Raw genomic sequence first — 1,102,048 nt, forward strand, 5'->3', positions numbered from 1 at the left:
AATTACAGTTGATGTACAATATTATATTGGTTTCAGATGTGCAACCTATTAATTAGACATCTACATATAACTTATGAAGTGATTGCCCCAACAAATCTAGTACCCATCTGACACTGTACATAGCTATTACATTGCTAATTACTATATTCTCTATGCTGTACTTTACATCCCCATGACTGTTCTGTAACTACCAATTTGTACTTCTTAATCCCTTCACCTTTTTCAGCCATCCTCCCAAACTCCCTTACATATGAGAGCCAATCAGTTTGTTCTGATCTGTTTCTATTCTGCTGTTAATTTATTTTGTTTTTTAGTTTCCACATAAAAGTGAAATCATATGGCATTTATCTTTCTCTGTCTGACCTATTTCACTCAGCACAATATCCTGTTGTTGCAGATGGTAAGATTTATCCTTTTTTTACAGATGATTCATATCTTTTTTTGTATATATATATGCACTGCTTTTTTTGAGAGAGGAAGGGAAAAGAGAGTGAAAAGGAGAGAGAGAGAAACATCAATTGGTTGTTCCATTTAGTTGTGCATTGATTGCTTCTTGTATGTGTCTTGACCAGGGATTAGACTGATGACCTCTGGCTCAAGCCAGCAACCTCAGGCTCAAGTCAGTGACACTGTGTTTAAGTTGGTGACCATAGGTTTTGAACCAGTGACCTAAGCATTTCAGGCCAATGCTCTAGTCACTGTGCCACCACTGGTCAGGCTGTACCATTTTTTCTTTATCCATTCATCTATTGATTCACACTTAAGTTCTTTCCGTATCTTGGCTGCTGTAAATAACGCTGCAATGAACATATGGATGCATAGGACATTTTGATGAAGTGTTTTGGTTTTCTCAGATAGATACCCAGAAGTAGAATTACTGGATTCTTCTTTGTCTGTTGTTAAAGCCTTTGTTTTAAAGTCTATTTTGTCTGGTATAAGTATTGCTACCCCAGCTTTTGTTTGTTTGTTTCCATTTTTATAAAATATCTTTTTCCATCTCTTTACTTCCTCTGTGTGTGTGTCTTTTGATCTGAAGAGCATCTCTTTTTGGCAGCATATGTAAGAGTCTTGTTTGTTTTCTATTCAACCATCATATATCTTTTGACTGGAGCATTTAACCATTTGCATTTATAGTAATTGTTGAAAAAAATTGTTAATATACGTATTTACTACCATTTTATTTTATTTTTTTATTTTTATTTTTTTTCATTTTTCTGAAGCTGGAAACAGGGAGAGACAGTCAGACAGACTCCTGCATGCGCCCAACCGGGATCCACCCGGCACGCCCACCATGGGGCGACGCTCTGCCCACCAGGGGGCGATGCTCTGCCCATCCTGGGCGTCGCCATGTTGCGACCAGAGCCCTCTAGCGCCTGAGGCAGAGGCCAAGGAGCCATCCCCAGCGCCTGGGCCATCTTTGCTCCAATGGAGCCTTGGCTGCGGGAGGGGAAGAGAGAGACAGAGAGGAAGGCACCGCGGAGGGGTGGAGAAGCAAATGGGCGCTTCTCCTGTGTGCCCTGGCCGGGAATTGAACCCCCATTTTATTATTTATACTTTTTATCTTTTTTTTTCTCTTCTCTTCTTAAAGAAGATACTTTAACAAGTTTTGTAATACTGGTTTGATAGTGATGAACTCCTTTAGCTTTTTCTTGTCTGGGAGGCTTGTTATCTGTCCTTTGATTCTAAATAACAGTTTTGCTGGGTAATCTTGGTTGTAGGTTCTTGCTTTTCATCACTTTGAATATTTCCTACCAATCCCTTCTGGCTTGAAATGCTTCTGTTGAGAAATCAACTGACAGTCTTATGGGAGCTCCCTTATAAGGAACTAACTGCTTTTCATTTGCTACTTTTAAGATTCTCTCTTTGTCTTTCAACTTTTGCATTTTATTTTTTTTAAGATTTTATTTATTTAGCCTGACCAGGCATTGGCACAGTGGATAGAGCATCAGAATGGGACACAGAGGACCCAGGTTCGAAACCTTGAGGTCGCTGGCTTGAGTGTGGGCTCACCAACTTGAGTGAGGGGTCGCTGGCTTGAGTGTGGGATTATAGACATAACACCTCGGTTGCTGGCTTGAGCCCAAAGATCACTTGGTTGAAGCCCAAGGTTTCTGGCTTGAGCAAGGGGTCACTAGCTCTGCTGGAGGCTCCTGGTCAAGGCACATATGAGAAAGCAATCAATGAAAACTAAGGAGCTGCAATGAAGAACTGATGTTTCTCATCTCTCTCTCTTCCTGTCTGTCCCTGTCTGTCCTTCTCTCTCTCTCTTTCTCTCTCTCTCTGTTACAAAAAAAGAGATTTTATTTATTGATTTCACAGAGCGAGGATAGAGAGAGAGAAGGGTGGGGGGAGGACTGGGAAGAATTAACTCATAGTAATTGCTTCTCATATGTGCCTTCTTGACGTGGCTAGTCCAGGGTTTCAAACTGGTGACCTCAGCATTCCAGGTTGATGCTTTATTCACTGCATCACTACAGGCCAGTCTTTCACCTTTTGCATTTTAATTACGATGTCTTGATGTAGGACTCTTTGGGTTCATATTGTTTGGGACTCTCTCTGCTCCCTGGACTTGTGAGTCTTTTTTCTTGACCAGGTTAAGGAAGTTTTTAGTCATTGTATCTTCAATTAGATTCTTTTTTTTTTTTGTATTTTTGTATTTTTGTATTTTTCTGAAACTGGAAACAGGGAGAGACAGTCAGACAGACTCCCGCATGCGCCCGACTGGGATCCACCCGGCACGCCCACCAGGGGCGACGCTCTGCCCATCCTGGGCGTCGCTATGTTGCGACCAGAGCCACTCTAGTGCCTGGGGCAGAGGCCACAGAGCCATCCCCAGCGCCCGGGCCATCCTTGCTCCAATGGAGCCTTAGCTGCGGGAGGGGAAGAGAGAGACAGAAAGGAAGGAGAGGGGGAGGGGTGGAGAAGCAGATGGGCGCCTCTCCTGTGTGCCCTGGCCAGGAATCGAACCTGGGACTTCTGCACACCAGGCCGACGCTCAACCACTGAGCCAACTGGCCAGGGCCTCAATTAGATTCCTTTTTTTTTTTTTGCAAAGGCTTTTTTTTTTAATTTTTTTATTTATTTATTCATTTTAGAGAGGAGAGGGAGAGAAAGAGAGAGAGAGAGAGAGAGAGAGAGAGAGAGAGAAGCTGGAAGCATCAACTCCCATATGTGCCTTGACCAGGCAAGCCCAGGGTTTCGAACCGGTGACCTCAGCATTTCCAGGTCGACACTTTATCCACTGCGCCACCACAGGCCAGGCTCAATTAGATTCTTAATCTCTTGCTCTCTCTTCTCCTCCTGGTACTCCTATGATGCAGATATTGTTATGCTTGATGTTGTCCCAGAGGTCTCTTAAACTATTCTCATTAAATTTTTTTTTCTTTTTGCTACTCTGATTGGGTATTTTCTATTACTTTCAGCTATTGTATCCTTCATTACAATATTGTATCCTTCATTTTATATTTCAGATATTGTATCCTTCATTGGTTCTTTTATGTGATTTTCATGTCCTCTTTTATGACGTTAGAAGCTCTCACTAAGTTTCTTGAGCATCCTTAAAACCATTGTTTTGAATTTTGTATCTGGTAACCTGCTTGCCTCTATTTCATTTAGATCTGCTATGTCTCCCAGTCTTGGTAGGATGGCCTTATGTAGTATGTGTCCCATAGGGCCCAGTGAAGCAGGCATCCCTGTCACTGAAGCTAAGTATTCCAGGTGTGCACCTTGTATGAGTTGTGTACACCATCCTGTTGTAGTTAAACCTTGATTGCTGTTGGTACATCAATGGGAGAGATTGACCCCTCCAGGCTGATAGACTATAGGGACCAACCATGATTCCAGCAGAGGAGCTGCTGCACAGGAGCCAACTCCATGGAGCTGGACTTTCTTCAGTGGGGCTCTGGTACCCTCCAGGTCCACCTCATGAGTGTATCACTCATGGAAAGTGGTGGGATGGGGCTCTGGTATTTTCTGAAGTTGGCCACTGGGTTCACTGGGTCTGGGGCCTCCAGGGACTTACAGGCCAAGGTCAGCCACTGCCTGTGCCCTGCCCAGGGGCCACCCAGTATGAGCAACAAAGTGATATGCAGATGGCTGCTACTTGTGCTGAGCTAGGAGGTAATTGGGAGAGGCCAAGATATGAACTGAGGGCCACTTAGCAAGAGGTACAAAGCATGCTGAGGCCAGATGCTGCTTGTTTGGATCTTGTGGACCTTTGGAAACAACACATTTAAAAAGTAGATGTCTACTGGAATGCTGAGGTCAATGGTTCAAAACCCTGGGCTTGCCCGGTCAAGGCACATATGGGAGTTGATGCTTCCTGCTCCTCCCCCACTTCTCTCTCTCTCTCTTCTCTAAAAATGAATAAATAAAAATAATTAAAAAAAAAAGTAGATGTCTATAATGGCCTTCATCTGTACAGTGGCTCCCAGGAACATGGCATCCAGTGACATTTCAACAACTTCCTCAGCCTCCTCAAATTCCACCACTGGGACTGAAAATCCAGGCCATCACCTGGCTGTGCTGCACATGGTGCTGGCAGTACCGCAGGAAGGAGAGCAGTGCTGAATTGCCTCAGTGGTGGCCATCAAGGTTTACATCCTGCAAAAATACCCCATTCAGCTCACGTTCCTCCTGAAGTGGGTCCAGGACACTGGCATGCAACACGGCTCCCTCATCAGCTTAACCAACTCCAAGGCCACGGGGGCCACGGGCAGTTTAGGATTAGTTCCCAAGCGGACACACACACACACACACACATACATCCAGTCCAGGAAGATGTCCACCATGATGGCTCCCAGAAGACTTGGAGAGGCCAAGTAGGAGGCCACCAAAAAGGTGACAAAGCCTATTGGTGGCAGTGGGCCCCATAGGAAGTCAAAGGTTAAAGGCAGAAAAAGCAGCCCAACAGATGCCAACCAAGGCCCACAGGAAAACCAAAGTGGGAGTCAGAATTCAAGACCCACAGTGACCAAGGGTGAGAATGGTGCTGCTTACCCAGCCAAAAAAAAAAGACTGGGAACAATGTTCCTAAAGAGGTCATTGCCCAAAGGACGGGGAAAGGGTTGAAAGCCAAGGCTGCACTCCTCATAAGGATAGTGGGTCCAAGATGGTACCTATACTACTGGCCAGGAAAGGTCCCCAAGGGCCTCAGTAGGTCTGGCATGTCCACCAAACCCTGGTTATCTAAAGAGGCCACTAAGAAGGCAAAAGCCAAGAGGCAGGGTGGAGAGAGACTAAGATTTTGTTGGAGTTTTTATTCCCCAATAAACCATCACTCAATTTATCTTACTGTAACTTATCAATAAAGTTTCCCCCCTCACAGAAATAAATAAAATGGGGCCCCTACTTCATGTCATATGTAAAAATTAACTCAAATAGATCAATGGCCTAATACAAGAGCTAACCCATTGTGGGGGAGGGACAAACTTTCCTCCATCCTCAAGATTCTTCTGGTTGGTTTAATAATTAAATAGACACAAGATAGAGTAGCAAGAGAAAATAACTAAATTTAATACATACATATTGTGGGAACCCCACACGCGAGAGAGTCAGAGACCCCTACATGCAAGAGAACTTCAGACACAGAAAGGGAACATGAGTATTTAAGACATCTTGAGTTAGGGATGAAGTAAGGTACCTTGGGTGCTTCAAAAGGTTATAGCAGGATGATGGGAAGAGGAGACCTTTAGTAAACAGAAGTTTGCCCTGCCTTCTAGCTAGTCAAAAGAAATTCTCTTTTATAAACTCTTATGGCAGGGCCTCTAATTCAAGTTCTTTTAGGTCCTTACGGTGAAGGCAGAAATTTCTCTTGGGCTTGTGGCTAAAGTTACCATTCACTCAAAACAATCTGCATCCCACTGAAACACAACTGGGAGTAACTAATTCTGGACCCACACACTATGATACTCTTAGAAGAAGACATACGAATAAATCTTCATGACCTTGGAAACAAAAGTAGATGAATTTGATTTTACATAGTACATACATACAATAAAGTATTATGATTCAGCCATAGTAGGATGGAGTAGATACATGCTATAATGTGGAGGAAGCTTGAAAATATTATACTAAATGAATGAAAAGAACTCAGACACAAAAGCTCACATATACAATAAAATTTATGTAGAATATCTATAACAGGTGTTAGAAAACAAAATTCAACCAAGTGAATTAAAAAATCTAACAGGCTTTAATTATGTGATTCCTGAGTCAGGCAGTATCAAATTTAGCAATTAGAAGTATGCTCTAAAGCAGTGCTTTTCAACTGACAGTCCATGAGGTACTGGTCCTACAAAAAATTTGTGCTAGTCTGTGAAAGTTAACCACAATGATGTTGTATGAAGATTATAGACCCAATGATCTTTGTAGAATTTGCTTATGCTCAGGGTGATTTCTACCTCAAATGGTCCCCAAAATAAATTTTCTATTTTCTCCTGTCCCCAGTTGTAAAGCAGTTGAAAACCACTGCTGTAAAGGTTTACACAAAATGGAAGGTTTCTAGAAAAAGGAGGCTGGGGCAAGAGAGCTATTAACAAAATAAAATACAGAATTATTCTTAGGCCCTGACATCTTTCTTTGAAGGAAGAGTACAGACAGAGGCGGATTAAGGTTGGTTGAGGCCTCGCATGCAGAAGAAAATATTGGGCCCCTTGTCATTAGTTTTTGTAAAGTTGGGGTTTTGCGAGGCCCTTAAGAAGTCAGAGTCCAGGGCATGCTCCTGGTGTGCCCACCGAGTATAGAATCTGCCTCTGAGTACAGAAAGGGTTTTTACCATGCAGATTGCCTCTTCTTTCTATGGGCAATGGAGAGGGAGGCCACTTGTGACAGATTTACTGGTGCTTTATTAGACAATTCCATATTGGTCGATGAACATTATTCTTCTGGGGGAGGTTGAAACTGCAATTGGATCAGGTATTAAATCTAAGTTTGGTATCATGAGCTTTTAGCATGAGCGACCTCATTTTGGACCTGTGTTCTTTTTCTTTACCATAGGTAAATCCATAGAGACAGAGAGTAAATTGGTGGTTACCAGTGGATTGGGGAGGAAAGAAATAGGAGTGATTGCTTAATGGGTGTGGAGTTTTATTTTGGGTGATGAAAATGTTTTGGAACTGGATAGAGGTGATAGTTGTTCTGGTGGTGGTGAGAACAAAAATGGCACCAGGTGTTAGACCGGTGAGGTCAAACTGGATCTTGAATCTGCAACCTTGGTTCTTGAGTTCTGGCTAGGAAATAATTCAGAGGCAAGACTCAAAGTATAAGAGAAAGTTTATTTAGAAAGCTACAGAGGTAGAAGTGAGCTGTAGAAGAAATGGAGTCAGGAAACAAGTTATAGAGGCAAAAGAAGCAGAAGTAACATTACTCTTTACTGAAAATCACTGAGTTAGATGATGAGCTCTCCAGGAAGTTACAGAGAGGGCTTTTTAAAAAGATGTATTTATATTAATTTTAGAGAGAGAGGAGGGAGAAGAGAGAGAGAGAGAGAAAGGCATGGGGAGGGGAGAGAAGCAGGAAGCATCAACTTATAGGCTGTTGCTTCTGGTACGTGCCTTGACCAGGCAAACAGAGGTTTCAAACAAGTGACCTCAGCATTCTACCTTGATGCTTTATCCACTGTACCACCACAGGTCAGAGAGAAGATTCTTACATAGGAAAAACTGAAGCTTTTCCGGTTTAATTATTTTCAAGATCAATCTGTTATTTTACTTCCACTCCTATAATTAAGCTGATTTCAGTTTGACACAAGCAATTTCAAATATACTGCACAAATTCAGATATTCCTTCCTTTGAGCTTAAATTCTGCTAGGGCAGCCCAATCCTCTCAATCTGTAGATGAAGAAAGTGTGCCACAGAAAGAGGAAATGACCAATTACAGTAAACTTTCAGGAGCTGAGACACCAACTCTCTGGACACCCAGTTTAGAGTTCCTGTCATTGTAGCTTCCTCCTGGTAGTTGGACAAACTGTACATTCACTTACTAAAAATATTTGTGAAGCACTTACCAGACACTTTGCTAAGACCTTTTTCATGTAAATAGTAAGGGTTAAATCCTCAATTAATAATGAGTAGTGTGGATGAAAAAGGGGCCACATACTAAACCTGACAAGTTCAGGGGAGGCTCACATGGTGGCCTTACCAAATTAAAGACCTAAAGTCTTTAATACAGGCATAGAATGGTCTGAAATTAAAACTTTCTAACTAAAAGCAGTTCATGAGGTGTTGTCATGTCCTAGGGAGGTATTTTTCCCTAACAAAGGTCAATCTTCACCTTAACTGAGCCTGTCTGCAGTTTCTTTGCATCTAAGGTAATATACCTGATAACATACCTTTGGAATATCAAAGTAATTTCCCTTTTCCCTGAACCCCTCAATACGTAACCTGGGAACCAGGGCAGAGACTACAATTTCCCTCATTGTTATTATTATCATGTTAATTGTTAACTATTCTATACCCATCTATGGAAAAGAAGTATGTGTCTATTCACTTTACTTTTTATCCATTTCCAGAATCCTGCCCCCTCCTTTGCATTGTCTCACCTCCCTAATCTATCATCAGTGGATTTCATGTAATTCCCTTATGTCTTCCCCTTGGATTCTGATGTATAAAGTAAGTGGTAAAACTGACATTTTGGGAAGCATGTTCTCAGTGTGCTGAGATTTTGCTTCCTGGCAAATGTTGTCAGTTTGGCTCAAATAAACTCATAAAAATTCTTACAGATTTGGAGGTTTCTTACATTGATAGTAGTGATACGCAACCACGGAGATGATTACATTTGCAAACCATGGAGATTCCCAAAATTTCAGTCTACCACTTGCAACATATCTTGCTACAAAGTCTTTCTGAGATAGAACAGTTGACAAAGCAAGCTCATCTGGGTGTCTCACCAGCCAAATTCGAAATGATCAATAAGAGGTGCAACAAAAAAGACAGTGACCTAGATAATTCTTATGTTAGAAGATGAGACTCATTAATTCATTTTTACTGCGTGTTTAAGCAGGGACGTTGTTAGTCTCTATCTGATCCCTCTACTAGAGCCCTGGGACAACAGCAAGGGGATAAAGCCAGGCGGGTGGGGTTCCCCTGGGAGAGAGGAGCCTCCTCCCTTAGTCTCTGTTGGACCCAGCCTACTCAAGAGGATCCCGGGGATGCCGCATTCCTCGGTGGAATCCAGCCCCGCCCGGGATGCTCCGGGGGAAGCCCAGGCCAGCGGCCCCCAGTACACCCAGCACTAAAGTCCGAGGCGCCTCTGAAGATTGCGCAAAAGCCTCTTCCTCCCCCGCCTGCTGGGTGGCATGTTCCTAAAATTCCCATCTACATAACATAAACAGGAAACATGCAGCAAAAGCCCTGGCGATGCAAATTCCACGCTTCCATTTTAGGGCGGGAGAATCTAGTCTTTGGAGGGAAGGGAAGCAGCGAACTTTGCAGGGAACCCTTCAACCATCTCTGCTTCTTCTTACCAGATCCAGAAAGAGTAGAGAAAGAGGAAGGAAGGACAGCCAGTTTTAGGAAAAATAGAGGAGGGAGAGGTGGAGGTTCTCAAAGGGAACCACCTCCAGAGGCTGCGGGGGCAGCACGTAGTGGGAATACGTCCGGCTGCCCACTCCCCAAACCTAGCAGCGCCAGCAGCCCGCGGAGGGTGGGGGTGGGGGTGGGTTCACCGCCCGGGCTCCGGCCACAGAGTCAGCGGGTGGGAGCGGGGGTGGAGCGGGCTCTCGGAGCGGCGCAGGCGCAGAGCGTGCCTCGGTTGTCAAACATGGCTGAAGTGCCGCCGCTGCCGCTACTGCTGCTGCAGGGAAAATGCTGAGCCCTCCCGGGCCCGGTGGGCGGCGGCGGCGAGGGCGGCGACGGGCACCCGCTTCTCGGGCGCGGCGGCGGCGGCCATGGCTCGGCTGGCCGACTACTTCATCGTAGTAGGCTACGATCACGAGAAGCCAGGTAGGGGTGTGGGGCGGGCGCCGCCCCCGGGCCTCCCCGCCTCCGCCCCCCCGGCTGCTGTCCAGTGGGCTCTGCGGGGCTGCGCGTCGCTACGGGGAGGAGTGGAGGGCCCGGCGGGCCGCGTCGGAGCGGGTAGTCGGCGTCCGGCCTTTTTGGCCCTGCTGCGCCTCAGGGTGGGCGTGTGGGACCGGCACGAGGGGAGGGGGAGGGGGAGGGGGAGCGGAGGAGGCCGCGTCCGCCAGGCTCTGGGCCGCTCAGCTGGGCCAGCTGGGGGCGAGTCAGTGTGTCATGGCCCCGGCTCTGGTGGGGGCTGAGTACCCAGGGCAGCGCCCCGGCGGGCGGGATTGGGCCAAGACCGCAGGGCTGGGAGGGCTGGAGCCAACTGTGTTAAGTTCCCCGGGATAAACTTCTGCTTTGCCTCCAGAGTGAGTAACGAGTGACGCCGGGGGCTGTCCTCTCCAAAAGGAAGTGCTAAGAGTCCAGCTTTGCCTCACCCCTGTGCTCTTGGGGGCCGGCCTAGTCCATGCCCTAGTGAAGGCGTGGTACTACTGGGGAAGGGGAAAGGGTCCTGGCAGTTTGAAACATTTCTAGGAAATGCGTCCTGTTATTTCAGGACAAGTGTGACGGTCATTTTAGAATGAGTCTGAACACTGTCTTTTAAGTAAGGACAATCAGCAGACTGATGAAGGTGTTCTTGTTGCACTTGAATGCGTCTTTTAATTGTTTTTTTTAATTCGTCTCAAAATTTTATTCAGGAGGAACAATTTGGCAAACGCTATGCATTTTAATTTAATTGATGAACTGCGACTAAAGAGAATTCAGGGTCCATGCACATTTATTTTGTATTTGTATGCCTTTGTACTACTATATAAGAAGTATCATGTAATAAATTGAGCTGAGGATGCACGTCTATTTCTGGGTAATTCTGGTTGCACATTTGCAAGGGGTTTAGATTTCAGCTAGAGAGTGCCTTTATTTTTCAGTGGAAATGCTGAGATTGTGTTTTGCTGATGGTTACAGTACATTTGTAGCGTCAGAATGCCATTGTTCTACCCACTCTTTGCCCGCTGTTCTTTTCACTATTCCTCTCCTAATAAATTCCTTTAGTGGGAACCTTTTATATTTTTAATCTTTCACTGCTCATGACTTGATTGAGGTCAACTGTTAAGAGAAGAGGTTGGGCTTTATATAAAGAATCTTCTGGATCCAAAATTTTTAGAAATTTTGTATAGTCTGGTATCTCTTAGGAAGATTAACGTTATGGAAAATCATGGTTTGTTTTTAACATAATTTCATTTTTAGCAACACTGTTCCTTTCTCACTTTTAAGAAAATTGGAAACATCAGAAACTTGCAGAAAACTATCATGCAGAGAACCCCCCCCCCCCAACCATTGAGAGGAAGCTGTTGACCTTATTGATGTTCTATCATCCCAGAATGCTTCAGTGTGCATTTTCTACAAACAAGTGTATTCTCCTACGTAGTAACAATACAGTCATTAAAATCGGGAAATGAACTCTGATACAGTACTCCATCCAGTTCTCCAACTGATTCAAGTTTCGTTTGTTGATTTGTACCATTAATCTTTGTACTGTAATCTTTGTACTGGCAAAAGGTCTGATTAACTTGTGTTTTGCATTTATTTATCCTTTCTCTTAAGTCTTTTATTTTATTAAGTGAGAGGATGAGATTCGCGGAGGCAGCTGACAGACTCCTGCATGACCCCACCCCACACACACACAGCAGGTCCACCCTGCAAGCCCCAACCCGCAAGCCTGGTACCAGCGATGCTCTGTCCACTGGGCAGCTGCTCCATTGCTTCGCCACTGAGCTGTTTTAGCGCCTGAGGCAGGCCATGAAGCCGACCTCAGTGCCTCAGGGCCAACTTGCTGAAACATTCAAGCTGTGGCTGTGGGAGGGGAAAAGGAGATAGACAGAAAGAAAGAGAAAAGGGGAGGTGGAAAAACAGATGGTCGCTTCTTCTTTGTACCCAGTCTTAAGTCTTCTTTAATCTGGAACAATTCCTTCATATTTTCTTGACTTTCATAACCTTGACATTTATGAAATTTATAGAGCAGCTATTTTGTAGAATGCCGGTCAGTTGGGGATTATCTGTTCTCATGATTAGACACAACCCGGTTACTTGGGCAGGAATATCATAAAAGGGATGCACATTGCATACTATTAGGTGGTGATAAAATTCAGTTTGTCTCATTATTGATGTTTTTCACTTTGATTACTTGATATAAGCAATGTCTGCCAGACTTCTTCACTATAAGGTTAATACGTAATAGCTGATAAAAAGTTTTCTTGAGAATTACTTGGAAACTATGTAAATATCTTGTTCCTCATCAAAACTTAGGTTCAAATTTATTTTTGTATGATTTATGGGTTTTTGTGCTTTTAGTGGAGTATATTCTGTTACTGTTTATTTTTATTTTGATGTTCAAATTGTTCCTCATTTGGCCAGTGAGAGCTCATTCAGGCTGGCTGCTGTGTCCTTATGATATGACCCCATCATTCTTTGAGACTATCTTTACTTTTGGCACAGGAATATGTTCTGGGTTTATCTTGTATTGTCCTCGCCTTAGTCCTGGAATCAACCTTTTATTTCTCTAGGTAACCCTGGATCCTTTTAGTAAAGAATGACATTTAGAAGCTAAGATCTCAGTGCCAGTATGTTTATTGCTGTTGGGATGTTACTGCTCCCAGGCATTCTCAATGGACAGAGCTGGGAAATAGATGTATGTACACATACTCACATGTACACCTGTATTATTTTTTATTGGTATATATTGAAAACAATGAGTTCACACCAATATGTCTAGTTTCAGTCAACATTCCAGGGTCTATTCTGGTTTCTCCTTTTTTATATTTGTAACATTATTCTTTGTCAGTGAAAAATCCAGCTTTTGTTTTACTTAATATATTTAGTTATTTATTTACTCTTACTGAATATTTAACTTGTTTGCAGTTTTGTGCTCTTATAGTACTACTGTTACACTAGGAACATAGCTTGAAAATCACTGATTTTTATGACAGTTTAATTTTGATAATTTGAAGTCAGGACTTTATTTTACTGATTTTTCCATATGTAGTATGGCACAATAATTAGGAAATATCAATTGTTTCTAATAGGTGAAGTTATTTATCCATCTATCTTTATTTTTCTTATTGTTTTTTTCCTGTCTTCTACTTTTACTGAGATTTGTCCAGGAAAAATTGATGATGACTACATGGGTTAATTCACGGGTAGTCAACCTTTTTATACTTACCACCCACTTTTGTATCTCTGTTAGTAGTAAAATTTTCTAACTGCCCACCGATTCCACAGTAATGGTGATTTATAAAGTAGGGAAGTAACTTTACTTTATAAAATTTTTATTTATTTATTTATTTATTTATTTTTACAGGGACAGAGAGAGTCAGAGAGAGGGATAGATAGGGACAGACAGACAGGAATGGAGAGAGATGAGAAGCATCAATCATCAGTTTTTCGTTGCGACACCTCAGTTCATTGATTGCTTTCTCATATGTGCCTTGACCGCGGGCCTTCAGCAGACCGAGTAACCCCTTGCTCGAGCCAGCGACCTTGGGTCCAAGCTGGTGAGCCTTGCTCAAACCAGATGAGCCCATGCTCAAGCTGGTGACCTCGGAGTCTCGAACTTGGGTCCTTGGCATCCCAGTCCGACACTCTATCCACTGCGCCACTGCCCGGTCAGGCTACTTTATAAAATTTATAAAGCAAAGTTACAGCAAGTTAAAGCATATAATAATAATTACTTACCAAGTACTTTATGTTAGATTTTCGCCAAGTTTGGCAGAACAAATCTATATAAAACAACTTATTATAGTTAAATCTATCTTTTTATTTATACTTTGGTTGCTCAGCTACTGCCCACCATGAAAGCTGGAATGCCCACTAGTGGGCAGTAGGGACCAGGTTGACTACCCCTGGGTTAATTCCTTAATATACCTTTACTTTTTTCTTTTTGTTTACTTTTGCTGTCCATTAATGCATTTAGAATTTAATCCATTTGTCTATATCAGCGGTTCTCAACCTGTGGGTCACGACCTCGGCGGGGGTGGAACGACCAAAACACAGGGGTCGCCTAAAGCCATCGGAAATATGATATTTAATGTGGAGTCAAGTATCATAACCATTTGAGGTTCTTGTATTTTCATATCATTCTGCTTAAATGTATTAGAGAAAGCATTTGAAATATTTCTTAGATATTTTGTTAGTTTAATTTAAAGCTAAGTGAGATAAGCTAAATGGTAAATATATGTATAACTGAAATATCATAGTCTGAAACATTTGAAAAATTGTTGATTACTGAACTATTGTAATTCACACTTAGCTTGGGTTGCCTTCCCCTCCCCCATTCTGTATTGAAATAGCTGGGACTTCTTGGTTGCTGTTTGTTGCCAAATGTCAAGAACCATTTGGGATTCATTGTCACATCAGTGCTTTCTAGGAATTGTGCTAATTCTAGAACAAAAATACATGAGTGATGAGTAAGACTGTTCCTAACTTACTCATTAATGGAGACAGCCTTGAAATAATCAATGATAAATGAGGAAGATGAATCCACTTTGCTGGGGGAAAAGGAAGACTTCTTATGAGAAGTGATGTTTAAACCAAGTTATGTAGGATGAGTAAGCATTTGCCCTGTGGGAAATGAGGGTAGATCATAGGCAGAGAGAAAACCATGTAAACGTGTGAATGTCTTGTTTCAGGGATGGAGAGAATTATAGTGTAGATGAGAATGGAGGTAAGCTTTAATATTGGAGTGAATTGGGGTAAGAGTGTGAAAAGCTCTGTAAATCGAACTATTGAATTTAACCTTGACTCTGTAGATAGTGAGGTCTTTTGAAAAGTAGGGGTTCTTAGAAAGCAGGAAACAACAGAATTGTGACTTAGATGGCAATGGACTGGAGGGAGAAAGCCCAATATGAGAAAACTCAGGAGCTTTTATAGTAGGAATGGAAAGGAAGGTATGGATTCTAGAAAAGTTGGAAAACTCAAATTATCAAAACTTAGTAATGAATGGCCCTGGCCGGTTGGCTCAGTGGTAGAGCGTTGGCCTGGCATGTAGGTGTCCTGGGTTCAATTCTTGGTCAGGGCACACAGGAGAAGTGACCATCTGCTTCTGAACCCCTCCCCCTCCCTCTTCTCTCTCCTCTCTCTCTCCTCTCTCTCTTCTCCTCTTGCAGCCATGGCTCAATTGGTCTGAGCGCATCAGCCCCTGGTGCTGAAGATGGTTCCATGGATCCTCCACCTCAGGTGCTAAATATAGCTTGGTTGTGAGCATGGCCCCAGATAGGCAGAGCATCTGCTCCAGATGGGAGGTGCTGGTTGGATACTGATCAGGGTGCTTGTGGGAGTCTGTCTCTCTATCTTCCCTCCTCTCACTTGGAAAAAGAAGAAAAAAAATTTAGTAATGAATGGATGTGTGCGGTACAGGCAAAGGAATAATTGAAGGTAACAAAGTTTCTAGCCTGGGTAATTGGATGGGTAATGATGCTGTGAATGCAAATAGGGAATTCAAGCAAAGAAATGGATTTGGATGAGGGAAAGATGCTGAGTTTAGTGTTGGATATGTTGAATTAAAGGTGCCTGCCTATAACCAAGGTAGAGATGCTATTTAGGTGTGTAGGTATATGGGTCTGGAGATGAGGAGAGAAGAGAGAAATGAAGAGTAGAGATTTAACTTACAATCACTAATAGTCAACTGATTTTCAGATAAAGAGAAAAAAATGAGATTGTTCAGGAAATGTGTGTACAGTGAAATAAGAAATGCCCTAAGAATTGAACTCAGAGAAAATTCAATTTTTAGGAGGTAGATAGAGTAGTAGCCACCAGGAAACTGAATAGGAGTGGTCAGTGGCAATGCAAGAGAATCCAGATAGTGTGGCATCATTGAAACCCTGGGTGTAGGGAACTGTGAGGAAGAAATGATGAATAAATGTCAAAAGCTCTGAAGATGTCATGTATAATGATGACTAAAAATATTGTCCTAGCCATTTGGGCTGCTGTGACAAATTTCCATAGACTGAGTAGTTTAAACAACAGATATTTATTTATTTATTTATTTATTTTTATTAAGCGAGAGGCAGGGAGGCAGAGACAGACTGCCACCTGTGCCCTGACCAGGATCCACCCAGCAAGCCCTCTTCCAGGCGATGCTCTGCTTTTATGGGCCTTTTGCTCAGTTGCTTGGCAACCGAGCTATTTTATTTTAGCACCTGAGGGAGGCCATGGAGTTTATCCTCAATACCTGGAGTCAACTTGGCTTGAATCATTCGAGCCATGGCTGCAGGAGAACAGAGAGAGGGAGGGAGAGGGGTGGAGAAGCAGATGGTCACTCTCCTCTGTGCCCAGACCAAGAATCAAACCGGGACTTCTACACGCTGGACTGACACTTTACCACTGAGCCAACCAACCAGAGCCACAACAGACTTATTTCTCACAGTTCTGGAGTTGGGAAAGTCCCAGATCAAGGCACAGGCAGATTCAGGGTCTCATGAGGTCTCGCTTCCTGATTCATAGACGGCCCTGTTTTTACCATATCACGTGGTGGAAGGGTCAAGGGAACTCTCTAGGGTCTTGGTTATAAGGGCACCGATCCCATTTATAAGGGCTCTGTCATCATTACCTAGTCACCTCCAAATACCATCCTTTTGTACCCACCTCCAGATGCCGTCAGGTTGGGGGTTAGGTTTCAACATACAAATTTTTAGGGGACACAGACATTCAGTCTCTAGCAAATAGGCTTATGGACTTGATAATTAGGATAGTGACTTTAGGACATTACATTAATGTTGAGGGGTGCAAAGCCAGTTTGATAAATGCACATCCCAGGTCATATGCTATATAAATCTCATGTAAGTCCTATTCATTTCTTTTTAGAAGCTTGCTATGACCCACAACCCGTGGCTTGTGGAAAGTGGAAAGAAGGCCCTGGCCGGTTGGCTCAGCGGTAGAGCGTCGGCCTAGCGTGCGGAAGACCCGGGTTCGATTCCCGGCCAGGGCACACAGGAGAAGCGCCCATTTGCTTCTCCACCCCTCCGCCGCGCTTTCCTCTCTGTCTCTCTCTTCCCCTCCCGCAGCCAAGGCTCCATTGGAGCAAAGATGGCCCGGGCGCTGGGGATGGCTCTGTGGCCTCTGCCTCAGGCGCTAGAGTGGCTCTGGTCGCAACATGGCGACGCCCCGGAGGGGCAGAGCATCGCCCCCTGGTGGGCAGAGCTTCGCCCCATGGTGGGCGTGCCGGGTGGATCCCGGTCGGGCGCATGCGGGAGTCTGTCTGACTGTCTCTCCCCGTTTCCAGCTTCAGAAAAATGAAAAAAAAAAAAAAAAAAAAAAAAAAAAAAGTGGAAAGAGGAGTCAGAAGTGACTTCAAAATTCTAAACTTGAAGATCTGGGGTATTTGTGATACCATGGCTTATGTAAGAAGATTGAAAAGGGTTTTCTTTTAAAATTATTTACTTGTTTTTGTCAGTTTGGAAGGTAATGGGTTTTATATTATAGCCATCCAAATGGAGGCTTCAAAAGATGGGACAAGTAGGGGCTGGACACAAAGAGAGTGAGAGTCATTAGAGTAGACAGAACTGTGACATTGTGTGCATGCCCTCTGAGAGTAGGTATAGTGACAGGAATAGAGGACCAAGGACTGAGCTTTGGGAAGTACTATTAAGAGAATGGAAAATGAAAGGAACCATAGAAGAAGGAGTTGAAGATTTTGGGAGAGATAATTAGTTTTCCCCAGCGGTCGTTCTCCTGAATGGTCGAACTCCTGAATTTTGGCTACATAGTCGGCCATGCAGAAGAGATACTGTTTTCAAGTTTCTGACAGATATTAAACATGTGGATAAATACTGGCCAGTTGGATGAAAGTGGAAATGATGATCACAGTATCCCAAAAGTATTCTTAAAGGATGACAGTATGTCTTTCTAGCTTTTTTCTTTCCTGAGACTGGCATACTAATACAAAGACTGGAGCTCTAGCAGCCAACTTGGACCATATAGATAATGGCCCAACCCTAGAAAGAATCTGAGTCCCTAATTGACTTATAGTGGGATTGCCATTGCTGCCCTCTAGAATTTTTTTTTTTTACATGAAAGACATACCACTATAAATTAGAGTTTTCTGTTTCAGAAATCCAGAGTCATAAAAAGTGAGGAAATGTTTCTCCTTGTCAGTTGTTGCAGCTAGAGATCATTGGTATGTGGAGTTAATGAAGATCTTTGCATTTCACAAAACTTTAGAGTTGAACAGTGTAGATCATCTGATTTAATCTGATTTATGGATAAGGAACCAATACACCTCTTTTACCCCCTTACCTTGCATTGTTACTTTGAGTGGGTACACAGCTGTTGAGTGGCAAATTCTGGACTACAAATTCTCTGACAGCTGTATTCTAGCACAGCATGGTATCTTTTGAGAATTTATATCAAGGATAGTCTTAACTCCAGAGTTGTTTTGGCTGGAATGTAAACCAAGTTGGTTTGTACTGTAAACCAAGTTTGGTTGTACTGTAAACCAAGTTGCAAAATTTTAAGCAGGAGGAAGGGTAGGATGTGGAGAGCGGATTAAGACCATTTATTTGAGTCGTCTGATATTGAGAGGTAAGACTGTTTGGTTGGAAAACTTTGAATGCTTTCTCTTCAGGTAAAGAGACTATTTTTTTTATATCCCAGAATTTTCTGGCTGATTAGTGTTTAATAAGACATGTTTTGATTGAATTGCAGAAATAGTGAGGTTCAGAGAGTGTTTAAAAATGTATAGTACAGCCTGACCAGGCGGTGGTGCAGTGGATAGAGCATCGGACTGGGATGCGGAGGACCCAGGTTCGAGACCCCGAGGTCGCCAGCTTGAGCATGGGCTCATCTGGTTTGAGCAGAGCTCACCAGCTTGGACCCAGGGTGGCTGGCTCAAACAAGGGGTTACTTGGTCTGCTGAAGGCCCATGGTCAAGGTACGTATGAGAAAGCAATCAATGAACAGCTAAGGCAGTGGTAGTCAACCTGGTCCCTACCGCCCACTATTGGGCATCCGGCTTTCATAGTGGGTGGCAGCGGAGCAACCAAAGTGTAAATAAAAAGATTTAACTATAGTAAGTTGTTTTATAAAGATTTATTCTGCCAAACTTAGCGAAAATCCTACATAAAGTACTTGGTAAGTAATTATTATTATTATTATTATTATTATTATTATTTATAGGGACAGAGAGAGAGAGTCAGATAGACAGGGACAGACAGACAAGAATGGAGAGAAATGAGAAGCATCAATCATCAGTTTTTTGTTGCGAGACCTTAGTTGTTCATTGATTGCTTTCTCGTATGTGCCTTGACCGTGGGCCTTCAGCAGACGGAGTAACCCCTTGCTCGAGCCAGTGACTTTGGGTCCAAGCTGGTGAGCTTTTGCTCAAACCAGATGAGCCCGTGCTCAAGCTGGTGACCTCGGGGTCTCGAACCTGGGTCCTTTGCATCCCCGTCCAACGCTCTATCCATTGCGCCACCACCTGGTCAGGCAGTAATTATTATTATATGCTTTAATTTGATGTAACTTTGCTTTATAAATTTTATAAAGTTACTTCCCTACTTTATAAATCACCATTACTGTGGAACAGTGGGCAGTTAGAAAATTTTACTACTAACACAGATACAAAAGTGGGCAATAGGTATAAAAAGGTTGACTATCCCTGGACTAAGGTGTCGCAACGAAAAACTAATGATTGATTCTTTTCATCTCTCTCCGTTCCTGTCTGTCCCTATCTATCCCTCTCTCTGACTCTCTCTCTGTCACTGTAAAAAAAAAAAATGTATAGTACAGATTTGAGCATACATCAAAGCAGAAAGAAGAATGGAAATCATGGAATAAAAGCAGTTGATGCTGAAGAGGGTGGGAATATGTATGGGAAGTAAGTTCCTTAGGACTTAGGGTTTCAAGCATAATACAGGATATAAATATATCAGTCAGCTCTGACTCCTCCTCTCGAGACTGTGTACTTTGGACAATAAAATAGCTATTTTTTTTTTTTATAAATAAATTTTTATTTTAATGGGGTGACATCAATAAATCAGGGTACATACATTCAAAGAAAACATTTCCAGGTTATCTTGTCATTTAGTTCTGTTGCATACCCATCACCCGAAGAGAGATCGTCCTCCGCCACCCTCCATCCAGTTCTCTCTGTACCCCCCCCTCCCCCTCTCCCTCCTTCCCTCCCCCCACCCCCCATAGCCACCACACTCCTGTTCATGCCTCTTAGTCTTGCTTTTATGTCCCACCAAGGTATGGAGTCCTGCAGTTCCTGTTTTTTTCTGATTCGCTTATTTCACCCCCGCACAATGCTACCAAGACTCCACCATTCCGCTATAAGTGATCCGATGTCACCATTTCTCCTAGCTGAATAATATACCATGGTGTATATGTGCCCCATCTTCTTCATCCAGTCCTCTATTTTTTTTTACAGTGATTAAAAGCCTTTAAGCAAACTCTTGGCCAATACAGCAAGAATCCATAAATGAGTAGTGTCCTTAACATGTTCCCCAAGTCTAAGTTGGCCCCATCACCATGCCAAATCCCTGAAAAATGCAACCCAACCACAGTTCAGTCTGTTAGGAGCTGTCACAGGGAGCGGGAGTCCAGGAAAGTTCCCTACAGGAAAAGTCCGCATGGCACTGGAATTGTTGTCACCATTCTATACTTTGGAGCTCATGTCCAAGTCCCAATGACTGCTGCTTCTAGCTGGTAATGATTCAGGTAGACTGGAAAAAGCCATCTGCAGCATGCGTGGATATGGAGCTTCTGTTCTCCTCTGCCTGGAGAGTTGAGACCAGGTTGCTTTTCCCTGGAGCTCTGTGACTGTGGCCTGGTAAAGTGAACCTTGGGATACATTAAGCTGGGTGGCAAAGGTAAATTCATAATACAAGTTGGCAAAAGGAGGAAAGAGAGCTCTAAATTAAGAGTAGGTCCCAGCCTGAAATATGAGTGGGGCATTGAGGTAGGAGGGATAAAGGAAACACTATATATTAAGCAAAGCAGCAGAAAATAGGACTATCAACACCCACAACAGAGATCTTTGAGGGAAGAATAAAAAACCTGACTATTCAGGTAAAACATAGTTAAGCGGCCCTTGTGCGAATGAGATCAGTTTACCTGCTTCTTGGAAGAAATACTCTAGGCTCGTCCACAGTGTCGTAGATGGGGCCGACGGCCCTGGGCACCTTCAGCCTTCAGTGGCAAACCCCAGCTTTCTGGGCAAGGTTAGGTCATAGGTGGCTGGAGCAGGGCTGGAAGAGACTGAACCCTCCCTTAGAGGAGCGAGGGGGAAGCCCACCTTCCAGTGTCCCTGTTTCCTCACAGCAGAGGCGTGTAAGCCTGGCAGGCTTTAGCTCAATGACCTTCCTTTCCACTATTGAAGCAGGACCCAGATGGCATCCTATGAGACCCCTTTGGGGCGTTGGAGCCTTTAAGGGTGTATCCTAAAAGCTGATAGTTCCCCTGATCTCTATTGGGCTTTTTCTGCCTCTAGGTATCTTAAAAGCCATTCTCAGAAGATCTCGCTGAGGGGTTTGAGGATCCCCTTCCGCCTATATAAATCTTTTCCATATATCTGGAGCTATTTGGAAAAAAGAACAGTGTTATTAGCTAGATCTAATAAAGAAGGTAGTAGTTTGCAGGCGAAAAAGATTTGGTGTCTCCTGTTCATCAGCATTCAAAAGAAATGTAATTTTTTTTTTTTAAGTAAAAAGCATGATATGGTAGACCCGTCGGAGTCATTGGCCTGGTGTGCAGGATTCCCGGGTTCGATTCCCGGCCAGAGCACACAGGAGAAGCACCCATCTACCTCTCCACTCCTCCCCCTCTCCTTCCTCTTGGTCTCTCTCCTCCCGCCCGCAGCCAAGGCTCCACCGGAGCAAATCCACCCTGAGCACTAAGGATGGCCCCATGGCCTCCGCCCCAGTCGCCAGAATGGCTCCGGTTGTAACAGAGCAACATCCCAGATGGGCAGAGCATTCCCCCCGGTAGGCATGCCAGGTGGATCCCAGTCAGGCGCATGCAGGAGTCTGTCTGACTACCTCCCCATCCCCATCCTCAGAAATATACAAAAAATAAATAAATAAAAGAAAAAATACTAAAAAAAAAAAAGGGGGGGGGGCATTCCCTTGTGCTAAAGCACCAGGGAGCATGGAGTGAGCTTGAGTATGTCCTATGAAACATGGAGCTCTATGTTTACATATAAGTCTTTGAAGAAGGAGGAACTGCTGAAATAGTTTATCAGCATTTGTCCCTAAGACAGCAGTCTTTATAGTGGGAACACCATACGTAAATATTTGCTGTCTGTCTATAGATTAAGGGGGGAATATGGCAAATGCTGAAAAGCCATGATCTTTGTGCCCCTCCCCTCCCCCAACCCCCTCCCTCTCCTCCCCCCACCCTGTAACCCCAACACTGTTGTTCATGTCTCTGAGTCTCATCTTTATGTCCCACCTATGTATGGAAATATATAGTTCTTAGTTTTTTCTGATTTACTTCTTTCACTCAGTATAATGTTATCAAGGCCCATCCATGTTGTTGTAAAAGATCCTATGTCATCATTTCTTATGGCTGAGTAGTATTCCATAGTATATATATACCAAAGCTTTTTAATCCACTCGTCCTCTGATGGACACTTGGGCTGTTTCCAAATCTTTGCTATTGTGAACAATGCTGCCATAAACATGGGGGTGCATTTCTTCTTTTCAAACAGTGCTATGGTGTTCTTGGGGTATATTCCTAACAGTGGTATAGCTGGGTCAAAAGGCAGTTCGATTTTTAATTTCTTGAGGAATCTCCATACTGTTTTCCACAGTGGCTGCACCAGTCTGCATTCCCACCAGCAGTGCAGGAGGGTTCCCTTTTCTCCACATCCTCGCCAGCACTTATTCTGTGTTGTTTTATTGATGAGCACCATTCTGACTGGTGTGAGGTGATATCTCATTGTGGTTTTAATTTGCATTTCTCTAATCATTAGTGATGTTGAACATTTTTTCATATGCCTATTGGCCATCTGTGTGTCCTCTTTGGAGAAGTGTCTATTCATTTCTTTTGCCCATTTTTGGATTGGATTGTTTGTCTTCCTGGTATTAAGTTTTACAAGTTCTTTATAAATTTTGGTTATTAACCCCTTATCAGACGCTATGTCAAATATATTCTCCCATTGTGTAGTTTGTCTTTTTATTCTGTTCTTATTGTCTTTAGCTGTGCAGAAGCTTTTTAGTTTGATAAAGTCCCATTTGTTTATCCTGTCTTTTATTTCACTTGCCTGTGGAGACAAATCAGCAAATATATTGCTGCGAGAGATGTCAGAGAGCTTACTGCCTATGTTTTCTTCTAAGATGCTTATGGTTTCACGGCTTACATTCAAGTCTTTTATCCATTTTGAGTTTATTTTTGTGAGTGGTGTAAGTTGGTGGTCTAGTTTCATTTTTTTGCAGGTAGCTGTCCAGTTTTCCCAACACCATTTGTTGAAGAGGCTGTCTTTACTCCATTGTATTGTCTTACCTCCTTTGTCAAATATCAGTTGTCCATAGAGCTGTGGGTTTATTTCTGAGTTCTCCGTTCTGTTCCATTGATCTATGTGCCTGTTCTTATGCCAGTACCATGCTGTTTTGAGTACAGTGGCCTTATAATATAACTTGATATCTGGAAGTGTGATACCTTCCGCTTTTTTCTTCCTTTTCAGGATTGCTGAGGCTATTCGTGTTCTTTTTTGGTTCCATATAAATTTTTGGAATATGTGTTCTATGTCTTTGAAGTAAGTCATTGGTATTTTCATTGGTATTGCATTGAATTTATAAATTGCTTTGGGTAATATAGACATTTTAATGATGTTTATTCTTCCTAACCATGAGCACGGTATATGCCTCCACTTATTCGTATCTTCCCTGATTTCTTTTATCAGTGTTTTATAATTTTCCGAGTACAAGTCTTTAATCTCCTTGGTTAGATTTATTCCTAGGTACTTTATTTTTTTGGTTGCAATGGTAAAGGGGATTGATTCCCTGATTTCTCTTTCTGACAGTTCATTATTAGTGTATAAAAATGCCTCTGATTTCTGAGTATTGATTTTATATCCTGCCACCTTGCCAAATTCTTTTATCAGGTCTAGTAGTTTTTTGACTGAGACTTTAGGGTTTTCTATATACAATATCATATCATCTGCAAATAATGATAGTTTTACTTCTTCTTTTCCAATTTGGATGCCTTTTATTTCTTTTTCTTGTCTGATTGCTGTGGCGAGGACTTCCAGAACTATGTTGAATAAGAGTGGTGAAAGGGGACACCCCTGCCTTGTTCCTGATCTTAAGGGGATTGCTTTTAATTTTTGCCCATTGAGTATGATGTTGGCTGTGGGTTTGTCATAGATGGCCTTTATCATGTTTAGGTATGTTCCCTGTATTCCCACTTTGCTGAGAGTTTTGATCATGAATGGGTGCTGGACTTTATCAAATGCTTTTTCTGCATCTATTGAAATTACCATGTGGTTTTTCTCCTTTCTTTTGTTTATGTGATGAATCACATTGATTGATTTGCGAATATTGTACCAGCCTTGCCTCCCAAGAATAAATCCCACTTGATCATGGTGTATGATTTTTTCCATATATTGCTGGATCCGGTTTGCTAATATTTTATTGAGGATTTTTGCATCTAAGTTCATCAGGGATATTGGCCTATAATTTTCTTTTTTTGTGTTGTCTTTGCCTGGTTTTGGAATCAGAATTATGCTCGCCTCATAAAAGGAGTTTGGAAGTCTTCCTTCCTCTTGAATTTTTTGAAATAGCTTGAGAAGGATAGGAGTTAGTTCTTCTTTAAATATTTGGTAAAATTCACTTGTGAAGCCATCAGGCCCCGGACTTTTCTTTTTTGGGAGTTTTTTGATAGCTGTTTCAATCTCATTTGTTGTAATTGGTCTGTTTAGGTTTTCTGATTCTTCCAGATTGATTTTTGGAAGATTATATGATTCAAGGAATTTGTCCATTTCATCTAGGTTGTCTAGTTTTTGGCGTATAGTTCTTCATAGTATTTTCTTACAATATTTTGTATTTCTGTTGTGTCAGTTGTTATTTCTCCACTCTCGTTTCTAATTTTATTTATTTGAGTCCTCTCTCTTTTTTTCTTGGTGAGTCTTGTTAAAGGTTCATCGATCTTGTTTACCTTTTCAAAGAACCAGCTCCTGGTTTCATTGATCCTCTGTATTGTTTCTTTAGCCTCTATATCATTTATTTCTGCTCTGATCTTTATTATTTCCTTCCTTCTACTAGCTCTGGACTTTACTTGCTGTTCTTTTTCTAGTTCTTTTAGATGCAGGGTTAAGTTGTTTATTTGAGCTTTTTCTAGCTTCTTGAGGTATGCCTGTAATGCTATAAACTTCCCTCTCAGGACTGCTTTTGCTGTGTCCCATAAATTTTGAGTTGATGTATGCTCATTATCGTTTGTTTCTAGGAATTTTTAAATTTCTTCTTTGATCTCAATGTTAACCCATTCATTGTTTAATAACGTGCTATTTAGTTTCCAAGTGTTTGAATGTTTTTCAATTTTTCTATTGTGGTTGATTTCTAGTTTAATGCCATTGTGATCAGAGAAAGTGCTCGATATGATTTCAATCTTCTTAAATTTGTTGAGCCCGCTTTTGTGCCCTAACATGTGGTCTATTCTAGAGAATGTACCATGAGCGCTTGAAAAGAATGTATATTTTGCTGTTTTAGGGTGAAAGGTTCTGAAGATATCTATTAAATCGAGTTGATCTAATATGTCCTTTAAGTCTGCTGTTTCTTTGTTAATTTTCTTTCTTGAGGATCTATCTAATGATGTTAATGGGGTATTGAAATCTCCTACTATTATAGTATTGCTGTTGATCTCGCCCTTTAAGTCTATCAAAGTCTGCTTTATATATTTAGGTGCTCCTATATTAGGTGCGTAGATATTTATAATGGTCATATCTTCCTTTTGGATTGCTCCCTTTATCATTATGTAGTGACCTTCTTTATCTCTAACTATGGTCTTTGTTCTAAAGTCCATTTTGTCTGATATAAGTATTGCTACCCCAGCTTTTTTTTCATTTCCATTTGCGTGAAATATTTTTTTCCATCCTTTTATCTTCAGTCTGTGTGCATCTTTTGATTTAAGGTGTGTCTCTTGTAGACAGCATATGTATGGGTCCTGTTTTCTTATCCACGCAGCTACCCTATGTCTCTTGATCGGATCATTTAATCCATTAACATTTAAGGTTATTACTGATATGTAATTGTTTATTGCCATTTTTTTCTTTAAAACTGTTTTTCTTTTTTGCTATATTCTTTTTTTCCTTTGATCTTTTTACAACAGGTCCCTTAGCATTTCTTGCAGCCTTGGTTTGGTTGCAGTGAAATCCTTGAGTTTTTTTTTGTCTGTAAAGCTTTTTATTTCTCCTTCAATTTTAAATGATAGCCTTGCTGGATAAAGTAGTCTTGGTTGTAGGTTCTTGTTCTGCATTACTTTGAATATTTCTTGCCATTCCCTTCTGGCCTCAAGTGTTTCTGTTGAGAAGTCAGAAGTCATCCTTATGGGGGCTCCTTTGTAGGTGATAGTCTTTTTTTCTCTAGCAGCTTTTAATATTTTCTCTTTATCATTTAGCTTTGGTATTTTAATTATGATGTGTCTTGGTGTTGGTTTCTTTGCGTTTCTCCTTAATGGAGTTCTCTGTGCTTCCTGAACATGTGAAATGTTTTCCTGCCTTAATTGGGGGAAGTTTTCTGCTATAATATGTTTGAACAAAGTCTCTATCCCTTGTTCTTTCTCTTCTTCTTCAGGAACCCCTATGATGCGGATGTTATTTCTCTTCATGTTGTCACAGAGCTCTCTTAGAGTTTCCTCAGACTTTTTGAGTCTCTTTTCTTTTTTCTGCTCTGCTTCCGTGCCTTTATTTATTGTGTCCTCTAACTCACTGATTCGATTCTCCTTCATCCATCCTGCTTTTAATTCCTTCCATTGTATTCTTTATTTCAGATATTGTATTTGTCATTTCTGTCTGATTCTTTTTTATTATTTCAATATCCTTTTTTATATTTGTTATCTCTTTATTTAGGTTTTTGTAATGGCCATCTAGGGTGGTTCTAATATCTTTGAGCATCCTAACAATCGTTATTTTAAACTCTGCATCTGGTAATTTGGTTATATCTGATTCACTTAGGTCCTTTTCTGGGGATTTCTCTTGGTTTATTTGTGTTGTATTTCTCTGCCTCCGCATTTTCTCTTCACAAGAGTGGTTGTGATCACGTGCTCGGGTGCACAAGGGTTGGTGGCCTTGGCCTTTGCCCCGCCCCCGTGTGTGACGTTATGCTCGGTCCTGAGGGCACTGGCGAGCACCTTTGCTCAGCTGCGGGTCTCCGCCTGTTTCCGAGCTTTCGCCCTGCCTTTGCAGGATGATCCCACTCAAGGAACAGCTGCTAGCCTTGGGTCTACCGCCAGGCAGGGCTGCGTGCCCAAGCTCAGCTTCGTAGCGGAACTCCGCCTCTTCTGGGCTTTTGGCTCCACCCTCACAGGAGGAGCAGGCTACCAAGTCAGGCCGCAAGCCTGGGTTGCACAGGCGGGGCAGGGATGTGCTCCTCTGCCCTTGCTCCGGGGCTGGTTTCTACCCTTTCTGGGTTTCCCGCCCTTCTCCCGGAGGCTGGATTACAGGCTGCCGGCAGCTGAGCTTGGCTGCTTTTGCACGCCCCCTTCTCCCTAGCCGGGCAAGATTGAGCTCACACCTGAGCCCTCTGGTGGCCAGCCGGCTTCCAACCCTGCCAGCAGAACCGCGCTTTTGTCTCCCGCTGCCGCCCGCTCTCCGCTCTCCGGTGCGCCCTCAGCCGCGTGGGTGAGGGCGTTGCACATCGGACCCTAACACTCACTACTGTAGACCCGAAAGCTCCCTCCTTCTATGTGACTCTGCTCTGAATGCTGCGGGGGAGCTTGTTTGGCTGCTCTCCTGCTTCCCTTTGTTGGTATTGCTGTTTCCGGGGGAAATATTCACTTCAGCTTTGGGGAGTGACTCGTCCCAGGGGTTAGGGTGGCTATCTCCCAAAATGTTTCTCCCTATGCCTCCTAGATTGCACTCTCTTCCTGTTACTGTGGTTCTCTCTCCTCTCCCTCCATCCCCAGGAGCCCCGGGTGAGTGTTTGTGAGAGAGATGTTCTGCGTGGTCCCTTTAAGAAGGATCCTGGGTCTGAGAAATCAGACTCTCTCACAAACAGTATCCTGACTTGTTTCCAGCTAAATACTGTCCTTACGCTTCTTCTGGGCTCTGGGGCTGCAGGCTGGGGCTTTGTTCCTGGGGCTCAGGACCCTTTCCCCTCTGCTAAACTCACTTCCCGCCACGCGAGTCTCTCCCTGCTGCCGTTAGCTCCGAGAAGCTGGGCAGCCCTCTCCGCGTTTCAGCGTTACCGCGTTTCTGCGTTTCCGCTTTTCCTACCAGTTTCTGTGTGGCTTCTTCAGCGTTCCTTGGTTGAAGAGTCCTTTTAGTTTAGTCCAAAGTTGGTTTTTCCAGCTGATAGTTCATAAAATTAGTTTGTAATCCACATTGGTTCTGGGAGGTAGATGCTGGTACGTCCGCCTACTCCAGCGCCATCTTGTCTCTCCCCTAAAATAGCTATTTCATTAGTCTTGGAGATGTTCTATAATGGTGTACATCAAAACATATCATTGATCAGCTGTGGAAACTTTGTGGGAGGTGACAAGTCACATAGGCATATTACTGAACCAGAATCTACAGATAAACTTAGTATTAACAGATAAGGAAGTATTGGAAAAAGATAGTGATCAAGTGTGCTAAGAGAGAGGTTTCAGGATAAACTTTTAAATTTTATCTAAATAATGAATTCCTAAGCAGACTAACCTCTCAAAATAACTTCTTGATCAACAATTAAAAATATTATTTGCCCTGGCCAGTTAGGTCAGTGGATAGAGCATTGGCTGGTATGTGGTCGTCCCAGGTTTGATCCCCAGTCAGGGCACACATGAGAAGTGACCATCTGCTTCTCTTCCCCTCTCTCTCCCCCTTCTTTCCCTCTTAACCTCTCGCAACCAGTGGCTCAGCTGGACCAAGTGTTGTCCCTGGGCACTGAGGATAGCTTGGTTGTTCCGAGCGTCAGCTTCAGGTGCTAAGGATAGCTGGGTTAATTTGACCATTGACCCGAGACGGGGGTTGCTGGATGGATCCTGTTCAGGATGCATATGAGAGTCTGTCTCTCCCCTCCCTTCACTTAAAAAAAAACCTATTTATTTATTTTAGAGACAGAGGAAAAAGGAGAGAAAGAAAGAAAAATTGATTTGTTGTTCCACTTATCTTTGCATTCATTGGTTGATTCTTGAATGTGCCTTGCCTGGGAACTGAACCCGCAACCTTGGAGTATTGGGATGACTCTCTAAACAACTGAGCTACTTGGTCAGGGTGAGCAACAATTACATGTCCCACTTGTAGTTAATTTATATGTTATAGATTGTTGTGACCAACATGATGATCATTTTCATTAAAAATTGTTGCAAAAATGAAGACATTGACTAAGTCATTTTGTTGGTGAACTAGTATTTCTTAACTCTAAAATATTGCTATTGTGAAAACTAAGATCCTCCTGGCCTGTGGTGGCGCAGTGAATAAAGCATCGACCTGGAATGCTGAGCACCGGTTGGAAACCCTGGGCTTGCCTGGTCAAGACACATAGGACAAGCAATCAGTGAACAACTCAAGTGAAAAACTATGAGTTGATACTTTTTGCTCTCCCCACCCACCTTTTCTCTCTCTGTAGCATCAATAAAAAATATTTGAATATATAAAAAAACTGAGATAATTAAATATCACAAAATTTAATGTCCTATTACTTAATTATTTCTGTATTTGAGTAAAGGTTGGGATTATGAAATTGTTTATAAAGTAAAGGCTGTTTAAAATTTTTATTTGCGTAATGTACATTGTAAAGGAAAAGATAACTTATAATTTTATAATTATTTTACTTTTTGTTATAGTATTTATTAGTCTTTATTGTAGAATTTTTCAGAAAGTAGGGTTTTGTTTTGTTTTTTAGATAGTAAGGTTTTATTTTCAGTTATATTTGTAAGTTTTCCATTGTTTACTAAAAATAATGAATGAAAAAACAATTTTGCCTATGGAAATATTTTATACAACTGCTGCTTAAGTTTAAATGAATTTTAAACAGGCTTGATTTTTAAAATAGTATGTACAGTTCTATAGATACTGATTATTTTGGAGTATAGGAACAAAAAGATTAAGAACAGGAGAGAGAAAAGCTTGAGTTTTAAGCGAGTACTAACACTATTACAGGGATGTACTAGAGAAATAATCCACACTTTAAAAAATGTTTTAACAACAGAACAATGTATTGTGTAATAGCTACAGGTTCGCTCTCTCTTTCCTAGAGCTGCTATAACAAATGATCACGCAAAATTGGTTGCATAAAACAGCAGACACTCTCTTACAGTTCTGAAGGAAGTCTGAAATCAAGGGGCAGTGCTCTGTCTGAAGACTCCACAGAAGAATCTATTTTTGCCTCTTCCAGCTTCAGTGGCCCTGGCCTTCCTTGATTTGGGGCAGCATAATTCTAATATCTGTTTTGTCTTCACGTGACCTTTTTTTCCGTGGTGTGTCCATATCTTTCCCTTTCTCTTACAAAGACACTAATCATTGGATTTAAGGCCCACCTTAAATCCAGGAGTATTTTATCTTGGGAGCCTTAACTAACTATTTTAGCAAAGTCCTTATATCCAAATTAAGTCACATTCTGGGGTTCTGATGGATATAAATTTTTGGGGGGGACTATTCAAACCACTACAAACACAAAGCTTCTTACAGTTTTTATTTTTTATTTTATTTTATATTTATTTATTTATTTATTTATTTATTTATTGTATTTTTTTGAAGCTGGAAACGGGGAGAGACAGACAGACTCCCGCATGCGCCCGACCGGGATCCACCCAGCACGCTCACCAGGGGCGAAACTTTGCTCACCAGGGGGCGATGCTCTGCCCCTCCAGAGTGTCGCTCCTCCGTGGCGACCAGAGCCACTCCAGCGCCTGGGGCAGAGGCCAAGGAGCCATCCCCAGCGCCCGGGCCATCCCCGCTCCAGTGGAGCCTCGGCTGCGGGAGGGGAAGAGAGAGACAGAGAGGAAGGAGGGGGGGGGGGTTGGAGAAGCAAATGGGCGCCTCTCCCATGTGCCCCGGCCGGGAATCGAACCCGGGTCCCCCGCACGCCAGGCCGACGCTCCACCGCTGAGCCAACCGGCCAGGGCCTTCTTACAGTTTTTATAATGCTGGTTATTTGTAAATATTAGGAAATTTATCTGGATAGAGTAGTGCTAACTATGTGACTTAATTTTTAAAACATAATTTTGTAATAGATTATACTGTACATTCAAAATCCAAATATATTAAAAGAAATTTCTACAACATTAGGAGTTAAAACATCATTCACTGAATATTTGGTTGCATAATATGCTACAGATGATTCAGAATTCTTTGGGATATATATGTATGTATATATTTGTCTATGTGTATGTATATAGCTTTGCACATAGTTTTTAGAAAAGTTTAGGTTTATATATGTTCTTTGTTCTGACTTTTACTAGTATCACTACCTGTTCTCTCCATATGATTGTGTTGGTGACATCAATAGATACTGGTCTTTTTTGTTTTTTTTTTTTTAAGAGAGGAGTGAGAGAGATAGAGAGAGAGAAGGGGGGAGGAGCTGGAAGCATCAACTCCCATATGTGCCTTGACCAGGCAAGCCCAGGGCTTCAAACTGGCAACCTCAGCATTTCCAGGTCGACGCTTTATCCACTGCGCCACCACAGGTCAGGCAATAGATACTGTTTTTGAAAGCTGTGACACAGCTTACATTTATAAGGCATTTATTTACTTTATAGGCAGAGCCTATTAAACTATTGGATCTTCAGTTTGTCCTTTAAAAAAAAATTGAGTGTTTTCACATCATTATCTCAGTGATTCTTTATAGTAACACATTGATTTATGCTGTGGGGTCCATTAAGATGAAATAATTTGCCTACTTTTCATACAGCTCATAAACTGAATTAAATGAGACTTGAAATTAGCTTTGTGACTTTAAAATTTTTCTATACATTTGTTATAGGAATTGGGGGTAAAGAAGAGTGGGGGAGAGGAGTGGGGAAGAGATTTTCAGGTAAGGGGGCAGTAGTAGTAGCAAAGGCACTTCAGCGATAAAAAATGAGTAGACCCTCAATTCGGCTGAAATATTGGGACCAGGAGAGCAGAGATAAGTAATGAAGATTATGTTAGAGCAGCTAAGACAGTTTTTTTCTCCAATTATTTTCATAAACCAATTTGTTCAATGCATTTTTTTTTCTTGTCTTTCTGCACTTCATCTCTGGCATTGAAAATCTTTTTTTGTGTGTGTGTGAGACAAACAGAGAGACAGATAGGGACAGACAGGAAGGGAGAGAGATGAGAAACATCAATTCTTCATTGCTACTTCTTAGTTGTTCACTGACTGCTTTTTCATGTGCCTTGATTGGGGGTTGGGGCCCCAGCAGAGCAAGTGACCCCTTGCTCAAGCCAGCGACCATGGGGTCATGTCTGTGGTCCCACGCTCAAGCCAGTGACCCTGAGCTCAAGCTGGTGAGACTGCGCTCAAGCCGGATGAGCCTGCGCTGAGGCCAGCAACTTCAGGATTTCGAACCTGGGTCCTCTGCACCCCAGTCCAAAGCTCTATCCACTGTGCCACTGCCTGGTCAGACTGATTATCTATTTTTCTAATCAGCTTTGATCATTCTGTTGTGGTTCTGGTATATTAGTGTTTTTCTTCTTTGATTGACCTATTACTAAATTGTTTTATATACTGCTCACAAAAATTAGGGGATATTTTAAAAATTAATTATTTATTTACTTATATTTTTTACAGAGACAGAGAGTGAGTTAGAGAGAGGGATAGATAGGGACAGACAGGAACGGAGAGAGATGAGAAGCATCAATCATTAATTTTTCATTGCGCGTTGCAACACCTTAGTTGTTCATTGATTGCTTTCTCATATGTGCCTTGACCGCAGGCCTTCAGCAGACCGAGTAACCCCTTGCTGGAGCCAGCGACCTTGGGTTCAAGCTGGTGGGCTTTTGCTCAAACCAGATGAGCCTGCGCTCAAGCTGGCGACCTCTGGGTCTCGAACCTGGGTCCTTTGCATCTCAGTCCGACGCTCTATCCACTGCGCCACCACCTGGTCAGGCTAGGGGATATTTTATTGCTTCATATTCATTTTGAAATATCTTCTAATTTTTGTGAGCAGTACATTTTACTTATTGTGGTAATAATGCATACTTGTTATAAAAATTTCAAATGTGACAGAAGGTTGCTGACTGTTGACTGTAGTACCTCTCTTTAGACCTTGTGACATTTCACTTGGTTGTAGGTACTTGTATAGAAGCTTTCTAGGTGTCATTTTTTTTTTTTCAGGGACAGAGAGAGAGAGTCAGAGAGAGGGGTAGACAGGGACAGACAGAAAAGAACAGAGAGAGAGATGAGAAGCATCAATTATCAGTTTTTCATTGCGACACCTTAGTTGTTCATTGATTGCTTTCTCATATGCGCCTTGACCGTGGGTCTTCAGCAGACCGAGTAACCCCTTGCTCGAGCCAGCGACCTTGGGTCCAAGCTGGTGAGCTTTTTGCTCAAGCCAGATGATCCCACGCTCAAGCTGGCAACCTCAGGGTCTCGAACCTGGGTCCTCCGCATCCCAGTCTGACATTCTATCCACTGCACCACTGCCTGGTCAGGCTCTAGGTGTCTTAATAAAATGATACCCCATCTTCTAAGGTTGGCAATAGAAGGAAAGCCACCACTTCAAAGGGCTGGCTTGACATTGAAGCTCCAATTCTTCTATTTCTCTAGTGTTCTCAGGCAATGCCACTTTTTCTTAACTTTCTGGCCCAAATAACTACCTTCCTACCCAATCATTTCCCCTTCCTTTGCAGAGACGCATCTTAAACAGATGGGAATCCTGAAATAAGACTTTTTTTAAAGGCCAAAAAATAAGACAAAAGCATAATAAAGCCAGAGAGTGACTTTTAAGTTAGTCATCTGGTTTGCACGGTATAGTTTACTCCTTTTCTATCTATGATTTCATAAAGGGATACTGGCCTTGTTTCTAGCCTGCTGTCATATGATGGAAGCTATCTTTCCTTTCAACATGTCTCCATAAGTCTAGGCCTTAGGTAGGGGTCAGACAGTTTATTCCTGTCAGACCTATGTAAGGTCCACTTTATTGCTTCTAGTTTCCTGTCCAATGATTCTGGATGATTATTCCAGGACTGTACTTCAGGAGATACTCCACTCCTTACCTACAGGACTTATAGTACAGTACGGACTGGTATGCTATATTAGAATTCAACACAAGAAAAGGAGACATACATACAGAAGTGTGGGAAGAGGATATCTTTGTATTTGTGTCTGTTTTCCACCCATTTTCCCAACATTGACAAAACTCTGACGTTACTTAGAAACATAGTCATAATATTCATGTACAAACCAAAGCACAGCTAAGCAAGCATCGTATTTTTTGTAACTTTTAAAAGAATAATAAATTCTGTAGAACTATGTGTTTATTGATGCTTTGTAATCTTTCCTGTTTAATTTTAATCTGAACAAATAATGATACCATTTTTATTACTCAGTAGGCATGAATGTTATTTGGAGCAGTTTTTTTGTTTTTTGTTTTTAGAAAAAACAGTAATATAAGCTTCAAAACATCTAAGTCCTTAACTGATTTAATTTGTTCAGTTAAACTGAAGGAGTGAGTTTTGAAAGCTGTCCATCTTACTGTTTCCTTTTTACTGTCTTGTATAATGGATGTTTTTTCCTACTAATTATTTACCAAAGAATCTAATTTAAAAGTCAAAACAAAATAGCATACTGGTCTTTTCTCCTATGAACATATTACATAGAGGCTCACTAGAGATTATTTTTAATGGATAATTTTAAAGAAATGGTATGGTGAAATCTCCATGTTGCCAAGAGTTACTTGTACTTATGTCATGAGGTTTGAGGCTATTGAAGAAATTGTTGAAAGACTTAAGAAGTTTGTGAGTAGCTGATAATTGGCAAATGAGTGAGCCTCAAGTATAGTGAAGTACTGTACTTGCCCTTCTCCTAAGGAATCAAGATTGTTCTCCTTGACTTTGCAATTGGTATTCCTTTCTTATTATCTGTCTTTTTGATTATAGCCTTCTTAGGGGGTATGAAATGGTTATGGTTTAACACAGGGGTCTCAAACTCAACTCAGCATGTGGGCCGCAGAGCAAGATCACAGCCGTTCGGCGGGCCGCACTAGGTCTACAAAAAGCAACTGTTACGCAACACTTTTCTCACTGCAGTTGAAAACAAAAAAAAATCAGTACAACAAGCACAATCGTACATGCAGTTTACTCAGTGTCACAAAACGACCAGAAACTGTAGTTCGCATCACAACTGCTGTTAACTAAGCTAATATCTAGCTAGGATGCTAGAGAAATGAAAAATACAAGTAGGCCCCTAGGCTTACTTAGTTTTATCCAAAATATTTTGAACTTCGTGGATTAGTCTGCGGGCCGCACAAAATTGTTCGTTGGGCCACATGTGGCCCGCGGGCCGCGAGTTTGAGACCCCTGGTTTAACAGATAACTTCCCAGAGATTTTCATACTCATCTATCTGTATCATTCTTATTTTACTTCTTACAAAACAAGTTCACGGGTTTTGTTCGTTTATGCAGTCTATGTTTTTAAAACTTAACTATTGTATTGGCAACTTTGCATGTTCTAAATATACATATTATGTCATAGAATTTAGTTTTATTAGCTACAAAGTGTTTTATTTTAATTTAATGTACATATAATAATTTTACCAGTTAGTCCTTTATGATGAGACATTTTGATTACTTTTGAATTTTTGCTGTAATAAATAGTGTTGTGATGAATCCTCCTAGCTAAATCTTTGCATTCAAATTTAATTCTTGGGACAAGTAGATAAAGAGGTAGTAAAGTTTAGTGATAAAAGCTTGGGATGGAGCCAGATGATCTGGGTTCGATTTCTGGTTTTATCTTTTAGTAGTTCTGGCTTTGGACAGTTACTTAATTTTTCTGTGTCTAACTTTCTGTATCTATAAAATAGAATAATAATAAATAGTAGTATGGCCTGGCCTGTGGTTGGCACAGTGATCGTCGACCTGGAAAGCTGAGGTCACAGGTTTGAAGCTCAGGCCCAGTAGAAGCAACTATATGAGTAGATTATTCCTGTTCCTCCCTACCCCTCTTCCCTCCCTGTCTCTCTCCTCTCTCCAAAATTAATAAATAAAATCTTCTTAAAAAAATAGTAGTATCTACCTCATAGAGGCAGATTTTAAAGAGTAAATGAATTTATTTTTGTAAATTATTTAAACAGTTTCTGGCACACAATAATAAGCTTTAATTCCTAGAAGTGGAATTGCTGGGTCAAAGGATATGTACATTTAAATGAACATCTGTTAATTTTCTGCCCAGACTCCCTTTCTTTGGGAAGCTTATCTTCTTTAATATTATTTTTCTTTGTGTGTGTGTGTGTGTATATATATATATATTTTTTTTTTTTGTATTTTTCTGAAGTTGGAAACGGTGAGGCAGTCAGACTCCTGCATGCGTCTGACCAGGATCCACCTGGCACGCCCACCAGGGGGCGATGCTCTGCCCATCTGGGGCGTCGCTCTGTTGCAATCAGAGCCATTCTAGTGCCTGAGGCAGAGGCCACAGAGCCATCCTCAGCGCTGGGCCAACTTTTGCTCCAGTGGAGCCTTGGCTGCGGGAGGGGAAGAGAGAGAGGGGAAGGAGAGGGGGAGGGGTGGAGAAGCAGATGGGAGCTTCTCCTGTGTGCCCTGGCCGGGAATCGAACCCGGGACTCCTGCACGCCAGGCCGACACTCTACCACTGAGCCAACCGGCCAGGGCCATATTATTTTTCAATTGCAGTTTGCATTCAGTATTATTCTATATTAGTTTCAGGTGTACTGCATAGTGGTTAGACAGTCATACACTTTACAAAGTTATACCCCCGATATTTCAAGTACCCACCTGGTATTGTATGTAGTTATTACAATATTATTGACTATATTTCCTGTACTTTACATACCTGTGACTATTTTGTAACTACCAATTTGTAGTTTCTTAATCCCCTTATGTTTTTTACCCAGTCCTCCAACTCTCCCTCCCATCTGGCGACCATCAGTCTGTTCTCCAATATATTTTGTTTGTTCATTTATTTTGCTATTCAGATTTCACATATAAGTCAAAACATGTGGTATTTGTTTTTTTCTGTCTGACTTATTTCATATAGCATAATACCCTCTAGGTCCATCCATGTTGTTGCAAATGGTAATATTTCATTCTTTTTTACAGAGGAGTAATGGGGAAACATGTTTATTATTCACTGTGGTCCCAAGGGAAACTGTTACTTCTAGCTATTGCACCCTTTACCTTAAGCTGGGCTAATCAGAACCAAATCTAGGTCTTTTCCTTTGGAAGGAACAAGGAAATCTTTTTTCTCTGGGGATGACTAAGGTAGGACACTGTGATTAAGTTGGTGCTGCCAATGACTATTTTCCTTACTATGTTTTGGGAGTATAAATATTGAACAAAGGCTAAGAAAGCCAAAAAATGAAGAGAGATACAGGGCTTTGGAAACATCATTTAAGTTCTTATTCTAGCCATTCCTGAAAGCCAAAAGAACATTTTGATAAATAGGTTTGTGGTGTATTCCTCAATTGTCTTCCAGAAAAATTGTGTCAATTTTAATTAGGAAAAAAAATCACTTAAAATTTATTACTTATGCCACAGTAGAGGAAACAGCATAGCTTCACAAAGGTGAGAGTGCTAAAGAACTGGATGTGGGATGTCAGACCATATATTTAATTCCAGTAATGCCGCTGAAATGCTACAATTTGCTACTTGTCTTTGGCCTTCATTATGTCCTAAGACTACTGAAAAACCAGGATCTGAGTTCTGAAAAAACCAAGGAATTGCCTTTTGTATTTGTCTGATTTATCCAGGCTGCAAGAGTCCATTGAGCCCAGGGTCTGACTAAATCCCAGTATTCTATGAGTAGAGAAATCTTTGAAATAGAAAAATAAAGTCCTTTCAGCAGAGATGGTTCTATTATTTTAGCAGATTACCTAATGTGAGGGGAATAGTTACTTACTGAGTATTTATTGAGTAGTCAGATTTGTCGGGCTTTCTTTCAGTGATTTCCCTAATAGACTGTTACGAAAAAGAAGTTTTCTATTTGAAAGGCCCATTTCTCACCAATGAGATCAGAATGTACCTGATTTCCTCCTCCTTGGTTCATTGTAACTCTCAGTACTTTATTAGTTTACAAGGTCCATACCTACCATGATTTGAAGAAAACAGTGAACTTGTTTGGGATCTTGACATCTCAAGTTATTTTCTCCTTTAAGCAAATATTCTATTGTTGTAGTGTATTTAAAATGTAAGATTTAAAATTTTGAAATGGAAAATTCCTGTTTAAAGAAAATTACTAGATTTTGGTCAAGTTTTTAAGTGAAAAAAATTTATATACTTAATGATATCTGCTTGTAGGTAAAAATATGACCTTTTTTATTTCCAACTTAAACTAAGTCTAGTTACATTTAGACAAATCAAATGTCAGAACAAACTTAAATAATAGAATGAAAATTAATTTACAATGGAAAGTAGCAGTTGGGTGGGACTGGAGTGAATTTTACAAATGCTTTATATAATTGTCCCACGCAGTTGTATGGAATTTGAAAAGAATGTTACTTGTTTTTTTTTTTGAGACATGTTTTACCAAATAATTTTAGCCCGAGTAAACCAAAATCTACACAGGATTAGGTTAATAAAACTCATTTTTTTTAGAACAAAGAAATGAAAGGGGACAACAGTAAGGATTCATTTAGGGTAGTGAAAAACTGAAGGTTTTTAAAAATACAAGTAACTGTATTAAAACTGTATTACCCTCCTTCCCTCTCTTGAATTCCCTTTCGTTGTTGTTGTTCAGATTGTGTGTTTGAGAAATGTGGTTGTAAAAGAATGAAGGATATTTGAAAACATTATATAGCATTTGACAAAATTATCATAATATGTTTCAGGAGATTATATGATACCTTTTTTTTATTGTGTGAAAGATGGCAAACATTTCTATTAATGGCTGCTACTTATTAAATACTACATGCAAGCCTTTATTTAATTTCATCAGTTTCTTACAACAAATATATAAGGTAGGTTAAGTTATTGAGGCTTGGAGACATTAATTTGTTCAAGGTTATATAGCTGGAACTGGTGGTATCAATATCTGAATCCTGGATTTTTTAGTCTAAGGCTCATGTTGTTATATGTGCACAAAGTCTCTGTTGAAACTAGGGGATCCCCAGATCAGTATATTATTTAATTATTTGTTTATTCAAGAAATGTTTATTTATTTTGTGACAGAGACAGAGAGAGGGACAGATAGGGACACATAGACAGGAAGGGAAAGAGATGAAAAGTATCAATTCTTCACTGTGGAGCCTTGGTTGTTCATTGATTGCTTTCTCATATGTGTCTTGACTGGGGGGCTCCAGCAGAATGAGTTATCCCTTGCTCAAGCCAGCAACCTTGGGCTCAAGCCAGCGACCTTTGGGCTCAAGCTAGCCACCATGAGGTCATATCTATCATCCCACACTCAAGTCAGCGACCCCTGCCCCTCAAGCCGGATAAGCCCACTCTGAAGCCAGTGACCTCAGAGTTTCGAATCTGGGTCCTGTGTCCCAGTCTGATGCTCTATCCACTGCGCCACTGCAGGGCAGGCTGCTGCAAAAATTTTTAAAACATCCAATACCTAACTCTTTAGTCAGGAACACGGACCTCTTTTCCCTTAGATTGTCAAATTAAAAAATGCCAACAGCTAACCTAACAATAGTCATCCAGTATAAGTTAATCAAAAATATACCCGTTCTTTTTTTGTCAGGTTTTCAAAAAATACATTTTTTGGTGTGCTGCAAAATTTTAATAATTAGTTCATGTGTGCCATGAGATGAAAAGTTGAAAATCGCTGGGTAAGACTAGTAAGAGTGGAGCGTTTAGGGAAGCTGGACTCTTCTCCTTTAAAGAAAAGTTTGCGGCCTTTCATAAGTGGAGTGCCAAATGGCCTTCTTTCAGCTATTCAGTCAAGTATTGAGTGATTTAGGATGTGGGGGACATTATTTGATTTTGCTAGACTTGGTCAGTCTGACTAGCAGAGAAAGAGAAAATTCTTTTAAAAGTATGAAACCTACAAAATTTGTCACGATTGGGTGGTTTTGGACAGCTGTAAGACATCAAGAAGACACTAGCAGGCATATGTATGTAGGGACAAGGAGGTGGAACTGCCTACAAAAAAGAATCCGCCTGGATGTTTCCTAAGAATTGGAAATTCAATTCTTATGAAATTGAATTGAAGTAAACGTATTGGGTTCCTCAGACTCTTTCCTCTTGGTCATTCACCCAAGTTAGATACTGGCCACTCTTTTCCCATTCTCCCTCACTTTCACAAGTGTTTTATTTTTCCTCCTAAATTTTTCTCACATTCCTGTTTTTGTCTGATCCCACGGTCAGTGCCATAATTCAGGTCCTTTTCAGTCCTTTTTTCAATTACTATAAAGAGCACTCAGGATGAAGGTTTGGCTACCTTTGTAGAGAGCTAACATAAATGTCTTAAGCAAATATAGAAATTTATGTCAGATAAAGGTCTGGGTTTAGGCAGTTTTTGGTTTGTGTAACCATCAGGACCTAGGCTGCTTCCAGCTTTATACTTAACATCTTAGCTCTAACACATCAGTGTTCCAGGTAGGAGGATGGAGACAGTGGAGAAGAAAGGATAGTTCCTTTTCTTTAAAGGTCCACATTTCCTTTGGCTGAAATTTAGCTAAAGAGAATACTGGGATATGTGGGCCATAACCCTGGTTAAAGTTGAGACTTCTGTTATCACCACCATCACTGCCACCACTATCATCACTGTAGCTGTTAGAAGACAACCTGAGATCTGCCATCGGAACCTTCGTATTCCTCCTCTTTCAGTAAAATTCTCCAGCTAGTTCCATATTATTACCAGAGTAATTTTTTTCGAATAAAATGATTATGTCACTTTGTGTTTAATCTTTTAGTATCATACTGGCTTCAAATTTATACCCAGGATGCCTCAAGGTATCTATACACAGTAGCAGTAGCAGAGGAAATCTGCATTACCTTAGTCATGCAGTCGTGGTGTCCTACATGACCGGATACTCTTTTGCTCAAACCAGATGAGCTCGCCTCAAGCTGGCGACCTCAGGGTCTTGAACCTGGATCCTTGGCATCCTAGTCCGACGCTCTATCCACTGCGCCACCGCCTGGTCAGGCGCTTTTTACTTTTTTTAAAGTTGGCCTATTTTGCTAATAATCAAAGACTAAAAAAATTAAGGGCCCTTGGTTTAAAGTTATCATTTTTTTAAAAGATTTATTTATTTAATTTATTGATTTTTTTTGGGGGGGGGGGAACGACCGAGAAGTATCAACTCATAGTTGCTTCACTTTAGTTGTTTGTTGATTGCTTGTTTTATGTGCCTTGACCTGGCTAGCCCAGGGTTTTGTAATTAGTAACCTCAGTATTTCAGGTCGACACTTGATCCACTGTACCATCACAGGCCAAGCAAACTTATCATGGCTTTTATTTTAGTTTTCAGTATGTATATTTGTTTGTGTTGTGTATGCATATACATATTTATATTTTAGTTGAATGACAGGTTAGTAGTCTTTTGGAAATTATGGCTTGTAAAATAATTTATAATTACACACACAGTCTTACTTGTCCCCACTATCAAGAAGCAGCCCCCAGAGGCTTACACTGTATTTTAAAACTACAAGACAATCTGTGATAAGATATGAAATTACCAGATGAGTGTTATATGCAGTAAGATTAGTGTTCGGAATGCTAAGGATTACAGGAAAGGGCTCATGGCAATAATTGATTTTTAGTTGAACCTTGAAGGATTGGATATGTTTTTTGTTTTGTTTTGTTTCTACATTTGATTATGAAAAATTTCAAAGCTGTATCATAGTTGAAAAGTTTATAGTGAACACAGCATGTCCACTACCTAAATTGTACCTAGATTGTACAGTTAATATTCTACAATACCTATTTTATCATATATTAATCCATCTATTCATTTCTTTAGTAATGAATTAAATTGTTGATATCAGTATACTCCCCCATAATGACTTTATCATGCATATCATGAATTAGATTCAGTATTTTTTATTTACCTTTTTCTTTTTATATAAAATTTACATAAATAAGATACACACACAAATCTTAAGTTTACACTCCTAGATATTTTACATATCTGTATAACCCAACCCCCCATCAAGATACAGTGCAGTATCATTACCCCAAAATGTTCCCTTTTACTTTTTTCCAGTCAGTTCTTTCCCCCACCTTCCCAGAGGCAGTTACTAACTGTTCTCATTTTTTTTAAACCATAGATTAATTTTGCCCATTCTAGAATTTCATATAGAGTCATACAGTATATACTCCTTTTTTGAAAGGCTTTCACTGACCATGTTTTTGAGGTGCAGCCTCATTGTTAGTATCTGTCAGAAGTTTGTTCCTTTTTTGCTGCATAATATTCCATTGTGTGAATATACAACAGTTTATTGTTTTGACTGTTTCCAGTTTTTGGCTATAATGAATAAAACCCCTATGAATACTATTATGAGTCTTTTTCTGAAAATACTTTTTCATTTCTGTTGGGTAAATTTTTAGCTGTTGGATTTCTGGGATCATAGGTACATTTATACTTAATTTTTAAATATTGATTTTAGAGAGAGAAGAAGGAGCTGGAGAGAGAGAGAGAGAGAGAGAGAGAGAGAGAAACATCGATTTGTTGTTTCACTTATTTATGCATTCATTGGTTGATTCTTGTATGTGTCCTGACCAGGGATCGAACCTACAGCCTTTATATAAGGGGACGATTTTCTAACCAACTGAGCTACCTGCCCAGGGCAATATCCTTAATTTTATGAGTAACTGCCACTACTTTTTTCAAAGTGGTTGTACCATTTTATACCCTTAACAGCAATATGTGACAGTTGCAGTTATTCTTCAAGCTCATGAATATTTGATGTTGTCAGTCTTTTAAATTTTAACCCTTTTAGGGTGTGTGTAGTATTATGGTTTTAATTTCTAGATTTCTCTGATGATTAATGATGCTAATCAGTATTTCTTTGCTTATTGGTGAAGTGTCTGTTTAAATTATTTGTCTATATCAAAATTGGATTACTCATTATTTTATTGAGTTGTTACTTTATATGAAGTAGCACTCAAATATTAGCTGTTTTTGCCTATACCAAATTGTGCCTTTAATGAACAGATTCAGTGAGGTGTGAAAGTTAGTAAATGTTATTGAAGTAAAAATAACATATTTTAAATTTTATTAGTGGATTGTAGGGGTAGGTGGGAACAAATTAATAAAATAAACTGTGAACTTTAAAAGTTTTGGTATAATTTTAAAAGTTGATCTAATTTCTTTGCTATCAAACAGGAGAACCCAAACTATCTGAATCAGAGGAGAATGATATAGATAAATATTAAAACAGCTAGAAATTATTTTTTTAAAATTTTATTTAAAAAATTAAATTCAACAGGGTGACATTGATCAGTAAGAGTACATAGCTTTCAGGTAAACATTTTTATATCGTTTGATCTGTTGATTATGTTCTATACTCATCACCCAAAGTCAAATCATTTTCTATCACCTTATATTTGTCCCTCTTTACACCCTTCTACCCATCCCTCCTTCATCTCCCTCTTCTCTGTCTCCCTCTTCCTGGTAACCACTTCATGTTGGGGGCTGAAAGCCAACAGGGTCTTTGCAGTTTAGGTTTTTGGGGGACAGGTGTGGGGAACTGGCAGTAAGCTGACAGTCTGCCCAACCCCCCACCTCACTTGTTCTGTGAAGTTGCTAAAGGCTGTATTTTCTTCCACAGCTTCATCTTAGGTGTGGTGCTGCATTGTTTATACTCCGTCCCCTTATCCTATTCCCCCCCCCCCCCTGTCCCTCAGAAAGACTGGAGGCAGTCCTTTGTTATGTGAAGTTAAGATGTTATATATGGTAGGGGTTTTCTACACTTGGTAGAATTCTTGGGTTGTCTTGGAAATGTGATCAGAGATCTCTTTGATTTGCTAATGGCCTCACTTTGCCTTATAAATAAAGCAGGTAGTGGGGTGGAGGCTTGCTTTTTGCAAACTATCTCTTTCATTGCAAAGAGACCTCCCGAGCCCATCCTTTTTCTTTTTAAGCCTATTTTTCTTAATTCCTCATAGTTCCCACTCAGGACCTGGAATTACTAGCCGTGCTGGTTCACGGCAACTTCACTTTTATTTATGTCCATGAGCCTCAGTTTTATATCCCACCTATGTATGTATGAAATCATACAGTTCTTAGCTTTTTTCTAACTTACTTATATCACTCAGTATAATGTTCTCAAGGCCCATCCATGTTGTTGTAAATGTCACTATGTCTTCATTTCTTATGACTTGAGTAGTATTCCATTGTATATATGTACCACATCTTCTTTATCCAATCCTCTGTTGAGAGACACTGTGGTTGTTTCCATGTCTTGGCCACTGTGAATAATACTGCGATGAACTTTGGGGTGCATGTGTCTTTACGTACCAATGTTTTTGAGTTTTTAGGGTAGATACCCAGTAGAGAGTTGCCTATTGGTGTTTTCTCACTTCTCGTCGAAGATTTTCAGGACTTCAATTTTGAATTCCCTATCATTTAACTCCAAAGTTTCCATATAATTGAGATTTGTCTTCTGGAGATTTTTCGTTTTCTTTCTGGACTCTTTGTCCTGTGTAGCCATGGTATTTGATTTCTTCTTCCTTGATGGCATTTGAGCATGGTTTTGTTAAGAACCCTATCAAGTATCAAGGGCCCTGGCCGTTTGGCTCAGTGGTAGAGCGTCGGCCTGGCGTGCGGAAGTCCCAGGTTTGATTCCCGGCCAGGGCACACAGGAGAAGCGCCCATCTGCTTCTCCACCCCTCCCCCTCTCCTTCCTCTCTGTCTCTCTCTTCCCCTCCCGCAGCCGAGGCTCCATTGGAGCAAAGATGGCCCGGGCGCTGGGGATGGCTCCTTGGCCTCTGCCCCAGGCGCTAAAGTGGCTCTGGTCGCAACAGAGCGACGCCCCGGAGGGGCAGAGCATCGCCCCCTGGTGGGCAGAGCGTCGCCCCCTGGTGGGCGTGCCAGGTGGATCCCGGTTGGGCACATGCGGGAGTCTGTCTGACTGTCTCTCCCCGTTTCCAGCTTCAGAAAAATACAAAAAAAAACAACAAAAAAAACCCCTATCAAGAAACAACTGAAAAAATGAAAAAATTAAAAACATTATGCCAAGAAGAAAAACCACAGAAAAAAAGATTGAAAACAAAACAAAGACAGAAACAAAAACAAAACACCCAGAAGAAAATAATAAAATATATAAAAATTAAAGACAGTGAAATTCAAAAGAGAGAAAGAGGAGAAAAAAGAATAAGAAAAAAGGAAAAAAATGAAGCAAAAATAAATTTTAGTTTTGAGAGGTTTCTTATAGTAGGTGTCACTGCATTACAAGTTTCAGCTCTGTGAAGTTTCTGAACTGTCCTCCTCTAAGATGTTGCTGTTACAATGATGTAGGCAGGGCTATATACGCATTGATGGGTTGGACATGTTGTGAGGGCTTAATGGCTTCAGCTTTCTGGCTCTAGCAATGGCAATTGCAGGCCTCCAGGTGCTTCTCCCCACGTCTCAATAGATTAGTGGACCAGACACGGAGCACCTCTGTTCTTCAGAGGAGAGAGTGGCTCTGGAGAGCTAGCTTTGGAGTTTGTCTCTGCCACTCTTCATACAGCGAGGTGAGGGAGGCTGGGTCTGGGAGGCTGGGGGCTGCACTTTGGTTTTCTCTCTGCTGAGTGCTGGCTGTAGGCAGACGGTGGGAACCCTGGCCATGACCCCAAGCTCTGGTGCTTTGGTTTATCTCCTCCTCTGCCCTTCTATCTCACCACTCCTGGCAGAAGAAGACCCAGTCACTCCCAGTTTCCCTCTTTGTACCCTTCAGATAAAATCCAGACACCCGAGCTTCTCCTCCCCATAGTCCAGAAAAGAAAAAAACTCTGGGTTTGTCTCTTCCCCAGAACCAACTGTGAATGCCTTTTATCTTCCACCCCCCTTTTCACCCAGTCCCACCTTTAGTCCATTTGGTGCATGTGGATATTTTAGGCACACCTGTGAGCCCAGTTGGGGTTCCTTTGCTCTGTTTTAGTTCAATTCATTGAATCTTCAAGGGAAGATATCAGGAGTATCTCTCACGCCACCATTACTCTGATGTCTCTAAAATAACTGTAAATTCTTTGTAGGAAGTAAATAACTATTTGAGTGTAAGAGATGAATTGAATATGATCCAGGCATTAGTAGGGTTAAAAACACAGTTAGTAAATGGTAGTATCACTTGTCTTTGGATTTGAAATTGTTTGTTATTAAAAGGCCTTAATGGAAGCTACTATGTATTTGTTCCCTTTGTATTTCTTGTTATTATAATAGGTCTGCATATTGATTCTAGACATAATAATTCTAGAATAAAATAATTATTTTATTAAATAGGTTTATTTTGTTGTCTTCTAAGAGTTGTTATGTTTTGGAATTTTTGAAAATGTTGATGCTTTTAGATAAGTATATCTGATATTGATGTAACATTTTTATCCTGTTGTGGAAAAATGATTTCATTAAGATGAAAGATGTTTTCAGAGTATTTAATGTTATTAGTTCTGCAAAATGTACAAAAGGTGAGAGAGTCCCTAGAGTTAAGTCATGTGGTTGCATTGTACTAGTAAATTAAAGAAAAATACTTACCAGATTTTTATATCCAGAAGTAAGATTTTTTTCTTTCTTAATTATGGTCTAAGGAAAAGATGTTTATATTGAGTAAGAGAAAAGAAGTGCATGCCAATTAATAGTAATAATAGCTAACATTTAATCCTTGTTTTCTGTATATACCAAGCACTTTACAAACATCTCATTTAATCCTTACAGCCTAACTTGAGGTGGAGATACACTCATTGTTTCTGTTAATAATATTTCTGTAAGATGGGAATGGAGGTTTTAGATAACTTGCCCAAAGTTTCACATTTTATAGTAAAGGACCTAGATTTGATTCCAAGCGGCCTAATGCTACAATCTATATACTCCTTTAACACCTGCACTATACTGCTTTATTTAAGTGGAATAAATTAAACTTTTCTCATTTGTATTTAAATAAGATTTGTTGCAAAGGTAAGAGAGCAACTCAAATTAGCCCAGTCAAAAGTGGTACAATGAAGATCTCATATAAATGCAAGGGTTTGGTTCATAGGAGCTAGAACTAGCCCTAAATGCAGGCACCTGTCTGATGCTTATTTCTGCATTCCTTCTTTGTTTTGACCCGTCCTTTTTTTTCTTTGCCCAGTTCCTTTGCCTCCTAGTAGTTTTCTGTTCTTTTATGATCTGTACTAGCTGTCTACTGCTGTCCTGTGGCTCTTATAGCACCTTTACTTTGTTTGCTTCCCATTTCTTGGGATAAATTACATTGACCCAACTCACCTTTTTAAGGCAGATCACATAAGTGAATGAAGTTGTTCTTTGGTACCTATTCTGTCTAGTCCTCATTTCTGAACAGAAGTAAAGTTACATGATATCTAAAACATGGCCACTGGTCTCACCATGGCCATGATATTTTCACCTAGAAGGGGGATGGGTCAGCAGGTATCATAAGATTTTCTGATAACTCACCTAGTTTAGGTGAAATTGTCAAAGAAAATATGGCCATATAAAATTATTAACCAGATAAATATTTTCAAAGGTACATTCCACAAAACATTAGTTCAGGGCAATGGCCTGTGAAGAGAGGTAAATTCGGCTAAATGTGTATGGGAAACTGCTCAATGCATTTATTTGTTGGAGATTTACAGTGTGATGGCATATTAAAGATTCCAAAAATTCCTATAACATGGAACTTTGATGAGCTCTTCAATATATTTCCTACACTTACTGGGTCACAGAACTCTTACTATATGATAGATACCTCACTAAACAGTGTTTTGGGGCCCTGGATGGTTGGCTCAGCAGTGGAGTGTCGGCCTGGTGTGTGGGGGTCCTGGGTTCAATTCCCGGCCAGGGCACACAGGAGAGGTGCTCATCTGCTTCTCCACCCTTCCCCCTCTCCTTTCTCTCTATCTCTCTTCCACTCCCACAGCCAAGGCTCCATTGGAGCAAAAGGTGGGCCCGGGTGCCGGGGATGGCTCCATGGCCTCCGCCTCAGGCACTAGAATGGCTCCAGTTGCAGCAGAGCGATGCCCCAGATGGGCAGAGCATTGCCCCCTGGTGGGCATGCCAGGTGGATCCCGGTCAGGCGCATGCAGGAGTCTGTCTGTCTGCTCCCCGGCCCCCATGCTTCTCACTTCGGAAAAAACAAAAACAAACAAACAAAAACAAAAAAATGCTTTTGAGAAGCATTGCAGTATAGGATGGTAGGGGTTTTATTTCTTTTTGGGGGGAAGGATAGGATTAATGTTATAAAATACTACTGGTAATTCAGTTTGCACTTGTTGACACAGAGGATAGTTGTTAAAAACACAGGCTTTGGCATTTCATAGATAGGATTTTAATTTCAACTCTGCTATTTTTTTTCTGAGAGAGATAGAGAAATGCAGAGAGATGAGAAGCATCAGCTCATAGTTGCATCACTTTAGTTGTTTATTGATTACTTCTCATATGTGCTCAAGTTAAACCAAGTTAAACCCTTTGCTCAAGCCAGATACACTGGGCTCAAGCCAGCGATCTTGGGATCATATTGATGATCACATGCTCAAGTTGGCAACCCTGTACTTAAGCTGACCACCTTGAGGTTTCAAACTTAGGACCCCAGCGTCCCAGGTCAATGCTCTATCCCCAGGGGTCCCCAAACTTTTTACACAGGGGGCCAGTTCACTGTCCCTCAGACTGTTGGAGGGCCGGACTATAAAAAAAAACTATGAAAAATCCTTTTGCACACTGCACATATCTTATTTTAAAGTAAAAAAACAAAACGGAACAAATACAATATTTAAAATAAAGAACAAGTAAATTTAAATCAACAAACTGACCAGTATTTCAATGGGAACTTTAGGCCTGCTTTTGGTTAATGAGATTGTCAATGTCTGGTTCCATATTTGTCACTGCTAGCCGTAACAAGTGATATGACATGCTTCTGGAGCCGTAAAGCGTCTGTTCCGCGTCACCGGAAGTAGTACTGTACGTGAGCGACACCGTGCTTTGCGGTGCTGCCACATACAGTACACTGACCACCAATGAAAGAGGTGCCCCTTCTGGAAGTGCGGTGGGGGCCGGATAAATGGCCTCAGGGGGCCGCATGTGGCCCGCGGGCCGTAGTTTGGGGACCCCTGCTCTATCCACTGCACCACCAGCCACCGCCAGCTAGGCGTCAACTCTGCTATTTATTAGATGTGATTTTTTTTTTAAAAGCTTTTATACAGTATTTTTTACTATCATGTTTTTTTTATTCATTATAGAGAAGGGAGAGAGAGTGAGAGAGAGAGAGAGAGAGAGAGAGAGAGAGAGAGAAGGGGGGAGGAGCAGGAAGCATTAACTCCCATATGTGCCTTGACCAGGCAAGCCCAGGGTTTTGAACCGGCAACCTCAGCGTTTCCAGGTTGACACTTTATCCACTGCGCCACCACAGGTCAGGCTGTGATTTTTGGTAAGAACTTAACCTTTCTGAGCCTCACTTTCCTAATCTGTGATATTTCCTGCCAGGTGATTACCTCAGTGTCTGACATGGTGAATTCTTAATAAATGGTGATCTGTAAGATTACCCATGTTTCTGCTAGAAAATGTTTGAGTGCACTAGTTATGGCAATCATTCTTCTGTAATAGGAACTTATCTTTTATCTGAATAGTTTTATTTAGTATAATTCATGTGTCAAACTTCATTTTAGGATAAATATGGAATGAATATTTGTTCAAAGGAAAATCTCAATTAAAAGAAAAGATGTTGCCTGACCAGGCGGTGGCACAGTAGATAAAGCATCAGACTGGGATGCGGAGGACTGAGGTTCAAAACCTCGAAGTCACCGGCTTGAGCGCAGGCTCACCAGCTTGAGTGTGGGGTTGCTAGCTTGAGCGTGGGATCATAGACATGACCCCGTGTTCACTGGCTTGAGCCCAAAGGTCGCTGGCTTGAGCCAGGGGTCACTAACTCTGCTGGAGCTCCCCCCCATTCCCCCATCAAGGCACATATGAAAAAGCAATTATTGACCAACTGAGGAGACTAAGGGGCCACAACGAAGAATTGATGCTTCTCATCTCTCTCCTTCCTGTCTGTCCCTCTGTCCTTCTCTCTGTCTCTCTGTCTCTCTCTCTGTCTCTCTCTCTCTCTCACACACACACACACACACACACACACACACACACACACACACACACACACAAAAGAAGTGATGGAGAGAAGTTATGAAATTTTCTACAGCTAGGGATAGAAATGATGGCGAGTGGTGTGTGGTGAGGTTATTGTTTGAGAACTGCTGTATAAAAGTGTGTAGAGGGGTGCCTTGTGGTGAGAGTATATTTTCTGGAGAGGCTGAGCCATATTTTAAAGTCTGAATTTTTCTGATGATGTTTTGATTTATAATGTATATGGACCAACATAATACCCTGAGTATGAGCCACAGCCACAGACTATTGCTGGAAAAAGTAGCTGCAAAGATTTGCCTTGTTTGTTATGCTTTGTATCATCAGTCCCCTTCACTTTGCTACAGTTAATTGGACCAGGGATAGCATCAGTGATGTAGGCCAGTGGCTTGTAAATTAGTCTGACCTAAGAACTGTCCAGTAGTTTCGTCTTACAAAATGATGAATTAATTCAGTTTGGTCCTCTTTCTTAGGCAATTTGAGTATGAGATGGCAAAGAGATAGTCAGAAGCAGCAGGATAGTAAAACCATGTAGAAGAGAGAGCAGTCATGGTGGAGAGTTAATGTAATGACGGTCACCAAAAAGGTAGATCAGGAAACTGAATTATGACAATGGTCAGAGCTCCTGTTGGGATACCAATTTTATTTTATTCTAAGGGCTAATTGTGGAGATTTTTCTTGTGCTTCCACACTGCCCACATATTCTTGCACTAAACTCTTATTATGAAATAAATGAATCTGCATATGGTTCTGGCAATTGGAAAGAGCTCATCTTGCTTAATACTACCATCCACATTCTTTAAGGAAAGCAGAGTAATTACCTTAGTTGGTGTAAATAGGACTGATTAGCTGGGTGGTAGGAACAGGGACTTTGCTGTGTGGCATTACTGACCAGGGCATGTACAGAAGTTGTGTTTCTTTCCTTTTTTGACATACATAGTTGTCTCGGTATTGGGTGAAAAGGCCTGGTTTTATGGTTCTGCCACCCATTAGCTATGTATGATCTTAGATAACCTTCTTAATTTAGTGGGCCAGAGTTTTCCCTCTGTAATTTGAATTAGTCAAACTTTTCTTTTTTTGGTCCAGAAAAGAGTCTCTTAGCAAAACTGGTCATTGTTCACAGAATTTAGAAATCATTAAAGATGTCAATAAATCTAGAAAATGAGAGGAAATAATGTGGTAAATTTAAATAAACATTAAAATATTGATGCAGCTTAACTAGGGACGTCTAGTAGTATTCAGCATTCTGTTTATGAAAAAGGAATGTCTGGGGGATAATATATCTTCACAGATGTGATGTTAACTAATCTATTTTTGCTACCATGTGTTTGTTTTTTTCTTCTTTATTTATATTTCAAATATTTATAACCATTTCCTCTAAAGAATTTGACAAACAGGTAGATTTGTTTTTTAATCAGTGCTTTCCTAGGCTTTTCATCCAGAGTCAACCTGATAAGGGGGCAAAAGACTAACTGTATTTTTTGTTAGAGAATTTTAACCTGTGAATTGCCTTATACTGTTGACAAACTAAATTATACTGTGATTCAATATACTAATATTTTAGTCAATAGTAACTCAACCTCTATGAAAGGTTCTCTTCTTTCTGAGCTTCCTTTTACTTTTTAGTATTTGTGGTCTCACTGCACTCTGTCCTCTGGTCCTTATACAAAGGTTGTGAGGTTTGTTTCAAAGTTTTAGGTACTCCCGATTGTGCTCACTACACCTGTCCTTAGGCAAAAGTTGTGAGATCAATTTAATACTGTTTTCTTCCAAGCGTTGACTCTCCTTTAATATTTGTCTTCTATTGGTCACTTTTTAATGCCTTTAGGTAGTGGACTGCTTTTTAAATCCAATTTATAGTTGTCATTTGTGAAAAATTTCATCTGGTAGGTGCTTACGCAGCCATATGAGAAACAGAACTTTCTCTTTTTCCTTTTTGTGTTGGTAAATTCCATTCATGATTATGTTTCCTACTGTAGATACCAGTTTTTATATATGCTGATTAGTTAAGAAATTGTCATTTTGAATATTGCCATTATAAAATTGCCTGATTCAAAGAGAAAAGTAACAATACCTGATCTTAAATAATATTCTAGCCTGACCAGGCGGTGGTGCAGTGGATAGAGGGTTGGAATGGGATGCAGAGGACCCAGGTTTGAAACCTTAGGTCACTGGCTTGAGTATGAGCTCATCTGGCTTGAGCGCGGGCTCACCAGCTTGGGCGCAGGGTCACTGGCTTGAGTGTGGGATCATAGACATGACCCCATGGTTGCTGGCTTGAGCCCAAAGGTTGCTAGCTTGAAGCCCAAGGTCACTGGCTAAAGCAAGTGGTCTCTTGCTCTGCTGTAGCCCCCCGATCAAGGCATATATGAGAAAGCAATCAGTGAGCAACTAAGGAGCTATAATGTAGAATTGATTCTTCTCATCTCTCTCCCTTTCTGTCTTTCTGTCCCTATTTGTCCCTCCCTCTATCTCTCTGTCTCTCTGTCACAAATAAAAAAAAGAAAAATCTAGTCGGGAAAGCAGTTAAGTTAACAGAAAATAGTTATATAAGTGACAGGAAACAGTAAAGGGATAAACGGTAATATGAAGAGCGTGGAGGAAGGGAACCTTAACCCATCTGGTAGATAAGAGATGAGACACAAGAAGACTTTCAGGAGGATGTGATTTCTTTGTTGTATCTGAGAAATAAGGGTGTGCCAGCTGAAGAATAAAATAAAGGGCTTTCTAGGAAGAAGAGCAAAGTGCATAAATAAATATGTGTCGGCTAAGGATAAATAGTCCTTTGGAAGAGTTAGAGTTTCGGTGTGGCCAGAGTGGTAGGGTGTATATGAGGATGTGTGAAAATATGAAGCCAGAGAGATTGGGCTGGAGCCAGATCATTAAATGCCTTAGTTGACCTGCCAAGGACTTTGTACTTTAAATTATAGATAGTGAGAAGCCATTAACATGTTTTAAATGTGGGTGTGTCATAAATCGTATTTGCATGTTAGAATGATCATTTTGGTATTGGTGCACAGAATGAGGAGAAATGGGAGGCAGGGATACCAATTAAGGGAAAAATTTATGAAGGCCTTAAGAGTGGTGGGGGAGGGGAAGGAATGAGTTCAAGTGAGAATTTAGGAGTAGAAGCAGTGGGGCTTGGTAACAGATTTGTTGTCTGTGTTGTGTTAATGAATGTTTGGAAATGATCTTTCCTCTCAGATTATTTTAAAGTATAGTACAGTAACAACTCTGTAGGGCTCAGTGCTTTTTTCCCCCTTATAAATATTATCAGGAAGCAGCAGCACATTTTGGCCTCTGATAGAGACAACACTGTCTTGGACTAGTAGCAGTAAGCATTTTGTGACTTTATAGCAGTGATTCAAAGTAATAAATAGAAGAAACTATCAAAAGTTGTCAGTGGTTATAGAGGTGGACTTGAATTTTGCTGGCATGGATTGTGAGAACAAGAGAATAGTTCTGAGCTAGCTGTTTGTGGGGCAGCTTCCTAATTTAGTGAGTGGTTTTTTATTTCTGCAGCTTCTGCAGCAGCCTCCCTGTTTCCCAGTTCCTGCAGTGATGGTGACAGCTTTCCTGATTGTGCCTGAGGCACAGTCGTTCTGTGGGCTAGGAGTTGCTTCTGGCAGCTCTGTCATTTAGAGCCTGCTTTCCATTTTTCCAGTGATTTTGTGACTGATTCTTGTACTAAATCCCTTTTTGCTTAAACTACCTAGGGTGGACTCTGATCCTAGACCAATTTGGCAGTTGGTACTTGTTGGGCAGATAAAATATATTATGCTCACTTTGTTAAAGATGGCGCTACCCACGTGGAAGCCGTTGCCCAGGTGATGTTAATGTGTGTTGGGGGCGGGCTGTGGGCTGGCAGGATCCTTGTAGCCTGGGGCTTGGTTTTAGGACTAAGCCTTTCCCACCCTTTTTGATGTGGGGTTGTACAATCCCATCATGTCTCTGATAAATGACTTTGTATCAGAGACTTCCCTATTTTGTATATTGGATCAAAGGTTTTGATTTCTACACTATAAAATGGGGGCAGACCAGGAGCTTGCTCTTGGTTCCTGAGATTAGCATTAGAGAGCAGAGAGCAGAGAAAAGCCACGTGGAGGAGGCCGGGAGAAGCAGCCAAGATGGCGGAGTGTTGAGTGAGAGGCCAGTTTGTGCAGAGTTTGTGCAGAGAGAAGGAAGGAGATGGAGAACAGAGGTGAGTAAGTCTGGTGAGCTAGAAATCTTTGATTCTAGGAAACTCGGATAAGTCAGTAGCTTTGTGAGCACTGAATGTGAGTGGGTTTTGGGGCCCAGTGTGTTTTTACTTGCCCGCCAGGTGCAAGCTAGGATTAAAGATGAAGGCCCATCAGTTTTTGGCTCCATTGTTTCTTTACCGACTGTCCGAATCCAATGCGAACCTGCATGGGCCGGGCTGCTGTGATGGTAGCCCTGGCTACTGGCTTTACAGTACTAAAAGTGTTACAGGTAACAGTTTCTCAAGGAATATGGAAGAGTCATTGATAACCAGTTCATGGCACTTAGTGGTGAAAATGACTTGTGTTTGCCTGGAATGAAATACCTGTTGAAGACAAAGCTTTGGAGGACTGAGTGGGATGTACAGGATACAAAGTGATAGAAAGATTATGAGAGGATAGGCTGATGTTTAACTACTGCAGAGTTTAAAAGAGTGGGTCTCAACCTGTAGCACTCCAGCCTGCTGGGAACTATCAGTGTTGCGTGGAAAAAACCTACTCAAGACACAAACTGATGTCAAGAGGAAGAGGCCTGGCAAGGGAGACAAAGAAGACCTCCTGAATCTCCTTCTCCCTTAGCTTTTATTGATCAGAAGCAGAACAGAGGTAACAGGCCAGGTGACAAGGGGAAAGAATGACTAATGGCCGTTTTGCTGACATGGAGAAAGAGCTAATTTGGGTCAGAACATTCCTTTTCTTTTGCTAATTAGCAAGCACAAAGGAAGGGGCAATCCAGAACCTCTAGGCTAATTTACTAAAGCTCATTCACATGCATTCCTTTGTATCTGCACAAAGGTCACTCACTCACAGCTTCTTGGTGTTTGCATCCAGCAGGGCTTTTAACTAAAGTTCCCCAATCCTAGTCATAGAGGGTTCAAGGTTAGATGGGTGATTCCCTACATCAACCTGGGGTGATTTTGCCCTCCTAGGGCTATTTTGCAATGTATAGAGACATTTTCAGTTGTCATAACTTGGAGGATGCTACTGGTATCTAATGGGTAGAGACCAGGGATGCAGCTCTACAGGACGGCCTCCTCCCCACCATAACAGCAAAGAGTTATCTGGACCAAAATGTCAATGGTACTGAGTTTGAGAAACGCTCATTTAAGAAAAATGGTAGAGTTAGTTTTGAAATTTTGTTTCAGTTTTAAAATTTGAAGTTATGGTTAGAGAACTAAAGAGTTTTGTGATTGGCTACAGGGGTCTCAAACTCGCGGCCCGCAGACTAATCCACGGGTTTACTTAATTTTATCCAAAATATTTTGAACTTCGTGGATTAGTCTGCAGGCCGCATAAAATTGTTCGGCGGGCCGCGAGTTTGAGACCCCTGCAAGCGAATCTTTCACTCTTTTTATACCAGGGCTATCAGAGCCAGAATCAGGTGCAGAGTCTAATTCAACAGGTTGTTAAACTACAGTGTAGGTTGAGTTCACAGTTTAACCATGTCTTTTAGGTATATGTTGGGCAGATAAAATATATTATGCTCACCTTGTTAAGGATGGCGCCGCCCACATGGAAGCCTGTCGCCCTGGTGATATTAATGTGTGTTGGGGGCGGGCTGTGGGCTGGCAGGATCCTTGTAGCCTGGGGCTTGGTTTTAGGACTAAGCCTTTCCCACCCTTTTTGAGGTGGGGTGGTACAATCCCACCATGCCTCAGATAAGTGACTTTGTATTAACGACTTCCCTATTTTGTATATTGGATTAAAAGTTTTGATTTCTACACTGTAAAATGGGGGCAGAATGGGAGCTTGCTCTCTTGGTTCCTGAGATTAGCATTAGAGAACAGAGAGCAGAGAAGGGCCACGTGTAGGAGGCTGGAGAAGCAGCCAGGATGGCAGTTAGTGCAGTTTGTGCAGGGAGAAGGAAGGAGATGGAGAACAGAGGTGAATAAGTCTGGTGAGCTAGAAACCTTTAATTCTAGGAAACTCGGATAAATCAGTAGCTTTGTGAGCACTGAATGAGTGGGTTTTGGAGCCCAGTGTGTGTTATACTTGCCCGCCGGGTGCAAGCTAGGATTAAAGATGATGGCCCATCAGCTTTTGGCTCCATTGTTTCTTTACCAACTGTCAAATCCAATGCAAACCTGCATGGTCCAGGCTGCTGTGATGGTGGCTGTAAAGCCAGCAGGCAGGGCCGGGGCCACTATCACAGCAGCCCGGCCCATGCAGGTTCGCATTGGATTCGGACAGTCGGTAAAGAAACAGCGGAGCCAAAAACTGGTGGGCCATAACCTTTAATCTTACCTTGCACCCGGCGGGCAAGTAAAAATACACACTGGGCTCCAAAACCCAGTCACACTCAGTGCTCACAAAGCCACTGACTTATCCGAGTTTCCTAGAATCACAGGTTTCTAGCTCACCAACCTTATTCTCCTCAGTTCCCCATTTCCTTCCTTATCCCAGATACAAACTCTACACAAACTGGCATCTCACTCAGCACTCCGCCATCTTGGCTGCTTCTCCTGGCCTCCTCCACGTGGCCTCCTTTAACTGCTGGCTCTACTCTCTCCGCTCTCTCATGCTAACCTCAGGAACCAAGAGCCAAGTCCCGTTCTGCCCCCATTTTATAGTGTAGCTTCACAACCTTTAATCCAATATACAAAATAGGGTAGTCTCTAATACAAAGTCACTTCTCTGAGGCATGATTGGATTGTACCGCCCTACAGCAAAAAGGGTGGGAAAGGCTTAATCCCAAAACCAAGCCCCAGGTTCAACAATCTCCAACACACATTAATATCACCTGGGCGACTGCCTCCTCGTGTTATCTTTAACAAAGTGCCATAATACATTTTATCCTCCCAACAGTGGCTTTGGATACTAGCTTTACAGTATAAGTTGGGGGATTGTTTGGGAAAGAGCGAGAATCCAAAAATTGGAATAGTAACACAAAGTATTTGGATGACTCTGTAGTAAGGTACCAAAAAGCTACAGAATTAATATAGTTTAGGAAGCTAGGCCTGCAGAGAGATTTTGTAGATGTGATTTCTATACTTGTGTGATTAGCACCGACTCAGGATGGCCGATAGCACTGTATTGTAAATGAAGAGGGAAAGGAGATTTGGATTTTCATCCTTCCCCCCACACCTGTGGGGAAGCAGGTAAATAGCTAGCCAGGTGCAGGAAGGGAGAGATTGAAAAAAACCTTTTCTTATTTGATGAGCCATTTGCAGGCGTTAATCCCCTAGCACCGTGGAAACTACCCCTTCCCTCCTGAAAGCATGTAATTACTGTATATATGTCTAAACAAAGGAATAGCAAATGAACACTAGAAAATTTAGGAATATCTTTTCATATGTGGAATAACATCTTTTTTTTTTTTTAATTTTTATTTATTTATTTATTTTTTACATAGACAGAGAGTGAGTCAGAGAGAGGGATAGACAGGGACAGACAGACAGGAATGGAGAGAGATGAGAAGCATCAATCACCAGTCTTTCATTGCGCATTTGTATGGCCAGCAGCCGTGGCCACCATCACAGCACCCTGGCCCATGCAGGTTCGCTTTGGATTCGGACAGTTGGTAAAGAAACAACGGAGCCAAAAACTGGTGGGCCACCATCTTTAATCCTAGCTTGCACCTGGCAGGCAAGAAAAAACACACACTGGGCTCCAAAACCCACTCACACTCAGTGCTCACAAAGCTACTGACTTATCTGAGTTTCCTAGAATCAAAGGTTTCTAGCTCACCACTTATTCACCACTTATTTTGTTCCCCATCTCCTTCCTTCTCCCTGCACAAACTCTGCACTAACTGGCTTCTCACTCAACACTCCGCCATCTTGGCTGCTTCTCCCGGCCACATGGCCTCTTTCTGCTCTCTGCTCTGCTCTCTCTGCTCTCTCATGGTAATCTCAGGAACCAAGAGCAAGCTCTCGTTCTGCCCCCATTTTATAGTGTAGATTCAAAACCTTTAATCCAATATACAAAATAGGGAAGTCTCTAATACAGTCACTTCTCTGAGGCATGATCGGATTGTACCACCCCACATCAAAAAGGGTAGGAAAGGCTTAATCCCAAAACCAAGCTCCAGGCTACAACGATCCTGCCTGCCCACAGCCTGCCCCCAACACACATTAATATCACCTGGGCGACAGCCTCCACGTGGGCAGCGCCATCTTTAACAAAGTGAGCATAATATATTTTATCTGCCCAACAGCGTTGCAACACCCTAGTTGCCCATTGATTGCTTCCTCACATGTGCCTTGACCACGGGCCTTCAGCAGACTGAGTAACCCCTTGCTGGAGCCAGTGACCCTGGGTTCAAGCTGGTGGGCTTTTCCTCAAACCAGATGAGCCCACACTCAAGCTGGTGACCTCAGGTTCTCAAACCCGGGTCCTCTGCATCCCAGTCTGATGCTCTATCCACTGAGCCACCGCCTGGTCAGGCGAATAACATCTTTGATTGTATTACCTTGAAAGTCTTAATGTTTCTATGTATCCCCTAATTAAATGTTGTAAGCTTGTGCCATGATGTCATGCTCTCTCCCACCTGTGTGTGATCTAGGGTATATAAACAGCCCCTGAAATATTTTTGGGGCTCGCACATGATTTGGGTTTCCAGACTGCCCTATGTCAGCTATATGCAGCTGGCATATTTAATAAATCTCCTTTAATAAAACTCTTCAAAATTCATCTGGACTTTGGTGTCTCTACATAAACCTGAGGAATTGAGGCACAGTACCTTTAGATGCTGGACGGCTACTTGACAACACCTCCAGGTATTAACTGTATGGCCAATGGCTGCTGCTGTCATGGCCATGCAGGTTCTCATTGGATTTGGGCAGATGGTAAAGAAACAGTGGAGCCAAAAAATGGTGGGCCATTCCGTTTATTAAAGTTTCACATCAGCAGACAAGCAAGCTGGCAGGGAAGACCACTTCTCTCTTATTCGGGGCTCCCAAAGCCTTGATGCATTCTCCAGTATCACAAACCCGAAAATCTTTGGTTCCCCCTGGAATCAAAAGCCCCTACCAGCCTCAGGGGATTTCCTAAAGCTCCTCAGCTTCAGTCACTCCTTCTCTTTCTGCAAAACTCAGGCTGGGGGAAAAATGCCTTCTCCAGCAAACATTAACAATACAGTGGCCCCTCCCAAGCAGGAAGGGTGATCCACAGTTTGCAATCTGCCACCCTGAGGGCAAGCACCAGCAGCCTTTCACAGACTACATACCTATGGCACTGCCCAGGCCAGTGCAAAATATTATATAAGCAAGCAAACCTAACAAACACATTTTACAAACTTATTTGCCCAACATTAACCTATAATTTTTATTGAGTCTCCCTTGCCAACAGAAGCAATCCTTTCCTTGAATGATGAGAGTGGACCTGGGTGAAGCCAGTAGTCACGGCCACCATCACAGCAGCCTGGCCCATGCAGGTTCACATTAGATTCGGACAGACGGTAATGAAACAATGGGGCCAAGAACTGGTGGGCCATCATCTTTAATCATAGCTTGCACCCGGCGGGCAAGTAATACACACAGTGGGAAAACACTTTTCTTTCCATTCAGGGCGCCCAAAACCACTGACTTATCTGAGTTTCCTAGAATCAAAGGTTTCTAGCTCACCAGACTAGAAACCTTTCACCTCTGTCCCCCATCTCCTTCCTTCTCCCTACACAAACTCTGCACAAACTGGCTTCTCCCTCAACACTCCACCATCTTGGCTGCTTCTCCTGGCCTCTTCCACGTGGCCTTTCTCTGCTCTCTGCTGCTAATCTCAGGAACCGAGAGAGCAAGCTCCTGGTCTGCCCCACTTTATAGTATAGAAATCAAAACCTTTAATCCAGTATACAAACATGGAAGTCTCTGATACAGAGTCACTTATCTGAGGCATAATGGGATTCCTCATGAGAGTGCACCACCCCACATCATACAATCAGTCAAGGATGTGGGGAGAAGCTTAGTCTTAAAACTAAGCCTTAGGCTATAACCACACTGCCTGCTTACAGCCTGTCCCCCACACCCAATGCAAACTATATTGAGCAAACATATATCGTATTTAAAAACTTATTTGACCAACAACCTGCCTTGTTTAAAGGCTGTAATGACCTCCCTTGTGGAGCCATGGCTGTTCTCAGTCCTATCTCTACCATCTTATGACCTCTGGACCATCCTGTATTTAGAGTAAGAGCTCAACAAGTCCGAAGGGGCCATTTCAAAATCAAAGACAAGTTTTATGAGACAAAGAACTATAAGAATTTTACTAATTTATATTAGTAAAAACAAACAAACTAGGAAAGAGATTAAAAAATTGGATTTGGAGGGTTCTAGACTAGGAAAAGAGGAATCTAATTTTAGTTTGGGCTGAATGAGTCCAGATACAAGAGTTTTCAGATTTCATAATTGCTCAAGCAGCAGGAACTGATTCTGTGTGTCTGCTTGTTTGATTGACTGAAACCTTGATTATTAGTGGCCTACATTGAATAAAGTTGAGATGCCAGTGTTGGGGAGTTAGAAATGTTAGGGTGAACTTTTTATGTGCAGCTGACTTCTTTAATTTCTAATTATGTCCCCCCAAGATGGGTGTTCTCTATTCCCTTTAAGAAAAGACAGTATGGTAAAAGGAATGCCAACATTCTTAAAAAGTGCTGTTAAGGGCTGTCATCTCTGGCTTTGATATGAATATAAGAGATGCTGCTATAAAATGGGCCCCCTGATTCATATCTCTCATTCGTTAATCTCTGAGTAATAAAGGGCGCTAAATTTGGTCATTTAATATTTTTCCACTTAAAATTTTTTTTAAGGAAAGTTCTAGCTATGGTTTTTTTTTTTAAATATTAGAGAATCAGTTTTTAATTACCAATAGCACCATGTTAAAGGTTCATATATAGATGTTGAAATGTACTCTTTTGAAAGCAATGAAATATTTAAGAATTAAGATGTCTTGATTCTTTGTGACTTTAATTGATAGGAGTAAATGGATAAAGTACTAATTGCCAAAGCTTTGAAACTGGGAAAGGTATGATTGTTAGATTACAATTTGATGCCATGGGTCTTTCAGTTCTGAAAAAGTCTGGGGGTATTTCATACTAATTTTCTCAAACCTCCAACCAAATTGTAGCATTTGTTTCCAGTTATGAAGGTTGACAAGAAAACATAGTAGAATTAGTGATAGCTGACTTTGTTACCAATAGAAATCAGATATATTTTTATATATTATTGTTAATGACATCTCAAAATTATTTACCTTTATCAACACCTCAAAATTTAAGGTTATTTTTAGACTTGCTTCTATGTTTTCTTATTTAATTTGTTAATAAAGTACATATATTAATATACCACAGATTTGTGTTTTAGAAAATTTGACAATTTCTATAGAATGGGAAAAAATTTAAAATAAAATAAAATAAAACAAAATAAAATGGGCCCCCTGAATTCAGTGGGATCCTGCAATGGCAGAGGCAAGTAATAATGTAACCATCACAGGCATGGCTACAATAGTAGGCAAATTGATCAAGGGATCTCTAAGATTGACATGAGGGGGCAGATCACTGTGTCCCACTAAGGTACCTTCCTTTGAAACAGGGCTTGGATTATATCACGAGTAAGTGCAGTTACGTTTCTTCATAATCTTTTCTGAAGAAAGGGACCTTTAGCCATTTGTAAGTGTAACTATGCATCAGGGAGGAAGGGAAAATACTTAAATCTTTCAATGATTATTGGAACCTGTTAATGCTAATTCCTAGTGACTCAGGATACCACTGTGTTCTATTAGGCAAAACGGGAGCTCATGGCAATCAGGTATGGAATGGAGCTTTGCCTTAAAACTATTTCACAGTGAGCCTGGTGGGTCTAGGATTTCATCCTGTGGTTGTATCTTTTTTTTTTTTAGTGCATATTTGGAATAAATGTGTTTGACAGCTGGGAGAATTCCCAAGTTGGCTTCCATATCCATGGATTAACGGCAATTATGGTAGAAAGAGCCAAGAGTGTGCCCCTGGAGCTGGAGCTCTCGATTACTACCAAGATAGTAAACCAAAAGCAGTCTCACAACCTGAATTAGTGCCATAAGTAGTTCTTTTAAAAATTCTCCAATAATCTGTGCCATTCTCAATTTCTATCTGAAACATGGATGTGTTGTTTGGAGCTCTAATAGACATATTAAAACATTGGGGCCAAATAATGGAGTGGTGAACCTGAAGAAGCTGGGTCCCTGAGCCCATCGCTCTGTCATTAGTTTGCGACTCCTACTTCTAGACTTCTTTTATCTGCAATGAAATAAACTTATGTGTTGTTTAAGCTGCTACTATTCATATCTGTCATATGCTGCTAAATTTAATCCTAACTGAGACACTGAATGCCTGGAAGGATAAGGTGCCACTCCTTGAGATAGGAAATGGAGGAGGAGAAGATACTAGTTTAGTAGAAATGATGGAAAATCCCATTCTGGTTATGATTAATTTGCTGTGTCTGTAAAGGCTCAGTAGGAGATATAGATGGCATTGGGAGCCTGAGAAAGAATCTGTTTTGTCCGGTAGGAGAAGGCAGTGTTTGTTTTCAAGAGAATGAAACCTCAGGGAGAACAACTATAGTAAAGTGTGTTTTAACCTGTCGTATCACTTGTTTAATGCTCTTTGCAGGATAGGCAGTTTCATTTTTGAGAAGAGAAGAGCAGAAAACATAAGGCTTGGTTTATTTTTATTGTAGCTCTGCTTAAAGGTGAACTTTGAGTTTGGGATAGGAAATTAGAGATGCTAAAGAATGATTTGTGAAGGGAAGAACATTGTAGGTAGAAGGCATATTTAAACTATTTGGGAAGGAGAAATTTGTTACCTATATTTCTGATTTGCAAGGTACAGCACAGGTTGCTAGAGATGCTTTAAAACTTAAAGACTTTTCTGCCTTCTTTATTGACTTAGGGTTAGGGAAACATTGATATGGACACGTTAGATGAGTTTTAATGAGAAATGTGTGTGTATCATGCCTGGTTGCATTATGCAACAAATAGGAATCTCTTGTTTAAGGAATATGAACATGATGAGCTTTGCTGTTGTTTAATCAGTAACTTTACTCTTTAGTTTAAAAATATTCTATTTAGAAATTTTTAAAAAGATTTTATTTATTTATTTATTTTAGGGCGGGGGGGGGGGGAGAGAAATGGGGGAGGAGCAAGAAGCATCAACTTCCATATGTTGCCTTGACCAGGCAAGCCCAGGGTTTCAAACCAGCGACCTCAACATTCCAGGTTGATGCTTTTATCCACTGCACCACCACAGATGAGGCCTATTTAAAAATTTCTAGCCCTGCTTGACTGGGTGGTGGCACAGTGGATAGAGCGTCGGACTGGGATGTGAAAGACCCAGGTTCGAGACCCCGAGGTCGCTCATCTAGTTTGAGGAAAAAGCTCACCAAGCCCACCAGCTTGAGCCCAAGGTTGCTGGCTCCAGCATAGAGGTTACTCAGTCTGCTGAAGGCCCGCGGTCAAGGCACATATGAGAAAGCAATCAATGAACAATTAAGGTGTTGCAATGCGCAAAGAAAAACTAATGATTGATACTTCTCATCTCTCCGTTCCTGTCTGTCTGTCCCTGTCTATCCCTCTCTCTGACTCTCTGTCTCTAAAAAAAAAAAATTTCTAGCCCTGACTGGTTGGCTCAGCAGTCGAGTGTCAGTCCAGCATGTACAATAGAAGTCCCGGCTTTGATTCTTGGTCAGGGCACACTGGAGAGGAGACTATCTGCTTCTCCACCCCTCCCCCTTTTACTTCTTTCTCTTTCTCTCTTACTCTCCCCCCCCCTCCTTCTCCCCTTCTCTCTCTCTCTCTCTCTCTCCCTCTCCCCCACTCTTGCAGCCATGGCTGGAGCAAATTGGCCCTAGGTGCTGAGAATGGCTTCATGGCCTCTGCCTCTGCCTCAGGTGTTAAGAAGAGCTGGATTGTTGAGCAACAAAGCAATTCCCTAGCTGGGCAGAGCATCGCCCCCTAGTGGACTTGCTGGGTGGATCCCAGTTGGGGTGCGTGTGGGAGTCTGTCCCTCCTCTCACTGAATAATAATAATAATAAATTATGCTAAAACTAAGTTCATAATAATCTTACCTTCAATTAGAGGGATACTTAAAAACAGTTACAGCGATACATAGCAAGTCACAGGAGAGAAGAGTTGTTTTTCAAATTTGCAATTTTCTTTTTATTCTAAAAGGCTTGATGTTATAGTAACTACCAACATATTAGTGTTTTAAAGTTGTTTCATTGAAATTTGACTGAAATTTTTATTTCTGCTGTATCTCAACAGGGGCTTAGTATTCTGTGGAATAATGGTAATATGTTCCTGTAATACTTTGGAAGGTACTGCTGCTATACTGCAGAAATTTAAGAGCAAAAATCCCACACCAAACAACAATAATAAAACTGCCTCTTTTTCTTTCTTTTCCCTTCTACTATTCCTCCACCTATGTTCTTTATGCTCTTCATTTCTTTTTTGTTTGTTAGGTTGCTGATTTCTTAGTGTTACACAATAAGCATGGCTTTCTGGTTATACTCAGTTTGTTTTAAGATAACTTTAACCGGTGCAGAAAGAGGTTTGTTATTCAAATCATACAAAATAATAGTGTTTAGACAGTAGTCTGGAGTTCTTTGCCAGCAGACAAGTTAATGAGGCTTAATTTAAATTCATATAGTTTAAAGAGTATAGTTTGCCTACTCAATCTGGAGGAGATTTTAGTCTTACTTTTTAGGTTAACAACCATAGTTTTATGCCCTCTAGTGGTAATATGTATGTATTTCACATTTTCTGGTCTTGATAATACCGTATATATAGGTTTTTAGAACAGGGGGGACCTAAGATCACTTTATAGGTGAGAGACTGAGGCTCAGAAGTTAAGAGGATTTGCTTAAGGTTATTAGTTAGATATAGAGAGCCTGAGATCTGATTACCAATGTTGTGTTATTTTAAAAACAGAACTCAATGGTATATAGTACATCTGTGAGGCTTTTCTTTTCTTTTTTTTTGTATTTTTCTGAAGTGATAAGTAGGGAGGCAGACAGACAGACTCCCGCATGCGCCTGACTGGGATCCACCTGGCATGTCCACTAAGGGGTGATGCTCTGCCCATCTGGGGCATTGCTGTGTTGCAATTGGAGCCATTCTAGTGCCTGAGGCAGAGGCCATGCAGCCATCCTCAGTGCCTGGGCCAACTTTGCTCCAATGGAGCCTTGGCTGTGGGAGAGGAAGAGAGAGATAGAGAGAAAGGAGAGGGGGGGAAGGATGGAGAAGCAGATGGGCGCCTCTCCTATGTGCCCTGGCCAGGAATCAAACCCAGGACTTCCACATGCCGGCTGATGCTCTACTGCTGAGCCAACTGGCCAGGGCCTGTAAGGATTTTCTTAGATTAGTTTGAAGATATTTACTAGGGGAAGATATTTATATTTTGGATTATTTCTATTCATAATTGCTGTTGTCTTTAATTTAGCAATGTTTTGAGAAATAGAAAGGCCCTTGGACTTAGTAGAGTGACTGAGATGGGAAGGGAAATGGAAATCATATTTACCTTTCTGACGACACAGTAGTTGTCTTTCAACAGTTGAAGAATTACTTGTGAGAGAGGCTTGGGAGCTTATATTTAGCTTGTTACATTGAGTACAGAAAATATTAATTAATGTATCTCTGCGTTTGCCCTGGAATGGGCTTTTTTTCCCTTTCCAATAGAATAGGGGGAATAGGAGAGAGTCAGGGCCCTAGTATTAGGCCCATACCCAGATTAAGTTCTATGTTGAAAGAAGAGTTAATTCTGGCATTTCTCACCCATGTGCCATGCCAACTAAAGATTGCAAGTGAGGCAACAATAAGCTTCAAGGATGGATACAGAAGGTTGTTCGAATAAAGATAGAGGATGGAGGATATTGCCCTGGGAAGAGGTTTAATAGCCAGTTGACATCAAGATACCAGCTATTGGTTTATAGAAGCATTTGAGTACTAGATTTAGGATGACTTGTATTCACTTTTGTGGTCTGTCACTTATTTATACAGTGTGATTGAAACATTACCTAATATATAAGTTTATTTCTTTATGTGTAAAATGGAGGTTAATATTTTGATTACATAGGTTGTTAGAATCAAATGCCTCATGTATAGTAACTGCAGATGCTTATTGGATCTGGATCTGAAGTGACTGACCTGAGCAGAAACAAAATCCCAGTCCTAGGGAGAGCTGGATTCTAAACAAATGTTTGGGAAATAGTGATTTCATTTTTACTAGAGATATTAAAGCAGAAGATGAACTATTATTTAAGGATGAATAATATAGTGGGTATTCAAACATCAGACTGAGCTCTTACAATTTTTGTTTTAATCATCAGATAGGAAATATAAAACTCATGGGGAGAATGGTAGTTTTTGTACCCATGTTTTTGCCATCTTTTGTTCTTCTTGATGCTTTAGTAGTGCTTGTTTATTTTAGCATTTCTTTTCTGTTGGAACAACTTCCTTCAGCTGATCTTTAAAAGTAGGTTTACCAGTGATATAGTCTTTAAGTTTTTCTTCATCTGAGAGTGCTGGATTTCCCCTTCATTCTTGAAGGATAGTTTTGCTGGATATAGAATTCATAGATGACAGTTCTTTTTTTCAGCACTTAAAAATTGGTGGGCCTCTTTCTTCTTACCTCCATTGTTTTTGATGAGCAATTGATGAGCTGTCATTTAAATTGGTGCTATCCTATGGGTAATATGTTGTTTTTCTTTGCTTCTTTCAAGATTTATTTTTTAGTTTTTAGAATTTTAATAATGGTATCTGTCTTGGTGTAAATTTCTTTGAGTTTATTCTGTTTGAGGTTCAGTCAACTTGAAGTGTTTTTTTTTTTTTTGGTGCTTTGCCAAATTTGGGAATATTTTAGCCACTATTATCTCTTAATATTTATTCCATCCCACTTCTCTTCTTCATCTAGTACTCTAGTGCAGTGGTCCCCAACCCCCAGGGTCCATGGGCCATTTGGTACTGGTCCACAGAGAAAGAATAAATAACTTACATTATTTCCGTTTTATTTATATTTAAGTCTGAATGATGTTTTATTTTTTAAAAATGACCAGATTCCCTCTGTTACATCCGTCTAAGACTCACTCTTGACGCTTGTTTCAGTCACGTGATACATTTATCCATCCCACCCTAAAGGCCGGTCCATGAAAATATTTTCTGACATTAAACTGGTCCATGGCCCAAAAAAGGTTGGGAACCACTGCTCTAGTGTACAAATATTAGATAATTTGTTATGGTCCCAATAGTCTGTTCTTTCTATTTTGATTTATTTTCTCTCAGTTGTTCAGATTGAGTAAAATCTTTTGCTTTCTCCTAAAGTTCACTAATTCTATGCTATGCCATCTCTAGTATTCTATTAAATTCATCAACTGAGATTTTTATTTTGGCTATTTTATTTATTTATTTTTAGAATTTTTGTTTGATTATAACTTCTGTTTCTCTGCTGTTTTATATTTTTCACTTGTTTGAAGAGAATTTGTGATTGATTGTTGATGAATTTTTATGACAGTGTTTCAGAATTCTTGTCAGATATTCCATCATTTGATTTATGTCTATGTTGGTATCAGATGATTGCCTTTCTCATTTAGGTATTGATTTTCCTGGTTCCTGGTATAATGGGTGATTTTTTTAAAAATTACATCCTGGACTTTTTACACTACTAACTTAGTCATTCTGTTTATTTTATTTTTTTTATTTATTACTATTTTTTTTTTGTATTTTTCTGAAGCTGGAAACGGGGAGAGACAGACAGACTCCCGCATGCGCCCAACCGGGATCCACCCGGCACGCCCACCAGGGGGCGATGCTCTACCCCTCCGGGGTGTCGCTCTGTTGCGACCAGAGCCACTCTAGCGCCTGGGGCAGAGGCCAAGGAGCCATCCCCAGCGCCCGGGCCATCTTTGCTCCAATGGAGCCTTGGCTGTGGGAGGGGAAGAGAGAGACAGAGAGGAAGGAGAGGGGGAGGGGTGGAGAAGCAGATGGGTGCTTCTCCTGTGTGCCCTGGCCGGGAATTGAACCCAGGACTTCTGCACACCAGGCCGACGCTCTACCACTGAGCCAACCGGCCAGTGCTTAGTCATTCTGTTTAAATTTAATACATAGATTATGGCCTATCATTGTGAGTTGTTCCAGTGGCAGTTTAATGTTCAGAGCTTTTGTGATGTTACAGTTTGCTTAGTTTCCCTCCCTCCCCCACTGGTCCATGCTGGTGCTGCCTACTTTGCAGAGGATGTTCCCCATGTTGGGGTGTCTGATATCTCTTCGTGGGAGAGAAGAATCTCAGGTCTAGAGGAATCAAAAATGTTGAGTTGACACTTTTTTCTTTCAATATTGTAAGGCTATGACTCCACTGTCTTCTGCTTTGCATTTTTTATTATGAGAGTTCTGCTGTGATTCTTATCTTTGTTACTCTGAACTTAATGTCTTTTTTTCTCCAGTTGTTTTTCAGATTTTTTTCTTTGTATCTTTTTAAAGTAATGTGACTACAGTGTACCTTGGTGTAGTTTTCTTCTTTGTATGTATGTGTGTTTGGCATTTGTTGAGTTGATCATTGGACTTAGAGTGTATTTTTCAGTCCTGTCTCTGTTTCATTTTGCAGAATTTCTGTTGTTATTTATAACTTCAAGTTCATTGATCATTTTTTCTGTAGTGTCTAATTTATTAATTCTGTTCAGTGTATTTGTCATGTCTCTGTTCCTGAAAACATGCAACACAGTTATAAGAAGTTTGAATGTTCTTATCTACTAATTTTATCATATGTATCAGTTTGGGATTTGTTTCAATTAATTGATTTTTCTCCTCGTTATGCCTTACACTTTTCTGCTTCATTTCATGCCTCTTGGTTTTTGGCTGGATGTTATATTTTTGTTTTCCTACAAATATTCTTGAACTGTGTCCTGGGATGTAATTAAATCACTTGGAAATATCTTGATTTTTTTTTTTTTGAGGCTTGTTTTTCATTTTTTTGTTAGGTAGGTGGGCCCACAGCAGTGTTTAGTCTAGGACTGATTTTTTCCCACCCTATTGAGGCAATACCCTTCTGAATTCTCTGCTTGAGGCCCAGGGAATTAAGGCAGTTTTTTTTACTCTTAGTTATTGCAGCACAAATTATTCCTGGTCTTATGTGATCTCTGTGGGTAGTTCTCTCTCTTTCTTTCATGGGTTTCACTCCCTGGCCTCACATGGTTTTCTTAGTACATTCAAGTACTAATCAATACTCAATGGAAGACTCAAGTAGATCCTCTAAAAGCACCAGGCTTCTCTTTTCCTATGGATCTCCCGTTTTTGGAACTCTTTCCTGTGAATTCTAACCTCCTTAATTTTTCTGGATGCCCAATTTAATGGCTTCAGCTCAGAGTGCTGCTGGACTACACTTGGATTCCCCCTTCCTGTCCTCTAGTCTTGAAATTCTCACCAGGAAGTAAGTTGGGGCAGTTGTAGGCTCACTTAATTTTACTTTTTCTCAGAATTTAATTACTGTCCTTAACTGTCTGATGTCAGTGTCTGAAAAACCATTGTTTCATATAATTTTGTCATTTTTTTAGTTTCTGCTGATTGGATGGTAATCTCAGCCTGTTACTCCCACCTTGGTAATGTGGAAGTCCCTAAAGTAATGACTTGGACTATTACGTAGTCAGGGGGAGAATTATTTTATTATTTTGATCATGAGAGTTAGCATGATGAACTTTGATTTTTGCAGAGCTGATTTTCATATTACCAGAAGGTTGAATATGCTGGAGTGAAGAGAAATAGGAAGCAGGGAGATGATGAGACTGCTGCTATCATCCAGGTGACAGGCGATGAGAGTTTCAACTGTTAAGAGTGATTGTGAGTGATGCTGGGGTGGGGGCACATTGGATAGATATGTGGAGATCTAGAGTTGATAAGGTTTTCTTATTTAAAATATTGATACACAACTGTATAGTTTATACAGCATCTTATACTGTCAATAGTTCTTCCTTTATTGCTATTAAAGAAGATACTTTTATTCAGTAAGAAGATGCAATCTAAAGAACTTTTATCAAAATGCTAAATCACAGTTTTAATTTCAATTTGTACTCTTCTGTTTTGTGTAATCTTTACATTTCTTATCTAAGTAACTAGATTTCTACATTATCAATGAATTACGAGTTTGAGACTGTACTTGTGTAGATGCTGTTGACTTATTTTATAAATGATATACCTTGTTCTTTGTGTATTCTGTTCAGTTTTTAAATTCAGTGGTACCTTGACACACGAGTTTAATTTGTTTCATGGCTGAGCTCATGACTCAATTTGCTCATGTGTCAAATCGAATTTCTCCATTTAAATTAATGAGAATGCAATTAATCTGCTTGGCCCCCAAACACCACATGAATTTTTTGTTTTATTTTATATGCTTTTAAATAAGGAAATGTACTTTATAAATAACAAATATACACACACATACATAATAAGAGAATGTAAAGAAAGAAACTGGTTGCCTGACCTATGGTGGCGCAGTGGATAAAGTGTCGACCTGGAAATGCTGAGGTCGCCAGTTCAAAACCCTGGGCTTGCCTGGTCAAGGCACATATGGGAGTTGATGCTTCTAGCTCCTCCCCCCTTCTCTCTCTGTCTCTCTCTCCTCTCTAAAAATGAATAAATAAAATAATAAAAAAAGTAAAAAAAAAAAGAGAAATAAACTGGTTTATGAAGTGTATTTACCTTCGAGGTCAGGCTAAGATGCTGGCGGAGGGGGAGGAGACATTAGCATAACAGTGGCCCTTCCCAAGCAGGAAGGTAGTAATTAGCAATTTCACAGACAGATGCCCAGCGCCATTTTTAACAATAAAAGTGAGCAAATTCAAAAAGCACAATTTTACAAACTCATTTGCCTAATATTCCACCCCTTTGCTCACTTTGCTATTCACGCCACAGGCATTCCTGTGCAAGGAATTAGGCACATCACACAAATTACAGCAACAGCATAAGTCATACAGTTTCAACCCGACCTGTTCTCTCCTCCATCAGGGTCTCTCATATTGTGCAAAAGCCACATGTTCATCCAACAAGGGAGCTAGTGCCCCCTCTGGTCATAGTCTAAGAGTCAGTCCACGCACATGGGGCCTCAGGCCTCCCCTCTCATCCCTGCCGTCCTGGCAGCTCTTAAGACGCTGCCCCAAGGGGGAGCACATGGCAATGGCAGCCAACATTTCCACCTCTGCTCCAGAGAGCATGCTGCCATCCACCCTTATGTCCTATAATAGTAGCAAACTTCCCAGGGGCTTGGTAGGTAATCTTTGCTGCTGGGCTTTTACCTTCTGGTGTGTTCAGACAGCAACTTCAGCTCCAGTTTCCTCATCCTCAGAAGAGGAGCTGAAAATGCCTGCTCCTGCCGACTCAGACCCACTCTGCTGGCACTGCTCCAGCTTAGGCTCCTGTGGCTGCTGGCTCTCCACAACTTCCAGGGCAAACTGCAGGTCACAAACCTGTAATTTCTTCTCCAGAGACTGCTCCATTTCCAGATGCAACTCAAGAACCCGGTCGGCCTCCTTCTGCAGCGCTTGCTCCAGTTCCAGGATCTGCATTTCTTTCTCCCATGGCCATTCCGCTCCTAGGTTGGCAGGCCTTGGGCAGCCTCTTGCACAGAGCTCTCAGTTTCCTCACACAGGGCTGTAAAAATCAGCCAGCCCACGGTCCCCAAAAGGACAGCCATGAGGAACCATAACAACAACCAGTCCTCTACCCCACTCTTCAAGGGTGGCGGTGGCTCCATACCTATCTATTATATCTGATCCAAATTCTGCCGCAAACTATGCCAAATGTATGGCCAGTAGTCGCGGCTGTTATGGCCATACACATGCAGGTTCCCATTAGATTCAGGCACACGGTGAAGAAACAGTGGAGCCAAAAAATGGTGGGCCATTCCTTTATTCAAGTCTCGTGCTGGCCGACGAGCTCCCAAAGCCATTTACAAATACTATGGTTCCATAGCCAGGAGAATCTTTTCCGGTTTCTCCTAGAATTAAAGGCCCCCTCCCCCAGTCTCATCTGCACACTTTCTACCTTCTCCTCTCTGCACAGACTGGCTTCTCCTTCAGCACCCTGCCATCTTGGCTTCTCTCTCTTTCCCTGCCATCTTGGCTCCTCCTTTAGCACTCTGCATCCTCTCTGCTCTCACTCTGGCATCATGGCTTCTTCTCTTCCTCCTTCTTCTCTCCTTTTCAAAACTTTTCTGGTGCCAAAACCTCTCCTCCAGCCAATATTAGCATAACAATGGCCCCTCCCAAGCAGGAAGGTAATCCGCAATTTGCAATCAACTGCCCTGCTCTGAGGGCAAGCACACATGTGACTGCCCAGCACAATTTTTAACAATAAAAGTGAGCAAACTCAACACAAATTTTTTTCTTATTTATTTATTTATTTATTTATTTATTTTTACAGAGACAGAGAGTCAGAGAGAGGGATAGATAGGGACAGACAGATAGGAACGGAGAGAGATGAGAAGCATCAATCATTAGTTTTTCATTGCAGCACCGTAGTTGTTCATTGATTGCTTTCTCATATGTGCCTTGACCGTGGGCCTTCACCAGACCGAGTAACCCCTTGCTCGAGCCAGCGATCTTAGGTCCAAGCTGGTGAGTGAGCTTTGGTCAAATCAGATGAGTCTGCACTCAAGCTGGGGACCTCGAGGTCTTGAACCTGGATCTTCCTCATCCCAGTCTGATGCTCTGTCCACTGCGCCACCGCCTGGTCAGGCTCAACACAAATTTACAAACTCATTTGCCCAACACTCATGATTTAACTATCCGCTCGTGATTTAAAGCAAAAAATCCCGTGAGTGACTGCTCATCTCTCAAATTGCTCGTGTGGCAAGGTACCACTGTATATTCTTTTGAATTTCTGTAAAAGTCTGTGGGCTCTTTGGTAAATTAACTGGAAAATATTTTGTGTTTCAAATAAACCTTTTGAATAATAGGGGATTATACTGCAAAGTTGGGAAATCACATTACATTCTTACCTAAATTTTTGAATAACCACAAAAAGGCTTGTTTTAGTTGAAATACATAGACCTCTTTGATTAATTTCTAAATGGATCAAATATGAAAGCCTTTTGTGGAATGATTTCCTGCTTGCTTTCTTTTCAGTTTGTGAACAGTTTTTATTTTTCTTATCCTTTCAAAATTGGTCTATACTGGCACAATTAGATCTATTTATTTTGTTAGGCTTTGATTTTTCTGGTTATTTTGTCATTATAACACAAATCTTTTGGTCAACAAGAAAACATTTAAAAACTAGCATTTGCTAAGAAGCAGATTTTTATAAATCAAGGATGGAAATCCTGGGACCTGCAAGTTGAATATGACCTTTATCTTTATTTTACCTATGAACAGGTATATTTCTGTTGATCAGCTTCTGCCCTGTTAAGATGAGTCAGTTACACGTACCAGAAAGATCAGAAGTTCTGATTTTCTAGCAGTTGTCCTTTTCCTTCAGTCATTTCCCCTAAGGTGATATTCTCAATAATCTCAAGTGTTGTATTTAGCTCTGAGTACTATCAGTCATTTCACCTAAGGTTATATTCTCAGTAATTTCAAGTATTGTATTTAGCTGTAAGTACTATCAGTCATTTCCCTTAAGGTGATCTTCTCAGTAATCTCAAGTACAGTGGTACTCTGAGATATGAGTTTAATTCGTTCTGTAACCCAGTTTGTAAGTCAGTCAAATCGTATATCAAACAAATCTCTCCCATTTAAAATAACTGAAATAGATTTAATCTGTTCCAGCCCTGTGAAACATCCCCAAACCACCCTAAATTATGAAAAAAGACATGTTTTTTTAAAATTTTTTATTTTTATTTATTTTTAGATTTTATTAATTTTAGAGGAGTCAGAGAGAGAGAGAGAGAGAGAGAGAGAGAGAGAGAGAAGGGAGGGAGGAGCAGAAAGCATCAACTCCCATATGTGCCTTGACCAGGGAAGCCCGGGGTTTTGAACCGGCAACCTCAGTGTTCCAAGTTGATGCTTTTTACCCATTGAGCCACCACAGGTCAGGCAAGACATGTTTTTAATTAAGAAACACACATGTATACTTTACCAATGCATAACAAAATATATGAAATAAAAGAAAAAAGTTATTTATAGTACTGTATTCTTACCTTGGAGACAGATGAGTGTGGCTAACGGAGGTGAACGGCGGAGGAAGAGGGAGGGTGGGTGGGAGGGATGCAGGCACTGTAGACACGTAAACTAAAATTGCACTTTCTTAGCACTAAATGTAAACTAAAACTTCATTTTCTTTAAACAAAACTAAAACTGCACTTTCTTTACTTAAAACGAAACCACAAAAACTTAATTGTAAAAATGCACTTTCTTATCTTTAAACTTAACCTAAGCTTAACATTACGTATTTTTCATTTAATCATCACCTGTTTTTGCCTTTTTGGCTGCACTTTCAGCACTTTCACTTGCAGGAACTTTTGAATAAAAATCTATCCAAAGAGGTTTGCTTTTGCCTGCCTTTTAAAATGTTACAAAAATGTGACAAACAAGTGTCATTAAAAAGTGTTGAAGCACGACCAGTTGAAACTTTTTCTGGGTGTTTCTTTTCAATGAAACTTGAAAGCTTCTCCCACATTGCCAGCATGTCTTTAATTTCACTTGTAGAAATCACTTCCTCTGACTTTACCTCCTCCTTACTACTAATCTCTTTCAGAAGCTCCGTATGTTGCATCATCTGTAGCTCCTTCAACTCCTCAGTTGAGAGTTCCTCCTCGTGTTCCTCAATGAGCTCGTTTACGTCACCCTCAACTACCTCCAGACCCATTGACTTTCCGAGGGACACAGTCTCCTCCAACGCTTCTACCTCAGTCTTAGTTTCTGGTTCGAATCCTTCGAAGTCCCTGTCTACAACAGCATCAGGCCATAACTCTTTCCATGCCGAGTTCAAGGTTCTTCTTGTAACCTCTTGCCATGCCAAGTCAATAATGCGTAAACATATCACGATGTTATAGTGATCTTTCCAAAACTCTCAAAGGGTTAGAATTGTATTCTCAGTCACCTCAAAGCAGCAGCAGAACAAGTGCTTTGTGTAAAGCTTTGTAAGGTTGGAGATGACTTGCTGATCCATAGGTTGCAAGACTGAAGTCGTGTTGGGTGAGAGGTAGAGGAGCACGAGATTTGACTTGATTCTGTGGGTAATGTGAGAAAGAATGAGATGATGGTGTTGTGCTGCCGATACTGGACCCGTGCGCCAGCGTGCCAACTAGTGGCAGCTTTCCAAATCACGACCCATATCTCGGAACTTTGCTTGAATCTCGAACAAAAATATGGACCGAGTCGCAGCTCGTATCTTAAAAAAACCTGTGTGTTGGTCTGCTCGTATCTCAAGGCACCACTGTATTGTATTTAGCTTTGAGTACTAGTCAAACTGGCACACACACTCCTATGATCATCATCATCATCATCAATATTTATATGGTGTTTACCATGTGCCAAATACTTTTTGAAACACTAAAGGTATATTGATTCATATTTTTTCTTCACAAAAACTCCTAAGAGTAAGCTAATAGTGTCTCTGTTTTACATATGGGGAAAAATGAAGCCCAGAGAGGTAATGCAGTTCTCCCCGGGGCACGTAGCAGGTAAATGGTTGAACTGGATTAGAATGAGAGTGGTGTGGATCCTGAGTCCAAGTTCTTTTCTTTTTTATTTCCCCAGTATCATTATTTTTTCTAGAATCTGGATACAGTTAACTGTAGTGCTCAATACTATTTAAGCCTCATTTTAGGTTCTTTAAGATACCTCAGTATTTGTAAATGTGAATTCACATTTCAATAAAATTAAAAAACTAAAATTTGACATACCAACAAATTTACTCAATATCAATATAACAGAATTTGACCTTTATAAACTAGCTTACATATAAAGTTACTCTTTGCTTATCTATCTTTTTTAGTGTTGCACCAACAGACTCCCTCTTGTAGCTTTTTGCTGTGTAAACGGATGATTCCTCCCCTTAAGACAAAGTGAAAAAACCCAAAGTTCCCACTCAGAAAAAATCATTATCAGAATTATTCAATTCTAAAGTATCAGCAGATATAACACCAGAAATAGGTTATGGGCAACTCTTAAGCCTTACCTACGTAGTATAATAGAAAGTTACACTATTGACCAAAAGAACATGCAGGCTTCTCATTAAGCTTTGTTTTAATGGGTCTCAAAATTCTGTGACAGATTTTTGATCAAGTTGTTTCCCTTATAAATTACTGAGTTTAAAAACTAATAACTTAAAAACTGTCACATACACATAAAAACCAAATGGTCCACAGAACATTCTCCTTGCCTTCTGAAGGTTTTAGGATGCATTGTAATCATTAACCAGTCTTTTACTATTAAATTTAAATGGCCAATTGAGATAAACAGTTCTGAGACTATTCTACCTCTGATTAAGACTGGGTGGCAGGTATTGGGGAAAAGATTCGTTTAGCCTTCTGAGCTTTCTGGGCAGATTTGGTGACTTTGCTGGCCCTAGCAGCCTTCTTGTCCACTGCTTTGATGACACCACAGCAACTGTCTGACTCATGGCCCCAACAGCAAAATAGCCTAGAGGAGTATAGTCAGAGAAGCTCTCAATACATGTGGGCTTGCCAGGAGCCTTATCGACCATGGCAGCATCACCAGATTTTAACAACTTGGGCCATCGTCCAGCTTTTTCTCAGAACTACTATCAATCTTCTTCAGCTCAGCAAATTTGCAAGCACTGTGAGCTGGCTGACAATCCAGCACAGGTGCTTATCCAACACTGCTGTGGCCTGGGTAACCATCTGAGCTGGGAAGCCAGCTGCTTCCAGTGGTGGGTCATTTTTGCTGTCACCAGCCACATTGCCACGACAAACGTCTTTGATAGACACGTTCTTGATATTGAAGCTCACGTCCCCAGGAAGAGTTTCACTCAAAGCTTCATGGGGAATTTCAACAGCCTTTACTTTAGTTGTAACGCTGACTGGATCAAAGGTAACCTCCATGCCTGGTTTGAGTGCCAGTCTCCACTTTTTCCACAGGGACAGTACCAATACTGTCAATTTTGTAGACATCCTGAAGGGGCAGACACAGGGTTCTGTCAGTTGGACGAGTTGGTGGCAGGATGCAATCCAGAGCCTCAAGCAGTGTGGTTCCACTGGCATTGCCATCTTTGTGGGTTGCTTTTCATCATTTGATCACTTGAACCAAGCATGCTAGCACTTGGCTTCAGCATGTTGTCACCATTCCAACTAGACACTGGCACAAATGCTACTGTGTCAGGGTTGTAGCCAATTTTCTTAATGTAAGTGCTGACTTTTTTTTTTAATTGATGATTTTAGAGCAACAGAGAGGGAGAGAGGGGGTGAGAGAGAGAAGCATTCATTTATTGTTCCACTTGGTTGTACATTCATTGGCTGCTTCCTGTATGTGCCCTGACTGGGGAATGAACCCACACCATTGGTGTTTTGGGACTGTGCTATAACCGACTGAGCAACTGGCCAGGGCCTGTAGGTGCTGATTTCTTTAACAATTTCCTCATATCTCTTCTGGCTATAGGGTGGTTCAGTGGAATCCATTTTGTTAACACCAATAATCAGTTGTTTTACACCCAGTGTGTAAGCCAGAAAAGCATGCTCAAGGATCTGCACATTCTTGGGGGATACCTGTTTCAAATTCACTAACACCAGCTGCAATAATGAGGACAGCACAGTCAGCCTGAGGTGTGTCTGTAATAATTTTTTTTTAATATGAGAGGAGGGGAGGTAGACTCCCGCATGCACCCTGATCAGGATTTACCCAGCAACCCCCGTCTGGGGCTGATGCTTGATACTCGAATCAACCAAGCCGCTGCCTGTGAGAGGGAAAAAGAGGAAGAAGCGGAAGCATGAGGGGAAGAGAAGCAGATGGTCGCTTCTCATGTGTACCCTGACCAGGATCAAACCCAGGATGTCCACACACTGGGCCAACGCTCTATCCATTGAGCTGACTGGCCCGGGCCCTCATGTTTTTTATAAAGGCTCTTATGTCCTGGAGCATCAGTAATGTTTACATAATACTTACCTCAAATTTCCACAGGGAGATATCAATGGTGATACCTTACTCTCAGTTAGCTTTTAGTTTATTCAAGACCTAGGCATACTTGAAGGAGCCCTTCCCCATCTTATCAGCCTCCTTCTCGACTTTTTTGATGGTTCTTTTGTTGATCCCACCACATTTGTATATCAGCTGGCTAGTAGTGGTAGACTTACAAGAACCCATGTCTCTAATTATGACAATGTTGATATGAATCTTTTCCTTTCCCAGTCTGGCTTTGATTTACTGGTGGTTTTCATGACTCCTGTGTTCTGATGTCAAACCCATTATGAAAAGCCATGTTCTTTTTACAATTTGAAATCTTTCTTTTGATTTTTATTTATTGATTTTAAGAGAGGGGAAGGGAGAGAAAAAGAGAGAAACATTGATTAGCTGTTCTACTTATTCATGCCATCATTAGTTGACTCTTATATGTGCCTGTGTTGTGCAGGAGGATCGATACAGAGAGCCAGTTACTCACAGATGGATTTTAGGGGGAAATTTATTATGATTAATAACAATAATAAGAATAATTAAGGCAAAGTCAAAAGGGGTTTGAACTTATGTAACCTAAAGTAGAATAAAAGGAAAGCTTAGTGTAATAAACACAAAATAAGCTACATATCACCAGACCAAGAAACATCAGCCTGCGCTCTAGAGTAATAGCTAATTAAAGCAATAGACTTAGAAAGAGAGAATTATGAGTATGTACAAATCTTACCAAACTGAAGGAACACATCACCAGACCAGGAAGCCTCAGCCTGGGCTCCAAAGCTGGCCATGCAGTTGTGTGCATCAATGAGGAAGATTTCTCTGTAGAGCAGTGGTAGTCAACCTGGTCCCTACCGCCCACTAGTGGATGTTCCAGCTTTCATGGTGAGTGGTAGCGGAGCAACCATAGTATAAATAAAAAGATAGATTTAACTATAGTAAGTTGTTTTATAAAGATTTATTCTGCCAAACTTATCAAAAATCCGACATAAAGTACTTGGTAAGTAATTATTATATGCTTTAACTGCTATAACTCTGCTTTATAAATTTTATAAAGTAAAGTTACTTCTGTACTTTATAAATCACCATTACTGTGGAACCAGTGGGCGGTTAGAAAATTTTACTACTAACAGAGATATAAAAATGGGCGGTAGGTATAAAAAGGTTGACCACCCCTGCTGTAGAGCTTAAGGGACAGTCTGAGACCCTGCCTATTTTATGGGAGAATTTTGGCTGGATGCCATTACATGAGGGCCCTTCATGCATAGCTTCTAGGAACAAAGAAAGGTTACCACATTCTGGAATAGTTAAGTAGGCCACCAATCAAGAGATAAGAACATCCTTCCTGGCCTCAGGGAAAACCTGAAGCGGCCTCAGGGACAGCAATACATCTTATCCCACTTTGAGTAAATGACTTAGTCATTCTTGTAACCATTTTTTATGACCCTATTGTTCATGTTCAGTTGAGTTCAAATTCATATATATATTTTTTTCATTTTTATTTTTTTTTCATTTTTCCAAAGCTGGAAATGGGGAGGCAGTCAGACAGACTCCCGCATGCGCCCAACCGGGATCCATCCGGCATGCCTACCAGGGAGCGATGCTCTGCCCCTCCGGGGCGTCGCTCTGTTGCATCCAGAGCCATTCTAGTGCCTGAGGCAGAGGCCACAGAGCTATCCTCAGCGCCCGGGCCAACTTTGCTCCAATGGAGCCTTGGCTGCGGGAGGGGAAGAGAAAGACAGAGAGGAAGGAGAGGGGGAGGGGTGGAGAAGCATATGGGCACTTCTCCTGTGTGCCCTGGCCGGGAATCGAACCCGGGACTCCTGCACGCCAGGCCGATGCTCTACCGCTGAACCAACCGGCCAGGGCCCATATATTTTTTTAAATTTACTGTTCCTCCACAGTTCCCTGACTGGGGATCGAAACCACAACCTTAGCATGTCAAGGCAATGCTCTAACCCAGTGGTCCTCAACCTTTTTTGGGCCACGAACCGGTTTAATGTCAGAAAATACTTTCACAGACCGGCCTTTAGGGTGGGACAGATAAATGTGTCACGTGACCGAGACAAGTGTCAAGAGTGAGTCTTAGACGAATGTAACAGAGGGAATCTGGTCATTTTTAAAAAATAAAACATCGTTCAGACTTAAATATAAATAAAACGGAAATAATGTAAGTTATTTATTCTTTCTCTGTGGATCAGTACCAAATGGCCCACGGACTGATACTGATCCGCGGCCTGGGAATTGGGGACCACTGCTCTAACCAACTGAGCAACCTGACCAGGGCCAAAAAAGCCACGTTCTTAACCATGTAGAAAGAAATAACATTGGTATATGTGAGACAAGTTGGAAATAGAGTTGAAAAGGGGACGCTTAGGCATTGGAGAAAGGCATGGCGGAGGTGCCTGAGACAAGACTTTTTATCACCTGTGTTCAAACATTTGAAGGACAATCATGTGAAAATGGGACTGAATTTATCCTCTATAGCCCCCCCCCCCAAAAAAAAAGGAGGCCTATGATGAACTGGTAGATAGTGTAACAAAATAGTTTTTTTCTCAAGTTTTTCTTTCATGTCAACAAAATCAAATACCTGTTAGTATGGAAATATTTAATACCAAATATTTTAGTTCCAGGGCTACTGTAACAAAATACTACAGGTTAGATAGCTTAAAACAGTGGAATTTAACTGTTGCTGGTTTAAAGATTAGAAGACTGAAATCAAGGTGTCAGCCAGGTTGTTTTTTTCTGGAAGGTCCTGAGGAGTCTGTTTTATGGTATGGTGGTTTTGGTGGTTGCCTGAGATCCTGGGAATTCTTTGACTTGTAGCTGCAACACTCTAGTTTCTGCTTTTGTCTTCACGTGGTATTTTCCCTGTGTATTTGTCTGTGCCTGTTTTTTCTTACCAGGGCACTAGTCATTGGGTTAGGGCCCACCCTAATCCAGTATGACCTAATGTTAAATAATTATATACTTTTTTTTTTTTAAGTGAGAGAAGGGGAGGCAGAGACAGACTCTCACATATGCCCCAACTGGGATCCACCCAGAAAGCCCACCAGGAAGCAATGATTTGCCCATCTGGGGCCCTTGCTCTCTTGCAACCTGAGCCATTTTTTTTAGCACCTGAGGCAGAGGCCATGGAGTCATTGTCAGCACCTGGGGCCAACTCACTCTAATCGAGCAATGGCTGCAGGAGGAGTGGAGAAGAGAAAGAGGGAGAGAGAGAGAGAGAAGTGAGGGGGAGATGGAAAAGCATAGTGTTGAGTAGAAGTCATGATAGTGAAAATCTTTTTTATGAATTTTGTGGGAAAACGTTTAGTTTTTAACCATTAAGTTTGATGTTAAGCCATAGGCTTTTTTTTTTTCCTTTTTCTTCTTTTTTGGTGACAGAGACAGAGAGAGGGACAAATAGGGACAGACAGACAGGAAGGGAGAGAGATGAGAAGCATCAGTTCTTTGTTGCAGCACCTTAGTTGTTCATTGATTGCTTTCTCATATGTGCCTTGGACTGCGGGGCTACAGCAGACCGAGTAACCCCTTGCTGGAGGCAGCGACCTTGGGCTCAAGCTGGTGGAATTTTGCTCAAACCAGATGAGCCCGCGCTGAAGCTGGCGACCTTGGGGGTCTCGAACCTGGGTCCTCTGCATCCCAGTCCGACGCTCTATCTATTGCGCCACCGCCTGGTCAGGCCATTTTTAGGTCTTTTGATGTATTATTAGTGTATAGAAACATAACAGGTTTTCTTTTTGGATGGTTTACTGCAACTCCTCTTACGCATTATAGTAAGACCCTAGTAACTGTATGTTAATATATATGTGAACTTTTAAAAATTTGTCAATTACAATTGATGTTCAATATTATTTTATTTTAGTTTCAGGGTGTGTAGCAAAATGGTTAAACATTTATATAATTTATGAAGTGATCTCCCTGATAAACATACATAGTTATTACAATATTATTGACTATATTCCTTAAGCTATACTTTACATCCCTGTGACTGTTTTGTAACTACTAATTTGTACTTTTTTTTTTTTTTTTTTTGGTGACAGAGGCAGAAAGAGTCAGAGAGGGGGACAGATAGGGACAGACAGGAAAGGAGAGAGATGAGAAGCACCAATTCTTCATTGTGACACCTTAGTTGTTCATTGATTGCTTTCTCATATGTGCCTTGACCATGGGCCTTCAGCAGACCGAGTAATCCCTTGCTCGAGCCAGCAACCTTGGGTCCAAGCTGTAGAGCTTTGCTCAAATCAGATGAGTCCACATTCAAGATGGGGACCTTGGAGTCTCGAACCTGGGTCTTCCGCATCCCAGTCCGATGCTCTATCCACTGCACCACTGCCTGGTCAGGCCTAATTTGTACTTTTAAAAACTTTGTTCTCTGTATCTATGAATTAGTTTTTGTTTGAAACATACCAGATTTTTGTAGGCATTGTATCTTATAAGTTTATTGATTAATTTAACAGTTTTTGGGTGGAGTCTGTATTTGCAGATGACGTTATATTTGGATTCTCAAAAGCTTACATTTCTCATCATTGGACTTAAATGATGCTACTGTTATGTCAAAATAAAACAAGAGCCTAACCAGGCAGTGGCATGGTGGATAGAGCGTTGGACTGGGATGCAGAGGACCCGGGTTCGATCCCTAAAGTTGCTGTATTGAGCGTGAGCTCACCAGCTTGAGTGCAGGATCATTGGCTTGAGCGTGAGATCATAGACATAACCCCATGGTCACTGGCTCGAAGCCCAAGGTTGCTGGCTTAAGCTCAAGGTTGCTGGCTTGAGCAGGGGGTCATTTGCTCTACTATAGCCCCCTGGTCAAGGCACATATGAGAAAGCAATCAATGATCAACTAAGGTGCCAGCCACACCGAAGAATTGATGCTTTTTATCTCTTTCCCTTCCTGCCTGTCTGTTCCTATCTGTCCCTTTGTCTGTGCTCTAAAATATAGGGTTTTGGGGGTTTTTTTTAGTTTTTCTATCTCATATTGCCTTTGACTCATGACCTGATTTCTTAACAATATTGTTTCCTTACCTAATTTTTGCTCTGTCACTATACTGTGCCTGCGGCTGCTCTTGTATTTGCATTTCAAAAAACTCAATTATTAAGTCCTAAATATTCTTTTTTTTTTTTTTTTTTTTTTTTACAGGGACAGAGAGAGAGTCAGAGAGAGGGATAGATAGGGACAGACAAATAGGAATGCAGAGAGATGAGAAGCATCAATCATCAGTTTTTTGTTGCAACACTTTAGTTGTTCATTGATTGCTTTCTCATATATGCCTTGACCTCAGGCCTTCAGCAGACCGAGTAACCCCTTGCTCGAGCCAGCGACCTTGGGTCCAAGCTGGTGAGCTTTTTGCGCAAGCCAGATGAGCCTGCTCTCAAGCTGGCGACCTGGTGTCTCGAACCTGGGTCCTTCTGCATCCCAGTCCGACGCTCTATCTACTGCACCACCGCCTGGTCAGGACTAAATATCCTTATAACAAGTTTTATCCTTCTCTCTTTAGCACCTAACACAAGGCCTCACATAGTTTTAGTGTTGAATGAATGAATTATATAAGTCTATTTGCCAGACTTTCTGGATTTGTCCTCATACCTTTTAGCCTGGTTTCCCAGACCACAAAAGCATGCATCTTGTGGCCTGACCTGTGGTGGCACAGTGGATAAAGCGTCGACCTGGAATGCTGAGGTTGCCGGTTCAAAACCCTGGGCCTGCCCGGTCAAGGCACATATAGGAGTTGATGCTTCCTGCTCCTCCCCCCTTCTCTCTCTCTCTCTCTCTCTCCTCTAAAATGAATAAATAAAAATTTTTAAAAAAAGCATGCATCTTGTACTGAAACTTCAGTCTTGTCATTGCTTTCTGTGGCAATGCATTCTATTTTTTGATAGTTTTTGTTTTCAGAAAGTTCTTTCTTTATAGTGACTCAAAAATATTTCCTCTGAATTATCTCTTTTGGATCTAGTCTGCTCCACACTATCTTCTTCTATATTATAGCTCTTCAAATATTTGGAGAAAGTTCTCATACATACTTGTTACTTTTCCTTGTAAGTTTTCTGATTAAACCTTTTTTAAAAAAAAATATATAATTGTTTATAGACCCTCTACCAGTTTGAAAGTATTCTAGTTTGAACTGTAGTGACAAGGAATACAGACCCATTCTAGCTTAAGAGGGAGGAATATCATAGGAAGTTTGATGACAGACACTATAACGCTGCAGAATTTACCAGAGGTAGAACCGAGACAGGTGCACAACTTCTTTCTTGTGGTATCTCTGCTTCTTTCTACATGTGAGTACTGTTAACCTGTTTCTACTGGCAAGTCTCAGTTTCTGCTGTTCTGTGACTTTGGTTTTACACATGAGCCCCTTATGATTACCTGAGCTTTCTCTACATCATAGCAAGTCATTATACTTCTTTTTGGCTGCTTAGGCAGTCTCTCTTTTTTCCCCTCACATTTCCCTAGCAGAGGAATTTTTTTTTTTTTTTTGTATTTTTTCTGAAGCTGGAAACGGGGAGAGACAGTCAGACAGACTCCCGCATGCGCCTGACTGGGATCCACCCGGCACGCCCACCAGGGGCAACGCTCTGCCCACCAGGGGGTGATGCTCTGCCCCTCCGGGACGTCGCTCTGCCGGGACCAGAGCCACTCTAGCGCCTGGGGCAGAGGCCAAGGAGCCATCCCCAGTGCCCGGGCCATCTTTGCTCCAATGGAGCCTTGGCTGCGGGAGGGGAAGAGAGAGACAGAGAGGAAGGAGGGGGGGGGTGGAGAAGCAAATGGGTGCTTCTCCTATGTGCCCTGGCTGGGAATCGAACCCGGGTCCCCCGCACGCCAGGCCAACACTCTACCACTGAGCCAACCGGCCAGGGCCCTAGTAGAGGAATTTGATTTGTCTAGGATACCTTTTTTGGCCAGGTCACTCGGGTCGTAAGTTGCTTGCCAGTTTATATGTATTTTATATATAAGATGCCCTTACCCACCTTATATTCCCATTCATTTATTCAACAAGCATGCTCTTTGTGTGTGTGTGTGTGTGTATGTGTGAGAGAGAGAGAGAGAGAGAGAGACAGACAGACAGACAGACAGACAGGCAGACAGAAAGGGAAATAAAAGAGAAGCATCAACTTGTAGTTGTGGCACTTCAATTGTTCATTGATTGCTTCTCATATGTGCCTTGACTGGGCGGGGGTGGCTCCAGTTGAGCCAGTGACCCCGTGATCAAGCCAGCAACCTTGGGCTTCAAGCCAGTGACCATGGGATCATGTTGATGATCTCACGCTCAAGCCAGTGACCCGGCACTCAAGCTGGTGAGCCTGTGCTCAAGCTGGTGACCTTGGGGTTTCAAACCTGGGACCTCAGTGTCTCAGATCGAAGCTCTACCCACTGCACCACTACCAATCAGGCTAGCATGCATGCTCTTAAGTATCTAATACATACCAATAGTTTCTCTCTGGATGGTGTAGGGCTGTGAGCATGGCTGCTGCCCTTTCTTAAACTACAGGCAGTGCCATTTTTGTTAGAAGGAGCTGTGAGCAGATGGACATCATAAAACAAGTCTAGTGTAGATAACCTCTAAACTAGTTGTTTAGCTAAACATATAGAAAAAGATTTAGTGAATTTTGTGTTAGAGGAACATTTCTTAAAGTTCAGAGTGTATATATAAACAAGCAGTATATACAGGGTGTGCAAAAGTAGGTTTACAGTTGTAATACAGTAATGAATACATAATAATACAAGAATAAACTGTTTCAGAGACTCACAATTGAAAACTTATTTTGTCCACTTCTGTGTATAGTTGGTGCATCTACACTGTAACCATGCACAATAGGCAGTGAAATACTTTTTGTTGACTTAGTCAATAAATACCAAGCATCCTGTTTTATGTAGAGCGGAGTACTGAATTGTATTTCTCCTCCTAATTAACCCTACTCATTCTTTATACTTCTTCCTCACAGTCACTGGCAACTCCCCACCCATAACATACTAGTTAGCAACCCCAGAGGATAATGTTGGACTCTTCCGGAGTCATTGGCCAAGGCTAGAACAATCACTTTGCCAGGAGGGTAATGGATGATTGGATCATCCTAGGTCAGTTGCTAATTCTAGTGACTGGCCTGGGTAGCCTGACAGGACCCTAGGGAAAGTGGGTTACCAAACATAAAGGAGGGAAAAGTGTGTCTGACTGCGCCAGTATTTCCTCACCCTTTCTAAATTTGTTTTGGGCAGCTTGTCTAGCATATGTACTTTATACAAAGAAAGCCTTTTACAAATCTTCTGCTATCGTGCTGAGGAAACCTCCATTTTATATATCAACTTCCTTTGATCATCATCATATCTCCTGATTTTTTGATGGATGTGAGAGTACCACCTGAGAAAAACAAACAAACTGGAAGTCACTGACTAATAACCACTCCTTCTTTCTTGCAAACTAGCTGCATACAATGAAATGGACAATGAATTTTGCCTGCCTAGCACCTCCCCTTTCTAGGAAGTGTTCCTGTTTCTTTTGAGGAATTACTCCTTTCCTCCCCGTACCCAGCCCCATTTAATATATAGTGGAAATAAAAGCTGCTTTCACAGCCACTCTGACTGACTTGACCTGCTTCTGCTCTGGATGTAAGGATCAGTCTGCAGGTATACAGACACCTGGCTCTAGAATAGACTTTCTTCACTGTTGCTTGTTCCTCAGTTAAAAAAGTCATGTTCTCAGAATTTTTAAATACAACCAATAAAAATAGTTACGAGGTGAAACATATAAACTTGGGAAATGTTTAAACATATAGGCTAAATGCTTACAAATAAACAGTATTCAGAAAATATTTGTTTACTTTTTGTAGGTACTTTCATAAGTTCCTCAAAAGCTGTTAAGTGCAGCAATTTACATATTTGGAAACCAAGTTATTGTAGCTCTACCTACATTTTATTTTTTTTTATTTTTTCCGAAGTGAGAAGTGAGGAGGCAGTCAGACAGACTCCCGCATGCACCCGACCAGGATGCACCCGGCATGCCCACCAGGGGGCGATGCTCTCTCCATCTGGGGCATTGCTCCATCACCACTGGAGCCATTCTAGTGCCTGAGGCGGAGGCCATGGAGCTGTCCTTAGCTCCTGGGCCAACTTTGCTCCAATGGAGCCATGACTGCGGGAGGGGAAGTGAGAGAGAGAGAGAGAGGAAGGAGAGGGGGAGGGGTGGAGAAGCAGATGAGCACTTCTCCTGTGTGCCCTGACTGGGAATCAAACCTGGGACTTCCACATGCTGGGCCGATGCTCTACCACTGAGCCAACCGGCCAGGGCCACGATCTACGTTTTATTTGTAGTGAAACATCATTTTACCATTTTTTTGCTTTCTTGTAACCAAATTTTCACTTTCAAATAACATTATCACATGACTAAAAGTCTTATCACCATGAATCATGTTTCTTTGTACATTTATAAATGTTATATCAGCATTTCACACTAAACTTTCATGTTTTTGAAACACTGCATATTATTATGAAATCAGTAAATATAAATAATATGTTGTTTCTGGAAAACTTGAAAGTTATACTCCTGCCAAAGAGGAACTTTTCATCTTTCAAGTTCGCAATAATTAAAACAAGTAGAATTTTAAAACATTGGCCTGTGGTGGTACAATAGATAAAGTGTGGACCTGAAATGCGAAGGTTGCCAGTTCGAAACCCTGGGCTTGCCTGATCAAGGCACATACGACGAGCAAGCAATGAACAACTAAAATGAAACAAGTATGAGTTGATACTTTTCGCTACCCCCTTCCTCTCTCTGTAAAACCAATAATTTTTTTTTTTTTTTTTTGTGACAGGAGAGAGACAGAGAGAGGGACCGATAGGAACAGACAGACTGGAAGGGAGAGAGATGAGAAGCATCAATTCTTCATTTTTGGCATTTTAATTGTTTCTTGATTGCTTTCTCATATTTGCCTTGACTGGGAGGCTACAACAGACCCAGTGAACTCTTGCTCAAGCCAGCGACCTTGGGCTCAAGCTGTTGAGCCTTGCTCAAACCAGATGAGCCCACGCTTAAGCCAGTGACCTCGGGGTTTCAGACCGGGGTCCTTCGTGTCCCAATCCGACGCTCTATCAACTGCGCCACTGCCTGGTCAGGCAATAAATAAAATCTTTGAAATGTTTTTTTTTTTTTTTTTCATTTTTCTGAAGCTGGAAACAGGGAGAGACAGTCAGACAGACTCCCGCATGCGCCCGACCGGGATCCACCCGGCACGCCCACCAGGGGCGGTGCTCTGCCCCCCAGGGGGCGGTGCTCTGCCCATCCTGGGGGTCGCCATATTGCGACCAGAGCCACTTTAGCGCCTGAGGTAGAGGCCACAGAGCCATGCCCAGCGCCCGGGCCATCTTTTGCTCCAATGGAGCCTTGGCTGCGGGAGGGGAAGAGAGAGACAGAGAGGAAAGCGCGGCGGAGGGGTGGAGAAGCAAATGGGCGCTTCTCCTATGTGCCCTGGCCGGGAATCGAACCCGGGTCCTCCGCACGCTAGGCCGACGCTCTACCGCTGAGCCAACCGGCCAGGGCGAAATGTTTTTAAAAATATCAATTGTTGGTAAAGCTGTAGTGAAAATGCCAGTGTCATTCTTCTACACAGAATGTTAAAAAATTGTTATATGTCTTTCTGGTTGGCCCTTTGGCTTTGTGTGTATCTTCAAAATTTTCATATCCTTTGACCTAGTAGTTGTATATTTGAGAATATATTTCTGGGGAAAAGTGAGATGAGATAATGATTCAAAAAGAAAGATGTTTTTTATAGCATTATTTATAACAGTGAGAAACTAGAAAATGTATGTCAACATTAAGTAATAAATCAATATATACAGTTAGGTTTAGTAAGATCTCAATTCTGTAGAAAAAGTATGTATGTGTACAAAAAAAATCTTTTAGGTAAAATAGTCCAAAATGTTAACAAGTATGGTCTTAAGGTATGGGATTATGAGTGATTTTTTCTTTATATTTATATGTATTTGAAAAAAAAAATTGCAGTTAATATTTTTATACTTGGTAAAAATTAATATAAACTATTTCTTGAGCCTAAAATACATTAGGTATGACTTCCAGAATTTAATAAACAATATACAAACACCTGATTAAATATGATGAGATGAAGACAGGAAAAGGACAGAGAAAGTAAGAAAAACTCATGGACATGGACAACAATGTGATGATTGTTGGGTATGGGTGGGAGGTGGAGGAGGGTGCAAGGGGGCTAAATGGGGATGGACAGAGACTTGACTTGAAGGGGTGAACACACAGTGTGGTGTATAGAACATGTAGAATTATGCACCTGAAATCTATATAGTTTGTTAAGCAGTGTCACCCCAATAGATTCAATTTTTAAAAAGAAAAAAGAGAGATGTAAGCTTAAAACATTTTTAATTGAATTTATTGGGGTGACTTTGATTAATAAAACCATACAACTTTAAAGTGTACAACTCAGTTAAATGTCACCTGCACACTGCGTTGTCACTCACCACCCAAAGTCAAGTCTCTTTCCATCCCCATTTATCTTCCTTTTGCCCACTTCTGCCTCCCAAAACAATTTCTGTCAATAATAATGAATTTATTAAAATACACATTTAACTCAGTATGAACTGAGTACTAGGCAATTAGTATACTAGAAGATACAAAGATGGTACTGAAGAAAGAGCTGGCTGTTATTTCTTCTAGGAAGTTTTTTTTTTTTTTTAATTAAAAAAAATTTCTTTTTCTGAAGCTGGAAACGGGGAGAGACAGTCAGACAGACTCCCGCATGCGCCCGACCGGGATCCACCTGGCACGCCCACCTGGGGTGACGCTCTGCCCACCAGGGGGCAATGCTCTGCCCCTCCGGAGCGTCGCTCTGCCGCGACCAGAGCCACTCTAGCGCCTGGGGCAGAGGCCAAGGAGCCATCCCCAGCGCCCGGGCCATCTTTGCTCCAATGGAGCCTTGGCTGCGGGAGGGGAAGAGAGAGACAGAGAGGAAGGAGGGGGTGGGGGGTGGAGAAGCAAGTGGGCGCTTCTCCTATGTGCCCTGGCTGGGAATCGAACCCGGATCCCCCGCACTCCAGGCCAACGCTCTACCACTAAGCCAACCGGCCAGGGCCCTAGGAAGTTTTTTCTGGTCTTCTCCACTATGCTAGATTAGGTTTCTTTCCATCATTGTGCTTACTGTGGTATATTGAAATTATCAGTTCATTTGCCTGTTCTCTTGATAGATTATGAGTTCCTTGAGGATGGGGCCATGTCTTTTTCATTAGGTATCTTCAGTACCTAACAGTTTTTAAAATTTGCTCTGCTGGGGATATCAGAACTGGTGATGCCTGAGGTGGAGTTTTGAAAAATGAGTGTGTGTGATGAATCACTTTTATTATAGTTTACCCTTAATGAAATCCATCATTACCCTGTAATGATGGATATATAAAGAATTACTGTAATAGAGCAATTATTAATTTTAATTGAGAATGTTTTTATTTTTCCTTTTTATTTTATTTTTTTGTATTTTTCTGAAGCTGGAAACGGGGAGAGACAGTCAGACAGACTCCTGCATGCGCCCGACTGGGATCCACCCGGCACGCCCATCAGGGGGCGATGCTTTGCCCCTCCGGGGCATCGCTTTGTCGCGACCAGAGCCACTCTAGCGCCTGGGGCAGAGGCCAAGGAGCCATCCCCAGTGCCTGGGCCATCTTTGCTCCAATGGAGCCTTGGCTGCGGGAGGGGAAGAGAGAAACAGAGAGGAAGGAGAGGGAGAGGGGTGGAGAAGCAGATGGGCGCTTCTCCTATGTGCCCTGGCCGGGAATCGAACCCGGGACCCCTGCACGCCAGGCGGACGCTCTACCAATTTTTCCTTTTTCAAATATAACCTCAGTTTAGAACAAAGTACTGAGCTGGTCAGTAAAATACATTTAACTTTCCAGTTATCTTTTAAAGGTAAAAATTTTGCCATAAAGTGATTGAACTCTAGGTGATGGACAAGGAAGAAGTCAAATTAACAGGGATGAGGGTGAGGGATGGTAGTGAATGATTTAAATAAAATATTAACAGAGGGGATGGGAAAATATATATTAAAATATTGCACCAGGTGTTACAGGCTTTCTTAAATTAGATGTACATATAATCAGAATGTTCTTGCTTTCACTTCAGAGTAAGCTGGATAGGGACTGCCTGTCATTTCAGTATTATGTTTAGAAGGTAAATGTTTTTATGGCCTTTAAATCTTGAAAATGTTTAATCAATATATTAATTTATTTGACAAATGTTTATTTAGAAATAAGTATAATATAATGAATATTCAGATTTTATAGCACCACATTTACTTTGATTTCATTAATAGGGTCTGGAGCAGGCCTGGGAAAAATAATCCAGAGATTTCCACAGAAGGACTGGGATGATACACCATTTCCACAGGGAATTGAATTGGTAAGTTGATGTTGCATTGTTGTACTTTTATAATGATATTTTTTCTTATGTAATATTTATGCTTATAATTCTGTTTCAGTTACTCTTAAATACTTTGGTTATTTAACTCCAACATGATAGTAGAAATAAACTCTTCCCCCGCCCCAACAGTAACTTTGAATATATTGATTCTGGAATGCCTTGTTATTTTTGTTTTTTTAATTGATTTTAATTTATTGTGTTTACATAGATTCTAGTGTCACCCTGAATGCATCCCCCCTCCCCCATATTCTCCTCAACATCGCCTTTGTCCCCTTCCCCATAGTGCCCTCCCCCCTTCCCTTCAGGTTTATCCCATCCTATCAACCCCTTCCCCTCTGTCCTCTTTTCCTCTGGTCCCTTTCATCTCTCCTTTCTGTACCTCAGTTCACATTGTTCATTGGATTTCTCAAATGAGTGAGGTCATATGATATTTTTCTTTTTCTTCCTGGCTTATTTCACTTAACATAATACATAGTTTCCAGGTCCATCTATGTTATTGCAAAAGGTAAGATTTCTTTCTTTTTCATGGCCCCATAGTATTCCATTATATATATGTACCAAAGCTTTTTAATCCACTCGTCTACTGACGGACACTTGGGGCTGTTTCCAGATCTTCTCTATTGTGAACAATGCTGCCATAACATGGGGGGGCATTTCTCCTTTTGAATCAGTGCTATGGTGCTCTTGGGATATATTCCTAAAAGTGGGATGGCTGGGTCAAAAGGCAGTTCGATTTTTAACTTTTTGAGGAATCTCCATACTGTTTTTCACAGTGGCTACACCAGTCTGCATTCCCACCAGCAGTGCAGGAGGGTTCCCTTTTCTCCACATCCTCGCCAGCACTTATTCAGTGTTGTATTGTTAATTAGCGCCATTCTGACTGGTGTGAGGTGATATCTCATTGTGGTTTTAATTTGCATTTCTCTACTGATTAGTGATGTTGAGCATTTTTTCATATGCTTATTGGCCATCTGTATGTCCTCTTTGGAAAAGTATCTATTCATTTCTTTTGCCCAATTCTTGATTGGATTGTTTGTCTTCCTGGTATTGAGTTTTAAAGTTCTTTATTAATTTTGGTTATTAACCCCTTATCAGATGTATTGTCAAATATGTTCTCCCATTGTGTAGTTTGTCTTTTATTCTGTTCTTATTGTCTTTAGCTGTGCAAAAGCTTTTTAGTTTGATATAGTTCCATTTGTTTATCCTGTCTTTTATTTCCCTTGCCCGTGGAGATAAATCAGCAAATATATTGCTGTGAGAGATGTCAGAGAGCTTACTTACTGCCTATGTTTTCTTCTAAGATGCTTATGGTTTCATGGCTTACATTTAAGTCTTTTAACCATTTTGAGTTTATTTTTGTGAATGGTGTAAGTTGGTGGTCTAGTTTCATTTTTTTTTTGCAGGTAGCTGTCCAATTTTCCCAACACCATTTATTAAAGAGGCTGTCTTTACTCCATTGTATGCTCTTACCTCCTTTGTCAAATATCAGTTGTCCATAGAGCTATGGGTTTATTTCTGGGTTCTCTGTTCTGTTCCACTGATCTATATGCCTGTTCTTATGCCAGTACCAGGCTGTTTTGAGTACAATGGCCTTGTAGTATAACTTGATATCCGGAACTGTGATACCTCTCACTTTATTCTTCCTTTTCAAGATTGCTGAGGCTATTCGTGTTCTCTTTTGGTTCCATATAAATTTTTGGAATATGTGTTCTATATTTTTGAAGTATGTCATTGGTATTTTAATTGGTATTGCATTAAATTTATAAATTACTTTCAGTAATATAGACATTTTAATGATGTTTATTCTTCCTATCCACGAACATGATATATGCTTCCACTTGTTTGTATCTTCTTTGATTTCTTTTATCAATGTTTTATAATTTTCCGAGTACAAATCTTTAATCTCCTTGGTTAAGTTTACTCCTAGGTACTTTATTATTTTGGTTGCAATAGTGAAGGGGATTGTTTCCTTAATTTCTCTTTCAGACTGTTCATTGTTGGTATATAAAAATGCCTCTGATTTCTGAGTATTAATTTCATATCCTGCTACCTTGCTGAATTCATTTATCAGGTCCAGTTGTTTTTTGACTGAGACTTTAGGGTTTTCTATATACGATATCATATCATCTTGGAATGCATTGTTTTGCTCTTTTTCCCCCCATTTAAATTTCTCTCTAATATTAAAGATGAAATTAATTTTTATGTTTTTAGAAGCTGAAAAAAGTTTTTGACTCTTTAGTCAAAATGTTAGCCTAGTAGTAGCATTAGTGATAGTGTGTCACTAAACAAATATTTAGTATAGTTTTTTCTGAAAATTTTTATATAACTGTTTTGGTGAAAACTAAAACACACAAACAAAAAAGGAAAGGTTGGTTTAATGGTGCCCAATCATGCTGAGTTCACAAATTCAAATTCTTTCTTTTTACCTATCGGATGTTTAGGTTGCTTTATGACAGTGCTTTTTTTTTTTTTTTTTTTCATTTTTCTGAAGCTGGAAACAGGGAGAGACAGTCTGACAGACTCCCGCATGCGCCTGACCGGGATCCACCCGGCACGCCCACCAGGGGCGACGCTCTGCCCACCAGGGGGCGATGCTCTGCCCATCCTGGGGGTCGCCATGTTGCGACCAGAGCCACTCTAGCACCTGAGGGCAGAGGCCACAGAGCCATCCCCAGCGCCCGGGCCATTTTTGCTCCAATGGAGCCTTGGCTGCGGGAGGGGAAGAGAGAGACAGAGAGGAAAGCGCGGCGGAGGGGTGGAGAAGCAAATGGGCGCTTCTCCTGTGTGCCCTGGCCGGGAATCGAACCCGGGTCCTCCACACGCTAGGCCGACGCTCTACCGCTGAGCCAACCGGCCAGGGCGACAGTGCTTTTTGTCATCCATTTTAAGTTTTTTTTTTTTTTTGTTACAGGACAGAGAGACAGAGAGAGAGACAGACTGGAAGGGAGAGAGATGAGAAGTATCAGTTCTTTGTTGCGGCACCTTAGTTTCTCAGTGATTGCTTTCTCATATGTGCCTTGACCGTGGGGCTACAGCAGACCAAGTGACCCCTTGCTCAAGCCAGTGACCTTTGTTTCAAGCTGGTGAGCTCAGGGTTTCGAACCTGGGTCCTCAGCATCCCATTCCGACACTCTATCCAATGCTCCACTGCCTGGTCAGGCTGTCATCCATTTTAAAGGAATATAATGGTTGAGCATAATTTATGATGGCTAGGACCTTCTATCTGGTGGCTATCCATGATGATTAAATGAGGAATTGGGAAGATGACCACTAAAGTATTTTGCAATATGACTATACAGCTTGGTTCTCAAACATACTGGAGTGTGTGTATGTATGTATTTATGTTTTCTGTGTGTATATATAGAAGCATATACAAATGTGTGCAAAGTGTTCTTTAAAGCAGTTTTTGTTGAGAAAATATCTGGTATAATAAGATAGTGAAGTGTGCAGGTTCTGGAGGAGACTGCTTGTGTTGAAATCCCAGCTGTATGGTTTGATTTCTGACAAGTTAACTTTTCTGAGTAGCAGAATTCTCATTTTTAAAACTGCAATACTAATCTCATAGGGGTTTTGTAAAAATAAAATGGGTTAAAAAATACATATAAAATACTTAGAACAATGTTATACCATAAAGCAGTGGTCCCCAACCTTTTTTGAGCCACAGACCGGTTTAATGTCAGAAGATATTTTCACGGACAGGCCTTTAGGGTGAGACTGATAAATGCACAAAATAAAATTATGCTACTGGCATAAAGACTGTGGTATTTTTAAATATAATTGTCGAACTTATGAGACAAACGTCAAGAGTGAGTCTTAGACGGATGTAACAGAGGGAATCTGGTCATTTTTAAAAATAAAACATCGTTCAGACTTAAATATAAATAAAACGGAAATAATGTAAGTTATTTATTCTTTCTCTGCGGACCGGTACCAAATGGCCCACAGACCGGTACCAGTCCGTGGCCCGGGGGTTGGTGACCACTTCCATAATGTAAGTGTTTGCTAAATGAGATAGCTGGTTGATTTTTAGTGTTGTGGTTGCTGTTTGTTTGACAGCTTTGCAGCACCTGCCCCAGAAGAAGAGTTCATTCTGTTGTTAGCATGGATCACAAATATCAATTAGGAATAAAACTATTTGAAAATTATGAATTTTTTTCATTCCTGCTAATGACTGTCCATTTCTGCTTTACTGAGGATAAAAGATACATTGCTGAATACCTAATTTTGATCATTGTAATCCAGCTATGTAAAGAAGACTGTATGTTCTGTAGACCCACATAAACGGTAAACCTTGAATTTTGGTATTAAAAATGCGGAAAGAAGGTGAGGATCCAAGGAAAAGTCACTTTTGAGAGAGCCCCTTATATTCCCCCCCCCTTATTGCCTACAAATACTAGTAATTGGCCTTACTGTGTGAATAACTAGATACTTATTTGTACTATTAAAGCTTTTAAATCTCATTAAAGCATCCTTTTAGTGACTACTGAATGGGGAAGTGTTTGGTGCTGGAGACCTTTTTCAACCTTTTGTGAGTTCATACCTTCTGTCACATCAATGTATGGGGGATATATAAACTACAACAATATGACAATTTGAATAGTGAACTACCTTCATAAGTTTCAAGAACAACAGACATTATTGGGCAGAGAGATATCATAATTTGGCACTAGCTATTTAGCTATGACTACCAAGGGATGATTTTTGTGTTTTGAAAGTCAAGGAAATAGATAGTATGATGCCTCTGATGTTTCTTCAGTAGTGAGGGAGAGGCAGTTACTGATTTTACTGTTTAGTAAATGTTTTTTGTTTGTTTATTTTTTTAAGTGAGAGGCGGGAGGCAGGGAGGCAGAAGGATAGACTCCCACATGCCTACCCCCCCATGCACTGGGCCAACCGGCTTCCTACAGGGTGATGCTCTGCCCATCTGGGCTGCTACTCCGTTGTTCAGCAGCCAAGCTATTTTAGTGCCTAAGGTGAGGCATGGAGCTATCTTCAGCACCTGGGGCAAACTTAATCAAACCATTTGAGCCATGGCTGTGGGAGAAGAAAGAGAGAGAGAGAGAGAGAAAGAAAGAGACAAGAGGGAAGGGTGGAGAAGCAGATGGTGGCTTCTCTTGTGTACCCTGACCAAGAATTGAACCCATCTGGGGCGTTGCTCCGTCACAGCCAGAGCCATTCTATGCCTGATTCAGAGGCTATGGAACTGTCCTCAGCGCCCAGGCCAACTTTGCTCCAATGGAGCCTTGGCTGTGGGAGGGGAAGAGAGAGACAGAGAGGAAGGACAGGAGGAAGGGTGGAGAAGCAGATAGGCGCTTCTCCGGTGTGCCCTGACTGGGAATCAAACTTGGGACTTCCACACGCCAGGCCAACGTTTTCCGCTGAGCCAACTGGCCAGGGCCAGTAAATGTTTTTTATTTCATACATGACTAATTGGCTGATTCTTAGCAAAGTATTTCAAGACTTTTCAGGCTAGATTTTTATCTAAAGAATATTTAACCTGCTAGATTACATGAGAAATTTCTTTTTTCTTTCTATGTAATTAATAGCAATTCTGATCATCTAATGTCTATTTTGTTGTGTCAAGTATAAAGTTAATTTATCTAACATCTCTCAAAGTTTATTTAAAAACATAATAGAATTATTAACTGAATTTTTCATTGTATTTATTTATTTATTTATTTTAACAGACACAGAGAATGAGAGAGAGGGACTGATAGGAACAGATAGGAAAGGAGAAAGATGAGAAGCATCAATTCTTTGTTTTGTGACACCTAGTTGTTCATTGATTGCTCTCTCATATGTGCCTTGACTGGGAGGCTACAGCAGAGCGAGTGACCCTTTGCTCAAGCCAGCAACCTTGAGCTCAAGCTAGTGACCTTTGGGCTCAAGCCAGTGACCATGAGGTCGTGTCTATGATCACATGCTCAATCCAGTGACCCCACACTCAAGCTGGTGAGCCTGTGTTCAAGCTGGCGACCTTGGGGTTTCAAACCTGGGTCTTCTGCATCCCAGTCTGACACTCTATTCACTGTGCCACCACCTGATCAAGCTGTCTTTATTGATTATAGAGCAAGGGAGTGATAGAGTGACAGACATTAATTTGCTATTCAACTTATTTATGCATTCATTGATGGATTCTTATATGTGCCCTGAGTGGAAATTGAACCCACAACTTTGGCATATAAGATATCACTCTAACTTACTGAACTCACTGGCCAGGGCTTTCATTGCCTTTTTATTATTTATTGCTTTGGGCAATACTTTGTGTTAGGGACATACAACTGTTCTGTATATGAACAGCAATAAACTTGAATAACTGCAAAATACTATGTAATAGAGGAACTCCAATAGCTTCTAGACTGGAGACAGGCCTAATAAAATCTTAGTCTAACTGAAGGTGATCTGGCTCAGTTCTTAAGAGGTGTGTTGATTCCAGGGTAGTAGTGACCCTTTTCTGATGATTTATAGGGGAAAAAAATCTTACCCTTTGCTAGGTAGTGGAACAACTTTTAGCATATAACATTAATGTTAATACAGTGATGCCTTGGTTTTCATCAATAATCCATCTGAAAATAATCGGCAAAATCCGAAATCAACGAAAACTGAGGCAATTATTTCCATATGAATCAGTGTAAATACAATTAATTTGTTCTGGACACTCCAAAATACATACCAAAAACACATTTTTTAGAGAATAAATGTAATGTTTAATACTAAAAACAATAAATTAATATAAAATGAATATAAAAGACTAATGTAAAGAATAAATGAACATTTAACATGATGTTTACCTTTCTGAAGACTCTTCTTGGCGTATGGAAGATGGCAAGGAGAGGAAAGAGAGGTGCAAATAATGTATATGTTACATGTAATTGTAGTATTAGCACTCGCAATCAATAAAAAAAGCACAAAAACACTGGAAAGCAATGGAATTGTTTGACTAGACTCATGGGGTGATGCTCATACAACGAGAAACAATGCCACACCGAGCAGGAGAATGTGTGGGTCACCCTTTGTTTTTGCAAAATTAGTGGCCAGGTCATGTGGGCATGCCAGCAAAATCTGAGGCAACCAATGAAAACCGAGACAATTTTTTTAGCGGAAAAAATCGACAAAACCCGAAACCGACGATAACTAAAGCCAATGAAAACTGAAGTATTACTGTATTTAATGGTTGCATAGAATTGATAGACTATGATGAATTTAATTAACAAAAATTAGATGATACATAGTAGTATATCACATTTATAGATAAGTAAACTGAGGACTAGGTAGTTTAAACAATTTCACTAGTGTCTAACACAGGGATCCCCAAACTATAGTCTGCAGGCTGCATGCGGCCCCCTGAGGCCATTTATCTAGCCCCCACCGCACTTCCGGAAGGGGCACCTCTTTCATTGGTGGTCAGTGAGAGGAGCATAGTTCCTATTGAAATACTGGTCAGTTTGTTGATTTAAATTTACTTGTTCTTTATTTTAAATATTATATTTGTTCCCGTTTTGTTTTTTTACTTTAAAATAAGATAATGTGCAGTGTGCATAGGGATTTGTTCATAGTTTTTTTTATAGTCTAGTCCTCCAATGGTCTGAGGGACAGTGAACTGGGCCCCTGTGTAAAAAGTTTGGGGACCCCTGGTCTAACAGCTAAGATACAGCAGAGCTAGAATTCAAATCTAGGTTTTTTTACTCTTAGTGTCAGCCAAGATCTGAGAATATTCTGAGAGTGATGCTTAAACTATGGTTAGCATTTGTATTTTAGTGTAAATGCAAGATCTGAAAATAGGGTTCTATGATTTGGAAAAACTAAGGTTTAGAAATGTTGAAAGAATGCTGCATTATTAGATGGAAACCGGCTTCACTTATTTATTTTATCTGAGGACAAATCTGGGTTCAGAGCATAATATTATACTGAAATTATTTTCTGTTCCTACCTCTCCTCCTCAGACAGCATATGTTTGATGTGTTTAACTTTTAAATAAAAGATAATTGTGTTCAGTCCGAAGACTAAAGTTTATGGCTGTTGCAAAGGATTTTAGGCATTTATTCCTTAAAAAGTCAGATCCCAAATTTAATTTAGAGAATGCTGAATTTATTCTTTTGTTTTTTATATAAAGATATTGCCTTCTTTTTCTTCTATTGGGAAATACTGAACTTTAAATTGGGTGGATTTTAAAAATAAAAATATGAAAATAAGCTAAACCAAACATAATGACTACCTTTCCAATTCTGGGATATTTTTATCTTTTTCTTGTGTTTTTTAAGCCTACAAGGAAACCACAGACTGTCGTATAAATAAAATTTCAGTTAATTTTAGTGACAGTATTTCAAAGAAAATTTAAGAATTGTTTTTCAGAGGCATTCTATGGCTAACAATCTATTTTGGATTATGGGAACGAATGTTTTCATTGGCTAGGTTTTGGACCTTGGCAAACTAGTATTGTTTAGGCACTAGCTTTTTAAAAAGATGCTCTAATTCTTTTATATCATAATTCAGAAAAATGTGCTATATCTTTACAGGGAAATATCTGCACTGGGACACTTGTAGATTTACCTAGTTTTTAAAAGAAGACTGAAGCACTGCCTGGCCTGTGGTGGCTCAGTGGATAAACTGTCAACCTGGCATGGTAAGGTTGCTGGTTTGAAACCCTGGGCTTGCCTGATCAAGGCGCACATGAGGAGCAATCATTGAACAACTAAAGTGAAGCAACTATGAGTTGATACTTCTTACCCCCCTGCCCTTCTCTCTCTTTTCCATGTAAAATCAATAAATAAAATCTTTTTTTTAAAGTGCTAAAAAAAAATGCGACTTGAGTAAAAGAGGAATAAATATTTAGTTAGAATTTCTAAAGTTGAGTTCTTAAGAAATTAGTTATTCAAATTGGAGGTTAGTGATTTGACTACCTTCAATATGAATCCAGTTTTCTGTAACTGTAAGTATAGATTGAAGACAAGAGGGAAAAAATCTTGTATTTAATATTCTGCATTTGTAGCATAGAAGTACCCTTAGTATCGGATGCTATTTGTGGGCAGAGCAGTTAAGTATAAGTACAATATTTTTATTTTTTACGCTGTTTGGAATGTATTGAGTACAACAAATGAGGTAGCAGTCATCATTCTGACCTAGAGATAAATAATGTTTATTTGTTCAGGTAACTGAGTATAGAAAGGATGGAAGAGACTTTTCTCCCCTCTTGATAGAGGAAAATGCATGACAGGAGAAGGAGAGAGGTAGATCACATATTGGATAACAGAATCAGGGTTCACAAAGATTTTTTTTTTGTATTTTTCTGAAGCTAAAAACGGGGAGAGACAGTCAGACAGACTCCCGCATGCGCCCGACCGGGATCCATCCGGCACGCCCACCAGGGGGCGACGTTTTGCCCACCAGGGGGCGATGCTCTGCCCCTCCGGGGCGATGCTCTGCCACGACCAGAGCCACTCTAGCGCCTGGGGCAGAGGCCAAGGAGCCATTCCCAGCGCCCCCGGCCATCTTTGCTCCAATGGAGCCTTGGCTGCGGGAGGGGAAGAGAGAGACAGAGAGGAAGGAGAGGGGGAGGGTTGGAGAAGCAGATGGGCGCTTCTCCTGTGTGCCCTGTCCGGGAATTGAACCCGGGACTTCTGCATGCCAGGCCGACGCTCTACCACTGAGCCAACCGGCCAGGGCCACAAAGATTTTAAAAGGCTGGAGTTGTACATCCTTTGTCTAAGAAGGTGAAATATAACTGGCAAAAACACTGGTTCTTGCATGTGAGTATAATAAGCCACTATGTAAGTAATCATTTAGAATAAAGATAGACATGATAATTTGTCAGCTAGAGAGATTTGAGAAATACAAGAAGACAGCTAAAAGTAAAAAATGTATGATTATAAAAGATGCTTAGGTAGCATCTAAACTTTCTGTGCTGATGTAGAGTGCTTGTTGATGAATTCAATTTTAAAGATGGAGGACATATGGAAGGACTTGATTTTTATAGAGTTGAGGCTGTAAACATAAAATTGTATGGCTATGAAGTATGAAGATGGGGCTTCTAAAATATACTAAGGACTGCAAAAGGGATTTTTAAAGTTATGTTTACAACAAAGCAAGTGGATATAAATGGGGTTTAAGCTGAAAAGTGGTGGTTTGAGCTCACATTTTTGTTTCCTACTTCCAGACAGTTGTCTCTTTGAAGTGATAAAACCACACGCAGGTTGAAACCTGACAGAGTTTAAAGGATGCATCTGAGACAGTAGATTCTCTTAACATCTCTGAGGTGGAGGATAGTAAATCTTGGTGCTATTTTTCTCACATTCCTCCATGCTCACCAAAATGGCCTATTTTTATATACTGGACACTTTCAGTTACTTATAATTCTGCTTATTTTACTAACGCATTGATAGCCTCAGTTACACTACTGAATCTTTCACCTGCCCAGTATCTGTGGTCTGCTACTTCAGTACTATCAGATCCATCTTAGACAAGGTTTTCTTGCCATGCTGGGGTTCTTCTATACCTGGTGCTGCGATGCCACAGAGAACTTCCTAAGGAAGGTGTAGAAATACTCAGGTCTAACTTATTACAAAGTCATCTGGTTTGAAAATAGTCTGGCCCTTCTTACACATTATGTAATTAATAGCAATTCTGATCATCTAATGTCTATTTTGTTGTGTCAAGTATAAAATTAATTTATCTAACATCTCTCAAAGTTTATTTAAAAACATAATAGAATTATTAACTGAATTTTTCATTGTATTTATTTATTTGTTTGTTTTGACAGACACAGAGAGGAGAGAGAGGGACTGATAGGGACAGATAGGAAGGGAGAAAGATGAGAAGCATCAATTCTTTGTTGTGACACCTTAGTTGTTCATTGATTGCTCTCTCATATGTGCCTTGACTGGGAGGCTACAGCAGAGCGAGTGACCCTTTCCTCAAGCCAGCAACCTTGAGCTCAAGCTAGTGACCTTTGGGCTCAAGCCAGTGACCATGGGGTCATGTCTATGATTGCATGCTCAATCCTTGCTACTAGTCTTTTATGTAATTGTCTTATCAGAATGCTTTTGAGAGTGAAAGGTAGTGAATTGGAAAACATGCATAAACTGAAACTATTCCTGAACAAACTGATTTGTATGGTTACTTATACATACCCATGTATAAGGTTGAGACTATTCCTGAACAAACTGATTTGTGTGATTACTTATACATACCCATGTATAAGGTTATTTGTGGCAAAAGATTGGAAACTACCTAAATGTCCATCAGTAGGAGACTGATTGAACTACTGGTGCCACAATTATTCACCAGAATATAATGCAACTGTTAAAAGGTGTGAAATAAAAGATATAACATGGCTAACAATCACAGAAAAGATGCCTATATCACTAATCATTAGGGAAATGCAAATCAAAACCACAGTGAGATATCATTTTATACCTATGATGATGGCTACTATTAAAAACAACAGAAAATAACAAGTGTTGGCAAGGATATAAAAATTACAGTCTTTGTGTACTGTTGCTAGAAATGTAAAATGGTACAGCTGCTATGGAAAACTATATGGTGTTCCTCAAAGAAGTGGACAATATATAATTATTATATAGTCCAGCAATTTTACTTCTGGGTATATACCCAAAAGAACTGAAGGTAGGGACTTGAACAGATATTTTTACTTCACCCGTAGTGGCGTTAATTACAATACTATAGCCCAAAGGTGGAAGCAACCTAGGTATCTATTTACAGATGATAAACACCTAAAAATGATATGACACATTTTGGATAAACAAAATGTGGTATATACATACAATGAACTATTATTCTATCTTAAAAAAGAAGGAAATTCTAACTTATACTACAACATAGATATACCTTGGGGACATTATTCTAAGTGAATAAGCCAGTCACTAAAAGACAAATACTACATAATTCCATTAATGTGAAGTACCTAGAATAGTCAACTTCTTAGAGACAGATAGTAGTCATGTTTCTAGGCTTCTAGTGCGTGCCTAGGGTTTGGGTGAAGGAAGAATGGGTAGTTGTTTAATGGGTATAGATTTTCAGTTTTGCAAGAGGAAGGACTTCTAGAGCAGTGGTTCTCAACCTGTGGGTCGTGACCCCATCGACCCCTGTGTTTGGTTGTTCGACCCCCGCCGGGGTTGCAACCCACAGGTTGAGAACTGCTGTTCTAGAGTTTGGTTGTAGAAAGTGTGAATGTGTTTAACTCTACTGACCTGTACACTTAAAAATATTTAGTTAAGGTGATAAATTTTCTTATGTATATTTAGTGCTAAATTTTTTTTTATAAAAGTATGAGATATCGAGCTTTATACAGTGACCTAAACAAATCTCTAAGACATTTTGTATAGCAAATAACCAAAACAATTTGGAGAAGAAAGAACAAAGTTGGAGGAGCTGCACTACCTGGTTTCAAGACATATTATAAAGCTCAATATATGCAAGACAGTGTGGCCTTGGTTTAACTATAGACATGTAGATCATACAACACTCTAGAAGCAGACCCACACATATAATTGATTTTCAGTAGAGTTGCCAGGGTAATTCAGTTGTGGAAAAGATAAGGTTGTTAACAAATGGTGCTGGAACAACTGAATACCCATTTGGAAAAAAGAAATGAACCTTGACCTTACCTCACACCATACATAAAAGTTAATCTGAAATAAATATAGACTGAATATGAAAGCTAAAACTATAAAGCTTTTTTCTTCTTTTTTTCTTTTTCTCTTTTTACAGAGACAGAGCAAGAGTCAGAGAGAGGGATAGATAGGGACAGACAGACAGGAATGCAGAGATGAGAAGCATCAATCATCAGTTTTTCGTTGTGGCACTTTAGTTGTTCAATGATTGCTTTCTCATATGTGCCTTGACTGTGGGGCTACAGCAGACGGAGTAACCCCTTGCTTAAGCCAGCGACCTTGGGTCCAAGCTGGTGAGCGTTGCTCAAACTGGATGAGCCCATGCTCAAGCTGGTGACCTTGAGGTCTCAAACCTGGGTCCTCTGCATCCCAGTTCAATGCTCTATCCACTGCACCACCGCCCAGTCAGGCATAAAACCCTTTTTTAAAGTGCAATTTTAATTTTAATTTTTTTCCAGAGAACTTTTCTTTAGTCCTTAAGGCAGTGGTTCTCAGTGTGTGCACCAGGGTGCACTGGTGTGCCCTAGAAGATTTCCAGGTGCGCCCTATGGTATTCCAGAGAAGTATGTGCCTGTTGGGGATCAAAAGACCAACAGGGTTTTTGGAGTTTAGATTTTTAGGGGACAGAGGTGTGGAGAATTGGCTGTAAGCTGACAGTCTGCCCAATCCCCCACCTCACTTGCCTGATTAGATTGCATAAGGCTGTTAAGCTGTGGTGCTGGATTGTTTACACTAACCCCCATGTTCCCCGGAAAGACTGGAGGCAAGTTTCTTATATCCTTTGTTGGTGTAAAGTTAAGATGATATGTATGGTGGGGGTTTTCTGCACTTAGTAAAATTCTTGGGTTGTCTTGGAAACGTGATCTGAAACCATTGATTTGCTAATGGCCTCACTTTGCCCTATAAATAAAGCAAGATGTGGTTTTTGGGTGCACTTTGTTCTTGCCAGCAGCATTACAGGGCCCTCCTGACCCCGTATTTTCTTAATTCCGCACCATTCCCACTCAGGACCTAGAATTACTAGCTGCGCTTGTTCGCACCATGTGCCCAGATATAAAAATAAATATAGTTACTCTATTATACCATTTTATTACGAAAATACTGCTGTTTTTGTTAACACATCATTACTATATTTATTACACTGGGGAACAAATTTTTTTTATTTTCTGTTGCATGAGGTTTTAGAACTCTTTCTATATATTTCTGCATTGCTGATTCCAAATCTGAAATCCGTTTTTTGGTGCATGCTCTAGTTTTTATGCAATTTTAATTTCTTTTTGTTACAGTTAATGGCATGCATTGCTTTTTAAATTTGAGGTAAAGGGCAACTACTCTTGGATTGAATATGACCACAAAGCAATTAATGTTTTACAAACATCACTTTTACATAATTGTAGTTGTTTTTAAATGTAAAAAATTACTATCTGATAAAAACACCCTCTTATTTTGTTTCAAGATTGAATCATGGCTTCTTCGAGTAGGCGTAAATGTGAGAATAGTCCTGACACCTTCTGTTATATATGTGGTTGTTACACACTTCAATGTCAAAGGCGCAATATTTCATCATTTGTGACACGTGCATATATAGCCTATTTTCAAGTTCCCCTTGGCGATCAAGATAAGAATTGGGCTCCTCATATTGTGTGTCATAATTGTGAGAAAATGCTTCATGAGTAGACAAAGGAAAATGCAAAGGAATCCCTTTTGGTATTCCCATGGTTTGGCGTGAACCTAAGGACCATAGCACTGACGTGTTATTTCTGTCAAATCCATACAAAGGGCATCGGCAAGAAAAAACGGCATATGATCACATATCCTAATATTCCTTCAGCATTACAATCTATCCGACACTCTGAGACACTCCTGGTTCCAGTTTTCAATGGTTTTGTTTCTTCTAAGGACGAAGAAAGTGAACATGGTGATCAAGTGTGTTTTGATAAGATGCATGAAGAAATGGTTGTAGAATCTGAAGGGCCTTCTTCTGATGCCAAGCAGTTATGAACTCCTCAGCAGTTTAGACAACCCGAATTGAATGACTTAGTAAGAGATTTGGGCCTATCCAAGGAAGCAGCTGAGTTATTAGCCTCCAGGCTTCAAGAAAAGAATGTACTTCACCAGTCAGCTAAAGTATCCCATTCCAGGAAGTATGAACAAATTTTTGTGGACTTTTTTACCGAAGACAAACAGTTTGTTTACTGTCATGGTATCAGTAGTCTTCTCAGCCAGCTAGGTGTTATCACTTACAGTCCAGCAGAAGAGTGGCTATTTCTTGACAGCTCTAAACAGAGTTGGAAATGTGTTCTCCTACACAATGGTAATGTTTATGCAGCGTTTCCAATTGCTTATTCAACTCATCTGTGAGAATATTATAATGACATAAAAATTGTCCTCGACTTACTGAAGTATGAGGAGCATAACTGGATCATTTGTGTGGATCTTAAAATGGTAAATTTCCTGCTAGGACAACAGAGAGGTTTCACGAAGTATCCTTGCTTTCTGTGTTTGTGGGACAGCCGAGCTCAGGATAAACACTGGACACAGAAGGAGTGGCCGAAACGTGAAGCTCTGGAAGTAGGGATGCAAAATATTGTGAATGAACCTGTAGTTAATCGAGACAGGATCATTTTTCCTCCTCTTCACATCAAACTTGGCTTAATGAAGCAGTTTGTTCAGGCTTTGAATAGAGAAAGTGAATTCTTTCAACATATTATTTCTGCTTTGCCTGCCTTGTCTTTTGAGAAGATAAAAGCAGGTGTATTCAATGGACCTCAAATTTGAATCCACATACGTGACAAAGAATTTGCCAGAAAGATGAATAAGGAGGAGAAAGCAGCATGGCAGTCTTTTGTGGCAGTTACAAAGAACTTTCTTGGCAACAAAGAAGCAGAAAACTATGAACTTCTGGTTCAAAGGATGCTGTTGGCTTTCCGCAACATTGAATGTAACATGAGCGTTAAGATTCACTTTCTGAACAGTCACCTTGATAAGTTTCCCGAAAATCTTGGAGCTGTTAGTGATGAGCAGACTACTGCTGGAGCATCAGACGAGATTGTCCTCAACAAGTACACAAACGCAAGAGCTACAAATGCAAATTTTTGCCTGAATAGAATTTAAATAAGACTTGTGCAAATTTTATAATTAAAATAAGTGTTTTAATATGTTGTATTTCAAAATTGTAGACAAATTCTGATGCAGTCATATCTTTTAGTATATTAGTGTATTTACTACATTATATAAATTATTATTTTTACACAAAGATGCCCAAGAAGACATTCTACTTCATTATGTTAAACTAAATGTTGAAAATTTTACAATAAGATGAAAACCTAAAATCTTGAATTGCAAAAAAACTGTAGCTTACAGAGAAAAACTAATGTCAGATTTGATTGAGATCAGCACACTTGAATTAGGTAAGAACAAGTGTTTTTGTGGATGCAACAAAAATTTTGCTCCCCAGTGTTATTAACACTTCATTATATTATTTTTAGATAAATACACCCAAATAAAATGGATAGATTTCTCAAAAAGAAGCGTGATATTGAAGAATCTGATTCTGGAAGTGAGCAAAAGTTAAGTGTAAATAAAATAGGACTTGAAGGCTGACGGGCAGAATTTAATTTATAGCATTTTCAATCACTTAACACTGAATAGTATTGGATTAGAAACCCATTCATAGAAGCTTCAAGTGATTTTGGTTTAACATTAACAGAAGAAGAAGAACTGGCAGCTATATCCACTGATCCTGGATTGATGATTAAATATAAGGGATTGTCTCTTGAAGCCTTTTGGATTTCTATAAAAGAAGAATATGTGGCAATATCTAAAAAAGTTTTGAACATTTTACTACAATTTTCAACATCCTATTTTGTGAATTAGGATTTTCTACCCTCAACACAATTAAGAGTAAAAAGAGAAGAATTCTTCAATGTATTGACGAGGAAATGAGAGTTTGCCTTTCAGATATATGCTCAAACATTGAGGAAATCACTAGGACACATCAGGCTCATGTCTCATAAACACAAGAATAAAAAACTTAACACATTCATGCTGGGACCTGCCGAATATATTAAATCTTACTAAGAATGTACGTATCTCTATATAAAAAAAGATAACTTTTTTGTCGTTTTTAAATTTTTTAACCCCTCTTTTTTATGAATTCTAAAAAGTATAACTCAAAAAATGTAACAAAAATGTTTTTTAATGTCAGAATAAATTTAATTCTGCATATTTATTTTGTTTAATTACTATAAAAGCACACTTGGACTTTATATTTTTTCTTTAATATTTAATATTTGTATATTTCTCAGAAATTTGTATATAGTACACCTACAATTATTTGTAGGATTTTAAATGCGTCCCAACTTCAAAAAGTTTGAGAACTGCCTTAAGAACTTAGCTTCTTACATGGGCTTTGGGGGAGGTTGTGGGGCAGCACCCGCCGGTCTAAACCAGCGTGGGGAGGGTGTTCAGTTTTTCCAGGCTTCACGAGACACTTGCTTCAAAAATGTCCCTAATGGCTGCAGTGTCTAGTAGGTTTTCAGTAATGAACTTCTTAGTCGCCTTGTCCTTGGACACACATCAGACACAGTTGGTACAGCAAATAGGCAGCACATGGGTGCTGCCATTTTAGATTACTGTTGTTTCTTCTTAGTCATCTTGGAAATGAGGACCCAAGAGAGCTAAAATTGTAAAGGTTTTAAAAGAAAACTTAGCCGAACATCTTTGCGACCTTTAATTAAGCCTTTAACTAAAGACTTTAGATAGAATGCCAAAGGCATGACTGAATAAAGGTGCCCTGGAATACTTGAAAATAGTGCATCATCATGTAAAAAAGGCGAATAGTCAGATAGCAACAAGTCCCATTGTGTTTCATAGATTTCACTTGGCTCTGTAGAATCTTTGGATGCTACTTGAACCCTTTATTTTTTATTTTTGTTTTAAAGATTTTATTTATTGATTTTACAGAGAGGAGAGAGAGAGAGCGTGCAGGGGAACGAGAAGTATCAACTCATGGTTGCTTCACTTTAGTTCATTGATTGTCGTATGTGCCTTGACTGGGCAAGCCCTGGGTTTCGAACCAGTGACCTCAGCATTCCAGGTCAATGCTTTAGCCACTTTGCCACCTCAGGCCAGGTCGAACATTTTATTTTTTTGATATTTACCTTTAGTGAGGAGGAGGACATTGGAAGAAATGAGGGGACTGAAGAGGCTAGCCATAGGAACTCAGAGCAGTTTTCTCAGGTGTTACCTGTTCTGCTGAGTCAAGTTTTCCTCTTCAAGCCAGAAATTTTTGGTATATTCAGATCTGTGGGGTGACTTTGACAATTATAGAATTTGACAATTATAGTTATAGAATTTCTTTATTAAAGTATTAATTGCTATAGATGGTAGCCAAACTTAGATATAAAAACATTTTATGTGAAAGGCTTTGTGATATGGAAGAAAGAATACTGAACTCTGAGATTTTATTTATCTGTAGCAATATATATATATATATATATAGTATATATAGGTATATATAGGTATATATATAGGTATATATATACTGCTCACAAAAATTAGGGTATATTTTAAAATGAACATGAAGCTTTAAAATATCTCCTAATTTTTGTGAACAGTATAGTTTGATTATAACAGACAACGGCTATTAAAAGAGAGTATCAATTTTCTAGGTTATATAATCAATTTTCAAAGATATACAGAGAATGATATTTTGATACTGTCCATCTCACACCCCCCAGTTCTTGGACTAATCGAGGTCTTTGATCATCTAGACACCCTATATACTGCATGAAATATGTTCACATCTTTTTGCTTGAATGTGTATGGTGCTTTGAGTGTTCATCTGGAACTTTTCCAGTTACGGATATTACTGTGCATTGTCATCTCCTTACAGCTTATAAATGTGTCAGCTTTAAAAAGTGAAGTATTTGATGGTCTCTAGTTTGATTCAGTAATATCACCAATATACCAAAGTTTAGGAGAAAAGTGTTGCTAAGGTGACAAAACACAAATATATATATTTATTGAAGAAAAGTTTGTTAATGTTTGAAAATTAAAAATTTATTAATCAGTTGTAAATTTATCAGTGATGTGGCTGTGTCTACTATTCTAGCAAATCTTATCATCACCAGACTACTTTTTTGTGTGTGTGTGACAGAGACAGAGAGAGGGACAGATAGGGACAGACAGGCAGGCAGGAAGAGAGATGAGAAGCATCAGTTCTTCGTTGAGGCACCATAGTTGTTCATTGATTGTTTTCGCATATGTGCCTTGACAAGGGGCCACAGCAGAGCAAATGACCTCTTGCTTAAGCCAGCGACCTTGGGATCATGTTGATTTTTCAGTGTTCAAGCTGGTGAGTCTGCACCCAAGCTGGTGACCTCGGGGGCTTCAAATCTGAGACCTTAGCGTCCCAGGTCTATGCTCTATTCACTGTACCACCACTGGTCAGGCCAAATTGATTTTTTAAAAAAGGTCTTTTCATCTGCCACTTTTCTTTAAAAATTAAAAAATTAACAGGACAGCCTGACCAGGCTGTGGTGCAGTGGGTAGAGCGTTGGCCTGGTACACAGAGGACCCAGGTTCGAAACCCTGAGGTCTCTGGCTTGAGCATGGGATCAACAGCTTGAGCACGGGCTCACCAGCTTGAGCGTGGGGTTACCGGACTTTAGTGTGGGATCATAGACATGACCCCATGGTCGCTGGCTTGAGCAAGGGGTCACTGGCTCAGCTGGAACCCCCTGATTAAGGCACATACGAGAAAGCAATCAATGAACAACTAAGGAGATTAAGGAGCGGCAATGAAGAATTGATGCTTCTCATCTCTTTCCCTTTCTGTCTGTCTGTTCCTCTCTGTCTCTCTTGAAGAAAAAAAATGAACAGGGTAGGTCTTATTCTAGTTAGGAAGTTTTAAATGACATTAGAAAGACACGAATAAAAGAGTTTTAACACTAAAAATCACAAGTATCTAATGACACATATCGGTGTTAATTAAGGAGTTGGCAGCTTTTATTTCTTCCAAAGCTAGACCAGTTAGCTTTATCCACAGGTTGCATGGCCATGGATTCTGCATCTCTGGATTCAACCAACCACAGATGAAAAATACTCGATTAAAACCCTGTTGTTGCTGATGTGTAGTATGTAGCTAGGACTATAATGGTTGTGTCTGTACAGAACATGTACACACTTTTTTCTCTTGTCCTTATTTTCTAAACAGTACAGTATAAAAACTATTTATATAGCATTTTCACTGTGTTAGGCATCACGTGTAATTCAGTGTAGAAGAGGATGCATACGGGTTATATGCAAATACTATACCATTTTATATAAGAGACTTGAGCATCTAAGGATTTTGGTATCTTTGGGGGTCCTGGAACCAATCTCTTGAGGATATTGAGGGATGACTGGTTTTACAAGTTTCTTGGTACATGTGAACTCAGGAATAGCTTTGATTATGATAGCCATAGTGTTCTGTTTTTTTTTGACAGAGATAGAGGGAGGGTCAGAGAGAGGAACAGATAGGGACAGACAGGAAGGGAGAGAGATGAGAAGCATTGAAATGAGAAGAATTAAATTGATCAATTCTTCGTAGTGGCACCTTAGTTATTCATTGATTGCTTTCTCATATGTGCCTTGACCAAGGGGCTACAGCAGAGGGAGTGACCCGTTGCTCTATCCAGCGACCTTGGGCTCAAGCCAGCGACCTCAGGCTTTAAGTTAGTGGCCTTTGGGCTCAAGCCAGTGACCATGTGCTCAAGCCAGTGACAAGCTAGTGATCCCACGCTCAAGCCGATGAGCCGCGCTCAATCCAGGGACGTTGGGTTTCAATCCTGAGTGTTTTGTGTCCCAGTCCTATGCTCTGTCTACTGCATCACTTCCTGGTCAGGTGGCCATAGTATTCTAATGAAAAAGTTAGATTTTACTATTGGATTCATAACTGACTAAAAGATTTCATCAAGGGTAGTGAAATCTTCAGTATTTTTCTCAAATTCAGTACTATGTACTTTGAAAATAGGAATAAACTGCTATCAAGTTTATATGATAAGTGCTATCAATTTATGAATTAATTGTGGTTTCCATTGTTTGAAGTGCACTGGGCTCTTAGGCAGCAATCACTTTTCTTGACACTTCTGAGTACTGATAAACAAGGTGAGATAAAACCCTGGTTTCTGGTTTTAAATGTCTTATTTTCTGACAGACCAGAGGAATGGAGGAAGAGACATGTTCTGAGTTGAAAAGAAGCACAGGAAGGCTTCCTGCTCATAAGTAATACTTTTCACTCATTTAATCAACTATAGGTTCTTTTAACCTGAACGTGGTCTCTGTAAGGTTTTTGGAGGATGCTTTTCAATTTTACATAAATATTTATATTATTATTGTTCTATTTAGGTATCGTCTGTAATTTTATATCACAGAGCACTGTTGATGACAGTGATGACTTTAAGCAGAATGATGTGATACTATTACTAAACATGAAGAATTGTTTTCTAAACATGGAAAAGGGATGGGGTGGAGTTCAGAAACTAACAACTTAGATGTAGATCACTGGTGATTTTTGTAAAAAAAGATCTTTAATGAGCTGGCTTGTGAGTGCTCAGGAAAAACACTTTTGGGGGTGGGTGCTCATTTTTCTGGATTTCACTTTAAAACTTATAGCCATTTAAAAAATTTAGCTATGATTTAATGCCAGTTCACTCATATAACAGGTATTTATTGATTGCATACTGTGTCAAGCACTGAGAGGGGTGTTGAAGATATGACAGTGAACCAGATAAAATCTCTGTCATAGAACTTATATTTATAGTGAAGTGAGACAGGCACTAAGTGTAATGAATAAGTAAATTATATGGTACGTGCAGAGTGATTAATATTATTAAAAAATAATGGCCCTGAGGCCCTGGCCGGTTGGCTCAGTGGTAGAGCGTCGGCGTGGCGTGCGGGGGACCTGGGTTCGATTCCCGGCCAGGGCACATAGGAGAAGCGCCCATTTGCTTCTCCACCCCCCCCTCCTTCCTCTCTGTCTCTCTCTTCCCCTCCCTTAGCCGAGGCTCCATTGGAGCAAAGATGGCCCTGGCGCTGGGGATGGCTCCTTGGCCTCTGCCTCAGGCGCTAGAGTGGTTCTGATCGTGGCAGAGCGACGCCCCGAAGGGGCAGAGCATCGCCCCTGGTGGGCGTGCCGGGTGGATCCCGGTCGGGCACATGCGGGAGTCTGTCTGACTGTCTCTCCCGGTTTCCAGCTTCAGAAAAATACCAAAAAAAAAAAATAAATAAATAATGGCCCTGCCGGTTGGCTCAGTGGTAGAGCGTCGCCTGGCGTACAGGAGTCCCAGGTTCGATTCCCAGCCAGGGCACACAGGAGAAGCGCCCATCTGCTTCTCCACCCCTCCCTCCTCCTTCCTCTCTGTCTCTCTCTTCCCCTCCCGCAGCTGAGGCTCCATTGGAGCAAAGTTGGCCCAGGCGCTGAGGATGCCTCCATGGCCTCTGCCTCAGGAGCTAGAGTGACTCTGGTCACAACAGAGCAATGCCCCAGATGGGCAGAGCATCGCCCCCTGGTGGGCATGCTGGGTGGATCTCGGTCGGGCGCATGTGGGAGTCTGTCTGCCTCCCCATTTCTAACTTCAGAAAAATACAAAAAAAAAAAAAAAAGAAAGAAACTGACAATTACCTGACCAGGTAGTGGTGCAGTGGATAAAGTGTTGGACTAAGATGCAGAAGAACCTGGGTTCGAGACTCCAAGGTTGCTAGCTTGAGTGCGAACTCATCTTGCTTGAGCAAAAAGCTCACCAGCTTGGACCCAAGGTCGCTGGCTCGAGCAAGGGGTTACTTGGTCTGCTGAAGGACCGTGGTCAAGGCACATATGAGAAAGCAATGAATGAACAACTAAGGTGTCGCAACCAAAAACTGATGATTGGTGCTTCTCATCTCTCTCTGTTCCTGTCTGTCTGTCCCTATCTCTCTCTCTCTCTGTCCCTGTAAATAATAATAATAATAATAATAATAATAATACAGCAGTAACAGGAACAATGGGGGCTCATAGTTTATAAATAGTCAAGGCAAGCAGTTACCCCTTGCTCCTGGCCAAATAGACTAAGGAAAGCAAATGAGCTAGGTTAAATAGCTTTTAGAATTTTGCATATTTTTGGTATTACCAACTCTTCTTCCATCTGGCAACCATCAATTTGTTCTTTGAGCTTGTTTCTATTTTGTTTGTTCATTTATTTTGTTTTTAGATTCCACATGTAAGTGAAATTATATGTTATTTGTCATTCTCTGTCTGACTTATTTCACTTAGCATAGTACCCACTAGGTTCATCTATGTTGTTGCAAGTAGCAAGATTTTATTCTTTTTTATGGCCGAGTAGTATATACCACATTTTTTTTCAAGAGAGAGAGAGAGAGATGAGAAGCATCAACTCATAGTTGCAGCATTTTAATTATTCATTTGTTCATTGATTGCTTCTCATACATGCCTTGATTGGGGCAGAGGGCCCCATGCAAGCCAGTGACTCCTTCTTCAAGCCAGCAACCATGGGATCAACACTCAAGCCAGCAACCACTCAAACTGGTGAGTGTGTACTCAAGCTGGATGAGCCCGTGTTCAAGTGACAACCTTGGGGTTTTGAACTTGGGACTTCAGTGTTCCAGGTCTGTGTGCTAGCCACTGTGCCACCACCAGTTAGGCACCACATCTTCTTTATCCATTTGTCTGTTGACACTTAGGTTGCTTCCATATCTTGGCTATTTTAAGTAATGGTACAGTGAACATAGGGGTACATGTATCTTTTTGAATTAATGTTTTGGATTTCTTCAGATGAATATCCAAAAGTGGGATTGCTGAGTCATATAGTATTCTATTTTTAATTTTTTGAGGATCCTCCACATTGTTTTTCATAGTGGTTGCATCAGTCTGTATTCCCACCAACAGTGCATAAGGGTTTCCTTATATTGTATTTTAGTCCTCACCAACACTTATTGTTTGTTCTTGATGATAGCTATTCTAACAGGTTTTAATTTGCATTTCTCATTGTGGTTTTAATTTGCATCTCTCTGATAATTAGTGGTGTTGAACACCTTTTTTGTGTGTGTGACAGAGACAGAGAGAGAAAGACATAGAGGGACAGATAGGAACAGACAGGAAGGGAGAGATAAGAAGCATCAATTCTTTAGTGCGGCATCTTAGTTGTTCATTGATTGCTTTTCTCATATGTGCCTTGATGGCGGGGGCTGTAGCAGAACGAGTGATCCCTTACTCAGGCTAGCGACCTTGGGCTCAAGCCAGCATTCTTGGGCTTCAAGCCAGCGACCATAGAGTCATGTCTATGATACCGTGCTCAAGCTGGATGAGCCTACGCTCAAGCTAGATGAGCCTGCACTCAAGTCTGTGACTTTGGGGTTTCAAACCTGGGTCCTCTGTGTCCCAGTTTGATGTGCTATCCACTGAGCCACTGCCTGATCAAGTGAGCATCTTTTCGTATGTCTGTTGGCCATATGTATGTTTCTCTTTTTTTGTTTCAGAATGTCTATTCAGGTGTTCTGCCCATTTTTTAATCGATTGTTTGTTCTTTTGGTGTTAAGTTATTGAGTTTCCTATAACAAGGCATGACAAAAGTACGTTTACAGTTATAAATACATGAAACACAGAGTTCATTCTTGTATTATATTTTATTAATTGTATTATTTTCCATATGAATGACTGTAAACCGACTTTTACCCTACCCTATATTTTGGATATTAACCCTTTATCAGATGTATCATTGGTGAATATCTTCTCCTATTCATAATTTGTTTTTATGTCTTGTGGATGATTTCCTTTGCCATGTAAAAACTTTTTATTTTGAGTTAGCCCTGTTTATTTTTTCTTTTGTTTCCTGTACCTGAGGATCTTTTTGATTCTCTTAAAATGCCATATTGAAAATTTTTATTTCTTCCTTTTGTCATCCTCATCTTGCCACTGTGTTTTAGCTCAATTAAATTCAAAGCTCTGATGTCAGATTTTATTTTTTCACTAGACCTCACTCTGTGGTATTAGATTTGTCCTTCGGTGAATTTATCTGGTTCTTTGATTTCTGCTAGTTTTGCTCACATCTATCTTTATGTATTTTCTAATGTTCTTATGGAACCTATAAAGCAGCTTGCTTTCTCAGAGGAAGTAAGACTAATGGCTTATCTGGAAAGACTGTTTTTTAAGAAATTACAGATGAAAGGGACAGTGAGAGAAAAGCTCGTAGACTGGGGGAAGCCCCATTCATAAACAGGACTGTCCTTAGTTATTCTGGGATCTGTGGAAATCATATAGTGTTGGATTTCCTTCTCTCTGATTTTCCTATATCCATCAGATTAAACAAGCTATGCATACCCATTTTTGTCCATTTCTTGTAAATATTTGATGATCCTGCCTGTTTAACTGCATGCCACATAAGTGTTTAGAATTTGGAGAGGGCCTGGCAGTTTGGTACTGATAATTTAACTCCAAAACTTGTGACAATTTATTTATTTAAAAAAGAGTGTATTTAATATGTTCTTTTTAGCTGCATTCTAATATCCTTTCTTGAATGGAAGAGAAAACAATGTTATTTTAGTTACTCAGTTCAAAGAAGAGACTTGATCAGATAGCCTTAAACTCTGAATTCTTATTTTAAGCAACTCTGCTTTGGGCCTTCAGCATTAGGGAATATCTTTTAGTCTTGGCTGTGCATGTTATTGTGAATTATATTCTTCCATTGCACCCAAGGACAGACTTTTAATTTAGTTTCATTAGTTATCAGCATTCACTAGGTTGAGATTCAATTGCATATAATGGAAAAAGCAAGTAATAGTGACTTAATTGAGGTGGGAATGTATTTTTCTTTCTTATAAAATAATCCAGAGGTAGGTGATTTGGTGCTGGTATAACAATTTGGTGATTTTATTAAAGACTCAGGCTCTAATGTTCTATTCCTCCATTTACAGGATGTCACCCTTATTTTCATATTCTTATTCTAGGCAGAAAGAAGAGAAAACAGAAGAGATCATTATAAATGTGACTGAATATTCCTCCTTTTATTTATTTATTTATTTTCTTTTAATAATTTTATTTTTTTAATGGGGTGACATCAATAAATCAGGATACATATATTCAAAGATAACATGTCCAGGTTATCTTGTCGTTATTCCTCCTTTTAAAAAGAGCTTTTCCACCTTTTCAGTAAGTGGTATTGGAAAATTGGAAAGCCACATCTAAAATAATGAAATAAGACTGCTGACAACTTATATAAAAATTAACTCAAAATGGATTAAAGTCTTGAATATAAGACCTGAAACATTAAAACACATAGAAGAAAACATAGGTACTAAATTTACAGACCTTAATCTCAGAGGGGTTTTGTGAACTTAATCCCAAAGGACAGGGAGATAAAAGCAAAAATAAATGAGTGGGACTAAAATGTTTCTGCACAGCAAAAGAAAGTATCAACAGAACAAAATGACACCCAATCAAATGGAAGACGATATTTGCAAATGTTTATACCTCCAATAATAAGGACTAATATCCAAAATATATAGAGAACTCATATAACTCAACAACAAAATAACAGACAATCTGATTAAAAAATGGGCAGAAAACCTGAACAGACACCTTTTCCCAGACATACAGCTGGCCAACAATCATAGGAAAAGATGCTTCACTTCACTAGTTTTAAGGGAATTGCAAATCAAAATTGGGAGATATCACCTCATACCTGTTAGAGTGGCTATTATCAATAAGAAATAACAAATTTTGGAGAGAATGTGGAGAAAAGGAACACTTGCATACTTCTGATGGGAATGCAAATTGGTGCAGCATTATGAAAAATTGTATGGAGGTTCCTCAAAAAATTAAAAGTAGAACTACCATATGACCTAGCAATTTCTCTTTTCTGGGTATCTGTCTGAAAAATTTAAAACAATTATTCGCAAAGATATATGTACCCATTCTTTCACTGCATCATTATTCACAATAGTCAAGACATGGAAACAACTAAAGTGTTATTCGTTGGATGACTGGCCAAAGAAGATGTGGTATAAATAAATACAGGGTGGGACAAAAGTAGGTATATGTTGTTTATATGCAAAATAATACAATAATAAATAAATAATAATACAAGAATAAACTCTGTGTGTCACATAATCACAACTTTAAACCTAACTTTGTCCCACCCTATATACAATGGGATATTACTCAGCCACAAAAGATGAAATATTGCCATTTGCAAGACCATGAATGGATCTTGAGTATCACGCTAAGTGAAATAAGTCAGATGGAAAAGGACAAGAACCATATGACTTCGCTCATATGTGATATATAAAACAAAAAGTAGCAAACAAACTCCTATACACATACAACAGTGTGGGCCCTGGCTGGTTGGCTCAGTGGTAGAGCGTTGGCCTGGCATGCAGAAGTCCCGGGTTCGATTCCCGGCCAGGGCACACAGGAGAAGCGCCCATCTGCTTCTCCACCCCTCCCCCTCTCCTTCCTCTCTGTCTTTCTCTTCCCCTCCCGCAGCGAGGCTCCATTGGAGCAAAGATGGCCCGGGCGCTGGGGATGGCTCCTTGGCCTCTGCCCCAGGCGCTAGAGTGGCTCTGGTCGTGGCAGAGCGACGCCCTGGAGGGGCAGAGCATCGCCCCCTGGTGGGCAGAGCGTCGCCCCCTGGTGGGCGTGCCGGGTGAATCCCGGTCGGGCACATGTGGGAGTCTGTCTGTCTATCTCCGTTTCCAGCTCCAGAAAAATACAAAACAAACAAACAAACAAATAAAAACATACAACAGTGTGGTGGTTATGAGAAGGGAGAGGGGGAAAAAGGGTGGGGGTAGATGAAGGGAAAGGGAGTCAAATATATGATGACAAAAGGAGACTAGACTTTGGGTAGTGATCACATAGTAGAATATACAGATGATGTATTATAAAGTTGTATCCCTGAAACTTATATAATATTATTAACCAATGTTATCCCAATAAATTTAAATAAATATATGAGAAAAAGAGCTTTCTCAGAAATGCTCTTAGTGACTTCCATTTGTATCTCTTTAGGCAGAACTAGTATATAACTACACCTGCCTACAAGAGAGACAGAATTTGGTGGGCTTATTTATTTTTGAGCTGGGCATATTGCTATCCCCAATAAAATCTCTTAACGGGAAAAAAGGAAAAAAGTAGGTATGAGGGGAGCAGCTAGGAGTTTCTGCTACATCCTCCAATATAGAGTCCTTGGAGGGCAGCCTTCAGCTAGTCATCCCTGGACTAATCATCATGGCCAGGAAATAAGGATTGGTTTCTCTTGAAGTTCTTGGCTTTGCAAGTCATAAAGAACTGCTTTGGCTTGCCTTTTTTTTTTTTTTTAAAGAAGGTGTAGTGTAGCTGGCAAGCATTCTGAAGCTTCATGCCATGCTCATTAGTGGAGTTATTTAGTATGTGTGGAAAGAATGCATAACTCTGGCTATGTCCATGTATGTGGAAGCCAGAAAAAAAGATTGAAAATTGCTGTCTTCAAGTAACCTAATCTCATTTCTAATTCAGATATTTCATCTTTCCAAACATGGTGATAACTTTCATTATATGTTTTGTTTCAAATGTATTTCTTAACTTCAGGGATAAGTTGCTCATGTTTATTTAGTAGCTTTGAGTATTTAGCCAATATTTGCCTTCTCCTATCCCCACCCCAGAGTGTCATGAGACACTTTGTGCTCATTCTTGTATTCTCAATGTGTGGCATATATGAGGTACTAAATAAATATTTGGTGAATAAATGACTGAAGGAACAGGAATGGTGGCATTCTCTTTCACTTTGAATACTCCCAGACTGGGAATCTGCTATTTTATGAATTCACCTTCTCAACTTTTGTACATGTGTAGAGAAGAAACATAATAGAATAGAAACAATATGACTTTGGAATCATTTGAACAATTTTTTTGATCTACTATGTGTCAAATCCTGTTAGATGCTGGGAAACAAATGTTTTATCTGGAGGAAATAGGGAAATAGACTTGTAACACTTTAATTATTGATCTTACTGTGATGAATGCTATGTGTGTACATGATTCTAAAGAAAGGTGGCTATAGAAGGGGTATTTAACCTAGACTATAACATTGGGTTTGGAAAGAGCAGTGTTGTGGTCCAAGAAGACACTTTCCAGAAGAAATGGTACCCATTGAGTGGTTTTAAAGGATGGGTAAGAATTAGCCAGGTGAAGGTGAATGGGGATTATGTTCTAGGTAGAGATAGTCACTTGTGCAGAGGTACCTATGAGAGGTTACAGGAGATGTGGAGAGTGGCAGGAACCAACTAACAAAGGACAACTTTTTTTCTCTCTGATGAAAAAGAAAGTACATTTTTAATTTTAGAAGATCACAGAAATATAGAAAGGTACATAAAGAATATGGTACTTGTTTTTTTGTGTGTGAACTATTCATTTAAAATTTTTTTATTGAATTTATTAGGGTGACATTGCTTAATAAAATTATATAGGTTTCAGTTATACAATTCTATAATACATCATCCTAATATTGTGTGTTCACCACCCTACTCAAGTCTTCTTCCAACACCATTTATGCCCCCTTTAAGAGTATGATTACTTGTAATTTCTTCAACCAGAGAACCACTATCAACATTTTAGTTTAATTCCTCCCATAATTCATTCTGTCTTTCTTCCCTCTCTTTCTCTTTTTCTTCTTCTCTCTTTCCTCCTCTTTTCCCCTTTTGTGGCAAGATCTTATTTTTTTCCCTCCAATCAATACACAGCTTTTATTGGATCTTTAAAATATCTGAAGTAAGTCTGAGGAGTCACCTGGCATCTTCCTGTTTCTATAACTGGACACCTAAGATCTTATTCATCAGTCTGCTGAACCGTTCCTTTTTCCAGAAATGTAGGTACCATCCAAAAATTTTCTAATTTCTTTGTTTTTAAATGTTGTAGCTTGCTGAATCAGCACAGCTGAATTCGATACAAGTTCAATGTCATTTCCTTCAAGAATTAACTCATCTTTCTGGGTTTCAGATACTGAACAAGCAATGCCTGACCTCATCTGAACCCTGTGTATGTATTTTTCACCGAAGAAATTTCTGATTTAAACAAGAGTTTAAATAATGACATTGATAGAGAAGTAAGCATACACAGACCTCATCTTGTAATGGAAGCCCAGTGCAACGCCCTTGATCACGTTCTGCATGTGACTGCAGATAGTGCAAGCAGTGGCCAATTCCTCTCTCTTTCCCCACCATTTGTCAGCCCAGAACCTCTTTTATTTTCCAAGGAGACTGAGTTCCTCATTGATGTGATTGAAGTCCCTCTAAAAGATCCCTTTGGGGCCTTCACAGTTACTGTCTGTCCTTCAGAATATCGACATTTTCTAGAATGTCGACAGTCTGATTGCTGAGAATGAACTTCATACTCAGAGTAGATACAGCAAAGACTTTACCTTTATGGCAAGAACTTTAAGGGCTCACTGATAAAAAAGAGGTTAGGGTATGGAAAGAGGCCATGTTTTTTGTTTTAAAGTCGTCTTCTGAAATAAATATTACAGGAAGAGGCACAGTTTGGGGAATGGAGAGTTTTAATATGGTTATTTGATATGTTTTTTCTTTAAATTTCACACACATCAGTTAGGATATGTCTAATTCTATTTTAAGAGCTTTCAAAATTACGTAGGTATTTAAATCTCATGACAAACTTATAAAGTATTATTTTCATCTTATTGATGAGGAAGTTGAGGCACAAAGAGATCAAGTAATTTTTTCAAGGTCTACATAGCTGATAACTAGTAGAGCCTAGAATACATCCTTTCTATACATGCTAAATCATGACAGTCTGACTCCAGTGTTCAGGCTCCGTACCCTATTTTATCTCTCCGGTTGAGGCCAAGATGTATGTGGAAAAGTCAAATAAATATATTCAGCTGGCATGTGGTTATGCATTTGAAATCCAGGGGACAGGTCAGAGTTGGGGATATAGATTCTGCAGTCATCACACAGGAGAACAGCAAAGTCATGAGAGTTAATGTTTCCAATATCTGTAGTCATATCTTCTGTGATGATAATGAGTATGTCTTGTGTCTTGGTTGCTTTTCTGTGAGAATCTCTACTTTGACAGTATTCCTTTTAAAACTAACTGTGCCTTTTATAAGTAGATGTAGAAATTGCAATGAAAGAAAATGATTATATTTCTCCCTTTGAGATAGCTGTTATTTTTCTTAATGCAACCAAAATTGCATTATTATTTTTCTTTCCTTAAAACAACTATACTACTTTGCCCCAACACACATATTGACCCCTTTAGTCACTATTCCACACCTGCTTTACTTTGGGTTTTGTTTACATGAAAGTTTACCAAGATATATTTTCCTCATATACTTACACAAGTAATTTTTGAAAAACTGAAATTGGAACCTAATATAGTTCCTATTAATTTATTTGACGTTTATAATTCTGTTCTACCTAGACATTCTACTTTTTCTTATCATTAGAGAAGGAGTCAAAGAGCAAAGGAAATTTTAAGAAAGAACTCAAAATATACATAAACTTTCCCTAGTGTTCTTGTTTTATAATGCCTATCATAGAATTGACTTATGCACCTCTGAGAGTGCCTTATATGAAAAAAGGAAGATCAAAACAGATGAGATGTGAGATGGTCATTTAAATCAGTTTGCTTATTAGTAGTAGCTGATCAGATTAGATAAAATAATTTTTTTTCTTTTAAAATATTGTTGCTGAGCCTGACCAATGGTGGTGCAGTGGATAGAGTGTTTGCCTGGGGCCCTGAAGTCCCAGGTTCGAAACCCTTAGGTCACCGATTTAAGTGACATCTGATCTGGTTTGAGCACAGGGTTGCTAGTTTGAGTGTGGGATCATTGACATGATCCCATGATTGCTGGCTGAGCACAAAGGTTGCTGGCTTGAGCCCAATGTCTTTGGCTTGAGCAAGGGGTCATTGGCTCAGCTTGAACCCCCTGGTCAAGGCATGTATGCAAAACCATCAGGGAACAACTGAAGTGCCAAAATTATGAGTTGATGCTTCTCATCCCCACCCTCCCCCACCCCCATCGCTAAAAATGAAACTGCTAGTGGTTTGCAGTTACACCACAAGAACTTACATTTATTTATGATAAAATTTAGACATGTATCTAAAAATATTTAAATAAATGTAAGAAAATACTGAGGTTTTTTTTGGTTTGTGACAAGAAATTAACATTTGAAAAGCCTACTTTCCAACCAATTTAGGGTTTTTTTTTAAGGCTTTAGCAATTGGAAGAGTGAATTCTAATATAGAAATGAGTTGTATCTAGCCAACTGTGACATTCAGTTTCTTTCAGTAAAGCAGAGGATCTGATAGCGTGACAAGTTGGATCTTTTTAAAGATATAAACAGTTTAAAGTGCTTGGCAGTCTTCCTCATTTCTAACTTTTCCTGTATGTGAAAACATCAGTAGGCATGGAAGAATAAAAATATGAGGGCAGTTAAAACGTTATTCTATTATAGGATAATAGAAATTTTTAGATTGTTTAGAAGAAATATCATTTACAGGGTGTTATTTCTACTGTTTTATTATAACTTAAAACTAAATTTTGAACTGCATGAATGGGAGTTGTTCTTACAGTCAAGAAAGTAAACTCTGTGCAGTAATAATGTTTGAATAGCACTTTGCTGTTTTCCAGGCCCTTTCAGGTATGTGGTTTCTTGGAGGAAAGAAACTTCAGTGAAAGGAGTGAATGGGTGTTTGGAATCTTGTGGTCATCCTTATTCAGTGGAAGAAGAAGGGTGCAGAGGAGAAAGGGCTAGGTGAGCAAAGAAACACCAACAGATATTTTAGTCAGCATTACAGAACCACTTTAGAATTAAATTACTTGGACTATACTATGAACATTTTTTAGAAGTGAGTGTATGCATAGCCAAATATTGACATTTTCAAATGTCGAATATAGACATTTTCAAATGTCACTGAATCCTCGAAGGTTAGAGATCATGTGTGTGAGAATTTAAGATTTGATGGCACATATAAATGTGTTCTCCATGGGAGATGCATCTCAACCTTTAGCATAGAAAGTTGGGAGGAGCCCTTTAGTTATCTAGGAGTCTTAGAAGAAGTGCTGACTTGTGTTTCTATAATGATTACACCCCAATTCCAGAAGGTTTAAGTCATGTGTGATTGTGAATTTAATATATTAGGTAATTGCTATAGTTCTGCCTTTATCCTTATTTGGTTTTTTAGCCTCCCATTTCATGTCTGTTCTTGTTTTTACTTAGCACTTGACCTTTTTATAGACTTGGGAGTGAGGTGGGGTACCAACAACTAATTGCTTCTATCTTATACCTGCCATATTTATAAATGTTTTTCTTTGAAGTATTTAAGTTCAAACTTTTATTCAGGGGCAAAATGCTGGACAGTTGTGTTAAAGTAGAATTAAAACACATAATCAGTTATAGCCAAGGTGAAGCATTTCCAGCTGAATTACTTAAAGTATAGCTTTTGTAGTCTGCATAATTTTATTCAGAGAAATATTTTAAATTATTTAAACAAAACAAATCAATGTACTTAAAACAAATGTTCAACTACAGTCATCTTAAAATGAATTTCAATGTTAAATTAACTTTCAGTAATCCTATTCTTCAGAAATAATATTTTTTTTAAAAGGTGTTATTTATTCATTTTAGACAGGAGAGAAGGGGGGGGGCAGAAAGCATCAACTCCCATATGTGCTTTGACCAGGCAAGCCCAGGGTTTCAAACTGGCGACCTTAGCGTTCTAGGTCGATGCTTTATCTACTGTGCCCCACAGGCCAGGCAGAAATAACCAATCTTAATCTATTGAACTTAAATATTCTATGTTGGTATTAGTCAAAGAATGAGAATAGTATTCTGTCCCTGTACTTTCTGAATTTGTGATCCACAGACTTCATGAGCATAATAAAATGGTTTGGGGATAGTTTATTATGCAGCAAGTATAATTGGAGCATAAATGGAACTTGACTATGTTAAAGAAAGGCATTTGTATTGCTTGCAAAGTCCTAAGATAGGATGTCATGTTGCCTAAATCTTAGGTGATTTTTTTGTTTTGTTTTATTTTTAAATTACACTTGACATTCAGTGTTAATTTTTTTTAGTTTCAAGTGAACAGTATATATTATATAATTCACAAAGTGATCCCCAAATGTGGGAAAAACATTATGTTAGACTTGCTCATTTGTAATTTGCCTGATTAGTGCATGAGCACAGGCAACACCATGTGTATATAGTCTATGTAAGGCTGCAGGTGCTTGCCCTCAGGGTGGCAGATTGTAGATTGTGGATTGCCTGCTGCCATTGGTAGGGGCCATTTTGTGCTGTTGTTTGCTGGAGAAGGAGTCCCACTTACTTACCCTGGCCTGTTTGTTCGTCAGCCCTGAGAGAAGCGGGTTTTCCCTACCTGCTTGCTTGTCCGCTGCTGCGAGACTCTAATAAAGGAAATGGCCTCGGGCTCCACAGTTCTTTTACTGTCTACCTGAATCCAGTGTGAACCTGCCTGGCCACGGCCACCAGCCTTACACCTCTAATTCTATACCTATCCACCGAATACCATACATAGTCAGTACTATATTATTAACTACATTCTCTATGCTGTCCTTTACATCCTGTGACTATTTTTAGCTTAGGGTTCATTCATTCGTTTGTTTTATAGTTTTTATTGAATTTATTGGGGTGACATTGGTTAATAAAATTATACAGGTTTCAAGTGTATAACTCTATAACACTTTTCCATCTGTTTTTACTAACTTGAATGTTATATCAAATGCTGCAAGAAGTCTTATTTGAGCACCTTTAGGCTTAGGAACTAACTCTATGACATTATTTCTTGATGAATATGAGTTTTGTACAGAGTTTATGATGACTGTTTTTAAGGTCTTTTTGAGAGGATGTATCAGTCAGGAGTCTTAGAGGAGAACTGGGTAGATGCTGCACCATAATTGGCCTCATGACAGGATTTCTGGTCCTACACCTGTTGGTATTTATGAGGAGATCTAGGAAACTGAATCTTAGGACAAAAAGAAGTGTAGTATTTAGCAAGCAGTGTACCTCATTAGAAGCTTGAGGTAAGCTATAATTTTGATGATGTGGTTTGATAGATGATAATAAAATTTTAATGTGCTTTGAAAGAGATGATTTCCAGAGTTCTTTCATATTAGTATACTTGTAGTAAAAATTGTAGTAAAAACAAAACAAATAAAGACTTGGTAAAAAAAAAAATTGAAACTGGAGACACCTTAGTTAATCCTGGCAACGGATTTCCTCCACATCCTGTCATTTCTATGCCTCCTGTCCCCATCCTCCTGTATTCTCTCAGCCTTACCTTGAAATTTATTAAACAGTTGCTTGTCACAAATAGAGACTAATATTAATGTATTTATTTAAATTTAAAAATAAATTCAGACTTTTCTGGTAGAAAAGTAAATCCAGTTTAATTGATTTGACAAATATTTTTGTCAAATGAATTGTATGACACCCATTTTTTTATAAATTGAGCTTAAATTTGTAGCTTTAAGGTTTGGTTAAAATACATTTAGAGGCTGAGAATAAAAAATATACCTGCATTTATGCTACTGAGGTAACTTAGGGTGGGGACTCTAGATAGCCTCAGGATGGCACCCTTGACTGGAAAAATCAAGTGATTAGAAGTAGTGATTTGATTCAAATAATTTAACAACTGGTTCTCTGCCCTAAGAACTGTTTTAAGTATAAAAAAAGATATACTGAAAGGTAGTTTATTATTTCATGCATTTAATCCTTAAATAAGAACAATAAAAGAGGTACACAAAACTAGATTGTTATGTTTTACAATATTAATTAAAATACTAAATAATACCTGATTAAAACAATAAAACTTATTTAAGATATTTCCATACTGTTTCTTGATTGGCGTCCTCACTTGCAATTTTTTTCACCTATGGACAGAATGAACATTACTATGGGCACTTAGAATACACTGTTGCTCAGATGAACATTAAAAAAGACTAAGGGATCCTGGCCTGTTAGCTCAACAGTAGAGTGTCGGCTGGCCCGGCGTGTGGAAGTCCCGGGTTCAATTCCCGGACAGAGCACACAGAAGAAGCACCTATCTGCTTCTCTACCCTTCCCCCTCTCATTTCTTCTACCTCTCTCTTCCCCTCCTGCAGCCAAGGCTCCAAAGTTGGCCCAGGCGCTGAGGATGGCTCCATGGCCTCTGCTTCAGGTGCTAGAATAGCTCTGGTTGCTATGGAGCAATGCCCCTGATGGGCAGAGCATCACCCCCTGGTGGGCATGCTGGGTGGATCCTGGTCAGGTGCACGCGGGAATCTGTCTCTCCGCCTCCTCGCTTCTCACTTCAGAAAAATACAAAAAAAAAAAAGAGTAAAGAGTGTAAGTTTGTGATTTCCACATTGGGTGGCTGTCCAGGCACCCACCTTAGAGAGAGCCCTGATTACAAATGCCATTTTTTTTTAACATATAACTTTTTTTTTAAGGACTTTATTAATTTTTCAGAGAGGAGAGAGAGAGGGGGGGGAGGGGGAGAAGCAGGAAGCATCAACTCCCATATGTGCCTTGACCAGGCAAGCCCAGAGTTTCGAACCGGCTACCTCAGTGTTCCAGGTCGACACTTTATCCACTGCACCACCACAGGTCAGGCCACAAGTGCCATTTTAACAGCCAGTTCACCAAACTCAACAAAAATTAGGTATCGATTCTGCCAAACTGGTGTGAACTGGCTGAATCTCACTCAGCCCACACACCAGCCTCCAAGAAGGGAAAGGGAGGATCTGGAAATTGAGAGCTCTGTTAAGAACTCTTTTTTTTTTTCCCCCAGAGAGAGAGAGAGAGACAAAGGAGAAAGATGAGAGGATCAACTCAGAGTAGTGGCACTTTTGTTGTTCATTAATTGCTTTTCAGACATGCCTTGATGAGGGCCTGGGAGGCTCCAGCTGAGCCAGTGACCCCTTGCTCAAGCTAACAACCTTGGGCTCAAGCCAGTGACAATGGGGTCATGTTGATGATCCCACAGTCAAGCCAGATGAGCTGACATTCAAGCTGGTAACCTCAGGGTTTCGAACCTGGGACCGCAGTGTCCCAGGTCGTTCTATCCACTGCGCCACCACTGATCAGGCTGTAAGAGCTCTTGTACACTGAGATTTAGAGAGTTTCCAGGTTGGTGAACTCATCAACTTGTGGGTAAGTGGTCTGTCTGGAGAAGGCATGGAAACACCCATTTCCCACTGCCTTCTGCCACTGAGCTAACTCCAGATAGTGTCTGAATGGAATAGAATTATTGGATGAACACTCAGTTTTGTTTTCAGAGCACTGGTTGTTGATATTAGAAAACTCCTTAGAATTTGTCACCAGCAGACCTACCCCACATGAATGACTAAAGGAATTTCTCTAAACAGAAAGGAACTTTCAAAAGAAAAAATGACAGAAAGAATAATAATAAATATATACAATAATTTTCTCTCTTCTAAGTTTTCTTAACTACGTTTGACAATTAAAGCAAAATTAATAGTTCACTATCTGATGTAGTTCTTTCTCACTGTATATAGAGAAAATATTTAAATGACTATTATAAATGAAAACTGCTAAAGGGACATAAAGGGAGATAAAGTTTCTATACTTTAATTGAATAAGTGTTAATGCTAATTTATTCTGATATTAGAGTTATATGATATAATACTTAGACCAACCACTATAGAAACTATACAAAAATATTCTCAAAAGCACTATAAATAAAAAAATGGAATTCTAAAAAATGTTCAAGTAATGTACAGAAAGTCTGGAAAAATAAAAATAAAATAGAACAAAGAAACAAAGTAAAATGGTAGAATGAAGCCGTGTTCTATAAATAATTACACTAAAGTAAATTGTGTGAGAATACTAGTTGAAAGAAACATTGGCAGAGTGGATAAAAAAAGAAATCATGATCCACTTTATACTTTTTGTACGAACTCACTTCAAATATAATAATATAGCTAGTTTGAAAGAAAAATAATGGAATGAATATGGCATGAAAACAATCAAAAGAAAATAGGAGTAGCTATATTAATATCAGATAAAACAGACTTTAGAACAAAAAGAAACAAAATAAGAAAGACCAGGACAGAGAGGACATTATGTAAAGACGAAAGCATCAATCTGTCAAGAAGTCATATAAGTTTTAAATGATGCACCAAACAACAGAGTTACAAAAACGTGAAGCAAAACTGATAGAAGTGAAAGGAGAAATGGACAAATCCACAATTACAGTTAAAAGACTACAGTATCCTTTTCTCAACAATTGATAGACAAAATGAACAAGGACATAGTATGAACCAAAGGATCTAGTCAACTTTTATGGAACATGTATGTTCTGTAAATCTATAAGTTTTCAGGTTAAAATTTTTATATTCTGAATAATTTTTAAAAGAATAGAAATCACACAGAATATGTTTTCTGACCACAATGGAATGAAAGTAGAATTCAATAATAGAAGAACTCTAGACAGTTCAAAACTAAACAATACGGAGGACCCGGGTTCGATTCCCGGCCAGGGCACATAGGAGAAGCGCCCATTTGCTTCTCCACCCCTCCGCCGCACTTTCCTCTCTGTCTCACTCTTCCCCTCCCGCAGCCAAGGCTCCATTGGAGCAAAGATGGCCCGGGTGCTGGGGATGGCTCTGTGGCCTCTACCTCAGGCGCTAGAGTGGCTCTGGTCGCAACATGGCGACGCCCAGGATGGGCAGAGCATCGCCCCCTGGTGGGCAGAGCGTCGCCCAATGGTGGGCGTGCCGGGTGGATCCCGGTCGGGCGCATGCGGGAGTCTGTCTGACTGTCTCTCCCTGTTTCCAGCTTCAGAAAAATGAAAAAAAAAACAAAAACAAAAACAAAAAAACTAAACAATATAATTTTAGGTAATCCATGGGTCAAAGAAATGAAAATAAATAAATAAAATAAACACTAAGACTACATTAAGTGAAATGCAACATATCAAATATTTGAGATGGAGCTAAAGCAACACTGGAAAAGTGAACAAGTTTGAAATAAGCTCTGCTTCTACTGCAATAAACTAGAAAAAGAGGAACAAAATAAACTCAATAGAACAAGAAGGAAGGAAATAAACATAAGAGTAGAAATGAATGAAATTGAAAATAGGAGAACAATAGAGGAAATCAATAAAACAAAAGTCTGTGACTAGTGGAGGTGCAGTGGAAAGAGTTCTGAGGTCGCTGGCTTGAGTGCAGGCTTGCCAGCTTGAGTGCGAGGCCAGCCACAGGCTTGAGCATGGGGTCATCAACATGATCCTGGAGCTGCTGGCTTGAGCCATGGGATAACTGGCTTGGTGTGAGCACTCTGGTTGGGGCACATATGTGAAGCAATCAATGAGCAAGTGAAGCAACTACGAGTTGATGCTTCTCATCTCTCTCCCTCCCCTCCCCTCTCTTTTTCAAGGAAAAAAAAGGCTGGCTCTTTGAAGGGATCATAAAATTGATAAGCCCTCCTACTAAGACTGACAGTCATCAAAGTTAATAAGAGAATATTATAAATGACTCCACTTATAAATTTGAAAGATTAGATGAAATAGACCAAAATCTTGAATAGCACAAGCTAAACTCATTCAATATGAAATATATAATTTGAATAACAGTATAACTATTAAGGAAATTGAATTTGTGATTTAAAATTTTTCAAAATAGAAATTTTTAGGCCTATATGATTTTATTGGAGACTTCTATCAAATGTGTAAAAAAAGAATGATCATCAATTCTACACAAGTCTTTCCAAAAAAAAATAAAGATGAGGAGACACTTCCTAATTCATTTTGGAAGCCAGTGTTATCCTGATACCAAAACCAGACAAGACAGTACAAAAAAGAAAACCACAAACCAATATTTTTCCTGAATATAGGCATAAAACTTCTTAACAAAACCTTATCAAATTGATCTCAGCAATATATAAAAATAATTACATCCCATTATTAAATAGGTTTATTGGGATGCAAGACTTTTCCAGTATTTGAAAATAAAATCAATGTAATCTGTATCATATTAACCTGTAAAGAATAAATGTATCACGTGACCATATCAATCAATGCAGAAAAAGCATTTGATAAAATTTATCATTCAACTCATGATAAAACTAAAACCTCAGAATAAACTATCTCAAGTAAACATCTACATAAAGCCTATAGGTAACTTTATCCTTAATAATGAAAGATTGAATGCTTCTTCCTAAGATTGGCAATAAGATAAGGATGTCTGCTCTCTACTGCTATTTCCTATAGTACTGGAAGTTCTAGGCAGCAAAATGGAACAAACAAGGAAATAAAAGATATAAAGATGAAAGGAAGAAATAAAACAGCTCCTGTTTGCAGGTGACATTATGATCTAAGTAAAAAATCCCAAAGAATTCACAAAATTGTTTTTAGAACTAATGACTTATACATATTCACAGCATATGAATACAAAAACTAATTGTATTTTTATATACCAGCAATGAACATGTGAAAACAAATGCAATATCATTTATAATCAATTAAAAATTATGTAGTTAGGAGTAAATCCAACAAAGCATGCACAAGGCCGATATGTTGAAACTACAAAATGCTGATGAATAAAAGTCAAAGGTCTAAATAAATGGAGAGACATATCATGTTTATGGACTGGAAGACTCAATCTAGTGATGATGCTAATTATACCCAAACTGATATGTAGGTTTAGCAAAATTCCTGTCAGAATCCCAAAAGATATTTATCTAGGCATGGATAAGATTGTTCTATAATTTATATAAAAAGGCAAAGCAAGTAGGATCACTAAATACTTGAAAATGAAGAATACATTGGGAATAATCACTTTATTTTTTCAGGCGAGAGGAAGGGAGATAGTGAGGCAGACTCCCGCATGCACCCTGGCCAGCATCCACCTGGCAACCCCCATTGGGGCTGACACTCAGGTACTGAGCTATTTTTAGGGCCTGTGGCTGATGCACTCCAACAGAGTTATCCTCAGCACCTGACTGACGCCATGCTTAAACCAGTCGAGCCACTGGCTGCAGGACTGGAAGAAGAAAAGAGGGGGAGAGGGAGAGAAGCAGATGGTCGCTTCTCCTGTGTGCCCTGACCAGGAATTTAACCTGGGATGTCCATACACCAGGCTAATGCTCTACCCATTGAGCCACCAGCCAGGGCCTACTCTTCTTTATGTAAAGACTTATAGCTACAGTAATTAAGACTGTGTGGTATTGGTAGAAGCTTACATGCATATATCAATAACACAGAATAGTGAACCCAGAAATAGCCCCCTATGGTAACAGCTACCTGATCTTTAACAAAAGTGCTAAAACAATTCAGTGGAGGATAGTTTTTTCAGCAAATGGTGTGAAATTAATTGGATATTCATAGGCCCGCCCCAAAATTTAATCTTGACTCAGAGCTCATAGTTCATATAAAAATAACTCAAAATAAATCAGATTGAAGTTTAAACTGTAAAACTTTTAGAAGAAAACATAGAACACCTTTGGGAACCAAGACAATGAAGATTTCTTTTCTTTTTTTTTTTTTTTACAGGGACAGAGAGAGAGACAGATAGAGACAGACAGACAGGAACAGAGAGAGATGAGAAGCATCAATTATCAGTTTTTTGTTGCGACACCTTAGTTGTTCATTGATTGCTTTCTCATATGTGCCTTGACCGTAGGCCTTCAGCAGACTGAGTAACCCCTTGCTAGAGCCAGTGACCTTGGGTCCATGCTAGTGAGCTTTTCTTTTTTGCTCAAGCCAGATGAGCCCGCGCTCAAGCTGGCAACCCCGTAGTCTCGAACCTGGGTCCTTCCGCATCCCAGTCCGACGCTCTATCCATTGCGCCACCGCCTGGTCAGGCAAAGAAGATTTCTTAAACTTGATGCAAAAGGCAGGATATATAAAAGAAAATATGTGAATTAGAATTTATTAAAATTAAGAACTTTTGCTGTGCTAAATACCTTATGATGCAAATGATGAGACTGGGATAAAATATTGGCTAATCACATATCTGACAATGGACTTGTATGTAGAATATATAAAGAACTCTGAAATCTCAATCTTAAATGACAACAACAATCCATTTAGAAAATGGCTAAAAGACATGAAATGATACTTCGTGGAAAAGATGGCAAATGAACACACGAAAGGATGTTGGGACTCTCCAGCCATTAAGGAAATGCAGATTAAGACTCCAATTTGATATTACTTATAAACCTATTAGAACAACTACAATAAAAAATAGTGACAATATCAAATGCTGGCAAGGTTGTGGAAGTGTTGGATCTCTCACATATGCAGAAAGGAATGTAAAATGGTAGTCACTCTGGAAAAAAGAGTTTGTGACAGTATCTTAAAATACTAAATATACACTGACCCAGTAATTGTACTCTTGGGCATTTTCTCCAGAGAAATAAAAAGTTATTTCCACACAAAAACCTTTACATGATTTTATTTTCAATTTCCAAAAATTGAGAGCAACTAAAATGTCTTAGACTAAGTTAATGCTTAAACAAACTGTGTTCATCTATCTATCTGCCTACCAATAGTATACCGTGGCATACAACTGAGCAATAAAATGTAATAAACTATTGATACACTCAACAACTTGAATGAGTCTTAAGGGCATTATGCTGAGTGAAAAAAGCCAATCTCAAAAAGGCTCATAGCATATGATTCCATTTACAACTAGTGCTCGACTTAAGACCACGATTGGTTCCGACAGACCGGTCGTAACTTGATTTGGTCGTAAGTTGAGTAGGCTATATGTACAGTACTGTGAAATGATGTTATAAAAATCTTTAAGTCATATTTTATCATCATTTTCTTTCATTGTTAATATCATAATTTTCTTTGTTCATTTTATGTCATTTGTATCATCTCTAAACCATTTTTTATTTTTACATTCATCAGGTTTAAGTAAAACACTGCATTATCAGTACAACTGGTTTAATATTTGCAAAGACAATTTCCTCTTGGTAGACATCTTGGGAGGGGTTTGATGAAAAATATCCAAGACACAAAACACAAATTGCTGTACTGAGTCTGGGATAACAGTTGAAATGGTACACGCAGAGAAGGTAGTGCTGCCGGAAGCTGGACCACACTGTCGTATGCCCAGCTGGGCAATGCTTGCGTTGCCAGTCGCGGAACAGTCATGGCTAGCGATTGTGGTCATAAAGTCGAATGGTCGTAAGATGAATAGTTGTTCATTAGTCGATCAATATTTGTATATAACGTTCTCAAAATAACAAAATTATAGAGGTCATGAACAAATTAGGGGTTGCTGGGGCATTGAGGTGGATGAAAGAACTAGGTAGAACTATAAAGGTGTAGCCTGAGGGAGATCTTTGTGCTGACAGAATGGGTTCATTTCTTGTTTGTGATGATAATTACACAAATATATACACACACACACACAAGTGATAAAATATCAGAGCTGTGCACACACATTTGTACCAATTTCAGTTTTCTGGTTTTGATATTGTACTGTAGTTGTATATAACAAGTAACCATTGGGGAAGACAGTGAAGAGTACAAGAAGCCTCTTTCTACTATCTTTCTAACTTGCTTAGATTATGTTGTTTCAAAATAAAAAGTTAAAAAATTCGATTTTGTCAGGAATATATTGAACTTTGAAAGTATTTTAAGGTTTTTCAACCTGGTTTTTAGTATATTTGATTAAATAAGCTCTCTCTGTGTGAAATTTACATGTATAATTAGTATTCATAAAATATTTCTTTTTGAGAAGTCATTTGTTATACTTTCCAGAAAACGAAAAACTGAATCTTTTTTTTATCTGGCTATAAATTTTTTGGGAAGTTAGATGATTTATGATTAATTGATTTCAGCAAAGTTAGAGGAGGGCCTGATTATTTTACATTATATACAAACGTTGAATCAGTTTGTTATATACCTGAAACAAATATAATGTTATATGTTAAATATACCTCACTTAAAAAAATAGAAATTAATTGTGACAGTCTTAATAATTGTTAAGTGTGGGTTGTAGATATATGCATATTCATTACATTTTTTTTAAATTTGAAAATTGTCATAATAAATATTTTAAGCTTAATGAAAAAAATTGAAATGCTAGTCTGTGATTTAGAAAGCTCAGACACTAGCCTATCCATAACCAAGAGTGGAAGTAAGAAGGCCAGGTAGTTCATTTGTTAGCCAGTTTGTTATTACAGTAGCTGTATTAAAAGGGGCAATGGCAGTGTACATGGAGAGAAGTGGATGGATCTGCAATATATTTTACAGGTTGAAATCACTGCTGATGTTTTTTAGGTGGGTCAAGGTAAAGTGAGCTTTAAGGGTAATAGAAATAGATAAATTTTTTTAAATTACGGGATGATATAATAAGGTTGTAAGCTGTTAGAGCACCTGCTATACTCAGTTAAATTAAATTTCTTAGTTTCCTCAAACTTTAAGCACAGCTCATGGCTGTATGTTTAATAAATAGCTACTGATTGCTTTGAGGAGAGGAGATGCATGCAAGTAACAACATAACCACTTTTCTCAAGATTGCTTACCACCAAAGAACTAATAGCAAAGGAGCAAGAAATAGTATTCTGTGGGAGACATGACTCTTTGAGCCTGTGGTCACTTGTTTGGTTACTGTCTGTGTTGGTTCAGGTGGACAGGAATTCCTGTTTTGATAACTGAATTAAACCAGATAAGAAAACAAATAGAAATAATAAACATTTATTCATATAAAATTATTAGGACATGTAGTTTGAAAGAAAACGCAGCTATTTCCCCTACCTGTTTTAAACTGATGAAAGGTTTACAACTATAAATTCACTACCTTTTATTTTGTTGATAATATTTTTTATAAATTAAGCTTATAAATCAATAAAAGTGACAAAACATATTATTTCCCACTTGAAGTCTAAACTTTATTTTGTTTAGGACTTTGAAGCTCAGTACTATACTCTCATCTAATTCCAGTCCTCAATGTTTTTAACCAGTGTGTGATGTTACACTACAAAGTCTTTATGTCCTGTATATTCTTGGTATTAGGACATGTAAAATAGGTTGGGGCTGACATAGGTTGATGGACTATGATGACCCTTGCAGAAATATTAATGTTTGTTTTTAGTTTTCAGGAAGGCAGAATCAATAGCTTTGAAGGGAGGAGGGGTTGTTGTTGTTAATGAGGTAAGCATATGTATAAACTTTGGATTTTATAAAATATTAGCTATTACATTAATTTATTCAATGGTTATTTACCTTTGTGTACAGAATGCTTCACCAACGGTTTGAGAGGTGCTTTTTTTATGACAGTATGTAAAAACAGACTTAATCTTTGATCACATGGAAGTAATGTAGTTTGGAGGACAGCTAATGAACTGGCAAATAAGTACATGTTTGTCATGTTATTTTCATTGTTTTATAGGTTTACCATAATTTGAAAATTTTATTTATCATTAAACTTAGAAATTTGCTAAACCCCAATTATACTAACTACTAACAGATACTTTCTAATGTAATACTAAAAGCTAAGCTTTCTTGAGTGCTTATATTTTATTAATATTTGTTATTTAATCCTCACATAATGTTATAAAGTGTAGATACTTTTATTCTTTCCATTTTACAAATGAGAAAAGTTAGGCTCAGAGAAATTAAGTAATTTGTTTTGTGTCATACAAGCTAAAAGTGGAACAACTGGTATTTGCATTGACTTAGTGACATTGAAGCTTGACCTCTTCAGTACCTTTGTTTTCTTTTTCCTATTAGTTAGTACTAAGATAGACTATGTAGGAATACAAAGGAAATGGGCCATAATCCCTATCTCTTAGGGTGTGTTCAATCTTGTTCCAGTAGATAAAGACTGTATATTTAACATATAAACGGTGTTAATAAATAACATCTTAAATTGATTATACTCAAGTGACATTTTCGCACAAAAGGATGTTTGGACAAAAAGTAGAAGTAAAATTGGAATTTTGGGGGAAGACTTCATAGAAGAGAACTAATTTTTGGAAGGTAGATAAGATTTCAATGAGGAGGTGGAATGTGGATGCAGTAGAAGCATGTTCAGGGAGGAAACAGCATGAGAAAAGGTAGGAAGCATTGGGGGGAATTAGTATGGCTTCTGAAGATTGTGAGGACAAGCTTAAACTAACAGGGGGAATGTTTGCCAAGTCATTCCTTTTTGTTTTGTTTTGTTTTTCTTTAACAAAAAGATTTGATTCCTTTAGAGCAGTTTTAGGTTTACAACAAAATTTAGAACAAAGCACTGAGATTTTCCCTATATCATACTTTGTCTCCACCCACTCATTGGCTCACCTATTATCAACAGCACTCACCAGAATATTACATTTTTTTTTACCATTGTTGAACCTACAGTGATACATTATGATCACCTAAAGTCTGTGGTTTACCTTAGGGTTCACCATTGGGGTTGTACATTCTATGTATTTAGACAAACACAAAGACATACGTCCATCATTACAATATCATACAGAGTATTTCTGCTTCTTTAAAAATCCTCTGTGCTGTTGTCCCCTTACCCCCAAACTCAGCGGCAATCACTGCTCTTTTTATTGTCTCCTGCCACAGTTTTGCCTTTTCCAGAATATCATATAGTTGGAATCATGTCACCATTTCAGATTGCCTTTTTTTACTTGGTAAGGGGCATTTAAGGTTCCTCATATCTTTTCATGGCTTGATAGATAGCTCATATCTTTTTTTGTGCTGAATAATATTTTATTGTCTGGATATACCATGGTTTATCTACCCACCTACTAAAGGACATCTTTGTTGCTCTCAAGTTTTGGCAATTATAATACTGCTATAAAAATCAATGTGCAGTATTTTACTTAAATATAAAAATTTTAACCTTGTGAGTAAATAGCAAGGGAGGTGATTTTACATTGTATGCTAAGTGTATATCTTCTTTTACTAGAAGATATAAGAAGGTGCCAAACTGTCTTTCAAAGTGGTTGTACCATTTTTACTGTTCTACATTCCCACTGGCAATGGATGAAAGTTCTGATTGCTCCATGTCCTCGCCAGTATTTGGTTCAGACAGTGTTCTGGATTGTGGCTATTCTAATAAATACTAAGTGGTATCACATTGTTTTTTCAATTTCGGTTTCCCTGAAAACATATGAAGTGGAGCATCTTTTTATATGCTTATTTGCCAATTGTATATTTTTGTTGAGGTATCTGTGAAGGGCTGTGGTCCATTTTTTAAGTGGGTTCTTTGTATCTTATTGTTGAGTTTTAAAGAGTTTTTTGTATATTTTGGATAACATTCGTTTATCACAGGGGTCCCCAAACTTTTTACACAGGGATCCAGTTCACTGTCCCTCAGACCATTGGAGGGCCAGACTATAAAAAAAAACTAGGAACAAATCCCTATGCACACTGTACCATATCTTATTTTAAAGTAAAAAAACAAAACGGGAACAAATACAATATTTAAAATAAAGAACAAGTAAGTTTAAATCAACAAACTGACCAGTATTTCAGTGGGAACTATGCTCCTCTCACTGACCACCAATGAAAGAGGTGCCCCTTCCAGAAGTGCGGCAGGGGCTGGATAAATGGCCTCGGGGCCGCATGTGGCCCGTGGGCTGTAGTGTGGGGACCCCTGGTTTATCAGATGTGTCTTTTACAAATTTTCTCTTAGTCTATGGCTTATCTTCTAATTCTGTTGTTAATTCAGTCCTTATTTTTAAATATTTTATTTATTGATTTTACAGAGGTGAGGGGGGAAGCCAGAAGTATCAACTCTAGTTCCTTCACTTTAGTTGATCATTGGTTACTTGTTGTATGTGCCTTGACCTGGCAAGCCCAGGGTTTCAAACTGGTGACCTCAGCATTCTAGGTTAATGCTTTGTCCACTGTGTCACCACAGGCCAGGCTAATTCAGTTTAAAAAAAATTTAATTTTTTTTTTGAGAGCCAGACATGTGATCAGAGAGTTTAGGGAGATGTTAATTGAAAACCATGTTTTAATTTTTGTTTTTTACTTGTGGTAAAATATACATAACAAACTTTGTAATTTAAGGAACTAGATAAAAGAACAAATTACACCCAAACCCAGCAGTAGGAAGGAAATAATAAAGATTAGAGCAGAGATAAATAAAATAGAGAATGTATAAACACAGAAAATCAGCGAAAACAAAAATTGTTCTTTGAAAAGATCAACAAAATTGATAAACTTATAGCTTTGTGGCCTGAGTTAAAGGGAGAAGACTTGCCTGGCTTGTGGTGATGCAATGAATAAAGTGTCAATCTGGAATGCTGAGGTCGCTGGTTTGAAATCCTGGGTTTACCTGGTTAAGGCACATATGATAAGTAACTACGAAACTAGGAGTTGATGCTTCCCATTCCTCCCCCAGTTTCTCTCTCTCTCTCTCTCTCTCTCTCTCTCTTTCTCTCCTCTCTCTAAAATCAATAAATAAAATCTTTTAAAAAAGAAAAGACTCAAACTTCTAGTCAGAAATGAAAGTGGGGACATTACTACTGACCATACAGATATAAAAAGGAATATAAGAAAGTACTGTGAACAATTGTAAGCCAAAAAATTGGGTAACCTAGATGAGATATACAAATTTCTAGAAACAGAAAACTTAAGACTAAATCACAAAAAATAGAAAATTTCAATAGATTTATAACTAGTAAGTTCATTGAGCAGTAATCAGAAATCTTCTGAAAAGAAAAACCCTTGACCAGATGGCTTTCCTGGTGAATTCTACCAAACATTTAAAGAAAAATTGAAACCAGTCCTTCTCAAAATTTTCCAAAAATCTGAAGAGAAGTACGCCTAACTCATTTTGAGGCCAGCATTGCCCTGATAACCAAAGCCAGACAAAGAGTCTGAAAGAAAATTACAGACTAATTCACAGCATATTAAAAGGATTATACATGATGGCCAAATGGGATTTATTTCTGAAATACAAGGATGTTTTCATATGGAAATCAATCAATGAACCACTTTAATACCTATCCTTCCTTTTTTTTCCTTTTTCTTTTTTTCATTTTTCTGAAGCTGGAAACAGGGAGAGACAGTCAGACAGACTCCAGCATGCGCCCGACCGGGATCCACCCGGCATGCCCACCAGGGGCAATGCTCTGCCCACGAGGGGGCGATGCTCTGCCCATCTTGGGCGTCACCATGTTGCGACCAGAGCCACTCTAGCGCCTGAGGCAGAGGCCACAGAGCCATCCCCAGCGCCCGGGCCATCTTTGCTCCAATGGAGCCTTGGCTGCGGGAGGGGAAGAGAGAGACAGAGAGGAAAGCGCGGCAGAGGGGTGGAGAAGCAAATGGGCGCTTCTCCTGTGTACCCTGGCCAGGAATCGAACCCGGGTCCTCCGCACGCTAGGCCGACGCTCTACCACTGAGCCAACCGGCCAGGGCTCCTTTTTTTTTTTTTTTTTTTTTAATTTTATTTATTCATTTTAGAGAGGAGAGAGAAAGGGGGAGAGAGAGAGAGAGAGAGAGAGAGGAGAGAGAGAAGATAGAGAGACAGAGAGAGAGAAGGTGGGGAGGAGCTGGAAGCATCAACTCTCATATGTGCCTTGACCAGGCAAGCCCAGGGTTTCGAACCAGCGACCTCAGCATTTCCAGGTCGACGCTTTATCCACTGCGCCACCACAGGTCAGGCCAACACCTATCCTTCTTAAACTATTCCAAAAAATTCAAAATGAAAGAAGACACCTAGGCTCATTTTATGAGGCCAGCATTATCCTAATTCCAAAACCAGATACAAACACTACAAAGAAAGAAAATTATAGGCCAATATCCTTGATGAGCATAGATGCTAAAATGTTTCACAAAATATTAGGAAACCACATCCAATAATATATTAAAAAGGTCATAAATCATGATCAAGTGGACTTTATTCTTGGGATGCAAGATTGGTACAGGATCTGAAAATCAATAAACGTGACATTCCACATAAACAAAAATAAAGGATGAAAACCACATGATCATATCAATAGATGCAGAAAACACATTTGATAAAATTTACTACCCATTATGTTAAAAACTTTCAGCAAAGTGGGAATAGAAGGAACATAATAAAGTCATGTATGACAAACCCACAGCCAACATCATACTCAATGGGCAAAAACTACAAGCATTTTTTCTTAATGTCAGGAACAAGACAGTCATGTCCAATATTACCACTCTTAATTTAAAAGTACTGGAAGTCTTTTTTTTTCTTTTAATTTTAAATTTTTATTTAGAAAATTAACTTTAACACGGTTAAATTGATCAATAAGAGTACGTAGGTTTCAGGTAAACATTTTAAAAATTTTTTTATTAATTTTAATGGGGTGACATCAATAAATCAGGGTACATATGTTCAAAGAAAACATGTCCAGGTTATCTTGTCATTCAATTATGTTGCATACCCATCACTCAAACTGTTGATTATGTTGCATACTGATCACCCAAAGTCAAGTCATTTTCCATCTCCTTATTTTTGTCCCTCTTTACACCCTTCCCATCATCCTTCCCCCAACCACCTCCCCGAGGTCCCTTTCCCCTGGTATCCACTTCACTTTTATCTACGTTCATGAGTCTCACTTTTATATCCCATCTATGTGAGAAATCATACAGTTCTTAACTTTTTCTGATTTACTTATTTCACTCAGTATAACATTCTCAGGGTCCATCCATGTTGTAAATGTCACTATGTCATTTCTTATGGCTGAGTAGTATTCCATTGTATGTATGAACCACAGCTTCTTTATCCAATCCTCTATTGAGGGACACTTTGATTGTTTCCATGTCTTGGCCACTCTGAATAATGCTGCAATGAACATGGGGCAGCATGTGTCTTTACGTACCAATGTTTTTGAGTTTTGGGGGTAGATACCAAGTAGAGGGATTGCTGGGTAATATGGTAGCTCTATTCTTAATTTTTTGAGGAACCACCATACTTTCTTCCATAATGGTTGTACTAATTTGCATTCCCACCAGCAGTGAATGAGGGTTCCTTTTTCTCCACAGCCTCTCCAATACTTGTTATTACCTGTCTTGTTGATAATAGCTAACCTAACAGGTGTGAGGTGGTATCTCATTGTGGTTTTGATTTGCATTTCTCGAATAGCTAGTGAAGATGAGCATCTTTTCATATATTTGTTGGCCATTTGTATGTCCTCTAGGGAGAAGTGTCGATTGAGGTCATCTCCCCAGTTTTAATGAGAATGTTTGCTTGTTGGTTGCTGAACTTTGTGAATTCTTTAATTTTTTGGATATTAACCTCTAATCGGAGCTGTTGTTTGCAAATATCATCTCCCATTTAGTTGGCTGCCTATTTGTTTTGTTGTCAGTTTCTTTTGCTGTGCAGAAGTTTTTTAGTTTGATATAATCCCATTCATTTATTTTTGTCTTTACTTCCCTTGCCTTTAGGGTCAAATTCATAAATTGCTCTTGATGGCCAAGGTCTATGAACTTATTACCTCTGTTTTCTCTATGTAACTTATTGTTTCAGATCTTCTATTTTGGTATTTGATCCATTTTGAATTACTTTTTGTGCAGGGGGACAAACTATAGTCAAGTTTCATTCTTTTGCATGTGGCTCTCCAATTTACCCAGCACTATTTATTGAAGACACTTTCTTTTCTCCATTGTGTGTTTTTAGCTCCATTGTTGAAGATGATTTGTCCATATACATGTGGTCTTAATTCTGGACTCTTGATTCTGTTCCATTAGTCTGTATGTCTGTTTTTCTGTCAATACCATGCTGTTTTGATTTTCATGGCAGTATAGTGTAATTTGAAGTAAGGTAGTGTGATACCTCCAGCTTCATTCTTTCCCTCAGGATTGCTTTGGCTATTTGGTTTTTTTTTGGTCCCAAAGAAACTTGGTAATTGGCATTGGAATTTTGATGGGGATTGCATTAAATTTATATATTGCTTTGGGTAATATGGCCATTTTAACTATGGTGATTCTTCCAATCCATGAACATGGAATATTTTTTATTTCATTGTGTTTTCAGTATCTTTCAATAATGTTTTGTAGTTTTCAGTATATAGGTCCTTTACATCCTTTGTTAAGTTTATTCCTAGATATTTTTTTTGTTGTTGCAATTGTAAAAGGAATTTTTTTTGTTCATTTTCCAATGTTTCATTGTTTATGTATAGGAAAGCAGTGGATTTTTGTATGTTGATTTTTTATCCTGCTACTTTACTGTATTGATTTATTGTTTCTAATAGTATTTTGGTGGAGTCTTTGGGATTTTCTATATACAGGATCATGTCATCAAAGAGTGATACTTTTACTTCTTCTTTCCTAATATAGATGTCTTTTATTTCTTTCTCTTGCTTGATTGGTTGCTCTGGCTAAAACTTCCAGAACTATGTTGAATAAGAGTAGAGAGAGAGAGAATGGGAAGCCTTGTCTTGTTCCTGATTTTACAGGAAAAGCCTTCATTTTTTCACCATTTAGTATGATATTAATTGATGGTTTGTCATATATGGCTTTTATTATGTTGAAGCACTTTCTCTCAATTACTATTTTACTGAATGTTTTAAACATTAAGGGATGTTGTATCTTATCGAATGCCTTTTCTGCATCTGTTGATAGGATCATATGATTTTTGTTCTTTGTTTTGTTGTTGTGGTGTATTATGTTGATTAATCTACATATGTTGAACCATCCTTGTGCTCCTGGAATGAATCCCACTTGATTGTGATGTATTATTTTTTTAATGTGTTGTTGTATTCGATTTGCTAGTATTTTGTTTAGGATTTTTGCATCTGTATTCATTAGAGAAACTGGCATGTACTTTTCTTTTTGTGTGTTATCCCTGCCAGGTTCTGGTATCAGGGTTATGTTGGCCTTGTGAAATGTGTTGGGGAGTATTGCTTCTTCTTCTGTTTTTTGGAAGACTTTGAGAAGGATAGGTACTAACTGGTAGAATTCACCAGTGTAGCCATCTGGTCCTGGACTTTTATTTTGGGGGAGGTTTTTGATAGTTGTTTTTATTTCTTCCCTGCTTATAGGTCTGTTTAGGTTTTCCACTTCTTTGTGACTCAGTCTAGGAAAACTGTGTAGTTATAGGAATTTATCCATTTCCTCTGGTTGTTGAATTTCGTGGCATATAATCTTTCTTAATATTCTATTGTGATCCTTTGTATAAGTACTGTACGCTAACCTATTGTGCCACTGGAGCCTTATGATCCTTTGTTTATCTATGATGGCTGTGGTAATTTCTCCTCTTTCATTTCGGTTTTGTTTATATGAGTCCTTCTTCTTTTTCCCTTAGTAAGTCTAGCCAATGGTTTGTCTATTTTATTGATCTTTTCAAAGAACCAGTTCTTTGTTATATTGTTTTTTTCTATTTTTGTTGTTGTTCTTTTCTATTTCATTTAGTTTTGCTTTAATTTTTACTATTTTCTTTCTTCTGCTGAATTTGGGTTGCCTTTGTTTTTTCTTTTTCTAGTTACTTTAGGCTGTTTACTTGGGATCTCTCTTGTTTTTTTTTATATAAGCCTGTAATGATATAAACTTCCCTTTTATTACTGTTTCACTGCATCCCAGAAGTTTTGATATGTCATGTCATTTTTGTTTGTATATATATTTTGATCTCTGCTTTTATTTCTTAGACCCATTCAGTTTTTAAAAGGATGTTGTTTAATTTCTACATTTTTTGGCTTTATAGCTTTGGCCCTACAGCTTCAGCTTTTCATATTTACGGCTCTAGCAATCGTGATCTCAGTCTTCCAGGCACTCCTTATCATGTCTTAGTACACCTGGGGACCGGACTTAGAGAATCTCTGTTCTTCAGGGGAGGAAGTAGCTCTAGAGAGCTAGCTGTGGGGTTTGCTACCCTCTGTATGGTGAGGTGAGGGAGGTGGGATCTGGGAGGCTGGGGGTGCTGCACTTTAGCTTTCTTGTCTCTGCTGAGTGCAGGCTACAGGCAGACCTGTATAAGAATACTGGTCATGACCCTGTGCTCTGGCTGCTTTGGTTTATCTCTCCCTATGCCCCTGTGTCTCATCACTCCTCCTGGCAGAAGGAGACCCAGTCACTCTGAGTTTCCCTGTCCATAGCTCTCAGACAGAATCCAGAGAGCCCAAGCTTCCCTCCTCCTCGTAGTCCAGCAGAGGAAAAAAAAAACCCAGTCACTCCAGGTTTGTCTCCTGTCCTCTCCGTAGCCCACCCCAAATATGTTTTATCTTCCACCCTCTTTTTCACCCCATCCCATCTTTAGTCCATTCAGTGCATGGATCTTTCAGGCGAGCCTGAGAGCCTAGCTGGGTTTTTTTCACTGCATTATAGTTGTTCAGCTTGTTGAAATTTCAAGGGGAGAGATCAGGAGTATCTCTTATACCGTCATTACTCTGAGAACTGGAAGTCTTAACCACTGCAATCAGACAAGAAGAAGAAACGAAAGGCGTCCAAATCAGAAAGGAAGAAGTAAAACTGTCATTATTTGCAGATGACTGATACTGTATATAGCAAAGGCTCAAGATTCAACCAAAGAACTAATAGAACTGATAAATGAATTCAGTAACTTAGCAGGATACAAAATATTCAGAAATCAACTGCATTTTTATACACTAATAATGAACTACCAGAAAGGGAAACAAAGAAAACACTCCTCTTCACAATTTTTTCAAAATTAGTAAAATCCTAGGAGTAAATTTAACCAAGGATATAAAAGACCTGTACTTGGAAAATTATAAGACAGTGAAGAAAGAAATGGAAGAAGACACAGTAAATGGAAGCATATACTGTGTTTATTGAAAGGAAGAACTAATGTCATTTAAATGTTCATACTTCCCAAAGTAATCTATAGATTCAGCACAATTCCTATCAAGATACCAATGCTATATTTCACAGAACTAGAACAAGTATTCCAAAAAACTTATATGGAAGCACAAAAGACCCCAAATAACAACAATGATCTTGAGAAAGAAGGACAAAGTTGGAGATATTACACTACCTGATATCAAACTAGACTACAAGGCCATAGTAATCAAATCAGCATTGTACTGACTTAAAAACAGACATAGATCAATGGAATAGAATTGAAAGCCCATAAATAAACCCATGCCTTTATAGTCAAATAATATTTGACAAAGTATACAAAAAGCATAAAATGGGATAAAGATATTCTATTTAGTGAAGGATATTGGGAAAATTGGACAGATACATCCAAAAAAATTGAACTGGACCACATTCTTAAACCATCTACAAGAGTAATCTCAAAATGTATTAAATACTTAAATGTTAGACTTGAAACCATAAAAATTCTAGAAGAAAACACAGGCAGTAAAATCTTGGACATGTCTCATAGTAGTATTTTTTTCTGATGATATATCACTTTAGGCAGAGAAACAAAAATAATAAATAAACAAATGAGGCTAATAAGACTAAAAAGTTTTTGCACAGCAAATAAAACTGTCAACAAAATGAAAGGACAACCCACTGAATAAGAGAACATATTTGATGATAATATCTGATAATGGGTTAATATCCAAATTTTACAAAGAACTTATAAAACTGAACACCAAAAAACCCCCCAAACAATCCAATTAAGAAATGGGCGAAGAATCAGAATTGTCACTTCTCCAAAGAAGACATACAGATGGCCAGTAGATATGAAAAGATTCTCAATGCAACTAATCATTAGAGAAATGCAAATTAAAACCACAGTGAGATACCACCTCACACCTGTCAGGATGGCTATCAATAAATCAATAAGCAACAAGTGTTGGTGAGGATGTGGAGAAAAGGGAACCCTCTTGCACTGTTGGTGGGAATGTAGATTGGTCCAGCATTGTGGAAAGTAGTGTGGAGATTGCTAAAAAAATTAAAAAGTCAAACTGCCTTATGACCCAGCTATCTCAATTCTTAGAATTTATCCACAGAAATCTAAAACACTAATTTGAAAGAATGTATGCACCTTTTTGTTTATTGCAGTGTTATTTACAATAGTCAAATTTAGACTCCTGGGCTTACTTTGCTTCAGTGGAGCCTAGGCTGCAGGAGGGAAAGAGAGAGACAGAGAGGAAGGAGAGGGGGAGGGGTGGAGAAGCAGATGGGCACTTCTCCTGTGTGCCCTGGCCGGGAATCGAACCTGGGACTCCTGCATGCCAGACCGACGCTCTACCACTGAGCCAACCGACCAGGGCCGGAAAACTGAATCACTTTTAACTTGAATTCAGCACTGTACAAAAACCTTTTCTGAGCCATTTCTGGGCAGAACATGGCAAAACATAACCTACCATAATATACTGATAACAAGTGCGAAACAACCAGCGCAAAGACAAGTGCAAAAAAGTGGGAAATGCAAGTAAAAAAAAAAAACTATCACTGTATAAGACGCACCAAGTTTTTAGACCCCAAAATTTTCGAAAGGGGGTGCATCTTATACATGGGGAAATATGTTATATAGACCAATGGAATAGAATAGAGAACCCAGAAATAAGCCCTTGATGTTATGGACAAATGATTTTTGACAAGGATGCCAAGACCATTCAATAGGTAAAAGACAATTTTTCATCAAATGGTGCTGGGAAAACTGGATCTCCACATGCAAAACAATGAATTTGTATCCTTTCCTAACACTATATGTAAAAATTAATCTCTAACTGGCTTGAAGATCTGAATGTAAGACCTAAAACTATAAAACTCTTAGAGGAAAATACAGAGGAAAAGCTTCAAAACATTGTATTTTTCAATGATTTCCTGCATATGACACCAAATGCATATACACAAAAAAAAGGAAGAATAGACAAATTGGACTTTATGAATATTTAAAATTTTTTTTTTGTCAAAAGACAGTATCAGCAGATTAAAAAGACAACCCATAGGATGAGAGAAAATATTGCAAATCATATATATTGATAGGGATTAATATCTCTAATATATAAATAACTCTGCAAACTGAACAACAAGAAAAACCTGATTCAAAAATGGGTAAAAGACTTGAGTCATTACTTCTCCAAAGAAGATAAGCCCATGAAAATATGCTAAAAATCAGTAATAATTAGGAAAATGCAAATAAGAAATACAATGAGATGCCATTTCACACCTATTATGATGACTACTAAAAAATAATTGTTGACAAGACTGGTGAAGAAATTCAAACCCTCATGCACTGTTGATTGGAATGTAACATAGCATAACACTATGGAAAACTGTATGGAGGTTCCTCAGAAACTTAAAAAATAGATTACTATGTGATCCAGCAATTACACTCATGGTATACTGTATACCCAAAAGAATTGAATGGGGGGTCTGAAGAGATATTTTCACACACTTATTGATAGCATTATTCTCAATAGCTAAGATATGCAAGCAACCCAAATGTCTGTTGTTGGATCAATGGATACAACATACATACAGTAGAATATTATTTGGCCTTAAAAAGGAAAGAAATTCTGACATATGCTATAACATGGATGAACCATGAGTAGATTTTGCAAAGTGAAATAAACCAGTCACAAAAAGACAAATACTGTTCAATTCCACTTATATGAGGTACTTAGTGTAGTCAAAATCACAGAGACATAAAGTAGACTGGTGGTTGCCAAGGGCTGGGTGGAGGGAGAATGAGAGTTATAGTAGAACCCCCTTATCGAAGCTTTTGCTTTCTGTACTTTTAGTTGCCCATGGTCAACTGTGGTCTGAAAATATTAAATGGAAAATTCCATATATAAATAATTTATAAGTTTAAAATTGTTCACCATTCTGAGTAATGTTATGAAGTCTCATGCTGTCCTGCTCCATCCTGTCTGGGACAGTGAATCATCCCTTTGTCCAGTGCATCCATGCTGTGGATACACCCACCTGTTAGTCACTTGAGTTATCTTAGTGCTTGTGTTCAAGTCACCCTTATTTTACTTAATAATGGCCCCCAAAGCACAAGAGCAGTAATATTGGCAATTTAGATATGCCAAAGAGAAGCTCTAAAGTGCTTTCTTTAAGTGAAAAAGTGAAAGTTTCAACTTTATAAGGAAAGAAAAAAAATCACATGTTGAGGTTGCTACGATCTGTGGTAAGAATGATCTATTCTTGAAATTGTGAAGAAGGAAAATAACTTATGCTAATTTTGTTGTTGCACAAACTGCAAAAGTTACAACCACAGTGCATGGTAACTGCTTAGTTAAGCTAGAACATGCATTAAACTTATGGGTGGGAGACATGAACAGAAAACATGTTACAAATGATGGCAGTGTTTCACACCAGAAGGCACTGGATCTATATGAAGACTTCAGCAAGGGATCTCTTGAAACAAGTGACACCAAGCCATTTACTGCATATAATGAATGGTTGCCCAGATTCAAGGATAGGTTTGGTCTGAAAAATACAAAAATTACTGCAGAGGTACTCCCACATTTTTGGCAGATGTGATGTTGATCACGGCTCAGTACTACCACAGGTACTCTTGGAATGTATGGACTGAAGAGTAAGCAGGGACTACTACTGTATTGTTTAATACATAGAGTTTTAGTTTTATAAAATGAGAGGAATTATGGAGATGGATAGTGACAATGGTTATACAGAATTATGAATACATTTAATACCACTGAATGATACATTTTAAAATGGTTAAGATGATAAATTTGGTTACATGTATTTTACCACTGTGAAATACTGGAAAAAATAAATAAGATAAAATTCATCTTCTTTACTTTTTTTTTTTTTTTTTTTAATCTTCTTTACTGTTTTTAAGTGTACTAATATTCAGTGGAATTAAGTACATTCACATTGTGGTGAAACTATCACCATTATCCATCTTCAGAATTTAATTATCATCCCAAACTGAAACCCTGTAGCCATTAAACAGTAACTCCCAGCCTGACCAGGCAGTAGTGCAGTAGATAGAATGTCGAGCTGGGACTCTGAGGACCCAAGTTCGAAACCCTGAAACCCTGAGGTTGTCGGCTTGAGCACAGGCTCATGACTTTGTGGTCGCTGGCTTGAGTCTGAAGATCACTAGCTTAAAGCTCAAGGTCGCTAGCTTGAACAAGGGGTCACTGACTCAGCTGGAGCCCCCTAGTCAGGCACATTTGAGAAAGCAATCAATGAACAACTAAAAATGCCTAACTATGAGTTGATGCTTCTCATCTCTCTCCCTTCCTGGCTGTCTGTCTTCAGCTAAAAAATAAACAAAAAAACCCCCAAGCACTCCCTGTTATCCTTTCCCCTCAGTGTTTGCTAACCTCTATTCTCCTTTCTGTCTCTATGATTTTGCCTGTTTTAGGTACCTCATATAAGTGGGGTCATACAATATTAGTCATTTTATGTCTTGCTTATTTGATTTAGCATAATGACTTCAGCATTTATCCACAGTATAGTAAGTATCATCAGAATTTAATTCCTTTTGAAGGCTAAATAATACCCCATTTTATATATGTATGACATTTTATAGATTCATTCATCCATCAGTGGACATTTGGGCTATTTCTGCTTTTTATTTATTCTAAATAATATTGCAGTGAACATGTATGCAAATATCTCTTTAAGAGCTTACTTTCAATTTTTTGAAATATACACAGAAGTGGGATTGCTAGATTATATGGAAATTTTATATGTAATATTTTGAGATTTATTTATTGAATATAATATTTTATATTATAAACCTGTTTACATCTATTCTTTTCTCATTCCTGCATGTATTACATATTATAGCTAGGTCAGATTGCATGCCTCGTATTTTCCAGTCCTCTGTTGCTTTAGTCATCTGCTTTGTCCTGTTTGCCTTCTCTTCACTTTTGATCTGTCAATACCCTGGCCATTTGTCAAGATCTAAATACTACTTTTTTGATAAATACTGAAGTTTTAAAATACCAGTAAATTTAAAAACCAAAAATATAATTCATAATAAAAGTCAAATCAAAAGTTGTACAAAATAGGCAAATCTCAAAGAAATCTAAGAAAAATAACAAAGCAGTGGTATACAGCATTAGGATTGAGAAATGGCAATATAACCACAGATGTAAAGAACATTAACAATAAGGAGTAAAAGATTTTGTGCACTTTTAAACATGTAAATTTTTTAAATTCTAAGTGAGACAAATTACTTTTTTTAAAACAAAATATAAATTATCAAAATTAACCCAAGAAGATACAGAAAATTTGAACAGACTGATGTGAGTGGTGAAGAAAAGAACTCTGTTAATAACCACAGTCAACGCTGTCATCACCAGTAATAAGTCATGTTGATAGAGTGTACCGTTGGTATCATGCAATGAGAAAGGCTTTTCACCTCTGTGACATTCTTCCCCAAAATGTGTAATGGTATTCCAGGCATGAAAACACATCAGACACAAGTTACAGGACGTTCTGTATAATTTCTGACCAGTACTTTTAAAACTGAGAAGTTCATGAAAAAGAAATGATTGAGGAACTGTCAGCAATCAGAAGAAACCTAGGAGTCAAGACACTAAATGCAATCCAGTATCCTGGAGCAGAAGAAGGACATAAGTGGAAAAACAGGAATCTGGATGGAATCTGGAGCATAGTTAATAGTATTATACCAATGTTAATTTCTTACTTTGGACATATGTATCATGGCTATATAAAGTGTTAACATTAGAGGAAGCTGGTGAAGGATATACAGGAACTTTGTTTTTACAACTATTTTTCTGTGAATCTAAATTTACTCTAAGATAAAAATTAATTTAAAAATATTAAGAATTGCGAAAGATCTGTATAAAAAAGGGCAGTAGACCTACCATGTGGTTTTATTGGCCTACTGCCCTTACTAGTGTAGCTCATTAACAAGCAACTGATCATTTTTCACTTATTAAAACAATTTCAAAACATTAAAAATATAAAGAAATCTCAGTTAATTATGTGGAGGTAGCATTACTTTAATACAGAAAATTTAATGAAGATAGCAAAAAATATAATGTGAAAATCCTAAAGAAAGTATTAGATGATTGAGTCCATTCATGTGTTTTGAGAGTAATAATGCTATATAGTTTTTATTCTGGAAATATAACATTTTTACCAAATGATTTATTAATGTTGAAAGGGAAACTAGTAAAATGATTTTTAAAAAATCTAGATATAACAATGTACATTTTTATTTGCTTTTACAATGCAGAAATGGAGGTCACCTTCTTTAGTTAAAGAGAAAGCCTAGAAGCCTTAAAGGAAATATAGATGATAAATATGTCTACAAATAAATTAAATGCTTATTTCAAAGTATAATTTTAAACATTAAAAATAAACTCTCATTCAAATGGAGAATGAACACATTTCAAAAACTCAGTCAACCTTTTCATTAATGCAGGAGCTAAAAAGATAAGGTGAATTCAATAACATTTGAAGAACAGAAGAACAGAGACTTATGTAGTATATCCAGAAAGGTATTTTCAAAAAGATGCCATAAGAATAAGATTGATAAGATATAAAACAAGCTAATATCCTACAGAGTTTTAAATTATAACCTTTAGGCTTATGTTTTCTCTAGTACAGAAAGGTATAAGCTACATGGAACTTCACGTTGCCTGGGCTCTAATCAGTAAATTAGAAAGTCAATCACAGGTATATTCTCCTCAAAAATTAAATAATTCTTTGGTGGATTATTTGGTGGGCTTGTTAAAACAGTGCCCCAGTATGACATTGAAAGTACTATATTCTTTTCATTTCCAAGTTTTGGGTAAAAATTTTAACACTGTGTAGTGTGGTAGACATTGTCAAACAAGTTTAAAAAAATGTTATGTTTAATTAATAAGCACCTAGAGAAATGAATAATAAAACCAAAAAGAGTAAAGAAAAAATATAAACTGTTCACTGAAGAAGCCAGTAACCCATAAGAAGTTGCCTCCAATTGCAGTTGTAATTTTTAAAAGCAAATTAAAATAACAGTGAATAAAGAGTTTGGCTACGAGACTATTGGCTAAAATCGTCTATAAACAAGTGTTGGTAACTGTGTAGGCATATTCATACATTAATGCTGAGATTCTAATTTTTTACAACAGGCATGTTTACTGGTCTTTCTTATAATAGCAAAATACTGAAATCCTTCTCAGCAGACTTACAATTAGGTAAAAACACCCAGTTCCAGATATATGGAAAAGAATTAGGTAGATTTATTTGGAATCTCTCCATGACTTACTTATATGAGAAAAGGAAGATGTGGACAGATACAGTTTTTTATCTAAAAATATGTTACAAGTATATTTATAGCTAGGTCTAAAGAAATATAGGAACATTTATTTACTTTAGTGGCCTAAGAAAAATTTTACTTTTTTTAAAGTAGGGATAGAGGTTTTAAATTCTTATATTTTTAAAGGAATTTTTAAAATATAAATACAAAAACTTAAATATCTCATTCTTTGGGAGATTTCCTGTTTTGGGGTTTTAGAAAGCTACTCAGATAATAAGGAATCCCTCAGTTTTTCCTGATACTGAAGAGGAAGAAAGCAGAACAAATATTAATAGTAGTAATACCTGACAGTGTCTGTTATAAGTCAACTACTGAGAGAGGAGGAATGAATATTTTTACTCAAATAAATTACAAGTTTTTGTGAGCTACGCCTCATGTCTCACTTCTTCCATTTCTTTTCCTCAGTACTTTCCCACTTTGCTTTTCTCTTTCGAAGGTGAACATTCTTGGATTCAATTTTGTAGTATTTTTTTGACACTTTAACCCTGATGCATTTTTCACTTTTAATAGAGAAAATAGGGAAAGGATTTCCTTTAGTTGAGTCAAGTGGTTGTAATGGTGAGACTGGTTAGGGAGGGTAAGGACAAAGTAATGAGCTGCTTATGTTATGACTCATGAAAGAGTCAAGATTTGAAAGCAAAAGAAATGTGTAGACAAGGTGTTTGTGTGTGTGTGCTTGCGCTATAGCTGCAAAGGTATATACCTCATGAGCCATGCACTCTTCCAAGGTTGCATACCAATGTCATTTAATCTTTGATGAGTAAGCTACTCAATGTGAGTATCAGTTCCCATAATGTGCTGTAATAAGTGGTGCTTGCAAGTAATATGCAGTATATAGGCAGGCTTGTGTTTGTTCAGACTTCCATGTTTCTGTCTTTACCCCCAATGTGTGTGCATTTGTTATTCATTGGAAAAATATAATTAAATTTGCTAAAATTGTGTGTAACCTGATTGTATCCAATAACTCAGTGTGAATTGAAAGATTCTTCTATCTAATTTTACTACTTAACTATTTGCTGTTTGGCCTGCTTTTAGGATCTTCGCTGTATTCTTCATAATTGAGGGTGTTGACCAAATGACGTGTTGAAAAATTTTTATGATTCAAATATTAATTACATTTTCCAGGAATTACTTTGAGGTCTAACTCCACACTCATGACTAAGAAATACATAGTTTATTGTACAGGTCTCTAAGTAATTGCTTGGTGTGTACCAAAGTATATTCTTAAATTAATATTGGTGTTTTTTTTTTTTTAATGGTCAGCCTTAGGCAAAATAAATAACCAAATTCTAGTTAGTTATTTTTAAAATCGGCTTGTGAGAGTACCTCTGTCAAGAATATCCTGAGTACCTCTGCCTTGTAGTTGTGGCTTAATTGCTTCTTCTTCTTACCATGTAAAAAAAATCTTTCCTTATATAAACACTGTTAAGGCTTTATATGTAAATATCCCAGTGAAATAGCAGAAACATTCCCAAATTCATATTAAATTCTTTCTTAAGAACAGAATTAGATTGAAAGAGAGAATATTCTATGGAAAAAGGAGAGGCTGGGAGGTTCAAGGAAGGAAGCAGTGTGAGTGGGATGGCAGAAGCAAACCAGTCTTAGCTGAAAGTTTTTACTATTATCTAAGTGTATTTTAACCATTACCAGCCTGTGTGTGATTATATCCTTTTCTGAATGTCAGTGCCATATCTCTGACTCTTAACGGTTATTTTTTGAATGTTGTCAACCATCACTAATAGATAAATGCAAATCAAAACCACAGTGACATACCACCTCACACCCATTTGTATTGACTACTGTGAAAAAAACAAGAAATAAAATGTGTTAGCAAGAATGCAGAGAATTTTGGAACCCTAGTGTACTGTTGATGGGAATGTAAAACAGTATGGCAATTTCACAAAAAATTTAAAATAGAATTACCATATGATTCCTCAATTTCACTTCTGGGTATATACTCAAAATAATTGAAAGCAGAGTCTCAAAAAGTTATTTGTGCAACCATGTTCATAGCAGCAGTATTCACAATAGCTAAAATGTGAAAGTAACCCAAATATTTTTTTGGTGAATGAATAAAGAAAATGTGGTGTATTCATTGGCTTTAGTAAAGAAGGAAGTACTGTCACATGAAACAAATGGATGTTATTTGCCAGGAGCTGGGGAGATGTTCAATGGGTATACAGTTTCAGTCATACAACATGTTTTAAAAACTTGGTTGCACAACAATGTGAGTACAGTCATCACTATTGAAATGTAGACTTAAAAATAGTTAAGATGGCAAATTTTATGTTATGTGTTTTTACCACAATTAAAAATTTAGAAATGTATTGATATTTAAGCCGAACTGCGAAGATATTGATTTATATAGTGTGGAATAGGGTCCTGGCATTGGAAAATTTTAAAAGCCTCCCAGGTGAGCCTGACCTGTGGCGGTGCAGTGAATAAAGCGTAGACCTGGAAAGCTGAGGTCTCCAGTTTGAAACCCTGGGCTTGCCTGGTAGGGCATATATGGGAGTTGATGATTCCTGTTTCCCTGCCCTCATCACTTTCTCTCAAATGAATTAAAAAAATAAATAAAAGCCTCCCAGGTGATTCCATAGTACAGTCAAGTTTGAAAACTACTGAGATAAAAATAAATACATAAGGAATCGCAAGATAAGCTACCTGGTAAATGTCATGTGATCTTGATGTCATATGATTATTCCTGGAATAATTTCATTCCAGGAAATTAAATATTCTTTGATTTGCATACTGTTAAATTCTCATTTACTAAGCAGTTATTTATTAATTTAGCTATCAATTGAAATTTGAGAACCCTTATAATAGTAAATTGAAGAAATTTGTGAAAACAAATATAAAAGATTTTCTTATGAAAGGTTTTCATGAATGCCTACAAGATAATAGCATATTTGTTGCTTAAGAATTTTTAAATACTCCTTTAACTTTGCAGTGGCATAGAAACAATTAAATAATATTTATTTAACCTAAAACTTTGCTGTATTTGAAAGATTAAGTGCAGTTAAACTAGAATTGTGTTTGTTGTGGTATACCTTCAACATTTTTATTTGTACATATAGTCGAATTCTCACTTTCTGGATTTTTCCCAAATGAAATTTGTCTCTAGTTTGTTGTTAATACTGCTATTGACACATGGGACTCATAAATGCTAAATATATTTGATGCAAAAGTCAAGGGAACAGGGAGTACTGAGACAATTTTTGTTATAGGGCTTTAGAAAATATGGTATAAATCAGAGACTCACACAGAGGTGTCAGACTTATTCAGTAAAATATATTAATAATACAACTACCATTTTAATTTTCTGAGGCTGGAATTTCTGCCTCAAAATGTATGAAAATTATAAAATCTAAATATATGAAAATATAAAACGATTTCTTTAAAAACATTTTTTCGGCCTGAGCATTACACAATGTCCACTGGCAGGATATTCACTTGGAACAGCAGAGTGTTCTTTTTTTAGGAGCCCTTTTCCTGCAGATGTGACTCCATCAGAGGAAGATACCTTTTTTTTTCTTTTTTCTTTTTCTTTGGGGGGGGGGGGTGCTTCAGTAGGTAATCAGCAGAAGTAAAGAAAGTAGTCATTTATTAAATGAACTCTGATCAGTTTAAATAAAGAGTGTATACAACTGTTTAAATATTTGTGATTTCTAGGGTTCTTATAAAATTATTTTTTAAAACTCCTCTAAGGTGAATTTTAGAAATATATTTTAACTACTTCAATCATACTACCTCTGACTTGAGACAGGTGGCAGATAAATATATGTAGTTTCTATTGTATAAGAGATGGAAAATAGATGGAAATACTTTTTATATTCTATTATCACATGACATTAGAAAAACAGGATGTGTGGTACAATCCATATTATTTATTACAGAGTTGTAACATGCTTTTTCAATTCCCCTTCCATATGGTAGAATCTAAGTACACTTTCTAATCACATTTAAATTTGATACTAAGGCAGAAAAGTTTCTTTAGGTTAAATTAAGTAATATTTCTTTAAAATTTTCATAGGGATTAATATTTTATTGAATAGGAATTTAAATCAAACTTACCACATATGTGTGTATGCTTCTAACTTGTCCTGGCACTTGACTTTTTGTGTTTTTCCTTTGTTGTACTTCAGTCCCTGCTGTAATCTAGAATGCAGAAATAACTTCCGGGAAGGACATAGTATTACTTAAAAAATGTACAAATAGGATTAGAGTCATCAGTCAGTGACTAAGGATAGCTGAATTCAATTTCGCTGATGTTTAAATTGTCTAATGTCCTGCCCTTCAGTGAGACCAGCATTTGGCATTCAGTATCTGGCATTGTGGGTGATGTGAAAGGAAAGGTGACTGCTAATAATGAATCAAGGCAGGAACTGAAGGAGGCTTTGTTTGTTTCTTTAACTTGTTTTGTAATAAGATCAGTTGTTTCAGTGAATAATCAAGTTGTAGTGACATGAAGAATTGCACGTTGCTTTTGAGATGCAGAATGACATAGGAACTGCCAAAATTCTTTTCACTTATCATGAATTCCAGAAAGAGAACTTTTGACCAGAAGTATCACATTCCTTTTCCCCCTTAAACTAAACACTATTCGTTCTTTAGGGAATACAGCATTCCAACTTTACTTCAAATCCCAAATGGAATCATATTGCATGATTTTAATCATAAAAAAATTATGTGTAAATAGCACCCAAGAGAGACCCCTACAGGCTGCTTTACCAAGTTTAAATATAACTTTGTGTCTCTAAGCAAGTCCATAACTAATCCTCTCTCTCTACTCCCCTCCCAGTAATCACACCTAATTTGTATTGGAACTTTAATTCAAAATTCATAAACTTCAGGTTAATGTATAATGAGCACTGTTTGGGATTTTTTTTTATTAAGCTGGAAAGCAAAATAGGACCTGAGTTTGATAGATACCTTTTGTTTTGTTCCTTATCTCATATGTCAATACTATGTTGAAGGCAAAGATCACTAAATTCTGGTTTTGATGGGGTTGAACTGGTTAACTTTTTGATCTAGCACTTCATTTAATTTCTCTGAGACTTAGTATCCTATCTTTTAAGTCCTCCTTTTCTTTGGAGAAGTGAAAGGATGGATGATGTTTTTCATATTTCCAAGGTTCTTAAGCTCTAAGTTGGGAAAAAGGAATAATTAAGATGCAAATAAATAGATATGTGCCATTGGTCACTCATATAATAGTGTCTCTAGCTACAACAGGAGCTCAAAATTAAGTAAATTAAGACTTGAATTGTGATGGAAAGGTGGTAGGTTTTCTTTTTTTTATTTTATTATTTTTTTTATTTTTCTGAAGCTGGAAACGGGGAGGCAGTCAGACAGACTCCCGCATGCGCCCGACCGGGATCTACCCGGCACGCCCAGGGGGCGATGCTCTGCCCAAACGGGGCGTCGCTCTGTCGCGACCAGAGCCACTCTAGAGCCTGGGGCAGAGGCCAAGGAGCCATCCCCAGCGCCCGGGCCATCTTTGTTCCAATGGAGCCTCGGCTGCAGCTGCGGGAGGGGAAGAGAGAGACAGAGAGGAAGTAGAGGGGGAGGGGTGGAGAAGCAGATGGGCGCCTCTCCTGTGTGCCCTAGCCAGGAATTGAACCCGGGACTTCAGCACGCCAGGCCGACGCTCTACCACTGAGCCAACCGGCCAGGGCCGGTAGGTTTTCTTTTTCACTAGGAAGAAGATAGGTGAACAGATCAAGGCAGGGTTGGAAAAAAAAATAGGGACTTCCTTAAGAAACTGAGTGAAGCAGAGGCTGAGGGAAGTAAAAGTGGGGAAAATGCTTATTGAAATTGTAAATAGGCCCTGGCCAGTTGGCCCAGCAGTAGAGTATTGGCCCAGTGTGTGGAAGTCCAGGGTTTGATTCCCAGTCAGGGCACACAGGAAAAGCGCCCATCTGCTTTTCCACCCGTCCGGCTCTCCTTACTCTCTTTCTCTCTTCCCCTCCTGTAGCCAAGGCTCCATTGGAGCAAAGTTGGCCCAGGTGCTGAGGATGGTTCCATGGCCTCCGCCTCAGGTGCTAGAATGGCTCCAGCCACAACGGAGCAACGCCCCAGATGGGCAAAGCATTGTCCCCTGGTGGGCATGCCAGGTGGATCCTGGTTGGGTGCATGCAGGAGTCTGTCTGACTGCCTCCTGGCTTCTAACTTCAGAAAAATACAAAAAAAAAATTTTTTTGTGTGTAAATTTATGAGGCCAAATAATGGATGGCTTTGAAAATTATGTAGAAGTGTATATTTCAATAGGGAGGCAATAAGAAGCTATTATAGATTTATGAACAGATCAGTTACATGATGAAAGCAGTGTTTTAGAAAATTAAGCTATTAGTGCTTCATTGGAATTATTTTTGGAAGAGAATATCTGAATTTTCCTTATATATTATAATAATTGTGTCCTGGATTAGAATTCAGCAGTCAATTCTTTTCTTTTTTTTTAAGTGAGAGGAGGGAAGATAGTGAGATAGACTTCCACATGTGCTCTGTCCGACCAGGATCCACCGGGCAACCCTTCTGGGGCCAATGCTCAAATTAACCGAGATCTCCTCAGTGCCTGAGGCTGACAAGCTTGAACCAACTGAGCTATCATCAGGGCCCATGCCAACATTCAAATGGGAGGGGAAGAGGAAGAGAAGGGGGACAGAGACAGAGGGAGAAAAACAGATGGTTGCTTCTCTTTTGTGCCCTGACTGGGAATTGAACTCAGGACCTCCATATGCCAGGCCAATGTTCTATCCACTGAGCCAACTGGCCAGGGCCAGCAATCAGTTCTTAAAAATTTAATTTTCCATTGTATTTAATTATCTTACCTGGTATGTGACAATTAACTTTATGTGTATATTCTTAGTTTCTGTTTTAGAGTATTTTCATAGTATAATCTTTTTAAAAACCTAAAAGACATCTAGAGATTTAAGTTTAATTAAAATCTGATCACATTTGGTGCTACATACACCATTTTCTTAACCAAAGTGATATTTAGATGAACATAATTGTACATGGTTGTGTTTGTAGTGGTGTTATAACTTACTTTTCTGTATAATCACCAGTAGATTTTTTTGTGAAATTAAATGGAAGATCGATTCTGATTGTAGAAATATTGAAGTGTGAAAGAGATGTCTTAGAATTGAGATTATTGTGTTTTCATAATGCTTATAGCAATATTATGTATCTAGTAGATTTGGAGTCTCAGTTACTATTACATACTAATAATTGAAGGGATAAAATAAGTGAGGAGAGCTGCGGATTTAATATTTAGAGTTATCAGGAAACAAAAAAGAAGTTACAAATAATAGAAAATCAGATATGTGTACTGCAGGTGAATAGTGAGAGTATGGTATACTTGTGTGCACACAAGCCAGTAGCTTTGGACCTCAGATTTTTATGTCTAAAATGGGGGTAGTAAATTTTGCCCTATCTTCTTCTCAGGGTTCTTATGGTAACAAATGAAAGACACTGTGTTTTAAATTTATTTAAAAGATTATGTAAACTCTTAACATACTGCCCAAATGTATTTATTATTATTATCATGATTACTTCTAAAAAATGCTCCCCAATATATTGCAGTTCTTTATTTAAAAGGTAATTTATGAAGACTTGATTTAGGGGGTGAACACAATATAAAGTACAGAGATGTGTTCTGAAATTGGGCACCTGAAACCTGTATAATTATGTTAACCAGTATTACCCCAATAAATTCAATTAAATTTTTTTTAAAGGTGATTTATAGAAAAGATTATAACTGCCAGTACTTGGGATAGAAATATACATTTCTGGTATGATTTGAATGTATTATTATTTCAGGGGAGAGCATTTAAAATAATGTCATATTTATTTGCTTACCAAAGCCAGGAATTTCTGTAACAATGATGAAGTCATCCATATCATAATTAAAGAATAATATAGGCCTGGCCAGTTGCTCAGTGGTAGTGTTGACCTGTCATGTGGACATCCCAGGTTTGATTCCTGGTCAAGGCACACAGGAAAAGCGACCATCTGCTTCTCCTCCCGTCCCCTCCTCCTTTTTCCTTCCTCTTCTCTTTCTCTCTTTCTCTCCTGCAGCCATGGTTTGATTCATGCATGTCAGCTCCAGGCACTGAGAATGGCTCCCTCAAGCCTTCACCTCAGGCGCTGAAAATAGCTTGGGTGTGAGTATCAGTCCCAGATGAGCAGAGCATTGGCCCCAGATGGGGGTTGCCAGGCTGATCCTGGTAGGGTGCATGTGGTAGTCTGTGTCTCTGTCTCCCCTCCTCTCACTTAAAAAAGAGAAAAGAATAATATAAAACAAACAAAAGTATATGTGTTTGCAAATTGTTCATACAAACTCAAGTATGCAGATGAGCTTTATTCCCATTTTCCTGTCAAGGACCAATGGAATTACTTGTGGCCTAGCAAAAGCAAATGAACATATGTACCTGTCCTTTAGATGTGTTTTCATAGCCCCTGGTACACAAGGTTCCCACAGAATAAAGCAACCACTGCTGAAAGTTGTAGACATTGTAAACCCCAGGGGGAAACAAACTACCATGCAGAGAATGAGTAGACATAACAAGAAAGAGAATACGGGCATGCACTGCTTAACAAAGGGGATGTGTTGTTAGATGGTTTTGTCATCATCTGAAGATCATAGGGTGTACTTATACTAACCTAGATGGTATAGTCTATTACTCTTAGGCTACAAACCTGTACAGCATATTCTTGTGATGCATACTGTAGGCAATTGTAACATAATGGTATTTGTGTATGTAAACATAGAAAAGGTATAGTAAAAATATGGCATAAAAGATAAAAAATGGTATACCTGTGTCATGACATTTAACATGAGTGGAGCTTGCAGGACTGGAAATTACTTTGGTGAGTCAATGAATGAGCAGCAGTGAGGGAATCTAGGACATTACTGTACACTTAAGCTACACTAAATTATAAAACAACATGCGATTAAATCAAGCACGAGAGAAAATGATACAATCAAGAACACAGTAAACATGGGATGTATGAGTCTGCTGCTAGCATACCATAGAACACTGTTTTATGGCAAACTTTTTTAATAAGTAGGAATAGTACACTCTAAAATGACAATAAAAGTATCGTATAGTAAATATATAAATCAGTTACAGTTATTATTATCAATTAGTATATAATGTGCATAGTTGTATGTGCTATACTTTTATAGGACTGGCAGCACAGTATGTTTATTTACAGCAGCATCACCACAGACTTGTTCTATAACAGTCTGATAGCTACAACTGATAGCCTAGGTGGTAGGACTTTGTCAGCTCCATTATAATCTTACAGGACCACTGTCTTATATGTAGTCCATTATAGATCTGAACGTTATACTGACTGATCAAAACAGGACTGTAAATACAAGAACTTGAGATAATAGAAAATGCTCAAAGAGGCTAAAAAACAAATTTATTTTAAAGTGGTTAGAGATTAAAAAAAGAATAGGATCAATAATGGAAAACTTCTGCAAGATGAATAGAAAGATTAGAAATAGACCAAACAACACATAGAAATGAAAAAATAAAGTACTGTAATTGAAATGAAAATGTCAGTGATTTTCATTCAACAAATTTTTATTTTTTTATGTGCTATATTTCTTACTATATATAGTATTGTATAATCATTTGAAGAGAAAATTATTTTAGTATTTATTTTTTGGTGAGAGGAGGGGAGATAGACTCCCATATGTGCCCTGATTGGGATACACCCTGCAACCCTATCTGGGGCCAATGTCCTGCCAATCTGGGGCCACTTGCACCAAGCTATTTTTAGTGCTGGAGGCAGAGGCTCTACCAAGCCATACTCAGCACCTGGGCTGATGTGCTGGAATCAGTTGAGCCACTGGCTGTGGGGGCAGGGAACAGAGAGAGAGAGAGAGAGAAAAGGGCAAGGGGGAGAGGAAGTGGGAAAGAGGCAGATGGTCGCCTCTCTTGTGTGCCCTGACCCGGAATTGAACCCGGCACTTTCAAACATCCAGTGGATGCTCTACCACCAGGGCAAAATTTAGTTAATTTGAAGAAAGATTTGAGGACATCACCCAGAAAGCAACACAGATATATAAATAAAAAATAAAATGTTATGAAAATGGAAGACAGAATAAGAGGGTCCAACATGTATCTAATAGGAGTTTCATTTTTCTTCAATTCAGAGTAACTTTTATATTGTTCAAATTTAAATGTGAAGTTTGAATAAAACTCACAAATGGTTTCTTCTGGAATGACTAAGACTTTGTACTTTATAGGTTTTTTAATCCTGAAAAGAAAACACCTGTAACAGAGCACTTAAGTTAAATTTTTGTTCTTTATTTATTTGTATTTAAAATCTAACCACAGTTACTTCCAGAGAGGAATTCTTAGTGAAGCTGAGTTATTGGCACACCACCAGAACTGTGTGTTACATAAACGTGTGTGGGTATAAAATGATCTGTTTCTGGTACTTTATAATATTGGAAAAGAAACACCGTTTCTCCGGTTGGAATTACTACACCATTTTACTGAAGCCCATAGCATATATTCTTGTTTATTACTCCACACTTATTTTTGATGCATGTAGGAAAACATCATTGTCCCTTAGATTAAGTAGTAATTATTTATATCCTATTTCTTACCTAGAAAAGATTTTTCTTTTAGTTCAGAATTTAAATTCTTGAAAAAAGCATAAAGTGTTTCTATGAAATAATCTAAAATGATATTTTTATTAAAATAACACTGGGTTACTACATTTAAGAATTTTATGCCAAGATATCATAATTTTAAGATTTTTATTAAATCATTGGAAACGAGATGTGTAAACGTTGTTATACTGTGTTTGTGTGTGTATTTGTACTTATGTAATTTGCATTTATGCATGACTTGCTGCTTTTTTAGTGTATTAAGCAATGGTTTATTAGTATTTATTAAATTTACACCCACTTACAGCAGTTGTAACTAATTAATGTATGTGCACATTCTTCCTTGTATAAAATTAAATATTTCAACCAGATCATTCATTTTCCTGATTAGATTTTTAAAAAAATATTTAAATAGGAGCTGTTAAGTATTTAAAGATTTCTGATTGGGGGCCAAGGATATATTTGTGTAAGAGGAACCATTTTTTTTGTTTAGAGATATTAATATGATGGAGGTTATTTTTTGTGCTATTAAATTTCTTAATAATTGAACTTGTGTTATTATTATTATTTTTTTTTTTGTATTTTTTCTGAAGCTGGAAACGGGGAGAGACAGTCAGACAGACTCCCGCATGCGCCCGACGGGGATCCACCCGGCACGCCCACCAGGGGTGACGCTCTGCCCACCAGGGGGCGATGCTCTGCCCCTCCGGGGCGTCGCTCTGCTGCGACCAGAGCCACTCTAGCGCCTGGGGCAGAGGCCAAGGAGCCATCCCCAGCACCCGGGCCATCTTTGCTCCAATGGAGCCTTGGCTGCGGGAGGGGAAGAGAGAGACAGAGAGGAAGGAGGGGGGTGGTGGAGAAGCAAATGGGTGCTTCTCCTATGTGCCCTGGCCGGGAATCGAACCCAGGTCCCCCGCACGCCAGGCCGACACTCTACCGCTGAGCCAACCGACCAGGGCTGAACTTGTGTTATTGGTAATATAAAATGATTTCAAACTCTGGGATCATGCATTACTAATTGTATTAAATTTTGCTGTGCTTCATTTATTTATGTATAGAGATTTATCTCAGATATTGAGGTTATGACATTCTACTTAAAACTGTATGTGTATTTTTTCTTTAATTTTCATATATTGTAAAATCAAAAAATTTTAAAACAGCTGACACTGAGAAAATTGCTGGATTATAAATGTTAAATTGATTCTGAATTACCAGTTACTTTAATGCTAATTGATAATGTAGCAGCTGTATATATAATTTGATTAATTTAGTAACAATTCAATAAATGATGGCTTTAGAGCAGTAGAAGACTCACTTTTAAGTTTTCCTTTTTGCTGTTTCCATATTAGTGTATTTTTAAGTGGCCTAAAATAAAGGCAGTGAAGAAATGTTTTATTTTCCCTCAAACACACAAAATACATCTGGAAGAATAAATTCACATCTGGTTCATGGATTTCCTCCATGGAGATGATTCAAATTCAGTGTCAAGATTAGAGTTTGTACTCATGGGTTCACAGAATCTTGTGTGGAATTTGAAATATTTTGTTTGCAAGTAGTTGGAGAAATAATTGATTCAGATGTTTGTGTACAGTTCTAATTTTAGATAAATTTCTTCCTCATTAAAAATAAAAAATGTTTTGTGTATTATTATTGTTACTTGTAAACACTGCTTATATTTAACAAGATGTTTTGTAGAATAGTTCTTAAACATTGTTTTATGAAAGTTTTATGAGATAAATTAAATTGTTAAATTTATAAGGCAAAGATCATTAGTGATCCTAACCATTAGTAAAAATATATTCTTGTACATAGTATAATGTACCCTCAATTATACGGTCATGCTTATTGACTCCATTTAGAAGCAACAACAATCGTATTTTTAATTGTATTTTAAATGTCTGCTCATATGGGATGGATAAGTTTTGATTCTCAGAAAATATAATGATGTGTACTGAGCTCCTCCTTCAGCCTCACAATGGCTGACAAATGTATTTGTGTCTGAATGGAGTCCCTAGAGTACCATAAAGTAGAAGCATTTAAGAGCTCAATCCAAGAAGCATGTTAACTAAAAATAATATTGTCAAACTTTTATGGATTATTTGTCTTATGCATTGATCTTGCCAAACCAAGCTGCTAGTCATGTGAATTAAACTTTGTACACTAGAACAAATGGGTGTTACTTATTAAAGAGGATATTTAATATTTTTCAAGGATTATTTTTTGGTCTTTTAACATGTGATATAGTCTATGTTTTTTAACTTTGAACTTTTTGTGGAATAGAAAAATGCACTTTGCATATGTGTCTAACTTAGTGGTTCTAAACAATATGGCAAGAATTTTTGTGTTTAGCAGATTTTTCCAGTGCATCACCAAATTGTAGGTATTTTTAGAAGGGACCAGTCCTTGAGGGTTCCTACTTCTTTTCTCTTTTACTCTTCCTTTTAACCTTCAAGCCTTCTAGGCATTGCTATGTAAAATTTTGTTCTGGGCAAGTGAGAATTAAGATGGAAACATTACTTTTTTTTTTTTTAATCATACTTACAGTAGTGTTACTGTTAAAAAATTTGGTTTGCTGTATTGGCACATTTATCCCCCTTAAAAGTTACTTATTGCCATATGCTGCTTTTTTAAAATTATTGATTTTAGAGAGAGAGGAAGGGAGAGACAGAGAAACAGGAACATCGATCTGTTCTTCTCTGTGCCCTGACAAGGGATTGAAACAGCAATCCTCTGTGCTTTGGGACAGTGCTCTAACCAACCAAGCTATCCAGCCAGGGCATATTGCCATGTACTTTTACAGCCGTCTTTGATGCTCTCTGCTCCCTACTTTTTGTTTAGTTGTCCTATGAATACTACCTAATGGTTACCACTCTAGGAAACTCTGAATGAATGCTTCATTGATTCATTGATCTTTTCATGTAGTAATAATTCATTGATACTTTGAAATGTCTCTTTTATATATGTATATATTTAACTTTTAAAAATATATCTCAAGGGTCTTTGAGGTAGGCATTTTTCAGGGTACTAATTTTAAGCTTTTAAGCTTTTTAAGTTTTTACCTTTCTTTCCTTTTAGGTAGTGGAACCTCCCTCCTATTTATAGCTCAGTTTGTTCTATTCTTTCTCAATTCCATATCCTTTCATAACTTTTCCCCCTTTATGTGTCTTTGAATTTTATCATCACTTACTTTGCTCAATACCATTTGTTGGTTGTATTTTGAGACTCAGACATGTGAATTAATGGTATTCTTACTTTTAACATATTCATGAAGCCATTACCACAATCAAGATAATGGACATATTCATCATCTCAAAAATTTTCATGCCCCTTTGCAATCAATCTCTTCTCCTCATCACTCCCCATGCCCAATTACTATACATTTGTAGTAGATAGAATGGTAGTCACCCCAAAGATATATCCACTTAGAACCTGTGAGTTTGACTTTATTTAGGCAGATGTAATTAAGGGTTTAGAAGTGAGTTTATTCTGAATTAGGGTTGGCCCTCAATCCAACGACAAGTGTCCTTATAAGAGAAAGAGAGAAGACAAGGTTAGAAGGTGATGTAATGGAGATAGAAATTGGAGTGATGTGTCTACGAATCAAAGATTGTTAAGTGTTGCTGGCAACCACCTAGAAGCTATACAAGAAACAGAGTACACCCTTTTTCAGAGCCTACAGAAGGATCTAACTGCCAAAAGCTTGATTTTGGACATCTGACCTTCAGAACTGTGACAGAATAAATTTTTGTTTTTTAAGCCACCATATTTGTGGTAATTTGTCACAGCAGCCCAATGAAATGGGTACAGAATTAGTTTTTATTTTCTTGAATTCTATATGAATGGAGTCAGTATGCTTTTTTATCTAGATTCTTTCATTCAGCATATTTATTTTGAGATTTATTTTTGTTGTTGCATGTATTAATAATTCATCTTTTCTTGCTGAGTAGTTTGATTGCGTGTATATACCACATTTTTTATTCATTTACTTACTGATGAACATTTATTTCCAATTTTTGACTATAAAGTTTATATGAACATTTTTGTCAAGTCTTTGTGTGGACATGTGTTTTCGTTCTCTTGGACAAATTTCTAGAGGTTGAATGACTGGATATATTTAACTATGTATATGTACTTATGTAACTTTTTTAAGAAACTGACAATGTTTTTTGAAAACATTCTACCGCTTGACATTCCTTCAAGTAGAATATCAGAGGCCCAGTGCTGCCACACACTGGACAATTCTTGGTAGGGCCAATCTTTTAAATTTTAACCATTGGATTGGTGGGTAGTGGCATCTCATTGTGCTTTTAATTTTCATTTCCTTAATGACATAATATTGAGCAATTTTTTTATGTGCTGTTTTGCCATATGTGTATTTTACGTGGTAAAGTATGCGTTCAGATCTTTAGCCCATTTTTTTTTTTTGTATTTTTCTGAAGCTGGAAACGGGGAGAAACAGTCAGACAGACTCCCGCATGCGCCTGACCGGGATCCACCCGGCACGCCCACCAGGGGCAACGCTCTGCCCACCAGGGGGCGATGCTCTGCCCCTCCGGGGCGTCGCTCTGCCGCGACCAGAGCCACTCTAGCGCCTGGGGCAGAGGCCACAGAGCCATCCCCAGCGCCCGGGCCATCTTTGCTCCAATGGAGCCTTGGCTGCGGGAGGGAAGAGAGAGACAGAGAGGAAGGAGGGGGGGGGGTGGAGAAGCAAATGGGCACTTACTCCTATGTGCCCTGGCCGGGAATCAAACCCGGGTCCCCCACACGCCAGGCCGACGCTCTACCACTGAGCCAACCGGCCAGGGCCTAGCCCATATTTTTAAAAGGTGTTTTTTGTTTTCTTAATGAGTATATATTTTTTAAATCTCTCTGGAGATAAGTTGTTCACCAGGCATATTATTTGTCAATATGTGTATTTTTCTCAACCTGTGTCTTGTATTTTAATTCTTTTATAGGTATCTTTCAAAAAACATAAAATTTTAATTTTAATAAAGTACAATTTATGAAATTTTAAATTGATTTTTTTGTATTTTTCTGAAGTGAGAAGTGGGGGGGAGGCAGACAGACTCCTGCATGTGCCCGACCAGGATCCACCCGGCATGCCCACCAGGGGGCGATGCTCTGCCCATCTGGGCTGTTGCTCTGATGCGACTGGAGCCATTCTAGTGCCTGAGGCGGAGGCCATGGAGTCATCCTCAGCGCCCTGGCCAACTTTGCTCCAGTGGAGCCTTGGCTGCAGGAGGGGAAGAGAGAGACAGAGAGAAAGGAGAGGGGGAAGGGTGGAGAAGCAGATGGGCACTTCTCCTGTGTGCCCTGGCTGGACATAGAACCCGGGACTTGTACATGCTGGACCAATGCTCTACTGCTGAGCCAACTGGCCAGGGCCTAACTGTGCTTTTTTTGTGTGGTGTATTTCAGAAAGCATTGTCTATTCAATGTAACAAAGGTTTATCTCCTGTTTTTTTTATTTTTTTTATTCTAGGCTTACTGTGGTATAATATTCATATAATAAACTACTCATGTTTGAAAAGTTTAACATATATAGATACATCCATGAAACCACCACAATGGAATAATGACTGTATTTAACACCCCTAAGAATTTCCTATTGCTCCTTCGTAATTCTTCCCTCCCACTCTTCTTCATCTATGTACCCCTATCACTTACTGTTTTCTGTCACTATAGACTTAGATTGCAGTTTCTAGAGTTTATTGGAATCATATACTATATATTCTGTTTTGTTTGGCTTATTTCAGTCAACACAATTATTTTTCTCCTGAGTGATATTACATTGTACAGAAATACTATAATTTATCCATTTACCTCTTGGTGATTCTTTGGGTTGTTTTCAGTTTGGGGCTATTGCAAGTAAAACTGCTACAAACATTATGATTCCTTGGATATATGCTTTTTTTTTTCTCTCGGGTAAAAAAGTCAGTAGTGAAATGTCTGGATCAGATGGTAGGTATATGTTTAAGTTTTAAAAGAAGTGTCTCAACCTTTTTTCCAAAGTGGTTATTTCATTTTATAACCACCAGTGTATGTGCACTCTAATTTCTTCACATCTTCACCAACACTTAATCTGGTTGGTCTTTTTAATTTTAGACATCCTGTAAGATATGCAGTAATATCTCCTAATTTTAATATGCACTTCCTTAATGACTAATGATGTTCAGCATATTTTTATGTTGTTACTGGCCAACTGGTTATCTTTTTTAGTGAAGTGTCAATTCAGAATTTTTGCAGTTTTCTAATTGGGTTGTTTTCCTCTCTAAATTTTGAATGGTCTTTATATTTTATGTATAGAATTATCATGTACATATGCTTTGAAAAAGCTAGAGGAGTTCATCACCATCAAATCAGTATTATGTGAATTGTTAAAGAGTCTTTTAAGAAGAAGAAGAAAAGGAGTGATAAAAAATATGAACAATAAAATGATAGCAAATACATAATCTATCATCAGTTGAATCTAAAAAACAATAAATGAATAAGCAGAACAGAAACAGACTCATAGATACAGAGAACAATTTGACAGTTGCTAGATGGGAGGGAGGTTGGGGAATGGGTAAAAAAATTGAAGGGAGTAAGAAGTACACATTGGTTGTTACAGAATAGTCACAGGGTTGAAAAATACAGCATAAGGAATATAGTCAATAATATTCTAACAACTATATACGGTGTCAGATGAGTGCAAGATTTATCGGGATGATCACTTAGTTATGTAATATCTAATCACTTGAGTGTACACCTGAAACTAATATAATTTATGTTAACTATAATTGAAAAATAAAAGTGATTTAAAAATAAAAAAAATTACATCTAATCTAGTGCCATTTAAGGCCTCTCTTTCCTTGCCTATTTCTGTCTGGAAGATCTATCCATTGATGTCAGTGGGGTGTTAAAATTCCCTACATGACTCTATTACTGTTGATCTCTCTCTTAATGTCCATCAAGATTTGCTTTACATTTTTAGGTGCTCCTTTGTTGGGTTCATAAATGTTTACAAGGGTTATATCCCGTTGTTGGATTCCTCCATTTATCATTATATAGTATGCTTCTTTGTCTCTTACTGTAGCTTTGATTTTTAGTCTATTTAGCCAGATATAATATTGCCACCTGGCTTTTTTTTCCATTTCAGTTTGCTTGAAATATCTTTTTCCATCCCTTCACTTTTTTTCTTTCTTTTTTTCCAAGTGAGAGGAGGGGAGATAGAAAGACAGACTTCTGCATGCACCCTGACTGGGATCCACCCGGCAACTCCTGCCTGGGGCTGATGCTCTGCCCATCTGGGGCCATGCTTATAACTGAACTATTTTTAGTACCTGAGCTGGAGGCTCCACAGAACCATTCTCAGTGCCCAGGGCCTATGTGCTCGAACCAGTTGAGCCATGGCTATGGGAAGGGAAGAAAGAGAAAGCCGGGGGGGGGGGTGGTGGTGGTGGAGAAGCAGATGGTCGCTTTGCCTGTGTGCCCTGACCAGGAATTGAACCCTCAACATTCACATGCTGGGCTGACACTCTATGACTGAGCCAACTGGCCAGGGCCCATCCCTTCACTTTTAGTCTATGTGTAGTAGACAGCATATATATGGGTCTTGTTTTCTTTCTTTGTTTTTTAATAAAAAAATTTTTTGTTTGCTTATTGATTTTAGCGAGAGGGGGAGAGAGACAGAAATATCAGTCTGTTCCTGTACGTGTCCTGACCAGGAAATGAACTGGCAACCTCTGCACATTGGGCTAGTACTGTAAACCAAGCTATCAGGCCAGGGAGGGTTTTGTTTTCTTATCCATTGAACTACCTATATCTTTTGATTGGACCATTTAAGTCATTTACATTTAAAGTAATTGTTGATAGGTATGTATTTATTGCTATTTAATTCTTTTCTGTGTGTGTGTGACAGAGACAGAGAGAGGGGCAGATAGAGACAGGAAGGGAGAGAGATGAGAAGCATCAATTCTTCATTGTGGCACCTTAGTTTTTCATTGACTGCTTTCTCACATGTGCCTTGCCTGGGGGGCTACAGCAGACTGAGTGACCCCTTGCTCAAGCCAGTGACCTTGGGCTCAAGCTGCTGAGCCGTGCTCAAACAAGATGAATCCGTGCTCAAGCTGGTGACCTTGGGATTACTAATCTGGGTCCTCCGTGTCCCAGTCTGATGCTCTATCCACTGTGCTACCACCTGGTCAGGCTGCCATTTTATTCTATTAACTGTGTTCCTCTGTGGGATCCCCTCCCCCTTCTTAAAGAACATCCTTTAACATTTCTTATAATAATGGTTTGGTGATAATGAACTCCTTCAGTTTTTCATTTTTAGGGAGTTCTTTATTTCTCCTTCAATTTTAAATGATAACCTTGTTGGGTAAAGTAGTCCTGGTTATAGATCCTTGGTTTTATCCTTTGAATATTTCCTGCCAATTCTGTCTATCCTGAAATGTTTCTGTTAAGAAATCAGCTGACAGTATTATGGGAGCTCCCTGGTAGATGACTGTCTTTCTCTTGGTGCTTTTTTTTTTTTTTTTCAGTGAGGGGAAGGAGGCAGAGACAGACTCCCACATGCGCCCTGACCGGGATCCACCCAGCGAGCCCACTCAAGGGTGTTGCTCTGCCCATTTGGGGTGTTGCTCTGTTTCTCAGCAACCAAGCTCTTCCTAGCACCTGAGACAGAGCCTATAGAGCCATCCTCAGTGCCTGGGGCCAACTTGCTCCAATCAAGCCATGGGTACAGGAGGGGAAAGAGAGAGAGAAGTGAGAGGGGGAGGGGTGGAGAAGCAAATGGGTGCTTCTCCTGTGTGCCCTGAATGGGAATTGAACCTGGGACATCCACATGCCAGGCTTATACTCTAACACTCAGCCAGTCACCAAGGGCCTTTCTCTTGCTGCTTTTAAGATTCTCCTTTTGTTATTGAACCTTTGCCATTGTAATTATAATGTGTCTTGGTGTGGGTCATTTTGGTTCATCTTATTTGGGACTCTGTGCTTCCTGGACTTGAGTACCTTTTCCCTCTCCCTGTTAGGGATGTTTTTAGTCATTTCTTTGTGTGTGTGTGTGTGTGTGTGTGTGTGTGTGTGTGTGTGTGTGTGTGTGTGTGTGTGTGTGATAGAGACAGAGACAAAGAGAGGGACAGATAGGGACAGACAGACAGGAAGGGAGAGAGATGAGAAGCATCAATTTGTTGTAGCACCTTAGTTGTTCATTGATTGCTTTCTCATATGTGCATTGATGGGGGGGACACTACTGCAGACCGAGTGACCCCTTGCTCAAGCCAGCAAACTCGGAGTTTTGATTAGTTATTATGTTCTTTAGTTCAGTGACTTCTTTTTTGCATTTTCTTATATTTTCTTTCTCTTTGTTGAAGTTCTCAATGTAAGTAAGCATCTTTATGACCATTACTTTGAATTCTTTGTTAGGTAAATTACTTATCTCTCTTTTGTTAAGCTTTTTTTCTGGGGTTTTATCTTGTTCTTTCCTTTGGAATTTATTCCTCTACTTATTTATTTTGCTCATCTCTTTCCATTTTGTTTTGTTTTGATTTTTCTATGTGTTAGGGTAAACATCTACCTCTCCCAGTGTTGTGGAAATAGCTTTGTTTAGGTGATGAACCTTGTCATTCAACCTTTCCAAGCTCTTGGTTATATCTAGAACCTTTGTGATTATCTAAGGAGTCCGATTTATTCTTCATATGTCCCAGTTGTTAAAGTTGTGCCAAGTCTTGCCATCATTCCAAAGGGAGGGATATCAGTCAGCACATTGTTGCAGGCTGACTGGAGCTGGACCCTCAGGCAGCACCTTCTGAAGTATGCAAATAGATATATTCTTCCGGGATTGCAATTATAACCCCTGCCAGCAACCAGACCAGATGATTTGGCAGTTTCTCCTTGGTGACAGTTATAAAAACTGAGGCTCCAGATGAGTATATAAGCTGATTTCTGGGAAGTAGCCCTCATTCCTTAGAGAAGCTCTGTTTAAGATGCTTCTTGATTTGGGTTGCCATAGTAGGGGTGGGGTTTTTGGCAAGACTGTGTATCTGCTTCTTCTACCTGTCTTGATATGGTCATTTTAGCCGTGTTGTGGAGGAGATGTTCACTAGTTTTTCGGTCTTTTTAGGAGGTAATTGATCCATATGTGGCTGCAGGTTTGGTATGTCCATGTGAAGCAATGAGTTCAGAATCTCAATACATCACTATCTTTAACCCCTTACCTGCACCCACTTCTTACATTGATGGAATACCTAATTTATGAGGTCACACCACTAACACAAACTAAAAATGCCAAATAGTTGCTCTCAGATTTTGTTTTAGCTATAGTAAGTCATATGACCTCACCTCTGCCAATCAGCCATTAGCCAGTAATACAAAAAGCAAGAATGGGTGATGGGATTCAGCAGGTTTGCACCAGTTCAGCAGAACTGATACATAATTTTTTGTTGAGTTTGGTGAACCAGTTATTAAAATGGCACTTGTAATCAGGGTTCTCTCTTAAGGTGGGTAGCTTCACAGGCATAAATGTAAATCACAATTTTACATTCCTTTTTTCTAACATTCATCTGTGTAACAGCATAGTCTAAGCGCTAGCAGTAATGGTCATTCTGTCTATAGGTGAAAAAATTGCAAGTGAGGTTGCCAATCAAGAAGCAATATGGAAATCTTAAACAATAGTTTTATTGTTTTTGGTCAGGTATTACTTGATAGTTTTTCATAAATATTTTAAAGCTCTTATACCATAATCTAGTTTTATGTACCTCTTTTATTGTTCTTATTTAAATATTAAGTGTACAAAATAATAAACTACCTTTCAGTATATTGTTTTTTTATACTTAAAATGGCCATTTGGGCAGAGAACCAGTTGTTAAATTATTTGAATCCCACCACTGGGTGATGGGAAGCAGTTTTTGCATCCAGTTTTTAGGAGCAGAGCCTGGTGGATTTTATAGCTGATATTGTAGGTTATGATAAAAGATCAAATGTTTCCCCTTAAAATCAGTAATCAGACAGCATATCAATAGTTACCACTTCTATTCAACATAGTACTGGAAGATCTAGCCAGTGCAATTAAGCAAGAAAAGGAAATAAAACATACCCAGGTTAGGAAGGAAATGGTCTTTATTAGTGGACTGTATTTTCATCTCAGTCATGGGTCAGCACACTTTTTATTTAAAGACACATATGGTAAATATTTTAGGTTTGTGGGGCATATGGTTTCTGTCACAACTACTCATCTGTGCCATTGTACACTGAAAGTAGCAATAGACAATACAATAAAAAATGGATGTGATATTATTTACAAAAGTAAGTGCTTGATACATGGGCCACAGTTTGAGGAACCATAGTCTAGTTTGAAAATATGATGGAATCTACCAAAAAAGCTCATAGAAACAGTAAGTTTTAAAATGTTATAGGCCCTGGCCAGTTGCCTCAGTGGTAGAGTCATCACCTGGCATGTGGATGTCTCAGGTTTGATTCCCAATCAGGGCACACAGGAGAAGCAATCATCTGCTTCTCTGCGTTCCTACCCTTCTCTCTCTCTCTCTTTCTTCTCCTCCTGAAGCCATGGCTTGATTGTTTCGAGCGAGTTAGCCCCTGGTGCAGATGATGGCTCCCATGTCCTCTACCTCAGGCATTAAAAATAGCTCAGTTGCCAAGCAACAGAGCAATAGCCCCAGATGGGCAGAGCATTGCCCATAGGGGACTTGATGAGTGGATCCCAGTCTGGGTACATGTGAGAGTCTGTTGCTCTGCCTCCCCTCCTCTCTTTGAATAATAAACTCAGTTGTATTTCTGTATACATGTAATAAACATTTGAACATGAAAAACAAAGCTGTTTACATCAATATCAAGAATTTTAAAAAGATAAATCTGTCAAAGGAGGTGAAAATAATACCAGTATACTGTCAATCATTCTCACATTGGTCTATAGATTCAATGCAATCTAAATTAAAATTTCAGCAGGGCTTACATTTAGAAATGGAAGAACAGATTTTAAAATTTATGTGAAAATGCAAAGGACTTAAAATAGCACTCTTTAGAGGAAAAAAAAACAAAGTTGGAGGAATAACGTTACCTGATATCAAATTATACTATAGAACCGCAGTAATCAAAACATCAATTGCAAACAATACTCTGTGGCAGATACAAAACTGTCTGACACAATTTGAGCTTGCTATAGTTAGAAAGTCTAACCTATTTGGGTACTCTCTCCACCATGAGACAAATCTTTATATAGACTTAGACAATGAAAAAAAAAAACCCCAAAACCCAAACAAACAAAAATAAATCAAGACATTGGCATAAAAACAGACATAGAGATCAATAGAATAGACTTTGATTTTTGGGTTGTCAACACACAATACAATATACAAATGATGTATTGTAGAATTGTACACCTGAAATGTATATAATTTTTTTTTTTTTTCCATTTTTCCGAAGCTGGAAACAGGGAGAGACAGTCAGACAGACTCCCGCATGCGCCCGACCGGGATCCACCCGGCACGCCCACCAGGGGCGACGCTCTGCCCACCAGGGGGGCGATGCTCTGCCCATCCTGGGCGTCGCCATGTTGCGACCAGAGCCACTCTAGCGCCTGAGGCAGAGGCCACAGAGCCATGCCCAGCGCCCGGGCCATCTTTTTTTTGCTCCAATGGAGCCTTGGCTGCGGGAGGGGACGAGAGAGACAGAGAGGAAAGCGCGGCAGAGGGGTGGAGAAGCAAATGGGCGCTTCTCCTGTGTGCCCTGGCCGGGAATCGAACCCGGGTCCTCCGCACGCTAGGCCGACGCTCTACCGCTGAGCCAACCGGCCAGGGCTATATAATTTTATTAATCATTGTCACCCCAGTGAATTCAATTAAAAGGAAACATTTAGCCTGACCAGAAGGTAGCACAGTGGATGCACTGGGATGCAGAGGACCCAGGTTTGAAACCCCAAGGTCACTTGCTTGAGCATGGGCTCACCTGAACACGAGGTCACCAACTTGAACATAGGATCATAGACACGACCTCATGGTCACTTGTTTGAAGCCCAAGGTTGCTGGCTTGAGCAAGGGGTCACTGACTTGATGGGAGCTCCCAAGTCAAGGCACATGTGAGAAAGCAATCAATGAACAGCTAAGGTGCCACAACTAGGAGTTGATGCTTTTCATCTCTCTCTCTTCCTTCCTGTCTGTCCCTGTCTCTCTGCCTCTCTCTTTCTCTTTCTCTCTCTTGCAAAAAAGAAAAGAAAAGAAAGAAACATTTACTTTGAAAGAACTTATTTCATTGTGTCTTGAGTCAGGGAAAATCTAATAAAATAATATTCTTGAATTTTCCACAAAGTGTAAAAATGACCTGGAACCATAAAACTCCTAGAAGAAAACATTGATGGCAAGCTCTTTGATATCTGTCTCAGTGATGATTTTTTGGATTTGACACTAAAAACAAAGGCAACAGAAGCAAAAATAAACAAGTAGGTCTACATCAAATTAAAATGGCTGCTGCACAATAAAGAAAATCAAAATGAAAAGCAAAGTACCAAATGGAAGAAAATATTTGCAAATCATATATTCAGTAAGGGGTTTATAATCAACATATATTAAGAACTTATACAACACAATAGCAAAATAAAAATCTGATTAAGAAATGATCAGCCCAAGTACCCACCAATAAATGAGTGGATAAAAATGCTGTAGTATGTTTATACAATGGAATACTACACCACTGTAAAAAAGAAGGGAATCAATCTAGCCTGACCTGTGGTGGCGCAGTGGGATAAAGTGTCGACCTGGAAGTGCTGAGGTCTCCGGTTCGAAACCCTGGGCTTGCTTGGTCAAGGCACATATGGGAGTTGATGCTTCCAGCTCCTCCCCCCCTTCCCTCTCTCTGTCTCTCCTCTCTCTGTTTCTCTCTCTCTCTCTCTCTCTCTCTCTCTCTCTGACTCCTCCTCTCCTCTCTAAAAATGAATAAATTTAAAAAAGAAAGAAAGAAGGGAATCTTACCCTTTACAATAGCATGGATGGACCTGAAATTTATAATGCTAAGTGAAATAAGCCAGTCAGAAAAAGACAGACACCCTATGATCTCATTTATACGTGGAATCTAATGAACAACATTAACTGATGAACAAAATAGAAACAGAGGCATGGATAGATACATGGAACAGACTGACAGCTGTCAGAGGGGAGGGGTGTTGGTATACTAGATGAAAGAAAGTGAAAGGATTAGCTAAAAAAATATATGTATATATGTATATATATTCATAACACATAGACACAGACAGCCATGTGGTGATAGCCAGAGGGAAAGGGAGTAGGGCTAGGTGGAGGTGGGCAAAGGTAGGAGGAAAATGGGTACAGAGAGTGGCTTTGCTTGGGCACACGATGCAGTGTGCAGATGATGTTTTATTGAGCTGTACACTTGCAACCTGTATGGTTTTAAGAACCACTGTCATTTCAATAATTTCAATTAATTTAAAAAATATTAAGCCTGGTCTGTAGGGGCAAAAGCATTGACCTGGAATGCTGAGGTTGCTGGTTCAAACCTCTGGGTTTGCCAGGTCAAGGCACATACAGGAAGCAACCACTATGAGTAGATGCTTCCTGCTTCTCCCCCTTCTTTCTCATTCTTTCTCCCCCCCAATCAATAAAACCTAAAAAAACACACAAAAAACAAAAAACAAGAAGAAATGGTATACGCCTGACCTGTGGTGGCGCAATGGATAAAGCATCGACCTGGAACACTGAGGTTGCCAGTTCAAAATCCTGTGCTTGTCTGGTCAAGGCACATAATGGGAGTTGATGCTTTCTGCTCCTCCCCCTTCTCTCTAAAATAAATAAATAAATAAATAAATAAATAAGTGTGGGGGGGGAGAAGAAAGAGAGAAATCCGTTCTCAAAAAAAAAAAAAACCCCTGGCCAGATAGCACTGTTGGTTAGAGCATCGTCTTGAAGCTCAGAGATCGCTGGTTCGATCCCCGGTCTAGGCAAATAAAGGAACAAATTGATGTTCTTATCTCTCTCTCTCTCTCTCTCTCTCTTTCTCTCCTCCCCCCTTTCCTCTCTGGCTAAAATCAGTAAATAAAAATTTTTTAAGAAGGATGTTAAAGAATTAGCTATACAAAATTAAATAGGAAGCAAACTTTTCCTTTAATTAAAAAAATAGAGAATCTGAATAGATATTTTTCCAAAAAAGACATACAGATGGCCAACAGGTACATGGAATGGTGCTCAACATTACTAATATCAGTAAAATGCAAATCACTATGACAATGAGATATTACCTCATACCTTTTAGAATGGCTATCATCAGCTATACAAGAAATAAATGTTGGTGAAGATGTAGACAAAAGGGAATCCTTGTTGGGAGGATTGTAAATTAGTGCAGCCATATGGAAAACAGTATGGAGGTTCAAAATATTAAGTATAGGAATAGTGTTATTTATATTCTACTTCCTGGGTATTTGTCCAAAGAAAACAAAAAACACTAATTCAATAAGATACTGCACCCCTGTGTTCATTATAGCATTATTTACAGTAGCTATGCTATGGACACAATCTAAGTGTCCGTTGACAGATGAATGGATAAAGAAATTGTGCTACATGTTATACAGTGAATACTACTTAGCCATAAAAATTATGAAACCTTGGCCTGACCAGGCAGTGGCGCAGTGGATAGAGTGTCGGACTGGGATGCAGAGGACCCAGGTTCGAGACCCCAAGGTTGCCAGCTTGAGCATGGGCTCATCTGGTTTGAGCAAGGCTCACCAGCTTGAGCCCAAGGTCACTGGCTTGAGCAAGGGGTCACTCAGTCTGCTGTAGCCCCCTGGTTGAGGCATGTATGAGAAAGCAATCATCAAACAACTAAGGAGACTAAGGAGCCGCAACGAAGAATTGATGCTTCACATCTCTCTCCTTTCCTGTCTGTCTGTCCCTAGATGACTCTCTCTGTCTCTGTCGCAAAAAAAAAAAAAAAAAAAAAAAAAAAGAAACCTCGCCATTTAGGACAACATGGCTGGACCTTGAGGGTATTATGCTAAGTTAAATAAGTTAGAGAGAGAGCGGCATACACTGGATGATTTACCATGTTTGTAGACTTGAAATGAAACAAATGAAAAGAAACAAACCAGAACAAAACTCATATATGGAGAACAGATTGGTAGTTATTAGGAAGTGAGGGTGTTGGGGACTATGCAAAATGGGTGAATGGGGTCAATTGTATGGTGATGGATGGTAATTAACCCTGAAACTAATATAATGTTATATACTAGTTATCTTAATTAAGAAAAAGAAATGAGTTCAGATTTCTCACAGACTAAAAGAATATCAAATACCTACTGCTTCAACCATTACAAAATTATTTATAATGCAGTGATGCCATTTTCATGTTGCACAGAAACTAACACAATTCATTTACCTTAAGAAGATTAAAATATTGTGATGATTCATCATGAAGGAACAGAAAGTTAGAGATCCAATCATCCCTTGCCATATTGCAGTTTACTTTTTGCATTCTTACTGTATCACGGATTTTTAAATTGTATATGTCTAATTTTGTATCACAGATTTTTTGCTGTATCACAGGATTTTGTGGTATATAGGTATTTTTATATATTTATTATTTTAATTATTTTTTGCAGTAAAATAAGCATTTTCTAGCCTAAAAATTTGATAACAATATAAAAATATAAAACATTAATTAAAACATTAAAGTGAAATAAAATACATGGGATACAGTAGATGAGTAGACAAAGACTCACATATATGGAAAATGCAGCTACAGTTACTTCCGCTTGAGCTACATGTGAGATCATACAGGGTACACTTTTGGCTGATGGATGGGAGGCAACCAACCAGAGCACTGTGTTTATGAGGTTTAAGAGTGTAAAAAGTGTTTAAGAGCATAGGAAATGTTTATAAGAGTGTGGGAAAGGTTAATAATGGTGTGGGAAAGGTTTATAAGAGTGTAGGGAGGGTTTATAAAGCCTTAAAATATATATAAATAATAAAATAAATATAAGGTCGCTACTTTGCGGATTTTTGCCTATCATGGGGGCAGGGGGTTCTGGAACCTAACCCTTGCAATAGATGAGGGACCACTGTATACTTTTTTTTTTTTTTGACAGAGACAGAGAGAGTCAGAGACAGGGACAGATATGAACAGACAGGAAGGGAGAGAGATGAGAAGCATCAATTGTCCATTGTGGCATCTTAGTTGTTTGTTGATTGCTTGCTCATTGATTGCTTTCTCATATGTGCCCTGACAGGGGAGGAGGGGGTACAGCAAATCAAGTGACCCCTTTCTCAAGCCAGTGACCTTGGGCTCAAGCCAGCGACTATGGGGTCATGTCTATGATCCCACACTCAAGCCAGCGACCCTGTGCTCAAGCTGGCAAGCCTGCACTCAAGCTAGAGACCTTGGGGTTTTGAACCTGGGTCCTCTGCGTCCCAGTTCGACGCTCTATCCACTGCACCACTCCCTCGTCAGGCAGAGATATACTTTTTTTAAAATGTTTTCAGTGGTTTGTTGCCAATATGCCAAAGTTGCTGAGTTGTATCAAAGTGGCTAGTTATTTCCTTAGGTTGTTTTTATATTTTCCATATTTGTACTTTTTGTTATGCCATTTCTTCATCTCTTGCTCCAAAGACTCTCTGTCCCAGGCCAAACTCAAATTCTACCATCCCCATGTCATTTCTAGGACACAGTGTTCTTATTTTTCTTTTGAATATCTACCACATTTGCTTATTTCAAATCATTCAGTCTTTTAGTAAGAAAACAGAAAACAGAGGAACAAGAAATGTTTACCAACTTATTATGAGGCAAGCATTATCCTGATCTTAAGACCAGGGCAAGATGTTACAAGAAAATACACAATAGGCCAACATCTCTAGTGAGGATAGATGAAAGCATACTTAATAAAATGTTACTAATTTGAATCTAGCAATATATACTGCTCACAAAAGGGGATATTTCAAAATGAATATGAAATGATAAAATATCCCCTAACTTTTGTGAGCAGTATATACAATAGATCATGGAATAATCTGGCCAAGTGGGCTTTATCCCAGGAATAAAAGGGTTGTTTAATACTTAATTAAACACAGAAAAAGATTATCAGAGATGACTTCTGAAATGGTGGCATGAAATGCTCTACAGACCCTCTTCCAGCAAAACCAGTGTAACTGGTAAAAATTTAAATAAGAAACAGTAGAATCCCAATCAACCATTTAAATTAAAGTCTCTGGAAATGGTTCTAAGGCCATATTCCAATGTAATAAAAAACATTTATTCAAGAAAATCTACTAAATTTTATTAAGAATGGTGATAGTCTGTGGCATATGAGCCGCAGCCTGCTCCCTCTCTCAGTCAAAGGAATGGAAGCCTTACCCCAAGGAGATGCAGACAAGTACACAGGCTTCATCCCACATCCCATTCACTTAACTCCATCTGGGATCATGGTTTTTGTGCAGAAGAGGCAGATGCTGGCACTTTTCATTCGTTCCCAGCTCCATGCTGCAGAAGCTGTGTTCTAGGCAAGAACAAATAAGAGGTTTGGGACTCTTTTCCTTCACCCAGTCCCCTTCATAGGGGGAAAGAATCAATAAGCCCTCATCCCAGATTGATAAGGGTGGAACTTTCATACTGGGAAGGGAAAGTGAGAAGACTAGAAATGACTGCACCCAACCAGCACCCTAATATTCATAAATAGAGGTGTCACTCTGGGTGAAGCTGCCCACTGATTTTACCACCAGCTCCAGAGAAGTGGTACAAAAATTTCACGTAGGGGGAGAAACAGGCCATAAGAGCGAACTCTGAAGCTCTCCCCAAGGGAACTGACTTTACTTAGGACAGTATGGTAAAGTTTAAAAACAATGGTGTTTTTTGGTGGGAGGCAATTAAGAGAAGACTCAGAACTCTGTGAGTCTAACAAGATAAACTGTAGACCAGCTAGACCGGATTTAATAGAATAATACTGAGTAAGACTGTAAAGCAATTTATGTCCACTTCATTCTTTTTAAAAAATTATTATTATTATTTTTTAACATTTATTTATTAATTTTAGTGAGAGAGGAAGGAAGAGAGAGACAGGAACATTGATCCATTCCTGTGTGTAAACTGACTGGGACTGAACCATCAACCTCCACACTCCAGACGACGCTCTAATCAACTGAGCCATCTGGTCAGGGCTATGTCCTCTTCACTCTTAAAAACAATAAAGCAATGAGCTGGCAGTTAGGGGATGCTAACAGCTGGGTTTGATATACCATCAGAGACAGACAACTTAGCAGAGCAATCAGCGAAAGAGACAAGGAGAACTCCGCTCAAGCTCCTGTCACCCCAGAATATTTGTGTGCATGCCCTAGGCTGTGCTTTTGAGGAGCAGCATCAGAGGCTGGCCGCCGTGAGGGAGATAGACTTCACTGAAGTAGTTCAGCCAGGTCATTAAAGAAATAAACTAGCCACAACAACAATCCCTGGATGGGTAGGACATTGGTATCCAGATTTAACAAATATACTACCTAAAATGTATAGTATAAACCAAATATTACAAGACATACAAAGAAATGGGAATGCATGTCCCATGCAGAGGATAAAAAGCAGGCAATAAAAATGCCTTTGAAGGTATTCAGGTAACAGACTATCTGCACCAATTAAAAGACATAGATTCCTAGAAAAAATAAAAAAGCAATACCAAATGTTATTTACAAGATACCCACTTTAAATATAAAGATACACATAGGTCAAAAATAAATGATGCAGAAATATATGCCAAGCTAACACTAATCAAGAGAATGCAGAAGAGGATGTATTAATTTCAGACAGATATGGCTTTAGAGGAAGGAAAGTTATCAGGGACAGAGGAGAGGGGCATTATGTCATGATAAAAGGGTTGATTCTCCAGAAGACATAATGACCTGTATGCACGTAGAGAGTGTCAAAGTATGTGAGGAGAAAATTGCCAGAATTACAAGAAGAAATAGATGAATCCACTGTTATAGTTGGAGACTCTACTCCGCTATCAGAAGTGTTCAGATCCAGTAGGTAGAAAATCAGTAAGAATGTAGTTGAGCTCAGTGTAGACATCTGTAGACTGTTTCATCCAGGAAGAGCAGAACACACATTCTTCTCAAGCTCACATGGCATATTTACCAAGATAAACCACAATATGGGCCTTAAAACACACCTTGACAAATTTAAAAGAATGTAAATCATACAGTGTCTGTTCTCAGACCACAGCAGAATTAAACAAGGAATCAATAATAGAAAGTACATAGTTGGAAAATCTCAGTATATTTGAGATTAAACAACACATTTCTAAATAACACATGGGTCAAAGAAAAATTTTCAAGAGAAATTTAAAAATATTTTGAACTATTTAATAAAGAAGCTTAAGGCCTGACCTGTGGTAGCGCAGTGGATTAAGCGTTGACCTGGAATGCTGAGGTCACCAGTTCAAAACCCTGGGCTTACTGGGTCAAGGCACATATGGGAGTTGATGCTTCCTGCTCCTCCTTTCTCTCTCTCTTTCTCCTCTAAAATGAATAAAAAAAAAAAAAAAAAAAGCTTAAGGAATGGCAGGTTGAAATAAGGATCACATTTATTTGTTAAGTGCTTCTCGATATATTACATATTCCCCGCCCCCGTTTCTACATGGCTTTTTTTTTTTTAAACAAAATATCATGGTAACATTTACTGAGTACTTACAAGTATTGGGGTGATTTTTTTTCTTTATAGAAAAAATACATATTTAAAAAATAATTGTTGTTCAAGCAGTTAAACAATTCTAATCTAGTAAGATAATAGAAATTATATATCTGGCCTGACCTGTGGTGGCGCAGTGGATAAAGCGTCGACCTGGAAATGCTGAGGTCACTGGTTCGAAGCCCTGGGCTTGCCTGGTCAAGGCACATATGGGAGTTGATGCTTCCAGCTCCTCCCCCCTTCTCTCTCTCTCTCTCTCTCTCTCTCTCTCTCCCTCTCTCTGTCCTCTCTAAAAATGAATAAATAAAATTAAAATAAAAAATTAAAATAAAAAAAATTATATATCTATTATTTATAGCTTTAAAAGTAACACTAGAAAAATATTTAGCTTATGTTAACTCTTATATGTAATATTACTACATATGTCAGAATTAGGTTCTCAAGTTAGCATGAGGCAAAAAATCTTAACTTGCCAAGGTTCTTGTTAAATTTGATAAATATGAATAATACAGAGATAATACAAAACTAAATCTTGCATCTAAAGCAGCTGTTTTTTTCAATATTGGAAGAAAATAATTATTTTCTTTCCACCTGAGTACTAGACTAGATGACATTGTTAGTGTATTTTGTGTTTAGGTTGATTTGAAATTATAACTGTGGCTTAAATACTTAAATCATATACATTATAAATAACCTTTTTCCCTATAAAGACTTCCTGAATTAACTATGTGGAAAACAGATTTTCATTTTTGATCTTATGCTCTTTCTAGGGTATAATCTCTTTCAGTGGAATATTTGTCACACACACACGCACACATACTTTGGTGTTGGCCACACTCATTTACTTTAATTTCTAAATTTAAATGCATGTGTACATGTCATCCTCTTATTCTAATCTTTAATGGTTGTTCTTTGCTTCTAATTCATATACTCTTCATTCCTATCACAGAAATTGTGGCTTTGGTAGAGACAGCAAGTTGACTTAAATTACCAGAATTAGTTTTCTAGTTCTAAATATTAGATTAAACAGATATGTAATAAATGTGCTATATGATTACATGGTAGCACTGGAAATGACTTATGATATACTCTTTCTCCTATTTCTATGAGAAAATTAGGTTCTAATTTAGGGCAGTTTTTCACTTAAAACTTCATACATTAGCCAATCACAGCATGTATCAGTTGCATAGATGGCAACTTAAGTCCTGTACTCACAGATCTCTACTTTTTAGAATAAGATATTTTAAAGCTAAAGCAATAAAACTTATTCATTTTCTGGGAAGAAATAAAAGCACTTAGTATACATTATCTCTAAGAAAAAAAGTACAATTTTAGTTACAATTTTGGTTGGTTGCCAAATTATGAATCTTTCTAGGACCCTAAACCCTTACTCTTTTCTTAAGAGTATTTTAACTTCTGTTTCTTAAAGTAGAATTAAAATTGCTTTTGTTCTGCTTTTGTATGTGCTTTGAAAAGTTATTTTTAAAAAGATTTATTTATTCATTTTAGGGAGGGGGAGAGAGAGAGAGAGAGAGAGAGAGAGAGAGAGAGAGAAGGGTGGGTGCAGAGCAGGAAGCATCAACTCCTGTATGTGCCTTGACCAGGCAAGCCCAGGGTTTCAAACCGATAACCGCAGTGTTCCTGGTTGACACTTTATCCACTGCGCTACCACAGGCCAGGCGAAAAGTTATTTTTTAAAAACATACTTAAACTTCAGATCATGATTGGCCTCATTTTTCTATTGTTGAGTTTAATTATCTTTGGTAGTCTTGAAACTTTTAACTTTAAATTCCTTATAAATCAATTTAGGATGATTAAATTTGAATGAAACTTTTACTTGAATATTCCAAAGTGGGTCATATCCTTTGGATCTCTTCCAGGTAAGAGAAACATAGAAGCATAACCCAAAAACTCCCTAAAAATCTTTTGGGAACTGAAGCTTCATTGTAACTGAGAATTTTCTTGGCATTAAGTCATTTCATGCTTCATTAAATATATCTCCTGCAACAAACCACAGAAATATGCACTGCCGTCACCTAGAAAGTATAGAATTATCTGAAAATAAAAGCAATTATTAAATGACTCCTATGTCCATAGTACTAATACTTTCTGAAAGGAGAAAAAGGATGAACTATAGACCCCTTTCTCAGCCCCTGCCCTGACCCCAAAGTGATCTGTATTGCAAACATTAAATTATTATTTGCATTTATTGTGCACATTGGGCATTATTTCTGAATGTTTAACTTGGAAACATTTCAGTTCTTTGAGTCTTTATGGGATACTTTATATATAGAATTATACTAGCATTATAGATACTTTTAGTTAATGTATAATTATTGGGGTGACAAGCCTACTTATAAAAATTTAAATACAGAATATGCCATATAGTATAGTTAAAGATATATAAAGGCTAGTATAGTTAGGAAAGACTTCAGATAGAGGAGAGTGGTACCAAGTAGAGAACTGACAATTCTTGAAAACCATAGATGAGTTTATAGAAAAGTTTGTGTGATGTTTAATATGGAGGTGTCTTCCTTCTTTTAGCTCCTGTAGGTTCTGTTGTTAGTGCCTCCAATTTGGGACCAAACGAATGTTCGTTTGTATTGCATTTACCTTTTAACATTTGCCTATCTAGCCCCAAACTGGATGGTATTCCCCCAAAATGAAGATAGTGTTATACTTCAGTGTAATTAATTTGTACCATACTGTCTTGCATATAGTAGGTACTCAGTGATACTTCACAGTTACATTATCTTCAGAAGTTGAAAGTTGATGAGTTTCCAGTAATTATTTCTCAAATACTATTATATTGTATTTTCCTGTGTGACAATTGCAATACCATAAGTTAGGTGTCTTAGAAGCTCCTTTTACATAGCTTCCAGTGCTGGAAAATAAAAAATGGGAGGGTGAGGATGTATATTAGATTTAGCATACCTACCTGACACTTTGGACTTAACTAAAAAGTGGGCAGTTATCCTTGGATTATTTAATTATTGCATAATTTTATGTGTTCATTTTTCATAGTAAATTTATATCTGTTAGGTAGACATGTTTTCTTCTGCCTGGGTCAGTGTCTAAGTGAGACCTGTCAATTCTTCTTTCATTAAGTTTATCTAATTTATTATTATGTGGTAAGATATATATAACATAAAATTTGCCATTTTTAGTGTATAGTTCAATGGCATTACATTATTTATATTGTTGTATAGCCATCATCACAACTGTCCATCTCTAGAATTGTTTATCATTTCTTACAGAAAGTCTTTACCCATTAAACAAGAACTCCTATTTCCCCTCCTTCACCAGCCCTTGGTAACCACTATTCTACTTCCTTTCTCTACAAATTTGACTTTTCAAGTTATCTCGTATACGTGGAGTCATACAATATTTATCCTTTTGTGTCTTATTTCACTTAGCATAATGTCTCTGAGGTTTATCCATGTTGTCATATGTATCAGATTTTCATTTCTTTTTAAGGCTGAACAATATTCCATTATACAGGGGGTCCTTGGTTTACAACACAGTTCTATTTTTATGAGGGTGATATAACCCAAATTTTGGTGTAAGTCAAAACATACGCTAGCCTAAGTCACTTACTTATCCTAACACAGTTGTAAACTCATAATCTGGAACATAAAAATACAACTAAGCCACAGAAAAAGGAAAAGGACATAAATATACACAGTACTGCATATTCAGCTGCATGCAACCAAACGAGTTTGCCCATGCAGTCTGTAAGTACGACACTAACAGTGTAAGCTGAAACACTCACGTCTCATTTTTTTAAGATTTTTATGGGAATGAGTATCATAAACTCAAAATGTTGTATGTTGGGACTGTCATAACCCGAGGACTCTCTGTATATATATACAGGCAAACCCTGACTTATGAATGAGATAGGTTCTGAGGTTTGTCCCTAAGTTGAATGTGTATGTAAGTTGAAACAGGTTCATTTACCTATTTAGTGAAACTTAGACAGATGTTTGTCTTAGTATTTATTTTTGCCTCTCTGTGCATATAAATAATTAAGCATTTTAAAACCTACAGAATCTCTCTCGTTTGTAACAGTGGGACTCCCTGTACTGCATTTTATTTAACCATTCATATGCTGATAGACATTTGGGTTGTTTCTACTTTCTTGGCTATTTTGAATAATATTGTTATTAACACTGGTTATTTCTGAGTGTTCATGTATTTTCCATTTCTCCCTACTCTTTTCTAGTTAATACAATTCTTTTGAGAAAATATTTTTAAATAACTCAAAATGTCATTAGTTGTTTCTTCATTTTTTGGATACTGTCCTCTGTACATATAATATTTGCCAATAGGAGGTATAAATAAAGTACTCTGGGCATCCATGGAAGTGATAAAGAGTTATTTAAAGTAAACCAGGGACATGTTATAGAGGAAGTGTTTATCATTTCCTCTGAGGCTTGAAAGATATGTAGTACTTTGATAAACATTTGGATGATGAGGCAGGTTTTCAAAGATGGAACATTTTAAAAGCTACAGAATCAAAGCAGTCCTAGGTATGTTTGAAAATAGTGAAAACTTTATTTGCATGTATGTAGTTGTTTACGCTGAAGAAATATAATAAGAGAAAAATCTGGAAAATATTTGGGGTCAGAATTTCCATATGGAAGTCTGAATGACAATGGAATTTATTTTATTCAATGACCTTGTTATTTGGGGTCTAGGATGAGTAGTAAGGTTTGTGAGGTCAAGTGAGGCTGAGGACCACCAGAGCAGGCACTATGAAGTGGATTTAGTAAGAAGGGAAAGGTCAGAGTTTTATGTCTGAGAAGTAGGATAATTCCATATTACAATGAATCTTAACAATAGACCTGCCAGTGAGTAGAAAGTGATTTATTTCAACTGATCATATGATACTTTTCCTCAGTCTCTTGATATGGTAAATTACAATAATCAGTTTCAAATATTGAATTAGCCTTGAATTCCCCAGATAAATTCCACTTATAGGGATGTATTTTTCTTTTACATATTGCTGGTTACAATTTGCTAATATTTTATTGGGGATTTTTCATCTATATCCATGAGGGATATTTATCTCTAGTTTTCTTGTTCTGTCTTCGTCTGGTTTTGTTCTCAAGGCAATACTCACCTCAAAAAAGGTTTTGATACATGTCTTCCTTTTTTGTCTTCAGAAAAATTTAATGTAGAATTAATATTTTATTTTCCTGAAATATTTACTTAAATTTATTAAGAAAGCTGTAAGGCATTGTATTTTTTTTGTTGAAAGATTTTAAACTAGAAATGCAAAGATATGAGCTATTTAGGATATCTGTTTCTCTTGAGCTTCTTGAAAATTTTGTATCTTTTAAATTTTTTATCATTTTCTTCTGAGTTGAGTTTATGGGCATGAAAATATATGAAATACTCCTTTATTATAATATTAGTTTTTGTTGGCTCTGTAGTAATTGTTTTCTTATTCCTGATATAAGCAATTTGTGTCTTCTCTTTTTTCTTTGGTCAGTCTGCCTAAAGGTTTATAAATTTTATTGAACTTTTCAGAGAACAAGCTTTCACTCTCATTGATTTTTTACTATTGTTCTCTTTCTATCTCTCTCTCTCTCTCTCTCTCTCTCTCTCTCTCTCTCTCACACACACACACACACACCCTCTTATCTTTAGTATTTATTTTCTTTTTCTAAGTCATATTCTTGATACTTGAAGGGAATCCTCTGCAAAGCCCTGGAGTTTTCTCTCTCAGCATTTCTCTCTGCTGTGATGGTCTGCTCTGCAAACTCGGGCTCACACGGCCTTTCCGAATATCTTCTCTGTCTTAACTGAGGGCATCTGTTGGACTTTATCTGCCTCTCTGTGCTGCAACCTGGAAATTCAAGGTGGGAAGCTGGGGGCAGTCAGAGGGTCACCTCAGCTATCCTTTGGTCACTGACTTTCCTTTATTACCTTATGTCTAGTGTCTTGAAAACTATTTCATATTTTTGTACAGTTTTTTTTTTCTTTTTTAAAAATTTGTTTCTGGCAGAAGATTAAATCTAGTCCCTATTACTCCATCTTGGCTTATCATTTACTTATCAATTTTTTTTCATCTTGTCTTATCTAAGTGGTAAACTCTTAATGGGAAGATAGCTTTGTACTCTTTCTAGGATATAGTGCAGGTCCTGTACTTTGTGCTTATTGTGAAGTTGACTTACTATTGAGATCATTTGAATTGGATGGAAGAGAGAGAGAAAACAGAAATGTAAAGCCACCATCTGACTGAATTTCCCCTGCTTGTCAGATGAACTCTTTCTGGAGCCCTGGTAATAGAATTTCTATATTCCACTCTTATCTGACAACTCTAGCCCTTACAGCTGGATTACTGGAACTATATACCCTCTTCCCTCACCAGACATCACTGAACCCAACTTGTCCACTTAGCCTTTGTTTTTCATAAGAATGTGTACTTGATAGACTGGTAGGATATTGAGAAAGGAGAGAAATCTCTGATTTCTCAGGATATTACAGATTAAGAACCAATCTCAAAAAGTGTTCTCTTGATACAGAACTCCAAATGTCTAGTTTCATTATTGCTGTGAAGATTGATTTTTCTTTTGTTCTCAAATTTTCAACATACATTTATTTATTTATTTATTTATTTATTTATTTATTTATGGAAGTGAGAAGCGGGGAGGCAGCAAGACAGACTTCCGCATGTGCCCAACCGAGATCTACCTGGCAAGCCCATTAGGGGGCAATGCTCTGCCCATCTGTGGCATTGCTTCATTGCAACAGGAGCCATTCTAGTGCCTGAGGTGGAGGCCATGGAGCCATCTTCAGCGCCCGGGCCAACTTTGCTCCAATGGAGCCTTGGCTGCCGGAAGGGAAGAGAGAGACAGAGAGAAAGGAGAAGGGGAAGGGTGGAGAAGCAGATGGGCACTTCTCTTGTTTGCCCTGGCCAGGATTCAAACCCGGGACTTCCACACACTGTGCTGACACTCACCGGCTAGGGCCAGCAATTATTTTTTTTAACACTTCTTTCTGCCCCTTTTTCTTAAACTCATATTATGTGAATATTGGAGCTTTTCAATCTATCTTACATGTCTTTTAGCTGTGGTTTCAATAAAATTATTTTTCTGACTCTGTGCTGAGTTTTTGTTGAATGTATCAGGCCTTTCTTCTAATTCAAGAATTCTGTCTTTTATCTATCAAGAGAAGAGTCTATTTCATCAATTAATTTGTTTTCATTTGTTTCAATGACTTTTTATTTTCAAATTTTCTAATTGGGTTATCTTTTTTAAGATTTTATTTATTTATTTATTTATTTTTTATTTTTTATTTTTCCCTCGAAGCTGGAAACAGGGAGGCAGTCAGACAGACTCCCGCATGCGCCCGACCAGGATCCACACGGCATGCCCACCAGGGGGCGATGCTCTGCCCATCTTGCAGCATCGCTCTCTGCAATCAAACCCATTCTAGTGCCTGAGGCAGAAGCCACAGAGCCATCCTCAGCGCCCAGGCAAACTTTGCTCCAGTGGAGCCTTGGCTGTGGGAGGGGAAGAGAGAGACAGAGAGGAAGGAGAGGGGAAGGGTGGAGAAGCAGATGGGCGCTTCTCCTGTGTGCCCTGGCCTGGAATCCAACCCAGGACTCCTGCACGCCAGGCCGACACTCTACCACTGAGCCAACCGGCCAGGGCCAAGATTTTATTCATTTATTTTCGAAAGGAGAGGGAGAGAGAGAAGGGGGGAGGAACAGGAAGCCACAACTCCCATACATGCCTTGACCAGGCAAGCCTAGCGTTTTGAACTGGCAGCCTCAGCATTATAGATTGATGCTTTATCCGCTGCACCACCACAGGTCAGGCAAGAAAAGTGAGTGTGTTTCCACTCAGAAATGAATTTATCTTTATACTTACAGGTCCCCCGCTTTTGTTTTCATTATTTCTTATTCATTTTCAATTGAAGCTTTACTTTTATTTATCTCTTTGAACATTCTATATGAACTTATTTTAAATGTTTCTGTCATTTAATTTTTATAAAATTAATTTCATACTGAGTATATTCATTTTTTATTATTTTTATTGGCTGTAATTTTTAGCATTATATTTCTCCATACAGTTTTTTTTACTTTAAATGATTTATTTTTCAATTACAGTTGACATATAATAGTTTTTTTTGTTTCAGTTGTATAATGCAGTGATTGGACCTTTATAACTTACTAAGTGATCAACCTGGTGCATCTAGTACCCATCTGACACCATATATAGTTATCACAATATTATTGATTATCTTCCCTGCGCTATACTTTACTCAGGGGTCTCAAACTCAACTCAGCATGTGGGCTGCAGAGCAAGATCACAGCCGTTTGGCGGGCCGCACTAGGTCTACAAAAGGCAACTGTTACGCAACACTTTTCTCACTGCAGTTGAAAACAAAAAAAAATCAGTACAACAAGCACAATCGTACATGCAGTTTACTCAGTGTCACAAAATGACCAGAAACTGTAGTTCGCATCACAACTGCTGTTAACTAAGCTAATATCTAGCTAGGATGCTAGAGAAATGAAAAATACAAGTAGGCCCCTAGGCTTACCTAATTTTATCCAAAATATTTTGAACTTCGTGGATTAGTCTGTGGGCCGCACAAAATTGTTCGGTAGGCTGCATGCGGCCCGCGGGCCGCGAGTTTGAGACCTCTGCTTTACATCCTCATGACTGTTCTGTAAATACCAGTTTGTAATTCTTAATCCCTTCACCTTTCTCACGTACCCCCACAACCCCTGCCTGTCTTTCATCCAGTCCCCCAACTTTCCAGACAGTTTTGAATATTGGTTTACAGGCTTAATTTGAGTGGGAATTATTTTTTCTGTTGTTACATTTCTCTCCTCTTCCTCCCTCTGCTCATACCCGTCTATTTCTACATATTCAGTTAACTCTCACTGTCCTCAATCCAGAACCAAGTCTTATTACAGAATTCCAGAGATTCTATCACAAGTTATGTTGGAAACATTTGGTTCTTTGGTTCAATTTCTTGTAATAGGTTAATAGGTTATGTAAGCACCCTCTCCCTCCCTGCCCACAGGTGAAATTGACTGTTGTGTGTGACAATTTTCTACTCTCCATTCTTGAACCAGCTGATTACATGGAGGCAAGGGCTTGTATGGAACTGAACTCTGTGACTCCTGTTTAAGATCTATACTCAACAGGCCTGAGCTATTAGTCAAGTATACTTTATAAAAAAATTTTCCATTTTACTACTGGCCATTGAAGATATTTATCTTGTTTTTGAACCTGACCATGCCTTTTTTGTTATCTTTTCATATATTTTATATGTCCTGTCCATGTTTTTGGTATACAGTTAGTGGTCGAAGGCTCATTATTTTGCCATTCTGATTTGAAGTCCCATTCCTAGGTTAGTAGGTTTGTAAACGCCTCCTGATTCTCAGTGGACCAGAAAGGCAAAGAAAATTTAGGATTATATATCGTGTTATTTTTTTATTGGTCCTCTGCAATAGATAATACATAAGTGGTTTTTCTTCGAGTATTCCTCACCTGTGTTTGCTTTATTTCCGTTTAAATTCTGTGAGTTAATTCTCCATGAATTTCTACTACCCAAGTGTTCTAAACACTGTTGTGCAGGACACATTATTATCCTGGGAGTCTGAGGTCCTGTAGCTACCTGGGTAAATCTGGTCATATTATTTAATCTTTCTGTAGTTCAGTTTCCTTCTTTATAAAACAGGCATTATGAGCCCTGTCTGGTTGGCTCAGTGGTAGAGCATCGGCCCAGCATTTGGATATCCCAGGTTCAATTCCTGGTCAGGGTGCACAGGAGAAGCACCCATCTGCTTCTCCACCCCTCTCCCTCTTGCTTTTCTCTTTCTCTCCTTTCCTCTTGCAGCCATGGCTCAATTGAAGTGAATAGGCCCCAGGCACTGAGGATAGCTCCATAGCCTCCTCCTCAGGTGCTAAGAAGAGCTTGGTTGCTGAGCAACAGAGTAACACTTTAGATGGGCAGAATATAACCCCCTACTGGGCTTCCTGAGTGGATCCTGGTCAGGGTGCATTGTGGGAGTCTGTCTTCCTCCCCTACTCTCACTGAATAAAAATATAAATAAATAAAAATAAAACAAGCATTATGTCTGCTTTCATTATCTCATGGGATACTTGAGTACATTGATTAAGATAATAGAGTCAAATTCATAAAAGTTTTACTTAGCATCTGTTTGGCAGGAGACATATTGCTAGGTTGTAGGAAAATAACTGAATAAAGCACAGCTCTATGATTATATTATAATGGGGCATGCAGCTTGTTTTATAATCAGTTGTAATACAAGGTAGCCTATGATAAATGCTCAAATACAGTTGTTAAACAACAAATTAAAAACACTGTCCTCCTTCCCAAAGAGCAGTTTAGCTGTAGGAAGTGAGGAAACCTGAGTAAACTGATCTTTGATCTAAAAGCCCTCTTGCTGTAAAAATGCCAAGGTGCTATGTAAACATAAGAAGGGCTATTATTTTATTTTCCCATGATCTAATGCAGTGGTAGTCAACCTGTCCCTATCGCCCACCAGTGGGCGTTCCAACTTTTAAGGTGGGAGGTAGCAGAGCAACCAAAGTATAAATAAAAAGATAGATTTAACTATAGTAAGTTGTTTTTTTGTTTGGTTTTTTTAATTTTTATTTATTTATTCATTTTAGAGAGGAGAGAGAGTTAGAGTGAGAGAGAGAGAGAGAGAGAGAGAGAGAGAGAGAGAGAGAGAGAGAAAGGGGGGAAGAGCAGGAAGCATCAACTCCTATATATACCTTGACCAGGCAAGCCCAGGGTTTTGAACCGGTGATCTCAGCATTCCAGGTCAACGCTTTATCCACTGCGCCACCACAGGTCAGGCCAGTAAGTTGTTTTATAAAGATTTATTCTTCCAACCTTAGCGAAAATCCGACATAAAGTACTTGGTAAGTAATTATTATTATATGCTTTAACTTGCTGTAACTCTGCTTTATAAATTTTATAAAGTAAAGTTACTTCCCTGCTTTATAAATCACCATTACTGTGGAGCTGGTGGGCGGTTAGAAAATTTTCCTACTAACAGAGATACAAAAGTGGGCAGTAGGTATAAAAAGGTTGACTACCCCTGATCTAATGTGATTGGAGAACATGTCAGTATTTCTTCTTTTATTTTTTTGTTTGTATGTAGGTCAGACCTTACCATTAAATCTTCATTCTTATTGGTCCTGATACTTGTGTGTAGGCACACTCTTGTGGTGTGGCAGTCGGTCTTTCTTGTGTGAATGACTGATTTAGATGGTTTTTGAAGCAAAAAGTTTTATCTGTGTGTGTTTTATTTTTTGATAATGTAATGTTTTTTTGTTTTTGTTTTTTTTAATTGATTTAATTTATTGTGTTTACAAGTGTAGTTGAATAGAAGATTTTTCCATTCAGGCTGCTTTTCAGAGATTGTTACCACTGAAGTCCAAGACAACATCCATTTTGCTATTATCCAGATGTATTTAGACTGAGCTTTTTCAGTAGAACATTTTGTTCTATTTGCTATATAATTTTTTCAAGGGACAAAGATCAACAGCTTAAACAGATAACTATCTCTGCTTGCTGCTTCTAACAATAATATTTAGCAGCCAGTGAGTATTCTGTGCGTGCCTTTCTCAGAAAGGCTGCATTAAATAAACAAGCAATAAATATTCAGGGTGACTGATAGATGATAGAATTAACTAGCCAACTGCCCATATCAGGCTGAAATATTGCTTTTCTGTTTTGGCAAATAACACTCATCTTGTTTAGACAGATCTTATCAAGGACAGTGTTAGCATTTCATACCACACATATTTTTATAAAGCTTGTGCAGCTAAAACTGACTAATTTTGAAGTACTTGGATCATATTTCGTTATTTTCCTTAGATCAATATTTTTGTTTATTTCCAAATTACTAATTATACTGTATCTTGTGTTTTGAAAAATAATGACTTTTGTGCAGTATTCCAGTCAGTCACCATTTACAGTAAAATAAGGTTGTTTTTGCCATTGAAATGAATTGAATTGATACTTGGAAATATTGTTTTATTTGATCCTTGGCTGCAAAAGGAATTCATTACAGGTATTTTTTTTTAGTTTTCTATACTTGATATTTGGTGGTTTCTCCATCAGGTACCACTGTAATTTAAAGTGTTATTTCTTTGCAGACTTTGTATCAATAGTACCAGCTATCTAAGGGATATAGCCATTTCAGCACCCTTGCCTGGGTTTACAAAAGAGACAACTGCTGTGCTATATATATTTCAGGTTAAGGGTTTTCTTGAATTACTTTATGCTTTTTTTTGGCAAGAGAGACAGAGGAACAGATAGGGATAGACAGATAGGAAGGGAGAGAGATGAGAGGCATCAATTCTTTATTGTGGCACCTTAGTTCATTGATTGCATTCTCATATGTGCCTCGACCGGGGGCCACAGCAGACTGAGTGACCCCTTGCTTAAGCCAGTGACCTTGGGCTTCAAGCCAGCGACCTTTGGGCTCAAGCCATCGACCATGGGGTCATGTCTATGATCCCACACTTGAGCCAGTGACCGTACATTCAAGTTGATGAGTCCGCGCTCAAGCCAGTGACCTTGGTTTCAAAACCTGGGTCCTCTGCATCCAGGCCAATGCTCTATCCACTGTGCCACTGCCTGGTCAGGTGAATTACTTTATGTTTAACATATATAATTACAACATATACAACAACAATGCATTATTGGAATCACCAGAAACACTAGAAAGTAAACTCCCATAGGACAAGGATATTATTTTTGTTACTTTATTTTCAGTGCTTGGCACATATTATAGTTCAATAATTGAATTGATTGCTACCAGCTTCAGGGTCACTATCACTGTACATGTTGCTTATAGTAATACTGACACAATAGGACCTAGATTCTGTTCTCCAGCAATGGCTTCTGTCTCAGGCCAGAGTTTTCTTCTGTTTCATTCATAAACCACTTACTAATCTCTCATGTAATAATTGCAATAGCCATAGCAGTGAAGGTGATATTATTGATTTACTAGTATATCTGAGTATCAGCTGTATGACAGTCTAAAGTTTCCATAATAGTGTTTATTAATCATTTACTATGTCTCAGGTATTATGCTAAACAATTTACATGTATTGCATTATATCATTTAATTTTATAAAAAGGAGATATATTTTATGTTCAAGAAAAATTGAGGTTCATTGAAATTTGGCAACTTAACCAAAATTATAACCTAAATTAGTGCCAGAATCGGGAATTAATTCTTTCCTGTCTGATGTCAAAGGCCGTAAGATTATCAACTTAGCTTTCTTTATTAATATATATATTCTAGTATATCTGATAAATTACCAATTGGTTTTTGATGTAATGTGTCCAGTAAGGGCATTTATTCTCTAGGAGATAGTTAATTCCATGGTTTGACAGCTATAATTATTAAAGTGTTCTTTTTAATAATCAGGAAATATTTTTTATATTAACCGCAAGCTATTTATGTCTTGGTAAACTCTTCTAGACCTATCCAAGATAAAATGAGTCTTTTGATTAACATTGGCTATACATAGCAAATTGTATTTAATATATGTTATATGTATAACATTTGACTGCCTATAAGCAAAAATGTCATTTATTTTTAAAGAAATCGCTTATAGATTTAAAATTAGGTGTTAGATATAATAAAAAATACTCTACTAATAAGAAAAAGCTTAATGGACATATTAAAATTTTCTATATCTTTTATCTAGTCTACACCTACATCTATGTCTAGTAAACAAAGATAGGTAATGGAATTTGGAGCAAATGGTTTTAATCAGTCTAAAATAATACATAATACTGAATAAAGTAGGTGAAAGGCATAGTGTGAAGAATATATAGCTATCATATACTTTAAGAGATAATAAAATCTGCGGAATGAAGATTCGTTGTCACAAGTGAGTTTTATTTGAAGAACACTTTGTTTCTAATTTTTATTTTTTATTTTATCTTTTTTGTTAATCTAGTTTTGTTTTTAGTCCCCTTATAGGTTCTTTGTTACATGGTTAGCTGTGTTTGTTAGCCCATAATTTCTTATAGATAGAACTTTCTAAGAGGAATATTGGTTTATACATCATTTCAACATATATATTTTCAGTATTAATGTCATATAGAGTGCTAATAAGCATTGATAAGGCACAGTTATATAAGATGGGGATTCTCACCTCAGTTTATTTTTATTAAAATCATAGAAAAATTAAAACATCGAAACAGAGAACAGTGAAAGCCCATGTACTAGTCATGAAATTACAACAGCAGACATTAGCTCTGGGTCATTCATTTTTCATCTATAAGCCCTATCAGCAACCTCACATCTTTCCAGTTAGATAATTTTGAAACAAACCACAGATATTATATTAATTGGATCATGTGAACTTGTGTATATCTTTCCATTTTTTACCTACAACACATGGTTTAACTTATTGCGTTCATAAATATGTTAGTATTTACTTGTAAAAGATGACTTTTTTGTTTTTTTAAAAAAATATTTTATTGGCCCTGGCCGATTGGCTCAGTGGTAGAGCGTCAGCCTGGCGTGCAGGAGTCCTGGGTTCAATTTCCGGCCAGGGCACACAGGAGAAGTGCCCATCTGCTTCTCCACCCCTCCCCCTCTCCTTCCTCTCTCTCTCTCTCTCTCTCTCTCTCTCTTCCCCTCCCGCAGCCAAGGCTCCATTGGAACAAAGTTTACCTGGGAGCTGAGGATGGCTCTGAGGCCTCTGCCTCAGGCGCTAGAATGGCTCTGATTGCGGTGAGCTATGCCCCAAGATGGGCAGAGCATAACCCCCTGGTGGGCATGCTGGTCAGGCGCATGCGGGAGTCTGTCTGACTGCCTCCCCGTTTCCAACTTCGGAAAAATACAAAAAAAAAAAAATTTATTGATTGATTTTAGAAAGAGAGGAAGGGAGAGAGAGACACAGAAACACCAATCTGTTTCTGTATGTGCCCTGACCAGTCATCAAACTGGCAACCTTTGTGTATCAGGATGATGTTCTCACCAACCGAGTTATCTGGCCAGGGCACCAATTTTTTTTTAATACAACCACAAAGTTATTATCATACCTTAAAATATTAACTATAATTCCTTAATATCACCAAATATCCAACAGTCTTCATAGTTTCATATTTGTGTATGTGTGAGTGTGTAGTTCTTTTTCACTATCTTTCACAGTTGGTTTGCTTGAATCAGCATTCAAACAAGTTCTATATATTGCTTTCACTTGATCTTTTGAATCTTCTCTTTCTCTCTCTCTCTCTCTCTCTCTCTCTTCTCTCTCTCTCTCCTCTCTCTCTCTCTCTCTCTCTCTGTCTCTCTCTCTCTGTCTCTCTCTCTCTCAGTGTGTGAGAGAGAATGTGACAGGCAGGGACAGACCAACAGGAAGGAAAAGAGATGAGAAGCATCACCTCGTAGTTGTGGCACCTTAGTTGTTCATTGATTGCTTTCTCATATGTCCCTGACCTGAGGGAGGGGAGGGCTCCAGCCCAGCTAGTGACCCCTTGCTCAAGCAGGCAACCTTGGGCTTCAAGTCAGCTACTTTTAGGCTCAAGCCAGAGACCATGAAGTCATGTCTATGATCTCACATTCAAGTGGGCAACCCTGTGATTAAGCTGGATGAGACCCTGCTCAAGCCAGCAACCTCGGGTGTCAAACCTGGGTCCTCTGTGTCCCAGTCCAATGCTCTATCCACTGCGCCACCACCTGGTCAGGCTCATTTAGGGTTCTTCTCTTCCTTTCATATACCACACTGATTGCATTAGCTGCACTTTCAAAATAATTCATTAATTCTTCCACATCCTCTGCACTATCTATGATTGCAGTCCCAGTTGCATCATCTCTCTTGGATAATCACAGTGAGGTTTGAAAAGATAATATTTATGTTTATGATGAAAAACTAAAGGAGAATAAAAAGTGAAATATCCTCTGCTCTGACTGTGCAGAGACAGCCTCTTGGGTTTTACTTTAGAAAGAATTCTACTCTCATTGACCACTCCTGTTTACCTGTCTGGAGGAAGCACTATCAGTGCCTGGCCCATTAGTCATCAGCACATTGTCCTGACACCTGTCAGCACTTAGAATTTTAGCTTGAGGGCATTCTTTGACCCCTGAATCAGCTCTGCCCTAGCACAGAGGCAAGCCCAAGTTCTGGGTAATTCATGCTTCCCAGGAGTAGACTTCAACTGATGACTTACAGAAATTGAGGGAAAACTTCTGGCTCCTTCACCACTTGAGTGGGATGACTCTAATGCATGTCTTAAATTGTGTCTCAGAATGCCTTAGAATCAATGAGCTCCAGTTGCCCACAACTATAACTGGCTTATTTTTTTAAATTGAATTTATTGATTAAAAAAATTATACAGATTTCAGGTGCACAATTCTACAACATATCTTCCATACACTATATTGTGTTTTCAACTCCTCCTCCCCCTAAGTCAAGTCTATCACCATTTGTTCCCACTGTACCTCCTCTAACTCCCTTGAAAGCAGTCACCACACTGTTGTCCATGTCCATGAGTTTTTCTTTTTTGTTCTTTTTTATTCTGACCCTCCACCCTCCTAACCCAACACCCTTGTTCCCCACCCCACTCTGACACCTGTCAGCCTGCTCTCTATCTATGAGTCTGTCTCCATTTTGCTTGTTAGTTTGTTTTGTCCTTTGGATTCCACATATGAGTGAAATCGTATGGTAGTTGTCTTTCTCTTACTGACTTATTTTACTTAGTATAATGCTGTGTCCATCCATGCTGTCGCAAAGGGTAAGATTTCTTTCTTTTCTATGGCTGGTAGTATTCCATTGTGTAAATGTACGACACCTTTTTGTATCTACTCATCTACTGATGGACACTTGAGCTACTTCCCGATCTTGGCTATTGTAAAGAATGCTGCAATGTAGCCTGCTCATTTTGTTGTACAGCATGACTGCCTACTCTTGGAAATATCTCCCAAATAAACTACTTGCACTGAAATTCTTATTACAGGGTCTGCTTCTAGTAAAACCATATACTTTACATCCACCCTTTTTTCCTAAGTAATCAAAAACCCCTAAAATATATGTTTATTTGGCCTTAAACACTTCATGTGGTCATGTTTATTGTTTTACTTTTCATAGGAAGCTGCTAGATTTAATATAATTTTGTGTATTATTCTTTGAAAAGTTTTTATTCTCTAAATTGTTGTACAGTAAAATTGACCTTTTAGATTCTTGTAACCACCACTACCACCCAGGCGCAGGACAGTTCCATCACTCCCACCAACTCCCTCCTGCTCTCCCTTTATCATCAAACCTCCACCACTCAAAACCCCTGGCAACCACTCTATTTTTTTTTTGTTTTTATTTTTTTAGAGAGAGATAGACTGGGACAGACAGACAAGAAGGGAGAGAGATGAGAAGCATCAATTCTTCTTTGCAGCACTTTAGTTGTTCCTAGATTGTCTTCTCATTTGTGCCTTGACCCAGGGCTACAGGCAAGCCAGTGACCCCTTGATCAAGCCAGTGACCATGGGGTCATGTCTATGATCCCATGCTCAAGCCTGCGACCCGTACTCAAGCTGGGGAGCCCACGCTCAAGCTGGCAACTTCGGGGTTTCAAACCTGGGTCCTCAGCATCCCGGTCTGACACTATCTATTGCGCCACTGCCTGGTCAGGCACCCCCTGGCAACCATTGATCCTATTCTCCATTACTGTAATTTTACTTTTTTAAGAATGCCATATAAATGGAATTGTACAGTGTATAACTGTTAGGTCCTATTTTCTTTCAATTATCATAAAGTATTTGAGATTCATCCAAGTTGTTGCATGTATCAGTAGCTTATTCCTTTTTATTACTTAGTATTCCAGTATGTGGTTGTATGATTGTTTATCCATTCACCTATTGAAGAGCATTTGGATTGTTTCCATTTTTTTGGCTTTTAGGAATAATTATACTTGAACATTCACACACAAGTTTTTGAGTAGACACATGTTTCTATTTCTCTTTAGTACATACCTAGGAATGGGATTACTGGGTCATATGGTAGCTCTATGTGTAACCCTGTGCTGAACTGCCAGTTTTTCAAAAGCAGCTGCACCATTTCACATTCTATGTGCAGTACATGAGGGTTCCAGTTTCTCCACATCCTTGCCAACACTTTATCAGTCTTATGAGTATATCCATCCTAATGGGTGTGAAGTGCTGTCTCACTGGTATTTTATTTGCATTTCTCTAATGATTAATGATGTTGAGCATCTTTTCATGTGTTTCTGGCCATTCGAATGTCTTTTTTTTGGAGAAATGTGTATTCAAATTCTTGCATATTTTCTATTGGGATTGTTTTTTGTTTTTCTTTTTACTGTTGAGCTTTGAGAATTCTTTATATATCTTGGAGGCTTAGATTTTTATTTTAACAATGTCTTTTTTAGAGGCAAAGTTTTTTAAGTTTAGTAAAGTATGATTTATTATTATTACTTTTTTTTTTGTATTTTTCTGAAGTGAGAAGCGGGGAGGCAGAGAAACAGATTCCCGCATGAGCTTGACTGGGATCCACCCAGTAAGCCCCCTAGGGGGCGATGCTGTGCCCATCCGGGGCATTGTTCCATTGCAACCGGAGCCATTCTAGTGCCTGACGTGAGGCCATGGTACCATCCTCAGCGCCCAGGCCAACTTTGCTCCAGTGGAGCCTTGGCTGCAGGAAGGGAAGAGAGAGAGAGATTGAGAGAAAGGAGAGGGGGAAGGGTGGAGAAGCAGATGGGCATTTCTCCTCTGTGCCCTGACTGGGAATTGAACCTGGGACATCCACATGCTGGGCCAACGCTCTACCACTGAGCCAACCAGCCAGGGCGGATTTATTAATTTTTAATGAGTCCTTTTTTTATGTTATTTTAAGAGTTTTAAGAACTCTTCTAGCCCCAAGTCATAAAGATTTTTTTATATTTTAAAAAATATTATGGTTTTGTGCTTTATATTTAGATCTGTGATCCAGATCTGTGCAAGATACGCAGTTTAGATTGAGGCTAATGTTTTTACATGCATACAAATGACCTATTGTCTCAACACCATTTTTTGATAAATGACTATTCTTTCTCAGTTGAATTGTTTTTGCACTATTGTCAAAGATTGACTAGCTGTATTTTTGTGGTTTTATTCCTGGACCATTTGTTCTGTTCCATTGACCTCTGTATTTCTTCACTAATACCATACTCTCTTGATGGTAGCTTTAAAGTAAGTGAAATTTAGTAGATGGTTCCTCCAACTTAATTTTCTTTTGCAAAATTATTTCAGCTATTCAGGTACTTTGTTTCTACCATTAATTGTTTAAGTAAGAGCTTAGCTACATCTACAAAAAAAACCTCTACTTGGTTTTTTATTGATATTTTATTGTATCTATTGGTCATTTTGGTGAAAACTAATATTGTTAAATATGTTGAGTCTTATACTATGTGTCTTCATTGTTTTAGGCCTTCTTTGATTTCTTTTGTCAGTGCCATGACATTTTAGATTTATACCCAAATATTTTTATTTTATTGGAGAGATTATGTTACTGTTTTTGTAAAAAATCTGGCTTTATATTGTTTATTGCTCTTGTATAGATATTTAAGTGATGTTTGTGTGTTGACCCCTTATGCTACAATTTTCTTCATATTAGTTTTAGGAATGTTTTTTGTAGTCTTCCTGAGATTTTCTATATAGATATTCTTGTCATCTGCAAATTGAGATAGTTTTATTTCTTCTTTTCTAGTCTATATGTCTTTTCTTTCTTTTTCTTACCAGAATAGCGAATGTAAATATCCTTGCATTGTTCCTGACCATAAGAGGAAAGCAGTGTCTTTCTTCATTTACTTTGACGGTAGTTGTAGGTGATTTTGCATGCCATTAATCAGGCTGAAGAAGTTCCCTAGTATTCCCAGGTTACTGAGAATTTTTATCCTCAAGTTTTGTTAAATGTTTTTTATGGTTTGTTGATACTGTGTTGTAATCTTTTTTTTAGACTCTTAATATGATGGAATAATCCATCATAATAATTGATATGCTTTTGAATATTGAACCAGGCTTAAGTTGCCTGGATAAACTCCACTCGTTTGTGTTTAGTATTATTTTTATATATTGCCGAATTTGATTTGCCAATATTTTGTTGAGACTTTTTTGCATGTACTTTGTTTTGACGCCAGTTGTTAATATACTGAGTTTACCATACAATAGGTAATTTTATGTCTAAAAGTTTTCATCTTGTTCAGTTTTTCCCTGTACAGACCTTCTAATAAGTCATTTTTCCTTGGGTAGGTAGTATCTGTTTTTCCCCGTTATTTTGTAAACTTTTTCTTAAAAATAATTTCTCTGGCACCCTGCATTCCTTTTTGCTCTTTAAATGAGACTGTGTTAGGGAATAACAGGCCCTTGAATTCTATTTTCTTTAAGTAGAAAACTACTATCTCTCAAGTTTACTTTCTTCCTTGGGCAATCAAGAAGCACCTTAAAGAACAAGATATGAATATTTTACACTTGGTGTAATTTCTCAGTCATATTATGTATAGGCTCCTTTAATTTTTTAATTGATGATAGAAACAGAGACAGACAGGATGGGAGAAAGAGAGAGAGAAGTGATGTGAAGCAACTTGTAGTTGCTTCACTTTTTTTTTTAAGTTGTTCATTGCTTCTCATGTGTGCCTTGACTGGTAGGCTCTAGCCAAGCCTGTGACTCCTTGCTCAAGCCGGGGACTTTGGGATTACATTGGTGATCCTGCACTCAAGCCAGTGAATCCTGTGCTCAAGCTGGCGAGCCTGCACTCAAGCTGGTGACCTGGAGGTTTTGAACGTGGGACATCAGCATCCCACATTGATGCTCTATACCAGGGGTCCCCAAACTTTTTACACAGGGGGCCAGTTCACTGTCCCTCAGACCGTTGGAGGGCCGGACTATAAAAAAAAAACTATGAACAAATCCCTATGCACACTGCACATATCTTATTTTAAAGAAAAAAAAAAACCCGGGAACAAATACAATATTTAAAATAAAGAACAAGTAAATTTAAATCAACAAACTGACCAGTATTTCAGTGGGAACTATGGGCCTGCTTTTGGTTAATGAGATGGTCAATGTGCTCCTCTCACTGACCACCAATGAAAGAGGTGCCCCTTCTGGAAGTGCGGCAGGGGCCGGATAAATGGCCTCAGGGGGCTGCATGCGGCTTGTGGGCCATAGTTTGGGGACCCCTGCTCTCTACTCTGTGCCACCACCAGTCAGGCCATGTACAGGTTTCTTAAGGAGTCAGTTGAAATCAAGGTTTCTTGGGTTCTTTGCTCTTTTAAGATTAATGTAATGGAACTATGAGTGAAAAAGCCCCAAGTGATAGCACTGCTTCCATTTATTAACCAGAACATTAATATTTTCCAATATTTATAAACCAGAAAGAAAGAGGAATTGGAATCCACTTTATTTTCTCTATTTAAGCACTTTTGAATGTATTTTAAAGATATGCAAGAATTCTTATGACTATTTTTAATTTCCATTTACAACTAAAAGTACACACACACACACACACACACACACACACACACACACACCTTTCCCTGAGCCATTATATATGAGTATTTCTGACTTAAAAGGGCAGTGAACATCATGAAGTGAGCAGATTTTTGGATCTGAAAGATTTTTGAAATCTTAACTCTTTGTACTGACTAGAATCTTAATTTTCCCATGAAATATACAAAGTCTTGATAATACAATTCATTTTTTCATAGAAGCTGTCTATAAAATTTCAACTTTAGTAACTGCAATCTTAAATTCTACCATTAGAGGCTAAATAAGATATATGAAATACCTATTTTAAAAAGCAAAACTATTTGTATGTGGTGCAGTGTTGACAACTGAATAGATAAGAGTAGATAGGTTTCATTGTACTGTTCAAAATAAACGGAATATTTATACACAAATGCATTTCTTCTTTCCCTCTCTGCTCCCCCCGCCCCCGTCTGCCTCCCTTCGCCTGATTGCTTGGGCTAGAACCTATAGCACAAAGTAGAAAAGAAGTGGTGATAGTGGACATGCCTACCTTGTTTCTGATCTTAGCAGAAAACCATTCATTTTTCAACATTAAGTATGTTAGCTGCAGGATTTACATTGATGCCTTTTATCATGTTCGGGAAGTCTGCTTTTATTACTAGTATGCTCAGAGTTTTTAACAGAAATGATGCTGAATTTTGTCAAATGCTTTTTCTGCTTCTGTTGAAATGATCATGTCATTTTAATTTTTTTAGTTTGTTATAATTTCTTGTGCAAACATGTTAAAATGACTAATTATATCTATTTCTTTTCAAATATAAACCAACCCTGTATTTCTTGGATAGATCCCACTTCCTCATTATGTAGTAGTCTTTTACTATATTTATTATATTTTTAAAAGAGTTTTTGCAACTCTGTTAATGATGGATATTGAACTATAGTTTTTTTATAATGTCTTTAAGAGGTTTTGGTATTATGGTAATACCACTGGTCTCATAGAATGAGTTGGGAAGTACTCTGTTCTTTTCAATATTTTGTAAGGCTTTTGTGTAGCATTGCTACTATTATTGCTTTCTTAAGGGTTTAGTAGAATTCACTGATGAAGCCATCTGGGACTATAGTTTTCTTCTTGGGAAGGGTTTTAACTACAATTTCAATTTCATTGATAAATATAGGGTTATTTAGGCTATCTATTTCTTCATGAGTGAGCTTCACACAAACATTAGTTTGTGCCTTTCAGAGAATTTAATCTAATTGTCAAGCTTATTTTATTTTTTATTAAATTTATTAAAACAGTGATTAATAAGATCATATAGGCTTCAAGTATACATTTCTTGATATATGACCATATATTGCATTGTGTACTCATGACCCAATAATTGTCAAGTTTATTTGCAAAAAAAATTTATTCATAATATTTCCTTAGGATCTTTTTAATATTTGTAGACTCTTTAGTGATGTCATCTCTGTCATTCGAGATATAAACTATTTGTGTCTTTTCTCAGTCTTGATTCTCTTCTTCTTTTCTTCTCCTTTTTTTTTTTTTTGTATTTTTCCGAAGTTGGAAACGGGGAGGCAGTCAGACAGACTCCCGCATGCGCCTGACCGGGGTCCACCCGGCATGTCCACCAGGGGCGATGCTCTGCCCATTTTGGGGTGTTGCTCTGCTGCAATCAGAGCCATTCTAGTACCTGAGGCAGAGGCCACAGAGCCATCCTTAGCGCCCGGGCAAACTTTGCTCCAATGGAGCCTTGGCTGCGGGAGGGGAAGAGAGAGACAGAGAGGAAGGAAGGAGAGGGGGAGAGGTGGAGAAGCAGGTGGGCACCTTTCCTGTGTGCCCTGTCCGGGAATCGAACCCGGGACTCAGCACGCTAGGCCAGTGCTCTACCACTGAGCCAACCGGCCAGGGCCTTCTTCTTCTACTTTTTTATACTTTTATTTTACTAGAAGATTATCAGGTTTTTTGGTCTAAAACTAACTTTTACTTTCATTCCTTTTTTCTGTTTTGTCTGTTCTCTTTTCTATTGATTTCTGTTTTGATTGCCATTGTTTTCTTTTTTTCTGTATACTTTTAATTCAGTTTCCTCTTTATCTAGTTTCTGAAGGTAGAAAATGAGTTCATTAACTGAGACCTTTTTTTAAGTGTTTAATGCTAGAACTATCCCCTTATTCTCTGCTTTAGTAGCATCTCACAAATTTTGGTAATCTTTTTATTTTTGTTTAGTTCAGGTACTTTCTAATTTCCCTTTAGATTTTTTCTTTAACCCATGAGTTATTTAGAAATGTTATTTAGTTTCTAAATATTGTACATTTTCCAGAGGTCTGTATGGTTTTGAGTTCTAATTTAATTCCCTTGTGGTATGAGAACATACTTTTTATTATTTGAATATTTTAAATTTATATTGCAACTTATTTTATGGCTCAGGATATGCTCTTATGTTTGTAAATGTTTCAAGTGAACTTACATAGAATGTACAGGGAGTCCTGGGGTTAAAACACAGTTCCATTCCTACAACAGTGATGTAACCTAATGTTGGTGTAAGTTGAAACATTCCCTAGTCTAAGTCACTTACCTATCCTAACACAGTTGTAAAATCATAATCTAGAACATTAAAAACACCACTAAGTCACAGAAAAAGGAAAAGGACATAAACATACTGTACTGTATTAACAGAAAAAAATGACAAAAAATGCATGTAAAAAAATTCCTTACCTTTATCCCTGTGGTTGGCTTGCACACTGGGAGGGGCATTGCAAAGTGGGGGTGAGTGAGCTATTGGGAGGAGGAAGCTGGAGAGGCAGGAGAACCTGTAGAAGGTGCAGGAGATACTGGGTCAGGTGGATCAGGACTGCTTAAGGAACATACAGAGACACTGGTGGAGATGATTCTATCTGTACTACAGGTGTTTCATCTTGAGAAGCAGCTGGTGTAGAGGGAGCAGGATCTGTTGCAGGCCTCTCTACCTTCTTAAAGAATTGTTGATTTATTTCCCCGGGCAAGTGAAATAAAAGACAGGATAAACAAATGGGACTATATCAAACTAAAAAGCTTTTGCACAGCTAAAGACAATATGAACAGAATAAAAAGACAAACCACACAATGGGATAACATATTCGACAATACGACTGATAAGGGCTTAATAACCAGAATTTCTGAAGAACTTGTAAAACTCCACACCAGGAAGACAAATTAATACAATCAAAAAATGGGCAAAAGAAATGAATGGACACTTTTCCAAAGAGGACATACAGATGGCCAATAGACAGATAAAAAATGTTCAACATCACTAATTAGAGAAATGCAAATTAAAACCACAATGAGATACCACCTCACACCAGTCAGAATGGTGCTCATTAACAAAATAGCACACGATAGGTGCTGGCAAGGATGTGGAGAAAAGGGAACCCTCTTGCACTGCTGGTTGGAATGCAGACTGGTGCAGCCACTGTGGAAAACAGTATGGAGATTCCTCAAAAAATTAAAAATCGAACTACCTTTTGACCCAGCCATCCTACTTTTAGGAATATATCCCAAGAACACCATATCACTGACTCAAAAAAAGAAATGCACCCCCATATCTATGGCAGCATTGTTCATAATAGCGAGGATCTGGAAACAACCCAAATGTCCGTCAGTGGATGAGTGGATTAAAAAGCAGTGGTACATATACATGATGGAATACTATGGGGCAACGAAAAAGGAGGAAATATTACCTTTTGCAACAACATGAATGGACCTGGAAACTATTATGTTAAGTGGAATAAGCCAGGCAGAGAAAGAAAAATATCATATGACCTCACTCATTTGAGGAATCCAAGGAAAAATGTGAACTGAAATACGGAATTAAACCTGAAAGGAAGGGGGGAAGGAGCTTTTAGGAGGGGAAAAAAGGATATGTTGAGGGGAATACAGGGGAGGGGAGATGCAATCGGGGCAACACTAGAATCTATGTAAACACAATAAATTAAATTAAATAAAAAAAATTGTTCCAGACTAGTCTGGAAGGTTGATGATTTCTTCTTTTCCAAAATCTGCCTATAGTATGTAAGGCATCCATAACAGCTCTGTAAACGTTACTGAATTTGTCATCGCTGGGGTCCTCAACCTGAAATTTTGCCAGCCCATTCTCTACCATAGAAGAACCTTCTGCTAAACCCTCGGTAGTAAATCTCTTGGGTTCTGGGGTTTCTATCTTTTTCCCTTCAATCAGCTGCTTCTCCAGCTGAATGAGGTCCTCTGCAGACCGCTCCTCTCCATGGGATACCAGGAGCTCTGTGACATCCACCATGATGACTTTCCTCTTCTTTGAAGCACTATCATCTGAAGACTCTGACTTTCGTTTAGGAGCCATGATTAGGGCTAAAATGTCACCAAACAAAGCAACACAAATGGAACACTTGCACTTTTAACAGTACAAAAAGGCATAGGTAAGCATACTAGGGGACACCAACTCTCTTACTCATACGTGTGTTACTGCGTATTCTTTCACTGTGCGCAACTGAACTAGTTTGCCCAACGTAGTCTCTAAGTATGATGCTAATGGCGCCGAAATACTCACGTCTCAATTTTTTAAAGTTTTTATGGGAGTGAGCATCATAAACTCAAAATGTCATATGTTGAGACTGTTGTAACCCAAGGACTCCCACTATTCTTCTGCTGTTTTGTGGAGGATCTATAAATATCAATTAGGTCAGGTTGGTTGATGGTATTGTTTAAATTTCATTATTTTGCTATTTGTTTCCTATGCATCTCATGGGTCTTTCCTTCTATTTTCTGCTTTCATTTAGATAAAATCAAGTATTTTCCTTGGTTTTTCCATTTTACTTCCTTTGTTGGCTTTTAGCTTTAACTCTTTGTTTTGTCATTTCCAGGCTTCTTTGCCTTCAAATGATACTATGCCACCTTTCTTATAGTATAAACCAGGGGTCAGGAACCTTTTTGACTGAGAGAGCCATGAACGCCACATATTTTAAAATGTAATTCCATGAGAGCTATACAACGACCCATGTACATTACGCATTATCCAATAAAAATTTGGTGTTGTCCCAGAAGACAGCTGTGATTGGCTCCAGTCACCCGCAACCATGAACATGAGCGGTAGGAAATGAATGGATTGTAATACATGAGAATGTTTTATATTTTTAACGTTATTATTATTATTTTTATTAAAGATTTGTCTGTGAGCCAGATGCAGCCATCAAAAGAGCCACAACTGGCTCACGAGCCATAGGTTCCCGACCCCTGGTATAAACCATACAGTACAACTGTTCTCTTCCATTTACCCCTTCTAACTTTTGTGTTATTGTTGACATACATTTTAGTTTTATATATACTATAAACTCCATGCTGCAGTGTTATTTTTGTTCATATGGTCAATCTTTAAAAGAGAGTAAAATAAGAAAAAATTGTGTGTATTTACTCATGTAATTACCACATCTGATGCTCTTTATTGTTTTGTAGAGGTTAATTTCCATCTAGTATTATTCTTAGCCATTATTTCTTCCAAAAAAATGTGTTTTTGTTCCTCCTCAATTCTTTCTCAATTCTTATTATATATTAGGTTGCTTAAAGTCCCAGAACTAACTTATGCTTGTTTCATTTTGGAGGGTTCTTTTTTCTCTGTGTATTTTTAGATTATTTTTTTAGTGTGAATTCAAGTTCACTAATCTTTTTTTGTAACATTTAATTCACTGTTCATCCTATCGGGTATTTTTTATCTTTATACATTGTAATTTTCATCTTTAGAAGTTTGATTTGAGTCTTTTATATTTTCTGTGTCTTGATTTAACTCATTCTACATGGGAATCAATTATAGTCACCATTTCCATGTCTTTTTCTGATCATTCTAATATCTGTTATTCTAGGTCAGTTTTGATTGATTATTCTCCTCATTATGGTTGTCTTTCCCTATCTCTTTGCATGCCTATTAATCTTTAATAGAATGACTGAGATTGTGTATTTTTCTCTTGTTACATGGTGGATATTTTGTATTCCTATAAATCTTTTGAACTGAGATGCTAAGTTACTTATAAACAATTCAATCTCTTTGGGTCTTGCTGTTATGATTAGTTATGTGAATCCAGAGCAGATCCAGTGTAGGACTAATTATTCTCACTGCTGACATAAGACCTTTCTGTGTACTCTATTCAATATCCTGTGAACTATTAATTTTTCCAGTCTGGATGGTAGGAATAGACACTTTTCTCAGCCATGGTTAAACAGTGAGTACTGTTTAATCTTTTCAGATAGCTCTTTCGCCAGCTGTGGGTGGCTTCTTCACACACGTACACTAATCAGTATCCTTCTAAATTCATGAAAGGAACTTTGCAGATCTTCTGCATTCTTTTTCTATGCAGCTCTCTTGTTTCTGGTGCTCTGTCCTAAGAATTCTAGCTGCCTTAGTCTCCAAAGAGTCTTTGCTCTGTTTCCTTATTTAGGGGGTCCTCTAAACTCCGCCTCTGTTTCTCCTCCCTGCACCATGGGCTGTAAACTCTCTCAAGGCAGGAAGCGGGGCCAATAGTATAGCTCATGTTGTTTATTTCCTGCCTTTCAAGGATCTTTGCCCTTCATTACCTGATATCCAGTATCTTGCTATTCATTATTTCATACATTTTGTCCAGCTTGTTAAGATGTTTCAGTGTGCCGGGTAAAAGTGAGAGTCTAAAGTGAAAGCCTCTCTATATATTAATTTTATATTTTATTACCTTGCTGTGTTCTCCAATTGTTTATAGTAGTTTTTTGATCAGTGCTTCTCTGTTTTCAGGTTATACAGTTATATCATTGGCAAATAAGAATTTTACCTTCTAATTTTTATATCTTCAATTTCTTTCTCCTGTGTAGTTGCTTTAGCTGATATGTCCAGGAAATAAGAATATGTGTGATGAATTATGCCTGTATTTTAAGTTATGCAGTTGATATTATTACTTTTCTGATTGTATCTATTAATATGATTAACTACAATATGTTAGTAGAAACTCCTGCAGTGATATTTTATTTTCTTCTCCCTCAATCATTTTTCATTTGTTTGTCCCTTTTGGTCACCTAATGAGACAATATTTTAGTTTTTATTATTTAAAAATTATTTATGTCTCTCTTGTTCTGTAAACATCCTCTGAGATATAAACTCTTTTTAATAACATTGAAATCCTTCATTCTCCTGTGTTTGAAATTTTTTTTTCTCCTTGCATTGTCTTTGTGGCCAGGGAGTTCCTTTTTTGTTTGTTTGATTGGTCATTCCTCCATGTTTGGTGACATTCTTACATATCTGGTGCCTCTCATTCCTTCTTTTCCAGGAATTTGTAGTGTAAACCAGTTTACCACTTCTAGAATCTTAACAATTTAAACTGTTGTTACCTCTTTTTATATTACTTTGCCGTTTGTATTTTTTATTGTAATTTTGGAGGAATTTCAGGAGGCCTTGGAGCTAAACACATTTGTTTCATCTGCCATGCTTAACTGGAAGTCATTAATAACTTTTCTTTTGTGCTCTTCATCTTGGAATTGTTTTAAATTTGTAAGTCATCTGTATTTGATTTCTTTAAAACTTGAATGTTAAAAGCTATTCCAAATGTTCATTTTTCTCTTTGGAATTAACTTTTTGAAATCCTATATTTAAAACCTTATGTGTAGTGCTGGCTCTTCATAAGACTGATAGATATGCTAAAATATTAAAATTTAGGTTAGTTCATCCTCTGGCTTTGAGAACGTGTTACAATTATACATGAGCCTGACCAGGCAGTGGCTTAGTAGACAGAGTTTTGGACGGGGATGCTGAGGTTCAAAACCTGACCTTGCCGGCTTGAGCATGGGCTCATCCACCTTGAGGGCGGGCTCATACGGCTTGAGTGTGGGGTCACCAGTTTGAACATGGGATCATAGACATGATCCCATGGTCTCTGGCTTGACCCCAAGGTCTCTGTCTTGAGCAAGAGATCACTGGCTCGACTGGAGCCCTCCGATCAAGGAACATATAAGAAAGCAATCAATGAACAACTAAAGTACTACAACTGACTTCATGCTTCTCATCTCCCTTCCTGTCTGTCTGTTCCTGTCTGTCCCTCCCCCCCAGCTAAAAACAAAAGATTATACATGAGACCTTTTTTTTTCTAATTACTTATTACTGCTATCAAAGAAAACCACTGCTTTTTATATGTTATTATATCTGCCTACATAACTAACCTCTTATTGATTCAAATGATGTTTCAACAAATTGCTTGGATTCTTTAGGCACACAATCATAATATCTTATGTATAGTAATAGTTTTATTATATTGATGAAGACAATGTAATGTTCTATAGTAGTAATAAAATATCTGAATGCAAATTTTTATTAAAATCAGTATAGGTGACCCATTAAATTAAGCTTCATTAAAAGCCAATTGTCGGCCCTGGCCGGTTAGCTCAGCGGTAGAGCGTCGGTCTGGCGTGTGGGCGACCCGGGTTCGATTCCCGGCCAGGGCACATAGGAGAAGCGCCCATTTGCTTCTCCACCCCCCCCCTTCCTCTCTGTCTCTCTCTTCCCCTCCCGCAGCCTGGTGGGCAGAGCGTCGCCCCTGGTGGGCGTGCCGGGTGGATCCCGGTCGGGCACATGCGGGAGTCTGTCTGTCTCTCCCCGTTTCCAGCTTCAGAAAAATACCCCCCCCCAAAAAAAAAGCCAATTGTCTTGGATAGTCCTTTTTTAAATATACTTCATCAAAAGTTGTCCACTAAAATTAGGTACATATATGTGATACTAATTATTTTATGATAACACAACATTGGAGAGTTTCCCAAATTTTAAATAAGTTTCTCTTCCAAAGGGCTACACCACTATGTTTTCTCTGAAGTTTTGAAAAATACCTGTTGATAGTAATGTCCGCACACACCTGACCTTACCATGGCCTAAGTTGGCAACAGATTTTAGTCTCCTAAAGTTTCTGTTACTTTATTTTACAAATCAGTTCTTCTTTGGCCCTAATATTGTCCACAATAACAGTTCTCTGTCATCATTTCTTTTCTGTCCTCTTTAGAAATCTATCAGCAAAACAAAATAATTTTATGGTTTTCTAACTTTTTTTTTTTTTTTTTGTATTTTTCTTAAGTTGGAAACGGGGAGGCAGTCAGACAGACTCCCGCATGCGCCCTACCGGGATCCACCCAGCATGCCCACCAGGGGGTGATGCTCTGCTGCAATCAGAGCCATTCTAGCGCCTGAGGCAGAGGCCACAGAGCCATCCTCAGCTCCCTGGCAAACTTTGCTCCAATGGAGCCTCCGCTGCGGGAGGGGAAGAGAGAGACAGAGAGGAAGGAGAGGGGGAGGGGTGGAGAAGCAGATGGGCGCTTCTCCTGTGTGTCCTGGCTGGGAATCGAACCCGGGACTCCCGCACTCTAGGCCGACGCTCTACCACTGAGCCAACCGGCCAGGGCCTGGTTTCCTAACTTTTAAAAGGAATTCAAGGGTAATTAAATATTTTTGTGCTCATTTTGGTTGTGCATTACATAACCAGTCCTTTTTCTTTAAGAAAATAGTGAGACAAATTGGGAATATTTGTGAAACACCTTACTTAGTCCAGCATTAATTATTTAAAATACTATAAACATCTTAAACAGCCAACAGTAGGGGATTGGATACATATATATAAGTTATGGTACTTATGTATACCTATGTGATGATATATATGGCCATTAAAATAATTTTTTAAAATCTGTAAGTACATGGGGAAATGTACATTTATACAAGGTAGAGAAAAACAGGACCCATATGTTCCCTTTTATATAAATATTACACAAATACAGAGAAAATGTTGCAAGGAAAGGCTGTATGTTAAAGAACTTAGTTGCTTTTTTACACTTCTGCCATGAATTCATATTAACATAAAATAATATCTATAAGGTGATTAATAAAGATAATTCAGCGATAAGACAATTCCTAGAGATGCAAACTTGAATTCTAGTCCTGTCCTTGTTACATAGTAGCTATATGACCTTTACATAGAACTGGTTTCATCATTTGTAAATTAGTCTTGCAGGGTACAATTATCATATATATAAAGTGTTTCGCAGATATGAGAGGTTATTGACATTTTTGTTTGTATATGAGTGGCCTACTTGGCAAATGATCTACTTTATACATATGGATAATTAAAGAAGCAAGCACGTAAACAACATTTGTATTTGTAATGCTTTAATATGTGGAGTCTGGTGTATCTGTCAGTTCTAGCCTTGAAACCTTGACGTACCATTTGTTTTCCAGTTATGCTTAGGTCTTAAAGAAACTAGAGCTGAACAAAGACCAGATAGCATTCTGAAAAGGAATTCCTGTGTTGACTGTTTCCAAATATATTGTAAAAATATATTATGAGCCTGTGTCTGTATGAAATGTTGAAGTTCAGGTGGAAGGGAGTAGTCATAAACAGAAGTTGTTGCATAGACACATATATATTTGAAAACAGTATTATTGATATTTGTCATCTTATATAGTATGATCATTGATAATATCACTGTAAAGGGTTGTACAGGGCATCCTTGGGTTACAACAGTTTTGACATATGACGTTTTGAGTTTACAACACTGACTCCCATAAAAACTTTAAAAAATTGAGACATGAGTGTTTTGGCTTACACCGTTAGTGTCGTACTTATGGACTATGTAGGCAAACTAGTTACAGACTAGCCTGGAACAATTCTTTAAGAAGGTAGAGAGGCCTGCAACAGATCCTGTACCCTCTACATCAGCTGCTTCTCGAGATGAAACACCTGCAGTACAGGTAGAATCATCTCCATCATCTCCTACATGTTCCTTAGGCAATCCTGATTCACCTGACCCAGTATCTCCAGCACTTTCTGCAGGTCCTCCTGCCTCTTCAGCTTCCTCCTCCCAATAGCTCACTCTCTCCCACCTTTCAGTGCCCCTTCCCGTGTGCAAGCCAACCATAGGAATAAAGGTAAGGAATTTTTTTCACACTCATTTTTTCTGTTAATATAGTACAGTACAATATATTTATGTTCCTTTCCTTTTTCTGTGGCTTAGTTGCGTTTTTATGTTCTAGATTATGATTTTACAACTGTGTTAGGATAGGTAAGTGACTTAGGCTAGGGTGTGTTTTGACTTACACCAAAATTCGGGTTATATCACTGTCGTAGGAAAGGAACTGTGTTGTAACCCAAGGACCCCTGAGTGACTTGAAAAAGGAGGGCAAAATTTAGGCTAGTCAGTTATGACAGTCAATTCTAAACACTTTTGCACCTGTGATAGCATTTTTGTTTTTTGATTGCCAGTAAGGACACTGGGGAGAGCAAAATTCTGATTTTTTCCTGTTTGTTTAATGCTTATCATTCTGCTTACTATCTTTTAGTGACTACTCTGTTTCCAGCTGTCTAAACATTCTTTCACATTCCTGTCAGAAATGTGACTTGAGCTCAGGTTCAGGAATTGTTGTGTCCACTCCCACATTGTTTATTACTTCCTCAGCGTACTTTTAGATAAGATTTGAAATGGTTGGACCACTTTTATATTTCAAGTCTAATCCTATGAGGATTATTTCTCATTAAACAATGTGATCATCTCCTGATATCCCAAATTCTGTCATTACTTAATCTTTCGATACAGTGCATTTGACAAGTGGATATTTAACTGACATTTTCATCCTTTGATAAAACCTTTGTGTAAACTTGTGAGAGCTATTGTTTATTTTCTAAATATTTTTATATTAATATTTTATTTGAGACTACAGCATCAAAATTTCCTATGGAGTGTGATTATAATAATACTTTTAAGTACAAAGTATAAAATTTTTTTTGTATATATAACTGTAATTAAGTGTCAAATTAGGGTTCTCATTTGTAATCAGTGTCTAGTTGACTATCTTGACAGCCTCTTTGTGAAAAATTTAGTATAAAGTACCTGACCAGGCTTACCATGAATTACCATTCTCTCTTAGTTGTGGTCACATTAAGCTTAGTTGTTTTTTGTTTTTTTAAAATTTTTCATCTTACAGAGGAGAGGGAGAGACAGAAAGAGAGAGAGAGAGAGAGAGAGGAGAGACAGAGAAAGAGAAGGGGGGAGAAGCTGGAAGTATCAACTCCCATATGTGCCTTGACCAGGCAAGCCCAGGGTTTTGAACCTGCGACCTCAGCATTTCCAGGTCGACGCTTTATCCACTGCGCCACCACAGGTCAGGCTAAGCTTAGTTTTGAAGAACTATTTACTGAATCTGAAAAATTATCCTTGTCATTTCCCAGAAGTTTTACTGTTAATATTTTTTAAAATAAATCATAATAAAAGAATTCCTGTTATAGTGTAAACTTAGGCCACTTAAGTAACTAAGGAGGTCTTACTACCTAAACCCATAATCTCCTGGATGTTATGTGTTTATTATTTTTTACCAGAAGAAAGAATTTCCTATAGGCTTTTTTTTTTAAAGGGACACCTTTAACTTTTATATACGAATTGGACAATAAAATATTTTAGTAAGCTGTAAATTTATAGATGTAAGTGAAGGTCTTGGAAATACTAAGGGTGACTATTATCCAGAGGATGTTCTACATTATTTCACATTTGAGAGATCATTCAAATTAGTTATAGTATTGCTATGAACATTTTTTGTTATTCTTTAATTTTTCATTATATTTTGTGTATGTGTAAAGCATTTGAGAAAATTGAACACATTGAGTTGCCTTTTCAATTTTTAAGCAGCAAAATTTCTGATTACTGAAGTAGTGGATCTATTTGCTTGTAAAAGTTACTTGGTTATTTGTAAATTCTGTGACTAGTGCCTTGATTTGAGAAGTCAGTATATTTTGAAAACCTATAGTTTTAAATTTTGTGAAAATATGCAGTTATCATAACTTTTCATACCATTTTTCAAGCCTAATGAGCAGTTGAAATAATGAATGACCAACCTCTAAGAGAATAAGATTTTTTACTATTAATTTACAGAATGGACTCATTTTATATCAGAGGAGTTGTTTGTTGAATACATGGAACTGATGATGGAGGCTGTATAAATTATTATCTTTTTTTATAACTCAAGCACAGACACCTATTTCCTGATTTTGAAACTGATTAAAACTCATTTTAGAAAAATGTACGTAATTCAGGAGAAAAGTTTGTTGAGGGAAAGAAAATTTTGAAAGAACTTCTGGGTTTTGTTGTAACCTAGTAAAACTCCTTGGTTCTACCAAGGATTATACCTTTCTGCCACCCAGGTAGCCAAAACCAAGGCCAGTTACATGTTAACATGTATTTCACTAGAATAGCAGTTCTCATACTTTTGAGTCTCACACTCTACTCTCACAAATTATTATTTTTTTAAAATTGTATTTATTGATTTTAGAGAGAGGAAAGAGAGAGAGAGAAAGGCAGGGGGTAGGAGGAAAGAATAGGAAGCATCAACTCCTAGTTGCTTCTCATATGTGCCTCAACCAGGGAAGCCCGGGGCCCCAAACTGACAACCTCAACATTTCAGGTCAACACCTTATCCACTGTACCACCACAGGTCAGGCTTACAAATGATTAATTCTTAAATATTATTGAATTTATTGGGGTGACATTGGTTAATAAAATGATACAGGTTTTAGGTGTATAATTCTACAACATGTAATCTGTAAATTGCATTGTGTGTTCACCACTCCAAGTCATTGATGATCCTTAAGGAATTTTGTTCGTATAATTTTATCTATTTTTATGTATAAAAAATTTCAAGTAGGAAATTTAAAGCTATTCATTCATTTAAAAATAACAATAAACTATTGTTCATTAAGTAGCATATTTTATGAAAAATAGTTATATTTTTCAGAACAAAAAGTAGGAAAAAGTGGTATTGTTTTATAGCTTTGTAAATATCATTGATATTGGCTTAATAAAAGACAACTGGGTTCTTATAGCTGCTTCTCCTTTCAAGCTCTTGCAGTATTTTATTTTGGTTAAAGTGCATAAAGAAAATCAGGTCCCAGAAATATGTAGTTGGAAAGAGGAGGAGTATTTTAATAACCTTTTCAGATAATTATGGAAACTCTTATTTGAATACCCCACCAAAATTTAATAAATAGTCATTTCTTAAAGGTTAAAGTGTGGAATCTGTAAACATGTTAGTGAACTTTTCATATTCTGTTGTATTAAAATCTATTGGTCTGGTAGAATTTTTTATTTTGTAGAGAAGTTGTGAATGTGATTAATGTCTCTCTCCAAATGTTGGAAATCATCCAAATACCACTTTTTTTAAATGTCTTTTTAGACTGAGTCAATGAAAGGAGAGACAGGTTTTCAAAAATTTGATAGAGAAAGAGAGAAAATTTTATAGATTTGATGATAGAAAGTGAGGTTGAAACCAAGGGGATAATAATCATATTAACTAACATTTACTTCACTGAATTATATGCCAGAGGTAATTCTGAGCACTTTGCACATGTTAATTTATGTAAGCTTTCCAAGATGAGTAGCAGGTAAGTATTAATATTCTGCCTTTTATAGATGAGGAAACTGAGGCATGGAGAAATGAAATAAATCTTTAAGATTATACAGTTATTAAGCGGAGTAACAGAAGGTAGGTAATCTGGCACAGTGCTGCTATATTGGTTAGTTCATTTTTATTTCTGTTTTATTTCTTGAACAATACTGCTAATCATGATACCTTTTTTACCTTCAAGATGTCTTTGTAATAAAAGCTTTCCTTTTTAGAGCAGTTTAAGATTCACAGCAAAATTGAGCAGAAAGTACAGAGTTTCCATATACTTCCTACTTCCAAAACACAGATCGCCATACTGTCAAACCTACAGTGATTGGATACATCATTATCACTAAAGTTGATAATTTACATTAGAATTCACTCTTGGTATTGTACATTCTATATAGGTTTTGATAAATATATAATAATTTGTATCCATTGTTACAGTATCATACAAAATAGTTTCACTGCCCTAAAACTCCTCTGTGTTCTGTCCATTCTCTACCACACCCCAAATGCAGACAACCACTACTATTTCTACTGTCTCCATTGTTTTGCATTTTCCAGCAAGTCATAGAGTTGAAATCATACCATATGTAACACTTTTTAATTGGTGTCTTTCACTTAGAAATGTGCATTTAAGGTTTCTCCATGCCTTCTTATGGCTTGATAGCTCATTTCTTTTAAGCATTGACTAATGTTCCATTGCAAGGATGTGCCACAGTTTATTTTTCCTTTCACCTATTGAAAGACATTTTGGTTGCTTTCAAGTTTTGGCAGTTGTGAATAAAGCTGTTATAAATATTCATGTGCAGGTTTTTTTGTAAACATATGTTTTCAACTCTTTGGAGTTGAAAATCAAGGAGTAAAATTGCTGTATCTTATGCTAAAAGTATTTTTAGTTTTGTAAGAAACTGCCACACTTTCTTCCTTAGTGTCTGTACCATTTTGCATTTCCACCAGCAATGAATGAGAGTTCATGCTGCTTCATGTCTTTGATGGTGTTTAGCATTGTCAATGTTTTGGATTTCCGCCATTCTCATAGGTGTGTAGTGTAAATAATTGTTGCTTTTATTTGCAGTTTCCTAATGATTTACAATGTTGGACATCTTTTTATATGCTTATTTTACCTTCTATATATCTTCTTTCCTGGGGTATCTATTCACATCTTTTATCCTTTTTATAAAAACTGTATTGATTGATTGGTTTTAGAGAGAGGGTGATGGGAGAGAGAAAGAGAAAAATAGAGACAGAGAAACATCGACTCGTTCTTATAGTCATTGGTTGGTTCTTGTATGTGCCCTGATCAGGGATCAAACCTGCAACCTTGCCTGACCAGGCGGTGGCGCAGTGGATAGAGCATTGGACTGGGATGTGGAAGGACCCAGGTTCGAGACCCCAAGGTCGCCAGCTTGAGCGTGGGCTTATCTGGCTTGAGCAAAAGCTCACCAGCTTGGACCCAGGGTCGCTGGCTCCAGCAAGGGGTTACTCAGTCTGCTGAAGGCCTCAGTCAAGGCACATATGAGAAAGCAATCAATGAACAACTAAGAAGTCGCAACGCGCAATGAAAAACAATCATTGATGCTTCTGATCTGTCTCCATTCCTGTCTCTGTCCCTGTCTATCCCTCTGACTCCCTCTCTGTCTCTGTAAAAAAAATAAATAAGTAAAAATTAAAAAAAAATAGACTCACACTGTTTAAAAAAAAAACGAACAAACAAAAAAAACCCTGCAACCTTGGCATATGAGAATGATGCTCCAACCAACTGAGCTACCCAGCCAGGGTCATCTTTTACCCTTTCAAAATTTGGTTTATTGTTATTTTTAAGAATTCGTTGTATATTTTAGATGACAGTATATCATTAGCTATGTCTTTTGCATATATTTTCTCTTGGTCCTTGGCTTGTCTTCTTTTTTTTTAATTGATTGATTTTAGAAAGACAGAGGAAGGGGGAGGGCAGAGAGAGAGAGAGAGAGAGAGAGAGAGAAACATTCATTTGTTCTTTTACTTAGTTATACATTCATTGGTTGCTTCTTGTAGGTGCCCTGACTGGGGATCGAACCCTCAACCTTAGTGTTTCAGGACAATGCTCTAACCGACTGAGCTAACCCGCCAGGGCTTCTTCTTATGTTCTTGACAGTGTCTTTTACAGAACAAAAATTTGTAATTTTAATGAAGTCTGGCTTATCAATTATAAATTTCATGGTTCATGCTTTCGGTGTCATATCTAAAAAGTTATTTAAACCCAAAGTCATCTAGACCTGACCTGTGATGGCACAGTGGATAGAACATCGACCTGGGATGCTGATGTCACTGGTTGGAAGCCCTGGGCTTGCCTGGTCAAGGCACATATAACAAGCAAGCAATGAACAACTAAAGTGAAGCAACTATGAGTCAGTACTTCTCATCCCCCCACACTCCTTTTCTTTCTGTAAAATCAGTAAATAAACTCTTTAAAAAAGAAAACAGGCCCTGGCCGGTTGGCTCAGTGGTAGAGCGTCGGCCTGGCGTGCAGGAGTCCCAGGTTCGATTCCCGGCCAGGGCGCACAGGAGAAGCGCCCATCTGCTTCTCCACCCCTCCCCCTCTCCTTCCTCTCTGTCTCTCTCTTCCCCTCCCGCAGCCGAGGCTCCACTGGAGCAAAGATGGCCCGGCGCTGAGGATGGCTCGGGTGCTGAGGATGGCTCTGTGGCCTCTGCCTCAGGTGCTAGAATGGCTCTGGATGCAACAGAGCGACGCCCCAGAGGGGCAGTGCATCGCCCCCTGGTGGGTTTGCCAGGTGTATCCCCGTCAGGCACATGCGGGAGTCTGTCTGACTGCCTCCCCGTTTCCAGCTTTGGAAAAATGCAAAAAAAATAAATAAATAAAATTTAAAAAAATAAAATAAAATAAATAAAAAGAAAACAAACCCAGTTATCTAGATTTTTCTCCCATGTTATCTGCTGGGAATTTTATAGTTTTGCATTTTACATTTTAGTGTATGATACACTTTGAGTTAATTTTTGTGAAGGGTGTAAGCTCAGTGTCTAGATTTATTTTCTTGTATATAAATATCTAGTTGATCCAGTACCATTTGTTAAAAAGACTATCTTTTCTCCACCATATTGTCTTGCTTCTTTGTCAAGCTTGATTCATTGTATAGTCTATTTCTGAGCTCTCTATTCTGTGTAAGTAAGCCACAATGTCTTACTGTAGCTTTATAGTAATTCTTGAAGTTGGATAATGCTGCTCTTCTGACTTCAGTATTGGTTGGTCATACTGGGTCTTTTGTCTCTACATATAAGCTTTAGAATCAATTCATCAATACCCAAAAAATAATTTTCTGGGATTTTGATTTGGGATTGCATTGAATCTATAAATCAAGGTGGGAAGAACAGACACTTGACAATACTGAGTCTTCCTATCTATGAACATAGAATCTCTGTCTTTAGCACTTTGATTTCTTTCATCAGAGTTTTGTAAGTATTCCTCATATAGATCATTTATATATTAGATTTCTATTTATTTTTGGGGAATGCTAATGTATTTCATTTTATTTGGGAGATGCTATTATAAATGATATTGCATTTTTAATTTCTAATGACACTTGTTTATTGTTATATAGGAAAGCAGTAGTTGATATATTAATCTTGTGAACTAGAACCTTGCTACTATTGCTTATTACAATACTTTCATGTTGATTACTTTTTGATGGTCTCTTCAGATTTTCTACACAGACAGTTATGTCATCTAGGAACAAAGATAGTTGTATTTCTTTCTTCCCAATCTGTATTTTAAAAAACATTTATTTTTTTCTAATTGTATTAGCTAGGACCTCCAGTACAATTTTGAAAAGGTGTGATGAGAGAGGATATTCTTGCCTTGTGCCTAATCTTAGTGAGAACAATTCTAGTTTCTTACTGTTACAAATGATAATATCTGCAGTGTTTCTTTTTTATTTTCTTTTTGTTGGTAGATTTTTCTATTAAGTTGAGGAACTTCCTCTATAGTCTTGGTTTTCTGAGAGTTTTTGTTATGAATCGATGTTGAATTTTTTGAAATGCTTTTTTTGTGTCTTTCACATTATCATGTGATTTGGAAGAGGTTTGGCTTCTTGATGTGATTAGTTGATTTTCAAATGTTGAACCAATCTTGCATACCTAAAGTAAATCTTACTTGGTTGTGGTATATAATTCTTTTTATACATTGTTGGATTTTATTTACAAATATTTTGTTGAAGGTTTTTGCATCTATGTGTATGAGAGATATTGGTCTGTTTTCTTGTAATTTGTTATTCTGGTTTTGATATTTATGGTAATGCTGGCTTCATAGAATGAGTTAGGGTATGTTTCTCTTACTTTTGTATTCTGGAAGAGATTGTAGAGAATGGTCTGATTTCTTCCTCAGATGTTTGGTAGAATCACCAGTAATCCCATTCAGTCCTAATATTGTCTTAGAAGATTATTTTTTATTGATTCAATTTCTTTAATAGATATCAGTTTATTCGAATTGTTTAGTTCCTCTTTTGTGAGTTTTATCAGATTATGTCTTTCAAGGGATTAGTCCATCCATGGCCGGCAAACTGTGGCTCGTGAGCCACATGCGGCTCTTTGGCCCCTTGAGTGTGGCTCTTCCACAAAATACCACGTGCGGGCACTACCTTGATAAGAAATGTACCTACCTATATAGTTTAAGTTTAAAAAATTTGGCTCTCAAAAGAAATTTTAATCGTTGTACTGTTGATATTTGACTCTGTTGACTAATGAGTTTGCCGATCCCTAACTAGGTTATCAAATTTACAGGAATAGAGTTCTGCATAATATTCCTTTATTATGTTTTTAAAATATTGATAGGATGATTTCTAATAGTAGTAGTTTGTTTGTTTGTTTTGTGACAGAGACAGAGAGAGTCAGGGAAAGGGACAGATAGAGATAGACAGACAGGAAGGGAGAGAGATGAGAAGCATCGATCTTTGTTGAAGCACCTTAGTTGTTCATTGATTGCTTTCTCATATGTGCCCTGACTGGGGGGCTACAGCAGACTGAGTGACCCCTTGCTCGAGCCAGCAATCTTGGGCTCAAGCTGGTGAGCCTTGGTCAAACTAGATGAGCCCGCACTCAAGCTGGCGACCTCAGGGTCTCGAACCTGGGTCCTCTGCATCCCAGTCTGACACTCTATCCATTGTGCCACTGCCTGGTCAGGCTGATAGTAGTAATTTGTTATCTACTTTTTTTCTTAGTTAGCCTGGGTAGTAAGTAGCCGGTCAATTCTATTGTTTTTTTTTTCAAAGAACCAACTAGAGGTTTTATTGATTTTTCTCTATTGAGTTTCTGTTGTTAATTTCAACCATTTCTGCTCTAATTTAAAATTGTTTTTGTTTACTTTGAACTTAATTTGTTCTTCTATTCTAGTTTCCTAAGATAGAATCTTAGATTATTAATTTTAGATCATTTCTTCTTTTTAAATATATGTATTCAGTACTATAACTTTTTCTCTAAGTACTGTTTTCGCAGAACTTATTTTTATTTAGTTCGAAATATTTAAAATTTCTTTTGAGATTTTTGCTTTTACCTATGTGTTATTTAGAAGTGTATTGTTTAATCTCTGATTATCTTGGGGTTTTTTCAACTATCTCTATTACTGATTTTTAGTTTAATTCTGTTGTCTGAGAGTATACATTGTTTATTTCTAGTCATTTAAATAGGCTTAAGGGTATATTATAGCCCAGAATGCAATCTGTTTTGATGGACAAGATATGTTTTTCATTGTACTGAATTGGAGACTCTTATGTTAGTGAAGAAATTTAAAAATAATTCAGTTTTCTCCTGGTCTGTGATGATGCAGTGTATTGTCAGCTAGCAAAACTGAGGTCATTGATTCGAAACCCTGAGCATATGCGGCAAGCAAGCAAGCAACTAAAGTGAAGCAGCTCTAGTTAAAACTTCTTGCTTCCCCTCCCCTCTGTAAAGTCAATAAATAAAATGTTTTTAAAAATAATAATTCTGTTTCCCATCAGTGATAGAGATGTGGCACTTTACTTCTAATGGGGGAAATTCTCTTGTTTAGGTGCGACATTCCTATGTATTCCAACTCGGTCTCAGAATGAGTGGTATCTGTGGAAAATCTAGGCTATCCTCATAAAATGTATATGCACATTAATGAAGGCATTCTGCATGATGAATCTGTATATGCTTTTTTATATATCGGCTGAGGTAATGTCATATCGGCTAGAAATTTTTTAAATTTTGGGATATTTAATATATATATCTTAGAGATTTGTAAATAATAAATTTTTTCATTATAGTACTTTAAAAATGTAACAACTATTTTCTATCTCATTTAGTTTTGTCAGCCCAGTGGGTGGCAGCTGTCCAGAGAGCGGAAGCAGCCAACATTTTTTGTGGTGGTCCTGACAGATATTGACTCAGATCGACACTACTGCTCGTGCCTAACCTTCTATGAGGCGGAGATCAATCTTCAGGTACAACAACTTTTATTGCCAAAGTACAGTCAAAAGGACAATATTTAAGAATTTTTTTATGCCATATTTGTTTTTGTTAGAACTGCCAACTTGAGTTATACGGGCTACTTTAAAAAGAATGATACTATACTATTGATGAGAGCAAGAACAACAATTACATCCAAGTTTAATTGTTTTCCTTTAAAATAAAAATCATAATCTGAATGCTTCTATGAGTAGCATATCTGTGAATTTGTTTATTAAGAAATTTTGTGTCCTTTCATTGTGAACCTATAATTTTTCTTTCAATCCTTCTCCAGAGGGGATCTTTCATAGAACATAGAGTATTTAATCAGAATGTTTATAGCTCACTTATCACAGTTCTTGATATTGTTTTTGAAGCACCTAAGTAAATGCCAACTCTTTACTATTAGTGGTGGTAGAAGCAAGATAGTAGAACTGAAATTCATAGGCTACAGCTATAGAAATTAAAAATACTGGGTCTTTGAGCATATTAGTTAGGGTTCTTAGTTTCAAACAATTCAGTATATTTTCTTTAATTTATGCAAGAAAGGATTTGTGGCGACATATGGGTAGCTTATATAATTTCATGGATAAAGAGTAAATAGGAAACTAATTCTGATTACTAGGAACTTCCTACCTGGTGCTGTTGTAATGGAAACCATACAGTATTTCCCCATGTATAAGACATACCTTAATTCTGGGGCCCAAAATTTGAAAAAAAAAATGTATTACATAAAGTTATTGAACTCAAGTTTTATTCATCATAAAATTCATACAACTCTTCATCACTATCAAAACTCCCATCCATTAGCTTGTCCTCATCTCTGTCTGATGACTAATACTGTCTTCATATATTGCCTCATCCTCAGTTCCATCTATGGGAAATGCAAGTAGAAAAACTACAACCACTGCATAAGATGCACCCAGTTTTTAGACTCCAAATTTTTCAAAAAGGAGTGCATCTTATACATGGAGAAATAAGGTAGTTTTCTGACCTTTTACCATTTGGCACTTATGATGTTGAGCAATAGACAATATAAGCTTCATAGTTGGTACCCTAAAAAAAATCTGGTCTCCCTACGTGCAGCCATATTCTCAAATTGTTGACTTCTTAGGTCTCATATGGGTTGACTCCTTGAGAAAGTCAGATTGTGTGCAAATTCTACTCTCCTATAGAGGAAATAAGTTTTTCCTTGTTGTTATTTGTTGATTTTGCTTTCAAGGCTCTGTAATACAAGAAAGAAGCTATAAAAGAGTTTGGAGAATGTTGAGAGAGTCAATTTGCAATTGCTGTACTTTCTACTACATACAGGTGAATAAGTATTACCACCAGGGACAATGATTAGCTTGCTTTCTAAAATGGACTCACAAAGGAGGATTTATTGTTTTGGTTATTTTAATTAAATTTCAAGATGTGAATTTCCTAGATGTAGAAATCTGATTTTCAGTACAAGAGAAGACAAATCACTTTTCATTTTGCTGACTCATATTAACCAAATTCATTCAGTCGATGTATTAAAATCAGCATGCTAGTTTATTGATATACAATGATAAGTTAAAATGTTAGCTAGAACAAAACATACATTATCAGCACATTCTCTTCTTGTTGCCAGATGTTTGTGGAAAGCCATGTCAAAATCAGAAGCAATTAGATTGTGATTCAAACTAATGAATATTTAATGTCAAATATTTAAAGCCTGTCAGACTAATATAGCCTGTTTTTTATACTTTAAATTAGTAATTCTGTTGCCAATGAGAATAGAAAACTTAGAGGTCTATGACTATAGTAATATCTGTTCTGGATAATGTTTTGGTGGATATTGTTAACAATTAGCTAATCAAATTCGTATTTTGGCCTGACCATGCAGTGGCACAGTAAATAGACCATCTGACTGGGACATGGAAGACCCAGGTTCAAAACCCCGAGGTCGCCAGCTTGAGCACAAGCTTATCCGACTTGAGTGCGAGGTCACTGGCTTGAACATGGGATCATAGACATGACCCCATGGTTGCTGGCTTGAGCCCAAGGTCACTTGCTCTGCTATAGCCCCCAAGTCAAGGCATATATGAGAAAGCAGTCAATGAATAACTAAAAGAGCTGCAACAAAGAATTGATGCTTCTCATCTCTCTCCCTTCTTGTGTGTCTGTCCCTATCTGTCCCTCTCTCTGACTCTCTCTGTTTCTGTCACACACACAAAAACAAAACCCTATTTTGATCAATTCAGTCTACATAAGAAAGACTGTTCTTTAGTCAAGGGTTTCTTTTTCTCTTTTAGGTGACCTTTCATTTTTATCCATGATGATCTTTAGAATTTAAGTCAGTGCTGAGAATGCAGCATTTTCTTTTCTTTCCATATACTTGAGGGTATCTCTTCACAGTTTTCCAGAATTTTCTAATTAAATTTACTGTGCTGATTTAAGTTCTTCCTTCTCTCTCCTTTACACCTAACCCCTTCCCCCCAAAGTAAACTGACAGAACAGTAATACATTAAGACAGTGTAGGGAGGTTACAATCTAAGATGGTGACATATGAAGCTCCTGAACTCACTTTCTTCCACAGGCACACTGTATCTACAGCTACACACAAAACAATTCCCACCGAAAGAAATCCAGAAATTTCTGAGCAAGTCCTATACATCCAGCAAGTGAGAAAATACCCACACTGAAGCAAGTAGAAAAGGATAAGATGAAGTCTTAATATAAACCCTATCCCTGGAACAGTGATAGGCAGTCAAGAAGGAACTTAAAACCTCCAGCTACTACGCCTGACTAGGCGGTGGCGCAGTGGATAGAGTGTTGGCCTGGGATGCAGAGGACCTAGGTTCAAGACCCCGAGGTCGTCAGCTTGAGTGCAGGCTCATCTGGTTTGAGCAAAGCTCACCAGCTTGGACCCAAGGTTGCTGGCTTGAGCAAGGGGTTACTTGGTCTGCTGTAGCCCCACAGTCCATGCACATCTGAGAAAGCAATCAATGAACAACTAAGGTGTCGCAACGAAAAACTAATAATTGATGCTTCTCATCTCTCTCCGTTTCTGTCTGTCTGTCTCTATCTATCCCTCTCTCTGTCTCTGTAAAAACAAACAAAAACCTTCCAGCTACTCCATGAGGTGTGAAAATTTGGACTCAATATCTAGCCCCTAAATGTTAAAATTTTCACTTGAAGAATGGGCCCCCACATCTCCTAGCTCTGGAAGCCAGTGGGACATGTGCTCATGAGACACACCAGGCTATAGAAAGTAAAAAGTTCCTAATGGGTTCAAAAAGATATGCTGTGGCTATCTTTCTAAGGCTCAGTGTGATAGGTGCTGAGAGAAATGCCCATCTTGCAGTCTTTCCAAGAAAAAAGTTCTGTTTGCATACATTAGAAGCTGCTGTCTGAGGTTTGCGTTTCTAATTTAGCCCACATCTAGAAGTTGATTTTGATTCTCCCTTGAGACTAAGGCGTTTGTCAGATATGGTCTTCTAGTTCTCTCTCTAGCTCACTTTAGTTCTCTGGTTTCTCTTTGTAAAGAGTTTGTGCACACATCTGGTGCTTCACATTTTTCATCTGCCATCAAGGGATATACCTGTTTGATCCTTAGGTTCTGGTTGCAAGCAGGGATGGAGCTCCCAGGTCCCACAGAGCTATAGCAAATAAAAAAAATTCTTAATTGAATATTTCTTCCAGTGTTCAGTGCAAAGGGAGCAGACAGAAACACCCATCTCCAAGTAGTTTACTGAAAGAGGCATATTTGCATACATTAAAAGCTGGTGCCTGAAGGCCCGGCTTCTAATCAGCCTGAATCTACGTGCTGACTGAGATCCTTCTGCTTGTACGCTGATAGGTCTCAGTATACCTTCAGTTACAGGGAGCATTAAGAATAAAGTGGGTGCAGGAACAATCTTAAGTTTTGCCTGCTAACTAAGAGTTAGGGCAAGGTTGAATAATAAGGCATATATATCTCCTACAAGACACTCCTTTTTGAAGACTAGGAGAGGTGGTGATTTTATTTAATGCATAGAAATTAACATAGAGAGTCCAAAAAATGAAGAAATAAAACCTTGGATAAAGACCTTAATGAAGTGGAAATAAGTGATTTACCTGATAAAGAATTCAGATTAATGGTTATAAATATGTTGGCTGGACTTAGGAGAAAACGGGATGAATAAAGTGACAATTTCAGCAGAGAAATATAAAATAGAAGTCTTAGAGCTGAAGAATAAATAAATAAATAAATAATCAAACAGAAAAATACAGTTGAGGGATTCAACATCAAACTAGATGAAGCAGAAGAAAGGATCAGTGAACTTGAAGACAGAGCAGTGGAAATCACCCAACTAAACAGCAAGTAATAAAAAGAATGAAAAAGAGTGAAGATAGCTTAAGGGTCTTATGGGATCACATCAAGCTGATCAACATTTGCATTATAGGAATCCTAGAAAGTAAAAGGAGAAAGAAAGGGGCAGAAAACTATTTGCAGAAATAATAGTTGAAAACTTCCCTCATTTGGAGAAGAAACAGACATACAGCTCCATGAAGGCCAGCAGGTTCCAAATGAGATGAACCAAAGAGACCAACATCAAGACATATTATAATTGGTGTCAAAAGTTAAAGAAAGGAATTTTAAAAGCAATAAGAGAAAAGTAATTTGTTTATGAAAGGGAACCCCCATAAGACTATGAACAGATTTTTCAGCAAAACTGCCACCAGAAGGAGATGGCAAGATATATTCAAAGTGCAGAAAGACAAAAACTGACAACCAAGGATACTCCACCCAGAACTTGTTCTTCAGCATTAAAGGAGAAAGAATGAGTTTTCAGAAAAGCAAAAGCTAAAGAAACTCATCACCAGTACCCTGGCCTTACAAGAAGTGTTAAAGGAACCTGTTTAAGCTGAAATGAAAGGGTGTTAATTAGTAACAAGATAACATATGAAAATATAAATCTTACTTGTAAAGGTAGATATATAGTAAAATTCAGAATCCCTTATAAAGATAGCATGAAGATTAAAGGACAAAAGTAGAAAAATAACTACAATTACAATAATTTTAAAGGATATACAAAATAAAAGCATATAAATTTTACATCAAAAACAATAGGGGACGTAGAGCTTTAGAATATGTTCAAACTTAAGTTTTGTCAATTTAAGATAGACTCCTGCCTGATCAGATGGTGGCACAGTGAATAGAGCATCAGCCTGGGACGTTGAGGGACACAGGTTTGAAACCCCAAGGTTACCTGTTTGAGTGCGACTTCATCCAGCTTGAGCCCAAAGGTTGCTGGCTTGAAGCCCAAGGTTGCTGGCTTAAGCCCAAGGTCTCTGGTTTAAGCAAGGGGTCACTGATTTGTCTGGATCCCCCTGGTCAAGGCACATATGAGAAAGCAATCAATGAATAATTAAGATGCTGCAACTATGAGATGACACTATTCATCTCTCTCCCTTCTTCTGCCTGTCCCTGTCTGTCTGCCAGTCTGTCTGTCTCTCTCTCTCTCTCTCTCTCTCACTCACTCACTCACTAAAAATATATATATATAAAGTATAATAATAAAATAGACTCTTACAGGTATGAGTTATTTTATGTCTTCATGGTAACCAAAAAGCAACAGATAATGAAAATGGAATCTATGCATACCACTCTATAAAATCATCAAATCACAAAGGAAGAGAGCAAGAGAAGAAGAAAGGAACAAAGAAAGGAATTTAAAAATATACAGAAAACAATTAACTAAATGGCAATAGTAAGTACATACCCATCAAGAATTACTTTAAATGTAAATGGACCAAATTCTCTAATCCAAATTCACAGAATGGCTAAATGGATTAACACACACATATACACAAGACCAAACTATATGCTCCTTATCATAGACTCACTTCAGGTTTAATAACACACCCAAACTGAATAGGAAGGGACCAAAAAAAAAAGAAGATATTTCACGCAATTAGAAATCAAAAGAAAGCTAGGGTAGCTATACTTAGATAAGACAAAATAGATTTTAAGCCAAAACTGTGATAAGAGACACAGAAGGTCATTGTATAATGATAAAGTAGCCAACTCATCAAGACAATTGCAAATATTTATTCACCCACCATTAGAGCACCTAAGTATATAAAGCAAATATTAACAGTTTTGAAGGGAAAAATTAACAGAAGCAAAATAATAATAGAGGACTTCAGTATCCCACATTCAGCCATGGATAGATAATACCACAAAATTAATAAGGAAAACTGTACTTAACACATTAGATCAGATGGACCTAACAGGCATTTACATCTAACAGTAGCAGAGAACATACATTCTTCTCACGCACATGTGGAACATTCTACCAGATAGATCAGATGTTAGACCACAAAACAAGTCTTAATAAAAGTAAGAAGATTAAAATTATATCTAGCATATTTTCCAACCACAAAAATATGAATCTAGAACTTAATTACAAGAAGAAAACTGGAAAATTCACAAATATGTGGAGGTTAAATGACATGCCCCTGAACAATCAGTGGATCAAAAATAAAACCAAAATAGGGATAAAAAATTATCTTGCAGCAAATGAGAATGAAAGTACAACATACCTAAATTATGAGATGAAGCAAAAGTAGATATAAGGGTGAAGATTATAGTGATAAACACTTCTATTAATCAATAAACAACTAAAGGGAACTAGAAAAAGAAAAACAAAGCCCAAAGATAGTAGAGGAAGGAAATAATAATCAGAGCAAAATAATGAAATAGAGAGTAAAAAGACCATAGAAACAATCAATGGTTTTTTGAAGAAATAAACAAAGTGACAAACCTGTACCTATGCTCACCAAGAAAAAAGAGAAAATACTTAAATAAAACTAGAAATGAAAGAGAAGACATTAGAACTGATATCACACAAAGAGAATCATAAAGACTTTTAAATAATTACATGCCAACAATTGGACTACCTAGCAAAAATGAATAAATTCCTATAAACATACAGCCTATCAGGATTGAATCATGAAGGGTTATAAAATATGAGCAGACCAATTAGTAGTCAAGATATTGGCTCAATAATCAAATTCCTTTCACCTAAGAAAAGTTCAGGGCCTGACCTGTGGTGGCGCAGTGGATCAAGCGTCGACCTGGAATACTGAGATCACCGGTTCAAAACTCTGGGCTTACCCGGTCAAGGCACATATGGGAGTTGATGCTTCCTGCTCCTCCCCCCTCTCTCTGTCTTGCTCTCGCTCTCTCTCAACCTCTCTCTCTCTCTTCTCTAAAAAATGAATAAATAAATAAAAATAATTTAAAAAAAGAAGAGAAAAGAAAAGGTCAGGACCTGAAGGTTATAGTGGTCAGTTCTACCATACATTTAAAGAATTACTACCAATTCTTCTGAAACTCTTTCAAAAAAATAAAACAGGAGGGAACACTTCCAAACTCATTTTAAAAGGCCAGCATTACCCTAATACCAAAACTTAAAAAATTTTTTTTTATTGATTGATTTTAGAGGGAGAAAAAGGAAGAGAGATAGGAATATAGATTTGTTCCTGTATGTGCCCTGACCAGGGATCAAATTGGCAACCTCTTGCTTTGGGACAATGCTCTAACCTAGGGTTAGTCAACCCTTTTTATACCTACCGCCCACTTTTGTATCTCTGTTAGTAGTAAAATTTTCTAACCACCCACCGGTTCCACAGTAATGGTGATTTATAAAGTAGGGAAGTAACTTTACTTTATAAAATTTATAAAGTAGAGTTACAGCAAGTTAAATCATATAATAATAATTACTTACCAAGTACTTTATATCTGATTTTCGCTAAGTTTGGCAGAATAAATCTTTATAAAACAACTTACTATAGTTAAATCTTTTTATTTATACTTTGGTTGCTCCGCTACCGCCCACCATAAAAGCTGGAATGCCCACTAGTGGGCGGTAGGGACCAGGTTGACAACCACTGCTCTAACCAACCAAGCTATCCAACCAGGGACTGATACTAAAACTTGACAAAGATGCTACAGAAAAGAAAATACAAGCCAATATCTCTGGTGAAGATTGATAAATGAAAAGCTATCCCATGCTAATGGATGGGAAGAATTAATAATTTTAAAATGTCCATACTACTCAAAACAATCTACAGTTTCAGTGCAATCCCTATTAAAATTCCAGTGGTATTTTTCATAGAAATAGAACACAGAATCATAAACTTTATATGAAACCACAAAAGATCCCAAATAACCAAAGTAATCTTTAGAAATAATAAATTTGGAATCATCACACTTTCTGTTTTTGACCTATATTATAAAATTAGAGTAATCAAAACAGTATGGTATTTGCATAAAAACAAATTCATAGGTCAGTGGAACAATATAGAGCACACAAATAACAACATGCTTATGAAATAAATTAATTTGTGACAAAGTAACCAAGGATATAGAATGCTGAACAGATAGTCTTTCCAATAAATGGTGTTGGGAAAACTGGATCCCTATCTTATACCACACACAACAATAAGTTAAAATTGATTAAAGGCTGGAATGTAAGACATGAAATCAAATAACTGCTTAAAGAAAACATGAGGAGTAAGTTCCTTGATGAAGTCTTGGCAATGAATTTTTACATGACAGCAAAAGCAATGGCAATGAAAGCAAAAATTAGTGTGATTACGTAAAGTTTCTGAACATCAAAGGAAACTATCAACAAGATCAAAAGGAACCTATGGAATGGGAGCAAATATTTGCAAATCCTATACCTGATAAGGGGTTAATATCTAAAATATATAAAGAACTCATGCAACAATAAAAAAAATCTGATTAAAAAATAAACAAAGGTCTTGAAAAGACATATTTCCAAAGAAGATATACAAATAGCAACAGGTACATGAAAAGATGTTTAACATCTTTAGGAAAGTGCAAATCAAGACTACAATGAGATATTACCTAATATCTTCAAGAATAGTTGTTATAAAAAAGACAAGAGGTAAGTATTGGCAAGGTTATGGAGAAAACCAGTCCCCCATGCACTGTTGGTGAAAATGTAAATTGGTGTAATCACTGTGGAATACAGTATGGAAGCTCTTTAAAAAATTGCAAATAGAGCTGCCATAAGATTCAGTAATCTTCACTTCTGATTATATATATATCCAAAGAAATGAAAACAGGATATCACAGAGATATCTGTATTTCCATGCTCGTTGCAGCATTATTCACAGTAGCCAAGACTTGGAAACAACCTTAGTGTCTATGAATAGTTGAATGGATAAATGTGTGACACACACACATACACAGGAATATTATTTAGCTGCAAGAAAGAAGGAAATCCTCCTGTTTATCACAACATGAATGGAGTTGAGGGCATAATACTAAGTGAAATAAGCCAGAAAAAGAAAGACAAATTGTGTATTACATCATTTACATGTAGACTCTTATGGGGGAAAAAGTCAAGCTTATAAAAATAGAGAACAAAATCGTGGTCTTGGGGGCTGAGGGTTTGGAGAAATCGTGGGAGGTTGGTGAAGAAGTAGAAACTTTCAGCATAAGTCTGAGGGAGATAATACACGCAAATTTCTCTCAAATGATTCAGGAAAAAATATGTTTATGTGTAAGGAGAAAGAGGGAATGAAGGACGAAGGGAGGTACCTATTAGAAATAAGAAAGAATATTCTTTATGGTAATAAAGAAATTCGGTAAAGTATTAAAACCAAGTGAATGTGGGTAAAGGATATATATGTTCTTTTAACTTTTCTGTAAGTTTAAAGTTATTTCCAAATTAAAAGTTAGAAAAATATCCAAGAATTTCTATAATTTCTATATACCTCCTATATTGTCTTTTTTTCCTTTATTAAGGTATAATTGACAAAATTGTAAGATATTTAGAGTGGTGATTCGCTATACAGATATACTGTGGAAGGGATTCCCCCATCCACTTAATTAACACATCCCTCACCTCACATATTTACCCTTTTTTTAAAAAAAGATGAGAACACTTATGAACTACTCTCAGTAAACTTCAATTATACAATACAGTGTTATCAAGAGTCTTCCAACTCCATACCCCTTCTACCTTTACCAGTGAGTAGTTGACATTTTTGACAAGCACAGAGCATTTCCACCTTGTCTGAGATACAGATTCATGTGTTCCAATTTCTTTTTTCTTTGGTAGTATGTAATTAATGGTTTTTCTTGTGTTTGTTAACGCACAAATTATCCTGGAATTGACCCACAAGGTACTACTTCAGATTTGTTCCTATATTCTTTAAACAACTCCATCATAGTTTTAAAAAAGCTTTTTTTTTTTAAACTTTTTGTTATAACAAGCTAATCCAGGCTTATCTTACTCCTTGCCTCTTTTTGGCCTTGAAAGAAACTCTTTCTTCATGAAACCCTGGCAGATTTGAATACGGAATGTTGTAAACTAAGATATAGGTTTTTGTGTATTTGAAATCAGTGTTTAAAAAATTACCGTGTTTAGCTCCAAAATTTTTCATTTTTCTGAAGCTGGAAACGGGGAGAGACAGTCAGACAGACTCCCGCATGCGCCCGACCGGGATCCACCCGGCACGCCCACCAGGGGCTATGCTCTGCCCACCAGGGGGCGATAATCTGCCCATCCTGGGCGTCGCCATGTTGCGACCAGAGCCACTCTAGCGCCTGAGGCAGAGGCCAAGGAGCCATCCCCAGCGCCCGGGCCATCTTTGCTCCAATGGAGCCTTGGCTGCAGGAGGGGAAGAGAGAGATAGAGAGGAAAGTGCGGCGGAGGGGTGGAGAAGCAAATGGGCGCTTCTCCTGTGTGCCCTGGCCGGGAATCGAACCCGGGTCCTCCGCACGCTAGGCCGACGCTCTACCGCTGAGCCAACCGGCCAGGGCTCCAAAATTTTTCTATTTGCATTTTTAAGTGGACGAAAAATATATACTATATACCTTATTTAGTTTTTATAATCAATTAATAGGTTAGAATCTGCTTCTTACTGGTTTTCCCAATATTCTGAAATTATAAATAAGTCATAAAAATTATGGCTCCTATATAATTGTGGTTAGGTAGTAGGTACTAATCAGAATTGTATGACAGCTTTTCTGTGCTCAGAACAGAAAGTTAATGAATTTTGAACTGGCCCTGAAAATAGTACAAACAAGGAGGTAGAATTTTGGGGGGAAACATTAAAACCCAAATGAAGTTTTTTTATAGGTCATCAGTAATGTTCCCATTTTCAGTGTGAACAGTCAACTGTGTTGTTTGTTTAAAAAAATGTGTTTTTCTTTTCTTTTTGGATCATATCATCATTTCAAAAATAGATCTTTTAATTCTCATTTGGTGTGAATTACTTCATACCAGATATCCTATGACACATTATTTGGAAGCCTAAATAGAGGAGAAACTTAGGGACACACACCATCCAAAGTATAATTGTGCAACTTAAAAAATGTTGCCCCTTATCTTTCTAAGATAGAGTACACTGTCAGAATCATGAGAAAATGTTCTGGTATAGAAGTTTTGATAATAGCCTGACCTGTGGTGGCGCAGTGGATAAAGCGTCAACCTGGAGGTCGCCAGTTCGAAACCCTGCACTTGCCTGGTCAAGGCACATATGGGAGTCGATGCTTCCTGCTCCTCCCCCTTCTCTCTCTCTGTCTCTCTCTCTCACTCTCCTATCTAAAATGAATAAATTATAAAAAAACTTTAAAAAAAGTTTTGATAATATAGTTTTTAAATTTTCAATGTGATTGTACATTTTTTAAGTAGTCAGTAAATTATGATAGATATGATTGTTTTTTATACTATATTTTTAAAAAATTGATTGACCTATCTAAATTATTGAGTTGTATCACTTTTAAAGTTTTTAAATGTGTTTTTAAAAGTATTTATGAACCAACAATATTGATGAAATTTGCAGTAAAGACATTTGGTATGTTAGGAAACAGAATATCATCAAAGTAAGCTGGGGAATGAATGAGGATACTTTGGAAATGTAAATGAGGACTCAAGAAGGAGATGCATAGCAGGCATGAGATATGCTTCTTCTCAGATCACTTAAAATCTAGCTTGGGAGGCAAAAACAAAAGAGTAATTATAAAAGTATTACAAAGTACACACCATATACTAGAACCAATTTAATGAATTAATGAGTTAATTTAAGACTGGGTTGCTGGAATAAGTCTTGCAAAGTTTAAATGACTCAGTGGACATTTAAAACACATGATTTAAGACAGACTAAGGGAAAGAAAAATGGACACGCCAGGCAAAAAGCTTATGGATAGGAAAAAATATTTTAGTACTTATGATACATCGAAGGTTTATCATATTCAAGGCACTATGCTAAAAGTTTTACAATACTTTATTCTAATTTAATTCATATGTAGTTTATTTTATTTTATTCTTATAAAAACACCACTTGATATGTTTTAACATTCTTATTTTTATTATATGTACTTATAATACAGATTTTTAAAATTAAGTTAATAGGGCAGCATTGATTAATATTATGTTTCAAATATACAATTCTATAATACATCATCAGTATATTGCATTGTGTGCTCACCACCCATAGTCTAGTATCACTCTGTCACCATATATTTGACCCCTTACCCTCTATATCCTCCCCCGCCCTCTTCCCCGCTGGCAGCCTTCATACTGTTGTCTCTATGAGTTGGCTTGTCTTGTTTGTTCATTTGTTGCTTTCAGTTTTATATCCCACATATGAGTACAATCATACAATTCTGGTCCTTTTTCATCTGACTTATTTCACTTAACATGATACTTTCAAGATCCATCTATGTTGTTACAAATGGCAATATTTTATCCTTTCTTATGACTGATATCTACTACATCTTCTTTATCCAATCATAGATCTAGGGACACTGAGGTTGTTTCCATGCCATGGCTACCATGAATAATGCTGCCATGAATATAGAGGTACATATGTCTTTACAAATAAGTTTCTAAGGCCCTGGCTGATTTGCTCAGTGGTAGAGCATTGGCCCAGCGTGTGGATGTCCCAGGTTCAACTTCCAGTCAAGGCAGACAGGAAAAGCAACCATCTGCTTCTCCACCAGAAGAGCCAGAATCAATCAATCAATCTCTCTCTCTCTCTCTCTCTCTCTCTCTCTCCCCTTCTCTCTCTTTCTTCCTCTCCTGCAGCCATGGTTCAATTGGTTTGAGCACATTGGCCCCAGGTGCTGAGAATGGCTCCATGGAGCCTCACTTCATGAGTTGTGAGCATGGCCCCAGATGGGGAGAGCATCAGCTCCAGAATGGAGAGGGGCGGGACCGGGTAGATCCTGGTCTGGGCACATGTGAGAGTCTGTCTCTCTATCTCCCCTCCTCTCACTTGGAAAAGAAGAAGAAAAAAAACAAACAGTTTCCATATATTTTGGTAGATACCCAGGAGAGGGATTGCTGTGTCACGTGGTAGCTCTTTTATTCCCATTTTAAAGAAGAGGCTAAAAGACTTAGCCAGGGACATTTAGGTACTATGTCAACTGGAATCTATCTGCCTCCAAAAAGTAAATACTAAAAGGAGGTTGCAAAAATGATATCAGTTTGTTATTGATTCAAGAATGTGTCAAGAGTAAGGCCATAATTGGTTCTGTTTATTATTTATTATCAATATCTGAATGAAAGCATTACAAATCAATGGAATCTGTACATTTGAATAAATCTTATTTAGCGTTGAGATTTATGAGAAAATAAAATAAATTTAAATGCTTATAATAAAGACAGAAATTCCAAATGATTGAGCAATTTGCCTGGAAAAATGAAGTAATAAAAATGGATTTCTAAACTGATGGGAATACTTGGAGCGGTGGAGGGAATTACATATAAAACATTTGACAGATTTTTCTAAAGAACAACCCAGTCATTTTTTTTTTTTCTCTTTACTCTCCACCCTGGTACCAAACTACATTCTGCTCATTGTAGAAAACTTAGAATGTATTGGGAGAAAAGTAAGAGAAGAGAAAAAAAAATAGTTTGACATATTTTCTTTCAATAATAAAGGTTTTATTTTTTTAACTAAAACTTTCTATAGATATAATTAATATCTACATACTGATTGACCATATGGATATTATACACTTAATTTCCTAATGGGCATTTACTTCCCCTTTTGTCAATATTATAAATAACACTATGATGAATATCTTTTTGGAAAAAATATTAATTCCCTTAAGGAGGGTTTTGTTAATGAAAATCTACCTAACTGAATTAGAAATTATACATAGAGAAGTGTGAAACTGAGCTTCCTTCTAATATAATCAACATATACTTGAATAGTATTTTGTAGACTAATCCTCATACTTATTCAACACAGAGAGTCTAGTAAAAACTAGCATAAGTAACATAACTCAGACAGGTAAAAAAAATTGGGAGATTTATATCGTATATATTCTGAATTTATTCGTAGTTTGATAATTTGCAACATATACAAATATCCACATGGGATTCTTCTTATAATAGGAATGGTGAAGATTGTGTATTTTATAAAAGAGTTCTGTATTCATCTGCTCCCCATTTTTCAAGTGAGAATTGGCTGGTGGACAGAATGATGAATCTTTTTTTTTTTTTTTTTTTTTCATTTTTCTGAAGCTGGAAACAGGGAGAGACAGTCAGACAGACTCCCGCATGCGCCCGACCGGGATCCACCCGGCACGCCCACCATGGGGCAACGCTCTGCCCACCAGGGGGCGATGCTCTGCCCATCCTGGGCGTCGCCATGTTGCGACCAGAGCCACTCTAGCGCCTGAGGCAGAGGCCACAGAGCCATCCCCAGCGCCCGGGCCATCTTTGCTCCAATGGAGCCTTGGCTGCGGGAGGGGAAGAGAGAGACAGAGAAGAAAGTGCGGCGGAGGGGTGGAGAAGCAAATGGGCGCTTCTCCTGTGTGCCCTGGCCGGGAATCGAACCCGGGTCCTCCACACGCTAGGCCGACGCTCTACCGCTGAGCCAACCGGCCAGGGCAGAATAATGAATCTTAACAGTCCCTTTGACATTCTCACATGTGTAATTATTAGGGAAAAACTTTAACGAATTAGCTATGATTAGTTAAAATTATCTGCTTAAAATTATATGAGACATTACAACAACAGAGAACAAGTTTTGAGAGCAAATTCCTGAAGTCCTTCACCATTAAATGTCTTTTCTTAAACTTTGACAACAATTTTGTACCGTGAAGGGCTGAAGTAAGAACTGTGTATTGTTATTACTGTTTCATTTAAACACAAAAAGATTATTACATCCAAAAATACTTAGAGGGAAAAAAGTCTGAACATCTTTCCATATTTACATTTTGACTTATTTGTTATCGCTTCTAAACAGTTTCTTTGAAAAAGGTTATATATATAAGAATGAAGAGTGGAAAGAGAGCTAGCCCAAGAGTTAGAAGACTTGATTTGTTAATCCCCATTGTACCTTTAATGAGTGAATGACCTTGACAAGTCACCTCATTCCTCTGGCATGAGATTGCTAGTTTGTAAAATGAAGTAAGTACTTCTAGTATTATATTATCTTTATTATTCTATCAAGTTAACTGTATCTGATTTTTTGACAGAGAGAGAGTCAGAGAGAGAGACAGATAGGGACAGACAGATAGGTAGGAAGGGAGAAAGATGAGAAGTTTTAAGATACTTTAAAATTTTGTTTACTTTAGATATACTTTAAATTTTCTGCCCAAATTATGATCCACAGAATACTGACCAAGACATACTTTTTAGATGAATGTGCATTGCAAGAGTTCATTGCTTGTTAGTTGTTTATAACCAGATGTTTTATTTCTTTATGAAATGTTTCAATATGCCATTATACATGATCATTAAACAAAGTTTCAATATATATATTTTTAAAAACCTGACCAGGCGGTGGCGCAGTGGATAGAGCATCGGACTGGGACACGGAGGACCCAAGTTCAAAACCTCAAGATCACCAGCTTGAGTGCAGGCTCATTTGGCTTGGGCACTGGGTCGTTGGTTTGAGCATGGGATTATAGACACAACCCGATGGTCCTGGCTTGAACAAGGGGTCACTGGCTCTGCTGGAGCCCCACAGTCAGGGCACATATGAGAAAGCAATCAATGAACAACTAAGGAGCCGCAATGAAGAATTGTTGCTTCTCATCTCTCCCCCTTCCTGTCTCTCTGTCCCTATCTGTCCCTCTCTCTGTCTCTGTCTGTCTCTCTCAGTAAAAAACAAAACAAAACAAAAAACTCTTGATCTTTGTGCCTAGCATAAAGGTTTTCCATCAGGGATTCCAAGGAAGCAAATTTTATTTAACCTATGAATTGGTAAACTTACAATCATAGAACTTAAGTCAGATAAGCAAAAAATATATTTTTGCTGTGCTATACAATTTTAGTAATCAGTTTGTGTGTGCCATGTAATGGAAAAGGTTGAAACTTGCTGAGATACACCAAACAGTTCTTGAGTACTTCCTAACAATTGAAACTAGAATCAATTATGTCTTGGGGATAAATGATGAGCAGGAACATACTTTAGTGGCAGTGACCATATTTTAAACATATATGGTCAGAATTATTGAAATAAGATATGCCAAAAACTAAAACCATCAACAAAATACCATTATCATATTTCTTATTTTAAATTAATTCATTTTATCAACTAATAATGTCAAAATAGGCAAGGAATTTTAGTTAAATATGTCTAGCATAAAATTTTAGTGTTTAGCTTATCATATTATTTTTCTTTTTCAAGTGAGAGGAGGAGAGATAGAGAGACAGACTCTTGCATGCGCCTCGACCAGGATCTACCCAGCAATGCCTTCTGGGGCTGATGCTCAGCCCATCTCTGACCATGCTTGCAACCAAGTGCCTGAGGCGGAGGCTCCATGGAACCATCCTCAGCACCTGGTGCTGATGCACTTGAATTGATCAAGCCATGGCTGTGGGAGCAGGAGAGAGAGAGAGAGAGCAAGAGGGAGGGAAGGAGAAAGAGGGAAAGAGAGAAAGGGGAGGGGTGTAGAAGCAGATAGTCGCTTTTCCTGTGTGCCCTGATGGAATCGAACTGGAACATCCACACGCCGAGCCAATGCTCTACCACTGAGCCAGCTGGCCAGGGCAGTAGATTGTATTTTTACAAGGTACATAGGGTTAAATTAGGATAGGAAAGGGAGGGTTGATAGATGCTGCAATTCAAGCTTGCCAACCTCACCTCTTTGGTGTTTAGACTTGCCTCATTGTTGGATTTCTTCTTTTCTCTTTATCCTTCCCTCTTACTGTTCTGTTATCCTTTAAGTCCTAGCTCACTGCTGTGGTCCTCATCCCTTCTCAGAATTTTCTGAGCACTTTAAATATGAATTTTCAAAATGTTACAATATTGTTTTGTACTGGTTAATGTTATTTCACCTGTGTTAGTTTTAGCACTTAAGCTAGATTATAAATTTCCTGACATAGGTACTGTACCACTGTGTGGCCAACTATGTAGTCAATGTTTCATAAATAAACACATACTAATACATTTCTGTTTAGTTTTTATAACTTTGAACTTTTTGTTAAAAAGATAATACAAACAAATATTTTAGGAAATTATTTTCCTCTGGATATGTGTATAGTATTTTTATGTGGTGTATATCAACTATAATCCCATGACCCAAAGACAACTGTTAATCCTTTTGGAGAATAACCTTCCAGGCCTTTTCTCCTTCATATTATAAATGTAAACATATTTAATTAAAAAATATACATATATAAAAACACATTTACACCATATAAGTACTTTTATAAACCTGTTTTATTTATATTGATATAGTTCTATATCAGTAATATTTATGATTAACTTCACATTGTTTTTATAGTCATTCTTAAAAATTGAGATATAATTGACTTTATGCCATTAATTCTAAATAGAGTTTCAGCTTCTAGCTGTCCTGCTTTTATATAATAGTTAAGACACTGGTTGGAAGAGGAATAGAATTCACATTTATTAAGCCCATAATATGTGTCAGGCTAGTTACCGCCTGGTTACTCCCCATTCCTTTCTCCCAGCCCCAGCCCCAATCTGTTTCTTCTTAGTTATCCTAATCTCAATAAATGGCATTGCTATCCATCAGAGTTCAAAAAAATTTTTAAGTTATCCCTTGTTCTCCCTTTCTTTCATCTTTCACATTAGGCTAGCCATCCAAAAATCCTGTCATTTCTACCTCCAAAATCAGAGGTCCCCAAACTACGGCCCACGGGCCACATGCGGCCCCCTGAGGCCATTTATCCGGCCCCCGCTGCACTTCCGGAAGGGGCACCTCTTTCATTGGTGGTCAATGAAAGGAACACATTGACCATCTCATTAGCCAAAAGCAGGCCCATAGTTCCCATTGAAATACTGGTCAGTTTGTTGATTTAAATTTACTTGTTTTTTATTTTAAATATTGTATTTGTTCCCGTTTTGTTTTTTTACTTTAAAATAAGATATGTGCAGTGTGCATAGGGATTTGTTCATAGTTTTTTTTTATAGTCCGGCCCTCCAACGGTCTGAGGGACAGTGAACTGGCCCCCTGTGTAAAAAGTTTGGGGACCCCTGTCCAAAATAAATCCTTAATCATCTACTATTCTTTGTCTTCTCTTCTTACTGCTTCACCATGTATCTTACCTGAACTATCAAATAGACTTAATAACCAGCCCTCCTATTTTTGCTTTTGCCTCTTTAAGCTGTTCACCATTCAGCATCAAGGGTGATCTTTTAAAAACAGAATTGAGATTACCCTCCTTATATAAAGCCCTCCTTCAGCAGATTCCCAAGGCACATAGTAGAAAAATTCACACTCCTGCCTGACCAGGCGGTGGCACAGTTGATAGAGCATCGGACTGGAACACGGAGGACCCAGGTTCAAAACCCTGAGTTCGCCAGCTTGAGCACGGGCCTCATCTGGTTTAAGCAAGGCTCAGCAGCTTGAACCCAACGTTGCTTGCTTGAGCAAGGGGTCACTCATCTGCTGTAACCCTTCGGTCAAGGCACATATGAGAAAGCAATCATTGAACAACTAAGGTGGAGCAATGAAGAACGGATGCTTCTCATCTCTCTCCCTTCCTGTCTGTCTGTCCCCATCTGTCCCTCTCTCTATCTCTGTGAACAAAAAAAAAAGGGGGGGGGGAGGGGGAAGGAAAAATTCACACTCCTTATTTTGGCCTCAAGGTCCTAGATAATTTAACTCCTACTACCTGTCCAAATTCTTCTGCTGTTTTCCCTCCAATTACTTAGGTTTCATATATCTGGCTGCTATTCTGTTTCTTAAAATATACTACAATCTGGAATGGTCTGCCCTTACATTTTCAACACTCTAGTTGCTTATTGTCTTGCAGATGTTCGCTCCAGCAGCACCTTCACAGAGAGGCCTTTTCCGACTTCCTTGGCTCTGTGTGTCCTCTCTGTCACTCTAACTCTTCATTCTCTCTCTTTTTTTTTCTTCATAAGACTTACCACAAATATATAATTTTGCTCATTTGTTTATTTACCTTTTCACTTGATCTCCCCCACTAGAATGTATGCTTTTTTAAGAGTAGAGGCTGTGTCACCACTGTAGCCTTAGTGCTTGGCGCCTAATAGACACTCAGTAAATATGTGTTTTATACACAAATGAGTTTGCATATTATTAATCATCTTTTATAGTTTTTATGCCAACTATAAATCTCTCTGAATCTCCATTTACTTGTCTATAAAATGAGAAGGTTGAATTGGATATTTTTTTAAGTTCCCTGTTAAAGTTTTAGCTTTTAACAGAGCAGTCTCTGAACTCTGGACTTAGTTCTATATATAATTTCTAATTTATTAAAGGTGTGACTTTGGGCAAATGACTTACTCTCTTGCCATGTAAGTTTCTCTATTACAGATAAGGTATGATAATAGTACCTATTTCAGAAGGTTGTGGGAAGGGTTTAATGAGATTATGCACTTAGATCTACAAGAATATAGACCTATAAGAAGAATGCAGATCTTTATATCTTGTTTGCTGCTAAATCCCTATCACCTGGAACATTGTCAACACATAGTAGATGCTCAATAAAAGCTTTATTTATTTTAATTCTATTATGGAAATTCTCAAACATCTAGAAAATTAAAGCAAGTAATGTGTGATGAACCTTGTTACACTTTACCCAGCTTTAAAAATTATCAGCATTTTGTCAATCTTTTAAAATTTAAAACCCTGACTCTTTTTATGGGGAGGCTTTGTAAAGCAAGCCCTAGATACCATATTTCACCTGTAAATACATTAGTATGCATCTCTGACTGATTAGGACTGTTTTATCACCACCAATCTGTCATTATACTATTTAACAAATTAATTATAATTTTGAATAATTCCTTAATACATAACCAATGTGTAGGTATTTAAATTTTTTTAATTGCCTCAAAAATATCTTGATTTATTTAAACCAGAATTATTTCTTTTTATTTTTTAAATGTTCAGAATAGTCACTTGGTACCCTAACAATTTTCATTAGTGACCAATTAAAGAAATTATTATTATGAATTTAGGGTTTTGTGTATTTGATGAGTTTTAACCAACTGTAATTTTTGTTTAGTTTGAATCTGTTAGTCTTTGACAGATTCTTTACTCTTGAATTCAATAAAGTAAATAGGCTCACTTTGTACATTTTTCTGACCGAGACATAGAATATCATTTCTCCAAGGAGCCCTGGTTTCCTTTATTGGGAAATAGTATTTAATATATCTTTGATTGAATAAATTAATTATTAACCTTATATGATGCTTAGTACAGTGTCTCAAATTATTCAAGTGCCCACCTGATGCCACAGATAGTTATGACAATGCTGATAATTCTTTCTCCTGTGCTTTACCTCACATCCCCATGCCTATTTTGTAACTACCAATTAGTACTTCTTAATCCCCTTGCCTTTTTAAAAAAATAAGTTTGAGAAATACTTTACATTTTATCTTTTTTGCTTTGCATTGTACAAATGAAATTTGCATGTCAAAGTCTGAGAAATTCTGCAGCAAAGAAATCTTTTTTTTTTTTTTGTATTTTTTCTGAAGTTGGAAACGGGGAGGTAGTCAGACAGATTCCCGCATGCACCCGACCGGGATCCACCCGGCATGCCCACCAGAGGGCGATGCTCTGCCCATCTGGTGCGTCGCTCTGCCGCAATCAGAGCCATTCTAGTGCCTGAGGCAGAGGCCACAGAGCCATCCTCAGCGCCCGGGTAAACTTTGCTCCAATGGAGCCTTGGCTGTGGGAGGGGAAGAGAGAGACAGAGAGGAAGGAGAGGGGGAGGGGTGGAGAAGCAGATGCACGCTTTCCCTGTTTTCCCTGTGTGCCCTGGCCAGTAATCGAACCTGGGACTCCCGCACGCCAGGCCGACGCTCTACCACTGAGCCAACCGGCCAGGGCAGTAAAGAAATCTTTTTAACTTGGCTTTAAGTTATTGTTTCTAATATTTGTTGATTATTAAACCATTTGCTAATTAATAACTATTTGCTTCCAATAAAAAGACTGGAAAATGCAGCCTTATGAGTATATTTTTTAAAAGACTTGAGGACTTTGTGCCATTTAAAAATAGGAAGCTTTCTGAGTAAATATATAGTATCCCTACAAATGAATTTGCCCTGTCTTCAAATACTAGAGACATCAGGAGCTATTGTGGGGAAAATAATAGGGTTTCTTTGTTTTTGTTTTTTGCTAGAGGTGAACTATATTCTGAATTGAAGACTAGTGGCTTAATTTGTCTAAAGCCTTGTTATCCAATAAGGTGTATTCTTCACGTAGTGATTATTTTCCAGATCAATGAAGGATAAACTAGGTTTTATTGTATGGACATGTCAACATGATTAACAGGTTATTTGGAAAGAAATAAAGGTGCTTTTGAGAGGGCATTGACCTTACAGAACTTTGCAACTACTTAGACTCCTTTATTTTCAATTTTGAAAAAAATTTGTCTTTAAATTGTTTTATTGCAGCAACTTTGTGTAATGGTACACTGTAACAAATTATTTACATTTCCAAAAGGAAATGTAGAACTGAAAGTTTTTTATTTGCATAATTGTTTTCCTCCTTTTTAAACTAATTGTTTAAAGAAATTTTGTAGGAAGGTTTTAGTGTGAAACTGGTGGTATTGAAAATGAACTTAGCACAGAAAGAATGATGAATGCAACAAGTCTTTCCTGAGTGGAAGGGACAGGAATCAAGTATTAGGAATGCAGCAAGGATGAGGTTGAAGTGCTCTGCCTGAGTGATAGGATAACCTTCCTAAAGTTGTGCCTGTATGTAAAATCTTCATAAAATCAATAATCTAGTAACTTAGCGTTTTTGTCTCAAGATATGTTTAAAGGGCGATAGCACTTTTGGGGCAATTTGATATGGTGGGTACTAATTTATCCCATATTATTGAAGCAGAGAAACTATGAACTATATGAATGTAAACTACATAGAAGTTGGGAATCCCAGTAGGAGATGTAGTTCATAGTAATAATAGGTAGGAAAAGATTTATAAGTGGGGAAGTTGTGGCATATCCTTATGATATGTATAAGAAGTAAGGCAAGGTAATCTTGCAGTCACCGTGAAACAGTGTTTAAAGTAAATTTTTATCTTTAGCAGGACCTGCTAAAACCAAGGAATAATCTTAGGTTAGAGGAACGCTTGTAAATATTGTTCAATGAGATAAAATATGTGAAAATGCAATAAAATATTAAATTTCAGCCTGACCTGTGATGGCGCAGTGGATAAAGCGTCAACCTGAAACACTGAGGTTGCCGGTTCGAATCCCTGGGCTTGCCTGGTCAAGGCACATAGGGGAGTTGATGCTTCCTGCTCCTCCCCCCTTCTCTCTCTCTCTCTCCTCTCTTTCTAGAAATGAATAAATAAAATCTAAAAATATATATATGTATTAAATTTCAGGGCCTTAGTATAACATCTACATTCGTAGCCTATTTTTAATTTCCTGCTTACTAGTTTCTCAGATATTTTCAATATGTGAAAGTCTCTCATTGTAAAACTTAAACCAACCCCCCCCCAGTATAATTACATAATTACACAAAAGATATTCTAGCAGCTATAGAGGAGGCAATATTACCTTACATGATAAATTATGAATTAAAAAAGCTGATCAGAAACACCACATTGCAGTCCCCTAGAACAAACCTTATTTTAACTAAAAATTTTGGGGTTTTAAATGTTTTTATCATATCAGTACATTTTACTTTGAAAAAAGGAACATGAATTTTCTCTAACTTAAAATGTATTCTTATAGGAGAGCTATTGGAATTTAAAATAACAACATCTTATGATTTATAGCACATTTGCAAAATAAAAGTCATCATGTGCAATAAAAGGTGAGGTAAATACTTACCTAAATTATATTAGACTGTTTTTCTTTCTTTTTAATAACTATTCCATTTAGTGAATGTTTACTTAAAGAAATAAATTAAACTTTAAGAAATGACCAATGCATTCTATTTTGTGTTTCGGTTAAAGTAGGTTACTGGTCATTTATTTGAAATGGTTATTACTTACTCAAGCTGACTTCTAATGGTACTCTAGGGTATTTATCACAATCTCATAAAAATGTGGATAGCTTTATCTCTTTCAGGAATTTCAGTCATTCTTTTGTCATTTCAAATTTATTAGTATTCCATGAAGAATATGATACATTAGGTGTGGAAATCTTTGGTAAATTTATATTCATCACATTTTTATTATTCCTAAGGATTCCAGAAACCAAGCAACCTAATTTTAGCTTTGCTTTTTAACAAATGAAAACCTTTTAAGAACATCTGATTGTGTCTCGGCCTTTTGGCTAAGAACAAGTGAAGAGCATATGGACCATATCATACATAAAAAGTAAATGTATAGTCCCTTTGGATATGTGCATCTTATAGACATCTAATAACTTGGTTATCTTTCACTATACCAAAACTATATAGGCTCCAAAGGAAATAGAAAATACAGTTCTTGGCTTCCATGAAGAGGGAAAGAGACTTTCCTTGGTGAAATACCCAGAAAACTATTCAAAGACAAAGACAATTTATTTATTCCTGCATGTAAGCAGCAAGTGAATACTTAGTATCAACTAGTATGTGCCCAGCTCTTGTTTTAGAAAGTGGGAAATTACCAAGAAGAAGTCAGATAGAAATCCTGGTCTTCATGGAGCAAAACACAATAAGTAAAATGGATAACATATTGGATGGTAACAAGTGCCATGGAGAAAAATAAAGCAAGGAAAGGGGATAGGGAGTGTTAGGGCCTTGCAGTTGCAAGTAGGGTATAAGCACAAGTCCCCTTGAATGAAGACCTAATGGAGATGAGAGAATTAGTCATTAGCATATCTGTAGAAAGAGTGTTCCAGGCAAAAGAATAACACACAAATGCTTAAGACCCTTAGCTGGGAGAATGCCCAGCATGTTTAAGTAGCAGCAAGGAAGCAAAGTGGGGCTGAGGAGTTTAGAGCAGAGTTGAGAGAGGCTGTTAAAATAATCCAGACAAGCAGTGTTAGTGGCTCATGTATTGTGGTAGCAGTGGTGATGGTAACAAATCAGGACTTGGCCTGACCTGTGGTGGCGCAGTGGATAAAGCGTCGACCTGGAAAAATGCTGAGGTTGCCGGTTCGAAACCCTGGGCTTGCCTGGTCAAGGCACATATGGGAGTTGATGCTTCCAGCTCCTCCCCCCTTCTCTCTCTCTGTCTCTCCTCTCTCTCTATCTCTCCCTCTCCTGTCTAAAATGAATAAATAAAAAATAAAAAAATAAAAAAAGAATTGTTAAAAAAAAAAAAGAAATCAGGACTTGCTTACAGTTTGGATATGGGATACGAAAGAAAGGGCAATCTGACCTCACCAGTGGTGGTGAGGTGGATGGGACTTTGACCTAGAGCGCTGAGGTCGCCAGTTTGGGGCCCTGGGCTTGCGGCTCAAGGCACATATGGGAGTTGATGCTTCCTTCTCTTCCCCCTTCTCTCTCTCTCTCTCTCTCTCTCTCTCTCTCTCTCTTTCTCTTTCTCTTCCCTCTCTCTAAAATGAATTAATGCTAAGTGGGAGAAGAGGATTCCACTAACTGAGATAGGCAATACTGCAGGAGGAATAGAATTTGGGGAGAAAAATTAGAGCTATGTTTTTGACATGTTTGAGATACCTGTTAGTCATCCAAGTGGGAATGTCAAGTGGATGCAGCACTTGGTGGCATTTTGGGGAGAGGTTTGGCAGGAGAAATAAGTGTGAGCAAGTGTGATATGTTGGTGAACTGTGGTAGGAATTAAAAGTAAGAGAACCATCGGTAAAGGAAAGGCCTCAGGAAGGAAGGTAAGTTTTAAGCGGACTTTTGATCATTGTAAAGAAAAGAAAAGAGGATTCTAATTAGGGAGAATGTCTCAGCATCTTAGAACATCATCTAGAAGTAAATCTGAATGCTTTACTAGTTGTTTTTTATTTAAAATTTGATAGTGTGTCATGTAGTAGTATGGAACACTAGGTGCACAGGAAATGTTTCTTAACTCATAAATGGGAATAATATTTTTCAGAGTTTATGTTATTAACCAATATTTAGTAATTGAAGCTTGGGTGTGTGTGTGGTTTTTTTATTCTAGATGTTTTTATTGTGGTAAAATATACTGTATTTCCCCAAGTATAAGACACGCCTTTTTTTCAAAAAAATTTGGAGTCCAAACACTGGGTGCGTCTTATACAGTGGTTGTAGATTTTTTTACTTGCATTTCCCACTGTCTCGCGCTTGTTTTTGCGCTCATTGTTGAAGACGGTGATTCGTCATCAGACATAGATGAGGACAAGCTAATAGATGAGAGTTTTGACAGTAATGAGGAATTGTATGAATTTTATGATGAATAAAACTTGAGCTCAATAACTTTATGTAATTTTTTTTTTCAAATTTCAGGCCCCCAAATTAAGATGCATCTTATACACAGGAGCGTCTTATACATGGGCAAATACGGTATATGACAGAAGATTTGCCGTTTAACCATTTTTCAGTGTACAGTTCGGAGGCATGAAGCACATTCTGAAACTTAGTTTTTGTATAAAAATATTCCTTTTCAAAAAATCAACATTGTTGTTGCTTAGGAGCAAAAGGAATGTAGAGCTGAGTGGGCTTTCCTTCTGAGAGCATCGAGCAGTCTGCAAGCCTGAGAATGCTAAATGACTATCACTTTTGTTGGAAAGATTTGGACAAAAAACAAAAATGAAAATTAGTGTCTGACTTCTAAAACAGATATTTCTTTTCTTGAAAACTGACTTTACATTTAAATGAATGTCCTTTTTAGTTTTAGGGCTGCTATTTAAAATACCTTGAATGTGTCTAAGTTACCTTTGTTTACTGACTGGTACCTCACACAGAAACCAAATGCTCCAAGTTGTGGTATAGATCTGCAGGTATGCCTTGCTTTATAATTTAGATGCCTTTCAAAGTATGCTCTTTACTTTTAGTTTTGTAAATTATATTATAAATTATGTTTTGCAATTAATTTAGGATTTTATAAATTATCTGAAAGTATGATATATCTTTTTTGTGAGTTATAAACCTAGGAAATTCTGTCTGTGTTGATTACAGTGCCTCTTTTTCTAGGGAACAAAGAAGGAAGAGATTGAAGGTGAAGTGGAATTGACTGGTATAATTCAGCCTGCAGAAGTATTTGCTCCCAAAAGCCTGGTGCTGGTATCCAGATTAGATTATCCAGACATTTTTAGGGTAAAGAACTCTTAGTTGTCGCTATTGATATATATTATTGTGTAAAATCTGTTTTGAGTGAACCATGGTAACAGGTTCTTTGTGTTTAAAATGTCTTTGTATTTAAAATAAATTGATTTAGGAATTCATCGATAAAATTAATGTTAACAGCAGAAATGTTTTATGTTTCATGAAATAAATACCTGAATAAGTTAATGTGACTATTTAAATTTTAAGAATGTAGTGGCTTTTTTTTTATAAAAGGTCCCATGTTTACTGGCTCCAAAGTTTATGTAGCTTAAAGAAATCATTTGATTTCCAGTAGCAAATTTAAAATACATTAGTAATATAACTACTGTGTGTAGTTTTACTCACCTTCTTTTGATGAATCCAGGTTGAAGTAAAGAGAATGGATATTTGTATTTTTAAAGCTGCCATAGCTTTAAAATATAGTTTACTTTCAGATATTTTGTTTTATAGATACTCAGAATTTTCAAATGTAAGAAAAACATCTTAATTTACCTGTAAATACATTTAATCTTTGAAAGGAGAGGTCTTGTTTTTTCCTATTTTAGTTGCTTCCTGTAGAAATAATAATTGTTCCAAAATCATAGCTCTTCTTTGGAATGTATGTGTGTATATATCTATATCTAAAACTTTCTAAGGATTTGGGAAATTAATACATAATTTCCGGCAAACTTTTTTATAACATTGAAGTTATAAGTATTTTAGAAAAATTAACTTGGTGTCAATATTTCAATGATAATGAGGCAATTCCCAACAAATAATTTTTCAGTTACAAAATTTAATAAGTTGATACGTAAAGATTGCATTATGTCTTCCTTTTTTAACACCTACTTCCAAGCTTAAAGTGTTAATATCCTGTGCCTATTTTGCTATCTTTTGTAATAATTCACATAAGCTAAATTTTTATGTAGAATTAATGTTGTGAATTTATACAAATCACAAAACAAGATACAATTTCTACATACTTTTTTTGAAATTTGGTGTTTTGTAAAATAAGTTGAGACAAAAAAATAAAACAGTTTTAAACCCTACAAATTGGCTAGAATGGTTATCTCAGCACACACGCCTGTTTTACAAATTACGGACTTCTGCTTTTTATAAACTCATCTCAAAAGCTCATTTAGAACTTCTGGTTCTGGAGGAAAATTTAATAAACTTAATAACATTTGTCACTTAAATTTTATTCCCTGGTCACTGTACAATATCCTTTAGTAGGTTCAAAGAGAAATTTCCTAGGGGCAGATGTCACAATCATTTATTTTAAGTGCTTACTTTTTCCATGAACTGACTACATGCATCTTCCCTTTGCAGGCGTGCCTGGGTTTGATCTACACTGTATATGTGGATAGTCTGAATGTCTCCTTGGAGAGTCTCATTGCAAACCTGTGTGCGTGCCTTGTCCCTGCGGCTGGAGGGTCTCAGGTAAATAGAATAAACAGAGTGATGAAGAAGGCCCATTCCTCTTACCCTCTCTTCCAGTTAATTTAATTTGTGAAGAAAAGGGCAAAAATAAAATTCTTTAAATATTTGTGTTTTAAAGAGGATCTTAGTTTAGTTAAGCATTGTCCCTATGGTCTGCCTTCTAGAAACCCAAAATTCCATTCTTTTCTTAGGTCATGAGGTTAATTTTAACACAAGGTTCACCTTTCACATAACATAATTAGAAGTCATATTTTGTGTAACTTGAACTCCAGTTTACATTTTCTTGGAAATACACTTTCTAAAGTTGAACTTATAAAATGTGTTCTTTGTACCCCTCTTGCTCCTCTATATAATTATGCCTCATTTAATTAACTTGAGTCAAAAAAAACTTGAGTGAAAAAATTAGGAGATAACATTAAGAAAACTCTCAAAACAGTTTTTGGTAACCTTGTAACTATTGCTGAATAGATTTATTAACTTATTCATTTCCTTGGATAATAGTAATTATATATGATCCTGAAACTGTTTTCTGTATAATCTTTAATAGAATAGCTTACATTTAAAATTGGTAAAAAGAGGATTTATTTTTCTTATTTCAATTTGTTAACTTTAGTAATAATAATGTTGACCATGATCTAAAATCACAGTTCTTTGAAAAGTGGAATCTGTACCTGAAAATTTCCCAAGGTTTTTGCCATGAGCCGCAAATGAGGAAATTAAATTCTTTTACTAAAATAAAACTTTCTCAAAGTAGTCATGTGTTTTTCATCTTCCGTATAACTTGAAATTTTCATATTTGTCTCTGAAGTAGAAAAATAAGATCCTCAGCTCTATGATAATGTTTCTAAAGCACCATACTTTCAAAACAAAGACTTTTCCATAAGCCTTGGAGTTGACTAGTTGATCACTTATTTTGGTTTTCTTATATAGTATTGGGGAAGAGGATAGTCCTCTAAAAATCACATGGTTTATCCTCAGTCTGGCAAAGACTATTTATAATGAAATTATCATCCTTTTAATTGTCATCCTTTTTCCTTGCCCTGTGCCTTTTTAACTGTCTTTTCCCGTTGTCTCTTTGTCTCTTTAAGTTTTTATCCCCCCTTCTGCCTCTTGAGCTCTCCTCATTCTCCTGCCTCTCTCTGCTCCAAGGGCAGAATTTGAAATGTTAGTGTGGTCACAATTAGATCTAAGATTTAAAGCACTGCAATTGTTTTATGGACCTTTATTTTAAACTGATAAGAACAAATACTACATTTGATCTTAGCCATATGGGCCTTTATTTTAATGGGTTTTTTGTTGACTTGATTTTATTTTATTTCTCTTTTAATTTAAAAAACATTTTATTGTATCTACTAGAAATTTTAAAAGTACATAAGTAGTTCATATTATATTGCTTTTCTTTTTCCCAGTTTTATTGAAATATAACTGACATATAAATGATAACTAACATTTTCTTATTTTTCGGTTAAGTATGATTGTCAGTGACTTTGTATTTCATTACTACTAAATTTTCAACTTTCAACTATTGAATTTTCTTGTACCACATTCTGTTCGGGCAAAAAGTAGCTTGAATATTTTGGGTTTCATGACTGCTCTTTGCATCTGTTAATTGGATCTTAATATGGTCATCATCTTCTCTAAATCTGAACATCAAAGGAAAATATTTTTACCTTAAGAAAATGTCGGCCCTGGCCGGTTGGCTCAGCGGTAGAGCGTCGGCCTAGCGTGTGGAGGACCCGGGTTCGATTCCCGGCCAGGGCACACAGGAGAAGCGCCCATTTGCTTCTCCACCCCTCCGCCGCGCCTTCCTCTCTGTCTCTCTCTTCCCCTCCCGCAGCCAAGGCTCCATTGGAGCAAAGATGGCCCGGGCGCTGGGGATGGCTCTGTGGCCTCTGCCCCAGGCACTAGAGTGGCTCTTGTCGCAACATGGCGACACCCAGGATGGGCAGAGCATCGCCACATGGTGGGCGTGCCGGGTGGATCCCGGTCGGGCGCATGCGGGAGTCTGTCTGACTGTCTCTCCCTGTTTCCAGCTTCAGAAAAATGCAAAAAAAAAAAAAAAAGAAAATGTCTGGCCTGATCAAACAGTGGTGCAGTGGACATAGTATCAGCCTGGGACACTGAGGACCCAGGTTCAAAACCCTGAGGTCACTGGCTTGAGCATGGGTTCTTCCAGCTTGAGCATGGGGTCCCTGTCTTGAGCATGGCATCATAGACATGACCCCATGGTTGCTGGCTTGAGCCCAAAGGTTGTTGGCTTGAGCCTAAAGTTGCTGACTTGAGCCATGGGCCACTCACTCTGATGTAGTCCCCCAGGCAAGGCACATATGAGAAAGCAATCAATGAACTAAGGTGCCACAACGAAGAATTGATGCCTCTCATCTCTCTCCCTTCCTTCCTGTCTGTCTGTCCCTATCTGTCCCTCTCTCTGTCTCTCTGGACAAAAAGAAAGTCTGAAAAGAAATTATTGATGTGTTTGTGTGTGTGTTTCCCCTTCCACAGAAGCTGTTTTCCCTGGGTGCTGGAGACAGACAGCTGATCCAGACTCCTTTGCATGAAAGTCTTCCTGTCACAGGCACCAGTGTAGCTCTCCTGTTCCAGCAGTTGGGTATGTCTTTTCTCCCATTTTCAATATCCGCTTGTGGAACCCTACCAAAAGAAAAAAAAAGAAGAAGAAGAAGTGTTTAAAGCTCACATTACCTGATGTGAATCAAGAAAATAAAAAGCAAGCCATTAAATACCTGATATATAATATATATAATTACATTAGTAGTCTCTTTTTTTCAATTTTACATTGATTTGAGAGAGATGAAGAGGGAGAATTGGGGAAGGGAGAGAAAAAGAGAGAGAGAAAAAGAAGAAGGGGTAAAGTGGGGAAGGGAGAGAGAGAGAGAGAGATAGGGCACTCGCCATTCCACTTAGTTGTTACATTTAGTTGTGTAATAATTGATTGCTTCTTGTACATGTCCTGAGTGGGGACTGAATCTGTGACCTCGGTTCATCAGGATGATACTTTATCTACTGAGCCACCTGGCCAGGGCAGCAGTATTTTTTATTTTTAAAGAAAAACTTTAACCCGGGGCCCCTTTTGCTCTGGAGTCAATTAGACTTTTCAAAGTAGACATGTTTTCTTTATGTTTTAAAAGATGAATAGGTAGTATATTTTGCTTCTCCTTAAACATATTACTTTTGTAGAAATTTTGTCAGATGAAACTAAAAATTGCATCCTTCTATCCTTCTATTAGCCAGAATGAAGAATGGGGGGAGGACACTAGAAAGTGCTCTCTGTATGTTGGACAGCTTGTACTTCATTTAAGGAGTAATATAACTTAACAGTGAGGATGTCAGAGATTCCCATTTACTTTTACCTCTTACTTGTCCTTTATATATGCCTACATATGAGTGTCCCACTCTCTTTGACTCAGTCTTTGTCATTGTTCTCCATCTGTGTTTGTCTTTTTCTAGTTATACTGAAACTTTTCTTTCCCTGGTGCATACTGTGCTTCTCCATAAAATTCTCAGTTCCTTGTACTAATTCTGCTCCTCACTGAGCTCTATAGCTTATTCTTTTTCATTAGTGGCTCCATCCTTATTCTTCTGCTATTTCAATCACTCAAATTCAGAAATCCTTAGAAGAGATTAAATATAAGTAAAGTTTTCTAGTATCCTAGCAAAGATAGATGGTGATACCAATCCCAAACGAGTACTTCTTCCCCATTACGTCTGCCTCCCTCAGTAGTGCAAACTCTAAATCTCTTTTCTTTTCCCTCTTCCAAAAGTTTCTACTCACTGAGTCATCTCAACTAAGTCCTAATTTAATTAAAGCTATTTTCTTTAATTTATGAAATAGTTTCTATTCATATAAATTTATGAAATATTTATAGTTTCAGTTATTCCTGTGTAGAATATATTACTGATTAAATCCTCCCTCTACTTACTTTTGGAAATAATTTTAGAGGTTCATGGACTGTCTACAGCCTGTTCATGGTCCCTCCTAACCATTGGCTTAATTGATTTTAGCACAGCACTATTCACCTGACTTTTAAAATAGGCTCTCTTCTTCTAAAGGGTCAATCAAAGCAGAGACTTACCATGTATCAGAATAGGGTGTGACATAAATAAAATAGCTTTGCATTTTTAAATGCTACCATTTATCTTAATGAGTGCCTTATAAGCCTCTCATGCTTTTGAGTTTCACAGTGATTTAGGGGGAGGAGAGGGATTGGTACTGGCATCTAGTGCCCAGGACCAGAAATATTAAGCATTTTTCATGTGTGACATATACACCAGAAGAATTTTTACCTCAAATAGCAGTAATACTCTCACGAGAAAGACTGCTATAAATAAATTTATTAAACTTAGACCTTTCTTCCGGTAATGGTGGCCTATATAATTCATACCAACCCTCTTCACACTGACTACTGAAAAGCTGTACAAGTATAAACAACATCTGCTTGAAAGCATTGAGGCAATTAACGAATTACCAAACCACAGTCTAAGGAAAGCATGAAACCTAGAGAAGTGCGCCAGACATTTGGGACCAATTTTTCCCAGAGTACATGTTGATTTTGGGAGAAATAACTGAAGAGCTGATAAGTACTATTGATATCTCATGGGGAAGGGGAAAATTTGAGTTCAAGTTTTACCAACGGAGATTGTTTTATAAAGCTGTCATGCTTTGAGTTGGGACCGTAAAGGACAAACCGAGTAAGAATAATAGGTCAATTGCACATAAACAGACCCTTTGAAGAACTGACCTACAGCTGGACATCATTTTAGTTCCTTGAAATGGATTAAGGTGATTCTTAACCCTGTTGGCTCTAGCCATATAGAAGAAATAAAAGCAAATTTTTTTCTGGAACAAAATAACTGCATTATAGGCCTCTGATATGTATATAAATATATATATATATTTGTGCCTAACACTTAGAAATAACCAAAAATATGAGTATTAATCCTAAATTAATGAAATACAAAAGAACCATAGACAATGTAAAAAACTCACACTAACCAAAAGTATGTAGTTATCAGATTCAGATATTAAAATATGCTTAAAATAATGAAAGAGTAAACAGTCAGGCATAAGAATTTGAGGAGTAATGTTAGCAAGACTGCAAAATAGAAAGTCCTAGTCCTTCTCCCACATAAACATCTATTTAACAATGTTATACAGACCGAAATACCTTTATGAGAATTCCAGAATCCAGTTAAGTTGTGGTAGCCCAGATGATGACAAAGCTGAGATCAGCCACATTGAAACGAGTGAAAAGAACAATTTCACTTTACCAGGTCAGCCTGTCCCCCAAACCAGCACAGCTGGGTTCTGGGAGAGCACACCCCAGCTTGCTGCTTCTCCTTGGAGGAGGAGGAGGAGAAGAGTGGAGCTTGTGTCTAGTGTGGCTTTATGGAGGACTGCCCTGCCCAAGCAACTCGTTTCTGCCCTGCCTCCCTTGGAGTACTACAGAATCAGCATAGTTTGGATACCTGAGGGCCATTAAGAACACGAGGATTGAGGGGTGGTTTGCTGCGACTGTTACCACTTGGAATAATTGAGAGAAAGTGCCCAACTTGAGGCTTATCCTTCAAGAAGTGGGAAGAGAGGAGCCTTCTGGCTTTTCAGCGGCTGAGTATTGCAAAGATTTGGAGGAATTGGAACTTTTATTCACTGCTAATGGGAAGGGGGCAGCTACCTTGGAACACAGCTTGACTTAAAAAGTTAAATAAACTAAATACTAAAAATAAGCTTAGTACCCATCAGTGGTAATGGATAATATGTGGTATATTCATATAATGGAATACTACTAAGTGATATAAAATAATGGATTATTGATACATGCTATATCATGTATTAATCTGAAAATATGTTAAATGAAAAAAAAGCCAGGACCCCCTCCCCCCAGAAATGCATACTGTATGATTTGGATTTTAGAGAGTTCTAGAAATAGTTTCTAATCTATGATGACAGATCACTGGTTGCCTTGGGGGTAGGAAGAGATGGATTATAAAGGGACACAAGAAAACTGGGATGTTTGTGTTCATTATCTTAATTGTGGTGGTGGTTTATATATATATATATATATATATATATATATATATATATATATATATAATCAGATATATCAAATTCTATAAGTGAATTGAAAACATGTTCATATAAAAGCTTGTACATGGATACTCGTAGCAGCATTATGTATAATAGCCAAAAAATGGAAACAACCCGAATGTCTGTCAGGTCATGACTGGGTACACAAATTGTGGTATATTCACACAGTGGTATATTATTCTGCCATAAAAAATGAAGTGTTGATACATGCTACAGTATGGATGAATCTTGAAAACAAATGCTAAGTGAAAGCTAGGTAAAAGGACACATATTATGTGATCCCATTTATATGAAATTTAAATAGGAAAATCCATAGACACAGAAAGTAGATTAGTGGTTGACATGAACTAGGGAAAGGGGACAATTGAAAGTGATTGCTAATAAGTATGGGGTTTCTCTTGAGTCATGACATTATTTTGGAGTTAAACGCTGGTGATAGTTTTACTTGTCACTATACTAAAAACCACTGACTTGTATACTTTAAAAGGGTGAATGTGGCCCTGGCCGGTTGGCTCAGCGGTAGAGCGTCGGCCTAGCGTGCGGAGGACCTGGGTTCGATTCCCGGCCAGGGCACACAGGAGAAGCGCCCATTTGCTTCTCCACCCCTCCGCCGCGCTTTCCTCTCTGTCTCTCTCTTCCCCTCCTGCAGCCAAGGCTCCACTGGAGCAAAGATGGCCCGGGCGCTGGGGATGGCTCTGTGGCCTCTGCCTCAGGCACTAGAGTGGCTCTGGTCCCAACATGGCGACACCCAGGATGGGCAGATTATCGCCCCCTGGTGGGCAGAGCGTCACCCCATGGTGGGCGTGCCGGTGGATCCCGGTCGGGCGCATGCGGGAGTCTGTCTGACTGTCTCTCCCCGTTTCCAGCTTCAGAAAAATGGAAAAAAAAAAGAAAAAAGAAAAAAAAAAAGGGTGAATGTTATGGTATGTGAATTATATCTCAATAAAGAAAAAGCTATCAGGGCCTTGTCGGAACTATTCAGAAGCCATCTTGAAGAGGATTGAAATTTTACCCTCAAAAATTATAATAATCACAGTTGGTTGAAACTCAGCAATTGTTTTTAAATCCATGAATCCATAATAGTATTAAAATAAAAATATTGTCACTTCAGAATATGACAGGGAACCAATTTGTTATCTTGAAAACCTAACAGTAAAGGAAATAATCAAGCATTTATTCTGTCTTATATATATGAACTATATAGTACAGGGTAACCCAATAGTAGATAAAGAGATTGTCTCTTTTTAAAAGTATTCTATCAATAAACAGGAAAGAAGCTATAGAGATAGAACATCATTTTACAACTCTCAGAGAATGAAGAACTAAGCATCAGTAACTCTTATGACAAAAAGAGAACCGAGCAGATATGTGCCACGCCTTACCAAACATTGCCTGTAATTTCACCGAAGGGATGAAGTCGGAGTGCAAGCACAGGAAGTACAGAAGATAAGGGAACACACCGAACGGCAGTGGTCAAAATCCAGGCTCCCAGGTCACTTAAGAAATAAAATATAAGGAAAGAAAGGAATGGAGAAGGAACCTATAGATAAAAGAAATTTAAGACACATCTCATTTTTAACAGAGTGACATTGAACTATAGTATCCAGGGATGCACATTTGGGTGATAAAACTGTTTATAGAAAAAAATCAAGAATATGATTACTAGAATAAACTCAGGGTATAATAGTTTCTGTGGCAGTAGAGAGGTGGTTGTCACTGGAGCACATAGAAGGGGCTTCTAGGGTTACTGGCAAAGTTCTTCTTGATCTAGGTGTTTATAACATATTTATTAAGCCATGCAGTTGATTTGTATGGTTTTCTATATTTGTGTTTTATCTGGCAATAAAAGTATTTTTTCTTTTATTTTTTTTAAATGAGAGGAGGGGAGATAGATAGACTCCCACATGTGCCCCAACTGATCCACCCAGCAACCCCTGTCTGGGGCCAATGCTTGAATCAGTTGAGCTATTTTTAGTGCTTGAGGGTGATGTGATGAGATCAACTGAGCTATCCTCAGTGGCCAATGTGGTGCTCAAAACAATCGAACCACTCACTATGGGAGGAGAGGAGGGAAGGAGGAGGTGGAGAAAAGCAGATGGTCACTTCTGTGTGCCCTGACTGGGAATCGAACCTGGGATGTCCACATGCCGGAAGGATACTCTATCCACTTAGCAAACCAACCAGGGCCTAAAAATATTTTTTCAAGCCTTGTAAAACTGTTTAACTCGTTATATTTATAACTTAATGTTTTTAAAAAGTACAATGCATGAACAAATTAGAGATTTTATTCTTTTCAGATAAAAAGTGTAGAGGTGTGCAGTACAGGGCTGATACTGATTCCCAGATATCTCCAGGGATCATATGGAAATTCTGCTCTATTTTTTCCCTTGTTTATTAATAAGGAGTTTTCCCTTACTAACAGTGAACTTCAGGAACTGCCTTTATGACAAGAGAATAACAAAAGAATATTAGGATTTATTCTGTTCTAATTTTCTTACTGTGTCCTGTATATCTGGCCTAGTGTCTTTGGCACAGAAGGCATGAGTGTTTGTTGAATAAACGAATGAATGTACTAGTTATATTTCATTAGGAAATACACTGTGAATGGATGAAGTATGCCAAACATATGATGATTAGTCATTTGAAGATCAGATTTTATTATTTTATTTTCAAGCATTTTGAGCTTAATTATCTTTTGCTTACATATTCAAAAGTTACCTTTTCAGGGAAAGAATAAGGAAAAGATAAGACAGGAAAGGAGGAAGAAAGATGCCTCTAAAACCATGCTATATGCAGCATTGTAGTTTCTAAAGGCATGCTCTTGCCACCAGTCATTTCAGTTGGACTGTTGTTGAAAGCCAATATTAGACCATTATCAGCGTTCACTACCTGGGTGGGGGTGGGGTGGTGGGGGTGGATTTTACAACGCACAGACAGGAAGCAGATAAGACTATAAGATTCTTTTGTAGCCTTGACTAGTTTTCCTGTGCAAGGTCTAAATATAATGATAATATTTTCTTGGTTCTTTTCTCCAAGGATCATTAGGATAATAAATTTGTTTTCCACAGTTTGAGAATTCTCTGTGTTTGCCTGAAATCATTATGTGGACTTCTGCCATCACCCACCTCATTCTCCATTCTTTTCTGTTATTTTAATTTCTTACTTTCCATCTTTTTTATGTTTGGTTTTTTTTTGCAGCTTAAGTGATCTATTTTGTTTACCTCAAGATTTGTGTTTTGTGTGGAAAACTGTAGGGTTTTTTTTTTTATGTCAATAAGATTGTATTACACAGGAACTGGTTTTTAAAGCCCCTCTGATTTTTTCATTGAATCCATAGCTGTTTGTAACTCAGGTGTCACACCTTGATCCAGATAATTTTGTGGAATTCTCAGAACATCTTTTGTCATACCTGTTCACCAATAGATTCAATTTTAACTGCAAACTCAGTAGTTTTAGAATATTTATTCCAATTTTTTACAGTATACTGTTTATTAGACTTTTTCATTTTAATTTACTTATTTTAGGAGAGAGAGAGAGAGAGAGAGAGAGAGAAAGGGGGGGGCAGGAAACATCAACTCCCACATGTGCCTTGACCAGGCAAGTGCAGGGTTTTGTTTTGTTTGTTTTTTTTTTAATTTTTTTTATTATTCATTTTAGAGGAGAGAGAGAGAGAGAGAGAGAGAAGGGGGAGGAGCAGGAAGCATCAATTCCCATATGTGCCTTGACCAGACAAGCCCAGGGTTTCGAACCGGCGACCTCAGCATTTCCAGGTCGACGCTTTATCCACTGTGCCACCACAGGCCAGGCCTTAAACAGTTTCTTTTTTTTTTTAATTTTTTTTTTCCATTTTAGAGAGAGAGAGAGAGAGAAGTGCAGGGTTTTGAACCAGCGACTTCAGTGTTCCGGTCGATGCTTTACCCACTGCACCACCACAGATCAGGCTTATTAGACTTTTTTTAGAGAGAGACAGACAGGAAGGGAGAGAGATGAGAAGCATCAGTTCTTCATTGTGGCACCTTAGTTGTTCATTGCTTTCTCATATGTGCCTTGACCTGGGGGGCTCCAGCCGAGCAGGTGACCCCTTGCGTAAGCCAGTGACCTTGAGCTCAAGCCAGCAACTATTGCATCATGTCTGTGGTCCCATGTTAAAGCCAGTGACCCTGTGCTCAAGCTGGTGAGCCCACGTTCAAGCTCCATGAGCCGGCACTCATGCTGGCAGCCTCAGGGTTTTGAACCTAGGTTTTCAGCATCCCAGGCCAATGCTCTCTCTGCTATGCCACTGCCTGGTCAGGCTATTTATTAAACATTTTTAGTCACAGACTAACATGATCATGGGCCTTCAGCTATCATCACTCTGTTTTCATAGTTAAACATTAGTCTTATATCTTCTAAGTTTATACTTTTTTCCAGTTATTTTTCTTTTTCCCCCCATTGACTTGAGAAGGGGAGAGAAGAAAGAAGTAGGAGAGAGAGGGAGAGAGAGACAGAAGCATCAATTCATCATTCCACTTAGTTCCATCTAGTTCATACTCACCGATTGCTTCTCATATGTGCCCTGATCGGGGATTGAACCTGCAACCTTGATATGCTGGGATGATGCTTTATCCACTGAGCCACCTGGCCAGGGCCTTTTACAGATTTATTGATATGGTATTATTGACATATAGCATGTAAGTTTAAGGTTTACAATCTGATGACTTGATGCACATATGTATTGCAAAATGATTACCACCGTGAGGTTAAACTACCATCCCCTCACATAATTATCATTTGTGTGTGCGCGCATACGCGCTCTAATAACATTTAAGATCTACTCTTTTAACAACTTTCAATTATATAATATAGCATCATTAATTATAGTCACCATGCTGTACACTGGCTACCCAAACTTTTTCATCTTTTGCCATTTGACCAACATTTTCCCATTTCCCCTAACCTTTAATACCTGGCAACAACCTTTCAACTCTCTGTGAGTTCACCTCTTTTAGAGTTCACATATAAATGAGATCATAAAATATTTGTTTTAATTTGTCTGATTTGTTTCACTTAGCATAATGTCATCAAATTTTCATGTTGTCACAAACGGCAGGATTTCATTTTTATGGATGAATAATATTCCGTTATATTATACCACATTTTCTTCATATATACATTTATTCACTGATGGACACATGGTTTTTTCTGTTTTGGCTGTTGATAACTCTTTGAGATAGTAATGTCACTTCCTCTATATCAGTGGTCCCCAACCTCTGGGCCGCAGACCGGTACCTGTCCGTGGGCCATTTGATACTGGTCTGCAGAGAAAGAATAAATAACTTACATTATTTCTGTTTTATTTATATTTAAGTCTGAATGATGTTTTATTTTTAGAAAATGACCAGAGTCCCTCTGTTACATCTGTCTAAGACTCACTCTTGGGGCTTGTCTCAGTCACGTGATACATTTATCTGTCCCACCCTAAAGGCCGGTCCGTGAAAATATTTTCTGACATTAAACTGGTCCGTGGCCCAAAAAAAAGGTTGGGGACCACTGCTCTAGATATATAACTATACTGGAGATGGCTGTCTCATATGGTAGTTTGATTTTTAAATTGCTGAGGAAACTTCATACTCTTTTCCATAATGGCTGCAACAGTTTACATTCCCACCAACAGCAAACAATAGTTCTTTTTTTTTCACAGCCTTGCCAACACTTTTCTCTTTTTTATAATAATCATTCTAACAGGTATAAGATGATACTTCATTGTGATTTTGATTTGCATTTCCTTGGTGATTGTGATATTGAGTATCTTTTCCTGTACCTGTTGGCATTTATATCTTTTTTGAAAAAATATCTATTAAAGGCCTTTGCCCATATCTTAATGAGGTTTCTTTATTTTGCTATAAGTTGTATGAGTTTCTTAAATATTTTGGGCTTTCATTTTTTATCAGATACATGGTTACATATATTTCCTCCTATTCTGTAAGTTGCCTTTTTACTTTACTGGTTGTTTCTTTTGCTGTACAGAAACTTTATAGTTTGGAGCGGTCCCATTTGTTTATTTTTGCTGCCTGCACTCTGGTGTCTCATCCAAAAAATCATTGCCAAGACCTATGTCAAGGAGTTCTTCCCCTGTTTTTGCCTTGAAGTTTTATAGTTTGGATTCTTACATGTATGTACCTAATCCATTTCAAGTTATATTTTTTTGTGACTTATGTAAGGTAGGGTTCAGTTTCATTCTTTTGTATGTGACTATTAAATTTTTCCAGCACTATGTAGTGAAGAGACTCTTCTTTCCCCATTGAATATTTTTTACTCCTTTATCAAGTATTTGTTGACTGTATTTGTATGGGTTTCTTTTTTTTTAAGATTTTTATTTATTTTTTAAAGAGGGGAGAGAGAGAGAGAAGTGGGGGAGGAGCAGGAAGCATCAACTTCTATATGTGCCTTGACCAGGCAAGCCCGGGTTTCAAACCCACACCCTCAGCATTCTAGGTAGATGCTTTTTCCACTGCACCACCACAGGTCACACTGTATAAATTTATTTCTAAGCTCTCAATTCTGTTCCATTAATCTGTTTGTTTTAATGCTATTACCATACTGTTTTGATTACTGCCGCTTTGTAATATAGTTTGATTATTTCCAGCTTTGTTCTTTCTCTGGATTGCTTTGACTATTCTGGGTTTTTACAGTTCCATGTGAATTTTAGGATTTCTTTTATATTTCTGTGAAAAATGTCATTACTATTTTGAGAGATTGCATTGAATCCACAGATGATTTGGGATTATTGACATTTTTAACGATAGTGATTCTTCTGATTCAAGAACATATATACCTTTCCATTTATTTGTGTCTTAAATTCTTTAATCAAAGTTTTATAGTTTTCAACATCAGTTCTTCTACTTCAGTTAAATTTATTTCCAAGTGTTTTATCATTTTCATGCGATTGTAAATGTGATGTTTTCTTTTTCTTTTTTAAATTAGTTCATTATTAGTGTATAGAAATGCAACTGATTTTTGTATGTTCATTTTATATTCTGCAACATAATTGAATTCATTTATTCTTATAGTTTTTTGGTGGAGCCATTAGGATTTTCGATATATTAGATCATTTCATTTGCAAACAGAGGAAATTTTACTTCTTCCTTTCTGATTGGGATGCTTTTAATTTTGTTATTTTGCCAAATTGTTCTGGCTAGGACTTCTCGTACTTTGTTGAATAGGAGTAGTGAGAATGGGTACCCTTGTCTTATTCTTGATCTTACTGGTAAAACTTTTAACCTTTTAGCATTAAGTTGTTACCCATGGGCATTTACTATGTTGAAATATGTTTCTTCTATACCCAGTTTGTTGAGATTTTTATCATGACAACATACTGAAATTTTTAATGTATTTATTGGGATGATCATGTGATTTTTTAATCTTTTTATTAATGTGATTTATCATATTAATTGATTTATGTGTGTAAACCATTCTTGCATCTCAGAAATAAATCCTATTTTATCATTCTGTATGATTTATTTATTTACTTACTTATTTGTATATTTGGCCAGGGGGTGGGGCAGACAGGGACAGACAGCAAGGGAGAGATGAGAAGAATCTACTTGTAGTTGCCGCATTTGAGTTGTTCATTGATTGCTTTCTCATATGTGCCTTGACCAGGATGAGGTGGGGCTCTAGCCAAGCCAGCGACCCCTTGCTCAATCCAGTGACCTTGAACTTCAAGCCAGTGTGACCTTTGGATTCAAGACAGCGACCATGGGGTCATGTCTATGATCCCATGCTAAAGCCAGCGACCCTGTGCTCAAGCTGGTGACCTTGGGGTTTCAAACCTGGATCCTTAGCGTCCCAGGTTCACACTCTATCCACTGCACCACCACTTGGTCAGGCATTCTGTATGATCTTTTTTTTTTTCTTGTGCTGTTGAATCAGTTTGCTGTTATTTTAGTAGGAAATTTTGCATTTTTATTCATCAGGGATATTGGCCTGTAGTTGTCTTATACAGATGCTCCTTAGCTTATGATAGGGTTACGTTCCAGTAAACCCATTGTAAATTGAAAATATTGTAAGTCTAAAATGCATTTAATACACCAAACCTACTGAACAACATAACTAGTCTTAGCCTACCTTAAACACACTCAACCATAGTATCCAAAAATTGCTGGCAGCACAGTACTCTGTTAACCTTTGTGACTGTGTGTGGATAAAGAAGATGGGGCACATATACACCATGGTATACTATTCAGCTAGAAGAAATGATGACATCAGATCACTTACAGCAGAATGGTGGAATCTTAATAACATTATGCGGAGTGAAATAAGCGAATCAGAAAAAAACAAGAACTGCAGGATTCCATACATTGGTGGGACATAAAAGCGAGACTAAGAGACATGGACAGGAGTGTGGTGGTTGGGGGGGGGGGGAGGGAAGGAGGGAGAGGGGGAGGGGGGAGGGGTATAAATAAAACTGGATAGAGGGTGATGGAGGATGATCTCTCTTTGGGTGATGGGTATGCAACAGAACTAAATGACAAGATAACCTGGAAATGTTTTCTTTGAATATATGTACCCTGATTTATTGGTGTCACCCCATTAAAATAAAAATTTATTTATAAAATTAAAAAAAAAGATTATAGCTAGATCTGAAAAAGATATAATTATAAAACTGTAACATTTCAAACCAAATTTTTCAAACCACTGTTTGCACACTAACATGTAAAACAAAAAAGAGATAGGTGAACTGAAAGGATGCATATGAAAATAGAGTTGCTGGGAAGAAGAGGAAGAAATTGCTACTCTATTATTAATAATTTGTCATTTTTCTATTTTGTAAAGAGTATCAAGCAAATACCTCAAAATTTTAGCATTTCCTAGGAAAGGATAGCAATTATTAGTAAATGTTTGTTTCTCTAGTTTTTTTTTTTTTGTCAAACCAGTGAAACTCTTGCAATATTGTCTTCACATTAAATTTTAATGTTAAAAAAAAAAAAGATAGTTGGAGAAATTGAATACACATAGTTTAGTCCATTACTATGAATGGAATAGTCTTCTCTAGGTGAAAAAGAACTAGTGTTTTACTTTATCTGTGATCATTTTTGATGGTTTGAATATCAGCTATTTTGAGGATTTGAAACAAATGAAATCTTCTCACAAGCCTGTTCTAGAGCACTTTTCTGAAGATGGCTTGCAGTGCGTACTCAACTCCAGAGGTCTAATGATCTCTAGGAAGATTGTTCTGATTTATTTTCTTGCAATAAATATTCCTAAGAATAAAGTTCCTGTACTGTAATATTTCCTGCAAAAAAATATATATATTTTTATCAAATGTTTACAAGGCCATTACCATGTGTAAGGTCCTATGCTAGTAATAGGAATAAAAAGATTTTAAAAATCATAGCCCTTATACCAGATATACGTTTAGCCTAATGGAGAAACAGATATGTTTTAAAAATTAGTACAGTATAATTAGTGCTATTATACAGATACTAAGAGCTAACTTTTTTTCTTTATATGTTCAGTTTTATTTATATAGGATATGTAATGTTTAGTAAATAAGTGGGCCATCTTTATTTTTAAGAATCTTTTAAAAAAATTCTAACTAGAAGTTTTAGGGGTTTTGGTGACAAGGTTTTCAAGAATGAATTTTTTCTATTGCTAGATTTGGAAGTCCTCAAGTTGTTTATTTTTCTTCTTTTTAAAATTTTATTTAGACAATTAATTTTAATGGGGTAACATTGATCAATTAGAGTACGTAGATTCAGAGAAACCATCTCCATATCATTTTGACATTTGATTAGGTTATATACCCATCACCCAAAGTCAAATTGTAAGAGCTAACTTTTAACTAGCTAGAGAAGGTGGAGAAGGGTGTTCCAGGCAGAAGGAAGAACATTGTTTTATGTTTGATGACGCTTGAGCATAGGGTTGTAGGAAGTAGTCAGAATGTTATCAGGAAGTTGATTGCTTTTCTTTTTGAAATTAAAGATTAAATATTTATGCTAGTTTTATAGAGGAAACTATTTTTAAATACCAAAGACTGACAGTCATTGACCGATTGAGTGCTTGTTGACCAGTGTGCTATGCTTTTTAGAATTACACATAATTAAAGTATGTGGTTGCTGGATAATATAATTTGAGGACAGTTCTGAAGGATCCTAGTTCAAAACTGTCTTCATTTACCTTTTATGGTGCTTAAATGATGCTATTAAATAGCTATCTAGATCTTTGTATTGAATTATCCGTTAATGAATGCAAATGTTCTGAGGAGATAGTGGGGTTATCCTTCATTGTCACAAAATCCCCTTGTCTAAAATTTATTTTACTCTTTCAGCGCTTTAGCGATTGTTCTTCTTATATAATATGGTTACTCCAACATTTAAGAATATGCACTTACATATTATGGTAGGACAAATTGCCCCTTTCTGTAGCACTTTGGTCATGCCTCTATCCTTTGTGTTTTTAACTATTTATTTACCAACCTGCCATCTTCACTCTACTGTGAGCTCATTGGAGCCTGCCTCTAATTTCTTTATATCCATCCCTAGAGTTTAGCAGTTTCTTATACATATATCTCTGCAGGTTGGGAAAGCTTTAACAGTGGAGGACAGGAGGAAAGAGGAGAAGCAACGAAGAAGTTTTAATTAAAAGTGTAACCTCTGCTTCTTGCTTTAATTCTCCAATTACTCTATATTTTCATTCCCCTTTGTTTGCTGTTCTATTCCTAGGGCCCTATTGCTTCCTGCTTCTTAAATGTAGATGCTAAAGTAGATTTTAAAACCTGGGTGATCTGTACAGGCACAGACTAGGAATCAGGGCCATTTGGTGTTGGAATAATCTGATGTGATGATTATCCGAGACCCAGAAAACCAATTACACTGTTTAACAAGGAAGGAAATGTGCTGTGCCTTTTTACAGTTTTAGTCAAGTGGTCTTTTATGGATTGTTACTTGGGGTATACACAGTTTTAGATTTGAATTCTTAGTGATCATATGTATTTGTTAATTGATTTCTTATGCTTAAAAATTTCCATATTGCTAATTCTACTTATAAACACAGAAAGTGTAGTTTTTTCATGTCACCCTCAAGGGAACAAGCTCATGTGCCTAACCACTAGAATATACCCATGTACTGTTGCCCAATTCAGTTACATTTCTTAACTATTTTTTTACTTAGAAGATTTTTGTTTCTAACATTGGAAATAATATTCTGAATTTGTAACAAATATTCAACATTGCCTCTCAGTAAGAGTTACAAAACTAAACTCTATAAAATATATAAAGCTTTAGTTAGTCTGTGAAGGTTGGGATCTTGTTTTCCCCCATTGCTGTATTCCAGTGCCTGGAGCATAGTAGGTACTCAACAAATACTGCCTGGAGCATAGTAGGTACTCAACAAATACTGATCAAATGACTGAGAAATCTCCTTTTCTATGACTTGTATTAAGCTATGAACATTATTATATTGTTTTCTCCAATGGGGATTGACCAGAAAGAACTATAATAAGGTTTCTGAAATGCATCCTGTCTTGATGTGATGGCTTTCATTTCCTCAGTTTTCCCACTTGCAAGCTGAGACAGTGTTCTGCTTGTGCAGCATATCGTTATATTCAGAGAAGGGGAAGATTCTGGACATAAGTTTTTGGTGGTGGTTTTTTCAAAACGGGAAACAAATACATTTGTTAGTGTTTGGTGCTCTGAATTTTAGAACTTTAACCCTAAAGAAAAACTAAAATCAGGAAGTAATTTTTCAGAATGTTTTACTCGTTGAATAATCAACAGGATGTGTTTGTACTATTGTACTGAAGTCAGTAGTAAATATCACTGGAATGTTGTTTTCATATTGTCTTCTCTACTGTTATTGTGCAGCTTTGGGTGGATTCTGGCTACTGAACCTAGGAAACAACTCAAAGTTAGGCAGAAAACTGATTTTTACTTGTAGTTCAAAGAAATTGGATTTATAGATAACTGTGTTGCTGTGAACAAAGCAATAAGCACTGCTAGTTAGGAATAAAAACATTAATGTAATTTCTTAAAACATTTGATGTATGTGTTATAGTATGGGTATACAATATTATATATGGGTAAATTATTATACTATATAATCTTTCTGGATAATGAAAAACTTACTCTTTAGGCACTAGAATATTGTCCCTAACTCATTTGTGCTATATGAGACATAAATCCTATCTTAATAAGTTTAGTGTAATATTCCCCCCTTTATATCATGAACCATTTTTTAATGATGTAAGTAGGATAGAGTCCCTTACAAATAGATGCCTTCCTTCTTCACAATTTATCTGATACTAAATGATGCTATGAATTTTATTTTCTGATGGGTTATCGAATGGATTCTCTTTCTTATTGTGGGAGAGTTTAGGTAGGAGTAGGGAGGGAAAAGTTCTTCCCCAGATTCTTTGGGGAAAACGCGGACTCCTTCTCACAGTATGCAGATTCTCCGTGAAGCTTCCCTTGGCAGAACCCCTTGTAGGTCTCTCCGTGCCTCTTCTTCCCTCAGTCCACTATTTCTGTGCACGCACCTTCCGTCAGCTGAAAGCCTTGCTGCTCTTGCTTCTCTCACTAACTTCTGCTTGTCCTTCAGAGTCCAACCCGAGGGTCAGCTCGTTTAGGAGGGCCCAGTGTAATCACAAGTGTCCTTACAAGATGGAAGGAGAGAGGCAAAAGAGTCCGTGTCAGAGTGATGCGCATAAGGGAGAAAGACCCACTTCGCCTTTGCCAGCCTTGAAAGTGGAAGGGAGCCATGGGCAGTTGTTAGAAGCTCAAAAACCCAAGCATGAGATTCTGACCTCCAGACCTTTAAGATAATATACCTAGGCAACCACTATTATTTATAGAGACAGGAAGGCAACCACACTTCCTGTCTCTATAAATTTGCCTTTTCTGGACATTTCATGTAAATGGAATTGTACAATATGTCCCTTTATGTCTGGCTGTTTTTACTGATCATAATATACAGGGTTGGGTAAAAGTAGCTTTACAGTTGTTCCTATGGAAAATAATACAATAGTTAATACATAATAATACAAGAATAAACTGCATACTCACAACTGTAAACCTGCTTTTGCCTCATCCTGTATTTGTGTTGTTTTAAGCCATCCAGTTTGTGGTAATTTGTTACAGAAGCCATGGAAATTAATACAACCACAGACTTTTCAAATATAAATTTTAAAATTCTTTGACAAGAGTTTGTTAAATTGATGCAGAGAATCCTCAAATATATATCACTCACTTTCTCCCAACAATAATATCTTATATAAACACAGTATATTATAACAACCAGGAAATTGATCTTGGCACAATACTAGTAATTTTGGGAAGGAGTGACACTTCTCTGAGTAGACATTATAGTTTTGACTTCTGGAAGTATATTTAGGTCTTGCTTCTTCAGAAAATAATATTAGATCAATCATGATGGGAAGAAAAAAGAGAAAATCTTGTCCTGGCCAGTTGGCTCAGTGGTAGAGCGTTGGGCTGGCATGTGGATGTCCCCAGTTCCTGGTCAGCATACAGAAGTGACCATCTGCTTCTCCACTCCTCCCTTGCCCCTTCTCTTTCTTCTCCCACAGCCATGGCTTGATTGATCCAAGCATTGCGGCCATAGGTGCTGAGGATGACTCCCTCAAGCCTCTGCCTCAGGTGTTTAAAATAGCTCAGTTGCAAGCATTGCCCCAGATGGGCAGAGCATCAGCCTCAGATGGGGGTTTCCAGGTGGATCCCAGTCAGGGTGCATGCAGGAGTCTGTCTCTGTATATCCCCTACTCTCACTTAAAAAAGAAAAGAAAAGAAAAGAAAATCTTAAAACTGGAAGCATACAGAAACAAACTCCACTGTCTTTCAAATGAATAAAATAATTGCACTGAAGTGGAAAAATTGACAAAAGTAACTTTAAAAACACATTATTTGACTATATGCCTCAGTACTGGACAGGTTTGAGGAGAGAATTGAAAACAAATTAATTCCTTTTTAATTGGTGTGATTTTTAGAGTTAGAATGGCTGAAAAAAATCCTGTAACTATTTACTAGGTAATCTAAGATCCAGGAAGTGAATAAATATGTTTATGTTATTGATATCCAGGATTCTCACTAGAAGAAAAGACATACAAATATGTATTAGATCGGTAGGGAGATCCTGTGGAAATAGATTTGAATTGAAAGTAATGGTGTGGACCATGATTTCTCAGGGGTGTGTGTGTGTATACACATACATATATATGTGGATATCCATATGCATGTATCTGTGTTCATGTATGTGCATGTATATATTATATACATGCATATATTTCCTAACTCAATCTGCAGAAGTGGTTCAGAATCAAAAACACCTCAGTAGAAATTATCTAATATTTACCCTAATACCCAGAATCTTGCTCTTTAAAGATTGCTTTTAAATCATTCCTCACAAAAAAAAACCAGGACTCCTTGTAGAAATGACTGACTTTAGGTCAGAGACAGGGTAGGTACAATATGAGCCTGGCTTATTTTGTTAAGCCAGAAAATAAGAAAGAACTAAAAAGTAAAGGGAGGACTCGTGTCACAAGAACACAGGAACTAGGTGAAAAGGGTGCCCTCTGTCTAAATCTAGGACTTGTTTAGCTTAAAAATAACTAAGGGAAATACTGACTTATAAAATGTTGGAATAAAAAAAAGGAATCCATGAGTTCATACTGATAATGTATATATAAATAAGCAGGTTAGTGAAGGGCAAACGAGGGCCCTGCTGCATGTTGAGTGCTAACTGGTTGGTGTGGAGGAAGTACTGGGTTTGGAAACTCATTTTATAGTCATCATAGTAAAGACTGACTCAGGCAGTAATTACCAATACAGGCACAGCTCGGATATATTGCAGGTTGGGTCCCAGACCACCACAATAAACTGAAGATCACAATGAAGCAAGTCGCAAATTTTTTGGTTTCCTAGTGCATATAAATGTTATGTTTATACTACACAGTAGTCTTTCAAGCTTGCAATAGTATTATGTCTAAAAAAGCAACGTATATACCTTAATTTTAAAAATACTTCATTGTCAAAAGTGCTAACCATCACTTGAGCCTCCCGTGAGTCGGTTTTTTTGTTAGTGAAGGGTTCTTGCCTCGACATTGATGGCTGCTGACTAATCGGGGTGGTTGTTACTGAGGTTGAAGTGGCTGTGGCAGTTCATTAAAATAAGACGACAATGAAATTTTGCTACATCGATCGACTCTTTCACAACTGATTTTTATATAGCATGCAATACTGTTTGATAGCATTTTACCCACAATTGAACTTGTTTCAAAACTGTAGTCAGTCCTCTCAAACCCTGCCACTGCTTTGTCAACTGAGTTTATGTACTATTTTTTCCTGTTGTTTCAACAGTCTTGTTGAAGTCCTGGCATGTTTACCAGGAGTATGTTCCATATCAAGAAAGCACTTTCTTTGATCATCCGTAAGAAGTAGCTGCTCATCCATTCAAGTTTGATCATGAAATTGTAGCGATTCAGTCACATCTTCAGGCTGCACTTCTAATTCTAGTTTTCTTTTTGCTTCTACCACATCTGCAGTTACTTCCTCCACTGAAGTCTTGAGCCCCTCAAAGTCACTCATGAAGGTTGAATTCAGCCTCTTCCAAATTCCTGTTAATGTTGATGTTTTGACTTCTTCCCGTGAGTTTTCTTAATGGCATCTAGAATGATGAATCCTTTTCAGAAGACTTCGATTTACTTTGCACAGATTCATCAGAGGAATCATTATCTATGGCAGCTATTGCCTTATGAAATGTATTTTTGAAATATTAAGATTTAAAATGCCTCTTAGATTCATGGGCTACAGAATGGATGTTGTGTTAGCAGGCATGAAAACACCATTAATCTCCGATACCCCCCCCCCCCATCAGAGCTCTTTGATGACCTGCTGCAATATCAATGAGCAGTGCTATTTTGAAAGGAATGTTTATTTCTGAGCAGTAAGTTTCAATAGTGGGCACAAAATAGTCAGTTAACCATGTTATAAACAGATGTGCCATCATCCAGGCTTTATTGTTCCATTTCTAGAACACCAGCAGCGTAGATTTAGCATAATTCTTAAGGGCCCTAGGATTTTCAGAAGGGTAAATGAGCATTAGTTTCACCTTAAAGCCACTGGCTGCATTAGCCCCAACAATAAAGGCAGCCTGTAATTTAAAGCATTGAAGCCAGGCATTGCCTTCTCTCTAACATAAAGTTCTAGTTGGCATCTTCTTCCAATATAAGGCTGTTTTATCTACATGGAAGATCTGTTGTTTAGTGTAGTCACTTCGTTAATTAGCTGCACGTGGAAAACTTGCTGCAGCTTCCAAATCAATACTTGCTACTTCACCTTGTACCGTTATGTTAATTGGATGGATGGAGCTGTCCTTAAACCTCATGACCCAACCTCTTCTAGCTTAAAACTTTTCTTCTGCAGCTTCCTTGCCTCTCTTGGCCTTCATAAAATTAAAGAGAGTTAGGACCTTGCTCTGGATTAGGCTTTGGTTTAAGGCAGTGGTTCTCAAACTTTTTGAAGTTCGGGCGCATTTAAAATCCTACAAATAACTGTAGGTGCCCTATATACAAATTTCTGAGAAATATGTTATAATAATTAAGTCAAATATTAAAGGAAAAATATAAAGTCCAAGTGTGCTTTTATGGTAATTAAATGAAATAAATACAACAAAAATAAATTTATTTAAAAAAAATTTTATGTTACATTTTTTGAGTTATGCTTTTTAGAATTTGTAAAAAAGAGGGGTTAAAAAATTTAAAAACTACAAAAAAGTTATCTTTTTATATATACAGATATATTCTTATTAATATTTAGTAAATTCGGCAGGTCCCAGCATGAATGTGTTAAGTTTTTTCATTCTTGTGTTTATGAGAAACATGAGCCTGATGTGTCCTAGTGATTTCTTCAATGTTCGGGCATATACTTGAAAGGCAAACTCTCATTTCCTCATCAATACATTGAAGAATTCCTCCCTTTTTACTCTTAATTGTGTTGAGGGTAGAAAATCCTAATTCACATAAATAGGATATTGAAAATTGTAGTAAAATGTTCAAAGCTTCTTTTCCTATTGCCACATATTCTTCTTTTATAGAAATCCAAAAGACTTCAAGAGACAATTTCTTATGTTTAATCATCAATCCAAAACTGCCACCATACATACCATCTTAAATTTTCACCAAACAAAGGATAGAAGAAACTTGCCTCTAGTCTTTCCGGGGAACATGGGGGGCAGTATAATCCAGCACCACAGCTTAACAGCCTCTTGCAACCTAATCAGGCAAGTGAGGTGAGGGGTTGGGCAAATTGTCAGCTTACAGCCAATTCCCCATACCTCTGTCCCTCAAAAATCTAAACCCCAAAAGCCCTGTTGGTTTTTTTGGTCCCCAACAGGCACATTTTCTCTAGAATACCATAGGGCACACCTGAAAATCTTCTAGGGTGCAACAGTGTGCCCTGGCACACACTTTGAGAACCACTCACTGGCTTAAGGGAATGTTGTGGCTGGTTTGATTTTCTATCTGGACCACTAAAACTTTCTTCATATCAGCAATAAGGATGTTTTGCTTTCTTATAATTCATGCTTCCACTGGAGTAGCTCTTTTCATTTCCATCAAGAACTTTTTGGCCTGACTTGTGACGGCACAGTGGATAGTCGACCTGGAATGCTGAGGGCACTGGTTCGAAATCCCAGGCTTGCCTGGTCAGGGCATATATAGGAGTTGATGCTTCCTGCCCCCTTCTTCTCCTCTCTTCTCTCTCTAAAAAAATGAAGAAATAAAATCTAAAAAAAATTAAAATATATTTTTTTAAAAAAGAACTTTTCCTTTGCATTCACAGTTTAGCTAATTGTTTGGTACAAGATACCTAGCTTGCGTCTTGGCTCAACCTTCAACATGCGTTCCTCACTAAGCGAAATCATTTCTAGCTTTTGATTTAAAGTGAGAAATGTGCAACTCTTCTTTTTACTTGAACACTTAGAGGACACTGTAAGGGTTATTAATTGGCTTAATTTCAGAATTGTTGTATCTTAGGAAATAGGAGATAGATATGGAGGAGAGGAGAGGAGAGGAGAGGAGAGAGAGAGAGAGGGTAATGGCCAGTAGATAGAGCAGTCAAAACACAGACGCACATGCACACACACACACACACACATTAATAGATTAAACTTACCCTCTTCAATGGGCTCTGCTCATGTTGCTCCAAAACAATTACAATAGTAGCATTAAAGATTACTGACCACAGATCAGCATAATATAATAATGCAAAAGTTTGAGATTGTAAGAATTACCAATACGTGACAGAAAGGCATGAGGTGAGCAAATGCTGCTGGGAAAATGGCACCAATAGACTTGCTTGATGCAGAGTTGCCACAGAGCATCAATTTGTAAAAAATGAAATATCCCTAGCACAATAAAGCAAAGTGCAATAAAATGAGGTACACCTGTAGTTGCTAATCTAGGAAGAAATTTTGGTAAGGAACAAGAAATTGGCATGGTCTAAAGCAGGGGTCCCCAAACTGTTTACTCAGGGGCCAGTTCACTGTCCCTCAGACCATTGGAGGGCCGGACTATAAAAAAAACTATGAACAAATCCCTATGCACACTGCACATACCTTATTTTAAAGTAAAAAAACAAAACGGGAACAAATACAATATTTAAAATAAAGAACAAGTAAATTTAAATCAACAAACTGACCAGTATTTCAATGGGAACTGTGCGCCTGCTTTTGGCTAATGAGATGGTCAATGTCCGGTTCCATATTTGTCACTGCTAGCCGTAACAAGTGATATGACGCGCTTCCGGAGCCGTGATATATGTGTCCCATGTCACTGGAAGTAGTACTGTACATGAGTGACACCGCGCTTTGCGGTGCCGCCACATACAGTACTCCGGTACTCTCACTGACCACCAATGAAAGAGGTGCCCCTTCTGGAAGTGTGGTGGGGGCCAGATAAATGGCCTCAGGGGGCTGCAGTTTGGAGACCCCTGGTCTAAAGTGTCTAGCCACAGATTGTTAGTTGCAAGGAAAAGTATCTAGTGCACTTTGGAAAAATTAGACAGCATTGAAAAAAAGTTTAGATGAGCAAAATTGACATTACCAAAGACAATACTTTTGTTTATGGCAGTATGAAGAATTCAAATTCTTTCCCCCAAAGAACCAGTATAGCCCTGGCCAGGTGGCTTGTTTGGTTAGAGCATCCTCCTGGAGCACAGAGGTTGCCGGTTCGATCCCCAGTCGGGGCATGTACAAGAACAGATTGATGTTCCCGTCTTTCTCTTCCTCTTTTTCTTACTCTTTCTCTCAAATAAATAAATAAATAAATAAATAAATAAATAAATAAATAAATTTAAAGAACATACGAAAACTTATGGAGTGCAGCAAAAGCAGATCTAAGAGGGAAGGTTATAGCAGTAAGCAATCCAGTTTTGTACCCAAGGAACTAGAAAAAGAACAAGCTCAACCCAGAGTTATTAGAAGGAAGGATATAATGATGACCAGAGTGGAAATAAATGAAACAATAAAAAGAACACTAGAAAAGATCAGTGAAACTAAGCTGGATTTTTTTTAAGATAAATAAAATTGACAACTCTTTAGCTAGACTAAGGGGAAAAAAAGAGAAGACTCATATATAAAACCAGGTATGAAAGAGGAGACATTACGACAGATACCACAGAACTATTAAGAATCATAAGAGATTGCTATGAACAGTTACATGCCAACAATCAGACAACCTTGAAAGAATGGATGAATTCCTAGAAACATACAGCCTACCAATACTGAATCAAGAAGGAATAGGAAAGCTGAACAGAACCATTCTATTAAGGGGACTGAATTAGTAATGAAAAATATTACAAAAAGGAAAGTTCAGGACCACATGGCTTCTCTGGTGAGTTCTAACACACATTTAAAAAAGAATGAGTGCCTATCCATCCTCCAACTCTTCTGAAAGGTAGAAGATACGGGAACACTTCCAAACTCACTTTTCGAGGCCAACATTTTCCTGACACCAAAGCCAGACATGGACACTACAAGAAAAGATAACGACAGGCCAATATCTTGATGAACATAGATACAGATATTTTCAGCAAAATATTAGCAAACCAAATTCAATAATATGTTAAAAAGATCATACACAATGAGCAAGTGAAATTTATTCCTGGGATGCGAGGATGGTTCAACATTAGCCATATCAATAAATTATTCTGTTCAAAATGGTTAATTTTATGGTATGTGAATTTCACTTCAATAAAATTATTATATGGTTGTGGAAATTATCCACATTGAATGAGACTAAAGAAACATGACAACTCAATGGAGTATCTGATCTAGAAAGAATCCTGACTATAGGGAAAATTTTCTATTAAGGAATATTATTGGATCAGTAGACAACATTGAAGTTAAAATGTACCATTTAACAATTGGGATACATTCTGAGAAAAGTGTTGTTAGGTGATTTTGCTGTCTGAAAGTCAGAGTGCACTCACATAAATATATATGGTATAGCCTACTATACACCTGCACTGTATGGTATAACCTATTGTTCCTAGGCTACAAGCCTGTATAGCATGTTACTGTACCAAGCAACCTGAGAATAAATCAAGCACAAAAGGAAATGATGTAATCAAGAGATGCTCCTGCTCATGTAACATTGTATACTGTTTTACAGCAAAGTTTTTTATAAGTAGAAAGAGTGTACTCTAAAATAGCAATAAGTATATATAGTGTCATAAAAATATAAACCAGTAAAATATAGTCATTTATTATCATTATCAAATACTATGTACCATACATAATTGTATGTGCTATACTTTTATATGACTCAGAGCAATAGGTTTGATCACATGAACATCAATCACTACAAACACATGAGTAATGCATTACACTACATGTTACAATGGCTTCAGCATCACTAGGTGATAGTTTTCAGCTCCATTATAATCTTATGGGACCTCCGAAATGTTATTAAGCAGCACATGACTGTACAAATGTGAGACTAGACTTAAAATATTGTAAAATTGTTAAATTTGCTGGATGTGATAACTGTAGTATAGTTACATAAGCTATTATCTTTATTCTTAAGAAAAACACACTGAAGTATTTAGGGGTAAATGTTATGATGTATACACAAGTGGCTCAGAAAAATGTGTAACTGGGGGTGTGTATGTAGAAAGAAAGAATGCAAAACAGCACATAAATACAAATGTTAAAGCAAATGGAACATTTTAATAACAGATGAATCATGGTAAAGGTTAGGTGGGTGCTCTGTGCACTATTCTTATTCTTCCACCTTTTCTGTAAGTTTTAAATTATTTCCAAAGAAATGTTTTTTAAAATCCATGTATAGGCCCTGGCCGGTTGGCTCAGTGGTAGAGCGTCGGCCTGGCGTGCAGAAGTCCCGGTTCGATTCCCGGCCAGGGCACACAGGAGAAGCGCCCATCTGCTTCTCCACCCCTCCCCCTCTCCTTCCTCTCTGTCTGTCTCTCTCTTCCCCTCCCACAGCCGAGGCTCCATTGGAGCAAAGATGGCCCGGGCGCTGGGGATGGCTCCTTGGCCTCTGCCCCAGGCGCTAGAGTGGCTCTGGTCGCAACAGAGCGACGCCCCAGAGGGGCAGAGCATTGCCCCCTGGTGGGCAGAGCGTCGCCCCCTGGTGGGCGTGCTGGGTGGATCCCGGTCGGGCGCATGCGGGAGTCTGTCTGACTGTCTCTCCCCGTTTCCAGCTTCAGAAAAATACAAAAAAAAAAAAAAAAAAATCCATGTATACATGATCTAGTTTAATTATTATATAGCATCATAAATATAGTTAAAATTTCCTGTATGTGCCTACTCTTCCCAAAGATAAACACATCCCACACAGTTCAAACCAATGTTGTTCAAGAGCCAGTGACATTCTTTTATGTTGATTTTTTCCTGTTGGTTTTAGTAGGGAGTTAAAAATCATATTTTGGACACTTATTTTTTTACATTTATATACTTTCTATGTATTAATAGGTAATTACTCTGTCTGAAACTTGTCTTCATTTTTTAATGTCATTCTAACAAATTTTGTATTTAAAATAATTTATCAATCCTTTCATTTCTGATTTGTATGTTTTACACTTCCCTATCTAAATTTTTAAAGACATTTTCTAACATCTTTTAATGAAAGTTTTAACATCTTTTAATGGGGACTATTCAGAGAGGCTCAGTTCAGTGAAACATTCTTGAGTGCGTACTATATAGCAGGAGTTGTGCTTGGCAGGAGGGGTATATTCATGCATAAGGCCCAGTGATATCTCTGAGGAACTCCATTTAATGAAGTAACATCAGGCAGAAAGAACATGAGCAAAAGTTGCAGAGATATCAAACTGAAAGAAGTGTTCTGAGAGCTAAATTAGTTCAATATTGATCACACCAGTGTGGGAGGTGGCAACAGGATCGGAAATATGGGAGTAGAACCACGAAGGCATTTCGGCATGGAGCTCAGACTTAACTTTGAAGGACCTTAATGATAACCATCATACCAGCTAATATGCCTTGATTATTTACTATGATACTGTGCTGAGAACTCCAGGCATTATCCCATTACGTTTTGTTTTTTTGTTTTTGTTTTTAGTGAGGGAGAGGAGAGACAGACAGAAAGACAGGAACATGGATCTGTTTCTATATGTGCCCTGACCAGGGATTGAACAGGCAACCTTTGCATATGGGGATAACCACTGACTGACCAAGCTATCTGACCAGGGCATAGGATAGGTTTTAATGTTATCCTCGTTTTACCAACTGAGTCTCAGACAGCTTGATGTATTACACAAGTTGAATCAAGGCTTCTCTTATTAAATCACTTCTGCAGAACAGAATGCATTTGAAAATCACTACCTCAAAGCATTAGAAAATATTGAAAGGTTTGAGGCATGAAAGTGGCATAATCAGATTTATATTTTATGTCCATCATGTTAGAAACTGCCTGGAGGGTGGATTTGAAATTAATAAGGTTTAGGGAAACCAGTTATGAAACTCTTACATTAGTCCAAATGAGAGATGATTAAAGGCCTGAACTGAACTATTAAGTTCAGATGAATCATATGGGATGAATTGGAAATGAGATAAAAATATAGCAATTAATAATGGGCCAAAAAGAAATTTACATGTGTCATGTTGGCTAAGGGAAGTATAAGAAGTATTTTACCTTGAGAAAATTAATGATGACTCCTGATTTAGTGTACCCATGTAATTAAGTAGCAAATATTTTTTAAAAGATAATTCAGTAATAAAAAAAAAAGAAACAATGTACTGATTTAACTTCAATTTGATAAGTATGCATGCTATGTTTTCTAGAGTTGTCACTAAAACATAAATAAATAAAGGAACAGAGCTTGTAAATTCCACACTGGTAGAGAAGAGAAAGGAAGACCCAGGATAAATAGAAATCATAAAGAAAGAGAAAACAGAGGTAGAACAAATAAAAGTATTAAATATACTATAAATGTATATGCAGAAATAGTTATAAGTGTAGTTTGAGTAAACAGTCTAGTTAAGAGACAAAGTTTCTCCGACTGGACTTTTTAAAAATGTCAACTATATGCTATTTACAAGAAGTAGAAAAAGGTTGAAAGAAAGATATGGAAAAAGGGCTGAAACCCCATCTTGAACACAACCAGGCCTGCTTTCCTCTGTATTTATTATCAGCACAGGCCCATCCTTAGAGCCAACTGTATTTTCAAAGCATATAAGCATTTATCAGACCTGGAAAAGATTCTAAGATATGACAAGAATGTATCTCAATGTGCACCTTTGGTAAAATCCTTTTCTGAGGATCTAGTATGAGTGTGTGTGTGTATGTGCATGTGTTTATTGAGATGTAACTCACATACCCATTTAAGTGTAAAATACAGTGGCTTTTAGTTTATTCATAGACTTGTACACCTATTGCCATAATCAATTTTAAAATATCTTGATTATCCCCCCCCAAAAGAAACTTTAAAATCCTTACCTATCACTCACTTATTTCTCCGTTTTTCCTACTTAAGCCCTAAGCAATCAATAATTTATTTTCTATCTGTACATATTTTCCAATTTTGGACATTTCACATAAATTAAATCATATAATATGTGAAAAAATATATGGAAAAAGATATACCAGGAAAATTTCAACAGCAAAGCTGTCATGGTTATATTAACATCAGACAAATGGACTTTAAAGAGGAAAAAAGTTATTAGAGTAATGGCAGCGCCTAAAATAGGAATTTAAGTACAGAACTTGGAGATTTAGTTGGAAAGAATGTAACAATATGTTTTCAAGCAACTAATATGTTCAATTCCTGTTAAACTGATTTGAAGAATAAAGACAAAACTGAAGATTTGGGAAAACAAATACCCATAGGTTATATGGAATTTAGAGTTTAACCCAATATTTTTCTTCAGAAATTTCAAAAATACTGGCTTTGTCATTCCATGTCATTCTAAGTCTGTGTTTGTTGGCAATATATATACAATGAAAGACATTTGGTAAGCATTTGCTCTTGTGTGTTTTTCAGGAATTCAGAATGTCCTCAGCCTCTTTTGTGCGGTTCTCACAGAAAATAAGGTTCTTTTCCATTCCGCAAGTTTCCAGAGACTGAGTGATGCTTGTAGAGCCCTGGAATCTTTAATGTTTCCTCTTAAATATAGGTGAGATTTTTCTGCTTGTACTTTTATTTATTCTCCAATTATACATTATTAGTGATCAGTTGAAATGTCATGGCACAATAGTTTGAACCACAAGGTCATATTTTACTAAGTCATGAATTTGATAGGAATCTAGCCTTAGAATTTGAAACTTTTCCAAGCCATTCATTACTGAGTGTTGATTAATTTAGTGAAAAATTAATTAATTTGAATAGTGTTGTCAGTAGCATTTAATTCTCTTTGAATATGGTTAGTGATAAAATTAAGTTAGTGCTGTGATTTTTTAATATTAAAGAATTATTAATTTTAGGGGTTATATCGATATGGTTCTATTAAAAAAAAGAGCCCTTTTTTAGATACCTACTAAAGTATTTGTATATAAATGATATGCCGTCTGGATTTTGCTTCAAATAATACAGTAGGAAAGAGAACAAAAGTGGGTAAAACTATATAGGTGATTATGCATTGATAATTGGCAAGTCTGGGCCCTGGCCAGTTGCTCAGTGGAGAGAGCGTTGGCTCAGTGTATGGATGTTCTGGGTTCAATCCCTGGTCAGGGCACACAGGAGAGGTGACCATCTGCTTCTCCCTCTGTATCTCTTCCTTCTCGCCCTCTCCCCTCCCACAGCCAGTAATTTGATTGGTTCAAGTGTGGCCCCGGAGTCAGTGTTACTGCCTGATGTCATATTTGTATGTAAGGAAAAATGCGTTCAAGCAAGATTAAAAAACCCAAAGAGGCTGCTTGCCTAGGAGGATAAGGCATAAGGAAGCTGCCCTGGATTTCGTTTATTTTATATCTTATTATATCTGATCATGTATTTCGCATGAAACACTAAAAAAAATCTGTCCTTTTGAAAAGTAAATATTAATAACCATGAAAATGTTATTGATAATTTCTAAACATAGGTAATATAAAAAATTTATAGTACAAAGATGAAAAAAATATGCTTATATTATGGAAAAACAAATATGCCTCACATGTATTTTTTTCACTTCCAGTTATCCTTATATTCCCATTCTCCCGGCTCAACTACTAGAAGTTCTAAGTTCCCCAACACCTTTCATTATTGGGGTACATTCTGTCTTTAAAACTGATATCCATGAACTTGTAAGTATTCATCTTTAAATTGCCAGTTATTTAGGCCAGAGGCTTATATTACTTTGTTTTATAACATTTCAACTAATTACTATTTTTAGCTCTGTTTTTATATTCCTTATAAAAAATTGGCAAGAAGTAAAGCATCATTAAAAATTTTTAAATATATTCTTATAGCAAATGAGAGATTTATAAAACAAATCATTAATATTTTTAAATGCCCCTTCTTTTGGCATATTAAGTTTATCTTTCTGTACTCTTCATCCTATTTATGGGAAAGGAAGATAAAAGAATCTATTATGTAGTATTCCATTTATACTTTTGTTACAACTACTTTAATTTTTTCATATTTTGAAATGAGGCCTGTGTTAATTGTGAATGGCTTATAACTAAAAAGCAAAAATCATTTGACAAAGAGTGAAGGGTTTTACTGTATGGAAATTTAATATAAGCCCCAACAAATTATTCTATTTCTCATGCCATGTGAATAGAAATACCAAAGAAGAAAATAATACTCAGCATTCACGTCAATTCTGGAATAACATGTTTACTCCTCTGGACTGCATGCACTTTAAGAGGGACTCTAACAAAATAACATGCCTCAGAGAACATCCAGGATTCTCAAGAGTTTAGAAACTATATCTTATGAGGCCCTAGGGAAATTTTCTCAGTTAATAAACTGATGCTATTTGATAACTAAAGACAAATATTTAAGTGGCTATAGGAAATATAATAATAATAATTATTATTATTATTTTGTAGCTCTAAAAGGCTGAAATAGAATAAGTGGGTATAGTGAATATGGAAACAAATTTTTGCTCAATGTGAGTTCTGAACCATTAGAGCTGTTCAATGACGATGAATAGGTTTCCTTATGTGAGAAGTGTATTCTCAGCCACTCTAAACTGAGTGCAGGAAACAGATTGCATGACACTTCAGTGAGTTTAAGAATACTTATTTTGCCCTAGTCAGGTAGCTCAATTGGTTACAATGTCATCCCAATAAGCCAAGGTTATGGGTTTGATCCCCATTCAGGGCACATAAAAAATCAAACAATGAATAAATAAATAAGTAAACAAATCGATGTTTCTCTTTCTTCCCTTTCCTCGCTCTCTTAAAAAAAATAAAATGCTTTCCTGAAAAGTTGGACTATATGACACCTGTGATACATAGATCTTTAAGATTTTGTATTTCTACTTTTGTTTTAGTTTTAAGTGCCAGCGAAGAGGTAAGCCTGTTGGTACTTATACGGAATTATAACTGTAATCAAATAGGTGTCATTTTTAACTGACAAAAGATGATTCAACATTGTAATTATAAACAAGATGCTCATTCATTAATTAATCATCTATCTTACTTTTATATGTTGATATCTAGTCCTTTTTAACTTTGATAACACTGCATAAAAATATGTGTAAATCAACATATATTCAGATATGTGTAAATCAATACATATATTCAGATGAACTTAGTATAATTAGAAGCATACCCATCTGGTTTGTAGGTAATCTTTTTTTCCATTAAATTGTTTTCTCTGGAGGTAGGACAAGCCAAGTATTGTCAAAAGTACATTTCTTCATTTTTTGGTAAATAAATTAGAATACATTTTAATCCTGTTACCAATGTAATAACTTCAGCAATCTTAGCTAGTTTCTCTTAATTTTTTTTTTGCATTTTTATGTAAGTTATTTGTAAGTAAGCTGTTATAAAGTGCTAAAAATCAGTTTCTTTCTAGAACACCTTAACAGTACTGTTTGGCATATACCAATTGCTTTGCTTGTTAACTCATGTAGTGATTACTGTTATTAGATCATTGGCTACACTATTATAATAAAGCATTCAAAATGCAGTGGCCCAAACAAATGGAATTTTATTTAACACTCATGCGGCAGGTATTCCATTATGCCAGCCCTGTTTCCTCCATGAACCCATTGAAAGTCTAAGTTTCTTTCCTTCTTGTTTCTCCACCACCATTCCCCCAAGCACTGTCCTCATCTGAGGGTTCAAGGTTGAGTTGCTGCCAGTTCATACTTTCAGCCATGGAAAGGGGAAAGAGAGCCTTACATCGCCTCTATTTTGAGTGCTTGGAAGTATACACATTACTTTTCATGTTCCACAGCAGAAACTTAGTCACCTGCCACACTTGATTTCAAAGGAAGCTGGGAAATATGGTAGTCCCTCCTTATCCATAGGAGATAACATTAAAAGACCCACAGTGAATGCCTGAACCACAGATAGTCCTGAACTTTACATATACTTAGTTGACTGAGGATAAACAAAACCAGGAGTGAGGGGGTTACTACTATAGACAGTAGCTGGGAGCCATGAACCTGGCTTTCTGTTACTGTGGACAATCAAGAGTCTCTTCCACACCTAGTTCTTCTCATTTTGAATTAGTGCTGGTCATATTAATTTGCTTAACAACAAATACATTTTATTAATTATATTAATTTTTGTATCTCCTTTAGTTAGATGTGATCATAGCAGATTTGGATGGAGGCACTATTAAAGTTCCTGAATGTATTCACCTCTCTACCCTCCCGGAACCACTTCTACATCAGACTCAAGCAGCTCTTTCTTTGGTATGCTGTTTTTTTAAACAGGAATTTTCTCTTGATTTAAATCTAGACCAAGATCATTAGAATTAAATATCATTAGCAGTGTAATTACTTTTTAAAAAGGTCTTAGCTTAACCAGGCATTGACGCAATAGATAGAATGTCAACCTGAGACGCAGAGGACCCATGTTCGAAATCCCAAGGTAGCCAGCTTGAGCATGGGCTCATCCGGCTTTAGCACTGCCTCACCAGCTGGAGCTCAGGGTCGCTGGCTTGAGCATGGGATCATAGATATGACCCCATGGTCACTAGCTTGAGCACAAAGGTTGCAGACTTGAAGCCCAAGGTCATTGGCTTGAGCCCAAGTTTGCTGGCTTGAGCCAAGGTCACTGGCTTGCATAAGGGGTCACTGGCTCAGCTGGAGGCCCCACACCCCAGTCAAGGCACATATGAGAAAGCAATCAATGAACAACTAAGATTCTGTAACAAAGAATTGATGCCTCACTTCTCTCTCTCTTCCTGACTGTCCATATCTGTCTCTTTTTCTCTGTCTCTCTCGCTAAAAAAAAAAAATTTATATATATATATATATACATATATATATATATATATATATAGTCTCGTAGTATTTAGAAGTCTTTACTAAACATTATCCAAAGAATATATATACTTTGAATCCTAACTGAACATTTGTTGTACAATTATTCTTTCACTCAGCATATTTACTTGGTATACATACTGAATATTGTCGTAGGTATTGATTGGAAACACCCGTGAAAACAAGGCTAGACTACTTTGAAATCACTGACTCTCCTGATAACCCCCATTAGAAGCTAGCACTTGTTTCTTCTCCTTCCACCTCCTATTGACATCTCATTTCTCGTTGATAAATGTGCTATTTGCAAAGCAGGGTGATGTTGTTTTGCCAATATTTTCAGGTCACTACAGGAAGGTGTAGCTTATAGATTAAATGTCTAGCATTCTAGGTAGCAAAGTTTTAAGAAATCTTATGTCCTGGATGTTTCTCATTGAAATGAATTTAAGTTTTTGTAGGTATTTTACCTTATTTGATTTGTAAATAGCACAGTATTGTATTTTACTGACAACATTTAAGTACCCATTTATCCGTCATCAGCAAATTGAAATTTAGAAATTCTTCATATTAAGCCATTACTAGTTCTAAGGCTTTATATATATATATACATATAATATTTTTATTTATTTTTTCTTTTTTTTTAAATTTTTTTATTTATTCATTTTAGAGAGGAGAGGGAGAGAGAGAGGAGAGACAGAGAGAGAGAGAGAGAGAGAGAGAGAGAGGAGAGACAGAGAGAGAGAGAGAGAGAGAAGAGACAGAGAGAGAGAAGGGGGGAGGAGCTGGAAGCATCAACTCCCATATGTGCCTTGACCAGGCAAGCCCAGGGTTTTAAACTGGCGACCTCAGCATTTCCAGGTCAACGCTTTATCCACTGCGCCACCACAGGTCAGGCCAACTAAGGCTTTTATATTCTTCTTGAATAATACTCTATGCTGAGTTAGTTAAAGTCCCCTAAAAAGTTCCCCCCCTAAAAAAGGAAATTAAGTAGGAACTCAGCAGTCTAGGCTTACCAGGATGGATTTCATGCTCAGAAATTTTCAAATTTTATCAGTCTTTATGTTGTTACAGTGATATTTGTAGGATGCGAACATTTAGAGAAAACTGATTTTTTTTTTCTAATGTAATTTATACTCTGGAATACAAGGTGTGATAGAGTGGAAAGAAGATTAGTATAGGACCCAGAAGACCTAAATTTCAGTCTGCATTCTGCTACTTAATACTATTGAGCCTGACCAGGCAGTGGCGCAGTGGATAAGGTATCGGACTGCAATGCAGACAACTTAGTTTTGAAACCTCAAGGTCGCTGTCTTGAGAGCGGGCTCATCTGTCTTGAGTACAGGCTCACCAGCTTGAATGTGGGGTTACTGGCTTGAGCGTGGGATCATAAACATGACCCTATGGTTGCTTGCTTGAGCCCAAAGGTTGCTGGCTTGAAGCCCAAGGTCACACTGACCTGAACCCAAGGTTGCTGGCTTGAGTAAGGGGTCACTTGCTCTTCTGTGTTCCCCCACCAAAGCACATTTGAGAAAGCAATCAATGAACAACTAAGGTGCTGCAACAAAGAACTGATGCTTCTCATCTCCCTTCCTCCCTGTCTATCCCTATTAGTCCCTCTCTCTGTCTCTCTGTCTCTCTGTCTCTGTCACAAAAAAATAAAATACTATTGAGCGAATGACACTCTGTCGGCCTGTTTCTGTAGGTTGTATCTGTAGGTTGACTGTTTTATACATAGGGTGACTGGATGACTCTATGACTGTTTCCTGAAGTGAAATGTGGAGATGATTTTGGGTGGTATGTGGCAACCATTTTTATTTTAATAATTATATATTTATTATTAATATTTATTAAAAATAGCATATAAAATCTGTGATTTTACAAATGATAATGTCTAATAAAATACTAGATTTAAAGAGGTGAGTTGATTTAAAGATAATTTAAAGAAAAGTATCAACTAAATTGCATTGGTGGTATATGGATATATCAAAAGTTGAAAGGGTATTTAAGTATTTAAATGATTGAAAAAAGCTTAATATTGGCCCAGGCCGGTTTTCTCAGTGGTACAGCGTCAGCCCAGTATGTGGAAGTCCCATGTTTAATTCTCAGTCAGGGCACACATCGGAAGCCACCATCTGCTTCTCCACCCCCCCCCCCCCCATGTCTCTCTCTCTCTCTAATCCTTCCGCAGCCATGGCTCAGATGATTTGAACAAAGTTTGTCCCAGGTGCTTAGGACATGGCCTTGGCCTCAGGCACTAAAATAGCTCAGTTGCTGGAGCAATGGAGCTGTGACCCACTTGGGCAGATCATCACCTAGTAGGGGCTTGCCAGATGGATCCTGGTCAGGGCGCATGCGGGAATCGATCTCTTCCTCCTCGCCTCTCACTTAGTAAGAAAAGAAAAAAGCTTAATATTTTCTTGAAATCTTAAATAAGTTTTTTAATCTTACAAATACTTAATGATATTTATAATTATTTGTGGATTAATTACTAAGATTAACAAAGATGAAAAGTTTAGTTCTTTAGTGGCTCTTGGTAGAAGTTCTGCTATACACTGGTAAACCTTATGCAATACCTGTGCCACTGAATTTAGTCAGTGAGTAAAATTCATTTTGGGGAAAACTGAGTATGCCAATTTTGGTATACTCAATGGTGGATTATGTGCTACAATATAGTACCATAAATAAGCATAAGAGCATTGTATAGTATCAAATAGAACCAAAGAGAAATCATATTTGATGGACCGTGTAAGAGCTTTGATGCACTAAACAATTGTAATCAAATGGCAACACGGTACTTGAACTATGTAATAAACATGAATGATTTTATAAACTTGAAGACATTATTATACTGTAGTAGTGATTGGGTGATTGGGTTATAAATATTGTCAATATTTTGGTGTCAGTTTGCGTCTTTTGGTCTATTAGTATACTTCCAAAACCTGAGTATTTGAAAATGTCTGCAGAAAACAAAAATTTGCTACATACTCTTTTTTCCTACCTGCTTTCCTTTAAAGCCTAACTCAAATGTTACCTTCTTTTGTTGCTTTGCTTAAGTTGAATTAATGATACTTTATATTTCACATATACTCTTTATGTGTTTATAGTACTTGTGGCATTTTATTGTACTTACACTCATATGGACTGTGAAGTTCATAAGCTTTACCCCTTTCTCCTCAGTATTTCAGTTAGTTAATTAATTTTAATTACACAAAGAAACATGAAAGTAAATGCTTGTTTAAAATTTTCTACCATATAGACAAATAGCTCTGCCCTAGACCATTCTCTTTCAAGAGGTAACTACTATTTTATAGATTAATGTATATTCTTTCAGAACTTCATATTTTTATATGTATATCATTGCTTGTACATATATAGATTTAAGGTTTATTTTGGTTTATTTTAAAATAAATGAGACCATGCTATATATATTGTCTAGAACATGGTTTTTCATTAAATATTTTATCTTGGAATTTTTTTCACAGTAGTATATACAGAGCTTTCTCAGCTAATTGCATTATATAGTCCATGGAGAAAATACATTGTAATTCATATATTGACACTTTTTCATCCAGTGCTCCAAATAGATTAAATAATAAGTTTTATTGACATTAAGATCTTCTACATAACAAAATGTCTTTGTTGTAGATTCTACACCCAGATTTGGAAGTAGCAGATCATGCTTTTCCCCCTCCACGAACAGCTTTATCCCATTCAAAAATGCTGGTAAGAAGTTTAAGATTTAAATTTTATGCTTTTAAAGAGAACTGTAATTTTTCCCTGACCCAGTAACTCAGTTGGTTAGAGTATCATCCTGTTATGTCAGGGTTGCATGTTTGATCTCTGGTCAGAGCACATACAGGAATCAACCTACGAATGTAAAAAGAAGTAGAACAACAAATTGTTATTTCTCTCCCTGCCCCCTGCTCTGTCTCTTCCTTTTTCTCTCTCTAAAAATCAATTAAAAATTTTTTTAGAAAGAGGACTGCACTTTTATTTGTACAGTTGTTAAAGAAGCTGAATTAGATGGATAGCCTACTATAAATGAGAGTTAGGTGGACAGCCTAGTGAAATGTACACTGAATTAGAAATGAAAAGAAGTACACTGACTTACCTTGTGAGCTGCTCAAGGAGCAGCCACCGGGCAGCACACTGGCCCAGTCGGGAGAAAGGCTAAGACTGTTGTCCTGAGGAGGCATGAGGAAGTAGGGGGCAAACAATCAGAACCTGGTTGCAGCCTGGAAAATTGTGCTAAGCGGTAAGTCAAAAGGGTCAGGCAAGGATTAAAAAATAAGCGGGAGGGAGGAGCTTACAAAAAAATGGAAACATATTGTTGATAAAGGGAGAGAATCAAGTTTGAGAGATGAGTAGATGAACATAGTTCTCTAATTAGAAGCCATAAAAGGGTGAGTGTGTAACAGAGATCCCTTTTTTATTTTGCTCAGTGCATTTCTTAGAGGTAAGCTCTGTGGCCAATAAGGAGCTTCATCGAACTGGACACCTTTGGCAAGTTCCTTAAGCATTCTTGACTATTTCCTCATTAATTAACTAAGGCATTGATGAAATAAATTTGTAAATTTTGTTACAGTTCTAAAACAATGATTTTATTAAAACCCAAATTATTAAAGCAGAGTTTAAGTCAGAACTTGTAAGAATAGAGTTTTCTAAGTTGGATAGATTTAGAAGAATTTTATAAGCTTTAAAAATAGACTTTTGAGTTATTTTCCTTTATATTTGTGATACTCTTTTGATGGCTATGAAAGTCACATGACTTGGAAAACATGCCCTTCTTTAACACGATGGAAGGGGAGACTCAGTGACTTATTTTTTTCTGATAGGAAAATTGAATGTACTAAAAGCAAGTTTTGTTCAGTTCAATTTTAAAAAGAAGTATTTAGCAGCCTATGCTGTCCAGCAATGGAGCAGACCAGATGCCCACCACTCAGGGCTGCCACAAATGAGACTTATGTGTAGGAAGCACAGACAGACAGATTTATTAAATAATCCCTCAAATTCTTTACAACTTTTTGACTTTATTTTCTAAGAAATTCAATTACCTAACATGTTTCTGCTTATATTTTCAGGATAAAGAAGTACGTGCAGTTTTTCTTAGATTATTTGCACAACTTTTCCAAGGATATAGATCATGCCTACAACTTATAAGAATTCATGCAGAACCAGTAATACATTTTCACAAGGTAAAATACAGAAGAGTATTGAATCTGTCCAAAATGTAGACTAATTAAATAAAGCAACTTCATTGTCTTTTTCTGGCCACATATTTTTTACCTTAATATATCAAATGAGGTTATTTAAAATCTCTGCTTTGTGTGGTTAGATAATTTTTAATAATACTATGAAACTGACATATTTTCCTTCAGAGTATGTTAACTTTACATTGGTTTTTCTTTTAAAATTGAGTGTTAATTTCTGATTTTTCCTTCTGCTTTGCATACAGATTATTTTTTCTTTCCAATACATTTAGTATTTCAGGTATCAAAAACCTTTCTGGGAGAAATATATTTTATAGTAACACATTTATGCATGAAGACATTTATTCAAGCTTTATGTTTCTGTTATATTTTATTTTGACCATTCATTCATTACCGAGTAATAAATTATTCATTTCACATTTTCTTTCTTTACAGACAGCTTTCTTGGGGCAGCGTGGTTTGGTTGAGAATGATTTCCTCACTAAAGTTCTCAATGGAATGGCATTTGCAGGTTTTGTTTCAGAAAGAGGTCCTCCCTATAGATCCTCTGATCTCTTTGATGAGGTATAGTTTTTATCAAATGAATACTTTATTTACAGACAAAATTAGGCTAGTAGTTAAAAGTAGAGAAGTATTTTAAACTTTTAATAAAAATCATAACTATATTATAAATTAAATATCAAATGTTATTTACTATTATGCTTATCAGATATTGGTATTTAAAATGTGGGTTAGAAAAATTAGGAAAAATATAATTATAGGGTATCTCAGACATACATAAAATCTTGGATGATTTAACTTTAAATAGTTGGCTAAAAAATAGTTGATTAAAACCTTTTTTGAAAAAATTGATAGTGATTATATAAATAGAACATTTATTTTTGAGGCAGTAAATCAATTCTTTTATTGGCTTCATAGAGAAATGATGTAAGTGTAATGTATAGATACATGATTTCAAACAGTTATATATTGTCTATCAGTGTCCTAGAACCATAGTTTAACCTAGTAGCATTCTTACTAAATTCATAATAGCTCTCTTGGGCAATATTAAATGTATAATATATATTAAATGTTAAATCTCTATTTTCAAGAAATTAGCCGTATAAAGGGAAAGTTAGGATAATTATGACTTAAAGTAAGAATGCTATTTTGTGTTCATTGTGATTTCTCTTATTTTAATGCATCTTTCCATTTATCATTTAACTATTTTTGTAGCAGCCCATTGGGTGGATATACAAGAAATGTTATTCCTATTTTAGTTTCTGGAAGAGCACTGTATTGGAACCAATAAATGTAAAAGTTCCTTGGAATCTATAAAAAAATAATGATCATATTTTGGTGCTGCTTGTTTTATTTTATATCAAGAATATAGGAATCACGGTCTTTTTTTAAATTTTTATATTTTATTTAGAAAATTTAACACAGTGACATTGAGCAATAAGAGTACATAGGTTTCAGGTAAACATTTCTTTAGCATTTGAGCTGTTGATTATGTTGTGTACCAGTCACCTAAGTCAAATCATTTTCTGTCACCTTATATTTGTCCCTTTTTATACCCTTCCCCACCCCCTTTCTCATCTCCCTCCCCCATATCCCCTTCTCCCTGGTAACCACTTCATTTTTATCCATGTCTATGAGTCTCAGTTTTATATCCCACCTATGTGTGAAATCATACAGTTCTTAGCTTTTCCTGGTTTACTTATTTCACACAGTATAATGTTCTCAAGGTCCATCCATGTTGTTGTAAATATCACTATGTCATCATTTGTTATGGCTGAGTAGTATTCCATTGTATATGTGTACCACATCTTCTTTATCCAGTTTTGTATCTAGGGATACTTTGGCGGTTTCCATGTCTTGGCCACTGTGAATAATGCTGTGATAAACATGGGGGTGCATATGTCTTTATGTACCATTGTTTTGAGTTGATACCCAGAAGAGGGATTGCTGGGTCATATGGTAATTCTATTTTTAATTTTTGAGAAACCACCATTTGCATTCCCACCTGCAGTGAATGAGGGTTCCTTTTTCTCCACAGCCTCTCCAACACTTGCTATTACCTGTCCAATTGGTAATAGCCAATCTAACAGGTATGAGGTGGTATCTCATTGTAATTTCGACTCACACTTCTCAAATAGCTAGTGAAGATGAGCATCTTTTCATATATCTGTTGGCCATTTGTATGTCCTCTTGGGAGAAATGTCTGTTCAGATCCTCTCCCTATTTTTTAATTGAATTGCTCTCTTGTTTGTTGCTGAGCTTTGTGAGTTCTTTATATATTTTGGATATTAACCCCTTATCAGAGTTGTTTGCAAATGTCATCCCCATTTAGTTGGCTGCCTATTTGTTTTGTAGTCAGTTTCTTTTGCTGTGCAAAAGCTTTTTAGTTTGATGTAGTCCCATTCATTTATTTTTACCTTTACTTCCCTTTCCTTTGGGGTCAGATTCATAAATTGTTCTCAGTGGCCAAGGTCCACGAGTTTAGTACCTATGTTTTTCTTCTATGTAATTTGTTGTTTCAGATATTCTATTTAGGTCTTTGATCCATTTTGAATTAATTTTTGTACAAGGAGACAAACTGTAGTCAAGTTTCATTCTTTTGCATGTGGCTTTCTAATTTTCCTAAGCTCACATAGCTAGTAAGTGGTAGAGGTGGGCCTCTAGAGTCTATGCTCTTCATTGATTAATTGATTGATTGATTGATTGATTGATTGAATGAATTTATTGGGTTGACATTGGTTAACAAAACCCATACAGGTTTCAAGTGTTAAACTCAACAAAACATTATCTGCACACTGTGTTGTGCACTCACCACCCAAAGTCAAGTCTCTTTCCACCCCCATTTATCCCCCTTTGCCCTCTCCCACCTCCCGCCAACCCCTTTCCCTCTGACTGTCACCCTACTGTTGTCTGTGTCAGTGTGTTATATATATATGTTTTTTCATATAAGTTAACTTTTATTAACAAACTCTTCTATTTTGAAACATTTCTATTTTTTAAGGTAAACATCTCATTTAATCCTTACAATTTTAGAGAGAAAGAGACTGAAGTTCAGGAGTTTTAGTGACCTGTTCCAGATATGTCAACAGACCCACAACTAGCATCTGTGTGACCTGACTTGAAGATCTAGTTCATGTTTTATGAGTTAGGGAAATGTTTGGAGACTTTCTGACCATCCCAAATTCTGTGAGTGAGAGAAACCTGAGAGAGGCCAGAATGAAAGGGTCTGAGTTCCAGAAATACTTTTCCCAAGAAGAAATAGGGCTCCAAATCATTAGAGAGAGGCCATTAGACTACCCAACGACTGGATAGACTCTGTAACTTGAGAAGAGATGTGAAGCCCAGTAAAAATCTAACAAAATTTTTTAGTAATAGTATATATTTTGGATGCTTTTTGGTTTGCTAATTGTATGAAATTATTATCACAGTTTTCTAATTCAGCATATTTTGTAGTTGATGTTTTGCCATTTGATTTTTTTCAAGTTGGTAGCTTTTGAAGTAGAGCGAATTAAAGTTGAAGAAAATAACCCATCAAAGATGATAAAGCATGTCAGAGAACTTGCCGAGCAACTATTCAAAAATGTAAGTAAGTATATTTATTTAGAGCCTCTTTGATTTTAAAAGCACCAATAAAGCATTTGTTTGAAAAACTGAAAAGCTTCATCTTTCTAGTGATAATCTTTCTGTTCTGATTTCAGACCTTTGGGACTATAAATTTTAAGATACTATATAGTTGGTACTATGCATCAAAATAGACCTTATTTTTAAAAATAATTATATGTCAATTATTATGTTATAAAAACTTCTAAGTCAAAATTTTCCAGTTTATTATTTGCTCTCGTTGTGCTTTACATTTAGGTTTCTGTCTTCTCTAGAGTATAGGGCATTTTAAGACATAAAGATGATACCCATTGGAGACCAGAACTACCTGAGACATAACTGACCGATGTACTCTGCTTTAATTTAATACAGGGAGGGTCACCTGGATTAGGAAATCATTTGAGTTGAATTGTTTTGAACACACAGGGAGTAAAAAGTTGAAAGAAAGCAAACTGCCCAGTGACCAACTACAAAACTCAAGGGTGAAAATATTCCCCATATAAAAGATTGATATTTCACACTGGTAAGGTGTGAAATAATAATTTGGATACCATGAAAGAAGAGAACCTAACCTGACAGGGAGAATTTGTGCATGTGGAAAGCTCCTTGTAAAGCCATTTCAGAGCTGACTCCTTTTACTAAGAAAAGAGAAATGGGAAGTATGGTCTTCCAGGGGAAAGTTGAGGGAAGATGTCTTTATCTCGGGATATCACTAAGAAGTATTTGGGGCCCATATCATGGTTAGTTTAACTTAATTATTTGCATAAGTGCACCTTTCTGGACTTTGGGTCATTAGTCACATCCATTCAAAATCTGAGAACCATCCTAGCCAATCAGTTCAGTTGATTGGAGTGTTGTCCTGAAACATCAAGGGTTTTGGGTTTGATCCCTGGTCAGGGCACATATGGAAAACAACCAGTGAGTGCATGACTAAGTGGAAAAACAATTGAATGCGTGTCTGTCTCTCTAAAGTCAATCAATAAATTTTTAAAAATCTGAGAAGTAATTGGATAAAAGTGGGAATACTAATTGTGTTTCTTTATTCAATTGTTTATGAGTTTTATTTCTGAAGTTACTTTAAAATGTATCCTTGGACTGATACTCTGAACTCCATATATAACTGTCCAATACTATAATAAATCTATTTCTTGATTAGTGTCTAGAACTTCAGAAAAATTCTATCAGAAGGAAAACTTGTGTTCTGTGCTGGTCTTTGCCGATGGCTGTGTAGAACTAATGTATAGCATGAACACATGAGAAATTTCTATTGGCCTATTTAATAATAAATATTGAGTTTAGAACAACGTGCCAGGCATGAATTAAGCACTTTACATGTATCATCTCTAATCCTCATGTCAATAAAGTAAGATAGCTCCCATTATCCCCATTTTACTAGAAATAATTGGCTCAGGATCATATGGCTGTTAAATAATCAAGTCCAGATTTTAAATTTAGGAATATTTTTCTATCCAATTCCTAAGCCTGTATTCTTTTACTCTGTTAGGCTGGTTCATTTTCAATTGGAAAAATAGCGATATTTCCAAAGGCTGATTTTATATTTTGTTCTTCATGAAGCCCTTTAATGTACTTTCTCATATGATCTTGGAAATTACCCTGTGAGACAGGTAGGGCAGGTGTTGACATGTGAGGAAATTGAAAATTGGAAAGCCTTTCTCCTTGCCCACTTAGAGTGATTTATTGATGGATTTCAAAAAATAACAGAACTTCAACTTGGAGTCAGTGTTTGACACTCTGGGACCGATTCCTTTAATACTGAATGTTTATTTCTTAGATCTTTACAAACCAGTTCCAGAACTGCAAAGTTTTATAGCGAGTAAGTGACCAGAGCTGGCATTCTGACACGTCTGTCTCTACTACATGACTGAGTCACAACGCATATTAGAGAGTATGCCAAACCATTTTGATGCAAAAATGAAGTAAATATTTTTCTTGCCATCCTAGACCTTAAATTTTATGATACATAGCTAACACTAAGCCAGCACAAAACTGACAACTGCAGTACAGTATTTATTATTATAATTATCTAGTAATTACATATTCTTCAAGGTAGATAGAAGGTACAAACCACCCCTGTCCTTTAACACTCCTACAGAGGTCATTATGAGGGATTGTGTTACTAGATAGTAGGTGGAAATTGCCCTTCAAATGAACTCTACATTTCTTGAGCCGTTATTGGACTTTCTCCCTCCCATAATTCAATTCTATTTCAATTAATTTTATTAATTCTCCTAATTTGGTGTGTATTTATTAGACACCCTGTATTGCCAGCATTTTCTAGGTGCACAATACCCCTAATATCCTTGGGAGGAAGATACATGATGAGCGAGATTTTGAGAATATCGCAATGGATTGTCATCAGGCTTTCTGAAATCTCTTCTAATTTTAAGATTTTGAAGTCTTTGATGTTCCAAACTTTCCTGAAGTAAACACAAAATTAAAAAGCAGAGCATGATGTGCTCGCTTCAGCAGCACATATATTAAAATTGGAACAATACAAAGATTAGCATGGCTCCTGCGCAAGGATGACAAGCAAATTCGTGAAGCGTTCCATATTTAAAAAAAAAAAAAAAAAAAAAAAAGGCAGAGCATGATGCCAAAGTTACTTTCTTTGGTCATGAAGGAAGTTGAGGGGAGGAAGGAAGGATGGTCTCAATGCAAGAAAAATAATCCAGATGGTTCTATTTTTAACTAGTCAGGTTTTTTTTAATCACATTTCTAAAATTCCCTTTAGTAAGCAAGAGCCAGTCATATAACTTGACTGTTTCCTTACTGGTGGGCTATAATTGAGACCTGGTGATTCCATTCAGATGTTTGTAAATACTGTATTGCACTGAGGTCTGATAATTGTATCTGGCCTCTCTCCTTTTCTTCCCTTTGAAATACCTCAAAACGAACCTTATTTTTTCAGTTTCTTTTTGCTAGTACTTCATAATTACTTTTTAGGGAGTAGGAATGAATTGTAGGAATATGAGTAGATATGAAGAGGGTGAATTGTTATTGGATTTAACTGCTATTTGGACTTTCTGTAGCTTCTTAATAATTAAGAAAAGTATTTGGTGACTGCTGGAGGAGGAATATAGGAAAGTGGAGTGAAGGAGAAGAAAAAGAAAAAATTCATTATCAACAAATTATGTAAGCTTTGGTAAGGTTTATATCATGAATATTATTGCCCATACATTTTTATAGCTTTTCTTTCCATGCCCAATCGATAATATAGGTTTGCCCACTTTGGCTTTTAGAATCTCTGATGTTTGCATGACAGCACATTTAGCTGCTGACCTGCTCTAGCCCTGTGATTCTTGATATACACTCACAAAGGACCACTAACTACACACAAAATGAGAATCTGAAGACAGGCCAGGCCAAGAACTTTAAACACCTCCATTTCAAGGCATCAAGAAATTAGTTGGACATGAGTTTTACTAATTGATTGATTGATTTCTGAAGTGAGAAGCAGGGAGGTAAAGAGACAGACTCCCTCACACGCCCGACCAGGATCCTCCTGGCATGCCCACTAGAGGGCGATGCTCTGCCCACCTGGGGTGTTGCTCGGTTGCAACCAGAGCCATTCTAGCACCTGAGGCAGAGGCCATGGAGCCATCCTCAGCACCTGGGCCAACTTGCTCCAATTGGAGCCTTGGCTGCAGGAGGGGAAGAGAGAGAGAGAAAGGAGAGAGGGAAGGACGGAGAAGCAGATGGGCGCTTCTCCTGTGTGCCCTGGCGAGGAATCAAATCCAGGACTTCCACATGCTGGGTTGATGCTCTACCACTAAGCCAAGTGGCCAGGGCCTGAGTTTTACTGTTTTACATAATGTAGTTTTTATAACTTGTTTTACATTGACAATGGTACATAAATATTATGTTGATGATGTAATTTTTTAAGTTTTCTTTAAAGTAAAGGATACCTGAGAGCACTTGGACTTTCTAATAAAATAAGATTTTTATTTGTGCTTTACCAGTATTTTATTGCCCATCATGGAAATAAATAGGTTTTAAAATCCTAACAGTGGCCCTGGCCAGTTAGCTCAGTGTTAGAATGTCAGCCTGGCATGTGGATGTCCCAGGTTTGATTTCCAGTCAGGGCACACAGGAGAAGTGGCCATCTGCTTCTCTACCCCTTCCCCTCTAGCTTCTCTCTCTCTCTCTCTCTTTCTCTTTCTCTCTTCTCCTCCCATAGCCGTGGCTTGATTGGAGTGAGTTGGCCCAAAACACTGAGAATGGCTCCATGGCTTCCACCTCAGGTTCTAAGAAGAGCTCAGTTGCTGAGCAACAGAGTAATAGCCCAAGATGGGCAGAGCATTGCCCTCTAGTGGGCTTGCTGGGTGGATCCTTGTCAGAGTACATGCAGGAGTCAGTCTCTCTGCCTCCCTTCCTCTCACTGAATTAAAAAAAAAAATCCTAACAGGAGAACAAATCCAAAATATAGGAACAGCCATTCTTAATCACATAAGATCTATACCATTTACATTACAGCATAAAGTTAATTTCACTACCAGACAAATTTAGTCTATTCTGATATTTGTACTCTTTGATAATTGTGAATAAGGAAATTTCTTGTTGTTATAGGAATGAATTAAAACATTGTGATCATCTTTAGTCTTAAAGAGTCAAAACATAAACAGTTTATTAGGTTATTATGAATAAATGAAACCCCAACCCAAAGCATAAAAGTCAAACTCCTTCCCCCATCCTATCGTATTTGTTCACTCCTTAGTCAGGTTTACTATGATAAATTTTTGTATGTAAAATTTGCCCTTTTTAAAAAATGTACATTTCTATGGGTTTTGACAAATGAATGAAGTTATTCAACCACTACCACCACAATGAGGACATAGAATATTTCTCTTACTCCAAAAATGTCCATAATGTGCCCTGGTCACATTCTCCCACCACTTCAAACTCTTGGATCTATTTTCTGTCTGTGTAGTTTTTGCCTCCTCCATAATGTCATTATGTAGTTTTATGAGTGTGATTTCTTTCACTTAACATAATGTACTTCAGATTCACCCATGTCAATGCTTACCATCTGTTGTTAATTCCTTTTTCGTTGTTGAGTAGTATTCCATTGTATGGATATACTAAAGTTTTATTTATCTGTTGACCAACTGAAGAACAATTTTGGCAACAATGAATAAACCACCCTAAACATTTGCATAGGATTTTGTTAAACATAAATTTTTATTTCTCTTGGGTAAATATGTATTTTGGAGTAGGATGCTGGTATCAAAATGTTAAGTCTATAAGAAACTGCCAGAGTGTCTTCCCAGGTGTCTGTACTATTTTTCATTTCCACTAACAATCTATGAGAGTTTCCTTTGCTCCTTATCTTCATCAACACTTAATGTTCCCAGTTTTTTGTTTTGTTTTTAGCCATTCTGTTAGCTGTGTGGTAATATCTTATCATGATTTTAATTTACATGTCAATAGGTGAGTGAGAATATAGGTCTCCTAGCTAGTCACTATATGTTGCCTTCGTACTTATAAAAATAGTACTTATCTCAGAATATGAAGCTTCTAGCTAGAATCATGAATTAGAACAATGGTTCTCAATAAAGGCAGTCCTTTTCAGAAATGTGGCAATATCTAGAGACATTTTTGGTTGTCACAACTGGAGAGGGTGTACAACTAGCATATGATAGGTAGACATAAGGCATGCATCTAAACATCTTACAATATACAAGATACCCCCACCACCACAAGGAATTATCTAGCCCAAAATGTCAATAGTGTCAAGATTGAAAAACTCTGGATTAGGGCAACCAGCCCATTATTTGTATTGAAGTTTATTTGTGCCTGACCAGGTGGTGGCACAGTGGATAGAACGTCAGACTGGGACGCAGAGGACCCAGGTTCGAGACCCCAAGGTAGCCAGCTTGAGCGCGGGTTCATCTGGTTTGAGCAAGGCTCTCCAGCTTGAGCCCAAGGTCGCTGGCTTGAGCAAGGGGTCACTCGCTCTGCTGTAGCCCCCTGGTCAAGGCACATATGAGAAAGCAGCCAATGAACAACTAAGGTGCTGCAAGGACAAATTGATGCTTCTCATCTCTCTTCCTTCCTGACTGTCCTATCTATTTCTCTCACTATCTCTCTCTGTCTCTGTCTCTCTCACTTAAAAAAAAAAAGACAATTTGCCTGCTTCTTTATTCTGTTGGAAAATAGTGAATTTTTCTTTGTCTCAATTCAACAACAGAATTGGACTGCAGTTTTTAATGAGTTTAGTAATCTTCAAGAGACTGGTCTAAATGCATTTGGAGTTACAAGTAAGAGCAGATGTTTCTAAGAATATGTGGTTTTCAACGAGCCTTAAACTTCCTATAATTTCAGCTTCTCAAAAGTCATCATGTGACAAATACTGAAAAAGGGGTGAATGTGGTCCTTTATGTTTATCACACTGACCATTAGGGGGCAGCAGTGCACAGACACAGCAGCCAGAAAACCAGATATGCTAAATTTGGGGGCATGAGCCTTTTTTGAATCTTCTAAACACAATTGAATATATTATAATTTAGTAACAAACCCATTGCCTAAATTTTTATGTAGAATATACATCTACAGGATAGCCTCATCTTTAAACTTTGCTTTAAAATTATTTTTTAAATTATTATGTTATATATGGATTTGATTTACAATATTTCAAATTGTCTATGAGAAGAAAAAACTTAATAGTAATACCTTTAATTGGTATTTCTATTTAAACCATTATTTAGTACAATTATTGTTAAAATATAAGAAGCTGGTGATATGGGAATCTTGGGTGAAAGATTATAGAGGCCTGGGATCATGCCATAGAATATGCAGTGAATAAATATTTTCAAATGAATTTACCCTAGGCTTTTAGAGAATAGCTTCAGAATTATTCTGGGGGTGTGTGTGTGTGTGTGTGTGTGTGTGTGTGTGTGTGGCAAAGGCTTCTTTTTACAACTCATTCTATCCTCACAAAAACCTTGTGAAGTAGGTGCTACATTATTATCTTCATTACAGATGAGAAACTAAAATACACTGCACCAGCTCACACTACTAAACTGGGATCTGACCCAGTCGGTCCAACTTTAGAGACCATGAATTAAAAATACTTCTTGTCGGCCTAGCGTGCCGGAGGACCCAGGTTCGATTCCCGGCCAGGGCACACAGGAGAAGCGCCCATTTGCTTCTCCACCCCTCCGCCGCACTTTCCTCTCTGTCTCTCTCTTCCCCTCCCGCAGCCAGGGCTCCATTGGAGCAAAGATGGCCCGGGCGCTGGGGATGGCTCTGTGGCCTCTGCCCCAGGCGCTAGAGTGGCTCTGGTCGCAATATGGCGACGCCCAGGATGGGCAGAGCATCGCCCCCTGGTGGGCAGAGCGTCGCCCCATGGTGGGCGTGCCGGGTGGATCCCGGTCGGGCGCATGCGGGAGTCTGTCTGACTGTCTCTCCCCGTTTCCAGCTTCAGAAAAATGGAAAAAAAAAAAAAATACTTCTTGTATTCTCTCTTTCATTGAATTGTCCAGCCTATCCCTCTGAATTATAGTGCCTCCTCTCACTATCATGTTTTCACACATAGTACTATTTCTGGGCTCTCTATTTCATTAGTTCTTTTAACCCCTCACTAATATCAATTGCCATACTATATTAATTATTAAAGATTTATATGTTTTGATATCTGAAAAGTTTGATTTCCCCACTTACTCTTCTTCAGAATAGCCTTGACTATTTTTAGATCTTAATTCTTCCTCATAAAGTTTAGGATGAACTTGTCACATTATCAGATTTTGACTAGAAACAATATGTGAGCCTTATTTTTCTAAACCACCTTAAGTCATTTTTGGACCAAGATAGAAGAGCATATAATATAGTAAGAGATAGATAAAATGCAACTAGAAAATATGCCTCACTGAGATTTTTTTTTTTACTTTTTCATGTTTTAACAATTTTTATAATGAATATTTATATTATGGGGAATATATTTAAAGTTTTAATTTTTATTATGAAGGAAATAAGTATAAATAAAAAGAAAATTAGTGAAAACTAAATGATTCTGATTTAGATGTCAAAATTCATGTAAATTACTTCTCTATCCTGAAAAAATATCTGCCCAGTAGCTCTTAGACAATTTATATTTATCACTTTTGAAAAGCTATCTTATACTTGTGCCTAAAGAACAGAAAAAAACAAATATACAACTTGAAAAGAGCAATTTCATAAACTATAGACCAGTGATGTTGGTGTTAATCCAGGAATAATTTTAGAACAGTCTTTTCAACAGACAGTTTAGAAAGTGGTGATCATGAAGTCTTGGCATAGGAATTTGCTATTTACTTGTCCCTGCCTTTGCTAATAATATAAGGGGAAAATACAAAGTATGTATATGGGCTGCTTTGGCAAGAAAAAGTTTTATATCTGATTTCACCTCAAGAACCTTGTAAGAGAAGCATAAGTATATACTTTAGGCAAAGTTATTTATCCAGCATTACATAATGAACAGAGCAAAATTAAGAACCCAGGCTTTTTGACACTTTAAAGGAATATTATTTCTATTATATTGCTGAGATATACTTGCTAGATATAATCTGCTGTGGCCTAGCCTTTCCTTTTTCTGGTTCTGAGCCAAATAACCGAAAAGAATTATAGGAAGAAGCTGTATTAGATGATGACAGTTGGCTATTTTAACTGTCTGGAAAATGTATAGGGTAGTGTTGAGCTTAATCTACAGCATGAATAACATAGGGTTGTTGGTTTTTTGGTGGGGGAGGAATTTTCTGGTTACAAGAGATAATAAATGCTAGAATTGGTCTCAAAATGGTTGTAAAGCAGCCTTCTTTAGAGAACTTTATAAAAAGGATAGATTTCACTCTGCCTGTAGTATTTGAAATATAATCCTACTTAACAAGATGACCAGATAAAAATCCCTACCAGTTCTAAGGATCCGTGAAAATATTAGCTGACATACTTAATTCAATTATTACAATCCTAATATGTGTTTACCATTGAGTTCCACTCATTAGGATATAGTAAGAAGTGGTTTAGGGTACCTGCTAGGTACCAGGCAATTTATAGATACAGAGGACAAAAAAATATTTTGTTCAATTGACTAAAAAGTCTACCCTCATAGAGCTTCATGTTATTGATAGAAGGATAAGCAATAAAGTTACTGGTAAATAAAGTTTATAGTATATGAGAAGGTGATAAGTGCTAAGGAGGAAAATATAATAAGGGGATAGAGAGTGTGTTAGAGGGTATAATTTTATATAAGCTGGCCAAGAAAGGTATCATTTGAGAAAAGAAATGAAGAAAGCGAGAGAGTATGCTGTAAATTGGTGGGGAACAGGCCTTCCGAAGAGGAAACAGTTAAATGCAAAGACCTTGAGGCAGGAACAGGAAGGCCTGTGTGTCTGGAGCAGAATGAAAGAAGAAATCAGCAGTAGGACACGGTCACATAAGAAAGGCAGATCCTGTGGGGCCCTGCAAATTACTGTAAAAATTTAGATTTTACTCAAAGTGAGATAAAGACTATTTGAATGAACAGAGGAGTTAGCTGATGATTTAACATACTTGAACTAGTACATTCTGCCTGCAGTATTAAGAACAGAGGAGAAGGGGGCAAGCATGGAAGTGGGGAGACCAGTTGGGGGACAGTTCTGTAAAAATGAGAGATGTTGGCTTGAACCAGGTGTTGAAAAGTGGTCAGGTTATGAACATATTTTAAGGGCAACGTCCAGAGGTTTATAGAGGCATGGATAATGAGTGTTAGAGAAAGGTGTTAGAGATGACTCTCAGCATTTCACTGAGTGATTGGAAAAATAAATATGCCATAGACCAAAGAGCTGAGGCCTATGGAAAGCAGATTTGGAGAAAGTGAGGAGTAAGTGCTCCATTTGGACATATACGGTTTTATTTTAAATCCAAATGGAAGTGCTTATATTGAATATATGGGTATGGAGTTCAGGAGAAAGCTCAATTGGAGATAAAAATTTGTGAGTTTATTGGTGTTCTTATGGTTTAAATATACGAGAGTAGAAATCATCACCTCAGAGTAAGTGTAAATAGAAGAGAAGCCTGGGTCTGAGCCCTGGGATATTCACATGGTTAAGAAATTAGGGAGATAAAAGATAAAGATGTAGCAAGAAGATCTAGAAATAAAGTGAAAAAGGTGTTCATGAAAGAAGGATATGGGTGATCAGCCGTATCAGGTGCTCTGAAGGAAGATTCTAGGACTCTATATTTTTTGGCATATATCTGAATGTACAGATAATCACTCATCTGATTGAAATTGTGTCTCTCTGAGCTCCCACAGCGTTCTGGACTATCTACTGATATTTTAACTTCTGAATAATTTTACCTGTATTGCAGGAGAATCCAAACCCTCATATGGCATTTCAGAAAGTTCCACGCCCAACAGAAGGATCCCACCTGCGAGTTCATATTCTTCCTTTCCCAAAGGTCAATGAAACCCGGGTACAGGAATTAATACAGGAAAATCTTGCTAAGAACCAGAATGCACCTCCTGCTTCACGAGTGGAAAAGAAATGTGTTGTGCCTGCAGGTCCACCTGTTGGTATGTATTTGTCTGTTTGAAAAACAAACCTTTTATCAAGATATAAGACACAAAAGCTAATAACAGGACAGCAAATCCCAGAGGGAAGCGGGGGAAGGAGTTAGGGGGAGGGGGCAAAGGGGGTGTAATGGGAGACACGTGGTTGGGGGATGAGGATGTCATATTGAGTGGGACACTTGAATCCATGTTAACACAATAAATTAAAATGAATTTTAAAAAAGAAGCAATATGGAAATATGTTAAGTTTTATTTTTTGAGTCAAGTATTAAAATTTTTTCAATATTTTAAAACTTTTTCCTATAATATAATCTAGTTTTGTGTTCTTTTATTCTTTTTTAAATATTAAATGCATGAAATAATAATTTTTAAAAAGACACAAAGCTAAAGTGTACAACTTGATGCATTTTCACAGTTTGAACAAACTTGTATAACCAGAATGAGAGCCTTATCAACACCCAGAAACACTATTCCATTCACTACCTCACAAAGGATAACCATTAATCTGCTACCACTACAGAATCTTTTCTTTTTTTTAAAAAAGTAGCTGTATCAAGATATAATTCACATACCATAAAACTCACCCATTTAAAGTGTACACAGTTCAGTGGTTTTTAGAACATACACAGGGTTATGCAACCATGTTTACTACCAAATTTCAGGCCGTTTTCATTATCTCAAATAAAAATATCCATGCTCATCAGCAGTCACTCCCAGTTTCCCCTAAAATCACTCTTTCTCTGAAGCTATATATTATAGTTTTAGGCAGTAATCTACTTCTATCTTTACACATTTGCCTATTCTGGACATTTTATATAAATGGAATCATATACTATGTGTACTTTTGTGACTGGCTTCTTTCATTTAGCATAATGTTTTTAGTTTAGTTTATTCATATAACATGTCAGTACTTCATTGCTTTTTATGGCTGAATAATATCCCATTGTATGGATAGTTAAAAATATCATAAGTTAAAAATGCATTTAGCCCCCCCCTCAAGAAAAGCAAACAAACAAAAAGAAATTTTTCTAAATGCATTTAAGCCTGACCTGTAGTGGCGCAGTGGATAAAGTGTCAACCTGTAATGCTGAGATTGTCCATTCAAAACCCTGGGCTTCCCCGGTTAAGACACATATGAGAAACAATGAACAACTAAAGTGAAACCACTATAAAGTGATGCTTCTTGCTCTCTCTCTCTACCTCTCTCTCTCTTTCTCCCTTGCTCCCCCTCTCTAAAAATCAATAAATAAAATCTTTTTAAAAAATGCATTTAGCCTGGCCTGTGGTGGCACAGTGGATAAAGCATCCACCTGGAATGCTGAAGTCACTGGTTTGAAACCCTGGGCTTGCCTGGTCAGGGCACATAAGAGAGAATTGATGCTTCCTGATCCTCTCCCCCTTCTCTCTCTCTCTCTCTCTCTCTCTCATCTCTGTCCTCTCTCTAAAAATGAATAAATAAAATCTAAAAAAAAATGCATTTGATACAAACCTATCAAACATCCATCATAGATGCTGGCAACACAGTGCACTGTAGAATATTGGTTTTTACACTCTGATTGCTGTGGCTCACTCCAGCTACCCAGCATCAAAAGAGAATATCCTACTACATATTGCTACCTTGGGAAAAGATAAAAATTCAAAATTTGAATATAATTTCTACTGAAGGCTCACTGTTTTTGCACCATCGTAAAGTTGAAAAATTGTAACTCAAACCATTGTAATTTGAGGACCATCTGTATGTTAAATTCAGTTATTCATCAGTTATGAATATTTGGGTTTCTACTTTTCAGCTACTTTTTTAATAATGTTGCTGTGAGCATTCATGTGTAAGTTTTTGTGTGGACATATGTTTTTAGTTCTCTCAGTTATATTCCTGGGTGTAGAATTGCTAGTTCATGGTAAGTCTATGTTTAATGTTTTGAGTAACTGCCAGATTATTTTCCAAAGCACCTGTACCATTTTATATTCCCACCAGCAGTGTGTGGGCTTTCCAGTTTTTCCACTTTTACTAATGATGCAGAACATCTTTTCATTTGCTTATTAGCCATTTTTATATCTTCTCTGGAGAAATGTCCATTCAGATTCTTTGCCCATTTTTAAATTGGGCTATTTCTCTTTTTATTAATGAGTTAAGAGTTCTCTATATATTCTGTATACAAGTCCTTTACTACAGTGCCACTGGTCTGGCAGTTGAAAAACACTGCTTTTTTAGATACATGATTTATAAATATTTTCCCCATTCTGTGAGTTGTATTTCTTTACTGATTTATCTCTTCTTTTTCTTGAGGGAGCTATGTTAAATCTTTCATGATAATAGTAGAACTTCCTATTTCTCATTTTAGTTCTACCTATTTTTTCTTTATACATTTTGAAGTTGGCTTATTGGATGTAAATATATTTACAGTGTTCCAGCATCCTGGGGATTGAGCCCTGTGTTGTTGTGAAATGCCCCTCCCCCTCTTTGTCTCTAGTAATGCTTCACGTCTTCAAGTGTTCTCTGACGTTTGTCCAGCTACACCAGCTTTCCCTTGGTTAGTGTTTGTATGGTTTATCTTTTTTTATCCTTTCATTTTCAAACATTTTGGGTCCCAGTATTTAAGGTATGCCTCTTGGAAGGTGGTGGGTTGCTTCAGCAAGTCTATGTTACTGTTTTACTTGTATTTAGCTCTTTTATATAAATATAATTACTGATATGGCAGTAGCTTAATGTAATTTACTGGGTTGTTTTCTCCATTTGGTCCTCCTATTTTACAGTTTCCCTTGATTTCTTGCCTTCTTTTGGATTAATAAATTGTTTCTTATTCCATAATTTATCACTTGTAATTTATACATTTCATTGTTGTACTTTCCCATAGAAAAGAGGATGAAGAAGGTAGACATGTTAGAGTAGATAGTTTTGTTTTGTATTTTGTTTTGTTTTGTTTTTTGAAAGGTTTTGGTCATGTGCTTTTAATATTCATGTTTATTGAGTGCTTTTTTCGAATACCCATGCAAACAGTTTAAAAGTTCATTTAAAATTTCATTTGCTGAGGCCCTGGCCAGTTGGCTCAGCGGTAGAGTGTCGGCCTGACGTGCAGGAGTCCCGGGTTCGATTCCCGGCCAGGGCACACAGGAGAAGCACCCATCTGCTTCTCCACCCCTCCCTCTCTCCTTCCTCTCTGTCTCTCTCTTCCCCTCCCGCAGCCAAGGCTCCATTGGAGCAAAGATGGCCCGGGTGCTGAGGATGGCTCTGTGGCCTCTGCCTCAGGCGCTAGAATGGCTCTGGATGCAACAGAGCGATGCCCCAGAGGGCATGCCGGGTGTATCCCGGTTGGGCACATGCGGGAGTCTTCCGGAAAAAAAAATTTCATTTGCTGAATTGTAGCTTTAATTGTCTCAGTATTATATTTGTATAATATCTTTACTTCCTTCATTTTCAATTCACATCAAATTCTGTTTGCATAAACATGGACTAATCACTGTAAGCAGTGAGACAGGTACATGTAACTCAGTATTTGGCCCTGCTTGCATTCAGGGACCTCTGTCCAACTTTCTGGTTTGTTTGGTTTGATCAGAATCAGAATTTCCTTTGTCCTAAAATTAAAAACTATGAATGTTTTCTTTTACATGGTACTCTTTTAATGAGTATAGAATTGCTCTGTCCTTAAGAGAACATTCACATTTTGAGAGGCTAACTAGATTCCAGCTTTCCAGCTGTTCTCCAGAGTAATGATTGGCTGGAACTAGCATTTGATAATGAAAGCCTTAGAAAGGGAAGTCCTGGGAAGTCAAGTACCCATAAACCGGAGTTGTTATCAAATGTTAGAAATCCAGTATTAGAATGCCACAACTGGGGATTTGGCCAATCCCTTGAAGAATCAGTAACCCAAAGAGAAGAACTTTCTTCTGGGGTGAACTAATTAATGGTCACTAAAAGAAAATAGTTCCCAGATGGTAAACAGATTCATTATTTTTAATATGGGGCTTGTTAAAATGGATTTTTCTAAAGAAAATTTAAAATACTGACAAACTGTTTTAAAATTAATAGTTTATAAACACAGCTTAAAGGTGTTGCTCTCTTAGTAAAGTATGTGGTATTTTTTGGAGACTCTTAAGAAGTTTTCTACTCTAAATATAAATCGATTTCTATTTCAGTCTGTGCCACTAACCTACATGTGTGGAAAGCACCAGGGTCCACAATTAAGAATGAGCATTTCAGACAGAAAAAAGTCATATGAAATTATATATTTTACCATATTGGTCATGCAGAATTTAATTTTACATAATTAAAAATGACTTGAAGAAAACTGATAAAATCCAAGTAAGATCTGTTGTCTAGTAAATTGTGTTACACCAGTGGATTTCCTGATTTAATAAAGCACTTCAGTTATATAAGATGTCAACTTTGGGGGAAGCTGGGTAATGAGAAGAACATGGTTCTTCCCTCTACTATTTTGCAATTTTTTTGAGTTTATAATTTTACAAGTTTTAAAATGTTAAAAAAAATGATTTGAACAACATGAGGTTTCATATTGATGGAATGAAAAAGATATGATTGTCCTTCTTCTTAAGTATGGTGGGAGCTTATGGGATCATGCCTTTAGATTCTAAGAGCAGCCCTGAAATACAAGGAATTTTTCTTTTTGGCTTAAGAATTTTTGATGCGACTTTATGTGTACTAATGATACTGTTCTTTGTGAAATTATACTTTTTTGTTGAATAAATACTACTTTCATTTATATTCTATAATTCTAGCATTCTTTTTTTTTTAGCAAGAAAGAGAGAGAGGAAGAGAGACATAGACAAAGACAGGAAGGGAGAGAAATTAAAAGCATCAACTCATAGTTGCTGCACCTTAGTTATTGGTTGATTGCTTTCTCAGATTTGCCTTGACCAGGATGCTCCAGCCAAGCCAGTGACCCCTTGCTCAGCCAGTGACCTTTGGGCTCAAGCCAGTGACCATGGTATCATGTCATTGCTCCCATGCTCAAGCCAGTGACCCTGCATTTAAGCTGGCAACCTTGGGGTTTTGAACTTGGGACCTCAGCATCCCAGGTCAATGCTCTATCCACTGTGTTACCACCAGTCAGTGTCTGGCATTCTTGTAATAAGTTAAATTTATCTTAAAATTTCTTATGGCTAGAATTATCCAACATAATGGTAAGAATGACAGGTACTGAGTTCACAGGATCAAAAAGTGACTCCCTAGTTTTTGTAGCAATTATTTGGCTAAGTTCATTTCCCTTTTGGTACAATGCTTCTTCAAGTTGCCTCTAATCAAATTTTTAGTATCTGATTTTGGGGGTTATGTGGGGTTTTTTTTTGGAAATATCATAGCAATATCAACTTCTTTTGTGGCCCTGGCCAGTGGCTCATTGGATCAAGTGTGGACCTAGCATGGCAGAGGTTGTGGGTTCAACCCCCTTGTCAGGGCACAAAGGAGAAGCAATCAATGAGTGCACAACTAAGTGAAACAAGTAAATGAAACAACAATTTGATGCTTCTTTCTCTCTCCCCCTCTGCCTTCCTTCTATCTTTTTCAAATAAATGGAAAAATTATAAAAATAAAACTTTTTTCATTAATAGTTCTTAACATATAAAAATTAGCTCTTTTGGTCATGATCTTATACAGCAAACATTTTCAGTTTGTTTACAAACTGATGTTTTAAAGTTAAATAGATGTTTATGTTTGCTTAATATGTTACTGTGCAGTATGAATTGATTTGCACTAGAATTAAATGTATCATTGGAATCTATCCTGTGAAATTATCCTTAATAAGCCACTGACTAGCCTGACACTTTAACCTAAAAATATAAGAAGTAACAACTGGCACCGAAGAAATACAAAGGATTGTGAGAAAATATTACAAACAACTATACACAACAAATTGGAAAATCTGGACAAAATAGATAAGTTCCTAGAAATATACAATCTTACAAAACTGAATCAGGAAGAATTAGACAATCTGAACAGATAGATCACAACTAGTTAAATTGAAGCAGTAATCAAAAAATTCAAAACAAACAAAAGTTCTAACCTGATGGCTTCACAGGCAAATTTTACCAAACATTCAAAGAAGAATTACACCTATCCTTCCCAAATATTCCAAAATTTTCAGGAGCAGAGGACTCCCAAGCTTATTTTGAGGCCAGTATTAGCCTAATTTCAAAACCAGATAAGATACTTCAAAGAAAGAAAATTATAGGCCAATATCCCTGATGAACATAGATGCTAAAGTACTCAATAAGATATCAGCAAACTAAAACCAGCAATACATTAAAGAGATCATACACCATGATCAACTGGGATTTATTCAGGGAATGTAAAGTTGGCACAAGATCCATAAATCAATAAACATGATACCCAACATACACAAAATGAAGAATAAAACGATATGATCATAACAATAGATGTATAAAAAGCATCTGATGAAATCCAGCACCCATTTATGATAAAATAAAATAAAAACTCAGCAAAATGGGAATAGAGCGAACATACCTCAATGTAATAAAGGCCATGTATGACAAACCCATAGCCAACATCATACTCAATGGGCAAAAACTACAAGCATTTCCCTTAAGATTAGGAACAAGACAGGGATGTCCACTTTCACCACTCTTATTCAACATAGAACTGGAAGTCCTAGCCACAGCAATCAGACAAGAAGAAGAAATAAAACATCATTATTTGCAGATGACCTGCTACTGTATACAGGGGTTCTCAGGTTATGACACAATTCCATTTCTATGACAGTGATGTAACCGAATTTTGGTGTAAGCCAAAACACACCTTAGCTTAAGTCACTTACCTATCCTAACACAGTTGTAAAACAATAATCTAGAACATAAAAACACAAACATGCTGTGTTAACTACATATTCTCCCATCACATGCAACCAAACTAGTTTGCTCACATAGTCTGTAAGCATGATGCTAACAGCATAAGCTGAAACACTCATATCTCAATTTTTTAAAGTTTTTATGGGAATGAATGTTGTCAACTCAAAATGTCATGTCAAGATTGTCATAACCTGAGCATCTCCTATATAGAGAAGCCAAAATATTCCACCAAAAAACTACTAGACCTTATAAATGAATTCAGTAAACTATAGCAGGATACAAAATAAATATCCAGAAATAAGTTGCATTTTTATACACCAAAAATGAACTATCAGAAAGGGAAACTAAGAAAACAATACCACTCACAATTGCTTCAAAAAGAATAAAACACCTAGAAATAAATTTAACCAAGGATATAAAAGACTTGTGCTTGGAAAATTATAAGACACAAAAGAAAGAAATTGATGAAGGTACAAATAAATGAAAGCATATACCGTGTTCATGGATAGGAAGAATTAATATCATTTAAATGTTTATACTATACAAAACAATGTATAGATTCAATGCAATTGCTATCAAGATAAATGGTGTATTTCATTGAACTAGAACAAATATTCCAAAAATTTATGTGGAACCAGAAAAGATCCCAAATAGCAAAAAGAAACCTTTAGAGCAAAGTTGGAGGAATTATGCTACCAAATATCAAGCATGCTACTGGAAGAAAAACTGACCTATAGATCAATGGAACAGAATAAAGAGCCCAAAGATAAATGGGATCAAGATAATCTATTCAATAAATGGTGTTGGGAATATTGGGCAGATACACACACACACACACACACACACACACACGAAACTAGACCACCTTACACCGTACAGAAGAATAAACTTCAAGTGGTTTAATGATTTAAATGTTAGACTTGAAACTATAAAAATCCTGGAAGAAAACACAGGCAGTAAAATCTCAAACATCTCTCATAACAATATTTTTGCTACTATATCACCTTGGGCAAGGGAAACAAAAGAAAAAATAAACAAATGGAACTATATCAAACTAAAACATTTTTGCACAGCAAAGAAAATAACAAAATGAAGACAACCCACCTGAACAGGCGGTGGCGCAGAGGACAGAGCGTCATACTGGGATGCAGAGGACCTAGATATGAAACCCCGAGATCACCGGCTTGAGCATGGGCTCATCAGCTTGAGCGTAGGATCATAGACATGACACAATGTTTGCTGGCTTGAGCCCAAGGTTCCATCTTGAGCAAGGGGTCACTTGCTCTGCTGTAGCCCCCACTCCCATCAAGGCACATATGAGAAAGCAATCAATGAACAACTAAGGAACCTCAACAAAGAATTGATGCTTCTCATCTCTGTCCCTTCCTGTCTGTTTGTCTCTGCCTCTCTCTCTCTCCCTCTCTCTCTCTCTCTCTCTCTCTTTCTCCCTGTCTCTGTCACAAAAAAGAAAGAAAAATGAAGGCAACCCACTGAGTGGGAGAACATATTCAGTAATGATATATCTGATAGGGGCTAATATTTAAAATTTATAAAGAACTTATAAAGCTCAATGCCAAAAACACAATCCAATTAAAAATGAACAACGGACCAGAATAGACACTTCTCCAAAGAAGACATACAGATGGCTAATAAACATGAAAAGATGCTCAACATCACTAATCATGAGATGCAAGTTAAAATCACAAGGAGATATCACCTCACACCTATCAAAATGACTATCATCAGTAAGTCAACAGATAACAAGTGTTGGCGAGGATGTGGAGAAAAAGGAACCCTCCCTGCACTGTTGGTGGGAATGCAGATTAATGCAACCACTATGGAAAACAATATGGAGTTACTTCAAAAAATTAAAAATGGAGGCCCTGGCCGGTTGGCTCAGTGGTAGAGTGTCGGCCTGGCGTGCAGAAGTCCCAGGTTCAATTCCCGGCCAGGGCACACAGGAGAGGCGCCCATCTGCTTCTCCACCCCTCCCCCTCTCCTTCCTCTCTTGTCTCTTTCTTCCCCTCCTGCAGCGAGGCTCCATTGGAGCAAAGATGGCCCGGGCGCTGGGGATGGCTCCTTGGCCTCTGCCCCAGGCGCTGGAGTGGCTCTGGTCGCGACAGAACGGCACCCCGGAGGGGCAGAGCATCGCCCCCTGGTGGGCAGAGCGTCGCCCCCTGCTGGGCGTGCCGGGTGGATCCTGGTCGGGCGCATGTGGGAGTCTGTCTGACTGTCTCTCCCCGTTTCCAGCTTCAGGAAAAAAAAAAAAAAATTAAAAATGTAACTGTCATATGACCCAGCAATTCCACTTCTGGGAATTTATCCAAAGAAACCCAAAACACTAATTTGAAAGACTATGTGCAACCTATGTTCGTTGCAGCATTATTTACAACAGCCAAGATTGGAAGCAGCCCAAGTCTCTATCAGTAGATGAGTGGATAAAAAATCTGTGGTACATTTATACAATGGAACTCAGCCATAAAAAAGAAGGACCTCTTACCCTTTGCAACAGCATGGATGGACCTGGAGAGCATTATGCTAAGTGAAATAAGCCAGTCAGAGAAGGACAAGCACTTTATGATTCCACTCATATGTGGGATCTAATGAACAAAATGAATTAGCAGGGAAAATAGAGATAGACTCAGAGAGCAGGCTGACAACTGTGAGCGTAGGAATCTGGGGGAGTGGAGGGATTTAGAAAATAAATTTTTTAAAGAAAAAAAACTCATGGACATGGACAGCAGTGTGGTGAGTGCTGAGGGGATGGGAAGGATGGTATAAGGGGACAAATAGTAATGGACGGAGACTGGACTTCTTGGGATGGTAGACTGATGATGTACTGTATCATAGAACTATGCACCTGAAACCTGTATAATTTTGTTAACCAATGTCATCCCAATAAATTCAATTAAAAAATAGCTATTCTTTCAAAAAATAAAATTTTAAAACCTTAAAAATGTATTCAAAGTAGTGAAATGGAATACCTTCAATGCCATGTAACAAGGGAAATTTAAATTCTAAGTGTTAGTCATGTAAACACAATCATTTAAAATCAAAACAGTAATATTACCATTGCTTTTGTAATTGCCAGAGGAGTTTAATTTACTTGTGTTTTCTTTATGTTCCTTTACTAGTTTCAATAATGGATAGGGTGACAACAGTTTTCAACAGTGCACAGCGATTGGAAGTTGTTAGAAACTGCATCTCATTCATATTTGAAAATAAAACATTGGAGACCGAAAAGGTAATAAAATGCCATCTTTTTCACTTAAGAATGCGTCATTTCCCTTTCAGGTTTACATATTTAACTGCCAACTGACCTGTCCTCTCATTTCATTCTTTTTCTTTATCAAGTGTTTTAATCATTTTAAATGAATAGTATGTGATATTTAAAGTCTTAGCCAAGCTTAATTGCATGGCTGCCAGACAAATACTGATAGTCATTTTTTCCTTCAAACTTTTAACATTGTTCATTAAATCCTGTTTTGGCATATTACTTAGGAACTTAACATTTTATTTTTTTAATTTTTCAATTACAGTTACATACAGTAGTATATTAGTTTCAGGTATACAACAAAATGATTAGACATTTATATAACTTATAAGCGGTCACCCCAATAAGTGTAGTACCCATCTGACACCATACATTTTTAATGTAATTATATATATTTATCACAAAGAACCTACTTGGAATAAGTAAGGAATTACAGACAGTGTGGTATTCAACTTAAGTATGCCTTATTAAAGCAGATTGTCTTGTCTTTTTTAATAAGACATACGAAACATAATGTAACCTTTTCTTAGTGATTTGTCATAGTTCTGAACATCTGTTTCAAGGGGCTAGGAGAGCATGTAGAGTCAAGTTTTTACCCTAATGCTAAATGACCCCAAGCCGCTTCCTGTTTGATGTTATTTGGTTCCACTTCCTCGGATGGATGAAGTGTTACAGACTCTTTTGTTCTCTCAATTTTAGCCTTCACATCCTGTTTCTTGTACCTGACTGTAAAAATGTTATGCCCTCCTACTGTCAGGCTTCTTCCCCTTCTTATTTGTCCTTGGTTCTGTTTTTTTAGTTTTTCAAAGTTAAATCTATTATTTTATGTAAAGTATGTTAACCAGGCTTTACATGGTGATCTAGAAGAGGCATTCTTATGGGTGATGTAGTGGAAGATAAATGAATAAACCTAAAGATTTCTATTTGTTGCTTTGAGGCCTTTTTCTTTTTTATTATTATAGTATTGAAATGAGAAGAGATGGTAGAATATTCTAGTCGTAAATTAATACTAAGTAGCGATTAAATAGCTGACCAGTTTAAAAGTAAAAAAAATCACTTGTATTTCTTGTCATTTTAATTTTTCTTTCTATTATGCCTTGGAGATTTGGCCAGTTATTGAAAGAAGGTGTCAAAGTGTCTGTGATTTTGACTTGTGATGAGTAGCAAGAGTTATTTGGTGACCAGAGTTTTGATTTTTTTTTTTTAAGTGTAGTTAGTTTTTTAAAATGTATTACATCAACTAATTCTACTTATTTTTCATGCTTGCTTATAAATACTGTATTTTTCACTCCATAAAACGCAGCCTGGCCTGTGGTGGCGCAGTGGATAAACCTTCGGCCTGGAATGCCAAGGTTGCCGGTTCGAAATCCTGGGCTACCCTGGCCAAGGCACATACAACAAGCGAGCAATGAACAACTAACATGAAGCACCTATGAGTTGATACTTCCCAATCCATGTTCCCCTTTCTCTCCTGTCTCTGTAAAATCAATAAATAAAGTATTTAAAAAAAAAACAAAAAAAAAACAAACAAACAAACAAAAAAATGCATCTGACCATAAGACACACCTAGGATTTCAAGGAGGAAAATAAAAAAAATTTTTTCAACCAAATGGTGTGTTAAAATATTTAATAAAATACCATATTTTTCACTTCATAAGATGCATGGGCATTTTCCCTTCCACTTTTTTTTTTGGGGGGGGGGAATGTGCATCTTATAGAGTGAAAAATACAGTAATAATAACTAAAAATCTATTTTATAATTGTCCTCAATAGCAAGGCTACTCTTTTCTAGTAGTTTAATTTTACTAATAACTATTAAAATGGTTTACAGTGAGATTACATGTTGACTATTTCCAGTGGCACCTTGTGTTCACTTCTGCCTATCTTGTCCTCAGACTCTTCCGGCTGCACTGAGAGCCCTTAAAGGAAAGGCAGCCAGACAGTGTCTCACTGATGAGCTGGGTTTGCATGTCCAACAAAACCGGGCAATATTAGACCATCAACAGTTTGACTACATAATAAGGATGATGAACTGTACTCTACAGGTAATTCTGAGTTTTTTCAGATTATTGTTCTTATTTGTGAATACTTTTTTTGTGAATACTTTTTATCTTTTGAGAAAATGCAGTAATTGCTGATATATCAAGGTCTTGAGCCTTCCATGACTTACAGGATGAAGAGCCAATATCCATACCCTTTCTATGAGAAACGCTTATTTCTTACTTAGCATAAGTATTGAGAATTTTTCATTCTTTGCTTTCTCTTGAAAAATACCAGGTTATTTTACATTTTATAAAGAAACTTGCTGAAACCAAACTGCCATCTTGAAAATAATTGGTTATATTTTACTTAATGTGTGTATTTGTGTCAGCTCTTTTTACTCAGTTTTCAGTTATACAGTTAAAGCAGAGGGCAATGAATGGTCGATAATCGAAATAACTGACTTAAATATTTACTAAGCACTTTGTTTGTGTGAACCATAAAAGTATATTTCTAATTGGCTTCAAAATATGTGTATGACCTTAAAGAGGTAACTTTCCCACATAATTATGAAGACATAATTAGTAGAAGCAAATAATCTGATTTCCCCATCCTGACTCCCTTGTTAGATATTCTACAACATTGCCATCATGTTCTTTTCAAGTAATAACAAAAATCCTCTCAGACTTTTTGCACAAGCAGAAAAATGTAATTAAATATTATAATTTTAATCTCCACAGAGAACCTAAACAAAATGTGTGTTAAATTCTGCTAGATTAGAAAGTGAGAATTACAGGGTATAATTTATAATAAAATTATATGTAAATGAAAGAAGGCCTAAATAAATGGAAAGTTTTATCATGTTCATAGATTGGAAAGTTCGATATTATAAAACATTATGACAATCAGTTTTTCTCTAAATAAGATGCAGTGCAGACCCCATCAGAATCCCAACTGAAGAGCAAAATACTAAGAATTACCAATACACTCCTAAATGAACAACAAAGTATGGGGAAATGTCAAACTCTTGGAATCAGATGCAAACTTTTAGCTTTAAGATGAATAAGGTTTAAGGATCTAATATAAAACATGCTGACTATAGTCGATAATGCTGAATTATATCATTGAAATTTGCTGAGAGTAGAACTTAAATGTTTGCACCCCCACCCAAAGAAGATAAATATGTGATAGATATGTTAATTAACTCAGTTGTGGAAATCTCTTGGTGATGTAAACATATATCAAAATACCACAATCAACACTTTAAATATCTTATCATTTGTTAATTATGCCTGAATAAAACTCTTTAAATTTTATAATTAGTTTAAAATTGTAGCAATTAAGATAGTGTGGCACTGGAAAATTATAAACAAATTGACCAGTAGGACCAAATATAGAGTTCAGAAACAGATGTACATATATATGAAAACATGATTAATTAATGACAACATTTACAATTTCAGATCAGTGGCAAAAAGATGAAAAAGTCAACAAATAATGCCAGAACAATTGAATGACCATGTGCATATAATGTACCATGTACACAAAATATGTACACTAATATCAGTTTCATGTGGATTAAAGACTTAACCATGAAAAGCCAACTTATACAATATTTCAAACAGCATAAAGGACCTATCTTTATAACTTTGGGTGGTATAATATTTGTTAAACAAATCACAAATAATGCTGATCTTAAGAGAAAAGATTAATAAATTTGACTACATTAAAACTGAGAACTTCTCTTTATCCTAAAATACCATAAAGAGAATGAAAATGCAAATCTCATAGTGAGAGATGTTTGTAAAATATGACTGCCGATGGATTAGTACTCATATTATAAACTCTTTCTCAAATCAATGGAAAAAAGAAGAAGAAAAGCAGGATAATACATATGTATATTAAATCTTCACATTGTACACTACAGTTTTATTTGTCAGTTATACCTCGGTAAAACTGGGGAAAAAAGAAAATCAAGGGAATAATAAATTATTCAGGAAAATTACCTCTGGAAGACTGAGAGAAAGGGTAATGAACATAGAGATCTTCAAAGGTAATGGTAATACTCTGTTACCTATTTCTTACTAGGTATATGGGTGTTCATTTTTTATAACCTTGTAACTTACCCACATTAATGTCTTAGGGCACTGCTGTTAGATAATTTTGCAGGGCATATGTATTTTTTCAAACCCATTTCAAAGGATATCTTTCTCAGAAATTCTAACTTAAAACCTAGTATCAAAAATATAATCTTATAACAAGCACTTTGTAGTTTATTTAAGAAAATTGATTTTAAAAAATGGTTGAATTAATAAATAAATGAAAGAAAGAAAGAAAAGAAAAGAAAAGAAAAGAAAAGAAAAGAAAATTGACAAGGTCAAGTGATGATTCACCTTTACTGGAAATGCAATCTTACTTTAGAGTATAAGAGACTGGCTATAATAGTTTATAATAGCAAAAACCTAAAACAACCTAGATGTTTACCATAGGGATATTGATTAATTTAATTGTGGTACAGCTCTTCTTGGGAATGCTCTTCAACTACTAAATAGAAAGAGATGGATCTATAATATATATACATATTAAAAAACTATTATACATTACTAGGTGGGAAAAAGGAAGTTACATAAAGTAGATATAATATGATTTTAGTTTTGACCTAAAATTACATGTATGTGTACTCTAGTGAAAATCTGGAAGGATATTTACACTAAATTCTCAATAATTTAAGTGGTTATCTCTGGCATATGGATTAGAAGAGTTTTGACTTCCAATTTAAACCTTTCTCAGCTTGAAACACACACACACACATACATATACAAGCATAATTAAATTATATAAAACATAACAAGTATCTATTTTATAATTTTTAGAAAAGAGTCTCAGCCCTGACCCAGTAGCTCATTTGATTAGAGTGTCCCAATATGCCATGGTTGTGGGTTTGAGTTCAGGGCAAAATGAATCAACCAATGAATGCATAAATAAGTAGAATGACAAATCGATGTTTCTCTCTCTAAAAATTTAATTTAAAAAGTTTTTAAAAGATTCTCATTTTTGTAGGAAGGAAATTATTAAACCCTTTATGAGAAGAATAGAACATAATAAATGTGCCCTTAAAAAAGCGGCATGCTATTTGTTACTGTTACTTTGGCACTGTCATTATAGAGAACAAAGGAATGTGATTAACAGATCAAGGTCTCTAGAAGTCCTGAAGTTAGGTAATTTCCTGATTCCCTACAGTAGTAATTTTCAACTCATGTGCCACAAGAATTTTCAAAACATGCATTACCTTACTATTTAGTCAGGGGCATTGACCTCTTTTTTCTAAGATTGTCAAATTTAAAAAAAAAATGACAACAGCCAACACAACAATAACCACCCAATGTAAATGAATCAAAATTATACCTACTTTCTTGATCAGCAAAAAATATATTTTTTGATGTGCCACAGACTTTTAGTGATTAGTTTCTATGTTTCATGAGATGAAAAAGGTTAAAAATCACTGCCTATACTAATTGGTGATAAAATGACAAAATCTATGTTAGGGAGCTTTCTTCTATTAGTACTTTCTGTGCTGTTTATTAACTGAAGAACTAAGTTTTAAGGCTTTATCTAAACTTAATTTTAGCATATACTAGTTAGCACAAGTCTCTTATAGAATAGCCAGGTACCCTTGGGCTACAGATATTTTACTTTTTCCTTGAATACTTACATTTCTGATAAAAAGAAGTCATGGATTTTTTTTCTGCTTTCACATACATCTTGACTTGATAGGTGCTTAATGTTTTATACATAGAACTAGAGCCCATCTCCATCCCAGAACATGCTGTTGTTTAACATTATGTAGAGGCTCTTCTGAGTTATAAATAGGCTCACATGTGATATTCTTATTTTAATGGGTTATATATTACCAGTTTGGGATTCATTAGTATTTATATTCCTGTTGCAACAACATTACTTGTGGGGATTTTACATGACATTCTTAACATTTTTTACAAAAGCATAGTGTTTCAAGACAAAGAGGCCAAACATCTGTGTTGTTGTTTTAAAGAGAAACTTTAAATAAACTAATTTTAGGTAGTGATTCAGAAAGCTTTAATAATTTTTGCTTTTCGTGATCTTGAGGTTGTTCTGTCTTTTCTCTCCTCAAGGGAAAATGAAATGGAACATGAGTGCTGCCAAGGGGCTATTTACCAGGTTCTTTCGGTGCCAATATAATTTTTTAAAGGACTGGTTTATAAAGCATAGATTATTCCCATACATCATATCATTTCAAATAACTGATCATATTTTAGTATTTTTAAAAACATTACTATAAATCTCTCACAAAATACCATGGCCTTTACTATTTCCATTTTAGCAGATATGTGATTAAAACTCAAGATCTTTGCTATGATCTTTAAACAATAAATTATAATTTGAAAACTCAGTGAAGCCCTCAATTTCCAGCATCATAATAAATCTCATGTTATAAGGGACCCCCAGACTAACATAGATATAGATCTTAGAAAATTATCAGGAGGGAAAAAATTTTTGATATGTTGTTTTTTCCAAGAAGAAAAGGAAATCCTAATAGATCCCTCCTCTACTCACAAAGAAAGAACTAATAGGGAAAACCAAATTCTGAGCAATTAGTAGTTGGGAAAACCAGGTTTGGGGGCTCAATTAAGTCTTGGCCTCTGTAAAGAAAGCTGGTTGACCTCAAGAGTTTTGCATCAGGCTAGACCACTGGGAAAAGAATAAAATTATCCCTATTCAGCAGCATACCGCTCACCTTTCCCTGCAGAAGCAACTATAAATTTTTTCTAGAATAATGTAGCCCCAACTTAGGCAGTCAAGATCCCCATAGATTAAATCCAATAAACTCACAATTTCAAAATGAGCAGATAACAAGGAAATGAACCAGTATTTATGAATTAGTGCAAAACAACCAACAACAGATTTAGACCCCCAAAGACTTTATACATTAGAAATATCCAATTTGAATATATAATAATTAAAATATTTAAGTATATAAAGGGTTGAATATAAAATAAGCTAGTAACTAGAGACTAACAAAAATAGCTAGGTAATTTTAAATTGTATACTCATTAAAAGTAAAGACTCAGTATTTAGAATCTGCAACCAAAATAGCAACAGATTTTTTTCTGGAAATTGACAAGCTGAGTCTGGAATTTACATGGAAATGCAGAGGACTGAAATGGCCAAAGCTATCTTGAAAAAGGACAAAATTGGAGGGTTTAAACTACCTGATTTCAGGAGTTACTATCACCCTGCAATAATCAAGACAGTGTGGTACTGACATAAACATCAGCAAAGAGATCAGTGGAAAAGAGCACCCAGAAATACACCCACATTTATGGAATTTTTGACAAAGATACCAAAGCAATCCATAGGCAAAGAAGTTTCTTCCATAAATAGTGCTGGAATAACTGAAAATCCATATAGAAAAAAGTAATTCTCTACTTCTACTGCACATCAAACACAAGAATTAATTTGATGTAGAGCATAGACCTAAACATAAAATATAAAACCATGAAACTTTGAGGGGAAAACATGGGATAATTTCATCATTTGGGAATGGACAACAGTTTTTGTTTGTTTGTTTGTTTGTTTGTTTACAGAGACAGAGAGAGGGATAGATAAGGACAGACAGACAGGAACGGAGAGATGAGAAGCATCAACCATTAGTTTTTTGTTGCGCATTGTGACACCTTAGTTGTTCATTGATTGCTTTCTCATATGTGCCTTGACCGCGGGCCTTCAGCAGACTGAGTAACCCCTTGCTGGAGCCAGCGACCTTGGGTCCAAGCTGGTGAGTTTTTGCTCAAACCAGATGAGCCTGCGCTCAAGCTGGTGACCTCGGGGTCTCAAACCTGGGTCCTCGGCAATCCCAGTCTGACGCTTTATCCACTGCGCTACCTCCTGGTCAGGCTGGACAACAGTTTTTTTAGGTCACAGAAAGTATAGTCAAAAAAAGAAAAAAATGATCATTATACTTCATCAAAATTCGAACTTATGCTCATCAAAAAATACCACTAAGGCTAACCAGGTGGTGGCGCAGTGGATAGAGCATTAGACTGGGATGCGGAGGACCCAGTTTCGAGACCCCGAGGTTGCCAGCTTGAGCGTGGGCTCATCTGATTTGAGCAAAGCTCACCAGCTTGGACCCAAGGTTGCTGGCTTGAGCAAGGGGTTACTCGGTCTGCTGTAACCCCGTGGTCAAGGCACATATGAGAAAGCAATCAATGAACAACTAAGGTGTCGCAATGAAAAACTAATGATTTGATGCTTCTCATCTCTCTTCATTCCTGTCTGTCCCTATCTATCCCTCTCTCTGACTCTCTCTGTCTCTGTAAAAAAAAAAAAAAAAAAAAAAATACCACTAAGATAATGAATATTGTAAGACTGGGAAAAAATATTCCCAAAATAGGTATGTGGCAAAGAACTGGATCATGTTTATATAGAGAACTTCTATAACTTAAGAAGAAGCCTGATTTGACAATTTGTACAGACCCTTCACAGAATCAGATATGTGATGGTCAGTAAACACATGAAGAAGTGCTCAATATCATTAGTCACCAGGGAAATGCAAACTGAAACCATTATGAGATACTACAGTTAGCCCCTGAGCAATGCAGGGGTTGGGGAACCAACCCTCTCTCCCTCTTGGCAACCCCTCCACCCCACAGAAAACATGAATATAACTTGTGACTCCCAAAAAACTACCCCAGTTCTTCCTTGGTATCTGAGGTTGGATTGGTTTCAGGACCACTGTGGACACCAAAATCAACAGATGCTCAAGTCCCCTATATAAAATGGTGGTAGGTCAGTACATATAGTCAGCCCTTTGCATCTGTGGACTGCCAATTACAGATTGAAAAACAGTATAGGTATTTATTTGTTGAAAAAACCAGCATATAAGCGGACCCACACAGTTCAAACCTGTGTTGTTCAAGAATCAACTGTACTGTATAACCACCAGTGTGGCTAAAACTAGATTAACAAATTTTGGCAGGGTTGTAAAGTAACTGGAATTTTCACACTTTATGGTTGTGAATATAAACTGGCACAACTGCTTCAGAGGAAAATCTGAGAGATTCTTATAAAACTAAGCATATATAATACAAGCCTGTGAAGCTGACAGTTTCACTCCTGGGTCTTACCAAAAAGAAATGAAAACATCTTTAAAAAGACTTATACAAAAATATTGGTAAGAACTTTTTCATAATAGCCTTAATACTGGAAACAGCTCAGGAGTTCATCAGAGAATAGATTATTTTTAAACTACCACATGTTTATACAGTGTGATGCTATTAGGCAATAAATATGAACAAACTAATGATACATGCAGCCATTTGGATAAATTTTTAAAATATGACATTTGTCAAAATTCAGTAAATATACACTTAAAACTTGCATAAGTTGTTATATATAATTGTGCAGCAAAAGTAAAACCTATAAACAAATATTGAACTCTAATTAATAAATATGCTTGCTAAATTACTTAGGGGGAAGTATAATTGATGTCTGCAATTTACTTTGAAAAGCACTAAAATTAAAAAGGACTAATGGATAACAGGATGGATAGATCAGTGATAAAGCAAGCATAGTAAAATGTTGATGATCCAATGTAGATGATAAGTATACAAGTGTTCAATGTAAAATTCTTTCAACTTTGATATGCTTGAATTTTTTTTGGATAAAATGAGTAAACAAGGAAATAATTACATAATTACAAAAAACTCAAGGGATAGGTTAAACATCAGACTAGACACAGTGAAAAAGTTGTGTAGTGAACTGGAATACACTGAAATAATTACACAGTGGAGCAGATTGAGACAAGAATATGGAAAATATGGAAGAGAAAATACATGGAGAATATAATGAGATGATCTAACCATTCAGAGTGCTAGTCTGTGACAAGATAAGGAACTTGTGGCCCTGGCCGGTTGGCTCAGTGGTAGAGCGTCGGCCTGGCGTGCAGAAGTCCCGGGTTCGATTACCGGCCAGAGCACACAGGAGAAGTGCCCATCTGCTTCTCCACCCCTCTCCCTTTCCTTTCTCTCTGTCTCTCTCTTCCCCTCTTGCAGCCAAGGCTCCATTGGAGCAAAGATAGCCCGGGCGCTGGGGATGGCTCCTTGGCCTCTGCCCCAGGCGCTAGAGTAGCTCTGGTCGCAACAGAGTGACCCCCCAGAGGGGCAGAGCATTGCCCCCTGGTGGGCAGAGCCTCGCCTCTGGTGGGCGTGCCGGGTGGATCCCGGTGGGGTGCATGCAGGAGTCTGTCTGACTGTCTCCCCCCCTTTCCGGCTTCAGAAAAATACAAAAAAAAAAAGAAAGATAAAAAAAGATAAGGAACTTGTGCCAGACTGTAAATCAGATACTTTCAATTTATTGAAAAAGTCTTATTATGAAAAAAAAAGTAAGCTACTAAACAGTGGGCTGTGTGATATCAGCTGAATGTGATCAGTATCTCTAAAGTAACCAGGAGCCTGCCTTATTAAAGAAGAGATGTTTGAGCATGGGCTTATGGGCTCAAGCGTAGGCTCATCAGTTTGAGTGTGGGATCAACATGATCCCAAGGTCACTGGCTTGAGCAAGGGGTCACTGGCTCAGCTAGAGCCCTAAGTCAAGGCATGTATGAGAAGCAATCAATGAACAACTAAAGCGAAGCAACTATGAGTTGATGCTTCTCATCTCCTCTCTCTCTCTCTCTCTCTCTCTCTCTCTCTCTTTCTTTTCCTCTGTCTCTCTAAAATTAATAAAGAAAATTTTAAAGAGGGAGATGCTTCAAAGTCAAGCCTCAGATTTTGTCACAGCTGAAAATTTCAGTCACTAACAATTTATAAAATTTCACTGGTTGCTGGATAAATTCTTTTTTTTTTTTTTTTCTGAAGCTGGAAATGGGGAGAGATAGTCAGACAGACTCCCGCATGCGCCTGACCAGGATCCACCCGGCACGCCCACCAGGGGGCGACACTCTGCCCACCAGGGGGCGATGCTCTGCCCCTCCGGGGCGTCGCTCTGTTGCGACCAGAGCCACTCTAGCACCTGGGTCAGAGACCAAGGAGCCATCCCCAGCTCCCGGGCCTTCTTTGCTCCAATGGAGCATCGCTGCGGGAGGGGAAGAGAGAGACAGAGAGGAAGGAGAGGGGGAGGGGTGGAGAAGCAGATGGGCGCCTCTCCTGTGTGCCCTGGCCGGGAATCGAACCCGGGACTTATGCACGCCAGGCCGACGCTCTACCACTGAGCCAACCAGCCAGGGCCTGGATAAATTCTTATATTGAGCTTCTTAGGCAAGGGACTCTGAATAATATAGGAAACCACACAGAGGTTTTAAAGTATGAGAAAAAAGGCTTCTATTCTGGAATACCAAGCTTTTCACATCAGACTGACTTAATCTAGAAGTTTTTAAGGACATTCAAGTACTGCAAATGACCAGTTTTTATGTATAAGGTAGCAGATTGGGGCTTTTGTTAAGTGCTGTGGTCTGAATGTGCCCTCCCAGGTTCATATGTTAGAAACTTGACCCCTAAAGTGATGGTTTTAGAAGGTGGGGCTTTTGGGAGGTTATTACTCCTGAAGGCAAACCCTCATGAATGAGATTAACACATTATACGAAGTGAAATAAGTAAATCAGAAAAAAACAGGAACTGCATTATTCCATACGTAGGTGGGACATAAAAGTGAGACTAAGAGACATTGATAAGAGTGTGGTGGTTATGGGGGGAGAGGGGAGAGAGAGAAGGAAAGGGGGAGGGGGAGGGGCACAAAGAAAACTAGATAGAAGGTGACAGAGTCTGACTTTGGGTGATGGGAATGCAACATAATTGAATGATAAGATAACCTGGATATGTTATCTTTGAATATATGTATCCTGATTTATTGATATCGCCCCATTAAAAAAATAAAATTATTTTAAAAAAAACTATGAATAAATCCCTATGCACACTGCAGATATCTTATTTTAAAGTAAAAAAAACAAAACGGGAACAAGTACAATATTTAAAATAAAGAACAAGTAAATTTAAAAAAAAAAAAGAGAGAACCAACTGAGCTCCCTATCCCCTTCCACCATGTAAGGGTACAGTGAGAAGTCTACATGCCCGGAGAGGGCCTTCACCCAACCGTGCTAGCACTCTGATCTTGGGCTTCCAACCTCTAGAACTGTGAGAAATTTATTTTGTAAAACACCCAGTGGTATTTTGTTATAGCAGCCCAGAACAGAGTAACACATTAATACTATATTAATCAATAGAATACATCTGGCTTAATGAGGGCATATATTTTACTCTTTTCTCTCTATTCTTGCCCCAAACATTTACTGATTTCTACCATGTACTAGTCTCTGTACTAGGGAGTAAGTACTGGACATACTAAGATGATTGAGATACTATTGTGGTTCTTAAGGAGTTTACAATCTAGAAGGGAAAATTCATAGGTAAACCAGTATTTGTAATATAGTGGGATGTGCACTCATAGAGATGTGTGAGAAAGTACTGTGAATGCTATTGTAAGGTTGCTGATTTAAAGTGGGAAGGAGGTGGTCACAGAAGACAAAGAGGTGTCAGACAAGGATTGGGAGGGAGAGTATTCCAGAGAGGAAGTTACCAGTAGAAAAAAAACAAGTACCATATTTACCCATGTATAAGACACATCTTTTTTCAAAAAATTCGGGGTCTAAAACTGGGTGCATTTATACAGTGGTTTTAGAATTTTTTACTTGCATTTCCCAGTTTTTCGTGCTTGTTTTTGCGCACATTGTTGAAGACAGTGATTCGTCATCCAACACAGATGAGGACAAGCTAATGGATGGGAGTTTTGACAGTGATGAGGAGTTGTATGAATTTTATGATGATTAAAACTTGAGTTCAATAACTTTATGTCATACATTTTATTTTCAAATTTTGGGCCCCAAAATTAAGGTGCATCTTATATATACATGGGAGCGTCTTATACATGGGGAAATACAGTATGGTGAGGGCCTGTGGTTTTGAAACTTGAAAACTATTTCTGCTGTGTGTAATGTAGAAAGGTAGTGGGAGAGGAGAGAAGAGAAGTAAACAGGGTAACCTCTGGTTAAAGTGAAAAATTGAATATGTATATTTGACCTCAGCTACTATCGAAAACCCCACTAAAACTAAAGGATTTTTAAAAATACATAAACCCACAGGCAAAACAGGAGAGGAGACAACAACATTTTGGAAACTAGAAAGCTGGTGGATGAGTGACTTAGCTAACCCAAGGAAGTCTTTTCTTGGGTGACAGTTGTAAAACTCTTCAAGCAGCCCAATTTGCAGAATTGCAAAAGGCTGAGGAATTAGGGACATCAAGTTATCTCTGAAAGCAGGAGGTTATGGTGGGGCTAAACATTAAAAAGAAGATTGGTTGAAAGTCTCCTTGAGATAATTGGATTCCCCTCCCAGATCTTTTTCCAGTTCTGAGTTAACCTCCAGCTGCCTCTCCTTTCCCCCAGCAGATTAGAGGTTTGTTTGTGCCTTTGTTTTAAGAGAGAGAGCATCACTAGCCTGGGAGACACTAGGTCTGGCTGAGGGAAATTCTGTTTTGTTACAAGAAAAGGGGTTAAGTGAATGACAAATATTGAGAATACCAGCCCGGAATTCAGTTCCCGGAACTCTGGCAGCCTGCAGAACTAGGGCAGGACATCGGAAGACAGTGCTCTGAGAAATGTGGCCAGCCAGAAAGAAAAAGGTTTTACTAAAGATCCTGAGATTAGAAGTTTTTCAACTAGGTCATATTGTAATGAAGTTCACAGTCAACCAGCATAACCGTGTACACTTCTTTTTATTTTGTCATCCTTTAGTTTATTTCTGTGGAGGATGACCTAAGCAGAAGGGGCCATTGGACAAAGTCAGTTCCTACTCCCCACTGTTCTCCAGCTCTGCTTCCATTCCCCACTCTTTTTTGTAAAAGAACCATCTAGTCAGCATCCATGTCCTGTCCTTTTTCTTCTTGGGTCCCATATCACCCTGGCTGCCTCAGACAGCCCCAGCTTTTTGTGGCTCTTGAAACAGGTCAGCCACAATCACTATTACCTGTAGAAGTAAAATCAAAAGAAATTAAGTAATTTTCCCAAATCACACAGCTTGTAAATTGAAGAAGTGAGTTCTAAATCTAGTTTGTGTTTTCTTTTGTTTGCTCTATGCCTTTAACTGATGACACCTTCTTCAAAAACTGTGGCAGTAGGTGCTCTGTAACTAAATTTAAATTTCATTCAAGAACCTGCATTCTGGAAATTTGTGAATCTTTATTTTCATTTTTAAAAATAATAATTGCTACTGAAAAATCTCCACCCTAGCTGAATGAAAACAGAACTTGTTTGTGTTGTTTATCATTGTATACCCACTATTCAGCACAGCACCTGGCACATAGAAAGGATGCAGATATTGTTTGAATGCATGAATTATTACATAATTTTGTGGAAAGCGTAATTATTGAAATAATAGTCTACATTTATAAATCATTTATCAAGGAACTAACTTGGTTGTCAACAGCTTTGAGTTTCAGATTTAGGAGAAAATTCATTAAGAAGTTAGCTATTCTAGGCAAGACAAGATGGCGCTGGAGTGGGCAGACGTACCAACATCCACCTCCCAGAACCAAAGTGGATTACAAACTAATTTTAAGAACTATCATCTGGAAAAACCAATTGTGGACTAAACTAAGAGGACTCTTCAACCAAGGAACACTGAAGAAGCCACACTGAGACTGGTAGGAAAAACGGAAATGCGGAGAGGGCTGCCCAGCTCCCCGGAGCGAACGGCAGCCGGGAGAGACTCACATGGTGGGAAGTGAGTTTAGCAGAGAGGGGAGGGTCCTGAATCCCAGGAACAAAGCCCCAGCCTGAAGCCCCAGAGCCTAGAAGAGGCGTATGGACAGTATTTAGCTGGAAACAAGTCAGGATACTGTTTGTGAGAAAGAGACTGATTTCTCAGACCCAGGATTCTTCTTAAAGGGACCGCACAGAACACCTCTCTCACAACCACTCACCCGGGGCTCCAGGGGACAGGGAGAGAGGAGAGTACCGGAGTAGCAGGAAGAGAGTATAATCTAGGAGGCACAGGGAGAAACATTTTTGGAGACAGCTACCCTAACCCCTGGGATGAGTCACTTCCCAAATCTGAAGTAAATATAAGGTCTACCAGAAAGTTCTGTCCGTTCTTGGTATAAAACAAAATACAAATTTTTCTTACCATCAATAAACTTTATTAAATAATATAATTGCCATTATTATTAATGATTTCTTGCCAGCGTGAGGGCAATTTGTATATCCCATTTTTGAAAAATGTTTTATCTTTTGATGTGAAAAATTGAACCAGTACTTGTTTGATATCTTCTTCATTTTTGAATTCTTTGCCCTTCAAAAAATTTTGTAAGGACAAAAACAAGTGATAGTCGGAGGGTGCTAAGTCCAGGGAATATGGTGGATGCAACAGACATGCTTCTGTAGCATTTCTTCCTTGTGGAAATTTGTAAAAATTACAGTGGCGTAAATGAACTTTATCAGTAGCCATGAGTACACTATGGCTTCACACATAAGACTAACATGAATCAACTTTGTTTTAGTTAATTTGCTATGTCAGGATGTATACATTAAGTGATAAAAATAGAGAGGCACACATGCGCCAAATAAACATGTGCTTATGTGTCAAAACTTGTTGTGATAGAAACGGACAGAACTTCCTAGTAGACCTTATTTCCCCTGGAAACAGCAATACCAGCAAAGGGAAGCAAGACACCAGCCAAACAAGCTCTCCCGCGCCACTCAGAGCAGAGTCGCTTAGAAGGAGGGAGCTTTTGGGACTACAGTAGTGAGTGTTAGGGTCTGAGCTGCAGTGCCCACACCCCACACGGCTGAAGGCTTGCCAGAGGGCGGGCAGCAGTGGGACGCAGAAGCGCAGTTCTTGTCGGCGAGGGCGGAAGCCGGCTGGCCACCACTGGGCCCAGGTGTGAGCTCAGTCTTGCCCGGCTGGGGAGGAGGGGGCATGCAAAAGCGGTCAAGCCCAGCTGTGGGCAGCCTGCAATCCAGCCTGTGGGAGAAGGGCGGGAACCCCAGAAGGGGTGGAGATCAGCCCTTGAGCAAGGGCGCAGGAGCACAGCCTTGCCCCGCCCACGTAACCAAGGCTTGGGAGCCGGCTCCTCCCGCGGGGGTGGAGCCAAAAACCCAGAACAGGCAGAGTCCTGCTACTGAGCGTGGGCACACAGTCCCACCTGGCCTATGGAGCCAAGGCTTGCAACCGTCCCACGAGCAGGCTACTCCTGCAAGGGTGGGGCGAAAGCCCAGAAACAGGTGGAGACCCGCAGCTAAGCAAAGGTGCTCACCACTGCCCTCAGGGCCGAACAGAACGCCATCTATGGGGGCGGGGCAAAGGCCAAGGCCACCAAGGCTTGTACACCCAAGCATGTGATCACAGCCACTCCCGTGAAGGAGAGGCAGAAACCAGAGCAACAGCCCCAGTGGGCAGGCACCAGCAACGCCCATACCCAAACGCCCTAGGCAGGAACAGCAGAGAGGGTGGCGGGCCTGCAGACAGACCATACCAAGGGAACAGAGGCCACACCCAGTGGACTCCAGTGGCCCAAACCTTCCTTTACACAGAGAAAATGAGAAGGCAGAGAAATGCAACACAAATGAATCAAGAGAAATCCCCAGAAAAGGACCTGAATGAATCAGATATAACCAAATCACCAGATGCAGAATTTAAAATAACGATTGTTAGGATACTCAAAGATATTAGAGCAACAACAGATGGTCATTACAAACACCTAAATAAAGAGATAGCAAATATAAAAAAGGACATTGAAATAATAAAAAAGAATCAGTCAGAAATGACAAATACAATATCAGAAATGAACACAATGGAAGGAATTAAAAGCAGGATGGATGAAGCTGAGAATCAAATCAGCAAGTTAGAGGACAAGATAAATAAAGGCACGGAAGCAGAGCAGAAAAAAGAAGAAACTCAAAAAGTCTGAGGAAACTCTAAGAGAGCTCTGTGACAACATGAAGAGAAATAATATCTGGATCATAGGGGTTCCTGAAGAAGAAGAGAAAGAGCAAGGGATAGAGACTTTGTTCAAGCATATCATAGCTGAAAACTTCCCTCAATTAAGGCAGGAAAACATCTCACATGTTTAGGAAGCACAGAGAACTCTATTAAAGAGAAACCCAAAGAAATCAACACCAAGACACATCATAATTAAAATACCAAAGCTAAGTGATAAAGAGAAAATATTAAAAGCTGCTAGAGAAAAAAAGACTATCACCTACAAAGGAGCCCCCATAAGGATGACTTCTGACTTCTCAACAGAAACACTTGAGGCCAGAAGGGAATGGCAAGAAATATTCAAAGTAATGCAGAACAAGAGCCTACAACCAAGACTACTTTATCCAGCAAGGCTATCGTTTAAAATTGAAGGAGATATAAAAAGCTTTCCAGACAAAAAAAAAAAACAAAACTCAAGGAATTCACTACAACCAAACCAAGGCTGCAAGAAATGCTAAGGGGCCTGTTGTAAACAGATCAGGAGAAAAAGAATATAGCAAAAGAGGAATACAGTTTTAAAGAATAAAATGGCAGTAAACAATTACATATCAATAATAACCTTAAATGTAAATGTATTAAATGATCTGATCAAAAGACATAGGGTAGCTGCGTGGATAAGAAAACAGGACCCATACATATGCTGTCTACAAGAGACACACCTTAAAACAAAAGATGCACATAGACTGAAGATAAAAGGATGGAAGAAAATATTTCACTCAAATGGAAATGAAAAAAAAACTGGGGTAGCAATACTTATATCAGACAAAATGGACTTTAAAACAAAGACCATAATTAGAAATAAAGAAAGTCACTACATAATGATAAAGGGAGCAATCCAACAGGAAGATATAACCGTTATAAATATCTATGCACCTAATATAGGAGCACCTAAATATATAAAGCAGACATTGATGGATTTAAAGTTCGAGATCAACAGCAATACTATAATAGTAGGGAATTTCAATACCCCGCTAACATCATTAGATAGATCCTCAAGAAGGAAAATTAACAAAGAACCACAGCACTGTTCCAAAAGGAGAAATGCACCCCCATGTTTATGGCAGCATTGTTCACAATGGCAAATATCTGGAAACAGCCCAAGTGTCCATCAGTGGACAAGTGGATTAAAAAGCCTTGGTACATATATACTATGGAATACTAAGCCATAAGAAATGATGACACCGGATCCTTTACAACAACATGGTTGGACCTTGATAACATTATACTGAACGAAATAGGTAAATCAGAAAAAACTAAGAACTGTATGAGTCCATACATAGGTGGGACATAAAAATGAGACTCAGAGACATGGACAAGAGTGTGGGGGTTACAGGGTGGGGAGGAGGAGAGGGAGGGGGTTGGGGGAGGGGAGGGTCACAAAGAAAACCAGTTAGAAGGTGACGGAAGACAATTGGACTTTGGATGATGGGAATGCAGCATAATCAAATGTCAAAATAACCTAGAGATGTTTTCTCTGAATATATGTACCCTGATTTATCAATGTCACCCCATTAAAATTAATCAAAAAAAAAAGAAGAAGTTAGCTATTCTAATAGCTGTAAGATTTAGTCCAAATCTTTGGCTGCCATCAATCAACCAAGATCACTGATGAGAACTCACTGATAAATCTAATGGAAACTTTTTCAGTAACTATCTTATTTGACAGGTGGTAGCATTTGATGATGACCACTGCCACGTCTTTACAAAACCCACTTCCCTTATCTTTGATGATACAATTTCTCCTGGAGAGAGAGAGAGAGAGAGAGAGAGAGAGAGAGAGAGATTTCAGTCTCTTTGGTAGGGCTTCTCTTTCCCCATCCTGCAAAAATTATGTTCATTTGCATCTGTGGATTCACCTTTAGATCTTCTCCCAATCTAAGATTCTTTCTAGGTAATTTTATTCATCTCCTTTACATCTTTACTGCTGCCTTGCAAGTCTGTATCTCAAGCACAAATCTACTGTACCTTTTGTTCCAGAACTGAGTATCCTGTAGTTACAGTCAATCTTTACTTGAATGTCCCAAAGCTATTTAGATATTATGTTCAAAACTGAAATAATAATCTTGTATCCTCATTTCCAACCACCACCCATAAACTCTCTCAAGTTTCCTACTTAAACAAATGACACCAATGTGCCAAAAATATAGAATTTGTCTCTTTCTCCTCAGCCTTATCCTCATGTTTGATCAGCCACTGAGACCTAGAGATACTACTTCCTAGTGTTTCTCAATTCCATCTACTTTTCTCTGTCTTTAAATTCCACCATCCTGATTTAAGTCACCAGTATTTCCAACCTGTTACTGCATCAACTTCTTAACTGTTCTCCCTCTCTCCATGCTAATCCTTCTACTATATATTTCCTTGCTTTACCAAAGTGGTATTTCTACATTCCATTTGGATCTTGTCTCTTTCCAACTTGAAATCCTTTCCCTGAGATTAAATTCTAATTATATCTCTACCCCTTCCTACCTCTACAGCTTCATCTTTGTCTGTTATCAGTCCTCATTGCCTTAGTTCAGAACACTATTTCTTTCAACTTCCTTGAATTGTCCCTTTCACCTAGCTAACTCCAATTTTTAATCTCAGTTTAAGTATCACTTCCTCCTGGAAGCCTTCCTCAGCCCCTCAGTTATGTATTGGTAGCCATTTCTATGTGCTTCCACTGTATCTTGTCCTGCCCTCATCCTATTTACTGTGACCCTGCAATAGCTCTCATCACATATAATGAAATTGCCTGTTGACTTTATATTCCCCATTATACTGGGGGACAAAATTTTTGTTGCATCGACAAAACATTTGTTCTTACCTAATTCGAGTATGCTGATCTCAAATCTGACATTAGTTTTTCTCTGTAAGCTACAGTTTTTTTGCAATTCAAGATTTTAGGTTTTCATCTTATTGTAAAATTTTCAACATTTAGTTTTAATGTTAATGTCTTCTTGGGCATCATCTTTGTGAAAATATAATAATTTATATAATGCAGTAAATACACTAATACACTAAAAGATACGATTGCATCAGAATTTGTCTACAATTTCAAAATAGAACATATTAAAACACTTATTTTAATCATAAAATTTGTGCAAAACTTATTTAAATTCTATTCAGGCAAAAATTTGCATTTGTAGCTCTTGCGTTTGTGTACTTGTTGAGGACAATCTCGTTTGATGCTCTAGCAGTAGTCTGCTCATCACTAACAGCTCCAAGGTTTTCGGAAAACTTATCAAGGTGACTTTAGGAAGTGAATCTTAACGCTCATGTTACATCCAATGTCGAGGAAAGCCAACAGCATCCTTTGAACCGGAAGTTCATAGTTTTCTGCTTTTTTTTGCTGCCAAGGAACTTCTTTGTAACTGCCACCAAAGACTGCCATGCTGCTTTCTCCTCCTTATTCATTTTCCTGGCAAATTCTTTGTCACATATGTGGATTCGAATTTGAGGTCCATTGAATAGACCTGCTTTTATCTTCTCAAAAGACAAGGCAGGAAAAACAGAAATAATATGTTGAAAGCATTCACTTTCTCTATTCAAAGCCTGAACAAACTGCTTCATTAAGCCAAGTTTGATGTGAAGTGGGAGAAAAAATTATCCTGTCTTGATTAACTACAGGTTCATTCACAATATTTTGCATCCCTACTTCCAGATCTTCACGTTTCAGCCACTCCTTCTGTGTCCAGTGTTTCTTCCGAGCTCAGCTATCCCACAAACACAGAAAGCAAGGATACTTCGTGAAACCTCTCTGTTGTCCTAGCAGGAAATTTACCATTTTTAAATTTATTTATTCATTTTAGAGATGAGAGAGAGAGAGAGAAGAGGGGGAGGAGCAGGAAGCATCAACTCCCATATGTGCCTTGACCAGGCAAGCCCAGGGTTTTGAACCAGCGACCTCAGCGTTCTAGGTCGATGCTTGATCCACTGCACCACCACCAGTGAGGCAAATTTACCATTTTAAGATCCACACAAATGATCCAGTTATGCTCCTCATACTTCAGAAAGCTGAGGACAGTTTTTATGTCATTATAGTCTTCTCACAGATGAGTTGAATAACCAATTGGAACCACTGAAAATAGACAATATATGCACGTGTCATAAATTATTAAATATTGCCCCTTTGACGTTGAAGTGTGTAACAGCCACATATATAACAGAAGGTGTCAGGACTATTATATTCACGCCTACTCAAAGAAGCCATGATTCAGTCTTAAAACAAAATAAGAGGGTGTTTTTATCAGATAATAATTTTTTACATTTAAAAACAACTACAATTACATAAAAGTGATGTTTGTAAAACATTGATTGCCTATTGGTTATGTTCAATCAAAGAGTCATTGCCCTTTAACTCCAATTTAAAAACCAATGCCATTAACTGTAACAAAAAGAAATTAAAATTGCATAAAATAGAGCATGTGCCAAAAACAGATTTCAGATTTGGAATCAGCAATGCAGAAATATATAAAAACAGTTCTAAAACCTCATGCAAAATGAAAAAAAAAATTGTTCCTCATTGTTATGTATGGCATGTAGTCTGTCAATAAAAATTTGATGCCTGACTACCAGGCAGTGGCGCAGTGGATGCAGCGTCAGACTGGGATGCAGTGGACCCAGGTTCGAAATTCCAAGGTTGCCGACTTGAGCGCGGACTCACCAGCTTGAGTGCAGGGTCACTGGCTTGAGCGTGGGATATAGACTTGACCCCATGGCTGCTAGCTTGAGCCCAAAGGTTGCTGGCTTAAAGCCCAAGATCACTGGTTTGAGCCCAAGGTTGCTGGCTTGAGAAAGGGGTCAATCGCTCTGCTATAGTCCCTGGGTCAAGGCACATATGAGAACTCAATCAATGAACAACTAAGGAGCTGCAACATTAATAAACATAATCAGTGAGCATTATGTTTTCAATATTATTTTATAAGGCTAGTGTAAATCTGATTCCAAAACCAAATAAATACATTAGAAGGAAGGAAAAAAATAGTTCCCATTTTTCATGTCAATGTAAATACAGAATGCCTAAATAAAATATTGGTTCCAATAGTGCTTTAGAAAAATAAAACATCACAATATAGTGGAATTGATTTCAGAATTCTTTTTAGTGTAATTCACCACCTTAATAGATTAAAGGGATGTGGTAGTATAGGAATCCTTATACACTGATAGTGAGAGCAGAAATGGGTAATCATTTTGGAAAGCAATCAGATGGTACTTAGTCAACAGGAGAGTTTACATATCCTGTGACCTAGCAGTAGTCCTGGTTAGATGACAGAGAGAGAGAGAGAGAGAGAGAGAGAGAGAGATTGTATAAAAGGTCTTGTACCTGGTTTCTTTCTTGTGATGGCAACAGGGAGATTGGGGTAATCTCAGTGTTTGTTGGTGGGAGAAAAGATAAAATTTGGTGGGTATACATCATGGAGAACTATGTAGCAGTTTTTTGTTTGTTTTTTTTTGTGACAGAGAGAGGGACGGATAGGGACAGACAGACAGGAAGGGAGAGAGATGAGAAGCATCAATGCTGCATTGCAACTCTTGTGGCAGGGGGAGGGGGCTACAACAGAGTGAATGACCCCTTGCTCAAGCCAGCAACCTTGGGCTCAAGCCACTGACCTTGGACTTCAAGCCAGAGACCTTTGGGTTCAAGCCAGCAACCATGAGGTCATGTTTATGATTCCATGCTCAAGCCGGATGAACCCACGCTCAAGCTGGCGACCTCAGGGTTTTGAACCTGGGTCCTCTGCATCCCAGTCCAACACTCTATCCACTGCACTACTGCCTGGTCAGGCACTATGCAGCAGTTTTTTAAAAATGTGTAAAGTGTATACATAGAGACATGTATGGATATTAAAGGAATTTACTTTAATCCTATATAATAAAATACAAGGTTTAAATTTACCCTTGCCTAGTACATGAATTAAAAAAGAGGATTTATTCGCTTGTAATTAGTTGATGTCTGTAAATTTTGTAGCCCATACATTTTCCTGTTTTTAAAGAGGGAGAGAGCAAAGACAAATTAGAGACCTTGTGAATCTCTCTCACTGCCTTTAAGATTTCAACTTTGATGCTGCAGTTGACTTGCAAAACAAAAGTTAATTTCCTTCACTACAGAGCTGCACATACACAAGCTTAAAATTCAAAGAAGCTGAAAGAGGAAGTTCAGCAGGCAGGCGCTGGAGGAACTTCATACCTGTCTGATAAAATAAGCCAGCAGGTCAGTGAAAGTGTGTGTACACAGCAGGAATCCTACACTGACCTCTGAGCTTAAGCATGGGTGCTGCTTCACTGCCACCTCCAAAATCTCTGGCAACTCTCAGAACCAAACAGAGAAGGGAATTCTGGGGAATGAAGTTCCAGCTTAGCTAAACGGACACAGTGCAAAGTCACCAACCTCTTCTTCCACTCAGTACTCTACGCATGAGACCCTGTGAGATTATGAACTCAGTTTGTATTGTAATTCAGTCACTTACAGGATTAGTTATGCTATTTAGTTATGATATTTAAACATCTCAACCCTGCAGCTACAGGATCTTATTGGATTTATCTTTTATAGCAGTCGAATTTCAATAATTATAGCAGTGTAAAATTTTAAGTCAATCTATCCTTTTTTCCTACTAAGATCTTTGCAGTGGTAGTTTGTATTAAAAAAAGAAAAAGGTGAAACTTTCCTGATTCTAAAGTCTACATCTGAAAGTTCACCAATGTCAGATCAGAAGTTTGCAAGTTTCTGACAGCTGTAGGAAAATCAGTTTGCCACCAATATTTTTCTATTTATTCAGCACAGAAATGAACAGACCTTGATGGGAAAAGAGAAGAAAACAAAGAGGATGAAACACTTTTTGATAAATACAATTTAAACCAGATTATAGAGAATTTGCAACAGAGACAACTCAGTTTAATAACAAGGTCAAAGAGAAAAGAACCATATCTTTGCCTTTGAATCTGCCTGGCTTTAATACCCTTTGAAGTTCAAACTGATGTCTTCTCTGTCTTATCTATGACTAATTTTATGAAAAGAACTTTATTACCTAAATCCAAACTTCCTTGTTCCTTAGCATGTAGAGACTGACATTTTTTAGTTGCCCTATAAGAAATTTGGTGCCCTGGCTTGGTATCCCCTACCATAAATCCTCTAAGTGATATTCCAAAAATAGTAATTAAAATTAAAAGAAAGAAAAGTTGTAAAAAAAAAAGGGGGGGGATCATAGTTTCCATAACTTTGGGTCTACAAGACTTAGATATTAAGGGTATTACAGTCTAATGCAGCATAGTTAAGATGACATATGGAACTAGATACCAAGTACGTTAAATGTAGCTAGTCCAATAAGAGATAGGCCATAAGTGTGTAATACATACTGGTTTTTGAAGACTTAGCCAGGAAAAGGAGTGTAAATATCTATGTGTTATTTTTATATTAATTACAAGTTGGTAACAGTGCTGTCAACTGGGACTGTATAGACCAGCTGTATGTGAACTTTACATTTACTTTCAAGCAGAGGCCATGAATTATCAGGTTGTCCATCTATATTCTCTAAGATAGTCCTGTGCACAGAAGGTGGCTCTGGTTGTAGATTAGATTATAGCCAAAAAAAGATAAAAGCTACTGACTGGCCTATATAGGGATGGAAACTGCTGAGGCAAGCAACTACTTCTATAATAGTCACTTACTCATACTCATTCATCAAAATAAATTTTTTTGACAGAGACACAGAGAGAGAGGGACAGATAGACAGGAAGGAAGAGAGATGAGAAGCATCAATTCTTTGTTGCAGCTCCTTAGTTGTTCATAGATTGCATTCTCATATGTGCCTTGACCCGGGGACTACAGCAGAGTGACCCCTTGCTCAAGCTGGCAATCTTGGGCTCAAACCAGTGATCTTGGGCTTCAAGCCAGCAACCTTTGGGCTCAAGCTAGCAGCCATGGGGTCATGTCTATGATATCACGCTTCAAGCCAGCGACCCCGCACTCAAGCTGGTGAGCCCATGCTCAAGCCAGCAACCTTGGGGTTTCAAACTTGGGTCCTCTGCGTCCCAGTCCGACACTCTATCTCCTGCACCACTGCCTGGCAGTCAGGCATCAAATTTTTATTGACAATATGCCATACATAATTTTATGTGTTTTACATTTTTTAAACACAGTACTAGAAATTATAATTACACCAATGGCTAACATTATATTTCTGTCAGACATTATTGCTCTAGGAGTCCATGTTCAAATCTCAACTCAGAACAATAGTCCTGCTTCATTTTACCTACATTCATTTTTCTTTGACCCTGGTAATAGAAGACTGGCAAAAAAGAACAATTGAGAACAACGGAGCCCCACCAGAGATTTAAGAAAGATCGCTTATTTATTTATTTATTCATTCATTCATTCATTCATTCATTCAGTGAAAGGAGGGGAAGCAGAGAAAGACTCCCATGTGCACCCCAACCAGGATCCACCCGGCAAGCCCACTAGGAGCGATGCTCTGCCCATCTGGGGCATTGCTCTGTTGCTCCAAAACCGAGCTCTTCTTAGTGTCTGAGGCAAAGGCCTTGGAGTGCCCAGGGCCAACTCACTCCAATCAACCTTGGCTGCAGGAGGGGAAGAGAGAGAGAGAAATGAGAGGAGGAGAGGTAGAGAAACAGATTGGTGCTTTTCCTGTGTACCCTAACCAGGAATTGAACCTGGGTCAGCCACCCGCTGGACTGATGCTCTACTACTGAACCAACCAGCCAGGGCCAAGATCACTTTTTAATAATAGTACTAAGCACGAAACTCAACCTAAGCTACTAAACCTTGTCATCTATAACTCTATGTCTGCCTCACACATCACACTTCAGTGGAATCCTCTTAGCTTGGCTCTCACTGCAATATTTGAATGAACTTTAGGCAAACTTGGGGTCACGAATTAGAGATGCACTTTTAAAAGGGTAACAAAAATTAACTAGACACAGACACTTGGCCAGTAAGGTGGTACATTCCAAAATTTCTCTCTCAAATTCCTCTTCCTGCAGTTTACAACTTGATGTCCATGTGCCAGGAGGAGCCAGGCTCGCCATTGGTGAAGATCTACAACCTGTTTTACAGTCAAAAAGAGATGTCCCTTTTTATATAACTTTACATTCTTTAAGACTACTCAACTTTTGACAAGTTTAACATTTTACAACCATAGTAAACAGTTTTCATATTTCTGTGAACTAAGAATTGTATTTGGTCTGACGTGTTTTCAGAGAGTCTAATTTCCTTGTATTTCACTGTAGCAAAAATTCTTTTTCTTAATTTAAATTTCTTAGGTTCTCCATTGTGGAATACAATTCTGGCCCATGTGTTTTGTTGTTCTTCTTGTTATTTTAATTAGGGTATGCTCTAGAGCACATATTGTGGTTTGAGGAATGACTTTTCTATCAACACATCAGAAAGTTGGTTAGCCATTGTTTTGCCATGACCTTTCGAGACACTTCTCGTTAGAGGTGATGTAATTTTAAAGACAGTGTTTCCTAATGTGGTTTGTCATGACCGTGTTTCAAGTCTAACATTGTGTTCCATAAACTTCAAGCAACTAGCTTCTGGAATCTGCTCTGTAGCCAAAGTATTTGCAGAGGATGTTTGCTTAGATAGCCACACACACAAAAAGGCATTCCCTTTCTTGATGAATATTTTAGTAATTGAACCAGTTGAAATCATAAATGAAATTCAAAAGGGTCCAGTGGTCAGCAAACTGCAGCTTGCAAGCCACATGTGGTTCTTTGGCTCCTTGAGTGTGGCTCTTCCACAAAATACTACATGCAGGCGCTACCTCAGTAAGGAATGTACCTACTTATATAGTTTAAGTTTAAAAAATTTGGCTCTCAAAAGAAATTTCAGTCGTTGTACTGTTGATATTTGGCTCTGTTGACTAATGAGTTTGCCGACCACTCAGTTAGACAAATAAAAATAAAGGTAATTCAAAATCATTGGGTCCAAATTCTTTTCTAAATTGAGTCAGAGAGGTGAAGTAATTTGCTCAAAATCACAGCACCAAATAGTGACATACTATGGATAAGAATACGGTCTTGATGATGTTCAGTCCTGGGCTTTTTCTAGTATACTTCACATAGTCTTTAAACAGTAAGATAGTTGTTGGTCTATAACTATAATTACATTTCTTCAAATAGCAGCCATAAATTAATGGCATAGAAGAGGGAAATATTAGAGAAAGATGTGAAAAAAGAGAAATGAATCCTAATAACCTCTTTATCTTCCAGTTCAGCTCAAATGCAGCTCATTCATAAAGGTTTTTCTGATCACTGTGGTAGAATCATTTCCTCATCTTTGTTCCCATAACAGCTCTTTCTACTTCCAGCATGACACATTAAATGCACTGATTTGCATTAGTTCTTGCAGGGCCTGCCTCTCTGTTTCACTAGTTTATAAGTCCTTTGAAGACAGTAACTCCAGTGGTATGGACCATATGCAAGTTTTCATTTTGTAGGCCCATATTTATTGGTGGAAAAAATGAAGACGTATAAACTAAGATAAACTTATTTTTTGAAGCATTTAGATTTTGATCTAAAGAATTCAGTGCTAGTTACTTTAAGGAAATGTACAGCAATTTGAGTAGCACAAAATATTTTACACATTCACCTGAATCTGAAATCAAGTCAGATATTAGCCCATTTTTCCAAAATGGTTTAAAGTCATATCAGAAAGAACAACAGTTGTACACTATATGCCATTGATTCTCAATGTTTAGTATGCATTATAATGACTGGAGAGTTAGTGAAAACACAAATTACCTCACACCCAGATTTTTGATTCAGTAGCTCTGGAGTGAGGTCTAAGAATTTGCATAATTAACAAATCCTCAGGTCAAACTCATGCTCCTGGTCCAGGGACCACATTTTGTGAACTATCGTCAACTAGACTAAGAAGAGACAAGAGGCAAACTGGAGAAAAGAAGAAATGAGTGGGAAGATTAAGGGCAGTGGTGGGATTCAGCCAGTTTGCACCAGTTTGGCAGAACCAATATCTAATTTTTTGTTGAGTTCGGTGAACCGATTGTTAAAATGGCACTTGTAATCAGGATTCTCTACCTGGGCAGCTGCCTAATGTGGAAATCACAAATTTACATTTCTTACTCTTTTTTAACATTCATCTGTGCAACAGCACCCATAGTAAATTTCATTCCATCCATAGGTGAAAAAAATTGCAAGTGAGAACACCAATCAAGAAGCAATATGGAAATACCTTAAATGACAGTTTTATTGTTTTTTGTCTAGTATTATTTAATATTTTTTCATTAATATTTTAAAACTCTCAATCTAGTTTTGTGTACCTCTTTTATTGTTTTAAGTACTAAATGCATGAAATAATAAACTACCTTTTGGTATATCATTTTTTTACATATACTTAAAATGATCATTAAGACAGAGAACTGGTTGTTAAATTATTTGAATCCCACCACTAATTAAGGGTAGATGCAGTTGTGTAGATCTGGACAGAACACTAAGCATGAAATAAACATAGCCTCTCTCTACTCCATACATCCCTGACATTCTGAAATAAAGGTATGGGCACCACAACCAAACTCACTCTTTACTAGCCAATCATTGTTGTTTCCGAAAATTGTCTTCTTTCTGCAGCTAGTCTTTTAAAGCTAGTACTGTAAGGCAGTGTTTTTCAACCAGTGTGCCATGAGACATGGTCAAGTGTGCCGTGGGGAAATTAAACATGGGTCCCCAAACTACGGCCCACATGCTGGATATGGCCCGCGGAGGCTATTTATCTGGCCCTCCGCCAGCCACCTCCATCCGAACATAAACATTCCCTTCACAATCCCTCCAGCTATCAGCAACAGGAAGAGTGGAGGCACAGGGAACGCTCACTGACCAATCACCTTCTAGGATTCATCCTGACCACTAGCGATGAACCAATAGTAGGCCGCCTCTCATCCACACCCAGGAAGGTCCCCGCTCGGGCTGCCGCGCACTTGTCACTGTGTGGCTGCAGCGAGTAGTTGAAGCTGCTACTCCTCCCCATGGACCCGATTTCTAATCCTGGTCAGGACTGGAGGTAAATGTTGCCACCACTAGATGAAGCCTCAGCCTCAGCTGGTTATGTCTATCCTGATGGTGTATATAGATATTTGACCTTTTTCTTTTTAAAAGAGGCCCCCACAGAGGGTGATATACAGTGCATCACAGTGTTATCTAACTTTAAAGCTACAGTTTGCTGATCTTCCTTTGGACAGTTCTTGGTTATCTGTTGCCAAGGAGTTCCCCATTCTGGCCAACAAAGCTATTTTGACATTGCTCCCGTTTTCAACCACATATCTATGTGAGCTGAGCTTCTCAAACTTGACTGCGATAAAAACTAAAAACAGAGAGAGACTGAGAACTGTTGAGGAAGAGCTTCGTGTGTGTCTTTCTACCATTCCTGCCAGGATATCCCTTTTGTGTTCATCGAAACAGGCCCAGGTTTCACACTAAGTGAGTATAAGTACATTTAGAAACTATATTATTAACTATATGTATAATATGTACTGTGTTAGAGTGTCATTTTGGTAGGTGGTGTGCCCCAGGATTTTGTAAATGTAAAAAATGTGCCGTGGCTCAAAAAAGGTTGAAAATCACTGCTCTAAGGTACTGCTTCTCTACACAGCATTAAAATCTTAGGGAGAAAAGATAAAACCATAAAGATCATTTAGAATACTGTCTCCTTTCACATGTGAAAGAATTAAAAACTTATTATTAAAGTAGAAGAGAGTCTCATCTTCTACAACCTGATTATAAATTTTCTTTAAGTATATATATACTCTGAAAGACAGACTAGGCTTTTTTGTTTGTTTATTTATTACTGAGATATAATTGACATACAGTATTATATTAGTTTTAGGTGTGCAACATAATGTTTTGATATTTGTATATGCTGCAGATTGACCACTGCAGTAAATCTATAATAGTTATCATCCACCTCTACACAATTACAGTTTTTTTCTCGTGGCAAGAAGTTTGAAGATCTTCTCTTTTAGTAACTTTTAAATATACAGTACATTATTATTAACTGTAATCACCAATGCTATACTTTACATCCTGTGGCCTTTTTATTTTATAACTGGAAGTTTGTACCTTTTGACTCCCTTAATACATTTCACCCACTACCCAACCCCCCACCTCTGGCAGCCACCAGTCTATTCTCTGTCTCTATGAGTTCCACTTTGGGGTGTATTTGTTTGTTTTAGATTCCATATGTAAGTGAAACCATACAGTAATTTCTCTGACTTTTTTTTTTTTTTTTTTTAATGCTATGATTTTATGTGATGCCCTTAAATTTATTTATTTATTCTTAGAGAGGAGCGGGAGAGACGGGGAGAGAGAGAAAGAGAGGAGAGACAGAGAGAGAGAGGAGGGGGGAGGAGCTGGAAGCATCAACTCCCATATGTGCCTTGACCAGGCAAGCCCAGGGTTTTGAACCGGCGACCTCAGCATTTCTAGGTCGACGCTTTATCCACTGCGCCACCTTAGGTCAGGCCCTCTCTGACTTTTTATAGTTAGCATAATATCCTCAAAGTCTATCCAAGTTATTGCAAATGGCAAGATGTTCCTCCCTTTATTATAGCCGAATACCCTAATATTACACATACATAATTTTCTCTATCCATTCATCCATTGATGAACATTAATGTTGCTTCCATGTCTTGGATATTGTAAATAATGCTGCAGTAAACATGGGGGTGCATATATCTTTTCCAGTTAGTGGGTAATTCTCTTTTCTCCACATCCTTGCCAGCATTTTGTTATTTCTTGCTTTCTGGGTTTTTTTTTTACAGAGACAGAGAGAGAGAGCCAGAGAGAGGGACAGACAAAGAGAGAGATGAGAAGCATCAATCATCAGCTTTTCGTTGCGAAACCTTACTTGTTCATTGATTGCCCTCTCACATGTGCCCTGACCGTGGGGCCACAGCAGACCGAGTGACCCCCTGCTCGAGCCAGCGACCTTGGGTCCAAGCTGGTGAGCTTCCCACTCAAACCAGATGAGCCCACGCTCAAGCTGGCGACCCCGTGGCCTTGAACCTGGGTCCCCCACATCCCTGTCCGACGCCCCATCCACTGCGCCACCGCCCGGTCAGGCTCTTGCTTTCTTGATGATAGCTATTGTAACAGGTGGTGAGGTGATATCTCCTTTGTGGTTGTAATTGCATTTCCTCAATAATTAGTGATGTTGAGGATCATTCTATGTAAATGTTGGCCACTTGTATGTCTTCTTTGGAAAAATTTCTCTTCAGATCCTCTGAACATTTTTTAATCAGGTTTTTTGCTTGTTTCTTTTTTATTTTTGCTATTGGGTTATATAATATCTTTATATTTTTTTGGATATTTTAACCCCTTATTGAATATATGATTTGTACATATTTTCTCCCATTTGGTAGATTGCCTTTTCGTTTTGTTGATGGTGTCCTTTACCTGCAGAAGCCTTTTAGTTTGATGTAGTCCCATTTGTTTATTTTTGCTTCTGTTGTGTTTTTTGAGAGTCAAATCCAAAGTCATCATCAAGACTGATGTCAAGAAGTTTGCTGCTGATTTTTTCTTCTAGGGGTTTTATGGTTTCATTTCTTATATTCAAGCCTTTAAAACATTTTGAGTTCATTTTTGTGTATGGTGTAAGATAATGGTCAAATTTCTTTCTTTTGTATGTGGTTGTCCAATTTTCCCATACCATTTATTGAAGAGAATTTCTTGCCCAGTTGTATATTCTTGGCTCCTTTGTTGTAAATTAAGTAGCCATCTATGTGTCAGCTTATTTTTCGGCTCTCTATTCTTTTCCATTGATCTATGTATCTGTTTAGTTGATAACATAGTATTTTTATTACTATGGCTTTGTAATATCATTTGAAATCAAGAATCATAATACCTCCATCTTTGGTTTTTCTTTCTCAAGATCGCTTTTGAGTTTTTTGTAGTTCCATATAACTTTTGAGACTGATTTATTTCAGTTAAAAATGACATTAGAATTTTCATAGGGATTGCTTTGAATCTCTATATGGTTTTGGGTAGTATGAAAATTTTAACAATATTAATTTTTCCAGCCTATGAGCATGAATATCTTTCCATTTGTGTCCTCTTTATTTTCTTTCATCACTGTCTTATAGTTTTCAGCATACAGATCTTTCACATCCTTGGCTATATTTATTCCTAGGTATTTTATTCTTTTTGATGTAATTGTAAATGACGTTGTTTTCTTAATTTCTCTTCTTAAACTTTTATTTATTTTTTACATTATACTTTTTTTTTCAATTACAGCTAATGTACAATATTATATTAGTCTCAAGTGTACAAACTAAAGATTAGACATTTATGTAATTTACAAAGTGATTGCCCTGATAAATCTAGTACCCATCTTACACTATAGTTATTACAATATTATTGACTTTTTTCCTATACTGTACTTTACATCTCCATGACTATTCTGTAACTAGCCATTTGTGTTTCTTAATCCCTTCACCTTTCTCACCCATTCCCCCATTTTATACCCCATCTTGGAACTGTCAAAATGTTCTTTGTATCTGTGAGTCTGTTTCTATTCTGTTTGTTGGTTTCTTTCGTTCTTTGGATTCCACATATAAGTAAAATTCTACAGCATTTGGCTTTCTCTGTCTGACTTATTTCACTCAGATCAATACTATCCAGTTGCATCCATGTTGTTGCACATAGCAAGATTTCATTCTTTTTATGGCTAAATCATGTTCCGGTGTATATATGAACCACATCTTCTTTATCCACTCATCTGTTTTTGGGCACTTAGGTTGCTTCCATATCTTGGCTACTGTAAAATAATGTTGCAGTGAAGATATGGATGTATATGTCTTTTCAATTTAGGATTTTGGGTTTCTCTGGATAAATACTCAGAAGTGGAATTCTGGGTCCTTCTTTGTATCCTCCTATAGCCTTTGTTTTAAAGTCTATTTTGTCTAGTATTAAATATTGCTATCCTAGCATTTTTTTTTCTTTTTGGTTTTCATTTATGTAAAATATCTTTTTCCATCCCTTTAACTTTCAGTCTGTGTGTATCTTTCAATCTGAAGTGAGTCTCTTCTAGATGGCATGTATAAGGGTCATTTTTTTTTTAATCTATTTAGTCACCATATATCTTTTGATGGAACATTTAATCCATTTGCATTTAAAAGAGTTGATATTTTATTTTTTATTTATTGATTTGAGAGAGAGATAGAGAAACATTAATTTGTTGTTTTGCTTATTTTTGCATTCATTGGTTGATTCTTGTATGTGCCCTGGCTGGGGATTGAACTCACAACCTTGGCATATTGAGATGACACTCTAACCAACTGAGCTACATGGCCAAGGCCTAAAGTAATTGTTGCTAGATGGTATTTATTGCCATTTAATTTCTCATATTTTTTATTTCCTCTTCTGCTTCCTCTTTTTTTTTTTTCTTCCTCTTCCTCTTCTTCAAGAAGACCCTTTAACATTTCTTGTAATATTGGTTTGGTGGTGATGAACTCCTTTAACCTTTCTTGTCTGAGAAGCTCTTTATCTGTCCTTAGGTTTTAAATGATACCTTTGCTAGGTAGAGTAATCTTGGTCATAGGTCCTTGCTTTTCATCACTTCGAATATTTCTTGTCAGTCCTCTCTGTCCTGCAAAGTTTCTGTTAGTAATCAGCTGACAGTCTCATGGGAACTCTCCTACAAGTAACTGCTTTACTCTCGCTGCTTTTAAGATTTTCTCTTTAGTCTTTTGCATTTTAATTTGATGTGTCTTGGTGTGGGCCTCTTTGGGTTCATCTTGTTTGGGACTCTGTGCTTCTTGGATTTGTATGTCTATTTCCCTGACCAGGTTAGGTGAAGGAAATTTTTTCAAATAGGTTTTCAATTTCTTGCTCTCTCTCTTTTCCTTATGGCACCCCCATGATGTGAATGTTGGTGTGCTTGAAGTTGTCTCAGAGGCTCCTTACACTATCCTTATTTTCGCTGTTCTAATTGGGTGTTTTCTGCTCTTTAACCTCTACTTCATCTACTTTACTGTTGATTCCCTGTAATGTATTTTTCATTTCTGACTATTTTTTTCTTTTCTATCTCCATTTTTATGTTTCTTGTCTCTGTTGAAGTTCTCATTAAATTCACCTACATTTTTTTTTCCTTAAGTTGGAAATGGGGAGGCAGTCAGACTCCCGCATGCGCACAGCCAGGATCCACCCGGCATGCCCACCACTAGGCAATGCTCTGCCCATCTGGGGCATCGCTCTGCCACAATCAGAGCCATTCTAGAGCCTGAGGCAGAGGCCACAGAGCTATCCGCAGCGCCCAGGCAAACTTTGCTCCAATGAAGCCTCGGCTGCAGGAGGGGAAGAGAGAGACAGAGAGGAAGGAGAGGGGGAGGGGTGGAGAAGCAGATGGGCACTTCTCCTGTGTGCCCTGGCCGGGAATCGAACCCGGGACTCCTGCACGCCAGGCCGACGCTCTACCACTGAGCCAACTGGCCAGGGCCAAATCCACCTACATTTTCCGTTACATTCATTGAGTATTTTTATAACCAGTATTTTGAACTCTTCTTCTGGTAGATTGCTTTTCTCCATTTGTGTTTAGTTGTTTTTCTGGGATTTTGTTCTATTCTTTCTTTTAGAATATGTTTCTTTTTCTCCTCATTTTTGCTGCCCCCTTATGTTTGTTTCTATGTATTAAATAGAGCTGCTATGTCTGCCAGTCTTGGTAGAGTGCCTTTATGTAGTAGGTGTCCTATAGGGCCCAGTGTTACAACCAAGCTGGGCATTCCAGGTGCACCCTCTTTGTGTGTACCCTTCTCTTGTAGTTGAACCTTGATTTCTGTTGGCACTTCAGTGGGAGGGATTGGTTTCCAGGCCAATCAGTTACAAGGACTGACTATGACCAGAGTGGAGAATTTACTCTGCAGGACTCAACCCCATGTAGCAGAACTCATTTCAGCAAACCTCTGGTGCCTAATGAGTCTGCACCCTGAGTGTGTCATCTGGAAACAGTGACAGTTTTACTTTCTCTTTGAATTAGATGCCCTTTCTTCCTTCCTTCCTTCCTTCCTTCCTTCCTTCCTTCCTTCCTTCCTTCCTTCCTTCCTCCCTCCCTCCCTCCCTCCCTCCCTCCCTCCCTCCCTCCCTTCTTTTCTTTTCTTTTCTCTTTCTTTCTTTCTCTTTCTTTCTTTCTTTCTTTCTTTCTTTCTTTCTTTCTTTCTTTCTTTCTTTCTTTCTTTCTCTTTCTCTCTCTCTCTTTCAGAGTATCTTAAACTGAAGTATCTTCACTCCCCATTCCCACCTTAAAGCCCAATATTCTTCTATATTGTCTTGGTAAAAAAGACTAGACTTATGAGGTGAGCATAATTCTGATTTCAAAACCAGGAAAAGACAACACAAAAAAAGAAAATTATAGGCCAATATCCCTGATGAATCTAGATGTTAAAATCCTCAACAAAATATTAGCCAATTGTATCTAGCAATATATGAAAAAAATCATACATCATGATCAAGTGGGATTCATTCTGGGGAGGCAAGGCTGGTACAATATTTGCAAATCAATCAATGTGATTCATCACATAAACAAAAGGAAGGAGAAAAACAACATGATATTTTCAATAGATGCAGAAAAAGCATTTGATAAAATCTAGCACCCATTCATTATCAAAACTCTCAGCAAAGTGGGAATACAGGGAACATACCTCAACATGATAAAGGCCATCTATGACAAACCCACAGCCAACATCATACTCAATGGGCAAAAATTAAAAGCAATCCCCTTAAGATCAGGAACAAGGCAGTGGTGCCCCCTTTCACCACTCTTATTCAACATAGTCCTAGAAGTCCTAGCTACAGCAATCAGACAAGAAGAAAATTAAAAGGCATCCAAATTGGAAAAGAAGAAGTAAAACTATCATTATTTGCAGATGATATGACATTGTATATAGAAAACCCTAAAGTCTTAGTCAAAAAACTACTGGACCTGATAAATGAATTCAGCAAGGTGGCAGGATATACACCAACATGAACTGTCAGAAAGAGAAATTAAGGAAACAATCCCCTTTACTATTGTAATAAAAAAAAAATGGAAGTACCTAGGAGTAAATTTAACCAAGGAGATTAAAGAATTGTACTCAGAAAATTATAAAACACTGATAAAAGAAATCAAGGAAGATACAAACAAGTGGAAGCATATACCATGCTCATGGTTAGGAAAAATAAACATTAAAATGTCTATATTACCGAAAGCAATTTATAAATTCAATGCAATACCAATTAAAATACCAATGACATACTTCAAAGATATAGAACACATATTCCAAAAATTTATATGGAACGAAAAAAGAGCACGAATAGCCCCAGCAATCTTAAAAAGGAAGAATAAAGTGGGAGGTATCACATTTCCTGATATCAAGTTATACTACAAGGCCATTGTACTCAAAACAGCTTAGTACTGGCATAAGAACAGGCATATAGATCAATGGAACAGAACAGAGAACCCAGAAATAAACCCACACCTTTATGGACAACTGATTTTTGACAAAGGAGGTAAGAACATACAATGGAGTAAAGACAACCTCTTCAACAAATGGTGTTGGGAAAATTGGACAGCTACCTGCAAAAAAATGAAACTAGACCACCAACTTACACCATTCACAAAAATAAACTCAAAATGGTTAAAAGACTTAAATGTAAGCCGTGAAACCATAAGCATCTTAGAAAAAAACATAGGCAATAAACTCTCTGACATCTCACGCAGCAATATATTTGCTAATTTATCTCCACGGGCAAGGGAAATAAAAGACAGGATAAACAAATGGGACTATATCAAACTAAGAAGCTTTTGCACAGCTAAAGACAATAAGAACAGAATAAAAAGACAAACTACACAATGGGAGAACATATTTGACAATACATCTGATAAGGGGTTAATAACCAAAATTTATAAAGAACTTTAAAACTCAACACCAGGAAGACAAACAATCCAATCAAAAATGGGCAAAAGAAATGAATAGACACTTCTCCAAAGAGGACATACAGATGGCCAATAGGCATATGAAAAAATGCTCAACATCACTTATCATTAGAGAAATACAAATTAAAACCACAATGAGATATCACCTCACACCAGTCAGAATGGTGCTCATCAACAAAACAACACAGAATAAGTCCTGGCAAGGATGAGGAGAAAAGGAAACCCTCCTGCACTGCTGGTGGGAATGCAGACTGGTGCAGCCACTGTGGAAAACAGTATGGAGAATCCTCAAAAAATTAGAAATCAAACTACCTTTTGACCCAGCTATCCCACTTTTAGGAATATACCCCAAGAACACCATAGCACTGTTTGAAAAGGAGAAATGCACCCCTATGTTATGGCAGCATTGTTCACAATAGCGAAGATCTGGAAACAGCCCAAGTGTCCGTCAGTGGACGAGTGGATTTAAAATATATTGGTACATATATACAATGGAATACTATAGGGCCATGAAAAAGAAGGAAATCTTACCTTTTGCAACAACATGGAGAGAACTGGAAAATATTATGTTAAGTGAAATAAACCAGGCAGGAAAAGAAAAATATCATATGACCTCAATCATTTGAGGAATTCAATGAACAATGAGAACTGAGAAACGGAATTGAGACAGAGGAGAGATCAGAGGAAAAGAGGACAGAGGGAAAGGGGATGATAGGATGGGATAAACCTGAAGGGAAGGGGGGGAGGGCACTATGGGGAACGGGGCAAGGGAGATGTTGAGTGGAATACGGGGGAGGGGGGATGCATTTGGGGCAATACTAGAATCTATGTAAACATAATAAATTAAAATTTAAAAAAAAAGGTCAGACTTGACCTGGAGAGCATTATGCTAAGTGAAATAAGCCAGTCAGAGAAAGACAAGTACCATATGACTTCACCCATGTGGAATCTAATGAACAAAATGAACTAACAACAAAAATGGAGACAGACTCATAGAAAGCAAGCTGAGATCTGGTGGGGCGGTAAGGAGGGGGTGCAGGGATTGAGCAAAAAAGAAAAAATACAGAACTCATGGACAACGGTGTGGTGATTGCCGGGGAAAGAGAGTGGAGGGAATTAGAAGGGTAAGAGGGGACAAATGGTGATTGATTAAGACTTGGCTTGGGGTGGTGAACACACAATACAGTGTACTGATGATGTGTTGTAGAATTGTGTATCTGAAACCTGTGTAATTTTGTTAACCAATGTCATCCCAAAAAAATTCAACAAAAAGGAAAAACTAATAAAAATATTATTTAAAGCACACACACACATAAAAAGAAAAGAAAAATAGGAATATAGACACCAAAATGCTACATTGATTATTCAAAGGCAATTATTCAAAGGCCATGATAGTTAAGACATTTTTTTTCTTTTCACTTACCTTTATTTTATGAGATGAACATTTTGAGTTTTTTGAAAGGAAGTAGTTTTTTTAAAAGAGAAAAAAACTATGTGTTTAATCTTAACAAATGGTATGGAGGTTAAATTAAATATCTAAACAGTATCCATGTGGTTGTTAAGTTAAAGGTCATTTGTAGTGACCTTTGGCAGTGAAAATGGGATTGGGGGTTTCAGAAGGTCACAGCCAATCTAGAGGGGGTTAATCCTCTGACCAGTGTCTAGTTTTATGTTGTCATTAAAAAATAAGTTCAAGATGACCCTAGAGAAAATAAATAAATAAGTTCAACTTGAAACCTGTATAATTTTTATTAACCAGTGTCACTGTAATAAATTCAGTAAAATTAGGCCCTGGATCACTAGATATAGCATCATCCCAATACATCGAGATGGCGGGTTCAATCCCCAGTCAGGGCAGTACAGGAAGCAATCAGTGAGTGCACAACTAAATGGAACAACTAAGTGGAACAAGTTAGTGCTTCTCTCTCTCTCCAATGAAAAGAAATAAGTTCAGAATTTGCATGTTTTCTTAGGATTCCCAGAACTACTTTCATGTAACTACCCTGACCTTATGTAACACTTCACAATTTACTGAATGTCTGCCTTATCAGTGCTTCAGTTAAAAAAAAAAAATAGCCACAAGGTTGGTAATTCCTTGCCTGTTTATCTTCAAGGATAGTTAGATGTGGTTGGGTCTCACTTTCAGATATTTCATTTATTGTATTTTGACTTTCAAAAAGATTTTCATAAAGAATGCTGCTGACCAATTATAGTCTTACAATTAAATTTTTTTCTGCCAATGTCAATTTTTAACTATTTATAATGACATTCCAGTATATTCTTGAAACTAAATGTAGCTAAGTTTTCTCTGCTTTTTTGCTATCATTAGTTTTACAATATAAATCATGACAAAAATGTCTCTAGTTATTTATGATAACTGATTATATAAATATCTTATTATTTTATCTTTTGCTATATTAAAGGCAGAATAATATTAACATGGATTTAAAATGCTAAAAGAACTGGTTGGTTTTTTCTGTATAATCTGACTTATACACAGGAAGGCTTTCTAATGTAGAGGCTTTTCTACAGGTTTTATTTACTTGTTAGTCCTAAATGTGGCAGATTTGTAATTCACTCTCTTTTCCTCACAGGAACTTAAAGTACACTCCTGGGGGAGGGGGGTGCTGGAAAGGAAAGCAAAGTATACAGTATAGGAGCTCCTTTGAACCTGTGTAAACTATATAAATTATTAATGTTATCTCTTCATGGTTAAGTCTACCAGCCTTTCCTTGCTTTGAAGATAGAGGAAGCAGTTTATCAGTTAGTTTCTTTTTGAAATATCCTTTCTTTCCTTGCCTTCTATGATGAAGCATTTCCTCCAAATCCTCCTTCGTCTGGCCATTCTTTCTCCATCTACGAAAGCTCATCCTTCTCCACTTGGCCTTTCGTATTTCAAACCATGGTTGTTGTTTTTTTCCATCTCATTCTATATACCCTCTTCAAGGATGATCTCTTCCACACCCACTTGAATTACTACCTATGTGTTGATAACTCACAAGTTTATTTTTCTACCCCAGACCTTTTTTCTCTGAGCTCTACACCCATGTTTATTTGCATGTTTTAAAGACACTTCAGCTTTAATAGTTACAAACTGAACTTACGATGTTCATCTCCTTTCAACCTCCAATCCTGATCCCCTTCCATTGCTCCTAATCTTGGCAACTGGCATGATCACTGATCCAGTTATACAAGTAAAAACCTAAGAGATCCTTGACATCTTCTGCTTCATCCCTGATACCAGGTTATATTGATTATTACCTTATAAAAATCTTTTACCTTGATCTACTTCTTTCTACCTCCACCTCTAATAATCCTGGTCAAGCTACCATTATTCCACCTGGACTGTAGTACCCTTTTAAGCATTCATTTGACATCTATTCTTGTTTCCTTTCAAACCCCATTTATTATCCTGTAACTATTCTGCTCTTTTCAAACTACAGATATGTGCTAGCTTGGGTTCCCCAGAAAACAGAATCCAAGGCAAAGATGTGTGTGTTGCTACTTTACTGGGAGTTGTTTCAGGTTGGAAACAGATTCTGAGGCAGAGTATGGTGCAAAGGCTATTTGTTAAGGAGTGCTGTTAGGATCAATACCTGTGGAAGGGAGGGGAAAGAAGTAGACTTGGGCAGAAGAAGTCAAACAATATTGTGGACCCAAGGATAGCCTTAGCTACACCCACACTGAGTTCCCAAGCTGGAGTTGTCCCATATTAAATGAGAATGGTTCAGTCTTTATACCCACATCTTGATCAATCTTGAATTTTGGCTGTCCCCAAAATTGCTCTTGACAGTGCTTCCAGTCATAGGGGCAACAAGTCTTTTCTTGAAAGTGTATCTGGATAGGGCATTGCCATGGTTACCCCTTGTGCTTCTTGGCTCCACTTCTTCATGTATGTTTGGGAACAGTGCCTCTGGGATTCTGGTGTGCCTCTTGCTGGGGGAAACTTAGAAAAGGGTTAAGTGGAAAAAACTTTAGCTTTTTCTGTTATAGCTGATCACAGGGTTGCATATGTTACTTACCTCCTTCCTCTACTATCCATTCTTGATTCCCCTATCCTTAACTGACATCTCTGTTGTTTTCAGTGGCTTCCTTGGCAACATGACCCAGGATGTCATCCTGGAGGGGTCTTAGTCCATGGTCACCAGGTCTTTCTCAGCTCAGGGTTGCTGCACTTGTTCATTTTCCATTAGAATTTGGCAAGGAAGTACCAAGATGTACCCAGGGACTTACTTGGGTGACAGATAGACATATTTCTAATTGCTCCCATTATCTAACATTAGTCCTACCTCCACCTGGCATTAGGAGTCTAAAGTACCTTGGTGATAGCTATAGTTTTTTGTCTGTTTGTTGTTTTTTAGTAAGAGGAGGGGGGCAGAGAGACAGACTCCTGTATGTGCCCTAACTGGGATCCATCCAGCAAGCCCACTAGGGGGTGAAGCTCTGCCCATTTGGGGCCATTGCTCCATTGTTCAGCAACCAAGCCATTTTTTAGCACCTGAGGCAGAGGCCACAGAGCCATCCTCAGCACTTGAGGCCAACTCACTTGAACCAATCAAGCCATGGCTATGGAAAGGGAAGAGAGAGATGAAGAAGGGGGAGGGGTGGAGAAGCAGATGGTCTCATCTCCTGTGTGCCCTGACCAAGAATCGAACCCAGGACGTCCACCCAGGACAGCCAATGCTCTACTACTGAGCCAACCAGTCAGGGCCAGTGATAACTGTAGTTTATAGATTAATAGATTCTTGTTTTGTCCCCTGGTAGAAATTTTGTCCTTTGGAGATTAGAACCTAATCTCAGGAACTCAGTGGGTGTAGCTAAGGCTATCCTTGGGTCCACAATATTGTTTGACTTCTTCTGCCCAAGTCTACTTCTTTCCCCTCCCTTCCACAGCTATTGATCCTAACAGCACTCCTTAACAAATAGCCTTTGCACCATACTCTGCCTCAGAATCTGTTTCCAACCTAGCAGAGGTCAGAGCTACAACAATGGGAAGTGCATTTTCTCCAAGTGGGTCCCTGGGTGTTAAAAGAAGCAAGGTTTATTGATTTTTGTATCGACTATAGAATCCTTTCCTGATCTGGGCCCCCTCAAAGCTGGAAGCTTTTTGTGTCACCTGGTATAAACCAGAGCAGTAGTCCCAGATGTGGAACATGCTGCCTCCATAACCCAAAGAGGCCTACCAGAAGTAGTGCTTCCTTTCTCATATTGGGAGATATAAGAGGCAACAAATTGTTTTATTGAGTATATTTTGAATGAGATGTCCTAGAATGCCAGAACCTCCTTCAGGTTAATCTTCCATCCTCTGTAGTGCCCATGACTTACCAAGGTTTCCAACATAGTAGCCACTTGCTCATCCAGTCTGATTAGTATGATATCATTAATGCAGTAAATGAGAATAATGCTCTATATGATGTTCAGATAGTCCATATTTCTTCAGACTGAATTCAGATGGGAGGGAGTTTAGTTAATATATCCCTGAGACAGAATTGTAAATGTTTACTGTTGTCCATTTTATATGAATCACACTGTTTCAGATCCTCCTCTCTGACGGAGATAGAAAAGAGAGCATTCCCCAAATCAATGGAGGCATACAGTATACCTGAAGCAAAGATAATCTGCTTTAGTAAAGGCAACACATCTTTGTTACGTAACTGCAATTGGAGCTACTGCTTGGTTGAATTTGCTGTAGAATACTTTTATTCTCCAGGATCTGTTTGGTTTCTGCAGATAGTAGACTGGAGAATTAAATAGAGAGATATGACAGAGACCATCACTCCTGCATCCTTCACGTCCTTAAGAATGGAACTTTCAGGCCCTGGCCGGTTTGCTCAGTAGTAGAGTGTCGGCCTGGCGTGCACAAGTCCCGGGTTCGATTCCCGGCCAGGGCACACAGGAGAGGCGCCCATCTGCTTCTCCACCCCTCCCCCTCTCCTTCCTCTCTGTCTCTCTCTTCCCCTCCCGCAGCCAAGGCTCCATTGGAGCAAAGATGGCCCGGGCGCTGGGGATGGCTCCTTGGCCTCTGCCCCAGGCGCTGGAGTGGCTCTGGTCGCGACAGAGCAATGCCCCAGAGGGGCAGAGCACCGCCCCCTGGTGGGCAGAACGTAGCCCCTGGTGGGCAGAGCATCGCCCCTGGTGGGCGTGCCGGGTGGATCCCGGTCGGGCGCATGCGGGAGTCTGTCTGACTGTCTCTCCCCATTTCCAGCTTCAGAAAAATACCAAAAAAAAAAAAAGAATGGAACTTTCACTATCACCACTAGTAAGTCCATTTAAAATAAGGACTAGGATTTCATATCAGATAGTGGAGAAAGTTTTTGTTACATGATATTTAAAAGAAGAAATTATAAAATTTTATTTTAACAAATGTTTAGGTTAAAGTATTTATCATGTTCTCATTTTTTTTAGAACCCAGGTATGAATCTGACTTTTGTTGGTGATTGGAAAGGATATTTAAAATAATTTTTGGAACAAAATTGTAATACCTTACTTTGCGTTTGGCCTTTGCAGCACTATCCTAAAGATGATTATTTTTACAAAAATATTTAAAGCCTTAATTATTTTTCCCAAGAGATTCCCTTAAACCTTTGACATCAAATCATTTTCTTTTAAAGGACTTATTATGAAATCATCCTAATTGATTATCTAATCTCTTTTGTACTTGATCTAATGTTGTTTGATCCTCTTTGTCAGTATGATTTGGTTTAAGCAATTCTTTGACATTGCTATGGTAGACTTTATGGAATCCTATATTGTATTGTTACCTGTTTACTGTTATGTGCTTTGATGAGGTAAACAGAGGTAGAGGCTAATGTTAAGAAGATATGTTTCAGTACTAATTTGATGATGATGATGATGATGATGATGATGATGATGATGATGATAGTGGTAGTGATGTATTCTATTTGTCTTAATTCTTTGGCTCAAAATTGTGTTTGGGAGATTTATCCATGATGTTGGATATAGCTGTAATTTATATTTTCATTTTCATGGGATATTCATTTATATCAGTATATCATATTTCACTCATTCCACCAAATATCTTTTCATTTATCCTATTTGACACTCTTTGCAAATGAGGACTAAATTCTTTTTATTGTTTCTTTCACTTTCTCTGTTCTCTATTCCAGGACTCCTATTAGGCATATCTTAGAAGCACTGACTTGATCCTCTGCATTTAATTTTTAAAGAATTCCTGAAGATATCATGACAAAAAATGATTTCTCTTCTAGCCCTTCCTTTGCATTTTAATTTTAGCAACCGTATTTTAAGTTTTCAGTTGCTTTGTCATAAATGTAGTATAGTTTCAAACTTTCTTGAGGATATTATTTATAATTACTAGAAGACTTCTTCTTTTGCCTGTTATGTGTTTCCACAGATGCTTGTTTTTAAATTAGTTACATACCTTATTGCATTTAAGAATCAAGAGAACATAGAGATTTAAAGCACAAATACTGGAGTGAGAATACCTGGTTTTGAATTCTGGCTTCTACATTTGTGACCATGTAACCCCAGGCAATTATTTAATCTGTGAATGACTTAGTTGCTTCACCAACATAATGAATATATATAATTATAATATATACCTCCTAGAGATATTGTAAAAAGTAAGTGAAATAATTTGTGTAACTAAACATGTTTGTGTACTTAAACATGTCTGATACTCAGTAAGCAGTCAGTAAGTGTTAACTATTGTTACCCTATGCTAAGTGCAGTGTTCTAGTGTCCAGGCATATAAAATTGGAGCAGCTCTCTCCACCATCTTGAAGCCTGTGGAGGCCTGCAGGGAACAAGAACTTTATAACCAAAAATATGTCTGGAAGGCTATGGTCTAAGGCCATTTTTGATAGTTATATGCAGGGTCTCTGAAACCAGAGGGAGCACACAGCTCTTCTTAAAATTGAACGTGTTGATGCCTGAGATGAGTCTGAATTGTATCTAAGTGTGGTTATGTATACAAAGCATAGAACAACACAGTGACTCCTGGTGGCAAACCACACAAAGCCTGTCATCTGGGGAAAGATAACTTGTGTTCATGGAAACAGTGGCATGGTTCGTGCTAAATTTCAAAGCAACCTTCCTGCTAAGGCCATTGGACACAGAATCTGTGTAATACTGTACCCCTCAAGGGTTTTTTTGTTTGTTTTCTTTTTCATATTTTTCTGAAGTTAGAAGCGGGGAGGCAGTCAGACAGACTCCCACATGCACCCGACCAGGATCCACCCAGCATGTCCACCAGGGGGTGATGCTGTGCCCATCTGGGGTGTCGCTCTGTTGCAGCCGGAGCCATTCTAGCTCCTCAGGCAGAGGCCATGGAGCCATTCTCAGCGCCTGGGCCAACTCTGAAGCCTTGGCTGCGGGAGGTGAAGAGAGAGACAGAGAGTAAGGAGAGGGGGAAGGGTGGAGAAGCAGATGGTTGCTTCTCCTGTGTTCCCTGACCAGGAATCGAACCCGGGACTTCCACACACTGGGATGTTGCTTACCACTGAGCCAACTGGCCAGGGATACCCCTCAAGGATTTAAACTTACTGAAGAATAAATAAATAAAAGTGGACTTATGTTTTAAAAAAATAAAGCAGATATAGACCATTCTCTCAGAAACTTAAAACAAAGTTCAATATTATTTGTCAAGCCTAGCATTCACTTTCTATCCCAATGGGAGTTAAATAACCATAGTATTCAAAATTGTGATACATTCTCCAGGGTTGTATAAGTTTATTTAGCATTAAAATATAACCTGAGGCTGAAACTATGGTAAGAGTCCTTTTGTTTATTTTGTGCTTAGCACTATACTGTACTTAGAAAGCGTAGGGAAACATAGGAGATGCAGTGGAGGTGCCAGGGCAGGGAGAATGTCAATGACAAAGCAAGGCACAGACAGTATTCCCAGGCTATTGGATGTGGTAGAATAACTATGATGTGGAATAGAAGATGATATATAATGCTTCAGGAGGAGGGGTCATATGTTCCATTGGGGGTAGAGTTGGGTCCACACCATGGAGGGCTTACAAACCTGGAAGAAGAGTTGGGTCATTATCCTGCAAAGGTCAGAACAAAGCTGAGATTTCTGAGCTGCAGTGTAATATAATATAAAGAGGTATTTTTTGCTTTGGTAGTTTTAATTTTTCTCCTCATATAGGAGATACCAATGTTCTCAATGTTGGGACAGTTCAAATTCTTTTTCTGAGTTACATCTGTCTACTAAACTCTAAAGAAAAGTCAGTTATATAGGACATTTGTGTAACAGACAGTTGTGCCTTTCAATCTTTTTTTTTCTTTAATGTTTAAATACATTATTTTTGAGTGATCCCAAAGTCTTATCAAACAGGAATGCTGGCCATGACAATTCAAAGGTATGCAGATGGGAAGTATGAAGTAATTGAGAGCAGTGGGAAATTAAGATTGCAGGGCTCACTCTTCAATTGTAGCAGGAAAATTAAAGGAAAACTACCTAGCAAAGCTCAGAATAAAACATGTATAAGTATTCAAGTTCTTGCAAGTTTATAAATTGCCTGGTATGTCTGTAACTACATTGCTATTATGTGGTAAAAGCACCGGGGACTTCAGGATGTGTATTTATGGACTGATTCCCCAATAGATAACTGCTCTATTCTGGAATGCTAGTGCTGTGTCAGTAGTTGTAGTCTTATTGTTTCTAAATTTTTCCATTTTTCAACCTAATTAACTTAAAAATGTCCCTAACGTGATTTGCAAAGAATTTTATATTTATATTTTGCAATCAGCATTTGACTGGCGCTCAGGTTTGAGACATGCACTAAAATGTGTAAACATTTTGTGAGATAATAAATAGCTCCTAAATGTTTTATGATTGCCTGTTCCCCGCTAATTGGTCATGGATTGAAATTCCCCATTGTTCAATTTTTTTTAATTTGTGGGAAATTTTTATAAATGAATGTGTTGGACTTCATATCACAGCTGTTGTCATTTAAAGTTTGGACAGAATTATTACAAATGAAGCCCTGCTGTGAAATCAAAGTCAAAAGGCATCTTGGCATCCCAACCATTTCCTTAGGAGAAGATTACAGCTCAAGTCTGTTGAACTTTATTGCCTTGAGCCTCATGACAGTCTTCAGAAACATGCAAGGCATTTCTGCTAAAGAAACTCAGATGTGCTAGGACACAGGGGATGACATTCTTGTGCATAGCAGTGTCCTAAGCAAAGGGGTGAAGAATAAGTCAGGAAGAAAAAGATGATTCACGCTTTTGCTGTGTTCTGGGATTATTTTATAAAATTCATGGGTACAGAACATAAAGTAATGTCATGAAAAAAAAGGTGTGTATTTTCCTACATGGCCTGACTGTCTATGTTATTTTCCAGCTTTATTGAAAGAGATATATTGACAAAGTTGTAATATCTTTAAGTTGTACAATCTAGTTAATTAACATGTCCATCACCTCACATATTCACATATTTACCCTGAGAATACTTTAGTTCTGTTCTCTTAAATTTCAGTTATACAATACAGTTTTATCAACTCTAGTCACCTTGTTATACATCAGATCCTCAGACCTTATTCATCTTATAATTCAACGTTTGTACCCTTTTACCAAGATCTCCCCATTTTCCCCATGCTCCAGACCCTGGCAACCACCATTTTACTGTTTCTGAGTTCAGCTTTTTTTTTTATTCTACTTATAGGTAATACTGAGACGTATGTATTTGTCTTTTCTGCCTGGCTTATTTCACTTGCCATAATGCCCTCAGGTTTACCTATGTCATTGCAAATGGCGGGATTTCCTTCCTTTCTTAGGCTGAATAATATTCCATTGTGTCTATATCACATTTTCTTTATAATTCATTCATTAGTGGCCTCTTAGTTTGTTGCTATACCTTGGCTATGGTAAATAATGCTTCAGTGAACATGGGAGTGCACCTAATCTCTTCAAGATAATGATTTCATTTCCTTTAGATATATACCCAGCAATGGCATTACTGGATCATATGGTAATTCTACCTTTCAACTTTGCAAAATTGCCGTGTTGCTTTCTTAGCAGCTGTACCATTTTACATTACCACTAAGATTTTCTGACTATTTTAACGTTCTACTCAATGGGTTTTAGCATCAATCATATTTCTTGCCTAATCAATAACAAAATACCCTTTGTATGTAACACTAAGAGAAAAAAAATATTTCCAATTAATTGTAAGATGCATTTTAGTCTCAGAGAAGTTAAAATGTGAAAAAAAATGTGTACCTGGCCCTGGCCGGTTGGCTCGGCGGTGGAGCGTCGGCCTGGCGTGCGGGGGACCCGGGTTCGGTTCCCGGCCAGGGCACATAGGAGAGGCGCCCATTTGCTTCTCCACCTCCCCCCCCTTCTTCCTCTCTGTCTCTCTCTTCCCCTCCCGCAGCCAAGGCTCCATTGGAGCAGGGATGGCCCGGGTGCTGGGGATGGCTCCTTGGCCTCTGCCCCAGGCGCTAGAGTGGCTCTGGTCGCAGCAGAGCGACGCCCTGGGGAGGGGGAGGGGGGCAGAGCGTCGCCCCCTGGTGGGCGTGCCAGGTGGATCCTGGTCCGGCGCATGCGGGAGTCTGTCTGACAGTCTCTCCCCGTTTCCAGCTTCAGAAAAAAAAAAGTGTACCTTAGATTCAGTGAAATGCAGTAGTTAAATATACTGAAGAAAAACCTCCAAAAATTTTTTGTATAAATTACACACTTTATCAGAACTTTTGTAAAGCAGGTAAGCAAAGGTAGCTGTTCATCATGAGTGTATAAAAATATCTTTCCCAGATGAGTTTTATCTCATTTCTAAAAGAATGTGTTTCAGGGAAAGTTTTTTTTTTCCAACTTACCTAAGTACATCTTAGTGACAATTTGAAATAAAAGTATGAATCCCATAGGACAGTAAACAATATATCCCCAATTTTTTTTAAATACATTTGTGGTTTCTGGTTAATGTCCTAACACTAGTTCTCTTTGTTTTGTCTAAGGATTGTTCAAGTTTAGAAGAATATAACATTGCTGCAGCATTACTCCCTTTGACCAGTGCTTTCTATAGGGTAAGTTTCATTGATCTATCTATAAGCTCAATATGATTTATATAAATGCATTCAATATTCAGTACATAAATCCTGTCTGTTTAGTATATCTAAGGCATATCTATGGTATGCCTTATATTTATTGTAACATTTATTGTATGTTATGTGTAGAAAATTTAATTTATAATACTAAATCATCTCCTAAAACACAGTCACCCATTTCATCACTGCTTCATTTTTCTAAAGCACTTGATAACAACTGATATTATATTATATATTAATTTGCTTACATATGAGTGTTTTCTTTTACCACAGAAAGTAAATTTCATGAAGCTGGGATATTGTCTGTTACTCTCTGTAATATCCTAATGTCAATCAGTAAATATTTGTTGAATGAATGAATGAACAAACAAAATAAATTAATAGAGGCAGAAATTAGAGTTTAACTTGATTAATATTTCTATGAACCTTCTGAGAATTTTCTGGAATTTTTAGTGACTCTCATAATTCTGTCATTTATATTTGTTACATTTCTCGTACCCATGCCTTTTCATAAAGGAATTAGTTTTACAGCAAACAAAGTCAGCAGATTCTTTTTATTCTCTCTTTTCCCTTGAAAAACCTGTAAGAATTTAAATAGCTACATCCTTCTGAAATGTGCAACAGGAAACAGTAAACCTGTGGCAGCCAGGCTGATCACTGTTGAACCACATGCACTTAGCTTTAGGGCTTCAAGAGATAGTATGGAAGGACTTCTGGCTTAAGCTACTCCATGTTTTCATGGGCTTATTAAATATTCCCAGATCAGTAGAGAATAAGGCACCAGTTGAAGTGCCTCAAATAGAGTCCCAGCCATGAAATGATCATGCCCTTAGATGCTACCAGTCGTCTTATTCTTTTTGTTCTGCCTGTCCTTTTGTTGCATCCACCATTTCTAATTCATGAGGCCTAGGTACTTTCCTCATAGCTAGTAGGTGCTCAATAAATATATTGATAAGGCCAGTTTTCTAAAAACTTTATATTATATATATTCTGTCCACAGTTCCTGAGTTAAAGGTCTTAACCCAGAGTTCTCCCCGATCAGGAGCTCTTTCTTTGCTGCTGAGTCACTGAATTCACCTCTTCTCCTTGCTTGCCTGCCCATCCTCTTCTAAAACAGAAAGTGGGTTTGTGAGGTTCACACTCTGAGAACTGGCAAGTCATACTAGGCATGATCAGGAAACAAGGCTAAATCGCAAAAATGTCAAACAAATTAATGTTGGGTTTAGAAATAATGACATTGCTGAAGTCTGGACATCATTTGGTCTTCCCTCCCAGCTTAAGCCCAGCTCCAGGCCTTCAGTCCACATACTTCAATGCATACATACCAGTCTTCTTGGAACCCTCTAGTGCTTTGTCTTATTCCTCTGCTGGCATGAAGAACAGTGTTACAGAAATAGGCCAGGCTCTCCTGGATTCTAAACCACCTAGGAAATTTGTCTCTGTGTCTCAGAGTAGCCAGAACACTTCATCCTATATCTAATTAGATTCATAGCATCTAAGAGTGCTCACATGAGCACTATTAAAGAAAATAGCATTTAAAAAATTTTCCCACTTTGGCCCTGGCTGGTTGGCTCAGTGGTAGAGCACTGGCCTGGCCTGTGGAAGTCCTGGGTTCAGTTTCTGGTCAGAGTACACAGGAGAGGTGACCATCTACTTCTCTATCCCTCCACTTCCCCCTTCTGTCTTTCTCTCTCTTTTCCCCCTGCAGCCATGGCTTGATTGATTCTAGCGCATTGGCCTGGGCACAGAGGATGGCTCCACGAAACCTCTGCCTCAGGCTGTAAAAATAGCCCAGTTGTGAGCATGGCCCCAGATGGGCAGAGCATCGGCCCCAGACAGGGATTGCCGGGTAGATCCCGGTTGGTGCGTACGCAGGTGTCGGTCTCTGTATCTCCCCTACTCTCACAAAAAATAAAAATAAATAAAAAGTTCTCCATCTCAACATCTAAGATATCTTAAAACTTAGATATCATGTAGAAATAAATAAGAAAAAACAGGGAAAACAAGAATTGACAGTACAAACTCAGTTGTTCAAGTGACCCAAGTCACTTATGATTTTTTTTATAAGTTTAATCATTTTACAATGTATATTAGTTGAGGGTTTGGCCCTGAGAGCAGAATCACAATGAGTGATGTGAAGTAAGAAATTTGTTATAGGGGCCAGTGCTCCCGCTGTTATGGAAGCCGTGGGTCAAGTTTATGGAAGTCTTTGCATTAGGAGCTACCTCTGGGCCTGCAGTCCCTACAGATCATCAGAGAAACAGGTCAGGAAGAAAAGCTGAACGTAACACAGGAAGGCACAAGGAAAAACTGGAATCCATTTTTTCTCTTACTTCTTCCAAACTGACAGTGCAGATGACCTGCAGAAGAAGTAGCACTGTTGGCCATGGAGCTACCATGCACCTGGCTCTGGACTAGGAGAAGCTGAAGGAAGAGATGAGGCAGGAACTGGAGGAATTAGGTACTCACCTCCTTCTCAATATCAATAAGTGAACAGCAGATCAGTGACAAAGTATAGCTTATGAACTAAGCAGTACTATATTGACCTCCAGAGAGTAATCACGGCTGCTTCATTTTTTTGGCTTCCAAGTCTTGAACAGATTTCTCTCGTGGCCAACACTAACCTGGAACCACATAGGAAAGAGAATTCTGGGAAATATAATTCTAGCTTAGCATAGTTTACACATTACAAAACCTTCACACTGTGTTGTTTAGTTTTGTGGGAGTATTTAATACAATTAGTTTACAAGGTGGGCTAAACGCCATGGTGTTTCTCTGTATTATCAAATTTAACAATATAAACTTATGTTTAAAGGGTGGGTTTACCGATTTAATGCCTTGTTTTTGGCTTGGGTTGATTTGCTTTTGTTTGATTTGTTTGGAGTATGAATTAAAGTTCAATTAGGAGTCAGAAACACCAGTAATATGAGCAGGGAAAATTTCATACAAGGAGTTATTAAGTAGAAACAGGATTAACTACTAAGAAGTAAAGAGAATTTCAAAGACTACAAGCATAGCAGGTAAAGGGAGCAGCTAGTACCTCTAGGGCTCACAGAGTACCCAGAAAAGGAGCAAACTTGAAAGTACCTTGAGTCTAGTGCCTTAGACCTACACTACAAGGAGCAAATTTGGAAGCAGGCCCTGCCCCAACAAAACTGAGAGTCAGACCTTGTTGGAGAAGTGGGTGCTACTGTGGCCAGTGGATGGCATAGAAATTCACTGAGGTGTCAGACCAGGGCTGGCAAGCAGGAAACTGCCTACTGGAGTTCTGGCAAGACATGCTAGAAATCCACTCATTAGGGTTCCAGTGAGACTTCATAGGAAGCCACCATTTGGCGTACCACTTAAACTCACTAAATGGCGAGTATTACCGTGAGTCCCACACACCCCTAGCAGGTGCATGCCACAGGAGCCAGAAGGAAAAAGCACTCCAGAACCAGGGAAAAAACCCACTTAGACCTCAGGGTCCCTTCACTACCCTTTCTTTACTGACAAAGCTTAACGGTGTGCTGGCTGGCCAAGGAGTGTTTGCAGCTCCAGCTCCTGCACACCAGAGCAGAGCAGAGCAGAGCAGAGGTAGATTGGGAGGAAAGAGCACTGCATTGGTAACTGACACCGAAAGGCTTGGGAGGGTCAGGGTGGATCATCCTGATTCTTAGATACTGTCTAAATTTCTGCCTTATGGGAAATGATTTCTGGGCACAGTGCATTTCTTAATTCAGGAAAATCTGTAGATACAGATTGCGTTATTTTGGCCACATATTGCAAATGATCCATTCTCACTGTTCAGCCAGTATAAACTCCTGAGTCTTGCTCAGCATTGCTTCAGACGTTGGACTCAGCTGCTTGTCTTTTTTTTAACTTACTTTAAAAATATTTTTAATAACATTTATTAGTCTTTTTTTCAATGCAGCAAAAATTTATTGAGCATATCTACATACAAGGCTGAGATAGTTGCCAGGCAATATTGAGGGCAGCAAAGTGAATAAATCATTCACATAGCCAGTATGAGCTTATATTATTCTTTCTAATACAATAAATAATTCAATCAATCATTTCTTAAATAAACGTAATACATACACGTGTTAGAAAATTCAGGTAGTACAGAAAGATACAAAGTGCAAAATAAAAGTTCCCTCCAACACTGGCCATGGCACAATGAATAAAGCGTAGCCCGGGAGCACCAAGATCACTGGTTCAAGCCTGAGGTCACTGACTTGATCCCAAGGTCACCAATCCCCAGGGCGCTGGCTCAGATTCCAGGCCCAGCACATATGAGAAACAATCAGTGGAACAACATATTAATTAATGAGTCTCTCTCTCTCTCTCTCTCTCTCTCTCTCTCTCTCCCTTTCTTCCCCTCTCAAAACAAAAAACAAAATAAAAAAAAACAAAAGAAACCCCACCTCTCTTACCCACCTCTGTATTTCCTCTGATAGTTGATTTCTTCCTGGGAGAGGAAAGTTGTGCATTATCACCAGAATATACAGATAAGATTGTCCTTTTTTTTTTTTCTTTTTTAACTACAATAATCAAACCGTTAACACTTTTTTCCCACCTGCTTTTTCCACTTAGTAGTACTGGAGATTCTTCCATATACCCAAATAGGTAGATAACACATACATATACCTAATTCTTTTTAATGACAGCATATTTTTTTAATGAAAAGATAGTATACATATACTTGCCATTCTCATAAAAGAAGACTATTTCATTGGCCCAGATGACTTGCAACATTTCTTTTAGAGCTTTATTTATTATAAAAGATGCTCCTGGCCCTGGCCGGTTGGCTCAGTGGTAGAGCGTCAGCCTGGCGTGTAGAAGTCCTGGGTTCGATTCCTGACCAGGGCACACAGAAGAAGCACCCATCTGCTTCTCCACCCCTCCCCCTCTCCTTCCTCTCTGTCTCTCTCTTCCCCTCCCGCAGCGAGGCTCCATTGGAGCAAAGATGGCCCGGGCGCTGGGGATGGCTCCTTGGCCTCTGCCCCAGGCGCTAGAGTGGCTCTGGTCACGACAGAGCAACGCCCCGGAGGGGCAGAGCATCGCCCCCTGGTGAGCAGAGCGTCGCCCCCTGGTGGGCGTGCCGGGTGGATCCTGGTCAGGTGCATGCAGGAGTCTGTCTGACTGTCTCTCCCCATTTCCAGCTTCAGAAAAAAAAAAAAGAAAGATGCTCCACTAGGCCCTGGCCAGTTGGCTCAGTGGTAGAGTGTCGGCCTGGCGTTCAGGAGTCCCGGGTTCGATTCCCTGCCAGGGCACACAGGAGAAGCGCCCATCTGCTTCTCCACCCCTCCCCCTCTCCTTCCTCTCTGTCTCTCTCTTCCCCTCCCGCAGCCAAGGCTCCATTGGAGCAAATTTGGCCCAGGCGCTGAGGATGGCTCCATGGCCTCTGCCTCAGGCACTAGAGTAGCCCTGGTTGCAACAGAGCAACGCCCCAGATGGGCAGAGCATCACCCCCTGGTGGGCATGCCAGGTGGATCCCGGTCGAGCACATGCAGGAGTCTGTCTGACTACCTCCCCATTTCCAACTTCAGAAAAATACCAAAAAAAAAAAAAAAAAAAAAAAAAAGATGCTCCACTTATAACATGACCTATCTTAGTTCCTGCATAATCTGTTATGTTATTTTCCACTACTGTTCCTTCTCACTTTCCACTACTTTTGTGTTTGTAACTCATGCTTTTTTAACTTATGAAGCCTATCTTGAAGGTGGTGCCCTAACAGCCAGGTTTCAATTGTTAGGATTACTCCCCGTTGCTGAGCAACTACTAATATGCTTTCTGTCTTTCTAAATTTTCCTTTTCTAGACATTTCATATATGTGAAATCAATATATGTTTCTTTATGTTTGGCTTCTTTTCACTGAGCATAATATATCTGATGTTCACCCATGTTGGCAGAAAATTTCTTTAGGATTGTTAAGGACTAATTAAGAATTTTCGGCCCTGGCCGGTTGGCTCAGCGGTAGAGCGTTGGCCTGGCGTGCGGGGGACTTGGGTTCGATTCCCGGCCAGGACACATAGGAGAAGCGCCCATTTGCTTCTCCACCCCCCCTCCTTCCTCTCTGTCTCTCTCTTCCCCTCCCGCAGCCAAGGCTCCATTGGAGCGGGGATGGCCCGGGTGCTGGGGATGGCTCCTTGGCCTCTGCCCCAGGCACTAGAGTGGCTCTGGTCGCGGCAGAGCGATGCCCCGGAGGGGCAGAGCATTGCCCCCTGGTGGGCAGAGCAAAGCCCCTGGTGGGCGTGCCGGGTAGATCCCGGTCGGGCGCATGCGGGAGTCTGTCTGGCTGTCTCTCCCCGTTTCCAGCTTCAGAAAAATACAAAAAAAAAAAAATTAAAAAAAAAAAAAAGAATTTTCCACATCCAGAGTGCTTAGGTCACCTGTATTGTTCCAAATTGAATCTAACTCAAAAGGTAATATGTAATCAAACTAATTATATTTTAATAAATATATTAGAAAAATGTGAAATGTAAAGCATGATTTCTCAGTTTAAAGAACTATAGTTTACATTTCTGTCTACATCATTTTCCAATTCTTTAATTTTTCTAATGCTAAATTTTAACTTTTGCTTATACAATTCTAAGTGAATATCTACTAGTTTTGCTGAATGTAAATAAAACTTGAGACCTACTTATTATTTCCATTTCAAAATATAAAAGCAAGTATGTTCAGGGTAGTGCAGTAGGAAAATATGTTGGTCACTACCTGAAAAAGTCATTTGTGTAAACCTAACTTACCTAATAGAGAAGCGAGAAGTAAACATTAAAGCATGGAGAAATACAGAATTTCATGGGCCATCTTCTGAACAATGACCTTCCTGCCACCAGGCTGTAGCAGTAATTCTGCCCCTAACACCTGTACCAAAATAAGTAAACTAAAATCTATTCTCTGCATCTTTATGTAAGGCTCTGTATCTAATAGAACATGGTAAAGAACAGAAGTCCAGAGGAAAGTGATAGGAATAATAATGGTAGCTAATACCTATTGAATTCTTACCATGTACAAGATGCTACATTTGATTTGTAATCCAACTTGACGAATACAATTCCCATCTTGAGATGAAGGAAATAGGGCTTAGAGAGAATAGTACCACTTAGTGGTAAGTGGTAGACCCAGGGCTCAGACTAAGTTCTGTATGATTCCAAAGTTCATATTCTTTAATAGGATTCCTCAAATGAGTACCAATTTAGGCATCATATTTCTGGGAGCTTAGAGGTATTGAATTGGCATCACTCCTGCCTCCTCACTTCTCCAGCAGTTTTCACTTACACGTCCGGCAAGGGGGGCCAAAGGCAGGAAATGCTAGTTAATTATATGTTATGGTTAATATATAACTGTCAAAAATCATTATTTATTAATCTCTAATTTCCACATATTTCTAATAGAAAACATTACTAAATACTCAAAAATCATACCAGATTCACTTTTACATTTCTCTGATGATTTAGAAGTTACTTGAATAACAAACTGGCTTTGCCTCTTAGTTATTAGTATGGATCCTAGTTGTCCTAATACAGAGATGATAGCTTGTAGATAATTCTAACTGATGGAATCCAAGCAAACTCACATCTATAATACTATGATTGCCATTAGATGAAAAATCTTATAGTAACACAAAAAATTATTATTCCATCAGTCCTCCCCCGCTTGGTAAGTGACAAGAGAGTTTCTTCAAAGTCTATAAAAATAGGAAAAAAATTTTATTGTTCTTAGACTTCATGATCTGGATATACTGTGTTGCCTACAAATGATCTCAAAGGATTACATTTTTACCAAAAAAATAATAATAATAATAAAGGGGAGTCTTTTTTCATCTTCTGCTGTAAAATCAAATACTAATCTTAAAAATAGGTCAGCAGAGAAATATTGCGAGTGAAGACAGGCATCAACACTGGGGTGAACCCAAAGCTGCGGGGAAAAGAGATGGCTGTGTTTATAGTTGCAGAGGCCTCCAGTGCAGCAGAACTTTAGAATGGCCAGAGAGAGAGGATCTTGCTTTTATTTCCTTCCTTCACTTTGTTCTTGTTCTTTGATACAACTTAGCATTTCTTTCTCCTCCTCCCTCTCATCACAACCTCTTCTTGTTTCTCTCACTTTTTCTTTCCAATTTTAGAAAAATTGCTCTACTCTTCTAATACCTCTTCTCTCTCTGAGAAACCATGAATTACTATAATCAGGTTGGAGATGCTGGTCTTCATTAATATTAGTTTATATTCACTGTTTAAACTCGTAATATAAGGCAACTAAGGAGTAATTTACTCCAAAGTTCTAGAATGGATATTAATTATTACTCTGTGTTTTAATGAGGAATTAACAATTACTTGTGGAGTATTTTTCTAGACTTTTCAACATCTTTTATATTGTCAAAGATATTATATATATATATAATATTTTATATTATCAAAGGTTTGGGGCCCTTTTCTTTATTCTTCAGAAAACAAGACAGCCTACTCCAACTCTGGTTCTTTCTCTATTCCGGAAAAAAATTAATATGATTCAGTTCAATTGACATTGAGCTACTACAGTGCCCCAAGTGTTAGGAATACAGAGTGGACTAGTAAAGGGCTCTGCCATTGAGGAGTGCACACACTTACAGAAAAGATAGCTTAATAAAATAAATTACAGCATTGAGTATTTGAAAACAGATATAACATATTATAAGTACCTTAATTCCTGATGCAACAAGGCACACTGCAAAGAAATGGTCACATTTGTGCCTTAAAAGATAAATAGGCATATGTCTTACAGGTAAGGATGAGGTGAGGAGTGGATAGGCAGGGCAGACATAAATACTACAGACAAAAAACACAGTGCATCACTTACTGGGAATTGTGACTGGAGGTGGAGGCAGAAAGTAATGGTAGTCTGTGAGTAGAGTCTGAAGGGCTTTGTGGGCCACATTAAGGAATTATAATATCACAAGGATTTCTTTACTTCTATACTCATACTTTAAAAATAAAAGTTTAAATAAACTAATAGCAGAAACAAGATTTTGAGCAATGTGGTTACTTATAAATAACTCAGGCTATTTAATATTTAATATGTAAAGCCTTCTCCATCAGGCTGTCAGCAAGACATGCTTTTTGGGCTCCTTCCTCGTTCTCTCCTCTTTTCTTTCTTTTCAGAATAATCTGTTATTTCTTCTGCTTCAGCCAGTCTTAGAGCATCCTTCAACATTAATATACATGAAAGTTACACAAATCGAGACACTTTTATTAATGTTGTAGAGGAAGTTGTTATTTACAAAGTATAATTTGTTACCAACAATTAACCTTCAACCTCAAGATTTATTATCAATTTCCAATCAAAACTGTTAACCCTAATCATTCTCTAAGAAATATCAACCTTGGAGGAAGGACCTACCATTTCTTCTAGATTATTGTATAACACAGCAGAAGGTGAAGTACAAATTACCATTCAATGTGGGAGTCAAACCAGATGTTTGGGAACAGGAAGACTCTCTGCTTAGTTTTTTTAATATTTGTTTTTGTGTTCTGGAATTTGGTGCCTTAAGAGGGACTAGTGTTTACTATACTAAGCTATTGAGAGAACATGGTGTAAATACAGTTGTTGTAAGAGTGTTTCATATACTAAGAAAAGATCAGCATCTTGGTTACATAAAGCTCTCAGTTAATTCTAGAAATTTTTCATAAGTGCTTTGGGGCAACAGCCTAATATTAAAAGGAGAATTATAAATGCAGATTTAAAATATATATTCATAATGGATTTGGTACCTTTTTTTTAAATATTTTTGCAAAGATCCTGCATAATAATAGTGTGTAATTGCTTTCTTTTACCTGACTTAGTTTCCTCAGTAATACTGGTTCATTTATTTGTTTAATTTGGTTCATACCAAACTGAAGGTTACCTATAACCCCGTATGTTGCATGCAATCTAGACCTAACTACAGAAGAAATTGTCTGTGTATTTTCCCAATGCCACTTGAACCCAATTAAACTGAATGACAGTTAGGACTAGTGGCATCCATAAGACCCTGTCTACCAACTGTCATGAATATGACCATTATTATTAATGTTAATTTTAATATAACTATTATAGCTATTTGCCATAGAAAGAAAATAAGTAAAAGAATAATAATCATAATTATTTTTATTGAATACTTCTAACATAACAGGAACTGTGCTAAATGCTTTCTATGCATGGTTTAATAATAATTATTATTATTTATATTTTCTAAATATAAACATGATATTTTTTTAGTTCTTCCTTAAAACCTGCTCTGACTTCTTGTCATCTAAGATTTGGGTTTATTTGAAACTCAGATATTTAAGTTTTAGAAAACAAGGTTCAAGCTCATGAAATAACCTTTTTCCTTATGCATTTTCTAATACTTTATAGTTTTAATTTGTATACAGAATTCACTATGAAATTTAAGAAAACAAGTTTTACCCACAAAGACATCAAAGTGAAAAAAGTAAGCCATATTTAAAGACATTTTACCTTCTTAAACCTGTAAAAAATTGTGTATTTCAGCCCTGGCCGGTTGGCTCAGTGGTAGAGCGTCGGCCTGGCGTGCAGGAGTCCCGGGTTCGATTCCCGGCCAGGGCACACAGGAGAGGCACCCATCTACTTCTCCACCCCTCCCCCTCTCCTTCCTCTCTATCTCTCTCTTCCCCTCCCGCAGCTAAGGCTCCATTGGAGCAAAGTTGACCCGAGCGCTGGGGATGGCTCTGTGGCCTCTGCCTCAGGCACTAGAATGGCTCTGGTTGCAACAGAGCGATGCCCCAGATGGGCAGAGCATCGCCCCCTGGTGGGCATGCTGGGTGGATCCCAGTCGGGCGCATACGGGAGTCTGTCTGACTGTCTCCCCATTTCCAACTTCAGAAAAATACAAAAAGAAAAAAAAATTGTATATTATTTCTAATAATACATTAACATTATGTAATATATGTGATGTAACATATAATAATATGTTATATTATTAACATGTGCTAAGCTTTGTAGGGAATAATGGGGTAATAGATGTCCAGTCATCACAAATACCACCAAGACTGTGAGCTGATTTCAGAGGAGAAACTGAGTTGGTTCTGAGTCATCCATTGTTTTAAGCCAGATTCCCCTCATGATTAATTCAGGTTCTGAAATAAAATTTTTCTTGTGAAGAGCTAATTTTAGTGAGGTCAAGTCTTTACCCACTTTCCTAGAACTACTTGTACTGATATTGCCAGACTATGTGTGATTTACAATTCAAAAAACTAGATTCATATTTAAGATATATTTTATGGGAAATTTTAAATGATACTCATTTTAAAATAGAGATCAATTACATTTTTGTCTGATACTGTCTTTTTCAAATAACTAATGTAATAGTCTCATGGCAGGAGGAGGCCTTGTGCCTCCTCCAGGGACCCTGTGTCACTCACTGTCACCATGTTAACTACACACCTCCTGAGGAAGTCTGCCTGGAAGAAAAGAAGAACTATCTCAGTGGGACCCACAGGTTACAGAGGAGAGAGCCTATTTTGTTTTCCTCTGTTTGCATATATTGACTATTCTCGAAGGCAGGAGATTAGTCGGTCTGATGTTTGGATCCTTACCTCCCCCTTCACTTCTGGTTCTGGAGAAATGGGAGGTAGCAATACATACAGCATGGGTGTTTAACTTAAAACATTTAACCAATCACAGCTATGTGAGTGTAGCCCCTGTTCATTTGTTTAAAGGATGTTGGTGGCAAGAGTTCTCCTGGTTACATTTTTATTACAATTGGGTCTAGTCATAATATACACTTAGTGACAACCAGCTGCATATCTTTCCCACTGAGCCCACTTGTAATTCATTTTCTTTATTTCTTTTTTTAATGAGAGGAGGGCAACTAGAGAGTCAGACTCTCACATTCACCCCAACCGGGATCCACCCAGCAACCTCCATCTGGGGCCAATGCTCAATCAACCGAGCCATCCTCAGCACCCAAGGCTGACGCTCAGACCAAAACTACTGGCTACAAGAGGGTAAGGGAGAGAGAAGGAACAGAAGGAAGGGAAGAGAAGCAGATGGTTGCTTCTCATGTGTGCCCTGACTTGGAATTGAACCCAGGATGTCCACACACCAGGCTGACACTATCCACTGAGCCAACCAGTCAGGGCCTTGTAATTCATTTTCAACAAATTTGTAATTTGTAATTCGTTTTGAGTCAATGGCTTCAGCAGTCATTTATTAAGTATCTACTATATATAAGATGCTGCAAGAATGGTGATGATGATGGCAATGGGAGTTAAAGTGCAGTGAGCATTTATGATGTGCCCAGCATTGCCGCTAAGCACTTTGGTGCATTAGATTATAATCTTCATAACAACCAGTGATCGAGGTATTACCGTCTCCATCTTAAATTTGAGGAAACTGAGTCTAAATAATTTACCAAGGTCATGCCACCAGTAAAAAGTAAAAGGTGGAATTCAAACCTAGGGACTTCCACTCTGGCAATATGGCATAGTAGATTTTCTGAAATGCCCCTCCCCGCCCATATACTGCCAGCAGCAACAATAACATGAAAAATGTTGGATAAAATACAAATATCTTATCAAATGCTTAACTAAGTACAAGGATGTGAGGGAAATCTTCGAGCAGTAGAAATGGAAAGAAAGAGATCCTCTAAGGTGGTGAGCTACTGGTAAGAAGTTACAGCTCACCTGAAAACATGTAATGATACCTGGGATCCAGAGCCTTCTGTTAGAGTGGAAGATGCAATTTGAAAACATGTTTATACTTATAAAGTAACAGAACAGTTTCTAAGCCGCCATTGTCTCCTGCCTGGATTAGTATCCTCTTCCTGGTTTCCCTGCTTTCACCTGTGCCCCTTTCAGTCGACTGTCAACACAGCTGCCAGATTTACCCTTTTAAAACATAAGTCAATTCATGTCATTCCTCCTCAGAATCCCCCGACTGCTTCTCATCCTACGCAGAGGCACTTTCCTAAATAACTCCATGACCGTGCCCCTCAGTTCCCTCGAGTCTCTGCTTAAGTCTCTTGTTCACTTTCTCAGTGAGACCTGTCCTGATGCCCTATTTAAAATTTCACCCATCCCTCTTCGGAACTCTCACTTCCCCTTCCTTTTTGTGTATATAGGTGCATTACCCATATGTATTATATTTATTTTCTGTGTTCTGCCACTAGAATATAGGCTCCAAGAAAACAGCGGGTTTCATGTGTTCAATGGTGTGTCCTCATCTCCTAGATTGGGTCTTGTACATAATCAGTTCTTAATAAATGAAGGAAATTAATGAAATTAGAAAACAAAAATACAGTAAAGAAGGACCACCAAGGCCCAAAGTTTTTATTGAAAAATGTAACAATTAGACAATACCCAGTTTTTAACTCCAGAATCCATCCCTTTAACCACTACACATGCTACCCAACTTCCAAAAGACAGCCTCCTTCAGACTTCACAAAGCTTGCCATCTAGTGAATGGGCTCTGGAGCCACACTGAGGCTTAATAGCTCTGTGACCATGACCATTTTTATTTTACTTATCTGTGCCACAGTGTCATTAACTATAAATGAGTATGATAATAGTATCTGCTCTATAGGGTTATTGTCAGCATTATATCCTGTAGCACATATAAAGTGCCTACTGCCCAGCACATAATAAGCCTTCAGTAAGGTTAATGACTGCTGCTGCATTTGTTGTTGTTACATCTTTTCCTCTTCCCTCTCCTCCTCCTCTTCCTCTTGTCATGTTTAGCTCAGTTTTCCCAAGAAGTATTATAAATGTGGTAAAGTTCTATAGGTAGATACATACTCGGTTCAGCTGTCCATTTAATTCTTATTGGCTCTGTGTTACGTTTTGATGGCGATAACAGATCAATAATGTAGGAAAGAAGGAGTTGTAGAAGAATGGGGGACATGGTTTGTGTACTGCTCTTGGGTCAGGAGAACTTTGAAATAACTGTCCGAGGGACTCCATGAGAACAGCCCTCCCCCAATACACCACTCTACTTAGGCTCTGCACTCCCTACTGAAAGGTCATGTGCTGATTACTTGAACTGAAAACAAACAAAATATCTAACTAACTCCTCAACAGTATCATACCAAATATATGTGTTTAGAGGTAGTGTCACTATAAACATTTGATACTTTGGGTAGAAGGGATCTAAAAGCTCTAGTCAGACCTCCTGTCTATTCTTTCTATCCTCTTTAACAAGATTGCAAACTCAAATGCTTAAAAAAGCCAGACAAGTAATTTAAATGACTGAGGTGGAAATCATATAGAACTGGAGAATGCTTTTCCATGTTAGAGGAACGACTTCTCTTCAGCTCCAGTAATTTGTTGTCAAGCAGAAATGTGGACACAGAGTTGCCAGGTCTTCCATTTTCCAAAAAAAAGATAGAAATTCACTTTTGAAAATTTTTCTAATTATTAATAATAAAATTCAAAGCAAAAGGTCTGCAAACTGCCAGTTTGTAGTCTCTGTTACAAAACCTCTGTGTAGGTCTATGTTGAGAACAGTGAGAACTGCAGAACTCTAACTTGAAAGAGAGATATGGCTAAAGATATAAATTTGATGATTACCAAGCCCTGTTAGCAGAAAAGAGAAGAGAAAATAATAGAGGTCAGAAACTTTGAAAAAAATTCTATGAAATGAGAAAAGGAAGAAAAGCCAAACAATGAGACAACACAAGAGAATCACACAGAGGAGATCAAGAGAAATAGCTAAATTGCTACTTTGGTATAAAGGTTTTTTTAAAAAGTTGCTAATTTGAGCAGTCTTTTAGTATGTTATATAGAGCCATTAATAATTAACAAAACATTTATTTTGCAAGAAAACAATGAGAACGGAAATATATATAATGGTGAGCTGAAGCTAGGCTCTAACTTATTCTACAGAACATTGGAATTTGATATAGTCTATTGGGTCCTCCAAGTACATTTTATTTCATAGACAAAAAAGGTACTGAAAATGCACCAAAAGGAGAAGGCATCTCATCTGCTGAAAAGTCATGCAAGAAGATGGGGGCAGGGCTGCAGAGGTGGTCCTCTGGGAGTCTGGTTCTGGTTCTGCCTCAGCCTTCGTTTACCTGGTAGCCTGCATCCTGTTGCAAAATTCCAGGTCAGTCAAATAATCCCAGACAGATAGATTTAAAAATAAAAATTTTAGAACAGAATAATTTAATCAAAACATGAAAATCTGTTTGAATGTTTCCACCTTCTGGAGAAAATTAACTTTTCCCAAAAGTATATTCTTTTATTTTACTATGTTGTTATTTAGAATACAATATAAAATGTTATGTCCCCGACTTGAGAAAGGAACTAGCCAGCACTAATGTACATTGTCATTTTACTTATAACCAATTTGATCTCTGTTATTTCTACCCACTGTCCCACCTATTATTAAACTTGGTGGTAAGGGGCATGATTGTGAATTATACAAGCCAATACACAGGGTTTTATTCATGAGCAACAAAAGGGTTGGAAGAAAATATTAGACTATAAAATTTAAGTTATTCAAAGAATATTTCAAAATTTTTCCATAATAATGCTTGACCAGGTGGTGGCGCAGTGGATAGAGCATTGGACTGGGATGTGGAAGGACCCAGGTTCCAGACCCTGAGGTCACCAGCTTACGCATGGGCTCATCTGTTTTGAGCAAGGCTCACCAGCTTGAGCCCAAGGTCACTGGCTCGAGCAAGGGGTTACTCAGTCTGCTGAAGGCCCGTGGTCAAGGCACATATGAGAAAGCAATCAATGAACAATTAAGGTGTCATAACGCGCAACGAAAAACTAATGATTGATGCTTCTCATCTCTCCGTTCCTGTCTGTCTGTCCCTATCTATCCTTCTCTCTTGACTCTCTCTCTGTGTCTCTGTAAAAAAACAAAACAAAAAAACAAAATTTCCATAATGCAACTAAAACTACATGATTCACTTCAGAGTGTTGACATCATATGTATTAATGGAAAGTAATTACACTGTTTGGATATCTAGGTCCCAAACTCATTTTGTTAGGTTTTTCTTTTGCTTTTACCAAGCCTAATTGGTGAAAAATGGTTCATTCTTGATTTAGCTCAGAGGACACATAGGAGAGTCTGAGAAGCCAGAAACTGGCACAGACTACAGGGCCTCCTGCAGGGCTTAGCAGGACCCCCCCTCATGGGCCAGGGTTCTTGTGAGCACAGGTAAGCAATTTATGCGCCCACAGCTCTGACAAGTGCTTGTCCTCGTTTTGTTGTGCTATCTGCACCCTTGGAATAAGGAGCAAGTGTGCCACCAAAACTAGAGGAGGACAGCGCAGTTGAAGAGTCAGCCTCCTCCTGAGGAGAGCACTGTGAAAACTTATGTAGCGTAGCAGAAATTCCCGACTCCCAACCTACTTCCATGTGTTTCTTTTACATACACTGACCTTACAAATAAGATTTCATTTAAAGAAAAGCGAAACCTTTATTTTCTAAAAAGGTTCGACACTCACCCCTATCTTTAAATGGTCCAGAACATGTCACCAAAAAGCTGGTTGAATTGATTATACAATGTTCAATACAAGAGCCCAAGTGCCCTGATTCCAGATCATTCATCGCTCGATATAAGCTCTAGCCCTTTGGCCTGAATCCATGACTCTCAGCCCTGCTGCACATTAGAATTACCTGGTGTTCTTTCAAAGACAACAAAGCTCTCATCAAAGGCTGATTGAAACCAAAGCTTTGAGACCTGGACTTCAGTGTCTTAAAAGTTCCACAGTTGGACTCAGAAATCTTTAAGGATCCCAAAACCCTGAAAGACTGTCATTAATTTTGGTAAAAATGCTGATGATGTCTAATATAACAATATACTTTACCAGTAGACAGTGGTTCTAAAGATAACACTCTCCAGGTTAGGGGAGAAAAAAATGAAAATTTCAGGGTCAAAAAAGTAACTTTATACCCTTTTTTCAGATCTCTAAGTTTAGAATTCTATAAGACATGTTAATGAAAAATGAGGAATATCTATTTTAATTCATGGCAGCTATTAATTCAAATAAAAAATTATTTATTCAGCTCTTTCAGAAACGTTTGGTAGGCTAAATAAAGAACCTCAACATAGAATATCTAGCCTCCGCCTTTAAGGAACTTTTTATTATTATTGAGTTAGAGGGAAAGAACTTACAAAATGTAATGATAGTAATAATAATAATATTACCTAGCATTGATTGAATACTTCCCGGGTACCAGACACTGTACTAAGCATCTTTACATGTACATGCCATTTAATCCTGACAGTTGTAACCTTGAGAGGTTATGATTTTTAAAATCCTACTTTTTGCCCTGGCCAGATAGCTCAGTTGGTTAGAACATTGTCACAAAATGCAAAGGTTACAGGTCTGATCCCCAGTCAGGGCACATACAGGAACAGATCAATGTTTTTGTCTCCCTTCTTCTCTCTAAAATCAATAAATTTTAAAAAAAAATTACCTTATCTTATCTTTATTTAATAGATGAGGAAAATAAAGCACAGAAAAATTAAGTGACTTACCCAAAGTTATTTCAGTTCAGGTAGTCTCAATCCCAAACCCATTCTGCTAACCATTAATCAGCTTATAAAGTTGTGATAGATAATGAAATTGTCATTTTTAGGTCACCAACATATAGGCTGTTATTTTTATGCAGCAATGAATAATAGAAATACTGATATATAGTAAGTGCTGTATAAGTGTTAGCTAATAATGTTATTAGCATTTTGTGGATCTCGATGCCAAGTTCTGACATCTAAACATGATCAATAAGGACCTATTATAGGTATTTGGATGAGGGAACCAACATAACATTAAACAATTATTTGTTAACTTTGCAATAGAATGTGGTTTAAAAGAAATACTGTCGGTGAAAGAAAATGTATTCTCAAGAACTGTACTAGAAGTTTGACAAAAATAAAACACCTTATATGGAAGCACTAATCAGTGATGATGCCATGCTAAATTACTTCACACATTACAACATGTGCTGAAGTTGTGCAATTTTACACGTACTGTGATTCAGGATATCATGTCATCATTCATAATTCTTGTTCTTCCTCATGGTAACAGTCAAAATTTTACTGGCTTCATCCCAATACCTATGAATTCTGTAGGAAATTTTCTATAAAATAACAATGGAAGTACTAATTGAAAATTCTCAGAGGTTAACAAGTAATGAAGAGGTTTGTTTTTGCTCAGGCAAGTCCTAGAATGTTCTTTCTGAGATGTTCTCTTGCTGCACTTTGCATTTTTGCTGGCTCTCAACTTAAGGAGACATTTGTATTGGACTGGAATTCCCATGTATTTACTAAGTGATTTCCCAATTGCATGTTTGATGACTTGACTCATTAGATCTGTGGTGTTACAAGGAAAACTGTGGAAAAGAACACACTTTGCTTTGTTTGTTTGTTTTTACAAAACAAATTTATTTTTTTAATTGGTGTGATCGGGAGAGTTGCAGAGACTATATTTGGCCAAAGCAGAAATCTGTTATCTTTCCCATCCAAAAAAGTTAACCGAAGCTGACAAGACTTCAGGGAAGTGCCTTGCAGCTGACATCTGGGCTTGCCACACGCTGAAGTGTTATCATGAGAGATTGGTCCACCAGGAGTGGAATGTGGATTCTCTACAAAGATTGAGTAAAAAAATTATCTGGACTAGATCACCTTTTTTGGAATTAATAAATTTTACATTTTTTACAGCATAACTCTCTCTGTAGTGGAATGCTGTGTGACAATTGGCAGTTACTTGTTTCTAACATAGCTATCTGCTGTTTCAGTGGCTCCATCCCAATGTTTTAAAACCTCGTACATGAGAATTATCCCAGCCCCAAGCAGAGTGCTCAGTACATCTTTGTGCCCTGAAAAATGTTTGTGCTTATAGTATAATTTATCCTTAGGAGCCAGTGCTGTGTGGATGGCCTTCTCTACAAATGCAGATCTTATTTTATTTAATCATTGCTTCAATTCATTTATATCTTTTATTCATCATCCTGTTTTCTTCTTGGTCTTGCAAAAATGAGATTCTGTATCCAGAAATATTTTAGGAATACCTACTATGATGTAAAAGTTGAAGAAACTTTAGTGTTTTTATGTTTACTCATGATTAACAGGTACTAATCTTAAAACACCATTGATCTTTTTGTTTACCTTGGTGAACACTTGCCAAAGGCAGTAAAAGGATTAAGCAAGCATTTGACAGAATGAATGCAAACAAAGTATAAATATTTCCCATTCCTTCTCCTTAAATTTGAAAATCATACTTCTTGTTATTTAAATCATTGATAAAAATGTTGAAAATGGCAGAACATTATAGCAGTCCACTTGACACTCCCTTTTAGGATAGTTTCAATATACTTAGTCATTAGATGTGGAAAATATGACAGGAAAGGTAATTTAGAATCAAATTACAGAATGCCTAGGATGTCAGGTTAAGGAGTTTGGACTAATATTATTCTTGACACTAAGAAGTGTGCAATAGCATAATCTTGACCAGGCAGTGATGTGATTGCGTCTCAAAAACTTACAGCAATATTCGATGTTCGGGAGGACTGAGAGATTGGGGGAACAGTAGGCTACGTAAGTGTTGATTAGAGTACTTAGGAGGAGATCCACATGGAAAGTTATCTCTAGCATGGTTTGCTTTTAGCAAGCATTCCAAACTAAATGCCTACTGAGGCCAAACAAATAATGCAAATGAATCGAGCAGGCCAAAGAAAGAGCAAATGTCAGTGAGAGGGCCACCTCTCATCTCCAACAGTTGCAGGAACGTTGTTAACACGTCTTTCAGCTTTTCAGGAGAAGCTGGAGATTTAGCTTTTGTATAGAATCTCTTCATTTTCAAATGTTGCCTTGATTTTTTAAAAACCCTAGACAGCCAAAACAAAACATATCTGCAGCGAGAAGAAGCTATTAGGATGGCAGCTTTACAGCCTGTAGCTTTTAGCTTCTTCTGGTTGTGAGTTCTTACTGTGTGATATAGTAGGGAGAAGGCCTACAGACAGGCATTAGAAAACCTGGTGAGGCACGGCTTGATAGCATGATTACAAAAGAAAGGGAAATGCAAACCTCATGACTCTCTTATGGGTAGAAAAACAAAGATTTTATTAACAAGGTGTCCCTAAAGAGCACTTTATAGCCTGACCAGGGGGTTGCGCAGTGGGTAGAGCATCAGACTGGGATGCAGAGGACCCAGGTTTGAGAACCCGAGGTCACCAGCTTGAGCCCAAGGTCGCTGGCTTGAGCAAGGGGTCACTCGGTCTGCTGTAGCCCCGGGTCAAGGCACATATGAGAAAGCGATCAATGATAAACTAAGGTGCTGCAACGAAGAATTGATGCTTCTCATTTCTCTCCCCTCCTGTCTGTCTGTCCCTATCTATCTCTCTCTCTCTGTCTCTGTCACACACAAAAAAGTGCACTTTATAAATAGATTATTCTTCTGGTTAATTTTGCTTAGGTAGCACTGTTTCCTTTTCATCAGTCAGCATTGTTAGCATTTTTGAGAAATCATAGTTTTGATGGAGACTTGTGGAGGAGCTGCTGAATTACAGAGTAAGTTATCACAGCAGAAAATAAATTATGTGGAGCTATAAATACTTGACTCAGTGACTCAGCAAATTCCCTTTATGTCCAAAGGGAAACATTTTGTACCTAACTCATGGGATCTGGTTTTAATTTCTGCAGCTTTGCAGTTGTCCCTGTTTGTCACTGATAGATTTTCACGTGATGTGAGGGTCATAAAGATAAACTACTTTCAGGGGAGATTTAAGCATTAGGGAAACGAAAGCGGGGGAACCCTCAGTCATAGGAGTGCTTTAATATTGATGTCAGGGGATTCCAGAAGTCAGAAAACCATCTGGAGAGACTGTGAGAAATTAGATGATTTTAGTATACTCTTGGGTGACATTTCCAGATAATAAAATTAGAATAAAAATTGTAATGCTGAAAGGTAAGCCCTGGAAAATACGTAATTAACCATTTTAGAATTCAATAATCATCTTATGTGTGTCCAATACCCATGTTTTAGTTTTAGATACTTTACTCAGACATTTGAGTTGATGGCAAGATGTGCCAGGCATGGTCTCTGCCCTCAGAGGCTATCAGGAGAGTGACTATATGTACACAAAATTTTAAAATTATTTATGTTTAATTGATTAATATTTTAATTCTTAGTTTTTAAAACAATAAATTATTGGTCTTTTAATAAATATTATCATCTCAGTGAGCATGCAAAAATAGGAATAATATAGGAGCTGATTTCCTATAATACACTGTTTTATATAACATTACAGTATTACTTATTTTAAAAAGCCTTCTCTACCTTGATCATTTCTATTTTAATACAGATACTTTTATTGCTATTATATTTTACCACATTGGCAACTAAAATCTATCCAAAGCTGGTCTATCTTATATAATTCTGAGAGAGGTTGTAACATGTCATTTCAGCATATTCTTGAGCAAAAATAATCCTAAATTTAAAAACAGAATGAAATAATTGTTAGAGAAGTATAAACAAAGTTCTCTGTACGGTAGAGTCTTAGTCTGCTCAGGCTACCATGACAAATATCATAGATCGGCTGGCTTAAACTACAGACATTTATTTTGACATGTTTCTGAAGGCTAGAAACCCAAAATCAAGTTTTTAGTCAGTTTGGTCTATTTCTGGCTTACAAACACCTTCTTGCTATGGTCTCACATCATCTTCCCTCAGGACATATATGCTCTAGAAGAGGGAAGAGGATGGAGGGGGAGAGAGAGTGCCTGCTCTCTGGCTTCTCTCCTTATAAGGACACTAATCTTACCAGATCAGGGCCCCACCCTTATGTCTTTATTTAACCTTAATTACTTTCTTCAAATACAGCCATACTAGAGGTTAGAGCTTCAACATATGGATTTTAGTGGTATACAATCAGATTGTAACAAATAGAAAATAGAGAGGGAACAACCAGGGAAGACATTTTGAAAGAGGTAGCATTTGAATGGGCCTTGTAGAATGTGTAGGACTTTAACCATTAGAGATTGGAAAGAGAGATTGCAAGTAGAAGAAACAGCTTAACCAATGTCATGGCAGTGGAAAAGCAAAGAGTATGTTCAGCCCACAGAACATTCAGCCCTTTCCCATACAGGATGGCATCTACACAGGTGACTAGTACTCAGGAAGTCAAAAAAGAGAGGATGTGACCAAATTATTTAGTACCTTATAAAACATCATTTTCTGTTTTTAACACTGTTCTCACTAGCTTTGTGACTTCGGTTGTTCCTTCACTTCTGTGTGTCTTAGCAACCCCATGTATCAATGAAACAATTACACTATCTCTGAGGTTTCTTTTAACTTAATGAGTCTATACTTTAAACAAGTAAGTGATTATTAACAAGTGTATGTTTGTGTGTGTCTGTATGCTTCCACATTTGTGCTCTCACACCAGCAGATGTGCACATTTTTGGAAGTGTTTGATGATAACCAGAAACATCTATTGCTACTCTGTATGTTGAATTTGAGCACCTCCCATTCTATGAATTGGAAACCTGTTTCTGCATATTCCAAGGACCCAAACTGGACCTCCCAGGGAGAGCTGTCCAAGCAAATTGGGGAAATTATGTTTTCCTGAACCTTGTTCCATTCCTTTTCCAACGTCATTAGGCTTCTTCTTTTTTGCTTCAGACTTCCAATTCTCTCATGACTGCTTCTTCTGCCCTTTTAAGGAAACTTAATCTCAAAGCCTTATTTCTTATTTAGTTGTAGTCAACTGGGTAAAGGTACCTCAAACCTGCAAGGATATTTACTTTTTAGTAGGAACTAGACCTTAAACTATAAGAATGAAGTGTGAATAGTAAAATTCTAGACATTAATAAATGTACATAGAGGCTAGAGAGTAGGGGTGGTGAGGTGAAGTCTGTGGTGTTCCTAAAAGCCTTAGTCATGGAAAATGGTCTCCTGGCACTTCAACCACTTCTAGTCCTAGAACAAGTTAATGTTAGCTAGCTGTACAGTTCTTTATTCCTATTCCTGGGTCTGTCTTGGTCAATTTAACCAGATAATTGCTGCTATTTACTTAATTCTAGCTACAGTGGTGGTCTTACCCATGCAAACATTTAGATACCTTTGACCCAATCCATATGATTCAATAAATAAGTCTTTTTGGGAAATGGCTACTAGGTCAACAGCTTGTTAGCTTGTTCCTCATTCTAGAGTCTCAGTTTTAGTGAATCTTTCCAAAATAAATAAGAAACAGCAGAACTAAAGATGAAGAGGATCTGTTTTCCTCAAAAGTAGGGGTATATTTCTTTTTGTTTTGTGAGAGTGAGAGAGAAACAGGAAGGGAGAGAGAGAGTGGAAAGCATCAATTCATAGTTGCTTTCACGTTAGTTGTGCATTGACTGCTTCTCATAAGTGCCTTGACCAGGCCTGAGCCAGTGTCCCCTTGCTCAAGCCAGCGACCTTTTGGCTCAAGCTGGTGATCTTTGGGATCATTTGGACAGTTCCCCCACTCAAGCCAGCAATCTCTGGGCCTCAAGGCATTCTACTTCAATACTGTATCCACTGCACCACCACCAGTCAGGCAAAGGGTATATTTCTTTTAAAAAAAAATGCATTTTCTGGCCCTGGCCGGTTGGCTCAGTGGTAGAGCGTCGGCCTGGCGTGCGGGATCCCAGGTTAGATTCCCGGCCAGGGCACACAGGAGAAGTGCCCATCTGCTTCTCCACCCCTCCCCCTCTCCTTCCTCTCTGTCTCTCTCTTCCCCTCCCGCAGCTGAGGCTCCATTGGAGCAAAGTTTGCCCGGGCGCTGAGGATGGCTCTGTGGCCTCTGCCTCAGGCGCTGGAGTGGCTCTGATTGTGACAGAGTGACACCCCAAGATGGGCAGAGCATCGCCCCCTGGTGGGCATGCCGGGTGGATCCCGGTCGGGCGCATGCGGGAGTCTGTCTGACTGCCTCCCCGTTTCCAGCTTCGGAAAAATACAAATATATATATTTTCTTCCTCTACTATATACATATAGACAGCTTATAATACTAAATTTTCCTTCTCAATAATAGGATGCCTATCTCTACTAGACACACATCCAAGTCAAGAAGGTGTTATCTTCATAATGAACTTAAGCTAGGAGCTTAGGTGACTCATCTGAGAATATCTATCAGAAAGTTTTCAAGGTTCAACCCCAGTACTTACTGCTCTGTGGCCTCCACTTTGCATAGGCAACACCTTAGTGAATCACACTAGCTATTCATTGCTCATTCTCTGAAGATCACAATTTCAAAATAAAACCCTTAGAAAATGTAGGCACTGAAGTAACAATTGCAGTTATTTCACCCACGATTGACAGTACCATGGAGGAAACCTACAATTTGAGTCTTATTTGGTCATTGACAGGAGTCTTCAGTTTTTGAGTCAAAAGTTCTGTAAAATTCAGAAACGCAGGCCCCAAGATGTTGATTTTGTTGTTTATAGGAAATGCTTTCAAGATTTATTTGTTTTTTTGTAATTCTAACAAAATAATTAAATTTTTTTTGTCTCTGGAAAAGCTGAGTAGATGGAAAGGACCAAAAAGATGTACTACAAAACTAATTCAATAGTACTGTGGTTTTGCTTTCATCTAGTAAGTAGAAAATAGTATAAGGAAAAAATATTTTTATTAGATTATATAGTCAGTAATAAAATTCAAGTTAATAATTACTTACTCTCAGTTCCCAGTGAAAGCAGCCCTATTTAGGTTAGTGAGGAAGGCGGAGCATTTCTTACTCCCTGTTTCCTTCGGGGTTTGATTATATATTTAGCCAATTTTTCGCTTGACCATACCTTCGGGTGTATTGCGAAACATCTGGAGGCTCCAAGGATAGGTTTTTCTGTTTCTGGTTGAAGATCTTGTTGAGTTTTGGGGGATATTTATCAGTATTGCTTCCTACCACACCATTACTCTGACGTCATCTCCTCCTTCCTAATAATTACTTACAATCAGAGCTTACGTTTTTCCTCTAGATTCTTTCTCATTAGAATAGTCTCTCAGATAGTGATAACATTATCTAAATTAGAGGATGTAAGCTCTGAAGTTTAACAACATAAGGAAAGCAATGTGCTCTTCCAGGGGCTACACCTTTGTCTTTTTAACCTACTATTAGTATTGACCGATTACATGCAGTGGTTCTCAACCTTTCTAATGCCATGACCCCGCAATATAGTTCCTCATGTTGCGGTGACCCCAAACCAAAAAATAATTTTGGTGGCTACTTCATAAGAGTAATTTTTCTACAGTTATGATTCGGAATGTAAATACCTGATATGCATTATGTATTCTCATTGCTACAAATCAAACATAATTTAACATAGTGATTAATCACAAAAACAATATTTAATTATATATTGAGAAATATTTATTACTAATGGACCTCCTTACCTAGTGTATTGGGGCTACCATTCCGTAAATAGCTGCTTAACTGATGGATCTGTTTTTTCCAGATTAGTGGCAAGTTTTCTATATAGAACAGTGTGAACTACGTCATAGGATACACTGCAGTTTCTGCACAGCATGGTATCTTTCAGGGCTCTTTCACACTATAAAGCAGCAGTTTCTGCGGTGGAATCCACATCTCATTTACTTCAATGAGAGACCCGTGGATTCCGCAGAAGAGAGATCCCCTGTATGGCAGAAATGCAGTTCCGACACATTTCTTCCTCTCCTATTCAAGTCAATGGGAAGCCACAGCAGATTCCGCTCAAATATAGAGCATGTTGCTTAATTTTTTCCATGCTAGAACTTTTCCTAGAGCAGAAAAATTCCAAAGATGGAATCCGCCACCCCAATAGACTGAAAGAGGCCTCACATTGAGGAACCTGCTGTGGGGATTCTGCAGTGTAAAAGATCTGCCTCCTATAGAAGTCTATTGGGGGTGGCGGATTCCACCTTTGGAATTTTTCTGCTCTAGGAAAAGTTCTAGCGTGGAAAAAATTAAGCAACATGCTCTATATTTGAGCGGAATCTGCTGCGGCTTCCCATTGACTTGAATAGGAGAGGAAGAAATGTGTCGGAAACTGTCATTTCTCTGCCTCTTATTGAAATCAAAAGGAGGCTGCAGCGGATTGTGTGGTAACCCAAGATTCTCTGGAGCTCTCTTCCACAAAATCCGCTGCACTCCCAATGAAATCAATAGGAGGCAGATTCAATGCCAGAAACCGCTGATTTCAGCAGTTTTCTCATTCAGAATATGGAAAAATAGTGGGAGATATGGGAGATAATTATACATTGGGGAACAGTGTGAGCTACATCTTATAGTGGTCTCTTATAGTATAAGACCGATGTAGTTCACACGGTGTAAATGTATGGTGCTTTGTATAAGTGTAAGCTGCTTTGTGTACTGTGTAATGATTACACACAAAGCACCTTACACTTACACAGTATTGTGTGTATGGTGTGTGTACTGTTTTGACATTAGTAACCTTTTTTACACCAGCAGGCTGTCTCACAGGCTCTCTTGGCTCTCCACCTCTTGCCTCTCCACCTCCTAGGCTCTGTCCTCCGGCGCTTGCTGCACCCGCCCACTGATGACGTCAGCAAGCGCTGGACACACATAATGCACTGCTATGGACTGAGGAGTGCCCTCCCCGCCCTTCTCCCGCCCCTTAGGCCCCAGAGGGATGATGCAATCATGTCTGCGCATGACCACAGGCATTCAGTTTGGAACACACGTCCATAAGGGCCTGTGTTCAAGCTGAATAGCGCTGCTGCAGGTGGTAGCGCGGCTTCTCAGCGGCTAAAGCCATTGGAAATATGTATTTTACGATGGCATTAGGCGACCCCTGTGTTTTGGTCGTTCGACCCCCGCGGGGGTCGCGACCCAGGTTGAGAACCACTGATCTAGAGCTAAATGGCCATGGCCAGCTTTCTAGGTGCCTGGCCTGCTTCGCTTCCCCTGCAGACCCCTAAACTGTTTACTGTTCTACCCAGGCTGGTGCTTATATTTTCCAGACACATCCCAGATTTCCCACATGGGCTTTTGCACTGGGACCCTGTACAACCACTAGGCCACTGCCCCCACTGTTTCCTTGAGCCCCTGGTTTGCTAAATACATATTAAGTGCCTGTGAGATTTGGTAGCTTGTGTCTTTCAAGGAATTGGTCTCTTTCCTCTGAGTTGTCAATACTGTTGACATAAAATTGTTCATAATACTCCTTTGTGATCCTTCTAGTAGCTGTAGAATCTTTAGTAATGTTACCTCTCATTCTTGATATTGGTAATTTTATCTTCTTATTTTTATAAGTCTGGCTAGGGATTTGTCAACTTTGTTAATCTCAGAGAACCAGGTTTTGGTTTCACTGATTTTCATTGTTTTTTTCTTTTCTATTTCATTAATGACTGCTAAAGCCTTCATTAATTCCCTTCTGCTTGCTTTGACTTTTAAGTTGCCTTTTAAAATTTTTTTAGGAACACTTTTTAAAAATGTATTAATTTTAGAGAAAGGTAAGAAGAAGGGAGAGAGAGAGACATCAATTTGTTTCTCACTTATTTATGCATTCATTAGTTGATTCTTGTATGTGCCCTGACTGTGGATCAAACCCATAACCTTGGCATATCGAGACGATACTCAACTGAGCTATCTGGGCAGGGCTAATTTGCTTTTCTTTTTCTAATTCTGTAAGTGTAAGCTGTGGACATAGATTTGAGACCATTCTTCTTTTCTAACACAGGCATCTAGTACTATAAATCTCCCCCAAAGTATCAGTGGTACCCCACAGCTCTAATATGTTGTATTTTCATTTACTACAAAGTACTTTCTAATTTTGCCTTTTATTTCTTTTTTGATCAATGAGTTATTTAGTTTCCAAATATTTGGAGATTTTCCACATACCTTTCTGTTATTGATTTCTAATTTAATGCCACTGTGATCAGAGGATATGCTTTGTATGATTTGAACTTTTTTTTTAATTTAATTTTATTTTTTTTAATGGGGTGACATCAGTAAATCAGGATACATATATTCAAAGATAACATGTCCAGGTTATCTTGTCGTTCAATTATGTTGCATACCCATCACCCAAAGTCAGATTGTCCTCTGTCACCTTCTATCTAGTTTTCTTTGTGCCCCTCCCCCTTTCCCTCTCCCTCTCCCTCTCCCTCTCCCCCCACCCCCCGTAACCACCACACTCTTATCAATGTCTCTTAGTCTCACTTTTATGTCCCACCTACGTATGGAATAATGCAGTTCCTGGTTTTTTCTGATTTACTTATTTCACTCTGTATAATGTTATCAAGATCCCACCATTTTGCTGTAAATGATCCGATGTCATCATTTCTTATGGCTGAGTAGTATTCCATAGTGTATATGTGCCACATCTTCTTTATCCAGTCGTCTATTGACGGGCTTTTTGGTTGTTTCCATGTCCTGGCCACTGTGAACAAAGCTGCAATGAACATGGGGCTGCATGTGTCTTTACGTATCAATGGATTTGAACTCTTTAAATATGTTAAGACTTATTTTATCACTCAGTATTCAGGTTGTCTTGGTAAATGTTTTATATACATGTAAAAAGCTTGAGTATTTGCTGTTGTGCTATTAAGGACAATCAGGTTAAGTTAGTTGATAGTGTAATTCAAGTGTATTTTATACATTGCTGTTAATTATTTAGAGAGAGATATTGAAATCTTCAACTATAGTTGTATATTTATTTTTTCTTATGTTTCTATCATATTTCATTTATGTATTTTGAAGCTCTTTCATTTGGTATAGAAACATTTTGGGTTTTATGTCTTCTTGATTAATTGACCCCTTACCATAATGAAATGACCTTATCTGTGGTGATATTCTTTGCTTTGAAATCTAAATCATCTTATGTTAATATAGCCACACCAGCTTCCTTTAAAAAAACACACCTTTATTTTGGAATATTTTGACATCTACCAAAAGTTACAAAGATAATATAGTTTCCACATGTCTTCACAGTTTCTATAAGCAATCTTTTAAGGAATATTTTATTGCAATATAATTCACTACAGTAAAATTCATTTATTTAAAGTACACAATTTAATGGTTTTTAGTATATTCCCTTCCATTACAATCAATTTTAAGACATTTTCCTTTCCACAGAATGAAACTCCATACCCATTAGCTGTCACTGCCCATTGCCCCAGCCCGACCACCACTAATGAACTTCTGTCCCTATGAATTTGCCTGTTCTGGACATTTTATATTCTTTTACTTCACATAGTGTTTTCAAGGTTCATCTATAGTATAGCATGTATAAGTACCTCATATCTTTTTATTGCCACTTATTACAGTATGTGTATGTGTGTGCGTGTGCAGGTGTGTGTGTCTACCACATTGTATTCACCAGTTAATGAACATTTGGCTTGTTTTCATTACTTTTATTGTGATGTAATTCATCTACCATAAAATTCTCACTATTTTAAAGTGTGGAAAGGGCTTTCTTTTTCTATGTAGTATGGGGTGTCAGTTTTATCTGATCTTCAAAGTTTGTTATTGCTTATAAATTTATTTTATAACTTCTAAACTTTTGTGAACATTGCTGATCTGGAGTTCTCTCCTTTATCATTTTTTTCTTGTACCTTTTTGCCAAAATTTTTTGCTGTCATTTCAGTGGAGTTAGGAGACCAAAGAATATTCATCTGCCTCATTTAATTATTTTAAATATCTTAAAATTGTTTTTGAAGAAGGAAAATAAATTGTTCAATTTCCATTCCCTTTACTTAATTTTCATTGTGCCTTTTCCTCCCAATCTTTGTGTACTTGCAGGCATTATCATTGCATATTTGACTTGTTTTCTAAAATATAGCATAAACACTTCATTCATAAATACAGTGCCATATTAGCCACTTTAATGGCAGCATAATATTCTTTTTTTTCTTTCTTCTTTTCCAAGTGAGAGAAGGGGACTCCCGCACGTGCCCAGACCAGATCCACCCGGCAACCCTGTCTGGGGTCGAGCAGCATAATATTCTTTTGTGTTAACAATGTTTCTCCATAGTTAAACATTAAAATTTCTAACTTTGGAGGGGGCATAGCTATTAAAGATAATGCATTCTAAACATTCTTGTTGAGCTCTTGGGCCATTTGCAAGTACACATCATGAGAGCTACTTCTTTCATTTCCTATCCTAGGACCCAGCAATGCCTTTCTTCTGTTATTCCTTTTGCTTTTACACCTTGTTATGCATCCACTAGTTTTTATTGTTGTTATGTTCTCCCAGTTTACAGTGCTTTTATAAACAACATTATTAAGTTCATCAGCCATCACATGTGGAGTTCCTGTCTCTTCATATAAGATTATAGGCACTTTGTAGACAGGATCCCATAGTGCTTGCTTTTGAGTTAATGAAAAACAGAAGGTTCCAGTAAACACTTATGGATAGATTATTTTGATTTCTTTCTAAACAGGTGTAAGAATAGTTAAGCCACATATAATTTTAAAATCCATGAGTCCATAAAAATATGAATGAAAAACTAGTTGGTCACCTATGACAGATGCTAAAAAATAAACTTTAAAAAAAAAACTGATAAGTGAAGGGATAAAATCATGCATTTATCCTAAGTGAAGAAATAATTCTAGAATGAGAATATCACAATTATATTTCTCCTAATGATTAATGAATCTAGGCATTGATCATCAACAACCTGTAACATCACAACAGGAGGGACAACTTGATGTGACTCAGTATTCTTGCCAGACAGTCAAGCCTGAATCTGATCAAGCCTGTAGATACAACTACCAATTTGCAGTAAATACAGAAGACGACAAAAATGTCACAGTACACTACTGTGATGGATGCAGTTAACAACCACCAGACTGATGGAAAATCTATTGGACAAGTGATTCAGTTTCTTCAACAAATAGATTGCAAGTGTGTGTGGAGGGGGGATGGGGAGAGAGAGACAGACAGACAGACAGATGGTAGAGGAACCTATAAAGTAAAACTCACAGATATATAAACTAATAATTATATAGGGACCTTATTTTAGTCTTTCAAACTAATTATTTTTTAAAAAGACTTTTTTAACATTTATAAAATAATTAAAATTTAAACACTGACTAGATATTTTATATTAAAGAATTATTAATTTTTTAAATAGTAGATTTTCAAAAATTCTGCATTAAGTAACTTCTCATTGGAAAATTAACCAGTATATAGTAACACAAAAATGTTACTGGTACAGATAACAATGGAAATTATATTTCTTAGGCTCCTCTCAAGTTTGCAGGCACTGTTAAATGGTACTGAAACCAGTAACCAAAGTTGACAGTTGACATGTGTGATAATGTTCATAAACCATTGTTTATAATAACAAAAATCTGGAAACTATACAAATGTTCATTAACAGAAACAAGGAAATGTATATTCATACAGTGAAATTCTATATTAGTTAAATCATGCGGAGATTAAGAAACTAAATTCTGTAGCTAAACCCTGTGTGTTTGAGTCCCAGTTCAGCTTCCACCACTTCCTAACATTATTCTGTTAGATAAGTTGCTAAACTCCTCTGTGCCTCAGTTTCTTCACCTTCTAAAACAGGGATTATTATAGTACTTATCTACTTGATTGTAAGATCTCTGTAAGGACTAAGTAAGTTAATAAATAGACACAGTGAGAACTCAGTACAAGTTAATTATAATAATTACTACCTGAATAAGTCTAGCAAAATAATGTTTGAAAAAAATCAAGGTACAGAATAAAACACAGTATGGTCCCATTTAAAAACCTGCCAAAAGGGGGAGGGGAGGTTTCAGATTCTGTCTTTTATTTTTAAGAATACTAAACCCAGGCAAAGGACTTGACAACAAGCTTGTGTTTGATTTCTACTAATTTCTTAACCACAAAGAAAATAAATTTATTCATCCTCTGATCTCTCCATATTTACTAATACAGAAAATCATTAGAAAGATAATTGGTTTAAGGACTTCAACCCTGTAATGACAACCAATTACTGACATTAGCACATCAGTGAATACTGGTTAATACTGGTGAATGAATATACTTCTAGCACAGAAATTGTGTATGTGGATCATCTAAGCAACCCAGGAGAGGTTTAGATCATTATGAAACTGAGGTTACTTGCACTGTTCAGTCTTAGAGTATCAGGTAGTAGAACAGGAAAACTATAGTAGATTTTCACAATTTCCTCTTTTTAATTGAAATCCTTACCATTCTATAAATTCCACTGGTAATTAGCACAGTCTTAAATACTCACTGTTTATAGGCCACTCTCTTCTTCTCCTTCTTAGTGTTGTATTTACAAAGAGCCAGTTGTGTATTGTCCCAATTAATTACATACTTTAATTTAATATTACATAAATCAATGAAATAGAAGCTGTATACTCTGAAAAATATCAGTAAAGTATAAAATGAAACCTGCAACATAATCCTGTATATTCCTAGTGAATATACAGGTATAAAACATAAATGAGAATGAAACATACCTAATTTAGGGTAGAAGGAAATGGGATCAAGAGAGGTACACAGTGGGCTCCAACCAAATTTATAATGTTGTATGTCCCTTGTTGTTGTTGTTGTTTTAAAGACAAAGCAGATATGTTTAAGATTTGATAAATATACATTATGGATACACATTTTTCCTGTTACTCTCATTTTTTGTCTCTCAAGACTAAGCACTTCCGAAGTTTATCAGAAAATACTCAGAAATTAATTCTTTAAGTGACTTACCATCTGGACTTGGTTAGGCCAGTGTAGTCATACAGGGACTGGCTGGCATTATCCCTAAACTATGCAATGAAGTACACATGTATTTCAATGCAATTCAAACAGTGAATCTGTATTCTGCATTATTCTTCAAGGCCATTACATATTTATGATATCAGTCCCACCAGTTAGCTTTTTTCCCTGAAATCTATTGATAGTTTGCCTCTGACCTCCCTAATTAAAGCCTTGAGCCTGGAGGGCAAACACATCTATTCTTAGATAGGCCTCTAATACTGATATCTTAACTTTTCTCTTGACCAGCTCATCTCTGAGATGATTTGTGTCCACTTACTCGAATTTGAATCTGGCCACAGGTTGGTGAGCCCGTGAGTTTATTCTCAGATATATCCTGTCTCTTGCTGGGTTTCCTTTGAATGCTTTGGTGGAAAATGAATGGCATTGTTTAATCCAGTACCTTCAGGGCTATTTTTTCTAGATAAGAAAGGAAGTCAACACATTTCTTAAACATTTTATAAAATTGCATGGCAAAATATCACTTGTTTTTTTAGGACAGAATCATTATGAAATATAAACTATATATTGTTACCAACATTGAAGGGAAAGAGAGAGGTTATTTAACAATAGCTTTCCTACCACCACCACCACTCCCACGCCCTTGGTGTGGGTCGAGTCTCATCTCTGCAAAATGAAAGATCAATAAGTGAGAATGTGGGCCTTTTTGAGAAACCATCTTGGGAAAGTCTTTTCAAAACAAAGAAGTGATTAAAATCAGGAGATAGTTTTAGCCATAGGAGGTTATGGTCTTTGTGCACTAAAACCTACTGCTACTATAACAGGATAAACTGAATCTGAAACCCTAAACTATCTCATTGCCTTTTTCTCTAGATAATTATACTGTTGTTTTATTTTGTGGATTATCTTAATTTTTCTATCTTACAGAAATGATATAGAATAATGAGAAACTTTATTTCTATTCCTTTTTCTTCTACCCATCATGTTGTGTGACCTTAGGTCAATCTATTTTCTTTATAAGGTCTCTCAAATGTACAGTGAGGACATGCAGTCTTCATCTTACCACCCACTTTGTAGCCCAGCCAGACTATAAAGCTCCATTTTGCAGTTCTTATCAAAACCCCTGATGTCATCTAGGCAGAACAAGGTGCTACTGCCCTCTGCTGGTCATAAGAACACACCTACCCATCAGTGCCGTGGCCCTGCCCATCCGAACAGTTAGGGGCACAGTGCCCCGTGCTTGCTGTTGAAAGATGCAGCAGGAAACTACAAAGAACACAGGCAAATTTCATGTTTGGAAAAATAGTAATATTTGAAGTATTTGGTAATTAATGACTTTTTATGCATGTATAAGATGCCATAGTAATTTGTGACCTTATTGCCACCAAAAAGTGTTTACCCTATAATCACCTCACCCTACTGTAATTCTCCATCTGAAAAAAAGCTGTGGGTTCTGACCCTTTGGGCTACTGTCTCTCTCGTTTACACCATTTTTCTCCCTAGGAACATATACAGTTTATTTTTGTTCAAAGATTTAGGGAAGTTTTTGCATATTCACTTTTAGTTTGTAAGCAGGAAGATGCTTAGGAAAGTGAAAATGCAGTATCAGTAAGAAAAATGCTGAACGAGAGAAGCTGGGCTTTAGTATCACTCGGATTCCTGCAGAGCTGTCAAGTTGTAATAAGATTTACCATCAATAGCTTTTTGTGTGTTAATGATTCTAAAAGCACTTTATGTGGGAACCTGATGAGTATTAGTTCAGAGCTTTTTTTTTTTTTTTGAGCACATTTATATTAACATAATTTTATAACTCTAAAATTATAAGAGCTGCCATTTGTTTCATTGGATTTGTAAGAAATGATGCTGCCTCTGACTATTTTTATGAGAAAGCTGAGAATTATGCTTTTATCTTGTTTGAATTTTGTGCCTTTAATATCTCTTTCCAGAATAGGCTGGTGCGCTGCCCCAAAGTCTTTAGAATGCGTAGGGACAAAACAAAAAAAATTGTACAACCCACATCCTTAGTCTCTAGAAGCAGAATATGGGAAGAGCAAGTGATTCACAGCGTGTGTGGGTTCTGCTTACCTACTCACAGCACCACACACATTTCGTCCATGATTTCCCCACAGGGCAAAAGTAGCTGTGTCTTAACTGAGCAGTCAGCATTGTGAAGACCAAATATGATCCTTGTGAAACGTTCCCTAGGGAAACTCCTGATTTTTGCTTCATGGTCAGCCCCAGCTTGTAGCCACCTAATAGACATGTACTCTATCACCTCAGCAGCAGTGCAGAGAACTGTCCTGAAAGGGACTTAAACGTGGGATACAGAAACACACAGACTCTCACAGGCAAAGTCATAGGCACACCACTTCTAACTACACTGGTACTACATTTCATGGTGTGCGTGGTGCCTATGCCAGCTCTAGGTTAAGTCTACTTGGAACCAAGAAGAAAATTAGCATGTATTGAACTTATAATTTTTACTAGGTATCTTATATATCTGTTATGCATCCCTAAGAAATGAACCAACTTTTACTGCATAACTGCTTTGTATATTATCTTAATAGTAATCTTCAGTGTCCAACATCTCAGAAGAAGATAATTCACCTTATTAAAATGCTTCAAAAGAAAACTTAGAAATTTTAATGCTACTCACAGAAAACAGATGAGCTCAATTCTAAAGAATAAAATGGACAAAAAAGTGTCTATTGAGAATGTTACTTGTTTGCTGAGACATTATGATGGATTAAATGTTTTTGAAATATCTTTTAACCTTTAGAGGTTAAAGCAACAGCTGTGTAAAGATGACTCAAATCATTAACTGAAATTTGGCAGTGTAAATTATTTTTAAAATTTTTAAATTCAAGTTGCATTTGAGATCTTGCTCTTCGGCATGTATCATCAGTGTGGCTCAAAAAACTCTTACAAAGCCCTGGCCGGTTGGCTCAGTGGTAGAGCGTCGGCCTGGCGTGCAGAATTCCCTTGTTTGATTCCCGGCCAGGGCACACAGGAGAAGCGCCCATCTGCTTCTCCACCCCTCCCACAGCTGAGGCTCCATTGGAACAAAGATGGCCTGGGCGCTGGGGATGGCTCCTTGGCCTCTGCCCCAGGCGCTAGAGTGGCTCTGGTCGAGGCAGAGCGACGCCCAGGAGGGGCAGAGCATCGCCCCCTGGTGGGCAGAGCGTCGCCCCCTGGTGGGCATGCTGGGTGGATCCCGGTCAGGCGCATGCGGGAGTCTGACTGTCTCTCCCCGTTTCTAGCTTCAGAAAAATACAAAAAAAACAACAACAAAAAAAAACCCTCTTACAAATATTCAAATAAAATATAATGCATTGTGAATTTAATTCATATTAGAGGTTTCAAGGCAAAAATATTACTTTGGAAAAGAAAATTCTAGAGTACAGAAGCGCTAATTTGTATTTATTGTAATCTATGATTTGCTTTCAGTTTCTCTGCGGGACAGTTTGGTGTAGTAAAAGCAGGGGCTTTGGGACCAACCAAACTCTGGGCTTGAAATCTAGTTCTACCACGTATGTAATTGCTATGTGGCCTTGGACAGTGATTTCCACCTCCCTGAACTGCTGTTTTTTCTTCCTTAAATTGGCAATAATAATGTGCATCTTATAAGATTTTTAGTATTACTTAAGATATATAAATATTTATGCAGTTCCTCAAGTGTCTGCAAGAGTTAGTTTCCCTTCCCTCTGTTAATCACAGAGTAAGCTTGACTCTCACTGAAGCCCAGCAGGAAGTCCTGCGAAGGAAGGTTTGGTTTGAGACTGCTGCCTTCCAAACCCAGGCTTGTTTACCAGAAAATGCCCGCGAAGCCCAGATAGGCTCCTCAGGAGTATGTGAGCCAGGCAGCAGCCTTGGTGGGGAGGTAAAGGGCTAGGATGAGTGAGCAGTAGAGAGGGTGTAATTCCTCTTGGTCCTAAATTCATGCTATGCCCTCATTCTGGGTGTAAGGCCAAACTGTAGGCTCACTCACATTTTAATTAGTGCCTCTGCAAAAATGTACTCTAAAATCAAGTAGAAGAAATTTTAAATTATCTAGAATTTTATATTTAGGTTGTAATGAATTTTATTATGTGTGCAAATTATAATAAAGCTACCAACTCTATAGTGCCTACTGTGTACATGGTATAGTGCTAGGTATTTTTCATGTATTTGCTAAATCATATAACTGATTTTTAGCTGTTGCTAAAATATTCTTTTTAATAGATAAAGTGACTGAGACTTCAAAAGGTTATCTAGCAAGCCCAAAGTCAGCAGTTACAAAATAAGTATTTTGCTGGTTGCTGAGCTTATACTGCCATTAGACTCTGTTTAGTAAGTCCTTCGAGCACAGCTGTGGTTACCTGTGGCGTTTGTAGCCTTCTGCACTGTCATAACTCTGCCAGCCCCATGGTGATGTATATTTTATATTGTGTTCTCACAGAAACTAGCCCCCGGAGTCAGTCAGTTTGCTTACACCTGTGTACAGGACCACCCTATTTGGACAAATCAGCAATTTTGGGAGACAACCTTTTACAATGCAGTGCAGGAACAAGTTCGCTCCCTGTATCTCTCAGCCAAGGAGGACAATCATGCCCCGTATCTGAGGCAAAAGGTAAGATAAGGGAAGAAAGGTACATGTGTGGGTCTGGGATCCTGGCTTCAAGGAAAGCTTATTCAGATATTCCCAGGGTGAAAGGAAGTCTAGTCACTTTCACCAGTGTGTTTGGAGTTCACTTTAGGGAATTATGTGGTGAGCATCTTTCTTCTATTGATTTCTGACATGTGTTTTCCATAATAACTTCTCAATATAGTTCTTTTTTTTTCTGAAGTGAGAAGTGGGAAGGCAGGGAGATAGACTCCCCACCAGGATCCACCCAGCTAGCTCACTAGGGGGCGATGCTCTGCCCATCTTGGGTGTTGCTCCATTGCATTCTAGTGCCTGAGGTGGAAGGCCATGAAGCCATCCTCAGCACCCAGGCCAACCTTGCTCCAATGGAGCCTTGGCTACAGGAGGGGAAGAGAGAGACAGAGAGAAAGGAGAGGAGGAAGGGTGGAGAAGCAGATAGGCACTTCTGTGTGCTCAGGCCAGGAATCGAACCCGGGACTTCCACACACTGGGCTGACGCTCTACGACTGAGCCAACTAACCAGGGCCTCAATACAGTCTCTAGCACTAGAGTTATTATGTTATATTTTAATAAATAAGAATTCCCTGGAAACAATTATAGAAAATTGAATAGAATGAACCTAAAATACCTACGCACATGTCTTTGTCCCATTAACTTCTTGAAGAAATGTCAAATTAAAGTTAACTGATTTTAAAATAAATGTAAAATTTATTTCATTTTACTCAAAATTTTTACATACTGCTCAAAAGTATGCCAACAATGAATCTAGGTCTTCTTCTAGTAATATTCTATATGTTTCTATTTATTTTACTAGCATACAATATTTTTAAGAAAAATATCCAGAAAATATTTTAAAATGAAGAAAATTGTTTTTAATTTGAACAAGTAGTTAAAATTTTTCTGAAAATTTAAAATGTTGTTCACTAACTATCTGGTCTTGGGCAATTCATGTTTCCCCCTGGGCCTTATTTCCTCATTGGTGAAATGAATAGATATAATTATATAAGATTTTAATGTCTAGCCTGACCAGTGGTGGCACAATGGATAAAGCAGTGACCTGGAACACTGATATCACCAATTTGAAACCCCAAGGTCGCCGGCTCTGAGCACGAGCTCGTCAGTGTGGGGTTGCTGGTTTGAGCAAGGGATAGTCCACATAAACACAAAGCTTGCCAGCTTGAGCCCAGAGGTCACTGACTTGAAGCCCAGCATCACTGGCTTGAAGCCCAAGGTCGCTGGCTTGAACAACTGGGTACTGGCTCATCCTGAGCCCCCGGGTTAAAGCATGTACAGAAGCTCAAGCTACTACAAAGTTGATGCTTCTCACTCTCTTTTCCTGTCTTTCTCTTTCACACCCTCTCTCTCTCCAAAAAAATTTTTTTAATGTCTAGTACAAGTAAAGCACATTGAAGAGTGCCTGACATGTCATGAAAAATAAATGTTAGAAATTTTTATCCTCATTAATTGAATGAGGCTAATTAAAGACTAATTATCATTGTGGATTTACTTTGAGTAATTTTTAATTTTACATCCTGGGCTAATCCATTGTTGCTGATCCTTCCCAACACTTTCTGTTTTAATTTGGCCTTCTATTTTGTGAGATAAATGAACTGAGATATCTAATGGAACTCACACAGTATTCAAATATTTCTCTGCCTCATAAATTTAAATATATTTTGGTCTAATATTAAGTATGGTAATAGCAGAAATTTTAATAACAAATAACACTATAGCATATACCAAATTATTATTTTGTACTGTATGTGCAATTGGGTTTAATTTAAACTCAGATTTTTCTTTCACAATATCAGATGCACTTGGATAAGGACAAACACTATTAGTTTGAGGTTGTGTTCCAGAAATAATTGGGCTGCTGGAGAGCCTTTGACAGTTTTTAAAGTAGCTATAATGCTATTGGTAGTATATCCCAAAAGCATTTGTAAAGCAAACACATTACAATGCTTCTGTGTCCTGTATTCTAAAGAAGTCTACCTCTGACCCCCAGGCTAGATACAAGTGAGACTGTAGATAGACCAGCCCTTTACAATCTGTAATGTGCCATGCAGATGTCAGTTACTATTATTGTGTAACTCTTCACCCTACCAAGAAGCCCCTCTTAAAAATCCCATAGTCACCCATATACTCATGTATAATGTTTGAGTACCCTATTTACAAGGAAATCTAGCTCTGTATTTTGACTTTGGTCATTCTATCTTTTTCTCCCAAAGAGCAGAAGAAAAGACACATACCAGAGTATTAGTAATGATACTTGAACATTTATACCCGAGCATTTTTAGGTACTCAGGTTAATAATTTGTTATAACTGGCAACCAAAAATGGATGGAGCCACAGAGAGAAATAAATGCAATGAAGTGTCAGCAATGAGAAGTGTATCCCTCTGTGCTCTGCTGCTGTGTCCTTGGGTTTGTCACGTGGTTCCACTCAAGGCTGGCTGGATCTGAGTATAAAAAACTAGGTTTTGCTTTGTTGTTGTTGTTATGTTTTTTATATGTTTTCATTTTTTCTGGTATAGGTATTTAATAAATTATTGAAACATCCTCCATGGTTTTTGAATTTCATGTGAAGTGATGGACTTGGATTATGTCACTTTGTTTTTTTAGGACAAGCTTCCTGATGACCAATATCAGGAGAAGACCGCAATGGACCTGGCAGCTGAGCAGCTCCGCCTCTGGCCCACTCTGAGCAAATCCACACAGCAGGAGCTGGTGCAGCGGGAGGAAAGCATTGTCTTCAGTCAGGCCATTCACTTTGCAAACCTCATGGTCAACCTGCTAGTGCCTCTAGATACAAGTAAAAATAAGCTCCTAAGAACATCAGCACCAGGCGACTGGGAGAGTGGGAGCAACAGCATTGTCACAAACAGGTACCGAATGTGCACACACAGAGGCCGTCCTGTTCTTCCTGGTTTAGCAGAAAATATAAAGTATTTTGGACAAATGTTGCTGAATGTATGTCAACAATTAATCATTTTCAGACATGCTCAGCTCTTTTCCACTAGAAGACCTCCACTTCACACGACTATTCTCAACCACCTGCCATACTCTCTCCTTTCTCATGACCTGATTTTCCAGTGCCTCGTGTACTACTGACCCAGCCCTTCAGTTACTTTCTGCCAGAGCAGCTTACAAAATCACTTTGTAAAATTAGTAATGAACTCCTTCTTACTAAGTGAGTATTTGTTTCTTGGCCCTCTTTTCCTCACTTATCCACTACGTTTGCCTATAACCATGATAGTGAACCTTTTTATAAAAACCACCCACTATAATCATGTTTTCAACCACACATTCCTCTCAGCTCTACAACAACTCTTCATTCCTGACAGGATCTGGCCCCTGACTTCTGCTCTGACCTTATTTCCTATCACTCTCTGTCAACCAAATTTGCCTCCTTGCTAAGGCTAACGTCAAACACTCTAAGCATAATGCTGCCTCAGGGCCTTTGTACTTATTATCCCACAGTCTGCAATGCTTTCTCTGAAATACACGTAAGAATCATTTCATTCATTTAGTTCTCAGCTCAGATGTCACCCACCCAGAGAGGCCTTCCTGACTTCCCTGTCTTAAGTAGCATGTCTGTTACTCTTTTTCCCACCTTGCTTTTTATGCCTTTCATGACATTTTCACATTTTCTACACCCTAGTTTACATTGTGAAAGGCTAAAGCACCTAAGTTTGTTAATGCTTTGGGACGATATGATGGCCATATTCACCGCTTAGCTTACTTTAACACTGATTCAGCCAGGGTGGTTGGATTTGAGGAAAGGGAACCAGCAAATGCATCTTTTCCATAATCAGCAGTCCTAAAGAAGGCAGAGGAGGCCGGGCGTCTGTTGAATAGTGGGCACTGAATGAGCGACAAGGGCAGGGAATGATGTCTCACATCCTCTACTTCAGATTTATTGCCTTCTCATGCATGATGTTACCACTTACGGAAGAATGATAGTTTTAGAGTAACCAAAAGGGCTGTGATGCACTCAGAGAGAGAGAAATACAAACAAAAGAAGGGTCCATAGGCCGGACCTGTGGTGGTGCAGTGGATAAAACGTCAACCTGGAACACTGAGGTCGTCAGTTCAAAACCCTGAGCTTGCCTGGTCAAGGTGCATATGGGAGTTGATGCTTCCTGCTCCTCCCCCCTTTCTCTCTCTCTCTCTCTTTCTTGCTGTCTCTCTCTTTCTCTCTCTCTCTAAAATGAATAAGTCTTGTCTGACCAGGCAGTGGTGCAGTGGATAGAGCAGGGGTCCCCAAACTTTTTACACAGGTGGCCAGTTCACTGTCCCTCAGACCGTTGGAGGGCTGGACTATAAAAAAAACTATGAGCAAATTCCTATGCACACTGCACATATCTTATTTTAAAGTAAAAAAACAAAACGGGAACAAATACAATATTTAAAATAAAGAACAAGTAAATTTAAATCAACAAACTGACCAGTATTTCAATGGGAACTATGGGCCTGCTTTTGGCTAATGAGATGGTCAATGTGCTCCTCTCACTGACCACCAATGAAAGAGGTGCCCCTTCCGGAAGTGTGGCGGGAGCCGAATAAATGGCCTCAGGGGAACGCATGCTGCCCGCGGGCTATAGTTTGGAGACCCCTGGGATAGAGTGTCAGACTTGGATGTGGAGGGCCCAGGTTTGAAACTCCAAGGTCACTGGCTTGAGCGCAGGCTCATCTGTCTTGAGCATGGGATCATAGATGACCCCATGGTCGCTGGCTTGAGCCCAAAGGTCGCTGACTTGAGCAAGAGGTCACTTGCTCTGCTGTAGCCGCCCCCTCCCCAAGGCACACATGAGAAAGCAATCAATGAACAACTAAGGAGCTACAACAAAGGACTGATGCTGATCATCTCTTTCCCTTCCGGTCTGTTTGTTCCTATCTGTCCCTCTCTCTGTCTCTCTCTCTGTCTTTGTCACAAAAATAAATAAAAAATGAATAAAGTCTTTTAAAAAAAAAAGAGAAAGGTAGGCCCTGGCTGGTTGGCTCAGCGGTAGAGCGTCGGCCTGGTGTGCGGGGGACCCGGGTTCGATTCCCGGCCAGGGCACATAGGAGAAGTGCCCATTTGCTTCTCCACCCCCCTCCCCTCCTTCCTCTCTGTCTCTCTCTTCCCCTCCCGCAGCCAAGGCTCCATTGGAGCAAAGATGGCCCAGGCGCTGGGGATGGCTCCTTGGCCTCTGCCCCAGGCGCTAGAGTGGCTCTGGTCTCGGCAGAGCGACGGCCGGAGGGGCAGAGCATCGCCCCCTGGTGGGCAGAGCGTCGCCCCTGGTGGGCGTGCTGGGTGGATCCCGGTCGGGCGCATGCGGGAGTCTGTCTGACTGTCTCTCCCCATTTCCAGCTTCAGAAAAATACAAAAAAAAAAAAAAGAGAGAGAGAAAGGTTCATAGGATAATTTGGTTCTTCCATTTGGAAGAATGTGCTATTTGCTGAAAAAAAGTTATTTTACTTTGCCTACTGGGGAACATGTCCCCCAGTTGCCTAAGGCCAAAGGTAGCTATGTTACTTTGGCTCCATGTGGTAATTAACTTAGGGGGATAAGTTTTTTTAGAAGATTTAAGTAGTATCAGAAAAAAAGTTTAAAAAGTCACTTTTTTGTTTTCTATGGTTCCTGGGTTCCTTTTAGGAGAATAATAGAAGGTATTCCTTATTTAAAAAATATTTTTTAATCTGGGTCCAAAGAACAATCCCTGACAATAGCTTTTGATGTAGGCAAGCAGAATATCAGGTTTCACCATCATCACTTATAAAGGAGCCACAGCTTAAGTGTGCCTTCAACTTGAGTAGATATCTCTTTAAACTAAAGTGCTGTGGAAATTGACTGGGATGTAGTAGTAATTTGTCATATTTTGAATACTGACCATGATTTCTTTCCTTGTCTTTCTTAGTATTGCAGGAAGTGTTGCTGAGAGCTATGATACAGAAAGTGGGTTTGAAGACTCAGAAAATAACGACATCGCCAATTCCGTTGTGCGTTTCATTACCCGATTTATTGACAAAGTTTGTACAGAGAGTGGAGTTACTCAGGATCACATCAAGAGCCTTCATTGTATGATACCAGGTAATCCCTTTGCAGATATTAAAGAACTAGAATATTGGAGTTAAATGAGTAAGAATTGTTCTTATGGGTTTACTTTTTCTAGCCTAACACCTATAATACTTGTCATCCATGTAGTTTAGCCATGCTACTTATAGTCCTCCCGTGCTATCACAAAGGATTGGTTCCAGGACTCCACTGGCCCTTCATGGATACAAAAATCCATGGATGCCCAAGTCCCCTATATAAAATGGCATAGTATTTGCATATAACCTATGCAGATCCTCCTGTGTACTTTAAATCCTCTCTAGATTACTTATAATACCTTATATAATATACATACTATATAAATAGTTGTACTATATTGTTTAAGAAATAATGACAAGAAAGAAAGTCTGTACATATTCAGTACAGATGCAACAATTATAAACCTAACCACATAGTACACTCAGCAACAATGTAACTTTTTTATTATTATCATTAAATGACAACAGGGAAGCAGAGAGACAGACTCCCACATGCACCCGGACTGGGATCCGTCCTGCAAGCCCCCTACCCAGCAATGCTGTGCCCATCTGGGACATTGCTCCATTGTTCAGCAACTGAACTATTTTAGCACCTGAGGCGAGGCCATGGAGCCATCCTCAGCGCCCAGGGTCAACTTGCTCAAACCATTCAAGCCATGGCTGCAGGAAGGGAAGAGATGAAGAGAGAGAAGAAAGGGAGGGGGGAATGGAGAAGCAGATTGTCACTTCTCCTGTGTGCCCTGACCGGGAATTAAATCCAGGACTTCCACACACTGGGCTGATGCTCTTCTGCTGAGCCACTGGCCAGGTCCAACAAATGTAACTTTTTTTTTTTAATTTTTTTAATTTTAATTTTTTTATTTTTTTACAGGGACAGAGAGAGAGTCAGAGAGAGAGATAGGTAGGGACAGACAGACATGAACGGAGAGAGATAAGAAGCATCAATCATCAGTTTTTTGTTGCGACACCTTAGTTGTTCATTGATAGCTTTCTCATATGTGTCTTGACCACGGGCTTTCAGCAGACCGAGTAACCCCTTGCTCAAGCCAGCGACCTTGGGTCCAAGCTGGTGAGCTTTTTGCTCAAACCAGATGAGCCCGCGCTCAAGCTGGCGACCTCAGGGTCTCAAACCTGGGTCCTCCGCATCCCAGTCCAATGCTCTATCCACTGCACCACCACCTGGTCAGGCAACAATGTAACTTTTAAAAATATAAGGTCTACCAGAAAGTTCTGTCCGTTTTGGGAATAAAACAAAATACAAATTTTTCTTACTGTCAATAAACTTGATTAAATAATATAATTGCCATTATTATTAATGATTTCTTGTCAGCATGAGGGCAATTTGTATATCCCATTTTTGAAAAATGTTTTATCTTTTGATGCGAAAAATTGAACCAGTGCTTGTTTGATATCTTCTTCATTTTTGAATTTTTTGCCCTTCAAAAAATTTTGTAAGGACAAAAACAAGTGATAATCGGAGGGTGCTAAGTCCGGGGTATATGGTGGATGCGACAGACATGTTTCTGTAGCATTTCTTCCTTGTTGAAATTCATAAAAATTACAGGGGCGTAAATGAACTTTATCAGTAGCCATGGGTACACTATCGCTTCACACATAAGACTAACGTGAATCAACTTTGTTTTAGTTAATTTGCTATGTCAGTATGTATACATTAAGTGATAAAAATAAAGAGGCACACATGCGCCAAATAAACATGTGCTTATGTGTCAAAACTTGTTGTGATAGAAACGGACAGAACTTTCTGGTAGACCTTATTTTTTCATCCACACTTAGTTGAATCTGCAAATGCAGAACCCACAGATATGGAGTTCCAACTGTACTTACTATGTTCTGATTAGTTTTTTTAATTAATTGTGATAAAACATATAATATAAAATTTGCCATTATAAGTGTAAAATTCAATGGTATTAATTACATTCACAGTGTATACAACCATCACCACTATTAGAGAAACTTTTGTATCACTCCAAACAGACACTCTGTACCCATTAAGCAATAACTCAGGCAGTCTCTACCCCCCAGCTCCTGGTAACCTCTAATCTACTTTCTATCACTATGAATTTGCCTCTTCTATATATTGCATATAAGTGAAATCATACATCTGTTCTTTTATGTCTGGCTTTACTTAGCTAATGTTTTCAAGGTTCATCCTTGTTTTAGCAGGTATCAGAACTTCATTCCTTTTTATAACTGAAGAATACTCTATTGTATGGGTATACCACCTTTTTTTTCTCTATTCTTCTGTTGATGGATACTTGGATTGTTTCTATCTTCTGGCTTTGGGGAATAGTGTTACTATGAATATTGACCTACAAGTATGTGTGTGAATCCTTATTTTCAGTTCTTTTGGATATATTCCTAGGAATTGTTGCTGCTGCTGGTTCCATGATTTAACTCTGAGGAACTACCAAAATATGATTAGTGTTTAATTCTAAAATATCCAGAATTTGTTGTAATTCTGCTTGTTTTGTGTTCTTTCATTTTGAATACTCTGACTAATCCCAGGCATTGTAGCCATGCACATTGAGACCCTGGAAGCAGTGCATCGAGAGAGTAGAAGACTGCCACCCATACAAAAGGTAACTATTTCAGACCACCTGCTTCCGGGTTATAACATCTCTTCATAAACACAGCAACAATAGACTCCCGTGCCCCCAAAGGGCCTTCTCCCATCTTTTACAAAGACCAGCTCCAGTTTCAATGACACCGTAAACTTTCAGTGGAGTTCATCACATAGATCCTCATAAAAAGGGTACCAAATAGGGGAATCAACAGAGGAGCAATAGTAACCCCTTTGTTGAGTCAACTTTTATAAGCAGGTCATAAACTATGGATGTTCAACTTCCAAGTCAAAATTTTATGCTCTGCCTACTTCAAAAAAAAGACCTAGGGCAGTTACCATAAAAACACCAAGTTCTTAAATCTGGATACATTACAAGCATACATCACAGTATCTGAGAAGTCTGTTAAAATTGAGAGTCCTAATCCTTGCCCCACCCTCCTGGTTCCTTGCTTCCCTTGTGGAGTATCCTAGGACCTGGCCTGGGAACCTCTGCTTTCACAACCCTCCCAGGTGGTTCTTCTGCAGCCAGTCTGGCACCACTCTGTGGACTAGTGTTCAGGGCCGTCTTACCTATACAACAGAATTATTGAAAATCAATTCAAAGGAGAAATCAGAAGCCAGATGAATAGGAAAGATAATTCTGTCAGAAATCTGAGAGCTTAGAGTTTCTTAGAACCAAGAAAAAGGATAGTGCCGATTTATATAGCTTTTATTGCTTATTTTAAAAGAAGTGTATTAGATCTTCAGGAGAGATGGATTTGTTTTCCTAGTACTGAACTCTTCAGAGGAGTGTATCATGTGGTTCCTTATATCCTAAAATGTTTAAATGTCATTACTTGGCCATTTATTATGTTAATCTTCAATAAGAGTGAAGAAGAGTGAGTCTTTAATTTAAAGATGCATCCATTTTTTAAGTGTTTGTTTTTCTACTTTACAAACAAAACCATGCTCTTTGTATAAAATTGACACATTAAAGAAATAGACATTGTACAAAGTGAAAGTCCCCTATGATCTTCCCCACCCCCACCCCACCATGATCCTTAACCATGATAGCATCACCTATAATAGTTTGGTTCATATTCTTACAAATTTCTTTTTTCAAAAAGGAGATCATAATATACATACTGGTTTGCAACTTTTTATTTTAAGTGAGAGAAGGAGAGATAGTGAGACAGACTCCCACATGTGCCTTGATGGGAATTTACCTGGCGGCCGCCATCTGGGGCTGATGCTCATATCAACTGAGCTATTTTTAGGACCTGAGGCCAGTGCTCAACCAAGCTATCCTTAGTACCCAGAGCCGATGCTGGAACCAATTGAGCTACTGGCTGTGGGAGGAGAAGAGAGAGATACAGAGAGAGAAGGAAGAGGGGAAGGGGTAGGGAAGCAGATGGTCTTTTCTTTTGTATGCCCTGACTGGGAATCAAATCTAGGATGTCCATACACTGGGCTGATGCTCTATCCACTGAGCAAACCAGCCAGGGCCTTCAACATGTTTTTTACTTAGCAGTTTGATTTGGGATATCATTCTATGTTAACACATATAAATTCTTGTCACTTTCTTTTTTTTTTTAATTTTTCTTAAGTGAGAAGTGGGGAGGCAGAGAGACAGACTCTCACATGCACCAGGATCAGGATTCATGCAGCAAGCCCCCTATGAGGCGATGCTCTGCCTATCTGGGGCTGTTGCTCCATTACTTAGCAACTGAGCTCTTTTAGCACCTGAGGTGAGGCCATGGAACCATCCTCAGTTCCTGGGGCCAACTTGCTCCAACCAAGCCATGGCAATAGGAGGAGAAGAGAGAGAAGAGGGAGGAGGGAGTGGAGAAGCAGATGGTTGCGTCTCCTATGTGCCCTGACCAGGAATCAAACCCAGGACATCCACACGCCAGGCCAATGCTCTACCACTGAGACAAGCGGCCAGGGACTCGTGTCACTTTTTTAAAAATTACTATATTGAATAGCTGTTTTCAAACATCTTAGTCATTTCCAATGACTTTTCTTTTAATAAGTAGTGCTGCAAAATATCTTCTCACATCTGCTTGAAGATACAACATTTCTGCCTCTTCCCAAATCTTTTTTCTCATTTTGACTACCTAGGAAGTCTGGCTCAAGTTTTTTAGATCTGTAACTGAAAAGATAATCTTGTCTAAGTGTTGGAAACCTCACAAGAATTATGTCTAAAATACTTTTTTTATTGTTAGCCCAAGATTCTTAGACCTGCTTTACTGCCAGGAGAAGAAATTGTCTGTGAAGGTCTTCGTGTCCTTCTTGATCCTGACGGAAGAGAAGAAGCCACAGGAGGTCTTCTTGGAGGCCCCCAGCTGCTGCCAGCAGAAGGAGCCTTGTTCCTCACTACATACAGAATTCTGTTCAGAGGGACGCCCCATGACCAGCTAGGTACGGTTCATGTGATGCTATGAAAATATGGTTGTGCATGTTGCTCCGTGAGGTGTGGCTCCATCTGGTATAGTGATTTGCAGATCATTTCAGGTTCCAAGTAAGCCTTTTGCCACACATGCTTTTTTAACAATACTTTTGTCTATCATAGCTACTGATAATTTGGATCATAGTCTTACTCGAAGATCCAAAGTATCTTCTTAACAATAAATTTATTGCAGCACATTGTGACTAGGAATATTCAGTGTCTGCTTGCTAACAATGCCCCTTGCTGATTGCCCTACCTTTCTGAGTCCTACAGTTAACTGTAAAGCTAACTTTTTTGGCACAATGTGCTAAGCATCACAGGGTTGTACAACACCAACTAACCCCACCTCCCTCTCATCCCATTTCCACTAACTCCATTTCCCACTTAGCAGACAACTTCTCTTCTAGTCATTAAATTCTCTCAACTTCTATTTCTATTTTCTACTACCCTATACATCTTCTATATTAGAAAGGAATATCATGTCCTATCAAGTTTGAATCATCTTTTTAAAATCACTAGTCTCTCAACAGAGGCAGGGTCACAGGGAACAGATGAACAGCTGTCACAGGGAAGGGGTAAGAGAGGACAAGATCAAAGAAGGTGAAGGGATTAGCAAAAAAAACATATATACATAACACATCTATCTATACAGACAACAGGGTAACAATAGCCAGAGGAAAGGGGGGTGGAGATAGGGCAACATGGGAGAACGGGGTGGAAAGAGACTTTGCATAGGGCAGGCGGGCATGATGATGGGTTTGGATGGTATTATATTAAGTGGGACAGTGGAAACCATGTCAACACAAATTTAAGAATAAAGAACAAAAATCACTGTAGTCTCTCTACAAACTATCATGGTTGATGGAAACACATATTAGGTTTGACTCCAAATCAAGAAGCTCAGATTTAAATTGTTGTTGACTGATCTTGATATCTTAAGTCTTCTAACCTCTGTAGATTTCAGTTTTTCTTTTATAAAATGAAAGAATTGGCCTGACCTGTGGTGGCACAGTGGATCAAGCATCAACCTGGAATGCTGAGGTCGCTGGTTCAAAACCCTGGGCTTGCCCGGTCAAGGCACATATGGGAGTTGATGCTTCCTGCTCCTCCCTTCTCTCTCTCTCTGTCTCTCTTCTCTAAAATGAATAAATAAATAAAAAAGAAAGAATTGAGCCCTGGCCGGTTGGCTCAGTGGTAGAGCGTCGGCCTGGCATGCAGAAGTCCCGGGTTCGATTCCCGGCCAGGGCACACAGGAGAAGCGCCCATCTGCTTCTCCACCCCTCCCCCTCTTCTTCCTCTCTGTCTCTCTCTTTCCCTCCAGCAGCGAGGCTCCATTGGAGCAAAGATGGCCTGGGCGCTGGGGATGGCTCCTTGGCCTCTGCCCCAGGCGCTAGAGTGGCTCTGGTGACAACAGAGCGACGCCCCAGAGGGGCAGAGCATTGCCCCCTGGTGGGCAGAGCGTCGCCCCCTGGTGGGCGTGCCGGGTGGATCCCAGTCGGGTGCATGCGGGAGTCTGTCTGTCTCTCCCCATTTCCAGCTTCAGAAAAATACCAAAAAATAAAAATAAAAAATTAAAGAATTGAGCTTTATTAGTGATAACACAGTGGTTCACAGTCTTGACTAATGAATCTGAATTATCTAGAAAGCTTTAACATATAATACCAATTCTAGGCCCAACCTTCAAAGAGTTGAATTCAAATCTGAATTAGGATTGTAAGAATAGGGAAACCTAGGTAGCTGTATGTTTTTAAGGCCAGATGTGATTGGGATGCATACTGAGGATTGGGAGCCATTGGGATAAATGGTCACTAAAGTTCCTTCATCATCTGAAATTATTCAGAAGCATTTGATGAGCACATACTGTGTGCTCTGCATTTTGTTAGACAGTAGAATTCAGATGTATAAAATGCAGTGTCTTTAAAATCTTACAGTTGTATAATTCTTGGTGTGGATAGGATCAAGATGGTTCATTATCTTGGTCATGAAAGATTATTTACTATATAATCAAAAAGCCATAATTTTCAATAAACAAAATGAATCCATAGTAATAGTGCTCATTTTGAAAAAGAATGAAAATAGAGCATAATTTTTCGGCCCTCTTCTGTCATATTATACACAAACTACATTTGTATTTGAAAGCATGTATGTGCTCTGGCCAGATAGCTCGGTTGGTTAGAACATTGTCCTGAAGCACAGAGGTTGCTAGTTTGATCCCTAGTCAGGGCCTGTACAGAAACAGATTAATGTTCCTGTCTCTTTCCCTTCCTCTCTCTCTAAAATCAATTAATTTTTTTAAAAAAATTGTTTTAAGAAAAAAAAGAAAGCACATGTGTTTTTAAGAGAAACTAAGTATCTAGTACTTATAATTTTTGTACAATGACTTTTGTGAGCTCAGTGGCCATAAACATCTATAGTAGGCATATAAATATATGAAACTCTTGGTCATTTAAATTGCTCTAATTTCAGCAAATCAATGACATACTTACTGTAAAAGCTTGTATTGTCCTCTGTTTTATCCTGTCAATTTTGTGGTTAATTTCACATTTTATAAATTTTTTTTTAATCAGAGAACACCTTTTTATTTGCCTCTTTTAATTTATTTCTCTTTTTAAATTTCTAATTTAATATTTTTCCTTTAATGACATAGAAATCTGATCATTTTACATGTGTCATGTAAGCATAGACTGTTTAATACATCCATGAACTTAAATCCTATGTTCATCCTGATTTTGTTTAGCCCCTGGGTATAGAGGATAATCAGAATTTTCCAGGTTAGGAATTGACAGGTCCAAGGAATGAGGAATTCTGATGATAATGAGTGGATAAGTATATGGGCACTTCAGTCACATAAACCCGGATCAGATCCCACCCCGCTGGCTCACTGGCTCAGGGACCTTCCCTATTTATTGTTGCTCCTATTCTGTTACTGGTATGACTGTCTGAAATGCCTTCCCTTTTCCCCGCTAGGAATCCAAACATACACTTTCTTCAAAGCTCACTTTCCTCTCACTTCCTCCAGGAATCATTCTGTAGCCGGTTAGGATGCAGAAATCTTTGCCGCTTCTGAAATATTTAAAGTTTTGTTCCCTCAAACCTGGGAACTAATCACATGTTATTATGTTCTATATGTGACTCTCCTGTCTCATGGGGAACAGAAAACTCTCCACCTTCTTTTTCCCCATTGATTTGAGGAAGGGGAAGGAAGAGAGAGAGAGAGAGGGAAAGAAGCATCAACTTGTTGTTCCACTTAGTTGTTTCATGTAGTTGTGCACTCGTTGATTTCTTCTCATACATGCCCTGACCAGGGATCGAACCCACAACCCCAGCACTCCCTGTCGATGCTTTATCCACTGAACCACCCAGCCAGGTCCCACATGTGACACTTCTTGTCAAGACTCTCATCTCTGTAACTTCAGATACTTGATAAATAATTATTTATATTTTCCCTGTTTTGCTTTAGTATTTAAACTCCTAAAAATCTTGGGACTGAGCCCGGTCCTCTCTCTTCCAACGGCACATACATGTAGTACAGCACCTCTTCCCACATACAGAAACAGACTTTAAATTTTTTTCTCTTTTGTTTTATTCTTACATTAAATATCATAGATATCTTTTCAGTCTTTGAGGATACTTCTGTTTTTCTGTATAAAACCCTGCCCTTCCTGTAAGAGTGTCTTAAACCAAGTGGTCTTGTATGGCACGCAGAGGCTGGGGAACTGGAACGAAAGCCGGCAGGCTGTGACAACTCCTTCATTCTGAGAAAGGATTGTGTCTCAGGCACAAATGACCATGCAGTAAAATTAATAAATGTGATTCTAGAATCACAGCGTTTTCTCTCACTGCATTCCTGGGCATTGTCCTCTCCAGACACGTTTCTCCAGCAGAGGCTGTAAAGTGAGAGCATCAGAGAGTCTAGAAATGAGCTGTAACATACTATTGCTGAGTCTGTGCCCTGTCTCCCTGTAGTTGGTGAGCAGACGGTTATGCGAAGTTTTCCCATTGCCTCCATCACCAAGGAGAAGAAAATCACAATGCAGAACCAGCTACAGCAGAACATGCAAGAGGGACTGCAGATCACATCAGCATCTTTTCAGGTATTAAGAAAGAGAGCCAGGCCCTGGCCTGTTAGCTCAGTGGTAGAGCATCGGCCCGGCGTGTGTAAGTCCCGGGTTTGATTCCCGGTCAGGGCACACAGGAGAAGCGCCCATCTGCTTCTCCACCCCTCCCCCTCTCCTTCCTCTCTGTCTCTCTCTTCCCCTCCTGCAGCCAAGGCTCCATTGGAGCAAAGTTGGCCTGGGCACTGAGGACAGCTCCATGGCCTCCACCTCAGGCTCTAGAAGGCTCTGATTGCAGTGGAGCAACGCCCCAGATGGGCAGAGCATCGCCCCCTGGTGGGCATGCCGGGTGGATCCTGGTCGGGCACATGCAGGAGTGTGTCTGACTACCTCCCCACTTCTAACTTTGGAAAAATACAACAACAAAAAAAGAAGAAGAAGAAAGAAAGGGGGCCATTCTTGTTATTTAAAAGTTTTCTACAAATGATGTTGTGGCCACTTTCTATGGTTGTGTGGTCAGCAGTTAGTGGATGAGGAGCATCAGAGGTTCCGAGAGGGTAATCTTCAACTGTGTGAGCACATGAGTAGTCTCGGATTTAATCCCTCATTTCCTGAGACCTGGGACCACCTCAGAGAAACAGCAGATTACCTGTCAATTCTTAATGATCTTAGAAATTCAGACACCCACAATTGACTCTTGTTCTCTGCCAAGTCATGCCTCAATCTTTGTTTGATAAAGACTTAACATAGAAAGCAATTCTCTTGGCATCTGTTTCAGAAGGGAATGCTGTATGGCTCTTCTGTGGAAGAAGTAAAATGCTGATCATTATAGCTAGGGCTTAAGTACTATTGGTACTAAGAAACCCCTAATAAATCAAAGGTTTTTCCAGGGAGCACTGACCGTATCAGAACTTGTGGAATTATGGCTACAGACCAGACACTGGATGAGTAGTCTTGTCTTAGTTTTTCCCTTGCTCCTCTTCATGCCTGGCCTTTGACTTCTCAGATTTCCAAGGGCTCCAATTTTTGCCTCATTCCTTTTGGTCAAGAAGCCCTCCCTGGTTCCTCTGAATGCTAATAGTGGGAAAGGTGAGGCTGCAGATCTCCCATCACCTGACAGACAGCAGTGACTTCCTAGGGATTTCTTCACCATTTCAACTGCCCAAGGACTCTGAAGTTAGAATATGGCCTGGCTAAACTGGTTAGGATTCTAGTCACACTGAATTTTTTCCTTACTTGATTTGTAGTATCTGTGGGTCAAAGAAACCTAGTTAGTCCATATTCCCTATCTAGAAGGAACAGTTGGAAATGAGAAGCACATGTTTCTACTTCAGCCACTGTAAGTTAATTTCTGTCCCATCATAGAAAAGGTAGTCTGAAAGCAACTCAACTTCAAGTTATATGATTTTTTGTGCCAACTAACAGCCATGTCAATTAAACTTCTCTGAGCCACAATTTTTATTTTTAAAATTTAAAAATTGAATTGCATGATACCCAAGGTCCCTTGAACCTCTAAACTCCTGCCATTTAGTATGATCATTTTTTGTTATTTTAGTAATTTGGGGGGAAATTATCTAGAAATCTGAATGCTTCTGATGCATTTAATCTCTTTTGTCTCTAGCTGATTAAAGTCGCATTTGATGAGGAAGTGAGTCCTGAAGTAGTGGAGATCTTCAGGAAGCAGCTGATGAAGTTCCGTTATCCTCAGTCCATTTTCACCACCTTTGCTTTTGCTGCTGGGCAAACCACCCCACAAATAATTTTACCCAAACAGAAGGAAAAGAATACTTCCTTTCGGTGAGAAGACAGTCTGGTTTCTTTAGTCAGCTCTTCCATGGTTGACTGTCAGGGAAAGTGACCTATCCTTTGGGTCAAGGTGTAAAGACTGCTCTTTTTGTTTGCCCTTCTGTCGAGCCCATTGGACCAAACTCAGAGAGCAGCATTGATAAGTGTGACAACTTTCAAAACTCAAGAGCTACGAGAGGATTGACTATCATATCTATTGCTCATGATGCATTTTTAGAGTGTGAAATTTTGTTTTCCCTTTTCTTCGTATTGATCACTTTCCTAACTGCCTTTGCACACCCCTTTCAGTTTTCATTAATATCCAGGCCTAGCAGACAGTTTTGCTTCCATCTAAAGATGGGAACCTTTATTTTTTTCTTTTTATTTTTTTGTGACCTTTTGTTTTGATGCAATTTTAAATTTACAGAAAAGTTACAACCTAATACAAAGAATTTCTGTATATCTTTTACCCAGATGCACAATTGTTTATATTTTACTCCATTTTCTTCATCACTCTCTCTCATCTATATTTTTTTCTAAACCATTTGAGTTACATACAAAATGTCTCTTTATCCTTAAATACATCCAACTGTATTTCCTAAGAACAAAAACATTATTTTATATAATGACGGTACAGTAATCACAACCAGGAAATTTACTTGATATAAAACTTTTATTTATCCCAGAATCTATACCAGATTTTACTGATGTTCCTTTGTAACTACTTGCTTTTCCTGCCTGGTCTAGGATGCAATCCAGAATCAGGCATTGTATTTGGTTGTCATAGTTCTTTAGTTGGAACCCTTATTTTCTGATGAAAATTTTTAGAAATTTATGTTGAAACTTAAATTTAAGTTATTAGGCCCTGGCCGGTTGGCTCAGTAGTAGAGCATTAACTCACCATTCGGAAGTCCCAGGTTCAGTTCCCGGTTCGGGCACACAGGAGAGGTGATCATCTGCTTCTTCATCCCTCCCCTCTTCTTTCTTTCTCTTTCTCTCTTTCTCTCTTTTTTTCTTTCTCTCTTTCTCTCTCCCTCTCTCTCTCCCCCTCCCACAGCCATGGCTCAACTGATTCAAGCCCTGGGCACTGAGGATACATCAGGCGCTAAAAATAGCTCTGTTGCAAGCATCCACAGATGGGCAGAGAATCGACCCTAAACAGGGTTGCCAAGTGGATCTCTGTCAGGGCGCATGCGGGAGTCTTGTTTCTCTATCTCCCCTACTCTCGTTTAAAAAAATTTTTTTTCAGTTATTAAAAAATAACAATTGCTTTAAAACTCTCTTCAATTAGCAACTACATGTAAGGGCTAATATTTCAGTTCTTTCATCATTAATCATCTGGAATTTGGGTATCTGCCAATGCAATTCACATATTAGGAGTACTCTGCAGACTCTGGACAAAAAAGCTTTTCCTTTGCCTGAAAGTGGGCAGGCCTTATAGGAGATCTGAGGTTCCGGTCGGTGTATCATTGCTCAGTTGCATAGTGCCACCTGTACCACTCAACACATATATATATTTATGTGTGATATGCTAAAGAATGAACAGCTTCCTAGATACTTAAAGGTGAACCAAGCCTTAGCGTATGGAGTCACAGAGGAGCCTTAGATATTCATTATCCCAGTCCTCTAGGGAAGAAACAAAGCTTTTGAGGGTGTTTTATGTTAGAAACTACTGGGGGGGGGGGGGGGTTGGGAGAAATTACATAAACATCTATATGTAAAGTTAATCTTATTGTATCAACCTTATACTGCCCAGCTACAAAAGAGATCTAGCAATTTTAAATTTTGAAATATCTTAAAATTGTCTTGATTATATAAAACAAAAGATTAGCTCTAGTTGGAAAAAATTTTTCAGAATTCCCATTGAGTTTAAATTATACCTGAAGTGATTCACTATAGGCTTTAATTTGGGAAATACCAGTATTTTATGATTTCTAACAGTTATCTAAAATATGTTTCATAACCCTCAAATTTACATTTCAAATGACTAAAACAGGGTCTAGTAAAACTGTTTGACAATAAAAGAATCCTTATCACTTTTCACCAAGTGGCAAGAAAACACAAAGAGAGTTCTGTTCTTTGTGGTCAAGAGAAAATAAGCAAAAACAGTCTTGCATGAACCTTCATCTCAATGTGAGTATTTAGAAAACAGATTCTTTGTTTAATTCTTTGGATTCTTAATACTGTGTGCCCAAATTTTCTATCAGCAATAAAAGATAAACTATTTAAATAAATAAATAGTTTTAGGTCTATGTGACTTACATACTAGTTTCCCTTTAATTAAAGCTTATTCTCAAAAGGATGCTTAAATCGCTGATTTCTTATTTTTCTCCTCTGAAAAAGGGGACTTGTATTACTCTTTTCTATATCTCAAAAGGTTTACAGTATCAGAAGATAGGACACCAGATAGCTTTTTAAAACATTTAAGAAGTAAGGTGTTACCTGGCCAGATTGCTCAGTTGGTTGGAGTGTCGTCCTGATGCACAGAGATTGAGGGTTCGATCCCTGGTCAGGGCACTTATAGAGACAGATCAATGTTTCTCTGTCTCTCTCTCTCCTCTCCTTCCCTCTCTAAAATCAATAAATAATTAAAATAAAAGAAGTAAAATGTTGCCAACTATGTTTGTCATGTGCTCTTAAAGAAAAGCCCGTGAGTTAGCAGAGCATTGAATCAGTAGAAAGAGGCGGCTGTCTCTCTGTGCACCATTGTTTGTGGGAACTGGTGGAGGCAGCGGTGTGGATACACTGGATTAGGGGCATGCTTGACCAAAAAGCCAAACTGAGGAGTTTAGATTGGGGGTGATAAGTGGTTTGTGTCCCACTCTAGGTTCTTGCACTTTTTGCCTGCAACAGTGTCCTGATGACAACAGTATTTTGTTGGAACTTAGCCTGCGGCCATGTAAAAAGTAATCAAAGAAAGAGAGGCTTAGTGAAGGTCTGTACAATACTAGTGGTTGTGCAAATGGGGAGGAACCAAGTAGAGCTATGGAGGTATCAAAAATAGAAGTGCTATCCTCATATCAACTTGACATTCTCTTTGGTTTTATGACTTACAGCACCTTCTCCAAAACAATTGTGAAAGGTGCCAAAAGGGCAGGGAAAATGACAATTGGGCGTCAGTATTTATTAAAGAAGAGGACAGGGACAATTGTGGAAGAGAGAGTAAGTCGTCCTGGATGGAATGAAGAAGATGACATATCTGGTATGTGAGAACTTGTTTTTCCTTCATGAATCAATTTTATTTCTCTTTATATGAGTAAGAATAAGAAACTAAGACAAAGTTGTACCTAAGCCTGACTCACAAAACCTAGATATCATTAGAAGATTGGAGACACTTACCATATTCCTAGAACTGAAAAAAAAGAATCTTACCAATATTGCATTGTTCATATAAGATTTTGTTAAATTATACTTCTCCTTAACTAAATCCATAGAGGTAAGTGGCCATGGGTATAAGGATCTCGTTAAAGGAAGAGAAAGAAACCCCATTTTAGTTATAAAGTAGTTCCTGTACCTCATTGTTATGGAATAAAAAGATAAGGACATTGGATATTCAAAGGTTAAGATTTGGGTTTTTGGTAAAAATATAGTGGATGCTCTTAATCAAAATGGAATACCTAAGGTTACGAGATTTTAAATGATAAAAAAAAATGTCTGCTAAATATTTAAAAGGACAGAATCTGGGAAGCTGAGAAACTTCTCACTCAGGAAAATAGAATCACAAAACCAGTAGCAAAATCTCTTATTGACTATTTCCTATTCCTTAACCCAGTATCAAGTATGCTTATGGAATTAACACTAGAGAGAGTTTGATCTAATAAAGAAGCAGGATGTCATTGTACCATTTTCATTCTCAGAATTTTAGAATCAATCACTAGTGCTTATATAACTACAACTTATAATGCTGATAATAAAAATACTAAAGAAGTTTCATCTTGAGAGACATCACTGGCTAAAGTTCTCTATTGTAGTATGTGTACCTGCAAGCTTGCCTCTGGGCAATGAAAAGACTCATTTTCCATTACATTACTGAAGGGACCATTTGCTGGAACCCCAGCCTCTGCAGTCACATGGAAAGCCCTAAAAAAATTGTCACTACTCATCACTATTGACTCTTCTAATTCAAAGTCTTTATGACTTTGTGGAACAAAACTATTATTATATGATAGTTATTTTACCAAAAGGCCAAATTATATAATGCTCTTTGCTCCTCTGAAAATAAAAGGCAACACAAAACTGATACATGATAAGATATTTGCATTGTGAAGTTCACAAACCAATACACAAAGTTGTATATTGGTAATAGTTAGGGGTTTTTTTTTTATTCTAACAGAAGAGAGCTATATTGTTCCATTTATTGACATTATGACTTTTAGTACATTTCCGAAAACTTTATAAGCTTTAATTTGACTTCTCCTACTTTAAAAATAAATAGGAAAGTAAATTCAGACAGTTGTTAACAATGGACTTGTTTTTAGTTAGAACATACAGTACCAATTAGGAATGTTTGTTTGTTTAATCCTCCCTAAAATACTTGATTATTGGGTAAATTATTCCACATCCAAAATCTTAAAGGATTCTGTAACCTGTTATTGCAAAATTGTGAGGGAATTTCCCATGTATACCACATCCTCTGACAAAAATATTTTCACAAAAAAAGTATAACTTCTTCATACCTCTTTTAGAAAGGTCTTTTCCCACTAGTGAACTTCTACTTAATCTAGAAATTTCTAAGACAAATTTATGATCTGAAAAGTTAACTGAAACCTGGCGGTAAATTTTGTAGTAATAATATCAAAGGTCATATGAGAAATCAATCAATGAACAACTAAGGAACCGCAACAAAGAATTGATGTTTCTCATCTCTCTCCCTTCCTGTCTGTCTATCCCTATCCTGTCCCTCTCTCTGACTCTCTGTCTCTGCCACACACACACACACACACACACACACACACACACACAAAATAATAATAATAATAATAATATCATCAAAGTTTAATTTTACTGACAGTTAGCCTTTGACAAAGTTGAGTATTTATTCCATAAAGTCCTAAGTAGAAATCACTACCCTTTGGCATTAATAAGCAAGCCTGAGTGAAACAAAACTATGGGTAATGAATTCAAAATTATATTTTTTTTAGACATTTTGAGTTAATTCTGCTGAGATTTTGAGTCAGTTGAGTTCCTGATATTTTATTTCTTGACTATTCATTACTATTTAAATTTGTTTGAGAATAATGATTCCTCCTAGAGGTTAAATGATTCCTCCTAAAAGTTACATGATCTGTGATATACATAGACCTGTAGCCTTAATACGTATAAACTTCTCTTGGTTTAAGGATCCTCTTCAAAAGGAAATTTTTAATTTCCTACTTTGAGTGACATCGTTGTTTTGAAATCTGTTTCTGCTGTCAGTTTCAGATGAAAGTGAACTCCCCACAAGTACCACTCTGAAGGCCTCAGAGAAGTCTACAATGGAGCAGTTAGTGGAGAAAGCTTGTTTCAGAGACTATCAGCGTTTAGGTTTGGGAACCATATGTGGCAGCTCTTCTCGCTCAAAACCAGAATATTTTAGAATCACGGCCTCCAACAGGATGTATTCACTGTGCCGGAGGTAAGTGTATTAGGAGGCTCCAAAAAGAGACCTTTCCTTTCTTCTGTTTGAGTCTTGTTTTGTTTTGTTTTTGCATTTTTCTGAAGCTGGAAACAGGGAGAGACAGTCAGACAGACTCCCCCATGCACCCGACTGGGATCCACCCGGCACGCCCACCAGGGGGCGATGCTCTGCCCATCCTGGGCGTCGCCATGTTGCGACCAGAGCCACTCTAGCGCCTGAGGCAGAGGCCACAGAGCCATCCCCAGCGCCCGGGCCATCTTTGCTCCAATGGAGCCTCGGCTGCCGGAGGGGAAGAGAGAGACAGAGAGGAAAGCGCGGCGGAGGAGTGGAGAAGCAAATGGGCGCTTCTCCTGTGTGCCCTGGCCGGGAATCGAACCTGGGTCCTCCGCACGCTAGGCCGACGCTCTACCGCTGAACCAACCGGCCAGGGCCTGTTTGAGTCTTGATTGAGCTTTTTGCATCCATAGCTCAGAGGGAGAAAAATGTCAGAAAATAAGAGTAAGGTCTCCAGGGATATGGGTGAGTAAGGGACAGTATAGGAAGCATGAGCAAGCACCTCATTGGCATTCTCAGAAGTGCACTTACATCACGAACAGTGCCTATATCAGATTAGAAGGTGAAAGTAACAATAGTTTTTGTCCCCTCTATAAATTTGCCTTCTTTGTCTTTTCTCATCTGCCTCTTTTCTAGCATACCTGAAGATAACTCAAAGTAAAAATAGAATTTCGCCAGGCAGATAGGAAAGATGAAAGCCTGTTAGCCAGGGATCTGCAAACTTCTTCTTTAAAAGATCAGATAATACATATTTTTAGTTTTGCAGGCAATACGGTCTCTTGTTGCAGCTACTCAACTCTGCCACAAAAGCAAACGAATGGCCCTGGCCGGTTGGCTCAGCGGTAGAGCGTCGGCCTAGCGTGCGGAGGACCCGGGTTCGATTCCCGGCCAGGGCACACAGGAGAAGCGCCCATTTGCTTCTCCACCCCTCCGCCGCACTTTCCTCTCTGTCTCTCTCTTCCCCTCCCGCAGCCAAGGCTCCATTGGAGCAAAGATGGCCCGGGCGCTGGGGATGGCTCTGTGGCCTCTGCCCCAGGCGCTAGAGTGGCTCTGGTCGCAATATGGCGACGCCCAGGATGGGCAGAGCATCACCCCCTGGTGGGCAGAGCGTCGCCCCATGGTGGGCGTGCCGGGTGGATCCCGGTCGGGCGCATGCGGGAGTCTGTCTGACTGTCTCTCCCCGTTTCCAAATTCAGAAAAATGAAAAAAAAAAAAAAAAAAAAAAAGCAAACGAATGAATGGGCGGAGCAAGTTTTGGCCCACAGGCTGTAATTTGCTGACCCAAGTGCAGAAAGGGTTTCTTATGCTGTCTAATTAGAATATTTCCAAGGGATGTTACTTAAAGAATGTAACTGAACACATTTCTTTTTTCTGTTCTTACATCCTGTTGTTTTGTATATCTGTTAAGCCCTATGCCATGTTTTATATTTTTTAAAAATATATTTCCCCCATCCACAAGTTAAATCATTCTCAACTCCAGGTAAGTTCTTTTCTTTGCATTTATAAAGTCCTGGTTTAATTAAATATAAATTATAAGCCTTGTACATATTTAGAAAATTGTCTTAATATTACTATGCTTTTCACTGTTCTTGAAGAGCTATAAATACCTCATTTTAAATGATAATTTAAGTTTATATATACTACCAATGTGAAACTTGAAAAACAAGGTGGGAATATAATTTGAGCCAAATAAAAAATTGTATTATGTATTGGAAGGTTGTGATTCTGTTGAGTATGCAGTAGTTTTCCTGGGTACTTTGTCCTTCTAACCACATTTTCTTTGTAGATTAGTCTGAGTGATATTGTCAGGGTGTGATGTCTGATGTTTAGAAAGTTTGCTATCAAAATCATGATTGCTAGTGAGAAAACAGACCTCATTTATCACTTCAGTCTGTCAAAACAAAATAGAATTTTGTAGCCCACTCATTAGAACACTTGCTATAAAGCATTTATAGTGATATAAAATAATATATATTCCTCACACTATTAGAAGGAAAGAAATAGAATAATAAATAATCCAAAAAGAAGCAAGGAAGGAGAAAAATGAGAACACAGAATGTATGGAACAAATAGAAAGCAAATAGTAAGATGGTAAATTTAAATTCAAACATATTAGTAATTACATTACTTATAAATCAACTTAATGCTCCAATTAATATTTTTAAAAATCAGAATTTTTAAAGCTTTGTGCTGCTTTGAAGGGATATATCTAATAAAGAAAAATACAAAAAGGTGGAGAATAAAATGATAGAAAAACTATACCATGCAAAACTACCTTTATAAAAAAAAAAGCTGTTATAACTATATAAGTATCAAAGTAGACTTTAAAGTAAAATTTTACCAGCAATAAAGAATGGCTCATGGTAACAATAGGTTCATTTCACACATGACAGTTCATTATGACCAAGTGGAGTTTATTACAGGAATATAAAACTATCTCAACAACTGAAAATCAATTAGCATTAGCTGCCACATTAAAAGAATTAAAAAGAAAATTATAATTTTATTATATACAGATAATTTTACTTAAAATGTAATATATACTTATGATTTTTACAGAAAGAACTTTTAACATTAAAATACAAGAGAAGCTCCTTAATCTAGCAAAAAATATTTAATGGTAAGATATTGAAAACTTTTACTCTGGGAGCAAGACAAGGATGCCCACTATTACGTTTTATTCAGAGTTGTACTAGAGAACCTAGAACATGCAAAAATATTAAAAAATAAATAATAAGATGTTTATGACTGGCACGTCCCCCTCACTTGAGATCTGCTAGAACCACCATCCAGACTTCCTGCAGATCCACCCTCCCAAATCCTAGTGGCTTTGCCCTGCTCAGATTGGGGCAAAATCTAGAATGGACTGAGTTCTGTGGCTTTGGAGTGGAGGCTGCACATCCTACCCTCCCTGAAGCTTGACTGGCACCTCCTCGTGGGAGATCCACTAGCCCTGTTCCCCAACTCTTGGTGGCCGTGCTCTGCTGAGCTCCATCCTTCCCAGCAGAATGTGGGGCAGACTGAATTGTGTGGCTCTAGGAAAGAGACCCTTGCGTGCTCAACTGGAGCACAGTTCTCTCTTCACACAGCCAAGTCTTGGTCTGTTTGGGCCTGATAAACTGCTGACCTCACCCTGATGACTCCCTGAGATCCCACCCCAACACAAAGGTGTGTGAGCACCCAGAAGGTGGTGGCTAGGCTTGGTATACCCCAGGATATTTGCTGAGTGGCCTCAGAACCAGCACTGGCACCAAATTTGAACCTGTATTAACCTGTTGAACACCACTCACCCCTACCTAGTGACTCACTGAGATTCAACCCCATGAACTCAAGTACTGCCAGAGGCTGTTTGAGTGACTGAGCCTAAAAGGCAGGCAGAGGGGGATCTTGGGGTACCTTGGGACTTTTACTGACCTTCTCCCAGCCAGGTGCTAGTAGAAGTCAGCCTTGATATGTAGCTTGCTCTTTCTGCATGTACCCAGGCCAGGCAGAGGCAGCCACAAACTGTGGATCACTTGTAGCTCCAAACAGGTTGCCGAGTGCAAGTCATAATAACTGGCCTTTGGCCAGCACCAGAGTTCCTCCCCAAAGGCCCAGAACCAACATACTCAGTGGCCAGCTTCAAAAAACATCAGAGCGGGGTCCAATAAGCTTCACAAATGGCATATCCAAAGAGAGGTCTTGGCGGATTCTCCTGAGGCAAATTCTGTTTTATGTGGTCAGCACCTGCATAGCAGCTCTCACACCATGGTAAGGATTGAGCCTCATAGTTAGCCAGCCTGAGGGTCAAATTCACACATAAATGGACCTATAGCAATCAAAACTCAATTACAATAGGAGGGCCCACATGGCCCATACAAGGGACATTCCTGTAGCACCCAGCTCAGGTGATCAAGGAGACTGCACCACTGGATTCCACAGGACACTTACTACATAAGGCCACCTCACCAAGACTGAGGATCATAGCAGGTTTATCTAATACATAGAAACAAAAAGATCCAAAATGTGGAGACAAAGAAATACGTCCCAAATGAAAGAACAGGAGAAATCTCCAAAACAGAGCTAAATGAAATGGAGGCAAGCAATTTATCAGATATAGAGTTGAAAGCAATGGTTTAAGGATGCTCAACAGCATGAAAATGGATATCAAAACAATAAAAGGCCCTGGCCGGTTGGCTCAGCGGTAGAGCGTCGGCCTAGCGTGCGGAGGACCCGGGTTCGATTCCCGGCCAGGGCACATAGGAGAAGCGCCCATTTGCTTCTCCACCCCTCCGCCGCGCCTTCCTCTCTGTCTCTCTCTTCCCCTCCCGCAGCCAGGCTCCATTGGAGCAAAGATGGCCCGGGCGCTGGGGATGGCTCTGTGGCCTCTGCCCCAGGCGCTAGAGTGGCTCTGGTCGCAATATGGCGACGCCCAGGATGGTCGCAACATGGCGACGCCCAGGATGGGCAGAGCATCGCCCCCTGGTGGGCAGAGCGGCGCCCCATGGTGGGTGTGCCGGGTGGATCCCGGTCGGGCGCATGCGGGAGTCTGTCTGACTGTCTCTCCCTGTTTCCAGCTTCAGAAAAGAAAAATGAAAAAAAAAAAAAAAAAAAAAAAAAAAAAACAGACAAAAACAATAAAAAAGGACCAGTCAGAAATTAAGAATACAATATCTGAAATGAAGAATACACTGAAAGGAATAAACAAGTAAGTAGAATAAAGCAGAGGATGAAATCAGGGATTTAGAAGAGAAGGTAGAAAAAAATCATCCAATTAGAGCAGCAAAAAGAAAAAAGAATTTTAAAAATTGAAGATAGTTTAAAGCAGTGGTCCCTAACCTTTTTTGGACCACGGACCGGTTTAATGTCAGAAAATATTTTCACAGACCAGCCTTTAGGGTGGGATGGATAAATGTATCATGTGACCAAGACAAGCATTAAGAGTGAGTCTTAGACAGATCTAACAGAGGGAATCTGGTCATTTTTTAAAAATAAAACATCGTTCAGACTTAAATATAAATAAAACGGAAATAATGCCAGTTATTTATTCTTTCTCTGCAGACCGATACCAAATGGCCCATGGACCAGTAATGGTCTGTAGCCCGGGTGTTGGGGACCACTGGTTTAAAGGACCTTTGGGATACCATGAAACATAAAAACATTCTCACTATAGAGTTACCAGAAGGAGAGCAGAGAGAGAGCAAGAGATCAAGAACCTATTTGAGGAAGTAATGACTGAAACTTCCCTAAGTGGAGAAGTAAAAAAAAAAAACACAACAAAACACAAAACCAGGAATTACAGAGTCCCAAAGAACATGAACCCAAAGAGGCCCATACCAAGACACATCATAATTAAAAATGCAAAAGTTAAAGACAGAGAGAATCTTAAAAGTAGCAAGAAAAAAGCCCTGGCCGGTTGGCTCAGTGGTAGAGCGTTGGCCTGGCGTGCAGAGGTCCCGGGTTCGATTCCCGGCCAGGGCACACAGGAGAAGTGCCCATCTGCTTCTCCCCCCCTCCCCCCCTCCTTCCTCTCTGTCTCTCTCTTCCCCTCCCGCAGCGAGGCTCCATTGGAGCAAAGATGGCCCGAGCGCTGGGGATGGCTCCTTGGCCTCTGTCCCAGGCGCTAGAGTGGCTCTGGTCGCAACAGAGCGATGCCCCGGAGGGGCAGAGCATCGCCCCCTGGTGGGCAGAGCATCGCCCCTGGTGGGCGTGCCGGGTGGATCCCAGTCGGGTGCATGCGGAAGTCTGTCTGACTGTCTCTCCCCATTTCCAGCTTCAGAAAAATACAAAAAATAAAAAATAAATAAATAAGGAGCAAGAAAAAGACAGTTAGTTACATAGAAGAGAACTCCTATAAGACAGTCAGTTGATTCCTCAACAGAAACATTTCAGGATGGAAGGGATTGGCATGAAATATTATAAGTAATGAAAGCAAGGACCTACAACCAAGACCACTTACCAAGTAAGGCAATCATTTAAAATTGAAGGAAAATAAAGAGCTTCCCAGAAAAAGCTAAAGTAGTTTGTTATGACTAAGCTAGTATTACAAGAATTGTTAAAAGGCCTTCTAGAGGGGGTAGGGGGATGGGAAAGAGGAAGAAAGAAGGAGAAAAAAACAAAGAAACGTAGTTAAAGGAATAAAAAGGTGATAAATATGTACCTATCAATATCACTTTGAATGTAAATGGCTTAAATGTTTCATTCAAATACATAAAGTAACTGAATGGATAAGAGAACAAGATCCATATATACATACTGTCCACAAGAGACCTACTCAGAATGAAAGATACACACAGACTATAAAAGTAAAGGAATGAAAAAAAGATATTTTATGCAAGAAAGGAAAAAGAAGCTGGGGTAGCAATAATTATATCTGACAAAATAGATTTTTTAAAAGAAGGCTATATTAAGAGACAAAGAGGATAGATACTACATAATAATAAAGCAATCCAGTAAGAGACTATAACCCTTGTAAACATTTATGAATCCTAATAATAATAATAATTAGGAATACCTAATTATCCAAAGCAAATCTTGATGAACAAAAGGGAGAGACCAACAGTAATACAGTCATAGTAGGGGATTTTAACACCCAATTGACATTAATGAACAGATCTTCCAGACAGAAAATCAACGATGAAACAGCAGCCTTAAAGGACACCTGTGTCAGATGTATTTGATATCTTCAGAGCATTTCACCCCAAAGCAGCAGAGTATACATTCTTTTCAAGTGCACATAGAACATTTTTTAAGATAGACCACATCTCAGGACACAAAACAAGTCTCAATAAATTTTTTTTAATTTTATTTAAAAAATTTAACAGGGTGACATTGATCAATATGAGTACATAGGTTTCAGGTGTACATTTCTATAGCATTTGACTGTTGATTATGTTGTATACCCATCACCCAAAGTCAAATCGTTTTCCATCACCTTATACTTGTCCCTCTTTACACCCTTCCCCCACCCCTTCCTCCATAACCCCCTCCCCCAGGTAACCACTTCACTTTTATCTATGTCCATGAGTCTCAGTTTTATTTCCCACCTTTGTGTTAAATCATGCAGTTCCTAGCTTTTTCTGAATTACTTATTTCACTCAGTATAAAGTTCTCAAGGTCCATCTGTGTTATTGTAAATGCCACTATGTCATCATTTCTTATGGCTGAGTAGTATTCCATTGTATATATATAAGTCACATCTTCTTTATCCAATCCTCGTCAAGAGACACTTTGCTTGTTTCCATGTCTTGGCCACTGTGAATAATGCTGCGATGAATAAGGGGGTGCATGTGTCTTTGCAAACCAATGTTTTCAAGTTTTGGGGGTAGATACCCAGTAGAGGATTGCTGGGTACTTCTAATTTTTTGAGGAACCACCATACTTTCTTCCATAATGGTTGTGTGAATTTACATTCCCACCAGCAGTGAATGAGGGTTCCTTTTTCTCCATAGCCTCTCCAACACTTGTTATTACCTGTCTTGTTGATAACAGCCAATCTAACAGGTGTGAGATGGTATCTCATTGTAGTTTCGATTTGCATTTTTTTAATAGCTAGTGAAGATGAGCATCTTTTCATATACCTGTTGGCCATTTGTATGTCCTCTTGGGAGAAGTGTCTGTTCAGGTCCTCTCCTCATTTTTTAATTGGATTGTTTGCTTGTTTGTTGCTGAGCTTTGTGAGTTCTTTTTTTTTTTTTTTTTGTATTTTTCTGAAGCTGGAAACGGGGAGAGACAGTCAGACAGACTCCCACATGCGCCCGACCGGGATTCACCCGGCACGCCCACCAGGGGCGACGCTCTGCCCACCAGGGGGCGATGCTCTGCCCCTCCGGGGCGTCGCTCTGTCGCAACCAGAGCCACTTTAGCGCCTGGGGCAGAGGCCAAGGAGCCATCCCCAGCGCCTGGGCCATCTTTGCTCCAGTGGAGCCTTGGCTGCGGGAAGGGAAGAGAGAGACAGAGAGGAAGGAGGGGGGGTGGAGAAGCAAATGGGCGCTTCTCCTATGTGCCCTGGCAAATGGGCGCTTCTCCTATGTGCCCTGGCCGGGAATCAAACCCGGGTCCCCCGCACACCAGGCCGACGCTCTACCGCTAAGCCAACCAGCCAGGGCTTTGTGAGTTCTTTATATATTCTGGGTATTAACCCCTTATTGGAGCTGTTGTTAACAAATATCATCTCTCATTTAGTTGGCTGCCTGTTTCTTGTCAGTTTCTTTTACTGTGCAGAAGCTTTTTAGTTTGATATAGTCCCATTCATTTATTTTTGTCTTTACTTCCCTTACCTTTGGGGTCAAATTTATAAATTGTTCTCTATGGCCAAGATCCATGAGCTTAGTACCTATGTTTTCTTCTATGTAATTTATAGTTTCAGGTCTTATATTTAGGTCTTTGATCCATTTTGAATTAATTTTAGAGCAGGGGGACAAACTATAGTCAAGTTTTATTTTTTGCATGTGGCTTTCCAGTTTACCCAGCACTATTTATTGAAGAGGTTTTCTTTTCTCCATTGTGTGTTTTTAGCTCCATTGTCAGAGATGATTTGTCCATATAGTACATTTGATCTTATTTCTGGGCTCTCAGTTCTTTCTATTGGTCTGTATGTCTGTTTTTCTGCCAATACCATGCTGTTTTGATTATCATAGATCTATAGTATAATTTCAAGTCAGGTAGTATGATACTTCTGGCTTCATTCTTTTTCCTCAGGATTTCTTTGGCTGTTCAAGGGTATTTATGGTTCCATACAAACCTGGTAATTTTTTGATCCATTACTTTAAAAAATGACATTGGGTTTTGATAAGGATTGCATTAAATTTGTATATTGCTTTGGGTAATCTGGCCATTTTACCTATGTTGAATCTTCCAATTCATAAACATGGAAATATTTTTCCATTTCATTGTATTCTTTTTCAATTTCTTTCAATAATGTTTTGTATTTTTCAGTATATAGGTCCTTCACATCCTTTGTTAAGTTTATTCCTAGGTTTTTGGGTGTTTTTTTGCTGCAACTGTAAAAGGAATTGTTTGTTTGTTTGTTTTAGTTCATTTTCCAAAATTTCATCATTGGTGTATAGGAAACCAACAGACTTTTGTATATTGATTTTATATCCTGAGACTTTACTGTATTGGTTTATTGTTTATAATAATTTTTTGGTGGAGTCTTTGGGGATTTCTATATGCAGGATCATGTCATCTGCAGAAAAGCAATACCTTAACTTCATCTTTCCTGATATAAATGCCTTTTATTTTTTTCTCTAACCTGATCGCTCTGGCTAAAACTTTCAGAACTATGTTGAATAAGAGTGGAGAAATTGAGCAGTCTTGTCTTGTTCCTGATTTTAGAGGAAAAGCCTTCATTTTTTTTTTTCATGATTTAGTATGATATTAGCTGATGGTTTGTCATATATGGATTTTATTACGTTGAGGTACTTTCCTTCTATTCCCATTTTATTGAGTGTTTTAAACATAAAGAGATGTTGTATCCTATTGAATGCCTTTTCTGCATCTGTTGATAGGATCATATGATTTTTGTTCTTTGCTTTGTTGTGGTATATTACGTTGATTGATTTCCATATATTGAACCATCCTTGTGCTCCTGGGATGAATCCCATTTGATTGTGATACATTATTTTTTTAATATTCTGTTGTATTCAATTTGCTAATATATTGTTTAGGATTTTTACATCAGTATTCATTAGAGATATTGGTCTGTAGTTTTCTTCTTTTGTATTGTCCTTGCCAAGTTTTGGTATCAGTGTTATGTTGGCCTCATAAAATATATTGGGTAGTATTGCTTCTTCTTCTATTTTTTGGAAGACTTTGAGAAGGATAGGTACCAAATCTTCTTTGAATGTTTGATAAAATTCACTAGTGTATCCATCTGGTCCTGGACTTCTGTTTTTGGGGAGGCTTTTGATAGTTGTTTCTATTTTCTGTCAGCTTATAGGTCTATTTAGGTTTTCTACTTCTTTGTGACCCAGTCTAGGAAGATTTTTCTAGGAATTTATCCATTTCCACTAGGTTGTTGAATTTAGTGGCATATAATCTTTCATAGTATTCTACTATGATCCTTTGTATAGCTATATTTGTGGTCTACTCTTTATTTCAGACTTTGTTTATATGAGTCCTTCCTCTTTTTTCCTTAGTGAATCTAGGCAGTGGTTTGTCTTTTATTGATATTTTCAAAGAACTAGCTCTTTATTGTATTAATTTTTTCTATAGTATTTTTGTTCTCTATTTCATTTAGTTCTACTCTAATTTTTATTATTTTCTTTCATGTGCTGACTTTGGGTTGCCTTTGTTCTTTTTTCTAGTTCCTTAAGATGTGATGTTAAGTTGTTTATTTAGGGTCTCTCATTTTTGATATAAGCCTGTAATGATTTTGAAATGTCATGTTGTCATTTTTATTTGTCTTTATATATCTTTTGATCTCTGCTTTTATTTCTTCTTTGACCTAAGTCATTTTTTAGAAGTATGTTGTTTGATTTTCACATTTTTGTGGGATTCTTTACTTCCTATTTACAATTGAATTCTAATTTCAAAGCCTTATGGTCAGAAAATATGCTTGGTATAATTTCAATCTTCCTGAATTTGTGGATGTTATTTTTATGGCTCAACACATGGTCTGTCCTTGAGAATGTTCCATGCACACTGGAGAAGAATGTATAATCTGACATTTTGGGATGAAATGTCTTATAAATGTCTATTATGTCCATTTGGTCCAGTGTATCATTTAACCCTTTGAGTAGTGAGTTTTTTCCTTGCTCGCTGACTCCCGGGAGTGAGTTTTCTTTCAAAATGAAGTTAGTTTCAGTTACAGTTTTATTAACTTAAAATCAAGTTTGTTTGATACCTAATTTATGGAAACAAGAAGAACATACATGTGCCTTTTTTTAATGTTGCCTTTACACATGTACAATCATACTCTAGATGGTCAGGAGGCACAAGGATGTACATGAATGTTCGTACTACTCAGAGTGTTAAGAATGATATTTCTTTATTGATTTTCTGTTTGGATGATCTATCTAAAGCCATCAATGGTGTTTTGAGATCTCCAGGTATGATTGTGTTTTTGTCTGTTTCTATTTTTAGAAGAGATAGTAGACATCTTATATATTTTGGTGTTCCCTGGTTTGGTGCATATATATTAAGAAGTCTTATGTTTTCTTGATACAAGGTCCCATTTATCCTTATGAAATGTCCATCTTTCTCTCTGGTTACCTTTGTTGTCTTGAAGTTAGCATTGTCAGATATGAGTATGGCTGCAGCTGCTTTTTTGGGGGGTATTATTTGCTTGGAGAACCATTTTCCAACCCTTCATTTTGAGTCTACTTTTGTCCTTTCAACTTAGATGTGTCTCTTGAAGGCAGCATACAGTTGAGTTTTGCTTTTTGGTTCGATCTGCTACTCTGTGCCTCTTTATTGGTGAGTTCAGTCCATTTACAGTTAGGGTAATTACTGACACTTGAGTATTTCCTATAGCCATTTTGTGTTTTCTGATAGCTCTGTGTCTTGTTTGCTTTTTCTCTTTTGTGTTTCTGTTTGGTGGTATTCCATACTTATTGCCCCTGTTTCTTCTTTTTTTTAAGCTGTGTATTTCAGTAGTGGCTTTTTCATGGGTTGTTACCATTAGGTTATTAAGAGGAAAATGTTCATGTGTACAAGAGGCCTTTCTTTTAAGAGTGCTCCTGCACTCCATCCTCCTTTGCTACTGCAAATCTTTATCTTCTCCTCTTTTATGTTTTTGTCAGCACAGATTATCCTTGTTTTTATTGTGATCTTGTTGGAGCTTTTACTTGTAGTTTTGATTTGTTTTGTTCTTTGTGTTTGGTCAGATAACCCCCTTGAGTATTTCCTTCAGTGGAGCTTTCTGGTGATAAATTCCCTCAGCTTTTGTATGTCTGTAAAAGTTTTATTTCTCCTTCATATTTGAAGGATAACTTTTATGGATATAGTATTCTTGGCTGGTAATTCCTTTCAGTACTTTGGATGTTTGGATCCACTCTCTTCTGGCTTGAACAGTTTCTGCTGAGAAGTCTATATAACCTGATGGGCTTTCCTTTATATATTATGTTTTCTTTTCCCTAGCTGCCTTGAGGATTCTTTCTTTGTCATGGATTTTTGACAATTTTATTATGATGCGCCTTGGAGTAGTTCTGTTTGGGTTGCGGTAACTCGGTGTTCTCTTTGCTTTTTTTATTTGAGGCTCTCTTTCCAATGCTTGGGAAATTCTTGTCCATTATTTGTTCAAATAGGCTCTCCATCCCTTCTCCCTCTCTTCTTCTGATATACACGTTATTCTTATATTGCTTTTTCTGATGAAGTCAGACTATTCTTGTCTAGCTCTCTCAGTTTTTTTTAAATTTGTGAGTCTTTCTCCTCTTCTCTCTGTAGCATCTCTAGTTGCCTTTCTTTAATATCACTGATCCTTTCCTCTATACAGCTTGTTTTATTAGCTAAACTTGCTACCTTAGTCTTCAATTCATGTATTGAGTTCTTCATCTCTGTTTTTAAAGTTTCAATCTTCTTGGTGAGCTCATTAAGTTGTCTATTGGTATTTTCTCACATCTCGTTCAGTATTTTTAGGACTTCAGTTTTGAATTCTCTATCATTTAACTCCAAGGTTTCCATGTAATTGAGATATTTTTCTGGAGACTTTCATTTTCTTTCTGAACTACATCTCTGTCTTGTGTAGCCATGGTATTCAATATCTTCCTCCTTGATGGCATTTGAGAGTGATATTGTTAAAAACCCCTAACAAAAAAAAAGTAAAAAAATGAAATATTAAAATAAATACCAGTAAATACAGTAAGAATTTTAAATTTTTTAAAATTATGACAAGTAAAGAAGAATAAACATATAAAAGGATTGAAAACAAAGGAAAAACAAATCACCCAGAAAAAAAATAAAAATAAAAATGTAAAAGTTATAGAAAATAAAATGCAAAAGAGAGGCCCTGGCCAGTTGGCTCAGTGGTAGAGCGTCGACCTGGCATGCAGGAGTCCCGGGTTCAATTCCTGGCCAGGGCACACAGGAGAAGCACCCATCTGCTTCTCCACCCCTCCCCCTCTCCTTTCTCTCTGTTTCTCTCTTCCCCTCCCGCAGCCAAGGCTCTATTGGACCAAAGTGGCCCAGGCGCTAGAATGGCTCTGGTTGCAACAGAGCGACGTCCCAGATGGGCAGAGCATCACCCCCTGGTGGGCATGCCAGGTGGATCCCAGTCGCATTTGGGAATCTGTCTGACTGCCTCCCTGTTCCCAACTTCAGAAAAATAAAAAAATAAAAAATGCAAAAGAGAAAATATGAATAAAAAGGAAAACAATGGGGGGAAAAGTAAAAATACATTTTGACTTTGAGCAGTTTCTTCCTATAGGTACCCACTGTATTACAAGTTTTAACTCTGAAGTTCCTGAGCTGTACTCTGCTGAGTTGTTGCCCTCTCAGTGATGCAGGCGGGGCCGCAGTCACATTGATGGGTGGGGGCTGTTGTGAGAGCTTTACAGCTTTGGCTTTATGGCTTTACAGTGCTAGCTATAGTAATCTCAGGCATCTGGGCATTCCTCCCAACATCTCAACAGACCTGGGGACCAAACACAGAGTACTTTTGTTCTTCAAGAGAGAGAGTGTCTCGGGAGAGCTAGCTGTGGGTTTTGTCTCTGCCATTGTCCCTACCGTGAGGTGAGGGAGGTGGGATCTGGGAGGCTGGGGTGCCACACTTTAGTTTTCTCTGTCTCTGCCAAGAGTGGGCTGCAGGTAAACTGTGGGAACACAGACCATGTACCCGTACCCTTGCCACTTTAGTTTATTTCCTCTGCTTCTCTATCTCACTGTTCCTTCCAGAAGGGGAAAGATCAAGAGTCTTTCTCATGCCACCATTACATTTGGTTCAATAAAGTCAAGAAGATTGAAATCATATCAGGCATCTTCTCTGACCATAATGGTATGAAACCTGAATTCAATAACAAAAAAATAAACTGAACAACACACAAGACATGGAGGCTAAATAACATGTTACTGAACAATGAATGGGTTGACAATGAGATCAAAGATAAAAAGATACCTTGAAACAACAACCCAAATTCTATGGGACACAGTGAAAGTAGTCGTAAGAGGGAAATTCATAGCATTACAGGCCTACCTCAAGAAACAGAAAAATCTCAAATATAACTTTACATTTAAAGGAACTAGAAAAAGAACAAAGTGCCAAAGTAAGTAGAAGAAAGGAAATAATAAAGATCAGAGCAGAAATACACGATATAGAGTATAAAAAATATATATACAAAAGTACATGAAACCAAGGGCTAGTTCTCTGAAAAGATAAACAAGATTGACAGACCTTTAACCACCAGACTCATCATGATAAAAGAGAGAGAGGACCCAAATAAATAACATCAGAAATGAAATAGGAGAAATAACAACTGACACCAAGGAAGTATAAAGGAGTGTAAGAAAATATAACAAACAACTATATGCCAACAAATTATACAATCTGGACAAAATGGATAAATTCTTAGAAATATACAATCTTACAAAGCTGAATCAGGAAGAACCAGAGAATCTGGACAGATTACGACTAACAAAATTGAAACAGTAATTTAGAAAATTCCCAAGAAACTCCTGAACCATATGGCTTCACAGGTAAGTTTTATGGACCATCCAAAGAACTAACACCTATCCTTCTCAAACTATTCCAAAAAACTCAAGAGGAAGGAAGACTCTCGAGCTCATTTTATAAGGCCAGCATTATCCTAATTCCAAAATCAAATAAAAACACTACAAAAAAGAAAATTATAGGCCAATATCCCTGATGAACATAGATGCTAAAATTCTCAAAATATTAGCCAATTTGATCTAGCAATACATTAAAAAGGTCATACACCATGATCAAGTGGGCTTTATTCTGGGGATGCAGGGTTGGTACAACATACACAAACCAATAAATGTGATTCATCACATAAACAAAATGAAGGATATAAACCACATGTTCAGGCCCTGGCCAGTTGGCTCAGTAGTAGAGCATTGGCCCAGCGTGTGGATGTCCCAGGTTCAATTTCCAGTCAGGACACACATGAAAAGCGAACATCTACTTCTCTCCCCCCACCCCCTTCTCTCTCTCTTCTCCTCTTGCAGCCAGTGGCTCAGTTGGTTTGAGCATCTGCCCCAGCATTGAGGATAGCTCAGCTGGTCCAAGCGTCAGCCAGCCCCAGACAGGAGTTGCCAGGTGGATCCCAGTTGGGGCACATGCAGGAGTCTGTCTCTCCATCTCCACTCCTCTCACCTTAAAAAAAAACAAAACACCTAGGAATATGTTTAATCAAGGATGTAAAAGACCTGTACTGGGAAAATTATAAGACACTGAAGGAAGACACTGAAGAAGACACAGTAAATGGAAGCATGTACTGTGTTCATGATTAGGAATGTCCATACTATCCAAAGCAATCTATCAATTCAATGCAGTTCCTATCAAGATACTAATGGTGTATTTCACAGAATTAAAACAAATATTCCAAAAATTTATATGAAACCACAGAAAGACCCTGAGTAGCCACACCAGTTTTGAGAAAGAAGAACAAATTTAGAGGAATCAAGCTACCTGATATCAAACTATACTATAAGGCCACAGTAATCGAAACAGCATGGTACTGGCATAAAAACAGACATATAGATCATGGAACAGAATAGAGAGTTCAGAAATAAACCCATGCCTTCATGGCCAGTTAGTATTTGGCAAAAGAGGCAAAAACATACAGTAGGTCAAAGACAGTCTCTTCAATAAATGCTGTTGGGAAAATTGGATGTATGTGCATGCAAAAACATGAAATTAGACCACCTTCTTACACCGTGCACAAGAATATACTCAAATTGGATCAAAGGCTTCAGTGTTAGACTCAAAACAATAAAAATCCAAAGGAAAACATAGGCAGTAAAATATCAGACATTTCTTATAGCAATATTTTTTCTGTTATATCTCCTCAGGGAAGAGAAACCAAAATAAATGAAATTATATCAAATTAAAAAGTTTTTGTGCAGCAAAGGAAACCATCAACAAAATGAAAAGAGAACCCACTAAATTGGAGAAATGATACCTCTGAAAAGGGGTTAATACCCAAAACTTATAAAGATCTTATAAAAATTTAACAGAAAAAGAAAAGGCAATACAATTAAAAAATGAGCAAAGGACCTGAATAGGCAACTGCTTCAGAGGGGACATACAGGTGACCAGTAGAAATACGAAAAGATCCTCATTGTCACTAATCATCAGAGAAATGCAAATTAAAACCACAGTGAGATTTTACCTCACATCTGTCAGAATGGCTATCATCAATAAATCAACAACAAGTATTGGCAAGGATATGGAGAAAAGGGAACCCTTATGCACTGTTGCTGGGAATGCAGATTGGTGCAGCCACTGTGGAAAGCACTATGGAATTACCTCAAAAAATTAAAAATGGAACTGCCTTATGATCCAGGAACTCTACTTCTAGAAATACATCCAAAGAAACCCAAAACACTAATTTGAAAGAATATACACCTCCCTATGACCATTGCAGTGTTATTTACAATAACTAATATTTGTAAGCAGCCCAAGTGCCCATCAGTAGATGAGTGGGGGAAAAAAGCCTTTGTGTATTTACACAATTGGATACTACTCAGCCATAAAAAGAAAGAAATCTTACTGTTTGTGACAGCATGGATGGACCTGGAGAGTATTATGCTAAGTGAAATAAGCCAGTCAGAGAAAGACAAGTACCATATAATTTCATGTATATGTGAAATCTAATGGACAAAATAAACAAAATAGGAACAAACTCATAGAGAACAAACTGATAGCTGTCAGAGGAGAAGGGTGTTTGCAGGGCTGGGTGAAAAAAGTGAAGGAATTAAGCAAAGAAGAAACAACATCAACAAAAAACTCATAGACACAGACCGCAGTATGGTGATAGCCAGAGGAAAAGAGGGTTGGGGGAGATAGAACAGGGTAGGGGTATAAATGGTGATGGAAGGAGACTTGACTTGGGATGGTGGATACAGGTGATGTATTATAGAACTGTATACATGAAACCTATATTATTTATTAATATCACCCCAATAAATTCAATAATAATAACAATAAAACATTTAAAGATTGAAAAGAAAGAAATAAAACTACCATTATTCACTGATGATCTGATTGCATGCAGAGAAAATCTGAAGGAATCTACAGATAAATGTTTTACCTTAATAAGTGAATTTAGTAAGGACACTGATATAAGATCATTATACAAAAATTAGTCGTGTATATACCAAATATAAATAATTAAAAAATAAAATTTTATGTAATGCTATTTTGGCACTACTGATATTATTTAGTGTAACACTAAAAACATTACACATTTAGACTAAATCTAATGAAAGATGTGTGAGACCTCTACATGGAACAGTCAAAACAACATTGAGGATCATTAAAAACATAAATGGGATATCCACACAAGAATATTTCATGTTCTTGGGTTAGAATACTCAGTAGTCTAAAATTGTATTTCTCCAAAAATTGATCTATAGATTCAATGTAGGCCCAATCAAAACCCCAGAAAAATGTTTGTGGTAACTGAAAAGATGATTTTTAAGAGTTATATAAAAATGGAAAAGGCCCAGAGTAATCAGGATAGCCTTATAGAATAAAACTACAGAGTATTTTAATAATACTACAAGATTTTTAAATAAAACTTCAGTAATTTAAACCAGTGGTCCCCAACCCCCGGGCCACGGACCAGTACCGGTCTGTGGGCCATTTGGTACCGGTCCACAGAGATAGAATAAATAACTTACATTATTTCCGTTTTATTTATATTTAAGTCTGAACAATGTTTTATTTTTTAAAAATGACCAGATTCCCTTTTACATCCGTCTAAGACTCACTCTTGACGCTTGTCTTGGTCACGTGGTACATTTATTCGTCCCACCCTAAAGGCCAGTCCGTGAAAATATTTTCTGACATTAAACTGGTCCATGGCCCAAAAAAGGTTGGGGACCACTGATTTAGACAGTATGGGATTGGCACAAGGATAGATGAACAGACCATTGGAGCAAAATAGGGAATATAGAAAGTGCAACATATATGAACACGATTTAAGATTAAGGTAGCACTTAAAGCCCTGGCCGGTTGGCTCAGTGGTAGAGCGTTGGCCTGGCATGCAGGAGTCCCGGGTTCGAATCCCGGCCAGGGCACACGGGAGAAGCGCCCATCTGCTTCTCCACCCCTCCCCCTCTCCTTCCTCTCTGTTTCTCTCTTTCCCTCCCGCAGCCAAGGCTCTATTGGAGCAAAGTTGGCCCGGGCGCTGAGGATAGCTCTATGGCCTCTGCCTCAGGCGCTAGAATGGCTCTGGTTGCAACAGAGCAACACCCCAGATGGGCAGAGCATTGCCCCCTGGTGGGCATGCCGGGTGGATCCCGGTCGGGCGCATGCGGAAGTCTGTCTGACTGCCTCCCGTTTCCAACTTCAGAAAAATACAAAAAAAAAAAAAAAGATAGCACTTAAGAGCAGGGGTAAAAGATGGTTTTTACTAGAGCACCTGGATATGATAGACATCTACAGGACATTTCATCCCAAAGTGACTGAGTATACATTTTTCTCCAAGTGTACATGGATCATTCTCAAGAATTGACCATATGTTGGGCCACAAAAACAACATCAGCAAATTCAGAAAAATTGAAGTTGTACCAAGCATATTTTCTGATCATAAAGCCTTGAAACTAGAATTCAACTGCAAAAAAGAGGAAAAAAATCCCACAAAAATGTGGAAACTAAACAACATACTTTTAAAAAATGAATGGGTCAAAGAAGAAATAAGTGCAGAGATCAAAAGATATATACAGACTAATGAAAATGACAATACGACATATCAGAATCTATGGGATGCAGCAAAAGCAGTGATAAGAGGGAAGTTCATATCACTTCAGGCATATATGAACAAACAAGAGAGAGCCCAAGTGAACCACTTAACTTCACACCTTAAGGAACTAGAAAAAGAAGAACAAAGACAACCCAAAACCAGCCGAAGAAAGGAGATAATAAAAATCAGAGCAGAAATAAATGAATTAGAGAACAGAAAAACTATAGAAAAAATTAATAGAACAAGGAGCTGGTTCTTTGAAAAGATCAACAAAATTGACAAACCCTTGGCAAGACTTACCAAGGAAAAAAGAGAAAGAACTCATATAAACAAAATCCAAAATGAAAGAGGAGAAATCACCACGGAAACCGTAGATATACAAAGAATTATTGTAGAATACTATGAAAAACTTTATGCCACTAAATTCAACAACCTAGAAGAAATGGATAAATTCCTAGAACAATACAACCTTCCTAGACTGAGTCAAGAAGAAGCAGAAAGCCTAAACAGACCTATCAGTAGAGAAGAAATAGAAAAAACCATTAAAAACCATTAAAAACCTCCCCAAAAATAAAAGTCCAGGCCCTGACGGCTATACCAGCAAATTTTATCAAACATTCAAAGAAGACTTGGTTCCTATTCTACTCAAAGTCTTCCAAAAAATTGAAGAAGAAGCAATACTTCCAAACACATTTTATGAGGCCAACATAACCCTCATACCAAAACCAGGCAAGGATGGCACAAAAAAAGAAAACTACAGACCAATATCTCTAATGAATACAGATGCTAAAATACTAAACAAAATACTAGCAAATCGAATACAACAACATATTAAAAAAATAATACATCAAGATCAAGTGGGATTCATCCCAGAATCTCAAGGATGGTTCAACATACGTAAAACGGTTAACGTAATACACCATATCAACAAAACAAAGAACAAAAACCACATGATCTTATCAATAGACGCAGAAAAGGCTTTTGATAAAATACAACACAATTTTATGTTTAAGACTCTCAACAAAATGGGTATAGAAGGAAAATATCTCAACATGATAAAGGCCATATATGATAAACCATCAGCTAACATCATATTAAATGGCACTAAACTGAAGGCTTTCCCCCTTAAATCAGGAACAAGACAGGGTTGTCCACTCTCTCCACTCTTATTTAATGTGGTACTAGAGGTTCTAGCCAGAGCAATCAGACAAGACAAAGAAATAAAAGGCATCCATATTGGAAAAGAAGAAGTAAAGGTATCACTTTTTGCAGGTGATATGATCCCATATATCGAAAACCCCAAAGAATCCACAAAAAGACTACTAGAAACAACAAGCCAATACAGTAAGGTCGCAGGATACAAAATTAACATACAGAAGTCAATAGCCTTTCTATATGCCAACAATGAAACAACTGAGAAGGAACTCAAAAGAATAATCCCCTTCATGATTGCAACAAAAAAAATAAAATACTTAGGAATAAACATAACAAAGAATGTAAAGGACTTATATAATGAAAACTATAAACCATTGTTAAGGGAAATTGAAAAAGATATAATGAGATGGAAGAATATACCTTGTTCTTGGCTAGGAAGAATAAATATAATCAAGATGGCTATATTACCCAAAGCAGTATACAAATTTAATGCAATTCCCATCAAACTTCCAATGACGTTTTTTAAAGAAATAGAGCAAAAAATCATCAGATTTATATGGAACTATAAAAAACCCCGAATAGCCAAAGCAATCCTAAAGAAAAAGAATGAAGCTGGGGGCATTACAATACCTGACTTCAAACTATATTATAGGGCCACGACAATCAAAACAGCATGGTATTGGCAGAAAAATAGACACTCAGACCAATGGAACAGAATAGAAAACCCAGAAATAAAACCACAAATATATAGTCAAATAATTTTTGATAAAGGGGCCAACAACACACAATGGAGAAAAGAAAGCCTCTTCAATAAATGGTGCTGGGAAAACTGGAAAGCCACATGCAAAAGAATGAAACTGGACTACAGTCTCTCCCCCTGTACAAAAATTAACTCAAAATGGATCAAAGATCTAAACATAAGACCTGAAACAATTAAGTACATAGAAGAAGACATAGGTACTCAACTCATGGACCTGGGTTTTAAAGAGCATTTTATGAATTTGACTCCAATGGCAAGAGAAGTGAAGGCAAAAATTAATGAATGGGACTACATCAGACTAAGAAGTTTTTGCTCAGCAAGAGAAACTGATAACAAAATAAACAGAAAGCCAACTAAATGGGAAATGATATTTTCAAACAACAGCTCAGATAAGGGCCTAATATCCAAAATATACAAAGAACTCATAAAACTCAACAACAAACAAACAAACAATCCAATAAAAAAATGGGAAGAGGATATGAATAGACACTTCTCCCAGGAAGAAATACAAATGGCCAACAGATATATGAAAAGATGCTCATCTTCTTTAGCTATTAGAGAAATGCAAATCAAAACACAATGAGATACCACCTCACACCTGTTCGATTAGCTATTATTAGCAAGACAGGTAATAACAAATGTTGGAGAGGCTGTGGAGAAAAAGGAACCCTCATACACTGTTGGTGGGAATGTAAAGTAGTACAACCATTATGGAAGAAAGTATGGTGGTTCCTCAAAAAACTGAAAATAGAACTACCTTATGACCCAGCAATCCCTCTACTGGGTATATATCCCAAAAACTCAGAAACATTGATACGTAAAGACACATGCAGCCCCATGTTTATTGCAGCATTGTTCACAGTGGCCAGGACATGGAAACAACCAAAAAGCCCATCAATAGATAACTAGATAAAGAAGATGTGGCACATATACACTATGGAATACTACTCAGCCATAAGAAATGATGACATCGGAACATTTACAGCAAAATGGTGGGATCTTGATAACATGATACGAAGCGAAATAAGTAAATCAGAAAAAACCAGGAACTGCATTATTCCATACGTAGGTGGGACATAAAAGTGAAACTAAGAGACATTGATAAGAGTGTGGTGGTTATGGGGGGGAGGGGGGAATGGGAGAGGGAAAGGGGGTGGGGAGGGGCACAAAGAAAACAAGATAGAAGGTGACAGAGGACAATCTGACTTTGGGTGGTGGGTATGCAACATAATTGAACGACAAGATAACCTGGACTTGTTATCTTTGAATATATGTATCCTGATTTATTGATGTCACCCCATTAAAAAAATAAAATTATTAAAAAAAAAACGTCGGCCTAGCGTGCGGAGGACCCGGGTTCGATTCCCGGCCAGGGCACACAGGTGAAGCGCCCATTTGCTTCTCCACCCCTCCGCCGCGCCTTCCTCTCTGTCTCTCTCTTCCCCTCCCGCAGCCAAGGCTCCATTGGAGCAAAGATGGCCCGGGCGCTGGGGATGGCTCTGTGGCCTCTGCCTCAGGCGCTAGAGTGGCTCTGGTCGCAACATGGCGACGCCCAGGATGGGCAGAGCATCACCCCCTGGTGGGCAGAGCGTCGCCCCCTGGTGGGCGTGCCGGGTGGATCCCGGTCGGGCGCATGCGGGAGTCTGTCAGACTGTCTCTCCCTGTTTCCAGCTTCAGAAAAATGAGAAAAAAAAAAAAAAAAAAAAAAAAAGATGGTTTTTCCAATATGTAAATGGTGCTGGATATCCACACAAGAAAAAAATCTTGACCCCCTTCTTTACACCATACACAAAAATCAATTCCATTGGTCTGTAGATCTACGTGTAAAAGGTTAGAACAATAAAGCTTCCAAAAGATAGGAGAATACCTTTATGAATTTGGAGGGAACAATTTCTTAGGACAGGAAAACACTACCCGTGAAGTAAAAGATTTGATAAGAACTTTTGTAACATCAGAAGACATCATTAAGAGAGTAAAAAAGTAATAAAGATTTAAGCAAGTGACCTAAAAAGGCACTTCACGAAAGGAGAAAAGAACAGAAAAGAAATAGCAGCCCTAATAATGAAACTGCTTGTCCAGTCTTCAGCAGTGATTATGACTGCAGCTAGATCTCTCCATCAATTTGTGGCGGGCTTGGAAAACACAGCCTGTAACTTCCTAGAGCAGTGGTCCCCAACCTTTTTTGGGCCACGGACCGGTTTAACGTCAGAAAATATTTTCACGGACCGGCCTTTAGGGTAGAACGGATAAATGTAACACGTGACTGAGACAAGCATCAAGAGTGAGTCTTAAACAGATGTAACAGAGGGACTCTGGTCATTTTTTAAAAATAAAATATCATTCAGACTTAAATATAAATAAAACAGAAATAATGTAAGTTATTTATTCTTTCTCTGCGGACCGTACCAAATGGCCCACGGACTGGTACCGGTCCACGGTCCGGGGGTTGGGGACCACTGTCCTAGAGCATCAAACACTAGGCTTCCAAGGTATCTCTAGTTAAGTATGGAAAGTTAATCTGGCACTCACTGAAGTATTTGAAGGCTGTGATTTACATGACCACAGACCAGATTTCCTCTCTCTCCTCTCAGCATTGGTTTGTATCAAGGTAAAAGATTAGAAGTTATGGAAATAGATAGTTATGATGGTTGCACAATATTGTGAATGTACTTAATGTCACTGATTTGTACACTTAAAATGGTTAACATGTTAAATGTTATGTTAGATATGTTTTACCACACACACAAAAGAAAAAGACGTGGAATTAGAGGTTGGGAGATTAATAATAAGAAATCTCTTTGGTTTAATATTTCTAAATAAACTAAAGGAAAGAAATGACTCTGAAACCTGCCTATCTTCTTATACTTACTAATCTATAAAAGCAAGGTACTCTTGCCCTGGCTGGTTGGCTCAGGGGTAGAGCGTCGGCCTGGCATGCAGAAGTCCTGGGTTCGATTCCCAGCCAGGGCACACAGGAGAAGCACCCATCTGCTTCTCCACCCCTCCCCTTCTCCTTCCTCTCTGTCTCTCTCTTCCCCTCCCGCAGCGAGGCTCCATTGGAGCAAAGATGGCCCGGGCACTGGGGATGGCTCCTTGGCCTCTGCCCCAGGCGCTAGAGTGGCTCTGGTTGCAACAGAGAGATGCCCCGGATGGGCAGAGCATCGCCCCCTGGTGGGCAGAGCGTCGCCCCCTGGTGGGCGTGCTGGGTGGATCCCAGTCGGGCGCATGCGGGAGTCTGTCTGACTGTCTCTCCCCGTTTCCAGCCTCAGAAAAATACAAAAAAAAAAAAAAAAAAGCAAGGTACTCTTGTCTATTTATTTTCCCAACATGATGTTTTGTAATTTTATGAACTAATCTTTTTAAAATATTACCAATATGTACTGTTAATAAAATATTTAAACTCATTTTGACATTTGAACATAATATTCTCATACCAGAAATCGTTTGGTTTTATTTTTAATCCTTTCACCATATCAGGCAGTCTAATATTAGTGTATTCTATTCTTTTGTCATTTAAGCAATCTAATGAGGTGACAGTTTGACTTGTCATTCTCATAAACTTAACATTAATACATTAATCTTACAATCTTTATTTCAAGATGACAAAAAGTAGTATATAAGACAGAGATCCTTAGTTTAACAAAAGGCCTTTTTAGTAATGTTATATGACACTTTTCTTTTTTATTTTCTTCTTTTCCAAGTGAGAAAAGGAGAGATAGAGAGACAGACTCCTGCATGCACCCTGACAGGGATCCACCCAGCAACCCCTGTCTAGGGCTGATGCTTTGCCCATCTAGGGCCATGCTTGCAACCAAGCTATTTTTAGCACTTGAGGTGCAGGCTCATTGGAGCTATCCTCAGCGGCCAGGGCTGACGTGCTCAAATTAATCAAGCCATGGCTGCTAGAGGGGAAGAGAGAGAGAGAGAGAGGAGGGGGAGGATTGGAAAAGTAGATGGTCACCTCTCCTGTGTGCCCTGACCAGGAATCAAACCCAGGACATACACACACTGGGCCGATGCTCTACCTCTGAGCCAACTGGCCATGGCCTGCATTTTTATTTTCTAAGCCTTGATCATTCAGCAAAAGTCTGCAGTATCAATGAAAAGGGCTTATTTTTATTTATTTATTTTTTCTTCAGAGACAGAAAGAGAGTCAGAGAGAGGGACAGATAGGGACAGAGAAGCAGGAACAGAGAGAGATGAGAAGCATCAATCATCAGTTTTTTGTTGCGACACCTTAGTTGTTCAGTGATTGCTTTCTCATATGTGCCTTGACCGTGGGCCTTCAGCAGACTGAGTAACCCCTTGCTCAAGCCAGCGACCTTGGGTCCAAGCTGGTGAGCTTTGCTCAAACCAGATGAGCCCGCGCTCAAACTGGCGACCTAGGGGTCTTGAACCTGGGTCTTGTGCATCCCAGTCCGATGCTCTATCCACTGTGCCACCGCCTGGTCAGGAGAAATGGGCTTATTTTTTTTTTAAAAGCTACAGATTAGTGGATAAATTGGCTGTTTTTATCATCTAGGCCTTTTCTTCTCAATACCTGAAGAACTGCGTTGAGACTGTTTCTGAGTGTGAAAAAATGACTATGGTATTATGATATTCATATTCTTATATCCTTTCTCTCCCTCTCTCTCTCTCTCTCTCTCTCTCTCTCTCTCTCTCTCTCTCTCTCTCTCTCTCCCCCCCCCCTCCTTTCTTCCCTCCTCACTTTCCCCGCTCACCCACCTAAACCATTCTTTTTCTCCCTCCATGTCTCTGAAGCTATCCTGGCCTTCTAGTTGTACCTCAAGCTGTACAGGACAGTAGTTTACCAAGAGTAGCCCGCTGCTACAGACACAATCGCCTGCCTGTTGTATGTTGGAAGAACTCAAGAAGCAGTACCCTGCTCCTCCGATCTGGAGGATTCCATGGGAAGGGAGTAGTTGGTCTTTTCAAATCTCAGAACTCCCCTCAGTCAGGTAAGCATCTTTCTATAGCACAATTATGATCCTTTCACTTCAGAGTATTTCTAAAAAATAAAAGAAATAAAATCTGGGAATGCCATTTGTTCCCTGACAACCAGCCTCACACCTAGGCTTTCCCTCTGTGCTCTACACGACTTCTACACCAAAAACAAGAACTGCGCTTGACAATGACAATGTGGGGTTCCATCTTGAATTTGATGTCTTAATATGTCTATATTTGGATCTTAATAAAAATTAACCTAATAAAGTCTGGTTCTAGGCTCTTTTCATTTCAGCAGATCAAAATATTCACAGATGGGAACTAGATTTACTATCCTTTTTCTTCTGGGAAGCATTCAAATATGTTTTAAACACATTGTGGATGGATCACGAGAATTCTTGTGTTTTCTGTTCTAAGGCTTGTTTTACAAAGTATCATACTTTAAAAAGATATTAGGTTGTAGAACATGTAATAAATAACTTCAAAGTGCAATGCATATTTAATTTTAAAGTGTGCCTTTAACGTTTATGTAAAATATTTTTTGTACTTATTCAATAGAAACTTATCTGGCCACTGGGTAAAACTAGCAATAAAACTACTGGTCCGCAGAGGCAGGTAGGGATGCTGTCCCCTGTGGTGTGAGCCACTGATTTCTGCAAATCACACGCACACACAAAACAAGTCAACAGACCAGTGACCAAAATGCTTCAGGAGCTCTCGAACATGGAGATTTTTAGGAAGCTAGGATGGTCAACTGAAGAAAACAGTATTCCTGTCTCTCTTTCTGCAGATATTAATGAGCACCAAATCTGAGGCCTTGAAGAAAGTCAGGAGCTACATTTTCCTGACCTTTCTCATAACTTCCAGCTCATAATAGATGCTTAATAAAATTAAACAATGGACCACTAAGATATCAGATCCAATTTAGGATAGCTTCATTTTTTTTTCTGTTTTGGGGGGGGTTTTTATTTTTTATTTTTTTATTTTACTTTTCTGGATAGCTTCATTTTTTACTTTTCCAAAATGAGTTGTCAGGTTCTGTGATTCAGCCAGTAAAACTGTGCTTTATGATATTTTTTCTTTAATCTCATCTCTTTTTCTCCTGAAAGTTAAAAGTTGGCCTGTGTGTCTTTGATCATTCAGTTGACTGAGGGCAGCACACACACAACACTATATTATTATTTTCTTATGTATTCTACTTGGCTTGGAATTTTAGCATTGATATAATTGAAGGCAGTTGGCTTTTAACTGTTTCTGCCCTAAGAAATCCTCCCAAGCTTCATAGTGGGAATAATAGAACACAGTATATGGAAGTTGAATAAAATGAGCAAGTCATTTCAGGAGCATCGATGAGCATATTACTGAGCTTTTTAGTTAGAAAAAATTTAAACTATTTTATTCTACTAGTTTCTAATTTTTTAATCTAATATAAATTTACTATATTTAATATTTTTGAGCTTACACATTTGCTCACATTTTAACATCTTTGAAATCAGGATGCAGCTTACAGTTGAAATGATCAGAAAGAGTTGTGCAGCTGTGTTCTAGTTTAAATAGTTTTAAATCTTAGCACATAAAATAATGATGCGTTTTATAATAAAATACAATAACGGCATCTTAAAAGTGATAAAATATAAAATTCTAATTATTTCCTATTTGGATTGTAAGAGTATTTGTTCTTACCTATTGTCCTAGTAAGTCCCTCCCAATGCCTCTTTAAAGTGTCTGGGCCAATTCAATGACCTCCGTGTTACTCCATGCAAACCAGGCTCAGATTCCCTCCAACCCAGAAATGCTGTCACAGTTGTTTCCATCTGTGCATACTTTTTGCCCATCTTTTAGAAGGACTGGGGAATCTCGCAATAGCTGCTCCTGTCTTCTCCCCATCTTCCTTCTCTTCCCCCTCAGACAACCCCTGCAAGTTCATGTCCCCTGTTAAGCCTATGTGGCAAAATTGGAATAATGCTACTGGTATTGAGAAATTCTAACCTCTGCCCATTCTGAGACGCCAAAGGAACCCACTCCATCCTCTGCTCCCAAACAGTAGCATGGACAGGATGTGGTTGGGAAGATCATCATGACGATGTCATCTTTCATGAATCTTCATTTTTGAGTTGCTTGGATAATGACAACGTACACCTGCTCATGGAAGGACAACCCTATGCTGGTTTTCTAGACCTGGGCTCTTCCTGGGAGGAGGATGAGGCAATCAAGAAATGGGTGTGGTGAAACCAATATCATAAAAGGATTAGCCACTTGATGGTTTAGAGCTTTAAGTGGGGCTAGTTTCTATAATTGGGTGTGGTAACTGGAAGACTGAATGCCTATAGAAAGAAAAAGAAAAAAACATATATATATATATGATTTATTAACATAGAGATATTGTTTTATTCAATTTTTTTTTATAGCTCCTACCTCCTCTTTAGAATCTTCCAGCAGCATAGAACAGGAAAAGTACTTGCAGGCCATACTGAGTGCAGTTTCTGTCCATCAGAAACTACGCAGCAATAACACCCTCACTGTCAGGCCAGCACTTGCTCTGCCTCCAGGTAAGACTTGACGATACTCATCTTCTTGACAGCTATGAAAATTCAAGTTGTTCAACATGACCCCTTAAAATTTTACCTTGTGAAGCTATTGCTTTACTTCCTTTAACTTAGAAATCAGGGCACCACTGTTAATTTCTAGTAAATAATAATCAAATTTAGAGATTCAATTATTTTCTTTCTAAAAGAGTAATAGAGGAGGTGGGGAACATAAATAAAGTCATGTGGGGTTTTCTTCTAGGATCTATTTTATGGAGCCTTTAAATATTATTACACACTTAAATGTATAAAGTGAACATCTGTTTATTAAATGTGTATTTATTAAAATTGTCATGTTTAAAATTCCTGAAATTTCTGCAGCCTTTTATGACTTGCAATACAGTTTGTTTTCACTAGATTTGGATAAAGCCATTAAGACTTGTACTAATATTTTGTTTCAGTTATCATGTGATGGAACCCCAAAGGGTTCATGTAGAGGTAACCCTAACGTGTTAGACACAGGAGCATGTGACTTGAAAAGTTGGTCTCCTTGGCTTAATCAGCTATTTGAATTAGCTCAACATAAGCAGAAAGTGGCTTTTCTTGTAAAGTAACACCATGCATGCCTCGCTTCATTTATCATTAAATTCTCTGATTGCACTTGCCAAACCTCACTCCCTGTAATCTTGCAAATGTGTGTATCTCTGAGGAAATAGTAACAGTGCCTTGTTATCTCTATTAAAGCTTTGGGTACTTAAAAATTACAATGTTTGGCAGCAATTAGACGTGCTACACATGAAGATAACTTTTTGTCATTTGAGTAATGTTAACCCAAACGACATGGTTTTTGTTCTTCTTTTTGGCTGACTTTAGGGACTGAAAGGAGAACTGCAAGAATGTCCACTGTGCTTAAGCAGGTAGTGCCAGGACATTTGGATGTAAACCCATCCAATAGCTTTGCTCGAGGAGGTCAGTAAGATTGATTTTATAACTGAGCACTGATACCATCTTAAAATCAGAAATTTTTTTCTAGGTAGTGATACTTTAAATCAACTAATTATGGTTCAAGTTGTTTTTAATTACCCTTTCTAAATGAATGATCAAATTTGTTTCTAGTATGGTGACAGATGAGTTTCACCTCTTGGACAAGAGGTATCGTAATTGCTGAAATCTTACACATTGATGAGTTTGGCAGCATTGGGAGGTGAGGGGAGCATGTCTAAATGGTGAGTCAGCCCTGGGCAGACTCCGCGATGCTTCAGGTGCACAGGGTAGAAAGGCTGATCACAGAAGCATAAACAGCCAGGGAGAGGTGATACAAACCCCAAGGGCTGTGCCTCCATGCCTGTTATTTTTCCTCCTGTTCTCTGAAATGTTAGTTTGAGGAATAAGAGAAAATGATATTCAGGTTACCTTTCTTTCCTCTGGGCTGTAGCTGCTGGCATGAGGAAATAGAGAAAAACTAAGTATTGGCTTGTTTAGGTCCAAAGGGTGGTCTCTCCTTTGGTCTCTGGAGGTTTATATTAGACTCTCTTACTTTTTGGAAGAAATTCCAGTCCAGGTATCTTGATTGTAAAGTCCTAATGCTTCACAATGAAATGGTAGAATCTTAAACTCTTCCTGTCATTCCCATGCAGTGCTGAGTCCCCTTGAAAACATGCCAAGTATGTGATCTTGACTCTACTTGAACACCATCAGAATGAGAAATTCATTTCTTCCCAAAAGTCATATTTGTAAGCAACTCTGTTAGAAATTCCTTCTCATATTGATCTAAAAATCTACCATCACATAACTTTTACATACTGACCTTAGCTCTGCCCTCTAAAGTTAGAAATTCTGAATCTCATCTCCTATACTATAGCCCTTCAGACTTAAAAACTTCTCATCTTTTCTCTCTGAGAACTTTAGTTAACTCTAAACATCCTCAATTCTTGGTTGTATTCCATTCATCATTCTTTTAATTTTGTGGTTTCTCCACAGAATTGAAATCATGGAGTCTAAAATTACATTAGGGCCAGCCCTATCAGTAGGTTGACCCATACTGAGAATTAGTATCATTTGAAATCTGTTTGCTTCATATCAACTGTGTTAATTATTGTCTATTAAGAACTATTGTTCTTAATAATATATGTCTTGAGGGTTAGTTTGGGAACCTAAATATACTATGTACTGTACCTAACAGAATTTCATCTTTTTCAATAATGGACTATTGCTTTAGATGTTTGGATATTGATTCTGTCTACTACTATATTAGCTGTTTTTCCAAGCCTCTTGTCATCCATAGATTTGATCACTGTTTTTATGAGATTTATTGTTTTAAAAAATGTTGAACAAACTACCGTTAAGGACAGAAGCCTTCACCAAAATAATATAGAGGCCTTTCTGAAGAAAGAGATTGAGCTATTTGTTTATACTTATTGTGAGTCCTCCTACTATAACTCATCTGGCCCCATTTCTCAATCTCTGACCATCTTTTTAATCCAATATTTTCCAGTCTTTCAAACCATTAGCAGTATCACTGTAGATTTATGGTTAGTTTAACATGACTGATTGTAGGAATTAGTGCTTTTCCCTAAGTAGTCATAAATAGTTTATTAGTAATTCATTACAGAATTTATTTCCAATCAACATCAAGGCTCTATCTTAAAAAATTTACTTTTTCCCTTTTGAAAACCAAGATTACTAGGCACATCTTCTTGCAGTCATATTAGTTCTTTGGATGTTTTTTTTTTTCTACCTCATCAGAACTTTCTGCTATTGTAGGATTTCCTAAGAGCTTTCAAACTTTTTTAGTTGTCTTCCTAATTAGTCTGTAAGGCCATTGTGTTAGTTTGCTGAGACTTCTGTAACAAAATGCCAAGAACTGTGTGACTTCAATGTTGTCTCAGTCCCGGTGGCTGGATGTCCACAGTGCAGAACTATGTGACTTCAATGTTGTCTCAATCCCGGTGGCTGAATGTCCACAGTGCAGAACTGTGTGACTTCAATGTTGTCTCAGTCCCAGTGGCTGGATGTCCACAGTGCAGAACTGTGTGACTTCAATGTTGTCTCAGTCCCGGTGGCTGGATGTCCACAGTGCAGATGTGCTTAGCGAGGGTTTGCTCCGTGCCTCTCCCCTCGCTCCTGCTGGTCGGCTGCCCGTCTCTTCCTTAGTGAGGAGAAGCATCACCCAGGTCTCTGCCTTCATCTTCATGTGACATTCTCCCTGTGTGTCTGTTTCTAAACTTCCCCTTTTCATAAGGACACCAGTCGTATTGAATTAGGGGCCCACCACATTCCTGTGTGATCTCATCTTAGCTAATTACATTTGCAATGAGGTCATATTTCCAAATGGGTCACGTTCTGAAGTAGTGGAGTTAGGACTACAACAGATGAATTTGAAGGGGACACACAATTCAGCCCACAGTCATATATCACTTTTTTTCTGAATTTTTAAAATACCATCTTTTAGGCTCTGGCCAGGTAGCTCAGTTGGTTGGAGCACCCTCCCGATACTCCAGGGTTGCGGGTTTAATTCCCAGTCGGGGCACATACAAGAGTCAACTAATGAGTGCATAAATGAGTGGAACAACAAACTGATGTTTCTCTCTCTTTCTCTAAAATCAATTTTAAAATAAATAAAATATCATTGTTTTAAAGTTTAAGATACAAACTTCATTATTCTCATCATTTCTTTCTTGGCGAATTTGAACTAAAAGATAGTACAGTGACTTTCTCCTAAAGTTCCTGGTATTTATGCTGCCAAGCTCTCCTGTCGACTTTGGTTCAAGGTTGTTGTTTCTCTTATTATTTTATTCACTATCTGAAAATTTATATTCAGGATTTAGTTCAGTTACAAACCACAGCCCTACCACTTTGTGTATGGTCCTGAGCAACTTAAGAAACCTCTTATTTTTGGTGTCCTCATCTGTAAAATGGAGATAAATAAATAGTATCTAGCTCTAGAGTATTTACAAGGAATAAATTAATATATTTAAATCACTTAACATAGTCACTGGCTCATAATAGGAGCTCAGTAAATGTTCTATTATCATTGTTGTGGTTATTATCATTATTGTTGCTTGATACTCCCATTTGCATTTAAATTACCTTCCACCAGATTGGAAGTTAGAGGGCATATGCTCTCAGTTGTATGCCAATAGCTTTCAAACTTTTTTGATCATCACTCACAGTAAGAAATACATTATATATCTATATGTATACATGCATATTCATCTTATATCACAATTCAGGACTGAGTCACAATGCAAAATGTATATATCCCAAAACAAAAGTTTTATGGAACAATATTCATCTATAGCACATGAAGTGCACATATAGTATTTTCAATTTTAATCCATTTATCTCACTTTTAAAAAAATAGTAATGACACCTACTAAAGTGATTTCACAAATCACTGAGGGGGAAACTGCTATTTGGAAAAATGTGACTCCAAGCCAGTGTTACACGCAGGAAACTAAAGAGACCTCACCACCAGTGCAGTAGTAGAATTCCTTTGGTTGAAACCACTAACAGAGGGGATTACAGTTCCCAAAGCCCTCTGCTGGCCCCATGTCAATGCAGGCCATTTTCTCATTGCTGATTTTCTGCTACCTGATAAACACTTGGCAGTTTTCATTAATGAGCCTCTATTTGGGAAAAGTGCTTAATTTTTTTTTTTTATTTAACACCCTCTTTTCATTCTTTCAGGGCAAATAATTAGGTTGAAGATATACATAGTAGAAAACCACAACAACTCACAGTATATCAATTTTTAAAAGAAAATAATCAAGTGTTATATATGTATATTTACAGGAGATACACAGACACACACACACATGGGATACAGGAATAAATATGACCAGGTCCCTGCCCTTTGGATCACACAATCTAGTGGGATCAAATGTGCAAATAATCACAATGTAGTGTGATCAGAGTTCAAATAGAGCTCACCACAACTCTGAGGACAGTCTAGAATGTTTTCAGAAGAGTTCACATTGTTTCTGGATCTAAAGGGATAAAGAATTTGTCAGGTTAAGAAATGGGAGAAATCATACCAGGTAGAGGCACTAGCATAAGAAAATGTGGTAAGTTTAGGCTGTTAACAGTATTTCAGAATCAGGAACCAGCAATTCAGACTTCATTGTAAGCATTTAATGTCCCATATTCAATAGGAAAGCTCAAAACCTTGGCAGGAAGGAGAGCAGTCCCAGCACACTGGAGACCCTGTGTCCCTGCCGTGCCGTGCCAGATCTCTGCTCTGCCTTGCAGGAGCACTCTGTGTGCGGTCAGCCAGCACCTCTGTAGATCTGAGCTTTCTGACTTCCTTTGGCCACTAAAGCCACCAGTGCCCTTCATTTCTTGCTTCTAAAGAGTGAGGCAGAAATGAAAAATCACTTCTAATGATTTTTCTTTTATCAAACCGTGTTCTATTTTATGCTGTGTTATAATATAGAGCTTAATAATATTGCTGTTAAAGTTTTCAATCCTGAATAAATGTAGAATCATTTTCCTTAATTGACTTGAGCAGTTCCTTTACTCAGGATATAACTGTAACTTACCGCTCATCATTTTTGCTATTACCAGTTAAAAATTTGCCATAGTCACAAAATGTTTTCTTCCTGTCAGAAAAAAAAATATTACTCAAATTACAAAAGTATTATCTCTACTACTATCTACCATTTTGGTGCAAGTAGGGACTTTAGGAGAAGTCATTACCTCAATCATCACAAGCTATATTTTTTAGTGGCATTGGGTATTGTCACAGGATCATGAATTTTTGCTGCTCATAACTATTTGTTTATGGAAAATAAATGTAATTTCAAAATGAAAAGAAAATAGTGTGGCAATGCTTAATGCTCTATTGCAAAAACCTGCTTTTAGTTATTCCAAATGGTTGCTGGAGCTTCATCCCATATGTGATGACCTTGCTCAAAGAACGAATGTGTTGTACAACCCGTAGCATTGACTGTCAATTAGCCTCCTTAAATACTAGGGCCAGTGTATTCTTAACATTACCCTCTCCCTAAATTCCTTCATTTTATTATTGTCACTCAATGACAATCTTCCAAAGCTTATTCCATTTGGTATAATTTTTTACCGGCACTCTCTGCTGTGCTATTCATTTCATTGCGCTTATATTTATAAACAGTTGCTGTAATTTCATTTAACAGGCTCTGAGTTCATCTTTTTTGTGTGACTGTGCAGCTTTCTGTTAATCAAATCTACTTTTATTATATTTACATTTTTCTCCTATGTAAAAATTAAATAACCTACTCTTCTCTGACTCAATTTGCTCTGATGTTTGCTGCTATATACATTTCATTATTCCTTCTGTCTTTAATCTTACCTACCAGTGCATGGGTACAGAGATAAATGTTTTACTCAGTCAAATCCCAAACCGTCACCTAAGGGAAGAGTCCATAATCAAGGTACTGTATTATCTGTCCTGACATGTCATTGTTTTTAACCATCTTCATATGAAAGCGTATGTGTTACAAGTGACGTTTATCACATTTGTTGGTCAAATTATCTTTCATTCTCACCCACATTATGAATTCCCTCTTGATTTCATTTATAAAAATTTGCCATAATACCTAAGACAAGTTTATAAATTATATGGAAAGATTCATTTATGTTAAGCAGAAATCACCTATAAAACCTTTTCTTAGGAACTGGTCTGCTGACCCTATAATTGCTCAAAAAGAGAGAAGCAAATGTGACATTACCATGGTGACTTCTAGCCACTAGAAATATGGCTTGATTTAACATATAACAAAGATTAAAGCTTCTCAAGGAGGCTTCTCAACTCAAGGGAGAAAGACCAGCTTTAGGGAGACAGCAGCAGTTTCTTGTACCCCTGTGACGATATCACCAAGATAAACACCACAGTGTATGGGCATTTGTAAGGGGCTTTGTTGTTTTGATGGTGCTATTTCAGACTTAGTATATGCTTTTGTGTTTGGACATTTAATATCTAATAGTCTCACTTGCATAGAGAAATCCTTGGTTTTTCTAATTAATGTAATTAAGATCAACTTACAAGATTCTTCTAGCAGCTTAGCTTGGCCTTTTCCTTAGAAGACAACTACTTCTAGATATAAATTTAAGATTTTTTTTTTATTCAGTGAGAGGAGGGGAGGCAGAGACAGACTCCCTCATATGCCCCGACCGAAATCCACCCAGCAAACCAGCCCACTAAGGGGCAATATTCTGCCTATCTGGGGCGTTGCTTGGTTGCTCAGCAACCAAGCTCTTCTTAGTGTCTGAGGCAAAGTCTGTGGAGCCATCCTCAGCTCCCAAGACCTACTCACTCCAATCAAGCCATGGCTGTGGGAGAGGAAGAGAGAGAGGGAGAGAAATGAGAGGGGGAGGGGTAGAGAAACAAATGGTCGCTTCTCCTGTGTGCCCTGACTAGGAATCAAACCCGGGACATCCACACACCAGGCCAATGCTCTACCACAGGGCCAACCAGCCAGGGCTTTCTGGATATACGTTTAAAATAAAGCCCCTGCTTGACCAGGTGGTGGTGCAGTGGATAGAGTGTCAGACTGGGATGCAGAGGACTCAGGATCGAGACCCTGAGGTCGCCAGCTTGAGCACAGGTTCATCTGGTTTGAGCAAAAGCTCACCAGCTTGGACCCAAGGTCGCTGGCTCGAGCAAGGGGTCACTCGGTCTGCTGTACCCCCACAGTCAAGGCACATATGAGAAGGCAATCAATAAACAACTAAAGTGCCACAACGAAAAATTGATGCTCCTCATCTCTCTCCCTTGCTGTCTGTCTGTCCCTATCTGTCCCTCTCTGAGACTCTATCTCTGTCTCTGTAAATAAAAAAAAAATTTTTAATTAAAAAAATAAAATAAAGCCTCCTAAGATTCAGTGAAATGTACATTACTAAATATAGAACTTCTCACTATTTTTCATGGATACTGGGGAAAAAAGAGTTTAATATAATGTTTACTAATTTTAAATCATATCCTTTTGGCATGATACACAAATATTAATTCTAAATCCAACCTGAGATTTTAGTAGGTTTAGTAAAGTTCTAATGTCATCTAATTTCTTTCTGAATAGACTTACTAAAGCAGAAGAGTGTTTCTTACTCCTTTCATGAAGCTGAAGACTGGAGTCACTGCACACTCCCCGTCTCCCACACTGCTGCGTTATTGCCCCCGCCCACAATGTTCCCCAGTGGCAGTGATCCCAGTATTCACTTATATATGCGGACTTTATGTTAAAATACAAGAATAGGACTGATGTGGGTGGCTTCTTAGGTCCTTCCACACCTACTCTTGTATAGTTTTGAAATGCTGTATTGAATAATGCTTATAGGACACAAAAGTAAATGACAAATGACCAATATCATCCATGATTACCTAGATTAATTAACTTGCTGTTACCTCTAAAACTATCCCTTTAGAGCATGCATCTTTTTCCCAGTTCAGTGGCATTCCCAATCAGATTACCTCAATTATTTTGGCTTTTATAAAGGTGTGTGGGCAAGTCTTCGCTCTAGCACTCGCCTGATCAGTTCTCCAACATCCTTCATTGATGTTGGTGCCCGGCTGGCGGGCAAGGATCACTCAGCCTCCTTCAATAACAGCGCCTACCTGCAAAACCAGCTCTTGAAACGCCCAGCAGCCTTTTATATATTTGGTGAAAAGTCACAACTAAGGGTAAGATTTCTTTTTCTTGCTTAAAAACTTTATGGATACTCGAAGGCGGTTTATAAAACTTATCTCAGAAATTGGCTTTCCTAGAATTTTTTTTCAGCATGAATTCTTAAACTGGAGTTAATAATCAATGTCAAAAAATTTTAGCTTGTATATGTATGTATATATTTATGTCTCCATATACCTTGATAGATATGGGTGTTTATCAGCTATGAAAAGAGGTACTTTTTCATAATCATAAGTAGATCAACATAAACATTAGGAATATCAGGAAGTGTACATACAAAAAAGAAATAATAAGACTTGTAGGCTGTGTTTTTCCACTCTTAGTCCACCTTCTATTGGAATCTGTGCCTGTGGCAGAACAGGAGGTTTGGCTGTTGTAAACCTATCAGTAAAGCTGTCGGAAAGCAGGAGAGTGGAAAGAGCAGGCTATGGCACTGCGGGGAACAAGGGAAGGCCAAAGCCATGCTTTCTAAGTTGCGTGTTTTTCAGACTTTACAAGGCTGTATATACAGAAGCACATGTCCTAAGACATGTCAGAAAATATAAAACTATTAGATGCTAATCAACTTTATTTTTTAATTCTATGCTAGGGAGCTTCACTATATTCAGGTCCCATTAATGATAAAGATAATCTGTATCTGTAAAAGCAGCAATAATTCCTGGGGTTTAACTTTTTTTTTTTTTTTACAATTCACACATCACAAAATAAGTGTCATTACTACTGACAATTGTGTGGGAAACAAAAGCTTTGTTAATTCAGGGCTCCCATCAGCACTGGACAAGGTAGACAGACCTTTAGTTGAACTGTGGCACGAAGACTGTGAGCAGGATCCCACATGCTTGGTCTTCAAGATGCCAGTGACTGAGTCATCTCTTCTGTGGCAAGCTGGTTTTGCTAGCTCTTTGCCCTTTGCCTAGACTGCAGCAATCTCTTAGTCACCACCCTTTAGGGTAAGGCATGAAATTGCTGGGTAATGCTCAGTTTTTAAATATGCACACGTGTCTTCTGATACAGCAGGTATTTTATATCCAGACAATAGTTGGAGCACCTTTCCGCAGCGGTCCAGGGCTGCCCACCTGCTTTCATGGCGGGCACCGGTGCCTGTACCAGAGTGACAATTTTCACACTTGAGCACACAGTCTACCCATGATTTGAATCACTTCCCAGGATTTGTCTCTTGTGTGCTCACCTCTGCCTTTCCCTTTGCACATCAGTGCTCAGATTGTCTGTGGATGGTGCACATATGAGTAAGACAGGTTGGCCATTGGGACCTGTTCTCCTTCCCTTCTTCCCATTTTTCCTTCTCTTTTTTTTCTGTTCTTTCTTTTAGCAATAAAGAATTATGTTTTAAAAACATAATCTCACCATCCTGGCACAGTAGCTATTAGGCTTTTTGTATATTCCATTCAGGTTTTGCTTTTTATTAAGTAAGTTGTGTCTGTGGAGGCTGGGTCCCCATCTGTCTGGCACAGGGGTCCCCAAACTTTTTACACAGGGGGCCAGTTCACTGTCCCTCAGACTGTTGGAGGGCTGGACTATAAAAAAACTGAACAAATCCCTATGCACACTGCACATATCTTATTTTAAAGTAAAAAAACAAAATGGGAACAAATACAATATTTAAAATAAAGAACAAGTAAATTTAAATCAACAAACTGACCAGTATTTCAATGGGAACTATGCTCCTCTCACTGACCACCAATGAAAGAGGTGCTCCTTCTGGAAGTGCGGCGGGGGCCGGATAAATGGCCTCAGGGGGCCACATGCGGCCCGCGGGCCGTAGTTTGGGGACCCCTGGTCTGGCATGTGCCACATTCCCGCTAGTACACGCTCTCTATTCGCAGCTCCGCACCTCTTCTCCCAACAGGACACGCGGAAGAGAACTGAGTGAGAGTGACTTACTCTAATCTCTGATTGGTCTTACTTACCTTTTTAATTCACGTACTTTAATACCTTATACTTAGTAACAAATCCCTTATGACCTAATGTTGTATCTCAACACTATGGCTGATAACTCCTAGTTTACCAGATGGGCATACCCGAGCTTTTTCATAGTTGGTAATGGAAAGGAACCGAATTTTCCTGAAAAGTAAACTATCTTTGATCTATTATAAGTTTTAAAAAATCAGTAGATAAGAATTCATATATACAGCTAAGTTCTTTATCTCAAACCATAACACGTTTCCATGTTGTATAATAGTCTTTATAATTATTTTAATCACTACATAACATTCTGTCTTATTGGATATTTCAGCTGCTTTATCTTCTGAATGTAAAATACCACATTTTTAAGCATATAGTTTATTATTTTTTTATCTGATATACAATTCACTAGGGTTTTTCCCTACATATTAGATTATTCCTAAAAGTGAAATTACTAAGATAAAGAAACTTTTATTCTTGATACATATTAGAAATGCTACTTTTTTAAAAAAAAATTAGGAGTTTTTGCTTTTTATTTTAAAACTTTAATAGGCTATTTTAAATGTACTCTAAAAATATATATATAAAACATGGAGTAGATCCTATAATAAGTTCTTGGCAGCAGTGTTTTTTAAAATACAATAACATAAAATTTATCAGCTGATAGTCAATTGTGTTAAATACATTCACATTGTTGTAAAACCAGCCTCCAAAAAGCATTTTTACTCTTAGAAAAGCAGGTGATCCAGTGGAGTAAGTTGGGCAGATGTGAGGAAAGTGGAAAGAATGTTAGAAAAATAATTCATTCTTTAGCAAGGGAAGTTAGAGAATTTTTAAATCTTCAGAATTAGGTAACTAGATTATCAAAATAAAATATACAACTGGACCATCAGTTTAGCATTATTTAATTATAAATTCAACCTCACATAGAATAAATTTCATATCAAAGCTATAAATGATTAAAGCTTTCAAATAAATATAGATTGACATGTGTCATATTGAGTGAAAAAAATACTGTTCCAAAGCTAGAAATCAACAAAGCCTTTTATGTTTCACTGTATATAATTTTTTATTTTGACTTTTAAAGAGTAACTACATGTTAGTAGTCTTAGAGCAGTGAGATAAAGATTTTATTTCCTTCTCAATGTTTATCTACTTTTTTTTTCATTTGTATAATGACTGTGTTTTATTTGCTTAATAAGAAACAAATATGTGTATGTCTACAAACTTTAATATGCAGAGTTCTGGAACCTCAACAATATATTACCTTTTAATTACAGTGTACATCTGGGGGAGAACTAGTTTACAGTTCTGCATTAATCGTGTGGTGCATGCATCACTGGCTCCCCTTTAGACTTCCAGGTCCAAGACTTTACAATTGGCTTATATTTGGTGTATCAAGCTCCCATCAGTTTCCAGCCTACCAGTAACCTCTTCAAGTTCTCGGAATGACAGCAAGCCAAGTCAAACTAACAGGCCTTCTTGAATGACTCTTTCTAGCAATACGGACATAGCCACACAAGATTGACTTCCTTGACCCATTGCAGCTACTTGACCACAAGTGACTGTATATCATTTAAGCATTACCCTATTGAAATCATTGCTCTTTTACCATAGTGCTTCATCTGCCTAATTTTCTGCATCTTTATCCACAGAACTTTAAGTTAGAATTTGCTTTGAATTGTGAGTTTGTTCCTGTTGAATTTCATGACATCCGACAAGTGAAAGCCAGTTTTAAAAAGCTGATGAGGGCTTGTGTCCCAAGCACCATTCCTACGGACTCAGAAGTGACCTTCCTGAAAGCCCTGGGAGACTCAGAATGGTTTCCACAGGTAATGTCTGCAGTAACCCGTCTTTGAACTCAAGGGTATGCTGAATTAATACTGGAGATACCAGTGGAATACTGGAGATTAACATGGAAATACCATGTTCCCCCACTACCTGACATCCTCCCTTTACTGGGTGCCCTCTATAAAAGCCTTGTAGTTCCAGTAACCCAATGATGCAGGAGATGAGGGGTAGTCTTGTTCATCCCTGAGTTCTGACCTCTCTGTAGTTGAAAACTTGTTGTCCATAGAGTGCTAAGGAGGAGATCATTACTCTTACATGAAAACTTTTTTGATATACGATGTTTAGTCAACATATATGTATAGGATTCCTATTCTCTGGTCTACAGAGTGAGGGTCCAGGACAGGATATGATTTCTAGATGGCTCCAAGAGTCTTTCTGTCTTATTTTCTCACCTTGCATTTGTCTCTGCCTGTTCCATGTCTCTAGATTTTAGATTAACCCTCAAAACAGCCACCAAAGTCACATCGGATCTTTTAGGAAAAAACACATATTTTCCCTTCAGCTAAGTCAAGCTTGGGATGTTTTAATTGAACTTTTATTGAGAAATTAAGGAAAAGTAGCACACATAACCCACATTTCCAAAACACAAAAAGAAAAGTATTCATGACGTGCATGGACAGTGACACAAACATTTGGTCTCTGTAGTCCTTGCCTTTAGGCTCCTGATGCTATGGCCAGTCTCCCTTCTCCCCTGCAAGAGTCCCCAGTCCTTCTGTCCTCTCACCCCATCTACCTCCAAGCCTTCTGCCTCCCTGGAGGAAGAAAAAGAGTTTTTTCCCCACAATATATTGGACTAAAAGGCAAAAAAAAAAAAAAAGGCAGAAAATTATGTGAGTACCCAGGGCAGTAACTATTTTTAAGGTACTTAAACTACAGAAAAACAAGCACCTATACAATTAGTTATAAATCTGTATCAGAGTATGTTAATTACTATTAAGGCTGTTCAGGTTCCTTTGAGTACCCATGAAAGGAGCTGATCAGTACTCCCTTCTGCCCCTAAGCTGTGAGCTGCAGCCCCAAACTGTTCCCACCACCCAGCCTATCTGTGTTTCTGGTACGTTCTGTGTTTTGTTCCTTACTCCAAAGTAGATCAATACCAGAAGTTAGTGCAAAAAAAAAAAAAAAAAGGTAGAAAGCATTGCTTTACTTGAGATATTGGCATTTTAAAAGTTAACTCAGAGCAAATGCTAAGTGCATGAGAATCAGGCCTGGTCATCGCTGTCCTACGTGAGCCGCAAGTGAGGGGCCCATTGCTGGAGAGGACACATGCCTTGTTCCTGTGTTTTAAACAGCCTTGCTCTGTTTAAAATATGGGAGTTTTCCATTCTAGTTCAGGGTTGGAGTCATTCTACAAATTATGTCAAGCGATGCTTTAAATGTTTTTTAAAACTGGAATGTTGCACATTTGGTTTTGAAATCTGTGTGCTCTGCTCACATTCTAATTGTTCATTAGGGACTGTGAGTCAATTGGCTTGGCTTTAAAAGCTGAGCACAAATATAAGTTTCCTTCCCATTTAATACACAATACAGACAAATAAGAGCCTTTTTTTAAAAGATATAACTCATTTACCATAAATTCATCCTTTCAAAGTGTACAGTTCAGTGTTTTTTAGTATATTCACTCAGTTGTGCAATCAATCCCACTATCTAATTCCAGAAAAATTTTGAGTATCCAAAATAGAATTTACTACATTATTATAGAAAAACAAATTTTAAGTCCAGTAACTATTTTGAGAAGGCTGCTTAGAATCTCTTTTATACTCTGTGGAATTATAGCTGTTCCACTTGGGAAAAATTATTTAAGATCAATTAACTTTATTACATATTCCTTGAACATATTGTTTTTAAATGTACCTACTTTTAAAATACATTATTGTTTAATCTTGATTTCAACAAAGAACTTTATTTAAAACTTACGTGGCTCTTTTGTTCAAATACTTTATCCTTAACTCGTTTGGTTATCTGAGATTGATAATAAATTTATCTGTCTGTTCTTGGTGCTCGGAAAGCACTTGATCTGATTGACCAGGTGGTGGCACAGTGGATAGAGCATCAGCCTGGGACACAGAGGACCCAGGTTCAAAACCCCCGAGGTCACCGGCTTGAGATGGGGTCACTGGCTTGAACATGGAATCATAGACATGATCCCATGGTCGCTGGCTTTAGCAAGGGGTCACTTATTCTGCTCTAGCTAGCCCTCTGGTCAAGGCACATATGAGAAAGCAATCACTGAACAACTAAGGTGCTGCACCAAAGAATTGATGCTTCTCATCTCTCTCCCTTCCTGTCTGTCTGTCCCTATCTGTCCTTCTCTCTATTTCTCTCTCTGTCTCTCTCACAAAAAAAGGAAAGCACTTGATCTAATGTGGCCTCCCTTCCTATCCTAGCTTCACAAGATAATGCAGCTGGCTGTTGTAGTGTCGGAAGTACTTGAGAACGGGTCCTCTGTTTTGGTCTGTTTGGAAGAAGGCTGGGACATCACAGCACAAGTAAACTATTCCACATATTTTCATATTTTTAGTTTTATAGTTGTATGAGTTTGTGTTTCAATTCACTTGTTTTTAAATTCTGCAGATAAATCTTTTGTGTGATGACTAATATGTATGAACAGAAAAAGTCCTGTGTTAAACAGTACTGGGTATCCATCAGAAAGCTCCATGCCATGAGCTTCCAGGCCCTCCGTAGCCTGCAGCTCTGCCTCGGGCATCAGGTGCCCACACCACAGCTGCACCATGCAGGCATGTGAATGGAGCTCTTGACCAGCAGTGTGGGACATAGACCATCCTTCCTGGGTTTTACCAGGGTTTTTTTGGATTCTCTGTAAGCCCCTCCTTTACTCACTCCAGAATGAAAAGGAAAGGTATGAATACAAACGAAAACAAGACGTTAATCTACATCTGCCAAAAAGTACCTATAGGTTTGAACTAATCCTCTGGCCTCATAATTAAACCTAGGAGAAAGCTACAGTCAGCAGACTGGCCACCTAGGATTGAAATCTTAATTCCCTGAAAGAAAACAGGTAGCCAAAATGAATTTGACTTTCAATTTTTACTGGAAATTTTGCAGAATTAATTGATTGGCTGTCCTGGAGCAGTTAGTAAACAAATTTGCTGCTCAGGTAACTTTGCTTGCGAGTTAGCTATCATCAAAAGTAAGTGATTTGTCAATTAAATTAAAAAAAGAGAAAAATCCCTGGCTGGATAGCTCTGTTGGCTAGAACATCATCCCAATATACACAGGTAGCAGGTTTGATCCCCAGTCAGGGTCCCTACCAAGACAGATCTATGTTTCTGTCTCTCTCTCTCCCTTTCTCTCTATCTAAAATCAATCAATAATTTTTTTAAAAAAGGAAATACTTTGTCTTAGCAGCAGGATTTTTCAGGACTGAAAGTAATGAAGTTTCCATCCTGCTTGTGCCCTAGGTGACATCCCTGGTTCAGTTACTCAGTGATCCCTTTTATAGGACACTTGAAGGCTTCCGGATGTTGGTTGAAAAAGAGTGGCTCTCTTTTGGTCATAAATTCAGTCAGCGGAGCAGCTTGACCCTCAACTGCCAGGGTAGTGGTTTTACTCCAGTCTTCCTGCAGTTCTTGGACTGTGTGCACCAGGTGAGTAGAGCATGCCTGCATTGGCTTGATAGGAAGGAAAGAACTAGCATTTACTGACTATTGCAGTGCTGTGCCGAGTTCCTTCATGCCACAACTGATGGATTCAGCCCTAAGACTTACTGAAATCTCAGCAGCAGACTCCTGGGAATGGAGAAGAAAAAGAACTCGGTGGTGTCTGAAACTAGGGCAGCTGAGCTGGCTTTTGAGCTGGCCCTCATGTTAAGTGGCCATTACACTAAATTAACATCTCTCAAAAAGAGGAGCACACTTGCTTCAAACCAAGGTTTGACGTAGAATAGAACTGCAAAAATCTGTGGGTAGTGGCAGGACCTGAAATCCAGCATGTTGTCTTCCCGGTTTGGAAGGACTCTAACTTGTGCCTGGGAATACAAGTAGAGCCTACTCCCAGAGAAACAAATCAGGGCCCAACCAGGCAAGCCTATGATGTTGAGAACACTGGCTCAGTTTTACTGGGCGACCTAGTCAGGGCTAATCAAGAGACCAGACTGAAGCCAGGTACATAATACAGTCAGATCCAGTGGGATCCGGGGTGGGGGGGAGGGGGGTGAATGCTCTAGGCTCCCTCTATCTTCATCTCAGGCGCATCATATAAAACTTCCTAATGGGACCTTGGTCAGGATTGGGCTTGAGAATCCAACGGCACTGGGTTTACAAATTGAAGGCATTGGCACCAATGGCTAAACTGGCCAAAGAAAAACAGGGTTGACATTTCCAGCTTTGTTTCATCTGTACCACAACAGTGAATGGGTGCTGGCCTGTCAAACATATTTGTCAAAATGGTGAGCCTCTTTGCAATACGTTGACCTCAACCATGTATTAGAAGGAAAGGTGAGAGTGTTTTCAGGAACCAGAATTGGAAGTAGGTCTTCTGAAGAGGCCAACCTGATGTACAGTTATTTTTTTAATTCTCTTAATTAATTGATCAGCTTTTTAATTACTACATAATTTTTAAAATTTATTTAAAGTGTATATTTCAAATGTTTTTAGTATATTATTCAGAGTTGTACAATTACCACAATCAATTATCTCCCCAAAAAGAAACTCTTATACCCATTGGCAGTGATTTTCAATACCCATTCCCACCCCCCGCATACAGACACACTCTGGTAGTTATGTTTTTAATTGTTCCAATCAGGTTCTTAAAGAAAAGATTTATTGAATAATTTCATTTGATTCTGTCTGAGCAGCATCTGGGGAAGCTGGTCACAAGGTTGAAATTATACTTTTAAACTCTGCATCAGATGATATATACCAGGTCTTCTAATGACATCTTATTTTGGTCAATTCATTTCAGTGTTGTTTCATTATAACTGTTGGGGCGAGAAAAAAAAATCGATTTCTGGTCAGGGCCACTGTCTGTGTGGTTCGGAAGTTCTCCAATGTCTGCGTGGGTTTTCTCCAGAGACTCCAGTTTCCTCCCACATTCCAAAGTTGTTCACGTCAGGGGAACTGGCAGGTCTACATTGTCCCAGTGTGAGTGAGAGTGAGTGTGAGTGGCCCTGTGGTGGAAGGGCTGCCTAGCCTCAGTGGGTACTTACTCACCTTGCACTGTGAGCTCCTGGGATAGGCTCCAGCTACCCTTAACCCTGAACTAGGTAGAATAAGTGGATTGGAAAAGAATTATCCTTCATGTTTTTGTTAATCTTTCTTAAATATATGTATAGCTCACATTTATTTTAATGTTTAATATTAGAAGTGTTTTAGATCTTCATTTAGAAGTTTGTTAATATTTATATGACCAGAAATATGCTATAGAAGCTTAATTCCTGTTTATATCAATTAACCTATGGGAAAATTGGTTTCATTATACATCATTTTGCTTCAAGTCACAGTTTCTAAGAACCTGTTGACAATGTTAAGTGAGGACTTACTGTATTTTTTTCTGTTTGAATATTAGCCTTTTTATTCATACTTCTTTGGGCAAGTAGATGAGGGAGAAGTTTGGAGACCGTTGTCTCTGAAATAGAAAGCTTAACTGAGACCAAAAGAAAGGAATAAGCATCTTTTATCACTTCTAAATAGGTGAAAGCATATGAGTTCTTCATGAAAGCACTTCTTATTATCTTGCTTATTGTCTCCATCATGCTTACCAAATGTACTAGACTATTTCCTGCCTCCGTGCCTATGTACCACTACTTCTCACCATCATTACTAATATTTACTGACTCTTATTACGAACCAGGCACTGTTCTCATCACCATATTTTGCTTCATGATTCTTTCTAAGTAAGCTTTGAACCTCTTCCTGACACTCTTATTTGTATTCCTAATGAACCATGTGCAGACTTCTTTGGTAACATGTATAACACTAGAATATATTTATTTGTGTATGTGTATTGCCTTCTACTTAGACTGAGAATTCTTGGGAACATAGACTATGTCATATTAGTCTTCATATTTCTAGTACCCAACACAATTATAATTTCAGTCTCGAATGTAGTAGACACTTAATAAGTATTTATAATGAATGAATAAATGAAAATTTGAATGACCACCTTTTTCAGGCTCAGATTTGATGTTATTATTCTTTTACAAAAATCTTTAGAGCAGACAAACCTCCAGTGCCTCTACATTTCTTAAAGAATTATTCTGCCTTATATTCAATTTAAACATAGTGTCAAAATTTATCTTTAAAGGTTCGTAAGGCTACTCACTTGAAGGCCTGTGTTCTACTTCAATAAGTACATGTGACCAATATTTTTTACTCCTGCCTTGAGCTAATATCACTGTTTGTTCAGTTGAACACGAGGTGAAGCAGTTGACGTTCCTTCAGTGTCTGTGGTACATAGAAACGCATATCTTTAAGTGTTAAAATCGCAATCCTTATAATGTGGTGTTCACACTTAATGAACATGTAGGAGCAAAGACTAACTGAGGGAACACCAGAGTTCCATCTCTCACCCAAAGCCACCTCTGAGGCAGAAAGTTTATTGAGAAGAATGGCTGGTGGACTCTCCAATGTAGACTCTTTAAAATAAGAATTAAAGTGAATCCAGGTTGACATTTTTATTTATTTTTTTTTTAATTTTTATTTATTTATTTCAGAGACAGAGCGAGAGTCAGAGAAAGGGATAGACAGGGACAGACAGACAGGAACGGAAAGAGATGAGAAGCATCAATCATCAGTTTTTCATTGCAACACCTTAGTTGTTCATTGATTGCTTTCTCATATGTGCCTTGACCGTGGGCCTTCAGCAGACTGAGTAACCCCTTGCTCGAGTCAGCGACCTTCAGTCCAAGCTGGTGAGCTTTTTGCTCACACCAGATGAGCCCACGCTCAAGCTGGCAACCTCGGGGTCTCGAACCTGGGTCCTTCCGCATCCCAGTCCGATGCTCTATCCACTGCGCCACCGCCTGGTCAGGCCAGGTTAACATTTTTAAAAATAGAACTACACTGAGAATAGGCTTTTTGTGTAACAAACTTCTTTACCAAGGCTCTTAAGATAGAACCCATAGGAATATAGAAAATGTCCATATTTTCAGTTTTATATATTATTATACTAAAATTAAGATTTTTTTAAATTTTGGCTGAAATAAAAATTTGTCACTGCTTTTTTATATATAATGTTTAAGTAACATCCTCAAATTTTATAAGTTAAATTGAATTTTAAATGAGTAAGTTTGACTATTGCTTCCACTAATGATGGATTAAGACTCTAAAGGCAACCTCCCCCACAGAGAACAATTATAAAACCTGGACATAGGGAAAGGATACTTTTCAACATCCTTTGGAATAACTGGATATCTTTATAAAAAGTATGAACCTTGGTTCTGGCCAGTTGGTTCAGGGATAGTGTGTCGGCCCAGAATATGGGTGTTCCAAGTTTACTCCCAATCAGGTCACACAAGAGAAGTGACCATCTGCTTCTCTCCCCCGCTCTTTTCCCCTTCTCTCTCCCTCTTTCCTTCCCTCAGCCAGTGGCTCAGTTGGTTTGAGTGTCGGCCCTTGGCACTAAGGATAGCTCAGTTGGTCTGAGCATTGGCCTCAGGCACTAAAAATAGCTCAGTTGATTTAAGTATTGGTTGAGACTCATGCAGGAGTCAGTTTTACTATCTTCCTTCCTCTCACTTAAAGAGAAAAAGGAGAAAGTATGAGCCTTGACCCTTACATCATTCACAAAAATTTCTTCGAAATTGATCATTGACCTAAATGACTAACTAAAGAAAATTTTTCAAAAAGAAAATAAATGATAAAAGAAGAAATCTTGGACTATCAGAAAGGAAAAGAGAATAATAGCAAATAAAATATGGGTAAATACAGTAGACTTTTCTTCTCGTGTTATCTAAATTATGTTTGATGGTTGAAGTAAAAATTATAGCACTGTTTGATGTAGTTTTCTCAATGTATGTAGAAGAAATAGTTAAGACAATTATATTTTAAATGGGGGAATGTAGGGGAGGTAGGGTTTCTACGCTCCACAGAAACTGGTAAAACATCAGTAAAGTGTGATAAGATATAGAATGGAATACCTGGAACAGCCACTAAGAAGGCTAAAGTTGGGGGTACAGAAAATATCAAGGGGAAAACTATGTAAAGCATACCTCTGAAACACTATAGATAAATTAAAATGGACTTTTAGGAAGTATTCAGGTAATCCACAGAAGGCCAAAAAAAGAAAACAAAGATTTTAGAATGATGATGTATTATAACCAGGTTAAAAATAATAAAAATACTTTATAAAATCTAAAAATCTAAAAAATAAAAATAATAGAACTGAAGACAAAAAGTAAAATTATAAGACTTAAGCCCTACTGTAGCAATAATTACATTAAACAGAAATGGTCTAAATATATTATGACCTAACTATATGCAACTTATAAGAAACTCACCTCAAATATAAGAGTATTGTTTAGAGAAGTTTTATTTTTAATAGACAAGAGCTTGAGGAAAGAGAGAATAAAATGTCCTCTAATAGGTGAATGGCTAAACAAACTGGTACATCCATACCATGGAATACAACTTAACAGTAAAAAAAGAATGAAGTGTTGATACATGCAACAACTTGAATGAATCTCAAGAGCATTGTGTTAAGTGAAAAAACATCACAAATGGACACAGACAATATGATTCCATTTATATATAACATTCTCAAAATGATAAGAATATAGAACCAGAGAACAAATTATTGGTTTTCAGGGGTTAGAGATACTGGAGAGGGGAAGAAATGGGTGTGACTGTAAAGGAGTAGCATGCCCCTCAGCTGGTGAACAGATTGACAAATTCAGGTGTATCTATATAAATACAATGGCCTACTAGTCACCAAGCAAAAGAAATGCAATAGTAATACACGCAAAAACATGGGTGAATCTTAAAATCATTTTAATTGTGAAAAAAAGCCAGGTAAAAAAGACAACACAAGGTATGATTTTATTTAGATGAAATTCTGCAAAAGGCAAAACCACAGTTACAAAAAACATCCGTGGTTGCCTGGGCCAGTGGTCAGGGGAGGGGACTGACCACAGTGGGTTGTGAACAAACTTTTCAGGACAAGGGAAGTGTTCAGTATCATGATTGTAGTGGTGATTACACAACTGTATACAATGACCAAAACTAATCAACCTGTATATTTAAAATAGGGACATTTTTATATGTAAATTATACTTCGATGAACTTGGAAAGTGTCTTTAATTAATGAGTCTAGCATGCCAGTAAGCTGGAGTTCCACAAAAAGAAAACAGCAGCTATTCCATTTCTCCAGAGAAAATTTAGAATACTTACAAGCCTGGCTGCCTGCTTTTTGGAAGCAGAGCAGGAAATGGATCCAGGGAAATCCCAATTAAGTGTGCAGATTTTTACTTTTGCCATGCTTTGTTTTTAGTCCCAAGCCTCTTCATTAACCCAGTTGTGTCTAGTGTCCCCAAGTCCAGATTTACTAAGTTTGGTTTTCCAGAGAACAATCTCTTGTTTCAAGAAGGTAATCACATGAGGTCTCCTTGCTCTCTCTCTAGACTTATAACTAGTCCTCATTGGTAGCTCCCTTTCATCCCTATGAGTGTTACTCAGAGTTCTGAGCCTTTCTGGGTTTACAGGCAAACTGTAAATCGTTTCATCTAGCAGGGGTCCCCAAACTTTTTACACAGGGGCCAATTCACTGTCCCTCAGACCGTTGGAGGGCCGCCACATACAGTGCTCCTCTCACTGACCACCAATGAAAGAGGTGCCCCTTCTGGAAGTGCAGCGGGGGCTGGATAAATGGCCTCAGGGGCCGCATGCAGCCCGTGGGCCATAGTTTGGGGACGCCTGACAGGGATGTCCCAGTGTAGTTTCTCAATTTCTATCACTTAACTGCTATTCCTTCTTCTATTTTCCATCTTTCAAAAATTTACTGAATTTCCTTGGCCTATTACTGTCTTCCCCTCCCATTCTCCTTACCTCCTTTGAGTTTTTTTCCTTTTAAAAATTCCTTTTCTTTAACTGGGGGAGAATTGTAGGGGACTGAGTTTGTATGGCTGAACTTGGCTTAGGTTAAATACACTATTAAAATTGTTAAATGTCCATGTTTAATTTGCAGAATTCTGCATACCTAAACAGAGTCAGCAAAAGAATCCACTCATAATCAGTCAGAGATGGGAGGGACTCATGGAAAACATACTGTCCTCACAGTTGGGAATATCATTGTGTTCCAAGGATGATAATAATTGCTTGGAATGTAATACTTAGGTTTTATCATTGGGAGTGGGGTGAGGTGGGTGGGAGTGGGAATAATGTACAGTGTTCCACAGTCACCTGTGTTTTGTGTTTACACATCTTAAGGATGTGAACAGAGCATTTTAACATAAACTAAAATGAAGTGCTAAATTACATTCCTGGTATCTTTAGAATACATTACAATAAATGCTAAAACTGCATCATGTTAAGTTATATACAATAACTTGGGATATATGTTTAATTTCTAGTAACTTTTTATTTTAAATAAGGACTTAAAATTCAAATGTTCTGTGTAAACCAGTTCTGAAATTGAAAACAGGATGACTTAATGAAAGCTCAATTCTTTTTTTTTTTTTTTTTTTTTTTTTTTGTGGCAGAGACAGAGAGAGTCAGAGAGAGGGACAGGTGGGGACAGACAGACAGGAAGGGAGAGAGATGAGAAACATCAATTCTTCGTTGCGGCTCCTTAGTTGTTCATTGATTGCTTTCTCATATGTGCCTTGACGGGGGGGGGGGGCTACAGCAGAGCAAGTGACCCCTTGCTCAAGCCAGTGACCTTGGGCTCAAGCTGGTGATTCTTGCTCAAACCAGATGAGCCACACTCAAGCTGGCGACCTCGAGGTTTCGAACCTGGGTTCTCCATGTCCCAGTCCGACGCTCTATCCACTCTGCCACCACCTGGTCAGGCGAAAGCTCAATTATTTCTAAGTGAATGCTTCACAAACTGTAGAAAATAATATTGTTCAGGGTCTAAAGACCCCCGTTAGTATGATTTCAAATCTGGCTGTACCACATTAAAATTCTTTTAATTAAAATATAAAATTTTAAATTGAACCCTCCTTTACCTCAGAACCTCATACATAATAACCTGAGCTCAGACAAGTCCTGGCACCGCAAGCACATGACCTTAATTGCAGTTCTTCAAGGATGCGTGGCTACAATAGCTATCAGCTTTGGTGAAGCAAATTATTTTGTGCTGAAAAGGGATTGTTTATTCATTCAAAAACTGGAGACTGTGTAAGACTATGGTTAGCAAATAGTGCCTCTGACTCTTGCTGACTTAATTATAAGGTAGTGTTTCATCCTCTCCTTCACACTGGTTTCAGGCATTAGAAAATGCCGTCTTTGAATACCTTTTGAGTGAACACCAGTGCTTTACATGACTCGAGCTTTTGCCAGACAATTCACATTAGTGCTGTCCTCAGTTTCTCTGCGGTACGAAGCAGAGCCAGGCCCAACAGCATTTGAAAAAGAAGTGCAAAATTACAGAGCAGCAAGCAAAACTTCCCCAGGTGGAGTGTTTTCTGCTTATTAACTATTTCTAACATGCTGAACACCAACAGCCAAAGGCCGTCCATGGAAATGTGCCCAGACTTGTCCATTAGTGCTAATAAGAGTTACAAAGAAAACAGATGAAGCACTGATCTTAAATTAGAACTGCCTCATCATATAAAAAGCCATTGTTTATGCCAGTATATCCAGGTGTCAGATGAATTATAAATGCTAGATCACTGTTTCATAATAGCAACAGCTGGCAGATTTTTTTGTTACTTCTAAAAGAAATTGGCTTAGCTCAAATGATATCATTACAGGCTGCTTCCTTTTCTTAAAATAGTTGAACCATATTCAAAAGGAAAATACATCCAAAGTACAAAAATTAAATTGTTGCCTAAAATTTCTTTTAAAAATATAATACCAAGAAGGAAAATATGTATAATATGAATGGAAATATGAAATATAAAAAAGCAGCTCCTTTATTTCAGCATTGGAATAAATCTTTGAAGATGATATCTTAGAACTTTTTCATTATTTCTCACTTTCAGAAAAACAGATTACAGTTATAACTTTGCCTTTGACATTTATTCAAATTGTAAATTAACTCACTCTGGTCTGGTTTTATAACATGATTCTCCTCATAGTTACTGTAGGCTAACACCATGATCAATCCCATTTCAATGACAAAAGCTATTTACCATTTGAAGATATAAGCTTTCCTTATGAGCACATAAGGAAAGGAGCTATGTGAGCACATAGGGAAAGGAGCTATGTGAGCACTTAAGGAAAGGAGCTGTGTGAGCACATAAGGAAAGGAGCTGTGTGAGCACATAGGAAAGGAGCTGTGTGAGCACATAGGAAAGGAGCTGTGTGAGCACATAGGAAAGGAGCTGTGTGAGCACATAGGAAAGGAGCTGTGTGAGCACATAAGGAAAGGAGCTATGTGAGCACATAAGGAAAGGAGCTGTGAGAGTACATAAGGAAAGGAGCTGTGTGAGTACATAAGGAAAGGAGCTGTGTGAGCACATAAGGAAAGGAGCTGTGTGAGCACATAAGGAAAGGAGCTATGTGAGCACATAAGGAGCTATGTGAGCACATAGGAAAGGAGCTGTGTGAGCACATAAGGAAAGGAGCTGTCTGAGCATATAAGGAAAGGAGCTGTGTGAGCACATAGGAAAGGAGCTATGTGAGCACATAAGGAAAGGAGCTGTGTGAGCACATAGGGAAGGAGCTGTGTGAGCACATAGGAACGGAGCTATGTGAGCACATAAGGAAAGGAGCTATGTGAGCACATAGGAAAGGAGCTGTGTGAGGAGCTAAGCTGCCCTCATACAGGTTGGTTAGTGTACAGTGTATCCATTGATATTGGCAAAATTGCTACAGCTGATGGATTCATGGTATTCTCAAGAGTTTGGTGTCTGCCTGCTTCCCACTGAACTGAAAACTGGCAGAAATAGGCATACTCCAAGTTATTTTATAACACAGCAATTTTGCATTAAAGCTTTTACTAGTATATTAGCTATAAAGTAAATCTGAGTTGTTTTATCAGTCTCGTTTACTAATTTTAGATCTTGAGCAAATCTTTTAACCTCTCTAAGCTTTAGTTTATATATACATATATCTCAGAAGGATTAAAAATCTTATGTAAAGTGATTGGCACAGTACAAGATACACAGTTAATGTTTGTTAAAACAATCTGTGTTGCCCTGGCCGGTTGGCTCAGAGGTAGAGCGTCGGCCTGGCGTGTGGGGGACCCGGGTTCGATGCCCAGCCAGGGCACATAGGAGAAGCGCCCATTTGCTTCTCCACCCCCCCCCCTTCCTCTCTGTCTCTCTCCTCCCCTCCCGCAGCGAGGCTCCATTGGAGCAAAGATGGCCTGGGCGCTGGGGATGGCTCCTTAGCCTCTGCCCCAGGCGCTAGAGTGGCTCTGGTAGCGGCAGAGCCTCGCCCCTGGTGGGCGTGCTGGGTGGATCCCGGTCGGGCGCATGCGGGAGTCTGTCTGACTGTCTCTCCCCGTTTCCAGCTTCAGAAAAATACAAAAAAATAAAAAAATAAAAAAAAATCTGTGAAATAACGAAAACTAATATTAGTTATTTGTTTTTCTATATGTGTCTAGAATGTTCTGTATAGGGTGTCTTGTAGTTTAATATTTGTGATTCTTGAAAACAAATCCAATTTTAACTTATTATATTTTATTCCCAAAATGTTGCTCTTTGCCGGGATTTGAGTCATAGCTTGTTTTTATGGGCCTTTAAATTTTACAAAGTACTTAATGGCACATGGGCAAAAAGTAAGACTCTATAAATTTATGTTTCTCCAAATTCCATTTCAGATTCTCTTCTTAGAAATAAAGGAAATTGGCCAATTTCACTCCATTATGGAAAGGAAAACTAAAGTGTCTCACATAGCTTAGTCTTTTAAATCTGTTTATTTTTTATCTTCACCAAGATACATAGAAAATTATTTTAAACAATTATTCAGTCTGACCAGGCAGTGGCACAGTGGATAGAGCAAAGCACTGGGACATAGAGGACCCAAGTTTGAAACCTTGAGGTCACCATCTTGAACACGGGCTCATCCAACTTGAGTGCAGGCTCATCTAACTTGAACATGGGCTCACCAGCTTAAGCGCAGGATTCCTGGCTTGAGCGTGGGATCATAGACATAACCCCATGGTTGCTGGCTTGAGCCCAAAGGTCACTGGGTTGAAGCCCAAGGTCGCTGGCTTGAGCAAGGGGTCACTTGCTCTGCTGTAGAACCCCAGTCAAGGCATATATGAGAAACCAATCAATGAACAACTAAGGTGCTGCAACAAAGAGTTGATGCTTCTCATCTCTCTCCCTTCCAGTCTGTCTGTCCCTATCTGTCCCTCTCTCTATCCTTCTGTCTCTCTGTCTCTGTCACAAAAAAAAAGAACAGATGATACCCAAGAGAGGCCTAAAGCTCTGTTTATCAACATATTTGGGAAATGCTTATATACTATAATATTAACTTATTGGCTGAGGTGCCTGTCATTTTCAATTCTACATATTGTAATAAGGCTAAATTTTTTTGAAGCAGACTTGCCTTTAGACCCCAAAAATCTCATGGCCAACCATAAAGAAAACTAATGAAACCAAAAGCTGTTCTTTGTAAAGATTAAAAAAATTGATAAACCTTTAGCCAGACTCATCAAAGAAAGAAGATTCAAATTATCAATATTAGAAATGAGAAAAATGATATCACCACAGGTTGTCCATGTATTAAAATGACCATAAGGGAATATTATGAACAATTTTGTGCCAAAAGAATCAGCTATTAGGTGAATTGGACAAATTCCTTGAAAACTATAAACTACCATACTCACTTAAGAAAAAAATACATAGCTTGAATAGGCCAGTGTATATTAAGGAAATTTAAATTGTTGTTAAAACATTTTCTTGCTGAAAACGTAAGGCCCAAGCAGCCTCAGTGGTAAATTCCACCAAGTATTTAAGGAAGAAATAATAGCAATTCTACAAAAAGCTCTTCATGAAAATTGAAGCAAAGGGAATACTTCTCAACTTATTCTGTGAGACCAGCATTACTCTAGCCTGACAAAGACAGTAAAAGAAAACTATACATCAGTATTCCTGATGATCCTAGATTCAAAATTTCTAAACAAAAATTTAGCAAATCAAATCCATATAAATCAATATATTTAAAAAATAACATACCATGGTCAAGTGAAAGTTATCCCAGGAATACATGATTGGTTTCACATTTGAAATAAATTGGTATAATTCACCATATTGAGAAATTAAAAATAAAATCATATGGTCATCTCAATAAATGCAGAAAAAGCATTTGACAAAATATAAAATTCTTTCCCTGTAAAAAATTTCAGGATACCAGGAATAGAAAGGGACTTCCTCAAACTGTAGATAGTATCTATTTTAGAACCCTACAGTTAACATCATACTTAATAATGAGAGGCTGAAAGCTCTGCTCCTAAGGTCAGGAGCAAGACGTGGATGTCTGCTTCACCACTTCTACTCTGTACTGTACTAACAGTGCTAGCCATGAGGTAAGGCAAGAAAATAATAATAATAGAGACATTACATTAGAAAGGAAGAAATAAAACTATCTTATTCACAAACAACATTATTTATGGAATCTAGAAAAATTAACAATTGAAATATTAAAATTTTAAAATAATTACCATTTATAACAGTATCAAAAAATATGAATGAAATCTAACAAAATATTTTAAAGACCTGACACTGAAAACTGCAAAACATTACTGAGAGCAATTAAAGACTTGAATGAATCAGGAGGTACCTCTTGTTTATGGGTCAAAAAACTTAATATTGTTGAAATGTCACTGTCTCCAAATTGACCTGAAGATTCGATATAATCACAGTCAAACACCTAGGAGGTTATTTTGTAGAAATTGACAAGTTAATTCTAAAATCCATATGAATGGGCTGGAGGAGGGTATAGGGAGAATAAATGGTGATGGATGGAACTTGACTTGGGTGGGGGTTGGGGGTGAACACACAATACAGTGTATAGATTATGTGTTATAAAATTATGCACTTGAAACCTGTATAGTTTGTCAACCAGTGTCACCCCAATGAATTTAATTTAAAAAACAAAAATAATAAAATATTTATTAAAATGGAAAGGATGCCAGACCAGGTGGTGGCATAGTAGATAGAGCATTGGCCTGGGACACAGAGGACCCAGGTTCAAAACCCCAAGGTCATCAGCTTAAGTGAGAGCTCACCAGCTTGAGTGTGGGGTTGCTGGCTTGAGCAAGGGGTCACTGGCTCAGCTGGAGCTCCCCGGTCAAGGCACATATGATAAAGCAATCAGTGAACAACTAAGGTGCTGCAATGAAGAATTGATGCTTCTCATCTCTCTCCCTTCTTGTCTGTGTGTCCCTGTCTGTTCCTCTCTCTGCCTCTTCCTCTCTCTCTCTCTCTTTCTTAACAAAATGCAAAGGATCTAGAAAATCTGAAACAACTTTGGAAAAGAACAAAATTGGAGGGTTAATACTACCTGATTTTAAGACTTATTATAAAGCTATCATAATCAAGACTGTATGATAATTGCTGCAGATAGGTCAATGAAACAGAATGGAATCCAGAAGCAGTCCCAAACATACATGACATATAGAAAACTGATTTTCAGTGAAGATTCAGAAGCAATCAGTAGAGAAAGGATCATCTTTTCAACAAATGTTATCAGACAATTGGATTTCCAGATACAAAAAATAATAATTTAGTCCATTTCTAGCACCAATATAAAATTTAATTCTAAAGGGATCATAGACCTAAATATAAGACCCAATACTATAAATTTTTTAGACAGAAACATAAGAAGAAATCTTTGTGACCTTAGATTAAGCCAGGATATCTTAGATTCAACACCAAAAACATGGAGACGATGTCAGAGTAATGGCATCATGAAAGATATTCCTGATCTCTTCCCTTGAAATTTTGACAAATTGAACAACTATAACACAGTGAAAGAACCCCAGCTAGGCTCAGAAGCACACCTGAAAGATCCACACACCGAATGAACTAAAGGTGTGATAGGGTGAAAAGGAGGACAGAAGATAAAACACATTCACGTTCGGCTCTGGAGAGGAGACAAACCTGGAGTGACTGGTGTTTGTTTCCTCTGCTGGATTAGAGGGATGAGAGAAGCTCAGCCAGTCTGGGTTTTCTCTGAGGGGTACAGAGAGGGAAACCCAAAGTAACTGGGTCTCCTGCTGGGAAAAGAAGTGAGATAGAGGGGTAAGGGGGAGATAAACGAAAGAGGCAACAGATTGTGGGGTCACAGCCAGTGTTCCCACAGTCTGCCTGCAGGCTGCACTTGCAGAGACAGAGAAAACTAAAATGTGGCCCCCAGCCTTCCAGATCACACTTCCATCACCTCACGGGTATGGAGATGACAGAGACAAACACCACAGCTAGCTCTCCAGAGCCACTCTGTCCCCTGAAAAACAGAGGTGCTCCACATCTGGTCCGCAGGTCTGTTGAGACATGGGGAGGAGCTCCTGGAAGCTCAAGATCACCATTTCTAGAGCCATAAAGTAGGAAAGCCAAAGCTGTAAAACCCTCACAACACACCCACCCACCAACACAACTGCAGCCCCGCCTATATCATTGCAACTCAACGGAGGACAATTTCACAGAGAAAACTTGTAATACAGCGACACCCATGGGAAGAAACCTCTCAAAACCAAAATTTATTTTTCCTTTTTATGTTTTCCTTTTTGTCTTTTTATTCTTTTATTCTATTCTGAATTTCATTTTCTTTAATTTTTATAATTTTTATTCTTATTTTTAGTGGGTGTTTTGTTTGTTTTTGGTTTTCAGTCTTTGTTTTCTGTGTGTTTTTTTACTTGTAATAATTTTTTAAATTTTTATATACTGTATTTTTTTTACTTTAATTTATGATTTTCTTTTTTTTCTAATTCAGTAAGAGGAGGGGAGACAAAGAGACGGACTCCCACATGTGCCCCAACTGGGATCCACCCAACAAGCCCACGAGGGGGCAATGGATTGCTCATCTGGGGAGTTACTCCCTTACTCAGCAATCGAGCTCCTCTTAGCACCTGAGGCAGAAGCCAGGGAGTCATCCTCAGCACCCAGGACCAACTAACTCCAGTTAACCCATGGCTGCAGGAGGAAAAGAGAGAAAGAGAAGGAAGGGATGAGGAAGAGAAGCATATGGATGCTTCTTTTGTGTGCTCTGGCTGGGAATTGAACCAGGTACATCCACATGCCAGGCAGTGTCCTACCACAGAGCCAACCAGCCAGGGCCAATTTTTAATTTTCTTAGTTGTGTTTTGTTAGGGTTCTTAGTACCACTCTCAAATATCATCAAGGAAGAAGAAATGGAATATTATGGCTACACAAGACAGAGATGTAGTTCGGAGAGAAAATGAAAAATCTCCAGAAAAACATCTCAATCACGTGGAAACCTTGGACTTAAATGTTAGAGAATTCAAAACTGAAGTCCTGAAAATACTCAACAAGATGTGAAAGACACCAATAGGCAACTTAATGAGCTCACCAAGAAGACTGAAACTTTAAAAACAGAGATGAAGAACTCAATACATGAATTGAAGACTGAGGTAGCAAGTTTAGCTAATAAAACAAGTCATATAGAGGAAAGAATCAGTGACATTGAAGACAGGAAACTAGAGATGCTACAGAGAGAAGAGGAGAGACTCATGAATCAAAAGAACAGTTCAACAAGAATTGTCTGACTCCATCGGAAAAAGCAATATAAGAATAATGGGTATGCTCAGTGGTAGAGCATGGGCCCGGCTTGTGGAAGGCCCAGGTTTAATTCCAAGCCAGGGCACATAGGAGAGGTGCCCGTCTGCCTCTCTACCCTTCTCCCTCTCCTTTTTCTCTATCTCTCTCTTCCCCTCTTGCAGCCAAGGCTCCATTGGAGCAAAATTGGCCCAGGTGATCAGAATGGTTCCATAGACTCCACCTCAGGCACTAGAATGGCTCCAGTTGCAATGGAGCAACACCCTAGATGCAGAGCATTGCCCCCTAATGGGCATGCCAGGTGGATCCTGGTTGGGGATCTACATCTGCATGTGGGAGTCTGTTTCTCTGCCTCCCTGCTTCTCACTTCAGAAAAATACAAAAAAAAGAATAATGGATGTAAGAGAAGAGGAAGAGAGAGAGAAGGGAATGGAGAGTCTATTCAAACAAATAATGAATGAGAATTTCCCAAGCCTATGGAAAGAGAACCTCAAATAAAAGAAGCAAAGAGAACACAAAGTTACTTCAACCCTAACAGACCTACCCCAAGGCACATTGTAATAAAATTGTCAAAAATCAATGACAAAGAAAGAATCCTCAAAGCAGCTAAAGGAAAGAAGACCATAACATATAAGGGAAGACCCATTAGGTTATCATCAGACTTCTCAGCAGAAACTCTACAAGGCAGAAGAGGGTGGACCCAAACATTCAAAGTACTGAAAGAGAGGAATTACCATCCAAGAATAGTATATTCATCAAAGTTATCCTTCAAATATAAAGGAGAAATAAAACTTTTACAGACCTAGAGAAGCTGAGGGAATTTATCACCAGAAAATCCCCACTGCAGGAAATACTTAAGGGGGTTATCTGACCAAACACAAAGAACAAAACAAATCAAAACTACAAGTAAAAGCTCCACCAAAGACACAGTAAAAACAAGAATAATCTGACAATAATAACATAGATGGGAGAGGATAAAGATCTGCAGTAGCAAAGGAGGATGGAGTGCAGGAGCACTCATAAGACAAAGGACTCTTGTACACATGAACATTTTTCTCTTAATAATCTAATGGTAACCACCCATGAAAAAGCCACTACTGAAATACAGAGCTTAAAAAAAGAAACGGGAAAGAAATATGGAATACCGCCAAACAAAAACAACTGACAGAAACAAAAAAGAGCCAAACAAGACACAGAGCTACCAGAAAACAAAACACAAAATGGCTATAGGAAATCCTCAAGCATCAATAATTATCCTAAATGTAAATGGATTGAACTCACAAATAAAAAGGCACAGAGTAGCAGGTTGGATCAAAATGCAAAACCCAACTATATGCTGCCTTTAGGAGACACATCTAATTTGCAAGGACAAAAGAAGATTCAAAGTGAAAGGTTGGAAAATGATTCTCCAAGCACATAATATTCAAAGAAAAGCAGGTGTAGCCATACTCATATCTGACAATGCTGACTTCAAGACAACAAAGGTAACCAGAGACAAAGATGGACAATTCATAATGATAAAGGGGACATTGTATCAAGAAGACATAACACTTCTTAAAATACCATATTTCCCCATGTATAAGATGCTCTCATGTATAAGACACACCTTAATTTGGGGGCCTGAAATTTGAAAAAAAATATATACTACATAAAGTTATTAAACTCAAGTTTTATTCACATAAAATTTATACAACCTCTCATCCACATGAAAAAGCAGGAAATGCAAGTTAAAAAAAACTACAACCACTGTATAAGATGCACCCAGTATTTAGACTCCCGCTTTTTCAAAAAAGTGCATCTTATACATGGGGAAATACAGTATATGCCTGAACCAGGGAGCACCAAAATATGTAAGACGTCTACTAACTGATCTAAAAATAGAAGCAGACAAAAACACAATCATACCTGGAGATCTCAACACACTATTGACAGCTTTAGATAGATCATCCCAAACAGAAAATAAAGAAATATCTTAAAAGACACACTGGACCAAATGGTCATAATAGACATTTATAGGACATTTCATCCCAAAATGTCAGATTATACATTCTTCTGCAGTGTACATGGAAAATTCTCAAGGATAGACCATATGTTGGGTCACAAAGCTAACATCAACAAATTCAGGAAGATTGAAATTATACCAAGCATATTTTCTGATCATAAGGCTTTGAAATTAAAATTCAACTGCACAAAGGAAGTAAACCCACAAAAAAATGCAAATTAAACATCATACTTATAAAAAATGACTGGGTCAAAGAAGAAATAAAAGCAGAGATCAAAAGATATATACAGCCTGACCAGGCGGTGGCGCAGTGGATAGAGCGTCGGACTGGGATGCCTAGTACCCAGGTTCGAGACCCCGAGGTTGCCAGCTTGAGCGCGAGCTCATCTGGTGTGAAGAAAAGCTCACCAGCTTGGACCCAGGGTTGCTGGCTGGAGCAGGGGGTTACTCGGTCTGCTGAGGGCCCGCGGTCAGGGCACGTATGGGAGAGCAATCAATGAACAACTGAGGTGTTGCAGTGCGCAACGGGGGACTGGTGATTGATGCTTCTCGTCTCTCTCCGTTCCTGTCTGACACCCTGTCTATCCCTCTCTCTGACTCAAAAGCTTTTAAATAAATAAAAAAAAGATATATACAGACAAATGAAAATGACAACACAACATATCAGAATATCTGGGATGCAGCGAAAGCAATAACAGGGAAGTTTATATCATTACAGGCTTATATCAAGAAACAAGAGAGATCACGTGTAAACAACCTAATATCATATCTTAAGGAACTAGGAATAAAGAAGAACAAAGGCAACTCAAAGTCAGCACAAGAAAGGAAATAGTGCCTGACAAAGTGGTGCATTGGATAGAGCTTTGGACTGGGACACTTAGGACCCAGGCTCAAAACCCCAAGATTGCCGGCTTAAGCACGTGCTCATCCAGCTTGAGCACAGGCTCACTAGCTTGAGTGTGGGGTCGCTGGCTTGAGCCCAAAGGTCGCTGGCTTGAGCAAGGGGTCTCTCATTCTGCTGTAGCCCACTGGTCAAGGCACATATGAGAAAGCAATCAATAAACAAGCAATCAACGAACAACTAAAAAGCCACAATGAAGAGTTGTTGCTTCTCATCTCTCTCCCTTCCTGTCTGTCTGTCTCTATCTATCCCTCTCTCTGACTCTCTCTGTCTCTGTCAAAAAACAAAAAAAAAGTTAAATATACATACCCTGGCCAGATGGCTCAGTTGGTTAGAGCATCTTCCCAAAGCACAGAGGTTGTAGGTTTGGTCCTTTGTCAGGGCACGTACAGGAATGGGTAGATGTTCCTGTCTTTCTCTCTCTCTCCATTCCTCTCTCACTAAAATCAATTTTAAAAAAATTTTTTTAATTAAACATACCTACCTACCATATGACTCAGCATTTCATTTCTAGACAGTTATGCAAGAGAAATAAAAGCTTATACCCTACAAAGACTTGTTTAAAACTGTTTATAGCTGCTCTATATGTAATAACCAAAAATCTAGAAGCAACCCAATGTCTGTCCACAAAAGAATGAATAAACAAATTGTGGTATGTCCATACAATGGAATACTCCTTAGTTATAAAAAAGAATTCACTACTGGTAACATGGATGCTCTCAAATAATTATGCTTAGTGGAAAAAGGCAGACAAAAGGAGAACATGCTTGTGATTCTATTTATATAAAGTAAATGCACATCTGCAGTGACAGAAAGCACGTCAGTGGTTGTTGGGGAGGCAGGGGTAGGAAGAGGCAGAAGGGGCACAAGGAAACTTACTAGTTATGGATAATATGTTCATTATCTTCGATGTGCTGACAGTTTCACAGGTGTATAGCTATGTCAACATGTATCAAATAGTACATTTAAATATGTGCAGTTTATTGTCTGTCTGCTATACCTCATCAGTAGGAGAAGGAAACACGTGGATGGTGCTTTTTGGTACGTGGTACAGCAGAAGAATCTAGGGGTCCCGTTCGCAAGGAGGAAAATAGACCAGTGAACTGGACAATCTGAGTCCTTGGGGTGTACGACTAAAGGGAGCACATGTGATTTTGCTTTCTTACTGAAAATTTAAGCTACATATTTGGTCCTATGAATGTAATTAGGTCTTTATTATTGTGGTAGAAAGACATTTCAGAAAATTCCTTGTGTTTCTTAATGTCAGATTTCAAATGTAGTATTTAGGTATTTGTCAACCCAGAATTTAGGTCAATCTGATTTTATTTTATTGAGAAAGTCTCACATACTTGTTGCTTAAACTGTTGCTAAAGACTAAAAAAAAAAAAAAAGCAAAAGCAAATTGTTCAGCAACTTTTCTTCCTCTTCCAGGAGATTTGGTAATTAATCCCAGTTTGGGGGCAGATTGTATTTCAGCTCCAAGCATTAGCTACTACAGGTGTCACTGTGACACACTGATGCAGACACAGACACACACATACACACACACATACATACACACACACACACACACACACACACACACACTAGTGCTCCCAAGTTCAGGGTTGTGGTGAGGCCAGTCACTCAGTACAATGGGCTGTGAAAGCATTTTTCCACTTGTAGAGGATTTTTGCTTCTAGTCCTAGCATGTGGTGTTCCTGCAATGCCTGTGAGTTCAACTTAAGGTCATAATCACTATCATTTTCATTCTACTTTACCTCAGAGTGGGTCTTCAACATTCTGTTTCTCAGCATATTAAATATCAGAATAATCAAGGAGAGATATAGATATGTATGAAGCAAGTGGTTTCTGTGGAGAATAGTCATGGAGAGAAATGTTTTGTTATTCTGGGGTTTTGTTTAATAAAAGTTTTTTAGAGAGTTTCTAGGACCTGTTGTGGACTAGGGCAGTGGAATAGCTCTGAACTCTTCTTCCCCTGGGAACAGTGAGCCAGGCGCTGGCCTGTGGCTACTGAGGTTTATCACAAGGGTTGTTGGGGCAAGGCTGTTCTTGGAGCTCACCCGGCCTTAGCACATTGTGGACTTCTCTTCCCTGGGACTCTCAGATGGTAGGGAACCAAGTGCCATCCTCCTGGGCCTGTCTCCTTCTTCTGTCCTGCCACCCACAATCTGAGTCACCCCCCTCCATCATGTATTCCTTGGTCCCTTGGAGTGGTGCTATTGATTTCAAACCAGGAGCTCAGACTGGAGATCTCTGCGCAGCATTAAAGGACAGGCCATGAAGGGAGAGCACAGGAAGCCCTAGGTCTGCACAGTGCTTTAGCAGGGAGCCTGGAACCCCTGAGAACCAGGCCTAGTGAAGCACCCAACACAGGGCCTCTGTCTCTGGTGTGCATATGTATCAGTATACATACTGTTTGAAAGAGGATTGTTGTGCTAGGGGACAGGGATGATATGATATTTGAGCCAAAAACTTAAGAGGGCTAACAAAGCAGGGAAAGAAAGCTATGTTTATAAAAATTGTGTTCCATTATAGAAATGGAAGAAAGCATTACTAATTATCATAACCATTTACATGAACTTATTTTTATGCTCAGTTATAATTCTGTAAAATAACTATTGAACATTAAATGTGTATGAAAATGGCTTATGTTTCATTTAATTATAACTATAAACTCTTCAAGTATGCTTCACCTTGATATGATAACTAGCTGCTCATATAACAATCACAGGAAAACCATGTTGTCTATTTCACTTTCACTGATGAGAAAATCCATGCTGAATACATACGCATACAATTCTAGAAAACCTGGAAAATGTCACCCTACTAGCTCTTTGGAGCCATGTCCCAGGGACGCTCTCCTGTCCCAGGGAGCCTGCTGCAGCAGGAGGGGCAGCGAGTGACCCAGGTCAGGAAAGCGTCTCCACTGTCTGAGAGCCTAATAAGTTTTCCTAAAATATGTTTATTTTATATTACTTTTAAGCTAAAATGTTTGGGTTTTTAGTTAAAAAGACAATAGGAAAGTGTTGTAGAAAGGGAAAAAAGCTTTTATTCGTCACAGAAAACTAGATTTCTACTGAGGTGATATATGACTTCACATTTCCATTGACCCTACTGGGCAGTCCACATACTGCACACATGCCGGCTCCCCTCGGCTGACCAGGTGTGGGTCCGCATTGCCAGATGGAGTGTGGAGGGGGAAGCTGGTTCTTAGACAGCCTCCCAGCACTGTTCATTTAAAACAGCTTTTAAACAAGTACAATTACGGTTGAAACTTATCTCAAGCAAACAAAATTCTCTAGTCATGAGAGATTGCTGAACAGAGGTGAGATGGCTGGGTGGATTGGAGTGTCACAGATCTTCTGCCTCCCTTCTGCCAACATAAGATGGTTCCGCAGAGTCTGCGGAGCACTTGCCTGAAGTGTGCTATAGTTCAGCGACTGGTCCAAGCGCTGCCTTGCTCACCCCTCTCACATCATGTCCTTATCTTTATTACTATGTCCAGTGATCTCACTGCCTAATTTACTGATGAAAATTTAAGGTTAAAAGGCATGAGCTCCTCCCCCTTTCCTTGGCACTGGAACAGATCTTTCCTTTTTATGTACTCTTCTATCTCTTCTTATTTCCAAACTGTTCCCTTTTTCTGGGCCCTTAGCCTTGTTCATTCTTGTTTTCCCAGGGACTTACTCTCTGAGTTATCAGCTCTTTCACTACAATTTATTCTCTCTGTATTGGCTCCTTCTGTGCTGCCTTCAGACACTTCTCTTGTCCAGAAAACATCTCTTACTATCTCCCTAAATGAACTTCTCTCCTCATTCCTTTCACTGCCAAATTTATGTAAGGACATGTTTGTTATATGACATACTATTACACAACTAGTGCCTGGAAAGCAAGAACCATAACTTATGTTAATTTATGTCTGTCAAGTGCCTAGCACAGAATAATGTAGTGAATGGGGCGCCTCACAAGCAAGGGTTCAAGGTTGGGCTCACTAGTTACTGCTGAATGATGTTGGGTCAACATCTTAATCTTGTGCATCCTCAGCTTCCTTGTTTGTAAAGTGGGGATAAAAATGCCTATCTTCAGAAGATCTGAATAGACATTTTTTCCAAAGGAGACATGCAAATGGCCACTGGATACATGAAAAGCTGCTCAACATCACTAATCATCAGGGAAATACAAGTCAAACCCACAATGAGATATCACCCCACACCTGTTAGGACAGCTGTTATCAAAATGACAAGAAGTGACAATTGTTGGTGAGGATGTAGAAAAAAGAGAACTCTTATTTGCTGCTAGTGGAAATGTAAATTGGTGCAGAAACCATGGAAAACAGTATGGAGGTTTGTCAAAAAATTAAAAATAAAATTACTATATGATTCAGCAATCCCACTTCTGAGCATATATTATATTTAAAGGACACTTGCACTCCTGTGTTCACTGCAGTATTATTCACAGTAGCCAAGATATGGAGACAGCCTAAATGTCCATCTTTAAATGAATGGATAAAGAAAACGTTACAGGCCCTGGCCCGGAAGCTCAGCTAGTTAGAGCAATATACTGATACACCAAGGTTTTGGGTTCAATCCCCTGTCAGGAAGCATACAAGAATCGACCAATGAAGGCATAAACATGTGGAACAACAAATTGATGTCTCCCTCTCTTCATTCCTCTGTCTCTAAAATCAATAAATTTTAAAAAATTAATGTTACAGCCTGACCTGTGGTGGCGCAGTGGATGAAGCGTTGACCTGGAACTCTAAGGTCGCCAGTTCGAAACCCTGGGCTTGCCCAGTCAAGGCACATATGGGAGTTGATGCTTCCTGTTCCCCCCTGCTTCTTTCTCTCTCTACTCTCTTTAAAATGAATAAATAAAATCTAAAAAAAAAAAAAAAAAATTAATGTTACATATATAAACAATGAAATATTATTCAGCCATGAGGAAACAAGGAAATTTTCCCATCTGCAACAACTTGAGGAATTATGCTAAATAAAATGTCATAGAAAGATGAATACTGTATGATTTTACTTGAATGTGGACTCTAAAAAAGCCAAACTGATAAAAACAGGGTAGAATGGTAGTCGCTAGGATCTTGGGGATGAAGGGAATGAAGAGATGCTGGTGACGAGGTGAAAACTTTCAATTATAGGAGAGTTTCAGGACCCAGTGCACAGCATGGTGAGCAGTGGTGGGGTTCACCAGTTCGCACTGGTTCAGCAGAACCGAGACCTAATTTTTGAATTGGCAAACCAGTTGTTAAAATGGCACTTGTGATCAGGGTCCTCTCTAAGGTGAGCATCTGGGCAGCCACCCAATGAGAAAATCACAAATTTTCATTTCTTACTCTTTTTTTAATGTTCATCTGTGCAACAGCGTATTCTAAACACCCATAGTAATGTTCATTCTGTCCATAGGTGAAAAAACTTGCAAGTGAGATGCCGATCAAAAAACAGTGTGGAAATATCTTAACAGTTTTGTTGTTTTTTGTCCAGTTATTGTTTAATATTTTTTCATTCATATTTTAAAACTCTTATAAGAATCTAGTTTTGTGTATCTCTTTTATTCTTATTCAAGTATTAAATCAATGAAATAATAAACTACCTTTTGGTATATTTTTATATACTTAAAACAGTCATTAGGGCAGAGAACCAGTTGTTAAAATTTTTGAATCCCACCACTAATGGTAACTATAGTTAACAAGACTGTATTGTATACTTTTTTTCAATTTTTTAAAACTTTTTTTAGATTTTATTTATTGATTTTTTTGAGAAGGGAAAAGAGAGAGAGGGAGAGGGAGAAAGTTGGGGGGAAAGCAGGAAGCTTCTACTCATAGTAGTTGCTTCCTGTGTGTGCCTTGACCAGGCAAGCCCCGGGATTTGAAACAGCTACCTCAACATTCCAGGTCGATGCTTTATCCATTGCACTACCACAGGTCAGGCACTGTATTGTATACTTGAACGTTCTTAAGAGGGTAGACGTAAATGTTCTCAGCCCCCCAAAAAAATAATTATTATGTGAGGTGATGTAGGGGCTAACTATGACCCTATTGTGGTAATCATTTCACAATAGCTATGTATATCAAATTATCACATTGTACACCTTAAACTTACACAATATTGCATCTCAATCAAGTCAGAAAAAAATAATGCCTATCTTTAATGTTGTTATGGAGAGTAAGTGAGATTATGTTTATGAAACGCCCTAGCATGGGGTCTGGCACATGCATGCTGGTTCACTTCCACTCTCACTCATGGTAGAGATTCAGCTAAGTGACCATATATGGTCCCCTGCATGTTTCAGGTCAGCATTCAGAAGCATGGCATCCACTTTCTGCTTGGTTTGATTTTTACTCTCTTCTTCACCTTGTGTTTCAGGTTCACAACCAGTATCCAACTGAGTTTGAATTCAATCTCTATTACTTAAAGTTCTTGGCTTTCCACTACGTATCTAATCGCTTTAAAACATTTCTCCTGGATTCCGACTATGAAAGGTTAGAGCACGGTACGTGTTTACATGCTCTTGTTTTATCTTTTCTGTTAATTTTGTGTGTTTTGATTAAAAACCCCTATAACGTAACTACCCTTGAGTGTAGCAAAGCCACTTTAGGGTTTTACCCTGAACTATGAAAGCAGAGTGGATCTGAACACATGCCCAGATGCCGAGATTATGTGCTATGTCAGCTCCCTGGCTCTGCAAGTGGTCATCCCATCACACCTTTGGAAAGTGAAATCTGCTTACTATTTTAATACCTCAAAGTGGCATCCCTGTTTGAGGAGAAACACCTCCACCCCTGGTACACTCCGGTAGGAAAGTGCCTGTCCTTAGAAACAGTTTGAATAGCAGTGAAGGCCATGGGCTCTGGAACAAATAGACCTGGGTTCATTCCAGCACCAGCTGAATACTTTGGACAAGTAAGCACCTCTCTGAGTTTCTTCAGTTTCCTTATCACAATGGGCCTTTGAACCATGATGATGACAGTATGAAATATTTCTAAATTTCTTAGCACAATTCCTGGCACATAGTAAGTACTCTATAAATTTTAGGCACACCATCATTATTATAACTTTTAACAGCAGTAACAGTTGTAAAAAGTAGCTGCTGAAAATCAGCCCCAGGGAAAACATTCTCCAAGGGAATTTTATATTCTTACTTTTTTTGTTGTAGGGGGAGGGGGAGGATGATACAGATGAGTAAGAAGACAAGCAATTTTTTTTAAAATAGCTGTTTTCAGAATATTATATATTTCTGTATACTCAAAACAAGGATTCTTTTATTGACTGAAAATATTGCTGATGTTCTCAATTTAAAATATGAAATCAGGAAATAGTGCTTTCCAGTGCGTGCCATTAAAATTGTCTAGTACAGTAATTCATACTTTTGGTAAAGGAGACAGCACAGGGGAGACCATTCCCCATCCTGTTTATACTTTCAGTCCTTTGTTGACGCACATAATTGTCATTCCACACATAATCAGAAAGCTTAATTTCTTAAGCACCGTGTGTTGGGGAGGCATTAAATAGAGCCAGTTATACTTATACTAGACCAGGCATGGCCAACATACGGCCCGCGGGCCAAATCTGGCCCACGTACTGAGTTTATGCGGCCCGCAATTAAATTTTTAATATTCTCGGCTACTTTAAAATCTCAGCTACTCAGAAGCGGAAGTGTCCTTGATTATTGGAAATCGAGATATTTAAGAAGATAGTGAAACGCGGAAAAGAATTCCACGTGTGACTAATCTAGGGTTAACTTCCAATAATTGGTCAAATGGATTTGCAATACTTCTTTATTTTTTAAAAAAATTCCACTATAAAGATTTACAACTTTTGTACTCGTCTGTACTCGATATGAACTGTTTGACGTTTAGCAGCGATGTGAAACCCACATTCTTTTAGGCGGAGTTTGCCAGTGCGCACCCAAGGTCAAACAATTCGTTATTTTTGTGGTCAAGTTTGCTGAATCAAGTGGCATTGTAGCATAGACAATAGCTGCAGTTGATAACTGAAAACGTGTCCAGGCTGTTTGTAAAACGAAATAATTGTTTTATTTGCGATATAAATTAAATATTGTTTAATTTTGTCCAGTTATTATTCTATTAATATTGTTTCAATTGAATGCAATACAGTTTGGATATTTATACAGTATGTAATTATATTTTTATTAAAATAATATTGTATATTTTTTCACTCACATTTATTCATAAACAAATTACATAATAAAATTTTGTTTACTTAAATGAATCATTTTTGTATTTAACATTTTTTAATTTTAATATTTCATCTGGCCCGTGAAAAAGTCTTCTTTCTAATCTGGCCTGTAGGCAAATACTGTTGGCCACGCCTGTACTAGACATTGGAATCACTGGAGAACTTTTTTTTTTTTTTTTTTTTTAAAGATTTTATTTATTCATTTTAGAGAAGGGGGGAGAGAGAGAAGGGAGAGGAGCAGGAAGCATCAACTCCCATATGTGCCTTGACTGGGCAAGCCCAGAGTTTCGAACCGGCGACCTCAGCGTTTCAGGTTGACACTTTATCCACTGCACCACCACAAGTCAGGCATGGAGAACTTTTAAAACAACTAATATCTGAGGCCCATCCTTGGAGATTCTTAATTGGTCTTAGGTGAGACCTGGGCATTAGGATTTTCTAAAGCCCTTGGTGGTTTCTATTTTTTGTTTTAAGATTTTTTTTTTTAAGATTTTATTTTTTGATTTGAGAGAGAGGATAGAGTGAGAGAAAGACAGGGGGAGGAGCGGGAAGCATCAGCTTGCAGTAGTTGCTTCTTGTATGTTCCTTGACCGGGCAAGCCCAGGGTTTCGAACCAGAGACCTCAGCATTCCGGGTCAATGCTTTCTTTACTGCACCACAACAGGCCAGGTCCTTGGTGTTTTTAATAGGTGGCTACAATTGAGAACTGGTGGAGCAGGCTCTGCAGTTAAAAGGCAGAGAAGAAAACATTAATTAGTCTTGGGGCCCTCATATTACAGGATTTTGTGCAGCCTAGTATTTAAGACATTCTTTTCTAAGAAACAGATAAAATGCTTATTTGTTTTTGACTGAGTCATTTCATTCAAAGCAAGACAGTGTTGCTAAAAGAGGTACCCTTCCTGGCCTTTTAAAGAAATACCTCCTGCCTCACCCTAACACATTTTCCTCAATTAAAAATAAAGTGGACTCGTGTGAGTAACAGACTGTTTGAAAGGTATAAAAATAATGTCAGAAAATCCCTAAAAGCCCCTCCTACAGTCAGCTTTTGTTTTTTAAGTCACCCACCAGTACAGACCACACCCCTCTGTCATCCAAAGTCCCTATAACCGTGACTTTGGTATATATAAACTACTAAACACTTTAAATGCCTTCATAATAAACAGCCTATGTCTTAAAAAAAAAACATAAAGTTATGTTTTTAACTGAGTTTCATCAAATCAACTCTTAAGTCTTTCCATTTTCTCTTGAAAAATGTGTAGAATGTCTCCTGGCATGGACCTCTGGGGACCTGATACAGGTAGAGGATGTAGATTAGAGAGAGTCAGATGTCCTGCTAAAAGCTCGGGGAAACCTCGTCAGATGTTTTCCTTCCAGTGGATTTGTTTCCGTACGACTGTGGAGTTCATACCTGTCTTTATCTCTGCAGTTATTTTCTAAGGTTTCTGCACGCACATGGCTGTTTCCAGACCATAGGAAATATTCCACTTTGCATCTGCTACATGCATCATACTTTTAGGCAGACTGTTGATTTATTTGACTTTTGTTGATTTTTTTTTTTTACAGGAACTTTATTTGACGATAAAGGAGATAAGCATGCCAAAAAAGGAATTTGTATTTGGGAGTGTATCGATAGAATGCACAAGAGGAGTCCCATTTTCTTTAACTATTTATATTCACCAGTGGAAATTGAGGTAAAAAAGCATTTATGTTTCATTTTCTGAATATTTTTTGTTAAAGTTTTCCTTACTTTTAATGTATATAAGCTGTTTATGCTTTTTATAAACATTTGATTAGGTTTCATACCAGAAGCTTTTCAAAAGTTTGATAGTCTATGGGTTTGTGTTATGATGGAATAGAGAGTGTTCACCAAATTCTTGACCACAAAAATTAGGATCTGGCCCCCAAAACCTGGAAGGGATAACTTCAAGAATGAAAGCAAATCAGCTTTCCCCAGGAAGAAAGAACAAACAAAACTTGAAACGTCTACAGGTCATCTAAACTGAAAACTTAAAGTTCTTTACAAAAGAGTTCCCTAAGTCCATTTGTACCAAAGCCCTGGGAGAAGCCCTGTGGGCGACTGGAGCCCAGTCCAGTAAGGATGACTTCCAGGGGCCATGCTCTGACATGCACAGCTCCATGTGAATGGGCTCTGAGAGGGGACAGACTGGTTTGATAAGCGGTAGCACCTTACTGAGGGGCAAGGAGGCCTCTGCTCTGACCCCCGTGCATTAGGACCCACTCTGACCTCTCTCCAGCTGCCCCTTCTTCATGAGGAGAGGGGTACAAGAAAGCAAGGGTACATGCTTAGATACTCCTCCATCTAAACTGTTCAGGCACCTCAAAATTCCCCACCCAAGTTTAAGTTACTCACCAGCCCACCCCTCTGAGTCTGTCCTCCCAAGCCAGTCGTGTACCCTCAGGCCCAAAGGCAGCTAAGAAGTAGCTTCTTATCAGGAAGTGGACAGAGTTTAGCTGCATGGCTGGGGAATACACTCACATTTATAAAAGACTCTCAAAATATAGGACAGAGCCTGGTGGGAGGAGCAAGGGGTCAGCCAGGGACTGGGGCTGGGGCCAGCTCCCTAGCACCAGAAACTCTCCAGTAGAGAATTCCAAGGAGTCCGAGATTTGGACCTGGCCTCTCAGGTCATTAAGAAGTTATATTTGTCAAGGTAGGAGGATAGAACGTATTTTATTTAATAATTTATTTTGCTGTATACATTTAAATGTTTAGACATAGTGTTTGAGCCTCCATTCATACTCTTGCTCCGGACCCTGCAGATTTTAGGGGCTGAACTGCAGGTAAGCTTGGGGTCAAGATGAAACTATATTTCAGAATTTTCTTTAAACAGGCCCTGAAGCCCAATGTAAATGTCTCCAGCCTCAAGAAGTGGGATTACTACACAGAGGAGACCCTTTCCACAGGGCCCTCATATGACTGGATGATGCCGACCCCCAAGAAGTCCCCCTCTGAGGACTCTGAACTGGCCGGAGATGCTGGGCCCCAGAGCCAGAGGAGAACAGTGTGGCCGTGCTATGATGACGTCAGCTGCGCTCAGCCTGATGCCCTGACCAGCCTCTTCAGTGTAAGTCAGCTGTGTGGGGCACACAGCTCAGGCTCCGTGGAGGCCCCGGGGCCTCAGGAACCAGGCTGAGTTTAGACTGACTGGTTCACAAGTGTCTGGACGTGGCTCTCCTCACTCTGGCCGAGGTTGCAGTGCAGGAATATGTGGCAACCACATCTGCCCCCAGCTTCAGTGGGGGACAGGCTCAGCTACTGGAAAAGAGTCTCAATAAAAACAAATTTTACAGCGTTACACGGAAGCGATCAAGCAAGTGGAGCAATTTGCAGCTTGCCAGCTGTTTTAGCTGCCCAGACGGCCTGAGTCAGGCTGGGGTTATGGCTTTTGTGGGTGCTTTGCTTCCTCTGGTTAGAAGTGTGGGTAGCTGATGGCCTGACGAGAGGACTGCCAGCCGTATTCTACAAGGAATATTCTAGAGAGAAGCCGTGCTGGCAGTGGCCGCCCTGGGAGAGCAGCAGCCCTGAGGAAAGTGTCTGAGCCCTGATGGGACCCAGCAGCTCCTGAAGAGTCTGCATGGGCTCTGTGACGGGGCTGCTCAGGGAGCACTTGTCGCAGCAGCCCCTGAAGAGTCTGCATGGGCTCTGTGACGGGGACGCTCAGGGAGCACTTGTCGCAGCAGCTCCTGAAGAGTCGGCATGGGCTCTGTGACGGGGCTGCTCAGGGAGCACTTGTCGCAGCAGCTCCTGAAGAGTCGGCATGGGCTCTGTGACGGGGACGCTCAGGGAGCACTTGTCGCAGCAGCTCCTGAAGAGTCTGCATGGGCTCTGTGACGGGGACGCTCAGGGAGCACTTGTCGCAGCAGCCCCTGAAGAGTCGGCATGGGCTCTGTGACGGGGACGCTCAGGGAGCACTTGTCGCAGCAGCCCCTGAAGAGTCTGCATGGGCTCTGTGACGGGGACGCTCAGGGAGCACTTGTCGCAGCAGCCCCTGAAGAGTCTGCATGGGCTCTGTGACGGGGCTGCTCAGGGAGCACTTGTCGCAGCAGCTCCTGAAGAGTCGGCATGGGCTCTGTGACGGGGACGCTCAGGGAGCACTTGTCGCAGCAGCCCCTGAAGAGTCGGCATGGGCTCTGTGACGGGGACGCTCAGGGAGCACTTGTCGCAGCAGCCCCTGAAGAGTCTGCATGGGCTCTGTGACGGGGCTGCTGAGGGAGCACTTGTCGCAGCAGCTCCTGAAGAGTCTGCATGGGCTCTGTGACGGGGACGCTCAGGGAGCACTTGTCGCAGCAGCCCCTGAAGAGTCTGCATGGGCTCTGTGACGGGGACGCTCAGGGAGCACTTGTCGCAGCAGCCCCTGAAGAGTCTGCATGGGCTCTGTGACGGGAACGCTCAGGGAGCACTTGTCGCAGAGGCCCTGCCTGGTCCCCAGCCTCCCTGTCTGAAGGAAGCACCGTTCCTTAGGAATTTCTTGATGCGTTCTTTTCACATCTGGTTTGAATCATCAGAGTTGAGGGGTTCCGCCGTCAAGGACAGACTTCTCATCTACCTCCGCTATTAGGGTTTGGACACCAGCCCAGCACTTGACCTTTTGCTATGGCCATCAGACTTCCTATGAGCTGGCCAAGGGTGTTTGGGATACGTATTCTTCTCTTGAAGCCGTTCTGCCTGAAAAGACCTGGTTGCAGATCCTAATAAATCACCCCAGCCACAGTGCACTCCCCAGCTGGCGCCCCGCTGCGGCTCCCGCTCCAAGGCCCGGTGCTCACCCTGCCTGGAGTGGCCTGTGGCCACACTGTTCCTCTGGGCCCAGTGGAGAGGAGATGGCTTTGGGAAACATCCTGATTTCTATGAAATACTTGTCGGTCAGAAAACCACTTTTAATTATTTTGCAGGAAATTGAAAGATTGGAGCATAGACTGAACCAAACCCCCGAGAAGTGGCAGCATCTCTGGGATAGGGTAACCGTGGACCTTAAAGAGGAGCCCCGAGCAGACCGCGTGAGTTGGCAAAGCCCTGTGAGAAGCTGCTTCTGAGTGTTTTGAGGGTGCTAGTCAGGTGGGGTCCCACCACAGGGAACCCAGGTGGGCTCCTGGCCAAGGGGAAGGGTGGGAAGGGAAGGTCACATCCAGGAGTTCCAGGGCAGAAAGTTCCAAATGACTGAATACTTTCTGAGTGTCTCACTTCACCACAGTGACATAATACTTACGTTCCAGGGCCCTGTGTGCCGAGGAAATTACTGGGTTCTTTTCTATCTCAGAGCCTCTGTGGTTTCAGCTGATCTACCGCATGAGGGAGGAGGAAAATGCCAAGAACACATTTGCTCCAGAAAAATAATCAGAGAAAATGAAGTATTTTAAAATGACAAGATATGCTGTTTTCTGTTGTTCACGCCCCCTTTTCTGTTTCTGAATTAAGAAACATTTATCTCCCTGATCAGGTAGTCCAGTTGGTTAGAATGCTGTCCTGATACACCAGGGTTGTGGGTTTGGACCCCATCAGAATCACCCAATGAATAAATAAATGGAGCAAGAATCAACCAATAAATAAATAAATGGAACAAGAATCAACCAATGAATAAATAAGTGGGGCAATAAATCCATGTTTCTCTCTCTCTTCCTCTCTCTCTCTCTCTAAAAAGTCAATAAATTAAAAAAAAATTAAGTAAACATTCATCATGAAAATATTTTAAAACCAAACATTCTGTTTTCTGCTTCTCACACACCATTTTCTGTTTCTGACTTAAACTTCTATCAAGCACATAATATACGCAAAGGACTGTGCTGAGCACCGTGCACACGTTGGCATTCATCCACAGTGAGGGAGTGGTGTTCCGCCTCAGACACTGGGGACAGGCACAGAGAGCACACAGCTCGTGCTTGGTACAGCCACCAGTCAAACCTGTCAGATTGGCTCCAGATGCCACACAGGGAAGTTAGGACAGTGTTCTGAAGAGCACTTTGGGGAAAAGGATAGATCAACAGAGTCAGAAGTCACAGAGGGGTCAGGAGAATGAAGTATGGAGGAAAGCTCCAAGTGCTTTAGAAGGGTCCGCCGGGCACTGTCTCTTACCTCAAATGGTGTTTCAGACAGACTATAAGTGGGTGATGTCTTACTTCTTTTTTCCTTAGGAAAAAAAATTTTTTGCCTTCTTTTTTTCTGATTATGAAAATGAAATATATGTATTCTTTTCAATAAGATAATACACAGAAAGTTATGAAAGGTAAAAGTCACCCACAATTTATTACCTAGAAATAAACCACCATGCTGTCAAACTTATTCTAAATACACATATAAAAGAGATTTACATCCTATGCATACTATGTATTTTAAAACCCGCTTTCTTGGCCCTGGCCGGTTGGCTCAGTGGTAGAGCATCGGCCTGGCGTGCGGGGGTCCCGGGTTCGATTCCCGGCCAGGGCACATAGGAGAAGCGCCCATTTGCTTCTCCACCCCCCCTCCTTCCTCTCTGTCTCTGTCTTCCCCTCCCGCAGCCAAGGCTCCATTGGAGCAAAGATGGCCCGGGTGCTGGGGATGGCTCCTTGGCCTCTGCCCCAGGCACTAGAGTAGCTCTGGTCTCGGCAGAGCGACGCCCCGGAGGGGCAGAGCATCACCCCCTGGTGGGCAGAGCGTCACCCCTGATGGGCGTGCCGGGAGGATCCTGGTCGGGCACATGCGGGAGTCTGTCTGACTGTCTCTCCCCATTTCCAGCTTCAGAAAAATACAAAAAATAAAAATAAAAAAACCCGCTTTCTTTTTTACTTAGTATGTGGCATACGTATTCTTCCACTTGTCACTGTATGTAAATCAGCAGCAGCATTGTTAATGGCCGTCCTGCTTTCCGCTGTGTAGCAATGTCGCATCACCAGTCCCCAGATGACAGCCATGCAGGTTGTTTCCAGTTTTTCACTGTCATAAACAACTCCAGGATAAACATCTTTATACATATATTTTGATTATTGGCTTAGTTTCTTCCCTTGAGATAAATTTTTGGGAAGAAAATTACCAGATGAATTGCTTAAAATTTTTAAAGCTTTCAGGCTGACCTGTGGTGGTGCAGTGGATAAAGCGTTGACCTGGAAACCCTGGGCTTGTCTGGTCAAGGCACGTATGGGAGTTGATGCTTCCTACTTTTCCCCCTTCCCCCCCCCCCCCCCCCAGCCTCTAAAAAAGAAATGTGAAGGTTTCCTAGCGCCCGTTCGTTCTTTTTCTTTAGCCCCAGAGACACCCTTCGGGCTCCTCAGGAATTGTGTCTACCAACCTCCCTTCATATCAGAAGAGGTCTCTGCTGCACCTCCCCGACAGCGTGGGGGAGGAGCAGAGTGCCAGCCTCTCCCCATCCAATGGAGTGGACCGGAGGGCAGCCACTCTCTACAGCCAGTACACGTCCAAGAACGATGAGAACAGGTCAGTGTGCTGAGCCCGCGGGGCAGGCTGAACAGACTCCCCCACCCCCCCTCTGCTACGCTGCAGCCCCTTTCGTAGGCTAGGCCAGTAGTGCAGGGCAGCCTTCGGTGGACTTAAATGGATTTGTTTTGACTCTTCCTTTGTTTCTGTTTTCAATGAGTTAGCTGGTTCTTTGAAGAGGAAAAATCAAAACTACAACTAGAATACGCCAAGAGATTGTAGTTACGTATTTGTGGTTGAGTCCTGATTGTTATTATCTCATGTCTGCCAGCTCTTCTGGGGGATTATGTGTTAGTCAGCACTTTCCAGTGGCGAACACCAGAAGTCTAGTTTGTGCTAGCTAGCTCTAGCGAGAAGGAGTTCACTCACATAACCTGGGGAGGCCGGGATGTGCCCGTTTCTCACACAGTCTTCAGGCTCCTGTCCATGTGCCCACGCCGCTTTCTCCATGGACCAGCGGGTCCCAGCCTGGCCCAGAGGGCAACTGCCGAGAGCGGCAACCCTCACGCTCTTGGTAATCCAGCAGAAAGCAAGTGCTCTTTCCCCAGAGGTCTAGCAGAAAGATTTTAGGGAAAACTCAGGTTGGAGGTTTGGTTTTGGTTTGTTTTGTTTTGGGATCATTTGAGGGAAATAGAGATTTAACAAACGAACAATGGACATCCCTTTACAAATTATTATATTTTTAATGAAAAATCAAAATGAATTACCCTGTTGTCATTTCTTCTAGGTCCTTTGAAGGAACACTTTATAAAAGAGGGGCTTTGCTGAAAGGTTGGAAGCCCCGTTGGTTTGTTCTGGATATAACAAAACACCAGGTAATACCGTCACAGCCCCAGAAATCACCGTCTCTAGGCCTAGCTCAGTGTCGGCTCCGGGTCACTGTCAGCAGAGAGATCATCCCTCCTGTGGGGACTGCTGTCACTAGGTCTCTCATATGCCACCTGGGGGCTCCTCCAAGGACCCAGCATGTCCCTGAGGGCAGAGCCTTCCAAGGCAAGTTCCAAAGTAGCTCTTCCTGGTGTATGAAGGCATAGATAGTGACATTTAAGCCCAAAGCATTAAGAGCAAAGAACTCTGGCCTCACCAGGTGGTGGCACAGTGGATAGAGCGTCGGACTGGGACGTGGAGGACCCAGGTTCAAGACCCAGAGGTCACCAGCTTGAGCACGGGCTCATCTGGTTTAAGCAAGGCTCACCAGCTTGAGCCCAAAGTCGCTGGCTTGAGCAAGGGGTTACTCGGTCTACTGTAGCCCCACGGTCAAGGCACATATGAGAAAGCAATCAATGAAAACCTAAAGTGCCACAATGAAGAATTGATGCTTCTCATCTCTTTCCCTTCCTGTCTGTCCCTATCTGTCCCTCTCTCTGACTCTTTCTGTCTCTGTCACCAAAAAAGAAAAGGTGGGGGGGGGGGGGCCAAAGAACTCCGCTTTGTAATGCTCAGATGCCTCCTGCTGCCTGCTCTTAGCCCAGGCCCGGAGGGAGCCTGGGCTGCACGTTCCGTGGACACACAGCCCACACCTGTGCACTCTCCCCGAATACGGACCACCTTCAGCCTTACAGCACAAAACAGCCATTCAGAACTGAGGGCATTACTTTATTCGACAGACATTATTGTACACCTTCCCTGTGCCCGTCATAGGACAGGTTACTTAAGAAGGCCTTATTATTCCTCAAAGATGACAGCAACAGGAGAGGGGGCCCTGAAACAGGTAGAAGTGGGCGGACCCACCCAAACCTGGCATCCAGCAGTGGGCAAATACTAGACCGGACCTCACTGACCTCACGGGAAGTCTTTCACCCACCATTAGGTTCTTAGCTATTGCTATGGAAGCCTACACATCCTTAGTGTCATCAACTTTGCTCCAGTGGCCTCAGGGGAGCGGGATCCCTATCCGAACCCCAGCTCCTCCGCACCCACACTAGTGAGCGTCACCCAGCCTCCGGCGTCTGCCGTCTGCCGGCCCGCCGCAGTCTGCCCTGGAACTGACAGGCCAGCCTAGAGGCAGAGGGGTGACTCTCACGGTCTGATTCTCGGTGCCTTCGTCTCTGAGATGGAGTCTGTTGAGAACGGTAGGAACTGTTAGCCCTCTGCAGCTCTCTGGTTGGACCTGCACCTAGAAAACTCCTTCCGGTGAAGGTTTTATTTGGAGATCACCTTTCTCTCTGTTCAAAAGCTCCCATTGTTACACAGAGGCTTTGTGGAAGAATGTAGAGAATTTATTTTTGAATATGCAATGCCAGCCCTTTTTAGGGGTCTGTACTTTAAAATAATAGAGTCTCTGAAACCGCAAAGCCTGCTCTGTGTAGAAAAGTTCCATTAAACCACTAAATATAACATAGGAGAATGTCATAATCTTTCTGTAATTTACAATTACATCAAATTATATTTTTATTCTTACCAATCTTCGTATCTGTTTAACATGAAAGGTATAGATTTTCCATTTAGCCCTACTTATTCCATGCCTGGGGGACGAGAGCTGAGGCTAGGACCTCAGTGCCACGGACACTCCCGCTGCCCAGTGAAACGGTGAAGCCCAGGCCACGGGCCAGTAAGGCTTTTTCACCAGCCATCTCTTTCGTTTTTAAAAATATTTTTCTCATTTTTTTTCTTATTTGAAAAGTAATACATGTTTGTTATACCAAATTCAAACACCTCATAGAGATAGAAGAGGCCCCTGTGCCCCCAACTCCCAGAGATAACTGCTATTAACAATTTGTTATGTTTTCTCTAAATAATGTTCATACATGCATGTACAGATGTATACATATGTACATATGATTTGAATTGTTAGGAACGTTAAATGAGTTACATATAAAACACTCAGAATGGTCCTGGTACGTAGTAAGCACTCAGTCAAACATTATGCCCCTTACTCTGTTTTTCAAAAATTATTTTTTATCTCTACATGCTGATTGGCAATTTCTTTTTTACCAGTGCAGAAGTTTATTTAACAAAAGTTCAATGTGAAAACGTACACGACTCATTTTTTATGTTGTAGTGAAGCAGGAGCTGTGGAGAGGGGACGTGTGGAAGCAGCTGACTTCTCTGGGGAACGCACCCATTGCTCACACGCAGCCCCAGGCTTCGCGCGTGATCACACTATCTCTGCGCATCACAACCAGTCCAGGAGTGTTTTGCTGCCCACTCGCTGCCACCTCCACACATTCATCTTATCACAAGATTCACAAAGAGATCAAATCCCCACAATATTCCATAGACAGGTCTGCCACCATTTAATTTCAACGATAACTTCTTGTTCATACATTTTTTTAACTTGGGAAGGAGAGCTTTGCTCATGGTGTCTACACAGCAAGCTCAAAGATACCTCCAAATGGAATTCATGGCTCTTCTCACCCTCCCACGGTAGGCCTGGCCTGGCAACTTACTTTTTTATATAATATATTTGAGCATATTTTTCTACCAGTTCATACAGGTCTTCTTTGTCGTTTTTGAAAAGCTATATCATATCCCATATTATTGCTCTACTGCCATGTAATTAACCAACACCCATTGAAAGGTAGATACATCTTTTCCATTTTTAGCTGATGAAAACAACTGAAGGAAACCTCTATCCATGTGTCTGTCTGCTTGTTGGAGTGTTTCTGTAGGAAATTGTCTACAGATAGGGAGAGTGTATCAATAAGCATAAACATTTTAAATCTTAGTTGATGTTCTCCGAAACCTCTAACAAGTTATATTGATATATTCTCACTAAGAGTATGTAGTGCTTTATAGTCTTTTATATGTTATGTATATTTCTCACAGTTGTTAGTTGACATTTAATTTTATTTTTTAATATGTAATTCACTTATTTGCTCAAACTTCAAAAAGCATGTCTTTTTCCTTCTTTCTCCTAGCCACCCAGTATTTCTCCCCCCCCCCCCCCCCCGGAGGCAACCCGGCAACCCGTGGTTTTCATTTCTTATCTATTCTCCAGGCATAGTTTAGATAAATACAGAGAAAAGTGTTCAGACACAGCTTGAAAAGCCATGCCATGTTCCCTTTCTGTGTCTCTCACATCCCATCTGTGTCCTTTTGGTTGCAGCTGCGATACTATGACTCAGGTGAGGACACGAGCTGTAAAGGCCACATTGATCTGGCTGAAGTAGAAATGGTCATCCCTGCTGGCCCCAGCATGGGAGCCCCAAAGCACACGAGTGACAAGGCTTTCTTTGATGTAAGTTTATTACTTGGTTTTTTTCTGGCTCTGTCTACACATGATCCTATTATCCATTTCCCTCTAAGAATTGTGGAGTCTCAGAGCAGTTGGTGGTGACTGTAGGTGGGCCACAGACCGCCTGGCCATGGGAGTCGCTACAGAACTTGAACTCAGCACTCTGGTCCCGTACCTGACCTCTCCCAGCAATCCGTATGTCCCAGAGGGCTTCACATTGCTTCATGCTAAGGACTCCTTCAAAAGGTGCCCAATCACATGTGAAAGCAAATGAACTCCTTGTTAAATATTGTTAGTTATTTCCCTCACCACCTGCTTCAAAGACAGATGCTACTTCTCCATTTCCAGTGCTCTTCGTGCTTGACCATCCACAGAGAACGGTCCTTAGTCACACATGATGACTGTCCACCCTCACAGCTTCAGGAGCTATTAGGTAGTCCATGGGGCATTTTATGGGCCACATGATAAGGGACTTATCTAATCCCCAGAGCCAAGCAGGGCTTTATAAACGGCAGAGGTCATACTCCAGGGCTCTGCTCAGGCCATGAGACTGTGTCCCTAACCCTGGCTTTCCAGTTGGGTGGCCCCAACTGGAGCCTAGAGAACAGGAAGGAAAAGGGACACGAAGCCAGCTTCACGTGGTGCGGCAGAGCCTCAGGCTTCCCGAGGAGCCCAGGGAGCTTGCTTGGCACCTTCGCTGCGTTGCTTCAGGCAGGGGAGGCCAGAGGCCTCCTCGGTCAAGGAAGGCCCCGGGAAGATGCAAAGTAAGGTTGTCCTACCTAGTATGGCTCCTTTTCCTTCCAGTACTTTCCGGCAGATGTTAATCTGCCATGAGGATATTAACTATCCCCTATCACTTCGGGAGCTAGAAGAGGAGAGTGAATATAAAGGCACTGACAATATGCTAGTGGAGGGGAGAGGAAATCCAGGGGTTCTGGGGCAGAGTGGAAACATCAGCTCCCAGGGATGGACTGCACACTCGCCCAGAGCCTTAGAACAGCCTGCCCTTCACCTCTGCTTCTTTTCATTTGGTTTTGTTTTTGTAGCTCAAGACCAGCAAGCGTGTGTATAACTTCTGTGCCCAGGATGGGCAGAGTGCCCAGCAGTGGATGGACCGCATCCAGAGCTGCATCTCTGACGCCTGATGCCCATGGTCATCTCAAGCAGAAGAGGGGGAAAGTCTCATGCTGTCAAATAGGGGAGAGTGCATGAGTCCTTGAGCTGACAGCTTCCTGTGCAGTTCTGAGGAGTCAGCCCAGGGCCTGGGTTCTCCTGGCCAGTCTGACCAGTTCCCTCTTGCGGCAGTTGTTGTGTCTACTTAGCCCGAGTGGATGTGGCACACAGGTCTGTTAACAGTCCCAGGCGCTCCCTGTGTCTTGCACTAGATTGTTCTAACAGGGTCGTAGTGGTTAGGGATCAGAAGAATGCTTCCTGAGCCAACTGTCATCCACCCCCTGGGCAAAATGGCTGCCACCTACTTGGGTCCTTCTTCATGAAAGCCAGATCTTTGTGTTCTCCAAGGCCGTCATTTCCTTGGGGAGCTTTCTGACAAGCAAAAATCAAACCGCTCCAAGGTTGTTCTATTCTTCACAGAATAGTTCTCCCTCAGAGGCTCTTAGTCTTAATGCCTGACCTTCAAGATGCTCAGCTCTCCGGTGCTGCCAAAAGGTTCTTCCACAACCTCTGCCCAGCCATTGGGGTTCACAAAAAGAACATTGGTGCTTAGTGGCAGGCAGAGTGGGGGCACATGGGATTATCCTGATGGAAAGCTTGTCCAGGAATGATGCAACAATGACCAAGCCAATGCAGGAAAATACTGCTTCCAAAACACTGGGTTCTCTAGGCCAAAGACCCCTGGGGATCCAGGACCTGTGTCCCTACACATTCTTCTGTTCCCTGATAGCTTCTTACGCGACATAACATGCAGAGAGCTGAATGCACTAACCATGAAGCAAACACTTGCACTGATCTCCTAATGAAGTGACGATGTTGGACAGACAGAGCCAGCTGTTTATGACCACACAACCTGCATCTAGGGCTGTGTCGACGCAGCACACGGCAGCGTGATAGGGAATGCAGACCACACTTCAGCACGTGAACAGTAAGAACTGTTTATAGATTTTCGTCACTTTTGATAACCTTGTGTTTGTTCAGCTGGAGGTCTGAGGAAGGCTGTTTGTTCACAGGGAACAGGAGCAGCCTCTCTATCCAGCCGTTGCTGGACCATTACATTTATTTTTGAAATGTTAATATGTTAAATACCAAACTAATATTTCAAAAATATGTATATATGATTTCTATATCCTTGTCCTTCAGATAGTCTGCTTATAATTTAATATAAAATTAATTGAACTGATTCAGTTATACAATTCCAATAATGAAATGGTTCTCTTTTTAAAAATTAAAAAACCACTTCATGTTTGTAGGTTAAAAATAAATCAGATCTTCAATTTTAAAATTATCTGCACACGAAGAAATAGAACTGTGATATCTAAGAAACTGAGGGAATAATAAGAATGAAGGATTTTTCTATCATTTTCATTTTATAAATTGCCACCTGTGAAAATGGTTTTTGCACATTATTTGTACTTTTTCTTTGTATATGAAATAATTTTTGTACTATGTAAAATATGGAGCCCACTGTACCCTCTGCTCTTTGAGACTGTACACAGTACTTCTTTTGTAACTGGACTCTTAACTTTCATGAAGGCACTCCCTGCCTTAACATGCACTAACCAGCTTGAATTAAATTTATTTCTTAAGAACAAGCACCCCTCATTTACTGTGAGGTGAAGTTATTCCGCAGTGCAGAGCACTCCGGAGGCAGCATTCAGGATTCAGACATGGGACTGAGGGTCAAGGGGAAAACACAGCACGACCCAATTCAGACCTTGCTTCTAGTAAAGTCGCCACTGCCCTTTGCTGGGGAGGTACGCAGAGACATGGGACCTGCTGGCGTGAACTGCTAGGTTGTGGACACGTGGCTGCAGAGTTGGTAAGAGCCTGAGGCGAGGCTCCCTGTGCCTTGAATGAGCTGTGTGAAATTGATCACATCCTTTATCGCTTTGGGAGTCACAGTTCCACCACCTGTGGCATGTGGCAATTTGTGAGAACTTTAGGCTGGAAAAATTGAACTTTAGTTTCAGAGCAGAATTTTCTGCTTCAGAACTTGTTAAACAGTATAAAAGAAGGGGCAGTGGTATCAGCTCTGGACAACACTTCCTCTAGTTCAGCCCATGGAGGTTACCTTGGAGACCGTGACTACATCTGGACATGTAGCCAACAGGATGCAAGTTCTCATGCCAGAGCTGAACTTCTAAGTCTTCTGAGATCCAGGAGCCCTCTCCGAGCCAGGCCAGAGGGGTCCCCAACAACCACAGAGGCTCGAGGTGAGGCAGCGGCACCCCCTCCTGGGGCCTTCAGATTCCCTCAGTCTGCAGGCTCCTGTGGCCCAGGCCCAGGCCGAGGACTCTTCATGGCTGGTCCTGGGGCTTGCCATCTGTGCCTGCTGTGTCCCTGACATTCAGTCGGAAGGAGACAGCTGGTACCCGGCTCTGCTCACAGTGTCTTAGCTGTGAGGGAGACGACCAGAGGGCTCTGAGGAAGACAGACAAGGGCCCGGCGGCCTGCAAAACGCCTTCCCGGCCCCTCCTCACTGTGGCTCCTGGGACAAAGCGTTTCTTAGTTTAGGCTCTAGAGCAGGGTAGTCAACCTTTTTATACCTACTGCCCACTTTTCTATCTGTTAGTAGTAAAATTTTCTAACCGCTCACCGGTTCCACAGTAATGGTGATTGATAAAGTAGGGAAGTAACTTTACTTTATAAAATTTATAAAGCAGAGTTACAGCAAGTTAAAGCATATAATAATAATTACTTACCAAGTACTTTATGTCGGATTTTCGCTAAGTTTGGCAGAATAAATTTTTATAAAACAACTTACTATAATTAAATCTCTTTTTATTTATACTTTGGTGGCTCCGCTACCACCCACCATGAAAGCTGGAACACCCACTAGTGGGCGGGAGGGACCCGGCTGACTACCACTGCTCTAGAAGATGCAGGCCCAAGCAGCACATTAATGCAAGTCCCACGCCCCCACCCCTTTGGCCCAAGTGCTTTCTCTTCCCCTCTCAAAGCCCTCCACCCTGTGGTCTCCCTTCCAGAGCCAGAGTTTAAATGTGGATGGCATGGCCGGTTTGCTTCTCAGTGGAAATGGACATTTCTAGATATTTCATCAAGAGTTAAGTAAACCCATTATCCCATAAAGAATTTCTGAAATATCTCAAGCTTATAACTTGGAAAGGCCCTCAGCAATGGCAACTGGAACTGTCATCTCAGCCAAGGACAAAGCAGTATGATGAAGAGCTGGGGCTGAGAGCAGCACCGAGAGTTACATAAGCCCAGCCACCATGGGTCTTGCTTTGAAAGCAAAAAGAAATAGAGTTCATTTTAATAACATTTTTTTTTAAATAATATAGTTTACTTAACCCAATATATCAAAATTATTAAACATGTAATCAATACAAAAACTATTACTAATTTTTTTTTTTATTAAGTGAGAGGATAGGAGGCAGAAAGACTCCTGCATGCACCTCAACTGTGATCCACCCAGCAATCCTTGTCCTGGGCCATGCTGCCTATCTGGGGTGTTGCTCTGTTGCTCAGCAACCAAACCACTTTTAGCACCTGAGGCCACTGAGCCATCCTCAGCACCCAGGGCCAACTTGCTTGAACCAATTGAGCCATAGATGTGGGAAGGGGAGAGAGAGCGAGAAGGGAGAGGGGAACAAATAGAGAAGCAGATGGGCTCTTCTCCTGTGTGCCCTGACTGGGAGTCAAACCCCGGACATCCACACACTGGGCTGATGCTCTACCACTGACCAACCAGCCAGGGCCTGAAATATTTTATATCTTTGTTCCTGCATACCACGTCCTCAGAAGCCAGGCTTTATTTTACACTTGCAGCACGTCTCAGCTGGGACCAGTGTGCCGTCCTCTTTCTGACTGTCCTCACACCAAATGCACAGCCCTTCCCACACCAGCTCTCCAGCACCAACTGGGCATCCTGCACATCCTTCCAATTATGACACTAACTCCCTGAGTTAGCAGACCCCACAGTGAAGGGCTCAGTCCCATAAGACAGCCCCGACTTTACATTCCAATTGCAAGTCCCAGGGGCCACCTGTACTTCTGGCTAACTGGCTGTAAAATTTAGGGGTTCCCATAATATTTACTCAATTCTTTCACAAATTTACTCAATTAGTTCAATAATTCTCTAGAAGACCTCAGGACACAGGAAAACACTTTTAAGTTTACAAATTTATCATAAAGGGTACAACTCAGCAGCCAAAGAGAGGCCCCAGCCATGGGGGTGGGGGGAGAAAGTGGTGCGGAACCTGCTGCCCTCTCCCCCACGGCCCCGCCCAGCCCTCCACCGTGGCCCCGCCCAGCCCTCTCCCCCACGGCCCCGCCCAGCCCTCTCCCCCACAGCCCCGCCCAGACCTCAGTGTGCTCACCAACCTCCCTCTTCTCCCCAGAATCTGAGAGTTTTTACCCGCTTTTCACAGGTTTGTTCTTTCTGGTGACCTGCCCCATCCTGAAGCTCTCCAGGGGCCCCAACCTAGACACTCATTCACATAAACAGGTGAATAGCAAAAGACACTCCCAACACTCAGGAAATTCTAAAGGTTTTAGGGACTCGATGCTTGGGAATCCAGGACCAAATTTTTTTTATTATTACACCACATTTCCAGTGCTACCTGACTAAACAATGCAAATATAAAGCAAGTGACCTGCTCACAGCAGAACCTGCAATGGGAGGAAGAGACGTGGGGGCCAGCTCTGTTCTAAATCACTGTGTGACCTTAAACCAGTCCCTTTGCTGAGCTTTGACCTATCAAATTAAGTACCCACATGATCAGTAACTTTGTGACTCTGTTTACCTTTGTAGAATCTCAGGTTCCAAACTGAGATTTAAAGGATTTGCTGGCAAATTTGAAATCGGTGATTTCTCAAAGGATAGTGCAAGTATGAATCATCTTGTTCAAATGGAGCTTCTGATTTGGTAAGACTGGAGTGTGGTTAGACATTCTGTATTTCTAACACGCTCCAGGTGAAGAGGCTCCCAGTTCAAGGACCACACCTGAAGTCACAGAGGTGTGTTAGTGCCAACTCTCTGCGAAGCAGACACCGAACAAGAAGGAAGGCAGGGAGGCTAGCCTAGAGACCTTGATGCAGATGTGATCCCGTGAAAGCGAAAGGGAAGGAAGGAAGTTGGGCAGAGGAAACTGAGCTGCAGTGCCATTCTAAGGAAGTCAGCAAGGTGAGTGAGAAGTCCTCAAGCCATCAGGAACTAGAAGAGTCCCACATCTCCCAAGAATGGGCCTACCCACAATCCTGGCCACTCCATCAGCAGGGAGCAGCTAAGAAATAGATTTCAGAACCTGGCCGGCGCTGGGGCCCACAGTCACAATCCCTGCAGCTGGAGACCTGAGTGAAGTGTTTGCATGCTTGTCACCATCCATCCCTGGTGCCACACAGATCTGCTCTTCCACCAAGGTCAAAGAGCAGCTTCTCCCGTTTCCTCAGGCCTCTATTCCTACGGGCAACAGAGACAGAGGGAGATCATAGGCCTAACTACCTCTATCAATGCAGTTCATCTCATCTCCCTCCTCCCTCCATTCTCTCTCCCTCAACAACATGGGCAGATGATGGTGGCTTTACCTGGTAATGTGCCCCAACCTTTCTGTGCCCCATTCCGGGGGGTATGTGGGTGGTGACCTAAAGGCTTGAGAATCAAACCCTTCTTAGATCAGAGTTGCTGCGTGTGTCCATTCTCAATTACAGGGGTATTACCTGAGGGGCCGAGTGGATCACCTGGGTTCCACACACATTTCTTCCTGCCACCATCATGCAAAAGCAGCCCTGCATCTGATCAGGGTCAGACTACCCTTCCTGGTCCCTGGACACAGGAATCCCAGGGCACTGGTGGCACCATAAACTGTAGTTCAGTAGGACCCTTGCTGTGTTCCCGGTGAAGTCCCTCGGTGCGGGTCTGACTAAGGCTCTGAGGTCAGGAAAAGCAAACCCATACCCAGAATAGGTCGCTATCCCTACAAAGATAAATGGCTGGCCCTTCCAGGATGGCAGGGGCTGATGTCATTGACTTGCCCCCAAGAGGTGAGTTGGTCACCGGGAAGAATAGTGCCATTTCGGGGGCTCAGTGTTTTCTCTGTTGCTGACAGGTTGGTTGGACACTCAAAGGCAGCAGAACAGAGTGGCCTTGGTATGTGGGAGTCTGAGCTGTTGGGCCCATGTGAGCCCTCGTATGGCTCCGCCCCCGCCACTCTGGCCACGCCATTCACATGCCCAGTGTGCTGGTTCCAGTGCCACCAATGACAAGGAATGCCTAGTGTAACTGTCCAAGTCATTTTGTTTATTTGCTTGTTCACTGCCTCGTCTGTGTTAGATGCTTTCTAGTGGGCATTAACACGTGGTACTAAAATCTTCACACTTCATGCTTTCTCCTGTATGACCATGCACATGCCTCTACCGCGCACCTCCTTGCCCCAGACTACCCATATGGCCAGGCCATTGGTCACTGTCCAAGAGTGTGTCGACAGTCTCACCATCTTTCTTGTGTACAGAGTAGATGGCCAGGCACTCTGCTCACAGCCCATCCTGATGGGAGATTTCTCTTTCCCTTCCACCTTTGTCACACAGCCACTGTCCATCTTGTCAACCCATTTATACACCAAGCTCTGACCTTTTCTTCTTCCTTTAGCTAATTGTATAGGACCCGATATGTGGCCAGAGGTACAAGTCAGGGGCAGGCTCTCGCTACGTCCTCATGCAGTTTACTTGTGCCCATGGGCCCCGCTCAGGCTCAGTCCTGGAGGTGGCATTTCCATCTTATGATGGACAGCTGCCAGGCCCATCCGACTTCATGACTTGATGCACCAAACAAACCCAGCTCACAATGGACAGTTTAAGGTGTCGCACCTGGTGCACCACAGTCAAGTGTTCTGTCTCTACCAGGGCTTAGTAACATGCCAGAAACTGCTTCTCAAAAGGTGTGTAACCCTCTGTTGTGATGGTGGCATGGCCTGGCTTTGTGATTGTCCCACTGGAACTTGCCCAAGCTTCATACTACATCTTTTCCTTTTCCCGTAACTGACACTCCCAACCCCCGAGAGGCCACCAAACTGTATGACCCAACGGCAGGGCTGCTCGCACTGCAGCCTGGACCTGCTGCAGAGCCTTCTCCTGGAATGGGACCCACCTCCCATGCCACCCAGAATGTGGTGTTTCTAACCCCACAGAGGGGTGCCAATGTTTTCTTCACTGTGGGAAGAGATGGAAGATGCAGCAGTTTCTTTTATTTGGGAGGGGGTGTCCCAGCATACCCCTAACCACTGAACCCCTAAACTTCATTGAAATGGCAGGTCCCTAAAATTTTATCTCCGGAGCGCATGTGACTTAGCCACAACCCCTGCATAGAGACATCTTTTGTTCCTCTGTGTAATCAGCATTGTTACTGATGTATTGTAATGGATCCACGTGGGGTTCTGTGGGACATCCAGACAGTCCTCATATCTTAGGATTATATTATGACAGGAAGACAGTGACCATAGCCCTCTTATGGCAAAACTGAATGAATATTGTTGTGAATATGAGCAGTTTCTAACCCTCTTTTCTAATCAGAATGGAAAAGAACACATTCACCAAGTGACTGCAAATGACTACACACCAAAGACCTTACCAACTTACTCTAGCCATGATGCTACATCTGACCCAGCAGCTGTGAGCACAGCCACTACTTGGGTAAGCCCAAGGCAGTCGATAGGCTTCTTTCCAGATCTGCTGATTCTACAGAGGTCGTACCAGTAGAGTAAATGGAGAAATGGGCCTGACCAGGCAGTGGTGCAGTGGATAAAGCGTTGGCCTGGAATACTAAGGACCCAGGTTTGAAACCCTGAGGTCCCTGGCTTGAGCATGGACTCATCTGGCTTGAGCACAGGGTTGCCACCTTGAGCGTGGAATCATAGACATGATCTTAAGGTCACTGGCTTGAGCAAGGGGTCACTGGCTCAGCTGGAGCCCCCTGGTCAAGGCATGCATGAGCAGCAATCAATAAACAACTAATGTGCCGCAACAAGTTGACGCTTCTCATCTCTCTCCCTTCCTGTCTCTGTCTCTGTCTCTCTCTCTCTCTCTCTCTGTTGCTAAAAGGAAAGAAGGAAAGAGGGAGGGAAGGGGGAAGGGGGCAGCGGAGGGAAGGGAACGGGAGAGGAGGTGGGAGGGGAGAGGTGGGGAGGGGAGGGGAGGGGAGGGGAGGGGAGGGGAGAGAAGAAATGGAGAAATGGTAGGGACCACCACCTCTTCACTCTTTTTTTTTTATTATTATTAATTTTAGAGAGAAAGAGAGCATGAGAGAGAGAGAGAGAGAGAGAGAAAGGGAGGAGCAGGAAGCATCAACTCCCATATGTGCCTTGACCAGGCAAGCCCAGGGTTTCGAACCAGCAACCTCAGCATTTCCAGGTTGATGCTTTATCCACTGCGCCACCACAGGTCAGGCTATACTCTTTAAGCTGTTAATGGCAGCATTAATTTCTGCCACATCCCCTGGGATGAGATGTTACTTTTAGGTACTATCCTGAGCAGGGTGAGGAAGTAGGAATAAGGCAATTTCAGATGTTTCCACTTGTCCTTTTCTGTAAGCCAGGGACCCAATGTAAGGGTTACCCAACTGTCAGTGCATATGAATTCTAATTAACTACTAAGGTACAAGGTACTGCTGAGTGGGTTCATGGAGCTAGTGAGCCCACTGCAAGCAGACTGCAACCAGGACTCTCTTACGACCCGGCGTCCACAGCCTCCACTCTGAAAAGGGCCCATCATGATGCTTTGAGTCTCCAGAATTCAGGCATCCCCAAACTACGGGCCCACAGGCCACATGCGGCCCCTTGAGGTCATTTATCCAGCCCCTGCCGCACTTCCCGAAGGGGCACCTCTTTCATTGGTGGTCAGTGAGAGGAGCACTGTATGTGGCGGCCCTCCAACAGTCTGAGGGACAGTGAACTGGCCCCCTGTGTAAAAAGTTTGGGGACCCCTGCTCCAGATGTTACTGTCAACTCATACTCTGTCTGCTAGTCCTTGAGTGTCTTGTTATTCTCCTTTCTTATGAACAGTTACTCAAATAAATGACCATCACCTGGCCATCTCTTCAGTGGGTTCCATATCTGAAAATTGGCTCAGGTCTGGGAACTGAGCAAGGGACCATGAGTTGCTATTGCCCCTGCTTCATGCTTCTCCACTTCTTCTGCTTTTTTGGTTGTAGCCATGAGGCAGAACCGTACTGGCTGCCGCCACCATCTCCATAGCCCTGTGTGGGTCCGAGCCCCTCGCCTGCCAGTCCTTCTGGCCTTATGTAATACATCCACTCCAGCACGCCCTCTTTCCTTGGCTTTCAAATTTCTCCACTACCGTCTCCCAGGAGGTCCCGGTATTAACACTTTGTAAATGTTGGCTACTACTTTTTCCAGACCACCGAGAGCCACCCAGCAGAGTCTGCCCCATCCCCTGGCGTCCTAGCTAGGGTATTAAACCTGTGTCTCAAGGAAGTGCCCTCGATCTTCCACTCCAGCCCCTTTACTTGAGCACTGTCAAAATCCCATCCCAGGTTCCCCCTGGCTGCTGCCAGCATCCCTGAGAGTCACTACTCGTTCAGGCATAGTCTCTTACCTCCCTCATCAGGCCCAGCAGGTCCCCAGCCAGATTATTCAGGAATTCAACCCTAATTATTGTCCTTGGCAGCCAGGAGAGGAAGCAGGGGCAGCTCCTGAGGGAGCACCTGTAGCCTTCCCTGCAGGGTGAGGCCTCTGGCGTCTCAGGATAGCAGGGCTGGCAGGCTTACAAGGAAGGGTGGGCCTCTGCAAGCTGGGGGGGGGGAGGGCAGGGAGGCACCAGCATCCACCCGTCCGCCCACGTGTCCGTGGCCCCTGCTTCCGGGCTCCAGGTTTTCCCCAGCAGGGCCCAACCTTCACACTCAGACTTACCAGGAGCTCTGCAGCTCAGCTGTCTGTTCCCAGCTGCAGAAGATAAGGGCCTCTTGGTAAGCAACCACAGAGGCTATCCGCCTCTCACACTTACCCACTAACTGCTTGTCAGTGGCCCTTGTCCCTCCTCATCCCTCTACAGGACATCAATATGAGTTGGCAGTGACAGGCGAGTTTTTTGAAGGCCTTGTTCCCCCATGTAGGTCAAATGCCTGAATTATCACACCTGCTACAGCACCCCTGTCCTCTAGCCCAGTGTTTTTCAACCAGTGTGCCATGAGACAGGGTCAGGTGTGCCGTGGGGAAATTAAACATGGGTCCCCAAACTACGGCCCATGTGTCGGATACAGCCGGCGGAGGCTATTTATCCGGCCTGCCTCCAGCCAAACATAAACATTCCCCTCACAATCCCTCCAGCTATCAGCGACAGGAAGAGTGGAGGCACAGGGAACGCTCACTGACCAATCACCTTCTAGGATTCATCCCAACCACTAGTGATGAACCAATAGTAGGCCACCTCTCATCCATACCCAGAAAGGTCCCCGCTCGGGCTGCCGCGCACTTGTCATTGTGTGGCTGCGGTGAGTAGTTGAAGCTGCTACTCCTCCCCATGGTCCCGATTTCTAATCCTGGTCTGGACTGGAGGTAAATGTTGCCACCACTAGATGAAGCCTCAGCCTCAGCTGATTATGTCTATCCTGATGGTGTATATAGATATTTGACCTTTTTCTTTTTAAAAGAGGCCCCCGCAGAGGGTGATATACAATGCATCACAATGTTATCTATATGGCTCTTGAAGGGTCATCTTAAAGAGCTCAGTCTATATACTCACAACCTCAGGGAGAACTCTAGTATTTATCAGAATCCTTACCTAGAAAGCAAACTTCTCAATCTGACAGTAGAGATGCTCTAAGGACTTATGATGTTACACAAGTACCCAACATTTTCTAAAATTGATTTTGTCCTATATAGAGAGAGTGTTTTGTCCTATAGAGAGAGATTCTCTATATAGAGAGAGTATTTGCCAAATTGATTTGAACCCACAACCTTGATGAAAGCTCCAGTATCTATTAGCGCTCCTGTTTTCAACCACATATCTATGTGAGCTGAGCTTCTCAAGCTTGACTGCGATAAAAACTAAAAACAGAGAGAGACTGAGAACTGTTGAGGAAGAGCTTCGTGTGTCTTTCTACCATTCCTGCCAGGATATCCCTTTTGTGTTCATCGAAACAGGCCCAGGTTTCACCCTAAGTGAGTATAAATACATTTAGAAACTATATTATTAACTATATGTATAATGTGTACTGTGTTAGAGTGTCATTTTGTGTCATTTTGGTAGGTGGTGTGCCCCAGGATTTTGTAAATGTAAAAAATGTGCCACGACTCAAAAAAGGTCGAAAAGCACTGCTCCAGCCAACTTTCCCGCATCCTCACCAGTGAAATACTTAGCGTGTGAGCTGCTCCCTTGCTCCGGGGACTCTCTGGGGCCCCCTATCGACCAGGATGTCATCTTTCTTTCCCCTCCCTCTGAGTGAGTCCCAAATCCCAGCATATCACTATTTCCTCATACCACCCATGTTACTTCTGGTCCTTGAAGAAGTAGACACCAAAGCAAGATTCTCTGTGCAAGACATTTATAGAAAAACACCTGTGAGGAAAGATGGACAGGGAGTTGGGGGAAGCTGGGAGGAATGTCAGACTGAGATGTATAGGTTTGACCCCTGTGGTTCAGATCTAAGAAAGTGCCAAGGCCAACGGGGAGTCACCTGCCAAAATTAAATTCCATGAAAACAGTGTGGAGCTCAGCGCGCAGCCGCGGGCCAGCCTGAAGTCGGAGAGGAGCACTGTCATGGCCAACACTTAAGTTCGAAGGGTCTCCCTCATTTGGCGCTCTAGACCTAAAGGAGCTAAGGTGTCAGCGTTTTCTACCTAAAGTCACTGTATACGGAAGCTGCTGGCTCTGTCCCTTACCAGCTTTCTGGCATTGGGTGGCTCCTCACTTCTCTGGGCCTCATTTTCTTCTACTGTAAAATGGGAATAAAAACTGTGATGCTATATGTGCAAGTACCCAGCACAAAATAGACTCTCAGTAAACTGTTGCTTGAATCAGCTTCATTCAACAAACAGGTAATAAACACCTCATGCAGGTTGGGTCCCAAGGTGTCCAGATAAGTAAGATACAGCCCCGGCCCGGAGAGCCCACAACTGAAAGAAGAAAGACCATCTGCCATGGGCACAATGATGCCCCCCAAACTGTTCATGTCCTAATCCCCAGAACCTGCGAACATGCTACCCAACGTGGCAAAGCAGAATTAAGGGTGCAGATGGAATTAAGGCTGCCAATTAGCTGATCTCCAGAGATTATCCGGGATGGACCCAATGTCATCACATGGGTCCTTAGAAGTGGAAGAGGGCAGCAGAGGCGAGTGTATGGGAGTGAGGTGATATGAGCAAGACAGGACTGGCCTCGCTGGCTGAGTCAGTGCTCCTGCCCTCTCCACACGGCCACCCACCCCACCCCTAGACCGCCTGGGAAGCCTGTATCCTGATCTAGAAGCTAGGATTCCTGCCTCCCTTCCAAGAGGAGCACAGACCTAGCCCGGCTTGTCCCACACTGTCCCACACTGTCCCACAGCTCAGCAAAGCCGGGCCTCGCATATGCACGCCTGGCCAGAAGAGAGAGTTCAGGACTTGGAGCCGGGATGCTCGCATGATCCTGGTGAGATCTGGAACTGCCTGAGCCTCTGTCTCCTCATCTGAAAAATGAAGCTGAGCTCATTTATCCTAATGCCTCAGCAGCTGCCAAGGTCCTTGGTCTGCTCTATAATCCCTGGGCCCTGCAGAGAGCCCCAACTCCGGCCTCAGCAGATCCACCTCCTCATTCCCCGCAGGTCCCTGAGGTCCGGTGGAGCCCCAGCCAGAGGAATGTGAGCCATTCCCGGCATCTCCTCCCCTGTGACCAGCCCAGAGAGGGGCTAGGGCCTCTGGGCCTTTCTGACAGGAAATTAGCTGGGCCTGGCCTTCCCACTACCAGCTGCTCCGCTGACCCTGACCCTGTGTTTTCTGAAACCCGATACTGCACATTTCAGAGCCTCTTCATTCCGGAGGAGGCCTGGCTGAGCTCTGTGTCTGTCTACATGCAGCCTGGCCTTCCTGCCCTGGTAACAGGGGCCTGGACTGCAGCCCCCCCGTGACCCTCAGCGGGCCCCGTCCTCTCCAGGGGAGCCGTCACCCCGTCTCTGAGCGAGAGGCGGAGCCCAGGTGCACAGCGGCTGCCCACGGAAAACGAGTTGGAGGCAGCCAGGGGGGTAGAGGGGAGGCCACTTAAGAGGCCCTTGGGGTCCTAGAAGGAATCACAGTGGTTTGGACCAGGATGGGACAGTGAGGACGTGAAAACTGTACGGAGTCCGAAGCCACTGAGGAAATCGGATGGAGAGAAGCTGGTGCTAGTCTGGCCGTGGAGGCCGAGGGGCGGGGGTGTCCAAGGACCCTCGGGTGTCTGAGTTGCACAGCAAAGGGCGGGCAGCGTGTCTCACTAAGAGGAAGGACACCAGGGGCCAACCAGCGCGGTGGGGGCGGGGGCGTAAGGTCGCCCTGGGACATGTAGAAGCCGAGGTGCCTCTCAGAGGCCCCGGCACAACTGGATATTCACAGGGGAGTGAGCTGGAGAGGCACGTTCGGGGCAGGAAAGTAGAGCTGGTTATCCAAGCTGAGAGCGGCTGAAGCTGCCAAGGGAAGAGGGAGTAAGAGAGGACAGGCAGCCCGTGCCCGAAGGACACTCCTGCTGGCGGCCGCAGAGGGGAGACCCGGCCAGAGGAACCGGAGGAGCAGCCAGAGCTGCAGCGAGGGCTGGAGGAATGCTGTCTCAAGGAGCCAGGAGTGGTCAGGAGTGCGGGAAGCGCCCAGAAAACTCGGAAGAGGAGGATGAGAAAGTTACTTAGGATTTAGAGGCTTGCAGGTCGCTGGTGACTGTAGGGGGCACAGGTTAGTGGAGTGAGGGGCATAGAAACCAGGCTGGCGTGGACTGGGAGGTGCTGAGGGGTGAGGAAACATGACGTGTGTAAACAGCACTTGGGAGGGATTTTACGGTGAATGGGAGGAGGCTTGGGCGGCAGCTGGAGGGGTATGCAGTCAACGAGAGGATTTTTGTTCGTTTTTTAAGGCAAATGAGACTTGAGCATGCTTATATGTTGCTGAGGAGAATTCTGCTGACCAAACCGGAGAAAGCAGGGATGACACCCAAAAGAATGGTTTTGAGCCAGCATGAGGGCTTGCCGGGGCCACGCCACAGGTCAGGGCTGAGCTAGAGGCAGCCCGCATCCCACAGCCTCCCGGCCCAGCAGTGTCTTCACTGCCCACTGTCCACACTGCTCCTCGAGGCACAGGGAACAGCTCAAGGGTCACCCATCCCGTTCTGTCTGAGAGGGAAAATGTCTGTTGGGGGAGAGGGCAGCCTCCAGCAGGACCATGGGCAGCTTCTGAGGTGCAGTGGGCCCCAGGGGCTCAGAGGGAACCTCTGACTCTACACTTGGCTGGCCGGGGCACCACCTGCGATTGCTCTATGTGCCCCACAGCCGAAGTCCAGCACTTTTGATGGCCAACTACATGCATCTGTGGGCCCCACTAATCCTCGCTGTGGAGAGCAGGGTTGGAGACAGCTGGGCAGACAGTGGTGGGCCATGACAAGGCGGAAGAGCCAAGGGCCCCTAGGCCTGTTGTGAGCACAAGGCTCACTGCCAGTGGCAGGAAGCCTGAGACCTGCCAGCCAACACCCCTGACCCTCCATCTACCTGGCAATGCCACTGGGCTCTGCCAGCATAGGACAGTCCCAGACATGCCATAGGGCAGTCGTTCTCAGAGGACAGTCCCTGGGCCAGGAGTCTCACCCTGGCGGCCCTGGATAGAGCATCAGCCCTGCATGCAGATGGCCGGGTTCAATCCCCCGGTCAGAGCACACAAGAGAAGCAACCATCAGCTTCTCTTCCCCTCTTCTCCCCCTTCTCTCCCCCCTCCCCTTCTCTCCCTCTTTCTCTCTCGCAGCCAGTGGCTTGATTGGTTTAAGCATCGGCCCCAGGCACTGAGGATAGCTCGGTTGATTTGAGCATCAGCCCCAGATGGGAGTTGCTGGGTAAATCCCGGTCGGGGTGCTTGCAGAAGTCTGTCTGGCTATCTCCCTTCCTCTCCGAAAGAAAGAAGAAAGAAGAAAAGAAAGAAAGAAAGAAAGAAAGAAAGAAAGAAAGAAAGAAAGAAAGAAAGAAAGAAAGAAAAAGAAAAGAAAAGAAAAAAGGGAAGCAAAGAGGGAGGGAGGGAAGGAAAGGAAAGAAAAGGAAAGGAAAGGAAAGGAAAGGAAAGGAAAGGAAAGGAAAGGAAAGGAAAGGAAAGGAAAGGAAAGGAAAGGAAAGGAAAGGGAGGGAAGGAAAGGAAGGAAGGAAGGAAGGAAGGAAGGAAGGAAGGAAGGAAGGAAGGAAGGAAGGAAGGAAGGAAAGGGAAGGGAAGGAAGGGAAGAAAGGAAGGAAAAGAAAGGCAAAAGGGAAGCCGCTCAGACCCCACACATGTACTGAATCAGAAACTCTGGGGCCGGGTTCAGCAGTCTATATGTGACAAACCTTCAAGCTGATCTGAAACAACACTGCCATAAATACATAGATGCTTTTGTGTGACATGTTAAGTGTGTGTACAAACCATACACATAGGACACTTACAATTCAAGTAGCATGAGACTCTGCCCTAAAAGGGTTGTTAGTGTGAGAGGGGACAGACAGCCAGTCATCCGCTCAGAGTACAGATGGTAGGTTTTCTTGAAAAGTCAGGTCACTTCAAGCTCCAGAGTCGCCCTGAACAATAGTGGGCTGTTGTCCCACAGAGTTTCCCATTAAGCCTGCTGTTTGCCTCCGCCTTGCGAGAGCTGGGGCCAGAGCGACTGCGGCTCGGGTGACATGGGTGCTGCCAGGCGCCCCTGCGTCCCTGCAGTAACCCCTCATTATCCAGGACAGGCACAAAGCCGCCTCTGCCGAAGGGTGGGGCTGGGTGGCCACATCACCCACATGTCCCCAGGTCCACAGCTGAGTGGAGCGGGACCACCTTCCCTAAGGGGCAGCCGTACAAACGCTGGTCATGAGTGAGAGTTAAGACTCTTCTGTCTGCCATCAGCTCCAGCCTCATCTTACTGGAACCGTCAGCAGCGTTGACAACACTCATTCTCTCTGGCTTCGGACACTTTCTTCACTCTGAGATCTGGTTTTCCTTCAACCTCACTGGCCAGCTCTCCTGTGCTGGTCGTTCAGCCAAACCTAGAACACTGCACTCCCTGAGCCAACTCTATTTTCACTCTTGCTAGATGGTCTCAGGGGTCTCGTGGCTTTAAGTACCATCTCATGCTAGCCAGCGAGAAGCCCCACCCTGGAATCCAGTTGAACCCTCTGCCCTGACCCCCACACTCATCTACCCAGCTGCCCTTAACCTCTTCACGGAGTGTCTGCAGGCCTCGCAGTGAGCTCATGACTAAACGGAACCCCCCTCCCCGCTCTCCCTCCCGCCAAAATAGAAAGCGTGCTTCTCCTCTTTAGGGATGGAAACGCCACCTCACAGCTGCCCAGGTCTTAGAGTCATCCTTGACAGAAAGTTCCCTTCTCTCATGCCCATAGCCCATCTCTCAGAAAATCCTGATAACTCCACCTTCAAAATACACCCTCATCTGGACTGCTTGTCACCACCTTCACCACTGCCACCCTAGTCCAAACGCCTGGGTCCACCTCCCACCCGATTCCTGCAGGAGCCTCCTGACTGGTCAGTAAGTTTATTTTGTTTGCAGTCTACTTTCACATAGAAGTATTGCCAAGGTACAAACAGGCACATAAATCCACACCTGATGACAATGTGTGGAAAGAAGGAGGCAGAGTGGCCAGGAGGAAGGCCGCTGGGCTGGGAGGAGGGAGGCCAAGCCAGCGAGTGGTGACAGCCCGGCTCCTGGGGAGATGGGGGTGGAGCCGCCGTTTCTGACCTGCCAGTTCCGGTTTCATGAGGCCTGAAGGGCAGCGAGGTCCGTGAGGTTGCACATGGTATCCTCACAATTTTCCCTGCCATTTCCTGATCATGTTTGGGTTTTTGTTCATTGCCATCAAAGTGGTCCTGACTTGCAGCCTCCCACCCATCCATACCACCATCCTACACCCAGCCTGCCAATCCACCAGACAGCTAATCCTCTGTCTACAAATCAAACAGTCCATGAGTCCTTCCATTGCTGTAGCTTCCATCAGCCTAGAGTCCATTCATCTACCCCTCAGCACATAACCGATGACTCCCTCTGACAGCAGACTTTCAAAACCTACAGGGTGGAGTGGGGCGGCCGAAAGGTGAAGCGTCTTGAGCACCAGGCTAAGGCAGTCCAATATTATTACTAAACAGTGGGGAGCTATGGAGGACTGTGAGCAGAAATGTCACATAATCATATCTGTATTTTAGAAAAACAACACAGGCAACTATGAATAAGAAATATTAGAGGGGAGTAGTCTAAAGGCAAGAAGACCAGTTGGGCTAACACCACAATATTCTAGATGATGAATTAGGGCAGAGGCATAGCAGCTAGAGAAAGGAAGTTTCCAGGAGACACAGGGGGCAGCCCTGTAGCGCAGCCAGGCCCAGGGGGGCCCAGGCTCTGTGCTTGCCCCAGTTCTCAGTGATGTCCTTGCCCCATGACGTCCAAGGCAAGGAATCCCCAGGAGTTTCCAGGAGGCCCAACTCAGAACCAGCTCTTTCTAGACCCATCTTCAGAGCCCTCTCTTCTACAGATCAAGGCCTTGACCAAAGGACAATTCCAGAGTACACAGTCACCCAACTCCAGTCTCACAGCTCAGCCCCGGCTGCCGAACGCTGGGGCCTTGTCTCTGGTAATTTTCTCCAACTCTGCAGAGGCTGGGCCTGCAGCCCAGTCAAGTCCGGGTCTGGGAGGGAGCCCTGGCTCCCTGCCCGCCCACGGAGGCTATATTTGGAGCACGACAACTCCCTACAGACACAGACTTAAGAACCACCCTGCAGCGCTGCCCCAACCAATTTCACCTAGTATCCCAGCAGGGTGGGTGTTGCTCATATGGTCACTTGTTTATTCGTTCACGCAGTTTTTCATTCCACAAATATTTACTGATCTCTCAGTGTGATGGAGGAGGCACAACAAGTGGTAAGGTGAGCACGTGTACGTGCATATGTTTAGCTATCTGTGTCTAAATACAAATGGCAGAACATACTCTCAGTGCCCCCACCCACCCCTCAGCGTTCGATGCTGCTGCTGACTCAGTCAGGTGTATGCGGCCTGTGTGGGCATCCGTGTGCACGTGTGTGCCGGCACGTGCTCTCTGAGAAGGCAGCGATGACTCAGCGGCACACGGCGTCGGTAGGTACCTGTGTGGATGTGTCTGTGTGCGGGCATGAGCCCCCAGGGAGTGGGAGAAGTGGTTGTGACTGACTCAGCTGTATATGGTGACTGGGCACCCACAGGCCAGCTGTGACTTTATGGCCTTGCTCCCTCGCCAAGCCGAACAGCCAGTGTTGGGTGCAAACATCCTATCATAGTGTGCAGGGGGTAAAGCCCCCAAGCCAGAAGCTTCTGGGAAGCCAGAGAGACTCAGCAGCCTGGGCCCAGCTGCGTGAGTCCCTTCCCCACCCCACCCCCCACACACTGCCCCTCCACCACAGGTACAGGGTCCCATCTCCCAACCTCTCTGGCCTGGCTCCTGGAGGCTGGGAGGCCACACCCCACATCGACTCCTCCACCACCTCACCCAGTCCCAGGTCGGCACTAGTCAGGAACCAGGCCCAGAAATGCAGGGATGCCAGCCCAATCCATTTCCCTACCACACCAGAAAGCCCTCTTTCTGCCATGGTTGCCTCTTCCCAGCATCTGCGCCCAGCTGTAGCCTCTGCAAGCACAGCCCGGGAACCGTTTCTGACCTCCAGGCCCGGACCCACTGCCTGGGCTGAGCCCCCACCGTGTCCTCCCATCTTCTCCCTCTGTGCTCCTTGGCCTGTCTCTCCCCGCTGTCTCTCCCCTTATCTGTCCCGGGTCTATCTTTGTCTCTTCTCCAGGCAGGCTGTCTGCAGCGGAGGCTTCACAAGACTGGAGGTGCTGACAGGGTGTGGGTGTGGGGAGGACACTCTCTGTCCCTTCTTGAGCCTTATCGGTAAAACTGAAGTAACCGCTCGGGCCTCAGGCTGGAATTTCGCCCTGGATGACCTTGCTCTGTTTGCTGGGGCCTCCGCAGGGACAGCCGGGGTCAAACCAGTCAGGAAACAGGCCCCTGCTCGCTGGCTGCCTTCCTGCTCCCCCTCTCCCACCCGGACCCCGCATCCCGGCCTCAGCCAGCCGGTCAGGGAGACACCGGGGGAGAGGGCTGCCCCTTCCAAGGCACTTGCAGAATCAGAGCCCAGGCTGGGGGCGGAGGAGAGGGGAGAAGCACTCACAACCAACATGACTCAAAGTGCCGGGAGACCCTCCTTAGGCCCCCAGGAGGAAATCCTCATGGGCCGAGGAGGAACAGGGGGCTGACCATCCTCTCCCCCAGGTGCTCCCAGGCAGGCCTGTACTTGCGGCCCCCAGTACATGCCAGAAATGGCTGGGAGAGGCTCTGGAGTCAGGACACATGGTTTTTGTCCCGGATCTGTCATTGCCTGTGACCCCTGGGGCAACAGCCTCACTCACTCTCTGGGCCTCACTTTCCTCATCTGTAAAATAGTGCCAACTTTCTGGGCTGTTGATAAAATGAGAAAGCAGGGCTGGCTGGCTCCCGGTCGGCTCAGCGCCTGCGGGTCCCCTGAGCCCTTGGCAGACGTGGCGGTGACCCACTGCCCCCTCCCCCGCCCCAGAGCAGCCGCCTCCCTTCTGAGAAAGGAAGGGGATGAGGCCGTGCCGCATGGTCCTGCCGGGATCGGACAGCGGGACATTAGGACAGCCAGCAGGACGGCTCAGGCGGCACTCCAGGTTGCATGGGGTCCGCAGCGCACGCCTGCCCCCTGGCGGCCGCCTCTGGCTTCGCCTTACCCTGCATGCCAGGGCACGGACAAGGTCGTTTTCCCCAAAGCGTGACCATTCCTCTGCCCAGGGTCTGGATCTTTTCACCCGCTGGGTGGTGGGATCGTCCCTGATGAAGGTGTGGGCTTGTTCCTCTTTTAAACAAGCCGAAATGTGGGCCTGGGGGCTGCGCGTGTGAGATCCTAGTAGGGTTGTCTGTGGGGTCAGCGTGCCCGTTTTATTCTTATTATTTTTATTATTTACTATTGTTGTTGTTGTTGTTGTTGTTAAGTGAGAGGTGGGGAGGCAGAGAGACAGACTCCCACATGCGCCCCTACCGGTATCCACCCACCAAGCCCCCTACCAGGCTATGCTCTACCCATCTGGGGCCGCTGCTTCCTTGCTCCCCAATCAAGCCATTCTAGCGCCTGAGGAGAGGCCAGGCAGCCATCATCAGTGCCCCGGAGCCAAGATGCTCCAACCATTGGAGCCAAGGCTGCCGGAGGGGAAGGGGCAAGGAGAAGCAGATGGTCACTTCTCCTGTGTGCCCTGACCAAATCCAACCCAGGACTTACATACTGGCTGACACTACCTCTGAGCCAACCAGCCAGGGCTGGCATTGAATTCTCTTTTACATACCTGCTTTCTCTGTTTTCCACACTGAGTGTGTATTACTTTGTGCTAAGAAAAAAATCTACAAACTTCTACAATCACATGGGGGCCTCACTGGCCTGTCTGTCAAGGGAATCTGCACGTCTGGGCCTAGTTTCTAGTATCTTTATTTGCATGAAGTCTGTGGGATAAATGGGGACAAGGACTCAAGGCTTTGGGGTTGATGAGCCATCCTTCACATATGCTGATACTAACTTTCTGTAAGAAGAAAGGAAAAATTGTCCCCACCCTCAGGATAGGGTGGGGTCAGTGCTCCAGATGGACCAGAAACCTTGCCGTGTTGTCTCCGAGGACATACGAGGACTGTATCAATGATTATTTGAGGATAGGGATTTATTTTAGAAAGAGGCCATTTAAAGCCAGTATTTACTAGGCACGTACTAGGTGCCATGTGCTGGCACGGCAGCCATGAATGGCCGGCGCCCTGTCCTTAAGGAGCTCTGGGCTTGCCTCTGAGAAGGTTCATCAGGGCAGAAGTGGGAGCCTCACCCTGCTGCTACTGAGGCAGAATCGGTGAGAGCATCATCAGACACAGCGGTGGGAGCCACACTGCTGGGGGCGCCTGGGAGGCAGAGTGACCGCTCTGGTCCCCGCAGCAGAAAAGCATCATGGCCACCGAGGAAGCCATGGGATCCCTGAGGGGAAAGCGGAAGTGGGAGTCCTTCGGGCTCTGCTGGGCAGCAGTGGACACAGGCCCTTGAGCTCCACCTCATGACCTGGTTAGGCCCCAAAAAGCTGTTGTGACTGAGGAAGTAGGACCCTTTCTGGGAGGGAGCCCCCATCCTAAGGCCTCATTTGTTCACTCAGCCATTCAAACGGGTCAAATACTTGCCTTTGCAGGACACCTTGGAGGTGGCACCTGCCTGTGGAAGTGCAAAAAGAGCACCTGGTGTTTCCCAAACTCTCCAGCCTCTTGCATGACTGACCTCAGTCACCTGTGGGATTTTCTCAGAACTTGCCAGTCCACCCTCAAAATCCCCATTTTGTGGCCTGGCCTAGCCAAGATGGAAAGCCCCGCATCACATGACTTTCTCAAGAAAATGCACCAAGATGAAATGTCAGGGGTGAAGTGTGCTTCTGCAACACAGAGAAACCTTCACGGACACATGTGCCTCCAGTCGTGACACTGAGAGAACCTGTTACCTGTGCGATATCACTCAGAGAACACAGACCGCAAATCTAACTCACTTAAGGTGACAGTAAGGTAGAACCCAGGTGTGCGTCACTGTGAAAACAGGCTCCTTTCCAACTTAGTTCTTTTTTTTAAGTGAGAGAGAGACAGTGAAACAGAATGACAAAGAGAGGGACAGATAAGGACAGACAGGAAGGGAGAGAGATGAGAAGCATTAATTCTTTATTGCGGCACCTTAGTTGTTCATTGATTGCTTTCTCACATGTGCCTTGACTGGGGGGCCTTCAGCAGACCGAGTGACCCCTTGCTCAAGCCAGCGACCTTGGGCTTTAAGCCAGCGACCTTGAGCTTTAAGCCAGCGACCTTTGGACTCAAGCCAGCAACCATGGGGTCATGTCTATGATCCCACACTCAAGCTGGTGACCCCATGCTCAAGCTGGATGAGCCCTGGCTCAAGCTAGTGACCTCGGGGTTTCAAACCTAGGTTCTCCTTGTCCCAGGCCAACATTCTATCCACTGCGCCACCACCTAGTCAGGCCCAACTCAGTATTTTTGAAGGCCAAGAACTGCCCACTTATCCCCTCAGGCTGTGAGGGCAGTCACTCTAAAACGAAGCCATCACACTGTCTTTTTAGCCATCTTCCCAGCTAACTGAGCTGTGGAGTCCGGGGCCTCAGGCCTCGGGGATGAAATCTCCCACCCATACACCTTTCCTGAAGAGCCTGTGTGTTTCTTGCAGACAAATATTTCAGGCACAAATGCTTTCCAAATGAGACCAGAGAGCCCAGTGGGCAGCACTGGGCAGAGATGCTGTGTGAGAGGAAGGGGTGGGGCCTGGGCTCCTGAAGAGAGTGGAGAGACAGGTGAGCACCGGGGTGGCAGCAGTCGTGGCTCCTCCGAAACCAGTCTGTGGGCCGACCGTGTGTCTTGGCAGGGGAGCTAGCCCAGGGCAGTCCTGGCTGACCCATCAGGAGGGGCAGAGACCATGAGAACAGAGGAGGGTAAATGTGGAAGGTGGGGCCCGGGGAGGCCTGCTCTCAGAGACCCAGCATGGGCTGCTGTCAAAGCAGAGAGTGTTGGCTAAGAATCAGGGTGACAGGGGACAGGAAATGAGGGATTCAGATGGGGGTGGGGCAGGCTGCCGGGCTGGGGACTGAACAGAAGGGAGTTTACTAAACAAAGCCTCCCTCTCCCCATTCCGCACATCCCAGCCTTCAGCAGGGCCTTGTGGCCTGCATAACTGGATAGGAAGGCCCTCATTCCTGTGGGCACACAACCCTAAGAGACAGCGTGCTGTATCTATGCAGTGGGGACAGAGGAGGAATCTGAGGCTGGCCCTGCTGGAACTTAGTGTCTCCCACCATGTCCCCATGACCCAGGGCCAAAGACTCAGCCACCTTGAAGAGGCCAGGAGAGGCTGAGCCGGGGACCGGAGCGTAGACGTGCAGCTAGCGGGGCGATGGGGGACAGAAGCACCAATCTAAAAACGTTTGACACCCAGATATATTTAAAGGACCTGCGAGGAGGCAGGTGGTGTGGTGACCCGCATCCTGGAGAAGGGCCAGGAGTTCCAGTGTGGATCTGATTTGTCCCCTCTGGGTCCTTCTCTGCAAACTGAGGGGCTTGGACCCACTGACCTCTAGGGACTAACCAGTTGTAGCATTCTAGAGGCACTAGGTTACAAGCAGTAAACTCCACAAACCTCGGATGTAAAGTTAATACATTTATTATACTTGGATAAGCACTACCCACGTCCAGCCTCCCAGGAGGTCCACTTGTGCCCTTTTCCAGTTAACACCCCTGGGTAACTACCATTCTGACCTCGAAAGCCGCGTATTAGCTGTGCCAGTTCTGGAAATTAATATACTATACATGGAATCATTCAGTATGTTCTGTGTTTGGCTTCCTTGTTCAACATAATATCTGTGAGATTCATCCATGTTGTTGCATCTCTCAGTGATATGGGTGATATGTTATTGTAATTAAAGTGTAGCACTATCTGGCTATACCACAATCCATTGACCTACTCTCTACGGATGGGCATTCGCATTGCTTCTGGTTTGGGGCCACCCTAAACAAGCTGCTGTGAGCCTCCTCGTAGGGTCTGTGGTGGACACGTGCTTCGTCCTCCTGGCCCAGGAGGCAGCGGTCATCTTTAGCTTTTAATAGATGCTACCAAATAGCTTCCTAAAGGTGAGGGGTGACTTTTACAGGTTTCAAAAGGAATATATAAAGAAGAAAGTAGAGTGTGGCCAGTGGTGCAGCGTCCTCCCGGAGCAGAGGTCACCAGTTTGATCCGTTGGTCACCAGCTAGATCCTGAGGGCTATGGTTTGATCCCAAGGGTGCCGGCTTGACCCCGAGGTCACCAGTTTGAGCCCCAGTCAGGGCACATGTGAGAAGCAATCAATGGGTACACAAGTAGGTAGGACAGTGAGTTGATGCTGCTCTCCCCCACCCCCACTTCCTCTCAAAAAAGGTCTACTGGAAAGTTCTGTCCGTTTCTATCACAACAAGTTTTGACACGTAAGCACATGTTTATTTGGCACATGTGTGCCTCTCTATTTTTATCACTTAATGTATACATACTGACGTAGCAAATTAACTAAAAGTTGATTCACGTTAGTCTTATGTGTGAAGCGATAGTGTACCCATGGCTACTGATAGTTCATTTATGCCACTATAGTTTTTACAAATTTCAACAAGGAAGAAATGCTACAGAAGCATGTCTGTCACATCCACCATATTCCCCGGACTTAGCACCCTCTGACTATCGCTTGTTTTTGTCCTTACAAAATTTTTTGAAGGGCAAAAAATTCAAAAATGAAGATATCAAACAAGCACTGGTTCAATTTTTTGCATTAAAAGATAAAACATTTTTCAAAAATGGGATATACAAATTGCCCTCACGCTGGCAAGAAATCATTAATAATAATGGCAATTATATTATTTAATAAAGTTTATTGACAGTAAGAAAAATTTGTATTTTGTTTTATTCCAAAAACGAACAGAACTTTCCGGTAGACCTTAAAGAAGGAAGTAGACAGGGAAAGAAACCTATTTCTTAAGCAAATCCCAAGACTGATTCTTTCAATCAGTTTTGAGCACGTGCTATGACTGGGGAAAGCTGGGCAGAGCCTCTTCTCCCCTTCCATGTGGCCTGACCCGAACCCGACCCTTGCTCCGCTCCACTCGGGCACCTGTGCCTTGCTGGCGCGGCCCTGAAGGCACGAGGGAGGCTTTGCCCAGCGGAACAGGCTCCAGCGCTCTAGGAGGTGATGACCAGCTTGGCAGTAAGTCTGAACTTATCCCTCACCAGCTGCTGAATGGTTCTGATGGACCCTCCCTGGGTGTAGCCACTCATGGGGAGAAATCAAGGTGATGGCAGCTTTCACACTTCACACCTCAGCAACCTGCATTACAGACCTTTGAACATATGCGAAGCAGTTCCCTTCGATCTGTGTTGAGAAGACGTTTCGTTTCTGAAGCACACGGCCCACACGTGAGCCAAAGCTCCTGCCCACTGCTGTCTGCTCAGAGCCAGCGGCCGCTCCCTTCCAGGTGCACCCCATTTACACCAGGGAGGTCCGCTCCTGGGACGCCTTAAAGGGAAACCCTGCCTCCAAGAACCTGTTGGCCCTGGCCAGATAGCTCGGTTGGTTAGTGTCATCCAGTGACACAAAGGTTGTAGGTTTGATCCCTGGTTGGGGAACATACAGGAACAGATCGATTTTTCTATTTGTCATTCTCTCTCCCCCTTCCTCTTGCTCTAAAATCAATAAATGAAATTTAAAAAAATATTTTTAAATAGCCTGTTGTGCTCTGGACAATAGAACTTGCCTTTCTGTAGAGCAGGTTTTTCTCAACCTTGGCACTATTGACATTGTAGGCCAGATAATTCTTTGTAACCGGGGGGCTGTCCTGTGCATTGGGGGACATTTGACAGCATCCCTGGCCTCTACCCACTAGATGTCAGTAACCTCCCCCCAGGTTCTGACAACCAAAAATGTCTCTAGACATTGCCATACGTCCCTTGGGGGACAAGATCGGGCCTGGTTGAGAATCTCTGCAGTGGGGAAGCAAGTTTCAACAAGCAGCAACCAGTTCATTCTCTCCTCTAGGAGGGAAGTCGGCTTTCTGGGACAGTCAAGTGGGATCGAGTGGCCTCCTTTGTCCGTAACAAGCGTTTTAACTTAGCAACCATATAAACCCCAAACAAACAAAACCACACGATTTACCGTACTCTGGTGAAACTGAAAGAAAAACTGGAAGGCACAGAATGAACTCGGGAAAGGAGAGGCGAGAGGATTTGGAGGTAATGGCAACAAGGAGGAAGAGATCATCCCGAAAGTTCCCGTCTGTGAGCAGCCACACGGGCCACGGTTTCCCACAGCGGTGACTCAGACGCCCGCCACGAGGCCATCACCAACTTGGTGGCGGCACCGGTGTGGGGGCCCAAACTCCATACCCGGTGTCTTCAGGAAGTTTCCCTAAACCAAGTCTATCCCGTTGTATAAAAAATGCACACATACACACAACTTCACCCTGCTATTTTATTAAATCAGTTTTAATTGTATGTTGTTCTGGTGTTTTAAAAATTTTCTTAACTGAGTCAATTTTTTAAAAAACCGTACAAAACATTTTTAACATACCTTAGAAAATTAGCAAGAAATTAAGAAAGTTCAGGATACTACATTGTACATTTAGGTAAGAAGGTTTAAAAATTATAAATATTTTGTTCCCTCTCAACATGGCACATGACAAACATACATTTTTAAAACTTTCTTCATATAGAATTCCTATAAATGATCATATTCCTGTTTATTAAGTAAAAGGCCTGATTACGACAAGCACCCGCACTCCTGGCATATTCTGTACAGTGACTACAAAAGGAAAACCAAGGGGTCTGTCAGAACTCTGACGGCTGAAACCATTTTAAATCTCGGGAGGAATTCGGTAACAGCATAGCATTCCAGACGGGGCTGACCTAGTTCATCAGTGTGCTTTATTCATAAATACAGCAGGTCGTTGAATAATGTCATTTTGCTCAGCCTTGTTCTGCTATAATGTTGATGTGGTGCCACAGGAACGTAACGCCAGTTTTTACGAATTAGCCTATGGTAAAACCGGTTTTGCTATACGCCATTCTGCTTAAGGTCGGAGAACCTGCCGATGATGTTAAGCAAGGACTTACTGTAGCTATCTCAGGCAAAGCAGGGTTTGAAAGGACTTCTGCCTCCTAGCGCCACTGAAGCCAGCGTGTAATCACTGACACTGTGCATCAGAAACCCGCAGAGCCACACACATGGGCTGTGGCCGCTTAGTCAACGCGCAGCCAGTGACTTCTGTGTCGGAGCAGCTGCGGTCAAAGGCAGCCCCTGTGCCCTGTCACGCAATGGCAAGCAGACTGGCCAGTCTGGTTTAGAAAGAGGCACTCGGAGAAGGAAATGTGCTGAGGGAGATGGCTGCCCCAGCCGATCGCGCACCGATACTGAGCAAACCCCCGCTCCGCCCCAAACACGCCCACAGCGCCGTGTGCGTGCTGCTCGCTCCGGTGGGAATCTGAGTGCGGCAAAGGAATTTCCAGAAGCTGAAGTTTTCAATGAGTCTGTTAACAGCCTGACAATGCGGACCTTTTCCTTTATTTGCAGGAAGATAAACAAGGCTTCCTCAGTACACGGACCCAAGAAGAGGCTGAAGGAGGAAGAGTCAGAAGCAGCAAAGCCAGTTCCTTCGCCTTCCGCGTGAAGCCGCCCAGCGGCACCGGGCACCTCGGCGGCGGCGGCGCTGCGGCCGCTCACTCTGTGCCCTTCTTTCCCTTCCAGTTCTTCTCTCGCTCGTCCAGCTCCGCCTGGGTGAACGCCGCCATGCCCCAGTTCGTGATCAGGTGAGGGTTTTTGGGACCTTAAAGACAAACGTGCTTTAGTCACAGGAAGTACTATGTTCTTCAACTAACGCTATCATCTTCCCACAGACGAAAGAGTAATTAGTCTACTTGATTTCTTCCTTGAGGAACAGCCATAAATGTCCCACCAGCCAGAACAACCAGCCAAGGTCCACAAAGCGGGTTCCAGGGCCTTTTTATCTGTAAGAGGGCAGGTCAGTCCAGAGAAATTTACCCCAAACATCTTGGTTTCTGTATGTTTAGGCCGAAGAAGTTGCTTTGCACAATTCAAATACACACACTAAAACAAAAATAAACTGAACAAATATCTGACTACTTCAAAGAGTGCAGTTACCTGGTTCTATCAGTCGGATGAGTCCTTCGTGCTGGGCCACTTTGTCCTTCCAGCTCTTGGTCTTACTGGTTGCCATCTCCAGCTTTTTTTTAACTCCCTGGAACAAAAGGAGATTTGGAATTACACTAAATACACTGGGAGTTTCAAAGCCAAAGGACAATGGCTGGTCACTTAGTTGTGTCTACGGATTTTCTCACTGACCCTCCCAGCCACGCTAGGAAGCAGCAGGAACTATTAGCACGCCTACTTTACAGGTGTGGAAACCAGGACTCGAGAGCAGGTGAGCAACCCGCCGGCGGTCACACAGAAGACCTAACCCACACGAATTACAGATGAACACAAAATCCTGGGGACTGGGACGGTGGCCTGCTCTTGACTCCAAATCCACCCTTCATTGTCCTGCTTGTGCCGCTGGGGTAATTCTCCCTCACCAGCGGGCACTAAGCCACGTCAGTGGGATGTGCTGAAGGGACGCTGAAGGAGGCGGTGGCTTCGCTCTTCGGCGGCTCCCACTGCATGGCGGACACCCATATAGTGTCTCCCGTGGGCAGCTTCGGCCAGCGCCCCTCAGGCAGCTTCCCAGTGAGTTCTGAGGGCGCAGCACCTCGCGGAGCTCTCCTGCCATCCAGTGGCCAAGGCTCTGCCCTCCCCAAGGAGTCTGGGTCGCAGCATGGGGCTTACGGGACCCTCTTCCAGATGTGTCCCTGTTCTGGTGCTGTCCATTTGTCCTAGAGGCAGTGGCTGCTTCCTGCACCTGCCATTCCTACATTCTCAGCATTTTCTTTTTTTTTTCTTTCTTTCTTTACAGAGACAGAGAGAGAGTCAGAGAGAGGGATAGGCAGGGACAGACAGACAGGAATGGAGAGATGAGAAGCATCAATCATTAGTTTTTTGTTGCGCATTGCGACACCTTAGTAGTTCATTGATTGCTTTCTCATATGTGCCTTGACCGCAGGCCTTCAGCAGACCGAGTGACCCCTTGCTCAAGAAGCTGGTGAGCTTTTGCTCAAACCAGATGAGTCCGCGCTCAAGCTGGCGACCTCGGGGTCTCGAACCTGGGTCCTCGGCATCCCAGTCCAACGCTCTATCCACTGCACCACTGCCTGGTCAGGCTCAGCATTTTCTTTAACGCTTCGTGGGTAATCTCATTACAGTTAATACTTGTTTATGTTAAGTTTCCCCTGTTCAAATTACTGTGTGGTTTCTGCCTCCCGACTGGACTCTTGAACTGAATGCCTCATCACCTATAAAAACTTCTTTCTTTTTACTTAGAGCTAAGCAAAATTCTTACTACGATGTCTTACAGCTAAGCAAAGATTCTCTTATTTAAAAATTGTTTTTAGGAACTTAAACGCACACGTTTGCAGGAGTAAGCCTACCTCGTACTGCTCAAGCGCCTGCTTCCGCTCCAGCTCGAGCTGCTCCAGCTGGGCCATGGCCTCCTGGAGGGCCCGTTCCTTCATCACGCGCTGCTGCTCCAGCTCCTGCTTCTCCGCTTCGGTCGTCTGGATGGCCTGCTGCTGCTCCAAGTGCCACTTCTCCAGCTCTGCCCTCTTGGAAGACTCTTCCTCCAACAGCCTGCAACATGGAGAGCTCAGGGCCTCGTGGGCCTGGGTCCCCACCGGGTCCCCACCTGGCCCAGCACAGGAAGGACGCATGTTAGAGCGGAGAAGAAGAGCTGAGGTACAAATCCACCTCTCTCATTTCCCACGGAGGAAGCCAGGAGCCAGAGGAAGCCACGTGCACAGGACCAGCCCATGGCCACGCGTGCAGCTCCAAGCTCTGTTTCACCCTTTTATGGAAAAAATGTAATAACAGTGAAGGAGGGCTTGATGTGCCATGAACTGGGCCAAGAGTTCAATATATTTTTTCTAAATTAATCCTCACAATAAGCTGAAGTTCTATTCTTCACATCTGAGCGATGAAGACCGGGAGGCGGAAAGGTTCAGTGACTGGCACCAGGCCATTCGCCCAGCAGGTGGTGGCACCAAGTTCTGAAATTTGTCTGGTTACTGTAACATTCAAACACTTTTCATCTAGGAAAAAACTATGACAAAGAAAAAGGCTGATAATTAAACTAATGAAGGTGAGAGAAGGAGTTAATGAAAGATAGAATAATAGTCAACAATGAACTGAACAATTACTACAGGCGGAGTTTACCTTCATCACCGCCACCCTCGGAACAGGCGTTTATTATGTCTACGTTACAGACGAAGCGATCAAACATCAAACTGCACAAGTAGCAATGGATTTCAATCCTGGTCTGTGTGACGCCAAAATGTTACAGTAATCGGCTACCTCTCTGGGAATTCCCAGGTATCTAGGTATTTAAACAAACTGAACTAACATACGGCCCAAACCTGTACCCAAAGTCCAGACTGTGTGGTTAGGGGCCAGCCCAGGGCCGGACGCACCTCTAGTGGCTCAACCATCAGCAACAAGACACATAGCAGGCTGGTTACTACTACCCGAGAGTGTCTGCTCTTCTAAAACCAACAGCAAAGGAAGTAGAGGAACAGACTACACATCCCTTATCTGACCACCCCCCACTCCTCCACCGCCAAACCCTAACCACACCACTGTAAAGATTCCCGCTACGACATCCTGCGAGGTGGTGATCCTACTCCGCTGAAATACTCTGTGTGATGGGCTGTTCACGCTTCATGGATCGGGCCAGTTCGTTTACGTGCAACCTCAAATCCTGAGAAAGTTCTTCCTCAACTAAAATGAGCGCTCCCATCTACTGTCCCCAGTTCCACAAAGGACCAACCTGTCCTCCTTAGATGTCTCTTGGAATGTGATATCCACACCTGAATGCAACACTGCAGATGTGGTCTGATGAGTGCTGAGTTTATTCACTCACTCAACGTGGATCCACTACCCACCTGCTGTGGTCTTTCCTAGGTACCGGGGCTACCACAGTGAACAAGACGGACGGGCCCTCTTTATCCTGGAGTGAAAGAGTGGAGGGGGAACACGCATTTGCAGCGTTCAGGCTGCCCAGTATCCGAACTCTGGCAGAGTAGGGTCCTGATGGGAAACAGGGCCCAACTCCCACTACAGAAGCCACAGGCCAGACACCTGCCCCCGCCTCCTGGCAGACAGGACCCGGAGAGAGCCTGAGCCAGGCTTGGCGATGCAGGTCCCCTCCTGGACCTCGGACTCTGAAGCAGGTGACACAAAGAAGCAGAGACAGTGGAGAATTCATCCTGCTGGTGGCAGCAATATCTACCAAGTGACGGCGGGAGCGACTACCAACACATGGTGCCAGTGTCAGCATCAGGGGCATCCCGGACTGGTCCTGTGACCTAGTTTGCTCAGCCTCCCTCGGCTCCTGCCTGGGCTCCAGGCCTGGCCACCTGTTTTTCTGTGGAGCTGCTAAACTACTCAAGAACCTTTCAAGAAATTATTTTATTACTTTAGTTAACTCAAGCTGGTTTCTACAGTTTGCAGACAAGCCCCTGGCCAAAGAATTTAACCAGTCTGTGCCTCAGTTTCCTCATATACAGAAAAGTTATAGGAACTACACATAACATCAAAGGCTGCTGATGCATTAAGTGTGGTAATGCGGGTAAGGCACTTAGAACAGGGTCTATCATGCAGAAAGTTCCGACTAAATAGCGGCTCTCTTTATTACAGAGGGACTGTTACCTACTTAGCTCTGGATCCTTCACATTCAGTAAGGCTGCCCGAGAGTATCTGAGGTTTTTTGGCAATTGTATCACGAGGAAGTAAAACCCCTAATCTTTTCTTCTTTTTAAAAAGCAAGGGTGGGGACAGACAGGAAGGAAGGGAGATGAGAAGCATCAATTCTTTGTTGCGGCACCTTAGTAGTTCATTGATTGCTTTCTCATATGTGCCTTGACCAGGGGGCTACAGCAGAGCCAGAGATCTTGGGTTTCAAGCCAGCAATCTTTGGGCTCAAGCCTGTGACCATGGGGTCATGTGTATGGTCCCATGTTCAAGCCAGAATCATGCGCTCAAGCTGGTGACCATGGGGTTTTAAACCTGAGTCCTCTGCATCCCAGGCCAACGTTCTATGCACTAAGCCACTGCCTGGTCAAGCCCTAATCGTTTCAAATGAATTGCTATTCGGCCAGGACTCCTAGATCCTGAACTTGTTTTGCTGATATTTTAAATGATCTTCTTGTCAATATCTTTTAAGAACACTTATTTTGACATTCTATATATTATCTATCTTCCTCGTCGACATGAGAGAAAGACCGTAAGCCAACACATTTTGAGAGACTACTAAACACCAGACCTCACACTCAGCACTCTGTATGCATTGTCTCATTTAATCTGCATAACACAACACCCCCACAATGGTCACCTTTGTTTTATAGACAAGGAACAGAAGCCTCAACACAGTGAAATGTTTTCTAACATGATACAGTTAGAAAGTATATAGCTGGGAATCAAACCCAGACCTCACTCCAGAGCTTGGTTCCTACCTGCTTCCACATACATGACAAGTATTACCCCGTGGAAGAGAGACCATTGTTCCACGTGGCCTCAATGAGTAGAACTTGGATCCATTCGTTCATTCATAAAATACCCCTGGGGCCCTGGCTGTGTGCCAGGCGCAGCACCAGCTGAGACTACAGGCACTACCCAAGCATACTACTAGGCTCCACAGATCCCAAACTAGCAGGTGACAGTTACACTGGGACAGATTGTGTCTCAGCCTCAAGAACTTTCCAATCACTGAGATGTCCCAGTGTCAAACAGTTTTCTTCAGAGTCCCCATTCATAAGAAGCTAGAGAACCTTCAGGATTAAACATAAAAAAATAAAAAAATAAAAAAAACCCCACTAAATTTTAATATAAAAAAAATGACAAGGCCCAGATGGCTCAAGTCAAAGTTCTTGTATTTAAACAATTTGCTTTATAAGGTATCTCTGGGGAAACTCAAGACACTGACATAGAAAGGAGCATCCACTGGAAGAGCAACAAGATGCCAAACATCCCAAGAACGACTCGCTACTTCTGAAAGGAAGGAAGGGAGAACTAACAAAAAAGGCCCTTGACATACATCCTTCACCTAAGATTCTGTTTCACTTCATCAGTGCCAGACTAAAGTATTTCTATCCCAACCCCATGAAGACTTCCCTTGAGTTTTCTACCCAGAAAGGCCTATTTTGGGAGTGAAAACAAGGAGAAAGCCTCCTTTGCCAATCTGACAACATGACCCTCTGAATTTGGCCCAGCCTTCTGGGACTTTGGGAAAGAAAGAGGGACTTGCCTCACTTAAAAATGACCACTAGATAGCGTCAGTGTATTGTTTTCAAGTTCCATAAACTAAGCTGAAAGAAAAATAATTTAGAATAGTAAAAGAATTCTATTCATAAAGTGGCCTTTCCACACACACCAAGAAAAAGTTAACTTTTGTGCAGTAATTTCAGCTTATTGGTGCAAATCTGTACATAAATAATAGCTATGTGTGCATTTGAAAGGTTGAAAGCATTTTGCTATGTACTAAAATCAGAGTGTACAAAATAATTAACTATAGTATTTTGTGGGTTTTTTGTTTGTTTTTAGGTGAGAGGAGGGGAGATAGTGAGGCAGACTCCCTCATATGCCCCAACTGGGATCCACCTGGCAACCCGTCAGGGGCTGATGCTCAGACCAACTGAGCTATCCTCAAACCTGGGACATCCATATACTGGGCCAATGTTCTATCCACTGACCCAGCTGGCCAGGGCCAGCTATAGTTTTTCTAAATAATAATACTTATGCCTGGCTTCAGCCACAGATATTTTATTAAGTAAATGTAGGGTAGGCCCCACATGTGTATTTTTTTAAAGCTTTACAGGTGATTCTGATATTTACCACTGGTTAAAAACTATAATAAAACTTGAAAACTAAAATAAATCCAAAATTGTCTTTTATTCAAAATGTCACTCATTCAGCCCTGGAGAGTTGGCTCAGTAGATAAGAGTGTTGGCCTGGCATAAAGATGGTTGGGTTCAATCCCTGGTCAAGGCACACAGAGAAGCGACCATCTGCTTCTCTCTCCCCCTCCCTCTTTCCCTTCTCTCTCTCTTCCTTTCCTGCAGCCAGCAGCTCAGTTGGTTTGAGCATCGGCTCCAGGAGCTGAGGATGACTCGGTTGGTCCCAGCACATCAGCCTCAGGTGTTAAAAGGAGCTTGGGGCCTGACCTGTGGTGGCGCAGTGGATAAAACATCGACCTGGAACACTGAGGTCGCTGGTTCAAAACCCTGGGCTTGCCTGGTCAAGGCACATATGGGAGTTGATGCTTTCTGCTCTTCCCCCATTCTCTCTCTCTCCCTCTCTCTCTCACTCACTCACTCTTCTCTCGAAAATGAATAAATACAAAAAAAAAAAAAAGGTTTGGTTAGCCCTGGCCAATTGGCTCAGTGGTAGAGCATCGGCCCAGTGTGTGGATTTCCTGGGTACAATTCCCGGCCAGGGCACACAGGAGAAGCTCCCATCTGCTTCTCTACCCTTTCCCCTCTCCTTCCTCTCTCTTTCTTCCCCTCCAGCAATCAGGCTCCATTGGAGCAAAGTTAGCCCAGGCTCTGAGGATGGCTTCATGGCCTCTGCCTCAGGCCCTAGAATGGCTCCAGTTGCAATGGAGCAACACCCCAGATGGGCAGAGCATCGCCCCCTAGTGGGCATGCCAGGTGGATCCCGGTCAGTCATATGTGGGAATCTGTCTCTCTGCCTCCCTGCTTTTTACTTCCGAAAAATACCAAACAAACAAAAAAACAAAAACAAAAACAAAACCACCTCAGTTAATTTGAGCATTGGCCCCAGACAGGGGTTGCTGGGTGGATCCAGTGGGGGAGCACATGGGAGTCTGTCTCACTATCTCCCCATCTATCACTTAAAAAAAATCACTCATTTGATAAATACAAAATAACTAATACTTTAATAAATTTCTAGTTACCTAGTTTGCTCTGTGATCTAATTTCTGCTGTTATAATCAACTTCTCTTAAAACTGCCAAGAAGTAATACATATTTCATAGCTTACCTGTGAATTCTCTGCACAGGGATAATCTATCTATAAACTGCCAACACACCACAAACTGCAATGAGGCTCAAAAACCATCTTGTGTTCCTTAGAATGCCTCTCTTTGGAAGCCACAGAGCACTTAAACCTTCCCATTAAGTGACTCTTGTGCTAACAAGACATCCAACAACCACTAGACCAGAGGTCCAGTACCAGTCCATGGGCCATTTGGTACCGGTCCACAGAGAAAGAATAAATAACTTACATTACTTCCATTTTATTTATATTTAAGTCTGAACAATGTTTTATTTTTTTTATTTATTCATTTTTAGAGAGGAGAGAGACAGAGAGAGAGAGAGAGGAGAGAGAGACACAGAGAGAGAAGGGGGGAGGAGCTGGAAGCACCAACTCCCATATGTGCCTTGACCAGGCAAGCCTAGGGTTTCGAACTGGCGACCTCAGCATTTCCAGGTTGATGCTTTATCCACTGCGCCACCACAGGTCAGGCCTTATTTTTTAAAAATGACCAGATTCCCTCTGTTACATCCGTCTAAGACTCACTCTTGACGCTTGTCTCGGTCACGTGATACATTTATCCGTCCCACCCTAAAGGCCGGTCCGTGAAAATATTTTCTGAACGTTAAACTGGTCTGTGGCCCAAAAAAGGTTGGGGACCACTACACTAGACGGCAGGGCCAAGAACCTAGTGAACATCACAGTACACTGAACGTATGTCGAGGGACCTACGAGCATAGGCAATATGCTCAGCATTTCATTTTCTGTTCAGATGATCATTTGTCCTTAATAGAATTATATTTTTCAAAACCCACTTATTTTTGAAGTCATTTTGGCAAAGTATACAGCAAAGACCTCTTCTCTTCTTTTCCTACCTAAGTGTATTAAACAAACATCTTCTGCTGCTCCACATGTGGGATGCAGCCACGGGAAATCTACCCCAGGTCATCTCACAGCTGTTCCCCCCAAACAGCCAGTCACGACGCAAAGCCCACGGCCTGCCTGCACTGACCAGGGGCTGCTACCGGAGTCCGTACTGTTAGTGTCGACAGACATCTTAAAGCAAGCAAATGGGAAGGCAGGTTAGAAGCGAGAGGAGGGTCGCTCACAGTTCCCTTCGGGGTCTTCTTTCTACCGTGTCCTCCATGCTGCTACAGAAACCAAAAAGTCAGAGTTCTCGCCTGAGAACATGACTATCAAAACTGGTCAACCTGACTTTAAAAGCTCCTAAGGGAAAAAAATCTAGTTTTCAAGAACTTCTACAACTAAGATTTCAAATAATAATTATTTAAGGAATGTCACCAATTCTCAATGACCAAATGGAAACTCCTTATTTTCTCTTTATCCCCCAAAGCGGCTGCAACTCTGACCTGAAACATGTCGGCGAAGCCAGGGTCTCACCAGAGCTGATCTGGGACCCATGGACATTCGAGACTATGACTAGGGGCACCCCATACAACGTACCCAGAAGACTGCTCTAACTAGGTATAGGTCAGTCGTGAGCTCCAGAAGCAAGGCTCTCTCAGTGCCCCAGACTGTAATAAAGGACACAGCCAGCCAGGCATGGGGGTCTCCCCAGCCTGGCAGAGACACCCCTCCGCACCAGCGTCAGTCACTCCCAGACTACTGAGAAAGGCACTGTATACAAACTGATCTGGCACCTGGCCTGAAGCTTCCGCACAGTCTCTTCATCCTGCCGGGCCTGACGCTCATCCTCAAGAGCCTCTTGCAGCTTCAGGTACATGTCTTCCAGCTCCCGTACTCGCTGCAGATACTGTTCCAGTTCAGAGGACTTCTGGGCAACCTGTTCTTCCATCTGCTGTCTGACCTGATGGTATAAAGGGGTCGTGATTAAATGCAGGTGGACCCCACCCTCAGGGAAGCCCTCCTACTCCACCACCACCCTGAGGGGTTGCCACAGCCCACAGCTGCAGCCCATCAGGGGGGTGGGCCCTTCTTTCAGCCCCTGAACAAAAGATGGAGGGATTGAGCACAGCACCCCAGGAATTGAGCACAGCACCCCCAATACCAACCCCAGGACCACCCCCAAGCGTCCAGGGACGGACTACAACCACAGCGTGGTTTCTTGCCCCAGGACATTCTCCGTCCTTTCCACTCCACACATTAGAATCAAGTTGAGGGGAAAACAACTTGTTCCCTTGTATAATTTTTTTTTAAACTTTGTACTGCCTTAAAGCTATAAGCTCTTTACCAGTAGATTCTTCTCTAAAAGGACCGAACCCTTCCCCAGTAAGAACTGCCCAAGGGAAGAGGCCACACTGACCTGCAGAGAACCCTGCACTTACCCGGCAGCCTGGCACCCCCCTTCTTCCCTGCCCGGGGCACCTCCAGCTCCGGTAACTTAGTGTCCTAACAAGTTTATGGTTTCTCCCTCGTGGATTTCAGAATTAGACTATCTTAACAATGTCTTAACAATGAAGACAAAGATATCTTAAATATACTAGCACACACATGAGCATGCGTCTGCAGTTTATAAAATGTTTTCACTTGTATTAGATCACTTACTTCATCCTCATAACAGGGAGGACAGATGGCATGATAATCCCCCTCATTTAAAGAAGAGAAGACACGCTCAGGAAGAAGAGCAGAGAGGAAACAATCCCAGCTTCCCCTGTGCACTTTGCTCTCCCAACTCGAATATGCCCATTTCAACTCTAAGGAACAAGAAGTTACTAAAGGCAATGTGACAAGCATCTATTTAATAGGCACTGGGCTCAGCACTGTCCCACATGTTTACAATTCAATGTGAGACCTGTATTCCAACAACAGCCAACAGCGGTCTCTTGGGGATGCGAACCTCGAAGGTGAATCAGAGCTGCCAAGAGCAGCAGACTGGAATTCGAATATTCTCACGATTCCAGAACCTCCGCTGCTCATTACAGAGGAGGAATGTCATGGAGCCTATGCCTACTTTTTCCGTAGCAATTTATTTTCCAAGCCAGGACTCTATGAGAAGGAAAAGGGAGGCTATTAATAATTATACCAGAATGACAGGGACGATCCCAGTCAAACTGGGACATATAGTCATCCTAACCACAGCACTTAGCACCCCATTCCATAAATTTCTATTTTGGGTTCTTGAAAGCAAGGTTTATGTCTTTTACCTCGACATCCTTGGCATGGTGCCCGGTACACAGAAGGTGCTCAATAAACCAATCACAGATGAATGAACAAACACATAACTTCCCTAAGCGCCCGCTGCAAGTCAATAGCAGAGCCAAGCAGACAAGATGGCCGCACTCCAGCCTCCCAGGCCTGCACCCCTCCACCGCCCAGCTGGCTCCGTGAGCTAGCGCGCAGCAGTACCAGCCGTGTGGTCCTCACCAGCTTCTCTCGCTCCAGCTCTGTGCTGAACCTGGCCTGCAGTTCCACTTGAGTCTGCAGGCGTTTCTTTTCTTCTTCTGCTGCCCGAGATGCTGCTTCTTCCAGTTTCTACCCAATCAAAAACCCGGCCACAGAAAAGCAGCAGATGTTACAGTGGAAGTGCATTTGGAGAAATGCTCACACTTAAACACAGGCGAGCATCCAAACATTCTTAATGTTCAGTAAATAGAGCAGTGGTAGTCAACCTGGTCCCTACTGCCTACTAGGGGGCGTTCCAGCTTTCATGGTGGGCGGTAACGGAGCAACCAAAGTATAATATAAATAAAAAGATAGATTCAATTATAGTAAGTTGTTTTATAAAGATTTATTCTGCCAAACTTAGTGAAAATCTGACATAAAGTACTTGGTAAGTAATTATTATTATATGCTTTAACTTGCTGTAACTCTGCTTTATAAATTTTGTAAAGTAAAGTTACTTCCCTACTTTATAAATCACCATTACTGTGGAACCGGTGGGCAATTAGAAAATTTTACTACTAACAGAGATACAAAAGTGGGCAGTAGGTATAAAAAGGTTAACTACTCCTGAAATAGAGAATAAAAACTTTTAGTTCTGCTGGACTTCCATCCCCACAATTTTCCCAGCTACATACAAAACAAATTAGTTAAATGAATGACTACCAGGAAGTCTGAACAACACTTTGCAATTAAGTCACTGAGTTAAATTCACTCGCAAATGCATTCATGAGATCCATTGCTTGAGTTCTTCCTGTTCAGCTTTGTCATCTTACACATCATTCCCCAAAACTTTTACCAGAGCTGATTTCCAGAAGAATGGCATGAGGAACTGCATGGACCCTTTCCCCAGTGAAACAACAATTAAAAACAAAAACAACCATTTAAAGTCTCTGAGAATTATACTAAGGGCATATGGCAAAGGGAGAACATTGATCCAAAAAAATCAACTAAACCTCAGTGTAACAATGAGGGTCTATGACATGTGAGCCACAGAATGGCCCCTTCTCTTCCCCCACAAAGTCATGAGAGGGAAGCTCTACCCCATGGCAATGAAGCCAAGAACACAGGGCTGCCCCTCCTCTGCCCTCCATTCAGGGCTGTGGGATCTCCCCGGGAGAGCCAGGCCACCACATCCTTGTGGCAGAAACCCTACTGCAGGCAAGAGTGGCTAAGAGGCCTGGGGTGGGGATCTCTTCCTCCACCAGCCCCCACTTACAGGGTAGAAGTCCTACCTCAGGTATGACAGCAAGATCACCCTTGTCCTAACTCACTCGGAGGGCAGAGGTTCCATTCTGGGAGAGGCACACTGAGACCAGAGGTGACCACCTAGTGACAGGCTCATAAAGCAGGGCATCACTCCGAGACGAGCAGGCCACTGTCTCCACCCCCACTCCCGAGCACTGAAACAGGTCTGCCCAGGGAGAAAGGCTGGCTCGGAAGCTCGCCCCAAAAGAACTAACTTTATTTAAAACAGTGTGAGGAGTTCAAGCCAAAAGACGCTCTTGAAAACAGTGCGGATTTGGTGGGAAGAGACAAGAGGCTCAAATGTGCATGAGACCAACAAACTGAACCATGGGCGAGCTAGACGTCTGACAGTGAGACTCTGGGTGAGAGAGCAAAAGAGAGACCCCCGGAGCAGAAACAAGTCTCAAAGACAACCTGTGCACCTGAACTTGAAGAACATCAGGCTGTGCCGGCAATTCAGGCCCCAGTATTATTGAAAATGACAGAGCAATCACTGGAGCTTAGTAAGTTCTAACAACTGGATGTGACCCCAACAAAGACAGATTAGCAGAGAGACACCCATCCTGGTCCTCCCAGGGCACTGGGCACGTGGCCAGGCTGTCCCTCTGAGGACCACGGTCAGAGGCTTCACACTGTGAAGAAAACAGGTCTCACTGAAATAGTCCAGCCATGTCACTAAACAAATAAGTGAACAAACAACAAGATGCCCTTAGGGGAGGAAAGAAAGACATTTCCAGGTGCATATAACATATTATCTAAAATTTCCAGTTTCCCACAAAAATTTATGAGACGTGCAAAGAGAGAGAAAGGGTGAGGCAGACACACGGAAAAGCAGGCAATAGACACTGCCCTTGACAGGGCCCGGATGGTGGATTTAGCAAAGACTTCAGTGAAGTCACATGTTCAGAGAACTAAAGGAAACTGTGCTTGAGGAAGCAATAGAAGGTATGATAATATCCCATCATCCCTTCTAGAGAATATCAATAAAAATACAGAAATTATGAAAAGAACCAACTGGAAATGCTGGAGCTGAAAAGTATAATAACTGAAATGAAAAAGTCACTAGAGGGTCTCACCCATATATCTGGACTGCAAGAAGAATCTATCAAAGATAGAGTGATGGAATTCTGCAATCTGAACAACAGAGAAAAAAGAATGAAGAAAAATGAACAGCCTTAGAGAAACATGGAACACCATGAAGTACACCAATACCCACATAATGAGATTATCAGAAGAAGAGGAGGGGAAGGAGTAGAAATAATATCTGAAGAAATAAATTCTGAAAACTTTCCCAATCTGATGTAAAACATTCCAAATCCAAGTTCAGCTAACTCTAGGATGAACACAAAGATGTCTATATCCACACACATCATAGTAAAACTGTGGAAAGATGAAGACAAAAAGAAAATTCCTGAAATCAACAAAAGAAACATCATTAATTACACACAAGGAAACTCTAATAAGATTGAAAGCTGACTTCTCATCAGAAACATATGAATACAGTACTCTGGTCAAAATATTGTAGATAGAAGTCAAGTATGACATTTCTGGTACTTAGCTGACAAAACCCTAGAACATTTTTAACTCTGGTACAGGGAATAGCAAGATTTGAGATGCTGGCTATTCCATCAGCCTGGATTTCATAATTAGAGATGGATATATATGCTTTGGTCCAGCAAGCCCACTTCTGAGATTTATTCTACATTCAGATACATTAGACCATGTATGAACACAGGTACAAAATCATTCCCTGTAGCATTGTCTATTAAAACAAAATATTAAGCTTGATCGGTGATGGTGCAGTGGATAAAGTGTTGACCTGGGACACAGAGGTCCCAAGTTAGAAACCCTGAGGTCTCCAGGTTGAGTGCAGGCTCATCCAGCTTGAGTGTGAGATAATTGACATGATCCCACAGTTGCTGGCTTGAGCCCAAAGGTTACTGCATTAAAGCCCAAGATGTCTGGCTTGAACAAGGGGTTACTGCCTCAGCTTGAGGCCCCTCCCATACTCCACATAAAGGCACATATGAGAAGCAATCAATGAACAACTAAAGTGATACAACTATAAGTTGATGCTTCTCATCTCTCTCTCTCTTCTTGTCTTTCTCTCACTAAAAACAAATAAACAAAAACCAAAAGATTAAAACAGCCCAAATGTTCATCAATAAAAGACTGGTTAAATAAGTAATGATACAGACATTTAATAGCATTATATAGCCTGGCTGGTTGGCTCAGTGGTAGAGCGTCAGCCCGTCATGTGGAAGTCCCAGGTTCGATTCCTGGTCAGGGCACACAGGAGAAGTGCCCATCTGCTTCTCCACCCTTCCCCCTCTCTTTTCTCTCTGTCTCTCTCTTCCCCTCCCGCAGCCAAGGCTCCATTGGAGCAAAGTTGGCCCGGGTGCTGAGGATGGATCCATGGCCTCCACCTCAGGTGCTAGAATGGCTCCCACTGGGGAAGAGAAACACTCCAGATGGGCCGAGCATCGCTCCCTGGTGGGCATGCTGGTCAGGTGCATGCGGGAGTCTGTCTGTCTGTCTGTCTGCCTCCCCGCTTCTCACTTCAGAAAAATACCAAAAAATAAAAATAAAAAATAAAAATAGCATTATATAACCATAAACAAGAACAAAGAAGCTCTCTTTATACTGACATGCAAAAATTTTAAATATACACATATGTATAAAGCAAAATAAACTAGTTGCAGAACCGTGCAGTTGATTATGTACTTTTTGTGTTTAAAGAATGGGAAAGTGAGAATGTATAGTCATATTCTTTTATATGTACATTAAATAAATGTAGAAAGATACATAAGAAGTAAAAAATAATGGTTACCTTAGGCAAGTGGTAGGAGCTAGGCCGAGGAGAAAAAAAGTAGGAGGAAATCTTCCCAATGAATCCCTTTTTATATTTTTAAATTTTGAGCCATATGATTGTATTACCTATTTGAATAATCATTTAATTTTGTTCATGTTTTAGGGGTTTTTGTTTTTTTGTTTTTTTAAAGTGAGAAAGACAGAGAGGGACAGATAGGAAGGGAAAGAGATGAGAAGCATCAATTCTTCATTGTGGCACCTTAGTTGTTCATTGATTGCTTTCTTATATGTGCCTTGACTGGAGGGCTCCAGTAGAGCAAGTGACCACTTCCTCAAGCCAGTGATCTTAGGCTCAAGCCAGTGACCATGGGGTCATGTGTATGATTCCATACAGAAGCCAACAATCCCATGCTCAAGCTGGTAAGCCCTTGTTCTTTTTTTAAATTTTTTTTTATTTTTCTGAAGTTGGAAATGGGGAGGCAGTCAGACAGACTCCCCGGATCCACCCGGCATGCCCACCAGGGGGCAATGCTCTGTTGCAACCAGAGCCACTCTAGCGCCTGAGGCAGAGGCCATGGAGCCATCCTCAGCACCCGGGCCAACTTTGCTCCAGTAGAGCCTTGGCTGCGGGAGAGGAAGAGAGAGACAGAGAGAAAGGAGAGGGGGAAGGGTGGAGAAGCTGATGGGTGCTTCTCCTATGTGCCCTGGCCAGGAATCGAAGAAATCTATTAATATATTTTTTTAATAAATCTTATTTCTTCTTCTGAATCCACTAAGGCCTAACAAGTCACACAAAATTTACGAATATATAATTCCAGGTGATTAAAACATTTACACGAGCAGTTTTCTAAAATTGCTTCAATAAAAAATTGGAGAATTTTATTTCTTGATAAGAAAATCAAAGATTATTAAGGGAGCTATAATAACTTTCTAACATTTATCCATCAAATCCCAAATCAGGTGCTTAAGTAGTTCTATAAAACCAGGCAGTGGAAGTGGCCTGGGCCTTGTCAGTTCAGGCATGCACTCACATAACACAGGGCAGGTGCCTACATGCTGCTGAGAGGCCGAGTTCAAAGGAATTTAAAAGGACACCAGATGGATGAATCTCAAATGCTTGATGCTAAGTGAATCAACCCAGTCTTGAAAGTGTACAGACTGAATGATTCCATTTATATTACAATTTGAAAGAGGCAAAAACATAGGAACAGAACAGGTGTTTTGCAAGGGCTTAGGTGAGGAAAGGGTCTGAATCCAAGGAGCGGTGTGAGGAAATTTCTTTGAGGCACTGGAATTGTTCTGTATTCTGTCTGTGGTAGGTACAAGAATCCAGGCATGTATATAGAAACTCATAAAACTATACAGAAACCACAAAACTGCTGTTTGTACCTTCCCCACCCCCCACCCCCAAGAAAGAGGGCACAGGAGCTTCTAAAATATTGGCAACATTCTATCTTAACTTGGGTAGTAGTTTCAGAAATAGTCACTTTATTTGTATACAGGTATCTCATACTCTCCTTTCTACGCATGACCCATTACAATATTTTTAAATTCTTTATAAAGGAAGGACACCAAGCCCAGATCCCACTCTCATAACACCCCCCTTCTGCTCCATGCACGGTGGACGGAGGAAGCAGCAATCACATCCTGCAGGTACTCACCCAAGCCTGGAAGAGCTTTTAAAGAAAACATACTGTAGCAGAAAGAGCAGGATGCAGGAGTTATTTGGGAATAACAGCAAGACCTGAGGAGCTGCTTTTATTTGTTTGTTCGCTCATTTGTTTGTTTTCTAAGAGTTAGTTTATTTGCGCCAAACTGAAGCATATACCAGGGAGCAAGATCTGGGGTGCTGCTCCCCGGAGGCGCTGCTTCTAGCAAGTAGACGTGCCAGACAGGAACAACTATTCTAAGACTGGATGTCTACACAGTTCTTTAGATTATAAAAGTCTTTTAAAAATTCTTTGTGAGTCTACTCAGAGGGCGTCAGCATAAAGTGTGGCGTTTCCATGGGATGCAAAGACAGCCCCACTGGGAACGTGGGGCCTTTACCATAAGCAACCAAAGGGGCCGCAGAGGACAGCACAAAGGTCTCAGCTCTTGGTTAGCATGTGTTCAATGACTCAGGCAGACAGACTCAACCCAGAGGGGTCCCAGGTGATAGATATGTGTATTCCAAACTGCCCTCTTGATGTTCCGCTTATCTGTCAGACCGCACCCTTACTGGCCTATCACCCCTGAGACAGAGGAATTTCAAAAAAGCTGACAAGCCGCCCCAAGGAGGGGTTCCGGACATACCAGGACTTTTGATTCAACACCCACATGCTCGAAGCCCCCCAAGAAGGAGCATTCCGGATATACCAGGTGTTGGGCAGATAAAATGTATTATGCTCACTTTCTTAAAGATAACACGAGGAAGCCGTCGCCCAGGTGATATTAATGTGTGTTGGGGTGGGCTAAAGGCAGGCGGAATCCTTGTAGCCTGGGGCTTGGTTTTGGGATTAAGCCTTTCCTACCCTTTTTGATGTGGGGTGGTGCAATCCAATCATGCCTCAGAAGGTGACTTTGGGTTGGAGACTTCCCTACTTTGTATATCGGATTAAAGGTTGTGAAGCTACACTATAAAATGGGGGGAAAACGGGACTTGGCTCTTGGTTCCTGAGGTTAGCATGAGAGAGCGGAGAGAGTAGAGCCAGCAGCTAAAGGAGGCCACGTGGAGGAGGCCAGGAGAAGCAGCCAAGATGGCGGAGTGCTGAGTGAGATGCCAGTTTGTACAGAGTTTGTATCTGGGATAAGGAAGATGGGGAACTGAGGAGAATAAGGCTGGTGAGCTAGAAACCTTTGATTCTAGGAAACTCGGATAAATCAGTAGCTTTGTGAGCACTGAGTGTGACTGGGTTTTGGAGCCCAGTGTGTATTTTTACTTGCCCGCCGGGTGCAAGGTAGGATTAAAGGCTATGGCCCACCAGTTTTTGGCTCCGCTGTTTCTTTACCGACTGTCCGAATCCAATGGGAACCTGCATGTGAATGGCCACGATGCCGGCTCCTGGCTTCACACCAGGACTTTTGCCTCAGTATCCCCTCAGGCTCTCCCAAACACTATATAACTCGCCCCTAGTCTGTAACCAGCGTTCTTCTCCCCGGGAGAAGTGCCCAGCAGGGTTCCTTTCTTCCTTTCAATAAAGCCTGTTACTCTGGTCGTTCGGACTCCCGTGGATTCCAACACCAGGTAAAGATGATGCCCACACACTGGGCACTACTTCCCCCCAAACCATGATATAATCAAGGAGCAAGGTTTCCCAGTGCAGGCTCGCGACGTCCCTGTGCAGCCTAGGTGCCTGGCTGCCTGGCCCTCAGACGGAAGGAGAAATGATCCGGACCGTTTCTTTGACTCCAAACGGAAAGTAAAACCCACAATTTGACATTGAGGGTCTTGCAAGGTCCTCAGGAGTAAAGATGGGAAGTTAAGGAGGGAAATCTAAAAAAGCAACCAACTCTGCCCAGGTCACCAAAAGTGACCTTGCTGTCCTTACGGGAATAAAATTGCTCATCTTTCTCTGACAAAATTCAACAGTGCTTGTAAGGCCAGGAACCATGGCTGTCACTATCAAAGCAGCCGCCTGGCCCATGCAGGTTCCCATTGGATTCAGGCAGATGGTAGAGAAACGGCGGAGTCGGAGGATGGTGGGCCATCCTATTTATTGGTGTCTCACCAAGACAGGCAAACCACAAAAGAAGACAAGGGAAAAGCAGAAAACCAGCTTTTCCCATGAAGGGCAAGGGATCAGGGAAGCCCCTGCAATCGTGATAGCAGGAACTGGGTGAGCCAGCTCCTGGTCTGTCCCACTTTATAGTGTAGAAAACCAAAAACCCCTAATCCAATATACAAACAAGGAAGTCTCTGATACAAAGTCACTTATCCAAGGCATAACTGGATTCCTCATGAGAGTGCACCACCCAGATCATACAATCAGTCAAGGGTGTGGGGAAAAGCTTAGTCCTAAAACCAAACCTTAAGCTACAACGACCTGGCCTGCTTATAGCCTGTCCCCCACACCCAATATAAGTCACAAGCGAGCAAACATATATATTTACAAACTTATTTGACCAACAGTGCTCATTCTGTTGTAAAGTGCCAAAAGCCACAGAATTAATATTTAAATATCTTAGGAAATGTTGGGCAGATAAAATGTATTATGCTCACTTTGTTAAAGATAACACGAGGAAGCCGTCGCCCAGGTGATATTAATGTGTGTTGGGGTGGGCTAAAGGCAGGCGGAATCCTTGTAGCCTGGGGCTTGGTTTTGGGATTAAGCCTTTCCTACCCTTTTTGATGTGGGGTGGTGCAATCCAATCATGCCTCAGAAGGTGACTTTGGGTTGGAGACTTCCCTACTTTGTATATCGGATTAAAGGTTGTGAAGCTACACTATAAAATGGGGGGAAAACGGGACTTGGCTCTTGGTTCCTGAGGTTAGCATGAGAGAGCGGAGAGAGTAGAGCCAGCAGCTAAAGGAGGCCACGTGGAGGAGGCCAGGAGAAGCAGCCAAGATGGCGGAGTGCTGAGTGAGATGCCAGTTTGTACAGAGTTTGTATCTGGGATAAGGAAGATGGGGAACTGAGGAGAATAAGGCTGGTGAGCTAGAAACCTTTGATTCTAGGAAACTCGGATAAATCAGTAGCTTTGTGAGCACTGAGTGTGACTGGGTTTTGGAGCCCAGTGTGTATTTTTACTTGCCCGCCGGGTGCAAGGTAGGATTAAAGGCTATGGCCCACCAGTTTTTGGCTCCGCTGTTTCTTTACCGACTGTCCGAATCCAATGGGAACCTGCATGTGAATGGCCACGATGCCGGCTCCTGGCTTCACACCAGGACTTTTGCCTCAGTATCCCCTCAGGCTCTCCCAAACACTATATAACTCGCCCCTAGTCTGTAACCAGCGTTCTTCTCCCCGGGAGAAGTGCCCAGCAGGGTTCCTTTCTTCCTTTCAATAAAGCCTGTTACTCTGGTCGTTCGGACTCCCGTGGATTCCAACACCAGGTAAAGATGATGCCCACACACTGGGCACTACTTCCCCCCAAACCATGATATAATCAAGGAGCAAGGTTTCCCAGTGCAGGCTCGCGACGTCCCTGTGCAGCCTAGGTGCCTGGCTGCCTGGCCCTCAGACGGAAGGAGAAATGATCCGGACCGTTTCTTTGACTCCAAACGGAAAGTAAAACCCACAATTTGACATTGAGGGTCTTGCAAGGTCCTCAGGAGTAAAGATGGGAAGTTAAGGAGGGAAATCTAAAAAAGCAACCAACTCTGCCCAGGTCACCAAAAGTGACCTTGCTGTCCTTACGGGAATAAAATTGCTCATCTTTCTCTGACAAAATTCAACAGTGCTTGTAAGGCCAGGAACCATGGCTGTCACTATCAAAGCAGCCGCCTGGCCCATGCAGGTTCCCATTGGATTCGGGCAGATGGTAGAGAAACGGCGGAGTCGGAGGATGGTGGGCCATCCTATTTATTGGTGTCTCACCAAGACAGGCAAACCACAAAAGAAGACAAGGGAAAAGCAGAAAACCAGCTTTTCCCATGAAGGGCAAGGGATCAGGGAAGCCCCTGCAATCGTGATAGCAGGAACTGGGTGAGCCAGCTCCTGGTCTGTCCCACTTTATAGTGTAGAAAACCAAAAACCCCTAATCCAATATACAAACAAGGAAGTCTCTGATACAAAGTCACTTATCCAAGGCATAACTGGATTCCTCATGAGAGTGCACCACCCAGATCATACAATCAGTCAAGGGTGTGGGGAAAAGCTTAGTCCTAAAACCAAACCTTAAGCTACAACGACCTGGCCTGCTTATAGCCTGTCCCCCACACCCAATATAAGTCACAAGCGAGCAAACATATATATTTACAAACTTATTTGACCAACAGTGCTCATTCTGTTGTAAAGTGCCAAAAGCCACAGAATTAATATTTAAATATCTTAGGAAATGTTGGGCAGATAAAATGTATTATGCTCACTTTGTTAAAGATAACACGAGGAAGCCGTCGCCCAGGTGATATTAATGTGTGTTGGGGTGGGCTAAAGGCAGGCGGAATCCTTGTAGCCTGGGGCTTGGTTTTGGGATTAAGCCTTTCCTACCCTTTTTGATGTGGGGTGGTGCAATCCAATCATGCCTCAGAAGGTGACTTTGGGTTGGAGACTTCCCTACTTTGTATATTGGATTAAAGGTTGTGAAGCTACACTATAAAATGGGGGCAAAACGGGACTTGCTTCTTGGTTCCTGAGGTTAGCATGAGAGTGAGGAGAGAGTAGAGCCAGCAGCGGAAGGAGGCCACGTGGAGGAGGCCAGGAGAAGCAGCCAAGATGGCGGAGTGCTGAGTGAGATGCCAGTTTGTGTAGAGTTTGTATCTGGGATAAGGAAGAAGATGGGGAACTGAGGAGAAGAAGGCTGGTGAGCTAGAAACCTTTGATTCTAGGAAACTCGGATAAGTCAGTGGCTTTGTGAGCACTGAGTGTGACTGGGTTTTGGAGCCCAGTGTGTATTTTTACTTGCCCGCCGGGTGCAAGGTAGGATTAAAGGCTATGGCCCACCAGTTTTTGGCTCCGCTGTTTCTTTACCGACTGTCCGAATCCAATGCGAACCTGCATGGGCCAGAAGGCTGCTGTGATAGTGGCCCCGGCCCTGCCTGCTGGCTTTACAGGAAATTTAAAGAACATTTTATTAATTTGGGCTAGGCATGCAGAAAGATTTTGTAAGTGTGATTTCTATGCTTGTGTGATTAGCATCAAAACTAAGATGGCCAATGGCATTGTGTTGTAAATGCAGAAGAGGAAGGAGACTTAGATTCTCTGACCTTCCCCCATACCTATGGGAGGAGGGGTGAATAGCTAGCCAGATACATGAAGAAAAGATTAAATTAAAATCTTTTCTTATACTAATGAACCATTTACAGGTATCTGTCTCTATGGAAACTACCCCTCCCCTCCTGAAACAATATAATTAATGTATGTATCTCTAAACAAAAGGTATAAACTTTTGGCGTGATGTCAGGTTTTCTCCCCTCCCATGTATAATTAGGAGTATATAAACAGCCCCTGAACTGTTTTGGGGTCTGCATAATTTGGGTCTGTTGCCCTGTGTCAGCCATATACGGCCGGCATATTTAATAAATTTCCTCCTTTAATCAAACTTTTCAAAAACTTATTTGGACTACGTGCCTCTACGAACACCGGATTTGTGGATTTAGTTACTTTACAACAATTCAGTATAAATATGCTTTCCTGGCCAATGAATGTCCTTGCTGCCCTGAGACCCTCAGACTGCCAGGGCTGGGAAAACCAGGGTGTCTCACGTGGTGTAGATACATCTCTGGAGAACACAGTTCGCTGACAGAATCTCCCTAAAACTGCAGGAACCTGGTCTTGAGGACAGTTCTCGAGGAATGTGGTGTAAGGCCCCACCTTCCTGTAGGGGCTCTGTCTTTGCATCCCATGGAAATGCTGGACTTTATGCTGACGCCCTCTGAGTAGACTCACAAAGAATTGTCAAAATACTTTTATAATCTGAGCCACGTTAGACAAACGATCTTAGGAACCTGGACTGAGGACAGTTTTGGTTTCGGTAAAACCAAAGCTGGAAAGTAAGGTGGCTGTGGCCTCCGTGATGCAAACGGCCCTCCCTGCCCGGCAGCCCGCGGCGCCCCGGGCCCCGCCCCGGGCCCCACCCCGGGCCCCGCCCCGGGCCCCACCTTCCGCACGGTCTCCAGCTCCCGCTGCTTGTTTTCGTTGGCAGCCTGCAGCTCCTTCATCTGTCGCTCCAGCTCCTCCTGCTCGGCCAGCAGCTTCTTCCGGAGCTCTTTCCGACGCTGGCGGGCTTCTTTGTGCGGTGGGGGGCTGCCCAGCTTCAACAGATGGATAGTGGAATGAATGGCTGTGAAAGGCATAGGAGAAAAAACAGGAAATACCCTTTATTTTCTGTAAGCCTAACATGCAAACGGCACAGTGGGAAGAAAACCGGAGACCCCGTGTAGATTCGGATTCTGCCGCTGAGCGGCCGCACGACCTTGAGCAAGTCACACCGTCTCTTGCAGCATCAGTTTCCTCATCTCTAACATGAGAGGGATGGTCTCTAAAGTCACGTCCAGCTTCAGAATTCCAAAATTCCTAAATTGCATAACTGTGTTCAAATAGACACTTGATTTGGGAGTACCACACATTTGAAAATTTTAAAACAGCACTTTCAAAAAATAAAACACTTTCAACGCCCTTCTTCCATACTTCTCAAAAGGCTACAGAGGATTAAGACAGTAAGGGCTGAGACCCAAAGTTCTGACATCTGATTTGCTGCCTGCTGTGTTCAGCCAGCCTGACAACTGTGCCTTTTGAAACCCTCTTTCTAAACGCTACACCCCCCTTCCTGAGAGGATAACAGTAGCTACCATTTATTGCATACATGCTATCTATATACTCTTTACATTCATTATCTGATTTTTATATAAAATCTGATTTCTTTCCTGATTATTTCAATATAAAGTTAATTTTCTGAATAGCTAATACTTCCCCATTGTTCAAATTCAGAAGCACGAAAGGACATGGCAGAGGTCTCTGTCCTAGTCCTATCCCCAAATACTGGGTGCCGCCCTCCTCTCGCTACTAATGCTAACAAGTTTCTTGTGCATCTCTCCTGAGGTATTTTCATTCTTCGTACAGTGCAGATACAAATCAATTACGTGTATATACTACTCACAAACATTAGGGGATATTTTATAGCTTCATATTCATTTTGAAATATTCCCTGTTTGTGAGCACCCTTTTTTTGCAATGAACAATGGAGCAATACACTTTTCTGAGCCTTGTTTTTTATTTCACTTATTTTACCCTGGAAAGCTGTCTGTATCAGCCCACAAAGCACTATACAGAGCATGGCACAGTGCTGCACTGTTGGTACACCATCATTTAGTCAACCATTCCCAATTAATGGACATTTAGGTTGTTTGCAATCTATTACAGATATTTCTGCAATGATGTGTCATTTTAAAATATGCAAGTAGTGGCCTGACCTGTGGTGGTGCAGTGGTAAAGCGTCGACCTAGAACTATGAGGTCGCCGGTTCAAATCCCCAGGATTGCCCGGACAAGGCACATACAGGAAGCAACTACTACGAGTAGATGCTTCCTGCTTCTCTCCCCTCTTTCTCTCTCTCTCTCTCTCTCTCTCTCCAAAAATCAATAAATAAAATCTAAAACAAATTTAAAAAATAAAATAAAATGAAATATGCAAGTATACCTTCATAATTTATTTCTGAGCCCTCACAACTCCCGAGAGGTAGGTCCTATATCGTTTCCATTCCACAGAAGAGGAAAGCGGCCACAGAAGTCATAACCCAGTGACTTAGGAAAAAAGATTCCAACCTAGCTGTGCATGCCTCAAACTCTTAAACCGCATCAAAAATGACCACAATTTTAACATAATACTTTTTTTTTTATCTGAAAGTAAGGGTCCCTGTGACTTTGATTAAATTTAGTTTTAAATTCTAGCTCTAGAAATTATATCTCTCTATATACACACTACTCAGAGATCTAGCCTTTCCCCGAGATAATCAGCTACCCCCAAGACAGCAGATGACAGCCTAGACCTGGCTCATGATCACAAGGTCTGGACCTATGGCAGGCTAAAGATAACATCTGGACCTAAGTTATGTTTCAGCTCCTGAACCCTAAAGCGAAACATCCCCCTGACTACTTTCTTATGAGACCAGACAGGGGACTCTGGAGCAGACCTCAGAACTGTCCTCAGGACCTGAAGAAAGGATTCATTGCCCTCACCTCACCTCTGACCAATCAGCTCCCAGCATGACCCTGCAACCCTAACCCACAAAAACTTATGATTCTGCCCTGTATAATCTGTAACCTACACGCCATCAGGGAATTGGGTTTTTAGCATTAGCTCCCACCTCCGTATTGGTCAATATTAAACTGTTCTTTCTATACTACAAACTCCTGCTTATGCATTTCTTTGGGCCAATGCACAAAAAAAAAAACCTAAAAAAAAGTAACCCATTGGGTCCCAGGAATATACCTAATCTAAGAACATCATATTCAGAATCCCCTCATGATTGAAATAAAATCTAAATATAGTGTCTCATTCTTTAAAAGTTTTGGAATAATACTTCAAAAGCTTTTTTGCCTGACCAGGCGGTGGCACAGTGGATAGAGCGTCAGACTGGGATGCAGAAGGACCCAGGTTCGAGACCCCGAGGTCGCCAGCTTGAGCGCGGGCTCATCTGGTTTGAGAAAAACTCACCAGCTTGGACCCAAGGTCGCTGGCTCCAGCAAGGGGTTACTCGGTCTGCTGAAGGCCCATGGTCAAGGCACATATGAGAAAGCAATCAATGAACAACTAAGGTGTCGCAATGCACAATGAAAAACTAATGATTGATGCTTCTCATCTCTCCGTTCCCGTCTGTCTGTCCCTGTCTATCCCTCTCTCTGACTCTCTCTGTCTCTGTAAAAAAAAAAAAAAAAAAAAAAAAAGTTTTTAAGTTAAGTTTGTGTTCTTGAGATAGTTATTTGAAACTAATGTTATTTCTTGTGGAAATAACAGATCTTAACAATTACTGAAAAGCTATTCCATTATTCCTCTTCTGTTTTATATACTACTCAAAAGTCAAGATGGCCACTTTAAAATTCTTCACAGTTGTAAAAAGGGAAATTCCATACACTTCAAATAATAGGTGTAAAAAACCCTCAAAATGTGCAGTTTACAATTTTCTCACAAGATCATTATGAAAATGAAATTGATTAAAAATTTGGAAACTCCTCCTGATTCATTTTTCTTTTGGCTACCATGTTACATCCAGAAATAACTATAGGCAATGAGAAAACAATGCCTTAGTATCTTTAATGAGATTCAAATATAAAAAAGTCAAAGCTTTCAAGTTATAGCGTGTCAAATAATAAAAATTATTCTTACCCTGTCTGACCAGGTGGTGACAGAGTGGATAGAGCATCAGTCTGGGACGCTGGGGACCCAGGTTCGAAACCCTGAGGTTGCTGGCTTGAGCACAAGATCATAGATATGACCCCATGGTCACTGGCTTGAGCCCAAAGGTCGTTGGCTTAAAGCCCAAGTTTACTGGCTTGAGCCGAAAGGGTCACTTGCTCTGCTATAGCCCCCAGGTCAAAGCTCATGAGAAATCAATCAATGAATCACTAAAGTGCCACAACTATGGGTTGATGCTTTACACTCTCTCCCTTCCTGTCTGTCTGTGCCTGTCTCTCACTCTCTCTCTCACTAAAAAAATAAATAAGTAAGTAAAAATGATCTTACCCTGGATCCACTCCTGTTTCTTCTTCTTATCTGAAGCACTGATCTCAAAGGTCTTATCAAAACATTTTATAAGAAAAAGGCATTTCTTTCCATCCTTGTCAGGCAAAGACTAAAACAGAAAGCAAAATTAGCTCTTTAAGATTCTCTTTTTAAGTATTTAAATTAAATTCAATCTTAATCATTTATACAAATCTGGCTGAAATTCAATGTCACTGAAAAATATATACAAATGCATATTATTGATTTACTAATTCTATCCCTCAGGCTCCTGGTCAGCAAACAGCAGCTCGGGAGCCACCTGCGGCTCTTTGGCCCCTTGAGTGTGGCTCTTCCACAAAATACCACGTGCGGGCGCTACCTCGATAAGGAATGTACCTACCTACATAGTTTAAGTTTAAAAAACTTGGCTCTCAGAAGAAATTTCAATCGTTGTACTGTTGATATTTGGCTCCGTTGACTAATGAGTTTGCCGACCACTGCCTTAGGCAATATTACTTAAGGGAATGATGACCCTAATTAATATACTACATCCAGACTGGGAGAACCATCAACACCTGATAGGGATGCCAGGCTTTGGGCTTTCCTAAGCAGTGTCTCACACCTGAGCACATCTCTTACAGGAACTCTGGAAGACATAGCCATGAAGTAACTACAAACACTCACTCCCATAAACTATGAGGCTCCTAAGCCAGGGTGATTCCCATTCCTGCCTGAGATGTGCTTTCCTCTCCTTGTACCCGGATATTGTTATTGGCGAGCTGTGGTTCCTGACCTCTATTCTTATAAAGAGGCTGGTATGGCCTATAGTAATCTTCTTATGCTCCAGGTTGAGTTGAATCTAAGAAGACCCCTTAGTGGGCCTTACACATCACAGGACACTAATATAGCCACCATTCCATCTCATCCATCCAAATACATGATTGTTTATGAGTAAGATCAGTTATTTTTAAATGTTCTTCAACAAACACAGACTTGGTAATAGTCCAGATATAAATACTCAAAAATGTAAGCTCTTGAGGACCTCACTGTTTTACAGAATAAACCGTTATGAATAAAGTGTCCTGAAAGTCACTCAAAATACTGTAAGGTAATGCTCATAGCTTCTTCAGTTTTATTCACTGTACTCAAAATGTCCCAGATTTTCTGGTGTATTTATAATTTCAAACACTGTATTACTGAAATTTGTTTTGCTTTATTTTCTCTCTTTTTTATGACTATTTTACTCAATAAATGATTCCTTAAATGTACAAACAAATGCGATTTAATCCCTATACTTTTTTCACAAGTATAAGGCAGAAAACAAATTCACATTAGAAAAAAAATTTGTCTGGTTTCTTTAATTTTTAGTTTGGAAATTATTGCAACTTTATGCCTCTATTACCTTGAAAATGTAAGTTTTAAGATTATTCTAAGACTTTCAAGTCTGTAAGAAAGATAAAAAGTACTTGAGCAGCAGGGGGCAGCACCAGAAAGCAGTAATAGTAGACTCTCACCTCTACATAGCAGTTCTCATCCAAGGGAATGTCTCCTTTCTTATCTTTCATATCCTCACTCACATAGTAAGAAATTATGTTGGGTTTTAGTACAAACCAGCGTTCGGTCCAGTTTTTCCGTCTATGGCCTTTTTTCATCATGTAACCCTACGAGAGAGTAAATCTGATATAAATGGCTGTCCTTTTATTTGTAAGAGCTTGTATCTCTCTTCCTTGATATTCTTGCCTATTCTATGATCTGATATTTCGGCCTGAATATATAAATAACAATGTTCTTGCCCTTTGTGGATCCTGAAGCCTTTGAGGATCTATGAAGACCAGAGATACCATTCCCAGTCAAATTCACATAAGCACATGCAGACAAGTATACAGTATACAGAATTTTAGACACTCAGAGACAACCCCTCCCTTCCCTGCAAAGCTAGATAGGTAGTGGACTTTAGAATCCCTGATATTAACAGCACTGTGGTTTTTTTAAATTCCTTATCTTTTAGGGATACTTACTGAAATATTTATAGATAGAGCAAAATGGCTGAGATTTGTCTCAAGATAATGCAGGAGAGATAAAAGCAGGGTAGGATTCAACGTGTTGGTAACTACTGGGACTGGGTGATGGGTATATGGAATTCATTATACTATTCAGGCTTATCCATTTCATACACACAAACACACACACCTTCACAGTGATTCTCAGTAAATTTAAACCTCAATCAATGAAAATGCTTAAAGGTGTCAACTTGGCTAAGTATTATCTTCTCAACCAATCACCTTCTGGTATCAACCTACCTTACCACCTGACTTCACACTATTCTGGAGGATGAACTCTGCTCCAAACAAGCAGAAAAAGAACTGAATCAATAGTTAGGATCCTGGCTTCTATGCTCATACTTACAAGTCTGTACTTCCTTCTCATATATCAGGCTCAAAAGTGTATAATTAAAATTTTTACACATTAGTATAGCCCTTCAAGGTTGTTCAAGAATAGCTGACATTTAAATATTAAACTTACAGGCGCAGGGTGAAAAAACATGAAGGGATTAAGATGTACTAACTGGTAGTGAGAAAATAGACACGAGGATGTCAGGTAAAGTATAGGAAATATAGTTAACAATGTTGTACCGTAATTTCTAGGCATGGTAGCAGGTAGGCACTTAAATTATCACAGGAAGAAACACTTTGTAAAGTATATGAGTGTCTATCTGCTGTGCTGTACACCCAAAACTAACACAAAATAGTGCTGAATGCAAACTGCAATCAAAAAATAAAATAATATATATTAAATGTACTGGTGCTGATAGCCTACGGTAGAACATACATAGCTAATATATGATATTAGCTCAGCCGTGCATCATTTAGTTATTACTAAGTTCTAATCATATTACTTGTTCAGTTTCCTAATTCTTGGACATTTAAGCAAAAGCTATCTCATACTACAAAGGAAACTGAAACAGGTTCACAGACACAGGCTGGTGGTTGCCAGAGGGGAAGAGGGTTGGCGGGCTGGGAGAAACGGGTGAAGGGAGTAAGAAGTACAGTTGGCAGTTACAAAATAGTCAAGGGATGTAAAGTACAGCACAAGGAATACATTCAATAATATTGTAATAACTATGTATGGCGCCAGGTGGGCAATGGAAATCTAAGGGCAGATACTTTGTGAAGTATATGATTGTCTATCCACTATGCTATACACCTGAAACTTATACAAAATAATATTGAAAGTAAACTGTAATTTAAAAAAAAATTTTTTTTTTTAGCTATCTCATATCACCCTACCCAAACAGCTCAGTTGGTTATAGTATCCTCTGGATTAGCAAAGTTGCCAGTTCAATCCTTGGTCAGGGCACATATAGGAAGTGATCGATGTTTCTGACTCTCTCCCTTCCTCTTTCTCTAAAATCAATCAAAAACATTTTTAATTAAAAGAAATAATAATACCTTGGCCAGCTGGCTCAGTGATAGAGCATTGGCCCAGCGTGTGGAAATCCCAGGTTCCATTCCCAATCAGGGCACACAGGAGAAGCGACCATTTGCTTCACCACCCCTCCCCCTTCCCCCTTTCTCTCTCTCTTTCTCTCTTCTCCTCATGCAGCTCCGGCTCGACTGGCTTGAGTGCATCAGCTCTGGGCACTGAGGGAAGCCTCTGTCTCAGGTGATAAAAATAGCTCAGTTGCGAGCATGGCCCCAGATGGGCAGAGCATTGGCCCCAAATGGGGGTTGCCAACTGGATCCCAGTCAGAGCACATGTGGGAGTCTGTCTCTCTATCTCCCCTCCTCTCAGTTGTAAAGAAGAATAAAGAAATAATAATAATAATAAATCAATAAAAGCTATCTCATATTGAAATTCATCTTAGTCCTATATCCTGTCATTCTGGTGGGTTTAGAAGTCCTCTTTGCACAAAGATCATGTCTCAGACCTCTTTGAAGAAAAACCTGTACAAATTAAGCCTCAATTATTGTTTATTGATGGGCTCCACCAGGAAAAAAAAGAGCAAAAACAACCATATCACAATATCACCTACTGGGGGGAGAAAAAGGACCAAAGTAAGGAAATCCCCAAACTGGAGTTATTATGCAATACAATAATGTAAGAAATTTGAAAGATCCACTAACAATATATAAATTCCATTTAACAAGCATTAAGCTTCCCATATGTATACCAGTTGCTTTGCAGGTGCTGAGAAAACAAACATCATAACCTAGTAAGATAAATGCAATTTTGTTATACAAAGGATTTTTCTTCCAAAAATATGGGTATTTTTCTGATTTTATAAAAATAATATATAATCATATACATAAATTCACATATAGATACATATATAATAGTAAGTCCAATAATAAGGAATAAAGAAGGAAATAAAATTTAAAGAAATTCCACAACCCAGCAGCAGTCACTGTAACACTGCAGTGAGCATTCTTCCCCACGGCTCTATACACACACAGCACACTCACAAAAGGGTTACAAGACACCTGCTGTTCAACCACCTGTTTTCTTCCTCTGAACAATATGCCTCCGGGTCCTTTCAAATCAGTAAGTATGGATGTACACGCGACATGAAAGTACTTTAAAAATAGTTTGGGGGAAAAATAGTTTGGAAATGTGATCATTTGAACAGGTCTTTCAAAATAGCAACTTCCCAATGCTTAACCAATAATTCTTTAAAATGAAAGCCTGAAAAAAATAAGAAATTGTATTCCTGCTCTAAATTAGTGTCTAAGTATAAATGACTTACATTCATCTTTCTGGTGAAAATGTGTTTTATTTCAAACACGTCAAATTCTAAGGGTGAGAAGAAAGACAGTGGTATTGGACTCTTACCTGTTTCAACACATCTAATATAAATTCATTAAAGACTTCATTAATTGCCATCGACACCGTCTGCCGATCCATGCCTTTGCTAAACTGTCCATTTCCAATAAGCTCAATCAGCTCCCACACAGAAAGGCCATCTTTGCCGTCATCAAAGTTGACTTTATAATGTTCAAATTGTTCCTGCTGCCAACTTCCTCCCATAGCTTCTGTCAGTTTCTTAAGCAGGTATTCGATCTATATAAAGAAATTTAAAAATTATTTCCCAGTGAAAAAATAATAACTTTTTAACTTAGGTATGTACCTATATTATTTACACTGGTAAGGACACTTTAAAAATATTCTTTTACAGTTCCAACAGTGAATTTTTAGAAGATCCTGATACTGTCAGGGAGGGGCATATGGAACAACACCACTGGTTCTATGTTAACCAAGAATAAGTAAAGGAATCAAAAACTGATGACCCTCTAATAGTATATGGTCTACCGGAAAGTTCTGTCCGTTTCTATCACAACAAGTTTCGACATGTAAGCACATGTTTATTTGGTGCATGTATGCCTCTCTATTTTTATCACTTAATGTATACATACTGACGTAGCAAATTAACTAAAACAAAGTTGATTCACGTTAGTCTTATGTGTGAAGTGATAGTGTACCCATGGCTACTGATAAAGTTCATTTACGCCACTGTAATTTTTATGAATTTCAACAAGGAAGAAATGCTACAGAAGCATGTCTGTTGCATCCACCATATTCCCCGGACTTAGCACACTCTATCACTTGTTTTTGTCCTTACAAAATTTTTTGAAGGGCAAAAAATTCAAAAATGAAGAAGATATCAAACGAGCACTGGTTCAATTTTTTGCATCAAAAGATAAAACATTTTTCAAAAATGGGATATACAAATTGCCCTCATGCTGGTAAGAAATCATTAATAATAATGGCAATTATATTATTTAATAAAGTTTGTTGACGGTAAGAAAAATTTGTATTTTGTTTTATTCCAAAAACGGACAGAACTTTCCGGTAGACCTAATATATTTGTATCCATAACTAAATCAAACTGCACACATATACTACTATAAACAAATTAATGTGATCTGATTACTCTCTTGGATAAATATTTCCATACATCAGAATATTAATCTTACTGTACTAATAGGCAAGCATCAAATTAAATAAGCAAATTACTCCCCAATTTACAAATTCTCCTTATAAGCCAATCATTTTAAATTCATGCTGCCTCCTCCTGTTAGAGCATGACAATGTCGTAAACAATGTTGAATTCCTAGCTTGGGCTGGGAAGAGCTTATTAAATTCTGAAACACATGACTTTATGTGGAAAAACAATAGGAACTGCTACTATTTAAATAATAACAGTTAAACAAAACAGTGAAGTAGTAATACTGAATGAGAAATTGATATGTTATGTTCTGGAAAGCCTGGGTATCTTACAATGCTCTCAAATCAACATGTCCAAAAAGGAATGGCTCACCTTACCTTCCAAATGGCTTCCCTGTCTAGTACTGATTTTGCTCAGGAGCAATACTATTCACCATGGCAGGAGCCTCGTTCCCCACTCCCTCACATCAAATCAGTGACAAAATCCTACTGTGCTCACCTCCCTAGATCAGTGTTTTCTCAAACTGCAGGTATGACCCAATATGAAATCAATTTAGTGGGTAGTAACCAACGTTTTCTTTAATGAAAAGAAATATTTAAGTTTATCCACAATCAAGACAAATACTGGTTTTTGACAAGTTTTGCTTTGTGTGTGCATGTACCTATGTGTGATGGGTCATGTAATAAAACGTTCATCTTCCTGATAGGATGGGATAAACCTGAAGGGAAGGGGGGAGGGCGGTATGGGGAGGGGGGAAAGAGAGATGTTGAGGGGAATACGGGGGGAGGGGGGATGCATTTGGGGCAACACTAGAATCTATGTAAACACAATAAATTAAAATCAAGAAAAAAATCAATAATAATAAAAAAAAGTTCCTCTTCCTATAGGTAGCAGTCAAGAGAATAAAAAAACCAAGAGAGTTATTGACTCCATCTCCCCCTACCCAATCTACCTTTGTTCAAGTCTCCTGGTTGGCACCCTGGCCTCCAGTATCACCCCCTTCTATCTATATTCTGCCAGAGAAATTTTTCTAAGACAAAACCTGAGCCTGTGGCTCCCATCTTTACACCCTGCCCTGGGTCCCTGTCACTTCAAGGATAAAGACTGAGCTCCTCTGCACCCTTGCTGGTCAGCCCCCAACCCACCGTCTCTAACATGTTTTCCACTATGCCCACGGCAGGTTCTACACTCCACCAGTAACACCGATACCACCCACTGGAGTCCCCAGCTTGTTTTATAAAGGTCTGGATAGTAAATATTTCAGGCTTTGTGCATCTCCATCATTATATGTTCTTTGTTTTGGGTTTTGTTCCTTTTTACAACCTTTTAAAAACATAAAAACTATTTGTAGTACATAGACAATACAAAAATAGACCGTGGGCTAGATTCAGCCAGTGAGCCATCGTTTGCCCACACTTGCCATAGAGTCTAAGTGGTTTACCCACATAACACACTTTCTATGCTTCTATGCCTTCTCCCATGCTGTCCTCTCTGCCTGGGGTACCTTCATCCATTTCTCTACCTGGCTAACTGGTATTTGCTCAAGTCCTACACCACCTAGGGTGTTCCTACTCAAGGTAAGACGTGTGGTCTAGCACCAGCAGCATTTGGAAGCCTATTCCAGATCCCACTAAAGACCCAAAATTGAGAATCTGCCTTTTAACAAGAACCCCAGGAACTTCCACATGCACATTAAAGTGTGAGAAGCACCACTCTAGCAAACCTGCTCTAACCAACCCTAACCCAGGTCAGGTGTTCTTCTATGTCACTCACTACACTTAGCATACTGAATTAAAATGATCTCTTTACTAATTTGCTTTCCCACAATTTTATGAATTCCTTCTAGGAAGGACCATGGCCCACTCATCTTTGAATCCCCAGAACTCAGCATGGTACCTAGAATGTAGTAGAGCTCAATCAGTGTTTGTTAAACTGAACTAAATTAAGCTAAGCCTCAATTTTCTCATCAATGAAATATGCATAACACTCATCATATAAAACAACTATGGGGATAAAGTGAAACAAATATGGGTCATTCTGCACAATGCCTGGCACACCAGGTATTCCACCAATGTTACTTCCCTTCTGTACTAAGTGGATATTATTCCACCATTTAAATTACACTTAAGAAAGCATTTATGAGCCTGACCTGTGGTGGCGCAGAAGATAGAGAGTTGACCTGGTCCACTGAGGACCCAGGTTCGAAACACCACAGTTAACAGCTTGAGAGTGGGCTCATCTGGCTTGGGAGCGGGATCACCAAGCATTGGATCATCAACATGATCCCATCTGTAGTTGCTGGCTCGAGCCCAAGGGTGCTGTCTTGAGGAAGGGGTCACTGGCTCAGCTGGATCCCCCAGACAGGGAATATATGAGGAGTAATCAATGAACAACTAAGAAAGCCACAACTACAAGCTGATGCTTCTCGTCTCTCTCCCTTCCTGTCTGTCTGTCTCTCTCTCTCTCTCAAAACACAAAAACAAAAATAAATAAATAAACAAACAAACAAAACACACACTTAGGTCTTTTCTTCTGTGGCTGGAAGCTTATCATCTGTTATGTGTATCATATATTATTTTCTTGGCTCTTAAATAGAAGTAACAGGAATAGTCAGTGGAAGAAAGAAAGAGAATGGTTAAGAGAAAAAAAAAGGGAAGACAGAAGGAGAGAATGAGACAGAAAAAAAAGACAGGAAAAAATATAAAGGCAAGAAGGACTGAAGGAAAGCGAGAGAAAAAGAAAGTCAAAAAGAACATTAAAATAAATAATTGTTCATGGTAAAATAACTTAGAGGCATTAACATGTACAGAAATTCAATCCCCCAAAGGCAGCAAAGAGGCCCAGGCTGCCTGACCACAACAAGGAGTAAATGCAGAAAAGACAGCCTGACCAGGCGGTGGCACAGTGGATAGGGCATTGGACTGGGATGCAGTGGACCCAGGTTCGAAACCCCAAGGTCACCGGCTTGAGAACGGGCTCATCTGGTTTGAGCAAGGCTTACCAGCTTGAGCCCAAGGTCACTGGCTTGAGCAAGGGGTCACTCACTCTGCTATAGCCCCCTGGTCAAGGCACATATGAGAAAGCAATCAATGAACAACTAAGGTGCCACAACAACAAACTGATGCTTCTCATCTCTCTCCTTTCCTGTCTGTCTGTCCCTATCTGTCCCTCTCTGTGTCTCTCTCTGTCTCTGTCACACACACACACACAAAGTGTAGTAAAGACACAGCTAGAAGTTTTAGTAGTAAGGCCAAGGTAAACATATGCATCCAGCCAGGTGTATGACGAAAAGTGGGTATGGCAAGATGGTGTGTCCAACTGACCCTCTGTATTTGTGCCAAGTCAGGGAACTCCACCTCAGCTCTTCCTCACCTGCCCCTGTGAATAAGCCCAAGCCCCTCATACTCTGAGCTTTAGTTCTTCTTGCATATCATATGACCTTTTATAATAGCGGTTCTCAACCTGTGGGTTGCGACCCCTGCGAGGGTCGAACGACCAAAACACAGGGGTTCGGAATTTCCGATGGCTTTAGGCGACCCCTGTGTTTTGGTCGTTCGACCCTCGCCGGGGACACGACCCACAGGTTGAGAACCGCTGTTTTATAACATGTGTAACCTGGAAAGTGTTGGGTTGCCAAAGGAGTGATGCATGCACAAGGCCTGATGAGTTTCATAAGAAATTTATTTATGCATCTGCAAACAGATGGGCTGAGACTCTAGTGGCATCAGCCTTGAGTGTCTGGGGATTCAAGCCTTTATAGGGTTAGTGATACGTTAGCCAGGTGGTTAGCCTTGACAGGAGTCCTGGGTAGGGTGATGGTTGATCACTAAGCAACAGTGTATTCAGATTAAGTGTTGGGAGGAGAGCTACAGGAACTGCCCTACAGTCAAATCACTTAAAATTCCTCCTGGCTGAGGTTTTGATAAGGGGCCCTGCACCTGAACCTAACAGAAAGTACCTATTACTAACAAAGTCAGCTCTAAAGCAGTTTCCCAGGTTTACCTGGGACTGTTCTGAAGGTGCCCTCCCAAACCTTCTCGGTTGGTCATCAGCACCCAGCATCTGCTCAGCATTGCCAGTCATGGTGCCAGACAACAACTAATCTAATTCATTTCCTGCGGACTTTCAACACAATCATTTACTTATCATAACCAAGGTAACTTAAGGACCTCTTAAATAATCACACTGGGCCAAGGAGAAACAAGCATTACCAGTCTCAACTATTCAATTATACTAAATAATAAATCACGTGCTGCTGTGTTAGTCTTGAGTGCCCTGCATCAATTCTAAGAGCTCATTCAGTTTCAGGAAGCAGCTTACTTCCTCTTTCCAAGCAAGTTTCACCAAAAATAACAAAGAATAAACTTTTAAGCTGCATCTGATTTTCAATGCCTTTGGCTCCAACATTTATTTTGTTAAAAGTTCTTTCCCCGTCATCATTTAAAAGGGCCTCTACTGGCTTCACAACAATTCAGGTTTTATTTCACAGAGGGTCTCTTACAACTATTTCAGGTTTGACATTTATTTCAAGGCGACTCTTCCAAATAAGCCCACAACAGACATATCCTGTTTTGTTCTTGGCTCTGTGGGAAATGAATACAATGTAAAAACTATACTTTATAGATACACATATTTCCAAGAAGAGCATTTGACAAAAATTACAGAACCATCTCAAATGGGGACATACCATTTCTTGACTTTTATGTAATAAGTCATTTGAATATTTATTCAATATTCTTGACATTACTTTCTGGGTGATGGAAAACTAAGTCAAAAGCAAACTTATTTATACCTCCTATGTTATTTATAGAACTACCACTGTTACTTATATAGCATTAATTGAAACTGGAGAGTAAAATCCTACCTAAAAACATTTTAGATTTAAAATGCAAATGATCATTCTAGTAGGTAGATTATTGGAAACATAACAAAATTACTTTAAATGTATAAAGCCCAAAAACTGTTGGTAAACTTACAATTAAACTTATTATATACTCATGACAAAGACATATTTCAAAGTTTATGTTTTAAATACATCTGTTTTCACATTAAATTTTGTTAAAATCTCTAAGTCTAAAACTAGTTCAAAATATAGTAGTTGTTTAAATGTTACTAAAGTATTATAGGAAGCAAGCAAAACCTAAGAACAAGTGGTGACCTTCTGAAATAGTATGACTCTAGTGTTTTCCATATGACACTGTGACCTCGAGTTTGCAGTGCTCAGGCAAAGAACAGATGTGCAGAGAGCTCAATAAACACAAGGCTGTATTTTAAACCTCAGGAAGCTGGCTCAGCAGCCAGACAAAGCAATTTCACGTAAATCTGTCCCAGTGATCCCTTCTTTCCCCACACAAGTGCTCCTGGCCACAGAAGAATAATCTATAAAACTAACTCTAATTCTACTTTTTTATTTTTTAAGATTTTATTTATTGATTTTACAGGGAGTGGGGGATGAGAAGTAGTTGCTTCACTCCAGCTGTTCATTGGTTGCTTGTCATATGTGCCTTGACCAGGCAAGCCAGGGGTTTCGAACAGGCAATCTCAGTGCTCCAGGTTGACACTCTATCCACTGCACCACCACAGGCCAGGCTAATTCTACTTTTAACTAGGAGAAACACTGAGGGGGTTAAGGATATCAAAACACTGAGTACCAGTAAGTCCAAACGATAACATGACGAAATATGCTGCCTGACTATTCTATCAAGTCAAAGAGAGGCTGTTTCCTTCTGAAATGAGATTCATTTGTTTGCAAAGAGGACCATGACATTCCAGTGAGCCAGCACAGATAAAGGTAAGCATGCTGTGGAGTTCTGGCCGTCTGTGGGGTGCAGAAAGGATAGTCATGGTATACATCAAAGCTCATGTGGGTCCCAGTTCTAGGAGACACCTGGGGAACAAATCTTTTGAGCTTCTTAAGCAGAGCTGTCAGGAAGCTGATGTGGACTGGCCCCCTTCACAGCCTGTGATGATTTAAAGCCAATAACAAGTGCTTCACATCAATTAAGTGCTGCCTCAAGGAATATGGTAAGTCTCCTTACTCATTAATGTCTAAATTCTGAAATCAGGGCAAGGTCACTTTCATGTCCACCATGAATATTTTAGTAATGCAAAGAACCAAAACATCACAGGTAAGAGACGCACCCCTCCTCCAGTCCCAAGGAAAACACAAATAAATTTAGAACACTAAGTATAACTACAAAATGCCTTAAAAAGATGATACTGGAGATTTTAATAGCATTATTCTTCCAAGCAGCAGCTAGGCTCTTAAAATAGCATTGGTGTATCTCCTTCTACACCTATAAATATTCTATCCCCTTCAGTATGTTATGCTAGACAATTTTTGTGGACAAAAATTCCACAGCATGTGTTACTTTTTATTTCCTCTTTAACAGCCACACACAATTACATCATTATGGTTATAAAGCATTGAGAAACTATCCTACCACTACTGTGAATCTGCCTTCTCCTTGATTACCAATGACTACCTAATTGCTAAATCCAAGGACAGCGTCCCACTCATCACTAATTTTTCTGTAGCAGCAAATGCCAGTAACTACTTTTCTGCTGCTTAAAACTTTTTCTACACTCTCCCAGTTCTCTCACCTCACTATTTAATGCAGCTTCCTTTACCAAATCTACTTCCTCTTCCTGCTGTAGAAATGGTCCCAACATTCTGCCCTCAGCCTCTTTTCTCGTACTAGTTCTCTTCCTACCTGATCTAACCTACTCACATGCTCCCATCTGTCTCCAGCCCTGACCTCTCACGTGCTCCAGATGTGCACTTCAGTTGAACACACAATAGCTCCACAAGAATGTTCCACCTAAAATGCCATATGTGCCAAACACATCATCATACATTGTTTCCCTAATCTGTTCATCATCCTGTCATTCTCTCTCTCTCTCTCTCTCTCTCTCTCTCTCACATACACACACTGTTTAGAGAGTACTTACATTGGGACCAGACATAATATTAAATGCTTCACGTACATCAAATATTTTAATTCTCAAAAGTGTCCAATGAAGAAAGTAGTTATCCCAATTTTAAAGATGGGGAAACCCAGATAGATTAACTAATTTGTTCAAGATCACATAGCTAAAAAGTGATAGACTCAGAATTCAAATCAGGCAGTCTGATTTCTTTAGGAAGACTATGCTTTAAACAACTACACTAATTACCTCCCAACTGTCCAGGCCTGAAACTTGTCTATATTTCCACACAGTAAGGCACTATGAGCTTGGTCTTATACCTCCCAGGTCCTTTCTGTCTGGGTTTCTACTCTATTCTCACTGACATTACTGTACTACAGTCCTCAATGCCACTTACCTTCTCCTAACTTCTCATCTCCCATCTCTCCATATTTCATCTATTTACCTGTCACTCTCTTGCTCAAAAATTATCAGCTCCCCACTGCCTACAAGATAAAGTTAAAATTCTTTTCAGCGTCATCTACCATCACTCTTCTTCACAGCCATCATGTTTCACGTGAAAAGGATATGTGTCATCTTTCTGACTGCCCAGCATCTAACCCGTCTGTGTCTGCGGAATTCCCTACGGAGCTAAAATTACAATTGTACCCTTTCCCAGCCTCCTTTGCAGCTAGCTTATGGCACCTGATCTAGGCCCTACCAGTTAGATGCAGCATCCCAATTGGGAAGTGGGTACCAGAGAGAACTCTCCTTGGTAACGGGAATAGCTGCAATAAGATCTGAGCTCCTGGGCATCCCCACTGTGAGGGCCAGAGGTGTTCCTTGGCACAGGTGCAACACCCACCCTCTGGTGGCAGCAGTGTCTTCCTTCTGGCTCCTCCCTGGGGTGGCCAGTATAGTGCTAGTCTGCACTGCCTCCACACCTGGTGGCTAGGCCAGTCTGGTGTTTCCAAGTAAGTATTCTTCAGTCATCTCAGAACATGCCCTTTGCTTCCTGCCTCCTACAACCTTACTCACTGTTTCTTCCACCCAGAATTCTTCTCTGCCTTCTCTACTAGTCAAAACTCTTCCCATCTTTTAAGACCCAGCACAAGTACTGCTTTCCCCATAAATATATATAATAGCTAACACTTAATGAGCACTAAGGGTCAGGCATGCTTCTTATTTGATCTTCACAGTATAGTAGGGGGTGAATACTAGCCTTAGTCCTATTTTATAGCTGGGCCTTATTTTATAAAAGAAATTAAGACAATTTCCCAAAGTCATTCATCCAGTGAATAGTGAAAGAGCCAGAATTCAAATCCAAGAAATCTGACTCCAGATCCCTGCTCTTAATCAGGGAGCAGCAACAAATTATGGCCCATGAGTCAAATCTAGCTCAGCAGCCAAATTTGGCATACAACATGTTTTTATAAATCCATAATCAAGAATAGTTTTTACCTTGTTAGGTGGTTGGGGAATTTTTAAAAAATCAAACACAGTAAGATTTCATGACTCATGGAAATTATATGAAATTCAAATTTCAACATCCATTTCATTGAAGCACAGCAATATAGTGCCTCTGGCTGCTTTCCTGCTTTCACAGCGGAGCTGAGTACCTGCGGCAAACGCAGTATGGCCCAAAAAGCCCCGTGCCTTAAGTGTTTACTCTCTGGCCCTTCGAGACTCTGTGTTTAACTACTACATTGTAGCCTGACCAGGAGTTGCCAGGAGTTGGCACAGTGGATAAAGAGTCAGCCTGGGACACCGAGGACCCAGGTTCGAAACACTGAGGTTGCTGGCTTGAGTGTGGGCTCACCAGCTTGAGCACAGGGTTGCCGGCTTGAGTGTGGGATCAGAGACATAACCTCATGGCCACTGGCTTGAGCCCAAAGGTCACTGGCTTGAGCCCAACGTCACTAGCTTGAGCCCAAGGTCGCTGGCTTAAGCAAGGGGTCACTCGCTCTGCTGTAGCCCCCCAGTCAAGGCACATATGAGAAAGCAATCAATGAAAAACTAACAAGCCACACCTGTGAGTTGATGCTTCTCATCTCTCTCCCTTTCTTTTTTTTTTTTAAAGGTTTATTGTTTATTTTAAAAAAAAATTTTTTATTCATTTTAGAGAGGAGAGAGAAAGGGGGAGAGAGAGAGACAGAGAGGGAGAGAGGGAGGAGAGAGAGAGAGAGAGAAAGAGAGAGAGAGAGAAGGGGGGAGAAGCTGGAAGCATCAACTCCCATATGTGTCTTGACCAGGCAAGCCCAGGGTTTCGAACCGGCGACCTCAGCATTTCCAGGTCGACACTTTATCCACTGCGCCACCACAGGTCAGGCTCATCTCTCTCCCTTTCTGTCTGTCCCCTCCCCCACATAAAAAAAAAGAATTACTACACTGTGTTGCCTCTCTTAGAAAGCCTCCCTGTTTGTTCCCTTACTTCCCCAGAGCTGGGATAAATCTCTTTCTTCCCTGTGGTTACATGTAAGGGGACCAATCGTCTCCTTTAAGGAGAACAGTCTTTCTTTTGTTAAGTTCTGTCCTCCCTCAAAAAGTATTCTCCTACATGTCTTCCTTTTTGATATTGGAAGACAAATCTGTAAATGTCCATATTCAATTGATGCAGAATCAATCCATTGTGTGTGATGTGACGTATTTGTATCTAAATGAGTACTTTTTTCTTACAATTATTATTAAAAATTAATAGGCATGTAAGCATAATTACAATATAAAATATTACAAATGTTTTTATTATGCATTTATCCTATTATAGTGTATTATTGTTGCAATGAATAAAATGTTTCTTTTATTTACGATATTGTTTTCTTCAATTTATTTTTGTCCTCCTTTTCATTGTAAAAAAGTTGGTCACCTTATTACATGGTATCTGTATCTTCTCCTAACAGGTTGTGCCTTGAATTACATTTGATTTATTTTGTTTCCTCCAGTAGACTGCAAATTCCTTGAAGGCAGGAAACAATCTTTCTCACTTTGTATTCCTCTTGGTGCCTCACTTACTGTTGGTAGTCAATAAATGCTTGCTGATATTAAATAAAGTAATGTAGTGTAAAGATTTAAAGAGTTTCCTAACATAAACAAGGATCACAGAAATCACAGTCTAGACTCTGTATTGGCAGGATACCCAATAAAGAACACTCTCCACTACTAATGGAAGGTGTATACATTGGTACGGCCTCTGTGAAGGACCACTCTGCCTTAGCCATCTAATACCTTGAAAGTATACATTTTTTAGGTGAAGGACCACTCTGCCTTAGTCATCTAATACCTTGAAAGTACACATTTTTTAGGACTCAGAATTTTACTGCTAGAAATTTATCCTCAAGAAATATGCAGACTATTGTGCAAAAAATTGATGCAATAATAGTAGTCATAGAAGTTAACACATTTACTGAGTGAGTACACATTACATGCTGGGCACTGAGCTAAATCTTTCAAATGCAGAATCTCCTTAGAGTTAACATAGATTCTCCTTAGAGTTAACATAAATTAACCTTAGAGTTAACATAGTTATAAGCTCTGTTCTATTAAGTGAGGAAATTAGAACCCAAGAGGTTACATAATTTGTCCAAGGTTAAGGTACTACAGATGACTTGTTTTTAAGGGGAGGACTACAGCTGATTTTAATTTTACATCTTATGAGGAGTTTCTAAATTTACTACTGTCATAAGCATGTATTACAGGTATAATTTTTTTAGGGCAGTAAGGTAGCACAGAACCTTACTCCTCTGTTTGTTTTCCTTTGGAAGGTTTGGAAAAAGAACCCAGAACAAAACAAGCAAATGTCCTTTTTCATTTACTTTGGCAAATACAGTGAAAAGTCATCATCCTGGATGCTGAAATGATAGTATTTTCTTATATAAAACAGCCCTGAAAATATACTCGATCCTATGTGTTTCTGCATATAGCACCACTCGGCCAGTCTTACGGTAATGACTTGTACTGAATAAATATTCTTTGGACGTGAGGATGGATTCATCTATAATTATAGCAATTTAGAGAAGAAGAGTCACACCCTGTCTGCAAATCTCCGGGGATATTACATGACCCCAATCACTTAAGTTTTGGACTTTTTTGTATTCAAGTTGTTTTGCCTCTCATCCAAAAAGACTAGCCAGGATCTCCTTCCAAATCTACACTGCCTTAACACAAATACTTCCAACTTAGAGCTATTAAATGCAAAGATGGCCCAGAGCCACACCTTACCTCTTCTGGCACAATAATTAATGGATACTTGTCCTCAGATAAAAAGTTGAAAATAACCCATACTTTAAATGTATCTTCTTCCGTAATAAGCAGGGGACTTTTTGTGAGGTTTTTCTTGACACAGAGGGTCCAACACATCCTATTGAATTCAATCTTGTCAAAGTTGTCTTGGACCTAAAAATGAATGAGGAAAAATTTTAATGAACCAGTCCAAAATAAGTAATATCATAAGTAATATCATAAGCCAAGTACAAGAGAAGGACAAAGGCTACTATAGGCTTCCATTTGAACCAATCCAATTAACCAGTAACCAGTTTCTACATGTATGCTTAGGTATCGTACTTTCAAAGCCTGAATTAAGAATGTTACATTTAGCCTGACACTGAAGCAGCATCTGTCCACATCACTCAATTGGCATATAAAATATTGACTTGTCAAATAGTTACTGTTTTCATATGTACACATTATCTTCTAAATACACTACCAATCCTGGGACAGAGGAGTTGAGAATGTCAATTACTCAAGACCCGCATGCAGAAACCTCATTTTACCTATAGAGTCAAAGAAGATACTTTTTTGGGGGTAAAACAGTTCAACTGAAATTCTAAAAGACAGCTTTGCCATTCAGTCATTCAATCATGCATTCAACATTCTCACAGCATCTACACTTGAGCCAAGTATTTTGCTACAAAATAAGAATATAAAGATAAAGAACTTGGTCTCTCCTCTTAGAACATTCACAGTTTACTAGAGAAAACAGATATACAAATAGATAAATTTTAATGTAATAGTGTATATTCAATAGTTTTTCACTAATTCAACAGATAAAATTTAAATGGTAATTATTATCTTGCCAGGTACAATGTAAAGATACTTAATATAATACTAGCCCATGTCTCCAGGGAATGTCAAGACAATTACAATATAGTGTGATAACTACTATTGAATAGAATAGATATAAACAGAAGGTTCTGTGGGAACAACAAGGATAAGAATTGAGGGAAGAGGCTAACAGGTGGCGGTACAGTGGATGGAGCCTTGACCCAGAACACTGAGGTTCCCAGCTTGACTACAGGATCATGGACATGACCCCAAGGTTGCTGCCTAAATCCAAGGTTGTGGCTTGAGCAAGGGGTCACTGGCTTAGCATGTGCAAGAAGCAACCAATGAACAACTAAAGTGAAGCAACTACGAGTTGATGTTTCTCACTCTCTTTCCTCTCTCCCTCTCTTAAAAAAAAACAAACAAAAAAGAATTGTAAAAAGAGTCCCGGCTGGGTAGCCAGTTGTTTAGTCTGGATACACCAAGGTTGTGGGTTCCCCAGTCAGGGCACATACAAGAATCAACTAATGGGGCCCTGGCTGGTTGGCTCAGTGGTAGAGCATCGGCCTGGCGTGCAGGATCCCGGGTTCGATTTCCGGCCAGGGCACACAGGAGAGGCGCCCATCTGCTTCTCTACCCCTCCCCCTCTCCTTCCTCTCTGTCTCTCTCTTCCCCTTCCGCAGCCAAGGCTCCATTGGAGCAAAGTTGGCCCGAGTGCTGGGGATGGCTCTATGGCCTTTGCCTCAGGCGCTAGAATGGCTCTGGATGCAACAGAGCAACGCCCCAGATGGGCAGAGCATCGCCCCCTGGTGGGCGTGCCGGGTGGATCCCGGTGGGGCGCATGCGGGAGTCTGTCTGACTGCCTCCCCTTTTCCAACTTCAGAAAAATACAAAAAAAAAAAAAAAAAAAAAAAAAAAAAAGGAATCAACTAATGGATGTATAATTAAGTGGATAAGTGGGACAACAAATCAATGTTTTTCTCTCTCTCTAAAAAAATCAATAAAATAAAAAAGTTAAAAAAAAGAATTTGGGGAAGACTTGCAGAAAGTGTGACATGACAACAGAGATGAGTCCTAAAGGACCATCAGGAGTCAAACAGTTCAAGAATGGAGTGAAGAGTGTCCCAGAGTGTCCCAGGTAGACAGAATATAAAAAAAGCCCAGAGGGGGAGTGTCGGGGACCGAAAAACAACAGGGTTTTTAGAGTTTGGATTTCTGGGTGACAGAGGTACTGGGAACTGGCTGCTGCCCAACCCCCCACCTCACTTGCCTGATTAAGTTGCAAAAGGCTAAGTAAGCCCTTCCACACACCTCCATGTTAGCTGTGATGCTTGTCCTGCCCCCCATGTTCCCCAGAAAGACTGGCTTCTTTGTGTATGTTAATGTATGGTGAGGGTTTTCTGCACTTGGTAGAATTCTTGGGTTGCCTTGGAAACTGTAATCAGAAAAGATCTTATTGATTTGCTAATGTCCCACTTTGCCCTATAAATAAAGAAAGATGTGGTTTTTTGGGGGCGGCCATTATTTTTCTGCTAGGGCAGTCTGTTTCTGCTAGCAGTAACTGCAGAGCTCTCCCGACCCCATCTTTTAATTCTTTAATTTTTTAAGTCTATTTTCTTAATTCCGCACGATTCTCGCTTGGGACCTGAAAATTCTAGTTGCACTGGTTTGTGACAGTGGAGAGGAGACAACATGGTCAGTTTGGAAGAACTGCCGAAAGTCTAATGTGAATTAAGCCCCTGGTGCTAGAGAGTGGTAATGAATTGAGGCCCTTTATAACTGCAAATAACAGAAACTATCTTGAGTTCCTTTAAACAGAAAAGGAATTTATTGAAAAAACAATGGGTAACCTCAAAGATCCAACACAAGTACTGGAAAATCTTGGCTCTGAAACTAAGCTGTGATCAAGCTAGGCAAGGCACCGTGGCAATAAATACTCCTAGGAACAGCGTGGTGGAGACACCACTGCCATTGCGACGATGTCTCCACCACAAGGCCACCATGAGGCCATCACTGTTGCCAGTGACCCAGATGCAGATTCAAAATCCCATTGGCTGAACCTGAGTCACATTCCTTCACTCTAGCTGTCAGGGAACAGGGAAAATGAGTACCTGAACTTCTCTATGTCTCAGATGCGAGACAGGTCCTGTTGCCACCAAGACACTGTGGAATTTCACAAAGATAAGACCAGCTATCCCACTTTTAGGAATATACCCTAAGAACACCATAGCACTGTTCCAAAAGGAGAAATGCACCCCCATGTTTATGGCAGCATTGTTCACAATAGCGAAGATCTGGAAACAGCCCAAGTGTCCGTCAGTGGACGAGTGGATTAAAAAGCTTTGGTACATATATACTATGGAATACTACTCAGCCATAAGAAATGATGACATTGGATCATTTACAACAACATGAATGGACCTTGATAATATTATACTGAGCGAAATAAGTAAATCAGAAAAAACTAAGAATTATATGATTCCATACATAAATGGGACATAAAAATGAGGCTCGGAGGGGTTGGGGGGAGGGGAGGGGCACAAAGAAAACCAGATAGAAAGTGAGGGAAGACAATTTGACTTTGGGTGAGGGGTATGCAACATAATCAAATGTCAAAATAATCTGGAGATGTTTTCTCTGAACATATGTACCCTGATTTATCAATGTCACCCCATTAAAATTAATAAAATAATTTTTTTTTTTTTTAAGAAAAGAGCTCAGAAACTAGACAGAAAATGGCAAGTGTCCACTGCATGGGGCACAGTGAAAAATGAGGCTAGAAAGGTAGATGAAGACCAGATCATGAAAAGCCTTATAATTCATTAAGAGTTATCTGTATTAAAAGAGTAGACAGGAGCAACACACAACCTGCATTTTAAAAGCCATATTTTGGGCCCTTGCCAGTTGGCTTAGTGGATAGAGAGTTGGCCCAGTGTACGAACATCCTAGGTTCGATCCCCGGTCAGGACACACGTGAGAAGTAATCATCTGCTTCTCTCCTTCTCCCCCATCTATCTCTCTTCCCCTCTCAAAGCCAGTGGCTCAACTGGTTCAAGCTTCAGCCCCAGGCACTGAGGATAGCTCAGTTGGTCTGAGCACTGGCCTCAGACGGGGTTGTCAGGGGGATCCCAGTCAGGGCACATGCAGGAGTCTGTCTATCTCCCCTCTTCTCACTTAAAAAAGTAATATACCCTGACTTGTGGTAGAACAGTGGATAAAGTGTCAAACTGGAACATTGAAGTCACTGGTTCAAAACCCTGGGCTTGCCTGGTAAAGACACATACGGGAAGCAACTACTATGAGTTGATGCTTCCCACTTCTCCCCCCTTCCTTTCTCTCTGTCTCTCTCCACTCTCTCTCTCTCTAAAAAAAGTAAAATAAAGTAAAAGCCATATGCCATATTCTGGGACAATATGGAAGATGTACTACTGAACGAGGCAGGACAACATAAGCAAAGCATTTCTTTTTTTCTTTTTCTTTTTATTGATTTTAGACAGAGGAGAGAGATAGAATGAAGGGAGTGGGGAGAAGGAAGCATCAACTCATAGCTGCTTCTCATATGTGCCTTGACCGGGCAAGCTGGGAGCCTGGAACTGGCAACCCAGAGCTCCAGGTCAATGCCCCATCCACTGTGCCATCAACACATTTCTTCTTAGAGAAGTAGAAACAAAGTATTGTATGTTCTGTAAGGAACAAGTCACTAGCTGGCTGAAGCACTAGAGAGAAGTTTCTCCTGATTGCTAACTAGACTTCATGGTTTGTAAACCAGTTTCCCAGGAATAGGAAGAGATGCTCTGTGCCCTGCCTTCAGCGCCCTGCCCTCAGCACCTGTCTCAGCCCCCTGCCCTCAGCGCCCCATCTCAGCCCCCTGCCCTCAGCGCCCCATCTCAGCCCCCTGCCCTCAGCGCCCCATCTCAGCCCCCTGCTCTCAGCGCCCCATCTCAGCCCCCTGCCCTCGGCACCGTGCCCTCAGCGCCCAGCCCTCAGCCCCCTGCCCTCAGCACCCCGTCTCAACACCCTGCCCTCAGCGCCCCATCTCAGCGCCGTGCCCTCAGTGCCCAGCCCTCAGTGCCCTGCCCTCAGTGCCCCATCTCAGCGCCGTACCCTCAGCGCCCCATCTCAGCGCCATGCCCTCAGCACCCTGTCTCAGCACCCTGCCCCAGCGCCATGCCCTCAGCACCCTGTCTCAGCACCCTGCCCTCAGCGCCCCGTCTCAGCGCCCCATCTCAGCACCCTGCCCTCAGCGCCCCGTCTCAGCGCCCTGCCCTCAGCGCCCCGCCCTCAGCACCCTGTCTCAGCACCCTGCCCTCAGCGCCCCGTCTCAGCGCCCTGCCCTCAGCGCCCCGCCCTCAGCACCCTGTCTCAGCACCCTGCCCTCAGCGCCCCGTCTCAGAGCCCTGCCCTCAGCGCCCCGTCTCAGCGCCCTGCCCTCAGCGCCCCGTCTCAGCGCCGTGCTCTCAACGCCCCGTCTCAGTGCCCCGCCCTCAGCGCCACGTCTCAGCGCCATGCCCTCAGCACCCTGTCTCAGCGCCCTGCCCTCAGCACCCTGTCCTCCGCACCCTGTCCTCCGCACCAGTCTCAGCGCCCTGCCCTCAGCGCCCTGCCTCAGCACACTGTCTCACTCTGGCACCACCTCCCCGGCCCTCATCGCACACCGCTGATCCCATGAAGCGAACACAATAGCTCCTGCTGCAGCATTTCTTCCTTCTTTCTTTTCTTGAACACCATTTAATGAAAACTTAGATGTCTGACATGTTATATGCAGCCTTCTCACTTAAACCTCATATTAGCCCTGTAAGGTTAAATAGTATCTTTATTTTACTGAATAGAAATAGAGATTCAGAAAAATTGACTATTTTTACCAAGTTCACATGGTTAATAAATATCAAAACCAGAGTCTAAGTCAAAGTTCAAGTGCTGTCTGTTTCCACTATGCCAAACTGCTTGTAGAACTCAGTAGACGGAAGACATATGATGAAAGATATCTCTATAGGATTAGTTCCAAAGGCCACTTCCATCAACTCTATCCACCGGCACCCCTAAAAAATCATTAAGTGAGAGAATGAGGAAGTGACATGCACACGAAAGCGAAAAGCCCTGCTCTGAGGAACAAGAGCTTCTGTGAGGATTATGTAGTGAATTCCAGGGTTCCTGGTTGAGGGGGCCTGGGGAAGAGAGGCTAGATTTATGGCTTGAAAAGTAAACAGAACAAATCACAAAGAACTTTGTAATTTTTTAAAATAATCTATAGAAGACACCCAATTAAAGGATTTTGGAGTAGAGAACAAGTAGGTCATCTAGAGCCCAGATTATTACTTTGCAGAACAGATGGTATTTCAGGTGAACCTTGAAGCATACTGCAGAGAGCAGGGTAAAGTATTCCAAAGGACAGGAAAGGAAATGGCGGGATGAAAAGCAGGGCCGGAGCTGCACACCAGCCACGTTTGGGGAACAGTCACAGGATGAAGGAGATTTTAAACACACGGGGGAAGGAAAGATAAAGTTTGGAATTTTAGAAGTTCTGGTAAGACATTTAGATGGTACCAAGGACAATCAAAAAAGTGGAATTGTAACCTAAAAGAAGAGGCAGGTTTGTGAATCAACTGCATGCCAATGATGACTGAAACCATTATGGTCAATGAGATCACTGAGAGAGAACACCAAGTGGGAAAAGAGAGGCAACCAGAAGCGGAAGCTCAGAGAATGCGCACATTTGCAAAGCAAGAGAAGGAAGAGGAATCATGATAACCGAAAAAGCAGTCAAAGTGGTAAGAGAACCATAAAGATTTAACTGAGTGAAGAAACAGTTAAGAAGGTTTGATGGTGTGAAATGCTACAGATAGATTAAGGAGTTGTTTAAGAAAAAACCACTGGTTTTGGACTTCAGCGATCACTGGTTACCTTCAAGACAGCCAAAAAATGTGGCTAAAAGCCAGGTTGCCGTGGGATCAAAAACCAAGCAAATTTTCCATAAATTAGTTTCCTGAGGAAATAAGTTGCAGCTTCTGATCCAAGTTCGCTGTCTCTTACTTAATTTTAATAAGTTTTCTGTTGGCTCATTCCTTCTCTAAAATCTTATTCACTATTCTTTAGTTTAATCATGCTCAAAGGTATAAGAGTATTAAGTGATAATATTTACACCTTTTTAAAATTAAAAAATCAGATCATCTTTGAAAAGCCCACAGCTAACAATACACTCAACAGTGAAGAACTAAAAGCTTTTCCTCTTAGATCAGGAACAAGGCAAAAATGCCCACTCACCACTTCTTTTCAACACAGTATTGAAAGTCCTAGCCAGAAAAATTAGGCAAGAAAAAAAAACTTAAATAAAAGTCATTTAAATTGGAAAGCAAGAAGTAAAATTATCTCTGTTTGCAGATGACAGACTCTTTCTTATGAGTAGAAAACTCAAGAGTCTACAAAAAACCGTTAGAATAAACAAATTGAGCAAAATTTTAGGATACAAAATCAACACTCCAAAATCAGTTATATTTCTATACACTAATAATGAACACTCTGAAAAAGAAATTAAGAAAACAATCTCATTTACAATAGCATCAGAAAGAATAAAATAGGCCCTAGCTGGTTTGCTCAATGGACAGAGCATTGGCCTGGTGTGAGGACATCCCAGGTTCAATCCCCAGTTAGGGCACACATAAGAAGCAATCATCTGCTTCTTTCCTCTCCCTCTGCTCCTTCTCTCACTCTTCCCCTCTTGTACCTAGTGGCTCAATTGGTTCCAGCATCAGCCCTGGCTGCTAAGGATGGCTCGGTTGATTTGAGCACTGGCACCAGATGGGGGTTGCTGGGTGGATTCTGATCAGAGCGCATGCGGGAGTATGTCTCTCTGCCTCTCCTCCTCTCACTTAAAAAAAAAAAAAAAGAATAAAATACTTATGAATAAACTTAACCAAGGAGGCAAAAGACTTGCACATTGAAAACTACAAAACATTACTGAAAGAAATTAAAGATGATAAATAAATGGAAAGACATCCCATATTCATGGACTAGAAGATGATATTGTTAAAATGTCCATACTACACAAAGCAATTTAGAGATTCAATGCAATCCCTGTTAAAATACCAATGACATTTTTTGCAGAAACAATAAACATTACCCTAAAAAAAGAAAAGACATTACCCTAAAATTTATATGGAATCTCAAAGGACCATGGGTAACCAAAACAGTCTTGAGAAGAACAAAGCTGGAAGTCTTACACTTTCTAATTTCAAAACATATTACACAGTCACAGTAATCAAAACAGAATGCTACTGGAATGAAGACACACAGATCAATAAAACAGAAAAGAGGGCCCAAAATAACCCTCATGTATACAGTCAAATGATCTTTAGGAAGGATGCCATACTACACAATGAGGAAAGGACAGTCTCTTCAATACATGGTGTTGGAAAAAATATCCACATGTAATAAAATGAATATGAACCCTTACCTTGTATCATATACAAAAATTAATTCAAAATGGTGAACAGAGCTAACAGAAGACCTGAAATTATAAAATTCCTAGAAAAAAACAGGGGGAAGCTTCATGACATTGGAATGGACAATGATTTCTTGGATATGGCACTAAAAGCACAGGCAACAAAAGCAAAAATAGACAAATGAAACTACATCAAGCTTAAAAAATTTCTTCATGCAAAGAAAATCAACAGAGCTGGACAGTGGCGAACCAGTCCTTGTCATCACAGAACTTCCACTCTAAGTGGGGAATCAGATATCAAACAACACAGCAAATAACACAGCCACCTATATGATAAAAACTGTGGTACATGCCATGAAGGAAAAGCACAGGATTCCGAAGAGGACATTACAGCAGACAGAGCTGGTTGGCTCTGGGAAGGGTGGGGTGCCACTTACAGAAGCCTCCCTGAGGAAGTGAATATCCATCTAAGACCTAAAAGGATGAGCAGGAATTAGTTGCGTGTTATAGGTGGAGGAAGCCTTACGGCAGAGGAAGCAGCATGTCTGAAGGCTCTGTGGCAGGAAGGGTCTTTGTAATTTGGGGAACAGAGAAAAGGCCAACATGCCTGCACTGAAGTGAGTGAGAAGGGGAGTGGAGAAAGTGGAGGCCGGAGAGGCTGGGACAGGCCAAAGAGAACACAGCCCTGCAGGCTATGATAAGGATGGTAGCGGGCTTTAACTGAGATGATCTCTAAATCCATTCTAACTACAAAGAGTCTAGATATCTATGATTCCATACTCCATCTCATCTATGATTACAAACTGCTCCTAAATCCCAGTTTATATCATACACATTAAATTGATAGTCTCACATCTTTTGGAAAACTAAAAACTGTTGTCACTGACTTCAAGGTGTCCAAAAAGATAATTTCCTGGAAAGAAGTATGTAGAATTATTGTTGTTGTTGTTTTAAGTCTATATAAGGCAGTCTCATAGAGGAGAGAGGACAGGAATAGGTTAGACTTAATTGCTATAGCAAATTCCAATTGTCAAGACAGTTGAATTGTTATTGTTTTTAACATGTATTTGCTTTTCACCAAAATTCATACATTTGAATAAGATAGCAATTATGGACCTCAATTTTGACTCAATGTACTAAAAGCATTTATAAAACTAAATTCACATGTTCTCTAAACTAGAATTTTTATCCAAACTAGTAACACTTGTTTAAGACATTTAACACAGGGCCTGATACACAGTAGACTAAATAAATGTTAGCATTTTTATTATATCAATGTTTTCAAAAAGACTTTAATGACATGGGAAAGGAAATATTAATGTTAAATACAGTAGTCTCTCATCTATTGCGGGGTTAGGTGCCAGAACACCCCCTCCCCCGCAATAGGTGAAAATCTGTGATGTAACAACCTTATATTTATTTTATTATTTATATATAAGGTCTCCCAGAAAGTTCTGTCCATTTCTATCACAACAAGTTTCGACATGTAAGCACATGTTTATTTGGCGCATGTGTGCCTCTCTATTTTTATCACATAATGTATACATACTGATGTAGCAAATTAACTAAAACAAAGTTGATTCACGTTAGTCTTATGTGTGAAGCGATAGTGTACCCATGGCTACTGATAAAGTTCATTTACGCCACTGTATTGTATACAAATTTCAACAAGGAAGAAATGCTACAGAAGCATGTAGAAATTTATTGAAAGTGTTTGGTGAAGGTACAGTTTCTGATAGGACATGCAGAAGATGGTTCAAAAAATTCAAAACAGGTGATTTCGACCTTTCTGATAAGCCACGTTCTGGGCGACCATCTTTGATCAATGACGATGTTGTTAAGACCATGTTGGAGCAAGATCCTTTTCTGACAACATCTGAGATCGCAGAAAGGCTTAATTCAGCTCAGCAAACCATTTCGGACCATATTCGGAAGATAGGATTGGTGTGGAAATATATTATTTAATAAAGTTTATTGATGGTAAGAAAAATTTGTATTTTGTTTTATTCCAAAAACAGACAGAACTTTCAGGTAGATCTTATAAATAAATAAATGAAATAAAGTCTCAAAGCAAGCAGATAAAAAAATTTTTTTTGACAGAGACAGAGAGAGTCAGAGAAATGGACAGATAGGGACAGATAGGATGGGAGAGATATGAGAAGCATCAATTCTTTGTTCTGGCATCTTAGTTGTTTGTTGGTTGCTTGTTCATTGATTGCTTTCTCATATGTGCCTTGACCGGGGGCTACAGCAGAGTGAGTGACCTTTTGCTCAAGCCAGCAACCTTGGACTTCAAGCCAGCGACCTTTGGGCTCAAGCCAGTGACCATGGGGTCATGTCTATGATCCCACGCTCAAGCCAGCAACCCCATGCTCAAGCCGGTGAGCCTGTGCTCAAGCCAGTAAACCCGTGCTTAAGTTGGTGAGCCCGCACTCAAGCCGGATGAGCCCACACTCAAGCCAGCCACCTCAGGGTTTCAAAGTTTTCCCAATCTGATGCTCTATCCACTGTGCCACTGCCTGATCAGGCAAATAGATCAAAATTTTAACAATGACTGCCTCTAGATGGGAAGGTTATGGGCAATAAATATTTTCTTGTTTCTTTTCCAAAATTTACAACCACAACCTAAATTTACAATACAGGCAATCACTTTACAATAAAGAAAACCACTTTAGAAACAATATTTCACATTAATCATCAGGGAGATAGAAATTAAAACATGATCAGATATGGTACCTCACACCCACAGAGATGGTGATAATCAAAGAGACAGAAAATAACAAGTGTTGGTGAAGATATGAAGAAATCAGACCCTCACATACTGCCAGTAGGAAAGTAAAATGCACAGCTGCTTTAGAAAACAGTTTGTCAATTCCTCAAAAGGTTACACACAGAGTTGCCATATGACTCAACAATTTCATTCCTAAGAATACACCTAAGAGAACTGAAAACATACATCCACACAAAAATATGAACATGAATGCTCAAAACAGCAAATTCATAATAACCAAAAAGTGGAAACAACTCCAATGTCTATCATCTGTTGAGTGTGCAAATAAAAGGTGGTATAACCATAATGGAATATTATGGAATATGAAGGACTAGTATATGCTACAATGTGGCTAAACACTGAAAACAGTATGCTAAGTGAAAGAAGGCATATGCAAATAGCCACATGTATATATTATGATTCCATTCATACTGTATGAGTCCAGAATAGGCAAAGCCATAGAGACAGAAAATAGATTAGTGGGTTGCCTAGGGCTGTGGGGAAGGATTGAGTTTTAATGGATATGGTTTTTCGAGGGAGAGCGATGAAAATATTCCAAAATTGACTGTGGTGATGGTTGCATAAAAATGTAACCACTGAATTGTACACTTTAAAAACGTAAGGCCCTGGCCAGGTATCTCAATGGATAGAGCATAATCCCAGCACACCAAAGTCATGGGTTTGATCTCTCTTCAGGGCATGTACTAGAAGCAACCATTGTGTGCACAACTAAATGGAACAACTTAGGGGAACAGTGGGTTCGAGCTTTCTCTCTCTTCCTCCATTCCCCGCCCCTCCATTCCCTCCTCTCCCTCTCTCTCAAGTGGAAAGCTTAAAAACAAAACTTAAATGTATGGTGTGTGAATTACATTGCAATAAAGCCATTATTTTAAAAAAACAATTATTTCTTTAAACTACATCTCTCTTAGATTTATATTGCTGGCCAAAGTGTCCAATAGCATAAAGTCATCCATAAGACTCAGTACAGTACCTCTTTATTCACTCAGTTTTTAGTCTCTCACAACTTCACAAAAATGATGAAAATGTAGAGTCCAAATTGGCCACTGTGCCAAATTAACACTATGTAACTTCCAAGCAACAATTATGGACTAAAGGATAACAACAAAGAACCAGGCTAAAGCATGGTTCAGGGAATTAAAGAGCAGTAGCACTTGTTAAATGATAGTTGTTAGGCACACATTTGAAGTCAATCTGAGTGCTAAAGGCACATTTATTCAACTAACAGAAATCTGAAACCTCATTTTATGGAAGAACTACAACTGACACTTGGCTGCTAGCCTCTAGAGAAGGTCCATTATATTGAACTAAAATATTTCTTTGTGTATTTATCTTTTGCATGTCTATATGTTTGCAAAAAGACAAAAAAAAATATTATGTTAGAAAGTAGGCCCTGGCCAGTGGCTCAGTGGATAGAGCATAGGCCTGACATATGGACATCCTGGGTTCATTTCTGGTCAGGGCACACAGGAGAGGCGAGCATATGCTTCTCCCTTCCTTCCCCCTCACTCCCTCCCACAGCCAGTAGCTCAATTGGTCTGTGGCTCCAGGCTCTGAGGATAGCTCCCTGGAGCACATCACCTCAGGTTCTAGAAATAGCTCAGTACTCAAGCACCGCTCCCAATGGGGTTGCCAGCTGGATCCCAGTGCTACCTTCCCTCCTCTCACCTAAAAAATAAAAAAAGAAAGTACAGATCCCCTAATTAGGACTTAGCATATTGCCAATGGAGTACTGGTTTTAATCGTACAACTCAGACCAACCTTTAACATGCAGAATCAAGGAAAATAACTGACAATGATTTGGAACAAAAACCTAATAGGTAATAAATATCATGTAAGAATTAGACTGCCTTTTAATCATGCTGATGCAGAACTAGTTTTTGATGTAGTCTATTGGGGCTCAACAGTAAAAGCTAACACTATACCGCTTCGATTATCCACTGTCAGATAATCCAGGTTTAGGGTTTCTTTGCCAAAAGGGAGTGGGGCGGGAGTTGGAGCTCATAGGTGTTCACGGAATTCCATTCTTTTTCTAAAGAAGGAATTTAACAAACAAGCAAAAAATAAAAGTTAACACTCAGGGGAAGCAAAATACTTGATATAAGAACAACAGATACATTAATTACCTGAAGTCCCAGGAAAGCTGAAAATAAATTCTACCTACATGAAGAACAACAGGAAAGATTATCTCTGAAGAAGCAAACATAGAAAGCAAATGCAAAAATTAGTTTGTGGAAAGCAAGTTTCAACAAAATTTATCTCTCGTTTGACCCTTGCAGAATAACTCTTCTAAGCAAAGGCAGAAAATCACTAAAACAACCTGGAGGAAAAAAATGACCAAACCGAACACTAAGAAACACCAGATACTATATCAGGGGTCTCAAACTCAACTCAGCATGTGGGCTGCAGAGCAAGATCACAGCCGTTTGGCGGGCTGCACTAGGTCTACAAAAGGCAACTGTTACACAACACTTTTCTCACTGCAGTTGAAAACAAAAAAAAATCAGTACAACAAGCACAATCGTATATGCAGTTTACTCAGTGTCACAAAACGACCAGAAACTGCAGTTCGCATCACAACTGCTGTTAACTAAGCTAATATCTAGCTAGGATGCTAGAAAAATGAAAAATACAAGTAGGCCCCTAGGCTTACTTAATTTTATCCAAAATATTTTGAACTTCGTGGATTAGTCTGCAGGCTGCACAAAATTGTTCGGCGGGCCGCATGCGGCCCGCGGGCCGCAAGTTTGAGACCCCTGTACTATATGAAGAGAAAAGAATTCTCTTAAAACACTGAGAGAAAACCCAAGAGAACCAGATGGAGGCCAAGGTAGTTTTAGATCATCATACTGTCCTTCTACGCCACTCCACTCCTACCTCATGTATCCAAACTAGAAAAGATAATTCTGGAAGGGAATAATTTTAATCTCTCAATAGTACAGTTATAAGAACACTAATCTAGCCTGAGGCAGTAGATACAGCATCAACCTGGGACTCTGAAAACTGAGGTTCAAAACTCCAATGTCACTGGATTGAGCATGGGGTCCCTGGCTTGAGCATGAGATCACAGACACGACCTCATGGTCGCTGGGTTGAGCCCAAAGGTCACTGGCTCAGCTGGAGCCCCTCCAGTCAAGGCACATATGAGAAATCAATCAAGGAATAACTGAAGTGCCGCAACTACAAGTTGATGCTTCTTATCTCTCTCACTCTTCCTGTCTGTCTGTCTCTCTCTCTCTCTCTCTCTTTCTCTCTCCTTTGCTAAAAAAAGAAAACACTGATCTAGAAGTTATCTACTCCTTATTAGCTAGGCAACCTTATTATGTTTCATCCTGAGTTAAATGGGCATGGGGATAAGAATTTGCAGGATTAAGATGAAGATCAAATGAGATAGTATATATATTATATGAAGGCACATCTTACAAATATTTAATCATCATATATTTTCTTTGCATAACTGATGACAATCTCTAAATTCTACGTTAACATGCTTCAGTCACTATTGGCATTTTTTTCAACCAAGTTTCAAAACAAAGCACTCATCTTTGCTCAATTTAAACCCACACCATGGAAACCTTGGCAGCTTTATTTGGATTGAGGGACTGGCAAAATTCCACTCCAGGTGGCCGAGCAATAGTAAACAAGGGCTCCCTGTTTCATCACATCCTCACCCGCTCTGTGAATAAGTTTTTCTCCAAATTTAGTAGCAAATTTTTGGACTTTTAAAATACTGCTATATTTTCTCCCCCGGTTAAAAAACTTTAAAATACTAAAATAAAGAACATTTTAAAATGTACAATTCAAGATGCTTAAAGACAGTTACACTCGGGAGAACAAAATGCAGTATTAGGGTATGGCACTTTAAGATATTAAACCATGTTGTCCATTCACTGGCCCAGACCACACAAATTCGAGCACTGAAAAACAAAGCAATTTCCAGGTTTCAGAGACTTTCCCAGCATTTTCTATATTTTAATAACAGACATTTATTGTCTTTTAACTTTTTAAGATTAAACACATGCACACAGCAGGTCATCAAATATTTGCTGAACATGAGACATATTTACATATAAGGCAAACTATAGAGCACAAATGAGCCCCCTGATCGATGAACAGAACAGCAACCCAAAAAAGCTCCAGGAAATAGGACAGCATCAATTGAGAAGTTCTGAGAGTTCACACATCAGTTTCTGTGCAATTTGATTAAGTCTTTTTTATTGAGATATAATTCACATACCATAAGAGTCACCCTTTTAAAGTGTATACAATACAGTAGTTTGTAGTATATTCAAAAGATTTTTTCTTAGTGGTTAGACAATCACATACTGACCGAGTTCCCTTGGACATCTCCAGTACCCCATCCCGCACCATACAGTTTCACATTATCACTGACTAGCTCCCCTGTGCTGTACTTGACATCCTCGTGACTATTCCGCAACTACCAATTTCTGCTTCTTAGTCCCTTCCCCTCTTTCACTCGGTGTCCCAACCTCCCCTCCCCTCTGGAAAACACCCCTCTTTTAAAAATTTTGAATACAAGTAATTTTTTTGTGTTTTGGGGTTTTTTTTATTATTATTATTCATTTTTATGGGGTGACATAGATCAATCAGGGTACGTAGGTTCAGAAAAAAACATCTCCAGGTTATTTTGACATTTGATTATGTTGCATACCATCACCCAAAGTCATTGTCTTCTGTCACCTTCTATCTGGTTTTCTTTGTGCCCCTCCCCTCCCCCCACTCCCTCCCTCTCCTTCCTCCCCCCCCCCCCCCCATAACCATCACACTCTTGTCCATGTCCCTGAGTCTCATTTTTATGTCCCACCTATGTATGGAATCATATAGTTCTTAGTTTTTTCTGATTTACTTATTTCACTCAGTATAATGTTATCAAGGTCCATTCATGTTGTTGTAAATGTTCCAATGTCACCATTTCTTATGGCTGAGTAGTATTCCATAGTATATATGTACCACATCTTCTTTATCCAATTATCTATTGAAGGGTTTTTTGGTTGTTTCCATGTCTTGGCCACTGTGAACAATGCTGCGATGAACATGGGGCTGCATGTGTCTTTACATACCAATGTTTTTTAGTTTGGGGGGTATATTCTCAGTAGAGGGACTGCTGGGTCATATGGTAGTTCTAGTTTCAATTTTTTAAGGAACCACCATACTTTCTTCCATAATGGTTGTACTAATTTGCATTCCCACCAGCAGTGGATGAGGGTTCCTTTTTCTCCACAGCCTCTCCAACACTCGTTATTACCCGTCTTGTTGATGATAGCTAATCTAACAGGTGTGAGGTGGTATCTCATTGTAGTTTTGATTTGCATTTCTCTAATAGCTAATGACGATGAGCATCTTTTCATATATCTGTTGGTCATTTGTATTTCTTCCTGGGAGAAGTGTCTGTTCATGTCCTCTTCCCATTTTTTATTGGATTGTTTGTTTGTTTGTTGAGTTTTATGAGTTCTTCGTATATTTTGGATATTAGGCCCTTATCTGAGCTGTTGTTTGAAAATATCATCTCCCATTTAGTTGGCTGTTTCTTTTGTTGTCAGTTCCTCTTGCTGTGCAAAAGCTTCTTAGTCTGATGTGGTCCCATTCATTTATCTTTGCCTTCACTTCTCTTGCCTTTGGAGTCAAATTCATAAAGTGCTCTTTATAACCAAGGTCCATGAGTTTAGTACCTATGTTTTCTTCTATGTAATTTATTGTTTCAGGTCTTATATTTAGGTCTTTGATCCATTTTGAATTAATTTTAGTACAGGGGGAGAGACTGTAGTCCAGTTTCATTCTTTTGCATGTGGCTTTCCAGTTTTCCCAGCACCATTTATTGAAGAGGCTTTCTTTTCTCTATTGTGTGTTTCTGGCCCCTTTATCAAAAATTATTTGACCATATATATGTGGTTTTATTTCTGGGCTTTCTATTCTGTTCCATTGGTCTGAGTGTCTATTTTCCTGCCAATACCATGCTGTTTTTTATTATCATGGCCTATAATATAGTTTGAAGTCAGGTATTGTAATGCCCAGCTTTGTTCTTTTTCCTTCAGATTGCTTTGGCTATTCAGGGTTTTTTATAGTTCCATATAAACCTGATGATTTTTTGTTCCATTTCTTTAAAAAAAGACATTGGGGGAAAAAAAAAAGACATTGGAATTTTGATGGGAATTGCATTAAATTTGTATATTGCTTTGGGTAATATAGTCATTTTGACTGTACTTATTTTTCCTATCCAAAAACAAGGAATATTTTCCCATTTCATTTATCTTTTTCGATTTCCCTTAACAACGCTTTGTAGTTTTCATTATATAGGTCCTTTACATTCTTTGTTATGTTTATTCCAAGGTATTTTATTTTTTTGTTGCAACCATGAAGGGGATTATGAGTTCGTTTTCTGGTGTTTCATTGTTGGCATATAGGAAGGCAATGGACTTTTGTATGTTAATTTTGTATCCTGCGACCTTACTGTATTGGTTTATTGTTTCTAGTAGTCTTTTTGTGTAGTCTTTGGGGTTTTCGATATATAGGATCATATCATCTGCAAAACGTGAAACCTTGACTTCTTCTTTCCCAATATGGATGCCTTTTATTTCTTTTTCTTGTCTGATTGCTCTGGCTAGAACTTCTAGCACTACACTGAATAAGAGTGGAGAGAGTGGACAACCTTGTCTTGTTCCTGATTTTAGCGGAAAAGTCCTCAGTTTTATGCCATTTAATATGAAGTTAGCTGATGGTTTATCAAAAGTGGACTTTATTATGTTGAGATATTTTCCTTCTATATCCATTTTGTTGAGCTGGAAAACACCAATTCTTTCTCTGTATCTATGAATATGTTTCATTTGTGTATGTTTGCTTATTTTGTTCTTTTAAGGCCATATGTAAGTGAAATCATGTGGTATTTCTCTGACTGGCTTATATCACTGAGCACAATACCCTAGGTCCATCCAAGCTGTCACAAATGGTAAAATTTCACTTTTTTTATGGCCAAGTAACATTCCATTGTATATATGTACCAAAGCTTTGTTATCCACTCATCTATTGATGGGCACTTGGACTGCTTCCCTAGCTTAGCCATTGAAAATAACACTGTGGCCCTGGCCGGCTGTCTCAGTGGTAGAGCGTCAGCCTACCTGTGGAAATCCCAGGTTCAATTCCTGGTCAGGGCACACAGGAGAAGCACCCATCTGCTTTTCCACCCCTCCCCCTCTCCTTCCTCTCTGTCTCTCTCTTCCCCTCCCACAGCCAAGGCTCCATTGGAGCAAAGTTGGCCCAGGAACTGAGGATAGCTCCATGGCCTCCACCTCAGGTTCTAGAATGGCTCCAGCTGCAATGCCCCAGATGGGCAGAGCATCACCCCTGGTGGGCATGCCAGGTGGATCCCGGTCGGGCACACGCAAGAGTCTATCTGACTGCCTCCCTGCTTCTAACTTTGGAAAAATACAAAAAAAAAAAAGAAAAGAAGAAAATAACGCTGCAATGAACACATGGAGCATACATTCTTTCAGGTTAGTGTTTCAGGTTTCTTCAGATAAATCCCCAGAAGTGGAGTCATTGGATTGTAAGGCAGGTCTATTATTTCTTAGTTCAAGCGAGAGAGGAAGGGAGAGGCAGAGAGAGAGAGAGAGAGAGAGAAAGAGAGAGAGAGAAAGGAACATAGATCTGTTCCTGTATGTGCCCTGACCGGGGATTGAACCAGCAACCTCTGAGCTTCATGACGATGCTCTATCCAGCCTGGGCAAAAAAGGTCCATTTTTAATCTTTTGAGGAAACACCATACTGCTTCTTATGGTGGCAGCACCAATCTGCATTCCCACCAATAGTGCCCTAGGGTTCCCCTTTCTCCACATCCTTGCCAACACTTGTCATTTGTGGATTTATTGAGGATAGTCATTCTGAGAGGTGTGAGGTGTATTCACAAGGTTTTGTAACCATCATCACTAAATAACTCCAGGATATTTCATCACCACTAATAAAGAAACCCCATACTCCTTAGTAGTCACTCATCATTCCCACCTTCTCTCAGCCTCTGGCAACCACAAATCTCCTTTGTATACCTATCATTTGCTTATTTGGGACAGTTAACATAAATGGAATCATACAATATGTGGCTTTTCAGTTTGAATAAATCTTCTATTTCATTATAGTATGGTTTCTCTCTCTTTTTTTCTAATTAAAGGTAATGTTATCATCTCTTCAAGGGAAATACTTAAAATGTGTATGACATATATATGATACATATAAAACATACACACATACAAATTAAGAGCAGGAAATTGCATGTGCGACTGATTTGGAATAACATATAGTTACAAAGAACACTACCTAAATGAACACAGTGCAATTTTGGCAATCTTTGCTACAAAATTTCTGAAAAATATAAAGTGATATTTTAAAAGAAACCTGACCAACACTTGGCATTTTCCAAACTACTAACTTAAATTATTACTATAAATTTTAATTACTGTACTTTACTATTATACAAAGATATTAAATAATTTTAAAAATTTATACATATGAAAAGCAATAAAAAGCCAAAGAAGCCACAGGAAAAAATATGTACGTAATTGTGGTAATTAGGTGATGGGAAACAGGTGTATTTTTTAAATGCCTTTTTTTTTAGCAAGAGAGAGGGACAGACAGACAGACAGACAGAAAGGGAGAGATGAGAAGCATCAACTGATAGTTGCGGCACCTTAGTTATTCACTGATTGTTTTCTCATGTGTGCCTTGACTGGGGGCTCCAGCTGAGCCAGTAACCTTAGGCTTCAAGCCAGCAACCTTTCTAGGCTCAAGCCAGTGACCATGGGGTTGTGTGTATGGTCCCACGCTCAAGCCAGTGACCCAGTGCTCAAGCCAGTGACCCAGTGCTCAAGCTGGCGACCCATGCTCAAGCTGGTGAGCTCGCACTCAAGCCAATGACTTTGGGGTTTTGAACCTGGGTCCTCAGTGTCCCAGGCCAACACTCTAGCCATGTACCACTGCCTGGTCAGGCAATAAATTTTATTTTTTAATTTAAAAGTATTATCACTATCACTTAATTTTTTTTTCTATTGATTTGAGGACAGAATGGGGGGGAGGAAAAAAGAGAGAGAGAGAGAGAAGCATCAACACATTGTTCTACTTAGTTGTTCCATTTAGTTGTACATTTCTTGGTTGCTTCTCATATGTGCCCTGACCAGAGATCAAACCCACGACCTCCGTGCACCAGGACGATGCTCTGTCCACTGAGCCACCTGGCCAGGGTCAATCACTGTCACTTTTTAAAAGACATTTTTGAAATTATTGTCTTTAGGATAAATTAAAATTTCATGCTTGGTAATCAATGAACAACTAAGGTGTCACACTACGAGTTGATGCTTTTCTTCTCTCTCCCTTTCTATTTCTGTCTCTGCCTCCCTCTCTCTCTCTGAGTTAAAAAATAAATTTCATGCTTGATATTGGCCAAAGAAGGAATTCCCAACCCTTTTTGTAAATACATGATTACTTTCATAACTAAACAAAATGTGTGTGATATGGAAAATGACACTAATATCTTTTTTAGTTAAAAAATAAGTTAGCCTGCCTGACTATTGTTGGTGCAGTGGATAGAATGCTGACCTGGGACCTTAGTTCAAAACCCTGAGGTCACTGGCTTGAGTGCAGGCTCACCAGCTTGAGCACAGATCACTGACATGATCCCAAGGTTGCTAGCTTGAGCCCAAGTCACTGTCTTGAAACCCCAGGTTGCTGGCTTGAGCAAGGGGTCACTGGCTCAACTTGAGTCCCCCAGGCATGTATGAGAAGCAATCAATGAACAACTAGAGTGGCACAACAAGAAGTAGATGCTTCTCATCTCTCCCCATTTTGCCTCCCTCCCTCTCTAAAATAAAATAAATAAATTGGCCTGACCTGTGCTGGCACAGTGGATAAACGCACCTACCTAGAAATGCTATCATGGTTTGAAACCCTGGGCTTTCCTGGCCACGGCACATACGAGAAGCAACTACTACAAGTTGATGCTTCCCGTTTCTTCCCTTGCTTTTCTCTCTACATATATATCTATCCTCTCTTTAAAATTGATAAATAAAATCTTTAAAAATAAAATAAGTTGGACTATGTGTACAGAATGATCCTATTCCTGTAGAAACAAAACATGTATTGTGTGGGTGTGTGTTTGCAGGTGTATCAAAAAGGTCTGCAAAGATATTTACCAACCAGCTCAGTGGTTACTCTTAGAGAGTGAGATTAGAAAGGGTAAAGAAACATTCACGTTTTATTTCATGCATTTCTATATTAATTGCCTATTGATAACAAGCACCTGTTACCTTTCATAATTTTTTAATTACCAATTTTTAAAATTACTTAAATGTACCATCAGTTTGTTATTTTCTTCTAAAAAAATTTCCCTCTAGGCCCTGGCCAGTTGGCTCAGCGGTAGAGCATCAGCCAGGCGTGTGGATGTCCCAGGTTCGATTCCCGGCCAGGGTACACAGGAGAAGAACCCATCTGCTTCTCCACCCCTCCCCCTCTCCTTTCTCTCTCTTGCCCTCTTGCAGCCAAGGCTCCATTGGAGCAAAGTTGACCTGGGTGCTGAGGATGGCTCCATGGCCTCTGCCTCAGGCACTAGAATGGCTCCATTTGCAACAGAGCAACGGCAGATAGGCAGAGCATCGCTCACTAGTGGGCTTGCCAGGTGGATCCCAGTCGGGTGCATGTAGGAGTCTGTCTCTGCCTCCCCACTTCTCACTTCAGAAAAATAAATAAAATAAAAATTTTCTCTCTAAAAAGTACATTAAATTCAACATTTTCATGTGTCAGTTTTTAATTATCCAAACCAAGGAAGGAACTGAACATGACAGCAGATGTCAATAGGTTATATTTGGCTCCCACACAGATAATAGGTTTTTACAGCATCTTTACTTATGCCACAGAGGAAGCATCCAAACAGTACTCTGAAGGTCTAGGATGAAAACTCTGCTGTGTAATGGCTATTCAGTAAAGACAACCTCACCTTTGGTGTTCTCATTTTACCCCTCCTACCCACGCTCTAGCAATCGTTTCCATACATGTGGAATAGGAATTTTAAAAGAAAAAAAGCGTCCTAAGAGAAAACAGGCATAGAATGATACAAAATTCAGTTCTTATCTCCAAAAATGAGCCAAGTTGGAAAATATCAAATCAAGTTGTAGAAGACAGCAGAGAAGAGGGAGAAATAAGCAGCATCACAGGTCTCTCAGTCTTGCTTCCTTTCTGCCTTATCTCTTGATGCTCCACACCTGAACTTCTTAGTGGCCTCACCAACCGGGGGCTCTGGGGCCCACCCGAAACATGCAAATCAAACAACACTGTAAGCAAGGAGAGGTTAGGCAGAATCATACCTTTTCCAAAATGAACTTGTTTAAATATGGCATGTAGCCCTGGTTGGAGACGGGCCCCTCATCATCATCCCTGAAGTGCTCCTCAAGGGCAACAGGGTCATGCGGGACCTTCAGCACCGTGCACAGGTTATGGGAAAGGACCTAGGAGAGAAACAAAGTCTTTTAAAGGCCTCCACCAACCAGCATATGTCACCTTCACTGTCTGAACACAACTGGATGCTCTCTGACCGGGGGAAAGAAAGATGGAGAAGAAACTAGCAAATACCGAAACACGGGGTGAGTACTGCTCAGCTGCCAGCTCCCCACTTGTTACCCAGGAGTGTCTCTCATTCCCTCCCCAGGCTTGGTTCACTTCAAACAGGTCTCTCTTCCAGGCCTATATGGAGCCAGGCTCTATGCAAGATCTATGACCATAATACTTGTAGTCTTTGATTAATTGTCTCACATTAGAAAGAAGAAAGGGAGAAAGAGCAAGAGAATGTGTTCAGAACTAAACTTCTCCCCAAGCAGTGCAGCGTCAGTGAATGAGAGCTGGAAGAGGAAGACCTCCTGCTGACAGGCAGCTGCGGCCAGGGGTTCCAGGGGTTCCGGACGAGGCGGCTGACCCGGGGCCACGCACATACCGCTCTGGGCTTCACTGTTCCCATTTGTTCAATAGAAAGGGCCAAGTTAATATACAAATATAACAGATATTAACTGGTAATCTCTAAGTGTCTAAACATCTCTAAAAATCTAGGATGGTACGCTGTTTTCAGCATTCGTATATAAAAATGTAAATGTAAAGAGAGAAAGATCTCAAGGGCCCAGGTTAAAAAAAACGGGAAAAAATCAATAGCAAAAACATCTCAGTTGCTAAAATGGTTGAAATATTTCGTAAAAAATTTGCATTCCACATATAAAGGCTATCTATAAAGGGTTACTTGCCTTGGTGATAAGCTAAGTATACACTTTAATATTCAGGTAGTTGAATCCGCAGTTTGGGCTCTCAGTCCTAATCTCATTTCACATTAAATGAAAACTTTAAAATAAAACTGGAATTCCTTCCATTTCATTTGTGTTTTCTTCACAAGTCAAAGAACATAGCAAAGGTTGCACTTCCTTTAACAGAGATTCTTGTTACGTTGTTAAATCCCATGTTAAAATATCTCCTATTTTTCCCAGCCCTACCTATTTAATCACTTAAAGAGCCACATTCATCTCAATGAAGACTTTCAATTCTATTAAGCAAGTCACTTTTTCTGCATAAACATATCATATATCAGTTAAGATCTTTTAAGATTGAAAAAGAAGCCTGACCAGGCGGTGGCGCAGTGGATAGAGTGTTGGACTGGGATGCGGAGGGCCCAGGTTCAAGACCCCGAGGTCGCCAGCTTGAGTGCAGGCTCATCTGGCTTGAGCAAAAAAAGCTCACCAGCTTGGACCCAAGGTCACTGGCTCAAGCAAGGGGTTACTCGGTCTGCTGAAGGCCCGCGGTCAAGGCACATATGAGAAAGCAATCAATGTACAACTAAGGTGTCGCAATGAAAAACTAATGATTGATGCTTCTCATCTCTCTCCATTCCTGTCTGTTTATCCCTCTCTCTGATTCTCTCTCTGTCTCTATAAAAAAAAAGAAAAAAAAAAGAAAAGAAAAAAAGATTGAAAAAGAAATGAATCTAAAAAAAGAACATTTGCATATCTTCTTTCTACATTTGTTTCTCAAAGCTTCGTTTCTGTGCAGATCCTTTTCTACATGCTCTGCTGGTTTTAAGGAAGTAAGTGAAGGAAAGGAAGTAAATTCACAAATGGTTATAAATGAAGTCATGAAGACTTTTATCAGCCCCTACAAAGCAGGCTGTGTTTCTCAAGCAAACCCTCTATTGGTAGTAGAGCACAGGAAAGGAGCATGGTGGAGCTTTTATTGAAGAATCTTACACCACAGGCAGCAAAATGTGAAACAGATATTTCCTTTCTCGATTAAGTAGAGTAGTCCTGGCCAGAGAGCAGGACTGGTTGAAGCATCGTCCCTACACAGGAAAGTTGTGGTTTCAATACCCAGTCAGGACACATACAGGAACAGATCCATGTTTTTGTCTGTCTGCCCGTCTGTCTTCTGTCTGTCTGTCTCTCCCCTTTCCTTTCTAAAATAAATAAATAAATAAAGATTTAAAAACCTATAGAGTATAATTATCTACTCCCAGAGAGGTTTTTGTGAGATGAATTTTAAGAATTGTAAAGTGCTTAAAAATTGCAACACACCAAAGAGATAAAAGTTTGAGATAAATAAAAAGCATTTCTTAGATGAGGTTCAAAGGTCATTCAAATTTTTAAATCATTTGGGACTTTACCCAAGTAAAAATTCCCAACTGCTGGTTAAATTATGGTCCACCTATAAACATTAAAAACAATGAGGAAGGTCACTGTGTAGTGGTATGAAAAGATTTCCAAGATAAATTAGGTGGAAAAAGCAACACACCTAAGACTACATTTGTGTGTCATCTTTTACATAAAAAAAAAGGAAGAAAAAATAATAAACTCTAGGGATATAAAAGAAACTCAGTACGAAAAGACTAGTTTGATTTTAGACCAGGGATAGAAGATGACATTTCACCATACCTCCCTCTTTTATTGTCTTGAGGAAAAAAAATAACCTATTCAAAAACATACAACCTATTTTAAAAAGTCTCTTCTACATTAACCTACTCCCTAGAGATCAGGTATAAAGAGAAGGCATGTTCTACAGCAATGTAACATGATTAACAGACGAAGGAGATGTAAGCGCCACACGAGTTCAGAAAGGAGAAATTGTGTGCGCTCCAGTGACTTCATAGAGGAAGTAAAAAGTAACCTGGGTCTTAAAATAAGGAGAGCTTAGATTAGGAAAAGGGCTTTGGGAAAATTAGAAGGCTTTCCAATTAGGGGAATATTATGAAAAAGTGGTTAGTTAATGCAAAATCCTCAGGATACAAAAAGGAGATACCAATCTCTCCCATGCCCACCCCTTTTTTCTTTTGGTTTCACAGACCCTCCAACTTAAAGTCCTGGCAGGGGCCAGGACTCCATATTGTCATCCTTGTCATCTGATTACTGCTGAGTGCTAATTCTAAGAGATTAAATTTATTTTTCTTGACTAAGGTTACTTATCAGAACTGAAAGTAGAGTCAAGTTTTATAATCCCTGGTCCAACATTCTAGTAATAAGAAACATTATATTTTTAGTAGGTAGGTAGTTCAATGGATTGATCCCACTAAAAAAGACTTAGATTTGAACTTTAGACTTCATCCTTGGACAATTACCGTATTTTTCGCTCCATAAGACACACCTGACCATAAGACACACCAAGCGTTTTAAGGAGGAAATAAGAAAAAAATAATTCTGAACCAAATAGTGTGTTAAAATATTTAATAAAATACCGTATTTTTCGGTCCATAAGATGCACGGGCATTTTCCCCTCCATTTTTTTTTTTTGGGGGGGGGAGTGCATCTTATGGAGCGAAAAATATGGTAAACAGTACTTTTGTTAAATACAGGGATAGCTGAATTCAGTGAACATTTTCTTAACCACCTTTTATTCAGTTAAGCAAATTGTGAGGGAGGCAGTACATTATAGTAACAAGGCCCCTATATGAGAAGACCTGAGTGTCAGCCCTGCTCGTGTGGTCTGTTCCTGTTCAGTGGCATGTCATTTTCTCTTTTTAGATATTTTAATATTTGCTACTTAGTCTCAGTATATGAAGGAAATGTTTAACTCATTCTTTTCTTCAACTAGTTCCCAACCCCTTCATTCGGATTCCTCTGACAGGGTAACAGAATGAGAAAAGGCTAACTTGTTTACCAATCCCCCAGCCCCTTCTCATCTGGTTGTTTCCAACCATTCCCCAACCCCCTTACCTAGTTAATGATATCCCCATCTCTCCCTTCCACCTTGGCACAGCCATTTAAACTAGCTAATCAAGAAAAAATAAGATGTACAGTCAACACTCCGGCCAATGGAGCAAGACCCAGCATCCTCGCGCCTGAGTTAGAGATAAAAACAGAATTTGCCCTCTGCCCACGCACTTGTTGGCTGGCATTCAATAGCAGCAGCACGCCCTTCTGCAGAAGTTATTAAAGTTGCCTTGACGAGGTATTTTGTCTCCACAAGCCCTGCTTAATTCCACCTCCGACAATATACTCACTGCAAAATGAGGAGTAAGGCTTGCCTCTAAAATTTTAAAAGCCTAATCCTTAACTGTCAACCCAAACTTATTTAATGAATTCAACAAAAGAACTATAATTTATATCAGAAATTCATCTTTTTTCATTGTTAGTAATGCCTAGAATAGGGAAGTCTTCAAACAAAATAAACTGAATAACAGGTAGTAACTGAAAAGGTTTTGTCACTAAAATGTTAAATATTGTGTGCTATACTTAAAACTTTTAAAAGATGTGTTTTCTTTTTTAATTGGATATATCGAGGTAACACTGGTTAATGAAAGTATTATATATAGGTGTCAGATGTACAATTCTATAACACATCTGTACAGTGACTGTGTGTTCACCACCCCAAGTCAAGTTTTTTACCATCACCATTTATACCCCCGTCACCTGCTTCTACTCACCTCACCACCATCTCCCTCTTGTATTTAAACTTTTTTATCAGCAATTTTTTTCAAGCCTGGACATTATCTCAAATTTTTCTTAAATAAAAAATAATGTATAAAGAAACCAAAATCTCCAAAGTTAGAATATAAACTAGTCACAAGAAGTAAATGCTCCATAAGCCTAAAAAGCAGTTGATGATGCTTAGAGTGGACTCACATCATCCATTACTTGGTCTTGGTCTCACCCCGGGAAAGTAGGTACTGCTGCTATTCTACAGATAAAAAGACTGACGTCAGAGATTAGGAGATGTGTCCCAAATCGGAGTTCTATGTGTTGCGAAACTGGTACTAGAACTAGACTAAACTAGACTAAACCTCCATGCTGGGTCACCTTCCTTTGCTTTCTGGAGAGAAAGCCCTGCCTATACAAAAGTGACTCTGGGGCCACATGCTTCTTGTTGCTACAGTGCAGTGATGGACTGGTGTGTCCCCAAGCCCCACCCCGTCAGTTCTCCAGCACTTAACAAGACGGCTGGCGCTATTTAGTAAAGCCAAGTTAAATCCAGTGGGGAAGAACTACATATGCCTAGAACTCTGGGACCATTCTCTCTCTGGGAGGCCCCATCTCCCAACATCCACCTTTGGGGGAAACCGCTGAGAAAGCCGGAAAGCCATCAAGAGAAAAAGAGGACTACACACTCTTGATTTGTGAAAAGACTATCCCGAATCACTCCAGCTGTCTGCAAGTTTTCTGAAAAAGCTGAGTATATCCCATTGCAAATACCTACTCCTCCAAAGGCCACTTGTAGCACCCACATGATTGCTAAGCACCTTTGCTCTCATTCCCCTGATCTGAAAAATAAACTATTGTTACTACAATAAAAGATTTAAAACCATTTCAGAAACTCATCTCTCTAGCTCCATCACAGCTGTCTACTATGGCTGCAGGGCTTCTGCTGACAAGAGATGACTAATTAACTATGTGAGTCCTGCTTGTGTGGTCTGTTCCTGTTTGGTGGTTTGCCGTTTACGCTTTTTTAAGCATTTGGTTCCAACTATCATGAAAATGAAATCAAGGATGATGAACGACTAACCAGTGCTTTAACACACAGGAGTGCACAATGTTTACCCTCTTCCCTCCCAAAGATGTAAAGATTAGAAAGGTTCTCTGAAACGTGCCCCCTAGTCACACGGTTTCCCTTTACAGGATGTGCGTAATGGGCAAAATTCAACACTGAAAGAAGGGGGGGGTGGGGGGGTGGAGATCTCTGTTCCAACAAGCTTATCTGAACGGACACAATTATAGAATTATAATTCATAATGGGCAATCTTTTTTTAAAACATGAAAATTCTTTTTTGATTTATAAAATTTCAAGCTAATGGCAAATTACCAGAAAACTCTTCCTAACAATGAACCAGAATGACCAGTTTCCTATGAGTGCTATGCCCTGCCTCAGGAGCATTGTCTTAATAGAAGTCCAGCCCCTCAGACCAGGGAGTCATTTTCCCTTTCCTGACAATATCCTTCATCCTGCTTGTCACTCCTCTTGCTTTCTCTTAAATACAGGGTGGAGCAAAAGTAGGTTTACAGTTGTGAGTACGCGAAACACAGAGTTTATTCTTGCATTATTATTAACTATTGTATTATTTTCCATACAAACAACTGTAAATCTATTGTACTTTTGCCCTACCCTGGAATCTTTATTAGATTCAGCCTCGAAAATCTCCAAGTCATCATTCAAGCAAAAAAAAAAAACCTATTTGCGGTGAGAATGCAATCTATCACCATCCTAGACACTTTTACTAAATTAATCTTGAATTGCTGCTTATATCATATTATCTTTTTGTCTAAAATTTATCAAAAGTCTACAGAAGGAAAAACTAAGTGAGGCCAGTTAGTAAGAAGCTAGGAAAATTCCTTGGCAAGTGGAATGGGGAAACTGAGACCGATAGCTAAACAAGGCTGAGCAATTTACAGCCACATAATAAAGTGCAAGGTCTTACCTTCCCATAACCAAAGACATTTTAGAGCAAATGGTTTACACATTCCAGATCATGCCTAGGAAAAACCTCTGTCCTGGTCCCAGTCCCTCTCCAATGACATTCTTTGAAGGTGAAACTGACCAGAAAATGACCCAGATCTCTCTATAAGCTCATTTTGATGTATCAGTAAATCAAAGGACACACTTGGAGAGCTGATGAATACTCTGATCGAGACCTCCTCTAAAATTCCCCACCTTTAGAAACAGTTTAAATCCCTTAAGACAAAGAATCCAATATGCCCTCTTCCTTTAGCGCACTCACAACTGTTCCCTCTCTTCTACCCGCCCCCCCCTTCTTTTTTCAGGCATGTATCTCTGTTTTCTTTCTCTCAAGCTCTAAAGGTTCCCAGGAGACGAGCAACCAGGGGAGCAGTGGGCAGCAGCAATTTGTCCCAGGCTAACCCCCTGGACCTGTCTCCAAAGGCCCTCCTTTGCCTCTGTAACTTGTTTCCTGCGTCCACGCAGCCCACTTGGTTCACTTCTGTCTCTGTCACTTTCTTTCTAAAGAGACAAGACAGCCTCGCCAAGGCTCAACTCTTCCTCAAGTCCCCCAAAGAGCCAAGGCAGCTCCACCCAGGCCCACTCCTGTTGCTATGATCTTGCCTCTCCTAGCTTAATCCCCGTCACTGTCCCCAGCATTAACAAACATACTCTCAAAATCACCTGGACTCCTGTCATAAAATCTTTCCTGCATGAAGTCAAGAACCCACTCATTCCAGACCATGCCGGGACAGACCACCTAGGCCTGGTCCCTTTTCAGTGACCCAAGTGAGAATCTGAGCTCCATATTTAACTCACTCAACAAGCTAGCCCTCCTTTACCTTTCTAGCCTTATTTTTTTCCTACCTCAGCACCAACTGTACAAATTCAGCCAAACAAGTTTACTAACTTACCCCAAACAAACCCTGTACCACCCCTTCCCCTTCAGTTCCTCCCTTCAAACCACCCCTACCTAACATAAGTGCCATCCCTTTCTAAAGCCTCCACCACCCAAACACTGTGTTTCGCACATATTCTTATTTTATACTACCACTCATTATTTTTCTTTCCCGTAAGATTGTAAATTTCTGAAAGAAAGGCCCACATCCTACCCATCTTTGCATTCCCACAGCATTGAACATGCTACCTGGAATGCAGGCTTTCAATAAATGCCGAACAAATTATTTCCCAAAATTCTCAGTAAACAGTAAAACTGTAATACCTTAATAAGGACAACAATCTTAGGAAATAGTCTACTGCTATTCCTTATTTCATAGATAAAAAGACTGAGGCCTGAGACTTAGCCTAAATCACACAGTGATTAGTGCCAAAATAGGGATGAGAACCCAGGTCTCCTAAACTGCCTGTCCCACAATGACTTCCTGTGCTAGAAACATTCCCTTCTGCCTAGTCATATCCTTCAAGACTGGGTCATTCTTCATCAACTCTAGGAATCCTTCACTGCCCCCACCCCCACCCCATCCCCGGACTACTGAATTTCTATTCAGCATTTAAATGAATTATTTCATATGCTATTTCATTAAATGAATTATTTCAGTATCTCAAATATCTATAACTGTAGCCCAGTGAGGGCGGAAACACTGCCTAATATTTTTCTTCCATTCCCTTCACAGTGACTAGCATAGGGCTAAGGAAGAATTCGGTAGGATCATAACACTTAAGGACAGATTAAGGAAGGAAATCTAACTTAAAAGCATCTATTGTGATGTTGTCCACAGAATATATGCCACTAAACTACAGCAGATGCCATTGGATTGATTACATTCTGAATGAACCACCTTTAATAAGTTATTTTGGATAATTCATTAACTTAGCCCTCTTCAAAAATCAAACAGAAAATATTGGCAAATTTGACCACATAAAAAATTTTTAATTCCTCTTTATTTTTATATTTTTTAAATTTCCCTTTAAATGAGACACCATAAACAATAAAGTCTAATGGCTCCAATATTCAAACTACCCTTGGAAATTATTAAGTAAAAGATGATCATCTAATGAAAAAAAAATGGACAATGGTCATAAATAGAAAATTCACAAAAGAAACTAATGACTAATAAACATAAGAAAAGATATTTAACCTCACTAGTAATCAAAATAATGCAAACTAAAAGAGCTATTACTCTTTGCCTGGTGTTTGAGCACACAGAGTGGAGTCAAGATTCCTAACACCCAAACAAACACTAGAGAAGGTATAGAGCCGGTTTCCTCCAACACTGCTGACATTTTAGGCCAGATAATTCTTTGCTTGAGAAGCAGGAGGAGGTGTCCTATGCATTGTAGGATGTTTAGCAGCATCCCTGGCTGAAAACATCTCAAATATCTGTAAGAAAGTGGTTAAATAAAGCATGATGCATCAACACAGTGAACTAATTTATAGCCATTATAAAGAATGGTGTCTGGCCCTGGTGGGTTGGCTCTGTGGTAGAGCATCAGCCAGGCGTGAGGATGTCCTGGTTTTGATTCCCGGTCAGGGCACACAGGAGAAGCACCCATCTGCTTCTCCACCCCTCCCCCTTCTCTCTCTCTCTCTCTCTCTCTCTCTCTCTTCCACTCCCACAGCCATGACTGGATTGGCTCAAGCAAGTTGACCTCCAGAGCTGAGGGTGGCTCCATGGCCTCTGCCTCAAGCACTAAAAAAAAAAAAAAAGGCTCCATTTGCAATGGAGCGATGGCCGCAGGTGGGCAGAGCATCACCCCCTAGTGGGAATGTAAATTGGTGCAGCCACTATGGAAAACAGTATGGAGGTTCCTCAAAAAATAAAAAACAGAGCTACAATATGACCCAGCAACTTCTCTCCTAGGTATCCACTCAAAAATTTGAAAACGCTTATTTGTAAAGATATGTATCCCTATATTTACTGCAGCATTATTCACAGTAGCCAAGACATGGGAATAACCTAAGTGTCCTTTGACCAATGACTGGATAAAGTAGATGTCATACATATATACAAAGGAATACTACTCAGCCATAAAAATAATAAAATATTGCCTGACCAGGCGGTGGTTCGAGACCTCGAGGTCCCCAGCTTGAGCGTGGGCTCATCTGGTTTGAGCAAAAAGTTCACCAGCTTGGACCCAAGGTCGCTGGCTCCAGCAAGGGGTCACTCGGTCTGCTGAAGGCCCGCAGTCAAGGCACATATGAGAGACCAATCAATGAACAACTAAGGTGTCGCAATGCGCAATGAGAAACTGATAATAGACTGCTTCTCATCTCTCCATTCCTGTCTGTCTGTCCCTCTCTATCCCTTTCTCTGACTCTCTCTCTGTCTCTGAAAAAATAAATAAATAAAATAAAATAAAATAAATAATATTGCCATTTGCAAAACATGACTGGCTCTTGAGAGTATCATTCAAGATGAAATATGTCAGATTGAAAAAGACAAGAACCATTTAGGCCCTGGCCGGTTGGCTCAGCGGTAGAGCGTCAGCCTAGCGTGCGGAGGACCCGGGTTCGATTCCCGGCCAGGGCACACAGGAGAAGCGCCTATTTGCTTCTCCACCCCTCCGCCGCACTTTCCTCTCTGTCTCTCTCTTCCCCTCCCGCAGCCAAGGCTCCATTGGAGCAAAGATGGCCCGGGCGCTGGGGATGGCTCTGTGGCCTCTGCCCCAGGCGCTAGAGTGGCTCTGGTCGCAACATGGCGACGCCCAGGATGGGCAGAGCATCGCCCCCTGGTGGGCAGAGCATCGCCCCTGGTGGGCGTGCCGGGTGGATCCCGGTCGGGAGCATGCGGGAGTCTGTCTGACTGTCTCTCCCTGTTTCCAGCTTCAGAAAAATGAAAAAAAAAAAAAAAAAAAGAAAAAGACAAGAACCATATGGGGTGTAAAATAACAAGTAACAAATAAACAAAACAAATTCATAGCCACAGACAACATAATGGTGATTACCAAAGGGGAGGAGGGGAGGAGGAAGAAGGTAAAAGGAATCAAATATATGATGACGGAAGAAGACCGGACTTTGTGCAGTGAGCACACAATGTATGCGGTACACAGATGTTGTATTATATAGTAGGACACCTGAAACTTCTGTTATTAACCAGTTACCCCAATAAATTTAATCAAAAATTTTATTAAAAATGTTTAAGATGGTAAAAGGTACCAAGGCATCTGAAATATGATCCTATTTAGATAAAAGGATATATATGCATGTATATATGCATGTGTGTGCCTGTAGGGGAAATGGAAATAGAGGAAGAGAGAAAGGGGGGAAGAGAGAAAGAGAGATGTTGGAAAGATATTCACTGAAAAGTTAATTGCATCTGCCTTTGATGGTAGAACTTTGGGGCTTTTACCTTTGCCTCTATATTTTATTTTTACTGATTGATTGTATAGAGACAGAAAAGGAGGAGAGAGAGATAGAAGCATTCATTTGTTGTTCACTCAGTGGTGCACTCACTGGTTGCTTACCCACAACCTTGAGGTGTTGGGGGTTGATGCTCTAACCAACTGAGCTAACATGCCAGGGCCCCTTTACCTCTGTATTTTAACATGTTGTTTGAACAGTCTAGGTATTATCTTTATAATCAGAAAAAATGGAAAAGCTTTTATATTTATGAAAAATTTTGAATATGTCTAGGGGTTCCAGCTAGAAAGCACAAATAAAATTATAATATAAAGAGATTATTGAGCCCTGGCCGGTTGGCTTAGTGGCAGAGCATTGGCCCAGCATGTGGATGTCCCAGATTCCCAGTAAGGGCACACAGGAGAAATGCTCATCTTTTTCTCCACCCCTCCCCCTCTCACTTCTCTTTCTCTCTCTCTCTTTCTCTCTCTCTCTCTCTCTCTCTCTCCTCCCCCCCCCCCCTTCCCCTGCTGCAGCCATGGCTTGATTGGAGCAAGTTGGCTCCAGGCACTGAGGATGGCTCCATGGCCTTACCTCAGGTGCTGAGAAGAGCTCGGTTGCTGAGCAATGGAGCAACACCCCAGATGGGCAGAGCATCAGCCCCTAGTAGGGCTGGTTGGGGTGCATGCAGAAGTCTGTCTCTGCCTCACCTCTTCTCACTGAATTAAAAAAAACTTTTTAATAAAAATATTTTTAAAAGATCATTGTAGGACTATACAGTTGATGAAATTAACTCACTTGAGTCATCCACAAAGAACTATATGCTTTACTATGCCTCTTGAAAAAAACCACCCTATAGGCAACAAAATCTCCCATCTGAGACAGCGTCCTTAGATTCCAGCCTCCCAAATATCTTTCTTGGGGAGGTAAACCACCTTACTGGTGGTGGTGCACAGGATAGAGTGTCAACCTGGGACACCGAGGTTGAGCACTGGTTCATCGACATGATCCCATGGTTGCTGGCTTGAGCCCAAAGGTCCCTGGCCTGAGCCCAAGGTCTCTGGCTTGAGCAAGGGGTCACTGGCTCGACTAGAACCCTTCCTCCTCAAGGCACATATGAGAAGCAATCAATGAACAACTAAAGTACCACAACTATGAGTTGATGCTTCTCATCTCTCCCTTCTTGTCTGTCTCTCTCCAATCAATCAATCAATCAATCAATAATTTGTAGAAGCTTCTGTGTCTCTCTCCTGCTTAAAGAGAGGGTCTGTATTTTACTCATCTGTGCAATACCAAAGCCTGATGAGAGAGTACCTGATATTTAACAAACATTTGCTAAGCAATTCCCATTTAAGAATCTTCTTTTTCTTTTCCATCATCTTTATCTAGATCTGGGTCTTTTCACTATATTACCTGTATATTCTTTCCAGAAAGAATTTTTGTTTAATTGGAATCTCTAATTTAGATTATTTTTAGATTAAAAAACAGTATCTTGGCCCCAGCAGTAGAGCATCGGCCCGGTATATGGAAGTGTCGGGTTGGATTCCCAGTCGGGACACACGGGAGAAGCGACCATCTACTTCTCTCTCTCCCCCCCCCCCCAGTCCCCTCTCTTCTCCTCCCACAGCCATGGCTCAAACGGTTTGAACAAGTTGGCCCCGGATGCTGAGGATGGCTCCATGGCCTCACCTCAGGCACTAAAATATCTCGGTTGCCAAGCAGCAAAGCAGCAGCTTCAGATGGGCAGAGCATTGCCCAGTAGGGGGCTTGCCAGGTGGATATTCATCGGGGTACATGAATATCCCCCGATGCTATCTCTGCCTCACCACCTCTCACTTAATTTTTTTAAAAAAATAATTAAACAGGCCTGACCTGTAGTAGCGCAGTGGATAAAGCGTCGACCTGGAACGCTGAGGTCGCCGGTTCGAAACCCTGGGCTTGCCTAGTCAAGGCACATATGGGAGTTGAAGCTTCCTGCTCCTCCCCTCCCTCTCTCCCCCCTTCTCTAAAATAAATAAATAAAATCTTTAAAAAAAAAATGTTTAAAAAAATAATAATTAAACAAATAAAAATCTCCAATTAAAGAATTAACAAGTAACCTGACCTGTTGTGGCACAGTGGATAAAGCATCAACCTGGACACTGAGGTTGCGGTTCAAAACCCTGGGCTTGCCTGGCCAAGGCACATATGGAAGTTGATGCTTCCTGCTCCTCTCCCCTTTTCTCTCTCTCCCCTCTCTTAAATGAATAAATAACTTTTTTAATTAAAAAGTGAGCCTGGCCAGGTGGTAGCACAGTAGATAGAGCGTCGGACTGGGATGCAGAAGACTCAGTTTCGAAACCCCAAGGTCACCAGTTTGAACGCAGGCTCATCTGGTTTGAGCACAGCTTCATCTGGTTTGAGCTTGAACCCAAGGTCGCTGGCTTGAGCAAGGGGTCACTCGCTCTGCTGTAGCCTCCCCCCCCCCCTCGTCAAGGCACATATGAAAAAGCAATCAATGAACAACTAAGGTGCCGCAATGAAGAACTGATGCTTCTCATCTCTCTTCCTTCCTGTCTGTCTGTCCCTATCTGTCCCTCTCTGTCTCTCTCTGTCTCTGTCACACACACAAAAAAAATTTCAAAGTGAGAGACAACTCTATAATAGAGAAATTACGTAGTTCAGTTTAGTAGCATACTCTTCTCTGAAGACATCCATAGTGTACACTCAAGGTAATGACAAAGATCACAATTCTGAGGTTACCTCAACTACCCCATCTTCTGACCACTCTGTCCCCCTTATGGTCCCTATAATACGGCTTCTAGTCCTATCAATCTTGTGAAACTGCTTTTTCAAAAGGCTTCTGTGACAGACACAGAGATGAACCACTCAGATCCCTTCTCACGAAAGGAACTTCAGCTCCGCTACCAGGACTGCGGGGTAGCTAGTAGCATCTTCAGGGTCCACCTCAGCCAGTGACTGAGCAAAGTGATGGTATCACCTCTCCCCAGCATGGGAGTCCTCTAACAGGCCATCTTTGTTCCAGTGCTCCCACTTCTGTCAAGTTCATATTGTGGTGTGACAGCTTTTTCCACTCCTGCTTCCTCCCTCTTTTTTTCCATAGGTATTTCTCCCCAGTCACCCTTTGGTACCCCCAACACTGTCTCAGCACCTGCTTCCTGGAGCACCCAAGTCTCCAGCACTTCACAACCTGGATCATCCCCTCGCCTTAGCATATTTTTGGTCCCACGGCACACTATTTCTTAGTTCCCCTCCTTCTCTACCAAGGTGCCTTTATGGGGCCACCTCCCTCACTCCTCATCCTCCCAGTCTGGACATTTCCCAAAGCTTAATTTTCGAGCTCTGAGTTCTTTCTCCTTATTCTCTTCTTTAAAAATGTGCTTTTATTCTGACAATGTTAAGTCACTTCTATTCTAATGACTTCCAGAAATCTTTCTGGTTTTAACCAATCAACTGAGCTCTGGTTTATATCACTTATATAAGAGATTTCTATGCTAAATTTGCTTCACATCCACAAAACTCAAACAAGAACTCATCACCTTTCTCCCCAAAACGGGTTTCCCACCTGACTCTGACTTTGGTACCACCATTCCCTTAACCACAAAACTATGGACTCTCCTCTTCTTGTACTTCTTTTACTTCTAGTTTGTCTCATTTCCAGATCTAAGTCATCCCTCCCCCCTCCCCCCACCCCCACACCAGCTCCTTTCCCGGCCCACAGTGGCAGGTTTCATTCTCCCTCCTGAAGCCCTAGCAACGAGTTGCTGAAGAGCAACTACTCACCAGGATACGACCATGGTAAACACACCAACCTAAACAAGTTTAAATTAGAAGCCTAAACCTTGAAGATCTCATGCTCTATCCCAGCGGTTCTCAACCTGTGGGTCGCGACCCCGGCGGGGGTCGAACGACCAAAACACCGGGGTCACCTAAAGCCATCGGAAAATACATATTTATTATACAATACATTTCCGATGGCTTTTGGCGACCCCGGTGTTTTGGTCGTTGGACCCCCGCCGGGGTCACGACCCACAGGTTGAGAACCGCTGCTCTATCCACATTTTATCAATGAGGAAACTGGAGCTCAGCATGGAGAAATGACTTCCTCTAGTCACTCACATCTCCTGACTCTCCAACCAGGGCTCTCTCTCCTGATGCTTTCTTTCTGTTCCTCCAAAAGATTTACTTTCCAACTCTTTCATCATAAATGCTCTTACAGAGCAGTTTCACACATCCCTTAAGGTCAGTGACAGATGTCTCTTCTAGAAGCATTCTCTGAGCTAACTCCTCTAATCCTCACCGCAAATTAGGTAGGTCCCCTTCCTCCGCGTTCCCCAGCACTGTGTACTTTCTTTATCTCACTAGTTTGCTGGTCTGTATCACTCAAAAGACTTCAAGCTCTATAAGGGTAGAAAGAACACCTGTTCTGAGTCCCACTGCCACCATCCCAGTCCAGCACTCATCAACATACTCTTCAGCTTTCCTCGCAGCCCCCCAGCTGGTCTCCCTACCTCCAGCTTTTCGTCTCTAATCATCACACCCGCATCACCAAAATAATCTCAAAACTCTACTTTTGTCATATATCTACCCAAAAGTTGTATTAACTTCCCCTCTTTACCGGATCAGTTCTGAACTACTCATTCTAACACAGTCAGTCAGCAAATATATATTAACCATCTAGTCTGTACAAGAACAAAAACATGTAAAAGGTAACTCTAGCTCTCTTTAAGTCCTAATTTTCCACTACGCCTCAAAACAAACATTCTATACCTGCAGTGTTTCCTTACTGCTTACAGACACTCCAGGTCTGGCTCTTGCTCTTATCCACAAAGACACCACCATACTGCCATCTTTCCGTGACTATACCAGACCAGAGATCTGTCCCGTTCCCTCCGGAAACAGCTGATGTTCTATCTCTTCCACGAAACTTTCTTTGTCTACAGCTGCCTGCATTTCTTTCTCTACTTCCTTTGAACTTCTATAGCAACTCTGTATATTGCATTATATAGAAATATAATGCAAACCACATATGAAATTAAATTTTTTAAACAGCCACATTTTTAAAAAGGAAACAGGAAAAATTAATTTTAATAATGTATATCCAGCCCTGGCTGGATAGCTCAGCTGACTGGAGCATCATCCTGAAGCACAGAGGTTGCCGGTTCGATTCCCGGTCAGGACATGTACAGAAACAGATCAATGTTCTATTTCTCTCTTGCCCATGCGTCCTTCCTCTCTCTCTAAAATCAATAAAATAAACATTTAAAAAATAAAAAAATATATATATATATCCAAAATATTACAACTTCAACATGTAATCAATATTTTTAAATTACTGAATAGATTTCTTACATTCTTTTCTGTACTAAAAGTCAGTAGGTACTCTCCCTCCTGGGAGCATGCACCCCGCCTTTCTCCCCTCTCTTCCCCTCTGCTTCCCCTAAAGATGTGAATCTCCTAAACGCTAGGGGACCCCACGTGACTAGCAACCAGGGGAGCAGCGGGCAGCAGCAGCTCATACCAGGCCAACCCCCTGAACCTGTCTCCAAGGCCGCTTTTCTCTGACTTCCCAGTGCAGGCTCATTCTTTCCCGTAGGTTTCTAGAGAGCCAGACAGCCCGGCCTGGGCTCTTCCCTGTTGCTGCTTCTGCTCTAGGCCCTTCCTTGTTCCACTGTCCCCAGCTTTAATAAACTTACTCCAAACTCAATAAATAAATAAATGTCTCTAAAATCCAGTGTGTACTTTATATTTATAGCACTATCTCAATTCAGCCTAGCCACTTTTCAATGCTTAATAGCCAAACGTGGCTAATGGGCTAGCGTGTTCTCTGCACTCATTTTCTACATTCTCTAGAACTTGCTTCTTATTGGAGTCATTTCATGTATTATCATTCTTAACTAAACCACACACTCCTAAAGGTAAGGGTATATATTTACCTCTTCCCCAGAGTCCCTAACAAAAGGTTCTCAGTAGCTTTACACCTTCAAATTCATGTTTTATAGATCCGTTTTCTTCAACATTATTGTTTGATGGGAAAACAGATGGCCAGTAAATATTCTGTTGTCACACATGAAGGCTGTGAGTTCCACTTATACAAGCATGCATGTTGTTAAATGTCTTCCATTCCCATCTAACAGATAATCTTAAAACACAAGAAGCAAAAAAAATACCCCGAAGTCACCCAGGTAAAGAACCTCAGAATTCCAATCTAGTTCTATCTACTAACAGTCTGGGGCCTCATTACCTAAATCATCACTGAAGAAAGTCACAGGGAGTTAAATAAACTAGCCACCAGTTCCTGCTCTCAACTCCAAATTAACAGCCATCTGGCCAAGATAACCATCATCCTGTGATCTGAAAGAAATGACGGGGAAGTGCCGCCTAACAAGGCAGAGAGTGGTCCATCCTCCCAGCCCTGTCTTCTGGTGAAATACACTGTAATACCTTTAACCATCTGGCCAGTTGTCCACTGAGCAGAACAACTTTTATCCTAACTGGTATCACTTCTTCTGGCTGGTAACCCATGCCTACATATACCACTCTCCTGACCCAACCCAACATAGACAGAAAGCTAATTATTCCTAAAGAACTAAAAGGTATACAAGACATAGGAGAGTTCTAAGATGAAAAAATTAATTCTTCCAGCAGTGCAGCAATCTCTCCCTAGTCACTAGCTCACCTTGTGTGAAATTCAAGTATGTGCAGATTTACTCTTAAACACCTTTCCACAATTAATTAACTGCTGAGAATTACAGTTTCAAGTAGACACTGAATTTGAGGGGGGGAAAAAAAAAGGAAGCAACCTGAAGGTAGGATGGGAAGAAAAAAAATAAAGCAGAAAGCAGAGCAAAAAAATAGATTTATGAAACGAAGCCTCGGAGAAGACGAAGAAAGCTAAGGAAAAGGACCGCCTTAGACTTCCGTTGTAGGAAGGAACAGGGACACAGGTAAGAGGGACTGAGGAGGCAAGCTGGAGGACACTGAGTGCCCCTGTGCTCATCACCACGCAGGGGCCTGGAGTCACCCTCCTGCTGAGAGGGGATGAGAAGCCCTCCTCAGTGAGGGCAGAGAGTAAGTGAGAAAAGGTCAAACAAAGCCTCTTTCATCTCTAGCTGCCACTTACCATGTACCTCTGGGACTGTGGTGAGACCCCAAAGGAAATACAAAATGGGGATCAGGAAGATTAAGAGCTCTGAGTCATAAGATTAGGAACGGGCTGGTTGGTGAGATAGAGGGCCCCACACACAAAAAAAGCACAGCACTGTTTGTACATTATCTTCAATAAAGCAAAAGTGTACATGTATTTCAAAAAAACAATCATTTCCAAGCTATCCCACGTAAAGTTTCTAGCAAGTAAAGAATGGAGAAAGGAAATAACCCAGAATCCATTATTCCCATTTAAAAAATGTCTCATATGCTCTTCACTTGCAGAGCTCTCTTCTGTTTTATTTTGGTGAAATATAAAAAATATATATTTTTACAAAGACTTTTACAGGCTTACCCATGACTGCAATCCCCTAACCCCATTTTTTTTAATTAGATTTTTAATTTCTCAGCAGAAATAACTTTTACTGCAGGGGTTAACAGAAACGAAATCACTAAAGCTTAGGGAAGGAATACTACACATGCCAAGTTCACAAGAATTACCCATATCTTTTACATTGTGTTTCACACAATAAAAGCCCTTTACTGCTACTTGCTTCCTTTACATTTTCAACTGACCACTGGCCTGGCTCACTTACTTTTTGAACTAGCAAGATGAAAATTTTTTGATGCTGAATACCTACATGAGAACAGAACACAGACATTATTCACAAGACACGTAAGTCAACTGCAAGGCAAAGAATAAAAAAATTTAGTTGAAAATCTATCATTGAGAAATGAATAAAGATTCAAACTACCCATGTTGTTCCTTAAAAAGTTTTTTTTTTTGTCATTTAGATCCTCACTAGTTGTAAGTCCTTTTCAAAAGGGCAAAACAAAACAAAACCCTAAGTTTCTAAAAACCACAGGAGAGCCAATAAGCTTATTTCAAGCCGTTTCCAGCACTGACATGTAATTCACACTGCAACCACAACTGCAAAGTAAAGCTATAATAGAAGTTGCAAAAATATCTCCAAATTTTGCTATATTTAAGAGGACAGCACTTACTATAACGAGAGTATTAATTTTAAGGTACATTTTGATCTCTGGAAAAAACACAAGAAACTAGTAATAATGGTCACCTCCAGGGCAGAGAACTAGTAGGGCCTGGTGTTAGAGGAAACTTTTCACTTTTGTGAATGTCCTTTTGAACTGAACGGTTTTTACACATGCAGATATATGAACTATTTAAAAAGTTTCTTTTAGCCCTGGCCGGTTGGCTCAGTGGTAGAGCGTCGGTCTGGCGTGCAGAAGTCCCGGGTTCGATTCCCGGCCAGGGCACACAGGAGAAGCGCCCATCTGCTTCTCCACCCCTCCCCCTCTCCTTCCTCTGTCTCTCTCTTCCCCTCCCGCAGCCGAGGCTCCATTGGAGCAAAGATGGCCCGGGCGCTGGGGATGGCTCCTTGGCCTCTGCCCCAGGCACTAGAGTGGCTCTGGTCGCGGCAGAGAGACGCCCCCTGGTGGTCGTGCCGGGTGGATCCCGGTTGGGCGCATGCGGGAGTCTGTCTGACTGTCTCTCCTCAAGTTTCTTTTAGATGTACGTTTAAAAATAAATAGCCTTTATTTTTTATCTCCTTGGAATTTGCAAGGCTTTCTAATTCACACTGGAGCTCCTTCAACAAGACCACTAAAATTCTAAATAATGGGAAGATCAAATTAAACATCAGTGAAGAAAATAATTACTGCCTCTATTTCAAAAAATATGCCCTATACCTATTTCCATTATGATTTCTGCAAATTTACACCATAAAAGTAATGTTATCTATTTCAGATGGTATATTAATAAGGTTTCCAAAAATATGGAATCCATACAGAAGTCCCTCAGTATATATGTCTGTGTATACACACACACACACACACACACACACACACACACACACACAAGAAAGGTACAAACACCAAAACCAAACCAAGGAAAATGTTGATTAAAAATTTTTTTTAACCCGTGGACCACCAGCCACTTAAGTCTCTTCACAGGCATTTGTTGCCACTGGGGACTACAACGGACATGTTGATCTGGGTGTTCAGTATCAAAGGAATTAGCCACTGCCAACTGTGGGGCCATAATCCTGGCCAAGCTCTCTATTGTCCCTGTGAGGCAGCCAGGGTACTGGTAGAACAAGATCAGCAAGGCCCACACCTGTCCCTAGCAAGGTGACAGGCCGCTGTGGCTCTGTGCTGGTGCCCCTCATCCCCATCCCCAGAGGCACTGGCGTCGTCTCAGCCCCTGTGCCCAAGAAATTGCTGCTGGTGGCCAGTATCGACGACGACTGTACCTCAGCCAGAGGCCGCACTGCCACCCTGGCAACTTCACCAAGGCCCCCTTTGATGCCATCTTTCAGACTCACAGCTACCTCACCTCTGACCTCTAGAAAGAGGCTGTGTTCACCAAGCCTCCCTATCAGGAATTCGCTGACCATCCTGTAAAGACCCACACCTGAATTTTTGTGCAGAGGACCCAGGCTGCTGCTGTGGCCATCACGTAATTTTATATAAGAAAAATAAAGTGAATTAAGCCTGTTAAAAAAAATTTTTTCTAACATTAAACTCAATGATATTTACTCAGCTACTTATATAGATACCTAGGCACCTTTCTACAGATATTTTTTAAAGTCCCCATCAATCTCTCTTAGTAGTTTTTAATACTCCCATAAAGTACCAAAATTGCATTCAAAACAGATAATACAGTTTGTTCTAAGGAAGGCTAGCATCAATTCAAGTTTTTTTTTCTTTTTCTTTTTTTTCTTTTTTTTTTTTTTTCTTTCTGAAGCTGGAAACGGGGAGAGACAGTCAGACTCCAGCATGCACCTGGCCAGGATCCACCCGGCACGCCCACCAGGGGCAACGCTCTGCCCACCAGGGGGCGATGCTCTGCCCCTCTGGGGCGTCGCTCTGCCGCGACCAGAGCCACTCTAGTGCCTGGGGCAGAGGCCAAGGAGCCATCCCCAGCGCCCGGGCCATCTTTTGCTCCAATGGAGCCTTGGCTGCGGGAGGGGAAGAGAGAGACAGAGAGGAAGGAGGGGGTGGGGGGTGGAGAAGCAAATGGGCGCTTCTCCTATGTGCCCTGGCCGGGAATCGAACCCGGGTCCCCTGCACGCCAGGCCGACGCTCTACCGCTGAGCCAACCGGCCAGGGCCCAATTCAAGTTTTAAAGCATGTAGAGAATGTGTTTCTGTAGGTGTCCTTCCCCACCATTATTAGCCTATTGCTATCTACTTCAGCAGCTGTGAAAACTAGATCTCTCCACATTTAGAAAAAGCTTAACTTAACACAATAACTTAGTTTAGTGTCTATCTCTCTCTCTCTCTCTCTCTCTCTGCATTCCAGCCTAAAAATTAGACTAACACCAAATCCACATGACAATAAAAGAAGGAGCTGCCTTCAACTACACAACTGCAAATTAAGCTAGCCAGAATGCCACAGCTGGAGCCACAGAGACAGAGGTCCCCTGCAGAGGGTGCACAGATTGCCAGGAAAAAGCCCAAGGAAATCACAGGAAAGGCAAGAGGAAGAGGCAGAAAGAATCAAGGTAATGAAAGCAAGACAGCAGTGGTTCCCTTATTTTTGGTGGGGGAGGGTAAAGTACTTTAATAAAGATCAAGCAGGGGCCCTGGCTTGTTGGCTCAGTGGTAGAGCGTCGGCCCAGCGTGTGGATGTCCCAGGTTTGATTTCTGGTGAGGGCACACAGGAGAAGCACCCATCTGCTTCTCCACCTCTCCCCCCGCACACACTTCTCTTTCTCTCTCTCTCTCTCTCTCTCTCTCTCTCTCTCTCTCTTTCTCTTCCCTTACTGCAGCCATGGCTCGATTGGAATGAGTTGGCCCTGGGTGCTGAGGATGGCTCTATGGCCGCCACCTCAGGCACTAAGAAGAGCTCGGTTGCTGAGCAAAGGAGCAGCGCCCCAGATGGGCAGAGAAAACATCACTCCCTAGTGGGCTTGCCAGGTGGATCCTGGTTGGGGCACATGCAGGAGTCTGTCTCTGCCTCCCCTCCTCTCACTGAATAAAAAAAAAAAAAAGAAGAAGAGAGAGAACTTGCCTCTGGTCAAGGCACATATGAGAAGCAACTACAAGTTGATGCTTCTTGTTCCTTCCCTCCTCCGCCCTTTCTCTCTTTCTCCTCTCTCTAAAAAATCAATCAATAAAATCTTTTAAAAATAAAAATAGCCTGACCAAGCAGTTGCGTGCAGTGGATAGCCCATCAGCCTGGGACACTGAAGACTCAGGTTCAAAATCCCAATGACCCATCGTTGCTGGCATGAGCCCAAAGGTCACTGGCTTGAAATCCAAGGCTGCTGGCTTGAGCCCAAGGTCGTTGGCTTAAGCCCAAGGTCACTGGCTTGAGCAAGGGGTCATTGGCTCAGCTGGAGCTGCTCCCCCCCACCCATGAGGTACATATGAGAAAGTAATAAACAACTAAGGTGCCACAACTATGAGTTGATGCTTCTCATCTCTCTCCCTTCCTGTCTGTCCCTATCTATCCCTTTCTCTCACACACACACACACACACAAATAATGAAAGTAAATAATAAATTAACTCTCACTGATAAGAGACCCTGTCTTCCTTCAAAATCCATTCTCCCTCAGCTCCAATGATGCCCACAAGTGTTTTCACCTCTCATCTCTGGTCCCCTAGCTTCTATCCTTCCTCTCACCACGTATGGTAGCTATTGCCCAAGGAGAGTGATGAATTTCCTCTCTCCTTTTCCCAAGTTTCAACTACCAGATCCTGAACTGACAGCCCCACACTTCCCAACATCATCTCCATCTAAACATCCATCCAAGATTTCAAAAACAAAACAAAACTCTACATGTTCAAACTATAGTTTCAAAAGAAACTATAGTTTCTTTTCGAAACAGTTCCTTCTCATAATTTTTATGTTTCTATTAAAAACCACTAATACCCATTGATCATCCATAGTTGAAACTGGAGACATTTTTGACACTTGTCTTTTCCATTTCTCTTCACACCCAATCATGGGTTCAGGCCTCTGAACACCAAAGTTCCTTCCCTACGATCTCCCCATTGTCCATCCTCACCACCTCTAACCCCATTACCTCTCATCTGGGCTACTGCAGTAGTTTCCTAATTCCAATCAGCCCAATCCATTCCAACCCAGCACATATGTTACTGCCCAAATCACTTTCTCAAGTACAACACTGATCATGGGTGGCTCATCACCTCGAACAAACTTGAAGGCCCTATGTCATCTACCTGACTAGCCTGGCACTCAAAGCCATTAACCCCGATCTATTTTTACAAGTTTATCACCAGCAATAACTCTCTCTTATACATACACACAAACACACAAACCACTGATACTCTACACTCCAATCAAAGTAAGTTACATAGAAGTCCCCATAAATGCCTGATTAATTCCTGTCTGCTTCAACAGTTCACAGGGACGCCTTACAGCAGTCAATAAATATCCATTGAATGGAAAAAAGAATAGAATGGGCTTAATCCTCCCCATTACTACATATCCTAGAGTTCTCTGCCTCCCCTCCTCTCACTGAATTTAAAAAAAAGGAGAGAGAACTTGCCTCTCATCAAAGGCACATATGAGAAGCAACTACTACAAGTTGATGCTTCCTGCTCCTCCTAGCATTCTTCAGAGTTCATTTCAAAGTTTTTTCATGAAGTAATCCCACCAGTAAAAAGTAATTGCCTCTTTCTCTAAAATATCATGGCCCCTTATCTTCTGTCACACTCAACATCTTCTATCCAATATTATTTCTGTATTTCTCTCTACAACCAGACTTTATATTTGTTATTTAATGATTTTAGAGGGAGGGAGAAACATTGATTTGTTATTCCACTTATTCATACATTTATTGATTCTTGTATGTGGCCTGACTGGGGATCAAACCCACAACCTTGGAGTATTAGGACAATGCTCCAACCAACTGAGCTACCTGGCCAGGACTTACTTTCTTTTCTTTTCTTTCTTTTCTTTTCTTTTTTTTTTTCTCTTTTCTTTTCTTTTTTCTTTTCTTTTCTTTTCTTTCTTTCTTTCTTTCTCTCTCTCTCTCTCTCTCTCTCTCTCTCTCTCTCTTTCCTTCCTTCCTTCCTCCCTCCATCCCTCCCTCCCTCCTTCCCTTTCTTTTCTTTTCTTTTCTTCTCTTTTCTCTTTCTTTCTTTCTTTTTCTTTCTCTTTCTCTCTCTCTATCTTTTTCTTTCTCTCTCTCTCTCTCTCTCTTTCTCTCCCTCTCTCTCTCTCTCTCCTTCCCTCCTTCCCTCCCTCCCTCCCTTCCATGCTTCCTTTCTTCTTTGGGGGGGGGGGGGGGACAGACAGGAAGGGAGAGAGATGAGAAGCATCACCTAGTCACTGTGGCACTTTAGCTGTTCACTGATTGTTTTTCATATGTAGCTTGACCAGGAGGCTGCAGCCAACCCAGTGGCCCTTTGCTTAAGCCAGAGACCTTGGATTCAAGCCAGTGACCTTGAGCTTCAAACCAGCGACCTTTGGGCTCAAGCCAGTAACCATGGGTCATGTCTATGATCCCATGCTCAAGCCAGTGACCCTGTGCTCACGCTCAAGCTGGTGAGCCCTGGCTCAAGCCAGATGAGCTAGCACTCAAGCCGGTGACCTCAGGGTTTCGAAACTGGGTCAGCATCCCAGGTTGACACTCTATCCACTGCACTACTACCTGGTTGGGATCAGACTTTATATTTCTTAAAGACAGGGTAACTGTCTTAGAGCTATCTAGCTCAATATCTATCTATACCTATATGTAAATAGATATAGAACTATATCTACCTATACCTATAAATATCTATTTATCTATACCTATACATATAGAGCTAGACAGATATAGAGAGAGAGCCTTCTCTAATGGTTGATCACTCTCTTTATTTGCCTACCAAAATTTAAACTCTTTGAAAGCAAAAATTCTTATTTGGTTCTTTATCCTCCATCTTTACTATTCGCAATGAGCACATTAAGTGTTCATTATGTAATTAGTGTGACTGCATCCATTTGTTTTATCAAAAATAATGAAGGTAGCCTTGGCCTGGTAGCTCAGTTAGTTAGAGCATCCTCCTGATACACCAGGTTATGGGTTTGATCCCTGGTCAGGGCACATACAAGAATCAACCAATGAATGCATAAATAAAGGAACAACAAATTGGTGTTTTTCTCTCTCTTTCACTCTCTCTCTTCCTCTCTCTCTCTAAAATCAATAAATTAAAAAAGAGAGAGACCCTTTTTTTAATTGTGAAGTTCATCAAAAAGCTGTGTCAAAATATTTTAGAATACCCATAGTTTTCCAAAGTAATAAATTTTAAAACCTCATTTTGCATATGTAATTTTTAGTCTGCTATTTAATAAAACAATTACAATAGTCCTGTGATTGGAGGATGTGTTCAAGGACCCCCAGTGGATGCCAAAAACCACAAATAGTACCGAACCCTACATACTCTGTTTTCTCCTATACATACATACCGTGATAAAATTTAATTTGACCCTGGCCAGTTGGCTTAGCAGTAGAGTGTCGGCCCGGTGTATGGAAGTCCCGGGCTCAATTCCCAGTCAGAGCACACAGGAGAAGCGCCCATCTGCTTCTCCACCCTTCCCCCTCTTCTTCCTATCTCTCTCTTCCCCTCTTGCAGCCAAGACTCCACTGGAGCAAAGCTGGTCCGGGTGCTGAGGACAGCTAATGGCCTCTGCCTCAGGCACTATAATGGCTCCGGCCACAAGGGAGCAATGCCTCAGATGGACAGAGCATCCCCCCCTGGTTGGCTTGCCAGGTAGATCCCAGTCGGGCGTATGCAAGAGTCTGTCTGACTGCCTCCCCTCTTCTAACTTCAGAAAAAATAATAAATAATAAATTTAATTTATAAAGTAGGCATATTAAGAGATTAATAATAACTAATGATAAAATAGAACAACTTTAATAAAACCATAATAAAAGTTATGTGAATGTGATCTCTCTCTCAATAACTGATGTGATTGCTGAGAGGGCTACTAACAGGTGGCTAGTTTATATAGCACGGCTGTGCTAGACAAACAGAAGATTCATGCCCAGGGCAGGACTGGGCTGGATGGTGGCAGGGAGGAACAACACTGCACCAGGTCTCATCATAGTACTCAGAATGGCAAGCAACTTAAAATTTATGAATTGTATTTTTTTCTAGAAGTTTTCATTTACTATTTTTGGACAATAGCTGACTGTTGGTAATTGAAACCATGGAAAGCGAAAAACCAGAGAGAGCAAAACTATGGATAATGGGGCGGGGGGCTATTGTATACTTCCTCCCAGGAGATATTAACTCTTAAGAGCCTACAAATACTAATTTTTTTTTCAAATACTAATCATTTTATGGTATTATCATGGTGCCCTACACAGAGCAAACACACAAACGATTGTTGTATTAGCAAATGAATGAATGAACAAATTATGGCAAATCCTTATGCCTAGCCAAGAGATCAATGAACATCAAACTTCAGAGTCAAAACAAAAGATAAAGACCTAAATAGAAGGATTTTTCTTTAATATGTTCAATTCCAGAAACACTGGCAAAAATGAACAGAATTGAATCAATCCCAAAAATCTCTGTTAAATAGAAAGAGAGAGACAAAATACAACTGCACAGTTGCATTATCAGCATCTTGTGGGTGAATGCTATGAACTGGGATTTTAATAACTTCCTGCCAAGCCCATAGCCAAGAATCATCTGAACACATTTCCTACTAGCAGCCACAAGGACAATTTTGAATGGAGTTTAACAAAAGTAATAGAGAGCATCTCATTTATGCAACCAGTTGGAAGAGAAAAAAAAATGAAAAAATACTGGCTCATAAGTTTGAAAACCTGGGTTCTAGATTTAAATATTATTTAACAATTGTGACTTTGGACAAGTTACCAAACATCTCAGAAGCGTCATCTTTCATATCTATAATATTAAGATATAATCTTAGAGTATCTGAAAGAAAAAAAACATTATTCTTGCTTTGAGATTAAAATAAAAATGATGGCTGAAAATTTTTAACACTGTTTAATGGCGGTTTCAACGTATAAAAATTTTCTTTAATTTATTGATTTTTTTAAAGAGAAAGAGAAACATCAATTTGTTGTTACACTTATTTATGCATTTATTGGTTAATTCTTTCTTTTAAAGATTTTATTTACTGATTTTACAGGGAGAGCAGAAAGAGGGAGGGACAGGGAGTGAGAAGTATCAACTCATAGTTACTTCACTTTAGTTACTCAGTGTTTATTGTAGTTAGTGCTTGTCGTATGTGTCTTGACCTAGCAAGCCCATTGTTTCCAACCAGCAACCTCAGCGTTTCAGGTCAACGCTTTATTAACTGTGTTACCACAAGCTAGGCCATTGGTTAATTCTTGCATGTGCCCTGTCCAGGGATCAAATCCACAACCTTGGCATATCAGGACAATGCTCTAACCAACTGAGCTACCTGGCCAGAGCTCAATGTATAAAAATTAATTAATATGACAGGCAAAAAATAAAGGAGGTAAAATTACCTATGTGGTGATAAGGTTTCTACCTTCCTCTTAAAGTAGTAAAATATTAATCCTAAATAGACTGTGAATGAAGTCAGGTACATGTATTATAACCCCTAGAGCAATCATTAAAAAACTATACAAATAAAAGCCCTGGCTGAATAACTCGATTGGTTAGAGCATCATCCCGAAGTGCAGAGGTTGCCGGTTCTATCCCTGGTCAGGACCTATACAGGAACAGCTCCATATTCCTGTCTCTCTCTCTCCCTCCCTTCCTCTCTTGCTGAAATCAATAAATAATTTTTTTTAAAACTATACAAATAAATATGGTAAAAAACAACAACTCAGTATTAAAATGGACACTAAAATACAGTTAAATAATCTAAAAGGGGGAGGGAAAGGAGAAAACAGAGGGGGAAAAAAAAGATAAAACAAACAGAAACCAATAAAAAATAGTAGCCCTAAATCTAACCATATCAATAGTTACATTAAATGTAAATGATCTAAACACCAATTAAAAGACAGAGATTGTCCAAAGAGATTAAAAAACAAGATCAAACTATATAGCAGTGGTCCCCAACCTTTTTTTGGGCCACGGACCGGTTTAATGTCAGAAAATATTTTCACGGACCGGCCTTTAGGGTGGGACTGATAAATGCACAAAATAAAATTATGTGACCGGCGTAAAAACTGTGGTATTTTTAAATATAATTGTCGAATTTACAAGACAAGCGTCAAGAGTGAGTCTTAGACGGATGTAACAGAGGGAATCTGGTCATTTTTTAAAAATAAAACATCGTTCAGACTTAAATATAAATAAAACGGAAATAATGTAAGTTATTTATTCTTTCTCTGCGGACCGGTACCAAATGGCCCATGGACTGGTACCGGTCTGCGGCCCAGGGGTTGGGGACCACTGCTATATAGTATCTATAAGAAACCCACTTTTGGCCCTGGCCGGTTGGCTCAGCGGTAGAGCGTCGGCCTAGCATGCGGAGGACCCGGGTTCGATTCCCGGCCAGGGCACATAGGAGAAGCGCCCATTTGCTTCTCCACCCCTCCGCCGCGCTCTCCTCTCTGTCTCTCTCTTCCCCTCCCGCAGCCAAGGCTCCATTGGAGCAAAGATGGCCCGGGCGCTGGGCATGGCTCTGTGGCCTCTGCCTCAGGCGCTAGAGTGGCTCTGGTCGCAATATGGCGACGCCCAGGATGGGCAGAGCATCGCCCCCTGGGGGGCAGAGCACCGCCCCTGGTGGGTGTGCCGGGTGGATCCCGGTCGGGCGCATGCGGGAGTCTGTCTGACTGTCTCTCCCTGTTTCCAGCTTCAGAAAAATGAAAAAGAAAAAAAAAAAAAAAAAAAAAGAAACCCACTTTTAAATACAGTAATATAGGTAAATGAAAAATAAAAACAGTAAAAAGGAAAAGGCAGCTCTATTCATGATCACCAAAAACTGAAATTAATAAATTCTTTAAGAATGTGACTGGATTAACTATGGTACATCCATTCAATGGAATATTTCTTAGCAATAAAACAATTAGTGAGCCTGACCAGTGGTCGTGCAGTGGATAGAGAGCATCAGGTCCCTGGTATGAAACCTCGAGGTTGCTGACTTAAGCACAAGCTTGCCAGTTTGAGCCCAAAGGACGCTGGCTTGAGCAAAGGGTCACTTCACGGGCTAGGTTTGCCCCTCTACCCCTGGTAAAGGCATGTATGAGAAGCAATCAATAAATAACTAAAGTGAAGCAACTACGATTTGATGCTTCTCATCTCTCTCCTCCTTCTCTCTCTCTATTGCTTATCAATTAAAAAAAAAAAAAAAAAGAATTATTGCCTGACCAGGTGGTGGGGCATAGATAGAGCATCCGCCCGGGACGCACAGGACCCAGGTTCAAAACCCTGAGGTCACCAACTTGAGCGCAAGCTCGTCTGGTTTGAGTAAGGCTCACCAGCTTGGGCCCAAGGTCGCTGGCTTGAGCAAGGGGTCACTCAGTCTGCTGTAGCCACCCCCCTTCCCCCTCAAGGCACATATGAGAAAGCAATCAATGAACAACTAAGATGCCACAACAACAAACTGATGCTTCTCATCTCTCTCCCTTCCTGTCTGTCTGTCCTTATCTGTCCCTCTTTCTGTCTCTGTCACAGAAAAAAAAAAAAAGAATTATTGATAGCCCTGGCCAAGTAACTCAGTTGGTTAAAGCAACGTCCATATACACCACGGTTGCAGGTTAGGTCTCCAGTCAGGCACATACAGGAGTCGACCAAATGAATGCAATTTGTTGTTTGGAACAACAAATTGATGTTTCTATTTCCCTCTCTCTCCCTCTATCTCTCGCCCTCTTCCTCTCTCTCTCTAAAATCAATCAATAAAAAATGGTTTCGAAAGAATTACTGATACACACAACACAGATGAATCTCCAAGGCATTATGCTAAGTAAAAGAAGCCAGTCAAAAGATTACATACTGTATGATGCCATTTATATGACACTGAAAAGAACAAAACTACAGCAACTAAGAACAGATCATTGACTGCCACAGTTGAGGGTGAGAGGCAGCAGGAGGGAGCTTTGAGAGATAACAGAACTGATGGAAACCTGATTTTGGTAGTACTTATACATATGTGTTAAAACTCAGAACCGTACACCAAAAAAGTCTATTTTACTGTATGTTCATTTAAAAAATAAAGTAAAATAAAGACTAGGTGGGTGATTTCCGTGGACCCTTCCACAGTATAATTTTATAAATGAGAAAAAGAGAAGTGCAAAAGAAACACAGGAGGAATGCTAAGTCCTACTGGCATAAAAGCCATTACTCATAAGAACCTCCTGATTACTACATGAAATATACAAAGCAAACCCAAACTTCAGAAATTCCCAGAAGAGGTTAAGAAAACCAGACATTCAGATCCAAATATGTATATTTGAAAATGCTTGTGAATGGTTCTTCTTGTCTGTTTCCATATTTTACACTTGAAAGAAGCTGCCAATTTCTCCTGGCTAAGTGCCACTTGCCCTGCTTGGGGTTACTCAATTTACAAGCATTCCTTTATTTATACCTTATACTCTCGCTTAATGACGGGATCTTTGGCAGTCTCACTAAAGACTGCAAAAGCAGTTGCCTTTTGTAGGGTGCCAGAAAGACCAGCGCTCCTTGCCTGGAAATGAAGGTTCCTGTGGGACACCACACACCCTCGCCCAGGTCCAGACCTGAAGACGCTAGGTGGGGAGCTCTTCCTCACAAGTCACAAAGCATCCTCCACCGCCAAAACCCCCAGAGGAGGACGCCGGCGGAGGCCTGGCTCTGGGGCACTTCTCCCTTCTCCGAACTGCCTGTTGCCTCGGGTGCAGCTGGCCGGTTTAGAGTAGTCCCGCTGTAGAAGGATCTGCCCAGTGACCGCGACCAAGCACCTTCTTCTCCCAGAGTAAGCGGTAACCTCTGGGGAGGTTCACTAAGGGAGCCTCCCACCACCGCCCTCTCCAAGGCTCAAACTTCTGGGGACCCCGTGCCAACAGAGACTATGCTCGAGGTTCAAAGACCCCACCCCCACCTTCCCCGGCTACCCGGGAGCCCCGAGGGGACTAAGGCACCGCACCGGCCTGAGGGCAGAGGGGAGCGCAGAGTGCCAAATCCCGGCCTCAGCCCCCTCGGCCTGGAGCAGGCCGCCGGGCAGCATTCCCGCCCGCCCCTCCCTGCAGGCACGCTCCCGCGGTCCCGCTTCCACCCTGCAGTGGAGCGCGCCCCGGGGAAGCCCGGGGCGTGGGGCCGGACGGGGGCACCCACCTTCAGCTGGGACTTGGAGACCTTGCCACTGCGGTCCAGGTCCAGAGCGGTGAAGGCGTGCCAGATGGCCTTGAGCAGCTCGTCTTTCAAGCCCACCATGACCACGGCAGTACTACCCACACTGCCCAGCCAGCCTTTGAACCTCAGCCCGTCTGACACCCCGGCCTCCACCGCCCGCCGCAGTCACCTGACCTCGCCAGGTCCGGCCCACACCAGGCTCCGCCCCCGCGCGGTCCCGCCTCCCCAGCGCCCGCCCAGGGCCGCGCGCTGGGGCGGGGGTCCCCGGTCGGTGATGGGCCTTCTGGCCCGGCTCGGGCGGTAAACAGCACGCCGCCGTCCCCGAGGGTTTCCAGGACAGCTGGGACGTTTCGGTGCTCGTGTGGCCCTCAAACAAGGGCCTCTATCCCGAGGAAGAATAGAGTCGAGAGCACCCTACCCAGTTCCAGACGGCGCCCTGCAGTGAAAAAGGGCGCCCTGGTCCTCCTGATCCAAGGACGAGGTCACTGTCTGAGGAGACTAGACAGACAAGACCCGAAAAAGTCCCCGGGCCGGGGCTCAAATGCTAGCGCAGTCCCCAAAGGGAGAGGATGTGGTGGGGGATGGGCGGCAGGGAAAGGCTTCTGAGGGAAGTTGATTCATTCATTTCACAAATTCTTGATGCCTGCTGTGTTGCAGGCTCTGGGGGCACAGACGAGGTTTAAGGTGGGTTTAGAAGTCAGAGGGTCAAGCAACCTTTTCTTTCTAGCCCTCGGCTGTTGAGGGTCAGTTTAGGAAGGGTTTGACCGGGTTATGCTGCTGCTCCTGGTGTTTCTGTGCTTGCATAAAAATCCGGGAGAATCCAGCAAATCACCCACCTATCTTACTAATCAGAATGGGTGGGCCTTTTAAAAGCTCTTATCCAAGCCAAGAGAAGAGTCCTAAGTGTTCAGTTAATATCTGTCAATGGTAACTTCAGCTCGTTGGGCTTCAAATTTTCCACATCAAATGAACATGGTTACATCAGATGTTCTGGAAAGGTTCTCCTAGTGCTTGTATCCTAGGACAATAACTACTGCTGGATAATTTCCAGCCTGTTTAGGTCACTAGGCACAGTGCCTCTGATCCAAAACCAAGTCTGACCAATGAGCAGAGAACAAATACCAAGAGTTTACAAAAGGAAATGATTCTCAGATAAAGTTGGGTGGTTTTTTTTCCTCTAATATGTTCCTAAATACATACATATGTACCTAATAAAAAAGGAAAAGAGCATCATAAGAAAAAGGGATTTGGAAAGAGCAGGAAAGGAAAGGGCTGCATCAATAAGCTTGGGGCCAAAGTGAACATGGGTCAGAGGGAATGGCCAGTTGAAGGGACAGAAGAAGCAAAGGGACTGTCGGTCCCTCGCTTTCCCTGCCAGAATGGAGTTTCTATCATTTTTCTTCCCCAACTGCAGCCCAAGTCTGCTAGTTAACAGGAGCACGTGACTTAACCTCTAATTTTCTTCATATTAACTCAGCTTTCCCTGGGTGCTGACAAAAAAAAGACAAACCCTCCTAATTCTCAAGGTTCAGTTTAACCACTAGATGACACTCCTTCTCTCTCAGTATCTGGAAGCCCAAATAGATATTTCAAAGCTTTTTTTTTTTTAACCACGTAACCAGAACATTCTGAACTTCCAAATTCCTACTTCTTCCACAATCCCCATTCTCATAATCCAAACCAATTTTAAAGCAGATTGATGTCATGAGAAAAGTTGTGCTTTGGAATCTAACAGATTATATTAGTTATCTATTGCTGTGTAAAGAATTACCCCCAAATTTAACAGATTTAACAGCTTTAAGCAATAGTAAACATTATCTCGTATGTTTTATGGGTCCAAAATTTAGAAGCCACTGGCTGCAGAGTTCTTGCTTGAAGTTTCTTGGGAGATGTCAGTCAGGATATGGGGCTATAGTCATCTGAAGGCTAGGCTGGTGCTGGAAAGTTCACTTCCAAGGTAATTCACCCACATGTACTTGTTCACGAAAGGCTTCATTCAGTTCCTGCCTATGTATCTGCCACAGGCTACTTGAGTAACCTTACAGCATGTCAGCAGCTAGCTTCCCTTCTCCTCCCCCCAGCAAGTGATCCTAGAAAGAGAACGATAGAAGCTGCAATGTCTTTTATGATCCAGCCTTGACTCACCACCATTTATGTAACATTCTACTAAGTGCTCAGGGCAGACCTAGTTAATGTGGGAGGGGCTTGCAAAAGAGCATGAACACCCATGGGCAAAATCATTGGGGGCATCCAGGGAGCTGGCTCCCACACAGGTGTGGAGCAGAACCCAGACTCCAACATTTGCTTATCTATGAACAAATACGAGGCTTCATTTCCTCATATATAAAATGGGTATACTAATATTTATCTTACAAAACTGCTGCGAGGCTTAAATAAAAATCTAATGCATGTGAGACACAGCATCATGTTATCTGGAAACTGCTGAGGTTTGACTGATGTGATAGTTTCATACTGTGCCAATTTAGCTACACTGGAATTTAGTCTCCCAAATTTCCCTTTCCAGTCTGGTTCTGGGAAAGGATTGGCCGCAAGAGCAATTTGTGTATGATTTGAAAGGAGCAAGTGCAGCCACCCTTGGGCTCTGATGGTTAATATAGGGTTCCAGGTGCCAGCTGCAAACTGTGAACTTGTTACTGATCTGGGGGCACACAATGCATGCAGAACAGCAGCTGGACCCTAGTTCTTCCAGCTTCCGTCACAGATTCTATTTCATCTTCTCTGAGCCCTAGGACAAGGCACATATGAGGAAAGACATCAACTTCTGCAGACTACCTGCATCACGATGTGATAGGTAGAGGTCCCATCTGTTCCCATGGGTTCCAGTTTGTCCTTGGAAATTCTAGTTTGTCTTCATTGTCCCTCAGTTCAATCCAACTTCTTTTCCTAACTGCTAGCCATGATGACCCATCAATTTGAGGGCCCCTGCTAGATGCAGAGGTAACATAGATTTCCACTGACTTCTTCACCAGCTTTCTTCGTGATCCCTGTTTAATCACTTTCCTCTCATCCTCCAGCCATCTCCTTGCAGACCTTTTTTTCCTTAGCTTCTCCTACAGTTGCGATGTCTATAATCCTTATAATAAATCCTGCACTCCACAGTGGTGCTGCTTCCCTGATCAGCTCCTAACTGATATGGACATTGGTGAAGTTAGATACAGCTGACAAAAACTATATGCTCTGTTCACTTTGGAAAATGGGTGAGCAGGAGCTTAGTATTATGAGTTGAATTGTGCCCCCCAAATTCATATGTTTAAGTCCTTACCCCAGTACCTCAGAACGAGATCTTATTTGGAGATAGAGTCTTTATAAAGTTACCGTATTTCCCCACATATAAGACTCTCCCGTGTATAAGACGCACCTTAATTTGGGGGCTTAAAATTTGAAAAAAAAATGTATTACATAAAGTTATTGAACTCAAGTTTCATTCATCATAAAATTCATACAATTCCTCATCACTATCAAAACTCCCATCCATTATCTTGTCCTCATCTGTGTCTGATGATGAATCACTGTCTTCAACAATGAATACAAAAACAAGCACAAAAAAGCGAGAAATGCAAGTAAAGTCTACAATCAGTGTACAAGATGCACCCAGTTTTTAGACCCCAAATTTTTCGGAAAAAAGGTGCATATTATACATGGGGAAATATGATAATCCAGTTAAAAGGAGGTCATTAGAATGACCTAATTCAATATGACTGGTATCTTTATAAAAGGAGAAATTTAGACAGAAAGCATGTACATAGGAAGAAAGACATGAGAACATAAAGGCAGAGGTCAAGGTGATGGATCGTCAAGCCAAGGAATACCTGCAGTTGCCAGCAAACCACCAGTAGCTAGGAGAGGGGAATGAAATGGCTTCTTCCTCACAGCTCTTAGGAGAAACCAACCTACTAACCTACCTTGATCTTGGACTTCTAGCCTCCAGATCTGTGAAACAATAAATTTCTGTTGTTTAAGCCTCCTAGCTTGGGGCTTTGTATTATGGCATCCCTAGAAAACTAATACAGTTGGATAAAAGGTGGTCCATGTTACATAATGGCAGAAAACTTGATAGCAGTGTTGCCTGAGGTAATGTTAAAATTAGAAAGGGTATCTGGATGGTTTGGTTGATGATTTCATAGTCCCAAAGTACAGATGTTGCCAGTTTGATCCCTGGTCAGGGCACATACAAGAATCAATCAATGAATACATAAACAAATGAAACAAGTCGATGTTTCTTTCTCTTTCCCTTCCTCTCTCTCTCTAAAATCAATAAATTTTTAAAAATTTTTTAATATTTTTAAAGTTTTTATTTATTCATTTGAGAGAGAGAAATCAAGAGAGAGAGAGAAGGGGGGAGGATCAGGAAGCATCAACTCTCGTATGTGCCTTGACCAGACAAGCCCGGGGTTTCGTACTGGCGACCTCAGCATTCCAGGTCGATGCTTTATCCACTGCGCCACCAGAAGTCAGGCCAAAAATAAATCTTTTAAAAGATTTTATTTATTGATTTTAGAGAGAGGAGATGAGAAAGGGTGAGGGGAGAAGCAGAAAAAATCAACTCATAGTAGTTGCTTCCTGTCTGTGCCTTGACCAGGCAAGCCCGGGGTTTCAAACAGGCAACCTCAGCATTCAAGGTTGGTGCTTTAACCACTGCTCGACCGCAGGTCAGGCAATATAAAGTTTAAAAATGTTAATTGTCAAAAACCAAGAAATTGCCTGACCAGGCGGTGGCGCAATGGACAGAGTGTCGGACTGGGATACAGAAGACCCAGGTTCGAGACCCCCTAGGTCGCCAGCTTGAGCATGGGCTCATCGGGTTTGAGCGAGGCTGACCAGCTTGAGCCCAAGGTCTCTGGCTCAAGCAAGGGGTCACTCTGTCTGCTGTAGACCCCTGGTCAAGGCACATATGAAAAATAAAATCAATGAACATCTAAGGAACTGCAGCGAAGAATTGATATTTCTCATCTCTCTCAACTTCCTGTCTGTCCCTATCTGTCCCTCTCTCTAACTCTCTCTGCCACAAAAAAAACAAAAAACAAAAACAAAAAACAAGAAATTGTTCAATTTTCAAATAGATTTTATTTATTTATTTTTCATTCAAACAGAGTTTAGAGGGACTATAAAGGAGCCAAGAATTCCTATGTTCAAAAATAAAACTTTCTAATCCAGTCTCTCCTAGTTTAAGACTCTCAAAGCATTATATGAACTAATAGCAAAGATTAAATTCAGCCTGACTAGACGGTGGCACAGAAGATAGAGCATTGGACTGGGATGTGGAGGACCTAGGTTCAAAACCCCAAGGTTGCTGGCTTGAGCGTGGGCTTATCTGGCTTGAGTGCGGGCTTTTCTGGATTGAGTGCAGGATCATCACCTTGAGCACAGGGTCGCTGGATTGAGCGTAGGATCATAGACATGACCCCATGGTCACTGGCTTGAGCCCAAAGGTCGCTGGCTTGAAGCCCAAGGTCGTAGCTTGAACCCGAGGTCTCTGGCTTGAGCAAGGAGTCACTCGCTCTGCTGTGGCCCCCCAGTCAAGGCAAGTATGAGAAAGTAATCAATGGACAGCTGAGGTGCTGCAATAAAGACTTGATGCTTCTCATTTCTCTCCCTTCCTGTCTGTCTGTCTCTGTCTCTCTCTCTGACTCTGTCAAAAAAAAACCCCAAACAAACAAACAAACAAAAAAGATTAAATTTAGCACACTTCAGGTAAAGTATGGCCTCTGGGTAAAAATTACTTCAACATTTTTTTCAGCTCAGAGGACAGATGTAACAATGAAGGGTATGCTTCATAGACACTCCCAGTTAGAGAAAAGGCTCTGACTTTTAAGATCATTATCTCAAAGTATCTTGATTCTTAGCCCGAGGATGAGAGGTGATTGTCTTAGGGAATTTTAGGATATGGCTTTTATCTAATAGAGTGAACCTAAATATGATGAACAAAGAACCCACAACAGTGTTAACAGAATTGTATCAATAGAAGCACTACCAACTTGGATGAAAATGAACAGAAATAATTCAAAATGAAAAGAAAAGCTTGGTACATCAACTTTATGTGAAAAAGAAACAAGCTGAAGCGCACTCTCCCTCTAGGGAACACACTTGTGCCTTTTCCTTCCCCCTCTCCTTCACTCTCAGGCGTGTATCTCCTAAACTCTATAGATCCATCTGCATGGTATGCAAGGGGTCACTGGCCTGGCTTGAGCCCCCCTTTCCCTCATCAAGGCACGTATGAGAAAGCAATCAGTGAACAACTAAAGTGCTGCAACTACAAGTTGATGCTTCTCATCTCTCTCCCTTCCTGTTTCTCTCTTTATTAAAAATAAAAATAAAAAACCTAAATGGAAAAAATCTTATTTAAAAAATAAAAGAAACCCAAGTGAAGGCCAGTGTGACTGGAGTGGGGAGAACAATGGCAAGAGGGTTGAGACAGGAAAGATTGGAGAGGTCAGCCTCTGAGACCTAATAAGCCAGGAACACCAGGCCTGTCGGTTAGCTCTGCAGAACTCTTATCTTCCCCAAAGTCTGAAATACCCAGTAATCAGTGGGTACAATCTGGCAGCAAGAAGCAGAAATGCTGCACGACTGTGCCTGAAGCTTGCAAATATAGGCGTGGTGTCCCCCGTGATGACCACTCAGCAGTTGATAGCATTTTATTACTGCCATTAGTCCATAGCTTTCCCGGGGACAAGAGGAAGCTTTTGGTTCCACGGGAAGTTTCACAAGCTGGTCCCAGGGTTTAAGCAGAGCCTCAGGGAGTCAGGGATGCCTGGTGTCCTCAGTGCCAGGTGAAATTGCAGTCTCCTCAAATGGCAGAAACAACAGCCCTGTCTGCTCATGGGCTTGTGTTACGGTAAGGAGTAAATAACAACTGCTGGGACAGCATAATCGCTAAAGCGCATTCAAGTGGGAGAGGCAGTGGTGATGAACAGCACCACGTGTGTATAGTCTACATAAGGCTGCAGGTGCTTGCCCTCAGGGCAGCAGATTGTAGATTGTGGATTGTCTGCCTGCTTGGGAGGGGCCATTTTTGCTATTGTTGGCCAGAGAAGGGATTTTTTCTCTTGGCCTGTTTGCTTGTCAGAGAGTGGGGGGAGGGGAGCGGTTTTTTCTGCCAGTTTGCTTGTCCACCCTTGCAAGAATCTAATGAACGGAATGGCCCATCATTTTATAGCTCCACAGTTCCTTTACCGTCTGCCAAAATCTAATGTGAACCTGCACGGCCACCGCCTTAAAACAGGAAGAAGAAAAGGAATAATCATAGAGTTCTGATGCCAACAAGGACAAAAGCCTTTCAGGCCCTGGGCGTGGGTGGTTTGTTCAAGGTATAAAAGCAGCAAAATCTGGCTTGTTGATTATAAGAAGTGACAGGGCTAACTAACTCTGAAAGCCTTTCAGGCTTCACTAGCTGAGCCCGATGTTCTACGGAAAATCTGAGTTCAGTGATCTTTCCCTGAGACCAAGGCCAGATCTACTACTGCCTTACCAAATGCATGAAAACCCATCAGCCTAACCCATGGGGAAGGCTTCACAGAGGTGGAGGTGGGGTCCTGGGTATTAGTAAAAGTTCACAGCTGTAGAAGAGAAGGAAGGCATTTCAGAAAAAGGTAGCTGCATGTACAAAAGTATGGAAGAAAGAGAGGGAGATGAAGAAGGAGGAATGTACAATGGCGTTTTGGCTGTGTGGTATTGTGATTAATAATTAAGGTGACCAATCGCCCTCCTTTAGAGAGGACAATCCTTCTTTTGTAAGTTCCGTCCTCCCTCAAAAAGTGTCCTCCTACATGTCCTCCTTTTTAATATTGGAAGACTAATCCGTAAATGTTCGTATTCAATCAATGCAGGGTCGATCCATTGTGTGTGATGTGATGTATTTGTTGTATTTGACATGACGATTCATCAAGGATCATCAGTACAGTGCCGTGAGACGCAATTATGAGACGCATGCGCTCCGCATGGGAGACCTTGAGAGAGCACGTGATATACCAACCACACAAATGGCTTTGTGTACTTCTTACTGAAACACTACATGGCAAGTACAACATCGTAGACTCACGATTATTTCTTTCTCAGTGAATATTCAATAATAGGTAAGCACAATTCACGTTTTATTAATTAATTATCTATTTAATAATTTACAAATATGTATAATTTTATTTACAAGTATTTTCCTGAAATTCGAGTTTTAAAGTGGAAATCTAACCTCAAACCATATCTATTAATAGCATATTTTGATTAAATGGTTTCATAAAACAGACATTTTTTTAATTAGAAAATGATATACACCCAAATATCACTCCAAATTAGTGGTTTTGTTTGATATTTAGTTTTACTAAATGAGTACTTTTTTCTTACAGTTATTATTAAAAATTAATAGATATGTAAGCATAATTACAATATAAAATATTATAAATGTTTTTATTATGCATTTGTCATATTATAGTGTATTATTGTTGCAATAAATAAAATGTTTCTTTTATTTACAATAGTTTTCTTCAATTTATTTTTTATCTTTTTATAAATTTAAGACTTTATTTATTCATTTCAGAGAGAAGAGAGTGAGAGAGAAGAGGGGAGGAGCCGGAAGCATCAACTCCCATATGTGCTTTGACCAGGCAAGCCCAGGGTTTCAAACCTCAGCATCCCTGGTCGACACTTTTTCCACTGCGCCACCACAGGTCAGGCCTCTTCAATTTATTTTTGTCCTCCTTTTCATTGTAAAAAAGTTGGTCACCTTATTCATAATAGGAAATATATTTGGTCTTTTTTTTTTTAAAGATTTTATTTATTCATTATAGAGAGGGGAGGGGGGGAGGAGCAGGAAGCATCAACTCCCATATGTGCCTTGACCAGGCAAGCCCAGGGTTTGGAACCGGCAACCTCAGCGTTTCCAGGATGATGCTCTATCCACTGTGCCACCACAGGTCAGGCTATATTTGGTCTTTGTTCTTAGCATGGATCCTCAAAACCCTTGGAACTTCCTATGTGGTGAGAGGATAAAAGTGTCTTTTGTTATGTTAATGATGTAACTTTATAAAAGCACCTAAGGGTAGGGGCTGGTTGACAAAGTAGCATACTTCCTCATGTATAAGATGCACCTTAATTTTGGGCCCAAAATTTGAAGAAAAAAAAAAAAAAAGTATTATATAAAGTCATTGCACTCAAGTTTTATTCATCATAAAATTCATACAACTCCTCATCACTGTCAAAACTCCAATCCATTAGCTTGTCCTTACCTGTGTCTGATGACGAATCACTGTCTTCATATATTGCCTCATCCTCAGTTCCATCTATGGCATTTGAAATGCCACCACAACTATATAAGACACACCCAATTTTTAGACCACAAATTTTTCCCAAAAAGGTGCATTTTATACATGGGGAAATATGGTAACCAAGAGATTAGAACATTTCATCCCACTCCTATGACCTAGAGGACTAGACCTAGGGACTAGAGCAGTGGTAGTCAACCTGGTCCCTACCGCCCACTAGTGGGCGTTCGCCAGCTTTCATGGTGGGCAGTAGCAGAACAACCAAAGTATAAATAAAAAGATAGATTTAACTATAGTAAGTTGTTTTAGAAAGATTTATTCTGCCAAATTTAGCGAAAATCCAACATAAAGTACTTGGTAAGTAATTATTATTATATGCTTTAACTTGCTGTAACTCTGCCTTATAAATTTTATAAGGTAAAGTTACTTCCCTACTTTATAAATCACTATTACTACGGAACCGGTGGGCAGTTAGAAAATTTTACTACTAACAGAGATACAAAAGTGGGCAGTAGGTATAAAAAGGTTCACTACCCCTGGACTAGAGGTTGGCTCAAGCACCAATGGCCAATGATTTAATCAATAAGGCCTCTATAATGAAGCTTCCATAAAAATCCAAAAGGACGGGGTTTAGAGAGCTTCCGGGTTAGTGAACATGAACACATCCCCAGGCTCCAACTTCACAAAAATAGGAGCTCTGGGACCTCACTATGCTATCTCTTCATCTGGCTGTTCATTCCGATCCTTTAATATCCTTTGTATTCTGTAGTGGAATAACCCATTGCATGGCCTTGGATGGGAACACAGCCAACAAGAAAAGAATGTTTTGCCAAGAGAATTGTTTTGTGACTTGAAGGCGGGTCACTAAAACAGGTCTATGTGACTGAAGGCAGTTGCTGGGCTTTTTTCTCAGTAAAACATTCTCATAAAATTTCTGTACCTTCCAAGGTTATCCCTTAAGATAAAGAGAGGAATGTTGTGGAAACCATAGAAGCAATAGCAATTAATGCCTTTTGATATTATATTGTTATTAAGCTATCATGCAGGTGTACTCCATGTATCTTTAAGTAAAAGTTACGCTTGATGTTATGCCAATTTCTCAGTAAACAAGCTTTTTGAAGTCTTGTGAATAAAAATAGAACACAGTGTGAACTCGGGGCCATTTGCCTGAGCGAGCAGTGGTCCTTTGCTAGTCCATGATGATTTTGTCTGCTGATCTCTCTCTCTGCGCCCCCGACTCACAACAATAGTATTCTAATAAGTAAACTGGTTTCACCTGACCAGACAATGGCACAATGGATAGAGTGTTGGCCTGAGATGCTGAGGACCCAGGTTTGTTGCCCTGAGGTCATTGGCTTGAGCCTGGGCTCATCCGACTTGAGCGCAGGCTCCCCAGCTTGAGTATGAAGTCACTGGCTTGAGCATGGGATCACTGACATGACCCCATGGTCGCTGGCTTGAGCAACAGGTCACTGGCTTGGCTGGAGTCCCCTGGTCAAGGCACATATGAGAAAGCAATCAATGAACGACTAAAGTGCCACAGAAAAGAATTGATGCTTTTCATCTCTCTCCTTTCCTGTATGTCTGTCCCTGTCTCTCTCTCTCTCTCAAGTAAATAAGTAAAACTGGCTTCTGAGTTCTGTGACCTGCTCTAGCAAATCAAAATTTGTCCTGGGAACCTCTGATTTCTAGCCAGTGGGTCAGAAGCCCAGGTAATAACCTGCGCTGAGATGCGATTGACATCTGATCTGAGCAGTATCGGGGGACTGAGCCTTTAACTTATGGAAGCTCATGCTATCTCCAGATAGGGCCACTAGTGATGGGTAACTGCTTAGTGTAAGAAAAAAAACCCCAAACATTGGAATTGGTGAGAAACATAGTCTGGAAAACTTGGGTCTTTGCAGTCAGAAAGGTGACCCAAGAGTGTAGGAATACGCTATGAAGACATGCAGGGTTAGGAAAACAACTAGAAGCAGAGAGGTGCCTTTGGGCAAAAGCCCTGAGTGGACAAGAGTCCAGGGGCCTCTCTGACCCGTACTAGAGGCAGACATGCTGGAAACAGAAAAACAGCAGGATAAGATTCAGCAACAAAGAAAATGTTTACACTCTCAGAACAGAGATCAGAAGTCAGCATTTTCCTTGTCCTTTACTTCACACCCTGAAAACTTCCGTCTACTTCCTTGAGTTATTTGTACTGGCTAATAAATATCTGAGTAAGGCTGGGGACGGAGATGCAGTCCTTCGGTCTGCTGACCGGGGCTGTTGCCTCCCCTTGGCCCTCGGAGCATGTCATCTGGTGTCAGAGCAGCTCATTGTCACTGAGACACAGAGAGAGGTGTTTTTTTAGGAGAAACTGAGTCCGGGAACCAGGCAGACTCTCTAAATCAGTGGTCCCCAACCCCCGGGCCGCAGACCGGTACCGGTCCGTGGGCCATTTGGTACCGGTCCACAGAGAAAGAATAAATAATTTATATTATTTCCGTTTTATTTATATTTAAGTCTGAACGATGTTTTATTTTTTTAAAATGACCCGATTCCCTCTGTTACATCCATCTAAGACTCACTCTTGACACTTGTCTCGGTCACGTGATACATTTATCCGTCCCACACCAAAGACCGGTCCGTGAAAATATTTTCTGACATTAAACTGGTCCATGGCCCAAAAAAGGTTGGGGACCACTGGTCTAAATGAGTAGTGAAATCTGAGAGGACTAGGCAGAGGGAAAGGGAGTCGGATAAAAGCTGTGGTGCAGAAGTCAGGGAGATTGACCAAAATCGATCGCAAGGGTGGGAGGCAGAGCCTAAAAAAGGGCCTGATGGCTTATGAGTAATGTCCAGCGCAGGTATGACTCACAGTAGACTAAGATCAGCTAGAGAGCATAGAAAGATAAAACAAGGGTAGAATCCCAGCAAGCCCAAAGTTTAAGACGTGGCTTAAAGAAGAGTTCATGAAAGAGGCTGAGAAAGTACAGCAGAAATGTCCAAAGTCTCCCTAACCCCTAGCACCACTCTCCGGCCCACTCTTCCTCCACGGTGCCCCTCATCCTGAGCTAATTCTTTCTTTCTTTTTGTCTTTTTTGTTGTCTTTGTTTTTTTCTCTCTTTTTACTGAGCTAAAGCTAATTCTTGACCTTTCCACTCAACTCTCTCCATCAAAACTCCCTTTCTCCTGAGTGTAGGAAAGCAATCTAAGTTAAACCTATCCTCATTTAATGTTTTATTATTATTATTATTATTATTATTATTATTATTGATTTTAAAGAGAGGGAGGAAGGGGGAGAGAGGAGAGAGAGAGAGAGAGAGAGAGAGAGAGACAGGAACATAGATCTGCTCCTGTATGTACCCTGACTGAGATCAAACTGGCAACCTCTGCTTTTGGACAATATTCCAACCCAGGGGGTCCCCAAACTTTTTACACAGGGGGCCAGTTCACTGTCCCTCAGACCGTTGGAGGGCCAGACTATAAAAAAAACTAAGAACAAATCCCTATGCATACTGCATATATCTTATTTTAAAGTAAAAAAACAAAACGAGAACAAATACAATATTTAAAATAAAGAACAAGTAAATTTATTTTTTTATTTTATTTATTCATTTTAGAAAGGAGAGAGAAAGGGAGAGAGACAGAGAGAAAAGAGGGGAGGAGCAGGAAGCATCAACTTTCATATGTGCCTTGACCAGGCAAGCCCAGGGTTATCGAACCAGCGACCTCAGCATTTCCAGGTCAATGCTTTATCCACTGCACCACCACAGGTCAGGCAAGAACAAGTAAATTTAAATCAACAAACTGACCAGTATTTCAATGGGAACAATGGGCCTGCTTTTGGCTAATGAGATGGTCAATGTGCAGTTCCATATTTGTCACTGCTAGCCGTAACAAGTGATATGATGCACTTCCAGAGCATGCATCTCACATCACCTGAAGTAGTACTGTACATGAGTGACGCCGCGCTCTGCAGTGCTGCCACATACAGTACTCCAGGAGCACAGGATGCATCTCACTGACCACCAATAAAAGAGGTGCCCCTTCCAGAAGTGTGGCAGGGGGCCGCATGCAGCCCGTGGGCTGTAGTTTGGGGACCCCTGCTCCAACCAATAGAGCTATCTGGCCAGGGCTGTCTGTGTTTAAGTTTGAATGACTGATGCTTCTCTCTCTGCAGCCAGTCCTTGAGTATTATATAGAAGTGTAACTTATCATTGTAAATTAATTTCTAAAGGATGAAATTTTAGCTGATTTGAAATGGTAATGGTAATGGTAAAGAAAGCTTCATCTAGCCATTTACTTCTGACCATTTACTTCTGCTTGGGGAAAGAAAGCAGCGGAGCAACTCTGAAGTCCTAATTCAGTGATATTTATATGGTCCCCTCCTTCTCACCACCTTTTTCTAGAGGAGAGTATCTATGCTTTGAATCTGCTGGAAACCTTGGACAGCCACATACACATGTATAGTCTGGGAACTAGGACAAGCCAAACACTAATGTCCTGGGTCTAATTCAGCTTCAGGCTGAATATTCTTCTTTACTGATTCTCAGAGAAGACAGAACAACTCAGGCCCCAGACCTCACACAGGAAACTGATGGGGAGAGTAGCAGAGAAAGGGTCACCTCTTTGCATCCATTTTCTCTCCCTGGAAGAGCATCAAACCTTTTTTATTCTGTTAAAGCCATTATAAAAAACAATATAGAGGTTCTTAAAATATATATATGTATAGAACAACCTTATGATCCAGTAGTCTCACTCTGGATATATATGCAAAGAAAAGTAAATTAGTATCTTGAAGAGATACCTGTACTTCCAGGCTTATTGCAGCACTATTCACAGCAATCAAGATATGGAAACAACCTAACTGTCCATCAACAGGTAAATGGATAAAGAAAATGTGTGGTATATATTGAAATACATAAAGAATGGAATATTATTCAACCTTTACAGAGAAGAAAATCTTTTTTTAAAAAGCTCTAGTATACAATTTATTTATTTATTTTGAGAGAGAGTGAGAAAAACATTGATTTGTTGTTCCATTTATTTATGCATTCATTAATTGATTCTTTTTTTTTTTCTTGTATGTGCCCTGACTGGGGATTGAACCCACAACCTTGGCATATTGAGACAATTCTCTAACCAACCAAACCACACAGCCAGAGCTAGAGAAAGAAATCTTGATGTCTGTGACAACATGAATGAACTTGGAGGACATTATGCTAAGTGGAAAAAGCCAGACACAAAAGTACAAATACTGCATGACCTCATATATATGTGAATCATATAAGCAGAGACTAGAATGGTGGTTGCCAGGGCCTGAGGGAAGGAGCAAATAAGGGGAGGTTGGTTAAGGGTACAAAGTTTCAGCTTGGCAAGATGAATAGTTCTGTAGGTCTAATGTGAATATAGTTACCAATACTGTATTGAATACTTGAAATTTGCTGAGAGGGTAGATTTTAAGTGCTCTCATCACACACACACACACACAAAGATAAAAAGGTAACAATGTAAGGTGATGGGTATGTTAATTAACTTGATTGTGAATACTGTATATACAATTTTTATCTATCAATAAAGATGAGGGGATCAGTAATTCCAAAATAATCTTTTTTCTTCCATTCTTTACTCTCTTCCTCTATGCCTTCCTTCCTTCTTTCTTTCTTTCATCCACAAATAATTATTGAGCATCTTCTCTGTATCAGGTATCATGCCAGGTGCTGGAGATATTACAGTAAATATATGAGTTCATTAGTTGGTTGGTTACTGTGCCCCTGCCTGGTATTGAACCAGCAACTTGGTGTAGGGGGACAACATTCTAACCAACTGAGCTACCAGGCCAGAGCAATTCAGCTATAGTCCTTGTGATTATTTTATTGTCATGTTTCTGTCTGCTATTTGGTGTCCTAGAATGTTTGAAATGTTCAAGGAATCAGTTTTATTGGACTTAGGATAATAACTTGGATTTTTTTTAAGGGAATTTAATTAAGTTATGTAGTGGTCAATATGATGGACTCCCCAGCACTCATTCCACTCCAGGAAAATTAGTAAAAGCCAACTGGCAGTCCCATTCTCCTAGCCAGTGATTGGTTTAGGAATGGGCATGTGCCACAGCACTGGCCAATGAAACATGAGTAAAAAGTCCATTGTGGGGTGTCTGAGAGAGAACTCCACAGTCCCCAACAGGAGAGAAATAAGAGTCCTACTTTCTCCTCTGAATTGTGTTTTCATGTGATAATACTGCAGTAGCACCATTGCTACAAATCTGAAGTTGCTGCCAACACACGGAGAAGGGCAGAACCAAGAGAATCAGAGTGGAGTGCAGTGGGAGTTCAGCACCTGCACCTGCAGTCCACCACCTCAGGGCTTCGTGTTATGTGAGATTGTATAATTTCTTGAAAAACCCGTTTTGAGCCAGGGCTTGCTTGCTTGCTTGCTTGCTTCCTTCCTTCCTTCCTTCCTTCTTTCCTTTCTTTTTAATTGAGAGGCAGGAAGGCAAAGACAGACTCCTGCATGCACCCCAACCTGGATCCACCTGGCAAGCCCCTACCAGTCGATGCTCTGCCTGGCTGGGCCTCAGCTCCGTTGCTCCACAGTGGAACTATTTTAGTGCCTGAGGCAGGAGGCCATTGAGCCATCGTCAGCGTCTGAACCATTCAAGCCATGGCTGCAGGAGGGGAAGAGAGAAGAGAGGGAGATAGGGGGCAACTGGTGGGGGGAAGTGGAAAAGCAGATGGTCACTTCTCCTGTGTGCCCCAACCGGGAGTCAAACCCGGGACTTCCACAAGCAGGGTTGATACTTTATCACTGAGCCAACTGGCCAGGGCCCTTTCTGTTATTTTTCACCCAAAAGAAATCTAATTTGTAATCAAAATTTTTTTAAATTGATTTTTTGATAAAGGAGAGAGAGAGAGAGAAAAAGAGAGAGAGGTGGAAAAGCAGGAAGCATCAACTCATAGTAGTTGCTTCCCATATGTTTCTTGACCTGGCAAGCTCAACGTTCAAACCAGCGACCTCAGTGTCCCAGGTCCATGCTTAACCTACTGCTCCACCACAGGTCAGGTTGCAGTCAGGATTTAAATGTAAAAATGTAGTTTAAGAAATTTTTATTTGTTGAGATCTTGTTCCCCTGCATATGTTGTCAACTTGACTCAAATAAACTCTTATAAAAATTCTCTTAGGCCCTGGCCGGTTGACTCAGTGGTAGAGCGTCGGCCTGGCGTGTGGGGGAACCGGGTTCGATTCCCGGCCAGGGCACATAGTAGAAGCGCCCATTTGCTTCTCCACCCCTGCCCCCCCTCCTTCCTCTCTGTCTCTCTCTTCCCCTCCCACAGCCAAGGCTCCATTGGAGCAAAGATGGCCCGGGCACTGGGGATGGCTCCTTGGCCTCTGCCCCAGGCGCTAGAGTGGCTCTGGTCGCGGCAGAGCGACGCCACGGAGGGGCAGAGCATCGCCCCCTGGTGGGCAGAGCATCGCCCCTGGTGGGCGTGCCGGGTGGATCCCGGTCGGGCGCATGCGGGAGTCTGTCTGACTGTCTCTCCCCGTTTCCAGCTTCAGAAAAAAAAAAAAAAAAATTATCTTAAAAAATAGAAGAAAATAGGCCCTGGCCGGTTGGCTCAGTGGTAGAGCGTCGGCCTGGCGTGCAGGAGTCCCGGGTTCAATTCCCGGCCAGGGCACACAGGAAAAGCGCCCATCTGCTTCCCCACCCCTCCCCCTCTCCTTCCTCTTTGTCTCTCTCTTCCCCTCCCACAGCCAAGGCTCCATTGGAGCAAAGTTGGCCCAGGCACTGAGGATGGCTCTGTGGCCTCTGCCTCAGGCACTAGAATGGTTCTGGTTGCAACAGAACAACGCCCCAGATGAGCAAAGCATCGCCCCCTGGTGGGCGTGCCGGGTGGATCTCGGTCGGGCGCATGTGGGAGTCTGTCTGACTGCCTCCCTATTTCCAACTTCAGGAAAAAAATACAAAAAAAAGAAGAAAATAAAATTTTAAAGTTTTGTTTATTAGTCATATAAATTTGATAGATTGACCCTGGGCTGACAGCTCAATTAGTTAGAGCATTGTCCCAAAGCACAGAGATTGCTGGTTTGATCCCCAGTCAGGCTACATATAGGAACAGATTGACATTTCTTTCCCTCTCTCTCTAAAATCATTAAATTAATAAATTTAAAGATTAATAAAATAATATAAATTTGATAGATTGAGCATCAGTTATACTGGAAGTTGTAGAGAGTTTTTCTCTGCACACACAGAAGCCCCCTGGATTTTAAAGAACCTGGAATAAGCAAAGAGGCAAATTTCAAAGTTAAATTGATCCCGTTGATCCACATATGAGAACTTACTGGTAGCATGACACATGTCTTCAACTATGGTATTAAATTTAAACTCAGGGCCCTAGTCAGGTAGCTCAGTTGGTTCGAGCATCATCCCAATATGCCAAGATTTCAGGTTCAATCCCCAGTCAGGGCACATACAGGGAGCAACCAATGAATGCATAAATTAGTGAAACAACAAATCAATGTTTCTCTCTCTCTCTCTCTCCCTCTTCTTTCCTCTTTCTCTCTAAAATCAATAAATAAAAATTTAAATATATGTTATATACATAAATGTACACACTGACACTCAGGGAAGGCATATCCTGCAGGAATCACAAACACCGATCTGCTAGTATCCTTTCGGGTGGAGGAAGAGAGGTTAGGGGCCTAAAGGAACACATCTCCAGCAGCTGGGCTCTCTATCAATGAGGACTTCACAGGCCAACAGTCCCCAGTTCAAATGTCTTCAGGCCCCAGGCAGGTTCTAGACAGGAATGAAACTGAGTGGGAGTGAGGCCGTAAGAGATGGTGGTCCCATCCACAAGGAGCTTCTCCACTCAGACCCAGGTAATGTAACTGTAAGAAAATGTAACTTCAGCCTGACCGGGCGGTGGCGCAGTGGATACAGTGTCGGACTGGGATGAGGAGGACCTGGGTTCGAGGCCCCGAGGTTGCCAACTTGAGCGCGGGCTCATCTGGTTAGAGCAAAAACTCACCAGCTTTGACCCAAGGTCGCTGGCTCAAGCAAGGGGTTACTCGGTCTGCTGTAGTCCCACCGTCAAGGCACATATGAGAAAGCAATCAATGAACAACTAAAGTGTCGCAATGTGCAACGAAAAACTAATGACTGATGCTTCTCATCTCTTTGTTCCTGTCTATCTGTCCCTGTCTATCCCTCTCACTGGCTCTCTCTCTGTCTCTGTAAAAAAAAAAAAAAAAAAAAAAAAAAATCTTTAAAAAAAAATGCAACTTTGGCCTGACCTGTGGTGGCCCAGTGGATAAAACGTCGACCTGGAAATGCTGAGGTCCCCGGTTCAAAACCCTGGGCTTGCCTGGTCAAGGCACATATGGGAGTTGATGCTTCCAGCTCCTCCCCCCTTCTCTCTCTCTGTCTATCTCTCTCTCCCTCTCTCTGTCCCCTCTAAAAATGAATAAATAAATAAAATTAAATTAAAATTTTTAAAAAAAATGCAACTTCAGTGTTGCCAGATTTTGCCTTTTTCAAGAAAAGCCAGAAACTTGTATGGTGTGATTTATCAAGTTTTAGATTACGGCAATCAACTAATAAAACAAAACAAAAATAACAGGGGCCAAACAGAACACATCAACAGGATGCCCGTGGTCTATAGGCTCCTGGTGCGTAACCTCAGCCCAAAGCTTAGAGCATGCCCATAGCATGGATACATGTGAAAGTTGAGACATCTGCCCTGTGCTGCCGGGCAGAGCAAACATATTCCTCCCCCACAGGAGCTTCTTTGACACTTACATTCCGAGCTACATAGCTGAAAAGCTGTGATTCATAATAATAGCCCAGCAAGAAGGATTAGCTGCAAAATGCACCTGCATAGTTGACTGAAATGACCTATTACACGGGTTGGCTGGTGTCATCTGCTTAAATGAGAGAAGTGGACACACTATTTTCATTTCAATCCATGCCGGAGCCAGTTTGCTATTAGAATAGCCACCAATGTGATCAGTCCTATTAACCTTCTCTGCTGTGTCGCTAGGCTTTATTAATTAGGATCAGTCATTTACTTGCAATTGAAAAAAAAAAATGAGAGGAAGAGAGACTGAGCGTGCTAGTCCAAATGAGACATGGGTCTCTAGAGGGTCTTCTCACACCTTTCGGGGCTTCCCAGCATAGCCCAGCACAGTGCCAGTCTGCAGTCATCATACAACGAATGTTCACTGGTTTCTTTTTTTTTTTTTTAAACCACCTGGTCTTTTGAAGATAAAAGTAAACACAAGGCCTGTGAATGCCTCTGACTCATAGAAAAATCGGCTCATTTTCATGAGTCTATTCGTGTGTTACAGTATTTTAAAATAAGTGTGATATGACACATTGTAGTAGGAGGAACTTAGGTTAGATATGAAGAACAATGTCCTACTAACGGATTGTGAAACAATAGAGCAGGTTACAAATGAGGAAGTGGAGGCTCCATCTATGCAGGACTTTTCCGCAGGGTAAACGCCTGATTCTATTGGTCAGATGCTATCACTGCTGAGGCGGGAAGGTGGTGTTTGTGTGATGTGTCTGCTCCAGGCAGATCTTCACTCCGTGTGTGTGTGTGTGTGTGTGTGTGTGTGTAAGATTTTCTTCTTTGTTTAATCTTTTCACATTTTTATCCAGCCTCCAGCCCCCTTCTCCTCTGGCAATTAGTCTGTTCTCTGTATCTATGAATCTGTTTCCATTTGTTTGTTAGTTTATTTTGTTCATTAGATTTCACATATAGCCTGACTAGGCAGTGGCACAGTGGATAGAGCGTCGAACTGGGATGAGGAGGACCCAGGTTTGAAACCCCAAGGTCTCCAGCTTGAACACGGACTCACCAGATTGAGCCTGCGGTCGCTGGCTTGAGTGTGGGATCATAGACGTGACCCTATAGTCGCTGGCTTGAGCCCAAAAAGTCTCTGGCTTGAAGCCCAAGGTCACTGGCTTGAGCCCAAGGTCACTGGCTTGAGCAAGGGGTCACTCGCTCTGCTGTAACCTTCCCACCCTCGTCAAGGCACATATGAGAAAGCAATCAACGAACAACTAAGGTGCTGCAACAAAAAATTGATGCTTCTCATCTCTCTCCCTTCCTGTCTTTCTATACCTATCTGTCCCTCTCTCTGACTCTCTCTCTGTCTCTGCCAAAAAAAAAAAAAAAAGATTTCACATATATGTGAAATCATATGGAACTTGTCTTTCTCTGTATATCTTATTTCATTTAGCATAATACACTTTCCAGGTCCATCCATGCTGTCACAAAAGGTAAGATTTCTTTCTTTTTTTTACAGCTGAGAAGTATTCTATTGTGTAAATGTACCACAGATTTTTATCCACTCATCTACTGATGGGCACTTGGGTTGTTTCCATAGCTTGGCTATTGTAAATAACGCTGCAATGAACATGGGGGTGCATTTACCCTTTGAAATAGTATTTTGGGTTATTTGGATATATTCCCAGAAAAGGAGTTACTAGGGTCTTCACTCTTAATAAGAGCTGCCATTTAAGCCCCAGCTGGATAATTCGATTGGTTAGGGCCTCATCTAGAGGTGCAGAGGTTATCGGTTCGATCCTTGGTCAGGACACATACAGGAACAGCTCGATGTTCCTTTCTCTCTTTCTCTTCCCTCCTCTCTTGCTGAAATCAATCAATAAATTTTAAATAATAATAATAAAAATAAAAGAGTTGCCATTTATAAAGAGGCAGACTGCTCACTGTGCTAGGTCCTTTATCTTATCAAATTCTCATAGAAACCCAGTAAGATCCATTATCTCCATTTTACAGATGAAGAAACTGAACCTCAGAGAGATGAAATAAGTTGCTCTCATTTGCCCTGTTAATAAATGACAGAGATAAGATTAGAGTCCACCTCTGTGTGGCTTCCAAGTCCAGGCTCTTTCTATATGGCCATGCTGTTGCAGGTCCCTGGACAAGTCACCTGTGGCTACTTGTGGGGAAGAGAGACCAACCAGCAGGTTCAAGCAAGGAAAACATTACCCAAAAAAGTGGTGAGAGCATTGCAGAGACCCAAAAAGGAAGCCAGTGTCAGGAAAGAAATAAGATGCCCACTGGGGAAAGGACAGACATGAAGGGGAGGCAAGATTTAAACCTTGAAAGCCAAGGGATATCCTTCCAGAATTGAGTTGCAGTGACTCGCACGGTCCAGGAAGTGAGGATAGTGAGCAGGGAGTTCCTTTGCAGCAATACTCAGCTTTGCTGCAGAGCCTGCCAAGCACCAGGCGGGGTGCTCCTGACCCACCCAGCTCAGATTTTCCTTTCATGCCTCCTGACCTGCTAGCAAAGGCTTGGTCAATTCTCATTCCCACTCCCCCATCCTCCAGCAATTGTCTTTGATGTATGGGAGTTGAAACACTGTTTCCAACAATGACTGCAACTTAATCAAGTGCTTGTTATTTCCATGTTCAGAATACCTGTAATAGAGGTTGTTTCCTTCTCTAAAAAAGTATCCCTATTGTTTCTGTCCTGGAATAGCAGTGATTGCTACAATTTAAGAGAAGGCAGGTTAAAAAAACTGCTAGGTCCCTACAGCCTCAATATATTAAGTGTTAAATAGAACCTTTCCTACTTAACATCTGTGGCTGAGAAGAGTTAGTGTCTCTTGCAAAATCAGCCAAAAAAGGCAGCTTCAGGTCAATTCTGGAGTGGGGGCTGCCTGTAGACCATGTGAGCTGGGTCCTTCCTTCTCTCTCTTTTTTTTTTTTTTTTCATTTTTCTGAAGCTGGAAACAGGGAGAGACAGTCAGACAGACTCCCGCATGCACCCGACCGGGATCCACCCGGCACGCCCACCAGGGGCGGTGCTCTGCCCCCCAGGGGGCGATGCTCTGCCCATCCTGGACGTTGCCATATTGCGACCAGAGCCACTCTAGCGCCTGAGGCAGAGGCCACAGAGCCATCCCCAGCGCCCGGGCCATCTCTGCTCCAGTGGAGCCTCGGCTGCGGGAGGGGAAGAGAGAGACAGAGAGGAAAGCGCGGCGGAGGGGTGGAGAAGCAAATGGGCGCTTCTCCCATGTGCCCTGGCCGGGAATCGAACCCGGGTCCTCCGCACGCTAGGCCGACGCTCTACCGCTGAGCCAACCGGCCAGGGCCTTCCTTCTCTCTTTTAAGAGCTCATTTCCCACACTCCTGTACGGCCACACTAGCGCCAGGCTCTGTGTTCAGATAGGAAATGTAAGGTAATGAACACAACCTCACAGGCACCGGAGAACAGTTTCACTGGCTGGGCTTCTAGCTGTGGAACTAGAACTCCTGTTCAGTTCCTTTAATTAAATTCAAAACTTCCTGAAAGCTCAGGCCTCAAAGAGAGAGCTCTTGAGGGAGGCAAGATTTAAACCTTGAAAGCCAAGGGATATCCTCAAAGAGGGAGCCCCACCCCGATGGTCAGTGCCTTTAGAAAATCCATTGGGTCTGCACTTTCCTGAAGCCCACCCCCTTATAAGTGAGGGCAGGAAGAGGAAAATTAACCAGAAATAAAATAAACTGATAAATACACCAGAAGGACTTTTCTCTGAATGGCCTTAGGTTGACTAGGTCAACAAATCAATCAATACAAGGACACATCTTCTTGGAATAATTTATCTCACCTTGGCCAAGTAGCTCAATTTGTTAGAACATTGTCCTAGTATATTACGTTGCGGGTTCAATCCCCAGTCAGGGCACATAGAAGAATCAACCAATAAAATGCATAAATAAGTGGAACAAAACATATTTCTCTCTCTCTCTTTCTCCCTTCCTTCCTCTCTCTCTAAAATCAATCAATAAATGAAATTTTTAAAAAGACTCAATCAACCCTAGCCAAATGGCTTAGTTGGTTAGAGCAGTGGTCTCCAACCTTTTTTGGGCCACGGATCAGTTTAATGTCAGAAAATATTTTCACGGACCAGCCTTTAGGGTGGGACGGATAAATGTATCACGTGACCGAGACAAGCGTCAAGAGTGAGTCTTAGATGGATGTAACAGGAAATAAAACGGAAATAATGTAAGTTATTTATTCTTTCTCTGCGGACCAGTACCAAATGGCCCATGGACCGGTACCGGTCCGCGGCCTGGGGGTTGGGGACCACAGGGTTAGAGCATCATCTCAAACACAAGGATTGTGTGTTTAATCCCTGATCAGGGCACACAGAGGAACAGATCGATGTTTCTCTCTCTTTCTCTCCCTTTCTCATTAAAATAAATAAATAAGTTTTATTTTCAATTTCCTTTTTAAAAAAAACCTCATTAAGAAAAGAAAAGAATCCAGCCCTGGCTGGTTAGCTCAGTTCATTACAAGTGTCATCTGGAAACAACAAGGTTATGGGTTCGATCCCCAGTCAGGGCACACACAAGAAGCAACCAATGAATGCATGACTGAGTGGAACAACAAATGTTTCCCTTCCCCCTCTCCTCTTTTTCTCTTCTCTCTGTCAAAAAAAAAAAAAAAAAAAAAAAAAAAGAGAGAGAGAGAGAGAAGAAAGAAAGAAAAAAGAATCAACCAAAGACTGCATAAATAAATGGAACAACAAATGAATGTGTGTGTGTCTCTCTCTCCCTTCCTCTCTCTCTCTCTCCCTTCCTCTCTCTCTAAAAAAAACACATCAATTTAAAAAATTAGAAACAGAGAGCTAGAGCTGACTTATCTATGTGACTGCTGTGAAAGGTTAACTTCTCGCTGGAGAGCCCCCACCCACCCACTCCCATGCCATGTGCTGCCATCAGGGGCTGTGCCCTAGGGTCTGAGCTAGGACAAGTCTCCTGGGCCCTCAGCAAACTTGCCGGGATTCAAACATCAAGTGTTCCTGGGCATAGTGACCATCTCAGGAACAAGAACATGACCCAATGACACCAGCAAGAATTTAGCTAAACCTTTTAAGAAAGAGGATCTCAGGCTTATCTTGACTTGAGGCACATAGCAGATAAAAACATGGGTCTGGGACTGTTGCCAGCCATCTTGCCACACTTTGAACCTGAATCTAGGGGCAGAACAGAAGGCATAGCTGAGGGGAGAGATACAGAGTCCTGACGATAATGTTTGAGCTTTGAGTTCACTCACACCTGAAGCCATCCCTGCCTCTACCTAGATTTTCCCTTGTATAAACCCTAAATGCCTTTTAGTCAGAAGCCAATTAATTAGGTTTGGCTTTTCTGTCACTCAAAACCATAAGAATGATAAAAGAAACTTTAAGGGTAGATATTGCCAGCTCTGTTTTATCTAAAAAAAAAAAAAAAGTGAAGCTCAGATAGTAAAAAAGACATAACTAAGATGTAGCAGAACCAGGTCCTGATATCAACTGGCAGATTCAGTCCTTTGCCCCACAGCTGCCTCCTTTAGGCCCAGAAATCCAGAGGAAGCACAGATAACTTTAGCCAGGAAAGATTAGCTAGGCTTCGCCCTGCCAGGTAGCTCAGCTGGTTACAGTCATCCTGTAGTAAGGTACCAAAAAGCTGCAAAATTAATATTGACATTCTAGGAGGAAAGGTTAGGCTTTCCTGTCCCGTACTTCCTTTGGGGAGGAGAGAGAGAAAAATGTAGAAGTTTCTGGTTTGCAAGAACAATGGGTCATTTAGTTTCAAATCTAAAATAAAGGTTAACCAAGAAACTTCTTCTCTTTCAATGGGAGACAGAATTTACATACCACCTTACATTGATTGAAGTTCCTCCCCCTTCCTGAAATCTTGAGAGTAACACTCCTCTGGCAAAGGGGGAAAGATGAACCCTACAAGATTTGTAAACATCTTTAATTGTGTTACCTTGGAAGTCTTAATGTTTCTGTGTATCCCCTAAACAAATGTTGTAAGCTTGTGCCATGATATCATGCTCTCCCCCGCCCGTGTGTAATCAGGGGTATATAACCAGCCCCTGAAATGTTCTTGGCGCACATGATTTGGGTTTGCAACTGCCCATATGCAGCCATATATGACCGGCATATTTAATAAATCTCCTCCTTTAATAAAACTCTTCAAAATTCATCTGGACTTGGTGTCTTTTTGTGAACCCACAGAAGTGAGGTACAGTACTTTTCAGGACCTGGGGTATGAGTACTTTACAACAATACTCCAAGGTTGGGTCAGGGCACAATGAATGTATTAACAAATGGAACAACAAATCAATGTCTCTCTCCCTCTCTTTCTCCTCTAAAATCAATCAATAATTTTTGTAAAAAAGAAAAACATTTATAAAAAAAGAAAAGTTAGCTAGGTTTCATAGGATCACCTGTTGAGCTAAACTTTAAAAGACAGATTGGATTTGGCCTGCAGTGTTGGTGAAGGTATTATAGGTTAAGGCAGGGTTGTATTCAAGGTCATAGAGATGAGATAGCTTAGGGCAGGGGTTGGGAACCTATGGCTCGCGAGCCAGATGTGGCTCTTTTGATGGCTGCATCTGGCTCACAGACAAATCTTTAATTAAAAAAATAATAACATAACCCTGGGGCCCTGGCTGGTTGGCTCAGCGGTAGAGCGTCGGCCTGGTGTGCGGGGGACCCGGGTTCGATTCCCGGCCAGGGCACATAGGAGAAGCGCCCTTTTGCTTCTCCACCCCCACCCCTCCTTCCTCTCTGTCTCTCTCTTCCCCTCCCGCAGCCAAGGCTCCATTGGAGCAAAGATGGCCCAGTTGCTGGGGATGGTTCCTTGGCCTCTGCCCCAGGCGCTAGAGTGGCTCTGGTCTTGGCAGAGCGACGCCCCGGAGGGGCAGAGCATCGCCCCCTGGTGGGCAGAGCGTGGCCCCTAGTGGGCGTGCCGGGTGGATCCCGGTCGGGCGCATGCGGGAGTCTGTCTGACTGTCTCTCCCCCTTTCCAGCTTCAGAAAAATACGAAGAAAAAAAAAAAAAATATATATATATATATATATATAAACATAACCCTGGGCTTGCCTGGTCAAGGCACATATGGGAATTGGTGCTTCCAGCTCCTCCCCCCCTTCTCTCTCTCTGTCTCTCTCTCCTCTCTCCCTCTCTCTCTCCTCTCTAAAAATGAATAAATTTTAAAAAATAATAACGTTAAAAATATAAAACATTCTCATGTATTACAATCCATTCATTTCCTACCGCTCATGTTCATGGTTGCAGGTGGTTGTCCTCCGGGACAACACCAAGTTTTTATTGGATAATGCGTAACATACACGGGTCATTGTATGGCTCTCACGGAATTACATTTTAAAATATGTGGCGTTCATGGCTTTCTCAGCCAAAAAGGTTCCTGATCCCTGGCTTATGGGTACAGAAACAACAGCAAGTATTTTGGTTTGTTGAAAGTACCGGTGTATAAGAGAAGATAATAGGAAATAGAGTTAAGAACACATTTAGGATCATAATGTTTGGGGAACTTGAACTTTATCCAGAAGGTCAGAAATTTTCCACAGTAGAGTCTTAAAACCAAGACAAGCTGATGGAACTGAAGCAGGACTCACCGCTTACACAGAGAAACACTGGATAATTTTTCTTAAGACATAGTTAAGATTGAAAGCAAGAAAGGGAAATTCCGAGGTGCCAGAAATCAAAAGGGGACGCAAAACTAGCATGGTGAGCAGAACGCTAAATTAAAACAGGATAGGTCTTTGGGACTAAGGAGGGATTTGAATGTTGATATGGCAACAGAAGATGAGGCCTTGAGCCTTGACAAGACCTGGAGTTGGAACAAAGGTCCTGTGTACTCCCCACAGGAGTCTAGGAAAGCTCTGCCTACGAGGCTGGAGAAGGAGCACAAAAGCTTGCTATTTTTCTGGACCACAGGAAGAAAATGAGTCATCTGTTTTAAATTGGAGCCAAAGCCTGTTTCTATACCTGTGTCAGACCTGTAGGTGCTGGTCACAAGGTGTTGAGCAAAGTATAGAAAAGTTCATGCTTAGCCTGACCAGTGGCGGCACAATGAATAGAGCACCGACCTGGACCACTGAGGTTCCCAGTTCGAAACACCAAGGTCACTGGCTTGAGCAGGTCACTGGTTCAGCTTGAGCACCCCCACCCCATCAAGGCACATATGAGAAGCAATCAATGAACAACTAAAGTGCCACAACTACGTGTTGTTGTTTCTCATCTCTCTCCTTCTTCTCTCTCCTTTCCTGACTCTTGCTCTCTCTCTTTTTCTTTTTCTTTAAGTAAGAAGTGGGGAGGCAGAGAGATAGACTCCCGCATGTGCCTAACCGGGATCCACCTGGCAAGCCCCCTACCTGATGATGCTCTGCCCATCTGGGGCATTGCTCGATTGCTCAGACACTGAGCTATTTTAGCTCCTGAGGCAAGGCCATGGAGCCATCCTTAGATCCCGGGGCCAACTTGCTCCAATTGAGCCATGGTTGCAGGAGGAGAAGAGAGAGACACAGAGAAGGGAGAGTGGGAAGAGTGGAGAAGCAGATAATCACTTCTCCTGTGTTCCCTGACCAGGAATCAAACCTGGGACATCCACACACCAGGCCGACACTCTACTACTGAGCTAACCATCCAGAGCTTCTCTTGCTCTCCTAAAAAAATTATACTTAGACAGCATGGTAAAATTGGAGAACAGCAAATAAAAGAAACAAAAATCTTCAAAGCAACCTATGACAAAAGATATGACTACCTACAAAAGACTAACAAACTTTAGCAAGCTACCAATCAGCAACAATGAATGTCAGAAGACATTTTCAAAATTGCTCAAAATTGAGCTGCAAAAGACAATGAGAATGAGAACCAGAGAATGCTGGGTAGCCAAACGGAGAGTGATGTTTTAAGGACAGAGCAGTTGCCCTGAATAGATAGCTCAGTTCTTCCCAATATGCAAAGATTACAGGTTTGATCCCTTGTCAGGGAACATACAAGAATCAACCAATGAATGCATAAATAAGTGGAACAACAAATCGATGTTTCTAGCTCTCTCTCTCTTTCACAAATCAATCAATAAATAAAAAGTTTAATAAAAAAAAAAGAAAAGAAAAGAACAGAGCAGTGATGCCTGGAGCTTCCAAACAGTCAAATAGGATTCATTAAGACAGAGAAATGTCCATTGGATTTGGTAACCTAGAGACCACCAGTGACTGAGTTAGTGGTTTCAGTAGAAGGGGGGGGCAGAAAGTGGGTGTGAGGAGGTTGTAGTCAACAAAAGGAAGTGAGCTAATGTCTCCAAAAACCCCCTTGCATCAAATATGTAGCCAGGCATGACATTTAAAATATTAAAATGATTTTAAAAAACACAGTTGGACTCTTACATAGCCTCACGAACTAGAAATGGAATAGAAACTCAGTAAGGTCCATGGGGCTGATGTGACAGGCTAATGGGCTCTAAGTCTGAAAGTTGGACCCTGAGAGCTGGCCAAGAGTTCAGCTCCTATGGGGGTAAAAAGTACTGCCCACTCTGTGGGAGACCGATGTTCACAGCTTGATATAAGAGGCTGATGGGGGCTCACAGCTCATGAGAAGAAGATGAAGAAACAGCTGTCGGTCTGTGGAGTCTGGCTCTATTAGAGCCCAGGACGGGGAGGAACAACGAGAATACCGTGCTGTCAGGAATCGTTTACCGGTCCATGACTAGATATGCCGTACCCCTAATATCCTGGGGTGGAGAACCAGGACCTGGAGCTCTGGTTCTAGGATGAGGTGCACGTGGCCAGATGGGGGCATCCTGAGAAGGGATGAGATGAGAAGAAAGTAAGATAGAGAAATCAGACAAAACAAATATTTCTCACTTAAAAAGAGCATGTGAACCATAAGTACAAAACATGAAAGAACCTACTTTGTAAGAAAGATAGGCTTTGAAATTAGCAATCATGGGCCTTGGCCAGTTTGCTCAGTGGATAGAGCGTCGGCCCAACATGTGGACATCTCGAGTTCAATCCCTGATCAGGGCACACATGAGAAGCGACCACTACTTCTCTCCCCTTCCTCTCCCCCTTCTCTCTCTCTTCCCCTCTTACAGCCAGTGGCTCAGTTGGTTCAAGTGTCAGCCTTAGGTGCTGAGGCTAGCCTGGTTGATTTGAGCATTGGTCCCAGACAGGGGTTGCCAGATGGATGGATATGGTCTGGTGCATGCAGGAGTCTGTGTATCTCCCCTCTTCTCACTTAAAAATAAATAAATAAATATTTTCTCAAATTTCCTATGCATATTTGTAAAAAAGTATAAAAAGACTTTAAAATAGAATGTTAGGCCCTGACCAGTGGCTCAGTGGATAGAGCATCAGCCTGACACATGAATGTTCCAGGTTTGTTTCCTAGTCAGGGCACACAGAAGTGAGCATATGTTTCTCCCTCCCTCCCTCTCCCACTTCTCTCCCTCTTCACCTTCCACAGCCAGTGGCTCGAGTAGTTTGAGCCTCAAGTGCTAAAAATAGCCCAGTACTCGAGCATTGGCTTCAGATGGGGTTGCCAGGTGCGTGCAGTCCAGGCGCATGCGGGCATCTGCCTCACTGTCCGCCATCCTCTCACCTAAAAAAAAAAAAAAAAAAAAAAAAAGATTTAAAATATTCAGAGATGAATGCATGCCTTCCATTTCAAAAGGAAATTATTAAGCTTAAAATGAAATAATATAGAGTATAACCAATTAGAAACCCCAGGCACTGAGAGGATGGCTCCATGGCCTCCACCTCAGGTGCTAAAACATGGCTCTGGTTGCAACTGAGCAAGGGCTCCATCCAGATGGGCAGAGCATCGCCCCCTAGTGGGCTTGTGGGGTGGATCCCTGTCAGGACACATGCGGGAGTCTGTCTCTGCCTCCCCTCTTTTCACTAAATTAAAATAAAATTTAAAAAAAGGAAAGAAACCTAAAGGGCCACAAATGGGAAAAACTTTAGATTGAATATGCTCAAAGAGTAAATTAGAGAATTAAATGAGAGAACTGAGGAATTCACTCAGAATATAGCATGAGATGAACAAAAAGAAATGGCAGTTAAAATCATGAAGAACAATGTCAAGTTTGCAGTTTAATTCCCCAACTAGGCACATACAAGAATCAACCAATGAATGTATAAATAAGTTGAACAAGGCCCTGGCTGGTTGGCTCAGTGGTAGAGCATCAGCCTGGCGTGCGGAAGTCCCGGGTTCGATTCCCAGCCAGGGCACACAAGAGAAGCGCCCATCTGCTTCTACACCCCTCCCCCTCTCCTTGCTCTCTGTCTCTCTCTTCCCCTCCTGCAGCCAAGGCTCCATTGGAGCAAAAGATAGCCCAGGCGCTGGGGATGGCTCCATGGCCTCTGCCCCAGGCGCTAGAGTGGCTCTGGTCGCGACAGAGCGAAGCCCCGGATGGGCAGAGCATTGCCCCCTGGTGGGCGTGCCGGGTAGATCCCGGTCGGGTGCATGCGGGAGTCTGTCTGACAGTCTCCCCGTTTCCAGCTTCGGAAAAATACACAAAAAAAAAAGTTGAACAACAAATCGATATTTCTCTCCTTTCCTCACTCTATAACTAAAATAAATGAATAAAAAACACCATGGAGAACAGACTAAAAGGTTTAATGTTGCCCTGGATGGAGAGCTCACTTGGTTAGAGCATCCCTATATACCAAGGTTGCGGGTTCAGTCTCCTGTCCAGCATATACGGGAGTCAACCAATGAATGTATGGATGGGTGGAACAATATCAATGTTTCCTTCACTCTCTACAATCAATCGATAATTTTTTTTTTTCATTAAGTGAAAGGCGGGAGGCAGGGAGACAGAGACAGACTCTCGCATGTGCCTGAAAACCAGGATCCACCCAGCAAGCCCCTTACAGGGCGATGTTCTGCCCATCTGGGACTGTTGCTCTGTTACTCAGCAACTAAGTTATTTCAGCACCTGAGGCGAGGGCATGGCACCATCCTCACTGCCTGGGGCCAAGTTGCTCAAACCATTCAAGCCTTGGCTGCAGAAGAGGAGGAGAGAGAAAGAGAGAGAGAGAAGGGGGAGGGCGAGGGTTGGAGAAGCAAATGGTCACTTCTCCTGTGTGCCCTGACCGGGTATCCAACCCAGAATTTGCACATACCAGCCGATGCTCTACCACTGAGCCAACAGGCCAGGACCGATAAATGTTTTTAAAATAATAATAAAAATAAAAGGTTTAGGCCCTGGCCAGTTTGCTCAGTGGATAGTGCATCAGTCTGACATTAGTACATCCCAGATTCGATCCCCAGTCAGGGCACACAGGAGAAGCAACCATCTGCTTCACTTCCCCTCCCCTTCTCGCAGCCAGTAGCTTGATTGGTTCAAATGTCAGCCACATTGGTTTTTTTGAGCATTGGCCCCAGACACTGGTTGCTGGCCCAGAGGGGTGCATGCAGGAGGTCTGTCTCTCTGTCTCTCCTCGCTCACTTAAAAAAAAAAAAAAAAGGAAGGTTTCACTGTTTATATAATAGAAGTTCCAGAGAAAGAGAATTGAAAGTAATAGTATAAATTGCTGAGGGTTTTTTTTCTTTTCCAATTCTGGAAAAAAAAACCCAAAAACTTAAGAATGAAAGAAATTTACACTAGACCAAATTACTATTTAAGAGTGTTGGGGGAGAGGAAATATCAGCATATAACAAGTAAATTCCTCCTTCAGACTGTGGATCTGAAGCCCAGAGGTTCTAGTCAGCTGAGGGGAGAGTCCTGGTGCTGCCTGAGGTCAGGCAGTGATTCCCTAACGCCCACCTTCCTGCCTCTTCTTCAGACAAATCCACAATGCTATGCTCAGAACCTCCTCAGACCCACAGTAAACAGGGCCTGGTGGTTGCACGGGTCTCCAAGGCTCTGGAGAAAACCTGTCCCTTCTCCCACCCACTGACGCCTGGCATTGTGAAGGAAGCTCCTGGTGCTGGTATCCCCAGTACTCCTGAAAGTCCTCAGAGTTCTGCTTGTCTTCCAGTGCCCTCACAGCTGTATCAAGCAAATCAGAGGAGGGCTCCAGTAGCCAACAGGAGGAAGATAACACCTCACAGGGGGGCCAGACCCCCAAAATGGATACGCAGATGCTCTAGATAAGAATGTGTTGATGAATTTCATAAAAGCCAATATCCAGGGAAGATAAGTTGAAAATTGTCATCAGAAAGTACAAAGACCACTTCATTGAGATCTCTCTGAGACTCTGAACTCATGGAGATGATCTTTGGCCTTGATGTGAAGAAAGTGGATCCCACCAACCACTACTATGGCCTCCTCATCAAAATGGATGTCATCTATGATGGGTTGCTGCATGTTAAAAGTGAGTGCCCAAGACCTGCATCCTGATATTTATCCTGGGTGTGATCTTCATGAAAGACAATCGTGCCAACAAAGAAGTCTGGGAACTTCTAATGAAGTGCTATTCTGGGAGATAGCACTTCATTTTTGGAGAGCCCAGGGAGCTCATCACCAAAAATTTCATGGAGAAAAAAATACTTGATGTACTAACAGGTAACCAACACTCACACTGAAACCACCAAGATGCTTGCTTATCATATTGCCTTGACCAGGCAAGCCCAGGGCTTATAAACCAGCGACCTCAGCGTTCCAAGTCAACTCTCCATCCACTGCACCACCACAGATAAGGCACGTCCTGGAGTTTTGGACCAAGGTTCATGGGACTGACTGATCCCATCTCAGTATGAGATGAAGAAGAGAGAGCCTGAGCAGAATTTCAGCGAGGACTGTCCTTACTCCATGGCTATTGCCAGTTCTAAGGCCAGGACTAGCAGCTTGTCCCACACCTAGGCAAGTCAGGGAGCGTTTCCGCATGCATTTTCTGAAGGGGCAGTTAGTGTTCATAGAATTTAGGTCTGAGATGGAACTGAAAGAAACTGAGTATATACATGCCTATATGTTCCTATTTTATATGTGTAACTTGAAATTTCATTTTTTAATTTTTTGATGTATGTATTATTGAAATATTATTTCTTTAATTAGTATTTTTTTAAGACTTTATTTATTGACTTTAGAGAAAGGAGAGAGAGAAATAGAAAGGAGTGGAGGAGGAGACAGAAGCATCAACTCATAGCAGTTGCTTCTTATATGTGCCATGACCGGACAAGTCCAGGGTTTAGAGCTGGTGACCTCAGCGTTCCAAATTGACCCTTTATCCACTGAGCCAACACAGGCCAAGCTGTTTCTTCTAATGTAGATTTAATTAGCTTAAAAATATCCAGGTTTATGATAATATTGGTTACACATTTAATGCTCTAATGAGGTTTAATACAAGTAAGAGCTTTGTTATTTCTAAAATTGTGAAACCTCATATTGTTATCTGGAATAAGATAACAAGGCATTGCTAAAGGCATTTACTGGAATGGTGAAAGAAATCAGTTTTTAAATAGTTGTGTTTAAGAAATAGAGATTAACTAAAAGATTGTCAATTTATTGCCCTCATACCTTTCATTTTTTTGTTTTATAAAATTAAATAATAGATGCTTGAATTTGCTTTAACTTGTTTGTGAATGTATAAGAAAGATCTCTCGATAAATTAGAAAAAAACAAGAAATTCTTACCATTCAAAGGCTCTTACTAATGAACTGAATTTTTATTCTAACACACTTGAACATCTCTGAAATCATGATACATAATACAATCAATTGATGACTCTTATTTTTCGTTTTGTTTTCCCTTTATAAAATATGTTTAGATTTATATTTGCTCACTTTTCTATGTTCTTATCTTAGTGTATCTTCAGACTTTTCACCAGCTGTGTAAATCTCCTCCCAAGCATATTTTTTCCCACCAGTGGCTTATCTCTTCCAACGACTTGAAGAAGTCTGCCCTAGAGCCTCCTGACTTGTTCCAGCTGAACGCACTGTCTTCTCAGCCTGAAGCGCCGTTTGCACCTCGGATTCCCCATTCACCCTGTTTGGGGACTTTCTCCTCCTTGTGATGAAGACCTGCTCTCCTGGCTCCCATTCTTCCTTCCTTATGGGTTAGCTCTGTTTTAGTGGAGCAAATTCTCCTGTTGTGTCCCAAAAGTGCATTGGAAGTAACATTTTTTTTTTAGACTTTGCCTGTCTGAAATTTTTTTTTTCTACCTTCACTTGATAGCTCAGTAGGATTAGAATTCTAAGTTGAAAATTATTTTTTTTCCTCGGTATGTTGAAGGCATATTTCCTTGAGAAAACTGAGGATTCAGATGTGTTCTGATCTTTGAGCTTTTGTAGAAAAAAACTGTTATTTCTCTCTGAAAGGTCTTAGAAACATCTCCTTGTCCACACTGTTCTGGAATTTCTCCATGGAGAACCAATTTTCATTCACTTGGCTAGACTTTTAATAGGCTATTTCATACTTTATGATGGGACCTTCCTTCCAGCTGCAAGTCATATCAAGGACAAAGCCTTGTCTCCTGCTGCCATATCAGCGTTAAAATCTCACCTCAGTGCCGAGGACCTATCCTGTGTCAGCTTCAGATTCTGTTCACCACACTAGCTTTGGGCTCCTTTTTGACTCTGGCACCTGGGAATTCCCCTTTTTTGTTTTCAAGCAGCCCTAGTGACATCATCCTGTCTCATAGCTTTACATTCCCTCTATATGCTGACAACTTAAAATTATACATCCACACCAGACTTCTTCTGCATATTCAACTGCTCCTTGATATCTCCACTGTGTGTCCCACAAAAATCTCAAACTTAAAATTCCCACTCAGAACTCCTGACAGTCCCCCTACACCTGCCCCTTCCTCAGCCTCCTGCTTCTCAGTAAAGGGCATTCTTCTAGGTACTCAATCTGAAAACCTCAGAATTAACCTTGACTTTTTCTCTGTCTCACACATACAAGGCCATCAGCAAACCCTCCCAACGTTACCTTCAAAACATATCCAGAAACCAGTAAATTCTCACCACCTCCATTGCTAACCCCTTGGCCCAAACCATCAAGTCTTACCTCAGTTATTGAAATAGCTTTCGGGTCAGTGATGTTGGAATGTCACTTTGGTGCCTCCAGCGAACTACAGTTTCTGTATTCATGTCGCTGAGTAGTCCCTTTCCTTAAATCTGGGCTAGCCTGTACCCTGCTTCGAATAGGAGAATGCAGCAGAACTGATGCTGGCTAAGCCTTAAGAAGTCCTGCCTGGTCTGTGGTGGCGCAGTAGATAAAGCATTGACCTGGAATGCTGAGGTCACCAGTTCGAAACCCCAGGCTTGCCAGGTCAAGGCACATACGAGAAGCAACTACAAGTTGATGCTTCCCATGCCTCTCCCCCCTTCTCGCTCTTTCTCTCCTCTCTTTAAAGTCAATAAATAAAAAAATCTTAAAAGTCCTGGCAGCTTCCTTGTGCGCATTTTTGGAAGCCCTGCGCGGCGCTGTCAGAAGTCTGGCTGTCCTGTTGTAGAGGCCACAAGAACAGGAAGAGGCTAGGGACCACCTGGAGGTGAATGGAGGAATTCCACCAACAGCAAGAACCAAGCTGTGAGGATATGATCCCAGTGTCACCATTACAGCCAGCCCCCAAGCGTTTGGGAACACATGGTGGACATTCCTGGTCCAGCAAAAATTGCTAGCCCTGCTGTACTCAGTCCAAATTCCCCATGATCCACAGAACCATGAATAATAATAAAAGTTTGGGCCCTGGCCGGTTGGCTCAGCGGTAGAGCGTCGGCCTGGCGTGCGGGGGAACCGGGTTCGATTCCTGGCCAGGGCACATAGGAGAAGTGCCCATTTGCTTCTCCACCCCCCCCCCTCCTTCCTCTCTGTGTCTCTCTCTTCCCCTCCCGCAGCCAAGGCTCCATTGGAGCAAAGATGACCCTGGCGCTGAGGATGGCTCCTTGGCCTCTGCCCCAGGCGCTAGAGTGGCTCTGGTCGCGGCAGAGCGATGCCCCGGAGGGGCAGAGCATCGCCCCCTGGTGGGCAGAGCATCGCCCCTGGTGGGCGTGCCGGGTGGATCCCGGTCGGGCGCATGCGGGAGTCTGTCTGACTGTCGCTCCCCGTTTCCAGCTTCAGAAAGATACAAAAAAAAAAAAGTTTGTTGTTCAAGCCTCTGAGTTACATGGTAGTTTATTTTGCCACAATATATAACCTGAACTCCAGTGTCTCTTCTTCCTCCTTCACACACACCCCTTCAGCCTCTTCTCCATACAGCAGCAATATGAGAGTTTAAAATAATAATAATAAAGTTAATAATATCAATAATAATAATAAAACACAAGAGGGCATATCACTCCTCTGCTTGGAATTCTCCAATGATTCTCCTCTGACTCAGAGTAAAGCCCAAATCTTTACACAGCCTCAAGATCCCAGCCATGACAAAGGCCAGCAGGCAATTCTGTGTACTGTCAAAAGGAAAGCTTTTACTCTTTTAAAATGTTGTTTAAAAATAAGCCTGACCAGGCAGTGATGGTGGATAGAGTGTCGACCTGGGATGCTAGGGACTCAGGTTTGAGACCTCAAAGTCCCTGGCTTGAGCGTGGGCTTACCCAGCTTGAATGTGGGATAGTAGACATGACCCCATGGTCACTGGCTCAAGCCAAAGGTCACTGGCTTGAGCAATGGGTCACTGGCTTGCGTGGAGCCCTCCAGTCAAAGCACATATGAAAAAGCAATCAATGAACAGCGAAGGTGCTGCAACTATGAATTGATGCTTCTCATTTCTCTCTCTTCCTGTCTGTCTCTCTCTCTAAAAGAAAAAAAGAAAAAAAGTTGTTGCCCTAGCAGCTAGGGCCTAGCTGAACAGCTCAGTGGGTTAAAGCATTGTTGGGAAGTACAGAGGTTGCTGGTTCCATCTCTGGTCAGGGCACATACAGGAGGAACTCTACATTCCTGTTTCTCTCTCTCTTTCTCTCTCTCTCTCTCTCTCTCTCTCTCTCCCCCATCCTCTCTCACTAAAATCAATAAATAAAAAATTTAAAAATAATAAAATAAAAGAGGAAGAATACTCAGTTGAGACCATATGTAGCCTGTAAAGCTTAAAATATTTGCTATGCGGCACTTTTCAGACAAAGTAGTTAACCTCTGCCCCGCACAATCTGGCCTCGGATGACCCTGGGCCCTTCTGCTACTTTGCACATTCCCTTCGCTCACCGCTCCGGGAAGGCTGGCTTGTGACTCTTGCAATTTCTTGAGGTTATTACAACCAGCCAGGAATGCTCCTGCCCCGAGGTCTGTCCCCTGCTGTTTCCCTGTGCAGTGAGTGTTCTTCTCCCAGACGTCTGCCCAGCTACCGTAACTCCTCCTCTTCCCTCAGATCTTCACTCAGGTGCCCCTTCTCAGGGGCCCTTTCCCGACCACCTTATTGAAGATTACAATCCCCCCGCGTATGCTCTCTAACTCTGCCGGCTTTCTTTATTTTTTTGGTATCATGTATCACTATCTAGTATTTATTTTTTACTTTTGGTTGTCTTGGATTATTTTCTATGTTCTGTCACTAAAATGTAAACTCCATGTGGTCAGGAACCTTTGCTTTCTTCACAGGTGTAGTTTGTTTTTGGTGCTTTAGAGGTGCTCAGTATGTATTTTTTTCTTTTCTTTTTTAAAAATTGATTTTAGAGAGAGAGGAAAGGAAAGAGAAACATCAATCTGTTGTTCTACCCATTCACGCATTCAGTGGTTGACTTTTTTTTTAAATTAATTAATTAATTTATTTATTTTTTATTTATTCATTTTAGAAAGGAGAGAGAGAGAAGAGACAGAGAAGGGGGGAGGAGCAGGAAGCATCAACTCCCATATGTGCCTTGACCAGGGAAGTCCAGGGTTTTGAACCGGCGACCTCAGCATTTCCAGGTTGACGCTTTATCCACTGCGCCACCACAGGTCAGCAGTGGTTGACTCTTGTATGTGCGCTGACCGGGATGGAACCCACGACCCTAGTGTAGCGGAAGACGCTGTAACCAACTGAGCTACCCAGCAATTTGTATTACTTGAATATCCTTTTGAGTCATGAAAACCACCACATCCCTCTGTTTTCTGTGCAGCACTTGTCATTTGTCAATACCTTTAGGAATTAGTCCACAAACCCACGAGAGCCAGGACCACAGAATAATGCTCAGCAAATATCAAGTGTTCAATATAATATTTATTTCATAAATTAATACACCTCTCACACATATCTTTAAAAAGTGAATGGGAACTGAGAATGTAGAAATACAGTAAGTTAACAACTTTTTCAATGACTTTTACTGTGAGTAGGAGCAGAGACATGGGATGATAGCTGGACAAAAACATAGGGTCAAGGGAGGACTAAAAAATGAGGATTCAACCTGACCATTTGTGGTGCAGTGGATAGATCATCGACCTGGAACGCTGAGGTAACCAGTTCAAAACCCCAGGCTTGACCAGTCAAGGCACATACGAGAAGCAACTACTACAAGTTAATGCTTTCTGCTCCCCCCATCCCCAAACACACCCTTCTCCTTCTCTGTCCTCTCTCAAAAATCAATCAATAAATTATTTTTTTAAGAAATAGGGATTCAGCCTGACCTGTGGTGGCGCAGTGGATAAAGCATTGACCTGAAATTCTGAGTTCACTGGTTCGAAACCCTGGGCTTCCCTGGTCAAGGCACATATGGGAGTTGATGCTTCCTGCTCCTCCCCTCCCCTTTCTGTCTCTCTCCCCTCTCTAAACTTAAAAAAAAGTGGGCGAAAGACTCAAGGAATAATCCAGACTGACACAATCAATGGCATAAGAAAAAGGAAGGGGTTAAAGAAACAGAGTTCACCTGGTTTGTGGTGGCACAGTGGATAAAGCGTCCACCTGGAATGCTGAGGTCGCAGGTTCAAAATCCCGGGCTTGCCAGGTCAAGGCACATGCAAGAAGCAACTGCAAGTTGCTTCCTGCTCCTACCTCACCACCTTTCTCTCTCTCTGTCTTTTCTCTAAAATCAATAAATAAAATCTTTTTTAAAAATAAAGAAAAAATAGATGCTTCTCGCTCCACCCCCTCTTTCCTCTCTCTGTAAAAATCAGTAAATAAATCTTTTTTTTTTTTTTTTTAAAGAATCAGTTCTTGGAGAAGAGAGAACAGTAGGACACAGAGCTGGTGATGGGCAGAGATCCAGCAGTTCCAGCAGTTAGAGCCTCATTAGTGGGAAGATGAGGGAGGTCCCTTCTCTTGGCTTCCAGTTCCTCACAGAGGCATGGGAGGTGAGGTTATCTGCTGAGGAGAGAACAGATACTGGAGGTTTGAGAGGAAAAGACAGACAGAATGTAGAGAAAGATGGAGAGCTTACTAGTTACTGAGGGCCCACTTGGGATCTATAATCACAAATGGAAATGGAAGCAGGCAGCCCCGTTGGTAATATCTCTTAGGCAGCACCCAGCCCCTTGGTTGTAGGGCAGAAAGGACCGAGTTGAGTTCAATCATGGTAACTGGCGCAAAGCAGTGGTTCTTAGTGTGTAGTCTCCAGACTGGCAGCATCAGAATCACTGAAAACTGGTAAGAAATGCAAACTCTGAGGCCTCACCACAGCCCTCCCAAATCAGAAACTCTGCAAGCAGGGCCCAGCAAACTGTTTTTAACAAGTTCTTCAGGTGGGTCTGGTGGTGTGACCAGTTAAGTCTGAGCAGCCCTGCAACAAAAGGAAAGAACAAGAGAGCTGAGGATACTACAAGGGAATAATTATAATGGCAAGCTAGAGAATGTTAATTAAAAAAGAAAGGAAGTAAAAACATGAGGGGGCTGATTAATGTCATAAAGTGGTAGGGTCAACATCTTAGACTATAATAAGGTCAAATAATTGTAGTGTGGTGTATTAATTTTCCATTGCTGCCATAGCAAATTACCACAAACTAATTAGCTTAAGAGAAAAACACCTCCTGCTTGCCCTGGCTATAGAGCTCAGTTGGTTAGAGCATCGTCCTGATGCACAGAGGTTGCTAGTTCAGTTCCTGGTCAGGGCACATGCAGGACAAATCAGTGTTTCTATCTCTCTTTCTTCTTTCCTCGCTCTCTCTCAAATTAATAATTTTTTTTTTTTAAAAAGACACCTACTGATTTTCTCAAAGTTTGTAGGTCAGAAGTCTGGCTCTAGGGGGTCCTCTGTTCAGAGTCTCATAGAGGCTGAAATCAATGTGCTGATGGGACTGTATTTCTTTCTGGAGATTCTGGAGATAAATCTTTTTCCAGGCTGACTCAGGTTATTGACAGAATTAAGATCCTTGTAATTATAGGGCTGAGGTCCTCATTTCCTTGATGGCTATCAGCCAGGAACCTCTATCAGGCATTTCTTAAAACTGCCCACATTCCTTGTCACATTGCTTCCTCCACCTTCTAACCCAGCAAGCTGGTGATCAGGAACTGCCTTAAGAGAGTGGTCTTTAAACTGGGGTTTCAGGGGTATGGAGGCATGGAAATCAATTTAGCCATGGCCGGTTAGCTCAGTGGGTTAGAGCAGTGGTCCCCAACCCTCGGGCCGCAGACCAGTACTAGTCCGTGGGCCATTTGGTACCGGTTCGCAGAGAAAGAATAAATAACTTACATTATTTCTGTTTTATTTATATTTAAGTCTAAACGATGTTTTATTTTTAAAAAAATGACCATATTCCCTCTGTTACATCTGTCTAAGACTCATTCTTGACGCTTGTCTCGGTCACATGATACATTTACCCGTCCCACCCTAAAGGTCGGTCCGTGAAAATATTTTCTGACATTAAACCGGTCCGTGGCCCAAAAAAGGTTGGGGACCACTGGGTTAGAGCATCATCCCAGAACAAGTTTGTGAGTTCAATCAGAGCATATATGGGAGGCAACCAATGAAAGCACAACTAAGTGAAACAACAAATGAATGCTTCTGTCTCTCTCTCCCTCCCTTCCTATCTTTGTCTCTCTAAAACTGATCAATAAATATTTTTTAATTATATTGGCAAGTCACACTAAAATTAATATTTTTATGTTCCCAATTCTTTCTGAGTACATTGGGTTAAATAAGGTGTGTCCATATGCAAGAATAAAAAATATAAGTAACATTAATTTGTTAAGTCTTGGTGAAGCCTTTCTTGAAATGCTTCTCAGAAACCAAAAAGTAAATGAATCTAACTGGGTAACAAATCCTTTTGAAAGTCAGGTGGGGCCTGACCTGTGGTGGTGCAATGGATAAAGCATCGACCTGGAATGCTGAGGTCACCAGTTCAAAACCCTGGGCTTGTCTGGTCAAGGCATATATGAGAGTTGATGCTTCCTGCTCCTCCCTCCTTCTCTCTCTCTCTCCTCTCTAAAGTGAATAAAGTCTTTTTAAAGATTTAAAAAGAAAAGAAAGTCAGGTGGTTTCCAATTCTTTTGCTTTTAACAAAACTGAAAATTAAGTTGTCAGCCAAAAGATTATTTAAAATAATTTTTGAGCCTTGGCCAAGTAGCTCTGTTGGTTAGAGCATCATCTTGATACACCAAGGTTGTGGGTTCCATTCAAAAATCAACTGATGGGGGGGCTGGTTGGCTCAGCGGTAGAGCATTGGCCTGGCGTGCGGGGGACCTGGGTTCGATTCCCGGCCAGGGCACATAGGAGGAAGCGCCCATTTGCTTCTCCACCCCCACCCCCTCCTTCCTCTCTGTCTCTCTCTTCCCCTCCCGCAGCCGGGGCTCCATTGGAGCGGGGATGGCCTGGGCGCTGGGGATGGCTCCTTGGCCTCTGCCCCAGGCGCTAGAGTGGCTCTGGTCGCGGCAGAGCGACGCCCCGGAGGGGCAGAGCATCGCCCCCTGGTGGGCAGAGCATCACCCCTGGTGGGCGTGCCAGGTGGATCCCGGTCGGGCGCATGCGGGAGTCTGTCTGACTATCTCTCCCCGTTTCCAGCTTCAGAAAAAAAAAAAAGAAAAAATTAAAAAAAAAAAAAAAAAGAATCAACTGATGGGCCCTGGCTCAGCAGTAGAGCTTTGGCCTGGTGTGTAAAAGTTCTGGGTTCAATATTCGGTCAGGGTACACAGGGGAAGCAAGCATTTCCTTCTCCATCCCTCCACCCCATCCCCTTCCACAGCCATGCCTCCAATGGTTTGAGCATGTTGGCTCAGGATGCTGAGGATGGCTCCATAGCCTCCACCAAGGCACTGAAATAGCTCAGTTGCCGAGCAACAGAGCAGATGCCTCAAATGGGCAGATAAAGGTGCCCCAAATGGGCATCGGCCCCAGATAAAGCTTGCTGGGTGGATCCCAGTCAGGGTGCATGCAGGAGTTTGTCTCTCTCCCTCCCTGCCTCCCGCCTGTCACTTAATAGAAAAAAAGGAAATTAAAAAAATCAACAAATGAATGCAGCCTGACCAGGCTGTGGCACAGTGGATAGAGCGTCAGACTATCTGATGCAGAAGACCCAGGTTTGAGACCCCAAGGTCGCGAGCTTGAGAGCGGGCTCATCTAGTTTGAGCAAAGCTCACCACCTTGGACCCAAGGCCGCTGGCTCGAGCAAGGGGTTACTCGGTCTGCTGAAGGCCCACAGTCAAGGTATGTATGAGAAGGCAATCAATGAACAATTAAGGTGTTGCAATGCGCAACAAAAAACTAATGATTGATGCTTCTCATGTCTCCGTTCCTGTCTGTCTACCCTTCTCTCTGACTCTCTCTCTGTCTCTGTAAAAATAAATAAATAAATAAAAATAAAAACTTAAAAAAAACAAATGAATGCATAAGTAAGTGAAACAACAAATCAATGTTTCTCCCTCTCTCTCTTTCTCTCTCCCTTCCTCTCTCTCTAAAATCAATAAATAGAAATTTTAAAAAGAAAATAATAAGGTAATCAATAAAATATTTCTAAGCATAAGAATATATTGCAAAAAAAAAAAAGAATATATTGCACACTGGCCGGTTGGCTCAGTGGTTGAGCGTCAGCCTGGCGTGCAGAAGTCCCAGGTTCGATTCCCAGCCAGGGCACACAGGAGAAGCGCCCATCTGCTTCTCCACCCCTCCCCCTTTCCTTCCTCTCTGTCTCTCTCTTCCTCTCTCGCAGCCAAGGCTCCGTTGGAGCAAAGGATGGCTCTGTGGCCTCTGCCTCAGGTGCTAGAATGGCTCTGGTCGCAACAGATGGGCAGAGCATCGCCCCCTGGTGGGCGATCCGGGTGGATCCCGGTTGGGCGCATGCGGGAGTCTGTCTGCCTGCCTCCCCGTTTCTGGCTTCGGAAAAATACAAAAAAAAAAAAAAAAGAATATATTGCATCAAGGTAAAATTCTATGTGGAAGAGTGCAATGGAGTTCACAAGTTTAAAGAAAAAGGCCTGACCAGGCAGTGGCGCAGTGGATAGAGTGTTGGATAGAGTGGGCATCAAGCTGCCATGGTATTTAGATTCTACTAGATACATTTTTTTTTTTAAAGTATTACAACAGTTTTAAATGTCAATAAATATAATACACTAGAAAGTACATCCTTTGAAATTATTTAAAATTATAAATTCTAAAACACATTTTGGGAATACAGAAGCTGTAAAGTTTGAACACTGCTGGCTAAAGAGAATAGCAGGAAATAACCTGTATCAGTGACCTTTGCTGAATTTAATTAGCATTGAATCTAAAACTAGAGTCAGGGAGACCAGCAAGGGATTACTGCCATAGTCCATTCACTTTTCTTTTTTCTTTTTTTGTATTTTTCCAAAGTTAAAAGCTTGGGGTGGGGGGGGGGGGGACAGTCAGACAGACTCTCGCATGCGGGATCCGCCGGAGATGCCCACCAGGGGGCGATGCTCTGTACATCTGGGCCATTGCTCCTTTGCAATGGAGCCATTCTAATGCCTGAGGCGGAGGCCATGGAGCCATCCTCAGCACCCAGGCTAACTTTGCTCCAAAAGAGCCTTGGCTGCAGAAGGGGAAGAGAGAGAGAGAGAGAAAGGAGAGGGGGAAAGGTGGAGAAGCAGATGGTTGCTTCTCCTGTATGCCCTGGCCTGGGACTTCCACACACCAGGCTGACATTCTACTGCTGAGCCAACCGGTCAAGGCCATCCATTCACTTTTATACTTACTGATAGACTGGCCACTCTGTGCTGGGTACTGTATATACTGCATATGATCTGGAGAACAAATAGTAAGCACATCCTTGCCCTTGTGGAGTCTATAGGCCTGGAGAAAAGCAGCGAGGCCAAAACCAAGGCAGAAGCATCAGGGGTAAAGGTAAGGGGACAGATGTCAGCAATACTGATATTTATCAGCTTATTTTCATGTCTTGAGTTTTTATCCCTTATACTCCTTTCTAAAATTAACTAATTAATTAATAATTTATTGATTGAAATTTTTTAGAAAGAGAGAGACAGACAGAAACATCAATCTGTTCCTGTATGTGCCCTGACTGGGGATCGAACCCCCAATCCTTGTGTGACAGGATGAAGCTTTAACCAACCAAGCTATCTGGCCAGGGCTATCGTCCATTTTTGTGTGTGTGTGTGACAGAGACAGAGAGACAGAGGGACAGGAAGGGAGAGAGATGAGAAGCATCAATTCTTCGTTGCTGCACCTTAGTTGTTCATTGATTGCTTCATCATATGTGCCTTAACCCAGGGGGGCTACAGCAGAGTGAGTGACCCCTTGCTCAAACCAGTGACCTTGGGCTCAAGCTGGTGAGCCTTGCTCAAACCAGATGAGCCTGTGCTAAAGCTGGCAACCTTGGGGTTTCAAACCTGGGTCCTCTGTGTCCCAGACCGACGCTCTATCCTCTGTGCCACTGACTGGTCAGGCCTATCTTCTTTTTTAAGACTAACTTGCTAGTCTAAGTCCAAATACTCAGTGTTCAATGGCAGGACCTCCTTGAAATGGAGTAATTTTGTTATCTAGCTCCCATCCACCACCAATTTTTTTTTCTTCCATTTTTCTGAAGCTGGAAACAGGGAGAGACAGTCAGACAGACTCCCGCATGCGTCCGACCGGGATCCACCCGGCACGCCCACCAGGGGCGACGCTCTGCCCACCAGGGGGCGATGCTCTGCCCATCCTGGGCGTTGCCATGTTGCGACCAGAGCCACTCTAGCGCCTGGGGCAGAGGCCACAGAGCCATCCCCAGCGCCCGGGCCATCTTTGCTCCAATGGAGCCTTGGCTGCGGGAGGGGAAAGAGAGAGACAGAGAGGGAAAGCGCGGGGGGGGGGGGGTGGAGAAGCAAATGGGCGCTTCTCCTGTGTGCCCTGGCCGGGAATCGAACCCGGGTCCTCCGCACGCTAGGCCCCACCACCAATTTTTTAAGTAACAAAATAACCTGCTAAGTTAAGAATTCAAATAATACTGAGGTTGCTGGTTCGAAACCTTGGGCTTGCCTGGTCAAGGCACATATGGGAGTTGATGCTTCCTGCTCCTCCCCCTTCTCTCTCTCTCTCTCTCTCTCTCTCTTTCTCTCTCAGTCCTCTCTCTCTAAAAATCAATAAATAAAATAAAAATTAAAAAAATAATTCAAATAATACCAAAGCGTAAAAGGTCCCATCTAATCTTGTTTCCATAAAGCAATCAGTTGCAAAATGGGATGATTTTCATGACACCAGATCCCAAGTGGAAGAGGACATGGAGTAAGTCGGGCACACATGTGCATACTCAAGGTAGTGAAGAATGATACTGCCAAACCTGGGGCGCAGTGGACTTTGTGCACAGCCCTCACAGGCGTATTCCCCCCTCTCAGGGTTCTGCTGACCCTAGTTCCCATCTATTTTAGTCCTATGGAGACTTGCCTGTTTGAAAACCCTGCTGGTCAGCCCTGGCTGAGTAGTTCAGTTGGTTAGAGCATTGTCCCAATACAGCAAGGTTGTGTATTCAACAACAAATTGATGTTTCTCTCACTCTCTCTCTTGCTCTCTCCTTGCCTTTCTGTCTAAAATCAATAAATTTTAAAGAAGAAAGAAAAAAAGAAAACAAAACCCCGCTGGTTAACCCAGATAAATCTCCAATTGGTCTAACTGGTAGGTCTTCCCAGCATGCCCTTCACTGGCTCGCATGTCCTGCCCCAAGACTTGACTGGCCTCACAAGGGATAAGGAAAGGAGGGATGTAGCAGGGTCTCAGCCTGCACAGCTACCCTGCACGGGAAGCTGTGGAGTTCTGATTCCATATGTGCACCCTCAGAGAAGCACCAGCCCATTCACTTCACTTTTCTTCTACTTTCTCACTCTGAGACGTGTGGCAGCTCTTACAGCGTGCTGGTAATCCTATGGGACTGAGACATAAATGCCCTGTTCAAAGAACGCATCACCTTTTTCATCTACTTTAACACTTGACATTTTAATTCAGGAAGATGCGGACTGGACACAACATCAATATTCCTAATATCTTCCATATTGTAGGGGCACAGAAAGCATAAATGACTGAGTGAATGAATGAATGAATGAATGAACAAATAACTACATGGTTTCTCGAACTTCCAGTTTTGTAAGACTGTCATTCTTTTAATATGCTTCCATTCTCTGCCTTGATTCAGGTCTTGATAATTTTTTTACCTCCACCCTTCACCCAGCCCAGGGGTGATAGCCTTATGCCTGTTCCTGGTGTCTTCCATCACTCCCACATCACAGTCTGCCTTGGAGACCATCAGACTCATCTTTCCATGTTCTACAGCCAACCATTCATTAATTCATTCAACAAACTTGTATCAAGCATCTGCCATGTTCCAGGAACTGTTCTGGGCATTTGGGACACACCAGTAAACCAAAAAAGACAAAACAAGCGGTCCTGCTCTGGAAGAGCTCACTTGCAAATAAATGCATTGAGTAATGTTGTAAGGTGAAAAGTTGTAAGAAAGAAGAAAGAAAGGTAGAAGGAAGGAAGGAAGGAAGGAAGGAAGGAAGGAAGGAAGGAAGGAAGGAAGGAAGGAAGGAAGGAAGGAAGGAAGGAAGGGAGGGAGGGAGGGAGGGAGGGAGGGAGGGAGGAAAAGAAGGCAAGAGGTAGAGCACAGAAAGCAGGATCAGAGTGCAGGTGGTCAGGAGCAGTCTCACTGAGTAAGTGGGACTTGAGCAAAATCTTAAGAAGGGAGGGCATGAGGCAAGGAGGATAGCTGAGAGAAGGGCATTGTAAGCAGAGGACACTGGGCTAGGAGGGTGTCCAGCATGTTGGAGGAACAGCAAGGAGACCCGTGTTGCTGGAGCAAAGCGAACCAGGAAGAGAACAATAGAAGGAGGGCAGAGGTGGAACCCCAGACTCAGATCGCGTAGAATAGACCTTTGGGGGTTATAAGGATTTTGTCTTTTACTCTGAGTGAAACAGCATACTGTTGGAGGGTTTCAAACAGACAGACTTGCTCTGCCCTGTTTTAAAAGAACCCTCTGGTTCCCATGTTGAGAAATAGGCTGGTGAGGAAGGGGTGGGGTGAAAGTAGGGTGTGGGGTGTAGAAACACAGGAAATTTAGAAGGCTATTGTAATAATCCAGGCAAGAAGTAACTCATAGTGCCTCTGACCAGGATGGTAGCAGTGGAGGTGGTGAGAAGTGCTTGGATTAGATTCTAGACTTATTTATATACCAGTTAACAGAACTTCCTGATTGACTGAATGTGGGAGGTGAGAGATAAAGTAATGTGTGGCCCTGGTGGATAGATCGGATGGTTAGAGCATCATCACAATATGCAAAGGTTGATGGTTTGATCCCCAGTCAGGGCACATACAGGAACAAATCAATGTTTCTGTCTTCCTTACCCTTCCTCTCTCTCTCAAGTCAATTTTAAAAAAAATAGTAAAGTGTGATTGTCAGTCTGAGCAACAGGAGAATGGCATCGTCATCGTTGAAATGGGGCAGGCTGTGGGTGGAGCAGGTGAGAGGTAAGATCAGATGTCCGGTTTTGGACACATTGATCTTCAGCTGGCTTTTAGCATAAAGTGGAGATGTCAGGGAGGCAGCTGAATAAATGACTGGGGAGAGAGTTCTTGGCTGGATCTCATGCTTTAACTATCATGTGCTCACTGGCATCTCCAAAATTGGTTCAGACTTCTCTCCTAAGCTACAGCCTCTTATATTCACCTGCATTCTTGACTTATTAACTTAGCTTTTTAACAAACATCTCAAATTTAGTATGTCTAAAACTAAATTTCTGCCCTTGCTGGGTAGCTCAGTTGGTTAGAGAATTGTCCTCATACATCAAGGTTGCAGGTTTGAACCTTGGTCAGGACACATACAAGAATCAAATATTGAATGCATAAATAGGTGGAACAACAAATCAATTTTTTTTTCTCTCTCTCCCCTCCTCTCTCTCTCAAATCAGTAAATAAAAATTTAAAAATAATAAAATAGCCTGACCAAGCTGTGGTGCAGTGGATAGAGCATCGGACTGGGATGCAGAGGACCCAGGTTCAAAACCCCGAGGTCACTGGCTTGAGCACAGGCTCATCAGCTTGAGTGTGGGGTCGCTGGATTGAGTGTGGGATCATAGACACAAGTCCATGGTCTCTGGCTTGAGCTCAAAGGTTGCTGACTTGAAGCCCAAGGTCACTGGCTTGAGTAAGAGGTCACTTGCTCTGCTGTAGCCCCCCAGTTAAGGCACTTATGAGAAAGCAATCAATGAACAACTAAGGAGCCGTAACAAACAATTGATGCTTCTCATCTATCTCTCTCCTTTCCTGTCTGTCTGTCCCTATCTGTCCCTCTCTCTGTCTCTGTCAATAATAATAATAATAATAAAATAAAATATAACTGAATTACTAATTATCTATCTTCCTTTACAGAACACAAACAAATGAACAAAAAACAAAACTGAAAAAACTCAATGGCAATTCCATTCTTCCTAAAAACCTTTAAGTCATCTTTGACTCTTTCTTTCAAATTTCACATTTAAATCATCAACAAATCCTATTGCAACCATTTCCAGCCTCTCCTTGCCGCCTTCACCACTGCACCCTGGTCCAAAGCACACAGCACACTTACCTGGATTATTATAGCAACCTCTGAACTCCGACAGTCTGTTCTTCACATGACTGAACTGATCCCTTAAAGAGGTAAGTCAGAGTATCTCACTCCTCTGCTCAAAACCCTCTAATCATCCCTTATCTCAGAGTAAAAGTCTGTAGGCCCCACAGGCCGTGGGCCCTCACCGTTACAACCCACCTCTCTACTCGCATCCCCCACTCATCTCACTCCTGTCACACTGGCCTCCTCCAACATGCCAAGAATACTCCTGCCTCAGGACCTTACACTTAATGTTCCTCTGCTTAGAAAGCCCTTTCCCAGGTTTGCAAAGATGTTGCTTCTTCACTTTTTTCATGTCTCCACTCCTCAAATGTCACCTTATCAAAAAGGTGTCCCCTGACTACTTTACAAAAATGCGTATACTCATCTCCATTACCTTGCTTCGTTTCTCTCTGTTGCACTTATCATTGCCTGACATTATAATACTATATGTATGCGTGTATGCTTGTTGTCTATCTTTCCTAACTAGAATACAAGTTCCATAGTAGCAGAGACTTTGTTTTGTTCACTTCTATATTCTCAGTGCTTGGACCAGTGCCAGCCATGAAGTAGGACATTTACTAAATATGTGCTGGCTGGCTGGATAATAAATGAATGAATGAGTGAGTGAATGAAACATGGCTTTTCTGGTACTTAACCGTTTATAACAGGGGTAGTCAATCTTTTTATACCTACTGCCCACTTTTTTATCTCTGTTAGTAGTAAAATTTTCTAACCGCCCACCGGTTCCACAGTAATGGTGATTTATAAAGTAGGGTAGTAACTTTACTTTATAAAATTTATAAAGCAAAAAATAAATAAATAAATAAATAAATAAAATAAAATTTATAAAGCAGAGTTACAGCAAGTTAAAGCATATAATAATAATTGCTTACCAAGTACTTTATGTTGAATTTTTGCTAAGTTTGGCAGAATAAACCTTTATAAAACAACTTACTATAGTTGAATCTATCTTTTTATTTATACTTTGGTTGCTCCGCTACTGCCCACCATGAAAGCTGGAATGCCCACTAGTGGGCGGTAGGGACCAGGTTGACTACCACTGGTTTATAATGACAACAAAATTGTCCAGAGAAAAGAGAACTCAGCATGAACTCTCTGAACAGAAGAAGTTCATTGAAATAATGTCTCATACATACACACACACACACACACACCCCAATACCCTGAAATCTCTGCAAACGTACAACAAAGAATGATGAAGTGCACCTGTAGGGTCAAAAAGTATGCAATCATTAAAAAGTAATTATGGGCCCTGGCCAGTTGGCTCAGTGGTAGAGCGTTGGCCTGGTGTGCGGGGGACCCGGGTTCGATTCCCGGCCAGGGCACACAGGAGAAGCGCCCATTTGCTTCTCCACCCTCACCCCCTCCTTCCTCTCTGTCTCTCTCTTCCCCTCCCGCAGCCAAGGCTCCATTGGAGCAAAGATGGCCCGGGCGCTGGGGATGGCTCCTTGGCCTCTGCCCCAGGCACTAGAGTAGCTCTAGTCGCGGCAGAGCGACGCCCCAGAGGGGCAGAGCATCGCCCCCTGGTGGGCAGAGCATCGCCCCTGGTGGGCATGCCGGGTGGATCCCGGTCGGGCGCATGTGGGAGTCTGTCTGATTGTCTCTACCCGTTTCCAGCTTCAGAAAAATACAAAAAAAAAAAAAAAAGTAATTATGAATACAGCAAAATGTTAATGGCATGACAAGGAAAAGTAGTAAATTGTAAAACAACTGTTCTTTATATAATTACTGTACTGCTATAATCACAGCAATGCAAAATGTGATTATATGTTACATTATAGCTGATATTAAAAACAAAATTAGTTACTTTCTAAGGCCTATTAGTAGGATTACTACTAATTAATTAATTTTTCTTCACAATTAAAAAAAAGATCTTGTATTCGTTCTTCCATAAAAGGAACAGGTTTTAACTCCCTGGGCACTTTGGCTGAGGAAAATCCCAGCCCAGTGAAATCAGCGCCCAAGTTCCCCCAGAGACTCCCTCGGGAGGCAGAGGGGTCCCGGCCAGGCCCGTGCACACACTGAGTGGTAAGTGAGGCATAGAGCATTTGCATGACAAACCCAGAGGGGAAAAACCCACCCGAGAGTTATTTCTATTTAAGCTCAGAGAAATGCAGAAGTAAATCTACTTGAGCCTAATTTGGCTTGAAAACGAAACCAAACATGCCTGTGGAGTTTTTTTGAGAGGGTCAAGAGGAGGAGGGAGTCTGAAAGTAGGAGGAGCTTAACCAGGCTCTTCTACGGGGTCCAGATTCCTCAGCCTCAGTGGGGCCTCCGTGTTAGTGCAAAGGATTCTGAAGCAACGAACCACTGGACGTTGACAGGCCATCATTTCTTTCCTTTTTAAAAGTTTTTTGAATTTATTTTTGGAGAGTGGGGAGAAAGAGAGAGAGAGAAAGAAGGGGGAGAAGCAGGAATCATCTACTCATAGTAGTTGCTTCCTGTATGCACCTTGGCTGGGCAAGCCCAAAAATTTGAACTGGCAACCTCACAGTTCCACGTCAACGGCTTACCCACTGTGCCACTACAGGTCAGGCCCTTTTTAAAAAATATTTTAAAATACAATTTATTTCTTGATTTTTAGAGAGAGAAGAAGGAGGGGAGGGTGAGAGAGAGATTGATTCGTTGTTCCACTTATTTATGCATATTCATTTATTGATTCTTGTATATGCCCCGATAGGGATCAAACTGCAACCCTGATGAGTGGAGAGGACACTGTAACCCAGTGGTTCTCAAACTTTTTGAAGTCAGGGCGCATTTAAAATTCTACAAATAATTGTAGGCGCACTATATACAAATTTCTGAGAAATATGTTATAATAATTAAGTCAAATATTAAAGAAAAAAATTAAGTCCAAGTGTGCTTTTATGGTAATTAAATAAAATAAATACAACAAAATTAAATTTATTCTGACATTAAAAAACATTTTTATGTTATATTTTTTGAGTTATGCTTTTTAGAATTCATAAAAAAGGGGTTAAAAAATTTAAAAATGACAAAAAGTTATCTTTTTATATATATAGATACATTCTTAGTAAGATTTAGTAAATGTGTTAAGTTTTTTCATTCTTGTTTTTATAAGAAACATGAGCCTAATGTGTTCTAGCAATTTCTTCAATGTTTGGACATATATTTGAAAGGCAAACTCTCATTTCCTCGTCAATACACTGAAGAATTCCTCTCTTTTTACTCTTAACTGTATTGAGTGCAGAAAACCCCCACCATACATGTCATCTTAACTTTACACCAAACAAAGGTTAGAAGAAACTTGCCTCCAGTCTTTCCGGGGAACATGGGGGGGGGGGGGTAGTGTAAACAATCCAGCACCACAGCTTAACGGCCTTTTGCAACCTCAGGCAAGTGAGGTGGGGGATTGGGCAGACTGTCAGTTTACAGCCAATTCCCCACACCTCTGTCCCTCAAAAATCTAAACTCCAGAAACCCCGTTGGTTTTTGGTCCCCAACAGGCACATATTTCTCTGGAATACCATAGGGCGCACCTGGAAATCTTCTAGGGCACACCAGTGTGCCCTGGCGCACACTTTGAGAACCACTGCTCTAACCAATGGTGGGATTCAAATAATTTACAACCAGTTCTCTGCCATAATGACCCTTTTAAGTATAAAAAAATGATATACCAAAAGGTAGTTTATTATTTCATGCATTTGATACTTAAATAAGAACAATAAAAGAGGTACACAAAACTAGATTATAAGGAAGTTTTAAAATATTAATGAAAAATATTAAATAATATCTGACAAAAAACAATACAAGTTGTCACTCGCTGGTTGTTTGACACTTTTTCTCTTTACATTGTATGTTTTTTTCCTGAAGTAACAAACATGAGGGATTAAAATGTAGTATTTCATCAAAGCATAATAAGTTTTATGACATGAATAAATAAATATTACAAGCATAGTTCCATCAAATTATTTTCACCTATGGACAGAATGAACATTACTACAAACATTTAGAATACACTATTGCACAGATGAACATTTAAAAAGAGTAAGGAAGATAAATTTGTGATTTCCACATTGGGCAGCTGCCCAGGTGCCCACCTTAGAGAGAACCCTGATTACAAGTGCCATTTTTAACAACCGGTTCTCCAAACTCAATGAAAAATTAGGTATCGGTTCTGCTAAATGGGTGTGAATCAGCTGAATCCCACCACTGGTTCTAACTAACTGAGCTACCTGGTCAGGGAGGCCAACATTTCTTTTTTTGTGTGTGACAGAGACAGAGAGAGGGACAGACAGACAGGAAGGGAGAGAGATGAGAAGCATCAATTCTTTGTTGTGGCACCTTAGTTTCTCATTGATTGCTTTCTCATATGTGCCTTGATTGGGGGGGGGGGGTTACAGCAGAGCGAGTGACCCCTTGCTCAAGCCAGTGACCTTATGCTCAAGCTGGTGAGCCTTGCTCAAATCAGATGAGCCTGCACTCCAGCCGGCGACCTCGGGGTTTCGAACCTGGGTCCTCCACTTCCCAGTTGGACACTTTATCCACTGCGCCACTGCCTGGTCAGGTGAGGCCAGCATTTTTTAACCAAATTGTTCTAAACCAGGGGTCCCCAAACTACGGCCCGCAGGCCACATGCGGCCCCAAGGCCATTTATCCGGCCCCCGCCGCACTTTCGGAAGGGGCACCTCTTTCATTGGTGGTCAGTGAGAGGAGCATAGTTCCCATTGAAATATTGGTCACTTTGTTGATTGAAATTTACTTGTTCTTTTATTTTAAATATTGTATTTGTTCCCATTTTGTTTTTTTACTTTAAAATAAGATATGTGCAGTGTGCATAGGGATTTGTTCATAGTTTTTTTTTTTATAGTCCGGCCCTCCAACAGTCTGAGGGACAGTGAACTGGCCCCCTGTGTAAAAAGTTTGGGGACCCCTGTTCTAAACTCTTTTTCAAATTTTATTTTATTTTATTGATTTTAGAGAAAGGAAGGGAGAGAAAGACAGGAACATTGATCTGGAATTGAACCAGCAACCTCTGCACTTCCCCACAAGGTTCTAACCAACCAGCTGTCTAGCCAGGGCTGTTCTAAACTCTTTAATCGCCTGACCTGTGGTGGCGCAGTGGGTAAAGCGTCAATCTGGAAACGCTGAGGTTGCCAGTTCAAAGCCCTGGGCTTGCCTGGTCAAGGCACATATGGGAGTTGATGCTTCCAGCTCCTCCCCCCTTATCTCTCTCTGTCTCTCTCTCCTCTCTAAAAATGAATAAATTAAAAAAAAAAATTTAAACTCTTTAATCATCATAAAAGCTATGGAACTTCTTCCCAGAAAAATTTACATCAACCCAAAATTTTGAAACAATTTCAGGGTGTCCATGGACCCCCTAAATCTCAAACCTTCTACTTGTCCTTGTATCTCCGTTAAGAATCTCTGCTATGACCTGGCTTGTGGTGGTGCAGTGGATAAAGCCTTGACCTGGAATGCTGAGGTGGCAAGATCAAAACCCTGGGCTTGCCTGGTCAAGGCACACATGGGAATTGATGCTTCCTGCTCCCCCTCCCTTCTCTCTTCTCTCTTTCCTCTCTAAAATGGATAAACAAAAAAACATTTTTTAAAGAATCTCTGCTAGCCTTGAATAGATACAGTGTCTTACATGTATATGATGTATACAACGTGTGCACTATTTTTCAAGTCTGTTGATTGGATTGTGATGAATAGCTACAAATTTATTGTAGTTAAAAGAAATACTGAATTCAGACTTGTTGGTGTTGTTACCTACTTTCTCCAGAGAGACAGTTAAACATCTGTGCAGTTCAGGAGCATGTTAAGAGGGGTCTCCTATCGAAGAGGTCCCCTGTCCCCCACAGCAAGGCTCTCTTCCAGTGTTTCTTCTAAGAGAGTGGGTCCTGCTGGCGTTCCTCTGCCCCAGGGCCCAGGAATGCAGGGCGCCTGACTTGCCGAGGACCCGGAGCCTTGCGGGAACCGACCCCTGCTTCTCCGAGATTTTTCCACAGAAATGCTGCAGCCGCTGACTGGCTCACATATGTTTTAAGCTTTTATTCTCCATTTATGACCAGGTTTTCCGGACGCAGACTGTCAGCGCGTGTCCAAGGAGTTACCAATGTGGGCCGGGCGCGACACGCAGTCACTGGGGTCGTCCCGAGTGAGCGTCTCTGATGCAGTTCCGCGGGGCCAGAGCGTGGGCAGTGTCAGCAGCGGCCGCAACCAGCAGGACGCCCTGCCCTCCAGCTCCCCCTCCTGGGCGCGCGCGGTGGCTTAGCCCTGACCTGGGGAGCGCACCGCCTTCCTGCACGAGGGTCGCCCAGTGCGTGGCGGCGGCGGCCACAGCGCCCTGGGGGTCCGACCCCCGACACGCCTTGGCCTCTGGGCTGCGCAGAGCCCTGTCCATTCCGCATCCCTGGACGCCCCCATACGGACCGAGCTCCCCGGGGCTCTCGGTTCACCCCCGGGAGGTTCAGACCAAATTTCTACTTCGGCCCCCGAACCCGGTTGTTTCTAGGCGCTCCGGGCAGCTCTGTACAGGGCTCATTTGACAAAAGTGTCTGGCATACACAGTGGGTATGCGTACATCTGTTGAATAAATAACATACTTTATTTTTCATGTTTGAACCGTGTCTGCTCCAGCAACACTTTCAACGGTGTGTCAACTGTTGTCAGTAATGTGCTGGGAAGGACGGAGGACAGCTGAGGAAGTGGAGGGAAATACGCTGGGCCCCCAGAGCCGCTTCGGAGTGAGCTGGCGGTTCAGCGCCCTTCCCGGGCGCAGCGGAGCACAGACGGTCAAAATCCTCGGCCGCGGGCCTGGGGTCAGGGGAGTGGAAAAGCGCGAGGGGTGAGCCCATAGGCGACAGTCCCACCAGACGGCTGGGCACAGGCCCGGCTCTATTGGGTCCTAGAAACATCGGATCTGGGAGGCTTTAGGTCCCTGGAGACCTGGACAGAAAGAAGCCGGCCAAAGGGGCCCCAAATCCTCCCGCGGGGACAGCGAAACACAGTCACCCGTGCTCGGAGGAGGTAAGAGCCCCTTGGCTTCCGCCCAACACTCCCAGGTCCTGGGGGGACAACGGCTTCTGCCTGCAGGGGGCGAAATATTCCTTTTGTTCTGCTGGGCTGACGCTGAGACCAGAACCAAAAATAGAAGCTGAGATGGAGAGAAAAGAATGAGGACTGAGCAACAGACGCACAAATGTAATCCTGATGAGACACGTAGCAAGTTGTACAGTATTCCCAAACACAGCAGTAAGAAAGGTTTACTTAGGAAGGCATACTCAAATAAATGAAGGAAATTTTGGAGAAAAAAAAGGTAAATGTCACATTATACTTAAAAATAAACTCCAAGTGTATTAAAATGTAAATATTTTAAAGAACAATCATAGAAGCACTATAGTAAGTGGAATAAACAATATTATATTTATGGCTAAATGTCAGCTTTGAAACAATAGAAGAAATTGCAAAGGAAGACTAACATTTAAAAATATAAAAACTGGACAGGATTTTTAAAGGCAAAAGCTTAAAAAATGTTTGCACCAAATATGAGCAGAAAATACCGCAAATGTATAAATTATACATGCTTGTTTAAATATATAAAAACAACTAAGCTACCAATAGCTAAACAAAGAAGGTCGCCCATTCAAAACCCTGGGCTTGCCAGGTCAAGGCACATATGGGAGTTGATGCTTCCTACTCCTCCCCCGCCTCTCTCTCTCCTCTCTAAAATGAATAAGTAAAAAATCTTTAAAAAAAAAAAAAAAAAGAAAAGGAAGCAAGGGAGCAAATCTTGTTCACATCTGTAGGAAAAGTGCTCCAGGGTAGGAGGAACAGAAAGTATAATGACCCTAAAGCAAGAGCATGTGACCAGAATGCCATTTAATTTTTTTTTTAACCAGGCATGAAGTAATACTTTGATTCTTTTTTTTTTTTTAGTTTATTCATTTTAGAGAGGAGAGGGAGAGAGAGAGAGAGAGAAGGGGGGGAAGAGCTGGAAGCATCAACTTCCATATGTGCCTTGACCAGGCAAGCCCAGGGTTTCGAACCGGCAACCTCAGCAATTCCAGGTCAACACTTTATCCACTGCGCCACCACAGGTCAGGCCTTTGATTCTTTTTTAAAAATTGATTTACTTAAAAAAAAAATTGACTTACTTAACCCTGGCCGGATAGCTTGGTTACAGCATCGTCCTGATATACAAAGGTTGCCAGTTTGATCCCCCATCACATACAGTAATAGATCACTGTTTCTTCTCCCCCACCCCCCCGCCAAAAGTCAATAAATAAAAATTTTAAAATAATAAAAACAATAAATTAATTAACTTTAGGTACCTATTAAGACAATTATGACCTCATTAAGCTAAAGTGATATAATCAAATATCTGTTATTTTGTCTTCACCAAACTTATATAACTTTAGCCTCAATAGAAGATAGTGTTGCAACAAGATTGCTCCACCCACCCTCTTCTTAGAGTTGCAGTCAGTGGACATAAAATGCTACACTTCTTCATTTTCAGCATACTCAGCCCTTTTCTTTCTTTCTTTCTTTCTCTCTCTCTCTCTCTCTCTCTCTCTCTCTTTTTCTTTCTTCCTTCTTTCTTTCTTTCTTTTTTTCTTTCTTTCTTACTTTCAGAGAGGAGGGGAGTTAGAGAGACAGACTCCCCATGCATTCTGACCTAGATCCACCCAGCAAAGACCATGGGGGTGGTGCTCAAAGCAACTGAACTATCCTCACCAGCAGGCTGATGCTCGAACCAATAGCTGCAAGGGGGGAAGAGAGAGAAGGGAATGGGGGAGGGGAAGAGAAGCAGATGGTCACTTCTCATGTGTACCTTGACCAGGGATTGAACCCAGGACTCCTGCATGGGCTGACACTCAATCCACTAAGCCAACTGGTCAGGGCCACACAGTCCTTTTTTAAATAAAGAATCTGAAGATATGACTTAAAAAGCACTACCACAGTTCAGGAAAAGTGTCTTCAAAATAAAAGCAAAAGGAAGTCTTTAGTGGGTTTCTCCAGTTTTGTGGTTTTGAATACCATCATTGTCCTAATGAATCTCAAACAGATCTCTAACAGAACCTCTGCTCTGAACTACAGACTCAAACAGTCATCTGTCCACTTGACCTCCTTTTTGTGTGTGTGACATAGAGAGAGACACAGAGAGGGACAGACAGACAGGAAGGGAAAGAGAAGAGAAGCATCAATTCTTCGTTGCAGCTCCTTAGTTCCCTTAGTTGTTCATTGATTGCTTTCTCACATGTGCCTTGACCTGGGACTACAGCAGAGTGAGTGACCCCTTGCTCAAGCCAGCTACTTTGGGCTTCAAGCCAGTGACCTTTGGGCTCAAGCCAGCGGCCATGGGGTCATGTCCATGATCCCACATTCAAGCCAGCGACCCCGTACTCAAGCTGGTGACCTCGGGGTTGTAACCTGGGTCCTCTGCATCCCAGTCCAATGCTCTATCCACTGCGCCACTACCTAGTCATGCTTCACTTGACTTCTTAAAATTGATGTCATAGTTAAATGTCCAGACTGCTCACCTGTTCTCCACCCCTCCTGCACCAAACACACACACAAAAAGTGGTTTCTATAACAGTTAATAGCAAGTCAAGAATCTTTCATTTACCAGCTCAAAAACTTGGAATCATCCTTGACTCCTCTCTTTTCTTTCTTTTAAATTGGTTTGTGTCTTTATATCCCCCATTGATTTGAGAGACAGAGAGAGAAAAAGAGAGAAAGAAGCATCAAGTGGGTGTTTTCTTTAGTTGTTCCATTCAGTTGTGTACTTATTGGTTGCTGCTCTTAAGTGCCCTGGGAGTCGAACCCGCAACCTCTGGCTTTATCCACTGAGCTACCTGGCCAGGTTCCTCTCTTTCCTTTAAAAGCTGTCAAACGATGTTATGTCAGTTCTCTACTTAAAGTCATCCACCCTCATTTCTCCATTCATTAACTGTAAAAGCTGAAGAGCTCACTATGCCTCATCATCTCTCTAACCTTTCTCCTACTACTCTCCCCTGCCATCACTCCTCTGTCACACTGGCCTCCTGGCTGCTCCTCAGACACACCAGGCACATGGCCACAGCCCTTTGGACTTGTTTCCTCAGCCAGGAATGCTTTTCCCCTCATACTTACATGAGATCCATGCCATACTTCCTTCAGATCTTTACTCAAAACCAAAACAACTTTCTCAATGAGTCAAACACACAAAAACTCCATGTTTTGTATTTTCCACTTTACTTAAAGAGATATATACATTTTACTCATTTATTTTGTGTATTATTTGTATCTTCCCAGTAGGCTGAAAGCCTCTGAAGGCAGGAGTTGTTGTATGTGGTTTTTTGTTTGTTTGTTTTGTTTTTAGTGAGAGAGACTGACAGAGAGAGAGAAATAGACAGGAAGGGAGAGAGATGAGAACATTGTAGTTGCAGTTACTTTAGTTGTTCATTGATTACTTCTCATACCAGCCTTGATGGGGCTCCAGCAGAGCTAATAACCCCAAGCTCAAGCATGCGACCTTGGGCTCAAGACAGCAACCTTGGGTTTCAAGCCAGCAGCCTTTGGACTCAAACCAGAGACCATGGGATCACGTGTATGATCCTGTGCTCAAGCTGGCGACCCTGTGCTCAAACTGGTGAGCCCACACTCAAGCTGGATGAGCCCACATTCAAGCCAGTGACCTTGGGGTTTCTAACCTGGGTCCTCGGCATCCCATGTTGATGCTCTATCCACTGCGTCACCACTGGTCGGGCTGTTGTATGTTTTGTTCACTGGTGTGCCTAGAGCAGTACCTGCCACATGGTAATTGATAAATATTCACTGAATAAAAGAGCAGAAGAAGCTAAAACAGATAACAACAATGTGGTAAAAATCAAGAGACAAGAGGAAACATTCTAATTAACAGAAAGCTAACTTAGGGAGGTTACTAAGAATACAGGTTGATAGTGCAAAAGATTCTACAAAATATTAGTAAGTGTCTAAGTCACCAAGATAGAGGCTGGAGGCCAAATATTCTTTGACAGAGAAGATTGGCTCTCGCCCTGGCCAAGTAGCTCAGTTACTTAAGACATTGTCCCAAAACACCATAGATGCGGGTTTGATCCTTGGTCAGGGCACAGGCAAGAGTCAATCAATGAATGCATGGGTAAGTGGAACAAACTGATGTTTCTCTCTCTCTCTTCCCTCCTCCCTTTGAAATCAATAAAGAAACAACAACAACAACAACAACAACAAATTTTTAAAGCCTAACATTTAAAAAAAGAAGAAGAGAGGAAGACTGGCTCTCTCCCTGGCTCATACTTTGCACCCAGCTCCATCTCCAGAACCGCAGTCCTCTGAGTGCAGGCCAGACTCTGCACTCGGCCCTGCCCACAGACACACCTCGGACCCAGAAGTGCAATGGAGGAGCTGATGGGACAAAGGGATGCCTAAGATCTGTTTCTCTCAGTTAGGATGTTCACAGGTAAGGTAAGGTAACAGAACACTCAACTCAGATTGGCTTAACTATTATAAGACCTTTATTGTCTCAGAAAAAAAAAAGGAGTCCAGAAGCAATGGAGACTTGACCAGTGGTCGACCCAGAAGTTCTCAACTTGAGCAGCTTTAGGCTGTTTCCCCACATGAGACAATAATGGCTGCACTTTTTTCAGACTGTACATCCTAACATGGCACCATCCATACAGAGTTCTGGGCTTCACTCTGTTCGGGCCAGTGGCTGCCATATGCCTACCCCAAAGAAGCCCCTGTGTCCAGAGAAAAGTCAGCATGCAGAGGAGGGCAGAGCTGGCTTAGTCCTTTCCTTGAACCCTCGGCCAGGGTGATGGGGTTTCTCTAACTGGTTTCCACACTGCTGAGGCTGGAAGTGAAGTCAGTCCAACCTAAGGCCATGGCTCCTCCACAGAGAAGAGAGGCTGGCATGGATACGGGGACTCAGCAGCAGGATCCATGATAAAGATGCATTCACCCAGGTCCTGCAGAGGCTCCCAAACAATGCCACCAAATTCCTGTTGGGAACCTGGTACAAAGCCCCAAACTGCACACCAGGTTGCAGACATTGTTTAGTGTCTCTGTCTGAACAGCATGGGGGCCATTTCTTTTTTTTTCTTCTAAGTAAGTGAGAGCATGGTAAACAGACAGACTCTTGCATGTGCCCTGTCCAGGATCCACACAGCAAGCCCCCTATGGGGCAATGCTCTGCCCATCTATTTTTAGCACCTGAGGCAGAGGGCACAGAGCCATCCTCAGCACCCAGGACTAATTTGCTCGTATAAATCAAGACATAGCTACGGGAGGGGGCAGAGAGAGAGAGAGAGAGAGAGAAGGAGATGAGGAGGAGTGGAGAAGCAGATGGTTGCTTCTCCTGTGTGCCCTGACCGGGAATCAAGCCCAGAACATCCACACACCGGGCCAACACTCTACCATTCAGCCAACTGCCCAGGGTCTCGAAGGCCATTCCTAACATGGTCTTCTTTGTCCCTGGTCAGTCAGTCCCACTGTGCCCATCTCCCTCTCTGACATTCCAGTCTAACTCCCAAAATACAAGACAATCCAGTTACCTGGCAAAGCAGTTCCTTCCACTACTTGTCTTAACTAAAATCTGGCTATGGACATGGCTTCCCTTGCTGAGCTCATGACAGACACTAACTCATTCCTATAGCCCACTTACTGTGAGCAACATGGACAAAGAGGAGGGTGGTCGACATCCTTTCACCGCTCTTCGCCTCTTTTGGGCCATCACTCTTCTTTGAGGCTCCCTTCCTTGGCACCGCCATTTACTCACTTCCAACATTCATTAGGACTTGGACCCCTGACTCACAGGCTCCCCAGGGGAAATATTGCCATCATCCTGGATGATAAGGTGATCAATCGTCCTCCTTTAGGGAGGATAGTCCTTCTTTTGTAAATCCCGTCCTCCCTTAAAAAGTGTCCTCCTACATGTCCTCCTTTTTGATATTGGAAGACTAATCTATAAATGTCTGTATTCGATCAATGCAGAGTTGATCCATTGCATGTGATGTGACGTATTTGTATTTGACATGACGATTCATCAAGGATCAGTACAGTGCAGTGAGATGCAATTATGAGATGCATGCGCTTTGCATGGGAGACCTTGGGAGAGCACGCAACATACCGAGCGCACAAATGACTTTGGGTACTTCTTACTGAAACACGACACGGCACATACGACAGTGTAGACTCACGATTATTTCTTTCTCAGTGAATATTCAATCATAGGCAGGTAAGCACAATTCACGTAAAATTCAATATGAAGGATATTTCTTGTTCAGATATTTCCAATATATTGTTACAAGATGATAAATTGACAAAAAATATTCATTCAATATTTCATATAATTATTATTAAAAATTAATAGGCATGTAAGCATAATTATAATATAAAATATTACAAATTTTTTTATTATGCATTTATCATATTATAGTGTATTATTGTTGCAATGAATAAAATGTTTCTTTTATTTATATTGTTTTCTTCAATTTATTTTTGTCCTTCTTTTCATTGTAAAAAACTTGCTCACCTTATGGATGATTCAGTGTCCCTGTGGATAGCACATTCTACTTTTTTTTAAGAGGGAGAAAGAAAGAGAAATATAAAAGAAGTGACAGAGAAAGAGAAGAAGGGGAGAGATGAGAAGCATCAACTCATAGTTGCTTCACTTTAGTTGTTCATTGTTTGCTTCTCATATGAGTCTTGACCAGGAGGCTCAAGCTAAGCCATTGACCCTTTGCTCAAGCCAGTGACCTTGGACTTCAAGCCAGCAACCCTTGGGCTCCAGCCAGTGACCTTGGGATCATGTCGATGATCCTGCGCTCAAGCTGGCGAACCTACATTGTTGCTGGTGACCCCTCACCTCCCAAGCTGACAAGTCCATGCTCTAGTCGGCAACCTCAGGGTTTGATGTTCTATCCACTGCACCACCACTGGTCAGGCTACATCTTTTTTCTTTTAAATAAGATTTTAAGATATTCTTTTTTTTTAATTTATTTATTTATTTTTTACAGAGACAGAGAGTGAGTCAGAGAGAGGGATAGACAGGGACAGACAGACAGGAACAGAGCGAGATGAGAAGCATCAATCATTAGTTTTTCATTGCACGTTGCAACACCTTAGTTGTTCATTGATTGCTTCCTCATATGTGCCTTGACCGCGGGCCTTCAGCAGACTGAGTAACCCCTTGCTGGAGCCAGCGACCTTGGGTTCAAGCTGATGGGCTTTTTCTCAAACCAGATGAGCCCGCACTCAAGCTGGCGACCTCGGGGTCTTGAACCTGGGTCCTCTGCATCCCAGTCCGAGGCTCTATCCACTGCGCCACCACCTGGTCAAGCAAGATATTCTTATTGATTGATTTTATAGAGAAAGGAAGGGAGAGCAAGGAGAGAGAGAGACAGGAACATTGATCTGTTCTTGTATGTGCTCTGACTGGGATCAAACCAGCAACCTCTACACTTGATGACGCTCTAACCAACCAAGCTATTTGCCAGGGCAACACATTTTACATCTAGTCTAGATTTTCTAGTCTCCAGTGACCTTTGCTCTTCTTACCACTGGGCCACTCATCTTCTTGGCCACACTCTGAGCCTTTCATCATCCATAAGTGCTACACTCTGACAAAAACCATTCTCCAAACATAATCACCTGCTTTTGCAGCTCTCCCTCCCCTACCTTGTTTCCTCCTTTGTCTCCTTATCCTGCCATCTCCTTGTCATCACTTACTGCTGAGTCACAGTGGAGAAAATTCCAGTCCCCTGACATCTGGATTCTCTCTCAACTACACCACTGAAGCTGCTCTTTCCAATGTCACCAGAGTGTTCCATGTTGTAAACTAGAGGGACACTTCAGTCCTCATCTTATTAGTCCTCTTCTCTACATCGACCACTTTCTCTTTCTTGAAATTCTCTTCTCCCAGGGTTACTGAGACAGACACCCTTCACTTTCTTCTATCTCCTAGATGCTCTTTCTCTATCTGCCTCCCTAATTCCTTTACCCCATAACCTGGGCTGTTTCCAGGGTTCTGCCCTGGATTTATCTCTCTCATTTTGCAAATTCTTCTCAGATTATCTCACTCACACTTAAGGTTTCAATAACCACTCAAATGAAAATGGTGCACGAATCTAAATTTTAGGCATTGATATATAGCTGATAACCCATTGGATAGTGCTACCAGCGTGCCCCTCAGGGACCTTAAACTCAGCATATCCAAAATTGAACTCTCTATTCTGTAACCTAAACTCTCTTTCTCTTCACTAGAACATTATATACCCTTTGTGAAATAGTAGAGTCTATATTAAGACTAGCAGACACTGCCTCTCCCTCAGGTAGAAAAGGAAACTTGGACACTACTTATAATTATGAATTTAAGATGTATTTAAATGCCCCAAACATTCTTTTCATTCAGCTAGTTGGTGAATGTAAAAGCTTTTACAATGCTATTTTGCCTTTAAAGTCCTGAGTTGCTCAACTGTGGATTTGTCTCCTCTGGATGGTTTCAGGAAGAAATGCTGTGCCTTGGTCAGCTGCCCAGGTTGGGTCGGCAATCGCCAGGAGTCATGGAGTCTGGATCTGAGTCTAGGTAAGCAGGTGCTTTTGAGGAGAAAAGGCTAGATCACATGGGAAGCTAAAAACTGACATCCTCTGAGGACGCTCCAGGGAAGTGCCCAGTTTTCCAGGTCCCATTTCCTCTCCTGAGCCACAGTTCCCAGAGGCAGGTGCCAGGTCTTATGTCAGCGGAGTTCCCTAGAAAGGCCAGTGGCAACTCTGGCAATGGAGCTTCCAAAACTGTCTGGGGCAATAGACTTCCTGTTGCCACGGTTCCTTTTGGGTACCACTGTGACCAAGGCAGAATAATTTGAGGCCTGAGGATAAATAGAGCCATGGATAACATTAACTTAACCTATTGTCACCTGGGTAAGTGAGGTCTCTTGGTGCACTGTATAGGAAACCAAAAAATAACTGCTTTCAGAAAGAGAAATGGGATGGAGCTTATTGGAAGGATAATTGAGTGTTTCAAGCAGCAACTAAACTAAGAGGAATGAGAGAGAAAACCCTGAGTGTGGGCCTCAGATATAACTGGAACCAAGGAGTCACAGTCTGGCTCTCTGGATGCTGGTGTTAAGCCTAATCCGGAGGGACTCGAAACATTGAAGACATGAACAAAATCCATCAATTCCACACCAAAGCTTTATTGTCTAGCTTGGCCAAGCGGCAGCAACTCCGACAGAAAAATGAGGGAGAGCGCGCTGGCCCTTTGTTCTACCTAGTTTTTATAGTTTTGCAAGTGGGAAGTACAGAAGCAAAAATTGTAATTAGGTGCCCTTTACCACTATTGGTTATAGTCATGTGCCCTTTAAAATGATAGGACTGCCTGACCTGTGGTGGCACAGTGGGATAAAGTGTCGACCTGGAACACTGAGGTCACCAGTTCGAAACCTTGGGCTTGCCTGGTCAAGGCACATATGGGAGTTGATGCTTCCTGCTCCTCCCCCTTCTCTCTCTCTCTCTCTGTCTCTCTCACTCTTCTCTCTCTAAAAAAAAAAAAAAAAAATGATAGGACTATGTTTAATTTGCAAGCCATACATCATTTTGGAGAAAACAAAATTTACAAGTCAATACAATGGTAGAAAGATGTCTCTTTACATATTAAAAGGCATTCCTATATTTTCTAATGTTTATCTGCCATCTCTTTGTCCAGAGTCACACGCATTCACATGGGAGAGGTAGTTTCTGTCAGGACAAATGCCCACAAATGGCTCATTACTATAAAAAAAGGTTTATTTTGGCTTTTCTCTCCCTGCACTTGGCTAGCCATTCACCCCTTTCCCCACTGGTGTGGTGGAATGTCAGGGAATTCATGTTTTCCCTCCCCCCGCATTCACAATATAATGCCAAGGGCCATTCCGGTTTTATGCCAATCACACAGTACAGAGATTATTCACAAAATTTCTCTGCACACCTTAACCCAAATCAATAAAATGTTCTTCAAACCTTTTAAAATATTAATATTGATTCTGTAGCCTTTGGTACTTTACAACACCTGTGGGTGAGGTGGCGCAGTGGCTCCTCAGGGCTCCTCACTGGCATTAACTTTCTTTTTTTTAATTTATTTTTTATTTTTTTTAAATGTTTTCATTGTTTAGAAAGGAGAGAGAGAGAGAGAGAAGGGAGGGAGGAGCAGGAAGCAGCAACTCCCATATGTGCCTTGACCAGGCAAGCCCAGGGTTTCAAACCGTGACCTCTGCGTTCCAGGTCGACGCTTTAACCACTGCGCCACCACAGGTCAGGCTTGACTTTAACTTTCCGCAATACGCACTGGACTCTTCAGTGTGGCTGTCAGGAGCTCCCTGGCCTGTATCACATCCCACCAATCCCTGTAGAAAGGGACTGGTTATTCTCCCTCTGCCCTGAGGAGGGACTCTGGCCTGGCTTGGGTTGGGGGCTGACCCCAGTACCACCACTGGTTGAGCTGCGAAGAAAACTGATTAGCTCTCTTGATTCAAGTGTCTGCTCCCAGACCACTCAGCTATGTCGTGAGGACACACAGTACAGACCTGCCAGTTGGGCATCCACCCCAAGTAACAAGGAGACGTTCCAGGATGGAAGGAAGTATTAGAATATTCTAGTTAGAATTATAGTTAGAGAATTGGAGTTAAAATATGGGCAGCCACCCCTAGCAGGATCATGATCATTGCATTGCTAAGTAAGCATTTATCTTTCTTTTTAAGATTTTATTTATTGATTTTAGAGAGAGGGGAGAGATAGAGGAAGAGGATGGAGAAGTGGGAAGCATCAACTCAGAGTAGTTGCTTCCTACATGTGCTTTGACTGGGCAAGCCCAGGTATTCGAACCTGCAGCCAGGCCAACGCTTTATGCCATAGCGCCACCACAGGTCCGGCAAGTAAGCATTTTTCAGTCCTCCTCAAAACAGACAAACCACCTTAGCCTTTTGCCTGGGCCGATTCATGTTCAAATGCCCATGGGCAAACGGCCGAGCTCTCTCTCCTTGTTCATGGGCACACAGCTGAACCCTCTCTCCCTGTGCACGGGCACACGGCCGAGCCCTCTCTCCCTGTGCACGGGCACACGGCCGAGCCCTCTCTCCCTGTGCACGGGCACACGGCCGAGCCCTCTCCCCTTGTGCACGGGCACACGGCCGAGCCCTCTCCCCTTGTGCACGGGCACACGGCCGAGCCCTCTCTTCCTACACCTGAGCACACGGCTGAGCCCTCTCTCCCTGTGCACGGGCACACGGCCGAGCCCTCTCTCCCTGTGCACGGGCACACGGCTGAGCCCTCTCTCCCTGTGCACGGGCACACGGCTGAGCCCTCTCTTCCTACACCTGAGCACACGGCTGAGCCCTCTCCCCTTGTGCACGGGCACACAGCTGAGCCCTCTCCCCTTGTGCACGGGCACACGGCCGAGCCCTCTCCCCTTGTGCACGGACACACGGCCGAGCCCTCTCTCCCTGTGCACGGGCACACGGCCGAGCCCTCTCTCCTTGTGCACGGGGACACGGCCGAGCCCTCTCTCCCTGTGCACGGGCACACGGCCGAGCCCTCTCTCCCTGTGCACGGGGACACGGCCGAGCCCTCTCTCCCTGTGCACGGGCACACGGCCGAGCCCTCTCCCCCTGTGCACGGGCACACGGCTGAGCCCTCTCTCCTTGTGCACGGGCACACGGCCGAGCCCTCTCCCCCTGTGCACGGGCACACGGCTGAGCCCTCTCTCCTTGTGCACGGACACACGGCTGAGCCCTCTCTTCCTACACCTGAGCACACGGCCAAGCCCTCTCTCCTTGTGCACGGGCACACGGCTGAGCCCTCTCTCCTTGCCCTGCATCCCACTCTGGCCCCTCAGCTGCCCTCCTTCTGCTGCACCTCTAGGTACTTACTCACTTTTAAGTTGCCTGTTCCTACTCACAAGCTGCCTTCTGTTTTCCCCTCCCTCTCACCCTCCCATCTCTCTTCTTTTTTTATTATGCCCAAAGGGCAGCCTTGAAATCGCAGCCTTGAGAAGGGAAAGTGCATGCAGATATAAACCCACATGTGCCCCAGTTTTGCATAAGAAGCTTGGTGGTTGAGGAAGGATTTCCTTCCAAGACAAGGTGCGGAAGAAAGGGTGAGGGAAAGGGGCATTCATGATACAGACTTCCCAAATGGGTCTGCACTGCTCCCTGGGTGAAGCCAGGGTGTTCTCTGGCCCCCAGATGTATGAGCTCATGCATGAACAAGTGTGGCACAGTAACCACACACGGCTGACAACCAGTGAAGCCAGAGATTGTGTGTAAGTCCCACCTCTTCCTCCCCATCCAAGCCAAGGTCCATGCCTTCTACCTCTGGTTTGCAATTGAATTTGGTTTGTTCACTGACCCTTGTTGCTCTCTAAGCTTTTGCTCTTATTTACCCTTTGGCCATTTTGGTTAGGATCTCTCCAATTTCGGCTTTTATTTTTATTAATTTATTTTTGTGTGTGTGAGAGAGAAAGAGAGACAAAGAGAGGAACAGATAGGGACAGACAGGAAGGGAGAGAGATGAGAAGCATCAATTCTTTGTTGCAGCACCTTAGATGCTCATTGATTGCTTTCTCATATGTGCCTTCACCGGAGGCTACAAGCCAGTGACCTTGGGCTCAAGCTGGTGAGCCTTGCTCAAACCAGATGAGCTGGTGCTCACGCCGGTGACCTTGGGGTTTCGAACCTGGGTCCTCTGTATCCCAGTCCAACGCTCTATCTACTGTGCCACCACCTGGTCAGGTTCCAATTTCAGCTTTTAAACAGAAACTCCCAAGCAAGCCTGCTTGGCCAGCACTCCAGCCAAGCTCACAACAGCAATACCATGGAGGTTCAACAGCAAAGATGCATAAAACTTTAGATGGAAGAGGCAGCTAGATTCTTCCTGGTCTTTTCTGGGTATTGACAAGAAAGAAAGAAAGAGTAGTAGCTGTCCCTGACAAAGGGGGAGAGAAGATTAGCTCCAAAGTACAGCCCTACCCTTTACCACCAGCTCCCAGTCCTGGGGCCACTCAGCATTTACGGACCAGGAGAGAGGAAGGGGCATGGGGGGTGGCAATGCCCCAGGCTCAGGCACAAGAGCCAGACACAGAGGAGGCAGCACTAGAAACACTGGGATAGAAGGATGGTACAGGGGCCTGACCAGGCGGTGGTGCAGTGGATAGAGCATTGGACTGGGATGCAGAGGACCCAGGTTTGAGACCCTGAGGTCGCCAGCTTGAGCACGGGCTCATCTGGTTTGAGCAAAGCTCACCAGCTTGGACCCAAGGTCGCTGGCTCGAGTAAGGGGTTACTCAGTCTGCTGAAGGCCCACAGTCAAGGCATATATGAGAAAGCAATCAATGAGCAACTAAGGTGTCACAACGAAAAACTGATGATTGATGCTTCTCATCTCTCTCTGTTCCTGTCTGTCCCTATCTATCCCTCTCTCTGACTCTCTCTGTTTCTCTAAAAAAAAGTAAAGAAAGAAAAATAAAGAAAAGAAAAAGAAAGACGGTACAGGGAACAGAAGGGACAGTGCCTAGAACTGGCCTGCTAAAGGAGGACAGTGCTATGGTAGGAGCAGATTCTCTGGCCGCCGACAGCAGAAGATGAGGCTTGGAAGAGGCCAAAGTTGCAGTGGTAATAGCAGTTCTTTCTTCTTTTCCTCCCAGAGTTGTTGTGACTCATATTCCTTTGATTGACGAAGCCTAGGACCTCTTACATACTTGTCTTTCATTTATTCACTCATCATTATTTTTAACTTTTCTCTGAACAAGAATAAACAAAAATGCTCAGCAATTTATTGCATAATTGAAACTCAGAAATGGAAAACAAACCTGGCAAAGTGAAACTGGGTTCCCAATATCATTGTGCAAAACTAGCTCATGTCCTCTACTCTAACACACACGAAGTAAGTACTCTCACCGTCCTAATAATCCCAGATACTTTTTTCTGGGGGACGGGGAGGAGGCAACGAATCTTCTCTGTATCATTCCAATTTTAGTATATGAGCTGCTGAAGTGAGCACTGCATACACTTTTATTTCTCTGTGCCTTGTTCATGCTAATCCCTCTACCTAGGAAACTTTACCCATTTGGCAAACACTCACTCATCTGCTAAGATCTTGATAAAGTGTCACCTCTCCTGGGAACAGCAACATCCACCCCTCTAGCCACTGGATTAATTTATCATTTGGTCTCCACAGTTACCTAAGCATGCCCTAAAAGAGCACTTATTATCATATATAGTTAGTTGTTTCTGATACCACTGTGTAATTGTGTGCAATGGAGAGGGTATATTTGTGTCTCACTACCTAGCACGAGCTAGAAACCCCTAGCACAGTACAGGTTCTCAAAATACATATTGACTGAAAAAATGAATTTAGAAATGGAATCAACAAAGTAAACGTGTGTAATTCCACTCTATACTTCAGTTCATTCAATGTTGGAGCCAGGAATCTATCTGGGAAGCACATGGTGTAATTACGTTTTCTACCTTCCCCAATTCAGTATTCCCTCCACCCTTCAGATTGAAGAAGCTTAAAATACCACCTTTTCCCAAATTAATTTGTCCAATACAAATTCAAGACTCTTCACTGGTTTTTATCTCCAGCTTCTTTAAGAATAGCGTCTTTGAGGCCCTGGCCAGTTGGCTCAGTGGTAGAGCGTTGGCCTGGCGTGCAGAAGTCCCGGGTTCGATTCCCGGCCAGGGCACACAGGAGAAGCGCCCATCTGCTTCTCCACCCCTCCCCCTCTCCTTCCTCTCTGTCTCTCTCTTCCCCTCCCGCAGCCAAGGCTCCATTGGAGCAAAAAGTTGGCCTGGGTACTGAGGATGGCTCCATGGCCTCTGCCCCAGGCGCTAGAGTGGCTCTGGTCGCAACAGAGCGATGCCCTGGAAGGGCAGAGCATCGCCCCCTGGTGGGCAGAGCGTCAGCCCCTGGTGGGCGTGCCGGGTGGATCCCGGTCGGGCGCATGCGGGAGTCTGTCTCTCCCCGTTTCCAGCTTCAGAAAAAAAAAAAAAAAAAGAATAGCGTCTTTGACAGAGTAATAGTGTGAGGAAAACAAACTGCACGTTCTTGTCCAAATCGTCTGGATGCTTAAGTCTCTTTTATTATTAATGGAACTGTGTAGTCTCTAATCCTGTTCTGCAGAGGTCAAATCTACCAGCAGAATTTTTTTTTTTTTTTACAGGGACAGAGAGAGAGTCAGAGGGATAGATAGGGACAGACAGACAGGAACGGAGAGAGATGAGAAGCATCAATCATCAGTTTCTCGTTGCGACACCTTAGTTGTTCATTGATTGCTTTCTCATATGTGCCTTGACCGGGGGCCTTCAGCAGACCCGAGTGACCCTTGCTCAGCGAGCTTAGGTCCGAGCTGGTGAGCTTTTTTTTTGCTCAACCCAGATGAGCTCGTGCTCAAGCTGGCGACCTCGGGGTCTCGAACCTGGGTCTTCCACATCCCAGTCCAACACTCTATCCACTGCGCCACCGCCTGGTCAGGCTACCAACAGAATTCTTTCTGGAACTGCTGTGTGTGGTGTTTTGCACAAAGTAATTACCAGAAAATCGATGCTATGATCATATGTAACCAGGAAAAAGAGATAAGGCAGGAGATGCTGGGGATTCTTTTTTTTTTTTTTTACAGGGACAGAGAATCAGAGAGAGGGATAGATAGAGACAGAGAGGAATGGAGAGAGATGAGAAGCATCTATCATTGGTTTTTCGTTGCAACACCTTAGTTGTTCATTGATTGCTTTCTCATATGTGCCTTGACCGTGGGGCTACAGCAGACTGAGTAACCCCTTGCTCAAGCCAGCGACCTTGGGTCCAAGCTGGTCAGCTTTGCTCAAACCAGATGAGCCTGTGCTCAAGCTGGCGACCTCGAGGTCTCGAACCTGGGTCTTCCTCATCCCAGTCCGACCCTCTATCCACTGCGCCACCGCCCGGTCAGGCGCTGGGGAATCTTGGCACAGGAGCACCGACAAAGGGATTAATCTAGGAAGCCTAGGATCTTTGGCATACATTTCTCCTCATACAAGATCTAGAATATTTAATTCATGGCTGGCAGTTTAAAGAAATATGTTACACTAGAAACTCACCTCAGCATAGCTTAGACCAAAAAAGAATATATATATATATAGTCATGAAAACAAACGGAATTGGCTTCAGGGGCTGATAACACGGTCAGATCATGCTCTTTTTTCTCAATTCTGATACGGTGTTGATTCGTTCTCTTCTCATAGGCAGGCTTTTCCCAAGCAGTGCAAAGCTTGGCTTTCTCACCTTCACTAACAATTGGAGAATCTGCAGTTTCCAAGAAAAACTTCATTTGGCCCAGCCCAGATCATATAGGTGCCCCTGTGTTCAAGAGAGTGGTTCCTCCTCATTACCAGAAATTGGGGAGAGCATATAGGCATGATCAATCTTTGCAAGGCAGGTGACTTGCCCAATTTGTATTAACTGCATGTTAATAATTATTCACTTATTTTTATTCAGTGAGAGGGAGGGAGGCAGAGAGACAGACTCCCACATGTGCCCCAACTGAGATCCACCCAGCAAGCCCACTAGGCAGTGATGCTCTGCCCATCTGGGGTGTTGATCTGTTGCTCAGCAACTGAGCTCTTCTTAGCGCCTGAAGTGAGGCCATGAAGCCATCATTAGTGCCTGGGGGCCAACTTGCTTCAATAGAGCCATGGCTGCAGAAAATAAAGAGAAAGAAGCAAGAGGGGGAGGGGTGGTGAAGCAGATGAATGCCTCTCCTGTGTGCCCTGACTGAGAATCGAACCTGGGGCATCCACATGCCAGGCCAATGCTCTACCACTGAGCCAACCAGCCAGGGCTTAGATATTTTTAAGTTAATTTTTCTGATTACAAAGTAAAAACTTGTGTAAAATGTAGAAAATTCAGAAAAGGAATAGAAAATATCCTATAATCCTACCAGTCAAATGACAGCCACTGTTAGCCTTCTTTGTTAGCCTCTTCAAAATATTTATTAAGCATATAAAACTAAACAATATGAACTATGATATAAATGTTCCTTTGAGGTATTTTTCTTCATGGGTTGGACTGGCTGAGGTTTCTTAGACTCTTAGTTCAATGAAGTTTGGACAAAACATGCCATCTTTCCCTGGTAAATCTTCCTAGAGTATACACAGATATTCTTCCTCACTCCAGATACCTTTGAACTGCATTGAAAATTAGTGTCATCTGCCACAAAGGAAAGAAAAGTTCGATGATGTTCAGATGAATGCCTCTCCAAGTTTTAAAAAGCTAAATATCGGGAGAGGGACAGTTCCATGTCTGACTTTTCCATTTTGATAAAAATCTATTTTGCTGAGCTTCTGAGAAATTTCTAACAATACAACCAGGTTTGCAGGAGAAACTTCTATATCCACACTCACTCTGCAATGTCAATCAGTTTCAGTGATGCTTTTTACAGTTATACAAATGTCTTCAAAATACTGAAAGAGGCAGTTTCCTCCAAATTCCTAGTTCCAGGCTTCACTTACAATTTTCACAATATCCAAAACACTTCCAAAATCCCTTTTTGATCCATCCTTTTTCTTGATTGTTTTGACCTTTAAAATTTTCACAAATAGAAACACCTTAAGGATGCAACAACTTATTTGATCTGTTGGCTAAAGTCAGTGAGATGCTCTGTGGAGATAAATGGAGAGGAAGAAAAACTAATGTCAGGATGCTGCTGCTTAAGAATTAGGAGACAGCTTGAAGCATTACCCAAACCCAGCTGTTAACAATTTTTTTAAATGTCATTATTCCTTGACCTCTGGAACAAAGTAAAGTGAAAATCAAAGTTTAAAGATTGGTTCTTCAAAAGACATTAGTTCATTAATTAAAGTTCATTAATTAGTTCCTTATTTTGCCTTGGATTCTTGGCAAAATTAGGTAAGGCAACAGTTTTAATGTACAGTCAACTGTTATGTGACCCCTTTTATCCAACCGCATAGCCAATATTTACACAGTTTCTTCCTTACTAATGTTAACTTTCCAAAAATGTTTTACCAATGTTGAATTTTTTGTCTCAAACTTAATAGGCTTCTGCATTTTAATTAAAATTTTCAGAAAATTCAATGCTTCAGTATTAGAACTTACAGATTTCACCAGATGTTATGGTAACAAATTCTCAGTTACTAAATCAATGGCTCTTTAAAGTGCAGTGATCTCATATCATGAAATCCATATGCCCTCATTTTCATTCACAGGGGTCCTAATTTAGACACTCCTCTTAACCTGAGAGTACAACAGTGGCTTTAAAACAAGTCTAAATAAAATTTCCCAAATCCAATTTCTTATCTACCACCAGCATCTTCCCAAGGCATGTAACTAACTGTCCTTTGAGCCATCGTTCAACATTGCAGAATCCCTCCATCATTGCACTCATCACACTTTGTTTTTCCGCGGGTCTCCTCTATTTCATCTGGAGCCCCTGATGGGCAAAGCCAATTTCTTACTGGTCTTTGATCTACCAATTAGCACACAGAAGACACTCAATCTAAGAATCCTGTGTTAGATATGAGCCCAACTCTCATATCAGCTTTCAGATGGCTTAAGAATTTCCTTTGAAAACAAGACAGTTTTCTACTTAATCTTTTTAAACAATGTGAAAAGTACTTCAAATTTTGATGAAAAATAATACCTGTTTTCTTTGAAGCTAGCACACAAGGAAAAATGAACCTTAATGACTTAAAATGATCCTATGAACACCAATTCATCATACTTTTTAGCTTTCTTCAGTGGCTACTGGAAATGTTACCTGCTTTTTAAGTTTTGTCACCCACACCTGTCAACTTTTATATCTAATTTACCTGTCTACAACCAATTCTTCTCACACCTCAAAACTGTGTTTTTAACAAGCCATCTAGAAAGCTAAAATAATAAAGCTTGTTAGAAATGTTTATGGCAGAAAGAGGCCCTAATCAAGAGAAATTATATACCCATGTTCAGAAACCACAGGGTTTTTCGACATCCATTTTATCTGTGCAAAGTTCTTCATTGCTTACTCTGGTTTTGATGTCAGAAAAATGTCACACAGAATTAGCACCATTTATCACTTAAATTTGCACTATTAAAATCCAGCCTTGTTTAGTGAATTAAAACCCTCCCCATTAAATTTTTTTTCTTCTTTTCCAAGTGAGAGGAAGGGGAGGGACTCCCATATGCACCCAAATCTGAGATCCACCAGCAACCCCCATCTGGGGCCATGCTCTCAACTGAGTTTAGCACCTGAGACAGAGGCTCCGCAGAACCACCCTTAGTGCCTGCAGCTGATGCACCTTAACCAGTCAAGCCATGGCTGAGGGAGAGAGAAAAGGGGGAGAAGGGGTGAAGCAGATGGTCACTTCTCCTGTATGCCCTGACCAGGAATCAAACCTGGGACATTTACATGCCAGGCCTACACTTTTATCACCGAGACAAGACAAGGGCACCTATTTAAATTTATAAAAGGGGGGGGAATTCTCCTGCCTGACAAGCAGTGACAGTGAATAAAGTGTTAACTGGGAATGCCTGAGCAGGGGATTCACCCACACAAGCCCAAAGCTCTCCAGCTTGAGCAAAGGAACACTGGCTCAGGAAAGAAGCATCAATGCACAACTAAAGAGAAAGCAACTGCGAATTGATGCTCCTACTCTCCCTTGCCATCTCTCTCAAAAATTAAAAACAAAAAATCTCCCCACTTAAAAGCTCTCTTCTGTGATTCAGTTCACATTAGAAAGTTATGAATACGCCTTGCCTGTTTGATCTGGAATGCTAAGGTTGCTGATTCGAAACCCTGGGCTTGCTGAGACAAAGCATATATGACAAGCAATCAATGAACAACTAGGGAAGCATCTATGAGTTGATACATGCTCCCCTGCGTTTCTCTCACTGTACAATCAATAAAATCTCAAAAAAAAGGTTATGAGTACAGCAGACAGATGAGTTGTGGAATCAGGCACCTGAAACCTATACAATTATGTTAACTGGTGTCACCCTAATAAAAAGCTGAGTCATGTTATATTCACTTAAAAATCTAAAGCTACTTTAGCCTGACCAGGCAGTGGCGCAGTGGCTAGAGCGTCGGACTGGGATGTGGAAGGACTCAGGTTTGAGACCCCGGGGTTGCCAGCTTGAGCGCGGGCTCATCTGGCTTGAGCAAAAAGCTCACTAGCATGGACCCAAGGTCACTGGCTCGAGCAAGGGGTCACTCGGCCTGCTGAAGGCCGTCGGTCATGGCACATATGAGAAAGCAATCAATGAACAACTACGGTGTCGCAACGAAAAACTGATGATTGATGCTTCTCATCTCTCTCCGTTCCTGTCTGTCCCTATCTATCCCTCTATCTGTCTCTATTTTACAGAGACAGATCTCTGTAAAAAAAAAAAAAAAAAAAAATCTAAAGCTATTTTAAACTATGTTGCTATATTTCTAGTAGATCAAAAGTATAATATGCATGTGACATAAAATAGTAAATAATTTATAATAAATTAATATTCAAGATTGAGGTGTAAATTTTTTCTTAGATCACAAAATGTAACTAATATGGACTAAAACTCAATGTTTCATATTCTATCAAAAATGTGCCTTCTGCTCTAGCCAGGCAGCTCAGTTGGTGAGGGTGTCATCCTGATACCCAAGGTTGCAGGTCTGATCCCTGGGGCACATACAAGAATCAACGTAAGTGGAATGTTTCTAGTCTTCTCTATATAATGGAGATAAAAGAAAATAGGCACCAGAAAGATATAGACAAATAAGGTAAGCTCAGAGTGACTTTTAATATGCCAATCAATGTTAATAAAACACAAGTCAAACAGACAAGTGCAAACATGTTTTAAACCAAAATCAATAGGAAAATAAACAAGACAAATTCCCCACCCCCCACATCTATTAGCCAGTACTATTAGTCAAATGGCTAATCACAGATAAAATATATTTTATGAAAAGCTTGGAATAGTCAGAAGTCATTCTGGCATTTCAAACAGCTATGTACAATATTACCAAGATTAGTTTATATACACAAATATAGAAGAGAAACTGGGCAAAACAGTTAAAAACAGACTAACAATACAATAAAGTACAAAACTTGGATGAAGAGAGGAAACATTTTTTAAAGTCAGGGAAGGGCATCATCAGAAAAAAATTACAAAACCAACCATCTTTATACTACATTAATACAGCATTCCAAAAGGGGAAAACGGTGCATTTCTCCAATGCACTAGCTTGAAAGTTCAAAGGGGGGGAAAAGGCAAATAGTTGCTTTTTATCAAGAGCAACTATGTATTTCACATAATTGTTTGCAAAAGAAAGCCTATTAACAACAATGATTGTTTAATGCTACAATTTTACAGCAAAGACAAAACTAAAATAGCAGCAAATTCACAAGGCAATACTTCCACAGAATTATTCCATGGTTCATACAGTGCCTAAAAGTGCTCCCAGTTGGATATACAAGTATAATTCACAATTAAAAAAATATATATATATGACTGACACACAGGTACATTGAAGGTTGAGTAGTAACTGATTCTCTTAGCATTTCCCTTTTCGAAGGGAGAATGTTTGTAATAAAGCCCTTGAGTCCTTTTTACCAGTCACTACAGGGAAGGATACCTTTCATCACAATGCAACAGCCAACTATAAGCAGCAAACCACCAGTGGTTAAACCTGGAAAGGCCAATGTAACATCCAACAGTGACTGACATCCTTACAGAAGACTAACTGGTAAAACTAGACAAAAGCCTGATAGAGCACTGGTCAAAATACAGCTTTTAACTGTAATTCACAAATAAAAGTCCTAAAATGTATTTCAGTATAACTACTGACATCGATTTTGAGAAAGTAATAGCAAACTGGATTCTAGCAGTGATTTCAACCTAGCTTAGCTTCCTCTTGTCACAGTTTTTTTAGGGGAGGTGGGAAATGAGTAGTTCAGTATATGGTAAGGCTGACAGAGCGGTTCATTTTCTTTCCTATAAGGCGAGATGTTCTATTACTCTGGGTGGTGGACCTAGTGGCCATCCGGTCAGTGAAGAGTACTCTTTCCTCGGCTGCAGCTTTTGCCATCTGGGCTTTCTTGAGTTCTCTATAAACATAAAAATAGAAAATAAGACTTTTTACCTAAATCCTATAAAGGGAGGATTCTTTTTTTAATTAATTAATTAATTTATTTTTATTTTTCTGAAGCTGGAAAAAGGGAGGCAATCAGAGAGACTCCCGCATGCACCTGACCGGGTTCTACCTGGCATGCCCACCAGGGGGCAATGCTCTGCCCATCTGGGGTGTTGCTCTGTTGCAACCAGAGCCATTCTAGCGCCTGAGGCAGAGACCATAGAGCCATCCTCAGCTCCAATGAAGACTTGGCTGCGGAAGGGAAAGAGAGAGACAGAGAGGAAGGAGAGGGGGAGGGGTGGAGAAGCAGATGGGCGCTTCTCCTGTGTGCCCTGGCCGGGAATTGAACCCGGGACTCCTGCACGCCAGGCTGACGCTCTACCACTGAGCCAATCGGCCAGGGCCTAAAGGGAGGATTCTAAGAGGCCAAACAAAAACTGTATTATCAGCTGGGAAATCTTTGCATGTCATCATTATTCTAACATGCAATTGAAAAGAGGAAAAATACAGTATGACACTTTAGCTTCTGTTCAAATAACTTAAATTTATAATCTATTTGTGCTATCAGAATTAAAATATATACACTTAAATACAAGTAATAAAGATGCTAGTAATGACTGGGTTTTAATAAAAACTTCAGAAAGAACTCTAAACTCTAACTTACATTGTAAAAATATCTTTACATAAGAGATGAAAGGAAAATTCTAATTCCTATCTGTATGAACGATAGTATCTATCAAAATAGTGGCAAATAAATCTTTACATATTTCAAGTCAGATTAGATTAAAATCAAATTGGTAGTAATAAAACAAATGAACTCGGGCCTTGGCTGGTTGGCTCAGTGGTAGAGTGTTGGCCCAGCATGTGGATATCTGAAGTTTGATTCCTGGTCAAGATACATAGAAGAGGCTCCCATCTGCTTCTCCACTCCCCCTCCCCCAATCTCTCTCTCTCTCTCTTCTTCTCCCACAGCCATGGTTCGAATGGTTTGAGCAAAGTTGGCCCCATGCCTCTGCCTCAGGTGCTAAAATAGCTTGGTTGCCAAGCAATGGAGCTGTGGCCCAGCCAGGCAGAGCACTGCCCCCTAGTGGGCTTGATCCTGGTAAGGGCACATGCAGGAGTCTGTCTCTGCCTCCCTTCCATTAACTAAATAATAATAATAATAATAATAATAATAATAATAATAAAAAAGAAGCAACAAATGACTGCACACCTAAAGGCAGGGGTCCCCAAACTTTTTACACAGGGGGCCAGTTCACTGTCCCTCAGACCGTTGGAGGGCCGGACTATAAAAAAAACTATGAACAAATCCCTATGCACACTGCACATATCTTATTTTAAAGTAAAACAAAACGGGAACAAATACAATATTTAAAATAAAGAACAAGTAAATTTAAATCAACAAACTGACCAGTATTTCAATGGGAACTATGCTCCTCTCACTGACCACCAGTGAGAGAGGTGCCCCTTCCAGAAGTGCGGCGGGGGCCGGATAAATGGCCTCAGGGGGCCGCAGTTTGGGGACCCCTGCCTAAAGGGAACAACTAGGAGGAACAATTAATTTATGTTACTTGATGCTTCTCTCTCTTCCTCTTCCCCCCCAAATCAATGAAAAAAATTTTACAAAATAAAGCAAATGAATTAAACTTATTCCAATTACTTTTGAAAATGTCAAAGGTCATTTACGTCAAAATATGAGAATCAGCTACTAACCCAATCAACATTAATCTCATCATTTCCCGAAAATTAGTTTCACAATGTTTCTAGGCACTGGCAGAATGGCTAATGTGGCTAGACCAGTGGTCGGCAAACTCATTAGTCAACAGAACCAAATATCAACAGTACGACGACTGAAATTTCTTTTGATAGCCAAATTTTTAAAACTTAAACTATATAGGTAGGTACATTACTTATCAAGGTAGCATCTGCACACGGTATTTTGTGGAAGAGCCACACTCAAGGGGCCAAAGAGCCCCATGTGGCTCGCGAGCCGCAGTTTGCCGACCAAGGGGCTAGACCATCGGCCCAGTATGCGGAAGTCCTCGGTTCAATTCCCAGTCAGGGCACACATGAAAAGTGACCATTTGCTTCTCTTCCCGTCCTGCTCTCCCTTTTTTCTCTCTTCTCCTCACACAGCCAGTGGCTTTAATTGTTCGAGCGTCAGCCCCAGGCACTAAGGATAACTTGGTTGATTCAAGTATCAGCCCCAGATGGGGGTTGCCGGGTGGATCCCAGGCGGGGCACATGTGGTAATCTGTTGATCTCCCCTCCTCTCACTTAAAAAAAACAAAATGAAGAAACTAACAAACAAAAAAACACAATGTTTCAAGGAATTCTAATTTATGATAAGAGTTTGGGGGAGCTAAATATAGGCTCACTTAGCTATATGGCTTGGGGATTATCACCACTTGCAAATATATGTTACTTTTAGAAAAACTTTATGTCCATCATAATTTTAAAGTTTACAAACAATACAAATTTAAGGCAGAAGTCTCCAAACTTTATAACATCCAAATCACTATATCCTTTACTGACAGAAAGCCTAAATCATCACATTAACATTTGTGAACTAATGAAAACAACAAAGTAAAAAAAAAAATCCTCACTTACTTCTGCAAAAGTGAATTTTTGAACTTTTCAGCATTCAATTCTATTCGTAATTGTTCTGCACTTTTTCTAGAAGCAGAAAGCAGCACTGAATGCTTTACCAGTGCCATTGCTGAAGGTCTTCTCTCTGGATCTGGATGAATCATAACCTTAATAAGAGAAATAAAATTAAGGCAAAAATATGTGACTTAGTAAAATACTGAACTATATCAATAAAGTACTTCATATATAAAATACTCACCTTTAGCAAATCTGTAAATTCTTGGGAAAGCACTTGTGGAATCCGAGGTAATCTACCCTGTCTGATTTCATGCCACTGATCTCCATTTCTGGGGAGAGGTTCAGCACCAGCAGCACATACCACTGTGAGGGCAAGGGCAAAAATATCTGCTTTTGGTAGATGGGAATAATCCTGTAAAATTAAGAAAAAAAATGTAAGGAAATATAAAAAATTGTCAAAATAAGGTAAGATTATACCTCATAATGATTTATATAGTTGAGAAACAGGACAAAATTAAAATATTCAATGCCACATTGAAGTTTAGGATCTATTCAGAGAACAAGTAAATTTGGGATAATTATTCTAATTATAAAGTAATATACACTTGATCTGTGGTGGCACAGTGGATAAAGGACTTAGAAAGATGAGGTCGCCGGTTCAAAACCCTGGGCTTGCCAGGTAAAGGCACATACTGGAAGCAACTACTAGGAGTTGCTGCTTCCTGCTTTTCCATTCTGCTTTCTCTCTCTCTCAAAAATTAAGAAATTTTGCCTGACCTGTGGTGGCGCAGTGGATAAAGCGTCGACCTGGAAATGCTGAGGTTGCCGGTTCGAAACCCTGGGCTTGCCCGGTCAAGGCACATATGGGAGTTGATGCTTCCAGCTCCTCCCCCCCCTCTCTCTCTCCCTCTCTGTCTCTCTCTCTCCCCTCTCTAAAAATGAATAAATAAAATTAAAAAAATTAAAAAAAAAATACATTAAAGTCTCTAAAAATTTAAAAAAAAAAAAAAATTAAGGAATTTTAAAAAAACCTAAAAAAAATATTTTTATACACTTCAGGAGGGAGGGGTGGTAAATGTATTTCTAAAAGCAATGTTTCCTCTATCATTAACCCAATTCAACCCTCAGAAGACATTCCTATCCCTCTAGGTGCATTTGTATGAAAACACAAAACATACATGCATTGACAATAAATACACCTATACATATAAGATACAAATATACATAATAAGAACAATGTTCATATAATTTATTTGTTCTACTTGTTATATATTTAAAATTTTTATTTATTGATTTCAGCAAGAGAGGAAAGGAAGGGAGGGAGGGAGGGAGGGAAGAAGTGAGGAAAGGAGGGGGGAAAGGAGGGAAGAACCTCGAGCTGTTCCTGTATGTGCTCTGATTGAGAATTGAACCAGCAACCTCCACACCTCGCGACAATACTCTAACCAGCTGAGCCATATGACCAGGGCGACTTGTTCTATTTTCATTCTAAACTAATTAAGAAATATTTCATCCCTCTTCAAAACAGTATTAACTGTGAGCTATAATTTACATAATCGTTCCTGTGTTACTAAATACTTATTTACATTGTTCTTTGTATAGGAGTATTTCAGTAAGAGACTCTCAGAAATAGAAATTCTGGGTCAAAGTTCGCCTGATTTTAAAATGTTACTAGTTATTAATATACTTTTTTTAAAAAAATTTTTTTTAATTTATTCATTTTAGAGAGGAGAGGGTGAGACAGAGAGAGAGAGGAGAGACAGAGAGAGAGAAGGGGGGGAGGAGCTAGAAGCATCAACTCCCATATGTGCCTTGACCAGGCAAGCCTAGGGTTTCGAACCGGCGACCTTAGCATTTCCAGGTCGACGCTTTATCCACTGCGCCACCACAGGTCAGGCTGCTTCAGACTTTTTATTTTGTATTACTATTCAGTTACTAGCTTATAATTTAACACATCTGCATTTATACACTTATCAAATGCTAAAAAGTATTGTAAAGTAAATGGCTTTTTTTAAGTGAGCGAGACACACAGACAGAAGAAAGAGACGAAAAGCATCAATTCATCGTTGTGGCACCTTAGTCGTTTACTGACTGCTTTCCTACCTGTCCCTTGACAGGGTTTTGGGGGGAACTGCAATTCAGTCAGTGACTCCTTGCTTAAGCCAGCGAGCTGGTGCTCAAGCTGGCAAACTTGGGGTTTTGAACCTGGGTCCTTGGCATCCCAGGTTAACACTCTATCCACTGCACCACAGTCTGGTCAGGCTGGGATTTTTTGGGGGGTTTTTTTTGACAGAGAGAGAGAGAGAGAGAGAGAGAGAGAGAGACACACACACACACACACACAGGAACATTAAGCTGCTCCTGTATGTGCCACAACCATAGAATCAAAACCAGCAACCTCTGTGCTCCAGGACAATGCTCCCATCAACCAAGCTATCTGGCCAGGGCTTAAATTTTTTTGTACTGATTGACTTATTTTTAGAGAGATAGAGAAAGGAGGGGAGAGGGGAGGGGAAGGAAAGCAACATTCATTTGTTGTTCCACTCAGTTATGCATTCTTTGTGTGTGCCTTAACTAGAGATCAAACTCGCAATCTTGTCATTTTAGGAGGACGCTCTTGACACACTGAGCAAACTGGCCAGGGCCACAAATGGCATTATTAAAGAAGAAAATTTACCTCCTGCAAAACTTCATTTGCAAGAAAACGGCTATCACCCTCTTCAACTTGTGGACTAGAGATTCTTGTTACATGTCCAAGATCACCTAGAAGTATTGAAAAAATACATCAAAGAGTTAAACACACCAGCTTCTCTCTATTTTAAGACAATAATCTGGTTATCTTTCTTTCTTACCTATTTTAAAGATAACTTTGTTGGATATCAAGTCATCTTCATCTCCATCTTCAGAGGTAGCATTTGGGATTGAGGTTCGAGATATGAAAATATTACCTGTCAAACAGTTATTTAAATAAGCCACACTAATAACAGAATATCCAAAGTTCACAACTGGCACACATCAGAATCATCCACAAAGCTTTTAAATATATAGATTCTTTTATGTTATAACCCAAACCCAAGGAAAGTGAGCGTCTCAGCATGGAAAATGAGGTTTTATTTTCTATAAATATATTTTCTGGCCTAGCACTGTTCCTTGAACACTTAGAAACCACTACATGATTCTCTTCACATCTGCATACTAATCTTCAGAAGTTTTAACTATTCAGAAACTATACAAAAGGCACTAAGACTAATTTGTAATGCTGCCAAAGTACAAATTTTAATCTAATGCTACAGGACTGGTGTGAAAAGAATGAGTCATGTACCTGTTGAGTTTGGCTGACCATATAGCGTCTTTTATCACAACATGGCTTTGTGGTTCACTATTTCAGCTCAATGAACACTTTTTTATTTTTTATTTTTTTATTTATTTTAAATATTTTATTTTTAACTTTATTCAGTTTTTTTTTTTAGAGAGAGAGAGAAGGGAGAGAAGCAGAAAGCATCAACTCTCATACGTGCCTTGACCAGGCAAGCCCAGGGTTTCGAACTGGCAACCTCAGCGTTCCCAGGTCAACACTTTATCCACTGTGCCACCACAGGTCAGGCAATGAACACTTTTTTATACTTTGTCATCTTCAAATTTGATTAAGCTTATAACTAATGTAGTTTTAGTGGCAGATTTCATTTTAATAGTTTTATCAATATAGTACTGAACTTATGATAGTCAAGTCATCTTCCCAGTTTTGTTTTATGTATACATAGGACAACATATTTTGTGGTGGTATTTATAAATTCGAAATTTGAAAACTTAATTATTTTCAACTTCTGTACTTACAATACAAGGGTCTACTATGTTTGACACTTAATACCCTAGCCCAGTGGTAGTCAACCTGGTCCCTACCACCCACTAGTGGGCATTCCAGCTTCCATAGTGCGCGGTAGCGGAGCAACCAAAGTATAAATTTAACTATAGTAAGTTGTTTTATCAAGATTTATTCTGTCAAACTTAGCGAAAATCCGACATAAAGTACTTGGTAAGTAATTATTAGTATATGTTTTAACTTGCTGTAACTCTGCTTTATAAATTTTATAAAGTAAAGTTACTTCCCTACTTGCCAAGCAATGGAGCAGTGGCCTTAAGATAGGCAGAGCATTGCCCTTTAGGGAGCTTGCCAGGTAGATCCCAATGGGGGAGCGTGCAGAACTCTGTCTCTCACTTAAAAAAAAAAAGTAGTATTATAAGGCCCTGGCTGGTTAGCTCAGTCAGTTAAGAGCATCATCCTGCCTGACCAGGCGGTGGCGCAGTGGATAGAGCGTCGGACTGGGATGCAGAGGACCCAGGTTCAAGGCCCCAAGGTTGCCAGCTTGAGCGGAGGCTCATTTGGTTTGAGCAAAAAGCCCACTAGCTTGAACCCAAGGTTGCTGGCTCCAGCAAGGGGTTACTCGGTCTGCTGAAGGCCCACGGTCAAGGCACATGTGGGAAAGCAATCAATGAACAACTAAGGTGTTGCAACACGCAATGAAAAACTAATGACTGATGCTTCTCATCTCTCTCCGTTCCTGTCTGTCTGTCCCTGTCTATTCCTCTCTCTGACTCACTCTGTCTCTGTAAAAAAATAAATAAATTAAATTAAAAAAAAAAAAAAAAAAGAGCATCATCCTACAACAATATGGTTGCAGGTTTGATCCCCAGTCAGGGCACACACAAGAAGCAACCAAATAAGTACACAACTAAATGAAACAACTAAATGGAAAAACAAGTTAATACTTTTCTCGCTCTCTCAAATCAATGGGGTTGGGGGGGTGGGGGATTAAGATACTAAAGAAGATACCAGTAAGTGGAAGCATATAGTGTTCACAGATAGAAAGAATTAACATCATTAAAATGTCCATACTACCCAAAGCAAACTATAGATTAAACATAATTCCTACCAATGGCATACTTCACAGAACTATTATATGGGACCACAAAAGATCCCAATTAGCTTCAACAATCTTGAGAAAGAACAAAGGTAGACTTATTACACTACCTGATATCAAACTATACCATACTAATCCAAGACATACTATAGTAGTAAAATCATACTAATCAAAACAGCATGTGCCCTGTCAGGGTACCTCAGTTGGTTGGAGCGTACTCCTGATATGCCAATGTTGCAAGTTCCATCCCACACACAAGAGTCAACCAATGAATGCACAGATGGGTGGAATGGTAGATGTTTCTCTCTCTCACCCTTCCTCCTCTCTCTCTAAAATTAATCAATAAATTAAAAAAAACTGTTTTGGCCTGACCGGGCGGTGGCGCAGTGGGTAGAGCGTCGGACTGGGATGTGGAGATTCCGGGTTCGAGACCCTGAGGTCGCCAGCTTGAGCAAGGGCTCATCTGGTTTGAGCAAAAGCTCACCAGCTTGAGCCCAAGGTCGCTGGCTCGAGCAAGGGGTTACTCGGTCTGCTGAAGGCCCACGGTCAAGGCACGTATGAGAAAGCAATCAATGAACAATTAAGGTGTTGCAATGCACAACGAAAAACTAATGATTGATGCTTCTTATCTCTCCGTTTCTGTCTGTCTGTCCCTGTCTATCCCTCTCTGACTCTCTCTCTGTCTCTGTAAAAAAGAAAAAGAAAAAAAAACATTTTTAAAGTATGTCACTGGCATAAAGAGACTCATAGATCAATGGAACAGAATAGAGCCCAGAAATAAATGTACTCCTTTATGGTCAATTGATATTTGACAAAGGGCACAACATACAAAGGGGTAAAGGCAGTCTATTCAATAAATGTTGGGTGTTGGGAAAATTGGATATATGCCCTCCCCCCAAAAAGAGAGAGACTAGACCACCATCTTACACAAACCATATACAAGAAAAACTCAAATGACTAAAATGTAAAATTCAAAACCAAAGAACTCTTAGGAAAAATACATGCAGAAAAATCTTGGACATCTACCTTAGCAATATTTTTTTTCTGGTATATCTCTTCACGTAAGGGAAACAAACAAAAAACTAAACAAATGGGACTATGTCAAACTGAAAAGTTTTTGCACAGCAAAAGAAACCAACAAAATAAAAAGACAATCTACTGAAGAGAACATATTTGCCAATGATAATTCTGGTAAGGTTTAATATCTAAAACTTAAAAAGAGCCTGACCTATGGTGGCGCAGTGGATAAAGCGTCGACCTGGAAATGCTGAGGTCGCTGGTTCAAAACCCTGGGCTTGCCTGGTCAAGGCACATATGGGAGTTGATGCTTCCAGCTCCTCCCCACCTTCTCTCTCTGTTTCTCTCACCTCTCTCTCTCCCTCTCTCCCTTTCTCTCTCCTCTCTAAAATGAATAAATAAAATTTAAAAAAAAGAAAAAAAAGAAAAACACTATTTAAAAAAAAAAAAGAAAGAAATCAGACAACTTTACTTCAGAAAAAGAAACAAGTCAATTAAAAAGTGGGCAAACTAAACAGACACTTCTTCAAGGAAGACCCAGAGATGGCTAACAGACATATGTAAAGTTGTTCAACATCAGTTATCAGAGAAATGCAAATCAAGGCCCTGGCCGGTTGGCTCAGTGGTAGAGCGTCGGCCTGGCATGCGGAAGTCCCAGGTTCGATTCCCGGCCAGTGCACACAGGAGAGGTGCCCATCTGCTTCTCCACCCTTCCCCTTCTCCTTCCTCTCTGTCTCTCTCTTCCCCTCCCGCAGCCAAGGCTCCATTGGAGCAAAAGATGGCCCGGGCGCTGGGGATGGCTCCTTGGCCTCTGCCCCAGGCGCTAGAATGGCTCTGGTCACGACAGAGCGACACCCCAGATGGGCAGAGCATCGCCCACTGGTGGGCGTCCCGGGTGGATGCCGGTCGGGCGTATGCGGGAGTCTGTCTGACTGCCTCTCCGTTTCCAGCTTCAGAAAAAAAAAAAGAAAAAAAAAAGAAATGCAAATCAAAATGAAATACCACCTCACATCTGTCAGAATGGCTATCATCAATAAATCAACAAGTGTTGTCAAGAATGTGGAGGAAAGGCAACCCTAGTGTACTGTTGGTGGGAATGCAGACTGATGCAATCACTATGGAAAACTGTGGAGTTTCCTCAAAAAATTAAAAACTAAATTGCCTTAAAACCCAGTAATTCCACTTCTGGGAATATACCCAAAGAAACCTGAAACACTAATATGAAAGAATATATGCACTCCTATGTTCACTGCACCGTTATTTAAAATAGCTAAGACATGGAAATAACCCAAAAGCCCTTCAATAGATGAGTAAGATATACAATGGAATACTACTCATATATAAAATGAAAATGAATCTTACTTTTTGCAATAGCAAGGATGGACCCAGAGCCGAGATGGCGAACCTTTTTATAAAAACTGCCCACTTCTGCAGTGCTGGTCAACCTGGTCCCTCCTGCCCACTAGTGGGCTTCCAGCTTTCATGGTGGGCCAATGGCGGGAGGGACCAGGTTGACCAGCACTGCAAAAGTGGGCGGTTTTTATAAAAAGGTTCCCCATCATGGACCTAGAGGGTATTATGCTAAGTGAAATAAATCAACAAAGAAAGACATACCATATGACTTTACTTACATGTGGAATCTAATGAACAATATAAATAAACTATATAGAAACACTCAGATACAGAGAACAGACTGACAGCTGTCAGAGAGGAGGGGGGTTGGAGGCTGGGTGAAATAGGTGAAGGGATGAAGCAACACAAATTGGTAATTACAGAACAATCACAAAGATGTAGATTCAGCATTGAGAATATTTATAGTCAATGATATTGTGATAACAATGTATGGAGCCAGGCAGATGCTTGAAGCAGTGGGGGAAACGACTGTGTAAAGTATATAATTTTCTGTCCACTTTGCTGTACATCTGAAACTAATACAAAATAATATTAAATATAAGCTGTAATTGAAAAAAATTAAAAATGTAAAGAACTCAGGTTAAATGGGAAAAATAATTGTATGATCTGGCTATCAGATGCAATTACAATGTGCTGATAAAAAAGGTAGAGATGGTTGACTTTAAAAAAATCATAAAACTATTATGGCATTCTGATAAAATGAGAGGGATTTGCACAAAGATGTTATTATAAGATTCACCTGCATTTTTTTCTGTATTTTTCCAAAGTTAGAAGAGGGGAGGCAGTCAGACAGACTCCCACATGCACCTAATTGAGATCCACGCAGCATGCCCATCAGAGGGCAATGCTCTGCCCATCTGAGGTATTGCTCCATTGTGGCTGGAGCCATTCTAGCGCCTGAGGTGGAGGCCATGGAGTGGTCCTTATTGCCCAAGCCAATTTTGCTCCAATGGAGCCTTGGCTGCAGGAGGGGAAGAGAGAGACAAGAGAGGAAGGAGAGGGGGAGGGGTGGAGAAGCAGATGGGCGCCTCTCCTGTGTGCCCTGGACAGAATCAAACCCAGGACTTCCACATGCCAGGCCGACGCTCTACCGCTGAGCCAGCTAGCCAGGGCCTCACCTGCATTTTTTTTAAGATAAAATAATTATAATGCATGTCCCATTTTCATGGTATTTTATAGGCTAGAAATACCACCATGTATGTATAGCATTAAGATGTCAAAGCGTTTTCACATCTCAGTTTATTCACTAAACTGTTAGCAACACAGGCATTTTTTATACTGTAGAGCCAAAGATTTAATAGAAGAGTGGGTATTTAGGGGGTTTTTTTGGTCTGGCTTGTCAGTATTTTAAAATAATTTTAACATGTACTATATTTCCCCATGTACAAGATGCACTCTTCCCCGAAAATTCTGTGGTCTGAAAACTGGGTGTATCTTATACAATGGTTGTAGGTTTTTTATTTGCATTTTCTTGTTTTATTTCGCTCATTGTTGAAGACAATGATTTGTCATCAGACATAAATGAGGACAAGTTAATGGAGAGGAATTTTGATAGTGATGAGGAGTTGTATGAACTTTATGATAAATAAAACTTCAGTTCAATAACTTTATGTAAAAAAATTTTTTTGAAATTTTGGGCTCCAAAATTAAAGGTGCATCTTATATTTATACATGGGAGCGTCTTATACATGGGCAAATACCATTCTTATTACTACTATTGTAGTAACTTTTCAGTTTAAGCTAAAATTATGTAAGTTTATACCTTGATTGGTACCACTACACCTTTAGTTTGAAATCTCTGTCTTTGAAAGAGTACTCTGATGCTGTTATTCTGAGCCATAGTATAGAGTCAGGTCTACTGGCACCATTTATATATAAAAACCGATTATTTGGCTGGAAAAGTCTAACATGAAAAGAAAAAATAAAACCACTAGTGTATTTCTATTTTCCAGGCCTGATTCACTTAAAACCTTAATTAACACTTTGTTAAAAACTGATTTTAGTGGGAGAAGAACAAAGAGAAAGGGAGAGGAAGAGGGGGAGGGGGAGGGGGAGGGGAGAGGGAGGGGGAGAGGAGAGAGGAAGAGAAAGAGAGGAAGGGGAGGGAGAGAGAGAGAGAGGGAGGGAGGGGGAGAGAGAGAGGGGAAGAGAGAGGGAGAGGGAGAGGGAGAGGAGAGGGGGAGAGGGGGAGAGGGGGAGAGGGGGAGAGGAGGAGAGGGGGAGAGGGGGAGAGGGAGAGGGGGAGGGAGAGAGAGGGAGAGAGAGAGAGAGAGAGAGGGAGAGAGAGAGAGAGAGAGAGAGAAACAGAGATCTGGTCCTGCATGTGCCCTAACCAGGGATTAAATCAACAACCTCTGTGCTTCGGGACGATGCTCTAACCCAGGGGTAGTCAACCTTTTTATACCTATCTACCGCCCACTTGAGTATCTGTTAGTAGTAAAATTTTCTAACCACCCACCGGTTCCACAGTAATGGTGATTTATAATGTAGGGAAGTAACTTTACTTTATAAAATTTATAAAGCAGAGTTACAGCAAGTTAAGGCATATAATAATAATTACTTACCAAGTACTTTATGTCGGATTTTCCCTAAGTTTGGCAGAATAAATCTTTATAAAACAACTTACTATAGTTAAATATATCTTTTTATTTATACTGTGGTTGCTCTGCTACCGCCCACCATGAAAGCTGGAATGCCCTCTAGTGGGCGGTAGGGACCAGGTTGACTACTACTGCTCTAACCATCCAAGCTAGCTGGCCAGACTTAATAAAATTAATACCATAATACATGCAACTTTGTTTTCTGAGTCATACAATAACCATTTTTATTCTTTTACAGATTAGAAATACTATCACATTTGTATACTACTTAACTTTTCAAAACTTTTTCACATTTCTCATTTTATTCTAATAACCCTGATAGCAGGGCCAAGATTAATTTATAATTACAGTTTTACAGTCTACAAGAAGCTTTAAACAAAGATGAGACTGAGTAGTTTACACAAGATGCCCCAAATTTTTTCAGCTCCTAATAAAAATTAGGTCATTAAATCAAATTTTGGGGGGTAATGAGATGAATGGAAATCATAAAACAATACTAGTAAGTTGACCAAAGATCTTTTAAGCTAACAATGAAAAACCATAATGGCTCTGGCCAACTAGCTCAGTGGTAGAGCATTGGCCTGCTGTGTGGATGTCCCAGGTTTGATTCTGGTCACGGTACACAGGAGAGGCAACCATCTGCTTCTCCATCCCTCCCCCTTTTGCCTCTCTCTCTTTCTGTTCCACTCCTGCAGCCATGGCTCTACTGGAGCCAGTTGCTGGCCTCTGTCTCAGGCACTAAGAAGAGTTCAGTTGCTGAGCAACGGAGCAATGCCCCAGATGGGCAGAGTATCACCACCCAGTGGGCTTACCCGGGGGGATCAGGAGTCTGTCTTTGTCTCCCTTCCTCTCACTGAATAAAAAAGAAAAACCATACTAAGATGTATATAATTTCATACTGTTTTAAAGAAATCATTTATTCTCTATAATCCTATAGAACACAGGTCAGAGGATCTGTAGTACTTACTAGGCTTTATATCCATGTGAACCAAAGACATTGAGTGAATATACCTCAAGCCCCGACCAACTTGCAAAAGGAGATCCTTCAACTCTGCTTCTATAAAGTAGCTCATGCTTCTGTAGTTTATACTTACAGCATCAGCTAAACTTCCACCTAAGAAACATGAAAAAAAAAATAGCATTTTCTTCTTTCAGACACAGTCTTACTTTTCTTCCTTGTATCTTTACCAAGACAAATGACATTTTATAGGACCTATTCCTTTCAACCTGCTTGTGAAATAAAACTTTTACTTCCTTTTTCAATAGGTAATACACTCACATGGGTACAAAATAGTCTCTGTAATCCATATACCCCAGCAACCCACTTGGTTCTTTTTCCCAAAGAAAACCACTGTTACGTTTCTTATGCATTCTTTTCAACTCCTTTTTATGTAAATACCTTTTTTTTTTTCAGAGAGAGGGATAGACAGGGACAGACAGACAGGAACGGAGAGAGATGAGAAGCATCAGTCATTAGTTTTTCATTGCGTGTTGCAACACCTTAGTTGTTCATTGATTGCTCTCTCACATATGCCTCGACCGCAGGCCTTCAGCAGACCGAGTAACCCCTTGCTGGAACCAGCAACCTTGGGTTCAAGCTGGTGAGCTTTTGCTCAACCCAGATGAGCCCGCGCTCAATCTGGCGACCTCAGGGTCTCAAACCTGGGTCCTCTGCATCCCAGTCCAACGCTCTATCCACTGCGCCACCACCTGGTCAGGCGATACTTTTATTATCTTGAAAATAGTTCTTTACCAATACATAAAGACTATTCCTTTATTATGTTTCTACCAAATTCCACTGTATAACTGAATGGTAATGCATTAACCAATCCTCTATTTGATCAACATTGTAAATACTTTCTAAGCCTTTGCTTAGCCATATATACCTTGGTCTAAGACATAACTTTGTACATTGGTCATTTCACACATATTTAGTATATCTCCTAGAAACCCACTATATGCTGCGTCAAAGGGCATATACAATATAATATTTACACGCATAGTTTATTTAAGTGTGTAATACTATTTTATCACATATGTTTCTGTAGCCAATAGGGCCATTTTTATTTATCCTCTGTAAGAAAGTTTAGGCCTGACCAGGCGGTAGTGCAGTGGATAGAATGTTGGACCCGGATGCGGAAGGACCTAGGTTCGAGACCCCGAGGTCGCCAGCTTGAGCGCAGGCTTATCTGGTTTGAGAAAAAGAGAAAAAGCTCACCAGCTTAGACCCAAGGTTGCTGGCTCGAGCAAGGGGTTACTCGGTCTGCTGAAGGCCTGCGGTCAAGGCACATATGAGAAAGCAATCAATGAAAACTAAGGTGTCGCAATGAAAAACTAATGACTGATGCTTCTCATCTCTCTCCCTTCCTGTTTGTCTGTCCCTATCTATCCCTCTCTATGTCACTGTAAAAAAAAAAAGAAGAAGAATCAAAATGGAGACCTTGTGGTAAAAATTTAATGAAAAAGGGACCCAAGTTGGTCCTTGAAGGACATGAAATTAAAGGCTATACATAAGTCCCAAGTTGAACTCTATACATGCTTATTTTGTTTTTCTTGGAGGGAACTAGAGAATAACTTACTTAATAGGAGTCTTGGTGAATTGTAGTGGTAAACTAGATCTGATAGATGGGAGAGGGCAAGGTTACAGAATGCCTTAAAAAACAGCTGAGTTTAGATCAATGGAGAATTACTGTCATAAGTACTGTTATCCACGCTAGCAGTTCATATAATGAAAGGGAAGGCTAGATGCAGAAAATGTATGTTATTAACTACTATATCCCACATACCATGCCAGGCACAAGAAATATCAAAATATGTATGGCAAGACTAGTGTCCTCTCACAATCAGTTTAATTTGAGTAACTAGCATATAAATAATTTGCCCTGTTCTACAACTGAGGTAGAAGGAACAAGGTTTCTGATTTTTTTTTAAACAGAGACAGAGAGAGTCAGAGAGGGAAGATAGGGACAGACTGACAGGAATGGAGAGAGATGAAAAGCATCAATCATCAGTTTTTCATTGCGACACCTCAGTTCATTGATTGCTTTCTCATATGTGCCTTGACAGTGGGCCTTCAGCAGACTGAGTAACCCCTTGCTCAAGCCAGTGACCTTGGGTCCAAGCTGGCGAGCCTTTGCTCAAACCAGATGAGCCCGCGTTCAAGCTGGCAACCTCGGGGTTTTGAACCTGGGTCCTCCACATCCCAGTCCAACGCTCTATTTACTTCGCCACCGCCTGGTCAGGCCCCAATCTTTATTTAACATTAGGTAGGCATTACTTGCCCTTGAAATTATGTCAGCTTCTGGTCTTTGATTTTTAAGAGATAAAAGAGACACAGACCCCTGGCCGGTTGGCTCAGTGGTAGAGCGTCGGCCTGGCGTGCGGAAGTCCAGGGTTCGATTCCTGGCCAGGGCACACAGGAGAAGCGCCCATCTGCTTCTCCACCCCTCCCCCTCTCCTTCCTCTCTGTTTCTCTCTTCCCCTCCCGCAGCTGAGGCTCCATTGGAGCAAAGATGGCCCGGGCGCTGGGGATGGCTCCTTGGCCTCTGCCCCAGGCGCTAGAGTGGCTCTGTAGTGGCTCTGGTCACAACAGAGCATCGCCCCCTGGTGGGCGTGCCGGGTGGATCCTGGTCGGGTGCATGCGGGAGTCTGTCTATCTCTCCCCGTTTCCAGCTTCAGAAAAAAAAAATACCAAAAAAAAAAAAAAAAAAAAAAAAAAAAAAAAGACCGACTTAAGATAAAAGTAAGTATTCCTTCAGTAATCATTCATTTGACTCAGAAGTTTACAAAGGAACTATTATGTTACTCACCATTACAATACTCATTCTGTATGAGCATATGATCATCTTCTGCCCATGCAGAGAAATACCGAACTACATGAGAATGCTGTCCAAGCACTGCATGAGCATATACTTCTCTCAAAGCGTTCTGCCTAGGAGAAATTATGAGAATAGAATGATAAATCATTTTTATTCAAGTCTAAATTAAATTTATCTGAAACTTCATGAAAGAAACTTGACTTCCATATCTACCATTAAGCTATAAAACAACTTGCTTAAGAGAAAAAGTTAAGACTTTGCCAGATTTCTCCAAAATATTCCTTCCATTAAAGAATGGCAGTTAGAAAGGAGCAACCTTACCAGTTAGGTTTCAAAATCAGATAGCTCATATTATGTTACCAAGTCCAAATAGTAACTAATGTTATAAAATAAAAAGGATCTGCTTGACCAGGTAGTGGCGCAGTAGATAAAGCACTGGACTGGGACACAAAGGACTCAGGTTCGAAACCCTGAGGTCTCCAGCTTGAGCACAGGCTCACCAGCTTGAGTGAGGCATCACACTGGGTTGAGCCCAAGGTCGCTGTCTTGAACAAGGGGTCACTCGCTCTGCTGTAGCCCCCCCAGTCAAGGCACGTATGAGAAAGCAATCAGTGAACTAAGAAGCTGCAATAAAGAACTGCTGCTTCTCATCTCTCTCCCTTCCTGTTCATCTGTCCCTCTCTGACTCTGTCTAAAATAATATTTAAAAATAATAAAAAAAAAAAGGATCATTTTTATAATACTAATTTATAATAATACAATCTTTTCCTGATTTTATTATATAACCTCTCAAAAGTTAGAGAATTAGATTCAATGCCTGATGACCTAAAACCTAATATCTGTAACACCATATGGAACAAAAGATTAAAAGACAAAAATTTTAAAACATACTCATCAACAGAGCCGGCCAATGGCTTTTTTGATCGCTTAATGGCATAAATGCATCCATCCAGTCTCTTCACACACTTAAACACAGAACCAAATTCCCCAGAGCCAATTTTCTCTAGCTCATGAAATTCTGTCGTATACCGTGACTTCATATTGCTTTCAGTAATTGTAATTCTCTGTAATAAAAAGTGTAATGATATGCATAACACAAAGACAAAAAACTGATTTTTTGCTATGGTGATAGCACTTATGAGTAAAATTTTTAAACTATATTGTATGTTTTAATGCTTACTTAACACGTATATATGTAACTTGTTAAGAAATAGAAAATCAAAGTTCGAAAACAAGAAGGAAATTAAAAGCTATTTACTTTAGCAGGTCTTGTTTCATCTTCAAACTCATAATCACTGGCTTCCATCTCTTCACCACAGGAACTGAAAATTAATGTATTTTGTTCATTAATAAAACAGAAATATATCAACTACAGATCCAAAACTTTTCCTAATAGGTGCATGGTGACATGAATTTTAATGAATGAAAACAAATAAGAGCCTGACCAGGCAGTTGCACAGTAGATAGAGCATTGGCCTGAGATGCTGACTCAGGTTCAAAACCCAGAGGTAGATGGCTTGAGCACAGGTTTGTAAAACAACCCCAAGGTCACTGGCTCCCCTGGAGCGCCCCCCCCCCCCTCAGAGGCACATGTGAGAAAGCAATCAACAACTAAGGTGTTGCAACCGAGGTGATGATTCTCATCTTTTTTTTTTTTTTTTTTTTTTTTTACAGAGACAGAGTCAGAAAGAGGGATAGACAGGGACAGACAGGAACGGAAAGATGAGAAGCATCAATCAGTATTTCGTTGAGCATTGCTACACCTTAGTTGTTCACTGATTGTTTTCTCATATGTGCCTTGACCGCAGACCCTCAGCAGACCGAGTATCCCCTTGTTCAAGCCAACGACCTTGGGTCCAAGCTGGTGAACTTTTGCTCAAACCAGATGAGCCCCGCGCTCAAGCAGGCAACCCAGGGTCTCGAACCTGGGTCCTTGGCATCCCAGTCCGACACTCTATCCACTGTGCCACCGCCTGGTCAGGTGCTTCTCATCTCTTTAACTTCCTGTCTGCCTGTCCCTATCTTCCCCTCCTCTTTCATGCACACTTAAAAAAAGAAATAAAACAGAAAAGCATTTAATTTTGTAATTAGAAAATGCAGCTCAGCTATGCCTCCTGTGCTGTGGCACAGTGAAAAGAGCGTAGACCTGGGATGCTGAGGTTGTGGGTTCAAAACTCAGGACTTGCCCTGTGAAGGCACATACAACAAGCAATCAATGAACTAAAGTGCAGCAAATATGAGTTGATACAATTCTTGTTCCACCCTCTTCCTCTCTCTGTAAAATCAATTTTAAAAATCTTAAACAAACAAACAAAAAACCCCCACAGTCCTGGCCAGATATCTCAGTTGTTTAGAGCATCGTTCTCAAGTGCAGAGGTTGTGGGTTTGATCCCCAGTCAGGGCATATACAGAAACGAACTGATGTTCTCTCTTATTCTCTCTTAAAAAAAAATAAAACAAAAAACAGCTCAGCTGATGAAAATGTGATCCCTACTGAGATATGCCCATTAACCATAAGCCAACACCACCAACCATATCAAAATTAAAGTCTTTCTCAATCAACTCTCTCTGGCTACCTTATTTTTGACACCAGTGGGTTTTTTACCAGCTGTCTAGACTTTTTAAGAGAGAGGTGGGAGGAAGACAGAAACAAAGATCTGTTCCTGTATGCACTTACTGGAGATCAAATCAGCAACCTCTGCTCTTCTCAATGAACCTCCAACCAGTTATCCAGCCAGGATTCTAGAATTTTTCTTTTTTGAGAGAGATAAGCATCAACTCATAGTTGTGGCACTTTAGTTGTCCACTGATTGCTTTCTCATCCCTGCATGAGGGTTAGTGGGGGGCTCCAACTGAGCCAGAGACCCCTTGGCTCAAGTCAGCGACCTTTTGAGGCTCAAGCTAGAGACCTTGGGGTCATGTCTATGACTATGATCCCACTCTCAAGGCAGCAACCTTAGGGTATCGTACCTGGGTCCTCAGGGTCCAGGCCAATGCTCTATCCACTATGCCACCGTTCCAGATAGTTTTTCTTCCCTTCTCATGCCATTGCTTTTCCACAGCTGATTAATTCCTACCTATCTCTGCTGATAAATAGGTTCTAGTAATAGTGAAAAATTGCAGAACATAATCCCATGTCATTTAGTTAAAAATTAAATTTTTGTAAGTATACTAAACCAATCTTTAGTAGCTGGGGAATCAAAATATTGAATAACTCACTCATTCCAGTAAGTTCTCTTTCTTCTACGACACTGTCCTGAGGAATAAAGTAACACAGAGTCTGGTGTAAAAGGATTGATATTCACTTGAGGCGTCTGTCGAATGTCAATTTCTCTTTTTCCTGATTTTTCTGTATCCATGAATAGAGAACCACCTCGGAGTTTAACAGAGCTGGAATCAATTCCTCGTGCTTTGGAAAGCAAGCTCTATGAGAGGGAAAAGAAAGTTTTTAGAATCCATATCCTACAGACAAGTCTTCACAATCTGTCAACAAGCCTTTCTCCTGGCTGAACGTGTAGGTGAAAGAAACACAAGCCTTGAAATACTATAGTATATCAAATAAAATAGTTAACTTAGGAGTCTGAAACGGGCTGTTAACCACTTTTGAAACAGATTGCCAAGTAAGAAGGTCTAGATCCCTAAAGAGAATGAACGCATACTAAAATTTAAGTTCATTCCAGAGGCTATAAGTTAACAAAGCCTTTCTAAAAATAGAAAGCAGCCAGGGAGCCCCGGGAAAGCTCTCCCCTTCCCCCACTTTCCAGCTACAGAAGGCTCTGAAAAGCCAACCTCCACGGGGCTCCGCCCTCACTTCCAGAGGGATCTCGCCTTGGGCAAGTCGAATCAACAGTCAAGCGCAAAAGCACACATCTTCCTGAAGTAGTCTTACTCACTTAAACAAGTACACTTTCCATATTATCCTTACAAATGTGATACTTGCCTTAATTTCGGGAAGTGTCCGTTTTAAAATGTTACTTCTCAAGTTCTATAAGTGGTAATCAGCATATTTTCTTGCCACTTAACAAACAGGTGTTGAACGCCTACTTTATACTTCATTAGAGGCTTAAATGCTACTCTGATTTACAAGTCTCTAAGACTGTAAATGTTTGGGAGGCTAGCCTTTCCTCCCCTGTCGAAGCGCAGTCTCACTCTCTACCTCCAACTTTCCCCGTTATGGTGACATGACACGCAATGATAATGGAACGAAAATTATTCTAACCGAACTCCTGCGTGCGCCGCCCCAATTACAAGACAGACGACAGCGTTTAAAAGGCACCGTACGGTCGCGGCGCCGGGGAGTGTCAGGTGGCGGCCAGCACCCTTCCACCCCGCGTTATCGGGGCCACACTGGCCGCCGCCACGTCGGGGCAGCCCCCATTTGGCGGGCGTTCAATCGGGAGCCACCTGACGGCACCGATCAGCCCCTCTGAAACATGAAGTCCCCGATGAGGCCCTTTGTTCGGTTACATAATCTTAACGGACTACTTCTGGGCAGGGCCCAAAAGAAAGGCTGCCAACTTTTTGTCGCGGCGCTGGAGTGAGGGGGTGCGGCCGGGCGGTTATGTAACCGAACCCGGGCAGCGCCGCGCTCCACTCACCGCGCCTCGGCTCTTTTAAAGGCCGGCCCGGCGCGGGCGCGGGGCGCCCCGGCCCCGCGTCCTCACCTTGGGGGTGTGCGGCGTGTCAAAGAGCCGCAGCTTGCGGAAGGTCTTGTGCGGCGGGGTGCCCGGGTGGTCCGGCGGCCGCGGGCAGGAGCCCTCGCTGGCCCTGCGGTCCCCGTACCCGCGTGGGGACTCCGGGCCGCCGCAGCGCACCGGCGAGAACGAGCTGCACAGGAAGTAGGCGGCCGCCGGCGACTTGACCGGCGACGAGGAGCCGAAGCCCTCCTCCTCCCACGAGTCGCCCTCGGCTCCAGCGCCGGACGCGTCCGCGCCCGGGGAGGCGCTCTGCAGCAGCATGTCCTCTTCCAGTTCCCCGGGGCTGCCGGGGGCAGGGCCGGGCGAGCGGCGGCCCTCGGGCCCGGGCTCCGTGGGGCTCCGCGCAGGCGGCAGTGGCGAGTCGGGCTCCTGAAACGCTGAGTCCTCCCCGGTGCTGTGGCCGCTGCCCTCCTCCTCCTCTTCTTCCTCCTCCTCGCAGTCGCTGCAGGGCGAGAAGATCAGCTTCTGCCGCAGAGTGCAGGACATCCCGGCGCGGCGGGGCGGCGGCGGCTGCTGCCGGCTGAGGAAGCTCATCGTGACCCTGGGGCCTGAGCGGAGAACCGGAGAGCCGGGACTCGCGGAGTCCAGGACGCGGCCGGCCCAGGGGGCGGGTCTGCCACGTGCGACTGGGTGCGTCTGGAGACCGCGGCGGCGGATCTGCGTGGCGGTGGGTTGCGGCTCCGGGGCGCTCAGGGCTGCGGGCGGCGGCGGGAGCGGCGGCACCTACGACGCGGACTGTCCGGCAGAGGTGGGGCGACCAGGGCGCCGAGGATGTGGTCTCCGCAAGTCCAGCCGCAAGTTCGGGCTCCGCGGCTTCCCGCGACCGTTAGCCACGTGACGGATTGGCCCACCAATCCCCGCCCAGCCCCGGGTTTGAAAAAAAGGAGGGCGCGACGTAGCCCGCGGGGGAGGAATTAGCTACGTGATTTTGGCGCGAACCGCTAGCTCCGCCTGCCACTGGGCGCGGGGCCCGGCCTGGGCGGGTGCTGTGCCGCGGGCCAATGAGAGGGTCGGGCCGCAGGCATATTGGCCTGGCACCGCCCCGACGGGGCCGAGCTGGGGAGCCGAGGCGGCACCTCTGGGAGGGGCGGGTGGAGCTGTCCTACTCTAGGCCCAGCCGAACGCTGGCCTGAACGCGGCCTCCTCGCGGCTCCTCCGGCGCTCCGGGATCTGCAGTGTGACTACGGGTCGGGCAGAACCGCAGTGGTCCTCCGACACTGCTGGAGGAGACGTGCCTCCAGTCCCGCGCCCGGGTGTTGTGGGCGTGCCTAATGGCGATCACGTTCCCGGGTGGAGGTCTGAGCCGGAAATTACTCCGGTCGCAGGACTTGTCCGAATTGTGTGAGCCAATTGCTGAGGCCGATACCGACATCGGCAAGACGGAAGCGCAAGTTCTCGAGGCGAAGGCACCGGTTTTGGGCCACCCCTAGTCCCTCAGTTTTACCTCGGGGCTCCCCGGGTCGGGGGGTCCTCTTAGGATGGGGTGTGCCTCCAGTGAGGTGACCTCCCGGGCTTTGGTCCCCTCTACAGTCCATCCACCCCAGACAAGTCCACAGTAAACATAGACCCCTCACTTGGCCCTAGCGCGAAAATCCAGTGCACACCGCGCGTCCACAGTGTTTGTTTGCCAGCCCGTGGGCAAATGTTGGCAAAACGGATTGGCCTAGTTCGCTGCAAACTTCAACACAACTGGAGAAAAAAATTCCTCTAGTACTCCATCAAATTGTGACTTAATCCGTCCCTTGTCGCGTAAACATTTCTTAATTTACCAGTTGTAAATAACCCTCTTAAGACTATTGTTTCTTCTCGTGTTGTTCTTTCTTCTGTGCTGTGTGTGTGTGTGTGTGTGTGTGTGTATTCTCTAGGGTATAGTTATAGAATGAGAATTACTGGAACAAAGGATATGAACTGCCAAATTATCCTCCAGAATAAAAAAATTTTCTTTCTCACTCGCAGTTGATGACACTGTCAATTTTGGACATCGGTAGGTGTTTAAAGTTTGTTTGTTGTTTTGATTGATGATTTCTATTTTTTTTATTATAGCACTTATGAATATTAACACTTTGCTATATAGGTCGTGCTAATACTTTTCAAAGGCTAAACTCAAACTGGATTTTTCACAATGGAAACACATCTTAAACACACATGGGGAATTTCCCTGGCAATGAAGGGTGAACTGCTGTCTTCTGCAAACATTTGCTAACTGATGTGTAAACATCTTTTTTGCGTGTTAATCCAAACTCAATTTTAAGGTCTTGGAAGACATGAAATCTACTCTTTTATGTGTTTCAAGAAGAAGCATTCTCTGATTCATGATGGCCAAAGCCAAAGAGTGTTGTTTAACACCCTCCCTGAAATACCTCCTTTCCTTCACTCCTTCTGATGACAAATAGAATGTTTTTATATGAGTAGTTGACATTTTCCCAATTTAACTTGAAGTGTAAATAAAAATAACTAGAAAACTTATACTCTTTATTAATAATCTGTAATATTAGCTGTGTATAAAAATAGTTTTTGCTTCCTAAGTAAATGGGAATTTTAAGCCCCATAGCCACCTCTTACCCACTAGATTGTTGCTCCTAAACCCCTCCCATTTTGGAATTCTTGATCCCTCTATAGCTAACCCTGCAAGCTCACTTCCCCTCCCCCTTCACTCTTTCACAGCACCCTGCTTTATTTCCTTAACTGGCTTATACAGTGTGTTGTTAATTACCATCCCCTTAGAAAATGAAGTCCCTTCAGTGTAGGGATCTTCTCTATTTGTTTATTGCAGTATTCTGATGTTGCTTGGATGTTCAATATCTTTTTAGTGATAATGGAAACCTTAAATATTTGTGGGTTTATGTTTCTTTCTCAATATAAATTCAAATGGTCAGAAGTCTCCCACCTACACCTTTAGCCCCCAACCCAGGTTTCCTTCCTTGAGGTAAATACTCTTGACATTTTTTGTTTTTTTCAACTCTTAATTTGGCCACCTGTCTGCTTTCCTAAACTGGGAGGGCCTTATAGTAGGCTGAGGGCAAGAGGGCCTGGGTTCTTCCTTCCCGGGAAGGGATGAGTTCTTGGTCCACAGTCCTAGTACTTTGACTTCTCAGCACCCAACCTCACACACAGAATAGCAGAGGTAAATTCCCAACAAATATATAGAATAACTGGGGGAAAGAAGGCATTGATTTAAAAGTTGAAACAAGAACCATTTTTCTCTACAGTGCTTTTTCTGACTTTCTCCACTTCCAGATAAAAGACATATTCCATGCACCAGGCTCTCCTCCACACAGGGCATGGACTATAACCACCGCCCCCACCCCGCTTTTTTAAAATTGGTTTTAGACAAGACAGACAGAAACGCTAGTCCGTTTCTGTATGTGCCCTGACTGGGGATCAAACAGGCAGCCTTTGCGTACCAGAATGACACACTAACCAGACAAGCTCTCCAGCCAGGGTAACACATTTTGATTGCTTGCCTGGTTTCCCTCCCATCCTGGGCTGAGATCAAGTTTTGTCTTTAGAGTTTCAGCATCCAGCCCCTGAAAGGTACTTAATAAATGTTTCTGGAATAATTGAATGAAAATCTTCTGTTCCTTAAAAGTGCCGAAATGAGTAAGAAACAAAGGCCCTGCCTCCTCCAGCTGAGAACCGGGCACAATGTTATGATTTAATTGCAGCAGTGTCCTAACTGAAATTCTGAATCATTGTTCTGATTTTTTTAAATTTTTGCTTCTGAGTTCAGCACTCAGTGTACTAGGGGAACAGGGTTACACCCACCACCCTAGGGCACACTTAATCTAATTTCCTGTTCTTTTTCTACTCAGTGTTGTTTCTAACTATAATGTTGCTATGCAGCTTTTACAGAATCCAAGAATTTGTGGCAATGTTGTAATAACTGAGTAAAAATCTTGCCTCTAGGTGTTGGCAGAACAAACTTAACCTGTTTATCTCCTTTAAAAGACAGATGACTTAGCACTTTAATACCACTATTGTCAGCCCATTCACCTTCCTTAGCAAAAGCAGCAAGATTCCTACCCTAATGATTTGTAATTGAGATTCCTAAATCACCCTCTCAAATACTTTTTTAATACAAGCACTTGAATACATGTGCATATATTAACATAAGAATACACTTTTGAATGAAATATCTTTCAGTACTAAGGATTAATTTTTCAATCTGTAGGAATGTTTCATAAAAATAGCCAAGCTTCACCAAGCTGAATTTTTTCTAGTTTATGCTTTCGATTCTGGAGAAGAAATAATTTTCTCTAAACAAGAGCCTACTCTGATAGATTTCTGATTAAAAAAAACAGTCATGTTGGTCAAAGCTGTTTTTCACTTCAAAACCAAATATGCTAAAAAAATTAAACTTTCTTCATCTTCCTCGTTATCTTTACCTTCCTCCTTCTGCTGGTTCTCTCAGCAACCCTCACTCACTTCTGCCCAGTTCTAACTGCCGATCACCAACTGCCAGTTGGCCCCAGGAATGCAGATCTCTGGCTAGAAAGTAGTTTACTCCTACCACTGCTCCTGTTTGACTTCTCAGGTATAGATTTCTCTACTCTGTCATTTGTCTTAATACCCTCTGATGGATGATGTTGTTTCACTATTTCAGCACATGTTCATTGGCTTACCCTGAGAATATAGTACTATAAAATCAAATCCACTTCCCTCAGTAGTTCAATGGATTAAGTGTGAGACTAGCACTGTCCCTTACAAAAGTGTTCAATGTTATGTATACCTTTTTTTTTTTTTTTAAGCAAGAGAGATAGAGGTGGGGTGGACAGACAAGTACAGACAGGAAGGGAGAGAAATGAGAAGCATCGATTTTTCGTTCCAGCACCTTAGTTGTTCATTGATTGTTTTCTCATATGTGCCTTGACCGGGGGGCTCCAGCAGAGCAGTGACCCCTTGCTCAAGCCAGCAATCTTGGACTGAAACTAGCAACGTTGGGCTTCAAGCCAGCGACCTTTGGACTCAAGCCAGTGACCATGGGGTCATGTTTGTGATCCTACGCTCAAGCAAGCAACCCTGTGCTCAAGCTGATGAGCCCGTGCTCAAGCTGGAGGAGCCTGCGCTCAAGGCGGCAACTTCAAGATTTTGAACCTGGGTCCTCTGCATCCTAGGGTGATGCTCTATCCACTGTACCACCTGGTCAGGCTGTATCCTTTTAATTTTAGTAATATTGTTTGAGAACAATCTACACTTGTTAATGACTTTGTAACCAATGACTATAATCAAAACAGAGAGTATTGATACAATAAAAACTTGAAAAGCATAGCCCAGGAAAAGTGACCAGTTGAGAGCTATTTTAATGAAGTAAACATTTATTGTCATGCCTAAATAATCATTTTTGGTTTTGGGGGGGTTTTTTGTGGGGTTTTTTTTAGCAAGAGAGAGAGACAGACTAGGACAGACTCAGTAAAGGAGAGAGGTGAGAAGCATCCATTCTTTTGTTGGTGACTCCTTAGTCATTCATTGATTGCTTTCTCATGTGTGCCTTGAACACGGGGCTCCAGTTGAGCTGGTGACTTCTTGCTTAAGCCAGAGACCTTGGACTCAAACCAGCAGCCTTTGGGCTCAAGCCAGTGACCATAGGGTCATGTCTATGATCCCACGCTCAAGCTGACAACCACATGCTTAAGTCAGCAACCTCAGGGTTTCGAACATAGGTCCTCAGCATCCCAGGCTGACACTCTATCCACTGCACCACTGCCTGGTCAGGCCTAAATAATCTTTAAGGACTAGCAATGTACTATTACCATTTATGCTTCTAACATTTAGATAAGGTGGATCAAGTGCAGATTTTGTTTTTATCTTTTTGGTATGGATTATGTCCGTTATATGGATTATATGCAAAAAGTTTGAGGGTCTAAGATTCTCATTCAGTTTTTGCTGGGGGTCTTTAGGTATGAGAAAACATGCCAAGGTACTTCAAAGTTGTGTCTGTACATAACACAAAACCTTGGCTATAATCAGCCTTATTAGTGAAGGAAGCCTTCAGGCCAGCTCCCAGTTCTCAGCTTTTTTTATTTTTATTTTTTTTTTAATTTTTATTCATTTTAGAGAGGAGACAGAGAGGGACAGAGGAGAGAAAGACGGGGGGAGGAGCTGGAAGCATCAACTGCCATATGTGCCTTGACCAGACAAACCCAGGGTTTCGAACCGGCAACCTCAGCATTTCCAGGTTGACGCTTTATCCACTGCGCCACCACAGGTCAGGCCGCCTTTTTTTTTTTTAGTGAAAGAAACAGATACAGAGAGAAGGACAGATAGGAATAGACAGACAGGAAGGGAGACAGATGAGAAGCATCATCAATTCTTCGTTGCAGCACCTTAGTTATTTATTGATTTCTTTCTCGTATGTACCTTGACCAGAGGACTCCAGTCGACCCAGTGACCCCTTGCTCAAGCCAGCGACCTTGGGCTCAAGCCAAAGACTTTGGGTTTCAAGCCAGCAACTTTGGGCTTCAAGCCAGCAACCATGGGGTCATGTTTATGATTCCATGCTCAGGCTAGCAACACTGCGCTCAAGCTGGTGAGCCCATGCTCAAGCTGGCGACTTTTGGGTTTCTACGTCCCAGGCTGATTTTCTATCCACTGTGCCTCTGCCTGGTCAGCCCAGTTCTCAGCGTTTACACAGTCCCCCTAATCTTGAAAGACTTGATACTCCACTGCAATCATCAGCCCTGTGGCAATGATTCTAACTTTAAGACTTGACTTTTTATTTTTTTAAGATTTTATTTATTGCCTGACCAGGCGGTGGCGCAGAGGATAGAACGTCGAACTGGGATGCAGAAGACCCAGGTTCGAGACCCCGAGGTCACCAGCTTGAGCACGGACTCATCTGGCTTGAGCAAAAGCCCACCAGCTTGAACCCAAGGTCTCTGACTCCAGTAAGGGGTTACTCAGTCTGCTGAAGGCCCGCGGTCAAGGCACATATGAGAAAGCAATCAATGAACAACTAAGGTGTTGCAACATGCAATGAAAAACTAATTATTGATGCTTCTCATCTCTCTCCGTTCCTGTCTGTCTGTCCCTGTCTATCCCTCTCTCTGACTCACTCTCTGTCTCTGTAAAAAAAAAAAAAAAAAAAAAAAAAAAAAGATTTTATTTATTCATTTTAAAGAGAGGAGAGAGAGAGAGGGTGGGGGAGGATCAGGAAGCATCAACCTGTAGTTACTTCACGTATGTGCCTTGACAGGGCAAGACCAGGGTTTCAAACTGGTAACCTCAGTCTTCCGGGTCAATGCTGTGTCACCATAGGTCAGCCACTTTAAGACTTTTCCAAGAGAAAATATTGACCATATCATTCCTAGATAAGAGAGGAGTTCTTAACCAACATATTTAAAACCATAGTTCTAAGCAGTTAGTCATAACATTATGTTCCTATTTGCTATTTTAAAATTCCTTTTTGCTGTTGCTGGATAGTTTGGTTAGTTAGAGCATTGCTCCGAAACACAGAGGTTGCCTGTTTGATACCTGGGTCAGGACATATACAGGAACAAACCAATGTTCCTATCTCTCTCTCTCTCTCTCTCCCTTCCTCTTTCTCTCTATTTAAAGTTAATAAATAAATTTTAAAGTATATATTATAGGGGAGAAAAATTCCTTTCTACTGGATTGGAATTGAGGAGCCCCATATTCTTCAATATTCCTTTTTAATGGCCTTTACAGAGACACAAAAGGCTGCTTTTATCTATATTAGTTTCAATAGCTGGAAAGGTCACTTCACAGAAATGCTATAAAAAGGAAAAAACATAGGGAGTACCCAACAGAATCCCAGTGCTCAATACACATTCGGGTAATTGATTAATTGCCTCTCTTGGGTAACTGACATACACAGGAAATGACCTGGATGACCACAGGACTGCCTGCTGTTTGCTGGCCACACTGTGATTATTTAAACCAGTTTTGTTCAGATTACTGCAGTACAAAAGATGTGATGACTTCTCCAGTGAGTCAAGGGGCCCTGTCTCATTAGGAATGGAAAAGGAGATAAAGCAGACATCCGAGCTGGTCTTTTGTGTAGCAACAGGAGTGTGTTTGGGTATTCTGTGTTTTGATGACTCCATGATGAGTCAGATTTAAAGTTCTGTAAAAGGCCTTGTTCAGCTCAAACAGGATTGAGAGATGAGCTCATCCAATAGCTAGTTGGATGGAGAGTACCCAATCGTGACACGATGAAGCAGTTGGTGGTATAAATGTATACATGGAAAAACATACCAGCCAGATTAAAGTAGTTCCTGATGCAGAAATCAACTTTAGTTGGCAGTCATCTGCTGAGCGCCTACTATATTAAACACCCTCTGTGTCCTGCCCACTCTCCATGACCTTTATACAGCTCAGAATAAATGTCCCAGCTACTACAAAGAGCTGGGTACTTGGACAGAGCTAGGAAAGGTATAGCACCAGGGACATGGTAGGCACTGAGCCACATGCTCTACATATTTATCTAATCTTTACAGAACCTTTATTTATTTATTTATTTATTAAATTTTATTTATTGATTTTTAAAGAAAGAGGGGGGAGAAACGGGAAGCATCAATTCATAATAGTTGCTTCCTGTACATGCCTTGACTGGGCAAGCCCAAGGTTTCAAACCAGCAACCTCAACATTCCAGGTCAACCCTTTATCCACTGTGCTACCACAGGTCAGGTATAGAACCCTCCGGGTGAGGTATTTTTATTCACATTTTACAGATGAAGATGAAACCCAGATCAGTTAATGCCTGCATTACACAGTCATGGAGCTAGTATTACTGAAACTATATTTCTGAGACTGTATTACTACTGGTTTAAAAACAAGGTCTCTCTACCCTAGCAAAAATGGGGTGAGGTCAGGGTGAGAGCTAAGGGAGACTTGATGAAGGCAGGGTCACTGGACCAGCTGGTGGGCCAGGCCCATTATGCAGTGTGATGCTGGAGTCCTCTGACCTTGGGTACACAGGTTGTATGGTGTGAATGAGGAAAGTGCCACCCAGAGAGTCAGACTTGCACCTTTACTTTTTTGTTTTATCATAAAACCCATGTATTTATTTATTTTTATTTTTTATTTATTGATTTCAGTGAGAGAGAGAGGAAGGGAGAGTGAGGGAGGGAGGGAGAGAGAGACAGGAACATTGAACTCTTCCTGTATGTGCCCTGACCAGGGAGCGAACTGGCTTCAGGATGATGCTCTAACCAACTGAGCTATCTGGCCAGGGCAAAACCCATGTATTTTGAATTCTTTTTATTTATTTGTTTGGTTTTTTGTTTATTTATTTATTTTTTTACAGAGACAGAGTCAGAGAGAGGGTTTAGAAATATTGTTTTGATTGTATTTCTGTTACAATTTAAATACTGATACTTTTTTTTTTTTTTTTAAGATTTTTTCTTCTCTTCACATCCTTATCTTCGTCCTCTAGCTTTGCTCTTGGGAAAGAAGCCTGTTCTTCTGTTTTCTTAGACTGGATACTTCATCTGGACTGGTCATACTGCCCATCCCAGCTTTGTGTTCTGGCTGCAGTCTGTGGTGAGGTGCTGATAAGGAGCAGAGTTTTCAGGATTCTTCTAAGTTATCATAGGTTTCCCTTGCAGGAGAGGAAGAGGGAGAAAAAGGGGAAAGGGAAGGAAAGAGAAGCAGATGGTCACTTCTCTTGTGTGCCCTGACTAGGGATCAAACCATGGACGTCCATACGCTGGGCCAACGCTCTATCCACTGACCCGACTGGCCAGGGCCTGTTTGTTTATTTTAGATTCCACATATAAGTGAAGTTGCATGGCATTTGTCTTTGTCTGACTTCACTTAGCATAATAAGTCCATCCATGTTGTTGCAAATGGTAAGATTTCATTCTTTTTTTTTTTTTTTTTTAGATTTTTAAAAATTTTATTTATTTTTATAGAGAGAGGAGAGAGAGAGAGAGAAAGAGAATGGAGGAGGGAGGAGCAGGAAGCATCAACTCCTATATGTGCCTTGACCAGGTAAGCCCGGGGTTCTGAGAACTGGCAACCTCAGCATTCAGGTTGAAGCTTTATCCACTGCGCCACCACAGGTCAGGCCAAGATTTCTTTCTTTTTTATGGCCAATATATATTCTGTTGTATATATGTACCACATCTTCTCTCTCCATTTGTCTACCAGTGGACACTTAGATTGCTTCCATAAGTTGGCTACTGTAGATAATGCTGTAGTGAACATGGGGATGCATATATCTTTTATAGGCTCACTTCTAAGTGTAGAAAAAAAGGCTTCGTTCCTGGTCACCAGCTTCAGAATACTAACTGAACCAGGAACTTAGTTTGGGGGATAGAACTGATCACATACACTCCCGCCCATGTTGACAAAATCACCTGTCTCCTTCAAGGTTATTATTATTATTATTATTTTTAGTGAGAGAGAGAGAAAGACAGACAAGGACAGACAGACAGGAAGGGAGAGAGATGAGAAGCATCAGTTTTTCATTATAGTGCCTTAGTTGTTCATTGATTGCTTTCTCATATGTGCCTTGACTGGGGGCTCCAGCAGAGCAAGTGACCCCTTGCTCAAGCCAGTGACCATGGGGTTGTGTCTATGATCCCATGTGCAAGCCAGCAACCCCACACTCAAGCTGGTGAGCCAGCGCTCAGGCCAGCAATCTGGCCAGCAATCTTAGAGTTTTGAACCTGGGTCCTCAGCACCCAGGCCGACACTCTATCTACTGCACCACCACCTAGTCAGGCTCCTTCAAGGTTTTTTGTTTTTTGGGATTTTTTACAGGGACAGAGAGAGAGTCAGAGAGAGGGATAGATAGGAACAAACAGATAGGAATGGAGAGAGATGAGAAGCATCAATCATCAGTTTTTCATTGCGACACCTTAGTTGTTCATTGATTGCTTTCTCATATGTGCCTTGACTGGGGGGCTCCAGCAGATCAGTGACCCCTTGCTCAAACCAGCGATCTTGGACTGAAACTAGCAATCTTGGGCTTCAAAGCCAGTGACTATGGGGTCATGTCTATGATCCTGTGCTCAAGCTGGCGACCCTGCCCTCAAGCTGGTAAGCCTGCACTCAAGCCAGTGACCTTGGGGATTTGAACCTGGATCTTCAGCATCCCAGACTGACACTCTATCCACTGCCACAGCCTGGTCAGGCTACTTTTATTCTTATTAATTTCTTCCTTTCACTTTCTTTAGATTTCCTTTGCAGTGACTTTTTCTCCCCTTCCAATATCTGCATTGTCTACTTTGTTAAGGGACTTTTCTATATTTTTATTCAGTAATAAAAGTGTTTAAGGTCATGAATTTTTCTTGTGAATACAACTTTGGTTGGATTCCATAAGTAGTGTTTCATTGAATTAGTTTTAAAATAATCTCTAATACAGTTTTTTAAATCTTGTACTGATGTATAATACACACACAGGAAAGCAAACAAAGCCTGACCTGTGGTGGCGCAGTGGATAAAGCATCGACCTGGAACACTGAGGTTGCTGGTTCAAAACCCCAGGCTTGCCTGGTCAAGGCACATATTGGAGTTGATGCTTCCTGATCCTCCCCCCTTTTCTCTCTCTCCTCTCTAAAATGAATAAATAAAATCTTCTTTTTTTTTTTTTTTTTGGTATTTTTTCAAAGTTAGACGCAGGAAGACAGTCAGACCTGGATCCACCCGGCATGCCCACTAGGGGGCAATGCTCTGCCCATCTGGGGCATCACTCCATTGCAACTGTAGCCATTCTAGCGCCTGAGGTGGAGGCCATGGAGCCATCCTCAGCACCTGGGCCAACTTTGCTCCAGTGGAGCTTTGGCTGCAGGAGGGGAAGAGATAGATAGAGAGGAAGGAGAGGGGCAAGGGTGGAGAAACAGATGGGCACTTCTCCTGTGTGCCCTGACCAAGAATTGAACCCGGGAATTCCACATGCTGGACCGATGCTCTACTGCTGAGCCTACTGGCCAGGGCCAAATAAAATCTTTAAAAAAAAAATAAAATAAAGTTAGAAAAGCAAACATAGCAAAATATGTACAGTTTGATGGATATTTACAATTTCAACACCTAGATTAAGAAACAGAACATTACCAACACTGAGAACTAGCTACATAATTTGCAGGGCCCAGTGAGAATTGAAAATGCAATGTTCAAATTTTATTAAGGATTTTAAGATGGTGACAGCATTAAATCAACTGCAGAGTCATTCTAAGTGCAGGGCCCTGTGCCCAGGAAGCTGACCAAGTTGGGTCTCTTGGGGCTCTTCCCTCATCCCTAACCCCACCTCCCCACTAAGGGTATCCACTATCCTGACTTCAGGTGGTGAGAATAGTTTTGCCTGTATTTGTGTCTAGCTTCTTTTACTCGGCATTATATTTGTGAGGATCATCTACACTTTTACATGGAGTTGAAGATTATACATTCTCATTCCTGTATCATTAAACCTAGTCTGAAATTCAGTTTTAGTTCTTCACTGGTTGAAGAATTGTTTAGGAGAACTTAAATTTTTCCTTGTGGTTGAGCACATTCAGCTAATTATGAACTAACTCCTAGTTTCATTCTTTTTTTTTTTTTTTACAGAGAGAGAGAGAGTCAGAGGAATAGACAGGGACAGACAGACAGGAATGGAGACAGATGAGAAGCATCAATCATTAGTTTTTCGTTGTGCGTTGCGACTTCTTAGTTGTTCATTGATTGCTTTTTCATATGTGCCTTGACTGCGGGCCTTCAGCAGACCGAGTAACCCCTTGCTGGAGCCAGCGACATTGGGTCCAAGCTGGTGAGCTTTTGCTCAAACCAGATGAGCCCACGTTCAAGCTGGCGACCTCGGGAGTCTCGAACCTAGGTCCTTCCGCATCCCAGTCCAACGCTCCATCCACTGCGCCACCGCCTGGTCAGGCCCTAGTTTCACTCTTTTTTCTCCAAATTGTGAATCCTTACTCATAGAACATGTAGAATGAGTAAGAAACAGTGAGCTTTATTCCCTCCTCATGTACTTCTGTTACCCAACAAAGAAGAAAGAGAAAGAAAGCTAGCCAAAGAGAGCATTTATTTATTTATTCTTAAAAATAAAAAAAATTTTAAATTCATTTTAGAGAGGTGGGTGGCAGAGAGAGGGTGAGAGAGCAAGGGGGGGGGGAGAGAAGCAGGAAGCATCAACTCCCACATGTGCCTTGACCAGACAAGCTCAGAGTTTTGAACCGATGACCTCAGCGTTCCAGGTCAACGCTTTATCCACTGCACCACCACAGGTCAGGCCAAAGAGGTTATTTAAAGGCAACAGTTCTTTTAAACCTCTCCAGGCAGAATTTTTTTTAACTTCTCTAGAGTAGTATACTAGTACACACTGATTGCAGATTAAGGTGCTGATGTTGTCCTGTCAGCTTGTGAGTTGCCAAGGAAACAAAAGATATTGGGTTCTTGCTGGTCAGGCCAGGAAAGGTACCCCCACTTCTCTCATGTGTCTGAACAGGAGCAAGGTCCCTGTGCATGTCCATGGTCTCAGGCTGTCCTAGAGAAGTGAGCAGTGAGCCCTTTCTATATGGAGGCAGCTGAGTGCAGACCTGACATTGAGAATGGCTGGATGCCCTGGGCTGGTAAGCTCAGTTGGTTAGAACATTGTTCAGACATACCAAGCTTGTAGGTTCAATCCCTGGTCAGGGCACATACAAGAGTCAACCAATGAATACATAAGTAAGTGGAACAACAAATTGATGTTTTCTTCTCTTTCTTTCCCTTCCTCTCTCTCTAAACAAAAATGAATTTGGGGGGAGGGGATGGAGGAGGGGAGTAAAGAGGGACAAATATATGATGATGGAAAATGATTTGACTTTGGGTGATGAGCACACAACACAATCAACAGTTCAAATGCTATAGAATGTTTACCGGAAACCTATGTTTTTTTTATAAATTTATTTTTATTTATTTATATTTTTGTATTTTTCTGAAGTTGGAAACAGGGAGGCAGTCAGACAGACTCCCGCACGCGCCCGACCGGGATCCACCTGGCATGCCCACCAGGGGGCGATGCTCCGCCCATCTGGGGCGTTGCTCTGTTGCAACCAGAGCCATTCTAGCGCCTGAGGCAGAGGCCACAGAGCCATCCTCAGCGCCCGGGCCAACTTTGCTCCAATGGAGCCTTGGCTGCGGGAGGGGAAGAGAGAGACAGAGAGGAAGGAGAGGGAGAGGGGTGAAGAAGCAGATGGGCGCTTCTCCTGTGTGCCCTGGCCAGGAATCGAACCCGGGACTCCTGCACGCCAGGCCGATGCTCTACCACTGAGCCAACCAGCCAGGGCCCGGAAACCTATGTTTTTATTGATCAATGTCACCCCATTAAATTTAATTTTTTAAATAAAAAAATTTAAATAAATTTAAACAACAAAAGAGAGAATGGCTGGATATTGAGGGATAAATAGCTCAGATAAGTAGTATACTGGTCCTTAAAAATATATTGCTGCCCTGGTCAGATAGGTAGGTTGGTTAGAGCATCACCCCAAAGCACAGAGATTGCAGGTTCAGTCCCCAGTCAGGGCACATACAGGAACAGATTGATGTTCCTGTCCCCTGCTCTCCCTTCCTTTCTCTAAAATCAACATTTATTTTATATATATGCCTGACCTGTGGTGGTACAGTGGATGAGGCATCAACCTGGAATGCTGAAGTTCAGGACCCTGGGCTTGCCTGGTCAAGACACATATGGGAGTTGATGCTTCCTGCTCTTCCCCTATTCTCTCTTTCTCTCTCTCTCTCTCTCTCTCCTCTCTCTAAAATAAAAATAAATAAAAGTATATATATATATATATATATATATATGTATATATATGTATATATATATATATTGCTAAAAGTCAATCATACCTTAACATTTAAACCTAATGTTGAAGCCACCTGACCAGGTGATGGCACATTGGATTGAGCGTTGACCTGGGACACTTAGGACCCAGGTTCTAAACCCTGCGGTTGCTGGCTTGAGTGTGGGCTCACTAGTTTGAGCACGTGGTCACCGGCTTGAGTGTGGGATCATAGACATGACCTCATGGTTGCTGGTTTGAGTGCAAAGGTTGCTGGCTTGAAGCCCCAGGTCACTGCCTTGAGCTCAAGGTCACTGGCTTGAGCAAGGGGTCTGGCTCAGCTGGAGACCAACCCCTGACCCCCATCAAAGCATGTATGAGAAGCAATCAATAAACAAAGTTCCACAACTATGAGTTGATGCTTCTCATCTCTCTCCTTGCCTGTCTGTCCTTCTCTCGCTTAAAAAAAATATTTTTTAAAACCTAATGTTGAAGCCTAAATTCAGACTATCTTATTATAATCAACTTGTCCCAGCCAGCCTATAGCTCAAATTGATAACTAAATAGAAAATCTTTTTTAATTTATTTTTTTGTTTTTTATTTTTGTATTTTTTGTATTTTTCTGAAGTTGGAAACGGGGAGGCAGTCAGACAGACTCCCTCCCTCATGCGTCCGAACGGGATCCACCCGGCACGCCCACCAGGGGGCGATGCTCTGCCCATCTGGGGCGTCGCTCTGTTGCAACCAGAGCCATTCTAGCACCTGAGGCAGAGGCCACAGAGCCATCCTCAGCGCCCAGGCCAACTTTGCTCCAATGGAGCCTTGGCTGCGGGAGGGGAAGAGAGAGATAGAGAGGAAGGAGAGGGGGAGGGGTGGAGAAGCAGATGGGCGCTTCTCCTGTGTGCCCTGGCCGGGAATCGAACCTGGGAGTCCTGCACGCCAGGCCGACGCTCTACCACTGAGCTAACCGGCCAGGGCTAAATAGAAAATCTTTTAATAAAACACTGTTTGTTTGAGGTAGAAAGCCTCAATATCATTGGGATTCTTTCTTTTTTTCTTTTTTTAAGATTTTATTTATTGATTTTAGAGAGAGAGGGAAAAAGAAAGAGAGAGTGCGGTCAGAGTTGCTTCACTTTAGCTGTTCATTGGCTGCTTGTAGTATGTGTCTTGACCGGGCAAACCCAGGGTTTCAAACCGACGACCTCAGCATTCCAGGTCAATGCTCTATCCACTGCGCCACCACTGGTCAGGCGGGATTCTTTCCTGAAAACAACAGTTTTATTTATTTTTAAATAAATATTAAAAAGCTTATAATACAAAATTCAAAAGGCACAATCAGGTATACAGTGAAAAGGAACTCTCCCTTTCACCCCCATCTCCCCAGCCTATTCATTACCCTGAGGCAACCAACAGTAGTATTTTATTTTATTTTTATTAATTGATTTTAGAGAGATGAACAGAGGAAGGGAGAGAGAGAGAAAGAGAGGGGAGAGAAAGAAATGTTCATTTGTTGATCCACCTAGTTGTGCATTCATTGATTGATTTCCGTTTATGCCCTGACTCATATCCAACTCGCCACCTTGGTGTTTCCTGGCAGTGCTCTAACCCACTGAGCAACAGCCCGGGCAAGCATTTTTTATTTGTTTGTTTTTGTTTTTCTCAAGACATTTCCTCCTCATTTTAAAAAATAAGACTTATGTGCTCTTTTTGTCCAGAGACGGTAAGCAGCCCCCTGGCAAACACAAAGATGCAGATCTTTGTGAAGACCCTGACTGGCAAGACCATGACCGTGGATGTTGAGCCCACTGACACCATTAAGATGGTCAAAGCTAAAATTGAAGACAAGGAGGGCATCCCACCTGACCAGCAGCGTCTGATTTTTGCGGGCAAACAGCTGGAGGATGACCGCACTTTCTCACACTACAGTATTCAGAAAGAGTCCACCCTGCACTTGGTGCCTCGTCTGCGGGGTGGCAACATCGAGCCCTCCCTCCACCACCTTGTCCAGAAGTAGAACTGCGACAAGATGATCTGCTGTAAGTGTTACGCCCGCACTGTCAACTGCCGCAAGAATTGTGGCCACACCAACAATCTGTGCCCCAAGCAGGTTAAATAAGGCCCCTCCACCACCTTCTCAGGCCGCTGGGCAACCTCATGCCTGAATCTTGTGGCCCTGGGGCCTCAATAAACTTTCTCTTTCAATGACTGGAAAAATAAAATTAGAGTTTTATACCTGTTTCATATACAGTTGTATACCTGTTCATATACAGCCTCATTTATATTTTTCTTTTCTTTTTTAGCAAGGGGGGCAGGACAGACAGGAAGGGAGAGAGATGAGAAGCATCAATTCTTTGTTGTTGTGGTTTCTTAGTTGTTCATTGATTGCTTTCTCATATGTGCCTTGACAGGGGACAGGGGGACCCTCTAGCTGAACCAGTAATCCCTTGCTCAAGCCAGCAACCTTGAGCTCAAGCCAGTGACCATGGGATCATGTCTATGATCCCACACTCAAGTAGGCAACCCCGCGCTCAAGCTGGATGAACCTGCACTCAAACTGGCAACCTCAAGGGTTTTGAAGCTGGATCCTCAGCATCTCAGGCCGACATTGTATTCACTGTGCCACTGCCTCGTCATGTGTATATTTCTATTTTCAAACTCAATAATTCTCCAGTCAAAAGTTAAGTAGATCCTGTTTTCTTCATTTCGAACAGGAAAAGAAGTTAGCAGATAGGCAGCAGGATCAAAATAGAGCACTAAGGGAAGAGGAGGGAAGGAGGGCTGATGTGCTCCACTATGGAGGCTGCTAGCAGGGTACCCACATTTCCACACTAGCAAGAGGGAAGTGCATCTTCAGGAGAAAGTTATTTTGTGGCCGTCCTCAGAGTCGCCCTGCCTGCAGGGCCCACATGTAACTCAACTTGCAAAAAGAGGATGACTATCGGCCCTGGCCGGTTGGCTCAGTGGTAGAGTGTCGGCCTGGCGTGCGGAAGTCCTGGGTTCGATTCCGGCCAGGGCACACAGGATAGGCGCCCATCTGCTTCTCCACCCCTCCCCCTCTCCTTCCTCTCTGTCTCTCTCCTCCCCTCCCGCAGCCCAGGCTCCATTGGAGCAAAAGATGGCCCGGGCACTGGGGATGGCTCCTTGGCCTCTGCCCCAGGCGCTGGAGTGGCTCTGGTCGCGACAGAGTGACGCCCCAGAGGGGCAGAGCATTGCCCCCTGGTGGGTGTGCCTGGTGGATCCCGGTCGGGTGCATGTGGGAGTCTGTCTGACTACCTCCCCGTTTCCAGCTTCAGAAAAATACCAAAAAAAAAAAAAAAGACGATGACTATCCAGACAGAGCACCCGTGTGCACTGGGAATCTAAACTTGGGCCAGAAAGAACAGAAGCCTGTGGAAATCTGTCAAAAGTGCAAATGCCACCTGACAAGTGTTGATTAGTGGATAGTGTCGACCTGGGATGCTGAGGACCCAGGTTCAAAACCCTGTAGTCTCCAATTGTGGGCTCATTCGGCTTGAGCGTGGGATCATAGACATGACACCATGGTCGCTGGCTTGAGCCCAAGGTTGCTGGCTTGGCTGGAGCCCCCCCACCCCTGACAAGGCACATATGAGAAGGAATCAATGAACAACTAAAGTGCCACAACTACAAGTTAATGCTGCTCATCACTCTCCATTCCTGTCTGTCTGTCTGTCTCTGTCTCTTGTGCTAAATAAATACGAAATAAATAAAAAGAGAAGAAGTGCAAATGCCAGAGACCGTTGTGAGAGCTCTCAGTGTGGATGGAGGTGTTTTGCTGCCTTTTATAAAATAATTTTTTTTATTCATTGATTTTAGAGATAGGAAGGGTGAAAGACAGAAAAACAACAAACTGATTTGTTGTTCTACTTATTTATGGTTGATTCTTGTATGTGCCCAAACCCAGGATTGAACTGGCAACCTTGATATATCAGGATGACCCTTTCACCAACTGAGCCCCCGGGCCAGGGCTTTGGTGCCTTTTCATGAACAAATTCATCTCTGAGTAGAAGATCCTGGCTACCATTTCCTAGGGGCTTGAACATCTGTGGTAAGACATCTCTGTTAGGCTACCTTGTTCCTAAAGGAGGTCCTCCACAGCTGATGAACGGACGGGGACATGGAGAAAAGAACAGGGATAGCGTTTCCCCTTCAGTGGGCACTTCCTTCAGAAGCAATCCTCAAGAACAAAGTCAGGGTCCACTTATCAGACTTCGATCCACGGGCAGGGCCGCAGAGGGCATTTATCCCAATAGTTACTGTCTTAGCACATGCGATAGGAACTATTAGAACCCTGTTGCCTTCCATCAAGTTTGACACTGGGGCCCTGGACTGGGTTCTGCCTTTGGGTGAGCAAGTGATTTTCCCTGTGGGGATGCAGGAAGATGACCCTGTAGACCCACCACTGAGACTGTAAAGTGTGATACTGCCAACAACCTGTCTATCCATTCGGACGGGGCTTAGGACTGTTGACTATTGCTAGGAATAAGTGACAAGGACTTAGGACTGGAGGTCTGGCAGAGATCTGTCTGTATAAGTGCCTGTGTAACAATGATATTTAGTTCGCAGCATCTTCTACTCACAAGGATTGCAGCTGGTATTTCAGGACTGAATCAGAGATGCCCTCAGAAGTATTTCTTTAGTCAACACTGGTTATAAAACCAAAAAGGGCAAGGAAACAAAATCAGTTTCCTAGGTCTGGTGTGGGCATTTATTATCGTCAGGGTGTCATCCCAGCAACCTGAGGAGGTAGTCAGGGTCCTTCTATTCCCATCACTCACCCTGTTTTCTCCCAGCATGAAATGATTTCCACCCTGGCCGGATAGCTCGGTTGTTTGGAGCCTCATCCTGATGTGCAAAGGTTGCTGGTTCAATCTGTGGTCCAGGGCACATACAGGAACAGCTAGATCTATGTTCCTGTCACTCTCTCTTCCTTCCTTTCTCTCTAAAATCAATAAATAAAAACAAAATGAAGTTATTTCCTTCAAGGTTAGAGAAAAAACTGCCCCTGCAGGAACAGCTGGTTAATCTGTTCTTGTAGGAGGTGGTGAAACAAGCAGTGTGCGGCTGTGGACTGCTCCCTGAACCTACACACTGCCTCCTGCTGGTGGCTGACCCCAAGGCTCACCAATATTGCCTTTCATTTAATCCCTCTCTTTTTTTACTTTGAAATACCCACAAGGTTTCACCAGCTTCACAAAAGTGAAGCTCACCTATGCAGAAAAAAGTGGCCTGCTTTTCTGTTGCTCCTGATTTTCTGTTTAAAAGACTTTAAGGAGGCCCTGGTGAGTAGCTCGGGGGTGTCGTCCTGATACCAGGGCACATATATGAACAGGTCATCGTTTCTCCCTCCCTCTCTCTCTCTCTCTCTCTCTCTCTCTCTCCTTTCTGGTTCAAAGAATGAACCAATGAAAGTATGAATAAATAGAGCAACAAATCGATGTTTTTCTCCCTCTGTCTCTCTTCCTCTTTCTCTAGGAAAAAAAAAAAGACATTAAGCAATTTCAGGGTTCTAGAAAAGCCTTAAGGCATGGCAGGTGGAAAGAAACACTTGCTGCTGAGTTTTATCTAGGTGAAAGATCTGGTGAGTGTAAGAGCTGCTCCCAACTGGTACTTATTGCCTTCCTCATAAAGCCCTGTCACTAGCTTGGAGCAAAACTTTCTTGTTCACCAAGATGAGGCAACCCCCTTGCAGTAGCAGGATTACATCTCTGCTTTTTCCATAGAAATTTCAGAATTTGTCCAGAGGGCACTGCAAGTGAGTCTGTAACCCAGATTAGAGTTGTTTTCCATGTCCCTTTCTCAGGCCCTTAACTGAGCCACAGCTTTGGACGGATTAAAGAAAGCACTCTGAACTTCTGGATATCTCTTGTATGTCCAGGGGAGCCCTGCAGAAGGAAAGCAAATTGGGGAGGAATCTGGGATTGACATTAGAGCGAGAGTCCCATTTTCTTTCACTTGAATGCAGAAAGTGAAAAGAAAAAGTTTCTCCAGATAATTTTGGTTTTAGCTATTTATGCAATTAGCCTGAATCCTGAGCAAGGCTACTCTCAGCATGACCTTCTGTCCTTCAATTTTAGCCATGCTCTGGAAACAAATGAAACTCCTGCACGGAGAACTGTGGATTCTCTGTACCTCTCAAGCTAGAGGAGTTCAGAGCCAGAGGGAACAGCTGGAGGAGTCCTGCTGCTTTGCTAGGCCTCCAGGAGTTGTGGGGAAGTTGAATTCCTAGTTATCCTCAGGGAGCCTATAATCTAGAATGCGAAGCAGCCCAGGCCAACCGGCTCAGTGGATAGAGCTGTTGGCCCAATGTGCAGACGTTCCAGGTTCAATCCCCAGTCAGAGCACATGTGAGAAGCAACCATCTGCTTCTCTTCCCCTCCCTCTCCCCCTTCTCTCCCTCTTCTCTTCCCACAGCCAGTGACTAGATTGGTTTGAATGTTGGCCCAGGAGCTCATTTGATTTTAGCCAGCACTACAACATCTGCCCAAGGTAAGGGTTGCCAGGTGGATCCCGGTTGGGGTGCATGTAGAAATCTGTCTCTCTATGTCTCCTCCTCTCACTTAAAAAAAAGTAATATCCCTAGTCGGCTGGCTCAGCGGTAGAGTGATGACCCTGCACATGGAAGTCCCTGGTTTGATTCCCAGCCAGGGCACAAAGGAGAAGCACCCATCTGCTTCTCTACCCTTTCCCCTTTCCTTTCTCTCTGTCTCTCCCTTCCCCTCCTGCAGCCAAGGCTCCATTGGAGCAAAGTTGGCCCGGGCCCTGAGAATGGCTCCATGGCCTCTGCTTCAGGCACTAGAATGGCTCCAGTTGCAATGGAGCAATGCCCCCAGATGGGTAGAGCATCGCCCCCTGGTGGGCATGCCAGGTGGATCCCCACCAGGCACATGCAGGAGTCTGTCTCTCTGCCTCCCCACTTCTCACTACAGAAAAATACAAAAAAATTTAAAAATAATAATAAAGGGAGAAACAGATAATATGTTCCTAAAACACAAATCATGTCCTTTGTGTGACACTGAAAAGAGAAGGGTGAGTAGAAGAGCCTTCCTCGGTAGAGTGGGCTACATAATCTGTGGAGCTCGGTGCAAAAAGAAAATATGGGCCTCTTGGTCAAAGAGTAGGGAAAAAGTGCTGTTAAATAAATAACACACAAGGATAAATAGTGTATAATTCTAGTTATACAAGATGCCCAGAGTAGTCAAATTCATGGAAAATGAAAGTATAAAGGTCGTTGCAGGGCTGGGGGAGGGGTGTTGGAAGTTACTGTTTGAAAAACTAGAGCTGTGTAGTGGTAATGTTTGCACAACAATGTGAATGTACTTAATGACACTGAACTCTACATTAAAAAATGGTTAAGCTTGACCAGGCGGTGGCGCAGTGGATAGAGCATCGGACTGGGATGCAGAGGACCCAGGTTCGAGACCCCAAGGTCGCCAGCTTGAGCGTGGGCTTATCTGGTTTGAGCAAAAATCCCACCAGTTTGAACCCAAGGTCGCTGGCTCCAGCAAGGGGTTACTCAGTCTGCTGAAGGCCCGCAGTCAAGGCACATATGAGAAAGCAATCAATGAACAACTAAGGTGTTGCAACGCGCAATGAAAAACTAATGATTGATGCTTCTCATCTCTCTCTGTTCCTGTCTGTCTGTCCTTGTCTATCCCTCTCTCTGACTCATTCTCTGTCTCTGTAAAAAATAAATAAATAAATAAATAAATAAAAAACAAGAAAAAAAATGGTTAAAATGGTAAATTTTATGTCATGTATATTTTATAACCACACATTCTCTGCTTCTCATGGTGTTTTTTTTTTAATTACCTTTTTTTTCCCCCCCAAAGTCTGCGTTCATTTTTTATTTATTTATTTATTTATTCATTTTTAGAGAGGAGAGAGAGAGAAACAGAGAGGGACAGAGCGAGAAGGGGGGGAGGAGCAGGAAGCATCAACTCCCATATGTGCCTTGACCAGGCAAGCCCAGGGTTTCGAACCGGTGACCTCAGCATTTCCAGGTCGACGCTTTATCCACTGCGCCACCACAGGTCAGGCCTTTTTAATTACCTTTTATTCAGAAACTTTCATAAAGATCCTCAGACTTTTTTTTAATTTTTAATAAATTTTTTATTTTTTTATTTTATTTTTTTACAGAGACAGAGAGAGAGTCAGAGTGAGGGATAGACAGGGACAGACAGACAGTAATGGAGAGATGAGAAGCATCAATCATTAGTTTTTCTTTGCGCATTGCAACACCTTAGTTGTTCATTGATTGCTTTCTCATATGTGCCTTGACCGCGAGCCTTCAGCAGACCAAGTAACCCCTTGCTTGAACCAGTGACCTTGGATCCAAGCTGGTGAATTTTTGCTCAAACCAGATGAGCCCACGCTCAAGCTGGCAACCTCGGGGTCTCGAACCTGAGTCTTCCACATCCCAGTCCGACGCTCTATGCACTGCGCCACTGCCTGGTCAGGCCAAACTTTTTTTTTTTTTTTTTTTAATTACACAGAAAGAGAGTCAGAGAGAGGGCTAGATAGGGACAGACAGACAGACAGGAACAGAGAGAAATGAGAAGCATCAATCATTAGATCATTAGTTTTTTATTGCGACACCTTAGTTGTTCATTGATTGCTTTCTCATATGTGCCTTGACTGGGGGCCTTCAGCAGACCAAGTAACCCCTTAGCTCGAGCCAGCAACCTTGGGTCCAAGCTGGTGAGTTTTGCTCAATCCAGATGAGCCCATGCTCAAGCTGGCGACCTTGGGGTCTCGAACCTGGGTCCTCTGCATCCCAGTCCGACGCTCTATCCACTGCGCCACTGCCTGATCAGGCTCATGGTGTTTTTTATTTGCTATTTAACATCAATCTAAGAAAAAGACAAAGCTTTAGAATGAATTTTATCCTTCATCTTTCTATTATGCAAGCCAGTTTTATTTATTTTTAAAATTAATTAATTTATTGATTTATTTTTTAATTAATATATTGATTGATTTTAGAGAGAAAGGAAGGCAGAGAGAGAGAAACATTGATTTGTTGCTCAACTTATTTATGCCTTCATTGGTTCATTCTTTTTTGTGTGTGTGTTTGTGTTTTTCTGAAGTGAGAAGCAGGGAGGCAGAGAAAGAGACTCCTGCCTGTGCCCAACCCTGATCATCCAGCATGCTCACTAGGGGGCGATGCTCTGTCCATCTGGGGCATTGCTCCATTGCAACTGGAACCATTCTAGCACCTGAGATGGAAGCCATAGAGCCATCCTCAGTGCCTGGGCCAACTTTGCTCCAATGGAGCCTTGGCTGTGGGAGGGGAAGAGAGAGATAGAGAAAGTAGAGGGAGAAGGGTGGAGAAGCAGATGGGCATTTCTCCTTTGTGCCCTGGCAGGGAATCAAACCCAGGACTTCCACACACCAGGCTGACACTGTACCACTGAGCCAACCGGCCAGGGCCTTCATTGGTTCATTCTTTTTCTTTCTTTTTTTTTTTTTTTTTTTTAACAGAGACAGAGAGAGGGATAGATAGGGACAGACAGGAACGAAGAGAGATGAGACGCATCAATCATCAGATTTTCATTGTGACACCTTAGTTGTTCATTGATTGCTTTCTCATATGTGTCTTGACCGTGGGCCTTCAGCAGATCGAGTAACCCCTTGCTTGAGCCAGCGACCTTGGGTCCAAGCTGGCTCAAACCAGATGAGTCCATGCTCAAGCTGGCGACCTCGGGGTCTTGAACCTGGGTCCTCTGCATCGCAGTCCAACGCTCTATCCACTGCGCCACTGCCTGGTCAGGCGTGGTTCATTCTTATATATGCCCTGACTGGGGATTGAACCCACAACCTTGGCATGCCGGGATGACACTCTAATGAAATGAGCCACCTGGCCAGGGCTATAACACCTGCTTTAAAACAATTTTTCATTGCTTTTAGACAGACAGAAGAGGGCAGGGAGAGAGAGAGAGAGAGAGAGAAGCATTCATTTGTTGTTTCACTTAGTTGTGCATTCATTGCTTGCTCCTGTATGTGCTGTGACCAGGGATTGAACCCACAACCTTGTCCTTTCAGGATGACGCTCTAGCTGACTGAGCTAGTTGGCCAGTACTACAACACCTGCTTTAAGCCCTGGCCGGTTGGCTCAGTGGTAGAGCGTCGGCCTGGCGTGCAAGGGGTCCTGGGTTCGATTCCCGGCCAGGGCACACAGGAGAAGTGCCCATCTGCTTCTCCACCCCTCCCCCTCTCCTTCCTCTCTGTCTCTCTCTTCCCCTCCCGCAGTGAGGCTCCATTGGAGCAAAGATGGCCCGGGCGCTGGGATGGCTCCTTGGCCTCTGCCCCAGGCGCTAGAGTGGCTCTGGTTGCGACAGAGCGACGCCACAGAGGGGCAGAGCATCGCCCCCTGGTGGGCAGAGCGTCGCTCCCTGGTGGGCAGAGCGTCGCTCCCTGGTGGGCGTGCCAGGTGGATCCTGGTCGGGCGCATGCGGGAGTCTGTCTGTCTCTCCCCGTTTCCAGCTTTGGAAAAATACACACAAAAAAAAAATACAACACCTGCTTTAAATAAAAATATCAGAGTATCTAACATGTATTTGGAATCACTGAAATTACACAACTAGAATTCCAGGAGGAGTGTACCTCAAGTTGACTAGAAGAGACAGACATGAGCCAGGCTTATTAGGGAAGGTGGAGGGAGGAAGCAAGAATCATCCAGACATAAAACTTGGAGAAAGAGCTTCTGAGGGCCTGGGCCTGCACAGGTGCTTGGGCAGGTGCTTGAAGCAGGTGCTCTTTTGGGCCTGACAGATCCCCTCAACCCTTCCCACAGGCCTGCCACACCAGCCCACAGCAAATGGGCTACTCCTAGTTAACGTCAAAACTCAGAGCTGGCCTGGTCCGGTAGATCAGTTGGTTAGAGCATTGTCCCAACACACCAAGGTTGTGGGTTTGATCCCTGGTCAGGGAATATACATGAATGAATCAAGGAGGTCAGCTAGTTTGGTTGGTTGAGCATTGTCCCAAAGAGCAGAGGTTGCCGGTTTGATTCTTCTCTCTCTCTTTCTCTCTAATATCAATAAATTAAAATTAAATATCCTGGGATAGGCAAGAGGCTTGCTCCTGTCATGACTCAGCTAAAGCTGGCCACCCACCAGGAACACTATGGTACTGCCAACTTAGAGCAAGGATGGCCACCACCATGGGTGCCATCCTCCACAGGGTGCATGCTCCTATCACTGGTCCTCCTGCACTAGCATCCAGGTCCTTGCCAAAGACAGAGGACACAGTAGCAGTCACAGGGTAATGGCAAGAAGGGGGAGGCCAGGCAAGGAAGTGGCATTGCAAAGAGATCCCATTCAGAGAGGCCTCAGGGGGTGGGACTAAGCCCAGGCTCCAGGTCCTCGATGCCTGCTCCTGTGTTCCATAAGACTTCATCTACAGAACCCAAATTCAAAGATAAAATTATTATTTTTTTAGTGAGAGAGAAAGAGAGATGAGGAACATCAACTTGTAGTTGTGGCACTTTAGTTGTTCATTGTGTTCTCATACATGCCTTGATAGGGGAGAGGCTCCAGCTAAGCCAGTGACCCCTTGCTCAAGCCAATGATTGTGGGCTCAAGTCAGCAACCTTGGGGTTCAAAGCAGCGACCTTTGGGCTCAAGCCAGTGCCATGGTATCATGTCTATGAACTCACGCTCAAGCCAGCAACCCCACACTCAAGCCAGATGAGCCTGCGCTCAAGCTTGCGAGCACAGGGTTTTGAACCTGCGTCCTCATTATCCCAGGTTGACTTTATCCACTGCACCACCATCTGGTCAGGCTCAAAGATAAAATTATCAAGAATTTCAAGACTGCAACCACAGTGCATTAACTCCCAAGTGCAAGGCCCTTTGGAGTGCAGGGTCTTATTCAACTGTATAGGTCACATGGCCACGAAGCCAGCCCTGTTTCTCAGGCAAAAGAAGAGAGGGTTTTGGCTGGAGTATTCTTTGAAAGATCTCCTCATTCCTAAAGGAAACTTAAGTATAGAAAGTGCTTATAGCAGAGGGGACTGTGGCAGCTTTTCTCCACCTCCCCTGTGATCCTTTTCCCTCCTTGACAACACACTTCAGCTGGGCCCCTTTCCTGCCACCATCCCCTCCCCTCTCACTGTCAGTGTCTGCAATCATATGAGCCAGGAAATACTGGACCCTAAATTCTCTGGGATGATACATGGAAATCTAGTCCATTTCAGCACTGAGTGCATGGTTTCCCAAGTCACTTATCAGGGCTACCATGCATAAAGGCAGCGTGGGAGACTGTCCGGTGAGTTTGCCCCTGATAGCCTGGAGGTCAGAATGGGAGGTGGGCAGGGAGCAGTGTGGCCCTCTGGGCAGCTGCCACCTGTAGAGGATTAAGGGAGTCAACCCCTTATTTTACTCTATTTCCTAAATTCTATTGAGTGCAGACTGGAGGCAACATACCTCTTCTTTGTAGTGGCCTGGAGCTGTGTCTGGGATACAGTGAGTGTTTTCCTTGGACTGAAAGCTTTGCCTTGAGCATTGTCTGAATTGTATTCCAGTTATGCTGAAACATGCACTATTCGCTGAAGTGTACCCATTTCATCAAGAGCTTATGTGGGACTTTTCAACTTTGGAGGGCTCCTTGCTACATCCTGCACTGTGAAAAAACCAACTGTTGGGCAGATAAAATATATTGTGCTCACTTTGTTAAACATGGCACTGCCACATGGAGGCCGGTCGCTCAGGTGATATGAATGTGTGTTGGGGGCGGGGTGTGGGCAGGCAGGATCCTTGTAACCTGGGGCTTGGTTTTAGGACTAAGCCTTTCCCACCCTTTTTGATGTGAGGTGGTACAATCTCATCATGCCTCAGATAAGTGACTTTGTATTAGAGACTTCCCTATTTTGTATACTTGATTAAAGGTTTTTGATTTCTGCACTATAAAGTGGGGCAGACCAGGAGCTTGCTCTCTCAGTTCCTGAGATTAGCTTTAGAGAGGAGAGCAGAGAAAGGCCACGTGGAGGAGGCCAGGAGAAGCAGCCAAGATGGTGGAGTGCTGAGGGAGAAGCCAGTTTGTGCAGTTTGTGCAGGGAGAAGGAAGGAGTTGGGGAACAGAGGTGAATAAGTCTGGTCAGCTAGAAACCTTTGATTCTAGGAAACTGGGATAAGTCAGTAGCTTTGTGAGCACTGAATGTGAGTGGGTTTTGGAGCCCAGTGTGTGCCCACCAGGTGCAAGCTAGGATTAAAGATGATGGCCCATCAGTTTTTGGCTCCGTTCTTTACCGACTGTCCGAATCCAATATGAACCTGCATGGGCCAGGCGGCTGTGATGGTGGCCCGTGGATACTGGCTTTACACCAACCCTCACCAGCCTCACTAAACAGCAACTGTCGGCATATCAGCGGGAGTGTTCACTCCCCACACTCCAGAGCTCCCATTCCCAGGAAGGCAGGTAGGGAAAAGCCAGCAGCGCCCTTCCTCCCTCTTCTCTGGTGCCAGGAGGAAGGCATTTTCTTCTCAGCTGAGGGATAATCACTGAGCAGCACAGTCTGGTTCAGTCCTGCCTAGTCCAGCTGGCAAAGGAGCTGGGGCAGGGGAGAAACAGCCTGGAACCTGAGCAAAGGCAGATATAAGAGGCCCAGGAAGTCAAGAGCTTGGGTTTGGGTCTGGGAAGCAGAGCAGGCTGGCTGGCCCAGCCGAGGAGCTCCCTGTGAGCTAACTGGACTAGGAGGCTGGGGCAGGCCATGTGACTTCCCCTAGACTGTTCTTCCTCCACACCCCATGTGGGCCCCTTTCTGAGCCTCAGCAGGCCTCAGCTGGGAGTTCTTGGTGTGTTTAAATGTCTGTCAGAATGAAGACTGGATCTGTGGGTGACTAAGACCTTTTCTAATGTTATGTATCTATGAAGAGCTTTGAAGGGCAAGCAATGAAATCCCCTGCTCAACCCTGAAAGGTTTTGCATTTCAAATGAGTAAGTCATGACCCTTTTTCATAAAACTTCAAAGAACCTGATCAAAGATAACATTCATATTAAATAAAACAGCATGGCATTTTTCCCCTTTTTTACTGTAAAGCTGGAAATGAAAAACAGCCGCATTTCAGCTCTGGCAAACAAAGCATGAATGACAGTGACAAAGTGATTGTTGCAGGACAACCCTCGACATCCCCCTTTTTTTGGACCTTTAGCTGAATTTCTGACATAAGATATAGTTTTTCCAGTGCTCAGGTCATTAAGTAACCAGAAACCAAAGCTCATCTTGATAATCTCTGCCATAAATTACCATCTGAGCAGGCAGTTGTGGCGCAGTGAAGAAAACACTGAATTTGGGAGTCAAGAAGCCTGGGTTCTCAGGTCTTTGCCCTGCCTCTCCACAGCTGTACGGCCTGGGAAAGACACCTAACCTCTTGGGACCCTCGGTTTCCTCCTGTACAAATATGAGGATTGTAAATCCCATAGATCTCACAAAACTGTTATGAGTACATCATGTATAGAATACTTATTCTGTGTATGTACTTATTCTGTGCTTGATATACAATATACTCTGTGGCATTTTTTAAATCTTAATTTTAAAAAATTGATTTCAGAGAGAAAAGAAGGAAGAGAGAGAGAGAAAGAGAGAAATGCTAATTTGTTGTCTCACCCAATGGTGCACTCATTGTCTGACTCCTGCATGTGCCCTGACCAGGATCGAACCCGCAGCCTTGGTGTGTTGGGACAATGCTCCAATCAAATGAGCTAAATGTCAGGGCACATTTTTGGTATTTTCCTTAACACTTCCTCCCACCCTCATACCAATGTAATAAAACAAATATAAAGGTCACATTTTAAAAATTGCTGTATTCAAAATAATAAACTTTAGGGTAAATAAGCTTTAAAACAAAAGTACACAAGCAAAAAATAAATAATTTACACCAACCCACTAACTTAATTTTCAGAGTAAAGCCATTTATAATTACAGCACTGTTATCTGGGCTCCAGCCTGTGGGCAAACTTCAAGAGTTCATTATTTTTTTAAATGATAAAAAAACATGAACATTAAAGTCTTTATCAAAATCAAAGCACTGGATTTAACTTTTAAATTTTAAGTAATCAAACTTTGTAATTTTATACATAATCCAATGCAGTGCTAATATAATTAGCATTTCAGCTTGAAGAGTTGGTATTTAACGGGGATGGAAAACTATAATGAATAGTCTTCAAACCATGAGATACAAATAAAAACAGACAAATATACAGTAGAACAAAAACTGCAGACACTCTACTAACTGGGGGAAATATTTGAAGGCTTTACATCCTTTATTATCCATGATGGCTTTTGGAATTATGATTGTGTGACATATAGAACCTCTGACATTTTACATATAGCCTTTATTTGATTTTTTTCACAGTAAGTTAAAAATCTATTGTAAGACCCCATAAGACTTCACTGGTCTTGCATAAAGACTCCAGGAATCTGCATGTGATAAAAGAGTAATGTGAAAATTTACTGTATTGCCCTAATTTCATACTGCCTTGTACACATGAATCAATTTGGAAATCTAGTCCAAAGGTTATATACACAAAAGTGTCAAGAATAAAATGTTCTCCACGCTTGCATAAAAATGTGTACAGTGTTTCAGGAATGGAAAAGTTCTCATTTTCCTGGGCCCGGGGCTTCGTGGATCTCTGCTGCTTGGGGATGAAGGCTCCTCATGCTTTACTGCTCTCGGGATTAATCGTCCAACCCTGGCGTTTCTCCTTGTTGGATCCTGGATGCTATTCTGATGGCTTCTTCCAGAGATGGCTGTTCTCCAAGCTGAAACAGAACATATACAGACCTACAGTCAAGATAAGAAATAGGATATATTCCTTTGGATATGTACCCTGGGAAAGTGAAATTACTTTCTGTGATTCCGATACCTAACAAACAAAATAACCGAACCCCAAATTCCTACAAGGAAGAATAATGCAGTTTCTTTCTTTCTTTCCTTCCTTACCTCCCTCCCTCCTCCTCCTCCCTTCTCTCCCTCCCTCCCTCTTTCCCTTCCCTTCCTTTCTTTTCCCTTCTCTTCCCTTCCCTTCCCCTTTTCTCTTTCCTTCCCCTTTTCCCTTCCCTTCCCTTCCCCTTTACCCTTCCCTTCCCTTCCCCTTTTACCTTCCCTTCCCTTCCCTTCCTTTCCTTCATTTCTCTTTCTTTTTTAATTGATTTGAGAGAGAGGGGAAAGGAGAGAGAAAATGAGACAGGATCATCAATCTGTTCCTGTATATGCCCTGACCAGGGATCGAACCAGCAACCTCTGCACTTTGGGATGATGCTCTAACCAACCGAGCCATCCAACCAGGGTTATGCAGTTTCTTTATTTAGGATTTTGATAAACCTTTGCACGTGCAAGGGACAAAAGATGCTCATCTTTTTCAATGGAGACAAATCAGAAAGCTTCCTGAGCCTTTAACTTCTATGCCCATAAACTAAATTATAATCAATGGCTTCCCTGGCCAGACAGCTTGGTTGGCTAGACCAGTGGTCAGCAAACTCATTAGTCAACAGAGCCAAATATCAACAGTACAACGATTGAAATTTCTTTTGAGAGCCAAATTTTTAAAACTTAAACTATATAGGTAGGTACATTCCTTATCAAGGTAGCACCCGCATGTGGTATTTTGTGGAAGAGCCACACTCAAGGGGCCAAAGAGCCACATGTGGCTCGCAAACCACAGTTTGCCAGCCAGGGGCTAGAGCAGGCATGGCCAACATAATGCCCACGTAATGAGTTTATGTGGCCCGCGATTAAATTTTTAATATTCTCCGCTACTTTAAAATCTCAGCTACTCAAAAGCAGAAGCATCTTTGATTATTGGAAATCGAAATATTTAAGAAGATAGTGATACGCGGAAAAGAATTCCTTGTGTGACTAATCTAGGGTTAACTTCCAATAATTGGTCGAATGCATTTGCGATACTTCTTTATTTAAAAAAAGAATCCATTATAAAGATTTACAACTTTTGTACTCATCTGTACTCGATATGAACTGTTTGACGTTTAGCGGCGGCAATGTGAAACCCACATTCTTTTAGGCAGAGTTTGCCAGTGCGCACCCAAGGTCAAACAATTCGTTATTTTTGTGGTCAAGTGTGCTGAATCAAGTGGCATTGTAGCATAGACAATAGCTACAGTTGATAACTGAAAACATGTCCAGGCTGTTTGTAAAATGAAATAATTGTTTTATTTGTGATATAACCCCTTCAAGCTCATTCTATTAATTAAATATTGTTTTGATTGATTGTGATACAGTTTTCATTAAACAGATTTTTTTTTTTTTTTGTATTTTTCTGAAGTTGGAAACAGGGAGGCCGACTGGGATCCACCTGGCATGCTCACCAGGGGGCAATACTCTGCCCATCTGGGGCATTGTTCTGTTGCAACCAGAGCCATTCTAGTGCCTGAGGTAGAGGCCATGGAGCCATCCTCAGCGCCCGGGCCAACTTTGCTCCAATGGAGCCTTGGCTGCGGGAGGGGAAGAGAGAGACAAAAGGAGAGGGGGAGGGGTGGAGAAGCAGATGGGTTCTTCTCCTGTGTGCCCTGGCCAGGAATCGAACCAGGGACTCCTGCATGCCAGGCCGACACTCTACCACTGAGCCAACTGGCCAGGGCCTCATTAAACAGGTTTTAACATATTTAAATCATAGTTTTAATTCTTTGTATTTTTTGCTTAAGGTTGCCATTGTAGTTCAGGACTTGACATATTTATACGGTATGTAATTATTTTTTTATTTTTTTATTAAAATATACTTTTATTAATATTGTATATTAAAATTTTTTTCACTCCCATTTATTCATAAACAAATTACATAATAAAATTTTGTTTACTTAAACAAATTTTTTTTTGTATTTAACATTTTTTAATTTTAATATTTTGTCTGGCCCATGAAAAAAGTTTTCTTTCTAATCTGGCCCGGGGACAAAAACTGTTGGCCACGCCTAGGCTAGATAGAACATCGTTCCAAACTAGAACCATCCCAAAGAGGTTGCCGGTTCGATCCCAGCTCAGGGTACATACAGTCACAGATATAGGTTCCTGTCTCTCTCTCTCTGTCTCGCTCTCTCCCTTCCTCCCTCTCTAAAATCAATCAATCAATAAAATAAGAAACAATGGCTGGCATTTCATGAGTGTGTTCTAACCCTTTTCCAAGTAACAACATGAAGAACAATTCCCCACAAAGATGCAATCTGCACCCAGCATTCTAGATTCTCTGCTTGAATCCAGTGACTCCCCAGAAGATGGCTTTCTTCTTAGTCTCTGACACTGTAAAACACGGCTGGGCAGCGGTTCTCAGATGGAGGGTCTATGTTTATACGAGGTTTATTTTCAAGGAGTATCTCTAAGTGCTTTATAGAATCCTGCTAATTAGATTTAGAGAGTAAGACAGCTGGCTGGATGCACATGAGGGTACATACCAGAAGCTTAATTGTTCTTGCTATAAATTCCCTTGAATATGCAAAGGCAGTAAAGAATAAATGTTGGTCTCTTTGAATCCACTCAAACACAGCAATTTCCTTAGCATGGTTCAGTGACACAGATAATTCTGTGCCCTGCCCTTGTAAAGGTCATGCACAAAGCACAAGGTATACACAGTGGAGATGTACGAGCCTGACAGAGGACAGCTGCCTCTGGACTCACCTGAACTGCGATCTGGGTGCCATTGGATGTTGCCACTAAGGTCAGAGGTCTGGTTTCTGTGGTCACTAAGTGATGGCTGTGCTGTTGGTGCCCCATTTCTGAGGATGCAGTATGGAATGCTGCCAAGTCCTGAGCTACAATGGCAACCTTAAACAAAAAGTACAAAGAAGAATTAAAACTATGATTTAAATAGGTTAAAATCTGTTTAATGAAAAGGACTGTCTTCAAATTGAAAAGGAAGAACTCCCTCTGACAACAGACTTGTAGAAGCCTGAAGCTGGAAGAAACCTTCCATACTGCCTTTTGTGGACTCCTCTTTTTTATTTAAGGAAGCTGCAGCTCAGAGAGAAGGGATTTATTTAAGGTTATGAGATGAGGCAACAGCAACCAGGGTAGAGGAGATCACAGAAGAGGACCTGTAACCAGGCTCCACCCACCAGGGAGCGGTAACTGCGCCCAGGCTCTATGACCCCTAAGCGGCTGCCTGGGAAGTTGCACACATGGACTAATTCACATTTCAAATGTCTACTTATTCCTAGGTTTGGAGCAGTGGTAGACAATATACTGTTTTCTCCTGTTTACCTGTTGCATTTTAATTAGACTCCATTTAACTAGGTAAACTGAAAGGACCAGTAGCATTACTGACAAATAGTAACATATCTTTTTTTTTTTTTCTCTATATGCCTGTGTTAATTTCAAGTTTATTTCAACTTATGCAACTTAATTTTTTTTTTTTTTTTCTGAAGCTGAAAACGGGGAGGCAGTCAGACAGACTCCCGCATGCGCCCGACCGGGATCCACCCGGCATGCCCACCAGGGGGCGATGCTCTGCCCATCCGGGGCATGGCTCTGTAGCGACCAGAGCCACTCTAGCGCCTGGGGCAGAGGCCAAGGAGCCATCCCCAGCGCCCAGGCCATCTTTTGCTCCAATGGAGCCTCGGCTGCAGGAGGGGAAGAGAGAGACAGAGAGGAAGGAGAGGGGGAGGGGTGGAGAAGCAGATGGGCGCCTCTCCTGTGTGCCCTGGCCGGGAATCGAACCCAGGACTTCCGCACGCCAGGCCGACGCTCTACCACTGAGCCAACCGACCAGGGCCGAACATATCTTGTTATACTCATTTCCTATTTTAGAGTCTATGGAATATTTCCATGTTGTTCCTGAAGCATCTATTCAGAGTAGTAGAAAGGGCTTTTGTGGCTTTTAAACCACAAATGTAGCCTTATTTATGCAGATAACAGAAAATGGCATCAACTACTTCTGTTAAATGATGTTCTAAAATTTTTGCTCAGCCAAACACAGAGGAAGACTAGGTTAAAAACTAAAATTTCTATTTTACTTGGCCATTAATCCACTAAAATGCTACGCTGGTTCAATCCTAGCAATGTTTCATAATCTAGTAACAGATTTGACCCCGCAATAGCAGAGTGGTTTACACTGAACTAACTGCTCCTGCAGATAACAATCAGAAACTGTGGACAAAATATGAAAAAGCAACTGTTTGATGGGATTGAAGAATAAGGAAAAGCAGACAAACTGTAGGGAATTCTGAAAGAAAGGGAACCATACTGGGTCATATCTATGTTTAAATAACTTTTTCCCTGAGGCTACTCCCCAGTCTGAGTAGCACAGGGTGACTTAGGTTTCAGATAATGGAATCTCGGGCTGCCAGAATGGCTATATAGATGAAGAGGAATATTCTAGAAAGAAGAAAACCAGAGGGGGAGCCCCCCAAATCTGTGTATAAACTCTCAATTCCTTAAGACCTCAGACTGCAAATGTTTGAGGGAGGCTCCAATACTTCTGGTAAAAAGCAGCTGCTGGAAGGCTGCCAAAGCAGAGAAGAGGACAGAATTTAGTTTCAATCCCATCAAGTCAGAGGAGCTGTACTACAAATAATGCTAAAGAATATCCTTAGGATAATTCATAGGTGGAATCAGGACACCCCACGTGCATAGTCAACATCTGCTGACGGCCTACAGTTGCAGCAGAAGGTGCAGCAACAGCAACTAATCCACAGGTGAAAGCCCCACCCCTGCTGTGATTCCCCTAGTTGCAGGACGCTGCCTGATTTCATTCCAGCACTCAAGTCTCTCCTGAGAATTTTCCTGTCCCACAAGCTACAGATAAGCTGTACAGATAAGAATGTTTGCTTTAGTCCTGGCCGGTTGGCTCAGTGGTAGAGCATCAGCCTGGCGTGCAGGAGTCTCGGGTTCGATTCCCGGCCAGGGCACACAGGAGAGGCGCCCATCTGCTTCTCCACCCCTCCCCCTCTCCTTCCTCTCTGTCTCTCTCTTCCTCTCCCACAGCCAAGGCTCCATTGGAGCAAAGATGGCCCGGGCACTGAGGATGGCTCCATGGCTTCTGCCTCAGGTGCTAGAATGGCTCTGGTTGCAACAGAGCAACGGCCCAGAGAGGCAGAGCATCGCCCCCTGGTGGGCATGCCGGGTGGATCCTGGTCGGGTGCATGCGGGAGTCTGTCTGACTGCCTCCCCATTTCCAACTTCAGAAAAATACAAAATAAAAAAAAAAGTTTGCTTTAGGGTCACTACCTCTCCAGACTTGCCCTCTAACAGGTAAGAGGTATATTTACCCAAGCTCAGCTATAAACCCTTCCAGATATTCTAGAGCAGGGGTCCCCAAACTTTTTACACAGGGGGCCAGTTCACTGTCCGTCAGACTGTTGGAGGGCCGGACTATAAAAAAACTATGAACAAATCCCTATGCACACTGCACATATCTTATTTTAAAGTAAAAAAACAAGACAGGAACAAATACAGTATTTAAAATAAAGAACAAGTAAATTTAAATCAACAAATTGACCAGTATTTCTTTTTTTTTTTTTTTGTATTTTTCTGAAGCTGGAAACGGGGAGAGACAGTCAGACAGACTCCCGCATGCGCCCGACCGGGATCCACCCGGCACGCCCACCAGGGGCGACACTCTGCCCACCAGGGGGCGATGCTTTGCCCCTCTGGGGCGTCGCTCTGCCGCGACCAGAGCCACTCTAGCACCTGGGGCAGAGGCCGAGTAGCCATCCCCAGCGCCCGGGCCATCTTTGCTCCATTGGAGCCTTGGCTGCGGGAGGGGAAGAGAGAGACAGAGAGGAAGGAGGGGGCGGGGGGTGGAGAAGCAAATGGGCGCTTCTCCTGTGTGCCCTGGCCGGGAATCGAACCCGGGTCCCCCGCACGCCAGGCCGATGCTCTACCGCTGAGCCAACCGGCCAGGGCTTGACCAGTATTTCAATGGGAACTATGGGCCTGCTTTTGGACGTCTTCTATTGTGCAGCCACATAATCCTTTGCGCAGCGCCTCATTCTCGTTCAGTTACTCTCAGAACACTGACCACCAATGAAAGAGGTGCCCCTTCCGGAAGTGCGGCGGGGGCGGATAAATGGCCTCAGGGGGCCGCATGCGGCCCGCAGGCCGTAGTTTGGAGACCCCTGTTCTAGAGCCATGGAGATGGCTGAAACTGGTAAGGCAAGACCATTCTGTAAGGCAGCCTGAACGATCACGTTTGCGTTTCTTTCTTTCTTTTCTTTTTGATTTTTATTTATTGATTTGGGGGAGGGGCAGAGAGCAAGAAACACTGGATATATTATTCCATTTATTCGTGCTGTCATTGGTTGATTCTTATATGTGTTGTGACTGAGGATCAAACCTGCAACCTTGGCATATCAGAACACTCTAAGAACCAGCTACCTGGCCAGGGTTGGGTTGTTTTTTCATTCTGGCATAAGGTATAATTAGCAAACAATAAATATATACCCATCTTAGGTGCTGGGTTTTCACAGCTACATCCGTGAAACCATCACCTAAAACAAGATATAATACAGTTCCTTCACATTTCATGTCTCAATGTCCTTCCCCAGCCAAGCAGCACTTTCTAATTTCTATAACATAATTTTTTTTACTCTGTTTTTGCATTTCATGTAAGTAGAATCATACAGTATGTATTCTGGTGGAATTTCTGGGTCAAAGGGTAGAGGTATGCTTGACTTCATAAGAAACTGCCAAAATGTTCTCCTCAGTGGTTGTATCATTTTACGCTCCCACTAGTACGTATGAACGTTCTAGTTACTTCACACATCTTTGCCAACATTTGCTTTTAAGTCTTCTTTAATTTTAGGTATTTTCCTGTGTTTGAAAAGGTATCTCACTGTGATTTTAATTTGTGTTTCTCTGATGACTAAAGACGTTAAACACTTTTTGTGTCATTGCCATTTGTGCATCTTCTTTTGTAAAGGGTCTATTCAAACAATCAAATGATTTATGCTCATCTAAACTTTATTTATTTAGCTAATTTTAAATAGGCTATTCAGGCCCTGGCCAGTTAGCTCAGTCAGTTAGATTGTTGTCCCGAAACACTAAGGATGTGTGGGTTTGATACTGGTCAGGTCACATTTGGGAAGCGACCAATGAAGGCACAACTAAGTGGAACAACAAATGAATGCTTCTCTCCGGCTCTCTCCCTCCCCCTTCCTCTTTCTAAAATCAATCAATCAATAAAAATAAATTGTTCATATTTTTATTGTTGATATGCAGAGGTTTGTTTTATATTCTCAATACAAATTTATTGTCAGATATACTTAAGTGTGAACAACTTTTTCCCCATTTGGCACTTTTTCTTTTTTTTAATATTTTATTTATTGATTTTTAGAGAGAGGGGGGAGAGAGAGAGAGGAGCAGGAAGCATCAACTCCCATATGTGCCTTGACCAGGCAAGCCCAGGGTTTTGAACCGGCAACCTCAGTGTTCCAGGTTGATGCTTTATCCCACTGCGCCACCACAGGTCAGGCCAGGCACTTTTTCTTAATGGTGTCTTTTGGCTAGCAGAATTAATTTTGATAAAGTCCAATTTATTAGTTTTTTCAAGAATTCACTTTTCCAGAAGCTTTATGATTCTGAGTTTTGCAATTTAAGGTGTAGAAGGCATTTAATTTTATTTTTAAAATGTTAGTTTGGCTACTATAGGTCCTTTGCTTTTTCAGGTAAAATTTATAATCAGATTATCTATATCATCAAAAAAGCCTGCAGAACTCTGGCCAGATAGCTTCGTTGGTTATCTGCATGAAACACAGAGGTTGCTGGTTCAATCCCTGGTCAGGGCACATACAGGAACAGATAGATGTACCTGTCTATCTGTCTCTCTCTTTCTCTCTCTCTCTCACTCTCCCTTCCTCTCTGGCTAAAATCAATAAATAAATTTAAAAAAAAGCCTGCAGAAATTTTGATTATGATGGTAAGAAATCTATAAATGAATTTAGGAAGAATGAGAGCTACTAATTTTGACAAACATACCAAACAGCATAAGGTAGCTGCAATGAAACTCAACACTGCCTTTAGCATAGTACAAGAACAGTTTTTAAATGTATTAATATCACTTATTTTAATGGAAATGAAAAAATAAAACTACAAAGAGATAAATCAGATTGGAAAAATTAATAAAGACTTTTTCCTACAGAAGGGGAACAGGAGCTGGGCACTCTCAAATTCTGCAGGTGGGACTACAGATTGGCACAACCCTTGAAGGAAAGTTTGGCAACACTTATCACAATTACAAATGTGTGTCTTTTTACCCAGCAATTCCACTCTAGGGATTTACTCACACACATGCAAAATCACATATACACAAGGTTATGTGTTATTTGAAACAGCAAACAACTAAATAGATTATGGCATGTTCATATAGTAGAATACAATATAGCTTAAAATAAAAGAGTAAGGAGCCTAACTAGGTGGTGGCATAGTAGATGGAGCGTTGGACTGGGACACACAGAGCCCAGGTTTGAAACCCTGAGGTCGCCACTTGAGCACGGGCTCATCTGGCTTGAGCACAGGCTCACCAGCTTGAGTGCGGGGTTGCTGGCTTGAGTTTGGGATCATAAACATGACCCCATGGTCACTGGCTTGAGCCCAAAGGTCACTGTCTTGAGCAAGGGGTCACTCACTCTGCTGTAGCCCCCCCACCTCCCCGTCAAGGCACATATGAAAAAGCAATCAATAAACAACTAAAGAGCCATAACAAAGAACTGATGCTTCTCATCTCTCTCCGTTCCTGTCTGTCTGTCCCTATCTATCCCTCTCTCTGACTCTCTCTCTGTCTCTGTAAAAAAATAAATAAAATAAAGTAAAATAAAAAAAAGAATGAGGAAGCACTGTATATTATGAAATAGATTTTCTAGGTATGTTATTAAGTTAAAGAAAAATAAGAAAGAAAAGAATAGTATAGTTTACTATCATAAAAAAAGAGAGAAGTGGTGTCCTGGCTGGGTAGCACAGTTGGTTAGAGCGTCATTGTGATGTGCCAAGGTTGCCTGCTTTGATCCTTGGTCAGGGCACATGAAGGAAGCAACCAAAGAATGCATAGAAAAGTGAAACAAGAAATCCATGTTTCTCTCTCTCTCTCTCTCTCTCTCTGCTTGCCTCTGTAAACATCAATAAATAAAATTAAAAAGAAAAAGGAAGTGGGGAAGATGACTACTTGTATTTGTTGTATATGCTTAATCACTGGATGAATAACAAAAACTAATAAAAGTGGATTATCTCTAAGGGGGCAAAAACTAGGTTGATGGAGACTGCGGTGGGAAGGAAGACTTTTGTTTAATTTTCTTATATTTTTTAAAATTTTATTTATTGATTTTAGTGAGAGAGGAAGGGAGAGAGAGGGAGAGAGGAACATCAAGCTGATTCCTATATGTACCCTGACTGGGGGGTCGAACTGGCAACCCCTGTGCTTTGGGACAATGCTCTAACCAACAGAGCTAAGCCTGAGGAAGACTGCAATGCATACCTGTATATACTTTTTGATTTTTGAACTATATGAATATATTACATATTAAAAAAATTAAATAAAATTTTTCAAATGAATTATTCCCTAAGAATCTGATGATGATGATAATTAGAAGAACAGCTATATATATGCAGGCTGAGTAGTTTAAATGCATTATCTCATTAATCCTTATATCAACCTTATGGGGCAAATAGATGATAAAAAACTGAGACTCAGAGCATTATGTAGCTTAGAAGTTGTAAAACTGTTGGGATTCAATTGAAGTTTATATGCTTACCCATTTCACATTGTGCATCTATTAACAATTTTGATATTGACATGTTTTGACTGATATAAAAGAAAAAAAAAAAGCAATTACCTGCTGCCCTTCTGTACCCTCGGCTGTTACCATAGCAACAGAATGTGCTCCTGCTGAGGAGATTACTGCATCATGAGCAGGAACTGTGATGGGAGTGCCATCCTGTGTTACCATTGTGATGGTATTGCCAATGGCTTGCATGTCAGCTTGAGATATGTTGACCTGCAATATGATGCATTTTACAAATCAGTCAATGTTTCTTATTATATCTGGCAATCTTTATTAAAGACTAGGTCTAATCTTTGTATAAATCTACTCTGTGGAAGCAAATAAGTATTTTATATTTTAGAAAGAGGTTATCAGAAAAATTGAGTATTTCTTGCCCTGGCTGGAGAACTCCACTGATTGGAGCATCAGTCCGAAGAGCAGAGATTGCTGGTTTGATCCCTGGGTCAGGGTGTGTACAGGAGCGGACTGATGTTCCTGTCTCTATCTCTCTTCCCCTTCCACTCTGGCTAAGATCAATAAAAATTTTTAAAAATTGAATATCGTATTTCTTAAATGTATTTTCTCCTCTTCATCTCTACTGCCAACTTAGACCTATATTTTTCTTTCATCTGACTTTCTGCAATACCACTTCTTTCTAGGTATCTAGTTCCCTGGTTGGCAAACCGCGATTCATGAGCCACATGCGGCTCTTTGGCCCCTTGAGTGTGGCTCTTCCATAAAATACCACGTGCAGGCTCATCTCTCCTCCCTTTCTGTCTGTCCCTATTTGTCCCTCTCTCTGTCTCTGTCAACAACAACAACAACAACAACAACATTGTGGTGGGGAAAATAGCTGTTTGGGAGTACATGAAAAGGGATTAAACTCATTCTGTATGGTCAGAGAGGAGCCATGAGTAGATGACATGGCAGTAGGTTCCTGTCATCACTAGAATTATCCAAGAATGGAATGGGCTTTCTCTTAAGTGAGAAAATGCCATGTATTTTAGGGTTGCTTTGGAGGGAATTTATCCTGCACAGGGAGGGAGGTTAGATCAAATGACCTCCAGAGGGCCTATCTATGTAGAATTAGCAATGTTCAAAGTAAGATGGGATGAACTGGGCTGGTACAAGAGGTTTGCATTTTCCAATCCTGGGTATGTTCTGCCTCCCAGCTAACAGCAGCATCTTAACAGTTATCAATACAAATGGCAGATTAATTATGGGAGGTAAAGCTCTGAGACAGATAAGGACAGAGTTCTCCATGGAAAAGGCAGATATAAGAAGGTAAAGAACCCCAGGTGCCTGTTTCCACTAGGTACTAAGACAACCTTAGCTAGGGCTTAAAAATGAAATCAAGTCTGAATTATTTTGGGCCAGTGGCATCTAGAAAAGAGTAACAAGTTTGACTATGTGAGAACAACCAATACACTGATTTTAGAGAGAGAGGAAGGAAGAGAGGGAGAGACAGACAGGAACATTGATCTACTCCTGTATGTACCTTGATCAGGGATTGAACCAGCAACCTCTGCACTTCAGGACAATGCTCTAACCAAATGAGCCATCCGGCCAGGACTGGAATACCTATTCTATTAATTATGTGACACTCACAGGATTCCACATAGGAAGCGAGCCACACTTTGGACATTTTACACGTCTGCCCATCACGGACTTACCAGGATCTTTTTCGAGATCAAACAAGATCGGGCGCTTTGAGGCTGGTATGGCAGTAGACCCCAGAATCTTTTAATGATGCCATCATCACTCAGCCACAGCCCTGCAGATTTCTCAGTCTCTCCTCCTGGACCTAATCATCCACCAGATTCTATTTCTTTTCTGATTTGTGTTTCACACGGATCACTTTTCAAGCCCTCAATTTCACTGTGGTTCTGATTTTCATAACCTCACCTTTGAACTATATCAGTAACACCATCTGAGTTCTAGAATCACAAACCTCTCTACAAATCTCATTGCATGTAGACTTTCAGCAGGCTACTGAAAACCTCCAGGAAAGCTAGCACTGCTACAAGCCGAAGTCCAAACTTTATGCCCTGATATTCAAGGATTTCCTCAACTGTGACCCAACCTGACTTTAAGGCCCAGGTCCAGAGAAATATTTAACTTGTTTGGCTTTTGGTGCATACTTACATGCTGAGTTCCATCCTGGGATATGAGTGTAACCTGTTGACTTAACCCAGACTGGGTTACTGTGGCTACTTGTGTAGACACAACATCATCCCCTTCTACACCTGTAACATATGTGATCTGGGACCCTTTAAGGACATCATCACCTTGACCTGTTTAAAACAAATAAATCATTTATTTGACCAACCAATCAAGATATTTAGAAAACAAAGGATATTTTAAATATCATACAAATAGGTATGTTATCATAGTCTACATAATGAAAATAGTTTCCAGGACCTCCTTCCAATTCTTGTACTTTAATTTTCACAAAGTCAAACCAAATCAAAGCAGACCAAACCAAACATTTCCACATCAAAGTTTATTTTTCTAATTTTGGAAAATTTCTTTCATTCTCTTAGTTGGAGTGATTAGTGATACTGTGCATGTGCACTGGGGCAGGGAGTGGGGGAACTATACAAAAAGACTGATTGGCAAATAACCCTTTCAATATGGCAAGTTCTTACAGTCACTTAAGAAGCTGTTAAAAGTGGTAAGACAACCATCATAAACATTAACCACAAATTCAATGGTGTGTAAATGCAATCTACTAATACTAGGTTATTCTTTATTTTTTTCTTCTTATTTTTCAAGTGAGAAGAGGGGAGATAGACAGACTCCTGCATGCGCTCTGACTGGGATCCACCCAGCAAACCATCTCAGGGGCTGATGCTCTGCCCATCTGGGGGCCTGCTCACCGCCAAGCTATTTTTAGTGTCTGAGGCGGAGGCTCCATGGAGCCATGCTTAGCGCCTTGGGCCAATGCACTTGAACCAAACAAACCATGGCTGTGGGAGGGTGAGAGAGAGAAAGAGAGAAAAGGGGAAGGAGAAGAGTAAAGAAGCAGATGGTCACTTATGCTGTGTGCCCTGACTGGGAATTGAACCCGGGACATTCACATGACACTGGGCTGACACTCTACCAATGAACCAGCTAGCCAGAGCCTAAATTACTTATTCTTTAACGCAAGTGATTTGTTGCAAGTCAGCAGTACATAATGACATCATTGTGTAAAGATAATGCAATGGCATGTTATCTGGTATAAGGTTAATCATTTCATAAGTGACAGAACAGGAACCACCATCCACTTCTTTATTTCATAAAGACCCAGCAAGTAAACAGAAGTTTCAACAGTCCATTATTGCTCACCCTCTTCTTTTACCACTTTCCACCTTCCATAAAGGCAGACATAGGGTAAAGATACATTTTTTTCCCTTCAAAGACTTAATATAATAATTTAAGAACACTTCTCTTTTTTTTTTAAGCAACTTTTTTTTTTATTATTTTTTTACGGAGACAGAGAGAGAGTAGAGAGAGGGATAGACAGGGACAGACAGAAACGGAGAGAGATGAGAAGCATCAATCATTAGTTTTTCGTTGTGCGTTGCGACACCTTAGTTGTTCATTGATTGCTTTCTCATATGTGCCTTGACCACGGGCCTTCAGCAGACCAAGTAACCCCTTGCTAGAGCCAGCGACCTTGGGTCCAAGCTGGCAAGCTTTTTGCTCAAACCAGATAAGCCCGTGCTCAAGCTGGCGACCTCGGGGTTTCGAACCTGCATCCTCGGCATCCCAGTCCGAGCTCCATCCACTGTGCCACCGCCTGCTCAGGCTAAGAGCACTTCTCAAAGTTAGTGGTTGATGCATGTGCTCATGTAGCTATCATCATCCTGGTGTAATCTCCATGGCAGTCATTACTTCATTTATTTTCTTTTTTGGTTCTACTCCACAGCTATTTTTTTTTTCTTCTCTTCCAAGTGAGAGGAGGGAAAATAGACTCCCGCATGCAACCCAAACAGGATCCACCCGGCAACCTCTGTCTTGGGCCGATGCTTTGCCCATCTGGGTGCCTAAGGCAGAGGCTGCACTGAGCCATCCTTAGCACCTGGGGCCAATGTGCTGGAACTAATCGAGCCAGGGCTGTGGGAGGGGAAGAGAGAGAAAAAGAGAGGAGAAGGAGGGGTGGAGAAGCAGGTGGCTGCTTCTCCTGTGTGCCCTGACTGGGAATTGAACCTGTGACATCCACACACTCGGCCACCAGCCACTGAGCCAACCAGCCAGAACTTTTTTTTTTTTTAAAGATTTTCTTTTTATTGATTTTACAGTGAGGGGGGGCAGTGAGAAGTATTAACTCATAGTTGCTTCACTTTAGTTGTTAATTGTTACTTGTTGTTTGTCATATGTGCCTTGACCAGGCAAGCCCAAGGTTTCGAACTGTCAACCTCAGTGTTCCAGATAAATGCTGTATCCACTGAGCCACCACTGGCCAGGCATATTTCATAGCTATTTATATATCATTATTTCAGTAGGTTATAAAACTTAGGAGAGCCTGACCTGTAGTGGTGCAATGGAGAGAACATCAAGCTGGTACACTGAGGTTCCAGGTTTGAAAACCTGCAGTCGCTGGCTTAAACACAGGGTCGCTGGCTTGAGCAAGGGGTCATTGGTTTGGCTTGAGCTCCCCAGTCAAGACATGTATGAGAGGCAATCAATGATCAACTAAAGTGCCACAACTATAAGTTGATGGCTTCTCATCTCTCTCCCTTCCTGTCTCTCCTTCCCTCTCTAAAAAATAAATAAATAAAGAACCCTGGCTGGATAGCTCGGTTCATTAGAGCATCATCCTGAAGCACAGAGGTTGCATCAGGACACATACAAGAGCAGCTCAATGTTCCTATCTCTCTCTCTCTCTCTCTCTCTCTCTCTCTCCCCCTCCCTCCCTCCCTCTCCCCCTTCCTCTCTCACTAAAATCAATAAAAAAAATATTTTTTTTAAATAAAGAAAAAAAACAGAAGAGGTACACAAATCCATCCCTATTCTTAGAAAAACAATCTTAGCTTAGTTTTTTCTTTTGTAAACAGAATGTACATTATATTATAGATTATTTTCTTTCTTTTTTGTGTGTGATAGAGACAGAGAGAGACAGATAGGGACAGACAGACAGGAAGGGAGAGAGATGAGAAGCATCAATTCTTAGTTGCAGCACCTTAGCTGTTCATTGATTGCTTTTTCATATGTGCCTTGATGGGGGGGGGGATCTGCAGGAGAGCAAGTGACCCCCTTGCTCAATCCAGTGACCTTGGGCTTTAAGCCAGCGACCTTTGGGCTCAAGCCAGTGACCCTGCACTCAAGCTGGTGAGCCCGTGCTCAAGCCGGCAACCTTGGGGTTTCAAATCTGGGTCCTCTGTATCCTAGTCCGATGTTCTATCTACTGTGCCATTGCCTAGTCAGGCACAGACTATTTTCCTGAGTACAAGAAATTCTGACAATCTGAAATAACAATATTTAAGGAAGAGACTGATGAAGCTTAAAAAAAGTCTTAGAATTTTGGCTTAGCACAATTAAAGCCTGCTTTCTAACAACAAGAATGCAGCAGTAATAATATATTTTTTATTTTATTTTATTTTTTATTTTTATTTTTTTTCTGAAGCTGGAAACGGGGAGAGACAGTCAGACAGACTCCTGCATGCGCCCGACCGGGATCCACCCGGCATGCCCACCAGGGGCGATGCTCTGCCCACCAGGGGGCAATGCTCTGCCCCTCCGGGGCGTCAATCTGCCGCAACCAGAGCCACTCTAGCGCCTGGGGCAGAGGCCAAGGAGCCATCCCCAGCGCCCTGGCCATCTTTGCCCCAATGGAGCCTTGGCTGCGGGAGGGGAAGAGAGAGACAGAGAGGAAGGGGGGGGTGGAGAAGCAAATGGGAGCTTCTCCTATGTGCCCTGGCTGGGAATCGAACCCGGGTCCCCCGTACGCCAGGCCGACGCTCTACAGCTGAGCCAACCGGCCAGGGCCTGATAATATGTTTTAAAAAATTTTTATTTACTGGCCCTGGCCGGTTGTCTCAGTGGTAGAGCGTCGGCCTGGTGTGCAGGAGTCCCGGGTTCGATTCCCAGCCAGGGCACACAGGAGAGGCGCCCATCTGCTTCTCCACCCCTCCCCCTCTCCTTCCTCTCTGGCTCTCTTCCCCTCCCGCAGCCAAGGCTCCATTGGAGCAAAGTTGGCCCGGGCGCTGAGGATGGCTCTGTGGCCTCTGCCTCAGGCGCTAGAATGGCTCTGGTTGCAACAGAGCGACGCCCCGAATGGGCAGAGCATCGCCCCCTGGTGGGCATGCCGGGTGGATCCCGGCCGGGCGCATGTGAGAGTCTGTCTGACTGCCTCCCCGTTTCCAACTTCAGAAAATACAAAGGAAAAAAAAAAAAAAAAAAAGGAAAAAAAATTTTTTTATTTACTGATTTTAGCCAGACAGGAAGGGAAAGAGGGAAGGAAGAAGAGGGGAAGAGAAAGAGAGGGGAAGAGAGGGAGGGAGAGGGAGAAAAGGAGACGAAGAGATGTAAAGTGAGAGAGACACACACACACACAGACAGGAACATCAATCCACTTCTGTATGTGCCCTGACTGGGGATCAAACCAGCAACCTCTGTGCTTTGGCTGATGGTCTAACCAACGAAGGTATCTGGCTGGGACGACAGATGTAATATTTACCCGTGTACATCTGTAATGCTTTGGCTAGAAAACAATATAGCATTCAAGACTAAAGGATTTCTTTTCTTTTTTTTTTTTTTTTTTTTTTTTTCTGAAGTTGGAAACAGGGAGGCAGTCAGACAGACTCCCGCACGCGCCCGACCGGGATCCACCCGGCATGACCACCAGGGGGCGATGCTCTGCCCATCTGGGGTGTTGTTCTTTTGCAACCAGAGCCACCCCAGCGCCTGAGGCAGAGGCCACAGAGCCATCCTCAGCGCCCAGGCCAACTTTGCTCCAATGGAGCCTCGGCAGTGGGAGGGGAAGAGAGAGACAGAGAGAAAGGAGAGGGAGAGGGGTGGAGAAGCAGATGGGCGCTTCTCCTGTGTGCCTTGGCCGGGAATCGAACCCAGGACTCCTGCATGCCAGGCCAACGCTCTACCACTGAGCCAACCGGCCAGGGCCTAAAGAATTTATTTTCTTACTACCACATGAAAGATATCTGAAAAGACAAATTAGAACCATAGAGAAGCATTTGAGCAGTGAGAGATGTGTTCTTTCCCTATTCTCCAACCAACTCTTTCTCTCTTTTTTTGTTGTTGTTCATTTTAGAGGAGAGAGAGAGAATGAAGAGGGGATGAGGAGCAGGAAGCATCAACTCCCATATGTGCCTTGACCAGGCAAGCCCAGGGTTTTGAACTGGTGATCTCAGCGTTCCAGGTTGACGCTTTATCCACTGCGCCACCATAGGCCAGGTTCCAACCAACTCTTTTTTTCTTTTTTTATAGAGACAGGGAGAGAGTCAGAGAGAGGGACAGATAGGGACAGACAGACAGGAACAGAGAGATGAGAGCCTGATCAGGCGGTGGCACAGTGGGTAGAGCATCGAACTGGGATACTAGAGATGAGAAGCATCAATCATCAGTTTTTTGTTGAGAGACCTTTGTTTTTCACTGATTGCTTTCTCATATGTGCCTTGACCACGGGGCTTCAGCAGACCAAGTAACCTCTCACTCAAGCCAGCGACCTTGGGCTCAAGCTGGTGAGCTTTTGTTCAAACCAGATGAGACTATGCTCAAGCTGGAGTCCTCAGGGTCTCGAACCTGGGTCCTCTGCATCCCAGTCCGACTTCAACACTTCATTATCAGTTAAGAATGGGAAAGGAGTTTTTTTTAATTTTCAAATTTACTTCATTTAAGAGGTAATCAATAAAACATTAAGACAATCTATAATTTGTTTTTTGTTTTAGAAAAACCAACTTCATTTTTCCTATTTACCTGTGCTGAGTTATTTAACTGAAGTCACACAACATAGTTCTCTGAAATATTTTTTCAAATATTTTTCACTAGCCTGACCAGGCAGTGGCGCAGTGGATAGAGCGTCGGACTGGCTCATCTGGTTTGAGCAAAGCTCACCAGATTAGACCCAAGGTCGCTGGCTTGAGCAAGGGGTTACTCGGTCTGCTGAAGGCCCGTGGTCAAGGCACATATGAGAAAGCAATCAATGAACAACTAAGGTGTCGCAACGAAAAACTAATGATTGATGCTTCTCATCTCTCTCCATTCCTGTCTGTCTGTCCCTGTCTATCCCTCTCTCTGACTCTGTAAAAAATAAAAAAAGTTTATTCTTATTGAAACGAATGTTTTTGTCTCCCACAATACTATCTAATAGCATACAAATGAACTAAGAATTATTTCGAAGAGCCTCACTGCTCTATGACTAAGATCAACACCCTTAACAACACCCTTAACAACACCCTTAACATACCCCAATAACCTAGCTGCCCTGCCGGCTCTCCAGCCTCATTTCGTGCCATTTTTTCAGGTAGCAGTGCCATGCTGGCCGGCTTCCTTCAGTCTCCAATTTAACCTCAGGTTTTTTTCTCCATGTGCCATTCCCTCTACTGTGTATTCTGGCCTGACCTGTGGTGGCGCAGTGAGTCAAGCATCAACCTGGAATGCTGAGGTCCCCAGTTCGAGACCTTGGGCTTGTCCAGTCAAGGCACATACAAGAAGCAACTAAGAGATGATGCTTCCAGCTCCTCCCTTCCCCCTGCCTTTCTCTCTGTTCTCTCTCTAAAAAAAAGAAAAAAGAAGAAAGAAATGTATTCTGGCCTTTGCTTCGTTTTCCCTCCCCTCAACCTGCCTCTCCATGTAGTTAACCCTCTAGATATCTCCAAAAACTCACTTTCTCAGGGAAGCGTTCTCTACTGTCCAGTCTAGACAAAGTGACCTTCTTATATATCCTAAAGCACCAAGTACCTTTCTTTGATAGCACTTATCACAATTGTAAATTATATAGTTGTGTTATTTGAATGAAACTATATGATTTGAGAAAATACTATGAATCATAAATTATGTTCATTACTGTTGATTTTCAAACACAGAGACAGGTAATACTAGATAAAATCCTTACCTGGGGGAGGCTCAAAGAAGGCTTCCTGCTCCTCCTCGATTGGCTCAGTGTCATTGTGGGCAGTCCGTTTGTGCATGGCCAGTGTGGAGATCTGCTTATATGTCTTCCCACAGTGGTTACAGTTGTATGGTTTGGAGTGAGTGTGCACAACATGATGTTTATACAAACTGGAATATTCTGTAAATCTTTTGTCACACCCAGGGACTGTACAAACATATGGCTTTTCACCTAAGAGCAGCACCAAAATAAATAATAAATTAATTTAAAACAACAATAATAGCCTGACCAGGCGGTGGCGCAGTGGAGGGAGTGTTGGACTGGGATGTGGAGGACCCAGGTTTGAGACCCCGAGGTCGCCAGCTTAAGTGCAGGCTCATCTGGTTTGGGCAAGGCTCACCAGCTTGAGCCCAGGGTCACTGGCTCGAGCAAGGGGTCACTCGGTCTGCTGAAGACCCACGGTCAAGGCATATATGATAAGTCAATCAATGAACAACTAAGGAACCACAGCAAAGAATTGATGTTTCTCATCTCTCTCCCTTCCTGTCTGTCTGTCCCTGTCTGACCCTCTCTCTGACTCTCTCTGTCTCTGCCTCCGAAAAAAAATAAATAAATAAACTTTTACATAGGAAGGAAATAAAGGCATAATTATTCCATACCTGGGGTGTGGTGTTTGGGAGTAAGTCTAAACTGACAAAAAGTAGTTGCCAAATCCTTTTCTATCCTGCCTAGAGATAACACACAAGAAAAGACTCCCGCCTGACCAGGCGGTGGTGCAGTGGATAGAAAGTCAGACTGGGATGTGGAAGACCCAGGTTCGAGACCCCGAGATCGCCAGCTTGAGCGCAGGCTCATCTGGCTTGAACAAAAAGCTCACCAGCTTGGACTCAAAGTCGCTGGCTCAAGCAAGGGGTTACTTGGTCTGCTGAAGGCCCGCGGTCAAGACACATATGAGAAAGCAATCAATGAACAACTAAGGTGTCACAACGGCAACGAAAACCTGATGATTGATGCTTCTTATCTCTCCGTTCCTGTCTGTCTTTCCCTATCTTTCCCTCTCTCTGACTCTGTTTCTGTCCCTATAAAAAAAAAAAAATTGCTTAAAAAAAAAAAAAAGAAGATTCCCTAACAATGCTTTTGATTTGGGTAAAAGGTAGTGTGCACCCTGAATGTTGTCCTGTGTCTCAATATCATTTTCCCCTTAATTTCAAGGGATGAGAAAATTAAGAATGGACATGCTGTCCAGTTTAACTCTAAGCTTTTTTATTTATTTTATTATTATTTTTTTTTTATTTATTCATTTTTTTAGAGAGGAGAGGGAGAGACAGAGAGAGAGAGAGAGAGAGGAGAGACAGAGAGAGAAGGGGGGGAGGAGCTGGAAGCATCAACTCCCATATGTGCCTTGACCAGGCAAGCTTAGGGTTTCGAACCAGCAACCTCAGCATTTCCAGGTCGACGCTTTATCCACTGCGCCACCACAGTTCAGGCCAACTCTAAGCTTTATAAAAACAATTTTTTTTCCAATGATTGAGAGAGAGTTGGAGAGAAGAAAAGAGAAGGGCGTTGGAAGGGGGAGAGAGAGAGAAGCATCAATTCATTGTTCCACTGAGCTGTTCCATTTAGTTGTGCACTCATTGATTGCTTCTCCTACATGCCCTGACTGGAAATTGAACCCAGCACCTAGGGGCGCTGAGTATGCTTTACCCACTGAGTCACCCAGCCAGGGTCTAACTTTAAGCTTTGATAAAAACTGTAATTTGCCTGACCAGGCGGTGGCGCAGTGGATAGAGCGTCAGACTGGGATGCCGAGGATCCAGGTTCGAGACCCCAAGGTCGCCAGCTTGAGCGTGGGCTCATCTGGTTTGAGTAAAAAGCTCACCAGCTTGGACCCAGGGTCGCTGCCTCAAGCAAAGGGTTACTCAGTCTGCTGAAGGCTAGCAGTCAAGGCATATATGAGAAAGCAATCAATGAACAACTAAGGTGTCGCAATGCGCAACAAAAAACTAATGATTGATGCTTCTCATCTCTCCGTTCCTGTCTTTCTGTCCCTCTCTCTGCTCTCTCTGACTCTCTCTCTGTAAAAAAAAACAAAAAACAAAAACCTCCATGTACCAATTACCCAGCTTTAACTCTCAACTCATGGCCAATATTGTCTCATTCATTCATTACGCACCCCCTCCTTCCTGCCCTAGATTATTCTGGAACAGCTCCAGAAGGCGTTTCATTGCATCTATAAATATTCAGATATATCCGAAAGATTCTTTTTAAAAAAAGAAAAAAATTAACAATAATTACTTAGTATCATAAACTATCTGAACAGTATTAATATATGGTGATGGTGGGGATCTAAAACTAAAAGCAAACTGGAATGAATTAACCTAATTGTGGTGTAAGTGAATACTTTATAGTACACTGCACTGAAGGGGTTGGGGTGGGGGAGAATGAATACACTAATTAAGGTAACTTGTACACAACAGTATTTGACTAACAAGCTCAGTATTTGACTATTGCTCTCTCTTGGACTATGTTGTGGGCAGGCGGAGGGGGACTGCAAACAAATCTTCAACTCTTTTAAACAGGCCTGTTTATTATAGTGGCATGGACAAAGCAATTCTGAAACTATATATTTTAGATGTAATAAAAGATTGAGTAAGACCTGACCTGTGGTAGTGCAGTGAAAAGTGTTGACCTGCAATGCTGAGGTTGTCAGTTTGAAAGCCCAGACTTGCCTAGTCAAAGCACATACCAGAAGCAACTACTATGAGTTGATGCTTCCTGCTCCTCCATGCCCTTTCTCTCTCTCAACTCTCTAAAATCAATAAATAAAATCTTAAAAAAAAAAAGATTAAGTAAGTACACATGTCAATGCTGTTGGAGGCCATAGTTCTTGCTGTAGAAGGAACATAAATATGTAGAATGGGGGGAAAAAAGAGCTCTGTCAGATGAACTGCATTGGAGGTATTGGTGTAAACTCATATAATTCCTAAAATGTGTGTATTTCTAAATGTGTGTATACAGATGCACGTCCTACTTTTTTCTCATTTTACACCTTCCTTGGGTAACTGCATCTTTTCCCATGGTTCTAAACAGTAAAACCACCCACAAATGGTGAAATCTCATACTAATGTACTCTGTAATATAAGTCTTGGACATAAAGTAATTGGAGATCACCTCCTGTCCTCTGTCTAGTCCCATTCTCAAAGCAGGGCAGGTTAATGTTATTTTCTTCTCTCTTTTTTTTTTTTTTTGGCAGAGCCACAGAGAGAGTCAGAGAGAGGAACAGACAGACAAGAAGGGAGAGAGATGAGAAACATCAATTCTTTGTTGCAGTATCTTAGTTGTTCATTGGCTGCTTTCTCATATGTGCCTGGACTGGGTGGCTATAACAGAGCGAGTGACCCCTTGCTCAAGACAGTGACCTTGGGCTTCAAGCCAGTGACCATAGGTCATGTCTACAATCCCACGCTCAAGCTAGTGACCTGCGCTCACGTTGGTGAGTCTGCATTCAAGCTGGATAAGCCCATGCTCAAGCCAGCGACCTCAGGGTTTTGAACCTGGGTCCTCCGCATCCCAGTCTGACACTCTATCCAATGCACTACTGCCTGGTCAGGCATTGTTCTTATCTTAGTAGATGGCTGCGAGGAGAGATGTGGTGAAGGTAAAGCCAAGCAGTAAAGAGGGCAATTCCAACACAGAAAACTGGCCATATTCATATTTATGTTGGAGCATAAACAGCCACTAGATGGCACCAAACCATAGTCAAGGGGTAAAGGGATTTGAATTGGGCTTCTGAACCCCCTTACTGACTAGTGGCCTGCCTCAACTGGGTGTTCTGATAAACCTTACAAGATGGAGCAGCATTACTCTTTACACTCCACTTACAGCATAATGTGGGCATTCACTGTTTCATATATTTGATGATCATTAGCCAATCCTTTCTTCCAGGCCAGAACTATATCTTAAGTCAGACCAACATTTATCACTACCTACCGGATCTCTCTACTTCAATGATTCTCAATCATTTATGCATGTAAAAGACTTGGTGAGTTGAGTTTTTTGTTTTTGTTTTTGACTTGGTGAGTTTTTAAAATACACTGATACCTGGGCCTCACCCCAGTGAAATTATGTTAAAATCTTTACCCACAGAATTTGGGAAATCAGTCTATTTTTTAAAGGCAAATCCAATGTGCAGCCACATTTGAGAGTACTGCTCTACCTGAATGTTCCAAAGATCAGTATGGTCAAATTTAATGTAATCATCCCTTTTCTAATTTGCTCAAAAAAAGTTTACTGAATGGCAAACTTTCAGAAAATAGGTTTATATTCCACTACTTTAAATGGGAAAAATGTTTTCCCAGCCCATGTAAAAACCCCAGCCAATTTCCTCAAATACCATACATACGGAAAAAGCTCCTAATATCTACATAATATGAAGCACTTAAAACACCAATTACCTAATACTCAACAAACTCATAAGTAGGTATATGTTTGTATGTAACACATAAGGAGCTTGACCAGGCAGTGGCACCGTGGATAGAACATTGGACTGGATGCGAAGGACCCAGATTCGAAACCCTGAGGTCGCCGGCTTGAGCGTGGGCTCATCCAGCTTGAGCACGGGTTCACCAGCTTGAACCCAAGGTTGCTGGCTTGAGCAAGGGGTCACTCGCTCTGCTGTAGCCCCCCGGTCAAGGCACATATGAGAAAGCAATCATGAACAACTAAGGTGCCACAATGAAGAATTGATGTTTTTCATCTCTCTCCCTTCCTGTTTGTTCCTATCTGTCCCTATCTCTGACTCTGTCAAAAAACAACGATAAAAAAACATAAGGATATGGCATTGTATCGAATAAGAATTTTGTTTTCCTTCTACATTGCAAAGGTGTATTGTAATTAAAAAATAATTAAAAAAAAATATCTTAGAGATATAAAAAGAATGGAAATTGCCTCCAGTCATATGGAGCCACCCAATGTTCTCTGAGTAAGTCATGCTTTTTCATACCTTTGTGCTTTACCTATGACATTTCCCTTGCCAGGAATAGCCTTTCTCTGCCTAGCGAACTTTAGGACTCAGTCTGAAAGTCAAATTCCCCTTAAAGCCTTCCCTGGATGCTTCTCCCAGAGATGGCTGCTCCCCTCTACTCTCACAGCATCTTGCTCATGTAAGTGGGAGACACTCTGAAGCAATTATCTGTGTCTTATCTCTCCTCAACTCAACTGTCCTTGACAATGTCTTATCTGTCTCTGTATCTCTTATGCCTAGCAGGACAACACAGAGCAGATACTCAATAACTGTTGAATAAATGAATGTATAAATGCTAAGGTGAAGTGTTTTTTTTTAATTGCTTAATCCCTCTCCACCATGTCAAGTGGTAGGAAGGCGGGAAGCAATTACTTACAAAGTTTAGGGAAGAGGCAGGAGTTAAATTGAGCTTGAAAGTTACAAGAGCAAGAAATCATAGACTGTTACCTGTGTGTATCCTCACATGGTTTTTATAATTGGTTGCACTGGCAAATGCCCTTCCACATCCTGGTTCTGTGCAGTAATAAGGTCTTTCTCCTGTGTGTGTCCTAATATGCACTTTTCTAATATTTGATGTTGTAAAAGATCGACCGCAGCCTTCAAAGTGACATTTAAAGGGTCTTTCTCCTGGAAAAAAAAGGGGGGAAATAAATTAAATGGTACAAAAACACATAGAAAATTGGAATGGCTTATCCTTCAATTCTGCGTAGGGTGATGCTCAAGACTCTAGTATATAAGCTTAAAGCTTCCCTTTCAGATTGTTTCTTTTTTATTTTCTCCAATAAATAGCATCTTCTACTCCAAACTTAAATTTACATAGAAAAAAACCTGAATAGTATTCAAAACTCTTAACTGACTACATGACTCTCCAAAATGGAATCATTCAGAGGGGCATATTAAAAAATAAGCTGAGAAAAGCAAAGTAAGAAATGTCATTAAGAACAGGATTAAGTTAGAACCCAAGATTAAATTAGGACAACTCTAAAATTCCCTAAAAGCCTACTTCCTACTTTATTCTATAAGACCTTGAAGGAATATAATTTCTGGTCTTTTTAAATCTAGTGTCTAGTATGTAATATGCATTAAAAATCCTTGCTGAATATATTATGATTCTATTACTTTAATCTTTCAAAAAAAGTCTACTTTCCCAACTATATTCCCCTTTTTTTTTGTGACAGAGACAGAGAGAGTCAGAGAAAGGGACAGACAGGGACAGACAGGAAGGGAGAGAGATGAGAAGCATCAATTCTTCGTTGGGGCACCTTAGTGGTTAATTGATTGCTTTCTTATATGTGCCTTGACTTGGGGGGGGGGGCGCTACAGCAGACCAAGTGACCCCTTGCTCGAACCAGCAACTTTAGGCTCAAGCTGGCAACCTCGGGGTCTCGAACCTGGGTCCTCCGCTTCCCAGTCCAGTGCTCTATCCACTGCAACACAGCCTGATCAGGTTATTTCTTTTCTTCATATTTGCTTTATAAAACCTCAGAACTCAAAGGGCCTTTAAACTGTCAAGCAGAAAACAGCCTTTGCTTTTGATTCCCATGTGCTCTTTTCTCAAATGAGCTTAAATAAAGCAAACAATTTCTGGGATAGAAAAAAAAACCCCTCTCTATATAAATGTGTGTGTGTAAATTAAAAAGATACAGATATTTTATTTATCTATCTATTTTTTTCTTTTAGTAAAGTAAAATTATGATTTACCTGTAGATGGAAACAATTCCAAAAGATTTCTGCCCTCAAGTATGAAATCAGTTAAAAAGCAGCAGCAATCTTTGATCCTTTTTAACTGATTTTTTTTTGAGAGAAAGAAAGAAAGAGAAACATGGATTTGTTGTTTTACTTATTTATGCATTCACTGGTTGATTCTTTTTTCATTTAATTTACTTATTGATTTAGAGAGAGAGGAAGGGGGAGAGAGAGAGAAAGAAACATCAATCTGTTCCTATAGATGCGCTGACCAGGGATTAAACCTGCAACCTTGGTGTTGGGATGATGCTCTAACCAACCCGGCCAGGGCTTTGATAATTTCTTTAATGAGAGTTGTGTTCAATACATTAACCTAAGAAGAACAAAGAGTTTATCTTGAGTAAATCCCTTCTCTTCTCTGGATCTAAAAATGACTGCTAACATTTTCCCAACTCTGACATGCTAAGATACCAAGCATTCTAATCCTTTTCATGTGCTACTCCTCCCACTCTGTAGCACTTTGCTTTGTTTATGCACTAAAATCACTTGTGTTTATACTAGACCGCCTTGAATCCTCTTACTCAATCCAACATTATACCAATGCAAATACTCATAATTTTAAAACCACATGAATATGTGATATGCTGAATGAATACTACTAAAGGAATCACAATTCTGATGTTTTGACCAAATATTAATGGAACTAGATTATGGTTTTATGTAACTTTTATATTGAGGCCTTGGCCAGTTGGCTCAGTGGATCGAGTATCAGCCTGGCTTATGGACATCCTGGATTCAATCCCTGGTCAGGGCACATAAGAGAAGAGACCATCTGCTTCTCTTCCCCTCCATCTTCCCCTTCTGCCCTTCCTCCCTTCCTGCAGCCAGTGGCTTGATTGGTTCGAGCGTTGGCCCTGGGTACTGAGGATAGCTCGGGTGGTCTGAGCATCAGCCCTGGGCACTGAGGATAGCTGGGTTGATTCAAGCATCGGCCCCAGATGGGGGCTCCTGGGTGGATCCCTGTTGAGGAGAATGTGGGGGGGCCTATCTCCTCTCTTCTCACTTAAAAACGAAACAAAACAAAAATCTTTTTTTTTTTTTTTTTTTTTTTTTTCATTTCTGAAGCTGGAAACGGGGAGAGACAGTCAGACAGACTCCCGCATGCGCCCGACCGGGATCCACCCGGCACGCCCACCAGGGGCGATGCTCTGCCCACCAGGGGGCGATGCTCTGCCCATCCTGGGCGTCGCCATATTGCGACCAGAGCCACTCTAGCGCCTGAGGCAGAGGCCAAGGAGCCATCCCCAGCGCCCGGGCCATCTTTGCTCCAATGGAGCCTTGGCTGCGGGAGGGGAAGAGAGAGACAGAGAGGAAAGCGCGGCGGAGGGGTGGAGAAGCAAATGGGCGCTTCTCCTGTGTGCCCTGGCCGGGAATCGAACCCGGGTCCTCCGCACGCTAGGCCGACGCTCTACCGCTGAGCCAACCGGCCAGGGCCACAAAAATCTTTTATATAGAAAGTTGGCATTATATAGCAAATCTAAATAGAATTTGCAGGAGCTTGGAAACGTTCCTCATACAATGGATAAAAAAGTGCATGAAACAGAAGCACAGGCCTACACCTTTGTTCCTGAACATTATAAAGTAAAGCCAATTTTGGATCATATTTAAACTAAAAGTTAAACTGTAATGTCTGGAATGATCTGCCAGAAATTTGCAAAACTGTTTCAAAATGCTTAGAAATATTTGGGGACAAACATCATACTATTTAAAACATCTGAAGTAAAATCTCAAACAAAATTATCTTGTGCTTTATTACTTAGTCAACAGCTTATAATAGCAACTAATCAACAGTTCCTGAAATTCTTCCAGCTCTGATCCAAAGTAAATAATTATCTCGATAACACCAATTCTACAAATAATCAAGTACAAGGAAGAGAGAGGAGGGAAGACAAGAACAAAGGGTCCTTTTTAAAAAGGAAAGAAGAAAATTTAAAAGGGAGAAGAAATGATCACAAGGAGTTAACAAACCTCTTTCTGTGGAGCTGTCAAGGGCTCAGACTCTTTAGCAGCAGCTTAATGCATGAGAAACAATACAAAATTGAGAAGCAACTGGGTGCATTAAGTTCTTTTTTTTGCGTGTGTGAGAGACAGACAGACAGGAAGAGAGAGAGAGATGAGAAGCATCAACTTGTAGTTGTGGCACTTTTAGTTGTTCATTGATTGCCTCTCATATGTGCCTTGACTCAGAGGTCCTAGCTGAGCCAGTGACCCCTTGCTCAAGCCAGCAGCCTTGGGCTCAAGACAGCAACCTTTGGGCTTCAAGCCAATGACCTTTGGACTCAAGCCAGTGACCATGGGATCATGGCTACAATCCCATGCTCTGACTGGTGACCCTGAGCTCAAGCTGGCAACCGTGGGGTTTCAAATCTGGGTCCTCGGCAACCCAGATCGATGCTGTATCCACTGTGCCACAACTGGTCAGATGTTACCTTAGGTTCTGGTCTCAGTTGAGCTACTAAGTAGATGTATAAACCTAGGTAAAGAAGTCTATTACTTAGATAATCCCTAAAAACTGAGAGTGTTGGTGGTCTAGAGCCATTGTTAATCTTTTTGGCACATATACCCATTTAAGAATCTATGGGCTCTCATCCTGGAAAGAACCATACATGCACAAATGGCAAACTGCATGACGTTTCAGAGTTCAAGAGAAACCCTTGATGACTCCCTGAAACTCTTCCAGAGACTCCTTCCCCAAGTCCCCTCCCTCCCGGTAAGAACTGCCTGGATAGATTTGTTTACACCAGTACCTGTATGAGTTCTGATATGTTTCTGTAGATCTCCTGAAGTTTTGAATGATTTAGTACAATTATCTTCTGAACACCGATATGGCTTTTCTCCTGTATGAGTTCTGACATGACTTTTTAATCCATAACCTTTAAGAAAAATTTAAAAGAAATTTAATTATATCATGTTTAAACTATTAAAAAATATAGTAAACACCAAGGATATAATACTAGACAAGCACAATAGAATAATTATTAAAAATGTACCAGAGGCCTGACCTGTGGTGGCGCAGTGGATAAAGCGTCAACCTGGAAACACTGAGGTTGCCGGTTCAAAACCCTGGGCTTGCCTGGTCAAGGCACATATGGGAGTTGATGCTTCCTGCTCCTCCCCCCTTCCCTCTTTTTCTCTCCCCTCTCTATAATGAATAAATAAAGTCTTTAAAAAATAAATAAATAAAATAAAATAAAAATGTACCAGAATGTGACAACTCAGGACTATCATGCTGAAAATTCAATAGTTTCATTTCTGTCTAGAAGGGGTGTGTCCTTTTTGTTAAAGTGCCCCAATCTTATTAGATATTCATAACTCATAATCCAAAAGTGTTAAGTGGAATCGAGGTATGGAATGAGGAACAGGACGGAAGTCAAGAGGCCTAGTACTGGTCCTGGCCCTGCTGGATGTGTCCCTGGGCAGGCCCATTCCACTGCTGAGTCCCAGTTCCCCATGGTCCCCTAAGGCCTGTTCTAATGTTAAATTCTGCATCAGCTTTTCCAGCTCAGGTTTTATTTTCCCTGATAAAAGAAAGCACGGTGTGGAGTGAAACACTGAAATAAAGCTAGCCTAAGGAGAAAAATGGGGAAAGAGAGAGAGAGAGAGAGAGAATAGAGCAAACAGGAGATAGTTAAGGGAGAGTGAAAAACTGATCATTGTGTGTATGCTAATTCAGACAAAGCCAGGGCCTGTTCCTGCCTCTGGCCTACCTGTGCTTGACCCCCAAGTGAAACCAAGAAACAAAGAAAACTCATGTTTTTACCTGTTGCAAATGCTTTCCCACAGCCTGGATGCTCACATTGATAAGGCCGGTCTCCTGTGTGTGACCTCTCATGAACCTGTCATTAAAACACAGGCATGATTCTATTTCCTTTAGGCATTCCTCAGGTAGATAGATGGTCTCAACATAGACCTATGTTTATTTGTTGCTGAATTATTTTGTTGTTTGTATGTTATTAAGGAAAAAAAAGATAACTTTTCTCAAAAACTACAGTTAAATAGCCTGACCAGGCGGTGGCGCAGTGGATAAAGCGTCGGACTGGGATGCTAAGGACCCAGGTTCGAGACCCCAAGGTCGTCAGCTTGAGTGCGGGCTCATCTGGTTTGAGCAAAGCTCACCAGCTTGGACCCAAGGTTGCTGGCTCAAGCAAGGGATTACTCAGCCTGCTGAAGGCCCGCGGTCAAGGCACATATGAGAAAGCAATCAATGAACAACTAAGGTGTCGCAATGCGCAGCAAAAAAAAACTAATGGTTGATGCTTCTCATCTCTCCGTTCCTGTCTAACCCTCTCTCTGACTCTCTCTCTGTCTCTGTAAAAAAAACAACAAAAAACCAAAACTACAGTTAAATAATTAATTCTCAATTTAGACCAAAATGATATATTTTAAGAAGTACTCATCTGAAACAGAAACAGTGGAGGCCTGAGTTTTTCTAGAGTGGTCAAAAATGTCTGTCTGAAACGTATACACGGTGAGAGCTCCGAGCAGAATGTAAGCAGAGGCTATTCAATGTTAGGTTAAGAGTGATCAGGCTGCCTGACCTGTGGTGGCGCAGTGGATAAAGCGTTAACCTGGAACACTGAGGCTGCCGGATCGAAACCCTAGGCTTGTCCGGTCAAGGCACATATGGGAGTTGATGCTTCCTGCTCCTCCCCCCGCTCCCCCCTCCTCTCTAAAATGAATAAAAAAAAAAAGTGATCAGGCTGCTGCTAGAGGGTCCTCAAACTAAGGCAAGGCTTCACCACTACTTGCCTCTCTAAGCCTCAAAATCCTCTCTGTAAAGTGGGGACATAACAGTATCTACCATTTGCTGTGACGAATGATAATGATTTACTGAACTTCTACCATATACCATATACCAGGCCATTCTTTTCAGAACTTTATATGTATACTTTCATTTAATTGTCACGACCACTCTACAAGGGATGTACATTTTATCATCCAATTTTTAAAAAATTTATTTATTGGCCCTGGCCTGTTGGCTCAGTGGTAGAGCGTCGGCCTGGCGTGCAGGAGTCCCGGGTTTGATTCCCGGCCAGGGCACACAGGAGAAGAGCCCAGCTGCTTCCACCCCTCCCCCTCTCCTTCCTCTGTGTCTCTCTCTCCCCCTCTCGCAGCCGAGGCTCCATTGGATCAAAAGATGGCCCGGGCACTGAGGATGGCTCTGTGGCCTCTGCCTCAGGCGCTAGAGTGACTCTGGTCGCAACAGAGCGACGCCCAGATGGGCAGAGCATCGCCCCCTGGTGGGCGTGCCGGGTGGATCCCCGTCAGGCGCATGCAGGAGTCTGTCTGACTGCCTCCCCATTTCTGGCTTTGGAAAAATATCCCCCCAAAAATAATAAAAAATTATTGGCCCTGGCCTGTTGGCTCAGTGGTAGAGCATCGGCCTGGCATGCGGGAGTCCTGGGTTCGATTCCCAGCCAGGGCACACAGGAGAGGCGCCCATCTGCTACTCCGCCCCTCCCCCTCTCCTTCCTCTCTGTCTCTCTCTTCTCCTCCCGCAGCCGAGGCTCCACTGAAGCAAGGTTTGCCTGGGTGCTGAGGATGGCTCTGTGGCCTCTGCCTCAGGCGCTAGAATGGCTCTGATTGCTGCAGAGCGATGCCCCAAGATGGGCAGAGCATCGCCCCCAGGTGGGCATGCCGGGTGGATCCCGGTCAGGCGCATGCAGGAGTCTGTCTGACTACCTCCCCGTTTCCAGCTTTGGAAAAATACAAAAAAAAAAAAAAGAAATTATTAATTTTAGAGAGAGAGGTAGTGAGAGAGACAGAGAGACAGAAACATTGATCTGTTCCTGTATGTGGCATAAGCAGGGATCGAACCCACAATCTTTGCATTTTGGGACAATGCTCTAACCAATTGAGCTCTCTGGCCAGGGCTCATCCAATTTTATAGATAAGGAAAATGAGGGCTTTAAGGTTGCTGTTCCAAATATGCTAAATGTATACTTCCTGCCACAATGTAAGTTATTAAAATTGTTAGCTATTACTTTTGAGTAATAATATATTGTGTGTAGCAACAGGACAAAGTAGCACCAGCTTTTGCTAGATTTTAGCAAATCACTGTTAACAGAGTGATTACACATAGTGCTCAAATATGTATAAAATTTCACATTTGACAAAAATGAATTTAAATACATAGAGTATTGACCATGTGCCAGTAGGGAGACAGAGATGAATAAACAGTGCCAGCCCTCGAAAAGTTGACATTTTCTAAAATCTGCACAGGTTTTTGTGTGTCTTAGTGTGAGTGTGTGTCAATGTCTTGATAAGTCGGGATAACAATGGCATTTGGATGCTACAAGTATATCATGTTGGCATTTAATGTCCTAGGTAGTCTCATAACTAGATTCAGCATTTCTTTATATATACCTTAAGATGATGAGCTGTTGTATATAGTTTTCCACATCCATCATATTCACATCGAAATGCCTTCTCTCCACTCTGTTGAGATTTAGCAGTTACTCTTGTTGTATGTCCTTGTAAGACAATCTAAAAAAAAAGTATAATTTAAATTATTTAAACAGAGGTAAAATAGGAGAAATTACTCTTTTCAGAATAAAATACATAAAACAGTAATGTAGGTTTCCAGACTGAGGCCATCATTTTACAAAGATTCTATCATGCTGAGCAAGTTAGTAGAATTCTGTTCCATGGCTAACGTCAGTGGCTCTAGACGAAGTCCAAAGCAGATCCAGAAGGAGTATAACTAGAGCTCTTAGACCTACAACAGCCCCCGTACGCACAGGGGACATATTCCAAGGTATCTCAGTAGATACCTGAAACCATGGATCAGACCAAACCTTCTATACACCGTGTTTTCTTCTACATATACAGAGTTATGATAAAGTTTAATTTATAAACTAGGCACAGAAAGAGGTGAACAACAATAACTAATAATAAAATAGAACATGTATAACAATATAATGTAATAAAGTTATGGAAATGTAGTCTCTCTAAATATCTCATTGTGTTGCAATCACTCCTCTTATGATGATGACATTGTGACATGATAAAGTGCCTTATTAGGTTGAGAAGTATCAACTTTCACTTAAAGGAAGCACTTTGTGGCTTCCGTCTGGCATATATGAATTGTCAGCATCATTACTCTTGCCCTTTAGGGACATTATTGAGTAAAGTAAGGCCATTATTAAATAAAATATTATAAGTACTATAATACATGACAGTCAATCTGATAACAGACAGCTATTAAGTGACAAACAGGTAGGCAGTGTATACAGCATGGATACCCTGGACAAAGGGATGATCCACATCCTAGGCAGAATGAAGCAGGACAGCATGAGGTTTCATCATGCTACATCGTGCAATTGAAACTTATGAATCGTTCATTTCTGAAATTTTCCATTTAATATTTTCAGACTGCAGTTGACCATGGGTAACTGAAGCTACAGTTAAGGGGAGACTACTGTAGTGCTTGAAGACATATATCCTAAAAATGATGTAAAAACCATTTTCAACTTCAAATGATAAACTAGAAATGGTCCTCACCTTAGTAGGGCTCTCAATAGTGAAATTATTTCTCTAGTTAGTGAAATTATCCAATAAATTAGGGATTATACAGAGCATAACAACTGCTATCACAGCATTCCATGCAAAGGGGGATAAAACTGGAAAGTGGGTAGAGATTCAGGTTAGGGTGTGCTGTTTAGCGGTGAAATCTGAAGGCTGAAGAGGGGTGGGGAGAACATTTCAGACAGAAGGAATAGTATGACCAAATGTATGAAGTGTATCTAAAAGATATAGAAAATATGAAAGTACTATGTCTATATAATAGATAACACAAAAAAGAAAGAAAAATTTAGAACCACATTTGGGAAGAGCTTTAGATGCCATTCGGAAGAGTAAGTCTAGATAATAATAGCAAAAGAAAGGTGTTAGAATTTTTAAAGTAACGAATTGACCAAGGTTGGGGAGGGGGGAGAGGAGGAAAGAGAGGGAGAGAGAGAGGGAGAGAGGGGGAGAGAGGAGAGAGAGGGAGAGGGGAGAGAGAGAGAGAGGAGGGGAGAGAAGGGGAGAGGGGGGGAGAGAGAGGGAGAGGAGGGGAGAGAGGGGGAGAGGGGTGGGGAGAGAGGAGTATCAGGCTGTTTCTGCACGTGCCCTGACCGGGGATCAAACTAGCAACTTCTGCATTTCGGGATGACACTCTAACAAACAGAGCTATTCAGCTAAGGCAGGTTTGTGTTTCAGAAAGAGAACTCTGGTAATGGTGTGAAACAGACTGAAAGACAAAAGAGCCAAGGAGACTAAAAAGAATTTTTGGATAATCATCAATATGGAAGGAAAAAGTAATGAAAACCAGCCTAGGACTATGACTGAGGAACAGAAAACAAAAGCAGATTCTGCAGATTTTTTAAAGGGTGAAAATAGGCAGAATCCAAAATTCAAAAGCTAAATTAATAAGCTAGTGTTATAACGGGTATTTCAGGGTTACACAGTAGTGGATATATACAGTCTTTGTCAAAAGAAAAATAACATGACATATTATCCCAAGGGAAATGTCTCAAGGTCAATTTAGAAACCAACACCAATGAAATGCTAATTAGTTTCTAAAACCATCTACAGACAATGACTTCACTATTTCTGCTAAATGCATGTTCTGAGAACTAAGAGAGAACCTCAGCCCTGCTGCCCGGCCTGCGGTGGCACAGTGGATAAAGCCTCGACCTGGAACGCCGAAGTTGCTGGTTCAAAGCTCCAGGCTTGCCTGGTCAAGGCACATATGAGAAGCAAATGATCCCCATTCTTTCCCCTTTCTCTCTCTAAAATCAATAAATAAAAATTTAAAAAAAAAAGAGAGAGAGAGATAACCTAAACTCTGCAATATATTCATGTGTGACCTTGTGCAAGTCATGTAAGGCCTGTTTACTGTCTGTATAAAAGGACATATATATGTGTATGTATATATATATATATATATAAATTTTTTAAAAATTTATTCATTTTAGAGAGTTGAGAGAGAAAGAGAGAAAGAGAGAGAAGGGGGAGGAGCAGGAAGCATCAACTCCCATATGTGCCTTGACTGGGCAAGCCCAGGGTTTGAAACCGGCAACCTCAGCGTTCCAGGTTGACGCTTTATCCACCGCGCCACCACAGGTCAGGCAGAACATACTGTACTAAATTAGTAATTTTTTTTGAGAGAGAGTAAGGGAGAGAGGGAGAAATGAAAAAAGGGGAAGAGGAAGAGGAGAAAGGAGAGGAGGAAGAGAGAGAGAGAGAGAGAGACAGAAACTTGTTCCACTCAGTTGTGCCATTGATTGTTTCTCATATGTGCCCTGACCAGGACTCAAACAGGCAACTTCAGGGGTGATCTGCCACCCTTTAGATTGACCCAGCAACCCTGGGATCAAGCCAGTGACCCTAGGGATTGAACTGGTGACCCTAGCCCTCTGGGATGACACTCTATTCACTGTGCTACCAGCCAGGGCATAAATAAGTGATTTTTAAAAAAACTGATTTTAGAGAAAGAAGAGAGAGGGGGAAACAAAGAGAAACACTGATCCATTGTTCTACCCACCCTCACATCCCTTGGTTGATTCTTGTATGTGCCCTGACCGGGAACTGAACCTGCAACATTGGCACATTGGGAAGAAGTATGATAAAACTCTCAGAAGAATGCTAAAACAGTGCTATGACGGAGCAATCAGCAAAATGTTAGAGATAATTGCTAAGAAAATGAGGAACATCATTAAAACAAGAATATTCTGCAATGATTATAGAAGCTCCAAGAACACCCACCCACCCACCCACACAAACACAAAAACACATAATTCAAAACAGAGTCTCGAATTATACAAGTTTTGAATTTTTAAATTGTAGGTCTCCCAGAATACATCTGTGACTACTTTGTACTTATTATCAAACTTTTATTTATACTTATTCTTTTTATTTCTTACTACAAAACTTTTTTGTGTGTGTGTGACAGAGACAGAGAAAAACAGAGAGAGGGACAGACAGGGAAGGAGAGAGATGAGAAGCATCAATTCTTCACCCCAGCACCTTAGTTGTTCAATGATTGTTTTCTCTTATGTGCCTGGACCAGAGGGCTACAGCAGATTGAGTGACCCCTTGCTCAAGCCAGTGACCTTGGACTCAAGCCGGCGACCTCGGGGTTTCAAACCTGGGTCCACTTCATCCCAGTCTGACACTCTCTCTATACACCACCACCGCCTGATCAGGCCTACAAAACTTTAAAGGCACTGCTATTCTAGGCTGTTATTTGGGTAAAGGGGTAGCCAATGACTAGAGAAAGAGTGAGCATCTAAATCAAGGGCAGCCAACCCATGGCCATCTGCAGCCCAGGAAGCAGTCTGGTACAAAAAGTACAACCAGCTTTGCCCAGTGGGAACAATAATCGGCTAGGATGGACCTGCCCTCCAAGAGTTGAAAAGGAAAGTATGGAGGAACTCAGAAGCAGAGGAAACAAAAAGTTATAAAAAGCAAAGCAATGACATTAGTCACAGTAATGATGGAGCCCCAGAAAAAAGATCCACAAACTGCCATGGGCAGGGACAGTCAGTTCACCTGGTTTCCTAAATTGCCTTGGATTCCAGAACACAAGCTTCATCTGAATTTCTGTGACATTTCTATTTCTTTAGTGCCACTCTGCATCCATATGATGAGTCCTGAGACCAGAGGTAGTTTGAGAAAGCTACTAATACATATTGTACACCGTTTTTCTGAATTGGTTAAGATTTTCCTAGGAAGGTAGTGAGTTCCTTATTCTTGCTTTCACCCATAATAGGGCTCAAAAATGCTAAGAAAAGGAAATTATATAAAAAAGTAGCTTTACACACCTGCATTTTTTTCTCTTGCTCATTTTCTCCAATCATTCCAGTACCTGTTATACTTTCACTTCCATCAATGGACACCTATAGGAATAAAATAAAGCTTTAAAAAGTTTTACTTTTTTGCCTGACCAGGCGGTGGCGTAGTGGATAGAGCAGGGGTCGGGAAACTTTTTGGCTGAGAGAGCCATGAACGCCACATATTTTAAAATGTAATTCTGTGACAGCCATACAACGACCTGTGTACATTAAGCATTATCCAATAAAAATTTGGTGTTGTCCTGGAGGACAGCTGTGATTGGTTCCAGCCACCCACAACCATGAACATGAGCGGTAGAAAATGAATGGATTGTAATACACAAGAGAGTTTTATATTTTTAACATTATTTTTTTTCTTCATTATTATTTTTTTTAATTAAAGATTTGTCTGCAAGCCAGACGCAGCCATCAAAAGAGCCACATCTGGCTCGCAAGCCAAAGGTTCCCGAACCCTGAGATAGAGCGTTGGACTGGAATGTGGAGGAACCCAGATTCGTGACCCCAAGGTCACCAGCTTGAGTATGGGCTCATCTGGTTTGAGCAAAGCTCACCAGCTTGGACCCAAAGTTGCTGGCTCGAGCAAGGAGTTATTCGGTCTGCTGAAGGCCTGCGGTCAAGGCACAGATGAGAAAGCAATTAATGAACAACTAAGTTCCACAACAACAACAACAACAACAAAAAGTTTTACTTTTGCCCTGGCCAAATAAATAGCTTGGTTGGTTAGAGCATTGTGTTCCAAAATACAGAGGTTGCTGGTTCAATCCCTAGACAGTGCACATACAGGAACAGATTGATATTCCTGTATCTCTTTCTCTCTCTCTTCCACCCTTCTCTCACTAAAATCAATAAATTAAAAAAAAACAAAACACTTTTTTAAAATTTTACTTTTTTAAAATTTTTATTTATTTATTTATTCATTTTAGAGAGGAGAGGGAGAGGGGGAGAGAGGGAGAGAGAGAGAGAGAGAGAGAGAGAGAGAGAGAGAGAGAGAAGGGGGGAGGAGCTGGAAGCATCAACTCCCATATGTGCCTTGACCAGGCAAGCCCAGGGTTTCGAACCAGCGACCTCAGCATTCCAGGTCGACGCTTTATCCACTGCGCCACCACAGGTCAGGCCAATTTTACTTTTTTTAAAAATTGATTTTAGAGATAGAGGAAGGTAGAGAGAGACAGAACACTGATCTGTTTCTATATGTGCCATGACCGGGGATTGGACCAGCAACTTTTGTGTATCAGGACGATGATCCAACCAACAGAGACATCTGGCTAGAGCAAAAGTTTTATATATAAAAAATAAAAAAAAATTATTTATTATTATGATTATTTTTTTTTTTTAGTGAAAGAGACAGAGAAAGGGACAGACAGGGACAGACAGGCAGGAAAGGAAAGAGATGAGAAGCATCAATTCTTTGTTACGGCACCTTAGCTGTCCATTAATTGCTTTCTCATATGCCCCTTGCCCAAGGGTGGAAGGGGCTACAGCAGAGTGAGTGACCCCTTGCTGAACTTGAGGTAGGGACCTTGGGCTTTAAACCAGGACCATGAGGTCATGTCTATGATCCCACACTCAAGCCAGTGACCCCATGCTCAATCTGGTGAGCCTGTGCTCAAGCCAGTGGCCTCAGGGTTTCGAACCTGGGTCCTCTGTGTCCCAAGCCAATGCTCTCTATCCACTGCACTACTGCCTGGTCATGCTAATTTTTTAAAGATTGTATTTATTGATTTTTTAGAGAGAGGAGAAAGACAGGGTGGAAAGAGCAGGAAGCATCAACTTGTAGTAGTAGTTGCTTCTTGTATGTGCTTGACTGGGTAAGCCTCAGGTTTTGAACTGTCAACCTCAGCATTCCAGGTCAATGCTCCATCCACCATGCCACCACAGGTTAGGCTTAAAAAAAAAAAAATATATATATATATATATATATATATATATATATATTTTTTTTTTTTTTTTTTTTTTTTTTTTTAATTTTTCTGAAGTTGGAAACAGGGAGGCAGTCAGACAGACTCCCGTATGCGCCAGGCCGGGATCCACCCGGCATGCCCACCAGGGGGCGATGCTCTGCCTATATGGGGCGTTGCTCTGTTGCAACCAGAGCCATTCTAGTGCCTGAGGCAGAGACCATGGAGCCATCCTCAGCGCCTGGGCCAACTTTGCTCCAATGGAGCCTTGGCTGTGGGAGGGGAAGAGAGAGACAGAGAGGAAGGAGAGGGAGAGGGGTGGAGAAGCAGATGGGCGCTTCTCCTGTGTGCCCTAGCCGGGAATTGAACCCGGGACTCCTGCACGCAAGGCCGATGCTCTACCACTGAGCAAACCAGCCAGGGCAAAAAATATTTTTTTTTATTTAATGATTTTGAGAGAGAAAGAAAGGGAGAGACAGAGAGAGAAAAAATAACATTAATTTATTCTTCCACTCATTCATGCTGTCATTGGTTGATTCTTGTATGTACCCTGACTAGGGATTGAACCGCAACCTTGGCATGGTGGGAGGATGCTTTAATCAGCTGAGCTATCCAGGAAAGGCAAGTTTTACATTTTGAGAATCGTTTAGGCTGGTGATAAGAACATGGAAACTCATTACTGCTTATTTCTATGTATGATTAAAATTTTTCATAATTAAAAAAATTATTTAAAAGTTAAATTAAAATAATTTTAAGTGAAAAAATAATTTTTTTTGAGAGAGAGGCAAGTAAAGAAAGAGATGAGAAGCATCAACTCATAGTTAGTTGAATCACTTTAGTTGTTTTTTTGAGGTTTTTTGTTTTTTTTGTTTTTTACAGAGACAGAGAGAAAGTCAAAGAGAGGGATAGACAGACAGGAACGGAGAGATGAGAAGCATCAATCATTAGTTTTTCGTTGAGCATGGCGACACCTTAGTTGTTCATTGACTGCTTTCTCACATGTGCCTTGACCGTGGGCCTTCAGTAGACAGAGTGACCCCATGCTCAAGCCAGAAACCTTAGGTCCAAGCTAGTAAGCTTTTGCTCAAACCAGATGAGCTTGCACTCAAGCTGGCGACCTCGGGGTCTTGAACCTGGGTCCTCAGCATCCCAGTCCGACGCTCTATCCACTGTGCCACCGCCTGGTCAGGCTGAATCACTTTAGTTGTTCATTGATTGGTTCTCATACGTGCCTTGATAGGGTGGGGCAGCTCAAGTCAAGCCAGTGACTCCTTGCTCAAGCCAGTGACCTCAGGCTCAAGCCAGCTACCACTGGGCTCAAGCCAGTGACCTTGGGATCATATTGATGATTCCGTGCTCAAGCTGGTGAGCCTGCACTAAAGCTGGATGAGCTCGCACTCAAGCCAGCAATCTTGGGGTTTGGAACCTGGGACCTCAGTGTCCCAGGTTGACACTCTATCCACTGTGCCACCACTGGTCAGGGTGGAAAAAATAACCTTTTAAATTACATTTTTTATATATATATATTTAATGAGAGAAAAATATCTAGCTTTTTTGATGTAAAACTTAGTTGAGACTTTCCTTACCTTTTCCAATCTCTAATTTCTACATATTAATTCATAAGTAGTTCTGTCTAGACTTTATTACTATATTTCTCTTATCACTCATCCTTGAATATAACTATTGTGAGTTATGTACCACTCATTTCTTTTCTACAAGCTCTTGTCCCATCCCCTTATTTTTCTTCCAATATTTCTTTCTACACACTTCTATTAAGATAAATGCTGATCTTCTCCTTAATGTTGTCTGATTTTGACTGAATTTCTAGTTTCTTACCAGATAAAGCATACTTTGTTTTTATTTCTTTTTCTTTCTTTCTTCTTTTCCAAGTGAATGGAGGGAAATAGAGAGACACATTCCCACATGCGCCCAGACCAAGATCCACCAGGCAACCTCTGTCTGGGCCAATGTTCTGCCCATCTGGAGCCATGTTTGCAACTGAGCTATTTTTAGTGCCTGAGGGAGAAGCTCCCATGGAGCCATCCTCAGCGCCTGGGGCCGATGTGTTTGAAACAACTGAGCCATGGCTGTGAGAAAGGAAGAGAGAGAGAGAGAGAGAAGGAAAGAGAAAGAGAGAGAGAGAGAGAGAGAGAGGAAGAGAGAGAGAGAGAGAAAAGGGGGGGGGAGCAGATGGTCACTCCTCTGTGTGCCCTGACCGGGAATCAAACTCAGAACATCCCCACGCCAGGCCGATGCTCTACCACTGAGCCAAGCAGCAAGGGTCTTTTCTTTTAATTATAAAATAAAGGACATTCTTGAGATTATAAAATGGATGTACCTTTGCTGCATACTGTTCCAAAGCACTGATGGTTTCAGGGTCGATCGTGGCATCCCCAGTGTGCAGACCCGCCACTGTACCATCAGCCTGAATTGCTAAGATGGTATCAGACTGTGGGACTTGCACGGCATGGTGGATGTAAGCTGTGGTGCCATCTTCCAGCTGAACTGCCTGTAACGTGCTCTGGTCATAACTATCTGAGGGAGTGGGAGAGACTGGAATTAAACTAAAGGTAGTCTAATAAACAGTTACATATTTAAAGAAAGGAGGGAATGAAGTTTCATTGAGATGTGCTTTACATGTATTATTTCATTCAATCCTCATGATTCTGCGACGCAGGTATATTTACCATCCCCACTATACAAATGGGAAAATGAGATTTGGAAAGTAGTAATTTTCCTTAGGAAACAGTAAACAAATAAAACTAACAGTCAAAATCAAGGTACTGAGAAACAAGGATCTGAATTCATGTCAGTGTGACTTCAAAGTCCATGGTTTTCCCCTCTATAGCCACACAAAACTATATATAGCACGTGAAACAGGAAATCTATCCAACTAAAATGAACCCATAATTAACACTCACTGCTAAAGAATAATTTCAGAGCTTATTTTTTCCATCTTTAAGGAAACGAATGTACGTACAAATTTAAGTAGGCTAAATTTTAAAGTTTCCCCTTTGGTTATACAACTAAACAGTCTTTTAAAAACAATTTGCATCATTCTGTAATTAAGTATTTTATAAAGTAATAACAATAGCTGGTATTTATTAAGCATTTACTATTTGACAAGCATTGTTCTAAGTGCTTTACATGCTTTTATCACAACCCTATGATGTGGATACTAATTATAATCCTCATTTTACAGATGATGAAACTGAAGCACACAGAGGTTAAGTAATTTGTTCCAAGTCACATAGTTAAAGAACAGCAGACCACAAATTGAACCCAGATAGTTTGGCTGCAGAGTGGTGCTCATTACTCCTATACATTCCACCTCAAACCCCTGGTCCTCTCCACACAAAGTTATAAACATTAACATTTGCTATCCTTACTTCAGATATTTTTAAATTCATATTTAGTTTTAATTAAAGATAAATAATCAACAGAATAGGCAAAGGAATTATATTTATGAGAAAGAAAGAAATCAGCAATTTAACTTTCAATTATTTAATATTTTAAAAGCAGCTGCTATTTGAAGTCCTCCAGCAAACAAGGGTTTACTATTCTGACCTGTTATTGAACAGCTCAAATTATTAGAAAGTTTTGCCATAGATTATGCCAAAATCTGCCATCTTTGTACTTGAAAACAAGCATAATTCTTTTTTACATGATATCACGCAGTAACTAAAGGCAGGCCTTATTTTTCCCACATTCCATTTTTTTATTTTATTCATATTTCCAAAACTATTTTACCTTTGGAGGTATGATGAATAAAGGCTGTAGTTCCATCTTCTAGCTGCACTGCTTGACCATCCTCTAGACGCAAACTGTCCCCTGCTCGAGAACAATGCTTACATTTAGATCCCATGTTTTCTGATAACTCAGCAACAACAGAGTTAATAAATCATTAAAGACATTATAAAAACTACAGTTGCTTTATGGGTCCTTGAACATTTAAGTAATTTTAGTAGAGCTGCCTGAATAAGTGTTTAATGGTAAAAATACATTAAGGGCCCTGGCCGGTTGGCTCAGCGGTTGAGCGTCGGCCTAGCATGCGGAGGACCCGGGTTCGATTCCCGGCCAGGGCACACAGGAGAAGCGCCCATTTGCTTCTCCACCTCTCCGCCGCGCTTTCCTCTCTGTCTCTTCCCCTCCCGCAGCCAAGGCTCCATTGGAGCAAAGATGGCCCGGGGGCTGGGGATGGCTCTGTGGCCTCTGCCTCAGGAGCTAGAGTGGCTCTGGTGGCAACATGGCGACGCCCAGGATGGGCAGAGCATCGCCCCCTGGTGGGCAGAGCATCGCCCCTGGTGGGTGTGCCGGGTGGATCCCGGTTGGGCGCATGCGGGAGTCTGTCTGACTGTCTCTCCCTGTTTCCAGCTTCAGAAAAAAAATGAAAGAAAAAAAAAATACATTAAGATACTTGTTTTAGGAATTTATACCAAGGGATAAAAAGCACTAAAAGAAGGTAAAAAAAAGAAAAAATCAAAGACATGTAGGATTTAACTTAAATTTAGGACTGCTGCACATTTATCTCCAGAGTGTAGCCAATAACTTCTTTTCTATAACTTTTGAGAAAAAGTGTCAATTAAGTTACAATGATCTTTAGATGCACTCAGTGACATCTACTGATCTTCCCTTTAAGAAGGAGGATTAGAGATCAGGACTATGTTTAAGTAGTCAGAGGAGCTGGAGTAGCAAAGACGGCAGTATGAAAATCAGGAGGGTAAGTATTATCAAATACTTACTACTTTTAGGTATGGGTACATGTTGAACGTAGGCAGCAGAACCGTCTTCCAACTGAATGACCTGGCCATCTATGAGTTTTCCATCTGGAACAAAACATTTAAGCCAATAAATCAGAACAAGCAAAAATTTTAAACTTTATACAATTTCAAAATGATATCAACTATAAAAACATACACTACTTAAGATCATGTTCATCTTGATTCTTCCCTCAATGTTCTGAGGCAATTCAATAACACATCCAGTGATCCTACAGAAAGCAAAAAATCTTCCCTCAGCCATCCTTCCTCCCCTCCAATTTTCAATTAGACAACTTCAAGAGGAAGAGTGGCTCATCATAGCAGGTTACATGAGTGGAACCTCTATATACCCTTCAGAGCCACCTAGGAACAGTAACTGACCAGGGGGAAGGTGAAGCTGGGAAGAATAAATAGATATGTCAGTGTTTATGAGGCCAGCTGTCATTCTCACCCCTGGGGCATACGTACGTGCCTTGACTATGTATATATGTGCAGTGCCTTGACTATGTATATATGTGCAGTACATTTCCATGAAAATAAGAAGTTTGAGAACTAGGCTATTTCTTAATGCAAAGTAAACAATGACTCAGAGACAATGTTATAAAAGTAAAACCAAATATCTTTATCTTATACTTATTTCTTAAAAGCATTAAATAACAAAATGAAAAAAGCATGAAAGGTCTTAGTAGATGTACTTTACAGCCTATCTTCCAAATATCTCAAAGAAGTCCCCAAATTATTAAAATGATATTTAGTTAAACTGAAACTATTTAAAATGACCATATTCAATACAGAATCTTTAGAAGGGTTTGGGAAGGGATACAGTTGCTAAGTGCTCCAACTCTGAGGTTATCAGCATTGTTTGTATTAACCATGGGTTGTATATGAGGCACATACCTTTAGAATTGTGTTGTATATAAGCAGTAGAACCATCTGCAAGTGTCACTGCTTGCAAGCTTACACCTTCCATATTTTCTAAATTGTCACCATCTATTATAAAAAGATAGTTATTTTCTTTAGATAACTATCATGTGTACATGCTGCTTAAATTAAAATTTTCATAATGAGAATCAGGCAAAAGGCAGACTGCTTAACTTAGACTGAAATGGGATTTCTTCTAGTATATACAAAAACCATTTCCCTGCTCTACTGTACCCAGCACCTACACCAAGGTAAACGTGCTCATTGAAAATTTGGCATAGTCTTTAGCTAAACGAGAAGAGGGAAGTAAACACGGTATTGTGATTTTTCAATTTCCCCTAAGATAAATGGTATTTCCAAATGTACGTGATCCCTTCAAACAGACTGCTCACCTGCCACAGTCACTGCCTCTGTCAGGCACAGGGTAACATGCTGAGCCTCCATTCCTCCTCCAGGAAACTCTGTCATTCCCTGAGAATCTCGATTTATTTGGGCCAACAACATTTTTTACCTTAAAGAAAAATACAGGCGCTTGAGAACAAAGGAACAATGTATATGAAATAAAAGCTACAAAGATATTTATGAAACATAAAAAAAGTACTACGGACGTAAAGAGTGTTTGGAATAAGCTGAAATTTCACTTATGAACCTAAAGTCCAAGGCATGCTTTTCATAATTGATCAGTAACCTATTGAGAACACTGGAAAGTCTTGCCTATCAGTTTTGTACCATGTCTAAAACCCCCAGTAATTAAGAATTCTTTGGATTTAACATAGTTGAAGATTCCCACTTACAATCCATTAGCAATCCTGTTAACTCAATCTTCAGAATCTATTCTGAATCTGGCGACTTTTCACAACCTTCACCATTACGTTCCTGATCCAAGCCACTACCATCTCTCACCCACATTACTGCAAAAGCATCTAAGTCAGGGGTAGTCAACCTTTTTATACCTACTGCCCACTTTTGTATCTCTGTTAGTAGTAAAATTTTCTAACCGCCCACCTGTTCCACAGTAATGGTGATTTATAAAGTAGGGAAGTAACTTTACTTTATAAAATTTATAAAGCAGAGTTACAGCAAGTTAAAGCATATAATAATAATTACTTACCAAGTACTTTATGTCGGATTTTTGCTAAGTTTGGCAGAATAAATCTTTATAAAACAACTTACTATAGTTAAATCTATCTTTTTATTTATACTTTGGTTGTTCCGCTACTGCCCACCATGAAAGCTGGAACGCCCACTAGTGGGCGGTAGGGACCAGGTTGACTACCACTGCTCTACCTGATCTCCCTGCTTCTGCTGTGACCTTGCCACAGTATCCTCCCAACACAGCAGGCAAGGTGCCCCTTGGTAGATTATGTCTCTCTTCTGCTTAAAAACTTTTGATGACTTTTCAGAGTAAAGCCAAAGTCCTTATCAGTACTAAATAAATATTTATTTGAAAAAAGGAAAGTCTTTTTACTAGCCTATGAGGTCAATGTTCTTGACCCCAATTTCTTGCTACTCTCCATCTCATTTATTCTATTTCAGCCACACAGGGGTCCTTGCTTTTCCTCAAACATACTGGGTGTTCTGCTGCCTCAGGACCCTTACATCTGATGTTCCTTCTGCCTGAAACATTCTCTCCAGTTTTTTCATTATTATTCCCTCTTCTTCAAGTCTTTGTGCAATGCTACGTCAATGAGAGCTTCCTTGTTCACTTCATTTCAAACCATATCTCCCACCCCATCCCTCTGCCTCTGCCCTTTTTCATATTTCTGCATAGTGGTTATTGACATATTATATATATTTACTTATTTAGTTTCTTATCCATCTTCCCCTTCACAAGGATAAGGATTTTTCTCTGTTTGCTCATTACTGGCTCAAGTGCTTAAAACATACTTGGCACATAGAAGACATACAATAGGTGCTGAATAAATGGATGAATGAATGGTTCTTTTACTAATCACCACCACAACACTCTCCCTCCCTTCTCCTACCTCCAGGAACCTTTACCTCTGTGAGCTTTGAGTGGTTTCAAACAGGAGTTAGGATAATTTAGCTGCCTTGAACCAGGGAATTGGACAAAAGTATCTCTACTAGATATCCTTCTAGATCTAAAGATCTGATTTTTAGTGTCAATATTTAAAAGAACAATATGCAGATGATAGTGATATTCTGCAATTATATTTAGGTTTAGGACTTCTCAAAGATTTTTGTTTTAGAATTTCTATACACTGTACCCTTTTTGGACTAACACCAGGGACTATGGTATAGACTCACAGGAAAGTATCAGTGTGGTGATAAAAGTCAATCAAGGGTTGCCTTTTCAGGGATTCCTGAAAGATCCATAGAGCAGACTGAAACTTTTTAAGTTTCTTGCTACCTCTGAGAGCTAACAGAGAAGCCTCAAAGTAACACTGATACTCTGCTGTTAAGATGCCTGATATATATAGGTTTGGAAAAGACTAATTTTCAGAACAAGTACTGTCACTATATAACGGGAAAAATCAAGATAAGGAAATGGAAGGGAAACACTTTTAATGATGTAAGCACTGTACGATTATAGAGATGAATTTTGAAAAAGGCAGATTACAAGGTAATTTGGGTCATGATGTTAAAAAATGTTTAAGGTTTGATCATAACTCCAGCACTTGTCCTTTTCATTCAATTATTTATAAATCTCCAGATAACTACAATATGATATATAGCATCAACAGATAGCTAAGTTATCTGCAATAAATAAAAGTTCTCTCTTGTCTGAAAGCTGATCAACTGTTAAATTTCTTCAGGAAGGCTTCAACACCTATAGTTTCCAGCCTAATGGACAAAAATATACACGAACTGAAAAATGAAGAAACAGCCATTTCCTGGACACAAATTACTGGCACATACATGGTACAGTGAAGGGAGAAAGGACTCAGAAGAGTTCAAATACGCACAATTACAATAAGTGATAGCAAGGCACACGGTCCATATTATTTTGAAATTCTCAAGAAGAGTCTGTAATACAATTAATGGCCTTTGTTAGAAAATGATCAAATGGGGGGAAATCTGGTAGTGAAGTAAAGAAAAGAAACAAGCTAGAGATCAAAATATTCTCTAGTTGCTCACACCATACCCATCATGTCTTAATCATATCTGTCACCAACATTTTTCAGGTTGTATGAAAATGAGCATGTAAGACACACATTTTAAATTAAACATACAGTTATTTGCAAATTTTTGATGGCCTTTTATCAGAACTGGCCTGTGGATCTGTTCAGCATTGTCATTTTGCAAAAAGAACTAGCATAATGCATTCCAAGTTGGGTTACTTTAAAGATGAGCGAGAACTTAAGATGCTTGCAAAGGAATCTTAAGAAAGAATCCTTCCAGATTTTTTTTTTTTTTTTTTTTGTATTTTTCTGAAGCTGGAAACGGGAAGGCAGTCAGACAGACTCCCGCATGCGCCCAACCGGGATCCACCCGGCATGCCCACCAGGGGGTGATGCTCTGCCCATCTTGGGGTGTTGCTCTGCTGCAATCAGAGCCATTCTAGTGCCTGAGGCAGAGGCCACAGAGCCATCCTCAGCGCCCGGGCAAACTGCTCCAGTGGAGCCTTGGCTGCGGGAGGGGAAGAGAGAGACAGAGAGGAAGGAGAGGGGGAGGGGTGAGAAGCAGATGGACGCTTCTCCTGTGTGCCCCGGCCGGGAATCGAACCTGGGACTTCCGCACACCAGGCCGACACTCTACCTCTGAGCCAACCGACCAGGGCCTCCTTCCAGATTTAAACTTGTTTTTCCCCTCACATTTTTTTTTTTTTACAGAGACAGAGAGAGAGGGATAGATAGGGACAGACAGACAGGAACAGAGAGAGAGATGAGAAGCATCAATCATTAGTTTTTCGTTGTGAAACCTTAGTTGTTCATTGATTGCTTTCTCATATGTGCCTTGACCGTGGGGCTATAGCAGACCGAGAAATCCCTTGCCTGAGCCAGTGACCTTGGGTCCAAGCTGGTGAGCTTTGCTCAAACCAGATGAACCTGCGCTCAAGCTGGCGACCTCAGGTCTCGAACCTGGGTCCTCTGCATCCCAGTCCAACGCTCTATCCACTGCGCCACCGCCTGGTCAGGCCCCTCAGATTTTTTATAGTTGTATTACTTAGAGGTCTAAATTCAATTTCTGACATTAGACTGACATTAAAGCTACAATCTAATCTAGCCCCTACCTACCTTTCTAATTTCATCTCCCATTATTATCCTTTAAGTCTTTACCATGGTCAAACTACTAAAAAAATACATGTTTGTTGGATAAATATCCAGGAATGATATTTTAATTGTTTTGTCTGTGAGTACATATATATGTGTGTGTACAAATATGGGTATATATGTATACATAGATATATACAGTGATGGGATTCAGCTGGTTTTTGCTGGTTCAGCAGAATTGATAGTAATTTTTTGTTGAGTTCAGTCAGCGAACCAGTTGTTAAAATGGCACTTGTAATCAGCATTCTCTCTAATGTGGGCGCCTGGGCAGTGGCCCAATGTGGAAACCACAAATTTATATTCTTTACTCTTCCCCCCCCCCCCCATGCCCGTCCTTCAGAGTGTCTAGAAGTGCCCATGGCATGAGCCCACTGAGGCTGCACTCACTCCTCTGGGTGAATCTTCTAAGGTGCTCTGGTCCACAAGCGAAACCTCGCAGGCCACAGGCTGACCAGCAGGGATTAGGTTGGACCATTCTTTAATCTTTTTTAGTGTTATAAGCACCCACAGTAATGTTCACTCTGTCCACAGGTGAAAAAAGTTGCAAGTGAGGACGCCAATCAAAAACCAATATGGAGTCTGACTGGGTGGTGGAGCAGTGGATAGAGCATCAGACTGGGATGCGGAGGACCCAGGTTTGAGAGCCCGAGGTCGCCAGCTTGAGCACAGGCTCATCTGGTTTGGGCAAAAAAAAAAAGCTCACCAGCTTGAACACAAGGTCGCTAGCTTGAGAAAGGGGTTAGTTGGTCTGCGGAAGGCCCACGGTCAAGGCACGTGTGAGAAAGCAATCAATGAACAACTAAGGTGTCACAATGAAAGGCTGATGATTGATGCTTCTCATCTCTCTCCGTTCCTGTCTGTCTGTCCCTATCTATCCTTCTCTCTGACTCTCTCTGTCTCTGTAAGGAAGAAAAAAAAAGAACCAATATGGAAATATCATAAATAAGTTTCATTGTTTTTTTGTCAAGTATTATTTAATATTTTTCATTAATATTTTAAAACTCTTATAGTCTAGTTTTATATACCTTTTATTCCTATTTAAGTATTAAATGCATGAAATAATAAATTACCTTCCAGTATATCATTTTTTACACTTGAAATGGTCATTAGGAAAGAGAAACAGTTGTTAAATTATTTGAATCCCACCATTGGATATATGTGTGTGTGCGCACACATACTAGACAATGTGCATGCTTTTAGGGATATAGAGAGGTAAAAAAGAAGTGGTTGTTGCTTTTAGGAAACTCATTCCATGGTGGCAGACAAATGAAAACAAGTAATTAAAACAATGTAGTGACTTCCAGTCAAGATGGTGAAGTAGGTAAATTCTGTGCTTGCCTCCCTCAACACCCACATCAAAATTACAACTACCATATTTTTCGCTCCATAAGATGCACCTGACCATAAGACACACCTAGGGTTTTAAGGAGGAAAATAAGAAAAAAAATATTCTTGAACCAAATGGTGTGTTAAAATATTTAATAAAATACCATATTTTTCGCTCCATAAGACACACGGGCATTTCCCCCTCCACTCTGGGGAGGGAGTGCATCTTATGGAGCGAAAAATAAGGTAAATTATAGAACAACCACCCTTGAGAAGGTTAGCTGAACAAAACTCCTATAACTAAGATTATAAAGGAGAAGCCATGGGGAGACTTAAAAAAACCCAGAAAAACCCAAAAATATGGAGGAAAAAGACCCTACAATGATTAAGATAACTTGGCACCTATTAAAATTTCAAATGCACAACCTGGCTGGGTTGCTCAGTTGATTAGAGCGTTGTCCCCATCCTATAAGGTTGTGGTTTGATCCCCAGTCAGGGCACATACAAGTATCAACCAATGACTACATGGATAAGTGAAACAACAAATTGATGTGTCTGTCTGTCTGTCTCTCTCTCCCTCTCCCTTACTCTCACTCTAAAATCAATCAATCAATCAAGACTTACTTTATAATAACAAAAATAGTACAGTATAAAAGCTCATCGCCTAACCAGGCGGTGGTGCAGTGGATAGAGCGTCAGACTGGGATGCAGAGGACTGAGGTTCGAGACCGCAAGGCAGTCAGCTTGAGCATGGGCTCATCTGGTTTGAGCAAGGCTCCACTAGCTTGAGCCCAGGTCGTGGCTCAAGCAAGGGGTCACTCGGCCCGCTGTAGCCCCCCCAGTCAAGGCACATATGAGAAATCAATCAATGAACAACTAAGGAACCACAACGAAGAATTGATGTTTCTCATCTCTCTCCCTTCCTGTCTGTCTGTCCCTATCTGTCCCTCTCTCTGATTCTGCCACACAAAAAAAAAGAAAAAAAAAAGCTCATCAATAAGGACAGGTTAAATAAATTATAAAACATCCATAAATGAAACATAGAGACAGTAAAAAGAATGGAATGAATCTATATGAAATATTAAAAACATCTCCAAAATGTATTGTAGATGGGAAAAAGTAAACTGCAGAAGAGTATACAGGGGTCCTTGGATTATGACAGTATCAACATATGACGTTTCGAGTTTACAACCCTCATGTCCATATAAACTAAAAAAAAAACCGAGAGCTTACACCACTAGTGTTGCACTTATGGACTGACTACATGGGTGAAATAGTTTGGTTGCATGTGGTGGAAGAATATGCAGTATTCTTTTTCTGTTGCTTAGTTGTGTTTTTATGTTCTACATCAGGGGTCCCCAAACTACGGCCCGCGGGCCACATGCGGCCCCCTGAGGCCATTTATCTGGCCCTTGCAGCACTTCTGGAAGGGGCATCTCTTTCATTGGTGGTCAGTGAGAGGAGCATAGTTCCCATTGAAATACTGGTCAGTTTGTTGATTTAAATTTACTTGTTCTTTATTTTAAATATTGTATTTGTTCCCGTTTTGTTTTTTACTTTAAAATAAGATATGTGCAGTGTGCATGGGGATTTGTTCAGTTTTTTTTATAGTCCGGCCCTCCAACGGTCTGAGGGACAGTGAACTAACTGGCCCCCTGTGTAAAAAGTTTGGGGACCCCTGTTCTAGATTATGATTTTTTTTTAAGATTCTTTTTTATTTATTTATTTATTTGGGGCAAGGAGAGAAGGGGAGGAGCAGGAAGCATCAACTCCCATATGTGCCTTGACCAGGCAAGCCAGGGGTTTTTTTGAACCGGCAACCTCAGTGTTTCCAGGTTGACGCTTTATCCACTGCGCCACCACAGGTCAGACCTCTAGATTATGATTTTACAACGGTGATAGGACAGGTGATTTAGGCTAGAATGTGTTTTGACTTACACCAAAATTCGAGTTATGTCACTATTGTAGGAACAGAACTGTGTTGTATCCCAAGGACCCTCTGTATATGGTATGACCTGTGTGGAGGTGCAGAAGAAGTCACCTCAAGATGTGCCTCAGTGGTATGAACATTATTTTGAGCTAAAGGAAATTTTAGTTTCAGGCTCAAGAAGAATTTGAATTAGTGACCTTGCTCATAATAAGAGATTATTAGAGATAACCTCTTTTGACCTATCTATACTGCAGGACAAACTTCTATTTACTAAATGTCTGTTGATCTTAACATCCTGCAAAGATCCTTTGAAGCCCCCAAGATGCATCACCTTATCCCTAGTGTCTTATATACCTCAGTCACCCTGGTTATCTCTGAACTTCTCTTGCATATGTGGGTGTCTGACTCTCTTTTGTATGTGGGCATATGTATTAAATTTGGTTATTTTCTCTTGCTAATATGTCTCATCTGTTTTATTATTAGACCCACTAGAAGAACCTTGAGGGTAGAGGAATGTCTGTTTCTCCTCAATACATGTACTGTACTTGTGTTTTTTAAAAAACACATTTTTTTTTAAGTGAGAGTAGTAGAGATAGACAGACTTCCCACATGCACCCTGACTGGTAACCAACCAGCAAGCCCCATCTGGGGCTGCTCACAACTGAGCTATTTTTAGCGCCTCAGGTGGAGGCTCCATAGAGTCATCCTCAGCATCTGGGCCAATGTGCTTGAATCAATGGAGCCATGGCTGTGGGAGAGGAGGGAAGAAAAGGGGGAAGAGAGAGAGAGAAAGAGAGAGAGAAAGGGGGAGGAGGGAGAAGCAGATAATCACTTCTCCTGTGTGCCCTGACAGGGAATCAAATCCAGGACTTATTTTTTTAATATTTTATTTATTTATTTTTTAGAGAGAGAGGAGTGAGAGAGAGAGACAGAGAGAGAGAGAAGGGGGAGGAGCAGGAAGCATCAACTCCCATATGTGCCTTGACCAGGCAAGCCCAAGGTTTCAAACCGGCGACCTCAGTGTTCCAGGTCGACGCTTTATCCCACTGCACCACCACAGGTCAGGCCCAGGACTTCTACATGCTGGGTCAATGCTCTATGACTGAGGCAACTGGCCAGGGCCAAAAATACATTTTTATATGTATTTTAAAAATACATATTTTTTAACATTGTTTAACATTTTAATTGTATTTTTGAACATTTAAAATATATTTTAAAATACATATAAAAATGTAATTTTTTAATGTATATATATTTAAAAATTCAAGTAATTACCTCCCAGAAATGGAATTAGGAGATGAATGTGGAGTGGAGAAACATTACTTTTTACTGTATACCTTTGATAAATTAAATTTTTTTTTACCATGATTATGTCTGATTATGATTTTTATGATTTAAAAAAACAAAAGTAGTATAAATCAGTGATTTTTCCCCCCTTTTATTGAATGTATTGAAGTGACACTGGAAAACCAGTGGTTTTCAACATTTTTCATCTTATGGCATACAAAAACTAATTATTAAAATTTTGCAACACACCAAAAATATGTATTTTTTTGCTGACAGGACAAAAAAAAAGGTAAAATTTTGATTCATTCACACCAGACGGCTATTGTTGTGTTGGCTGTTGTCATTTTTAAAATTTGACCATCTAAGGGAAAAGAGGCCAATGCCCTTGACTAAATAGTCAGGTAGTGAATGTTTCAAAAATTCTTGTGGTGCCTGACCTGTGGTGGTGCAGGGGATAAAGTGTCGACCTATAACACTGAGGTTGCTGGTTCAGGGCCCTGCACTTCTCTGGTCAAGGCACATATGGGAGATGATGCTTCCTGCTCCTCCCCCCTTTCTCTCTCTCTCTCCTCTCAAAAGTGAATAAAAAAAATTCTTTTTTAAAATTCTTGTGGCACAGTTTGCCACAGCCCACCAGTTGAAAGTCACTGCTACAAATATAACATTAATAGACAAAGCAGCATCTAACATTACCTCAAAGACCAAGATATGTAAATTTGGTCATAAGCAGATAACAGTTGGCCTGGCCTGTGGTGGCACAGTGGACAGAGCCCCAACCTGGAATGCTGAGGTCACTGTTTCGAAACCGTGGGCTTGCCTAGTCAAGGCACATATGACAAGCAGACAATGAACAGCTAGAATGAAGCAACTACTTCTCGTTCCCTCCCTACCTCTGTAAAATCACTAAATAAAAATCTTAAGAAAAAAAAGATAAGATTTTCCTAAGGGTAGAAAGAGTAGAAAGGGCAGTTCAAACACAGGGAACAGCTTGTAACTGTCACTGGCCCCTCACTACACTACCCATATCTCAGTCATCACTTGAATCCTACAGTATTTGCTGTTATTAGGCTTGTACTCCAGGTCACTTTGAATTACTAATCACATTTTTATTGTCATAGATTCCATCTACATTATAGCTTTATAATTTGCTGGTGTGCTATGCATCTGAATCCTGCTCAGCTCCTGGATAATTAACCTGCTGCTGACCTTCCATGTCCTTTTTTGAAAAAAATGGAAGAACATCCACCTGACAGGGCTGTTGTAAGAATTAATTAAAATAATGTATTTAAAGCCCTTAGCACTCAAGATGGGCTCTTGTGATCGTTTTCTTTCTACAGGTGAGAAAAGTGAGGTTTTTATAGAACCTCGTTTTTGGCTGAAAAGCTTGATTCCTGATACCTAATGTCCTTGTCACCTCCTGTTTTAAAATTTTTATTTGTATTTATTTCAAGACTTTATTCATTTTAGAGAAGAGAGATGAGAGAGAGAGAGAGAGAGAGAGAGAGAAGGGGAGGAGCAGGAAGCATCAACTCCTATATGTGACTTGACCAGGCAAGCCCAGGGTTTTGAACCGGTGAACTCAGCATTACAGGTCGATACTTTATCCATTGTGCCCCCACAGCTCAGGCTTATTTATTTATTTTTTATTCTTTAAGTGAGAGAAGGGGAGACAGAGACAGACCCTCGCATACGTCCTGACGGAAACCCACCTGGCCACCTGTCTGGGGCCAAAACTTGAGTCAACCGAGCTATCCTGTGTTGAGGCTGACGCTTGAACCAATTGAACCACTGGCTGTGAGAGGGGAAGAGAGAGAAGGGGGAGAGGGAGGGGAAGAGAAGCAGATGGATGCTTCTCATGTTTGCCCTGACCGGGGATCGAACCTGGGACATTCACATGCCAGGCAGACACTCTATCCACTGAGCCAACTGGCAAGTCTTTAACTTATACATACAATCTGTGCACTAGACTATAAGCTTTCTAAGGTATATACTATGTCCTCTAGGTCTCCAAAATTTTGACTCCTAAGATTATATGTTCAATAAATATCTAATCAGTTTAACATACCTCATGTTGCCGAGTGCTTTACAATTGTCCTCCATTATATACATCCAACCAGGCTGACCTAGTTCCTAGTACACACCTAACTCTTCCTGGTTTTGCACATATTGTCCAGTGTCACCTCTTATCTGAAACAGCCATTCTACCACCATCTCCTTATCACAGAACTCTATCTCCTTCATAGGAGAATTTCACTTATCTAAAAGAAATTTTCTTGAGAGACACAGACGGAAGAGAGATGGGAAACATCAACTCACAGTTGCAGCACTTTAGTTGTTCATTGATTGCCTCTCATACATGCCTTGACAGGGGGGCTCTAGCTGAGCCAATGACCCCTTGCTCAAGCCAGCAATCTTGAGTTTCAAGTCAGTGACCACTGGATGAGCCTATGCTCAAGCCTGCAACCTCCGGGTTCTGAACTTAGGTCCTCAGGTCCTAGGCCGACTGCACCACTGCCTGGTCAGGCTCTTATCAGAATTTCCAACTGAACTTTGCAAGTTCCATTGAGCGTCGGACTGAGATGCGGACAACTCAGGTTCGAGACCCTGAGGCCACCAGCTTGAGCGTGGGCTCATCTAGTTAGAGCAAAGCTCACCAGCTTGGACCCAAGGTCGCTGGCTTGAGCAAGGGGTTACTTGGTCGGCTGTAGCCCCACAGTCAAGGCACATATGAGAAAGCAATCAATGAACTAAGGTGTCACAACAAAAAACTAATGATTGATGCTTCTCATCTCTCTCCATTCCCGTCTGTCTGTCCTTATCTATCCCTCTCTCTGACTCTGTCTCTGTAAAAAAAAAAAAAAAAAAAAAAAGACTATATCATTTTAAAGGTCCCCATCTGTCTTACTCACCCTTGAATTGCTAGAGCCTGCAGTAATGCCTGGCACACGGTATAGGCTTACTAAATATTTGTTGAATAAGTGAATACAATTTGTATGAGGTCATGGCTAGTTAACTTCCTGAGATGGAATTAAAGATTGGTTCTTCTTTTATTCCAATGCTCTTTTCATTGTGTCTCACTTTTTTATATGTCACTGTATTAAATGTGCATACAGCATGTATAAACTGACATTTTTAAAATGCAAATTACCTCTTCTGGGGCAGTTAAAAAAAAAAACTTTTTAAAAGATTTTATTGAGTAAGAAGTATCACCTCATAGTTGCTTCACTTTATTGTTCCTTGATTGCTTATTGTAATGTGCCTTGACCTGATAAGCCCAGGGTTTCGAACCAGTGACCATACCAGTGACTTCAGAGCTCCAGGTTGATGCTCTATTGACTGTGCCACCATAGGCCAGGCCAGGCCAGGCCAGGTCAGGCTTTTTTTTTTTTTGCTTAGTCTTTTTTTTTTTTTTTTTTTTTTTTTGTATTTTTCTGAAGCTAGAAACGGGGAGAGACAGTCAGACAGACTCCCGCATGTGCCCGACCGGGATCCACCCAGCACGCCCACCAGGGGGCGATGCTCTGCCCCTCCGGGGCATCGCTCTGCCGCGACCAGAGCCACTTTAGCGCCTGGGGCAGAGGCCAAGGAGCCATCCCCAGCGCCCGGGCCATCTTTGCTCCAATGGAGCCTGGGCTGCGGGAGGGGAAGAGAGAGACAGAGAGGAAGGAGAGGGGGAGGGGTGGAGAAGCAGATGGGCGCTTCTCCTGTGTGCCCTGGCCGGGAATCGAACCCAGGACTTCTGCACGCCAGGTCGACGCTCTACCACTGAGCCAACTGGCCAGAGCAGGCCAGGCTTTTTTGTTTTTAATTTTTATTTATTGATTTTAGAGAAAGAAAGAGGGAGAGACAAGAAAATTGGTCTATTCCTGTATGTGCCCTGCCTGGGGATTGAACCAGCAACCTATGTGCTTCAGAGCTACATTCTAACCAAACAAGCTATCTGGCCAGGACTGAAGTAGTGTTTGTGAAATTTGACTTCAGAGAGAGAGGGTGGGGGGTAGAGGAAAAGAGAGAAACACTGACCTGTTGTTTCACCTATCTATGAATTCACTGATTGATCCTTAGCTATCTGGCCAGTGCCTAGGGCTGCCATTAATTTTAATGACTTCAACTTCTTGCAACCTTATTCCATATTACAATACAAAATTCAGTATTTTCAATATAAAGCCAAATGCCTTCATTATTTACTTTTAATGTGTATAAATAGCACATTAACATCCATTATATGGCATATTATGTATAGTAATCAAAATACTGTATCAGCCTGACCAGGCGGTGACCCAGTGGATAGAGCATTGGACTGAGATGCAAAGAACCCAGGTTCGAGACCTGAGGTCGCCAGCTTGAGCGTGGGCTCATCTGGTTTGAGCAAAAGCTCACCAGCTTGGACCCAAGGTTGCTGGCTCGAGCAAGGGGTTACTTGGTCTGCTGTAGCCCCAAGGCACGCATGAGAAAGCAATGAACGAACAACTAAGGTGTCACAAAGGAAAACTAATGATTAATGCTTCTCATCTCTCTCCATTCCTGTTTGTCCCTATCTATCCCTCTCTCTGATTCTGTCTCTGTTAAAAAAAAATACTGTATCACTCTAAAAGCAACAGATATATTTTAAAAGTTAAAGCCCTGGCTGGATACCTTGGTTGGTAGAGCATAATCTGGAAGCACAGAGGTTGCTGGTTCAATCCCCAGTCGGGGCACATATAGGAACAGACTGATGTTCCTGTCTCTCTCAACCTCTTTCCCTCTCTCTAAAATTAGTAAAAAAAATAAACATAAAAAAGTTAAAGAAGTGGGTACTTGGTAGGTTACTGAATAACTCAGTTGAGAGACCAGGCTTTTGAACCAGTCATAGGTTCAAGTCCCAGTTTTGCGGCATAATAACTGAACAATTACTCTAAACTTTAGTTGGCTCACTTGCAAAATAGGGATAATAAGTCTAGTATTTGACTTAGGTTTGTAGTGAAGGTAGTAAGTTCATAATATATGTAAGCCACACAACAAATCATTCAATCCAGTGCCTAGTCAGTGGTATTTTTTATTTTGTATTTATTGATTTGAGAGAGAGAGGGAGAGAGAGAGAAGGAAGAGAAGAGAGAGAGACACGAATATTGATCTATTTCTGTATGTGCCCTGACCCAGCACTGAACTGTCAAAATATATGCTTGGGAACGAAGCTTCTAACCAACCAAGCTATCCGGCCAGAGCTAAATTTTTTTTTTTTTAAGAGAGAGCCAGACACAGACAGAAAGGAAGAGAGATGAGAAAAGCAACTCATGTTGTGGCACTTTAGTTGTTCATTGATTGCTTTCTCATATGTGCCTTGACTGGGGGGCTCCAGCTGAGCCAGTGACCTTGGGCTTCACGCCAGCGACCATGGGGTCATGTCTATGATCCCAAGCTCAAGCCGGTGACCCCGTGCTCAAGATGGTGAACCCTCACTCAAGCTGGATTAGCTGGCACTCAACCTCAGGGTTTTGAACTTCGGCGTCCCAGGTTGATGCTCTATCCACTGCACCACTGCTTGTTTGGGTTAAAATGGTACTTTAAGTACAAAAAATGTCTTTTGGAGATAAATGCCCATGTCTATAAATTAATGGACAAGTTATTCCCACAGGATGCAGAGTTCCCACAGCAGCAGTTTTAAACTGGGTTTAGATTTATGGAAAAGTATGAAGAAAGGTTTCTGTTCTTTTCAAAATTTTCTCTTCTATGAGGGAGAGGGAGATTTCTCCGTTTAAATTCATCTTAAAAAGAAAATCATTTTGCCTGACCAGGCAGTGGTGCAGTAGCTAGAGCGTCGGACTGGGATGCAGAGGACCCAGGTTCAAGACCCCGAGGTCGCCAGCTTGAGCGCGGGCTCATCTGGTTTGAGCAAAAGCCCACCAGCTTGAATCCAAGGTCGCTGGCTCCAGCAAGGAGTTACTCGGTCTGCTGAAGGCCCACGGTCAAGGCACATATGAGACAGCGGTCGATAAACAATTAAGGTGTTGCAATGCACAATGAAAAACTAATGATTGATGCTTCTCATCTCTCTCCGTTCCTGTCTATCTGTCCCTGTCTATCCTTCTCTTTGACTCACTCTGTCTCTGTAAAATAAAAAAATAATAATAATAATAAAATAAATACAGGTTTGATGCAGGAAAAACAAGTGTGTATAAATATTAAAAAAATAAATCATTTTGATGGACAGTACAATAAAGTTTCAAACATTGTCTCACAAATTAAGCATAGAAAGGAGCAATGACACATGCAACCCAATTCTTTAAAATCATCACTGTGTCCTGAAATAAAGCCAGGAGCAAAGACTCAGAACTAGATAAAACCTCAGATTAAATAAAAAACAGCCGACCTGTGGTGGTGCAGTGAGTGGACTTTGAATGCTGAAGTTGCCGATTCGTAACCCTGGGCTTGCCCAGTCAACGCACATATGGGAAGCAACTACAAGTTGATGCTTTCTACTTCTCTCCCTTCTTTCTCTCTCAAAAATTAATGTAAAAAAAGTAGAAAAACGAAAAACCCAAACAAAAGCTAGATTAAAAACTCCAAAACCAGCCTGACCTATGGTGGCACACAGGGTAGAGTGTTGACCTGTAACCCTGAGGTTGCTGGTTCAAAACCCTGGGTTTGCCCCATCAAGGCACTTATGGGAGTTGATGCTTTCTGCTCCTCCCCCCTTCTGTCTTTCCTCTCTAAAATGAATAAAAATAATTTTTAAAAAAACACCAAAATTGAATACTGTAACGATGAAAACCTCAGGACTCAGAAAATGCTCATTTGATCATAAACTGCACATACATTTTAATAACAGCTGAAGTAATAGTAGACACACAATTTCCCCAATCCAGGAAGGTCATCTTTCCATGAAGAACACAATGAATCCTTACTCCGCAGCAATATCTGAAGTTGCAGCAAAGGGCTATGGACATTTTGCAAATCATGTATCTGATAAAAGACTTTTATATAAAGACCTCTTAAAACTCAATAAAAACAATCCGATTAAAAATGGGGAAAAGATAAAAATTTACATTTCTCTAAAGAAGATAAAATGGCCAATAAGCACATAAAAAAATGCTCAATACCACAGTCGTTGAAAAATACAAATTTAAAATTGCTAAAATATAGCACTTCATATCCACTAAAATGGTTACCATCAAAAAGATTGATAGTAAGTGTTGACAAAGACATGAAGACATGGGACTGTCTTCACACACTGCTGGAAGGAATGTAAAACGGTGTAGTCATTTTGTCTAACAATTTGACAGTTCCTCAAAAAGTTGAATGTTGTTACCAACCATATGACCAAGAAATTCTACTCAGAGGAATATATATCCAAGAGAAATGAAAATATTATGTCCACACAAAAACTTATACATAATGTTCAAAGCAGCATTACCCAAAACAGACCAATGGTGGAAACCACCCACACATCCATCAACAGATGATGGATAAATAAAACATGTTATGCTCATTCATGGAAAAACTGGCAATAGAAAGAAATGGAAGTACCTGTATTGATAATGCTATGACATGAAGGAATCCTACAAAATTATGCTAAGTGAAAGAAGCCAGTCACAAAAGCCCACAAACTGGAAGTTCATGTGAAATATTCAGAACAGGCAAATCTGCAGATTTAGTGGTTGGGGAAGGAGTGAGGGGTTAAAGGGAATGGGAAGTAACTTAATGGGTAGTTTCTTTTTGGACTCGTAAACATATACTGATATTTTAAAGTTGATGATGGTGAGGGTTGCACAACTGAAAATACCAAACCAACTTAATTACACAATTTTAAACGGGTGAATTGTAAGGTACGTGAATTATTAAAAAATAAAGGGGAAGCTATGGACTTCTCAAAATACACCTGAATTAGTTAAAAACCTTATCACCTATTCTCTTACTAAACATTTAACAATGAACTTCAACTATTAAGCAGACCACAATCTCCAACCTACAATTTTTCACATCCCACCATGATATACCAGCTAATTACACTTCCAAAGCAAAGGCTTCAGTTGATTTTAAACAAATAATGGGCTTAACAATGGTATCTTCCCCCCTACTTTTTGCTTAATTTTGTTAACGTGGGATGAAAAAGTTAGTTTTAAAAAGCGTAAGAGGGAATAAAAATTGGTTCACGTTTCACAATAAGACGTTACAAAACAACTGAAGGACTCGTTAACTCTTTAGCCAAAACTGACAAAAAGAGTAAAATTGACAATTTCTAATAACATTCGGCATTCGGCCTCAGTGACCTCAATTTTTTTTCTAAAAAGTGAGAGGCACAGGTAATCTGTGCATGATCTTGGCGGGTGAGAGGAAATTCCAGGTGCGTTCTTCAGGTGGGGTCCGAGCGGGCCCAGGCCGGCGCCACTGATCGGGCCCGGTGCGGACCGTGGCCCGCGGTCTCAGCCGGAGGAGCTTCGCCACGGGAGCGCCTGGGGACCAGCTCCGCGTGGAGGTCCAGCCGAGAGGCGCCACCAGGCTCCCGAGGGCTTACACCCTCCCGTCCCTCTCCTCTGCGGTCCCCGGAGAGGAACAGGCGGGGCACGGCGCGCAAAGACAACGGAGAGGGGGGGGGGGGGCGTCCTAGGCGAGAAAAGCTCGGCGGCCCCACAGCGGCGGCCGCGGGTTATTAATAAACTCCGCTTCTGCCTAGGCGCCGCTGCCGCGACCGGCCGTAAAATCAGAAAGGCCTGCGGCGGAAGCTGAGCAGCCGGAATCAGGGCCGAGGCCCGCGCCGCCGCACTAAGGGCGGTGGCCGGGCGGAGAATAATGCACACTGGGTAAAAACACATTTATATACGAACCTCCGAGAAAATTTTCCAACAATTCCTTCGTCCGACCACCATGCACCAGGACAGGAAACAGCCGCCCGGCCCCCAGGCCCCGCAACCCGCATACTCGGTCTGAAGCCCGCCCCTAGCCTCCATTGGGCTATCACTACGTCACTCATTGATGCTTCCTGCTTGCCATTGGCTTAAATTTAGAGGACGCGAGAGAACAGCTTGTATACGCCCCGTTTTCGTGACGCCATGACTTAAAGCCAGCGCCTGAGTGGCTTGCCTAAAGTGCGGAATCAAAGTTCCTGTGTCTGAGTGGTTGGCAGAACCGCTCATCCCAGACCGACTCCGCCTAGCTAACAAATGAATTATGCCGATTCAGGGGCCCCAGCGGGAGACGCCATTTTGTAGCGAGGGAGGGAGGGTGGTCCTTGTGACTAGCAGGGAGGGAGAAGGGGTGACTGGCGCCATTTTTCCCGCAGGGGCTAGAGGTGGCCTTCGTTCCCCCACTGGGCTTATTGGAACGGGTTGTGGAGACTGGTTGGGCTTTGCTTAGCGATTGCCGAGTGTTGCCCCTTTGGGAGGGAAATGGTTGGGAGGGGTAGGACAAGATGGGATGCCTGACAGCTCCCTGGGGGTTCTCCGTGCCAGCTGAGGCCTTTGCTCGTAGACGAGGGTTCTGCTTTCTCGAGAGCTTGTGCCTGCCAGTCATTGACTGTGAAGCGTCTCCGCGCTTCTCCAGTCTCCTGGGCATCACTTTTCGGTGGGAGGGAGGGTGAGCCTCCTATTCCTGCTGAAACTTCGGCGGAGCTTGGCAACGGGGCGATGGGTCTTGAACTCTGTGGGGAGATATTGCGGATCCTTTTGCGTTTCCGTGTTGTTTAGGTTCAAAATTTACAGCCGTGTGTAATGATGCCGCTACTTTATTTTTCAACTTATCTTTTGTATGTGTCGCGAATAAAAGGAAAAGCTGAAAGGGTGAGAAAGTATTTCCTCTGGCACCCCAAACCTAGTAAGACTATATACAAATTAGTTAAGTTTGGGTAATATTTTCGTAGGTCTCAGCCGCAACTTAAACAATTGGAAATACTAGCCATATCAGAGTATTCAGTAAGTTCATTTGCTTTGGCAACCAGGCTGAGTAAAGATAAGTTACTGAAAGACGGAGGAGGCCTACCCATTGTAACAGGAGGTTTGGGTTCTGCTTGCAAAAATTGGAGAGAGCTGGATTTAATGACTGACATTTTAGGTGGTTATGCCGTGGGGGTTAAAGCAAAAGGAAATTAAAAATAGCCCTCTAAGTGAGACAATTAAAATGTTTTGATTGGCAGTTGAGCTTTATAAAAATGAAAAATATGGCAAAATTGGATTAGGTTACTTGAAACTGGAGGAACTGATTAATTTAAAAGTCTGGTTACCCAATGGGTACATTCCCTTTGCCATAAGGTGTATAAGAGTTAAAATGGAAAACAGGGGTGTTTTTTTTTCTTTAAAATATTAAAAGAAGTATATTTACTTGTTAAATCACTAATACAGAATCTGAAAAAGAATTTTTAAATTACCCTATAATTGTAGATTGCAATTATAGAATATTCTTTTTAGTACCATTTTAAAAAGTTTTTAATTATTCACAGTCAATATTTTGTGTTAGTTTCAGCAGTACGGCATAGTCACGAGCCAGTCATATACTTTACAGTGGTCCCTCTCATGTTTCCAGTACCCAACTAGCACCATGTATAGTTATCTTATGCTGTACTTGATATCCTCATGAGTATTATGTAACTACCAATCTGTACTTTTCAACCCCTTCTTCTTTTTACCCCGTCTCCCAAGCCCCTCCCCTTCTGGCAACAGTCAAGTCTGTTCTGTCTTACAAAGTCTGTCTCTTTCAGGCTGTCCTTGTATCTCCAGAACTGAGTAGTTGTAGAAGTTGGATGATGGTGGTGAAGAGGATGCTGCAATTTAATCTAATTCAGAGAGAAACCTTAATTGTGATTTTTGTCAGAGATAATGGAGCTTTGTGTTAAAAATATATATATATTTTTTTTTCTTTTTCATTTTTCTGAAGCTGGAAACAGGGAGTGACAGACAGACTCCCGCATGCGCCCGACCGGGATCCACCCCGCACGCCCACCAGGGGCGGTGCTCTGCCCCCCAGGGGGCGATGCTCTGCCCATCCTGGGCGTCGCCATATTGCGACCAGAGCCACTCTAGCGCCTGAGGCAGAGGCCACAGAGCCATCCCCAGCGCCCGGGCCATCTTTGCTCCAATGGAGCCTTGGCTGCGGGAGGGGAAGAGAGAGACAGAGAGGAAAGCGCGGCGGAGGGGTGGAGAAGCAAATGGGCGCTTCTCCTATGTGCCCTGGCCGGGAATCGAACCCGGGTCCTCCGCACGCTAGGCCGACGCTCTACCGCTGAGCCAACCAGCCAGGGCTGTGTTAAAAATATTTACCAGTGATTATAGAATAGAGTTCAAATGCGCAAAGTATTCAGGGGGACCTGTAATCCTCATATTTTCCCCCAAATCACCTGTCACTTATGTCTTGAATTGAAATAAGAAACCCTCTTTTACTAAGAAGCTTAAAAGGCATTTTATGATTTAGGCCAAGTGTTCAGAGAGAGAGAGATTTTGTAAATATGATTTTTATATTTGTGTGTGATTTACACCAGCTCAAGATGGCTGATCACATTCCTGCTTAGGAAGGGCTGTTATATTGTAAATGGAGAAGTTTTTGTACTAAGGTTTTTTTGTTTTGTTTCTTTTACAGAGACAGAGAGTCAGAGAGAGGGATAGACAGGAACAGATAGACAGGAATGGAAAGATGAGAAGCATCAATCATCAGTTTTTCGTTGAGCGTTGCAACATCTTAGTTGTTCATTGATTGCTTTCTCATATGTGCCCTGACCGCGGGCCCTCAGCAGACCGAGGAACCCCTTGCTTGAGCCAGCAACCTTGGGTCCAAGCTGGTGAGCTTTTGCTCAAACCAGATGAGCCTGCGCTCAAGCTGGCGACCTCAGGGTCTCGAACCTGGGTTCTCCACATCCCAGTCCAACACTTGCGCCACCGCCTAGTCAGGCTCCTACTAAGTTTTGAATGGAAGGAGGAAGGAGACCCAGACCCCCTCCCTTCCCCACACCTGTGAGGAAGAAGATAAACAGCCAGGAATGTGGGAGGGGGAAGGGAGATTTGAGTAGCCCTTTCCTCTCACCTTTCTTTCTCCTCAATAGGCGATTTACAAATGCTTATCCTCTGACATGTGAGCCCCCTCCCATCCTGAAATCCTGTAATTGACCTATGTACTCTAGACCAGGGATAGTCAACCTTTTTATACCTACTTACTGCCCACTTTTGTATCTGTTAGTAGTAAAATTTCCTAACCTCCCACTGGTTCCACAGTAATGGTGATTTATAAAGTAAGGAAGTAACTTCACTTATAAAATTTATAAAGCAGAGTTACAGCAAGGTAAAGCATATAATAATTACTTATCAAGTCCTTTATGTTGGGTTTTTGCTAAGTTTGGCAGAATAAATCTTTATAAAACAACTTACTATAGTTAAGTCTTTTTTTTTTTTCATGTATAAAATTTAATAGAATGGGGACAATTAGATTAAAAAGATATACACTTCTGCTAATTGTCTTTTAGAGAACAATCTCTTTAGAGTGGTAGCTTCTTAATAAATCAAAAGTAGCATTAATTGTGTCAGGAATCTTGAATAAGTGAGTCAGGAATCAAAGGTTCTAGTAAGAGTTTCAGAGCAGGAACAGTTATACATCAGGAAGTTCAGCGTTCTCATTTTTTGAGATAAAGTGCAGAGAGTTTGATAATGATTAAAAAATGCATACCTATAAACTTATTTTAGATTTAAATTCTATATACAGATAAACTGAGCAGTGTTTAAACTCCAATGAAGAAAATGAATGCTATAAACCTTATAAATCTATCTTTTTATTTATACTTTGGTTGCTCCGCTACCGCCCACCATGAAAGCTAGAACACCCACTAGTGGGCAGTAGGGACCAGGTTGACTACCACTGCTCTAGACAAAGGAATCACAAGATCCATGTATGTGAACATGTGTTCTGTAAAGGGTATATAAGATGTAATAAACCTAATTTCAGGAAGCATATCTTTGGAGCTACTAGCCCATGTGCTCCGCTGGCTTTTTAAATAAATTCTCTTTTCCTCTTATGCAGTTATCTGAGTGTCAATCCACCATTGAATTGCTTTCCTGCAACAGAAGTAATGGCTTGAAAATATTTCACTTCCACCCAGTCTAGTCCGGGCTTTTAAACACAGCTGGACCATTTGGCCAGTGTTCTAAATAGGCTAATTTACCTCTAGCTACCTTTAAAAACAATTACCATCGGCCTGACCAGGCGGTGGCGCAGTGGATAGAGTGTCGGACTGGGATGCAGAGAACCCAGGTTCGAGACCCTGAGTCGCCAGCTTGAGTGCAGGCTCATCTGGTTTGAGGAAAAGCCCACCAGCTTGAACCCAAGGTCGCTGGCTCCAGCAAGGGGTTACTCGGTCTGCTGAAGGCCCGCGATCAAGGCACATATGAGAAAGCAATCAATGAACAACTAAGGTGTTGCAACGCGCAATGAAAAACTAATGATTGATACTTCTCATCTCTCTTCGTTCCTGTATGTCTGTCCCTGTCTGTCCCTCTCTCTGACTCACTCTCTGTCTCTGTAAAAAAAAAAAAAATAAGTAAAATTAAAAAAAACAAAAAACAATTACCATTGTTCCTGACCTGTGTTGGTGCAGTAGATAGAGCATCAACCTGGGACACTGAGGTTTGAAACCCCAAGGTTGCCAGCTTGATCATGGGCTCATGTGGCTTGAGTACGGATTTGCCAGTTTAAGCGTGGTATTATCAACATAATCCCATGGTTGCTGGCTTGAAGCCCAAGGTCACTGGCTCATCTTGAGCCCCCTGATCAAGGCACTATGAGAAGCAATCAATGAACAATTAAAGTTATGCAGCTACGAGTTGTTGGTTCCTATCTCTCCCTTCCTGTCTTTCTCAAAAAAAACAACAACAATGTGGCCTGACCAGGCGGTGGTGCAGTGGATAGAGCGTCGGACTGGGATGCAGAGGACACAGGTTCGAGACCCCGAGGTCACCAGCTTGAGCACGGGCTCATCTGGTTTGAGCAAAAATTCCACCAGCTTGAGCCCAAGGTCGCTGGCTCCAGCAAGGGGTTACTCGGTCTTCTGAAGGCCCGCAGTCAAGGCACATATGAGAAAGCAATCAATGAACAACTAAGGTGTTGCAACGCGCAATGAAAAACTGATGATTGATGCTTCTCATCTCTCTCCATTCCTGTCTGTCTGTCCCTGTCTATCCCTCTCTCTGACTCACTCTCTGTCTCTATAAAAAATAAATAAATAAAATTTAAAAAAAAATGTTTTTAAAAACATTTCAGTAACTCAAAAGTTTCTGGAGAATTGTTGACTTTGGCCTATTTGTACCGGGTCAACCATTAAACTATACTTGTAGAAACAAACTATAGAGAATTGATACATAAAGTCCTTAAAAGTATCTCAAGATATAGAAATGACTTGGATTTATTAACTTATTTCTGTAATATACTTGGGGTATTTTTTTATCATGAATTTGTAAATTTTTAAAAAACACTAATTTAATACCAAACTAGTAACTTGCTTGGCATTGGGAGCAGTGGCGATAGGTGTGTTTCTTGTCTCAACCTGTGGCCTCATCTGAAAGGTAAAAACCATTTATGCCATGGTGTAATGGGAACGATATTATAAGAATGTAGGTAAACAAAGGTAGCCTAGTGCCTATCAGAATTGCATCAAGTGCTTAATCAGTGTTAGCCCATCTTTCTCCAATTCTCAGTGGTTTATTTATTAATTTTTAAATTTTATTGATTAGGGAGAGAAGAAGGAAAAAAGGAAGACAGGAACATTGGTCTTCCTGTATGTGCCCTGACCAGGGATTGAACCTGCAACCTCTGTGCTTTGGATTGATGTTCTAACCCAGTGGTCCCAACCTTTTTTGGGCCATGGACTGGTTTAATGACAGAAAATATTTTCACGGACCGGCCTTTAGGGTGGGATGGATAAATGTATCACGTGACCGAGACAAGTGTCAAGAGTGAGTCTTAGACAGATGTAACAGAGGGAATCTGGTCATTTTTTAAAAATAAAACATCGGCCCTGGCCGGTTGGCTCAGAGGTAGAGCGTCGGCCTAGCGTGCGGAGGACCCGAGTTCGATTCCCGGCCAGGGCACACAGGAGAAGCGCTCATTTGCTTCTCCACCCCTCCGCCGCGCTTTCCTCTCTGTCTCTCTCTTCCCCTCCCGCAGCCAGGGCTCCATTGGAGCAAAGATGGCCCGGGCGCTGGGGATGGCTCTGTGGCCTCTGCCTCAGGCGCTGGAGTGGCTCTGGTCGCAATATGGCGACGCCCAGGATGGGCAGAGCATCGCCCCCTGGTGGGCAGAGCGTCGCCCCTGGTGGGCGTGCCGGGTGGATCCCGGTCGGGTGCATGCGGGAGTCTGTCTGACTGTCTCTCCCTGTTTCCAGCTTCAGAAAAAATGAAAAGAAAAAAAAAAAAAAGAAAAAATAAAACATTGCCTGACCTGTGGTGGCGCAGTGGATAAAGCGTCGACCTGGAAATGCTGAGGTCGTCGGTTCGAAACCCTGGGCTTGCCTGGTCAAGGCACATATGGGAGTTGATGCTTCCAGCTCCTCACCCCCTGTCTTTCTCTCCTCTCTCTCTGTCTTTCTCTCTCCCTCTCTCTCTCCTCTCTAAAGTGAATAAATAAAATAAATTTTAAAATAAATAAATAAAACATTGTTCAGACTTAAATATAAATAAAACGGAAATAATGTAAATTATTTATTCTTTCTCTGCGGACTGGTACTGGTCTGCGGCCCAGGGGTTGGGGACCACTGCTTTAACCAACTGAGCTATCTGGCCAGGGCTCTCAGTGGTTCTTATAAAATGTGTGTGGGGCCTGACCAGGCGATGGTGCAGCAGATAGAGCGTCTGACTGGGATGTGGACGACCCAGGTTAGAGACCCTGAGCTCACCAGCTTGAGCGCTTGTTCATCTGGTTTGAACAAGGCTCACCAGCTTAAGCCCAAGGTCGCTGGCTTGAGCAAGGGGTCACTTGGTCTGCCGTAGCCCCACGGTCAAGGCACATATGGGAAAGCAATCAATGAACAACTAGTGCCGCAACAAAAAATTAATGCTTCTTGTCTCTCTCCCTTCCTGTCTGTGTCCCTATCTATCCCTGTCTCCAACTCCCCTCTCTGTCTCTGTAAAAAAATAAAAATAAAAATAAAGTGTGTGTGGGGTTTTGTTTTGTTTTGTTTTTGTATTTTTGCTTGTCTGACAGGTGGTGGTGTAGTGGATAAAGTTTGTTGACCTGGGATAGTGAAGACCTAGGTTTGAAACCCTAAGGTCACTGGCTTGAGCACAAGGTCACCCGCTTGAGCATAGACTCACCAGCCTGAGCATAGGATTGCCGGCTTGGGAGTAGAATCATTGAAATGATCCTATGGTCGCTGACTTGAGCATAGGCTCACCAGCCTGAGCACAGGATTGTAGGCTTGGGAGTGGGATCATCAAAATGATCCTATGGTCTCTGGCTTGAACCCAAAGGTTGCTGGCTTGAAGCTCAAGGTCTCTGGCTTGAGCAAGGAATCACTGGCTTGGCTTCAGTCCACTGGTCAAGGCACATATGAGAAGCAATCAATGAGCAACTAAAGCAATGCAACTGAGTTGATGCTTCTCATCTCCCTTCCTGTTTGTCTCCCTCTCTCTAAAAAAGAAAAAGTTAAAATTATTATTGGCCCTGGCCGGTTGGCTCAGTGGTAGAGCGTTGGCCTGGCGTGCAGGAGTCCTGGGTTTGATTCCCAGCCAGGGCACACAGGAGAAGCACCCATCTGCTTCTACACCCCTCCCCCTCTCCTTCCTCTCTGTCTCTCTCTTCCCCTACCGCATCCAAGGCTCCATTGGAGCAAAGTTTGCCCAGGTGCTGAGGATGGCTCTGTGGCCTCTGCCTCAGGCGCTAGAATGGCTCTGATTGCGGCAGAGCGACGCCCCAGATGGGCAGAGCATCGCCCCCTGGTGGGCATGCGGGTGGATCCTGGTTGGGCGCATGCAGGAGTCTGTCTGACTGCCTCCCCGTTTCCAGCTTCAGAAAAATAGAAAAAAAAATTATTGGAGAGAGGAAGGATGCCTGACCTTTGTTGGCTTAGTGGATAAAGTCTTGACCTGGATTGCTTAGGTCTAGTTTGAAATCTTGGTCTTGCCTGGTCAAGACACATATGGGAGTTGATGCTTCCTGCTCCTCCCCCCTTTTCTCTCTTTCGCTCTCTCTCTGTTTCTTTCCCTATCTCCTCTCTCTAAAAATGTATAAGTAAAATCTTAAAAAAAAAAAAAGAGAGAGAGATAGAGAGGAAAACATTGATTTGTTTTCCACTTATTTATGCATGCATTGGTTTGCCCACTGTATGTGTCCTGACCCTGGAATGAACCTACAACCTTGGTGTACGAGGACAATGCTCAAAGCAACTGAGCTACCCAGCCAGGGCAGGTCTTTAGCACTTTGATAGCTCCTTTGAATTCGGATGAAAGCTACAAAAAATATGCTTTAAAAAGTTTGAGAGGCCCTGGCCGGTTGGCTCAGCCTTAGAGCGTCGGCCTGGCATGCGGGGGACCCGGGTTCGATTCCCGGCCAGGGCACATAGGAGAAGTGCCCATTTGCTTCTCCACTCCCACCCCCTCCTTCCTCTCTGTCTCTCTCTTCCCCTCCCGCAGCCAAGGCTCCATTGGAGCAAAGATGGCCCGGGGTCTGGGGATGGCTCCTTGGCCTCTGCCCCAGGCGCTAGAGTGGCTCTGGTCGTGGCAGAGCAACGCCCCCTGGTGGGCAGAGCGTCGCCCCTGGTGGGCATGCCAGGTGGATCCCGGTCGGGCACATGCGGGAGTCTGTCTGATTGTCTCTCCCTGTTTCCAGCTTCAGAAAAATACAAAAAAAAAAAAAAAAAAGTTTGAGCCTGGTCTCTCCCCGTTTCCAGCTTCAGAAAAATAAAAAAAAAAAAAAAAAAAAAAAGTTTGAGCCTGGCCAGGTGGTGGTGCAGTGGATGGAGCATCGGACTGGGATGTGGAGGACCCAGATTCGAGACCCCAAGCTCGCCAGCTTGAGTGCAGGCTCATCTGTGTCGGGAGCCGACCCACAACTGCTGGCTGACAAGGTCACAGCAGAAGAAGATCAAAAACTGCTGATTGACAAAGTCACAGCAGAGAAGACCAATGGCTGCGGGTTGATAAAGTCACCCAAAGGAGAGACACAATGATACTTCCCCCTTTGACTTTTTGAATTAATCTGGCCTTATATCCCCCCTTTTCTGGGTGTGTGCTATTATTTATGGCACAGGGATAATAGTACCGTGCTTTCCCTGTAGATTCATAGTAATTTCTTTGGAAATGAGACAGAGGATGTGAGTTCCACAGAAAAGCCTGTAAGCCCCTTGAACTGGGCTCATAGACATAAGAGGCTGGCTATGATATCCCTCGTAAAGGGTTAAGTCTGTAGGAGAATTCCTTCTTTTTTTTTTTTTTTTACTTTTTTTTTTTTAATTTATTCATTTTAGAAAGGGGGGTGGAGAGAGAGAGAGGAGAGAGAGAGAAGGGGGGAGGAGCAGGAAGCATCAACTCCCATATGTGCCTTGACCAGGCAAGCCCAGGGTTTCGAACCGGTGACCTCAGCATTTCCAGGTCAATGCTTTATCCACTGCGCCACCACAGGTCAGGCGAGAATTCCTTCTTAATCATGTTAGAAAGAATAGATTGTGACTTGTGAATAGGTAGGAGGCAGTGGCTGTGCACAGAGCACCTTTCGGCCTTCACTTAATTCAACATTTTTCCTCCCTAGCCTTTTCATGTGATAGAGAAACATTCCTTTCTTCTTGCTTATTTGATCTGCAAATAGTGGTACACTCTGAGAAGAATAGAGTTAGAACTTAACTAGTGTTTAAAAATAATAAATAAGTAATATTTGACTAGACAATAGTATCTTAGGTAAGGTATAGTAGAATGGCCCATTGTGTGGCCTAGGATGAGAGCGCAGTCAGCAAGAAAAGAATGTTTTACTAAAAGAATTGTCTTTTGACTCAAGGCAATTGCTAGGCTTTCTCAATGAGATGTTCTCATGAGATTTATATGCTTTCCAAGATTTTTTGATAATGAGAGGAATGAAGGGGAATCCATAGAAATAATAACAGTTAATGTCTTCTGATATTATGTTGCTACTAGGCTATCTTGCAAGTGCACTCTGTATATCTTTGGGTGAAAGCTACTCTTAATGTTATGTCAATTTCTTTATAGGCAAGCCTTTTAGAATCTTGTGAGAAAAAGTAGGACACTGCTTAAACTCAAAGCCATTTACCTGAGCAAGCGGTGGTCCATTGTTAGTCCTTAATGATTTCGTCTGCTAATCTCTCTCTGCCCCTTAACTCACAACAGCAGTAAAGTTAGTTAACTATTAGTACTAATACTTTAAAAGCTTTTACCGATGTTGTTATCGCTATTCAAGTTACTTTGTACTTTGAATGATTTGCTACCTGGTTTGTAATTTATAGATATAAATTAACTGTTATCCAGAAACATGTAAACATAGTGAAACAGAAGCAATGATTAACACCATGTAATTGTAACTCAGTATGTGTGTATAAAAAGGGAGCTATACTAGCATTTAGCAGAGATGCCTGGCAGTAAATGCTAACCAGAGAATAAAGAGAAAGAAAAGAATTCAGCTCTCTCACTTGATTTCGCCGACGCTGTCTCCTCCTGTGGGACCCCTGGGTCCCCCCCGGGGCTGGACCCTGGCACATCTGGTTTGAGCAAGGCTCACCAGCTTGAACCCAAGGTCGCTGACCTGAGCAAGGGGTCACTCAGTCTGCTGAAGGCCCTGGGTCAAGGCACATATGAGAAAGCAATCAATGAACAACTAAGGTGTCGCAACGAAAAACTGATGATTGATGCTTCTCATTTCTCTCTGTTTCTGTCTGTCTGTCCCTCTCTATCCCTCTCTCTGACTCTCTCTGTCTCTGTAAAAAAATAAAAATAAAAAAGAATTGGTTTAATTAGAACATACTTTGGAAGTGTAATGATTAGGTTGCTTAAAATGTTCCTTTCCTGGCTGGTTAGCTCAGGCGGTTAGAGTATTGTCCAAAAAATGCCAAGGTTGTGGGTTTGGTCCCTGATTAGGGCATATACAGGATGCAAACAATGGATGCTCAACTAAAGTGGAACAACAATGAATGCTTCCCTCTCTCCCTTCTCTCTAAAATAAATTTTAAAAAAATATTAAAATATCATCCTTTTGAATCTCAGATAAGTGGTTCTCAGTGTATATGACATCAACATAACTATGCTTCAGCTAGTAATGTTTAGTTTGTTAGTTCCAATATGAGTGCAAGTTTTCCACTTTACCAATTAGGTCCTTAAACTACTTGTTAACTCTATTCATTCTATCTTTGAAAAATCACCCAATAGTGAGCTCCAAGTTGATCAATTCTGGTTACTATATATTAACTTTATTTTAGTGGCAAACTTAAAGGGAAATATACTCTTAAATCACAAAATATTATAAAGCTTCTGAAGATTCCAGGTATCCCTTTGAAACTAGCTACCTCCACAAGATTCTAGCTTCATTTGGCTTCCAATTACATTTGTTTAAAGTAGAGCATTTCAAGCAAGGAAAACCAAGTTTCACTAATAGACATAGTAAGTCTGCAGTGTTTCAACATTAAATTAGTAGATAGTACATGAATGAAACCACTGTTCTTTTTTTAAAAAATTATTTATTCATTTTAGAGAGGAGAGAGAGCGAGAGAGAGAGAGAGAGAAAGAGAGGAGCAGCAGGAAGCATCAACTCCCATATGTGCCTTGACCAGGCAAGCCCAGGGTTTTGAACCAGCGACCTCATCATTCTAGGTCAAGGCTCTGCGCCACCGCAGGTCAGGCAAAAACCACTGTTCTTAACATAATTTTATTTTTCTCATACTGTTTTATTTTTTAGATTTTATTTATAGATTTTTAGAGGGAAAAGAGAGAGAAAGAGGGGGGAAGCAGGAAGCATCAACTCGTAGTTACTTCCTGTATGTACCTAGACCAGGCAAGTCCAGGGTTTTGAACTGGAGACCTCAGCGTTCCAGGTCAATGCTTTATCCACTGTGCCACTACATGTTAGGCATTATTTTTCTCATACTCTTGAGAATTTCTTTTTGAGGTGAAGCTCATGTTTCCAAATAAGCCCTAAGATTGATCATTTTATAGAAGAACACTAAATGCTGTACTTTTAGGAGAAAAGGTTTGGCTCAGTCTTAAATTCCTAATACTATGTAATACACTGGAAGATGTAAGAGGTGCAAATTTACAGAAAGAATTTCAAGGATCCCCCTCCCAATGTTGGCACCAGCTCAGGCTGTTTGATACGGTAATGGAAATTAAAAAAAAACCACCACAAACGAACTAGTAGCAAAACAAGATATTAGGGTAATAAAATCTCTAATACTATAGTATTTTCCCCCTAATATGGTGACAGATTTAATGAGTAAACTTGTTTGTATAAAATACATAAACAGCCTGACCAGGTGGTTGCACAGTGGATAGAGCGTTGGACTGGGACGTGGAGGACCCGGGTTTGAGACCCCAAGGTCTCCAGCTTGAGCGCGGACTCATTGGGTTTGAGCAGGGCTCACCAACTTGAGCCCAACGTCGCTGGCTTGAGCAAGGGGTCACTCGGTCTGCTGTAGTCCCCCCTCTCCCCGTCAAGGCACATATGAGAAAATAATCAATGGACAACTAAGGAACCGCAACGAAGAATTGATGTTTCTCATCTCTCTCCCTTCCTGTCTGTCTGTCCCTATCTGTCCCTCTCTCTGACTCTGTCTCTGCACAAAAAAAATAAAAAATACATAAACATTTCATATAATATTTTAGAGGTGTGTGTGTGTGTGTGTGTGTGTGTGTGTGTGTTCTGTGTGTGTGTGTGAGAGAGAGAGAGAGAGAGAGCAAGGAGAGAGAGAGGAACATGGAACTGCTCCTGTATGTACTCTGACCAGGTAATCCAACCATAACCTCCTTGCTCCGGGAGGATGCTCCAACTGATCTGGCTGTCCAGCCAAGGTTTAATTTCTTTTTTATTTTCAGAGAGACAGTAAGGGAGAGAGGGGTAGAGGGAAGAGGAGCATTCATTTGTTCCACTCTGTTGTACACTCATTGGCTGTTTCCTCTGTGTGCCCTGACTGCAACCTTGTTGTTTTGTGATGACAATCTTAACCAACTAAGCAAACCAGTCAAGGCCTATTTTAGAGAAATACAACCAAATTTGAGGTTTGAAAATTGAGACTGGCCCTGGTCGGTTGGCTCGGAGGTGGAGCGTTGGCCTGGCATGCGGGAGTCCCGGGTTCGGTTCCGGGCCAGGGCACACAGGAGAAGCGCCCATCTGCTTCTCCACCCCTCTCCCTCTCCTTCCTCTCTGTCTCTCTCTTCCCCTCCCACAGCCAAGGCTCCATTGGAGCAGAGTTGGCCTGGGCGCTGGGGATGGCTCTGTGGCCTCTGCCTCAGGCGCTAGAGTGGCTCTGGATGCAACAGAGCTACGCCCCGGAGGGGCAGAGCATCGCCCCCTGGTGGGCGTGCCAGGTGGGTCCCGGTCGGGCGCATACGGGACTCTGTCTGACTGCCTCCCCATTTCAAGCTTCGGAAAAATGAAAAAAAAAAAAAGAAAATTGAGATACTCATACTGTAACATTCACCATTTTATTTTTGAAGGAGCAGGAAGAGAGAGAGAAGGATCAACTTGTAGTTGTCCATTGATTGCTTCTCATACATGCCTTGACCAGGGGCCTCCAGCTGAGCCAGTGACCCCTTGCTCAAGCTGGAGACCTTTGGGCTCAAGCCAGTGACCATGCGATCATGTTGATAATCCTACACTGAAGCTGGTGACTCCATGCTCAAGCTGGATGAGCCCATTCTCAAGCCAGCAAACTTGGGGTTTTGAAACAGACCTTGGCATCCCAGATATATGCTCTATCCACTGTGCCACCACCTGTCAGGCACAGTCACCATTTTGTGTACACTTACATAATTTCTAGTATATTCACAAGGCTGTGGAGCCATTGTCATCCAAAACATTTTTCTTACCCCCAAAAGAAACCCTGTACCCATTAGCAATATATTTATAGCCCCAGCCCCTTCTCTGGCAACCAATAATCTATACTGCTCACAAAAGTTAGGGGATATTTCAAAATGAATATGAAGCTATAAAATATCCCCTAATTTTTGTGAGCAGTATATTTTATGCTTCTATAGATAATGTGAATTCTAGACATTTCATATAAATGGAATCTTTTGTGTCTTTTTTTCATTTTGTTTTCAAGGTTCATCTAGCATGTAACAGTTCTTTTTATTGCCAAATATCTGATTTTAGGGATACACTATATTTTGTTTATTCTTCAGTTGACAGTTACTTGGGTTGTTTCCACCTTTTGGCTATAATGCTAGTATTAACAGTCATGTACAAGTTCTTGTGTGGACATGCCTTTCATTTCTTTTGAATGTATCTAGTAGTGGAATTGATGGGTGACACTATTTGCAATATATTGAAGAACTGCCAAATTTCAAACTTTTCTACAACAGAATACCATTTTACACATTAGCAGTATATGAAGTTTTACATTTCTCCACAGCTTCACCAGTACCTGTAGACATACTAGCAGTGTGAAATACTTCATTTTAATTCCAAGTTGCATTTCCCTAATGCCTAGTGGAGTTAAGCATCTTTTTCTAATACTGGTTATCTTTGGAGAAATGTCTTCTTAGATTCTTTACTGTTTTCAAGTTTTGTTGTTGAGTTATGAGTTCCTATTAAAATAAGATTTCCTATTTCTTTGGTGTTATATCTGAGAAACCGTTGCATTGGCTAATTCAGTCACGCCTATATATTTTTTCACCTAAGAGTTATACCTTGAGATCTTATATTTAAATCTTTGAGTTACTTTAATTGTTCTATATGTTGTGAGGTAGGGATCAAAGTTCAGGCTTTTGCATGTAAATATCCAGCTGTCTTAGAACCATTTGTTGAAGTTTTTGTCATATATTGAAGGCTTTTGGCACTCTTGTTAAAAATTAATTGACCACAGATTTTAAGAGTGTATTTCTGGAACTCTGTTTTATTCCATTAGATAGTATAAGATGTCCTTATGACAGCACCACTGTCACAATTACTAAAACATGTTCACTTTTAAGATTTGTTTTAACTATTCTGAATCCCTTCTATTTCCATACAAATCTTAGGATTAGTTTTTCAATTCTTGCAAAAAAAATAAAAAGTAGCGTGACCAGGAGGTGGATCAGTGGATAGGGCATTGGACCCAGACAGAGGACCCAGGTTCAAAACCCCAAGGTCGCTGGCTTGAGCATGGGCTCATCCAGCTTGAGCATGGAGTCACTGACTTGAGTGTGGGATCATAGACATGACCATCAAGGTCACTGGCTTGAGCAAGGGGTCACTTGCTCTGCTGTAGCCCTCTGGTCAAGGCACATATGAGAAAGCAATCAATGAATAGCTAAGGTGCTGCAACGAAGAACTGATTCTTCTCATTTCCCTTCCTGTCTGTCTGTCCCTTTCTCTGCCACAAAAAATAAAAAGCCAAAAACAAAAAAGTAGGTGGAATTTTATAGGAATTACATCAAATTACTCAACAGAGATCAACTTGAATATTTCCATCCTCATATTATTTTCCAATTCATGAACATGGGAGATCTTTCCATTTATTAGGTCTTCTTTCAACAGTTTTGTAGTTACTTTTTTATATTTTATATTTTTCCAAAGTGAGAAGGGGGGGTGGCAGACAGACCATGTGCCCGACTGGAATCCACCCAGTATGCCTACCAGGGGTCGATGCACTGCCCATCTGGTGTGTTGCTCTGCTGCAACCAGAGCCATTCTAATGCCTGAGGCAGTGGCCATGGAGCCATTGCCTGGGCCAACCTTGCTCCCATGAAGCCTTGGCTGAGGGAGGGGAAGAGAGAGACAGAGTGAAAAGAGAGGAGGGAGGGGGAAGCAGATGGGCACTTCTTCTGTGTGCCCTGACAGGGAATCGAACCTGGGACTTCCACACGCAGGGCTGACGCTCTACTGCTGAACCAACTGGCCAGGGCCTAGCGGTTTTGTAGTTTTGTTACATCTATTCATAAGTATATTTTCATGCTGTTGTATGTGGAATTTTCTTATTTTTTTAATGGAAGACGGAGACAGAGAGAGGGACAGAAAGGGAGAGAGATGAGAAGCATCAATTCTTTGTAGCTGTACCTTAGTTGTTCTTTGATTGCTTTCTCATATGTTCCTTGACTGGGGAGCTCCAGCCAAGCCAGTGACCTTTGGGCTTAAACCAGTGACCATTGGGTCATGTCTATGATCCCACGGTCAAGCAAGCAACCCCGTGCTCAAGCTGGTGAGCCCTTGCTCAAGTTGGATGAGCCTGTGCTCAAGCAGCGACTTCGGGGTTTCAAACTTTGGTTCTCTGTGTCTCAGGCTGATGCTCTATCCACTGTGCCACTGCCTGCCTAGTCAGGGTGGAATTTTCTGAATTTCACTTTCATTTTGTTGCTATACAGAAATACAACTAATTTTTGTATATCATTGATTTTATATCCTATGCCCTTGATGGTGATTAGCTTTTGTGTGTGTGTGTGTGTGTGTGACAGAAAGAGGGACAGGAACCGAAAGAGTGATGAGAAGCATCAATTTTTTCAGAGAGGGATAGATAGGGACAGACAGACAGGAACGAAGAGAGATGAGAAGTATCAATCATTAGTTTTTCGTTGCAACACCTTTGTTGTTCCTCGATTGTTTTCTCATATGTGCCTTGACAGTGGGCTACAGCAGACCAAATAACCCCTTGACCAAGCCAGCGACCTTGGGTCCAAGCTGGTGAGCTTTTGCTCAAACCAGATGAGCCCACACTCAAGCTGGTGACCTCGGGATCTCGAACCTGGGTCCTCCGCATCCCAGTCTGATGCTCTATCCACTGCGCCACCGCCTGGTCAGGCAAGAGAAGCATCAATTCTTCGTTGCAGCATCTTAGTTGTTCGTTGATTGCCTGTTCATTGCTTTCTCATATGTGTCTTAACTAAGTGGGGAGGGGCTACAGATACCGAATGACCCCTTGCTCAAGCCAGCGACCTTGGATTCAAGCTGGTGAGCTGTGCTAAAACCAGATGAGCCTGCGCTCAAGCTGGAGACCTCCTGTGTCCCAGTCCGGCGCTCTATCCACTGTGCCACCGCCTGGTAGGCGGTCATTAGCTGTGTGTGGATTCCATAGATTTTTCTGTAAGATAATGTCATTTATAAACTTTTTTTTTTTTTTTTTTTTTTTTTAACAGAGACAGAGATAGACAGGGACAGACAGACAGGAACGGAGAGAGATGAGAAGCATCAATCATCAGTTTCTCGTTGCTCGTTGCGACTTCTTAGTTGTTCATTGATTGCTTTCTCACATGTGCCTTGACTGTGGGCCTTCAGCAGACCAAGTAACCCCCTGCTGGAGCCAGCGACCTTGGGTCCAAGCTGGTGAGCTCTTTGCTCAAGCCAGATGAGCCCGCGCTCAAGCTGGCGACCTCGGGGTCTCGAACCAGGGTCCTTCCGCATCCCAGTCCGACGCTCTATCCACTGCGCCACTACCTGGTCAGGCGATAATGTCATTTATGAATTCACTTTTTCCTTTCCAACCTGGATGTCTTTTCTTTCCTCTTGCCTAATAGTTCTGGCCAGATCCTCATGTAAATGTTGAGTAGAAGTGGCAACAGAGGGTTTTGTGTTTTTTTTTTTTACAGATACAGAGTGAGTCAGAGAGAGGGATAGACAGGGACAGATAGGAATGGAGAGATGAGAAGCATCAATCATTAGTTTTTCGTTGCGCATTGCGACACCTTAGTTGTTCATTGCTTTCTCATATGTGCCTTGACCACGGGCCTTCAGCAGACCGAGTAACCCCTTGCTGAGCCAGCGACCTTGGGTCCAAGCTGGTGAGCTTTTTCTGCTCAAACCAGATGAGTCCATGCTCAAGCTGGCAACCTCAGGGTCTTGAACCTGGGAACTTGGCATCCCAGTCTGACACTCTATCCACTGCGCCACCGCCTAGTCAGGCCTTGTCTAGTTCTTGATCATAGTGGGGAGTTTTTCAGTCCTTAGGTTTTAGGTAGATGCCATTTTTCAGGTTGAATAAGTTCTCTTGTATTTTTGGTTTGAGTTTATTAAATGGATTTTTTTGTTTGTTTTTTTAGAGGGAGAAACAAGAACGAAGATAAGCATCAACTCGTTGCATCACTTTAGTTGTTCATTGATTTCTTCTCATATGTGCCTTGACCCAGGGGACTCAAGCCAAGGTAGTGACACCTTGCTCAAGCCAGAGACCCCATGCTCAAGCTGGAGTACTGGGAATTTTAAACCTGTAACCTCAGCGTCTCAGGTTGCACCATCACTGCTCAGGCTATTAGATGGATTTTGAAAGAAATATTAAAAGACTAATAGGAGCCTGACCAGGCGGTGGCGCAGTGGATAGAGCGTCGGACTGGGATGCAGAGGACCCAGGTTCAAGACCCCGAGGTCGCCAGCTTGAGCGCGGGCTCATATGGTTTGAGCAAAAGCCCACCAGCTTGAATCTAAGGTCGCTGGCTCCAGCAAGGGGTTACTCGGTTTGCTGAAGGCCCACGGTCAAGGCACATATGAGAAAGCAATCAATGAACAACTAAGGTGTTGCAATGCGCAATGAAAAACTCATGATTGATGCTTCTCATCTCTCTCCGTTCCTGTCTGTCTGTCCCGGTCTATCCCTCTCTCTGACTCACTGTCTCTGTAAAAAATAAAAAAAACTTCAGGCCTGACCTGTGGTGGCGCAGTGGATAAAGCATCGACCTGGAAATGCTGAGGTCGCCAGTTTGAAACCCTGGGCTTGCCTGGTCAAGGCACATATGGGAGTTGATGCTTCCAGCTCCTCCCCCCTTCCCTCTCTGTGTCTCTCTCCTCTCTCTCCCTCTCCTCTAAAAATGAATAAATAAAATTTAAAAAATTATATAAAAAATTGCCTTAAAAAAAACAAACTTCGACCATCTTAACCTTAAAAAAAAAAAAAAAGACTAATAGGAAGCATTTATTTATTTAATTTTTGAGAAGTAGGGAGAGACAAGAATATTGAGTTGCTCCAGTATGTGCCCTGATCAGGGAATTGAAGTGGTAACCTCCATTCTTTGGGATGACACTCCAACCAACTAAGCTATCTGGCCAGGGCTTAATTTTTATTGATTTTTAGAGACAGAGAGGAAGGGAGAAAAGGAGGGGGAGGGAAGCATTCATTTGTTATTCTACTCAGTAGTGCATTCCTTGGTTTCTTCCTGTGTGTGCTCTGACTGAGGACTGAACCTGCAACCTTGTCATTTTGGGACATCACTCTTAACTGAGCAAACCAGCCCAGACCAATAGGCAGCATTTAAATTCAGGATTCAAATAGAGTAGAAGAAATTTCTATCTATACATGAAATATATATAAATATAAAAAGGAATTAACACCTATGCTTTAAAAAATGTGGAGGTGGTGGCAGTGGATAGAGCATTGGACTGGGATGCGGAGGACCCAGGTTCGAGACCCTGAGGTCGCCAGCTTGAAAGCGGGCTCATCTGGTTTGAGCAAAGCTCACCAGCTTGGATCCAAGGTCACTGGCTTGAGCAAGGGGTTACTCGGTCTGCTGTACACCCCTGGTCAAGGCACATATGAGAAAGCAATCAACGAACAACTAAAGTGTAGCAATGAAAAACTAATGATTAATGCTTCTTATCTCTCTCTATTCCTGTCTGTCCCTATCTATCCCTCTCTCTGACTCTGTCTCTGTAAACAAAAAAGTCATTCTGATGATCGGAACTTATTAAAAAAAAGAAAGAGCCTGACCAGTGGTGGTGCAGTGAATAAAGCATCAACCTGGAAACAGAGGTTGCTGGTTCAAAACCGAGCTTGCCTAGTCAAAGCACATATGGGAATTGATACTTCTGGCCCCTCCCCCTTCTCTTTCTCTCTCTCTCTCCGGTCTCTGAAATGAATAAAAATCTTAAAAAAAAAAAAATTAAAAGAAAAATAATGTGGAGGGTGCCCTAGTTGGATAGCTCAGTTGGCTCAAGCATTGTCCTGAAGCACAGAAGTTGCTGGTTTGATCCTTAGGGCACATACAGAAACAGATCTATGTTCCTGTCTCTCACTAAAATAAATAAAAAGTAAATTAAAACCCCCCAAAATCTGAACCCCCCCCCCCCAAAATCTGGAGGTGGATTACCTTACATAAAAAAAGTACTGCCTTGCCTGACCTGTGGTGGCGCAGTGGATAAAGAGTCGACCTGAAAATGCTGAGGTCACCAGTTCAAACCCTGGGCTCGCCCGGTCAAGGCACATATGGGAGTTGAAGCTTCCTGCTCCTCCCCACCTTCTCTCTCTCCTCTAAAATGAATTAAAAAAAAAAAAAAAAAAGTACTGCCTGACCAGGCGGTGGTGCAGTGGATAGTGTCAGGCGGGGATGAGGAAGAACCCAAGTTCGAGACCCCGAGGTCATCAGCTTGAGCGCAGGCTCATCTGGTTTGAGCAAAAAGCTCACCAGCTTGGACCCAAGGTTGCTGGCTCCAGCAAGGGGTTACTCCGTCTGCTGAAGGCCCGAAATCAAGGCACATATGAGAAAGCAATCAATGAACTAGGGTGTCGCAATGAAAAACTGATGATTGATGTTTCTCATCTCTCTGTTCCTATCTGTCCCTATCTATCCCTCTCTCTGACTCTCTGTCTCTGAGAGAAAATAAAAGTACTTAAAAGATATTTATTCCTCCCAAAGTGATAAAATCCTGAATTTCTAGCTGAGACCTAGTTTCCCTTTCTTTATAAGAAACATAGGCACCAAAGTATCAGTGCAAGGGTGGCCAACTTCATCAAAGGTAAAACCTAAAATTCAGGTGGGATGCTGATAGTCACAGGTAATCATCACCAAAACACAGAGCTGACATTTTTGTAACCTGTTTTAATGTAATTTTAGGTGATTCACCTTACAAACTTTGGAATGCTTACTATATGCTTAATGCATCATATAGATCTTCCCAGGGACCTGTTTTAGTCATATTAATACAATTCTTAATGACTGTCTCTTCACACTTACTTCAGGGGCTATATCTGGGGCTGTAGTTTGACCAAATCTGCTTTACACTCTGGTTTCTTCCAGAGGTGAGCAGAGAGCAGTTACCATCTTGATAAAAAGTGTAGGTGAGTAATCACCATTTTATAATCTGCAGATAAACAAATGAACTTCCTTTATTTAATACTGATAAATGAAAAGGTTTTTAAAAGATGGATGGCTTAAGTTTACAAAAAAGTCAAGACTATATGTCATCAGTCACTAAAAAAGACAAATACTGGAACCCACACAAAATCAGAATTCTATAAATTAAAAAAGTTACAGGTATGTGAAATTTCCGGAAAGGCTGTAAAATAAAATCTATACACAAATAATTACATTTTTGTAGACTCAAAAAATTATAAAAAGTCCTATAAACTTATCTAAAATTAGTCGCATATCAAGATCCATAACCTGTAAGAAACTATAATTTGATGTTTAAGGAAATACTGAAAATACTTGAGTTATATATTAGATGAAGTAGAAACTACCATTTGAACACTATTTAATATTAAATATAGTTTAATTTTAAGATCTTTAATTTCAGTTAAAAGCCATAAATGGAAATTAATTTGGATTGTATGACAGAGGAAACAATAAAACTTGTTCTCAAAGACATACCAGTACATTTTCTTGACATAAAACCTCACCAATGAGAATTTTCATACTGTGCACTGGAATAACTAAAACCTTTATTAGATATGGTTTTCCAATAACAATGTGAAAACTGGAATCATCAATTCAAAGAGTAGTGAACTCTGAAACTTTAAAAAGTAGACTAAATATTAGGTAGGGAATAAAAGATAAAAGGAGACAAAAATGTTTAATACTGTATCTCCCCTCTGTACACAATGTTTCATATATACAACTACTCCACTTTTATTGGTTTTATATAATAATGAAATTCCCTTAAGCAGTCTAGGGTATACAGATGATGTCCAACTTGGGAGAGAAAAGAAGAAACACACTTGATTAACAGTTTTCACCCACACATTTTAGACAATTTTTTCTTTTCTTTTTCTGCCAAGATTTTCATAGTAAACTCATAAATATAGGAAATACTTTCACTCCTTCAGTGTTAAAATAGAAAATCATACAGTGCCAACAATAGTGCCTTAATTATTGGCATACAAGAAAAACACAACACCAATGGGTTTTATTATGCATTTTAAATATCAATATGTGCATGTTTTATTTTTACAGTTATAAATTTTCGAGTCTGCTATAGATAACAGCATTTAGTAGTTTTGAATCCATTGAGATGTTGCTTTCAATTTGAAATATTGTGTGTATATATGTATATAAAAAAATAACCCAATGTATGACTCATCTGACAGATGTTTAATATCAGTAAAGGCTTATTTTTGAACATGCAGTTAAGAGAGAGGGAAGCAAGCCAACCTCTCCACACTGTCTTGCTGCTGGCTTGTTTTTGCAGTGGTATTAATAGTGGTTTTGGAGAAAACCATGTGCCTTCAGCCTATCTATTTAATATCAGATACCACAAAAGGGGTAAGGGAGGAGGGCATGTGTTAAATGTAAAAATTTAAAAGTGTGCATTTGCACTCTTTCTAGGTACAGAATAAAAACAGGTCATTGAGGAAAAAATTTATAATCAGGAAGACACTGCAATCAAATCAAGACATAATAGCCGAATTAAGTTCTTTTAATAATAGATTGCATATATCAATGTTTAGCCATAACGCTTGATAACTCTTTAAGAGTAGAACTTTATGTCCAATTTACATGCTTCAAATATCACCTTTCTTTATTTGTTACAGTAAGGTCTTGTATCCAAATATCCACTTGTACACTGAGAGCTTTAAGAAAAAACAGGACACAGAGGGTGTTGCCATTTTTTAGCAGCAATGAAATATCATTAACCTCTTTTAACATACCGAATTCAAGTCACTATCAGAGGTGAGCGCACCACAAAGTCACCAGGTACAAAATTGCTAGTTCATTTTTAAATTAATAACTTGAAATTACCCTAGCCCCCCACCCCATTACATCCCTTCTTTTTATAAACAGCAAACATTTTGCTATTTTATACATAGGCTAGCAGGCTTGTTTCAATATGAAAGTGCTAATTCATTTACAGATTTTTAAAAATCAGTTATGTAGTGCTACAATAAATGTCCAATAATCTACACAGGAACAATCTTTGATGAGTGAAAAGATGAATATTGAATAAGGTTGTCAATGACCTTATTTACATATGAAGAGTAGATACTCAACGGTGAGAAAGAGACAAAAATCAGACAAATACTCATAGGTGTAAAAATTACATCTACTTTTGAGCTTATACTGTAAATGAGACGTTTTAAATAGTCCTGTAGCCCATGCCTATTTTTTCCTCAGAAAAAGAAAAGCTGCCTTCATGACATCCCCTCATTTCATTTTTCCACAGTGTCACTTGAACTGTCAGTCAGAATGTTACTTTCTTCAAAAATAAAGAAAATACCCCCTCCCCCAAGTTTCCTGCCTCCCCCCACAAAATCCCTCTGGTTTCTTTTTCAGTGCCAAGTTGCATGATCAGGTCTGACATCCGGGTACTTTTTTTTTGTCCATCAATTGATCAATTAGTTTAGAGTAGATAACATGAACCAGTTCTGGAACTGCTACTAGGAGGAACACAAGCTCATCACTACAATCACACAGTAGGAAGGAAAGTGATCACTCAATTCATCCCTGGTGCTGGGCCTCCAAAATTGAAAGAGCTTGGCACAACTGGAGCACTGAATTTATATCCTCCATGCTTCTCAATCATTTTGGATTCTAGAAAAGAAGTAAGTGATAGTTGAATAGAGCAAGCAATCATCTTACTACTCTGGAGAACACAAGAAATCGACATATTAACAATAGCTTAACTATTAGTATTGGGAAGGAAGTTCCAAAGTTAGGCTATGCATTATCTAAAATACTGGCCAGAATGTTTAAATATGAGAAAACAAGGATATGTCTGGGGTTTTCTTTAATATAATTCTGAGAGAGCAGTTCCTATAACTTTTAATTTTTTATTTTAATAGGATTTTCAACTATCAAGCCATCACTATGTGTTTGAGCAACCTTATTAAAGCTTCTGCACACTAAAAGTAGTCTTTAGCTACACTTAAAATCAGTAAACTGGGCCCTGGCCTGTTGGCTCAGCGGTAGAGCGTCAGCCCAGCATGTCCTGGGTTTGATTCCCAGCCAGGGCACATAAGAGAAGCGCCCACCTGCTTTTTTTCACCCCCACCCCCTTTCTCTCTTCCCCTCATGCAACCAAGGCTCCACTGGAGCAACGCCCCAGATGGGCAGAGCATCGCCCCCTGGTGGGCATGCCAGGTGGATCCCAGTTGGGCACATGTGGGAGTCTGTCAGCCTCCCCGCTTCTCACTTCAGAAAAACACAAAATCAGTAAACTGTAGCCAGTCACAAAATTCATTTCTTCATTTTATTCCTTGAGATCAAATTCCTATCACCTGCAACAACTGCAGTTCTATATAATTAAAAATCATTTAATACAGAAATTTAAAGCTATATCCAATCATGAAATGCATTAAAGAGGAGTTGTCAATTAACATACCATGGGCTGCCCTTCTTTGATCGGCTAGAGTTGCTATATCCTGTAACTGTTTTCTTTGTTCTTCATTAAGACCATGAGTCAGAGCCTGATACCACACAGGATTACGATTTTGTATAGCTATTGAAAAGAAAAGAAATGGGGAAAGGACAATAATAAGAAAGGCCAAGTAGCTCCTTTCTGTTCTGTTCCCTGTATTCCACCTCTAGTACTAAAATTCTGATCTTCTTTCATGTTCCCTCAAAAATAATTTACTTGTGAAACAAAGGATACAGGGAGAAAAAATTCTGGTTTAGCTTTAATGCCTCGAAAAAACCCAATCTTTTTCATAATTCTTATCTATGACAAATAAGGATTCAGAGCCTAAGTCAGTCCTTATGTGGTAAGTAATAAACCACATTAAAAAAATTCAGAGGTGGCCCTGGCCATTGGCTCAGGGGATAGAGTGTCAGCCCAGCATGCGAACATCCCTGGTTTGATCCCCAGTCACAGCACACATGAGAAGCGACCATCCGCTTCTCTTCCCTTCCTTGTTCCCCTTCTCTATCTTTTCCCATCTTGCAGTCAGTGGCTCCGATTGGTCCCAACATCAACCCGGGCACTGAGGATAGCTCTGCTGGTCCTAGCATCAATCTTGTCGGGGAAATCTGACATTCAATCACAATTTTATATTTCTACTTTATGGCATTTACTGTGCACAGCAATCTATTATTATAATCCCAGCGTCAGTCTCAAGTACTGAGGAAAGCTCAGTTGATTTGAGCTTTGGCCTCAAACAGGGGTTGCTGGATGGATCCTATTCGGGCTCATGCAGGAGTCTGTCTCCCTTTCTTCCCTCCTCTCACTTAAAAAAAAATTCAGAGTCAAATTAACTTGATAATAATCAAAACTACTTTGGTTAGAATTCTCAAATCCCTAAATTAATGGTACAAAATAAAGGTTTCATTTACTTCTGTACTGTCTATTCAAGAACCTCTCTTACATATCTACTGTCTTTCTATAGAAAGCTCTGAAGTACTTAAAAGTGATGCTCACACATTTTTAATATTATAGCCTCAATAATGGTCAAACTCAATCTGTGACAAAGGGAGAATCAATTTTCCTAGCATGTCACAAAACCAGGCATCAAAAACTTCACAATGGTTCATGAAAACATGCACTAGGTAAAGTTGATGTATTGGTAGTAAGTCTGACCATGTACAGTGTGTCCGTAAAGTCATGGTGCACTTTTGACTGGTCACAGGAAAGCAACAAAAGACGATAGAAATGTGAAATCTGCACCAAATAAAAGGAAAACCCTCCCAGTTTCTGTAGGTTGATGTGGCAGCATGTGCTCATGTGCAGATGATGACATAACACCGTGTATATAGTGGAGCAGCCCATGGCCATGCCAGTTGAGATGTGGACGGTACAGAGGAAAGTTCAATGCGTTCTGTGGCTTGCTAAATTCGAATCTATGACCAAAGTGCAACATGAAGATCAGCGCGTTTATAATGAAGCACCATCACATAGGAATGACATTATCGATGGGATAAGCAGTTGAAGGAAACTGGCAGTTTGGTGGAGAAACCCGGTTCTGGTAGGCAGTAGGCCATCAGTCAGTGATGAGTCTGTAGAGGCTATACGGGATAGCTACCTAAGGAACCCTAAAAAATCTGTGTGTGAGCCCACATCAAACTGCACTGAATAGGTATAAAATTGGGAGAGTTTTCATTTTATTTGGTGCAGATTTCACATTTCTATCGTCTTTTGTTGCTTTTCTGTGACTGGTCAAAAGTGCACCATGAGGCCCTGGCCGGTTGACTCAGTAGTAGAGCGTCGGCCTGGCGTGCAGGAGTCCCGGGTTCGATTCCCGGCCAGGGTACACAGGAGAAGCGCCCATCTGCTTCTACACCCCTCCCCCTCTCCTTCCTCTCTGTCTCTCTCTTCCCCTCCCGCAGCCAAGGCTCCATTGGAGCAGTTTGCCCCGGTGCTGAGGAAGGCTCTGTGGCCTCTGCCTCAGGTGCTAGAATGGTTCTGATTGCGGCAGAGCGACGCCCCAAGATGGGCAGAGCATCGCCCCCTGGTGGGCGTGCCGGGGTGGATCCCGGTCGGGCCCATGTGGGAGTCTGTCTAACTGCCTCCCTGTTTCCAACTTCAGAAAAAAAAAGTGCATCATGACTTTACGGACACACTGTATTTTCCTATTTCAATTAAGTACCTATACAAGGGGCATGTGCCTGGTGAGTAAACAGAAAAAGAAAAAAATTTTCTGTATAAAGATTTCTTTTTTTTAACAGAGAAAGAGAGTCAGAGAGAGGGATAGATAGAGACAGACAGACAGGAAAAGAGAGAGATGAGAAGTATCAATTATTAGTTTTTCGTTGTGACACCTTAGTTGTTAACTGATTGCTTTCTCATATGTGCCTTGACCGTGGGCCTTCAGCAGACCGAGTAACCCCTTGCTCGAGCCCGCGACCTTGGGTCCAAGCTGGTGAGCTTTGCTCAAACCAGATGAGCCCATGCTCAAGCTGGTGACCTTGGGGTCTTGAACCTGAGTCCTCTGCATCCCAGTCCAATGCTCTATCCACTGTGCCACCGCCTGGTCAGGCTCTGTATAAAGATTTTCAACAAAAAAACATTTTTTATATAGTAAATTAAAAAATTCTGATTCTCATGTACTTGGTGTGCTAGGAATCTTGTCAGGGAAATCTGACATTCAATCACAATTTTATATTTCTACTTTATGGCATTTACTGTGCACAGCAATCTATTATCATAATCCCATAATCCTTTAGGGATTAACATGTGTTTAATTTTACAAAATACAAAGTCATGGATAAAAGCAACTCAGTAGTTCTTGGCACCTCAGTTCTTGCTGCCTGCCATGTAGCTCAGAAACCATTGCTTTGTGTTTCTGCAAACCTGCATCAAAAACGCTGTCATGGCCTTGGAAAACTAAGTTTGTAATGCATAGGAATGCTAGTCAGCACAATAATTACAATAGTTAACTCTGGGGGAAAAGAGTATTTCAACTATGCCAATTTTAATTTCTAAGCTGAATGGGAGAACACATCTGTTGGATTTTGTTGAAATCCAAATACATGATGGTACCCCCCCCCCCCCACAAAAAACACAAAGCAAAACTAGCACCAGTATTCTATAGCCACATACACTGTGACACAGGCGAAAAAAAAAAAAAAGGAATAAATTTCCAAGGCCATTATTTACAAATTGTCCGATTATTATACAGGTAAGTGTGGGTTTGAAAGAAAATATAAACAAACACAAATAGAAACAGAAGAGTGGATACTTCTGGGATGAGCTGGGAAGTTAAAATCAGAAGTGGGAAAGAGGAACTATCACTGTATAAACATTTTGAACTATACTATTTTCCTGTAATGTGCATGTTTCAAAATTGTTATCTAAATAAAAACAGGATAAAAAAAATGCTCTCAAACTATGGCAACAGTAGAAATAACTTGGATTACTTTAACAATCCTAAATCATATTCTATTTGTGTTTGATATATCCAAATCCCTAAGGTACAGATATAACAACATATTGGTTAATGGAAATGAATCCTATAGAAGTATATGAATTACTAAGAAGTTGACTTACTTTGAAATATAGCTTTAAATATCTGATACTCATCAACAGGGTTATCTTCATCATCAATGATTGTGGAATAGCCTTCCAGAGCAGTCTCCTCAGCATCATTTTCTTCCCAATCATCATCATCTCCATCTTCACCTGCTTGCTTAGCCAGAATCTCCAAATATTCTTGACCGTCTTCATCAATGTCATCTTCATCACTCCCCAGTTCCTCTGCACCAAGTCATAAAATAGGCACTTTTGTTAATACTGTATTGCAATATTCTGTTACTCAACAAACTGACAGTGATAATCATAAATTACAAATCACAACTGATTAAATTCAAGAAAGAGTTTCTAAGAATTGGTGTTTATATATATATATATATATATATATAATGTTCAACAATAAACGGGGAAAAATACTCATAGGAATGCAAGAAATCCAATCACAATTTTTAATATTATAGGTTTGAAAAAGGATTTTATAATATGAGATTCAGCACTTGGTGTACTCTGGGTCATATGGTATATACCAAACCAAACACCAATAGTAAAGTAATACAGTTTATATTATATCCACACATTTTGCAAGATTTTTAAATGGCTAAGTTAGTAAATGATAAAAGACAAAATGGCAATAGCTGTCTTATTTTGGAACCATTATAACAACTTCTCTTAACCAACATTCTATTAATTTATTCTCTTGTAGTCTTCAGTGCCTTATAGGTAAAATGTGTTAGGCAACATCTGATTAACTATATTTGACAGAATGCTTAGTTTTTTTGGGGGGTTTTTGTTTTGTTTTGAGAGACAGTGAGAGGGTGAGAAACACCAACTTATGTTGCTTTCACTTTAGTTGTACATTAATTGCTTCTTGTACAAGCCTTGACCAGGGCATGCCAGTGTCCCCCTGGGCTCAAGCTGGTGAGATTTGGGATCATATGGATTACCTTATTCAAGTCAGTGATGCCACACTGCTGAGCTTGTGCCCAGAGCTAGTGACCTCAGGGCTTTGAACCAGTGACCCCAGCTTTATTCACTGTACTACCACTGGTCAGGCAGGATGCTTAGGTTTTAACACTAATAAATGATAAATGTTTGCCGACGCTAAGAACCATAAATGACTAGAAGTGCTTTGGTGTTAGAAGATAATAGCCGAAATTCCTGCCTTCATGGCCCTCAGTCTTTCTATAAATAATGAAAATAAAAACATTTAGTTATGATCCCACATATCTTTAGAAAAAGAGCTAATTAAACAAGTTAAGTCCATGATACCATTTTCGTATTTTTTTTTACTTTTTTTTTTTTTTTACACCACTCAGACTGCGTTCGCTCCCTCTTATTCTCCCAAAGGAAGAGAAGAACGATCATCAATGGCAAAAGGCAGTTGCACAAGCAACACCAAGAGCTGGCTTCACACTCAGGAGAGAACACTGTAACTCCTCCTCGTGGTTTCGGGTACTCTACACGAGCAGAGAAACCTCTCTAGTAACAAACTATAGAAATGATCCCTGAAAGTATAGTCTTACCTTTTTCCTTTTTAAAAAATATTTTATTTATTGATTTTAGAGAGAGGACTGAGAGAGAAAGAGGGAGAGGAGCAGGAAGCATCAACTCATAGTAGTTGCTTCCTTATGTGCCTCGACCTGGCAAACCCAGGGTTTTGAACTGGCAACCTCAGCATTCCAGGTCAATGCTTTATCCACTGCGCTACCACAGGTCATACCCAGTGATATTTCTAAGTAGGGAAGTTTGGCTCCATCTATCACAATCCCTTACCTGTTTCATCATCATCATCAGCTTCATCATCGTCATCACTGTTATTCTCATGTTCTGCATGGCAGGCATATGCTCTTTTTAATCCATTAAATAATAGGATAAAAGCTGGCAAAATCTGTCCAGAAACCTGATTTAAAACTTGTGGTATCTGTTCCATATCAATAAGAGCACAAAGGCCCAGAACACACATCTTTCTGTCATGTAGCCTAAAAAATAGAAATAAAAGAATTTCTCCTTTTTTCTTAAGTTCCCTACAAAGTTAAATAAACAAATATCCAATATATGTCACTTACCCCAAGAAACAATCAACATCATTAAGCCACTGTGTAATAAAATGATTTGTAACTGGTTCAACATTATTAGGAAAGCGAAGATTTTCTAAGGTATTAAGAAGTAGGTGTGGATTATAATACAAAGCTGCAATGGCAACTTGTAGGCACATTGTTCGAAGTTCACTTGTCTTCACCTCTCTTGTCAGTCTCTCTAAAGCTGCTTCCACAAATAGGGGAATGCACTATAAAGAAAGGCACCAAAATATTTCAAAATTGTAATAGTCTAATTATCATATCCATATTTACCCTCTTTGCCAATCCCATTAAATAATACCATAGATTTTTTTGTTGAGGCATTTCACTAGGATATCTAATTTTAGAGAGACAAAGCTTTACTGAGGTTTTAGAGCCTTGCCACACTAGCAACCATGGATACACAATATTCCTATTGGGCAAACTTACTCTGGTAATCATTTCTGCAATATATACATGCATCAACTCATCACACTGTTTATCTTCAACTTATACAATATTATACAGCTATTTCAATGGTATCTCAATAAAGCTAAAAAAAAAATTCTTACTGAAACTGACCATGGAAATTAAATGACTAAATCTATTATTTTACTGCAAAGTGGTAATATATCAAGCAATACTCTCACAACATACTGTAAGAAAAGCTAAAGTCAAAACCTTCTTGCATGATAACAAGTAGCCATAAAATATGCCAGTCATATTTGACAAATACTGTACATATTAAACATATGATTAGTATGTACTGGTTAAATTTTAAACCAATTTATCCAGGGGTCATAAATAACAATGTACAGAATATTTAACAAATAACCAAAAAGAAAAAAAATGGAGGGAAGGATTTTCTCTCTGAAGCCTCACATACAAATCATTAATTAGCTCCACTGACCTGATCAATGCCACGTCCTTTGCACTGTAGAATGATGACTTCTAACAATTTTGCTGCATGACACTCTGCATCTTCTCCTGCAACTCCTGTAAGAACCTAATCAACACAATATAACTTGGAGCGAGGTATCATGAAACCTTTTAATCTGAGAATTTCTGTCCTGTCTTCAGTCTCTGGAGTATTTAAGATATTCTAAGTATGAATGATTAGTGTTCAGACTATGGTCTAAAGCACCTATGAGGATGTAGAGTTGTTTAACTGTCATATTCTAGCAATCTAAATCTTGCCAATCTAAACATAATCAAAGCACCTCTCCCAAAGTGCCATTCTGGACTATAGCATACTAACAACCACTACTTTCTCATACAAACATGTCAAAGGACCTTCACCTTAGCTAAAGCACCTTACCTTTCTCAGGGATATCTGGCTTTTATGTAAAGAACTACAAAAAAATAAGCTGATACTGCTAGGAAAATCTTTCCTCTACACTGTCAAAAAGTAAAAAATACTGACATTGGAGTGGGAGAGGAGGAAGAAGATGCCTGTTGATTGCAAATGTCCCCAGACAATAAATTAAAAACATGGAATCCGCATGCTAGTTAGCACTAGAGGACTAAAAATGTTAATGATAAGTGTACTGAAATATCATGGTATAGGTATCTATTTCTAGAGTATAAACATAAACATAATAATAGGATTGGCAATACAAATTGAATAACATAATTAGATGATTACTTTGCGACTAAGGGAAAGTATCAATGAGAACAAGGCCAGCTAAAAACTTTATGGTGCAAAACATTTTTAGATGCCTAATATTAAACAGCATGCTGACGCTCACCAAGCACTGTTAGAAACTCAAATGCTACCAATTACAGTATCTATTGAAGAACCCTGATTCAAGTATTTTACTCCACCTCTATTTTTGTTTTTAAAAGTAGTATTCAACGCCCTGGCCGGTTGGCTCAGCGGTAGAGCGTCGGCCTAGCGTGCGGAGGACCCGGGTTCAATTCCCGGCCAGGGCACACAGGAGAAGCGCCCATTTGCTTCTCCACCCCTCCGCCGCGCTTTCCTCTCTGTCTCTCTCTTCCCCTCCCGCAGCCGAGGCTCCACTGGAGCAAAGATGGCCTGGGCACTGGGCATGGCTCTGTGGCCTCTGCCTCAGGCGCCGGTTGTGGCTCTGGTCGCAACATGGCGACGCCCAGGATGGGCAGAGCATCGCCCCCTGGTGGGCAGAGCGTCGCCCCTGGTGGGCGTGCCGGGTGGATCCCGGTCGGGCGCATGCGGGAGTCTGTCTGACTGTCTCTCCCTGTTTCCAGCTTCAGAAAAATAAAAAAAACAAAGAAAAAAAAGTAGTAGTCAACATAAATTTATCTTAACGATTTTTCCAAGAAATGACTCACTACTTTGGACTTTTAAAACAAACCCTCACATTTTGATATTTCCTAAATAATTGCTATATAGCCTCCATAAATCTGCAGCTGCCAAGGTTTTTCTTTATAAAATATCTGTAATAATTCCTGATCCTTTCAAAAATTTCTCAAGTTCTAGATTCTTTCCTTCTTTTGATTCAAAGCCTAGTAAAGAAGTAGGTTAAGATTAAGTTCCAGGTACTCTGAAAATCAAAAATATCTATAATTCCAATTAAATATCAGGGCAAATACAAGACAAAAACTTGTCAAAGCCATTACTGTGACATCTAGGAAATTAAAGTCTTGTTTAAACTTTTAAAGCAGGGGTCGGGAACCTTTTTGGCTGAGAGAGCCATGAACGCCATATATATATATATATTTTTTTTTTTTCTTCATTTTTTCTGAAGCTGGAAACAGGGAGAGACAGTCAGACAGACTCCCGCATGCGCCTGACCGGGATCCACCCGGCACGCCCACCATGGGGCGACGCTCTGCCCACCAGGGGGCGACGCTCTGCCCATCCTGGGCGTCGCCATGTTGCGACCAGAGCCACAATAGCGCCTGAGGCAGAGGCCACAGAGCCATCCCCAGCGCCCGGGCCATCTTTGCTCCAATGGAGCCTTGGCTGCGGGAGGGGAAGAGAGAGACAGAGAGGAAAGCGCGGCGGAGGGGTGGAGAAGCAAATGGGCGCTTCTCCTGTGTGCCCTGGCTGGGAATCGAACCCGGGTCCTCCGCACGCTAGGCCGACGCTCTACCACTGAGCCAACCGGCCAGGGCGAACGCCATATATTTTAAAATGTAATTCCGTGAGAGCCATACAATGAGCCGTGTACGTTATGCATTATCCAATAAAAATTTGGCGTTGTCCCGGAGGACAGCTGTGATTAGCTCCAGCCACCTGCAACCATGAATATGAGCGGTAGAAAACGAATGGATTATAATACATGAGAATGTTTTATATTTTAAAAAAAAATTTTTTTTCTTTTCTTTTATAGAGACAGAGAGAGAGATAGACAGGGACAGACAGACAGCAACGGAGAGATGAGAAGCATCAATCATTAGTTTTTTGTTGCGCGTTGCAACACCTTAGTTGTTCATTGATTGTTCTCATATGTGCCTTGACTGCGGGCCTTCAGCAGACCGAGTAACCCCTTGCTTGAGCCAGCGACCTTGGGTTCAAGCTGGTGAGCTTTTTGCTCAAACCAGATGAGCCTGCGCTCAAGCTGGCGACCTCTGGGTCTTGAACCTGGGTCTTCCGCATCCCAGTCTGACGCTTTACCCACTGCGAAACGGCCTGGTCAGGCAGAATGTTTTATATACATATATATTTTAAGTTTTATTTATTTATTTTTTACAGAGACAGAGAGTGAGTCAGAGAGAGGGATAGACAGGGACAGACGAATAGGAATGAAGAGAGATGAGAAGCATCAATCATTAGTTTTTCTTTTATTCTTTTTTTTTTTTGGGGGGGGTATTTTTCTGAAATTGGAAACGGGGAGGCAGTCAGACTGACTCCCGCATGTGCCCGACCAGGATCCACCCAGAACACCCACCAGGGGGCAATGCTCTGCCCTTCTGGGGTGTTGCTCTGTTGCAACCAGAGCCATTCTAGCGCCTGAGGCAGAGGCCACAGAGCCATCCTCAGTGCCCGGGCCAACTTTGCTCCAATGGAGCCTTGGCTGCGGTAGGGGAAGAGAGAGACAGAGAGGAAGGAGAGGGGGAGGGGTGCAGAAGCAGATGGGCGCCTCTCCTGTGTGCCCTGGCCGGGCAAACCCGGGACTCCTGCACGCCAGGCCAATGCTCTACCACTGAGCCAACCGGCCAGGGCTGTTTTATATTTTTAACGTTACTATTTTTTTATTAAAGATTTGTCTGGGAGCCAGATGCAACCACCAAAAGAGCCACATCTGGCTCGCAAGCCATATGTTCCCAGCCCATTTCAAAGCCTTATTCTGTTAGACCCATCTAATCTCTCCATCATAATGTAGTATCATGTAATTTCACAATTTTGTTCCTTTGATGCTGTCCACCAGTGTCATGACATACATATGTTGCTCTACAAATTAAAAATGACCTACCTTTTTGCACATGCTGTATATCATTTCAAGATACTTGGTATCAGACAGAAGTGTGTCTGTATCAACTGTCACATAATTATGAAGTAGAGGCATCATATCTGTATTAAAAAGCATCAGTTTATTACCTTCACTAATATATAAATGTTTTGTTTCTGAAAATCTCCTTAAAAAAAAAAGCAATCTGGAGATGTTTTCTCTGAACATATATGTACCCTGATTTATCAATGTCACCCCATTAAAATTAATAAGAAAAAAAAAGCAAATCTAAAGCATTTTGTCTGTAACATCCACTTTTAATTAAGGTATACTAATTAGATATAGAAATGAACCATTTTTAAAGTGAATTCCTTTATATTTAGTAGTTAAAATACAAAGGTTATACAAAGAATACTGACAGGTAACAGGAGGGTAAGAATATGTGTTAAAGAAAAAAAATCTAAAGTAATAACAAAATCAAAATATACAATGGAAATCAATGCCTGGGTCTTTGAGCATTAACTGCTACTGATATCCAAGCAATGATGCACTTAGAATATTCAAAATTATTTGTTCAATTGACAGACTAAACATAAATCAAAACAGGGAAATCTTCAGTATTTCTATGCTGATTTGACTCACCTGTAAAGTAATCAAAGCCATCTTGCTGAAAAACCTCAAATACCAAAGGTAGAAGCTGCCACATCTGTGGAGACACTTGTTGACATGTCAAACTATGAGCTAAAGAGAAGATCTCCTCATAGAATTCTAAACGAGAACATGGAGTCATTAGTAAAATGCTTGTTGATGTGAAATAGCAGTACATTCTTACCACAATCAGGGGTATATACCTAAGACATGCTGTTGTAAAACAGTTCCAATGACCTGTAAGCAGATTCCTTCAAGCTGCTGGGTTATCTAAGAGAAGAAAAAAAAAATCATATGGAGGAATAACAGCACACTGAATGAATTACTAACCAGTGTATAATTTATTGCTTTAAAATATAGTCAGTGTTGTTATGAAATAATTTTAAGTCTTTTCTTTGAAACGACTCACTCTTATGAGGTTGTGAAAAAACCTATAATACAAACTTAATGAAATATTATTACATGAGACAACACAAGGAAAATCATGCATAGTTTACCTAAAAAGTAAAGAAAAAAAAAATAACACCCTGGAAAAATACAAATAATTATTAAAATAAAGGAGCCACATCTGTTTTAAAGAGAGACTTTAAATCTTTTTGTGTGTAAATATAGATTAATTCAGCCCAGATATAATTGAAAAGTCATTGTCGGTGGCTTACAGAACAATTATTTGAAAGAAAACATTATTCTAACCATTCCCAGTAATTTTTATAATCCTAAATTATTCTTATAATTTAAGTTTGCCAATAAAGCAGCCATCCCCATTTATACAATTATATTAGATACAGAGAACCAGGCCCAAGTCATACAAGACGGGCAGAAAATACAAGATAAAAGATCTTCATTGTTAGTATGGTCCTCAATTGGATCCCAAATACCTGAAATCCATCAGATGTTTATAAAGTGGTTAGAAAAAATAAGATACAATTTACTAATCAGATATAAAAAAAATCCATCCCAAATACATTATTATAATTAATACATTTTCTTCAAATATAGTAAACAATTGATTTGTTAGCCATAAGGTAGCTTAACTATAAGGTTCCTTATGGCTTCTGCCTATCTCCAATTATCAAGAATAATAAAAAAAAAAATTGGCCCTGGCCGGTTGGCTCAGCGGTAGAGCGTCGGCCTGGCATGCGGGGGACCAGGGTTTGATTCCCGGCCAGGGCACATAGGAGAAGCGCCCATTTGCTTCTCCACCCCCCCTCCTTCCTCTCTGTCTCTCTCTTCCCCTCCCGCAGCCAAGGCTCCATTGGAGCAAAGATGGCCCGGGCGCTGGGGATGGCTCCTTGGCCTCTGCCCCAGGCGGGCGTGCCAGGTGGATCCCGGTCGGGTGCATGTGGGAGTCTGTCTGACTGTCTCTCCCCATTTCCAGCTTCAGAAAGAAAAAAAAAAAAAAGAATAAAAAAATAAGTTTACTAAGATCTCAAGTTATAGATAATCTGACAACATGGTTTCTGGATATAAATATCTGCATTGAAGGTATAAACAGCAAATTCAGCAAAGTGATTACTTTGAAGGGAAAAAAGCAGGAAATGAGATTAGGAAGTGGTAGCCCAATAACTTCAATTACATCTATCTGAAATTGTTTTTCTTACTGGAAACAAAGTGTAAAGGATATACTATAAAATCTTAAAAAGGTAATAAATTTAGGTGGTGGTTAAAGGGTAATGGTTATAGTTTTTCTCTGTTTCTTTCTTTTTTTCTTACAGAGACAGAGAGAGAGTCAGAGAGAGTGATAGATAGGGACAGACAGACAGGAATGGAGAGAGATGAGAAGCATCAATCATTAGTTTTTCATTGTGACACCTTAGTTGTTCACTGATTGCTTTCTCATATGTGCCTTGACCGTGGGACTACAGCAGATGGAGTAACCCCTTGCTCGAGCCAGTGACCTTGGGTGCAAGCTGGTGAGCTTTGCTCAAACCAGATGAGCCCGCGCTCAAGCTGGCGACCTCGGGGTCTTGAACCTGGGTCCTCTGCAACCCAGTCCGACACTATCCACTGCGCCACCACCTGGTCAGGCTGTGTATTTCTCTTTTTTGTATATATTTCAGAAGTTCATTTACAATTTACACCTTTCTAAAAGATACAAAAGAAAACTAGAAAGATGATGGCTGATGTTTGCACAATGTGAACATACTTAACACCACTGGACTGTATGCTTAAAAATAGTTAAGATGGTAATTTTATGTCATGTATATTCTACAGTAGATTAACATTTTTTTAATTAAAAAGGAACAAGCTCTGGCCAGTTGGCTCAGGGGCAGAGTGTCGACCTGGCATGTGGAAGTCCCAGGCTCAATTACTAGTCAGGGCACACAGGAGAGGCAACCTGCTTCTACACCCCACCCCTCCCCCTTCTTTTTCTCTCTTCCCCTCCCGCTGCCAAGTCTCAATTAATTTGAGCACGTCAGCCCTGGGCGCTGGGGATGGCTCTGTGGAGCCTCCATTCAGGAACTAGAAAAAGCTTGGTTGTGATTGTGAGCATCGGCCCCAGATGGGGGTGCTGGGTGGATCCTGGTGGGGGTGCATGCAGAAGTCTGTTTCTGTATCTTCCCTACTCTTACTTAAAAAAAAGATGGCAGAATCAAGGTACACGAGAAGATGACTGAAAATGATGTCAGAATTCTCCAAAAAGCATAGAATTGATGAAGAATATCTTGAAATAACCTAGAAGCTTTACAACACGAGAACATTTTCATACCTCTTTATGATCTTCAACTACACTAAGAAGCGTGTCAATGGTATTCAGGATTCCCATAGCAGTAACTGCTTTGTCATCACTTCCTTCTTCATCTGGCCCAGTCTGGATTACTTGATTAAATGTCATTGCCTAGAAGGTAAGGAAAATTTATTTTTATGTTCTAGGCTCTTGGTAGAAGTAAAATAGAAATTACTTCTCATGCGATTTTATGGCAACAGGCTAGGTATGGAAATTAAATTTGCAGTATTTGTCTGGTTAAGAAGATACAAAATAAAAATTGGTTTAAAGTAAAAAAAAATGTCATTGCCTAGATTCAAGAGAATATAATTTAGGTTTGCCAATAAATCAGTATAAACTCATTGGTTTAAAACTCTTAATTTGTAAAATGTTCTCACTGGGACAGCACAACCAATCAATGTCTCTAAACTGATTAATAATACTATAATTAAGAGCTTGGACACAATAATCAAATGGTGCTGCCTATGAAACACTAGGGGACCGTAAACAAGTTATTTGCCCTATTTTCTGACATCTCATTTGAGAATGTCATAGAGCAACTGTGAAAGAAGGCAAGGCATAGAAACTGTTGAATATTATGAATATGCTTATTAATATTACTGGCTAATATCTGACAATGTCCAAATACAGGTATACCAATAAACAAGGTTTTCTTATAATATTCAATTGTTTTGAAACAAACTTCTGAATAATTATAACTAATGATCAGACTAACATATTGTAAATGAAATATATACATAATGAATTATACCATATATTCATGTCTTCATCATTTGCAAAATTAGCTGTCAACAATATACATTTCCACAATACTTTAAAAAAATTTTTTACTTATTGATTTTAGCCAGAAAGGAAGTGGGGGGGAGGGAGGGAGAGAGAAAGAGAGAGAGAGAAAGAGAAAGAGAGAGAAACATGAATCCATTCCTGTATGTGCCCTAACCGGGGACTGAATCAACAACCTCTGCACTTTGGACTGATGCTCTAACTAATGGAGCTATCCGGCCAGGGCTCCACAAAACTAGTACTCTTTTTTTTTTTTCTTTTCTTTTTTTATAGTGACAGAGAGCGAATCAGAGAGAGGGATAGATAGGGACAGACAGATAGGAACAGAGAGAGATGAGAAGTATCAATCATCAGTTTTTCGTTGCGACACCTTAGCTGTTCATTGATTGCTTTCTCATATGTGCCTTGACCGTGGGGCTGCAGCAGACCGAGTAACCCTTTGCTCGAGCCAGTGACCTTGGGTCCAAGCTGGTGAGCTTTTTGCTCAAGCTATATGAGCCCGCGTTCAAGCTGGCGACCTCGGGGTCTTGAACCTGGGTCCTCCGCATCCCAGTCCGACGCTCTATCCACTGCGCCACCGCCCCGTCAGGCTCCACAAAACTTAAAAAAAAAAACAACCCCCCCCAAACCACCTCTTAATAAATTTATCGTGGTGACTGGTTAATAAAAGTAAATAGGTTTCCGGTGTAGTTCTATAATACATCATCTGTATATTGTGTGTTCACCATCCAATGTTAAGTCTCTTTCCATCACCATTTAATCCCCTTTTATCCTCTTCTACCTCTTCCCACTCCATTTCCTTCTTTGTAATCACCACACTGTTGTATCTATAAATTTTTTTTGCTCAATACCTTCATCGTTTTCACCCAGACCCCCAAATTCTCCCCTTTGATAGCCATCAGTCTGTTTTCTATATCTATGAATCTGTTTCTCTTTTATTTTGTTCATTAGATTCCAAAGTAAAATCTTATGGTATTTGTCTTTCTTTGATTAGCTTATTTCATTTAGCAAAATACAATCTAGGTCCATCAATGCCAAGTACAATAGTATTTCATTGTATAAATGTACAACTTTTTTTTTTGAGAGAGAGACAGACAGTGGGAGAGGAAGAGAGAGAAGTACCAGCTCGTAGTTGTGTCACTTTAGTTGTTCATTGGTTGCTTCTCATATGTGCCTTGACCTGGGAGGTCATGTAGAGCCAGTGACTCCTTGCTTAAGCCAATGACCATGGAATCATATTGATGATCCCATGTTCAAGCTGGCGACCTTACGGTTTTGAACCCGGGACCTCAGCGTCCCAGGTAGATGCTCTAAACACTGTGCAACCTCTGGTGAGGCCCACAGCTTTTTTTTTTTATCCATTCATCTACTGATGGGCACATGGGTGCTTTCAACTTTTGGCTATTATAAATAATGCTGCAATAAATAAAGGGGTGCATATATTCTTTCCAATTATTGTTTCGAGGTTTTATTGGAGATATTCCCAGGAGTGGAATTGCTGGGTCATAAGACAATTACATTTTCAATTTTTTGAGGTAAGTCCATGCTGTCTTCCACAGTGGCTGCACCAATCTGCATTTCCACTAAAAGTACACAAAGGTTCTTTTCTTTACATTCTCACCAATTGTTGATTTACTGAGAGCTATTCTGGCAGGTGTGAGGTGATATTTCATTGTGGTTTTAATTTGCACTTCTCTGGTGATTAGTGTCATTGAGCATCTTTTCATATGACTATTGGTCATTTGTATGTCTTTGTTGGATTAGTGTTTGTTCAGTTCCTTTGCCCATTTTAAAATTGGATTGTTTGGGATTTTCTGGTGTTGAATTTTATGTTTTTTTAAAAATATTTTGAAAATTAACCCCTTATCAGATATATCGTTAGCAAATATGTTCTCCCATTCACTGGTCTTTTCTATTTGTATTTTTCTGAAGTTAGAAGCAGGGAGGCAGTCAGACTACCACATGCATCTGACTGGGATCCAACGGGCATGCCCACCAGGGGGCGATGCTCTGCCCATCGGGGCGTTGCTCTGTTGAGGCTGGAGCCATTCTATGCCTGAGGGGAGGCCATGGAGCCATCCTCAGTGCCTGGGCCAACTTTTTGCTCCAATGGAGCCTTGGCTGCAGGAGGGGAAGAGAGAGATAGAAAGGAAGGAGAGGGGGAAGGGTGGAGAAGCAGATTGGCACTTCTCCTGTGTGCCCTGACCGGGAATCAAATACGGAACTTCCACATGCTGGGCGACACTCTACTGCTGAGCCAACCAGCCAGGGCCTGGGCTGTCTTTTCATTTTATTGATGGTTTCCTTTGCTGTGCAAAAACTTTTTAAGTTTTGCCCTGGCCAAATAGCTGGATTGGCCAGAGCATCTTCCCAAAGCTCAGAGCTTGCCAGTTCAACATCCATACAGGAACAGATGGATGTTCTTGTCTTTTACTTCCTTTCCTCTTTCACAAAAACCAATAAATAAAAAAATAAAATCTCTTTAGCTTCTAGTCCTATTTGTTTATATTTTCTTTTGTTTCCCTTATCTGAAGAGATGTATCAGAAATAATATTGCTAAGAAAAATATCCAAGATTTTACCACGTTTTCTTTTTTTCCTAAGGGGGGGGAAGGCAGTCACACAGACTCCCACATGCACCCAACCGGGATCCACCCGGCATGCCCACCAGGGGGTGATGCTCAGCCCCTCTGGGGAGTTGCTCCGCTGCAATTGGAGCCATTCTTGCATCTGAGACGGAGGCCATGGAGCCATCCTCAGCGCCCGGGCCAACTTTGCTCCAAAGGAGCCTTGGCTGCAGGAGGGGAAAAGAGAAATAGAGAGAAAGGAGACAGGGAAGGGTGGAGAAGTAGATGGGCACTTCTCCTGTGTGCCCTGGCCGGGAATTGAACCCAGGACTTCTACACGCCAGGCCCACGCTCTACCACTGAGCCAACCAGCCAGGCCACCACCTGTTTTCTTCTAGGAGCTTTAGTTTCAAATCTTACATTTAAGTCTTTAATTCATTTTGAGTTCATTCCTGTGTATGTTGTAAAAAAAGATGGTCTTGTTTAATTTTTACAGGTATCTGTCCAATTTTCCCAACATCATTTACTGAATAGGCTATCTTTACTCCTGTATGTTTTTATCTCCTTTGTCAAATAGTAACTGACCATAACTGTGTGTTAATTTCTGGGCTCTCTATTCTGTCCCACTGATCTATATATCTATGCTAGTACCATGCTGTTTTGATTAATATGGCCTTGTAATATAGTTTGATGTCACGTAGTGTGATTCTTCCAAACTTGTTGTTCTTTCTTAAGATTGATGTTTTGCTATTCGAGGTCTTTTGTAGTTCTACATAAGTTTCTGTCTGACCTGTGGTGGCACAGTGGATAAAGTGTCAACCTGGAAACGCTGAGGTTGCCGGTTCAAAACCCTGGACTTGCCTGGTTAAGGCACATATGGGAGTTGATGCTTCCTGCTCCTCCTCCCTTCTCTCTCTCTCCCTCTCTATAACGAATAAATAAAATCTAAAAAAAACCCAAAACATAAATTTTCTAAATTTTATTCTAGGTCTGTGAAATATGCTATTGGTATTTTGATAGAAAGGACATTGAATCTACAGATTGCTTTGGGTAGTCTGGGCATTTTAATGTTAATTCTTCCTATCCATGAATACTGTATATACTTCTACTTATTTTTATCTTCTTCAATTTCTTTTTTCAGTGTCTTATAATTCAAAGTATAGGCCTTTTAAATCCTTGGTTTAATTAATTCTTAGGTATATTTTTGGGAAGCAATTGTAAAGTAGGATTGTTTTTCAGCCCCCCTCCCCCATATTTTTTTACAGAGACAAGAGAGTGAGTCAGAGAGAGGGATAGACAGGGACAGACAGACAGACAGGGACAGAGAGAGATGAGAAGCATCAATCATTAGTTTTTCATTGTGACACCTTAGTTGTTCATTGATTGCTTTCTCATATGTGCCTTGACCGCGGGCCTTCAGCAGACTGAGTAACCCCTTGCTGGAGCCAGCAACCTTGGGTTCAAGCTAGTGAGCTTTGCTCAAACCAGATGAGCCTGCGCTCAAGCTGGTGACCTCAGGGTCCCGAACCTGGGTCCTCCCCATCCCAGTCCAATGCTCTATCCACTGTGCCACCGCCTGGTCAGGCTCTCAGTTCCCCTTTCTGATAGTTCATTATTGGTGTATAAAAATAAAACCAATTTCTGGATTTTTTTTTTATTCATTTTTTTAGAGAGGACAGAGAGAGGGAGAGAGTGTGACAGAGAGGGAGAGAGAAGAGAGACAGAGAGAGAGAAGGGGGGAGGAGCTGGAAGCATCAACTCCCATATGTGCCTTGACCAGGCAAGCCCAGGGTTTCGAACCGGCGACCTCAGCATTTCCAGGATGACGCTTTATCCACTGCGCCACCACAGGTCAGGCCAATTTCTGGATATTAATTTTATATCCTGCTACTTTACTAAATTCATTTATCAATTCTAGTAGTTTTCTGGTGGACTCATATGGCTCTGTCTATATAGTATCATGTCACCTGCATATAACGACAATTTTACTTCTTCCTTTCCGATTTAGATGCCTTTAATTTCTTCTTCTTGTCTGACTGCTGTGGCTAGAACTTCTAGTACTATGTTGAATAAGAGCAGTAAAAGCAGACACCCCTGTCTTGTTCTGCCCTTAAGGAAAACGTTTTTAGTTTTTGCCTTTTGAGTATGATGTTGGCTTGTCATTAAATGGCTTTTATTATGTTGCTGTATGTTCTCTCTATACCAACGTTTCTGAGAGTCTTTTTTAAAAAAATTGTAAATGTGTGCTGGATCCACAGCAAATATCAAGAGTTAGATTCCTGAAATCCCAATACTTAGCAGAAATATAAAATGCATTAAATAAATCATTGTATAGGGGAAAGAAATATGGGTAACTATTGGGCACATGTTCATACTTTCTATTACCCTTAAGTAATTTACTTAATTCTCAGATGATTGGGGCTATGTATATTAAACAATGACCATGTATAAAATTATTTTTACACAAATTTCATCTTAAAAATATTTCTGAAAAAAAAAATAAATTTCTGTGCCCTGGCCGGTTGGCTCAATGGATAAAGTGGCATGCAGCTGTCCTGGGTTTGGTCCCTGGTCAGGGCATACATGAGAACTGACCATCTGCTTCTCTTTTCTCTTCTTTTTCTCTTCCCCTCTCACTGCCAATGACTTGATTGGTTCAAGTGCTAGTCTCTTGAGTGCTGAGGATAGCTCGGTTGATTTGAGCATCAGCCCCAGATAGGGATTGCTGGGTGGATCCTGGTAGGGGCGCAAGCGGGAGTCTCTCTCCTTCTCTCAGTTAAAATAAATAAATTTAAAATAAATAAATAAATAAATAAAACCAGCATGTTTACTTTATCTTTAAGTTGGTCTGTACTATTCCAGGAAACCACATAAACAAGGCAATCATAATGCAACATGAAGTAGCAGTTAAGAACATGCATCATAAAGGCATATATCTGAGATGTGAATCCAGGTCCCACCCATTCCAGCTGTGGGCAAGCTACTTTAACCTTTTTTTATTTTTTTTAACAGAGACAGAGAGTGAGTCAGAGAGAGAGAGGGATAGACAGGGACAGACAGACAGGAACGGAGAGAGATGAGAAGCATCAATCATTAGTTTTTCACTGCGCATTGCAACACCTTAGTTGTTCATTGATTGCTTTCTCATATGTGCCTTGACCACGGGCCTTCAGCAGACTGAGTAACCCCTTGCTGGAGCCAGCGACCTTGGACTCAAGCTGGTGGGCTTTTGCTCAAACCAGATGAGCCCACGCTCAAGTTGGTGACCTCGGGGTCTCAAACCTGGGTCCTCTGCATCCCAGTCCAATGCTCTATCCACTGCGCCACCGCCTGGTCAGGCTACTTTAACCTTTTAACGCCTCATATTTTCTTTCAGTATTGAAATATTTCTCACACAGGGTAATAGGAAAATTAAACAGGCTAATTATATATCAAGGGCTTATAACATTATCTGACATACAGTAAGCTCTGTGAACATACTTTTTATAAGGTAAATAATGCATAATGATTGGTTCAAATAACATACCAAATGTTGTGTCATTTCTACTGCAATAGGAGTAACTTCTTCACTATACTCGCAGATCATTTTCTGAATTACATTGGTAAGATCATCATTTTCTGTTTCTCTTATAATATGAAGAAGAGCTTGCATTACAGGTCTGATAAATGGTGTTATGTATTCTTTAGCTGTAAGAGGAAAAGAGAAAAAAATTTTGATCTAGTTAGCTTAAACTCCTTAAAACCTGATAACAACATAATCAAAGAGTAAAAAAGAGATACTTTCATATAAAATAGAAAATTATTTGGCAAGTATCCAGATTATACCTTGTACAATTATGTGAAAACACATCACACTATTTTTGAGATATAAACCCTTTACCTTTTTCTTGATTGCTGATCAACACTTGAAGTGCAATAGCAGCTTCCACTTTCACAGGCATTTCCCTATCATCAATCAGACATCTTCGTGTCAGCTCTAAGGCTGTTTGCAGGTTCTGGTCACTTTTGAACTTCACTTCACAAAAATAGTGAAGGACCCAGCAAGCCTTTCAAAAAAAATGCAGTAAGTTATTATAGATACATTATATTAAATTCCCCCACGCTATACAGTATTATCATTGCCAAGGTTCTGTGTGGAAATCTGGAGGCTGGCCAGTGAAAAATTATGTCCATGAGACAACACTAGACCAGTACTATGATCCCAAGTTACTCTTTGGCTGCATGATGTTTGTGTGGATAGCAAGATCTGAATGCAAAACACAGACAGATACTGTTATCAGACACAGATGAAAACCGTGCACACATTACATTAGCCATTTAAAATAAAATAGAAGTCTAAAATAAAATATGGCTTTTATTTTTTTTATTTATTGATTTGAGAAAGAGAGAAACAGGAAGATTGATCTGTTACTGTATATGTCCTGACCAGGCATTGAACTGGCAACCTCTGTGCTCTAGGATGATGCTCTAACCAACTGAGCTATCTGGCCAGGGCTAAAATGAAAATGTGGGTTTATTTTTGTTTGTTTCTTAAGTGCAAATAGGGGAGACAGACAGACTCTGTATGAACCCATGAACCCCAACTAGTATCCACCTGGGAACCCCTGTCTCGGGCTGATGCTCTGCCCATCTGAGGCCATGCTTACAATTGAGCTATTTTTAGCACCTGAGGTGGAGGCTCTATGGAGCCATCTACAGCAATTGGGGCCAATCTGCTTAAACCAATTGAGCCATGGCTGTGGAGGGGGGGAGAAAGAGAGAGAGAAAAGGAAGAAGAAGAGGAAGAGGAGGAGGAGGAGGAGGAAGAGGAGGGGATGGAGGGGTAGAGAAGCAGATGGTCGCTTCTCCTGTGTGCCTTAACCTGGAATCAAACCCGGGACATCCACATGCTGGGTCAACACTCTACCAGAAATATGGCTTTTAAAGTAAACATTAAAGTTTCCATTTAAAAGTTCAGATAAGGTCAGAGTAATGGCGGGGTAGAAAGTGATACCGATAAATCTCCCCCAAAACTCAACAAGATCTTCAACCAGAAACAGAAAAACCTATCCTTGGAGCCTTCAGATGTTTCGCAATACACCCAAAGGTATGATCAAGCGAAAAATTGGCTAAATATATAACCAAACCCCGAAGGAAATAGGGAGTAAGAAATGCTCCGCCTTCCTCACTAACCTAAACAGGGCGGCTTTCACTGGAAACTGAGAATATAGAAACTAAGGTGGGCAAAGGGGGTGAATAGATCCAAGCCACGGCACAAACGGCCGAACCAGGCTGTGGCACGGAGATCCAAGCCGAGGAAAAACTGTTCCTGTGACAACCCGGGCAATACAGCTAACACTCGCGCCAAACCCACACAAAGAAAGACAAGCGGGGCAGCCATTTTACCCGATCTCCTGGTTGGCGCGCGCAGATAGTGGGAGAGAGATTCCTTCCAAAGCCCCGGGAGTGTGCACCCGTGTTGTACCACAGAGGGGCAGAGTCAGGGGCCTTTGTGTGGGCCTAAAGCGGAATCTCAGGCCGCCCCAGCGCCTTGAAAAAGCTGCACACGGGGACGGAGCGAGAGTCAATTCCAACGCTGGAACTTTTCCATGCGGGAGGGGGGTTTCACTCAGAGGGCGAGACTTCCAGTCTGACATCCTGGTCTGCGCGCGCAGATAGTGAGGAGAGATTTCTCCGAGTGCCTCAGCAGTGCCTGCCCGTGTTATCCCACAGAGGGGCAGAGTCAGGAGCCTTTGTGTGGGCCTAAAGCGGAATCTCAGGCTACCCCAGCGCCTTGAAAAAGCCGCACACGGGGACGGAGCGAGAGCCAATTCCAACGCTGGAACTTTTCAGTGCAGCGGGGGGGGGGGGGGGGGGGGGGGGGGGGGGGGGGTGGGTTCACTCAGAGGGCGAGACTTCCGGTCTGACATCCTGGTCTGCAAGCGCAGATAGTGAACGAGAGTTTCCTCCAAGCGCCTCGGGAGTGGGTGCCCGCCCGTGTTACCGGACAGAGTGGCAGAGCCAGAGGTCTTTGAGTGGGCGGAAGCCCCGGCTGATTATGCTAGCAGCTCTGATTGACTGAGCCTTACCCAGAGCCCTGTGCTGAGTGGGAATAGAGTGGGGAGTGGCCAGCTCTTTGAGCCTCTTACTATCCAGGCAGAGGCAGCAGCAACCCCATAGCTGGATTACCAGGCTACTAATTGAGGAAGGAAAGACTAGGAGGCTCCAGGAACACGGACTCTCTCACTGTCGGAGCCTATAAATGCTAATGAGCCTCAACTGCCAATGTGATTAAAGCATAATACATGACATCGCCATAGAGACTTATCAATTGCAAACCTCTACCTGAGCGTGCCAAAGGGGCAGAACCCGGGGTACAGAGTCACCGACCAGGAAGAGGGAGAGAAAAGAAAAAGCAAGAAGATAACCTCTCAAAATCAAGAATAATCCGTAGACTTTATAACCTATCCCATTTTATTATATTTGTTTGTTTGTTTCTCTTATCTTCATCCTTGATTTCTTTTTCTTTTTTCCTCCTCCAATTTGGTCGTTTAACTCTCTACCGGTCTTACTCTCTCCTCTCCTTAAACTACACTACCCACAAGTGTTACATCTCCCATTATCTTTTCTTTCCTCTTCCTTTCTCTCTTTGAGGGTTGCACTCCAAAACCCTTAACTCTCTCTCTCTCCGCTTTCTTCTTCTTTTAGTAGTTCCCTCTTTTTTTCTCTCTCTCTCTCTTTCTTTTCTCCCTCTATATTAGTTTCTTCCTTTCTCCTTTACGTCTCCTCTCATTCAAACCTCAATAACAAACAAATTATCTTATCTGGGACTCAAACTTATGTTTGTGGCATTTTGGGGGGTTTTTACTTCACCTTTTTAACTCACTAGCACTGCTCCCATCCCTGGTTCTCCATTTTATCAAGCTCTTGTTCCACTAAATACAATAGTAATTTTTTAATTTGTCCCCCCATTTTCCTGTTTCCCTCTTATTCCTCGCATCATAACTCTTAGTCAACCAACACCTAAATGCAAATCATTTTATTCTTGATCCAAATTTTTTCATTATTTGCTTTTTGTGGGTCCATACCCCCCCTTTTTTTAATTTTAATTTAATTTAATTTTTATTTTTTTGCCCTTTATTACTTTCCCCCAATTCAGGCCCTCCATTACAGGCATTGTTTGTTCTATTAAATACAATATAATTCACAGTTCACCACAAAATTTTCTCAAGAAAGAGGGGAGAGAAAAGGAGAGGAAAAAAGGAGGGGGGAATAATTTCCTTTTTTTAAAATTTTTTTTCAATTTTTTAATTATTTTATTTTTCTTTAATTCATTATTAATTAAAAAATTTTTTTCAATTTTTGATTTAACTTTTTATTCTTTATTAAATCTCATTAATACTATCAACAAAACCACCCTCAGATGCCATTAAGGAAGAGAAAATCGAATATCATGGATACAAAAGAAAGAGAGGTAACACAGATAGATGAGGAAAAATCTATGGAGAAAAAATTTAATATATTGGAAACCTTGGAGCTAAATGACAGAGAATTCAAGATAGAAATCCTAAAAATACTCAGAGATATACAAGAAAACACAGAAAGGCAATTTAGGGAGCTCAGAAAACAACTCAATGAACATAAAGAATATATGTCCAAGGAAATTGAAACTATAAAAACAAATCAAACAGAGATGAAAAACTCAATTCACGAGCTGAAAAACGAGGTAACAAGCTTAGCTAATAGAACAGGCCAGATAGAAGAGAGGATTAGTGAAATAGAAGACAAGCAACTTGAGGCACAACAGAGAGAAGAAAGAGACTCAAAAATTAAAAAAAATGAGATAGCCCTACAAGAATTATCTGACTCCATCAGAAAGAATAACATAAGAATAATAGGTATATCAGAGGGAGAAGAGAGAGAAAATGGAATGGAGAACATACTCAAACAAATAATAGATGAGAACTTCCCAAGCCTGTGGAAAGAACTAAAGCCTCAAATTCATGAAGCAAACAGAACTCCAAGTTTTCTTAACCCCAACAAACCTACTCCAAGGCACATCATAATGAAATTGGCACAAACCAATGGCAAAGAAAAAATTCTCAAGACAGCCAGGGAAAAGAAGAATACAACATATAAAGGAAGGCCCATTAGATTATCATCAGATTTCTCAGCAGAAACTCTACAAGCTAGAAGAGAGTGGACCCCAATATTTAAAGTCCTGAAAGAGAGGAACTTTCAGCCATGAATACTATACCCATCAAAGCTACCCTTCAAATATGAAGGAGAAATAAAAACATTCACAGATACAGAAAAGATGAGGGAATTTATCATCAGAAAACCCCCACTCCAGGAATTACTAAAGGGGGTTCTCCAATCAGATACAAAGAACAAAAAAAAAACAAAGCCACAAGTAAAAGCTCCAAGAAGAACACAATAAAACCAAATTTAAACTGTAACAACAACAAAAAGAAAGGGGGGAGAGGATGGAGATTAACAGTAGCAAAGGACGATGGAGTGCAAAAGTACTCACAAAATAGTGCGCTACAACGAACAGGGTAGGAACCCTTTTCATTACTTAAAGGTAACCACCATTGAAAAAACCACCACAGTAGCACATGAGATAAAAAAGATAGCAACAGAGGAAAGATGTATGGAATACAACAAAATAAAAACAAAAGATAGAAAAACGAAAGAGAAGGATCAAACAAGACACAAAACTAACAGAAAGCAATCTATAAAATGGCAATAGGGAACTCACAAGTGTCAATAATTACACTAAATGTAAACGAATTAAACTCACCAATAAAAAGACAGAGTAGCAGAATGGATTAAAAAAGAAAATTCAACGGTATGCTGCCTACAGGAAACTCATCTAAGTAACAAGGATAAAAACAAATTCAAAGTGAAAGGCTGGAAAACAATACTCCAAGCAAATAACATCCAAAAAAAAGCAGGCGTAGCAATACTCATATCTGATAATGCTGACTACAAGACAACAAAAGTACTCAGAGACAAAAATGGCCATTTCATAATGGCTAAGGGGACACTGAATCAAGAATACATAACAATTCTTAATATATATGCACCAAACCAAGGAGCACCAAAATATATAAGACAGCTACTTATTGACCTTAAAACAAAAACTGACAAAAATACAATCATACCTGGAGACCTCAATACACCGCTGATGGCTCTAGATCGGTCATCCAAACAGAGAATCAACAAAGACATAGTGGCCTTAAACAAAACACTAGAGCACCTGGATATGATAGACATCTACAGGACATTTCATCCCAAAGTGACTGAGTATACATTATTCTCCAGTGTACATGGATCATTCTCAAGAATTGACCATATGTTGGGCCACAAAAACAACATCAGCAAATTCAGAAAAATTGAAGTTGTACCAAGCATATTTTCTGATCATAAAGCCTTGAAACTAGAATTCAACTGCAAAAAAGAGGAAAAAAATCCCACAAAAATGTGGAAACTAAACAACATACTTTTAAAAAATGAATGGGTCAAAGAAGAAATAAGTGCAGAGATCCAAAGATATATACAGACTAATGAAAATGACAATACGACATATCAGAATCTATGGGATGCAGCAAAAGCAGTGATAAGAGGGAAGTTCATATCACTTCAGGCATATATGAACAAACAAGAGAGAGCCCAAGTGAACCACTTAACTTCACACCTTAAGGAACTAGAAAAAGAAGAACAAAGACAACCCAAAACCAGCCGAAGAAAGGAGATAATAAAAATCAGAGCAGAAATAAATGAATTAGAGAACAGAAAATATAGAAAAAATTAATAGAACAAGGAGCTGGTTCTTTGAAAAGATCAACAAAATTGACAAACCCTTGGCAAGACTTACCAAGGAAAAAAGAGAAAGAACTCATATAAACAAAATCCAAAATGAAAGAGGAGAAATCACCACGGACACCGTAGATATACAAAGAATTATTGTAGAATACTATGAAAAACTTTATGCCACTAAATTCAACAACCTAGAAGAAATGGATAAATTCCTAGAACAATACAACCTTCCTAGACTGAGTCAAGAAGAAGCAGAAAGCCTAAACAGACCTATCAGTAGAGAAGAAATAGAAAAAACCATTAAAAACCTCTCCAAAAATAAAAGTCCAGGCCCTGACGGCTAGACCAGCGAATTTTATCATTCAAAGAAGACTTGGTTCCTGTTTTACTCAAAGTCTTCCAAAAAATTGAAGAAGAAGCAATACTTCCAAACACATTTTATGAGGCCAACATAACCCTCATACCAAAACCAGGCAAGGATGGCACAAAAAAAGAAAACTACAGACCAATATCTCTAATGAATACAGATGCTAAAATACTAGCAAATCGAATACAACAACATATTAAAAAAATAATACATCAAGATCAAGTGGGATTCATCCCAGAATCTCAAGGATGGTTCAACATACGTAAAACGGTTAACGTAATACACCATATCAACAAAACAAAGAACAAAAACCACATGATCTTATCAATAGACGCAGAAAAGGCTTTCGATAAAATACAACACAATTTTATGTTTAAGACTCTCAACAAAATGGGTATAGAAGGAAAATATCTCAACATGATAAAGGCCATATATGATAAACCATCAGCTAACATCATATTAAATGGCACTAAACTGAAGGCTTTCCCCCTTAAATCAGGAACAAGACAGGGTTGTCCACTCTCTCCACTCTTACTTAATGTGGTACTAGAGGTTCTAGCCAGAGCAATCAGACAAGACAAAGAAATAAAAGGCATCCATATCGAAAAAGAAGAAGTAAAAGTATCACTTTTTGCAGATGATATGATCCTATACATCGAACACCCCAAAGAATCCACAAAAAGACTACTAGAAACAATAAGCCAATACAGTAAGGTCGCAGGATACAAAATTAACATACAGAAGTCAATAGCCTTTCTATATGCCAACAATGAAACAACTGAGAAGGAACTCAAAAGAATAATCCCCTTCACAATTGCAACAAAAAAAATAAAATACTTAGGAATAAACATAACAAAGAATGTAAAGGACTTATATAATGAAAACTATAAACCATTGTTAAGGGAAATTGAAAAAGATATAATGAGATGGAAGAATATACCTTGTTCTTGGCTAGGAAGAATAAATACAATCAAGATGGCTATATTACCCAAAGCAATATACAAATTTAATGCAATTCCCATCAAACTTCCAATGACATTTTTTAAAGAAATAGAGCAAAAAATCGTTAGATTTATATGGAACTATAAAAAACCCCGAATAGCCAAAGCAATCCTAAAGAAAAAGAATGAAGCTGGAGGCATTACAATACCTGACTTCAAACTATATTATAGGGCCACGACAATCAAAACAGCATGGTATTGGCAGAAAAATAGACAATCAGACCAATGGAACAGAATAGAAAGTCCAGAAATAAAACCACATATATATAGTCAAATAATTTTTGATAAAGGGGCCAAGAACACACAATGGAGAAAAGAAAGCCTCTTCAATAAATGGTGCTGGGAAAACTGGAAAGCCACATGCAAAAGAATGAAACTGGACTACAGTCTCTCCCCCTGTACAAAAATTAACTCAAAATGGATCAAAGATCTAAACATAAGACCTGAAACAATTAAGTACATAGAAGAAGACATAGGTACTAAACTCATGGACCTGGGTTTTAAAGAGCATTTTATGAATTTGACTCCAATGGCAAGAGAAGTGAAGGCAAAAATTAATGAATGGGACTACATCAGACTAAGAAGTTTTTGCTCAGCAAGAGAAACTGATAACAAAATAAACAGAAAGCCAACTAAATGGGAAATGATATTTTCAAACAACAGCTCAGATAAGGGCCTAATATCCAAAATATACAAAGAACTCATAAAACTCAACAACAAACAAACAAACAATCCAATAAAAAAATGGGAAGAGGACATGAACAGACACTTCTCCCAGGAGGAAGTACAAATGGCCAACAGATATATGAAAAGATGCTCATCTTCTTTAGTTATTAGAGAAATGCAAATCAAAACTGCAATGAGATACCACCTCACCCCTGTTAGATTAGCTATTATTAACAAGACAGGTAATAGCAAATGTTGGAGAGGCTGTGGAGAAAAAGGAACCCTCATACACTGTTGGTGGGAATGTAAAGTTGTACAACCATTATGGAAGAAAGTATGGTGGTTCCTCAAAAAACTGAAAATAGAACTACCTTATGACCCAGCAATCCCTCTACTGGGTATATACCCCAAAAACTCAGAAACATTGATACGTAAAGACACATGCAGCCCCATGTTCATTGCAGCATTGTTCACAGTGGGCAGGACATGGAAACAACCAAAAAGCCCGTCAATAGATGACTGGATAAAGAAGATGTGGCACATATACACTATGGAATACTACTCAGCCATAAGAAATAATGACATCGGATCATTTACAGCAAAATGGTGGGATCTTGATAACATTATATGAAGTGAAATAAGTAAATCAGAAAAAAACAGGAACTGCATTATTCCATACGTAGGTGGGACATAAAAGTGAAACTAAGAGACATTGATAAGAGTGTGGTGGTTACGGGGGGAGGGGGGAAAAAGAGAGGGAAAGGGGGAGGGGGAGGGGCACAGAGAAAACTAGATAGAAGGTGACAGAGGACAATCTGACTTTGGGTGATGGGTATGCAACAAATTGAAAGACAAGATAACCTGGACTTGTTATCTTTGAATATATGTATCCTGATTTATTGATGTCGCCCCATTAAAAAAATAAAATTAAAAAAAAAAAAAGTTCAGATAAGCAGTCATTTATTACAAAACATAAATATATAAATTAATACATTAAAACTTACCCTTGCTCTCATGTAGCCTAGTTCACTGCTAAAGAGAGGAAATACATGGTTCTGCAACATGTATTCCATCTGATCTTTGTAGATCTTTTTCTGTCAATATAAACAAAAATTGTTTTTGAAAAAGGTCCAAACATAATGATCTCAAATGCCAAAGAGATACACCAGTGCTAAAAATTACTACTGATGTTATAATATACATTTTTTTTGGTTCTTTGAACCCCAAGGTCCACATCCAATTTTTTATTCCCTAACTGAACCATAAAAAATACTGAATACATTTTTACTTATTTATATCCTTTGTTTAGAAAGTAAATGCACCAATTCTTAGCAGCAATGGTGTTTAAGTAATGGAATATGGTTAATTTTATTCCTTACCTTATTAAACATTTTCTTATAAAATTATTATAACATAAAACCCCTACCTCCTGTCCTAGTCCCTGAGCCAGTAAAGGTGAACCCATTAGGGCTGGATAAGGAAGAGGAATGTTTGTTCCAGAAGGAACAGTCTGAAGGATCATAGGTTTCTAAACATGGGAAAGGTAAGAATAAATCACTTGTTGAAAAATCATGTAGCTTGAGCAGGTGGTGGTGCAGTGGATAGAGTGTCGGACTGGGACACGGAGGACCCAGGTTCGAAACCCCAAGGTCACCAGCTTTAGCACAGGCTCATCCAGCTTGAGCACGGGGTCACTTGCTCTGCTGTAGCCACTGCCCACCGCCCCTGGTCGAGGCACATATGAAAAAGCAATTATTGAACAACTAAGGTGCCACAACAAAGAACTGATGCTTCTTATTTCTCTTCCTTCCTGTCTGTCTGACCCTCTCTCCGTAAAAAAAAAAAAAAAAAAAAGAAAAAGAAAAATTTTCCAGGTCTAAAGAACAAAGAATGTATAATGGGAATCCAACTCTTGAAAGATATCAGAAAGGAATTTTCAAGCAATTCTTGTACAATCTAGCTGTTTAAATTTGCATATAATTGTTTTTGTCTTCATAAATTAAAGTTTTAATTTTTCAAAAAAAAAAAAAAAAATGAAGAAACAAAAACCCCAAAGAGGGTCTAAATAAACATAACATAGGCTAAAAATTAAGAAACATCCTTTCAATAATCTGGATATCTAAAAAGATACTTGTATTTTCTAAATAGTAAAATGCTTTTAAGAAGAGATCCTTGAATTGCATATTAAATCAATGTTGAAAACTGATAAATACTTATAAAACTTAAGAAGACAAGTAAGAAATGAGAACTAAATGCAACATGGAGTGCTGGAATGGATCATGGACCAGAAAAAAACATGAATGGAAATCTTGTAAAATGTAAAATGGGTCTGTAGATTAGTTAATATCATATCAATATTAATTTCCTGGTTTTGAGAATTATGGCATAGCTATCTAAGATGTTAAACATCAGGAGAAGCTGAGCAAAGAGAAATGAGAACTATTTTTGCAAGTTTTCTATAAATCTAAAATTTAAAAATAAGGTTAAAACAAAAAATCTGAATACGCCAAGAGAATGCACTCAATTCTCAGCCTTCCACATAAATAATTACTGTCTCTAACTTATACTTTATGAACTAAGAGAAGTTTGGATGGATATAATAAAGCAAAAAGATACAGGATATATACCCATAAATTAATGGTGATGAATTCAATACAGCATCATATGGAGTAAGGCTATCAGGAGTTCAGTGTATTAATATAACTAACTATTTACTTACCATTTGAATAGGTCCCACTTATTAACTTTAAAGTGAAACTAATTTCAGATCTTATTTATGAAGAAGTTAGACACAATGTGTTCAATTAAGTTGAGAATTCTAGCCTGATCAGGCGGTGGTGCAGTAGATACAGTGTTGGACAACTGAGACATGGAGGACCCAGGTTTAAAACCCCAAGGTCACTGGCTTGATTTGCTGGCTTGAGTCCAAACGTCCCTGGCTCGAGCCCAAGGTTGCTGGTTTGAGCAAGGGGTCATTCGCTCTGCTATAGCCCCCCAGTCAAGGCACATGTGAGAAAGCAATCAATGAACAACTAAGGTGCTGCAGCAAAGGACTGACACTTCTCATCTCTCTCCCTTCCTGTCTGTCTGTCCCTATGTGTCCCTCTCTCTGACTCTTTCTCTGTTTCTGTCCAAAAAAAAAAAATAAAGAGTTGAGGATTCTAAAGATAACATTTAATTTAGTCATTCATTCTTTCTTAGAAAATCTGTTACAAAAGCATGATGTTCTAGGCCAGGGGTAGTCAACCTTTTTATACCTACCGTCCACTTTTCTATCTCTGTTAGTAGTAAAATTTTCTAACCGCCCACCTTTTCCACAGTAATGGTGATTTATAAATATAAAGTAGGGAAGTAACTTTACTTTATAAAATTTATAAAGCAGAGTTACAGCAAGTTAAAGCATATAATAATAATTACTTACCAAGTACTTTATGTCAGATTTTCCCTAAGCTTGGCAGAATAAATCTTTCTAAAACAACTTACTATAGTTAAATCTATCTTTTTATTTATTTTTGGTTGCTCCGCTACCGCTCACCATGAAAGCTGGAATGCCCACTAGTGGACGGTAGGAACCAGGTTGACTACCACTGTTTTAGGCTGTGAATGGATGCATTCATGTACACAAATTTCCTTAAGGATAAATTTTTGAGAAGAAAAAACCCCACTATTTTACAATGATCTTAAACATGAAAAGAAAACTCACATAAAAAGAAGTACTTTCAACACAAGCAACAACAAAAAATATAAACTGGGTATCAAAATCATATCAAAACTTACACTTCAAAGGACATCATCAAGAAAATGAAAAGAAAACCACAGAATGGCAGAAAGTACTTGTAAATCATATATATGAAAAAGGTCTAATATTTAGAATATATTAAGAACTCTAAAAAAAATTAACAATCAAGATAATAACCCAATTAAAAATAGATGAAGGATTTAAATAGATATTTCTCCAAAGAAGGTATATAATGAATGGCCAATAAGCATATAATAATATTCTCAATATCATTAATAATCAGGATGATGTAAATCAAAACTGTAATGAGAAACTATCTTGACAACAACTAGGATGGCTGCTACAAAAAGATAGTAAATGTTGGTGAGGATGTAAAAACTGGAACTTTCATACACTGCTGGTAGAAATACAAAATGATACAACCAGCCACTTTGGAACACAGGCAGTTTCTCAAAATATGACCTGCAATTTGAATTCTAGGTATGTATTATCCAAGAGAAATAAAAACATATATCCACATAAAAATGTGCACACAAATGTTCATAGCTCCATTGTTCATCAGTCAGAAAATGGAAACAATGCAAAGGTCCATCAACTGATAAATTAAATGTGGTATATTCATGCAATGGACTTATTACTTGGCAATAAAAGGAATGGAAGTATTGTGACCTATATCACAATATGAACTTTGAAAATATATTTTAAGTAAAAAAAGCCACTGATAAAGGACCAATGTTGTATCACTCCATTTATATGAAATGTTCACAGTAGGCAAATACATAGAAACAAAAAAGATTAGGAATATCCTATGGCTGAGAGATCTCAGAGAAAACAAAGAGAAACTGCTAATAAGGTTTCTTTTTGGGGTGATGAAAAGTTTGGAACTCTGTGAATATAAGAAAAACCAGTAAATATACACTTTAAATGGGCTAACTGTATGCTATGTGAATTGTATCTCAATAAAGCTGTTATTAAACTTATGTGTATGCACATGAAAAAATACCTTCAGAAGTATTTCGGCTAAAGAGCCAATCATATGCAAGGCTCCATCTTTTTTTCGAGGATCAGCATTTGGTTCTGTAAGAATTTGGTAGCAAAATCCCATAGTCTTTTGCAGTACCTAGATTAAAAACAGAAAAGTAATACTTTATTGGATAAACCAAAATCATTAAAAAGCATTAAGACAAAATGACTTATACACAACTAACATTAAAGGCTGTATCTGAACAAATTTAAAACGTTAAAGCAAAAATATTCCAAATATTAAATAACCTACCTCTTTCCTCTTACTACAGGCTGTAAACAAAAGCGTCTGGGCAGCAGTGGTAGGAGAAATGAAATCTTCAAACACATCTAGAGAATAAATATAAAATAAATACAGAAAACAGTAATTTCAATTCAATTTCTTCAACAAACACTATCACTTGATTTATAAATGACGCTGTTTTTTTTTAAAGGACCTTAACATTTTGCTAAATTTTCATACAGTGAAGATGAAAATAAATCCAGTTACTCATATAATTTTGCAAAGACTGAATGCCATGTATTTTCTGTAGAAATTAGATGTTAATAATCCATCAATTTCTTCTAATGAGTATTTTCTTTCATACAAAACTGTGAGAATTTTCACAATAGGGTCACAAAAGTACAAACTAAACAGTACTTAGTCTTTGATTGCAACTTCATGAGATCTTGAAGCAGAAAATTCTGCTAAGCTATGCCGATTCCTGACTCCCAGAAACTGAGATAATCAGTTAATTAATGTATTCTTTTAAGCCAATATAAAATATAGAAATATAAATATATAACATTTTGCTAGGAGGAAGGACTAATATTCAACATTAGTCAAATTACAATTCTTTTGTTCCACAGAGAGACTTCATCTTTCAGTATGCATCTTCTTGATTACCCCATATAAGATGACTCACACGGGATCCAAAATTATAGTTTAGACATTTAGTGTTAAGGTATAAGCTTGCATTTATAAGTTTTGGCATGTGCTAGAAGTACACGTAATAACTTAATAACACTACTGATCTGTGTCTGCTAAAATTATCATATGCCATAATTAATGAATAGCACTTCTGCCCCTGGTTTAAACCACCTGTTTTCATACAGTGTGCCAGAAGAATTCTTAAAACATGCAATACCTATTTAGTCAGGAATATTGACCTCTTTTCCCTAGATTGTCAAATACAATGAAAATCACACACACACACTAAAATAAAAAGGAAAGAAAGAAAAAAGAAAAAGAAAGAAGCTAACACAAGAACAGCTATCCAGGGTGAATGAATCAAAATTATATCGACTTCTTGGTCAGATCGGCAAAAAATAAATTTTTGGGTGTGCCCCATTGAATAATTTGTTTATGTGTGCCATGAAACAATAAAGGTTGAAAACCACTGGTCTAAACAATAAATAAATAGCATTAAAACAAGGATTTTTGAGTACCAAAGGTAAAAGGCCTTTAATAACCCCTGGGTTTATGAAACAACTTCAACTGACATTTTTTTTAAAAAAGTGAAAATTCCTTACCAAACTTCATGCGTATATATTCATAAGGGTCTTCTTGCCAAAGTTCTTCATCAGCATCTGTATAGCACATCAACGGAAAAATAACATCTTGGATAATGCCCTGCAATTTAAAAATTAAGAAAGTAACAACCTTAAGTCAGTCTTGAAATTTTAAGTCAACCTTAAAATTTCTGTTAAGTGGTAAAATAAAAGTAATCGCATAATCTATCATATGTATTTTTTAAAGCTTAGTATCAAACTTTTTTGCATTCTTAGATGAACTATTAATGTATATTATTCTTCCCTCTCTGCAATAATTATGAAATAAAACGTGTACATAGGTATCAATAAAGTATTCTAAGAAAATACAATATGAAATTTTAGTTCATTAAGTCCTATAGTTCTAAATAAAGCAAAAAAAAAATTATTCATAAAAATAATACATAAGTCAATTATCCTCAAAACTTATCAAGTAAAATAGTCCTGTGCTTACTTCAAATTATAAGATAAAAATGTCAACTGATCATCACCCAATAGTAAGACCAGTTTTTAGGTGAAAAGAGAATCTGAATATTCATAAAATACCTTTCATAAGTTTATACAAGGTGCTTTATCTTGTTTCTCTACTCTCAAAACAATGATCAGAACTACTCGAAGAAACACAAATCAACAAAAAAATGCATTTTTAAACCTATCTGGTAATTAATTTTATTTCTATAATATTTTCTAGAAAAACATTTCAGATAGAAAATTATTACTTGTATATGAGGCTTCAGGTTCTTCCAGGTGAGGGCATGAGAAACTCCTTGATTAATATAATTTAATGTCTGTTGTAAAACTCGAGGAGCCATATATTGCTTCTCCTTGTACTGATACAATACTTTCAATAAGACCTTTAGGAAAAAATTTTTGGTCAAAACCCAAAATTTAAATAGAAAACTAACCACTTACAAACCAGCAAAAACATTTGAAATTTACCTTAATATATAGGTCATTATCATAAAATAAAAAGCACATACTTTCAAGAAGAAAATCATTTTAAAAATTATATATTGGAGAACAGCATTTATTCCCAAGGCATTTATAAAGACAAAACTAAATACCATATCAAAGGACTAGTTTCTGATTAAATATAAAACAAAGGGAAAATCATATACTGCTTACTGAACATACCACAATATTTTGAGACATCCCTATATTGTTAAAGTCACTTTCTAGGAAAACTTACCCAAACCATTCACCTACCTATTTAATGCCTGGCACAAGTTTTTATTCTACTTCATATTTCTGAACAGTGACTGTTAAAATCTGGGTCACAGACAAGGTCAACACTATTTTCATAATCATGCTAAGTCATTATTTCCCCTTTTTACTGTGTTGACATTTGCAATGATGGTACAAAAGCATGGTAGTAAAACTTTTTGTACCTAACATGAATCAAGGGAGTGACACTGAAGTGTATTAGCAGTCATAGTCTTTATTGTCACATAATTACAGAATAAGCTTCTCTTAAGAATGTCCTTGACCCTGGCCAGTTGGCTCAGTGGTAGAGCGTTGGCCTGGCGTGCAGGAGTCCCGGGTTCGATTCCCGGCCAGGGCACACAGGAGAAGCGCCCATCTGCTTCTCCACCCCCCCCCCCTCCTTCCTCTCTGTCTCTCTCTTCCCCTCCTGCAGCCAAGGCTCCATTGGAGCAAAGTTGGCCTGGGTGCTGAGGATGGCTCTGTGGCCTCTGCCTCAGGCGCTGGAATGGCCCTGGTTGCGGCAGAGCAATGCCCCAGATGGGTAGAGCATTGCCCTCTGGTGGGCATGCCAGGTGGATCCCGGTCGGGCGCATGCAGGAGTCTGACTGTCTCCCTGTTTCCAACTTCAGAAAAATACAAAAAAAAAAAAAAAAGTCCTTAATGAACCAGAAATATTATTAAATGGGAAGCATATATATATCAGCACTCCTGATCTATACCAAAAAACAATGGTTAGAAGAAAAGCTGAAACAGTAGCTTCTTCTATCAACACTTATCATATACTTGAAAAAAAACCTGATAGACCAATTATAGTTATTTAGACTTGTGTATATGGTATATCATTTTTTTCTCAAAAATGAACATAAACAGCCTGTCACTTCAAGGAAAATAACTGACAATATGTTACTTGTGTTAAAATCTGAGGTTTTAAGAAAAATTTACTTTAAAATATTTCTGTTAAGACTGGTAGTGATACTAACAAATGTGTTATCTAAATTGCAAAATGGAATGTATTATAGAAAAATCTGCATTAATACATTGAGTCAATATTCTATAAATGACCAGTGCAGGATGTTACAAAATCATATATTGATAAAATACTCATTTAAGGTGCTATATAGATGAATGGATATTACTGTACTGAAATATGAAATGCTGTTAGTTTCAAACTCTATATTGCAATTAACCTTTAAGAGACCACACTGTCAAATCTGGTGTGATAGTTAAGAATTTCCACAACTATGTGAAAAGTCTATTATAACATTCTTTCCATTTTCAATTTGTTATCTCTAAGGCCAATGTTCTTTTTTTTCTTTTTTTTGAGTGAGAGAGAGAGCGAGAGAGCCAAAGAGGAACCGAGAGAGACAGACAGGAAGGGAGAAAGAAGCATCAATTCTTCATTGTAGCACCTTAGTTGTTCATTGATTGCTTTCTCATAGACCCTTGACTGAGGGGCTCCAGCTGAGCCAGTGACCCTTTGCTCAAGTCAGAGATCTTGGGCTTCAAGCCAGTGACTCTGTGGTTTCGAACCTGGGTCTTCTGCGTCCCAGGCTGACGCTCTATTCACTGCACCACAACCTGGTCAGGCTCTAAGGCCAAATTTTATATATGTCCACAAAGTAAATCAGAATAAATACAGATGTAGATGAGTATACAGATGACTTTTACTAAGCCAGATATTAAAGGCATTAGGAAAAATGTATAATAACACCATTTCCTCTTGCTAAAAAACTTTCAATTTGGAAAAGTTATTTTTAACAGAAAATATATTCTACATTAATATGTAATAGATTTGTTATTGTTTTTAGTTTTAAAATTTTGATTTCTAATAAAATAAGCAAGACAGAAATTAAACTAATAACGTCATGTTTCTACTTAGAAAATTTATCTTAGACTTACTTGCTGGACACCAACAGCAAACGCCTTCAGAAATACTTCAGCAAATTCGTTATATTCCTTGGAAACATTGCCAGGGCTCCCATACCTAAAAGAACATTAAAATGCCCATTTAATGTTTATAATGCTTTATATCAGCACTTATAAAACAAAAAAGTCTGAAGAAAAAACTTAAAAATCATCATATATCTGAGAGCTCACCTTTCAAAAAGTCTTGCTAAAATATGCAAAGCCCACTTCTTACATTTCCACCATGGTAACTCAGGTCTATCATCTTCTTCAACTTGAAGTGTTTCCTTATTTAAAGAAACATGTATTTAATGATAGTTAAGAGAAGATAAAATCTAAGAGAAACAGTATGAGGTGAGAACAGAAAACATGAATGCTCCTCCAATGTTAGCCTCTCATAATAAAAAGCTAGATTTGAAAAAGTACTAACCCTTATTTCAGTGTAAGAAGCACTTCCACTGCTTTAACTACTTGTTTATGAAGGATACACTTTTAAATATTCTATATATATATTTTTTTATTTAATGAGTTTTAGAGACAGAGAGAGAGAGAGAGAGAAACATCAATTTGTTGTTCACTTACTCATGTTGTGATTGGTTGATTCTTGCATGTGCACTGACTAGGGACTAAATCTGCAACCTCCGCATGTGGAGAAGACATTCTAACCAAGTACCTGGCCTTGAAGTCTTTTAAAGCTTAAGCCCAAACATTTTAGTCAAGGCTCCAATAATATAAAGTCAAAGCCTTGGCAAGTAGCTTAATCAAAACCAGTACAGTTCAAATAAAAAGGGCATGAGAAATTCCATTTCAGAAATATTAATATAAAAAAACAAATATATAAATGAGAATATTCATTTGCAAAACTTTGTAATAGTGGTAATAATGAAAAACAGCCAAGAACTTCATTAATAAGGGGATATTTAATTTTGAACATCCATAAAAGACAAACACGAGATCATTATATTTACCGAAGACATCCATGACATATATATATACATTTTAAGTGAGAGGCAAGGAGGCAGAGATGCAGACTCACATGTGCCCTGACCCGGATCCACCCGACAAGACCCCTATGGGGTGATGGTCTGCCCATCTGGGGCGCTGCTCCATTGCTCTGCAACCAAGTTATTTTAGCACCTGAGCCAAGGCCATGGAGCCATCTTCAGCACTCTGGGCCAACTTGCTCGAACTATTTGAGCCATGGCTGTGGGAGAAGTTGAAAGAGGAAGAAAGGAAGAGAGGAAGAGAGGAAGAGAGGTAGAGAGGAGAGAGAGAGAGAGAGAGAGAGAAGAAGGAGGAGTGGAGAAGCAGATGGTTGCTTCTCCGGTGTGCCCTGACTGGGAATTGAACTTGGGACTTCCACCCACCAGTACACCACTGGTCAGGCAAAATTACTTTGATTGCTCAATGGATAGTGTCAGCCTGGCGTATGGATGTCCTGGGTTCAATTCCAGGTCAGGGCACACTGGAGAAGTGACCATCTACCCCCCCAGCCAGTGGCTAGATTGGTTTGAGTGTGGCCCCAGGTGCTGAAGCTAGCTAGCTCTTTTGGTCCCAGCATGTCAGTCTCAGGTGCTATAAATAGTTCAGCACTTGAGCAGTTGCCCCAGATAGGGTTGCTGGGTGGATCCCAGTTGGGGGGCATGCAGGAATGTGCCTCACTACCTCCCCTTCTCTCACCTAAAAAAAAAGAAACAAGACAAAAACCTCTTGTAAGTTCTAGAACAGACAAAACTAATCCATGCTACTAGAAATAAGAATGGTAGCCCTAGCTGGTCTGCTCAGTGGATAGAGCATTGCCCCAATGTGCGGAAGTTCTGGGTTCGATCCCCTGGACAAGGCACACATGAAAAGTGACCATCTGCTTCCCTTCCCTTCCCTCTTCTCTTGTCTCCTCTCACAGCCAGTGGCTCAACTGGTTAAAGCATCAGCCTTAGACATCACGGATAGCTCGGCTGATTTGAGCATCAGCCCCAAACGGGGGTTGCCGGATGAGTCCCAATTGGGGTGAAGTGCGAGTCTGTCCCTCTATCTCCCCTCTTTTCATTTAAGAAACAATCCCACCCAAAATAAACAAAATAAAACATAAAAAGAATGATGATGGCAGGGATGATTAGAGCAAGACATGCTAGCATGTGTGTATGTGACTGCCAGAACTCATTAAACTATTTTCTCATAATATGTGCATGATTATATATTATACCAAAAAGGGTACAAAATAAGCCCTGGCCAGTTAGCTCAGTGGTAGAACGTCAGCCCAGTGTGTAGAAGTCCCAGGTTCGATTCCCAGCCAGGGCACACAGGAGAAGCATCCATATGCTTCTCTACCCTTCCCTCTCTCTCTTTCCCTCCTGCAGCCAAGGCTCCATTGCAGCAAAAGTTGGCCTGGGTGCTGAGGATGGCTCCATGGCTTCTGCCTCAGGCAGTAGAATAGCTCTGGTTGGAATAGAGCAACGCCCCAGATGGGCAGAGCATCAACCCCTAGTGGGCATGCCGGATGGATACTGGTTGGGCGCATGCGGAAGTCTGTCTCTCTGACTTCCCGCTTCTCACTACAGAAACACACACACACACACACACACACACACACACACACGGACAAAATACAAAATTACGTATCTCTTTCAAGTCTCTGTTTAAAATAAAGTTAGCCCCAGGTCAGTTGATTTAGTGGTGGAGCATCAGCCCAGCATGTGGATGTTCTGGGTTCGATTTCTGGTCTGGACACATAGGAGAAACGACCATCTGCTTCTCTACACCTCCCCCTCTCACTCTCTTCCCTTCTTGCAACCATGGCTTGACTGGTTCAAGCACACTGGCCCCAGGCACTGAGGATGGCTCCATGGAGCCTCCATCTCAGGCACTAAAAATGCACGGGTGCAAGCCCCAGACGGGGGTTGCTGGGTGGATCTTAATTGGGGTGCATGTGTGAGTCTGTCTCTCTATCTCTCCTCTCTCACTTGGAAAAGAAGAAAAAAGTAAAACAAATTCAGCAGGAATGTTGTTTTAAAGTAATACTAAAAATTCTGTGGCACTCCAGAAAATATATTTTTTGTCAACCTGACCCCCCCAAAATTATACTTTTGATTCACTGACATTGGACAGCTATTGCTGTGCTGGCTATCATCTTTTTTTTAATTTTTTTATTTAAGAATCTAAGGGAAAAGAGATCAGTACCCCAGACTAAACAGTCAGGTACTGCATGTTTTCCAAATTCTTGAGGCACACCAGTTGGAAATTGCTGAACAACATTATAAAGGAAAAGGGTATTTTTAAAACTGTGATTAAATAAGATTAAATAGTTAAATAGTTCTGTATGAACTAAAAATCAATAAATTGGATGGACACTTAGAATCAGTTTTATTTTATGTAAATTATATCTCTCTTTTTAAAATTTTATTCATTTTTTGTTGCAGAGACAGAGAGAGTCAGAGAGAGCAACAGATAGGGACAGACAGACAGGAAGGGAGAGAGAGAGATGAGAAACATCAATTCTTTGTTGTGGCTCCTTAGTTGTTCATTGATTGATTTCTCATATGTGCCTTGACCAAGGGGTTACAGCAGACCGAGTGAACCCTTGCTTGAGCCAGTGACCTTGGGCTCAAGCCAGTGAGCCTTGCTCAAACCAGATGAGTCCATGCTCAAGCTGGCAACCTTGGGGTCTTGAAGCTGGGTCCTCCACATCCCAGTCCAATGCTCTATCCACTGTGCCACTGCCTTGTCAGGCATATCTTTTTTAATTGATTTCAATTTGTTGTGTTTACACAGTTACAAGTGTATCCCCGAATATATCTCCCTCCCTCCTTTGTTCTCTTTGATATCCCCTTTGCCCCTCCCCCCAACACCTTCCCCTCTTTCCTCCATAATTTACTATCTTGCCTCCATCTCTGTGTTATGTTTACATACCTTCACTAATGTTATATGAATTATATCTCTATTTTTTATTTATTTTTATTTTTTTGTATTTTTCCGAAGCTGAAAACGGGGAGAGACAGTCAGACAGACTCCCACATGCGCCCGACCAGGATCCACCCAGCATGCCCACCAGGGGGCGATGCTCTGCCCCTCAGGGGCATCACTCTGTTGCGACCAGAGCCACTCTAGCGCCTGGGGCAGAGGCCAAGGAGCCATCCCCAGTGCCTGGGCCATCTTTTGCTCCAATGGAGCCTCCCTGTGGGAGAGGAAGAGAGAGACAGAGAGGAAGGAGAGGGGGAGGGGTGGAGAAGCAGATGGGCGCTTCTCCTGTGTGCCCTGGCTGGGAATCAAACCCGGGACTTCTGCACGCCAGGCCGACGCTTTACCACTGAGCCAACCGGCCAGGGCTGAATTATATCTCTATATAAAATTATTTTGAAAAAACCAAATAACATAACTACAAGGTTTGATCAACTTAAAAGTTCTTCCCATTCATTGATGTCTGACAAATTATTAGGTTAAAAGTCTAACTACAGACTTTTTAACAGAGACAGAGAGAGAGTTAGAGAGGAACAGACAGGCAGGAAGCGAGAGATGAGAAGCATCAATTCTTTGTTGCAGCACCTTAGTTGTTCATTGATTGCTTTCTCATATGTGCCTTGATGGGGGAAGAGGGGTCTCCAGCAGAGCAAGTGACCCCCTGCTCAAGCCAGTGATTATGGGGTCATCTTTACAATCCCACGCTCAAGCCAGAGACCCCGTGCTCAAGCCAGTGATCCCAGCGTTTCAAACCTGGGTCCTCTGCGTCCCAGTCCAATGCTCTATCCACGGTGCCACCGCCTGGTCAGGCACTACAGACTTCTTTTAAAGATATAATTCATAGCCCCGGCTGGATAGCTCAGTTGGTTAGAATATCATCCCAGAGCAGAGGCTGACGGTTCAATCCCCAGTTAAGACACATACAGGAACAAATTGATGTTCCTGCCCCTCTCTCTCACTAATGTCAATAAATAAATATATAAAGAAAGATAAAATTTATATATAACAATGTATTAGTTTAAGGTATACAACACAGTGATTTGATATTATCACAGTAATCATTAGGAAGGTGGTCAAAAGGCACAAATTTCCAGTTACAAGTTCTGGGAATTTAATGTATAGCATGCTTCTTAGAGTTAACAATATTGTATTATATATTTAAAAGTTGCTAAGAGAGTAGATCTTAAAAGTCATATGAGAATAAAAAATGTGTAACTATATGAAGTGATACATGTTATAAACTCTTAATTAAAACCTAACAACAATCCACTCCCCCCAAAAACCCTCTCCATATTAAATCATAGTTCACACTATTTTTTCTTCTTTAAATCACTCATAGCCTGAACTATTCATTTAGGATTTCCTCCCCCAGTTACTATATGTTGGGAGCACCTCTCATTCTGTACGTCTTTCTGATACACCCAACCAATTATCAGTTCCTTGAAATAGACACAACATCTTATTTTTCTTTGCATCTCCAGTAAGACTTTTTATAATTTATTTATAATCCATACCAAAACTAATCCAAAAGAATGTGAAGTGATTCACTAGGATATAAAAATAAGACAAAGTAAAAATGAAGAACAAAAACAAAATACCCAACTAGGACATAAATTCTAAATCAAATGATCAAAATTCACCTCCTGTATCTGACATTTATGTGCCTTGTGATTATTGGCAAGTTATAACCTCTCTAATCAGCTTGCTCATCTGTAAGTAAACGTACAATGACATTTCTCACAGACTGACAGTCAGTAAAGCACAGACACTAACAATACCAGCTATGGAGCCAGGCACCATTGGCTGTATTCAAATTATAGCTCCATCACATATTAACTATGTGATGTTTGCCACCTTACTTAATTTCTTTGGTCTTAGTGTCTTCATCTGTTTCAAATAGTGATAATATAACTTCTATAGCTGATATAAAAGTTAAATGTAATAATATTTGTAAACCATTTACCACAGTGTTGGGCAGAGGAAGTAAATACTCAATAAAAAGTAACTATTCTTAGTAAGCATCATCTCTAGGCTGTTTATGAAGATATGTAATAGGAGACTAAGGCTCTGAAGTTTAAAGTGCTGTGAAATATTTGGAATGCTTATTACTATTACTCATCCAAACCTATGAAGTAAATTAATAAATATGAGGGGGAAAAAAATCTCCCAAAAATAAAAACTAAGAAGACAAAAATAGAAGAATTAGCATGAAATTAACAAAGAGGTACAGAAGCATTTAATAATATATGCAATAGCCCTTCATAAATTTTTACTTAGTATATGCACATAAATGAACAGTGAATGGTGTCTATCTAGATTTACATCATGAATTATGTTAGTTTATAAAGAATGTTCCAGGAAATAGTTGAAATTCTCAAAAGATAACTAAATATTTATGGCTAGTAATATAAGAGAAAAAAGAAACTTACATTAGGTACATCCCTGTTCACAACAGTCTTTAAAATTTCTATCCATTCTGTCAGGTTCTGTTGGTTTATCAGCTCCAGTGGTAATGTATACTAAATTAAAACCAAGAATTAATTTTAAAAATCCTTGCAAAAGAATATTCCACTTCTTATTCTTCCAAAACTTAAAAAAAAAAAGTATTAATTCAATCCACATTTCCTATTTTTACAAGCAAATTTTAGTCAGTTGTCTACACTGGAGAATTGTGGCAATGACAGTGAGCACTCGTCTTATTTCCAAATTACTGGGAATATATCTTATTTTCACCATAAGGTATGATATTTGTCATGGATTTCTAATGAACTTTTTAAAGATCAAGTTAAGGAAATTTCAATTCCAGGATTCTTAAGATTTTCTTTTTAAAAAAAGCAGAATGACATCCTCAAAGATAGTTACACGTCTCTCTTTTCATATAAGAGTTAATCACAAAAAACTGTTTCTCACTATTAAAACATTCTTGCATTCCTGGAATAAATCCTCTTAATAGACTCAAAAAAATCAAAGTCTTATTTAGGATTTTAGGGCATCTATTTTTACAAGTGTGAAGGGGCTGTATTTTTATATCAGGGTATGCTAGTCTCAAAAATTGTTGCAGAAACAAGTATGTTATCCTATGCCCTAAAATAATTTAAAAAAGAAACTTATTTTTAATCTAAAAGATGGGTGTCCTACCAGTCAGGGGGAAGAAACAGAAACAGTACACATACTGTCTATCCAAATTATTTTAAAAAGAACTATATAAGAAGGAGCCAATGTTTAGGTTAAGACTTGGAGATACTAGACTGTCTTTAAAGATCTAGCAAAAACATGCAAAATCCAACCAAATGAAGTAAGTTAGTTATAATTTCAGTGGAGGTAAAGTCACCAATCTATTTAAATGAGATTTAAAAAGTAATGTCATAAATTGAACCAAAGGTTCTGGTATAGGAGATGAATCTTTCTATACTTATATGGACAAAAGGAACCAGAATTTTAATCCTGATCAAAAACTCTTAAGTAATTATATTCCACAGAGAATACAGATATACCATTTCCTTAGTGGATTAACAACTTTTATACCATAAAGACACAGAACAATATACAAAAATGATGAAACCCATTGTTGTGTGCCAGTCAAGCCTACAGTATTAGTATTTTTGTGTAACATAAGTTTAGGAATAGGTTTTGTAGTTATTGGGATAATCTTTGTATTTTTGGCATATCAGAGTACCTGTTAGCTATAAACTGTAATCAAGTAATTTGATTTTCAGCTTGTGAATTCTTAAGGTGAAAGGTATAAGAAAAATTCACAAATTTTGTAAATAGTGTTGGATGGTTTAAGAGAACTTAAAATTGACCATTTAGAATTTAAGTTTTATTAGATTTGTATATTTGGGTAAGTATGCTCCATTAGGACTTTTAACATCCTTATAAATTTGGATACTTATATTTGACTAGCAAAAATCATCCACTAAATCTTGACACACTGACTTTTTATACTTGGTAACTACTTTACAAAATTACCTGAACAAGGGCATAGAAGATCTTGAAAATTTGTTTCTGAATGAGAACAGATTGATCAGACTGATCAGAAAGAAGCTGAATAAAACGATCCTTTAGCACTGGCAGGAAATGCTGCATTGCTGCTACCAATGGGCTCCGTTCCTCTGGTTTCTTGTACCTTTGGGTAGGAATACAAACTAATTCTGTAAGAATTTATTTTTATTTCACAATTTTATTTATAGATGACATATATTTGTTTTTTCACACAAATATAAGCAAGTGGAAGATAAACCTACTAAGCAATCAAAAGCAACTTTAGAAAAATCTCAAGTAATAATAGAACATCTAAAATATACTCAGCATTTATCATGAGGTCATAATCTTCAAAGTCCCATTAGTACCCTCTCTTCTATAGTGCAAGAAACAGAGGCACAGACAAATCAGATATCTTTTCCAGTATACACATCTAGGTATAAACTTCAGCAGTCAAGATCCAAGGTCTGCACTCTTAATCACTTCATTACGCTATTTCTAACTCTGAATACTGTAAGACTGAGGAGCTGCAATGATTTGGCTTTTAAACATCAGCAACTGACAGATATAAAATCAATTTTATTTTATCATCCTTAAGTAATTTACATACCAAGAATATTAAGGCAGAATGGCATCTATAAGGGAGAAAATAATTCTATTTCTAAAAGTATTTGTAATAAACCAGAAGATTTTTAAATAATCCATTTGACAACAAAACCCAACCTCAACAGCCTATTTTTATGATCTTCATTTATTCCATGTGGAGTGAATGTTCACACATATATTTCATAGCCAATATAATAATATTAATGTTTTACTATTAAGTAGTGGTACAGGCTTCAATAGGAACATTACATTACATGTATTATGTGACCCTTATTACCTTCCTAAAATTAAAAAAATTCCTAAATTCTAAATAACATTTTGCTCCAAGACTATGGGTAAAGAACTGCTGACCTAATTGAGAGACATTTCACATATAGATTCCTAGGCATTTTAACTGTATTGTTGAAGGTCTGTTGTTATACTCAAAAAAGAAAATAATCAAATTTATAGTTTAGAACTATGAGAAAGAAACTCAGCTTCCACTATTAAAGAGTCAATAGGCATTAACAGCTTTGCAAAATACAAACTAGTATTAAGAAGTCATTATTCTAAAAGGCACAGCTTTTCGTTTTAGATTAATTCATCTAAAACACTTTAAATTGTTTTCTTTTACCTGAATCCAGTTTTATCTACTGGTAGATTTTTTGAGGAGGAAAAATGTATTTAAGAATTGCATATTTGCCTGACCAGGCAGTGGCGCAGTTGATAAGAGCATCGGACTGGGATGTGGAGGACCCAGACCCAGGTTCGAGACCCTGAGGTCAACAGCTTGAGCAAAAAAAAGTTTACCAGCTTGGAGCCAAGGTCACTGGCTCAAGCAAGGGGTTACTTGGTCTGCTGTAGCCCCACGGTCAAGGCACATATGAGAAAACAATCAATGAACAACTAAGGTGTCACAATGAAAAACTAATGACTGATGCTTCTCATCTCTTTCCCTTCTTGTCTGTCTGTCCCTATCTATCCCTTTCTCTGTAAAATAAATAAATAAAAATTGCATATTTGAGCCTGACCAGGCGGTGATGCAGTGGATAAAGCATCGGACTGGGATGCAGAGGACCCAGGTTCAAGACCCCGAGGTCGCCAGCTTGAGTGCAGGCTCATATGGCTTGAGCAAAAAGCTCACCAGCTTGGACCCAAGGTCGCTGGCTCAAGCAAGGGGTTATTCGGTCTGCTAAAGGCCTGCGGTCAAGGCACATATGAGAAAGCAATCAATGAACAAAGGTGTTGCAACGAAAAACTGATGATTGATGTTTCTCATCTCTCTCTGTTCCTGTCTGTCTGTCCCTATCTCTGACTCTTTCTCTGTCCCTGTAAAAAAAAAAAAAAAAAAGAAAGAATTGCATATTTGAGCCATTTTTAAAAAGGTATATAGGTAGACACTTTTAAAAGGCTGGATTCTTTTTTGCTATTGGGTAAAATGAGAACCAAAGTCAGTTTCCAAGAATAGGAAACACCAAAACAAAAGTTACATTAATAATGACTGAGATTGTTAAACAATAAAACATTTTTAAATATTTTAATGTGCTGAGAAAGTATACCTAGCATACATTTTAAAAGGCTATCTGTACATTTCTTTGAATCAATAATAATTTATAAAGGAAAAACTTTGCACAGTCCAATCTAATTGTATAAGCTATAATAATTATTGACAATATTTCCTTTTAACAATAAAGATGAGAACTGTATTATACACCTCTTTCCATTTGTTCAACCCAAGTGATTACCCGCATTAAGAGGGTTTGAGTATCTATTCCGTGTTAGAGATTTCTTCTCTTCTACCTCCCCCTCTACACTGAGTAGAGAACTAGAAGTTGGATGGTACTACATGCTAATCTAAGCTAATGGGTATAAAAGTAATTTATGGTAGGAGACAAATTACTATTCCTTAAGACCTGAAAGTGCATGAACATGTGAAAATGTGGCACTAATAAAAGCCTACTACAAGACTATGGTGTATTAATCTGGTGAGCTGTGTTAATCCAATCTAGCTCATAACTTTTCTGTTAAAAGCAAGCAAGCAAACAAACAAACAAACAAAAATACCACTTCAGCCTGACCAGGTGATGGTGCTGTGTATAGAGTATCAGATCATAGACATGGCCCATGGTCGCTGGTTTGAGCCCAAGGGTCATTGGCTTGAAGCCCAAGGTTGCTGGTTTGAACCCAAGGTCACAGTAGGCTTGAGCAAGGGGTCACTGGCTCAGCTGGAGCCCCCCCAGTCAAGGTACATGTAAGAAAGTCAATGAACAACTAAAGTGCCGCAACTATGAGTTGATGCTTCTCATCTCTCTCCCTTCCTGTCTGCCTGTCCCTGTCTGTCCTTTGCTAAAAAAAATCAACCTTCAATGGTTCATCAGTATCTAAAAGATCACATCCAAATTTCCTATGACATTCAAAACCCTCTTTAACATAGTCCCAATTTACAAGTCTAAAATTACTCCAAACTCTCAACAGAAATTATATATACCACAGTAGTATTCTCACTACCCACTAAAGACAAGAGTTTCATTTCCACCCTGTACATTTCTTTTCTTTTGTTCACACTACTCCACATGGTGTGACATGCCTTCCTTTTCAAATGCTCCTTCTGCCTGACCAGGTGTTGGCAGAGTGGATAGAGCATCGGAGTGGGATACGGAGGACCCAGGTTCAAAACCCCAAGGTTGCCAGCTCGAGCGCAGGCTCATCTGGTTTGAGCAAGGCTCACCAGCTTGAGCTCAAGGTCCCTGGCTTGAGCAAGGGGTCACTCGGCCTGCTGTAGCCCCCCCCCCCCAGTTAAGGCACATATAAGAAAGCAATCAATGAACAACTAAGGTGCCGCAATGAAGAATTAATGCTTCTCATCTTTCTCCCTTCCTGTCTGTCTGTCCCTCTCTCTGTCACACAAAAAAACCCAAAACAAAACCATCAAATGCTCCTTCAAATGACTTTATTTCCTAAGGATCTAGGTTCCTGAAGGCCATCATAATTTCCAATTTCTTCATGAATTTTCTTAGAACTGCTTCAGTCCACGCAGATCCCTTGTGAACAAACACCTTGTGCTCCACAATCAAACACTGTCTCAAAATGAACTGGAATCCCAATATTGTGGCAGCCTCCTGTATCTTCCATTTGAAGAATCTCAATCAAACTCTCTCCTGCTAAGATTATAGGAGAGTCTTGAACCTCCTCAAAGACAATGACAGCTTATTACTGTTATTCTCTCATTTTACTTTTTTAGATTTTATTTATTCATTTTTATTAGAGAGAGAGAGATAGAGAGAACAGGGGGAGGAGCAGGAAGCATCAACTCCCATATGTGCCTTGACCAGGCAAGCCCAGGGTTTCGAACCGGCGACCTCAGCATTCCAAGTCGACGCTTTATCCACTGCGCCACCACAGGTCAGGCCTGTTCTTCTCTCATTTTAGTCACTCACTTACCAACTACAACTGACACTCTGACAGAGGTTGCAGCAACAGATGGAGCATTCTTTAGCAGGAAGATGGGTAGTTGGTGGGAACATAAGAAAACACCAGTACCAATGCTGTAAATGGTATATTTCTTTCCTGCTCAGACCAAAAGCACCAGTTCATCAGGTACTTTGAGTTTGGATCCAGAACGGGTATTGGAAGCTAACTATAAGCCCCAGAATTGGAGAACTCACAATGGCATCTGTGTAGCTGTTAGGACTGGAAATAAAGCCACTATCACAGTGTAAGTGTTCCTCAATCCTGTCTCATAATGTTCTAATGTCAGAACTTTCATGTGCCTACCAATTTCATGATTTTCACCACACATACAGGAGAAAAGCCCTCTGACACTTGACTACTTTTAGTGCTATATACCTCAACTTCAAAGGTTAGATTCCCCCCCGAATCCCTAAACCTAGATCTACAATGACTACTTGTTCTAAAATAATCTTTTACTGTCACTAATATGAACTATAATTTGCTCAAATACGCAGACACTGAAACAGGTGACTATGAATTCCTAAAGCACAATGATTAAAAATGGTCATATAAAATTCCAACATATTCGTCTTAAAGAATTAGAGGTAGGTTCTTGTAAGTTATCAAGACCTCAATTAAGATAAAAATTCACAGAAAGCCAGAATAAAGAGCTCTAATGCTCAGTGTACTTTGATTCCCTTCATATTTAAAAAAAGTTTACCTCAGTTTCTGAATAGAGAAACATATAATTAAGAAAAAAACCAAAGTAATTTATTAATTGAATCAACAGGAGAGACTGTAGAATTAAAATAAGAATGCTATTTCAAAAAGAAAACACTAAATTAAAATCAACATAATTCACTAATTTTAACATATATACCAAATGTTCAAACAAATTTGCTTAAATTTTCCAAACTTTTCCCACTTCTCAAAACTCTACAGGAATTGAAAGAGACACTTACTCATAATTTTTCACAAGCTGATAAAGGCAAAGAAGAATTCCTAGCCAACAAGCACTGTTATCAGACTGAAGATAAAAGCCAATTTTGTCCACAATAGCAGTCCAGCGGCCTGGGTAATCATGTTTGATGATATGATGAATGCATGTAGTAAGCTGTACCCTGAAAGTCAAAAGTAAACAGTAAGGAAGAAGGAATGATACCTACATAAAATTTTGCTGACTCAAAGAAAATGGCTGTTTTGACAAAAATAAGTCACTGAGCAAAAACTATCTGTTCCTACTATTTCAAAGATTAAAGACTAAAATATAAATTATATGACAACATTCTATAGTTTTCTTTCATCTGATCAGTGTGTTTCACAAGTTTTACATGAAGTTTAAGTTTTTGTTTTGGTCCAGGCAAGGTAGCTCAGTTGGTTAGAGCATCATCCTGATATGCAATGGTTGCAGGTTCAATCCTTAGTAGGACTCATACAAGAATCAACCAATGAATGAATAAGTGTAACAAGAAATAGGTGTTTTTCTCATCTTAAAATCAATAAATTTTAAAAAAAGTTTTTGGTTTTACAAATGTAAACTTAATTGCAGTACCAATGTAAAACAAACAAAAAATTCTCTTTTAACAGTACTTTCTAAGTTTTTTGCTGCAAAAATGATAGGTTTGTATGTTCTGAAAAGTACCCTTCCTCTGTACCCTCCCTAAACCCCCACAAATTATGTCTGCAAAAATGGATAAGTTTAAAAAAATATATGCATATACCTGATGAGCTCAGGAGAGTGGATAATGGCCTCTACAATATTTTCTCGAATACAATGTCTATCTTCTTCTGGAATAGTATAAGGGGATATATCCCGTGGCGCTGTCTCTCGATCTGGCCAATACTGCGTTATCATATTTTTCAAATAGATAACACCTAAAATATAGATTAATTTGACAAGAGTATTTACTATGAATGCAGAGAATATTCCTTATAAGGATCCACACCTCCACTTCTTGCTTTCAGACCAACCATGGTTAAAACACTATCTTTGTAAAAAACAAAATATTGCATTCTATTATTTAAAAGTTGATAATCAAACACAAATTTAATACTTTTACCTACAGTAGTCATCTATAAAGTTTATTAAAGAGACTAAGACAACTTTGCAAATAACCCCACTACAAATAAAACTGTTAAGACCTTTTACATCACATTTATTCATAACACTTCTTATCCTACTTTCTGGAGGAAAGCTATTTAGATTAATTTTAACAAATGAGTTTTTTAAATGAAGCCTCTAAAGAAAAAAACCACCTACCAACCAACAGAGCTTCTTCTATAGTAATATCACTGCCACAGAGTGAATATTTGTGGCCCTCAAAATTCAGATTGAAATTTTATCCCCCAATGTGATGCTATTAAGGCCTTTGGTGCATGACTGGGGCTCTGTCCTCTTGAATGAAATTAATGCCCTTATAATAGAGACCCCAAAGAGCTTGCTCAACCTCCCACGATCTGAGGTTCTATGAATCAGAAAGTATACAGTTCATCTGCCAGTGACTTTATCTTGGACTTTTCAGCCTGCAGAACTTTAAGAAATAAATTTCTATTGTTTAATAAGCCATGCAGTCTATGGTATTATGTTACAGCAGCCCAGCTCAACTAACTTAGATACACACAAGTTATTTTTTTATTTATTTTTTCCCCTGTATTTTTCTGAAGCCGGAAACGGGGAGAGACAGTCAGACAGACTCCTGCATGTGCCCGACTGGGATCCACCCGGCACGCCCACCAGGGGGCGATGCTCTGTCCACCAGGGGGCGATGCTCTGCCCCTCTGGGGCGTCGCTCTGTTGCGACCAGAGCCACTCCAGCGCCTGGGGCAGAGGCGGAGAAGCCATACCCAGGGCCCAGGCCATCTTTGCTCCAGTGGAGCCTCGGCTGGGCTGCGGGAGGGGAAGAGAGAGACAGAGAGGAAGGAGAGGGGGAGGGGTGGAGAAGCAGATGGGCGCTTCTCCTGTGTGCCCTGGCCAGGAATCGAACCCGGGACTTCTGCACGCCAGGCCGACACTCTACCACTGAGCCAACCGGCCAGGGCCACACAAGTTATTTTTATCATAGAAAAATTATATTATAAAATATTCTCAGTCCTCAAATCTAAGCATTTCAAACATACACCACATCACACTGCTTCAAATTCATGTTATTTTATGGAAGAATTTGCTTTGCTCTAAAATGACAGATTATTATTTTCTGTCAGCTATCAATCTGCTATATTGTACATAACTAGTTAACTTGAACTAGTTATGAACTAAATTAGATTGCTAACAATGCTTTTCCTTCAGGCCTCTCACCCAAAATGGGGGGTGGGGTGAACAGGGAGAGGAAACCCTCAATCACAAACGTATAGGAAAGATAAATCATTCAAAATTAATTAATTCCTAACTTCTGCAAAAACACTAGCTCTTTTCTGATAGTGAGTGATTAACTCTTACCTGGAGCCCTGCACCTATTTGAATAAGGATAACTGATACAACTCTATGGTTTTTTATATGCTACTTTGCTTTATCTTGGAAATTAAAATACCCTATCTCGTATTTCAAAAAAGATTAAGACTACATATTAAAATAACCTTCAACAAAAGTTTTAAGATAAACTACATTTATAGTAAACAACACTGACTCAGTATATGAGGTTGACATATTTCAGATTAATACTTCTAGAATTTTAGCTCCAAAACAGAACAAACATCAAAATCAAGACCTGACAGTTTATTTCCTTCTATTGTAATGCACAAAGGAATAGGGTATATATATTCATTTGTAGAACGTTGATTTGGTATTTTAAAAGTTGTTTGTTCTAACAAGTGAGAACTGTACTGTATGAATCTTATAATTCATAGTCTACTCCATCCAGGATTATAAACTCTACTACAAAGACAGAAATCTTTCAAAGTCTAGAAGATGAAACCACCATATGCCATACACTACAGAACATCATTCAATTATTATAAGGATATAACTTTTAAAGTAATGAGTATATTAAAATTTCTTTTTATCAATTCCATAGTTTGGTTGCTTCTGGTTTTGTAATACTAAAAACAAAACAAACAAAAAAATTACTTCCCAGTACAATTTAATTTTACAGTACCGATACCCTGAACTACCAGAAGAATGAACAAGTGGACCCTAGAGCAAATTAAGGCCTGATACATTGTTGGAGGTAAAAATGACAAAACTGAGGCTATTCTACTTCACACACATTATGAGAAGGCATGGTTTTTTTGGAAAAGACAGTACTGCTGGGAAAAATAGGAGGCAGCAAAAACAACAACCAAATATAAGATAACTTGTCTACATAAAGGAATCCATAGGCACAATTCTACATGAGCTGAATAGGGCTGATAAGGAGAGGATATTGTGGACATCATTTGTTCATAGGGTGACCAGGAGTCAGAGCCAAGTAACATACATGATACACATAATAAAGTCTCTAAAATGTGTTAAGGTTCCTCTTAAATTCCAAACACTTTCAACATCTTAGTATAAAATTGAGATTTAAAGGCAAAGATTCTTATCTAAAAAAATAACCAAATGGGAAAATGTCAACGTTTTTTATTTTTATTTTTAAGTGAGAAGTGGAGAAGCAGACAGACTCCCACACACGCTCCAATCAGGATCTACTCAGCAAGCCCCCTACTAGGGCTCTGCCCATTGGGGCCCATGCTCTGCTGCTCAGCAAACAAGCTATTTCAGTACCTGAGGCCAGGCCATTGAGCCATCCTCAGAGCCCAGGGCCAACTTGCTCCAACCAAGCCATGGCTGCAGGAAGGGAAGAGAGAGAGAGAGAGAGAGAGAGAGGGAGAGAAGGGAGAAGGGGTGGAGGTGGAGAAGCAGATGGTTGCTTATCCTGTGTGCCCTGACTGGGAATTGAATCCAGGACTTCCACATGCCAGGCCAATGCTCTACTGCTGAGCAAACCTGCCAGGGTTTATTCAGTGACAGGAGGGGAGGCAGAGAGACAGATTCCCACATGCGCCCCGCCTGGGATCCACCCAACTTGGATCTCTCCCTCCCTTTCCCTCTCCCCCTCTCACAACCAGTGGCTCGATTTCAAGTGTTGGCTCTGGGTACTGAGGATAGCCTGGTTGATTCAAGCATTGGCACCAGATGAGGGTTGCTGGGTGGATCCCAGGTTGAGGCACATGTGGGAGTTTATTTCCCCTCCCTCACTTAAAAAAGAAAAGTTTCATGACTGTACGACTTATATACCAAGTTTTCTAAAAAAATCATAAACAACTATATTCATTCATTCATTCATTCATTCAGTACCCTCAGTGTGTCAGGTAGTATTTTAGGTACTAAGAATACAACTGTTCATGAAGCAGACCGGAGATTAAATTCTAATAATTGAGAAATAGTTCACTGCATATGGCACATTATGGTAAATTATTTAGCCATTAATATGGTCTTTTCTGTTTGTTTTTTAGAGAGACAGACAGGAAGGGAGAGGGTTGATGAGAAACATAAACTCATAGTTGCGTCACTTTAGTTGTTCATTGATTGCTTCATATGTGTGCCTTGACTGGGAGGCTTCAGCCGAGCCAGTAACCCCTTGCAGGCTTCAGCCGAGCCAGTAACCCCTTGCTTAAGCCAGCGACCTTTGAGCTCAAGCCAGCGACCATGGGTGAATCCTGGTCAGGGTGCATTCAAGAGCCTATCTCCCCTCCTCTCACATAAAAAAAAAAGAAATTGGTATAAAGGAAAAGAAGAGCAAGAAATAACTTCAGAATATAAACATAGTTTTTCTAGAATGATAAAATTACTGGTACCTTGAATTTCCAATAAAATTTATACACCTGAAAATAAATTAAGAAAACATAAAGATGTGAAGTGCATTATTCTGCAGACCAACATAATATCAGAAGTAGTGTGCCACATTTTCACAGACTTTGATACTGACAGAATTGTTCAATATCTCGCTAAAATCTGAACTAAGAAACAGTTCTTTTTAAATTGTTAAAATAAATAGTAAAAGCAAATAGCTGTTAAGAAACAACTGCATAAACAAAGGCTCTTTTAATGAATCCCAAATTCTTTTTCTAGCTTCTCTTTTAATTCAATGAATTATGGCCCTGGCTGGTTGGCTCAGCAGACAGAGCATTAGCCCCGTGTATGGATGTCCTAGGTTGATCCCCAGTCAGGACACACATTAGAAGTGAACTCTTCCCCTTCCTTTCCTCTCTCTCTACCCATCTTGCAGCCGTGGCTTGACAGGTTTGAGCATTGGCCCCGGGTGGGCCCCAGTCAGGCCCCAGTTGAGTGCATGCAGGAGTTTTGTCAGTCTGTCTATTTCCCCTCCTCCCACTTAAAAATAAAAAAAGTCAATGAAATATTGCATTCCTTTAAACTCAGCCACCAAATATCAAGGTGCCTGCTGTTTGTAGTAAACACGAGGGCAAACTGATTTTCAGGTAAGAAAATCACTGAGGGCCACTCCAAGATATTTCTGCTATTTAAACAATATACTTACATACACACAAGAAAATAATTCAGGAACGGAAACTTGCCTGCTTGTCTCACAGGTAAATCCAGTTGTTCAGACATAGTAATCTGAAGCAGTGTCGAAACAAAATTCAGAGACTTGTGTGCCTATAAACAAAAACACACATTTTAAATTTCAGCAAACAAATATTCTCTATACTCTATTCTACTGCTGGGCTGACACCAAGGGCTCTCTGTTAGTCCCTGCCCTATTTTCTGTCACTCACCTAGGATAACTAAAAAAAATTTAATATCCCAACTCCTAAACCATTTTGGATGTTTCCATTTGCCTGCATTCCGCTGCACTTTCCACTTATCTCAATTAACATTTTTTTTTTTTTTTTTTAGCAAGAGGGATAGAGAGAGGGACAAACAGGAAGGAGAAAGAAGAGAGGCATCCCAGTCCAATGCTCTACTCACTGTGCTATCACCTGGTCAGGTCATAATTAACATTCTTAAACCTACACTGGTGACAGCAGCTCAAAAACAATATCCTCTGTAATACCTATTTTCCCAATTCAGTAATAATTTCTCCATAGAAATGGTCTATTCAGTGGTTAGAAACAAACTAAATCAGTAAAAAATAACCTGGAGATTAGTTTCAAAGGTGCTAATGTTTTACTTCTTAATATGGCTGTTATAAAAGTGTGTTCAGTTTGTAAAAATTAGTCTACTATATCCTAATGATCACTTTTCTGTATGCAGGTTATATTTCAATAGAAAATTAAAAATCAATAACTTTATACATTCAATAAGAGTAGGACACAAACCATGAAATATTTTAATAAATATGTTTATATGCATATACAATGCAACATATAGCATACAGAAAATCAAATATACCAAAATTGCTAATATAGTTATCTCTGGGGTGGTGGGATTATAAAAAAGCTATTTTTTATATATTTTCTGTTTTCCAGATGTCATACTATGAACCTGGGTCATTTTCATTAACATCGCCAAGTTATATAATGATTCTTAAATCTGTCATATTTTCCTCTGACTTCCTAAAAAGAGCTGAACCTTCAAGTTAAATCCCTTCTTGTTTATGTTTTCTTAGTTTGACTCCCTCTCCTCTGATTTAACCATCTATAATGTCATCTCCTCCTTCCAGTCCATGTTTTAATATTTTCCTGCACACTTTTACATGAACATCAGTGATTTTTGTTTCCTCTTTATAGCCTGTCCCCCAAACATTCTTCAAATCAAAAATTTTCTTTTGGATAGGAAAAATTTCTTCCATATTAGAACCTAGAATGATACTTTATTCAGTTACTCCAAAAAATTATATATGTAAGTGTTCTTGCTGCAAAACACCATACCAGGAGCTGTGAATACAGGATTAAATAGAACAATTGAGGATGACCTGTGGAAACTTAAAATTTTAATGAAGGACCACACTCCCTCTTAGGAGCACACCCATGCCTACCCATTCTTTCCCTATCCCTGTCTCCCCCCAACATACAGGGTGCGGCAAAAATAGGTTTACGGTTATGAGTACACGAAACAGAGTTTATTCTTATATTATTTTCCATATGAACTATAAACCTAACTTTTGCTCTACCCTGTATAGGTGATGCCACCTTCTACATTTTTAACTCTTGTGCAAGTTGATTCAGCAAATCTAAGTCTTAATTACAAAATTAATGTAACAAAATCTACTTCACAGGATGGTTGTAAGGAATAAATAAAACTGTCAATTTTCCAATATGGTTGTATCATTTTATACATCTGCTAGCACTGTTTGAGTTCTATTTTTTCCACATCCTCACCAGCACATTGGTGCATTGCTTATATTAGTTTGAAATAAGACCATCCTATCCCCTTGTACTGATCTTTTTGTAATGTGCTTGTATATATTTGCTAATATATGTATGTATGTATGTATGTATGTATGTATTTTGTGACAGAGGCAGAGAGTCAGAGAGAGGGACAGACAGACAGGAAGGGAGAGAGATGTTAGCAAATATCAAGACATAACATGTTGTTTCTATATCCAAACACAGTAGAATCTCATCTTTCTCAGAGAGTATGTTAAAGCCAGTAAGACATAACCAAAATATTACCAACTTAATCTTTAGTTCCTTAAATCACCCATAGAATACAGCATACAACTCTTTTGAGGTCCCAATACTGTGATTTTTTCTTCTGAATTGAAAAAGACTGCTTTCTATGTATGATTGCAACCTCAAATGAAGTTACTGGTTTATGTTTAGGAGTCATATTAAAACAACAAAAACCGCCCTGGCCAGTTGGCTCAGCGGTAGAGCGTCGGCCTAGCGTGCGGAGGACCCGGGTTCGATTCCCGGCCAGGGCACACAGGAGAAGCGCCCATTTGCTTCTCCACCCCTCCGCAGCGCTTTCCTCTCTGTCTCTCTCTTCCCCTCCCGCAGCCAAGGCTCCATTGGAGCAAAGATGGCCCGGGCGCTGGGGATGGCTCTGTGGCCTCTGCCCCAGGCGCTAGAGTGGCTCTGGTCGCAACATGGCGACGCCCAGGATGGGCAGAGCATCGCCCCCTGGTGGGCAGAGCGTCGCCCCATGGTGGGCGTGCTGGGTGGATCCTGGTCGGGCGCACGCGGGAGTCTGTCTGACTGTCTCTCCCTGTTTCCAGCTTCAGAAAAATGAAAAAAAAAAAAAACAACAACAAAAACCACCACAACCACCACTATTTTTGTTGGCTGGAAAGCTACACATGGGTTAAAAGTGGGTTTATGCCACTCACTGTATCTTTCTACAGGACAATAGGTACTCCACTAATATTACATTAACAAAGGGCCTTTACCAATTTCTAACTTCTTAGGGTTAAAATATAAAATAATAAAACTGGAAGAGTAATGGAAGAAAACCAAGGAATCTTTTTTAATTATCTTAGTGGGGAAAACCTAATCATGACACCAAAGCTTTTGAAAACTATAAAAGCTTTACTATCAAGTGGATAAAAAAAGTAAAACTTTTATATGCTTCTCCCATTAGGATAAACAATGTAAAAAGAAGGAAAACATCTGCAACATCTAAGGAACAGTTGATCATTAAAAAATATTAGCAGCCCGACCAGGTGGTGGCGCAGTGGATTGGAGCGTTGGACTGGGACGTGGAGGAACCGGGTTTGAGACCCTGAGGTCGCCAGCTTGAGTGCGGGCTCATCTCGTTTGAGCAAGGCTCACCAGCTTGGGCCTAAGGTCACTGGCTTTAGGCAAGGGATCACTTGATCTGCTGTAGCCCCACGGTCAAGGCACATATGAGAAAGCAATCAATGAACAGGTAAGGTGCTGCGACGAATTGATGCTTTCCATCTCTCTCCCTTCCTGTCTGTCTGTCCCTCTCTCTGACTCTCTGCCTCTGTCACAAAATAAATAAATACATACATATATATTAGCAAATATACACAAGCACATCACAAAAAGATTAGTACATGGGGATAGGATGGTCCTATTTCAAACTAATATAAGCAATGCACCAATGTGCTGGTGAGGATGTGGAAAAAATAGAACTCAAACAGTGCTAGCAGATGTATAAAATGATACAACCATATTGGAAAATTAACAGTTTCTAACATGCACCTACTTTAAAACCTAGCAACTTCACCCTTATATATCGAAGAGAAATAAACATCTAGACCCACAATACCATTTACAAGTACATTTATAAACAAGCTGTGGTACAATTCATACAATAAAATAATAATCAGTAACTTCAAAAAATAAAACCAACCTACAGAATCAAACAATAAATAGAGCTCTCAAAAACATGTTGAGAAAGAAGTCAGACTACCTGGGTACATGCCATGTGATTCTATTCTATATACATGAAGTTCAAGGACAGGCAAATGTAATCTATAGTTAAGAGAAGTCAGAATAATGTTAACCTGAAGAAGAAAAGTTATTGATTGAGAAGACAGACTCTCAAGGGAAATTTAGTTGTAGGCTAATGGAAATGTTATTTATATCTTGATCTAGATGGTTTACCCAGGTAAAAATTGACTGAGCTGTACATGTTTTTGAGCTTTGTATTACATGCAAATTACCCCTCCAAAAAAAAAAAAAAAAAAAAAAATCAAATAGACTACTTTTGCCTCAATGATCACTGCAAAAATATTTATAATAGCCCGAGAGTGGAAACAACATTCATTAATCAACTGATGAATGGATAAGCTAAATGTGGCATAACCATATATACAATGGAATATCATTTGCTAATAAAAAGAATGAAGTCCATGCTATAACATGTATAAACTTTAAAACCATTATGCTATATGAAATAAAAGTCACAAGACACCTTGTATGATTCCATTTATACGAAATGTCTAGAATAGGCAAATCTACATAGACACAAAGTAGCCTAAGACAGGGTGTGGGGGGAAAATAGGGAATGACAGACAGTTAATGGGTATGGTATTTCTTTTTGGCATGATGAAAATATTCTCAAGTTTGTGGTGATAACATAATTCTGAATATACTAAAACCCACCAAATTGGATACTTTATGTGGCTGATTTCAATAAAATTATTTTAAAAACTGAACTATGAAAATAATATAATTACTTATTTAATTATTTTAAAATTTTTATGGCCCTGGCCAGTTGGCTCAGTGGTAGTGTCTGCCTAGCATGTGGATGTCCTGGGTTTGACTCCTGGTCAGGGCTCACAGGAGAAACGACCATCTGCTTCTCCACCCTTCTCCCTCTCTCCTTTTCCTGCAGCCATGGCTCAACTGGTTCGAGTAAGTTGGTCCTGGGCTCTGAGGATGGCTCCCTGGAGCCTCTGTCTCAGGTGCTAAAAATAACTCTGTTGTGAGAATGGCTCAAGATGGGCAGAGCATCAGCCCCTGGAGGAGGTTGCCAGGTGGATCCCAATCAGGGCATATGTGGAAGTCTGTCTCCCTATCTCCCCTCCTCTCACTTGGAAAAAAGGAAAGAAAGAAAATAATTTAATTACTCTATTATTTTGTCACTATGCCTTCAAAAACACACAAGGATAAATCTAAAAAGTGAAACAGATAAAAAAAAGTGTTACTTTCAGATAGACTAAAGTTAAAAAAGGAAGGAAATTTCCCATAGCAGAAATAGCAGAGTCTGACCAGGCGGTGGCGCAGTGGATAGAGCGTTGGACTGGGATGCGGAAGGACCCAGGTTCGAGACCCCTAGGTCTCCAGCTTAAGCACGGGCTCATCTGGTTTGAGCAAGGCTCACCAGCTTGAGCCCAAGGTCGCTGGCTCGAGCAAGGGGTCACTTGGTCTGCTGTATCCCTGGTGGCCAAGGCATATATGAGAAATCAATCAATGAACAACTAAGGAACCGCAACGAAAAATTGATGTTTCTCATCTCTCTCCCTTCCTGTCTGCCTGTCCCTATCTGTATCTGTCCCTCTCTCTGTCTCTGCCAAAAAAAAAAAAAAAAAAAAAAGAAAGAAATAGCAGAAGCAAACAAACTCAATGGTCAACCTGGGACATCAATACTGCTCACAAAAATTAGGGGATATTTCAAAATGATTATGAAGTTATAAATTATCACCTAATTTTTGTGAGGAGTGTATTTACCTGACCCACACAAATTTCATCCTGCTGAAATACCTAATGCAGAAAGCCCTGTATTCTTCCAAAGAAAGGCAACAAATGGATTTAAAAGCAATACTAAATATCAGACACCAGATTCCCAAGAAAACTGAGATAGAAAGATTAGCAATTTCCTGGGGTTGGGATAGGAGATTCATTGTAAACTGAAAGGAGTAATTATAGGGGTAACAAAAATACTCCAGTAAAAAAAAAGAAAAAAAAAAAATACTCCAAAACTGGATTGTGCTGGTGGCTGTACCACTCAATAAATCGACTAAAATCACTGATTTTCACTTAAAACAGGTGAATGTTAGAAATGTAAATTATACCTCAATAAACTTTAAAAATAAAGACCATTATAAAACAGATCAAAAGAAGATATATATTAAAGGTTCAAATTGGTAAAAACCATTCTTTTAATCACTGGATAATCAACAACTTTCCAGCAGTCTTGGGTATAGCAAATGATCACATATTTAAAAGAATTTCTATCACATACTACTATATTTATTATCATATAATAAAAGATCTTTATATATATTTTTGAGGGGGGGGGGAGAGATGAGAAACATCAAATTGTAGTTACAGCACTTTAGTTGTTCATTGATTGCTTGTCATATGTTTTGAGTGGGAGGCGTGGGGCCGCTCCAGTTAAGCCAGAGACCCCTTGCTCAAGCCAGCAACCCTGGGCTTCAAGCTAGTGACCTCAAGGTTTTGAACCTGGGACCTCAGTGTTCCAGGTCAATGCTCTATCTACTGTACCATCACTGGTCAGGCTAAAAGATCTTTATATGTTTATGGTAATTTAAAATTAAATTATCTCTAGCATCAATCTTTATCACAAACACCCTTTAAAATGTAAGTAATTATGGTAACATTATCAACAGTTTGGCAAACATTGATCTAGTCCTCAGAAGACGCTACAATAAATACTTTATGAGTCAAAGTATAAATGTAACTTCTGAATACTAGCACTAATTACAGGCCCCAGGATGGACTATAGCAACAAATTGATCAGGTAATTTAAACATCATTAAATAGAGCTAAAACTACTACTACTCAAGTTTAAAAGCTGCTAACACAAATACAACAACAATAATACCTTTCTACAAGCCCTGGCCGAGTAGCCAGGTTGGTTACAGCATCATCCCAAAACCCCAGGGCTACAGTTCGACTGGTCAGGGCACATACAAGAATGAACGAGTGGCCTAACTGGTAGTGGCACAGTGGATGGAGGGTTGACCTGGGATGCTCAGGTCCCAGGTTCAGGATGTCGAGGTCACAGGCTTGGGTGCAGGCTTGTCAGGCTTGAGCATGGGAGCTGGAGCTCTCCCAGGTTGGGGCATGTATGGGGGACAGTCAGTGAGCAACTGGGGTGCTGTAGCTATGGGTTGGTGCTTCTCATCTCTCTTTCTTCCCCTCCAGTGAATGCATAAATAAGTGGAATAAAAAAATTGATTTCAATTTCTCTCCACCCCATTCCTCTCTCTAAAATAAATAAATAAATAAATAAATAAATAAATAAATTAAAGTGGTCGATATTTTGTAATATATGTTTTATAATAAAAAATACACATTAAAAAAATCAAACCTGCCCTGGCCGGTTGGCTCAGTGGTAGAGCATCGGCCTGGCGTGCAGAAGTCCTGGGTTCGATTCCCGGCCAGGGCACACAGGAGAAGCGCCCATCTGCTTCTCCACTCCTCCCCCTCTCCTTCCTCTCTATCTCTCTCTTCCCCTCCTGCAGCCGAGGCTCCATTGGAGCAAAGATGGCCCGGGCGCTGGGAATGGCTCCTTGGCCTCTGCCCCAGGCGCCAGAGTGGCTCTGGTCGTGGCAGAGCGACGCTCCGGAGGGGCAGAGCATCGCCCCCTGGTGGGCAGAGCGTCGCCCCCTGATGGGCGTGCCAGGTGGATCCCAGTCGGGCGCATGCGGGAGTCTGTCTGACTGTCTCTCCCCGTTTCTAGCTTCAGAAAAATACAAAAAAAAAAAAAAAAAATCAAACCTTTCTAGACAATTTTTACCTTGTCATTATTTGTCATCAACCCAGATAGCTCAACATGAACCCCCAATACACCAATCAAAATTATCAAGGGCCTAACTCCATCTCCATCTCCTTTAACTCCACTCCACTTACTAGTATTTACAATGTGCCAGACACTATAGAGATAAATGATTACTATAAGGCTAGTTGGGAAATAAATTCTAATTGGACAACCAGGTAAAATTTTGAGTTAGACCCTAAAGGATTTAAACCACAGAAACAGGGAGGTTTAAAAACTTTTTTGTAATTTTTATTTGTTTTAGGGAGGATTTTTAAAAAGAAAAGAAGTATAGGTTGTGTTAAGAGATTATTAGGAGAATGACAGAGAATAGTAGAAGACAAATATGAAAAGGAAAATATGACCACATGAAGATCTAATAAGTGTGAACTTTTGGGGGGAAAGTTTTTAAATAATTAGATCTCTGTTGTAGAAGATAAGGTCTTTGAATGAGTACAAAGGATGTAATTCTAGGTAGATGACTATAAAACATTACAGGTAGAAAACTATTATTACTACAATCACTAGTAATAGGCCTGAAAAACTACTCCACAGAAAGCATCCCCTACTCCTTAAAATAAAGTCTAACTTTACAATAAAAACAAACAAACAGCCCTGGCCGGTTGGCTCAGTGGTAGAGCGCCGGCCTGGCGTGCAGAAGTCCCGGGTTCGATCCCCGGCCAGGGCACACAGGAGAAGCGCCCATCTGCTTCTCCACCCCTCCCCCTCTCCTTCCTCTCCGTCTCTCTCTTCCCCTCCCGCAGCGAGGCTCCAATGGAGCAAAGATGGCCCAGGCGCTGGGGATGGCTCCTTGGCCTCTGCCCAGGCGCTAGAGTGGCTCTGGTCGCGACAGAGCGACGCCCCGGAGGGGCAGAGCATCGCCCCCTGGTGGGCGTGTCGGGTGGATCCCGGTGGGGCGCATGTGGAAGTCTGTCTGTCTATCCCCGTTTCCAGCTTCAGAAAAATACAAAAAACAAACAAACAAAAAAACTGTATGAAAAAAAATCTATCAAGTACTTCCCTGACCCTATAATCCTTGTAAACTACAATCTTTTTCCTACTCCCTTGTTAGCATTCCACTCAGTAACCTTGCAATCACAAATTGCTTTCTCCATGTACCAGTATTTTAAAAGCTTTCTTTCCTAAAGTCTTTTTACTTTAAATCCTTTTTACTTATTACAAAAATAATTCATATTTATTGGTAAAAAAATTTGTGAAATTCATTTATGAAAAAGTAAACTAGCCTGACCAGGTGGTGGCGCAGAGGATAGAGCGTCGGACTGGGATGCGGAAGACCCAGGTTCGAGACTCCGAGGTCGCCAGCTTGAGCGTGGGCTCATCTGGTTTGAGCAAAAATTCACCAGCTTGGACCCAAGGTCGCTGGCTCAAGCAAGGGATTGCTCGGTCTGCTGAAGGTCCATGGTCAAGGCACATATGAGCAAGCAATCAATGAACAACTAAGGTGTCGCAACGAAAAACTAATGATTGATGCTTCTCAACTCTCCGTTCCTGTCTGTCTGTCCCTGTCTATCCCTCACTCTGACTCTCTGTTTCTGTATATATATATATATATATAGTAAACTAAATTGCCCACAATCAAGTTTCTTTCTTTTCTTTTCTTTTCTTTTCTTTTCTTTTTTTAAGAGACAGAGAGAGAGAGTGAGAGAGGGGGACAGACAGGAAGGGAGAGAGATGAGAAGCATCAATCATCAGTTTTTCGTTGTGGCACCTTAGTTGTTCATTGATTGCTTTCTCATATGTGCCCTGACCGTGGGCCTTCAGCAGACCCAGTAACCCCCTGCTCAAGCCAGCGACCCTGGGTCCAAGCTGGCGGCCTCGGGATCTCGAACCTGGGTCCTCTGCATCCCAGTCCGATGCTCCATCCACTGCACCACCGCCTGGCCAGGCACAATCAACTTTCTAACTGAAATTCCTTGGCCCTGGCCACAGAGGTAGAGCATCGGCCTGGCGTGTGGAGGCAATTCCTGGTCAGGGCACACAGGAGAGGCGCCCATCTGCTTCTCCAACTTTCCCTCTCTCCTTTCTCTCTGTCTCTCTCTTCCCCTACCGCAGCAAAGGCTCCACTGGAGCAAAGCTGGCCCGAGCGCTGAGATGGCTCTGTGGCCTCCACCTCAGGCGCTAGGATGGCTTGGCAGCAAGGGAGCAAAGCCCCAGATGAGCAGAACATCGCCCCCTGGTTGGCATGCCCAGTGGATCCTGGTCAGGCACATACTTACTTCGGAAACACACACACACACACACACACTCTCTCTCTCTCTCCTTTTATTGGCTTCTACTTTTATGCATAATTCTCCAGTCTCTTCTTTCCTGTTTCTCAAAATCCCCAAAATGGGCATGGCCCAAAGGATAGCTCCCCTTCAGTCCACCCCACACCTCTGGATCATACTCCCTTCTTCTCAATTGACCTACAGAAACAAACAAAAAACAAAAAACAAAACCCCCAAACTTTTCCACTGATGCTTTCTTTACTAACCTTCAACTCCACATTTCTAACTGCCTACTAGACATTTTCTACTGGATGGTTACCAGCACATCTAACCAGACTTTAAAACTTAAGTCATGTTTTCTCCAGTATCAGTTTCCCCTCAAGAGCTACATTTTCCATTGTAATCATCTAATGTTGTTATCTTTTAAAACTTACACTTGAAAAGGTTACTTTTTTGTTTCTCTCTACCTGAATACAATCAAACAGGCCTTCAATTAGCTACTACAGCACCATTTACAAGAAAGAGTCTTAAGCGCACTATGACATCAGTTTACATAAAATGAATACAACCAGATAATTTCAAGGTTCCAAGGATCTCTAACCTTTCTGTTTTACTAAAGAATTTGACAAAAGCAAATACTTTACCTACATGAAATATGAGGCATAGTAAGGTTAAGTCATCATAGTGGTTGAATCAGGACTGAGGCTCTTCCCTGAGTCCTCTTCTGCCTTTCATTAAATAGTGGTAATACTTAAATGCTTTCCAACTAAGGAGCTTTAAAAAACTTTAAAATTATCTATCACCTAGTGACAAAAAGAAAATCCCACTTTATTTATTTTGGAGACAGACAGATAGGGACAGAAGATAGGGAAAGGAGAGAGGTGAGAAACATCAACTTGTTGCAGCACTTTAGTTATTCATTGATTGCTTTCTTATTATATGCCTTGACGGGTTGGGGGGGCTCCAGTTAAGCCAGTGACCCCTTGCTAAAGCCAAGGACCATGGGGTCCTATCTATGATCCCACCCTCACCTTGGGGTTTCGAACCTGGGTCCTCAGTGTCCCAGGTTGACGCTCTATCCACTATGCCACCACCCGGTCAGGCAAGAAAAACCCACTTTAAATCAAATATCATTAATGTGCCACTGACAAGAGCAAACAATAAGTAAAATGATATATACATCTAATATATCTAAAAAAATGGTTTTTGGACAAATATTAATATAGTGCTATCTTTCTCTCTGATCTTTTTTTTTTAAAACTTTTATTTATTGATTTCAGTGAGAGGGGTAGGGAGAGAGAGAGACAGGAACATGGAGCTGCTCCTGCATGTGTCCCGATTGGGAACTGAACTGGCAACCTCTGAGCCTTGGGATGATACTGTAACCAATGGAGCTATTTGGCTAGGGCTCTTTCAGATCTTTAACATACTATGTCACTGAATAACTTCTTGTCTAACAACCAAAGTATCCAGGGACTTTCCCTCTTTCAAATTCAAAACAGTATCTACTGAGAAATATTTTTTGTTTATCGTTAAATTCATTTTTAGAGAGAAACGTAAATTTGTTGTTCAACTTATGTATGTATTCACTGGTTGATTCTTGTATGTGCCCTGACCCGGAATAGAACCCTCAACCTTGCCATACGGAGATGATGCTCCCACCAACCAAGATACCTGGCCAGGGCCTAGCAATATTCTTATTTTTTTCTTTTAGATTTTATTTATTGATTTTTAGAGAGGGGAGAGAAGCATCAACTCATACTAGTAGCAATATTTCTTTTTAAGGTTTATAGTCTTAATATTTTACTTCCCATGGTTATACAGTCTGAATGACTAGCTCACAACAGAAGACAATTTCATAAGTTTTATTGTTCAAAAACGGTGTTACTGTTGCAGCGCCAAAGACCTCATTGACAAAAAAAATTATACATAACAAAATCAAGAATGATGTGTTTGTATCACACATATTACAAAGTGGCTTCGAGCAAGCCATTGCCCTACCTGTCACAGCAAAGGAGATCAAGAGCTAGAAATACCAAGGAAACTCAAATGACACCTGTAACACAGTTTTATATAAAGGTCAACCTTGTAAACTGTTACTCCATAATGCTCAAAACTGAGAGAATTAAATATAAGGTTAAACTTGGGCGAATCTTCTGTTTCCTCTTCTCTGTGGAATATAGTTTTTCTTCAAGTGGAACCAGGACAAGCCCTTCACACTCCTTTACTTCCTGGGTCAGAAGGTGTTTTACAATACTAGGTCTAATCACATCAATGTCTTGGGACAAGTGATTCATTATGCTTTCAACAGCTGTTGTTGATGCATAAAAATCCACCAAGAAATACCCTTTTCCATTGCGCCGCTGACTGCTGGGCAGACATCTTATAAGGAAGAGCTTGTTTATCCAGGTATTTCAAGTTCCTCACTATCACCCCTCTGTTCATCAGGGTTTATGTCATCCGTTTCAAAGCAACAGCAGTCTCTGGCTGCTTCATGGCTTTTAAGATCAAAGACAGCTCATAGTGGGGCATGCCCAAATGTACAGTGCGTGGTTCTGGACGAACTGGCTCCTGGGACCTGAGAGGTGCCACCTGTGGGGACTTGCCTAGTGCCTTGCTGGGCTGGAAGGCATGTCCAGCAGGAAAAGCCATAGCAGTATTCTTTTTTTTTTTTTTTTTTTTTTAATTAAGTGAGAGGAGGGGAGGCAGAAAGACAGACTCCCGCATACACACGGATAGGGATCCACCTGCAAGCCTACTAGGGGGGTAATGTTCTACCCATCTGGGGCTGTTGCTCCGTTGCAACTGGAGCCATCCTCAGTGCCAGGGTCCAGCTCGCTTTGATAGAGCCATGGCTGCAAGAGGGTAAGAAAGAGAAAGAAAGAGAGGGGAGAGAGAGAGAGAAGTAAGAGGGGGAGGGGTGGAAAAACAGATGAGCGCTCCTCCTGTGTGCCCTGACCCGGAATTGAACCTAGGACATTCACATGAGAGTCGACACTCTACCATTGTGTCAACCGGCCAGGGCAGTAGCAATATTCTTTATTACCTGCTCAGACTACATGCTGTCTTCAAAAAACATACACTATATTTTCATAAATATTTTACGGAATCTCTAGACATGCCAAATTGTCCTATAAACATGCTGTCATTCTTTTCTTTTCCAGACCTAAGATTTCCATTAATTAAATACCACTTAAGTCCTTTAATAGAATCAAATCAACCATTTATAAAAATATATATATAACTTACAATAGTAATTGTAGCCATCTGTGAAGATCCTGGAAGTGACTCAGGTAATTTATGAATTTAATAATAAACATAAAATACCAAGAAACTAATCAAAGCAAAGTCCACTTACTTTTTCACATGTGAGAAAGCAAAATTTCTACCTACATAATAATTTTTTAGCACATTAAATTTAGGAACTGAGGACTTAATTAAAAGGCTCTTAGGTAACGCCTTTTGATTCCACTTAGGGTATTTTTCTTAACTGCAAGTATATATAAGAGAGGGAATATTGAGGCTGAGATCATGTCTGCTTAATCAAAGTCAAATTTAATAGTTTCCTCATCTAAAACTTACACATAGCTCTATTGTAATCCTGAAGACGTGTTATGAGGGCTGTGTTGATTATAGAACTCCAGAATGTCAGGAATCATGAATTTCTTTCTATCTATGACTTAGCTCAGTGCTTAGTATAAAGATATTGCTATTGAATGAACCAGACTGGAAACTGTAATTCAGAATATTAAAAAAAATAAAATAAAAGGTTCCTAACATTACATTTAAAACTTCAGTTCAAACCTGACCAGGCAGTGGCACAGTGGATAGAGCATTGGATGGACAAGGACGTGGAGGAGCCAGGTTTGAAATCCCGAGGTTGCTGGCTTGAGCACGGGCTCACTGGCTTGAGCATGGGGTCACTCTCTCTGTTGTAGTCCCCCCACCCTCATCAAGGCACATATAAGAAAGCAATTAATGAACAACTAAGATGCCACAACAAAAAATTGATGCTTCTCATCTTTCTCCCTTCCTATCTGTCTGATTGTTTCTGTAAAAACAAACAAAAAAACCCTTCAGTTCAAATGTAAGCTACATGACAACCAGTACTTTATGTACAGTATTGGATTCCCAGCAACAAAGATAGTATTTGCTACATGATAGGCACTCAAAAAAAAAAATTTTTTTTTTTTTTACAGAGACAGAGAGAGAGTCAGAGAGAGGGATAGAGAGGGACAGACAGGAACGGAGAGAGATGAGAAGCATCAATCATCAGTTTTTCGTCGTGACACCTTAGTTGCTCATTGATTGCTTTCTCATATGTGCCTTGACTGTGGGCCTTCAGCAGACTGAGTAACCCCTTGCTCAAGCTGGTGACCTCAGGGTCTCGAACCTGAGTCCTCCGCATCCCAGTCCGACGCTCTATCCACTGTGCCACTGCCTGGTCAGGCTCAAATATTTTTTAAATAATAGAAACAATTATTTGTTGAGTGCCTGTTCTCAGCTAATACTCCATCCAGGCTTTAAAAAAAAAAAAAAGCTTGATCTAAAGATTTAATTCCCACTGGAGACAAATTTTAAATCAATGAACTTTTTTTTTTTTTTTTTGTGAAATAATAAACGGCTTTATTGAGTACAGAGCGCACACCCCGCCCGGCAAGGTTCCCTGGCCCCGAAGAAAGAAAGATGAAGAAAATGGAGGCTAGGGAAGTTGCCATCAATGAACTTTTAGAGTATAAGAGACAACAATCACCTAAATCAAATAAAATCAAATAGTCAAAATGTAAGGAAGAATAATCAAGATTAGGTGTTTACAAAAAAAAAAAAAAAAAAAAAAAATGAGTTTACAGTTTACAGAGTAGTACCACATAGTTGGAGTAGGAAAAGATGGCATTTAGGATGGGATTCATGATATTTATGGATAGGAAAAATTTTAGTTTTAGATGATAAGAACTTAACAGGAGGGGTTAGCAGCATAAGTAAAGGTTTGTATATTGAAAAGCTTTCACTGAAGAACACCAGCAGTTAAAGCAGAAAGAGAGCAGAGAGATTGTTGTCTATTAAAACAATCTGTCCTATACCTTCAGAGATGTTGTATCTACCTCATAAATGAAGAAACGTGTCTGTGTGTGTGTGTGTGTGTGTGTGTGCATGTATACATAAAGGAGAGTTTTTGTGTTCCCCAGAGCAAATAATCTCTGGAATATAATAAACAATATTGAATGAATATCAAATATCACATATTATAGATGAACTAAAAACAGATTTTTTAAAATTGCACTTCTAGATATACAGAAGGCAATTAATCACAAAGTATAGAATTTGAATGAAAAGTGACAAATCCCTGTAACACAAATCTACTTTAAAGATTCAAAGATGGGCCTGACCAGGCAGTGGCGCAGTGGATAGAGCGTCGGATTGGGATGCAGAGGACCCAGGTTCAAGACCCCGAGGTCGCGAGCTTGAGCGCGGACTCATCTGGTTTGAAAAGCCCACCAACTTGAACCCAAGGTCGCTGGCTCCAGCAAGGGGTTTTTCGGTCTGCTGAAGGCCCGTGGTCAAGGCACATATGAGAAAGCAATCAATGAACAACTAAGGTGTTGCAACGCACAATGAAAAACTAATGATTGATGCTTCTCATCTCTCTCCGTTCCTGTCTGTCTGTCCCTGTCTATCCCTCTCTCTGACTCACTCTCTGTCTCTGTAAAAAATAAATTAAAAACAAAAAAAAGATTCAAAGATGGGCCCTGGCCATTTGCTCAACGGATAGCGCACTGGCCTGGCATGCGGATGTCCTCGGTTCTATCCCTGGTCAGGACACACATGAGAGGCAACCATCTGTTTCTCTTTCCCTTGCTCTCTCCCTTTTCTCTCCCTTACCCTATTGCAGCCAGTGGCTTGACTGGTTTGAGCGTTGGTCCCGGGCACTGAGGATAGCTCAGCCGGTCCAAGCACCAGCCTCAGGTGCTGAAGATAGCTGGGTTGATTCGAGCACTGGGCCCCACTTGGGGTTGCTGGGTGAATCCCAGTCAGGGTGCATGCAGGAGTTTATCTCCCTTCCTCTCACTTTAAAAACCAAACCAAACAAACAAACAAAAAAAGATTCAAAGATGAGTACTCTTAACATTTCTATTGTTCAAGTTCTTATTTCTCCTGTATTCAGTAAATATTTACTGAGAGCCTATAATGTGCTATTTATAATTGTGCCAATTTTCATGTAACAGTAACGCAAATCTACTTAGTGATCTCAGTGTCCAAAGAAAATGTACTTGTGTTCTTTTACCATTAGTGCTGATCATTTCCCAGAGATGTACAACTACTTAGTTAATAGAGTAAGGTAGGAAATAAAATGTATGGCATGTTGGACTGGTTAATCAACTGGCAGTTCAAATAATCTGGAGAACTTAGTAGGTGCCAAACACTTTCTGAAATTTTTTACATGCCATCATCTTACTCAATCCACATAACACAATGACATACTACTATAACTACTTTCACTTTATACATAGGAAAAATGATACTTAGAGGCTAAATAACTTTCCTAAGATACCCCAGCTAACACAGGATTCATTTTTTTTAAAGGCAAGAAGAAAAAGTAGATAAACACAAAATAAAAATTTAAATGTAAAGTGGTTTTCAATTATATTTCCAGTAATATTTGTACTTTAATTTTCCCCCCATTGTTTGGCTTGTGGTGGCGCAGTGGATAAAGTGTCCACCTGGAATGCTGAGCTCGCCAGTTCAAAATCCGGGCTTGCCCAGTGAAATAACTAAGAGTTGATACTTCTTGCTCCCCTGTACCACCTCTCTCCTCTCTCAGTAAAATCAATAAATAAAATCTTTTAAAAATGTTTCCTCATTGATTTATTAGACAGAGAGAGAAGCATCAACTCATTTTTCCACTTTGTTGTTCCATTGAACTGTGTACTCATTGGCTACCTCTCATATATGCCCTGACTGGGAAGTGAACCCGTGACCACAGTGCATGGGAATGACATCATCCACTGAACCACCTGGCCAGGGCAATACTCATACTTTTTAATGAGTTTCTCCAGTCTTTGAGGCAAAGTTTGTTAAAATTATAATAGCAGTTCAAAAAGAATTTTCATAACATATTACAGAGTAAGTCAAAGGGGAATACTTAGTATCCTTGAAAATATCTACCAAAATGAGTCCTTACTGTGACCTCTAACAGTCTAATGACTTTCTTAATTTTATTTATATATGTGTATGTGTATATATACACTCAAAATCCTTGAAGTAGAGGTGGTATAACATACCAACGCCTATGTTGTTATCTATTATAACAAAGTCAGTAAAGCCTAATATTGACAAATCAAAGAATTGCAGTAACAAATGACAAAATTCCTGACCTTATGAAACTCAAAAATTATACTGGAGAGAATAAATAAGATATGTATGATAAATCAGTGCTATAGAGAAAAATAAAAAGACGAAGGGAGATAGGGAATGTGGTAGTCTGGGAACTCCTTAGTGGTATGGAAACAGTTAAACAGTGATCAAGTGAAGTGAGAGGCCCTGGCCAGGTAGCTCAGTTGTTCTGATACAAGGCTGTGGGTTCTATCCCCAGTCAGTGCACATACAAGAATCAACTAATAAATGCATAAATAAGTGGAATGACAAATCAATGATTCTCTCAAAAAAAAATAAAATAAAATAAAAAATAAAAACATCAACCAAGCAATAATTTTTTAAAAGGAGAGAAATGAGAGAACAAGTATGGGAAATAACTGAGCAACAGGAGCTCCAAGAAGATGGAATAGTTAAGTGTAATAGCTCTGAGGCAGGAGCACTTTTAAAAAACTATTTGTGGCCCTGGCCAGTTGGCTCAGTGTTAGAGCATCTACCAGCATGTGGATGTCCTGGGTTCGATTCCTGGTCAGGGCACACAGGAGAAGCAACCATCTGCTTCTCCATCCCTCCCTCTTCTCTCTCTCTCTCTCTCTCTCTCTCTTCCCTTCCTGCAGTCATGGCTCGATTGGAGAGCAAGGCACTGAGGATGGCTCCATGGGGCCTCGCCTTAGGTGCTAAAAATAGCTCAGTTGCAGCAAGGCCCCAGATGGGCAGAGCATCAGCCCCAGGAGGGATGCAGAGTGGATCCTGGTCAGGGAGCATGCGCTAGGAGTCTATCTATCTCTCTACCTCTCATCTTCTCACTTGGAAAAGAAAAACAAACAAAAAAAACAACCAAAAAACGAAGAAAAACTATTTGCATTCTAATATTTTGATAACATTTACAATTCTTACACTTAAGTGATTACTTAGCTAAAGAGATTCATTCAAATGTCAATGATCTTGTTCTTTCAACTAAATAAACCAAAATACAACTTTGAGACACCATGGAATAACTGGCTCATCTTATCTTAGCCAAGCAAGAGGAGCCTGCCAGAAATAAAATATGACTTCCTCATTCTTAGTAGTCAAGCTTTTTCAAGATTTATCTGGGATCTATTTCTTAAATCAAGGTTCTGCCACAGAAAATTAAGCAAAAAGTATTCAAATAAAATCACTTCATTAAAATGAAGATCAGAGATGAAAATAAATATTCTAAAAAGTTACCTTAGGAAAATTACTAAAAAATCTAGGTGAATAACAGAGAAATTTGCAAAATATAAATAACCACAGAAATAAAGGCCAGATACAAAACTTTCTTTGACAAAATAGACAGTTTGCTGTTCCACAGTACTATTCCAAAACCCTACCAGCAGCTTAGCAGTTAAGTGAAAAATGCTTTGAATATTACTTTATTTATCTTCCAAAAATTAGCTGTGAAATATTTAGTTAAAATAATGTATTATTAGAATAAGGTCATGGTAGAAATAACTATGACAACTTTTAGTGTATGCAGGCTTATATATGCACTAATATGTGATAAACATAATAATGTTCATCTTAACCTATCACTAAACAAATCAAAATAAAGTGATTCATAACTCCCTCTATAGTTCAGTAATGGTTCAAATATATTTCAATTCATTATACCAAAAGATAATTAATTATTTACTGGCATAAGAAGTTAGAGAAGTCCTTTTAAGAGGTCTTTAAAAGTTACTAAAATATAAAAAGTTGCAGAAATTTATAAACAAAGAATGAAACGAAAGATGGTACAATACAATATCCACATAATGTTTGTATTCCAAGGAGTGGTCCTCAAAAAATATGGGGGGGAAAAACTACTCTCATAGACTGGATAGGAGTTTGGCACCTTTCAAGGCACTCTCACCGATCAACATAGCAACCCTGTGACCTAATTTAATGAATGGGAAAAACTCTGGGTCAAAAGGTTAAAGGAGCGCTGGTCAGGTAGCTAGCTCAGTGGGTTTGTGCATGGTCTGGATACGTCAAGGTTGTCAGTTCCATCCTGGTCAGGGCACATAACAGGAATCAACCAATGAATGCATAAGTAAGTGAAACAAACAACAAATCGATGTTTTCTCTCTATTTCTTTCTAAAAGTAATCCATAAAAGAATAATAATTTTAAAAAGGTTAAGCGACTTGCCCAAGGTCAGTCAAGAAATTAGTGTTGCAGCTCTACCCAGGAGAGTGCAGTTCACCTGACACTTCCCAGTACCTCGTCCTGCCTCCCGAGGTAGTGAATCAGACTCCCACACTACCCTCCACCCGCTGAGGTGGCGGGGGAAAGCCTTCCCTAGCCCCTCAGCCGGCGGGGAGAAAGTTGTGCAGGTCACCCATCAGCCCAGTGAAGTGACAAGCTGACAGGCAGGCGCAGCTCCCAAAGGAACAGCTCTGCATTCTCAGGAGCCCCTCCAAACCCGGCGTCAACGAGACTGCTCCCGGAAACATCTGAAAAGCCTCCAGTGAGTTTCGCCCCCTCCTGGGCGCAAGGAATCAGCGCGGAATGAGCCAGAGGACGGCCGGCCACCGGCCCAGCCATGTGTCCAGCCCGTCACGCCCGCCTAGCCTCAGCCGGCTCCTCGTGCCTCGACCGCAGGCAGAGGCCCACCTCAGGATCCGACGCAAAGGCTGCCTGGGCCGCCGCCGCTGCCGCCGCCACCACAGCGGCAGCCTCCTGTGGTGCCCCGGCGTGGCACTCGCCGTCAGGTCCCCGCCCCACCTCTCCAGTTGGGCCCCTAAGCGACGCCGTCCGCGTCTCTAGCCAGGCCTGGAGGGCTCGGCCTGCCCCAGTCCGCCCGCCCGTCGCCGCCAGTCCGGCGTCCTTACTTCATTGAGCTGGCGCTCCGCGGCCTCACGCAACGCTGGGTCCATAGTGCCCCGCAGGGCCTCGATAATGGTGTTGGGGTCCATCGCAGCGCGGACTCGCTAAAACCCAAGGCTTGGGTGCTTCTGAGCCAGGAACAGCGCCACTCACTGCGCACATGGACTCGCCGCGCTCAGCAGCGGCAACCGGCGCGAAAGGAAAGAGAAGCGCCAAAGCCCCGGATAGAACCTCTTCGCCTCGGCGTGGAGGCGGGAGATACTCCGGGAACTTCCCGTCGGTGCGCCGCGGAGCACCTAGGGATATGTAGTCCGCCTGTGTTGTACGCAGCCCACGTGGTCCCGCGCTGTCGCTCTTACGGCAAGTCTTGCTATTCAGAAAGGAAAAATATTTAGACTGCACAGAAATAAGATTAAAACAATTTCAAGTATTTCACATAACAGTATACTTATGGTGACTATAAGGTGAATCTAATACAATGGGTGATGCAATCCATTGCTAGTAGCTGTGCAATTAAAGGAAACATTTTGAGACAGTGTTTCTATATGCCATGAAAATGTTTATAATCTTTGACCCAATAATCTCATTTATGACACTATCCTAAGGAAATAATACAAAAGATTAAATGAGCTCTACGTGTGAAAGGTATTTATCACATTATATATTTATTATAACCACCAAATACTAAAATTATGGCTTTTTATTGAGTATCCAAATTTTGGCAAAAATTTTATGTAATCACATCTAAATACAGAGTAAAAACATAGTCTCTATTAAAACGTACCTTCTTTAAAACAGTTAAAGAAATGGTTTCAGAAAGGTTCAATAACTTGCCTAAGTTCACTTAGGTAGTAATAGGTTCGTCTAGGATTTCAAACCTAGGAGAAATGTTGAACAATATAGGAATGGTTAAGCAAATCACAAGAATCCAGTCTAAATATTTCACAGCGCCTGACCAGGCGGTGGAGCAGTGTATGGAGAATTGGACTGCCACGTGGAGGATCCAGGTTCGAAACCCCCAGGTCGCCAGCTTGAGCACCGGCTCATCTGGTGTGAGCAAAGTTCACCAGGTTGGACCCAAGGTTGCTAACTTGAAGCCCAAGGTGGCTGACTTGAGCAAGGGGTCATTCACTCTGCTGTAGCCCCCAGGTCAAGGCACATAGGAAAAGTAATAAATAAATAAACAACTAAGGGACAAGGAATTGATGCTTCTCATTTCTCTCCCTTCCTGTCTGTCCCTATCTGTCCCTCTCTCTCTCTGTCAAATAAATAAATAAATAGTTCACAGCATATAATATATAAACATATAATTATATACATTAATTATTAATATTTAAAATATATTATTTTTAATATAAAATTACAAATATTACATACTTTGCAACAACACAAAAACATTTATTTAAGGATTCAGCTTTGTAACATGGCTAGAGACTAGGAAACAAGGCTGGCAAATTAAAGTAATTGGTTTTCTAGGATGGTGAGATTTTGAGTATTTTTCTTTCAAATCTGATATGTTGTTATAAAGTTATGTAAAATACTGTTAAACAGAAGACTACAGGTCCAGAATGGTGTCATGAAAGCCCATGATACCAAATCCAGATTTAATACCTGATCTAATTGTTCCAACCTTTCCCAGAAAGGTAATCTGCCCAATAAGACCCCCTGACTTCCCCTAAGGGAGGCTATTCTTGCCTAAAATAACCCACTATTAATTTTTAAAAATACTTATTGATTGATTGATTTTAGAGACTGAGGAAGGAAGAGAGAGAGAGAAACATTTATTTGTTCCACTTATCTATGCATTCATTGGTTGATTCTTATATGTGCCCTGACTGGGGATTGAAACCACAACCTTGGGATATCTGGACAATGCTCTAACCAGCTGAATTACCAGACCAGACCAGGGCTCCACACTTAATTTCTTAGTCTCACCCTCTTTTTGCCTATAAAAATCTATATTGTACAACTCATCATTCCCCTTCTAGTTGCTATATGGGATGCTGCCTAATTCTGAATGCTTAATTAAATCCATTAGATTTCCCTTTGTTATTTTTTCTTCTTCTTTTCCAAGTGAGAGGAGAGGAGATAGAGAGACAGACTCCCACATGCACCCTGACTGGATCCACACAGCAAACCCAATATGGGGCTGATGCTCTGCCGATCTGAGGCCATTCTCACAACTGAGCTCTCCTTAGCACCTGAGGTGGAGGCCATGGAGCCATCCTCAGCACCTGGGCCATTGTGCTCAAACTAATTGAGTCATGGCTGTGGGAGGGGAAGAGAGAAAGCAAGAAAGAGAGAAGAGGAAGAGGAGGGGTGGAGAAGCAGATGGCCACTTCTCCTGTGTGCCCTGACCAGGAATTGAACCCAGGACATATACACGCCAAGCCAATGCTCTATTACTGAGCCATTAGATCTTCAAATTTGCTATGTTAAATTGCCAGAGACAGAGAGAGGGACGGACAGACAGGAAGGGAGAGAGATGAGAAGCATCAATTCTTCACTGCAGCTCCTTAGTTGTTCAGTGATTGCTTTCTCATATATGCCTTGATGGAAGGGGGGCGGATACAGCAGAGCAAGTCCCCTTGCTCAAGCCAGTGACTTGGGCTTCAAGCCAGCGACCATGGGGTCATGTCTATGGTCCCACACTCAAGCCAGCGACCTCAGGGTTTCAAACCTGGGTCTTTTGCGTCCTAGTCCGATGCTTTATCTACTGCACCACCGCCTGGTCAGGCTATTCTAAGAATTAAATAAGGTTGAAAACTGCTTTGTAATTATTAAGTTCAGTACAAAAGTAAATTGTTATTGGTATTAAGAAAAAGTATAAGGAGAAAGGAAGGTAAGAGAGGAAGGATGGAGAGTTAAAGAAATAGAGAGAATATCTTTCCCAACAGCTATAAGTCTGCACGTTCAGCACCTTGGTTCATATGTGCTTAAAGCTCAACATATGTGCAAGGAAAGATAAAAGACAACCTTATATTGAAATTGTTACATAAAGACCATTTTATAATTGCTTTTAAGTACACTGATCTGTATAAAATTGAATTTTATGCTTAAAACTGTTTGAAAATTATAAAGATCAACTTCAAGATATAATTTACATAAAATTTAATGAGTTTTCACAAAGTTATATGCCCATATAACACCACCACAATCAACATATTTTATCTCCATCGACCCTTGTCAGTTAATCCTTACATGCTCTGCCCTATGCCACATATACCAACTGATGTGTTTTCTATCACTATCAATTTCCTAGAATTTCATATAAGTGGAATCATTTAATGGCAGAAAAACAGACATACAGAGCAAGGGAACAGAATCAAGAGTCCAGAAATAAAACCACATATATATGAACAAGTAATCTTCAACAAAGCAGCCAAAAATATATAATGGAGAAAAGGAAGCTTCTTCAATAAATGGTGCTGAGAAAATTGGAAAGCCACATGCAAAAGAATGAAACTTGACTACACCTTGTCCCCAAGCACAAAGATTAATTCAAAATGGATCACAAAGCCCTAATTATAAGATCTGAAACAATAAATTACATAGAAGAAAACATAGGTACTAAAGTTATCGACCATGGTCATACAGAACATTTTATGAATTTGACCCCAAAAGCAAGACAAGAGCTGGACCAGGCGGTGGCGCAGTGGATAGAGCGTCGGACTGGGATGCGGAAGACCCAGGTTTGAGACCCCGAGGTCACCAGCTTGAGCGCAGGCTCATCTGGCCTGAGCAAAAGCTCACCAGCTTGAGCCCAAGGTCGCTGGCTCAAGCAAGAAGTTACTTGGTCTGCTGAAGGCCCGCGGTCAAGGCACATATGAGAAAGCAATCAATGAACAACTAAGTTGTTGCAACGCACAATGAAAAACTAATGATTGATGCTTCTCATCTCTCCATTCCTGTCTGTCTGTCCCTGTCTATCCCTCTCTCTGTCTCTGTAAAGAAAAAAGAAAAAAAAAGTGGGGGGAAAAAAAGCAAGAGAAGAAAAGGCAGAAATAAATGAATGGAGTTATATTAAACTAAAAAGCTTCTGCACAGCAAAAGAAAGCAACAACAGAACAAAAAGGTAATCAACCCAATGGGAGATAATATTCACAAACAACAGCTCTGATAAAGGGTTAATACCCAAAATATATAAAGAACTCACAAAGCTCAGCAACAAAAAAGCAAACAATCCAATGAAAAAATGGGGAGAGGACTGCCTGACCAGGCGGTGGTGCAGTGGATAGAGCATCAGACTGAGATGAGGAGGATCCAGGTTTGAGACCCCCGAGCTCACCAGCATGAGCGTGGGCTCATCTGGTTTGAGCAAAAGCTCACCAGCTTGGACCTAAGGTCGCTGGCTTGAACAAGGGGTTACTCGGTCTGCTGTGGCCCCAACGGTCAAGGCACAACACATGAGAAAGCAATCAATGAACAACTAAAGTGTCGCAACGAAAAACTAATGATTGATGCTTCTCATCTCTCTCCGTTTCTGTCTGTCTGTCTCTATCTATCCCTCTCACTGACTCTCTCTGTTTCTGTAAAAAAAAAAAAAGGGGTAGGGGAGGACCTGATAGACACTTCTCCTTGAATAGACGTACAAACAACAAATATGTATATGAAAAGATGCTAATCTTCACTAGCTTTTAGAGAAATGCAAATGAAAACTACAATGATATAACACCTCGCCCCTGTTAGATTGGCTGTTATCATCAAGACAGGTAATAATAAGTGTTGGAGAGGCTGTGAGAAAAGGGAGCCCTCATCCACTCTGCTGGTAATGTAAACTGGTACAGCCATTATGGGAGACAGTCTGGTGTTTACTAAAAAAAATAAGAATAGAACTACCATATGACCAAGCAATTCCTCTACTAGATATCTACCATCTACCCAAAAACTTTGAAAGCATTGGAATGCAGAGACACATGCACTCCCATGTTCATCGCATTATTCACACTGGCCAAGACATGGAAACAACCAAAGTGTCCCTCAATACAAAATTGGTTAAAGAAAATGTGATACATATATACAACAGAATACTCCTCAGCCATAAGAAATGATGACATATTGCCATTTACGACAACAACATGGATAGACCTTGAGAACATTATACTAAGTGAAATAAGTAAACCAGAAAAAGTTAAGAACTATATGATTTCATACATGGATGGAATATAAAACTAAGAGTCATGAACATAGATAAAAGTGAAGTTGTTATCAGGGGGTGGGGAATGGGAGAGGGGTTAAATAAAAACAGATATATGGTGACAGAAAATTATTTGACTTTGGGTAATGGGCATACAACACAATCAATAGTTCATATGCTATATAAATGTTTACCTGAAACCTATATATTCTTATTGATCAATGTCACCCCATTAAATTTAATTTCTAAATAAAATATGAAGTCATTTAGTAAATACTTTTAGTGTCTGGCTTTTCTTGCTCACTATAATGTTTCTGAGATTATTTCCATGATGTTGAATGTAATGAGCAGTTCTCTAATTTTTTGCTAAATGGCAGTCCATTGACTGGATATACAAAAAATATGTTTTCATCTGTTGATGGACATTTGTTTCATTTTCAGTTTTTTCACTATTGGGAATAAAGCTGATGTATATATTTGTGTACAAGTCTTTTGTGGATATCTATTTTCATTTCTTTGATAAATAGCTAAGAGTGGGATGGCTGGTTTCTCTTGTAACTTTATAAGAAACTGCCAAATCATTTCTCAAATTGACTGTACAATTTTATATTCCCACTAACAATTTATAGGCTTTACATTGTTTCACATCTTCACCAACAGTGTGAATTCTCAGTCTTTTTAAATGTATCTACTGGAATAGATATGCAGTGATATATGATCTGTATGTCATTACTCACATATACATCTTTCTGAAGACTAATGATGATCATCTTTTCATGTGCTATTAGTCATTTGTACCATCTTTTATAAAGTGTCTGTTTTCATCTTTTGCCTATTTAAAAATTGAGTTGTTGGCCTGACCAGGTGGTGGCACAGTGGATAGAGCGTCGGACTGGGATGCGGAAGACCCAGGTTCGAGACACCGAGGTCTCCAACTTGAGCACAGGCTCATCTGGTTGGAGCAAAAGCTCGCTGGCTTGAGCCCAAGGTCGCTGGCTCGAGCAAGGGGTTACTCGGTCTGCTGAAGGCCCGCGGTCAAGGCATACATGAGAAAGCAATCAATGAACAGCTAAGGCGTTGCAACACGCAACGAAAAACTAATGATTGATGCTTCTCATCTCTCCATTCCTGTCTGTCTGTCCCTATCTATCCCTCTCTCTGACTCTCTGTCTCTGTAAAAAAAAAAAAAAAAAAAAAAAAAAAAATTGAGTCGTTGCCCTGGCTAGGGAGCTCAGTTGATTAGAGCGTTGCCCTGATATGCAAAGGTTGTGGGTTTGATCCCTGGTCGAGGCACATCCAGAAATAGAGCTATGCTTCTGTATCTCTCTTTCCCTCTTCTCTCTCTAAAATAAATCAATAAATTTAAAAATAAAAAAATAAAAATTGGGTTGTTACCTCCGTGTATTTTTTTTTTTTTAATTTTTCTGAAGCTGGAAACCGGGAGGCAGTCAGACAGACTCCCGCATGCGCCCAACCGGGATCCACCCGGCATGCCCACCAGAGGGCGATGCTCTGCCCATCCGGGACGCTGCTCTGTTGCGACCAGAGCCACTCTAGCGCCTGGGGCAGAGGCCAAGGAGCCATTCCCAGCGCCCGGGCCATCCTTGCTCCAATGGAGCCTCGGCTGTGGTAGGGAAAGAGAGAGACAGAGAGGAAGGAAGGGGGGGTGGAGAAGCAAATGGGCGCTTCTCCTATGTGCCCTGGCCGGGAATCGAACCCGGGTCCCCCGCATGCCAGGCCGACGCTCTACTGCTGAGCCAACCGGCCAGGGCCATGTGACTTGTCTTTACATTTTCTTAATTGATTTTTCAAAAAGCAGTATTCTGTTTGACTAAGTCTAATTTCTTTGTTTCTTATATAATTGTGAGTTTTTGGCATATATATATATATATTATGTTATATATATATAATAAATCTTTATCAGCCCTGGCTGGTTGACTCAGTGGTAGAGCATCAACCTGGTGTGTGGAGGTCCCGGGTTCGATTCCGGACACAGGAGAAACACCCATCTGCTTTTCCACCCTTCCCCCTCTCCTTTCTCTTTATCTCTCTCTTCCCCACTTGCAGCCAAGGCTCCATTGGAGCATAGTTGGCCTGGGTGCTGAGGATGGCTCCATGGCCTCTGCCTCAGGTGCTAGAATGACTCCAGTTGCAGCAGAGCAACATCTCAGAGGGGCCAAGCATCACTCCCTGATGGGCATGCCAGGTGGATCCCGGTCGGGTGCATGTGGGAGTCTGTCTGTCTGCCTCCCTCCCATTTCTCACTTCGGAAAAATGCAAAAAAAAAAAAATCATCCCAACACTGTAAAGATTTTCTCCTGAAAACTGTATAGTTTTAGCATAGTCTATGATCCCACTGGAGTTAATTTTTGTATCATATATGCTGTGAAGAATTGAATTGTTTATGCATATGAATATCCAATTAGCTAGTATAGTACAAATTGTAGAAAAGTTCATCCTTTGACCGATGAATTGCCTTGGGCCCTTTGTTGAAAAATCAATTGACCAAATGTATGTAGATCTATATTTAAACTCTGTTCAGTTCCACTGATGCATTTATCTCTGCCTATTGCAATATCACAATGTCTTGATTAATGTAGTTTTCTAGTAAGTCTTAGAGTCAGGTAATATAAATCCTTCAATTTCATTATTCTTTTTCAAAGTTTTTAAAATTATTCTATGTTATTTACATTTCCATACATATACAGTTAGGAAATTCATCTTGTTTCTAGTTTTAAAATAGTGTGTTGGTTGTTTTATTGATAGATGATAGTTATTGCATTTACCATATTCCCCCATGTATAACACGCACCTTCTTCAAAAAATTTGGGGTATAATAACTGGGTGCGTCTTATACAGTCATTGTAGATTTTTTTACTTGCATTTCCCACATTGTAGATTTTTTTACTTGCATTTCCCACTTTTTAGCGCTTGTTTTTGCGCTCATTGTTGAAGACGGTGATTGATTCATTATCAGACACAGATGAGAAGCTAATGGATGGGAGTTTTGACAGTGAAGAGGACTTGTATGAATTTTCTGATGAATAAAACTTGTGTTTATAAGAGACATTGATAAGAGTGTGGTGGTTACGGGGGGGAGGGGGGAAAGGGAGAGGGAAAAGGGGAGGGGGAGGGGCACAAAGAAAACTAGATAGAAGATGACAGAGGACAATCTGACTTTGGGTGATGGGTATGCAACATAATTGAATGACAAGATAACCTGGACTTGTTTTCTTTGAATATATGTATCCTGATTTATTGATGTCGCCCCATTAAAAAAATAAAATTATTTAAAAAAAAAAACAAAAAAAACTTGAGTTCAATAACTTTATGTAATATATTTTTTTTCAAATTTCAGGCCCCAAAATTAAGGTGCACCTTATACATGAAAGCATCTTATACATGAGGACATATGGTAATCAATACAGTAATTTAGGTTAACATCTTAATATTGAGTGTTCTGATTCATGAACATGCTAAACTTTCCGTTTACGTCTCTCAGTAATATTATGAGTTTTCAATGTACAGACCTTGGACACATTTTCTTAAATGTATCCCTAAATATTTTACATTATTGTAATGATATTTTAAAACTTCATTTTTCAACTGTTTGTTGCTTGTATGTAGAAATACAATTGATTATTTTTTCAGAGTGAGATAAAGGAAGAGAGAGACAGGAAGGGAGAGAAAGAGAGAGAGAGAAAGGGAGAAAGAGTAAGGAAAACAGAGAGAGAGAAAAGCATCAATTTAGTTGTGCATCCATTGATTGCTTCTCATATGTGCCCTGAGTGTTCGAGCCAGTTCTCTTGGGATCCAACCAGCATCTCAGCACTCTGGGATGATGATTTATCCACTGGATCACCAGTCAGGCTACAATTGATTTTTGTGTTTTGACTATATCCTGCAATCCTGCCAAGCTAACTTGTCGATTTTAGTATTTTTCTGAATTCCTTAAAATTTTATGTGTATATAATCAGGTCTTCTGCCTATAAAACATCCCCCCCCCCTTTTTTTGAGAGAGAAAGTGAAAGAGAGACAGGAAAGAAGAGAGAAAGTGAGAAGCATATGCTTGTCGTTGCTTTCACTTTAGTTGTGCATTGAGCTTTATACATGGACTGCTTCTCATATATGCCTTGACCTGGGTGAGCCAGTGTCCCTTGCTTAAGCCAGCGACCTTGGGCTTTTCAAGCCAGTGATCTTTGGTCTTAAGCTGGCTAGCTTTGGGATCAGATGATCCTGTACTCCAGGGGTCCCCAAACTACGGGCCCGCTGGCCGCATGCGGCCCCCTGAGGCCATTTATCCGGCCCGCTGCACTTCCGGAAGGGGCACCTCTTTCATTGGTGGTCAGTGAGAGGAGCACATTGACCATCTCATTAGCCAGAAGCAGGCCTCTAGTTCCCATTGAAATACTGGTCAGTTTGTTGATTTAAATTTACTTGTTCTTTATTTTAAATATTGTATTTGTTCCCGTTCTGTTTTTTTACTTTAAAATAAGATATGTGCAGTATGCATAGGGATTTGTTCATAGTTTTTTTTTATAGTCCGGCCCTCCAACGGTCTGAGGGACAGTGAACTGGCCCCCTGTGTAAAAAGTTTGGGGACCCCTGCTGTACTCAAACCAGTGACCCCCATGCTGATGAGCCCATGCTCAGAGTCCACAACCTCGGGGTTTCGAACAGGTGACTTCAGCGTTCTGAGTCCACACTTTATCCACAACACCACCACCAGTCAGGATTTCCTATTCTTTTTTTGTGTGTGTGACAGAGACAGAAAGAGAGACAGATAAGGACAGACAGACAGGAAGGGAGAGAGATGAGAAGCATCAACTCTTTCTTGCTGCACCTTAGTTGTTCATTGATTGCTTTCTCATATGTGCCTTGATGGGGGGGGGGGGACTATAGCAGACCAAGTAACCCCTTGCTCAAGCCAGCGACCCTATGTTCAAGCTGGTGAGCTCTGCTCAAATCAAGAGAGCCCACACTCAAGTCGGCGACCTCGGGGTTTTGAACCTGCATCCTCCACGTCCCAGTCTGATGCTCTATCTACTGTGCCACTGCCTGGTCAGGCAGGATTTCCTATTCTTTTAATTTAATTTTTATTTATTGATTATAGAGAGGAAAGAAGGAAGAAAGAAAAGAAGGAAGGAAGGAAGGAAGGAAGAGAGGGAGGGAGGGAAGGAGGGAGGGAGGAAGAAAGGAAGGAAGGAAAGAAGGGGACAAAAAAGAAAGAAAGAGAAAGAAAGAAATATCTATTTGTTTCTCCACTCATAAGACTATACTTTCAGGGATCATTTCTATAGTTTGTTTGTTTCTCCACTCATTCCTGCATTCTTTGGTTGATTTTTGTGTATGCCTTGGCTGGAGATCAAACATAGAACCTTGGCCCATTGAGACGATGCTCTAACCAACTGAGTATGCAGTCAGGGTTCTTCTCTTTTATAATTTTTTTGAGAATTTTTATAAGGGTTTATTTGAGCCAGCTGACGACATATGCAAAGAAGCAAGATCTCAAATGCTCTGCCATTTCCCCCCCATTCTTTAGCTATAGGTTGTTCATAGATTCTCTTTATCAACTTGAAAAAGTTCCCTTTTATTCCTAGGTTTCTTGGAGTTTTTAACATGATGAGAGTGCTATTTGAATTCTGTCTAATATTTTCATGAACTATTGATATTATTATATGGATTTTCTTCTTTACTCTGTTAATAAGGAGAATTGTATTAACTGATAAACCTCACTTAGTTACACTGTAATATCATTTTTATATATTCTCAGGTTCAATAGCTAATTTTTAAAATAATTTTATTTTTAAATTACAGTTGACTTACAATATTATATTAGTTTCAGTTTTACACTCCAGTGATTAAACATTATATAACTTTTAAAGTGATCATCCCAATAAATCTGACACCTTTTTTGAAATAGGTATCTGACACCATACATAGTTATTAGAATACTATTGAAAAGCCCTGGCCAGGTAGCTCAGTCGGTTGGAGTGTCATCTCAATGTGCTAGGGTTGTGGGTTTGATCCTCAGTCAGGGCACATGCGGGAGCCAACCAGTGGATACATGAATGAGTGGAACAGCAGCTTGATGTTTCCCTCTCTATCTCCCTTTCTCCATTTTGTTCTTTTTCTGAAGTTTTTCTCTCTCCCTTCATTTGTTTTGTTTTGTTTTGTTTTGTTTTAGAGTAAACACCTTTATGACATGAGCTAAGATAGGAGGGAAGAAGATTTATTTATCTTCCTTATCCTTGATTTTCCTCAGGTAGAATTCCAGCTCCTTGTCCTCCAGCACATAGCCATCTATCTGCTCAGCCACACTGGCCTGATCTTAAAGGGATACATGCAAGAAGTGTGCCCTGTTAGAATTGTTCTTGTAGGAGACTGCTGATTTTGGCATTCATTTTTCTTCCATCATGTTTCTTCTGAATTTTCTTTTATCTTTTTTTTTGTTTACTATCTCTTCCTCCTCAGGAATTAGCCTGGCCGCCTTCTTGTGGGACTTGTACCACTGGTTGGTTTTTTTTTTTTTTTATAGAGACAGAGAGAGAGTCAGAGAGAAGGATAGACAGGGACAGACAGACAGGAATGGAGAGATGAGAAGCATCAATCATTAGTTTTTCATTGCGCGTTGCAACAACTTAGTTGTTCATTGATTGCTTTCTCATATGTGCCTTGACTGTGGACCTTCAGCAGACCAAGTAACCCCCTGCTCAAGCCAGTGACCTTGGGTCCAAGCTGGTGAGCTTTGCTCAAAAACCAGATGAGCCCGCACTCAAGCTGGCGACCTCGGGGTCTCGAACCTGGGTCCTCAGCATCCCAGTCTGACGCTCTATCCACTGCACCACCGCCTGGTCAGGCTTGTACCACTGTTGGTATGGTGTGTTGTCAGTGAGCACAATGCAGTTCTTTATTAGGGTCTTGGTATGTATTAGTGTGTTGTTGGATGTATTGTAGACAATGACAATAATCCTTGTTTTGCTTGTAAAACACTCTGAGCCCCAGGAGAAGTTGCCCATATCCAGCCTCAAAGCTTGGTACTTCTTGTTGTCTCCCGGCACACTAACTGTGTGTATCCAGCAGTGGCCAATCTTTAGCATTGGCAGCAGGGTGTCCCAGCTCATATTTTTGCTTCTTGTTGTAGAGCTTTCTCTTGCTTTCTGCTTGTGGTACTTTTGTCAGTTGTCCAGAGAGATGCCCATCGCTTGGCACCAATTGGAAAAAGAAAATGAAGAGTCTCAGTTCTTTCATTTGGCACATATTTCCTTGTCTCCTCATTTTGGAAGCATCCCTGTGTTTTTTTCTACATATTAGATAGAGTTGCTACATCTCCAGGGGTTGGTAGAGTGGCCTCATGTAGTAGGTGTCCTCTAGGGTCCGGTGGTGTAACCTACCTGTTCATTCAAGTTGGGCAGTCTAGGTGCATCTACCATGTGGGTTGTACACCCCTTAAAGTTGAGCCTTGATTACTATTGGCATGTCAATGGGAGAGACTTATCTCCAGGCCAATCAGCTGCCAGGACTATCTGTGACCATCATGGACAATCAGCTGTGCAGGGAGGGACCCACCCCACAAAGAAGGATGTACTTCCGTAGAGCTCTGGTGCCTTCTGAGTCCTTCCCTTGAGTGTGCCCCAGGTCTTCAACCTTGTCTGAGGTTGTCCACCTGGTGTGTTGTCTTTGGGGCCTCCTGGGAGGTGCAGGGCAAGGTCAGCCACTGTGTGTATCATCTGGTATTAGCTACAAAATGATCTGCAGATGGCTTCTACTAATGCTGGGCTTAGAGGTGTCTAGGAGAGGCTAAGCTGCAAACCAAGGCCAGCTGCTGTTAGTGCTGAGCTTGGAGTCACATTGCAAGAGGTATGGGGGCACTCCAAGACCAGATGCTGCTTGTTTGAGATATTTTAAGAAAGTCTGAAGCATGCGCCAAGACAAACTATTCATATAGAAAAGTCATTGAAAATATCTTGGGTAAGCCTGCAAATTGGGTGGATGGGGTCTTGGAATTACCAGGATGGGGCCAACAGCATTAGCTAGGTTGATGGAGACTCAGATATGATGCTCACCTGCCTGCTCTGTGGGGAGAAGGCTCAGCAAAGGAACAATGGCCTCTTAGAACACTCCATCTGGGAAAAAGCTGCCCCTCCAGCTCTAGCTCTGATGTCAAACAATTTAGTTCCTCCTCATACATCGCTGGTGACTTTCTTATTGTCCCAGTGCTGAAACTCAGAGGGAGTGAGTTCATGTAAGTATGTTCATAGCCCCATTAAGAGGAACATCTGGAATTCCAGCTGCCCTCAGTCTCACTCAGTCACAATCCCTGCTGCTTTTTATAGCCAGAAGTAATGGGGACTTATCTTCTTGGCACTGGAACCTTGATTTATGGGGCCTGGTGTGGGGCTGGGCCTCTTCGTTCCTCGGAGTGGACCTCCACAGCTCACATATCCTTTCCAGTTTTTATCTTCCACATGTGGATATGGAACCAGTTCATTCCATGTCTCCACCCCTCCTACTGGTCTCGATGTCATTTCTTCTTTAATTCTTTAGTTGTATAGGACCTCTATTCAGCTAGATTTCAGGAGATTCTGAATTATTTTTCTGTAGTTTAGTTGTAATTTTGATGTGTTCGTAGGAGGATATAAGTACCACATTTATCTACATTGCCATCTTGACCTGAAGCCTCAATAGCTCATTTTTTTGTGGATATTTGCATCTATCTTCATAAGAGATATTGGTCAGTACATTTCTTTTCATAAGTGGCTTTACCTGGTTTTAGTGTTGGGGTAATGATAGCCTTATACAATGTACTCCTTCCTCCTTTGTTTTCTGAAAGAAGTTGTGAAGGATTAGTACAATTTCTTTCTTAAATATTTGTAGAATTCAGCAGTGAAACCATCTGAGCTTTGGAGATTTCTTTTTTGAAAGATTTTGAATGATGAATTTAAATTTTAATAGATTTAGGTCTGTTTAGGTTTTCTACTTTTTCTCCTTTCTTTTGTGACAGAGACAGAGAGAGAGACAAAGAGAGGGACAGATAGGGCAGATAGACAAGAGGGAGAGAGATGAGAAGCATCAATTCTTTGTTGTAGCACCTTAGTTATTCATTGATTGCTTTCTCATATGTGCCTTGACCCAGGAGGCTACAGCAGAGCGAGTGACCCCTTGCTTGAGCCAGCGACCTTTGGGCTAAAGCCAGCAACCATGGGGTCATCTCTATGATCCCACACTCAAGTCAGCAACCCTGCACTCAAGCTGGTGAGCCCGTGCTCAAGCCAGATGATCCCATGCTGAAGCCAGTGACTTCGAGGTTTCAAACTCGGTCCTCTGTGTCCTAGTCCGATGCTCTATACACTGCACCACCACCTGGTCAGTCGATTTTCTCAAGTCAATTTTGGCAATTTGCATCTACAAAGAACTTTGTCCACTTTACCTAAGTTGTTAAATTTATTAGCATAAAGTGATTCATAATAACCACTTATTACTCTTTTTTTTTTTTTTTTTTACAGAGGCAGGGACAGACAGACAGGAACAGAGAGAGATGAGAAGCATCAATCATCAGTTTCTCGTTGCGCTTTGCGACTTCTTAGTTGTTCATTGATTGCTTTCTCACATGTGCCTTGACCGCGGGCCTTCAGCAGACCGAGTAACCCCCTGCTGGAGCCAGGGACCCTGGGTCTAAGCTGGTGAGCTCTTTGCTCAAGCCAGATGAGCCCACGCTCAAGCTGGCGACCTCGAGGTCTCGAACCTGGGTCCTTCCACATCCCAGTCCGACGCTCTATCCACTGCGCCACCACCTGGTCAGGTCACTTATTACTCTTTTAATGCTTACAATAGCTATAGTGATATCTCTTCTTTCATTCCTGGTATTAGTAATTCCTTCTTGTCAGGTCTGGTCATTTTTGACTGGATGCTGAATATTGTGAATTTTGTTATTGAGTGAGTGAGCGTTCTGTCTCTCTTTAATAAATGTTGGCATTTTTCTTGGTAGGAAAATAAGTTATTGGGAGTTCAGCTTGACACTTAAGTCTTGTTTATAAACTTTTAAAGGGTAATTCTAAGTTAGTATTTATTATAGGGCTATTTTACAGTACAACTGGGGTGTGGTCTTTTAGGATATCTTTCTCTTTTTTTAATTGATTGATTTTAGAGAGACAGAGCGAGAAAGGGAAAGAGAGAAAGAGAGATAGAGAAGCATTAATTTGTTGTTTCAATTAGCTGTACATTCATCAGTCACTTCCAGTATGTTATGTGACTTGAGCAAGGATTGAACTCACAATCTAGGTGTTTCTGGATGATGTCCTAAACAACTAAGCTAATCTGCCAGGACCTGAGATTTCTACTGATGTCTCAAGTTCTCAACAAGGTCTCTGTAGCCTGGCAGGTGGAAACTCTAGGGTCCCTGCTCTATGAGAACTCTAAGAACTATGCAACTCATAGCTTCCCATTTATTCTTTGCCCAATCTTTGAAGTTTACCCTATGTGCAAACATCTTGATATTCAGCAAAGACTCCACGTGGATTTTTCTAGCTCTTTTTCTGTGTAGTCCCCCTTCTTTAAGAAACCCTATGCTGCTATCTCTATCCACTTTGGCCTCCTTAAATTCCCTAAGCTCTGTCTCCTTGACTCTGAGACCACAGTGTACTTTTTATGGGAACTGCTTTCTGCTCTATGGACCAGACTGTACATTAGACATTAAACTGGGGAAACCATTGGGATTACTTTATTTTTTTTTATTTCTCTCAGGGACCACAGTCTTAATCTGCTTCTTGTTTGAAGTCTGAAAACAGCTGTTTCATATACTTTGTTCAATTTCTACCTGTTTACAACAGGGGGTGTTTACTGCTTCTCTACCATGAGTAGAAGCAGAAGACTGCAATTTTTAGCTACTATGCGCAAGTGAATACTCTCTTTATCACCTATAGTATTCAGAGTAGCTATGAGAATCAAAAAAGAAATCACATACAAGGATTATTCTTTTAACTCACAATGAAAAAGTTTCCTTTTATCTGTCCTCACATAATGCAGGGGAGATATGCTATTTACTTTATCTTTAACATGTCAGACATATTTAATAGTCTTTTATTTTATTTTATTTTATTTATTTATTTATTTATTTATTTACAGAGACAGAGAGAGAGAGTCAGAGAGAGGGATAGACAGGGACAGACAGACAGGAACGGAGAGATGAGAAGCATCAATCATTAGTTTTTCATTGCGCGTTGCAACTCCTTAGTTGTTCATTGATTGCTTTCTCATATGTGCCTTGACCGTGGGCCTTCAGCAGACTGAGTAACCCCTTGCTCGAGCCAGCGACCTTGGGCTCAAGCAGGTGAGTTTTTGCTCAAACCAGATGAACCCATGCTCAAGCTGGCGACCTTGGGGTCTCGAGCCTGGGTCTTCTGCATCCCAGTCCAATGCTCTCTCCACTGAGCCACCGCCTGGTCAGGCTTTAATAGTCTTTTAATATATAGAGTTAGCACAACACATTGAAAGAGAAGAAAAGATCAGAATACATATGAGGTAATTTTGGGCCACAATATTCAGTAAACCCTAACCTGATTTCAGATTACCCCATATCCCAGGAAGGAGATCTGTGATTGGATATTTGGTAGCCTTCAGTTTTTAGGAAGGCAATTGAATTGACAGACAATCCAGAAACACTTAGCTTTTATCAGTCAACCATAGATTCCCAATACCATAGTGGCTTAGTAGGAGCAGTAGCCTCAAATTTAAGCCAGTTTGAAACCCCTGCCCAATCAAAGCACATATGAGAAGAAACTATGAGTTGATGCTTCTTGCTCTTCCCTTTTCTCCTCTCTCCTTAAAATCAATAAATAAAAATTTTTTTTAAAAGACATGCACAAGAATGTTTGTAGTAATTTTCTTTCTAATTGGTCAAAACTGAAAATGACCCAAATATCCATTAATAGAATATATAAATAAATCCATTCAATGGAATACCACACTGCAATGAAAAAAGGGCAAACTATTTTTTGAGATAATGCCTATATCATTATTTGTTGGTTTCACAGGTATTCACATATCAAAATTCATTGAATTTTAGACTTCAGATATCTGTAGAGTTTATTGTAAATAAATTATACCTCAACAAACTATAACTTTTTTTCCAGTTTTTGTTAAAAACTAACTACTGTTACATAACTAACATGGATGAATTTCCCTGACAATGTTAAAAGAAAGACATCACACATAAAAACATTATCAATTATATGACTCTGCTTATTTTTAATTTAAAAACAGACAAAACTAATCAATGGTTGTAGAAATCAGAATACTAGTTACTCTTGGAGGGGATACTGATAGAGAGAGGGATGATGGAAATGTTCTTTGTATTGGTTTGGATAGTAGTTACAACAGTTATATACACATGCAGAAATTCTCTTCACTTAAGATTTGTGCATTCTAATATATATATATGTTATACTTCAATAAAAATAATTTAAAGAAACAAATAACCAGCTTGACCAGGCGGTGGTGCAGTGGATAGAGCATCGGACTGAGATGCCAAGGACCCAGGTTTGAGAACCTGAGGTCGCCAGCTTGAGCACAGGCTCATCTGGTTTGAGCAAAGCTCACCAGCTTGGACCCAAGGTCACTGGCTCAAGCAAGGGGTTACTAGGTCTGCTAAAGGCCTACGGTCAAGGCACAAATGATAAAGCAATCAGTGAACAACTAAGGTGTTGCAAGGAAAAATTGATGATTGATGCTTCTCATTTCTCTCCGTTTGTCTGTCTATCCCTCTCTCTGACTCTCTCTCTGTCTCTGTAAAAAAAAAAAAAAAGAAACAAATAACCAATATCATGCACCTATGTTAACCATAAACAGCTAGAAAATATTATAGAAAATAAGATATAATGTATAATAATACCGTGTTGCATACCATACATACATAGTAATTAAAAGCAAACATGTATTTACTGGCTCAGAAACAAACAATTTAAAAAATGGATCAGAACCAGAAATTATAAACCAGACCTTCACATAAATGGGAACTTCATGCATGACAAAGGTGACATCCAAAAGTAATGGGAAAAATACAGATTGTTCAGTGGGTAGTTTTGGAAAAACTGGATCTTTATAAGTAGAAAAATAAAACTGGATCCCTACCTCACACTATATATACAAATGGATCCCAAATAGATTAAAGACATAATTTTGAAAAGAATAACTATAAAACTAATAGGAATGTAAGAGGTTTTTTTTTTTTTTTTTTTTTTTTTTTTTTTTTTTTTTTTTTTTACTTAGAGGAAGGCAAAAGCTTTTAAAACTCAAAACCAAGAATATGTCTACATGAAAATAAGGGTTTCTGTTCAATAAAAAATTCCATAAAGTTAATAGACAGATATAGACCCTTTAAATATGTCTACCACATCTAAAAACCACAGACGATTATTATCACGTATTATGTGTAATGTCTGTAAATCAGTACAAATAAGACCCCAAAGAAAAATTCCTTCAACTATGGTATATTGCGGTGATACGCTAACCAACTGAGCTAATCAGCCAGGGACTGATTGCTGATCTTTAAAATGTCTTTATTCATATAATTGTCCCACTAGCCATACTTCCAGCCAGTCTCCATTTCAGGACCTCTCTTTCATTCCCTTCCACCTACATTACCTCTCTCTCTCTCTCTCTCTCTCTCTCTTTTTTTTTTTTTTTTACAGAGACAGAGAGAGGGATAGATAGGGACAGGCAGACAGGAACAGACAGAGATGAGAAGCATCAATTATCAGTTTTTTGTTGCAACTCCTTAGTTGTTCATTGATTGCTTTCTCATATGTGCCTTGACTGCGGGCCTTCAGCAGATCGAGTAACCCTTGCTCAAGCCAGCGACCTTGGGTCCAGGCTGGTGAGCTTTGCTCAAACCAGTTAGCCCATGCTCAAGCTGGCAACCTCGGGGTCTTGAACCTGGGTCCTCTGCATCCCAGTCCAATGTTCTATCCACTGCGCCACCACCTGGTCAGGCTACATTACCTCTTTAAAAAAAATTTTTTTTTAATTTTAGAGAGAGAGAAAGGGAGCAAGAGAAGAATAAAGAGAGAGAGCGAGAGAGAGACAGAGACAGAGACAAAGAGAAAGAGAGAGAAACAGAATTGTTCCTGTATGTGCTTAACCCAGGGATCAAACCAGCAACCTCTGCACTTTGGGATGAATGATGCTCTAACCAACCAAACTATCTGGCTAGGGATTATCTGAGAATAATTCTTAAGTATAGCTCAAAGAACTAGGTTCTGGAAAAACACAGGGGTCCCACTGATCTAAGGAGAAAGATAAGAGTTTAGGTCAAGAGAAACTGCTGGAATCATTGAGGGCAGATTTGGTAGATGAGGGAGCTGTGTAAAGTCTGAAAGTCTCTGGCCCTGGCCAGTTGGCTCAGTGGTAGAGCATTGGCCTGGCGTGCAGGAGTCCCGGGTTCGATTCCCGGCCAGGGCACACAGGAGAAGCGCCCATCTGCTTCTCCACCCCTCCCCTTCTCCTTCCTCTCTGTCTCTCTCTTCCCCTCCCGCAGCCAAGGCTCCATTGGAGCAAAGTTGGCCCGGGCGCTGAGGATGGCTCCATGGCCTCTGCCTCAGGCGCTGGAATGGCCCCGGTTGCGGCAGAGCAATGCCCCAGATGGGCAGAGCATCGCCCCCTGGTGGGCATGCCAGGTGGATCCCGGTCGGGCGCATGCAGGAGTCTGACTGTCTCCCCGTTTCCAACTTCAGAAAAATACAGCCTGACCTGTGGTGGCGCAGTGGATAAAGCGTCGACCTGGAATACTGAGTTTGCCAGTTTGAAACCTGCACTTGTCTGGTCAAGGCACATATGGGAGTTGATGCTTCCTGCTCCTCCTCCCTTTCTCTCTCTCTCTCTCTCCTCTCTAAAATGAATAAACTTAAAAAAAATTAAAAAAAAGAAAAATACCAAAAAAAAGCCTGAAAGTCTGTGCAATGGTGGTCTCCCATTTGAACATGGCTGAGGGTTGCCCACTGGTCAAGGATTGTCTCACAGACTATTAAGTTTCATGAATTTCCAGGTTGCACATGCATAAGAGCCAAGCTTGTTTCTATGAGTATTATTCTGCAAAATGGGATCAGAGAAACCTTAGAGTAGGAAGTGAATGAGATACCACAACTTGCCAGATAGAAGCTACTAAGAGCTGCAGAATGGAACAAAGGTTAGGATAGGGTCTAAACCAGGGGTCCCCAAACTACAGCCCGCGGGCCGCATGCGGCCCCCTGAGGCCATTTATCCGGCCCCCGCCGCACTTCTGGAAGGGGCACCTCTTTTATTGGTGGTCAGTGAGAGGAGCATAGTTCCCATTGAAATACTGGTCAGTTTGTTGATTTAAATTTACTTGTTCTTTATTTTAAATATTGTATTTGTTCCCGTTTTGTTTTTTTACTTTAAAATAAGATGTGCAGTATGCATAGGGATTTGTTTATAGTTTTTTTTATGGTCCGGCCCTCCAATTGTCTGAGAGACAGTGAACTGGCCCCCTGTGTAAAAAGTTTGAGGACCTCTGGTCTAAGCAGAACCAGAAGACATAAATAAATTACAACAGGTGATTTGTGTGGCCATGATAGCAGGGATGAAGGCTATGCATGGCTCCAACATTACGGGTTCCTTCTAACCATAGTTCATCTGGCTACGGTACTGAATGAATGTCCAACCTCCTATCAGAAGAGACTGAAGCTGTACCTCAATATTACTCCATCCCTTGAGAAGACCAGACAGACATTTGGTGACAGATTGATATCAGATTGATTGATTATATCAGATCCCTTCCTCCCTGGAGGGACAGCAGTTTGTTCTTACTAGTAATGACAACTACTCCAGAAATGGAGTACTGATGTTGCTTGATTAATAAAGTCCTATGTCTCTTATCTAGGACTCTCATATTTTCTGTCATCGTTAATGAAACTTCCTTGCAAATATCTTTTTAAAAAAGTTTTTCCATTGATTTGAGAGAGAGAGTGGAGCATCAGCTCGTTGCTCCACTTAATTGTGCACTCATTGGTTGCTTCTTGTATGTGCCCAGACCAAGAATCCAACCCGTGACCTTGTTGTGCTGGGACAGACAATATTTGCAGGCTACCCAGCCAAAGCCTGCAAATATTGTTCTTAACATATACCCACGCAACTTGTTTGCAACTGGACCTCACCTCAGGCCTGAACTGCAGACCTCTCACTTCATATGCTAGGGTTTCTCTCATGCTATAATTATATATTGCAGAATAATACCCATAGAAACAAGCTTGGCTCTATGTATGTGCAACCTGGAAATCTGTGGAAGTTAATAGTCTTTCAGGCAATCCTTGACCAATGGGCAATGACTGCTAAGTCTTCCCTCCTTTTTCTTGGTCAGATGATCCTGAGATACATTTCATAAATCTTCTCACAGTCTCATAGAACAGTTTTCCTTAGTAGTAGATGATGAAAAGCTTTTCCCTGTATTGGCTCTTTCTCCTTTCTATTTTCATTTCTCATTTCTACCCTCTGGAAGAAATGAGATAAACTACTGGCATTATATCTCAGGTTCTGCTTTTAGGGAAACCCAGACTATGGCTAGCACACTTTAGATGTGGTATCAAGACAGTTTTTAAGTCTGAGTGACTTGGAGGATGGTAAAGCCATTAGAAAAACATCTGGGCCCTGGCCGGTTGGCTCAGTGGTAGAGCGTCGGCCTGGCATGCAGGAGTCCCGGGTTTGATCCCCGGCCAGGGCACACAGGAGAAGCGCCCATCTGCTTCTCCACCCCTCCCCCTCTCCTTCTTCTCTGTCTCTCTCTTCCCTTCCCACAGCCGAGGCTCCATTGGAGCAAAGTTGGCCTGGGCACTGAGAATGGCTCTGTGGCCTCTGCCTCAGGCACTAGAGTGGCTCTGGTCGCAACAGAGCGACGCCTGGATGGGCAGAACATCGCCCCCTGGTGGGCATGCCAGGTGGATCCCCGTCGGGTGCATGCGGGAGTCTGTCTGACTGCCTCCCCGTTTCTGGCTTCAGAAAAACAAACAAACAAAAAAACCACATCTGCATTACAGTAGGAAGAGCATGCTTACTACTGAAAATATTTAGTTTGAAATAGTTGGATAGATCCTTGTGATGCCCAGGTCACAGGATATGATGCTTACCTAGATATCAAGTTAAAAGTTAGATCTTTCAGTCAGCAACCATGTACTGAAATTCTGCTGGCCCTGGCCAGTTGGCTCAGTGGTAGAACGTTGGCCTGGCGTGTGGATGTCTCGGGTTCGATTCCCAGTCAGGGCACAGAGAAGTGCCCATCTGCTTCTCCACTCCTCCCCCTCTCTCTTCTCTCTCTCTCTCTCTCTCTCTTTCTCTCACTGTTCCTGTCCTGCAGCCATGGCTCCACTGGAGTGAGTTGGCTCAGGGCACTGAGGATGGCTCCATGGTCTCCACCTCAGGCCCTAAGAAGAGCTTGATTGCTGAGCAACCATGCAATGCCCCAGATGGGCAGAGCATCACCCCCTAGTGGCTTGCAGGGCACATGCGGGATTCTGTCTCTCTGCCTCCCCTCCTCTCACTGAATAAAAAAAAAGAAAGAAAGAAAGAAAAAGAAATTCTGTTACATGTAAACCTGTTTTGGTTCAAATGCCATGTTCTTAAAGATAACTGACCTCATGAAAGAATTAAGAATGGGGAGAAGAGGAAATAGTCATTGTATTTACTTGAAGACACTCACAATCTAATAGAAATGATGTTTGTATATCATACAGAGTTGGGAGTAAAACACATTCTTCAAAGAACTACAGATATGAGCTCTGAGGAGATAGGAAGTCAAAATTTGTAGCTGATATATCACAGTGGGTGGATGAAGGAGGTGGCATCTGAGCTGAACTATAGATACATAACATGTAATTCCAAGCCTATGAAGGCAGAACACTGCAAGTGGACGAAAAAGCAAAGGCACAGAAATGAAAGAACATGGTTTGGAGAATGTGGTAGCTAAGATCTTTGGTTGTAAATGTCACGTTACTTTATGTGATAAAAATTTCTTCCAAAGTTATGTGGGAAAATAAAGAAGACAGAAATCTCAATCATGTAAGACTGAGAACTCATGGGGGATTAAATTCATTTTGGGAACTGGGAGGGTACACTAAATCCAAGGTAGCATTTAAGAATTAGGTCTTTTTGCCTGACTAGGCTGTGGCGCAGTGGATAAAGCATCGGATTGGGACGTGGAGGACGCAGACCCTGAGGTCACCAGCTTGAGCACGGGCTTATCTGGTTTGAGCAAAGCTCACCAGCTTGAGCACAAGGTCACTGGTTTGAGCAAAGGGTCACTCAGTCTGCTGTAGCCCCGCGGTCAAGGCACATATGAGAAAGCACTCAACGAACAACAAAAGTGCCGCAAAAAAGAATTGATGCTTCTCATCTCTCTCCCTTCCTATTTGTCCTTCTCTCTGACTCTCTGTCTCTGTCACACAAAACACAAAAAGAATTAGGTATTTTATCTAGATCCTTTTCTATGGTCTGTCATTATATTGGGATGTTCTCTCTGCATCACTGCTCAGATTACTGCCACTTAACTTCTCTTTATGTTTATGCATTCTCAAGACTGCTGTCACCTAATTGGTGGTGGTGCAGTGGATAGATCATCGACCTGTGATGCTGAGGTCCCAGGTTCAAAACCCTATGGTTGCTGGCTTGGATGTGGGGTTGCCTGCTTGAGCACAGGATCATCAACATAATCTCAAGGTTGCTGGCTTGAGCTCAAAGGTTGCTAGCTTGAAACCTAAGTTTGCTAGCTTGAGCCCAAGGTTGCTGGCTTGAGCAAGGGGTCACTGGCTCGGCTTGAGCTTCCTAGTCAAGGCACATATGAGAAAGCAATCAATGAACAACTAAAGTGATGCAGCTATGAGTTGATGCTTCTCATCTCTTTTCCTTCTCCCTTCCTGTCTCTGCTTTTTTCTCTCTCAGGAAAAAACAAACAAACAAACAAACAAAAAAAACCAAACTGTTGTCTATCTCTGACTTCTATTATGTTATAACTTCTAGTTACATTATTTTCTCTTTGTGCATTTCAGCTTCTGGCCCTGCTATTAACTACTCTACTGTCCAGGTCTCAAATCCAATCTTTGCAAGAGAAAATTTGATTGACCTGGTTAATTATTATCATTCCTATTGAACAACTCTTTCTTGAGCAATCAGACAGACTATGAATAATAGACTGGTCAATTAGATGTGTCAAAGGTGACAGAGTCCTATGGTATAAAACAATCTGACCTCAAGAGTTGTGGAAATGGAAGGCACTGCTTCTATACCGGGAATATCAAGTGAACAACCTGGCATAAACTTAGTTATAGCAAAGAGGGACAAACCTGGGACAAGACAATGATGGCCATAAATGCCAGGATAAGTCATTTAGATTTACTTGACAAGGCCAATAGTTCTCAACTCTATCAGACCTCTTTTTTTAAAATGTTCTCTTTACTATTCTTAAATGAGGTCCATAGATACTATATAGTCTAAATACACACACATAAAATTTTAAAATCAATATAGTGCTTTATAACACAAGGAAAAAATAAAAGGAAATGATTTATAATAATATGTATTTCAATATGCAATTGCTGATGGACAACCACACTAGAGGTCATAAAGCATTAGTCAGATGCTTGCAACTATACATAGCAAAATTATAAATGTTACAGCTACAAATGCGTTGTGTTGGTGACTCAGACATCATCAATGACATTGCAATCAGTAATGTAATTTTTTTGAAATGACATATCCTCAATCCCTAACATAGTACTCAGTTGAATTTAGTGGATTTTTTATATGAAAATATCTGAAAGCAAAATAGACCCATTAAAATTTTTAAAAAGACAAGTGTCTAGATTAGAACAATCTTCAGAAAGATTTAAGATTCCTAAAAGATAATGAACTTCAAGGTCTGGGTTGTTTTCATCTTTGACTCATCTCCCACTCCTACCTTAGTGCTAGTAAGTAGTAGATACTCAGTATATAATTTTGAATTGAATTGATTTGAATTAAATAATTTCTCCAGCAAAGTGCCCACAGGTTCTTTGGTACAACATTATCTTCAGGTAGAGTTCCAGAAAAGCAGCATTGAGTGGAGGAATCTCCCTTATCACAGTGCCCAAAGTCAGTCTTATCTTTATTTCACATGTGCAGGACTATGGAATTTTTTTTTATAATTTTTCTTATTTATTTATTCATTTTTAGAGAGGACAGAGAGAGGGAGAGAGAAAGACAGAGAGAGAGAGAAGGGGGGGAGGAGCTGGAAGCATCAACTCCCATATGTGCCTTGACCAGGCAAGCCCAGGATTTCGAACTGGCGACCTCAGCATTTCCAGGTCAACGTTTTATCCACTGCGCCACCACAGGTCAGGCCAGGACTATGGAATTTTAAATAGAATGTTATAGGGATAGCTGTTGCAAAGAAAGGGGCATTCTATTACATCATCTCAAGCTTCACTAACATGCCCACAGACCCACTATCACAGAAGTCTTTAACAAAAATGTATTCTATGTAGCTGGTACACACTGTGTTCCAAATTTTGGTTGTTTGAAGAATGTCTTCAGCACCTAGCATAGTGTCTAGCATATTATAGTCACTTAACACATATGTGTTGAATGGATGAAGAGCAGCAGTTGAAAACATTGCCTAAGACAAAAATTGAAAAAGTTGGCCCTGGCCGGTTGGCTCAGTGGTAGAGCGTCAGCCTGGCGTGCAGAAGTCCCGGGTTCGATTCCCGGCCAGGGCACACAGGAGAAGCACCCATTTGCTTCTCCACCTCTCCCCCTCTCCTTCCTCTCTCTCTCTTCCCCTCCCGCAGCTGAGGCTCCAATGGAGCAAAGATGGCCCAGGCACTGGGGATGGCTCCTTGGCCTCTGCCCCAGGCTCTAGAGTGGCTCTGGTCGCGGCAGAGCGACGCCCCAGAGGGGCAGAGCGTCGCCCCCTGGTGGGCGTGCCGGGTGGATCCCGGTCGGGCGCATGCGGGAGTCTGTCTGACTGTCTCTCCCCGTTTCCAGCTTCAGAAAAATACAAAAAAAAAAAAAAAAAAAAAAAAAAAAAAAAATTGAAAAAGCAAATTTCTAGTGTGTGTTACACCAGAACCAGATCTGGGACTCAGTTTTCAGTTTGAAGAATCATCAAGCAAACTGAGTCAAAAGCAAGTACTCAGGCCACACATCCAAAACAACAACAAAACAAAACAAAAGTTTATATGTGCATCGTTATAATGAAGTTAAGATAAAAAGTAACAACTTCTTGGGAATGCAGACTGGAGCAGCCACTGTGAAAAACAGTATGGAGATTAAAATGGAACTGCTTTTTGACCCAGTGATCCCACTTCTGGGAATATATCTGAAGAAATCCAAAACACTAATTTATAAGAATATATGTACCCTTAGGTTCACTGCAGCATTATTTATAATAACCAAGATCTCGAAACTGCTCAAGTGCCTATCAGCAGTTAAGTGGATAAAAAAAAAAGCTGTGGTACATTTACACAATGGAATACTACTTGGCTATAAAAAATTTTTAAAAAAAGGAAAGGAAATATTACCTTTTGCAAAAGCATGGATGGATGGATTTGGAGAATATTATACTAAGTGAAATAAACCAATCAGAGAAAGACAGATACTATATGATCTCACATATATGTGGAATCTAATGGACAAAATAAACTGACGAACAAAATAGCAACAGAGGCATGGGTACATGGAACAGACTGACAGGTGTTGGAGCTGTCAGCGGGATGGAGGTTTTGGGGGCTGGATGAAAGACAATGTAGGGATTAGAAAAATACATACAGATATATAATACACAGAGTGGTGATAGCAGAGGGAGAGGGGGTGGGGTGGGTGGAGGTAGGGAAAGGGAATAGGGGGAAATGGGGATGGAAAGAGACTTTGTTTGAGATGGTGTGTGTACAATGCGGTGTATAGATGATTTTTATTGAATTGTATGCTTGAAACCTGTTTGATTTTGTGAATCAATGTCATTCCCAATAAATTCAGTTTTTTAAAAAAGTAACCACTTCTTGATCTTTTCCTTCCCCCACCCTTATTTCCACTGCCCCAGATAGGTTCAAGTTTCCAAATATAAAACTTTTTTCAGTGCCCTGGCTGGTTGGCTCAGTGGTAGAGCGTCGGCCTGGCGTGCAGGAGTCCTGGGTTTGATTCCCGGCCAGGGCACACAGGAGAAGCTCCTATCTGCTTCTCCACCCCTCCCCCTCTCCTTCCTCTCTGTCTCTCTCTTCCCCTCCCGCAGCCAAGGCTCCATTGAAGCAAAGTTGGCCCCGGCGCTGAGGATGGCTCTGTGGCCTCTGCCTCAGGCGCTAGAATGGCCCTGGCTGCGACAGAGCATCGCCCCCTGGTGGGCATGCCGGGTGGATCCCGGTTGGGCGCATGCGGGAGTCTGACTGCCTCCCCGTTTCCAACTTCAGAAAAATATAAAAAAAACCCGAAAAAAATAAAAATAAAACTTTTTAGATCTTTTGACATTTTATCTATTTTCAGTGTTTTTAAAAATATATTTTATTTATTGATTTTACAGAGAGAGGGGAGAGAAGAAGGGGGAGCAAGTAGTATAGAGTCATAGTTGCTTCACTTTAGTTTTTCATTCCTTACTTGTGGCTTGTTGTATGTGTCTTGACTGGGCAAACCCAGGATTTTGACCTGGTGACCTCAGCATTCCAGGTTGACACTCTATCCCAGTGGTAGTCAACCTGGTCCCTACCACCCACCAGTGGGCGTTCCAGCTTTCATGGTGGGCAGTAGTGGAGCAACCAAAGTATAAATAAAAAGATAGATTTAACTATAGTAAGTTGTGTTAGAAAGATTTATTCTGCCAAACTTAGTGAAAATCGACATAAAGTACTTGGTAAGTAACTATTATTATATGCTTTAACTTGCTGTAACTCTGCTTTATAAATTTTATAAAGTAAAGTTACTTCCCTACTTTATAAGTCACTATTACTGTGGAACCAGTGGGCAGTTAGAAAATTTTATTACTAACATAGATACAAAAGTGGGCGGTAGGTATAAAAAGGTTGACTACCCCTGCTCAATCCACTGTGCCACCACAGGCCAGGCTATCTATTTTCAGCTTTATCTGTCTTTTCTAACTATGATATTACTGATCTGATTAAGAATTATACATTGAGATACCTTTCAAATGGTTGGGAGAGTTTACAAGAATCACTTCTACTTTTCAGCCTTGGTGGCCATGGCAAATGTGCTTGTCATTACTCAATACAGAGCCAATGTTCTCTTTAATAGCAAAAAGACCACACTATTTATTAAACTTTTTAAAATTGATTTTAGAGAGAGAAAGAGACAGGAAAGAAGAGAGAGAAGAAGGACAGAGAGAAACATCAATTTGTTGTTCCACCCATTCATGCATTTATTGGCCAATCAACGTGGACCAAACTTATAACCTTGGCACATTAGGGCAATGTTCTAATTAACTAGTCACCCGGCCAGGGCAACCATAATATTAATTATGAACAAACATATATGCAATCATTCTAAGCACTTACTTTACAAATATGGCCTCAATTTATGAAGTGTATACTATTCTTATTCCCATTTTTCAGATAAGAAAACTGGGATTGAGGTAGTTTAAATAACGTATTCTGAGTCACAGTAACCAGTGGCGCTTGAATAAAAACTGTTTGATGAAAATCTGAAAATATCTCAGAAACAACTCTGAATCCCATTTCTGTCAGACCTCTGACAGAATGTCTAGTCTTTTTCAGTGTATACTACCGCAGTCAGTTATAGCATTAAAGAAAGGCTGTGGGCCCTGGCTGGTTGGCTCAGTGGTAGAGCGTCGGCCTGGCGTGCAGAAATCCTGGGTTCGATTCCCAGCCAGGGCACACAGGAGAAGCGCCCATCTGCTTCTCCACCCCTCCCCCTCTCCTTCCTCTCTGTCTCTCTCTTCCCCTCCCACAGCCAAGGCTCCATTGGAGCAAGGTTGGCCCGGGCGCGGAGGATGGCTCTGTGGCCTCTGCCTCAGGCACTAGAATGGCTCTGGTTGCAACAGAGCAATGCCTCAGATGGGCAGAGCATCGCCCCCTGGTGGGCATGCCGGGTGGATCCTGGTCGGGCACATGCAGGAGTCTGTCTGACTGCCTCCCCGTTTCCAACTTCAGAAAAAATACAAAAAAAAAAAAGAAAAGAAAAGAAAAGAAAGGCTGTGGTTATCCAAGTAGGAAAAAAATAGCAAAAGAAGGTCCTGGCCAGTAGCTCAGTGACGGGTGTCTGGGGTTCAATTCCCCATCAAGGCATACAGGAGAAGTGACCATATGCTTCACTTCCCCTCCCTCTTATTTCCCTCTTCCCCTTCTGCAGCCAGTGTGTTTCCATTGGTTCCAGCATGCCCCTATGCTGAGGATATAGCTCTGTGGGAGCCCATCAGCCCCACCCACTAAAAATAGCTCAGTACTGGAAGATTGGCTCTGGGTTGTGTTGCCCACGGATCCCTGTAGGGGTGCATGCTGGAGTCTACCTCACTATCTCCCCTCCTCTCACCTAAAAAGAAAATTAAAAGAATATCTGGGGAAATGATGACAACTCTTAAAAAGTAAAGCTTTCCTGTAGTGCTTCAGTTAGCAGACCCTTTTCCTCATAAGGTTGCACCAATTTGCCCAGTGAGAACCTTTCCTGATGGAGGACAAGTGCTGACAGAAACAAGTGAAGAGCAATTCCAGTCAATAAACAACCTACAAGCACAGAAACAGTAGGATATTTTAGTAGCTTATATGATGAGCATAATGCAGATATTTAAAATAATGATCCTGGCCTGACCTGTGGTGGTGCACTGGATCAAGTGTCCACCTGGAATGCTGAGGTTACCTTTTTGAAACCCCAGGCTTGCCTGGTCAAGGCACATGGGAGAGTTGATGCTTTCTGTTCCTCTCTCACCTCTCTAAAATGAATAAATAAAATCTTTAAAAAAATGATCCTGAAGATCTGTGAGACATGGGTAAACGTTTATATGACATTCCTGGAAACAGTGAAACAGAAAATTAAAGCTCTGATGTAGCTATATAAAAACTTATTTTAAAAAAAAACTTTTTGCGGACAAAAACCTAAGGAGAGAAGCAAAAGAAATTGGTTTCTGGCAAAAGAAATTGTGGTTTCTGGTTTAGGGACTGTAATTAGGCATGATTCTCCAACCCCACTCCAAAATTTCTTTTGACTTAAAAAGAAACTTGAACAAAACCAATAAAGTATTATAAAACAAATGGGTTCTGGCCTCAGTAGTGTAGGAGTGGGTAGAAAATAGAGAAGGACCTTCGGGTCAAGTTTATCAGGGGCCTCTAGAAAGTCCCTCTGAAATGCTCTCATCTTGTTAGAACTTTCTATCTCAGAAATGAAGGTTTTAGTCTCTTGGAATTCTGGAAGTTTTGCTCTTGTATTAAAAAATAATTAGGCGTGAGTGTTTTAATGATTATTTACTGCATTTTGGAACTGAGTCAGGCAAATCAATTTTGGTCTAGTGCCAGTCCCTATGATCTTCAAAATCTGCCCAGTCTTTGAGACATAACATGTCTCCTTTCACAAGGTCAGCAGCTTCCACTGAAACCTGTATTTTAGCCACTACTGCTTGATTTCACATTTTAGTCTCAGATTCCAATCCCCTGGCCGGATCACTGTAAACCTGCGCCTGATCCTGTCTGCGTTGCCGGGGACCCCCGCGAGCAGTCCCGGGCGCAGACGGATCGGACGTCCGCGCTGGAGGTCGGATGAGCCTGGGCCCTGGAGCCGGGCGTTCGCCCTCCTCGTCCGCCTCCGCAGCGTCGCCTGCTCTGACTCAGCTCTTCCGGTCACCGTCAGCGGTGCTTCCCGACCGCTGGGAAAGTGCTGACGGCTAGCGTCACGGCTCACAAATGCAGGAGCGCAGGCGGCGGAGAGGCGGGGCACCCTCCTCAACCCACTGGGTTCCGGCCCTGCGGTGACTCAGCCGCTTCCGCTCGGGCCCGCGGAGCTCCCTCCGTGGCCGCGACGTGCCTCCAGCAACAGCTTCATAAAGGGTGCCTGAACTCCAGTGCCGAGGCTCTGCAAGGCCCTACTAGTTAATTGAGGAGTTGAGCCTCAGCTCAGGAAAATACTCCTTACCTCGTAGTGCAGAGAGTGGGTATAGACCAGGCAATTGAGCCCTGGGGCAGCCCAGGGTCTTTACCCCCATTTATATAGGAAAATCAGTACCTGCCACTTGCCAGGTGTGTGGCCCCCCCACCCCTCGCCCCTGCGCCACAGAGCTTTAATTTGGTCAAATCTCACTTTGCCCTTGGGTGAAATGGGGGTAATTGCACAACACCCACCTTAGCGTTGTTGGCACAGCCTAGGAAGTCAAGGAAATAAGCAAATCTCAGTTTTTGTTATTTCTTTTGAAATCCCTTTTAGGTGTAGTTCTTCATGCCACTGCAACCATCACGTACTTCCTAATATCTGGGTGCTGGGTCACTGCAATGACTTGTTAACTGGATTAGCAGCATTCTCATCCTATTGTCACACAATGACCTGGCACATTTTTACCATACACTTTGTTCTTAAAGTCATTGTGCTACTCAAGAAAAATGTAAGGCCTCTCCCTGGCTAGGTAGCTCAGCTGGTTAGAGCATCATCCCCATATGCCAAGGTTGTCTTTGATCACTGGCCAGGGCACATACAGAAGCAACCAATAAATGCATAAATGAGTGGAAGAACAAATCAGTGTTTCTCTCTCTCTCTTTCTAAAATCAATAATAAAAAAATGTAACACTTCCTTGTTGTCTTGGTTTTAGTTCTTTTCCTGGTATTTAAAGCATTATAGCAGTCAGGCTCATCCAAACCCCTATTCCTCCCACAAATATTTTATGCCTACTCATCACCTTACATTGTGGTACATAGATTTCTGCCCTCTTGGAGCTGACGGTGCTGGTGGGGAGATGGGGGGAAATGAACTCATAAGCACATAATGATAATACTGTGTAATACATACTTTGATCTAAGTATGAACAGAAGTGGAAACAACTAAGTGAATAGGGGAGTCAGAGGAAAGGAGAGCGGGTGGTTTGATAAATGAGTAGGAGATCACAGCACTTTGATAGTGTATAGCTAGCTCAGTGTCCTGGTTGGTGTAGAACCTGGAGGTCATGTGTACTCTGGACTGTTGCTGTTACAGAACACATGAAACATCTATGCTTTTTCCTTGATTTTATTTGGTCCAGAAGTATTATGGGAGATAAATTTTGGGTTTAAAAATGAAAGTCAGCCTGACCAAGCGGTGGCGCAGTGGAAAGTAGGACTGGGATGTGGAGGACCCAGATTCGAGACCCCGAGGTCGCCAGATTGAGCATGGGCTCATCTGGCTTGAGCAAAAAGCTCACCAGCTTGGACCCACGGTCGCTGGCTCAAGTAAGGGGTTACTCGGTCTACTGAAGCCCCACAGTCAAGGCACATATGAGAAAGCAATCAATGAACAACTAAGGTGTCACAACGAAAAACTGATGATTGATGCTTCTCATCTCTCTTCGTTCCTGTCTATCTGTCCCTATCTGTCCCTCTCTCTGACTCTCTCTTTCTGTCCCTGTAAAAAAAAAAAAAAAAAAAAAAAAATGAACGTCACCTGCCTGACCAGTGGTGGTGCAGTGGATAAAGCATTGACTGGGGACATTGTGGTCCCAGGCTCGAAACCTCGAGGTCGTCGGCTTGAGTGCAAACTAGCCAGTTTAAGCGTGGGATCATCGACATTATCCCAATTCACTGGCTTGAGCAAGGGGTCACTGGCTCAGCTTGAGTCAAGGCACATACAAGAAACAATCAATGAGTAACTAAAGTGACACAACTACAAGTTGATGCTTCTCATCTCTCTCCCTTCCTGTCTCTTTCTCCCCAAAAAACAAAAATGTACATCATCCAATGAAACACATTATAGGAAGGAATAATGGATTTCTTAAGGAAAAAATCCCATACTGAGGAAGAAGTTCCCATTGGCCACAGGGCCTGAGTTAGAGAAGGTAGTATTTGTGAGGCTTCTGTAAAGCTGCATTTGAAGCTCAGTTCTAGGAAGAGAAGGCTGTGTACTAAAATGGAAACAGTGACTCACCAGGGGCCCAGATACTCTCCTGGGTGGCACACTGAAAGAATTATTATGAACCCAGCAAACACTGCTGCAGGGTCTCTACCAAAAAGAGTTGTGCATGAGAAAGGGGCAGGGCTACTGCCTACTGACCAGAGTTAGATGGGTAGTGCAGGTCTACAAGTTGGCAGGGACAGTTAGTTTCAAGATAGCAGTAGCAGAGAGTGGATGCTCCAAGAGGCCCCAGAGGTCAAGGACACCTTGATGACACTCTGCAGATAGCCCAGGTTCCTGACCAGAGGACAAAGGATCAAAAAAGTGGCAAGAGCAGCAATTCAAACAAGGACTGCGATTACACTTGATTTCAATTTCTTTCTTTTTATGTTTCTAAATTAAATAGATTTTCTATTGTGAACATGTTTTACTTTTAATATCAGAAAAGGAAACATTCTGGTGCAGATGAAGTAAAATGGGCTTCCTATTTACTAGAGTTTTCTAAGAAGGGAGTCAGATTATACTTTTTGACTCACCTGTGAAAATTATTCATATTGATCACAAATATTCATTATTAATATAAGCCAAAATTATAATTTAACTACTTTGGGAGGATAGGGAAGGAGAAGTAGCGATGGGTATGTGATGTACTTCTCATCTACCACAACAGGAAGGCAATAGAACATGTTTAATGCAGATACATTAGGAAATAATAGCATAAACACATCATCTTTATTATATGCGGCTTAAGTGTCTGTTTGTCGCCGATAGCTTATTGGTTGCTTGCGTAACTGTACTAGCCAATGGGGTGAAGTTGCCACGGCTGAACGCAAATTGAGTGGGTCAGGGGGAAGGTGAACATTTGTTTGCATTGGCAATCATATGTTTTACATAAAAACTACGTTTTAACGTAATTTCTTTTAAGAATGCCTCCTAGAAAATACAGCACTGAAGAGGAGAGAAAAGGAGCTAAAGCTGCACAAAAACGGCTTTCTCAACAAAAAGAAACCACTGAGCAGAGAAAGACAAGGCTTGCTTCAGTAGCAGAGCAAATGCGTCTTTCTCGGCAAAATGAGACTGATGAGCATAGAGAAACAAGGCTTGCCTCAGATGCAAGACAAAAAAGCCTGTCTCGACAAAAAGAGTCTCTTGAACAAAGGCAGGAGAGAAATGCAAAAAAACGACAGAGTAATGCTGACCGAAACGCAAAAAGGATTAAAACAGTTTCAAATGGAGAAACTTTAATTTTTGAGCATTCCCAATAAGTCTCAGGGCCAAACGCTTAAGTGTGTTGGCATTTTTTTACCTGAGCCTGCATTTGGACACGGTCAACTTTATGTTGCCTGTTCAAGAGTTCGTGAAAGAACGGACGTAAAATTAAAAATAATTGATGGTCCTCTGCAAGGCGAGCTTAAAAATGATGGAAAGATCTACACAAGAAATGTTGTGTACAAAGAGATCTTTGACATGTGAATTAACATTTTATTATTTAAATCACCTTTATTTATTGAGCTAGTGGTGGCTCTTAAGAAATGTACCACCAGTGGTTTCCTTCATTGCACTCTACTTTAAGCAATTAAGCAAGTAGAAGGGGGAAACCCTGTGGGGCAGTAAGTGAAGGGGCGTCCTTGCCGCCTGCCCTGGGTAATTCAGTTTGAATTAGCAGACACCTTTGCACAAATCATTTTAATTACAATTTATAATATCTAGAACAGCAGTCATTTCGTATGACCACCGGGCTTTCTAGTTTTATAATATAAAGACAAATACCCAAAGAAACATTGAAAAGTGGAAAAAAGTTGTCTTTGGGCTGTGAAGAGGAATGAGGCAGAACACGACTGTTTTTCATTATACATTTTTTAAGTGATATTGAAGTATTAAAATATTTTTCAATATTTTAATGAATATCTTCAGTGAAATATTTTAAAATTTCATTCACTTTTACATAGATAAAAATAAAAGCATACAAACCTGTTCCAATAGTTTTATTTCTATGTATATATTCTAAGGTGATAATTACAGATATGGGCAAAGACTTATATGCAATAGTAATTGAAGGATTATTTATTTGGAAGCAAAAACTGGCAACAATGTAAATGACTGCAATAATTTTTTTAATTCTATTTATTTATTTATTTATTTATTTATTTATTTATTTACAGGGACAGAGAGAGAGTCAGAGAGAGGGATAGACAGGGACAGATAGGCAGGAACGGAGAGAGATGAGAAGCATCAACCATCAGTTTTTCATTGCGACACTTTAGGTTCATTGATTGCTTTCTCACATGTGCCTTGACCTTGGGTCCAAGCTGGTGAGCTTTTTTTTTTTGCTCAAGACAGATGAGCCTGCACTCAAGCTGGTGACCTTGGGGTCTCGAACCTGGGTCTTCCGCATCCCAGTCCGATGCTCTATCCACTGCACCACCACCTGGTCAGGCAACTGCAATAATTTTTTAAAACTCTGGTACATTTATATCATGTTTTTTAAAATCACATTTTTAGGAATTATTTCATTTCATAGCACAATGCTAATTTTTAAATGAGTGAAAATAAAACCAGAATGTCAAAGTACATATACTGATAGTAAACAGACTGGAAGGAAGTACTTCAGAATGGTTATGGTGTTTACCTCTGGGGATTAGGATGATAGAGTTAAGAGGTGCCAGTTGGGTTCTCTAGGAAGCAAATGCTGAATTAGGAATAAAACCTGTTTATTGGGGAGTTACATCTATGAAAAGAAAAAAGAGAAAGCAGGACTGGGCAGATGGAGTGGTCGGCCTCAACCCCAAGTCTCTGCCATCTCAGCAGGGAGCTTTGGAACAAAAATTCCTACTGGAGGTGTTTGGGTGGAAATAGCCAGGCCTTTGTCCCACCTTCCACACCCAGTAAGTGACTGGCTAAGAAGTTGAGGATGACCAAGAGATTAACTGCAGAAGGTTGTCAGCTGACCATACTCCCTGCAGCTGGGAAGTAAATTCTTTCCTGAGGGGGAATCTGACCCAGTGTAGCTCTCTATCTGCAACAAAAGGTGATTTTTTTTTTTTTACAGAGACAGAGAGTGAGTCAGAGAGAGGGATAGACAGGGACAGACAGACAGGAACAGAGAGAGATGAGAAGCATCAATCATTAGTTTTTCATTGCGCGTTGCAACACCTTAGTTGTTCATTGATTGCTTTCTCTTATGTGCCTTGACCGCAGGCCTTCAGCAGACCAAGTAACCCTTTGCTCAAGCCAGCGACCTTGGGTTCAAGCTGGTGAGCTTTGCTCAAACCAGATGAGCCCGCGCTCAAGCTGGCGACCACGGGGTCTCGAACCTGGGTCCTCTGCATCCCAGTCCGATGCTCTATCCACTGTGCCACCACCTGGTCAGGCAAAAGTTGATTTCTTAAACATCTATTTTGTATATTTTTTGTACTCTCCTACTTTTACACCAAATTTACCATATTTTATAATAAAATTTAAAAATAATAAGTACACTCCAAATGACAGCCCAGAAAGGATCTCCTGAGGGAAAGTACATATGCTTTAGAGCATTGATTTCTTTTATTTTTTTGCTATTTTAACTGTTCAGAAGTTGTTGCTGTCCGTTTTTGGTTTGCAGGCTATATATTACAAATAGTTGAGGTTACCAGAGCTGAGTCCCAGTACCTCATTTGTATAATGAGGAAATCTTACCTCACTATAATTATGAAAATGATATTCCTCTTGATTAATTCTATTATTCACTCAACAAATACTGTTTTGCATATACGTGTTAAACTACAGTGCAAGGCACTTTGCTGGATGTAGAAGTTAGTGAGATGTTGATCACACATTTATAAAGCTCACAGAGTAGCAGATGAAATGTCATGCACTTAATAATATGTTAAAAATGTATGTGCCCTTCGAATTTTAGTTTTGCAGGATGAAAAGAGTTCTGAAGATAGGTTGCAAAGCAATGATTACATTTAACACTATATGAACTATAACATATATATACTGTAAAATGGTTAAGATGGGCCATTCTAGCACCTGGGGCAGAGGCCATGGAGCCATCCATCCTCGGCGCCAGGGTCAGCTTTGCTCCAGTGGAGCCTTGGCTGCGGGAGGGAAAGAGAGAAAGAGAAAGGAGAGGAGGAAGGAGAGGTAGGTGGGCGCTTCTCCTGTGTGCCCTGACCAGGAATAAACCCGGGACTTCCACATGCTGGGCCGACACTCTACCACTGAGCCAACCGGCCAGGGTAACAACGCTTTTTTAAAACGAAAACCTCAGAGGCAAATGTGGAAACGATAGAAATAGTATTAATGCATTCCAGGTCATCAGCCTGAAGACATTACATACTAAAGTGTGTTCCCAAACCTTTTTTTTTAGAAAATCTTAATTTTTATAAAGGAAAGTAAAGTAAAAATAAAATGGTTAAGATGGTAAATTTTGTTATGTGTATTTAACCACAACTTAAAAAAAAAAACTCTTTAAATATATATACCCTATACAGTAGCAATTACACTTCTGGGTATATATCCCAAAGCAAATCCCACCCATATGTACAAAGAAAAAAGTGTGAAGATGTCTTCTGAAGCATTGTTTATAATAGCAAAAAGGTGGAAGCAGCCTACATTTTTACCCGAGAGGAATGAATAAATAAAATGTAGTATATTCGTATATTAACCTGAATTGGTCTCAAAAACAATTTTGAATGACAAAAGCAAGATGCAAAATGAGTCTGACCTGTGGTGGCACAGTGGATAAAGCGTCAATCTGGAGCGCTGATGTTGTTGGTTCAAAACCCTGGGCTAGCCCATTCAAGGCACATATGAGAAGCAACTACCACGAGTTGACATTTCTTATTACTCCCCATCTTTTCCTCTCTCTAAAATCAATAAATAAAAAATTTTTAAAAGATGCAAAATGTTACATATATCGTGATACCATTCATGTAAATGTAAGAGCACACACAACATCACAATTGATTGGTGATAGATACATGTTTGTATGCAAATAAAATGATAAGAATTGGAATGGAAGGACACACACCAAACTCATGGTAGCAGTTGCCACTGAATATTGAGAGGGGAAATGAGACTGAGTGGGAGAGTGTGTGGTTAAAGGAGACTTAAAGTTTCACTTCTTTTAAAAATATCGAAGCAAATATGAAATTGTTAAAATTGGCCATTCTGGGTGGTGGGAATATGTGTGATTTTTCTTTCATTTATTATAATATTCTGTATTTTAAATTTTGAGTTTTAAACAACTGATGAGTAAAGCAAATTATGCACACATAAGGATAGCTTATGTGTGGAATTCAGAATGGAGAGACATTATCATAGATAGGGTGGGAAAGAGAGGGGGTCAGGAAAGGCTTTAGAAATGAAACTTCAAGGATAGAGTAAATGCAGATAGATGAGAAGGGAAATGTGGAGTTGTGGTCCAGGCAGAGTGCAGCATAAAAGAGGCATGGAAACAGGAAGCAAGGAACTCTTAAGCAGCTCAGTTTAGCTGGACCAGGAGATACCTGATGATAAATATTGATAGCAGAAAGCAAAATCTGAGAGGTGGTTGCAGACCCATCCAAAAGGAGCCTTCTATGAGAAAACAAAGAACTTCAGTCTGTTCTGTAGATACTGGCTTGTCATTTAGGGTTTTGGAGTTGGGAAAACAGGATCAGAACAGGAAGATTAATGTGGTCATAAAATAGTTTGAGCCTGACCAGGTAGTGGCGCAGTGGGTAGAGCATCGGACTGGGACGCGAAGGATCCAGGTTCGAGACCCCGAGGTCGCCAGCTTGAGCGCAGGCTCATCTGGTTTGAGCACGGCTCATCAGCTTGAGCCCAAGGTAGCTGGCTTGAGCAAAGGTTCACTCAGTCTGCTGTAGCCCCCCAGTCAAGGCACATATGAAGAAGCAATCAATGAACAACTAAGGTGACGCAATGAAGAATTGATGCTTCTCTCTCCTTTCCTATCTGTCTGTCCTTCTGTCCCTCTCTCTAACTCTGTCTCTCTCTCTCTGTCTCTCTCTGTCTCTCTCTCTCTCTCTCTCACACACACACACACACACATAAACACACACACATGTATACAGTGTGTCCGTAAAGTCATGATGCACTTTTGACCGGTCACAGAAAACCAACAAAAGATGATAGAGGCCCTGGCCGGTTGGCTCAGTGGTAGAGCATCGGCCTGGCGTGCGGAAGTCCCGGGTTTGATTCCCGGCCAGGGCACACAGGAGAAGTGCCCATCTGCTTCTCCACCCCTCCCCCTCTCCTTCCTCTCTGTCTCTCTCTTCCCCTCCCGCAGCCGAGGCTCCATTGGAGCAAAGATGGCCCGGGCACTGGGGATGGCTCCTTGGCCTCTGCCCCAGGCGCTAGAGTGGCTCTGGTCGCAACAGAGCGACGCCCCGGAAGGGCACAGCATCGCCCCCTGGTGGGCATGCCGGGTGGATCCCAGTCGGGCACATGCGGGAGTCTGTCTGACTATCTCTCCCCGTTTGCAGCTTCAGAAAAATTAAAAAAAAAAAAAAAAAGATGATAGAAATGTGAAATCTGCACCAAATAAAAGGAAAACTCTTTCAGTTGCATACCTATTCAGTGCAGCTCGATGTGGGCTCACGCACAGATTTTTTAGGGCTCCTTAGGTAGCTATCCCATATAGCCTCTACAGACTCGTCACTGACTGATGGCCTACCAGAACGGGGTTTCTCCACCAAACTGCCGGTTTCCTTCAACTGCTTATCGCACCGAGTAATGTTATTCTTATGTGGTGGCGCTTCGTTATAAATGCGCCGATATTCACGTTGCACTTTGGTCACGTGTAAAGCCAGTATCTAAGGCCAGGGCCAGCACCACTATCACAGCAGCCTGGCCCATGCAGGTTCGCATTGGATTCGGACAGTAGGTAAAGAAACAATGGAGCCAAAAACTGATAGGCCATAGTCTTTAATTCTAGCTTGCACCCGGCGGGCAAGTAAAAATACACACTGGGCTCCAAAACCCAATCACATTCAGTGCTCACAAAGCCACGGACTTATCCGAGTTTCCTAGAATCAAAGGTTTCTAGCTCACCAGCCTTATTCTCCTCAGTTCCCCATCTCCTTCCTTATCCCAGATACAAACTCTACACAAACTGGCATCTCACTCAGTACTCCGCCATCTTGGCTGCTTCTCCTGGCCTCCTCCACGTGGCCTCCTTCTGCTCTGCTCTCTCATGCTAATCATCCCGGGAACTAAGAGGGCAAGCTCCCGCTCCGTCCCCATTTTATAGTGTAGAAATCCAAACCCTTAATTCAATATACAAAATAGGGAAGTCTCTAATACAAAGTCACCCTCTGAGTCATGATAGGATTGTACCAACCCACATCAAAAATGGGTAGGAAAGGCTTAATCCCAAAACCAAGCCCCAGGCTACAAGGATTCTCAACACACATTAATATCACCTGGGCAACGGCCTCACGTGGGCAGTACCATCTTTAACAAAGAGCATAATACATTTTATCTGCCCAACATCACGGATTTGAATTTAGTGAGCCACAGAACACACTGAACTTTCCTCTGTACTGTCCCCATCTCGACTGGCATGGCCATGGGCTGCTCCTCCGTATACACGGTGTTACATCATCATCTGCGCATGCGCACATGCTGCCACATCATCCTACAGAAACTGGGAGGGTTTTCCTTTTATTTGGTGCAGATTTCACATTTCTATCGTCTCTTGTTGCTTTCCTGTGACCGGTCAAAAGTGCACCATGACTTTACAGACACACTGTATATATGATAATTTGAAACAGAGAGGACTAGAAGCAGAGAAAACAGCTAGAAGGAAATGGTTGTTAAAGTCCAAAGGAGGAATGAATACAAGTCCTCCCCGCATGCGCGTGCGCGTGCGTGCGTGTGTGTGTGTGTGTGTGTGTGTGTGTATGTTTTAACAGCTTTACTGATCCTGAGGCCCTTGTGACACACAGAGATAATAATCTCTGAAATAGTGTTTCTGCCTGAGGGCTGATGTTTTCCAAACATTTTCATGTTCCTACACACCGCTAAGGGGTATAACATGCTCTGCTCAGTTGTAGTGGTTCACTACCAGGAACAACTAGTCAGTGGGCATTTTGAAAGAGGATTCAAGTGATTTTCTCATCAATCATAACTTTCATCTTGTACAAACACTGTCCACAAATGTTTCAAAGGTTCCCATTGCCTGGCTCTATTCAAAGATTCTGTTCTCTGAGAATAAAATAGAGGCCACAATCTTCAGCACATCCCCTACCCCAGGTCCCCCATCTCTAACTTTAGCTCCTTTTACTGTATGGATTCTATAATCCAGCCAGGCTGATGTGCTCTGTAATTCCATAGACATAGCCATACACTTTCTCTTCCCACTCCCTGCTCATTTTCTTTCTGGGATACTCTTTCTCCCATTCTCTGTTTATCAAAAATTCTGCTCATTCTAGAGCCGAGATTCCACTTCTTCCACGAAGACATTTTTGATCACCTCAGAAGAAATGATCTCCTTCCTTTGAAGGTTTCGACAAACATGGCAATTTATGCTGTCCCCCCCCCCCAACATTGTGTCTCTTCCTCTATTTAGATTTTTAAAATTTATTGATTTGAGAGAGAGACACACAAACGGACAAACAGACAGACAGACATAGACAGACACAGGAAGGAAAAGAGACACAGGGAGGAGAGAGAGTGAGAAGCTTCAACTCATAGTTGCAGCACCTTAGTTGTTCATTGATTGCTTTCTCATATGTGCTTTGACTGGGGGGCTCCAGCCAAGCCAGTGACCCCTTACTCAAGTCAGCAACTTTGGACTCAAACCAGTGACCATGAGATCATGTCTACTATCCCACGCTCAAGCCGGTGACTCTGCATTCAAACTGGTGAGCTTGCACTCAAGCCTGCAACCTCAGGGATTCAAACCTGGACCTCAACATTCCAGGTCAATGCTTTATCCACTGTACCACCATCCATCAGGCTACTTAGATTTTGACTCTCTGGTAGTAGTGACTAAGTTTTACTGCTTTTGTTTTTGTTATTTTAACCCCTCTAGAATATACTAGCCTAAGGTCTTTGTAGGTTGAGGTGTTTGATAATGAAAATAACTACTATTTTTTGAAAGTCTTTTAGTGCCAGGCACCATTATATCAATTTCTTATAATAACCCTAAGGCATAAGGTGTGTTATTCCCGTTTTACAAAAGAAGAAACAACCTGACCAGGCAGTGGTGCAGTGGATAGAGCGTCAGACTGGGATGTGGAGGACCCAAGTTCGAGACCCCAAGCTCGCCAGCTTGAGCGTGGGCTCATCTGTTTTGAGCAAAGCTCACCAGCTTGGACCCAAGGTCACTGGCTTGAGCAAGGGGTTACTCGGTCTGCTGAAGGCCCATGGTCAAGGCATATATGAGAAAGCAATCAATGAACAACTAAGGTGTTGCAATGAAAAACTGATGATTGATGCTTCTCATCTCTTTCCATTCCTGTCTGTCTGTCCCTGTCTGTCCCTCTCTCTGACTCTCTCTCTATCTCTGTTAAAAAAAAAAAAGAAGAAGAAGAAAAAGAAAAACAGACTCAGAGATATAAATTAACATGCCCAATATATATCTCTTGTTCAAGTCAGCAACCTTGGGCTCAAGCCAGTGACCTAGAGAAGAGAAAGTTTAAGATGTGAACAGGGATTTGACTGGCTAAGAAACTTGTATTTTTATTGCATTATGCTGCTGTTCTTATGTAATAGTTTAATGAATCAAAGAATACATTTCTGAGCCCATTTTTTTCAACTTGCTTTCTGTGGTTTATTTCTTCCCTGGAGGTTTAACCAGCTGGTAAAGCAGAAAGAAATACCAGTCAGTCTTTCTTTGCCAACTGTAATAGTTTCAAGTAATGGAAATCCAACTCATGCTGACTTACACAATAAAAGTAAATACATTGGTTAATAAACCACACAGTCCAATGATGGATTGTTGGTTTTAGAATTGTATCAATGTTGTGGCAAATTTACCTCCATCTTTCAGTTTTGTTTAACTTTTTTTTTTTTGAATAACAAGAGGCTTTATTGAGTACAGAGTACGCATCCCGCCCAGCCCGAGGAAAGATGGAGGTCAGGGAAGTCGCAAGGAGTGACCCGTGTGAGAGATATTTAAAGGGTTTCTCTAGGGAAGTCGGGCTAATATGATGTAGTGAAATTTCACTGGCTGGCAGATGGTCGCTGTTTTCCAAAGGGTTCCTGGGAAGTTTCTTTTGGCGCTCTTGGTTGTGAGCGGTCCCAGCCAAAGTTCAAGGGTCTAGGCTCCCCACGTGACCATCCCCCATTATCCACTGACCTTACATTCTGACCTTTTGTGTTAAATAGAAAAGGGACACTGTTTATTCGTCTGGCTACTTCCTGCTGGTTAGGGACATCGTGGGGAGGGGGAGATCAGAAGGTGGTGGCTTTGAGGGGTGTCAGGAGGAACATCTGTGTGGCCGTGAGCTGAGAAACTTCACGTGGATGCAGTCCCCCTAGTTGCAGCATACCCTGGGTTCTCCAAGTCCAGGCCGTGTCCTAGGAGTTTGAGCAGTGCACCCCACCTGGCTGGATTGGCTTTCCCATTTGAGTGGCTTGTCCTCCATGTAGAGGCGCTCAAGAAAAACTGCACCGTGCACCGAAGTGGGTGGAACGTCGGAGATCCTGGTTCTTTCTCGGAGGGAAGGGGAGAGGCGCAGTCCTTGCAGACTTCTAACTCCTCCCGGGTTTCGGCATCAAAATGTAAGATATTTTTCCCTGCCGAGGAAGAAGGAAGGGGCCGGAGCCACGAAGTGTGGAATAACAAAAGGCTTTATTGAGTACAGAGCACGCATCCCGCCTGGCGAGGTTCCCTGGCCCCGAGGAAAGATGGAGGCCAGGGAAGTCGCAGTTTTCCTTTGAGTTGACTTCATTTTCAGACAGGCTCTCCCTCTGTGATGACAAAGATGGCCACCAGCAGCTCCAGGTTACATTCTACCAAATTATTAACCCTAGAAGAGAGTGACTCTCTTCTGATAGCTCCAATAACATTCCCAGGTAAGACTGTCATTTGTCTCAGCTTGGGTCACATCCCTGAAACAATCACTGTGTTCAAAGGGTGTTGTGTTGCTCTAATTGGTCCAGGCCAAACCTGATATTTGGGTCAACCCTACTAGAACTCTATAGATTGAGAATGAGAAAGAAAAAAAATTGTAGTATCATAGCAGAAGAAATGTTGGAGAGGCAAGTTGGATATTCATTACACATACATTCACTGAACTAGGACTCAACACTCCAGGTTGACTAAGCCTGAGTAGAGATTGCAGGTGTCTCTATGATCTGTCCTCAAAGGGCTCACTACACAGGGCTGTGCTTTTCCTGGTTTGGTCTCAAAGATCACACCATTCTCAGAGCAGTTTTATAATAAAACACTCAATTCACGGGAAATGGTCCATGCCTGGCTTGAGTCCTATGGTGGCCTAGGGCCAACTAAGAAAAAAAGACTGGGGCCCTGGCCGGTTTGCTCAGCGATAGAGCGTCGGCCTGGCGTGCGGGGGACCAGGGTTCGATTCCCGGCCAGGGCACATAGGAGAAGCGCCCATTTGCTTCTCCACCCCCCCTCCTTCCTCTCTGTCTCTCTCTTCCCCTCCCGCAGCCAAGGCTCCACTGGAGCAAAGATGGCCCGAACGCTGGGGATGGCTCCTTGGCCTCTTCCCCAGGTGCTAGAGTGGTTCTGGAACGGCAAAGAGACGCCCCGGAGGGGCAGAGCATCGCCCCCTGGTGGGCAGAGCGTTGCCCCTGGTGGGCGTGCCGGGTGGATCCCGGTCGGGAGCATGGGGAGTCTGTCTGACTGTCTCTCCCCGTTTCCAGCTTCAGAAAAATACAAAAAAAAAAAAAAAAAAAAAGACTGAGATCTGATACCACAGGAGGACACAGTGTCAATGATAGTAGCACTGGGGCAAGCCAAATCTGCAATTGGGAGGTTTTATCACAGAGTGACAAATATCCAGCTATAGCATAGGTAAGCAGTTAGTAACTGGGGCCAAATGGCATGTCTTAATGTCTGGGAGACAGAGAGTTCTGAGATAGGACATATTCAGGATTTCAGATAAATAGATAAGAGGACTAAAGTTCAGAGACATTCTAGTCCCAAGGAGCAGGGAACTAAACGGAGCAGGCATGCCCTGTTGCAGAAGAATCAGAGCAATGGGCAAGAGTGAATCTAAGACACTAGGCTGAACTCCATGACCGGGTTTAGAATCCAAGGCAGAGCTGAGCTTCAAGAGTGAGACTGAAGGTCAGTTATCTAGTAGGATTGAAACGTAAGTCAAACAAATATCAACCTTGATAAGAAATCCTAGAATAAGGGACTGAAGTGCCATAAACGTCTCCTGCCTCTGCACAGGATTATGGCCAGTGACTAAGTCATAACTGAACCTACAGGTACTACTGAATGGCCTTAGAAAAGGGGAAGACAGGACACAGAGGCTGGTCCCACAACAGGGTCTAACAAACTAAAAAATGTAAGGAGCAAGTGTTTGCTCAATGGAATGCATAACCGAATAAAAAGTTGAATTAAAAATATTTCAGCTGGACTGTATTAAGAAGCAAAGAGAACTAGGAAAGAAAGAGATGCAATTGTAACAGGATTTTAAATGAAGTTTCCCTATTTTCTGTTTCAGAGCTCAGCATAATTGGAGGCAAGTTACCCCACATTATAAGGACATGTGTCAGATCATTTATGCGTGACTTGTTCAAGAGGTGGCCCCCAAATTGATTCTGAAATCTGTAGACTCTTACCCACTTTGGGCCTAGGAAAAGAGAATCAAAGAGAGGAAGTTTAAAAAGTGAGAATTTCCCTGAAGAGAGCTATCAAAGCGCTGTGGTTTTCTTATTGTTCAGTCAAGGTAAGGTAAAGAGTGGGGACTTGCCAGGAGGAGAGACAAACTAACATCTTAAGGTGAGTGTGTGCTATGGAAGAAATGCCATTAGGTGGCTAGAAACTAGAGCAAAGTATAGTGAGAGAGTTCTAAGGACAATCTGACTGAGATCCGAGTCCCCTGAGTGGTGGGATAGAGAGACTGATGTCTTATCTCACCTGAGAGCTAGGTGAAAAGCTGGCAGGGGGACCAAACGTGTGTGTGTGTGTGTGTGTGTGGTATGTGTGTGTGTGTGTGTGTGTGTGTGTGTGGTGGAGGGGGCAGGAGCGGGGTGGTATTAAGGGGTTAGGAAGGGAGAGCTGATGGAGTGATTTTGAAAGACAATAGTAGCCTGACCAGGCGGTGGCGCAGTGGATAGAGCATTGGACTGGGATGCAGAGGACCCAGGTTCGAAACCCCGAGGTTGCCAGCTTGAGTGTGGGCTCCTCTGGTTTGAGAAAAGCTCACTAGCTTAGACCCAAAGTCGCTGACTCGAGCAAGGGGTTACTCAGTCTGCTGAAGTCCCACGGTCAAGGTACATATGAGAAAGCAATCAATGAACAACTAAGGTTTAACAACAAAAAACTGATGATTGATGCTTCTCATCTCTTTCGGTTCCTGTCTGTCCCTATCTATCCCTCTCTCTGACTCTCTCTCTCTCTCTCTGTCTCTGTAAAATAAATAAATAAATAAATAAACCAAAAGAAAAAAGAAAAAAATTTAAAAAACAAAAAAATTAAAAAAATAAAAGTTAAAAAAAAAAGAAAGACAATAGTAAGAATGAAAATAGTTTGTTCTTTTGGATAAATGGTAATAAGGAAGGAAAAGTCAGGCCCCCTACCCCTTGTCCCTGAGGAGGAAGAAACAAGAAGAATGAAAGGGGCCCTGGCCGCTTGGCTCAATGGTAGAGCGTCGGCCTGGCGTGTGGGAGTCCCGGGTTTGATTCCCGGCCAGGGTACATAGGAGAAGCGCCCATCTGCTTCTCCACCCCTCCCCTTCTCCTTCCTCTCTCTCTCTTCCCCTCCCGCAGCCAAGGCTCCATTGGAGCAAAGTTTGCCCAGGCGCTGAGGGTGGCTCTGTGGCCTCTGCCTCAGGCTCTAGAATGGCTCTGATTGCGGCAGAGCGATGGCCCAGATGAGCAGAGCATTGCCCCCTGGTGGGCATGCCGGGTGGATCCTGGTCGGGCGCATGCAGGAGTCTGTCTGACTGCCTCCCCATTTCCAACTTCAGAAAAAAAAAAAAAAAAAGAAGAATGCAAGGGAAGGGAGGCTGCAGGGGTAGCTGAGTCAACCAGTTATGGATTAACTATTTCCTATAATTCTCTGAAAGGGTGCCTAGGGCCACTTGCTACACAGAGCAAAGAAGATAGAACTTATCTGAAAACCCCTTTTTTTTTCTTAAAAGCTTTTAAGAAACTATGTTTACATACCTTAATTTAAAAATTCTGCCTGGCCTGAGGTGGTGCAGTGGGTAAAGAGTAGACCTAGAATGCTGAGGTCACAGGTTCAAAACTCTGGGCTTGCCTGGTCAAGGCACATATGGGAGTTGATGCTTCCTGCCCCCTCCCTGCCCTTCTCTCTCCCTCTTTCTCCCTTTCTCTCTCTCTCTCTCTTCTCTAAAGTGAACAAATTAAAAAAAAAAAATTCCAACACATATCCTCTGAACCAGGGGTCCCCAAACTTTTACACAAGGGTCCAGTTCACTGTCCCTCAGACCATTGGAGGGCCGGACTATAAAAAAGACTATGAACAAATCCCTGTGCACACGTCACATATCTTATTTTAAAGTAAAAAAACAAAACGGGAACAAATACAATATTTAAAACAAAGAACAAGTAAATTTAAATCAACAAACTGACCAGTATTTCAATGGGAACTATGCTCCTCTCACTGACCACCAATGAAAGAGGTGCCCCTTCCAGAAGTGTGGCAGGGGCTGGATAAATGGCCTCAGGGGGCTGCATGCAGCCCCCAGGCCATAGTTTGGGGACCCCTGCTCTGAACCCACCTAAACTCACCCTCCCATCCTGCAGTCATGAGAGTGACATAGACAAAGGGATCACAAGCCCCTTGCATGAAAACCTGTATTCTGTAAAATTTCTTACAGGTTATATACCTGTAAGAAAATCAACTTCGGGGAGCATGTGTCTTTGGAGCTACTAATTCTGCGTGCTCCACCGGCTTTTAATAAATTCTCTTTTACTCTAGTAAAGTTATCTGAGTGTCTGTCCTCCACTGGGTCGCTTCCTGCTACAGTAAGAAGCCTGAATTCTCCTTCTGGATCTGCCAAAAATTAGCTGTGCTGGTGTAAAACTGCTGGAGCCTGACCAGGTGGTGGCGCAGTGGATAGAGCATTGGACTGGGATGTGGAAGGACCCAGGTTCGAGACTCCGAGGTCGCCAACTTGAGTGCGGGCTCATCTGGCTTGAGCTAAAGCTTACCAGCTTGGACTGAGGATCGCTGGCTCCAGCAAGGGGTTACTCAGTCTGCTGATGGCCCATGGTCAAGGTACATATGAGAAAGCAATCAATGAACAACTAAGAAGTCGTAACGCGCAACGAAAAACTAATGATTGATGCTTCTCAACTGTCTCCATTCCTGTCTGTCTGTCTCTGTCTATCCCTCTGACTCTCTCTGTCTCTGTAAAAAAATAAATAAAAATTTAAAAGCAGTTTCTTTAAAATAAATAAATATATATACACACACACACACACACACACGCATACTGCTGGATCCCTCAGGTCTCCCTTTTTTCTTCTATAAAAGGAAGAATTAGATTAGACTGTTTTTAAGGTAACTTGAAGGGTCTTCTATGAGTGTCTTTTTTTCCCTTTTTAATTTAGATATTAAATTTAATGGGGTGACATTGATCAATAGGAGTACAAGGTTTCAGGTGAACAACTTCCTAATTCTAGGGGTGTGTTCAGATGAGCTGTGACCCATGATGGGTGATTAGGGTATATATACATTTCATTATAGTAAGCCCTAGTAATTCAGGTCTCAAGGGTATAGGAGGGGAGATAGTGAGGCAGATTCCCGCAAGTGCCCTGACTGACCAGGATCCACCTGACAACCCTGATGCTCACAACTGCAACCGAGCTATTTTTAGCACTTGAGGATGATGCGCTGGCACCAAACAAGCTATCTTCAGCACCAGGGCCAAAGTTAGAGCCAATGGAGCCACTGGCTGCAGGAGGAGAAATGGGAGAGAAAAGTGAGGGGGAAAGAGAAGTAAATGGTTGCTTCTCATGTGTACCCTGACCAGGAATCCAACCGGGGACATCTATATGCGGGGCCTTACTCTATCCACTGAGCCAGCCAGCCACGGCCTACTTCTTCTTCTCTTAACAAATATTTAAAAGACAAACTAATGAAAAAAAATTTTAAAGAAAAAGTCATCCATAATACCACTAACCTGACACAATTTATTGTATTTTATAGCATATTCCTTTTCAAATCTTGACCACTATCTGGAGTATTTGATTCAGTTGCAATCTCTAACATGTACTTTTTATGTTCTTATAGCACAGCAGTTCAATAAATTGTGTATGACCAAGAGGTTTGAAAGCTGGGGGTAATTCCAATTATTGCACAATAATATCAGAAACGCTGGTCTTTGATAATACAGTTTTTTGGGGCACAGAGCTACTCTGGTGTGCCTTCTCTTCCTCTTTCTCCCCTCCCCCCCTGCTCTTACTTCCTGATCTTTCATCAACAACAGGAACTCAAGAGGCCCAGTAGAACTAAGCCACAGCAGCCTCTGATCTATACAATATTCACTCTGAGGATGCTTTTTGAGGTTAGAAATGCCAGGCGATCCACTTGGCCGACATTGCAGAAGCCCCTAAAATCACAGAGGAAACCAATGTCAAGAGGAGGTGAAGCACAAACTGGTGATTGTGCTGTTGTTAGACAAGATTGAGATGTTCACACTCAATCAGCAAGGTGATGACACTCCACCTGCCTTATTGCCAACTCTGTGTCTCAATCGACTGTAACCTCAATCTTATTGACAGGAACACACCAAGTGCAGCCCCAACAAAATGAAGCTTTTTGGAGAAGTCTTTGCACATTTTCATTTAGGCAGAGACAGAGATGGTTCAGACGGGGCCTGGAGATACTGTCCCTTACAACTTAGTTTGGTATTGTGGAAGCATAAAGAGCAAGGTGAGAGGTAAAGGGTGATGAAGATAGAGAAGCAGGTAGGTAGAGATTGGTCCATGGAGTCCCTGGAACATGCGGGGGAGGTGTAACCTTATAGCGTTTGCAGCAGGGATGTGCCATATTCAGTTCTGTGTTTTAGAAAGATCACTCCAGTAGCAATGTGAGGAATGATTTTAAAGGGACAATACTGGAAGCTGAGGCCTGAGGTTATTATAATAGTTTGGTTAAGACATTAAAATTTCTAGAAAAGCATAGAATGTCATCCTTAGAAGAGAAAAAAGGGACAAAATGCATTAGAAAATAAAAAAGATATACTATCTCTTTAGAGAGTTCCATAGGTAAAATACCTTTCTTTGTCTCTGAGGTTATCTTTTTTGAAACGGGGGTGGGGGGTGGGTGGGGGGGTGAATTTAACATTTAAGAAAAATATGTGTTTATATATTTTATCTGATTACAAAAGCAATTCATACTAGTTGTAAAAATTTCAAACAATTGAGAAATATTTAACTTAGGAAGTAAAAATCTTGCACAATCCCACCCTCTACCCCTAAGGTAACAGTGGTTACTAGTAAGATACTTTCCTCACAGTAAGAAATTCTACTCTTAAAAAAGAAAAAGAAAGAAATTCTACTCTTACCAAATGACTTGAAATGACTCACAATCCTGTCTCAAAAGGCAAATAAATGCTCAGGTCTCCTGAAGAGTAAAATGATGAGATTATTTAGAGGAGGAAAAGTATACAGCAATAACTGGGTGAAAAAGATAAAATGTATAAGGACCTGATTAATTCCCAATCATATTTTCTGCTCAGGGGTTCATTTGCCTGAAACTATCCAGGGTGTTTGACTAAATGGGTGGGTGGTGTTGACTTCAGTAGAATAAGTGAGCTCTAGAAGTTTACCTTCCTTCTTGGTTAACTGTTTATGTTTTGCTTTTTTTTGTTTTGAAAAAATAAAGTGCTGTCCTTGTGGAAAGAAAGGCAGGCCCCGCCTTCCCTGAGAAGAAAGAAATGAAAAGAATATAAGAAAAAGGAGCCAGCTGGGGTAACTAAGTCAGCCAGTGATAAATTATCTATATCCCATAGTTACAATACAAAACAAGAACAGCAAGGTCTGTATGTAACTATGGCCAGCGATCTGGAAACCCCTTTCCCCTTGTTTACCCCACTGAAACTTTCCCTCCCCTCCCTTGAGTCCTGGGAAACTTCAAATAAAGAAATCACATGAACATTGCTTAGATACTGTAAAGGTATATAACCTGTAAGAAAATCAACTTCTGCCTGACCAGGCTATGGCGCAGTGGATAGAGCGTCGGACTGGGATGTGGAGGACCCAGGTTCGAGACCCTGAGGTTGCTAGCTTGAGCACGAGCTCATCTGGTTTGAGCAAAGCTCACCAGCTTGAGCCCAAGGTCCCTGCTTGAGCAAGGGGTTACTCAGTCTGCTGTAGCCTCTGGGGTCAAGGCACATATGAGAAAGCAATCAATAAACAACTAAGGAACCACAAGGAAGAATTGATGTTTCTCATCTCTCTCACTTCCGGTCTGTCTGTCCCTCTCTCTGACTCTCTCTGACTCTCTCTGTCTCCCCTCCACCCCACCCCCCCCACCCCCCGCCACCACACACACACACAAAATCAACTTCGAGGAGCTCGTGTTTTGGAGCTACAAACCTCACATGCTCCACTGGCTTAATAAACTCTCCTTCCTTTAATAATTGAGTTATCTGAGTGTCTATCCTCCGTCGGGTTGTTTCCTGCAACCGATTTTGGTGCATTGGCCGGAAAGCAAGGAGGAGAGACAGCCGCATTTGGTAGACTTCAGGTACCCCACAAGGGAGCCCCCAAACCATCCTGTAGACCTGCCTGCTAAGTGCGCACCCAACGGGAATTTTCCCATGTGGACACCTCACAGGGCGGAAAGGGGAATTCCCATCTGTCGGTCCCAGCAAGATTCAGATGACAAAGGAACGGGAACAGAGGCGCATCTAAAGCACGGTAAGGCATACCTGGCAAGGGTAGCTAGCTGAGGTCCTGCCCTACTGGGCAGAAGGGAGGCCTGATCACCCTCTGTGGAGTCACTAGCCGCCCTCCATAGGTTAAGAGCGGTGACTGTGCACTCTCCACTGGTTGTGGGGAACAGGCCCCACGGGGTTAGGAGTGGTGACTCCTCACCCTCCACTGGTGTGTGGGAGGTTGTGTGAAAGAGAGTGAGTGCAGAGGGAATGAGACAGATACCGGGAGAGGGTTCCGACTCTCTTCCACAAGGTCAAAGCAAATGTTGGGTCCCGATCCGAACCGCGGTTCTGTGGGCACCTCATAGGGCTCAAAGGCAGAATTGCGTGCTGACGGTTTATATCAGCCCTCCATAAGCCAAGGAGGCCTGCCATTCCCGCGAGGGGAGCGGCCAGTGATGAACTGAAGTGAGTGGCGTCCCCTCCAAGTTTCCCCTCCCTTTACCCTATTCTTTCTTGTGGCGTGACTGTTGTCTGTCGTGGGAGGAATGGGAGGTTCACAGGGAAAACCCACTCCTTTAGCCATGATAGTCAAGAGTTTTTAGAAAGGGTTCTCGGGATTATGGGGTTACTATGTCCCCAGGGAAATTGAGGACCTTGTATGAGTTAGAATGACCCACTTTTGGGGTAGGGTGGCCATCAGAAGAAAGCTTGGATAAGTCTGTTGTACAGAAGGTGTGGCAGGTAGTCACTAGAAATCCAGGCCACCCTGACCAGTTTCTCTACATAGACTCGGCTTACACTAGTTATGAACCCACCCACTTGGCTTAGAGGTCAGGCTTCTACAGTATTGGTAGCTAAGGCAGGGAAGCATTCCACCAGACCCAGAGAGCCACTGCAGCAGCCAAAGCCAGAAATTTTAACCCTGAGTGAACCAGAAGAAGCTGAAACTCTAGCTCCTCTACCGTATGTACCAGAGAGGCTCTACCGGTCCATATCTGACTCTGTCCACCCCAGAGACTGCCACTGACCCAGGCCTGTCATCGCCAGATATATCAGGTCCCAGCATAAGCTCACCCAAGCTTGAGCCGGAGGTGACTCCCACTGCACCACCAGAATCAGGCCCAGGTTCTCCCCCCTTAGCTGGGAGGTTATGCTCAGAAACAATGCCTGGTATGCTGATGCCTCTGAGTGAAGTAAGAAACACAGTAATAAATGAACAAGGGAATATAGTAGAATGGCGAGTGCTGGTGTTATCAACCTTTCATCAACACCAACCTCCTCAATTGGAAGCACCACACTCCCTCTTATACAGAAAAGCCTCAGGCCCTAATAGATCTCATGCAATCCATATTCCAGACCCACAATCCTATGTGGGCAGACTGCTATCAATTGCTCCTCACTCTGTTCAACACAGAGGAAGGATGCTGGATAATGCAGGCAGCAACTAAATGGCTAGAGGAGAATGCTCCTGGGGAGCACAGAACCTCAGGAATATGCAAGGGTCCAGATGCCAGGAGAGGATCCTAAGTGGAACCTGAATAAAGAGGAGGGCTTGAGACGGCTCAGGAGATATAGATAGGCGCTTCTCCAAGGCCTATGGTAGGGAGGCCAGAAGGCCACTAATATCAACAAGGTGGCAGAGGCTTTGCAGAGGAAGGATGAAAGTCCGGGTGACTTTCATGAGATTGTGTGAGACCTACAGAATGTATACTCCTTTTGACCCAGAGAGTCCAGAGAATCAAAGAATGATTAATATGGCCTTTGTCAGCCAAAGTGCAGGAGATATACATATAAAAAAAACAAGCCTGACCAGGCGGTGGTGCAGTGGATAGAGCCTCAGACTGGGAGGCAGGGGACCCAGGTTTGAGACCCCGAGGTCGCCAGCTTGAGCACGGGCTCATCTGGCTTGAGCAAAAACAGCTCACCAGCTTGGACCCAAGGTTGCTGGCTCGAGTGAGGGGTTACTCGGTCTGCTGAAGGCCCGTGGTCAAGGCACATATGAGAAAGCAATCAATGAACAACTAAAGTGTCAAAACGAAAAACTGATGATTGCTGCTTCTCATCTCTCTCCGTTTCTGTCTGTCTGTCCCTATCTATCTGTCCCTATTTATCCCTCTCTCTGACTCTCTGTCTCTGTATTTAAAAAAAAAAAAAAAAAGAACAACTCCAGAAATTAGAAGGCTTTGCGGGAATGAATATATCCCAGGTCCTAGAAGTAGCCAATAATGTCTATGTGAACAGGGAGATTACAAGCAGAAAGGAAATTGAGCGCTGAATGCAGAAAAAGGCGGAATTTATAGCCACAGCTCTTTAGCAGAAGGGAAAAGGAAAATCTTCCCTGTTAGAAAACAGAAAGAAGACAGAAAAGGGCAAGAAAGGGCAGTCAGGCAGAGCTCCCCTGCGAGGTGATCAGTGTGCCATCTGCCGGAGAACCAGTCATTGGAAAAATGAATGTCCCAACTGGGACAAGGGGGAGGCGTACTTGCCAGCTGCCTCCCAAGGGGAAGGCACACTGTTCAACATAGCTGGGGAGTCCCTCTCAGGCTGAGGGCGACCAGACTCAAGGACCCCCACTGAGTCTACGGTCAGCATGGAGGTAGGGGGCCAGAAGATAGACTTCTTGTTTGATACAGGGGCTGAACACTCAGTGGTGACCCAGCCAGTGGCGCCACTCTCCACCCATAGAGTGGATATTATAGGAGCTACAGGAACACAGGCTGAACAGGCGTGCCTTCTGCTCTGTAAATGTACAATAGGAGGTCAGGAAGTTATACATCAGTTTTTATATACGCCTGACTGTCCAGTGCCCCTATTAGGACTCAATCTGCTGAGCAAATTAAGGGCTATACTATATCTTTTGCTGACAACGGCCAGCTGGACTTACAGGTGCCTAAGCCCAGTCTTGTTCTAACTCTAACCGTCCCCAGAGAGGAAGAGTGGAGGATTTTTGCTGCCACATCTGGGAAGAACTCCAAGCCAAAAACTATTTAAAAAATACACTGGAGTCTGGGCTGAAGAATCCCCCCCCCCCCCCGGGCTGACAATAAATCAAGTGCCAGTGCAGACAGAGTTAAAACCTGGGGCACTGCCTGTCAGCCAGAAACAATACCCGATTCCTAGGGAGACCTTGGAAGGGATCCAGGTGCGTTTACAAAGACTCAAAGAGTACAAAATTGTTATCCCATGCCAATCACCCTGAAATACTCCTTTGCTTCCTGTCAGAAAACTGGGGACCAATGATTATCGGCCAGTACAGGATTTGAGGGTCATAAATGAGGCAGCAGTGACTCTGCACCCGACAGTACCAAATCCTTATACCCTCCTAAGCCTCCTCCCTGCTCAAGTCTCATGGTTCACTTGCTTGGACTTAAAAGATGCCTTGTTTAGTATAAGACTGGCTCCTGAAAGCCAGAAGCTGTTTGCCTTCCAATGGGAGGACCTAGCCACAGGGGCTAGTTAGGTGCAGTATACCTGGACTAGGCTCCCACAAGGGGTCAAGAACTCTCCTACCATCTTTAGGGAAGGCCTCGCTCGGGACCTCTAGAGGTTTCCTGCACAGGACATTGGATGTGTCCTCCTCAGTACGTGGAAGACCTGTTGCTAGGTCATGAGACTCTCCAAGGATGTGCTCAAGGAACGGATGAGCTTCTACCTCATCTAGAGAAGAATGGATACAAGGTCTCAAAGAAGAAGGCCCAGATCTGCCAAAGGCAAGTAAAATACTTGAGATTCATTCTCCAACAAGGGGAAAGGAGGCTAGGGGTAGAACGGAAACAAGTTATTCAGAACATCCCAGTCCCCACCACGAGGAGACAAGTCAGAGTGTTCCTGGGTGCAGTAGGATTCTGCCGTTTGTGGATCCCCAACTTTGCAGTACTGGCCAAACCCCTCTATGAGGTCTCAAAGGAGGGAGAAAAGGAGCCCATGGACTGGGGGTCAGAACAAGACTGTGCCTTTCAGACTCTTAAAAAGGAATTACAAGTTGCACCAGCACTAGGTCTTCCTAACCTAGCAAAAACCTTTTGTGCGCTATGTCTCAGAGAGGAGCAAGACAGCAGTGGGTGTATTAACCTGGGATTTGGGGTCATGGTCTTGACCAGTAGCCTACCACTCCAAGCAACTAGATGGGGTTGCAAAGGGCTGGCCACCATGCTTGAGAGCCCTAGCAGCCACTGCCGTGCTGGTACAAGAGGCAGACAAACTGACTTTAGGACAAGACTTAAAGTGTGGGTGCTACATGTAGTAGTGACTCTGATGAATGCCAAAGGACATCACTGGCTCACTAATGCCCGCCTCACTAAGTACCAGAGCTTATTATGTGAAAACCCAAGACTAGTAATAGAGGTGTGTACCACTTTAAATCCAGCAACACTGCTCCCAGTGAATGAGGGAAAGCCACAGCACAGTTGCTTGGAAGTACTTGATGCAGTATACTCCAGCAGGACAGACTTACTGGATCAGCCCCTAAGGGAGCCTGACTAGGAGCTGTATGTGGCTGGAAGCAGTTCCATCAACTCAAGGGGAGAAAGGCAGGCAGGGTATGCCCTAGTGACTCTAATAGAGACTGTAGAGGCACGGCCTCTACCCCAAGGCACTTCGGCTCAGCGGGCAGAACTGATTGCCCTGACTCGAGCCTTAGAGCTCAGTGAAAGGGAGAGAGTGAATATCTTTACAGGTTTCCATTTTGCCTTTCTCATTCTCCAAGTACATGAGACAATTTACAAAGAGAGAGGACTCTTAACTGCTGGCAGCAAAGAACTTAAATATCCAGGAGAAATTCTCCAGCTGCTGGAAGCAGTCTGGAAGCCAAAACAAGTAGCAGTGATCCACTGCCAAGGACACCAGAAGGGAGGAATGGAAAAGCCCAGGGAAATGCCGGAGCAGATGCAGAGGCGAAGGGGGCTTCTACCCTGCCCTACCACAAGGGTTCTATAGCCCCTCTCATCCCGTGGGCCCCAGAACTTGCACCCAGATATTCAGAGGGAGAGAAAAGGTGGACAGAGAAAGAAGAAGCCAAAGAATTAAAGGATGGCTGGATACAACTGCCAGATGGTAGAGTTGTTGTTCCTCACCTGTTAGGGCCAGCAGTAGTCCAGGCTTTGCATGCTGCCACCCATCTGGGACAAGAAAAGACAGAAAAACTGCTAGGGAGATATTTCTATATCCCTCTTTTGGGAACCCTAGCTAAGAAAGTCAGCCTATGCTGCTCAACCTGCCATCAGAATAATGCAAAACAAGGACCTTCAGTACCCCCAGTATTCAGTCTTACGGGGCAGCCCCCTTTGAGGATATACAGGTGGACTTCACCGAGATGCCCAAGAGTCAAAGTTACTAGAACCTATTGGTGTTAGTGTGCCCCTACTCACGATGGGTAGAAGCCTACCCCACTTGGACTGAAAAGGCTAGACAAGTAATAAGGGCATTGCTTAGAGAAGTAATTCCAAGGTTTGGACTGCCACATCAGATAGACTCCCACAATGGCCCAGCCTTTGTGGCTAAGGTAGTACAAGAAACAGCTCAAGCATTGGACATCATCTAGAAGCTTCATGCAGCATACAGACCTCAGAGCTCGGGAAAGGTGGAATACATGAATAGGACTCTGAAGTGAGGGCTTAGCAAATTATGTCAGGAAACAGGTCTTAAATGGCTACAAGCTTTGCCTCTAATATTGTTTAAGGTTTGGTGCACCCCCTCCAAGAACACCAGGTATTCACCTTATGAGGTATTATACAATTAGCCTCCCCTAATATTATGTAGCTTGCCACGAACTCCCCGAGAATTAGGAGAAACAGAACTACACAGGCAATTAGAAGCTTTAGGCAAGGTAGCCAGTACCATATCCAAGTGGGTGCTAGATAGGGCTCCAGTCAGTTTATTTGCCCCTGCCCATTCTTTTTCCCCAGTAGACCAGGTGTGGGTCAAGGATTGGAATCCAGCTCCCCTCCGACCCAGGTGGAAGAGACCCCACTCTGTGATTTTGACCACTCCCACTGCTGCCAATGAAGAAGGCATACCCGCCTGCTGGATAAATGCATGGATTCACCATAGCTATGGATTCACCATAGCTGCCTGATGCTGGCGGCCCCAATGGAGACACCACTGTGGACTGCAGAAACTGACCCTGCCAACCCTTGTAAGTTGACCCTGAGGGACAACATGACCTGCTTCAGCCTCAAACCGAGAGCTGACTGGTCCACACACGACCAAAACTTGAGGAACCTCACCATGGGACTCCTTATAATTGGACTCTGGGGAGGGAGGAGAACTAGGGCAGAAGACTGTGAACTGTGTATCCATGTCACCAAGGAAGGCCAAAAGGTCCCCACCATCTTGCTTTTCTATAGCTTCTATGAATGTAAGGGAACTCAGAAAGGAACTTGTACCTATAATCAAACTCAATATTCAGTGTGTGACCCAGGGGATAACCAGCCCTATCTCTGTTATAATCCTACAGATCCTCCTACTACAACAATATTTGAAATAAAAATAGCAACAGGAGATGGGAAAAACAGGTAGAAGGACCAACTATAGCCCAGACCAAAGTTAAAGGAAACCCCAGACAAATTACACTGAGTTTTGATGCATGTGCAGCCATAAGCCAGGCGCCATGGGCAGAGGGAAGGACCTGTGGGCCTCTCAGCTGGGAGAGAAGCTACACGGTAGAAGAAAAGCATATTTGCTCACAAAGTTTCACCTGTGAAATCAGCTGTGTATATTGGTCATGTGTCTTTTTTTTTTTTTTTTTTTTACAGAGACAGAGCGAGAGTCAGAGAGAGGGATAGATAGGGACAGACAGACAGGAATGGAGAGAGATGAGAAGCATCAGTCATCAGTTTTTCATTGCAACACCTTAGTTGTTCATTGATTGCTTTCTCATATGTGCCTTGACCGCAGGCCTTCAGCAGACCAAGTGACCCCTTGCTCGAGCCAGCGACCTTGGGTTCAAGCTGATGAGCTTTTGCTCAAACCAGATGAGTTCGCGCACAAGCTGGCGACCTCGGGGTCTCGAACCTGGGTCCTCCGCATCCCAGTTCAACGCTCTATCCACTGCGCCACCGCCTGATCAGGCTGGTCATATGTCTTATGGACAATCTGGGAAAAGGATAGTTCCAAGAAGAGGGAAGTATACCTGAGAAAAGGAACAGCCTTGTCGAATTGTACTAGCCATAGGTGCAATTCCTTAGAGCTAGTTAAAACCAATCCTCTGGATCCCCACTGGAGGAAAAATGAGGTATTAACCCTTAGCATTAATGGAACTGGCTCCATTAATCAAACCCCTATGCTCAACTCATCATCCAGGGCCAGATACAGAACCACCCGGTTCAAGCCTTCCAAGTATATAAATCTTTTTATGAAGAAGAAATTAGGCCCCTTCCACCACTCCCGCTAACAACTAAGAACTTGTTCCTCAGGATGGCTGAGGGAATAGCCCATTCCCTAAATGTCACCTCTTGCTATGTATGTGGGGGAACTCTAACAGGGATAGCCGTGGGAAGCTAAGGAAGTAGTTCCCACAGAGGCTAGGCCAAATGTAACGACCCCCTGCACCTCTGAGGACAGCCAATGGATTTTAAAACATGCTATCGTAGGGCAGTACTGCTTAGCCAGAGGAGGAGATCTGACTGAATCAGTGGGGGAAATGACTTGCCTTGGGCAACAGTATTATAATGCCGCCTCCAAGCAAAGTGTGTGGTGGGGAAACAAGACAGAGAGAAATTCGTTTTCCAGATTCCCTGAGCTAACTGGAGCCTGGCAGGACCCAGGCAGGGCTAGAGACTGGATAGCACCACGTGGACTTTACTGGATCTGTGGAAATAGGACTTTTCCCGTCTTCCCAAGAATTGGGAAGGAAGCTGTGTAATAGGTATAATTAAAGCCCTCCTTTTTCCTCCGGCCTCTGGAAACAGGGGAACTGCTTGGCTACTCAGCTCCCCAGCCCTTACAATGGGTAAAAAGAGAACTCCAGATAGGAGACTGGAAAGATGATGAATGGCCCTGAGAGCGGATAATCCAATACTATAGACCTGCCACCTGGGCAGAGGATGGGTCTTGGGGATATTGCACTCCCATTTATATGTTAAATTGGATTATCCGATTGCAGGCAGTTTTAGAAATTATTACCAATGAGACTGGGAGAGCCCTAACAATCCTTGCACATCAGCAAACTCAGATGAGAAATGCCATCTAACAAAACAGATTGGCGCCTGACCAGGAGGTGGCGCAGTGGATAGAGAGCCAGACTGGGATGCAGAAGACCCAGGTTCAAGACCCCAAGGTCGCCAGCTTGAGCACAGGCTCATCTAGTTTGAGCAAAGCTCACTAGCTTGGACCCAAGGTCGCTGGCTCGAGCAAGGGGTTACTCGGTCTGCTGTAGCCCCCAGGTCAAGGCACATATGAGAAAGCAATCAATGAACAACTAAGGTATCGCAACAAAAAACTAATGATTGATGCTTCTCATCTCTCTGCGTTCCTGTCTGTCCCTGTCTATCCCTCTCTCTGACTCTTGCTTTGTCTCTGTAAAAAAAAAAAAAAAAAAAATTTGGCACTAGATTATCTGCTACCAGCAGAAGGAGGAATGTGTGGGAAATTCAATCTCACTAATTGTTGCCTGCAAATCGATGACCAGGGTCATGCAGTTGAGGACCTTGTCAAGAAGATGACAAAAGCCTGTAGTAGCACAGTGGATAAAGCATCAACCTGGAACGCTGAGGTCACCGGTTCAAAACCCTGCACTTGTCTGGTCAAGACACATATGGAAATTGATGCTTCCTGCTCATCCCCTCTTTCTTTCTCTCTCTCTCTCTCTCTCTCTCTCTCTCTTTCTCTCTCTCTCTCTCACTCTGTCTCCTTAATAAAATGAATGAATAAATAAATAAATAAAGATGACAAAACTGGCACACGTTCCCATGCAAGTTTGGCACAGATGGAACCCTAATAGCCTTTTTGGGGGATGGTTCTCAGCCTTCGGTGGGTTTAAAACCCTTATAGGAGCAGTCTTACTACTCCTAGGAATTTCTTAATACGTCCGTGTTTGTTGCCATTATTAATGAACAGCAGAAGGAACATGACAGAGGCCACAGTACAGCAACGAACCACGGCCCATGTATACTTTACCCACCACTATCAGGCCTTCCCCTTGGGACCAGATAAAGAATGTGAAACTCAAGTATAAAAGAAATTCTGAACTCTCAAAGGGGGGAGTGTGGAAGGAGGGACAGGGCCCCTCTTCCCTGAGAAGGAAGAAACAAAAAGAATATAAGAGAAAGGAGCCAGCTGGGGTAACCAAGTCAGCCAGTGATAAATTATCTATATCCCATAGTTGCAATACAAAACAAAAACAGCAAGGTCTGTATGTAACTATGGCCAGTGATCTGGAAACCCCTTCCCCTTTGTTTACCCCATGTTGGGCAGATAAAATATATTATGCTCACTTTGTTAAAGATGGCGCTGCCCACATGGAAGCCTGTTGCCCAGGTGATATTAATGTGTGTTGAGGGCAGGCTGTGGGCAGGCAGGATCCTTGTAGCCTGGGGCTTGGTTTTAGGACTAAGCCTTTCCCATACTTTTTGATGTGGGGTGGTACATCATGCCTCAGATAAGTGACTGTATTAGAGACTTCCCTATTTTTTTTTTTTTTGTATTTTTCTGAAGCTGAAAATGGGGATAGACAGTCAGACAGACTCCCGCATGCACCCGACCGGGATCCACCCGGCACGCCCACCAGGGGGCGATGCTCTGCCCCTCCGGGGTGTCGCTCTGTCGCGACCAGAGCCACTCTAGCGCCTGGGGCAGAGGCCAAGGAGCCATCCCCAGCGCCCGGGCCATCTTTGCTCCAATGGAGCCTCGCTGCGGGAGGGGAAGAGAGAGACAGAGAGGAAGGAGAGGGGGAGAGGTGGAGAAGCAGATGTGCGCTTCTCCTGTGTTCCCTGGCCGGGAATCGAACCCGGGATTTCTGCATGCCAGGCCGACACTCTACCACTGAGCCAACCGGCCAGGGCCGAGACTTCCCTATTTTGTATATTGAATTAAAGGTTTTGATTTCTACACTTTAAAATGGGGGCAGAACGGGAGCTTGCTCTCTTGGTTCCTGAGATTATCATTAGAGGAGAGAACAGAGAGAAGAGCAGAGAAAGGCCACGTGGAGGAGGTCAGGAGAAGCAGCCAAGATGGTGGAGTGTTGAGTGAGAAGCCAGTTTGTGCAGGGTTTGTGCAGGGAGAAGGAAGGAGATGGGGAACAGAGGTGAATAAGTCTGGTCAGCTAGAAACCTTTGATTCTAGGAAACTCGGATAAGTCAGTAGCTTTGTGAGCACTGAATGTGAATGGGGTTTGAAGCCCAGTGTGTGTTTTTACTTGCCCGCCGAGTGCAAGCTAGGATTAAAGATGATGGCCCACCAGTTTTTGGCTCCGTTGTTTCTTTACCGACTGTCCAAATCCAGTGCGAACCTGCATGGGCCGGATGGCTGTGATGGTGGCCGTGGCTCCTGGCTTTACACCCTTCCCCCTTGTTTACCCCACCAAAACTTTCCCTTCCCTCTTCTTGAGTCTTGGGAAACCTCAAACAAAGAAATCACATGCACATTGCTTAGATACTGTAAAGGTATATAACCTGTAAGAAAATCAACTTCGGGGAGCCCGTGTTTTGGAGCTACAAATCCCATGTGCTCCGTGGCTTAATAAATTTTCCTTCCTTCAATAATTGAGTTATTTCAGTGTCTATCCTCCATTGGGTTGCTTCCTGCAACATCCTGAGGTTAGAAAAAGCTTTCCATTCGTAACAGGCCTCTTGACATCGTGGGAATAACAAGAAACAACTCAGGGGTAGGGGAAGATGCATTCGGGGCAACACTAGAATCTATGTAAACACAATAAATAAAATATAAAAAATAACTCAGAAGTTTGTGTGTTCATTTGTATGTGTCAAATTGAGGTAATAATACCTGATAATAATACCTGTCTGTCTCCCCAGAGAGATGATGAAGCAACTGAATGATTTCTTTTTGGTTGCTTGCTTTTGAAATCATGAGGGGTGGGGGGTGGATTGGAAATCTAGACTGGAGATCTGTATGGCCAGTAGCCACGGCCACCATCACAGCCACCTGGCCCATGCAGGTTCAAATTTGATTCGGATAGACAGTAATGAAACAACGAGGCCAAGAACTGGTGGGCCATTAACTTTTTTTTCTTTTAAGACTTTATTTATTCATTTTAGAGAGGAGAGAAGGAGAGAGAGAGAGAGAGAGAGAGAGAGAGAGAGAGAAGAGGGGAGGAGCAGGAAGCATCAACTTCCATATGTGCCTTGACCAGGTAATCCCAGGGTTTTGAACCGGCGACCTCAGCATTCCAGGTCGACGCTTTATCCACTGCGCCACCACAGGTCAGGCACAAGGGTCATTAGCTTTAATCCTAGCTTGCACCAGGCAGGCAAGAAATACACAGTGGGAAAACACTTCCCTTTCCATTCAGGGCTCCCAAAGCCACTGACTTATCCGAGTTTCCTAAAATCAAAGTTTTTTACCCCACCAGCCTTATTCACCTCTGTTCTCCATCTCCTTCACTCTGCACAAAGTCTTCACAAACTGGCTTCCCCTTCAGCACTCCGCCATCTTGGCTGCCTCTCCTCTGCAATGCTGATGACAGGATCTGAGCTAGAGTCCCAGACTGCCATATATTATAGTGTAGTAATGAAAGCCTTTAAGCCAATATACAAATAAGGGAGTCTCTGATACAAAGCGACTTATCTGAGGCATAAATGGGATTCCTCATAAGAGTGCACCACCCTTAGGCCCTGGCCGGTTGGCTCAGTGGTAGAGCGTCGGCCTGGCGTGCAGGAGTTCCGGGTTCGATTCCCGGCCAGGACACACAGGAGAGGCACCCATCTGCTTCTCCACCCCTCCCCCTCTCCTTCCTCTCTGTCTCTCTCTTCCCCTCCCACAGCCAAGGCTCCACTGGAGCAAAGTTTGCCTGGGCACTGAGGATGGCTCTGTGGCCTCTGCCTCAGGAGCTAGAATGGCTCTGATTGCGGCAGAGCAACGCCTCAAGATGGGCAGAGCATCCCCCTCATGTGGGCATGCCAGGTGGATCCTGGTAGGGCACATGTGGGAGTCTGTCTGACTGCCTCCCTGTTTCCAGCTTTGGAAAAATCCAAAAAAAAAAAAAAAAGAGTGCACCACCCCACATCATGCAACAGTCAAGGGTGTGGGGAAAAGCTTAGTTTTGAAAAGATCTTAGTATTAAAAGGGTGGGAAAGGCTTCGTCTTAAAACTAAGCCTTAGGCTATAAGTACCTTGCTGGCTTACAGCCTGTCTCCCACACCCAATGCAAACTATAAGCGAGCAAACATATGCATCATATTTACAAACTTATTTGACTGACACTTTCTTTAGAAAGCCTTTCCTGGAAACCATTCTGGAGTTTAACAACTTCTGTCTTCAGAAATTCTAAACTACTTCAATTGTATATAACAAAAACTCAATTCAAACACCCTTAGGAATAAAAGAAAAGGTTATTGTTTCACTCTTTTAAAGACTGGTAATAGTGGAGTTGGCTTCAGGGATACAAGATCCATCAGGAACTACAGTTGGATTTGAAAAATTCTGCTATCTGCATGCTGCTTGAGTGGAGGAGGTGTTGTTGTATAGTACTGTGCCTTACTTCCACGAGTTTACGTAGAGACACCAAGTCCAAATGAATTTTTAGGAGGAGATTTATTAAGCTGGCTGCATATGATTAACATACGGTATAGCTGACCCGAATCATGCAGTGTCAAATATATCTCAGAGGCTGGTTATATACCCTTGACCACATACAGGTTGGGGGGAGCATGACAGCATGACACAATCATTAACAAGCTTACAACATTCTAGGGTATCTATAGAAAACGTTAAAACTTTTAAAGTAACACAGTAGTGATGTCGTTTTAAATACCAAAGACATTTATAAACCTTTTAGTGTCTATCTGCCCTCCTTTGCCAAGGGGTGTATGTTAATCTCAAGATTTCAGGAAGGGAGGGAGAGTTAAAATCAGTGTAGGGTTGTATGTAAATTTTGTCTCTTATTGAAAGGGAAAGGAAATTCTTCAGATAACCTTAATCCTTTCAGAGAATTACAGTTAAACTAAATGACCCAGTCATCGTTGTAAGTCAGGAGACTTTCATATCCTTCTCCCTCTATTTTCCAAAGAAAGGACGGGACAGAAAGCTTGACTTTTCCTCTTTAAAACGGCATTGCTAATACTAAGTTTTACAGTTCTTTGGCACCTTACCACAGTGTATGCTCCAAAGTTATGGAGTGCTCCTGTTTGGCCACACGCATGTCAAAATATTGAAAGCTAGTCATCAAAGACAAAGGATACCAAAAAAGCTGTGCAGAGAGAATAGAGATGAGAGTGTGTATGCCCAGGGGCAGCCATCGTGGCCATTCACATGCAGGTTCTCATTTGATTCAGACAGATGGTAATGAAACAACGGAGCCAAGAACTGGTGGGTCATTAGTTTTAATCCTAGCCTGCACCCAGCAGGCAAGAAATACACACAATGGGAAAACACACACAATGGGAAAACACTTTCATTTCCATTCAGGGCTCCCAAAGCCACTGACTTATCCAAGTTTCCCAGAATCAAAGGTTTCTACCTCACCAGCCTAATTCACCTCTGTTCCCCATCTCCTTCTCTCTGCACAAACTCTGCACAGACTGGCTTCTCCTTCAGCACTCCGCCATCTTGGCTGCTTCTCCTCTCCTCCAGGTGACTTTTCTCTACTCTCCTCTGCCCCATTTTATAGTGTAGAAATTAAAACCTTTAATCCAATATACAAACAAGGACGTCTTTGATACAAAGTCACTTATCTGAGGCATAAGTGGGATTCCTCATAAGAGTGCATCACCCCCTATCATGCAACAGTCATGGGTGGGAAAGGCTTAGTCTTTTTTTTTTTTTTCTGAAGCTGGAAATGGGGAGAGACAGTCAGACAGACTCCCGCATATGGCCGACCGGGATCCACCCGGCACGCCCACCAGGGGCAAAGCTCTGCTCACCAGGGGGCGATGCTCTGCCCCTCCGGGGCATCGCTCTGCCGCGACCAGAGCCACTTTAGCGCCTGGGGCAGAGGCCAAGGAGCCATCCCCAGTGCCCGGGCCATCTTTGCTCCAATGGAGCCTCGGCTGCGGGAGGGGAAGAGAGAGACAGAGAGGAAGGAGGGGGGGGGTGGAGAAGCAAATGGGTGCTTCTCCTATGTGCCCTGGCCGGGAATCGAACCCGGGTCCCCCACACACCAGGCCGACGCTCTACCGCTGAGCCAACCGGCCAGGGCTGGGAAAGGCTTAGTCTTAAAATTAAGTCTCAGGCTATAACGACGCTACCTGCTTACAGCCTGTCCCCCACACCCAATGCAAACTATAAGCGAGCAAACATATATATCATATTTACAAACTTATTTGACCAACATTTCAGCCCTTTTGCTCGCTTACAATCTAAAGCACAGGTATTCCTGCACAAGGAAATTAGGCACATTACACAAATTACAACAATGTGACAAATCATACAATTTCAACAATTACAAAGGTTCATTTCACCAGTCTATGAGCATTTTGCCAAAAGCACAAATGATTCTTCCTCGACCTTCTTTTTTTTTTTTAATGTTTTATTTATTGATTTTTAGAGAAAGAGGAGTGAAAGAGAGAGAGAGAAAGAGAAGGGGGAGGAGCAAGAAGCACCAATTCCCATATGGACCTTGACCAGGCAAGCCCAAGGTTTCGAACCGGCAACCTCAGTGTTCCAGGTCGACACTTTATCCCACTGTGCCACCACAGGTCAGGCGTCCTCGGCCTTCTTTCTAGCCATATGAACAGCTTCCCGGTCAGGGGGAGGACCTCTAGCAAAGCTTCCCCCTACCCCCATCAAGGTATTTCAAATTGTCAAAAATTCATAAGTCCATCCAACAAAGGAGCCCGTACCCACTCTGGTCGTAGTCCAGGAATCAGTCCATGCACATGGGGCCTCAGACACCACCTTTATCCCTGCCATCCTGGCAGGTCTTACACTGTCTCAAAGAGGAGCATGTGGCAATGGCAGTCAGCATTTCCATCTCTGCTCCAGAGAACATGATGACATCCACTCTCGTGTCCCAAAATTGCAGACCTACCGGGGGCATAGTAGGTACTCCTTGCTGCTGGGCTCTCACCTTCTGGAGAGTGCAGGCAGCATTTTCAGCCTTCTCATTCTCAATAGAGGAGCTGGAAATGCCAGATCCCACCGCTGGGCTCGAGCTCCTAGCTGTCTTCACCTGCCACCCCATGGGCCTTGCCACCCTGGCCTCAGCCCTGGCCTACCACTGCTGCTGGCTCTCCACAATGTCCAGGGTAATCTGCAACTCACGATCCTATGATTCCTTCTCCAGTGGCTGCTCCATTTCTAAGTGAATCTCGCAAACCTGGTCAGCCTCCTCTGATGCTTGCTCCAGCTCCAGGGTCGGCATCTCTTTCTCCCACGTTTGCTCCAGCTCCTTCCACTGCTCGGTTTGCAGGTCCCAGGCAGCCTCTTCCACAGAGCTCTTGGTTTCCTCACGCATGACTGTAAAAGTCAGCCAGCCTACGGCCCCCAAAAGGACAACCATGGAGAACCATAACAGCAGCCAGTCCTCTACTCCACCGCTTAAAGGTGGTGGTGGCTCCATACTGATTTGTATTGAACCCTGCACAGACTATGCCAAATGTAAAGCCAGTAGCCATGGCCACCATCACAGCTGCCTGGTCCCTGCAGGTTTGAATTTGATTCAGACAGATGGTAATGAAACAATGGAGCCAAGAACTGGTGGGCCATTAGCTTTAATCCTAGCTTGCACCTGGTGGGCAAGTAAAAACACATACTGGGTTCCAAAACCCACTCATTCAGCACTCACAAAACTACTGACTTATCCAAGTTTTCTAGAATCAAAAGTTTCTGCCTGACCAGGCAGTGGCGCAGTGTATAGAGCATCGGACTAGGATGTGGAGGACCCAGGTTCGAGACCCTGAGGTCGCCAGCTTGAGCATGGACTCATCTGGTTTGAGCAAAGCTCACCAGCTTGGACCCAAGGTCAATGGCTCAAGCAAGGGGTTACTCGGTCTGCTGAAGGCCGCGGTCAAGGCACATATGAGAAAGCAATCAATGAACAACTAAGGTGTCGCAACAACAGCAAAAACAAACTGATGATTGATGCTTCTCATCTCTCTTCATTCCTGTCTGTCTGTCCCTGTCTGTCCCTCTCTCTGACTCTCTCACTGTCTCTGTAGTAAAAAAAAAAAAAAAGTTTCTACTTCACCAGACTTATTCACCTCTGTTCCCCATCTCCTTCTCTCTGCATAAACTCTGCACAAACTAGTTTCTCTTTCAGTACTCCGCCATCTTGGCTGTTTCTTTTCTCCTCCACATGACCTTTTTCTACTCTCCTCTGCCCTATTTTATAAGTGTAGAAATCAAAACCTTTAATCCAATATACAAACAAGGACATCTCTGATACAAAGTCACTTATCTGAAGCATAAAAGGGATTCCTCATAAGAGTGCATCGCCCCCTATCATGCAACAGTCAAGGGTAGGAAAGGCTTAGTCTTAACTACACCTCAGGCTATAATGACACTGCCTGCTTACAGCTTGTCCCCCACACCCAATGCAAACTATAAGCGAGCAAACATATATATCATATTTACAAACTTATTTGACCAACAGGCTACCTCTCCCCTTCCCCTCCCTAAGACAAGAAAGTTATGTAGGCCTGCAAACAAAGAAGTCATAGAAATCAGGCATTTTTCATGTGAAAGCTAAAGCTTTAAAGATATATAAGATGTAAGAAATCTAACTTCTGAGAGCACGAACTTTGGTTGGGGGCATGCCTCTGTTGGGGGCATGCTGCTCCATTGGCTGATTAAATCCTACTTCCTTGGCCCTGGCCGGTTGGCTCAGTGGTAGAGCATCGGCCTGGCATGCAGGAGTCCCGGGTTCGATCCCCAGCCAGGGCACACAGGAGAAGCGCCCATCTGCTTCTCCACCCCTCCCCCTCTCCTTCCTCTCTGTCTCTCTCTTCCCCTCCAGCAGCCAAGGCTTCATTGGAGCAAAATTTGCCCGGGCGCTGAGGATGGCTCTGTGGCCTCTGCCTCAGGTGCTAGAATGGCTCTGGTTGCAACAGAGCGACACCCCAGATGGGCAGAGCATCACCCCCTGGTGGGCGTGCCGGGTGGATCCCGGTCGGGCACATGCGGGAGTCTGACTGCCTCCCCATTTCCAACTTCAGAAAAATACAAAAAAAAAAAATGCTACTTCCTTCATCAAGTTGCCTGGGCATTTTTGTCCTCCTTTGATTCCTCCAATAAGAGAATAAAGAAGTAAAAGGACTGCTTCCACTTAGCGTGTGGAAGTCCCGGGTTTAATTCCCAATCAGGGCACACAGGAGAAACGCCTATCTGCTTCTCCACCCCTCCCCCTCTCCTTCCTCTCTATCTCTCTCTTCCCCTCCTGCAGCCAAGCCTCCACTGGAGCAAAGATGGTCCGGGCGCTGAGGACGGCTCATGGCCCCCGCCTCAGGCTCTAGAATGGCTCCAGCTGCAACGCCCCAGGTGGGCAAAGCATCACCCCCTGGTGGGCATGCCGAGTGGACCCAAGTTGGGCGCATACGGGAGTCTGTCTGACTGCCTCCCTGCTTCTAACTTCGGAAAAATACAAAAATACCAAAAAACAAAAAAAAGTAAAAGGACTATCAGGATCATGATTCATGATGGTTTTCCACATCCTGTTTGTTTTGTTTTGTTTTGTTTTGTTTTGTTTTGTTTCCCTTTGTATTCTGGCTACCTGAAGCTTTAGCAAAACACATTTTCTTTACATAGTTTGGAGTGACATTTTCTTGCTTGTTACAAAGAGTCATGACTGCTTTGGACTGATTGTGCCTCCAAAGTTATATTTTGAAACCCCAATCCTCAATGTGAGGTATTTGTGAAGTATTCAAAGGAGGTAATGAGGGTAGAGCTTCCATGATGGGATTAGTGCCTTTCAAAAAAGAAGAAAAGATACCGGAGCTCTCTCTGTGGTAAGACACAGCAAGAAAGTAGCTATTTGCAAACCTGGAAGAGAGTTTACACCAGGAACTGAATCAGCCAGCACCCTGATCTTGAACTTCTCAGCCTCCCAAACTCTGAGAAACTAATATCTGTTGTTTAAGCCACCTAGTCTATGGGCATTTTGTTACAGCAACCAGAGTTGATTAAGACAATAACTGAAATTATTAAGAAAATTAAAGAATTATATATAAATAAAATTCCACACAAATCTAAAAAAAGAAAAGTAGTGATAGCCTTTGGTGTGTACTTTCTTCAACATGTAAAAAAAACCAAACAGCTCTATATTGAGACCTCCACCTCAAAGGTCACTGATTTCTAATTGCCAAAGCTAGTGATTTTTATTCAGTTTTCATTCATTTTTACCATGTTGAATGTCATTGGCTTCTTGAATCTCTGTGATCCTCTCTCCATAGGTTCTCATTCTCTGACAAGTTCTCTTTTGATATCTTTCACTGTTTTCTCCATTTGCCTTATACAGGTGACCTCTAAGATTCTGTTCTTGGCCATCTCCTCATCTTTCTCTACCTTCTTTGCTGAATAACTCCATCTGCTACCATAATTTCCTTTTTCAATCATAGGTGGAAGATGACTTTCTCATTTATTATTCATAGCGTATATGGCCAGGGGCCACTATCGTGGCCATTCACATGCAGGTTCTCATTGAATTCAGGTAGACGGTAAAGAAATGGTGGAGTCGGAGGATGGTAGGCCATTCTGTTTATTGGTGATAGATGCATCAATTTACCAGGAATTACAACTGCCCTTTTGCTGTTTCGCTTGGCTGCCTGACCCCACCTTTAATTACCGGACAATCGCCCTTGGGACAGAGGGGTTCCAGGAAGCTGGTCAATCGCCCCAAGGAGGAGTATTCAGAAAACCGAACATACCAGCACACCCTTGCTTGAGGCTATCCCCAACCCTATAAAATTTTACCTCAGTCTGCTTTTGGGGCCCTTCTTTTGGAGAAGTGCCCCGACAGGTCTTTCTTCTCTAATAAAGCCTGCACACCTGGAGTTCGAGTGCCGTCTCATTCTTACATCTGGTGCTGAAACCCAGGACGGGGTACCGGCAGCCTGGACAATCCCCTTGCCGGCCAAACTTACAACCAGGGAAGCAGTGGACAGCAGCAACTCATCCAGGCTAACTCCCTGATCTGTTCAGCTGGGTGAGCACGGTTAAGTGACCAGCAGTCCGACTCTGTCCCGAACCCCGTCCCGAACCCCTGCCGGACCAGAGAAAGGTAAGAAGTTTCTCCCTTCCCTCTCCCAGTTGGCTTTAATTCGACCCATAAGTCCCTAATCCATCGTCAAATGGTGTTCTCCGATGAGCCTCACATTTTGAGGGGTTTGCCATTTTTCTGTCCCAGGGACAGCACATTCCAAAAGTCTAAGTGCTTAGCCAAATCCCTACACATTCTCTTTCAGTTCCTTCTTAGTGGTGACGACCCCTAGGTAGAATGACTCCGCTTTCCCAGGAGAGCTTTCTCCTTTGAGATTGTGATTGGAGACAGGGACGCCCTCTCTAGATCACTAATCTCCACATTGGGCTCTTCAGAGACAAAGCTGTCTGACCAAACCCCGTTGCACTGTCTTCTACCCATTTTCTTTTGCAATACTGCCTGGCCACAATATAAACTAGACAACAACTCCCACGAGCCTGAAAATGGGAAATTCGATTACTATATCCTGTGAGACTTTGACAACTTTTTTTTTTTTTTCATTTTTCTGAAGCTAGAAACGGGGAGAGACAGTCAGACAGACTCCCGCATGCGCCCGACCGGGATCCACCCAGCACACCCACCAGGGGGCGACGCTCTGCCCACCAGGGGGCGATGCTCTGCCCATCCGGGGTGTCGCTATGTCGCGACCAGAGCCACTCTAGTGCCTGAGGCAGAGGCCACAGAGCCATCCCCAGTGCCCTGGCCATCTTTGCTCCAATGGAGCCTTGGCTGCAGGAGGGGAAGAGAGAGACAGAGAGGAAGAAGAGGGGGAGGGGTGGAGAAGCAGATGGGCGCTTCTCCTGTGTGCCCTGGCCAGGAATCGAACCCGGGACTTCTGCACGCCAGGCCGACGCTCTACCACTGAGCCAACCAGCCAGGGCCTTTTTTTTTTTTTTTTTTACAGAGACAGAGAGAAGGATAGACAGGGACAGACAGACAGCAACAGAGATGAGAAGCATCAATCATTAGTTTTTCGTTGCGCTTTGGGACACCTTAGTTGTTCATTGATTGCTTTCTCATATGTGCCTTGACTGTGAGCCTTCAGCAGACCGAGTAACCCCTTGCTCGAGCTAGCAACCTTGGGTCCAGGTCCAAGCTGGTGAGCTTTTTTTTTTTTTTATCAAACCAGATGAGCCCGCGCTCAAGCTGGCGACCTTGGGGTCTCAAACCTGGGACCTTCCGCATCCCAGTCCGACACTCTATCCACTGTGCCACCGCTTGGTCGGGCCTTGACAACTTTTGCCACCGGATGGGGAGGGCATCAGAGATTCCTTACGTACAGGCTTTTCTTCTCCCTTCTCTCCTGTCCTTAATTTCTGTACCACTTGTTCTACACACAGGCCGGTTTTGGCCAGAGAAACCTCACCTAAAACCTTCACTCCTAATCTTTCCTTCTCCGTGGACTCCCAACTCTCTCCCTCCTGCCTGACCCCCGGGGGCACCCCTCTCTCGGGACCTCTCTCTGGTCCCTCTGCAAATCTTTTCCACTCATGTCTCTTCCCTCCAGAAAGCCCCCTCCCTTCGCAAAATCCTGTTTCTCATTCACTTGGAAATACCAGTCTCTCTTTCTCCTCCTCTTCTGGCCAGGGGCCCCTCCCTTCTCCACTATGTTCTTAAACCCCTCCTCCCTCCTTACAGATGGGCGGCTCTGTCTCTTTTTCTTCTTCGACCCATCCTTCCCTCTCTTCAGAGACTGACTGTGACTTCCACTACCCCTCTTCCTCTCCCCTCTCTTCAGAGCTCCAAATCTTTTTGACTCCTCTGACCATGTGGTGCCACCACTAGCACTTTAATCTCCTCCTCCTCCTCCTTCTTCCCATCCAGCTGCTCACACTGTCCATCCGTCTGCTTTCTCTCTTCCTCCCCTCTATGCTGAAAACTCCCTGCCATCTCAAAAAATTTAAAAAAGCAGTTGTCTATTAAGTTGTGTGAGTGAGTAATTTGTTTTGTCTCTTTGTCAGAAAATATCTCTAACATAATTTTTTAATTAATTAATTTATTTTTTACAGAGACAGAGAGTGAGTCAGAGAGAGGGATAGACAGGGACAGACAGACAGGAACAGAGAGAGATGAGAAGCATCAGTCATTAGTTTTTCATTGCGCGTTGCAACACCTTAGTTGTTCATTGATTGCTTTCTCATATGTGCCTTGACCACAGGCCTTCAGCAGACCAAGTAACCCCTTGCTGGAGCCAGCGACTTTGGGTTCAAGCTGGTGGGCTTTTTGCTCAAACCAGATGAGCCCGCGCTCAAGCTGGCAACCTCAGGGTCTTGAACTTGGGTCCTCCGCATCCCAGTCTGACACTCTATCCACTTTGCCACTGCCTGGTCAGGCCTCTAACATAATTTTAATTGAAACAAGTAAAGTGTGCTCATTTAAATTCATAATTTATATGTAAAATCTTTGTTTAATGTGTAACTGTCTATTTCTAAGGCCTTAAACCAATAATTACCCAGGCTTACTCATCCCCATGGACTCTCCCTGCAATACCCCCATCCTTCCTGTTTGAAAACCTTCAGAGGCTTATCACCTTGTACAAGACTTACACCTAATCAATGAGGCAATAGTTCCCCTCCATCCAGTAGTCCCTAATCTCTACAAGTTACTGTCACACATTCCCTCAAACACCACTCACTTCACGGTCCTAGACCTCAAGAATGCTTCTTTACCATTCCTCTACACCCTGACTCTTACTTTCTGTTTACCTTTACCCGGTCACTAATGCAGCCCAGCAACTTACATGGACTGTCTTACCCCAGGGAATCAAAAACAGCCCACACCTCTTTGAGCAAACATTAACTCCAAATGTAGTAGCATGCAATCTCAAAACTAGTACTCTCTTACAATATGTAAATAACCTACTCCTCTGCAGCTCCTCCCTGCCTGCCTCAAGGAGACATACTGCCAACCTTCTTAACTTCCTCACCATGAAGGGATATCTTGTCTTCTCTGCTAAGGCTCCACTTCACTCTTAGTCCGTAGTCTATCTGGGCATCGCCTTAATCCCCACCACCTGAGGTCTCACCCTAAATCGAACTCAGACCCTCTGCAGTCTCCAACCACCTACCTCCACAAATCAAATCCTTTCTTTCCTCAGTCTAATAAGCTTCTTTAAACACTGGATTCCCAATTTTGTTCTCTTAGTCAAGCCCCTCAGTGAGATCTTCTGAGCATGGTTTTTAAGGTCTATAATGGCCTAAGAAGTAACAGAAAAGGCAAATAAGGCCCAAAAGAAGTCAGGAAATACCAGCTTTTAAAGGCTCCAGCACCCTAAAGGGCTTCATAGAATTTCATCAGGGCCTTGCTCCAGAGTGGAAAGAAAGGTCATTGAACTGAAGCCTGCCAGGTTTCCTGGCCCCACCGGTTTACATGTCTTTGCTGTGGAAAGAGGAACACGAGAAGGTAAGCTGCCCCATTGCTCCATGGAGGGAGGGTTCAGTCTCTTCTAGCCCTGCTCCAGCTACCTGTGGCCTGACCTTGCCCAGCTTGTTGGGAATTGCCACTGAAGGCCCAAGGACATCATTCACAAACCTAAGGTATTTCTTCCAAGTAGCAGATAAACTGATCTCATTTCTTGTAAACACAAGGGCCATCTGCTATGCCTTGCCTGAATATTTAAATTTTATTTATCCCTCAAAGATCTCTACTGTGGGTATTGACAGTCTGATTTTATTGCTTTATTTAATGTATAGTGTCTTCTTTATTCCTCTTATCTCAATGCCCCATGCCTATTGTAGGCTGGGACTTGCTGCTAATTCCAGCTAGAAGCAGTAGTCACTAGGACTTAAACTCTAACTGCAAAGTGTAGAAATGTGACCACAACTCCAATACCTTGTGGACTTTTCCTAAATATGTGTAACTCCTATTCTTTAGGACATTTCTCAGACTTAGTGAAATTACATTAACATGTTAAGAACACTTGTGACTGTAAGAATTTTATTTTGAATCCTGTTATATTAGTTACAATTTTATTTTTGTTTAATAATCTAGTAGGCTTTAGTCATTTTATTGTATTAAGATGCTTGTTATAGTATTTATTAACATTAGCTATTCAATTTTATTGTTAATTGTACATTTTTCCAGTCTGCCTCAAAATCGGAACATAGTAATTCAAATGAATAAATGCCACCCAGAATCAGTGGGGTCTTGGGACCCTTATTGCCAAAGATATATTCAAAACCAATTAGAAAAAGATTTGGCCAACAAGAAAGAAATAATTAGAAAAACCAAACTTAGAATCCATTACAGAAGGCATAATATCTGAATGTTTAGTTTATACCCAAGTGAATACTAAGCAAAATAAGGAAATTATAGAAAAAAACGGAAAAAGGAATTTTCCAGAATAAACATTTAAAATAGACTTTAATAAAATAATGGACAAGTGTTAGGAAATTGCTATATAAAATTCTTCCCAGGTTTAGCTTGCCCATTCTAGTATTAATTAGAAACTAATTTGAAGCTACATTGTGCCCACAGGCACCCAAAGGTTCAAGGCGAATAAATTGCATGAATCAAATAGTAAAAGAAACGTAACCACCGGATTTACTGGTTACTTAGCAAACTGTTCAGAGACTGTCCAAGAGGCACTTCCAGAAGTATATCAGCCAAGGACTGACTTTCACGTGGACAGGTCCACACACCGTGATCCTGACCACTCCCACTGCTGCTAAGGTAGAAAAACGGGGTGCTCTACTCCAACCACAAACCAATAGCTGGTTGGTCTACATACGGCGAATGTATGAAAAACTCACTAAGGACTTCTTTTTATAAGACTTTGGGAAAAGGGAAACTAGGGTAAAACAAAAGCCAACTTAATTGTCACTAAACTCTTGATTTTAAAATCAAGAGTTCTGACTAGAAAGGAATTGTATGGTTTTGATAATAGAAGGTATAAGGTATGGAAATACTTTTGAAAGAAAAAGGAGTCTGACCAGGCAGTGGCGCAGTGGATAGAGGGTTGGACTGAAATGCCGAGGACCCAGGTTCGAGATCCCGAGGTCGCCAGCTTGAGCGTGGGCTCATCTGGTTTGAGCAAAAGCTCACCAGCTTGGACCAAAGGTTGCTGGCTCGAGCGAGGGGTTACTCAATCTGCTGAAGGCCCACAGTCAAGGCGCATATGAGAAAGCAATCAATGAACAACTAAGGTGTTGCAATGCACAACAAAAAACTAATGATTGACGCTTCTCATCTCTCCATTCCTGTCTGTCTGTCCCTGTCCATCCCTCTCTGTGACTCTCTCTGTCTCTGTAAAAAAAAAAAAAAGAAAAGAAAAGAAAAAGGAAAAGTAAGTTGTTATGAGAGCCAGTTATTTCTGGATAAGAAAGTTTATAAAAGTTGAAGGTTTATGTAAGTTGTAGAAGGTTTGTGCAAGTGTAGGAAGTTTATACCAAGAAAAAAGAATTTGAACAGTCAGAAAACTGGTTTTCGAAGAATGTTTAGTTAGTCACCCTAGCTAACAATCCTCTATTCTCCCTACTTATTGGGATACTCTTTGCTCTATCCTGACCATCTGGAGCTCAGAAACAGAGAAATGAAACCAACCCCTTGTCCTTCTATTCTCTATTCACCTCTCAACCTGCCTCACCCAATCAGAAGCTTTTTACTTGTGTGAGACCAACACCTATATGTGTCTCCCTACTAATTGGACAGAAACCTGTACCCTAATCTATCTCACCCCAAATATCAACCTAATCCCACCTCATGAGCCTCTTTCAATTCCTAGTACACACTACCCGTCAATCTAAGGACCAAACGAGCTATACGGGTAATTCCTCTTCTTGTTGCTTTAAGAATTTCTATAAAAATAGGTCTAGGGGCAGGGGGACTGGACACTGCCCTGTCTTATTTTATTTTTTAGATTTTTTTATTTATTCATTTTTATTAGAGAGAGAGGGGAGAGAGGGGGGGGGGGAGAGAGAGAGAACAGGGGGAGGAGCAGGAAGCATCAATTTCCATATGTGCCTTGACCAGGCAAGCCCAGGGTTTTGAACCGGCAACTTCAGCATTCCAGGTCGACGCTTTATCCACTGCGCCACCACAGGTGAGGCCACACTGCCCTGTCTTATTTCTACTCTCTCTCTCTCTCTCTCTGAAGCCTAGTGAATTTGTAAACATGGAATCAGTGTTTTTGCATAAACTAGGTGTCTTAACTATTGCCTTTCATCTGTCCACACACTCTCCTATTTATTTTTCTAACTTTTGAACCCTGCCTCTTACGTTTGTTCACTAGTTTCTTACAGAACCGCATGCAGACCTTTGCCAATCAGAAAAATAGAAAACTCTACTTAACCCTACACACCAACCCTGAAACCTGTCCTCGTAAAACAGAAAAATCTGGAACCCTATAAATATACCCCTATTCCGAACAATGGTGGAAAAACCCTATTCTCAATGCCAGCACCAATTATAGGACCAATCCTAATTTTGTACCTAATTTTAATGCTTGCCTTCTTCTTTATCAAGTTCCTACAGGCCTGGATGAGAGAAATCTCTAGGATTACCTACAATCAAATGCTCCTACACTCCTATTCCCCAATACCCCAAGGAGAACTTCAGGAGGGAAATATCAAATAGGTAGGGATCACAGCAGGAAGAAGCCGCCCCTCAGCCCAAGAAGTTCCCTCCTGAATATTCTCCAAACCCCCTTCCTTTTAAACCACACATACTCAGTCCTTCTAAAACTTACACCAACAGGTTCCCCATCTCTAAAAATCTCCACATGTCCTCCCATTCGAGAGGAACCAGACCAGCACGTCTCATGAGGCTCATCCAGGAGACCATGTATCACCATGTCACCCTGTTCAATCGACACTCACAGCAAGCAACTAACAATTATTACCTTGCAAAATTTTTTTACTTCCTCACTCAAGTTTTTGAAGACATTGCCTGGTTCAGACCTTACAGCACGGAAATTGACGACCTCCTTAATTGGATAAGGGAAGGTTTGGCAAGGTTCATTTCTTGAATTCTCTCCAGAAGAAACAATAATTTTCCAATTTTTTCTCCTCTTTCTCCTCGTCACTCCTCACCGTATATTATAAAATTAATAACTGCCTTTCTTTTATATGTAACCACAGAGTTGAGAAATGATAGATGCATGAATTTACCAGGAATTACAACTGCTCATTTGTTGTTCTGCTTGGCTGCCTGACCCCACCCTTAATTACCAGACAATCGCCCTTGGGACAGAGGGGTTACAGGAAGCTGGTCAATCACCCCAAGGAGGAGTATTCAGAAAGCCGAACATACCAGCACACCCTTGCTCGAGGCTATTCCCAACCCTATAAAATTTTGCCTCAGTCTGTTTTGGGGGCCCTTCTTTCGGAGAAGTGCCCGGCAGGTCTTTCTCCTCTAATAAAGCCTGCACACCTGGAGTTCGAGTGCCGTCTCATTCTTACAATTGGTGTCTCACCAAGACAGGCAAGCCACGAGAGAAGCCAAGGGAAAAGCAGAAAACCTGCTTTTTCCATAGAGGGCAAGGGATCAGGGAGGCCTCTGCAATGCAGGAACCGAGAGAGAGTGAGTCCCAGGTCTGCCTCATTTTATAGTGTAGAAATCAAAACCTTTAAGCCAATATACAAATAAGGAAGTCTCTGACACAAAGTCACTTATCTGAGGCATAAATGGGATTTCTCATAAGAGTGCACCACCCCACATCATGCAACAGTCAAGAGTGTGGGGGAAAGCTTAGTGTTGAGAAGATCTTAGTATTAAAAGGGTGAGAAAGGCTTATTCTTTTTTTTTTTAACTTTATTTATTTATTTATATTTTACAGAGACAGTGAGTCAAAGAGAGGGATAGACAGGGACAGACAAACAGGAACAGAGAGAGATGAAAAGCATCAATCATTTGTCCTTTGTTGCGTGTTGCAACATCCTAGTTGTCCATTGACCGCTTTCTCACATGTGCCCCGACCGCGGGCCCTCAGCAGATCGAGCAACCCCTTGCTGGAGCCAGCGACCTTGGGTTCAAGCCAGTGAGTTTTGCTCAAACCAGATGAGCCTGCGCTCAAGCCGGCGACCTCGGGGTCTCGAACCTGGGTCCTCCGCATCCCAGCCCAACGCTCCATCCACTGTGCCACCACCTGGTCAGGCAAGACAGGCTTATTCTTAAAACTAAGCCTTAGGCTATAATGACATTTCCGGCTTACAGCCTGGCTCCCACATCCTTTGCAAACTATAAGCTAGCAAACATATATATCATATTTACAAACTTATTAGACCTACATAGCCATAAAGTTTGCTTAGCTTTAGGTCCTAATTTATACTCTCCTGATGAATATCCCCCCTAGATAATCTGCAAACACTGCAAAATGTCCCAATCTGAATTTTTCCTTTCTAGAGTCCTAAATTTTCTAACTTCAACCACCAGTCCCTCCCACATTGAACTTCTGTTGCAATCCATACTCTCTGTAGTCATTATGCTGTCTTGTAGTCTTCTGTTCCCTATCCTCTTCTCTCTCCTAGGCTTCCTTCCTTGGTATCCCATTCTTATGTCAGCCTTGTGCCCATTTTCACTTTTTTGTTTAAATCCTGCCTTGTCCAAATATTCATCCTCTTTCTTTCTGAATATTCCTTTCTCAAGGTATGTCTTCCTTTGTGTGTGTGTGTGTGTGTGTGTGTGTGTGTGTGTGACAGAGACAGAGGGAGAGACAGAAGTAGGGACAGATAGGGACAGACAGACAGAAAGGGAGAGAGATGAGAAGCATCAATTCTTCGTTGCGGCACCTTAGTTGCTCATTGATTGCTTTCTCATATGTGCCTTGATCAAGGGGGCTACAGCAGAGCGAGTGACCCCTTTCTCAAGCAAGTGACCTTGGGCTTAAACGAGCAAGCTTGGGCTTCAAGCCAGTGACCTTTGGGTTCAAGTCAGCGACCATGGGGTCATTCTTTTTTTTTTTTTTTAATTTTATTTATTCATTTTAGAGAGGAGAGAGAAAGGGAGAGAGAGAGAGACAGAGAGGGAGAGAAAGAGGAGAGAGAGACAGAGAGAGAAGGTGGGGAGGAGCTGGAAGCATCAACTCCCATATGTGCCTTGACCAGGCAAGCCCAGGGTTTCGAACTGGTGACCTCAGCATTTCCAGGTTGACACTTTATCCACTGCGCCACCACAGGTCAGGCACCATGGGGTCATTCTATGATCCCATGCTCAAGCCAGCAAACCCGCGCTCAAGCTGGTGAGCCCATGCTTAAGCTGGATGAGCCCGTGCTCAAGCTGGTGACCTCAGGATTTTGAACCTGGATCCTCTGTGTTCCACTCTAATACTCTATCCAATGCTCCACAGCCTGGTCAAGTATGTCTTCCTTTTTTTTTTTTTGTCTTCCATTTTTATACTTGCATGATTTGCTATGATTTTCTTTTCTCTGGAATGTGGTTTCTTTATCTTTTTATTTTATTTTATTATTTATTTTAGAGAGAAAGGGAGAGGCAGGGAGACAGGAACATCAAGTTGTTCCTGTATGTGCACTGTGACCAAGGATCGAATTGACAACCTCTGCACTTCTGGATGATGTTCCTACCAGCCAAGCTATTCAGCCAGGGCTTTTTTTTTTTTTTTTTTTAATTTATTGATTGATTTTTAGAGAAGCAGAGAGAATAAGGGGGAAAGAGGGGTGGGGGAGGGAAGCATTCATTTGTTGTTCCACTCAGCCGTGCATTCTTTTTTTTTTGTTTTCTTTTTTCTTTTGACAAAGAGAGAGGGACAGGTAGGGACAGACAGACAGGAAGGGAGAGAGATGAGAAGCATCAATTCTTTGTTGTGTCATCTTAGTTGTTCGTTGATTGCTTGTTCATTGATTGCATTCCTATATGTGCCTTGACGGGGGAGGGAGGGCTACAGCAGAGCAAGTGACACCTTGCTCAAGCCAGAGACCTTGGGCTCAAGCCAGTGACCATGGGATTATATCTATGATCCCACACTCAAGCCAGCAACCCTGCGCTCAAGCCAATGAGCCCGCACTTAAGCCAGCTACTTCAGGGTTTAGAACCTGGGTCCTCTGTGTCTCAGTCTGATGCTCTATCCACTGTGCCACTGCCTGGTTGGGCAGCCATGCATTCTTTGGTTGCTTCCCCTCTGTGCCTTGAGAACTGCACCCACAACCATTCGGTTTTAAGAGAACACCCTAATCCACTGAGGTAACTCGCCAAGACCTCATCTTTGTCCTATTGAAATTCAATTCACCTTTCAAAACCCAACTCAAATACTAATTATTCTGTAAGGCCAGAAGCCGCTGCTATCGTGGCCATGCAGGTGCAGGTTCACATTAGATTTGGACAGACAGTAAAGAAACAGTGGAGTCAAAAAATGGTGGTCCATTTCTTTATTCTAGCCTCGCACCTGGCTGGCAAATAAAACACACACAGTGGAGAAAACACTTCCCTTCCATTCATTCAGAGCTCACAAAGCTACTGACACACTCGGGTTTCCTAGAATCAAAGGCCCCCCACCAGTCTGTCACCTTTGGTTCCTCACCTGCACATCTTCTCTCTGTACCCTGCCATCTTGGATTCTTACTCTGCAAAAATGGCTTCTTTCTTCCTCCTTCTTCACAAAAAAACTACCTGGGCCCATGCTGACCTGTCCTCTAGCACATATTAGCATAACAATGGCCTTTCCCAAGCAAGAAGGTAATTAGCAATTTCAAACCAGTGCCATTTTTAACAATAAAAGTGAGCAAACTCAGAAAATATAGGCTTGACAAACTCATTTGCCCAACATTCTCCATGAAGTCTCTGTCAGGACCAAGCATTCACTTCTTAGGGCTCCCACAGAGCCACTAAAACATGTACTACAACCTCAGTTGAGTTATTAGTCACTTTGCGTTTTCCTTTCTCTCGTGGGAGAGTGTGATTGTTCTTGAAGGAAGGACCTTTCATAACAAACAGTACATGGCAGAGTTCCGATGCTCAGTAGTATTTACTAAATTGAATCATAGAAGAAACTAACTGGTCCTGGCTGGTTGGCTAAGTGGTAGAGCATCCTCCCAGTGTGTGGTTCGATTCCTGGTCAGGGCACACAGAAGCGACCATCCGGTTTTTCACCTTTCCCCCTCTCCCTTTTCCTCTCTCTCTCCCTCTTCTTCTTCCGCAGCCATGGCTCAGTTGGAGCAAGTTGGCCCTGGGTGCTGAGGATGTCTTTAGGGCCTTGCCTCAGGAGCTAAACTAGTTTGGTTGCTGGGCAACGGAGCAGTGGTCCCAGATGAGAAGAGCATTGGCCCATAGGGGGCTTGCCAGGTAGATCTCAGTCAGGGCACATGTGGGAGTCTGTCTTTCTGCCTCTCTGTTTCTAATTTAAGAAAAATAAAATAAAAAGAAGAAACTAACTGGAAAAAATACATAAATCTTTAATAAGAGGCAATATAGTTTAATAAAGTCAGTACTTTGGGGGACTACTTTCTGATATAAATTCTTTGCTGCTAAAAATGGAGAGACTATGGCTCAAATCTGCATCTTAGCTTCTCGCCTTCTTCCCAGAACAACACGAGTTTCAGCACTTGCTCCAACTTCTTCATAAACTACTGGTCCCTGAGCTCCATGCAGTCATCCAGCCACCAGCGCAGACTGGCAGCAGTGAGGCCAGCATCTATGCAGGCACCAGGGACTCAGGGGTTTTTTTGTTTTGTTTTGTCTTTTTATTTTTTGTATCTTTCTGAAGCTAGAAACGGGGAGAGACAGTCAGACAGACTACCGCATGCGCCCGACCGGGATCCACCCAGCACGCCCACCAGGGGGTGATGCTCTGCCCCTCCGGGGCATCACTCTGCCGCGACCAGAGCCACTCTAGCACCTGGGGCAGAGGCCAAGGAGCCATCCCCAGCGCCCGGGCCATCTTTTTGCTCCAATGGAGCCTCGGCTGCGGGAGGGGAAGAGAGAGACAGAGAGAAAGGAGAGGGGGAGGGGTGGAGAAGCAAATGGGCGCTTCTCCTGTGTGCCCTGGCCGGGAATCGAACCCGGGACTTCTGCACGCCAGGCCGACGCTCTACCACTGAGCCAACCAGTCAGGGCCTGGGACTCAGGTTTTTGTATCTACGTGTCCCACTTCACCAGCGTGTGGAGTGGCTGGGAGATCTGGGGGCCTGGCTGTGGGGATGGCCAGGGTCTGGCAGGCACAGGGGACACCCAGAGTGAGAAGACTACGCAATGCCTGAATGACCTCCTGGCATCCTACCTGATAAGGATGAAGAGCCTTAGGCTGATAATCAGAGACTGGAGAGCAAAATCTGGGAACACCTGGAGAAACAGTGATCCCAGGTTAGAGACTGGGGGCATTATTTTAAGACCATGAGGGCTCAGATTTTTGCAGGTTCTGTGAACAATGCGCACATCATTCTGCAGATTGACAGACAGTGCCCATCTTGCTGATGATGACTTCAGAGTCAAGTATGAGACAGAGCTGGCCATGCACCGATCTGTGGCAAGTGACACCAATGGGCTCCAATAGGTCACCGAGGACACCAGTATCACGGGGCTGCAGCTGGAGACAGAGATTGAGGTTCTCAAGGAGGAGCTGCTCTTCATGAAGAAGAACCATGAGCAGGAAATGAAGGGCCTACAAACTAAATTGCCAACTCTGGCTTGATGGTGGAGTTGGATGCCTCCAAATCTCAGGACCTCAGCAAGATCATGGTAGACATCTGGGCCCAGTATGGTGAGCTGGCTTGGAAGAACTGAGAGGAGCTAGACAAGTACTGGTCCCAGCAGATTGAAGAGAGCCCCACAGTGGCCACCTCACAGACCACTAAGATAGCAGCTGCTGAGATGACATTCACAGAGCTGAGACACACAATTCAGACCTTGGAGATTGACCTGGACTCCATGAGAGATATAAAGGCCAGTTTGGAGAACAGTCTGAGAGACGTAGAGATGCACTGCTATGCAGATGAAACAGCATACACAGGAATCCTGCTGCACCTGGAGTCAGGGCTGACTCAGATCTGGACAGAGGGGCAACACCAGGCCCAGGAGTCTAGGTCAAGCAGAAGGCTGAGATCACTACCTACTACTATTGCCTGCTGGAAGAAGGGGAGGAATTTGATTTGGTGATGCCCTGGATAACAGCAATTCCATGCAAGGCATCCAAAAGTCCATCATCTGCATGATTGTGGATGGCAAAGTGGTGTCTATGGTTAACGACACCAAAATTCTGAGGTGTTAAGGAAGCAGAAACGGGGTACTCCTTGGTGGGGGCAGGAGGCCAATAAAAAGTTTAGAGATCGTTAAAAATAAACGGCCTGACCAGGCAGTGGTGCAGTGAATAGAACGTTGGACTGGGATGCTGAAGACCCAGGTTCGTGACCCCAAGGTTGCCAGCTTGAGCGCGGGCTCATCTGGTTTGAGCAAAAGGCTTGGGGTTACTCGGTCTGCTGAAGGCCTGTGGTCAAGGCACATATGAGAAAGCAATCAATGAACAACTAAGGTGTTGCAACGCCCAACGAAAAACTAATGATTGATGCTTCTCATCTCTCCGTTCCTGTCTGTCTATCCCTCTCTCTGACTCTCTCTCTGTATCTGTAAAAAAAAAAAAGGATTGAAAGACAGGAAATAGCAGATAGTGCAAATGCCCTCAACTCTTCTGGTAGGTGACTAAATTTGGCTTTCAGTCTACAATCCTAGTGAGCCTTACCTTTGAAATGTCTGTTTTGAATAAGATACAATTTCTTAAAATTCATATCCTGAGAGATTTTGTTATTTAAGTAAGCAGAGGAGAGAACTCTGACCTTATATAGTTTGACATGTGGTGGCCCCAATATTTATGAGTAACTGGCTTACAAAGAAATCTCAACCTATCAGGGTATGAGAAGCAATAATGCCTATCAGTCAGGTGCGTGGCCCTGGAACAGGACTGCTGGGGTCTGAGTTAAGCAGATTAACTTCTCAATTTTCTCTTGTGCAGTAGACTTACCTCACATGGTTATTATGAAGACTAGACAGGACAATATATGTGAAGCTCTTGACAGGCTAAGCATATAGTATGCATTCAGTAATTATTAGGTGTTATTATTATTATGGTTACTACTTTCAGTCATGATGTGGCAAATCCCCCTTTCCTATATTTAGTGACACCTTGGGCAGCTTCTATGGCTTAACTAGTAAAACAGTTTGGTCTAGTTTAAAACATCAGTCTTATGATTGGTTCAAAGCTCTCCACCACCTCCAACACAAGCTTGACTTACGGCAGAAGGAGACTGGTTAGCTTTCTCTATAATAATTTTTTTTTGCAATTTATTTATTTATTTTTAAGATTTTTATTTATTCATTTTTTAGAGAGAGCAGACACACACACAGAGACAGAGACAGACAGACAGAGAGAGAGAGAGAGAGAGAGAGAGAGAGGAAAGAGATAGAGAGAACAGGGGGAGGAGCAAGAAGCATCAACTCCCATATGTGCCTTGACCAGGCAAGCCTGGGGTTTCAAACTGGCGACCTCATAATTCCAGGTCGACGCTTTTACCCACTGTGCCACCGCAGGTCAGGCTGGTTAGCTTTTTCAATCCTCTTCTGACTCTAGTGACTTGGAGGGCAGGTGGAGGCTGAACCATGTCCTGGGACACTTTGTCTGCTTCCCTGTTTTTGAGAAGGGGAAAGAGAGAGGAATGAGGCAATCAGAACTCTTCTCACAGAGCTAGTTGCCTCTTGTTGGGGAGGCATACCTGAAATTTACCACTCTGGTTCATTTTGTTCTGCTACTGCTGTGGCCTCTAATGGACTGGTAGCTTCCACCTGGATGGGTGCACCATCTCCTTATGCACATGGTTCAGGTACCTCTTCAGCATTAGATTACTGAAGCACAATTGATGCTGGAGAGGAGACTGAAAATAATGTCTGATTTTTTTTGTTGTTATTCTGACAAACAGGGACAGTTACAATCAGAGCCCTCCTGTTTCCCACAGAGCCTGCTAAGTCACCTCCCAGGGCAGATGTGTAATAGCATGCAATGTGGTCGAAAGAGCTCAGAGACCAGGCTTGATGCTACTCAAAGGGCTTCTGGATTTTAGGAACTTTAAAGAGAGCAACAACCCAAAACAACACTTATTGACTATCTACTAAAGCTAGATACTTAGTATACATTATTTACTCTATATGATAAGAATTATTAACTCCATTTTACAGAAGAAGAAAGTAGAGGTAAGAGGAACTAAATCAATTACCATTATTTATAAGGGTCCTGTTCCTTACATACTAATTTCCATACTGACCAAAAAATTTAGTTAAGATCCTGGCTAAGGTGCTCAGTGGATAAAGTGTCAGCCGGGTATGTGGAAGTCCCGTATTTGACCCCTGGTCAGGGCACACATGAGAAGCAACCATCTGTTTCTCTTCCCTTCCCTTTCCCTTTCTCTCTCTCTTCCCCTCTTGCAGCCAATGGCTTGATTGGTTCAAGTATCCACCACGGTGCTGAGGATAGCTTGGCTGATTCAAGCAATGGCCCCAGATGGGGCTTGCTAAATGAATCTTGGCCAAGATACATGCAGGAGTCTCACTATCATCCTTCCTTTCACTTAAAAAAAAACTTAATGAAAACTTAAGTGAGGCAATATAATGAAGTCATATTTCGAACATTTAAGATATGGAGCCCTGGCCAGATAGCTTGGTTGGTTGGAGCATCTTTCCGAAGTGCAGAGGTTGCTGGTTCCCAGTCAGGACACATACAAGAACAGAATAATGTTCTTGTCTCTCTCTCTCTCCCCTCCTCTCTGAAATCAATAAAATAAACATTGAAAAAAAGATATAGCTGTGCTTGCAAACATATATCTTTACTTTGTATCAATTCACCACAAGTATAGGAGCCATAAAAATTTTTTGGCACAACTTGAAGTTGGCAATGGACGTGATAATTCCAATTTATTTTTCTTTTCCTTTTTGATAAGAAGATAATTCATTGAAAATTAAACATATTTTTTTAAATTAAACTTATTGGGGTGAAAAATCCTCTTCTTAAACCCTCAAACTGCTTTTCATGAAGATGGTACCAAAGGCAAAAAAGGAAGCCGCTGCCCCTCCCAAAATGGAAGCCAAAACAAAGCCTTTTGCAAAGAAAGCAGTGCTGAAATGCGTCCATAGCCACAAAATAAAGAAGATCCACATGTCACCCACCTTCCATGGCCCAAGACACTGCACTCTAAAGGAAGCCTAAATATCCTTGGAAGAGCACTTCCAGGAGAAACAGGTTTGGCCACTGTGCCATCATCAAGTCCCCCCTGGCTACCGAGTCAGTCATGAGGATGACAGAGGACAACAACACACTTGTGTTCATTGTAGTTGTCAAGGCCAACAAGCACCAGATCAAACAGGCTGTGAAGAAGCAATGTGACTTTGATGCGGTCACGGTCAACACCCTGATCAGGCCTGATGGAGAGAAGATGTATGTTTAACTGGCTCCTGACTATGATGCTTTGGATGTTGCTAGCAAAATTAGGATCATCTAAACGAGTCCAGGTGGCTAATTCTAAATATAAAAATTTTAAACTAAAAAAATAAAATAATAAACCCTCAAACAAATCATTTCTTCAAAGCTCTAACCCTTAATCACTTACTTATTTGGTAATAAATAAATATGTGTTAAAAGCCTGCTGTGTATCAGGAAATAATCAGGGTGCTGGAATACCATAGTAACCAAGGCATACTTGGTGCTTAGGTCTTACCTGACAAGACAATGATCAAATAAATAATATAATTTCAGGTGACATGATACGAGAAAAATAAGACTAAGTGTCATAAAACAGTGATGGGAGAAGGGCAATATTAATTGGATAGTCAGGAAGGACTGACCTCTGACTGAAACCTGAATGATGAGAATCAGGTACCCAAAGATTTGGGAAAAGAGACTCTCAAACCAAGGGGCTGGTAGGTATAAGGGCCCGAGGTCTTAGTTGGCAACTTCCAAGGTTTTGGATACTGAGAATGCAGTCTTCTCTTCATTCTCCACATCTCACTAAGACGACCCAGCAGCAAGTGCGGTGCAAGATTAGAAGATTTTGCTTAAATTACAATAGGTGAAAGATCTGGTATTGAAATAACAGAAGTCAAGAAGAAAACAAAAGTGAATTGGAGACAAAAAGTGTACTAGGCCTCCTAAGAAGTTTTTCTATAGTAAAAGTGAATTCTAGGAAAAGTTGATTTAGTTTTAATGTAACCCAATGTAAGTTATTAACTAGCAAGAATCCACTCTGAATCACATTTTTTATTTTTTCTTTCTTTTTTTTTTATTCAGTGAGAGGAGGGGAGGCAGAAAGACAGACTGCCACATGCGCCCTGACTGGATCCACCTGGCAAGCCCACTAGGGGGCTATGCTTTGCCCATCTGGGGCATTGCTCTGTTGCTCGGTAATCAAGCTCTTCTTAGTGCCTGTAACCATCCTCAGCACCCAGGGCCAACTTGTTCCAATCAAGCCATGGCTGCAGGAGGAGAAAAGAGAGAGAAAGAGTGAGAAAAGCAAGAGGGGGAGGGGTGAAGAAGCAGATGGGCACTTCTCCTGTGTGCCCTGACTGAGAATCGAACCCAGAGCATCCACATGCTGGGTCGATGCTCTACCACTGAGCCAACTGGCCAGGGCCCTGAATCACATTTCTATGCTTAATACATCACTTTATTTATAACTAGATGTTTCCTGCCCTGGCCGGGAAGCTCAACTGGTTAGAGTGACATATGATACACCAAGATTGTGGGTTTGATCCCTGGTCAGGGCACATACAAGACTCAATAAATTGCATAAATAAGTGGAAAAACAAATCAATGTCTCTCCCTTTCTCTCTAAAATCAATCAATCAATCAATCAATAAAAATAGGCCCTGGGCTATTTGCTCAGTGGATAGAGTGTTTGCCCAGCATGTGGATGTCCCAGGTTCTATCCCTGGTCAGGGCACACATGACAAGAGCCATGTGCTTCTCTTTCTCTACCTCTCTCCCTTTTCTTCCTCTTTCCCTCTCACAGACAGTGGGCTCAATTGGTCCAAGCATCAGCCTCAAGTGCTGATAATAGTTTGGTTGATCTGAACATCAGCCCCAGATGGGTGTTGCTGGGTGGATCCCAGTTGGGGTACATGCTGGAGTCTGTCTATCACCCCTTCTCTCACCTAAAAAAATAAAAGATTAATAAATAAAAGTTTAAAAAGTTTCCTGAAGTAAAATAAGAAATAATCATTTTGCTCTCTGAATGTATGCTCCCCAGCAGAGATCCTACAATACACTGTCATACATTTGTGGTATACTACTTTTAAACATACATCAAAGCAATAAAAATGGTTTTCATGTGATTATATCTTTGGAAGTCTGGCACAAAATGTTATTTCACTTAGTGTGGTATGACAGCTGTAAATTGCCACATTTCAGCTTAATGCCTCAATATTGTATTTGCAGTGTGACTGAGTCACTGACTTTTCTGGCTTTGACTGCCTTTTCCATAGAGAAGCTGGCACTCAGACAAATCCTCTGTGACACTGTCACAAAGAGATGCTGACATGTCTTTTTCTCTCAGAGGTTCTAACTTGGCAGAGTTCCATCCAGATGTTCTGGGCATGAGCACGGGTATCTGTGGCCAAGGGATGGTCCTTTTATTTTGTCTTGCCAGCAGCAAAGAGGCATAGAGAGCCTTTCGAGATGGGAATTCTGCCTTGGGGCCAGCATGCTATTATGGCAGGAAGACATTGAGCCAGTTTAACAGGGCAGGGAATTCTTATGCAGGGAAACTAGGATTTGTGTAGCAGTCTGCAGAGTCATATTTCTCTCTCTCATTATATGGTTGGGTCACTGAGGAAGTGCTTAATAAATAATTGATAGTGTTCAGGCACTTCCTTATTGCCAACCATTAAAAAAAATTTATTGATTGATTTTGAGAGAGAAGGAAAAAGAGAGAGAGAGAGAGAGAGAGAGGAACATCATCTCTCCTGACTGGGGATCAGGCCAACAATGTCTGCACTTTGGGACAATGCTCTAGCAACTGAACTATTCAGTCAGCACCTGCCAACCATTTTTAGCCCTCCCATCCCGACACTGAGACTTCTTACAACTCAATCAATGAACTTTCAACTAGTTTTTATTAAGTAGTTCTTCTATGCCAGGCACTGTGGTCTGCTTAAGATGAACAGAAATAAACAAGACAGGATTCTTGGGATTAATATTGTACACACGAAAATGTTATAATGGTTATCTTGGGTGAGTAGAATTAGATGCAGATATGGAAAATTCATACTTTTTTATCTTTACTCTTTGAACTTTTTTTTTTTTTTTTTTTTTTTTTTCATTTTCTGAAGCTGGAAACGGGGAGAGACAGTCAGACAGACTCCCGCATGCGCCCGACCGGGATCCACCCGGCACACCCACCATGGGGCGACGCTCTGCCCACCAGGGGGCGATGCTCTGCCCATCCTGGGCGTCGCCATGTTGCGACCAGAGCCACTCTAGCGCCTGAGGCAGAGGCCACAGAGCCATCCCCAGCGCCCGGGCCATCCTTGCTCCAATGGAGCCTTGGCTGCGGGAAGGGAAGAGAGAGACAGAGAGGAAAGTGCGGCGGAGGGGTGGAGAAGCAAATGGGCGCTTCTCCTGTGTGCCCTGGCCGGGAATCGAACCCGGGTCCTCCACACGCTAGGCCGACGCTCTACCGCTGAGCCAACCGGCCAGGGCTACTCTTTGAACTTTTATAAAAATTTTTGTTGGCCCTGGCTGGTTGGCTTAGCAGTAGAGTGTCAACCCGACACATGGAAGTCCCATGTTCAATTCTTAGTCAGGGCACACAGGAGAAGTGACTATCTACTTCTCTACTCTTCCTCCCTTTTCTTACTCTCTTTCTTTTTTCTCTCTCTCTCTTCCCTCCTGCAGCTGTGGCTCAAATGGTTTGAGCAAGTTGGCCCCAGGCTCTGAGGATGGCTCCATGGCCTTGCCTCAGGCACTAAAATAGCTCGATTGCCAAGCAATGGAGCAGTGGCCCCAGATGGGCAGAGCAATCCCCCTGTAGTGGGTTTACTGGGTAGATCCCAGTTGGGAGTATGCAGGAGTCTGTTTATCTGCCTCCCTGCCTCTCACTTAATAAAAAAAATTTTTTGGCAATATTATTTTTATGCAACTCAATAAAAGTCTTCTGAGCAATTATTTGTGACAGGCTATCTTCTGAGCTTTGAGAAAACAGCAGTGAATGAAGCAGAAAACGTCCACTGTTGCCTGACCTGTGGTGGCGCAGTGGATAAAGCGTCGACCTGGAATGCTGAGGTCGCCGGTTCGGAACCCTGGGCTTGCCCGGTCAAGGCACATATGGGAGTTGATGCTTTCTGCTCCTCCCCCACTTCTCTCTCTCTCTCCCTCTCTCTCTCTCTCTCTCTCTCTCTCTCCTCTAAAATGAATAAATAAAGAAAACGTCCACTGTTCTCATGGAGTTTTCATTTCAACTGGGGACACAATAGCAATACAAAAACAAAATCCCCAAACAAATTTTCCACATAATATAATGATGATTGATGACATATCCTCTGAAAAAATAATTTTTTTAAAAACGAAAGTGTTCATTTAAAAAAAAACTATGATATTCAGATAATAGTTCAGAATAACCTTGGTTCTTTAGAGATCAGAGTTCTTCAGTGGCTTGGGCAAATAGCAGCAGAGGCAGAAATGGACCAGAGGGCCAAGCCTCAAAGCTTTGAACTATTTGGATTCTTGTCCAGCACTCTCCCCACCCAGCACAAATGAAAAGACAGTCTGAGCTGCCTGCATTCTTTTGGCATAACAGTGATGTCAATCCAGAGAGTCTGACCTGGCTCGTTCCTTTTGACCAGAGCCCAGGCCTTTCCTCTTCTAGTGTGGAGACAGAACTCACTGCTGTGCCAGTCAGTATTTGAAGGTGCTGACCCTGCCTCTTCCACATCCATAGCCTGCTTCTTCTTTCCAGGTCACCAGCTGGTTTTCAGGGACCTGATCCCACTGGCTTCCGCCTGCTCTTGTCTGGCAGCTGGCTGGACACTGGGACTTGAAAATTAGTTCCGAATGCCTGAGTCCAGCCATCACATTCCAATCTATTTTTAGAACAATCTCCTCCTCCTTTGGCTCTCTGAGAAACTGGTCTTCTTTTTCTGTTTCTAAACTGTTTCCATTCCCAGTTCAGGCAGAGGTCTCACCTGGGAATGCTAAGTTTATGGGTTCCAGTTCCTGTTCACAACCAAGGGGAGGATGCTGTTCTCACTGAATTGCTCTAGTCAAAGAAGAGGTCAAAGTTGATATGTTATTACATTTTCTTTTTCTTTTTAGTGAGAAAGAGAGAGGGACTGACAGGGACAGACAGGAAGGAAGAGAGATGAGAAGCATCAATTCTTTGTTGCAGCACCTTAGTTTCTCATTGATTGCTTTCTCACATGTGCCTTGACCAGGGTGCTACAGCAGACCAAGTGACCCTTTGCTCAAGCCAGCAACCGTGGACTTCAAGCCAGCGACCTTTGGACTCAAGCCAGAGACCATGGGGTCATGTCTATGATCCCATGCTCAAGCCTGTGACCCCACGCTCAAGCTGGTGAGCTCGTGCTCATGCCAGTGACCTCGGGGTTTTGAACCTGGGTCCTTAGTGTCCCAGGCTGAGTTCTATCCATTGCACCACCTCTTGGTTCTGATCAGATGATATCATATTACATTTTAAAAAAAATATTTTTTAGATTTTATTTATTGAATTTTGGAGAGAGGGGAGAGAAAGAGAGAAGGGAGAGAAAGACAGAGGGAGGAAGTGAGAAAGAGGGGGGAGAAAGAAAAAGGGGAGAGAAGCGGGAAGCATCTACTCATAGCAGTTACTTCCTGTATGTGCCTTGACCAGGAAAGCCCAGGGATTCAAACTGGAGACCTCAGCGTTCCAGATCTACGCTTTATCCACTGTGCCACCACAGGTCAGGCTTGATGTTATATTTTAAAAACACAAGAAGAACTGTATACACACAAACATTACAAACATTAAAAAATCTTTTTGGTTTTTGTTCCAATTGTGAAGGTAACACAAGTTTATTGCAGGAACATTAGAAAGTGAGGCACAGATAATTTACTCTTTAATGTTATTTTTCTTTTGATCTGGTCTAATGTTCACAAGTTTGCTGTTGTTACTGGTTAAGTGTATTATTCATGCACACAAGACAAAATTCAAAAAGTAAGATCTCACTGTTGTCTTGCCATCCAGTTCCTCTCCCAGTAGCAAATTGTTCATAGGGTTTTCTTATGCTCCTTTGTATTTCTATGAAATTTATAGTAATTCTTACTTTCTCTTCTGATTTTAGTAATTTGATTTTTCTCACTTGATAGCTTAGTCAATCCAACTAAAGATTTGCCAATTTTGTTGATCGTTATAATGAACTGGCTTTTGGTTTTGTTGGTTTTCTCTATATTTTTCTATTTTCTGTTGGATTTGTTGCCATTCTATTCTCTATTTTTCCCTTCCTACTGCTAGCTATGGGTTTAGTTTGCTCTTATTTTTTTAGTTCTGTAAGGTGTAAAGTTAGGTTATTGGTTTACTTTGTCATTTTCATTACTATATATTTAGGTATTATTATTTTATTTAAAAGAATTATACATTATAATTGACTTTTTGCAGTATTGTTCTATGAATTTTAACAAATATATAGGCTCACATAGCCAGTAGGATATATAATAACTACTTGTTTTATTATTACTGAGAGAAAAGTGGTAAAATCTCCAAATACATATAACTGTGATTTTTGTATTTATTTCTTTTAGAATTGTTGCCACCAGTACAAATAATTTTTTTACTACTTATAGTTTATATACATGTAAAGAATGTTTGCCTGGCCTGACCAGGTGGTGGCGCAGTGGATAGAGCGTCGGACTGGGATGCGGAAAACCTAGGTTCGAGACCCTGAGGTCGCCAGCTTGAGCGCGGGCTCATCTGGCTTGAGCAAAGAGCTCACCAGCTTGGACCCAAGGTCGCTGGCTCCAGCAGGGGGTTACTCGGTCTGCTGAAGGCCCACGGTCAAGGCACATGTGAGAAAGCAATCAATGAACAACTAAGAAGTCGCAACGCACAACGAGAAACTGATGATTGATGCTTCTCATCTCTCTCCGTTCCTGTCTGTCTGTCCCTGTCTATCTCTGCCTCTGTAAAAAAAAAAAAAAAAAAAAAAAAGAATGTTTGCCTGACCAGGCGGTGGCGCAGTGGATAGAGCGTCGGACTGGGATGCAGAGGACCAGGTTCGAGACCCTGAGGTCGCGAGCTTGAGTGCAGGCTCATCTGGTTTGAGGAAAAGCCCACCAGCTTGAACCCAAGGTCGCTGGCTCCAGCAGGGGTTACTCGGTCTGCTGAAGGCCCATGGTTAAGGCACATATGAGAAAGCAATCAATGAACAACTAAGGTGTTGCAACGCACAATGAAAAACTAATGATTGATGTTTCTCATCTCTCTTCGTTCCTGTCTATCCCTCTTTCTGACTCACTCTCTGTCTCTGTAAAAAATAAATAAATTAATTAATTAATTTTAAAAATGTTTATACATGTGAAGTTACTGTCTTTCCTTTTGTAACTGATCAATATTTTATAATAAATACTTTGAAATTATGTAAATATTTTATTTTATCAAACTGTTAATTTATTCATTGGTTTTAAAAATAAATACAGATTCAGAATTTTATATTTTATTCAATGAGTTATAGTATGATAATAGCATTAATTATTTTGCAGGTCAAACTACACCCAATTTGTCTAATGGAGCCTCTTCCAGCTGGCTCTTGAGTCCTGTTGATATGTACATGTCATTTTTTGAGCACTTCCTATTTCTTGCACAACATGTTCCAGACTCATATTTTTCCATATCCCAACCAACCCTGTAATCAGCCATTTTTCTAAGAAGTGAAGAACATTATTTAGAACCAAGATCTTGTCACCACGTATATTCCTTGTTTGTGAAGGTGTTCCTGGTCCCAAGCCCTTTTAGTGAACAAACTTATTTACATTTATATTTCCAATATCTACCTATTGTAAACCCTGATTTTACACTGACACCTCCAATTTCAATCCAACATCACAGGTTTTATTCTACTTTTCTCCCTTTTCAAGTTTCTAACTCTGATAATGGTAAGAAAATCTGGGTTCTCATTCCTAATATTTCTGGAAGGTTTTTTTTTGTTTTTGTTCTTTTAATCAATCTATCAAGTTGTAACCTAAACCCTAATTACTGGAGCCTTTTTTCTCCTATGCCAACGCCCACCTTACCTCATTTGTATTCTAATTCCTTGCATCAGGTTGCCCAATATAGATGCTTTTTTTATTCAGTTGTTTTTTTAATTTATTGATTAAAAAATTAATCAAGAGGAAGGGAGAGACAGATAGACAGAAGCATTGATCTGTTTCTGTATGTGCCTTGACTGAAGATGGAACTGGCGACCTTTGCGTATGGGGACAACGCTCTAACCAACCATGCTATCTGGCCAGGGCCCAGGTTTTTGTTTTTGTTTTTCCATTGACTTGAGAAAGAGAGAGAGAGAGAGAGAGAATAAGGGAGATGGAGAGAGAAGGGAAGAGAGAGAGAGAGAGAGAGAGAAGCATCAACTCATTCCATTTAATTGTTCCATTTTAGTTGTGCACTCATTGGCGCTTCTTTTTTTTTTTTTTTTTTGTATTTCTCCAAAGCTGGAAACAGGGAGAGACAGTCAGACAGACTCCCGCATGCGCCCGACCGGGATCCACCCGGCACGCCCACCTGGGGGCAATGTTCTGCCCCTCCGGGGCGTCACTCTGCTGCGAACAGAGCCACTCTAGCGCCTGGGGCAGAGGCCAAGGAGCCATCCCCAGCGCCCGGGCCCTCTTTGCTCCAATGGAGCCTTGGCTGCAGGAGGGGAAGAGAGAGACAGAGAGGAAGGAGAGGGAGAGGGGTGGAGAAGCAGATGGGCGCTTCTCCTGTGTGCCCTGGCTGGGAATCGAACCTGGGACTTCTGCACGCCAGGCCGATGCTCTACCACTGAGCCAACCGGCCAGGGCCATTGGCGCTTCTTGATGTGCCCTGCCAAAAGATGGAACCTGTCACCTTGGCACTCAGGGACAATGCCTTATCCACTAAGCCACCTGGCCAGGACCATCATCCAGTTTTGACTCTGACTCCCAGTACGGGACTAGTGCCATCATTGTTCCCTTGGTGGACACTCTCCTCATCCTCCTTTGGCTTTGAAAACCTACTCTGAGCCACCCCTCTTCAGGGATATCCATGTTACCTGGTGTGCAGAAAAAGTTAACATAGCAGGCCTGAGTCTGCTTCCTTAGAAGAACCTGCTTGCCTGGTTGGTTCTTTGCTGGCATCTGGTAACTCGGATTTCAGGAGGGTTCCCTCCATTTCCACATTGATAAAAGTGGCTCGCTTTGCCCAAATGGTTTATATAAGTAATGTCGTTTATGTTGAACAATTGCTGTCCTTGTGGGGATCTGGAATTTTGGTACAGTACTTGCAAGCATAGAGTGCTTATGTGACTAAATTCTAATACAAATTTTGGGTCCCAGCCTGGTAGCTCAGTTGGTTAGAGTAGCATCCTGACATGCCAAAGTTGTGGGTTCAATCCCCCCTGTCAGGGCACATACGAGAATCAACCAATGAATGCATAAATAAGTGGAACAACAAGTCAATGTTTATTCTCTCTATGTCTCAAAATTAATAATAAATAAATACAACAATTTAAAAAGTTTGGTCACTGACTCTCTAATGGTAGATGAAATTTCACAAGTGTTGTCATACAACAATTTGTCACTGGAGGAATTAAACATGTTCTGTGTGATTCCACTGGGACAGAACTCATAGAAGCTTTTGCCTGGTTTCCTTTGGACTTTGCCCCATGTGAATTTCCCTTTGCCAATTTTGGCTTCTATCACTTTGCTGAAATAAATCATTGCCATGAGTATAATTATGTGCTGAGTCCTGCTAGTTAATGTTGGAATCCATGGGAGTCCAAAAGACCAGAGTAACAGGCTTTGTTGAAAAGAAGAAAGGAACCCTGCCGGCACTTCTCCTGGGGGAGAAGAGCACCGGTTACAGACTAGGGGCCAGTTATATAGTGTTTGGGAGAGCCTGAGGGGATACTGAGGCAAAAGTCCTGGTATGTCCGGAATGCTCCTCCTTGGGGGGCTTCGAGCATGTGGGTGTTGAATCAAAAGTCCTGGTATGTCCGGAGCCCCTCCTTGGGGCGGGTTGTCAACTTTTTGTAATTCCTTTGTCTCAGGGGTGATAGTCCAGTAAGGGTGAGGTCTGACAGATAAGCGGAACATCAAGAGGGCAGTTTGGAATTCACGTATCTATTAGTTAATCACTGAATCCGGGGTGGTCTTGGAGACTTCTGACATGCCTGGCTTGGTCGTTGGGCTGCCTCTCCACTCTCTTCACTCTGCTTGGTTTTTAAGCCCCTCTGCCGAACCAGTCTCATTCTTGTCTGGGCTATGACACTCTACACCAGGTCACTCCAACTTCAGGGACACTGTCTTCACACCACTTGTTTCTAGTTTTTAGCTATTACCACTAAAGTTGCTATGAATATTTGTGGATAAATATTTTTGTGGACATGTACAGGGGTGGGCAAAGTTAGTACAGTTGTTCATATGGAAAAAGAGATGTGGGTTATGATGATTACAATAGCTTATAGATGATTTGTGTATTCACACCTACTTTTACCCACTCTTGTATTTTTTTTTTTTTTTTGTATTTTTCTGAAGCTGGAAACAGGGAGAGACAGACAGACTCCCGCATGCGCCCGACCGGGATACACCCGGCACGCCCACTAGGGGCGACGCTCTGCCCACCAGGAGGCGATGCTCTGCCCCTCCGGGGCATCGCTCTGCCGCGACCAGAGCCACTCTAGCGCCTGGGGCAGCGGCCAAGGAGCCATCCCCAGCGCCCGGGCCATCTTTGCTCCAATGGAGCCTTGGCTGGAGCCTTGGCTGCGGGAGGGGAAGAGAGAGACAGAGAGGAAGGAGGGGTGGGGGGTGGAGAAGCAAATGGGCGCTTCTCCTATGTGCCCTGGCCGGGAATCGAACCCGGGTCCCCCGCACGCCAGGCCGATGCTTTACCGCTGAGCCAACCGGCCAGGGCCCCACTCTTGTATTTTTAATCCTTGTGGGTAAATTCAGGGGCACTACTGAGTCAAATGATAGGTGTTTGTTTAGTTTTATAAGAAATGCCAAAGTGGTTGTACCATTACAATCCCAACAATGATGTATGATTACCAATTATCCTCTGAAATTATAATAAAGAAAAAAGTGTTTTATAGTTACCTGTATCTACCATTTTTGCCAGTCTTCAATTCCTCTGTAGATCTGCACTTCCTTGTGCCATTATTTTCCTCCAATCTTTCTTTCTTTCTCTTTCTTTCTTTCTTTCTTTCTTTCTTTCTTTCTTTCTTTCTTTCTTTCTTTCTTTCTTTCTTTCTTTCTCCCCCCCCCTTTCTTTTTCTTTCTTTTTTAAGTGAGAGGAGGGGAGATAGTGAGACAGACTTCTGCATCCACCCCAACTGGGATCCACCCATAACCCCATCTTGGGTGGAGTCAACCGAGATATTTTTAGCACCTGAGGATGATGCACTCAGAACAGCCAAGCCATCCTCGGTGCCTGGAGCAAGGCAATGCTCAAACCAATGGAGCCACAGGCTCCAAAAAGGGAAGAGGGAGAGATTGGGGAGAGGGAGCGGAAGAGAAGCAGATGGTTGCTTATCTTGTGTGCCCAGATGGAGAATCGAACCTGGGACATCCAAATGCCAAGCCAATGTTCTATCCACGGAACCAGCAGGCCAGGGCCCCTTCAATATTTCTTATAATGCATGTCTTTAATGACAAATCTCTCAGCTTTTATTTTATTTATCATATATATATGATAAATTAAAATATATATATATATTTTTTGGGGGGGGGTTGGTGACAGAGACAGAGAGAGACTTACAGAGAGGGACAGATAGGGACAGACAGATAGGAAGGGAGAGAGATAAGAGGCATCAATTTTTCATTGTGGCCCTTTAATTACTCATTGATTGCTTTCTCATCTGTGCTTTGGGGGGCTCCTTGCTCAAGCCAGTGATCTTGGGTTCAAGCCAGCAACCTTTGGGCTCAAGCCAGCAACCATGGGGTCATGTCTATGAGCCCACACTCAAGCTGGTGACCTCAGGGTTTCGAACCTGGGTCCTTAGCATCCCAGGCTGACATTGTATCCACTGCACCACTGCTTGATCAGGCTAAAATATTGTTATTTCACCTTTAGATCTGATGGTATTTCTGCTGAATATAGAACAGTTTTTTTTTAAATTTTCTTTAAACACTTTAAGGAAATTGTTCCATTTTCTTTCTTTTCTTCTTGTTGTTATTATTTATTTTAAATGAGAAGTCTTTATTTGTTTTTATTGTTGTTCCCTGAATGAAATATGTTTTTTCCCCCAAAACCCCTCTGGCTGTTCCAAGGATTTTCTGTTTATCTTTGGCTGCCAGTACCATTATGATATTCTTCCCTGTGTTTTTCTTTATGATTATCATGCTTGGAGTTCAATAAACTTTTTCATTTTTAGGCTATTGTTTTCAACAAATCTGTAAAAAGCCAAAGCTAAAAAATAAACAAAAAACAAAAACAGCCAACAGAGCACTTACTGCAAGACATCCCAAGGGCGTAGCAATCACTAAAACAATTATCAGTCATACTAAACGAAGACATTGGAGGAAAAAAAAACACAGAAGATTGCTAAAGTAACCCATCTTGCAAGATTTTGATCCTGGGTCCTTAGCATCCCAGGCCAATGCTCTATTCACTGTGCCACCACCTGGTCAGGCTGTTGCTATTTTTTTATCTGCCTCCTTATTATGTTAATGATTTCCTTTAAGTCCTTGAACATATTCATAATAGCTTTTGAACGGGACCAAAAGTTTTACCTTCTGGGATATTGAATTCTAAGAAAAGACTCAGAAAGAAACTTTGACCCTCCCTCCCCTTTCCTGTCTAAAATTCAGAGGAAAAAAACTGCTTCAGGAAAGGAACCTTAGCAAAATCAGCTTAGCACTTCACAGGAAGACTGGAAGCAGGAGCTTGTTTACTAGATCCCCTGCTACCACACCCCCCAAAAAACTTCATCTCTCTCATGTTCTGATCTTTTTCAATTACCTGCAAATCACCCATTCTCACTTTTGAAATCTAAGATCCCATTCTCTCCCTTTTTTCTTTGTCCAAAATAACATATATAAGCCATTTTGACCTCACTGTTTCGGAATTTTCATGCTTATGTGAATACCCCATGAACATGTATTTTTTTTTTTTTTTTTCATTTTTCCGAAGCTGGAAACAGGGAGACAGTCAGACAGACTCCCGCATGCGCCAGAACGGGATCCATCTGGCATGCCCACTAGGGGGCGATGTTCTGCCCCTCTGGGGCGTCGCTTTGTTGCATCCAGAGCCATTCTAGCACCTGAGGCAGAGGCCACAGAGCCATCCCCAGCGCCTGGGCCATCTTTGCTCCAATGGAGCCTTGGCTGCGGGAGGGGAAGAGAGAGACAGAGAGGAAGGAGAGGGGGAGGGGTGGAGAAGCAGATGGGCACCTCTCCTGTGTGCCCTGGCCGGGAATCGAACCCAGGACTCCTGCACGCCAGGCCGACGCTCTACCACTGAGCCAACCTGCCAGGGCCATGAACGTGTATTAAAATTTCTGTTTTGTCCTGTTAATTTGATTATTAGCTCAGTTAGAAGAACTTAGAAGGTAGAAGGAAAAGCACTATTATTTTGTAACCCTCCACATTAACAAAATGTTATTTCTAGGTCTCCCTCTATTGACTAAGTTTCCTTCTTCTGATGGGTCATTTTTTTCTGGCTTCTTTGAATGCCTAGTAGTTTTAGATTGCATGCTGTAGAACATCTTGATTTTTTATTTATTTATTATTATTATTTTTTTAATTTATTCATTTTAGAGAGGAGAGAGAGAGACAGAGAGAGAGGGGAGAGACAGAGAGAGAAAAGGGGGGGAGGAGCTGGAAACATTAACTCCCATATGTGCCTTGACTAGGCAAGCCCAGGGTTTTGAACCGGCGACCTCAGCATTTCCAGGTCGACACTTTATCCACTGCACCACCACAGGTCAGGAGAACATCTTGATTTTATTTTATTTTTTTTAATTGAACTTTGATCAATGTTGAGTTTTGTTTTGCTTGATGGTGAATTAATTTTTGCATCAAATTAATTCTTTGAATCTTATTTTTAATCTGTATTAGTGTGTCTCTAAGTCAGCCTTTTCACTAGGGTTAGATTCTAAAGATTTGCCTTGCTGGGGTATTTTCTGAATGCCCAATGCTGCTAGTTTTCATCACTCTGATTGACAGGAAGTTTAATGTCTTCCAGCCCCATGTAAGCACTGAAATCTCCATTCAGTTTATAACTTTCCAGTACTTGGTATTTCCCCAGTATTTGTTCTTTGTTTTGCCTCATACAGTCTTATCCTGGCTTGTGCAGATTTTCAACTAAAGACCCAAGGAGACTCCTATGGAGCTATCTAGAGTGCTCTTTTTGTTCCTCTCTGGTATCCTATCCTGTAAATTTCAGCCAAACTAGTAGCTTTGAACTCTAATCCTTTCCTCCTTGGCTCAGTAATACCACTGTGCTCTCTTTGGGTTACTCACCCTTATGCTGTGGTCTAGAAAGTGCTCCTAGGCAGAAAGTCATGGTAATTATAATGCTCACTTTATTTATTTCTTTTCTCTCAAGGATAACAATCTATTGTTATTGACTATTATTATATAATTATAAATATTTTTCAATTATAATTTACTATTGTTCAATACTTAAAAACAATTGTTTTAGGCATTTTATTCCGTTTTCTAGTTGTTTGCAGTGGATAGACTTGCCTGGTATTAATTACTTTGTCATGGCTAAATAGAGAAATCTCAAATTGGCTTTTGGTTGAGTATGATAGTTTAAGAAGATTTTCACCTTTTCTTGGGGAGGGTGAAGAGTGACTTGGAAGGAATTATGGAGTCTTCTGGGTATTAGTATTGTTCTGTTTCTTGATTTGGGGACTTCCATATGGAGTTGTGAATATTTAGCCATCTGTAAACTTAAATTATGTCCATTTTCTTTACATATTATACTTTAATAAATGTATTCCCTATTCCAATATTAATTTTAGATTCTCAAGAAAGTTTTTCAATTTTATTAGATAAATATTTTGGGGCACTCTTCTACCTGGGAGCATGCCACACCTTTCTTCCCTCTCAAGAATGCATCTTCTAAACTCTAAGAGTCCCATGAGACTTGCAACCAGGGCAGCAATGGGCACTGGCAGCTCATTCCGAGCTAACCCCCTAAACCTGTCTCCAAGGCTGCCTTTTAGCTGACTTTTCAGTGAGCCAACAGCAGCCCCACCTTGGCTCACTTCTATCACTGTGACTTTTATTTCTCAGTGAGCCAAAGCAGCTCTGCTTAGGCTCTCTCCTGTTGTTTTTATCCTAAACTCTTTTTTGTTTCACAGTCTCCAGCTTTAATAAACATACTCTCAAAATCACATGTTGTGACATCCTTCCTGCATTAAGTCAAGAACCCACACTCAACCAGCCAGCCTGAGGTTGACCTGCTCCAGGCCCAGTTCCCGTTGGTAACAACAGTCATTAAAAAATGAGCAAAAGGCCCTGGCGGGTTCGCTCAGCAACAGAGTGTCAACTAGGCATTTGGAAGTCCCACATTTGATTCCTGGTCAGGGCACACAGGAGAAGCAACCATCTGCTTCTCTACTCCTCCCTGCCATCTCTCTCTCTCTCTTCTCCTCCTGCAGCTGTGGCTCGAATGGTTTGAGCAAGTTGACCTTGGGCTCTGAGGATGGTTCCATGGCCTTGCCTCAGGTGCTGAGATGGCTTGGTTGCCCAGCAACAGAGCAGCGGCCCCAGATGGGCAGAGCATTGCCTGGTAGGGGCTTGCCAGGTGGATCTCAGTTAGGGCGCATACGGGAGTCTGTCTCTCTGCCTTCCTGCCTCCCCACCTCTCACTTAATAGAAAAAAGAAAAAAAGAAAAGTGAGGAAGAATACTGAAAAGCACTGTAAAAATATAAAACTTAAAAAAGAATATTTTGCTTACATTACCCAAAGGCTAGGCCTTCAGGGCTTCTGAGTCAAATTTAAAAGCAGAAAAATGCAGTTTGCTCCAGGGAATAGGAAAGGTAGAAAATAGGAGGAGCTGATAATTAATTTTTTTTTTTTTTTTACAGAGACAGGGAGTGAGTCAGAGAGAGGGATAGACAGGGACAGACAGACAGGAATGGAGAGAGATGAGAAGCATCAATCATTAGTTTTTCATTGTGAGTTGCAACACCTTAGTTGTTCACTGATTGCTTTCTCATATGTGCCTTGACCGTGGGCCTTCAGCAGACCAAGTAACCCCTTGCTGGAGCCAGTGGTCTTGGTTGGGTTCAAGCTGGTGGGCTTTTGCTCAAACCAGATCAGCCTGAGCTCAAGCTCGCGAGCTCGGGATCTCGAACCTGAGTCCTCTGCATCCCAGTCCGACGCTCTATCCACTGCGCCACCGCCTGGTCAGGCGGAGGAGCTGATAATTAGAAAGAACATAAATGTTTAAAGAAATTTATTGACTGTCTCTCTGTCTCTTCAAACAATATTGTTCATTATTTTATTGTTCATTGTTTAGAATAGTGGATTTTCTTTTGAGTGTGATAGTGCTAAACTCTAAGGTTGCCATGGGTACAGAGGCTTCTCTATAGATTCTAAGAAAGGTGTTTTTACTTCAAGATAGTAAAAACATTTTTTTCACCTGACTGGTGGTGGTGCAGTGGATTAAACATCGCCCTGGAATGCTGAGGTTGCTGGTTCAAAACCCTGGGCTTGCCTGGTCAAGGCACATATGGGAGTTGATGCTTCCTGCTCCTCCCCCTCTTCTCTCTCTCTCTCATCTCTAAAATGAATAAATAAATAAAAATAATTTTAAAAAAACTAAAACAAAAAAACATTTTTTCCTACTTTGTTTTTCAGTACTTTCATAGTTTTGCTTGTTAATTTTAAAGTTTTAATGTCATCTAATAATTAATTTTGTATATCACATATGATAAGAATCTGATTTTTTAAAAATTGATTATGTCCTGGCTATGTAACTCAGTTGGTAAGAGTGTCACCCCAATATGTCAAGGTTGCAAGGTTCTATCTCCCCTGTCAGGGCGCATACAAGATTCAACCAATGAGTGCATGAATAAGTGAAACAAGAAATTGATGTTTCTCTCTCTTTCTCTCTCTCTCTCCCCCTTCCTCTTTTTCTAAAAAAAAAAAAGTAAATAAATAAATAAAATTTAAAATAACCTATACTATAAAAAATAAATAAATAATTGGTCAGACAATTTTCTCTGTAGCATTTGTTGAATAATATTTTTTTTCTGACTTAAGATGGTACCTTTATCATACACTAATTCCCATAATTACAAGAGTCTATTTGACCTCATTTATTTACCTACTTTTCTCCTGTCCCCTATACTCCTATTTTAATAACTATAGCTTTATAATATTTTTTATACTTGCTGATACAGAGCTACCATTCTCAGTATTTTTCTTTCCAAAAAGTATCAGTATTTTCAACATCAGACTTTGTTACAATCTCTGTGAAGCAATAGACTTGTATGTTTAACTATCTAGTAATCGTACGCATTTGGAGAGCTTTCATGAATTTCAAAGGCATTCTTTGAACAAAAACATTTAAAAAGTGTACTGTGCTAGATCACTAAAGGGTAATTATAGTGTGGTGGCATATAATAAACAATTAAAATATAATCAGGCCCCGGCCGGTTGGCTCAGCGGTAGAGCGTCGGCCCGGCGTGCGGGGAACCCGGGTTCAATTCCGGGCAGGGCATATAGGAGAAGTGCCCATTTGCTTCTCCACCCCCTCCTCCTTCCTCTCTGTCTCTCTCTTCCTCTCCCGCAGCCAAGGCTCCATTGGAGCAAAGATGGCCCTGGCGCTGGGGATGGCTCCTTGGCCTCTGCCCCAGGCGCTAGAGTGGCTCTGGTCGCGGCAGAGCGACACCTCGGAGGGGCAGAGCATCACCCCCTGGTGGGCAGAGCATCGCCCGTGGTGGGCGAGCCGGGTGGATCCCCGTCGGGCGCATGCGGGAGTCTGTCTGACTGTCTCTCCCCGTTTCCAGCTTCAGAAAAATACAAAAAATAAATAAATAAATAAATAAAATCAGAGGCTCTGGCCGGTTTGCTCAGTGGTAGAGCATTGGCCTGGCGTACAGGAGTCCCGGGTTCGATTCCTGGCCAGGGCACACAGGAGAAGCGCCCATCTGCTTCTTCACTCCTCCCCCTTTCCTTCCTCTCTGTCTCTCTCTTCCCCTCCCGCAGCCAAGGCTCCATTGGAGCAAAGTTGGCCCAGGCGCTGAGGATGGCTCTGTGGCCTCTGCCACAGGCGCTAGAATGGCTCTGATTGCAGCAGAGTGACGCCCCAGAGGGGCAGAGCATCACTCCCTGGTGGGCATGCTGGGTGGATCCTGGTTGGGCGCATGCAGGAGTCTATCTGACTGCCTCCCCGTTTCCAACTTCAGAAAAATACAAAAAACAAAACAAAACAAAAAACAAAAACAAAAAAATAAAAAATAAATAAAATATAATCAGATAATTACTAAAATAGAGGCAATTCAGGGAAGGAAGTATCTATTGAGACTAATACCCTGTCTGATCAGGTGGTGGTGCAGTGGATAGAGTGTCAGCCTGGGATGCTAACGACCCAGGTTTGAAATCCTGAGGTCACAAGCTTGAGCACAATCTCACCAGCCTGAGCGTGAGGGTCACTGGCTTGAGCATGGGATCATAGACATGACCCCATGGTCACTGGCTTGAGCCCAAGGTTGTTGGTTTGAGCAAGGGGTCACTGGCTTGCTGGAGCCCCCCCAGTCAAGGCACATATAAAAAGCAATCAATGAGCAACTACGGCACTACAACTATGAGTTGACACTTCTCATCTCTCTCTCTTCCTGTCTGTCTCTGCCTGTTCCTCTCTCTCTCTCTCTCTCTCTCTCACTTGCTGAAAAAAAGAAAAAGGCTGATACCCTTAAAACAACTTTTCAAAAATAAGCAATAATTGATTGTAGATCTTGGTTGGGTAGCTCAGTTGATTGGAGCATTGTTTCGATATGCCAAGGTTGCACATTTGAAACCCAGTCATGTCACATATAAGAGTCAACCAGTGAATGCATAAATAAGTGGAACAACAAATTGATGTTTCTCTCTAAAAAAAAAAACAAAAAAATTTTTTTTTAAATAATTGGTGACAAGGCAACACTGGGGAGAAAACATTTAAGGTACAGGGATAACTATTGAAACGGCACAGCAGCATAAATGAGTGTGGCATATTAGGGAAGTACATGTGGTTCAGAATAGTTTCTTTTTTTTTTTTTTATAAGGTACACTCTTAGGTAAGAGGTGCTTTTTTTATTATTATTCATTTTAGAGAGGAGAGGGAGAGACAGAGAGAGAGAGAGGAGAGACAGAGAGAGAGGAGGGGGGGAGGAGCTGGAAACATCAACTCCCATATGTGCCTTGACCAGGCAAGCCCAGGGTTTCAAACTGGCGACCTCAGCATTTCCAGGTCGACGCTTTATCCACTGCGCCACCACAGGTCAGGCAGAATAGTTTCTTTTGTTCATTTATTTATACATGTTGGATTCAGAGTCAGCTGGAATATTTGAGCTTGTGTCAAATCATGAAGGACTTCCAGATTGTCTTTTAGAGGCCACTCTGGTGGTGATATGGAAAATTGCTTAGAGGTGAGTGAGAAGAGAGATCATGAGATCTGAATGAGGAGGTTAAGGAGATTGAGATCTGATTAGACCCAGTGTTTGATTGGATGTGGGTGTGAAGAACAAGAAGGAATTTATTCACTCATTCATTTATTCAACAAGTTGAATTTAGTGAATGTTAAATGAGAAGATTTCTGGCTTAAGCAAGAGGGGAGCTGACGGTGCCATCTCCCAAAATTGTGAACACAGGGAGTGGATAAAATTAGAGAGGTGAGGTACTGATTTCAGATCTGGATGTTTAAAGTTGAAAAGAAAAAAAAAAAAAATCAAGACGTTTTAAATTAAATCAGAGCAGCCAGAGAATGAGAGAAAAAGATAGAACTTTTAGTCTGTTAATGGCTGCTGACCAGCTATCAAAAGACTTCTTAAATTCCTGTTTTGGCTGTTGTAATTTTGGATTAATTTCCAGGTGGCTATTCCCAAAGATTATTGTACCAAGCACCATCTAACTTTAAGAACCTTTGCTCATTGTTTACACACGGGCTTTCTGGACTGCTGCCCAAAGCCAATCTACAGGAAAGGATATTACTTGGGATTCTGAAATACCAGAGCTGGCTCCGTTTCACTATAATTCATGTAAATTCTTTCATATTACCTCTTTCTTCCCCCTTTTCTCTTCTTTTTTTTTTTTTTTTTTTGTATTTTTCTGAAGCTGGAAACGGGGAGAGACAGTCGGACAGACTCCCGCATGCGCCTGACCGGGATCCACCTGGCACGCCCACCACGGGCTATGCTCTGCCCAGCAGGGGGCAATGCTCTGCCCCTATGGGGCGTCGCTCTGCCACAACCAGAGCCACTCTAGCACCTGGGGCAGAGGCCAAGGAGCCATCCCCAGCGCCCGGGCCATCTTTGCTCCAATGGAGCCTTGGCTGCGGGAGGGGAAGAGAGAGACAGAGAGGAAGAAGGGGGTGGGGGTAGAGAAGCAAATGGGCGCTTCTCCTGTGTGCCCTGGCCGGGAATTGAACCCCGGGTCCCCCGCACACCAGGCCGATGCTCTACCACTGAGCCAACCGGCCAGGGCCCTTTTCTCTTCTTAATGTGTAAAAATGTTTGTGAAAGTCTGGAAGAATGGATATACTGTCTTCTCTACCTAGCCATGCTGCTGGTGCTTTAGACTTCATACCCAAAGGAAGGTCTTTTTGGTCAGTATTTTTGGCTCAATAACATCTTAACTTAAAAATAACTTCAGTCGTGGAAGTTAAAGATTTTTAGTTTAACAAGGTGTTTGTGGTACACCTTCGAGTAAATGTTAAAGAAGCTTTATGTGTCATTCTGATGTTTGAGATAAACATTTGTCATCTATGTGTGTATAAGTGATGGTTGAAGTCATGGCCAAGATTGTCTAGAAAAGGTTTACTAAGAATCATTATGGAAGGAGGAAATAGTTAAGTATTAAGCAATGCAGAGAAGTGGCAATGACTAAAAACTGACCACTGAATCCAACAAAAAGAAGCTCACCGGCGATCATAATGACAGAAGATTCAGCAAATTAAAACCACAATGACATATCACCTCATACCTGTCAGAATGGCTTTTATCAGTAAACCAATGAAAACAAGTGTTAGTAGGATGTGGATAAAAAGGAACTCTCATGTGCTGTTGGTGGAAATGCAGATTGGTGCAGTCATTATGAAAAACAGTTTGAAATTTCTAACAAAAAGAAATTAAAAAATGGAAATGGCTTATGACCCAGTCATTCCACTTCAGGGTATATGTCCAAAGAATCCCAAAACACTAATTTGAAAGAATATATGCACCTCTGTTTCATGGCAGTGTTATTTACAATAGCTAATAGAAGCAACCCAAGTGCTCATCAACAGACAAGTAGATAAAAAAAAGTGGTGGTACAGATATTTAATGGAATATTACTTGGCTATAAAAAGAATGAAATCTTATCATTTGCAAATGGTATGGATGGACCTAGAGGGTATTATGCTAAGTGAAATAAGTCAGAGAAAGGCAAATACCATATCATTTTCTTATATGTGAAACCTAAAGAATATAAATGAACAAACAAAACAGAAACAGACTCATAGATACAGAAAACAGACAAGGCTGCCAGAGGGGAGGGAGTTTAGTGGACTGGGTAAAAAGTGAAGGGATTAAGAAGTACAAATTAGTAGTTACAAAATAGTCACAGGGATTTAAAGTACAGCATAGGGAATATAAATAATATTGTGAAGTATCATATGATTTCACTCATATGTAGAATCTAATGAACAAAATGAACTAGCAAGCAAAATAGAGACAGACTCATAGAGAGGAGGCTGATAGCTATTGGGGGAGGGTGGATGGGTGATGGTGGTGGAGGGATTGAGCAAAAAAAAAAAAGAGAGAGAGAGAGAGAGAGAGAAAACTCATGGACAAAAACAACAGCGTGGTGATTGCCAAGAGGAGGTGGGGGCTGAGGGGAGATAGAGGAAGGTATGGGAGGATAAATGATGATGGGTAGAACACACAGTACAGTGTACAGATGATGTGTTATAGAATTGTGTGTCTGAAATCTATATACTTTTGGTAACCAGTGTCACCCCAATAAATTCCATAGAAAGGAAAAAATAAGATGGCAGGTGGGTACTGATATTGGGGGAAATGCGGCTTAGTAAAGTATATAATTGTCTAATCACTATGCTGTACACCTGAAACTAATACAAAATAATATTGAATGTAAACTGTAACTGAAAAGTAAAATAAAATAAAATAGCACTAGGAAGGCACTCAGTAAAAAAAAAAAAATTCTTCAGGGGTTTTTGATGTGTTGGAGGGTTTAATTCAATCTTCTAGCACTTTTTCATAAGGTCCTTGTCTTAACTCTTTCATCACATTTATTTCTATTCTCCTCTTTGCTTGCAGCTTTTTCAAAAATAAGCAGTAGCTTCTAGCCTTTGTAAAAGCGTTCTCTTCTTTGTTAATTCCCATTCATCCTTTAAATCAGTTAAAAATCATTCTTACTAGATAGACCTTCACAACAGTCCCATTCTAATTTAAATACCCCTCTTTTTTTTTTTTTTTTTTACAGAGACAGAGAGAGAGAGAGAGAGTCAGAGAGAGGGATAGACAGGGACAGACAGACAGGAACGGAGAGATAAGAAGCATCAATCATTAGTTTTTCATTGCGCGTTGCAACACCTTAGTTGTTCATTGATTGCTTTCTCATACATGCCTTGACCGCGGGCCTTCAGCAGACCGAGTAACCCCTTGCTTGAGCCAGCGACGTTGGGCTCAAGCTGGTGAGGTTTTTGCTCAAACCAGATGAGCCTGCGCTCAAGCTGGTGACCTCGGGGTCTCGAACCTGGATCTTCCGCATCCCAGTCCAACGCTTTACCCACTGCGCCACCGCCTGGTCAGGGCGCCTGTTTCTGCTATTGCAATCTTTGCACCTCTCAGTGTTACCACACTGTATTAGTGAGGTTATTCACCAATTTGTTGGCTATTTAATTTTTTTTCTGTGAATTGACTATTCATATGCTTTGTCCAGTTTTCAGTCAAGTTGTGCTTTTCTCATTCATTTATACACAAAACAAATTAAGATTTTATGTATTGATTTTAGAAAGGGTGTGAAAGGGAGAGAGAGGGAGCAAGAAACATTTGAAAGTGCCTTGACTGGGCAAGCCCTGGGTTTTGACTGGCAACCTCAGCATTCCAGATTAACGCTCTATCCACTGTACTACCACAAGTCAGGCAGAAATTCTTATTTATGTGGTAAATATTTTTCTCAGTATGGTCTTAGTTTTAGAGTTTTGGGGGAGGTGTTTTTGTTATACTTAATTTTAATTTGTGTGTAGTAAAGAATATATCAAATTTTAAAAAAATATATTTTTATTTATTCTTTTTAGAGGAGAGAGAGAAAGAAAGAGGGGAGGAGCAGGAAGCATCAACTCCCATGTGTGCCTTGACCGGGCAAGCCCTGGGGTTTTTTTGTTTGTTTGTTTGTTTGTTTTTATATTTTTCTGAAGCTGGAAACGGGAGAGACAGACAGACTCCTGCATGCGCCCGACCAGGATCCACCCTGCACGCCCACCAGGGGGGGCGCTCTGCCCACCAGGGGGCGATGCTCTCCCCCTCCGGGGCATCGCTCTATTGCGACCAGAGCCACCCTAGTGCCTGGGGCAGAGGCCAAGGAGCCATCCCCAGCGCCCCGGCCATCTTTGCTCCAATGGGGAGCCTTGGCTGTGGGAGGGGAAGAGAGAGACAGAGAGGAAGGAGAGAGGGTGGGGGTGGAGTAGCAGATAGGCGCTTCTCCTGTGTGCCCTGGCCGGGAATCGAACCCGGGACCCCCGCAGGTCAGGCTGACGCTCTACCACTGAGCCAACCGGCCAGGGCAAGCCTAGGGTTTTGAACTGGCGACCTCAGCATTCCAGGTCGACGCTTTACCCACTGTGCCACCACAGGTCATGCCTATATCAAATTTTTGAAAATAGTTTGTCTTGCCCTGGATGACCTTCTCTCCACAAATGATATAAATTTACTTGCTTTCTAAATGGACAACCAAGTGAAACAGCCAGTTGATGCTTCTTTCTTCTCACTCCTCCCAAATTATTAGAAAAACTAAAAAAAAGTACTTGCTTTTATATTTCTTCCAGTTTTTTTTATAATTAGCTCTTGGAATTTTTTTTGAATAAGCATTTTTACAGATTATTAGTCTCTTATGAAATATCATTTTCTATGGTTGAAAATTTATTCAACGAATTTATCAAATGCCCACTTAGCTGCCAGGGACTACAATGATGAAAAAAAATCCTACCTTAATAAATCCTAAGGCAAAAACATTAAACATCTTCCACATCCAAAAAATAAACAAATAAAGGTCAAGGTCTTAACATTAGTAGGCAGAGGGCATACACATAAAAGTTCCATTAAATAAATCTCCCATAATTTACTTAACCATTTTTCTTTAGTGTTGGGTTTTTAGATTGCTTCCACATTTATACATACTAATAAATAATGCTGTTAGAAACTATTCTTATATGTTTATTTCCAAGGAATAGTTTCCTAGAAATGTAATTACTGAATAGGAACAGTGTTTTTATAAACACTGCCAAGTTTCTTTTAAGAGGGAATTCCAATACACTCTCTCATGAGTAAACCGAATACTGCTGGAGTGGTGGAAGTGGAAAAAGTAACTTTAAAAAAAGGTCCAGGCCCTGGCCGGTTGGCTCAGCGGTAGAGTGTCGGCCTGGCGTGTGGGGGACCCGGGTTCGATCCCCGGCCCGGGCACATAGGAGAAGCGCCCATTTGCTCCCCCCCCCCCCCTTCCTCTCTGTCTCTCTCTTCCCCTCCCGCAGCCAAGGCTCCATTGGAGCAAAGATGGCCTGGGTCTGGGGATGGCTCCTTGGCCTCTGCCCCAGGCGCTAGAGTGGCTCTGGTCGCTGCTGAGCGACGCCCCGGAGGGGCAGAGCATCGCCCCCTGGTGGGCAGAGCGTTGCCCCTGGTCGGCGTGCCGGGTGGATCCCGGTCGGGCGCATGCGGGAGTCTGTCTGACTGTCTCTCCCCGTTTCCAGCTTCAGAAAAATACAAAAAAAAAAAAAAAAAAAAAGGTCCATTTGGGCTCAGCAAAAGGAAAATCTAAATGTAATGAGCAGACCTGGGTTACTAAAGAGGGGCCGCAGGCTGATGATAAAGGATAGCACTTGCTTGGGAACAGGAAAACTCGATTTCTAAACCCATTTCTGCCGGCCACCCTGTGACCTTCACAGGTTACATATAGCTCCTTCCTCTTATTTTCTGAAACTGGGCAGAACCGGTTCAGGTTTCATGTTTTCCAACATCTTCATACCACGCTGCATTCTCTCGGCCCTCCAAATTCCAGACAGTAGCCTTGGAACGGGGGGAGACAGGAGTGACTAAATCAACCCCTACTGCAAGGCGCCAACTAGTCACTAGTGGGCACTTTCGGCGTCCGGAACAAAGGCTTTGAAGTCGCTAGAACAGCACTTCCGGACAACTAAAGCTGCGCACTAGAAGTCTGAGTCCGCGAGTCACTCCGGGTGACTCCAGTGCCGCGACAGCGCATGCTCCCTGCCGTCGCCCGGCGAGGCGAGGTGAGGCGAGGCGAGGCGGGGCGGTGAATGGGGAGGGCCAGGCCCCTGATTTGTCTCGCGGTCACTGGGCGGGCGCGAGCGCGCGAGTCTCGGACGGCGCGGGGCGGGGCCTAGTGCGAGTGGGCGCTGCAGGTCTCTCCGGAGCGTCGCTGTGCTCGCTGACTGAGGTGGTTTCAGGCTCAGGTTAAGTGGTCGCCCCGGAACTGGCTGTGTCTGTGGCACTTGGCTGTTATAAAGGACCCGCGGCGGAGTCTGGGGGGCGCGGCATTACTCCGCTACCTCCACGTTCCTTGCAGTAGCCATGGCGAAAGGCAGAGTCGCCGAAAGATCTCAGACGGGGGCACTCCAGACGACCCCAGCGAGGGACCAGGTAACGGGCACGCGGGATCCCACAACACCGAGCAGCAATGACCACTTGAAGGGTAAGTGGATCCAGAGACCCGAGCTGGGCCTGGCCCAGAGGCGGGAGTGTGCCGGTAGAGGCTTCAAAGGGGACAGGACCCCAGCCGGGTCCCGGAGACTTGCTGGGGGAGAGGGGCCTGTTCGCACTCCGGGGCGGGAGCAGAGAAGGTGGGAGACCCGTGCTTGGGCTGCTGCCCACCCCGAGGCGAGATACCTGGTAGGTGCGTCGTAAATGTTTTTCTCAGTTGAATTCAGTTAAAAAAGAAGGAATGACATTGGCTTGTTGATGCCAAGGAGATTGTAGGTTGATAATGGTGAAGCTAGGCAGTAACGTAAGGGACTTGAGCGTTCGTTGCTTTATTTTTGTAGATGAGGAAACTAAAGCAGAGTGGATATATGACTTGCGCAGGGCGACAAAGCCAGATTAGTAATGCAGTAGTTAAGACCAAGGCTTTAACTTCGTCCAGGTGTAAGTTCCAGGTGGCAGGAACAGCTGGGTTTGAGTCCCTGCTTTACTACTTACTTATGACTTTGGACTTCTTATCTTTCAAAGCTCAGTATCTAAATTGTACAGTGGGGATGATGATAAAATTAATAGTATCTACCTATTGGTGCGTGGATTAAACGAAGTAATTCATGTAAAGGATTTAGTGTAATGCTTGGCTTGTAGGAAATGAGAGCTGATGCTCTCATTCTAAAGCTTTTTCTCTTTGACGTTTGTCTAGTGCTTTGTAGTTTACAAATAACATTTATTTTATTTTTTGTGACAGAGACAGGGAGAGGGACAGACATAGACAAGAAGAGAGAGAGATGAGAAACATCAATTCTTTGTTGTGGCACTTTAGTTGTTCATTGATTGCTTTCTCATATGTTCCTTGACTGGGGGACTACAGCAGACCTAGTGACCCCTTGCTCAAGCCAACGACTTTGGACTCAAGCCAGTGACCATGAGGTTGTGTCTATGATCCCACACTCAAGCCAGTGACCCCCTTGCTCAAGCTGGCGACTTCCAGGTCTCAAACCTGGGACCTCAGCATACCAAGTTGATACTCTGTCCACTGCATCACCACGGGTCAGGCTCAATATTTTATTGTTTATGAAACACTTAAAGCTTTTTTCCCCACTACACCATCCCGGCATTTCTCAGGGCTTTAAATATTTTAAGGAAAAAAGCATACCTAGAAATTAAATACTTTGATTTCATCTTGGTACAGTGCTTTTCATTGCTTTTCAGAAGTTGAAATGATCAAGCTATTGAGAAGCTTTTGAATCTGATTAACTTGAAGAGATCCTAACAAATGGTCATTATGTTGTCTGCAGCTTACACTGTTTTGTTCAATCACCAGTGATGGGCAAGGAGAGGGTCTTTTAAGAGTGTCTACCAAAACAAAAACAACAACAAAACATATCAATGTGCTGGGAAAAAAATGTCTAGCAACATTTTAACTGTAGTCAACAATAAAGGATTGTACACTTAAAGTTTATAAATGTGAAGAAATATGTTTAATATTCAGCTGAAATACATTTTGAATCAAATTTATAATGTACTGAATGAAAAAAGAGTGTCTAGCAGAAAAAGGCATTTTATTTATTTATTTTTTTTTAGGCATTTTATGTTTAAATAATTTAAAATGTCTCCAGTTTACTTTAGCTCTTTTTTTTAAGTAATTACATTTTTTAAAATTTATTGATTTAGAGAGAGAGGAAGAAAGAGAAACATCAATCTGTTGTTCCACCCATTCATGTACCCATTCCTTGATTTTTTTGTTTGTTTTTTTGTTTGTTTGTTTGTTTGTTTTTTGAGAGAGAGAGAGAGAGACAGGAACATTGAGCTGCTCCTATATGTGCCCTGACCAGGGAATTGAAGCAGCAACCTCTGTGCTCTGGGATGATGCTCCAACCAACTGAGCTATCCCGCCAGGACTTAAGTTTTGTTGGTTTTTAGAGAGACAGAGAGGAAGGTAGAGAGAGGGGAGGGGGAACCGAAGCGCTTGTTGTTCCACTCAGTTGTGCATTTTTTGGTTGCTTCCTGGGGATCTAACTGCAACCTTGTTTTTGGGACAACACTCTGAATTGACTTAGCTAACTGCTAGGGCCATTATTGCTTGACCCTGACTGTGGATTCAATCTGCAACTTCCTTCCTCCCCCCTCCTTCCCTTCCTCCCCCCTCCCTTCCTCCTCCCCTCCCTTCCTCTCCCTCCCTCCCTCCCTCCATCCCTCCCTCCCTTCCTTCCTTCCTCCCATTCTTCATTCATTCATTTTAGAGAGGAGAGTGAGTGAAAGAGAGAGGGAGAGAGAGAGAAGGGGGGAGGAGCAGGAAGCATCAACTCCCATATGTGCCTTCACCAGACAAGCCCAGGGTTTTGAACCCACGACCTCAACATTCCATGTCGACGCTTTATCCACTGCGCCACCATAGGTCAGTACAACCTTGACATATAGGAACAATGTTCTACCTACTGAGCAACCAGGCCAGGGCTACTTCGGCTCTTTAAGCTATGTGTCTTTGGGTATATTCCCACCTTATAGACAGTAGAGCCAAATAACTTCAGTAACTTAAAAATGAATTGTTCTCAATTTATAAATCATTCAAATGAAAAGAATGTTGTTTTGAAGATTCTGCTACTGAGTGACAATAATGTAGGGATTTCCTTAAAAAGTGTTTTTGGCGAAGGGCATCCCTAAAGGTTGTCATTTGCTTTGTAATAGTTGTCAGTTGAAAAGATTGCCATTTGGTTTTCTTTTCTTTTTCCTTCTTTATTGAGAAGCATCAATAATCAATTTTTTGTTGTGGCACTTTAGTTGTTCATTGATTGCTTTCTCATATGTGCCTTGATTGGGGGGCTACAGCAGACTGAGTGACCCCTTGCTCAAGCCAGAGACCTTGGGTCCAAGCTGGTGAGCTTTTTGCTCAGACCAGATGAGCCCGCACTCAAGTTGCTGACCTCAGGGCCTCGAACCTGGGTCCTCTGCATCCCATTCCGACTCTATCCACTGTGCCACCGCCTGGTCAGGCCTATTTGGTTTTCCATAGGAGTCAGTTGATTTATTACCGTTTTCTTTTTTTTTAACCTGATGCTGTTCAGAAAATAAAACCTTAAAATCTCGTGCTTTTTTCTTTCTTTTTTTCCAAGTGAGAGGAGGGAAGATAGACTCCTACATGTGCCCCAAACGGGATCTACCTGGCAAACACCCCCCTTCGTCTGGGGCCAATGCTCTGCCCATCTGGGGCTTCTGGCAGCTGAGCTATTTTTAGTGCCTGAGGCGGAGGCTTGATGGAGCTATCTTCAGCACTAGGGGCCAATGCACTGGAACCAATAGAGCCATGGCTGCAGGAGGAGAAGAGAGAGAAGTGAGGGTAGAAGCAGATGGTCACTTCTCCTGTGTGTACTGAGTGCTTTTAAAATTATCTTATTTTATCATTTGAACAACATATTCAACAGTTACTTTTATGATGCTGTCAAATGACTTCTGTGGACTACAAATCTAAAGGATGAGAGCAGGAGGAGATGTGAAAGCATGCCTCAGTAGGGTTTGGATAAAGAGGTTTTGGATAAGAAAAGGGAATGGGATTCTGGGCAGGGAAAACAGTTGGCTTCAAGGTTAATGTGGAACTTTTATGTGTCAGTAAAAGAGTAACTTGTCAGCCTGACCAGGCGGTGGCGCAGTGGATAGAACATCGGACTGGGATGAGGAGGACCCAGGTTTGAGACCCCGAGGTCACCAGCTTGAGCGCAAGCTCATCTGGTTTGAGCAAAGCTCACCAGCTTGGACCCAAGGTCGCTGGCTTGAGCAAGGGGTTACTCAGTCAGCTGAAGGCCCACAGTTAAGGCACATATGAGAAAGCAATCAATGAACAACTAAGGTGTCGCAACGAAAAACTGATGATAGATGCTTCTCATCTCTCTTCGCTCCTGTCTGTCTATCCCTCTCTCTGACTGTCTCTGTGAAAAAAAAAAAAAAAAAAAAAAGAGTAACTTGTCAAGAGTGAAGAATTTGGCCCTGGCCGGTTGGCTCAGCGGTAGAGCGTCGGCCTGGCGTGCGGGGGACCCGGGTTTGATTCCCGGCCAGGGCACATAGGAGAGGCGCCCATTTGCTTCTCCGCCCCCCCCCCTTCCTCTCTGTCTCTCTCTTCCCCTCCCGCAGCCGAGGCTCCTTTGGAGCAAAGATGGCCCGGGCGCTGGGGATGGCTCCTTGGCCTCTGCCCCAGGCGCTAGAGTGGCTCTGGTCGCGGCAGAGCATCGCCCCCTGGTGGGCAGAGCGTTGCCCCTGGTGGGCGTGCTGGGTGGATCCCGGTCGGGCGCATGCGGGAGTCTGTCTGACTCTCTCTCCGTTTCCAGCTTCAGAAAGAATACAAAAAAAAAAAGAGTGAAGAATTTTTGGGGGGTAGTAGTCAGAGATAAGGTTGGCCACAGTCACAATGGTGTGATAGTATAGAGCAGTAGTAGTCAACCTGGTCCCTACCACCCACACTAATGGGCGTTCCAGCTTTCGTGGTGGGCGGTAGCAGAGCAACCAAAGTATAAATAAAAAGATAGATTTAACTATAGTAAGTTGTTTTATAAAGATTTATTCTGCCAAACTTAGCGAAAATCTGACATAAAGTAATTGGTAAGTAATTATTATTATATGCTTTAACTTGCTGTAACTCTGCTTTATAAATTTTATAAAGTAAAGTTACTTCCCTACTTTATAAATCACCATTACTGTGGAACCGGTAGGCGGTTAGAAAATTTTACTACTAACAGAGATACAAAAGTGGGCGGTAGGTATAAAAAGGTTGACTACCCCTGGTATAGAGGGCTTTAAAATGCTAGGCAAAGGAAGTTTTTGGACCCAGCCTTTTTATTAATGATTCCTAGTTTTTTCTTTTTCTTGTCTTTTTTTTTCCAGTCTCTGTGTTTCTCTTTAGTTAGTATTAGGAATTCTCTGGACCTTCAACATAAGAGGGTTTGATTTAGTTGCTGGTGGTAATTAGATGGTGATACGATGTCAGTAGTAACTACTGATTCTTCAGGTTATAAAAAACAGTATCTTTGCCTGACCTGTGGTGGCGCAGTGGATAAAGCGTCAACCTGGAAATGCTGAGGTCGCCGGTTCGAAACCCTGGGCTTGCCTAGTCAAGGCACATATGGGAGTTGATGCTTCCAGCTCCTCCCCCTTCTCTCTCTCCTCTCTCTCCCTCTTTGTCTCTCTCTCTCCCTCTCTCTCTCCTCTCTAAAAATGAATAAAAACAAAACAAACAAACAAACAAAAAAACAGTATCTTTAAATTGCTGGTGGTAACTTGGCATTCAAAAAAGAAAAGGTTTTAAAGAACAAATAAATTTTTTAGTAGCTCTTGACTGAGAAATACTTAGTAATAACACTAAATAAATTTGTATTTTTATTAGTTGACACATCTACATAACTACATAACATATGTTTGAAGTATTTTACATGCTACATGCAGTGTGTGGTACATTTGTTGTGTTCTTTGCCATTACTGGTCTGTAGTCTAACGTGTGAAACTTATGGACTGAGGACCACTGTGAAGTCTTGAGCAAGACAATGACACTGAAAGTCTAAATCTTCCATGATGAGGAAGGGTGAGAGATAAGAGTAGAACCACTTAAAAAGCTTGTGATCTATTCTGTGGGCAAAGGTGGCTGGACCAGGGTATTTTTTTTGTTTTGTTTTGTTTTTATTTTTCTGAAGTTGGAAACGGGGAGGCAGACAGACTCCTGCATGTGCCTGACCGGGATCCATCCGGCATGCCCACCAGGGGGCGATGCTCTGCCCATCTGGGGCATTGTTCTGTTGCAACCAGAGCCATTCTAGCGCCTGAGGCAGAGGCCATAGAGCCATCCCCAGCGCCCGGGCCAGCTTTGCTCCAATGGAGCCATGGCTGCGGGAGGGGAAGAGAGAGACAGAGAGGAAGGAGAGGGGGAGGGATGGAGAAGCAGATGGGAGCTTCTCCTGTGTTCCCTGGCCGGGAATCGAACCCGGGACTTCTGCATGCCAGGCCGACACTCTACCACTGAGCCAACCGGCCAGGGCCTGGACCAGGGTATTTTATTTTCTTTTGTGTTATTTGTTTTGGATGATCTGTTTACTAGCAAGTCATAGAAGTTCCCCATTTTGATTAAAAGAACTCCTAAAACTGTGTTTTTCAATGTTTAACTCATAATTCTTGTGAGCAGTGCAAAATCAATTTAATCAGTAATGATGAGCCATTTAAAAAAGATGGAAAATAGCAGAGCACTCTGCCTGTAGTGAGGGAGTATTGTTCTTTTATTTTTTTCAGTTATATAGATTTTGTGTGTACCAGATCATGATATAAAATAAAATACATTGCCTATTGTGGAATGCAGCCAAAAATGTTTGAGAAATACTGTCTGGAAGTTGGTTTTATTGCTTTTAGAAGACAGTGTTAGAACTTGGACAGTAAATCCCTCTTAGGTGCCTATTCTAGATCCTGCCTTACTAATTTGTTTCAACAAGTAACTCTTTGAGGATCTGCTATGAGCAAGGCACTGTCTGAGAGGAAGAAAGAAGCTCTGATTACTGATAACTGGGATCTAAAGTTAGACTAAAATTGGCAACTGGACATTTATCATGGTATTATTAATCTGATTTGTTGATGTCAGTCTCAACCCAAATATTATGTATCGAGATTCTTTTGCTTATAATTAATAGAAAACAATTGAAACCCTTGCTAAAAGGAAGTTTATTGGTTCATAGAACTAACCCTGGCCGGTTGGCTCAGTAGTAGAGTGTCGGCCTGGTGTGCAGGAGTCCCGGGTTCGATTCCCGGCCAGGGCACACAGGAGAAGCGCCCATCTGCTTCTCCACCCCTCCCCCTCTCCTTCCTCTCTGTCTCTCTCTTCCCCTCCCACAGCCGAGGCTCCATTGGAGCAAAATTGGCCCGGGCGCTGAGGATGGCTCTGTGGCCTCTGCCTCAGGCGCTAGAATGGCTCTGGTTGCAACAGAGCAATGCCCCGGATGGGCAGAGCATCGCCCCCTGGTGGGCATGTTGGGTGGATCCAGGTCGGGTGCATGCAGGAGTCTGTCTGACTGCCTCCTGTTTCCAGCTTCAGAAAAATACAAAAAAAAAAAGAAAGAAAAAAAAAGTCAAGAGATTAAGTGGCATTCTGGCCTCAGTCTGGAACCAGTGGCTCAGTGATATCATGAGGATTAGATTTCTTTCATGTCATGGCTGCTTACTTGATGTCAGCTTTACTTTAAAGTTGATTTCTCTTGAAGGTCCAGGTAAGCTAAATGCTGTCTCATTAATTTTGAGAATCTTTTTTTTTAGCATTACCAATAAAAGTCTAGTTATTCATTCTGACTAGACTGTGTCAATCAAATGCTTATCCTTGAGTCTATCACTGTTGTCAGAGGGTAAGAATAACCTGATTGGTTCAGCCTGGTTCATGTCCTGCACCTAGAAAAGGGAGTAGGGATAAGACTAAGTCAGTTTTCCCAAAAACGTGGATCTTCATGATGGATGACTCATGATTTTCCTCTATTTGTATTCAACCATCTTGGTGTGGGAATGAATAAAGTGAACTTGTAACACTGCAAAGGTGCTGCTTCAGATGATACAACATGGAGTGCAGGCTGGGTAGGCATAGAAGGAAGAGAGGTGAGGAATCCAACAGAAGATAGAAAATGGAGTGAGGTAGGAAGATTGGGGAGCTGCGGGGGGGGGGGGGAGCTGGTGGTGGAAGGACTGAACAAAAAAAGAAAAAGAAAAAACTCATGGACATGGATTGTGGTGATTGCCGAGGGGAGGGGTATGGGGGGAAGTGGAGAAGAGTATAGGAGGGGTAAATGGTGATGAATGGGAACTTGACTTGGGATGGTGAACACACAATACAATGTTTAGATAATGTGTTGTACGATTGTGCACCTGAAACCTGTATAATTTTGTTAACTAGTGTTTCCCCAATCAATTCAACAAAAAGGAACAAAAAAAAGAAAAGAAAATGGAGGAAATAAGCTCATTAAAGAATACAGGTGACCCTGGCTGGTTGGCTCAGTAGTAGAGCATCAGCTCGGCGTGTGGAAGTCCCGGGTTTGATTCCGGCCAGGGCACACAGGAGAGGCGCCCATCTGCTTCTCCACCCCTCCCCCTCTCCTTCCTCCCTGTCTCTCTCTTCCCCTCCCGCAGCCAAGGCTCCAATGGAGCAAAGTTGGCCCGGGCGCTGAGGATGGCTCCATGGCCTCTACCTCAGGCTCTAGAATTGCTCTGCAGCAACGGAGCAATGGCCCAGATGGGCAGACATCGCCCCCTGGTGGGCACGCCAGGTTGATCCTGGTCGGGTGCATGTGGGCGTCTGTCTGACTGCCTCCCCACTTCTAACTTCGGAAAAATACCAAAAAAAAAAAAAAAAAAAAAAGAAAGAAAGAATACAGGTAATCAAGGAATGACATATTGAGATTTTAAATGTCCGTGGTAGAGCAATCTCAGATAATGTGAGAACTTAGTGTAACACTGGAAGTGATTGGCTAAAGTTGAGTAGAAATAAATGAAGGTCTAAAAATTTTGAGGCTAGGTGGATCATACAAATAGATGATGAAATGGATTTTAGAATTATGAAGTTTACTATATAAGCTTGGACTCAGTCTTCAGTGAATGGGGGGAAGTGCCTGAAAGCAGTTAGATAATTGTGAGGGTGAGTGAATGATAGCAGAGTTGCAGGGCATAAGCCTTAGAGAATGAGCTTTTATACAAAATAGGTAGTGCTGTTTCTTCTGCTTCCTACAAATATACTTTCTCTGTGTGTGTTTTTAATGGTTAATTTATGTATTTCATAACTATTTGTTTAAATTTATACTCAATGATATTACCACTTTTTATTAATAATTTAAAAATTTGAAAACCTTTGAAATAAAATATATTTTCAACAGAACTACAGTAGATTCCTGTGACCTTAAAAACTTGTTCGAGTCCCTGTAAAGTTATGTTCTCAGGAGAGATGGGTCTTAGCTTCCTTCACAGTGAGATCAAGTAGGTCTAACGGAAACTGAATGTTAGAACTAGTGGACTGGGTGACCATGAGACATGAAACATAGGGAGATTTTGCTTTTAAAATGTTTTAATATGAAAGTAATAAGAGAAATTGGGAGTTACTACAGGGGCATTAAGATCAAGTTGGGCTTTTTCAGGATGGATATGTACATATTAGATGTTAGAGAAAAAGTGCTTCTAAGAGGGAAGACTGAGTGGAGAAATAATTCTAAGAGCAAAATCTGGAAGAAAGGGTGCTGGCATTTAATACAAAGATAAGAGGAAGGAACAAGGAAAGATAATTTTGTGAACAGATTTTGAGTTAGAGATTGGGAGCTCAGTAACACGTGGGTGCAGCATCATTGGTTGAGAGTTGAAGATAGAATTTAAGGCTTGTAGAGACTTGAAATATCCCTTTTGGAAAGTGTTGTAAAAGGATTCTTGTTTGCCACTGATATGTATATATATATTTTTTAGAGAGAGATGAAAAGCATTAGTTCTTCTTTGTGGCACCTTAGTTGTTCATTGATTGCTTTCCACATTTGTGCCTTGATGTGGGGGGTGCTCCAACTGAGCCAGTGACCCCTTGCTCAAGCCAGTGACCTGTGGTGAACCCAGTGACCTTGAGTTCAAGCCAGCAACCTTTGGGCTCAAGGCAGTGACTGTGGTGTCATGTGTATGATCCTGTGCTCAAGCTGGTGATCCTGTGCTCAACCTGGAGAGTCCTCATTCATGCTGGTGAGCTCGAGTTTTTTTGTTTTGTTTTTTTAATTTTTGTATTTTTCTGAAGTTGGAAACGGGGAGGCAGTCAGACAGACTCCCTCATGCGCCCAACTGGGATCCACTCGGCATGCCCACAAGGGGGCGGTGCTCTTCCCATCTGGGGCGTCTCTCTGTTGCCACCAGAGCCATTCTAACGTCTGAGGCAGAGGCCATGGAGCCATCCTCAGCGCCTGGGCCAACTCTGCTCCAATGAAGCCTTGGCTGCAGGAGGAGAAGAGAGAGACAGAGAGGAAGGAGAAGGGGAGGGGTGGAGAAGCAGATGGGCGCTTCTCCTGTGTGCCCTGGCCAGGAATCAAACCTACACGCCAGGCCGACGCTCTACCACTGAGCCAATCAGCCAGGGCCCGACCTCGGAGTTTTGAACCTGGGCCCTCTGCGTCCTAGATTGATGCTCTGTCCACCTTGCCACTGCCTGGTCAGGTGCCACTAATAATCTTAATAGTATAGAAACACATGTGAACTTGTTTCAGGCCAAGGAAGCATGATGATCTGACTTTCTCTAATAGTGCCTTTACCTGAGAGAGGGTTGGAAAAGCAGATAATGAGATGATTCAGACTGGGAATTACGTAGTGTGAGCAAAGATTTAGAGGTTAATGAATGTATAAAGTATTGGTGTGGGTAGCTGTAAATGCTAAATGACACATGTCTGATGCAGCCAGAAGAAGGCATATTATAAATATGGATGCTACAAATAGAGATGTAGAGTTAGTGTTAGAATGAGTTCTTTCTTTACTTTTTATCTGGTTAGAACTAAATGAATTAATTCTAGTCTCTGGATTTATTAGGATTATACTTTAGAAGGATTTTTGAATCATAATAGCCAGCTCTTCCTCTTTACTAGTTTGTGTGAAAGGGAGCTTCAAAATTGAATGTCATTGCCCTGGCCGGTTTGCTCAGTGGTAGAGCGTCGGCCTGGCGTGCAGGAGTTCTGGGTTCGATTACCGCCAGGGCACACAGGAGAAGCGCCCATCTGCTTCTCCACCCCATCCCCCTCCTTCCTCTCTGTCTCTCTCTTCCCTTCCTGCAGCCAAGGCTCCATTGGAGCAAAGTTGGCCCGGGCGCTGAGGATGGCTCTATGGCCTCTGTCTCAGGCGCTAGAATGGCTCTGGTTGCAACAGAGCAACGCTCCAGATGGGCAGAGCATCGCCCCCTGGTGGGCGTGCCAGGTCGATCCCGGTCGGGCACATGCGGGAGTCTGTCTGACTGCCTCCTCGTTTCCAACTTTAGGAAAAAAAAAATACAAAAAAAATACAAAATTGAATGTCACTTAGTTTTTTTTTGTTGTTGTTGTTGTTGTTTGTACTTTTTTTTTTCCTGAAGCTGGAAACGGGGAGAGATAGCCAGACAGACTCCCGCATGCGCCCAACCGGAATCCACCCGACACGCCCACCATGGGGCCACGCTCTGCCCACCAGGGGGCAATGCTCTGCCCCTCCGGGGTGTTGCTCTGTCGCAACCAGAGCCACTCCAGCGCCTGGGGCAGAGGCCAAGGAGCCATCCCCAGCGCCCGAGCCATCATTGCTCCAGTGGAGCCTCGGCTGCGGGAGGGGAAGAGAGAGACAGAGAGGAAGGAGAGGGGGAGGGGTGGAGAAGCAGATGGGTGCTTCTCCTGTATGCCCTTGTCGGGAATTGAACCCGGGACTTCTGCTCGCTGGGCTGACGCTCTACCACTGAGCCAACCGGCCAGGGCCGAATGTCACTTAGTTTTATTGCATTCATTTTTTTAGTTGAAATTTTTTATTTTGCTGATGTACAAATAGACTATAACAATACACTTTTTTTTTCATTCAATAAGAGTTTACTGAGCACACCGCACAGCAGCGCATAAAAGCAATAAAATAAAAATAGTGCTAGGTGGTGATTTGAGTTAGGCGGAAAAATCAGGCAAAGGAAGGAGGAAAGTGAGGAGTGGCTAGAGAGAGACAATTATAAAAACAGGTAACATTAATTGGGGGTTACAGCAGTCCAGTGTGCCAGGCACTTCACTTCCAAAAGCCTAACAATACACTTTTTATGGTTTCTAAACTCTGATGATTTCCTAAGATGCTATTGTCCTTCACAGGCAGTGCCTGATCTTCTGTGAAAGTCGAACCTGCCTTCCTATCTACCGACTGAATTCATTTGTTTTTTCAGAAGTCTTGTCAGATGTTTGGTTTCTTTTTTTTTTTTTTTTTTTTTTACAGAAACAGAGAGAGAGTCAGAGAGAGAGAGATAGATAGGAACAGAGAGGAACAGAGAGAGAGATGAGAAGCATCAATCATTAGTTTTTCGTTGCAACACCTTAGTTGTTCATTGATTGCTTTCTCATATGTGCCTTGACCGTGGGACTACAGCAGACCAAGTAAGCCCTTGCTCAGGCGAGCAACCTTGGGTCCAAGCTGGTGAGCCTTGCTTAAATCAGATGAGCGCATGCTCAAGCTGGAGACCTTGCGGTCTCGAACCTGGGTCCTCCGCTTCCCAGTCCAATGCTCTATCCACTGCGCCACTTCCGGGTCAGGCTGTATTTTTCTGAAGTAGGAAACAGGGAGGTAGTCAGACAGACTCCCGCATGCGCCCAACCGGGATCCACCCGGCACGCCCACCAGGGGATGATGCTCTGCCCATCTGGGGCGTTGCTCTGTTGCAACCAGGGCCATTCTAGCGCCTGAGGCAGAGGCCATGGAGCCATCCTCAGTGCCCAGACCGACTTTGCTCCAATGGAGCCTTGGCTGCAGGAGGGGAAGAGAGAGACAGAGAGGAAGGAGAGGGGGAGGGGTGGAGAAGCAGATGGGCGCTTCTCCTGTGTGCCCTGGCTGGGAATCGAACCCAGGACTCCTGCACGCCAGGCCGATGCTTTTCCACTGAGCCAACCCACCAGGGCCCAGATGTTTTCTTTGTTGGCTTCACCATGCTGTTACTTCATTTGAAAGACTTCATTTTCTAATTGTAAAATAGTCCTTTCAATCTTATAATCCTTACTGACCGGGGATACCCAATTTGACTCCCATTTCTTTTAATTTAGATCCAGCTGTGAGTTACTTATTCTTTCACTGCCAGTTTAAATCTTGAACAGTTTCCTTAACTTCTGGAGTTCTTTTTGAGTGTGTTCAATCATATGAACTATGATTTTCTTTCTTTTTTTTTTTTTTAAGCAAGTGAGAGGCGGGGAGGCAGAGACAGACTCCTGCATGCGTGCCAACTAGGATCCACCTGGCAAGCCCACTAGGAAGCAATGCTCTGCCCATCCTGGGCCAGTGCTCTGAACCAAACCATTTCAGCACCTGAGGTGAGGCCGTTGAGCCATCCTCAGTGCTCGGGGCCAAATTGTTCCAGCCATTAGCTGCGGGAGGGGAGGGGAGAGAGAGAGAGAAAGAGAGAAAGGGGAAGGGTGGAGAAGCAGGTGGTCACTTCTCCTGTGTGCCCTAACGGGAATCGAACCCTGGACTTCCACACGCGGGTGGCCACTCTACCACTGAGCCAACCAGGCAGGGCCTGAACTAGATTTTCATTATATACTTTCTAGGTATTGCATCAGTGCTGTCACATTAGATTCAGAGTCTCAAGTCAAATCTCTTGATGCTCTAACTGGGCCATAGAATTGTTTACACACTCTTGCCATGCAGTAATGTCATTTTTCTGGCCTGAGGAAGGGACTTGAAGTTCATATCGTTTCATGCTGAGCAATTCAATTGGTTGGTGGGCAGCCAGTCTTTCAGATTCATTTCTCATTATGTCAGTTTCAAAAGCAGAATAATCTAGGACTGCCAGGTAGCTCAGTTAGTTCTTAGAAGGTCTGTATCTATGTGTTTCCTTCTCCACCAGTGCTGCAGCCGCTTCTCATACTCTAGGTGCTTTATAACCTTGGTCAAAATACAGCAGCGCATCCACCACAACTTCTCCAGCCACCAAACCTGTGCCTGCCATTCTTAAGTCCATTTGAGTTCTCTCAGTTTTATTGCATTCTTATCAGTGTTTTTTGTGTGTATGTGTTACTGCTGAGCACAGTGCTTGCTGAAATTTGCCAAATTTTAGAAAGAGAAGGAAATGAACTTGGAGGTTAATTTTGTTCCGTGTCTGTATATTTCATCATCCACTGTAAGACAAGTAGCAATCAGTGATGTGTCAAAGAACCCTCAGGGTAGTGTTTTGTAGTCCAGTTAAATGTCTGACACCACCCTCCCCCCCAATTCCCTTTTTAGGACTGATGAATTCATAATGGGAAGAAAATATTAAGGTTTATTTTTAGGGCTAGCCTTCTAAATGTCTTACTTAATTTTTTTTCTTTTTTTCCAAATGAGAGGAGGGGAGATATAGAGACAGACTCCTGCATGTGCCCTGACCAGGATCCACCTGATCCTCCCCCCACCTCCGGCTGATGCTCTGCCCATCTGGAGCCATGCTTGCAACCGAGTTATTTTTAGCACCTGAGGCAGAAGCTCCATTGAGCCTTCCTCAGCATCCTGGGCCAATGTGCTTGAACCAATTGAGCCATGGCTATGGGAGGGTAGGGTGGGAGAGGGAGGGGTGGAGAAGCAGATGGTTGCTTCTCCTGTGTGCCCTGACCAGGACTCGAACTTAGGACATCCACATGCCAGGCCAATGCTCTACCCTGAGCCAACTGGCCAAGACCTTATTTAATTTTTAATTTAAGAGAACTGTGTTACCTGCTGAAGTCTTCAAAAATATGTTTAGCTATAGTACAGGTTAGAAGGCTATAAATTCTTTTCTTACCTTTTAGTCTTCAACTAAATTTCCACCTGCTCTTTGAATCTTGTTTCTATCACTCTTACCCCGTGGTCTTGCTTTTCTATAAACTCAAAGCCCCTTTGTATCATTCCTTGGGGATCTAGCGAAGTTAGCAATCAGCTTCTTAAGAGCAGACATTGAACAAAACATTTAGTACATAATAGATGCTCAGCAGATAGTTCTAAGCAACTATACATTTGAGTGCATATATTGTATAGTAGAAATCTTAAGAGGAGTTCCAAGAAAAGGGGGAAAATCAGCCTGACCAGGCAGTGGCACAGTGGATAGAGCATTGGACTGGGATGTGGAGGACCCAGGTTCGAGACCCCGAGGTTGCCAGCTTGAGCGCAAGCTCATCTGGTTTGAGCAGGGCTCACCGGCTTGAGTCCAAGGTTGTTGGCTCGAGCAAGGGGTCACTCGGTCTGCTGTAGCCTCCCTGGTCAAGGTACATATGAGAAATCAATCAATGAACAACTAAGGAACCACAACGAAGAATTGATGTTTTTCATCTCTTTCCCTTCCTGTCTGTCCCTCTCTCTGACTCTCTCTGTCTCTCCCACAAAAAAAAAAAAAAAAGAAAAAAGGGAAAATCAGCTATTCTGAGAAGTGATTCTGTGTCCACAAATATCTACAGTATGAAAAACAAAAAAACAAAATTATTGATGATTTTGAAGAGTTTAAAAGATAGTTGTAATGCTAGTAGCCGAGGCCAGGCAGGTTCACATTGGATTTGGGCAGAAGGTAGAGGAACTGCAGAGCTGGATAGCATTGGGCCATTCCTGTTTAATAGAGTCTCTCAATAGCAGATGAGCAAACAGGTGGGGGAAAACCTGTTCTCAATGCAGAAGACAAACAAACAGCAAAATGGCCCCTCATAGTGGTGGGCAGGCAATCCACAATCCGCTCCAACAGCCATAGCTTTACATAGGTTATGCACATGTGGCCCTGCCACATGCTTATGCGCTAATCATGCAAAGTGCAAGCTAGCAAGCTTAACACAGCTGTTTTCAAAACAATCTACCCCTTTAGGGTTGCTTGCTGCACAATCTATGAGACAGGTATCTTTCGCTATGGTCCCTATGCGAGTAGTGAGGTACATTATTACATCACAAACAGCACAGACTACATCAACAGAATTACCAAAGCACAAGCTATACCCAAAATGACAGTAATTATAAACGTGCCCTCACAATGTCTCTGTGAGCATTCTGCCCAGAAAGTTAACTGGAGGCCCACCTAGGCCCCTACTACATCGTAGGTGGGAGGGCCTGTATAGTCCAAGGCTATGTCCACTAAAGCTGTGAAGTGTCCATGGTGCATATCTGCAACTGGATGAGAGCAGCTTCCTGATGCAGGAGGGCCTCCACAGGTACTGTGGCTCTCCTGTCAGGGTCTCGTATACTATTCATAAGTGGCATGTCCATCCAACAAGGGAGCCAGTGCCCCTCTCTTGTCAAAGTCCCTGCTTCAAGAGTCCATTATACCTCTCAATGATCAGTTCACAATAGTTCAACTGTCTGTACAAATCACCCAAGGTGAAAGTCCATTGTAGGCAACTAGCCATACAGACCTCAGCACCTTTCCATAAATTCTCTGTCCTTTGCCATAGACGCCATCCAAATACCCTTCAAACCCCCTCAGGTCGAAGCTTACAGAGTCTGGCCAAGTTAAGCACACTCAAGGCCTGTGCCACCTTGATAATTCTCTTAGTTGCAACTGCTACTGCAAAAAAGCACCTATTATCTTTTAAAGCCAACACCTGCTGCACATTAGTAGGGGATAAGTGGCTTGTCAGTTTTACACCCGTCCCCATTAGACGAGTCTTCAGCCTTCCCCCTATTCAAACTGGAACAACGGGTCTTGAGGATCCTCTTCTCTCTTAGCTGTCTTCAGCAAATAATCCTGCAACCATGTAGCCTGAATGTGAGCCATTTTCTTGGCAGCTGCCAGGGCTGCCTGCCTCTCCTGCTTTTTCTTTTTTTTTTTTCTTTTCTTTTTATTCAGTGGGAGGAGGGGAGGCAGAGACAGATTCTCAAGTGTGCTGCGACTGGGATCCACCCGGCATGCCCACTAGGGGGCGATGCTCTACCCATTTGGGTAGTTGCTCTGTTGCTCAGTAATCGAGCTCTTCTAAGTTTCTGAGGCAGAGGCCATGGAGCCATCCTCAACACCCAGGGCTAGTTCGCTTTAGTTGAGGCATAGAGAGAGAAGCAAGAGAAGGAGGGCTGGAGAAACAGATGGGCACTTCTGTGTCCCCTGCCCGGGAATCAAACTTGGGACATCCACATGGTGGGATGATGATGCTCTACCACTGAGCCAACCTGCCCGGGCCTTCCCCTGCTTTTTCAATAGCTGGAACCTCTATTGCAGCTTAAGCTGCCTCCAAAGCTGTAACAGGACCTGCCATCCAATTTTTCCTTATCTGTCCCACCCACAATCAAATCTACACAAATCTGTGTTTGGGTAACCTTTACAGGCCTGCTTCTCTTTTTAGGTAGGGGGCAGCATGAGCAGCAGCCCACATGGCCTTATGATTTAGTACTGCCTTCATCCCCCTTAAATCTGTTACCGTCTATGTAACTGTGTTGATGGGCTGCCCCACATAGGCTAAAGATAGCCATTAGTAACCCAAAAAGGGCTGACAGGGCACTGCAGAGAATAAGATCCCTCATCTATGCTGTAAATACTTCCTGATCTGGCCCTCGGGACCTCAGGTTGAAAGCAGTATTCCTCATACCTAGTTCTCAGAGGACCTGCTGCCGCTCAATGTACGACTGCCACTGACTCACTGTCCCCAGCAAGTCTTCAGATTTCTGCCAGACTGTACAAATGGCAGCCATTGCCCACTCTAATAGGGTATGGTTTCCTGGGTTTTCGTGGCAGTTCTGAAGATGCTGCCTCAAGGAGGAATGTGTAGTAATGGCAGCTAATTTCTCCATCTCTGTTCTGGAGAGCATGATGCCATCCACCCCCTACGTCCCACAACTGCAGCAACCAAGATGCCAGGGGCTCTGTGGGTTTCTGCCTGAATTTTGCCCCTAACTCCATCAGCTCTGTCAGGGTGAAGGGCCAGACCACAGAGTGTTCCACTGCCTGTGGAGGGGGTTGTGCCTGCCCCTGAGGCACTCTTGGCTGCTGGGTTTTTACCTTCTGGTGACTACCAGTCTGCTCTGTGTCTGTGGACAGCAGTTTCAGCCCGAACCTTCTCTAAAGAGGATGAGTTGGAAATGCCTGCTACCTCTGGCTCACAGCCACTCCACCAGCACAAATGCAGCTCCATCTTCAGTGACCGCTGAAGCTCGAGGTCTTGAACCTACAGTTGTTTCTCTAACACAGGGGTCCCTAAACTTTTTACACAGGGGGCCAGTTCACTGTCCCTCAGACTGTTGGAGGGCCAGACTATAAAAAAAACTATGAACAAATCCCTGTGCACACTGCACATATCTTATTTTAAAGTAAAAAAACAAAACAGGAACAAATACAATATTTAAAATAAAGAACAAATAAATTTAAATCAACAAACTGACCAGTATTTCAATGGCAACTATGGGCCTGCTTTTGGCTAATGAGATGGTCAATGTCTGGTTCCATATTTGTCACTGCTAGCCATAACAAGTGATATGACGTGCTTCTGGAGCCGTGAGCTGTGTATCCCGCGCCACCGGAAGTAGTACTGTACATGAGCGACGCAGAGCTTTGCGGCGCCACATACAGTACTCCATGAGCACAGGATGCATTTTCACTGACCACCAATAAAGAGGTGCCCCTTCTGGAAATGCGACGGGGCCGGATAAATGGCCTCAGAGGGCCAAAATACAGCGGGCCGGATAAATGGCCTCAGGGGGCCGCATGCTGCCTGCGGGCCGTAGTTTGGAGACCCCTGCCTCTAACAACTGTTGCTGCCAATGTTCTGCTTCTAGAGCAAACCGGAACTCACAAAACTGCAATTTCTTCTTAAGCAACAGTTCCAGTTTCAGGTGCTGTTTGTGTTCAGCCTGCATTTCACACTGAAGCTCTCAAAAGCAGTTGGCCTCCTCCAGCAACTCTTGCATCTCCTGCAGCTGTCTACCTTCAGTCTGCAGCTCATCCTGGAGTTCTCAAACTCAGGCAGTCTCTTACACAGAGCTTTCAGTGTCTGCTCGCAAGGCTGTATAAAAGACCCAGCCCATAGCCCCCAACAGGATAGCCAAAGGGAACAGCCACTCCTCTATCCAGCCCTGCAAGGGTGTTAGTAGCTCCATACTGATCTGATCTGAATCCTACTGACTAGACCAGATGTAATGCCAGTGGCCGAGGCCAGGCAGGTTCACGTTGGATATGGGCAGAAAGTAGAGGAGCTGTAGAGCCAGAAAACGTTGGGCCATTCCCATTTAATAGAGTCTTGCAACAGCGGACAAACGGGCAGGGCAAACCTCTCCTCATGGCATCAGGGAAACAAACAGCAAATGGCCCCTTGCAGTGGTAGGCAGGCAATCTGCAGTTCACCCAAGCAGCTGTAGCCTTACATAGGCTATACACACGTGGCCCTGCCACATGCTCACGCACTAATCATGCAAAGTGCAAGTGTGCAAGCTTAACACGGCTGTTTTCCCTACAATACCTATAATATTAAATTATTTGTATTAGTATTTTTTGTACTTTGGGCCTGATTCTAGCAGGGAATTAAGTGGAAAGCTGGAAAAATTAATGCCAGCTAGAGTTAAAAGTAGCAAACCTTTAAGAAGTAATAGACCTTCAGAAAAATCATATAGACCATATACCTGTTAATGTGTCCTTGCTTTGATGTCAACCCATAGAAAACTATGCTAAAATACTCAATATTTATATATTACCCTTAGGCCTTTTCTAATATAGCACCTCTTTATTTAATAAAGTAGGAAAACGACCATTGTCGCCTTTTGATAACACTATTTGTCCATCCAACAAAGGAGCCAGTTGCCTCCCTCTTGTCAAAGTCCCCGCTTTAAATAGGGGGTTTTAATTGAATTAGTTTTAGTGCATGCTTGAAATTTTTGTAACTTTTGGCTGATTACTCTTCTTTTTATTTTCCTTTTTGGTTGAGTAGATACGACTTATTAAGATTCTCAAGATATGCATTGAAATAGATATCATAATTAGTTCAAAAATATAATGGACAATTTGGCATTGGCACATGTTGGCATAAGATTCTGCATGGATCTTTTCATATTTGATCCACTTCAGATGTTTATAGTCTGTTTAATTCTCTGTGCTGCAAAGAAGAAGCATGTGTACAATACTCACTGGATTAATGAAGCAGAGTAGTAAGATGCAGGTAGGCCTAGTGTATTATTTCATTGAAGGCATATTTTGTATTTTTATGATCCCATTTCTCCTGCAGTAAATTTTAGAAGTATGGTATGAGCAAGTAAGTTTCTATTTGTGACTTGGTTTTGAAGTCAAGTCCTTTTTGAGATTAAGATGAAACAGTTAAGCCTGACCAGGTGGTGGCGCAGTGGATAGATTGTCGGACTGGGATACCAAGGATCCAGGTTCGAGACACGGATGTCGTCAGCTTGAGCGTGGGCAAAAAAGCTCAACAGCTTGGGTTACTCGGTCAAGGCACATATGAGAAAGCAATCAATGAACAACTAAGGTGTCGTAATGCACAACGAAAAACTAATGATTTTTTTTTTTTTTTTTTGTATTTTTCTGAAGTTGGAAACGGGCAGGCAGTCAGACTCCGGCATGCGCCCGACCAGGATCCACCTGGCATGCCCACTAGGGGGTGATGCTCTTCCCATCTGGGGCGTCGCTCTGTTGCAACCAGAGCCATTCTAGCGCCTGAGGCAGAGGCCATGGGTCCATCCCCAGCGCCCGGGCCAACTTTGCTCCAATAGAGCCTTGGCTGTGGGAGGGGAAGAGAGAGACAAAGAGGAAGGAGAGGGGGAAGGGTGGAGAAGCAGATGGGCGCTTCTCCTGTGTACCCTGGCCGGGAATCGAACCCAGGACTCCTGCACGCCAGGCCGATGATCTACCACTGAGCCAACCAGCCAGGGCGAAAAACTAATGATTGATGCTTCTCATCTCTCCGTTCCTGTCTACCCCTCACTGTGACTCTCTCTCTGTCTCTGTAAAAAAAAAAAAAAAAAAAAGAATACATGTTTAAAAAAAAAAAGATGAAACAGTTAAAATGATAGGAACTAGTTGAGAGGTTAGGCTGATTCGTGTCATGTTTAGATTACATAAAATTGGAAAAGAAAAAGTCTTAACCTTAGTGTTCATAAAATAGAACTTGATAAACTTAATATTGTCTTTAAGCCTGCTTTAATGAACAGGTAAGAATAATTCATATTTAGTACATTAAAGCACTAACCTAAGCACTTGGTGTTTCATCAGAAATTATGAGTTGACTGTAAATAGATAGTAGATAGTAAAATGTCTTGGAGATATACTTAAAATTATTTGGTTGCTTAGGATTTTTAAAAATAGTGCAACCTCCTTTGGGCCTCTATTTACTTGTCTTTAAAATAGGTAGGGGACCTGGCTGATTGGCTCATTGGTAGAGCATTGGCCCAATGTGTGGATGTCCTGGTTTTTTGGGTTTTTTTTGCATTTTTCTGAAGCTGGAAACGGGGAGAGACAGTCAGACAGACTCCTGCATGCGCCCCACCGGGATCCACCCGGCACGCCCACCAGGGGCAACGCCCTGCCCACCAGGGGGCGATGCTCTGCCCCTCCGGGGCCTGGGGCAGAGGCCAAGGAGCCATCCCCAGAGCCCAGCCCGGGCCATCTTTGCTCCAATGGAGCCTTGGCTGCGGGAGGGGAAGAGAGAGACAGAGAGGAAGGGGGGGGGGTGGAGAAGCAAACGGGCGCTTCTCCTATGTGCCCTGGCCAGGAATCAAACCCGGGTCACCCGCACGCCAGGCCGACGCTCTACCGCTGAGCCAACCAGCCAGGGCCGATGTCCTGGTTTTGATTCCCAGTCAGGGCATACAAGAAAAGTGACCATTTGCTTCTCCACCTCTCCCTGTCTCCCTCTCTCTCTCTATCTCTCCTCCTGCAGCCATGGCTTGGTTTGAGCAAGTTGGCCTGGGTGCTGAGGATGGCTTCATGACCTCACCTCAGGTGCTAAAGTAGCTCAGATGCCCAGCCATGGAGCAATGGCCCCAGATGGGCAGAGCATTGCCATTGCCCAGGGGGCTTGCCAGGTGGATCCCAGTTGGGGCACATGCGGGAGTCTCTCTGTCTCCCCACTTCTCCCTTAAGAAAAATTAAAAAAAAAAAGGTAGGGTGAACCAGATTGTTGTTTCTTAAGTTTTAATGTATATGCAGATCACCTGGGTACCTTATTAAAATACAGATTCTGATGTAGTAGGTCTGGGATATTGGCCTGAGAATCTGCATTTCTAACAGCTCACTGATGATGCTGATTCCTGTAGTTCACAGATCATGCTGTGAGTAGGAAGAGGCTAGATGGTTTCTAGCTCTGTGTTCAACATAGAATTAAGCAAAACCTTAATAATTCAGTTGTGACATATAAAACTGCCATAATGGGCCTGACCTGTGGTGGTGCAGTGGATAAAGCATCGACCTAGAAAGCTAAGGTTGCTAGTTTAAAACCTAGGGCTTGCCTGGTTAAAGCATATATGAGAAACAACTATGAAACCACCACTCCTGCCTTTTCTTTCTCCTCTCTCTAAAACAAATATTTATTTATTTATTTTTTTACAGAGACAGCGAGAGTCAGAGAGAGGGATAGATAGGGACAGACAGGATTGGAGAGAGATAAGAAGCATCAATCATTTGTTTTTCGTTGTGACACCTTAGTTGTTCATTGATTACTTCCTCATATGTGCCTTGACAGCAGGCCTTCAGCAGACCGAGTAACCCCTTGCTCGAGGCAGCGACCTTGGGTTCAAGCTGGTGAGCTTTGCTCAAACCAGATGAGCCCGCGCTCAAGCTGGCGACCTCCGGGTCTCAAAACTGGGTCCTTCGCATCCCAGTCCGACGTTCTATCCACTGCGCCACCGCCTGGTCAGGCAAATAAAATATTTTTAAAGAAAGCTGCCATAATGAGATAAAAGATGAAATGAAAGTTAAGGCTTTCGGATTGGAAAGGAACAGTACAGCACAAATAAAAAGGGGAATTGTTTTAGAAATATGAGACAATCTCACTGGTATCCATGAGCAAGAAATAATCTAGCCAGGCTTCAGGGGAGGTGGAAAGTTAAAAATAAAGTAGGTTAGCTATAGCTCACATTTCTGTCTCTGGATTTCTGTTCCAGCCTCTGCTCTGACATTTTGGTATGTCTTTAGCTTGCTGTGTTATTTCCTGTGGCCTACACTCTTTGACCTTACAGCCTCAAGACTTTGATAACAGTATATATTTTTCTTAGTTCAGATTTTTCTGAATGAATTGTTTCTACTTGGGTCAGGTGTCCAGCCTTGAGTGAGTTAGCCTTCTATATTTGAGAGAGTCAAGTGTTAGAATCACATGGTAAGAATAGGGCCAAGGAGATCAGTCTCTTTGATGGGGGATGGGCATGAGAAAGGTGCTAATTTCTAGAGAAGTAGAGCCTTATGAGAATAGGCAATGACACCTGTCTGTATCTTTTTTTTAATTCATTTTATTTATTTTTTATTATTTATTCATTTCAGAGAGGAAAGAGAGAGAGGGAGAGGGAGAGAGAGAGAAGGGGGAGGAGCAGGAAGCATCAACTCCCATATGTGCCTTGACCAGGCAAGCCCAAGGGTTTTGAACCAGAGACCTCAGTGTTCCAGGTCGACGCTTTATCCACTGCGCCACCACAGGTTAGGCATCCTGTCTGTATCTTTATAAATGTTCATGAAGAGTAATTTGCTCTATTTAATAGAGTACAAGTGTACTTCATAAAGTCATGTATAATAGTTACATGGACAATAGTTGTGGGGAGGCATAGTGGTAGATCCAGTCTCAGAGAACTGAAAACAATAAATCCTAGTTATAGTATACATATATTCTTTTTTTTTTCTTTTTTTTTCTTTTTTTTGTATTTTTCTGAAGCTGGAAACGGGGAGAGACAGTCAGACAGACTCCTGCATGCGCCCCACCGGGATCCACCCGGCACACCCACCAGGGGCGATGCTCTGCCCCTCCAGGGCGTCGTTCTGCCGCGACCAGAGCCACTCTAGCACCTGGGGCAGAGGCCAAGGAGCCATCCCCAGCGCCCGGGCCATCTTTGCTCCAATGGAGCCTTGGCTGCGGGAGGGGAAGAGAGAGAGAGAGAGAGGAAGGAGGGGGGGGGGGTGGAGAAGCAAATGGGCGCTTCTCCTATGTGCCCTGGCCGGGAATCGAACCCGGGTCCCCCGCACGCCAGGCCGACGCTCTACCGCTGAGCCAACCGGCCAGGGCCTAGTATACATATATTCCCCTGAGTGTTATCAGTATATACACGGGGTAATATTAAATGTAGGCAACACAAATTGAGCTGCCCCCACATGTCTCTTTCCCAGTGAGTACTGTTAAAGAGTCCTGGCTTCCCCACTCTTGACCACTTCCAAGAAAAACAACCTGCTCATGCTTCTACTTGCTGAGTCCTGGATCTCATTTCATACTTTTATCTTGCATATAATTTTAAAGCTAACACTAAGATTATCTTGTGAAGGAATGCAAACAAATTCTCCCATTCTTGGCATCACAGGCAGAGCCACCCAGAACATTTGAGGTTAAACTATATTCTGAAGCTCTTGGTGTAGAGAGAAGTATAGCATTCACCATTTGCATTAGTGAAGTGATTTTCAACTGGTGTGCTAGTGTGTTGCAAGAATTTTTAAAACATGCAATACCTGACTGTTCATCAGGATATCTGACCTCTTTTCCTTTAGATTGTCAAATAAAAAAATGACAGCAGCCAACACAATATCCATCTTCTGTGAATGAATCAAAATTGTATCTATTTTTTTGTCAGATCATCAAAAAAATGTATTTTTGGTGTGCCGCAGAATTTTAGTAATGAGTTTATGTATGCTATGAGATAGAAACTAAAGTTAAAAATCGCTGCATTAGCGAAATCTCTAGGTTCTTATGACAGTTGAAGTACTTGCCAGATTGCCTTATTTTTCCTGAGAGGCTATTCTGTCTGTGCTGTCAGCTACCAATATAGATAATAAAATTTAGAGTCAGTGATAGCACTTAGGCAATAACCATTTCTCCCCTTTGGCTTATTAACAAACCAATGCTACAAATTCTATTCTGTTTTTTTCATGCTTCTAAAATGAATATAGGCCTGAAAATACCATGCCTAGTTAATAAACATCAAATACAGTTATATTTAATTTTCTTTTTTTTTTTTTACAGAGACAGAGTCAGAGAGAGGGACAGATAGGCAGGAACATAGAGAGATAAGAAGCATCAATCATTAGTTTTTCGTTGCAACACCTTAGTTATTCATTGATTGCTTTCTCATATGTGCCTTGACCGCAGGCCTTTAGCAGACCGAGTAACCCCTTGCTCGAGCCAGCGACCTTGGGTCCAAGCTGGTGAGCTTTGCTCAAACCAGATGAGCTCGCACTCAAGCTGGCGACCTCGGGGTCTTGAACCTGGGTCCTCTGTCCCAGTCCAACGCTCTATCCACTGCCCGGTCAGGCTACTTAAAATTTAATGTTACAAAAATAAATTTAGCCTGACCAGGTGGTGGCACAGTGGATAGAGCATTGGACTGGGACACTGAGGACCCAGGTTCAAAATCCCGTCATCACCGGCTTGAGTGCAGGCTCACATAGCTTGAGCGTAGGGTTGCCAGTTTGAGCTTGGGATCATAGACATGACCCCATAGTCACTGGCTTGAGCCCAAAGGTCACTGGCTTAAGCCCAAGGTCGCTGGCTTGAGCAAGGGGTCACTGGCTAGGCTGGAGCCCCCCAAGCAAGGCACATAGGAGAAAGCAATCAATGGACAACAATGGTGGTAGCACTATGAGTTGATGCCCTTTTTTTTTTTTTCAGTGACAGAGAGGGACAGATAGGGACGGGCAGACAGGAAGGGAGAGAGATGAGAAGCGTCAAGTTTTTGTTGTGGCACCTTAGTTATTGAATGCTTTCTCATGTGCCTTGACCGGGGGGGGGGGGGGGTACAGGCGCTACAGTGACCTTGGGCTCAAGCCAGCAACCTTGGGCTTCAATCCACTGACCATGGGGTCATGTCTAGAATCCCACACTCAAGCCAGTGACCCCGCACTCAAGCTGGTGAGCCTGCACTCAACCCAGCGACCTCAGGGTTTTGAACGTGGGTCCTATGTGTCCCAATCTGACACTATCCCCTGTTCTACCACCTGGTCTGGTGAGTTGATGCTTCATATCTCTCTCCTTTCTTCTCTATCCTTCTCTCTCTAAAAAAAAAATTAATGTTACAGTGTTTGGGCAAAAGTGTATATATACAGCTGTGGGTCAAATAAGTTTATAAATATGATATATATGTTTGCTTGCTTATAGTTTGCATTGGGTGTGGGAGACAGGCTGTAAGACGGCAAAGTCATTATAGCCTAAGGCTTAGTTTTAAGACTAAGCCTTTCCTACCCTTTTAATACTAAGATCTTCTCAACACTAAGCTTTTCCCCACACCTTTAACTGTTACATGATGTGGGGTGGTGTACTCTTATGAGGAATCCCATTTATGCCTCAGATAAATGACTTTGTATCAGAAACTTCCTTATTTGTATATTGGCTTAAAGATTTTGATTTATACACTATAAAATGGGGCAGACTAGGAGTACGCGCCTCTCTCTCTCTCTCTCTCTCTCTCTCCCTGAAATTAGCATTGCAGCAAAGAGGTAGCCAAGATGGCAGAGTGCTGAAGGACAAGCCAGTTTGTGCAGAGAGAAGGAGATGGAGAACAGAGGTGAATAAGGCTGGTGAGGTAGAAACCTTTGATTCTAGGAATACTCGGATGAGTGAGTGGCTTTGTGAACCCAGAATGGAAAGGGAAGTGTTTTCCCACTGTGTGTATTTCTTGCCCGCTGGGTGCAAGCTAGGATTAAATGTAATGGCCCACCAGTTCTTGGCTCTGCTGTTTCATTACCGTCTGTCCGAATCAAATGCAAACCTGCATGGGCCAGGCGGCTATGATGGTGGCCGTGGCTACTGGCTTTACAACAGCTTTTTTGGGAAGAAAGCATTTAAGGAAATTATTTGCTCACTTGGAATACTGTCTTCTTTTATCTTATTTATAACTTCTTTTTTTTTCGTTTCAGAAAAAGCCTGTGCAGAAGCTGGGTCAGCAAGAATGTCACTTCTTATATTGGTGTCCATTTTCTTATCTGCAGCTTTTGTTATGTTTTTGGTATACAAAAATTTTCCTCAGCTTAGTGAGTAAGTATACTGAAAAAACTGAAAATGCCTAGACATTTATAGAGATGAAAGTAGATTAAAAGTTAAACTAATTTTAAGCAACAGAACTGTCATAGTGAGTGTATATCACCTCTCATGGCTGGTAGCAATCTATATTGATATTGACATTGTTATTTAAATATTTTCTTCCAAATATGCCTCTTGATTTTCTATGCAAGGTTTTTCTAGCACTGCTCCTCTAATTAAGGCCTAATCTTCTTTATTTATTTATTTTTATTTTTTAATTTTTTTTTTAATGGGGCGACATCAATAAATCAGGATACATATATTCAAAAGATAACAAGTCCAGGTTATCTTGTCGTTCAATTATGTTGCATACCCATCACCCAAAGTCAGATTGTCCTCTGTCACCTTCTATCTAGTTTTCTTTGTGCCCCTCTCCCTTTCCCCCCTCCCCCTGTAACCACCACATTCTTATCAATGTGTCTTAGTTTCACTTTTATGTCCCACCTATGTATGCAATAATGCAGTTCCTGGTTTTTTCTGATTTACTTATTTTGCTTCATATAATGTTATCAAGATCCCACCATTTTGCTGTAAATTATCCGATGTCATCATTTCTTATGGCTGAGTAGTATTCCATAGTGTATATGTGCCACATCTTCTTTATCCAGTCATCTATTGACGGACTTTTTGGTTGTTTCCATGTCCTGGCCACTGTGAACAATGCTGCAGTGAACGTGGGGCTGCACGTGTCTTTACGTATCAATGTTTCTGAGTTTTGGGGGTATATACCCAGTAGAGGGATTGCTGGGTCATAAGGTAGTTCTATTTTCAGTTTTTTGAGGAACCACCATACTTTCTTCCATAATGGTTGTACTAAGGGCCTAATCTTTTTAAAGATCCTGCATATATGTATGTGCTTACCTCCTTCCCTTCTCCCTCCACTTACATACATATGTACATATAAATAAAACTAAGTTAAAATTTTGTGAAACAGGTGGTGGTTTCTGATGTTTTCCAAACTATTTCATTTTATTTTTTAATGCTAGTAGTGACCAAGTAAATTAATTTTACAGTCTATAATATATACTGACCTGCATTTGAAAAAACACTGATGATCTTTTCTGCTTTCCCCCTTTTTTCATCCCTGTTTTTTTCCTTCCTACTTTTCCTTGAGACCAATTTTTGGTTCTTATTCACTCATTTCCTCACCCATTATATCTATGTCTCCTAGTTTATTTTCTCTTCCCTGTTTTATGGAGATAATATGGTGCTTTTCACCATGAAATGGATCTTGTACAAGACTACTGAGATGTAGTTAGACTTTCAACCAGGGCCAGCCCGGTGTGGTAATGGGTAAATAAAATGTGATTTCATGGTATCAGGAAGTTACTGTTTCCTCTAAATTCCTTTCATTAACTATTTCTTATGCTAAAAATTTATCATTAAACTTATTTATATTTTACTACTTTAATTTCTTGCATTAGTATGAACAAATGCCTTTGAGAGGATAGCATGTTGTATTATATGTTAATGTTAGTATGATTGAATTTTAGATTCTTTTAGATTTTGATCTGAGAGTAGAAAATGAGCTGACAGAAAGAGCTATACATAATATAGAGTGTAGATTAAGATTGTCTTTGTTCTTAGTCTACTTTAAGAATAATATCACATGTATTTAATAATGCGTTATTATAAATCTTTTATAATTCTGTTCATTTTTATGTTTGTGTTATGTGTTTGTATGTATGTATACATGCACATGCCTATAAAGGGTTTCCTTAGTTTTTAAATTTAGAATGAGAAAACCCATTTTAGTTAACCCGTTATTTTTGTAGGAATTAAACAGCATTCTTTATTTTATTTTATTTTTGTATTTTTCTGAAGTTGGAAACGGGGAGGCAGTCAGACAGACTCCCGCATGCACCCGACCGGGATCCACTCGGCATGCTCACCAGGGGGCGATGCTCCGCCCATCTGGGGCTACACTCTGCTGCAACCAGAGCCATTGTAGCGCCTGAGTCAGAGGCCATGGAGCCATCCTCAGCGCCCGGGCCAACTTTGCTCCAATGGAGCCTTGGCTGCAGGAGGGGAAGAGAGAGACAGAGAGGAAGGAGAGGGGGAGGGGTGGAGAAGCAGATGGGCGCTTTTCCTGTGTGCCCTGCCGGGAATTGAACACAAGACTCCTACATGCCAGGCTGACGCTCTACCACTGAGCCAACCAGCCAGGGCTAAACAGCATTCTATCAGTATTCTGCAAGGTCAGTTAAATGTTATGTATGCAAATGTGCACCATATAAATTAAGTGCAAAAGTAATTATTTGAGTTTTTTTTAAAGCAAAAGCAGGAGATTATTCAGTTCCAAACAAGAAATCAAATATAAAGTAAAATGAATAGAAAGGGAGAAAATGTCTAAGTATTTTAAAATTTATTTTCTAATTATACTTGACATACAATGTTATATTAGTTTCAGGTATACAGCATAGAAAATGTTCAAGTTCTTATCTGAACTTTGAGCTGAGGTGTGAACTGTAAATTTAATAACATTTTTACTTAATTTCAATTGTAATTGGATATCAACTTAATAAGCTTATCATGAGGTTTACCCCAAATGATGTTAACTATGTTTTAAGTACTGCTAACATCAGTGGTTCATTTCTTAATTCAAAATTTATACCAATGTTGGAGCAAATGCTTTTACTTGTTTAGCTTGGGTCACTTTGAACTTTCATGTATAAATTACATGTCTCTTATACTAAAGCATTAAAAAACAATTTATAGACTTTTGAAGTTAAAAATCATAAATTTATGCTTACTATATTACAGATCAAGGCATTATCATTTTAGCTAAAACTTCATGGTTTGAAGTTGACTGACTGTAATGTTACTTATTTTGGCAAATTTCTGCTTTAAATTTTTTCCCTTTAATTTTTTCTTTAGAGAAGAAAGAATAAATATGAAGGTTCCCAGAGACATGGATGATGCGAAGGCTCTGGGAAAAGTTTTATCTAAGTATAAGGACACCTTTTATGTACAAGTACTTGTAGCTTATTTTGCTACATATATTTTGTATCCTTTTAAATGAAAAATGTTTTCTAGTTTTGTTCAAGAAAAAAGTTTTTTAAACTATCTGCTGCTCAGTTATACATAACTATTTTCTTTTAAAAATTGTTAATGCAGTGTGATGATATTAAAAAGACTACTGAAAAGTTAAAATTTTAAAAATGCTCACTTTAATTCTGTCTCTTAAACTCAGTTACTATTTCTGGATAGTTATTACCAGTTTTATTTTATTTATTCTTCTTATTTCACTTATTATAAACATTTTTCTTTTTTCTGCATTATTTGATATAATTATTTTATTTATCTTGATTATTTGTTTATTGTGTTAATTTAATCTAAATATTTTAAACTAGTAGTCACCATCCATAATATTTAAAAGGTCCCTTAGGTTTGAAGATATAATTTGTATTTAACTTTTTGCTTTTTTAGATGTTATGAATCCTTTTATGATATTTTTCTTCGATTTAGTAATTTTCTTTGTAAAAAAAAAATCCTAACAGGATAATTATTCAAAGGATATGGATTTTTTTTTTTTTAATGATAGACAGACTCCCACATGCTTCCCGACCGGGATCCACCTGGCACTCCCCACCCCTCAATCTGGGGCTGATGCTTGAATTAACTGAGATGTTTTTAGTGCCTGAAGCTGTTGCTGGACCAAACAAGCTGTCAGCACCTGGGGCTGATGTTTGAGCCAATCACGCCACTGGCTGCAAAGAGGAGAAGAGAGAGAGAAGGGAGAGAGGGAAGAGAAGAGAAGCAGATGGTCGCTTTTCCTGTGTGGCCTGACCGGGGACGGGACATCCCTACACCAGTCCCGTGCTCTGTCCACTTTGCCAAGTGGCCAGGGCCGGATGAGATTTTTATTTTTAAATTTTATTTATTTATTTTTACAGAGACAGAGTCAGAGAGAGGGACAGACAGGAAGGGAGAGAGATGAGAAGCATCAATTCTTCGTCGCAGTACCTTAGTTGTTCATTGATTGCTTTTTCATATGTGCTTTGACCAGGGGGGCTACAACAGAGCGAATGACCTCTTGCTCAAGCCAGCAACCTTGGGCTTTAAGCCAGAGACCTTTGGGCTCAAGCGAGTGACCTTGGGGTCATGTCTATGATCCCATGCTCAAGCCAGCGACCCCATGCTCAAACTGGTGATCCCTCACTCAAGCCAGTGACCTTGGGATTTTGAACCTGGGTCCTCCACATTCCAATCTAGCAACTCTATCCACTGTGCCACCCCGGGTCAGGCCAGATAAGATTTTTAAACAGTGCTTAGTATTTATTTCTTTTGTTTTGGAGAAATATATATTGTATTTTTAACAAGTCAGGAAAATAACTTTATTCTTTCTAAATATTTCCAAGCTGCTTCTGCTGCTAGTGACTAATCTCTAATTTGTGGGTTTTGATTTTGATTTCTGATTTTTTGTATCTTTTATTCTAATCTCGTTTTTTCAAATCTCAGTTAGTAAAAGACATTGTCTCTCTCTTATTTATTTATTTATTTATTTATTTTGACAGAGACAGAGAGAGAGTCAGAGAGAGGAATAGATACGAACAGACAGGAAGAGAGAGAGATGAGAAGCATCAATTTTTTGTTGTGGCACTTTAGTTGTTCATTGATTGCTTTCTCATATGTGCCTTGACTGCAGGCCGTCAGCAGACCAAGTTACCCCTTGCTCAAGCCAGCGACCTTGGGTCCAAGCTGGTGAGCTTTGCTCAAACCAGATGAACCCATGCTCAAGCTGGCGACCTTGGGGTCTTGAACCTGGGTCTTCCGCATCCCAGTCTGACGCTCTATGCGCCACCGCCTGGTCAGGCAAGACATTATCTCTTGATGTGACAGTAATCATTATGCTTTTTTTTTTTCTCAAAAATTTTTTTGTATTTTTCCAAAGTTAGAAATGGGGAGGCAGTCAGACAGACTCCCATATGTGCCCGACCAGGATCCACCCATCATGCCCACCAGGGGGCGATGCTCTGCCAATCTGGGGCTTTGCTCTGCTGCAGCTGCTCAGAGCCATTCTTGCGCCTGAGGTGGAGGCCATGGAGCTGTCCTCAGTGCCTGGGCCTACTTTGCTCCAACGGAACCTGGGTGCAGGATGCGAAGAGACAGATAGAAAGGAGAGGGAGAAGGGTGGAGAAGCAAATGGGCGCTCCTCCTGTGTGCCCTGACTGAGAATTGAACCCGGGACTTCCACATGCCAGGCCGACACGGTACTGCTGAGCCAACTGGCCAGGGCCTAAACAAGCTTTTATTTTAAAAAGGCAAATTATTTTGTTAATTCTCTCACATTTTTTTTCTTTTTTCTTTTTTTTACAGAGACAGAGAGAGGGATAGACAGACAGGAATGGAGAGAGATGAGAAGCATCAATCATTAGTTTTTTGTTGCAACACCTTAGTTGTTCATTGCTTTCTCATATGTGCCTTGACCATGGGGCTGCAGCAGACCGAGTAACCCCTTGCTTGAGCCAGCGATCTTGGGTCCAAGCTGGTGAGCTTTTTTTGCTCAAACCATATGAGCCCGCTCTCAAGCTGGTGACCTCGGGGTCTCGAACCTGGGTCTTCCGCATCCCAGTCCGACTCTATCCACTGCACCACCGCCTGGTCAGGCTATTTTTATTCTTGCTTCCTCTTTTATTTACTGAATTTCTTTTGGTTTGTTGGCCTTTTCGACTAAAACCTTTTCTCATAAAATTTAATAGCATTTTCTTTTGGATTATTGGATTTATACTGGATTGTTTATTGTATGTATACATATAAAATATATAACATCTTAGTAACAAATACATTTAACAATATATCTATAAAATATATAACATCTTAGTAATAAATACATTTACCAAACTTGCTACTAATACAAACACTGTTCCTTTACTCAGCTGGGGAGGATACATTTTTACTTAGTGCTCTTTCTGTGGGCACTATTTATTAGAAAAATTCAAATTTGGGGAAAATTTGGAGAATAATTATTATGCGTCAATCTTTTTGACAGGTCATTTGGGGCAAATGATTTGTAATTTATTTTTTATTTTATTTTTATTTTTTCAAGTGAGAGGAGGGGAGATAGACAGACTCCCACATGCACCCTGCCCAGAATCCATCTGGCCATCCCTATCTGGGGCCATGCTTGCAACTGAGCTATGTTTAGCACCTGAAGTGGAAACTCCACAGAGACATTCAGTGCCCAGGGCCAGTGCACTTGAACCAATTGAACCATGGCTGCAGGAGGGGAAGAGAGTGAGAGAAAGAAAGGGGGGAGAGAGGGGTGGATAAATGGTCGCTTCTCCTGTGTGCCCTGACTAGGAATCGAACCCGGGATATCCACGTGCCTGGCTGACGCTCTACAACTGAGCCAAGTGGCCAGGGCCAAATGATTTATAATTTAATTGTATATAAATTATTTTAATAGATCCATAACTGCTGCTTTTTCCTAATCTATTTGTCACCTACCTGTGAAAATCTTAATATTAGACTTACAGGTTATTTTTACCTTTACATTCTTTTTTTTTTTTAGTTTTTATTTATTGATTTTAGAGAGGAGAGAGAGAGAGAAACATGTGGGGGGAGAGCAGGAAGCATCAACTTGTACTTGCTTCTCACACGTGCCTTGACTAGGCAAACCCAAAGTCTAAAACCAGTGATCTCAGCATTCCATGTCAATGCTTTATCCTATGCACCACCACAGGTCAGGTACGCCTCTATATTCTTTAACCACAAATTAAAACATTTTTCCCAAATAAGAAATCTTGGTCCTGGTTGTATAGCTCGGTTGGTTAGAGCGTCATCCTGAAGCACAGATGTTGCTGTTTCGATTCCCAGTCAGGGCAAATTAGTGAACTTGGGCATATGTCTATAAATTAAAATTTGAAATAAGCAATATACCTTATATGGACCTAGATTTCCATGGAAATCATATTTCCTGAAAATACTTGGGAGTAAATACAATGAAATGCATTAGAGAAGCATATTTTTAAAAAGATTGCTTAAGACATTTTTTGTTCTTTTTTTTTTTTTTTTTTTTTTTTTTTTGCCATTGTACCTAATTCCTGGCATATGTTAGTGAATGGTCAACTTAGAGCTAAAGGTGTTACAATTCAGGAGTCACATATATATATATATTCACACACACACACACACACACACATATATATATATATATATATATATTTTTTTTTTTTTAACTTTGTAAACTTTTGGATATAATTTTACTTAAAATTTTTAATACTGGCCTGACCTGTGGTGGCACAGTGGATAAAGTGTTGACCTGGAAATGCTGAGGTCGCTGGTTCGAAACCCTGGGCTTGCCTGGTCAAGGCACATATGGGAGTTGATGCTTTCAGCTCCTCCCCCCTTCTCTCTCTCTGTCTCTCCTCTTTAAAAAAATGAATAAATAAAATAAAAATTAAAAAAAAAATTTTTAATACTGAAATATGGGTATAATATTAACCTAGTAACTTATATATTGTTACTTTTTTCCTGAAATGTTAGATTTGTCTTTTAAATTTTTCACTTAATTATGTTTTAATCCTTAACTTAAAAGTTAACAGCTTGCAAACATTTGCTATTCCAGGTTCTATATTTCTCAGTATACTCTCGGGGTTTCTTTATCCCTTTCCACTAGCCTTATTTCTTGTTTGTTTGGTAAGTATATGAAATGAAATTGGGAGACCAGGAAGAATATAACTTCAAATAAAATAAGGAGGGAGGAGGAAGATGGCATTACTAGTACCACTTATGTAAGCATAAACTTAGTTTTAAGAGGCATTTAATGTTAATCTGTTAGGTCCCTCCATAAGAAGGTGTTAGTTTGTTTCTTTTCTAGAACAGGGGTATCATAGACTTACTTGCATTATAGGCTCTATTATCCTTTTGTAATTCAAATAATCCAAGAGTATTAGTGGGCAAAATTAGTCCCAGTACTGGGGTGTTTTCAAGCCTAGTAACTGAAAGAAAAAGTTGCCTCTTGAAGTTTTTATTCTTAGGCTGAAGGCTAACATGAACTATGTAGTTATAGTCACTAAATCTGATTGTAAGTGCCATTTGTTTTAGCTGATCCCATTTTAGTTATAATGTGCTCTGAGAAAGTTGTAGATCAAATGTGTTTTTGCTCTCTGCACAAGGGGTGTTATGCAGAGTGTCCTTCCCATAACCCAAAGTAAGTGAGTTCAGTTTTTCCTTAGATAAATATATCCATATGAATAAGTACAAAATGCTTATGGCTTCTTATTATTTTCTAGTGTTCTGGACTTGGTGCTTCATTCTGCTATATGCTCTCCTATTTAGTTGGGAGACCTGTTGTATACAAATACCTAACAGAGAAAGCAGTAAAATGGTCACAGCAGGTAAGCATGTATTTTTAAATTATTTAATAAAATTCTTTGGCTTATTGGGAGGTCAACATATAGTCCCTACATAAATTAACTCAGACTCAAGGCTTTAATAAAAATTATCTTTTGGACAAAAAATTAAGTGGAAGGCAAAAAGTGACTATTAATAATTTCAAATACAAAGCCACTGTGCCCATAACAGTAATGCTAATTCTTCATTTCCAGTAAGTTCAGTTAGAGCAGAGAAGTCAAAATGTCTATTTAAAGGCATCCACATATTTAGATGCCTCTCCTGTTTTGTGTTGAAATAGTTATGCTGTCAAGTGGGTCACTGAAAAACTTGAGTCAGCCAACTCCTTTAATGCATTTCACCAGTGAGAATAACTATTATCCTCAGTCAGGATGTCTGGAGTAATGTAAGCAGTAGTACCACACTGAAAAGTCCTACATAGTATTGCTAAGAAAATCTTATTTTTATAAAGAATCAAAATAAACACTGTTAAATATCAGGGATTTTAGAGATAATCTTTATCTTATTCCTTTGTTTTACTAATTAACATACTAACAAATTAAGCATTTGGCCTAGCATCATTTACTTATATAGCAAGGTTTAGAACAGGGGTCCCCAAACTACGGCCCGCGGGCCGCATGCGGCCCCCTGAGGCCATTTATCCGTCCCCTGCTGCACTTCTGGAAGGGGCACCTCTTTCATTGGTGGTCAGTGAGAGGAGCATAGTTCCCATTGAAATACTGGTCAGTTTGTTGATTTAAATTTACTTGTTCTTTATTTTAAATATTGTATTTGTTCCCGTTTTGTTTTTTTACTTTAAAATAAGATATGTGCAGTGTGCATAGGGATTTGTTCATAGTTTTTTTTTATAGTACGGCCCTCCAACAGTCTGAGGGACAGTGAACTGGCCCCCTGTGTAAAAAGTTTGGGGACCCCTGGTCTAGAATCTCAGATCCCTAGACTTCTAGTCTAATGCTCTTCTTATTTTACCACATATGTACTGAATATTAAAATTATTTAACTGTATTTATTCGGAATAGCTATTTTCTATAAGTGAGCTTATTTTCAAAGAAAGTATTTACTGTAATGTTATCATTGCTTATATTTAATTAGTTAAATATTTCCATATACTTGTTTAATCTCATTTATCAATAATGAGTTTCCTCATATGATATATACTGTAATAACATAAAGATCTGATTTTTTATAAAAACTAGAAGCTAGGTATGTTGATACACTATAGTAGCCCTTTACATTGTAGGAAGTTAAAGGCATTAAAAAGTTGGTTACTTGAGGCCTAACCTGTGGTGGCGCAGTGGATAAATCGTCGACCTGGAAATGCTGAGGTCGCCAGTTCGAAACCCTGGGCTTGCCTGGTCAAGGCACATATGGAAGTTAATGCTTCCAGCTCCTCCCCCCCTTTTCTCTCTCTGTCTCTCCTCTCTCTCTCTCTCTCTCTCTCTCTGTCTTTCCCTCTCCTCTCTAAAATGAATAAATAAAAATTAAAAAAAAGAAAAAAATTGGTTACTTGATATGTTTCTTATATCTAGTCATAAGTTTAATTTTGCCATTTTTGGCTTAAAATGTTATTGTTCAGCCATCATTATCTAGGCTAATATAGGACCATTTTTATTAGTGTGACATTAGTATAAGCACAATTTGGGGAAAAAAACTCATCCCAAGTTATTTGGTTCTGGTAGTGAGCCTTTGAAAGTAGTTCATGGTCATATTCATGCTCCTTTTTGATTATTTCTGTTGGATAAACTGAACTGTCAAGGATGAGAACTTGAAATAAGGTATTTTATATTAAGCATATTGTTTTGCCCTGGCCAGTTGGCTCAGTGGTAGAACATTAGCCTAGCATGTGAAAGTCATGGGTTTGATTTCTGGTCAGGGTACATAGGATAAGTGATCATCTGCTTCTCTACTCCCCCCCCCCCCAATCTCTTTCTCTCTTCCTCTCCCTCAGTCATGGCTCGAATAGTTGAGCAGAGTTGGCCCCGGGTGCTAAGGATGGCTCCATGGCTTCACCCCAGGTGCTAAAATAGCTCGGTTGCCGAGCAGCAGCCCAGAGGGGCAGAGCATCGCCTGGTAGGGGGCTTGCCTGGTGGATCCCAATTTGGGCACATGTGGGAGTCTATCTCTACCTCCCCGCCTCTCACTTAATAATTTTTAAAAGAAAGATTGACTTTATGTTGACCCAATTATTATTTTTCTTATAACAGGTTGAACGTCACAGAGAACATCTCATTAACTACATTATATTTTTGAGAATAACACCATTTCTGCCAAATTGGTTTATTAATATTACATCTCCTGTGATAAATGTGCCATTGAAAGTTTTTTTTATTGGCACTTTTCTAGGTAAGGTCACCAGTTCCCTGTGTGTTAGAACTCATTGTATACATATTCAGTGGTGTCCAGCTGGGCTAGATTTCATGCTCTTTGCAGACATGCTAGAACCAGAACACAGAGCCTGGCCTTTATAAATAGATGCTCAGAAATGTTTGTTGGATTGTCAGTTAATTTAAGTATTTTTGAGTTACTTCTAAGAGGAGCATTCTCTACTGGTTGTTTTTTTAATCATTCAGGATTAAGCAGAATTTTTAAACTCCATTCTCCCCTGGCTGGGTAGCTCAGTTGGTTAGAGTGTTATCCTAGTATACCAAAGGCTGTGGATTTGATCCCTGGTCGTGGCACATACAGAAGTCAACCAATGAATGAATGAATGGGTAGAACAACAAATTGATGTTTATCTCTCTCCCTCTCCTCTCTTCCACCTCCCTCTTCCCTCCCTCCTTTACTCACTCTCTTTAAAAAAAAAAAGTAATAAATTCCATTCTCTCCTTTAATAGAAAGAAAAAAAAAATCAAGGTGCTGCTTTTGAATAATTTTCTGTTTTGTCCTACTATCAAGCACTGAAATATTGAACTTTAATTTTCAGTAGTAAATTGACCCAATTTTTTCATTTTATTGAAATCAGTATTTATCATGGGCATTACCAAAAAGTATGGGAGAAGCAAGGATTAAACATTTTGCTTTTAAGGAGTTACACTTTTTTTTTTTTTTTGACAGAGACAGAGAGAGAGTCAGAGAGAGGGATAGATAGGGACAGACAGAAAGGGAGAGAGATGAAAAGCATCAATTCTTTGTTGTGGCACCTTAGTTCTTCACTGATTGCTTTCTCATATGTATCATACCTTGACTGGGGGGCTACAGAGCGAATGACCCCTTGCTTAAACCAGCGACCTTGGGCTTCAAGCCGGATGAGCCTGTGCTCAAGTCAGTGACCTTGGGGTTTCGAACCTGGGTCCTCCCTGTCCCTGTCCAACGCTCTATCCACTATGCCATCGCCTGGTCAGGCTGCACTTAATTTTGAAATTAATCAGTGGACATAAAGATTCATTTATTTTGGCCCTGGCCGGTTGGCTTAGTGGTAGAGCGTTGGCCTGGCATGCAGAAGTCCCGGGTTCAATTCCCGGCCAGGGCACACAGGAGAAATGCCCATCTGCTTCTCCACCCCTCCCCCTCTCCTTCCTCTCTGTCTCTCTCTTCCCCTCCCGCAGCGAGGCTCCATTGGAGCAAAGATGGCCCAGGCGCTGGGGATGGCTCCTTGGCCTCTGCCCCAGGCGCTGAAGTGGCTCTGGTCCAGACAGAGCGACACCCCGGAGGGGCAGAGCATCGCCCCCTGGTGGGCGTGCCGGGTGGATCCCGGTCGGGCGCATGCGGGAGTCTGTCTGACTGTCTCTCCTGGTTTCCAGCTTCAGGAAAAAAAAAAAAAAAAAGATTCATTTATTTTATGAATTCTAAGGGTTCTTTAGTAAGAGTATTCTTTCAAATTTAAATTGAATTATTTAGCTACTATCAAAATGAGCAGATTTTTTATATACTGGTATCTTATTTAAATTAATACTTGGATGGATAGATCTTTTTGAAAAGAATAATCAAAATATTTATTGCTACTTTTAAAAAATCAGCCCTGGCTCATGGCACAGTGAATAGAGTGTGGTCTTGGAGCACTAAAATTACTGATTCAATTCCATTGTTGCCGGCTCAACCCTGAACGTGCCAGTTTGAGCCCCAGTCAGGGCACATATGAGAAGCAATCCATGGGTACAAAACTAGGTGGACCAACAAATTGATGCTTCTCTTTCTCTCTTTCCCTCCCTTCTTCCCTCCCTCTCAAATCAGTGGCAAAAAAATAAAATTGACAAAACTTAAAATCTCAGCAGGGATAACTTTGAATTTTGAAAATTAATGTTTATGTAGTCAAAAGAGAGTTTTATCTATATCTCTTTATTTTACAGATGAAATACCTAGTGATTTTGTTAACTTTAGCTTTGGCTAAAGCAGTTTTTCTTGCTTGTTTTTGAATGAAAAATTATTTTGCATATGCTGTTATATAAATTCTTTTTATTTATATTTTGAGTATTATTTCTGAATATCCTACTACTTAATATTATTTTAAATATATTCTTTCAAGGGTGAATGACAATTTACTCAGTCTTATTTTTTAATATTTAGATTATCTCCAGAATTTTTTTATTATGCTTTGATGAACATCTATGAGATTAGATCTTTGCACATTATTTGCTAGAGTTGCAATTGCTAGATCAGAGCACATTTTTAAAATAAGTGTTATTGATTGATTTTTTTTATAGAGAAAGAGAAAAACATCAACTTGCTGTTCTATCCATTTGTGCATCCATTGGTTGATTTTTTTTTGTGCCCTGACTGGAGACTGAACCCACAGCCTTGGCATATTGGGATGATGCTCTAACCAACTGCATTACCCAGCCAATGCCCAGAGCACTTTTTTTTTTAAGGTTATTCATAAACATCAAATTTTTTTCTGGAAACTTTTCTTGGGTTCTTAAATTTATTTCCTTATAAGGTGATTATGAAAAATGTAATTCTTTATATGGAACTAACTTTAAGGGGCTTTATGTTAAATATTTCCAAAATGGAGATGGTTATAGTTTTAAAAGAAATTTTATACATGTGGAATATTTTAGTCTTAAAAGACAAACGATGGTTTTTACTGATTTTGTTTATTTGTTTTTTGTTTTTTTTTAGGTGTTGCACCTCCCTCTTTTGTAGCAATTAAGGCAGGAACAACACTGTACCAGCTTACAACTGCAGGGGAAGCTGTTTCCTGGAACTCAGTATTTGTTCTAATGATTTTGGCTCTTCTTTCTATTCTTCCAGCGATCTTCCAGAAAAAACTAAAACAGAAATTTGAGTGAAAAATCATCTAGGTTTTAGTTTTCCTGTCATCATCATCATCATCATCATCGTTATCTCAGGACTGGCGGGTTTATGCATTTAAAATCACCTCTGTAGTGATTGGAACAAGGAATTTGTGAAATAAAATTTCTTATTAGACAGTTCAGATAATACTTTTAAGTGGAAGGGAGAGAAGAAAGAATGGAAATTGATATACTATGAAAAGTCTATCAGTAGTTATGATAGCCACCTTCTAAGTTATTATTCCAAGGGTAGCTATAAATAATTAGTAACAGTATGATAGGAAATTCTTGACCTAATTGATTTATTCAATTTAATACATTCATGAATTGGGTATAGATACTTACACTTGGCTTGATATTTTAATATTTTTCTTTCTTATCCCTTACTAATAATTAAAATAGATACACAAAAGCAACAGTTCTAGATTTTTTAAAAGTATTGTAGCCTTCTTTCAGAGCATAAACCTAAACTAGTATTTAAAAGAGATTTACATCAAGAAGAAAGTAAGAAAAAAATATTGATAAAAAGAAGTGAAAAAAAAAGAGGTTTACATCTTCCTTTTTACCTTTGAGGTAATGGATTTGTTTAGAAGTTATGTCTTAGTGTACTACTGAATTGGGAAAGGATATCAAGTTATAGCTACATAGTGAATTTTATTTTGTTTTTTTCTGTTCCAGATTATTGTGGATAAGTTTGAAATTTAAAATTCTGACCAGTCTATTTTCATCTTTTTTTACTAGCTTTCCTAATATTTTCATTGTGCATATACAAAATGGTAATTACATGATAATTATATCATAGTGGTGTTGATAATTTATATATATATTCAGATAATATTTTGTTATGTAGTTCCCCTTTACTATCTCAAAAGGGGACCAAAAAAGCAGACATTCAAAGTATGCAGTTTTTGGATTTAAGACTAATTGTATAACTTTATCTTTTGAAGCAGACAGTGACAGCGTAGCATTCAAGTGGTTAAATACAGTTTATTTGTTCCAATGACTGTAAAATTTACCTCATTTATTAGTTTCATCATTAAAGTAGGTATTATGTAATTATCCTTTTTTATGCATGATATACTTATAAGAATGCCTTGTTTTGTTTCTACTGATGGCTTTTTGTTTGGGGTTGCTTTTGATTAATGCAGTTTCCCAATTTAGTGTTTTTCCTTTTATTATAAGTCAAAGTATAATTTAACTTTTCACACAGTAACTACTATATTTAAATAGTCCTGGAAAAATGAAATGGCTTTTTGCTGCTTTCTTAATGGTAATACACTTGATTCTAGTACATAACTAATCTAAAATAAAGTGTAGTTTTATCTTCACCCAAGACTGTCATATTGAAAGTATCTCTAACTGTGGGAGAAATCCGTGTGTATTCTTATTGTGAAAGGTACGATCATCCTCAAAGCCTGTTTCTACTACATAATGTGGACTGATTTATTATTTTTTCTATCACAGTATTAACAAATGGATTTATTGTAAATATTATACAAAGAAAATATATTGATTAATATACTATTCTTATGTCACCTGGCTTTTGTGTGAAGTTATTTATTGTTATTTCTACTAAAGTTTTTTTCCTTTCTTATTTACCAGAAACTGAGTGATAAGTTTTTATTTTACAAGTGAACTTAAATATAAACTTTTAAACAAAGTTCACTAAATATTACTGTATGAAATGTAATTTAATAAATTTTTATCAGACTTGTAAAAGTAAGGGTGTTAAAGAAGTCTCACTATTTACTCCACAGTGTGTATATATTGTATTTAACTCTATTCTCAGAGTATTTTCCCTATCCTTATCATTGATTCTTTCGCTTTGCTGATTTTTTTTTTCTGTTAGGAAATTGTAACTGTCACTTGAGGTCGGGTATATTTTCTTCTCCCAAAAGACTAGCCAGTCTTTCTAGATTCATTATCATTGACTACCAAGAAAGAACCCGTCAGCAGGCTGTACTTGAAATGCAGATGGTACCCATATTCACAGATTCACAGATGTGACCTGGTGCTAGGTGTAGATTCAAGCTTTAGCTACCTCTTGAAAACAGTTATGTATAATAACCACAACAGTGCAAGTATGTATAGTGGGAAGGCCTACAAGCTAACTAGGAAGTTGACATGCTGAGATTGTACCCGTCTTAGTTAATTACCCCTCTCTGGAGCTCTGTTACCTTGAGTGTAAGATTTCTAAGGCACTTAATAAATGCAAATTAAAATGTATTAAGAATAAGTTATGCCTGACCTGTGGTGGTGCAGTGGATAAAGCATCGACCTGGAAATGCTGATTTGCCGGTTCGAAACCCTGGGCTTACCTGGTCAAGGCACATATGGGAGTTGATGCTTCCTGCTCCTCCCCCTTCTCTCTCTCTCTGTTTCTCTCTCTCTCTCCTCTCTAAAAATGAATAAATAAATAAATTAATTAAATAAATAAATAAAAAGAATAAGTTATACTTAAAAATTAAATTTACTACTTGGGATTTATTTCATGCTAGTATTTGTATTTTTAGAAAAACCCTTTCATTGAATAAAAATATATTCTCTTTAAATTTTGATGTGCATATTCAAAGAACAAAAAAATTTTAAAACCTTTGGCCCTGGCCGGTTGGCTCAGTGGTAGAGTGTTGGCCTGGCGTGTAGGAGTCCCCAGTTCGATTCCTGGCCAGGGTACACAGGAGAAGCACCCATCTGCTTCTCCACCCCTCCCCCTCTCCTTCCTCTCTGTCTCTCTCTTCCCCTCCCGCAGCCAAGGCTCCACTGGAGCAAAGTTGGCCCGGGCGCTGAGGATGGCTCCATGGCCTCTGCCTCAGGTGTTAGAACAGCTCTGGTTGTGACAGAGCAACGCCCCAGATGGGCAGAGCATCTCCCCCTAGTGGGCGTGCCTGGTGGATCCCGGTTGGGTGCATGCAGGAGTCTGTCTGACTGCCTCTCCGTTTCCAGCTTCAGAAAAATACAAAAGGCCTGACCTGTGGTGGCGCAGTGGATAAAGCGTTGACCTGGAAATGCTGAGGTCGCCGGTTTGAAACCCTGGGCTTGCCTGGTCAAGGCACATATGGAAGTTGATGCTTCCAGCTCTTCCCCCTTCTCTCTGTCTCTCTCTCTCCTCTCTAAAAAAAAATGAATAAATAAAAAAAAATTTTAAAAAGAAATAGGATTGTTGAGGAAGAAGAGAATATTAAAAAAAAAAATACAAAAAAAAAATAAATTTTTAAACCTTTAATTTTTATAGTTGACTTTTGAGAACCTTAAAGTAATTTAGTGTCCTTTTTGGCTTTTAGAAAATGGGCAGAATAAATCAAAAGGGCTGAGGCTTTTCTGGTGTATAAAAGATTGTCCCCTGATTGTACATTAGCTGTGTAGAAGGTGGATTTTATTGCAGCTTCAAAACTCAATTCTAATTTTTTTTTCTTCATTACCTGGGATACAAAATCTTCCAAGCCTTACAATAAGGTGGAGATTATTTCCCCATCCTATTTTTGTGTAGCCAGATGCTATATGTGTAAATTCTAGCAGTTACCCATTTTGCCAAAAACCTTATGTCAACAATTTTTGACTGGTGTGCTGCAAGAATTTTTAAAACATGTAGTACCTGACAATTTAGTCAGGGCACTGACCTCTTTTACTTTAGGTTTCAGATAAAAAAATAACAGCCAACACAAAAGTAGTCACCCAGTGTGAATGAATCAAAATTATACCTTTATTTTTTTGTCAGATCAGCAAAAAATACACTTTTTTTTTGGTGTGCTGTAGAATTTTAGTAATTACTGTATATGTGCCATGAGATGTAAAAGGTTGAAAAATCACTATTTCATATGATCTCTAGGTTTAATTCAATTTCCATCAATGTCCCAGCAAGATATTTGCTAGATTTAGACAAGATTTAGAAATTTATATGGGAAGGCAAAAAAAAAACTAGAGCTAAAATAATTTCCAAAAAGTAGAATAAAATAGGAGGAATAACTGTTTCAGATTTCAAAATTTATTACATAGCTACAGTAATCAAGACAGTGTGGTCAGGCCTGACCAGGCAGTGGCACAGTGGATAGAGCATCCAGTGGAGAGACTGGGATACAGAGGACCCAGGTTCAAAACCCTGAGTTTGTCGGCTTAAGCACGGGATCATAGACATGATGTTATGGTTGTTTGCTTGAGCCCAAAGGTTGCTGGCTTGAAGCCCAAGGTAGCTGGCTTGAGCCCAACGTCACTGGCTTGAGCAAGGGAGGTCACTGGCTTGGCTGGAGCCCCCTGGTCAAGGCACATATGAGAAAGCAATCAATGAACAATGAAGGTGCCACAATGAAGAACTGATGCTTCTCATCTCTCTCCCTTCCTGTCTCACAAAAAATAAATACAAAGACAGTGTGGTAATTGGCAGAGAGATATATAAATCAGTGGAACAGATTAGAGAACCCAGAAAGAGACCCACACAAAATGCCTAACTGGTTTTTGACAAAGATAAAAAAGCAATAGAGGGAAGGTAGCCTTTTAAACAAATGATGCTAGAGCAATTGGACATCCATAGGTAAAATTAACCTCTACTTAAACCTCAAACCTTATATATAAATTGACTCAAAATTAATAAAAAGCCTAAATGTAAAATGTAAAACTAAAATTTTAGCAAAAACGTAAATATTTGATATCTAAAGCCAAAATGTTCTTAAGACTTGACACCAGAAACATCCAAAAAAGGTAGAATTGATAAAGTATACTTTAAAATTAAAAATGTTTGCATAAGGCCTGACTTGTGGTGGCGCAGTGGATAAAGTGTTGACCTGGAAAGCTGCAATCTTCGATTTGAAACTCGGCTTCCCTGCTCAAGGCATATACAAGAAGCAGCTATGAAGAGTTGCTGCTTTTCGCTCCTCTCCCTGCCTTTCTCTTTCTCTATCCCAGCGGTTCTCAACCTGTGGGTCGCTTCCCGGCGGGGGTCGAAGGACCTAAACACAGGGGTCGCCTAAAGCCATTGGAAAATACATATTTATTATACAATACATTTTTAAATAAAATATGTATTTTCCGATGGCTTATTTTCCGAAAGCTTTAGGCGACCCCTGTGTTTCGGTCGTTCGACCCCCGCCGGGGTCGCGACCCACAGGTTGAGAGCCGCTGCTCTATTCTCTCTCTAAAATAAAAAAATAAAATCTTTGGCCCTGGCCAGTTAGCTCAGTTAAGAATGTTGTACCTAGGCCTGGCCTGTGGTGGTGCAGTGGATAAAGCATCAACCTGGAAATGCTGAGGTTGCCAGTTCAAAACTCTGGGCTTACCTGGTCAAGGCACATATGGAAGTTGATGCTTCCTGCTCCTCCCCCCCTTTCTCTCTCTCTCTCTCTCTCTCTCTCTCTCCCCCCCCCCCCCTATAATGAATAAATAAAATCTTTAAAAAAAAAAAAAAAAAAAAGGCCCTGGCCGGTTGGCTCGGTGGTAGAGCGTCGGTCTGGCATGCGGAAGTCCCGGGTTCAATTCCCGGCCAGGGCACACAGGAGAGGCGCCCATCTGCTTCTCCACCCCTCCCCCTCTCCTTCCTCTCTGTCTCTCTCTTCCCCTCCTGTAGCCGAGGCTCCATTGGAGCAAAAGATGGCCCGGGCACTGGGGATGGCTCCTTGGCCTCTGCCCCAGGCGCTGGATTGGCTCTGGTGGCGACAGAGCAACGCCCCCTGGTGGGCGTGCTGGGTGGATCCCGGTCGGGCGCATGCGGGAGTCTGTCTGACTGCCTCCCCGTTTCCAGCTTCAGAAAAATACACACACACACACAAAAAAGAATGTCCCGAAACTACAAGATCGCAGGTTCAATCCTCAGAGCACACATGGGAAGTAACCGAAGTCACTGGGTGGAACAGCAAATGAATGCTTCCCTTCACCCTCCCTTCACCTTCCCTTCTCTCTCCCTCCCTCTCTCTAAAAATCAGTAAGAAGCCCTGGCCGCATAGCTTGATCGATTGGAGCATCTTTCTGGAGCACAGAGGTTCCAGTTCAGTTCCTTGGGCAGGGCACATACAGGAGCAGTTATGTGTTCCTTTCTCTCTCCCTGCCTCTCTCAATACATACATACTTTAAAAAATGTTTGCATAAGATCTTAAAAAGATAAGACAAGGCCCTGGCCAGTGGCTCAGTGGATAGAGCAGCATTGGCCCTGCATATGGATGTCCCGTGTTCAATGCCCAGTCAGGGCACACAGGAGAAGCGACCATCTGCTTCTCCCCCACTCCTTCCCCTTCTTTCCCTCTTCCTCTACCGCAGCCAGTGGCTCAATTGGTTTGAGCATGGCCTGGCACAGGGTAGCTTCTTTGGAACGTCTCAGGCTCAGGTGCTAAAAATAACTCGGTACTTGAGCATTGGTCCCAGATGGGGTTGCTGGGTGGATCCTGGTTGGGGTGCATGTGGGAGTCCATATCTCCTCACCTAAAAAAAACCAAAAACCAGTAAGACAAGCCTACAAGTAGGAGAAAATTGCACACCACATATCCAACAGGCCTAGTATCTAGAATAAATCTCAAATTTTGACAGATTTAAAAAAACAAAACAGAGGCCCTGGCCAGTTGGCTCAGTGGTAGAGCGTCAGCCTGGCGTGCAGGTGTCCCAGGTTCGATTCCCAGCCAGGTCACACAGGAGAGGCGCCCATCTGCTTCTCCACCCCGCCTCCTCTCCTTCCTCTCTTGTCTCTCCCTCTCCCACAGCCAAGGCTCCATTGGAGCAAAGTTGGCCCAGGTGCTGAGGATGGCTCCATGGCCTCTGCCTCAGGCGCTAGAATGGCTCTGGTTGCGACAGAGCAATGCCCCAGATGGGCAGAGCATCGCCCCCTGGTGGGCGTGCTGGGTGGATCCCGGTCGGGCGCATGCGGGAGTCTGACTGCCTCCACGTTTCCAACTTCAGAAAAATACAAAAAACAAACAAACAAAAAAACCCAGAAAATGTACAGCCTGACCAGGTGATGGCGCAGTGGATAAAGAGCGTCGGACTAGGATGTGGAGGACCCAGGTTTGAGACCCCAAGGTCGCCAGCTTGAATGTGAGCACATCTAGTTTGAGCAAGGCTCACTAGCTTGAGCCCAAAGTCACTGGTTCAAGCAAGGGGTCATTCGGTCTGCTGTAGCTCCCAGTCAAGGCAGATATGAGAAATCAATCAATGAACAACTAAGGGACCGCAACAAATTGATGTTTTCATCTCTCTCCCTTCCTGTCTGTCTGTCCCTATCTGTCTCTCTCTGACTCTCTGTCTCTCTCACAAGAAAAATAAGAAAATGTATAAAAGATATGAACAAACATTTCACCAAAAAGATACATATGAAAAGCACATGAAAAGATTTTCAACATTATCAATCAGTAGAGAAATGCACATTAAAACCACAGTGAGTTATCCCTATGCACCCATGAGTTGCTAAATAAAAAACAGTGACAACAAATGTGGACAAGGGTGTGGAGAAACTGGATGATTCATGTATTACTAGCCGTAATGTTAAATGGTACAGCCAGTCCAGAAAACCATTTGGCAGTTTCTTTAAAAAAAAAAACACAACTAAACATACAACTAACATATGACTCTGCAATTGCACTCCTGAGTGTTTATCCCAGAAAGATAAACACTGTTCACAAAAAAAAACTCTACATAAATGTTTATAACAACAGCTTTATTCATAATAGTCCCAAACTGGAAACGATGTAGAGATTACTTAGTGGGTGAATTGTTAAAATGTGGTATATCCATACTATGAAATACTCAGCTATGAAAAGGAATGAACTGGTAAAAACAAGAATAAATAAATAAAAGGAATGAACTGTTGATTCATGCGGCCACTTGTAGGAATATCTGGAGAAGTACTGAGTGAGAAAAGATAATCATAATATGTTACATACTATATAATTCTATAACTATTAGAAATGATAAAATTATGCAGTAAAGCTCTATCAGGGGTTAAAGAAAGGGTGGGTGTAGGACAGAAATGTGTGGCTATGAAGAGATACTTACATTGGAACTCTTCTGTGTCTTGATTTCTGTGTCAATAACCTGGTTGTGATATTGTGTTTTCCAAGATACTGCCTTAGGCCTGACCAGGCGGTGGCGGAGCATCAGACTGGGATGCAGAGGATCCAGGTTTGAGACCCCGATGTTGCCAGCTTGAGCAAAAGCTCACCAGCTTGGACCCAAGGTCACTGGCTCAAGCAAGGGGTTACTTGGTCTGCTGAAGGCCCACGGTCAAGGCACATATGAGAAAGCAATCAATGAACAACTAAGGTGTCAAAACAAAAAACTGATGATTGATGCTTCTCATCTCTCTCCATTCCTGTCTGTCTGTCCCTATCTATCCCTCTCTCTTACTCTATCTCTATCCTTGTATTAAAAAAAAAAAAAGATACTGCCTTTGGAGGAAACTGGGGAAAAGGTAAAAAAGATCTCTCTAGTTCTCACAACTGTATGTAAACCTATAATTATCTCAAAACAGTCTAATTTTTAAAAATTACATAAATATGTTGCAAATAGAGCAACAAATAAAGCCCCAAAGTGAAAAAACAAAACAAAACAAGAAAATAAAATAACAGCAGAAATTAATGAGATAAAGAACAAAAAGATAACAGAGAAGATTAACAAAAATTTGCTCTGTGAAAAGAGTAGGCCATGACCTGGCCAGAAAGCTCAGTCGGTTAGAGTGTTACCCCAGTGTGTAAAGGTTGTGGGTTTGATCCCTGGTCAGGGTACATACAGGAACATGTTGATGTTTCTGTCTTTCTCTCTTCCTTTCTCAAATCTGTTAATATATATATTGAGATTTTCTGTCTTAAAAAGGAACTAAATATAAAGATTTCACCCTTCTTCCAGGGTCTTTTTTACTTGTTTTGGTGTTTTTATTTATATTTAATATTGTTCTAAGAAAAAAAGAATTAAAAATGCCATAGGAAGCCCTGGCCAGTTAGCTCAGTCGGTTGGAGCATTGTCCCTAAAAGACAAGGGTGTGTGTTCGATTCCTGGTCAAGGCACACATGGAAAGCAACTAATGAATCCAAGACTGAGTGGAACGACAAATGAATATTTCCCTTTCCCCTCCTCTCTCTCTTTCTTTCTCTCCCTTCTCTGAAAATCAATCAATCAATCAATCAATTTTAAAAAAAGTTAAGTCCCAGCCAGATAGTTCGGTTGGTTGGAGCATTGTCCAGAAGCACAGAGGTTGACTGTTCGATCCTGTCAGGGCACATACAGGAACACCTCGATGTGCCTCTCTCTCTGTCTCTGTCTCTCTCTCTCTCTCTCTGCCTCTCTAAAAAATAAATACATAAATAATAAAATGTCACTGGGTAGCTCAGTTGGTTGGAGTGTTGTCCCCTATGCCAAGGTTGTGGGTTGGATCCCAGGTCAGGGCACATAAAAGAGTCAACCAATGAATGCTTGGATGAGTAGAACAATAAATTGGTGTTTCTCTCTTTCTCTTTCCCTACCTCTCTCTCTGTCTCAAATCAATAAATAGCCCTGACCAGTTGGCTCAGAGCGTCGGCCTAGCGTGCGGAGGACCCGGGTTCGATTCCTGGCCAGGGCACACAGGAGAAGCGCCCATTTGCTTCTCCACCCCTCCGCCGCGCTTTCCTCTCTGTCTCTCTCTTCCCCTCCCGCAGCCGAGGCTCCATTGGAGCAAAGATGGCCCGGGCGCTAGGGATGGTTCTGTGGCCTCTGCCTCAGGCGCTAGAGTGGCTCTGGTCGCAACATGGCGACGCCCAGGATGGGCAGAGCATCGCCCCCTGGTGGGCAGAGCGTAGCCCCATGGTGGGCGTGCCGGGTGGATCCCGGTCGGGCGCATGCAGGAGTCTGTCTGACTGTCTCTCCCTGTTTCCAGCTTCAGAAAAATGAAAAAAAAAAAAAAATCAATAAATAAAATAAAAACTTTAAAGAATTAAAATGTAAATTATTAGCTTGGATTTTACATTTATTTTTATATTGTGCAGTACCAATTTAAAATGGAAATATAAGAGCATTTATCTGCCTGTGAAATCACTGAAGTTATACATTTCTACTTTGGACTTCAAACAAGCATATATATATCATTCTCACATGAATAGTGGAAATGCTGCAAAAAGTAAACTCAGTGTTTATTTCACTTCTTGATATGTACCAATTCAACCAACCGTCTCTATCTCTGACTTACTGATGAGTAAGGAAGGACTGAAAGGAAAAGGAACTACATGTTGCCCTTCCCTCTATGTCATCATCTTTAGTAAGTGATTGGTTGCTACAAGGAAGTCACATAAATCCGAATGTAATAGGATTCCTAGGTCATTTGCATTTTTTAGAATGCCATTGCCTTTTTTCTGTGTGGGAAGCAAGTTCTGGTTTTAATGGAAAGCATACCCTGCCAGGATAGTCAGCAACCCTGCTTTAAGCAGTTGTAGACACAACACGTTGCTTTGTTCTGGCTTTGAGGCTCGCTGAGCTACCAGGCACCACTGGTCCACGAGAATTCTCTGTTCCTAGAGTATTGCAAATGCTGTATGGGAATGAGGCTGCAAGGAATGGTGGATTTGACTGCCAATCACTGTATCTAGTATAGAACACTTGTAAACAGATGAGTGAGGGTGGAAGGTCTGGAAAAAGAAGGAAGCAGAGGGTCAGGAAGAAGGTGTGTGTGTGTGTGTGTGTGTGTGTGAAGTTCCTAGTTCTGTTAGGCCCAGTTATACTGTACTTCCTGTGTCCTGATGTTTACTTTAGCTCATGTGATTTTGGGTGAACTAGAACAAGGTGCCTTTTTAAAGATACTTTACTGCCATCTGTTGGAAATCTGTCATAGTAACTATGTAAATTAATAGTGACTACAGTAAATGATGTGTCTTGGACAATGCTCCAATCCATATAAATGTGAGTGGCAGCCCTCACTGTTAACCTCAGTATCCCTGGGACCAGAGGCACAAATGATAACTCACAATCTGAGTTTAGCAAACTTAGTGGGCAGCAGGCAGGAGCTGAGGCGGCAGGCCAAGGGGTGAGCCAGCCACATCTCTGAATCCCAGCCTTAGAGCCGTTCAGTTGAGAATCAAAACCAATAGTTCCTTGCTTTATGTTGTTTTGTCCCTACATCCCATGAAGATTGTTGTGGTGGGGTCTTATGGTCAGTTCCAACATGTGACAAAGCCTAGTGGATGGGCCTGATATTTTCATCCAGGAGAAACCTATATAGGTCAATAATAATAATAAATTTATTTTTGCTTTTAGCTGAAGTTATATTAACTCTTTGCAGATCACATATTTTGTGCTAATTAAAAGGTCTGAACATCAGGCCCTGGCGTGTTGGCTCAGTGGTAGAGCGTCGGCCTGGCATGCAGGAGTCCTGGGTTCGATTCCCAGCCAGGGCACACAGGAGAGGCACCCATCTGCTTCTCCACCCCTCCCCCTCTCCTTCCTCTCTGTCTCTCTCTTCCCCTCCCGCAGCCGAGGCTCCATTGGAGCAGGGATGGCCTGGGCGCTGAGGATGGCTCTGTGGCCTCTGCCTCAGGCGCTAGAATGGCTCTGGAATTAACGGAGTGACGCCCCAGAGGGGCAGAGAATCGCCCCCTGGTGGGCATGCCGGGTGGATTCCTGTCAGGCGCATGCAGGAGTCTGACTGCCTTCCGTTTCCAGCTTCGGAAAAATGCAAAAAAGAAAAAAAGAAAAAAAAAAAGGTCTGAACATCAGATTAATGTATCTTTTATTAATATATTATAAAATGGGAAAACTGACTGTAAATGCAGTTTGTTTCAGAGGTTTCTTTCCAATTATAGAGTCCCTGGGGATGGAAAACAATAAAAAGACTCTTGAAGATGCCACTATTAGAAACCCTGCCTGTGACCAGGACCTTCTTTATAGATGTGGGTAAACCAAAGCTGGAAAAGCAAGGGACGTGCCTGAGGTCACATCATCTGAGTTAATTGCAGAGCTAGAATTCTAACTCAGGTTTCCTAAGCCAGGCTCCTTCTCAATCCCCATGAGAGGGATTCTTTCTTCCTCTTCCTCCTCTTCCTCCTGAAATGTCATGAACCTTTATTCAGACTCACAGAAAAAACCCTAAACCATTTCATTAACATTTGCCAAAAAATGAGTGGATATTGTGAATATGTTGCATTTAATAACAATTATTAAAATTTATTTTGTAAACTTTACTTACCAGTGACCCAATAAGATCTTTTTTTTTGTCACAGAGTACATTGAACTTGACTTAAAATTTTAAAAATTATTAATTTTAGAGAGAGAGAAAATGGGAGAGACAGAGAAACATTGATTTGTTGTTCCACTTACTTATGTATTTTTTGGTTGATTCTTGTATGTGCCCTATTCAGGGATCAAACCCACAATGTTGGGAAATCAGATTGATGGATGCTCAAACCAAATGAGCTAACCAGGGCTGAACTTGAGTCTTAAATGAGGAGCATCTTCTTATGTATTAATAAAGACAAAGCGTTCACCAAATACAATCTAGGACATAATGCTCTGAACTTTAAAAATTAAATTTATTTTGATTACAGTTAATTCATAATGTGTTAAAAGTCTTGTTGTGCCATTTTACTTCTTCCAAATTCATTATAAATTTAATAATTTCAATAATTAAATACCACCTTGGCCAGGTGGCTTTGTTGGTTAGAGTGTCGTCCCGGTACACCAAGGCTGCGGGTTCCATCATGGTCAGGGCACGTAACAGGAAACAACCAATTCATGCATAAATAAACAGAAAAACAATTCAACGTTTCTCTTTCTCTCTTCCTCTTTATCTAAAATCAATAAATAAATTTTAAAAAATTAAATATGCCTTTTTTATGTAATAATTCCTGTATGTAAAGGCAGAACAATATAACTTAGAATTCTAATTGATAGTATGGCTGTATGTTTTTATTTATAGTCAGCTGGAAAGAAATAAAATATTCAGTGATTAACTGTATACAGGTATATTTTTTCTCATTTTTACACAAAGTAAAATCCACTCTTTTTTAGGGTCCAGTTCTGTGAGTTTTGACAAACATAAACAATTGTGTAACCACACCATAATCAAGATATATAACAATTCCATCACCACGCAAAGATCTTTGGGAGCTCAGTCACAGTTAAATATATCTTCCTTTTGGGAGCTGGTCCAAGGGCCTTTCACTTTCCTTTACTAGACCATCTGGCCTTTCCCAGGAAGCTTTTGGCTCTCAAGTTGATGGGAATAACAAACCCATTGTGTTCACATTCTAAAGAAGAGATCTGGATGCAGTACATATAAGGTCATCCACCCAGACTCTCAAAAGGCTCCCAGGGGGGTGGAGAGGAAAAGGGAATACAGGGGACCACTACTGAGTCACTCCTGGGGTTGTCAAGAGCCCATGGTACCCCTCTGCTTATGTGGTCTAGCTACCCTGTCCTTTTTACCCTCTTCAGACTCACACACACACACACACACACACACACACACACACACACACGCACGCTCGCACGCACGCGCGCGCACTTGCAATTCTTTATACATGCAAATACACAAACATACATCTAATATATATAAGCCCATACGTACACATGGTTGCCCCATACACAAATGCTCACTCACATATAAAGAAGCTCCAACAGACATGTACATAGTTATATATATGTATGTGCTCATGCAACTGTTTTGGAAAAAGTTGCACCACTTGTGGGCATTATCTGCAATTTGTTCCTCCTGTTTCTCAATTTCATACTTCCCCATGCCACAGGACTTCAGATGCTGCTGCTCGATGCTGACTTGTATTCGGGACTTATTTGTTGCTATGGGTAATGGTGGCTGAAGGGTGATGTTTGATTTTTAATGTATTTAGGGAGCTTGTATCATTGAAAAGACGTGAAGAGGCTGATGCTGGTGATGAGCAAGGTGTTGGAGGCCAGTGGGACAATAGGACAAAGGAAAGCAAAGCATGTGTGACTCCTTTTCTATTTTTTTTTTGTTTTTTTTTATTTATTCATTTTTTTAGAGAGGGGAGAGAGGGAGAGAGAGAGAGAGAGAGAGAGAGAGAGAGAGAGAGAGAGAGAGAGAAGGGGGGGAGGAACTGGAAGCATCAACTCCCATATGTGCCTTGACCAGGCAAGCCCAGGGTTTCAAACCGGCGACCTCAGCATTTCCAGGTCGATGCTTTATCCACTGCACCACCACAGGTCAGGCTGACTCCTTTTCTAGAAATGGATTACTGTGCAGAGAGCTGGCTGCCAAAGGTGGCTGTGGGTGTGTCACTCTATACCTACCTGTATTTGTGTTTCTAGTTTTAAGAAAGCCTTATGTTTTTCTGTATGATCAGTGTGATTCACTTCAGTTTGCAAGTGGCAAACTCTTTATTGAACATTGGAGAGAAAGGGTTTTGAGCACCTGCAGGTTCATCAGCTAATCTTTCTTGAATGCTGTACTGTGAACTAGGGAGTGGGCAGGTTCTGCCTGGGTAGAGTCAGGTTTATCCCAGTTTCACCAGAGGAAGTGCCTCTGCTAGAATAAGTGTTGACTGTTTCTGGAAGGATAAACAAGGCATTGCTAACATGAATTTCTTTGGGGGAAGGAAACTGGCTTGTAGAAATATGCTATGAAAACATGCAGAGTTAGGATGACAATTAGAGACAGAGAGGCGCCCTAGGGTGAAAGCCCTGAGTGGATGAGAGTCCAGGGGCCTCTCTGTCCCAGTACTGGAAACAGTGCTGTTGGAAACAGCAAAACAGCAGGATAAGATTCAGTAACAGAAAATGTTTAGGCTCTCAGAACAAAGATTAGGAGTTAGCATGTTCCTTGCACTTTACTTCACCCCCTGAAAACTTCTATTATCTGCTTCCTAGAGTTACTTGTACCGGCTAATAAATATCTGAGTAAGGCTGGGGACAGGGATGCAGTCCTTTGGTCTGCATACTGGGGCTGTTGCCTCCCCTCAGCTCCTTGGAGCATTTCATCTGGTCTCTAAGTAGTTCATCGTCGTTGTGACAAGTGGTTCCTCATGTGAGGAACAAGAAGAAACAACCTCCCAAAGCCTGGCAAAGGAAAAGGACATCACTCATCTCATTTGTTAAGGGACACAAACAGCAGGGGAAAAGCCCTTGAATGCTGTGGCGAGGTCACTTTTAGGGATCAGGCCAAGGATTTCCCTTTCCCTTCATCTCTCCTTCATCATGGGGAATTCCCTTTCTCCTGAGCAGCAGTCATAAATTACTGCTACAAGGATTCCTCAGAGCTGCAAGGTGTCGGATCAGAATTTAACTGCCCTCTTGCTCACAATCTGACAACAATGCCCTTGGAATCCAAAGGAGGGAAGTTTAGACTTAGGAGATTGGGAAAGCACTTTTACCAAGGGGATAGTTGAAGCAATTGGGATGGGATATGAAATGACCCCTTGGGATTGGAAAGGGCTTGTAAAAACTGTGCTCACTGTTGTACCAAAACAAACGCCTTGCCACACAATCAATTAGCCAAATTAGGGAGTCTTTAACCCGTTGCGTGGATCACACAGAGGTCAGGCCGAAGCCTTTCAAATCAACGCAGCCTGAACACAGTTTGGAATTAGGTTTTATAGGCAGAATTACATACTGATTGAGGAATGAGGAGGAGAGAAAGCCTAGCAGTAAAACAAAGCAGTGAAACAAGCCTTCTTACAATGTTTACCTGTAGGGTTAATTCCAGGAGAAACATTCTGAGAACACCTGCAACTTTGCAAAGCCAGCCCAAGGCCACAGTCTGGGAAACCAGCCTCAAGGCCAGAAATAGGGAGTCTTTTCAGAAAAAGTAAGTTCTTCTAAAAGTCTCTTTGTTTTAGAGAAAGTAAATTTTGCCAAAAATTATTCATGTTAAGGGCCTTTTTTTCTACACTTCATCACCATCTAGCCAAAACCTCAGACCAGCCCCTCCCCCTAGATATTTGACCAATCCTAACCAGCAGGAAGTAGCTACAGAAGAGACCTTCAGCCCTTTTTCTTAAACAACTTAGGTTTGGGTCCAGAGCTCCTTTAACTCCAGGGTCCCTTTAAAAACTCGTATTCCCCTTACCCAACCCTCCCCTGCTTTTAAGCAACTCCCTGCACCCTGGGAAGGTTCTGGGAAGTGTCCTTGGGACAAGGCCTTCAGGAGGAACCTGGGGATTGGGAAAGGGAGACAGTGACCAAGGCCACAAACCTGTTACAACTGTAGAAAGAAGGACATTTTCAGGAAGATTACAGGCAGAACCTAATAGCAACTATGTAACTTGGCTTTTGTGTGTGCACTGAGGGGCTAATTAAAACTCAATCTAAAAATTCCTTGTAAAGTTCCAGCAAAGCAGATTGTAAAAAGCCAATATGATCAATTACTATTCTTGTTGTGTTTATGCAAATTATCAAGCCAAGTTAAAACTAGACTTAATACTATAACTAAAATAATCTTAATTTGGCTCTTTAAACAAAAATTAAAATAACTAAGGGTAATTTTAGGAGAAAAAAAAAAGAGAAACTAGGTCATTTAAATATCTTAAAGCCTTCTCCTGGAGACCTGGAAACTACTGTAATCCTGAGAACAATAGAAAAATTATTAATACTGTAAAATAGAAAACTATTCCAATTTTTTTTTTTTTTTACAGAGATAGAGTGAGTCAGAGAGAGGGATAGACAGGGACAGACAGACCGGAATGGAGAGAGATGAGAAGCATCAATCATTAGTTTTTCATTACGCGTTGCAACACCTTAGTTGTTCATTGATTGCTTTCTCATATGTGCCTTGACCGCGGGCCTTCAGCAGACCGAGTAACCCCTTGCTGGAGCCAGCGATCTTGGGTTCAAGCTGGTGGGCTTTTTGCTCAAACCAGATGAGCCCACGCTCAAGCTGGCAACCTCGGGGTCTCGAACCTGGGTCCTCTGCATCCCAGTCCGACGCTCTATCCACTGCGCCACCGCCTGGTCAGGCAAAACTATTCCAATTTTTAAAAACCAGGTGGTCTAGAAAAGAATTTGATATGACTACTAGTTTAAATTTGATTAATGTCTTTTGAAGTTCTTGACAAAAAATATGTTTGTTTTGCCTAGGTTTACAAAAGTTTCCTGTTATCTCTATTATATCTTTTGAAAATATAAATTTGTTTGCCAATAGAAAAAAACTGTATCTAAGGGTCATAAAATATGTTCATAGAAGTATCAATCTAAAATTGCTAATTAGCCTGACCAGGCAGTGGCGCAGTGGATAGAGCATCAGACTGGGATGCCGAGGACCCAGGTTCAAGACCCTGAGGTCGCCAACTTGAGCGTGGGCTCATCTGGTTTGAGCAAAGCTCAGCAGCTTGGACCCAAGGTCGCTGGCTCAAGCAAGGGGTTACTCGGTCTGCTGAAGGTCCACAGTCAAGTCACATATGAGAAAGCAATCAATGAACAACTAAGGTGTCTAAATGTTAAGCATATGGGGGCATGTTAATAGCTATGAGAATAGATCCTATTCTGCCCATTACTGGAATTAGGAATATAATTTAAACAACGTGTTAGGGTCATTTTGCTTACCTGGAAGGGATGTGGGCCCCTGGTGCATGCTTAGTGTCTATATTTAGGACATTGGGTGCGTCTTATACAGTGGTTGTGGAATTTCAAATGCCACAAATGGAAGTAAGGATGAGCAATATATGAAAACTGATTTGTCATCAGACACAGATGAAGACACGCTAATGGATAGGAGTTTTGACAGTGATGAGGAGTTGTATGAATTTTATGGTGAATAAAATTTGAGTTCAATAACTTTATGTAATATTTTCTTTTTCAAATTTCAGGCCCTCAAATTAAGGTGCATCTCGTACATGGGGAAATACAGTAGTAGTTTTGTGTAAGGCTTTTTTTTTTTTAATAAAATCAGTTTGTAATTTGCCCCCCCCCCCCCCCCAAGGAAGATAAACACATTACTGAAGATGCTCCATTGATCTCCTTGACTAGGAAGTGCAGTTGCTGGTCATCTTTTTCACAGTTACAAAGTTGTCAGTCATCTGGTGAAATCTGTGCCCAGCAGTGAGTAAAAGAATTGGTTATCATGACCTGACCTGGCGGTGGCGCAGTGAATAGAGCATCGGACTGGGATGCAGAGGACCCAGGTTTGAAACCCCGAGGTCACCAGCTTGGGCCCAAGGTTGCTGGCTTGAACAAGGGGTCACTCAATCTGCTGTAGCCCCACGGTCAAGGCACATATGAGAAAGCAATCAATGAACAACTAAGGTGTCACAACAAAGAATTGATGCTTCTCATCTCTCTCCCTTTCTGTCTGTCCCTCTCTCTCTGACTCTGTCACTAAATAAATAAATAAATAAATAAAATAGAAAAAAAAAAAGAAAAACTGATGATTGATGCTTCTCATTTCTCTCTGTTCCTGTCTGTCTGTCCCTATCTATCCCTCTTTCTGACTTTCTCTCTGTCTCTGTAAAAAAAAAAAAAATTAAAAAAAATTGCTAATTACTAACTTAGTCCTAACTGAAAGTTAAGGTTTTTAGAAGTTGAGAATTCTGATTAATTAGAAAGAAATTGTATGGTTTTAATAATAAAGAGGTATAAGGTATGGAGATCCACCTCAGGTGCTAGAATGGCTCCGGTTGCAATGGAGCAATGCCCCAGATGGGCAGAGCATCACCCCCTGGTGAGCATGCCAGGCGGCTCCCAGTTGGGTGCATGCGGGAGTCTGTCTCTCTGCCTCTCTGCTTCTCACTTCAGAAAAAATAAAAAATAATAAAGAAAGAAAAAATAATATAGTTAATAACAGTATTATATTAGTTTCAAGTGTGTGACATAATTATTCAACATTTATGTACCTAATGTAGTGACCACCCTGATAGGTCTAGAAACCATCTGACATAGTACAAGATTATTATGATATTATTGACTGTATTCCCTGA

General features: G+C 40.9%; 6 protein-coding genes, 9 non-coding genes and 11 pseudogenes across 21 annotated transcripts; 12 read left to right on the plus strand and 14 right to left on the minus strand.

Moving 5' to 3' along the window:
- Positions 1-4,404: 4,404 nt before the first annotated feature.
- On the plus strand, positions 4,405-5,309 carry LOC136387986 (histone H1.8-like; annotated as a pseudogene).
- Positions 5,310-9,741: 4,432 nt separating this feature from the next.
- SBF2 (SET binding factor 2) lies at positions 9,742-512,480 on the plus strand. Of its 4 annotated transcripts, XM_066365963.1 has the most exons (42): positions 9,742-9,942; positions 92,070-92,155; positions 227,434-227,571; positions 254,037-254,159; positions 255,477-255,587; positions 258,090-258,195; positions 286,197-286,329; positions 287,326-287,434; positions 289,891-290,004; positions 294,220-294,297; positions 295,656-295,769; positions 296,220-296,348; positions 299,268-299,366; positions 309,726-309,930; positions 319,881-319,990; positions 321,916-322,065; positions 368,932-369,000; positions 406,066-406,236; positions 408,873-409,135; positions 412,151-412,323; positions 414,852-414,925; positions 417,114-417,309; positions 421,304-421,431; positions 423,014-423,189; positions 426,234-426,379; positions 428,593-428,791; positions 454,370-454,566; positions 456,961-457,101; positions 457,951-458,046; positions 463,413-463,487; positions 465,549-465,733; positions 469,316-469,492; positions 471,899-472,000; positions 472,934-473,119; positions 497,597-497,723; positions 500,993-501,120; positions 502,282-502,515; positions 504,344-504,448; positions 506,665-506,855; positions 507,583-507,670; positions 510,904-511,035; positions 512,079-512,480. In XM_066365963.1, the coding sequence occupies exons 1-42, from the start codon at positions 9,888-9,890 to the stop codon at positions 512,175-512,177; spliced, it is 5,718 nt and encodes a 1,905-aa protein (XP_066222060.1). In that variant the 5' UTR covers positions 9,742-9,887; the 3' UTR covers positions 512,178-512,480. The 4 variants fall into 4 exon arrangements, with proteins under 4 accessions (XP_066222060.1, XP_066222042.1, XP_066222049.1 ...); XM_066365945.1 differs by lacking the exon at positions 463,413-463,487; XM_066365952.1 differs by lacking the exon at positions 457,951-458,046.
- TRNAA-AGC (transfer RNA alanine (anticodon AGC)) lies at positions 16,903-16,978 on the plus strand. The gene has a single exon. It is a non-coding gene; the product is annotated as a tRNA-Ala (tRNA).
- On the minus strand, positions 77,105-79,534 carry LOC136389673 (elongation factor 1-alpha 1-like; annotated as a pseudogene).
- On the minus strand, positions 121,646-122,208 carry LOC136393352 (large ribosomal subunit protein uL6 pseudogene; annotated as a pseudogene).
- Positions 176,646-176,769, plus strand: LOC136389829 (small nucleolar RNA SNORA28). The gene has a single exon (XR_010748394.1). It is a non-coding gene; the product is annotated as a small nucleolar RNA SNORA28 (small nucleolar RNA).
- Positions 216,021-216,096, minus strand: TRNAS-AGA (transfer RNA serine (anticodon AGA)). Its single transcript has one exon. It is a non-coding gene; the product is annotated as a tRNA-Ser (tRNA).
- On the plus strand, positions 301,859-301,962 carry LOC136390245 (U6 spliceosomal RNA). The gene has a single exon (XR_010748674.1). It is a non-coding gene; the product is annotated as a U6 spliceosomal RNA (small nuclear RNA).
- LOC136389674 (large ribosomal subunit protein eL33 pseudogene) lies at positions 364,796-365,149 on the plus strand (annotated as a pseudogene).
- Positions 512,481-538,944: 26,464 nt separating the features above from the next.
- Positions 538,945-636,752, minus strand: SWAP70 (switching B cell complex subunit SWAP70). Its single transcript, XM_066365934.1, has 12 exons — positions 636,580-636,752; positions 605,315-605,455; positions 582,907-583,080; positions 570,672-570,899; positions 567,356-567,502; positions 565,863-565,971; positions 562,283-562,464; positions 550,468-550,575; positions 548,784-548,950; positions 541,510-541,708; positions 540,131-540,227; positions 538,945-539,795 (listed from the first exon to the last, which is right to left on the minus strand). The coding sequence occupies exons 1-12, from the start codon at positions 636,676-636,678 to the stop codon at positions 539,689-539,691; spliced, it is 1,758 nt and encodes a 585-aa protein (XP_066222031.1). The 5' UTR covers positions 636,679-636,752; the 3' UTR covers positions 538,945-539,688.
- Positions 636,753-668,469: 31,717 nt separating this feature from the next.
- LOC136389675 (melanoma-associated antigen B16-like) lies at positions 668,470-674,001 on the plus strand (annotated as a pseudogene).
- A 39,234-nt stretch (positions 674,002-713,235) lies between these two features.
- WEE1 (WEE1 G2 checkpoint kinase) lies at positions 713,236-736,320 on the minus strand. Its single transcript, XM_066365982.1, has 11 exons — positions 735,617-736,320; positions 734,172-734,377; positions 732,211-732,274; positions 731,844-732,016; positions 730,944-731,065; positions 728,102-728,248; positions 720,038-720,133; positions 719,863-719,948; positions 717,427-717,597; positions 717,189-717,334; positions 713,236-714,552 (listed from the first exon to the last, which is right to left on the minus strand). Exons 1-11 carry the CDS (start codon positions 736,181-736,183, stop codon positions 714,399-714,401), a joined length of 1,932 nt encoding a protein of 643 aa, XP_066222079.1. The 5' UTR covers positions 736,184-736,320; the 3' UTR covers positions 713,236-714,398.
- Positions 736,321-745,079: 8,759 nt separating this feature from the next.
- On the plus strand, positions 745,080-752,483 carry LOC136388769 (ubiquitin-ribosomal protein eL40 fusion protein-like; annotated as a pseudogene).
- Positions 752,484-765,374: 12,891 nt separating this feature from the next.
- ZNF143 (zinc finger protein 143) lies at positions 765,375-828,000 on the minus strand. 3 transcript variants are annotated; one of them, XM_066365998.1, is made up of 16 exons: positions 827,905-828,000; positions 810,715-810,833; positions 810,299-810,391; positions 809,384-809,467; positions 808,392-808,472; positions 806,980-807,176; positions 802,714-802,788; positions 798,272-798,391; positions 795,666-795,741; positions 794,653-794,778; positions 790,607-790,786; positions 785,140-785,367; positions 778,227-778,375; positions 776,154-776,315; positions 769,009-769,155; positions 765,375-766,145 (listed from the first exon to the last, which is right to left on the minus strand). In XM_066365998.1, the coding sequence occupies exons 2-16, from the start codon at positions 810,824-810,826 to the stop codon at positions 766,062-766,064; spliced, it is 1,914 nt and encodes a 637-aa protein (XP_066222095.1). In that variant the 5' UTR covers positions 810,827-810,833; positions 827,905-828,000; the 3' UTR covers positions 765,375-766,061. The 3 variants fall into 3 exon arrangements, with proteins under 3 accessions (XP_066222095.1, XP_066222087.1, XP_066222102.1); XM_066365990.1 differs by having other exon boundaries at positions 808,392-808,475; XM_066366005.1 differs by lacking the exon at positions 776,154-776,315 and having other exon boundaries at positions 808,392-808,475.
- TRNAA-UGC (transfer RNA alanine (anticodon UGC)) lies at positions 804,990-805,065 on the minus strand. Its single transcript has one exon. It is a non-coding gene; the product is annotated as a tRNA-Ala (tRNA).
- On the minus strand, positions 814,897-815,031 carry LOC136389866 (small nucleolar RNA SNORA52). The gene has a single exon (XR_010748427.1). It is a non-coding gene; the product is annotated as a small nucleolar RNA SNORA52 (small nucleolar RNA).
- A 22,765-nt stretch (positions 828,001-850,765) lies between the features above and the next one.
- IPO7 (importin 7) lies at positions 850,766-929,380 on the minus strand. The gene is made up of 25 exons (XM_066366042.1): positions 929,131-929,380; positions 909,138-909,219; positions 904,349-904,502; positions 903,590-903,748; positions 898,581-898,737; positions 897,041-897,130; positions 890,850-890,944; positions 890,652-890,736; positions 888,269-888,403; positions 887,532-887,631; positions 886,273-886,349; positions 886,000-886,116; positions 882,262-882,351; positions 873,303-873,468; positions 872,949-873,109; positions 866,056-866,184; positions 863,549-863,615; positions 863,340-863,465; positions 862,722-862,819; positions 859,235-859,330; positions 858,334-858,554; positions 858,041-858,246; positions 856,286-856,492; positions 852,689-852,805; positions 850,766-851,898 (listed from the first exon to the last, which is right to left on the minus strand). Exons 1-25 carry the CDS (start codon positions 929,212-929,214, stop codon positions 851,801-851,803), a joined length of 3,117 nt encoding a protein of 1,038 aa, XP_066222139.1. The 5' UTR covers positions 929,215-929,380; the 3' UTR covers positions 850,766-851,800.
- Positions 857,575-857,788, minus strand: LOC136390108 (small nucleolar RNA U3). The gene has a single exon (XR_010748593.1). It is a non-coding gene; the product is annotated as a small nucleolar RNA U3 (small nucleolar RNA).
- On the minus strand, positions 873,550-873,733 carry LOC136389801 (small nucleolar RNA SNORA23). Its single transcript, XR_010748373.1, has one exon. It is a non-coding gene; the product is annotated as a small nucleolar RNA SNORA23 (small nucleolar RNA).
- On the plus strand, positions 882,650-882,776 carry LOC136389780 (small nucleolar RNA SNORD22). Its single transcript, XR_010748353.1, has one exon. It is a non-coding gene; the product is annotated as a small nucleolar RNA SNORD22 (small nucleolar RNA).
- LOC136389676 (small ribosomal subunit protein bS6m pseudogene) lies at positions 921,023-921,485 on the minus strand (annotated as a pseudogene).
- An 11,114-nt stretch (positions 929,381-940,494) lies between the features above and the next one.
- Positions 940,495-941,540, minus strand: LOC136387987 (small ribosomal subunit protein eS8-like; annotated as a pseudogene).
- Positions 941,541-996,916: 55,376 nt separating this feature from the next.
- Positions 996,917-1,013,764, plus strand: LOC136387988 (keratin, type I cytoskeletal 18 pseudogene; annotated as a pseudogene).
- Positions 1,013,765-1,016,566: 2,802 nt separating this feature from the next.
- LOC136388770 (large ribosomal subunit protein uL23-like) lies at positions 1,016,567-1,017,035 on the plus strand (annotated as a pseudogene).
- A 25,445-nt stretch (positions 1,017,036-1,042,480) lies between these two features.
- On the plus strand, positions 1,042,481-1,084,768 carry TMEM41B (transmembrane protein 41B). Of its 2 annotated transcripts, XM_066366050.1 has the most exons (7): positions 1,042,481-1,042,814; positions 1,069,485-1,069,602; positions 1,072,525-1,072,653; positions 1,077,195-1,077,288; positions 1,077,885-1,077,989; positions 1,080,210-1,080,348; positions 1,083,061-1,084,768. In XM_066366050.1, exons 1-7 carry the CDS (start codon positions 1,042,694-1,042,696, stop codon positions 1,083,228-1,083,230), a joined length of 876 nt encoding a protein of 291 aa, XP_066222147.1. In that variant the 5' UTR covers positions 1,042,481-1,042,693; the 3' UTR covers positions 1,083,231-1,084,768. The 2 variants fall into 2 exon arrangements, with proteins under 2 accessions (XP_066222147.1, XP_066222154.1); XM_066366057.1 differs by lacking the exon at positions 1,080,210-1,080,348 and having other exon boundaries at positions 1,083,061-1,083,221.
- LOC136389677 (pre-mRNA-splicing factor SPF27 pseudogene) lies at positions 1,050,125-1,056,476 on the minus strand (annotated as a pseudogene).
- Positions 1,084,769-1,102,048: the final 17,280 nt, after the last annotated feature.

The sequence above is a fragment of the Saccopteryx leptura genome, chromosome 1 (genome assembly GCF_036850995.1).
Source record: "Saccopteryx leptura isolate mSacLep1 chromosome 1, mSacLep1_pri_phased_curated, whole genome shotgun sequence".
Taxonomy (NCBI): Eukaryota; Metazoa; Chordata; class Mammalia; order Chiroptera; family Emballonuridae; genus Saccopteryx; species Saccopteryx leptura.

What these genes read in the sequence shown, in the direction of transcription:
- SBF2 (XM_066365963.1), top strand. Translation starts at nt 9,888, where the DNA reads ATGGCTCGGCTGGCCGACTACTTCATCGTAGTAGGCTACGATCACGAG. An exon ending in GACTGCCACCCATACAAAAG is followed by an intron (nt 414,926 to 417,113) that starts GTAACTATTTCA and finishes TTTTATTGTTAG; the next exon opens with CCCAAGATTCTTAGACCTGC. An exon ending in GAAAAGAATACTTCCTTTCG is followed by an intron (nt 423,190 to 426,233) that starts GTGAGAAGACAG and finishes TATGACTTACAG; the next exon opens with CACCTTCTCCAAAACAATTG.
- SWAP70 (XM_066365934.1), bottom strand. Translation starts at nt 636,678, where the DNA reads ATGGTGGGCTTGAAAGACGAGCTGCTCAAGGCCATCTGGCACGCCTTC. An exon ending in ATGAGAACTGCTATGTAGAG is followed by an intron (nt 565,972 to 567,355) that starts GTGAGAGTCTAC and finishes TTTCTGTTTTAG; the next exon opens with TCTTTGCCTGACAAGGATGG. An exon ending in AGGCGCTTGAGCAGTACGAG is followed by an intron (nt 540,228 to 541,509) that starts GTAGGCTTACTC and finishes CTTTTGTTCCAG; the next exon opens with GGAGTTAAAAAAAAGCTGGA.
- WEE1 (XM_066365982.1), bottom strand. Translation starts at nt 736,183, where the DNA reads ATGAGCTTCCTCAGCCGGCAGCAGCCGCCGCCGCCCCGCCGCGCCGGG. An exon ending in ACACGCCGCACACCCCCAAG is followed by an intron (nt 734,378 to 735,616) that starts GTGAGGACGCGG and finishes TCCCTCTCATAG; the next exon opens with AGCTTGCTTTCCAAAGCACG. An exon ending in CAAAGTTATCTTTAAAATAG is followed by an intron (nt 719,949 to 720,037) that starts GTAAGAAAGAAA and finishes CAATACTTCTAG; the next exon opens with GTGATCTTGGACATGTAACA.
- ZNF143 (XM_066365990.1), bottom strand. Translation starts at nt 810,826, where the DNA reads ATGTTGTTGGCCCAAATAAATCGAGATTCTCAGGGAATGACAGAGTTT. An exon ending in TGGGAAAGCATTTGCAACAG is followed by an intron (nt 794,779 to 795,665) that starts GTAAAAACATGA and finishes TTTTTCTTAAAG; the next exon opens with GTTATGGATTAAAAAGTCAT. An exon ending in AGGGTACAGAAGGGCAGCAG is followed by an intron (nt 769,156 to 776,153) that starts GTAATTGCTTTT and finishes TTTTTGTTTAAG; the next exon opens with GTTGCCATTGTAGCTCAGGA.
- IPO7 (XM_066366042.1), bottom strand. Translation starts at nt 929,214, where the DNA reads ATGGACCCCAACACCATTATCGAGGCCCTGCGGGGCACTATGGACCCA. An exon ending in TTTACCTGTGAGACAAGCAG is followed by an intron (nt 904,503 to 909,137) that starts GCAAGTTTCCGT and finishes TCTATATTTTAG; the next exon opens with GTGTTATCTATTTGAAAAAT. An exon ending in CCTGTAGTAAGAGGAAAGAG is followed by an intron (nt 886,117 to 886,272) that starts GTAGGTTATTTA and finishes TTTTTAATCTAG; the next exon opens with GTACTGCAAAAGACTATGGG.
- TMEM41B (XM_066366050.1), top strand. Translation starts at nt 1,042,694, where the DNA reads ATGGCGAAAGGCAGAGTCGCCGAAAGATCTCAGACGGGGGCACTCCAG. An exon ending in TATTTTGCTACATATATTTT is followed by an intron (nt 1,072,654 to 1,077,194) that starts GTATCCTTTTAA and finishes AAAAGTTAACAG; the next exon opens with CTTGCAAACATTTGCTATTC. An exon ending in CCTTATTTCTTGTTTGTTTG is followed by an intron (nt 1,077,289 to 1,077,884) that starts GTAAGTATATGA and finishes ATTATTTTCTAG; the next exon opens with TGTTCTGGACTTGGTGCTTC.